Source organism: Podarcis tiliguerta, assembly GCF_965153285.1.
Source record: "Podarcis tiliguerta genome assembly, chromosome: W".
In the NCBI taxonomy this organism is placed as follows: Eukaryota; Metazoa; Chordata; class Lepidosauria; order Squamata; family Lacertidae; genus Podarcis; species Podarcis tiliguerta.
The window spans coordinates 9,023,397-10,176,829 of NC_139552.1; the positions used below are offsets into that span (position 1 = coordinate 9,023,397).

Sequence of the window (1,153,433 nt, forward strand, 5' to 3'; positions counted from 1 at the left end):
TCATCCCTGAGGACCGCTGGGGGTGTGGGGCGGCGCTGGTGGGGCGACGAGAACTGGTAGAGGAAACGGAAAAGGATGAATATGCCCAGGATAAGCTCAGAGGTCTCAGGGGGGAGGGCGAGAGCCCCGGAGGTTTTGAGGAAAGAAATGGGGCATTGTATTACAAAGGGGCACTGTATATACCAGAAGGTGAATTGAGGGGAAGGGTACTCAAGCAGTTGCACGATAGCCCCACGGCGGGACATTTTGGGCAACACAAGACCATGTGGATGGTTACCAGGGAATTTTGGTGGCCCAAGGTGAGGGAGGATGTAAAGGAGTATGTAAGAGGGTGTGACCAATGTCAGAGAGCCAAAGGGGAAAGAAGGGCGCCGGCAGGGTTATTAGAACCATTACCCACACCAGAACGGCCTTGGGAAGCGGTATCAATAGATTTTATGACGAATCTGCCGAAGTCCAAGGGGAAAACAGCCATCATGGTAGTAGTAGACCTGTTAACTAAGATGTGCCACTTTGTAGCATGCTCACATGCAGTCACAGCGGAAGAAACAGCGAAGTTGTTTGTAGAACACATCTTTAGGTTGCACGGGGCCCCCTTGAGGGTGATCTCAGACCGCGGCAAACAATTTACTTCCAGGTTCTGGAGGAAGCTCATGAGCTTGCTGCACGTGGAAGTCAATTTTTCGACGGCCCGGCACCCTGAAACCAATGGGCAGGCGGAAAGAGCAAATGGCATCCTCCAACAATATCTGAGGTGTTATGTCAATGACAGAGAGAACGATTGGGTCGAAAAGTTGGCGCTGGCAGAATTTGCCTACAATAATGCGGAGAATGTGTCCACAGGGATGAGCCCCTTTTTGGCTAATTACGGGTGTCACCCCAGGGCATTTCCAGGGGATGGAGGGGAGAGATGGAGCGTCCCAGCGGCCGAACATTTTGTAGAAGAGATGGAAGCGATCCATCATCAGCTCCAGCTCAACTTAGAAAGAGCCAAGGCACAATATAAGAAGCAGGCAGACAAGAACAGAAGGGAAGGTGAAACCATAAGGGTGGGAGATCAGGTGTGGCTGTCAACCCAAGGGTTGCCGTTCAAAGGGGGTTGTAAAAAATTAAGACCCAAAAGATTGGGACCCTTTGAGGTCATTCAGCAGGTCAACCCAGTGGCTTTCAAACTCCGGTTACCCAACCACATGAAATTGCACCCAGTGTTCCACAGGTCCTTACTGTCACCATACAGGGGGGGACGTGAAGGGGAGCACGCCAGGGGACCAGCCTTGGAAGAAAAGGAAAGCAGCAACAATGTAGCGGAAATCCTAGATTCCAGGTGGAAGGGTAATCAGGTGGAGTATTTGGTGGCGTGGGAAGGGGAACCGGAGTCAGAAAACACCTGGGTGACTGCAGGGGAGGTCAATGACGAGGTTTTAACAGAAACGTTCCACCAAAGATTCCCGAGGAAACCACAGCCGGTAGCAAGGTTTAGGAGGGAGTATTTCAGCACCACCGACGAGGAAGAGGAACTGGAAGGATTCGCGGAGTCGGAGTTGGAAGAGGGAATGGACTCCGATGACGAGGAGTACCGAGAGACCAGGGACAGCAACAAGTGGAGGGAAGTGTTCGAAACTTCGGACGATGAGGAAGGTTCTTTCAGGGGTTTTACCTCCTCACAGCCCGTAGGGGAGGAGACGGGAGGGGGTGAAGGGGGCCCTGGAGGGGAGGTGGATGTCAGGGAACTGCCATCGGAAGGACAGGAGGTGCAAAGGCTCACTGAGGTTGAGGGAGACGTAGCAGCAGAAGAGGGAACCAGTAGGGGGAGAGCAGGAACTTCAAGGGAAGGTGAGTCGGAGGGATGGCTCAGAGACGCTTCCAGCGAAAACAGCGGGGAGGTCTCAGGACCTCCTATAGGGACACCCATTCCTCGCCGGAAACTGTCACGCCGAGAGTCCAGAAGACGTGTTTCCGTTAAGGAGCTTTTATGTTGGAAACGATTCCGAAAGCAACCACTTTCGGATTCTGCTAGCGATTGACGCAGCCATGCCGGAGGGGCTCCGTCACAGGGAGAGGTTTGAAAACCTGATCAAACTCTGAGGGACTTGCTTTTTACGCACAAGCAGCTCATCATCCCATCACAACTTCAGACCAGCATTTTTCATACTTATCTTTAAATAAGTTCACATTCTTAGAAGTCATGTTAACCCCCAAATATCTCACTTTCTTAACCAGTGATAGTCCTGTCTCCTTCTGGAACTTATCTCTCTCCATTGCAGTTAAGTTTTTTTCCAATACTTTTGTTTTCATTTTATTTAACTTAAAACCTGCTACCTGACCAAAATCTTGGATTAATTTCAGTGCTCTTTTAGTACTAGTCTCCGGCTCATGTAAAGTTAATATCAGGTCATCAGCGAATGCTTTTAATTTGTACTGTTTAGCCCCCACCTGTATCCCTTCAACCTGCTGGTCCCTTCTTATCATATTCAGCAAAACCTCCAGGACCGATATAAAGAGCAGTGGAGAGATTGGGCACCCTTGTCGCGTTCCTTTCTCAATCTTAAATTCTTCCGTCACCACATTGTTCACAATTAATTTGGCCTTCTGTTCTGTATAAATTGCACCTATACCATTTCCAAATCTTTCACCAACCCCCATCCCCTGTAAATTCTTTTTCATAAAACTCCAAGAAATGTTGTCAAAGGCTTTCTCCGCATCCACAAATATCAAAACTGCTTTAGTATTTATATTCTCCTGTAGTTTTTTAATAATATTAATTATGTTCCTCGTGTTGTCCTTCAAATGTCTGCCTGGGAGAAAGCCCACTTGATCTTTGTGAATTACCTCTGCTAGTACCTTTTTTAGTCTTTTAGCCAATATGTCTGCAAAAATTTTGTAATCCACATTAAGCAGTGATATGGGGCGGTAGTTCTTAAGTTGTGTCTTTTCAGTCTCTGTTTTTGGTATAAGTGTGATATAGGCCTCTTTCCACTACTCCGGTGCCTTTCCCCCCACCAATATTTCATTACAGACTTCTTTTAAAGGTTGTATTAACCATTCTTTCAAAGTTCTGTAGTATCTTGATGTCAATCCATCCGGTCCTGGAGATTTGCCCAACTGCATGTTCTGTATGGACCCTTCTACTTCCTGCTCTGTAATTTTGAGATTCAACATTAACTTGTTTTCCTTAGAGATTTTTTGTAGTCCATTTGCTTCCAAAAATCTATCAATGTCCATTTCTTTCTGCTTCTCCTGTATATACAATTGCTTGAAATACTTCTGGAAGCATCTTCTGATTTCCACCGGATTCTGTATATTCTTTCCATCCACTTCCAAATTCGTAACTGTATTTAATTTCTGTCTTTTTTTCAATTGCCATGCCAAAAATTTCCCACACTTATTTGCCAATTCAAATGTATTTTGTCTCATCTGTCTAATCTTCCACTCTATTTCCTCATTCATCAATTTCATATATTGTACTTGGTATAACTTTATCTTTCAGAATCTCCTGCGACTTTGGTTTCACTCTCAATTTTTTCTCTCCTTCCTTTATTTTTTCCCAGGATTTTATCTTTTTTCTCATTTTGTGTTCTTTTCTTAATTGCATTCTGTTGTATCAAAAAACCTCTCATAACCGCCTTACTTGCATCCCAAATAACTCTTTTTTCCACTGTAGTGTTCATATTTATCTCAAAATAGTCTCCCAGAGTTTTTTGGGCCTTCTTAGTGAATTCCTCGCTTTGAAACAGGGCATCATTCATTCTCCATCTGAAGGAACCAGTTGGCGTCAGTTTCATTTCCATCTTAACCGCATTGTGATCAGAACAGGTTTTGGGGCTGATTTCTACCTTATTTGTCTTAGGTACCAGACTTCTGGTTACCCAGATTTGGTCAATTCTTGTCCATGTCATCTTAGCCTCAGAAAAGAAAGTTCCCTCTCTTCCTAAAGGGTTCTTAGTTCTCCAAATGTCCACTAAATCCATATTCTCAGTCATGTCAAAAAAGGTTTTTGGTAGTCTGCCGTCATTAGTAACTACCTGTCTCTGTGCCTTGTCCATATTTGTGGACACTACTCCGTTCATATCTCCCATCAGAATCATATTATATTCCATATAGTCCATCAGAGTCTCATGTAGCTTCTTAAAAAAATCCGATTTTCCTTCATTTGGCGCATAAATACCTATTATCAAAATTTTCTCTCCCTGTGAATTTATTTCAATTGCAACAATTCTTCCTTGTTCATCTTTAAACATAAATTTTGGTGATAGGCTCTCTTTTGCATATAGGACTACTCCTCTTTTCTTAACTTTATCTGATGAGATAAATTCTTGGCCCAATCTTTTGTTAATTAATAACTTCCTGTGTAGCCTTGTCACATGTGTTTCTTGCAAACAAATCAGGTCCAAATGTTCCTTTTTAAGTAAATGAAAGATCTTTTTCCTTTTCTCGGGAGAGTTAGCGCCATTAATGTTCAAGCTCAATACTTGTAGTGCCATTATGTAGTTGCTTTCTCTTTGCCTCCAACTGCCCCAAGTGCTTGCTCTTCTTCCGTCGGTGTTGTGTTCGTCGGGCCTACTTTTTCTAGTTCTTTCTGCAGATCTTCCTCGTGTTTATTCAAAAATTTATCTCTGTCTTCTTCTGATCTTATTTTTATCTTCCTTCCTTTAAAGGTGAAGGAGAGACCTTGGGGGAATTCCCACCTAAAAATAATTTGATTCTTTCTCAACAAGGCAGCCAATCCAATGTAGTTGGACCTAAAGTCCAGAAGATGTTTCGGAATATCTTTAAAAATTTCCACTCTTGATTGCTCTATCACCAAGGATTTCTTGTAGTGCTGGCTTAAAATTATGTCTCTTTCTTCTTTGGTTCTTAGGGTAATCAGACAATCTCTTACTCTGTTCTTCTCTTTTCTCCCTCCTCTTCCAAGCCTGAAGGCTCTCACAATTCTGAAATCCTCTTGTTTCAGTTCCCAGAATTCTACAAATTGTTGCGTGAGAAAGTCTGCCAAGTTGTCTTTCTCGACTTCGGGTATCGCTCTGATCCTTAAATTCACCTGTTTGTCCTTGAGCTCAAGCATGGAAAATTTTAATTTATGATCCTCCAGTTGTCTCGCCAGGTCTGGGACACTTTCTGCCTCCAATTGGTCTAGTTTAGCTTCCACAAGTGCAACTTTTTCCCTTGCCTCATCTGCCGTTTGCCATGTCAAATTAGATTCTTTAATCAGCTGTACGATAGATTCTGCGTTACTATTGGCTTTCTGTTCCAAACTAATCAATCTTTCTGCATTCTCATCAATTTTCTTAATTGTGTCGTCCACCTTTTGATTAGTAGCATCAACTTTCTTGCTAAGTTGTTCCAAAGAGTCATTAATCTTTTTTAAGGCATTAGCCACACCTTCATCTGAAGCCATATCTTTTACTTTGGGTTGAGGTATGGCAGATGAAGTTGTTGATCCAGATACTGAAGCTCTTCGCAGCAGTTTCCCAGACCTTGTCGTTGATGTGCTTATTTTCCCTTTCCCATCTGCCATAACAATTCCCCAGCTCAAGGTTAGAACTCACAGTCCCGAAGTCATAACATAGAATGGGGAATTTCCACTTTAAACACTTGTCAGTTGTAGCAATTAAAAAAGTTTCCTCTAGAGGGACAAAGTTGCTGGCTGAATTTATCTTAGTCTTTCTTTCCCTTTCTACCACTTAACTGCAACAGTAATATTAATTTGTAACTGTTTCCAGTCTCTTTAGTCCTTTTGTAGCAAGGGCAGACAGTCCAAAACAATGTTACGTCTTTCTCTAAGTAACTGTCAAAGAACGTTTCCAATGTGACGGGTATGCATTCCAATGGCAGCCCGATCGCAGGGTCTGGACGATGGAGTTTTAAGACCTTCTCTACCACTTCGCAGGGCTATTCAGTCTCAAATAAAAACTCCCCCCTCTTCTCCTGCCGTCAAGGGGGGGTTCGTTAATTTCAATATTAGAACTTAGCCGTTAATTAAGTATTTTCAAAAGTTTTAGCTCAGTCTCTTTGTTTCCGCTTGTTTACAAAAAGGGGAAGGCGGACTTCCTGTTTCTGACTTCCCCCAATCGTAGCCCAATTCATCAATTTATCCTTTTTTAAAAAAATTCCAAATTCCGCTTTACTCACGGGTTGTTGCTGTCAAATGTTCCAAATTGCCAGGAAAAAGTTGACGCTCTCCAACGAAAGATTAGCGGCTTCACTCCACAGAAGTAGCGATCAATCCTCAGCACCGCGCCACACCCCCCCCCCTCCGACAGGGAAATCCCTAAGAAAAAAAGGGGTCTCCCTTGCTTCTGGGGGGAGCACAATGGTGCCCGCCGGATCCCAAGCTCACAGGCTTTCTCCCGCCTGTGATTTTTGAAGGGTCTCTGCCCTCGCCGCGGCAGCCAGACCCGATTTCTGGGGAGCAGACTTCTCCGTGCGGAGAAGTTCCTCCTTTCGTCGATGGCGCCAACCGGGAAGCCCCCCCCCCCTGAACTCAGATCTCCAGGAGGAGCGGTACATGCTTCCTCCTCCAGGGTTTGAGATCATGAGGCAAGGCATTGTGTGGCGATTGCACAAATCCATCTATGGGTTACGTCAATCTGCCAGAAACTGGAATATGTGCCTGAATGAAGCTTTGGAAGAGCTAGGTTTTAGAAAAAGTGTTGCTGATAGTTGTCTTTACCTGAAAGGATCAGGTGTGACACAGGAAATTGTGCAGGTCTATGTTGATGACCTGTTATATTTCACTGTGACAGGTAAACAGGTAGAGAAGTTTGCTAGGGAGCTTGGTAAACAGTTCAAGCTCAAGCAGCTTGGAGCTGTTAAGACCTATCTGGGCGTGGATGTTTTTAGGACACAAGATGGAGATTTTTTGCTCAGCCAGAGAGGCAAAATTGAGCAACTGCTTCAAAAGTTCAGGATGAGCGATTGTGCAGGTGTCAGAAGCCCTATGGAGACTAGTTATGTAAAGGATAGTCAGCAAGTAGAACGCACTGTGTTTGAAAATGCTGAAGTCTTTCAGTCAGCTCTAGGAAGTTTGCTGTATTTGTCCCAGTGGAGCAGACCAGGCATAGTATTTGCTATCAATCTGCTCAGCAGGGAGGCTTCAAATCCTAGTGTGCAGGCCTGGAATGGCATCAAGAGAGTTCTGCGGCATCTACAGGGAACCAAAGACTTTTGTCTTAAGCTGTCAGCGCAGGGTGAGGTCAAGCTGACCTGTTGTGTGGACTTGGACTGGGCTAATCTTCAGGATCGCAAGTCCGTGTCTGGCCTAGTGGTGAAGTTTGGGAACTCAGTAGTTGGGTGGAGGTCCAGGAAGCAGAGCCTCATTGCGCTCTCATCCACTGAAGCTGAGTTCAGTGCTCTTTCTGAAGTGTGCAGAGAGTTAGAGTTCTATGCCTGTTTGGTCCAGGAACTCTGTGGAGAGAATTGTTTGCCCATAGTTGTCCACGAAGACAATCAACCGTGTCTCAAATTGGCCGAGACGGGGCAATTCAAGGCTAGGACCAAACACCTAGACATTCGCTTTCAGAATGTGTGTCAGAGTGTTCAGGAGAGGTTAGTTGCGCTGAAGTACTGTCCCTCCACCAAGAACCTCGCTGATGGGTTCACGAAACCACTCACCTTCCAGAGGCATGGAGAGTTCTGCGAAGGTCTGGGTTTGGGATGTGTTTCCCCTCAGACGCGAAGCAAGAGGGGGTGTAGAGTGTGGTGGTTAAAGGGTTAACCTTCTGTGCTTCGAGTCTGAGGGAAGGGCTTCTACAGGAAGTCAGCCAGGATGTTACGTCACAGTTCTTTGTTCTTTGTTCTGTGAAAGTTGGTTTCGATTTCAGTCGGAGTTGTGCTTTGAGCCGGAGAAGATGTCTGAATTTTCTGGTGGACTGATTTACTGCTTGGCATGTAAATAAACACTTCTTAGATTAGAAGAACTGTGTCTCTGGACTGTTTTACTCCCTGTTTTTCTTCACGGAAGCAACGTCGCTGCAGCTCTGCTATTTCCTGCCTTAGGTGAAGTTTTCCCCAGAAGATTGCACTGAGCAGTGTTTTATGCACAGGGAAAGCGCACTGGACAGGCAGAAGTTCAAGATATCATTCCCCCAATCGGAAAGGTGCACGCCATCGTTGCAAAATAAGGTCATTTTGCTGAAAACAATGGAAGGGTGCGGGATCACCCGGCCATTCAATGCAACCACTTTCTGTGAAATGGAATGATTCAAATGCTTCCGGGCACGGTCTGTAGCGGCTGGGGAATTGCTGCCACACCAAACGCGTCTCTCCAACAGCAGCGACCAAACGGGAGTCATTCTCAGGAAATTCAGCGCAAGAGTGCCCAAGTCCTTTTTTATAGTGAAAAGCAAGTCCACGCCCTTCCGGCAAGGCAAGTCGTTCTCTCTCAGCTGCACAACCAAAGTGTTGGGGGGGGACATGTGACTCCACCCTGGCCATCACAATTGGCATCATCTCTGCCCAGCGCATCCCACGCCTCGTTATCCAAGAAATGTGAATGTGCGGTGGAAAACCCAGTTGGCATCCCTGGCCATTAGCTACCACCCGTTCCTGGGCCCAGTGGACGATACTGTGTTCCACAATCCAGATTTCTATGAGGCTTGACTCTGAAAAGCAAGAAAAATGACAGAGGCGTGTAAGTGATTGGTCTGTTTTAAATTTTGGAGCTGTCGTGGATAAAGTTTTTGTACGTGTTGGATTGTCAGCGACCCATGTCTTTTATTCTGTCTGTTGGCAATCCCAAGTGAGCCGCCGTTGTGGCGGCCCCGATCCTAAAAGAATGGGCAGCATATTCCCTATCCAGAAGCCACCAGCTTCAATGGCTTTGCGCAACACCCGAGTGAATTGCTGCCTGGCAAGACGGGACCCATCCTCGTGTACCAGGAAAGGGCAGAACCTGGGGGCCTGAGACCCAAAAACCTTTTTGTGTCCTAAGCGGGGCAGGGACCGCTTTTCATGGTTGCCATCAACCGAACCAAGGCACCCTTTCCTTTTTGGTCTGTTTTTGAGCAAAGGATGCGAACCACCAACATTGAATCAGAAAGCTGAATATCATCAAGCTGCAGGCCTTGGGATAAAGGACCCGGTTCACCTTCATGTACCACTTCACCAACTCTTAAAGCGCCAAAAAAATGCTATAGAATATGCAGCTGAGAATAAACGGGCCTCGTATTTGGACCAGCACACTGATTTTAATTTATTGCGTATTTTTCTGAGGAGATTGAAAGGAATGGGCCTATGCCCCTCCTTACTTGGTGGTTGTAATCTGTGCCACCCCTCGAGAGCCTTGCGCACCACGAACTCAGGGTCAGTGCAGTAAATAGATTTTGCAAAGAAGGAAATTGCAGTCGATTGTATAGTTAAGGTCTTTGCTGCACGACCAAGGTTGCGCAGATGAACTAAGAATTGCAGCGCCTGGTCCGTGGTGGGGGGCTTTTGATGCGCAATACCCAAAGATTTTCTCTGAAATGCTAGAAAATCAGACCAGGCTTTTGAGTAGGACCTAAGCGTAGAAGGGGCAACCGAAACCAATACTCCCTGCATCACGTCTCGCTTCCAAGGCTCCACAGGTGCTCCGGGAATGGCTCTGGCAATTGCTGTGCTTCTGGGGCTAACGACCGGAAGCGGTCCATCTGAAATCGAGATAGCGCATCCGCAATATTGTTATTAATACCAGGAATGAATTTTGCTGAAAATATGATGTTAAATTGCAGGCACCGTAACACAAACGATCGCAGCATCGTGGACACCCTTTCTGAACGCGAAGATTGTTTGGTCAGGACATTGAGTACTGACTGGTTGTCTGTCCAACCAGGACTTTATGAGGCGTACCCTGTGATGTGGTGACCGCAGCCCTGCCCTGCAGATAACCTAGCCAGCCGTGAGCAGAATGGGTGCCCGGGGGCTACCACCTGACAGGCAAAGTTTAAGTGGCCTAGCAAGGACTGAATTTGCCTGAGTGTTACTTTTTTGAGCGGGAGGAGCTGGGAGATTGCCGTTTTAATAGCTGTCAGTTTGGCCTCAGGCAAACGCGACGTCTGGGCGACCGTGTCGAGCTCGATGCCCAAGTAAGTCATAGTCGTGACCGAACCCTCGGTTTTTTCTGCTGCCAGGGGAACACCTAACTCCAGCGAAAGAGAGGCAGGAGCATCAAGCAACGTTGCACATGAATTGTTATTTGGCGGTCCAACCAGTAAAAAATCAGATAAACCAGTTTTGAAACGCAGGGCCCAATCCAAAAAGGTGCTAAAAGTTTCGAAAGCAGCGCATGCGACTGAACAACCCATTGGCATTGCTTTATGCACGTAACAGGAGCCCTCAAACTTAAAACCTAACCAATGAAAGTCCTCAGGATGTATTGGCAGAAGGCGGATTCAATTTCACATTTTGCTAATAGTGCCCCTTTTCCGAAGGTCCAGATAAGTTTGATGTCATGATCGAAGGAGGCGTATTTTACTGAGCAGAGTTCGCCTGGGATGGCATCATTTACTGAGCCCCCTTTGGGATAAGACAAGTTAAGAATCATACGAAATTCCTCAGGCACCTTCTTGGGCATGATACCCAAGGGCAAATTTGGAATAGGTGGGCTAGTGAAAGGACCAGCCACCCTCCCTGCCAATATTTTCTTTTCTATTTTCTTTTTTGCAACTTTGGGCCTTTCTCTTACAGATTTTTGGTTGGGTGGATCCCTGGGATTTGGAGCCACCAATACAGGAATTCTAAACCCCCGGGAGAAGCCCGCCCAAAGGTAGTTTGCATCTTTCTTATTGGGGTACAAATCAAGGAGGGCTTTTAGCGTGTGAAGCTTGATGGGTGAAAATGCAAGTGAAAGGGAATTATTGTCTCCGTGCACCCCCTTGGGCAGGGGGTTGTCCACCCTGTCTACTCTGCTGGTGGAACCCCCTGCCTCCCTGAAAGGGCTGCTTTCCCCTGTAACAAGACACAACAGGGTGATTCCCCAGGCACCAGTCACACTCGTGTGAGTACTTACAACTTTGCCATTGACATAACCCTTTGTTAAACTCCCAGCATACCTTGGGGCACGTATCTCTTTTGAAGTCAGATTTCAGAAATTTACCCTGGTCCGACGGTTTCTTTTCTTTTTTTTTTAAAAAAAATAATTTTTATTAACAAACCAATAAAAATCACATTAGTTCCAATTTACAGAGTCAAATTTTAAATTTTTGTTGGGGGTACCCATGCTTCAAGCTCAGAAAGGGATCTGATCATCTCTATTGCTGCTGCTTTGATGTTCACAGTTCTGTCCAAATAATGTTCACAGCTCTATCCATTCCTCTCTTTGTTGTTTTCCTCATCTCTTCTTGTTGTTTTCGTATATTTTCCCTTTCTTTGTGACCTCTGATAGTCTCCACAAGCGAGTTGAAAACAAGCGTTTTTATAATCCTGTGTGGATTTTTCCATTCATCCAAGAGTCATATTCAGACAGCAGACGCATTTCATCACTTCCATAGAAAACAATCTTAACATCTGCTCATTAATCTTCGCAGGCCTGTCACTCCCTTCTCGATCTTCTCAGGGGGTTCTGCCAGGTCAGACACAGAGTCCAATATAATAACAAATCCATGGCTTCCTCCCCCTCTTGATCGTCAATCCTGCAACAAAGCCTGCCGTCATGGCGAATCTCTTTTTATAACTGCGTCATTCCAAAAGCCTTTCACTCCTTTCCAGATTGGATCGCCACAAGCCAAGCCTTCGGTTAGTAATTCATTTCCACACAGTTTCTTAATCACCCCACTTATCGTCAATTGTTGCAACGGTTCTTCTTGGGGAGGGATTGTTAGGTAATCACATAGAGAAAAAAAGAAAAGTTCACCCCCCATTCCATCCCGTTCCGACATACCAACCCTTTGATGTATCTTCTTCTTGATATATTTTCCTGTTGAATCCAGCCCGTCGCTCAACTTCACAGAGGTCACTTCAATTAGCAGTCTAAACTCCCGTTCTTCACTCGAAACATGTGCATTTGCTGCTCTCTCTAATTGTTTATTTTAAGCTCCTGCAACCAGGTCGCACGATCAGAGACGGTGTCGGGAGAGCCAGAAATCCACACGAGTGCTGTGCGCCTAGTGCCTTCACCCCCTTCTTCTTTCGAACTCGGGGGTGATTTATCGGCAACCGGAGACAGCAGGGGCCGGATCAATATTTTTCTTTGGAGCCATGAGACCACCTAACACGCTCTCAACCACTTCAATTACAAGGCGGCGCCTTCAGGTATTAATTACACTGCTGGCAACTGTAATAATATAAACAGTATCAAAGAGCGCACACCCTACCCAAATATCCAATTGCAACTACCAATTGGGATTGAAAGCATTAAGTGAAGGAACTCCAAGGTAGAGCAGCAAACACCAATTGTAAATAGAACTCAATAAAGCAAATTTAATTCAGCAGCAACGAGGCAAAAGGCCTCAAATACTAAATTAAAACCCGGTATTCAGGCCAGAAGCCAGTTAAAATTAACCAATCGAAATGCTGAACTTTTTAGTAAAAGGACCTTCAATAATGGCAGCGCTGCGACAATCTATTTGATTATTAACCAAAACAAATAGGCCCAAAAACTCAATCCACTGAATGAGAATTAACTAATCTGCACAGCACACACAAAACACCTCACCAAAATTGCTAACCTCCAAAATTGCCAAACCCTATAGTATGTGTGTAAGTTTAAATTAGAGTTGTTAAATTATTGAATGAATTAATAATTAGAATATAAATTAAAATTAATTAAAATTGTATGGATTAATATTATAGATGTTGTATGAATTAATAATAAACTAATGTATGACTTAAACTGAGGTACGAATTAATTAATTAATTAATTTAAGTAATTATATTTTAATTATTAATAGTTGATATGTATTTATTTATTTATTTATTACTTAGCCAGTTGTATACAATCAAATTATTGCCCCAATTATGAATTATTCCTATGAATGATTTCTAATGAAACCAATACAACAGCCTGAGGATTTCCAAAGAATAATTGCTTTATTTATGGAGGAGTTAGGATGATTGAAGCTGCAGGCGACCGGGCACTTCTCTGCCCCTCCCAAGATGGCAGTCGGCCACTGCCTGACTACGCAAGCACGTGGTTGTTTCTAAAATGGTCGCTACCGACCACGTGCTCCCTGCCGCCAATGAGGATTGTAGGCGTGAGTGCAAAGGAATTCACAAAACAGCCAAAAGGCAACCCTGCGCCTCAGAAACTTTCCCCCTTCCTTTAATGTTGTGCTGGGGGGGGGGGGGGAGGGGATGTGAAACCTGGCTGGTGCCAGCTGTGAGCGCATACAGACTTGAGCAAGCCTGAAAACAAAGAGGGTGGGACAAAGGCGAAGCCTGCAGCCAATGAAAAGGCAAAGAGAGCGGGGAGCAAAGGAACACAAAGGCACTCTTTGCCTGTCAGCAAATTGCAGGGCAACGGCGGCTAATAGCAAAAGCACCTTCGTGAATGCTCCGCGCCCTAGGAAGCCCAATTCCCTCTCTGCAGCCAAAACACTCTTTCTGCCGTCCCACGCAACACACAACCCACGTGCACACAAACAAACTGGAAGGACCGGCTGAAGCAACCACAATCAGCGGCTAAATCCAAGGCAGCGCTGAATCATAGAATCATAGAATCATAGAATCATAGAATCATAGAGTTGGAAGAGACCACAAGGGCCATCGAGTCCAACCCCCTGCCAAGCAGGAAACACCATCAGAGCACTCCTGACATATGGTTGTCAAGCCTCTGCTTAAAGAGCTCCAAAGAAGGAGACTCCACCACACTCCTTGGCAGCAAATTCCACTGTCAAACAGCTCTTACTGTCAGGAAGTTCTTCCTAATGTTTAGATGGAATCTTCTTTCTTGTAGTTTGGATCCATTGCTCCGTGTCCGCTTCTCTGGAGCAGCAGAAAACAACCTTTCTCCCTCCTCTATGTGACATCCTTTTATATATTTGAACATGGCTATCATATCACCCCTTAACCTCCTCTTCTCCAGGCTAAACATGCCCAGCTCCCTTAGCCGTTCCTCATAAGGCATCGTTTCCAGGCCTTTGACCATTTTGGTTGCCCTCCTCTGGACACGTTCCAGTTTGTCAGTGTCCTTCTTGAACTGTGGTGCCCAGAACTGGACACAGTACTCCAGGTGAGGTCTGACCAGAGCAGAATACAGTGGCACTATTACTTCCCTTGATCTAGATGCTATACTCCTATTGATGCAGCCCAGACTTGCATTGGCTTTTTTAGCTGCCGCGTCACACTGTTGGCTCATGTCAAGTTTGTGGTCAACCAAGAATCCTAGATCCTTTTCACATGTACTGCTCTCAAGCCAGGTGTCACCCATCTTGTATTTGTGCCTCTCATTTTTTTTTTGCCCAAGTGCAATACTTTACATTTCTCCCTGTTAAAATTCATCTTGTTTGTTTTGGCCCAGTTCTCTAATCTGTCAAGGTCGTTCTGAAGTGTCATCCTGTCCTCTGGGGTGTTAGCCACCCCTCCCAGTTTGGTGTCATCTGAAAATTTGATCAGGATGCCCTTGAGTCCATCATCCAAGTCATTGATAAAGATCTTGAATAAGACCGGGCCCAAGACAGAACCCTGTGGCACCCCACAAGTCACTCTTCTCCAGGATGAAGAGGAACCATTGATGAGCACCCTTTGGGTCCGGTCAGTCAGCCAGTTACAAATCCACTGAGTGGTAGCATGGTCAAGACCACATTTTACCAGCTTCTTTACAAGAATATCATGGGGCACCTTGTCAAATGCCTTGCTGAAATCAAGGTAGGCTACATCCACTGCGTTCCCTTCATCTACCAGGCTTGTAATTCTGTCAAAAAACGAGATCAGGTTAGTCTGACATGACTTATTTTTCAGAAATCCATGCTGACTATTGGTGATCACAGCATTCCTTTCTAGGTGCTCACAGACTGTTCGCTTAATGATCTGCTCCAGAATCTTCCCTGGTATTGATGTTAGACTGACTGGGCGGTAATTATTTGGGTCCTCTCTTTTCCCCTTTTTGAAAATAGGGACAACATTTGCCCTCCTCCAGTCTGCCGGGACTTTGCCTGTTCTCCAGGAATTCTCAAAGATGATTGCCAGTGGTTCTGAGATCACATCTGCCAGTTCTTTTAATACTCTTGGATGCAGTTCATCTGGCCCTGGAGACTTGGATACATCTAAACTAGCCAAGTATTCTTGTACTACCTCCTTAGTTATTCTGGGCTGTGTTTTCTCTGCTGAATCATTTCCTCCAAATTCTTCAGGTCGGGCATTGTTTTCTTTATCGGAGAAGACTGAGGCAAAGAAGGCATTGAGGAGTTCAGCCCTTTCTGTGTCCCCTGTTTGCATTTCACCATCTTCTCCTCTGAGTGACCCCACTGTTTCTTTGTTCTTCCTTTTGCTACGAACATACCCATAAAAGCCTTTTTTGTTGCTTTTAACCTCTCTAGCAAGCCTGAGTTCATTCTGTGCTTTAGCTTTTCTGACTTTGTGTCTACACGTGCTGGCTATTTGTTTGAATTCCTCTTTGGTGGTTTCCCCCCTTTTCCATTTTTTGAAGCTGTATTAAGTAAACAATGAGCCGCTTGAAGCAAGCTGGAAGGAGCCGCGTGGGGCTCAACAGCCGTGCCGAGCGGGGGTGTGTGTGTGTGTGTGTGTGTGTGCTGGCAGGAGTTTGAGCTGCCGAAGGCAGCGGTTCGGAGACGGTGCTCCAAGGCTCAAACCGCGCCCTAAAGGTTGAAGTGCTGGAAAGCCCCAAACACTCTTTGCTGTCTATCCGTCTCAAAGAAGACTCAAGCACTCCCCTAAATTGCTCAGCGCTCGGTCTCCCAACGGCTGCTACTCAATGCAGAATACAGTGTTTAAAAGGATAACCGAGCCGTTCGCTAGCCCTGCGGCGAGGGAGGAAACAATAAGAAGCAATCCTCCCCTTGGGGCAGCAAGGGAACGCAGATGGGGGAAGCCGGGGACCCAATGGAAGGCTACAGCGAAACGCCTCTGTGACTGAGCGTGTAAGGTGGGCGGGGGCGCAATGGGACCCACCAGCACCGCCGCTAGCCTTTAATCCACGCGGCTCGAACAGAAGCCATGAACGAGCGCACTTCAGCTGACTAGCCCCCGAAAGGATGGATGAGGAAATGGGGGGGGGGGTAGTTGCAACCCCAGGTGCCTTTGGCAGAGCGGAAATGTGGAGAAGGGCCAGGAAGGAGGGACAAAGGACAAAAGCAGGCAGTAAGCAGTTCTGAGGGGGCGCAACAACTCACCCACTCGGTTTTTCCCTGGTCCTTCTTGCAACACTGAACCACGAGGCAGGAAACAACGAAGAAACAAAACAAAAGGCAAAATCCAAAGAGCAGAGAGACCAACGTCCTGATCGATTGAGGAAGCGAGCCAAAGAGGAAGTCCTCTGGCTCGCTCCTCCATTTAAATAGCCCTGGCCACGCCCCACCGGCCAGCAGATTGGCTGGCTGGGCTCTGACGTGGCCGGGATCCCCCAGGCAACGGGGGACAAAGTCCCCCGGCCCCGGTGGGGAGTGGGTGGCCACACGGTCCACAGCAACTCCTCCCCACTGGGAAGTGGAGCGGATTTCCGTGCACTGCTCTGGTTCACCAGAAGCGGCTTAGTCATGCTGGCCACGTGACCTGGAAGCTGTACGGCGGCTCCCTCGGCCAATAAAGCGAGATGAGCGCCGCAACCCCTGAGTCGGTCACGACTGGACCTAATGGTCAGGGGTCCCTTTACCTTTAGAGGCTTGCAAACAAAGTGCCAGGTAGACTGCCACATAAATAGTGCCCTCGTGTGTTTATTTTAATTTTACCTTTATTCATTTTTATCCTGTAAAATTTATTCACTGCTCGATTGTAAAAAGTGGTTTAAGCTAACACATGCATTCACTAGAAGTTCAAGAGAATGAAATGTATTTGATGCCCCCTCCAATATGAGACAGAGTCTAAAAACTTTCCCCTCCTTCTCTCCAGCCTCATGAAGCCCAAATTACCACTGAAGCTCCACAGCCTGATTGTGCATGCAGCCTTTGCGGCGGTCATTGAGGTAAAAACTGAGCCCGACAAGCAGGTAAATTGTTAGTCTTGAAATTTGACTTCTATAGTTGTTTCTTCTTCACACGCTTTAAGCATTGCTCCCATTGCTCAACATCTGATCTCTCTTTCCCCTGCTTGGCGTATTCTCTCCCTCCCTCAACGAACCCATGTGGATGAAAATTGCCATTGCCTGCAGGAGTTAGAGGAACGCTATAGTCTGATGCTGGGAGGCCTCCTCTGGGAGGCCCCAAGCACTAAGATCCTGAACTTGCTGATGAATGTAAGTATATTGATGGCCTCAGTGGCTGTTTGACCTAGAAAGCTTTCATGGAGAAGCTGCCACCTAGCATATACTTTCTCAGCAGTGCACCTCTTGGGCCCTTCCCCTCTTGTAAGGCAAGCTGGCCACATGGAATAGCCAGCAAAGGCCCACTTGCCCAGACAACCAAAGGAGGGCCTTGGATGCAGAGCTACAATTTGGGGCTGGAGGACATTGCCATTTTAGAACAGAAGCGGATCTCTCTCTGAGAGTGTAAAGGGCTTCACAGTGGTCTGCCTCTTTCCCCCAGACCAGCCTCCTGATTCTGAGGTCCTCTTTCCTCCCACAGGAACTGAGAGGTTACACAACAAGTGTGGGTAGACGCACACCTGTCTCGCTCTTGGAACTTCACTAATTAAAAGCCTGAAAAACAAATAACTCTCTGCAAACTGATAGCTGAGATAACTCACCAAAAACTGGGCTTAGGTCCAAGTCCTGGATTGGGGTGAGTTAGTGTTTAAAACGGTGGTTTATCTATTTATTTGGGAAAGACTTGAGAAGGACTTAACAGGATGGCCAAGTCTTTGAAGGTGCTGGGTGAAATGATTCAGCGTTCGGAAGCAAATGTCCGAGCTGATATGCAACACTTGAAAGGAGAGATGAGAAGAATGACTGCTACAGTAGAAAAAGTTACGAAAATAGCAGAACATGCAAAAGAGGTAGCTGATGCAAACGTAAACAAAATAGAATCTCTGACAAAAAGAATTTAACAAATGAACGACAGACAGCGCAGAAGGAATTTAAAATTCTCTGGTATTTCTGAATATATTGGGAATAAGGACCTGGAAAAGGAGATGTTAGAATGGCTCAAAGAACAAGGAATTGAAATTGAGCAGAATGAAATTGAGAGAGTGCACCGGGTGTTCACATCACGAGGAGGCTCTGGACTATCCAGGGATGTAATTACGGCATTCACAAGAGAGAAGTTAAGAGATCAAATTTATAAATCACTCCGGCAGAATGCAGACCTGCAGTTTAAACAGCGAAAGGTCATAGTGAGACACGATTTTTCTCAGGAAACGCTTCAAGACAGGAAACGTATGCAGCAGTTTGCACAAGCTCTCTACAATTATAAAATCCTCTTTACCCTGGGCCTACCCTGCTACACTGCTGGTTTTTAGAGACGGCAGGAAATATTCTATTCTTTTCTAGAGCATTCTCTTCTCTCCCGGAATAATCTCTTCTCTCCCAGAATATCTTGGAATGTCCCAGAGTGCTCTAGAATGTTCCAGAGTGCTCTAGAACAGCGGTGCTCTAGAACAGCAACATCTTTTCTAGAGCATTCTCTTCTCTCCCACAATAATATCTTCTCTCCCAGAATATTTTGGAATGTTCCAGAGTGCTCTAGAACGTTCCAGAGTGCTCCAGAACATTCTATCTTTTCTAGAGCATTCTCTTCTCTCCGAGAATAATCTCTTCTCCCCCCAGAATATTTTGGAATGTTCCAGAGTGCTCTAGAATGTTCCAGAGCGCTCTAGAACAAGGCACCTTTTCTAGAGCATCCTCTTCTCTTCCAGAATAATCTCTTCTCTCCCAGAATATTTTGGAACGTTCCAGAGTGCTCTAGAACAGTGGCATCTTTTCTAGAGCATTCTCTTCTCTCCCAGAATAATCTCTTCTCTCCCAGAATATTTTGGGAAGACGGAAGTCGAAAGGGGAAGGAAGCAGCAAGAAACAATATATACTAAAGTAAGGTAAAGGGACCCCTGACCATTAGGTCCAGTCGTGACCGACTCTGGGGTTGTGGGACTCATCTTGCTTTATTGGCCAAGGGAGCCGGCGTACAGCTTCCGGGTCATGTGGCCAGCATGACTAAGCCACTTCTGGCAAAACAGAACAGCACATGGAAATGCCGTTTACCTTCCCGCCAGAGCTGTACCTATTTATCTACTTGCACTTTGATGTGCTTTCGAACTGCTAGGTTGGCAGGAGCAGGGACCGAGCAACGGGAGCTCACCCCGGCACGAGGATTCGAACCACCAGCCTTCTGATCGGCAAGTCCTAGGCTCTGTGGTTTAACCCACAGCGCATTCCTGAAATACCAGAGCTTTCCCAGGCTGCTGAGCCCATGGAAGTGGACGGGGGCAGGGCCAGCAGCGTTTTGAAATCCAGTGAAGGTCGCAAAAGGGAGGGAAAGGATTGGAAAACAATTAAAAAATGCTTTCTCTGCCAACGGCCAGGACACTTTGCTAGGGTCTGCCCTCAGAGAAAGGCGTGGCAAGGGATGGCGGGAACTGCTGCCAGTGGGGAGGAAAAGCAAGAGCAAGAACAGGCGCAGGGAAACGACAGTGTCTGGCTGCCAAGCAAGAGGAACGGCAGCCAGGCAAACAACCAATAAACGTTCCTCAGCCTGAGCGCCCCAGAGCAGCTATAGCTGTAGAAGTGGTGATAGAACTCCCAAACGGGTACCCAGTCAAGGTTGAGGGGTTGCTGGATTCAGGCAGCTCCTGCAATTTCTTCAGCAGGGACTTTGCCCTAGAGCATCAACTCCACTTAATACCTTTGGATTTTCCCTTGCAAGTGAACACCATAGATAGCAGGGAACTGCTGGGAGGAGAAGTGACACACCAGACCCCACCCATGCGAATGAAGGCTTCTAAGCACACTGAAACCATCGCCTTTCACGTGGCCACACTGGCTGGACCCCCAATAATACTGGGAATGAGCTGGTTGGCTCTACATGACCCAGTAGTGTCCTGGCACCAGCAGTCAGTCACCTTTGGGTCCACGTACTGTTTGGAGCACTGTCTGGGAGGGGAAACTCCCAGAATGACAGTGGCCAGGGTGGCTGGGCTGGCAGTGGGGACGAAAGGAGAGGTGCCAACACAATACGCGGACCTAAGGGAAGTTTTCAGCGAGAAGGAGGCAGACAAACTACCCCCCCACCGTCCCTTTGACTGCCAAATCAACTTACTCCCAGGGGCGCAATTACCAATGGGTAAGTTGTATGCCATGTCTGACAAGGAGATGCAGGAGTTGAGGCAGTTTATTGACAAGAATCTGAAGAAAGGGTTCATAAGGGAATCCAAGGCGGTGGGGGGCAGTCCAGTGTTCTTTGTGGACAAGAAAGAGACAAACCAGCCCAGATTGGTCGTAGACTATAGGTCGTTGAACTTGGTTTCAGAACCAGTGACCTTCCCTATGCCCAGGATTGACGACATTTTAACACAAGTGAGGCGGGGAAATTTTTTTACTAAACTGGATCTCCGGGGGGCGTACAATCTGATTAGAATACGGGAGGGGGACGAATGGAAAACCACCATGTTCACCCCCCTGGGAGCGTTTGAGTACTTAGTTAAGCCCTTTGGATTACAATCAGGCTCCGCCTGCTTTCAAGCTTTTATGCACCACGTGTTGGGGCCCCTGCTGTACAAGAACTGTGTGGCCTTTTTGGACGACGTCTTGATCTATTCGGACAATGAGGAGCAACATGTCAGAGACGTCCGGGAAGTGCTGAAAAGACTGCATAAGCACCAGCTGTGGGTCAAGCTGGAAAAATGCCAGTTCCAAGCCAGAGAAGTCGAATTTCTGGGGTACAGGTTGTCGGACAAGGGCCTAGCCATGGACCCGAGCAAGGTGCAGGCGGTACTGGAGTGGAAGGCACCCAAGACCCGGAAGGACGTGCAGAGGTTCCTAGGGTTCTGCAACTTCGACAGGAAGTTCATCAAGAACTTCGCACACTTGACAGCGCCCATCACCGACTGTCTCAGTAGCAAGAAGAAGTTCACCTGGACAGAAAGCGCCCAGCAATCCTTTGAAAGGCTGAAGAAGGCGTTCGCTTTGGAAGAGCAGCTCCTGCATGTGGATCCGACAAAGCCCATGAGGTTTGAAACCGACCCGTCTGATCGGGCCATCGGGGCGGTCCTTCTCTTACGGGGGGGGGGGGCGAAGGCGACTGGAGACCGTGTGCCTTTTTCTCGAGGAAGCTGAGCAAATCTGAGCAGAACTATACTGTGTATGACCGCGAACTGCTTGCGATCTATGCGGCGTTTCGACGATGGAGACATCTGTTGATAGGGGCGCAACACAAGATCCAGGTCTGCACTGACCACAAGAACCTAGAATACTGGAGAACTGCGCGAGTACTCAACCAGAGGCAGATTCGATGGGCGCAGGAATTCTCCAAGTTTTCCTTCGAGATCCGGTACGTACCGGGAAAAGAAAATGTAAGAGCAGATGCGCTCTCCCGTAAACCGGAGTACATGGAAGGAGAGGGACCGCCGGAAATACGACATGTGATCCCCGAGGACCGATGGGTGTGCGGGGGAGCGTTGGTTGGGAAATGGGAACTGGGGGAGCTTACTAGAAATGACGAGTTCGCTCAAACTAAAATCAGAGAACTCCGAGAAGGAAGGGAGAATCACGGAGGGTTTGAGGAAAGGGGAGGGTTGTTGTACTACAAGGGGGCACTGTATGTACCAGGGGGAACCCTAAGGGGAAGGGTGCTCAAGCAACTCCACGACAACCCCACGGCGGGCCACTTTGGACAACACAAGACCATGCTACTTGTCACCCGGCAATTCTGGTGGCCAAGGGTAAGGGAAGATGTACGAGAATATGTACAGGGGTGCGACCGCTGCCAAAGGTCCAAGTGGGAGAGGGCGGCTCCGGCGGGGTTACTGGAACCCTTACCTACGCCGGGAAGACCCTGGGAGGTGGTGTCCATTGATTTTATGACTGTTTTGCCCAAGTCTAGGGGGAAAACAGCAGTCATGGTCTTCAGAGTGCATGGGGTCCCCGCGAGGGTCATCTCCGATCGCGGGAAACAATTTACTTCCCGGTTCTGGAGGAAGCTCATGAGCTTGTTGCAGGTCGAGGTGGGGTTCTCGATGGCGCGACACCCAGAAACCAACGGGCAAGCAGAAAGAGCGAACGGGACACTCCAACAATACCTACGATGCTACATAGGGGAGAGGGAGAACGATTGGGTAGAGAAGTTGGCGCTGGCTGAGTTTGCGTATAACAACGCCAAACATGTATCCACGGGAATGAGCCCGTTCATGGCCAATTATGGGTGTCACCCCAGGGCCTTCCCGGGGAGGGGGGAGAAAGGATGGAGTGTACCTGTGGCAGAGCAGTTTGTGGAAGAAATGGAGGCCTTGCACCAACAACTCAGGTGGAATTTGGAGCGGGCCAAGGAAGTCTACAAGCGGCAGGCCGATAAGCACCGTAGGGAGGGAGAAGCCATACGAGTAGGAGACCGGGTGTGGTTGTCAACCCAAGGGTTACCCCTAAAGGGAGGGTGCAAGAAATTACAACCAAGGAGACTGGGACCTTTTGAGGTAACACAGCAGGTGAACCCGGTGGCATTTAAGCTTAAACTGCCCAACAGCATGAAGATACATCCGGTGTTCCATAGGTCCCTACTCTCACCGTACAGGGAGGGGCGGGAGTTTCCAGAGCAGGAGGGAAGAGGCAACACCCACCCGCAGGTAGAGGAGAGGGAACACCAGATGCGAGCCACGGAAATACTCGATTCAAGGTGGCGAGGGCTCCAGGTGGAGTACTTGGTAGCCTAGGAAGGGGAACCCGAGTCAGAGAAGACGTGGGTCCCGGCTGAGGCGGTCGAGGACGGGTACCTCGTGGAAGAGTTCCACCACCTGTTCCCGAGGAAACCCAAACCACCAGTGAGATTCTGGGAGGAGGAGTTTGGCACCACAGACGACGAGGAGGACTTCGTCGGTTTCCCTGCCTCCGAAGAGGAGGGAGAAGAGGTGTCCGAGGAAGAAGAGGCTAACTGGGGGACCCACCCCACAGAAAGGTGTCGAGGTGGGTGCGAAGCAGATTTTGAATCATCGGAGGATGACGACAGCTCCTTCTGGGGATTCCCTGCATCGTCGGCCGAGGATAGGGACGAGGGTAGGTCAAAAGGTCGGGGGTGGAGGGGGTCCTGAGGGGGAGGTGGATGTCAGGGAACTGCCATCGGAGCAGGAGGAGGTGAGAGGGCTCCCGGATGATGGTGGAGAAGGTCCCAGTAGGAGGAGGGATAGCCCATACGCTGGGGAAGGAAATCAGCGTAACACCAGTGGAGAAGGGGAGGAGATAGAGGAAGCGGAGAGGTGGCTCCAGGACTCTTCGCAGGAGACAAGCGGAGAGGGGACTAGTGCCCCCTTGCCCACACCCACCTTGTGCAGAAAGCTTTCGCGCAGGCAGCGGGGGAGGAGACTGGGCGTCAAGCAGCTTTTATGTTGGAAGCGGTTTAAGAAACGCCCACTGACGGATTCTGCCAGCGACTGAGGCAGCCACAGAATAGAGGGCTGTCTAGTCAGAAAGGGTTCAACCATGCAACCTAGCCAGGAGTAAAGGCTACTTACGCACAAGCAATCCCTAGAACCATTACAGGGGCCTTGTATGTTCCAGGAGAAAACCTTCAGGGCAGAATTCTCAAGCAACTCCACGACAGCTGCACGGCAGGGCATTTTGGACAGCATAAGACCATGCTACTGGTCACACGGGACTTTTGGTAGCCAAGGGTGAGAGAGGATGTAAAGGAATATGTGTGAGGGTGCGACACATGCCAGAGGGCCAAAGGGGAAAGGGCGGCACCAGCGGGGTTGCTGGAACCGTTGCCCACACCAGGAAAGCCATGGGAGGTGGTAGGGGTGGATTTTATCACTAATCTGCCGAGATGTAAGGGTAAGACCACGATCATGGTGGTGGTGGTGGATCACCTGACCAAAATGTGCCATTTCGTGCCCTGTTCGCACGCCGTGACGGCGGAAGAAACAGCCAAGCTGTTCGTAGAGCATGTGTTTAGGTTGCATGGGGTACCTGCACGGGTGGTTTTGGACCGAGGGGCTCAATTCACCTCACAATTTTGGCGGAAACTCATGGGGCTGCTCCAGGTGGAAATGAGCTTTACTACGGCTAGGCACTCCGAAACCAATGGGCAAGTGGAGAGGGCGAATGCTGTTTTACAACAGTATTTGCGGTGTTATGGAAGTCAGAAACAGAACGATTGGGTTGACAAACTAGCCCTGGCAGAGTTTGCTTACAATAACGCGGAGAATGTATCCACTGGGATGACTCCGTTCTTTGCCAATCATGGGCAGCATCCAAGGGCTTTCCCCGGGAGGGGGGAGGAGTCGTGGAGTGTCCCCGCAGCCGAACAGTTTGTGGAGGAGATGGAAGCGATCTACAGACAGCTGCAGTTGAACTTGGAAAGGGCTAAGGAGTTATACAAGAAGGAAGCCGACAAACATCGGCAACAGGGGGAGGTCATCAGGGTTGGGGACAAGGTGTGGTTGTCCACGCAAGGGTTGCCTTGGAAAGGGGGCTGCAAGAAGCTCAAGCCCAGGAAGGTGGGGCCTTTTGAGCTTATCCAACAAATAAATCCGGTGGCGTTTAAGCTCAGGTTGCCAGAGAGCATGAGAATCCATCCGGTGTTCCACAGGTCACTGCTGTTCCCCTACAGGGAGGGGGGAAGGAGGCAGGGTAGTGGGGAAGGGGAAGGCCCACCACCCGAAATGGAGGAAAGGGAGCAGTGCAACGAGGTAATGGAAATACTGGACTCTCGTTGGAGAGGGGGGAATTTGGAATATTTGGTGGCTTGGGAAGGGTCCCCGACATCAGAGAATACCTAGGTCCCGGAAGACAGTATCTCCGACAAGGGCCTGGTGGAGGAGTTCCACAGTTTTTCCCCTGACAAACCCCAAACCAGGGGTAGGTCCTTTCAACAGGTGTTCGAAACAACAGACGACGAAGAGGAATTCAAAGGTTTCCCAGCATTGGACGAGGAGGAGGAAGAAGTTGAAGTCGTAGACTGGGGAACACCAGGAATTGGGGGTTGGAGGGGGGGTGTTCGAAGAGACGGATGAGGAAGAGGGTAGTTTTCCTGGCTTCTCCCCTACCACACCAGAGGAAAGAGATATGGTTACAGTCGGGTCTCCTGAGAGGGAGGGGGCCTTGGAGGAGGGGGTGGATGTCAGGGAGAGGCAACCGATTTGAAGCACTGGAGATGTACTTTTGAACTTTGTCAATAAATCAAAGAGATTGTAACTGGCAGTGAGCCTGGAGTTTTATCTACGCCGGCTTGGCAGCACAAAGCCTCTGACATTGGCCCTCTACCTGGCATGGAAAGCCTATAACGTGTGACCTCGCCTTCCTATATATATTTTTCGATCGTGGTCGCGGTGCACTTGTGGGCTGGGGAATTAAAAAATCACCGGGTATGCTTTTGGACAGATAATCAAGCAGTTGTCTCCGTCCTATCTAAACAATCTTCGCGTTCCCCTAGGGTGGCAGCCCTGCTCCGATCCTTTGTCCTTTTATGCCTAAAGCTAAACATTTATTTCTCGGCTAAGTTTGTACCTGGAGTAAATAATGACATCGCGGATGCTCTATCTCGTTTTCAGATGAACTGTTTCTGCTCGTTAACGCCAGAGGCACAGCAATTGCCACAACCATTTCCAGAGCACCTTTGGAGCCTTGGGAGCGAGAGGTCCTGAAGGGAGTATTGGCATCTGTAGCCCCATCAACACTTAAATCATATAAAAAGGCATGGTCGGATTTTTTGGTGTTTCTTAATAAAATAAAAAATGTTAGGCTTGACACCCCTCCTACAAAGGCAGATGTGCTGCAATACCTGGTCCATTTAAGGGGATTGGGCCGTGCCCCGAAGACACTTAACATGCAGTCTTCAGCAATCTCCTTCTTTTGCAAGGCCGTTTACTCCACAGACCCTTGCACAGATTTCCTAGAGCACAGCCTCCTAGCACCGATGGTAGAAGACCCATAACCTTCGACATCCTATGTCAAATTCATAAAAAATTAAGGGCTATTTGTTGGTCGAAGTATGAAGCACGCCTATTTTTGGCCGCTTACTCCATCACCTTTTTCGGCGCCTTGCACATAGGTGAGGTGGTCTGCAACGACCAGCCGGATTCTGTCGCACGCGGGATCCTTTTAAAGGATGTGACCTTATCTCACTCAGATTTAGTTCTGCATGTCCAGAGTTCTAAAACTGATCAACTAGGTAAAGGGGCCATGATTCGACTTATAGCTACTCAAAAAAGGGGCCATGCCCAGTAAAAGACACGAGACAATTTGGGTATTTGAGACCAAACATCCTCAGGCCCATTTTTCATACATGCAGATGGCTCCCGCCTTACAAGACATCAGTTTACGCGTGTTATGCATAAGGCAATTGCTGCTTGCGGTTATCCCCCGGCTGAATTCGCAGCTCACTCATTTTGGATCGGGGCTGCCACTACAGCGGTGCATTTAGGCCTTCCGGCAGAAAGGATAAAGGACTTGGGTCAATGGAAGTCAGATGCATTTAAAGGGTACATTTGGAAAGCTTTATGATTGTTTTCATCATCACTGACCCCGGCTTGTTGCGCTCTTTTCTTTTAGGTGGCGTGGTGGTACTTATTTGGATCATTGGCCACAGTATTGTCCACTGGGCCAGAAACCGTGCTGTCAGCCATGGCCTGGGGTGTGGGTTGGATCTGCCACAAAATGTTGAAGTTTCCTGGCTCATCCGCCGTGGAATGCGTTGGGCGAAATTTTTGCCGGCAGTGAAAGCCAGAGCCGCACTGGAAGGCCCTCCGAATGCCCTTGTCATTCAGCTGGGTGAAAATGATTTGGCCTACCGGAAAGGCATGGACTTAATGTGGAACATTTACAATGATTTCGACAATCTGATGACTTCATTTCCAAATTTAGCCATAATTTGGTCATCATTGTTGGAAAGGCCAGAAAGATCCTGGAACGCTCAGTGGCTCGTAGAGTGGCAGTGCTGGGGGGGGGGGGGCAGATCATTGACCACCCCAACAAGGTGGCCCTCTACCGTGAAGATGGCGTGCATCTTTCCGATGTGGGAAATGATGTTTGGTTGGCTGACATATCTACTGGGATTAGGGATTGGTTGCAGGTCTGAGGGTACTGGCGGCGAGCTTTGCTCGAATGGCAGTTAGGAATTGGTAGGGGTATTATGTAGATGGATGGGGGGGGAGGAAGTGCCATCACCTCCCCCGGATATTGAAGGCTAGTCCGATAAAGGATTCCGGGGGGCGTGGCCCTGTCCGAAACCTATGGAGGTGAGGGCCTAAGGCACGCCCCCGATCGGTGACCCCGGGGGAGTTCCTAGTTGATGTGCATCAGCAGGGCTCCCCCTGCTGGTGTAAACCCTTCCTGGTCTTCAAGCAAACAGGCTAAAGCCGGATAGTCGGTTAGGATCAATGCCTAAGCCAATACCACTCATTACCCGTAACCAATAAAGTTGTGGCCAATTTTAGCCCATTAACCTTAAATAACGGTGTCATGTGTCTTTATTCCTACTGGGGGGAGGCGGGAACTCGCCACGCAAATAAATGGGCATTTTACAGGAACTGGAAAGAAAGGGGGGACGCCAACCCTAACATACAAGCTTGAATGAACAGACTGTGTACATGGATAAAGATATGAAGAAGGAAGGCCTGACCGGGGGGGGGGGGGTTGGAGCGGGTAGGGTGGGGGGGAGGTAAACCGGATGGTATTTTGAATTGATTTTGTTATGTAAGCCTTTTTTCAGAAACCATATATATTAATGTAATGTAGTTATGCATTGTAGTATGAATGAATTTTGTTTAGTATTCTTTGTTTTATAGAATATATATAATAATGTTATGTTACTAAGCAAATTTAATGAAACAGTAAAAAATTAACAGGCCCAAGAGGCTCCCAGAGTGGCTTATGAAAGGATTCCCACAGTAGGAATCACAGTCTGGTATCAGGCACAAAACACAATGTGTGTCCCTGGGATGCCGGACCAGGCTGGAGACATTTCCTGCCCTCTTCCTTGATCTTACACTTCCACCTCTGCCTAGTAGGTTGCAGGACCCATTGAGGTCGCCTGGGGCAAGGGATTGGGGCCAGCCAATAGAACTCACTCATCCCATGATGGAAGCAAGTCTTCCCTGGCTTGGGTCTGCTTCCATGTTCTCTTGCACCCATTATTTGGGGAGGGTTGAGGATCAGATCAGTCACCTGATCCAGTACTGCCTTTTCTTTTCTCTACCGCATGTTCTCGTCCCTCTGGAGCTGGCTCACTTCTGCCCCAAAGAAGGTAACACCCACAGCCTGGGGACATGGGACATACTTTCCAGACTAAGGAGAGCCAACTCAGTAGCTGCAGCATCCTTGCTTGATGCAGACCTCCTGGGTCATGTGGCTATGAAATCCTGCCACAGCACAAACATGGCTATTTCTCTCCAGGGCCAAACTGCAGGCTTGGAGGGAGTCGTTGCCACCAAAGACAGGATCCATAAATAAAACCCCAGCCCTGAAAGGCTCATTGTAAGTATGGTTGAATGGGTGCCAGGTAAATTTGGTGAATCAGTAAATGTGGCATAAATTAATCTCTCTTCTCCTTCATTCTCTTCCAGATGACATAATACTTGATGTCGATTTTGATTACAGGGATAAGACACAAGTCTAAGTTTCAAGGCTCAGCAATGATGGAGTGGCAATTTTTGCTTGCTGTTTAATTGTGTGTGTTGTTGCTAATTGTGATCATTGCTGTTGTTTTAGAATTCTTTCCTATGCAATATTACTTTTTTGTTGCTTTTAAATTGTCCTTGTAAAGGAAAGTGTTCTGCTAATGTTGATTGTATTCTGAATTGCTTCAAGAAGCCTCATAGCAATGAATAATATTAAGAGTAATAATTATTTTACCTGCCTTAATTACAATAAAGCATTGACATGCATATTTTAAATTAGTGGTTAAGGTCTTAAACTACATATTTTAATTGTTTTACATCTGTATTATTTACTGTGTTCTAGCTTAGGAGGAAAAAATCCTTAAATGAGGAAAAAATCCTTAAATGAGGAAAAAATCCTTAAATAAGAGACACGGGGGAATGACTAATGGACTTCAATGTCTGTACACTAATGCACAAAGCATGGGAAATAAACAAGATGAGCTTGAGCTCTTGGTACAGCAAACTAAATATGACATAATAGGCATCACTGAAACCTGGTGGGATAAGTCCCACGATTGGAATGTAAAAATGGAGGGATACAATCTATTTCAGAGAAACAGACCAGACAAGAAAGGAGGAGGAGTGGGATTATATGTCAGGGATGTGTATACCTGTGAAGAGATCCAAGATTTAGAACCTCAAAGCCAAAGTGAGAGCATTTGGGTCAAAATTAAGGGAGAGAAGAATAATAGTGACCTCATTGTGGGAGTTTACTATAGATCCCCAAGCCAAACGGAGGACATAGATGATGCCTTCCTGGAACAGATGGCCAAGCATGCAAAAGGAAGGGAGATAGTAGTAATGGGGGACTTCAATTACCCAGATATTTGTTGGATGTCAAACTCAGCCAAGAGCATAAGGTCAAACAGATTCCTCACTGGCCTTGCAGACAACTTCATTGTCCAGAAAGTGGGAGAAGCAACAAGAGGAACAGCCATTTTAGATCTGGTCCTAACCAATGTCGATGACCTGGTTAATGGGGTAGAAGTGGAAGGATCATTAGGTGCAAGTGATCATGCTCTTCTGAAGTTTACTATACAACGGAAAGGAGCAGCCAAGCATACTAGGACTCAATTTCTTGACTTTAAGAAAGCCGACTTCATAAAACTTAGGGAAGTGCTGGGTGAGATCCCATGGACAGTAATACTAAAAGGAAAGGGAGTTCATGATGGCTGGGAGTTTGTTAAGAGGGAGATAGTAAAAGCACAACTTCAGGCAATACCAATGAGACGGAAACATGGAAGGTGCCTAAAGAAGCCAGGGTGGCTATCTAAAGAACTTTTAACTGAGTTAAGATTAAAAAAAGATTTGTACAAAAAATGGAAAAGGGGGGAAACCACCAAAGAGGAATTCAAACAAATAGCCAGCACGTGTAGACACAAAGTCAGAAAAGCTAAAGCACAGAATGAACTCAGGCTTGCTAGAGAGGTTAAAAGCAACAAAAAAGGCTTTTATGGGTATGTTCGTAGCAAAAGGAAGAACAAAGAAACAGTGGGGTCACTCAGAGGAGAAGATGGTGAAATGCAAACAGGGGACACAGAAAGGGCTGAACTCCTCAATGCCTTCTTTGCCTCAGTCTTCTCCGATAAAGAAAACAATGCCCGACCTGAAGAATTTGGAGGAAATGATTCAGCAGAGGAAACACAGCCCAGAATAACTAAGGAGATAGTACAAGAATACTTGGCTAGTTTAGATGTATTCAAGTCTCCAGGGCCAGATGAACTGCATCCAAGAGTATTAAAAGAACTGGCAGATGTGATCTCAGAACCACTGGCAATCATCTTTGAGAATTCCTGGAGAACAGGCAAAGTCCCGGCAGACTGGAGGAGGGCAAATGTTGTCCCTATTTTCAAAAAGGGGAAAAGAGAGGACCCAAATAATTACCGCCCAGTCAGTCTAACATCAATACCAGGGAAGATTCTGGAGCAGATCATTAAGCAAACAATCTGTGAGCACCTAGAAAGGAATGCTGTGATCACCAATAGTCAGCATGGATTTCTGAAAAATAAGTCATGTCAGACTAACCTGATCTCATTTTTTGACAGAATTACAAGCCTGGTAGATGAAGGGAACGCAGTGGATGTAGTCTACCTTGATTTCAGCAAGGCATTTGACAAGGTGCCCCATGATATTCTTGTAAAGAAGCTGGTAAAATGCGGTCTTGACTATGCTACCACTCAGTGGATTTGTAACTGGCTGACTGACCGGACCCAAAGGGTGCTCATCAATGGTTCCTCTTCATCCTGGAGAAGAGTGACTAGTGGGGTGCCACAGGGTTCTCTCTTGGGCCCGGTCTTATTCAACATCTTTATCAACGACTTGGATGATGGACTCAAGGGCATCCTGATCAAATTTGCAGATGACACCAAACTGGGAGGGGTGGCTAACACCCCAGAGGACAGGATCACACTTCAAAACGACCTTGACAGATTAGAGAACTGGGCCAAAACAAACAAGATGAATTTTAACAGGGAGAAATGTAAAGTATTGCACTTGGGCAAAAAAAATGAGAGGCACAAATACAAGATGGGTGACACCTGGCTTGAGAGCAGTACATGTGAAAAGGATCTAGGAGTCTTGGTTGACCACAAACTTAACATGAGCCAACAGTGTGACGCGGCAGCTAAAAAAGCCAATGCAATTCTGGGCTGCATCAATAGGAGTATAGCATCTAGATCAAGGGAAGTTATAGTGCCACTGTATTCTGCTCTGGTCAGACCTCACCTGGAGTACTGTGTCCAGTTCTGGGCACCACAGTTCAAGAAGGACACTGACAAACTAGAACGTGTACAGAGGAGGGCAACCAAAATGGTCAAAGGCCTGGAAACGATGCCTTATGAGGATCGGCTAAGGGAGCTGGGCATGTTTAGCCTGGAGAAGAGGAGGTTAAGGGGTGATATGATAGCCATGTTCAAATATATAAAAGGATGTCACATAGAGGAGGGAGAAAGGTTGTTTTCTGCTGCTCCAGAGAAGCGGACACGGAGCAATGGATACAAACTACAAGAAAGAAGATTCCACCTAAACATTAGGAAGAACTTCCTGACAGTAAGAGCTGTTCGACCGTGGAATTTGCTGCCAAGGAGTGTGGTGGAGTCTCCTTCTTTGGAGGTCTTTAAGCAGAGGCTTGACAACCATATGTCAGGAGTGCTCTGATGGTGTTTCCTGCTTGGCAGGGGGTTGGACTCGATGACCCTTGTGGTCTCTTCCAACTCTATGATTCTATGATTCTATGATTATAGATTTTAATTTTAACCTACATATATATCTACATGTTCTCTGTCTCTGTATAAGTCCATATTGTGGTTTGTGACTGTAATAAATTGATTCGTTCATTCAATAAAGCTTCAGTGGTTTTGAAATTCAGTAAATTGTCTCTGCCTCCATTTTTTGGTATTGAGGGAAACGCTCTATAAAATAATCAGAAAACATCAGGGTTGTAGCAGTCAACACCAGTCCTTTCCACAGCAGACCTATTTAAATTGATGGGCACAAATTACATGGATGTGTTGATTTTGACGCATCTATTCTGAGTAAAACTCAGTTGACTACTCCTCACAGGATATCATGGAATTGTAGAGTTGGAAGGGACCACAAGAGTCATCTAGTCCACCCCCCTGCAGTGCAGGAATATTTTGCCCAACGTGGGGCTCGAACCCACGACCCTGAGATGAAGAGTCTCACACTCTACTGACTGAGCTATGGGCAGATATATTGTTTGATAAATTGTCCCTTTAAAACATTTTGGTTTTATCCTCTCTGCAGGAGTTGCTGTGTCTGATAATTCCATCTAGTTCTGTCGAAAGGGAGGTGGGGGTTGTTTTCTGATTTCTTAATTGTGAATATTTTTTTGGGCGGGGAGGCATAGGTGGAAAGGAGATACTCAGATGGACCAGAGTGAAACTGGGCCGAGTGAAATTGGGGCTTCGGGATGGCTTGGGGAATTCTAAAAGTGTCACATCCAAACCAAAACTCTTGGTTGTTGGATGCCCCTGCCTTCTGTCATCATTTGAGCTTTCCTCTGCTTCCCTTTCAAGCTGCTGTCTGGAAGGAGGCCAAAGCCCACTTAAACATAAGAATGATTATAAGAAAGCATTCATTCAACAGCCAGAGTTGAATGAAGATGATGTGCTAGGATGAGAATGAGGTAATTAAACCATTCTGCAACACACACACACACACACACACACACACACTGCAATCCGAACCCCAGTACTGTTATGAGGACAATGGTCACAGCCACACATTTCAAGAAGCATTGCACTAAGAGTCACAGATTCACCCAACACATCCTGGGAACCTCTGTTTGCTACAGAGCTAACATCTCTCAGCACCCTTGGCAAACTACAGTTCCCAGGATTCTTTAGGGAAAGCCTGGACTCTTTAAAGTGGTGTAAGAGCTTTAAATGTGTGGTGTGGAATTCCTCCAAAACAACTGGGGAACTGTGCAACCCTCTCTCTCTCAGGCTACGGTCCTGCCCCAGGCTCAGGCGGAGGAGGAGGAGGAGGGCTCTTTATTAGATTAGGTTTGTATCCTGCCTTTCTATTTTCATGCTCAAGGCAGCTAAACCGTCAGAACTACATAAATCAATTATAATAATCAATACAATAAGAATAGCAATAAGAATTATTTACCAAATCTAAATAATCTGATAGAAAGTTGAGGGAGGGGTGATCTCTCCATCGGCTGCAGTCTTTGGACACAACATTTCAATGATCATTATTGTTGTTGTTGTTGTTGTTGTTATTATTAATTTCATTTCTATACCACTTTATATTTTCAAGAAAAATCTCCAAGCAGTTTACAGCATATTAAAACATAAATAAAACAATCGGAAGAATGTCAAATATAGAGTATACAGTTAGAGCAGCATAGTTAACAAAAAACTAAAGTATTAAAGATTTCAAAATAAAACATTACAAAGGAGGTCAACTACAGAATACATATTTAACACAGTTAACAAAAACAAAACAAAAAACTTAAGAATTCCCCCCCCCCAAAAAAGCCAGCATTGCTAAGTAAAGTCAAATATAAAATGCACATTTAAAACAGCAGAATTCCCAAGAGAATAAAATATGATCATAAGCATGACACGGCTGTTTAGCAGGCACAAAAAGATGGGGCAAAAGAATCCAATAGTTTGGGTTTCTTGTCAGGCCGAGCGATGTCCCTCTGGTCTCACCAGGAGCCTCTTTAGTAGAGCTGGTGTCTGGGCCCTGTCTGGGCCTGTCTGGGCCAGGTGGAAAGGGCCTTGCAGGAAGCGGCCTTCACAACTCACAACCGGCCAAGGCCATCATGATGACACACAGTTCAAAAGGAATTCAATTATGATTCCAATCATAAACAGGCAATGATGTTGCTAGGTGAAGTCAAATGCCCTGTTCTTCTGTTTGCAGACTTCAGAAAGGCTTTCAAATTTTCAGTTTTGAGTTTGACTGATACAGAGAGTCAGTTCCAGCATTGCAGTCTGCAGGCCACACCTGGTTTAGGTCTCCTATTTTTGCAAGATGACTTAGCTTCCTTTTGCTTGTAAGAGCTTTTCCTCAGTCAGCCACTTGGCTCTTAAAAAGTTAAGAAATGAGGTCCTTTCAGAGACAGGGGTGCACACTGAGCATAGTCCCGAGGAGCTGACACCACAGGTGTGGGGTGGGGAGATGCAGGAGGTACATTCCTTCATTATGTGCACACATGCACATGCAAATGCAAACACACAGAGGGAGAAAATAACCGTTCCCCACATCAAACAGGGGGCGCTTTTTGCACGGTCGCATGCAGCCCCCCCATACCATGCGGCTCCCAGCACTACAGCCTGGATCCCCCCGCCCCCAGCTGGACACCTGGAGGTAGCCACCTACTTCTGCCAGTTACCCAATCCCAGCTGGGGAGGCGTTGCCAGGAGAGAGTTAGCCAGGAAAGGGGAGGGATCGCCCAGCTCAAATAATAGTGGGCGGAACTTACCTGGGAGTTCTCAGTCAGCTTCAGAGCTTCTTCCACCCTGTCCTCCCTCAGTTAAGCCTTCTTTTGCAGGTTAACCTTTTCTTCACAGGTACGCCGGCGCTGCTACATTATGGTTGCTGTTAAAGGGCCAGAAAGGAATTTTCCTGCATTGGCAGGTTTTGCCTTCCCCGTAGCAAAACATCACAACTTTGGTGGTTTCAGGCCTGGGGCAGAATCCTTTAGCCTATCTTCCCTAAATGGGGGGAGGGGGCGGGAAGCAGTGACCCACGCCCCCCCCCTTTGTGGTGATCCCAGGGTTCCCCAATTAAAGGGGTTGTTTTGAGGGGAGTCATTGGCCATATGCCATTAGGTTGTCATTGGTGAAATGGGGGGCGGGCTCTCTGCTTGAACATAGAATAGAATCATAGAGTTGGAAGAGACCACAAGGGCCATCGAGTCCAACCCCCTGCCAAGCAGGAAACACCATCAGAGCACTCCTGACATATGGTTGTCAAGCCTCTGCTTAAAGACCTCCAAAGAAGGAGACTCCACCACACTCCTTGGCAGCAAATTCCACTGTCGAACAGCTCTTACTGTCAGGAAGTTCTTCCTAATGTTTAGGTGGAATCTTCTTTCTTGTAGTTTGGATCCATTGCTCCGTGTCCGCTTCTCTGGAGCAGCAGAAAACAACCTTTCTCCCTCCTCTATGTGACATCTTTTTATATATTTGAACATGGCTATCATATCACCCCTTAACCTCCTCTTCTGCAGGCTAAACATGCCCAGCTCCCTTAGCCGTTCCTCATAAGGCATCGTTTCCAGGCCTTTGACCATTTTGGTTGCCCTCCTCTGGACACGTTCCAGTTTGTCAGTGTCCTTCTTGAACTGTGGTGCCCAGAACTGGACACAGTACTCCAGGTGAGGTCTGACCAGAGCAGAATACAGTGGCACTATAACTTCCCTTGATCTAGATGCTATACTCCTATTGATGCAGCCCAGAATTGCATTGGTTTTTTTAGCTGCTGCGTCACACTGTTGGCTCATGTCAAGTTTCTGGTCAACCAAGACTCCTAGATCCTTTTCACATGTACTGCTCTCAAGCCAGTTGTCACCCATCTTGTATTTGTGCCTCTCATATTTTTTGCCCAAGTGCAATACTTTACATTTCTCCCTGTTAAAATTCATCTTGTTTGTTTTGGCCCAGTTCTCTAATCTGTCAAGGTCGTTCTGAAGTGTGATCCTGTCCTCTGGGGTGTTAGCCACCCCTCCCAGTTTGGTGTCATCTGCAAATTTGATCAGGATGCCCTTGAGTCCATCATCCAAGTCGTTGATAAAGATGTTGAATAAGACCGGGCCCAAGACAGAACCCCGTGGCACCCCACTAGTCACTCTTCTCCAGGATGAAGAGGAACCATTGATGAGCACCCTTTGGGTCCGGTCAGTCAGCCAGTTACAAATCCACTGAGTGGTAGCATGGTCAAGACCGCATTTTACCAGCTTCTTTACAAGAATATCATGGGGCACCTTGTCAAATGCCTTGCTGAAATCAAGGTAGACTACATCCACTGCATTCCCTTCATCTACCAGGCTTGTAATTCTGTCAAAAAATGAGATCAGGTTAGTCTGACATGACTTATTTTTCAGAAATCCATGCTGACTATTGGTGATCACAGCATTCCTTTCTAGGTGCTCACAGATTGTTTGCTTAATGATCTGCTCCAGAATCTTCCCTGGTATTGATGTCAGACTGACTGGGCGGTAATTATTTGGGTCCTCTCTTTTCCCCTTTTTGAAAATAGGGACAACATTTGCCCTCCTCCAGTCTGCCGGGACTTTTAATACTCTTGGATGCAGTTCATCTGGTCCTGGAGACTTGAATACATCTAAACTAGCCAAGTATTCTTGTACCATCTCCTTAGTTATTCTGGGCTGTGTTTTCTCTGCTGAATCATTTGCTCCAAATTCTTCAGGTCGTGCATTGTTTTCTTTATCAGAGAAGACTGAGGCAAAGAAGGCATTGAGGAGTTCAGCCCTTTCTGTGTCCCCTGTTTGCATTTCACCATCTTCTCCTCTGAACTGTTTCTTTGTTCTTCCTTTTGCTACGAACATACCCATAAAAGCCTTTTTTGTTGCTTTTAACCTCTCTAGCAAGCCTGAGTTCATTCTGTGCTTTAGCTTTTCTGACTTTGTGTCTACACGTGCTGGCTATTTGTTTGAATTCCTCTTTGGTGGTTTCCCCCCTTTTCCATTTTTTGTACACATCCTTTTTTAATCTTAACTCAGTTAAAAGTTCTTTAGATAGCCACCCTGGCTTCTTTAGGCACCTTCCATGTTTCCGTCTCATTGGTATTGCCTGAAGTTGTGCTTTTACTATCTCCCTCTTAACAAACTCCCAGCCATCATGAACTCCCTGATCTCACCCAGCACTTCCCTAAGTTTTATGAAGTCGGCTTTCTTAAAGTCAAGAAATTGAGTCCTAGTATGCTTGGCTGCTCCTTTCCGCTGTATAGTAAACTTCAGAAGAGCATGATCACTTGCGCCTAATGATCCTTCCACTTCTACCCCATTAAGCAGGTCATCAACATTGGTTAGGACCAGATCTAAAATGACTGTTCCTCTTGTTGCTTCTCCCACTTTCTGGACAATGAAGTTGTCTGCAAGGCCAGTGAGGAATCTGTTTGACCTTATGCTCTTGGCTGAGTTTGACATCGAACAAATATCCGGGTAATTGAAGTCCCCCATTACTACTATCTCCCTTCCTTTTGCATGCTTGGCCATCTGTTCCAGGAAGGCATCATCTATGTCCTCCGTTTGGCTTGGGGATCTATAGTAAACTCCCACAATGAGGTCACTGTTATTCTTCTCTCACTTAATTTTGACCCAAATGCTCTCACTTTGGCTTTGAGGTTCTAAATCTTGGATCTCTTCACAGGTATACACATCCCTGACATATAACGCCACTCCTCCTTTCTTGTCTGGTCTGTTTCTCTGAAATAGATTGTATCCCTCCATTTTTACATTCCAATCGTGGGACTTATCCCACCAGGTTTCAGTGATGCCTATTATGTCATATTTAGTTTGCTGTACCAAGAGCTCAAGCTCATCTTGTTTATTTCCCATGCTTTGTGCATTAGTGTACAGACATTGAAGTCCATTAGTCATTCCCCCGTGTCTCTTATTTAAGGATTTTTTCCTCCCACCACTAGGTCTGCTTGCTGTTTGCTCCATTTGGTCTATGACATTTGGATGATCATCTTCATCAATTGATAGACTCCTACCTTCAGGAGCACTGTCTCCCTCCCCCACATTAGTCAGTTTAAAGCCCTCCTGATGAGGTTTCTGAGTTTTTTGGCAAAAACATTCCTCCCAACTGTTGTGAGGTGCAGCCCATCGCTTGCCAGAAGTCCATCTTCAAGAAACTGCAGTCCGTGATCTAAGAATCAAACCGTTCCTGTTTACACCATTTGCGAAGCCAGCTGTTTACTTCCACTATTTCCCCCTCTCTCCCTGGTCCACGTCGTTCAACTGGGAGGACAGATGAGATGACGATTTGTGCATTTAATTGCTTCAATTTCCTGCCCAGAGCCTCGTAGTCTCTTTTGATCTTCTGGAGGCTATTGCTTGCAGTGTCATTGGTTCCCACATGAACCAAGAGGAAGGGGTATTTGTCAGTGGGTTTTATGATTCCTTGCAGTCGTTCAGTTACATCTTGGATCTTAGCCCCGGGGAGACAGCACACTTCCCGAGACATCTTGTCAGGCCCACAGATCACTGCTTCTGTTCCCCTCAGTAGGGAATCCCCTATCACCACTACACGCCTCCTCTTAGGTTTGGTCGGGGTTCTTCCGTGAGCGGTCTGTTCCAAGGTCACCTGCACATTCCCTGAGGACTGACTTTGCTGCTCATCTTCATATACCTGATCGACTGTAATGAGGGAGAGATCCTCAAATGGAGTCTGCTCTTCGTCTTCCATGCTAGGGGAGAGGACCTCAAAGCGATTGTGTATTTCTAAACAATCAGAGCGAACCATGGGCCTCCTACTTCTTTGAGTCACGTTTCTCCACATATCGGGCTCCTGTGTTGGTGAACTAGCCTCCTTCCCAGGGGAGTCTCCTGTCTCCTCCTTGGTGGAGACGGTGTGCTCTGCTGCTTCCAAGCAGAGCTCCAGCTCTCTAATTCTTTTTTTTAAAAAATGATATTTTATTAGTTTTACAATCAATAAACGCACAATACCAATAAACAGATACAAAGAAAAAGACAAAAGCAATACATACAAACAATACACCAACAAGAGAATACAAAAGAAAAAATAAAGAAAAAGTTAAAATCAATCATTGTGTCTTTGCATTATTTAACTTTAACCTGAGTCTGCGACTTCCCCGAACCTTCCCACTCTGTATTCCAGATTTTATATTCTGACAGTAAATTCTTTCCCTCTGGCTTATCTTTAGTTCAACATATTCTTAATGTCTTAATATAGTTACATTTCCATATATCTTAAAACATTAGTCTTTCTTAACCCTTAAATTTTTATACTAATAATCTTTTAGGTTCAATCTGATGTCATCAAACATTCATTATCTTACAGTGTTTCTGTAGATAGTCTTTGAACTTCCTCCAGTCTTCCTTCACCGTCTCTTCTCCCTGGTCTCTGATTCTGCCAGTCATTTCTGCTAATTCCATATAGTCAATAACTTTCATCTGCCATTCTTCCAGCGTGGGTAATTCTTGTGTCTTCCAATACTGTGCAATAAGTATTCTTGCTGCTGTTGTGGCATACATAAAAAATGTCCTGTCCTTCACCTGAACCTGTTGGTTGACCATACCCAGGAGAAAGGCTTCTGGGTTCTTCCGAAATGTGTATTTAAACACTTTTTTCAGTTCATTATAAATCATCTCCCAGAAGGACTTAATCCTTGGGCACGTCCACCAAAGGTGAAAGAAAGTGCCTTCAGATTCTTTACATTTCCAACATTTATTATCAGGCATATGATAAATTTTTGCTAGCTTGACTGGTGTCATGTACCATCTATAAATCATTTTCATTATATTCTCTCTTAAGGCATTGCTTGCCGTAAACTTTATTCCAGTGGTCCATAACCGTTCCCAGTCAGCAAACATTATATTATGACCAACATCTTGTGCCCATTTAATCATTGCTGATTTCACTTCCTCATCCTGTGTATTCCATTTCAGCAGCAAATTATACATTCTGGACAATATTTTTGTTTTGGGTTCTAGCAATTCAGTTTCCAATTTTGATTTTTCCACCTGGAAGCCAATTTTTCTATCCATTTTGAATGCCTCCATTATTTGATAATAATGGAGCCAATCTCGGACTTTGCTTTTTAATTTGTCAAAACTCTGTAGTTTCAATTTGTCTCCATCTTGTTCTAAAATCTCCCAATACTTTGGCCAGTTGGCCTCCATATTGAGTTTCTTTAAAGCTTTTGCTTCCATTGGAGACAACCACCTTGGAGTTTTGTTTTCCAGAAGATCTTTGTATCTAGTCCACACATTAAACAATGCTTTCCTGACAATGTGAATTTTGAACGTTCTATGCACTTTAACCTTGTCGTACCATAAATATGCATGCCAGCCAAACACATTGTTAAAACCTTCTAAATCCAGTATATCTGTATTTTCAAGAAGTAGCCATTTTTTCAGCCAGCAGAAAGCTGCCGCTTCATAATAAAGTTTTAAGTCCGGCAGGGCAAAGCCCCCTCTTTCCTTTACATCTGTTAATATTTTAAATTTTATTCTTGGCTTTTTGCCCTGCCAGACAAATCTAGATATGTCTTTCTGCCACTTCTTGAAACAGTCTGTTTTGTCAATAATCTGCAATGTCTGGAATAAAAATAACATTCTTGGCAATACATTCATCTTAATCACAGCAATACGTCCTAAAAGTGAGAGTTTCAAATTAGACCATGTATCTAGATCCTTTTTTATCTCCGTCCAGCATTTCTCATAGTTGTCTTTAAATAAGTTCCCGTTTTTAGCAGTCATGGTAATTCCCAAGTATTTAACTTTTTTCACCACTGTCAAACCTGTTTCATTCTGAAACCTTTCATTTTCAATTTCTGTTAGATTTTTTGTCAAAACCTTAGTTTTTGTTTTATTTAATTTAAAACCTGCCAATTGACCAAATTCTTGGATCAGTTCTAAAACCTTTTTCACACTAGATTCTGGCTCCTGTAACGTCAAAACCAGGTCATCTGCAAAAGCTCTTAATTTGTACTGTTTGGCTCCGACCTGTATCCCTCTGACCAATTGGTCCTTTCTAATCATGTTCAGCAACACCTCCAGGACTGATATAAATAACAAAGGGGAAATAGGACAACCTTGTCGTGTTCCTTTTTCTATTCTGAACTCCTCTGTCAAAACATTATTAACAATTAGTTTAGCTTTTTGTTCAGAATAGATTGCTCCTATACCATTTTCAAACTCTTGGCCTACCCCCATGCCATGGAGATTCTTCTTCATAAAGCTCCAAGAGATGTTGTCAAAGGCTTTCTCCGCGTCCACAAATATCAAAGCTGCTTTAGTGTTTATATTTTCCTGTAAAAGTTCCAAAATGTCAATTATATTTCTTACGTTATCTGATAAGTGCCTTCCTGGGAGAAAGCCTGCTTGGTCTTTGTGAATCTCCTCTATTAAAACTTTCTTCAATCTTCTAGCCAAGATATCTGCAAATATTTTGTAATCCACATTAAGCAATGATATAGGCCGGTAGTTCCTGAGTTGATGTTTTTCAGAGTCTGTCTTTGGTATAAGAGTCACAAAAGCTTCTTTCCACGTTTCTGGAGCCCCTTTCCCCTGAAGTATATCATTACATATCTCCTTTAAGGGTTGAATTAGCCAGTCTTTCAGTGATTTATAATATCTTGCAGTCAACCCATCCGGTCCTGGAGATTTGCCTAATTGCATGTTTTGGATGGCGCTCTCAACTTCTTGTTCTGTTATCCTGGAACTCAATTTAAGTTTGTTTTCTTGAGATATTTTTGGTAGCCCATTCACTTTCAGAAATACTTCTATCTCATTATCTTTCTGTAGTTGTTGAGAATAAAGCTGTTTGAAATATTTTTGAAAAGCATTTCTTATCTCAGTAGGATACTGTAGGATTTTTCCTTCCACTTCCAAATTTGTAATTGTATTCATTTTCTGCCTCTTCTTTATTTGCCATGCCAATAGCTTTCCACATTTATTTGCCGATTCAAATGTTCTTTGTCTCATTTGTCTGATTTTCCATTCAATCTCTTGGTTTATCATTTGCATATACTGTACTTGATACATCTTTATCTCTCTTAATATTTCTTGTGACTTTGGTTTTGATCTCAGTCTCTTTTCGCCTTCTTTGATCTTTTCCAAAACCTTTTCTCTTTTTTCCTGTTGTAATCTTTTCTTAAGTGCATTCTGTTGTATCAAAAATCCTCTCATAACAGCTTTGCTTGCGTCCCAAATGATTCTTTTCTCCACTGTGGTATTCAAATTTATCTCAAAGTAGTCTTTCAAAGTCTTCTGGGCTTTCTTGACAAATTCCTCATCTCTAAAAAGAGAGTCATTCATCCTCCATCTAAAGGAACCAATTGGTTGTAGGTTCATTACCATCTTTACAGCATTATGGTCGGAGCAAGTCTTTGGGCAGATTTCCACTTTTTTTATCTTTGGTGCCAGTTCTCTAGTGGTCCATATTTGGTCAATTCTAGTCCAAGTCTTTTTGGCTTCAGAAAAGAAGGTTCCCTCTCTTTCTAAGGGATGCTTCGTTCTCCAGATGTCAATCAAGTCTAAATTGTCAGTCAGTTCAAAGAAAGTTTTCGGTAGTCTTCCATCATTGGTGACTACCTGTCTTTGTGCCTTATCCATATTCGTTGAAACTACTCCATTCATATCTCCCATTAAAATCACATTGTACTCCATATAGTCCAACAGTGTCTCATGCAACCTTTTAAAAAATTCTGATTTTCCTTCATTAGGCGCATATACGCCCACTATCAAATATTTCTGCCCATGGTATTGAATTTCAATGGCCAGATACCTTCCTTGCTCATCCTTAAAAACAAATTTTGGTGACAGGTCTTCTTTAGCATAAATTACCACTCCTCTCTTTTTAACTTTGTCCGATGAGATAAATTCTTTTTTTTTTTTTTTGCAAGTAAATTTTTATTAATATTGCTCATTTATACATAAGAACAAATACAAAATTTATACCATAACTCGCGCGTATCACAACAAGTCAAAAATACAACACAAAATTCTTTTAGGCTCCGCCGAGCCGTAGACTTCCTTCCACACTTTTGGTAAGTATCAGATAAATTTGTATTCACGTATTTTATCGTTTTAATCTGTATCATTTACTGTTAGATTTAATTCAGTCCCGCCAGTGTCATCTGAAAATTAGTTCCAAGATAAGTCAAATATTTATTCCAATTGTCATGAAATTTCTGTTCGTCTTGGTCCCTTAATCTTCCTGTTATTCTAGCGAGCTCGGTATAGTTTATCAACTTAACCTGCCAATCACTTATACTGGGTATAACTTCTGTTTTCCAGTTTTGCGCTAGCAAAATTCTTGCGGCTGTAGTGGCATATAAGAATAGTATCTTATCTTCTTTTTTAATTTCTTTACCCATCATTCCTAACAGAAAGGCTTCAGGCTTTTTGGGAAAGGTATATTTGAGAATTTTTTTAAGTTCATTGTAAATCATCTCCCAAAAGCCCTTCACCTTACTGCATGCCCACCACATGTGGTAGAGGTCTCCCTCTGCCTCTCCACATTTCCAACATTTCTTATTTTTCAGCCTATAGATTTTGGCTAACTTCACTGGTGTATGGTACCATCTATATATCATTTTCCATAGATTTTCCTTTAGTACCGTACACGCCGTAAACTTCATATTGATGTTCCACAATTCCAGCCACTTCTCAAACTCAATATTATACCCAATATCCACTGCCCATTTAGTCATAGCCTCCTTTACCTCCTCGTCTTTTGTATACCACTCCAGTAAAATATCATATATCTTTGCCAATATTTTATTTTTACCTTCTATGATTTCTATACTAAATTTGGATTTTTTATCTTCAAACCCTAGGTTCTTTTTATCTTCTTTCAACAAATCATTTACCTGGTGGTATTGTATCCACCCAGTAAATGAATTTTTTATCTCTTCATATGGTCTGAGTTTCATATATCTTTTTTATCTCTTCATATGGTCTGAGTTTGATGCCTTGATCAGTTTTCCGTATAAGTTCTTCATAGGTGGCATTCTTCCCTTCCATATTTGTTTTTTTAACCGTTAGGACCTCTGTTGGCGAGATCCACCAAGGTGTCTTCCTTTCCAGCAAATTTTGTTTCTCTCCCATGCTTGAAATATAGGTCCTCTGAAAACATGGTTCAGGAAGCTTCTATGTGCCTTCACCTTTCCGTACCATAAGTACGCGTGCCACCCGAACCTATTGTCGAAGCCCTCCAAGTCCAAGATGTCTCTATTTTCCAATCTTATCCAGTCTTTAAGCCACAGTAGGCACGCCGCTTCATAGTATATGCTTAAATCCGGTAGGGAGAAGCCCCCTCTCTCTTTTTTGTCTACCAATATTTTCATTTTTATTCGCGGTCTTTTTCCCTGCCAGATGTATCTCGCTAAGGCTCTTTGCCACTCTTTACACTGTTTTAACCCTTTAAGTATAGGTATAGTTTGAAACAGAAAAAGCATTCTGGGTAGTATGTTCATTTTTATAACCGCTATCCTCCCCAGGAAAGATAGTTTCATTCTCTCCCAAATTTCTAAATCTTTCTTAATGCCCCTCCAGGTGACCTCATAGTTGTCCTTATAAAGGTTAATATTCTTGGTTGTGATCCACACTCCAAGACTTCAGCTTGCCGATGAGATAAATTCTTGTCCCAACTTTTTGTTAATTAAAATTTTCCTATGTTACCTGGTCACATGTGTTTCTTGCAAGCAAATCAGGTCCAATTGCTCTTTTTTTAATATATGAAAAATAGATTTCCTCCTCTGGCCCGAGTTCAAACCATTACAATTCCAGCTCAAAAGTTGCAGAGACATGTTGTATTGTTACTATTCTGTTCCTCCGGCTGCTTCCGATAATTTCTCCTCTTCCGATCCCGGTGGTGTCTTCTCCTTTAGGTTCAAATTCAATATAGCCTCTGCTGTCTTTTTTCTTCTTTCCTCTAGCAGATCTACCGTGCCTTTCTGTAGGTCTTCCCCGTAGGCCTCCAAAAAACTGTTTCTGTCTTCCACTGATTTTATTTTAATCTTCCTTCCTTTGAAGTTGAAGGAAAGTCCCTCTGGAAACTCCCACCTAAAGATGATACTGTTCCTCCTCAATTGAACAACCAGGTCTTTGTATCTAGCTCTGAGGTCCAGAAGGTGTTTGGGAATGTCCTTGAAAATTTCAGCTCTAGACTGGGAGATTTCCAACGGTTTTTGGAAGTGTAGTCCCAGGATCTTGTCCCTTTCTTCTTTGGATCTTAATGTAACCAAGCAGTCTCTGATTTTGATCCTTTTGTTTGTTTTTCCCAGTCAAAAGGCACTTAGTATTTTAAATTCTTCTTTTTCCGAGTCCAATCCCCAAAATTCCTCAAATTCTTGTGTCAGGAGGTCCCGTAGGCTCTCTTTCTCAATTTCTGGCACACCTCTGATCCTCAGATTTGCCTGCCTGTCCTTCAGTTCAATCATGGAGAACCTTGCTCTGTAGTCCTCAAGCTGTCTGTTCATAGGTGGTAATTTCTCCTCTGTGGCAGCGACCGCCTCTCTGGCATCCTCGGCAGTCTTTCTTGTTTTTGCAGAGTTGTCCAATAATTTTTTAATTGAGTCTGTGTTCTGCCTTATGCCGATATTTTGATGTATTTTAGAAGATGCTTCTGCAATCCCCTTGTTCGTTTCTGCCACTTGTTTTTTAGTTTCTGCCACCTCTCTTTTCGTTTCTGCCACCTCTTCTGTAAGTTTGTCTATAGCTCCTTGCAGTCTTGTAAAGCCTGCACTAATCAGTTCATCTGTGGTAGACATTCCTTTTCCTTTCGGTTGTGAAGTGACACCTCCTGTTGGATCTAAAGATCCTCTTCTTCCTGGCAAAAAGGATTTGCCTGACCTTGTAGTTTTTTCCTGATAAAATTCTCCTTCTCCTTTTCCTTCTTTCTCTGCCATAAGATAAGCTTTCCCACGGTCAGGCTGCAGCTGCACTTGTTATCAGTCAGTTGAGAAGTTACAATAGAGAGTTACAGTGGAAAGTTTCCAGGGAACTTTGTAACAATGTCCATGCCCACCAGGGGGACCCCAGAATCCCAAAGTCAGAATAAATAAAATGTCTTTTAGCTTCCTTTCAGGGCAATATTGTATAAACATTTTAAAGATTCTTGTTGTAGCAGTTCCAACTCTGTCACAAATGTTTCTCCTTTTAAAAGCCGTCCACAGTCCCTTTTCTGAGGCTTGCGCTTTAAATTTTGACAGCTCAGGACCTGGGAGCCTGAGCGGTGATTCTATTGCTGCAGCCTCTTTCCATCCGAAAGTTAAGTTTTTTTCCAATTTCCCCCCCTCTTTTCCCTTATCCTGGGGGGGGGGGGGGGATCTGGTCCTTCCCAAGACTTCAGATTAACTATTACAGTCTCTTCTTTTTAGATATTAGTAACACAGTTTTTACTTTTTGCTATTTACAGAGCGGAAGGCTGACTTCCTGTTTAAGCCTTTCCGCTTCAGATCAAATCTTTCCTAGCGAAATTTAAAGTCCCGATTTTCTTCCAATTCCGATTCTCCGAATTTAAATCCTTTAAATTTACTTCAGTTTACTCACGATTGTTCTGTTTTGTAATCCAAATTGTGACAAGAAGAGGTTGAGCGCTCTCCGGTCCCGGCAATGCGACGTCACTCTAAGAAGGTAGCGATAGCCTCGCAGCACCGCGCTGGCCCCCCCTCCGACCTCCGGGGCTATTTTCTCGTCCCGGAGACGTTCTGGAGCCGCGCTCTTGGTGCCCGCCGAGTCCCACGGCCGTAGGCTTCCTCCGCCTATGGTTTCAGGGGGTTCCCGCGTCGTCGAAGCGGTAAAACCCCGTCCTTCTGAGAGCTCTTCCTCCGAGAGTCAGAGGAAGGCAGCCATGACCGATGGCGCTCAAACCCGGAAGTCCAGCTCTCTAATTCTTTGGAGCGTAGCTACACGTTCCTCCAGTTGCTGGACTTTGTCTTTTAGGAGGGCAATCAACATGTAATTGCTGCAGGTAAAGCTGCCTGCAACCTTTGGCAAGATGGCAAACATTGCGCAGGATCCGCAGGCGACTGCAGCTGTTCCCTCCCCCTCCATCTTGAGTGTTGGATTCCAAGCCTTTATCAGCAGAAACTGGCAACTCTCCCAGGCACCCGGCTTGGTCTCCTGTTGACCTCCCGGTCTGCTCTCCCGGCAGGGACCAGGCAGAGGTCGCGATAGGCGATCCTTCTCAGCGTGAGAAGAACACACCTCTCTTTCCTGCCCCCCCCGGCAGGGGAAAGAGATAAGACAGAAACGTATTTACATGGCTTTATTTCTGTCTCTGCAGTGTTACAGAAGACATGTCTGCTCTCTTCAAACTCCAGCAGACGACTGAACAAACACTTCCTGTGCAGCTCATATTACACTCTGAGCTAATTCCGGTGCTGTCTGTTTCCCACAGACACTCCCAACATCATGTGACATATTCAAGCAATCAGCTTGCAGCATCATTGCTTCAATATCGTAACATACTCCCCCATTTGATTCAATGTGTGCTGCGAGCAAAGCTTGACCCAGAGAAGAAAACAAACAGTTGTTATACATATAACACTCCCCTGTTGTTTCAGTTCCACCCTTGGAACTACCCGCCACTGGTTTCCCCAGTGTACCTCTCTGGTTGTCTGACTTCCAAGGAATGAGTGCATCTGCATTTCCTTGGCTAGGGAATGTAGTGTTACGCTTAGCAACTCCCTGTTGTGTCTCTGTCTCTGACTTAGACACAGCTTTAACCTGTCTTGAGTTGTCAACAATAGTAACACATGCTACAGCTGAGTTAGCAAACTCTTTTGAGTACCTCTTGGGTGGTACACCCTTTGTAACTCTCTCGGACCTGCGTATGAGGTGCTGATCCTCTCTGCTCACTGGTTCAGTCTCAGGACTCTTTAGAGAACCAGTTCCAATAGTAAACAGTGGTTCATCCTCCACCTGTGAAGGTCTAGCCATTGTGTGAGATTTCCTCTCAATGACTGTGTCAACTGAGCTCTTCGAGCTATCACTATCGCTTTCAGTACCACTGTAATCAGTAAAATCATCATCATCATCTGAATTGTCTTCAGTGGGAAATGTGTGAACAATTACTCTCTCCTGTTCAGGAGCACTCTCTAGAAATTTTGTGAGAATCACCTGACCAGATTCAGACAAAATTACTCTGTAGAGACCCTTTTCATAACCCACAAAAATGCCTCTGGCATTCTTCACCCCATCTGGAGTTTCTGTCCTGATTTGAGATCCAAAAACCTTAAAATGTGCGACAGAAGGTTTTCTGTGGAACAGCTTTTCAAAAGGAGAACATTCCATACCTTTTGAAACCTTTCTCACCCAACAGTAACAATAACATGATAGAGACTCAGCCCAATACTCATGTGGCAAATGTGAACTCAGCAATTGCGCCTTCATCCCATTTTGCAATTCTTTGTTCACTTGCACACAGACACTTCTGTTCCATGCATCTGCTGAAACAGCAATCTTGTGCCTTATTCCTTTCTTATCCAGGAAATCCTGAAAATCCTGTAAAAGAAAAACTGGCTTTTCATCTGTGAAAAGACAATCAATGTTAGCATCATGAATATCCTGAACCTTGCCACAAAACTCTTTAAACCTTTCTAAGGCTTCTTGTGGTTTGTTCAACATGTAAATCCACACGTAATGAGAGAAATAATCCACACACACAAGATAAAATCTTGCATTGCCTCTAGATGGTGCTAGAGGACCAATCACATCAGCATACACTCGCTGAAAAGCTTTGGTTACTCTCGTAGTCTTCTTGACGTTTTTCGTCGTACCTGCAAGAGAGATCATGTTAGATTCAGAAGCATTACATTTTATGCAATCACTTTCATCAAAAGTCAACAAATACAGTCCATCTTTCTCTCTGGCAGAAAGATACAGTTCTCCATCTTTGAAGATTTTGCAGCTTTCTTCATCATAGGACAAAATCAGTCCTTTCTTTGTGATCTGCGAAACACTCAGCAGACTGTACTTTAAATCAGGAACCAAATACACATTGTTTATAGTCAAGTTCAGACATTTAAGATACACAGTCCCAAACCCGATCGCTTTCAGCTCCTGTCCATTGGCCAGTTTCACAGTGAAGCTTTGCTTCTTAAACGTTGAAAACAGTCCTCGGCGCGACGTCATGTGTTGCGTGCAACCCGTGTCAATAACAAAAGCGTTCTCCATTGAAATTTCGGCTTTTGTTGACAGCAATGCTTTTCCAGGTTTCATCTGGGACTTGGTACGACTTTTGCCTGACGCCTCAGGCTTTGCAGAGCTCCCCTTAGCTCCTTTCTGTTGACGTGGCTTCTTACAGTTCCGCTGAAGATGCCCAGTCTGTCCACAATTGTAACAACGGACAACGTTCAAAGCAACAGCCTGTTCTTCACTTGTCATAGCAGTGGGGTGTCAGGATTCCGAGCTTCTCTCCCCCTGTCTTTGACATCTATTGCAGCAAGTTTGTCTCTCTCTTGATGTTTTCTATGCAGCGTTTTCCAAATCTCACGCGCGTATTCCAAATCCTGAATATGCACGAGTTGATCATCTGAGACACAGAATTATGGCCGTCCTGGCTCTCACATTCTGTGAATTCCAACCTGGCGTTGGTGCAGCAGGGATGGGGTTCTCAATCACCCCATAAATCCTCTGATTCTGTAGCAGGGCTTTCATCTTTATAGACCATGAGGCATAATTGTCATTAGTCAGTGGAGGTGGGTAAGGTAAGCCTCCCCCCTTCTTGGCATCCATTTTGAATCCAAGCATCAGCTCTCACTCTTGAGCCTTGTAAAATCCAAGAGTCTATTGGCACCTGGCAGCTCTGGAAAGTCCCTCCAAGAGCAGTTTGACAATAGACAAAACAAACGCTGGAATGTTTACCCAGTGTTTTTCCAGCCTCTTCACAGTCCCAGCCTCTTCCCTATTGGCCAGTAGATTTCCACTTCCTTTTCAAGCTAACTATCTCCGAAGTAGCTGAAAAGATTGACGTCTCGTTGCTTAGCAACTGGACATTCCAAGCTTGAACAACAAGCTTCTTATCAGGGCCCTGGTATGCGAAGAATGTGGCTCTCTCTCAGTGCCGTTTTTAATCCAAAAAACAGCTTTTGTGAACCAGGGAAGATTTGATCTGCGTTCACCCTTTTAGCCCATAAAATCAGCATACCTTGGGGGTTCCGTTGCTCGTTAGCTTATCAGCAAAACTGATTCCTCCGGTGCTCTGCCGGTCTTGCAGCTTCCATCCGCCTGCTACCATATCTTCCCTTATCTTTTTGCAGAGGATGAAGTTACGATCCACCAACCTCTCTCGCTGCTTTCATGGATCAAAACCATCGGCTCCGTGCCACCAGATGTTGGATTCCAAGCCTTTATCAGCAGAAACTGGCAACTCTCCCAGGCACCCGGCTTGGTCTCCTGTTGACCTCCCGGTCTGCTCTCCCGGCAGGGACCAGGCAGAGGTCGCGATAGGCGATCCTTCTCAGCGTGAGAAGAACACACCTCTCCTTCCTGCCCCCCCCCCGGCAGGGGAAAGAGATAAGACAGAAACGTATTTACATGGCTTTATTTCTGTCTCTGCAGTGTTACAGAAGACATGTCTGCTCTCTTCAAACTCCAGCAGATGACTGAACAAACACTTCCTGTGCAGCTCATATTACACTCTGAGCTAATTCCGGTGCTGTCTGTTTCCCACAGACACTCCCAACATGTGACATATTCAAGCAATCAGCTTGCAGCATCATTGCTTCAATATCGTAACATTGAGAACGTGTCGTTGGGGGTGGCTACAGCTGTCCTGCATCATAAAAAGCGTGAAGACAGGACAAATAACTCCCCCCCCAAAAAAAACCTAGGTCTCCCCCAACAAACGTATGAGACTAGCTCCCCTAAATCTAAAAGATGGATTAAACTGTGCGCGCCGCTAGACGCACGCCGCTGCCCTGCAAGCTCTGATAAGCTCCTCCCACAGCTAATCACCTGCCTCAACAGAAACCCTGCCCCCTCTGACCTTTGCACAGGGAGAGCAGCTAATCAGCCACAAAGAATCACACAGACAAGAAAACCCTTTTGGCTCCTTCTTCAGCCGCTGGCCTGCAAGGTGAAAAGATGTTCTCCAGAGACAGCCCAATCCCCACACATTCTGTTCCCCTAACTCTCTCCTGGCAACGCCTCCCCAGCTGGGGACTGGGAGGGTTAAACACCCAATGCCTAAGCCAAGGTCTCCCTACATCTGAAATTTTAATAAAGTTGTGGCCAAATTTTAATCCCATAACACGTTGTCTTGAGTCAGTATTCCACACGGGTGTCGCCCAGGGTTGGGGGGTCTCCGCCTGTCCGCGCAACAGTTTTTTTGCAGTAGGAGCTGCTAACACAGCCATTTATTTCACCTCCAGAGGCACACTCACTTGTCCCACGAGACAGACAGATGGCAGCAACTGTAACATCTACTGCAGTTCGTTGTGTCTTTGATAGTCTTCTGTCTGAGCCCATCAAGATGACTATCAAGGTTGCCATGTCAACTGGGAAGGGCTGTAGAGTACGTGCCTGCTCGGTCAAGGCATTATGGCCGAATGGTATCAGGTCACCCCCCTTTGATAGTCCTTGTGATATGAAGTAGAATAAAAGTGGTCCGGTGAAGATCCGATGTACAGCTGATTTATAGTGAATTTATGAAGAAGGGGCATCTCCAGGCTCAGGGAGGTGGGAGGTGTGTGTGGTGCTTGTGCATTACAGTGTAATGAAGGGGGGGTGTCTCCTGCTACAGTTCTCCCCTTCGGAGATAAGATTGCGAAGGTGGACACCGCGCAATCCTTTTCTCCGCACAAGCTAGTAAAAGTCTGACATGCCATACCCAGAATCCGGATTTCGTCGAGCTCCCAGGGGTCACATCTCAATGGAAGCTGAAGGGGTTCCTGGTGGGAACAACCTGTGAGAGGCAGGCGTGCGGGAGCGGAGAAGCGGAACGCAGGAGTCGCACGTTTGACAGCAAAGCGGGAAACAATGGATAGCGCAGCAGAAGTAAGCAATGCAAATTATCAGAATCAGGAGTCCGTTTCCCAAGAGTTGTTTTATCCATCCGGATCCCGGTAGCCAGCTCCAAAATTGAGCATCGGATAGACCTTCATGTTGGATATCTCTAAGCTCGTCTGTCAGTTTGTGGATATTGTTGAGATGACCCGTAATGTTCAAGGTCTGATCAGAGACGTACGTATAGCACTCAGTTCCTACGAGGGCACATATGCCTCCGGTCAAAGCCAGAATATAGTGCAAAGCAAGACGATTCTGAATCGCCATCTGTCTGACCTCCGTCAGCTCCGTTAGGATAGATTGGGTTGCCGCGTTAGATTCTTCCATAAAAGTTAATAGAATGTCTGTCAGTTTAAGAATGTCTACATGGTTGGAACCTGCTCCGTAGGCGGGGAAGAGGGCTCGCCCATAGGTTTCCCCATTGGCTGACACGTCGGAAAGTTCTGACAAGTCCTTTGCCCTCTTGTTGCGTCTCATTCCAGGGGGGAGGTCTGGGGTGACCCTGATCCCAGGCAAGATTAGTCCAAGGTAGCAGGTGCCCCGGGAGTGGGGGCTGGCCCATACATAGCCACGATGGCCGCACACCCAAAACAATCCCTATAGACAGGAGTCTATGCGGCCCGTGAGGAAGGTACGGAAAAAGCACTGGGAAACGGGGGAGGGGTCCCAAGAATTAGGCAAATTCATCACTTGTTTCCAAGCAGACAACAGATCTGGATGGGTAGAGGGGGTGCCCTGTCGCCACAAAGTGATTTTACCGGTCAGGGTGATGTCAATGATGTACTTACAGGTGCTTTCTCCAATCATCCTGTCATTGCCGCTGAACTTCTGACAGAGTTCGCTTTTCGTAGGTCCGGTTAGGTAGATTTACTGGTGAGTTAAGTTTACGGCAGTCAGGTTCCAAGACTGTACATCAGCAGAGAGGTGTTGTTGTAAGGTGAGGGGTACTCCAAGGAAAGGAATGCCACTGCGGAGGTGAGCCGGGGCGTTGGCGCAGATCCAACAGTTGTCGGTGGTCGTTTGCTTTGCAATTTCGGAGACCAGTTTCACGTAGGTGTTGGAATGCCAGGTGGATAACAGGTCGTCATTGGTAGGGGGTTCAGATATCGACAGTTCCCCCCTTTGTCGAGGTGCCGTGCCCGCAGGGTGGAGGGGGTCCTGTCGATGTAGGTAGGTGAGGTTTGTAGCCACACCTCCACATCTTTGGGGCCCAGTAGTATCCCACTCCGCGGGTGGGGTGGTGGAGTGATGCCAGCCCTCAAGGTACGCTCTGCCATCCCAGGTGGAGGCGAGGCCGATGTCCCAGACGCAGCAGTACCTTCGGAGGCAAACTCCCTGGAGGGTGGTGGGGCGAGGTACGGAGTCCACTCTCTGGCAGTAAAATCCATGAATCAGGCGGTCGGTCGGGTGATTTTGGTCAGTGTAGACTGATTACCCACCGCCATTGTCCAGTTTAACGATTGTTGGGGCACACCGTCGGAAAATAGTGTATAGGAACCATTTATACAGCGGGCTCGGTTCCAGGGGCCATCTCGGCTTAGTATGAGTTTGCCGAGTGGGGTGTAAGTTGGAGAACGGATGAACAGTTCCCAAGTTTGGTCTGTGGTGAGGGTAGATACTATGGAATGGCGAAGGAGAACACAGGTCTCCGGTACGCAGAAGTCAAAATCCCCTAGGCGGTCCAATGTCCCTCTTTTTACCATGTCCACAATTCCGAAATCAAGATATTGGTGCTCAATTTGTAATCCTGGGCATGAAACATGCGTGGTCGTGATGGTCGTTGAGCAGGTCATGATAGTGGCAAAATGGAAAGCATGAGTAGGACAGAGGAGGGAGGAGGGAGGGTACGTCTAGTGGAGGGCATGGTAGTCGGGAACAGGGTGGCGGTAAGCGGCAGGCTGTGAAAGGCAAACTGTCAAACGGCGAAGCTGTCAAAAGGCGGAGCTGTCAAAAGGCGAGCTGTTAAAGGTGAAGCTGTCAAAAGGCGAGCTGTCAAAAGGCGAGCTGTCAAACACGAAGCTGTCAAAAGGTGAGCTGTCAAACGCGAAGCTGTCAAAGGGCAAGCTGTCAAACGGCGTGAAGCGGTGCCTTACGGAGTCGGAGGCGGATCGGGGGTTGCTCCCGGTTGTCCATTGTAGTGAAGATTTCAGAGGTCCAATGGGTCGGTGTTGGTGTTGAAGCAGGTCCGGTCTGTAGGGCCCGATTTGTGCCCCGATCTGGTTCGGTCTGTAGGGCCCGATTTGTGCCCCGATCTGGTCCGGGCTGTTGGGCTCAATGCGTGCCCCGATCTGGTCCGGTCTGTTGGGCTCGGTGCGTGCCCCGATCTGGTCCAGTCTGTTGGTTCGCCTCTGCGTCAGTGTCGTCATCTGCCGGTTGTGAGGGAGTAGAGTAGGGTGCGTTGTCAGTGGTGGAGTCGGGTGGAGAAGCAGGTTTGCAGCGGGTATGATGTAGCCAGGCCGACTTCTCTGCTACCTTGACGGAGGTTGGGGTAGTTAGAAGTACCTGGTAGGGTCCTTCCCAGGTGGGCTGTAGGGGTACCTTCTGGTAAGTCTTTGCCAGTACCCAGTCCCCTGGTTGGAACGGATGGATGTTCTCGTCTAGAGGTATGTTTTGACTCCCGGCCGCGTATCTGTGGAGAACAATCAGTTGCTTCTGGAGCTGTATTATATATTTGGTTAATTCAGACTCACCTACTTCTAGTTCTGATGGGGGAAATTGGGTGTTGTATATGGGGGAGGGTCTCCCAAAAAGTAATTCATAAGGAGATAAATTCAGGTTCCCACGGGGGCATGCCCTGAGATTATGTAGGACCAAGGGGAGGGCATTGACCCATTTGATTCCAGAGTCTTTGCAGAGTTTTCCCAGCTGAGACTTAAGCTGCTGGTTCATTCTTTCAACCTGCCCTGAGGATGGGGGGTGATATGGGGTGTGAAATTTCCATTTAACCCCTAGAGATTTAGCTACTTGTTGGACTATGTCGGAGGTGAAGTGTGAGCCCCTGTCGCTGTCTATGTGTCTTGGAACCCCAAATCATGGTATTATTTCATGCAGTAGAACTTTAGCGACTATTTGGGCAGTAGCTCGGCGAGTCGGCAAGCATTCCACCCATCTGGTCAATTGATCAATGATGACAAGGGCATGTTTGTAGCCCTGGCAAGGGGGTAGGTCTATGAAATCGTCTTGTAGACTCTCAAATGGGACGAAAGCCCATGGTCTGGCTCCTGGTAGACATCTGGCAGTATCCTTAGGAGTAAAGGTTCGGCAGGTGTGACAATTTTTCACTGCCGCTTTCGCAGCGAGAGCTAGTCCTGAGGCATACCAACAGTGTTGTACTGTGTCTATGAGCTTGTCCCTTCCCCAGTGGGTACACTGATGTAAGATCCTTAAGTGTTTGGGTACCCAGAGTCCGGGCATTAAGAGTCTCTTATCGGGAAGGTACCAAATGCCATTTTCTAAGAGAGCTCCTTGTTCCTCCCATCCCTTTATCTCCTCTGGGGTTGCAGTTTTGTACATTTGTTCAAAGTCCACATCTGAAGGAACCTGAGCTCCCTGAAATTCATTGTCTGCAGATAGCGGCTGTAGGGCTGCTTCCTGTGCTACGCGATCGGCACAACGGTTCCCTACTGAGATCGGGTCTTTCCCCTTGGTGTGAGCTTTACAATGCACTACCGCTATAGCTTCCGGGAGATGTATGGAATTCATGAGACGTTCCACTAGAGGCGCATGGGCTATTTGGGTGCCTGCAGCTGTCAAGAAGCCCCTTTGCAGCCAGATCTGTCCGGTGGCATGAACCAACCCAAAGCAATATTTTGAATCTGTGTAAATGGTAATTCTTTGTCCCGCCCCCAGTTCACAGGCTCGGATGAGAGCAATAAGTTCAGCAGCCTGCGCACTGTACTTGGCATGGACAGGGCGGGCTTCTAAGATGTCGGTGTCGCTGACAATAGCGTATCCGCTTTTCCGTTCCCCTCCCACTACCTTTGAGCTTCCGTCAGTATACAAGAGGAGGTCGGGGTCTGCTAAGGGGAGATAGTCCAGGTCTTCCCGTGGCTTTTCGGCATGGCGAACCACTTGGGAACAGTCGTGATGTGGGGTGCCATCGTCGGGGAGGGGTAGGAGAGTTGCAGGGTTGAGAGAGTTTACTCTTTTTATGGTGACATTGGACGGACTGAGGAGGATAGCCTCGTACCTGTTCAGCCTTTGTATAGTGAAGCGTTGGCACCCTTGTAAGCTATGAAGGGTAGCTACGGCATGAGGGATGTTTACAGTTAGATCATGTCCCAAAACAGTCTCTTGCGCCTTTTCTAGGAGTAATGCTGCAGCTGCCACCACTCTAAGGCACCCCACGTTCCCCATTACAGTAGTGTCCAACTGGAGGCTGTAATAGGCGACAGGCCTATTCCTTCCCTGAAAGGGTTGCGTGAGGACGCCAGACGCTACCCCTTTATTTTCATGGATGAATAAAGAGAAAGGCAGCCTATAGTCAGGGAGTCCGAGGGCGGGTGAAGATCTCAACTCCCGTTTGATAGATTCGAATGCTTCAAGGGCCTCCGCAGTCCATTGTAGTTGGTCTGGGGGCATTGTCGTGGGTCATTGTAGTAAGGGGACGGGTGAATTCTCCGTACCGGGGGATCCAGGTGCAACAGAATCCGCTCATCCCGATGAAGCCCCTGAGCTGTCTTTTCGTTTTATAAGGGGTAGCTTAGTTATGGCCTCAATCCTATCTGTGGTTAGGGCACGGGTGCCTTCTCCCAGGATGTGGCCAAGGTATTTCACTTCCTTTTGGCAGTACTGTATCTTTTTGGGGGATACTTTGTGTCCCTTATGTGCCAGTATCGTCAGGAGAGCTATAGTGTCTGATCTGCAGGATTCTAAGTCCCGCCCACAAAGCAATATATCATCAACGTAAAGCCTGAGGGTGGAGCCTCCCGGAAGGGCCACATCTAATAGGTCTTGATGTAATATGGAAGAGAAGATTGCCGGAGATTCTACATATCCTTGAGGCAACCGGGTCCATGTTAGTTGACCAGTTTGCCAGGTGAAAGCAAAGAGGAATTGGCTCTCTGGGTCCACGGGGATACTAAAGAAGGCAGAACATAAGTTGATGACGGAGTAAACTACAGTGCTCAATGTAAAGTACAATGGTGCTCAAAAGGTGGTGGGGGTTAGCGACTACAGCGTGCCTGGCAATAACGAAAGAATTGACGAGTCTGAGGTCTTGCACCAAGCGCCATTTGACGGGGTTTGTGTTGGGCTTCTTGACAGGAAGGAGAGGGGTGTTACACGGAGAGGCACAAGGAACTAGAACTCCCATCTTTAGGAACTCGTCAATCATTGGAGTGAGTCCCTCTATTGCTTCCCGGGGTAGGGGGTATTGCTTGGTGCAAGGAAACGGTAGAATCTCATTCATTGTTTTCCCGTCATACCCTAGGTACGAATTTAATGCTTTCCGTATGTCGGGTGTTGCCTGGTCCTTAAAGAACCCTTTAACGATGACCTCGTGCTGTGGGCTCTCCAGGTCAATCCCACCCCAAGTTTTAATCGCGGGTGTAGTAGTCGGCGGGGTGTTCATCTGGTCCTTGAAGGATGGCTTGGACTTTCATCTAATTCACAGTCCGCTGTCCTGCAGGTTTTATTCCATCCAAGATGGCTTTCTTAAAAATCTTTAAGCCCCAGATACCGTTATCAGTATTGTAGTCCCAGTCTGGGTCATTAATTAAGTTCTGGGTGGTAAGTGGAGCCATTGAAGCGGGACGGCCTGGTTGGTAGTCTGCCCGGGTTAAAGCCTCCCCTTCTTTCACCAGTATTTCCCTTTTTTCTGCCTCATTAAAAAGGGCCCCGAGTAGCATATGCACATCTGCCCAGGTGGGGTTGTGGGTGGAGAAAATGGTGGCCACTTGACGGTGGCATTTGTCAGGGTCGTCCCGGAGAGAAGGCATTTTGTCCGACCAGTTCATTAAGTCCGCGGTAAGAAAGGGCTGGTGAGTGAATACCATGCGAGGTGGGTCTCCTGCCCTGGTCGGGGGTATGGGGAGTGCCCTGAGGGGGAAAGCGCCCTCCACCTCCCCGTTAGCCAAATTGTCCCTGTTCCATGTTCTACTGGAAACCGGCCCGTCTCTTTCCCCATTAGACAGATCTTCATTTAGTGGCGCTCTCATTTTGGGTCGGTTTGGTCCTCCCCTGTTTCCGATGTGCCTTGGGGAAGGTTGAGCGATGATGGGGCTGGTGTATTGAGTGAAGGGGTGGCGGCGGCGGCGGGATTTGTTAGGTTTTCCCTGGGTCTTGCATTTGTCCCAGCCCCTGCTCCTGCTCTATCTCCGGCCCCTGGTCTTGGCGGTGGAGGTGCCATCGGCTCAGGGTAATAGAAAGGGATAAGAGATCTATCCAGTTGCTCTTCTTGGGCTTTAATTTCATCATATGGGGGAGGTCCGGTTGTTTTTAAGACGGCCATCTGCCGGACAATTTGGGCTTGTTTGCAGTGAAATAGTTCGCGGGCTTCCACGAAGGCATTAAGATAATAAAGTTGTCGGGGCCTTTCGTCCGCTAGATAAGTTGTAAGTGCTTGCATCTTTGTGAGATTAAAGGAGCCATGAGGTGGCCATTGAGATGCTGGCTCCAGGTGGTGGGTGAAGGCTACCCACAAGAGATTGCAAAGGTCCCTCAGTTTAGACTTGGAGAGACCCTTCCTTCCTCTTAGTTCCTTCCAGTTTAAAAGGACGAACTCAAGAGGAGTATCGGAGTCCTCCCTAGGGCGAAGAGGCTTCATAGAAGCCTGGTCACCGGGGGGAGTCCAGTCTGAGTGTTTAGAAGCGTGAGCTCCCATTTCAGTCTAATGCCAAGGAGTTGCTCAATATACAACGCTAGGGGTGGAAAAAGAGTACAAGAAAGGGACAAAGAAGGGGAGGTAGAGAAAAGAATAGGATATCAGTATTTGACTTTTCCTTCTTCTTCTAACTAAAGGCAATCCCTGCCTACCAGAAAACCACGGGTCTCTCTAGCCCGAACTGAAGCGACAAACGTGAGCTGGTACCCTCTTAGAGTAAATAAGGATCAGGCAGACTCAGCAAATGGAGAATTAGAAGGTGAAGTTTATTGCCAGGCAATAAGGACCCAGTTGGAATCTCTTCCAAAAGGAACTGGGACCCCGATTGACAGAAATCCAGAGGTCTTTATACCTGAACAGATCACAGCAAATCATAGATCATGAGGCAGTCACGATATTGCCAGCGAAATTAGCCAATTAGCAAGCTCCTTGCCATGCTTTCAGCTCCTGGTCAAGCACAGAGTTCTAGTTCCGCTTTCTGTTGCTTGCAGTGACGCTCTGTCTAACCTTTCCCCTAGTTATGACAGGACAGGGAGTTTGGAGATTTTGTGGTTTTGCTCGTCCTGTTCTGTGGATTAATTTAGCCTGTATCTGAGGGGATTTTGTACCAGAATCTCTGATTCACATCTCCCCCTTGTCCAGGGTACACGGATGTTTGTAGGGGAAAGGTCGGCTCCTAATTTTGCTGTTTCAAGCAGTATGCAGTTAGCTAAGGCACAGCTTCCCTTTGATTCAAAATGGATTATAAAATACTGTAAGCCCTGATTATGTGTGAGCATATATGAATATATTGATTACTGATAACTGATTATACGGATAGCATAGGGGTAGCCCTTCTTCCTTGCCTCAGAACTACCACAGGCGACCTGCCTGAAAACCATGGATCCGTAATTTTTTTACCCAGCACTGCTTAGAAAACTAGCCCTAGTGTGGGGCCCCAGTTCGTGAACCTCCCTTTCTATCATCCATGACAGCCTCCTTAGGACTAAGTTCCCCCCTTGGGACTAAGTTCGGGATTCCCTACTGAACGCCTGCACAGTGCAGTGCCAGATCGGGGTCTGAGAAAGCAAAGTTTTGAAAGGAAGCAAATGACCTTGCGTTCTCATGTACACGGGTCATCTCCAACAAGGATCACCGAGCAGGAGGGGCGGCTTCATTTGCATGGACAGGGGGAGAGACAGACAGAGAGAGAGAGAAAAATTTGTCAGGACGCTTCCGGGCGTCTCCGAAAGAAGACGTCAGAAAAGGGTTCCCGCGGTTTCCCCGGCCAGGCTCCGAGAGGGAAATCGGGGAGAGGAAGAGAGAGAGAGAGTTTAGGACGTTCCTGGTCGACTCCGAGGGGAGACGTCAGAGAGAAAAGAACAACAAAAAGTTTCTGCGATTTCCCCGACCAGGCTCCGAGAGGGAAATCGGGGAGAGGAAGAGAGAGAGTTTAGGACGTTCCTGGTCAACTCCGAGGAGAGACGTCAGAGGTAGAAAGAAGAAAAGTCCAGCTGTCGTGGAGACGTTACCTTTCCACCCCCCTCCCAATGTATTTACTTCAAACCATACTCACGTTTGTAGATGTCCCTCGTGGATCCCGGGATCCTTTCTCTTTAGCCGGCTTGACCTTGCCTTTGCTCCCCCTGGCTGGGCTTTTGGTGACGATTGATTACAGCCCGCAAAGAGGAGGCAGGGAGAGGAAAAAAGAATCCCCAGGCTAAGGTTGCCCAGTGGCGCCCGATCCCCTCTATCTCCCTCCTCACCTTCGCAGGAGAACCAAGTGTCCCTGAGCATGGTTGCCAAAACTGTTACCGGAAATTCCGAGGGCTTCCTTGGTTAAAAGCAAAGACACCAACCAGAGTAACTTGGAGCAAATCAGCAGCCTGTAGGCCTGGTCTTTATTGAAGAAAGACTGTCGCGACAGGACTCGCACCGCCCACAAGGTGAAGCAAAATGGAAGCCCAGAACAAAGGAAGACCCCAACTTTTATTAGCTTCTAATCCCCAGAGTTACACCCCTAGAAATACATCATAACTACATAATGACTACATTAAAAACAGGAGGAGTCAGGGGAGGGGTTGCACAGGTAATCTGAGTATCCTGACACCTGGCCGGAGCTCCTTCTCCCCATCCCCAAGAGTCATTTTCAGAAGACAAAGGGATAGGCGCAGTTTCCTGCCCCCTGAGGGGAATCCTATCACTGTCCCTTTGTCATAGTCCGTGTTGAATCCACTAGTGTATGCAATTCGTTGTGTCCTTGATAGTCTTCTGTCTGAGCCCATCAAGATGACTATCAAGGTTGCCATGTCAACGGGGAAGGGCTGTAGAGTACGTGCCTGCTCGGTCAAGGGATTATGGCCGAATGGTATCAGGTCACCCCCTTTTGATAGTCCTTGAAGTTCAAAGCGCTTTTGCTTTTCCAGAAGCCGGTTGCAACATTTTGATTAAATCAGTCACGGTCAATTGAACTCGGAAACTTTGTATTTGAGGGCTGTCAAAGTATAGAGAAGCGCGCCTTTGCCTGCAGTACCTGCGTGGCCGCCACAAGGGGCACTGTTCGGTAACGCTGATTGGTTGAAGCGGCAGCCAATTGACCTCGAGTTCGGAGAGCTGGTCGACCCATTATAAGAATAGGGCGAGGTAGAGTTTCACGGTCTACTCAGGGAAAATGCATGAAAATAAAGGGGTTCCGTGCAGAGCTGTCAAATTAGCGCTTCCTTATTTATGGAAGGCTTTCAGGGGATACCCTTCTAGAAGGGGCATCTCCAGGCTCAGGGAGGTGGGAGGTGTGTGTGGTGCTTGTGCATTACAGTGTAATGAAGGGGGGGGGGTCTCCTGCTACACATGTTATGGCCAAGATAGCAACGTGTTAATGGCAGTGTGTCCTGAGGTGATTGATGGCCAGGACTGGAGGTCTGTGTGTCTGCTGCAGCCAGCAGCTTAAAAGTCTGGCTAGAGGCCTGTTTTGTGCCATGCCTTGAGGCACAGAGCAGTAGAAACTCGCTGGTGAAAGCAAGCCATTTTCCAGAGCTGGGAGCTGAGAGCTGGTACTTGTATCAAGAACCCAGGTGGGCCTGAGATGGCTGCTTGCAAAATTAAGTTCATATTGCACGAGGAATGCTTTATCTATAAACTATGATAAGACGCAGATCATTGTATTTGGGAAGCATTCTAAAAAGCATGTTTGGCACCTGGATGAACACATCATAAACCAAGAAATACGTTTAAATATCTGGGATTGATTCATTCAGAAACGGCATCTTGGAATACACAGCTATCGAATATTAAATTGCAAGCCTTTAAATCAGCAAAAGCTATTCTGAAATTTGCTGCCTGTAAAGGTGGAAATCTGGTCAACCCAGCTCTATCTGTGTATAAAGCAAAAACAATGGCCCAGATTTTATATGGTGCAGAGGTTTGGGGTACCTCAAAGGTCTCGGGTTTGGAACCCCCACAGAATTATTTTTTAAGAGTTCTTTTAGGTTTACCGAAAGACGTGCAATCTGCCATGGTCAGGTTGGAAACTCGCATGTTGAGCATAGAGAGCCAAATAGATAAAAGAATTCTCTGTTACTGGTTTAGAGTTCAACAGATAGACAACACTAGGCTACCAAAAAAATGTCTGATTGAGCTCTCGAATGGATTACCCCTTAAAAACTGGGTACATCATGCTGCCCAACTGATGGGCAAATATGACCTCTCAGTGACTGATATTAAAGAACTTCCCTTATATTCCCAGAAAAATATCTTTAAACGAACCATAAGGGCAGTGGTAACTAAAAACGATCTAAACTCTATGTGCACATCTACATGCACCCCATTGTATTTTAAACTTAGAGAGGCCAATGAACACATATCTTATTTTAATGAATTGACCTTTGCACAACTTCGAAAAGCTTTTACAGAGCTACGACTAAATACAATAAGCTCTGCTTATAGAGATGGGAGACACAGAGACATACCAAAAAACAAACGTGTTTGCATTAGGGGATGTTCTGAAGTAGAGGACCTTATGCATTATATCTTGCACTGTCCTTTATATAATGATGCAAGAAAAAGATTTTTAGTACCTATAATGACAGGGTCCCATGGCCAGAACCCCCTTGACATGATTTTATATCTCCTCGCAGACACAGATAAGTATGTGACCTGGCGTGTAGCACTTTTTGCAACTGCTGCTAGGAAAATTAGAGCAAATTATGTAGCCAAGGTAGCCATTAACTGTAAAGGACATGAATTTATTTGATCCTATCTATCTACCTCAGGCTATGCTCTATCTTTGTCACCAAACTCTGAGTATAAATTGCACACTGTATTAATTTTGTTTTTAACATTAGTGACCATGTGATGATTTTAGCTTATGAATTTTATTTTTTAATGTTTTTATTTGTACATTGGGGTACTTTTATAGCTCTGTTTAGAGTACGTAATGTTTTAATAATATAAATGTTTTAAGTCTTTTTTTATCAATTCAGTATATTTTCTTTTAACTGTCAAATAATTCTGTGTACATTGCAGCAGCCTTTGGCTATGTGCAATAAAACTGACTGAGACTGACTGAGAGCTGGAAGCTGGAGAGAGCAGCAGCCGTGTAAGTAACACAAGCCCCAGAAAGAAAAAAAATGGCAGAGGTTCAGGAAAATTTTATTGGGGCCTTCTCAAGGCTGACGGGGAAGAACTGGGTGGACTGGTCCAAGAAAATACAGGTTTTGTTAACTGCTAAAGGCCTTTGGACTTGTATGCAGAACCCACCTGTACAGGCCCCGGCAGGGGCAGCAGACGGAGTTGTAGCTGCTGCAGCTGCAGAGCTGAGAAGAGACCAGAGAGCTGTTGCTCATTTGGTCATGGCCATTGATGGGGCTCAGATGGTTCACACTGACCACGCCACCTACGCCCACGAGATCTGGGGGGCCCTTCAACGTGTGCATCAGTGGGACATGGCTGGGGCCCGGATTCATGTCACCAGACAGCTGTTTGAGTTACGTTTGCAACCGGGAGGCTGCGTGAAAGAGCACATATCCCACATGCTGGCGTTGTTCAATCGTTTGAGGCAACTACAGATTCTCTTCACGGAGCAGCATAAAGTTTACATATTGCTGAGTTCTTTGTTGTTGTTGTTCAGTCGTTCAGTCGTGTCCGACTCTTCGTGACCCCATGGACCAGAGCACGCCAGGCACTCCTGTCTTCCACTGCCACCCGCAGTTTGGTCAGATTCATGTTTGTAGCTTCGAGAACACTGTCTAACCATCTCGTCCTCTGTCGTCCCCTTCTCCTTGTGCCCTCCATCTTTCCCAACATCAGGGTTTAGACCCCAGCTATGAGACACTTTCTCTCACGTTGGAAGCCATGCCTGCAGCACGGCCAGTGTGGTGTAGTGGTTAAGAGCGGTAGTCACGTAATCTGGGTAACCGGGTTCGCGTCTCCGCTCCTCCACATGCAGCTGCTGGGTGACCTTGGGCCAGTCACAGTCTCTCGGCCCCACTCACCTCACAGAGTGTTTGTTGTGGGGGAGGAAGGAAAAGGAGAATGTTAGCCGCTTTGAGACTCCTTAAAGGGAGTGAAAGGCGGGATATCAAATCCAAACTCCTCTTCTTCTTCTTCTTCTTGAATATGTGTCGGGCAGGTTGCAGGATGAACAGGATAAAAGGCTGAGAGAGAAAGGAAAAGCTCCGAAGGGGGGTTGCCCTGTGCCCAGGAGTGGGAGTGCAGAAGACGCTGGGAGCACTGTGCATGCCTTTGCAGCAAAGCGGTGCTATGTCTGCAATTCAGACCAACATCTGCGGAGAAACTGCCCCAAGGCCGTCTCCCATGGCAACCGGGAGATAAGAGGCAGAGCACGTCGTGGGAGGAGAGGCCCTGCGAGAGGGGGCAGAGGCAGCGATACAGGAACACATCAAAAGGCAGCTGCATATGCTTTTGTTGGACAGACTGCAGCCAACTGTAAACAGCATTGGATAATTGATAGTAGAGCCAGCAGGCATCTAGCTCCACCCGGTGGCCAGTTGCAGAACTGCTGGCAAATTCCAGATGGGACAACAGTTACATTGGCTGATGTGACTAAGAGAGCTATTTCAAAAGCTGGTGTTGTTTTTATGCCTTGTTTAAAAGCTGGTATTGATGTGTAGGAAATGTGGGTTACTTTCTGTTTTTGCTCTTGACAATGCTGGTTTTCAGGTCCGTTTTGGTAACCAGGTATGCACCAGATGGGGAGCAGTAAGTCCAGGTACGAGGCCACGATGGGCTGTACATACTGGAAACAGGTGATGTTGCTTCTTAGGAAGCACAGGCAAAGTGTGCCAACAGTCCCACTCATGACCAGTGTCTGCACGTATGGCATAGAAGATTTTCGCATGCAAACTGGTGTTACGTGCGCAAACAGGTAAAGTGCGCTGATGGCTGCAAAATGAAGGAGTGCTCTAAGTTCCTTGACTGTAGAGCTTGTAAAAAAGCCAAAGTGCACACGGCCAATTACCCAAGGTCTGAGAGAGTGACCAAACAGCTTTTTGAGCTTGTGCATGCAGATCTCTGTGGTCCAATGTCAGTGGCAAGTATGGGTAAAACTAAATACATTCTTTGTCTGACAGATGATTTTTCGAGGATGGGGTGGATTTTCACGCTCAAAGACAAAGGGCAAGCAGCCAAGAAGTTCAAAGAGTGGGTGGTGTCAGTAGAACTTGAGTTTGACACCCGAGTCAAAGCTTTTCAAACAGACAGAGGCACAGAATTTATGGCGTCTAGTTTGCAAAGCTTCTTCCGTGCGAAAGGTATTAAGCACAGGAAGACAGCTTCTTACTCCCCGCAAGAAAATGGAGTTTCAGAGCGCAGGAATCGAACCCTGCAAGAAGCCATGGAGGCTCTTCTCTTTGATTCAGGGCTGCCAAAATGCTATTGGGCCGAAGCTGTAAAAACTGCATCTTTCACTTTGAATAGGACGTATAATTCTGTGGTTGGGAACACGCCTTATTTTATGCTCCATGGCAAGAAACCCAAGGTGCACTACTTTCGTACCTTTGGGGCGGAGGCTTGGGTATTGATTCCCAAACAACAGCACAAAAAAGGTGGCCCTAGATCCCGCAAAATGATTTTCTGTGGGTACAAGCCAGGGTCAAAAGCCTGGAGGTTTGCTTATCCAGGTGGAGATCGCTCACATGCGGTAATCAGTAGGAGCACAGAATTCTCCCTTCCAATATTTCTCCCTTTCTCCCTTCCAATATTTCATTACAGACTTCCTTCAATGGTTGTATTAACCATTCTTTCAAAGATCTGTAGTATCTTGAAGTCAGTCCATCTGGTCCTGGAGATTTGCCTAATTGCATGTTCTGAATGGCCCCTTCCACCTCCTGATCCGTTATTTTACCGTTCAAAATTAGCTGTTTCTCCTGAGAGATTTTATGTAATCCATTTATTTTCAAAAATCGATCGATGTCCATTTCTTTCTGCTTCTGCTGTGTATAAAGTTGTTTGAAATACCTCTGAAAACACTACCTTATCTCTACTGGGTTCTGTATAGTCTTTCCTTCCACTTCCAAATTCGTAATAGTATTAAGTTTTTGTCTTTTTTTCATTTGCCAGGCCAACAATTTTCCACACTTATTTGCCGATTCAAATGTCTTTTGCCTCATCTGTTTAATCTTCCATTCTATTTCCTGATTCATCAACTTCATATATTGTACTTGGTATAACTTTATCTCTTTCAGGATCTCCTGTGACTTTGGATTTGTTCTCAGTTTCTTCTCTCCTTCCTTTATTTTCCCCAAGATTTTATCCTTTTTTTTCATTCTGAATTCTCTTCTTAATTGCATTCTGTTGTATTAGGAATCCTCTCATAATCTCTTAGAGTTTTTTGGGCCTTCTTGGTCACCTCTTCATTCCTAAACAAAGTATCGTTCATCCTCCATCTAAAGGAACCAATTGGCATCAGTTTCATTTCCATCTTCACAGCATTATGGTCGGAGCAAGTTTTAGGGCAGATTTCCACTTTATTAGTCTTCGGAGTTACCCAAATTTGGTCGATTCTTGTCCATGTCATTTTAGTCTCAGAGAAGAAAGTTCCCTCTCTTCCCAAGGGGTTCTTCGTTCTCCAGATGTCAACTAAGTCCATATTTTCAGTCATATCAAAAAAGGTTTTTGGTAGTCTACCATCCTTAGTGACTACCTGTCTCTGTGCCTTGTCCATATTTATAGACACCACTCCATTCATATCTCCCATCAGGATCATATTGTAATCCATATAGTCCATCAGGGTCTCGTGCAACTTCTTGAGAAATTCCGATTTTCCTTCATTTGGTGCATAAATACCGACAATCAAAAATTTCTCTCCTTGTGATTGAATTTCAATTGCAACAAATCTTCCTTGGTCATCTTTAAATATAAATTTCGGTGATAGGCTCTCTTTTGCATATAGGACTACTCCTCTTTTTTTAACTTTATCTGATGAAATAAAATCTTGGCCCAATCTTTTATTAATCAATATCTTCCTGTGAAGCCTTATCACATGTGTTTCTTGCAAGCAAATCAAGTCCATTTGTTCTTTTTTAAGTAAATGAAAAACCCTAAAGATGATTTTATTCCTTCTCAGCAGAGCAACGATATCTCCGTAGTTAGACCTAAGATCCAAAAGACATTTCGGAACGTCTTTGAAAATTTCTACTCTTGATTGTTGTACTTCCAGATTCTTTTGGTAATGCCAACCCAAGATTCTGTCTCTCTCTTCTTTAGTTCGAAGGGTAATCAAGCAGTCTCTTATTCTATTCTTCTCTTTTTTCCCTCCTCTTCCAAGTCTGAAGGCCCTCACAATTTTAAACTCTCCTTGAGTCAAGTCCAGGTTCCCAAAGTCAGCAAATTCCTGTGTGATAAAGTCTATCAAGCTTTCCTTCTCAAATTCAGGTAGGGTAGGGCTCTGATCCTCAAATTCGTCTGTTTTTCTTTAAGTTCAATCTTAGCCAGCGTCAGCTTATGTTCATCAATTTGCTTCTGTAAGGCTGGGACTCTCTCACTCTCCAGTTGTGTTACTTTACATTCAGCCGCAACTGTTTCTCCCTGGCCTCCTCCGCAGTTTGCCGTATCAAAGTAGATTCCTGTATCAATTTCTGAATAATTTCTGTATTAGTATTCACCTTTTGTCCCAGATTGTTTATACTTTCTGTATTTAAGTCGATTTTAATAGTTGTAGCATCCACTTTCGCATTTATCGCATCTGTTTTCCTGTTAAGCTGTTCCAGTGAATCATTTATCTTACCTAGTGCAACTGCTAAGGCCTCTTCTGTCAACATTCCTCTTGGTTTTGAATGTACTGTTGCAGGAGCAGCAACAGGAGGAGGAGGAGGGCCTGATGTTGAAGCCCTCCTGGTTTGCTGCCAAGTCTTCCCAGACCTTAAAGTTTTTTCAGTAGTTAGCTGCTCTGTTTTTTCCTTTCCATTTGCCATAACACCTAAAAGATTCAAGGTCAGTCCCAGAGTCTCACAGTTTTTTATCTTGCAGCTGGAAATTCCCCTTGCCCAGCTCTTGTAGAGCCACCAGTTTCAAAAACTTCCACTAGAGGGAAACAGTTTCTATTAATATTAGCCAGTAATGTCCTTTTTTAAAAACACAGTTCAAACAAAGTTAGTTTCAATTTTCGGCTACTTTTACTCCTTTTTAAAAGCAGCCAGAGACAGTAGGAACAATGTATTTCTCTCTTGTTTAGCTGGCTGTCAGTGAACGTTCTAAGTGCTGTCAGTCCTGCTAGCAGTCCGTTTCCAGGGTCAGAGCGGCTATATTTTAACTCTCATCGCTCTCTCCTACAAGCACACTCAACCCACAAACTTCCCCCCCTCTTCTCCTGCCTCCATGGGGGGCTTAATGTTCTTTTGTCAAAGAAAATTTAGTCCTTTACAAAAGGCTTTCCAAGACTTCAGCTTGCAGCCTCATTGCTTCAATCTATTTACAAAAGGGGAAGGCGGACTTCCTGTTTTGAACCTCCCCGCTTCGATATCAAATTAATTGTTTAGAAATCCAATCCTCCCGTTTCAGCTCTACTCACGGGTAGTTGCTTTAAAATCAAATTGTCCCCAGGAAAAAGTCAGTGCTCTCCGGCAACAGCTATGCGGCTTCGCTCCGTGGAAGAAGCAGACGATTCAAAGCACCGCGCCGCTCACCCCATGTTGCTCCGGATCCCCGAAACCAGGTTTCCCCGCGAGTAGGGGAGACGCAAAAGGTGCCCGCCGAATCCCACGTTCACAGGCTTCTCCCGCCTGTGATTTTTTGTGGGTCTCCGCCTTCGCCGTGGTGGCCAAACCCAGATTCCCACGGGGCAAATTCCTCCCGATCAGAGGAATTCCACCATTACTGGAGGCACCAACCCGGAAGTATTGGCGGCAAGAGGTTTCAGCCAGTGACCAGGGCTACACTATTCTCAGGTGTACGCCCACGGCCAGAAATGAGACCATGTGATTGCTTTTGGCGATAGCAGCGCAAAGAGGTTCTGAGGTTGTTCATTTTGGCATTGATGTTGCCTATTTAAACTCACCGCTGCAGGAGGAGATTTACATGTTACCTCCACCAGGGTTTGAGGGTGATAGGCCAGGTCTGGTATGGAGACTGCACCGTTCCATTTATGGCTTGAAACAATCAGCCAGAAATTAGAATTTATGTCTCAACGAAGCTCTGGAGAAGCTAGGGTTTCAGAAGAGTCTGGCAGACAGCTGCCTGTACCTGAAGGGGTCAGGCCAGCAGGAGGAACTCATAGAATCATAGAATCATAGAGTTGGAAGAGACCACAAGGGCCATCGAGTCCAACCCCCTGCCAAGCAGGAAACACCATCAGAGCACTCCTGACATATGGTTGTCAAGCCTCTGCTTAAAGACCTCCAAAGAAGGAGACTCCACCACACTCCTTGGCAGCAAATTCCACTGTCGAACAGCTCTTACTGTCAGGAAGTTCTTCCTAATGTTTAGGTGGAATCTTCTTTCTTGTAGTTTGGATCCATTGCTCCGTGTCCGCTTCTCTGGAGCAGCAGAAAACAACCTTTCTCCCTCCTCTATGTGACATCCTTTTATATATTTGAACATGGCTATCATATCACCCCTTAACCTCCTCTTCTCCAGGCTAAACATGCCCAGCTCCCTTAGCCGTTCCTCATAAGGCATCGTTTCCAGGCCTTTGACCATTTTGGTTGCCCTCCTCTGGACACGTTCCAGTTTGTCAGTGTCCTTCTTGAACTGTGGTGCCCAGAACTGGACACAGTACTCCAGGTGAGGTCTGACCAGAGCAGAATACAGTGGCACTATAACTTCCCTTGATCTAGATGCTATACTCCTATTGATGCAGCCCAGAATTGCATTGGCTTTTTTAGCTGCCGCGTCACACTGTTGGCTCATGTCAAGTTTGTGGTCAACCAAGACTCCTAGATCCTTTTCACATGTACTGCTCTCAAGCCAGGTGTCACCCATCTTGTATTTGTGCCTCTCATTTTTTTTGCCCAAGTGCAATACTTTACATTTCTCCCTGTTAAAATTCATCTTGTTTGTTTTGGCCCAGTTCTCTAATCTGTCAAGGTCATTTTGAAGTGTGATCCTGTCCTCTGGGGTGTTAGCCACCCCTCCCAGTTTGGTGTCATCTGCAAATTTGATCAGGATGCCCTTGAGTCCATCATCCAAGTCGTTGATAAAGATGTTGAATAAGACTGGGCCCAAGACAGAACCCTGTGGCACCCCACTAGTCACTCTTCTCCAGGATGAAGAGGAACCATTGATGAGCACCCTTTGGGTCCGGTCAGTCAGCCAGTTACAAATCCATTTAGTGGTAGCAGAGTCAAGACCGCATTTTACCAGCTTCTTTACAAGAATATCATGGGGCACCTTGTCAAATGCCTTGCTGAAATCAAGGTAGACTACATCCACTGTGTTCCCTTCATCTACCAGGCTTGTAATTCTGTCAAAAAATGAGATCAGGTTCGTCTGACATGACTTATTTTTCAGAAATCCATGCTGACTATTGGTGATCACAGCATTCCTTTCTAGGTGCTCACAGACTGTTCGCTTAATGATCTGCTCCAGAATCTTCCCTGGTATTGATGTCAGACTGACTGGGCGGTAATTATTTGGGTCCTCTCTTTTCCCCTTTTTGAAAATAGGGACAACATTTGCCCTCCTCCAGTCTGCTGGGACTTCGCCTGTTCTCCAGGAATTCTCAAAGATGATTGCCAGTGGTTCTGAGATCACATCTGCCAGTTCTTTTAATACTCTTGGATGCAGTTCATCTGGCCCTGGAGACTTGAATACATCTAAACCAGCCAAGTATTCTTGTACTATCTCCTTAGTTATTCTGGGCTGTGTTTTCTCTGCTGAATCATTTGCTCCAAATTCTTCAGGTCGGGCATTGTTTTCTTTATCGGAGAAGACTGAGGCAAAGAAGGCATTGAGGAGTTCAGCCCTTTCTGTGTCCCCTGTTTGCATTTCACCATCTTCTCCTCTGAGTGACCCCACTGTTTCTTTGTTCTTCCTTTTGCTACGAACATACCCATAGAAGCCTTTTTTGTTGCTTTTAACCTCTCTACCAAGCCTGAGTTCATTCTGTGCTTTAGCTTTTCTGACTTTGTGTCTACACGTGCTGGCTATTTGTTTGAATTCCTCTTTGGTGGTTTCCCCCCTTTTCCATTTTTTGTACACATCCTTTTTTAATCTTAACTCAGTTAAAAGTTCTTTAGATAGCCACCCTGGCTTCTTTAGGCACCTTCCATGTTTCCGTCTCATTGGTATTGCCTGAAGTTGTGCTTTTACTATCTCCCTCTTAACAAACTCCCAGCCATCATGAACTCCCTTTCCTTTTAGTATTACTGTCCATGGGATCTCACCCAGCACTTCCCTAAGTTTTATGAAGTTGGCTTTCTTAAAGCCAAGAAATTGAGTCCTAGTATGCTTGGCTGCTCCTTTCCGTTGTATAGTAAACTTCAGAAGAGCATGATCACTTGCGCCTAATGATCCTTCCACTTCTACCCCATTAACCAGGTCATCGACATTGGTTAGGACCAGATCTAAAATGGCTGTTCCTCTTGTTGCTTCTCCCACTTTCTGGACAATGAAGTTGTCTGCAAGGCCAGTGAGGAATCTGTTTGACCTTATGCTCTTGGCTGAGTTTGACATCCAACAAATATCTGGGTAATTGAAGTCCCCCATTACTACTATCTCCCTTCCTTTTGCATGCTTGGCCATCTGTTCCAGGAAGGCATCATCTATGTCCTCCGTTTGGCTTGGGGATCTATAGTAAACTCCCACAATGAGGTCACTATTATTCTTCTCTCCCTTAATTTTGACCCAAATGCTCTCACTTTGGCTTTGAGGTTCTAAATCTTGGATCTCTTCACAGGTATACACATCCCTGACATATAACGCCACTCCTCCTCCTTTCTTGTCTGGTCTGTTTCTCTGAAATAGATTGTATCCCTCCATTTTTACATTCCAATCATGGGACTTATCCCACCAGGTTTCAGTGATGCCTATTATGTCATATTTAGTTTGCTGTACCAAGAGCTCAAGCTCATCTTGTTTATTTCCCATGCTTTGTGCATTAGTGTACAGACATTGAAGTCCATTAGTCATTCCCCCGTGTCTCTTATTTAAGGATTTTTTCCTCCCACCACTAGGTCTGCTTGCTGTTTGCTCCATTTGGTCTATGACATTTGGATGATCATCTTCATCAATTAATAGACTCCTACCTTCAGGAGCACTGTCTCCCTCCCCCACATTAGTCAGTTTAAAGCCCTCCTGATGAGGTTTCTTAGTTTTTTGGCAAAAACATTCCTCCCAACCGTTGTGAGGTGCAGCCCATCGCTTGCCAGAAGTCCATCCTCAAGAAACTGCAGCCCGTGATCTAAGAATCCAAACCGTTCCTGTTTACACCATTTGCGAAGCCAGCTGTTTACTTCCACTATTTTCCTCTCTCTCCCTGGGCCACGTCGTTCAACTGGGAGGACAGATGAGATGACGATTTGTGCATTTAATTGCTTCAATTTCCTGCCCAGAGCCTCGTAGTCTCTTTTGATCTTCTGGAGGCTATTGCTTGCAGTGTCATTGGTTCCCACATGAACCAAGAGGAAGGGGTATTTGTCAGTGGGTTTTATGATTCCTTGCAGTCGTTCAGTTACATCTTGGATCTTAGCCCCGGGGAGACAGCACACTTCCCGAGACATCTTGTCAGGCCCACAGATCACTGCTTCTGTTCCCCTCAGTAAGGAATCCCCTATCACCACTACATGCCTTCTCTTAGGTTTGGTCAGGGTTCTTCCGTGAGCGGTCCGTTCCAAGGTCGCCTGCACATTCCCTGAGGACTGACTTTGCTGCTCATCTTCATATACGTGATCGACTGTAATGAGGGAGAGATCCTCAAATGGAGTCTGCTCTTCGTCTTCCATGCTAGGGGAGAGGACCTCAAAGCGATTGTGTATTTCTAGACAATCAGAGCGAACCCTGGGCCTCCTACTTCTTTGAGTCACGTTTCTCCACATATCGGGCTCCTGTGTTGGTGAACTAGCCTCCTTCTCAGGGGAGTCCCCTGTCTCCTCCTTGGTGGAGACGGTGTGCTCTGTTGCTTCCAAGAAGAGCTCCAGCTCTCTAATTCTTTGGAGCGTAGCTACACGTTCCTCCAGTTGCTGGACTTTGTCTTTTAGGAGGGCAATCAACATGCAATTGCTGCACGTAAAGCTGCCTGCAACCTTTGGCAAGATGGCAAACATTGCGCAGGAACCGCAGGCGACTGCAGCTGTTCCCTCCCCCTCCATCTTGAGAATGTGTCGTTGGGCTTGAGACTAGCTCCCCTAAATCTATAAGATGGTTCAAACTCCTTCTTCAGCCGCTGCCCTGCAAACACTGATAAGCTCCTCCCACAGCTAATCACCTGCCTCAACAGAAACCCTGCCCCCTCTGACCTTTGACCAGGGAAAGCAGCTAATCAGCCACAAGAATCACACACACAAGAAAACCCTTTTGGCTCCTTCTTCAGCCGCTGCCCTGCAAACACTGATAAGCTCCTCCCACAGCTAATCACCTGCCTCAACAGAAACCCTGCCCCCTCTGACCTTTGACCAGGGAAAGCAGCTAATCAGCCACAAGAATCACACACACAAGAAAACCCTTTTGGCTCCTTCTTCAGCCGCTGCCCTGCAAACTCGCTCTTATTTTTGTCAGCAACATTATATTAGTTGCCAGGACAGGTAAACAGGTGCAGGAGTTTGCAAGGAAGCTGAAACAGCACTTCAAACTCAAGGAATTAGGTCCTGTGAGCATGTACCTAGGGGTCCAAACTCACAGAGACCAAGATGGCAGTTTTTTGCTAAATCAGAGAGCAAAGATAGAGCAATTGCTGCAAAAGTTTAAGATGGCAGACTGTAAAGGTGTCAGAACATCAATGGAAACGTGTTTTCTTAAAGACAGTCAGTCTGAGGTAAAGCCTGCTATAGCTCTCTCAATGGAGCAGACCCGACATAGCATTTGCTGTCAATCTCCTGAGCAGAGAGGCTGCAAAACCCAGTGTGGTGGCCTGGAATGGCGTAAAAAGGGTCCTTAAGTATCTGCAAGAGACCCAGGAGTATAAGGAATTATCTGTGGGACTGAATGTAGGTATGTTTGAATATTTTTGAGAATTGTGTGAAATGTGTGTTTGTATGCTTGTAGATTCGCAATGTGTGTGTATTGATGCTGAATTATTTTAATAATAAAAACTCTTTAATTTATTTTCTTTTTTAAAAAGGGTTCTTAAGTATCTGTAAGAGACCAAGGAGTATAGCCTCACACTGTCAGCTCAGGGTGATGCACAGCTTCAATGCTGGGCTGATGCAGATTGGGCCAACACCTCAGACAGGAAGTCAATCTCCAGAATGGTTGTAATGTTTGGAGGTTCTGTAATTGGCTAGAGGTCCAAAAAACAAAGCCTCATTGCTCTGTCATCGACTGAGGCAGAATTCAGCTCTCTTTTGGGAGTATGCAGAGAGCTGGAATTCTACACATGTCTGGTCCGAGAGATATGTGAAGATTTTTGCCTACGCATAACAGTGTGGGAAGACAATCAAGCCTGCCTGAAATTGGCAGAATCAGGCCAATTTAACGCCCAGACCAAGCATTTAGATATACATTTCAAAAACGTGTGTGAGAGTGTTAGGACAAATGTGATCAAACTGAGGTATTGTCATAGCCAGGAAAACCTTGCTGATGGATTTACAAAATCCTTGAGTTTTCAGAGACACAGAGAGTTCTGTGATGTTTAAACATGGGTTAAGCTGTTTGTATATTCGCACCCAGGTCATTGTGAACGAGAGGGGGTGTTGTGGTTCTGGACAGTTAAGAGTTAACACTCCAGAAGGTGCTCTTAATCACTGGGTGCCTACCCATATCATCCGGGATTTTTCCTTTCGTTCTGAGAGTCTCTGAGAGTTGGTTTCGTTTTTGTGAGAGACAGAACGCTGCAAGCATGCAGCTTGATTCTGTCAGTTTCTTTTCTGTTTCTTTATGCTTCTGAATAAACACCTTTGGGAGAATAGAAGCACTGGTGTCAAGTTGATTTATTGGAGACACCACTTTGACACAGACCAAGCCATTTATGCTGTGTACGAACTCTGCAACGGCCGACAACTGCGAAGTGCGGCAGCATGCTGAAGAAGCGGGCAGGCGGCCATAAACGTCAGACCAGCTCATAAATCAGGCCAATTGCCGTGCCGGGCAGCAGACTCCATGGGTCAAAGGATTTACCATCCACAAACTTTAACAAATAGCAACACCTCTTTCATCCTCCAAAATAAAAAACACACTGAGGATAGCCAAACAGGCAGGAGACACCTCAGGCCAACCCAGGCACCAGCAGGCGCGTAACAGGCAAACTGCAGCTGTCATTTGTGCACTTGTCATGTCTCCCCTACTGTTTGTTTTTTGAAAAATAAAATAAAGCCAATAAAAGGAGACAATATGGAGGATGGGCTGCAAACAGCACAGACGAAGACTAGGCTAGGCAGGAGCAGGTAACAGGTGAGTCGTGGCAGTCATTTTTGCAAACCATTTTTACCCTCCTCCAATAAATGTTTTTTTTTAAAAAACAAAATTGAGGGAGAATGTACCAACCAGGCCTGGGCTTCATGGGACAGGTTAGATGCCTGCCATTTTCACTCCTGACCACTCGTTTTCAGCCATGAATCTCTTGCAGCAGAGACTTCATGAGAAGATCCAATAAATCTCTGGCCAGGTAAGATCAGCACCCTCCTTTAAAAAACAGTTGTCAAAATGTGGAGAAAGCCTGGGGAATCCAAAGCCAATTTTAGGCTGTAGGCATATGCCAGCTTAATTTGGGAGCAAGCCTTCTTTAGGGCAGTGGAACTTGCTCCTGATTGCACTGTTAGATGTGTGGTGGAAATATTCCTATGCCTCTACTATTCTGGTTCCAGTTGATATCATACTGGCTTCTGCTCTACCTTGATTTGAACTAAAACAGTTCACCCATCTTTGGAGGCCAGATTTTGGAGGATGTGATGGGGGGTGGTTGATGTATAATAGGGGTGGGGAACCTATGGCTCTCCAGATGTTGAACAGCCAGCTCCCATCAGCCCCAGGCAGCGTTGCCAGTGGTCAGGGATGGTTAGAAACATCTGAAGGGCTACAGGTTCCCCATCCTGAGTGTATAAATATAACACACTCTTCAGTCAGGCCTGTTTGTACTTTGTGATTCTATTCAAACATAGCATGGGTGAGAAATATTTGGGTGGAAAAAAACCAGCTTTTTAATAATCTTTGCTTTACTGTTTTCACTCTAAAAAGCAAGTTTCTAGATCACACGGCCAGGGGAAAAACAATGCTATCCAGGGTTGTAAAGACTGCAGAGAGAATAACTGGGTGCACTCTTCCCACCTTAGATCAAATCTATGCTGCCAGGTGCCATAAGAAAGCGACAGAGATAGCACAGGATAGTACGCTCCCCGAAAATGATCTCTTTCAGCTTCTGCCTTCTGGAAGAAGGTACAGGGTTATAAAGGCCAGGACTAGCTGCCTGAGAAACAGTTTCTATGCAAATGCAATTCTGGTTCTAAACGCAGCATAAGGGGTCTCTATAGTATAGTGTATTATTTAGTATAGTGTATTTTATAGTATAGTATAGTATAGTATAGTATAGTATAGTATAGTATAGTGTAGTGTAGTGTAGTGTAGTGTAGTGTAGTATAGTGAATTTTAAAATAGGGTTCCAGAGTTTTTAGGGGTTTTTATAGTATAGTATAGTATAGTATAGTATAGTATAGTATAGTATAGTATAGTATAGTATAGTGTATTTTAAAATGGGGTTTCAGAGTTTTTAGGGGGTTTTGAATGTTTTATGAAGTTTTTCAATTTCATTGTTCTGTATGGGACAATGACAATAAAGATATTGTATCGTATATAAGCTTATAGTACATAAGCAAGGCATTCTAAGCTTCCAGTGTCCTATGCACCTTACCCCTCCCCATGAGAAAGATAGGCAGTGATCCTAAGGATAAGCATGAGCCTAAGTATGCAAATGAAGAATCTTTCTGTTGGTTCAAGGAGAGAGAGAGAAAGGTGTACAAAAATGAGAATTCCTGGAAACCATGAGCCAAGTTTGGGGCAAGTACTCTTTGGCATGAGAATATCAGCAGAGATTTGAAATAGCAAAATACACAGCAAAGTACAGTTGTACCTCGGGTTAAGAAATTAATTCGTTCTGGAGGTCTGTTCTTAACCTGAAACTGTTCTTAACCTGAAGCACCACTTTAGCTAATGGGGTCTCCCACTGCTGCCGCGCCACCGGAGCAGGATTTCTGTTCTCAACCTGAAGCAAAGTTCTTAACCTGAGGTACTATTTCCGGGTCAGCAGAGTCTGTAACCTGAAGCGCCTGTAACCTGAAGCGTATGTAACCTGAGGTACCACTGTAAAGTATGGAAATAAAGGTTTTTAGACTTTTAAAATATGCCACTTAAAGTGAGTTCCAAAGTTTCCCTCTTTCAGTAGCTTAGGAAAAGAACACATTTGGCAAATTAAAAAGTTTACTTACAAGCTCTCCAAATGTCAGATTCATGTGCTTTTCCATACAGCATTCAGAAAAAGCTGCACAGGCAGTAAAATGTGGCTTAATTACAGTGGTGCAAGTTCCTAAATCATTGGTATAGGAACTGAAGAGTGACTTGTGAAAGCTGAGCAACCACCACATCCTCTTACACCTGGGCTGCTCAGGTAAACTGGGAGAGAACAAAGCCTTGATCATCCAGTCTCTCCCAAAGTGAGCTAAGCACATTGATTATATGAGGCTAGTTATCCCACAGTTCCAATAACTTTTGCAGTATTTAGGGTTTTTCTGTAAACATGTGTGTGTGTTTTGAAACTGAGATAGATCCCAACACTTAGTTAATAAATAGTGACAATTCTAAGAGTACTCAGGATGGGGAAAAAATAAGAGATGTGACATATACAAATTATCCCTTTAAAAATTGCTATTATTTTTAGCTAGATAGAAATTAGCAGAGCGGTTCTATAATACTGTCTTCAGTGTATGTCCCACTGAGTTCAATGTGGCCTACTCTCGGGTAAGTAGGTTCAGAATTGCAGCCTAAATTTTGTTTTCCGGATTAAGTCCACAGGGTATCAGGGTCTTGAGTCTGTGCATCCTCCTGCTATTAAGATGGATTTTATGGTTGTTCTGTAGGAATAAGTTGGACAGGTTGAAGCAGCTTCCATTTGGGGGGTCAATAGTGATTTTTAAATCATGCCTAAAAGTCTTGTGTCCCCCCCCCCCCCCCCAATATTCTGATTGTGGCATCCAGTAATGTATAATTACCGGTACATTGTTAGTCTTCCAGCTGAAATTCTCTTGAAGGAAATAATCCTTGCCGGCTTTCCTGCTTTTAAATGTAACAGTAAAAATAATACAGTGACCAGATTTACAATGATATACATGTTAGTGCTCTATTCTAGGCACTGTCTTTTTAGCTTAAAAAGTTCACTTTGCTCTTTTGAACGATGAAAATGCAGCAGCAGCAAGGCAAGAACCTCCAGAAGAAAAACAAGGTCAAGGTGGAGAGGAAGAAAGCCAAGGCTCTCAAAAAGGGTCGCATCCTGCCCGAGGACCTGGACAAAGCCAAATTTAAATGAATCAGGCTAGTGGACCATTGGAACCCACTCAAGGGCAGGTGCTCACAGGGCTCATTAATAAAAACTATTTTGTAGTGGAACCTCTACCCGGACACTGAGGTCCAGCACCGAGAGCCTTCTGGCGGTTCCCTCACTGTGAGAAGCCAAGTTACAGGGAACCAGGCAGAGGGCCTTCTCGGTAGTGGCGCCCTCCCTGTGGAATGCCCTCCCACCAGATGTCAAAGAGAACAACAACTACCAGACTTTTAGAAGACACCTGAAGGCATCCCTGTTTAGGGAAGCTTTTGTTTGATGTATTACAGTATTTTAATTTTTTTTTTGGAAGCCACCCAGAGTGGCTGGGCGGGGTATAAATAATAAATTGTTGTTGTTGTTGTTGTTGTTGTTGTTGTTATTATTATCATCTAAATCTCCTTGGTTGTGAGATGACTTGGAGTTATCAGGTTGTGCAGCTAGACCAAGAAGAGGGAGCTCCTACACTTGAGATGCAAAAGAGATATATTTCCACAAGACTGTTTCTGTGGTCATACAACCCTTAACTATGCCATTTGATGAAGTGGATTTTTTCATCCCTCTCCCTGAGTTAGGATAAGGGAACTTTCAGTCTGGGTGCTAAATGTGGCCTTCAAAACCTATTTTCCAGGTGCCCTGGCACAGCTTAACACCCTCCTTGAATATTTTCTACCTCTAACTGTGCTATATGTTAGATTCCAAGCCTTTATCAGGAGAAACTGGCAACTCTCCTAGGCACCCGGCTTGGTCTCCTGTTGACCTCCCGGTCTGCTTTCCCGGCAGGATCCAGGCAGAGGTCGCGATAGGCGATCCTTCTCAGCGTGAGAAGAACCCCCCCCCCTTTTTCCTGCCCCCCCCCGGCAGGGGAAAGAGATAGACAGAAACGTATTTACATGGCTTTATTTCTGTCTTTGCAGTGTTACAAAAAACATGTCTGCTCTCTTCAAACTCCAGCAGACGACCGAACAAAAACTTCCTGTGCAGCTCATATTACACTCTGAGCTAATTCTGGTGCCCTCTGTTTCCCACAGACACTCCCAACATCATGTGACGATTTCAAGCAATCAGCTCGCAGCAGCATTGCTTCTATATCGTAACACTATAATGTCTTTTTTTCCCCTTGGGTAAAAAGTGTATTCATTGCGCCCCTCCATTTTTGCTTTTGCTTTTGCCCTGCCCATCAACTGGCATGCAGCCCCTTGAAAATTTCCCAGAAGGGAACACAGCCCTAAGGCTGACAAATGTATTTTTTGTGAAGAAATTTCACAAAAACTCATCAACAGGAGCTCAGGAAGGAAGCAAATGAATTTAATATCATAACAATAATGGGATAAATTAAAAGAAAATATGGGATTATTTTTAATTACTTTATATTAAAAGGTAAAGGTACCCCTGCCCGTACGGGCCAGTCTTGACAGACTCTAGGGTTGTGCGCCCATCTCACTCAAGAGGCCAGGGGCCAGCGCTGTCCGGAGATACTTCCGGGTCACGTGGCCAGCGTGACAAAGCTGCTCTGGTGAGCCAGAGCCGGAAACGCCGTTTACCTTCCCGCTAGTAAGCGGTCCCTATTTATCTACTTGCACCCGGGAGTGCTTTCGAACTGCTAGGTTGGCAGGCGCTGGGACCGAACAACGGGAGCGCACCCCGCCGCGGGGATTCGAACCGCCGACCTTTCTATCGGCAAGCCCTAGGCACTGAGGCTTTTACCCACAGCGCCACCCGCGTCCGCGTACTTTATATTATATTATATTATATCAATATTAATTTATATTTATATTAAAGTACGCGTCCGCGTACTTTATATTAGCGCAACATAAAAATACTATGTATTAGTTTACATATAATTTCCGGAAGATAAAGAACAAATATTTACAGCTGTTTGCAGAGATGCACAAAAGTTGAATGTTATCATGAAAATACTAATTCCAGAAGTTAATAAACAGTACCACTTTTCCATAAACCAGTCAATTTGAGATTTATAATAGCTTTTTGTGAATTAAATTTGTGCAGTCCTTTTTGTGGTGGTTCTAGAGTTTTCAGGTATGAGGCAATACACATAACTTCAGTTAGTAAGTTTAATACTGTTTGCAAGTCCTCTGTTTTTTATTTCATTTTCATTTCAACTTTTCAATAATGTAATTTTTTTCATCTGTAGTTAGATGATAATCTGTTAAATAACCAAAATACTGTTCCAAAAGTGGCTTATATAAGAACAGACCCCAAAAGTGGGCATAAGATCTTTCAACTGATCATAAGATTTTAATCTAAATTGGTCCCCTACTTCCATCAAAATATCATTATACTTCAACCACGTGGCTTTCATATTCAACCTTTTATGGGTCTTCGCTTCCAATGGTGATATCCACCTAGGTGTTTTCCTTTCTAACAAATCCTTATATCTTATCCAAACATTATACAAAGATTTTCTAATTATATGATTTTTAAATCCTTTTGAGCTTTTATCTTATCATACCATAAATATGCATGACAACCAAATACGTTATCAAAACCTTCCAAATTTAAAACATCTGTATCCTCCAACAAAAATCATTCTTTCAGCCAGCAAAAGGCTGCTACTTCAAAGTAGATCCTTAAATCTGGCAGGGAGAACACCCCCCCCCCTTTCACATCTGTTAATAATTTAAACTTTTAGCCTTATCTGAGGAGATAAATTCCTGGCCTAATTTTTTATTTTGCAGAATTTTCCTGTGGGTTCTTATTACATGAGTTTCTTGTAAACATTGTTGTTGTTTAGTCGTTCAGTCGTGTCCGACTCTTCGTGACCCCATGGACCAGAGCACGCCAGGCACTCCTGTCTTCCACTGCCACCCGCAGTTTGGTCAGATTCATGTTTGTAGCTTCGAGAACACTGTCCAACCATCTCGTCCTCTGTCGTCCCCTTCTCCTTGTGCCCTCCATCTTTCCCAACATCAGGGTCTTTTCCAGTGAGTCTTCTCTTCTCATGAGGTGGCCAAAGTATTGGAGCCTCAGCTTCACGATCTGTCCTTCCAGTGAGCACTCGTGGCTGATTTCCTTAAGAATGGATGCGTTTGATCTTCTTGCAGTCCATGGGACTCTCAAGAGTCTCCTCCAGCACCATATAACATCTAAATTCTGTTTTATCAGCACATGTTGAATTTTATTTCTTTTAGGCAGTGAATTAATTCCGTTAACATTCCAAGATAAAATTCTTAATGCCATATTATCTCAGTCCAAATCTGGAGGTCCGACTCCTGCCCCAAGTCCTAATCCTGATCCTGAAACTGCACCTGTGACTGAACCAACTCCTGCTCCTGTGTCAAATCCAAAATCACTAGCGTTCTTTTCTAAAAATCTCTTTTCTTCAGTTGACCTGATTCAATGTTTCCTTTGCTGATATTTAAATGAAAGGCCTTGCGGAAATTCCCATCGAAAGAAGATATTTTTTCTTCTCAAAGCACTTGTAAGATCCAAATAGTTATTTCTTTTTGCCAAGAAAATTTTTGGGATTTCTTTAGATAAAACAACTAAATGTTGTTGTACTTCAAAATTCTTCTTGTAATGCAATCCCAAAATGTTATCTCTTTGATCCTTTGTTTGAAAGACTACCATACAATCACTTAAAATTTTTGAGTCCTTTTTCCCTCTAGGTCCAAATCTATAGGCCTTTACAATTGTAGCTTTCACCTCTTCCTTTGTTAGGTCCCAAAAGGACAAAAATTCCTGGACCAAACACTCTTTCAAATTTCCTTGTTCAATCTCTGGTAGGCCTCTCAAACGAAGATATGTCTCTCTTTCCTTAAGTTGTAAAAAAGCTATTGCTGATTGGGCCTCTTCCTGTGATCTTTCTAAGTCCAAAGGTTTAACAGTTTCAATCTCTGATACTCTTTTCTGTAAACCTACAACTTCTGATCTCTTGGAGATCTTTGCACAGAATTCCAAAGTCTTTTTAAAATTCTTGTAGACAGAGAGTATTAGCTCTGACCTCTGTTGCAAGACTCTGCAAACCCTGCTTATTATCTTTCATAAACTCCAGTATTTGCTCTTGGAAAGCCTGGTCTTTTCTTGTTTGTGGCTTTTTCCCAGGCTCACCAGCCATAACTCCACTAGTAACTCAGATTTCCAAGCTCAAAGATACTTTTATTTCAAAACAGTCAGGAGTAATGAGCTGGAAGTCAGACAACAGCTCCAGTTTATGGGACAAGGCAGTTAAAATACAGTCCCAATTTTTCCAGCCTGCCGTTCTTACTTATTTTCCTTTTTCATTCCTCAAGCAATTCAAATAAGGATATGTTGCCAGTTTTCACTTGAAGGGTTAAAATGTTTCAGCTCAGACCGCTGCAGAACTTCAAAGTAACCAAGTAGAAAACGAAAGTAACAACATTCCTTCTATTGTTACCTCACAATGGCTGCTCGCTGCTCTGACTGGGTCACCGTTTCCAGAGAGTCAAGCAGCTTTTAAAAGTCCTTTTTAAAAGCTTTCGCGGGTATTTCAGTAATGTTAAATTCTCTCCCCCCCCCCTTCACCTGCTTTTGGAGGGTTAATAAATTCAGTCTTTGGAAATTTAAAAGTCTCTAAATCTTTTCTCTTGGCTTTGGAAACGTCTCTGCTTTCCCAATCTGTCAGCAGGTAGGGACTGGCTTCCGTTTTTAAATTCCCTTGTTGTTTAGTCTTTCAGTCGTGTCCGACTCTTCGTGACCCCATGGACCAGAGCACGCCAGGCACTCCTGTCTTCCACTGCCTCCCGCAGTTTCGTCAGACTCATGTTTGTAGCTTCGAGAACACTGTCTAACCATCTCGTCCTCTGTCGTCCCCTTCTCCTTGTGCCCCCCATCTTTCCCAGCATCAGGGTCTTTTCCAGGGAGTCTTCTCTTCTCATGAGGTGGCCAAAGTATTGGAGCCTCAGCTTCAGGATCTGTCCTTCCAGTGAGCACTCAGGGCTGATTTCCTTAAGAATGGTTGCGTTTAAATTCCCTTACCCATCTCCAAATTGTTCCAAAATTTAATCCAAATGTAAAAAGTACTCACGGTACAGTCCTTAAATGATTTTAGCGTTGGAAGAATTGACCGCTAATGCCTCAAAGTCTCGCAGCTTCGTACCATCAAAGGAAGCGTTCTATCCGATGCGTCACAGCTCCAACCCCCTCGCTCTAGGAGCTCAAAACAGAGCTTGCTGGGGGGGGGGGGAGCCCGCTTTTGACGCCTGCCGGATCCCATGTCCTCAAAATGCTCGATTTGAGTTTTTTCCTGGGGGTCCGCTGTGCTGGAGCGGTTTTCCCCGCCTTTGATGTACCGAGGTCTCCTCCGACGAAGAGACCTCCTACTGTGATGGCGCGCGCGATCAACCGGAAGGACAAGAAGCTTTTCTTATCTGCATCTGTAAGTTCACAATCAAGGCATTAAAGAAGTACCCTTCTCCTGTTGCTTGTCCTCAGTTCCTGGTGTGGATAGACTGCCTCTGAAAATGAAGTTTTGATTTTGCCACCAGCCGGGGCCTGTGATCTCATTTTATAAGGGGATGCAAAACAATTTCTCCCCAGTTACCCAAGCAAATCCCCTCCATAAACGCTGGATGCACACCTGTGTCCTGACAAAAAACACATGTATACTAATGAAATCAGCCAGACAGCTCCGTGGCTGGTGCATGGTGATTTTTGCTACTTCCCAACTTTTTAAAAACAACACGTTTTTACAATCTCCCCCCCCCCCCCAAAACAAAACAAAACAAAACAAAACAAAACGGAAAGGTGGTAACCTTCAATGCAGGGAATCTTGCATTGAAAAGCAGGATTCAAAATGCGGAAGCATCTTGACGTTATTCTAAGTTTAAAAAGGATTAAAGTCGGAAAGACTCTGTACATGCTCGGACTCTTATTTATCGCGCAATATTCTGGTGGGGGGAATTATGGAGGAAAACAACTATAACAACTAGTCCTCTATAAAACACTGTTATCGCTGTTTCTAACATGATTACTGTATAAGTGACCAGGACACAATGACGAACTCGTAAGACAAAAACAAGCCCCTGCCGCCCATAAATTTTAAAAACCGCTTTCAACATCTCTATGGCAACAACTCGTCGCCAGAGCAGCCATGTTGAATCCCGTTGAGTCCCGCGAGAGAGTAACACACACTTTCTCCATTCCTTCCTCTTCCCTGCTCTTGATAGTCACCATGGCAACCAAAAGACGCTGTTCTTGGCCTAGCTGCCTTGAGGCAGCTTTTAGGACTGGCTTTCCAAGGGTTCCAGTAAGTTTTGCTGTCAGGTGAGGTAGGGGCAACTGCGGGAAGGCAGGAAGAGATGCTGAAGAGGAGAGGGGCCCTCCCATACGTTGCAATGAGTTGCATTCCTTTCCTTTGCCCTAAGGGGGAAAGCAGCCACACGCCCTGCTAAGCATTCTGGGAGAGCAACACATGGTACAAATCCGTCCCTCCCATCACATTTAGTTTGGATCTCAAATGTATCCCTCATGGCAGGACCTGATGCGAGCCACAAAGGCCATTTTTCTCTTCTCCCCAACTATCAGCACAGGACTTGGGGAGGGGACCCCACTCTTGGTTATTGCTTAATTGCATTTGATGATTTGCATAAATAAGTGCTGTAAATAAATTTGCACAATTAAATGCAATCATTAATTGTATAAATAAATGACAATTTTATTTAAAATTGCTCAGGGCACTGGCACCCAGATAGGTAAATAATAATAATAATAATAATAATAATAATAATAATAATAATAATTTTTATTTATACCCCACCCTCCCCAGCCAAGACCAGGCTCAGGGCGGCTAACAACCAATAATAAAAACAAGTTGATTAAAATGCAATTTCAAAAACAAGATTAAAATACAACATTAAAACATTAATGGCAGATAATGGGGAGGGAGTCCACAGTTGCAAATAAGACTGCAGCTATAATATCATAAAACCCCACTGAAATACACTGGCATTTACTGCTGATATATGAGTCAGGTCGAGGTGCCATGCAATTACAAAAAAGTCTTGTTCACAGCAGTTTCTTCCCCACTCACCATTCCCAACATCACTCGAGGAATGACACCAAACCATTCAATTCTTTCTTTCTTTCTCTTTCACTGCATTTTCCTTTTTCTCAGCTAACCCAAGAAAAAGTTCAGCTGCAAACCAATCAAGCGCCTAGGAAAAGTCTGCAAAATGACTCTAGTGAGGGTGTCCTGTGTCGTCCCCAGTGGAAAAGTCTACAGACAGATATTTGATGATGAGGTACGGCAATGACAGAAGTTAGAAGACCTGGGTTTTTTTTTTGGGGGGGGGTAGCATCACTTGAAGCAGGGATGGGGAACCTCAGGTACAAAACAATTCCTGGGCTACACATCTTCTCCCTAGGCCACACCCCTATCGAGCTTTGGTTAGTAGATCTGCAGATTAGTAGAACTGCAGGTTCTAGTAAAACACAGACACACACATAGAGACACAGTAGATCCTCCAAGCCTTCGGTCTGCCCACCACTAGACTTAAACTCCGGCAGAGGCAGTTGCAAAGTTGGGTTAGAGCAGTCTTTGAAAACCTAGTGCTCTCCAGGTGTTTTGGGCTAAAGTTCTCATCAGTCCTAGCTAGCACAGGGTGAAGGCTGCGTGAGATTTGTGTCCTAATTCTTTGTGGGATATCTTGCATAGGATCACTTGGGGAGTATCTTGTTCATTATGGTCTGTATCAACCATTTTCAGATAAAACCCTCAGACCCATGTGAAAACATCTGGAGAGACTTCAAGTCCATGAACTTGTTCTAAGTAATGGTTCTAATTTCATGCTGCTATTAGACGTTTCCCAAGAAATGACAGGCTACCTGCTATTGTTGTAGTTCATTGTATTTTAAATTACCGGTACATGTAAAAGCAAGGCCGCTAAGAAGTCTTACTTCTCGGCCTCCATTGCATCCGCTAGTTCTCGCTCGGCGCAATTATTTAGTATAGTTAGGTCTTTAACGTCCCTTGAAGGACAGCCAAATTTAAATAACAATTTGACACACAGCTGTGAGGCATTTGCGAGCTTTTTTGCGGAGAAGGTCCTGTTGCTCTGCCATGACCTCCCTGCCAATTTGGATACAATAAAGGAACTGGAGACCCCTCAACTGTCCTCGGGTCCAGTATTGGACCACTTCGACCGGATATCCCCAGCCAATGTGGACAGACTCCTCCGAACTGGAAAGCCCACCACCTGTCCTCTCAACCCGTGCCCGTCTTGGCTGATTAGAGCGTGTCCAGATGAGGTGCGGGCCCCCCTGGGGGATATCATGAATTTGTCCCTTGGCACCGGGATATTCCCAGGGGAACTGAAGGAGGCAGTGGTGCCTCCGCTCTTAAAGAAAACATCATTAGATCCCTTAGATCTATCCAATTACCGCCCGGTTTCGAATCTTCCATTCCTGGGTAAGGTGATTGAGAGAGCAGTTGCTGAACAGCTTGGCAGGTTTCTGGATGAAACATCGGCTCTGGATCTATTCCAGTCCAGCTTCCGCGCTGGTCATGGGACCGAGACGGCTGTGGTCGCCCTAACAGATGATCTCCGCAGGCAGCTGGATCGTGGCGGGTCGGGGCTGCTGATTCTTCTAGACCTATCAGCAGCCTTTGACATGGTTGATCACGAACTCCTGGACCACCGCATTGCCGACGTGGGGATCCAGGGCACAGTCCTTCAATGGCTGCGCTCGTTTCTCTCTGGTCGGGGACAGAGGGTGGCGCTTGGGGGGGAATTGTCATTGCGCCACTCCTTGGTGTGTGGAGTGCCTCAGGGTGCGATACTCTCCCCGACGCTTTTTAACATCTTTATGCGCCCCCTCGCCCAGCTTGTCCGGAGTTTGGGGTTGGGTTGCCATCAGTATGCCGATGACACCCAACTCTATCTGTTGATGGATGGCCATCCTGACTCGGCCCCAGACACACTGACCAGATGTCTGGAAGCTGTGGCTGGATGGTTACGTGGGAGCCGGTTGAAGTTAAATCCTTCAAAGACAGAGGTCCTCTGGCTGGGACGGGACGATATGGGATTGAGGGGGCAACTCCCATCTCTTGCGGGGGTGCAATTAGTGCCAGCACCGTCCGTTAAGAGTTTGGGTGTAATCTTCGACACCTCCCTTTCCATGGAGGCGCAGATTGCAGCTATAACAAAGGCGGCATTTTTCCATCTCCGCCAAGCTAAGCAGTTGGCTCCTTACCTCTCTCGCCCTGACCTAGCCACTGTGATGCACGCGACGGTCAACTCCAGACTGGATTATTGTAACTTGCTCTACGTGGGGCTGCCCTTGAGACTGACCCAGAAACTCCAGCGGGTGCAGAATGCCACGGCGAGACTCCTTATGGGGTCTTCGCTGCGAGATCACATTCATCCGGTACTATACCAGCTGCACTGGCTCCCGGTGGAGTACAGGATCAGGTTTAAGGTGCTGGTTTTAACCTTTAAAGCCCTATACGACCTAGGACCCTCGTACCTACGGGACCGCCTCTCCTGGTATGTCCCACATAGTAACTTACGGTCTGCAAATAAAAACATCCTGAAAGCCCCAGGCCTCAGAGAGGTTAGGCTGGCCTCAACTAGAGCCAGGGCTTTCTCAGCTGCTGCTCCAATCTGGTGGAACGCTCTGTCACAAGAGACTAGGGCCCTGAGGAACCTGACATCTTTCCGCAGGGCCTGCAAGACAGAGCTGTTCCACCAGGCTTTTGGTCAGGGCGCAGCCTGACTCCCTCCTCTGGCAATCTGCACAGAATTTTGCTTAATGGTTGCCATCAATTTGATTTTAATTAATTTTTGTAATGAAATGTTTTTAAAATGTTGGATTATTTTATTGTTGTTAGCTGCCCTGAGCCCGGCTTCGGCTGGGGAAGGTGGGATATAAATAAAATTTATTATTATTGTTGTTGTTGTTGTTGTTGTTACTATTATAAAACATATTCTAAAAGAAGAAGAAGACTTAACACATTTAAGCTTTTAGGGTTTGAAACAGGGCTGTGTTCTCACCCAAACTCTCTTTGGCATATTCTTCTCCTTGCTGATCTCATATGCCTTCAGCTTGACTGAAGACAGTGTATACTTTCATTCGAGGAGCGACAGGGTTTGTTCAACCTGACACATCTCTGTACCAAGGCAAAAATGTGGCGAGTCCTTATCTGAGAGATGTTTGCAGATGACGCAGCCTTGACAGTTCTCTCCAAGGAAGCTCCACAAAGACACATCAATTCTTTTGTCCATGCCTGCATGGAATTTGGCCATACCACCGGTCTGATGAAGACCAACATCCTGGGTGCGAACGCCCCCAGCACTCCACGCATCAGCACTGGTGACCACACACTTGAGGTGGTAGGCGATTTTGTCTACCTGGGCTCCACCATAACCAGCAACCTTTCCATTAATGCTGAGCTGGACAAGCATATTGGCAAGGCAGCTTTGGCAATGGCTTGCCTCTCCAAAGGGTATGGGAGAATGTGATGCTAACATCTACAGTGGTACCTCTGGATATGAACGGGATCCATTCCAGAGCCCCATTCACATCCTGAAGCAAACGCAACCCGCGTCTGCGCATGCGTGGGTCGCGATTCGCCGTTTCTATGCATGCGTGTGATGTCATTTTGACCGTCTGAGCGTGTGCGAGTGGCGAAACCTGGAAGTAACGTGTTCCGTTACTTCCGGGTCGCCGCAGAGCGCAACCCTAAAGCGCTCAACCTGAAGCAACTTCAACCCGAGGTATGACTGTAATACCAAGATGAAGGTTGTCTACCAGGTTTGCGTGTTGAGCACGCTGCTATTGCACACTGTGTGTTGACTTGTGGACAACTTACAACTGCCAGGAGCAGCGCCTCAACGCCTCTCACATGTGCTGCATCAGGAAGATTCTGGGCATCACATGGCAAGACAGAGTTTCAAACAAAGATGTGCTCTCCCAGGCCTGCAATCCCAGCATGTTCACACTCCTGTCTCAGCAACATCTACACTGGCTTGGTCATGTCCACAGAATGGAAGACAGAAGAATCCCCAAGGACAGTGGTGTCCAAACTTTTTTCAAAGAGAGCCAGATTTGAAGTGAAGGGCCGTGAGGGCCAAAGGGCCAACCAAAGTTGTTGACCTTTTCTTAAGATTGAAATTGCTGAGCTTTTTTAGGGTTGACGTTGAAGGTTTTTTAGGATTTTACCCCAGGAAATAAACTGCCACAGGGGCTGGATTAAACTGACCAGCGGTCATGCCTGCCCAAGGGTGTGCTCTACAGGGGGATGGTTTCATGAACCAGGCTTGTTGGCAGACCAACTCTGTGTACAAAGATGTCTGCAAATGTGACAAGAAGGCTGGCAACATCAGCCCTGTTGTGTGGAAATTCCTTGCACATGACTGTAGTACCTGGAGACAGTCAATGTGGTCATGGGAAGAATGACCACTTGAAGGAGCGCAGAGGGAAGAAACACCATAGTGCTTCTACAGCGGCACAACTAGGCACCTTCATCTGCCCCAGCTGCAACAAATACAGTTTGCTTTGCCCCTCCTCTTTGACAAACACATGGCTCAGCTTTGCCTTGGTGAAAACCTAGAGAAAGCAATTTCTCAGTGCGTTTTGTGTTCCAACACCTGGCACTCTGCTTGAGACCATATAGGGATTTCTGTAGCTTACAGACCATTCCCTTCTTTATCTGCGCTCCATCAGGTGGAAGCATGTACAGCTCCTCTTGCAAAATCTCGTACAAAAAAGCTGTACTTACATCGTAATGAGAAATGTGATGTTTCTCCTCTGCAGCAATCCTGAGCATTAGCCTAATGTTCTCATACTTGACGGTGGGTGAGTAGGTCTCGTTGTAATCCTTTTTTTTCCCCAATTGATATTTATTAAATTTTCATAGTATAATATAAGCCAAACATGACAAAGAAACAACAAGACAACAACAACAAAAATACAATAAAGAAAAAACACCTTAACACATAACAAATCTTAAATTCCTCCGTCACTACATTGTTAACAATTAATTTTGCTTTCTGTTCTGAGTATATTGCCCCTATACCATTCTCAAACTGCTGGCCTACCCCCATCCCCTGGAGATTTTTCTTCATGAAACTCCAAGAAATATTGTCAAAGGCTTTCTCCGCGTCCACAAAAATTAGAACAGCCTTTGTATTAATGTTCTCTTGTAATAATTCCAAAATATCAATTACATTTCTTGTATTATCAGATAAGTGTCTGCCCGGGAGAAAGCCTGCCTGATCTTTGTGAATCTCTTCCATTAAAACTGATTTTAATCTCTTAGCCAGAATGTCAGCAAAAATCCACATTTATAATCCACATTTAATAATGATATTGGGCGGTAGTTCCTAAGTTGTAATTTTTCAGCCTCTGTCTTTGGTATAAGAGATATATATGCCTCTTTCCACGTCTCTGGTGCCTTTTTCCCTTCCAATATCTCGTTGCAAACTTCCTTTAAAGGATGTATCAACCATTCTTTCAAAGATTTGTAATATCTGGAAGTCAGTCCGTCCGGTCCTGGAGACTTCCCCAATTGCATATTCTGAATGGCACTCTCCACCTCCTGTTCAGTTATTTTATAGCTCAACTTCAATCTATTTTCTTGAGAGATTCTTTGTAATCCATTCGTTTTCACAAATTGTTCTATATCTTTCTCTTTCTGGGGTTTTTGTGTATATAGTTGTTTAAAATAATTCTGAAAACATTTTCTGATCTCTACTGGGTTTTGTACAATCCTTCCATTAACTTCCATTAACAATCCTTCCATGTCATTTTGGCTTCAGAAAAGAAGGTTCCCTCTCTTTCTAGGGGATTCTTTGTTCTCCAAATATCAATCAAATCCAAATTGTCCGTCAATTCAAAAAAAGTCTTTGGTAATCTACCATCTTTAGTAATTACCTGCCTCTGAGCTTTATCCATATTCGTAGAAACCACACCGTTCATATCTCCCATCAGGATAACATTGTAGTCCAGATAATCTGTCAAAATGTCATGCAACTTCTTAAAAAATTCTGATTTCCCTTCATTTGGTGCATAAAGCCCTACTATCAAAAATTTCTCTCCATGTATTTGAATTTCAATCGCCACATATCTTCCTTGGTCATCTTTAAAAATAAATTTTGGTGATAGGCTCTCCTTTGCGTAGATCACCACTCCTCTTTTCTTCACTCTGTCCGATGATATGAATTCTTGGCCCAATCTTTTATTAATTAATAGTTTCCTGTGTAGCCTAGTCACGTGAGTTTCCTGCAAGCAGATCAAGTCCACTTGTTCCTTTTTTAACAAATGAAAAACCTGTTTCTTTTTTCGAGGGGAGTTCAGTCCATTAGAATTCCAACTTAATAGTTGCAAAGACATATTGTAGTTATTTTCCCACTCCTCCTACTGCTCCCAATGCTTCTTCCTCCTCTGTCGGTGGTGCCGCCTTCCCCAAATTGTCCACTCCAAAAAGGATTCTTGCTCTATCTATTATTCCTCTCCCTGGGACTCGTTGCTCCTTCCCAAGACCCTTCTGCAGGTCTTCACCGTAGTCCTTTATGAATCTGTCTTTATCATCCACTGACTTTATCTTTATCTTTTTGCCTTTAAAGCTGAAAGATAAGCCTTGTGGGAATTCCCACCTGAAGGCAATGTTATTACTCTTCAGTAGGGCCACCAAGTCTCTGTAGTTAGCTCTGAGCTCCAAAAGATATTTTGGGATATCCTTGAAAATTTCCACTTTAAAATGATGTATCTTCAGGGCCTTCTCAAAGTGAAGGCCCAAAATCCTGTCTCTCTCCTCTTTCGTCCTCAGAGTAATCAGACAGTCTCTCCCTTTGTTCTTCCTCCCTCCTCTTCCTAGCCTGAAAGTACTCACAATTTTAAATTCTTCTTTTTCCAGATCCAAGTTCCAAAAGTCTGCAAATTCCTTCATAAGAAAGTCACTTAATTTGTCTTGTTCAAGTTCAGGCACAGATCTTAATCTAAGATTGGTCTGCTTGTCTCTCAGCTCATACATAGACAACGTTAGCCTATGGTCCACCAGCTGTCTATGTATCGGTGGTATCTCTTGTCTTACCTCTTGTCTTGTAGCCTCAGCAATCTCTTTCGCTTCCTCTGCTGTTTTTCTTATAGCAGCCGACTCCTGTAGTACTTTCTGAATCGTTTCAGTATTAAGCGTCACTTTCTGGCCCAAAGTATTGATACTTGCAGTATTCTGATCAATTTTGCATGAAGCATCCACCACCTTTTTATTTGTTTCGGCTACTTCCAAAGTTAAATTTTTCAAAGACTCCTGGACATTGTCCAAGGTTTCCTGAATTCTAACCAGTCCTGCAGCCAAAACTTCTTCCGTAGACATGCCTTTAGTTTTAGTCTGTGGTGGAGCTCCCCCTGAAGGGCCAGATGCTGATGCTCTTCTTTTTTCAAAAGATTTGCCCGACCTTGTTGTTTTTTCCTGAGGCTCCAACTTTTCTGCCATACCACAACACCAGATTAATTCAAGGTCAGATCACAGCTGTGTAAATCCGAGAGTAGAACTCAATTCAGCAGAAGCATAAACAGTGGAGATTCAGCAGAAACATAAACAATGGAAAATTCCTCTGGATCAGTTCAATAATAACAGTTACTAGCCTCCACTAGGGGGACACAGTATCAGTTCATTTGTTGCCTCCGTTAAAATGTTTCTCCTTCCTCTGTGCCCCCCCTTCTTCTATAAAATTAACAGTATCAATATTCCCTTTAGTCCCAGGCAGTATCTATCCAAATCAAAGACACAATATCCCTTCTTACGATGTTAGCTGTCAAACAAGCTGTCAAGGAACTCTCCACTCACGGCAAAAAGGTCTCCAGCAGCCCGTTCCCAGGCTTCAGATCGGTAGTTTTAAGTCCAGTTAGCCTCCTTCACTGCAGGGAAACAGTCCTTTAATTCTTCCCCCTCCTCCCCTGCAATTGAGGAGGGGGAGTCTTCTGCTTTGATGTTAGATTTTTAGATCTTACTTCCAAAACGTCTTTTTACACGGCTCAAAGTTCTCAGTCTCTTTGCTTTCAGATTATATACAATGGCGGAAGGCAGACTTCCTTTTTATACCTTTCCGCTTCAGATCCCAATTAGTTTTAATTTTTAACTTCAAAGTTCTTTCTTTCCCCTACTCACGGCTGGGAGTTTCTTTAAATCCAGATTTTCAAAGAAGAAATCAGCGCTCTCCGGAGAACGGCTGTGCAGCTTCACTCTGAAGAAGTAGCAGTCGACTCACAGCACCGCACCTCCCCCTCTTCGCTCCGGAGCTCGTAACTGAGCTCCTTCGTCGATTTGGGGGGGGGCGCTAAGGTGCCCACCGAGTCCCACATTCGCAGGCTTCCTCCGCCTGCGATTTCAAGGGTCCCCGCTTCGCTGGAGCGGATCCGACCCAGTTTCTTCAGAGCTACTCCCTCCGTAGATCAGAGGGAATCCTCCATTTTCCGCTGGCGCTGACCGGAAGTCCAGGTCTCGTTGTAATCCTGTCCTGGTACCTTTGAAAAACCTCTGGCGACCAATCTGGCTTTGTGCCTTACAACCTTGCCAGTCTGGTCTGTCAGAGGGCTGTCAGGTGGCAAGGGTGGTTGCTCATGAGTAACCAGGCAGGACTCTGACCTGTCTTTTACAGGTTTTATTTGATGCAATACGATTTACAGTGCAGAACCCCATGTCTGCCTCAATCGCTAGCAGAGTCTGGGAGTGGTTGTTTCCTGGACCTCCCCCAACATAAAAATCTTGTTACTCCCAGCCTTTTCCTTCCCTCTTTGCTCTTTAGACTTCTGCGCAGGATGGGCAACGGAAGGGATGTGCTTCCCTCCTGGCCGGCTTGGCCAGGAGCGGTGCTGAGGCTCCCACCAGCATCCTCTGGTCCTTTTATCTCTTCCCCACTGGAGGTGGGGCTTTTCTCATCACTGGAAGAGGAACTGCTTCGCAAGATTTTTGGAGGCCCCCTGTAACACAACTGCCCTTCTGTTTCCCACCCCTGTTCCAATGGCAGTTCCCTGACATCCACCCCCCGCCCCATTGGTAGGGTCCATAGCTGCTTCCCACTCACAGGCGTTTGCGGGAGAGGGGGGAAAACCTATGAAAGAATCGTCCTCCTCTGTGAATTCAAAAACTGTAACAGCGCAAGTACTGCTGCAAAATGGCGTTCGCTCTCTCGGCCTGTCCATTGGTTTCTGGGTGTCTTGCTGTCGAGACGTTCACCTCTACCTGCAACAAGCTCATGAGTTTGCGCCAGAAACACGAGGTGAACTGCCTTCTGTGGTCGGAGATTACCCTCGAGGGGACCCCATGCAGTCGAAAGACGTGATCCACCAACAGCTTCGCAGTTTCCTCGGCTGTCACTGCATGAGAACATGCCACAAAGTGACACATCTTTGACAGCAGATCTACCACCACCATGACTGCCGTCTTACCTCGTGACCTGGGCAGATCCGTCATGAAATCTATGGACACCACCTCCTAGGGTCTCCCCAGTGTCGGTAAGGGTTCTAGTAACCCCGCTGCCCTTTCCCTCTTGGCTCCCTGACACCTATTGCACCCCCGGACATATTCCTGTACATCCCCCCTTACCTTGGGCCACCAGAACTGCCTTGTGACTAACAACATGGTCTTATGTTGCCCAAAATGCTCAGCTGTGGGGTTGTCATGGAGCTGTTTGAGGACTTTGGCCTCAAAGTGCCCCTTTGTAGAACAACAGCCCCCCTTTCTCCTCAAAGCCCCCATTTGCTCCCAGACCTTCCTTGAGCTCCCTCATTTTAGTTTGAGCAAACTCATCATGTCTGGTGAGTCCAACCAGTTCTGCCTCCCCTGCCAGTGCTCCCCCACAAGTCCATTTGTCCTCCTGGAACATTTGTCTGGCCATGGGGGGCCCTTCCTCTTCCATGTACTCAGGCTTCCTGGAGAGCGCATCCACCCTCACGTCCTGCTCCCCTGGTACGTATTGGATCTTAAAGTTAAAGTTAGCAAAATACTGTGCCCAACGGATCTGCCTCTGACAGAGCACGCGCACTGTCCGCCAATATTCCAGGTTCTTGTGGTCTGTCCACACCTGGATCTGCTGCTGCGCCCCAATCAGAAAGTGTCTCCACTGCTTAAAAGCTGCATAAATGGCCAACAATTCCTTGTCATAAATGGTGTAATTTTGCTCCGATTTGCTCAGCTTCCGAGAGAAAAAGGCACAAGGCCTCCAATCCTCCCCTGGACCTCGTTGCAACAGTACTGCTCCGATGGCCTGATCTGAAGCATTCGTCTCCACCCTCAAAGGTTTGTCAGGATCCGGCAGCATTAAAAAAGGGAACTCGCTGAAGTCCGTGTCCCATCTAGGAGGCGAGGTGACAGAGGGAGCCTAGACGCGAGGGCACGAGCAATCCTCATCAGCAAGCCTCAAAACCCTAAACAGTAAGAACAGTGGTAAAATTTCCAAATTCCTCAATACCCTTAACTAAGGACTAAACAAATAAGGAGAGATTAAGGAGAAGAGGGTCTGCTGGATTTATATCAAGAAAGTGAACTGCCTAGTACTTTAAAGAGACCCTGAAAGATCAGTGCATAAGGAGCAAAGATCAGGAGACTATATTTTAAATACATTGGAAATCCTTCTCATTATACCTAAATAACAACGCAGGAATTTCCAGCAAATATCAGCAAGAAAAAGAAAACAGCTTCATGCTTTACTCTGCAGAGGTGTTAGCCCCGGGGAAAAAGCTGAATTAAAAGACTTAATCTGTCTTTTGTTCTCACTTGAAAGCGGCTTTTCTTCTCACTTGGAAGCGGCATGAGCCCAGTGAAAGAAACTGAATTAAAATACCTAAGTTGTCAGCACAGCTAGAGGAGGGAAAGCGAAAGACACAGGAAAATCAAGGAAATAAGAGAAGGCGATAATTTTTAACTTTTAACTTCGAACTTACATAAAACACTAACTTATAAGGATGGCAAATATGGCGTAGCGTTGTTCAGGAGAAGGGAGGGACTAATTAAAAAATCAGGAAGAGAAGAGAAGAAAAGCAGCAAAAGGAGAGATGGAACTAGGAAAAAGGAGAAGGGCTATAAAGTTAGACAGACAGCTCTCCACAAAGACTCCAGAAAACAGAGACAGCGGCACCAAGTGGTGAACATTAGAAAATCATCCAATTTTTATGAAATTAAAAAGAGACAGCTTTTCATGAAAACCCCAGATAAGAGACAGCGACACCAAGAGGTGAATAGCAGAAAATCACCCAACTTTATTGAACTGTAACTTTGCTTGAATAATTATTTATTGTAAGAGCGTAAAATAGATGGTTCTATTTGGTATAATATTAATAAGGAATTGGTGAATAAGAATAAAGGAAAATTCAGAATAAAATACAGAGGTGAAAAAGGGGGAGTAAGAACCTACAGATTAATAACAATTAGAAAAGTATAATAAGGACCAAAAAAAATTCTATAGAAAGAAATTGGAAATACAACAGACAGATCTTTTCTGTTTCTTATGAAGAAATAATTGAAAGTGAATATAGTAAGAAGGATTTGGTGGACAACAGTAAAGGAAAATTTGACGTTTGTAATAATTGAATTTAGAATAAAATATAAAGGGGAAGGAAAGGATTAACGTAATTAGAAGGGTATAATATATAAAACAAAAATTTGACAGGAAAATATTTGAATAAGAAATATTAGATCTTGGCTTTCTTCTAATCTTGTTTTTGTTTTTGGTTCCTCTTTTCGCTTTGTTTTTTGTTTTCCTTCCTTCTTTTTACTCAAGAGACAACAGACAGTGATAAGAATTGGTATATAAAGAATTTGAAACTATTTTACAGATTAATAGATTTAATCAATAGCTCAGGGGGAATAGTGGAAGGTAGCGAGGAGGTTGACTTGTAGTTCTGCATTTTTATGTGTTAATTGATGTTTTGATGTGCTGTGTAAAAAACTTGGTGGGGAAGAGGAAATTGGTTGTGTAAATTTGTAATTTCACATGTTAACTGTCATCTGGGGCAAAATACCTCATCTAAAGGAAAAATAGATAACCAAACAATCAAATTTAAATTCAAAACCCTATAAGATCCAAAGGGAAAAAAGAAAACCTAATGTCATCAAACAAAAAATATAATATTGGCCCCATTTACAATCAGCAAGGCAGAAGGAATTCTGGACTCGAACAAGAAATGGATATGAAAGATCTCATATTAAGTTTGAAGAACGATATAGGGGAAATGAAGAAAAAAATTAATGACCTTAAGTTGGAAATTGTCAGGGGTTCAGGAGCAGAGGCACAGGAGAGGGAGGAAATGGAGAGCGAAGGGGAGGAGTCCGAAGGAAATGTCAGCGATGACAGCGATCCGAGGTCTCTGAGTCTGTCCAGTGAATCAGAGGATTCACAAAGAGGGGCTCCCATGGTCAGGGCAAGGGGAGTACCCTGGGGGGTCCTTGGCAGGCAACGGATCCAGAGGTGACAGAGGGAGAGATGGACATGGACATGCTGGGGGAGGACCTTGGGTTCGAGCACGGCGGCACAGAGATGGAAGCAGAGGAAATCGAGGTCGGCGAGAGCACGGAGGACGAGCCGGACTTATCCGGCTGGATGCACGCCACGGGGGACGAACTGTATCCGCCACTCACCCCCACAACGACGGAGCACCCAGCACCCACACCTGAGGAAGGGGAGGGGGGAAGGGGGGGCTTCGAGGGGGGGATGGATGTCAGGGGTTCAGGAGCAGAGGCACAGGAGAGGGAGGAAATGGAGAGCGAAGGGGAGGAGTCCGAAGGAAATGTCAGCGATGACAGCGATCCGAGGTCTCTGAGTCTGTCCAGTGAATCAGAGGATTCACAAAGAGGGGCTCCCATGGTCAGGGCAAGGGGAGTACCCAGGGGGGCACTTCAGGGAGAAGGGGCCAGAGGGGACTCAGAGAGCAGCAGCTGGAAATCGGGACCAGCGTCCACACCAGAGGGAAGTAGGGGGGAGGAGTCCCAGGCATCGGGATCAGGCGGCGCGCTACCAGCGGGAGAACATGAGGCAGGATTGACCACGCCTCTGTCAGGGAGCGAGGAAACGGTTAAGAGGAAGGTTAAACGCGCGCGCGCGCCAAGTTCAAATGTACAGGAATCATAGAATCATAGAATCATAGAATCATAGAGTTGGAAGAGACCACAAGGGCCATCGAGTCCAACCCCCTGCCAAGCAGGAAACACCATCAGAGCACTCCTGACATATGGTTGTCAAGCCTCTGCTTAAAGACCTCCAAAGAAGGAGACTCCACCACACTCCTTGGCAGCAAATTCCACTGTCGAACAGCTCTTACTGTCAGGAAGTTCTTCCTAATGTTTAGGTGGAATCTTCTTTCTTGTAGTTTGGATCCATTGCTCCGTGTCCGCTTCTCTGGAGCAGCAGTAAACAACCTTTCTCCCTCCTCTATGTGACATCCTTTTATATATTTGAACATGGCTATCATATCACCCCTTAACCTCCTCTTCTCCAGGCTAAACATGCCCAGCTCCCTTAGCCGTTCCTCATAAGGCATCGTTTCCAGGCCTTTGACCATTTTGGTTGCCCTCCTCTGGACACGTTCCAGTTTGTCACTGTCCTTCTTGAACTGTGGTGCCCAGAACTGGACACAGTACTCCAGGTGAGGTCTGACCAGAGCAGAATACAGTGGCACTATAACTTCCCTTGATCTAGATGCTATACTCCTATTGATGCAGCCCAGAATTGCATTGGCTTTTTTAGCTGCCGCGTCACACTGTTGGCTCATGTCAAGTTTGTGGTCAACCAAGACTCCTAGATCCTTTTCACATGTACTGCTCTCAAGCCAGGTGTCACCCATCTTGTATTTGTGCCTCTCATTTTTTTTGCCCAAGTGCAATACTTTACATTTCTCCCTGTTAAAATTCATCTTGTTTGTTTTGGCCCAGTTCTCTAATCTGTCAAGGTCGTTTTGAAGTGTGATCCTGTCCTCTGGGGTGTTAGCCACCCCTCCCAGTTTGGTGTCATCTGCAAATTTGATCAGGATGCCCTTGAGTCCATCATCCAAGTCGTTGATAAAGATGTTGAATAAGACTGGGCCCAAGACAGAACCCTGTGGCACCCCACTAGTCACTCTTCTCCAGGATGAAGAGGAACCATTGATGAGCACCCTTTGGGTCCGGTCAGTCAGCCAGTTACAAATCCATTGAGTGGTAGCAGAGTCAAGACCGCATTTTACCAGCTTCTTTACAAGAATATCATGGGGCACCTTGTCAAATGCCTTGCTGAAATCAAGGTAGACTACATCCACTGCGTTCCCTTCATCTACCAGGCTTGTAATTCTGTCAAAAAATGTGATCAGGTTCGTCTGACATGACTTATTTTTCAGAAATCCATGCTGACTATTGGTGATCACAGCATTCCTTTCTAGGTGCTCACAGACTGTTTGCTTAATGATCTGCTCCAGAATCTTCCCTGGTATTGATGTCAGACTGACTGGGCGGTAATTATTTGGGTCCTCTCTTTTCCCCTTTTTGAAAATAGGGACAACATTTGCCCTCCTCCAGTCTGCTGGGACTTCGCCTGTTCTCCAGGAATTCTCAAAGATGATTGCCAGTGGTTCTGAGATCACATCTGCCAGTTCTTTTAATACTCTTGGATGCAGTTCATCTGGCCCTGGAGACTTGAATACATCTAAACTAGCCAAGTATTCTTGTACTATCTCCTTAGTTATTCTGGGCTGTGTTTTCTCTGCTGAATCATTTGCTCCAAATTCTTCAGGTCGGGCATTGTTTTCTTTATCGGAGAAGACTGAGGCAAAGAAGGCATTGAGGAGTTCAGCCCTTTCTGTGTCCCCTGTTTGCATTTCACCATCTTCTCCTCTGAGTGACCCCACTGTTTCTTTGTTCTTCCTTTTGCTACGAACATACCCATAGAAGCCTTTTTTGTTGCTTTTAACCTCTCTAGCAAGCCTGAGTTCATTCTGTGCTTTAGCTTTTCTGACTTTGTGTCTACACGTGCTGGCTATTTGTTTGAATTCCTCTTTGGTGGTTTCCCCCCTTTTCCATTTTTTGTACACATCCTTTTTTAATCTTAACTCAGTTAAAAGTTCTTTAGATAGCCACCCTGGCTTCTTTAGGCACCTTCCATGTTTCCGTCTCATTGGTATTGCCTGAAGTTGTGCTTTTACTATCTCCCTCTTAACAAACTCCCAGCCATCATGAACTCCCTTTCCTTTTAGTATTACTGTCCATGGGATCTCACCCAGCACTTCCCTAAGTTTTATGAAGTCGGCTTTCTTAAAGTCAAGGAATTGAGTCCTAGTATGCTTGGCTGCTCCTTTCCGTTGTATAGTAAACTTCAGAAGAGCATGATCACTTGCGCCTAATGATCCTTCCACTTCTACCCCATTAACCAGGTCATCGACATTGGTTAGGACCAGATCTAAAATGGCTGTTCCTCTTGTTGCTTCTCCCACTTTCTGGACAATGAAGTTGTCTGCAAGGCCAGTGAGGAATCTGTTTGACCTTATGCTCTTGGCTGAGTTTGACATCCAACAAATATCTGGGTAATTGAAGTCCCCCATTACTACTATCTCCCTTCCTTTTGCATGCTTGGCCATCTGTTCCAGGAAGGCATCATCTATGTCCTCCGTTTGGCTTGGGGATCTATAGTAAACTCCCACAATGAGGTCACTATTATTCTTCTCTCCCTTAATTTTGACCCAAATGCTCTCACTTTGGCTTTGAGGTTCTAAATCTTGGATCTCTTCACAGGTATACACATCCCTGACATATAACGCCACTCCTCCTCCTTTCTTGTCTGGTCTGTTTCTCTGAAATAGATTGTATCCCTCCATTTTTACATTCCAATCGTGGGACTTATCCCACCAGGTTTCAGTGATGCCTATTATGTCATATTTAGTTTGCTGTGCCAAGAGCTCAAGCTCATCTTGTTTATTTCCCATGCTTTGTGCATTAGTGTACAGACATTGAAGTCCATTAGTCATTCCCCCGTGTCTCTTATTTAAGGATTTTTTCCTCCCACCACTAGGTCTGCTTGCTGTTTGCTCCATTTGGTCTATGACATTTGGATGATCATCTTCATCAATCAATAGACTCCTACCTTCAGGAGCACTGTCTCCCTCCCCCACATTAGTCAGTTTAAAGCCCTCCTGATGAGGTTTCTTAGTTTTTTGGCAAAAACATTCCTCCCAACCGTTGTGAGGTGCAGCCCATCGCTTGCCAGAAGTCCATCCTCAAGAAACTGCAGTCCGTGATCTAAGAATCCAAACCGTTCCTGTTTACACCATTTGCGAAGCCAGCTGTTTACTTCCACTATTTTCCTCTCTCTCCCTGGGCCACGTCGTTCAACTGGGAGGACAGATGAGATGACGATTTGTGCATTTAATTGCTTCAATTTCCTGCCCAGAGCCTCGTAGTCTCTTTTGATCTTCTGGAGGCTATTGCTTGCAGTATCATTGGTTCCCACATGAACCAAGAGGAAGGGGTATTTGTCAGTGGGTTTTATGATTCCTTGCAGTCGTTCAGTTACATCTTGGATCTTAGCCCCGGGGAGACAGCACACTTCCCGAGACATCTTGTCAGGCCCACAGATCACTGCTTCTGTTCCCCTCAGTAAGGAATCCCCTATCACCACTACATGCCTTCTCTTAGGTTTGGTCAGGGTTCTTCCGTGAGCGGTCCGTTCCAAGGTCGCCTGCACATTCCCTGAGGACTGACTTTGCTGCTCATCTTCATATACGTGATCGACTGTAATGAGGGAGAGATCCTCAAATGGAGTCTGCTCTTCGTCTTCCATGCTAGGGGAGAGGACCTCAAAGCGATTGTGTATTTCTAGACAATCAGAGCGAACCCTGGGCCTCCTACTTCTTTGAGTCACGTTTCTCCACATATCGGGCTCCTGTGTTGGTGAACTAGCCTCCTTCTCAGGGGAGTCCCCTGTCTCCTCCTTGGTGGAGACGGTGTGCTCTGTTGCTTCCAAGAAGAGCTCCAGCTCTCTAATTCTTTGGAGCGTAGCTACACGTTCCTCCAGTTGCTGGACTTTGTCTTTTAGGAGGGCAATCAACATGCAATTGCTGCACGTAAAGCTGCCTGCAACCTTTGGCAAGATGGCAAACATTGCGCAGGAACCGCAGGCGACTGCAGCTGTTCCCTCCCCCTCCATCTTGAGAATGTGTCGTTGGGCTTGAGACTAGCTCCCCTAAATCTAAAAGATGGTTCAAACTGCGCGCGCCGATAGAAACCCCTTTTGGCTCCTTCTTCAGCCGCTGCCCTGCAAACACTGATAAGCTCCTCCCACAGCTAATCACCTGCCTCAACAGAAACCCTGCCCCCTCTGACCTTTGACCAGGGAAAGCAGCTAATCAGCCACAAGAATCACACACACAAGAAACCCCTTTTGGCTCCTTCTTCAGCCGCTGCCCTGCAAACACAGGGAAGGCGGCACAGTTGGCAGCCCGGGTAGGGAGCCAAGTCCTAAAGCCCGCCGAAGAGAGCGGGAGGAGTCAGGAGGGTCCACGTCTGCGTCAGAGGAGTCCAGGAGGGAGGAGACCCCGGGGGGCAGTAGGACCCAGCAGAGAAAGGAGAGAAGGGAGAGGTGGAGTAAGATTAGAGTCTTAAACTGGTGTACAGGGGGCGGAGATTCAGACGGAGCTTCGCCGGTCTAGACTCTAGACGTAGAGCTGGGGCGCTGAGGTTTGGAAATGGAAACTATTCTTCAATAAAGACTTTGATACTTTACTACCGGCCAGCGTTGGTCCTTTGTGAGCTGGGACCAGGAGCCAGCTCTGACAGAAATGAATAGCAAAGTGAAAGGATTAGATGACAAATTAGACAGGATGGGGGATTAGACAGGATGGGGGGGGGGATAGATGAGAACACAAAATCAATTATAGAATTAAAAGGACAAGTAAAGGAATTTGCAGAGGAAAAGAGAGAGCTAACAATAACTGTTCAGGAACTTAAAACAAAAACACAACATTTAGAAGAATTTTCTAAGAAATCATCCAAAGATCTAAGGGAAGGTAAAAAAGAATGGGATAAGGTTAAAAAGGAAAATGATGGCTTCAAAGTCACTCAGGAAGCAACATGGGATGCACTATCCATCCTTCAAATGCAAACTAAAGAAAGAACTGTGAGGATACGTGGTGTCCCAGAGAATCTGGAAGAGAATGTACAAAACACTATTATAAAAGAATTAGGCAACTGGTTAGATATAAAAGAAAATGAAATTGCAGAAAGTACAGAAAGTATATTTAGATTAAACTCTAGGAAAGCAAAGATGAATAAATGACCAGGGGACTGTCTAATTACGTTTACATCAAATATGCTAAGTAACAGGATACTATTGCAAAAAAAGAAAAAAACTGTTCAAAATTGGAGGAGAGGAAATTATAATTTTGAAAGAGATCCCTCCTCATTTGCTGAAAAAAAGTTGTAGCTGCAATCTGCGCCTCCATGGAAAGGGAGGTGTCGAAGATTACACCCAAACTCTTAACAGACGGTGCTCGCACTAATTGCACCCCTGCAAGAGATGGGAGTTGCCCCCCCAATCCCATATCGTCCCTTCCCAGCCAAAGGACCTCTGTCTTTGAAGGATTTAACTTCAACTCGCTCCCACGTAACCATCCAGCCACAGCTTCCAAACATCTGATCAGTGTATCTGGGGCTGAGTCAGGATGGCCATCCATCAACAGATAGAATTGGGTGTCATCAGCATACTGATGGCAGCCGAGCCCAAAACTCCAGAAAAGCTGGGTGAGGGGGCGCATAAAGATGTTGAAAAGCATCGGGGAGAGTATTGCACCCTGAGGCACTCCACACACCAAGGAGTGGCGCGATGACAGTTCCCCCCCCAAGCGCCACCCTCTGTCCCCGACCAGAGAGAAACGAGTGCAGCCATTGAAGGACTGTGCCCTGGATCCCCACGTAGGCAACGTGGTGGTCCAGGAGTTCGTGATCGACCATGTCGAAAGCTGCTGACAGATCTAGAAGAATCAGCAGCCCCGACCCGCCTCAATCCAGCTGCCTGCGGAGATCACCTGTTAGGGCGACCAGAGCCGTCTCGGTCCCATGACCAGCGCGGAAGCCGGACTGGAATGGATCCAGAGCCGATGTTTCATCCAGAAACCTGCCAAGCTGTTCAGCAACTGCTCTCTCAATCACCTTACCCAGGAACGGAAGATTGGAAACCGGGCGGTAATTGGATAGATCTATGGGATCTAATGATGTTTTCTTTAAGAGCGGGTGCACCACTGCCTCCTTCAGTTCCCCTGGGAATGTCCCCATGCCAAGGGACAAATTGATGATATCCCCTAGGAGGGCCCGCACCTCGTCTGGACATGCTCTAATCAGCCAAGACGGGCACGGGTCGAGAGGACAGGTGGTGGGCTTTCCAGCTCGGAGGAGTCTGTCCACATTGGCTTTCCAGCTCGGAAGAGTCTGTCCACATTCCAGTTGAAGTGGTCCAATACTGGACCCGAGGACAGTTGAGGGGTCTCCAGTTCCTTTATTGTATCCAAATTGGCAGGGAGGTCATGGCGGAGCAACAGGACCTTCTCCGCAAAAAAGCTCGCAAATGCCTCACAGCTGTGTGTCAAATTATTATTTAAATTTGACTGTCCCTCAAGGGACATTAAAGACCTAATCATACGAAATAATTGCGCCGGACGAGAGCTAACGGATGCAATGGAGGCCGAGAAATAAGACATCTTAGCGGCCTTCACTGCCATCTCATAGGTTTTCATTAAAACCCTATAAGATGTTCTTGAGGCTCCATCACAGGCACCCCGCCATACTCGCTCTAGCCGTCTGAGGTCCCGCTTCATTTTCCGAAGCTCCTCGGTAAATCAGGGAGCCCGGTTTCTGCGGGGTCGCAGAGGGCGCTTAGGTGCGATCTCATCGATGGCTGCCAGGAGCTGGGTATTCTAGCCCTCAACAAGCTCAGTCAATGAGTCGCCAGGGGGAGCAAGGTCCCGCAAGGCTTGGCGGAATCTATCACGGTCCATCAGCCTCTGCGGGCGAGCCCAAATCGGCTCGCCACCTAAGCAGGGTGGCTGTGGAAAGTCAATCCTGGCTTTCAGAGCATAGTGATCCGACCATGGCACCTTCATCGAAGGAGACATGACCACATCTATACCTACGCCAAAGATCAAATCCAGCGTGTGGCCTGCTTGATGTGTCGGGCCCGAAACAAACTGGGAGAACCCTAGTGTCGCAATGGAAGACACCAGGTCCAGAGCCTGTGAGGAGGGAGTGGCATCAGCATGGATGTTGAAGTCCCCCAATACCAATAGGTTAGGGAACTCCAAGGCCCAGCCGGCCACCGCCTCCAGTAGGCCTGACAGGGTGGCTGCTAGTGCGCTAGGTGGCCGGTACACCAGCCAGACAGCCAAGCTCACCTCAGAGCCCCACACTAGGCCAACACATTCAATGCCGGGAATCGATGGCGATGGTAGAGCCCTGAAAGAACAATCTTCCCGGATTAATAATGCCACCCCTCCCCCCCCGGCCCACAGTCCGCGACTGGTGGAGGACGGAGAAACCCGGGGGCACCATCTCTCATAGGGTAACTGTTTCCCCTTCGCGCACCCAGGTCTCCGTCACACAAGCCAGGTCGACCCCCTGCGAGGTAAAGAAATCTCGCAGGGTGGCGGTTTTATTGCCTATAGACCTGGCATTGCACAGCACCAGTGACGGAGGTGAGTAATCCTTGCTCACCCTACCCTCGTCCCTCGGGATGGGGCGCAGATTGGAAGGGGTACGAGCATATCTGTATCACGATCCCCTTCCCTATGACATCTGCCCCCACCACCATACCTCCCTCGCCCCTCCACGGTAGCAATCCCAAGCCTCATACTAGCCTCCATTTACAAATAGAAAAGCAAAACAAACCAAAAACAATTATAGCAAAACAAAACCAATCCCCACCCCACTCAACATCCATCCCACCCCAAACCAAAATAAAACAAACCAAAATAAAAATACATGAATAAAAACCACCGTTCACAGTGGTACAACAAAGTAAAAAGTAAAAACACTTTTAAAACACTTTAAAATATATAAAAACATTTTTGACATTTGCTGCAGCAGCACCAGTGTCCTTAAAGCTGTGGTGATGGTGAGTGTGGGCCCCGCCCCCTAGGCCTGGTGGAATGGGCCTGCAGGAGGGAGCGGCCTTCCCCAGCACTCACGGTGGCAGCAGCAGTGGTGTCCCAGTGCCTCAATGAGGCCTCTTAAAGCTGTGGTGGTGGTGAGTCGGGGCCCCACCCCCTAGGCCTGGTGGAATGGGACTGCAGGATGGAGTGGCCTTCCCCAGCACTCACGGTGGCAGCAGCAGCAGCAGCAGTGTCCCAGTGCCTCAATGAGGACTCTTAAAGCTGTGGCGGTGGTGAGTCTGGGCCCCGCCCCCTGGGCCTGGTGGAGTTGGCCTCCGGAGGGAGCGGCCTTCCCCAGCACTCACGGTGGCAGCAGCAGCGGAATTATATGCTTCCACCTGATGGCGTACAGGTAAAACAGGGATTTGTTTGTTCTCTGAAGAAGTCCCTATATGGTCTCAAGCAAAGTGCACGATGCTGGCACTCTAAATTCACTGAAGTGTTGTTTTCTCTAGGTTTTCATCAAGGTAAAGCTGATCCATGTGTATTTGTCAAGGAGGAAGGGCAAAAGAAGCTGTATTGCTTGTTTTATGTTGATGATATACTTTTCTTTTGGAAGGATGTCAAAATGTACAATAGCGCCCTAGCTCAACTGAAGGAGCACTTTGGCATGAAAGATCTTGGTGAAGTAACCAACTACCTATCTCTGGAAATAGAGAGAGACCAAGATGGTCATATTTTAGTACACCAGTCACAGAAAAATGCTGATGTGTTAACCAAACTAAACCTGATGGATGCTAACCCTGTAGACACACCTGACAACAGGTTATCAGGTAGATGATACTGAAGGAGCATTTTCTGATACGACACTGTACAGAAGTGTGCTAGGCAAACTAAACTTCATTACCAGATGTTCAAGACCCGATATTGCAGTTAGCTATAATTTGCTAAGCAGACAAGTCAACTGTTAATCCTACTGTTAATGTGGTTAACAGTGACCCCCTAAAATCACTCATGGTTGCCAGATTCCTGATCAGCGTCCTATCCCTAAAGAAGAGAAACGGTCTCCTGTGTGATTCGGACAACCCCTTTAAACCATGACCTATGTTTTAGGTGATATCACCATTGTTTTAAATCATGATCTATGTTTTGGGCGATATCACCATTGATACCCCTGATTAATTTATGAGTAGAGGGTGATGTATAGGTTACAAATTTATTGCAATGTATGGTGGTGGTTCCTGTTTTGTATGATGGTGGTTTTTGTTTTTGTTTTGCTTTGGTTATTGTTTGTCTTTTGTAAGCTGTGGCGATTTTAAATTTGGAGTTTTAAGTATAATATGTTGGTATGGGAAACTGTCGTGTAACGGGCCAATGGCCGTAATAAAGATCAATCCAATCCAATCCTACTGTTAAGGATTGGAAAGCTCTGATACGCATAGCACGCTATTTGAAAGGCACTATGCATTAGAGACTGAGATTTAACAATCAGAAGTCTGGTGGTCTTGAGATATTTGCTGATGCGAGTTTTGGAAGTGACACTACAGACAGGAAAAGCACGTCTGGAGTTTGCTATATGTACAATCAGGGTTTATTTGATTGGTTGTGCAAGAAGCAAACGACAGTAAGTTTAAGTACTTGTGAAGCTGAACTGAATGGACTGTCTTATTCACTTGTGGATTGTGAATGGTTGCTACAATTGTGTAAAGACATGAGAATTCCTGTCAAATGTCCAATCCAGGTTTATCAGGACAACAAAGCATGTTTGGCTTTGCTGACTTCTGACGGTTGTAAGCAAAGCACGAAGCACTTGCAATTGAAGCTGCAACATGCTAGGGAATGTGTTCAGAAAGGACTCGTAACGATGTCCTACATGCCAGGTAATGAAATTCCTGCTGATTTATTGTCCAAGGTTGTTCCGAAGGATCAACACTGTACCTATGTACAGAAATTGGGTTTGTACTGAGATTGTACTGACACGCTGCCCAGTGGTGTTCACAGAAAGGGGGAAGATCTTTGTTTCTGTTCTTATCACTGAGCAGCTGCGTGGAGTCACAGGACTCTGTTTACATTCCAGAGACAGTCCAGACTCTTGGATGTCTCACGGGAGGGGAGACGGGATGTGACGTTAGTGGTTTCCTGTTTCCTTTGTTCCTTTGTTCAGTTGCTCTTCTCTCACAGGGAGAGGATGTATATTTCTTTGCTCTCTGCATAGCTAGAAAATAAAGCATAGTAATGTAGCTCATACTATCTCATCCTTCCGCATCCTGTTTTGGGAACTCTGCTAGGACGACATGCCTGAGGCGTTATCAAAGGATCAGGTCGTCAATTAATTGTCGGGAGGCGATTCCGAAGATGAGCCTTATCAGCTCGGTCGAACGGAGATTCCGACAAAAGCAACATATTGAATTGCCAAAAATAAAAATTGTAAAGAAACTTTTTGAGATAACACATTTTAACGAATAAAGATGAACTTAATTTTTTTTGTCTTGGAATGTTAATGGATTAAATGAAAAAAAGAGAGAAACAAAATAGCACATATTTTGACCAAACAAAAATGTTGTTACTTGTCTGCAGGAAACACATGTCACAAAAGAGCATAGAAGAGTATTAATCAGCCCCAAATTAGGAAAAGAATTCATTGCTGCAGATAATGTAAAAAAGAAAGAGTAGTGATTTATGTCAGACCTGTGTTAGAGTCAGAGTTGTTATTTTCCGACCCTAAAGGGAGAATAGTGATTGTAAAGATTAAAAGTCAAGGAGAAAACATCAAAATAGTAGGGATATATGCGCCGAATGGGGAAAAATCAGTATTTTATAAGAAGCTAGAAAAAAAGCTGTTGGAATATGTAAAAGATAAATTAATACTGCTTGGAGATCTTAATGAAATAACAGACCCACAGATAGACAGATCGGAAGGAAGTAAAGGACAAGGAAAATTGCCTTTTACATTTGCGAAGATGATAGAAATTCTAGATCTAAAGGACTCATGGAGGTACAAACCTAGATTTGAGAGAGAATACACGTACTTCTCTGAACCAAACAAAACAGCTAGTAGGATAGCTGCCATCAGGGTTTCGTTAGATTTGCTTAGAAAGATTGAAGAATCACAGATTTTACCAAAAAATAATTTCAGATCACAATCCAGTTCTGTTAAAACTACAACCAGACTGGAAATCAGGAATATGTAGATGGAAATTGAATGAATCATTACTGAAAGAGGAAAAAATATTAGAGAGAGCTAAAAATGCATGAAAAGAATACTTTGAATTGAATAAAAACCAAGTTGATGATGTAAGAATACTCTGGGATGCTGGTAAAGCAGTGATCAGGGGATACTTTATAAAACAAGGTGCAAGAATAAAAAAGGAAAGCGAAAAGAAAAAAATAGAATTAATGGAGGAAATAAGGAAAAAAGAAAAAGAGCAAATCAAACAACTAAATAATGATACAATTAAGAAAGAGATTAAGTTATTACAGGCAGAATATATGTCCAAAATAGAACAGGAAATAGAGTGGAATGTGGAAATGTGGAAACAAAATATTTTTGAGTTTGTCAACAAGCCCGGAAGATATCTGGCGTGGCAATTGAAAAATAGGCAAAACCAAAGACAAATAAACAGAATAAAAATAGAAGAGAAAAATATAGATGATCCAAAAGTAATAATACAAAAATTTAAAAAATATTATAAAAATCTATATAAAAAAGACAAAGACGCAAACGAAGAAGTAGACAACTACCTACACCAACAGAAAATCCCAGCGATAAATAAAGAAAAAATACAAATGCTCGACTCCTCGATAACAACATTAGAAATTAGGAACACAAATTAAATTAGGAAAAACACCTGACCCAGGAGTTCTCCCAGCAGAATTCTATAAAAAAAAAAATGGAGGAAATCCTAACAGCTCCAGTGGTTGAAGTAATGAACAACATTCTTAATAAAGGAAAGATTCCAGACTCATGGAAGGAAGCCTGCGTAACATTAATACCTAAACAGGGAGGAGACCCAGAATATCGCTATTAAATTGCGATTACAAACTTTTTGCCAGTATACTGGCAAATAGACTTAAAGAGGCCATCAGTGAAATTATACACCCAAATCAGTCCGGGTTCCTCCCAGGAAGACAAATCTCGGCCAATACTACAAACATTATAGACATTTTAGAATATTTAGAAGCCAAAAATGATAAAAAGCTGCCTTATTATTACTTGATGCAGAAAAGGCATTCAGCAATGTTTCATGGCATTATATGAATAAACAATTGGAGGTTATGGGTCTAGGAACAAAATTCAGAAAAGGAATATGAACAACAAAAAGCAAGGTTAATAATAAATGGTAATCTAACAGACAATTGTTGGCTATTTTCAGTTTAGTTGCGCTGCAGAAAGCTTGCTGGGGAGACCACACATTACAAGGAACTCAAAAATAACTTTATCAAGGTTTTTTGTTGTACTTACCTTTATTGCAAGATTGTATTTTAAACCAATAAAGATGTATTAAAAACAAAAAACAAAACCAACAAAAAAACCCCAAAGGTTTGCCAGGATCCACGTGCAGGAACTGCTCCTCGGAGGCAAAGACCTTCTTTAAGCTTTCAAAGGCCTGCTGCGCCTCCTTTGTCCACAAAAAATTCTTCTTCCCACTGAGACAATCAGTGATGGGCACCGACAGATGTGCCAAGTTCTTGATAAACTTTCGGTAGAAGTTGCTGAAGCCAAGGAACCGCTGCACATCCTTCTTTGTCTTGGGGCTTTTCCAGTCTAACACTGCCATCACCTTCTCCGGATCCATGGCAAGCCCTCTATCTGACAGCCGGTACCCCAGGAACTCGACCTCCCGAGCATGAAACTGGCATTTCTGCAGCTTGACCCATAACTGATGCTCCTTTAGCTTCTCCAACACTTGCCGAACATCCCTCATGTGCTGTTCCTCATTCTCAGAAAAGATCAAGATGTCATCCAAAAAGCAAACGCAGTTCCGGTACAGTAGGGGACCCAGTACGTGGTGCATGAAGGTCTGGAAACACGGACTGCCGCCTTGTAATCCAAAGGGCATAACGAGATATTCAAATGCCCCAAGGGGTGTGTGTGTGAAAATGGTCATCTTCCATTCATCTCCCTCGCGCACCCTGATGAGGTTGTACACTCCTCAGAGATCAAGCTTGGTAAAAATTCTGTCCCGCCTGACTCTTGCCACAACATCGTCAATTCTGGGCATGGGGGAGGCCAGGGGTTCCGTCAGACTGTTCATGATTCTGTAATTCACTACCAGATGGCGCTCTTCTGTCCCCCTCTTGTCCACAAAGAACACTGGACTACCCCCTACCGCCTTGGATTCCCTTATGAAATCCCTTTTCAAGTTCTTCTCAATAAACTCCTTCAAATCTTGTATTTCTTGGCCGGACATTGAGTACAGCTTACCCGCCTACAGCTTGGCCCCTGGGACAAAATTGAACTGGCAATTGTAGAGTATTCCCTGTCCTGTGTGACTAGAATGTGGCCTTTCTGTATTCTCTTCCTGTGCTGTTTTCCTGTTGAATTTCTTAGAGGCCTGCGTAGGTGGTGTTCTTGCACAGTGCCTTCTGAACGACCCTGACACGGAAAGCTCCAAGTCTCTAAGTGAGGTTATGACCCTGCTATCTAACTATACACATCCCCTGTTTATCACCACAGACTAGAAGAATGTTAAGTGCACTCTATATAATCTCTGTGTACCATCCTATCAATCATAGATTACTATGTTCCTGTACCCTCTCTATCTAGTGATGTGTAATATCTGCATGTAACCCTCTCATATGTGTATGTAATAGTACGATGCCTGTACGTACCCCACGTGTAACCAATCAGCACCAAGCGCATATGCAGCAATGGGGGCAATATACAATAAAAGGGACTCTCTTAGACTTGGTCTGGGAGATGCCTCCCACATGAACACCCACGACTCGTCTGCCGGTTATTTCAACCCAACAGGCAATCATATGGTCGGTGGGGTGGTAACTTGTTAGCCTCCCGCTCGCTGAAGACCTCCTCCAAATCTGCATATTGTTGCGGAATCCTCTTCCTCTCCCCCAGACTCACCCTGGGGACCTTGGCCATCCCCTCCTGTGGCTCCTCCTCCCCCAGATAGTGTTCCACACAGTTTGTCGACCCAGAGGTGAAGGATCGCTGGTGCCACGACACCACTGGGGCATGGAGTGCCAACCAACTCATTCCCAGAATAACGGGAGGTCCTGCCAAGGTGGCCACATGAAAGGCAATGATTTCGGCATGTTTGGAGACCCTCATTCTCATTGGGGGTATCTGGTGAGTGACTCCCCCCCAACAATTGTCTCCCATCAATGGTGATGACTTGCAAGGGGAAATCTAGTGGTAGCAGGTGCAACTGATGCTCCAAGGCAAAGTCTCTGCTGAAAAAGTTGGTACTTGCTCCCGAGTTGATTAAAGCTTGGACTTCCATCGGGTGGCCATTAGGGAGCGCCAGCACCACCTTGACTGCTATGCCTGCCTTGGGGGGGGGGGGGTACGGTCGGGGCATTTCTACTGGTCGCTTGTCTGACTGCTGCCCCTGCTTGTTTGCAGCCAGGCTCTTTCGTTTCCCTGCACCTGAGGCTTCTCTCCCTCCTCCTCCTTGGCCACTGCCCCCACCATTCCTTGCCAGCCGTTGCATTGTGGACAAGCCTTGGCAAAATGCCCAGGGCGTTGGCAGAGGAAGCACTTTTTGGCTGACTTCCAATCCTTTCCCTCCTTTTTCTTGGGGACGTCAGTGTTTAAAATCTCCCGCTTGCAGGCTACATCAATTTCCATGGGCTCTGCTTGTGGCAGTCTGTGTGAAGCCCCCACTGGCGTTTCAGGAAAGCGGTTGCCATGGAAATGCTCCCGCCTTTCCTGTGCGTGCGCCTCTTACCCCACCCCAATGGCTAATGCTGCCTTGGTTAGCTCATCCATTGATCATGGCTGAGGACCTCTGGAGAGCTCATCTTTCATGTCTGAACTTAAGCCCACCTTAAAAAGTGCTTGCATGGGTTCGGACGACAAATCCCAGCCCAACTTGTGCACTAGCATTGCGAAGCGCTACCAATAGCTCCGGACAGTCAGAGACCCCTGCTTAAGTGACAGTAATTCCTGCTGAGCGACATCCCCCTGAATCTCGCTGGAAAACATTGCATCCATCACCTGATAAAATTTTGCTAAGTCCTGAAGGGCATCGTTCCACGCTGCTATCAGGGGCCTCACCCATTCCCTCGCCGAGCTTTCCAAGTGTCCAATTACAAATGCCACCCTCTCCTCATCATTTTCAAACTCCTTTTTTTGCAAGTCCAACACGTATTTAATCTCAGTATTAAACACCAGGTAGTCTTGGGGGTTCCCCTCCTCTGCTCACCAGCAATGGCACTTTTCCCCCAACTGGAGTGGTTCTGACCTGCTGGTCCTGTGCTCTGCGCTCCTCAAGCCTAGCTGCAAGCTCGGCGATGTGCACCTCCAGCTCCCTGTTCCTCTGTGCCAGGGATGCTACATTCTGTGCCTCCTCATCCTCAGCGCCTCCGCCTGCAGATCCCTTCTAAGTATGACTCATCGTGTCTTTCCGTGTTGCTACCCACGAGCAACCTCAAAGGCTCCCAGATTGCTGTCAGATGGCAAGGGTGGTTGCTCATGAGTAACCAGGCAGGACTCCGACCTGTCTTTTACAGGTTTTATTTGGTGCAAAACGATTTACAGTGCAGAACCCCAAAGTTCATGTGTGCCTCAATCTCTAGCAGAATCCGGGAGTGGTTGTTTCCTGGACCTCCCCCAACATAAAAGTCTCGTTACTCCCAGCCTTTTCCTTCCCTCTTTGCGCTTTAGACTTCTGCACAGGGTGGGCGACGGAAGGGGCGTGCTTCCCTCCTGGCCGGCTTGGCCAGGAGCGGTGCGGAGGCTCCCACCAGCATCCTCTGGTCCTTTTACCTCTTCTGCACTGGAGGTGGGGCTTTCCTCATCACCGGAAGAGGAATTGCTTCACAAGATTTTCGGAGGCTCCCTGTAACACAACTGCCCCTCTGTTTCCCGCCCCTGTTCCGATGGCAGTTCCCTGACAGTGGCCCTTTCAGATCTGCGTACTAGACGCAAGCCTTCAGCACTCATGTCCTCTTTCTTAGGAGAAAAGTGGCCAATGGTGAACAGTGGTTCTTTTAGTTCAGTGTCAGACCCATCAGATGGTCTGAGTGAGGCCTTAGCTCTCTTGTAGTCTCATCGCTGTCGCTGACATCAGCAGCAGCACCGCCCACTGAACTGGAATCCGAACTCTGATCATCATCCTCACCTTCCTCTGCTATCTCATCATCTTCTTCTGAGTGACTCTGGATAATTCCCACATCCCACACACCCCCAACTTTGGATTGTACTCAACACACTTGGTGACCCGAATGGTCTTAGAGTCAGTCATGCTGCTCTGTGGAGTGTGGACCCACATGTCAGAACCAAATATTCTCATGTGCTTGACATAAGGTTTCTTACTAAATACCAAACATCTTCTCATCGGGAGTACAGCCAATAGGTGAAGACAGTCTCCTATTATAGGAATAAACAAAACACGATAAAGATTCAGCCCAATATTGCTCAGGGAGAGTGGCATCATGCAACAAGGTTTTTAGGCCTTGCAACAAAGTCTGGTTCACCCGTTGACAAAGTCCATTCTCCCATGGAGATCTGGGGCTTGAGAGGTCCTGCTGGATTCCCTTCTCAGTCAGAAAAGCTTCAAACTGCTGAGAAGTGAATTCGCCACCTCGGTCAGAAAACAAACAACCAATGTGTTTATTGTGGGCATTTTCCAACCAAGCACAGAACGCTTTGAACTTAGGAAACGCTTCTGACTTCTGCTGGAGCATAAACACATGAATGTACCTGGGAAAAGAATCAATTAAAACCATGAAGTACCATGATCCACCCAAAGAAGGTGCAAGTGGACCAACCAGGTCTGTGTGGACTAGCTGATAGGGTTTGGAAGCCTGTCTGCTAGACACTTTGCCTTTGGGAGCAACCTTCACTTTGTTTTCTGCACAAGAGACACATTTCATGTGATACCTGCAGGTCTTGATGGTTAACCCCTGAACCATCTCTGGCATCTTGGCAAGCGCCTGCCATGCCATGTGACCAAATCTTCTGTGCTGTTCATGAATACATTCCGAATGAAGAACTTTGTTAGTTTGTGTGACACAACAAGATTCAACATAAGACACATCAACAGCAGAGTCATCCTATGTTATCAAGAACAAACCATCTACAAACTTAGCATGCAAGGTGTCCTCATTGTTCTTCTTGATAATGTAGATCCCCATCTTGAAGCAAATCTCAAAGCCTTGTCAGTCAGCTGTGGGATGCTGAGCAAATTGTCTGCTGAATCAGGAACATACAGTACCATGCTGATGGTGGTGTGCAGACTGGCCAATTTCACTGTCCCAACTCCTGCAATTCGCAAAGTCTTACCATCAGCCTGTTGAATTACTCCATCCCATGGAGTAAAAGAGATAAACAAGTGTTTGTCCTTCGAAATGTGCTGCGACGCTCCCGAATCGACAGCAAACCTGCCCTTGGCCTTTGGAGCAGCAGTGCTAGCAATCAAAGCTTTGTTTTGCACTGGTTTGGGCTTTTGCCCCCCCTTCTTCCAGTCATCTGCAGGCTTCTTCCTTTGTTTACCTTTAGCCTTTGGGCAGTCACGCTGTATGTGGCCTTGGATTCCACAGACTCAGCACTTCACAGCTGCCAACTCCTTGGCTCCCCCTGGTGGCTGGAATGCTGTCCCAGATGATGTCACAGCATGCTCCCCCTGAAGCACACAATCTGGTTCCTCTGCGTTCCTCCTATCATACCCATTTTGGAGGGTATCCAAAACCTTTGTGGCAGACAGGTCTTGTGCAGGTAGAGTTGCCAGCTGACTTGCCACAGTGTGGTAACTCTCATCCAAGGAATCCAAAATTAGGATTGCAAACAAAGACTCAGGCATAGTGAAACTTCTTTGCACTCCCCAAACTTCTTTGGGGAGCTTCAGTAAGAGTGTGTTGGGATACTGCCAGGGAGACGGAGGCATCAGGCAGGCCCACAGTCGTCTCTGGACAATCACCGGTCTCCCGTGGAACAGCATCAGTCAATTAGCGACACAAGCCTCAGAGACATTCCAAGGCCCGTGCACACTCTTTCAGCAGAGTCTCCACAACGAAAGGATGCAGACAGGAGAACATATTTACAGCTTTATTCAACATAGTTCAGAACAAAGGAAAAACATGACTGCTTGCCTCCGTGTCCAGGAAAACAGCCAGAACAAAAGCTATATACAAAACGGAAGTTCCCAGCGAGCAGTGCTGGGAGTAAACAGGCATGTGATACACAACAATCATGCCTGACCCTTTTAAGGTGGAACGGAACTATCCTAACATCCTCCCCCTTTCTGTGTAACCTGTAGTACCTGTGGTTCAACCCAATTGCAACCTCTGTACATACACTTTAAGTTGTTCTCTGTTAACAACCTTAGACAACAGATCTGGAGGAATTTCATTTCCTGGCATGTAGGACACCTGAATCAGTCCTTTCTGAATACACTGTCTTGCATGATGTAACTTAATCTGCAAGTATTTGGTTCTTTGCTTGTAACTCTCTGAGTTCAGCAAAGCCAAACAGGATCTATTGTCTTGATACACTTGTATAGGACATTTCACAGAAACTCTGATGTCCTGAAACAGTTGCATCAACCATTCACAATCCATGAGTGAAAACGACAGGGCATTGAGTTCTGTTTCACAGGAACTTAGGCTTACTGTCGTCTGTTTCCTGCACAACCAGTCAAACAGACAGTGGTTGTACATGTAGCATACTCCAGAAGTGCTTGTACCATCCGTGGTGTCACTTCCAAAACTAGCATCTGCAAAGATTTCAAGACCTCCAGTCTCCTGACTGGTGAACCTCAGCCTGTAGTGCAAAGTCCCCTTCAAATAGCGGGCTATGCGCTTCAGAGCTTTCCAATCCTGAACAGTAGGATTGTTGGCATGTCTGCTAAGCAGGTTAGTGCTTACAGCTATGTCAGGTCTTGAACATCTAGCAATGAAATTCAGCTTGCCTAGAATGCATCTGTACAGTGTGGTGTCAGAATATGCTTCAGCAGTACTATCTACCTGGTAACCTGTCACCATCGGTGTGTCTGCTGGGTTTGCATCAACCAAATTCAACCTGGTTAATACATCAGCAATTTTCTGTGTTTGGTGTACCAGAAAATTACCTGCTTGGTCCTTCTCCACCTGCAGAGAAAGATAGTTGGATACCTCACCAAGATCCTTCATGTCAAAGTGCTCCTTCAGCTGAGCTAGGGTGCTTTGGTACAAAGCCTGATTCTTCCAAAACAGAAGAAGATCATCAACAAAACACAAACAATACAGTTTGTTTTGCCCCTCCTCCTTGACAAACACACATGGATCAGCTTTGCCTTGGTGAAAACCTAGAGAAAGCAATGTCTCAGTGAGTTTTGTGTTCCAACACCTGGTACTCTGCTTGAGACCATATAAGGACTTCCGTAGTTTACAGACCATTCCCTTCTGTATCTCCCCCCCCTTGTTTTATTAAATTTGCTAAGTAACATAACATTATTATATATATTCTATAAAACAAAAAATACAGAACAAAATTCATTCATACTACAATGCCTAACTACATAACATTAATATATATGGTTTCTGGAAAAAATACCTCACCAAGGTATACCTTGTATACCTTGGATACCTCACCAAGATCCTTCATGTCAAAGTGCTCCTTCAGCTGAGCTAGGGTGCTTTGGTACAAAGCCTGATTCTTCCAAAACATCAGATCATCAACAAAACATAAATACAGTTTGTATTGCCCCTCCTCTTTGACAAACACACATGGATCAGCTTTGCCAGACCTTAATATTAATACAAGCGATGGATTCTATGAGCAGCTCCCTCTTTGGCCACCCACTGACCCGGAAGAAATCCACGGACTCATTTCTAATCTTAAAATCGGAAAAGCCCCCGGTCCTGACCTAGTCCCGGCGGAAGCTATTAAACTTCATGCAGACTGGTGGGCGAAAATCCTGGCCGCTACTTTTGATGCCGTAAACAACAGTGGGAAGGTACCAAGAATATGGAAGGATGCGATTATTGTTCCAATTCATAAAAAGGGCTTGACAGAAGATCCGGGAAATTACAGGAATATCAGTTTATTGTCAGTAATTGGGAAAATATATGCACGGTTCTTGTTAACTAAGCTTATTAAGTGGGCCGAAGAGAACAACCTGATTGGGCCTGAACAGGCTGTTTTTAGACCGAATCAGTCAGCGGTTGATCATGTCTTAGTTTTATACCACCTTGCCCGGAAATATTCCTCCCCAAATAGAGGCCAACTTTGTGCGGCCTTTATTGATTTAAAGGCCGCTTTTGACAGCATCCCCAGAGGATTACTTTGGGGAAAGTTGGCCCGATGGGGAATAGACAAAAGACTTCTGTGGCTAATAACTAAATTGCATGACGGATCGGCCGCGAGGGTGAGAATCACTCCGGCCGGCGACCTCTCAAATTCAGTAACTGTCAATAGAGGTGTTCATCAAGGATGTATCCTTGCTCCGACCCTTTTTAATCTATTTATAAGTGATATGAGGGCACCTCTGATAGATTCTCAAGAAACGATCCACGCCCCCCGTCTTGCCCAATATCGTTGCCCCCTTCTACTCTACGCAGACGACGCAGTGATCCTATCCTTCTCGAGAGTCGGCCTTAGGAGGGCATTAAAAAATTTTGATGTTTACTGCAAATCAAATTTTCTTACAATTAACCATGTTAAGTCCAAAGTCCTAATTTTCACCAAGAGTCGAAAAACCTATAATTGGAGAATAGACGGAAAAGCTATTGACCAAGTCTTTAAATTTCAGTACTTGGGAGTCCTTCTCCAACACAACATGGGCTGGAAGGTCCATCTTGCATATGTATTAAACAGAGCTAAAGCCCTTTCCTTTGCACTACTGCGTTTTTTCTTTTCAGATGGGGCTTTCCATATTCCATCAGTATTAAAAGTTTTCAAGGCAAAGGTGATTGCAACAATAGCATATGCAATCCCATTATGGGGGTCTTTTGTTAATCTAACCCATTTGGAGGTAATCCAAAACCAGCTTCTAAGAAGGTTGCTAAAATTACCCAGGTGTGTAAGCAATACTGCTATACGACTGGAACTAAATGCTGCATCTCTAGAAACTACATTATGGAAATGCATCCTCTGTTACTGGTTGGCATTATGGCATAAACTTCCAAATCTCCACTTGATACAGTGTCTCTGGAGAGATGACTTCCCCAGCCCCTGGGCAAAAATAATACATGGGAAACTTGTGTCCCTAGGACTATCTCCATCTCAACTATTAAAATTGGATTTAATTTCTGCCAAGAGAACCATAACTCACAAATTAGAGGAGATGGATTTACAATTTAATATTGCGACAGGTGGTGGCACCTGTTCACCGATAAACCTTGGCTTAACACCACCAACGAAACTCCCATCTTATTTAACTACCTTATCCATGGTGACGCACAGGTACGCCTTTATAAAGGCTAGATTCAATGCTTTCCCATCAAATGTGTTGGGTAACAGACTCTCCAACAGACAGATCTCACTCCTCTGTGACTGTAAAAGTGGATCTATAGAATCGTTATATCATATAATCTTCTGTTGTCCATTACATTCGGCCTCACGGTCCAAGTTTCTGGCCCCATATTTATCGAGAATTGCTGACGGACCTCAGGAAGCCCAAATAATATACTTATTAAACAACGAAGACAGAAGTAGATCCCTTGCTGTCGCTAGATACCTGATTAATGTTTTATTTCAAAAGAGGAGAAATGGATCACTGTATGACTCTGACAGCTTAGCTAAACTTAAGAACCATCAATAAGTGCCAGAACCAAGACGCATACCCCCAAAATCTGATGGATTTGAATTGCGGTTTACATAGAGGGAGCTTATTGTGTACAGTGTTTACTTAACTGAAGTAAAATTGGTTTTATATGGGTGTTTTAACTTGGAACTGTTTAAATTGTATTGTTTATGGATAAATTTTGATGTATTGTTTTCGATATGGGCCAATGGCCGCAAATTAAAGAATTTCAGAATTTCAGCTTTGCCTTGGTGAAACCTAGGGAAAGCAATGTCTCAGTGAGTTTTGTGTTCCAACACCTGGCACTCTGCTTAAGACCATATAAGGACTTCCGTAGTTTACAGACCATTTCCTTCTGTATCTCCACTCCATCAGGTGGAAGCATATACAGCTCCTCCCCCAAAACCCTGTACAAAAAAGCTGTGTTCACATCGTGATGAGAAACGTACAGTTTCTCCTCTGCAGCAATCTGGAGCATTAGCCTAATGCTCTCATACTTGACGGTGGGTGAGTAGGTCTCGTGGTAATCCTGTCCTGCTACCTGTGAAAAACCTCTGGCGACCAATCTGGCTTTGTGTCTTACAACCTTGCCCGTCTGGTCTGTCTTTGCTTTGAAGACCCATTTCCTGCCAACCAGTCTCATTCCTGTGACTACTGGCACTAGCTCCCAGGTTTGGTTCCTATTCAAGGAATTGACTTCAGCCTTCATGGAATTAAGCCATGGCTCAGAATCTTTAGAGGTTAATTCCTGAAACTCTTTGAAGCTTGAAGGTTCCCACACCTTCTCTGAGCTACTAAGAACAGCAGTTGCTGTCTTAGCAAACTCATCAGCAAATCTCTTTGGGGGTTTGCCTTTTAGGGCCCTTTCAGATCTGCATACTAGACGCAGTGAACAGTGGTTCTTCCAATTCAGTGTCAGACGCATCAGATGGTCTGACTGAGGCCTTTGCACTCTTGTAGTCTGCTGTGTCATCACTGTCGCTTACAACAGCAGCAGCGCTGCCCACTGAGCTGGAATCCAAACTCTGATCATCATCCTCAGCTTCCTCTTCTACCTCATCATCTTTTTCTTCTTCCACATCATCTTCATCCTCCTCTGAGTGACTCTGGAAAATTCCCCCCCACCCCCCACCCCTTAGGATTGTACTCAACACTCTTTGTGAACCTAAGGGACTTTGAGTCAGTCATGAATACCCTGTATGCACCTTTTTTGTACCCCATGAACAAACCATGTGCCCCACGCTTCCCAAGCTTGCTGCTCTGTGTTGTATGTACCCACATGTGAGAACCAAAGATTCACATGTGTTTGACGTAAGGTTTCTTACCAAACATCTGCTCATAGGTAGTACAACCAATAGGTGATGACAGTCTCGTGTTATAGGAATAAAGGAAACACGATAAAGCTTCAGCCCAATATTTCTCAGGGAGATTGGCATCATGCAGCAAGGTTTTTAGGCCTTGGAGCAAAGTATGGTTTGCTCGCTCGCAAAGTCCATTCTCCCATGGAGATCTGGGACTTGAGAGGCTGTGCTGGATTCTCTTCTCAGTCAGAAAAGCTTCAAACTTCTGAGAAGTGAATTCACCACCTCGATCAGAAAATAAACAGCCAATGCGTTTATTGTGAGCATTCTGCAACCAAGCACAGAACGCCTTGAACTTAGGAAACGCTTCTGACTTCTGCTGGAGCATAAACACATGAATGTACCTGGGAAAAGAATCAATTAAAACCATGAAGTACCATGCTCCACCCAAAGAGGGTGCAAGTGGACCAACCAGGTCTGCATGGACTAGCTGGTAGGGTTTGGAAGCCTGACTGCTAGACACCTTGCTTTTCGGAGCAATCTTCACTTTGTTTTCTGCACAAGATACACATTTCACGTGAAACTTACAGGGCTTGTAGTTCAAACCCTGAACCAACCCAGGCATCTTGGCCAGTGCCTGCCAAGACATGTGACCAAATTTTTGGTGTGCCTCGTGAATACATCCTGCATGAAGAACTTTGTTAGTTTGTGCAACACAACAAGATTCAACATTAGACACATCAACAGCATTGTCATCATAAGTTATCAAGAACAAGCCATCTATAAACTTCACATGCAAAATGTCCTCTTTGCTCTTCCTGATGACACAGACGCTCTTCTTGAAGGAAATTTCAAAGCCTCGTCCAGTCAGCTGTGGGACGCTGAGGAAATTGTCTGCAGAATTTGGAACAAAAAGTACTTCGCTGATGGTTGTGTGCAGACTTGCCAGTTTCACTGTCCCGACTCCTGCAATTCTCAACGTCTTTCCATCAGCCTGTTGAATTTCTCCATCTTGAGGTGTGAAGGAAATAAACAAGTGCTGATTCTTCATAAGGTGCCTCGTCGCTCCAGAATCCACAATAAATCTGCCTTTGGCCTTTGGAGAAGCAGTGCCAGCAAACAAAGCCTTGTTTTTCACTGGCCTGGGTTTCCCACCCCCCCACCCCCTTCTGCTTCTGGGCATCTGCAGGCTTCTTCTTTCATTTAGCTTCATCCTTTGGGCAACATCTCTGAATATGACCTTGGTTTCCACAGTTCCAGCACTTCACAGCTGCCAACGCCTTGGCTCCCCCTGGAGGCTGGAATGCTGTCCCACACTGCTCCCCCTGAAGCGCACAAGCTGACTCAGCTGCATTCCTCCTATCATATTTGTTTTGCAAGGTCACCAAAACTTTTGTAGCAGTGAGGTCCTGCGCAGGAAGAGTTGCCAGCTGGCTTGCCACAGCATGATAGCTCTCATCCAGGGAGTCCAGGATAAGGATTGCAAACAGAGACTCAGGCATATTAAAACCTCTATGAGTCAATTCCTGTCTGAGATGCTGCAAATGCAAAACGTGGGCTCTAAGGTCTTCCCCTGGCTCCAAAAGGCTTCCTGTGCAGCTTTCTGAAGTAAAGCAACACAGACCAAGCCTCTTGTCGGAGATGACAGCCCTGAAGCCCTTCCCACGTCTCACGCCAGCTGGCCTTGCCAGCCAGGGTGATTAACTCTTCAGGAGCTACTGAGAGCAAAATTATTCCCATGGCTCTTGAATCCTGTGCCACCCATTCATCTGTCAAAGGTGCTGGGAGGGTCCTCAGAAACAGTGTGCCACACACCAAGCCTTCTCATCTGGCCCTCGCAGTACCTTGCCCAGGTCTGATAGTTGTGGCCATTAAGCTTTGGGCACGGAGCCCCAACTGAGGCTTGTAAAAAATACATTTCAGCTCTTTACTTCAGCCATAAGCCTTATTCCCTTCAAAGGCTCCTTATCTTTGGCAGTCGTAAATTACGAGGCCTGCTTGCTCTCTGCTGGCCTAATTAGTTGGCTCGGACTTCAAAGACTCTCTGCCGCGGCACAGAAAAGCCTCGCTTTTCCACATACCTCTCGCAGTCTTCAGCAGTCTTACTCTCCTGTAAGCGCTGTGAATCTGGGCCCATAACCTATTGTTGGGATATTGCCAGGGAGACGGAGGCATCAGGCAGGCCCCCAGTCGTCTCCGGACGATCACCGGTCTCCCGTGGAACAGCATCAGTCAATTAGCGACACGAGCCTCAGAGACATTCCAAGGCCCGTGCACACCCTTTCAGCAGAGTCTCCACAATGAAAGGATGCAGACAGAAGAGCATATTTACAGCTTTATTCAACGTAGTTCAGAGCAAAGGAAAAACATGACTGCTTGCCTCCGTGTCCAGGAAAACAGCCAGAACAAAAGCTATATACAAAACGGAAGTTCCCAGCGAGCAGTGCTGGGAGTAAACAGGCATGTGATACACAACAATCATGCCTGACCCTTTTAAGGTGGAACGGAACTATCCTAACACAGTGTACCACACTGCAAGCTTTCACAGTTGACCCTTGCAGTACCTTGCCCAGGTCTGATAATTGTGTCCATTAAGACGTGGACACAGGGTCCCATCTGACGTTGCCTGTAAGAGATCCATTCCTGCTTTTTACTATAGCCAGGAACTTAATTCTCTTCACAGTCGCTTTATCTAAGCAAGTCATAAATCACGCGGCCTGCTTCTCTCCAGCCTTAATTGCTTGGCTCGGACATCAAAAGCTCTCTAGCCTCGGCCAGGAATGCTTGGCTCCACATACCTCTCTCCATGCTGGGTCGACACAGCAGTCATCAGCAGCCTTACTCTTGTGTAAGCACTGTGGATCTGGACCCATAACCCTATTGTTGGGATGTGCCCAAGGGATCGGGGGCAATTTGCAGGCCCCCAGCTGGCTCTGGCCCACTGGCCGGTAGCCGGGCAATCTCCGGTCCTTGGCTCAGCATCAAACAGCGACCCACAGCTTCAGAAGCCTTCAGAAGCTGGAGCACGCTCTAATCAGCAGAGTAAATAACACACAACAGAAGTGGCAGATAGAGGCTGTGTAAAGCATATTTACAAGCAGTTTATTTAGCATATAGCAGGACAAAGGAAAAACATGTCTTCTCCCTTTCGTGTCCAAGTGCAAGCAGCATAAGCAAAAGCTATACACAAACGGAAGTTCCCAGCAAGCTGTGCTGGAGTGTAAACAGACATGTGACATACAAAAATTCCACATGTCTGTAAAGGTGGAACGGAATATTGTAACAAACCTGTCTCTCCCGTATCGGTCTCCGCAGTCATAGCAGGCACTGTAACCTTCCAAAAGTTTGACTTCACCCACAAAGGCACACTCCTCTATTGCCTCCTAAGACAGATGAACGCCAACACAAGCTTTTGGGGACTCATGCTCACTTCATCACATAGGTGAATTGAAATCTTAGTATACATGTTTGTAAGGGAGAAAATTGTAATTTGGAAGTTGTATGGAAAAATCTTTCCTCTTATTTTTTGCCTCTCATTACTATTCAAACCCTGCCTTATAATTTTCTCCTTTATTCACTTGCCAACTTTCACTTCATTAGCCTTCAACAAGATGCTTTAATTCTAGCTATTAATAAATGACAACAAAATATTACGAAGAATTAAATCAGGGTGGGACCCATAAGTACATAACTTTGCTTGGCAAGTGCCCTTTGTTTCTGGTGAGTATAAGCATGCCCTCTTTCACTTTAAAGGACGATGTCTAATTACCGTATTTTTTGCTCTATAAGACTCACTTTTTCCCCTCCTGAAAAGTAAGGGGAAATGTCTGTGCGTCTTATGGAGCGAATGCAGGCTGCGCAGCTATCCCAGAAGCCAGATCAGCAAGAGGAATTGCTGCTTTCACTGCGCAGCGATCCCTCTTGCTGTTCTGGCTTCTGAGATTCAGAATATTTTTTTTCTTGTTTTCCTCCTCCAAAAGCTAGGTGTGTCTTGTGGTCTGGTGCGTCTTATAGAGCGAAAAATACGGTATTTTGGCTTTGGCTTTGGCTAGATAAACCTTGTGCTCACTCTGGGAGAGGCGAGAAGCAAGATAGCCCAGCACAAGCTCCCGCAGATTCCAGGAACAATTCCAGTGGTGAGGGATGTGGAAACCTGCTCAGGCAATGGGTTTTTATCACATCGTCAGCAGATGTGGGTTGAGGGAATGCCCAATGATGACATCACTGAAAATCCAGTGCAATACAAGTAAGGAACAGAGTTGTGATGTTATTCTGTGCTGTCAGGCCTGTTGGCTAAATGTGGCCTCTCTACCTGACCCTTGGAACTTTTTCCAGGCCACACCCCTCACTCACCCTTACTTCAAATCCCAAGTGTTTTGACCTGACTGGAATGTGTTCTTGAACTCTAATAATGTCTCTTGCTTCAAGTTTCTCCCACTCTGTTTCTATTCCAGAGAGGCTGCAACACTGGCATTTTTAAAGGCTCAAGAAAGTGAAAATGTTATTGCTGCCCAGGAAGTCTGAGGCCTTGCTGAAGTCATAAGTAAATGTTTACCAATTTAATTCTGGCACCATAATCAGTGTTTTTAGCAAATGTGTTGTCTTTCATTTATGCAGACTGCCAGCTATACTACTGCAAAGTACTCTGCTTGGGGCTTCCTTTGAAGACAGCTCAGTAACTGCAGCCAGTGCAGAACACCACTGCTCAGTTTTTGGACAATACCTTGCCAGTTGCACTGGTAGCCACTGCATTCTCACACTCAGCTCAACCTGATGGTGATAGTCTTTAAAACCCAAAATTGTTTTGCCGATAGTAACACCTTGAACTTAGGCTGTTACCAAATGGGCCACCAGTGCAGTTATCTGAGCAGAAGTGTTATATGCTGACAGGGCCTCCTGTCAACAACCATGCTGCAGCATTCTGCACTAACTTTAGTTTCAAACCCACACAGAGTTGACTGCAGTAATCCAATCTTGAAGTCACCAATGCCTGAACTATTGTGGTCAAGCCCTCCCTTTTTATTGACTGTAAGCCACTTTTATTTAAGTAACTGTAATAAAACATATAAGAATGAGTAACTATGAACTTGTGCATAAAACTGAAGACGGAACTAAAATCTGGCAGGCTTCTTTAGCAGCATGGGAATGTCAGCTAACCCAGTGGTTTTATAAAAACAACAACAACACATTACTATTTTTTAATGTAGAAGGGATTGTAATCTCTCTCTTTATGCTAGCCTGGCATGAGTTCTATAGCTGTGCATACAGTCTAATCTCCCTCCCTCCCAGTTCCTGAGAAGAAAAACAGTGACATTGTGGAACATATCTCAGAGAGCAGGAGGTGCCGTTACGAAGAGATGGTGGTGACGCTACGGCAGGAATTGGCACACGTTGGGAAGGTAGGCAGCCCTCTGCACTACTTTAGTGCATCACTATTGATAGTACTAGGGATGGGATAATCTGTCCATTTGCAATGTGAAGCCAATGTGGTGTAGTGGCTTGAGTGCTGGCCTAGGACCTGGAAGACTAGGGTTCAAATTTATCCACTTGGCCATGGAGGTCTCTGAGTGACCTTGGGCCAGCCACTCACTCTCAGCGTAACGTAACTCACAGGGTTGTTGCAGTGAAGATAAAATGGGGAGGAGGAGAACCATGTACACTACATTGAGCTTCTTGGAGGAAAGGTGGGATGTAAATGTAATAAAGAAATAAAGCTCAGTTCTCTCCGTTTCTCATTTCTTCCTATCTTAAATTCAGTTTTCCACTTTTTGCAACAATTTGTGAGTTTTTGCTTTAAATCCTCATGAAAATATGTTACTGCTTTAGTACAGCTCTCTCTAAATGTTTTGTGTTCAGTTCTGACTATAGTTTTATGCAAGAAATTCCCCCTTATGTGCATTTTCATTTTATTTTTCACTTATGTGACACATTTTTCTAATACGTACATATTGATGCACATTGGCAAGTGTTACCCATCAGATCATCTTCTCTGTTCAGGAAATGGAGCTGTGTTTCTCGGAGCCTGGGAAGCTATTTCTGACCAAGCTGTCAGAATCCGATCGCACCATTGAGTCCCTTTTCCAAGTTTCTGCTGAGAACCTCCACTTGGAGACTTACACCATGAAGGTGAGGAAATGCCTCGCAACTCAAACTCAAACAGGGTTTGAAGGCTGCCTGCCACCTTTTCTTGCCCCTCTGGCTGATACTTCTGGTGACCCTAGAGCCTCACTGCTTAGCAACAGGGATGAAGGGCCTGGCAGTCACTGTGGGAAGCAGAATAAGGCATGCTGGAGATAGGAACATAGGAAGCTGACATACAGGTGAAACTCGGAAAATTAGAATATCATGGAAAATCAACACAGACTGTGGAAACTTCACACTGGACTTCAAGCATCTGGCATTGTGTTCCTCCCCATTCTTCCTCCAGACTCTGGGTCCTTGGTTTCCAAATGAGATCCAAAAGCTGTTCTCATCAGAAAAGAGATTTGGGGAGCCATGTCATCAGCTGGTGTTGGTCCACTGTGCTTCATTAAGTCCAGGGTCAACACAGCAGTCTACCAGGAGATTTTGGAACACTTCATGCTTCCTTCCAAAGACGAGCTTTATGGGGATGCTGACTTCATTTTCCAGCAGGACTTGGCACCTGCGCACACTGCCAAAAGTACCAAAACCTGGTTCTGTGCCCATGGGATTACTGTGCTTGATTGGCCAGCAAACTCGCCTGACCTGAACCCCATAGAGAATCTGTGGGGCATTGCCAAGTGAAAGATGAGAGACATGAGACCGAGCAATGCGAAAGAGCTGAATGCTGCTATTGAAGCATCCTGGTCTTCCATAACACCTCAGCAGTGCCACAGGCTGATTGCATCCATACCACACTGCATTGAGGCAGTAATTGATGCAAAAGGGGCCCAGACCAAGTACTGAGTACATGTGCATGCTTCTACTTCTCAGAGGTCCAATATTGCTCTATTTGCAGTCCTTGTTTTGCTGATTTCATTTCATATTCTAATTTTCTGAGATTATTACTTTGGGGTTTTCACCAGCTGTACGCCATGGTCATCACAATTATAACAAATAAAGGCTTGACATATTTCGCTTTGTATATCATGAGTCTGTCTCATATATTAGTTTCACCTTTTCAGTTGAATTACTGAAATAAATGAACTTTTCCATGATATTCTAATTTTCCGAGTTTCACCTGTACTGCGTCATCCCATTGACTCATTTAGCTCAGTATTGTCTACACTGGCTGGCAGCGGCTTTCCACGGTTTCAAGTTGGAAGTCTCTCCCAAACTTACCTGGAGATCCCAGGGCTTGAACCTAGGAACATGGAGAACTTCTTTATACTGAATCAGAACTATGTGTCTTTCTACCTCAGTATTGTCTACACTGACTGGCAGCAGCTCTCCAGAAAGTCAGGCAAGGGATATTCCCAGCCGTACCTGGAGATGCCAGGGATCAAACCTGGAGCCTTCTGCATGCAAAACAGATGGGCTGCCGCTCAGCTACAGCGCTTTCCAGGAACTCAGAAAGCTGCCTTATACAGAGTCAGACCATTGGTCCATTTAGCTCAGTATTGTCTACACTGACTGACAGCAGCTTTCCAAGGTTTCAAGCAGGGGCATTACCAGCCCTACCGGGAGATGCCAGCAATTGACCCTGGGACCTCCTGCATGCAAAGCAGATGCTCTACTAAGCTACAGCCCTTCCCTCCAAAGGCTGTGACACATGGGCATAGCCAGGGTGGGCAGAGGGGCAGCTGGCACCCTAAATCAATACAAATCAGTACAAATATGAGGTTCTTCCCCCCCCCCCCAACAAAAGCCTGCCTCCCCAACAAAAATCCTGGCTACGCCCATGGCAGTGAACAGAACAGTGGGATGGGTTGAAAGGATCTGGCATGCCAACAAAGATCATAGAACAGATTTCATCTGGACTTCCGGTGAGGCATCATGAAAGCGAGGACACCCAGCCACCCGGCCAACTGCCCAGCGATGATCTGGGACCAAGAAGATCCCGAAGCCGGCACAGGGGAGAAGAGGAGAGAGGAGAGAGAAAAAGACACGGAGCCCCGACCTTGCTGCTGCTTACGCCAATGCTGCCGCTGAGAAGGAAAAGGAGGAGAGGTAGGAAAGAGCACCGGGAGGGCAAGGGAAGCCGTGAAAAGACACGCAGCTGAGCCTGGCACAAGCCTACCCCCCCAACTGCGGTTAGCACGTCAAAAGCAGGCAGAGGAAGCAAAAGGAAGGCTGCGCAAACCCCTGTTGCTGCCGCCGTGCCAAGGAAAAGGAGGAGAGGGACACCCTGCCATCCAGGAACCCAGGAACAAGCGTGGAGGGGGAAAGGAGAAGCCCTGACCCTGCTGCCGTCACCATTGCGCTGCCACCGCCGAGGGAAAGGAGGAGAGGTAAACACGTGGCTGAACCCAAGCTCAGCCTGAGCCCACTTCCATGATGGCGAGTGTGCTAAATGCAAGCCGGAGCCCAAAGAGAAGCCCACTGGAATAGACCTCGCTTCCTTCTATTTTCAATTTTTTAGAAAAGAAGGAGGAGGAGGAGAAGGAGGAGGAAGGAACTTTTTTGTATATATACATTGTGTGTGTGTGTGTGTGTGTGTGTGTGTGTGTGTAGTTGAATGGTCTCTTTAAATTTGAAGGTTTATTATCATTCCACAAGATGTGTATTTCTTTAAGGGCCAGAGCAAATAACATGACCTAGTTTTACAGCTGTGAAGCAGTATAGCAGGTGCTGTTAAGTTGTGTTAATTAAGCTGTGTCAGCAATCGGGTATAATATATAAAGAGCAGCACCTAGCTCTCTCAGTACTCTGGTGGTTAGGTCATGCTTGTTGATATATTTAGTGTAAAAGGAGTTTTTGTTTTTAAAACCTAGCTAAAGTTATTTTGAGTGCCTTGTAATGTGCAGTTTCCTCAGCAAGCTCTCTGCAGCGCAACTAATCTGCAATTAGCCAACATCTTTGGTTATGGGCCCAGCTGCTGAGTGGATGACTGCACATTTTTGGACTTTGAGAAAGGTTTGAAAACTCCTTCTGCTGTTGGCGTGGTACTGTGGGTCTGGAAGAGTTCCAGAATGGTTGACTGGGTTCCAGAAGCCGAGAAGGCTCTGATGTTCCCACAGCTGACAGATGAGAACTATAGTTTATGGTCGTTTCGGGTGGAGGCTCTTTTGACCTCTTGGGAAATGTGGACCTATGTAACTGATGACCCTCCTGACCCTGTGACTAATGCTTGGTCAAAAGGAGATGCAAAAGTCAGGGCTATAATTAATTTGGCAGCCAGTGACCAGCAAGTAGTCTATATAAGGAATAAGAAAACTGCCAAAGAAATGTGGGACAGTCTTGCAGCAGTACATATTAGAAAAGAGTCCCTTAATGAGGACTTTGATGGTGTAGCTAGCCAGATATCTGCCGTTCAACCAGCACAATTAACTGTGGAAGGGGTAACGGCAAGATTAATGGGCAAGTTGGACAGAAGGGAGGTTTGCGCGACAAGCACTCCTATTTCCAGAAATAATGAGGAACGCCATATGCAAACTTGTGGTGATACGACTGCATTTAAAGCTGCCAAGTGTTGTTGGTTCTGCAATAAACAAGGACATTTTGCAAAGGACTGCAGATCCAAAAGAAAGCAAAGTACTCCCAGGTCTGTTTCTGTTTGTCAATCACGGTTGTCAGCCCAGCAGCCGACATCATATCATAAAGACAGAAAAGATCCGTGAGCTTTTCATGCTTGGACAACAGATCGTAAAAGAATTAAAGGTGCCAAGTAGAATTATTTTATTGTGGATTCTGGAGCATCCCAGAATATTTGCAATGATCAAAGCTTGTTTATTTCTTTTGAAGAGGAAATTGGTAATGCACATTTAGCCAATTCACAAGTCTTGCAGTCGCTTGGCAGGGGTACCTACGGGACCGCCTCTCCTGGTATGTCTCACAGAGGAACTTAGTCTTCAAACAAAAACATTCTGAAGGTCCCAGTGTGGGAGCCAGTGTGGTGTAGTGGTTGAGAGCGGTCGTCTTGTAATCTGGGGAACCTTGTTCGCGTCTCCGCTCCTCCACATGCAGCTGCTGGGTGACTTTGGGCTAGTCACACTTCTTTGAAGTCTCTCAGCCCCACACACCACACAGAGTGTTTGTTGTGGGGGAGGAAGGGAAAGGAGAATGTTAGCCGCTTTGAGACTCCTTCGGGTAGTGATAAAGCGGGATATCAAATCCAAACTCTTCTTCCCAGGTCACAGAGAGGTTAGGCTGGCCTCAACTAGAGCCAGGGCTTTTTCGGCTGTGGCTCCAATCTGGTGGAACGCTCTGTCACAAGAGACTAGGGCCCTGCGGGACTTGACATCTTTCTGCAGGGCCTGCAAGATGGAGCTGTTTCACCAGGCCTTTGGTCAGGGCACAGCCTGACTCCCTCCTTTGCCAATCTTCACAGAACTTTAGCCTAATGGTTGCCAGTGGCTTGAATTAATTAATCACATTGTATATCTAAATCATTGAGGATTTGAACGTAAAATTTTATTTCATTACACAATTCCGATAAAGCACAGTATTCAGCCTCTGTTGAAGATGTGGCTACAATTCCTTGCTTTTTGGACTTCCAATCTATCAAGGAATCCCCAAATTGAAACACCATACCAGAAATGGATTTTCTATCAGGCAGGTTGGCCCAATCGCTGTAATTTTGTAGACCCTGAGGATGGTAATCATAAACAATAATCAAGTGTATGCTTTAAATACAGGAAAATACATTTTAAACCTTTCCAGACATTTTTTGTGGGAAAGCTTACTAGTCTGCTCAGTATTCCAACGGCATAACTCAGATCTGGTCTGCTCCACAATGAAATGTATAATAAACTTCCAACTATTGAATGGTACATTTCAGGATTTACTGGTTCTGTGCATTCTCCTTCATTCTTGAAAAAACCTATTTCCATTGGGGTTTTTACTCCCTTGCTATTTTGCATATTGTTTCTTTCAAGTAATTCTATTATTTTATCTTTTTGACTCAACAAAAAACTTCCATCGTTTGTCCTTTGAATTTCTAGACCGATATAATTTTTCACTGGACCTAAATCTCTTACTTTAAATTCCTTTCCTAGTTGTTCTGCAAATTTTTCCACTTGCTTGTCATTTTTTGTAGAATAAAGCAAATCACCAACATAAGACAAACATAATTCTTGTTTATTACCCTTTCCTTTAGTGTACAAGCAGTTATCAGCTGTCAGGGAAAGGGAGGCAGACAGAGAAGGGGGGGGGCATGGGAACACTTACCGAGAGCCCAAGCAGCCCTTTTCCAGCCAGTTCTCTGAATCAGAGACTGAAATAGGGAGTGGCCAGTCTGTTCCAGGAACTAGCTATTTTCAGAAGAGAGGAAGTAAGAGGCGTTCCCTGTCTCGCTGGGCATGCTGGTCTAGAAAGCCATGTCACAAAAATTCAGAAGCGGCAACTGACTGAGCAACACGGACGTGTTGTTTGGAGCTCCGGCGTGGGCTTGGATTTTGCAGTAATAAATCTACCGGACAGAAGTGGCTCGATGCCTGGAATGTTATCTCCTAACTAGCTTGGCAGCAAACACATCCCTCACATCAGCTAAGCTTCTTTTAAAGCCAATATTTTTTAAACCATTATCAAGACACTCGTTCCAATTTCTAGCTGATTGTTTGAGCCCATAGATTGCTTCGTGTAACCTATATACAGAATTCTGTTTTCCTGCCTCAAAACCTAGTGCTTGATTCATAAAAATTTCTTCATGCAGATTTGCCTTAACATATCAAAATGATTTACCTTAAACCCACGTTGTGCTGGAATAGCTAGCAATAAACGTACACTTTCGCTCCTTGCAGTAGGAGAAAAGGTTTCATCAAAACTTTCACCTTTTCTTTGCATAAAGCCTCATGCTACCAGCCTAGCTTTGTACTTAACACTACCATCTGCCAAGTGTTTTATTTTATACACCCATCTACAGTCCACTGCCTTTTTTCCTTCTGGCAATGGCTCAATAGTAAACACATTATGTTCTGCCAAAGATTTCATTTCTGCTCTCATTTCATTTTTCCACATTACTATTTCCTGGTGTGGTAACTTTAAAACCTCCTCATAATCACAAGGTTCTTTCTTCACATCAACAGTTTTAGCTTCTTGTATAGTAAACCTTTCTGGAGGTACCCCCTTATTGCTTCTTTGTGATCTTCTAACTTGAACACTCTCCCCCTCTGAACTATCTTCCCCTTCTAATTCATCTTGCTCAGGAGAAATTGGTTCAGCTTTAGGAGATTGTGTACTGGGACTCTCATCCCCTGATTCCTCATCACTATCACTTTCAGAACTTTCTCTAATTTGTGGCTTTTCTTCCCCAGATTTCACAAATTTATCAGTATCATCTGAATATAAAACAACTTCTGAATTTCCATGTAAACGAGCCCAGCCATCTTGCTCACAAAACTCTGCATGTCTTGATATCACAACTCTGCCACGCCCTCATGCAAAACGATACCCTGTTGACCAACTTTGATAGCCAACAAACCTAAGCTTCTTTGCCTTGGGTTCTCCTTTCCTTCTCTGTCCTTTTGGGATGTGAACCCAAGCCCAACAACCAAAAGTTTTAACATGGTCCAAAAAAGGTTTTTTTCCATAAAGCAAAAAAATGAGGGGTATTGTTTATGGTTCAAAGACAGAGGTCCTGTGGCTGGGACGGGACGATATGGGATTGGGGGGGCAACTCCCATCTCTTCCGGGGGCGCAATTAGTGCCAGCACCGTCCGTTAAGAGTTTGGGTGTAATCTTCGACACCTCCCTTTCCATGGAGGCGCAGATTGCAGCTACAACAAAGGCGGCATTTTTCCATCTCCGCCAAGCTAAGCAGTTGGCTCCTCACCTCTCTCGCCCTGACCTAGCTACTGTGATCCACGCGACGGTCACCTCCAGACTGGATTATTGTAACTCGCTCTACGTGGGGCTGCCCTTGAGACTGACCCAGAAACTCCAGCGGGTGCAGAATGCTGCAGCGAGACTCCTTACAGGGTCTTCGCTGCGAGATCACATTCACCCAGTGCTATACCAGCTGCACTGGCTCCCGGTGGAGTACAGGATCAGGTTTAAGGTGCTGGTTTTAACCTTTAAAGCCCTATACGGCCTAGGACCCTCGTACCTACGGGACCGCCTCTCCTGGTATGCCCCACAGAGAAACTTACGGTCTTCAAATAAAAACATCTTGAAGGTCCCAGGCCACAGAGAAGTTAGGCTGGCCTCAACTAGAGCCAGGGCTTTTTCGGCCGTGGCTCCGATCTGGTGGAACACTCTGTCACAAGAGACCAGGGCCCTGCGGGACTTGACATCTTTCTGCAGGGCCTGCAAGACAGAACTGTTCCACCAGGCCTTTGGCCAGGGCACAGCCTGACTCCCTCCATCGGCAATCTTCGCAGAGCTCTGGCCCAATGGTTGCCAGTGGCTTGAATTAATTAATTTTATAATGAATGATTTTAGAGTGTTGTTTGTACTGTTTTATTGTTGTTAGCCGCCCTGAGCCCGGCTTCGGCTGGGGAGGGCGGGATATAAATAAAATTTATTATTATTATGATGATGATGATGATGATGATGATGATGGTAGAATGAAACAATCTGTTCTGTATGTAATTAGCACAGAGAATTGCTCCCCCCCCCAAAAAAAACTTCCTGGATAAGTCACAATCACATAACATAGAATCTAGCATTGTTTGTAAAGACCTTATCTTGCGTTCTGCAACTGAATTTTCTTCAGGTGAAAAAGGACACGATTTACGGTGACTAATACCACTTTTTTCCAACCATATCTGGAGGGCTTCAGACATGAACTTGCCTCCACGGTCACTCTGCAACTGGGCAACTTTGTAGGGATACTGCCTTTCTATGTAGTTGACCCAATTTTTAATCAGTTGACCAGTTTCACTTTTGTGTTTTAACAAGTATACCCAAGTATACTGGCTATAATCATCCACAAGAACCAGGAAAAACTTTGCTCCTCCTTCAGATTCCGCAATTGGCCCACAAAGGTCTGAGTGTACTAAAGCAAATGGCTTCTTGCTAATTCTAGTACTTTCAGGATAAGATCCCCGCTTACTTTTATTGTTTTCCTTACATATTCTTTTCCCACAAATTGTAATAACACCATACATTCCCTTGGATTCTGCCGAGTTGCGACCCCCCTCCCTCCCCACAACTGGTATATTTAACCCCTTTCCATCGTGCACATCGTTCTCGTATTAGTACTATTATGCATTGGAGGTATTATGTCAATCCTGCTAGTGTCTTAACCTCTTTACAGTTCTTCTTTAAATATTCAATAAATTTACTCCAGTTATTTTGGTATCTTTGATCTCCCTGGTCCCGGATCCTCCCTGACAGTTTGGCAAGTTCTGCATATTCTGTCAACTTCACCTGCCACTCCTGGATAGTTGGTATATCTTGTACTTTCCATCTTTAGGCCAGAAGGGTTCTCGCGGCAGCTGTAGCATACATGAACAAATTTTGATCTTCTATTTTAATTTCTGGTCCTATTAAGCCTAATAGACACGCTTCCGGTCTTTTGGGGAAAGTATATCTAAATATTTTTTTGAGTTCATTATAAATTGATTCCCAAATTTTTTTTACCTTATCGCAGGTCCACCACATATGGAAATAGTCCCCATCTGCCTTTTTACATTTCCAACATTTTCTTTCTTTTTTCCTATGCATTTTAGCTAATTTTACTGGCATCAAATGCCATCTATACATCATTTTTAGCAAGTTTTCCTTTAAAGCCATGCATCCTGTAAATCTCAAACCCTCCTTCCATAATCTTTTCCACGCATCCAATTCAATGTTATGCTCAATATCAATTGCCCATTTTATCATTGATTCCTTTACTTCTTCGTCTTTTGTATACCATTCTAGCAATAAACTATACATTATTGATAAAATTTTATCTTTACAGTCTATTAACTCGATTTGGAATTTCGATTTTTTTATCTTCGAACCCATTTCTCTTTTTATCTTCCTTTAATAAGTCACTAATCTGGTGGTATTGCAGCCACCCTGTTAACATCTTTCCAATTTGGTCATATAGTTTAAGTTTTATCCCTTGGTCTGTTTTCCTTGTAATATCCTCATATGTTACTCTTTCCCCTTCCATGTTTGCTTTTTTTGTTGTCAGCACCTCAATTGGTGATATCCACCAATTTCTTTCTTTCTTTCCAGGAGGTTTTTATTCCGATCCCATACTTCATATAAAGATTTCCTAATCACATGGTTTAAAAAACCTTTATGTACCTTTACTTTGTTACACCATAGGTACGAATGCCAACCATATCTATTGCCGTGGCCCTCTAGATCTAATAGGTCAGTGTTTTCCAAGTCCAAGTCAAGTTTTATTGCGGCAAAACCCAGTAACATTAAACAACACAAGATCAGACAAGGAGAATTCAACATGGGATCAGAAAAAAAAGAAGAAGAATTACACAAGGGAACTTCGCATTGTGCCATTCAACAGAAGAGATTTACGCTTCCTGATTACCAAAGTGCAGAATTTGGCCACCTCATATGATATTGAGCTTGAGGAGTCTTCCAGAAGGTATTTTCGTAAAATTTCGGGGGAGGATTCCAAATAATGTTGTAGGGGTATAAATTTTGATAAAAGCGGCAAAATAAATTGAGCTCGTTCTTCACTATAAAATTTGCAAAATAAAAGGATGTGAGTGACAGATTCTACCTTGTTAGACATACAGGGGCAGAGACGCGCATGCATTGGTACCCGCGTGAATTTGCCGTGCAGCACTGCTGAGGGCATTGTCTCAAAGCGGGCTCTAGAAAAAGCCCATCTATAAGCTTCGTTAGTGATGTTAGTTAAGTAAGGGGCAGCTGCAAAATTAGGCCAAGCTTTTAAACATCTATACGTCTCCGGGAGTAGGGCGTCTTCTTGTTGTAATTCGACATCGTAAAGTCTCTGAGTGATAATTGCTTTTGCCTTGTTCAGAGTTCCAATAAAGAGATTTTCAGGGTTTAGGCCAATTTGTTTGATCTTATTAGTTATTTGCAGAAGCCAAGGTGGATAGGGAACTGCGGCCAGGAAGCAAGGTAACAGTCCCTTAGGATTGTAATGGATTTTCAGCCAGAGGGATATTGCTTGCTCCCAGACTTTTAATTCCACTCTGGGCAGTCCTGCCTCTTGCCTTAAGACTGCATTAAGTGTGCATCTTGGGGTAGCAAATAGTGATCTTAAGAACTTTGATTGAACTGTTTCAAGGGTCTTAAGGTTGGCATAGGGGCTAATTTGAGAGCCATACAGGAGTTGGGCCAGAGATTTTGCCTGAAAGACTTTTAAGGCCATCGGGAGGAAGCCAGCTCCTTTCCTTCTGAATAATCTAAGGATGGCATTTGCACTTCTTCCTGCTGATATGGCTGATGTAGTCAGGTGTGTTGACAGTTTGGCATTATAAGAGAAGGTAATGCCTAAGTATTGGAAGGTTTTAGTCTGTTCAATGGCATTTCCCTTTACGGTCCAATTATCTTTCCTGAAGGAACGGTTAAAATGTACAATTTTAGTTTTAGCAAAGTTAATTGTTAACAGTTCAGTGTTACATTGATCACTAAACTTCCCTAAGGCACGTTTCAGACCCACTTTGGTTTGAGAGAGGAGAACCGCGTCATCCGCATACATTAAAACTGGTACTTTTCTGCCGTTAGAGAACACAGGGGGGTGGGTTTCAATTTCACGGCAACATGTGATCAGGGAGTTAACATAGATGTTAAATAAAAATGGGGCTAATAGGCATCCTTGTCTGACTCCTCTTTGGACTGGGATTTCTCTAGAGAGTCTACCGTCCTGTGCGAGTCTTATCTGGAGGGTATTATTCTCATGAAGCTTAATCATCAGAAGTAATAACCTTCTGTTAATACCCATATTGGCCAATTTGGCCCAAAGCCTACCCCTGGATACAGAATCAAAAGCTGCCTTTAGGTCCACAAAAGCCGCATACAATGACTTTTTCCAATGTTTCACATACTTATAGACAAAGTAATCTAACACTAAGCAGTGATCTATGGTGGAACGTCCAGATGTAAATCCTGCTTGTTCAATTTCTAGCAAGTCATTATGATCTAACCATTCACATAATTTTAGACATAGATGTTTTGTGTAAAGTTTGCAGATCACATTCAGAAGACTAATTGGTCTGTAATTGGATGGGTCAGAGGGGTTGCCCTTTTTAAATATAGGAACAATTATAGCCAGTCCCCAATCTTTAGGGATTTCAGTTGTCTTATCTATATATGAAAATAGATTTGCAAGAACCGGAGCCCACCAGTTTATTTGCGCTTTCAGAAGTTCAGCAACAATGAAATCACTTCCTGGGGCTTTGCCAGATTTCATTTGTAGAATTAACGAAGTGATTTCAGTTTCAGATGTTGGGGGCCATGGTGTATCATTATCTAAGGGGGTGTTAAGCAGCGCAGAGGGACAATGTTCCCTAAACAGCACTTTATAGTGCTCTTCCCATAAGTTTGCAGGGATTATTGTGCCCTCGTTAGGAGCTTTGGTTTGACTGGAAATAATTTTCCAGAAGTTGGTATTATCTTTTTCTATTGACGCTTTTATGAGGGCCTGCCAAATGAGGGAGTCTGCGGTTCTTTTTTTGGTTTTTAATAACTCTTTATAGTTCTTTTTTTTAAGTTGTAACTCTAATTTAGTGAAAGGGTTAGGATTTTGCTGGAAGACCTTAAAGCATCCCCTGAGTATAAGTTTTGCCTGGATGCACTCGCGGTCAAACCATTTTTTGTTGGTAGGGGACTCATTGCGGTTAGGTCTCCTGAGTCTTGACAATAACGGTTGAAGTTTTCGGATTAGAGTGTTATAATGGTCAATTGGGGAGATCTCTTCAGTGTCGTTGGAAGTCAGATCGGCCCAGAGGAGTTGACCTTCCATTGATTGTGTCCAAATGCTAAAATTGTTATTGATATAAGGGGACCATTTAATTCTGGATCTACCTATTTGTTGCAGAACATTAGGATCGGGTGTCTGTGGGGCGAGCCCACATCTAGAGGGTTTCCAAAATTCAGTCCTTTTAAGATTTAGGGGTAGATGGTCACTTTCGGTTCTTATATCTACAGTAAATTAAATATATTCGTTGAAGAGTTCTTGGGAGACAAGGATGTAGTCGATGACAGAATGCCTTAAGCCTGACCAATAAGTAAATTGGCCAGGGCAGTCTCCCGAAGAGAGGCCGTTTAAAATAACAAGGTTTAGTCTAAATGCCATTAGAAAAAGACATGTACCAGCAAAATTGGTAGCAGGGTCAAGTGAGTGACGCCTGAATAGGGGCCAGTGCTCATCATTAGCATTTAGGGGACCGATTCCACTTTCGTTGATTAGCTGTTCGTCTGAGTGGCCAAGTCTTGCATTAAAGTCTCCACCAATAATTAAGGAGGCAGAGGGAAACTTATTTGAGACAGAGAGAATGCAATCTTCCAATTCGTTCCAGATGTTTTTGAGATCAGTTTGTTTCATAAGTGGGTGAATATAAACATTGATGCATATGATCTTAAAGTGGGTAGAAAATATTTTAACAGCCAAAATCCATTTTTTATCAATTTTCAATTGGATAGGGGAGGTTCCTAAATCTGTCGATACGAAGGTACTCAGACCTCCCGCCCGTCTTCCGCCTTTTGGGCCAATTGAGGCACAGGAATGGAAAGCAAAGTAATTGTGTAGTTCAAAAGGGTTTTGCATCCAGGTCTCTTGGAACAGAATAATCTTGAACTGTGATACGTAGGTTAGAACGTCCTTATTCATTGTTTTCGATTGCCATCCAGCAATGTTCCAGGATAGTAATAGGGGTGAGAGTCATTTTGTCTCTTCAATAACATCTAGGGCTTTCTCGGGGTCGTGGAAGATACATCCATTAGATGGTGAAGTCTCCGGTAGTGTGATTAGGGGCGCCACAGAGATTTCGGCGTGGATTTCAGTTGGGCGGAGTAGGGGTGTGTGTTCTAACGTGGCCCGAGGAGATTCATAACCCATTTTTCGCTCCAAGTTAGGTGGAGTATTTGCCTCTTTTATGGGCGCTAGGTCTTCAGAGTTGCGGAGATAGAGTAGTAACTCATCTAGTCTGTCCGTTATCTCTGCTTGTTCGGCTTTTGGCAGATGGGAGAAGGAAACAAGTAACTCCTGCTCCATCGAATTCTCTAGATGAGTAGCCTTTGATAGGAGGGGCATGGGGGACTCTGTCCAACTAATTAAGTCTGAGGGTGGAGAGGTAGAGCTCGTAGTAGGTGGAGTGTCCTCACTTTTAATTGCTTTCCTTTTAGCTGGAAGGTAGGGTATAAGAGGGCAAATCTTATTGTTGGTAAAAACTCTTGTAATAAAAATTCCGTAATTTGACAGAAAGCTTCGTAGGGACATCATATAAGTTGGAAACTTTTTGGATTCGAAGGAGAGCAGTATCCTCTGCATGTGTGGCTTGCTGTAAATGTGGACAGTGGATTTTCCCTCGGCCCTAAAGGTGTTCAAGGCAAAAGTGGTGGCTGTGCTCACTTATGCTGCCCCGCTCTGGGCCGTGTTGACAGATCTTGCCCCCCTTGAGACTCTGCAAAACCAATTCCTACGTCGGCTCCTAATGCTCCCTATGTGCGTTAGCAACGCAGCCATGCGACTAGAATTGAAGATCGCATCCTTAGAAACTTGCCTGTGGAAGCAAGCCTTCAATTACTGGTTATCATTGTGGCACAGATTACCAAACCATTACCTTGTCCAATGCCTATGGCGAGATGAATTCTCTAGCCTTTGGTCTAGTAGAATTCATGCCAAACTCTTGAGCTATGGAATCTCTCCCTCAGATTCCCTAAAATTAGATCAAATCACAGCTCAAAGACTGATCCGCCAAAGACTGGACGACATCGACTTACAGCGAAATTATATGCTGGGGGGAGGTGTTTGTTCGCCCCAGAGCATTGGTATCACTTTAACTTACTGCGTCCCATCATACCTTTCCTCCCTTTCGACTGTTGCCCATAGACTGGCCTTCACCAAAGCGAGGTTTAACGTTTTTCCCTCCAATGTCCTGAGACATAGATTCTCAAAGGGCCAAGTCCCCGCCATGTGCGAATGTGATAAGGTGACGCCGGAGTCGCTCCAGCACATTATGTTCTCTTGCCCCTTGTTTAATGTGCTACGGGCAAATTTGCTGGGATCAATCATTCAGAAACTAGTGGGTACCCCTCCAACATTCCACCTTGCCCAAATCTTGCAGGATAAGGATACACATACGACCCTGAAAGTGGCTAGGTTCCTGGCCGCGGTCCTTACCCAAAAGCGACGCCAAGGAGCACTACAAGCTAATTAAGGTGTAGGATGCCATTCCATCTTACAGTATTTTATTGTTATAGGGGCGTTTTAGCGGCTGTTTATTTCTATTCTTTCTTCTTTTTTTTTTTTTTTTCTTTCCCCACGTCCACAAGCTGTTATTTATGTTTTTTCTGTATGGGCCCATGGCCGTAATAAACTTGATTGATTGATTGACAGTGGATTTCAGATCGATGGAAAGGGGATTTACGCCTAAAAGCTCAGCTAGATGCCTTCTTACGACATGTGTAGCTGACCAGTTAATAACCTGACCTTTGAAGGGGAGGATGATTAAACAAAGTCTAGTGGCTTGAAGTGAAAGCTTGTAGGAGGAGATGGTGTATAAATCTTCCATAGTTTGTTCATTTTCAAATTTGCAGCCAGTCTGCGAAGTTGCACGCAGTAGTACAGGTACTCTAGGTGTTGGTTCGGCCCTATCCTCCGGTAAAGCATCTACGGGGCTGGCATTAACTTTTGGGGATACAAAGGATATAATCTTCTCTAGGGAACCTTTGATATCTCTTATGTATTTAAAAATACAGTCCACAGTTTTAGCCACAAGGTCTAACGTGGTAGAGTGTTCAAGTAGTAATTCAGAGAGATGGTTTTCTTGTTCTCTGATGCAGTCTTCCGCCTGAATGGGCATAGTTGGAACTTTTTTGAGACCTTTTGGTCTCGTGGTGGTGTTGTTTAAGCGGTTAGTAGGTCGTTTAATGGATGGTTCCTTCGGCGTGGTTTCCTTATCTATTATCTCTACCAAAGGAGTGAGGCTATTCAAGGTCGGAGTATTAAGAGTATCCTTTGTTTTTCCATAAAAGAATTCGCTGATTTTGGTTTGCTTGGTGAGAGGCAAGCTTGCCATTTCCTCTAAGTCCTCAGACTCTCTGCAGCGTTTTCCAGCCCCCCTCCTCGCATCAGCAGGGTTGTCTAATTGCTGAGTCATCTCTCCCTTTCCCTCGCTCTTCTATCTTCCCTAGGTTTTTTCAAAGAATCGAGGGAGTATTTTCCTTGAAAGTATCCTAGTCAGGGAGGAATAGTATGCCAAAGGTTATCGGCATAACACTAAATTATGCTCCGTCTGTGCCTCCAGACTTGTGGAGCCCATGAGTCTTCCCGTAAACTCTTCGCAATGTGATGAGATAATCAATTCAGCTTTAAGCTCCCAAGAAAAGTCGGAGATACAAAGCGTGGGATAGAATGCGGTGAGGTGCTTAAATTTATCAGGGCTCAGTGTTCATTTAAAAAGTCTTTAAAAGTCTTTAAAAGGTCATTTTTAAAATGATTAAAAAGTCATTAAAAGTCTTTAAAAGGAGTAAGAAAAGGGGAAATAAAAAGATAAAATCAACGAGCTCACATTAGTAGAGTGCTGGTCGCCATCATACCGGAACAGGAAGTGTTTTCTAAAGTCAGCCAATATTTTAACCATACCAAGCACGAAGCTTCATAATATAAAGTCAAGTCCGGTAAATCAAAACCTCCTCTCTCTTTCTTATCTACTAGTATCTTCATTTTTATCCGTGGCCCCTGCCAGACAAATTTCGCTAATATTTTTTTTGCCAATCCTTAAATTGTCTTATCCCTTTTACCACTGGTATTGCTTGAAATAGAAATAACAATCTAGGTAGCATATTCATTTTTATCACAGAGATTCTGCCTAATAATGACAATTTTAGTCTGCTCCATATATCCATATCTTTCTTAATTTCTTTCCATACTACCTCATAGTTGTCCTTGTACAGGTTTATATTTTTTGTTGTCATCCAAATTCCTAAATATTTTATTTTTTTAGCTATCGCAATCCCTAAGTCTGCTTGTAATTCTTCCATTTCTTCTTTCTTCAATTTTTTTGATAGCATTTTTGTCTTGTTTTTGTTGAGTTTAAACCCTGATACCTTCCCAAACTCTTCCATTCTTTTTATTGCCTCTTTCACACTTTGTCTTGGTTCTTCCAACGTTAAGACTAGATCATCTGCGAAGGCTCTTAATTTAAATTCTTTTCGTCCCACCTTAATGCCTCTGACTTCTGATGATTCTCTTAGCTTCTTGTTCAAGACCTCTAGGACTGTAATAAATAACAAGGGAGACAAAGGACATCCCTGCCTAGTACCTTTAGTTATCTCAAAGTTATCTGATATGTTGTTATTAATTATTAACTTTGCTTTTTGGTCCGAATAAATCGTGTCAATACCTCTCAAAAAAATTTCACCAATTCCTTGTACTTTTAAGTTTTCTTTCATGAAATGCCAAGAAACATTATCAAACGCTTTTTCCGTGTCTATAAACATTAGTACTGCCTGTTTCTCATTTCTGACTTCAAGGCATTCAATTATATTTATCAGGTTTTTACGTTGTCCCTTAGTTGCCTCCCCGGCAGAAAGCCTGTTTGCTCTTTGTGTATCACCTTATTTAACACCATTTTTAGTCTATTCGCTAGTATATCCGCAAATAGCTTATAGTCGTTATTCAATAACAAAATTGGTCTGAAATTTTTTGCATCTAGTATATCCACTTCTTTCTTCGGGATTAGTGTAATATAGGCTTCTTTCCAGGTGTTTGGCATCCTTCCTTCTCTTAAGACTTTATTCATTACTTCACTTAAAACAGGTGTCAGGTATTGTGATAGTGTTTTATAATACTTTGCTGAGATACCGTCCGGTCCTGGGGCCTTCCCTATTTTCATTCTTTTTATTGCCTTCGTGACCTCTTGTTCTGTTATCTCCTGGTTAAGCATTCTTCTTTTTTTTCCTGAGATTTGATGCAATTTATGATCTTGGATATACTTTTCTATTCCCTTATTATCTTCTTTATCTTTCCTATAAAGGTCTCTATAGAATCTCTGAAATACTTTTCTAATTTCTTTCGGGTCCTCAATCATTTTATCCCCATCTTTTATTTTACAAATTGTATTCTGTTTTTGTCTTGCTTTTATTTGCCACGCCAAGAATCTCCCAACTTTGTTGGCCGACTCAAAATTTTTTTGTCTCATGGCTTTTATTTTCCATTTGTTCTCCTGTCCCACCACCATGGACAACTGAGACTACAACATTTTTATATTTCGTTTTATTATGTCATGTTTAGGTTTTGTTATTAACTGTTTTTCGTTCTCCATGAGCTGAGACAGGATCTCTTCTTTCTTCTTCTCTCTCCCTCTTTTCTGGAAGCTGTTTTTTTGAATCAGGAAACCCCTCATCACCGCTTTACTCGCATCCCAGACTGTTTCAATTGATGTTTCTTTGTTTAGATTCCATTTAAAATAGTCTGTTATTGTCTCTTTTGCAGTTTCCACTACTCTCTGATCATTAAATAAACTCTCATTCATTCTCCATCTATGTGTAGAAGGGTCCTTTCCTTTTAATTCCATATATGATCCCCGCTTACTTTTAGACTCCTTGCAGGTATTGCAGTCCAGAAAAACTGAACATTTTTTCATTTTAATTCCCTTACTTAATTCTGGCATTTTTGCAATACTGCGAAAATTGGCATGCCCCAAACGAAGATGCCACACATGCTGGCACTCATCATGCAAGGCTCTATTACAGACTTTAACACATGCCCCAGACTCACTTACTAGCTGATCTTTTAAAACAAATAAACCATTTTTTAGTGATGCTGTAACCACTTTTCCAGCTTTCTCTATTTTACAGCCTGAACCAGAGAAGGTTACCTTAAGCCCCTGCTTAACAAGACTTGTAACTGAAAGAAAATTATTTTCTAAACTTGGTGTACATAAAACATTGGTAAATTTGGTGCTTAAACAGTTAATATTCACACTACCCTTTCCAGCTGACTCATGCACTGTTCCATCAGCTAGTACTACATTTACAGATTTACAAGGCTGCTTTTCTACAAGGGCTTGTGCAGACTTAACAAAAATGTTTGTCGCTGCTGAGTCTAAAATCCAGTCCTGTCCAACGTCATGACTGGTGCCTCGAACTGCTGCAGAAACATACTGGACTCGACTCTTCCTGTCTCCTCGCTTCCCAGCAAATGCAGGCCGCCCTTTTCTTGTGTTTTCTACCACAGACACAGTGCACTGTCGTACTAAATGCTTTGTTGACCCACAACGATAGCATCTTCTGACTGTGAAAGCTGCTTCCTCTGTGTGGTCAACAACTTCTTTAGGTTGCCGCCCCTCATCAGTTACATATCTTTTATTGGACCACCTCCCATTTCCGGAGTTACGGTGAGGGGTTGTTGCCTTCCTCTCATGGCGTCTTTCCTCCTCATCAAGCAAATGCCCAGTTGAGAAATGCATCGTTAATTGGCTTTCTGGAATTGCCTCCAACGTCATCACTAAATTATCCCATGACTCAAGAAGTGAAGACAGCAATATAAACCTTTCTCTGCTCAGAAAAATGTCCCCCAAGTTCATTTAACTGTGAAAATAAACCACGCATTCTTTGAAGGTATTTTGAAACACATTCACCATCACTTAGTCTGGCTCTCATTAGAGTAATTTTGCAGCCAGCAGTATCTCTAATGTGTATCGCTCTCAGTGCTTTCCAAATCTCACTTGCTGTTTCAAGGTCTCGCACATGAGATAACAGACTTCTCTAAACTCAAAATTAGATTGGCATATGCTTTGTCCTCCAGTCTTTGGTCTGTTTCATCTAACTCTTCATCCTCATCTTTTACAGGAGGGTTAACAATAACAGTCCAACATAGTTCTTTCTTTAAAAATGCCTGCATCTGTAAACTCCATGACATATAATTGGATTTTCCCAGTTTCTCTACTGGAAAATATGGAGCTCCCCCTTGAGCTCCAGCTCCAAGTCCAGCCATGGCTCCACCCAGCTTTCAGCTTTCCACTCAGTCTTCACTCACACGTGGCTTGAATAATTGTTCGGCTCCTGGTCTCCAACAGACACTCCCTGCTGACACCTTCACACAGCCAGATGCTTGAGAAACACTGAGTTGCTTCCAGTCTCTGGGTTCTTTGCCACGTTCTGTCTCTGCCCACTCAAGACTGGGCCCATAACCTGTTAGAGGGGGGTTATTCCTCTGGTGGAAGATGACAGAAACTACAACACCACGAGACCGGTGTAAAACCAAATCAAATAAAGGTTTTATTACAAAAACAACAAACAATAAAGCTTGTGGGTATTTTCTCCCTGCAGGTAAAGTTCAAACTGCAACTTTTGCTCCTTCTGTAGTCATGACCAGCTGTACCCAATCTGTCCAGAGCTCACAGAAACAGTTCTTAAAGGTACAAACATCTTTACTGTTTATTAGCTGAGTGACTCCCAACAAGTAGTAGATATGAGGGTCATCCAAACTGAATCCGCCCATTCCCGTCCATTTTAGTTCACTGATGCTCAGGATGTCAATATTTATTCTTGCCATCTCATTTTTGACCACATCCAACTTACCAAGGTTCATGGTTCTTACATTCCAGGTTCTTGTGCAATATTTTTCTTTACAGCATTGGACTTTCCTTTCGCTTCTAGTCATATCTGCAACTGAGCGACCTTTCGGCTTTCGCCCAGCTGCTTCATCAGCTCTGAATCGACTTGTACTTGTCCTCCGCTCTTCCGCAGTAGCATGTTGGACACCTTCCGACCTGAGGGGCTCATCTGCCAATGTCATAACTTTTATATGCCTGTTGTCTTTGTCCATGCAGTTTTCTTGGCAGGGAGACTGGAGTGGCTTGCCAGTTCCTGCTCCAGGTAGATCACGTTTGGTCAAAACTCTGCACTATGACCTGTCCATCTTGGGTGGCCCTGCACGGCATAGCTCATAGCTTCTCTGAGTTATTCAAGTCCCTTCGCCATGACAAGGCAGTAATCCATGAAGGGGACGTGTAAGATAGATACCTCAAAAGATCACTTTAATTGGGGAATTGGGGAAGCGTCCTGGCAGGGCTCTGCAGCTCAGCTGCTTTAACGAGAGAGAGAGAGAGAGAGAGAGAGAGAGAGAGAGAGAGAGAGAGAGGAGTGAGGGATATATCAAAAGATCGAGCTGATTAGGGCATTGGGGAAGCTTCCCGGCAACGCTCTGAAGCTCAGCTGCATTGACGTGTGAGAGATATCTCAAAAGATCGCACTGATTACAGAATTGGGAAGCGTTCCGGTAGGGCTTTGCAGCTCAGCTGCTTTAACGTGTGTGAGAAAGAGAAATCTCAAAAGATTGCATTGATTAGGGCAATGGGAAAGCGTCCCGTAAGCGCTCTGCAGCTCAGCTGCTTTGACGTGAGAGTGGGGGGAGGGAGGGGGGAGATCTCAAAATATCACGCTGATGAGGGCATTGGGGAAGCGGTCTGCAGCTTAGCTCCTTTGAAGTTAGAAAGAGAGAGACATTTCAAAAGATCACGCTGATGAGGGCCTTGGGGAAGTGTCACGGCAGCGCTCTGCAGCTCAGCTGCTTTAAAGTGAGAGAAAGATCTCTCTGAAAAGATCGTGCTGATTAGGGCATTGGGGAAGCTTCCCAGCAGCGCTCTGCAGCTCAGTTGCTTTGACGTGTGATGCCCCATGCCCCGGTTTCCCCTGGTGCTCGGGATGGACTGGCTGGAGACTCACAATGTTCAGATTGACTGGGTCAATCGGATTGTGTGCTTCCCAGACCCATGTCCCCATGCTCGGTCTGAGATGCTAGCTGCGGCCCCCACTGGGGAGGCTGCGTCAACGCTCCCTGCTATTTACCAGGACTACCAAGACGTGTTCGAGGAACGGGGGGGGGGGGCAGACCAACTGCCACCTCACCAGTCTTTCAACTGCGGCATAGACCTCCAGCCGAGGGCGCCCCTGCCTGTGAGTCGCCTATACTCTCTTACGGAGCCAGAGCGTGAAGCTTTGCAGGACTTCCTTTGCAAGAACCTGGAGCATGGTTTCATTCAGCCCTCTACCTCGCCCACCGCCGCTTGAGGATGTTTCACCCCTCCCATTGCAAGAATCTGCTGACAATGTTTCAGAAAGGAGGGGGCGGATTTTGCTCATTGCTTCTTCCGCTCCAGCCTGACTTCAAAGGGAGTCTGAGTGTTATCTGTATATAGATAAGGTGACTGCTCAAGCAGCTGTAACACTCATGCAGTCCAGCGTCTCTGATTAGTCGTTAGTTAATTCAGTAGCTGTAGAGAATAAAAGAAGTTATACTTCAGAGCTGTCGTTTGTGTGGTTCATGCTCTGCTGTGCTCCGCTGACTTTTGGAACTGAGTTTGGTGCTCACAGCTCTAAGTTGTGAGTCCACAGCACTTAGACCTGCTCCCTGCAGTGGAAGGTCTCTGGGAGTGCTTTTCCAGCTCGCCTGGTCCAGTCGGGGCTGAAGAAGTTGAGCCCAGTCATTGGCACTGGCTCAAAGGCGAAGCTGACACCGCTCCAGTGCTCTTTGTTAAGAAGAATTGTGGGGAGCTTCGTCGTTGCCATGATTACCGGGCCCTGAACAAGATTACCATCCCAGACCATCCCTTGCCCCTTATCTCGGAGTTGCTGGAGTGGGTGCAAGGAGCGCAGATGTTCACCAAGCTAGATCTCTGGGGGGCCTACAATTTGATTCGGATCTGAGCCGGGGATGAGTGGAAAACAGCATTCGGGACCCGGTATGGGCAGTTTGAATACCTGATAATGCCTTTCAGGTTGTGCAACACGCCCGCCGTGTTCCAACGGTACATCAACCATGTGTTCCAGGACTTGCTAGACAAGTACGTGGTGGTGTACCTAGATGACATTCTGATTTTCTCCCGCGACCCGGCTCGCCACGAGGGTCATGTCCGGACCGTGCTGCAGAACTTGTGGGAGCACCGCCTGTATGCTAAGCTCAGCAAGTGCGAGTTCCATAAGGGGTCAGTAGACTTCATCAGTCACCGACTCTCTCCAGATGGGGTACAGATGGATCCTGGGAACGTGGCTGCGGTTCGGGAGTGGGCGGTACCCCGGAACCGCAAGGACCTACAGCGGTTCCTGGAGTTCGCCAACTATTACAGGTCCTTCATTGCAGACTATGCTCATCGCACCACCCTGTTGACCCGACTGCTGCGCCCCAAGACGCCATTTTCCTGGGACAAGGAGGCAGAGGTGGCGTTTCAGGGGTTGAAATCCTGCTTCCAGAGGGTGCCAATTTTACAGCATCCTGACCCCTCTCAACCCTTTGTGGTGGAGACCGATGCCTCCAGCACGGCTCTTGGTGCCGTCTTGTCCCAGCAGCACGGACCTGTTGCACCACTGTTACCCTGCACCTACTATTCCCGCCAGCTCTTACCAGCGGAGCGTAACTATACCGTGTGGGGGCAGGAACTACTGGCCATCAAGGTGGCCTTTGAGGTCTGGCGCCATCATCTTGAGGGGGCACGACATCCAGTGGAAGTGAGAACCGACCACCGGAACCTGGAGTACCTCCAGACCACCCGCAAGTTGAACCAAAGGCAGATCCGATGGGCGCTGTTCTTCTCCCGGTTCCAGTTCCGGATCCGCTACATCTTTAGCTCCCAAAACCGGAAGGAGGATGCCCTGTCCCGGAAACCTGAAGACGTGGCAGACACGGTACAGCAAGCAGTACCAACAACGATCTTACCACCGGCCTCGTTCCTGGCCACTCAGGAGGCTAAGCCACTGTGGGATCGGGTGCGGGAACAGCAACAGGTCGACACCTGGGCTCAAGAATGACTCCGGGAACTGGCCGAAGGGTCATGCCCTCAATATCCGGGGCTGGTCTTGCACCAGGGCCTACTGCTGCACCACGGTCGTCTGTACATCCCTCCAGGACCACTGCGGGCTGAGGTTCTCCGGATGTCCCACGATGCCCCAGCAGCGGGGCACTTTGGGCAGTATCGGACCACCCATCTGGTAAGCCGGGAGTTTTGGTGGCCCCGCATGAAGGCTGACGTGGCACGCTATGTTCCTGGTTACGACGTCTCCCGGCAGGCCAAGAGACCTACCGGGCGACCCCCCGGCCTACTCCAGCCATTGCCGGTCCCACCACGTCCTTGACACATGTATATTACAAATATGTGTTTCCCCTCACAAAAAAACCCATGTTTGGATAGCTTCTCTTCTGTCTGGTCTAAATAGATCTTTATTTGCCATAAGAGACCACTTCAATAGTTGCATAGATACTGGCTAAGCCATTAATCAATTAATGCATAGGAGAGTATTGACCACACTGACTGGCAGCAGGGTTTTCAACAGGGTGTCTCCCAGCCTTCCCCGGAGATGCTGGGGATTGAGCTTGAGGCCTTCTGTGGGCAGCACAGAGGCTGTTCCCATGAGCTACACTTCTTTATGTTGCATATGTATGCTGGCGAGAGAGGAGGGACAGCCCACTTATTTTCTAGGTTGAGCAGAGAGAGTGTACTCCATGCCTCCTCACTCAGTTTAATGACTATAATGTGCCTTAAATTCCTTGTTGCTCAAGGTTACCGGACTGCAGCTTAAATATGAGGCTGCTGTAAATGCATCAGGAAACAGGTGGCTTGTCTTTGAAAGATTGCTTAATATGGAAAGGCAAAGGCAGCCTACTAACAAAGTTTGCTGGTTTAAAAGTTCCTTATGAGTCCAACACCACGATAGATGAAGCCAAACTCAGCGACTTGTCTCTCAGAGGTATCTGCCCTGTGATGTTTCAGATCAGGAGGATAACACTACACATGCCATACCTGTTTTATTAGCCTACCACATATTGCAGACCTTGCGCAAATGCAGAACCTCTTGAGTCTCCCAAACACTGGTTTGCTGTTCTGCCCAGAAGTGAGAGTGAGAAATCAAAGCTTCAGTTTCTGCATTGGGTGAGATTTTACTTTTAAGGCTTTGGCGGATGCCTGAGCTGCAAGCAATATTGCAGGGTTGGGAAACCTGTGACTCTCCAGGTATTGTTAGACTACAACTTCTACAATTTTGATCACTGGGCAATGTTGGCTAGGGCTGATAAGAGCTGGAGTCCTCAGTGTTACAATATAGAAGCAATGCTGCTGCAAGCTGATTGCTTGAAAATGTCACATGATGTTGGGAGTGTCTGTGGGAAACAGACAGCACCGGAATTAGCTCAGAGTGTAATATGAGCTGCACAGGAAGTGTTTGTTCTGTTGTCTGCTGGAGTTTGAAGAGAGCAGACATGTTTTTTTGTAACACTGCAAAGACAGAAATAAAGCCATGTAAATACGTTTCTGTCTATCTCTTTCCCCTGCCGGGGGGGGCAGGAAAGAGGGGTGTGTTCTTCTCACGCTGAGAAGGATCGCCTATCGTGACCTCTGCCTGGATCCTGCCGGGAGAGCAGACCGGGAGGTCAACAGGAGACCAAGCCGGGTGCCTGGGAGAGTTGCCAGTTTCTCCTGATAAAGGCTTGGAATACAACATCTGGTAGCAAGAAGCCGATGGTTTCAATCCATGAAAGCAGCAAGAGAGGTTGATGGATCGTAACTTCATCCTCTGCAAGAAGATAAAGTAAGATATGGTAGTGGGCGGATGGAGGCTACAAAATGGCAGAGCACCGGAGGAATCATTTTTGCTGATAAGCTAACGGGCAACGGAACCCCCAAGGTATGCTGATTTTATGGGCTAAAAGGGTGAACGCAGATTGAATCTTCTCTGGTTCACAAAAGCTGTTTCTTGGATTAGAAACAGCACTGAGAGAGAGCCACATACTTCACATTCTTAGAATCATAGAATCATAGAATCATAGAGTTGGAAGAGACCACAAGGGTCATCGAGTCCAACCCCCTGCCAAGCAGGAAACACCATCAGAGCACTCCTGACATATGGTTGTCAAGCCTCTGCTTAAAGACCTCCAAAGAAGGAGACTCCACCACACTCCTTGGCAGCAAATTCCACTGTCGAACAGCTTTTACTGTCAGGAAGTTCTTCCTCATGTTTAGGTGGAATCTTCTTTCTTGTAGTTTGGATCCATTGCTCCGTGTCCGCTTCTCTGGAGCAGCAGAAAACAACCTTTCTCCCTCCTCTATGTGACATCCTTTTATATATTTGAACATGGCTATCATATCACCCCTTAACCTCCTCTTCTCCAGGCTAAACATGCCCAGCTCCCTTAGCCGTTCCTCATAAGGCATCGTTTCCAGGCCTTTGACCATTTTGGTTGCCCTCCTCTGGACACGTTCCAGTTTGTCAGTGTCCTTCTTGAACTGTGGTGCCCAGAACTGGACACAGTACTCCAGGTGAGGTCTGACCAGAGCAGAATACAGTGGCACTATTACTTCCCTTAATCTAGATGCTATACTCCTATTGATGCAGCCCAGAATTGCATTGGCTTTTTTAGCTGCCGCGTCACACTGTTGGCTCATGTCAAGTTTGTGGTCAACCAAGACTCCTAGATCCTTTTCACATGTACTGCTCTCAAGCCAGGTGTCACCCATCTTGTATTTGTGCCTCTCATTTTTTTTTCCCAATGCAAAATCATAACAAAAATTACAAACATTGAATCCAAAAAAAATACTATACAAACAAACAAAACGGAACATACAAAAAAAACAACAACAGAAAAAAAGTGGAACAAAACAGAATCAAACGAAAACGAAAAAGCACACATTTACAGGAAAACAAAACATATCACTACGTACATTTACACATATTGACTTCCTTCCTTTGTTCTAAAACCTCAGTGAATTTACTCTTACTGTATTGTTGTGTCTGGTTAAATTACTTTCATCTTTATACTTTTTTTTTTATATATATATACACCATTTCCCCCCCCTTTAACCCTGTAAAGCATCATTCATTACATACCAATATACTTACTCCAGAACAATGTTTTTTCATATACTCTTTTGCACAACCCCATTCTTTTAATAATTTCTGGTCCGATTGTCCCCTTATAAATGCTGTGAGTCTTGCCAGATTTATGTATTCACAAAATTTAATTTGCCAATCTTTCACTGATGGAATTTTCCTCCCTTTCCAGTTTTTTGCTATAAGCATCCTGGCAGCTGTTGTTGCATAAAGGAACACTTTCCTTTGATTTTCGGGAATATCGTTTGTAATTAAGCCTAAAAGGAATGCCTCTGGTTTTTTACTGAAAGATATTTTAAACATCTTTTTGAGTTCTTCATAAATTTCGTTCCAGAATTGTTTAATAGGTCGGCATTCCCACCACATGTGAAACATTGTTCCTATTTCTTTTTTACATCTCCAACAGGTATTCGAATTTAATTTATAAATTTTAGCCAATTTTACCGGAGTTAAGTACCATTGGTACACCATTTTCATAAAGTTTTCTCTTATTATGTAACATGCCGTGAACTTAATATCATGTTTCCATAATTTCTCCCATTGTTCTAGCCGAATCACATATCCTATATCACATGCCCATTTGATCATAACTTCTTTTACTTCTTCATCCTTTAATTCCCATTCTAATAAGAAATTATACATTTTGGATATATTTTTTTTTGAGTTTTGTAATAATACTTTTTGTAATTTTGATTCATCTTTTTCAAATCCTATTGTTTTATCCTGATTGAATATTTGTGCAATTTGGTGATATTGAAACCATGTAGTACAGTATTGGGTCACCTCTTCATATGGTCTTAATTTTAGTTGGCCCTGTTCTTCCTTTAGGAGCTGCTGGTATGTCGCCATTTTTCCTATAGTATTTTTCTTTTTAACAGATGTTACTTCTAACGGTGAGACCCACCATGGGGTTTTCGGTTCTAACAACCTTCTATATCTCACCCAGACCTTGTATAATGCATTTCTAATTACGTGGTTTAGGAATTCTTTATGTACTGCCACTTTGTTATAAATTAAATAGGCATGCCAACCATATCTGTTGTTCCATCCCTCCAAATCCAAAATGTCACTGTTATCCAATTTGATCCAATCCTTGATCCAAGTAAAGCATGCCGCATCATGATATAGTCTCAGGTCTGGGAGTCCAAAACCTCCCCTCTCTTTTGTGTCGGTTAGTAATTTATATTTGATCCGTGACTTTTTGCCTTGCCATATAAACTTTGTTAGGTCCGTTTTCCATTTTTTAAAACAATCATCTTTACCTATTATGGGAATCATTTGAAAAAGGAACAAGAGTTTTGGTAAAATATTCATTTTAATAGCCGAAATTCTACCCCAGAGTGTTAAATTCAGTCTTGTCCAAGTTTCCATTTCTCTTTTTGTTTCTTCCCAGTTTTTTTTATAATTATCTTCAAACAAATTTATATTTTTCATTGTTATTTGTATTCCTAGATATTTCACTTTTTTACAATTTGTAATCCAAATTTTTCTACCAGTTCCTTTTTCTCTTGATCTCCCATGTTTTTTACCATTAGTTTTGTTTTTTCTTTATTCAAGGCAAAACCTGAGACCCTTCCAAAGTTTCCCATTTTTTCTAGAGCCTTTGCTATGCTTTCCTTTGGGTTTTCCACCATTAAGACTAAATCATCTGCAAATGCCCTTATTTTGTATATTTTCTCTCCTAGGGATATTCCATTTATTTCTTGATCCAGTCTGATTTCTTGATTTAATATTTCCAAAACCAAAATAAATAATAACGGTGAAAGTGGGCACCCTTGTCTGGTGCCCTTCTGTATTTTAAAATAATCAGTTGTGTCATTATTTATTATTATATTTGCTTCTTGTTGTTCATAAATTGCTTTTAGCCCTCTTGTAATTTGGTCCCCCATGTCCATCTGGTCTAATAATATTTTTAGAAATTTCCATGATACTTTGTCAAACGCCTTTTCCGCGTCCACAAAAACAAAGGCTACCTTCTTACTCGGTTTCATGTCTAAATACTCGATCATATCAATCACTGTTCTTATGTTATCACTCATTTTCCTGCCCGGCAAGAACCCTGCCTGCTCTTTATTTATGCAATCCTGCAAAACTGTCTTTAATCTTGTTGCCAATATTTGTGCGTAGATCTTATAATCATTATTTAGTAATGATATTGGTCTGTAATTGGTTATAAACTCTTTATTTCGTCCTTGTTTTGGGATTACTACTATATGAGCCTGTTTCCAGGTGTTGGGAATCATCCCGTCTTCTAGTATTCTATTTAAGAGTGTTTTCATAGGTGATAATAATGGTTCCTCTAATTTTTTGTAATGTATTGCAGTAAGACCATCTGGACCTGGTGATTTTCCCAGTTTCATCTTAATTATCGCTTGATGAAGCTCTGTCGTGGTTATTGGGGAGTTTAGATCTTGAATCTTTTCTTTCTTAATTTTAGGTATATCCTTTCCATATAAATACTTTTTTATTTCATCCTCTGTCTCATTTCCTGCTTTATATAGCTTGTTATAATATTTTATAAAGCACTTTTTAACTTCTTCAGGATTATCTAAAGTTCTCCCTTCTTCCACTATTTTATCAATCAGTTTTTCCTTTTGTCTTTTTTTCAATTGCCAGGCTAGCATCTTTCCGGGTTTATTTGCAAATTCGAACGACCTTTGTTTCATCCATTTAATATTATCCTCAATTTCACTATTTAATATTGCTGAAGCCTGGGTTTGTAATATTTTTAGTTTTTGGTTTATTAGTTCATTTTTTGGTTGTTTTGTTAATAATTTTTCATTTATTCCTATTTCTTTCCTTATTTGTTCTAGTTTTTGCTCTCTGATTCTTTTCCTTATTGCACTTTGTTGTATGTAAAAGCCTCTTATGAAAGCTTTACTTGCATCCCATATTGTCCTGATGTCTGTATCCTGTTCTTTATTTAATTCAAAAAATTCTTTCATTAGTTCTTGCGCTTTTTTCACAATCTTTTCGTCATTTAATATTCTTTCATTAAGTCTCCATCCTTTGTTAGTTTTCTTGTAATCCTTTAATTCTAATGTGACTGGGTTGTGATCTGTAATAATTTTGGTCTGTATTTCTGCTTTTTTAATTTTAGTTGTTAAATTATTTGATACCCATATGCTGTCAATTCTGCCGGCTGATTTTTTTACTTCCGAGAAATGTGTATACTGTCTTTCTCCTTGGTTTTTATATCTCCATGTGTCAATCAAATTTAAGTTTTCTACCATCTGAAAGAAGGTGTCTGGGAGTCTGCCTTTTTTTTATTTTTTCTTTCCCTCTCTGTCCTATCTAATTCTATTGATGTGACACCATTTAGGTCTCCCATCAGAATAATTTCCTCTTCTATAAATTCCAGTAAATTAGCTTCTACTTTCCTGAAAAATTCTGTTTTGTTTCCATTCGGTGCATAAACTCCTACTATAATTAAATGTTCTTTACCTTTTGTTATTTTTACCCCTAATAATCTACCTTCATCGTCCTTAAAGATTTTTTTTGCGTCTAGTTTAGGGTTCACATAGATCACAATTCCCCTTTTCTTTTTCACATCTGAGGATATAAATTCTTGACCCAATCTCTTGTTTTCTAACACCCTTCTGTGCTTTCTAGTCACATGGGTCTCCTGCAAGCATATGATATCCCATTGTTCTTTCCTCAATACATGTCCTATTTTATTTCTCTTCCTCTTATCATTTAAACCGTTAACATTCCAAGATATAATTTTTAGGTTCATTAATCTTTATTTATTATCTACAAAGGTTTCATTGAGTGAATAAGAGAAAAAGAAAAAAAGAAAGAAAGAGAAAAAGACTCACAAATTTTAGAATTTTGATATTATGTTCCTTCCAATCTCCCCCCCCCCCCCCGATACCCACTTGTCTCTCTATGCTTCTTATGGTGTCTGCGTAGCTTCCTCTCGGTCCAGTGTCGGATCTCCAGTTAGTTCTTTTTTATACTTCCTCCAGAATTTTCCCAGCTTGTCTACTGATCTAAAAGTTTTTCTTCTGTCCTTGTATGTGAAGGTGATGCCCTCAGGGAATTCCCACCGGAATCTAATCGAATTCTTCTTGAGTGCTTCTGTTACTGTCTTATAGTTCTGCCTTTTCTTCAAGATTCTTTTTGGAATTTCCTTGAATATTTTGATAGGCCTATCTTCTATTATTAACTTTGCTTGTCCTTTTTGATGTAATATTTTGTCCTTTAAAAGTCTTGAATTGAAAAAGATTAAGCAATCTCCAGGCCCTTTATAAGTGTCCGATCTTTCTGATTTGATCCTGAAGATTTTATCAATATCCAATAGCATCTCTTCTACTTCTACTCCCAACCAATTTGCAATCTCCTGTGATAGTTTCTCTTGAATTTTTTCATCATAAGTTTGTGGTACGCCGCGGAGGCGGAGGACCATCTCCTTCTGACGCATCTCCATCAATGATAAATCATCTAACAGCTCTTCATGGGCTCTCTTTAAGTCGTTAATTACTTCCTTCGTTGACTCTTGTGACTTTTTAATGTCCTTATTTTCCATTTGCAAATTCTTCGTCATTTCCTCTTGTTTGATGGATTTACTCTTAAGTTCTTGTACAGATTTATCCAGTTCTTTATTTTTAAGTGAGAGGTCGCTTATTTGTGTTGTTAAGTCTATTATTAGCTTTGAGTTTTGTTGGATGTTACCAGCTAATATGTCCAGCTTATCATTCAGGCTCTTTTCCATCCCCATTGTAAGATCTTTTATGTCAGCATTGGGGTCTGTTTCAGCTGTTGATTGTCTTCTCACTTGTAGCCCCGACCCAGATGTCAGTATAGTTTGGTATTTTTTAGAAGCCATAATTGTCTTCTTCCTTTTAGTTCTGATCTAGATGTCTTTATTTCAGTCAAGAATATATATATTCCTAAAACTTTGAAAATGCTCTCTTTATAGTCTATGATTTGGTCCTTTTATTCCATCTGTTGGGATTGAAAGTCAGTTAAGATTCCAGTGGTTTCCACTATGTCCTTACCAGTTCATCTCAAATATTAAAAAAAAACAAAAAAAATATATATCAAAGTTTAATATAAATTTAGTTAAATATTTTGTTTTATTTTAATTATTTTGGCAGTTGTCAGAGAAAAATTCCTTCACAGTACTTAACATCCGTCTTAAGAACTTATTTTCTAGAAGCTGAACTTGGTATTTCAGGTATCCTTTCATGTATAGCTAATTTTCTTTATGGTTATGCTTCAAGCCTGTGTCTTAGCAGCGTTTTTTTAAATTGGGGGAGTAATTTTATTTTCCGCCACTAGGTGGCGCGATTTTCCAATTTACTTGTGAGGTGATCCTTCTTGTTTTGTTTCTCTGTCCTCTCTTTGTTGCAGTGACTGTTTCCGCCACTATTCTTCTTCCGGCTTTTTCCCTTCTGAGGGCAATGACTCACACTTCCCCCCCCAGCGCCATTTTCGCCAACTGCTTTCTTCCTTATTGCAGTCTTTCCCCTTCTTTTTCCTCCTTCTTTCTCTCCCTCCGTATATCTCTTCTTCTTCCCTTTCACTTCCTTATCTTAATCCTTATCTTCCCACCGCTGCCTGGTCTTTAAATCTTTTCCATTCCTTCTCTTTTCCACTGTCTCCTCCACGTTCCTCCCCCTCCTTTTTCTTTTCCACTCACCCTTTGTTTAACGCTGATTACCTTCTTAATGGCCACTGCTTTGTTGTCTCCGCTGCTGCTGCTGCTTGTTATTTCAGCTCCTTGTGCCTCTCAACAGAACGTCCCCCTGTAGAAGCAGGTACTCAGTATGTCTCAGTTTTTATTTTCTGCCTCTTTACAAGGCTTATTTTCCACAACTTGATAAGTCTCAGAACGCTGAAGCTCCTCTCTCCATTAGCTTTACTGTCCTTTATAGTATTAAGTTAGTCCGTGCTCCTTTTATTTTAATTTAAGCCAGCGTTTTTGCCTTCCTGCTTCAGGAGTACTCTTAATTTTACAGTTTTTAGTTTGGAGCAGCCTGGTGCTTTCTCATTCGGGTCTGAAGGGCGTCTCACGGTCGGGCGTGCGATCTTTGTGCGCTGGGTTCTTCCACCTTCTTCCACTTTTTGTGCCGGAATGGCAGAAAACCCCTTTATGCGCTGCTTGGATCTGTTTTCTTCAGTCTGGAACCTCCTCTCAGACCTCTTCAGGGTTTGCGTCGCCCTCGCTTCCCCGTCTTTTTAGCCCCGTAACCGTGATTGGGAGCGCTCTTACTGCAGCAAAGCGCTTTCCCTGACCAGACGCTGAGCGCACCACACCAGGAAGTCCGTGCCTCTCATTTTTTTTTGCCCAAGTGCAATACTTTACATTTCTCCCTGTTAAAATTCATCTTGTTTGTTTTGGCCCAGTTCTCTAATCTGTCAAGGTCGTTTTGAAGTGTGATCCTGTCCTCTGGGGTGTTAGCCACCCCTCCCAGTTTGGTGTCATCTGCAAATTTGATCAGGATTGATAAGGAGTTTGTTGCTCAAGCTTGGAATGTCCAGTTGCTAAGCAACGAGACGTCAATCTTTTCAGCTACTTCGGAGATAGTTAGCTTGAAAAGGAAGTGGAAATTTACTAGCCAACGGAAGAGAGGCTGGGACTATAAGAGGCTGGAAAAACACTGGTAAACATTCCAGCGTTTGTTTTGTCTATTGTCTCACTGCTTTTGGAGGGACTTTCCAGAGCTGCCTGCGTTTAACTGCCAAAGGCAGTAAACAATCCAACAGACTCTTGGATTTTACAGGCTCAAGAGTGAGAGCTGAGGCTTGGATTCAAAATGGATACCAAGAAGGGGGGAGGCTTACCTTACCCACCTCCACTGACTAATGACAATTATGCCTCATGGTCTATAAAGATGAAAGCCCTGCTTCAAAATCAGAGGATTTTTGGGGTGATTGATAACCCCATCCCTGCTGCACCAACGCCAGGTTGGAATTCACAGAATGTGAGAGCCAGGACGGCCATAATTCTGTGTATCTCAGATGATCAGCTCGTGCATGTTCAGGATTTGGAATACGCGCGTGAAATTTGGGAAACGCTGTGTAGAATACATCAAAGAGATGCTGGTTCTTCAGTGTTGCTGCATTTTGAAAAGCTGACCAATCTGAGGCTAGCGCCTGATAGAGATGTACAAGCGCATTTGACAGAGATGAAATTCTTACGCCAGCAGATGGCGCAACGCAATTTCCCTCTACAGGAAGAGATATTCTGCTTCATGATTATTAACAGCCTTAATCGGACTTATAAAACGGTTGCAAGTCAGCTTGGTTCTCTACCAGCCGCAGATCTTACGGTGGAGAGAATTTGTTCAGTTGTTCTGAATGAAAGAGACAGACTTGCTGCAATAGATGTCAAAGACAGGGGGAGAGAAGCTCGGAGTTCTGACACCCCCACTGCTATTGCAAGTGAAGAACAGGCTGTTGCTTTGAACGTTGTTCGTTGTTACAATTGTGGACAGACTGGGCATCTTCAGCGGAACTGTAAGAAGCCACGTCAACAGAAAGGAGCAAAGGGGAGCTCTGCAAAGCCTGAGGCGTCAGGCAAAAGTCGTACCAAGTCCCAGATGAAACCTGCAAAAGCATTGCTGTCAACAAAAGCCGAATTTTCAACGGAGAACGCTTTTGTTATTGACACGGGTTGCACGCAACACATGACGTCGCGCCGAGGACTGTTTTCAACGTTTAAGAAGCAAAGCTTCACTGTGAAACAGGCCAATGGCCAGGAGCTGAAAGCGATCGGGTTATGAACTGTGTATCTTGAAAGTCTGAACTTGACTATTAACAATGTGTATTTGGTTCCTGATTTAAAGTACAATCTGCTGAGTGTTTCGCAGATCACAAAGAAAGGACTGATTTTGTCCTATGATGAAGAAAGCTGCAAAATCTTCAAAGATGGAGAGCTGTATCTTTCTGCCAGAGAGAAAGATGGACTGTATTTGTTGACTTTTGATCAAAGTGATTGCATAAATCGTAATGCATCTGAATCTAACATGATTTCTCTTGCAGGTATGACGAATAACGTCCAGAAGACGACAAGAGTAACCAAAGCTTTTCAGCGAGTGTATGCTGATGTGATTGGTCCTCTAGCACCATCTAGAGGCAATGCAAGATATTATCTTGTGTGTCTGTATTATTTCTCTCATTACGTGTGGTTATACATGTTGCACAAACCACAAGAAGCCTTAGAAAGGTTTAAAGAGTTTTGTGGCAAGGTTAAGAATATTCATGATGCTAACATTGATTGTCTTTTCACAGATGAAAAGCCAGTTTTTCTTTTACAGGATTTTCAGGATTTCCTGGATAAGAAAGGGATAAGGCACAAAATTGCTGTTTCAGCAGATGCATGGAACAAAAGTGTCTGTGTGCAAGTGAACAAAGAGTTGCAAAATGGAATGAAGGCGCAATTGCTGAGTTCACATTTGCCACATGAGTTTTGGGCTGAATCTTTATCTTGTTTTTGTTACTGTTGGGTGAGAAAGGTTTCAAAAGGTATGGAATGTTCTCCTTTTGAGAAGCTGTTCCACAGAAAACCTTCTGTTGCGCATTTTAAGGTTTTTGGATCTCAAATCAGGACTGAAACTCCAGATGGAGTGAAGAATGCCAGAGGCATTTTTGTGGGTTATGAAAAGGGTCTCTACAGAGTAATTTTGTCTGAATCTGGTCAGGTGATTCTCACAAAATTTCTAGAGAGTGCTCCTGAACAGGAGAGAGTAATTGTTCACACATTTCCCACTGAGGACAGTTCAGATGATGATGATGATTTTACTGATTACAGTGGTACTGAGAGTGATAGTGATAGCTCGAAGAGCTCAGTTGACACAGTCATTGAGAGGAAATCTCACACAATGGCTAGGCCTTCACAGGTGAAGGATGAACCACTGTTTACTATTGGAACTGGTTCTCCAAAGAGTCCTGAGTTTGCTAACTCAGCTGTAGCATGTGTTAATATTGTTGACAACTCAAGACAGGTTAAAGCTGTGTCTAAGTCAGAGACAGAGACACAACAGGGAGTTGCTAAGCGTAACACAACATTCCCTAGCCAAGGAAATGCAGATGCACTCATTCCTTGGAAGTCAGACAACCAGAGAGGTACACTGGGGAAACCAGTGGCGGGTAGTTCCAAGGGTGGAACTGAAACAACAGGGGAGTGTTATATGTATAACAACTGTTTGTTTTCTTCTCTGGATCAAGCTTTGCTCGCAGTGCACATTGATTCATATGGGGGAGTATGTAACAATATAGAAGCAATGCTGCTGCGAGCTGATTGCTTGAAAATGTCACATGATGTTGGTAGTGTCTGTGGGAAACAGACAGCACCGGAATTAGCTCAGAGTGTAATATGAGCTGCACAGGAAGTGTTTGTTCTGTCGTCTGCTGGAGTTTGAAGAGAGCAGACATGTCTTCTGTAACACTGCAAAGACAGAAATAAAGCCATGTAAATACGTTTCTGTCTATCTCTTTCCCCTGCCGGGGGGGCAGGAAAGAGGGGGTGTGTTCTTCTCACGCTGAGAAGGATCGCCTATCGTGACCTCTGCCTGGATCCTGCCGGGAAAGCAGACCGGGAGGTCAACAGGAGACCAAGCCGGGTGCCTGGGAGAGTTGCCAGTTTCTCCTGATAAAGGCTTGGAATCCAACACTCAGATGCCCTATACTATATCTGCTTCACCTGCTTTATGTGGATGTGTAGCAGATGCTGGTTCTTGGCTGTATTTTGTTTTCAAAATTACTGTCCTAATGTATTTGAGCTGGTCTGATTTCTTGTCCAGTCCACACATAGAAGGACGTAGAAGGTTGGCAACCCCTGATAATACTTTAAAGAGAAGTTATTTTTTAAGTCACTTAAAATGCATTGTCCTTTTTTTTCATTAAATTTTTATTAGTTTCAATTCATTATACAACACCAAACATTAAAGCAACAAAAAAGACAAACAAAACACAAAAGAACAACAAGAAAAAAAAGAAAAGAAAAACATTACATAACATAAAACACCAACAAATTAAACTCACAGTAACTAAATAACTAAATCACACAACAATAATTGACTTCCCTTCAACTCGGTTTCGGAATATGTTACAAAAGGTTTTCTATCTGCAGTTTTGTTTTCTTAAAACTCTTTGCGTCGCAGGCATTATATCGAGCCTACTGTGATTTTTAGATTTTTTACATCTGTTTCAATATATGTCATAAATTTATTCCATTCATTATTAAACTTTGTACCTTTTTGGTTTCTTATTTTCTGTGTCATTTTTGCCAATTCTATATAATCAAATAATTTAGATTGCCACTCATTTATAGTTGGGAAGAAGGAAGGCCTCGGGTTTTTTTTGTGAAGGTATATTTAAATATTTTTTTAGTTCATTGTATATAGATTCCCAAAACTTTCTAATTGCCTCACAAGACCACCAACTGTGGTAAAAATTGCCTTCCTTAATCTTACATTTCCAGCATGATTTATCTCCGGTTTTGTACATTTTTTCTAATTTTACAGGCGTGATGTACCACCTGTACATCATTTTATCCATGTTCTCTCTAAGTGTTGTACATGCCGAGAATTTCATTCCTTTATTCCAAAGTTTCTTCCACTTATCAAACTCTATGTTGTATCCAAAGTCTATCGCCCATTTCACCATTACTTCTTTTATTTCTTCATCTTTGGTGTCCCATTCAAGCAACTGGCTGTACATTTTTGATAGGAGTTTTGATTTGTTTTCTAATATTTCTACCTGGAATCTGGATTTTTTTTCGTTCATCCCATTCTTTTTATCTTCAGTCCACATAGCATTGATTTGATGAAATTGGATCCAACCTGTCAGTTTGTTCTTTATCTCTTTATATGGCCTAATCTTCCATCCATTTTCTGTTTTTACTAGCAAATCTTCATAAGTCCATCTTTCTCCTTCAATATTTATTTTTTTTTATTGTTAAGATGTCGATTGGTGATAACCATCAAGGGGTATTTCTTTCCAATAATTTTTTGTTTCTCTCCCATACTTCCAACAGTGGCCCTCTAATAATATGATTAGAAAATCCTTTGTGGACCTTTTCCTTATTACGCCACAAATAAGTGTGCCAACCAAATCTTATATTGAAGCCTTCTAAATCTAACAGATCTGTTTTTTTTTTTATGACAATCCAATCTTTAACCCAGCAAAGGCACGAGGCTTCATAATACAGCTTCAAATTTGGAACCGCAAATCCTCCCCTATCTCTTTGATCTGTGAGTAATTTGAATCTAATTCTTGGCCTTTTTCCTTGCCAAATAAATTTAGAGACTACTTTCTGCCAATCTTTAAATACTGAGGTTCCCCTGATTATCGGTATATTTTGGAATAAGAACAGCAATTTCAGTAATAAGCTCATCTTAATTGCCACCATTCTTCCCGACCAAGAGAGTTTTATTCTGTTCCATGTATCCAGGTCCTTCCTTATTTCTTTCCATGTGTTTGTGTAGTTGTCTTCCATTAAATTTATATTCTTCATTGTTAGCCAAATTCCGAGGTATTTTACTTTTTTAGTTGCTTTGATCCCAGTTTGTAATTCAATATGGTTTTTTACCTCTTCTATCATATTTTTAGTCATCATTTGAGTTTTTGTTCTATTTAGTTTAAAGCCAGATAACTTTCCAAATTCTAGCAAATCTAACACTTTACCGACACTATTTTTTGGATCTTCCAGTGACAGCATAAGATCATCGGCATATGCTTTCAATTTGTATTCTTTCACTCCAATTCTTATTCTGTGTATCTCTGAAGTTTTCCTTATCTTATTTGTAATTATTTCTAACACCATAATAAACAAAAGAGGTGACAGAGGGCACCCCTGTCTTGTGTCCTTCGAAATTTCAAAGGATTCTGTTAAGTTGTTATTAATAAATAATTTAGCACTTTGTTGTGAATAAATTGCTTTTATTCCTTCCAGGAATGTGCCCTCTATCCCTGCCATTTCGAAACATTTTATTAGAAAATGCCAGGATACATTGTCAAAAGCCTTTTCGGCGTCAATGAACATTAATACCGCGGGAATTTCATTTTTACATTCTAGGTATTCAATAAGGTTTATTATATGTCTTATGTTGTCTTTTATTTGCCTATTAGGTAAGAAACCGGCTTGATCATTATGAATGAGATTGACTAAGCACTTTTTAAGTCGACTTGCCATTACATCTGCAAAGATCTTATAATCATTATTTAATAATGAAATCGGTCTGTAGTTCTTAATATTAAGTTTATCCGAGTCAGGTTTAGGTATTAGCGTGATGTATGCTTCTTTCCAAGACGCTGGTATTCTTCCTCCTCTTAAAATCTCATTCATTACTTCACAAAGCACCGGTGTTAAGAGTTCTTCTAGGACTTTGTAGTACTTGGTCGATAAGCCATCTGGCCCTGGAGCTTTCCCCAGTTTCATCTTCTTTATCGCCTCCTGAATTTCCTCTACTTTTATGGGTTTATTTAATAGATTTCTTTCCTCCTCCGATAAACTGTTGATTCTGTTTTCTTCTAGATATTTTCCTATTTCTGTTACATCTTCTACTTCTCTTTTATATAAATTTTCATAGAATTTAAGGAAGCTCTTTTTTATTTCATTAGGATCCTCCAAGACTTGTTCTTCTACTTTTACTTTATTGATCACATTTTGTTTTCTCCTTTTTCTTAATTGCCACGCCAGGAATTTTCCAGTTTTATTTGCAGACTCGAAAATTTTTTGTTTCATTAACTTAATTCCCCATTCCACCTCTTGATTTATTAATATTGAATATTGTGTTTGTAACATCTTATACAATTGCTTATTTCTTTCATTATTCGGTTTCTCTATCAGGTTCTTTTCACATTCTCTTAGTTGGGTAATTAACTCTTCTTCTTTTTTGTTCTCTCACCTTTTTTCTATAACTATTTTGTTGTATCAAAAAACCTCTTAGCACTGCCTTACTAGCATCCCAGACTATATCCATATTTATTTCTTTATTAATGTTTAGATCAAAGTAGTCTTTCAAGGTGGTTTTAGCCTTTTCGATCACTTCCTCTTTTTCAAATAAATAATCATTCATTCTCCATCTGTACATACCCTGGGTTTCCCATTTTAAATGTAACGTTATTGAACTATGATCAGATAGTGTTCTGGGTTGTATCTCACATTTCGACACTCTTATTGTTAATTCTCTTGAAATCCAAATCTGATCCAGTCTGCTCCAACTCTGATGTGGCTCTGAAAAGTGGGTGAATTGTTTCGTCGTGGGGTTTTTATGTCTCCATATGTCTATTAAATCTAAGTTGTCCTCGAAATCATTAAACGATCTTGGAAGTTTCCCTTGATTTAAATTCTTCCTTTTCGAGCTTCTGTCTAATTCTGGTATAGGCACTCCATTTAGATCTCCAAGTAAAACCAATTTATTATTCTCTAGATCCAGTAAAGCTTGTTCCAATTTCTTAAAAAACTCCGTTTTGTTTGTATTTGGCGCATAGACCGTTACCACATTGAGTTTTTCTCCCTGATAGTTAATCTGTGCTCCTAGGATTCTTCCTTCCTCATCCTTGCATACTAATTTAGGTTCTAATTTCTCCTTCACATAAATTACTACCCCTCTTTTTTTCTTAGAATCTGAATTGATAAACTCTGTTCCCAACTTTTTATTTATTAAAATATGTTTGTGTTTTTTGGCGACATGTGTTTCTTGGCAACAAATCACATCAATATTTTTTTTCTTTACAATTTTCTCAAATTTATTTCTCTTAGACTTTTCGTTAAGACCGTTCACATTCCAGGACAAAAACTTAAGGGTCATTTCAATATTTAACTAGCGTATGCTTTATCCTAATTTCTAATTTAAATTCTAGTACATTCAGAAAGCGGTAGAACACTGCTATTGTTAAGATCAGGCGTGTAAATAGAGTAGCAGCTGCAGTCTCATGAGAGACTTGCATACTGAGTTAAAACAATTACGTTTTACAGAACTTCTGTGCATTCTGATTCTGAAGTACACCAGTGTAGAGCTCATTCAAGAGCTGAACTCATTGCTTATATCCTTGTTTTATCAGTGGGGCACTTTACATGATAGAGCCAAGCTTCTCCATACCCCAAGTGGTCTGCTGTCCATGCCAGCTTGTCCTTGTGTTCTCGTGTGTCTTCCCTTAATCTGTATTCTTTAAAATGACCCAAAGGAAGAAAACACAGGGAGAAACCCTCCTCTCTCTTGCACACTCTTATCTGTCCACATACTAGTCCTCTTGCTGATACACATACAGGTGAAACTTGGAAAATTAGAATATCGTGGAAAAGTTCATTTATTTCAGTAATTCAACTTAAAAGGTGAAACTAATATATGAGATAGACTCATGACATGCAAAGCAAGATATGTCAAGCCTTTATTTGTTATAATTGTGATGATCATGGCGTATAGCTGATGAAAACCCCAAATTAACAATCTCAGAAAATTAGAATATTAAATGAAATCAGCAAAACAAGGACTGCAAATAGAGCAATATTGGACCTCTGAGAAGTAGAAGCATGCATATGTACTCAGTAGTTGGTTTGGGCCCCTTTTGCATCAATTACTGCCTCAATGCGGCGTGGCATGGATGCTATCAGCCTGTGGCACTGCTGAAGTGTTATGGAAGACCTCTGGGACATTGCTGCTGCTGCTGCTGCTCTCGTGAGTGCTGGGAAGACTGCTCCCTTTCCTGCCAACTCCATCGGGCCTAGGGGGCGGGGCCTGCACTCACTGCCACAGTTTAGAGGCCTGAGCAGCTCCCTGAAGCAAGTGACAAAAATGGTTTTAAATGTTTTAAGTGCTTTTAATTTGCTGCTCCTTAAATGGTGGGTTTTTAAAATATATTATTATTATTATTTTATTTCTGCTTGGGGTGGGATAAGTTGTAGTGATCAGGTGGGCTTGCTATGAGGAATTATAACAAATATAGAGTAAGCCATCTGTGTCAGCAATGAAAGCATTGCGTTGACTGGGTTTAAACTATTTTGATATGATTTTTGATCAATCCACACCTCTGCATCCCTGTTCCATTTCTCTTGCTTGACAAGTCACGTACACAGCCCAGCTGCCAGTTGCTTCGCCAGGCAGGCATCCTGGGTCATCAAAGACAGTGGGCAGTTTTTTTTTTAAGTAGCCTTTCCAATATGTTAATCTCAGGATGTTGATCTTAGGGGCTGGAAATAGTTTCACAGGAAGGTGATAAAGATGCCTACCTCCTTGCCATCCTTCCATCCTCTCCAGTTTATTCCTGTTTATGATCTCCGGAGTTTCTCTAGTCCTCTTTTATTTACTCTCAGATTATGTATGCATACTCAGAGTAGTCTTTGTAGTTAAAAGAATTTCTTTTTATCTAACTTTGTCCCCACGTGGGGTTTGTTGAAATGCTCAGAAGAAATCTGATTGGTTCTTACGAACACTCTGTAAAAAGTTCTTTTGTGAATAAAACGACCTGGGCCGGAGGGTGGACAGGAATTATTATTATACACACTCCTCCCAGAGTCTTGCTGGTTCAAGCCTCTGTGTGTATTCTTATTAATCAGAGTTCAATCCTTCCTTTACGCCTCAATAAGTATTTAGTTACTTGCTTTGTTTTTATTTTTATTATTTTGTTAAGTTCTTATATAGTTTGTATTTTGCTTTTTAAGGGGAAGGGTCAGGGCTGCCTGGGAGTGGGCCTTGGCCAATAGAATGGCTGGGGCAGGTTCCACAAGGGGGGATGTATTGGGACACCCGATCTCAGCGATCATGGGCAGGAGGAGGAGTTATGTGAGGACCAGACAATGTCATTACCGGGGAGGCAGGGTTAGTCATTGTTTGAGGACTATCCCTGCCTCCAGGTCTGGTCCTGACCGGAAGGATACTGAAATCAGCAAGGGAAACCCACATGATCTGAAAGTGTTGCTGTGCAGGGACTTCCGGGATAGCGCCACCGGCAATGGCGGATTTCCTCTGATCGGGAGGAATCCGTTCCGTGGAAATCAGGGTCAGGCTGCCACGGCGAAGGCGGAGACCCACTAAAAACCACAGGCGGGAGAAGCCTGTGGATGTGGGATTCGGCTGGCACCTTTTGCGCCTCTGCTACTCGCGGGGAAACCCGGTTTCGGGGATCTGGAGCGACGTGGGGTAAGCGACGCGGTGCTTCGAATCAATTGCTTCTTTCACGGAGTGAAGCCGCATTGCTGTTGCCGGAGAGCGCTGACTTTTTCCTGTGGACAATTGGACTTTAAACAAATACCCGTGAGTAGAACGGAAAATTGGATCTTTAAACATCTTAATTTGGCACCGAAACGGGAAGGTTTCAAACAGGAAGTCCGCCTTCCTCTTTTGTAAATATATTGAAGCAAAGACGCTGCAAGCTAAAGTCTTGGAAAGCCTTTGGTAAAGGATTAATTTTTCATCGGTTAAAAACTCCCCTTGGAAGCAGGAGAAGAGGGGGAAATTTTAGATCGTCTAAGCCTGCAGGAGAGAAAGTGAAGAAAGATAAATTACCACCGTTTTGAACCTGGGAACGGGCTGCCAGTAAGATCAACGTTTTGGGAAAGTTCATTGACTGTGAATAAAACGTATGTTGACAGATAGTTAAATAAGAGAAATATATTGTTTCCATTGTTTTCTTTTGCACTTAAAAAGGAGCAAGAGTAGCTGAAAATTGAAAATTAACTTTGTTGCTGGATCTGCGTTTAAAAGGACGGATACAAATAGAAATTGTTTCCTCTAGAGGGAGCTTTTGAAACTGATGCAGGAGTGGAGCTGGGGAATTTTCCAGCTGCAGAGATTAAAGACCGTGAGAATCAGAGATTGCCCTTGGACAAGAATGTCGACAGAAGAAGCCTTAGTGATTGCATTTTGCAAGATAAGTGCTTTATTGGAACAGCTTCATGAGAAGATGGATGTGATGATTATTAAAATTGATAATTTGGGACAAAAAACGACTGATTTGGGACAAAAAGTGAATACTTATACAGAAACTACTCAGGAATTGATTCAGGAATCTACTTTGACATGGCAAGTTGTGGAGAAGACGAGGGAGAAAGCTGTTGTTGAACCTCAAGTAATACAAGTGGAGAGAGCCCCGGTTTCACAGAGGCAATTTGATGAATATAAGCTGTTGCCTTTTACGATTGAATTTAGAGAAAGTCAGATTTGGAGGGATGGAGTCCCGTTTGGATTGGAGAAGGAAAGTTGGGTAGATCCCCTTATGCAGGGATGTTCTGGCCTTTGAGATCTGGATTTGGGTCAGGGGGAGATTGGAGTTGTGGGGGCTTTTAGTTTCGGAGGGATTTTGAAACATGCTCTGAAATATCTTTTGGACTTTAGTTTTGTCTATGGAGAATGGGCTGACTTGTCGAGAAGGAATAAAGACATTGTTAGGTTGGAGTTTCCCCGAGATCTACTCCTCAGTGCTAAAGGAAGGAAATTAAGAACAAGACCAGCAGAAGATAAAGTAAAGTGTATGCATAAATACGAAGAAGATCTGCAGAAGGGACATGGAAAAGAGTTAAGAGCCTCGGACAGAAGATCACCAGGTTGATGGACCATATGGAACTGATAGAAAGGACTGACAGAATCCGAGACCAGGGAGAAGAGACGGTTGGAAGAAGATTGGAAAAAAGTTTAAAAATTTATTTAGAGAAATATTGTAAAATTAATGAGTGTTAGAAAAATGTTGGAATGAAATTACATGGCTTTAGTAGAAACATTAAAATGAGTTAAGTACAAATAAGTTTTAGGGTTTTAATGGTAAGATAAGGTTAAAATAAATTAAGACAATTAAATGACAGAAAACAGTGAAAGGTGGAAAGGATTTGCCGAAATAATTAATAACTAGAACACAAAAAAGGGAGGTGTGAGGAGGTCGATGAAACAAGTTAATGAAAGATGAAGATAAATATTGGATGTGTTTTTAACTGTTTTTGCTTTTGTTTTTGTTTTGATGTATTGTATCCTTTGTTTTCTTTTTATGTATTGTAATGTATTGATTTGTATTGTTTATTCTTTCTCTTTTTCTTACTTCTTTCTGTAATCTTTAAACTTTTAATAAATATTATTTAGAAAAAATAATGAAAGTGTTGCTGTGCAATGCCAGGTCAATGATGAATAAAACCACTGCCATCCACGACCTGACTGTGGATGGAGGATTTGACCTGGCATGTGTGACAGAGACCTGGTTGGATGAAGCAGATGGGCCTCTCCTTGCCGCTGCTTGCCCACCAGGTTTCTCTTACGCACAGCAACCCAGGTCATATGGGTGGGGAGGGGGGGTTGCAGTGATTTTTAGGAAGTCATTAGTCTGCACCAGGCGTCCTATTGGGAAGACCCAGTTCTCTGAGTGCATGTTCTGGAAGTTGGGCCATAGGGGCAGTACAGGATTCCTTTTGGTGTACCAACCTCCCCGCTGCACCAAGGATTCCCTGCCTGAGCTGCTTCAGGTCGTGGCGGATGTGCTCCTGGAGACACCTAGTTTGGTTGTCCTGGGGGATTTAAACATCCGTGCCGACACAACCTTACAAGGGGCCGCTCGGGACTTCGTGGAAAGCAAGGCCTCCATGGGGCTGTCCCTGAATAAGTTTGGCCCAACTCATAGCTGCGGACATGCCTTAGACTTGGTGTTTACCTCTATTGATGTTGGTGATCTGACATTAACTAAAAGTGAAACAAAAGAAGTGCCATGGTCAGATCACTTCCTGGTGCAAGTGGACTTCTCCACGACCCTTCCCCTCTGCAGGGAGGTGGGACCAATTCGGATGTTCTGCCCCCGCTACTTAATGGATCCAATTGGCTTCCAGAGAGTGGTAGGAGATGTTTTATCCCAAGTTGATGGCCTTTTAGCTGATTCCGTGGTGGCCCACTGGAATGTGGAGTTAACCAGGGCTATTGACTGTCTGGCTCTGAAGCGCCCTCTCCGATTGCATGGAGCCCGGACAGCCCCGTGCTTTTCCCTGGAGCTGAGGGCGATGAAACAATCACTGAGAAGGCTAGAGCGCCGGTGGCTGAAAACTCATTCTGAATCAGTCCGGACACGGGCTAGAGCTCAACATCGAGCCTACCAAGTGGCAATGGCGACGACGAAGAGGGCCTTCTTTGCCACCTCTATTGCATCTGCAGAAAACAACAGCAGGAGACTTTTTCAGGTGGTTCACAATCTATCAGAACCACCTGCATCACCGGGGCCTGGTAGGGAGCCCAAGATCTCCTGCAATGCTTTTGCAAAGCTTTTTGCAGATAAAATCGCTCAGATTCAGAAGGAGGTAGACTCCACAGTGGGAGCAGGGCCAGGGCAGGAGAGTGCTAGAGTTCTGTCTAGTCTTGTTACATGGGATCAATTCCAATCTGTTACCTCCGAGGATGCGGCTGGGGGATGGGCTCTGCGGGGTGGTGAATGCTTCCCTCTGTGAGGGAGCCTTCCCAGACCCGCTGAAAGAGGCAGTCATTAAACCGCTTCTTAAAAAACTTCTTTAGACGCGGCCAATATGGCCAACTATCACCCAGTCTCAAATTTACCATTCTTAGGCAAGGTGATTGAGCGGGTGGTTGCTGAACAACTGCAAGCATGCCTGGAGGATGCGGACCATTTGGATCCCTTCCAATCGGGATTCAGGCCTCATCATGAGTGTTCAGACTCCTGGGCTCTCACTTGTGCGGTGCCTCAGGGTTCCGTCCTCTCCCCCATGCTTTTTAATATCTACCATATATGAAGCTGCTGGGAGAGATCATCAGGGGGTTTGGGCTGGGTGTTCATCAGTATGCAGATGACACCCAGCTCTACCTCTCCTTTAAATCAGAACCAGTGAAGGCGGTGAAGGTCCTGTGTGAGTGCCTGGAGGCAGTTGGAGGATAGATGGCGGCTAACAGATTGAGGTTGAATCCTGACAAGACAGAAGTACTGTTTTGGGGGGACAGGGGGCGGGCGGGTGTGGAGGATTCCCTGGTCCTGAATGGGGTAACTGTGCCCCTGAAGGACCAGGTGCGCAGCCTGGGAGTCATTTTGGACTCACAGCTGTCCATGGAGGCGCAGGTTAATTCTGTGTCCAGGGCGGCTGTCTACCAGCTCCACCTGGTACGCAGGCTAAGACCCTACCTGCCCGCAGACTGTCTCGCCAGAGTGGTGCATGCTCTAGTTTTCTCCCGCTTGGACTACTGCAATGCGCGTGAGGCTACCTTTGAAGGCTACCTTTATCTACGTGGGGCTACCTTTGAAGGTGACCCAGAAACTGCAATTAATCCAGAATGCGGCAGCTAGACTGGTGACTGGGAGTGGCCACCGGGACCACATAACACCGGTCCTGAGAGATCTGCATTGGCTCCCAGTACGTTTCCAAGCACAATTCATAGTGTTGGTGCTGACCTTTAAAGCCCTAAACAGCCTCGGTCCTGTATACCTGAAGGAGCGTCTCCACCCCCATCGTTCAGCCCGGACACTGAGATCCAGTGCCGAGGGCCTTCTGGCAGTTCCCTCATTGCGAGAAGTGAGGTTACAGGGAACCAGACAGAGGGCCTTCTCGGTAGTGGCGCCCACCCTGTGGAAATAAGCAGCTATCTTCTTTTTAAAAGACATCTGAAGGCAGTCCTGTTTAGGGAAGTTTTTAATATTTAATGCTGTATTGTTTTTAGTATTTGATTGGGAGCCTCCCAGAGTGGCTGGGGAAACTCAGCCAGATGGGCGGGGTTTAAATAATAAATTATTATTATTATTATTATTATTATTATTATTATTACTATTACTACTACTACTACTACTACTACTACTACTACTACTATTAGACCAGGATGCTTCAATAGCAGCCTTCAGCTTTTCTGCATTGCTCGGTCTCATGTCTCTCATCTTTCTCTTGGCAATGCCCCATAGATTCTCCATAGGGTTCAGGTCAGGCGAGTTTGCTGGCCAATCAAGCATAGTAATCCCATGGGCATTGAACCAGGTTTTGGTACTTTTGGCAGTGTGGGCAGGTGCCAAAGTCCTGCTGGAAAATGAAGTCAGCATCCCCATAAAGCTTGTCTGCGGAAGGAAGCATGAAGTGCTCCAAAATCTCCTGGTAGACGACTTCCTGGTTGGTCGCCCTTTTATGGCGGACAGGAACTCTTTCAGCTGAAAGAGCTCTGTGCACTGAGGCTGGGGGTGACTGCAAGAGCATTGCAGTACCCCGTTAAAAACCTCAGATCGAGCGTTCTGAGGACCTGTTGTTCCGGCAGGTACCCATTGCGACTCCCTCACTTCCCGGTAAGCTCTGTTAGAATCCCGAGAGTGAGCGAGGTTGGAGACGTGGGTACTGCGGGGAAAAACACACATCTCCTGGTAGACGGCTGTGTTGACCCTGGACTTAAATGAAGCACAGTGGACCAACACCAGCTGATGGCATGGCTCCCCAAATCAACACAGACTGTGGAAACTTCACAATGGACTTCAAGCATCTGGCATTGTGTGCCTCCCCATTCCTCCAGACTCTGGGTCCTTGGTTTCCAAATGAGATCCAAAAGTTGCTCTCATCAGAAAAGAGGACTTGGGACCACTGAGCAACAAACCAATTCTTTTTTTTCTTTAGCCCAGGGAAGACGCTTCTGACATTGTTTCTTGTTCAGGAGTGGCTTGACAAGAGGAATACGACATTTAAAGCCCATCTCCAGGATCCGTCTGTGTGTGGTGGCTCTTGATGCACTAACTCCAGCCTTAGTCCACTCCTTGTGAAAGTCCCCAACACGTTTGAATGGCCTTTTCCTGACAATCCTCTCCAGGCTGTGGTCATCCCTGCTGCTTGTGCAGCTTTTTCTTCCACACTTTCCCCTTCCGCATAACTTTCCATTAACGTGCTTTGATACAGCACTTTGGGAGCATCCAACTTCTTCTGCAATTACCTTTTGAGGCTTTCCCTCCTTATGGAGGATCTCAATGATGGCTTTCTGCACAACTGTCAGGTTAGTAGCCTTCCCCATGATTGTGCTTCCTACTGAACCAGACTGAGAGACCATTTAAAGGCTCAGGAACCCATTGCAGGTGTTATGGACTGAATAGCTACTGCACCTTTTCACAATATTCTAATTTTTTGAGATTGTTAATTTGTGGTTTTCATTGGTCCTGTATACCTGAAGGAGCGTCTCTACCCCCATCGTTCAGCCCGGACACTGAGGTCCAGCTCTGAGGGCTTTCTGGCAGTTCCCTCATTGCGAGAAGTGAGGTTACAGGGAACCAGACAGAGGGCCTTCTCGGTAGTGGTGCCTGCCCTGTGGAACGCCCTCCTTTCAGATGTGAAGGAAATAAGCATCTATCTTATCTTTAAAAGACATCTGAAGGCAGCCCTGTTTAGGGAAGTTTTAAATATTTAATGCTGTATTTTTAACACTCGATTGGAAGCCTCCCAGAGTGGCTGGGGAAACTCAGCCAGATGGGCGGGGTATAAATAATAAATTATTGTTATTATTATCAGCTGTACCCCATAATAATCACAATTATAACAAATAAAGGCTTGACATATCTCGCTTTGTATGTCTATCTCATATATTAGTTTCACCTTTTAAGTTGAATTACTGAAATAAATGGACTTTTCCACGATATTCTAATTTTCCGAGTTTCCCTGGGAATAAAAAATGGTTTTCAGGTCGGTCTTCCTGTGCTGATCTATGTACGTGCTTGGTTGGTACATTTATGAACATTTATTATATATCTAAGACTTTAAAATTCTTAACACAATACCACCTCAAGTGTCCTGGCTTTTCTCAAAAGAACTCCTGGAACTGTAGTTTATGAGGGTGCTAAGTACTCTGTCTTAGAGATCTCGAACACTTAAGGAAGTACAACTCCCAGGGTTCCTTAGTTGCATTGAATGCCTATTAAACCACTTTAATTCTGTGGTATAAAGATGTACATAGTCTGCAAAATAGTCTTGCAAGTTCCAATTCAAAACAGGACTGCAACACTTATTCCCCTGCATGTTTACTTGGTATTAAGTCTCACTGAGTTTAACGGGGCTTGTTCCTCTAGGTGTTAAGGCCTCTAGGTGTTAAGGCAATTTCCATTCCACCCTGTCTTCATCACAATCAATGCAGTTTCCATTCTGCTGCAGTTCAGTTTCCACAAAATACTGCACTATTTGACTCACGGTCTGCTATTTCACGTAACTTACATAATCAATGACAAAATTATTTCCACACCAATCAATTCAATATAAAAGAAATGTAAAAACAAGGTAAAAAGATACTATGTATTGATTGAAACAAGAACATTGCAGGAGAATAAAGATTGTACTTGCTGGATTGATTTCTGTTCTGGACCTTGGATAGAAATAGTGGCAATTTCCACTTCCACTAAAATTCTCTAACGTTCCAATCTGCTCCCAAGTAAGCATGCATAGGATTTGCAGCCACCGTTTATTTAAAATATATTGACAAAAAAGTGTGACTGGTGATTTGGAAAGCAAATTAAAATAAAATAAACTGCATCTAAACTGCTCACCAGAGATGAGGGGGTTGCACTGGAACAACCCAAGATCTACCTACTGCAAACACACTCAGCCTACGAGATGTAGGGTTTCAATTGTGCTATTAGGATGGTGGCAGCTCAGATTCATAAGGAATAACTTGCCAAACAGCTAAATATGGCCCACATCATGAATAGGGCAGGAAATACAGTATCTATGCTGCTACTCTAGCTTCCTCACTCCCATTGTTTTAAAACAGGGGTCAGTAAACTTCAGCAGGGGGCCGGTCCACTGTCCCTCAGACCTTGTGAGGGGCCGGACTAAATTTTGGCGGGGGGGGGGGGGGGATGATGCAAGAGAACCACGAGCCCCAGTAGCTGCTTACCTGTGTCTTGAGAGCGGCAGGGGCTGGCGGTGGTGGGATGATGAGCAGCGCACGAAAGGGCTCCGGAGAGGGGCTGCTTAAAATGGCAGCTCCTTGAGCACTGCTGCTGCTGGCACCAACAAAACCCAGCCCTCGTCCTCCTCTAGGCAGGGCGGGGAGAAGCCAGGAGGAGGGAGGGAGGGAGGAGGAGGCGCCAACGTGTGAAGGAGAGGGAAAGGACGTGCGCGCTGGCGATCCACGTGGCAATTCCTGGACCATCCGCGGGCCGGATCCAGAAGGCAAATGGGTCCGATCAGTCTGCGGACCTTAGTTTGCCTACCCATGTTTTAAAAGCTACAGTTTTTAAAGCTACAGAGCCAAGAAGTGCACTTCTCCTGTTTATGAAGAATGGACTGGCATAGAAACTGAAACAGACTACTTTAAAGCAAAGTCTGCAAAAACAATTGCCAACTTCTTAGTTGCAAATTCAGCTAAATCTAAATATTAAATCTAAAGGCTTACAACAGCAATACAATTGCACACTGTGCCATCAGTAGTCCGACATATTTCAAAGGAAAAATATGGAGAAAACCCCCCCAAAGGAAACAAAACACATACATTGCCTAAAAACATTTAAAAACATTATTCCATGTTTACCTAGTTATAGATAACCTGTTTGGGGAAGCTAAAACATACCCCAAAAATGCTGTTGGCCACATTTGATTTAGAAATTAATTAAAACAGCAGCATATGATCTTTTTAGGACCAGGTGAAAGGAAAAATAAATAGATACCTTGTGAGTTTCATGGAATTCTCCATCAAGCAGGGTGTAAAATAAAAAAGGGGGAGGGAGATTAATGAAACTGGAGATTATAACCTGTGTGTCTACTAAAAGCAAAGTCAATAGAGACCAAAGTGGAAAGCAATATGTACAACCACACTGTATTACTTTCCACTCTGGCTTCTATTTGAGACATTTTGTTTCACACATAGAAAAAGTGACAGCATTAGGTGGTAAAAGGTAGACTTCCTCCTTTTCTATAATTGCTTGACAATAAATTTGGTATTCCTCAAAGAATACAAAGGTGCCCTGATCAGCAATAGAATCAGTTTCAAATATCTGTTGTTATTTAACATTTTCAATGGGAAGCAACCCCCCCCCTTGTGAACACCAATGTTGGAATTCTAGTGTAATGTAGCATTTAAGCCTAGTATAGTTGTAGGTTTTAACCCAAGTCCCTCATTGCAATTCGAATCTGAATTGGAGGTGTGGGGGGGGGGGGTCTGCAACTTCACTTTATGTGGGTGGTGGGGTGGACCTGCACTCAACGGCAAATTGCAATTACAGTCATGTATAATTTGGCTCTCATCATGCTTTCTATCAGCAACATTTTCCTCTTTTTTTAAAAAAAATAAATATACACATCTTGCCTGATGAAGAGCTGTGAAACCTGACGGATAGCTCACTTTCTGTGACTTTCAAGTGGTCTAAACAAATGTTTTATGCTACTGCTTCTATCTGAACCTGCTACTGCTACTAATGACCTGCTTCACTGACCTCTGCCACTGTACGATGAAGATGACTATTGTAAAGGCTAATAGCTAAGTCAACAGCAGTCACGAAATTAAAAGACGTCTGCTCCTTGGGAGAAAGGCGATGGCAAACCTAGACAGCATCTTAAAAAGCAGAGACATCACTTTGCCAACAAAGGTCCGTATAGTTAAAGCCATGGTTTTCCCAGTAGTGATGTATGGAAGTGAGAGCTGGACCATAAAGAAGGCTGATCACCACAGAATTGATGCTTTTGAATTATGGTGCTGGAGGAGACTCTTGAGAGTCCCAATGGACTGCAAGAAGATCAAACCTATCCATTCTGAAGGAAATCAGCCCTGAGTGCTCACTGGAAGGACAGATCCTGAAGCTGAGGCTCCAATACTTTGGCCACCTCATGAGAAGAGAAGACTCCCTGGAAAAGACCCTGATGTTGGGAAAGATTGAGGGCACAAGGAGAAGGGACGACAGAGGATGAGATGGTTGGACAGTGTTCTCGAAGCTACAAACATGAGTCTGACCAAACTGCGGGAGGCAGTGGAAGATAGAAGTGCCTGGCGTGCTCTGGTCCATGGGGTCACGAAGAGTCGGACACGACTAAACGACTAAACAACAACAAAGTCAACTTTGTCTTCCAAAACGTTCATGTAGCAGGGAGACACCTTGACCTATAAAATCTAAAAACACTGCAGCATGCTTTGGAAGTATAAGCAGCTGCAAAAAGGGGGAAAGAATGGAGTCAGCACACCAGCTTTCATACTTTTGGCGAAGATAAGCTAATTTTAATCTTTAATATTCACCAGTCACAAAGTGCTTACCTATCAACAGTGGCGGCAATCTGCATAAAGAACAGAGCTTGATTTCCAGTTTGAGGTAATTTCTTTTTTTTTTATAATAATATTTATTAGTGGTTTTGTAATTACAGAAGAAAAAAGAAAAACTATAAGAGGGGAAAAAACAATAGAAAAATTAACAAACAGGACATCAAAAATAGAAAGAAAAAACAATACATCAAGACAACAAGAAAAAACAAAAACATTTAAAAACACATCCAATTTCCATATCTTTATCTTTCATTTACTTGTTTCCTCGACTTCCTCACACCTCCCTTTTTTGTATTCTAGTTCAACTTAGCTAATTCAGCAAATCCTTTCCCTCTTTCTCAATTTTTTATTCTATAATTTATCTTAACACAAACTAACTTTAAATTTTCCACTTTAACCCATTAACAATCAGTTTTTGCTTAAATCTTTATAACATTTCTGCTAAAACCTTATAGCTTCATTCCAGTATTCTTCTAACATTCATTAATTTTACAGTATTTCTGTAAATATACTTTAATTTTTTTCCAATCTTCTTCCATCGACTCTTCTCCCTGGTCACGGATTCTGCCAGTCATTTCCGCCATTTCCATGTAGTCCATCAGCTTCATCTGCCATTCTTCCCGGGTGGGTAGATCTTGTGTCTTCCCAGTTTGAGGTAATTTCAATTAAGTTTTGGATATAACTGTTATTAATTTTTCCCATTACACTGAAACTTGAGATTCAGAAATGACCTATTTTCCTACAGTCCCCTTGTACCTAGGAGTGGCTTGCTTCTTGTTATGTACTGAGTGAATAGGATCCAAAATGCAGCAGTCTGATTGCTCCTAGAACAATAGGATTCAGAATGCAGCAGTCTGATTGGTCCTAGAACAATGCAGCAGTATGATTGGTCCGCAGGAGCCACCCAATCCAACTCCAGGTGGAAGTGAATCTGCAACCTGATTGGCCAGGCATCAGATGACCGACCCAAGAGCCCCAGGTCCTGGGACCCAATGCACCAAGGCAACTCGACGGAGCTCACGGACTGCCAGGTATACCAATTGCCCCACCCCAACATAGAGAAAATTTATGTAGAGGTACAGATAGAGGAGGCCCCATGCCGCATGGAGCTTGACACGGGTTCAACTCTATCCATAATCTCGGCAAGGACCTTAAGGAAACTGTGCCCTAGTGGGGGTCCCAAACTCAGGCCGAACCCATTCACCCTCTGGGACTTCCAGAAATGTAAGGTCCCCACAATGGGGGGGGGGCTGCAGGGTGCAATATCGAGGGTGGACATGGCAACTGGACTTGCTTGTGGTCAAGGGCCCCTACTGGGTTTGGCATGGTTTGGACCACTGGGGCTAGCCGGCACTAGCTTACAAGTTGACGTGGACGCCATATGCAAGGAATTTCCGGGGGTTTTCGATGGGAAATTGGGACAGTATACGCCCCCTCCATTACCCTAAAGCTTGACCCCGCAGTACAACCGGTCAGGCTTAAGGCCCGCTGGGTCCCGTTCGCCCTGAAACCCCGTATAGACGAGGAATTGGACCGGCTTGTGGAGCAAGGAGTGCTGGAGCCAGTGCCTAATGCCCCCTGGGAAACCCCGATCATCACACCCGTCAAGCCTAATGGTTCGGTCCGCATCTGCGCAGACTACAAATGTACCATAAACAAGGCCCTCACGGCCCACACATACCCAGTGCTAGTGGTCAGCCATGTCCTTGCCACCCTGGCTGGGTCGAAAATTTTTGGCAAGCTGGACTTAGCCCAAACCTGTCAACAGCTGCCGGTGGATGAGGCCACAGCAGAGGCACAGACTATTGTGACACACAGAGGAGCATTCAAGGTAAAGCGGCTGCAATTCGGTGTCAGCGTGGCACCAGGCATATTACAGAATCTAATGGACTCTCTCCTTAAAGGGATTCCTGGTGTCACCCCCTTCTTCGATGATATGTTGATTGCCAGGCCCATGCCAGAGGAGTTTGAGGACCACCTCCGCACCGTTCTGCACTGTTTCCAGACGCCGGGTCTCAAGGTGAAGCGGGGAAAGTGCCGGTGGGGCACTAGGGGGCGCATCAGAAGATGGCTGACAATAACATCTCTCCGACCCACACGAGGTAATTTGGAGGCTATGATGGGAGTAATTAGCCTCCCTACCACCCCCCCCAGGATGGTGGGGGGGACTGCCCTTGCCTGCTGTGCCCTATACCACCCCCGAATTTGTGGGGATGGGGGCACTAGGCACAAAGCCCTCCTGTGGGATTTTGGCGCTCCTGGACGCTGTCCCTGATCTGCGCCACTAGCTGCAAGAACTTCAAAAGAAACAATTTGGATGATGGAATGCACATATTTCAAGGAAGGAGGGGGAGTAAAGACTGCTAACAGAAGAGATCTCTGATAAAACAAGACGAGTCGGAGAAACAAGAATAAATCATGAGAAGATACGCCAAGACTCGGTATGGCAAATGACTGATGGGGGAGGGGGGAAAAAACTTTCCTGTCTTTCCTTATGTGATTAAACAAGAATCCCCTCCCCTCACAAGTCAGAAATGTCGTTTTAAGGACTTAAGCTGTGGATTTAAGGCTGTGTGGAGATAAACTTTCGAACCAAAGCATGTTTTAAGAAGAGCGTGGTATGTATAAGGGCTTTGGAATCATAGAATCATAGAATCATAGAATCATAGAGTTGGAAGAGACCACAAGGGTCATCGAGTCCAACCCCCTGCCAAGCAGGAAACACCATCAGAGCACTCCTGACATATGGTTGTCAAGCCTCTGCTTAAAGACCTCCAAAGAAGGAGACTCCACCACACTCCTTGGCAGCAAATTCCACTGTCGAACAGCTCTTACTGTCAGGAAGTTCTTCCTAATGTTGAGGTGGAATCTTCTTTCTTGTAGTTTGGATCCATTGCTCCGTGTCCGCTTCTCTGGAGCAGCAGAAAACAACCTTTCTCCCTCCTCTATGTGACATCCTTTTATATATTTGAACATGGCTATCATATCACCCCTTAACCTCCTCTTCTCCAGGCTAAACATGCCCAGCTCCCTTAGCCGATCCTCATAAGGCATTGTTTCCAGGCCTTTGACCATTTTGGTTGCCCTCCTCTGTACACGTTCTAGTTTGTCAGTGTCCTTCTTGAACTGTGGTGCCCAGAACTGGACACAGTACTCCAGGTGAGGTCTGACCAGAGCAGAATACAGTGGCACTATAACTTCCCTTGATCTAGATGCTATACTCCTATTGATGCAGCCCAGAATTGCATTGGCTTTTTTAGCTGCCGCATCACACTGTTGGCTCATGTTAAGTTTGTGGTCAACCAAGACTCCTAGATCCTTTTCACATGTACTGCTCTCAAGCCAGGTGTCACCCATCCTGTATTTGTGCCTCTCATTTTTTTTGCCCAAGTGCAATACTTTACATTTCTCCCTGTTAAAATTCATCTTGTTTGTTTTGGCCCAGTTCTCTAATCTGTCAAGGTCGTTTTGAAGTGTGATCCTGTCCTCTGGGGTGTTAGCCACCCCTCCCAGTTTGGTGTCATCTTCAAATTTGATCAGGATGCCCTTGAGTCCATCATCCAAGTCGTTGATAAAGATGTTGAATAAGACCGGGCCCAAGACAGAACCCTGTGGCACCCCACTAGTCACTCTTCTCCAGGATGAAGAGGAACCATTGATGAGCACCCTTTGGGTCCGGTCAGTCAGCCAGTTACAAATCCACTGAGTGGTAGCATAGTCAAGACCGCGTTTTACCAGCTTCTTTACAAGAATATCATGGGGCACCTTGTCAAATGCCTTGCTGAAATCAAGGTAGGCTACATCCACTGCGTTCCCTTCATCTACCAGGCTTGTAATTCTGTCAAAAAATGAGATCAGGTTAGTCTGACATGACTTATTTTTCAGAAATCCATGCTGACTATTGGTGATCACAGCATTCCTTTCTAGGTGCTCACAGATTGTTTGCTTAATGATCTGCTCCAGAATCTTCCCTGGTATTGATGTTAGACTGACTGGGCGGTAATTATTTGGGTCCTCTCTTTTCCCCTTTTTGAAAATAGGGACAACATTTGCCCTCCTCCAGTCTGCCGGGACTTCGCCTGTTCTCCAGGAATTCTCAAAGATGACTGCCAGTGGTTCTGAGATCACATCTGCCAGTTCTTTTAATACTCTTGGATGCAGTTCATCTGGCCCTGGAGACTTGAATACATCTAAACTAGCCAAGTATTCTTGTACTATCTCCTTAGTTATTCTGGGCTGTGTTTCCTCTGCTGAATCATTTGCTCCAAATTCTTCAGGTCGGGCATTGTTTTCTTTATCGGAGAAGACTGAGGCAAAGAAGGCATTGAGGAGTTCAGCCCTTTCTGTGTCCCCTGTTTGCATTTCACCATCTTCTCCTCTGAGTGACCCCACTGTTTCTTTGTTCTTCCTTTTGCTACGAACATACCCATAGAAGCCTTTTTTGTTGCTTTTAACCTCTCTAGCAAGCCTGAGTTCATTCTGTGCTTTAGCTTTTCTGACTTTGTGTCTACACGTGCTGGCTATTTGTTTGAATTCCTCTTTGGTGGTTTCCCCCCTTTTCCATTTTTTGTACACATCCTTTTTTAATCTTAACTCAGTTAAAAGTTCTTTAGATAGCCACCCTGGCTTCTTTAGGCACCTTCCATGTTTCCGTCTCATTGGTATTGCCTGAAGTTGTGCTTTTACTATCTCCCTCTTAACAAACTCCCAGCCATCATGAACTCCCTTTCCTTTTAGTATTACTGTCCATGGGATCTCACCCAGCACTTCCCTAAGTTTTATGAAGTCGGCTTTCTTAAAGTCAAGAAATTGAGTCCTAGTATGCTTGGCTGCTCCTTTCCGTTGTATAGTAAACTTCAGAAGAGCATGATCACTTGCGCCTAATGATCCTTCCACTTCTACCCCATTAACCAGGTCATCGACATTGGTTAGGACCAGATCTAAAATGGCTGTTCCTCTTGTTGCTTCTCCCACTTTCTGGACAATGAAGTTGTCTGCAAGGCCAGTGAGGAATCTGTTTGACCTTATGCTCTTGGCTGAGTTTGACATCCAACAAATATCTGGGTAATTGAAGTCCCCCATTACTACTATCTCCTTTCCTTTTGCATGCTTGGCCATCTGTTCCAGGAAGGCATCATCTATGTCCTCCGTTTGGCTTGGGGATCTATAGTAAACTCCCACAATGAGGTCACTGTTATTCTTCTCTCCCTTAATTTTGACCCAAATGCTCTCACTTTGGCTTTGAGGTTCTAAATCTTGGATCTCTTCACAGGTATACACATCCCTGACATATAACGCCACTCCTCCTCCTTTCTTGTCTGGTCTGTTTCTCTGAAATAGATTGTATCCCTCCATTTTTACATTCCAATCGTGGGAATGACGCAGTTAAAAAAAATGCCGTTGCCGAGCTTCCGGGTCTGAACGCGATCTGAAGATGGCTGCTTTCCTCTGATGTCTCAGAGGAAAAGCTCTGAGAAGGACGGGGTTTTACTGCTTCGACGACGCAGAAACTCCATAAAACCGCAGGCGGGGAAAGCCTACGGCCGTGGGACTCAGCGGGCACCGAAAGCGCAGCTCCAGATCGTCTCCGGGTCGTAAATAGCCCCGGGGAACGGAGGGGGGGCCGGCGTGGTGCTGTGAGGCTATCGCTACCTTCTCAGAGCGACGTCGCACTGCCAATCAGAAAAGCGTTCGACCTCTTCTTGTTACAATTTGGATTACAAAACAGAATAATCGTGAGTAAACTACAGTAAATTTGAAGGACTTTAATTTGGAAAACCTGAATTGGAAAAGAATCGGGACTTTAAATTTCTTTAAGAATGATCGGAACAGAGGCGGGAAGGTCTAAACAGGAAGTCAGCCTTCCGCTTTGTATATAGTAGAAAGTAAAGACTATGCTTTTAACATTCTAAAATAAGAGATTGAAAAAGCTATTCTGAAGCCATAGAAAGGATTGCAACCCCCCTCCCAAGAACTGGAAGGAGGGGGAGTATTTTGGGAAAGACTAAATCCCCCGGAGAAAGAGGCTGCGGTAACAAAAACATCGCTCTGACTCCCAGGTCCTGAGCTGTCGAATTTGAAGATACTAGCCTCATAAAGGGGATAGTGGACGGCGCTTGACTAATGAGAGTTAAAGGTGCTATAAAACTGTTATAAAGGTGTTAGAACCATAAAACTGTCGCCAAAAGGATTGATGATACAATTCGGTCTTGACTGTAAACCAAAGGACATTTTGTTTCTTCTGATTGTGGAATCTTAGAGTCCCCCTAGTGGGCACTGACATCGTTACAAGTCTATTGGTAATTTTCCACTGTAATATCTTACTGCAATTTCTTATCGGACTGTCTGTGCCACAAGCCTAGCTGCAGCTGCAGTCTGACCGTGGGAAAGCTTGGCTTATGGCTGAGAAAGAGAGTTACCAGAGTTATCAGGAAAAGACAACAAGATCGGGCAAATCCTTTCTTCCAGGAAGAAGAGGCTCTCTAGACCCTACAGGAGGCATTGCCTTACAGCAGAAAGGGAAAGGAATGTCTAGTACAGATGAACTGATAAGTTCTGGCTTTTCAAAACTACAAGGGGCCATTGATAAACTTACAGCTGAGGTGTCAGGGACGAAGAAGGAGATTGCAGAAATCAAAAATCAGGTGTTAGAAACGAACAGAGGGATTGCAGATGCATCTTCAAAAATAGATCAAAATACGCTGAGCATCCGGCAAAATACAGCTGCAATAGAGAAATTATTGGGCGACTCCGATAAAACGCGAAAGATTGCAGAAGAAGCTCGACAGGTCGCAGCTGCCACGGAGGAGAAATTACCATCGATGACCAGACAGCTGGAGGACTACAAGGTTAAGTTTTCTCTATTGGACTTGAAAGAACGAGAGGCAAATCTCAGAATTAGAGGTCTGCCTGAAATTGAGAAGGAGAGCCTGCGGGACTACCTGTCACAAGAGTTTGTGAAATTTTGGGAATTAGATCCAGAAAAGGAAGAAATAAAAATTTTGAGTGCCTTCCGACTGGGAAGAGCAAGTAAAAAGATTAAAACCAGAGATTGTCTGATCACATTAAGATCCAAGGAGGAGAGGGATAAGATCCTAGGTCTGCATTTTCACAAACCTTTGGAAATTTCTCAATCGAGAGCTGAAATTTTTAAAGACATCCCCAAACTTTTGCTCGATCTCAGAGCCAGATATAAAGACTTGGTGACCTTGCTGAGAAGAAATAATATCATCTTCAGGTGGGAATTCCCAGAAGGACTCTCCTTTAGTTTCAAAGGACGAAAGATTAAAATAAAGTCAGTGGAAGACAGAGACAGTTTTTTGGAGGCCTGCGGGGAGGACCTACAGAAAGGGACAGCAGACCTACTAGAGGAAAGAAGGAAGAAGACAGCAGAGGCAATATTGAATCTAAATCTAAATTTGGATGGAAAGACTCCACCAGGAGCAGAAGAAGACAAGTTATCAGAAGCAACGGGAGGAACAGAATAACAATAATACAACATGTCTCTGCAGCTTTTGAGTTGGAATTGTAATGGTTTGAACATTTCTCGGAGGAGGAAATCCATTTTTCACATATTAAAAAAAGAACATGTGGATTTGATTTGCTTGCAAGAAACACATGTGACCAGGCTTCACAGAAAAATTTTAGTTAACAAAAAGTTGGGACAAGAATTTATCTCATCGGACAAAGTTAAAAAAAGAGGAGTTGTAATTTATGCTAAAGAAGGCCTGGCGCCAAAATTTGTCTTTAAAGATGAGCAAGGAAGATACTTGGCTATTGAAATACAGTATCATGGACAGAAATATTTGATGGTGGGCGTATACGCGCCCAATGAAGGAAAATCAGAATTTTTTAAAAGACTGCATGAGACATTGTTGGATTATATGGAGTACAATGTGATTCTAATGGGAGATATGAACGGAGTAGTCTCAACGAATATGGATAAGGCACAAAGACAGGTAGTTACCAAAGATGGGAGACTACCGAAAACCTTTTTTGAAATGACTGATAACTTGGATTTGATTGACATTTGGAGAACGAAACATCCCCTGGAAAGAGAGGGAACCTTCTTTTCTGAAGCCCAAAAGACTTGGACTAGAATTGACCAAATCTGGACCACTAGAGAACTGGCCCCAAAGATAAATAAGGTGGAAATCTGCCCAAAGACTTGCTCCGACCATAACGCTATTAAGATGGTAATGAACTTACAACCAACTGGATCCTTCAGATGGAGGATGAATGACTCTCTTTTTAGAGATGCGGAATTTGTGAAGAAAGCCCAGAAAACTCTGAAAGATTATTTTGAAATAAATTTGAACACTACGGTGGAGAAAAGAATTATATGGGACGCAAGTAAGGCTGTTATGAGAGGTTTTTTGATCCAACAAAATGCACTCAAGAGAAGATTACAACAGGAAAAAAGAGAAAAGATTTTGGATAAGATCAAGGAAGGTGAAAAGAGATTGAGAACAAACCCAAAATCACAGGAAATATTAAGAGAGATAAAGTTGTATCAAGCACAATACATGCAACTAATAAACCAAGAGATTGAATGGAAAATTAAACAGATGAGACAAAGAACATTTGATTCGGCAAATAAGTGTGGAAAGTTATTGGCATGGCAAATAAAGAAGAGACAAAAAATGAACACTATTACAAGTGTGGAGGTTGAAGGAAGAATGTTGCAATATCCCAACGAGATCAGGAGTGCTTTTCAAAAATATTTTAAAAAGCTCTACTCTCAACAACCACAGAAAGAAACAGAGATAGAAGAATTTTTGAAAGTGAATGGGCTACCAAAAATATCGCAAGAAAACAAACTTAAACTGAGCAGTAGGATAACAGAACAAGAGATAGAGAGTGCCATCCAAAATATGCAACTAGGCAAAGCTCCGGGACCTGATGGGCTGACTGCAAGATATTATAAATCATTGAAAGACTGGCTAACTCAACCCCTAAAGGAAATATGTAATGAAATACTTCAGGGGAAAAAGGCTCCAGAATCGTGGAAAGAAGCTTTTGTGACTCTTATACCAAAGACAGACGTTGAAAAACATCAACTTAGGAATTACCGGCCTATATCATTGTTAAATGTGGATTACAAAATATTTGCGGATATCTTGGCGAGAAGATTGAAGAAGGTACTAACAGAGGAGATTCATAAAGATCAAGCAGGCTTTCTCCCAGGAAGACATCTATCAGAGAACGTAAGAAATATAATTGATATTTTGGAACTTTTACAGGAAAATATAAATACAAAAGCGGCGCTGATATTTGTGGATGCGGAGAAAGCCTTTGACAATATCTCTTGGAGTTTTATGAAGAAGAATCTCCAAGGCATGGGGGTAGGCCAAGAATTTGAAAATGGTATAGGGGCAATCTATTCTGAACAAAAAGCTAAATTAATAGTAAATAATGTTTTGACAGAAGAGTTCAGAATAGAAAAAGGAACACGACAAGGGTGCCCAATTTCCCCACTACTTTTTATATCGGTCCTGGAGGTGTTGCTGAATACGATCAGAAAGGACCAATTGGTCAAAGGGATACAGGTCGGAGCTAAACAATATAAATTAAGAGCTTTTGCAGATGACCTGGTTTTGACGTTGCAGGAGCCAGAATCTAGTGGAAAAAAAGTTTTAGAACTGATTCAAGAATTTGGCCAATTGGCAGGCTTTAAATTAAACAAAACAAAAACTAAGGTTTTGACAAAAAATCTGACAGAAATTGAAAATGAAAGGTTTCAGAAAGAAACAGGTTTAACAGTAGTGAAGAAAGTTAAATATTTGGGAATAAATATGACAGCAAAAAATGGGAACTTATTTAAAGACAACTATGAGAAGTGCTGGACGGAGATAAAAAAGGATCTAGATACGTGGTCTAGCTTGAAACTCTCACTACTGGGGCGCATTGCTGTAATTAAGATGAATGTATTGCCAAGAATGCTGTTTTTGTTTCAGACACTGCAGATTATTGATAAAACTGACTGTTTCAAGAAGTGGCAAAAAGATCTATCTAAATTTGTCTGGCAGGGCAAAAAGCCAAGGATAAAATTTAAAATATTAACAGACGTTAAAGAAAGAGGGGGCTTTGCCCTGCCGGACCTAAAACTCTATTATGAAGCAGCAGCTTTCTGCTGGTTGAAGGAATGGCTACTTCTTGAAAACACAGATATATTGGATTTAGAAGGGTTCAATAATGCATTTGGCTGGCATGCATATCTATGGTATGACAAAGTTAAAGTGCATAGAATGTTCAAAATTCACATTGTCAGAAAAGCACTGTTCAATGTCTGGATTAGATATAAAGATCTTTTGGAAAACAAAACTCCAAGGTGGTTGTCTTCAATGGAAGCTAAGGCAGTAAAGAGACTCAATATGGAGGCAAATTGGCCGAAGTATTGGGAGATTTTAGAACAGGATGGTGACAAACTGAAACTGCAGAGTTTTGATAAACTAAAAAGTAAAGTCCGAGATTGGCTTCATTATTATCAAATAATGGAGGTATTTAAAATGGACAGAAAAATTGGCTTCCAGGTGGAAAAATCAAAATTGGAAACAGAACTATTAGAACCTAAAACAAAAATATTGTCTAGAATGTATAATTTGCTGCTGAAATGGAACACACAGGATGAGGAAGTAAAATCGGCTATGATTAAATGGGCTCAAGACGTTGGCCATAACATAATGTTTGCTGACTGGGAAAGGTTGTGGACCACTGGAATAAAGTTTACGGCATGTAATGCCTTAAGAGAGAACATAATGAAAATGATATATAGGTGGTACATGACACCAGTCAAGCTTGCAAAAATGTATCATATGCCTGATAACAAATGCTGGAAATGTAAAGAAGCAGAAGGTACCTTTTTTCACCTTTGGTGGACGTGCCCAAGGATTAAGGTTTTCTGGGAAATGATTTATAATGAATTGAAAAAAATATTTAAATACACATTTAGAAAGACCCCAGAAGCCTTTCTCCTGGGTATGGTAAACCAACAGGTTCAAGTGAAGGATAGAACTTTTTTTATGTACGCTACAACAGCAGCAAGAATACTCATCGCGCAATATTGGAAGACGCAAGATCTACCCACGCTGGAAGAATGGCAAATGAAGCTCATCGACTATATGGAACTTGCAGAAATGACCGGCAGAATCAGAGACCAGGGAGAAGAGATGGTGAAGGAAGACTGGAGGAAATTTAAAGACTATTTACAGAAGCATTATAAAATTACGAACGTTTGAGGTTATCAGATTGAATGTAAAAGAATGTTATTATAAAAATGACAATGTTAAAGAAAGTATATTTAATAAGACATAGGGAAATGTAAGGATAAATAAGACAATAATATTAATCTGAACCAAAGATACGCCAGAGGGAAAGAGTTTACTACCAGAATATAAGACCTAGAATACAGAGTGGGAAGGCATGGGGAAGTCGTAGACCTAAGTTAATGCTGAAGAATATAATGATACAATATTTGTTTTTAACTCTTTTATTCTTACCGTTTTTATTTTTCTTTATGTTTTTGTATAATGTATGTATTGTTTTTCCTTTGCTTTTTTCCTTTTGATGTGTTTGTCGATTTGTTCTTTTTTTTTGTTTATTGAATGCGGAAAATAAAATATTATATAAAAAAATAAAATAAAAATGCCGTTGCCATATTGGGAAGTTCTGTCGGAGGTCTTGAGTCTGGGAGGAGAAATAGAGAAATAGAGCTGTTTTTATATTGTGGGTGAAACTCCTCAGAGGGACTTAAGAGCGACAGTTCTGTAATTAATGATGGAAAGAGCGATGTTATCTATGAAGGCGATGATGTATGGAAACCATCTCGATTTGAGGATTGGAAGAACGGAAAAATTCACACAGGATTATTATTGGTGTTTATTGGCTTAAGGAGACTATCAGAAGAGATCATAAAGTCCATTAATCATTCCCCCGCCGCTAGCAGGGCAGCGGCGCGCGCCTAGCGGCGCGCGCAGTTCAACCCATATTTCAGATTTAGGGGAGCTAGTTTCAAACGTTTGTTGGGGGAGACCTAGGTTTTTTTTGGGGGGGGGGTATTTGTCCTGTCTTCACGCTTTTTAAGATGGAGGATCACTGTAGCCACCCCCAACGACACGTTCTCAAGATGGAGGGTGAGGGAACAGCAGCAGTCGCATGCGGTTCCTGCGCAATGTTTGCCATCTTGCCAAAGGTTGCAGGCAGCTTTACCTGCAGCAAGTGTATGTTGATTGCTCTCTTAAAAGACAAAGTCCAGCAACTGGAGGAACGTGTAGCTACGCTCCAAAGAATTAGAGAGCTGGAGCTCTTCTTGGAAGCAACAGAGAACACCGTCGCCACCAAGGAGGAGACAGGGGACACCCGTGAGAAGGAGGCTAGCTCACAAATACAGGTGCCAGATACATGGAGAAACGTGACTCAAAGAAGTAGGAGGCCCAGGGTTCGCTCTGATTGTTTAGAAATACACAATCGCTTTGAAGTCCTCTCCCCTAGCATGGAAGACGAAGAACAGACTCCATTTGAGGATCTCTCCCTCATTACAGTCGATCAGGTATATGAAGACGAGCAGCAAAGTCAGTCCTCAGGGAATGTGCAGGCGACCTTGGAACGGACAGCTCATGGAAGAACCCCGACCAAACCTAAGAGGAGGCGTGTAGTGGTGATAGGGGATTCCCTACTGAGGGGAACAGAAGCAGTGATCTGTGGGCCTGACAAGATGTCTCAGGAGGTATGCTGTCTCCCCGGGGCTAAGATCCAAGATGTAACTGAACGACTGCAAGGAATCATAAAACCCACTGACAAATACCCCTTCCTCTTGGTTCATGTGGGAACCAATGACACTGCAAGCAATAGCCTCCAGAAGATCAAAAGAGACTACGAGGCTCTGGGCAGGAAATTGAAGCAATTAAATGCACAAATTGTTATCTCATCTGTCCTCCCAGTTGAATGACGTGGCCCAGGGAGAGAGGGGAAAATAGTGGAAGTGAACAGCTGGCTTCGCAAATGGTGTAAACAGGAACGGTTTGGATTCTTAGATCACGGACTGCAGTTTCTTGAAGATGGACTTCTGGCAAGCGATGGGCTGCACCTCACAACGGTTGGGAGGAATGTTTTTGCCAAAAATCTCAGAAACCTCATCAGGAGGGCTTTAAACTGACTAATGTGGGGGAGGGAGACAGTGCTCCTGAAGGTAGATGTCTATCAATTGATGAAGATGATCATCCAAATGTCATAGACCAAATGGAGCAAACAGCAAGCAGACCTAGTGGTGGGAGGAAAAAATCCTTAAATAGGAGACACGGGGGAATGATTAATGGACTTCAATGTCTGTACACTAATGCACAAAGCATGGGAAATAAACAAGATGAGCTTGAGCTCTTGGTACAGCAAACTAAATATGACATAATAGGCATCACTGAAACCTGGTGGGATAAGTCCCACGATTGGAATGTAATAATGGAGGGATACAATCTATTTCAGAGAAACAGACCAGACAAGAAAGGAGGAGGAGTGGCGTTATATGTCAGGGATGTGTATACCTGTGAAGAGATCCAAGATTTAGAACCTCAAAGCCAAAGTGAGAGCATTTGGGTCAAAATTAAGGGAGAGAAGATTAACAGAGACCTCATTGTGGGAGTTTACTATAGATCCCCAAGCCAAACGGAGGACATAGATGATGCCTTCCTGGAACAGATGGCCAAGCAAGCAAAAGGAAGGGAGATAGTAGTAATGGGGGACTTCAATTACCCAGATATTTGTTGGATGTCAAACTCAGCCAAGAGCATAAGGTCAAACAGATTCCTCACTGGCCTTGCAGACAACTTCATTGCGTGGCAATACCCGCCCCCTCCCTCATGTGTAGAAATAAAGACACAGACAACAGAATTAAGGTTAATGGGCGTAAATGGCCACAACTTTATTGATTACAGGTAAGAGAGGTATTGGCTTTAGGCATTGGCCCTAACCGACTATCCGGTCTGACCGGGAAGGGTTAAACACCAACAGGGGGAGCCCCCCGTGATGCACATCCGTAGGCGCCCCCCCAGGGGTTACCGCTCGGGGGTGCGCTTTAGGCCCTAGCCTCCGTAGGTTTCGGACGAGGCGACGCCCCTCGGAGTCCTTTAACGAACTACCCTTCGTGATTGGGGGAGGTGATGGCGCTCCTCCCCCCCGACCTCATTTGCATGACAATACCCCTGCCAATGCCTAACCGCCAAAACCGGGAAGTTGTGACGTTTTGCTACGAGGTAGGCGAAAAAACCAAGAGGCTTCAAAACATAGCCAATTAGCCAAATGGAAAAACTCCTACCAGGCCCCTTGCGGCGACCAGCCGAAGCCCATAGCAAAGTCCAGGGCAAGCCTAAAGGGGAGGGTGGGTGGGAAACGTGCTGGTGCTGGCGCTACGAGAAAGGGGCGAGCCGAGGGCTGCCCCGACCTTAAAAGGGGCCAAGGACCGCCCCCCGAGCCAGCTGATTGGCTGGCCCCGGGGAAACCTATGGTAATGAGAGGGGAATCCCTAGGAATCCCGCGGGGCTACCTGGCCCCGCAATATTGACGTCGTGGGCGCGAGCCCGCAACCCCACCCCCTCTCTATGTCGGGAGTGGCTTTGTCCAGAAAGTGGGAGAAGCAACAAGAGGAACAGCCATTTTAGATCTGGTCCTAACCAATGTTGATGACCTGGTTAGTGGGGTAGAAGTGGAAGGATCATTAGGCGTGAGTGATCATGCTCTTCTGAAGTTTACTATACAGCGGAAAGGAGCAGCCAAGCATACTAGGACTCAATTTCTTGACTTTAAGAAAGCCGACTTCATAAAACTTAGGGAAGTGCTGGGTGAGATCCCATGGACAGTAATACTAAAAGGAAAGGGAGTTCATGATGGCTGGGAGTTTGTTAAGAGGGAGATAGTAAAAGCACAACTTCAGGCAATACCAATGAGACGGAAACATGGAAGGTGCCTAAAGAAGCCAGGGTGGCTATCTAAAGAACTTTTAACTGAGTTAAGATTAAAAAAGGATGTGTACAAAAAATGGAAAAGGGGGGAAACCACCAAAGAGGAATTCAAACAAATAGCCAGCACGTGTAGACACAAAGTCAGAAAAGCTAAAGCACAGAATGAACTCAGGCTTGCTAGAGAGGTTAAAAGCAACAAAAAAGGCTTTTATGGGTATGTTCGTAGCAAAAGGAAGAACAAAGAAACAGTGGGGTCACTCAGAGGAGAAGATGGTGAAATGCAAACAGGGGACACAGAAAGGGCTGAACTCCTCAATGCCTTCTTTGCCTCAGTCTTCTCCGATAAAGAAAACAATGCCCGACCTGAAGAATTTGGAGCAAATGATTCAGCAGAGGAAACACAGCCCAGAATAACTAAGGAGATAGTACAAGAATACTTGGCTAGTTTAGATGTATTCAAATCTCCAGGGCCAGATGAACTGCATCCAAGAGTATTAAAAGAACTGGCAGATGTGATCTCAGAACCACTGGCAATCATCTTTGAGAATTCCTGGAGAACAGGCGAAGTCCCAGCAGACTGGAGGAGGGCAAATGTTGTCCCTATTTTCAAAAAGGGGAAAAGAGAGGACCCAAATAATTACCGCCCAGTCAGTCTGACATCAATACCAGGGAAGATTCTGGAGCAGATCATCAAGCAAACAATCTGTGAGCACCTAGAAAGGAATGCTGTGATCACCAATAGTCAGCATGGATTTCTGAAAAATAAGTCATGTCAGACTAACCTGATCTCGTTTTATGACAGAATTACAAGCCTGGTAGATGAAGGGAACGCAGTGGATGTAGTCTACCTTGATTTCAGCAAGGCATTTGACAAGGTGCCCCATGATATTCTTGTAAAGAAGCTGGTAAAATGCGGTCTTGACTATGCTACCACTCAGTGGATTTGTAACTGGCTGACTGACCGGACCCAAAGGGTGCTCATCAATGGTTCCTCTTCATCCTGGAGAAGAGTGACTAGTGGGGTGCCACAGGGTTCTGTCTTGGGCCCGGTCTTATTCAACATCTTTATCAACGACTTGGATGATGGACTCAAGGGCATCCTGATCAAATTTGAAGATGACACCAAACTGGGAGGGGTGGCTAACACCCCAGAGGACAGGATCACACTTCAAAACGACCTTGACAGATTAGAGAACTGGGCCAAAACAAACAAGATGAATTTTAACAGGGAGAAATGTAAAGTATTGCACTTGGGCAAAAAAAATGAGAGGCACAAATACAAGATGGGTGACACCTGGCTTGAGAGCAGTACATGTGAAAAGGATCTAGGAGTCTTGGTTGACCACAAACTTGACATGAACCAACAGTGTGACGCGGCAGCTAAAAAAGCCAATGCAATTCTGGGCTGCATCAATAGGAGTATAGCATCTAGATCAAGGGAAGTTATAGTGCCACTGTATTCTGCTCTGGTCAGACCTCACCTGGAGTACTGTGTCCAGTTCTGGGCACCACAGTTCAAGAAGGACACTGACAAACTGGAACGTGTCCAGAGGAGGGCAACCAAAATGGTCAAAGGCCTGGAAACGATGCCTTATGAGGAACGGCTAAGGGAGCTGGGCATGTTTAGCCTGGAGAAGAGGAGGTTAAGGGGTGATATGATAGCCATGTTCAAATATATAAAAGGATGTCACATAGAGGAGGGAGAAAGGTTGTTTTCTGCTGCTCCAGAGAAGCGGACACGGAGCAATGGATCCAAACTCCAAGAAAGAAGATTCCACCTAAACATTAGGAAGAACTTCCTGACAGTAAGAGCTGTTCGACAGTGGAATTTGCTGCCAAGGAGTGTGGTGGAGTCTCCTTCTTTGGAGGTCTTTAAGCAGAGGCTTGACAACCATATGTCAGGAGTGCTCTGATGGTGTTTCCTGCTTGGCAGGGGGTTGGACTCGATGGCCCTTGTGGTCTCTTCCAACTCTATGATTCTATGATTCTATGATTCTATGAAGTTGCTATTGTTGGGCCGAGTTGTTGTGGTGGGGATGAGGGTTGCAGTGATGCCGGGGATGTTGCTTTTGTTCCAAATAGTGCAAGTTTTGGATGGGATGGATTGTATCAGGAGGTGGCAGAGGGATGTTTTTGGAGTTGTTTGGCAGGGCAGGAAGCCTTGAGTAAAACTTAAGATATTGACGGATGCTAAAGAAGGAGGTGGACCTGCCCTGCCAGACCCCTAAATTTTGTTGTGAACCATCTGCTTTTTGCTGGCTGAGAGAATGGTTGTCTCCTGGAAGCACAGAAGTGTTGGATAATGGCAGATGAAGTTGATGGACTAGATGAATTGGTGGAAAAGACTGGCAAGATCCGAGACCAGGGAGAAGAGTTGGTGGAAGAAGACTGGGAAAAGTTTAAAGAATATTTATAGAAATATTGTAAAATTAATGAATGTTAGAAGAACGTTGGAATGAAGTTATATGGCTTCAGTAGAAAGGTTATAAGGAATTAAGTATAAATAGATTAATAGAGCATTAAAGGAAAATAAGGTTAAAATGTGTTAAGATAATTATAGGATAGAAAACAGGGGAAGATGGACAGGAAGTGGAATTAAGTATTAATAGATTAATTGAGCATTAAAGGTAAAAATATGGTTAGAATGTGTTAAGACAATTATAGGACAGAAAACAGAGGAAGATGGAAAGGAATTGCTGAAACAATTAATAGAAGTGGAATACAAAAAGGGAGGTGTGAGGAGGTCGAGGAAATAAGGGAAAGAAAGATAAGATGTTGAAATTGAAATTTTAAATGGTTCTTGTTTTGTTTTGTTTTGTTTTGTTTGTATCTTTTATTATGTCTGTTCTTTTTTATTATGTACTGTATTGTATTGTACTGTATTGTATTGTATGTTTTTTTCTTTTATGTTTTTTTGCAGTGTTGTGTTTAATTTGTTGGAAACTTAATAAATATTATTTGGGGGGGGGGGGGAATAATCACCCAAGAATGCTCTCCAGACTGTACCATTAGTTTACCAAAGAAAATGTGCACAGTAGGAGTTTTGTGGGCTTTTTTGTTTGTTGTGTCTGGGGACCATTTTTTCTCCAGAAACCTATCAGAATAAGATTTTGATAGTTTTCCAGAAGCTTTGTAAGATTTTCTTGTTTCCACTGAGCATTAATGACCTGGTAACCTTTCATTCATTTAAAATTAATTTTAATATCCAGCATTTTGTCTGTTAAATGGCTTGTTATCTTTTTCCTTTTTTAAACTGTTTTCTGGTTTTCTTTGACATTTGTACGAATGCAGCATGGTGGTTTAGAAATTTGTAAGAAATAAACCTAAATATGTTTCCTAATAAAGGGAATGTATGTTCCGGATCTGTGTCTCTCTCTCTCTTGTTCAACCTTCAACTGGAAAAAAATAAAACAAAAAATGGTACATTTCCATCAAGTGAGACTTTGAAATCCTGGTTGCAAGCCCCAAACACTTACACTGAGCAAGAATTCCTGAGAGTGCAAGCTTGAATTTTTCCTTTGCTTCTTCCATTTCCTTTTCATGGGCTGCTTTCTCATTTGTAAGTCGGCAGATGTGGCTGTTGACTGACTGGATCATTGAGTAGAAGTTGTTTGCAGTCCGTCTGTTCACTTCCCCACACTCTATCCAGGCCAGCAGTGTCTGCACCGCTTCCAAACACTTTGAATCATCTGACCCAAGAGAGAAACACTGCTCAGGTACAAAGCACTGGTGCATTTTGCAAGTAATATTATTTAAATCATCGCTCCCTGTGTGAGAGTTTAAAAAACAAAAATATAGTAAGATGTTTGATAGGCTAAAATTATATTGTTTTGTTACTAGTGCTCTGCCAAAGCTTCCTGTGGCTGCTATGGGGGTTCTTTTGTTATGTTTTTATGGCATAATGTATTTACGTTTATGTATTAAACATTAGTTAAGTCACTTGGAGACATTGAGATAACAAGCAACAGTCTAATTAATACTACTGTTTTGCATAGGTCTGCATGAAATGAGCCACCCAAGCAAGGCAAAACTCTGAAAGGCTGGGGTGGATGAGATTAACTCCACAAACAGTTGCAATGTACTCATCTGTTGTACGTCTACATGGGATGGACCACATCTCAGTGGAAGAGCATCTGCTTTGCATGCAAAATGTCTTGGGTGCAATCCTTAGAGTCCCCAGTTAAAAGGATCAGGTAGGAAGTGATGAGAAAGATCCTTCTTCTTCCAAGACCCTGGAGAACCACAGCCAGTCAGAGTATACAGTACTGGGTAAGAAACAGATAACTCATCAGGACAGGACAGCTTCCTATGTTCCTACAGGACAGCTTCCTATGTTCCTAACCACCTGCCACAATCCTCATGCAACAGCCTGCCAGTTTGGGGCATTATTCTACAGCCCTATGTACCTTTTAACTTCTCAGCAACAATACTGCACTCATAATACGAATAGTGGACAACAGGAGGTGGGGAGGGAGGGTGGAACTGTTTTTCTGCCATCCTTCTGCGATGGCGCTCTTCCCAGGCCAGCATCCGCTGCTTGCATTCCCACTCGTAGAAATCATCCCAGGCTTGAGCAAAATCCACGTGCAGGTGCCATGTGTCCTTTTTGTCAGTGCTGGATAAAAAGGCAATGATAGTTACAGAAACAACCTGGCAATGATAGTTACAGAAACAACCATCAGCAGTTTCCCTGTGGTAGGGAAGTTTTTAATGTTTGATCTTTTATTGTGTTTTTAATATCCTGTTGGAAGCCGCCCAGAGTGGCTGGGGAGACCCAGCCAGATGGATAGGGTATAAGTAATAAATTATGACATTATTATTATTATTATTATTATTATTATTATTATTATTATTATTAGACTGTTCCTCTGTTTCCCCCATCTGCAACATGGGGGTCTGCCTGCTTTGTCTCCAGAGACTGCCAGAGACTGCTCACTGCTAGATGCATACTAAAAATAAACTGCAAGAACAGTGAACAGCCAAATATAAACACCCTTATATCATTGGACACAATACCATCAGCTTTATAAAAAGGGGAAAATGAGGGTCTATAAAATTTACTTGGGTTCTCTTTTTATTACTGCTTGCTGTTTAGCAGCCTGCAGCAACAGCTATGCAAAACTAGGCTTCCATTTGGAAAACGTCCTATGCATTTTCATGTTCCAATCTACAGTATAGCACAGCATACTACACAATCAACACTGCCATGATTTTCGCCCTTCATGATGTCGAAAATCTTATTTTTTAAAAAAAGATTTGCAACCTCATCTCTATAGCTTCCTCTTCCAATTACTCCCTGACCTTGAAAATATTCTAAAACAGAGAGGGTTCAACTAGAAAGTGTTAGAGATGGACTGCCAAGCAGACTAGGGCTGAGTTCTGGGAAGTTACACATTTAACTCCCTTTCCTTCATCAAGTGGCATTCTAGACCAGGGGTGGGTATCATGCAACTCTCCAGAAGTCGCTGGACACCAGCCCTTGTGATCCTTGACTGCCACTGGTTCTCCCTGCCACTGATTCCCCCACAACCACCTCTAGACTGCTATTTTAACCAGTAATGTCTGCTTCTCCATTTTGCCTCTCATTAAGTGGACAGAATCAGCAAGCAGCACAGCAGGGTAGTACAGAGATGGCCTCACTCCTTGAGGACATGAAGATGCTTGAGGCTCCCAGCGCTCCCGTTGAGGTGGTCCTGGCCACCTCTACAATCTAAAAGCTATTCTGGCTTGGCCAAACTATAAAAAATATCCTGTTGGGAAAAGAGCTGCTTCTTCCCTCCATGATCTGTACATCCACCAGACTCTTCATCAGATGTCCCTCTTTACTTTCAATATTTCCCAATTGATCCCAGTGCAACTGCAAGAATGGCAAGGATTGCTTGAGCTAGGTGGGAAGCGTGTGCAACTTTTGCAATGAATGATCTCCTTAATCACTGGTGGTGGCACTATTTCCAAGCCAGACATCAAGGGACTGATTGGTGGGATCCCAAGTCATCATTCCAAGGGCAGGGTCGAAGTCTGAAACAGAGAGGCCATCAAGCTAGATTGTTTTAGCTGCAACTGCACAATAATTCTAATTAGGAAAGCAGATTTTTTTCCATCACTAAAATCAAAACTTAAAGGACCTGAGAGATACATAAAGAAATGAGTCTGGAGAAGTACAGCCATTTGACAGCCCACATAATCCCACAAAAGCCAGTTCTCATGAGTGGGAGGACAAAGATGCGGACAGGCAGGATTGAAGAAAAAGAGAGCCCACAGTACATCCTAATACTGGGAGATTAGCCTCACTTCCTTCTGGTTTTGTAACTGAAATGACAGCCATACATACCACCACATTGAAAGCTGGCTCAGGCATCTGTTTTGCCTCTTCCACCGCAGGCTGCCTTGCCTTCTTTTAATTTTAGAAGTGCTGCATGAGTGCTTACGCATAAATCAATTCATTCAGTCAATTAAATTTATTTTTTTAAGAAACTTTTTAAAAAGTGCTTAACGGCTCCATAGATGGAGTGGAGGTGTTTTTTGGTAACATACAAGAGCCAATCACAGCCAGATTCTGCTTTAAAGATGCAGAGTTGTTTTTTGTTTATTATCGCAGCCACTCCTAAGGGCCAAGTAGATAGAGTGCTCAGCTGATTGTCTAGTCTTGCAAAGACCATTTCAAAGTGCTATTTTGCAGGGTGCTTTGTAGGTGCTGCCAATCACCTGATTAGTGAAACCTGCAAACACCCTTTCAGATTATCCAAGTTTTGACCTACCCCATATCTGACATCATATATGACTTCCGACAGATGTAGGACAGATGGGCATGGCTTCCCTGAAAATGGCTTTGTTGGCTAAATAAGGAGGCCTAACAGGCCTAATCAGACCCAGGCCAGAGGTTACCCACCCATTTTAGGCCACGGATCTTGGGTGTTCTCTGAACATTTGCTCCCCTCATCACTCCACTGGAAAAATTAAGCATTGTGTGCTTGCAGCGGCAATACCAAACCAAGAGCACAACCTACCAGGCAAAAGAGTGTAGGAATGATCGCTGGGTTATGGAGCACACTCCCGCCCGCGGGCAGCCTCAGCTGTCTGCACGCGTAACCTTGGGGTGCGGAGCACACTCCCCCTCACAGATAAAGCCACAGCTGTCTGAACATCTTGCCCTCTGTCCAACCTTTAGCGGTCTTAGTAGTCTGCCGTGCCCTGTCTGTGACCTTTGTCTCCTTTGTCATACATTATGCAAGGGGAAAATGATGCGGTGGAAACAGGTGCCAAAATAACTTTGTACCACCCCACGATTCCGGGATTGGAAGATGTGTAAAGGTCACAGTCTAAAATGTATCTGCCTGGGTTTGCATATTGTGCCAATAAAAGGAGCCTCCACAGAGCTAGCTGGCAGCTTGCTTGTGCACAGCTCACCTGCATTACCAACCCCTACCTCATGTCCTTCACTTCAAAAGAGGATCTCCTGTTATTCCCATGGGTGCCATCCCCAAGTTATTCATTGCAGTGGTCCAGGCTGTTGGGTCTGACATGCCCAAATCCATTGGAGGAGACTCTAGACTCAGATTTGATTTGATGCTGTCTGCAGAACGGATTATGATTGACAAACGTGTTAACAAATGTCCTTTTTTTTTTTAATTATCAGCATCACTTACCCCCATTTTAAATTTTTTTTACTAATGATAAAACTGGAAGAGAAAGTGATAGAAACCAAATAAATCTCCCCTATAAAATGACACCCTGCATATCTTGGCAAATGATGGGATAAATTCTAAGGGGAGAGTAGGATGCAACAAATGCTCGCTTTAGGCACAAACTATTTGATGCAAACCACATTTGTCTGTGCTCCCCTCCTGAGTATCTCATCCACCATGTACCAGCGTCTTGTTCTTTCCAAAATAAGAGCTCTAGTTGTAAAGGCACAAGTCTTAAAATAGATCTGAGCCAGCACTTATCAAGGGCCCCAGAATGATCCTCTGATGGCAGAGTATAACCCCTAAAAAAACAACACTAGGCCATAATCCAGGGCAAAGTCCATGTGTTATCTGCATGTCCAAAGGCCAAATCCCACTGTCAAACTCCTGAATACATTTTCAAATTCTCTCCCATCTGCCCCAAGCTTAAAAAAACAGTGGAGATGCTGAATGAAGCTATATGGTTTTAGCAGAAATGTTATAAAGAATTAAGCAAAAACTGATTGTTAATGGGCTAAAGTGGAAAGTTTAAAGTTAGATTGTGTTAAGATAAATTATAGAACAAAAAATTGAGAAAGAGGGAAAGGATTTGCTGAATTAGCTAATTTGAACTAGAATACAAAAAAGGGAGGTGTGAGGAAGTCGAGGAAATAAGTAAATGAAAGATAAAGATATGGAAATTGGATGTGTTCTTTAAATGTTTTTGTTTTTGTTGTTGTTTTGATGTATTGTTCTTTCTTTTTATTTTCGATGTATTGCTTGTTAATTTTTTTATTGTTGTCTTTTCTCTCATACCTTTTTTGTAACTATAAAACTTCTAATAAATATTATTTAAAAAAATAAAAATAAAAAAACAGTGGAGAGATTTGGCATAAGAGCAGCTTCAAGTGGCAAAGTCACACACAAAACTTAGTACATCGCAATGCCATCTTAGATCTCATGCTGAGTACTAGTAGTTTAAATTTGTTTGTTTATTCTTTTATTTATATCCCACCCTTCATCACAAAGCCCTTCATCTCAAGGCAAGTAACAGCAGTAGAGTTGCCATATTTCAAAAACTGAAAATCCAGATACAAAAGTTGTTGTTGTTTTGGCCAAAGCTGTTGATGCCTGTACATTTCAGCAATTTCCACCTGGCTATTGTTTCCGATGGCCGAATCCCAGGAATGTCTGGAAAATTATGGACATATGGCAACCCTAAACAACAGGGCAATACACAAGTAATTGAATTACCAGGAAGACCTCCCTAGCCCATCTTGAAGTTTGAGCAGGACAATAGGAAAAAAACTGACTGGCGAAAACTGCTTCTAGGGAATCTCACCTCGCATAATAATGACAGTTCATCTATCCTTCTCTGTCTGAAATAATTATTTGGCTCCTCCCCTTGTACCTGTGATTACTCTATTCCAGATCAACAGTGAAGGGAAAGCCCTGGGGATGGAATGCTTAGAATGAGCCAACAGGCCCTTACACATCTCATCAGATCAATTTCCACTGCAACAGGTGTACTTTACATCCTCTGACCCATTCCTTTAATTGCCTGAAGAACTTGTAATTCAATTAACTCCTATCTTTCCTGGCCACTGGCCATACTGGCTGTGGCAGATGAGAGTTAGACTCCAACAATATCTGGAGGGCCACTGGTTCCCCATCCAATGCTCTGTTGGGGCGGGCACTCATCAAGAGTAAGGAAGTTTTCTGCTTCATGCAGTATCATTTTAGCTCCATCATCGACCCTGATGTGTAGTCTGGGGCTCTAATTTCCTTTTGGATGGCTTTACTATTTTCAGCCCCCTTCATGGATCACTGCCTTGCCGTGGCGAAGGGGCTTGAATAACTCAGAGAAGCTATGAGCTATGCCGTGCAGGGCCACCCAAGATGGACAGGTCATAGTGGAGAGTTTTGACCAAACGTGATCCACCTGGAGCAGGAACCGGCAAGCCACTCCAGTATCCCTGCAAAGAAAACTCCATGGACAAAGACAACAGGCATATGAAAGTTATGACGCTGGAAGATGAGCCCCTCAGGTCGGAAGGCGTCCAACATGCTACTGAGGAAGAGCGGAGGACAAGTACAAGTAGATTCAGAGCTGATGAAGTGGCTGGGCCAAAGCCGAAAGGACGCTCAGTTGCGGATAGGCCTGGAAGCGAAAGGAAAGTCCAATGCTGTAAAGAAAAATATTGCATAGGAACCTGGAATGTAAGAACCATGAACCTTGGTAAATTGGATGTGGTCAAAAATGAGATGGCAAGAATAAATATTGACATCCTGGGCATCATTGAACTAAAATGGACGGGAATGGGCGAATTCAGTTCGGATGACCATCATATCTACTACTGTGGGCAAGAATCCTGTAAAAGAAATGGAGTGGCCCTCATAGTCAACAAAAGAGTGGCGAAAGCTGTACTGGGATGCAATCTCAAAAATAATAGAATGATCTCAATACGAATCCAAGGCAGACCTTTTAACAATACAATAATCCAAGTTTATGCACCAACCACTGGTGCTGAAGAAACTGAAATTGAGCAATTCTATAAAGCATGTGAAATTCAAGTTGTATTTCTATATCAACCTGCATTGGCTCAGTTAAATATATGGTTTTCCTTAGCTTGTGTTTCCTATACTTTGGGATCATCGTGGCAATGTCCATGTTTCATTCCAATTTTTTATGGCACTGAGGGTGTCTTCTAAGGAAGGATAAGAAGTACTTTGTTTTTGCTACTGCATATCAACCAGACCAACAAACATAAACCCCCAATTCAGGTTCATCCTGACTCAAGCATGTACACAGCTGTGACTCACTGACTTCTGGCTATCAAGTGACAAGTGACAGAAATCCCAGAACTCAGGATCCCTGGCATGAAATGAGCTAGAATAACAGGACATTTTTCCATTCTAAAAGCAAGCCTCCATTCAGTTAGGTTCTCTCATGAAGCCTCACAACTAAAATTATAAACACAATTTAAAACATCAGATTTTAAAAACCAATTAAATCATCCAACACAATGCTGTAGATAAAAACAGCAACAGTTAAAATTACAGACCAACAATCTTATTCAGTTAAAAACTGCAAAAAACAATTGTGTGTTTTAAGGCCTGCTTATATACAAACAGACTGAGTATAAGACAAACATCCCGCAAGAGTAAGTTCCACAGTGATAGGGCCACCAGTAAAAAGGCCCCGTTTCCCCCCACTTCCAACCTGATGAATCTTAAAGGCAGACCTATAAACAGGACTTCTATGGCCAATATCAGGGTTGGGCAGGTTCATGTAAAATATAGGTAGCCCTTCAGATATCCTGGTCCCAAACTGTTTAGGTTTTAAAAAGTAACCGCCAACACTTTATGTGGGCCTGAAAACTCACTGGTAATGAGAGTGGCAAGTGTAGAATTGGTGTTATATGCTCTAGTCATCTGCCCCCCCAAAGCAACTGGGGAATGCATTCTGTACCAGCTGAAGCTTTTGAACAGTGTATGAGGACAGCCCCACATACAGCATGTTAAAGTAGCATAATTGGGATCCAATCAGGGCATGGACTACTGTGGCCAGCTCCACTTTGTATCAGTTATTTCTGGGAACAGATTCCATCAGCAACTTCCTAGAAAACAGCAAGTCCAGGAGAATCCCTCAGACTGGAGGGACTTCCGGTCAGCACCAGCGGTTAATGGCGGATTCCCTCTGATCTCCGGAGGGAGCCGCTCTGAAGAAATCGGGTCGGATCCGCTCCAGCGAAGCGGGGACCCTTGAAATCGCAGGCGGGGGAAGCCTGCGAACGTGGGACTCGGTGGGCACCTTAGCGCTCCCCCAAATTGACGAAGGAGCCCAGTTACGGGCTCCGGAGCGAAGCGGGGGTAGCGCGGTGCTGAGAGTTGACTGCTACTTCTTCAGAGTGAAGCTGCACAGCCGTTTTCCAGAGAGCGCTGACTTCTTTCTTGGAAATCTGGATTTAAAGAAACAACTACCTGTGAGTAGGGGGAAGATTGGATTTTGGAATCAAATTTGATGCTAATTGGGAACCGAAGCGGAAAGGTACAAAAAGGAAGTCCGCCTTCCGCCATTGTATATAGACTAAAAGCAAAGAGACTGAGAACTTGAACTGGACAAAAAGACGTTTGGGAAAAAGACCTAAAAATCCAATGTCAAAGTAAGAGTGTCCCCCCCCCCCCCCGATTGCAGGAGAGGAGGGGGGGAAGAATTAAACGTTTTAATTCCCTGCAGATAATGAGGATAAAGTACTTAAAACCACCACTCCAAAACCTGGGAACGGACTGCTGGAGAAATATCTGCCGTAAGTGGAAAGCGCTTTTGACAGCTGTAATGGTTCTAGGGATTGCTTGTGCGTAAGTTGCCTTTACTCCTGGCTAGGTTGCATGGTTGAACCCTTTCTGACCGGACAGCCTCTATTCCGTGGCTGCCTCAGTCGCTGGCAGAATCCGTCAGTGGGCGTTTCTTAAACCGCTTCCAACATAAAAGCTGCTTTACGCCCAGTCTCCTCCCCCGTTGCCTGCGCGAAAGCTTTTTGCGCAAGGTGGGTGTGGGCAAAGGAGCACTAGTCCCCTCTCCGCTGGTCTCCTGCGAAGAGTCCTGGAGCCACCTCTCCGCTTCCTCTATCTCCTCCCCTTCTCCACTGGTGTTACGCTGATTTCCTTCCCCAGCGTATGGGCTATCCCTCCCCCTACTGGGGCCCTCTCCCCCTCTCCACCATCATCCGGGAGCCCTCTCACCTCCTCCTGCTCCGATGGCAGTTCCCTGACAACAGCTTATTTGACAGCCAGCATTGCAAGAAGAGATACTGTGTTTCTGATCTGGATAGAAACTAACTGGGACTAAGGGAATATTGATACTGTTAACATTATAGAAGAAAGGGGGCACAGGGGAAGGAATAAGACATTTTAACTGAGGTAACAAAAGAACTGATACTGTGTCCCCCTAGTGGAGGCTGGTAACTGTTATTATTGAACTGAGTCAGAGGAATTTTCCACTGTTTTCTACTGTTGGACTTATTCAGCTGCGGACTGACCTTGAAGTTATCTAGTGTTGTGTTATGGCAGAAGGGAAAGAAAGGTTGGACGTGCCTCAGGAAAAAACAACAAGGTCGGGTAAATCTTTTGAAAAAAGAAGAGCATCAGCATCTGGTCCATCAGGGGGAGCTCCACCACAAACCAAAGCAAAAGGTATGTCAACTGAAAAAGTTCTGGCAGCGGGTTTGGTCAGAATCCAGGAAACTTTGGACAATGTTCAGGAATCTTTGAAAAATTTAACTTTGGAAGTAGCTGAAACAAATAAAAAAGTGGTGGATGCTTCAAGTAAAATTGATCAAAACACTGCAAGTATTAATACTTTGGGTCAAAAAGTTACTATTAATACTGAAACGATACAGAAAGTACTGCAGGAATCGGCCACAATTTGAAAGACAGCGGAGGAAGCTAAAGAGATTGCTGAGGTCACAAGACAAGAGATACCACCGATACATAGACAGCTGGTAGACCATAGGCTAACGTTGTCTATGATTGAGTTGAAAGAGAAACAAACTAACCTGAGAATCAGGGCCGTGCCTGAACTTGAACAGGATAAATTAAGTGACTTTCTTATGAAGGAATTTGCAGACTTTTGGAATTTGGATCCGGAAAAAGAAGAATTCAAGATTGTGAGTGCTTTCAGGCTAGGAAGAGGAGGGAGGAAGAATAAAGTGAGAGACTGCCTGATTACCTTTAGAACAAAAGAAGAGAGAGACAGAATTTTAGGTCTGCATTTTGAGAAGGCCCTGAGAATACATCAACAAGAGTGGAAATCTTTAAAGATGTCCCAAAATATCTTTTGGAGCTTAGAGCCAACTACGGAGACTTGGTCGCCCTGCTGAAGAGTAACAATATTATTTTCAGGTGGGAATTCCCTCAAGGCCTATCTTTCAGCCTCAAAGGAAAAAAGATAAAGATAAAATCAGTGGATGACAAAGACAGATTTTTAAAGGACTATGGTGAAGATCTGCAGAAAGGGCTTGGAAAAGAGCAACAAGCCCCGGGAAGAGGAATAATAGATAGAGCAAGAATCCTTTTTGGTGTGGACAACTTGGAGAAGGGGGCACCACCGACAGAGGAGGAAGAAGCACTAGGAGCAGTGGGAGGAGTAGCAAAGTAACTACAATATGTCTCTGCAACTACTAAGCTGGAACTGTAACGGTCTAAATTCTCCTCGAAAGAAGAAACAGGTTTTTCATTTGTTAAAAAAGGAACAATTAGACTTGATTTGTTTACAGGAAACTCATGTGACTAGGCTACATAGGAAATTATTGATTAATAAAAGATTGGGTCAAGAATTTATCTCATCGGACAGAGTGAAAAAAAGAGGAGGAGTGATTTATGCAAAGGAGAGCCTATCACTGAAATTTATTTTTAAAGACGACCAAAGAAGATTTGTGGCAATTGAAATTCAAATACATGGAGAGAAATTTTTGATAGTAGGTGTATATGCACCAAATGAGGGGAAATCTGAAATTTTTAAGAAGTTGCATGACATTTTGATAGACTATCTGGACTATAATGTGATCTTGATGGGAGATATGAATGGAGTGGTTTCCACAAATATGGATAAAGCACAGAGACAGGTAGTTACTAAAGATGGTAGACTACCGAAAACTTTTTTCGAACTGACAGACAATTTGGACCTAGTAGATATTTGGAGAATGAAGAACCCCTTGGGAAGAGAGGGAACCTTCTTTTCTGAAGCCAAAATGACATGGACAAGAATTGACCAAATATGGATTACTAGAGGTATGGCACCAAAGACAAAAAAAGTGGAAATCTGCCCCAAAGCTTGCTCCGACCATAATGCTGTAAAAATGGAAATGAACTTAATACCAATTGGTTCCTTCAGATGGAGGATGAATGACAACCTATTCAGAGATGAAAAAATAACAAAGAAGGCCCAAAAAACCTTGAGAGATTACTTTGAGATAAATATGAATACTTCAGTTGAAAAAAGAGTAATCTGGGACGCAAGCAAAGCCGTCATGAGAGGATTTTTGATACAACAGAATGCACTAAAAAGGAGAACCCAAAATGAAAAGAAAGAAAGAATTTTGGAAAAAATAAAGGAAAGTGAGAAGAAATTGAGAGCTAAACCAAAGTCGCAAGAAATTTTGAAAGAAATAAAATTATATCAAGTACAATATATGCAAATAATAAACCAAGAGACTGAATGGAAAATAAGACAAATGAGACAAAAGACATTCGAGTCGGCTAATAAATGTGGGAAATTGCTAGCCTGGCAAATGAGAAAAAGACAAAAACTAAATACCATTACCAATCTGGAAGTGGACGGAAAGATTATACAAAATCCAGTTGAGATTAGAAAATGTTTTCAGAAGTATTTCAAACAACTATATACACAACGGCCCCAGAAAGAGATGGATATAGAGCAATTTGTGAAAACAAATGGACTACAAAGAATCTCTCAAGAAAATAGACTGAAGTTGAGTTACAAAATAACTGAACAAGAGGTGGAAATTGCCATTCAGAATATGCAACTAGGGAAATCTCCAGGACTGGATGGACTGACTTCCAGATACTACAAATCCTTGAAAGAATGGTTGCTACAACCCTTGAAGGAAGTCTGTAATGAGATACTGGAAGGGAAAAGGGCACCAGAGACGTGGAAAGAAGCATATATAACACTTATACCAAAAACAGAGGCTGAAAAGACACAGCTTAAGAACTACCGCCCAATATCATTGCTAAATGTGGATTACAAAATTTTTGCTGATATTTTGGCTAAAAGACTAAAAACAGTTTTTGTGGAAGAGATTCATAAAGATCAGGCAGGCTTTCTCCCGGGTAGACATTTATCTGACAATGTGAGAAATGTAATTGACATTTTGGAATTATTACAAGAGAATATTAATACTAAGGCAGTTTTAATTTTTGTGGACGCGGAGAAAGCCTTTGACAATATTTCTTGGAGTTTCATGAAGAAGAATCTCCAGGGGATGGGGGTAGGTCAACAGTTTGAAAATGGTATAGGTGCAATATATTCTGAACAAAAGGCTACACTAATTGTTAATAATGTAGTGACGGAGGAATTTAGGATAGAGAAAGGAACACGTCAAGGTTGCCCAATCTCTCCATTGCTTTTTATATCGGTCCTGGAGGTCCTCTTGAACGTGATTAGAAGAGACCAATTGGTTAAGGGGATACAGGTCGGAGTGAAACAATATAAATTAAGAGCATTTGCAGATGACCTAGTATTGACATTGCAGGAGCCAGAATCTAGTACTAAAAGAGTTTTAGAACTGATTGAAGAATTTGGTCAAGTGGCAGGATTTAAATTGAATAAGCTAAAAACAAAGGTATTGGAGAAAAATTTAACAGAAAATGAGAGAGAAAGGTTTCAGAATGGGACAGGATTGACAGTAGTTAAAAAAGTAAAGTACTTGGGGATTAATATGACATCTAAGAATGGGAACTTATTTAAAGATAACTATGAAAAATGTTGGACGGAGGTGAAGAGAGATCTTGAAATCTGGTCTAATTTGAAGCTTTCATTGTTAGGTCGTATTGCTGTGATAAAAATGAATGTATTGCCTAGAATGTTATTTTTGTTTCAAACATTGCAAATTATTGACAAAATGGACTGTTTCAAGAAGTGGCAGAAAGATATTTCTAGATTTGTCTGGCAGGGCAAAAAGCCAAGAATAAAATTTAAAATATTAACTGACGCAAAGGAAAGAGGAGGCTTTGCCCTGCCAGACTTGAAACTTTATTATGAATCAGCAGCTTTCTGCTGGTTGAAAGAATGGCTACTTCTGGAAAACACAGACATTCTGGATTTAGAAGGATTTAACAATGTTTTTGGTTGGCATGCATATTTATGGTATGAAAAGGTCAAAGTGCACAGAATGTTTAAAAACCACATTGTTAGGAAAGCACTGTTTAATGTCTGGATAAGGTATAAAGATCTACTTGAAAATGAAACCCCAAGATGGTTGTCACCAATGGAAGCGAAGGCTTTGAAAAAGCTCAATATGGAGGCCAAATGACCGAAATATTGGGAAATTTTAGAACAAGAAGGAGACAAATTGAAATTGCAGAGCTTTGAGAAGTTAAAAAATAAAGTGCGAGATTGGCTTCATTATTATCAGATAATGGAGGCATATAAATTAGATAAGAAAGTTGGCTTCCAGGTGGAAAAATCAAAATTGGAAACAGAATTGTTAGAACCCAAAACTAAGACTTTGCCAAGAATGTATAACTTGCTGTTGAAATGGAATACGCAGGATGAAACAGTAAAATCTGCTATGATTAGCTGCTCTCCCTGTACAAAGGTCAGAGGGGGCAGGGTTTCTGTTGAGGCAGGTGATTAGCTGTGGGAGGAGCTTATCAGACCTTGCAGGCCAGCGGCTGAAGAAGGAGCCAAAAGGGTTTTTTTGTGTGTGTGATTCTTGTGGCTGATTAGCTGCTCTCCCTGTACAAAGGTCAGAGGGGGCAGGGTTTCTGTTGAGGCAGGTGATTAGCTGTGGGAGGAGCTTATCAGACCTTGCAGGCCAGCGGCTGAAGAAGGAGCCAAAAGGGTTTTCATGTGTGTGTGATTCTTGTGGCTGATTAGCTGCTCTCCCTGTACAAAGGTCAGAGGGGGCAGGGTTTCTGTTGAGGCAGGTGATTAGCTGTGGGAGGAGCTTATCAGACCTTGCAGGCCAGCGGCTGAAGAAGGAGCCAAAAGGGTTTTCTTGTGTGTGTGATTCTTGTGGCTGATTAGCTGCTCTCCCTGTACAAAGGTCAGAGGGGGCAGGGTTTCTGTTGAGGCAGTTTGATCCGTCTTTTAGATTTAGGGGAGCTAGTCTCAAACGTTTGTTGAGGGAGACCTAGGTTTTTTGGGGAGGAGTTATTAGACCTGTCTTCACACTTTTTATGATGCAGGACCGCTGTAGCCACCCCCAACGACACGTTCTCAAGATGGAGGGGGAGGGAACAGCTGCAGTTGCCTGCAGTTCCTGCACAATGCTTGCCATCTTGCCAAAGGTTGCAGGCAGCTTTACATGCAGCAATTGCATGTTGATTGCCCTCCTAAAAGACAAAGTCCAGCAACTGGAGGAACGTGTAGCTACACTCCAAAGAATTAGAGAGCTGGAGCTCTTCTTGGAAGCAGCAGAGCAGACCGTCTCCACCAAGGAGGAGACAGGAGACTCCCCTGGGAAGGAGGCTAGTTCACCAACACAGGAGCCCGATATGTGGAGAAACGTGACTCAAAGAAGTAGGAGGCCCAGGGTTCACTCTGATTGTTTAAAAATACACAATCGCTTTGAGGTCCTCTCCCCTAGCATGGAAGACGAAGAGCAGACTCCATTTGAGGATCTCTCCCTCATTACAGTCGATCAGGTATATGAAGATGAGCAGCAAAGTCAGTCCTCAGGGAATGTGCAGGCGACCTTGGAACGGACCGCTCACGGAAGAACCCCGACCAAACCTAAGAGGAGGCGTGTAGTGGTGATAGGGGATTCCCTACTGAGGGGAACAGAAGCAGTGATCTGTGGGCCTGACAAGATGTCTCGGGAAGTGTGCTGTCTCCCCGGGGCTAAGATCCAAGATGTAACTGAACGACTGCAAGGAATCATAAAACCCACTGACAAATACCCCTTCCTCTTGGTTCATGTGGGAACCAATGACACTGCAAGCAATAGCCTCCAGAAGATCAAAAGTGACTACGAGGCTCTGGGCAGGAAATTGAAGCAATTAAATGCACAAATCGTCATCTCATCTGTCCTCCCAGTTGAACGACGTGGCCCAGGGAGAGAGGGGAAAATAGTGGAAGTAAACAGCTGGCTTCGCAAATGGTGTAAACAGGAACAGTTTGGATTCTTAGATCACGGACTGCAGTTTCTTGAAGATGGACTTCTGGCAAGCGATGGGCTGCACCTCACAACGGTTGGGAGGAATGTTTTTGCCAAAAAACTCAGAAACCTCATCAGGAGGGCTTTAAACTGACTAATGTGGGGGAGGGAGACAGTGCTCCTGAAGGTAGGAGTCTATCAATTGATGAAGATGATCATCCAAATGTCATAGACCAAATGGAGCAAACAGCAAGCAGACCTAGTGGTGGGAGGAAAAAATCCTTAAATAAGAGACACGGGGGAATGACTAATGGACTTCAATGTCTGTACACTAATGCACAAAGCATGGGAAATAAACAAGATGAGCTTGAGCTCTTGGTACAGCAAACTAAATATGACATAATAGGCATCACTGAAACCTGGTGGGATAAGTCCCACGATTGGAATGTAAAAATGGAGGGATACAATCTATTTCAGAGAAACAGACCAGACAAGAAAGGAGGAGGAGTGGCGTTATATGTCAGGGATGTGTATACCTGTGAAGAGATCCAAGATTTAGAACCTCAAAGCCAAAGTGAGAGCATTTGGGTCAAAATTAAGGGAGAGAAGAATAACAGTGACCTCATTGTGGGAGTTTACTATAGATCCCCAAGCCAAACGGAGGACATAGATGATGCCTTCCTGGAACAGATGGCCAAGCATGCAAAAGGAAGGGAGATAGTGGTAATGGGGGACTTCAATTACCCGGATATTTGTTGGATGTCAAACTCAGCCAAGAGCATAAGGTCAAACAGATTCCTCACTGGCCTTGCAGACAACTTCATTGTCCAGAAAGTGGGAGAAGCAACAAGAGGAACAGCCATTTTAGATCTGGTCCTAACCAATGTCGATGACCTGGTTAATGGGGTAGAAGTGGAAGGATCATTAGGCGCAAGTGATCATGCTCTTCTGAAGTTTACTATACAACGGAAAGGAGCAGCCAAGCATACTAGGACTCAATTTCTTGACTTTAAGAAAGCCGACTTCATAAAACTTAGGGAAGTGCTGGGTGAGATCCCATGGACAGTAATACTAAAAGGAAAGGGAGTTCATGATGGCTGGGAGTTTGTTAAGAGGGAGATAGTAAAAGCACAACTTCAGGCAATACCAATGAGACGGAAACATGGAAGGTGCCTAAGGAAGCCAGGGTGGCTATCTAAAGAACTTTTAACTGAGTTAAGATTTAAAAAGGATGTGTACAAAAAATGGAAAAGGGGGGAAACCACCAAAGAGGAATTCAAACAAATAGCCAGCACGTGTAGACACAAAGTCAAAAAAGCTAAAGCACAGAATGAACTCAGGCTTGCTAGAGAGGTTAAAAGCAACAAAAAAGGCTTTTATGGGTATGTTCGTAGCAAAAGGAAGAACAAAGAAACAGTGGGGTCACTCAGAGGAGAAGATGGTGAAATGCAAACAGGGGACACAGAAAGGGCTGAACTCCTCAATGCCTTCTTTGCCTCAGTCTTCTCCGATAAAGAAAACAATGCCTGACCTGAAGAACTTGGAGCAAATGATTCAGCAGAGAAAACACAGCCCAGAATAACTAAGGAGATAGTACAAGAATACTTGGCTAGTTTAGATGTATTCAAGTCTCCAGGGCCAGATGAACTGCATCCAAGAGTATTAAAAGAACTGGCAGATGTGATCTCAGAACCACTGGCAGTCATCTTTGAGAATTCCTGGAGAACAGGCAAAGTCCCGGCAGACTGGAGGAGGGCAAATGTTGTCCCTATTTTCAAAAAGGGGAAAAGAGAGGACCCAAATAATTACCGCCCAGTCAGTCTGACATCAATACCAGGGAAGATTCTGGAGCAGATCATTAAGCAAACAGTCTGTGAGCACCTAGAAAGGAATGCTGTGATCACCAATAGTCAGCATGGATTTCTGAAAAATAAGTCATGTCAGACTAACCTGATCTCATTTTTTGACAGAATTACAAGCCTGGTAGATGAAGGGAATGCAGTGGATGTAGCCTACCTTGATTTCAGCAAGGCATTTGACAAGGTGCCCCATGATATTCTTGTAAAGAAGCTGGTAAAATGCGGTCTTGACTATGCTACCACTCAGTGGATTTGTAACTGGCTGACTGACCGGACCCAAAGGGTGCTCATCAATGGTTCCTCTTCATCCTGGAGAAGAGTGACTAGTGGGGTGCCACAGGGTTCTGTCTTGGGCCCGGTCTTATTCAACATCTTTATCAACGACTTGGACGATGGACTCAAGGGCATCCTGATCAAATTTGCAGATGACACCAAACTGGGAGGGGTGGCTAACACCCCAGAGGACAGGATCACACTTCAAAACGACCTTGACAGATTAGAGAACTGGGCCAAAACAAACAAGATGAATTTTAACAGGGAGAAATGTAAAGTATTGCACTTGGGCAAAAAAAATGAGAGGCACAAATACAAGATGGGTGACACCTGGCTTGAGAGCAGTACATATGAAAAGGATCTAGGAGTCTTGGTTGACCACAAACTTGACATGAGCCAACAGTGTGACGCGGCAGCTAAAAAAGCCAATGCAATTCTGGGCTGCATCAATAGGAGTATAGCATCTAGATCAAGGGAAGTTATAGTGCCACTGTATTCTGCTCTGGTCAGACCTCACCTGGAGTACTGTGTCCAGTTCTGGGCACCACAGTTCAAGAAGGACACTGACAAACTGGAACGTGTCCAGAGGAGGGCAACCAAAATGGTCAAAGGCCTGGAAACGATGCCTTATGAGAAACGGCTAAGGGAGCTGGGCATGTTTAGCCTGCAGAAGAGGAGGTTAAGGGGTGATATGATAGCCATGTTCAAATATATAAAAGGATGTCACATAGAGGAGGGAGAAAGGTTGTTTTCTGCTGCTCCAGAGAAGCGGACACGGAGCAATGGATCCAAACTACAAGAAAGAAGATTCCACCTCAACATTAGGAAGAACTTCCTGACAGTAAGAGGTGTTCGACAGTGGAATTTGCTGCCAAGGAGTGTGGTGGAGTCTCCTTCTTTGGAGGTCTTTAAGCAGAGGCTTGACAACCATATGTCAGGAGTGCTCTGATGGTGTTTCCTGCTTGGCAGGGGGTTGGACTCGATGGCCCTTGTGGTCTCTTCCAACTCTATGATTCTATGATTCTATGATTCTATGATTAAATGGGCACAATATGTTGGACATAACATTGTGATGGCTGACTGGGAACAGTTATGGACCACCGGTATGAAATTCACGGCATGTAATGCCTTAAGAGAGAATATTATGAAAATGATATACAGGTGGTACATGACACCAGTCAAGCTAGCTAAAATATATCATTTGCCCAAAAATAAATGTTGGAAATGTAAGGAAACTGAAGGTACATTCTTTCACCTTTGGTGGACGTGCCCAAGTATTAAGGCTTTCTGGGAGATGATATATAATGAATTGAAAAAGGTATTTAAATATACCTTCCACAAGAAACCAGAGGCCTTTCTCCTGGGTATGGTTGGCCAATTGGTGCCAAAGAAAGACAGAACTTTTTTTATGTATGCAACAGCAGCAGCAAGAATACTCATCGCAAAGTATTGGAAGACACAATAATTACCCACCTTGGAAGAATGGCAGATGAAGGTGATAGACTATATTGAACTAGCAGAAATGACTGGCAGAATCCGAGACCAGGGAGAAGAGCAGGTGGAAGAAGATTGGAAGAAATTTAAAGACTATTTACAGAAACATTGCAAAATTAATGAATGTTAGAATGATGCTGGATTGAAGTTAAGGGGTTTATAGTAACAAGGTTTGAGGTATTATGGAAAAATGGAATGTTAAAGAGAGGGAAAGGTAAAGTTAAAATATCAAGATAAAAATTGAGATAAAAGTAAAGAGGGAAAGGATTTGCTGAACAAACAATTGCATTGGAATACAAAGGAGGGAGGTGTGGGGAAGTCTAAGAAACAAGCTAAAGCAAGAATTGTTTTGAAAGATGAAGTTGTTTTTAATTGTTGTTATTTTTTGTGTTTGTTTTTATTTGTTATTGTTTTTTCTGTTGGTACTATATTGTGAAAACCTTAATAAATATTTTTTTAAAAAAGAGAGAGAATCCCTCAGACTGTGTGCCTGGTCCTTCAGGTGGAGTGCAACCTCATCAAACTCTGGGCACACACTATGGTCCAGGGCACCATGTTTCCTACCCACAGTGCCTCTGTCTTATCCAGATTAAGCTTCAGCTTGTTTGCCCTCATCCATCCTAAAACCCCTAAAACTAGAAGGTGGAAATGATAAACAGAGTTGTACATCATCCACAAACTGATGACGCTTTAGCCCAGACTTCCAAACTATTTCTCCCAGCAGCTTCATGTACATGTTAACAATAAGGCAAGACAGGAGAGACAGAAGTGGACATGCTGTTACAGCACCTCTCAATTTTATTTTATTTCATTTCATTTACTGTATTGGCCCAAATATAAGCCTGACTCTTCCCCCAAATTCCAACCGTGAAAAGTTAGAGCGCGGCTTAAATTCGCAACCATACAAAAACTGGCTTTTACGATATCACTGCTGAAACAGACATATGGTAAAACAGAATGGGTGTGAGTGCCTGTAGAATTTTAAGGGAGTGGCTTATATTTGGGTATCGTCTTTGTTTCTCCCCCCCCCCATGAATTTTAAAGAAGTGGTTTATATTCGGGTGCAGCTTATATTCGGGCCAATACGGTATATCCCACATATACTCCAAGAAGCACAAGGTAGCATGGTTCTCTCCTCTCCACTTTATCTTCCCAGGGCCAAGAGAAGGAAGCCAGTCTCCTTCCAGATAAAAGAATGATTGTACCCTGTCTGTCCTATGTGAGCATACACAAGCTCACTTACACTTCCTTCAATCTATCTAAGCCAAAGCAATCTTCTAAGAGCTTGAGAATACTTCCCAGCCTAGCTCCATCAGGAGCAAGAGGAGCTAAACGAAAGATCCTCTTTTTCAGCCATCTTTCTAGAGATGTTTGAGAAAATTATTATTTCTTTGCTATGAACTAACTTGATCTGTACTTCTCAAAGTTGCAAATCAGAATATACCGGTAATTATCCTTTGGGATTTGCACTTATTTACATTTAGCAAGGTATTTTTAAAGCAAAAAGTTATCAAAACATGTTTTAAATTGCAATGTTTTAATATATGTAATATATTCAGAAATGTGATCCTCCCTCCCCCAGCACTGCTTTTAAATGGGCCAGACCAGACATATGAATGAACACATACAAAAGTGACAGGGAACCAAAACAGTCAAATCTGCCCAATCCTATAGCTCCCTTACAGAGATGGTCCCAATATGGTCCTTTTGTAAATTAATTATTTATATAGCACCATCTATCTGCCTGTCACTTTGCAGAGGATAATGAGAGGCCCAGTGGAGTTTACCATCTATAACTTAACACAGGAAATAAAGCAAGGAATGTGGGGATAAAGAGGGGATAAGTATGTGCTCATCTGAGTTACACACACAAAAGTTTAACTTCAGTAGGGGTAGGGATTAAAGAGTTAATTAAGCAGCCAAAAACAGCAATAGGAAATCCCTCGCAACTTGGTGTGGTGACAGAGAATCTTTGTGCTGCTGTTACAACATCAACAAACCAAAACCAAACATTGAAGCACTTGCCTGTGACTGCTGTAGGACAAAGTAGCAAGTGAAATGAAAGAATGACCAGATTCAGTACAGTTTGCCTTAAGCACCATAACCTGATTTTGTGGTTCGAGGACCCGACCCCCGCGATGTGAAAGGAACACACAAGGAGACGTGATATAAGGTTTATGGGCGAGAAAAGGCCACAACTTTATTGATTACAGCAGTGAAAAGGTATTGGCTTAGGCTTTGGATGTTCACACCAGGGGGTTTATTCACCAGGGGGGTGGAGCCTGTTGATGCTGATCCAACTATAGGCTCTCCCCTGATGTCACCGAGGGTCGTGCCATGGCCTCCCGCCAAGCAGGCATCGGACAGAATACACGACCGCCAGATTCCTTTAACGGAATACCCAAAATTGAAGGCATAGGCGATGGCCACACCCAGCCCTTCAACACACCACAACACATTATTCCAATGCCTAATCGCCACCCGAGCCCAAGAGGCTCGCCGCCAATACCCTCACGGCTGTAACCAATCCCTAATGCTGCTGATGACACTATCCAGCCACAAATCACTCCCTTGGTCTGTGAGATGAACCCCATCGTTCCGGTACAGGGCTTTGTCGCCAATCCAGATACGATCATGAAAAATGACTCGGCCATTCATAAAGCGCACCCAACGGGCAACTGCTCGATTCAAAAGCTTCCGGGTTTTCTCAATGGCCATACAACTGTGTGCACCACACCAGACCGTTCTCTTCAGGAAAGAGGACCAGAACACCGTTGTTCCGGGGCACAAGGCCGCAATTGCCTCCAAATCATTTCTTATAGTCCAGGATAAGTCCGCACTCCTTCTATGAACCAGGTCATTCTCCCCAAGTTGAATGACAATGATGTCAGGGGGACCAAAAGTGGCAACTTTCTCCCACAGCAATGGCATAAGTTCCTCCCATCGCATGCCCCGTCTTGAAAACCAGGAAACGCGGGCGCCAGGTTGCAGACCATGATTAGGAGTGAGACCACGGTTGACCGCCCGTGCATGGGCCCAGTGGACTATACTGTGGCCACAAATCCACACATTACTCTTCGGAAAAGCTGAGAAAGGAAGGAAAGAGAAGCGGGTAAGTAGAGGCAACTCAAGGGGCACATTCTACCGAATATAAGTTTTATAAGCTTATATTCCACCGGCCCATCTCCTTAATCCTATCCGCAGGCAGACCCAAACGTGCAGCCGTAGTGGCGGCGCCAATTCGAAATGAATGAGCAGCATAATCCTGGGAAGATAAACCACAAGCTTCAAGAGCCCTGCGGAGAACCCTCGTGAATTGGAGTCTCAATAAAGGTGATCCGTCCTCGTGAACCAAGAGTGCACCCGGGCCAGGTGGCCGGAGGTAGAGGTACCGCCTAGTGTCCTTAACCGGGCATGGGCCCTGCTGCGCTGAAGCTGTAAGTTTAACAAGAACACCCCTACCAGCCTGATCTGTTTTGGACTGGCGGATTCGCACCGTCATGCTCGTCTCAGACAGCTGCACATCTTCCCTGAGGAGGCCACGTGTTGAGCCATTTGCAGTAGCCTCGGCTACAACTTCGCCAACTCGCAGGGCGCCAAAGAAGGTGATTGAATACGCTGCGGAAAACAGGCGGGCCTCGAATTTGGACCAGCAGATTGATCTAAGCTTTGTGCGTATCTGCGATAGCAGGCCATAAGAGATTGGCTTACGGCCAACAGCCTTAGGGGGTTGTAGCCTGCCCCAGCCCTCAATTGCTCTGCGCACCAGGAAATCACTGCACGGATCAAATGAAAAGGTGACTTTTGCAAAAAAGCTGATAGCAGCTACATGTATCTTTAGGGTTTTAGGGGCACGCCCCAAATCGTCAGTTTGGGAAAGATATCTCAAAACGTCATCAGTGGATGGTGGCACGCTAGAAGAAAGCCCACATATCCCAAACCTGAAGCCCAAGAAATCGCACCAGGCCTTCTTGTAAGACCTGAGGGTGGACGGTGCGACAGACGCTAATACTCCCTTAATCACTTTGTGTCTCCAACGTTCCACAGGTGCTCCGGAAAGGGTTCGGGCAACAGTTGCGCTCCAGGTGCAAGCGACCGGAAGCGAGACATCTGAAAGCGAGACAAAGCATCGGCTATATCATTATTGGTCCCTGGTATGAATTTGGCTGAAAAAATTATGTTGTACTCCAGGCACCGGAGAACGAAAGACCGTAGAAGGGCGGAGACCCTCTCAGATCGGGAAGACTGCCTTGCCAATATTTTCACCACCGCCAAGTTGTCAGTCCTGAAGCACACCCGATGATTCTGGAAATCTTCCGTCCAGATGTGGACGGCAACTACTATTGGAAAAAACTCAAGAAAAGTGAGATCCCGTGTGATGGGCCCACCCTGCCATTCGGCTGGCCATTGCTGCACGCACCAGCGTCCCTTGAAGTACAAACGAAAGCCCAGGGAACCCGCAGCATCTGATTGAACCTGGAAATCTGAGGACAGGTTCAGCACATCCTGCCATAGGGATACACCGTTATAGTGATTCAGAAACGTCAACCAAACCTCTAGGTCCGCCTTAACTGATTTGGGCAGTCGGACCCTGTGGTGCGGATGCTTGAGGCCCACTGAAAGTCTTGCAAGGCGGGAACAAAAGGGGTGCCCGGGGGAAACTACTCTACAGGCAAAATTAAAGTACCCTAGCAGGGACTGAATCTGTCTAAGCATGATCTTTTTTAGCGTAAGGGTAGAGCGAATTAATTTCAAAAGAATGTCAATTTTTTCTTCCGGTAGGCGGGATGATTGGGCAACCGTATCTAACTCAATACCCAGGTAGGTAAGGCATGTAGCCGGGCCCTCAGTTTCTTCCGCCACGAGGGGAACACCCAAATCCTGGGCTAGGGCTGAGAAGGCCACCAGCAGTGAGGCACATTCCCCCGTGCCTGACTTTCCCACGAAGAGAAAATCATCCAAATAGTGTGTAACCCCGGTGGAATTGGTTTTGAAACGCAAGGCCCAATCCAAAAAGGTGCTAAATGTCTCAAAGGCAGAACACGCTACCAAGCAGCCCATAGGCATGGCCTTATCGACATAATATCTCCCCTGAAATTTGAAGCCCAGCAACCAAAAGTCATGCGGATGTACTGGCAGGAGGCGGAAGGCCGACTCGATGTCACACTTTGCTAAAAGAGCCCCCGGACCAAAACTCCTAATTAATTTAACAGCCTGATCGAAGGTAGCATATTTTACGGAGCACAGCTCTGGTGGAATGGCATCATTTACCGAGCCGCCTCTGGGGTAAGAGAGGTTGTGAATGAGCCGAAATTCCCCTGGAGTCTTCTTGGCCACAATGCCTAAAGGTGATATGTGTAAATTTGGAAAGGGAGGGATATCAAACGGGCCTGCGACCCGGCCTGCGCTTACTTCCTTGGCTATCTTCCTCTCCGCAATTTCAGGTCTCTCCCTAACGGACTTCTGATTGGGAGAATCTTTTGCTATTAAATCACCCGTAACTGGGATACGGAACCCGTTAGAGAAACCCTCCCGAAGGTATGACGCTGCATTTGTGTTTGGATAATAGGACAGAAGGTTGCAAAGAGGGGCCAACTTGATAGGGGAAGATGCCAATTCCAGAACCACCTCATCTCCTGTTTCCAGCCCCGGGGGCTCCCCCGGAATTGGGTTGATGGAACCCCTGGCCCCCCCAAAAGGGCTGCTTACCCCCTTTGAAGCAAGTTGCTACCGGGTGGGCACTGGCGCATCTCTCACATTCGTGAGGGTATTTGCACGCTGCCCTTTGGCATGACCCCTTATTGTACTCCCAGCATACCTTGCATCTGAAGTCTCGTCTTGGGCCTGCCCTAGCCGCGCGGTATGGATCCACCTGCTTTTTCTTCCACGTATGGGCCCACCGCTATCGACCAGATACCATTCTCGATCTGGTCCCAGCGCGCCGACGGGATCCTGGAGGCCTTTCGGCGGAACTTCTTGTCGTAACTTATAGCGGCGGCTTCCCCAGAGAGGGCGCATGCCGTGCAAATATGTGAAAGGTACGCAACCAAGTGAACTGCCCTCTTAGGATAGGCGGCAACTATCGTGCCCATGAAGGCCTGAAACCCATCTAACCAGTGTTTGAATGTTCTAGGCACTGAGGGGTACTTGCTCTTCCGTCTCCCATGGGAAGGCCTCTTTTCCCCCCTTCCTAACTCCTCTGCAGGAGGGACTAACCTAAACATATCCACAAATTCCCCATTCAATATCTTTGCGCATAGCTTAGGGGAAAGATGATCCCCAGGGATCACGTCGGAAGTTGAGTAAGTGGATGCAGCTGAATCTTTTACCAAAGCCCCATCCTTCCACTCTTGGGTCCCCCCGAACTTCTTCCTATGGCTACTGGCCCGCCTTGCTTGCGCCCAGTCCGGGAGCCCGGAAACCTCCTCGCCTTTGCCCCAGTAGGAACCCAGGGATGCGTCACTATCATAATCTGAAGAAGAAGAGTGTTCCTCGTCCGAGTCACTCTTCCTAGACCTGCTCCTCTTGCAAATGTGCTTCTTCTTTTCGCACCTCTTACCCGAAGGCTTTTTGTCCGACGCGGCACGAGGAGTCTCCTCGGAGTCCTGCTGGTCGTCTTCTGCTGCCGATGAAGAGGTAGACCCTGGTAGCTGTACCCTGGACTGCTTGTCCTGAGAACGGTTAGAAGAGCTGGAAGCGACAAGGTCATTAGCGCGGGTGGACTTAGATGTAACCTTCCCCCCTCGCCCGCGAGACGCGGGTGCCGAAGCATGAGATTGCGACCTTGTTCTAACTGGTTTTGATCTAGAATTTGAAGCCGCTATTGCCAATTGGGTCTCGCTAAAAAGAGCAGCCGAGGTGCTAGGCAATTCATCAAATTGGGACGGACGCGGACTCTCAGGGACTACCTGCATGTCGGGTATGGCATCGGGGGATGAGGGAGGGCTGGTGTTCTCATCTGGGAAGTAAAATGGACCTAATAAATTCTGGAAAGCTGGCTGGAGTCCCGGGCTCTTATCTCTTCTAGCACCCACCAATCATCCCTGACAATTGCAAATGCCCAAAGATCTACCAAAGCTATTATAAGGTTTTTCTATGAAAAAGGGGGCCAATATATTCCGGCAGCCTCCCAGGTCTTTGCTGCAAAAATATTAACACAACTGACATATGGCTCTCAGATCTGCAGCTTCTTAAACCTTGCTTCCTTAGAATCATTCCAAACTAAGTTCTATCGCTGCCTGCTAGGGATCCCTTCTTGTGTGTCTAACATAGCTGTCCACCTGGAGGTCGGGCAAATCCCTGTTAGCGCTCAGATATGGATTCTGAAGATCCATTATTGGTTAAAACTTATATTTTTCCCTGTTGGGTTGGCACCCTTAACCCTACTGGATTCCTACCAATCTAAATGGAAAGCTACACTGCATGAAAAGCTAAGAGGCTTGGGGTTTTCCCCACAGGCTCTGATAGCTGTAGGTTATGCGAAAGCTAAAGCAATAATCCACCAATGAATTTGGGATGTGGAACTGCAATGCCACGTGAGTGAGATGAATAAACACCCAGCAATAAAAGATAATGGGAGAGGATTTACCCTGGCAAATTGTTTGTCAAAATTACAAATACCTAAATACAGATGGTCATTTACCTTCGCTAGATTCAACGTGCTGCGATCTGCCTTATTGCAGGGCAGATTTGAGGGTAAACCATACGCTGAACGAGTCTGCGCCTGCAGCTTGATGGAGGTAGAAACTGTCTCTCATGCCTTGTTACGCTGCCATTTCTATGGGGATATATGCTCTGTATTTAAGTGAGAGCTGGACCATCAAGAAGGCTGATCGCCGAAGAATTGACGCTTTTGAATTATGGTGCTGGAGGAAACTCTTGAGAGTCCCATGGACCGCAAGAAGATCAAATGCATCCATTCTTAAGGAAATCAGCCCAGAGTGCTCACTGGAAGGACAGATCGTGAAGCTGAGGCTCCAATACTTTGGCCACCTCATGAGAAGAGAAGACTCACTGGAAAAGACCCTGATGTTGGGAAAGATGGAGGGCACAAGGAGAAGGGGACGACAGAAGGCGAGATGGTTAGACAGTGTTCTCGAAGCTACAAACATGAGTCTGTCCAAACTGCGGGTGGCAGTGGAAGACAGGAGTGCCTGGCGTGCTCTGGTCCATGGGGTCACGAAGAGTCGGACACGACTGAACGACTAAACAACAACAAATGCAAAAATCTCCAAATGAATCCGAACTTCAATGTCTAGAATCCCTGGTAGAGGACAAGGATCCTGAGATCACGTTAAGAGTAGCCAAATTCTGTGTGATTGCCATAAAACTTAGGGAACAAGCTGTGTTATCATCATTATTAAGGTTTCAAATGATAATTTCAGGACTTCCGGGTTAGCGCCATTGGCAATGGCGGAATTCCTCTGAAAGAGAGGAACCCGCTCCGCAGAAATCGGGTCTGGCCGCCGCGGCGAAAGCGGAGACCCATCAAAAATCACAGGCGGGTGAAGCCTGTGAACCTGGGATTCGGCAGGCACCATTAGCGCCCCCCCCCTCTAATCGCAGGGAAACCCTTTTCCAGGCGATCCCTAGCGAAGCGGGGTGAGTGGCGCGGTGCTGTGAATCGACCGCTACTTCTACGGAGTGAAGCCGCATAGCCGTTGCCGGAGAGCGCTGACTTTTTCCTGAAGACATTTGGATTCTAAAATAACTACCCGTGAGTAAAGTGAAGAATTGGAATTTTTAAAGAAAAAAGTTTAAATTTGGCAATGAACGGGGGAGGTTGAAAACAGGAAGTCTGCCTTCCTCTTTTGTAAATAGACGGAAGCAAAAGGACTGAAACTAAAGCTTTGAAAAGTGAATAGCAAAAGTCTATATTTCCAGTATTAAAAATAGTGAGTCCCCCCCTTGGAAGCAGGAGAAGGGGGGGGAGTTTTGGACTGTATTTGCCTGCGAAAGAGAGGGAAGGGGCTAAAGCTCCATCACTCAGACCCTGGAAACGTGCTGCCATTAAGACTGTTACTTTGGAACGTGCATCGACTGTGACTAGACCGTTCGCTGACAGCCAGTTAAACAAGAGAGATACATTGTTTCAACTATCCTTTTCTGCCGCAAAAAAGAGCAAAGGGACTAGAAATAACTGTAAAACTAGTTTCATTGTTGCAGTTGTGTTCTAAAAAGGAGATATTTTGGTCTAATACAAATACAATTAGTAACTTTGTCCCTCTAGAGGAAGTTTTTGAAATTGCTACAAGTGCTACAAGTGCTGGAATTTTCCAACTCTGTGTTTAGACTCTGGGACTGTGGGATTAACCTTGAACTGTTTAAGTGTTATGGCAGATGGAAAAGAAAAAATAGACCTATCAACAACAAGGTCTGGGAAGCCGTGGCAGTGAAGAGCCTCTGTATCTGGGCCTTCCACCCTACCTGCGGCTGTTTCAACTCAGTCTAAATCAAAAGGTATGGCATCAGAAGAAGCTCTGGCAATTGCATTAAGTAAGATAAATGATTCATTGGAACAACTTAATAAAAAAGTAGATGATACAAATAAAAAAGTAGACGATGCAAATAAAAAAAATGATCAGAATACAGAAAGCTTAAATAACTTAGGACAAAAAGTTAATAGCAACACAGAATCTATTGAAAAACTGATACAGGAATCTAATTTGACACGACAGACCGCAGAGGAGGCTAAGGAGAAAGCTGCGGCTGTGGAAGCTATAGTAACTCAATTGGAAACAGAGAGAGTTCCAGACCTGGTGAGGCAACTTGAAGACCATAAGTTGAAGCTTTCTATGATTGAGCTCAAGGATAAACAGATAAATTTGAGGATCAGAGCTGTCCCTGAATTGGAAAAGGGCAGTTTGGCAGACTTTCTTACGCAGGAATTTGTAGAATTTTGGGAGTTGAATTTGGAGCAAGAGGAATTTAAAATTGTGAGGGCCTTCAGACTTGGAAGAGGAGGGAGGAAAGAGAAGAACAGAATAAGAGACTGTCTGATTACCCTCAGATCTAAAGAAGAGAGAGACAGAATTTTGAGTTGGTATTACCAGAAGACTCTGGTAATACAACAGGCAAGAGTGGAAATATTTAAAGATATCCCGAAACATCTTTTGGACCTTAGGTCTGATTACAGAGAATTGGTTGTCCTGCTGAGAAGGAACCAAATTAATTTCAGGTGGGAATTCCCCCAAGGTTTATCCTTCACTTTTAAAGGAAGGAAAATAAAAATAAGATCAGAAGAAGACAAAGCAAAGTTCCTGAACAAATACGAGGAAGATCTGCAGAAGGAGCTTGGAACAGAGCCAAAAGGGTCAGACAGAGGAGCGTCAGACAGAGGATCAGAGCAAAGTGCATTGGATAGAGGGTCACCCAAAAAAGGAATTGTGGATGTAGCAACATTATCTTTCGGACTGGACCACCTAAGGAACAAGACATTGACACCACCGACGGAAGAAGAGCAAGCACTGGGTGCAGTTGGAGGAAAACCAGAGTAATTACATCATGGCATTGCAAATATTAAGCTGGAACATTAATGGTTTGAACTCCCCCGAAAAAAGGAGGAGGGTCTTTCATTTACTTAAAAAAGAACAATTGGACTTGATTTGTTTGCAAGAAACACATGTGATAAGGCTTCATAGGAAGATATTGACTAATAAAAGATTGGGCCAAGAATTTATTTCATCAGACAAAGTTAAAAAAAGAGGAGTAGTCCTATATGCAAAAGAGAGCCTATCACCGAAATTCATATATAAAGATGACCAAGGAAGATTTGTCGCAATTGAAATCCAATCACAAGGAGAGAAATTCTTGATAGTAGGTATTTATGCACCAAATGAAGGAAAATCGGAATTTTTTAAGAAGTTACACGAGACCCTGATGGACTATATGGATTACAATATGATCCTGATGGGAGATATGAATGGAGTGGTGTCTACAAATATGGACAAGGCACAGAGACAGGTAGTCACCAAGGATGGTAGACTACCAAAAACTTTTTTTGACATGACTGAAAACATGGACTTAGTTGACATCGGGAGAACGAAGAACCCTCTGGGAAGAGAGGGAACTTTCTTTTCTGAGGCTAAGATGACATGGACAAGAATCGACCAAATTTGGGTAACTAGAGGACTGGCCCCGAAGACTAATAAAGTGGAAATCTGCCCTAAAACTTGCTCTGACCATAATGCTGTGAAGATGGAAATGAAACTGATGCCAATTGGTTCCTTTAGATGGAGGATCCCTGTTTAGGAATGAAGAAGTGACCAAGAAGGCCCAAAAAACTCTGAGAGACTATTTTGAGATAAATATGAATACTACAGTGGAAAAAAGAGTAATTTGGGATGCAAGCAAAGCGGTCATGAGAGGATTTTTGATACAACAGAATGCAATTAAGAAGAGAACACAAAATGAGAAAAAAGATAAAATCCTGGAAAAAATAAAGGAAGGAGAGAAGAAACTGAGGGTGAAACCAAAGTCGCAGGAGTTTCTGAAAGAGATAAAGTTATATCAAGTACAATATATGAAAATGATGAATCAGGAAATAGAATGGAAGATTAGACAGATGAGACAAAAGACATTTGAATTGGCAAATAAATGCGGAAAACTTTTGGCCTGGCAATTGAAAAAAAGACAAAAACTTAATACAGTTACGAACTTGGAAGTGGAAGGAAAGAATATACAGAATCCAGTGGAAATTAGAAATTGCTTCCAGAGGTATTTTAAACAACTATATACACAGGAGAAGCAGAAAGAAATAGACATTGATAGATTTCTGAAAATTAATGGACTACAAAAAATCTCCCAGGAAAATAAGTTAATGTTGAACCACAAAATTATAGTGCAGGAAGTAGAAGGGGCCATTCAGAACATGCAACTGGGTAAATCTCCAGGACCGGATGGATTGACTTCAAGATATTACAGATCTCTGAAAGAATGGTTAATACAACCTTTAAAGGAAGTCTGTAATGAAATATTGGAGGGGAAAAGGGCACCAGAGTCGTGGAAGGAAGCTTATATGACACTTATACCGAAAACAGAGACTGAAATGGCACAATTTAAGAATTACCGCCCCATATCACTGCTTAATGTGGATTACAAAATTTTTGCAGATATATTGTGTGATGGGATGAAGAGCTGCTTGTGCGTAAACTGCAAGTCCCTCAGAGTTTGAACAAGTTCTCAAACCTCTGCCTGTGACGGAGCCCCTCCAGCATGGCTGCGTCAATCGCTAGCAGAATCCGAAAGTGGTTGCTTTCGGAAACGTTTCCAACATAAAAGCTCCTTAACGGAAACACGTTGTCAGGGGTTCAGGAGCAGAGTCACAGGAGAGGGAAGAAACGGAGAGCGAGGGGGAGGAGTCGGAAGGAAATGTCAGCGGCGACAGTAGTCCAAGGTCTCTGAGTCTCTCCAGTGACTCGGAGGATTCACAGAAAGGGGCCCCCATGGTCAGGGCAAGGGGAGTGCCCAGGGGGACACCTCGGGAAGAAGGGGCCAGAGGGGACTCAGAGAGTAGCAGCTGGAAATCCGGACCAGCGTCCCCCCCAGAGTGCAGTAGGGGGGAGGCGTCCAAGGCATCGGGATCAGGGAGCGCGCAGGCAGAGGGAGAACGTGAGGCAGGACTGACCACACCCTCGTCAGGGAGCGAGGAAACGGTCATCCGGAAAGTAAAACGCGCGCGCGCGCCAAGTTCAAATGTACAGGAGGGCGGCAAGGTGGGCAGCCCGGGTAGGGAGCCAGGTCCTAAAGCCCGCCGAAGAGAGGGGGAGGAGTCAGAGGGGTCAAGCTCTGCGTCGGAAGAGTCCAGGAGGAATGAGACCCCGGGGGGTAGTAAGACCCAGAGGAAGAGAGAGAGAAGGAAGAGGTGGAGTAAGATTAGAGTCTTAAACTGGTGCACAGGGGGTGGAGATCCAGACAGAGCTTCGCCGGTCTAAAGTCCAGACGTAGGGCTGGGACGCTGAGACTTGTAAATGGAGACTATTCTTCAATAAAGACTTTGATACTGTACTATCGGCTAGCGTTGGTCCTTGGTGAGCTGGGACCCGGAGCCAGCTCTGACAGTAAGCTCTGTCTCCTTTTAAAAGTTTTGGCACCAAGAACCTCGCCACGTGAGTCGACGCAGCGAGGACAGAGGAGGGGTGCTTACAGAGCTCACAAAACTCAGGCAAGATGACGACGGAAGAGCAGATAAAAGCCCTGCAAGAAGCGGTGACGCAACTCAGCACGGAGGTAATTGCATCCAGGAAGAGAGAGGAGGAAATGGTTACCTCCTGCCGGGATCTCCAGGCCAGGGTTGGACGTGCTTTCTAAACAGGGGCAAACGGGACCCAAGGCAGAAGGCATTGGCTTGGGGAGAAGGGGAGGCAGCCTTGTATCGCATTTCGACGGGAGTTTGCAGCAGTACCCCAACTTCAGAGCAGACCTGCTGTTTGCGCTGGATCTACTTGACAAAGACTTTAGAGATGAGAGAGAGAGAGTGGCGTTTATCTTGTCCCATTTGCATGGGGAAGCCAAAACGTGGCTGCGGAATCTATGGAGGGACAATGATCCAGCGCTCCAAGATGCGAAGGCTTTTATTAAAGCAATGGACTCATGCTTTTTATCAAAGGTAGACGTCGATATTGCCAGGAGGGACATACATGGACTTAAACAAGGCAAAGCCAGCGTGCGGCAGTACCATACTCGATTTTTCGGACTGGTTCATGCCCTGGGGTGGGAAAAAGATTCTGCGCCAGTCAGAGACCTCTTTTGGGAGGGGTTGAATGCAGATGTAAAAGCGGAGATTGGAAGAGGGGAGAGACCAAGGAGCACCCAGCAGGTAGTCCAGAGGGCTCTGGAGATCGGGGTGCATCTGGAAGAACGTCCTTGGAACAGGGAAGAAGGGCGTTGGGGAAGGGCACCAGCCAGAGCACCTCCCTTCTTTCCCAGAGAAGCAGCGCGTGCGCACTCCACACCCTCGCAGGGAGGGGGAGAAGAGCCGATGGAGATCGGAGGTGCCAGGGCTCAGTCAGCTAACAGAGCCCTAACACCGGGAGCAGCCAAAACGAAGCCTCCTAGAGGGAACAGGAAGTGCTACATCTGCGACAGTGCTCAACACATGGCGAAAGAGTGTCCCCAGAGGCTCCACAAGCACACTGCAGCCTCGGCAACAGTCGCAGAAGCAGCTCAATTGAAAACGCAGCAACAGTTAAACGACGGAGTCTGGCTGGAGGAAGAGGCACTGGGGTCCAGCCAGACAAGTCAATGAAACAATCCCCAGCACTTTTGCAACCCACAGACCCCCTCCCACCCAAACCAGTGGTGCAGCTTACAGCGTCTCTCCAACTGCCCAATGGACGCACTCTGGAGGTGCCGATCACCATTGACTCCGGCAGCAACGCTGACTTTATAGGACTGGAATTCATTCAGCAGCACAATATACCACTGCTACCAGCCACGCTGCCCCTGAACGTTGTCACGGTGGATGGCAGAGACTTGTTAGGGGGGCAGGTGGTGCAACAAACGCAACCAATGGTGATGCGGATTGGAAATCACCGAGAAGTCATCAGCTTTAATGTCACCCACCTGTCGGACACGCCTGTAGTCCTCGGCATGAGTTGGCTGCACAGGCACAGCCCAGCATTGGCATGGTACCAGCGCCAACTGACCTTCGGCTCCTCCTATTGCGCGGAACATTGCATCCTTCCTAGCCCGGAAGAAGGAGGGGACGACCCGCAGCTACACTTAGGCACGCTGCAAGCAGTGCCGCGCAAGTACGCAGCGTTTTTGGAGGTTTTCTGCGAGAAGGAAGCGGACAAGCTGCCTCCCCACAGGTCCTATGACTGCAAGATTGACCTCCTGCCAGGAGCGACGCTGCCAGCCGGGAAACTGTATTCCATGTCTGAGGACGAGCTGCAGGAGCTCAAGGAGTTCATAGACCTCAACTTGAAGCGCGGTTTCATCCGGGAGTCGAAGGCAGCGGGGGGCAGTCCTGTATTCTTTGTGAAGAAAAGGGACACGCCCCCAAAAAGACTTGTGGTAGACTTCAGGCTCTTAAATTCAAAGACCAAGCCCGCGGCCTTTCCCATGCCCAAGATAGATGACCTGCTGGCGACGGCGAGGAAAGGACGCGTTTTTACAAAGTTGGATCTGCGAGGGGCGTACAACCTGATTCGCATACGGGAAGGAGACGAGTGGAAGACTGCCATGTTCACGCCCCTGGGCACATATGAATACAGAGTTATGCCCTTCGGTTTACAAAATGGCGCCCACTGTTTTCAAGCTTTCATGCATCACGTCCTGGCGGGTCTCCTCTACAAGACATGCGTCTGCTTCTTGGACGACATCCTGATATTCTCAGAATCTGAGGAGACCCACGAAGGTGACGTCAAGGAAGTTCTGCAGAGACTGCAGGAGCATCGGCTGTATGCCAAGCTGGAGAAGTGCCAGTTCGACAGGAAGGAGGTGGATTTCCTGGGCTACAAGCTGTCGGACAAGGGGCTTGCCATGGACAGCGCCAAGGTTCGCGCAGTGTTGGACTGGAAGAGCCCGCGCAATCGGAAGGAGGTCCAGCGGTTTGTGGGGTTCGCCAACTTTTACCGCAAGTTCATCAAGGGGTTCGCGATGCAGACGGCGGCCATTACTGACACGCTCAGCTCTAAGAAGAAGAAGTTCATCTGGACGGAGCAAGCGGAGCAGTCCTTTCAGAACCTTAAGCGTCTCTTCTCGTCCGAAGGGCAGCTACTGCATGTGAATCCCAGCAAACCGCTGAGGGTTGAAACAGACGCCTCAGACAGAGCCGTGGGCGCCGTACTGTTGCAGGAGGACCCGCATGGGGACTGGAGACCGTGTGCCTTCTACTCTAGGAAGCTCAGCAAGTCGGAGCAAAACTACACCATCTGGGACAGGGAGTTGCTGGCCATTCATGCAGCATTCAAGGCGTGGCGGCACTTCCTCGTCGGGGCCAAGCACACCGTGCAGGTTCGCACGGATCATAAGAACCTGGAGTACTGGCGCACGGCAAGATTCCTAAACCAGCGGCACATCAGATGGGCGGAATTTTTCGCGGATTTCGACTTCAGGATAGAATACATCCCAGGCGACAACAACATCATGGCGGATGCACTGTCCAGGAAGCCGCAATACCTCGAAGAGGCGGCACCAGCAGCGGCCAAGCACATTTTCGCTCCGAAAGCATGGGCGTGCGCTTCAGCAACCGTGGACCTGGAGGCGGTCCGTCGAGCACTGCAGGGGGACCCCTTTGCACAAGCCAAGATGGAGGAGGTGCACAAGGGCACGGTGAAGGACGACGAGTTCCAAGTACGAGACGGATTGCTCATCCGCAGAGGAGCTCTCTATGTACCGGGAGACGACCTCCGGGCGAAAGTACTGCAGCAGTTACACGACGCACCCACCGCCGGGCACTTTGGCAAGGAGAAGACGGCCGACCTCGTTGCCAGAGATTTTTGGTGGCCCAAGATGCGGGGGGAAGTCGCGGAGTACGTCTCGAGGTGCGACACCTGCCAAAGGGCCAAGTCAGTGCACAAACCTCCGGCGGGACTGCTCGAACCGCTGCAGACTCCGAGCGAACCGTGGGAGAGGGTGGCCCTGGACTTTGTCACGGATTTACCCAGCTCAAGGGGTAAAACGGCAGTGCTAGTGGTGGTGGACATGTTCACTAAAATGGCCCACTTCATTCCGTGCGCGAAGGTGGCCACGGCAGAACAGACCGCCAAACTGTTCATAGACCACGTCTTCAGAGTGCATGGACTGCCACGGTCTATCTTGTCCGACAGGGGGCGCCAGTTCATTTCGAGCTTCTGGCAGAAACTGATGGGTTTCCTGAACGTCAAGATCAACCTAGCGTCGGCGAGACACCCGCAGACCAACGGACAAGCGGAACGCGTCAACGCCGTCATGCAGCAGTACCTGAGATGCTATGCAAATCAACAGCCGACGACATGGGTGGACTACCTGCCGCTCGCTGAGTTCGCTTACAACAACACGAAGCACGTGTCCACAGGGGTGACGCCGTTCTTCGCCAACAACGGGAGGCATCCCAGAACCTTCCCGGGATTAGAGAGACTGGGGGAGGGGGAGCCACAGGCAGCGGAAGTCTTGGCGGCGGAATTGCAGGAAGTCCACGAGCAGCTTAGGAGGCAGTTAGAGCTGGCAAAGCACGCATACAAACTGCAGGCTGACAAGCACAGGAGGGTTGGTGAAGACATACAGGTGGGAGACTGGGTGTGGTTAGCGGCCCACGCAGTGCCGACCAGATCCTTAGCTAAGAAGAAACTCGGACATAAGCAGCTAGGACCTTACCTAGTTGAGGCACAGATCAATCCGGTGGCCTTCCGGTTGACACTTCCGGAAGGATCCAGAATGCACCCAGTATTCCATAGGTCGGTGCTCACGCCCTACAAAGCACCTCACCGATTTCAGGCGCAGGGCACGGCACCAGACCAGTATAAGGAGATCCCCCCAAGGAGGGAGTCGCCAAGAAGGGAACCCATCAACCAGGTCACAGAGATTTTGGACTCGAGATGGGGGGAAGAGGGAGTAGAATATTTTCTCGCAAGGGAAGGTACCCCGGCCAGCGCCAACAGTTGGGTGCCGGACTATGCCCTGGACGAGCCTCTCCTCAAAGAGGAGTTTCATGCCTTGTTCCCACACAGGCCCATGCCAGCCGAGTATTTCGACGACTGGCTTTTCACACCCACGCTTTCTACCAGCACGTTCCAGGGATTCACCTCGGACGAAGAACCAGCATTAGAAACACGTTCACCGGAGGGCTCGCCCTCGGGGTTTGCCTCAGACCGCTCGTTTTGGTGGGACAATCGAGGAGAGGAGAGGTGGCTGAGGGGCCCTTGGCAGGCAACGGACCCAGAGGGGAACGAGGGTGAGAGGGACATGGAAGTGATGGGGGAGGACGTTGGGTTCGAGCATGGCGGCACGGAGATGGAAGCAGAGGAGAACGAGGTCGGCGAAGACATGGAGGACGAGCCGGATTTCTCTAACTGGATGCACGCCACGGGGGACGAACTGTATCCACCATTCACCCCCACAACGACGGAGCACCCAGCACCCCCGCTGGAGGAAGGGGAGGGGGGAAGGGGGGGCTTCGAGGGGGGGATGGATGTCAGGGGTTCAGGAGCAGAGTCACAGGAGAGGGAAGAAACGGAGAGCGAGGGGGAGGAGTCGGAAGGAAATGTCAGCGGCGACAGTAGTCCGAGGTCTCTGAGTCTCTCCAGTGACTCGGAGGATTCACAGAAAGGGGCCCCCATGGTCAGGGCAAGGGGAGTGCCCAGGGGGACACCTCGGGAAGAAGGGGCCAGAGGGGACTCAGAGAGTAGCAGCTGGAAATCCGGACCAGCGTCCCCCCCAGAGTGCAGTAGGGGGGAGGCGTCCAAGGCATCGGGATCAGGGAGCGCGCAGGCAGAGGGAGAACGTGAGGCAGGACTGACCACACCCTCGTCAGGGAGCGAGGAAACGGTCATCCGGAAAGTAAAACGCGCGCGCGCGCCAAGTTCAAATGTACAGGAGGGCGGCAAGGTGGGCAGCCCGGGTAGGGAGCCAGGTCCTAAAGCCCGCCGAAGAGAGGGGGAGGAGTCAGAGGGGTCAAGCTCTGCGTCGGAAGAGTCCAGGAGGAATGAGACCCCGGGGGGTAGTAAGACCCAGAGGAAGAGAGAGAGAAGGAAGAGGTGGAGTAAGATTAGAGTCTTAAACTGGTGCACAGGGGGTGGAGATCCAGACAGAGCTTCGCTGGTCTAAAGTCCAGACGTAGGGCTGGGACGCTGAGACTTGTAAATGGAGACTATTCTTCAATAAAGACTTTGATACTGTACTATCGGCTAGCGTTGGTCCTTGGTGAGCTGGGACCCGGAGCCAGCTCTGACACACGTCTTCTGGACTCTCGGCGTGACAGTTTCCGGCGAGGAACGGGTGTCCCTATAGGAGGTCCTGAGACCTCCCCACTGTTTTCGCTGGAAGCGTCTCTGAGCCATTCCTCCGACTCTCCTTCCCCTGCCGTTCCTGTTCGCCCACTACTGGTTCCCTCTTCAGCTGTTACGTCTCTCTCTACCTCAGAGAGCCTTTGCACCTCCTGTCCTGCCGATGGCAGTTCCCTGACATCCACCTCCCCTCCAGGGCCCCCTTCACCCCCTCCCGTCTCCTCCCCTACGGGTTGGGAGGAGGTAAAACCCCGGAAAGAACCTTCCTCATCGTCCGAAGTTTCGAACACCTTTCTCCACTTGTTGTTGTTCCTAGTCTCTCGGTACTCCTCGTCATCTGAGTCCGTTCCTTCTTCCAACTCCGACTCTGCGAATCCTTCCAGTTCCTCTTCCTCGTCTGTGGTGCCGAAATACTCCCTCCTAAACCTTGCTGCCGGCTGTGGTTTCCTCGGGAATCTTTGGTGGAACGTTTCTGTTAAAACCTCGTCATTGACCTCCTCTGCAGTCACCCAGGTGTTTTCTGACTCCGGTTCCCCTTCCCACGCCACCAAATACTCCACCTGATTGCCCTTCCACCTGGAATCGAGGATTTCCGCTACATGGTTACTGCTTTCCCTCTCTTCCAAGACTGGTCCCCTGGTGTACTCCCCTTCACCTCCCCCCTTGTACGGTGACAGTAACGACCTGTGGAACACTGGGTGCAATTTCATGTGGCTGGGTAACCGGAGTTTGAAAGCCACTGGGTTGACCTGCTGAATGACCTCAAAGGGTCCCAATCTCTTGGGTCTTAATTTTTTACAACCCCCTTTGAACGGCAACCCTTGGGTAGACAGCCACACCTGATCCCCCACCCTTATTGTTTCACCTTCCCTTCTGTTCTTGTCTGCCTGCTTCTTATATTGTGACTTGGCCCTTTCTAAGTTGAGCTGAAGCTGACGATGGATCGCTTCCATCTCTTCTACAAAATGTTCGGCCGCTGGGACGCTCCATCTCTCGCCTCCCTCCCCTGGGAATGCCCTGGGGTGACACCCGTAATTAGCCAAAAAGGGGCTCATCCCTGTGGACACATTCTCCGCATTGTTGTAGGCAAATTCTGCCAGCGCCAGCTTTTCGACCCAATCATTCTCTCTGTCATTGACATAACACCTCAGATATTGTTGGAGGATGCCATTTGCTCTTTCCGCCTGCCCGTTGGTTTCAGGGTGCCGGGCAGTCGAAAAATTGACTTCCACGTGCAGCAAGCTCATGAGCTTCCTCCAGAACCTGGAAGTAAATTGTTTGCCGCGGTCTGAGATCACCCTCAAGGGGGCGCCGTGCAGCCTGAAGATGTGTTCTACAAACAACTTCGCCGTTTCTTCCGCTGTGACTGCATGTGAACATGCTACAAAGTGGCACATCTTAGTTAACAGGTCCACTACTACCATGATGGCCGTTTTCCCCTTGGATTTGGGCAGATCCGTCATAAAATCTATTGATACCGCCTCCCAAGGCCGTTCTGGCGTGGGTAATGGTTCTAATAACCCTGCCGGCGCCCTTCTTTCCCCCTTGGCCCTCTGACATTGGTCACACCCTCTTACATACTCCTTTACATCTTCCCTCACCTTGGGCCACCAAAATTCCCTGGTGACCATCCACATGGTCTTGTGTTGTCCAAAATGTCCCGCCGTGGGACTATCGTGCAACTGCTTGAGTACCCTCCCTCTCAATTCACCTTCTGGTATATACAGTGCCCCTTTGTAATACAATGCCCCGTTTCTTTCCTCAAAACCCTCCGGGCTCTCACCCTCTCCCCTGAGACCTCTGAGCTTATTTTGGGCATATTCGTCATTTTCCGTTTCCTCTACCAGTTCTCGTCTCCCCACCAGCGCCGCCCCACACACCCAGCGGTCCTCAGGAATGACATGTCTTTCTTCGATTGCCCCCTCCCCCTCCAAATACTCTGGTTTGCGTGAGAGAGCATCCGCCCTGACGTTCTCTGGGCCTGGTACATAACAAATCTCAAAGTGGAATTTGGAAAATTCCTGTGCCCATCTCACTTGTCGTTGGTTGAGTACTCGAGCTGTTCTCCAATACTCCAAATTCTTGTGGTCGGTGCACACTTGCACCTTGTGTTGTGCCCCAATCAATAAATGTCTCCACCTCCGGAACGCTTCGTGAATGGCGAGTAGTTCCCGGTCATACACCGTGTAGTTCCGCTCGGACTTATTCAGCTTCCTCGAGAAGAAGGCACACGGTCTCCACTCCGACGTATTCCTTCCCGGCTGAAGAAGTACCGCCCCTACCGCTCGGTCTGACGCGTCTGTTTCCACTCTCATGGGCTTCTGTAGGTCCACATGCAGAAGTTGTTCTTCCGAAGCGAAAGCCCTTTTCAGTTCTTCAAAAGCTCGCTCCGCCTCCGCCGTCCAAACAAATTTCTTCTTGCTACTGAGGCAGTCGGTGATGGGCGCCGTCAAGTGTGCAAAGTTCTTGATGAACTTCCGATAAAAGTTCCCAAACCCCAGGAATCTTTGCACATCCTTCTTGGTCTTCGGTGTCTTCCATTCCAGCACCGCCTGGACCTTGCCTGGATCCATGGCCAATCCTTTGTCTGACAAGCGGTACCCCAGGAATTCCACCTCCTTGGCATGAAACTGGCACTTCTCCAGTTTCACCCACAGCTGATTGGCTTGCAGCCGGCCCAACACTTCTCTCACGTCCCTCACATGCTGCTCTTCATCTTCCGAATACACCAACACGTCATCTAAAAAGGCCACACAATTCTTGTAGAGCAAAGGTCCCAAGACGTGGTTGATAAAACTTTGAAAACATGCGGAGCCGGCTTGGAGACCGAAGGGCATTACGAGGTATTCAAATGCTCCCAAAGGGGTGAACATGGTGGTCTTCCATTCATCCCCCTTCCTTATGCGTATCAGATTGTACGCCCCCCGCAGGTCCAGTTTTGTAAAAATCTTCCCCTTCCTCACCCTGGTCAGAATGTCATCAATTCGGGGCATAGGAAAAGCCAGGGGTTCCGACACGGCATTTAGGGCCCTGAAGTCCACTACAAGTCTCGGCTTATCTGTGTTTTTTTTGTCCACAAAAAACACTGGGCTGCCCCCCACCGCTCGGGACTCTCTGATGAAACCTCGCTTCAGGTTTTTGTCAATGAACTCCCTCAGCTCCTGCATCTCCCTGTCTGACATGGCGTACAGCTTGCCCACTGGGAGTTGAGCCCCAGGGAGTAGGTTGATTTGACAGTCAAAGGGTCTATGCGGCGGCAGTTTGTCCGCTTCCCTTTCGCTAAATACGTTGCTCAGATCTGCATATTGCGGAGGCACCTCCCCTTTATTCATTACCTCCATCCCAGCTAGGGTGAGCCTGGCTCCCCCTGGATCCTTCCCCTGCTTGCAGTGTTCTAGGCAATGCGCTGACCCAAAGGAGACCACCCTCTGATGCCAGCCCACTAGAGGATCGTGTAGTGCCAGCCAGCTCATCCCCAAAATGATGGGAGCTCCTCCCAAGGTGGCCACATTCAACGCTATCCTCTCGGTGTGCCTTGCCACCCTCATTATCATAGGGACTGTCTGTTGGTTCACTTCTCCTCCCAACAGCTCTCTGCCGTCAATCGTGGTCACCTGCAGGGGTTTACTTAAGGGGAGGGTTTGTATCTGGTGCTCAGCTGCGAACTCCTTACTCATGAAATTACAGGAGCTGCCTGAATCCAGAAGGGCCTTGATCTGTAGGGGGTGTCCGTTTGGCAGCTCTAGCAACACCTCTATCACTAGAGCAGGTCTGGGAGGTTCTGGTGAGGGCACTTTCACTGCTTTTGGGCCTGGCTGCTGTGCCCCGACGGTGGCAGCCAGGCGTTGGCTTTTACTTGCTCCTTGCTTTCCTCCTCCTCTCCCCCAACAGCTCCTGCCATGCCTTGCCATTCCTTTCTTCGTGGACAGACTCTGGCAAAGTGTCCTGGCTGTTGGCAGAGATAACATTTCTTGGCGCTCTTTCCCTCCTTCTTCCGCCCTTCACCGAGGTTTGAAACTGCGCGCGCCCGCGCTGTTCCAACTTCCATCGGCTCTGCCGGCGGGAAAGGCTGCTCTGGAATGTCTGGAATGCGGAGCTCCCTCCAACGTTCTCCTTTTCCCTCCCGCTTCTCCAAAGCCCTCGCTTCCTGGCGCGCTCCTATGGCCAGCGCGGATTTGGTCAGCTGGTCCATAGACTCCGCCCTGGGGGCCCGGGAAAGTTCATCTTTTAAGGACGAAGAGAGCCCTTCTTCGAAAAGCATCTGGATGGGCTCCGCCGATAGGTCCCACCCCAATCTATGAATCAACATAGTGAACTCAGTCCAGTACTCACGGACAGACCGGTTCCCCTGTTTGCAAGCCATTAACTGCCTTCGCACCCCTCCCTGCTCAATGTCGCTGGAAAACATCAGGTCCATGGCACGAAAAAACTTCATCGTGTCCTTTAGGATCTCATTATTTGCTGCCATCAAGGGTCTAACCCAGTCCTTCGCCCCTGATTCGAGATGGCTAATTACAAAAGCCACTCGCGATTCCTCATCAGGGAAGTCATCAAATTGCAGATTGAGAGCGTATTGCATCTCTGTCCTAAAGGCATGATAGTTTCTGGGGTCCCCCCCAAATTTCTGCACCAATCCTGGCATCTTTCTGGTGAGCGGGGTGGTTTTCTCCTTCCCCCTTTCTGCATCCTGAGCCCTCCTCTCCTCCAGCCTCGCCGTTTGCAAGGCAAGCTGGATCTCCAACGTCCTGTACCTTTCCTCCAGGCTTGGACCTCCTCCAGCTGCTCCTGCTCCTCCGGTTCCGGCTGGTTCGCTCATGATGCCTCTCCCTGGCACAAGCTAGCTTTCGGTGACTTTCGGATTGCTGTGATGGGATGAAGAGCTGCTTGTGCGTAAACTGCAAGTTCCTCAGAGTTTGAACAAGTTCTCAAACCTCTGCCTGTGACGGAGCCCCTCCAGCATGGCTGCGTCAATCGCTAGCAGAATCCGAAAGTGGTTGCTTTCGGAAACGTTTCCAACATAAAAGCTCCTTAACGGAAACACGTCTTCTGGACTCTCGGCGTGACAGTTTCCGGCGAGGAACGGGTGTCCCTATAGGAGGTCCTGAGACCTCCCCACTGTTTTCGCTGGAAGCGTCTCTGAGCCATTCCTCCGACTCTCCTTCCCCTGCCGTTCCTGTTCGCCCCCTACTGGTTCCCTCTTCAGCTGTTACGTCTCTCTCTACCTCAGAGAGCCTTTGCACCTCCTGTCCTGCCGATGGCAGTTCCCTGACATATTGGCTAAAAGATTTAAAAAGGTATTAGCAGAAGAAATTCATAAAGATCAAGCGGGCTTTCTCCTGGGCAGACACTTGTCTGATAATACGAGGAACATGTCTTGGGCCCGGTCTTATTCAACATCTTTATCAACGACTTGGATGATGGACTCAAGGGCATCCTGATCAAATTTGCAGATGACACCAAACTGGGAGGGGTGGCTAACACCCCAGAGGACAGGATCACACTTCAAAACGACCTTGACAGATTAGAGAACTGGGCCAAAACAAACAAGATGAATTTTAACAGGGAGAAATGTAAAGTATTGCACTTGGGCAAAAAAAATGAGAGGCACAAATACAAGATGGGTGACACCTGGCTTGAGAGCAGTACATGTGAAAAGGATCTAGGAGTCTTGGTTGACCACAAACTTGACATGAGCCAACAGTGTGACGCGGCAGCTAAAAAAGCCAATGCAATTCTGGGCTGCATCAATAGGAGTATAGCATCTAGATCAAGGGAAGTAATAGTGCCACTGTATTCTGCTCTGGTCAGACCTCACCTGGAGTACTGTGTCCAGTTCTGGGCACCACAGTTCAAGAAGGACACTGACAAACTGGAACGTGTCCAGAGGAGGGCAACCAAAATGGTCAAAGGCCTGGAAACGATGCCTTATGAGGAACGGCTAAGGGAGCTGGGCATGTTTAGCCTGGAGAAGAGGAGGTTAAGGGGTGATATGATAGCCATGTTCAAATATATAAAAGGATGTCACATAGAGGAGGGAGAAAGGTTGTTTTCTGCTGCCCCAGAGAAGCGGACACGGAGCAATGGATCCAAACTACAAGAAAGAAGATTCCACCTAAACATTAGGAAGAACTTCCTGACAGTAAGAGCTGTTCGACAGTGGAATTTGCTGCCAAGGAGTGTGGTGGAGTCTCCTTCTTTGGAGGTCTTTAAGCAGAGGCTTGACAACCATATGTCAGGAGTGCTCTGATGGTGTTTCCTGCTTGGCAGGGGGTTGGACTCGATGGCCCTTGTGGTCTCTTCCAACTCTATGATTCTATGATTCTATGATTCTATAATTAATATTATTGAAAAATTAGAAGTGAAGATCAATACTAAAGCAGTTTTGATATTTGTGGATGCGGAGAAAGCCTTTGACAACATTTCTTGGAGTTTTATGAAGAAGAATTTATAGGGGCTGGGGGCTGGCCAAGGCTTTGGAAATGGTATAGGTGCAATTTATTCAGAACAGAAGGCTAAATTAATTGTGAATAATGTAGTGACGGAATAATTTAAGATTGAGAAAGGAACACGAGAAGGGTGCCCAATCTCTCCATTGCTTTTTATATCGGTCCTGGAGGTTTTGTTAAACATGATTAGAAGGGACCAATTGGTTAAAGGTATACAAGTAGGAGCTAAACAGTACAAATTGAAAGCATTTGCTGATGATTTGGTATTGACTTTACAGGAGCCAGAATCTAGTACTAAAAGAGTATTGGAATTGATTCAAGAATTTGGTCAGGCAGCAGGTTTTAAGTTAAACAAGATGAAAACCAAGGTTTTAGAGAAAAATTTAACTGTGATTTGTCCACATTGCAAATTGTGGACAAAATGGACTGTTTCAAGAAGTGGCAGAGAGATATCTCTAGATTTGTCTGGCAGGGCAAGAAGCCTCGAATAAAATTTAAGATATTAACAGATGCTAAAGAAAGAGGTGGATTTGCCCTGCCAGACCTTAAACTTTATTATGAATCAGCCACATTTTGTTGGCTGAGAGAATGGATGCTTCTTGAAAATACTGATGTCTTGGATTTGGAAGGTTTTAACAACGTATTTGGTTGGCATGCATATTTGTGGTATGACAAGGTTAAAGTTCATAGAGCCTATAAAAACCATATTGTCAGAAAAGCATTGTTTAATGTTTGGATAAGATACAAGGATTTGTTAGAAAATAAAACCCCAAGATGGTTGTCACCAATGGAAGCGAAAGCATTGAAAAAACTCAATATGGAGGCCAAATGGCCGAAGTATTGGGAAATTCTGGAGCAAGAGGGAGACAGAATAAAATTGCAGAGCTTTGAAAAATTGAAAAATAGAGTGCGAGATTGGCTCCATTATTATCAAATAATGGAGGCATATAATTTGGACAAAAAATTAGGCTTCCAGGTGGGAAAATCAAAATTAGAAACAGAATTGTTAGAACCCAAAGTTAAGAATTTGTCAAGAATGTATAACTTGCTGCTGAAATGGAATACTCAAGATGAAACGGTGAAATCCGCTATGATTAAATGGGCACAAGATGTTGGGCATAACATTATGATGGCTGACTGGGAACAGTTATGGACCACAGGCATGAGGTTTACGGCATGTAATGCCTTAAAGGAGAATTTAATGAAAATGATTTACAGGTGGTACATAACACCAGTCAAGCTGGCAAAAATCTATCATTTGCCCGATAATAAATGTTGGAAATGTAATGAGACTGAAGGTACTTTCTTTCACCTTTGGTGGACGTGCCCAAGGATTAAGACCTTCTGGGAGATGATATATAATGAAATGAAAAAGGTATTTAAATATACCTTCCTGAAGAAACCAGAGGACTTTCTCCTGGGCATGGTCGGCCAATTGGTGTCAAAGAAGGATAGAACTTTCTTTATGTACGCCACAACAGCAGCAAGAATACTCATTGCAAAGTACTGGAAGACACAAGATCTACCCACCCGGGAAGAATGGCAGATGAAGCTGATGGACTACATGGAAATGGCGGAAATGACTGGCAGAATCCGAGACCAGGGAGAAGAGTCGATGGAAGAAGATTGGAAAAAATTTAAAGTATATTTACAGAAATACTGCAAAATTAATGAATGTTAGAAGAATGCTGGAATGAAGTTGTATGGTTTTAGCAGAAATGTTATAAAGAATTAAGCAAAAACTGATTGTTAATGGCCTAAAGTGGAAAATTTAAAGTTAGATTGTGTTAAGATAAATTATAGAACCAAAAAAAAAAAAAAAAAGATTGAGAAAGATGGAAAGGATTTGCTGAAATAGGTAAATTGAACTAGAATACAAAAAAGGGAGATGTGAGGAGGTCGATGAAACAAGTAAATGAAAGGTAAACATATGGAAATTGGATGTGTTTTTAAATGTTTTTGTTTTTCTTGTTGTTTTGATGTATTGTTTTTTTCTTTTTCTTTTTATTTTTGATGTATTGTTTGTTAAATTCTTTATTGCTTTTTTCTCTTTTTTTTCTTTCTGTAACTATAAAACTTTTAATAAATATTATTTTTTTAAAAAAATGATAATTTCAGGTTATATGTTAGTGACTAAGTTTTAATTTATATATTTTTAAACTGTTGCCATATCTGTATTGTCCCTGTTATACGTAACTGCAAATTCAAATGTATCCCTATTGTGTTTTATGACTTCCTTGATATTGTATGTGGACTGGAACTGGTCTGTGACCAAAATAATAAAATCCATTCATTCATGGACAGCCTGGTTTCTGGGATTTTTCCCATCCACAACAGATGGCATGGTAACACTGTGAGCTCCTATTCAATATTATTACCTGCTCTGAGAGCACCTCTGCTACTTAGCTTGAGAAGTCCCTTCTTCTTTAGGATAAAACTTCCTCCAATGAACAGGCTAGAGTTGAGAGCCAAGCCCAGTCCACTGTAGAAGTCATAACGTCCCATCGAGTCCTCCATTTCAATCACCTCAAGAGAGAGAAAGATCAGAGTGTAAATGTCTGTTCCAGAAGAACAGCCATGTTGAATCTGCAATAGCAGGAAGCCAAAAATACAGTGATGCAACACTGGCAGGTTACGTCCTATGAAAGGTTCACTAAATAAGCATTCTGTCATACAAGCAACTCATGTTCTACCTACATGCTTCCAATGGACACAGTGTCCTTTAAGTAGAAGTGATTTTTCTGTGAAGTGGCCCAATGTTCACTAATAGGGTAAACATAACTAGCTTCCCTTTGCTTCTTTTGACAGAAGGGAAAAAATGATTTTTTTCTCCTTCAGGCCTCAAATACTGTAGGGGTACACTGGTATAATCATAACCTTACGGGGACTATTTACCTCTCTTGTACTACAGGTGTTGTGGGAACTACTTGTTAATGATCTTCCATAAGTCTTTTGAATGGCAAGTGAATACCTGAAAAAGGGCCTATATTTATCCCCCTCTCCCTTCGAGGTGATGTTGTAATATTTAGGTGTCTGTGAGGCCAAGACTCAGCTGACTTTGGGGCATTTGTAAGCTAGCAGAATTTTGGGTGTTGGCTGTGACTCTCTGGAGATCTGGAGTAGCGTCAAACGCATATTAAAAAATTTGGGTTGCACAATTAAAAGTTGATTTGACACCCACTTAAAACAAAAACCCCCAAGCCTGGGACTTTTGGGATATAAATGCATTGGAAACCTGGGGGGGGGGGGGGGCGGCAGCAGAAAAAACTGGACATTAAATAACATCTCCACAAGCCAATCAGGATGAATGTTCAATAAACAGGTTGCCTGGAGCAGCAAACTTTATGGCGAGTGTTCAGCCCCTAAACTCAACCTGCGTATTTGCAATTAAACACAAAAAATACAAAATGCCAGTAAGTCTCTATATACCCATATACTCTTAGCTGTTTTGTAGGCTGCTTTGAAAGCTCCGGAGTAGATAGGCAGCAAATTTTACTTTAGATACACGAGCCAGCGCCTGCCAACCACAAACCAGCAAGCTAACATAAAACATGCGCCTGGTTTAAGGCGGATCTACACGGATCCTCATGGATCCTCCCCTTTTTAAAAAATAACTCCAACAAATCCAGTGTCAAAACACACCTGCAAGGCACGCCTACAGACTGGACTGTAAAAAACGTGGATCCAACACTTTGCTGTGCTGCAGCACCACAAAAACATGGATCCGAGGCATGGATCCTCATGAATTCATGATTTTTATATTGAAACAAAATGAAAACACCATGATGCTCTAGACTACATCTTAGTCTGTAGGCAGAAGCAAACAAATCACGCATCCACTGTTTCGTGGTGCCGCAATGGCACAAAGCATGGTTAAAAAACACGGATCCTAATGGATCCTCATGATTTTTGCACTAGATCAGCCCAAAGTCACCATCAGATCAAATATCATGGCCACAGGATGCAACACAAAAATCACGGATCCATGGCTTCCTGGTGACACCCTGGCCCAAAAACGTGGTTTCGAAGCACGGATTCTCATGGATCGTCATGCTTTTCGCATTGGGCCAACCCAAACTCACTGTCAAATCACACATCATAGCCAGCACCAGCTCACCATCAAATCACACATCATAGCCAGGGCCACAGCCTGCACCACAAAAAACTAGGATCCACAGCTTCCTGGTTATACCGTGGCCCAAAAACATGGTTTCGAAGCACGGATCCTCATGGATCCTCACGCTTTATGCACTGAGCTACCCAAAACTCACCATCAAATCACACACAAAAATCATGAGGTGCACTACAAAAATCACAAAAATGCCCATACCTGCACTGTTAATGTCACCACTGGAACATTATTATTAGAGCCGATAGGAGAATGTATGACTATATATTGTACCAAGATATGGTTCATCTTCAAGAACAGGTCAAATACATGCTGAAGCATGATAGAGGACAAAAAATAAGAAACTGCTTACATACTGTCAACTAATATCCAGATTCAAGAAAGACTGTATGGCAAACAGTTAAATCAGTGAAAAGACAGAATTTGAGTCCATCATAACAGAGTTTTACCTTTTGGGTAAAATTTACAAACTATTACTCAAATATGACACCGAGCCCGAACAAGCAAAACCTTATATGACAAAATGGATGCAAAAATTTTAAGAGCAGTTTACAGTGGAACAATGAGAGCAATTATGAATAAAGGAATAAAATTCACTGCAAGTTAAGCCCTAAAACAAAATTGGTACAGTGGAACCTCGGGTTGCGGATATAATCCTGTGATGGAGGCACGTCCGCAACCCGCAGCATTCGCATGTTGAAGCGCTGCGTCTGCGCAGGTGCTGGCGCAATTTGGTGCTTCTGCGCATGCGTGAGCGGCAAAACCCGGAAGTAACCCGTTCCGGTACTTGCGGGTTTCCTGTGGTCCACACCCCAAAAACACGTAACCTGAAGCGGCCGTAACATGATGTATGACTGTACAAAAATGTTCTTTCAATGGTATATAACTTTGTAAGATATACAGAAGATGAATAATGAAATGAATGGACATTGCTGGAAATGTCATAGACCTCAAGGAACCTTCTTCCATTTATGGTGGACCTGTGAAAAGACCAAAAAGTTTTGGAGGAAAATTCATTTTGAAATGCAAAAAATGTTTAAAAAAAAACCCTACATTTGCATTGGACCCCAAAACTATGCCATTGGGAACGACTCCTTCAGCTACTGTATTGTGAAATCATCAGTGGAACGATTTAGTTATATGACCACAGCAGTCAGAGTGGTGTTGGCTAACATATGGAAATTTGACATATGTCCTGAAATAGATGCATGGAAAGAGAAACTATCAGAATATGCAGTAATAGCAAAACTCGCCAGTTTAGTAAATAATAGACTCGTGGAGGAACATAAAAAAACTTGGAATCTTTATAATTTGTATACAACTTAACAGAACTGTAACAAAATGAACATCTGCATCGATTTGTATAATAGACCTTAGGTTACAAAAATATTTCCTGTTTAAAAATAGAAGCTTTGTGTGTATATGATAAAGAAACATATAGTAGAAGAAATCTTGTCTGTCTGATCTAGAAATGAAATCATATTTTTAAATAATTTTTGTTTTAGATGTTTATAATCATATATGGTATTTCTCCAATAGCAAACAACCTAGAATTGGAAATAATATTTAGTACACTAACCTTTGTTTAACTCTTGATAAATGTCAGCTTGCTGAGTTATTTTGTACCATTGTGATTCAATGTTATATTTGCGCTCAACAAGGGAAACCCACATGACCTGAAGTTGTTGCTGTGCAATGCTAGGTCAATGACTCATAAGACCACTGCCATCCATGACTTGATTGTGGATGGAGGACTTAACCTGGCATGTGGAGCAGAGACTTGGTTGGATGAAGCAGATGGGCCTGTCCTAGCTGCTGCTTGTCCACCAGCTTGTCCACCAGAGGAGGGAGAAAGGTTGTTTTCTGCTGCTCCAGAGAAGCGGACACGGAGCAATGGATCCAAACTACAAGAAAGAAGATTCCATCTAAACATTAGGAAGAACTTCCTGACAGTAAGAGCTGTTCGACAGTGGAATTTGCTGCCAAGGAGTGTGGTGGAGTCTCCTTCTTTGGAGGTCTTTAAGCAGAGGCTTGACAACCATATGTCAGGAGTGCTCTGATGGTGTTTCCTGCTTGGCAGGGGGTTGGACTCGATGGCCCTTGTGGTCTCTTCCAACTCTATGATTCTATGATTCTATGATTCTAGGTTTCTCTTACGTACAGCAACCCAGGTCATGTGGGCGGGGGGGGGGGTGCAGTGATTTTTTAGGAAGTCACTAGCTTGCATCAGGCGTCCTACTGGGAAGACCCAGTTCTCTGAGTGCATGTTCTGGAAGCTGGGCCGCAGGGGCAGTATAGGATTCCTTTTGGTGTACTGACCTCCCCGCTGCACCAAGGATTCCTTGCCCGAGCTGCTTCAGGTCGTGTCGGATGTTCTCCTGGAGACACCTTAGTTTGGTTGTCCATGGGGATTTTAACCTCCATGCCAACACGACCTTACAAGGGGCTGCTCGGGACTTCGTGGAAAGCATGGCCTCCATGGAGCTGTCCCTGAATACGTTTGGCCCAACGGACATGCCTTAGACCTGGTGTTCACCTCTAGTGATGTGGGTGATCTCACACTAAGTAAAAGTGAAATGAAAGAAGTGCCATGGTCAGATCACTTCCTGGTGCAAGTGGACTTCTCCACAACCCTTCCCCTCTGCAAAGAGGTGGGACCGATTTGGATGGTCCACCCCCGCCACTTAATGGATCCAAATGGGTTCCAGCTGATTCCCTGGTGGCCCACTGGAATGTGGAGTTAACCATGGCTATCAACTGTCTGGCTCCGAAGTGCCCTCTCCGACTCCATGGAACCCGGACAGCCCCGTGGTTTTCTCTGGAGCTGAGGGCGAGGAAACAGTCACTGAGACGGCTAGAGCACCGGTGGCAGAAAACTCATTCTGAATAAGACCGGACACGGGTTAGAGCTGAACGTCGAGCCTACCAAGTGGCGGCAGCGTTGGCGAAGAAGACTTTCTTCGACGCCTCTATTGCATCTGCAGAAAAATAGTAGCAGGAGACTCTTGTAAAGACCCCAAAATCTCCTGCAACGATTTTGCAAAGTTTTTTTGCAGATAAAGTCGCTTAGATTCGGAAGGAGGTAGACACCACCATAGAAGCAGGGCTGTGGCGGCAGAGTGCTAGAGCCCTGTCTGGTCAAGTTGCACGGAATCAATTTTAATCCGTTACCCCTGAGGATGTGGACAGGCTGCTTGGATGTGTGAAACCAACCACCTCGGCCATGGCTTTTGAAGCACGGAGCCTCATGGATCCTCACACTTTTTGCATTGGGCCAACCCAAATTCACTGTCAAATCACACATCATAGCCAGGGGCACAGCCTGCAGCAAAAAAAAACCTCGGATCCACCGCTTCCTGGCCACTCCATAGCCCAAAACCATGGTTCCGAAGCACGGATCCTCATGGATGCTCAGTGTTTTTGCATTGGGGAACCCCAAATTCACCGTTTATTCAAACCACAGATCTGACCACAAACATCATGGATCTACTGCTATGTGGCCCTGGCCAGATGCTATCCTGGATATAGTGGCCAATTTTTAGGTGGGTGTGCTGGGATGGAGGAAACGGAGTTGGCTGACTCTCTATCCATTAAAGAGGGGGGTCCAATGGCTGGGCCGGAATGATTTCGGTTTGGTTTGCCAGCTCCCAGCTCTTCATTGGGCACAATAGTCACCTGTAGCCACCATCAGGAGTCCCGGTGTGATCCTGGACACTTCTGTCTCTATGGAGGCACTGGTCACAAATGTAGCCAAACTGGCATTTTTTAATCTATGCCAGGTTAGGCGATTGGTCCCGTACCTGTCACTTTCCAACCTAGCCATGGTGATCCATGCAGCAGTCACCTGCAGACTAGACTACTTTAACTTGCTCTACACCTGAGCTGGGGAGGGCAGGGTATAAATGCCACAAATAGATAGATAGATAGATAGATAGATAGATAGATAGATAGACAGACAGACAGGGCTACCCTTGAGACTGCTCCAGAAACTCCAAATGGTCTAAAATGCAGATTCATTGTAATTATCTGCATTGGGGCAGGCATGGGCGGACTCGGCCCTCCAGATGTTTTGGGACTGCAGCTCCCGTCATCCCTGACCACTGGTCCTGTTGGCTAGGGATGGTGGGAGTTGTGGTCCCGGGGCATCTGGAGGGCCAAGTTTGCCTAGGCCTGTATTGGGGCATCTGGTCAGCCGCTTCAAGAACAGGATGCTGGACCAGGTGGGCCATTGGCCTGATGATTATTATTTGAATTTCTATATTTTAATGTATTTTTTATCTTTTGTTGGAAGCCGCCCAGAGAGGCTGGGGAAACCCAGCCAGATGGGTGGGGTATAAATAAATTATTATTATTATTATTATTATTATTATTATTATTATTCCTGGGACTTTGTGGAGAGCCCACATTCAGCTGGTTGTTCATCAGCTGGATTGGCTCCAGATGGAGTATCGAATCAGGTTCAAGGTTTGGGTGCTAACCTTTAAAGCCCTAAACTGCCTGTGACCTTTCTTATCTGTGGGAATTATCTTTCAATACACCCCCCAAAGAGCGTGATGCTCATCTTACAGCGACCTACTGGTGTTCCCTGGCCCAAAACATATCCAGCTCTCCTCAACCAGAGCCAGAGCCTTTTTGGTGGAACGCTTTGTCGAATGAGATTAGGGCTCAGTGCAATCTATCTCACTTCTCTCTCTCGCTGGATCATCACCTTGTCGTGGTGAGTGGGCTTGCACATTCCTATGAACCTTGTGAGTGAAGCCGTTGGGAATCTCGTACTCTCAGCAGGGTCACCCAAGGCGGTAAGGTCAAAGGGAATGAAATATACTCGGAGTCCTGTAGTGATTTCATGCTCTTTATTGCAGCTTGTAAAACAGTGATTGAATTGCCCCCCAAACCTCAGGCTTTTATATACATTATTTACACAATGAGTCCCGTGTGTTTTTCTGATTCTGCTTTGATCCTGGAGCCTGATTGGTCTTTTCCTGCAAGCCAATGAGTTGTTGCATTCTAGGATCCTACTTGCCTATTGTTCTAGGATCCAAGCTTAGTACATAACAGGGAAGGAGCTAGACAAAGAATGTTCCAAGAAGTCATCAGCGGCAGAACAGGCGGATGATAACAAGCGGTATGCTACAATGACTGTGAAGAAGGATGAAGGCTGCAGCAGATAGGATCTACCAGTTTGTCGTGACTACTCATGCCATCGGAACAGAGCCTTACTGGGAAGACTGTGCGTTGGTCAGCATGCACTGATCTACACACATAAAACAAATTCACGCACAGGCATCTTCCAAAAACACAACCCAAACCTCAATAATCCCATGGCGATCGGCAAATGGTTACAGGGGCAGGATCGTGAAATCTGGAAGCCCCTAGTCATGAACCGGCACATGGGCGGTGGATACAGATTCAGTCGTTCTGACTCAAGGAACGAGGCAGTTGAGCAGCTCAGCAGCTGTATCCAAGACTGAGCATCCCTTTTTAGGATCCACTCTGCTCACCCCAAAAAGGGGGAGTGGCTAGAAAAGGTGCCCTAAGCATAGTCTGCCTCCCTTTTCCCCTGACTGGATTACCATGCCCATTGGGGTCACCACCCAGGGGCTGTAAAAGACAATTGAACTTTGGAACATGGAATATATGGACTTTGTCAGATAACACAGACAGCAAACGTCCTAAACGCAGAACTGCCATCATTGCAAGAGAGCTGTGATGTTTTAGCATCGATATTGCAGCGCTTCAAGACTCTCGAAGAGCAGGCGAGGGACAACTGAAGGAAGAAAAAGGAGGCTACACATTCTTCTGGAAAGGTCTATCTGAACAAGAACATTGAATACATGGTGTAGGCTTCACTATCAAAAATGACCTTGTGAAGCTGCTGTCAGAAGTCCCTACTGGCATTAATGAGTGACTCTCAACCCTTCAAATAAAGCTCACAAAAAACCCACAGGCTACTATCATAAGCGCTTATGCACCAACACTGGATGCCGATGAAGACATTAAAGAAAAAAATTACTCTCCGCTGGATACCAACCTATCAGAGATGCCTAAGGAAGATAAAATTATCCTCCTGGGTGATTTTAATGCAAGAGTTGGGTGAGATTTTGATGTGTGGCCTGGGACTATTGGGAAAGAAGGAGTTGGCAACAGCAACCAGAACAGAATCTTACTTTTGACGACATGTGCAGCGCACAACCTTGTTATTACCAAAACACTCTTTTGACAGAAAAATAAATTTAAAACTTCATGGAGGTATCCTCGGTCAAACCACTGGCACCTCTTAGACTATGTTATTGTCCATGCTAAAGATCAACGTGATGTGCTTCTTACAAGAGCTATGAGGAACGCTGATGCCTGCTGGACAGATCACCGACTAATACGCTCTACGATGGCTATCAAGATTATACCTCAACGCATGCTTCAATGAAGGAAACCAAAATGCAAAATGAACACTCAGGCCCTTCAAGATCCCATTAAGCTGGATTGCTTCCAAATGACTCTTAAGGACCATCTGCTTTCAGAATTCCCTGATAAAATCAAGGAACACTGGACCAAACTAAAAACATCCATTATTGCAGCCTGTGAACAAACTATTGGATACCAAACCAAGAAACACCAGGACTGGTTTGATGAGAATGACAGTGAGATTGAACACATGATTGACAAGAAAAGGAAGGCATTTCAGATCTGGCAAAGAGATAGAAACTGTGCCACTAAGAAAAAAACCTATGCCAATGCTAAGAACCAGAGAACTAAAAAACACCTGGTGGATAAAAAAAAGCTCAAGAGATCCAGTACTTAGCCGACACTCATGATGCACAGAGTTTCTTTAAAGCCACAAAGACCATCTATGGACCAATAAATCATGGCATATGCCCCCTACGCTCAGCACATGGTACCACACTTCTAAAAGATAAGCTATTGTACTGTGCTGGAAAGGACACTACCAACATCTCCTTAACTGCAACTCCCCCACAGCTGCTGACGTCCTCTCACAAATCCCACAAAAAAAAAAAAATTAGAGATGAGCTTGCAGTATCTCCAAATCTGGGAGTTATGTGCAGCTATTAACCAAGTGAAAAACAACAAAGCCAGTGGACCTGATGAGATACCTGCTGAAATCTTCAAAGTGGGTGGAATTGAACTTACACAACAACTTCACAAGCTGATCGAAAAAATCTGGGAAAGAGAAGCGATCCCAGCAGACTTCAGGGATGCCAAAATTATCGATCTCTTTAAAAAAGGTGACAGAACTGATTGCAGAAACTATTGAGGCATCTCTCTATTAGCTGTGACTGGTAAAATTCTTGCAAGGATCTTAGCAAACCGTCTCTTAACAATATCCGAGGTGACCCTTCCTGGATCCCAAAATGGTTTTCGGCCTTCTAGGGGGTCAGTGGACATGATTTTCACCGCTCGACAACTTCAGGAAAAATGCAGAGAGCAAAACCAACCCCTGTATATGGCATTTCTTGACCTGGCTAAGGCTTTCGACACTGTAAATCGTAATGCCCTGTGGACTGTCCTTCTGAAAATTGGCTGCCCAGATGAATTTGTAAACATCTTTCAGCTCCTCCATGATAATATGACAGCAACAATCGCAGATAACAATGGCTCTCAAAGTGAACCATTCACAGTGGGATCAGGTGTTAGACAGGGTTGTGTTATTGCCCCAACTCTATTCATTATTTTCATTGCCATGATCCTACACTTTGTCATAGGGAAATTCTGTCAGGATCTCCGCTCGGCCAAGCTGATAAAGCTCATTTTCCTCCGGCCGAGCCTTCGGAATTGCCTCCGACGAATAATTAACGACCTGAGCCTTTGATGAGGCCTCAGGCACATTCCCGTTCAGCAGTTTCCAAAGCAGCAGAAGTGATGAGATTTATGGCTATATGCTATGCTGTATTACTAAGCTATGCAGAGAGCAAAGAAAAATACATCCTCTCTCTGTGAGAGCAGAGAGCAACTGAAACAAAGGAACAAAAGAAACAGGAAAACCAGTACGTCACATCCCGTCTCCCGTGAGACTTCCAACAGTATGGAATGTATGGAATGTAAACAGAGTCTTGTGACTCCAAAGCACTGCTCAGTGGCAAACAGAAAGTAACAAATTCCCCACTGGGGTAGAAATCATATATCGAACAGATGGAAAGAAAGCTCTTCAATCTGAGCATGCTGAAAGCAAAGAGTATGGTTACCGTAACTTCCGTCATAGAGCTTCAGTATGCTGATGACAACGTAGTGTGTGCACACTCAGAGGACGACCTCCAAACCATCCTAAATATCTTCACAGGAGCTTACAAAAATCTTGGCCTGTCATTCAACATCCAAAAAACCAAAGTGCTACACCAATAAATACAAAATAACCCCTCAATGGTGTAACAATGGAAAATGTCAGTCACATCTCCTACCTTGGCAGTTATCTTTCCACAAGGGTCAACACTGATGCCGAAATCCAGCATCGCCTGAGCTCTGCAAGTGCGGCTTTCTCCAAATTGAAGTGCAGTGTTTGAGGACCGGGACATTTGCAGGGAAACCAAAATGCTTGTTTACAAAGCTATTGTACTACCAACCTTACTGTATGCTTGTGAAACATGGACCACTTACAAATGCCATCTCCAATTTCTTAAAAGATTCCATCAACGGTGTCTCTGAAAAATCTTACACATCACTTGGGGAGACAGGCAAACTAATATCAGTGGACTGGATGAAGCAAAGATCACCAGTTTTGAAGCAATGATTCTTTAACATCAACTTCGTTGGACTGGTCATGTTGTGCAGATGCCTGATGATCATCTTCCAAAGCAACTACTCTATTCCGAACTTAAAAATGGAAAGCGTAATGCTGGTGGTCAACAAAAGAGGTTTAAAGACTGTCTCAAGGCAAATCTTAAAAAATGTATTGTATAAACACCAACAACTGGGAAACACTGGCCTGCGAGTGCTCCAGTTGGAGAACAGCCTTTACCAAAGGTGTCATGGGCTTTGAAGACACTCGAACTCAGGACGCAAGGGAGAAACGTGCTTGGCAAATCCACACCGTGATCAACTCCTTCCCGGGAACCAATGCCCCCACTGTGGAAGGACACGTGGGTCCAGAATTGGCCTCCACAGTCACTTATGGACTCATTGTTAAAACCGTGTTTATGGAAGACAATCTTACTTGGCTACGAGTGATCGCAGAAGAAGATCTGTTCTGTAGAGCTTGTAAGACCGAGTTGTTTCACCAGTCCTAAGGTTGAGAGCAGCAATAGTTTTATTTTTACCTTTGCTTTCCCTTCCCCTCCCCTTTTTATTTTCTTCTCACTCTTTCCCTCTTCCTGTTGGTCCTCTCCCTCTTCCTCTTTTATCCTTATCCTTGCTGGTAATGAGGGTGCCTCAGTTATTGGAGTCGAAATGTCTTTTAATCTATCTGTTTTATTGAATTTCTGATGTTGTACACTGCTCTGAGCCCACTTTGGTGAGGAGAGCAGCTTAAAAATCTAAATAATAATAATAATAATAATAATAATAATAATAATAATAATAATAATTTTAAAAGGGCTAGGGTGAAGGCTGAAGCACATTCTCCCCTTTCACTGTGGTACCAATCCAAATTTGGCCCCCGTGGTGCTTTTCCCACAAGGTCACAACTGCTGCCCTGCTGCACGTCCCTGTGGCAATCTTGTGTTTCGGAGTCTCGTTTTGCCCTTATAACTGATGGCATACTTGCATTCTTTTGCAATGCTAGAATATTGCTTTTCCTCAATTGCCTTATAACAGGTTTAAGTGGTGGCTGCACCTGATTTTTAATGTGATGTCATATGCCTCAGAAACATCTGATAATTCCCATTCCCACAGGCCATGAGAAATACTTAATCAGAAGAGATCCCTTTTCATCAACAATCCTTGCACTTGCTCTTGTCCCTTTTTGATTGTCTGCACTGGGAGGGTGCAGAGGACGCACGCTCACCCACCACAAGGGTGAGTGCGTAATGAGCCACTGTTTGAAATATCATGTGCATTCCATAGCTTCCCTCCAAAAGGAAGTCCTGCTCACCAACATTTTGGAGTTCCTCGAGAAGGGTTACAAGCCCCTGCATGAGGGTGAGCTGTTACACATGATATGCTTGGACTTCCAAAGGGGTTTTTGATTAGAAACCTCACCAGACTACTGAGAGTAATCTTACCAGCCATGGGACCAAGGATTGGGCCCACTGGGGGATTACAAATTGGTCAAGCGACAGGAAGTTGGAACAAATGTACAGGTCTCCCAGTGAAAGAGAGAGAGCAATTGGGTCCCACAAGGATCAGAACCGCTATTATTCATTTATTGTTGTATGATCTGGAATTAGTGCTGAGCAGTATAGTGGCTATGTTGGCAAACCAAATTCTGTGCTGGAGACTATTGAAAAAGGAACTGAAAATGAAATGGTCAGTATTGTAATGTCCCTGTACAGTTCTATAGTGTGGTCCCATTTGGAATACCGTGTACAGTTTTGGCATAGCTGGGAAAAGTGCAGAAGAGGGTGTTCTCGCTCTGTGTGGGATGGTTGTTCTCTTCCATGGAGTGTGTGGCATAGGGAGGGATGCAAGGTGATGGAGATGGCAGACACATTCCTTGCCAGTCTGATCAGCCAAATCAACCAGGTGGTTGTCTCCAATGGAAGCAAAAGCTTTAAAAAAACTTAATATGGAGGCCAATTGGCCAAAATATTGGGAGATTTTGGAGCAGGAGGGGGATAAATTGAAATTGCAGAGTTATGAGAAACTAAAAAGTAAAGTGCGAGACTGGCTTCATTACCACCAGATAATGGAGGCATACAAATTGGACAGGAAAATTGGCTTCCAGGTGGAAAAATCAAAACTAGAAACAGAACTACTAGAACCTAAAACTAAGATTTTGTCAAGAATGTACAACTTGCTGTTGAAATGGAATACACAAGATGAGACAGTGAAATTGGCAATGATTAAATGGGCACAAGATGTGGGACATAATATAATGTTGGCTGACTGGGAACGGTTATGGACCACTGGTATAAAATTTACGGCATGTAATGCCTTAAGAGAAAATATTATGAAAATGATATATAGATGGTACATGACACCAGTCAAGCTAGCAAAAATTTATCATTTGCCCGGTAATAAATGCTGGAAATGCAAGGAAACCGAAGGTACTTTTTTCCACCTTTGGTGGACGTGCCCAAGGATTAAGACCTTCTGGGAAATGATCTATAATGAATTGAAAAAGGTGTTTAAATACACCTTCCCGAAGAAACCAGAGGCCTTTCTCCTGGGCATGGTTGACCAACAGGTGAAAAGGAAGGATAGAACCTTTTTTATGTATGCTACAACAGCAGCAAGAGTACTCATCGCACAGCACTGGAAGACACAAGAGTTACCCACTCTGGAAGAATGGCAAATGAAAGTGATGGACTATATGGAATTGGCCGAAATGACTGGCAGAATCCGAGACCAGGGAGAAGAGACGGTGGAAGAAGATTGGAAGAAGTTTAAAGACTATCTACAGAAATATTATTAGATTAATGAATGTTAATTTGACACCAGATGGAATGTAAAAGGTTATTAGTAAAATTTAAAGACCTAACATTTAAGACGCTAAGGAGATTAAATTATATTAAGACATTAAAATCAAGATAAAGAATTATTAAGGTAGAGGGAAGGGATTTGCTGACAAAATTTAAGATCTGGAATACAGTGAAGGGAGGTATGGGGAAGTCGGTGAAGCTCCCTCTTCTACATGACAGGTATCCCTTCAAATATTTAAACATGGCTATCATGTCACTCCTTAATCTTCTCTTCTCTAGACTAAACAAGTCCAGCTCCCTAAGTCTCTCCTCATAGGGCTTGGATTCCAGACCTTTTACATTTTGGTCACCCTCCTCTGGACATGCTCCAGCTTGACAATATCCTTCTTCAACTGTGGTGCCCAGAACTGGACACAGTATTACAGGTGGGGTCTGACCAACCAGAATAGAATGGTAGCATTCCTTCGTTTGATCTAGACACTATAATCCTATTGATGCAGCCCAGAATCGCATTGGCTTTCTTAGCTGCCACATCACACTGTGGACTCATGTTCAGCTTGTGGTCGACTAAGACTCCCAGATCCCTTTCACAGGTACTGTTGTCAAGCCAAGTGTCCCCCGCCTGTGCATTTCATTTTTTCTACCCAGGTGTAGTACCTTACATTTCTTCCCATTGAACTCCATTTTGTTGGTTTTGGCCCAGCTCTCTAGGCTATTCAGGTCATTTTGAATTCTGACCCTGTCCTCTGGGGTATTAGCAACCCCTCCCAGTTTGGTGTCATCTGCAAATTTGATTAGCATGCCCTCTATTCCATCATCCAAATCATTTATAAAAATATTGAATACCAGGCCCAGGACAGAACCTTGTGGAACCCCACTAGTCATTTCTTTCCAGGATGAAGATGAGCCACTGATGAGCACTCTTTGGGTTCAGTCCGTCAACCAATTACAAATCCAGCTAACAGTAGCTTTGTCTAGCCCACATTTTACTAGCTTTTTTGCAATAATATCACGGGGGACCTTTTCAAAGGCCTTATTGAAGTCAAGGTAAGCTGGTAAAAGGGAAAGCAGGATTGTAATTACCGTAAAAATTACTGATCACTTTGGATCAGCAGTCTCAACCTAACCCACTACATGGGAAGAGCCACGTGTTCCTTTGGAAGGCAAGTGGAATACAGTGTGATATACTGACAGCTGCTTTAAAAGAAGTTAAGTAAAGGTAAAGGTACCCCTGCCCGTACGGGCCAGTCTTGACAGACTCTAGGGTTGTGCGCCCATCTCACTCAAGAGGCCGGGGGCCAGCGCTGTCCGAAGACACTTCCGGGTCACGTGGCCAGCGTGACATCGCTGCTCTGGCGAGCCAGAGCCACACACAGAAACGCCGTTTACCTTCCCGCTAGTAAGCGGTCCCTATTTATCTACTTGCACCCGGGAGTGCTTTCGAACTGCTAGGTTGGCAGGCGCTGGGACCGAACAACGGGAGCGCACCCCGCCGCGGGGATTCGAACCGCCGACCTTTCGATCGGCAAGCTCTAGACGCTGAGGCTTTTACCCACAGCGCCACCCGCGTCCCTTTAAAAGAAGTTACTGTAACTTAAAACCCAGTATAAGAATAAAAGAAAAAAAGATGGTCCCTGTGTGGATAGTCAATTCTGCATGATGGGGCCACCTCCAGTGACCATGTGGCCTGATGTAAGAGGGTTCTAAAATCAGTCCTGAAAGCAGACTGATTGATAATGACACACACATAGCTTTTGCTCCCCCATTAACAGGGCTTGGCAATATTTCCTACAGCATTCTTGTTGAAGGGCATTGGAGAGTTAGGTGAGGGTCACTTTTCTGTTTTTCCACCAAGCCCCCAGAGAAAAATGCTACAACATCAGCCCCAAACGCTCAGTCTCATAACAAAAAAATACTCAACGGAGTTAGGGCTGAGGATAGGGGAAGTACAACCATCATCTTTCCAGTCCTCTAGAAGCTGACCCTTTTGGTCATTTTGGTCACGGAGCCAAATATCTGTTCCCAAGTTTAAATAGTCTAAACAAGTAAAGAACAAGCTTGCCCTTTACACACAAATGCCCTGTTTATAAAGGGCTTAACTTACAGTGAATTTTATTCCTTTATTCATAATTGCTCTCATTGTTCCCCTGTAAACTGCTCTTAAAATTTTTGCATCCATTTTGTCATATAAGGTTTTGCTTGTTCGGGCTCGGTGTCATATTTGAGTAATAATTTATAAATTTTATCCAAAAGGTAGAACTCTGTTATGATGGGCTCAAATTCTGTCTTTTCACTGATTTAAATGTTTGCCATACAGTCTTTCTTGAATCTGAATATTAGTTGACAGTATGTAAGCAGTTTCATATTTTTTCTCCTCTTTAATACTTTGGCATGTATTTGATCTGTTCTTGAAGATGAACCATATCTTGGTACAATATATAGTCATACATTCTCCTATCGGCTCTAATAATAATGTTCCAGTGGTGACATTAACAGTGCAGGTAAGGGCATTTTTGTGATTTTTGTAGTGCAACTCATGATTTTTGGAGGCTGTGGATCCGTGATTTTTGTGGTGCAGGCTGTTCCCATGGCCATGACGTGTGATTTGACAGTGAGTTAGGGGTGGCCCAATGCAAAAAGGGTGAGGATCCATGAGGACCCGTGCTTCGAAACCACGTTTTTGCGCCATTGTGAGACCACGAAACAGTGGATGCATGATTTTTTTTGGTTCTGCCTACAGACTAAGATGTGGTCCAGAGTATCATGTTGGTTTTATTTTGTTTCAATATAAAAATCATATGAATTCATGAGGATCCATGCCTCTGATCCATGTTTTTCTGTGGCTACAGAGAGACAGTGTTGGATTCACATTTTTTACAGTCCAGTCTGTAGGTGTGCCTTCCATTTGTGATTTGACACTGGATTAGTTGGAGTTAGTTTTTAAAAAGTGGAAGATCCATGAGGATCCATGTAGATCCACCTTTAACCCAGACCCAAGGAGCTCTTTTTAAGAGATCCAGGGTGGCATAGTGATTAGTTTGTCAGACTAGGACCTGGGTTCAAATCCTCCCACTCGGCCTCGAAGCTCCCTGCGTGTGGCATTAGAGGCCAGTCCATGGAAGCCAACTCCTAGGGGCCGAGGTCCCTTTCGCCACCCCCTAATAAAATATTTGGGGGGGACAGTCGATTATGCGGGAAGGGGCTTACCTGCCCTCCCACAATATTTCATACAAGTTGCCCCCCCCCCGGGCCAGTCACTGCTTGTCACTCTAGCCTACCTCACAGGGTTGTCGTTGGGATTAGATTACGCCACTCTGGACACCACGTGGATGTCACATTGAGCTCCTCCGAGGAAAAGAGGGGATATAAATGCACTGAATGAATGAATAAATAGCACCCGACCAGGGTGTCGTGTTGAAATGTGTGCCCCTCCTTCTCTTTCGCTCCCTTTTTCGTGCGCCCATTTGCTCCACACAGAATAATAGAAGAACAGAAGAACGTGGGGCAGTTGCCTTTTGCCAAGTCAGAGACTCCTGGTCTATAAAGCTCGGAATTGTCTCCACTGACTGGCAGCCTCTCCTCAGGAGTCTTCTCCCATCCCTGCTTGCTGGAGATGTCCCTGGGGACTAAGCCTGGGACCTTCTGAACTATAGCCCTTCTCCGCCCCTCGCGGCGACCCCTGGTGGATAAAGCCACGCGAAGGCCAGTCACAAGGCATCACAGGGTATGGGCACTCTGCATGCACTCAAAGGCACTGCAGTGTTATTGCTAGAGAGTGCTGCGATGGGATTCAATCGGGAAGGGAGAACCCTGTACCTCGGCCACGTTAAGCTCCTTGGAGAACGAGGTGGGATACAAATGCAAACAAAGAAATATTTTGGACTACAACTCCCATCAACCACCATCAGCTGGGGCCCAAAGTTTCATCACAGCTGCTCTGCCAAGGCACAGAACAGAAGAATCTGGCGGACACTGGTGGGGGTTCTAGCTAAGGGTCCATCTAACCCACCGGTATTGCCTGCTGTGCTGGCACCAGCTTTCTGGCCAAGGGTCCTTTTAAGGGGGGGTGGGGGTGCCAGGGATTGAACCTGGAGCCTTTGGCATGCAAAGTGGGGGCACTTCACCACCGAGCAGATCTCCCCCCCCCCCACATGGTGCCTGCTGTCAGAGGGGGCTCCGGCCAGCCAGGTTCTGCACAATGGGCGTGCCCAAGGGAGTCCAGTGAGGCCCGCATCCCAGTCCACTGCTTGGCTGGACACTCAGTACTGCTCAGGATAGGAGGCTATTTCCTTGCAATGGTAGAAGAAGCTGAGCACCCGATTTAAACAAAAAATAAATAAACAATGTAGTATGTAATATGCATAGCATGTATCCAGGAAAAATAGAGCTTGCAAATTTTCTAATACACATGGGTATTAGAATACTTCTTATTGCTGAGAATAAATTGAGGATCTTGTGTGACATTGTAATGATTATGATTATGATTATATTTAGACCCCGCCCACCCAGCTGGGTTTCTTCAACCACAATTGTATATTGCCACAGAAAGAAATATTAAAAATTAAGAAGTTTAGTTGTTTGCCCACAAATCTTTCCCTATAGACCAATATTTGGATTCTTCTTGAACATTCTCCACAGTTTGAGGAAGTTCCAGGCAGCTGTAAAAGTTATAAACAGTTCCATGAAGTTTTAAAAAGTGCTCATAGTTATGAGTAGTAACATTACATATACGATGTTTCCAACTTTTCATTTTGGGGCGACCTTTTTCCATAACTGAGAATACTTAATCCCTTTTCCAGTGTTTCTAAGCAAAAGTGCGTCCCTTTATGATACAGGAAACTGTTTTGGGGGAAGAAAAGTCCACAAGTTACACCCCTAGTACCCACACAAACACACAGACACGCCTTCTTGGCACTGCCTGCTTTCATCCACATGCCTTGGGATATGTGTGAGGGTGCTTCTGAGCATGTACAAAGTACCCCCCCCCATACACGAAAACCCTATCTCCACTAGCTTATCACACAGCTCACCCATGAGCATGCCTGAGTCTGGATGTGCAACTGGAGAGGGTGAGGGGTGTGTAGAAAAACAGTCACCCTTAACCAAATTTGAAAATTGCAATGGATAGGGGGGGGGGGGAGGATTAGATTCTAAATTATACTCTCTATTGCTTCATGTAGGTTATCAATGGATATATGGAACCCCTGAAAAAGATATGGCACACAAACGATTCCCAAGGATGGGAATAAAATCTGCTTCCAGATTTCTTTGTAGAAACTCCTTGAAATTATTGCACAGATGGGAGAGCAGGAGCTGGTCGCTCGCGCATGCGCCTGGCAGGGACCTGGCCTCGTCGTGAGCAGCAGAGCTTCCCGCCGTGGGGCTCACGGCGGACTCCTGAGAAGGGCATGGAGGCTGCAGCGCCTGCTGTCGCTTACTCCAAAGTAACTGTGTACGCACTTACCTGGGACTAGTTGGCCCGATCTGACTCAGTGCACTTACTTCTGAGTAGACATTTAGGGGAGGGGGTGAAATGTTGCGTCTGCCTGTTGTGCCAGCAAGGAGAGGGAGCTTTCTTGCAGGAAAATCGCCAGGAAAGTGTTGTTCTTGTTACACCTGTTGCTTGAGAGAACTGCCAGCACGGCAAGGAGGCAAGGTGCGTGCCAAAAGGGTGGCAGACCCGTGTATGCCTGCGCGTGTGTGAATGTGAAGTTGCGTGCAGTGGGCGAGAGATGAGACCTGCAGCCAGGGAGAAAGTGTGGCTCCCACAGGCTGGAAGGTCTGTGTGTTTTCTCATGGGAAGCGTGCAAGGCAGGGAAGAGGCGCTTGCCCTCCGAGGATGCAGCAGGACATGATACAAGAGCGAGCGCGCCAGGCACAGATGGCAGCAGCGGCTCCCTCCGAAAGTGAGGGGCGGGGATTCCTTTTCTGAGTGTATAGGCAGCAAGGAGCCAAAGACAGCTCCTGAGCGTGCAAAGGGAAGGCAGGGTGGTGTGGCGGTTAGAGAGCTGGCCTGAGACCTGGGAGGCTGAACGTGGGGGCCGACCTGATCTTACTCAGAGCAGACCCACGGACATTACGGGACACAGAGAGAGTTTGGTGAGAGCCTGCAATTCTATGATTCTTTGAGAGCAGGAGAAGAACTTTTCCCTACTCGCTTTCTCAATGCCACCCATAACTTTTTTTAAAAAAATCTTATATATATATCATACAACAGATCTTCTCATCTTATACAATATTTTAGACTTCCGTCAACACCTCTGATGATTTCCCATTCTTTATCACTTATTCTGCATTTCTTAATTTCTAGATTACATTTAATTATCCTTAACTAATAATGCTTCTCATAGACTCTCTTGCAGTATTTCAAACTATCCACCTTACCAAACTTCTTTTTTTAAAAAAAAAACAATATTTATTAGAAGTTTAAAGATTACAGAAATAAAGGGGGGGAAAGGAAAAAAGGGAAAAAAACAATACAAATCAATACATTACAAACATAAAAAGAGAACAAAAAACACAATACATCAAAACACAAACAGAAACAAAAACAATTAAAAACACATCCAATATTTATCATTATCTTTCATTAACTTATTTCCTCGACCTCCTCACACCTCCCTTTCTTGTATTCTAGTTATTAACTATATCAGCAAATCCTTTCCGTCTTTCACTGCTTTCTGTCATTTAATTATCTTAATTTATTCTAACCTTATCTTACCATCAAAACCTTAAAACTTATTTATACTTAACTCCTTATAATGTTTCTACTAAAGCCATGTAATTTCATTCCAACATTTTCCTAACATTCATTAATTTTACAATATTTCTCTAAATAAATTTTTAATTTTTTTTCCAATCTTCTTCCACCCTCTCTTCTCCCTGGTCTCGGATTCTGTCAGTCCTTTCTATCAGTTCCATATAGTCCATCAACCTGGTGATCTTCTATCCGAGGCTCTTAGCTCTTTTCCATGTCCCTTCTGCAGATCTTCTTCATATTTATGCATACACTTTACTTTATCTTCTGCTGAACTTGTTCTTAATTTCCTTCCTTTGGCACAGAGGAGTAGATCTTGGGGGAACTCCAACTTAACAATTCCTTTATTCCTTCTCGACAGGTCAGCCCATACTCCATAGTCAGAACTAAAGTCCAAAAGATATTTCAGAGGATGTTTCAAAGTCCCTTCGAGGCTAAAGGCCTCCACAACTCCAATCTCCCCCTGACCCAAATCCAAATCCCAAAGTCCAGAACATCCCTGCATAAGGGGATCTATCCAACTTTCCGTCTCCAATCCAAGCGGGACTCCATCTCTCCAAATCTGACTTTCAAATTCAATCATACAAGGCATCAGCTTATATTCATCAAATTGCCTCTGTGAAGACGAGGCTCTCTCCACTTGTATTACTTGAGGTTCAACAGCAGCTTTTTCCTTCGTCTTCTCCACAGCTTGCCATGTCAAAGTGGATTCCTGAGTCAATGACTGAATACTTTCTGTACAAATATTCACTTTTTGTCCTAAATCAGTTGTTTTTTGTCCCAAATTATCAATTTTAGTAATCATCACATCCGTCTTCTCATGAAGCTATTCCAATAAAGCACTTATCTTGCAAAATGCATTCACTAGGGCTTCTTGTTTTGACAATCTTGTCCAAGGTCACTCTACTTCTCACAGTCTTTAATCTCTACAGCTGGAAAATTCCCCAGCTCCACTCCTGCAAGAGTTTCAAAAGCTCCCTCTAGAGGAAACAATTTCTATTTGTATCTGTCCTTTTAAACGCAGATCCAGCAACAAAGTTAATTTTCAATTTTCAGCTACTTTTACTCCTTTTTAAATGCAGAGGAAAACAATGGAAACAATGTATTTCTCTTATTTAACTATCTGTCAACATATGTTTTATTCACAGTCAATGAACTTTCCCAAACCGTCAGTCTTACTGGCAGCCCGGTCCCAGGTTCAAAACAGTGGTAGTTTATCTCTCTTCACTCTCTCTCCTGCAGGCTTAAACAATCCAAAATTTCCCCCCTCTTTTCCTGCTTCCAAGGGGGGTTTAGTATTTTTAAATGATGCAAATTTAATCCTTTACAAAAGGCTTTTCCCAGACTTTAGTTTGCAACGTCTTTGCTTTGATCTATTTACAAAGAGGAAGGCGGATTTCCTGTTTAGAACCTTCCCGTTTCGGTGCCAAATTAAAATGTTTAAAGATCCAATTTTCCGTTCTACTCACGAGTAGTTGTTTAAAGTCCAATTGTCCACAGGAAAAAGTCAGCGCTCTCCGGCAACAGCAATGCGGCTTCGCTCCGTGAAAGAAGCAGTCGATTCAAAGCACCGCGCCGCTCACCCCACGTCGCTATGGATCCCGAAACCGGGCTTCCCCGTGAGTAGGGGAGGCGCAAAAGGTGCCAGCCGAATCCCACGTCCACAGGCTTCTCCCGCCTGTGGCTTTTAATGGGTCTTCGCCTTCGCCGTGGCGACCAGACCCTGATTTCCACGGAGCGGATTCCTCCCGATCAGAGGAAACCCACCATTGCCGGAGGCGCTAACCTGGAAGTCCCACCTTACCAAACTTCTTGCAGTCCTACTAGCGTAATCTGTTCATCACAATTACTTTTCAAATAGTTCATATATTTACTCCAGTCTTCTACGAATCCCTGATCCCGCAGGTTTCAAATCCTTCCTGTTACCGGTAATTTATCTACAGGTGAAACTCAGAAAATTAGAATATCGTGGAAAAGTTTATTTATTTCAGTAATTCAACTTAAAAGGTGAAACTAATATATGAGATAGACTCATGACATGCAAAACGATACATGCCAAGCCCTTATTTGTTATAATTGTGATGATTATGGGGTACAGCTGATAAAACCCCCAAATTAACAATCTCAGAAAATTAGAATATTGTGAAAAGGTGCAGTAGCTATTCAATCCATAACACCTGAAATGGTTTCAGTAGGAAGCACAATCATGGGGAAGGCTGCTGACCTGACAGTTGTGCAGAAAGCCATCATTGAGACCCTCCATAAGGAGGGAAAGCCTCAAAGGATAATTGCAGAAGAAGTTGGATGTTCCCAAAGTGCTGTATCAAAGCACATTAATGGAAAGTTATGCGGAAGGGGAAAGGTATTTAAATACCTTTTTAATTTCATTATACAGTGGTGCCCCGCAAGACGAATGCCTCGCAAGACGGAAAACCCGGTAGACGAAAGGGTTTTCCGTTTTTCAATGCGCTTCGCATTGAATTTCTCTATGGGCTTGCTTCGCAAGACGAAAATGGGCTTGCTTCCCTTAAGCCTTTAATAGCCGCTAATAGCCGCTAAACCGCTAATAGCGCTAATCCGCTAATCGGGTTGCTTCGCAAGACGAAAAAACCGCTAGACGAAGAGACTCGCGGAACGGATTCTTTTCGTCTTGCGAGGCACCACTGTACATCATTTCCCAGAAGGTCTTAATCCTTGGGCACGTCCACCAAAGTTGAAAGAAGGTACCTTCCGTCTCTTTACATTTCCAACATTTATTATTGGGCAAATGATAGATTTTTAAAATATATATATATATAATATTTTATTGGATTTTACAATAAGTGAACAAAAAATAGAACACAACACAACAAATCGAAAAAACAAGAGAGAAAATACAACAACATACAAACACCAAACAACAGAATATATAAAAGAGAAAAAAATAAAGATATTAAAAACAATTTTTGTCTCCTTATATTCTTTGCATTAACTTGTTTCTGCGACTTCCCCAGACCTCCCTTCTCTGTATTCCAGATCATATATTATGTCAGCAAATTCCTTCCCTCTGTCATATTTTGATTTTATCATAGTCTTAATGTCTTAATATAATTACATTTCCTTATATCTTAAACTAATAGATCTTTTCCTTTACACTTTTTTACTAATAACCTTTTACATTCAATCTGGTGTCATCAAGCATTCATTATCTTATAGTGTTTCTGTAAATAGTATTTAAATTTCCTCCAATCTTCCTTCACCGTCTCTTCTCCCTGGTCTCTGATTCTGCCCGTCATTTCTGCCAATTCCATGTAGTCAATGACTTTCATCTGCCATTCTTCCAGCGTGGGTAGCTCCTGTGTCTTCCAATACTGTGCGATGAGTATTCTTGCTGCTGTTGTAGCGTACATAAAAAATGTCCTGTCCTTCTTATGCACCTGTTGGCCGACCATGCCCAGGAGAAAGGCCTCTGGTTTCTTCGGGAAGGTGTATTTAAACACTTTTTTCAGTTCATTATAAATCATCTCCCAGAAGGTCTTGATCCTTGGGCACGTCCACCAAAGGTGAAAGAATGTACCATCAACCTCTTTACATTTCCAGCTTGACTGGTGTCATGTACCATCTGTATATCATTTTCATAATATTGTCTCTTAGGGCATTACATGCCGTAAATTTCATACCAGTGGTCCATAACCGTTCCCAGTCAGCTAGCATTATATTATGACCAACATCTTGTGCCCACTTAATCATTGCAGATTTCACTTCCTCATCCTGTGTATTCCATTTCAACAGCAAGTTGTACATTCTTGACAAGATCTTAGTTTTGGGTTCTAACAGTTCTGTTTCCAATTTTGATTTTTCCACCTGGAAACCAATTTTTCTGTCCAATTTATAAGCCTCCATTATCTGATGGTAATGAAGCCAATCACAGACTCTGCTTTTTAGTTTATCAAAACTCTGCAATTTCAATTTGTCTCCATCTTGTTCTAAAATCTCCCAATATTTTGGCCAATTGGCCTCCATATTGAGTTTTTTTAGTGCTTTTGCTTCCATTGGAGACAACCACCTTGGAGTCTTATTCTCAAGTAGATCTTTATATCTAGTCCATACATTAAACAGTGCTTTCCTGACAATGTGAATTTTAAACATTCTATGCACTTTAACCTTGTCATACCATAGATATGCATGCCAACCAAACACATTGTTAAATCCTTCTAGATCCAGTATATCTGTATTTTCAAGAAGCAGCCATTCCTTCAGCCAGCAAAAAGCTGCTGCTTCATAATAAAGTTTCAAGTCTGGCAGGGCAAATCCTCCTCTTTCCTTTGTATCCGTTAATATTTTAAATTTTATCCTTGGCTTTTTGCCCTGCCAGACAAAGCAATCAGTTTTATCAATGAAGCAATCAGTTTTATCAATGATCTGCAATGTCTGGAATAAAAACAACATTCTTGGCAATACATTCATCTTTATCACAGCAATACGACCCAATAGTGAGAGTTTCAAGTTAGACCATATTTCTAGATCTTTCTTTATCTCCGTCCAACATTTGTCATAGTTATCTTTATATCAATTCCCATTTTTAGCAGTCATAATAATTCCCAAATATTTCACTTTTTTCACCACTGTCAAACCTGTCTCATTCTGAAACCTTTCTTTCTCAATTTCTGTTAAATTCTTTACCAAAACCTTAGTTTTTGTTTTATTTAATTTAAAACCTGCCAATCGACCAAACTCCTGAATCAGTTCTAAAACTCTTTTCACACTAGATTCTGGCTCCTGTAGTGTCAAAACTAGATCATCTGCAAATGCTCTTAATTTATATTGTTTAGCTCCGACCTGTATCCCTCTGACCATTTGGTCCTAATGATAGATTTTTGCCAGCTTGACTGGTGTTATGTACCACCTGTAAATCATTTTCATTAAATTCTCCTTTAAGGCATTCCATGCCGTAAACTTCATACCTGTGGTCCATACCTGTGGACTTTGGCACCTGCCCACACTGTCAAAAGTACCAAAACCTGGTTCAATGCCCATGGGGTTACTGTGCTTGATTGGCCAGCAAACTCACCTGACCTGAACCCTATGGAGAATCTATGGGGCATTGCCAAGAGAAAGATGAGAGACATGAGACCGAGCAATGCAGAAGAGCTGAAGGCTGCTATTGAAGCATCCTGGTCTTCCATAACACCTCTGCAGTGCCACAGGCTGATAGCATCTATGCCACGCCGCATTGAGGCAGTAATTGATGCAAAAGGGGCCCAAACCAAGTACTGAGTACATATGCATGCTTCTACTTCTCAGAGGTCCAATATTGCTCTATTTGCAGTCCTTGTTTTGCTGATTTCATTTAATATTCTAATTTTCTGAGATTGTTAATTTGGGGTTTTCATCAGCTGTACAGCATGATCATCACAATTATAACAAATAAAGGCTTGACATATCTTGCTTTGCATGTCATGAGTCTATCTCATATATTAGTTTCACCTTTTAAGTTGAATTACTGAAATAAATGAACTTTTCGACGATATTCTAATTTTCCAAGTTTCACCTGTAATTCTGCATAGTCCATCAACTTCACCCTCCATTCTTCTTTCGCTGGTAGTTCTTCTTGCTTCCATTTTTGTGCCAATAATATTCTTGCTGCAGTCATTGCATATAAAAACAACTTACAATCCTGTCTATTAATATCATCTCCTACAATGCCAAGTAAAAATGCTTCTGGTTTCTTAATCAATGCATATTTCAACATCTTTTTCATCTCATTATATCATTTCCCGGAAGCTTTTCACTTTTTTACATTCCCATCAGATGTGATAAAAAGGTCTTTCCTTTTCTTTACATTTCCAACATTTATTACTTATTTTATACATTTTAGCTAATTTTAGTGGGGTGATCTAACACCTATACATCATTTTCATCACATTTTCTTTCAAAACATTGCATGCAGTAAATTTTAATCCTTCCTTCCACAGTTTTCCCCAATCTTTTAACTGTATATTATACCCAAAATCTTTGGCCCAGTGTTTCATAACCGACTTTACCTCTTCATCTTTCAAATGCCATTCAAGCAGCAATTTATACATTTTAGACAAAAAATTATATTTATTATTCAGTACTTCAATTTCAAATTTTGATTTGTTATCATCAAATCCTTTCCCCCTCAAATCCTGTTTAAACATTTCATTGACTTGGCGATAGTGCAGCCAATCACTTACATATTCTTTAACCTCTTCATAAGGTCCCTTCCCCCCTTCCCCCCTTCCCCCCTTTCCTTTTCCTTTTCCTTCTTTCTTTCTTTTTTAGAACAATGGCCTTTAATGAAATTGCATGAGAATATTTCGATCACATCCTAACTTTCCTTTTTCCCCCAATAATTTTTATTAAGTTTCCTTTTACCAGATCAAACATATCATACCAATTAATCCAAATTATATCAATACACATCCTAAAGTCCAAATGTTATCCAAATTAAAGTCCAAATGTTTTCCTACATATTACAGAATACAATCAAGCTGCAAAAACACTAATTAAGAGTTGGTAAACAGTTTAACAGAAAATAATACCATGTGCCTCCCATCAGACTCGAGCCACATTTTCCCAAGGTTTAAGGTATCCTGAGAAGGTTAAAGGGCAAAGAGCTAATGGGAAAAGCAGCTGGCTGGGAAAGGGGGGTGTAAAATGAAGAGGTTTTTCTCTTTACTGAGTTTCTTTTACTCTGCAAAGCCCTTTTCTTCTAAAAAGCTATGTTATGTATGAGACTTGTTGACTTTAATGATGCAAAGGATTTAGAAAGTAAGAAATGCTAGATTCTTATGTTAGATTCTTATTTCATTGATGGTGTGTGAGAATATGAACCCAAGATCTCTGTTTAAGATAGAATTTAAAACCATGAGCCATCTGTTTTAGCCATTTGCCCCTGTTGCCAGGGGCAGAAGGGCAAAAGGGCAAAAGGGCAGCAGGGGCAAAAGGTGATCTGGTAATTAAGGTGCCTTGTCAGGCAAATGTAAGATATATGGCTACTTGTCTGCCATTTATGAATAGAAGGAAATATAGCTCTTTGTCTCCCATAAAAGGTAATAGGAAATGGGTGTATCTTTTATGATTGGTTCTAGCAAACAGCCAATAGGAATTTCAACCAGGCTGATTGGACAGAGGCAGCCAAAGGAGGAGCAAGGGGGCTGGGCTGAGGAAATATAAGTGCTGGTCACCAGGGCTGGAGTGGGCACAGCTTTGGTAATCATATACCACTGTGCCTATCGTTTATTTGTCTGACAAATAAATTATTATTTTAATTTCTCTATTGCTGAGTTGAATATTTCATTCCAGCTAAGCGTTAACCACAAGCAGGGTGCTACAGTGCCTCAGCATTTGACGCTGCTTCTGTGCAGCCTCACCAGTGCACTGTGCTCACTAGAAAGACTCCCTTAAAAATCCATTCTTTGCCAGACTCATTTTGGCACCAATGCTCTCCCTGATAACAACAACAACAACAACAACAACGATTTATTATTTATACCCCGCCCATCTGGCTGGGCTACCCCACCCACTCTGGGCGGCTTCCAACAAAATATGAAAATAGAGTAATCCATCAAACATTAAAAGCTTCCCTAAACAGGGCTGCCTTCAGATGTCTTCTAAAAGTCTGGTAGTTGTTGTTCTCTTGGACATCTGGTGGGAGGGTGTTCCACAGGGCAGGTGCCACCACCGAGAAGGCCCTCTGCCTGGTTCCCTGTAACTTGGCTTCTCGCAGCGAGGGAACCTCCAGAAGGCCCTTGGAGATGGACCCAGGTGTCCGGGCAGAACAATGGGGGTGGAGACGCTCCTTCAGGTATACTGGACCGAAACCGTTTGGGGCTTTAAAGGTCAGCATCAACACTTTGAATTGTGCTCAGAAACGTACTGGGAGCCAATGTAGGTCTTCCAAGACCGGCGTTATGTGGTCTCAGCAGCCACACCCAGTCACCAGTCTAGCTGCCGCATTCTGGATTCATTGCAGTTTCCGAGTCACCTTCAAAGGTAGCCCCATGTACAGCACATGACAGTAGTCCAAGCGGGAGATAACTAGAGCATGCACCACTCTGGCGAGACAGTCTGCAGGCAGGGAGGGTCTCATCCTGTGTACCAGATGGAGCTGGTAAACAGCTGCCCTGGACACAGAATTGACCTGCGCCTCCGTGGACAGCTGAAGGAGAAAAATTATCATTTCCTTAATAACAATTTAAATAGTGTATTTAACTAAAACAATAAAATTATAGCATATGTATCCATGTTTGTTAACTGCTGTGGTTAAACATGTCAGTGTTTGTAAAAAGCAAAAAAAAGAAGGAAAGGGTTCTGACCTCCCTTTGTCTCCTCAGCCTGGTCCTCGGACCCTTGTCGGCACAAAAGAGTCCACGAGAATATCCTTGCAGTTTAATTCTTAAAAGTCTTTGTGCAAAACACAACTGAATAACTATACACACCAGCACCAACCAACCCAAACACCAGCCTCAGCACAAATTAACATTTCTCATTTTATATATACAACCTGCTGCAGGCTGCTGAGTCATGCTGACCCAGCTTTACTCGCATTAAAGAAACAGTGGCCATTTTAGCCGTGACACCCCTTCTGTTTCTTAAATGCGAAAAACCCCAACAGAAACAATACATACATACACTATATACATAAACCCAGTTTTGTCATCAATTCATTATGGCATGTTGCTGGCAAAGGCTTGGTAAACAAATCAGCAATATTATCTTGTGAGTGACAATACTCCAGTTTGATCACCCCATTCTGTACACAATCTCTCACATTCGCATGACTGATAGCAATATGTTTGGATGCGGATTTCATTATTTCTGAGCCCGTTAATGCAATGCATGATTGGTTATCTTCGGGCCTGACAAGATGTCTCGGGAAGTGTGCTGTCTCCCCGGGGCTAAGATCCAAGATGTAACTGAACGACTGCCAGGAATCATAAAACCCACTGACAAATACCCCTTCCTCTTGGTTCATGTGGGAACCAATGACACTGCAAGCAATAGCCTCCAGAAGATCAAAAGAGACTACGAAGCTCTGGGCAGGAAATTGAAGCAATTAAATGCACAAATCGTCATCTCATCTGTCCTCCCAGTTGAACGACGTGGCCCAGGGAGAGAGGGGAAAATAGTGGAAGTAAACAGCTGGCTTCGCAAATGGTGTAAAGAGGAACGGTTTGGATTCTTAGATCACGGACTGCAGTTTCTTGAAGATGGACTTCTGGCAAGCGATGGGCTGCACCTCACAACGGTTGGGAGGAATGTTTTTGCCAAAAAACTCAGAAACCTCATCAGGAGGGCTTTAAACTGACTAATGTGGGGGAGGGAGACAGTGCTCCTGAAGGTAGGAGTCTATCAATTGATGAAGATGATCATCCAAATGTCATAGACCAAATGGAGCAAACAGCAAGCAGATCTAGTGGTGGGAGGAAAAAATCCTTAAATAAGAGACACGGGGGAATGACTAATGGACTTCAATGTCTGTACACTAATGCACAAAGCATGGGAAATAAACAAGATGAGCTTGAGCTCTTGGTACAGCAAACTAAATATGACATAACAGGCATCACTGAAACCTGGTGGGATAAGTCCCACGATTGGAATGTAAAAATGGAGGGATACAATCTATTTCAGAGAAACAGACCAGACAAGAAAGGAGGAGGAGTGGCGTTATATGTCAGGGATGTGTATACCTGTGAAGAGATCCAAGATTTAGAACCTCAAAGCCAAAGTGAGAGCATTTGGGTCAAAATTAAGGGAGAGAAGAATAACAGTGACCTCATTGTGGGAGTTTACTATAGATCCCCAAGCCAAACGGAGGACATGGATGATGCCTTCCTGGAACAGATGGCCAAGCAAGCAAAACGAAGGGAGATAGTAGTAATGGGGGACTTCAATTACCCGGATATTTGTTGGATGTCAAACTCAGCCAAGAGCATAAGGTCAAACAGATTCCTCACTGGCCTTGCAGACAACTTCATTGTCCAGAAAGTGGGAGAAGCAACAAGAGGAACAGTCATTTTAGATCTGGTCCTAACCAATGTCGATGACCTGGTTAATGGGGCAGAAGTGGAAGGATCATTAGGCGCAAGTGATCATGCTCTTCTGAAGTTTACTATACAGCGGAAAGGAGCAGCCAAGCATACTAGGACTCAATTTCTTGACTTTAAGAAAGCCGACTTCATAAAACTTAGGGAAGTGCTGGGTGAGATCCCATGGACAGTAATACTAAAAGGAAAGGGAGTTCATGATGGCTGGGAGTTTGTTAAGAGGGAGATAGTAAAAGCACAACTTCAGGCAATACCAATGAGACGGAAACATGGAAGGTGCCTAAAGAAGCCAGGGTGGCTATCTAAAGAACTTTTAACTGAGTTAAGATTAAAAAAGGATGTGTACAAAAAATGGAAAGGGGGGGAAACCACCAAAGAGGAATTCAAACAAATAGCCAGCACGTGTAGACACAAAGTCAGAAAAGCTAAAGCACAGAATGAACTCAGGCTTGCTAGAGAGGTTAAAAGCAACAAAAAAGGCTTTTATGGGTGTGTTCGTAGCAAAAGGAAGAACAAAGAAACAGTGGGGTCACTCAGAGGAGAAGATGGTGAAATGCAAACAGGGGACACAGAAAGGGCTGAACTCCTCAATGCCTTCTTTGCCTCAGTCTTCTCCGATAAAGAAAACAATGCCCGACCTGAAGAATTTGGAGCAAATGATTCAGTAGAGAAAACACAGCCCAGAATAACTAAGGAGATAGTACAAGAATACTTGGCTAGTTTAGATGTATTCAAGTCTCCAGGGCCAGATGAACTCCATCCAAGAGTATTAAAAGAACTGGCAGATGTGATCTCAGAACCACTGGCAATCATCTTTGAGAATTCCTGGAGAACAGGCGAAGTCCCAGCAGACTGGAGGAGGGCAAATGTCCCTATTTTCAAAAAGGGGAAAAGAGAGGACCCAAATAATTACCGCCCAGTCAGTCTGACATCAATACCAGGGAAGATTCTGGAGCAGATCATTAAGCAAACAATCTGTGAGCACCTAGAAAGGAATGCTGTGATCACCAATAGTCAGCATGGATTTCTGAAAAATAAGTCATGTCAGACGAACCTGATCTCATTTTTTGACAGAATTACAAGCCTGGTAGATGAAGGGAACGCAGTGGATGTAGCCTACCTTGATTTCAGCAAGGCATTTGACAAGGTGCCCCATGATATTCTTGTAAAGAAGCTGGTAAAATGCGGTCTTGACTATGCTACCACTCAGTGGATTTGTAACTGGCTGACTGACCGAACCCAAAGGGTGCTCATCAATGGCTCCTCTTCATCCTGGAGAAGAGTGACTAGTGGGGTGACACAGGGTTCTGTCTTGGGCCCGGTCTTATTCAACATCTTTATCAACGACTTGGATGATGGACTCAAGGGCATCCTGATCAAATTTGCAGATGACACCAAACTGGGAGGGGTGGCTAACACCCCAGAGGACAGGATCACACTTCAAAACGACCTGGACAGATTAGAGAACTGGGCCAAAACAAACAAGATGAATTTTAACAGGGAGAAATGTAAAGTATTGCACTTGGGCAAAAAAAATGAGAGGCACAAATACAAGATGGGTGACACCTGGCTTGAGAGCAGTACATGTGAAAAGGATCTAGGAGTCTTGGTTGACCACAAACTTGACATGAGCCAACAGTGTGACACGGCAGCTAAAAAAGCCAATGCAATTCTGGGCTGCATCAATAGGAGTATAGCATCTAGATCAAGGGAAGTTATAGTGCCACTGTATTCTGCTCTGGTCAGACCTCACCTGGAGTACTGTGTCCAGTTCTGGGCACCACAGTTCAAGGAGGACACTGACAAACTGGAACGTGTCCAGAGGAGGGCAACCCAAATGGTCAAAGGCCTGGAAACGATGCCTTATGAGGAACGGCTAAGGGAGCTGGGCATGTTTAGCCTGGAGAAGAGGAGGTTAAGGGGGGATATGATAGCCATGTTCAAATATATAAAAGGATGTCACATAGAGGAGGGAGAAAGGTTGTTTTCTGCTGCTCCTGAGAAGCGGACACGGAGCAATGGATCCAAACTACAAGAAAGAAGATTCCACCTAAACATTAGGAAGAACTTCCTGACAGTAAGAGCTGTTCGACAGTGGAATTTGCTGCCAAGGAGTGTGGTGGAGTCTCCTTCTTTGGAGGTCTTTAAGCAGAGGCTTGACAACCATATGTCAGGAGTGGTCTGATGGTGGTTCCTGCTTGGCAGGGGGTTGGACTCGATGGCCCTTGTGGTCTCTTCCAACTCTATGATTCTATGATACACTTGGATAGGCAAATCTACTTTACAATCTAGATCTTTTAGTATCTGTATAAACCACATGATTTCATTGCATGCTAGCGACAGGCTCCCATATTCTGCCTCACAGGATGAGGTCGCAACAAATCCTTGTTTCTTTGACCTCCATCCAATTATGGAATTGGCAAACATCATAACCATTCCACTTGTAGATTTTCTGGTAGCTACACAGCTTCCCCAGTATTAACAAATACTTCTAGTTTTTCATCTTGTGTACTAGATATCTTTAAACATACATTTAATGTCCCCCTTTAGATATCTGATAAGCCTTTTCGAAGCACACCAATCGGCAGTACTGGGTTTAGATACACGTTGGCTCAGAACATTTGTAGCACATGCAATGTCTGGCCTTGACCACTGGCTTAAATACAACAGTGATCCTATTTTTGAGTGATACAACTCAGGCTGATCAAATTCATCATCACACACTGTCTTTGGGAAATCTGGTGTCATGGGGGTTTGAACTGGCTTGCAGTTTTCCATGCCAAACTGCTCTATCAAATGAAGAATTTTCTCTTTTTGACTCAATAGGAAGCTTCCATCTGCTTCCTGCCTTACTTCTACTCCCAAGTAATTGCTTACAGGCCCTAAGGCTTTAAGCTTAAACCTCTTTTCCAGTTGACTTGTGAGCTTCTGGATCTCATCTGTGGAACTCCCTACTACAAGCAAATTATCAACAAAGACTAAGAGCATTAGATATTTGTTGCCTGTCCCCTTGGTGTACAGACATGGATCAGCCACACTCCTTTTAAAACCAAGTTTTACAAGGGCTTCATTTAAACACTGGTTCCAACACCTTCCACTTTGTTTGAGACCGTAAACAGCCTTTCTCAAACACCAGACTGCACCATTCCCCTCTTCAAAACCAGGGGGTTGTCTCATTAACACTTCATGGTCTAAATTTGCATGCAGATATGCAGCATCAACATCAAAATGGTGCACTGCTAGTTGTCTTACAGCAGCAATGGAAAGCATTAAACGAAAAGTTTCACTCTTTACAGTGGGAGAAAACACTTCATCATAACTCTCCCCTTTAATCTGAATGAACCCTCTGGCTACTAATCTGGCTCGAAAACTGGTTCCCCAGATGCAAGGGTTTTCCTTTTGTAAACCCACTTGCATGACACCACTCTGCCACTAGGTGGCGGCATTATGACCTCAAACACTTTGCTACGTTTAAAAGACTCCATTTCTTCTTTCATAGCTTGTTCCCACAAAGCACGTTCCCCAGGGGGTAAGTCTAAGACTTCATTATAACTTTGTGGTTCCACACAACTCACATTGCATACTCTCACTCCTCCTAGGGGCAAACGCTGAGGAGGTACACCCTTGTTTGAACGCTGGGAGCGTCTAGGCACAATTACTTCTTCTTCCAATGTGGTGTAGTGGTTAAGAGCGGTAGTCTCATAATCTGGGGAACCGGGTTCGCGTCTCCGCTCCTCCACATTCAGCTGCTGGGTGACCTTGGGCCAGTCACACTTCTTTGAAGTCTCTCAGTCTCACTCACCTCACAGAGTGTTTGTTGTGGGGGAGGAAGAGAAAGGAGAATGTTAGCCGCTTTGAGACTCCTTCGGGTAGTGATAAAGCGGGATATCAAATCCAAACTCTTCTTCTTCTTCTTCCCCCCTTATCTCTGGCTCTTCTTCCTCTTCCTCTAGAGAAGAAGTATTATCTATTGCCACATCTTTTGGGGAAATCTGTGCCGCCGCCTCCTCATCCTGCTCCTGCGTTGCCAATGGCTGAGAAGAAGCCTCTTCTCTTACTTGCAGGGGCAATAGGCAATCTGGGTTGGCATGGATCACAGTCCATCTGTCCTGGTCAGCGAAGTCTGCACTTCTTGACAGAACCACGTGTCCTGGGCGTAAATTGAAACGCCACCCTTTGCCATAGGACTGATATCCCACAAACCGCAGTTTCTGCGCTCTAGCGCCCCCTTTCTGGCCCTGAGCTTTGGGGATATTTACATGTGCCCAAGAACCCCAGTTATGGAGCATTTTCCAATCTGGTTCTTTCCCAAACAATACACGATAAGGAATATCTTTTATAGAGCTAGACCAGGTTCTATTAATCAAAAAGTTCGCTGTCAGAAAAGCCTCGCCACACAGCCTATGGTTGTGGCCCAATCCTGCATCCACTAGCAGGCAGTCCTTTACTGACTGTATTACAGCCCCACATCTTTCACACAGACCATTTTCAGCAGGGCTATAAGGGTTAGTCAAACGATGGGTGATCCCCTTACGTCGCAACCATGTCCCAAATTGTTTGTTCAGAAATTCTCCACCCCTATCTGTTTGCAACTGCACAACAGGCTGAGTGAAGAGCTTTTCAGCTTGGGCAACCCATTCTCTGAATGTGGGGAAACACTCAGATTTCTGCTTTAACAAAAACAACCAACTAAAACGTGATTTATCATCAATTACCAGAAAAGCATATCTGGCGCCCCCTTCAGTCTTCTGTGGAAAAGGGCCTATCACGTCACAATGGACAAGTTCTAAAACCTCTTTAGATACTCTGTCGCTTTTAGAAGCCACAGGCTTCCTCTTAGATTTGGCCATTTTACATACATTGCAATCTAGGAAACAGTTACAGCTATTTACTTTTAGATTCTTGCACTCCTTTTGCATTTCTGAAAGCACACGGAAAATGGCGTGACCCAGTTTTCTGTGCAGTTCATGTACACACCCCTTATGAACTGGCAAATTATCCTGAAACACCTGGGCTGCTTTAACAGGCTTGTCCTGCATTACATATAACCCATTTTCCAACTTTGCATGGCCACATACCTGAGTTCCATTCTTTATCAGACAACCATCCTGCATGAACTTAACACTATACCCTGCATTAATCAAACAGCTTACAAACAGCAAACAATAGTCCAAACTGCTGACAAACAGTCTCTGGTAGTGTTCAAGCACTGCAGGAAACATGTTCCCTGGCCATCAATCTTGCTTCTACGACAATCAGCATGATAAATTGAGTCTTTTCCATCGGCTGGCTTCCCCAGGGTCTTAAAGTCCTCCCGACTGTTGCAGATAATCCTGCTGCTACCAGAGTCCAGCAACCATATTCCTCAAGGTATCTTCCTCTCCTCCCAAGAAAATGCAGACACAAACTGAGCAGAACGCGTGTTCTTCTTCCCTGAAGAGAACCCCTTCTGCTTATGTTTCTGCATTGATTGCTGTCTCTGCTCCATGTCGTCTCCTGGAAGTCTAGCCCTGCATTGACGTTGGAGATGCCCGGGTTGGCTGCATCTACAGCACCTCCTCACCGCCATAGCCAAGTCCAAACCTTGGCGTTGCTCCATTGGCAGATTCTGCTGCTGGCCCCCTCGGCTGTAACTCCTCCGCTCTTAGAGTTCAGCCTGTCTATCTGACCTTCTTTCTGCTTCTTCGGTCAATCTTCCAACCACATACTCAAGGGTCAGATCTCGGGGACGCATACTCTCCATGCTGTTAATCACAGGCAACCAGCTTTCTTTCTTTCTTTTTTTTAAATAAAATTTATTAGATATTTTATACTTATAAAAAAAACAGTAAAAGAAAAACAATACATAAATTCAACAAACAATACATCAACAATAAAAAGAAAAAAAGAAGAAAATACAATACAACAATACAACATAAGAAAAAAGTACAAAAACACAAATCCAAATTTTTGTATCCATATCTTTCGCTAGCTTATTTCCTCGACTTCCTCGCACCTCCCTTTTTTGTATTCTAGTTCAAATTATCTAGTTCAACAAATCCTTTCCCTCTTCTTCAATTTGGTCTATAATTTATCATAACACAATTTAACTTTCAATTTCCCAATTTACACATTAACGCTTAATGTTCATATAATTCTTAATAACCCTTCTGCTAAAACCATATAACTTCATTCCAGTATTCTTCTAACATTCATTAATTTTGCAATATTTCTGTAAATATACTTTAATTTTTTTCCAATCTTCTTCCATCGACTCTTCTCCCTGGTCTCGGATTCTGCCGGTCATTTCCGCCATTTCCATGTAGTCCATCAGTTTCATCTGCCATTCTTCCCGAGTGGGTAGCTCTTGTGTCTTCCAGTACTTTGCGATAAGTATTCTTGCTGCTGTTGTGGCATACATGAAAAAGGTTCTATTTTTCTTTAACACCAATTGGCCGACCATGCCCAGGAGAAAGGCCTCTGGTTTCTTCAGAAAGGTATATTTAAATACCTTTTTCATTTCGTTATATATCATTTCCCAGAAGGTCTTAATCCTTGGGCACGTCCACCAAAGATGAAAGAAAGTACCTTCCACTTCTTTACATTTCCAGCATTTCTTGTCGGGCAAATGATAGATTTTTGCAAGCTTGACTGGTGTTAAGTACCACCTGTACATCATTTTCATTAAATTCTCCTTTAAGGCATTACATGCCGTAAACTTCATACCAGTGGTCCATAACTGTTCCCAGTCAGCCATCATTATGTTATGTCCAACATCTTGTGCCCATTTAATCATAGCAGATTTCACCATTTCATCTTGAGTATTCCATTTCAACAGCAAGTTATACATTCTTGACAAATTTTTAACTTTGGGTTCTAACAATTCTGTTTCCAACTTTGATTTTTCCACCTGGAAGCCTAATTTTTTGTCAAATTTATATACCTCCTTTATTTGATAATGGAGCCAATCTCTCTCTATTTTTTAATTTTTCAAAACTCTGCAGTTTTAGCCTGTCTCCCTCTTGCTCCAAGATTTCCCACAGGCAACCAGCTTTCAGGCAAACTTGAAAGGATAATGTAGGTTTGGTCAGTCTCATCATAACGCTTACCTCTCTGCTGTAGTTGAAGAAACAGAGATTTCAGCGTTTGAAGATGAGTTGCCAAACCCTCACCTTCTTTCGTAACAGTCCTGAACAGCCTTCTGGTCAGAGAAATTATAGTTCCAGCAGTTTCTCTGACATGCATTGCCCTTAATAAATTCCAGCACTCAAACACTATGCTGGCATTTGCTACATGCAATAACTGAGAGTTGCTCAAACACAGCATAATTTGGGCACGAGCCCTTTCATCTAGCCGTTTTTTCTCAGCAGAGTCCCGTCTCAAAACCTCAGTTTCAACACAGTCCCATAGTCCATCTCTCCTTAACAACTGCTGCATTTTAATTGACCAACTCAGCTAGTTGCTTTCTGAGAGAAGTTCAAAAGGGATGCCTCCCCCAATATTTACAACTTGGGAAGACTGAAAATCTGCCATCTCTGCTGGTGCTTGCTGAGCCCCTTCTGTAGGGCCTCCAGCAAGCTCTCCTGACTCTCTCTTTAGAGTCCGACTGGATGGTCCTGGCTGGCACTCACCGGCTTCTAGCTGCTGCCTCTGTTGACCCTCAGGTCCCGCCTGGCTCTGCAACTGGTGTAGCCGTTCTGTGAGTCGCCTACTGCGGTCCTCTAGCAGTTCAAACTGTTCCAGTAGCCGACACTGAGTGCTTTCCTGATCCTCAGATCCTAGCCGTTCCAGCGTCGCTGCAGACAGTTACAGCTTGTCACCAACTGCTCCAACGCACAGCCACTGGCTTCATACACCACCAGGACTCACCAGCTCGCTGCTCAGATGCTGTCAGTCGTTTTGCACTCTGCACATGCTCAGAAACACTGGGCCCATAACCTGTCAGTGTTTGTAAAAAGCAAAAAAAAAAGAAGGAAAGGGTTCTGACCTCCCTTTGTCTCCTCAGCCTGGTCCTCGGACCCTTGTCGGCACAAAAGAGTCCATGAGAATATCTTTGCAGTTTAATTCTTAAAAGTCTTTGTGCAAAACACAACTGAATAACTATACACACCAGCACTAACCAACCAACCCAAACACCAGCCTCAGCACAAACTAACATTTCTCACTTTATATATACAACCTGCTGCAGGCCGCTGAGTCATGCTGACCCAGCTTTACTCGCATTAAAGAAACAGCGGCCATTTTAGCCGTGACAAAACATGGGGGATTTTTGTTAAAAAAACCCAAAAAACCTTAGACTGAGTTGTAGCACACATGAAAAACTTAAAACAAATACTTCTTTCCTGATGAATAGCCTTTGGACTATAATGTAACTTAAATAGAAAACTATCCTTAGAAAGATCTTTCCTCCAAAAGCATTTTATTTTAAAAATCCAATTTAAATAAAAAACAGATTTTTTAATTATTCTTTTTTAAATCATTGATTTTTATCCACCCTGTTGGGTGTACACATTGAATGTGTCATACCTGGAAAATACCTCTTGCAAGAGCAGCCATAGGAGGTGCGCTCTAGTAGAGGCAACTCCAATGAATTTCATTTAAGATTTCTTGGCTATGTGCCCTGGTTCTTCTTGAAGAAGAGACATTCATCATGAGTTATTCCCTACTCCTTCTCAGACTCTTGTATAATAATAATAATAATAATAATAATAATAATAATAATTTATTTGTACCCCGCCCATCTGGCTGGGTTTCCCTAGCCACTCTGGGCGGCTTCCATAGAAACAAAAAATACAGTAAAATATCACAGATTAAAACCTTCCCTGAACAGTGCTGCCTTAAGATGTCTTCTAAATGTCAGGTAGTTATTTATCGCTTTGACATCTGATGGGAGGGCATTCCACAGGGCGGGTGCCACTACCGAGAAGGCCCTCTGTCTGGTTCCCTGTAGCTTTGCTTCTCGCAATGAGGGAACCGCCAGAAGGCCCTCGGCGCTGGACCTCAGCTTCTGGGCAGAACGATGGGGGTGGAGACGCTCCTTCAGGTATACTGGGCCGAGGCCGTTTAGGGCTTTAAAGGTCAACACCAGCACTTTGAATTGTGCTCGGAAACGTACTGGGAGCCAATGTAGGTCTTTCAAGACCGGTGTTATGTGGTCTTGGCGGTCGCCCCCAGTCACCAGTCTAGCTGCCGCATTCTGGATTAGTTGTAGTTTCTGAGTCACCTTCAAAGGTAGCCCCACGTAGAGCGCATTGCAGTAGTCCAAGCAGGAGATAACTAGAGCATGCACCACTCTGGTGAGACAGTCCGCAGGCAGGTAGGGTCTCAGCCTGCGTACCAGGTGGAGTTGGTAGACAGCTGCCCTGGATACAGAATTGACCTGCGCCTCCATGGACAGCTGTGAGTCCAAAATGACTCCCAGGCTGCGCACCTGGTCCTTCAGGGGCACAGTTACCCTATTCAGGACCAGGGAGTACTCCACACCAGCCCGCCCCCTGTCCCCCCAAAACAGTACTTCTGTCTTGTCAGGATTCAACTTCAATCCATTAGCCGCCATCCATCCTCCAACTGCCTCCAGGCACTCACACAGGACCTTCACTGCCTTCACTGGTTCTGATTTGAAAGAGAGGTAGAGCTGGGTATCATCTGCATATTGATGGACACCCAGTCCAAACCCCCTAATGATCTCTCCCACCGGCTTCATATAGATGTTAAAAAGCATGGGGGAGAGGACGGAACCCTGAGGCACCCCACAAGTGAGGGCCCAGGGGTCTGAACACTCATCCCCCACCGCCACTTTCTGAACACGGCCCAGGAGGAAGGAGTGAAACCACTGTATAACAGTGCCCCCAGCTCCCAGCCCCTCTAGACGGTCCAGAAGGATGTTATGGTCGATTGTATCAAAGGCCGCTGAGAGATCCAGCAGAACTACGAAACAGCTCTCACCTTTGTCCCTATCCCGCCGGAGATCATCAACCAGCGCGACCAAGGCAGTTTCAGTCCCATGGTGAGGCCTGAATACCGATTGGAAGGGATCCAAATGGTCCGCATCCTCCAGGCATGCCTGGAGTTGTTCAGCAACCACGCGCTCAATCACCTTGCCCAAGAATGGAAGATTTGAGACTGGGCGATAGTTGGCCATACTGGCCGGCTCTAAAGATGGTTTTTTAAGAAGCGGTTTAATGACCGCCTCTTTCAGCGGATCTGGGAATGTTCCCTCACAGAGGGAAACATTCACCACCCCTCAGAGAACCTCGCCCAGCACTTCCCGGCTTGCTTTTATTAGCCAGGATGGGCAAGGATCAAGGAGACAGGTGGTTGGTTTCACGCGTCCAAGCAGCCTGTCCACATCCTCGGGGGTAACAGATTGAAATTGATTCCATGCAACTTGACCAGACAGGGCTCTAGCACTCTCCCGCCCCAGCCCTGCTCCCACGGTGGTGTCTAGCTCCTTCTGAATATGAGTGATTTTATCTGCAAAAAACTTTGCAAAATCGTTGCAGGAGATCTTGGGGTCTTTACAAAGGTAAAGGTGGTTCCGTTAAATTGCGAACCACCTGAAAGAGTCTCCTGCTACTATTTTCTGCAGATGCAATAGAGGCGGTGAAGAAAGTCTTCTTCGCCGTCGCTATCGCCACTTGGTAGGCTCGACGTTGAGCTCTAACCTGTGTCCGGTCAGATTCGGAGTGAGTTTTCTGCCACCGATGCTCTAGCCGTCTCAGCGATTGTTTCATCGCCCTCAGCTCCGAAGAAAACCACGGGGCTGTCCAGGCTCCATGCAATCGGAGAGGGCACTTCGGAGCCAGACAGTCGATAGCCCTGGTTAACTCCGCATTCCAGCGGGCCACCAGGGAATCAGCTGAAAGGCCATCAACATGGGCTAAAGCATCCCCTACCACTCTCTGGAAACCATTTGGATCCATTAAGTGGCGGGGGCGGACCATCCGAATTGGTCCCACCTCCCTGCAGAGGGGAAGGGTCGAGGAGAAGTCCAGTTGCACCAGGAAGTGATCTGACCATGGCACTTCTTTTGTTTCACTTTTACTTAGTGTCAGATCACCCACGTCACTAGAGGTGAACACCAGGTCTAAGGCATGTCCATGACTATGAGTTGGGCCAAACTTATTCAGGGACAGCCCCATGGAGGCCATGCTTTCCACGAAGTCCCGAGCAGCCCCTTGTAAGGTCGTGTCGGCATGGATGTTAAAATCCCCTAGGACAACCAAACTAGGTGTCTCCAGGAGAAAATCCGCCACGACCTGAAGCAGCTCGGACAGGGAATCCTTGGTGCAGCGGGGAGGTCGGTACACCAGAAGGAATCCTGTACTGCCCCTATTGCCCAACTTCCAGAACATGCACTCAGAGAACTGGATCTTCCCAGTAGGACGCCTGGTGCAAGGTAGTGACTTCCTAAAAATCACTGCAACCCCCCCTCCCCGCCCACATGACCTGGGTTGCTGTGCGTAAGAGAAACCTGGTGGGCAAGCAGCGGCAAGGACAGGCCCATCTGCTTCCTCCAACCAGGTCTCTGTCACACATGCCAGGTCAAATCCTCCATCCACAATCAAGTCGTGGATGGCAGTGGTTTTATTCATCATTGACCTGGCATTGCACAGCAACACTTTCAGGTCATATGGGTTTCCCCTGTTGATTCCAGTATCCATCCGGTCAAGGCCAGACCCGGAGGCAGGGATAGTCTTCAAACAACGATTAAATCTGCCTCCTCGGTATAAAGAGGAGATAGGGAAAGATACTCCACCTTGTAATAATCCTAATTGTTTTAGCTAATCTCTTGGCTGAAAGATAGAAAACTAATAGTTGTGTGCCAGCTTCTTAGCCTAATCCTGTTTCTTCCCACGTGAATGCAGTTCTATAGAGTAACACAAAAGACACCCTAACTCAGGCTTCCTCAACCTCGGCCCGTCCGATGTTTTGAGACTACAATTCCCATCCTCCCTGACCACTGGTCCTGCTGGCTAGGGATCATGGGAGTTGTAGGCCAAAAACATCTGGAGGGCCGAGGTTGAGGAAGCCTGCCCTAACTCCTCGAGATGTTGAACTTGCTCCCAGCTTCAGAGTACCTGCTATAAAAGAGACAACTCTAAGAAAGTCACGGTGCTCCAAAGCGTCACCAGTTGCATCAAGTTGCTTTAGAGAGAGCATTCATGATCATCATTATCACATTACAGAATTGCTTGGCGACTAAGCAGGGAGCAGCACACGGAGATAAGGGGGGAAGCAAGTACTCTGCAGCCTGTGCCTCTCCCATCCCTGTGCATCATGAGTTCAACAAGTACAGAATGTAATGCAACCCAGCACAGCAACAGCAAGAGGGGCAGTCGCAACACCTCCGCAAGACCTCCCCATACTCTGGACAATATGATGGTGGGAACTGCTTCTGAACCCTGTATCCCCTCCTCCTCCGCCTCCTCCTCCCTGCCACACAGCCTTAACGATAGAAGTATTGATGTGGAAGTAGTTGACCTCACTTGCGAAACTTCAGAACGTATAGTTGTTGATCTTACGCAAGACGATTCTCTTGTGCTTGTTGGAGAGAGTGGGCAGCAGCCCAATAGAGAGTTCAGGCGTCAACCATTGTCTGACAGCCTCATATTTAGTGGTGGTGGTGGTGGTGATAGCAGACACACACAGAGTGGTGCTCTTGCCACTAGAAAGCTCCCCAGAGAAGTGGGAAGGAGGTAATTTGCAAGATCCGCAGGCACTTTGAGTTGTGGAATTTGCATAGACAGCTTTGCAGAGATTGTGCAAAGCGGGCAGCTTATAGTGTCAACAACATGTGGCCACATCTTCTGTAGTCAGTGCCTCAGCAATTTTCTTAGGCATGCTAACTTTTGCCCAATTTGTAGAAGGAAACTCACTCCAAAGGAGTATCATCCAATTTATATGTGAAGACATGGGTGTTCCTGAACACAGTCTAATGTGGCCTTCATAAACATGAGTGAACTCTAAAGAACACACCAAGTACAGTATATATGACTTCAATATGACAGTTAGCAATTTCACGTTTTTTCCAGTTGGCCTCCTTAAAGTCCAGTTGTACTGTTTCAGCTTCGTTTTGCTTTAAGGTTTTTGCAGCTCACATTTTTTGAGGTCTGTAGACGTTTGAAGAACAGCTTGGAAGATATGTCTGCTGCTGCTACATTGCTTTGTGCCGATATCTCATTTCTGTTCTAGTTCTGTTGCTGCTTTGAGAAAAGACTGATGTCGAGTGAACTCATCTATTCAAGACTAGGCTATTCATAGTCATCTATGATAATACAACCTACAGCTTCTTTTTGCAACTTGCCTTGTAAAAAACCAAAGCCAACCACTCACCGGTGGAAGTCTGTTCCACATCTACTTGCTTTCTAGTGGCAAACTCCTCTTTCTGTTGATGTAGCCCTAATAAAGACCAAGGTTTATACAACACTGTGGCTCATTTCTAACGCTGCATGCATGAATGGTTTATTACAAAGAACTCTTGGTGGTCTGAGTCGTCTCTTTAAGAGAATATAGCCATCATGTTAGATCTGAGCAGCTTTTCCTGTCCAGGCATATGCTTATGGAGCAATTCATAATGGAGTCCGTACCAAGGTTGCCATGTGGGGTAGAATCAAATGGAGATGAGCTAAGCCATTTATGTGAAACACTGCTCAAATGGTTGGAAGAGGATAAAGTATTGATCTGCTTTTCAGAAACGCTTTGCTGTGGGGAAGCTGCACCCATAGGGCCATGTTTCAAGCAGCAAGCATGTAAGACTTGAACCTCGCATGATGAAGTCAACTTGAGTTGCGGTGACTCCCTTTCTCAGCCCTGTCACGTAGTCATAGTGGAACTATGAATGGCTTGACCTGTTGAACTTTGGGATGCTGCTGTACTAATAGGTCTAATTGCTTTAAAACGTTTTATGTTGATAACTCTTAAATTAAAGACTTTCTCTTAAATGTATAAAAAATGCCTTCCAGAGCTTCCGGGTTGGCGCGGCTGGATAATGGCGGATTTCCTCCGTCTCGGACGAAACTGCTCGCTGAAAAGAAGGGTCTGACCACCACGGCGAGGCGGAGACCCGCAAAAAACCACGGTCGGAGGAAGACCGTGGGCTTGGGATTCGGCACGTACCTTTTGCGCCTCCCCTACTCGCGGGGAGACCCGGTTTCGGGTCTCCGGAGCGACGTGGGGTGAGTGGCGTGGCACATCAAATCGACCGCTGCTTTCAGGGAGTGAAGCCACACAGCTGTTACCAGAAAGCGCCGACCTTTCCTGTGGACATTCAGACCTAAATAAACTTCGTAAGTAAATGGAATTGGATTACAAAAATATCTGAATTTGGCATTTGAACGTGAAGGTTTAAACAGGAAGCCCACCTTCCGTTTTGTAGAAAGATCAAAGCAAAGCCGCCGCAAGCTGGAGTTTTTGAAAAGTACTTTGCAAAGTATAAATTTTTATCATTTAAGTTTTCTAAGCCCCCCCTCGGAAGCAGGGGAAGAGGGGGAGATTCCTTTGATGGATGATTGAGACCTGCAGGACAGTAAAAAGATGACCTAATTCACTACCGTCTCAAGCCTGGGATTGGGCTGTCAAAAAGTTTTACAAACTTAAAATAAACAACAACGGAGGAATGGAGTATACTTTTTTGGAAGGGCGATCAGAGATATATATTTCTAGGTACTGATTTCGTGGTATTTGGAAGGAAAAGGAGCTGAACTGTAATTTTGTAACTGAAACTCGAATGGAAAATAACCAAAGGAAACTGTAGCAGACAGAGGGTGTTTAGAAACTGTGACTGTTACATTTCTGGATGGAAAATTCCATGGAGGTTGCAGACAAGCGACCTTGAAGAGCAGTAGATAACACAGGAAAAACAAGAAAAGCCTGGGAACATGGCTGATAGAATAACAGCTCTGTTGGAACAAGCTATAAAGAAAGTGGGCATTCTTGAACAGGGAATCTCTGGTCTGAAACATAATGCATTTATTTTGGCACAGACACTGAGCAATTCAACAGGTCCGGTTCGGGAAGAGGAACCAACTTTGCAAGGACGAGCATCGGAGAAGAGGATGGGACAATCAAAACCTGTTCTGTTTCTGCAAGAGGAATTTCATGTGGAGGCCCCAGTATTTGGGCCTCAAATTGATGGATATAAACTTAAGTTTGAGGTTATGGAGGTTGAAGGACTGACTTGCAGAGGCAGTGCCCCACTTGGACTGAGTAAAGCAGGATGGGTGGCTTATATGTTGGAGGGTGGCACTGCGGGAAAGTTTGGAAAAATGGATTTCTGCAACCCCAAAGAGACTGTGGAGTACGCTTTGGAATATTTCTTGGTTTATAAATTGAAATATGGAGTTTGGGCAAGCGTGCTGAAGAGGATTAAAGGAGATGTCGGGAAAGAGGCTCTTTGGGACTTAATTTTAGGCTTGGAAAGAAACTTGCAGGCAGTCCAGGGAGAAATAAGATAAAGATTTGAGATATTAGGATTTAAGGGTGTATGATATTAGGATTTAAGGGTATAAGATTTAAGGTTTTTTCTTTTCTTTTTTCTTCATTTAGCAGATTGGAGTTCGGACAAATTTTTTTTTTTAGATACTGATGGGAGAATAAGGTTTAAATAAATTAAGGTAAATAAGTGAGTAAGCAGTGAAAGATGGAAAGAATTTGCTGATCTGATTAACAACTGGAATACAAAAAGGGAGGTGGGAGGAGGCCGAGGAAATAAGTTATTGAAAGATGGAATTTGAAAAATGGATTTTTTTTCTTTTTGAATGTTTTTGTTTTTTGTTCTCCTTTTGTGTTGGGGGGGTGGAGGGAGGGTGTTTTTATGTGTTTTTGGGTTTTGGCTTTTTTCCCTTCTTTACTTTCTCTATTTTGTTGTATTTGTTGTATTTGGTCTTTTTGTTTTTCCAACTCGGTTTTTGTATTTGTGGAAAATCTAATAAATATTATTTTTTAAAAAAAAATAAAAAATGCCTTCCAGTAGCACCTTAGAGACCAACTAAGTTTGTTCTTGGTATGAGCTCTTGTGTGCATGCACACTTCTTCAGATACATGAGCACACAAAAGCTCATACCAATCACAAACTTAGTTGGTCTCTAAGGTGCTACTGGAAGGCATTTTTTTATTTCGTTTCGACTACGGCAGACCAACACGGCTACCTACCTGTATCTTAAATGTATGCCACCCAATCTTCTGTTGGTAGAAAACATGGGCTATCCAGCTAATCAGCAGCATCTCACCAGGCCTTAATCGGCTGTGGTGAGTCTCATAATATTTCCCCCCATGTTTCTTGTTTATTCGATTTTAAGGAGTCTCGTAACATAGTGAAACCTCACCCGTGACAGCTTGGAGGGCCAGTGTTACGCTTCCAGTTCAGCACTGCATTGAACACCTTTTTCAAAAGGGAGGCTTCCTTAGTCTCCCCGCAGCCTGCTGCAGGGGCCTAGCTGCACACACCCCATATTAGACTTGCACATAGCCTGGCAATCATGTGGCATGGTTAGGACTTCCACAGATGGCATTGTCTCCGTGAACATGGGCTGTGGGGATCAAATCCTCTGTGCAAATGTGTCTGGTGTTACCAGAACCCATATGCACCCCCAGCTTTCGAGGGGAGCTTAAGACAGAGTGCTCAACGGAAGGTCATTTCCATTCATCCCTACCATCACCGTTTCTGTTCTGTTTACACAGACGCTCTTACTGAAGAACAAATGACACTTTGCCCAGGGAGGGACCTTGGTAATATGGTGCCCTCCTGGTGCCTTCCAAAAGCCAGGCAGGGGAGGGGTCAGGCTTGGGGAAGGATGCACAAGGCTCTGGTGGGGTCCTAGAGCCCTCTCATCTCAGTCCCAAAGCTGGGAGAGCGCTAACTAGGCTTGGGGAAGGAGGCAGGAAGGCTCCCTTCTGGCCCCCACATCCTGTGCAGGGGAAGAGCTTCACTGCCCTAAATCCACCTCTGCTTTGCCTCGTGTTTCAGTCACCATGAAAGCATTTTACCCATTGGAGAAAGTTGCACAATGTATTTTGGAGGTCACTTCTTTGAGTCGTGATGGGAAAAACTGAATTCCTGTGCAGAATCCTTAATGCGCACCAAACTGGAGGGGTACAGCAAGCACTACTGTTGGACGATGCTGTATGGAACCTAACACTTCACCAGTCTAGTCGTTGCATAAAAGTTCTAGCAAAACTATGTGTTTGGGTGCCTCGACCCTTACACAGTTTCCTGAATCCTTGCAGTGAATGGTTTTTTTTGGGGGGTGGGGGTGAGTTGTCTGGTGGCAGATGAAAAACAGCACCCAAGTTAGCAAAATGCAGTAACCAAAACTCCATCTGCATAATGGACTGTTCTTGACGGTAGGCAGCGATTGCCATGTGATACCATGACAAGGATAGGAGAATATTTAGCAAGTGAGTCAGAGCTTACAGTTGCCATATTCAGATGGGTTATTACATGCTCTTGTTTGACTTGAGACTGGACACCTCCCCCACAGGACACTACACTATTACTTTTGGGGTACATAAATCAAGCCATAGGCTATGCAAATAACAGATGGAATAATTGGTAGAATTCTCTGCTAGGTTTTGTGACCTCTGCCATTTCTCAAGGACAGGGTCACAGACATCTGAATACAATTTACCTGCATTTAATAAGAAACAAGTTCTTAAAGGACTGTCAGTGTTTATTTGTGGTTTTCATTTGGTGATGTATATATAATTCATGTTTGTGAGGTGCCCCCTCCCTTTTTACATGCTCCTGGCTTCTAGTCAAGTAACCAGTTCATGTTCTGTAATTCACACAGAAATCTTCAGCACCACAGGGCAGGTGTATCTGGTACTGAACACTTTTTGCCTTAACAGATTTCAGAAAAACACAACAGCTCTTGGTATTCAACGTTACCTGTTTAGTTACTCTACTCTGAATGCCCTTGCTTAGTTAATCGAGTCCACTTTTCTGCATCAACAAAACACACTTTGCATCTTAAACAAAACTCCCATCAGGATTCCAGTAGGAACCAGTTTGGAAAGGGGGGACCCAAACCCAGTGGGTCTATTTTTGCTTGCGCTAGAAGACGTTGCTGAACTCCCTTAATCATGGTGAGTGCAAGGGTGTTGTAATCTACGTATTCACACATCACCATCGACTTTCTGACTTACGGTTGCAAGATGCTTGTGACCATTGCTTCATTTCTCCCCCTTTGCTCCTGGCACAAGCAGGATAAACAAACCTGGAAGCTTTGTTTTCCCCATTACATCTGGTCATGGTTTGTTGCTCCCTAACAAGCCACAGTCAGCAGGCCAGCCATAAGCAGTGACTTCAGATTGGCTGGCAATTGTTGCTTATTATGATAAGGCCACAGTCCCGGGTTCAGACGTGATGTGGTGCCAAGGCCTTGTGCTTTGCTTCTCCTGCATGCTCCAAGAGAGAACAGCATGAGGAGCAATTGGGCAGCATGTGCTACATAATGCATTATAAAATGACTCCTGATGGCCGCTGTATGTTTACAGTGTCTAGGAAGCTGCTTTGTATGCAATCAATCACAGTCTTCACTTAGACTAATCTGCATAATAACAAATCACCATTTCGCAGTGAATGCATGTTTTAATGCTCCCTAATGGCAAACTCCTTGCTTGTAGAAATATCTTTTTAAACTCAAGCTTTATGGGGATGCTGATTTCATTTTCCAGCAGGACTTTGGCACCTGCCCACACTGTCAAAAGTACCAAAACCTGGTTCAGTGCCCATGGGATTACTGTTCTTGATTGGCCAGCAAACTCACCTGACCTGAACCCCATAGAGAATCTATGGGGCATTGCCAAGAGAAAGATGAGAGACATGAGACCGAGCAATGCAGAAGAGCTGAAGGCTGCTATTGAAGCATCCTGGTCTTCCATAACACCTCAGCAGTGCCACAGGCTGATAGTATCCATGCCACGCCGCATTGAGGCAGTAATTGATGCAAAAGGGGCCCAGACCAAGTACTGAGTACATATGCATGCTTCTACTTCTCAGAGGTCCAATATTGCTCTATTTGCAGTCCTTGTTTTGCTGATTTCATTTCATATTCTAATTTTCTGAGATTGTTAATTTGGGGTTTTCATCAGCTGTACACCATAATCATCACAATTATAACAAATAAAGGCTTGACATATCTTGCTTTGCATGTCATGAGTCTATCTCATATATTAGTTTCACCTTATAAGTTGAATTACTGAAATAAATGAACTTTTCCACGATATTCTAATTTTCCGAGTTTCACCTGTAGATCTAGAAAATTTCCACTTCCTGCCTACCTTGGGAACCATCACGCGCCTATTTATGACCTTTAGGTCATCAGCCCTCCCATCTCGACTCATGGAGATAAAGGATACTCTATGGTGGTTCCACTCTCTCCGTCCACTGAGGGTATTTAAGGACGAAACGAGGACGCAATTGGTTCCTTGCATAGAATCAAAGCTATTGCGGACAAGGGAAAGCAAGCTTAACACTAGAAATACTAACTGCCCGAAGGAAGAAAAGAATTCTGTAAGCCTAGATTTACAAGACTAATGAGTATAAAGACTGAGATTTCTACCCAAAATATAAGGACAGTAGAGCCTAGAGCACAATATTTATTTATTTTTTATAATATTTTCATTAAGGTTTTTACATTAAAAAGAAAGAAATAACAAAAAAGTACAAAAATGCAAAAATACAAAACGACAAAAAAAAACACAGAAAAGAAAAAAAGAGAAACAGATAAAAACAATTCCATTTCATAATATTCCTTACATTTACTTATTTCCCAGACTTCCCCACACCTCCCTTCACTGTATTCCAATTCATATATTTGATCAGCAAATCCCTTCCCTCTATCTTACCTAATTTTTATCTTGATCTTAATATCTTAATATATCTTAATCTCCTTATTATCTTGACAAATTAAAGCCTTTTAATTTTACACCATTTAACCTTTGAATTTTCTATACTCCTTCACCACTTTATTACTAATAACCTTTTACGTTCAGTCCGATGTCATTCTAACATTCATTAATCTTATAATATTTCTGTAGATAGTCTTTAAATTTCTTCCAATCTTCTTCCACCGTCTCTTCTCCCTGGTCTCTGATTCTGCCGGTCATTTCTGCCAATTCCATGTAGTCCATCACCTTCATCTGCCATTCTTCCAGAGTGGGTAGTTCTTGTGTCTTCCGAAACTGCGCGATAAGTATTCTTGCTGCTGTTGTGGCATACATAAAGAAAGTTCTATCCTTCTTTCGCACCTGTTGGCCGACCATGCCCAGGAGAAAGGCCTCTGGTTTCTTCGGGAAGGTGTATTTAAACACCTTTTTCATTTCATTATAGATCATTTCCCAGAAGGTCTTAATCCTTGGGCACGTCCACCAAAGGTGAAAAAATGTACCTTCAGTTTCTTTAGATATCCAACATTTATTATCGGGCAAATGATAGATTTTTGCTAGCTTGACTGGTGTCCTGTACCACCTGTATATCATTTTCATAATATTCTCTCTTAAGGCATTGCATGCCGTGAATTTCATACCAGTGGTCCATAACTGTTCCCAGTCAGCCATCATTATGTTATGTCCAACATCTTGTGCCCATTTAATCATAGCAGATTTTACTGTTTCGTCCTGAGTATTCCATTTCAGCAGCAAGTTATACATTCTTGACAAAATCTTAGTTTTGGGTTCTAGCAATTCTGTTTCCAATTTTGATTTTTCCACCTGGAAGCCAATTTTTCTGTCCAATTTGTATGCCTCCATTATCTGGTGATAATGAAGCCAGTCTCACACTTTACTTTTTAGTTTTTCAAAACTCTGCAGTTTTAGTTTATCTCCCTCCTGCTCCAAAATTTCCCAATATTTTGGCCAGTTGGCCTCCATATTGAGCTTTTTTAGAGCTTTTGCTTCCATTGGTGACAACCACCTTGGGGTTTTATTTTCAAGTAAATCTTTATACCTTGTCCAGACATTAAACAATGCTTTCCTGACAATGTGATTTTTAAACATTCTATGCACTTTAACCTTTTCATACCATAAATATGCATGCCAACCAAAAACATTACTGAATCCTTCTAAATCCAAAATGTCTGTGTTCTCAAGAAGCAGCCATTCTTTCAACCAGCAGAAAGCTGCTGATTCATAATAGAGTTTCAGGTCTGGCAGGGCAAAGCCTCCTCTTTCTTTTGCATCAGTCAATATTTTAAATTTTATTCTTGGGTTTTTGCCCTGCCAGACAAATCTGGATATGTCTTTCTGCCACTTCTTGAAACAGCCCATTTTGTCAATAATTTGCAGTGTCTGAAATAGAAATAACATTCTAGGCAATACATTCATCTTTATCGCAGCAATACGGCCTAACAGTGATAGCTTCAAATTTGACCATATTTCTAAATCTTTCTTTATCTCGGCCCAACATTTATCATAGTTGTCTTTAAATAAATTCCCATTTTTAGCTGTCATGTTAATCCCCAAATACTTCACTTTCTTAACCACTGTCAAGCCTGTCTCATTCTGAAACCTCTCTTTCTCAGTTTCTGTTAAATTCTTTTCCAAAACCTTTGTTTTTGATTTATTCAATTTAAATCCTGCTAACCGACCAAACTCCTGAATCAGTTCTAAAACTCTGGTTGTACTAGACTCTGGCTCTTGTAAAGTCAAAACTATGTCATCTGCAAATGCTCTTAATTTATATTGTTTAGCTCCGACCTGTATCCATTTGACCAATTGGTCCTTTCTAATCATGTTCAGCAATACCTCCAGGACCGATATAAAAAGCAGAGGGGAAATTGGGCAACCTTGTCGTGTTCCTTTTTCTATTCTGAATTCCTCCGTTAAAACATTATTAACAATTAGTCTAGCTTTTTGTTCAGAATAGATTGCACCTATACCATTTTCGAATTCTTGGCCTACCCCCATCCCCTGGAGATTCTTCTTCATAAAGCTCCAAGAGATATTGTCAAAGGCTTTCTCCGCGTCCACAAATATCAAAACTGCTTTCGTGTTAATTTTCTCCTGTAAAAGTTCCAGAATATCTATTACATTCCTCACGTTATCAGATAAATGTCTGCCCGGAAGAAAGCCTGCTTGGTCCTTATGGATCTCCTCTATTAAAACTTTCTTTAATCTTCTGGCCAAAATGTCTGCAAAAATTTTGTAATCCACATTAAGTAATGATATAGGGCGGTAGTTCTTCAACTGTGTCTTTTCAGACTCTGTCTTTGGTATAAGTGTAATGAATGTCTCTTTCCACAACTCTGGTGCTTTTTTCCCCTCCAGTATATCATTGCAGACTTCTTTCAAAGGCTGGATCAACCATTCTTTCAATGTCTTATAATATCTAGAAGTCAATCCATCAGGCCCTGGAGATTTGCCCAGTTGCATACTCTGAATGGCACTTTCTACCTCTTGCTCTGTTATTCTATAGTTCAACTTTAATTTGTTCTCTTGAGAGATTTTTTGTAGTCCATTTACTTTCAAAAATTCCTCTATGTCCAACTCTTTCTGTGGTTGTTGTGAATATAGTTGTTTAAAATACCTTTGAAAAGAGCTTCTAATTTCAGCTGGGTTCTGTATAATTCTTCCTTCAACCGCCAGATTAGTGATTGTGTTTAACTTTTGTCTCTTCTTCATTTGCCACGCTAGTAATTTCCCGCACTTATTTGCCGATTCAAAAGTTTTCTGTCTCATTTGTCTAATTTTCCATTCTATCTCTTGATTTATCATTTGCATATATTGAATTTGATATAACTTTATCTCTCTTAAAATTTCCTGTGACTTTGGTTTTGCGCTTAATCTCTTTTCTCCTTCTTTAATCTTCTCCAGAATTTTTTCTCTCTTTTCCTGTTGAAGTCTCTTCTTTAATGCATTTTGTTGTATCAAGAACCCTCTCATGACAGCTTTACTTGCGTCCCAAACTGTTCTTTTCTCAATTGTAGAATTCAAATTAATCTCGAAGTAATCTCTCAAGGTTTTCTGGGCCTTTTTAGTCACTTCCTCATCTCTGAATAAAGTGTCGTTCATCCTCCATCTAAAGGAACCAATAGGTATTAAGTTCATCACCATCTTTACTGCGCTTTGGTCGGAGCAAGTCTTTGGGCAGATTTCCACTTTTTTTATTTTTGGTGCCAGCACTCTAGTAATCCAAATTTGGTCGATTCTTGTCCATGTCATTTTGGCTTCAGAAAAGAAGGTTCCCTCTCTCCCTAGGGGGTTCTTTGTTCTCCAAATGTCTATTAAATCCAAGTTGTCAGTCAGTTCAAAAAAGGTTTTCTGTAGTCTACCATCTTTGGTGACTACCTGCCGTTGTGCCTTGTCCATATTCGTAGAAACTACACCGTTCATGTCTCCCATCAAAATCACATTGTAATTCAAATAGTCTGTCAATGTCTCATGCAACTTTTTAAAGAATTCGGATTTTCCTTCATTTGGTGCATATACACCTACTATCAAATATTTCTCTCCATGAAATTGAATTTCAATTGCCAAATATCTTCCATGATCATCTTTAAAAATGAATTTCGGTGATAGGCTCTCCTTAGCATAAATAACTACTCCTCTTTTTTTTACTTTGTCAGATGAAATAAACTCTTGACCCAGTCTTTTATTAATTAGAATTTTCCTGTGGAGCCTTATCACGTGAGTTTCTTGTAAGCAAATCAAGTCTAATTGTTCCTTTTTTAATATATGAAAAATCGATTTCCTCTTTCTAGCCGAGTTCAAACCGTTACAATTCCAGCTTAATAGTTGCAGAGACATGATGTGGTTGTTATATTCCTCCAGTTGCTCTCAAAGTATCCTCTTGATCTGTCGGTCCCGGTGGTGTCTTCTTGTCCAAACCAAGAATTGCTTTTGCTCTGTCTAGTCTTTTCTTCTCTGATGGTTCCAGCGGATTTTGCTCTTTTAGAAGTTCTTTCTGCAGGTCCTCCTCGTATTCTTTTAGAAAGTTGTCCTTGTCCTCCACTGATCTTATTTTTATCTTTCTTCCTTTAATACTAAAGGAAAGGCCTTCGGGGAATTCCCACCTGAAAATAATGTTGTTCCTTCTCAGCTGGGTGGCCAGGTCTCTGTAGTTAGACCTGAGATCCAAAAGATGTTTCGGGATATCCTTAAATAATTCCACTCTTGACTGGCTTATTTCCAAAGGTTTTTGAAAGTGCAGTCCCAAAATTTTGTCTCTCTCCTCTTTGGATCTGAACGTAATCAAACAGTCTCTTGTCTTAATTTTCCTTCCTCCTTTGCCAAGTCTAAAGGCACTCGATATTTTAAATTCTTCTTTCTCCAGATCCAAATTCCAAAACTTCACAAACTCCTGTATAAGAAAGTCACTTAGTCCCTCTTTTTCAAGTTCCGGCACTGCCCTGATTCTCAGGTTCGTTTGCTTGTCTTTCAATTCGATCATAGAGAACCTTGATCTATAGTCATCAAGTTGTCTATTAATCGGTGGTATTTTCTCATCAGTAGCAACCGCAATCTCCTTCGCTTCCTCAACTGTTTTTCTGGTCTTGGCAGATTCCTCCAATAATTTCTGAATAGATTCTGTATTATTATTAACTTTCTGGCCCAAATTATTTATGCTCACTGTATTTTGATTAATACTTACAGTATTTTGGTCTATTTAGATGATGCATCTGCCACTCTTTTATTTGTTTCAGCTACCTCTTCTGTCAATTTGTTTATTGATTCTTGGATCCTAGCCAACCCTGCGGCTAGAACTTCTTCAGTCGATGACATACCTTTTGATTTGGGCTGAGCAGGAGCACCTCCTGCTGGGCCAGGTATAGAGGCTCTCCTCTGTCCACTTCCCGTGTGAAAAGTTCTGCCAGACCTTGTAGTTTTTTCCTGAAATGGCTCTAATTTCCCTTTCCCATCTGCCATACCACACAAGATAAGAATTCAAGGTCTTTTCCCAGCTGCAGCTGGCATACACAACTTTAAAAACAGTAGAGCACAATATTTAAAGAGGTCCAACAGCTCTTTATCCCATAGAAAGACATCAGTGCAACTTCCTGTTCCCTTTTCAAGCAACACCAAAGTAGATGAGGAATTTGGAGCCTCCGACATTTCTATGGCAACAACACCTAAAGAACTCTACGTTGCTGACAATCTGGAGAAATCCAGCACCCAATCTACATCTGGACCTTTGCCTAATGTTCCAAAAAATTATCAGAATGATCAACCTTCTCTACTGTACTCCTGGCGAGACAGGATGGACAGATCTTCCAAACTCGAAGCTGGCTCTTTGTTGGCCAGTGATCCACATTTTATAGCACATGCCTCATTAATACTCCCACAGCCACAGATAGAACCAGCAGTCCTCCAATTAATCTAGGAGGGAGAGGGGGATTGTGTTAGGATATTTCCGTTCCACCTTAAACAGGGAGCAGGCTGTTGTTTGAGTCACAGTCTGCGTACTTCCGGCTCACAGGGAGTTATGTTTTGTATACAGCTTTGGTCTCTCTCTGTGTCTCGACACGCAGGCAGGCAGCCATGTTTTTCTTTGTTCTGACCAACGCTGAATAAAGTTGTAAATAATGCTCTCCTGAGTGGATCTTTTGCTGTGCGAACTCTGCAAAGGGCGTGCACCGAGCCTTGGAATGTGGACAGATGTTTCTGAGGCTTATGTCACTAATTGACTGATACTGCGTTTCTACGGGAGGTTGATGGATCGTCCGGAGATGACATGGGGGCATGATGGCCTTTCTCTACCTGGCAGTATCCCAACAACAGGTTTCGGGCCCAGATTCATGGCACTTACAGGAGAGTAAGACTGCGAAAGACTGTGAGGTATGTGGGGAAAGCGAAAGCAAGGCTTTCCTGTTGCCGCGGCAGTCTTTGAACTCAGGCAGGCTAATTAGCCTGGGAGCAGAGCCAGAGGCTTCGTGATTTATGAGTTGCCTAGATAAGGAGTCTCTGAAGAAATAAGACTCAAGGCTCAAGTAAAAACCTGGAATAGAGTTTTTCCAAGCCTCTGAAGGCACTCAGTGCCCAAAGTTAAATGGCCAAAATTATGAGACCTGGGCAAAGTGGTGTGAGAGCCTGCTACGACAGTTTGGAGTGTGGCATACTGTGTGTGAAGCCCCTCCAGTTCCTCTGACAGATAGATGGAGGGCCCAAGATTCATGGGCCATAGACGTAATTGTCTTGTCCGTCTCTCTGGAGGAAATTGTAACACTGGCTGGCAACACGACAGCAAGTCATAGAATCATAGAATCATAGAATCATAGAATCATAGAGTTGGAAGAGACCACAAGGGTCATCGAGTCCAACCCCCTGCCAAGCAGGAAACACCATCAGAGCACTCCTGACATATGGTTGTCAAGCCTCTGCTTAAAGACCTCCAAAGAAGGAGACTCCACCACACTCCTTGGCAGCAAATTCCACTGTCGAACAGCTCTTACTGTCAGGAAGTTCTTCCTAATGTTTAGGTGGAATCTTCTTTCTTGTAGTTTGTATCCATTGCTCCGTGTCCGCTTCTCTGGAGCAGCAGAAAACAACCTTTCTCCCTCCTCTATGTGACATCCTTTTATATATTTGAACATGGCTATCATATCACCCCTTAACCTCCTCTTCTCCAGGCTAAACATGCCCAGCTCCCTTAGCCGATCCTCATAAGGCATTGTTTCCAGGCCTTTGACCATTTTGGTTGCCCTCCTCTGTACACGTTCTAGTTTGTCAGTGTCCTTCTTGAACTGTGGTGCCCAGAACTGGACACAGTACTCCAGGTGAGGTCTGACCAGAGCAGAATACAGTGGCACTATTACTTCCCTTGATCTAGATGCTATACTCCTATTGATGCAGCCCAGAATTGCATTGGCTTTTTTAGCTGCCGCGTCACACTGTTGGCTCATGTTAAGTTTGTGGTCAACCAAGACTCCTAGATCCTTTTCACATGTACTGCTCTCAAGCCAGGTGTCACCCATCTTGTATTTGTGCCTCTCATTTTTTTTGCCCAAGTGCAATACTTTACATTTCTCCCTGTTAAAATTCATCTTGTCAGATGTGGAATGCTTTGAAAGTAGCCCATCTGCTGGTCATCCCAGCCCAAAGTTTGACCGCATCGGAGGTCCTGGCTGTTTCCCAGATCGAGAGTGATTGCAGGGATGCTGAGGGCACCGGTTGCAAGTTGCAGGGGGAGCTGACTGTGATGTCATCACAGGCAGCATTCCAGCCTCCAGGGGGAGCCATGGAGTCGACAGCTAAGAGCTCTGTTTCCCATGAGAGCCAAGGTCATCTTCGCAGAGGCCGGAAGGCAAGAAGTAAACAGAGACAGAAGCCTGCAGATGGCCCGAAGCAGAAGGCGGGTGGAAAGCCCACGCCAGTGGAAAACAAGGTTCTGTTTGCTGGCACTGCATCCCCAAAAGCCAAAGGAAAGTTTGTCGTTGATTCAGGAGCCACACGGCATTTATCAAAAGACAAGCATCTATTTATCTCCTTCACGCCTCAAGATGGAGAGATCCACCAGGCTGATGGAAAGACTCTGCGAATCGCAGGAGTCGGGACTGTGAGACTGGCAAGTCTGCACACAACCATCAGAGATGTACTTTATGTTCCAGATTCTGCGGACAATTTGCTCAGCGTTCCACAGCTGACTGGGCGTGGCTTTGAGATTTCCTTCAAGAAGAGCGTCTGTGTCATCAGGAAAGGCAAAGAGGACATTTTGCATGCAAAGTTTATGGATGGCTTGTTCTGTATAACTTATGATGACAATGGTGCTGTTGCTGTGTCTAATGTTGATTCTTGTTGTGTTGCACAAACTAACAAAGTTCTTCATGCAGGATGTATTCACGAGGTGCACCGAAGATTTGGTCACATGTCTTGGCAGGCGCTGGCCAAGATGCCTGAGTTGGTTCAGGGTTTGAACATCAAGCCCTGTAAGTTTCACATGAAATGTGTATCTTGTGCAGAGAACAAGGTGAAGGTTGCTCCAAAAGACAAGGAGTCTAGCAGGCAGGCTTCCAAACCCTACCAGCTAGTCCACGCAGACCTGGTTGGTCCACTTGCACCCTCTGTGGGTGGAGCAAGGTACTTCATGGTTCTAATTGATTCTTTTTCCAGGTACATTCATGTGTTTATGCTCGAGCAGAAATCACAAGCGTTTCCTAGGTTCAAGGCATTCTGTGCTTGGTTGGAGAATGCTCACAGTAAACGTATTGGCTGTCTCTTTACTGATCGGGGCGGGGAATTCACTTCTCAGCAGTTTGAAGCTTTCCTGAATGAGAAGGGAATCCAGCATAGCCTCTCAAGTCCTGGATCTCCATGGGAGATTTGTGAGCAAGCAAAGCAAACATTGCTTCAAGGCATGAAAACCTTGTTGCATGATGCCAATCTCCCTGAAAAGTTTTTTTGGGGGGAGTCTTTGAACTCTTTTGTTTATACCTTTAACAGGAGACTGTCATCATCTATTGGTTGTACTCCCTATGAGACGATGTTTGGTAAGAAACCTTATGTCAAGCACATGAGAATCTTTGGTTCTGACATGTGGGTACACACCCCACAGAGCAACAAGCTTGGGAAGCGTGGGGCACATGGTTTGTTCATGGGGTACGAAAAAGGTTCATACAGGGTATGGATGACTGACTCTAAGTCCATTAAGTTCACAAAGAGTGTTGAGTACAATCCTAAGTGGGGGGGGGATGTGGGAATTTTCCAGAGTTACCCAGAGGAAGATGAAGGTGATGTAAGAAAAGCAGCTGACGTTGAGGTAGAAGAGGAAGCTGAGGATGATGATGATGATGATCAGAGTTCGGATTCCAGCTCAATGGGCAGCGCTGCTGCTGATGTCAGCAACAGTGATGACACAGCAGACTACAAGAGCGCAAAGGCCTCAGTCAGACCATCTGATGCGTCTGACAATGAACTGGAAGAACCACTGTTCACCATTGGTCACTTTTCTCCTAAGAAGGAGAAGATAAGTCAAGAAGACTTGCTTCTAGTATGCAGATCTGAAAGGGCCACAAAAGGCAAACCTCCAAAGAGATTTGCTGATGAGTTTGCTAAGACGGCAACTGCTGTTCTTAGTAGCTCAGAGAAGGTGTGGGAACCTTCAAGCTTCAAAGAAGTTCAGGAGTTAACCTCTAAAGATGCTGAGCCATGGCTAAATGCTATGAAGGCTGAAGTTGATTCCTTGAATAGGAACCAAACTTGGGAGCTAGTCCCAGTAATCCCAGGAATGAGACTGGTTGGCAGCAAATGGGTCTTCAAGGCCAAGACAGACCAGAATGGCAAGGTTGTCAGACACAAAGCCAGATTGGTTGCCAGAGGTTTTTCACAGGTACCAGGACAGGATTACCACGAGACCTACTCACCCACCGTCAAATATGAGAGCATTCGACTGATGCTCAAGATTGCTGCGGAGGAGAAACTGCATGTTTCCCATCATGACATTAATACAGCTTTTTTGTACAGGGTTTTGGGGGAGGAGCTGTATATGCTTCCACGTGATGGAATGCAGATACAGAAGGGAATGGTCTGTAAACTGAGGAAATCCATATATGGTCTCAAGCAGAGTGCCAGGTGTTGGAACACAAAACTCACTGAGACATTGCTTTCTCTAGGTTTTCACCAGGGCAAAGCTGATCCGTGTGTGTTTGTCAAGGAGGAGGGGCAAAACAAACTGTATTGTTTATGTTTTGTTGATGATCTTCTGATGTTTTGGAAGAATCAGGCTTTGTACCAAAGCACCCTCGCTCAGCTGAAGGAGCACTTTGACATGAAGGATCTTGGTGAGGTATCCAACTATCTTTCTCTGCAAGTGGAGAGGGACCAAGCAGGTAATTTTCTGGTACACCAAACACAGAAAATTGCTGATGTATTAACCAGGTTGAATTTGGTTGATGCAAACCCAGCAGACACACCGATGGTGACAGGTTACCAGGTAGATAGTACTGCTGAAGCATATTCTGACACCACACTGTACAGATGCATTCTAGGCAAGCTGAATTTCATTGCTAGATGTTCAAGACCTGACATAGCTGTAAGCACTAACCTGCTTAGCAGACATGCCAACAATCCTACTGTTCAGGATTGGAAAGCTCTGAAGCGTATAGCCCGCTATTTGAAGGGGACTTTGCACTACAGGCTGAGGTTCACCAGTCAGGAGACTGGAGGTCTTGAAATCTTTGCAGATGCTAGTTTTGGAAGTGACACCACGGATGGTACAAGCACTTCTGGAGTATGCTACATGTACAACCACTGTCTGTTTGACTGGTTGTGCAGGAAACAGATGACAGTAAGCCTAAGTTCCTGTGAAACAGAACTCAATGCCCTGTCGTTTTCACTCATGGATTGTGAATGGTTGATGCAACTGTTTAAGGACATCAGAGTTTCTGTGAAATGTCCTATACAAGTGTATCAAGACAATAGATCATAGAATCATAGAATCATAGAATCATAGAATCATAGAATCATAGAATCATAGAATCATAGAGTTGGAAGAGACCACAAGGGCCATCGAGTCCAACCCCCTGCCAAGCAGGAAACACCATCAGAGCACTCCTGACATATGGTTGTCAAGCCTCTGCTTAAAGACCTCCAAAGAAGGAGACTCCACCACACTCTTTGGCAGCAAATTCCACTGTCGAACAGCTCTTACTGTCAGGAAGTTCTTCCTAATGTTTAGGTGGAATCTTCTTTCTTGTAGTTTGGATTCATTGCTCCGTGTCCGCTTCTCTGGAGCAGCAGAAAACAACCTTTCTCCCTCCTCTATGTGACATCCTTTTATATATTTGAACATGGCTATCATATCACCCCTTAACCTCCTCTTCTCCAGGCTAAACATGCCCAGCTCCCTTAGCCGTTCCTCATAAGGCATCGTTTCCAGGCCTTTGACCATTTTGGTTGCCCTCCTCTGGACACGTTCCAGTTTGTCAATGTCCTTCTTGAACTGTGGTGCCCAGAACTGGACACAGTAGTCCAGGTGAGGTCTGAACAGAGCAGAATACAGTGGCACTATAACTTCCCTTGATCTAGACGCTATACTCCTATTGATGCAGCCCAGAATTGCATTGGCTTTTTTAGCTGCTGCGTCACACTGTTGACTCATGTCAAGTTTGTGGTCAACCAAGACTCCTAGATCCTTTTCACATGTACTGCTCTCAAGCCAGGTGTCACCCATCTTGTATTTGTGCCTCTCATTTTTTTTGCCCAAGTGCAATACTTTACATTTCTCCCTGTTAAAATTCATCTTGTTTGTTTTGGCCCAGTTCTCTAATCTGTCAAGGTCGTTTTGAAGTGTGATCCTGTCCTCTGGGGTGTTAGCCACCCCTCCCAGTTTGGTGTCATCTGCAAATTTGATCAGGATGCCCTTGAGTCCATCATCCAAGTCGTTGATAAAGATGTTGAATAAGACCGGGCCCAAGACAGAACCCTGTGGCACCCCACTAGTCACTCTTCCCCAGGATGAAGAGGAACCATTGATGAGCACCCTTTGGGTTTGGTCAGTCAGCCAGTTACAAATCCACTGAGTGGTAGCATAGTCAAGACCGCATTTTACCAGCTTCTTTACAAGAATATCATGGGGCACCTTGTCAAATGCCTTGCTGAAATCAAGGTAGGCTACATCCACTGCATTCCCTTCATCTACCAGGCTTGTAATTCTGTCAAAAAATGAGATCAGGTTAGTCTGACATGACTTATTTTTCAGAAATCCATGCTGACTATTGGTGATCACAGCATTCCTTTCTAGGTGCTCACAGACTGTTTGCTTAATGATCTGCTCCAGAATCTTCCCTGGTATTGATGTCAGACTGACTGGGCGGTAATTATTTGGGTCCTCTCTTTTCCCCTTTTTGAAAATAGGGACAACATTTGCCCTCCTCCAGTCTGCCGGGACTTTGCCTGTTCTCCAGGAATTCTCAAAGATGACTGCCAGTGGTTCTGAGATCACATCTGCCAGTTCTTTTAATACTCTTGGATGCAGTTCATCTGGCCCTGGAGACTTGAATACATCTAAACTAGCCAAGTATCCTTGTACTATCTCCTTAGTTATTCTGGGCTGTGTTTTCTCTGCTGAATCATTTGCTCCAAATTCTTCAGGTCGGGCATTGTTTTCTTTATCGGAGAAGACTGAGGCAAAGAAGGCATTGAGGAGTTCAGCCCTTTCTGTGTCCCCTGTTTGCATTTCACCATCTTCTCCTCTGAGTGACCCCACTGTTTCTTTGTTCTTCCTTTTGCTACGAACATACCCATAAAAGCCTTTTTTGTTGCTTTTAACCTCTCTAGCAAGCCTGAGTTCATTCTGTGCTTTAGCTTTTCTGACTTTGTGTCTACACGTGCTGGCTATTTGTTTGAATTCCTCTTTGGTGGTTTCCCCCCTTTTCCATTTTTTGTACACATCCTTTTTTTTAATCTTAACTCAGTTAAAAGTTCTTTAGATAGCCACCCTGGCTTCTTTAGGCACCTTCCATGTTTCCGTCTCATTGGTATTGCCTGAAGTTGTGCTTTTACTATCTCCCTCTTAACAAACTCCCAGCCATCATGAACTCCCTTTCCTTTTAGTATTACTGTCCATGGGATCTCACCCAGCACTTCCCTAAGTTTTATGAAGTCGGCTTTCTTAAAGTCAAGAAATTGAGTCCTAGTATGCTTGGCTGCTCCTTTCCGCTGTATAGTAAACTTCAGAAGAGCATGATCACTTGCGCCTAATGATCCTTCCACTTCTACCCCATTAACCAGGTCATCGACATTGGTTAGGACCAGATCTAAAATGGCTGTTCCTCTTGTTGCTTCTCCCACTTTCTGGACAATAAAGTTGTCTGCAAGGCCAGTGAGGAATCTCTTTGACCTTATGCTCTTGGCTGAGTTTGACATCCAACAAATATCTGCGTAATTGAAGTCCCCCATTACTACTATCTCCCTTCCTTTTGCATGCTTGGCCATCTGTTCCATGAAGGCATCATCTATGTCCTCTGTTTGGCTTGGGGATCTATAGTAAACTCCCACAATGAGGTCACTGTTATTCTTCTCTCCCTTAATTTTGACCCAAATGCTCTCACTTTGGCTTTGAGGTTCTAAATCTTGGATCTCTTCACAGGTATACACATCCCTGACATATAACGCCACTCCTCCTCCTTTCTTGTCTGGTCTGTTTCTCTGAAATAGATTGTATCCCTCCATTTTTACATTCCAATCGTGGGACATATCCCACCAGGTTTCAGTGATGCCTATTATGTCATATTTAGTTTGCTGTACCAAGAGCTCAAGCTCATCTTGTTTATTTCCCATGCTTTGTGCATTAGTGTACAGACATTGAAGTCCATTAGTCATTCCCCCGTGTCTCTTATTTAAGGATTTTTTCCTCCCACCACTAGGTCTGCTTGCTGTTTGCTCCATTTGGCTTTTTAGATCCTGTTTGGCTTTGCTGAACTCAGAGAGTTACAAGCAAAGAACCAAATACTTGCAGATTAAGTTACATCATGCAAGAGAGTGTATTCAGAAAGGACTGATTCAGGTGTCCTACATGCCAGGAAATGAAATTCCTCCAGATCTGTTGTCTAAGGTTGTTAACAGAGAACAACTTAAAGTGTATGTACAGAGGTTGCAATTGGGTTGAACCACAGGTACTACAGGTTACACGGAAAGGGGGGGGGGGGATGTGAGGATATTTTTGTTCCACCTTAAGAAGGGAGCAGGTTGCTGTGTCTGCGTATTTCCTGTTCACAGGATGTTTTTCTTTTGCTATATAGCTGTTGTTTTTTCTCTCTGTGCCTGAACATTGAAGCAGGCAGTCATGTTTTTTCTTTGTTCTGATCAACGCTGAATAAAGTTGTAAATAATGCCACCCCAGCCGCTCCAGGATGGGAAATGTGTCCCAGGCGAAGCGGGATTCAGGCGAAGGAGGACGTCGGGTTGGGTGGGGGTTGCCAGGAGCAGCACGGTGTCCCTCGAACCCCCGGGTTCCACTCTCCAGGCAGGCGCCCAACGTGGCCAGCTGGCAAGGGCTCTTTCTTACTCCAGCCTTGGCGTGCAGATTCTGGGTTCAGCCCCAGATCTCTGGAGCGGAAAGGCTCTTGGGCGTGAATATGAAAGGCAGCATCTGTCAGAATAGGTCATACTGAGCCAGTACAGATGAACGTTAGTATTGGTTCGCTTCCTCGGCATCCCAGAACTGTGAAGGTTGCCTCAACTGTTGAGCAGCACAGCTAAGGAAGAAGGAGTGGAGTGTCTCCGGGGGGAGCATAACTCCCATTCCCTTCCAAGCACACAGACAGGACAGATGGCCTTTGTCTCCCTGGCAGTATCCCAACAGATTGACAGTTAACGAAACACTGTGGGACCGCCCTCCCTGCTTGGGGTGCAGTTGGTTGGGTTTTATCTTCTAGGGATACTTACCCTATCAAACCTTCTCCTCTTTTTTAAAAAAAAATAATATTTATTAATTTTCCAAAAAACACGAAGTCACAAAAACAAAAGATTCAAATACAACAAGATAAAAAAAAGGAAAAAGAAAGAAGAAAGAGGCAAAACCCAAAGTATACACAAACAAAAGTAATGAAAATCCCACACCCTCCCTCCACCCTTCCCACCAGCACAAAAAAAGAAAATCAAAAAGCAAAAGCATTCAAGAAAAGAATAACTCTCCATCCTTCAACATCTATTTTCCAATAACTTATTTCCTTGGCCTCCTCCCACCTCCCCTTCTGTATTCCAGTTATTAATCAGGTCAGCAAATTCTTTCCATCTTTTACTGCTTACTCACTTATTTACCTTAATCCATTTATATCTTATTCTCTTATCAACATCACAATTTAAGTAAGCATCTAAAAAGAAATTATCTAAACTCCAATTCCCTAGTTAAACAGAAAAAAAAGAAAAAAAGCAAAAAACCTTAAATCTTATACCTTTAAATCATATACCTTTATATCTTAATATCTTATATCTTTATGTTGTTTCCACTAAAGCCAAATAAGGTCATTCCACCATCTCCCAATTATTCTTAATCATACCATGTTATACAAATACTATTTTTAAAAATTCCCAATTTTCTCCACCATCTCATCCCCCTGGTGTCGTGTGCTGCCAGTCTTTTTTACCAGTTTTGTCAGTCTTTTCTGTCAGAATTAATTCCCTAACCCGGTTCCCTTATGTCCGAGGCTCTCAAATAGTCTCCCTGGACTGCCTGCAAATTTCTTTTCCGGCCTAAAGTTAAGTCCCAAAGAGCTTCTTTCCCAACGTCTTCTTTAATTCTCTTCAGCACGCTTACCCAAACTTCATATTTCAGTTCATAAGCCAAAAAATATTCCAAAGCGTACTCCACAGTCTCTTTGGGATTACAGTTGTCCATCTTTTCAAACTTTCCTGCAGTGTCACCCTCCAGCATATTAATCATCCATCTTGCATCACTCAATCCACAAGGGCCACTGCCTTTCCAACTCTGCCTTTCAGCCTCAGTATCCTCAGACTCAAATTTGTCTCCATCAATTTGAGGCTCTATTACTGAGGCTTCCACATAAAAATCCTCTTGCAAAATCAGATCCGGTTTTCATTGCTTCATCCTCTTCTCCAGTGCTTCACTTTGTAAATTTGGTTCCTTTTCTCGAGCCACACTTGTTAAGTTGTTCCCATTCTGTACCAAAGTCATCACATTTTTCCTCTGATCAGAAACACTCTGTTCAAAAGTACTCACTTTATTTAAAATGTCATTCAATAGAGCTGTTATTCTTTCAGCCATATCTTCAAGCTTATTTTCCAAGTATTGTCTGCTGCCCCTCAAGGTCACTTCAAAGCCTCTTATCTACCGTCTGGTCGGAATTTTCCATCCACTGTAACGATGTAACAATCCCAGCAACATTTAGAAACATTTAGCAACAGTTTACTCTAGTTATTTTCCATTCACTTCAGTTACAAAAGTTTGCCATTCCGCTCCTTTTTTCTTTCAAAAACCACAAGTCAGTGCCAAAAAAAATATGTCTCTGATCCTCTTTCCATTAAAATATAGTCCATTCCTCCGTTGTTATTATCTTTAAGTTGTACAGGCTGACAACCCGGTCCCAGGGTCCGAGACGGCAGTAAATTAAGTCAATTTTTACTGTCCTGCAGGGCTCGAAAAACCATCAAGAGAATCTCCCCCTCTTCCCCTGCTTCCGAGGGGGGGGGGTCCAGGAAACTTAGATGGTAAAATTCTTCACTTTGCAGAGCGCATTTCAAAAGCTCCGGTTTATAGAGGCTTTGCTTTGATCTTTCTACAGAACAGAAGATGGGCTTCCTGTTTATACCTTCACATTCAAATGCCAAATTCAAGTAATTTGTAGTCCAATTCTGTTACTTACAAAGTTTATTTAAGTTCAAATGTCCACAGGAAAAGTCGGCGCTTACTGGCAACAGCTGTGCGGCTTCACTCCCTGAAAACAGCGATCAATTCGATGTGCCGTGCCGCTCACCCCATATCGCTCCGGAGCTCCGAAACCGGGGTCTCCCCGCGAGTAGGGGGGCACTCAAGGCACGTGCCGAACCCTAAGCCCATGGTCTTCTTCCGACCGTGGTTTTTAACGGTTCTCCGCCTCGCCGGTTAGACCCTTCTTTCCAGCGAGCGGTCTCCTCCACAGCGGAGGAAATCCGCCATTAGCCAGCCGCGTCAACCCGGAAGCCTCCAAACCTTCTTCTCTTCCCCTTACCATTTTGACCCAGGAGTCCTGGCCCAGGTATGACTTGTCAGTGAGGGGATGTTACCCCTCTATTGGGGAGGCTAGTATGGAGTCTGGGATTCCCACTATTGAAGGGCTAGGGAGGAATGGCGGTGGGGCTAGAGATAACTATTGGTGAAGGGTTTTGAGGTGCAGTGATGCTCAAACCCCTTTCAATCTACACCCCATCCCAAGGGACGAGGGTAGGGCAAGCAGGGATTACCCACCTCCATCATTGGTGTTGTGCAATGCCAGGTCCATAGGCAACAAAACCGCCACCATGCGTGACTTTTTTCTCTCGCAGGGGATTGACCTGGCTTCCATGACGGAGACCTGGGTACGGGAAGGCGAAGTAGTCTCCCTACATGAGGTAACACCCCCAGGCTTCTCTGTCCTCCATCAATCATGGACTGTGGGTCGGGGGGGGGGGAGAGGAGTAGCGTTGTTAATCCTGGAGGATTGTTCTTTCAGAGCTCTGCCAGCACCGGCAATCTCCGGCATTGAATGTGTTGGTCTCGTGTGTTGGAAAACAAGCCCCCTCGGGAGAGGCTGCCCCCCCCCCCCCCCGGTTCCCGGAGCTTGTTTACCGGTGATCTGCCCTGGCTGACATCCCCGCAAGTCCAGGAAGATCTTTATAGGTGACATCCCCCAGCGTGGAAGATGCACACCCCCTTTGCTCCTTGCATACCAGCAGGAGAAAGAAGAAAGGCAGAAAGTCTACATCATCTACGATTTTTTTCTGTCTTTACATCTGTACAAAAAAAAAACATCAGTCCAACTCAGTCATTTACAAGCAACTCAGTAAGACTTCCTTCACATGCACAAACGGAAGGTCTCATATTACACGCAGAGCAAATCCCTGTGAACCGTCCTGATAAGAACTGCTTGTTACATTCTTTCCCAGGACTAGTCACATCATGTGATGTCAACATCGAACTGCTTGTTTGCAGCTGCGTTGTACTCATATTCCAACATCGTGTGGGGCACCAAGGAGAGCTTGGCTGTCTGGCTGCTGTACCGACCACCCAGCGCACCGGCAGTCACCCTGTCAGACCTGGTGGAGGTGGCGGCGGGCTGGGCCTTGGCGCTCCCAAGCCTATTGGTTTTGGGAGACTGGTTTTGGGAAACGTCCATGCCCATGCAGCCCCCTCCTCACAAGCTCTGGACCTAATGACTTCCATGGCAACACTAGGGCTCTCCCAGTTTGCTTTGGGCCCCACTCATCAAGCAGGCCACACGCTGGATCTGATCTTTGGTGCTGGCATAGATGTGATGATGCTCCACCCTGTTGAAGTGCCATGGTCTGATCACTACGCTCTGAAAGCCAAGATTGACTTCTCGCTCCTCCCGGCTCGGGTGGCAAGCCTATTTGGGCTCACCTGCGAAGGCTGATGGATCCTGATAGATTCCGTCAGGCCTTGTGGGACCCTGCTCCTCCTGGCGACTCATTAGATGACCTTGTCAAGGACTGGAATAACCGGCTCTGGGCAGCCATCGATGAGATAGCGCCTAAGCGCCCTCTGCGACCCCGTCGAAACCGGGCCCCTTGGTTTACTGAGGCACTCTGGAAAATGAAGCGGGATCTCAGACAGCTAGAGCAAGTATGATGACGGACTTGTGACGAAGCTTCAAGAACATCTTATAGGACACTTATGAAAGCCTATGAGATGGCTATGAAAGCTGCTAATAAATCTTACTTCGCACCTTCCATTGCATCCGCTAGCTCTCGCCCGGCACAACTTTTTAGAATAATTAGGTCGTGTAATGGCTTGGGAATACTCTTCGCAAGAAATGCTTCTGCTCAGTCAGAGGTACATATATACATCCTTTATTTTACATATGTACAAGCAGCACACATCATCATGCGTCCGAATCCTGTGAGTCAGATTCCCGGAGTGATTTACGTCCACCCCTTTTCCAGCAGAAGAGGCGCGGCATTCTCAATTGATGTCTCTGTCCTCTCCGCTTTAACCCTCCCCGTTCCTGAGCAGATGGAACAGGCACTGCATCGCTATCTGTGCCAGAACTTCCTGTGCGGGGTTGAGGCTCTGCTCCAGCATCTGAGAGCCTTTCCTCCTTCTGGCTTTCCCCCCTTTCCTGCACTGGCTCTTCCTGCCCCCCTTCGTCTGCTCTTCTCTCCTCCTCCTCTCCTGCGTTCTACGGCAATACCATGACAGGTCGGTAATGTCCTTAGGAGGACAACCAAATTTAAGCACAAATTCGACCCACAGCTGTGAGGCATTTGCGAGCTTTTTTTAGGAGAATGTCCTGTTGCTCCGCCATGACCTCCCTGCCAATTTAGATACAGTGACTGAACTGGAGGCCCCTCAACTGTCTTCGGGTCCAGTGTTGGACCATTTCAAACGGATCCTCCCTGCTGATGTGGATAGATTCCTCCAAACTGGTAGGCCCACCACCTGCCTCCTTGATCCGTTCCCGTCTTGGCTGATTAGTGTTGGTTTCTATTTCCCTCACTGAGCAGCAACTGCATGTCACAAGACATTGTTTGCATTCCACAGTCAGAGTTACTGTTGGGTTCCCACGGGAATGGGAGACGGGATGTGACGTACACTGGTTTCCTGTTTTTCAGTGTTCTCTCGGTTTCTTTGTGTCGAGAGGAGTTGCTTCTCTGCTCTCACAGAGGCAGGATGTATGTTTGTATGCTCTCAGCATAGCTTGTAAATAAACTTCAGCATGTAGCACAATTACCTGCTTATCCTTTCATCTGCGGGACTACACTCTGCTTGGGCTCAAGATGAGACGAGCCTGTACCAGCTCCAGATGGGTCGGAGCTGGTCAAATCTCACAATTAGGGCATGCCCAGATGTTGCATGGACCCCCCTGGTTGAAATTATCAATTTGTCCCTTGGCATGGGGACATTCCCAGGGGAACTGAAGGAAGCAGTTGTGTGTCTGCTCTTAAAGGAAAACTTCACTAGATCCTTTAGACCTATCCAATTACCGGCCAGTTTCAAATCTTCCATATCTGGGTAAGGTAATTGAGAGAGCGGTTGCTGAACAGCTTAGTAGGTTTCTGGAGGAAACATCGGCTTTAGGTCCATTTCAGTCCGGGATCCGTCCTGGTTTCAGGACCGAGACAGCTCTGGTTGCCCTAACAGATGATCTCCGTAGACAACTGGATCGAGGCGGGTCAGGACTGCTGGTTCTTTTAGATTTGTCAGCAGCCTTTGACATGGTCAATCATGATCTTCTGGACCACCACCTCGCCGAAGTGGGGATACAGGGCACAGCTGTGCTCTTTTATCTCTGGTCAGGGACAGAGGGTGGTGCTAGGGAGGGAGATGTCGTCGTGCCACTCCTTGGTGTGTGGAGTGCCGCAGGGCGCAATCCTCTCCCCGATGCTTTTTAACATCTTTATGCACCCCCTTGCCCAGATTGTCCCAAGCTTTGGGCTGGGCTGTCATCAATATGCTGATGACACTTAGCTCTACCTGCTGATGGATGGCCACACCAACTCGGCCCCGGACACACTGAGCAGATGCTTGGAAGCTGTGGCTGGATGGTTTCGTGGGAGCTGATTGAAACTAAATCCTTCGAAGACAGAGGTCCTATGACTGGGTTGGGATGGCATGGGGATGAGGGACCAAGTCCCTTCTCTTGCGGGGGCCCAATTAGTGCCATTGCCTTCTGTTAAGAGTTTGGGTGTAATCCCTGACACCTCCCTTTCCATGGAGGCGCAGGTTACAGCAACAGCCAAGGCGACATTTTTCCACCTTCGCCGCATCAAGCAGTTGGTGCCTTACCTTTCCTGCCCCGACCTGGCCACAGTGATCCATGCGACGGTCACCTCCAGGCTTGACTACTGTAATTGGCACTATGCGGGGCTGCCCTTGAAGTTGTCCCAGAAACTCCAGTGGGTGCAGAATGCTGCAGCGAAGCTCCTCACGGGGTCTCTCCCATGGGAGCATATTCACCCAGTGCTTTTCTAGCTGCACTGGCTCCCGGTGAAGTACAGGGTCAGATTTAAGGTGCTGGTTTTGACCTTTAAAGCCCTTCACGGCTTAAGACCTACAGGACCGCCTCTCCCGGTATGCCCCGCGGAGGACCTTAAGGTCCATAAATAGCAACACCCTAGTGGTCCCAAGCCCTAAGGAAGTTAGATTAGCTTCAACCAGAGCCAGGGCCTTTTCAACACTGGCTCCGGCTTGGTGGAACGCTCTGTCTCATGAGACCAGGGCCCTGCGGGATCTGATTTCTTTCCGCAGGGCCTGTAAGACAGAGTTGTTCCGCCTGGCCTATGGCTTGGAGCCAATTTGATTCCCTTCCCCTCTTTCTTTTTCCTTTCTCCTCCTGTGATGAGGCTGCATTTTAATGTTTCAATATTTTAATGCTGTATTTTAAACTTGTTTTTAAGTTGTATTCATTCAACTTGTTTTAATTATTGCTTGTTAGCCGCCCTAAGCTTGGCCTTGGCTGGGGAGGGCGAGGTATAAATAAAAATTATTATTATTATTATTATTATTATTATTATTATTATTATTATTATTATTATTATTATCTGGGCACAGATATCCTTGTAATCCTGGTTTCGGCGCTCAAAGTCTTCCACGTGGGCAGCAAGGTGGGAATTGACAACGCAGAAGCTGGTATTGTTGCAGACAAGCCTCATGGCCACACACCCCTTGTTACCCTGCAGGGGCGGAGCAAAGATGGCTGTTAGTGAGCAAGCAGGAACGAGGGGGAAACTGGTTGGCAGAGATTAGAAAAAGAGATAGACAGACAGAAAGATAGACGTAGGGAATTCCACTGTCAGGGTCTACTCACCATCTTCCCCATGATGCCTGTGCCCACTGTCTCCCTCATCACTTCCTTGATGCGGCTGAGCTGGTCCTTCCTGACAAAGATGAGCACCAGCTGCACCTAGAAGATGCAAGGTACTGGGATGTCTACCAGCTCTGTTCATTGCTTGCTGTCCTGGGCCGGCTGGATGCAGATAGGAGTGGCAGGGGGCACCAACTGGGGATCCCCCAAGGGAAGAAGGCTCAGAGCCAGGGAACTGGTGGGGGGACGACGAGGCTGAGTCGTCCGAGGGAGAAGAGGGAGCAGACTGTGAGCAAGAGGAGGTGTTGGAAACTGAAGAGGCAGGAGGGCAGGAAGATTCTGTGGCAAACAGCAGCCCAGAATCCGAGGCAGAAGTGGAGGCTGGAGGCGGGGGTCAAGAGGCAGAGATCAGGCGGCGGCTGAAGAAGCCAGGGGGTCTCCCCATCCTGCTGCGATCAGCTCCCCTCCCTGCTGGTCTCCCAGAACACAGAGAAATTAAGAGGAGGGAGCAAAGACAGGCAAGGTGTCAGAGTCTCAGGTTCCTTGGGAAGGACCAGGGGGAGGAGGAGACTTCAGAGAGTGGTGGGAGGGTAGCAACCTTCAGCCTTCACAACTACCTCACTGGGGCAAGACCTGTTGGGAAAGGTTTCTGTGACCAGGAGGCCTGCACGGTTTGGGTTTCTTTGAATAAAGAATGTTGGCGTCTTTTGAATAAAACACCACTGACACCAGGTGTTTTTTCTTGCTGACCTCCTCCTCCTCCTCCTCCTCCTCCTCCTCACTCCAGCTCCTGACAGCTGTCAGGCTGCTGAAGAAATGGGTGGGGTTGGACTTACTTTCTTGTACTTGGATTTGGAACGCAAAGCCTTTTCCACAGCTGTCAGCCACTCTTGCTCCTTTGTCGAGTCCAAGTAGAAGAAAGCCTCTGTGCTCAGGTCCAGCTCCTGGAACCGAATGCCCAAGTGCCAAAGAGAAGGATGTGGAACTGCAGGAATAGGACTCCAATCGGAACAGACGTGCTGGTTAAATATGCAAAGACAACAGGAGTGTGCAAGGGCAGGCAAGATCAGGACCAAGAACAAACAAGTAATACCAGCCACTTCTTCCTCAGCTTAGCTATTCGGGGCCCCAAAGAAGCTTTGCGAATGAAAGAAAAAAAGCTTTTTCCTTGTATTTTTAAAGATGTGTCAGCCAGCCTGATATTTAAGCACTATCCCAGTAGCCACAGGCAACCAGAAATTCTTTGAAGGCAAGTGAGTTGGTTGATCTCTCCCTTCTTCCTTCACCTGGCAACCTGGTTTCCAGGCTGGCTTTCCGGGAGCAGAAAACCACCTCTCAGATCTGCTGTGCCAAGCTTGTTTGCTAGAAGATTACCCCGTGACACCCTTGTCCTCTTTGCAAACCTCCTAAATGGCTAGCCTTCTGTGTTTCCATGCTGGCCATGAAGGAATGGGCATTCCCCACTCTGAAAACAGCACAGAAATACAGCCTGTCTAGTAAAGGGGTAAAAAGAGCAAGCTAAACAGCCTCTGTAAAACAGTAGCATCTGAAGCTGCTGACCACATACTGATAAACATATCATAAAAGCAGACATGAAAAACAAATGGCCACTGGGTACTACTAGCAGTGGGACACGGGTGGCGCTGTGGGTTAAACCACAGAGCCTAGGACTTGCAGATCAGAAGGTTGGCGGTTCGAATCCCCACAACGGGGTGAGCTCCCGTTGCTCGGTTCCTGCTCCTGCCAACCTAGCAGTTCGAAAGCACGTCAAAGTGCAAGTAGATACATAGGTACCACTCCGGTGGGTGGTACCACTCTGTGTGCTGCTCTGGTTCGCCAGAAGCGGTTTAGTCATGCTGGCCACATGACCCGGAAGCTGCACACCCGCTCCCTCGGCCAATAAAGCAAGATGAGCGCCGCAACCCCAGAGTCAGCCACGACTGGACCTAATGGTCAGGGGTCCCTTTACCTTTACCTTACTACTAACAGTACGAGGAAATAACCAAAGCAAAAACATTATTTGGAAGGATAAAACTTTATTTATCAAGGAAGGATGACCCACACCAAGTGTTGGGGGGGGGGCACACCTCCCTGTCCTCCAGCACAGCTTTTAGGAGGAGTTCCAAAGGTTTTGCTTCAGTTTTGGATTAACTGCATCTTGTCACAATGTCTGAAGCTGCACAAACCGCTTCATTTGAACCATGGCTCATTGAAACAAGCCAACTTCCAATCGTGGGTTTACAAAGCTGGTAAAATGAACCACCATAGGATCTGGACACACCAAACTGTGGTTAATTTAAAATCCAAGTGGAAGCTTCCCAATAGGCTTGGGGTGGGGGAGAGGTGTGCAAACCTGGAGGAGAGGCTGCCGTCCTGCTCATACTATGAAGCCACGGTTCAGTATGTGGCACCAAGGAAAATTGCCCACCACAACTAATACTTTCAAGTACCCACCCATGTGGCCTGAGTGAACAGGACAGACTTTGCCTGGCACCCAACAATAAAGCTGTCATGTAGATGTCGCTTTCTCCAGCCCCAACTCTGATACAGGTTCCACTGGTCTTTGCACTTTTGCATGATCTGACCTGAAATTCTGGGTGTTGACATATTCCTTCTCTCTCTTGGCGAGGACGTGCTAGATGAGTCCCCCTCTCTGTCCGGACTGCGGATGTGTGGAAGGCACAAAGAGCTGGCGCATAGTGTGGGTCATTGGGGTTGCTTCTTGCTCATGCTCTCCTTGTCAGGGATACGCCTCAGGGAGATGAGAACAGAACTCAAGTAGTCCTTAAAAGCAAGGAGGCGGGAGGGCCCAGTACACCTCTAAGGCAACTTACAGCCTGCTTGGTGGCAGCGGTGGGGGTGGAGGCTCCCGGCGGGCACTCATTTGCTGATTCTGCAGGTTTCTTTCCTTCTCCATGAAGTCATCCTCGAATCCCAGAATTCTGGAGAGAAGAAAAGACTTCTGAGGTTAGAGAGGCTTCAGAACCGTTTGGGGAAGTTTCGGGAGAGGAACTTAGAAAATACTTTTTTTTTTTTTTTTTAATGATATTTATTCCAATTTTAACAAATACAGAAGAATTTGAAAAAGACAAAATACAGTAAAAATAAAGAAAGAAACAAGAATAGAAAAATTTTTAATTAAAAAGTACATAAAAACCACACCTCCACCCCACCAACAAGAGAAAAAACAAAAACATTTAAAAAAGAAACCCTTCCATTTTTCACGATTCCATCCTTCAATGACTTGTTTCCTCGACCTCCTCCCACCTCCCTTTTTGTATTCCAGTTAATAATGAAGTCCTCCCGGAACTTAGAAAATACTTAACTGTAGGAAAATGTTCCTGCCTCCCCACAGCACCACATTTGTCGGACAATTGCCTCTCAGCTTATGCATGTTTAGGAAGGATTGTGGAGGCAACAGGTCCTCCCCTCAAGGCCTTTTCCTCTAAAGGAGGTAGACTGATCTTCTCCAATCCTCTGGCCACTGCTGAGTTTTCCAAACTTGCTGGCATATTGCGTGTAGCACCTTAACAGCATCATCTTTAACAAATTTTAATAGTTCAGCTGGAATATCATCACTTCCACTGGCCTTGTTATTAGCAGTGCTTTCTAAGGCCCATTTGAATTTGCTCTCCAGGATGTTAGGCTCAAGGTCAGCAACCACACTACCTGGGCTGTATGAGACATCCATATCTTTCTGGTATAATTCCTCTGTGTATTCTTGCCACCTCTTCTTGACGTCTTCTGCTTCTGTTAGGTTCTTTCCACCTTTGTCCTTTATTATGGTACTCTTTGTATGAAATGTTACTGTCAGAGCTGGCTCCGGGTCCCAGCTCACCAAGGACCAACGCTAGCCGGTAGTACAGTATCAAAGTCTTTATTGAAGAATAGTCTCCATTTACAAGTCTCAGCGTCCCAGCTCCACGTCTGAGCTTTAGACCGGCGAAGCTCTATCTGGATCTCCGCCCCCTGTGCACCAGCTTAAAACTCTAATCTTACTCCACCTCCTCCTTCTCTCTCTCTTCCTCTGGGTCTTACTACCCCCCGGGGTCTCTTCCCTCCTGGACTCTTCTGACGCAGAGCTGGACCCCTCTGACTCCTCCCCCTCTCTTCGGCGTGCTTTAGGACCTGGCTCCCTACCCGGGCTGCCCACCTTGCCGCCCTCCTGTACATTTGAACTTGGCGCGCGCGCGCGTTTAACTTTCCTGATGACCGTTTCCTCGCTCCCTGACGAGGGTGTGGCCACTCCTGCCTCACGCTCTCCCTCTGCCTGCGCGCTCCCTGATCCCGATGCCTTGGACTCCTCCCCCCTACTGCACTCTGGGGGGGAAGCTGGTCCGGATTTCCAGCTGTTACTCTCTGAGTCCCCTCTGGCCCCTTCTTCCCGAGGTGTCCCCCTTGCCCTGACCATGGGGGCCCCTTTCTGTGAATCCTCCGAGTCACTGGAGAGACTCAGAGACCTCGGACTACTGTCGTCGCTGACATTTCCTTCCGACTCCTCCCCCTCGCTCTCCGTTTCCTGCCTCTCCTGTGACTCTTCTCCTGAACCCCTGACAGTTACTTTCATAGCTCCAGTTTTCTTGAACAGATCTCTGGTTCTTCCCATTCTGTTGTAAGCAGTGAAAGATGGAAAGAATTTGCTGATCTGATTGATAACTGGAATACAAAAAGGGAGGTGGGAGGAGGCCGAGGAAATAAGTTATTGAAAGATGGAATTTGAAAAATGGAAATTTTTTCTTTTTGAATGTTTTTGTCTTTTGTTCTCTTTTTGTGTTGGTGGGGTGGAGGGAGGGTGTTTGTTTTTTATGTATCTTTGGGGTTTTGCTTCCCCCCCCCCTTTTTCCTCTTTTTACTTTGTTGTATTTGATTTTTTTGTTTTTGCAACTTTGTTTTTGTATTTGTGGAAAATTTAATAAATATTATTTTGTTTTTCTCTATTTCTTTGCATTGCTCGTTTAAGAAGGCCCTCTTGTCTCTCCTTGCTATTTTTTGGAAATCTGCATTCAATTTCCTGTATCTTTCACTATCTCCCTCGCATTTTGCTTGCCTTCTCCAAGTCCACCTTTCCCTTTGAAGCAAAATGTCATTGAAATGGGGGAGAAATGCCCTGCATGAAGTCTTGGGTTTGCAATTTGGGGAGAGGGAAGACTGTCTGCGACGCTGGGGAGCGGGCAGGCTGGCAAGGCCCCCTAGATCTAGAGGCCCTAGGCTTCAGCCTACTTAGCCTATACATAAATCCGGCCCTGCCTATGTCACAGTGACCACAGGCCCATCGATCACATGCAAGGCATTCTGCGTGTTGGGAAGGAGCCTCCTGTTCTGGGCCAGGGGGAAGAGTGACTCCGCCAGATGGTTGAAAGGGGAGGAATGCCCATCCTCATCTGCTGCAGCAGAAGACTGGGTGGTGGGGTCAAAGCTGATCCCGTGGAGCACGTGAGGACTCAAGGCTCCCCACATGAAGGCCTCCGGGTTGGAGCCTCCGGTAATGGCGGAATTCCTCTGATCGTGAGGAATTTGCCTCGTGGGAATCTGGGTCTGGCCACCACGGCAAAGGCGGAGACCCGTGAAAAATCACAGGCGGGAGAAGCCTGTGAACGTGGGATTCAGCGGGCACCTTTTGCGCCTCCCCTACTCGCGGGGAAACCCGGTTTCGGGGATCCGGAGCGACGTGGGGTGAGTGGCGCGGTGCTTCGAATTGTCTGCTTCTGCACTGACTTTTTCTTGAAGACAATTTGACTTCAAAGTAATTACCCGTGAGTAGAGCTGAACCGGGAGAATTGGATTTCTAAAAGTTTAACTTAATTTGGCATTGAAACGGGGAGGTTTAACACAGGAAGTCCGCCTCCCCCTTTTGTAAATAGACAGAAGCAATGAGGCTGCAAGCTGAAGTCTTGGAAAGCCCTTTGTGAAAGAATAAATTTCCACCGGTAAAGAATATTAAACCCCCCTTGGAGGCAGGAGAAGAGGGGGGGGGGGAGCTGTGGACTGAGTATGCCTGCAGGAGAGAGTGAGGAGAGTTAAAATACCGCCGCTCTGACCCTGGAAACGGGCTGCTAGCAGGACTGACGTCTTTTGGAATGCGTATTGACAGCGCTTAGAACGTTCTTTGACCGTTACCTAAATAAGAGAGATACATTGTTTCTGTTGTCTTTGGCTGCTTCTAAAAAGGAGTAAATGTAACTGAAAAAGGAGTAAAAGTAACTGAAAACTGAAACTAACTTTGGATTGTTTGAACTTTGTTTAAAAGAAGACATTATTAACTAATATAAAAAGAAAATGCTTCCCTCTAGTGGAAGTCTTTGAAACTGGTTGTTTTGCAAGAGCTGGGCTAAGGGAATTTCCAGCTGTAAGATAAAAAACTGTGAGACTCTGGGGCTGACCTTGAATCTTTTAAGTGTTATGGGAAATGGAAAGGAAAAAACAGATCAGTCAACTGCTGAAAAAACATTAAGGTCCAGGAGAGGCTCAACATCAGGCCTTTCCGCTTCTCCTGTTGTTGCCTTTCCATTAGTACAATCAAAACCAAGAGGAATGTCGACAGAAGAAGTCTTAGTGGATGTATTAAATAAGATAAATGACTCATTGGTACAGCTAAACAGAAAAACAGATGTGATAAATGCGAAAGTTGATGCTACAACTATTAAAATTGACTTAAATACAGAAAGTATAAATAGTCTGGGACAAAAGGTGAACACTAATACAGAAACCATACAGAAATTGATACAGGAATCTACTCTGATACGGCAAACTGTGGAGGAAGTCAAGGAGGAAGCTGTTGCGGATGAATCCGAAGTTGTACAACTGGAGAGAAAGAGAGTCCCAGCCCTGCAGGGGCATCTAGATGAACATAAGGTGACGCTTGTTAAGAGTGAACTTAAAGAAAAACAGATGAATTTGAGAATTGGAGCCCTACTTGAATTGGAGGGGGAAAGTTTGATAGATTTTCCCATACAGGAATTTGCTGAATCTTGGGACTTGGACTTGGCTCAAGGAGAGTTTAGAATTCTGGGTTGGCATTACCAGAAGAACCTGGAAGTACAACAGTCAACAGTGGAAACTTCTAAAGATGTCTCGAAATATCTTTTGGATCTTAGGCCTAACTATGGAGATATTGTTGCCCTGCTGAGAAGGAATAAAATCATCTTCAGGTGGAAGTTTCCCCAAGGACTATCCTTCAGTTTTAAAAGAAGGAAAATAAAAATAAGATCAGTAGAGGACAAAGGAAAGTTCTTCTTTAAATACAAAGAAGGTTGATGGACTATACGGAATTGGCGGAAAGGACTGGCAGAATCCGAGACCAGGGAGAAGAGTCGGTGGAAGAAGATTGGAAAAAGTTTAAAGACTATTTATAGAAATATTGTAAAATTATGAATGTTAGAAAAATGTTGGAATGAAGTTATATGGCTTTAGTAGAAATGTTATAAGGATTTAAGTATAAATAGATTAATAGAGTATTAAAGGGAAAAATAAGATTAGAATGTGTTAAGATGATTATAGGATAGAAAAAAGAGGAAGATGGAAAGGAATTGCTGCAACAATTAATAGAAGTGGAATACAAAAAGGGAGGTGTGAGGAGGTCGTGGAAATAAGTGAATGAAAGATAAGATATTGAAACTGTTGGATGTGTTTGATGTATTTTAAATTGCTTATGTATTGTATTGTATTGTATTGTATTGTCTTTCTTCTTCTTCTTCTTTTCCTTTTTTTTCCAATGTAATTGTTGGAAAAGTAATAAACATTATTTAAAAAATAATAATAGAAAGCTGCACTATTATTGCTTCGATAGCACATTGCAGAATACGGCCCCCCTCCAGGCAAAAACATCCGTCTGGAGGCACAGTAGCTTTCATTTCGGAGGTTGTGGTTTTACAGCTTCCTTTTTATTTATTTATTCGAAATTATTTATTTATTTCATAAAATTTATACATTACCAGATGGTAAGAAACATCAAAGCCATTTACAGAAAGATAAAACCATAAAATCAGGAAAAACCTACAGTGCATTAAACGCTAAAGAAGTGAATACCAGAATAGATCAGAACTCACTCCCAAGGTAAGGGGAAGAGACATGGCTAAGATGGCAGGACAGATTACTCTATGATGTTAACCCCTTCATGCACTAATTAGACTGAAGCATGTTGGTTATATGAGACTGGTTATCCCGCACAACATGCTCTCACGCAACACATGCCCTCCAACTGAAAACCCATTTCCTGGACAATATCAACATTGTGTTTTGTGCCTGTGAACTGCACAGTGAATATTTTTATTAGGGGGAAAAACAGCCCGGTGTTTCAGCTTCTCAAAGTTGTTTTATTCAGTGCGCTGCTACAGCTTGTCACACCCAAATCCTCCAAAGGAATCTGCCAAAGTGCTTTTCCAGGCAAAAGGGGGCAGAGGGAGAGAAATCAAGAACCTCAAATTCACTAGACCAGGGATGGGGAATTGTGTGACCCTCTAGATGCTGTTGGATTGCATCACCCCTGACCGTCGGCCATGCTGGCTGAGGCAGAAGGCCATTGGATCTGGCAATATCTGGGAGCCCACAAGATTCCCAGCCTCCGCCCTACACAAACAACCAGGCACTCAGCTGTGAGGCATGCCTCTTACCGGAGGGAGGGTCACTCCAGAGGCAGCTGTGGCATGAGGGTGCTGGATCATGCCTTTGTGGGCACACCTGAGGATTAAAGAGGACCCCCTAGGAAGCGTGCTTGGAGATCTTCCTTACCACGTGGCTCTCTGGCAGAAACACAACAGTACTAACGGCCATATGGAACCACACCTCAAAGCTGGATCAGACTTCCCAGATCCTGTAGCCTACATCAGGACGAAGTCTGGGGCAAAGGGGCCTAGAGTGGGAGTCAGAGCGGCTCTTAGGGCTGCATGTCTGAAGCATGGGCAGAAATCTTTGGGTGTGAGGTTGCATGGGGCTGTCTCTTCGTGTTTTGCTGGTGCCAAGCCACTAGCCAGCCACAGGCAGGCAACCAACTGGCTTCAGGGGCAAGCTCCTTTGCAAATCCAGTCTGACTTCACCGAATGCAATGGCAGAGTGACCATTCGGCCCGTGTTCTGCTTCCCTGTGAAATGGCGTATGTTCCTCAACCCAGAGAACCTCTCGTTCAACGTCAAGCTGGTCTAAGGAAGAAAAGCATAAGAGTTAGTCTTGAATCCCCACCCACATGTGCTGGGAGATGCCTGCACACCGCACATGTAAAGCACATCTCCTCCCTCCCACACCCAAAAAGTCCTGGGAGCAATGGTTTGTTAAGGGTGCTGTGAATTGTAGCACTGTGAAAGGAAAAGTAAGGTTCTTAGGATTCTTTGGAGGGGGTGGAATGTTGAATACACAGCGGCCACATGGACGGATGGGGACACACCCACACTCACACATACCCCAGCATAGCTTCAACTTTTAGCACAAAAAGTCTTCAGCCAGATGTCATGCAACCCTTTGGCAGGGGCAACTTATCATTTTATTGATTTTCCATAACAATTAAAAAGGCGGCCAATCTTGCAAAGGAGTGTTGCCATTTAAACTGCTGGTGTGACGTAGGAACCCGAACAAAGAAAAGGAACAAACTACCCAGAGTCTGCTTCTGATTGCCCTTGTTCTCCACCTCCCTCTATCCTAATCAGCCGCAAACAAGAGTTCAGATTTGAAAGCCTTGTTATCACCTCATTCCCTTCAATTAGCCAGCTGCTCTGGCAGATGACATCAGTTCCTTCCCGCTCCCAATATTCCTGCTCCTAACCTGGTTAGCCATAGCCCGGAAGCTGAATCTCAGGGGAACGCCTTTGGGCTGGGAAGGGCTCATCTTTTCTGGGCCTCTTCTCCCCCTCAGGAAGGGGTGCTTGGCTCCTGGCCTGTGAAATGCGCTCAAAATGTAAAGATGCCTTCTTTCCAGGGAGCCAAGGGAGAAGGGGGGAATTTGTTATACCCCCAAACCTTCCCACGTCAGAGATGCAGGAGTTGCATCACCTCCAACTTCCTCAGGGATGAAGCAGCTACGAAAAATGAAACATCCCACCTGGGCACGGTTTCTGAGAGAGCAACAGCAGAAGACCCAGACTCTGGCAAGGTGAGCATTTGCCCAGTGGATTGTGGCCGGTCCATGAGGGCAGACAGGGGATGACTGCGGTGGCCGCCAGCCCCTTCCCACTCCATCTCAGATACAGAACACATTGGCTCTGCCACTCCTTGGCTCTGGCGCCACCTACTGTTGGCCTCCTTGCCTTCCACCATCCCAGTCCCAATGAGCACCATCCACCCCTGACCCAGAGGCACAGAGCAGTAGTTAGGTGATCTTGCGCCCCAGCAGAACCGTCCAGATTGCGCCCCCTAGCCACGGACTAGTTAGCTCTTCTTTCTGCCTCTCCTCCAACCCCCCCTCCACCCATTCAATTCACCCTGGAAGTACAATTATCGAAAAGTAAAATTTTAGAGGTTCCCCCCCACACCCCATAGCAATATAATTGGATTCAGCAAGCTGGTCAGTCTACTTTCAGTTTCACTCCTGGCTCCTTGTTAAATTAATACTGCACCAGAAACCTCCCAAGCAGATATCCAAAGTTCTTTGGCATTTCTCCAGTTGTTAATGAGATGTCTCTTCTAGTCCAGGGGAGTCTTTTGATCTTCTTCCAGGAAACCAAGAGTGCAAATTTTTTTAGTCTCCCTTGCTTTCCTGGTGACCTTCAGCTTAAAGACAAACTGCTCTGGAGTGAGAAAAACCCATCACACTCGAAAAGCCCAGCTGGAGGGACCTGGAAGTGTGAGGGAAAGAGCAATCTTGTTGCACAGGAGCACCAAGTTCACTGACTGGCTGATTCAGAGTGAATCCCATTCAAAAAGAGTGCAATGGTGTGTGTTTCAGCCAGCCAGCCAGCTGCTGCAACTATTCCCTGGGTGCCACCACACTGTCCTGTCTGTGTGCTTGGAAGGGAATGGGAGCTATGCTCCCCCCGGAGACACTCCACTCCTTCTTCCTTAGCTGTGCTGCTCAACAGTTGAGTCAACCTTCACAGTTCTGGGATGCCGAGGAAGTGAACCAATACTCACGTTTGTTAGGGTGTGAAACCTAAGACGCTGGCAAATTAGCAATGTCATGTGACTTTAAGTAGTCAAGCTTGTTAAGTTGTTAAGTTGCTCAGTATATAAAGAGTGTTTGTTTTCTCTGCCTGTTGGGGGAGTGCTGGGCGTGAAGCAAAAAAATGTCTGAAAGCTCCGGAGGTGTTATCTTTCTGCGATAAACCTGTCTTTGGAAAGACAGGCTTCCCTGTGTCGTTTTTTTTTTCCTGCTGAGACTTTGAAGCTTGTACTGCAACAAGAATCGCTGCACTGGACTTAATTAACGCTCTGCAAAGAAAGCTGTTGCTGGTGGCTCAGCGGAAGCGCTTACTGGACCAGTACACAGACTCTCTTGTGTTATGCATCTGTACTGGCTCAGTATGACCTATTCTGACAGATGCTGCCTTTCATATTCACGCCCAAGAGCCTTTCCGCTCCAGAGATCTGGGGCTGAACCCGGGAACTGCACGCCAAGGCTGGAGTAAGAAAGAGCCCTTGCCAGCTGGCCACGTTGGGCGCCTGCCTAGAGAGTGGAACCCGGGGGTTCGAGGGACACCGTGCTGCTCCTGGCAACCCCCACCCAACCCGACGTCCTCCTTCGCCTGAATCCCGCTTCCCCTGGGACGCACTTCCCATCCTGGAGCGGCTGGGGTGGGAGCGCTCCCCACCCCCCTTTCCAGACAGCTGGGATGAGTTATGCTAGCAGCCTGCGGCCTTGATGGGCTTTGTGGCAGCCCAGCCCAGCTGCTATAGTCCACCTCTGAACCGAGGAAGCGCAACTGGAGAGACAGAGCCCAGCACTTTTCTCACGGGACAGAAGCGCACGACTTCCCCCTCCCACTTGCCGCCCGCCCCAGTCTTTCTCCGGCAGCTCAGTTTAGTGCACCAAGCGGCTCATCCCAGGTGGGAATTCGGGTGGCGCTACTTGCAGAAGGAGAAGCGGCTGGTGCAGGCAGAAACTCCCATTGTTCTTCTCAGGTAGGACTTCTGGGATCCAGACGAACGTTTTACCAAAAATTTGTTGGGATACTGCCAGGGAGACAAAGGCCATCATGTCTCCACGTCGCCTCTGGACGATCCATCGATCTCCCGTAGATACAGTATCAGTCAATTGGCGACACAAGCCTCAGAAATAACATGCCACATTCCAAGGCTGGTGCACGCTCTTTCAGCAGAGTTCTCACAATGAAAGGTGCACTCAGGAGAGCATTATTCACAACTTTATTCAGCGTTGATCAGAACAAAGAAAAAACATGACTGCCTGCTTCAATGTTCAGGCACGGAGAGAAAGAACAACAGCTATATAGCAAAAGAAAAACATCCTGTGAACAGGAAATACGCAGCCTGTGACACAGCAACCTGCTCCCTTCTTAAGGTGGAACGAAAATATCCTCACATCCCCCCCCTTTCCGTGTAACCTGTAGTACCTGTGGTTCAACCCAATTGCAACCTCTGTACGTAAACCTTAAGTTGTTCTCTGTTAAGAACCTTAGACAACAGATCAGCAGGAATTTCATTACCTGCCATGTAGGACACCTGAATGAGTCCTTTCTGAATACACTCTCTTGCCCGATGTAGCTTAATCTGCAAGCACTTGGTTCTTTGCTTGCAACTCTCTGAGTTCACCAAAGCCAAACAGGATCTATTGTCTTGATACACTTGTACAGAACGTTTCACAGAAACTCTGATGTCCTGAAACAGTTGCATCAACCATTCACAATCCATGAGTGAAAATGACAGAGCATTGAGTTCTGCTTCACAGGAACTTAGGTTTACTGTCATAGAATCATAGAATCATAGAATCATAGAGTTGGAAGAGACCACAAGGGCCATTGAGTCCAACCCCCTGCCAAGCAGGAAACACCATCAGAGCACTCCTGACATATGGTTGTCAAGCCTCTGCTTAAAGACCTCCAAAGAAGGAGACTCCACCACACTCCTTGGCAGCAAATTCCACTGTCGAACAGCTCTTACTGTCCGGAAGTTCTTCCTCATGTTTAGGTGGAATCTTCTTTCTTGTAGTTTGGATCGATTGCTCCGTGTCCGCTTCTCTGGAGCAGCAGAAAACAACCTTTCTCCCTCCTCTATGTGACATCCTTTTATATATTTAAACATGGCTATCATATCACCCCTTAACCTCCTCTTCTCCAGGCTAAACATGCCCAGCTCCCTTAGCCGTTCCTCATAAGGCATCGTTCCCAGGCCTTTGACCATTTTGGTTGCCTTCCTCTGGACACGTTCCAGTTTGTCAATGTCCTTCTTGAACTGTGGTGCCCAGAACTGGACACAGTACTCCAGGTGAGGTCTGACCAGAGCAGAATACAGTGGCACTATTACTTCCCTTGATCTAGATGCTATACTCCTATTGATGCAGCCCAGAATTGCATTGGCTTTTTTAGCTGCTGCGTCACACTGTTGGCTCATGTCAAGTTTGTGGTCAACCAAGACTCCTAGATCCTTTTCACATGTACTGCTCACAAGCCAGGTGTCACCCATCTTGTATTTGTGCCTCTCATTTTTTTTGCCCAAGTGCAATACTTTACATTTCTCCCTGTTAAAATTCATCTTGTTTGTTTTGGCCCAGTTCTCTAATCTGTCCAGGTCGTTTTGAAGTGTGATCCTGTCCTCTGGGGTGTTAGCCACCCCTCCCAGTTTGGTGTCATCTGCAAATTTGATCAGGATGCCCTTGAGTCCATCATCCAAGTCGTTGATAAAGATGTTGAATAAGACCGGGCCCAAGACAGAACCCTGTGGCACCCCACTAGTCACTCTTCTCCAGGATGAAGAGGAACCATTGATGAGCACCCTTTGGGTCCGGTCAGTCAGCCAGTTACAAATCCACTGAGTGGTAGCATAGTCAAGACTATTGATCTTGCACAGCCAGTCAAACAGACAGTGGTTGTACATGTAGCATACTCCAGAAGTGCTTGTACCATCCGTGGTGTCACTTCCAAAACTAGCATCTGCAAAGATTTCAAGACCTCCAGTCTTCTGACTGGTGAACCTCAGCCTGTAGTGCAAAGTCCCTTTCAAATAGCGGGCTATGCGCTTCAGAGCTTTCCAATCCTGAACAGTAGGATTGTAGGCATGTCTGCTAAGCAGGTTAGTGCTTACAGCTATGTCAAGGCTTGAACATCTAGCAATGAAATTCAACTTGCCTAGAATGCATCTGTACAGCGTAGTGTCAGAAAACGCTTCAGCAGTACTATCTATCTGGTAACCTGTCACCATCGGTGTGTCTGCTGGGTTTGCATCAACCAAATTCAACCTGGTTAATACATCAGCAATTTTCTGTGTTTGGTGTACCAGAAAATAACCTGCTCGGTCCCTCTCCACCTGCAGAGAAATATAGTTGGATACCTCACCAAGATCCTTCATGTCAAAATGCTCCTTCAGCTGAGCTAGGGTGCTTTGGTACAAAGCCTGATTCTTCCAAAACATCAGAAGATCATCAAATAAACATAAACAATACAGTTTGTTTTGCCCCTCCTCCTTGACAAACACACACGGATCAGCTTTGCCCTGGTGAAAACCTAGAGAAAGCAATGTGTCAGTGAGTTTTGTGTTCCAACACCTGGCACTCTGCTTGAGACCATATAAGGATTTCCGAAGTTTACAGACCATTCCCTTCTGTATCTGCATTCCATCAGGTGGAAGCATATACAGCTCCTCCCCCAAAATCCCGTACAAAAAAGCTGTATTAATGTCATGATGGGAAACATGCAGTTTCTCCTCCGCAGCAATCTTGAGCATCAGCCGAACGCTCTCATACTTGATGGTGGGCGAGTCGGTCTCGTGGTAATCCTGTCCTGGTACCTGTGAAAAACCTCTGGCAACTAATCTGGCTTTGTGTCTGACAACCTTGCCATTCTGGTCTGTCTTGGCCTTGAAGACCCATTTGCTGCCAACCAGTCTCATTCCTGGGACTACCGGAACCAACTCCCAAGTTTGGTTCCTGTTCAAGGAATCAACTTCAGCCTTCATGGCATCAAGCCAAGGCTCAGCATCTTTGGAGGTTAACTCCTGAACCTCTTTGAAGCTTGAAGGTTCCCATACCTTCTCTGAGCTACTAAGAACAGCAGTTGCCGTCTTAGCAAACTCATCAGCAAATCTCTTTGGAGGTCTGCCTTTGGTCGCTCTTTCAGATCTGCGTACTAGACGCAAGTCTTCTGGACTCATCTCCTCCTTCTTAGGAGAAAAGTGACCAATGGTGAACAGTGGTTCTTCCAGTTCATTGTCAGACGCATCAGATGGTCTGACTGAGGCCTTTGCGCTCTTGTAGTCTGCTGTGTCATCACTGTCGCTGACATCAGCAGCAGCGTCGCCCACTGAGCTGGAATCCGAACTCTGATCATCATCATCCTCAGCTTCCTCAACACCATCTGGTTTTTTCACATCACCTTCATCCTCCTCTGGGTAACTCTGGAAAATTCCCACATTTCCCCCCCACTTAGGATTGTACTCAACACTCTTTGTGAACTTAATGGACTTAGAGTCAGTCATCCATACCCTGTATGCTCCTTTTTCATACCCCATGAACAAACCATGTGCCCCACGCTTCCCAAGCTTGTTGCTCTGCGGGGTGTGTACCCACATGTCAGAACCAAAGATTCTCATGTGCTTGACGCAAGGTTTCTTAGCAAACATCTTCTCGTAGGGAGTACAACCAATAGGTGATGACAACCTGTGATTAAAAGTGTAAACAAAAGTCGACAAAGCCTCCCCCCAAAACTTATCAGGGAGATTGGCATCATGCAACAATGTTTTCAGTCCTTGCAGCAACGTTCGATTTGCTCGCTCTGCAAGTCCATTCATCCATGCTGGATTCCCTTCTCAGTCAGAAAAGCTTCAAACTGCTGAGAAGTGAATTCCCCGCCCCGATCAGTAAAGAGACAGCCGATATGTTTACTGTGAACATTCTCCAACCAAGCACAGAATGCCTTGAACCTAGGAAACACTTGCGATTTCTGCTCGAGCATAAACACATGAATGTACCTGGAAAAAGAATCAATTAGAACCATGAAGTACCTTGCTCCACCCAAAGAGGGCGCAAGTGGACCAACCAGGTCTGCGTGGAGTAGCTGGTAGGGTTTGGAAGCCTGCCTGCTAGACTCCTTGCCTTTTGGAGCAACCTTCACCTTGTTCTCTGCACAAGATACACATTTCACGTGAAACCTACAGGGTTTGATGTTCAAACCCTCAACCAATTCCGGCATCTTGGCCAGCGCCTGCCAAGACATGTGACCAAATCTTCTGTGTGCTTCATGAATACATTCTGCATGAAGAACTTTGTTAGTTTGTGCAACACAACAAGAATCAACATTAGACACAGCAACAGCACCATTGTCATCATAAGTTATACAGAACAAGCCATCCATAAACTTTGCCTGCAAAATATCCTCTTTGCCTTTCCTGATGACACAGACGCTCTTCTTGAAGGAAATCTCAAAGCCACGCCCAGTCAGCTGTGGGACACTGAGCAAATTGTTTACAGCACCTGGACCATAAAGTACATCTTTGATGGTAGTGTGCAGACTTGCCAGTCTCACAGTCCCTTCTCCTGCGATCCGCAACGTCTTTCCGTCAGCCAGGTGGATCTCACCAGCTTGAGGTTTGAAGGAGATAAAGAGATGTCGGTCTTTTGCCAAATGGCGACTGGCACCAGAATCTACAACAAATCTGGCCTTGGCCTTTGGAGCAGCTTTTCTGGCAAGCAAAACCTTGTTTTCCACCGGCATGGGCTTAAGCTGCTTGCCCCCCCTGCTCCTGGCCATCAGACTTGCCTTTAGCCTTTAGTGAAGCTGTGCCAGCAAACAAAGCCTTGTTTCCCACTGGTGTGGGCTCTTCACCCCCCTTCTGCTTCGGGCCATCTGCAGGCATCTGTCTCTGTTTACCTCTGGCCTTCCGGCCTCTGCAAAGGTGATGACCTTGGTTCTCACGAGAAACAGAGCTCTCAGCTGCCGACTCCTTGGCTCCCCCTGGAGGCTGGAATGCTGCCTGGGATGACATCACAGTCAGCTCCCCCTGCAGCTTGCAACCGGTGCCCTCGGCATCCCTGCATTCACTCGCATTCTGGGAAAGAGCCAGGACCTCCAATGCAGTCAAACTCTGGGCTAGGATGACTGGCAGATGGGCTATCTTCAAAGCATTTCATATCTGACGTGCAGTGGTGTTGCCAGCCAGCGTTTTAATTTCCTCCAGAGAGACGGACAAGACTATTACGTCGATGGCCTTTGAATGTTGGGCCTTCCATCTATCTGTCAGAGGAACTGAAGGGGCTTCACACACAGTATGCCACACTCCAAACTGTCGTAGTAAACTCTCACACCACACAGCCCAGGTCTCATAATTGTGCCGATTTAGCTTTGGGCACTCAGCAGCTTGAGAAGCTTGGAAAAACTCAATTCCAGCTCTTCACTTGAGCCGTGAGCCTTATTCACTTCAGAGGCTTCTTATATTGGCTGCTCATAAATCTCGAAGCCTCTGGCGCGGCTCCCAGACCAATTAAGCTGCCGGAGTTCAAAGAGACTCTGCCGCGGCAACGAAAAGCCTCACTTTCGCTCCCCCCCCCCCATACCTCAGCAGTCTGTCACAGTCTTACTCGCCTGTAAGTGCCGTGAATCTGGGCCTGAAACCTGTTGTTGGGATACTGCCAGGGAGACAAAGTCCATCTTGGATTGACCTGCTCCGATAAATCTCTTTCGATAGATTTATGGCTTTATTGCTGGCGTCCAGCACGCTTCCTCTTGCGAGCCTCTGCAGGTCGTAAAACAATCAGCAGACTATGCTTCTGTTTTAAAGTCAATTTATTGTTCCAAAAAGCAATTATTTACAGATCAAGCTCCATCTGAATGTAGCTGCATGTTTCTGCCTCTCTCCTCGGAGCTGCGCAGTTAGCAGACTGCACTTTCGATTTCCACTGAGCTCAGACAGCATTCCAAACTGCTCACGTCACATCCTGGCTTACTTCCCTGGTAAGCCCTTCCCCTCAGCCTCGGGGCACACAAGGTTAACCCTTCACTACACCCAACACCCCCTCTTGCCTCGCGTCTGAGGGAAGAATCGACCCTTGGTCGTCTCAAACCCAGACCTTCGCAAAACTCTCCATGTCTCTGGAAGGAGAGTAGCTTCATGAACCCATCAGCTAGGTTCTTCACAGAGGGACAATACTTCAGCGCAACTAATCCCTCCTGAACGCTTTGGCACACATTCTGAAAGCGAATGTCTAAGTGTTTCGTTCTGGCTTTGAACTGACCTGACTCTGCCAAACGTAGGCATGGTTGATTGTCCTTGAAAACACGTATCGGTTGACAATCCACTCCACAGACTTCCTGCACTAAGCAAGCATAGAACTCTACTTCTCTGCACACCTCTGAAAGAGCACTGAACTCAGCCTCAGTGGATGAGAGCGCTATAAGACTCTGCTTTTTGGACCTCCATCCAACTACTGAGTTCCCAAACTTAACCACTAGGCCAGACAGAGACTTGCGATCCTCAAGATTAGCCCAGTCTGAGTCCACATAGCAGGTCAGTTTGACTTCTCCCTGTGCTGGTAACCTAAGACAAAGGTCTTTGGTCTCCTGCAAATACTTCAGAACTCTCTTGATGCCATTCCAGGCTTGCACACTAGGGTTTGAAGCTTCCCTGCTGAGCAGATTGACAGCAAACGCTATATCAGGTCTGCTCCACTGGGACAAGTACAACAAACTCCCTAGGGCTGACTGAAACACTTCAGTATTTTCGAACGCAGCGCGTTCTACTTGCTGGCTGTCTTTCAACAAAACTAGTTTCCATAGGACTTCTCACTCCTGCACAATCACTCATCCTCATTTTCTGAAGCAGTTGCTCAATTTTACCTCTTTGACTGAGCAAGAAACTTCCATCCTGTGCACGGTCAACACTGACACTGAGATAAGTTTTGACAGCACCAAGCTGTTTAAGCTTGAACCGTTTACCTAGCTCTTTGGCAAACTCCTCTGCCTGTTTATCTGTTGCTGAGAAAAATAAAAGTTCATCTACCCAGATCTGCAAATACTGTTGCGTTGCACCTGAACTTATCAAATAGACACAACTATCAGCAACACTTCTTCTGAAACCTAACTCTTCTAAGGCTTCATTCAGGCACATGTTCCAGTTTCTAGCAGATTGACGCAATCCGTAGATGGATTTGTGCAATCTCCACACAACACCCTGCCTCAAGTTCTCAAACCCCGGAGGAGGGATCATGTACAGCTCCTCCTGGAGATCTGAGTTTAGGTAGGCAACATCCACATCAAAATGGTTTACCTTCCAGTCTCTCTGTGCTGCACAAGCTAAAAGCGTTCTCAGAGTCTCTGCTCGTGACGTTGGCGAATACACCTCCGTGAAGTGTATTGCCTTTCTCTGAGTAAATCCACGAGCAACTAATCTGGCTTTATACTGCGGTTGTCCAGTGTCCGTGGGTTTCAAACGGTAAACCCACCTGCAACTCACAGCCTGTTTGCCTGGTGGCAACTCTGTGAGTGAAAACACACCTAGATCTTTCATGGACTTCATCTCTTTGTCCATTGCCTTGTGCCACTTAACTGCTTCTTCCTCAGGTAAACTCTGAATATCCTCAAAGGAATCAGGTTCACATCTGGCTGAACCTACCCAGATGCCTGGAGGACAGGAGGTCTCCTTGTCCTCGCTGATCTCCTCAGTGTGAATCCTGGTGATCCTGCTGCTTCACTGGGTCCAGCTAAATCTTCCTCAACTTCAGCATCTTCCCCCTCTGACCTGCTGCGCCTTTTGTGCCGAACAGCTGGTTCAACAGGTGAAGAAGGCTCACTCTTTGGCTCAAACTTGACACTTGCCTGAGGAGGTGTTCTAGGTTCCCCCCTCTGAGGGATCCTGAGCTGTCCCTGCCTTGGACTCTGTCCCTGTTGCTCCGGACCTTGGTCCCCAGCAACAGATTCCTCTTCCTCCTCAACGTCTGAGTCATAGAACTGCTGCGAAATCACGTCTGGATTAGCGTGCAGACGTTTCCAACCGGCTTGTTCACAGAACTCAGCGCTATTGCTGACAAACAATCTAGACTGGTCTCCACTTGGGTACGCAAATCGCCAGGCTTTTGAGCCAGGCTCATACCCTACAAAGATCATTCTCTTAGACCTTGGCTCACCTTTCTTTCGTAGAGCCTTCGGAATTAGCACCCAGGCCTCACAACCAAACACACGAAGGTAGTGAACCTTTGGCTTCTTTCCATGCAGTAAGAAATACGGTGTATTTCCTACACTAGAGTTGTACACTCTGTTCTGCGTATGGACCACATATTTCCAAGCTTCAGACCAAAACTTTTGGGGTAGCCCTGCGTCCCACAGGATCGCAGACACTGCTTCTTGCACCGTCCTGTTCCTTCTCTCCGCGACGCCATTCTGTTGCGGAGAGTAAGGAGCGGTCAATCTGTGGCTAATCCCCTTCTCCTTAAAGAAATCCTGTAAAGCAGAACCAGTGAATTCAGAACCTCTGTCACTTTGAAAACCACGAACTTTGGTGGAAAAGGTTACCTCCACTGCGGTGATCCAATCCCTGATCATTTTAGCCGCCTCCCCTTTAGAATTAAGAGCAAAGGTCCAAGCAGATCTCGAAAAATCATCAATCAAGATCAGAGAGAACCTCGACTTTCCCAGTGACTCAACAGACATGGGTCCACACAAATCTGCATGAATTAATTCAAAGGGTTGTGTGGTCTGTCTCTCTGACTTTGGATAGGAACATGTCACAACTTTTGCCTGTTTACATGCATTGCAATCTAAAAATTTTCCACAACTCCTAAATTTGCACCCTTCCATCAGCTCTGGTGCCTTCTGAAGATGGCTCCAATTCAAATGGGCGAAGCGTCTGTGCCAAATATGGGAACAACCATTGTGGGGCACTACATTCACACATTGCCCCTTTGCATCTTCGGTGTCCTCTTCTTCTCCTGTGGAAAAAGGCACATTAACAGCAAACAAATTGTCTTTAGCCTGCACTGTATACACGTGTTTCCCATCCTTGGAAAACTCACACTTGGTACCTGCAAAAGAAATTTGAAAACCATCATTAAGTAAATCATGCACACTCAACAAACAGTTAGTTAAACCAGGCACTGCAAAAGCTTTGACTTCATGCTTAAGAAAAGGACAGAAGAAAAAGCCTGTCTCGGTCAGTCTTTTCCTGCTCCCATCCGCAATCGTCACAAACTTCTCAGTTTTTACTGTCTTGCAATTTCTTAACAGCCCAGCAGAGGGCACAAGCGTGTTCGTCACTCCAGTGTCGATTACTATGGTGAGAAAGCTGTGTTGTTGACATTCCTGGGTCACCATAGCAACAATCTTCTCGCTACCCCCCTGCTTGGGGCTTCTGCAGATGTTCTCTCTGGTTGTCACGGCAGCAGACTTCCCCCGGCAGGAAGACTTGCCCACAACCTTCACAGCTTCCGTAGATGCAACTCTCTCAGTTGCCATGGAGACTGGACTTATCTCAGCGTTCCCACACAAGTCCACAGCTCTTATCTCTGCTTGCTCCAGGTGGCTGGCCTTGAAGCCTCTAGCTGCATTCAGCTTCTCACAGCTAGGCTTCAGCTCTCGGCGTAAACAACTCTTGGCAGCCTTTGGAGAAAGAGGCGTCTCTGAGCTTTCACTGCTCACTGCCCCCCCCCCACTGCTCACAGGGCCCCCAGGACGTTTTCCTGCACCCCCTCTGGTGGGTAAAGGGCTCCGAACACTTGGCCCCTCTCCAGGCTCCTCACAAGCATCACCAGCATCCATGCAGCTCTCAGGCTCACCAGCAGCATTGCAAGCAACAGTCCCAGGAACAGTCCCTTCGCCCCCCCCCCCTTGGGGGCTGCCAGCTCCTCCCAGCTGTGTATCGGCTCACAAGAATGTGGCCGGCGCCATCTTGCCTCCCCTGTTCTGATGCAGCCACGTCTTGGCCCTTGCTTTCCACCCCTGCTTCACAAGCCTCTCGGAGTGCTAGCCAAGCGGCCCCTGGCCTCTTTGCATCCAGGACAACAGGCACCAGATGAGCATCCACATTTTCAGCCAAAAAAGCAAGCACACGCTGCTCAGCTTCACTTGCAGCCCTCTCAGCTTCTGTTTCCACAGCTGCATTCTGTGGTTGCTGAATTGCATTCCACAGGTTTTCCCCAACTAAGATCAGCTCTGCTTGAAAACTCCACTCCAGCCAATTATTGCTATTAAGTCTCTGACATGGCAGTTGAAGCTCAAAGCCATGTCTACCTTTCAGAGCCTTTCCCCTCTCCTCCCTTCTGTTGGCTAGTACTCACTCTTTGCAGCCAAACTGGGCATTTCGTGGCTTTCAGCTCCCTCCGTCAGAGTCTCTCCGATCTGCCCTCTTAAGTCTTGGCAGTCGATCAAACTGACGTTCAGCACACACAGCTTCAAAGCCCTTTTCTCACATGCTTCGCATTGGGCCCATAACCTCTTGGATTGACCTGCTCCGATAAATCTCTTTCGATAGATTTATGGCTTTATTGCTGGCGTCCAGCACGCTTCCTCTTGCGAGCCTCTGCAGGTCGTAAAACAATCAGCAGAATATGCTTCTGTTTTAAAGTCACTTTATTGTTCCAAAAAGCAATTATTTACAGATCAAACTCCATCTGAATGTAGCTGCATGTTTCTGCCTCTCTCCTCAGAGCTACGCAGTTAGCAGACTGCACTTTCGATTTCCACTGAGCTCAGACAGCATTCCAAACTGCTCACGTCACATCCTGGCTTACTTCCCTGGTAAGCCCTTTCCCTCAGCCTGGAGGCACAGAAGGTTAACCCTTCACTACACCCAACATGACTCCACGTCGTCTCTGGACGTCCATTGATTTCCCATAGACACGCAGTATCAGCAATTAGCGACACGAGCTCCAGAAATAGCTTGCCACATTCCAGAGCCGTGCACGCTCTATCAGCAGATAATGCACAGCGAAAGATGCACTCAGGAGAGCATTATTTACAAGTTTATTTCTGCGTTGATCAGAACAAAGAAAAACATGTCTGCCTGCTTCAGTGTTCCGGCAGAGAGAGAGAAATGAAAACAAAGACACAACAGAAACATCCTGTGAAACAGGAAATACGCAGGCTGTGACACAGACATCCTGCTCCCTTTTAAGGTGGAACGGAAATATCCTAACAAAAGCAAGGCCAAGACAACAAACCCCTTCTGGAATATGGTCAGCGTGTACAACATCTAGCTGAATCATCACCAGGATAACTAAGTCAGACTGGGGGAAAATATCATTCTTCAGAACCAAGACTTCATTACCATGCTTTCCAAGTTACCTGAAAGTCACTAGAACACTTGCGAGCACAGAAGTAGAGAAGAAGAGTTTGGATTTGATATCCCGCCTTTCACTCCCTTTAAGGAGTCTCAAAGCGGCTAACTTTCTCCTTTCCCTTCCTCCCCCACAACAAACACTCTGTGAGGTGAGTGGGGCTGAGAGACTTCAAGGAAGTGTGACTAGCCCAAGGTCACCCAGCAGCTGCATGTGGAGGAGCGGAGACGCGAACAAGGTTCCCCAGATTACAAGACGACCGCTCTCAACCACTACACCACACTGGCTCACAGAGCTAAGACACAGCTGAAATAAGAGAATCCTCTGTTATTACGGAAATGGGAATCAGATTCTTCAGTAGCCTAGTGCTTATCACTGTGCCTGCAAGACATTGAAAGACACTGCTTAACATTCTGAACATCTTCACTCTTGATAATTTCTCACAAGCTCGAAGCAGCCCCGGTTCTTGTTAAGGGAGAAGGCAGGGCAATGCAGCTACTTTGACATACTTTACTGCCAAGGGGAAAGAGAAGCCAAAACATGTTTTCTTTACCAAGCTTGGCACTGAGTGCGATGTTCAGCAAGTTATGAATTTCTTCTGGTGCCAAGCCTCTCTCTTGCGCAATCTTTTCCACAGTCTCCAAAGGACTCTGCAAAGCTCCCTGCTTCCGTGAGGCACTATCTTGAATTAGGAAAAAGTCCAAGTGTGATTCAAATCCATTCGAAAAACCGTCCTCATGCATGATGGCCTGTCCAATGGCTTGCTTTACCATCAATTGGCAAGGGAGTCCCATTGAGATGCCATGGCATTTGGAAAACTCTGGAATGCTGAACTTGCCTTTGGCTTTCTTGCTCCTTCCTTCAGTGGGTAGGTAGGTGTAGGTCGGGGTAGTCGAAAGCTTCCTTGGAATTCCTCAGCCCCAGCCAGCATTGCCAATGGGCAGGATGATGAGAATTGTAGTTCAGCAAGGTCTGGAGGGCCAGAGGTTACCCTCACCTGTTTCATCGGTTAGTGTGCTAAGATCTGGGCACAAGCCCAATTCAGCTGACGGTACTTAACAAGGGCTTGCTTTACACAAAACATGAGAGCTAATACACTATTCTGCTCCAATATACAAAACAGCCCCTTCTCTAGAGAAAGGTCAAGAAAATACAAACTTTGGGCTTTGTAGATGGTTGTAAAGGTTGCTGAAAGGTTTCTAGTTCACTAGTTGGAAACAGCTTCCAGGCTAGGCAGGACCAAGGTTGATTTGTAACTGTTCCTGTCTGCCTGCTTGCCATCGTGCATATTTGTAAACCATTGTAAAGCAACAGGTTTAAGTGAGACTGAGGCAGCTGAAGAGGAGGAGGAGGAGGTGGAAGCTGAGGCTGCAACAGATCCCCAGTCACCTGCCATGTCCACTGTTCCCTTCTCCCCTCCTCCTCTGTCCCCAGGAACAAGGGAGGCATTACATGTAGCAGAACAAAAGGCACAGAGAGCCCCTCCACGACTGTTGGGAAAGCCATTTCCGAACTGGAGAGGAGAGGGGGTTGCGGGCTACCCCCTCCCACACACGCGGGGGCTGGCCTTTTTGCCCCCGCGAGAACAAGGGAATCCCCGGGCGTGCCTGCAACCCTGCCCGCCAATCGGCGGGCTAGGGAGGCGTGGCCTGGCCCATTTAAGGCCAGGCACGACCGGGGACCCTCCTCTTTGCCCCGTTCCAGCTGACCGGTTTTCCCATCCCACCCACCCTTTAGGCTTAGCTAGCTATGACCTTGCTATGGACTTCGGTTGGTCGCCGCAAGGGGCCTGGTAGGAATTTTTCCAACTTGGCGCACTTCCAGCCTTTTGGTTTTTTCGCCTACCTCGTAGCAAACGTCACAACTTCCTCGGTATTGGCGGTTAGGCATTGGCAGGGGTAATTGTTATGCAAATGAGGGGGGGAAGGAAGCGCCATCACCTTCCCCCAATGAAGGGTAGTCCGGTAGAGGACTCCGGGGGGCGTTGCCTTGTCCGAAACCTAGGGAAGTAAGGGCCTCCGGCATGCCCCCGAGCGGTGACACCCGTGGGATCCTAGTTGGCGTACTTCAAAAGGACCCCCATGGCTTGTGGATAACCCTTCCCGGTCTCCATGCCGGGTAGTCGATAGGAGCCAATGCCTAAGGCCAATACCTTCCTATTCCTGTAATCAATAAAGTTGTGGCCTTTTAATGCCCATTAACCTTAAATAATGTGTCCTGTGTCTTCATTTCACATGGGGGAGGGGACTTGCCACGCAAGTCAGCCGACTGGGGAGGAGCCTTAGGCTAGGGATGCCATATTTCTAAAAGTAGAAACCAAGACACCCCGAAAGCTGTGGAGCTATTTTTAGGAAGACCCCCAAATTGTTGAGCTTCTTAAAGGAAGACCCAGAAGCTGTTGATGTATGATAGTCCTACCTTAGGAGGAGGCTAAGACCCTCAGTTCTGGCAACTGGGGCTAGTCCTGCCTGTGGAGTTTCTCTGTTGGGTTTTGTCTCTCTGAATAAAGAGTCCACCTTACTGCTCATCTCTGAATTTTGATGCTGAACTGCAGCTGAATCAGCCCTGACAGCCAGGCTCCGGACAATTGAGCAGATGAGACCACTAGGGGGTCCAACAGTCAAGAAGGTGGTTTCTGCCCGTGCTGTAGAGGGAAGTGACGAGCAGTGGGGCTCATCCACCTGGGAAGGTAGCTCATTTAAGAGAAGGAAGTCCCTGATCCTAAACCTTCTTGATCCATTTAGCCCAGTATTGCCCACTTCCAGCCTGAGTGGCAGAAGCTCTCCAAGGTCTTGGGCAGAGAGAGGCTCCTACCTACATTGAGCTTCTAACTGCAGGTGCTAGGGACTGCACCTGGGACCTTCTGCATGCAATGCAGGTGCTGACACACTGAGGCTATGGCGCCTCCACAAAACCTTCAGTTATGGGGGTACTTCCGGGTTGAGCGCCATCGATCATGGCGGCTCCCTTCTGAGCACCGGAGGGGAGAGCTCCGAAAAAACAGGGTTCTACCGCTACGGCGACGCGGTGAACCCCTGAACCCCCTACGTCCGTGGGACTCGGCGGGCACCAACAGCGATCCCCCCAAACGTTTCTGGGGCTCAGTAAGAGCTCCGGAGCGAAGCAGGGCTTGAAGCGGTGCTGAGAGTCAATCGCTTCTTTTTCGGAGTGACGTCGCGCAGCTGTGATCGGAGCAGCGCTCAACTTCTTCTTGAACAATTTGGACTAAAAAGAAGGATCCGTGAGTAGGAAAAATACAAATATTTTAAAGGACCTTATGAAATTAAGCAAGAATTGAGACGTAATTGGATTTAAATTGGACTTAAACAAATAACGTAATTGGATACCGAAGCGGGAAGGTTTAAACAGGAAGTCAGCCTTCCGCCTGTAAATAGTGGAAAGCAAAGACTTGAGGACTAAAAACCCTGCAAAAATAAGGCTTGAAAGGGTCGAAATCTGAAGTCTTTGGAGAGAAGTTCCCCCCTCGGGAAGCAGGGAAAGAGGGGGGAGAGCTTGAAATCTCTTTTGCCTGTGTTGAAAGAAGTTAGGTAGCATTAAAGTTCACTGCCTGGACTCCCGGTCCTGACCTGTCAAAATTGAAAGTGAAGTTTTGCGGACTGTGGAAGTGCTTAAAGGGACTTTTTATAAGGATTGGAGAACTTTAAGTGAAGTTGTGAGCAGCGGATACTGTGAGGGAATATTATTGTTACAAGTTTGTTGTGAAAGGTGAAAGGAGAATGGGAGACATATTATCCCTTCAGTTGTAACATCTGCTAGGTCCCCCTGGTGGCCATCGAAACTGCTACAGAGTTACAAAGTAATTGAGGAAATTTCCACTGTTTCCCTTGGAGCTGATAACAAGTTACAGCTGCAGAGTAACCTTGAAACAGTTGGCTTATGGCAGAGGAAAAAGGGAAAACACAGCAATTTCAAGACAAAACAACAAGATCTGGTAAATCCTTTCACACGGGAAGGAGGGGATCCTTCCCAGAACCTACAGGAAGTGCCTCTGTTATACCTAAAGTAAAAGGAATGTCTGGGACAGAAGACCTTATTACAGCAGGATTTGCAAGGGTACAGGGATCAATAGATAAATTAACAGAAGAAGTGGCAGAAACTAAAAGACAAGTTGCGGAAATAAAAATCCAGGTCGCAGAAACAAATAAAGGAGTAACAGAGGCTTTCCAAAAGATAGAACAAAATTCTGCAAGCATAAAACAAAATACAGCTTCAATTAAGGAATTATTGGAGGCATCGGCAGAAACAAGAAAAATTGCTGAGGAGGCAAGGGGAGCTGCAGCAGCCACAGAGGAGAAATTACCACCGATGAATAAGCAACTTGAGGACTATAGAGCAAGATTTTCTATGCTGGAATTGAAAGATAAACAAACGAATTTGAGAATTAGAAACGTGCCAGAAATTGAGGAAGGAAGCCTGCGGGACCTTCTTATACAAGAATTTGAGAAATTTTGGAATTTGGAATCCGAGAAAGAGGAGTTTAAGATTTTGAGTGCGTTTCGATTGGGAAGAACAAGTAAAAGGATTAAAATTAGAGATTGCCTGATTACGTTCAGAACTAAAGAAGAAAGAGATAAGATTTTGGGACTACACTTTCAAAAGCCATTGGTAATCAACCAATCCAAAGTTGAAATTTTCAAAGATATTCCAAAACATCTTTTGGACCTCAGGTCAAACTACAAAGATCTGGTTATCCAACTAAGAAAAAACAACATCATCTTCAGGTGGGAATTTCCGGAAGGGCTCTCTTTCAGCATCAAGGGAAGAAAGATAAAAATAAAATCAGTGGAAGATAAGAACATATTCTTAGAAGCCTACGAGGAGGATCTACAGAAAGGAACCTTAAAAGTAGCAGACCCATCGGAATCATCAGAGGAAGGGAGTGAAAACGTGACAGGAGCAAAACTGAAGAGGAACCGAAAGAAAAAGACACCACCGGACTCGGCAGATAAACATAAGACATTGGGAGCATCTGGAGGAATATAACAGAATAAATTCATCATGTTTCTGCAACTTTTAAGTTGGAATTGTAATGGTCTAAACTCGGCTCGAAGGAGGAAATCGATTTTTCATATCTTAAAAAAAGAACAATTGGATTTAATTTGTTTACAAGAAACACATGTGACAAGGCTCCACAGGAAAATTCTAATTAATAAAAGATTGGGTCAAGAATTTATTTCATCTGATAAAGTTAAAAAAAGAGGGGTAGTAATCTATGCCAAAGAGAGCCTCTCACCAAAGTTTATGTTTAAAGATGAACAAGGGAGATATTTGGCAATTGAAATTCAATATCATGGACAAAAATATTTGATAGTAGGTGTGTATGCACCTAATGATGGAAAATCCGAGTTCTTTAAGAAACTGCATGAGACATTGACGGACTATTTGGAGTACAATGTGATTTTGATGGGAGACATGAATGGAGTAGTTTCAACAAATATGGACAAGGCACAACGACAGGTAGTCACCAAAGATGGGAGACTACCGAAAACCTTTTTTGAATTGACTGATAACTTGGACTTGGTGGATATTTGGAGAACTAAAAACCCCCTAGGAAGAGAGGGAACCTTCTTTTCTGAAGCCAAAATGACTTGGACAAGAATCGACCAAATATGGATCACTAGAGGACTGGCACCAAAGACAAAAAAAGTGGAAATCTGCCCAAAGACTTGCTCCGACCATAATGCTGTCAAGATGATAATGAACTTACTACCAACTGGTTCCTTTAGATGGAGGATGAATGACACTCTGTTTAGAGATGAGGAAATAACCAAGAAAGCCCAGAAAACCCTGAAGGACTATTTTGAGATAAATTTGAATACTACGGTGGAGAAAAGAACTGTATGGGACGCAAGTAAAGCCGTTATGAGAGGGTTTCTGATTCAACAGAACACGCTCAAGAAGAGATTACAAAAGGAAAAAAGAGAAAAGATCTTAGAAAAGATTAACGAGGGAGAAAAGAGATTAAGAGTAAAACCAAAATCGCAGGAAATTCTAAGAGAAATTAAGCTATATCAAGTTGAATATATGCAAATGATAAACCAAGAAATTGAATGGAAAATAAGGCAAAGGAGACAAAGGACTTTTGACTCGGCAAATAAATGTGGAAAGCTATTGGCATGGCAAATAAAGAAGAGACAAAAACTGAATACGATAACAAATTTGGAGGTGGAAGGAAGAAATATACAGAACCCAGTGGAAATAAGGACTGCCTTTCAAAAATATTTTAAACAGCTTTACTCCCAGCAATCCCAGAATGAAGCAGATATAGAGGAATTTTTGAAAGAGAATGGGCTACCGAAAATATCTCAAGAAAGCAGACTGAAATTGAGCTATAGGATAACAGACCAAGAAATTGAGAGTGCCATTCAGAATATGCAACTAGGCAAGTCTCCAGGACCGGATGGACTGACTGCTAAATATTATAAAGTATTGAAAGACTGGCTAATCCAGCCACTGAAAGACGTTTGTAATGAAATACTTCAGGGGGGAAAAGCACCAGAAACGTGGAAAGAAGCTTTTGTCACACTTATACCAAAGATAGAGACCGAAAAGCATCAACTTAAAAACTACCGCCCGATATCGTTGCTCAATGTGGATTACAAAATTTTTGCAGACATTTTGGCTAGAAGATTTAAGAAAATACTAATAGAGGAGATTCATAAGGACCAAGCAGGTTTTCTCCCAGGAAGGCATTTATCTGACAATGTGAGGAATATAATAGATATATTGGAATTTTTAGAGGAAAAAATAAATACAAAAGCAGTTTTGATATTCGTGGATGCGGAGAAGGCCTTTGACAATATTTCTTGGAGCTTTATGAAGAAGAATCTCCAAGGTATGGGGGTAGGCCAAGAATTTGAAAATGGTATAGGTGCAATCTATTCTGAACAAAAAGCTAAATTAATTGTAAACAATGTAATAACTGAGGAGTCCAGAATAGAGAAAGGAACACGACAAGGTTGCCCAATTTCCCCTTTGCTTTTTATATCAGTCCTGGAGGTGTTGCTGAATATGATTAGAAAGGACCAACTGGTCAGAGGGATACAGGTCGGAGTTAAACAATATAAATTAAGAGCATTTGCAGATGACCTAGTTTTGACATTGCAGGAGCCAGAATCCAGTGTGAAAAGAGTCTTAGAACTGATTCAAGAGTTTGGTCGATTGGCAGGTTTTAAATTAAACAAAACAAAAACTAAGGTTTTGACAAAGAATTTAACAGAAATCGAGAAAGAAAGGTTTCAGAATGAGATAGGATTGTCAGTAGTGAAAAAAGTGAAATATTTGGGAATTATTATGACTGCTAAAAATGGGAATCTATATAAAGATAACTATGATAAATGTTGGTCGGAGATAAAGAAAGTTCTAGAAATATGGTCTAATTTGAAACTCTCGCTAATGGGTCGTATTGCCGTGATAAAGATGAATGTACTGCCAAGAATGTTGTTTTTATTTCAGACATTGCAGATTATAGACAAAACTGATTGCTTCAAGAAGTGGCAAAAAGACATATCTAGATTTGTCTGGCAGGGCAAAAAGCCAAGGATAAAATTTAAAATATTAACTGATGCAAAGGAAAGAGGAGGCTTTGCCCTGCCAGACTTGAAACTTTATTATGAAGCAGCAGCCTTCTGCTGGCTAAAAGAATGGCTACTTCTTGAAAACACAGACATTTTGGACTTAGAAGGATTCAACAATGCTTTTGGTTGGCATGCATATCTATGGTATGACAAGGTTAAAGTGCATAGAATGTTTAAAATTCACATTGTTAGGAATGCATTGTTCAAAGTTTGGATGAGATATAAAGATTTGCTTGAAAACAAGACTCCAAGGTGGTTGTCTCCAATGGAAGCAAAAGCACTAAAAAAACTCAATATGGAGGCGAATTGGCCAAAATATTGGGAGATTTTAGAACAAGACGGAGACAAATTGAAATTACAGAGTTTTGATAAATTAAAAAGTAAAGTCCGAGATTGGCTTCATTATCATCAAATAATGGAGGCATTTAAAATGGATAGAAAAATTGGCTTCCAGGTGGAAAAATCAAAATTGGAAACAGAACTGCTAGAACCCAAAACTAAGATTTTGTCAAGAATGTACAACTTGCTGTTGAAATGGAATACACAGGATGAGGAAGTGAAATCAGTGATGGTTAAGTGGGCCCAAGATCTGGGTCATAACATAATGTTCGCTGACTGGGAACGGTTATGGACCACTGGTATGAAATTTACGGCATCTAATGCTCTAAGAGAGAATATTATGAAAATGATATACAGGTGGTACATGACACCAGTCAAGCTTGCAAAATTTTATCACTTACCTGATAATAAATGCTGGGAATGTAAAGAGGTTGAAGGTACATTCTTTCACCTTTGGTGGACATGCCCAAAGATAAAGGCATTCTGGGAGATGATTTACAATGAGCTGAAAAAAGTGTTTAAATACACATTCCCGAAGAAACCGGAAGCCTTTCTCCTGGGTATGGTTAGCCAACAGGTGCATAAGAAGGATAGGACATTTTTTATGTATGCTACAGCAGCAGCAAGGATACTTATCGCACAGTATTGGAAGACACAACAGCTACCCACACTGGAAGAATGGCAGATGAAAGTTATTGACTATATGGAATTGGCAGAAATGACCGGCAGAATCAGAGACCAGGGAGAAGAGACGGTGAAGGAAGACTGGAGAAAATTCAAAGATTATTTACAGAAATATTATAAGACAATGAACGTTTGATGACATCGGATTGAGGGTGAATGGTTATTAGTGAAAAAGTGAATAGAGAAAGATTTAATATCTTGATAGATTTAAGGAAATGTTTATCTATTAGACTTTAAGAGTATCAGAAAATTAAAATATGATAGATGGAAAGAATTTGCAGACAGAATATTTGATTTGGAATACAGAGAAGGAAGGTCTGGGGAAGTCGGAGAAATAAGTTAATGTAAAGAATATAAGGAGACAAAAATTGTTTTTAACATGTTTATTTTCTTTGTTGTATATTGTTGCTTTGTGTGTTTGTGTGTTGTAGTGTATATTTTTCTGTTTTTTTTATTTTTGTTGCGAGGTTGTTTGTTTATTGTTGATTTATGTTTTTTGTAAAACTCAATAAAATATTATTATTATTTTTTTAAAAAAACCTTCAGTTATGGGCAGGAGGCACTACTCGGCATCATTATATCCCACCCTTCCTCCCAAAGGAGTCCAGGGCAGCAAACACACAACAGTTAAACAACCAAAGCATCCAAAAACAGTTCCTACACAGAAGCAGACTAAGAAAAATCTCTACTTAGAAGGCTTATTGAAAGTGGAAGAGGAAGTAGGCATTGAAAAGATAGCAGAGAAGGGACCCCCGATAAGATGGTACCTGCAGGAAAATGTCACTACTCCTCTTTTGTCTCTTCCTTCTGAAGGATCCCGGTGAACAAGCAAAAAGCCCTTGGAAAAACACACACACACACAAGAGGACAAGACAAGACAGGGCTGTGCACCACAAACCATCTCAAAATAAGCCTCCATTCCCCATCAATCAATATTGGGCTAAAAGCTATAGAACACAAAGCTAAATGCACCTAAAAACTGGTTTTGAAATAGCCTTGGTCTTGCCTATGGAATGGGTTGGAGAAAAAGGGGTGGCCACTTCCAATCTACCAGGAAGCATTTTTCTGCTGGAGAAACAGCTTGCACCAGCAGAGGGAGGCAGCACTCCACAGAAAACCTCTCTGTCATACAGGCAGTCCTCTACAAGGAGATCCTTGGGCTGGGAGGGGGCTGGAAGTGACCATATTCCAGATGAGGGGGAGCATGAAGCCAGGCTCTGGGCTTTCGTTTCGTGTTGGAATGGAGATGTAAAATCACTTCTTTTGTATTCTATTCAGGTCAGAACAACAGATCCGCACCTGGGAGCTTGATGGCAGCTGAAGGGATCCACGGTGATCCAGGGCAAGCTGCACTTGCTGCTCAGGTAAGGCCAGAAGGAGGCTTACCAGGCGTCCCCGGTTGCCAGGGAGAGACCCCGGATTCGGCAATCTGTCCCCGGCAGAAAATTGTCCCCGGAATGTCCCCGGAATTACGCCTGGGGACTTCCTGCGCTGCAACACGGCTGACGCCATGGCAGCAAGCAGCATCGGAGGTCCCGACTACATTCAGGGACATTAATTAAATCCGGGGACATTCCGGCCAGTTCCAGCCAGCCAATCTGCTGGCTGGGGGGGTGCCCCGACCTTGCTGCCGCCGCTGAGGAGAGGGAGAGCCCGACCCGAGAGAGCAGACCCAGAGGAAGGTATGTCTGCTTTAACGCCTCATTGCTGAGCAAAAAAGAGCGTTCTTTTTTCTTTCTTTTTTGTATATAATTTTTATTAATTTTCCAATAAAAACAAATTTATAACACAATTAAACATTCGGAATTCACCACATGTCTTTTTTCTTTTAGACTTCCATCAGCAAGTCTGATAATTTTCCGTAATTATTACATATCTTCACATTTCTTCATTTATATTGCACTGTATATCTTATCTTACCATGTTATTTAAACAATATTTCTACCAAACCTTCTTACAGAGCTTCTTGGAAACTTACAAACATTTTATCATTATCACAAATATTTTTAATATATTCTGTAAATTTATTCCAGTCCTCAGTGAATCTTTGGTCCCGTCGGTTGCGAATCCTCCCTGTTAATCTGTCTAGTTCTGCATAATCCATTAATTTCGTTCTCCATTCTTCAATCGTGGGCATTTCTTCTCGTTTCCATTTCTGGGCCACAAGAGTTCTAGCTGCAAAAAACAGCGTTCTTGGCCGTTCCTGTGGCGTACACCCCTCCCCCCTTTTCTCCAGCTGGACGGCTTGTCTTTGGGGGGTTGAGGCAAAGCACAGCAGCAGGGATCCCCTGTCCCCCCCCCCCCACTTTGTGGGAGAGCTTGCTTGCAGATAGGGATAGCGCACGGTTGGAGAGCCTTTCATTTGTAATTGCTCTGGTTGCTTAGAAGGGTAGTTAATCGTTTAACCTGCCAGAAAAAGGGCCAGTTTAAAACAGCGGCTGTCTAGTTCACAGAGTTCCTGAACAAGCATGCATGGAAACACCGGTTTCTATAATAACTGAAATGTGCTTCATTTGCAACTAAGTGGAGCCTCTCTGCTAATGCAGAGCACAATCCACAGCTTCAGGCAAGGCCATTTATATACCCAGAATCCAGAGCAGCCTTTTCTCCTACGCCTCTGAAGTACCACCACTGCAACACCAGTGCTTGGCCTTCTGGCACCTGCAGGCTAGGGAAAGAGCTCTTTAGCACCCTGGGGTGGAGCTCCTTCTCAGCAATAGCACTGTCTGCTCATTCCCAACTTCTTCAACCAGTGCCTCTGTGCCTTCTGTAAATGTCTGGAGTAAATGTCTAGCAGGAAGTGTCTGTCCTCTCCAGGATGTTGAAATACTGAAGAAGGCGCCCAATAGCCCTAAGACGGGGGCAGAAACAGTACTTAAGGATGATCAAGCATTGCCTATGAAGGTCCAGGAGCCTGTAGAAAACCTCCAGCCGTTGCCTGCAATACTCCAGGAGCCGCAAGCAAGAGGTATTTTTGAGAATCCTGTCTTCACAAATTCCGGGGACATGGCCCTCCCAGTGTTAAGGTGGGGAGGTGGGGTTGGGAGTTTGCAGATAAGAGTCCAAAGTTAAAAATGTAAAGGCTAATGGAATTCTATTTAAAAATCAAAAGTCGCTGTGGTGGTTCAAGTTGTAGTGTGAGACAAAAGACAAGATGGAAAAGAAAAGATAAGGAAAAGATAAAAGAGATAGAGAGAAAAAGAAGAAAGAAAGAAAAAGAAAACACAAAAAAATCCTACTGAAAATAGTTTGTTTGTTCAGAAAAGAGAAGGAAAAGAAAAAAGCCAATGTAATAAGTAAATAGAAAAAGGGGGGGAGTGGGGATTGAAAAGTAGATATATATATAGAATTCTTTCATGAGAAATTAAAAACACCTTTTTTTAAAAAAGAGAAAAATGAGTAATAATAATGAAAATGAGTAAATGAGTAAGAAGTGAATAGAAATGGATGAATAATGAGTAATAATGTATTAATAAAAAGGGAGGGTTGTGTGTATAACTAAAGAAGAAGGAGGAGGGAGGGAGAGAGAGAGAGAGAGAGAGAGAGAGAGAGAGAGAAGGGAACAAGAAAAAGGGGCAGTTTTAATTCTCCTGTGGGACCCCCAGGGCTTGGTGTCGGGTCCCTAGGTCAGGGCTGAGGCGGCAGTTCCAGGAAATGGGCTCCATGGGCGCCGCCATTACAGTCCTTCATAGGGTTTGAAAATACTAATAAGAAATGGACTGAAAATAAACTAAATAAAATAAAGCATGGTTTTTGCTGTGCCCCCCTGCACTGGCAGGGGAGGGTCCACACCACGTTCTTCTAGCCCCCAGCCGGTCCCCGGTGCGCGGTTCCTCTGCTCTTTTGCTCCAGCCGCTGGTGATATTGGCTTGGGGTCGGAGCTGGGCTAGGTGGGGCGTTCCCTCCGGGCTTCCCTGTCTCTCCCGATCCCCTCCTATCCTTACCAATACAGTTGTACCTTGGATCCCAAACGCCTTGCGACTCAAATGTTTTGGCTCCCGAACGCCACAAACCCGGAAGTGAGTGTTCCGGTTTGTGAATGTTCTTTGGAGCCCAAATGTCCTACGGGGCTTCCGCGGCTTTGGATTGAGTGCAGGAAGCTCCTGCAGCCAATCGGAAGCCACGCCTTGGTTTCCGAATGTTTTGGAAGTCAAACGGACTTCTGGAATGGATTCCGTTTGACTTCTGAGGTATCACTGTATATCTTCTCGGAGCAGGGGCAATCCCATTGCCGCCTTCATTTCTGGTAAAGCTAAGAATTGCTTGTGTAGATCTTGATGCCTTCAAGGCCGAGGCTGTCATCTGATGAGACCCAGTACTCCTATCAGAGAAACAAATCCTCAAATACAGTCATACCTCTTGTTATGCTCGGTTCAGGTTACGTCTTTTCAGGTTGCGTCCTGCGGCAACCCGGAAGTAACGGAACGGGTTACTTCCAGGTTTCGCTGCTCGCGCATGTGCAGACGCTCAGAATCATGTCACGCGCATGCGCAGAAGCGGCAAATCGCGATCCGGACACGCGCAAGCGCGGGTTGTGTTCTGCTCATGAGGTACCACTGTAGCTGAAATGCCTGGCTTGTTCAGTGGCTTGTCCATTTAGGAGCCATTTCTGCTTCCTGGGCTGTGCCCCCAATACTACGGCTTTTGTCTTGGAATAATTTGTATTCAAATCTTTGTTACGACACAGTCTCCCAAAGTTCTTTAATAATCGCCTCATACCCACTTGCGTTTGTGCTAACAACACCGTATCGTTGGCATGTAGCAAAATGGATACATTATGGGATAAAACTGAAACAGGGAAATATCTGGCCATTTGGGTTCCTTTATTACATCATTTACATAAATGTTAAAAAGCAGAATTTTAGAAAGTATTTCAAAGTGTTTAAAATGATTTAGGAATTACAAGGTTAACGTTTTTAAAAAGATATTAAATGAGTTTTAAAAGCCTGTATGTGTAACTGCTGATGATGTTGGGGGGTGGGGGTGGGGGGTGGCGGCAGCTGTGGTTGTAAGACTCCCTTAAAACTGATTTACAGTTCTGGCTCTTGGGGATTGAAAGGGCACATAAAAAGGCCTTGCCCCAAATTAAACAAAAACCAACAAACAACCCCAGTCAAACAATTAAAAAAACCAGCTTGTGGAGCTCAGATGAACAAGTCCCACTTTGGTGCAACTTGACCGGAATGACATGCACAGATGCTCCCTTCTTTTTTTGAGTGATAGCAGCTCTTTTGGCTGAGGTGTGGCATGGAGCTGAAACAGTATTTAAGGAAACTCAAACATTCCTTGTGAAGCTCCGGGAGCTTGAAGAGAAACTCCAGGCGTTGGGACTTCCGGGTCAGCGCCATCGGTAATGGCGGAATCCCTCTGATCTCCGGAGGGAAGAGCTCCGAGGAAATTGGGTCTACATCGCTGCGGCGAAGCGGGGACTCCTCAAATTGCAGGCGGGTGAAGCCTGCGAACGTGGGACTCAGCGGGCACCTCTTGCGCCCCCCCAAATTGGCAAAGGAACCCAGTTACGGGCTCCAGAGCGAGGCGGGGAGTGTGGCGCGGTGCTGTGAGTCGACTGCTTCTTCTTCGGAGCGAAGCCGCACAGCTGTTATCAGAGAGCGCTGACTTCTTCCTGTGACAATTTGGACTCAAAAGCATTTACCCGTGAGTAGGGGAAAAAATTGGAAATAAAGAAGGGGGGAAAAGGGAGTAATTTGGAACCGAAGCGGCAAGGTACAAACAGGAAGTCTGCCTTCCGCTTTTTGTAAATAGATCAAAGCAAAGAGACTTTGAGCAAAAATCCGAAAGAAGTTTGAAAAGGACTAAAATCCTAACATCAAATAAGAGATCTCCCCTCCTGGCTGCAGGAGAGTAGGGGGGGAAAGGCTGGAACGATATACTTCCTGCTGAAAAGAAGATAAAGTTAATTCCACCGCTTAAAAACCTGGGAACGGGCTGCCAATGGACAATAGCATGCCGTATTGCGGACAGCACTAAAGTATCTTTTTGACAGCTAACTCTGCAAAGAAAGATACAGTGTTTCTGTTGGGTCTCTTCTGGTATAAAAGTAACTGGGACTAAGGGAAAATTGATACTATCGTCCATTTGGAGAAAGGGGGACCAGGGGGGGGGAAAGGACATATTTATTAAAGAAACAAGTTGATTGATACTGTGTCCCCCTAGTGGATGTTGGAAACTGTTACAAAAATAACTGGGCTAGGGGAAATTTCCACTGCAAAACATACTTCAGCCGTGGGATCGACCTTGAGTTTTATCTAGAGTGTTATGGCAGATGGGAAAGAAAAGTTAGAATTGCTTCAAGAAAAAACAACGAGGTCTGGTAACTCTTTTCGTCCAGATATTGGACAGCAGAGAAGAGCTTCAGCATCTGGCCCATCAGGGGGTGCTCCTGCACAACCTAAATCAAAAGGTATGTCAACTGAAGAAGTTTTAGCTGCGGGAATAGCTAAAATTCAGGAATCTTTGAACAATTTAACTGCAGAAGCAGCTGAAACAAATAAGCGGGTTGCAGAAGCATCAAATAAAATTGATCAAAATACTACAAGTATCAATAACTTGGGTCAGAAGGACGGAGACTATACAGAAATTATTACAGGAATCTACCACGACCGGAGACTAATACGGAGACTATACAGAAATTATTACAGGAATCTACCACAACCCGAAAAACGGCTGAAGAAGCCAAAGAGATAGCAGTGGCTACAGGGGGAAAAATACCACCGATACATAGACAATTGGAAGATCATAGGTGTCAGAGCTGGCTCCGGGTCCCAGCTCACCAAGGACCAACGCTAGCCGATAGTACAGTATCAAAGTCTTTATTGAAGAATAGTCTCCAATTACAAGTCTCAGCGTCCCAGCTCTAGGTCTGGACTTTAGACCGGCGAAGCTCTGTCTGGGTCTCCGCCCCCTGTGCACCAGTTTAAGACTCTAATCTTACTCCACCTCTTCCTTCTCTCTCTCTTCCTCTGGGTCTTACTACCCCCCGGGGTCTCATTCCTCCTGGACTCTTCTGACGCAGAGCTTGACCCCTCTGACTCCTCCCCCTCTCTTCGGCGGGCTTTAGGACCTGGTTCCCTACCCGGGCTGCCCACCTTGCCGCCCTCCTGTACATTTGAACTTGGCGCGCGCGCGCGTTTAACTTTCCTGATGACCGTTTCCTCGCTCCCTGACGAGGGTGTGGTCACTCCTGCCTCACGTTCTCCCTCTGCCTGCGCGCTCCCTGATCCCGATGCCTTGGACTCCTCCCCCCTACTGCACTCTGGGGGGGACGCTGGTCCGGATTTCCAGCTGCTACTCTCTGAGTCCCCTCTGGCCCCTTCTTCCGGAGGTGTCCCCCTTGGCACTCCCCTTGCCCTGACCATGGGGGCCCCTTTCTGTGAATCCTCCGAGTCACTGGAGAGACTCAGAGACCTCGGACTACTGTCGTCGCTGACATTTCCTTCAGACTCCTCCCCCTCGCTCTCCGTTTCCTCCCTCTCCTGTGACTCTGCTCCTGAACCCCTGACATCCACCCCCCCCTCGAAGCCCCCCCTTCCCCCCTCCCCTTCCTCCGGCGGGGGTGCTGGGTGCTCCGTCGTTGTGGGGGTGAATGGTGGATACAGTTCGTCCCCCGTGGCGTGCATCCAGTTAGATAAATCCGGCTCGTCCTCCGTGTCTTCGCCGACCTCGTTCTCCTCTGCTTCCATCTCCGTGCCGCCATGCTCGAACCCAACGTCCTCCCCCATCACGGCCATGTCCCTCTCCCCCTCGTTCCCCTCTGGGTCCGTTGCCTGCCAAGGGCCCCTCAGCCACCTCTCCTCTCCTCGATTGTCCCACCAAAACGAGCGGTCTGAGGCAAACCCCGAGGGCGAGCCCTCCGGTGAACGTGTTTCTAATGCTGGTTCTTCGTCCGAGGTGAATCCCTGGAACGTGCTGGTAGAAAGCGTGGGTGTGAAAAGCCAGTCGTCGAAATACTCGGCTGGCATGGGCCTGTGTGGGAACAAGGCATGAAACTCCTCTTTGAGGAGAGGCTCGTCCAGGGCATAGTCCGGCACCCAACTGTTGGCGCTGGCCGGGGTACCTTCCCTTGCGAGAAAATATTCTACTCCCTCTTCCCCCCATCTCGAGTCCAAAATCTCTGTGACCTGGTTGATGGGTTCCCTTCTTGGCGACTCCCTCCTTGGGGGGATCTCCCTATACTGGTCTGGTGCCGTGCCCTGCGCCTGAAATCGGTGAGGTGCTTTGTAGGGCGTGAGCACCGACCTATGGAATACTGGGTGCATTCTGGATCCTTCCGGAAGTGTCAACCGGAAGGCCACCGGATTGATCTGTGCCTCAACTAGGTAAGGTCCTAGCTGCTTATGTCCGAGTTTCTTCTTAGCTAAGGATCTGGTCGGCACTGCGTGGGCCGCTAACCACACCCAGTCTCCCACCTGTATGTCTTCACCAACCCTCCTGTGCTTGTCAGCCTGCAGTTTGTATGCGTGCTTTGCAAGCTCTAACTGCCTCCTAAGCTGCTCGTGGACTTCCTGCAATTCCGCCGCCAAGACTTCCGCTGCCTGTGGCTCCCCCTCCCCCAGTCTCTCTAATCCCGGGAAGGTTCTGGGATGCCTCCCGTTGTTGGCGAAGAACGGCGTCACCCCTGTGGACACGTGCTTCGTGTTGTTGTAAGCGAACTCAGCGAGCGGCAGGTAGTCCACCCATGTCGTCGGCTGTTGATTTGCATAGCATCTCAGGTACTGCTGCATGATGGCGTTGACGCGCTCCGCTTGTCCGTTGGTCTGCGGGTGTCTCGCCGACGCTAGGTTGATCTTGACGTTCAGGAAACCCATCAGTTTCTGCCAGAAGCTCGAAATGAACTGGCGCCCCCTGTCGGACAAGATAGACCGTGGCAGTCCATGCACTCTGAAGACGTGGTCTATGAACAGTTTGGCGGTCTGTTCTGCCGTGGCCACCTTCGCGCACGGAATGAAGTGGGCCATTTTAGTGAACATGTCCACCACCACTAGCACTGCCGTTTTACCCCTTGAGCTGGGTAAATCCGTGACAAAGTCCAGGGCCACCCTCTCCCACGGTTCGCTCGGGGTCTGTAGTGGTTCGAGCAGTCCTGCCGGAGGTTTGTGCACTGACTTGGCCCTTTGGCAGGTGTCGCACCTCGAGACGTACTCCGCGACTTCCCCCCTCATCTTGGGCCACCAGAAATCCCTGGCCACGAGGTCTGCCGTCTTCTCCTTGCCGAAGTGCCCGGCGGTTGGCGCGTCGTGCAACTGCTGCAGTACTTTCGCACGGAGTTCATCTCCCGGTACATAGAGTGCTCCTCTGCGGATGAGCAATCCGTCCCGTATTTGGAACTCGTCGTCTTTCACCGTGCCGTTGCGCACCTCCTCCATCTTGGCTAGTGCGAAGGAGTCCTCCTGCAGTGCTCGACGGACCGCCTCCAGGTCCACGGTTGCGGAAGCGCACGCCCACGCTTTCTGGGCGAAAATGTGCTTGGCCGCTGCCGGCGCCGCTTCTTCGAGGTATTGCGGCTTTCTGGACAGTGCATCTGCCATGATGTTGTTGTCGCCTGGGATGTATTCTATCCTGAAGTCGAAATCCGCAAAGAACTCCGCCCATCTGATGTGCCGCTGGTTCAGGAACCTTGCCGTGCGCCAGTACTCCAGGTTCTTATGATCCGTGCGAACCTGCACTGTGTGTTTGGCCCCGATGAGGAAGTGCCGCCACGCCTTGAATGCTGCATGAATGGCCAGCAACTCCCTGTCCCAGATGGTGTAGTTCTGCTCTGACTTGCTGAGCTTCCTAGAGTAGAAGGCACACGGTCTCCAGTCCCCATGCGGGTCCTGCTGCAACAGTACGGCGCCCACGGCTCTGTCTGAGGCGTCCGTCTCAACTCTTAGCGGTTTGCTGGGATTCACATGCAGTAGTTGCCCTTCGGACGAGAAGAGACGCTTAAGGTTCTGGAAGGACTGCTCCGCTTGCTCCGTCCAGATGAACTTCTTCTTCTTGGAGCTGAGCGTGTCGGTAATGGCCGCTGTCTGCATCGCGAACCCCTTGATGAACTTGCGGTAAAAGTTGGCAAACCCCACAAACCGCTGGACCTCCTTCCGAGTGCGCGGGCTCTTCCAATCCAACACTGCGCGAACCTTGGCGCTGTCCATGGCGAGCCCCTTGTCCGACAGCTTGTAGCCCAGGAAATCCACCTCCTTCCTGTCGAACTGGCACTTCTCCAGCTTGGCGTATAGCCGATGCTCCTGCAGTCGCTACAGAACCTCCTTGACGTCCCCCTCGTGGGTCTCCTCAGATTCTGAGAATATCAGGATGTCGTCCAAGAAGCAGACGCATTTCTCGTAGAGGAGACCCGCCAGGACGTGATGCATGAAGGCTTGAAAACAGTGGGCGCCATTTTGTAAACCGAAGGGCATAACTCTGTATTCATATGTGCCCAGGGGCGTGAACATGGCAGTCTTCCACTCGTCCCCCTCCCGTATGCGAATCAGGTTGTACGCCCCTCGCAGATCCAACTTTGTAAAAACGCGTCCTTTCCTCACCGTTGCAAGCAGGTCATCTATTTTGGGCATTGGAAAGGCTGTGGGCTTGGTCTTCGAATTTAAGAGCCTGAAATCGACTACAAGCCTCTTTTGGGGCGTGTCCTTTTTCTTCACAAAGAATACAGGACTGCCCCCCGCTGCTTTCGACTCCCGGATGAAACCGCGTTTTAAGTTGAGGTCTATGAACTCCTTGAGCTCCTGCAGCTCGTCTTCAGACATGGAATACAGTTTCCCGGCTGGCAGCGTCGCCCCTGGCAGGAGGTCAATCTGGCAGTCATAGGGTCTGTGGGGAGGCAGCTTGTCTGCTTCCTTCTCGCAGAAAACCTCCAAAAACGCTGCGTACTTGCGTGGCACTGCTTGTAGCGTGCTTAATTGTAGCTGCGTGTCTTCCCCTCCTTCTTCCGGGCTAGGAAGAATGCAATGTTCCGCGCAATAGGAGGAACCGAAGGTCAGTTGGCGCTGGTACCACGCCAATGCTGGACTGTGCCTGTGCAGCCAACTCATGCCCAAGACCACCGGCGTGCCCGACAGTTTGGTGACGTTGAAGCTGATGACCTCTTGGTGATTTCCAATCCGCATCACCATTGGCTGCGTTTGTTGCACCACCTGCCCCCCTAACAAGTCTCTGCCATCCACCGTGACAACCTTCAGGGGCAGCGTGGCTGGTAGCAGTGGTATATTGTGCTGCTGAATAAAATCCAGTCCTATAAAGTCGGCGTTGCTGCCGGAGTCAATGGTGATCGGCACTTCCAGAGTGCTTCCGTTGGGCAGTTGGAGAGACGCTGTAAGCTGCACCACTGGTTTGGGTGGGAGGGGGTCTGTGGGCTGCAAAAGTGCTGGGGATTGCTTCATTGACTTGTCTGACTGGACCCCAGTGCCTCTTCCTCCAGCCAGACTCTGTCGTTTAACTGTTGCTGTGTTCCCAGTTGAGTTGCTGCTTTGACTGTTGCCGAGGCTGCAGTGTGCTTGTGGAGCCTCTGGGGACACTCTTTCGCCATGTGTTGAGCACTGTCGCAGATGTAGCACTTCCTGTTCCCTCTAGGAGGCTTCGTTTTGACTGCTCCCGGCGTTAGGGCTCTGGTAGCTGACTGAGCCCTGGCCCCTCCGATCTCCATCGGTTCCTCTCCCCCTCCCTGCGAGGGTGTGGAGTGCGCACGCGCTGCTTCTTTGGGATAGAAGGGAGGTGCTCTGGCTGGTGCCCTTCCCCAACGTCCTTCTTCTCTGTTGCAAGGACGTTCCTCCAGATGCACCCCGATCTCCAGAGCCCTCTGGACTACTTCCTGGGTGCTCCTTGGCCTCTCCCCCCTTCCAATCTCGGCTTTTACCTCTGTATTCAAGCCCTCCCAAAAGAGGTCTCTCACTGGCACAGAAGTTTTGTCCCATCCCAGTGCATGAACCAGTCCGAAAAAGCGCGTATGGTACTGCCGCACGCTGGCTTTGCCCTGCTTAAGTCCATGTATGTCTCTCCTGGCAATATCGATGTCTATCTTTGATAAAAAACACGAATCCATTGCTTTAATGAAAGCCTTCGCATCTTGGAGCGCCGGATCATTATCCCTCCATAAATTTCTCAGCCACGTTTTGGCTTCCCCATGCAAATGGGATAGGATAAACCCCACTTTCTCTCTTTCATCTCTAAAGTCTTTGTCAAGCAGATCCAGCGCAAACAACAGGTCTGCTCTGAAGTTGGGGTACTGCTGTAAACTCCCGTCAAAATGGGATACAAGGCTGCCTCCCCTCTTTCCCAATCCAATGCCCTCTGCTTTGGATCCAGGTGGCCCCTGTTTAGAAAGCACGTCCAACCTTACTTGGAGATCCCGGCAGGCGTTACTCATTTCCTCCTCTCTTTTTCTGGATGCAATTACCTCCGTGCTGAGTTGTGTCACAGCTGCTTGCAGGGCTGATATCTGCTCTTCCGTCGTCATCTTGCCTGAGTTTTGTGAGCTCTGTAAGCACCCCTCCTCTGCCCTCGCTGCGTCGACTCACGTGGCGAGGTTCTGGGTGCCAAAACTTTAAAAAGCAGACAGAGCTTACTGTCAGAGCTGGCTCCGGGTCCCAGCTCACCAAGGACCAACGCTAGCCGGTAGTAATGTATCAAAGTCTTTATTGAAGTATAGTTTCCATTTCCAAGCCTCAGCGCCCCAGCTCTACGTCTAGGGTCTAGACCGGCGAAGCTCCGTCTGAATCTCCACCCCCTGTACACCAGTTTAAGACTCTAATCTTACTCCACCTCTTCCTTCTCTCTCTCTTCCTCTGGGTCTTACTACCCCCCGGGGTCTCATTCCTCCTGGACTCTTCTGACGCAGAGCTTGACCCCTCTGACTCCTCCCCCTCTCTTCGGCGGGCTTTAGGACCTGGCTCCCTACCCGGGCTGCCCACCTTGCCGCCCTCCTGTACATTTGAACTTGGCGCGCGCGCGCGTTTAACTTTCCTGATGACCGTTTCCTCGCTCCCTGACGAGGGTGTGGTCACTCCTGCCTCACGTTCTCCCTCTGCCTGCGCGCTCCCTGATCCCGATGCCTTGGACTCCTCCCCCCTACTGCACTCTGGGGGGGACGCTGGTCCGGATTTCCAGCTGCTACTCTCTGAGTCCCCTCTGGCCCCTTCTTCCGGAGGTGTCCCCCTTGGCACTCCCCTTGCCCTGACCATGGGGGCCCCTTTCTGTGAATCCTCCGAGTCACTGGAGAGACTCAGAGACCTCGGACTACTGTCGTCGCTGACATTTCCTTCAGACTCCTCCCCCTCGCTCTCCGTTTCCTCCCTCTCCTGTGACTCTGCTCCTGAACCCCTGACAATAGGTCAATGTTGTCTATGATTGAACTGAAGGAGAAACAAACAAACCTGAGGATCAGGGCTGTACCTGAACTTGAAAAAGACAAGCTAAGTGACTTTCTTATGCAGGAATTTGCAGACTTTTGGGATTTAGATCTGGGGAAGGAAGAATTTAAGATTGTGAGTGCATTCAGGCTTGGAAGAGGGGGAAAGAAGACTAAGGTGAGAGACTGTCTGATTACCCTCAGATCAAAAGAGGAGAGAGATAAAATCTTGGGTCTGCATTTCCAGAAGTCAAGAGTGGAGATATTTAAGGACATTCCGAAACATCTTTTGGAACTTAGATCAAATTACGGAGATTTGGTTGCCCTGCTGAGAAGTAATAGCATTATCTTCAGGTGGGAATTCCCCCAGGGCCTATCTTTCAGTATCAAAGGAAGAAAGATCAAAATAAGATCAGTGGACGACAAAGACAGATTTTTAAAAGACTACGGAGAAGATCTACAGAAAGGACTTGGAAAGGAGCAAAGAGTACCGGAAAGAGGAGCAATAGACAAGGCAAAAATACTTCTTGATATAGACAGCTTGGAGAAGGTGGCACCACCGACAGAACAGGAAGAAGCATTGGGTGCAGTTGGAGGAAAAGCAAGGTAATTACATCATGTCTCTGCAACTATTAAGTTGGAATTGTAACGGTTTGAACTCCCCTCAGAAAAGGAAACAGATTTTTCATTTGTTAAAAAAGGAACAATTGGACTTGATTTGTTTACAGGAAACTCATGTGATAAGGCTACATAGAAAAGTGTTGATTAATAAGAGATTGGGTCAGGAGTTTATTTCATCAGATAGAGTTAAAAAAAGAGGAGTTGTGATTTATGTAAAGGAGAGCCTATCACCGAAATTCATTTTTAAAGATGACCAAGGAAGATATGTGGCAGTCGAAATTCAAAGACATGGAGAGAAGTTTCTGATAGTAGGCGTATATGCACCAAATGAGGGGAAATCTGAATTCTTTAAGAAGTTGCATGAGACATTGACAGATTACTTGGACTATAATGTGATTTTGATGGGGGATATGAACGGAGTGGTATCTACAAATATGGATAAGGCACAAAGACAGGTAGTTACTAAAGATGGCAGACTACCGAAAACCATTTTTGAGATGACAGATAATCTGGATTTAGTGGACATTTGGAGAACGAAGAACCCCTTGGGAAGAGAGGGAACCTTCTTTTCTGAAGCCAAAATGACATGGACAAGAATTGACCAAATATGGATTACTAGAGGCATGGCACCAAAGACAAGAAAAGTGGAAATCTGCCCCAAAACTTGCTCTGACCATAACGCCGTGAAGATGGAGATGAACTTAACACCAATTGGCTCCTTCAGATGGAGGATGAATGACAACCTATTTAGAGATGAAGAAGTAACTAAGAAGGCCCAAAAAACCTTGAGAGATTACTTTGAGATAAACATGAATACTTCAGTTGAAAAAAGAGTAATCTGGGATGCAAGCAAAGCCGTTATGAGAGGATTCTTGATACAACAGAATGCATTAAAGAGGAGAACCCAAAATGAAAAGAAAGAGAAATTTTTGGAGAAAATAAAGGAAAGTGAGAAGAGATTGAGAGTAAAGCCAAAGTCACAAGAAATTTTGAGAGAAATAAAGTTATATCAAGTACAATATATGCAAATAATAAATCAAGAGATAGAATGGAAAATTAGACAAATGAGACAAAAGACATTTGAGTCGGCTAATAAATGTGGGAAACTGTTAGCTTGGCAAATGACAAAAAGACAAAAATTAAATACCATTACCAATCTAGAAGTGGATGGAAAGATTATTCAAAATCCAGCTGAGATCAGAAAATGTTTTCAGAGGTATTTTAAACAATTATATACACAACGGCCACAGAAAGAGACTGATATAGATCAATTTTTGAAAATAAATGGATTACAAAGAATCTCTCAAGAAAGCAAACTGAGGTTGAACTATAAAATAACTGAACAAGAGGTTGAAAGTGCCATTCAGAACATGCAATTAGGTAAATCTCCAGGGCCGGATGGATTGACTTCCAGATACTACAAATTGCTGAAAGAATGGTTGGTACAACCCTTGAAGGAAGTCTGTAATGAAATATTGGAAGGGAGAAGGGCACCAAAGTCGTGGAAAGAAGCGTACATTACACTTATACCGAAAACAGAAACTGAAAAGACACAGCTCAAGAACTACCGTCCTATATCATTGCTAAATGTGGATTACAACATTTTTGCAGATATTTTGGCTAAAAGATTGAAAAAAGTTTTAATAGAAGAGATTCATAAAGACCAAGCAGGCTTTCTCCCGGGTAGACACTTATCTGATAATATGAGAAATATAATCAATATTCTGGAACTGTTACAAGAGGATATCAATACTAAGGCAGTTTTGATCTTTGTGGACGCGGAGAAAGCCTTTGACAATATTTCTTGGAGTTTTATGAGGAAGAATCTCCAGGGGATGGGAGTAGGACAAGGGTTTGAAAATGGTATAGGTGCAATTTATTCTGAACAAAAAGCTAAACTAATTGTTAATAATGTTGTGACGGAGGAATTCAGGATAGAAAAAGGAACACGACAAGGTTGCCCAATCTCCCCATTGCTTTTTATATCGGTCCTGGAGGTCCTTTTGAATATGATTAGAAGGGACCAATTGGTTAAAGGGATACAGGTCGGAGCCAGACAATATAAATTAAGAGCATTTGTAGATGACTTAGTTTTGACTTTGCAGGAGCCAGAATCTAGTACTAAAAGAGTCTTAGAACTGATTGAAGAATTTGGTCAAGTGACAGGATTTAAATTGAATAAGTTAAAAACAAAGGTATTGGAAAAGAATTTAACAGGAACTGAGAGAGAGAGGTTTCAGAATGAGACAGGTTTAACAGTGGTTAAGAAAGTGAAATACTTGGGGATTAATATGACAGCTAAGAATGGGAACTTATTTAAAGACAACTATGAAAAATGTTGGATGGAGGTGAAAAAAAATTTGGAAACTTGGTCAAATTTGAAGCTTTCACTGCTAGGCCGTATTGCAGCGATAAAAATGAATGTATTGCCTAGAATGTTATATTTGATTCAAACATTGCAAGTTATTGATAAAATGGATTGCTTCAAGAAGTGGCAGAAAGACATTACTAGATTTGTCTGGCAGGGCAAGAAGCCAAGAACAAAATTTAAAATATTAACTGATGCAAAGGAAAGAGGTGGATTTGCCCTGCCAGACCTTAAACTTTACTATGAATCAGCAGCTTTTTGCTGGTTGAAAGAATGGCTGCTTCTTGAAAATACAGACATTTTGGATTTAGAAGGCTTCAATAACGCATTTGGATGGCATGCATATTTATGGTATGAAAAGGTTAAAGTGCACAAAACATTTAAAAATCACATTGTCAGGAAAGTATTGTTTAATGTCTGGATAAGGTATAAAGACTTACTTGAAAATAAACCCCCAAGGTGGCTGTCACCGATGGAAACGAAGGCTGTGAAAAAGCTCAATATGGAGGCCAAATGGCCGAAATATTGGGAAAGTTTGGAACAAGAGGGAGACAAACTGAAATTGCAGAGTTTTGAGAAGTTAAAAAACAAAGTGCGAGACTGGCTTCATTATTATCAGATAATGGAGGCATATAAATTGGACAAGAAAATTGGCTTCCAGGTGGAAAAATCAAAATTGGAAACAGAACTGTTAGAACCCAAAACTAAGATCTTGTCAAAAATGTATAACTTGCTGCTGAAATGGAATACTCAGGATGAAACGGCAAAATCTGCTATGATTAAATGGGCACAAGATGTTGGACATAACATTATGATGGCTGACTGGGAACAGTTATGGTCCACAGGTATGAAGTTTACGGCATGTAATGCCCTAAGAGAGAATATTATGAAAATGATATACAGGTGGTACATGACACCAGTCAAGCTAACTAAAATCTATCATTTGCCCGATAATAAATGTTGTAAATGTAAAGAAACTGAAGGTACATTCTTTCACCTTTGGTGGATGTGTCCATAGGCCCTTTGACTGCCAAATCAACTTACTCCCAGGGGCTCAACTACCGATGGGTAAGCTGTATGCCATGTCTGACAGGGAGATGCAGGAGTTACGGCAATTTATCGACAAGAATCTGAAGAGGGGGTTCATAAGGGAATCAAAGGCGGTGGGGGGCAGTCCGGTGTTCTTTGTGGACAAGAAGGAGACTAATCAGCCCAGGTTGGTCATAGATTATAGGGCCTTGAACATGGTATCAGAACCCGTGACCTTCCCAATTCCAAGGATTGACGACATTCTATTTTTTTTAAATGTATTTTTATTAAGTTTTAACACAAAAAGCAAAACAGAAAAGAAACAGAAACTGGAAAAGCAGAAAAATACAAAATTACAAAAACACCAAACATCAAAAAGAAAAAACAACAATAAAAACAATTCCATTTTCGTGATATTTCTTGCATTAACTTATTTCACCGACTTCCCCATACCTCCCTTCACTGTATTCCAGATCTTATATTTAATCAGCAAATCCCTTCCCTCTACCTTAATTGGTCTTTATCTTAATTTTAATATCTTAGTGTAACTTAATCTCCTTAATGTCTTAAATGTTGAGTCTTTTAATTTTACGACTTTTTTACTAATAACCTTTTACATTCCATCTGATGTCGAACTAACATTCATTAATCTTATAATGTTTCTGTAGATAGTCTTTGAATTTCTTCCAATCTTCTGCCACCGTCTCTTCTCCCTGGTCTCTGATTCTGCCGGTCATTTCGGCCAATTCCATATAGTCCATCACTTTCATCTGCCATTCTTCCAGCGTGGGTAACTCTTGTGTCTTCCAGTTTTGTGCCATGAGTATTCTTGCTGCTGTTGTGGCGTACATAAAAAAGGTTCTATCCTTCTTTTTCACCTCTTGGCCGACCATGCCCAGGAGAAAGGCCTCTGGTTTCTTCGGGAAGGTATATTTAAACACCTTTTTCAATCCATTATAGATCATTTCCCAGAAGGTCTTAATCCTTGGGCATGTCCACCAAAGGTGGAAGAATGTACCTTCAATTTCTTTACATTTCCAACATTTATTATTGGGCAAATGATAGATTTTAGCTAGCTTGACTGGTGTCATGTACCATCTATATATCATTTTCATAATATTTTCTCTTAAGGCATTACATGCCGTAAACTTTATACCAGTAGTCCATAACCGTTCCCAGTCAGCCAACATTATATTATGACCCATGTCTTGTGCCCATTTAATCATTGCAGATTTCACTGTCTCATCTTGTGTATTCCATTTCAACAGCAAGTTGTACATTCCTGACAGAATCTTAGTTTTAGGTTCTAATAGTTCTGTTTCTAATTTTGATTTTTCCACCTGGAAGCCAATTTTCCTGTCCAATTTATATGCCTCCATTATCTGATGATAATGAAGCCAGTCTCGCACTTTACTTTTTAGTTTCTCAAAACTCTGCAGTTTTAATTTATCCCCCTCCTGCTCCAAAATCTCCCAATATTTTGGCCAATTGGCCTCCATATTGAGCTTTTTTAGAGCTTTTGCTTCCATTGGAGATTGACGACATTCTAACACAGGTGAGGCGGGGGAAAATTTTTACCAAGCTGGATCTCAGGGGAGCGTACAATTTGATTAGAATAAGGGAGGGGGATGAATGGAAAACCACCATGTTCACCCCCCTGGGGGCATTTGAGTACTTAGTCATGCCATTTGGATTACAATCAGGCTCCGCCTGCTTTCAAGCTTTCATGCACCACGTGTTGGGGCCCCTGCTGTACTGCGTAGCCTTTTTGGACAACGTCTTAATCTATTCGGACAATGAGGAGCAACATGTCAGAGACATCAGGGAAGTGCTAAAGAGACTGCAGAAGCACCAGTTGTGGGTCAAGCTGGAAAAATGCCAATTTCACGCCAGAGAGGTCGAGTTTCTGGGGTACAAGTTGTCAGACAAGGGCCTAGCTATGGACCCAAGCAAGGTGCAGGCAGTGTTGGAGTGGAAGGCCCCCAAGACCCGGAAGGACGTGCAGAGGTTCCTAGGGTTCAGCAACTTCTACAGGAAGTTCATCAAGAACTTCGTCCACTTGACAGCGCCCATCACAGATTGCCTCAGTAGCAAGAAGAAGTTCGCTTGGACAGAAAGCGCACAGCAATCCTTTGAAAGACTGAAGAAGGCGTTCGCTTCGGAGGATCTGGATCTGGAGAAGCCCATGAGGCTGGAGACTGACGTGTCTGACCGAGCCATTGGGGCGGTACTTCTTTTGCAACCAGGAGCCAAGCAGGGCTGGAGGCCATGTGCCTTTTTCTCAAGGAAGCTGAGCAAGTCAGAGCAAAACTATACAGTGTATGACCGTGAACTGCTTGCTATCTGTGCGGCATTTCGCCGATGGAGACATCTGTTAATAGGGGCGCAGCACAAGATCCAGGTTTGTACTGATCACAAGAACTTAGAATACTGGAGGACCGCGCGAGTACTCAACCAGAGACAGATTCGATGGGCACAGGAGTTCTCCAAGTTTTCCTTCCAGATCCGATACGTACTGGGAGAAGAAAACGTAAGAGCAGATGCACTCTCCCGGAAGCCGGAGTACATGGAAGGAGAGGGACCGCCGGAGATACGACATGTGATCCCCGAGGACCGATGGGTGTGGGGGGGAGCGTTGGTTGGGAAACGAGAACTGGGCGGGCTTACTAGAAACGACGTGTTCGCTCAAACTAAAATCAGGGAACTCCGAGACGGAAGGGAAAACCATGGAGGGTTTGAGGAAAAGGAAGGGCTGCTGTACTACAAGGGGGCGCTGTATGTACCGGGGGAGACCTTGAGGGGAAAGGTACTCAAACAACTCCACGACAACCCAACGGCGGGGCACTTTGGACAACACAAAACTATGCTGCTCGTCACCAGGCAGTTCTGGTGGCCAAGGGTAAGGGAAGACGTACGAGAATATGTACGGGGGTGCGACCGCTGCCAAAGGGCCAAGGGGGAGAGGGCTGCCCCCGCAGGGTTACTGGAACCCTTACCCATGCCGGGAAGACCCTGGGAGGTGGTGTCCATTGATTTCATGACAGATTTGCCCAAGTCAAGGGGGAAGACAGCAGTCATGATAGTCGTTGATCTACTGACGAAAATGTGCCATTTCATAGCTTGCTCACATGCGGTGACGGCAGAGGAGACAGACAGGTTGTTTGTGGAGCACATCTTCAGGCTGCATGGGGCTCCCTCGAGAGTCATCTCAGATCGAGGGAAACAATTTACTTCCCGGTTCTGGAGGAAGCTCATGAGCTTGCTGCAGGTTGAGGTGGGCTTTTCAACGGCGCGACACCCGGAAACCAACGGGCAAGCAGAAAGAGCGAACAGTATACTCCAGCAATACCTATGCTGCTACGTCAGCGAGAGGGTAGAGAACGATTGGGTAGAGAAACTAGCGCTGGCTGTATTTGCGTACAATAACGCTGAACACATATCCACGGGAATGAGCCCGTTCATGGCCAATTATGGGTGTCACCCCAGGGCCTTCCCGGGGAGGGGGGAGGAAGGATGGAGTGTACCTGCGGCAGAGCAGTTTGTGGAAGAAATGGAGGCCTTGCACCAGCAACTCAGGTGGAATTTGGAGCGGGCCAAGGAAGTTTAGAAGAGACAAGCCGACAAGCACGGTCGGGAGGGGGAGGTCATACGGGTGGGAGACCGAGTGTGGTTGTCAACCCAAGGGTTACCCCTAAAGGGAGGGTGCAAGAAATTGCAACCAAGGAGGCTGGGACCTTTTGAGGTAACACAGCAGGTGAAACCTGTGGCATTCAAACTCAAACTGCCTAACAGCATGAAGATACATCCGGTGTTCCATAGGTCCCTACTCTCACCGTACAGGGAGGGGCGGGAATTTCTGGGGTGGGAGGGAGGAGTCACCATCCACCCGCAGGTAGAGGAGAGGGAACACCACAACCAAGCCATGGAAATACTCGATTCAAGGTGGCGAGGACGCCAGGTGGAGTACTTGGTGGCTTGGGAGGGAGAACCCGAGTCAGAAAACACGTGGGTCCCTGCTGAGGCAGTCAAGGATGGGTATCTAGTGGAAGAATTCCACAGCCTGTTCCCAGATAAACCAAAACCACTAGCGAGATTCTGGGAGGAAGAATTTGGAACCACAGACGACGAAGAGGACTTTGTGGGTTTTCCTGCGTCTGAAGAGGAGGGAGAGGAGGTGTCCGAGGGAGAAGAATCAGACTGGGAGGCTCACCCCCCGGGAAGGTATCGGAGCGGGTGGGAAGCGGGTTTTGAATCCTCGGAGGATGGCGACAGCTCCTTCAGGGGATTCTCCGCATCGTCGGCCGAGGAAAGGGACGAGGTTGGATCAGAAGGTCAGGCCGGGGGTGGAGGGGGTCCTGGGGGGAGGTGGATGTCAGGGAACTGCCATCGGAGCTGGAGGCAGAGAGAAGGCACCAGAAGGGACTTCCGGTCAGCGCCAGCGGATAATGGCGTATTCCCTCTGATCTACGGAGGGAGCTGCTCTGAAGAAACTGGGTTGGATCCGCTCCAGCGAAGCGGGGACCCTTGAAATCGCAGGCGGGGGAAGCCTGCGAATGTGGGACTCGGTGGGCACCTTAGCGCTCCCCCAAATTGACGAAGGAGCTCAGTTACGGGCTCCGGAGTGAAGCGGGGGTAGCGCGGTGCTGTGAGTCGACTGCTACTTCTTCAGAGTGAAGCTGCACAGCCGTTTTCCGGAGAGCGCTGATTGCTTCTTTGAAAATTTGGATTTAAAGAAACTACTACCCGTGAGTAGGGGAAGGAACGAACTTTGGAGCTAAAAATTAAAGCTAATCGGGATCCGAAGCGGAAAGGCATAAAAAGGAAGTCTGCCATTTGTCTGACAATAAATGCTGGAAATGTAAAGAAGTGGAAGGGACTTTCTTTCACCTTTGGTGGACGTGCCCAAGGATTAAGACCTTCTGGGAAATGATCTACAATGAAATGAAAAAGGTATTTAAATATACTTTCCTCAAGAAACCAGAGGCCTTTCTCCTGGGCATGGTCGGCCAATTGGTGCCAAGAAAGGATAGAACTTTCTTTATGTATGCCACAACAGCAGCAAGAATACTGATCGCGCAGTATTGGAAGACACAAGAATTTCCCACCGTGGAAGAATGGCAGATGAAGGTGATAGACTACATGGAATTAGCAGAAATGCCCGGCAGAATCCGAGACCAGGGAGATGATCAGGTGGAAGAAGATTGGAATAAATTGAAAGACTATTTACAGAAACATTGTAAAATTAATGAATGTTAGAATGATGCTGGATTTAAGCTAAGTGGCTTATAGTAACAAAGCTACGAAGTTTATAGAAAAATAGTGTTAAAGAGAGGGAAAAGGTAAAGTTAAAATATTAAGATAAAAATTGAGATGAAAGTAAATGAGGGAAAGGATTTGCTGAACGAACAATGGAAATGGAATACAAAGGAGGGAGGTGTGGGGAAGTCCAGGAAAAAAGCTAAAGCAAGATTTCTTTTGAAAGATGAAGTTGTTTTTAAATGTTGTTATTTTGTGTGTTTGCTTCTTTATATGTTACTGTGCTTTTTTTCTTTATTGTATCCTTTTTTTCCTTTTTTGTTTTTCTTTTTGTCTTGTTTATATTATATTATGAAAACTTAATAAATATTAAATGGGAAAAAAAAGAGAGAGAGAAGGTGCCAGAAGGATGCCGGAGAGGGTCCCAGCAGGGAAAGAGGCAGCCCATCCGCTGGGGAAGGAAATCAGTGTAACACCAGTGAAGAAGGGGGGCAGATGGGGGAATCAGAGAGGTGGCTCCAGGACTCCTCACCAGAGACCAGCAGAGAGAGTACGAGTACTCCGCTGCCCACATCCTCCCTGCGCAGAAGACTTCCGCGCAGGGAGAGTAGGAGAAGACTGGGCGTCAAACAGCTTCTATGCTGGAAGAGGTTCAAGAAACGCCCACTGACGGATTCTGCCAGCGACTGAGGCAGCCACAAAACTTGAGGCTGTCCAGACAGAAAGGGTTCAACCAGGTAACCTAGCCAGGAGTGGCGGCAACTTACGCACGAGCAACCCCTAGAACCATTACACTGTAGGAGTGCTTGAAACTGTTAGAATTCCAGCTCCATGTTTGCAGTCATGGGATTGTTGTCTATGTTTTGACTCCACAGAGTGGGAAGTGGCGGCGACAGGACGTTTGTGTTCCTGTGTCCGTGAAGTGGGACTATTGTCCTTTGTTCTTTTTCCCTTTGCTGTCTGATGCTAGAGAGAGAGGGAGCCATGTTGCAGTGCTCCATGTGTGTGTTTATATGTAAATAAAGTCGATTAGCCAAAATGCTGAGTTGCTGAGGTCTGTCACGCATGATGCACAAACTCTGCGGATCCCTAAGGTTGCCGGTGTCGATTGGCATCGGTCGCTGTGATGTTTGGGCTGAAGAAAGCTTATGAAGCTCCCAAACGATCGACCAGGAGGGAGGGAACATGCCAGTCGGGCACGTGTCTCTGCCAGGGTCCTACTCGAGTGTAGGCTGAACTCCTGACAGAAACTACGGAAGGGGAGGTTTTAGTCATAGGGATTTCTGTGGGATGTAAAACACAGGAGCAGTCAATGACAACATTCCTAGAGTGTACATGTTAAGACATGGGGAGGGATATCTGTGCAGCAAGCAGGTAAACTTCCTGGGGACAGACTTCCTCCGCATGTGACCAGAGGTTGGTGTGGCCTCACCTGTGCAGGTAAATGATAAAAGCACAGGGCAGGCAGCCATCTCTCTCTCTCTCTGCCATCTACCTTCGAAGAAGCAGGATGCCCTCTTGGCTCTCAGCCAAGAGAGGAGGAAAGGACTATCTTCCTATAAGATAGATTCTATACGTATTTTACCTTTTTAAGCCTGTCTGCCTTCTGGGATCATATTGTGAACAGAATGTGAGTAAACTCTTTCATACTTTTATAAAGACTGTGTCGTGTCTTGTATTTTAAGAGGGAACAAAAGGGGAAATTACCAGGGTAATTATTATAGAGGTTCTAGCGAACCTGTGCAGACGTTACCGTTGCAAACTTAAAAGGGGAATGTTATAAACTCTGCTGATATTTTGGGAACTTGTTAGCACAAGTTGGATTAGGATATAATCTCACAATATATCCTCTCCTGCACCCCTGAACATTCCCACAAATTCCCATGCATATTTTTTGCGTATTTTTGAAGGATTGCATTGGATTGTTGAAATATACTCAGAGTCGCAAAGTGATTTCACGCTCTTTATTCAGCTCATAGTGGTGAGGAGGAATGAATGAAAGTCCCCTCAAAGTATCTGCTTATATACATTATTTACACAATGGGCTGCACATGATTGGCTAATTCTGGAATTCTACTGTAAGCCAATCAGGTTGTGGATTCACTTCTATCTGGAGCATGATTGGGTGGTTCCTGCCAACCAATCATACTGCTGCATTGTTCTAGGACCAATCAGACTACCGCATTCTGAATCCTATTGTTCTAGGACCAATCAGACTGCTGCCTTTTGGATCCTATTGTTCTAGGACCAATCAGACTGCTGCAGTTTGGATCCTATTCAACTCAGTACATAACACCCCTCCCCTCTAAGTTCCAGTCCTGCCCGGGAGGTCGCATTCATAGTCCTCCAGGTACGCCGGCGGCCTACGTGTGCGTTGCGGCCTGGGGTGTTCCCTGGTCCGGGGTTCAGGTTCTGCTTTGTGTTCCAAGGATGCTGGTTGTGATGGGGCTGTTTGGTCTGGCGCAACCGGCTCGCTCAGTCGTGGTTCTGGTTCTGGTGTCCTTTCGGCCTCACGGGTCCTCTCTGTATTTACTGATTCTGCCTCTCCTGCTGGCCCCTGCTGCTCTATGGGCCTCACTGCCCCACTGTTCCCTTGGGACTCCTCTGACCTGTCCGCCTCCTCCTGGTTTTCTCCCGGGAATAGTCGCCGTATCTGGTCGCAGTGGCGGCGCCAGCATTGCCCCCCATCTGTTAGCACCTCATACAACACGGGGCCAGTGACCCTGGTGACTGTGGCGGGTACGCATGCAGGGCCTGCCCCAAAATTCTTTGCGTACACTGGGTCCTGGGCCTCGAAGGTCCGGGGGTTCCTGCCTTCCCCCACCACTACCTCATCCTGAGCTCTATCGGGGTGAAGGCGGTCCAATCTGATCGCAAGGCACTGACCCATTAGTAGTTCAGCGGGGCTTCGGCCAGTCGTTGAGCTGGGGGTGCTGTGCTGTGCTAGAAGGAATGTGGCAAGGCGGTACTCCCAATCCCCTTGCGTCATGCGGCGAAGGGTGTCCTTGGTGGTCCGCACCATGCGTTCTGCTTGGCCATTGGTGGCAGGGTGGAATGGCGCCGAACGGATGTGGCGGATGGCGTTCTGCGCTGTGAAGGTTTGGAATTCTCCTGACGTAAATGCAGTCCCGTTGTCTGAGACAAGAGTGTCAGGGAGCCCGTGGGTTGCAAACAGCCTGCGTAGTACCCGGATGGCTGCGGACGTAGAAGTGGACGGTACCAGTGCGACTTCCAGCCATTTGGTGTAGGAGTCCACCACTATGAAGAACGTTTTCCCCTGAAAGGGGCCAGCGAAGTCCACATGCAGGCGTGACCATGGTGCTCGGGCGGACTCCCAGGACTGGACTGGGGCCCTTGGGGGATCTGGGCGGGATTCTTGGCAGGCCTGGCAGTGTTTGACCCAGGCCTGCCTGTCGATCCCCTGCCACCACACATAACTCCTGGCCAGGGCCTTCATTCTTACTACCCCTGGGTGTGTCTCGTGTAGGGCTGTGAGGACCCTTTTGCGGAGGGGCTGGGGAACAACGACCCTGCTTCCCCATAACAGGCACCCCTTGTGGGCCGACAGTTCATGTTTGCGGGTTGTGTAGCCAGCGAATTCTGGCCCAGGGCTGTTGCTGGGCCATCCCCTCCACACCCAGTCCAGGACCCGGGAGATGACCCTGTCTTTCTTGGAATGGTGTGCAACTTCTTGTGCCTGAATGGGGCGGTCGGGAAGCAGCTCCAGGCTCATAACCTCTTGTGCAGGTGCTGGGTCGGGGCCTGTTTCCGGTAGTGGTAGCCTGCTGAGGGCGTCCGCATGGCCCATCGCCTTCCCAGGGCGGTGAATCAGTGCATACTGGTAGCTGGCAAGGAAAATTGACCACCTGAGGACGCGAGGAGACAGCACTTGGGGGGTCTGCTTTTCGGGGGCAAACAAGCCAAGCAACGGCTTGTGGTCTGTCACCACGGTGAAGGGCCGCCCGTACAAGAAATCATGGAATTTTTTTACTCCCTTCACGATTGTCAGACCCTCCTTGTCGATTTGCGAGTAGTTCCACTCGGTTGCGTTGAGGGTCTGGGAAAAGTATGCCACCGGCACCTCTCTTCCATCCGGGAGTTGGTGTCCCAGGACAGCGCCAATGCCATAGGGCGAGGCGTCGCATGCTAGCACCACCGGCAGCCTCTCGTCGAAGTGTGCCAAGACTGAGTTTGAGACAAGTAAGTCCTTGACTGCCTGGAATGCGGCCTCCTGGCGCTGGCCCCACACCCAAGGGGCCCGCTTGTCCAGGAGTCTGTGTAGGGGCTCCGCTACCGCTGCCTTGTGGGGAAGAAAGGAATGGTAAAAGTTCAATAGTCCCAAGAAGGCCTGAAGTTCAGTCTTGTTCTTGGGCGCTGGGGCATCACAAATGGCCCGTACCTTGTCCCCAGTCGGGTGGACCCCTTCTGCGTCCACCATAAATCCCAGAAAGTCCACCTGAGGCACTCCTAGTAGACATTTTTCCCGCTTCACCTTGAGACCCGCCGTCTGGAAACGGTGCAGAACGGTGCGGAGGCGGTCCTCAAACTCCTCTGGTGTGGGCCCGGCAATCAACACATCATCGAAGAAGGGGGTGACACCAGGAATTCCTTTAAGGAGAGAGTCCATTAGATTCTGGAATATGCCTGGTGCCACGCTGACACCGAATTGCAGCCGCTTTACCCTGAACGCTCCTCTGTGCGTCACAATCGTCTGTGCCTCTGCTGTGGCCTCATCTACTGGTAGCTGTTGATATGCTTGGGCCAAGTCCAGCTTGCCAAAAATTTTCGACCCAGCCAGGGTGGCAAGGACATGGCTGACCACTAGCACTGGGTATGCATGGGCCGTGAGGGCCTTGTTTATAGTACATTTGTAGTCTGCGCAGATGCGGACCGAACCATTAGGCTTGACGGGTGTGACGATTGGGGTTTCCCAGGGGGCATTAGGCACCGGCTCCAGCACTCCTTGCTCCACGAGCCGGTCCAATTCCTCATCTATACGGGGTTTCAGGGCGAACGGGGCCCGGCGGGCCTTGAGCCTGACCGGTCGTACTGTGGGGTCAAGCTGTAGAGCAATGGGGGGGGGGCGTATACTGTCCCAATTTCCCATCGAAAACCCCCGGAAATTCCTTGCATATGGCGTCCACGTCCACTTGTAAGCTAGTGTGGTTCACCCCGGTGACAGCTAGCCCCAGTGGTCCAAACCATGCCAATCCCAGTAAGCTAATGTAGGGGCCCTTGACCACAAGCAAGTCCAGTTGCCGCATCCGCCCTCGGTATTGCACCCTGAAGGTCCCCACCCCCATTGTGGGGACCTTACGTTTCTGGAAGTCTCGGAGGGTGAATGGGGCAGGCCTGAGTTTGGGACCCCCAGTAGGACACAGTTTCCTTAAGGTCCTTGCCGAGATTATGGATAGCGTTGAACCCGTGTCAAGCTCCATGCGGCATGGGGCCCCCTCTATCTGTACCTCTACATAAATTTTCTCTACGTTGGGGTGGGGCAACTGGTATACCTGGAAGTCTGTGAGCTCCGTCGAGTTGCCTTGGTGCGTTGGGCCCCGGGACCTGGGGCTCTTGGATTGGTCATCTGATGCCTGGCGTCGGGTGGGCCGAGCCCGACACACCCGGGCGATGTGTCCCGATTCTCTGCACTGCCTGCACTCTGCGTTGCGGAAACGGCAGGTCCTCCTCTCGTGACTTTCTCCACAGCTTGCGCAGTTCCCTACTTCTCGTCGAGGCAGCTGTGGTATGTGGGCTGCTTGAGTGCGCTGCTGTACTCGGTGCACCTCCTCCCTGTCAGATCCTGAGTTGTCGGTGAGGTCTTCGTGGTGGACCCTCGGTTGGGGTGGCAGGCTCGGCCGTGCCTCTTGCGTTGACCTCTTGGCAGCTTCCGTTGCCAGGGCCTCCTCCAGAGCGACCTGGAACGTTAGGTCCTTCTTAGCGTAGAGGTGTCGTTGCAGCTTCTCATCCTCCAGGCCACCGACGAGGCGGTCCCGAAGCATGTTCTCCAGCTCTGAGAAGTTGCAGAACCGGGCGGCTTGGCGGAGAGAGGTCACAAACCCAGTTATGGTTTCCCCAGGGGCTTGCCGCTTTGCGTAGAAGACATTTCGACGAGCCACCACTGAGGGCTGTGGCGAAAAGTGCCCCTTCAGCTGTTCCATTATTGTTTTGTATGGAACAGTAGCAACGTCTTCAGGCGCAAGGAGAGCCCGGGCGATTTCAAACGTCTCCTCTCCGCAGACGCTGAAGAATATTGCCCTCTTCTTGGCATCTTCTTCATCGGTGACCCCTTTGGCTTCTAGGAGGAAGGTGAAATGGGAGGCGTACGCTTCCCAGTCTCCAGATGCTGGGTTGAACGGCGAGAAGCTGCTGTTGGTTGCCATTCTGAGTTCCTTGTGTCCCGGAGCTGAAGCCTGGATACACGGTGCGAGGCAGCGGTGCGGCAGGTGGCGGTGCTGCGGTGCGGTGTGTGGCAGTCAGCTCAGCGGGATCCCACCTTCGTCGCCAGTGAAATATACTCAGAGTCGCAAAGTGATTTCATGCTCTTTATTCAGCTCATAGTGGTGAGGAGGAATGAATGAAAGTCCCCTCAAAGTATCTGCTTTGTATACATTATTTACACAATGGGCTGCACATGATTGGCTAATTCTGGAATTCTACTGTAAGCCAATCAGGTTGTGGATTCACTTCTATCTGGAGCATGATTGGGTGGTTCCTGCCAACCAATCATACTGCTGCATTGTTCTAGGACCAATCAGACTACTGCATTCTGAATCCTATTGTTCTAGGACCAATCAGACTGCTGCAGTTTGGATCCTATTCAACTCAGTACATAACAATTGTGATTTTGAGTTGAGTAGTATTTTTCTGAGTTAACTTCCTGGTAAGCACATGGTCCTTTGTTCCATTGTGCAGTGGGGATTAAGCAACTCCCCCCCCCCCCTTCCCTCAGAGTTCACAGTGACCCAAAGCAGTGAAGAATTGCTTTGTATTTTGAGATTTTTATTTTAAAATTTTGAGAAATTTTGAATTTCGAAGAATTTTCAATTTTTTCGATTTTAAGATGGCTAGGGCAGCTTTTGATAGTGATGCAAAGCTAGGAATGCCTGTGCTGAATGAATACAATTTCATACACTGGAAGCAGCGCCTGATAGCATGTTTAGATTATAAGCACATTTTGGAAGCTTTAAACCCTCAACCTACAGGATCATCTGAGGGGGATTTAGCCAAGATAAGTGCTTGGAAGCGCATGAACAGCGAAGCTAGACACATAATTTTGAGTGGACTTTGTGATAAGCAGCTATCATTAATAAATAGTACAGATGATGCATCGCAAATCTTAAAAGATATTGAGCGCGTATATGGAGAATCTAGCATAAACTGCTACAGAAACCTGGTCTGTAAATTAACCAGATTGAGGATGAATTCAAAAGACGAATTCACAGAGCACATCAACAAGTTTACTGAGATTATTCAGAGGATTGATCTGACGCCCAAAGCTTTTGATGATGATACAATGATAGCATTTTTGTTATCATTACTTGGACCACGTTTTAGCGCTTTTGTAAGCTTGATGGACCATAGAGAAGGTCTGACTTTTAAAGACTTGATTGGTTATTTAAAAGAAGAATGCAGAGATAGAGCTGAATCTCCAGTGAGAAATGCTAGAAGCAAAGACAGCGGTTATGCATCTAGGCAATTTACAAAGGCCAAAGAGATGCCTAAGAAAGTGATTTGTTTCAATTGTAACAAAGAAGGACACATTGCAAAGAACTGCAAAGCTCCTAAAGCAAAGAATCCCCACCCCTTTCAACCAAAAGGGGAAAAGAAGGGGAAATGTGAATGCACATGGCTACTGCAAGAAAGGAATTTAACTGTCCAGAATCGTGAGAGTAAACGTAATAAATGGATTTTGGATTCAGGTGCAGCTTCCCACTTTTGTCATAAAAAGGACTATTTTAATGAGATAAATGATGAAGAAAGATCTGAAATTGAAATTGCAGATGGCAACATTGTTAAAGCAATAGGTGCAGGTTCCATGAGTCTGAAATGCGACATAAACAATGAATGCATTGAGAACACAATCTCTAGAGTTTTGTACGTACCAGAGCTGAGCTGCAATTTAATCAGCGTGTCCACTTTGGACAAGAAAGGTTTCCAGATCATATTTGGAAATGGAGAATGTAGTGTGACTAAAAATGGCAAAGTGTTTGCTCAAGCAAAGCTGATAAATGGTGTATATGAGCTTGATCTTTCAGAGAACCAGTCTGCAAAAGTGGCACATTCCAGCCAGAAGGATGAGGCAGATCTGGACCTATGGCACAGAAGGCTTGGACACAGAGATACCAACGTCATTCTGGATCTACAGAAAAGAGATCTTGTAAGATGTTTGCAGGTAAAGCAGAACAACAAAGCTCCAGCAAAATGTGTCAGCTGTATTACTGAGAAGGCTGTAAAACCTTCATTTCCACGTTGTGCAGAACAAAGAAGCAACAAAGTGCTTGACATAGTGCACACTGACATATGTGGACCCATGAATGTTCCCTCAGTGGGAAAGAATAGATATATTTTAATATTTCTGGATGACTTTTCAAGATTTTGTGTTGTATATTTCCTCAAAGAGAAAAGTGAGACAGTGGACAAGCTCCAGGAATACATTGCCATTGTCAAGAATAAATTCCAGAGAGCTCCAGCTGTGTTAATGAGCGACAATGGAGGTGAGTACTGCTCAAATGAAATGCAGGCTCTCCTGGCCAAGGAAGGAATTGCACACGTAACCACAATTCCTTACACACCACAGCAGAATGCCATAGCTGAGAGGAAGTTTAGGTCCATTATGGACATGACAAGGTGCATGCTAAAGGATGCATGTTTGCCACAGAAGCTGTGGGCCGAAGGAGTATACACGTCGGTCTATTTGCAGAATAGACTGCCAACTAAAGGAGCAGAGCGCACACCATTTGAACTTTGGAATGGGAAAGCTCCCAATCTGTCGCACATACGTGTGTTTGGGAGTCTGTGTTACTTCCACGTGCCCAAGGAACACAGACACAAGCTTGACTCCAGGGCAAAAGCAGGTATCCTGGTGGGATACACCTCTGGAGGCAAAGGGTACAGAATTTTGGACTTACAAACTGGTAAGACAAATGCACACCATGCGGTTTATTTTGATGAATATGGAAAAGTAGACACTAAGAACACTGTTGTGGATTCTTCCGATGACTCAGAAAGGACTCAAGAGTTTGTATATTTCCCTTTTGAGACCCCACAAAGTACTAATCTGCCTTTGAGTGTAACAGCGCCCCCTACAGGCGACGCACCAGAAGATGCGGAGGACCAGAACCCTGGCCTCACCAGAGACGAAGAGGAGGACTCAGATGGGGACATGCCAGCGTTGCAGGAGGATGAGGAAGCTGATGCGGTCACAGAATCAGAGGTTAGACGCTCATCCAGAACCAACAGAGGTGTCCCACCATTACGGTTGTCCTACTTTGCAGGGTTGGCGTTTCGACAGGAACCTTCCACTTGGGAAGAGATATAGGAGATGCCCGCTGCAGAAGCCAGTCTCTGGAGGAAGGCTGTGCAGGAGGAGATGGATGCACTGCATCAGAACAAGACCTGGACACTCGCTGAGCTGCCTCCCGGTAAGAAGGCCATTGGCAGTAAATGGGTTTTCAAGGTTAAGAAGGGGTCAGAAGGAGAAGTGCAGCGCTACAAAGCTAGACTTGTAGCACAGGGATTTTCACAACGTTTTGGTGAAGACTATGATGAAGTTTTTGCACCAACTGTGAGGTACAGCAGTGTAAGAATGCTTTTAAGCATTGCAGCCTCCAAGAAAATGAGAGTGAAACACATTGACATTGCTACCACTTTTCTACATGGGCAGATTTCTGAGGAAATTTACATGAAACAGCCCAAAGTTTTTGTAAAACCACATGAGGCACATTTAGTGTGCAAACTCCAGAAAGGACTTTATGGACTTAAACAGGCTGCTAGAGCCTGGAACCAGAAGTTGCATAAAATGCTGGCGCAACTTGGGTACAAGCAAGGCGACGCTGACAAGTGCTTGTACAGTAAGTCAAATAATGGACAATTCTCATATATCCTAGCATTTGTTGATGACCTGATTATTGCCACAGCTAGTGAGAGAGACTATACACAGATAGTAAAACACCTTAGCAAAGAGGTGGAGGTCAAGGAGCTAGGAGATGTCCAGTACTACCTCGGGATCCAGGTGGAAAGAGAAGAGGACGGCTCATTTCTTCTCAGCCAAAGACAGAAGATCCAGGAGCTAATTGAGCACATGCAGATGCAAGACGCACATCCAGTTGCTACACCGATGGCTACTGACTTCCTGAAGAATCAGCAGGATTCGAAGCACTTGCCAGACAACAATGACTACAGGTCGGCGATTGGTAAACTTTTGTATTTAGTTACCACATGTAGACCTGACTTAGCTAATGCTGTGGGGATTCTTAGCAGAAAAGTGAATTCTCCCACTGAGCATGATTGGGCAGGTGTAAAGAGGGTGGTGCGATATTTGAAGGGTACCATGAATTGTAAATTAAGGTTACCAGCTGTCAGAGACCCTAAGTTGGTTGGGTATACTGATGCTGATTGGGCTGGGGATAATGCTGATTATAAATCAACAAGTGGCCATGTTTTATGTTTGGGGATGGACCTGTTGCGTGGGGCAGTTATAAACAGAGCTGTGTAGCGTTATCTTCCACAGAATCAGAATAAATCGCAGCAACAGAAGCCTGCAGAGAGATCGCCTGGCTTGATCAACTCATAAAGGACTTTGGGTTGGTGAGAAAAGAACCTGTCAGCTTGCTGGAGGACAATCAAAGTTGCCTGAAGCTGACGCAGAGTGAGAAGTTCCTGGCCAGAACAAAACACATTGGGGTTAAATACCACTACATACGCCAGATGATCCAGGATGGACTTGTGGAACTATCCTACTGCAGCACCCGAGAGATGACTGCTGACATCCTGATGAAAACCCTACCAAGAGAGAGTTTCCAGAATCTACGTGTCAAGCTGGGACTCTGGGTGGTTGAATAAAGTTGTTTATGTTTTGTATATGTTGTATTGCCTCACCTGTGCAGGTAAATGATAAAAGCACAGGGCAGGCAGCCATCTCTCTCTCTGTCTGCCATCACCTTTCGCAGAAGCAGGATGCCCTCTTGGCTCTCAGCCAAGAAAGGAAAGGACTATCTTCCTATAAGATAGATTCTATTTGTATTTTACCTTTTTAAGCCTGTCTGCCTTCTGGGATCATATTGTGAACAGAACGTGAGTAAACTCTTTTATACTTTTGTAAAGACTGTGTCGTGTCTTGTATTTTAAGAGGGGACAAAAGGGGAAATTACCAGAGTAATTATTATAGAGGTTCTAGCGAACCTGTGCAGACGTTACCGTTGCGAACTTAAAAAGGGGAATGTTATAAACTCTGCTGATATTTTGGGAACTTGTTAGCACAAATTGGATTAGGATATAATCTCACAATATATCCTCTCCTGCAGCCCTGAACATTCCCACAATTTCACCATGCTCTGAAAAGGAAAACATTTACTTAAACAGCAGGCCTGCACAGCAGCAATTTACTTGCTTGCGAGTCTCATCATGATCAGTGGGACTTCTTCCCGAGCCGGCAGTGCATAAGATGGGCTGCACCCCTTGCACCCAACTTGGACCTAAAACTCTGCACAAGCCTGCACCAGAGAAGAGTGGAGTTGGAAGGGACCCCTGAGGGTCATCAAGCCAACCCCCTGGGGCAATGCAGGAATCTCAAGTAGACTATCCCTGACCGATGGCCCCCCGTCTTCTGTTTTTCCTCTCAGCCAGGACCCACAACAAAGGAGACTGGAGGTGGGGGGAAAGATAAATTTTGACGAGGGAAAGGCAATGGGGCCGATTTGTCAGGCGCACACAGGCACAGCTTGACGACTTTACGCAGAGAGGAACCCCACACGGGAGACACAGATACACAAGCACACAGAAGTCAATAACCCAAGAGTGGCTTCTAAGTGGGGGGTTGGCTGAGGACAGGGTGGGGCGGAAACATGTGGAGCTTTGCAGAGGGGAGGCAGAAAGCGTTTGTCAGAGGGAAACTCACTTTCCCTGTTTAGAAACCGGCCAAGATCCCTTCTGCATTTGCAGCGCTGCCCCCAAAGTGACCCTTTCAATCCACTTGGTAGTCCAGCTGTAGGCGCTGGTCTTCCAGGCAGAATGAAAGGCGCACCCATCCATCCCGCTTCCTTCCTCTCCCCTTCCTGCCCCCCTCCGTTCTTTGCTCACCTGCCTCCTTCCCGTCCTCTCCCCTGCCTGCCTCCTCCAGCCGGGAGCGCCCACCCACGACCCCCAGCTTCCCAAGCCTACAGTGAATGTGTCCCCCCCCCCCCCCGCAGGATGACACCCAGTGCGGACCGCCCCCACCCTGCTCCGCCACTGCTCTGGAAGAAGCTGTTCTGCTGAGAGCAGGACATCTCTGAAGACTCGGCTGGGGTTCTGTAATCTCTGGTGATACATCCCACTGGCTGAGGTGTGGTGAGCTGCAGACTGACTCCCACAAGTCACCAGCTGAGAGGTCCATGGTCCAGATGCCACTACACCCCTAGGTGCTGAAAAGTACCAACTTGAATGGCTCTGAAAGGAAATCAGACAAATTCAACCTTGAGATTTCTATGCTGTCCATCGGACAGGGTTGCCCCAGCCATTCTAAGCGCTCCCAGCAAATTGAAACATCCAAAACAGTAAAACACCCAAAAATCTTTCCTGTACCGAAGCCAATTGGATTGACTTTTGAATCTTATTCCAAGTACTTTGGAAAGGACAGGAGCTTTCCCTGCACTTGACAGCAGTCAGCTAACGTGGGGGTACAGGCCAGGCCACAGGCCACTCCCAGCTCAATCCCCTCACCTCAGCATCGGCCGCCTGAGGCAGCTGCCTCACTCTGGCTCATCAGAGGTCCGGCCCTGCTTGGGAATATGAGTGGGAGAGGGCCATTGCACTCAGGTCCTGCTTATGGGCTTGTTGTGAGCCTCTGCTGGGCAACTATGGGGAACAAGGTGATGGACTAGATCATCCATTGGTCTAATCCAGAAGGACTGTTCTTACCTCCGGGGTGGACTGGAGGCAACTCCAACTTGCAAAAAGCCCTGGAACACCAAGAACTGCAGACTCCCACACTCACAAGCAAATGAGCTATTGCTTTGCTTCTTAAAAGAAAAGAAAAAAACAAACCCCTTTTGCCAAGCTTGGTGACCACGTCCAGTAGCAAACAGACCAATGAAAGTTTCATTTTTGCGTGGGTAGGAAGGGTGTCATTTTCCTTGGGCTGATTTAGGTCCTCGGCTTTTAGACTCCAGAACTGGCACAAACAGGGATGGAACTCTGCTTCAGTTCAAAGGGAGGTATGATTGGCAGGCAAGGTGACACAGCCAGTTATGTGGAAGGGAGGAGGAGGAGGGTGGGGAGGTCACAAGGGAGGAAAGAGCTCTGCACCTCAGCTCGGAATTATTTGGAAGAGTGGAGGGGAACAGAGGAAACCTTTCTTCCCTTTCAGTCTCCCCCCCCCCTCTTTTTCCCTTTTTCCTTTTTTAAGAATATGCTATACGGAATTTCTGAGGGGGAAATTCGCTAGGGATCTCACCTTCCCCAGAAACCCCTCCACATAGCTAGGGCGCGAGACAATGAGCTCGAGAAAGCCCTATCCTTCCCCTGTCGCACCAAGCACCACATCTTTTTTAATGAAGAAAAGACCCTGCTTCCCTCTTTCTGGTATGAAACCGTATCAATATGAACGGGGACTTGGGAATGAACTCTGTATTTACATACTACTGCGTATAGCCCAATCAAAAGCATCGGATTTGGACAGCTAGCCAATAGCGGATAGCAGCCTCTAGTGGACAGAATCTGTCTTGTACCGCTGCCTGTTGAGAGCAGTAAGGGGTTAAACTGCTGTGCCTCGGCTCTGAAGGGGAGGGATTGCCAGGGCCGAAAGCCAGGATGTGACGTGAGCAGTCTGGAATGCTCTGTGTGTTCTGTGGGAAATCGAAAGTGTTTTCTGTTGAGCTGCTGTGCTCAGACAGTACAGAGCTAAAAATGCAGCTCCAGTCCGGAGGATTGTAAATCTGTCTGTTTGCATGTTTTTTGGAACAATAAAAGAAGCTACAGAAAGAATCTGCCTTTCTCATTGATCAAGCCTTATCACACGCTGTTGCGCAATTCTGCTGAAGTTTTTTACAGCCGAAGAAGTGTAAGCAGAGGTCCGCACAGCGGAAGTGTGCCGGTCGCCAAGGTAACCATAAATCAGTCTTGAGAGATTTATGGGCAGCACTCAGACTTTTTAATTAAATCCTCTACATGGTTATGGAGGTCAGCATGAAGCGTGTGGAAAAGGGCTTTGAAGCTTTGAAGCTGCAGGGTGTAGAGATTGCCTGCCGGGACTTCAAAGGCAAGACGCCAAGAGCCTGAAGATGCCAGCCTGCTTTTCTGAGTGAGTAGAAAGGGGCTGAGAAGGGTGAAAATGGCTCTGAGAGACAGACTTGGCTTTGAATCTTTGCCATGCCAGAAGCTTTTCCCCAGCACGTGGCTGGAGTGGTGCTTTCATGTAGAGCTTTCCCTAGTGGGGGCAAATTTGTGGGGTGCAGTGCAGAGACCCCAGAAGGCAGCTGAGAGCACAGACGCTCAGAAAGAAGCTGAGCAGCGTGTGCTAGAGTTTCTAGCAGAGAATGTAGATGCACATCTGTTGCCCATCGTTCTGAAGGCAAAAACGCCAGAAGTAGCGTGGCTAGCGCTCCGAGAGGCCTGTGAGGCAGGAGTTGGAAGCCAGAGCCATGAAGAAGCTGCGTCAGAACTGGAGAGGCAAGATGGTGCTGAGAGTCCAGCTGAGAGATGCTGGGAGAAGCTCCCAAGAGAGGGGGGCGAAGGGACTGTTACTTGCAATGCTGCAGAGAGCTATTTTGATATATGTGATGAGCCTGGAGAGGGGCCAAGCTTGGAGAACCCCAGACCCACCAGAGGGGGTGCAGGTTATCGTCCTGGGAGCCCCATTGCTGAGAGTGGGGGGGCAGAGAAAAGCAAAAGCGCAGAGAAGCCTCTTTCTCCAAAGGCTACTACCAAAAGCTGTTTACGCAAAGAAGCTCAGGAGCCTTCCCGTGAGAAGCTGGTTGCAACGGAAGCCTTCAAGGTCGACCATCTGGCGAGAGGAAAGATAAGGGCCGTGGACTTGTGTGAGAACTTTGAGAAAAGTCCAGTCTCCATGGCAACTGAGAGAGTTGCATCTACGGCTGCAGTGAAGGACGTTGACACAGATCCCAGTCAAGGGGACAGTGAAAGGGGGGTTGTTGCTATGGCGACCCAGAAATGTCAACACGACGATCCTTTGACTGTGATAATTGACTCAGGAGCGACACATACTTTAGTGCCCTCTCCTGGTCTTTTACGGAACCGCAGGAGAGTTGAAACTGAGAAGTTTTGTATCGTAGCAGACGGTTCGAAAACGAAACTGACTGAGACAGGGTTGTTTTACTGTCCTTTTCTTAAGCAAGAAGTTAAGGCTTTTGCAGTGCCTGGTTTGACTAATTGTCTGTTAAGTGTACATGATTTACTTAAGGAAGGGTTTAAAATTTCTTTTGCAGGTGACAGGTGCGATTTCTACAAGAATGGCGAACATGTCTATACAGTGCATGCTAAAGACAATTTGTTTACTGTTAATCTGTCTTTGTCCACAGGTGAAGAGAACGCAGGAGACGCCAAGGGGCAATGTGTGAATGTAGCGCCCCACAATGGTTGTTCACATATTTGGCATCGCCGTTTTGCACACACGGGGTGGTCATTCCTTAGGAAAGCCCCAAGTTTAACCGAAGGGTGCGAATTTAAGAGTTGTGACAAGTTCTTAGATTGCAATGCGTGTAAACAGTCTAAAATTGTGAATTGCTCCTATCCGAAGTCAGAGAGACGAACCACACAACCCTTTGAGTTGATTCACTCAGATTTGTGTGGCCCAATGTCGGTGGAATCATTGGGGAAGTCAAAATTCTCTCTGCTTCTGATTGATGATTTTTCGAGAAATTCTTGGACCTTTGCATTGAGAAGCAAAGCAGAGGCAGCTAAGGTGATCAGAGATTGGATCGCTGCAGTGGAGGTGACATTTTCTACCAAAGTGCGTAATTTTCAAAGTGATCGAGGTTCAGAATTCACTGGTTCTGCTTTGCAGGATTTCTTTAGGGAGAAAGGGATTAGCCACAGACTCACTGCTCCTTACTCTCCGCAACAGAATGGCGTGGCAGAGAGAAAGAACAGGACGGTGCAAGAAGCAGTGTCTGCGATCCTGTGGGACGCAGGGCTACCCCAAAAGTTTTGGTCTGAAGCTTGGAAATATGTGGTACATACACAGAACAGAGTGTACAACTCCAGTGTGGGAAATACACCGTATTTCTTACTGCATGGAAAAAAACCCAAGGTTAATTACCTACGTGTTTTTGGTTGTGAAGCCTGGGTGCTTATTCCAAAAGCTCTACGCAAAAAAAGGTGAGCCAAGAGCAAAGAGAATGATCTTTGTAGGGTATGAGCCTGGCTCAAAGGCCTGGAGGTTTGCGTACCCCAGTGGTGATCAGTCAAGACTGGTGGTGAGTAATAGTGCTGAGTTCTGTCAGCAAGCTGGTTGGGAACGTCTACACGCAAATCCAGACGTGATTTTCCAACAGTCCTATGACTCAGACGTTGAGGAGGAAGAAGTAGTGGTTGCAAGGGACCAAGGTCCAGAGCAACAAAGTCCAAGGCAGGGACAGCTTAGGATCCCTCAGAGGGGGGAACCTAGAACACCTCCTCAGGCAAGTGTCCAGCTTGAGCAAAAGAGTGAGCCTTCTTCACCCGTTGAGCCAGGTGTGAAGCCCAAGAGGTGCAGCAGGTCAGAGGGGGAAGATGCTGAGGTTGAGGAAAAAGAAGCAGTGTCACTGTGATGGGATGAAGAGCTGCTTGTGTGTAAATTGCAATCCCTCAGAGTTTGAACAGTTTCTCAAACCTCTGCCTGTGACGGAGCCCCTCCAGCATGGCTGCGTCAGTCGCTAGCAGAATCCGAAAGTGGTTGCTTTCGGAAACGTTTCCAACATAAAAGCTCCTTAACGGAAACACGTCTTCTGGACTCTCTGCGTGACAGTTTCTGGCGAGGAACGGGTGTCCCTATAGGAGGCTCCGAGACATCCCCACTGTTTTCACTGGAAACATCTCTGAGCCATTCCTCCGACTCTCCTTCCCTTGACATTCCTGTTCGCCCCCTACTGGTTCCCTCTTCAGGTGTTACGTCTCCCTCTACCTCAGAGAGCCTTTGCACCTCTGGTGCTGCCGATGGCAGTTCCCTGACATCCACCTCCCCTCCAGGGCCCCCTTCACCCCCTCCCGTCTCCTCCCCTACAGTTTGGGAGGAGGTAAAACCCCGGAAAGAACCTTCCTCATCGTCTGAGGTTTCGAACACCTTTCTCCACTTGTTGTGGTTCCTAGTCTCTCGGTACTCCTCGTCGTCTGAGTCCGTTCCTTCTTCCAACTCCGACCCCGCGAATCCTTCCAGTTCCTCTTCCTCGTCCGTGGTGCCGAAATACTCCCTCCTAAACCTTGCTGCCGGCTGTGGTTTCCTCGGGAATCTTTGGTGGAACGTTTCTGTCAAAACCTCGTCATTGACCTCCTCTGCTGTCACCCAAGTGTTTTCTGACTCCGGTTCCCCTTCCCACGCCACTAAATACTCCACCTGATTGCCCTTCCACCTGGAATCGAGGATTTCCGCTACATGGTTACTGCTCTCCCTCTCTTCCAAGACTGGTCCCCTGGTGTGCTCCCCTTCACCTCCCCCCTTGTACGGTGACAGTAACGACCTGTGGAACACTGGGTGCAATTTCATGTGGTTGGGTAACCGGAGTTTGAAAGCCACTGGGTTGACCTGCTGAATGACCTCAAAGGGTCCCAATCTCTTGGGTCTTAATTTCTTACAACCCCCTTTGAACGGCAACCCTTGGGTGGACAACCACACCTGATCCCCCACCCTTATGGTTTCACCTTCCCTTCTGTTCTTGTCGGCCTGCTTCTTATATTGTGCCTTGGCCCTTTCTAAGTTGAGCTGAAGCTGACGATGGATCGCTTCCATCTCTTCTACAAAATGTTCGGCCGCTGGGACGCTCCATCTCTCGCCTCCCTCCCCCGGGAATGCCCTGGGGTGACACCCGTAATTGGCCAAAAAGGGGCTCATCCCTGTGGACACATGCTCCGCATTGTTGTAGGCAAATTCTGCCAGCGCCAGCTTTTCGACCCAATCATTCCCTCTGTCATTGACATAACACCTCAGATATTGTTGGAGGATGCCATTTGCTCTTTCCGCCTGCCCGTTGGTTTCAGGGTGTCGGGCCGTCGAGAAATTGACTTCCACGTGCAGCAAGCTCATGAGCTTCCTCCAGAACCTGGAAGTAAATTGTTTCCCACGGTCCGAGATAACCCTCAAGGGGGCGCCATGCAGCCGGAAGATGTGTTCTACAAACAACTTCGCTGTTTCTTCCGCTGTGACTGCATGTGAACATGCTACAAAGTGGCACATCTTAGTTAACAGGTCCACTACTACCATGATGGCCGTTTTCCCTTTGGATTTGGGCAGATCCGTCATAAAATCTATTGATACCGCCTCCCAAGGCCGTTCCGGCGTGGGTAGTGGTTCCAATAACCCTGCCGGCGCCCTTCTTTCCCCCTTGGCCCTCTGGCATTGGTCACACCCTCTTACATACTCCTTTACATCTTCCCTCACCTTGGGCCACCAAAATTCCCTGGTGACCATCCACATGGTCTTGTGTTGTCCAAAATGTCCCGCCGTGGGACTATCATGCAACTGCTTGAGTACCCTCCCTCTCAATTCACCTTCTGGTATATACAGTGCCCCTTTGTAATACAATGCCCCATTTCTTTCTTCAAAACCCTCCGGGCTCTCACCCTCTCCCCTGAGGCCTCTGAGCTTATTTTGGGCATATTCGTCAGTTTCCGTTTCTTCTACCAGCTCTCGTCTCCCCACCAGCGCCGCCCCACACACCCAGCGGTCCTCAGGAATGACATGTCTTTCTTCGCTTGCCCCCTCCCCTTCCAAGTACTCTGGTTTGCGTGAGAGAGCGTCCGCCCTGACGTTCTCTGGGCCTGGTACATAACAAATCTCGAAGTGGAATTTGGAAAATTCCTGTGCCCATCTCACTTGTCGTTGGTTGAGTACTCGAGCTGTTCTCCAATACTCCAAATTCTTGTGGTCGGTGCACACTTGCACCTTGTGTTGTGCCCCAATCAATAAATGTCTCCACCTCCGGAACGCTTCGTGAATGGCGAGTAGTTCCCGGTCATACACCGTGTAGTTCCGCTCGGACTTATTCAGCTTCCTCGAGAAAAAGGCGCACGGTCTCCACTCCAACGTATTTCTTCCCGGCTGAAGAAGCACAGCCCCCACCGCTCTGTCTGACGCGTCTGTCTCCACTCTCATGGGCTTCTGTAGGTCCACATGCAGAAGTTGTTCTTCCGAAGCGAAAGCCCTTTTCAGTTCTTCAAAAGCTCTCTCCGCCTCCGCCGTCCAAACAAATTTCTTCTTGCTACTGAGGCAGTCGGTGATGGGCGCCGTCAAGTGTGCAAAATTCTTGATGAACTTCCGATAAAAGTTCCCAAATCCCAGGAATCTTTGCACATCCTTCTTGGTTTTCGGTGTCTTCCATTCCAGCACCGCCTGGACCTTGCCTGGATCCATGGCCAATCCTTGGTCTGACAGGCGGTACCCCAGGAATTCCACCTCCTTGGCATGAAACTGGCACTTCTCCAGTTTCACCCACAGCTGATTGGCTTGCAGCCGGCCCAACACTTCTCTCACGTCCCTCACATGCTGCTCCTCATTTTCCGAATACACCAACACGTCATCCAAAAAGGCCACACAATTCTTGTAGAGCAAAGGCCCCAGGACGTGGTTGATAAAACTTTGAAAACATGCGGAGCCGGCTTGGAGACCGAAGGGCATTACGAGGTATTCAAATGCTCCCAAAGGGGTGAACATGGTGGTCTTCCATTCATCCCCCTTCCTTATTCGTATCAGATTGTACGCCCCCCGCAGGTCCAGTTTTGTAAAAATCTTCCCCTTCCTCACCCTGGTCAGAATGTCATCAATCCGGGGCATAGGAAAGGCCAGGGGTTCCGACACGGCGTTTAGGGCCCTGAAATCCACTACAAGTCTCGGCTTATCTGTGTTTTTTTTGTCCACAAAAAACACTGGGCTGCCCCCCACCGCTCGGGACTCTCTGATGAAACCCCTCTTCAGGTTTTTGTCAATGAACTCCCTCAGCTCCTGCATCTCCCTGTCTGACATGGCGTACAGCTTGCCCACTGGGAGTTGAGCCCCAGGGAGTAGGTTGATTTGACAGTCAAAGGGTCTATGCGGCGGCAGTTTGTCCGCTTCCCTTTCGCTAAATACGTTGCTCAGATCTGCATATTGCGGAGGCACCTCCCCTTGCTTCATTACCTCCATCCCAGCTAGGGTGAGCTTGGCTCCCCCTGGATCCTTCCCCTGCTTGCAGTGTTCCAGGCAATGCGCTGACCCAAAGGAGACCACCCTCTGGTGCCAGCCCACTAGAGGATCGTGTAGTGCCAGCCAGCTCATCCCCAAAATTATGGGAGCTCCTCCCAAGGTGGCCACATTAAACGCTATCCTCTCGGTGTGCCTTGCCACCCTCATTATCATGGGGACTGTCTGTTGGTTCACTTCTCCCCCCAACAACTGTCTGCCGTCAATCGTGGTCACCTGCAGGGGTTTACTTAAGGGGAGGGTTTGTATCTGGTGCTCAGCTGCGAACTCCTTACTCATGAAATTACAGGAGCTGCCTGAGTCCAGAAGGGCCTTGATCTGTAGGGGGTGTCCGTTTGGTAGCTCTAGCAACACCTCTATCACTAGAGCAGGTCTGGGAGGTTCTGGTGAGGGCACTTTCACTGCTTTTGAGCCTGGCTGCTGTGCCCCGACGGCAGCCAGGCGTTGGCTTTTACTTGCTCCGTGCTTTCCTCCTCCTCTCCCCCAACAGCTCCTGCCATGCCTTGCCATTCCTTTCTCCGTGGACAGACTCTGGCAAAGTGTCCTGGCTGTTGGCAGAGATAGCATTTCTTCCCGCCCTTTCCCTCCTTCTTCCGCCCTTCACCGATGTTTGAAACTGTGAGCGCACGCGCTGTTCCCACTTCCATCGGCTCTGCCGGCGGGAAAGGCTGCTCTGGAATGTCTGGAATGCGGAGCTCGCTCCAACGTTCTCCTTTCCCCTCCCTCTTCTCCAAAGCCCGCGCTTCCTGGCGCGCTCCTATGGCTAGCGCGGCTTTAGTCAGCTGGTCCATAGACTCCGCTCTGGGGTTCCGGGACAGTTCATCTTTCACGGACGAAGACAGACCTTCTTCAAAAAGCATCTGAATGGGCTCAGCCGATAAGTCCCACCCCAATCTATGAATCAACATAGTGAACTCAGTCCAGTACTCACGGACAGTCCTGTTTCCCTGTTTGCAAGCCATTAACTGCCTTCGCACCCCTCCCTGCTCAATGTCGCTGGAAAACATCAGGTCCATGGCACGAAAAAACTTCATCGCGTCCTTTAGGATCTCATTATTTGCTGCCATCAAGGGTCTAACCCAGTCCTTCGCCCCTGATTCGAGATGGCTAATTACAAAAGCCACTCGCGATTCCTCATCAGGGAAGTCATCAAATTGCAGATTGAGAGCATATTGCATCTCTGTCCTAAAGGCATGGTAGTTCCTGGGGTCCCCCCCAAATTTCTGCACCAATCCTGGCATCTTTCTGTTGAGTGGGGTGGCTTTCTCCTTCCCCCTTTCTGCATCCTGAGCCCTCCTCTCTTCCAGCCTCGCCGTCTGCAAGGCAAGCTGGATTTCCAACGCCCTGTACCTTTCCTCCAGGCTTGGACCTCCTCCAGCTGCCCCTCCGGTTCCTGCTGGTTCGCTCATGATGCCTCTCCCTGGCACAAGCTAGCTGTCGGTGACTTTCGGATTGCTGTGATGGGATGAAGAGCTGCTTGTGTGTAAATTGCAATCCCTCAGAGTTTGAACAGTTTCTCAAACCTCTGCCTGTGACGGAGCCCCTCCAGCATGGCTGCGTCAGTCGCTAGCAGAATCCGAAAGTGGTTGCTTTCGGAAACGTTTCCAACATAAAAGCTCCTTAACGGAAACACGTCTTCTGGACTCTCTGCGTGACAGTTTCCGGCGAGGAACGGGTGTCCCTATAGGAGGCTCCGAGACATCCCCACTGTTTTCACTGGAAACATCTCTGAGCCATTCCTCCGACTCTCCTTCCCTTGACATTCCTGTTCGCCCCCTACTGGTTCCCTCTTCAGGTGTTACGTCTCCCTCTACCTCAGAGAGCCTTTGCACCTCTGGTGCTGCCGATGGCAGTTCCCTGACAGTCACCAAGGTTCACACTGAGGAGATCAGCGAGGCTTCAGGTGTCTGGGTAGGTTCAGCTAGATGTGAACCTGATTCCTTTGAGGATATTCAGAGTTTACCTGAGGAAGAAGCAGTTGAGTGGCACAAGGCAATGGACAAAGAGATGAAGTCCATGAAAGATCTAGGTGTGTTTTCACTCACAGAGTTGCCACCAGGCAAACAGGCTGTAGGTTGCAGGTGGGTTTACCGTTTGAAACCCACAGAGACTGGACAGCCACAGTATAAAGCCAGATTAGTTGCCCGTGGATTTTCTCAGAAGAAGGGAATACACTTCACGGAAGTGTATTCGCCGACATCACGAGCAGAGACTCTGAGAACGCTTTTGGCTTGTGCGGCACAGAGAGGCTGGAAGGTAAACCACTTTGATGTGGATGTTGCCTATCTAAACTCAGATCTCCAGGAGGAGCTGTACATGAAACCTCCTCCAGGGTTTGAGACCAAGAGGCAGGATGTTGTGTGGAGGTTGCACAAATCTATCTACAGTTTGCGTCAATCTGCCAGAAACTGGAACATGTGCCTGAATGAAACTTTGGAAGAGTTAGGTTTCAGAAAAAGTGTTGCTGATAGTTGCCTTTACCTGAAAGGGTCTGGTGAGACACAGGAACTTGTGCTATGTAGATGACATTTTATACATTGCAGAGAAGGATAAACAGGCAGAAAAGTTTGCCAAAGACCTAGGTAGACGTTTCAAGCTGAAACAGCTTGGTGCTGTAAAAACTTATCTTGGTGTCAATGTTGAACGTACACAAGATGGAAGTTTCGTGCTCAGTCAGAGAGGTAAAATTGAGCATTTGCTGCAGAAAATGAGTATGAGTAATTGTACAGGAGTGAGGAGTCCAGTGGAGACAAGTTTTGTGAAAGACAGCCAGCAAGGAGAAAGCGCTGTGTTTGAGAATACTGAAGTGTTTCAGTCAGCCCTAGGGAGTTTGTTGTACTTGTCCCAGTGGAGCAGACCTGATATTGCTTTTGCTGTCAATCTGCTCAGCAGGGAAGCTTCAAACCCTAGTGTGCAAGCCTGGAACTCAAGAGAGTTCTGAGATATTTACAGGAGACCAAAGACCTTTGTCTTAGGTTACCAGCACAGGGAGAAGCCAAGCTAGTCTGCTTTGTGGACGCAGATTGGGCTAACCTTCAGGACCGCAAATCTGTGTCTGGTCTAGTGGTTAAGTTTGGAAACTCAGTAGTTGGATGGAGATCCAAGAAGCAGAGTCTTATAGCGCTCTCATCCACTGAGGCTGAGTTCAGTGCTCTTTCAGAGGTGTGCAGAGAAGTAGAGTTCTATGCTTGCTTAGTGCAGGAAGTCTGTGGAGTGGATTGTCAACCGATACGTGTTTTCAAGGACAATCAACCATGCCTACGTTTGGCAGAGTCTGGCCAGTTCAAAGCGAGGACGAAACATTTAGATATTCGCTTTCGGAATGTGTGTCAAAGCGTTCAGGAGGGATTAGTAGCGCTGAAGTATTGTCCCTCTGCGAAGAACCTAGCTGATGGCTTCACGAAGCCACTCTCCTTTCAGAGACATGGAGAGTTTTGCGAAGGTTTAGGTTTGGGAAGACCAAGGGTTGATTCTACCCTCAGATCCGAGGCAAGAGGGGGTGTTGAGAGCAGTAAGGGGTTAAACTGCTGTGCCTCGGCTCTGAAGGGGAGGGATTGCCAGGGCCGAAAGCCAGGATGTGACGTGAGCAGTCTGGAATGCTCTGTGTGTTCTGTGGGAAATCGAAAGTGTTTTCTGTTGAGCTGCTGTGCTCAGACAGTACAGAGCTAAAAATGCAGCTCCAGTCCGGAGGATTGTAAATCTGTTTGTTTGCATGTTTTTTGGAACAATAAAAGAAGCTACAGAAAGAATCTGCCTTTCTCATTTATCAAACTTCATCACACGCTGTTGCGCAATTCTGCTGAAGTGTTTTACAGCCGAAGAAGTGTAAGCAGAGGTCCACACAACGGAAGTGTGCCGGACGCCAAGGTAACCATAAATCAGTCTTGAGAGATTTATGGGCAGCACTCGGACTTTTTAATTAAATCCTCTACACTGCCTGTTTCCGTTCTGCAGAGCAGCGGAGCTTCGACAGCTTGACTGAGCTCCTGAGTGGTCGTCTGCTGAGAGAACAATGGACTCAGTCCATCAAAAGCCCATTAACTGGTTTCTATTGCAAAAAGTGATCCTTTGTTGCAAGAAATCTGTCAAGCCACTTCCCTTATGGACTGCCAGCTTAGGAAAAGCCCCTCACTTCAGAAAATCCTCGAAAATCAACCCCCTGCATCAATTTCCTCCATTCCAACGCCATTCTTGCCCTTAAGGAAAGGACTCTTTCCCCCTCTATCTCCTGCCATAATCCCTCAAGCGTGAGGACACGTGTACACCCCCCCCCCAGGGAAGTGCCCAAAGGTGACAATTACTGAGCAGTTAGTTGGCCAAAGAAACCAAGAGCCCATCCCCAGACTTGCCCCAGGGTATGGATGTGCAGGAGGGACGCGGGTGGCGCTGTGGTCTAAACCACAAAGCCTAGGGATTGCCGATCAGAAGGTCGGCAGTTCGAATCCCCGTGACAGGCTGAGCTCCTGTTGCTCGGTCCCAGCTCCTGCCAACGTAGCAGTTCAAAAGCACGTCAAAGTGCAAGTAGATCAATAGGTGCCACTCTGGCGGGAAGGTAAACGGCATTTCCGTGTGCAGCTCTGGTTTGCCAGAAGCGGCTTAGTCCTGCTGGCCACATGACCCGGAAGCTTTATGACGGCTCCCTCGGCGGCCAATAAGGTGAGATGAGCGCTGCAACCCCGAGTCGGTCACGACTGGACCTAATGGTCAGGGCTCCCTTTACCTTTAGCTTTACTTAAGAGGTGCCTGGACATGTTTGCCTGTGCTAAGCTTGTACTGAGTGAGAAGTCTGGACAAGTTTGCCTATGGCCTGTCCACCGTCCCTCAGACCTGTGGGAATGTTCAGGGATGCAGGAGAGGATATATTGTCTGATTATATCCTTATCCAACTCGTCTTAACAAGTTCCACAATTTAGCAGAGTAACATTCCCCTCTTCTAAAATTTGCAGCGGATGCATATGCTCAGGCTCGCTAAAGCCTCTATAATAACTGTTCTGGTATTTTCCCCTTATTCCCTCATAAAAGATAAGACACGACACAGTCTTCTATCAAAGTATAAAAAGAGTTTACTCACATTCTGTTCACAATTGGATCCCAGAAGGCAGACTTAGCTTAGAAAAGTAACATACACTTGAAAACTATTCCATAAGAAGACAGTCCCTTTGTCCTCTCTTGGCTGGAAGCCAAGAGGGCATCTTTGGCTAAGCAGATGTTGCTTCTTCGATGCATGTGGTGAAAGAGAGAGAGACGGCTGCCCTGCCCTGTGCTTTTGTCGTTACCTGCACAGGTGAGGCCACACCCACCTTTAGTCACATGTAGAGGAAGTTTGCCCCAGCCCAGAACGAAACAGGAAGTTTACCTGCTGGCTGGACAAACATTCCTCCCCATGTGTAAACATGTACACTCTAGGAATGTTGTACTTGACTGCTCTTGTGTTTCACATCGCACAAGAGCATGTGGTGGGCCGGACTATATTTTGAAAAAATATAGTAGCCTCACACCCCGGATTTTTCCTCATCAATGCCAACTCACCCATAGAGGCAGAATAGGAAGCCAGCCCTCCAGGACTTGCTCCTCTGCTGTAAAGATAGTTAAAGTTGAGCTGCAGCTAGTAAGACCAAGCACTGGGCGCCTCTCACAGAATCAAAGGCTAAAATTGGGTCGAGTGCTTCTCTCCAGAATCTCTTTCCAGGATTATGGCTTCACATGCCTCCTTCTAATAGCAAATTCATCTGGGGAGACCCGGCAGACGGCGGCCAAACACATGGAAAGCACATTTGGTGGTGGGGAATAAGAGGGTGCTGCTCCACAAACCTTAAAAAGCACCCTCTCCAATGGCATGGCACTTGGATGACCCTGTGGTTCTACCCCTGCTGCTGAGGGTGATGAAACAATTACTGAGACAGCTAAAGTGCTGGTGGTGAAAAACCCACTTCAAATGAGACCAAACATGGGTTAGAGCTCAACGTCGAGCCTACCAAGTGGCGATAGCGACAGTGAGGAGGACCATTGTTGCTGGATCTGTTGGTGAAAACAGTACCAGGAGACTCTTTCAGGTGGTTCATAATCTAACAGAACCACCTTTGCCATCAGGGTCTGACACAGAGTCCAAGATCTCCTGTAATGACTCCTGTAATGAGTTTTTTTTGCAGATAAAATTGCTCAGGTTTGGAAAGAGGTAGACAAGGTAGGAGGGTGCCAGAGCTCTGCCTAGTCAGAGACATAGTATGGGTTGCCAGTTCCCGGGGCCACGTGGAGGAGGGGGTAGGAGGGAGGGAAACAGACGGAGTATGCATGCGCATTCGACTGCCTAATGGCATCCACATCACCCAGGGGATCACAGCCACAGAGATAAGAAAAGAAGAGCCACCCCATTGTCTGGAGAGGTCACTTACCTGATCGGGACCCCTGTGCCCCGCAGCCCACTACGCCACTGGGTCTAGTCAAGTAAAGTGAAGTTGATCCTCCACTGTGGGTTACTTTTGTTCAAAGCAAGATTCCTCTGGAGGGAGAGGATGTTGCAAAGTAAGTCAGAGGCAAAGCAGCCCAAAGCCAGGTTCTGTGTTTGCACACATGATTTGCAGCAATTTGCTGAATTGCTGTTGTTTCATAGCCCAGAACAGCAGGTGTAGGCGAAAGGTCTAAAGTTAGACAACCAGGTCTTGGTCAAGGCATCCGCTGACCAGCAGGCCATAGAGAAGAGGAACGTCAGCATTTCAACTCTGAGCCAAAAGTTTGGCTTTTGCTATTTTTGGACACCCTTGGTCATGAGCCAAGTGTGATTCTCGAACTGTGAATGCTGACTTTGCCAAAACCATACAGGCCCTTTTCATCTCTCATGCTCAGGAAGTAGCAGCCACAGCTCAGGAGAGGATTTTTCATTTGCTCCTTTTCCATGGGGTGGGGAAAACTCAACACTTTTAATCTTGTCTTATTTTTATGCAAATTGGGTGGTCCAAAACAAGGAGAGTTATATCTGCACCCTCTCTTTAGCACAGATGGCCTGCAGGAGAATTTCCTGTCCTGAAAAGTAAAACTGAACTTTTTTGGCAGTGCAACTGCAGGGAAGGCATTGTCTGCCACGTTTGCACTGAAGGCAGAGCTTGGGGGGGGGGGCAGGAATGTTCAGCAGAGGGCAACCAAAATTATCAAGGGGCTGGAGCAACTCCCAGATGAGAAGCTAAAACATTTGGGGCTTTCTAGTTTAGGGGGGAAATGAGTAAGGGAGGACACGGTCAGGGGTACACGCATAGTGTAGAGAAAGTGGAATGCGGTAAGTTTTTCATCCCTCCACAATTCCAGAACCCAATGGGGCCATCCAATTGTGGGTTACTCGGTGGTTGTTGTTTTTATTTTGATTACAGTCGTACCTTGGAAGTTGAATGGAATCAGTTCCAGGAGCCAAAACGTTCAAAAACTAAGCTGTTTGAAAACAAGGGTACAACTGTATTTATTTTTTGGCTTTATATTTTCATTTTACTTTGTGAAACACCCTGAGACCTGCGGGTATAGGGTGGTATATAAATTCAATAAGTAATAAATAAAAACAAAAAAAGAGGACAGCCTGAGGCACTGCCAGCCTGAGCTGGGAAAAGAGGTGTGCGGGGTCGCCACTGCCATGCCCCTTTCCCCAGCTCGGGCTGGCAGGGGCCACCTGAGCCCGAGACCCCAACAGCTCCCCCTCAACCTGGACATTTCCTTTAAAATGTAAAATAATCGCCCAGATAGGCATGTTGGTCCCCAAAAAGAGGACATGTCCCGGTTTCCCCAGACATATGGCAACCCTAAATTGTGGTGGAAAATGACCCTGAAAATACTGGCAAAGCCTTGTATGGTACGACATGGAAAGGGGAACTAGAATAAAGGACTGAAGGGGCTGCATTAGTGAGGTTGTTAGAGCAAGTTTCCTTGGAATGAGGCTCAGCGGAGAATGTGGTGTCTTTATGATATATGGTTTATTCACACACATATACAACCTGAGCAGAAAATGGAGAGGCTCACAGCATTAACACCCCAGAAGGTTTTGCTTCTTCCAGTTACAGCCTTCGAATCAATAAGAAATCAGGCATGGCTCTCTCTCTGTGACTTCTGCCAACTTCCAGCCCAGCTCTCTCACACAACTCTGACCTTTTCCTTTCTCATTCCCAGCCAGGCGAGGGAGGAGGCCCACCCTCATTTGCCCTCTGGCACAGAGCAACCACAGGCTACACAGGTGGCAACTATGACCCTTGCTTGGTTAATTCAACAATGGAATCCTCCATTAGATTTTCACCCTTGCAGACTAACTCCCAAACTCACAAGGCTGAGGGACTAGGCAAGACCAAGGCTATTTCAAAACCAGTTTTTAGGTGCATTTAGCTTTGTGTTCTATAGCTTTTAGCCCAGAGAGGTTTTCTGTGGAGTGCTGCCTCCCTCTGCTGGTGCAAGCTGTTTCTCCAGCAGAAAAATGCTTCCTGGTAGATTGGAAGTGGCCACCCCTTTTTCCCCAACCCATTCCATAGGCAAGACCAAGGCTATTTCAAAACCAGTTTTTAGGTGCATTTAGCTTTGTGTTCTATAGCTTTTAGCCCAATATTGATTGATGGGGAATGGAGGCTTATTTTGAGATGGTTTGTGGTGCACAGCCCTGTCTTGTCTTGTACTCTTGTGTGTGTGTGTGTTTTTCCAAGGGCTTTTTGCTTGTTCACCGGGATCCTTCAGAAGGAAGAGACAAAAGAGGAGTAGTGACATTTTCCTGCAGGTACCATCTTATCGGGGGTCCCTTGTCTGCTATCTTTTCAATGCCTACTTCCTCTTCCTCTTTCAATAAGCCTTCTAAGTAGAGATTTTTCTTAGTCTGCTTCTGTGTAGGAACTGTTTTTGGATGCTTTGGTTGTTTAACTGTTGTGTGTTTGCTGCCCTGGACTCCTTTGGGAGGAAGGGTGGGATATAACGATGCCGAGTAGTGCCTCCTGCCCATAACTGAAGGTTTTTTGTTTTTTTTAAAAAAAATAATATTTTATTGAGTTTTACAAAAAACATAAATCAACAATAAACAAACAACCTCGCAACAAAAATAAAAAAAAACAGAAAAATATACACTACAACACACAAACACACAAAGCAACAATATACAACAAAGAAAATAAACATGTTAAAAACAATTTTTGTCTCCTTATATTCTTTACATTAACTTATTTCTCCAACTTCCCCAGACCTTCCTTCTCTGTATTCCAAATCAAATATTCTGTCTGCAAATTCTTTCCATCTATCATATTTTAATTTTCTGATACTCTTAAAGTCTAATAGATAAACATTTCCTTAAATCTATCAAGATATTAAATCTTTCTCTATTCACTTTTTCACTAATAACCATTCACCCTCAATCCGATGTCATCAAACGTTCATTGTCTTATAATATTTCTGTAAATAATCTTTGAATTTTCTCCAGTCTTCCTTCACCGTCTCTTCTCCCTGGTCTCTGATTCTGCCGGTCATTTCTGCCAATTCCATATAGTCAATAACTTTCATCTGCCATTCTTCCAGTGTGGGTAGCTGTTGTGTCTTCCAATACTGTGCGATAAGTATCCTTGCTGCTGCTGTAGCATACATAAAAAATGTCCTATCCTTCTTATGCACCTGTTGGCTAACCATACCCAGGAGAAAGGCTTCCGGTTTCTTCGGGAATGTGTATTTAAACACTTTTTTCAGCTCATTGTAAATCATCTCCCAGAATGCCTTTATCTTTGGGCATGTCCACCAAAGGTGAAAGAATGTACCTTCAACCTCTTTACATTCCCAGCATTTATTATCAGGTAAGTGATAAAATTTTGCAAGCTTGACTGGTGTCATGTACCACCTGTATATCATTTTCATAATATTCTCTCTTAGAGCATTAGATGCCGTAAATTTCATACCAGTGGTCCATAACCGTTCCCAGTCAGCGAACATTATGTTATGACCCAGATCTTGGGCCCACTTAACCATCACTGATTTCACTTCCTCATCCTGTGTATTCCATTTCAACAGCAAGTTGTACATTCTTGACAAAATCTTAGTTTTGGGTTCTAGCAGTTCTGTTTCCAATTTTGATTTTTCCACCTGGAAGCCAATTTTTCTATCCATTTTAAATGCCTCCATTATTTGATGATAATGAAGCCAATCTCGGACTTTACTTTTTAATTTATCAAAACTCTGTAATTTCAATTTGTCTCCGTCTTGTTCTAAAATCTCCCAATATTTTGGCCAATTCGCCTCCATATTGAGTTTTTTTAGTGCTTTTGCTTCCATTGGAGACAACCACCTTGGAGTCTTGTTTTCAAGCAAATCTTTATATCTCATCCAAACTTTGAACAATGCATTCCTAACAATGTGAATTTTAAACATTCTATGCACTTTAACCTTGTCATACCATAGATATGCATGCCAACCAAAAGCATTGTTGAATCCTTCTAAGTCCAAAATGTCTGTGTTTTCAAGAAGTAGCCATTCTTTTAGCCAGCAGAAGGCTGCTGCTTCATAATAAAGTTTCAAGTCTGGCAGGGCAAAGCCTCCTCTTTCCTTTGCATCAGTTAATATTTTAAATTTTATCCTTGGCTTTTTACCCTGCCAGACAAATCTAGATATGTCTTTTTGCCACTTCTTGAAGCAATCAGTTTTGTCTATAATCTGCAATGTCTGAAATAAAAACAACATTCTTGGCAGTACATTCATCTTTATCACGGCAATACGACCCATTAGCGAGAGTTTCAAATTAGACCATATTTCTAGATCTTTCTTTATCTCCGACCAACATTTATCATAGTTATCTTTATATAGATTCCCATTTTTAGCAGTCATAATAATTCCCAAATATTTCACTTTTTTCACTACTGACAATCCTATCTCATTCTGAAACCTTTCTTTCTCGATTTCTGTTAAATTCTTTGTCAAAACCTTAGTTTTTGTTTTGTTTAATTTAAAACCTGCCAATCGACCAAACTCTTGAATCAGTTCTAAGACTCTTTTCACACTGGATTCTGGCTCCTGCAATGTCAAAACTAGGTCATCTGCAAATGCTCTTAATTTATATTGTTTAACTCCGACCTGTATCCCTCTGACCAGTTGGTCCTTTCTAATCATATTCAGCAACACCTCCAGGACTGATATAAAAAGCAAAGGGGAAATTGGGCAACCTTGTCGTGTTCCTTTCTCTATTCTGGACTCCTCAGTTATTACATTGTTTACAATTAATTTAGCTTTTTGTTCAGAATAGATTGCACCTATACCATTTTCAAATTCTTGGCCTACCCCCATACCTTGGAGATTCTTCTTCATAAAGCTCCAAGAAATATTGTCAAAGGCCTTCTCCGCATCCACGAATATCAAAACTGCTTTTGTATTTATTTTTTCCTCTAAAAATTCCAATATATCTATTATATTCCTCACATTGTCAGATAAATGCCTTCCTGGGAGAAAACCTGCTTGGTCCTTATGAATCTCCTCTATTAGTATTTTCTTAAATCTTCTAGCCAAAATGTCTGCAAAAATTTTGTAATCCACATTGAGCAACGATATCGGGCGGTAGTTTTTAAGTTGATGCTTTTCGGTCTCTATCTTTGGTATAAGTGTGACAAAAGCTTCTTTCCACGTTTCTGGTGCTTTTCCCCCCTGAAGTATTTCATTACAAACGTCTTTCAGTGGCTGGATTAGCCAGTCTTTCAATACTTTATAATATTTAGCAGTCAGTCCATCCGGTCCTGGAGACTTGCCTAGTTGCATATTCTGAATGGCACTCTCAATTTCTTGGTCTGTTATCCTATAGCTCAATTTCAGTCTGCTTTCTTGAGATATTTTCGGTAGCCCATTCTCTTTCAAAAATTCCTCTATATCTGCTTCATTCTGGGATTGCTGGGAGTAAAGCTGTTTAAAATATTTTTGAAAGGCAGTCCTTATTTCCACTGGGTTCTGTATATTTCTTCCTTCCACCTCCAAATTTGTTATCGTATTCAGTTTTTGTCTCTTCTTTATTTGCCATGCCAATAGCTTTCCACATTTATTTGCCGAGTCAAAAGTCCTTTGTCTCCTTTGCCTTATTTTCCATTCAATTTCTTGGTTTATCATTTGCATATATTCAACTTGATATAGCTTAATTTCTCTTAGAATTTCCTGCGATTTTGGTTTTACTCTTAATCTCTTTTCTCCCTCGTTAATCTTTTCTAAGATCTTTTCTCTTTTTTCCTTTTGTAATCTCTTCTTGAGCGTGTTCTGTTGAATCAGAAACCCTCTCATAACGGCTTTACTTGCGTCCCATACAGTTCTTTTCTCCACCGTAGTATTCAAATTTATCTCAAAATAGTCCTTCAGGGTTTTCTGGGCTTTCTTGGTTATTTCCTCATCTCTAAACAGAGTGTCATTCATCCTCCATCTAAAGGAACCAGTTGGTAGTAAGTTCATTATCATCTTGACAGCATTATGGTCGGAGCAAGTCTTTGGGCAGATTTCCACTTTTTTTGTCTTTGGTGCCAGTCCTCTAGTGATCCATATTTGGTCGATTCTTGTCCAAGTCATTTTGGCTTCAGAAAAGAAGGTTCCCTCTCTTCCTAGGGGGTTTTTAGTTCTCCAAATATCCACCAAGTCCAAGTTATCAGTCAATTCAAAAAAGGTTTTCGGTAGTCTCCCATCTTTGGTGACTACCTGTCGTTGTGCCTTGTCCATATTTGTTGAAACTACTCCATTCATGTCTCCCATCAAAATCACATTGTACTCCAAATAGTCCGTCAATGTCTCATGCAGTTTCTTAAAGAACTCGGATTTTCCATCATTAGGTGCATACACACCTACTATCAAATATTTTTGTCCATGATATTGAATTTCAATTGCCAAATATCTCCCTTGTTCATCTTTAAACATAAACTTTGGTGAGAGGCTCTCTTTGGCATAGATTACTACCCCTCTTTTTTTAACTTTATCAGATGAAATAAATTCTTGACCCAATCTTTTATTAATTAGAATTTTCCTGTGGAGCCTTGTCACATGTGTTTCTTGTAAACAAATTAAATCCAATTGTTCTTTTTTTAAGATATGAAAAATCGATTTCCTCCTTCGAGCCGAGTTTAGACCATTACAATTCCAACTTAAAAGTTGCAGAAACATGATGAATTTATTCTGTTATATTCCTCCAGATGCTCCCAATGTCTTATGTTTATCTGCCGAGTCCGGTGGTGTCTTTTTCTTTCGGTTCCTCTTCAGTTTTGCTCCTGTCACGTTTTCACTCCCTTCCTCTGATGATTCCGATGGGTCTGCTACTTTTAAGGTTCCTTTCTGTAGATCCTCCTCGTAGGCTTCTAAGAATATGTTCTTATCTTCCACTGATTTTATTTTTATCTTTCTTCCCTTGATGCTGAAAGAGAGCCCTTCCGGAAATTCCCACCTGAAGATGATGTTGTTTTTTCTTAGTTGGATAACCAGATCTTTGTAGTTTGACCTGAGGTCCAAAAGATGTTTTGGAATATCTTTGAAAATTTCAACTTTGGATTGGTTGATTACCAATGGCTTTTGAAAGTGTAGTCCCAAAATCTTATCTCTTTCTTCTTTAGTTCTGAACGTAATCAGGCAATCTCTAATTTTAATCCTTTTACTTGTTCTTCCCAATCGAAACGCACTCAAAATCTTAAACTCCTCTTTCTCGGATTCCAAATTCCAAAATTTCTCAAATTCTTGTATAAGAAGGTCCCGCAGGCTTCCTTCCTCAATTTCTGGCACGTTTCTAATTCTCAAATTCGTTTGTTTATCTTTCAATTCCAGCATAGAAAATCTTGCTCTATAGTCCTCAAGTTGCTTATTCATCGGTGGTAATTTCTCCTCTGTGGCTGCTGCAGCTCCCCTTGCCTCCTCAGCAATTTTTCTTGTTTCTGCCGATGCCTCCAATAATTCCTTAATTGAAGCTGTATTTTGTTTTATGCTTGCAGAATTTTGTTCTATCTTTTGGAAAGCCTCTGTTACTCCTTTATTTGTTTCTGCGACCTGGATTTTTATTTCCGCAACTTGTCTTTTAGTTTCTGCCACTTCTTCTGTTAATTTATCTATTGATCCCTGTACCCTTGCAAATCCTGCTGTAATAAGGTCTTCTGTCCCAGACATTCCTTTTACTTTAGGTATAACAGAGGCACTTCCTGTAGGTTCTGGGAAGGATCCCCTCCTTCCCGTGTGAAAGGATTTACCAGATCTTGTTGTTTTGTCTTGAAATTGCTGTGTTTTCCCTTTTTCCTCTGCCATAAGCCAACTGTTTCAAGGTTACTCTGCAGCTGTAACTTGTTATCAGCTCCAAGGGAAACAGTGGAAATTTCCTCAATTACTTTGTAACTCTGTAGCAGTTTCGATGGCCACCAGGGGGACCTAGCAGATGTTACAACTGAAGGGATAATATGTCTCCCATTCTCCTTTCACCTTTCACAACAAACTTGTAACAATAATATTCCCTCACAGTATCCGCTGCTCACAACTTCACTTAAAGTTCTCCAATCCTTATAAAAAGTCCCTTTAAGCACTTCCACAGTCCGCAAAACTTCACTTTCAATTTTGACAGGTCAGGACCGGGAGTCCAGGCAGTGAACTTTAATGCTACCTAACTTCTTTCAACACAGGCAAAAGAGATTTCAAGCTCTCCCCCCTCTTTCCCTGCTTCCCGAGGGGGGAACTTCTCTCCAAAGACTTCAGATTTCGACCCTTTCAAGCCTTATTTTTGCAGGGTTTTTAGTCCTCAAGTCTTTGCTTTCCACTATTTACAGGCGGAAGGCTGACTTCCTGTTTAAACCTTCCCGCTTCGGTATCCAATTACGTTATTTGTTTAAGTCCAATTTAAATCCAATTACGTCTCAATTCTTGCTTAATTTCATAAGGTCCTTTAAAATATTTGTATTTTTCCTACTCACGGATCCTTCTTTTTAGTCCAAATTGTTCAAGAAGAAGTTGAGCGCTGCTCCGATCACAGCTGCGCGACGTCACTCCGAAAAAGAAGCGATTGACTCTCAGCACCGCTTCAAGCCCTGCTTCGCTCCGGAGCTCTTACTGAGCCCCAGAAACGTTTGGGGGGATCGCTGTTGGTGCCCGCCGAGTCCCACGGACGTAGGGGGTTCAGGGGTTCACCGCGTCGCCGTAGCGGTAGAACCCTGTTTTTTCGGAGCTCTCCCCTCCGGTGCTCAGAAGGGAGCCGCCATGATCGATGGCGCTCAACCCGGAAGTACCCCCATAACTGAAGGTTTTGTGGAGGCGCCATAGCCTCAGTGTGTCAGCACCTGCATTGCATGCAGAAGGTCCCAGGTGCAGTCCCTAGCACCTGCAGTTAGAAGCTCAATGTAGGTAGGAGCCTCTCTCTGCCCAAGACCTTGGAGAGCTTCTGCCACTCAGGCTGGAAGTGGGCAATACTGGGCTAAATGGATCAAGAAGGTTTAGGATCAGGGACTTCCTTCTCTTAAATGAGCTACCTTCCCAGGTGGATGAGCCCCACTGCTCGTCACTTCCCTCTACAGCACGGGCAGAAACCACCTTCTTGACTGTTGGACCCCCTAGTGGTCTCATCTGCTCAATTGTCCGGAGCCTGGCTGTCAGGGCTGATTCAGCTGCAGTTCAGCATCAAAATTCAGAGATGAGCAGTAAGGTGGACTCTTTATTCAGAGAGACAAAACCCAACAGAGAAACTCCACAGGCAGGACTAGCCCCAGTTGCCAGAACTGAGGGTCTTAGCCTCCTCCTAAGGTAGGACTATCATACATCAACAGCTTCTGGGTCTTCCTTTAAGAAGCTCAACAATTTGGGGGTCTTCCTAAAAATAGCTCCACAGCTTTCGGGGTGTCTTGGTTTCTACTTTTAGAAATATGGCATCCCTAGCCTAAGGCTCCTCCCCAGTCGGCTGACTTGCGTGGCAAGTCCCCTCCCCCATGTGAAATGAAGACACAGGACACATTATTTAAGGTTAATGGGCATTAAAAGGCCACAACTTTATTGATTACAGGAATAGGAAGGTATTGGCCTTAGGCATTGGCTCCTATCGACTACCCGGCATGGAGACCGGGAAGGGTTATCCACAAGCCATGGGGGTCCTTTTGAAGTACGCCAACTAGGATCCCACGGGTGTCACCGCTCGGGGGCATGCCGGAGGCCCTTACTTCCCTAGGTTTCGGACAAGGCAACGCCCCCCGGAGTCCTCTACCGGACTACCCTTCATTGGGGGAAGGTGATGGCGCTTCCTTCCCCCCCTCATTTGCATAACAATTACCCCTGCCAATGCCTAACCGCCAATACCGAGGAAGTTGTGACGTTTGCTACGAGGTAGGCGAAAAAACCAAAAGGCTGGAAGTGCGCCAAGTTGGAAAAATTCCTACCAGGCCCCTTGCGGCGACCAACCGAAGTCCATAGCAAGGTCATAGCTAGCTAAGCCTAAAGGGTGGGTGGGATGGGAAAACCGGTCAGCTGGAACGGGGCAAAGAGGAGGGTCCCCGGTCGTGCCTGGCCTTAAATGGGCCAGGCCACGCCTCCCTAGCCCGCCGATTGGCGGGCAGGGTTGCAGGCACGCCCGGGGATTCCCTTGTTCTCGCGGGGGCAAAAAGGCCAGCCCCCGCGTGTGTGGGAGGGGGTAGCCCGCAACCCCCTCTCCTCTCCAGTTCGGAAATGGCTTTCCCAACAGTCGTGGAGGGGCTCTCTGTGCCTTTTGTTCTGCTACATGTAATGCCTCCCTTGTTCCTGGGGACAGAGGAGGAGGGGAGAAGGGAACAGTGGACATGGCAGGTGACTGGGGATCTGTTGCAGCCTCAGCTTCCACCTCCTCCTCCTCCTCTTCAGCTGCCTCAGTCTCACTTAAACCTGTTGCTTTACAATGGTTTACAAATATGCACGATGGCAAGCAGGCAGACAGGAACAGTTACAAATCAACCTTGGTCCTGCCTAGCCTGGAAGCTGTTTCCAACTAGTGAACTAGAAACCTTTCAGCAACCTTTACAACCATCTACAAAGCCCAAAGTTTGTATTTTCTTGACCTTTCTCTAGAGAAGGAGCTGTTTTGTATATTGGAGCAGAACAGTGTATTAGCTCTCATGTTTTGTGTAAAGCAAGCCCTTGTTAAGTACCGTCAGCTGAATTGGGCTTGTGCCCAGATCTTAGCACACTAACCGATGAAACAGGTGAGGGTAACCTCTGGCCCTCCAGACCTTGCTGAACTACAATTCTCATCATCCTGCCCATTGGCAATGCTGGCTGGGGCTGAGGAATTCCAAGGAAGCTTTCGACTACCCCGACCTACACCTACCTACCCACTGAAGGAAGGAGCAAGAAAGCCAAAGGCAAGTTCAGCATTCCAGAGTTTTCCAAATGCCATGGCATCTCAATGGGACTCCCTTGCCAATTGATGGTAAAGCAAGCCATTGGACAGGCCATCATGCATGAGGACGGTTTTTCGAATGGATTTGAATCACACATGGACTTTTTCCTAATTCAAGATAGTGCCTCACGGAAGCAGGGAGCTTTGCAGAGTCCTTTGGAGACTGTGGAAAAGATTGCGCAAGAGAGAGGCTTGGCACCAGAAGAAATTCATAACTTGCTGAACATCGCACTCAGTGCCAAGCTTGGTAAAGAAAACATGTTTTGGCTTCTCTTTCCCCTTGGCAGTAAAGTATGTCAAAGTAGCTGCATTGCCCTGCCTTCTCCCTTAACAAGAACCGGGGCTGCTTCGAGCTTATGAGAAATTATCAAGAGTGAAGATGTTCAGAATGTTAAGCAGTGTCTTTCAATGTCTTGCAGGCACAGTGATAAGCACTAGGCGACTGAAGACTCTGATTCCCATTTCCGTAATAACAGAGGATTCTCTTCTTTCAGCTGCGTCTTGGCTCTGTGCTCGCAAGTGTTCTAGTGACTTTCAGGTAACTTGGAAAGCATGGTAATGAAGTCTTGGTTCTGAAGAATGATATTTTCCCCCAGTCTGACTTAGTTATCCTGGTGATGATTCAGCTAGATGTTGTACACGCTGACCATATTCCAGAAGGGGTTTGTTGTCTTGGCCTTGCTTTTGTTAGGATATTTCCGTTCCACCTTAAAAGGGAGCAGGATGTTTGTGTCACAGCCTGCGTATTTCCTGTTTCACAGGATGTTTCTGTTGTGTCTTTGTTTTCGTTTCTCTCTCTCTGCCGGAACACTGAAGCAGGCAGTCATGTTTTTCTTTGTTCTGATCAACGCAGAAATAAACTTGTAAATAATGCTCTCCTGAGTGCATCTTTCGCTGTGCATTATCTGCTGATAGAGCGTGCACGGCTCTGGAATGTGGCAAGCTATTTCTGGAGCTCGTGTCGCTAATTGCTGATATTGCGTGTCCATGGGAGATCAATGGACGTCCAGAGACGACGTGGAGTCATGATGGACTTTGTCTCCCTGGCAGTATCCCCACAGCTTTGGCTTACTGAGATCTGTCTTCTCCCTATAGGTGCTCATTCTAAAATGGATAATTGTAACGTTTGACTTCATTGATCAGAAGGAAAATATTAATGCTCTCTATGGTTTCTTCTTCTGCTTCTTACAATATGAGAAATTGGTAAGATAAAAAGGAATGTGTCATTTTGAAGGAACTCGCTTTTATTCTGACATTAACCCCAATCAAACAATAAAAAGTACTTTCCAACCACACAACAGGACACCATGTGAAAAGTGGGGCCTTAAAAAAACCTCTCCCATTTCCTTCCTTTTCCTGTCTTGTTCCTTCCCAATGGGTGCCGGTCGCAGCGCCCCCCCGGTGCACGGCATGTTCAGGCAGGCAGCTATCCGATGTCGATCCCGCCCGTTCCTCCCTCCACCCCCCTCAAAGACAGCCGCACAGGCAGCTATCCGATGGAGGGAGGGGGGAATCCTGTTCTGCATAGCTATCAATTCGGGTGTGATAGTCTTATGTTTGCATACTTATGGGAAAATAAAACTAATTTATTTTAGAGCTTGTATTTGTGTGTATTCATGGTATCATTTGTAGACCCAGTAGATGGCAGTGTGGTGTGGAGAGTGTTTTTGGCAGCTCGTGAAAGGACAGAGGGTGGAACGTTGACCGTTCAAAGGCACTATAAGCAATATAAGCTTATAGGCACTATAAGCAATCCACATTTTCCTAGCTACGTTTTCCCATAAAAGTATACACTCAAATACATTTATATCAAATACATTTGGAACAAGTGATTGTTACATTTAAGGAACATTCTCTAGGCGATGAGTTTGGGGGGAAATACAAAAACCCATTCGGATACATTTGGATACATTTAGAAAAGTATAGCATTTTGAGGAAAAATACATTTGAGTCGAAAAATACATTCAGATCCATTCTTAAAGTCAGTGAGAATTGCACAAATTATGTAATTCCCGTCGATGTTCAAACGTTTTTCTCTGTTTTTTTGCAAAATCAGATTTCTCATTTCTCTATCTTTAAAAATAATCAGGCAATCCCCTGGGAGTTTTTTCGCTCTGACTGTTCTTGTTTTAATCCTGAAGGCATTCTGTATTGCCTTTTCCACGTCTTCTATTTTCATATCCAACCATTGGGCAATTTCTGCCGTCAATTTCTCTTTAATTTTTTCTCCTGGGGCTTCTGGCACCGCCCTCAGTCTCAGATTCGTTGCCCGTTGCTGAAGTTCGTTCATCGCAATCGCGTCCCACACCTCATCCTGCATCCTATTTACTTCTGATATTTCCGCTCTCATTCTCTCCTCTTCCTTCCTCATCTCTCTCATGTCTGACTTTGTCCTTTTCATTCCTTCCTCTAGATTCTGTGTCCTTTTGACAATCTCAGTATTTTTCTTAACAATGTCCTTCATCTGGTCCCTCAATTCACTCACTGTCACATCTATTTTATTGTCCATTTGCTCCAGTTTTGTTTCCATTTGACCTAATTTATTCTCTAAATTCTTCTCACTACCCTTTATGTCCGCCTTTAATTCTGTAAACATCTTAACAATATCTGCTTTCCACTCTGGTTCTTGTCTTGAACCCTTTCTTTCTCCTGGTGTTGCACCCTCGCTTTTTTTCTGTGTATATGCCATTCTCAATTATCTGCCACCTTAAGTATTCAATATTCAATATTCAATATCAATATCAATGTTCCAAATAGGTTTTCCAATATCAATATTTCAAATAAAGTTCCAGATATTTCGAATAAATTTTTCAATTAAATTAAATATTTCCAATAAAATTTTCAATTAAATTAGATTTCTGTAATACTCAAGACAATTCCCAATATTCAAAACAATTCCCAATACTCCCAATACTCTTTTCCCTTTCACGTTAATTTCAGAAATTATTTCAGAAATTTCAGAAATATAACCAAATTTTTCTGTCTGCAACAAATGGAACAACGAATGAATTAAATATACCAAACTCCTTGGAGAGTCAAGACAGAAAGTCAAGAGATCAGAGAGTCAGAAAGTCAGAAGCTCGCCAGGTTCACTGTAAATCCACACTCCTTTTATCTTCCTGCCACTTGGCTGGCCATTTCCTTAGGGTTTGTTGCCAAATTCCAAATAGTACAAAGAGCTTCCCTCATGCACCTCTTACCATATCCTGCAGAGGTCGCCTTATTAAATCCCAAAACAATACGGTGATAGAAAGACCCAAAGTGCAGGCTGGAGTAGGGTGGAAAGTTCAAATCCTTCACTCCAGGGACAAGGGAGAGAAAAAAGGGGGAGAAAAAAATATATCTCCCACACAATAACGTCTCCAACACAGCACTTCCCAAAGTTTTGGATACAGTAGCACGAAGAGAAGAAGTTCTTTTGTTGCCACAAAATGGCTACAGGAAGCTCCTGCCGCAGCGTCAAAATGGCACTTTGTATCTCTTTCTTTATAACTCCAAAGAGAGCAAAGGAGAGGGGGGGGTGCTCCCGTAACCAATTTACAATCCCCAAATTCTTAAAGACTCCCCTCCTGAAGCCAAGCAAAAATTGGTGTCCGTCTTATTTCTTTCCTGGTTGCTTGAACCGGCCACTTTATTTTTAATCCAAATCTTTATCTTAACGACCATAAAATAGATTGCGCAGTTTCTTTTAGAAGTGAAAGTAATCCCGTCTCACTATCTCCGGTAACTCCCCAGCGCTCACAGCCGACTCTCCTCAGGCTGTTTTTCTCTCACTTCCCCACAAATCTCCTTTTATCATTTCAGCATAACTCAGTTCATTTTGTGTGGGAAGTTTTCTAAGAAAGGGTCATAAATATACCCTTTACTCTCCGCTTGTCAAAACTTACAGTTCTCCGCTCCGTGAATTCCTCTTGTGCCTAGATAAAATTCCCGGCAAGGCTGACCTCCTTTTTTCCACCTTACCGCCTCGAATTAGTTCCAATCAATCTTTTTTTAAACTCCAATTATAAGTCCCAATTCGTTTTCCTTCTTTTTGAGAACGGATCGCTCTGTGCGCAAGTTTGGGGCTTCGCTTTTGAGAGGTAGAAATGGCCTCCCGCTGCCGACGTCTCAACCCCGTCGCTCTCGTCGCCTCCTAAAAGAAGGTTACTTGGCGACCGGGGGAGAAATTAACTGGCAGTGCTGGGATCCCTGCCTCTTGAATTCCCTTCCAAGAGTATTTGGGAGGCTGCATCACCCTTGCAGACCACCCCTTTCCCCCTCAAAAGCTGGATTCTCCTGCACGCAGGAGATCCCACTTGCTTTCACTTTCACGATCCGCCGGAAGTCCTCAGATCCATTCTTAAAGTCAGTGAGAAAGATACAGCAAAAAGGATACGATTCGATACAGCAAAAAACGATCCATTCCCCAAGGCACCGTTGACCTTCTTGTAGGGTGTGAAGGCAGAATACGATCTATTTGATATTGGTAGGGTCCTTCTCCTTCATTCCCCTCTCTGACCCTGACTCTCTTACGACACAGGGACCATCCCAGAGTGTGGGCACAACTTCTGCCGGTCGGGCCTGATCCAGTGCAGCGGGGCAAAAAGGAGGCTGGCTTCCTGTCCTCAAGGCCGAGTTGGAGTCCCGAGAAGGAGTCTCGTCCGCAATCGGCAATTGGCTACCTTTGTTGAAGTAGCCAAGACTCTCAGTCTTCCAGAGGGAAAGGAGGAGTCTGTGAGAAGCACCAGGAGCCCCTGAAACTCTTTTGCAAGGAGGATGAAGCCCCCATCTGTGTGGTTTGGGGCAGATCCAAGAAGCACAAACACCACGAGGTGATTACTCTGGAAGAGGCTGTCGAGGAATACAAGGTACCTTGAGGGGGAGAAATAGCTGTGTGTTCTTCTTGGCAGGTTATCTTTTTAATTCTCAGATCCAAAGTATTACCTTAGAAGCAGCCAAGGGGAAGCCTGAGGGCTGCTGGGATGGCTGGGAGGAGGGAGTCGAAGTCTTTCTCTCTGCCAGGGGGGCCAAGGGCTCTTCCCTTGAAATACAGCAGCTTCAAAGATTTGGGTTGGGACCATGGCAGGGAGAGAAAGGGTTAACCTCATCCACATCCCCCAGCAAGGTTGCTTTGTACATATTTGTTGTTGTTGTTGTTTAGTCGTTCAGTCGTGTCCGACTCTTCGTGACCCCATGGACCAGAGCACGCCAGGCACTCCTGTCTTCCACTGCCGCCCGCAGTTTGGTCAGACTCATGTTTGTAGCTTCAAGAACACTGTCCCACCATCTCGTCCTCTGTCATCCCCTTCTCCTTGTGCCCTCCATCTTTCCCAGCATCAGGGTCTTTTCCAGGGAGTCTTCTCTTCTCATGAGGTGGCCAAAGTATTGGAGCCTCAGCTTCAGCATCTGTCCTTCCAGTGAGCACTCAGGGCTGATTTCCTTAAGAATGGATGCGTTTGATCTTCTTGCAGTCCATTGGGACTCTCAAGAGTCTCCTCCAGCACCATAATTCAAAAGCGTCAATTCTTCGGCGATCAGCCTTCTTTATGGTCCAGCTCTCACTTCCATACATCACTACTGGGAAAACCATAGCTTTTACTATACGGACCTTTGTTGGCAAGGTGATGTCTCTACTTTTTAACCACATCCATTTTTGACCACATCCAACTTACCCAGGTTCATGGTTCTTACATTCCAGGTTCCTATGCAATATTTTTCTTTACAGCATTGGACTTTCCTTTCGCTTCCAGGCCTATCCGCAACTGAGCGTCCTTTCGGCTTTGGCCCAGCCGCTTCATCAGCTCTGGATCTACTTGTACTTGTCCTCCGCTCTTCCCCAGTAGCATGTTGGACGCCTTCCAACCTGAGGGGCTGATCTTCCAGCGTCATAACTTTTATATGCCTATTGTCTTTGTCCATGGAGTTTTCTTGGCAGGGATGCTGGAGTGGCTTGCCGGTTCCTGCTCCAGGTGGATCACGTTTGGTCAAAACTCTCCACTATGACCTGTTCATCTTGGGTGCCCTGCTCGGCATAGTTCATAGCTTCTCTGAGTTCTTCAAGGCCCTGCGCCACGGCAAGGCAGTGATCCATGAAGGGGTTGTACATATTTAGAACACTACAAAAGTGAATTGCACATGTCTCCTTTGGCTAGCAGGATGCCTCCTCAAGACCCTGCCAAGCAGAGAGCAGCAAGGGGTCAGCTGCAAGGGGGTGGGGACTGGTGGCCTGTGTTATAAGGAAATAACCATTATAAGGAAATAACCATTGGTAATTAACCAATCCAAAGTTGAAATTTTCAAGGACATCCCAAAACACCTCTTGGACCTCAGGTCAAATTATAAAGACTTGGTTACCTCACGTCAAATTATAAAGACTTGGTTACCCAATTGAGAAAAAACAACATCATCTTTAGGTGGGAATTTCCGGAAGGGCTCTCTTTCAGCATCAAGGGAAGAAAGATAAAAATAAAATCAGTGGAAGACAAGGACACTTTCTTAGAAGTCTACGAGGAGGATCTACGGAAAGGAACTTTGAAAGTAACAGACCCATCGGAGTCATCAGAGGAAGGAAGTGAAGACGTGACAGGAGCAAAAACGAAACGGAATCGGAAGAAAAGGACACCGCCGGATTCGGCAGATAAAGACAAGACATTGGGTGCATCTGGAGGAACTTAATAGAACAAACTCATCATGTCTCTGCAACTTTTAAGCTGGAACTGCAACGGTCTAAACTCGGTTCGAAGGAGGAAATCGATTTTTCACATCCTAAAAAAAGAACAATTGGACTTGATTTGTTTACAGGAAACACATGTGACTAGGCTCCATAGGAAAATTTTAATTAATAAAAGACTGGGCCAAGAATTTATTTCATCTGACAAGGTAAAAAAAAGAGGAGTAGTAATTTATGCTAAAGAGAGCCTTTCACCAAAATTTATCTTTAAGGATGAACAAGGAAGATATTTGGCAATTGAAATACAGTACCATGGGCAGAAATATTTGATAGTAGGTGTTTATGCACCAAATGAAGGAAAATCCGAGTTCTTTAAGAAGCTGCATGAGACAGTGAATGACTATTTGGAGTACAATGTGATCTTGATGGGAGATATGAATGGAGTTGTTTCAACAAATATGGACAAGGCACAACGACAGGTAGTCACCAAAGATGGTAGACTACCAAAAACCTTCTTTGAATTGACTGATAACTTGGACTTGATTGATATCTGGAGAACTAAAAATCCTTTAGGAAGAGAGGGAACCTTCTTTTCTGAAGCCAAAATGACCTGGACACGAATCGACCAAATTTGGATTACTAGAGGACTGGCACCGAAGATAAAAAAAGTGGAAATCTGCCCAAAGACTTGCTCCGACCATAATGCAGTAAAGATGGCAATGAATCTACTACCAATTGGCTCCTTTAGATGGAGAATGAATGACTCTCTTTTTAGAGATGAAGAAGTAAATAAAAAGGCCCAGAAAACCTTGAAAGACTATTTTGAGATAAATTTGAACACCACGGTGGAGAAAAGAACTGTATGGGACGCAAGTAAAGCTGTTATGAGAGGGTTCTTGATACAACAAAATACGCTTAAAAAGAGACTACAAAAGGAAAAAAGAGAAAAGATTCTGGAAAAGATTAATGAGGGAGAAAAGAGATTGAGAACAAAACCAAAATCACAGGAAATCTTAAGAGAGATTAAGTTATATCAAGTTGAATATATGCAAATGATAAATCAAGAAATTGAATGGAAGATTAGGCAAATGAGACAGAGAACTTTTGAATCGGCAAATAAATGTGGAAAGTTATTGGCATGGCAAATAAAGAAGAGACAAAAAATGAATACAATAACAAACTTGGAAGTGGAAGGAAGAATCATACAGAACCCAGTTGAAATTAGGACTGCTTTTCAAAAATATTTTAAACAGCTTTACTCTCAGCAACCCCAGAAGGAAGCAGATATAGAGGAATTTCTGAAAGTGAATGGGCTACCGGAAATATCTCAAGAAAGTAGATTAAAACTGAGCTACAGGATAACAGACCAAGAGGTTGAAAGTGCCATTCAGAATATGCAATTGGGCAAGTCCCCAGGACCTGATGGGCTGACTGCTAGATATTATAAATCACTGAAAGACTGGTTAATTCAGCCATTGAAAGAAGTCTGTAATGATATACTTCAGGGGAAAAGAGCACCAGAAACGTGGAAAGAAGCTTTTCTCACACTTATACCAAAGATAGAGTCTGAAAAACATCAACTTAAAAACTACCGCCCTATATCATTGCTTAATGTGGATTACAAAATTTTTGCAGATATTTTGGCTAGAAGATTTAAGAAAGTTTTAATAGAGGAGATTCACAAGGACCAAGCAGGCTTTCTCCCAGGAAGACATTTATCAGACGTGAGGGATATAATAGACATTTTGGAATTTTTACAAGAAAAAATAAATACAAAAGCAGTGTTGATATTTGTGGATGCGGAGAAAGCCTTTGACAATATTTCTTGGAGCTTTATGAAGAAGAATCTCCAAGGTATGGGGGTAGGCCAAGGATTTGAAAATGGTATAGGTGCAATCTATTCTGAACAAAAAGCTAAATTAATTGTTAATAATGTAGTGACTGAGGAGTTCAGAATAGATAAAGGAACACGACAAGGTTGCCCAATTTCCCCTTTGCTTTTTATATCAGTCCTGGAGGTGTTGTTGAACATGATTAGAAAGGACCAATTGGTCAGAGGGATACAGGTCGGAGTTAAACAATACAAATTAAGAGCATTTGCAGATGATCTAGTTTTGACATTGCAGGAGCCAGAATCCAGTGTGAAAAGAGCTTTAGAACTGATTCAGGAGTTTGGTCGATTGGCAGGTTTTAAACTAAATAAAACAAAAACAAAGGTCTTGGTAAAGAATTTAACAGAAATTGAGAAAGAAAGGTTTCAGAATGAGACAGGTTTGACAGTAGTGAAAAAAGTGAAATATTTGGGAATTATTTTGACTGCTAAAAATGGGAATTTATATAAAGACAATTATGACAAATGTTGGTCGGAGATAAAGAAAGATCTAGAAATATGGTCTAATTTGAAACTCTCATTAATGGGTCGTATTGCCGTGATAAAGATGAATGTATTGCCAAGAATGCTATTTTTATTTCAGACACTGCAGATTATAGACAAAACTGATTGTTTCAAGAAGTGGCAAAAAGACATATCTAGATTCGTCTGGCAGGGCAAAAAGCCAAGGATAAAATTTAAAATATTAACTGATGCAAAGGAAAGAGGAGGCTTTGCCCTGCCAGACTTGAAACTATATTATGAAGCAGCAGCTTTTTGCTGGCTAAAAGAATGGCTACTTCTCGAAAACACAGACATTTTGGATCTAGAAGGATTTAATAATGTTTTTGGTTGGCATGCATATCTATGGTATGACAAGGTTAAAGTGCATAGAATGTTTAAAATTCACATTGTTAGGAAAGCATTGTTTAATGTTTGGACGAGGTATAAAGATTTACTTGAAAACAAGACTCCAAGGTGGTTGTCCCCAATGGAAGCAAAAGCACTAAAAAAACTCAATATGGAGGCCAACTGGCCAAAATATTGGGAGATTTTAGAACAAGATGGAGAAAAAATGGAAATTACAGAGTTTTGACAAATTAAAAAATAGAGTTCGTGATTGGCTTCATTATTATCAGATAATGGAGGCCTATAAAATGGACAGAAAAATTGGCTTCCAGGTGGAAAAATCAAAATTGGAAACAGAATTGTTAGAACCCAAAACTAAGATTTTGTCAAGAATGTATAACTTGCTGTTGAAATGGAACACACAGGATGAGGAAGTGAAATCAGTGATGATTAAATGGGCACAAGATCTGGGTCATAATATAATGTTTGCAGACTGGGAACGGTTATGGACCACTGGTATGAAATTTACGGCATCTAATGCTCTAAGAGAGAATATTATGAAAATGATATACAGGTGGTACATGACACCAGTCAAGCTTGCAAAAATTTACCATTTGCCCGACAATAAATGTTGGAAATGTAAAGAGGTTGAAGGTACATTCTTTCACCTTTGGTGGACGTGCCCAAAGATTAAGGCATTCTGGGAGATGATCTATAATGAGCTGAAAAAAGTGTTTAAATACACATTTCCGAAGAAACCAGAAGCCTTTCTCCTGGGTATGGTTGGCCAACAGGTGCACAAGAAGGATAGGACATTCTTTATGTATGCCACAGCAGCAGCAAGAATACTCATCGCACAGCATTGGAAGACACAAGAGCTACCCACACTGGAAGAATGGCAGATGAAAGTTACCGACTACATGGAACTGGCAGAAATGACCGGCAGAATCAGAGACCAGGGAGAAGAGACGGTGAAGGAAGATTGGAGGAAATTTAAAGACTACTTACAGAAACATTATAAGATAATGAACGTTTGATGACATCGGATTGATGGAGAATGGTTATTAGTAAAAAAGTGAATAGAAAAAGATACAACATTTTTCAGACTTAAGGAAATGCAATTATTTATTATGCATTAAGACTATTAGAAAATTAAAATATGATAGAGGGAAAGAATTTGCAGACAGAATATTTGATTTGGAATACAGAGAAGGGAGGTCTGGGGAAGTCGGAGAAATAAGTTAATGCTAAGAATACAAGAAGACAAAAAATGTTTTTTTATTTTTCTTTTTTGTATTTTACTGTTTTGCGTTTGTGTGTTGTAGTGTTTTCTTTTTTGTTCTTTTGTTGTAAGGTTGTTTGTTTACTGTTGTTTCATGTTTATTGTAAAACCCAATAAAATATTATATATTAAAAAAAAACAACAGCTCCTTTTCCCTTATGGGGTACCTCAGAGCCCATATAGAGTCCTTTTGTAGCTTCTTTATCGGTAGGAGAAAAAAACAGAGGCCAACCAGAGAATATTGAGAAGCAAAGCAGCTAGTAAGCCAGATCTTTATTATCTGTTGCAACAGGGTGCTCACCCCACGCAGGAGGGAGGAGGAGACCCCAAACCAAGTCCTTATTTGAAGACATTTGAAATTGCCCACCCTGGAGCCCAAGACCACCCCTCCAAACATTATACATACAACACAGAAGGGGCGGCCTGCAACAGACTCCTGTCTGGCAGGAAACCTCTTGATGGGTTTACCTGCATATTCTTTTGAGATGAGAACTACTTACGGTATTTATGTATGTGTTTACATCTTAGACCTTCTAATTCTCCTAACACCAGGAATTGACCAGATGGTGCAGGGTGCCCCCCCCCCCAAGTATCTGTTGGAAGCAGATTTAGGAGTGGGGGGTGGAAGCACCTACTGGTGGGGAGCACACTTCTTCTGGGGATGCTTCCTCCTCCTCCTCCTCTTCCCACTTCTCCCTGGGGCCTCAAGATGAGAAGTCAGGCTGGAAGTCTCCTCGGAGAAGACAAAGGAGCAAGCATGGCTGCCTTTCCTCTTCTCCAGACCAGTTAGTTGGACTAGAAACCTTTCCCATCCCAGTTCTGCAGTGGTCTTCAAGCAGTGTGCTGTGGCAGCTGGGGTGCCTTGAATGATGGTCAGGGGTGCCGCGGGAGACCCTGGCCTCTGTCCCTCTTTCCTTCCCTCCCTCCTCGGATGCCATCTCTGCCTCCCCAAGGCTTGCCCAGCTGTTCTTCCCCAGAGAATGGTGCCTCTGGGGCTGGCCAGGGGGTGTGAGCTGCCAGGAGCTGAGGCGGCCTCAGAGGAAGCCAGCCAACTGGCGAGGGGCCCTTGCTGTTGGGAATGGACAGGCAAGTCCCAGGCCCCTGGGGGGCAGCGGGGGCAGCTCAGAGACCAAGAGGAGGACTCCTAAGGAGAGGGGAGAGGAGAAGAGGCTGAGAGAGCACTCCACAAGGGAGGGTGTTCGAGAAAGGGGGAGGGGAGGAAAGCTGGGCAAGCAAGGGGGGACCTAACTGGTCTCCTGAGCCCCACAGGGGTGCCGCAGAAAGAAGGGAGTTGGTCCAGGGAGCCATGGACCCATAAAGGTTGAAAACCTCTGTACTTTTATTTCCTCCAGTAAATTACTTTGCTATTATAGCAAGGCCACTGGACCCAAGAAGCCAGTAGAATATTCATCTCCTCTCTTTGTGTCTCAATCAAAGCTGAGTTTTCCCTTTTCTTGTCAGGGAGAGATCTGTCGCCGCCTGGAGATTCGGAGGAAAGAGAGAGGGGAAATTCTGGCCTATCAAGCAGACCTGGACAAGGAAAGCAAAAACCTCCTTGGAAGTGTCACTCTTGTTACTAGTGAGGGAACAAGCACTTCAAGAAGCAAGTCCGGACTGAGGAGGGATGGGGAAAGCTGCCCATTTCAACTTCTCCCCATTTCTCCTTTTTCCATATCGGTTTGTTATTTATTTATTATTCTGAAAATGAATCAAATGCTAGGGTGGCTACCTTCTCGTATAAATATGTTGATACGTGCTTTACCCTCATGAATACATTTTTTGTGAACATTACCTGGCTGGGTCAACCTTGAGAAATTCAGAGGTGTGAATTTCAAAAGATTGCTGTCTTGGTCTCCATATTTTTCCAAGAATTGCGAATTAGGTAAGTTCACCTTTGAATGCAGCTAAATGGAGTTTATTTCCCATTGTTGTTTATTATGTGAAAAGCAGTCAAGGAGAAGCCTGAGCACTTGTGAGCTGAGAGGGTGGAAGCAGTTCAATTCAAATCCTAATTCTCTTGCTGATGTTTTGAAGGCTGACCATCTTCCTCACTCCGACCTCCTCAGAACCAGAGAGGCTGAAGACCGTGGAGAAGTTGAGACAACTGCGCCAGTTCCTGGAAGAAGCAGAAGAAGAAAAGCGTCTGCTGAATCATGTGGAAGAGGTGGAGAAGGAGATTGCCGGGAGAAGGGATGAGCAGCTGGCCAGACTCTGCAGGAAACGCTCCTCTCTTGAGAGGATCATCCAGGTGATGGAGGAAAAGGGTCAGCAGCCAGCGAGTGAACTGCTGCAGGTAAGACGGCTCCAGGAAAAGGCTGCCTCCCATCCTTTCTGTGCCCCTTTCATGTACGCAAGGAGTGTAGGGGCTCAGTTGACGGAGCCTCGAGTCAGCTTTGTAATGGACAGGAACACCCCAGAGACCTGGGATGCTGAACTCACCTGAAGGCCGACTAGAGATTCTTCAGTCTTTTTTTTTTTTAATAATATTTATTGATTTTTCCAATAACATAAGAACAAAACAAAACATATCCAAAAGAAAAAAGAGAATGGAAAGTAAAAAGAAAAAAGAAAAAATACAAAAACCCAGAAAAGAAGACCCTCTTCCCCACCCCCCAACACAAAAATTTCCAAAAAACAAAAACAAAAACACCCAAGCAAAACAAAGAAAAATTTCATTTCTCAAGTTCCTTCTTTTTTGACTTGGTTCCTCAGCCTCCTCCCACCTCCCTCTTTGTATACCAATTATTAATTCGGTCGGCAAATTCCATCCAGCTTTCACTACTTTTTCACTTATTTACTTTTAACCCTTTTAACCTTATTTCTTCCCCAACATCTCCAAACAAATAAGCTTCAAAACAAAATATAAAACTATCCAATCCCCAATTTCCTAATTAACAAAAAAAGATAATAATAGAAAAAGAAAAATAGCCTTAAATCTTCTGTTCTTAACCCCTGTAATAATATACCCTTATATCCTAATGTCTTATACTCTTTATCTTATTTCCCTGGAACCAAATAAAGTCCTTCCATCATCCCCCAAAAATACTTATTCAAACCATGTTACCTTAAATTTAACTTAAAAATTTCCAATTTATCCCGCCATCTCTTCCCCCCGGTTTCGGGTACTGCCAGTCCTTTTTACAAATTTTAAAATCTTTCCAGTCCACGAGATCAGTCATTTAACCAGGCTCTCTTATATCCGAGGCCCTCAAATCATCTTCCTGGCCTGTCTGCAAGATCTTTTTTGAGCCTAAAATTGTGTTAGAGATTCTGCAGTCTTGTGGATGGAACGGGAGGGGATTTTCTGCTCCTTGCTGATGACTTGCCTCCGAATGCCTTCCCGCTGGGCAATGCTGCCTTCCTGCCCTGCCCTGGGCTTCGCCAAGGATGCAGTCAGGCCTCCTTCTGACATGAGCCAGTCTCTTGACCAAGCTTCTCTTCCCGTTCCCTCCACAACTTCTGGGTGGATCCCCTTCCCCATAGATCCTGATCGGCCCAAAATGGTGCTCGGTCACAGTGACCAAAGAGCAAGACAGAGGGACTCATCCAGACTGCGCCACCTTCTCCACTCACAATCCCATATGGCCAGACGTACAAGTGCTCCTGAAAGCCCTCTTTAAGGAGGCGGAGAAGGCTGACATACTGGCAAAGGCAGGAGAAGCCCTATTACGGAATGATTACCAGATGTCCCCGTCTCCCGGGGACAGTCCCCGGATTTACAAATCTGTCCCCAACAAAATCCGTCCCCGGAATGTCCTCGGATTTCATATAAGGCCCCCAGATTTATATTTTAAGTGTTGTAGATTTATTAATAGGGAAGGAATGTTGCGTGATTGGTTCAACGGCACAAGACACATCATATGGGGACTTCCGGCGAGGCAAAATGGCGCGTGCCAGGGCAATGAGCAGCTCCTGAAGCCAGCCAGAGCCAAGTGCACTACCAGGCTGGCTCCGGGCTGCTGAGACTGCCGCCTGCGCTGCCACTGCCGAGGGGGAACCAGGGATGCCCGGCGCGTCAACTGGGGGAACCGCTGACACCCCCCCAGGACCCCAATCGAGGTGGGAGCGAGAGCGCCCAGCCACGTGGCCGACTGCCCAGCAGCGCTCCAGGGCCAGTAAAAACCCTGGAGCCAACCCAGGGAAAAGGAGAAGGAAGAGAGAGAAAGAGTAAGGAGAAAAAAGAGGGGAGCCCCGACCTTGCGGCCGCTGAGGAAGAGAGGTAGGAGAGCACCAGGAGGGCAAGGACAGGGGGCCGAGACCAGGCCCGACCCGAGCCTACTCCAGGGCAGATAGCACTCCAAGAGATCAGGCTGGGGCCCAGAGGAAGGCCACGCGACAGAGGAGACCCAGAAGAGAATATATTACTTCTTATTTTTTAAAAAAATTGTCAGGGCTGGCTCCGGGTCCCAGCTCACCAAGGACCAACGCTAGCCGATAGTACAGTATCAAAGTCTTTATTGAAGAATAGTCTCCATTTACAAGTCTCAGCGTCCCAGCCCTACGTCTGGACTTTAGACCGGCGATGCTCTGTCTGGATCTCCACCCCCCGTGCACCAGTTCAAGACTCTAATCTTACTCCACCTCTTCCTTCTCTCTCTCTTCCTCTGGGTCTTACTACCCCCCGGGGTCTCATTCCTCCTGGACTCTTCCGACGCGGAGCTAGACCCCTCTGACTCCTCCCCCTCTCTTCGGCGGGCTTTAGGACCTGGCTCCTTACCCGGGCTGCCCACCTTGCCGCCCTCCTGTACATTTGAACTTGGCGCGCGCGCGCGTTTTACTTTCCGGATGACCGTTTCCTCGCTCCCTGACGAGGGTGTGGCCACTCCTGCCTCACGTTCTCCCTCTGCCTGCGCGCTCCCTGATCCCGATGCCTTAGACTCCTCCCCCCTACTGCACTCTGGGGGGGACGCTGGTCCGGATTTCCAGCTGCTACTCTCTGAGTCCCCTTCTTCCCGAGGTGTCCCCCTGGGCACTCCCCTTGCCCTGACCATGGGGGCCCCTTTCTGTGAATCCTCCGAGTCACTGGAGAGACTCAGAGATCTTGGACTACTGTCGCCGCTGACATTTCCTTCCGACTCCTCCCCCTCGCTCTCTGTTTCTTCCCTCTCCAGTGACTCTGCTCCTGAACCCCTGACATCCATCCCCCCCTCGAAGCCCCCCCTTCCCCCCTCCCCTTCCTCCGGCGGGGGTGCTGGGTGCTCCGTCGTTGTGGGGGTGAATGGTGGATACAGTTCGTTCCCCGTGGCGTGCATCCAGTTAGAGAAATCCGGCTCGTCCTCCATGTCTTCGCCGACCTCGTTCTCCTCTGCTTCCATCTCCGTGCCGCCATGCTCGAACCCAACGTCCTCCCCCATCACGTCCATGTCCCTCTCACCCTCGTTCCCCTCTGGGTCCGTTGCCTGCCAAGGGCCCCTCAGCCACCTCTCCTCTCCTCGATTGTCCCACCAAAACGAGCGGTCTGAGGCAAACCCCGAGGGCGAGCCCTCCGGTGAACGTGGGTCTAATGCTGGTTCTTCGTCCGAGGTGAATCCCTGGAACGTGCTGGTAGAAAGCGTGGGTGTGAAAAGCCAGTCGTCGAAATACTCGGCTGGCATGGGCCTGTGTGGGAACAAGGCATGAAACTCCTCTTTGAGGAGAGGCTCGTCCAGGGCATAGTCCGGCACCCAACTGTTGGCGCTGGCCGGGGTACCTTCCCTTGCGAGAAAATATTCTACTCCCTCTTCCCCCCATCTCGAGTCCAAAATCTCTGTGACCTGGTTGATGGGTTCCCGTCTTGGCGACTCCCTCCTTGGGGGGATCTCCTCATACTGGTCTGGTGCCGTGCCCTGCGCCTGAAATCGGTGAGGTGCTTTGTAGGGCGTGAGCACCGACCTATGGAATACTGGGTGCATTCTGGATCCTTCCGGAAGTGTCAACCGGAAGGCCACCGGATTGATCTGTGCCTCAACTAGGTAAGGTCCTAGCTGCTTATGTCCGAGTTTCTTCTTAGCTAAGGATCTGGTCGGCACTGCGTGGGCCGCTAACCACACCCAGTCTCCCACCTGTATGTCTTCACCAACCCTCCTGTGCTTGTCAGCCTGCAGTTTGTATGCGTGCTTTGCCAGCTCTAACTGCCTCCTAAGCTGCTCGTGGACTTCCTGCAATTCCGCCGCCAAGACTTCCGCTGCCTGTGGCTCCCCCTCCCCCAGTCTCTCTAATCCCGGGAAGGTTCTGGGATGCCTCCCGTTGTTGGCGAAGAACGGCGTCACCCCTGTGGACACGTGCTTCGTGTTGTTGTAAGCGAACTCAGCGAGCGGCAGGTAGTCCACCCATGTCGTCGGCTGTTGATTTGCGTAGCATCTCAGGTACTGCTGCATGACGGCGTTGACGCGTTCCGCTTGTCCATTGGTCTGCGGGTGTCTCGCCGACGCTAGGTTGATCTTGACGTTCAGGAAACCCATCAGCTTCTGCCAGAAGCTCGAAATGAACTGGCGCCCCCTGTCGGACAAGATAGACCGTGGCAGTCCATGCACTCTGAAGACGTGGTCTATGAACAGTTTGGCGGTCTGTTCTGCCGTGGCGACCTTCGCGCACGGAATGAAGTGGGCCATTTTAGTGAACATGTCCACCACCACTAGCACTGCCGTTTTACCCCTTGAGCTGGGTAAATCCGTGACAAAGTCCAGGGCCACCCTCTCCCACGGTTCGCTCGGAGTCTGCAGCGGTTCGAGCAGTCCCGCCGGAGGTTTGTGGACTGACTTGGCCCTTTGGCAGGTGTCGCACCTCGAGACGTACTCCGCGACTTCCCCCCGCATCTTGGGCCACCAAAAATCTCTGGCAACGAGCTCTGCCGTCTTCTCCTTGCCAAAGTGCCCGGCGGTGGGTGCGTCGTGTAACTGCTGCAGTACTTTCGCCCGGAGGTCGTCTCCCGGTACGTAGAGGGCCCCTCTGCGGATGAGCAATCCGTCTCGTACTTGGAACTCGTCGTCCTTCACCGTGCCCTTGTGCACCTCCTCCATCTTGGCTTGTGCAAAGGGGTCCCTCTGCAGTGCTCGACGGACCGCCTCCAAGTCCACGGTTGCTGCAGCGCACGCCCACGCTTTCGGAGCGAAAATATGCTTGGCCGCTGCTGGTGCCGCCTCTTCGAGGTATTGCGGCTTCCTGGACAGTGCATCCGCCATGATGTTGTTGTCGCCTGGGATGTATTCTATCCTGAAGTCGAAATCCGCGAAAAATTCCGCCCATCTGATGTGCCGCTGGTTTAGGAATCTTGCCGTGCGCCAGTACTCCAGGTTCTTATGATCCGTGCGGACCTGCACGGTGTGCTTGGCCCCGACGAGGAAGTGCCGCCACGCCTTGAATGCTGCATGAATGGCCAGCAACTCCCTGTCCCAGATGGTGTAGTTTTGCTCCGACTTGCTGAGCTTCCTAGAGTAGAAGGCACACGGTCTCCAGTTCCCATGCGGGTCCTCCTGCAACAGTACGGCGCCCACGGCTCTGTCTGAGGCGTCTGTTTCAACCCTCATCGGTTTGCTGGGATTCACATGCAGTAGCTGCCCTTCGGACGAGAAGAGACGCTTAAGGTTCTGAAAGGACTGCTCCGCTTGCTCCGTCCAGATGAACTTCTTCTTCTTAGAGCTGAGCGTGTCAGTAATGGCCGCCGTCTGCATCGCGAACCCCTTGATGAACTTGCGGTAAAAGTTGGCGAACCCCACAAACCGCTGGACCTCCTTCCGATTGCGCGGGCTCTTCCAGTCCAACACTGCGCGAACCTTGGCGCTGTCCATGGCAAGCCCCTTGTCCGACAGCTTGTAGCCCAGGAAATCCACCTCCGTCCTGTCGAACTGGCACTTCTCCAGCTTGGCATACAGCCGATGCTCCTGCAGTCTCTGCAGAACTTCCTTGACGTCCTCTTCGTGGGCCTCCTCAGATTCTGAGAATATCAGGATGTCGTCCAAGAAGCAGACGCATGTCTTGTAGAGGAGACCCGCCAGGACGTGATGCATGAAAGCTTGAAAACAGTGGGCGCCATTTTGTAAACCGAAGGGCATAACTCTGTATTCATATGTGCCCAGGGGCGTGAACATGGCAGTCTTCCACTCGTCTCCTTCCCGTATGCGGATCAGGTTGTACGCCCCTCGCAGATCCAACTTTGTAAAAACGCGTCCTTTCCTCGCCGTCGCCAGCAGGTCATCTATCTTGGGCATGGGAAAGGCCGCGGGCTTGGTTCTGGAATTTAAAAGTCTGAAGTCTACCACAAGTCTTTTTTGGGGCGTGTCCCTCTTCTTCACAAAGAATACAGGACTGCCCCCCGCTGCCTTCGACTCCCGGATGAAACCGCGCTTCAAGTTGAGGTCTATGAACTCCTTGAGCTCCTGCAGCTCATCCTCAGACATGGAATACAGTTTCCCGGCTGGCAGCGTCGCTCCTGGCAGGAGGTCAATCTTGCAGTCATAGGGCCTGTGGGGGGGCAGCTTGTCCGCTTCCTTCTCGCAGAAAACCTCCAAAAACGCTGCATACTTGCGAGGCACTGCTTGCAGCGTGCCTAATTGTAGCTGCGGGTCGTCCCCTCCTTCTTCCGGGCTAGGAAGGATGCAATGTTCCGCGCAATAGGAGGAGCCGAAGGTTAGTTGGCGTTGGTACCACGCCAATGCTGGGCTGTGCCTGTGCAGCCAACTCATGCCGAGGACTACAGGCGTGTCCGACAGGTGTGTGACATTAAAGCTGATGACTTCTTGGTGATTTCCAATCCGCATCACCATTGGTGGCGTTTGTCGCACCACCTGCCCCCCTAACAAGTCTCTGCCATCCACCGTGACAACGTTCAGGGGCAGCGTGGCTGGTAGCAGTGGTATATTGTGCTGCTGAATGAATTCCAGTCCTATAAAGTCAGCGTTGCTGCCGGAGTCAATGGTGATCGGCACCTCCAGAGTGCGTCCATTGGGCAGTTGGAGAGACGCTGTAAGCTGCACCACTGGTTTGGGTGGGAGGGGGTCTGTGGGTTGCAAAAGTGCTGGGGATTGTTTCATTGACTTGTCTGACTGGACCCCAGTGCCTCTTCCTCCAGCCAGACTCTGTCGTTTAACTGTTGCTGCGTTTTCAATTGAGCTGCTTCAGCAACTGTTGCGGAGGCTGCAGTGTGCTTGTGGAGCCTCTGGGGACACTCTTTCGCCATGTGTTGAGCACTGTCGCAGATGTAGCACTTCCTGTTCCCTCTAGGAGGCTTCGTTTTGGCTGCTCCCGGTGTTAGGGCTCTGTTAGCTGACTGAGCCCTGGCACCTCCTATCTCCATCGGCTCTTCTCCCCCTCCCTGCGAGGGTGTGGAGTGCGCACGCGCTGCTTCTCTGGGAAAGAAGGGAGGTGCTCTGGCTGGTGCCCTTCCCCAACGCCCTTCTTCCCTGTTGCAAGGACGTTCTTCCAGATGCACCCCGATCTCCAGAGCCCTCTGGACTACCTGCTGGGTGCTCCTTGGTCTCTCCCCTCTTCCAATCTCCGCTTTTACGTCTGCATTCAACCCCTCCCAAAAGAGGTCTCTGACTGGCGCAGAATCTTTTTCCCACCCCAGGGCATGAACCAGTCCGAAGAATCGAGTATGGTACTGCCGCACGCTGGCTTTGCCTTGTTTAAGTCCATGTATGTCCCTCCTGGCAATATCGACGTCTACCTTTGATAAAAAGCATGAGTCCATTGCTTTAATAAAAGCCTTCGCATCTTGGAGCGCTGGATCATTGTCCCTCCATAGATTCCGCAGCCACGTTTTGGCTTCCCCATGCAAATGGGACAAGATAAACCCCACTCTCTCTCTCTCATCTCTAAAATCTTTGTCAAGTAAATCCAGCGCAAACAGCAGGTCTGCTCTGAAGTTGGGGTACTGCTGCAAACTCCCGTCGAAATGCGATACAAGGCTTCCTCCCCTTCTCCCCAAACCTATGCCTTCTGCCTTGGCTCCCGTTTGCCCCTCTTTGGAAAGCACGTCCAACCTGGCCTGGAGATCCCGGCAGGAGGTAACCATCTCCTCCTCTCTCTTCCTGGATGCAATTACCTCAGTGCTGAGTTGTGTCACCGCTTCTTGCAGGGCTTTTATCTTCTCTTCCGTCGTCATCTTGCCTGAGTTTTGTGAGCTCTGTAAGCACCCCTCCTCTGTCCTCGCTGCGCCGACTCACGTGGCGAGGTTCTCGGTGCCAAAACTTTAAAATGTGAGACAGAGCATACTGTCAGGGCTGGCTCCGGGTCCCAGCTCACCAAGGACCAACGCTAGCCGATAGTACAGTATCAAAGTCTTTATTGAAGAATAGTCTCCATTTACAAGTCTCAGCGTCCCAGCCCTACGTCTGGACTTTAGACCGGCGATGCTCTGTCTGGATCTCCACCCCCCGTGCACCAGTTCAAGACTCTAATCTTACTCCACCTCTTCCTTCTCTCTCTCTTCCTCTGGGTCTTACTACCCCCCGGGGTCTCATTCCTCCTGGACTCTTCCGACGCGGAGATAGACCCCTCTGACTCCTCCCCCTCTCTTCGGCGGGCTTTAGGACCTGGCTCCTTACCCGGGCTGCCCACCTTGCCGCCCTCCTGTACATTTGAACTTGGCGCGCGCGCGCGTTTTACTTTCCGGATGACCGTTTCCTCGCTCCCTGACGAGGGTGTGGCCACTCCTGCCTCACGTTCTCCCTCTGCCTGCGCGCTCCCTGATCCCGATGCCTTAGACTCCTCCCCCCTACTGCACTCTGGGGGGGACGCTGGTCCGGATTTCCAGCTGCTACTCTCTGAGTCCCCTTCTTCCCGAGGTGTCCCCCTGGGCACTCCCCTTGCCCTGACCATGGGGGCCCCTTTCTGTGAATCCTCCGAGTCACTGGAGAGACTCAGAGATCTTGGACTACTGTCGCCGCTGACATTTCCTTCCGACTCCTCCCCCTCGCTCTCTGTTTCTTCCCTCTCCAGTGACTCTGCTCCTGAACCCCTGACAAAAATGATTTTAAAAAATAACATTTCTTTCTCTTTTGAAAAAGTGTCCCCGGATTCTTTGAAAAAAATCTGGTAACCTTACCTTAAATCCTAACCTTCTAATTCCAAGTCTCTTCTTTCTCAATATCCCCATTCCGTTAACCGCACCAATCACCAAGCTGTCAAATACAAGTTTAAAACACAAGCTTTCCTTTGCATCTTGCAGAACTTTAAATGTAATTTGTGGTTTTTTTCACCTGTCCTCCAAACTTAGGTCTTTTTGTCATCCTTTAAATGGGAAATCAGTAGTCAAGCCATACTTTTTGGTAAAGCGGTCATCTGGATCCCAGAAGTCCTACCTGAGAAGAACAATGGGAGTTTCTGCCAGCACCAGCCACTTCTCCTTCTGCAAGTAGCGCCACCCGAATTCCCACCTGGGATGAGCCGCTTGGCGCACTAAGCTGAGCTGCCGGAGAAAGACTGGGGCGGGCGGCAAGCGGGAGGGGGAGGTCGTGCGCTTCTGTCCTCTGAGAAAAGTGCTGAGCTCTGTCTCTCCAGTTGCGCTTCCTCGGTTCAGAGGTGGACTATAGCAGCTGGGCTGGGCTGCCACAAAGCCCATCAAGGCCGCAGGCTGCTAGCATGACTCATCCCGGCTGTCTGGAAAGGGGGGTGGGGAGCGCTCCCACCCCAGCCGCTCCAGGATGGGAAGTGCGTCCCAGGGGAAGCGGGATTCAGGCGAAGGAGGACGTCGGGTTGGGTGGGGGTTGCCAGGAGCAGCACGGTGTCCCTCGAACCCCCGGGTTCCACTCTCCAGGCAGGCGCCCAACGTGGCCAGCTGGCAAGGGCTCTTTCTTACTCCAGCCTTGGCGTGCAGTTCCCGGGTTCAGCCCCAGATCTCTGGAGCGGAAAGGCTCTTGGGCGTGAATATGAAAGGCAGCATCTGTCAGAATAGGTCATACTGAGCCAGTACAGATGAACGTGAGTATTGGTTCGCTTCCTCGGCATCCCAGAACTGTGAAGGTTGCCTCAACTGTTGAGCAGCACAGCTAAGGAAGAAGGAGTGGAGTGTCTCCGGGGGGAGCATAGCTCCCATTCCCTTCCAAGCACACAGACAGGACAGTGTGGTGGCACCCAGGGAATAGTTGCAGCAGCTGGCTGGCTGGCTGAAACACACACCATTGCACTCTTTTTGAATGGGATTCACTCTGAATCAGCCAGTCAGTGAACTTGGTGCTCCTGTGCAACAAGATTGCTCTTTCCCTCACACTTCCAGGTCCCTCCAGCTGGGCTTTTCGAGTGTGATGGGTTTTTCTCACTCCAGAGCAGTTTGTCTTTAAGCTGAAGGTCACCAGGAAAGCAAGGGAGACTAAAAAAATTTGCACTCTTGGTTTCCTGGAAGAAGATCAAAAGACTCCCCTGGACTAGAAGAGACATCTCATTAACAACTGGAGAAATGCCAAAGAACTTTGGATATCTGCTTGGGAGGTTTCTGGTGCAGTATTAATTTAACAAGGAGCCAGGAGTGAAACTGAAAGTAGACTGACCAGCTTGCTGAATCCAATTATATTGCTATGGGGTGTGGGGGGGAACCTCTAACATTTTACTTTTCGATACTTGTACTTCCAGGGTGAATTGAATGGGTGGGGGGGGGGTTGGAGGAGAGGCAGAAAGAAGAGCTAACTTGTCCGTGGCTAGGGGGCGCAATCTGGAAGGTTCTGCTGCAGCGCAAGATCACCTAACTACTGCTCTGTGCCTCTGGGTCAGGGGTGGATGGTGCTCATTGGGACTGGGAGGGTGGAAGGCAAGGAGGCCAACAGTAGGTGGCGCCAGAGCCAAGGAGTGGCAGAGCCAATGTGTTCTGTATCTGAGATGGAGTGGGAAGGGGCTGGCGGCCACCGCAGCCATCCCCTGTCTGCCCTCATGGAGTGGCCAGAATCCACTGGGCAAATGCTCATCTTGCCAGAGTCTGGGTCTTCTGCTGTTGCTCTCTCAGAAACCGTGCCCAGGTGGGATGTATCGTTTTCCGTAGCTGCTTCATCCCTGAGGAAGCTGGAGGTGACGCAACTCCTGCATCTCTGAGGTGGGAAGGTTTGGGGGTATAACAAATTCCACCCTTCTCCCTTGGCTCTGTGGAAAGAAGGCATCTTGAAATATACTCAGAGTCGCAAAGTGATTTTATGCTCTTTATTCAGCTCATAGTGGTGAGGAGGAATGAATGAAAGTCCCCTCAAAGTATCTGCTTTATATACATTATTTACACAATGGGCTGCACATGATTGGCTAATTCTGGAATTCTACTGTAAGCCAATCAGGTTGTGGATTCACTTCTATCTGGAGCATGATTAGGTGGTTCCTGCCAACCAATCATACTGCTGCATTGTTCTGGGAACAATCAGACTGCTACATTCTGAATCTTATTGTTCTAGGACCAATCAGACTGCTGCATTTTGGATCCTATTGTTCTAGGACCAATCAGACTGCTGCAGTTTGGATCCTATTCAACTCAGTACATAACACCCCTCCCCTCTAAGTTCCAGTCCGGCCCGGGAGGTCGCATTCATAGTCCTCAAGGTACGCCGGCAGCCTACATGTGCGTTGCGGCCTGGGGTGTTCCCCGATCCGGGGTTCAGGTTCTGGCTCGTGTTCTAAGGATGCTGACTGTGATGGGGCTGTTTGTTCTGGTGCAACCGGTTCGCTCAGTCGTGGTTCTGGTTCCGGTGTCCTTTCGGCCTCGTGGGTCCTCTCTGTATTTACTGATTCTGCCTCTCCTGCTGGCCCCTCCTGCTCTATGGGCCTCACTGCCGCTCTGTTCCCTTGGGACTCCTCTGACCTTTCCTCCTCCTGGTTTTCTCCCGGGAATCGTTGCTGTATCTGGTCGCAGTGGCGGCGCCAGCATTGCCCCCCATCCGTTAGCACCTCGTATGACATGGGGCCAGTGACCCTGGTGACTGTGGCGGGTACCCATGCTGGGCCTGCCCCAAAATTCTTTGCGTACACTGGGTCCTGGGCCTCGAAGGTCCGGGGGTTCCTGCCTTCCCCCACCACTACCTCATCCTGAGCTCTATCGGGGTGAAGGCGGTCCAATCTGATTGCAAGGCGCCGACCCATTAGTAGTTCAGCGGGGCTCCGGCCCGTCGTTGAGCTAGGGGTGCTGTGCTGTGATAGAAGGAATGTGGCAAGGCGGTACTCCCAATCCCCTTCCGTCATGCAGCGAAGGGTGTCCTTGGTGGTCCGCACCATGCGTTCTGCTTGGCCATTGGTGGCAGGGTGGAATGGCGCCAAACGGATGTGGCGGATGCCATTCTGCACTGTGAAGGTTTGGAATTCTCCTGACGTAAATGCAGTCCCGTTGTCTGAGACGAGAGTGTCAGGGAGCCCGTGGGTTGCAAACAGCCTGCGTAGTACCCGGATGGCTGCGGACGTAGAAGTGGACGGTACCAGTTCGACTTCCAGCCATTTGGTGTAGGAGTCCACCACTATGAAGAATGTTTTCACCTGAAAGGGGCCAGTGAAGTCCACATGCAGGCGTGACCATGGTGCTCGGGCGGTCTCCCAGGACTGGACTGGGGCCCTTGGGGGATCTGGGCGGGATTCTTGGCAGGCCTGGCAGTGTTTGACCCAGGCCTCTATCTCTCCGTCGATCCCCGGCCACCACACATAACTCCTGGCAAGGGCCTTCATTCTTACTACCCCTGGGTGTGTCTCGTGTAGGGCTGTGAGGACCCTTTTGCGGAGGGGCTGGGGAACAATGACCCTGCTTCCCCATAACAGGCACCCCTTGTGGGCCGACAGTTCATGTTTGCGGGTTGTGTAGCCGGCGAATTCTGGCCCGGGGCTGCTGCTGGGCCATCCCCTCCACACCCAGTCCAGGACCCGGGAGATGACCCTATCTTTCTTGGAATGGTGTGCAACTTCTTGTGCCTGAATGGGGCGGTTGGGAAGCAGCTCCAGGCTCATAATCTCCTGTGCAGGTGCTGGGTCGGGGCCTGTTTCTGGTAGTGGTAGCCTGCTGAGGGCGTCCGCATGGCCCATCGCCTTCCCAGGGCGGTAAATCAGTGCATACTGGTAGCTGGCAAGGAAAATTGACCACCTGAGGACGCGAGGAGACAGCACTTGGGGGGTCTGCTTTTTGGGGGCAAACAAGCCAAGCAACAGCTCCCTTCAGGATTGCCAGTCCCTCCTTGTCGATTTGCGAGTAGTTCCACTCGGTTGCGTTGAGTGTCTGGGAAAAGTATGCCACCGGTACCTCTCTTCCAACCGGGAGTTGGTGTCCCAGGACAGCGCCAATGCCATAGGGCGAGGCGTCGCATGCTAGCACCACCGGCAGCCTCTCGTCGAAGTGTGCCAAGACCGCGTTTGAGACGAGCAAGTCCTTGACTGCCTGAAATGCGGCCTCCTGGCGCTGGCCCCACACCCAAGGGTCCCGCTTGTCCAGGAGTCGGTGTAGGGGCTCCGCTACCGCTGCCTTGTGGGGAAGGAAGGAATGGTAAAAGTTCAATAGTCCCAAGAAGGCCTGAAGTTCATTTTTTTTTTTAATAAATATTTTATTCGTTTTTGCATAAAAGACAACAAAGCAAAACAAAAGCAACAAACAATACACCAAAAACATACAGAATTACACAAACATAACATACTACAAACAACAGAAATAAAAACAATCTTATCTTCATATTGATCTTGCATTAACTTGTTTCTCTGACTTCCCCGAGTCTCCCTTCCCTGTATTCCAATTCATACAATTAAACAACAAATCCCTTCCCTCTGTCATAATTAACCTCCTTTCTGATTTGAATGTCTTAATATAGCTTATTCAATGCTTAGAACTTAGAATGTTGGGTCTTCTGATCCTTAAAATTTTACTCCAATAACCTTATACATTCAATCTGATGTTATTTTAACATTCATTAATCTTGTAGTGTTTCTGTAAATAGTCTTTAAATTTCTTCCAATCTTCCTCCACCGTCTCTTCACCCTGGTATCTGATTCTGCCAGTCATTTCTGCGGATTCCATATAGTCCATGACTTTCATCTGCCATTCCTCCAGCGTGGGTAATTCTTGTGTCTTCCAATACTTTGCAATAAGTATTCTTGCTGCTGTTGTGGCGTACATAAAAAATATCCTGTCTTTCATACGTACCTCTTGGTTGACCATGCCCAGGAGAAAGGCCTCTGGTTTCTTCGGGAATGTGTATTTAAATACTTTCTTCAGTTCATTATAGATCATCTCCCAAAAGGTCTTAATCCTTGGGCATGTCCACCAGAGATGAAAAAAGGTACCTTCAGTTTCTTTACATTTCCAACATTTGTTATCGGGCATATGATAAATTTTTGCTAGTTTGACTGGTGTTATGTACCATCTGTATATCATTTTCATAATATTTTCTCTTAGGGCATTACATGCCGTAAACTTTAGCCCAGTGGTCCATAACCCTTCCCAGTCGGCTAGCATTATGTTGTGACCCACATCTTGTGCCCATTTAATCATTACTGATTTCACTTCCTCATCCTGTGTATTCCATTTCAGCAGCAGATTATACATTCTTGACAATATCTTAGTTTTGGGTTCTAGCAATTCTGTTTCCAATTTTGATTTTTCCACCTGGAAGCCAATTTTTCTATCCAATTTATATGCCTCCATTATCTGATGATAGTGGAGCCAATCACGGACTTTACTTTTTAATTTGTCAAAACTCTGTAATTTCAATTTGTCTTTTGCAGAGTGCAGAAGAAGGCCTGAAGTTCAGTCTTGCTCTTCAGCGCTGGGGCATCACAAATGGCCCGTACCTTTACCCCAGTCGGGTGGACCCCTTCTGCGTCCACCATAAATCCCAGAAAGTCCACCTGAGGCACTCCTAGTAGACATTTTTCTCTCTTCACCTTGAGACCCGCCGTTTGGAAACAGTGCAGAACGGTGCGGAGGCGGTCGTCAAACTCCTCTGGTGTGGGCCCGGCAATCAACACATCATCGAAGAAGGGGATGACGCCAGGAATCCCTTTAAGGAGAGAGTCCATTAGATTCTGGAATATGCCTGGTGCCACACTGACACTGAATTGTAGCCGCTTTACCCTGAACGCTCCTCTGTGCGTCCTCTGTGCGTTCTAGGACCAATCAGACTGCTGCAGTTTGGATCCTATTCAACTCAGTACATAACACATCTTTACATTTTGAGCACATTTCACAGGCCAGGAGCCAAGCGCCCCTTCCTGAGGGGGAGAAGAGGCCCAGAAAAGATGAGCCCTTCCCAGCCCAAAGGCGTTCCCCTGAGATTCAGCTTCCGGGCTATGGCTAACCAGGTTAGGAGCAGGAATATTGGGAGCGGGAAGGAACTGATGTCATCTGCCAGAGCAGCTGTCTAATTGAAGGGAATGAGGTGATAACAAGGCTTTCAAATCTGAACTCTTGTTTGCGGCTGATTAGGATAGAGGGAGGTGGAGAACAAGGGCAATCAGAAGCAGACTCTGGGTAGTTTGTTCCTTTTCTTTGTTCGGGTTCCTACGTCACACCAGCAGTTTAAATGGCAACACTCCTTTGCAAGATTGGCCGCCTTTTTAATTGTTATGGAAAATCAATAAAATGATAAGTTGCCCCTGCCAAAGGGTTGCATGACATCTGGCTGAAGACTTTTTGTGCTAAAAGTTGAAGCTATGCTGGGGTATGTGTGAGTGTGGGTGTGTCCCCATCCGTCCATGTGGCCGCTGTGTATTCAACATTCCACCCCCTCCAAAGAATCCTAAGAACCTTACTTTTCCTTTCACAGTGCTACAATTCACAGCACCCTTAACAAACCATTGCTCCCAGGACTTTTTGGGTGTGGGAGGGAGGAGATGTGCTTTACATGTGCGGTGTGCAGGCATCTCCCAGCACATGTGGGTGGGGATTCAAGACTAACTCTTATGCTTTTCTTCCTTAGACCAGCTTGACGTTGAACGAGAGGTTCTCTGGGTTGAGGAACATACGCCATTTCACAGGGAAGCAGAACACGGGCCGAATGGTCACTCTGCCATTGCATTCGGTGAAGTCAGACTGGATTTGCAAAGGAGCTTGCCCCTGAAGCCAGTTGGTTGCCTGCCTGTGGCTGGCTGGTGGCTTGGCACCAGCAAAACACGAAGAGACAGCCCCATGCAACCTCACACCCAAAGATTTCTGCCCATGCTTCAGACATGCAGCCCTAAGAGCCGCTCTGACTCCCACTCTAGGCCCCTTTGCCCCAGACTTCGTCCTGATGTAGGCTACAGGATCTGGGAAGTCTGATCCAGCTTTGAGGTGTGGTTCCATATGGCCGTTAGTACTGTTGTGTTTCTGCCAGAGAGCCACGTGGTAAGGAAGATCTCCAAGCACGCTTCTTAGGGGGTCCTCTTTAATCCTCAGGTGTGCCCACAAAGGCATGATCCAGCACCCTCATGCCACAGCTGCCTCTGGAGTGACCCTCCCTCCGGTAAGAGGCATGCCTCACAGCTGAGTGCCTGGTTGTTTGTGTAGGGCGGAGGCTGGGAATCTTGTGGGCTCCCAGATATTGCCAGATCCAATGGCCTTCTGCCTCAGCCAGCATGGCCGACGGTCAGGGGTGATGGAATCCAACAGCATCTAGAGGGCCACACAATTCCCCATCCCTGGTCTAGTGAATTTGAGGTTCTTGATTTCTCTCCCTCTGCCCCCTTTTGCCTGGAAAAGCACTTTGGCAGATTCCTTTGGAGGATTTGGGTGTGACAAGCTGTAGCAGCGCACTGAATAAAACAACTTTGAGAAGCTGAAACACCGGGCTGTTTTTCCCCCTAATAAAAATATTCACTGTGCAGTTCACAGGCACAAAACACAATGTTGATATTGTCCAGGAAATGGGTTTTCAGTTGGAGGGCATGGGTTGCGTGAGAGCATGTTGTGCGGGATAACCAGTCTCATATAACCAACATGCTTCAGTCTAATTAGTGCATGAAGGGGTTAACATCATAGAGTAATCTGTCCTGCCATCTTAGCCATGTCTCTTCCCCTTACCTTGGGAGTGAGTTCTGATCTATTCTGGTATTCACTTCTTTAGCGTTTAATGCACTGTAGGTTTTTCCTGATTTTATGGTTTTATCTTTCTGTAAATGGCTTTGATGTTTCTTACCATCTGGTAATGTATAAATTTTATGAAATAAATAAATAATTTCGAATAAATAAATAAAAAGGAAGCTGTAAAACCACAACCTCCGAAATGAAAGCTACTGTGCCTCCAGACGGATGTTTTTGCCTGGAGGGGGGCCGTATTCTGCAATGTGCTATCGAAGCAATAATAGTGCAGCTTTCTATTATTATTTTTTAAATAATGTTTATTACTTTTCCAACAATTACATTGGAAAAAAAAAAGGAAAAGAAGAAGAAGAAGAAAGACAATACAATACAATACAATACAATACAATACAATACAATACAATACAATACAATACAATACAATACATAAGCAATTTAAAATACATCAAACACATCCAACAGTTTCAATATCTTATCTTTCATTCACTTATTTCCACGACCTCCTCACACCTCCCTTTTTGTATTCCACTTCTATTAATTGTTGCAGCAATTCCTTTCCATCTTCCTCTTTTTTCTATCCTATAATCATCTTAACACATTCTAATCTTATTTTTCCCTTTAATACTCTATTAATCTATTTATACTTAAATCCTTATAACATTTCTACTAAAGCCATATAACTTCATTCCAACATTTTTCTAACATTCATAATTTTACAATATTTCTATAAATAGTCTTTAAACTTTTTCCAATCTTCTTCCACCGACTCTTCTCCCTGATCTCGGATTCTGCCAGTCCTTTCCGCCAATTCCGTATAGTCCATCAACCTTCTTTGTATTTAAAGAAGAACTTTACTTTATCCTCTACTGATCTTATTTTTATTTTCCTTCTTTTAAAACTGAAGGATAGTCCTTGGGGAAACTTCCACCTGAAGATGATTTTATTCCTTCTCAGCAGGGCAACAATATCTCCATAGTTAGGCCTAAGATCCAAAAGATATTTCGAGACATCTTTAGAAGTTTCCACTGTTGACTGTTGTACTTCCAGGTTCTTCTGGTAATGCCAACCCAGAATTCTAAACTCTCCTTGAGCCAAGTCCAAGTCCCAAGATTCAGCAAATTCCTGTATGGGAAAATCTATCAAACTTTCCCCCTCCAATTCAAGTAGGGCTCCAATTCTCAAATTCATCTGTTTTTCTTTAAGTTCACTCTTAACAAGCGTCACCTTATGTTCATCTAGATGCCCCTGCAGGGCTGGGACTCTCTTTCTCTCCAGTTGTACAACTTCGGATTCATCCGCAACAGCTTCCTCCTTGACTTCCTCCACAGTTTGCCGTATCAGAGTAGATTCCTGTATCAGTTTCTGTATGGTTTCTGTATTAGTGTTCACCTTTTGTCCCAGACTATTTATACTTTCTGTATTTAAGTCAATTTTAATAGTTGTAGCATCAACTTTCGCATTTATCACATCTGTTTTTCTGTTTAGCTGTACCAATGAGTCATTTATCTTATTTAATACATCCACTAAGACTTCTTCTGTCGACATTCCTCTTGGTTTTGATTGTACTAATGGAAAGGCAACAACAGGAGAAGCGGAAAGGCCTGATGTTGAGCCTCTCCTGGGCCTTAATGTTTTTTCAGCAGTTGACTGATCTGTTTTTTCCTTTCCATTTCCCATAACACTTAAAAGATTCAAGGTCAGCCCCAGAGTCTCACAGTTTTTTATCTTACAGCTGGAAATTCCCTTAGCCCAGCTCTTGCAAAACAACCAGTTTCAAAGACTTCCACTAGAGGGAAGCATTTTCTTTTTATATTAGTTAATAATGTCTTCTTTTAAACAAAGTTCAAACAATCCAAAGTTAGTTTCAGTTTTCAGTTACTTTTACTCCTTTTTCAGTTACATTTACTCCTTTTTAGAAGCAGCCAAAGACAATAGAAACAATGTATCTCTCTTATTTAGGTAACGGTCAAAGAACGTTCTAAGCGCTGTCAATACGCATTCCAAAAGACGTCAGTCCTGCTAGCAGCCCGTTTCCAGGGTCAGAGCGGCGGTATTTTAACTCTCCTCACTCTCTCCTGCAGGCATACTCAGTCCACAGCTCCCCCCCCCCCTTCTCCTGCCTCCAAGGGGGGTTTAATATTCTTTACCGGTGGAAATTTATTCTTTCACAAAGGGCTTTCCAAGACTTCAGCTTGCAGCCTCATTGCTTCCGTCTATTTACAAAAGGGGGAGGCGGACTTCCTGTGTTAAACCTCCCCGTTTCAATGCCAAATTAAGTTAAACTTTTAGAAATCCAATTCTCCCGGTTCAGCTCTACTCACGGGTAATTACTTTGAAGTCAAATTGTCTTCAAGAAAAAGTCAGTGCAGAAGCAGACAATTCGAAGCACCGCGCCACTCACCCCACGTCGCTCCGGATCCCCGAAACCGGGTTTCCCCGCGAGTAGGGGAGGCGCAAAAGGTGCCCGCCGAATCCCACGTTCACAGGCTTCTCCCGCCTGTGATTTTTCACGGGTCTCCGCCTTTGCCGTGGTGGCCAGACCCAGATTCCCACGAGGCAAATTCCTCACGATCAGAGGAATTCCGCCATTACCGGAGGCTCCAACCCGGAGGCCTTCATGTGGGGAGCCTTGAGTCCTCACGTGCTCCACAGGATCAGCTTTGACCCCACCACCCAGTCTTCTGCTGCAGCAGATGAGGATGGGCATTCCTCCCCTTTCAAACATCTGGCGGAGTCACTCTTCCCCCTGGCCCAGAACAGGAGGCTCCTTCCCAACACGCAGAATGCCTTGCATGTGATCGATGGGCCTGTGGTCACTGTGACATAGGCAGGGCCGGATTTATGTATAGGCTAAGTAGGCTGAAGCCTAGGGCCTCTAGATCTAGGGGGCCTTGCCAGCCTGCCCGCTCCCCAGCGTCGCAGACAGTCTTCCCTCTCCCCAAATTGCAAACCCAAGACTTCATGCAGGGCATTTCTCCCCCATTTCAATGACATTTTGCTTCAAAGGGAAAGGTGGACTTGGAGAAGGCAAGCAAAATGCGAGGGAGATAGTGAAAGATACAGGAAATTGAATGCAGATTTCCAAAAAATAGCAAGGAGAGACAAGAGGGCCTTCTTAAACGAGCAATGCAAAGAAATAGAGAAAAACAAAATAATATTTATTAAATTTTCCACAAATACAAAAACAAAGTTGCAAAAACAAAAAAATCAAATACAACAAAGTAAAAAGAGGAAAAAAGGGGGGGAAAGCAAAAACCCAAAGATACATAAAAAACAAACACCCTCCCTCCACCCCACCAACACAAAAAGAGAACAAAAGACAAAAACATTCAAAAAGAAAAAATTTCCATTTTTCAAATTCCATCTTTCAATAACTTATTTCCTCGGCCTCCTCCCACCTCCCTTTTTGTATTCCAGTTATCAATCAGATCAGCAAATTCTTTCCATCTTTCACTGCTTACAACAGAATGGGAAGAACCAGAGATCTGTTCAAGAAAACTGGAGCTATGAAAGTAACATTTCATACAAAGAGTACCATAATAAAGGACAAAGGTGGAAAGAACCTAACAGAAGCAGAAGACGTCAAGAAGAGGTGGCAAGAATACACAGAGGAATTATACCAGAAAGATATGGATGTCTCATACAGCCCAGGTAGTGTGGTTGCTGACCTTGAGCCTAACATCCTGGAGAGCAAATTCAAATGGGCCTTAGAAAGCACTGCTAATAACAAGGCCAGTGGAAGTGATGATATTCCAGCTGAACTATTAAAATTTGTTAAAGATGATGCTGTTAAGGTGCTACACGCAATATGCCAGCAAGTTTGGAAAACTCAGCAGTGGCCAGAGGATTGGAGAAGATCAGTCTACCTCCTTTAGAGGAAAAGGCCTTGAGGGGAGGACCTGTTGCCTCCACAATCCTTCCTAAACATGCATAAGCTGAGAGGCAATTGTCCGACAAATGTGGTGCTGTGGGGAGGCAGGAACATTTTCCTGCAGTTAAGTATTTTCTAAGTTCCGGGAGGACTTCATTATTAACTGGAATACAAAAAGGGAGGTGGGAGGAGGTCGAGGAAACAAGTCATTGAAGGATGGAATCGTGAAAAATGGAAGGGTTTCTTTTTTAAATGTTTTTGTTTTTTCTCTTGTTGGTGGGGTGGAGGTGTGGTTTTTATGTACTTTTTAATTAAAAATTTTTCTATTCTTGTTTCTTTCTTTATTTTTACTGTATTTTGTCTTTTTCAAATTCTTCTGTATTTGTTAAAATTGGAATAAATATCATTAAAAAAAAAAAAAAGTATTTTCTAAGTTCCTCTCCCGAAACTTCCCCAAACGGTTCTGAAGCCTCTCTAACCTCAGAAGTCTTTTCTTCTCTCCAGAATTCTGGGATTCGAGGATGACTTCATGGAGAAGGAAAGAAACCTGCAGAATCAGCAAATGAGTGCCCGCCGGGAGCCTCCACCCCCACCGCTGCCACCAAGCAGGCTGTAAGTTGCCTTAGAGGTGTACTGGGCCCTCCCGCCTCCTTGCTTTTAAGGACTACTTGAGTTCTGTTCTCATCTCCCTGAGGCGTATCCCTGACAAGGAGAGCATGAGCAAGAAGCAACCCCAATGACCCACACTATGCGCCAGCTCTTTGTGCCTTCCACACATCCGCAGTCTGGACAGAGAGGGGGACTCATCCAGCACGTCCTCGCCAAGAGAGAGAAGGAATATGTCAACACCCAGAATTTCAGGTCAGATCATGCAAAAGTGCAAAGACCAGTGGAACCTGTATCAGAGTTGGGGCTGGAGAAAGCGACATCTACATGACAGCTTTATTGTTGGGTGCCAGGCAAAGTCTGTCCTGTTCACTCAGGCCACATGGGTGGGTACTTGAAAGTATTAGTTGTGGTGGGCAATTTTCCTTGGTGCCACATACTGAACCGTGGCTTCATAGTATGAGCAGGACGGCAGCCTCTCCTCCAGGTTTGCACACCTCTCCCCCACCCCAAGCCTATTGGGAAGCTTCCACTTGGATTTTAAATTAACCACAGTTTGGTGTGTCCAGATCCTATGGTGGTTCATTTTACCAGCTTTGTAAACCCACGATTGGACGTTGGCTTGTTTCAATGAGCCATGGTTCAAATGAAGCGGTTTGTGCAGCTTCAGACATTGTGACAAGATGCAGTTAATCCAAAACTGAAGCAAAACCTTTGGAACTCCTCCTAAAAGCTGTGCTGGAGGACAGGGAGGTGTGCCCCCCCCCCCAACACTTGGTGTGGGTCATCCTTCCTTGATAAATAAAGTTTTATCCTTCCAAATAATGTTTTTGCTTTGGTTATTTCCTCGTACTGTTAGTAGTAAGGTAAAGGTAAAGGGACCCCTGACCATTAGGTCCAGTCGTGGCTGACTCTGGGGTTGCGGCGCTCATCTTGCTTTATTGGCCGAGGGAGCGGGTGTGCAGCTTCCGGGTCATGTGGCCAGCATGACTAAACCGCTTCTGGCGAACCAGAGCAGCACACAGAGTGGTACCACCCACCGGAGTGGTACCTATGTATCTACTTGCACTTTGACGTGCTTTCGAACTGCTAGGTTGGCAGGAGCAGGAACCGAGCAACGGGAGCTCACCCCGTTGTGGGGATTCGAACCGCCAACCTTCTGATCTGCAAGTCCTAGGCTCTGTGGTTTAACCCACAGCGCCACCCGTGTCCCACTGCTAGTAGTACCCAGTGGCCATTTGTTTTTCATGTCTGCTTTTATGATATGTTTATCAGTATGTGGTCAGCAGCTTCAGATGCTACTGTTTTACAGAGGCTGTTTAGCTTGCTCTTTTTACCCCTTTACTAGACAGGCTGTATTTCTGTGCTGTTTTCAGAGTGGGGAATGCCCATTCCTTCATGGCCAGCATGGAAACACAGAAGGCTAGCCATTTAGGAGGTTTGCAAAGAGGACAAGGGTGTCACGGGGTAATCTTCTAGCAAACAAGCTTGGCACAGCAGATCTGAGAGGTGGTTTTCTGCTCCCGGAAAGCCAGCCTGGAAACCAGGTTGCCAGGTGAAGGAAGAAGGGAGAGATCAACCAACTCACTTGCCTTCAAAGAATTTCTGGTTGCCTGTGGCTACTGGGATAGTGCTTAGATATCAGGCTGGCTGACACATCTTAAAAAATACAAGGAAAAAGCTTTTTTTCTTTCATTCGCAAAGCTCCTTTGGGGCCCCGAATAGCTAAGCTGAGGAAGAAGTGGCTGGTATTACTTGTTTGTTCTTGGTCCTGATCTTGCCTGCCCTTGCACACTCCTGTTGTCTTTGCATATTTAACCAGCACGTCTGTTCCGATTGGAGTCCTATTCCTGCAGTTCCACATCCTTCTCTTTGGCACTTGGGCATTCGGTTCCAGGAGCTGGACCTGAGCACAGAGGCTTTCTTCTACTTGGACTCGACAAAGGAGCAAGAGTGGCTGACAGCTGTGGAAAAGGCTTTGCGTTCCAAATCCAAGTACAAGAAAGTAAGTCCAACCCCACCCATTTCTTCAGCAGCCTGACAGCTGTCAGGAGCTGGAGTGAGGAGGAGGAGGAGGAGGAGGAGGAGGAGGAGGTCAGCAAGAAAAAACACCTGGTGTCAGTGGTGTTTTATTCAAAAGAAGCCAACATTCTTTATTCAAAGAAACCCAAACCGTGCAGGCCTCCTGGTCACAGAAACCTTTCCCAACAGGTCTTGCCCCAGTGAGGTAGTTGTGAAGGCTGAAGGTTGCTACCCTCCCACCACTCTCTGAAGTCTCCTCCTCCCCCTGGTCCTTCCCAAGGAACCTGAGACTCTGACACCTTGCCTGTCTTTGCTCCCTCCTCTTAATTTCTCTGTGTTCTGGGAGACCAGCAGGGAGGGGAGCTGATCGCAGCAGGATGGGGAGACCCCCTGGCTTCTTCAGCCGCCGCCTGATCTCTGCCTCTTGACCCCCGCCTCCAGCCTCCACTTCTGCCTCGGATTCTGGGCTGCTGTTTGCCACAGAATCTTCCTGCCCTCCTGCCTCTTCAGTTTCCAACACCTCCTCTTGCTCACAGTCTGCTCCCTCTTCTCCCTCGGACGACCCCCCACCAGTTCCCTGGCTCTGAGCCTTCTTCCCTTGGGGGGTCCCCAGTTGGTGCCCCCTGCCACTCCTATCTGCATCCAGCCGGCCCAGGACAGCAAGCAATGAACAGAGCTGGTAGACATCCCAGTACCTTGCATCTTCTAGGTGCAGCTGGTGCTCATCTTTGTCAGGAAGGACCAGCTCAGCCGCATCAAGGAAGTGATGAGGGAGACAGTGGGCACAGGCATCATGGGGAAGATGGTGAGTAGACCCTGACAGTGGAATTCCCTACGTCTATCTTTCTGTCTGTCTATCTCTTTTTCTAATCTCTGCCAACCAGTTTCCCCCTCTTTCCTGCTTGCTCACTAACAGCCATCTTTGCTCCGCCCCTGCAGGGTAAGAAGGGGTGTGTGGCCGTGAGGCTTGTCTGCAACAATACCAGCTTCTGCGTTGTCAATTCCCACCTTGCTGCCCACGTGGAAGACTTTGAGCGCCGAAACCAGGATTACAAGGATATCTGTGCCCAGATGAGCTTCCTGCCCCCTGGCCAGGGTCTGCCGCAGCTGACAATCATGAAAATGAGTGCGTTTCGAGGGCTTGGAGGGAGAGAGCCTTGGCTGATGTAACTTGTTGGTCTCCGCTATCTGGAGAAGCAAATTGAGTCACGTTTCTGTAACTTTCCTGCCTGTGTGTAGCTCAGGATAGGCAGCATAGTGCTCTCCAAGTGTTGAAAGACCAAAATTCCCATAATCGCTAAGAATTGGCCTTGCTGACTGGGGCTCATGAGAGTTCCACTTCAGCAACACCAGGAGGGTGCAGTGTCGGCGATCCTTGCTGCTGCAGCTGCACCACTAAGGTTTCTACTAGAGCAGCCAGAAGTGCCCAGCACTGTAGGCTCCTGCTTCATTCAGGGCAGGCAGATACTAAACATCTGTGGAAGCAAGTGCTGGGCTTCATTCATTAATTTCTGTTTATTGTGGGGATTTCTTCCCCAGAGTGGCTTATTTAAAATAATAATCAGAAATGCACCTCAAGATAATTTAAAGCATATAAACAGTACCTTAATAGCAGCGGATCTAAAGAGAGCAACATAAACCGAGTGGCAGAGATGTATTAGATTAGATTATAGCAAATGTGGGCAACTTCTCCAGTGATCGGGGTGGGAGTTGCAGTTTGTTAAGGGCAGTAACACGAAAGCAGAGCGGCCATTTTGCATGGAGAAGGTTCCAGGCTCAGTCACCAGTGTGTGCAGATCGGGCTGGGCATGATCTCTGCCTGAAAGCTGCTGCCAGTCCATGTAGTCCGTCCTGAGCTTGATGGGTCAATGGTCTGCCTCAATATAAGGTAGCTTCCTATGTTCCTGTGTACTACAGCAGGGTTTGGAGGGCCACAAGCGCCCTGCCCATGAATTCAAGAACCAGGGGAAATTCTAAAAGTCTTTGCTGAAAGGACATCAAAGCAGGGGCCAGGTGAACCTCTTTGGGAGATTATTCTGAAAGGTCGGGTGCCATGACTGAAAAGGCCCTGCCATGCTTGAAAGAGCAGGAGTTCCCTGGGAAAGGGATTCTAGTCAGTGGAGAGGCAGTGCAAACAGAAGTGGGCCTTCTTCTGGTACCCTTTTCCCAAACCTTGAAACACTTGAAAGGCCAAATGGGATGCTCTGAATTGGGCCTGGAAGCAGTTCAAGAGCCAGTCTAGTTCACAGAGCACTAGCCTAATATGATCATACTGCCCAATCCTAGCTATCAGTCTTACTAGATATTGCAGGAAGTGGCAGCAGGCTGCCCCCCACCCCCCGACCCCGTGAGCTAGCCTGTAGCTGTGGTTGCTTTGCTTTTTTCCAGCATTGTCATCTGATCACTAAAAATGAGCTTCAGAGACTTCTGACCTACGACCAGGTGAGAGACATCTTTGTGTTATATGTGGTGGTTTAGGATATTGCCCTGTTTATTTCCTTTGTCTGGGATACCCCATCCTAGGCTAGAGAAACCACTTTCAGGCAGTTAGGAGCAAAGAACATAGGATGACTGCAACTTCTACAAATGCTTTTTAAGGTTGCAGGTTTGTGCAACCTTAATTAGAAGCAAGTCCCAATTAAGTTGGAGGGTTGCCTTGGAATAAGTAGGACTGCTCTGCAATTTCCCAGTTAGAGGGCTTTCCTAGCTCAGCACACGCTCCCGATGTTGTTGGACTCCCATCAGCCCCAGCATAGCTGCTGTCCAGCAATATCTAAAGGTCTAAGGTTTCCTGCTCTAGGTTTTGCATCTGTCTGGAAAATCTGCGTTGCTCACATGTTCTTATCAGCAGAGACTTCCATTAAGTCCAATTAAATTGCTGGTGCTTTTTGTTTTACATTTCTCTCTCCAAGGTTTGTGTGTTCATCATGCTTTTTGTGTTGAAACAGAGGCCTGATTGCTGCACCTTATGGTGGATTTAAACTCTGTGAGCATAGTCATGCCTTAGCCCTTTGAGAAGGATGCTGTAAGGAAGGCAAGGGGGGGCAGCCTCAGACTTCCAACATATGCAAAACCATCATAAAACATTAAAAACTTCCCTAAAGGTCGTATAGTTACTTATCTCCTTGACATCTGACGGGAGGGTGTCCCACAGGGCAGGTGCCACTACTCAGAAGGCCCTCTGCCTGGTTCCTTGTAACTTCGCTTCTCACAGTGAGGAAACCACCAGAAGGCCCTCGGTGCTGGATCCTGATGCCTGGGCTGAACAATGGGGATGGAGACACTCTTTCAGAGCTGAGGCCATTTAGGGCTTTAAAGGCTGGCACCAACACTCAGAATTGTGCTCAGAAACGTCCTGGGAGCCAACGTAGGATGCAAAAGGATGGTTTTGCAGTTGCTCATAGTGTCAGGGGTGTATTCTGGTGGTTGTTAACAGTTTGTATGGATTATTGGTACATATAACATTGTCTATTGGAGGTATGGCTAACCTGTGGTCTGCCAGATGTTACTGAGCTGCAGTTCCTGTTGGCTCCAGCCATCATGGCCAGTAATCAGTGATGATGGGAATTGTAGTTCTGCAGCATTGTGAGGGCCACGTGTCTGCTACTCCTGAGTTAGAGGATTTTCCTGTCGTGTGATGCAGCAAAGTACCGTATTTTTTGCTTTATAAGACTCACTTTTTCCTCCTAAAAAGTAAGGGGAAATGTGTGTGCGTCTTATGGAGCGAATGCAGGCTGCGCAGCTATCCCAGAAGCCAGAACAGCAAGAGGGATCACTGCTTTCGATGCGCAGCGATCCCTCTTGCTGTTCTGGCTTCTGGGATTCAGAATATTTTTTTTCTTGTTTTCCTCCGCCAAAAACTAGGTGCGTCTTGTGGTCTGGTGCATCTTATAGAGCGAAAAATACGGTAATTTAAGATGACATGGGGCAAAAATGCACAAGCGTCCTGTACCTTTAATAATTGTGTATAAGATAGGATTTCAGCAGGTATACCCCTTTTTTTGCACTTGGCTAACCTACTAGTAGGGACGGGGGTGGCGCTGTGGGTTAAACCACAGAGCCTAGGGCTTGACGATCAGAAGGTCGGCGGTTCGAATCCCCTTGACGGGGTGAGCTCCCGTTGCTCGGTCCGTGCTCCTGCCCACCTAGCAGTTCAGAAGCACGTCCAAGTGCAAGTAGATAAATAGGTATCGTTCCGGCGGGAAGGTAAACGCCGTTTCTGTGTGCTGCTCTGGTTCACCAGAAGCGGCTTAGTCATGCTGGCCACATGACCCGGAAGCTGTACGCCGGCTCCCTCGGCCAATAAAGCGAGATGAGCGCCGCAACCCCAGAGTCAGTCACTACTGGACCTAATGCTCAGGGGTCCCTTTACCTTTAACCTACTAGTACTTCATCTTGGTCTTCCAGCACAATGTTGTTGTTTAGCCATTTAGTCGTGTCCGACTCTTCGTGACCCCATGGACCAGAGCACGCCAGGCACTCCTGTCTTCCACTGCCTCCCACAGTTTGGTCAAACTCATGCTGGTAGCTTCGAGAACAGTGTCCAACCATCTTGTCCTCTGTCGCCCCTTCTCCTTGTGCCCTCAATCTTTCCCAACATCAGGGTCTTTTCCAGGGAGTCTTCTCTTCTCATGAGGTGGCCAAAGTATTGGAGCCTCAGCTTCATGATCTGTCCTTCCAGTGAGCACTCAGGGCTGATTTCCTTAAGAATGGATCGGTTTGATCTTCTTGCAGTCCATGGGACTCTCAAGAGTCTCCTCCAGCACCATAATTCAAAAGCGTCAATTCTTCGGCGATCAGCCTTCTTTATGGTCCAGCTCTCACTTCCATACATCACTACCGGGAAAACCATGGCTTTTACTATACGGACCTTTGTTGGCAAGGTGATGTCTCTACTTTTTAAGATGCTGTCTAGGTTTGGCATTGCTTTTCTCCCAAGAAGCAGGCGTCTTTTCATTTCGTGGCTGCTGTCACCATCTGCAGTGATCATGGAGCCCAAGAAAGTAAAATCTCTCACTGCCTCCATTTCTTCCCCTCCTATTTGCCAGGAGGTGATGGGACCAGTGGCCATGATCTTCGTTTTTTTGATGTTGAGCTTCAGACCATATTTTGCGCTCTCCTCTTTCACCCTCAATAGAAGGTTCTTTAATTCCTCCTCACTTTCTGCCATCAAGGTTGTGTCATCTGCATATCTGAGGTTGTTGATATTTCTTCCGGCAATCTTAATTCCAGCTAGGGATTCATCCAGCCCAGCCTTTCGCATGATGAATTCTGCATATAAGTTAAATAAGCAGGGAAACAATATACAGCCTTGTCGTACTCCTTTCCAGCACAATAGTGGCTGTTAATAGACTCCATTGTCAGGCAACAGGGGATCTTTTGCTTCTCTGCTGATAAGCGATTTCTTTTTACCTTTAGCTAAACATTCAGCATACCCAAAAGACAGCTTTTGCTGATTTCACAGAGGGAGAGATCAAGTTCATCCCGACGTACAAATTCGACTCTAAAACAGATCGTTGGGACTCCAGGTAAACGCCAGCTTGATAGTTGAGCCTTTGTAAGTAAGTCCTCTCAATCATTCTTCTGCAAGGCTTGTTTGTTTTTCCTAGTCTGCTGAGATGCTAGTAGTGTCCTGCCTTTCCATCCTCCTGAGCAGGCTAGTAAAAAATATATTTTAGACATGGCTTTCTGCTAAGCCAGCTGTTGGAGGAGGGCTAGAGTTGAGGGCTGGACGGACTTCCTTTCCTCTGCAGCCAGAATGGACACCAAGCCACGGAGGAAGAGAGAGATCCAGCTCTCCTTCACCTGCTCACTTTGCTTGCATGGAATTCCGGGTTGCCAAAGGCCACTGGGCGAGTTGTGAACAACAACAACAATTTATTTATTACGGCCATAGGCCCATACAAGAAAAAACATAAATAACAACTTGTGCACGTGAGGAAAAAAGAAAAAAAGAAAGGAAAAAAAAATAGGGAAAGGAACAAAAAAAGAAAAAAACAGCCGCTAAAACACCACTATAACAATAAAATACTATAAGATAGAATGGCATCCTATGCCTTAATTAGCTTGTAGTGCTCCTTGGCGTCGCTTTTGGGTAAGGACCGCGACCAGGAACCTAGCCACTTTCAGGGTCGTATGGGTATCCTTATCCTGCAAGATTTGGGCAAGGTGGAATGTTGGAGGGGTACCCGCTAGTTTCTGTATGATTGATCCCAGCAGATTTGCTCGTAACACATTGAACAAGGGGCAAGAAAACATAATGTGCTGGAGCGACTCCGGCGTCACCTTATCACATTCGCACATGGCGGGGACTTGGCCCTTTGAGAATCTATGTCTCAGGACATTGGAGGGAAAAACGTTAAACCTCGCTTTGGTGAAGGCCAGTCTATGGGCAACAGTCGAAAGGGAGGAGAGGTATGATGGGACGCAGTAAGTTAAAGTGATACCAATGCTCTGGGGCGAACAAACACCTCCCCCCAGCATACAATTTCGCTGTAAGTCGATGTCATCCAGTCTTTGGCGGATCAGTCTTTGAGCTGTGATTTGATCTAATTTTAGGGAATCTGCGGGAGAGATTCCATAACTCAAGAGTTTGGCATGAATTCTACTAGACCAAAGGCTAGAGAATTCATCTCGCCATAGGCATTGGATAAGGTAATGGTTTGGTAATCTATGCCACAGTGATAACCAGTAATTGAAGACTTGCTTCCACAGACAAGTTTCTAAGGATGCGATCTTCAGTTCTAGTCGCATGGCTGCGTTGCTTACGCACAGGGGAAGCATTAGGAGCCGGCGTAGGAATTGGTTTTGCAGAGTCTCAAGGGGAGCAAGATCAGTCAACACGGCCCAGAGCGGGGCAGCATAAGCGAGCACAGCCACCACTTTTGCCTTGAACACCTTTAGGGCCGAGGGAACATGCAATGCTCCATCCGAAAAGAAAAATCGGAGGAGCGCGTATGACAGAGTTTTGGCCTTATTAAGTAGGTGTTGTATATGAGCTTTCCACCCCAGATTGTATTGAAAAATAACTCCTAGGTATTGGAATTTTAGGACTTGCTCTATTTTTGCTCCGCCAAGCTTCCATTTATATAATCTCCGGCTTCTGGAGAAAATCAGAATCTTGGATTTGACATAGTTGATGGTTAATTGGTTGAGTTGACAATACGTGGCAAAGATCTTCAGAGCTCTGGTTAGTCCAACACGTGTAAAAGATAGGAGTACTGCGTCGTCCGCATATAAAAGGAGTGGGCAACGATAGTCCGCTAGTCTAGGCGCGTGTGTACTTGGAGATGAATTAACTAGGGGTGCTCGCATGTCGCTGATGAATAGGTTGAATAGGCAGGGAGCCAATATACAACCTTGGCGCACTCCCTTGTTTATTGGTATCGGGTTTGTGAGGTCGCCCGCAGGAGTGAGTCTCACTCTGGCAAGGGTACCTTCGTGGAGTTGACTTATAAGCCATAAGAGTCTTCTATCAATGCCCTGTTTCGCAAGTTTCTCCCAAAGAATATTTCTAGGCACGCTGTCGAAGGCTGCCTTTAGATCTAAAAAGGCCGCACAGAGGTAGCCCCGCGGAGGGGAGGAGTACTTCCGTGCCAGGTGATAGAGCACTATCGCATGATCGGTTGTAGAGCGTTTAATTCTGAACCCTGCTTGTTCATGGCCAATCTGATTAGTCTCATCTACCCAACGCAATAGTTTAGTCAGCAAGAAGCTGGCATAAATTTTCCCTATAATCGAAAGGAGGCTGATGTTACGGTAATTTTCCGGCTCCGTTGGAGAACCTTTTTTATGGATTGGTACTATAATGGCCTCCTTCCATATTTTGGGGATGTGACCAGAGGCGTTGATTGCGTTGAAGGTTTTGGCCAAGATGCCAGCCCACCATTTTGGGTGTAGTTTGATGGCTTCGGCAGGGATCAGATCGGGCCCTGGGGCTTTGCCCGGTTTCAGCTGGGCTATTAGCTTGACTATTTCGTCAGGATCGGTGGGAGGCCAAATGGGTAGATGGGTAAACAGGTGCATCAGATGGTCGGAGGGGGCATCTGCTTGTGAGAAACATTTCTTCAGGAACAATTCCCATGTCGGTGCAGGGATGACTGCCCTTGGGTATATCCTCACCCTTCTATTAATCAAGGACCAGAATTCCCTGGATCTGTGTGGTTTTGAAGCAGCAATCAGGGCCTGCCAACGATTATGTTGCCACTCGCGTTTGGCAATTTTTTGCGTGCGTTTATAAACTTGCTTGGCTTGTGCGTAGCTAGCTGGCAGAGTAGGTGCATCGGAGGTCTTATATACATTATATATAGCACGAAGGCGCTGTCTTGCTTGTTTACACTGAGAATTATACCAGGGGGCACCGTGAGTATACTCGTTACGATTTAAATTTTTGGGTGGTAGCCTGAAGAAGGACGTAAGAACAGTCGTATGATGGTGGAAGCGATTCAACACTAAGCTATGCTCGTCTGGGGCAGAGCCTATGTTGGGATGAGGCCCAAGGATTTCTTTTTGAAAGAATTCCTGATACCTTTGAGCCTGGGTCTCCGACCATTTGATTCCTCTTATTTGGAAGGATTCGTTGGTTACCATCTGGGTCGTGTGTCTATCAGCCTCTGGCTGCCAGTTCAGGGAAAACTTGGCTACCAGGGGGAGATGATCACTAGATTGTACATTCTCAATCTTAAAGGTGGAAATACACTTAAGTAAATCCCTGGAGACCAACAGGTAATCGAGGACGCTGTTTGACTTAACGCTCAGGTGAGTGAAATCCCCTGGGATATCAGGGAGACAAGCGCCATTTAAGGGGGCCAGATTTAAACGGATGGCCATTTGATATAGGAGCACTCCAGCCTCATTTACTCTGTGGTCTTTAGAGGTTCTCCTCATGATGTGTTCCAGATCATAATTATCAAGATTTGGGGTAACCCACCATTTGGCTTTGGTCAGCGAATCCCAGTTTGCTGCTGTGCGGGCATTAAAATCGCCACCTATTATGGCCGGGGTGTTGGGAAACTTAACATAACATGAGAGCAAATGATCTTCCAGCGAGTCCCATTTAGAGCCCAGTTCAAGAGAGGAACCCCCAGGAGGCAAATAAACATTTGTAACTAGGAGTGAGATCTTTTCCCCCGCTATCAGCCCGGTAAGGGCGTAAGGGGGTAAGGCCTGTACTAGAGAAAATTTAGAATGAAGGTTGAGAGAGATGCCTATTATTAGGCCCCCTTTAGGGCGGCCTCCTTTCAGGGAGGGACAGGCTGGGAGTTCTAGAAGCTCAAAACCATTTAGGACAATTTTCTCTACTTCCCACGATTCTTGGAACAAGATGATATGAAATGGGTTAATAAACTCCAGGAATTCTGGATCAAGTTTTTTTCCCCTCCAGCCCGCAATGTTCCAGCTCAGGACTGATAGGGGGGAGTTCCTGTTGAGTCCGATTCGCTGTCATTTCGGGGAGGAATGTGAGACCTTTGGGGGCAGGGCAGGCCCCACAAAGAAATCAGTTATTTTACTTTGCATAGGCACCTGCTGAAGGGTCCTGGTCTTGAAGTTGGTATTGAGGTATTCTGACTGAGGTGACAGAACGGGTCTCCCGTTAGCTAACCCAAGGGCGGACACTTCAGTGGGGAACACCACGGGGTTAGCTGAGACTGCCCCACCACGAGGTCTAAAGGTCGCCGATGAAACCATTTGGTTTATATGTCCGGCCGGATCTTCAGTCAAATCCGCGCCATTTTTTGATGTAGATGGAACACTCCCCTGGCCAGCTGCCAGCAAAGGTGCTGGGGATGCTCGGCGTGCAGGTACCGTTTGTATGACGGGTCTATGCCGCTCAGGGGAATATGAAGACTCCAGTTCCGGCATTGATGGATTAGATGGTAAGGAATTGTTTTGGTGGGAGGCACTCTGAGTTACACTCTTCGGCGGAGGGCTCTTGGAGGGCGAATCAAAATTTATCAAGAGTTGGGATGAGCGGCCAACTTGTGTGGCAAAACTTGAGTCTGCCAAGCATCGGTGGGATTTACCCACAAGTGGGGGAGGTATGGGTTTAGGAGCTGGGCTGAGGTATGGAAGACTTCCTGCTTCCTTAAAGCACGACTCCGAAAAGCTGGCAAGGTTATCCTGAGAAGTGGACAGGACTTTTCCGTTCTTCTGGACGTGTATGAGCTGATGATTAAGTACTTCTAGTCTATCAATTATTTCTTGTTGTTCCCTCGGTGGAAGGTCGCCAAAGGTGGCTAAAAGCTCTCTTTCCTCCGGTGGGGTCAGAGAGTTACTTGCGCCAGTGGGATCCTTTAAGGCTCGTGGGGACATGGAATAAGTCCAGTTTCGAGATGGATGGATATCCTCCGGAATAGGAGGCACGATGTCCCGAGGTGTTCCCAACCTCTCCGACCGGGTCCGCTCCGTGTCGTAACCGGCAAGTAGGAGGGGATGGATCATGCTATCCATAAAAACTCTTGTTGGGATGATATCGTACCTAGCCAAGAGTGATTTCTGCCTGATGATAGCTGAGGGGATCCTTGGAGAGTTGTGAAATGCAAGGCTGTGATATGTTGTCTTCCTCAGGCCATACCTGCTCTGGAAATGTTTTGGCTCCTTTTCCACAAGCAGCCTTTCCCCCACATTTGTCCTGATAACCAGCATCCTCTGTTTCGTGGCGTGTATAAGCAGAGAATCCTGTCTGTGTCAAGGAAGTCTGGGAATTAGACTTGGTGCTCTCTCAAGATGAGTCTGCCAGGGCATGAGAACATGAGAGCAGCCCTGCTGGATCAGGCCATTGGTCCATCTGGCCCAGCATCCTGTTCTCACATTGGCCAATGAGATGCAACAGCACGCTCCCCTCCTCCAAGCCATGCTGCTTCTCTTGGTGGAGTATGTTCTGTGGCCATTATGGCTAGTAGCCATTGAGCCTCACCATCCATGATTTGGCATATTCTTGTGGTTCTTGACAACTGTCAGAAGCCACCTAGGCCTGCCAGTTTAATTGCTCTTGCTGTGGTAATGGGGAAATCAAAAGGACAGGCGGAACTTGTAGTGACGAAGCCGGAAAACGGCAGGCTCCTTTGGGCAGCATTTCAGGTGCCAAAAAGGGTCTTTTGGATCACTGAAAAAATAGTGTCTGAACAAGAATAACGGGGCCCATTGCTTTTGGGAAGGATCATCATTTGGTGGTGTGCCATATGCTTTGTATGCAGAGTCTCAAGTTGAAACTCTATGGCACCTCCACCTGAAAAAGGATTGGGCCACAGAGAGCTGCTGCCAGCCAGAGTAGACTTAATTAATTAATTGTGGGGTTGGAAGGGATCACGAGGGTCATCTAGTCCAACCCCCTGCAATGTTGGAATCAAAACTGGGGTAGGTCAGAAATTCATTCTGACCTGGTAGAAGGCAGCTTTTGATTTCCTAACAACTCTCTCCATGAGGCAAAATGCCTGCACACCTGCAAGGTCCGCCCCTTCAGAAGTTGGACTCCCAAGCCCCATCATCTCCAGCTGTTGACCGTGGTCAAGATCACAGGCCGTGTGTGGAGCCAAAGTTTGACTGTGTGAGCCTTGTGTGTTGCCTCAGCCAGTCCAACAGTGTCTCCTTGCAGTGGGAAGTGCCGTGTGCCAGCATGGTGTGAGCCAATCCTCTGGAGAGGAGGCAGCGTGAATCAGCTCAGCTACCGAAGCCACATGGAATTGAAAAGGAGCGACCACAAGCCCGTCAGCTCCCTCTTCCTCACAGGGGTAACACCTGCCCTGGCCATGGCTATCGTCTAATCATGGTTTTTAGTTGCCTGCTATGTGGCACCTCCTCGAATCTGGGCAGGCCCTGACGAACAACCAGGCCCCTTTCCACTCAGCTCCTCCTTGGCCAATGACTTCCGGTGCAAGGAGTGGGCAGCTTTTGGCTCTGTTAAACCCCTAGGCTTCCATTCTCCACTGTTCTGAGTACGCGCTGCTCCTGCAGGCATGGCAGACCACATGGGCTGAACTGTATACCTTAACCGTTGGCTCCATTCATGCAATGGAGCTTCTGTGGTACTTGGCTTGGAGCATTTGGCTTCAGCCCATTGGCTCTGGAAGTCACAGCCGCTGCCATCCTGGGGAAGCTCTCAGAGTTACAGTACTTGCCTCTTTCAGGGCTGGGAACAGGGGGGTGCATCAGGCCTTTCTGCTCTTAACTCATGCCCCCCCCTTTCAGTCCATAGCCCCAACAAATGTGCTCTGCCCCCCCCCATAGGTGAAGGTTGTGGATGACCGACGGTACCGGAAAGTGTTTGAGGATATTGTTCAGTTGATGGACAGGATGGAGAATGAATTCCTTCCCTCTCTGGAGGGAGGTAAAGACGAATAGGATCCTCTCCAACCCCTTAAAGAGGGTTTGCTGCAAAAAGACCAGGGGGGAAAGAAGCCCTTGGCCCATCTAGCTCAGTCTTGAGCGGTTCCCCAGGATTTCCGGGGGATCTCTCCCAGCCCTACTTGGAGATGCTGGGGATAGAACCTGGGACCTTTGCATGCAAGGCAGATGCCCTTCCACTGAGCGGCAGCCTCTTCCTCGCAGGCAAAGACTCCAGGGGTAGCCAGCGTGGTGCCCTCCAGATGCTGGACTACAACTCCCATCATCCCCAGCCAACATGGCCAGTGGCAAGTGCAGCAATATCTGGAGAGCCCCACATGGACCTGTTGCATGTGCAGTCCCCTAAATGAGAGCCCGGGGCCAAGAACAAACTTCCCCCTGGAGCACGTTTTCTTGCCTCTGCTGAAGGCAAGCACTCTCTTTCCTCACCCCCCCCCCCCCCGCCTTTTGCTCTGCAGTTTCCATTTGAGAATGTGAAGTTCCGGCAGCTGCAGAAGGAGAAGTTCCAGATCACAAACAACGGGCAGGTCACCCTCCACTTCTCCTTTATCCCCAAGCTCAGTGACAGCCAGTATTGGAAGCCATGGCTTTGCGCTGAGCCCTGCGAGGGATACTTGGAGCCCAGTGCGTCTCTCTCTGGAATCAGAGAACTGTAGAGTTGGAAAGGGACCCCAAGGGTCATCTAGGGAAGGCCTTCCTTTTCTCCTCCTCTTCCCAACCCTCCTCCCTCAAACCTTGGGAGTTTGGTAGAGCAGGGGAGGCTTAACATTTGTGGGCTACACTGGCCCATGCTCAAGCCTCCAAGGGCCACACGTCAAAGCAAAGCTCTGCATTGAAACTCCAAACCGCCCCTCCCTGTCTTGCAGGTGATCTGCCAGTTGCCGTGGTCGCACCAGAACGTGTTCCGCTTCGTGGTGGCTTTCCTGCGGGAGCTGCTGAAATACTCTGAGAGCAACAACGTCAGTGGCAACATGCTAGGTAAGGCCTGCCTGTCCTGGCTGGGAGCTGGCCTTCCTCCTGCTCCCGCCTCCTCTCATGCAAATGTTTTCGCTTCCCTGCAGCCACCCTCTTCGCCAGCCTCCTGCTACGGCCTCTGCCCATCGGCTTCCTGCTGGGCTTCCTGCTGGGGGCGGATGACTGCTCAAGGTGCCAAGCGTGACTGGAGACGAAGTGGGGAGGGAAGAGGCAAGGCCCAGCCTCTGTTCTCTGGTGCCTGCCCTTCCCCTTGTGCCATCTTGCCATGTGCCAGCTCCCTTCCCTGTGCTTCGCCCTTTCCACCTTTTCCTCTTGACTCCTGACACGGTTGCACACTTGGCTTTCCACATGGTTCCAGGGCATTGGCAGCAGGTTCAGGGCGCTTGGGGAGGGACCCTGTTGGAGGACAGTCATTCCCCTGCCCATCCTACTACCACCACTGCTGCTCTCAGTCCCTGCGCAGTAGTCCACGCTCTCCCCTTCTGCTGCAGCTGAGCATGTGCTACTCTTGGTGGGTACCAGGCATAAGGATTCCTGGCCTGTCCTGGGATTGCAGGACCTCTTTCTCTGTCCCCTCAGCCTTGATGCTCATCAAGAAGGGGCAGGGCAGCCACTGTGGCCCACGTACGCCTTAGCCTGCTCTCTATAGTTCAGCTATCTGTCCCCATTCTGCCAAGTAGAGTTCTAGGGTGTTCACTCTTCATGAAACACTAAGCACTGCTGTCAGGGGTTCAGGAGCAGAGGCACAGGAAAGGGAGGAAATAGAGAGCGAGGGGGAGGAGTCCGAAGGAAATGTTAGTGATGACAGCGGTCCGAGGTCTCTGAGTCTTTCCAGCGAATCGGAAGATTCACAGAAAGGGGCCCCCATGGTCAGGGCAAGGGGGGTGCCGAGGGGGACATCCCAGGAAGAAGGGGCCAGGGGGGACTCAGAGAGCAGCAGTTGGAAATCAGGACCAGCGTGCACACCAGAGTGCAGCAGGGGGGAGGAGTCCCAGACATCGGGATCAGGCGGCGCACTGGCAGCGGGAGAACATGAGGCAGGATTGACCACGCCTCCGTCGGGGAGCGAGGAAACGGTCAAGAGGAAGGTTGAAGGCTGGGCGCGCGCGCCAAGTTCAAATGTACAGGAGGGCGGCACAGTCGGCAGCCCGGATAGGGAGCCAGGTCCCAAAGCCCGCCGGAAAGAGCGGGAGGAGTCAGGGGGGTCATCGTCAGCCTCAGAAGAGTCCAGGAAGGAAGGGACCCCGGGGGGTAACAGGACCCAGAGGAGAAAGGAGAGACGGAAGAGGTGGAGTAAGGCTAGAGTCTTAAACTGGTGTACAGGGGGCGGAGATTCAGATGGAGCTTCGCCGATCTAACCCTAGACGTAGAGCTGGGGCGCTGCGGCTTGGAAATGGAAACTGTACTTCAATAAAGACTTTTGTACATTACTACCGGCTAGCGTTGGTCCTCTGTGAGCTGGGACCAGGAGCCAGCTCTGATAGTAAGCTCCATCTCAAAAAATTTGGCACCAAAAACCTCGTATCGTGAGTGGACGCAGCGAGGGGAGAGGATTGGTGTTTCGCGAGCTCACAAAAGTCAGGCACGATGGCTACAGAACAGCAACTAGCGGGTCTGCAAAATGCAGTAACACAACTCAACGCGGAGATAATTGCATCCAGGAAGAGGGAAGAAGAAACGGCTGCCGTCTGCAGGGATCTCCAAGTCAGGTTGGAAGTGCTCACTAAGCAGGGGCAACCGGGACCCAAATCAGAGGGGATTGGATTGGGGAAGAGAGGAGGCAGCCTTGCATCTCATTTCGATGGGAATTTACAGTAGTACCCCAACTTCCGAGCAGACCTGCTGTTTGCGCTGGAACTGCTGGATAAAGACTTTAGAGATGAGCAAGAGAAGGTGGGATTTATCTGGTCCCATTTGCATGGGGAAGCTAAAGCGTGGCTGCGCAACCTGTGGAGAGATAAAGATCCGGCGCTCCAAAATGCGGATGCGTTCATTAAAGCGATGGATTCGTGTTTTCTATCAAATATAGACATTGATATCGCCAGAAAAGACATACATGGGCTCAAACAAGGTAGAGCCAGTGTAAGGCAGTACCATTCTCGCTTTTTTGGATTAGTCCATGCGCTGGGATGGGAGAAGGATTCTGCTCCAGTCAGAGACCTTTTTTGGGAAGGCTTGAATGCAAATGTGAAGGATGAGATTGCAAGGGGGGAGAGACCAAAGAGCACTAAGAAGGAGGTCCAGCGGTTTGTTGGTTTCACCAACTTTTACCGCAAGTTCATCAAGGGGTTCGCGATGCAGACGGCGGCCATTACCGACACACTCAGCTCCAAGAAGAAGAAGTTCATCTGGACGGAGCAAGCGGAGCAGTCCTTTCAGAAACTCAAGCGTCTCTTCTCGTCCGAAGAGCAGCTACTGCATGTGAATCCCAGCAGACCGATGAGGGTTGAAACGGACGCCTCAGACAGAGCCGTGGGAGCAGTACTATTACAGCAAGACCCGCAAGGGGACTGGAGACCGTGTGCCTTCTACTCCAGGAAGCTCAGCAAGTCAGAGCAGAACTACACCATCTGGGACAGGGAGTTGCTGGCCATTCATGCAGCATTCAAGGCGTGGCGGCACTTCCTCATCGGAGCCAAACACACGGTGCAGGTCCGCACGGACCATAAGAACCTGGAGTACTGGCGCACGGCAAGGTTCCTGAACCAGAGGCACATACGTTGGGCGGAGTTCTTTGCAGATTTCGACTTCAGGATAGAGTACATCCCAGGCGACAACAACATCATGGCGGATGCACTGTCCAGAAAGCCGCAATACCTCGAAGAGGAGGCACCAGCAGCGGCCAAGCACATTTTCGCACCGAAAGCGTGGGCGTGCGCTTCAGCAACCGTGGATCTGGATGCTGTCCGTCGAGCGCTGCAGGAGGACCCCTTCGCACAAGCCAAGATGGAGGAGGTGCACAGGGGCACGGCGAACGACGACGAGTTCCAGATACGCGACGGATTACTCATCCGCAGGGGGGCTCTCTACGTACCGGGAGACGACCTCCACGCGAAAGTACTGCAGCAGTTGCACGACGCACCCACCGCCGGGCACTTTGGCAAAGAGAAGACGGTAGAATTAGTAGCCAGAGATTTTTGGTGGCCCAAGATGCGGGGGGAAGTCGCGGATTACGTCTCGAGGTGCGACACCTGCCAAAGGGCCAAGTCAGTGCACAAACCGCCGGCGGGACTGCTCGAACCGCTGCAGACACCGAGCGAACCGTGGGAGAGGGTGGCCCTGGACTTTGTCACGGATTTACCCAGCTCGAGGGGCAAGACGGCAGTGCTAGTGGTGGTGGACATATTCACCAAAATGGCCCACTTCATTCCGTGCGCGAAGGTGGCCACGGCGGAACAGACCGCCAAACTGTTCATAGACCACGTGTTCAGGGTTCACGGTCTGCCACGGTCTATCCTGTCCGACCCGGGGCGACAGTTCATCTCGAACTTCTGGCAGAAGCTGATGGGTTTCCTGAACGTCAAGATCAACCTAGCGTCGGCAAGACACCCGCAGACCAACGGACAAGCGGAGCGAGTCAACGCCATCATGCAGCAGTACCTGAGATGCTACGCAAATCAGCAACCGGCAACATGGGTGGACTACCTGCCGCTCGCTGAGTTCGCCTACAACAACACGAAGCACGTGTCCACGGGGGTGACACCGTTCTTCGCCAACAACGGGAGGCATCCCAGAACCTTCCCGGGATTAGAGAGACTGGGGGAGGGGGAACCACAGGCAGCGGAAGCCTTAGCGTCAGAGTTGCAGGAGGTTCACGAACAGCTTCGGAGGCAGTTAGAACTAGCAAAGCACGCATACAAACTGCAGGCTGACAAGCACAGAAGGGTTGGGGAAGACATACAGGTGGGAGACTGGGTTTGGTTAGCAGCCCAGGCAGTGCCGACCAGATCGTTAGCGAAGAAGAAGCTCGGACATAAGCAGCTAGGACCTTACCAAGTCGAGGCACGGATCAATCCAGTGGCCTTCCGGTTGACACTTCCGGAGGGATCCAGAATGCACCCAGTGTTCCATAGATCAGTGCTCACGCCCTACAAAGCACCTCACAGATTTCAGGAGCCGGGCACGGCACCAGACACGCTCAGGGAGACGCCCACAAGGAGGGGGTCGCCACGAGGGGAACCAATCAACCAGGTCACAGAGATTTTAGACTCGAGATGGGGGGAAGAGGGAGTAGAATATTTCCTCGCCAGAGAAGGTACCCCGGCCGGCGACAACCGTTGGGTGCCGGACTATGCCTTGGACGAGCCTCTTCTCAAGGAAGAGTTTCATGCCATTTTCCCACACAGGCCCATGCCAGCCGCGTATTTCGACGACTGGCTTTTCACACCCACATTGTCAGCCAGCACGTTCCAGGGATTCACCTCGGACGAAGAACCGGCACTAGAAACACGTTCCCCGGAGGGGTCACCCTCGGGGTCTGCCTCAGACCGTTCTTATTGGTGGGACGATCGAACAGAGGAGCAGTGGCGCAGGAAGTGGTTGAGGGGTCCTTGGCAGGCAACGTTCCCAGAGGAGACCGGGGGAGAGACGGACATGGACGTTTTGGGGGAGGACCTTGGGTTCGAGCACGGCGGCAAGGAGATGGAAGCAGAGGAAATCGAGGTCGGCGAGAGCACGGAGGACGTGCCGGACTTATCCGGCTGGATGCACGCCACAGGGGACGAACTGTATCCGGCATTCACCCCCACAATGACGGAGCACCCAGCACCCACACCTGAAGGAGGGGAGGGGGGAAGGGGGGGCTTCGAGGGGGGGATGGATGTCAGGGGTTCAGGAGCAGAGGCACAGGAAAGGGAGGAAATAGAGAGCGAGGGGGAGGAGTCCGAAGGAAATGTTAGTGATGACAGCGGTCCGAGGTCTCTGAGTCTTTCCAGCGAATCGGAAGATTCACAGAAAGGGGCCCCCATGGTCAGGGCAAGGGGGGTGCCGAGGGGGACATCCCAGGAAGAAGGGGCCAGGGGGGACTCAGAGAGCAGCAGTTGGAAATCAGGACCAGCGTGCACACCAGAGTGCAGCAGGGGGGAGGAGTCCCAGACATCGGGATCAGGCGGCGCACTGGCAGCGGGAGAACATGAGGCAGGATTGACCACGCCTCCGTCGGGGAGCGAGGAAACGGTCAAGAGGAAGGTTGAAGGCTGGGCGCGCGCGCCAAGTTCAAATGTACAGGAGGGCGGCACAGTCGGCAGCCCGGATAGGGAGCCAGGTCCCAAAGCCCGCCGGAAAGAGCGGGAGGAGTCAGGGGGGTCATCGTCAGCCTCAGAAGAGTCCAGGAAGGAAGGGACCCCGGGGGGTAACAGGACCCAGAGGAGAAAGGAGAGACGGAAGAGGTGGAGTAAGGCTAGAGTCTTAAACTGGTGTACAGGGGGCGGAGATTCAGATGGAGCTTCGCCGATCTAACCCTAGACGTAGAGCTGGGGCGCTGCGGCTTGGAAATGGAAACTGTACTTCAATAAAGACTTTTGTACATTACTACCGGCTAGCGTTGGTCCTCTGTGAGCTGGGACCAGGAGCCAGCTCTGACAACTGCCTAAAGGGATCAGGGAGGAGGAGGGGGCGCAGGCTGGGCAGCAGGCGGGGAGCTGAGGCAGTGGGTACAGCTGGGTTGGGCTCCCCACCCAACCCCAAGTTCTGCAACTTTGTCTTTCTTGTATTCTATCCTGGATTCCTGTACTTGGTGCACACACACTCTTTTTTAAATTGTTTCAAAATAAAATATCCACTGTGCAGAGATTGTTCTGGTGTTTGGAGGGGAGCTACACTTGCCTTTGCTGGTTTCTCCACTGCTCTGAAGCTCAGCCAGATTTTCCAAATGTAGTCGCCTTGGGCCCTCGCAGCACACATGAGGGAGAGGCTGTGGGGCTTCAGGTCGTGCAGATACCATGGAATCTGACTTCGCTCTTCACAACAAGGCTTGCAGGTGCAGAAAGAGGGCTACATTGCTTCCCCAAGGTGTTTCTCAATTGCTCTCCTTCCTCATACTGCTTGCAGCTTGCAAGTTTCAGCCCAGCAGCAGCTGGCTGCGAATTATTGCATAGACTCTTGAGGGGAGGTCTGCCCTCCCCTCTCCCCATTAAGCTTTGTCTCCAGGGCTCAGTGGTAGGAGGGAGAACAGAGGAAGAAAAAGAACTGGGCTTGGCTTGAGGGGGTTATGAGAGCATATGTGCACCTGGTGCCAAGGGATAAGGCTGCAGAACTGAGCAGAGCACACTTAAGAGCAGGAGGAGCTGAGCCCTGCTCCCGCCACCACCACCACCAACAGCAACTCCTAGATGTCCACTTGTTCTTCTGAAGGGAGTCCCAAAAATGACCAAAGGATACTGGAGCTCTGAGAGCAGCTATGGAGACTGCAGAGTCTGGATGGGAGCTCTTTTATTATTTATTTTCATTTGAAGTGGGATGGAGTGGAGGCTAGATGAATCACTTTGAGGGGGGGGGAAGCAGGCGGAGAGCAGTGGAACGGGATTGGGAACTTCCCCCTTCCCCACTGAAATAATCCAACTGGGCACCCTAGGAATTGGCAGGGCCAACCTGCGCATGAGGTGTTGCGAGGCCATTGGCTCAAGGGGGGGCAGATCAAGGTCCATAGAGCACCATGCTTGCAGCCATGCCACTATTGTAACCACGGTCATGCCCTTGTGCGGGTTTTGCCAACACAACCTGCTCCTCTCCAGCCTCCTTTCCTGAAGGAGAAGCAGAGGCAGGGCTCAGGGTGTTTCTGCCTCAAGCAAAAACATCCTCAGTTGGTCCTGGCAGTGGACATTAGAAATTGCTTTCGATATGGAAAAGAGTGGAGTGAAGGAAAGTGGGGGGAGGGACTGAGTGTGTTAAAGGAAAATGGATGAGTTTTCCAAACTAAAATTGGGGTTGAAGACAGAGCTTGATTGAGTCACAAAAGGGGCTTCTGTCAGCCCAGTGGAATTTTCGGCTCCCCACATCCCAGCGTCTTAAAACACAAGAAGAGCTTGGGGAATCAATTTTGTGCATAAGGTAGATGTTTGGCATGGTCTGTCCTTGATGTGAAAAGAGGATCCTTTCAATATTTACTTTGGTGAACTACAGCTCCCACAACAACAACTCTGAAGGTGACGCAGATGTTCAGAGCGGGGTGCTGATAATGCCAAGGTCATAAGTTTGATCCCTGTATAGGTCAACTGCATTATTCCTGCATTGTAGGGGATTGAACTAGATCAGTGGTTTCTAATTAGCTAATTACTGAGGACCCCTTATTTTTCAAAAGCCAAGCCACAGACCCCCTACTTTTGAAAAATTTGATAACTCTATGGTAGTTACCTCCATGGAAATTAGATGAGCAAATGGATAGCAAAATTCCTTGAGTGGGGAGAAGGGTTCAATGTTATAATAGATTAGGTATGGACAGTCCTTCAGTACAGCACAACTTGACACTTAAAGACCTTTGAGTCCTTTCCAAAAGGACTTCACCCACTATTTAGGGGGGAAGTATGTCAGAACTGACCTTCTGCAGTACTGATTCCACATTCTTGGACTCCTAATCTTACACGTAAATTAGAGCTGGAACCATCTCAGGCCCTATGGCTCTTGAAATGACCATGACCTATTGAGCAAAACCACAGAATCAACCTCTCTGGTGACTAAACCCCACTTGCTTTTACAAAATAAATTAACAACAGAGGAAAATCATGGAAGAAATAAAATGGCTTTTGAAATTAACGAAGGTGATTCCTATTATCCACATGTATTACGGGACGTGTTCAAAGCGCCCCAAGGGGAAATTCTGTAAGCAAAGGTAGCAGATACACAAGGACACATTGCTAAACGAAACAAAGGGATTTGGAGTGAACAGGTAGTACCAGAATGTACAGAATTGTACCTAGAAAAAGGTTACAACTGGATTACCTTTTTGTAAACAAAAACAACAACAACCCCCAAAATAAAACTCAGAAGCAGCAGGACTCCTTAGGAACTCTTAAAAAAACAAAACACAAAACTGCATATCCCTACCTAGTCACCAAATGTGAGGGGAAACGTAAACAAGAATCTTACACTGCTTTAAATGATAGCCAGATTCTGCAATTTTTTACCACACCAGAAGTAAAAGCACGGGGCATTAATAAGTTTTTGAAAAATCATGCACTTCATTTGTAGGCAAGCGAAAGCTTTCTGAAATGTACAAAATCTTACTAAGACACACAATCTGTTGAAATGACCAAGCAGCGGACGAGATTCGGGGACAGTGGTGTGCCGCCTGGGGAAATGTTCCTTTCCATTCACCTGAAGCAAAGATGTGGTGACCTTGTGCATCCATAAATAACTTTCAGAAATGTATTTCATTACTTCCCAAACCTTATCAATGGGCTACCAAATGGCATTTCTTTCTGTTTTGGATGAAACTGGGGAAGCAGCTTTAGAAGAAGGGGTTGCTGACATTCACTGGCCTGGAAAACACCTGATGCCAATATGATGGCAAATTGTGGGTGGTGCATTGATGGAGAAAGTAAGGCAACAAATGGGGACATGACGCCACTGGTGTTCTAAAGATACATTTCATGTAAAGATTATGACGGGCTTCTTCAAATGCACATAGCCTCTTACAAGCAGAGGTTTTAGATTAATTTTCTGTAAACATCTGTAATAAATAGTTGTCACTGAAAATACGACCAAACAATGCAATGCTGGACTCATCCCTCCTGTCAATGTGCCTGGAAAGAACGGGTCCAAATAGTTTCCGCCTTACTCTGCTCCTTTTTCTGTGAAAGCCTGCTCTTTAGCTTTCACATCGGAGCAAACCTCAATCCACCCCTCCCAAATAAACCTTTTTAATGAGCCCCCCTACTCTGTGTGTGCTTTAAGCTAACTGCTTTCTTTGGCTCCTGTTTCAATGTGCAGAAATTGAGCACATGAATTTTTCAGCATCGGGAGTTTCCCCCAAGACAGAGTCGAGATCAGGCGTGTTTGTGTGGCTCCACGCTTGCAGTTATTGGGGCTTTGGCTAAGAGGAGTGCATGCACTTTCAGCAAGACATAGCTAGCTAGCTAGCTAGCTAGCTAGCTAGTTTACATCACTTTGCTACAGTTTAAATTTCTGCATGCCATCTGCTGTTATGGAACAAGTCATCCCCATGATCCCTCTAGCCCAGTGTTCTCTAGGGTGGCCCACAGAAGCTCTCAGGGGTTTCAGACAAAACATTTGTTCACTTCAGCATATAGCAGTCCAAAGAAATGTATGCTCTCACAGGCTCCCCCGTCCTTGGGGTAGAGGTTTGACGTCTGAGACTAGATCTGCAGGACTCAGAAACATTTCACTCTGTAGAGATGAGTAGTCGGCACCATCCAAGTATAGGAGGAGGGGGGTGGGGTGGAATACAGGGCTGAGAAATAGAAGAATGCGTTCAATCTCCTACACGAAGCCAGAGCCAATTATGAAGATTGACCAGTTGCTTATAGATCAAATGCATGGATCATGCAGCTGCAAAGAGGTCTACCCAGCTGCTCCCACAGGCAACATGGAATTCTTCTGTGCAATTTACTGTGTTGTTGTTGTTAAAGATGTAAGACAAGCCTATATTGGAGTTCCGGTTGATCACGGACCGAAGACGCAAGCAGAAATTTTCTCTTGGGAGAGATTCTGAGCTTTAGGAGGAAAAAAGGGGCACTGCAAGGGCGCTGCAGCCCCCATATCCCCCCTGGAGGGAATCCAAGGGGTCAGGTTCCTGGCAAAGCTTTTTTGCAGACCACCCGGCCGTCAGGTAGCCTCTCAAAGGGGTGAAGAGTACGGCGGAGTGAAGAAGCAGGCTACAGGAAGCCATTTTCTATCCTCCAAAAGCACAGCCCCAGGCTTGCACGGAGAAGTGATCGACTCTCAATCAATAAGAAATTCAGACCTAAACTAAGGTACCGTATTTTTCGCTCTACAGGACGCAATTTTTCCCCTTCAAAAATGAAGGGGAAATGTATGTGCGTCCTATGGAGCGAAGACGCTATACCCCCGCGACCCTCTCCCGGCTGGAGAGGTGACACGCGGCTATGGCAGGAGCCTCTATAGCCGCGCGTCACCTCTCCAGCCGGGAGAGCGCGCGCGGGGCTAAAGCAGCCCTCCGCGACCCTCTCCCGGCCGGAGAGGTAACGCGCGCCTATAGCAGGAGCCTCTATAGCCGCGCGTCACCTCTCCAGCCAGGAGAGCGTGCGCGGGGCTAAAGCAGCCCCCCGCGACCCTCTCCCAGGTGGAGAAGTGACGTGTGACTATGGCAGCAGCCTCTCCGCTGCGCCTTTCCACTGGTCCCTGACATGCTCTTTGGGGCTGGTGGTGGGCTTCCCCCCACCAGCCCCAAAGAGCAGGTTGAAAGGAACCTGAAGCCTGGAGAGCAAGAGGAGTCGGTGTGCACCGACCCCTCTCGCTCTCCAGGCTTCCAAGGTAGCCGCCTGAACACACCTTAAATGGCACCTTGTTTTAGAGCGGGAAAACAAGAGGGGGAAAATTCTCCCTCTCTCTGCGCAGCGCCTCCTGCTGCTTCGCTGGAGGGGCGCTGGGCAGAGAGGGGGAGAATTTTTTTTTCTTGTTCTCCCCCCTCTAAAACAAGGTGCGTCCTATTGTCCGGTGCGTCCTATGGTGCGAAAAATACGGTATTTACTGAAATTTATAATTGGGAAAGGATTCGGATGGATGAAGTCGTAAAAAGGAGCTCAGCATCATCTGAAATCTAAGATATACGCAGGAGGTATTCATGGAATGCAAGGGAGTGGAGTGTAATTTACTGCAAGCGGTTTTTCTCTGATGTTTAATGAGACTGGACATCTACTTAGAAAATAAGGATTGAGAGTGTAAAAAGATACTAATTAATAAGTTTTGAGGTTTTTCGGTGGAACTGATGGGACCGTGGGAAAAAGGATCATCTAGAGCTTTTCAGTTTCGGTTTTAAAAAGTAACTGCGCAACAAATATAAAAGACTTTTGTCTCTATTTTTACTGTGATAATTTTTTCTTTTCTGGCAGCAACTGAGGGTAAGGAGGGTTAAAAAAAAGACAGACTGGACTATTTTCTCTACTACAGATAATTTAAAGGGTATTTGCTGAAGATATTAGAACTTTTAAAGGCTACCCCCCCTCCTTCCTACCTCTAAGGCTCCACGGGATATGAAAGGATTGTTTATTTTTGTTTGAGTTGCTGCTTTTCTGGTGTGGCTTCTGTGCTTTTTATGCTCATTTGATTTATGCCTTGGACACGATAATCTAAAAGGTTTAAAAGATTGCACTTGGATTTTGGATTTGTTTTTATGCGAGACATACTCTCTCCACTCCCTGTAACTACTTGATGGATTAATTAAATAAGTGGCAAGAAGATTAATTATAGACCTTTTAAGCTTCAAACTCTTTGATGAAAATCTGGCCTGATTTGGATTGACTAGCCATTCAAGAGGCAAGAAGATATTTTTCTTTCTTCTTTTTTTATATATAATATAAAGGGGGTGGTTTTGAATTTATAATACTCTACTTTGTTTTCACTTCTTATTTTTTATTTTTGGTTTTAATTCAGGTCTCGTTTTAAGTGTGGAAATAGCCAAGCAAGTGCCAAGAAGATTTATTTGAACTGATTGACTTGGGATTTAATTTTTTTTAAAAAATGTCTCACTCACAGAAAAAAACAAGTGAGGGAGCGACACCAGGGGACAGGAAAGGCTCAAGACAGGAGTCAGAACTTAAAGGAGATATATTGGAAATGTTTGCTGAAATTAAAAAGGATATAAAACAAAGTGGGGGAAAAATAGAATCTAAATTAGAACAGGTGGATAAAAAAATAGGACAAATGGATAAAAAAATAGAAGTGACGGTGAATGAATTAAAGGGACAAATAAAGGAGGTTACTAAAAGGACACAAAGCTTGGAAGAAGGGTTGAAAAGAACAAAGTTAGAATCATAGAATCATAGAGTTGGAAGAGACCACAAGGGCCATCGAGTCCAACCCCCTGCCAAGCAGGAAACACCATCAGAGCACTCCTGACATATGGTTGTCAAGCCTCTGCTTAAAGACCTCCAAAGAAGGAGACTCCACCACACTCCTTGGCAGCAAATTCCACTGTCGAACAGCTCTTACTGTCAGGAAGTTCTTCCTAATGTTTAGGTGGAATCTTCTTTCTTGTAGTTTGGATCCATTGCTCCGTGTCCGCTTCTCTGGAGCAGCAGAAAACAACCTTTCTCCCTCCTCTATGTGACATCCTTTTATATATTTGAACATGGCTATCATATCACCCCTTAACCTCCTCTTCTCCAGGCTAAACATGCCCAGCTCCCTTAGCCGATCCTCATAAGGCATTGTTTCCAGGCCTTGGACCATTTTGGTTGCCCTCCTCTGGACACGTTCCAGTTTGTCAGTGTCCTTCTTGAACTGTGGTGCCCAGAACTGGACACAGTACTCCAGGTGAGGTCTGACCAGAGCAGAATACAGTGGCACTATTACTTCCCTTGATCTAGATGCTATACTCCTATTGATGCAGCCCAGAATTGCATTGGCTTTTTTAGCTGCTGCGTCACACTGTTGGCTCATGTCAAGTTTGTGGTCAAACAAACTTGTGGAGCAAACAGCTGTTGCTGTTGTGGAGCAAACAGCAAGCAGACCTAGTGGTGGGAGGAAAAAATCCTTAAATAAGAGACACGGGGGAATGACTAATGGACTTCAATGTCTGTACACTAATGCACAAAGCATGGGAAATAAACAAGATGAGCTTGAGCTCTTGGTACAGCAAACTAAATATGACATAATAGGCATCACTGAAACCTGGTGGGATAAGTCCCACGATTGGAATGTAAAAATGGAGGGATACAATCTATTTCAGAGAAACAGACCAGACAAGAAAGGAGGAGGAGTGGCGTTATATGTCAGGGATGTGTATACCTGTGAAGAGATCCAAGATTTAGAACCTCAAAGCCAAAGTGAGAGCATTTGGGTCAAAATTAAGGGAGAGAAGAATAATAGTGACCTCATTGTGGGAGTTTACTACAGATCCCCAAGCCAAACGGAGGACATAGATGATGCCTTCCTGGAACAGATGGCCAAGCATGCAAAAGGAAGGGAGATAGTAGTAATGGGGGACTTCAATTACCCAGATATTTGTTGGATGTCAAACTCAGCCAAGAGCATAAGGTCAAACAGATTCCTCACTGGCCTTGCAGACAACTTCATTGTCCAGAAAGTGGGAGAAGCAACAAGAGGAACAGCCATTTTAGATCTGGTCCTAACCAATGTCGATGACCTGGTTAATGGGGTAGAAGTGGAAGGATCATTAGGCGCAAGTGATCATGCTCTTCTGAAGTTTACTATACAACGGAAAGGAGCAGCCAAGCATACTAGGACTCAATTTCTTGACTTTAAGAAAGCCGACTTCATAAAACTTAGGGAAGTGCTGGGTGAGATCCCATGGACAGTAATACTAAAAGGAAAGGGAGTTCATGATGGCTGGGAGTTTGTTAAGAGGGAGATAGTAAAAGCACAACTTCAGGCAATACCAATGAGACGGAAACATGGAAGGTGCCTAAAGAAGCCAGGGTGGCTATCTAAAGAACTTTTAACTGAGTTAAGATTAAAAAAGGATGTGTACAAAAAATGGAAAAGGGGGGAAACCACCAAAGAGGAATTCAAACAAATAGCCAGCACGTGTAGACACAAAGTCAGAAAAGCTAAAGCACAGAATGAACTCAGGCTTGCTAGAGAGGTTAAAAGCAACAAAAAAGGCTTCTATGGGTATGTTCGTAGCAAAAGGAAGAACAAAGAAACAGTGGGGTCACTCAGAGGAGAAGATGGTGAAATGCAAACAGGGGACACAGAAAGGGCTGAACTCCTCAATGCCTTCTTTGCCTCAGTCTTCTCCGATAAAGAAAACAATGCCCGACCTGAAGAATTTGGAGGAAATGATTCAGCAGAGGAAACACAGCCCAGAATAACTAAGGAGATAGTACAAGAATACTTGGCTAGTTTAGATGTATTCAAGTCTCCAGGGCCAGATGAACTGCATCCAAGAGTATTAAAAGAACTGGCAGATGTGATCTCAGAACCACTGGCAGTCATCTTTGAGAATTCCTGGAGAACAGGCGAAGTCCCGGCAGACTGGAGGAGGGCAAATGTTGTCCCTATTTTCAAAAAGGGGAAAAGAGAGGACGCAAATAATTACCGCCCAGTCAGTCTAACATCAATACCAGGGAAGATTCTGGAGCAGATCATTAAGCAAACAATCTGTGAGCACCTAGAAAGGAATGCTGTGATCACCAATAGTCAGCATGGATTTCTGAAAAATAAGTCATGTCAGACTAACCTGATCTCGTTTTTTGACAGAATTACAAGCCTGGTAGATGAAGGGAACGCAGTGGATGTAGTCTACCTTGATTTCAGCAAGGCATTTGACAAGGTGCCCCATGATATTCTTGTAAAGAAGCTGGTAAAATGCGGTCTTGACTATGCTACCACTCAGTGGATTTGTAACTGGCTGACTGACCGAACCCAAAGGGTGCTCATCAATGGTTCCTCTTCATCCTGGAGAAGAGTGACTAGTGGGGTGCCACAGGGTTCTGTCTTGGGCCCGGTCTTATTCAACATCTTTATCAACGACTTGGATGATGGACTCAAGGGCATCCTGATCAAATTTGCAGATGACACCAAACTGGGAGGGGTGGCTAACACCCCAGAAGACAGGATCACACTTCAAAACGACCTTGACAGATTAGAGAACTGGGCCAAAACAAACAAGATGAATTTTAACAGGGAGAAATGTAAAGTATTGCACTTGGGCAAAAAAAATGAGAGGCACAAATACAAGATGGGTGACACCTGGCTTGAGAGCAGTACATGTGAAAAGGATCTAGGAGTCTTAGTTGACCACAAACTTAACATGAGCCAACAGTGTGATGCGGCAGCTAAAAAAGCCAATGCAATTCTGGGCTGCATCAATAGGAGTATAGCATCTAGATCAAGGGAAGTTATAGTGCCACTGTATTCTGCTCTGGTCAGACCTCACCTGGAGTACTGTGTCCAGTTCTGGGCACCACAGTTCAAGAAGGACACTGACAAACTAGAACGTGTACAGAGGAGGGCAACCAAAATGGTCAAAGGCCTGGAAACAATGCCTTATGAGGATCGGCTAAGGGAGCTGGGCATGTTTAGCCTGGAGAAGAGGAGGTTAAGGGGTCATATGATAGCCATGTTCAAATATATAAAAGGATGTCACATAGAGGAGGGAGAAAGGTTGTTTTCTGCTGCTCCAGAGAAGCGGACACGGAGCAATGGATACAAACTACAAGAAAGAAGATTCCACCTAAACATTAGGAAGAACTTCCTGGCAGTAAGAGCTGTTCGACAGTGGAATTTGCTGCCAAGGAGTGTGGTGGAGTCTCCTTCTTTGGAGGTCTTTAAGCAGAGGCTTGACAACCATATGTCAGGAGTGCTCTGATGGTGTTTCCTGCTTGGCAGGGGGTTGGACTCGATGACCCTTGTGGTCTCTTCCAACTCTATGATTCTATGATTCTATGATTCTATGATTCCTAGATCCTTTTCACATGTACTCCTGTGTGAGTGTCTGGAGGCGGTTGGAGGATGGATGGCGGCAAACAGATTGAGATTGAATCCTGACAAGACAGAAGTACTGTTTCTGGGGGACAGGAGGCGGGCAGGTGTGGAGGATTCCCTGGTCCTGAATGGGGTAACTGTGCCCCTGAAGGACCAGGTGCGCAGCCTGGGAGTCATTTTGGACTCACAGCTGTCCATGGAGGCACAGGTTCAATTTGTGTCCAGGGCAGCTGTGTACCAGCTCCATCTGGTACGTAGGCTGAGACCCTATCTGCCCGCGGACTGCCTCGCCAGAGTGGTGCATGCTCTGGTTATCTCCCGCTTGGACTACTGCAATGCGCTCTACGTGGGGCTACCTTTGAAGGTGACCCGGAAACTACAACTAATCCAGAATGCAGCAGCCAGACTGGTGACTGGGAGCAGCCGCCGAGACCATATAACACAGGTCTTGAAAGACCTACATTGGCTCCCAATACGTTTCCGAGCACAATTCAAAGTGTTGGTGCTGACCGTTAAAGCCCTAAATGGCCTCGGTCCAGTATACCTGAAGGAGCATCTCCACCCCCATCGCTCTACCCGGACACTGAGGTCCAGCACCGAGAACCTTCTGGCGGTTCCCTCACTGCGAGAAGCCAAGTTACAGGGAACCAGGCAGAGGGCCTTCTCGGTAGTGGCGCCCTCCCTGTGGAACGCCCTCCCACCAGATGTCAAAGAGAACAACAACTACCAGACTTTTAGAAGACATCTGAAGGCAGCCCTGTTTAGGGAAGCTTTTAATGTTTGATGTATCACAGTATTTTAATATTCTTTTGGAAGCCGCCCAGAGTGGCTGGGGAAACCCAGCCAGATGGGCGGGGTATAAATAATAAATTATTATTATTATTATTATTATTATTATTACTGCTCTCAAGCCAGGTGTCCCCCATCTTGTATTTGTGCCTCTCATTTTTTTTGCCCAAGTACAATACTTTACATTTCTCCCTGTTAAAGTTCATCTTGTTTGTTTTGGCCCAGTTCTCTAATCTGTCAAGGTTGTTTTGAAGTGTGATCCTGTCCTCTGGGGTGTTAGCCACCCCTCCCAGTTTGGTGTCATCTGCAAATTTGATCAGGATGCCCTTGAGTCCATCATCCAAGTCGTTGATAAAGATGTTGAACAAGACCGGGCCCAAGACAGAACCCTGTGGCACCCCACTAGTCACTCTTCTCCAGGATGAAGAGGAACCATTGATGAGCACCCTTTGGGTCCGGTCAGTCAGCCAGTTACAAATCCACTGAGTGGTAGCATAGTCAAGACCGCATTTTACCAGCTTCTTTACAAGAATATCATGGGGCACCTTGTCAAATGCCTTGCTGAAATCGAGGTAGGCTACATCCACTGTGTTCCCTTCATCTACCAGGCTTATAATTCTGTCAAAAAACGAGATCAGGTTAGTCTGACATGACTTATTTTTCAGAAATCCATGCTGACTATTGGTGATTACAGCATTCCTTTCTAGGTGCTCACAGACTGTTTGCTTAATGATCTGCTCCAGAATCTTCCCTGGTATTGATGTCAGACTGACTGGGCGGTAATTATTTGGGTCCTCTCTTTTCCCCTTTTTGAAAATAGGGACAACATTTGCCCTCCTCCAGGGAGGAAGGATGGAGTGTACCTGCGTCTGAGCAATTTGTGGAGGAAATGGAGGCCTTACACCAGCAACTCAGGCTGAACTTGGAGCGGGCCAAGGAAGTTTACAAGAGGCAGGCAGACAGGCACCGTCGGGAGGGGGAGGCCGTATGGGTGGGAGACCGGGTGTGGTTGTCATCCCAAGAGTTGCCCCTAAAGGGAGGGTGCAAGAAGTTGAAGCCTAGGCGGCTGGGGCCTTTTGAGGTAATACAGCAGGTTAACCCAGTGTCATTCAAACTCAAGTTGCCTGACAGCATGAAGATACATCCAGTGTTCCATAGGTCCCTACTTTCACATTACAGGGAGGGGCGGGAATTCCTGGGACGGGAGGGAGGGGTTACCACCCACCCGCAGGTAGAGGAGAGGGAACACTGTAACGAAGCTACGGAAATACTCGATTCGAGGTGGCGAGGTCGCCAGGTAGAGTACTTGGTAGCCTGGGAGGGAGAACCCAGGTCTGAAAACTCTTGGGTCCCTGCTGAATCAATCCCTGACGGGTATCTCATAGAATCATAGAGTTCATAGAATCATAGAATCATAGAGTTGGAAGAGACCACAAGGGCCATCGAGTCCAACCCCCTGCCAAGCAGGAAACACCATCAGAGCACTCCTGACATATGGTTGTCAAGCCTCTGCTTAAAGACCTCCAAAGAAGGAGACTCCACCACACTCCTTGGCAGCAAATTCCACTGTCGAACAGCTCTTACTGTCAGGAAGTTCTTCCTAATGTTTAGGTGGAATCTTCTTTCTTGTAGTTTGGATCCACTGCTCCGTGTCCGCTTCTCTGGAGCAGCAGAAAACAACCTTTCTCCCTCCTCTATGTGACATCCTTTTATATATTTGAACATGGCTATCATATCACCCCTTAACCTCCTCTTCTCCAGGCTAAACATGCCCAGCTCCCTTAGCCGTTCCTCATAAGGCATCGTTTCCAGGCCTTTGACCATTTTGGTTGCCCTCCTCTGGACACGTTCCAGTTTGTCAGTGTCCTCCTTGAACTGTGGTGCCCAGAACTGGACACAGTACTCCAGGTGAGGTCTGACCAGAGCAGAATACAGTGGCACTATTACTTCCCTTGATCTAGATGCTATACTCCTATTGATGCAGCCCAGAATTGCATTGGCTTTTTTAGCTGCCGCGTCACACTGTTGGCTCATGTCAAGTTTGTGGTCAACCAAGACTCCTAGATCCTTTTCACATGTACTGCTCTCAAGCCAGGTGTCACCCATCTTGTATTTGTGCCTCTCATTTTTTTTGCCCAAGTGCAATACTTTACATTTCTCCCTGTTAAAATTCATCTTGTTTGTTTTGGCCCAGTTCTCTAATCTGTCAAGGTTGTTTTGAAGTGTGATCCTGTCCTCTGGGGTGTTAGCCACCCCTCCCAGTTTGGTGTCATCTGCAAATTTGATCAGGATGCCCTTGAGTCCATCATCCAAGTCGTTGATAAAGATGTTGAATAAGACCGGGCCCAAGACAGAACCCTGTGTCACCCCACTAGTCACTCTTCTCCAGGATGAAGAGGAGCCATTGATGAGCACCCTTTGGGTTCGGTCAGTCAGCCAGTTACAAATCCACTGAGTGGTAGCATAGTCAAGACCGCATTTTACCAGCTTCTTTACAAGAATATCATGGGGCACCTTGTCAAATGCCTTGCTGAAATCAAGGTAGGCTACATCCACTGCGTTCCCTTCATCTATCAGGCTTGTAATTCTGTCATAAAACGAGATCAGGTTAGTCTGACATGACTTATTTTTCAGAAATCCATGCTGACTATTGGTGATCACAGCATTCCTTTCTAGGTGCTCACAGACTGTTTGCTTAATGATCTGCTCCAGAATCTTCCCTGGTATTGATGTCAGACTGACTGGGCGGTAATTATTTGGGTCCTCTCTTTTCCCCTTTTTGAAAATAGGGACAACATTTGCCCTCCTCCAGTCTGCTGGGACTTCGCCTGTTCTCCAGGAATTCTCAAAGATGATTGCCAGTGGTTCTGAGATCACATCTGCCAGTTCTTTTAATACTCTTGGATGCAGTTCATCTGGCCCTGGAGACTTGAATACATCTAAACTAGCCAAGTATTCTTGTACTATCTCCTTAGTTATTCTGGGCTGTGTTTCCTCTGCTGAATCATTTCCTCCAAATTCTTCAGGTCGGGCATTGTTTTCTTTATCGGAGAAGACTGAGGCAAAGAAGGCATTGAGGAGTTCAGCCCTTTCTGTGTCCCCTGTTTGCATTTCTCCATCTTCTCCTCTGAGTGACCCCACTGTTTCTTTGTTCCTCCTTTTGCTACGAACATACTCATAAAAGCCTTTTTTGTTGCTTTTAACCTCTCTAGCAAGCCTGAGTTCATTCTCTGCCTTAGCTTTTCTGACTTTGTGTCTACATGTGCTGGCTATTTGTTTGAATTCCTCTTTGGTGGTTTCCCCCCTTTTCCATTTTTTGTACACATCCTTTTTTAATCTTAACTCAGTTAGAAGTTCTTTAGATAGCCACCCTGGCTTCTTTAGGCACCTTCCATGTTTCCGTCTCATTGGTATTGCCTGAAGTTGTGCTTTTACTATCTCCCTCTTAACAACTCCCAGCCATCACGAACTCCCTTTCCTTTTAGTATTCCTGTCCATGGGATCTCACCCAGCACTTCCCTAAGTTTTATGAAGTCGGCTTTCTTAAAGTCAAGAAATTGAGTCCTAGTATGCTTGGCTGCTCCTTTCCGCTGTATAGTAAACTTCAGAAGAGCATGATCACTCGCGCCTAATGATCCTTCCACTTCTGCCCCATTAACCAGGTCATCGACATTGGTTAGGACCAGATCTAAAATGGCTGTTCCTCTTGTTGCTTCTCCCACTTTCTGGACAATGAAGTTGTCTGCAAGGCCAGTGAGGAATCTGTTTGACCTTATGCTCTTGGCTGAGTTTGACATCCAACAAATATCCGGGTAATTGAAGTCCCCCATTACTACTATCTCCCTTCCTTTTGCATGTTTGGCCATCTGTTCCAGGAAGGAATCATCTATGTCCTCCGTTTGGCTTGGGGATCTATAGTAAACTCCCACAATGAGGTCTCTGTTATTCTTCTCTCCCTTAATTTTGACCCAAATGCTCTCACTTTGGCTTTGAGGTTCTAAATCTTGGATCTCTTCACAGGTATACACATCCCTGACATATAATGCCACTCCTCCTCCTTTCTTGTCTGGTCTGTTTCTCTGAAATAGATTGTATCCCTCCATTATTACATTCAAATCGTGGGACTTATCCCACCAGGTTTCAGTGATGCCTATTATGTCATATTTAGTTTGCTGTACCAAGAGCTCAAGCTCATCTTGTTTATTTCCCATGCTTTGTGCATTAGTGTACAGACATTGAAGTCCATTAATCATTCCCCCGTGTCTCTTATTTAAGGATTTTTTCCTCCCACCACCAGGTCTGCGTGCTGTTTGCTCCATTTGGTCTATGACATTTGGATGATCATCTTCATCAATTGATAGACTCCTACCTTCAGGAGCACTTTCTCCCTCCCCCACATTAGTCAGTTTAAAGCCCTCCTGATGAGGTTTCTGAGTTTTTTGGCAAAAACATTCCTCCCAACCGTTGTGAGGTGCAGCCCATCGCTTGCCAGAAGTCCATCTTCAAGAAACTGCAGTCCGTGATCTAAGAATCCAAACCGTTCCTGTTTACACCATTTGCGAAGCCAGCTGTTTACTTCCACTATTTTCCCCTCTCTCCCTGGGCCACGTCGTTCAACTGGGAGGACAGATGAGATGACGATTTGTGCATTTAATTGCTTCAATTTCCTGCCCAGAGCCTCGTAGTCTCTTTTGATCTTCTGGAGGCTATTGCTTGCAGTGTCATTGGTTCCCACATGAACCAAGACAATTCACAATGATAATAAATAAAGAAGTGGAATGGAATATTAAAAGAATGAAACAAAGAAATTTTGAATTTGCTAATAAATCAGGAAAATGGTTGGCTTGGCAGATTAAGAAAAGAAAGGAACAGAATACAATTAACAAAATCATCGTTGAGGGAACTGAAATAGATAATCCGAAAGGAATTAGAAAAGGATTCTTGGATTTTTATAGACATTTATATAAAAGAAGAGAGAAGAGCAATATGAAAAAATAGAAAAAAATTTAAAGGAAAAAGAGGTGCAGAAAATCCCGACTGATAAAAGAGACAGACTGAATGACCCAATAGAAACTGAAGAGATAAAAGAGGCTATAAAGGAATTAAAAAAAGGAAAGACACCAGGACCAGATGGATTTACGGCAAGGTATTATAAAGAGATGAAACACATCCTACTAGTACCATTGAAAGAAGTTATGAATAATATCTTAAAGAAAAAAGAAATTCCTGAAACTTGGAAAGAAGCTTTTATCATGTTTATTCCAAAACAAGACTCTGATCTAACACAAGTAAAAAACTATAGGCCTATTTCGTTGCTAAACAATGATTACAAATTATTTGCAAGTATTTTAGCTAAGAGGATGAAAAGGTTATTACAAGAAGTGATTCATAAAGATCAAGCTGGTTTTCTACCTGGCAGACAGATGAAAGATAATATAAGAAATATAATTAATATTTTGGAATATCTGACAGCCAGAAATGAAAAACAAGCTATGTTGATATTTGTGGATGCAGAAAAGGCCTTTGATAATATATCTTGGGATTTTATGTTAAACAATTTAGAAGCTATGGATGTAGGTCAAGAGTTTTTTAATGGTATAAAAGCTATATATACGGAACAAAGAGCAAAATTGATTGTAAATAATGTGACGACAGAAGATATACAAATAACTAAAGGTACAAGACAGGGATGTCCTCTTTCGCCACTATTATTCATCTTGGTGTTGGAAATCTTTCTGAGATCTATAAGGAAAAATAAATCAATAAGAGGGGTAACAGTCCGTCATAATGAGTATAAGGTTAAAGCCTTTGCCGATGATCTGGTATTGACTGTGGAAGAACCGTTAAGAAGTGTTAAAGAGGTATTAGAGGAGATAGAACAGTTTGGTCAAGTAGCAGGATTCATACTAAATAAGAAAAAAAAACTAAAATAATTGCTAAAAACATGGAACAAGGTCTGATAGAAACAATGCAACAACAAACAGGAATAGAAGTGGTTAAGAAGGTTAAATATTTGGGAATTTGGTTAACCCAAAAAAATATTGATCTGTTTCAAAACAACTATATACCAATGTGGAATGGAATTAAAAGGGACCTGGAGGTGTGGGGGAGGATGAAGTTATCATTTTGGGGAAGAATTTCAACGATAAAGATGAGCGTGTTACCAAAGATGTTATTTTTATTTCAGACAATCCTGATAATCAAAGGGGCAGTAATATTTAAAGAATGGCAAAGAACAATTTCAAGGTATATCTGGCAGGGTAAGAAGCCAAGAATACAGTTTACCGTATTTTTCGCTCTATAGGACACACTTTTTCCCCTCCAAAAATTAAGGGGAAATGTGTGTGCGTCCTATAGAGCGAATGCAGGCTGCGCCGCTAAGCTGAAAGGCAGAACAGGGAGACGGAGCACTGCGGAGGGCTCCGTCTTGCTGTTCTAGCTTGGGGACAGCTGCGCGCAAAGCTTCTCCAGGGCAGCGGGGTGCCTTCACCCCACTCTCTTGCAGAGGCTAGCAAGGCTGTTCCCAAGCCAGAACAGCGAGACGGAGGGCTCCGTTTTGCTGTTCTAGCTTGGGGACAGCTGCGCGCAAAGCCTCTCCAGGGCAGCGGGGTGCCTTCACCCCGCTCTCCTGCAGAGGCTAGAGAGGCTGTTCCCAAGCCAGAACAGCGAGACGGAGGGCTCCGTTTTGCTGTTCTGGCTTGGGGACGGCTGCGCGCAAACCTCTCCAGGGCAGCGGGGTGAAGGCACCCCGCTCTCCTGCAGAGGGTAGCAAGGCTGTTCCAAAGCCAGAACAGCCAGATGGAGGGCTCCGTCTCGCTCTTCTAGCTTGGGGACGGCTGCGCGCAAAGCCTCTGCAGGGCAGCATGGCGCTGCACTCCAAAGGCTTCAGGGATCTTTGAGGCTGGGGGTGGGGGGAAGCAGCGCTTCCCCCCACCGCCAGCTCCACACGCTCGGGTGAATGCACCTTGAACGCACCTTGTTTTAGAGGGGGAGAACAAGGAAAAAATTTTTTTTGTGCTGCAGCACCACAAAAACATGGATCCGAGCCATGGATCCTCATGAATTCATATGATTTTTATATTGAAACAAAATAAAAACACCATGATACTCTAGACCACATTTAGTCTGTAGGCAGAACCAACAAAATCACGCATCCACTGTTTCGTGGTGCCGCATTGGCCCAAAAACATGGTTAAAAAACACGGATCCTCATGATTTTAGCACTAGATCAGCCCGAAGTCACCATCAGATCAAATATCATGGCCATGGTCGCAGCCTGCACCAGAAAAATCACGGATCCACGGATTCCTGGTGACACCGTGGGCCAAAATCATAGAATCATAGAATCATAGAGTTGGAAGAGACCACAAGGGTCATCGAGTCCAACCCCCTGCCAAGCAGGAAACACCATCAGAGCACTCCTGACATATGGTTGTCAAGCCTCTGCTTAAAGACCTCCAAAGAAGGAGACTCCACCACACTCCTTGGCAGCAAATTCCACTGTCGAACAGCTCTTACTGTCAGGAAGTTCTTCCTAATGTTTAGGTGGAATCTTCTTTCTTGTAGTTTGTATCCATTGCTCCGTGTCCGCTTCTCTGGAGCAGCAGAAAACAACCTTTCTCCCTCCTCTATGTGACATCCTTTTATATATTTGAACATGGCTATCATATCACCCCTTAACCTCCTCTTCTCCAGGCTAAACATGCCCAGCTCCCTTAGCCGATCCTCATAAGGCATTGTTTCCAGGCCTTTGACCATTTTGGTTGCCCTCCTCTGTACACGTTCTAGTTTGTCAGTGTCCTTCTTGAACTGTGGTGCCCAGAACTGGACACAGTACTCCAGGTGAGGTCTGACCAGAGCAGAATACAGTGGCACTATAACTTCCCTTGATCTAGATGCTATACTCCTATTGATGCAGCCCAGAATTGCATTGGCTTTTTTAGCTGCCGCGTCACACTGTTGGCTCATGTTAAGTTTGTGGTCAACCAAGACTCCTAGATCCTTTTCACATGTACTGCTCTCAAGCCAGGTGTCACCCATCTTGTATTTGTGCCTCTCATTTTTTTTGCCCAAGTGCAATACTTTACATTTCTCCCTGTTAAAATTCATCTTGTTTGTTTTGGCCCAGTTCTCTAATCTGTCAAGGTCGTTTTGAAGTGTGATCCTGTCTTCTGGGGTGTTAGCCACCCCTCCCAGTTTGGTGTCATCTGCAAATTTGATCAGGATGCCCTTGAGTCCATCATCCAAGTCGTTGATAAAGATGTTGAATAAGACCGGGCCCAAGACAGAACCCTGTGGCACCCCACTAGTCACTCTTCTCCAGGATGAAGAGGAACCATTGATGAGCACCCTTTGGGTCCGGTCAGTCAGCCAGTTACAAATCCACTGGGTGGTAGCATAGTCAAGACCGCATTTTACCAGCTTCTTTACAAGAATATCATGGGGCACCTTGTCAAATGCCTTGCTGAAATCAAGGTAGACTACATCCACTGCGTTCCCTTCATCTACCAGGCTTGTAATTCTGTCAAAAAATGAGATCAGGTTAGTCTGACATGACTTATTTTTCAGAAATCCATGCTGACTATTGGTGATCACAGCATTCCTTTCTAGGTGCTCACAGATTGTTTGCTTAATGATCTGCTCCAGAATCTTCCCTGGTATTGATGTTAGACTGACTGGGCGGTAATTATTTGGGTCCTCTCTTTTCCCCTTTTTGAAAATAGGGACAACATTTGCCCTCCTCCAGTCTGCCGGGACTTCGCCTGTTCTCCAGGAATTCTCAAAGATGACTGCCAGTGGTTCTGAGATCACATCTGCCAGTTCTTTTAATACTCTTGGATGCAGTTCATCTGGCCCTGGAGACTTGAATACATCTAAACTAGCCAAGTATTCTTGTACTATCTCCTTAGTTATTCTGGGCTGTGTTTCCTCTGCTGAATCATTTCCTCCAAATTCTTCAGGCCGGGCATTGTTTTCTTTATCGGAGAAGACTGAGGCAAAGAAGGCATTGAGGAGTTCAGCCCTTTCTGTGTCCCCTGTTTGCATTTCACCATCTTCTCCTCTGAGTGACCCCACTGTTTCTTTGTTGTTCCTTTTGCTACGAACATACCCATAGAAGCCTTTTTTGTTGCTTTTAACCTCTCTAGCAAGCCTGAGTTCATTCTGTGCTTTAGCTTTTCTGACTTTGTGTCTACACGTGCTGGCTATTTGTTTGAATTCCTCTTTGGTGGTTTCCCCCCTTTTCCATTTTTTGTACACATCCTTTTTTAATCTTAACTCAGTTAAAAGTTCTTTAGATAGCCACCCTGGCTTCTTTAGGCACCTTCCATGTTTCCGTCTCATTGGTATTGCCTGAAGTTGTGCTTTTACTATCTCCCTCTTAACAAACTCCCAGCCATCATGAACTCCCTTTCCTTTTAGTATTACTGTCCATGGGATCTCACCCAGCACTTCCCTAAGTTTTATGAAGTCGGCTTTCTTAAAGTCAAGAAATTGAGTCCTAGTATGCTTGGCTGCTCCTTTCCGTTGTATAGTAAACTTCAGAAAAATCATGGTTTTGAAGCACGGGTCCTCATGGATCGTCATGCTTTTTGCATTGGGCCAACCCAAACTCACTGTCAAATCACACGTCATAGCCAGGGGCACAGCCTGCACCACAAAATCACGGATCCACAGCTTCCTGGCCATTCCATGGCCCAGAAACGTGATTTTGAAGCTCGGCTCCTCATGGATCCTCACCCTTTTCGCATTGGGCCAACCCAAACTCACTGTCAAATCACACGTCATGGCCATGGGCACAGCCTGCACCACAAAAATCACGGATCCACAGCCTCCCAAAATCATGAGTTGCACTACAAAAATCACAAAAATGCCCTTACTTGCACTGTTAATGTCACCACTGGAACATTATTATTAGAGCCGATAGGAGAATGTATGACTATATATTGTACCAAGATATGGTTCATCTTCAAGAACAGGTCAAATACATGCCAAAGTATTAAAGAGGAGAAAAAATATGAAACTGCTTACATACTGTCAACTAATATCCAGATCCAAGAAAGCCTGTATGGCAAACATTTAAATCAGTGAAAAGACAGAATTTGAGCCCATCATAACAGAGTTCTACCTTTTGGGTAAAATTTATAAATTATTACTCAAATATGACACCGAGCCCGAACAAGCAAAACCTTATATGACAAAATGGATGCAAAAATTTTAAGAGCAATTTACAGGGGAACAATGAGAACAATTATGAATAAAGGAATAAAGGAATAAAATTTACTGCAAGTTAAGCCCTAAAACAAAATTGGTACAGTGGAACCTCAGGTTGCAGACATAACCCGTGACAGAGGCACGTCCGCAACCCAGTGTTCTCATCCTGAAGCGCCGCGTCTGCGCAGGCGCCGGTGCAATTTGGCGCTTCTGCGCATGTGCGAACAGCAAAACCCGGAAGTAACCTGTTCTGGTACTTCCAGGTTTCCCGCAGTCCATAACATGAGGGATGACTGTACAAAAATGTTCTTTCAATGGTATATAAAGATATACAGAAGATGAATAATGAAATGAATGGACATTGCTGGAAAAATCATAGGAATCTTAAGGAATCTTCTTCCATTTATGGTGGACCTGTGAAAAGACCAAAAAGTTTTGGAGGAAAGTTCATTTCGAAATTAAAAATGTAAAAAAACAACCCTAAATTTGCATTGGACCCCAAAACTATGCTGTTGGGAATGACTCCTTCAGCTACTGTATTGTGAAATCGTCAGTGGAACTATTTAGTTATATGACCACAGCATTCAGAGTGGTGTTGGCTAACATATGGAAATCTGACATATGTCCTGAAATAGATGCATGGAAAGAGAAACTATCAGAATATGCAGTAATGGCAAAACTCGCCAATTTAGTAAATAATTGACTCATCTTTATAATTTGTATACAACTTAACAGAACGGTAACAAAATGAACATCTGTATGGATTTGTATAGTAGACCTTAGTTACAAAAATATTTCCTGTTTAAAAATAGAAGCTTTGTGTGTATATGATAAAGAAAGAAATATATAGTAGAAGAATATTGTCTGTCTGATCTAGAAATGAAATCATATTTTAAAATAATTTTGCTTTAAATTTTTATAATCATATATGGTATTTCTCCAATAGCAAACTACCTAGAATTGGAAATAATATTTAGTACACTAACCTTTGTTTAACTCTTGATAAATGTCAGCTTGCTGAGTTATTTTGTACCATTGTGATTCAATGTTATACAGGTGAAACTCGGAAAATTAGAATATCATGGAAAAGTTCATGGAATATCATGGAAAAGTTCATTTGTTTCAGTAATTCAACTTAAAAGGTGAAATTAATATATGAGAAAATCTCCGGGTAGACGGCTGCGTTGACCCTGGACTTGATGAAGCACAGTGGACCAACACCAGCTGATGACATGGCTCCCCAAATCTGTTTTCTGATGAGAGCAGCTTTTGCATCTCATTTGGAAACCAAGGACCCAGAGTCTGGAGGAAGAATGAGGAGGAACACAATGCCAGATGCTTGAAGTCCAGTGTGAAGTTTCCACAGTCTGTGTTGATTTGGGGAGCCATGTCATCAGCTGGTGTTGGTCCACTGTGCTTCATTAAGTCCAGGGTCAACGCAGCAGTCTACCAGGAGATTTTGGAACACTTCATGCTTCCTTCCAAAGACGAGCTTTATGGGGATGCTGACTTCATTTTCCAGCAGGACTTTGGCACCTGCCCACACTGTCAAAAGTACCAAAACCTGGTTCAATGCCCATGGGATTACTCTGCTTGATTGGCCAGCAAACCCGCCTGACCTGAACCCCATAGAGAATCTATGGGGCATTGCCAAGAGAAAGATGAGAGACATGAGACCGAGCAATGCAGAAGAGCTGAAGGCTGCTATTGAAGCATCCTGGTCTTCCATAACACCTCAGCAGTGCCACAGGCTGATAGTATCCATGCCACGCCGCATTGAGGCAGTAATTGATGCAAAAGGGGCCCAGACCAAGTACTGAGTACATATGCATGCTTCTACTTCTGAGAGGTCCAATATTGCTCTATTTGCAGTCCTTGTTTTGCTGATTTCATTTAATATTCTAATTTTCTGAGATTGTTAATTTAGGGCTTTCTTCAGCTGTACGCCATAATATCACAATTAGAACAAATAAAGGCTTGACATACCTCGCTTTGCATGTCATGAGTCTGTCTCATATATTAGTTTCACCTTTTAAGTTGAATTACTGAAATAAATGAACTTTTCCATGATGTTCTAATTTTCCGAGTTTCACCTGTATTTGTGCTCAGTACTTTGTAGGATTTGATAATCTGCGAACTTCAGCAGATTAGAGTCCACCGCTCTTAACCACTACACCACAGAAACGTACCTCTTAAAACTCTGGAGCAAGCTGTTCAGTTCAGCCTTATAGTGATACTGATTTGCGGAGGGAGGGTTGGTGATGAGCAAGTTCTGTTCCCATTTCCCAACACAGAGACCATAGAGCAGTTTCTTTTGGGGGCTGAACCTGCAGGGTGTTTCTGTTCAGAGTTTTTGTAGCAGAAATTAGGATCATAGAATAGTATCATAGAATCATAGAGTTGGAAGAGACCACAAGGGCCATTGAGTCCAACCCCCTGCCAAGCAGGAAACACCATCAGAGCACTCCTGACATATGGTTGTCAAGCCTCTGCTTAAAGACCTCCAAAGAAGGAGACTCCACCACACTCCTTGGCAGCAAATTCCACTGTCGAACAGCTCTTACTGTCAGGAAGTTCTTCCTAATGTTTAGGTGGAATCTTCTTTCTTGTAGTTTGGATCCATTGCTCCGTGTCCGCTTCTCTGGAGCAGCAGAAAACAACCTTTCTCCCTCCTCTATGTGACATCCTTTTATATATTTGAACATGGCTCTCAAGACAGGTGTCCCCCATCTTGTATTTGTGCCTCTCATTTTTTTTGCCGAAGTACAATACTTTACATTTCTCCCTGTTAAAGTTCATCTTGTTTGTTTTGGCCCAGTTCTCTAATCTGTCAAGGTCGTTTTGAAGTGTGATCCTGTCCTCTGGGGTGTTAGCCACCCCTCCCAGTTTGGTGTCATCTGCAAATTTGATCAGGATGCCCTTGAGTCCATCATCCAAGTCGTTGATAAAGATGTTGAATAAGACCGGGCCCAAGACAGAACCCTGTGGTACCCCACTAGTCACTCTTCTCCAGGATGAAGAGGAACCATTGATGAGCACCCTTTGGGTTCGGTCAGTCAGCCAGTTACAAATCCACTGAGTGGTAGCATAGTCAAGACCGCATTTTACCAGCTTCTTTACAAGAATATCATGGGGCACCTTGTCAAATGCCTTGCTGAAATCAAGGTAGACTACATCCACTGCGTTCCCTTCATCAGGCTTGTAATTCTGTCAAAAAACGAGATCAGGTTAGTCTGACATGACTTATTTTTCAGAAATCCATGCTGACTTTTGGTGATCACAGCATTCCTTTCTAGATGCTCACAGACTGTTTGCTTAATGATCTGCTCCAGAATCTTCCCTGGTATTGATGTCAGACTGACTGGGCGGTAATTGTTTGGGTCCTCTCTTTCCCCCTTTTTGAAAATAGGGACAACATTTGCCCTCCTCCAGTCTGCCGGGACTTCACCTGTTCTCCAGGAATTCTCAAAGATGACTGCCAGTGGTTCTGAGATCACATCTGCCAGTTCTTTTAATACTCTTGGATGCAGTTCATCTGGCCCTGGAGACTTGAATACATCTAAACTAGCCAAGTATTCTTGTACTATCTCCTTAGTTATTCTGGGCTGTGTTTTCTCTGCTGAATCATTTGCTCCAAATTCTTCAGGTCGGGCATTGTTTTCTTTATCGGAGAAGACTGAGGCAAAGAAGGCATTGAGGAGTTCAGCCCTTTCTGTGTCCCCTGTTTGCATTTCACCATCTTCCCCTCTGAGTGACCCCACTGTTTCTTTGTTCTTCCTTTTGCTACGAACATACCCATAAAAGCCTTTTTTGTTGCTTTTAACCTCTCTAGCAAGCCTGAGTTCATTCTGTGCTTTAGCTTTTCTGACTTTGTGTCTACAGGTGCTGGCTATTTGTTTGAATTCCTCTTTGGTGGTTTCCCCCCTTTTCCATTTTTTGTACACATCCTTTTTTAATCTTAACTCAGTTAAAAGTTCTTTAGACAGCCACCCTGGCTTCTTTAGGCACCTTCCATGTTTCCGTCTCATTGGTATTGCCTGAAGTTGTGCTTTTACTATCTCCCTCTTAACAAACTCCCAGCCATCATGAATTCCCTTTCCTTTTAGTACTACTGCCCATGGGATCTCACCCAGCACTTCCCTAAGTTTTATGAAGTCGGCTTTCTTAAAGTCAAGAAATTGAGTCCTAGTATGCTTGGCTGCTCCTTTTGGCTGTATAGTAAACTTCAGAAGAGCATGATCACTCGTGCCTAATGATCCTTCCACTTCTACCCCACTAACCAGGTCATCAACATTGGTTAGGACCAGATCTAAAATGGCTGTTCCTCTTGTTGCTTCTCCCACTTTCTGGACAATGAAGTTGTCTGCAAGGCCAGTGAGGAATCTGTTTGACCTTATGCTCTTGGCTGAGTTTGACATCCAACAAATATCCGGGTAATTGAAGTCCCCCATTACTACTATCTCCCTTCCTTTTGCATGCTTGGCCATCTGTTCCAGGAAGGCATCATCCATGTCCTCCGTTTGGCTTGGGGATCTATAGTAAACTCCCACAATGAGGTCACTGTTATTCTTCTCTCCCTTAATTTTGACCCAAATGCTCTCACTTTGGCTTTGAGGTTCTAAATCTTGGATCTCTTCACAGGTATACACATCCCTGACATATAACGCCACTCCTCCTCCTTTCTTGTCTGGTCTGTTTCTCTGAAATAGATTGTATCCCTCCATTTTTACATTCCAATCATGGGACTTATCCCAACAGGTTTCAGTGATGCCTATTATGTCATATTTAGTTTGCTGTACCAAGAGCTCAGGCTCATCTTGTTTATTTCCCATGCTTTGCGCATTAGTGTACAGACATTGAAGTCCATTAATCATTCCCCCGTGTCTCTTATTTAAGGATTTTTTCCTCCCACCACTAGGTCTGCGTGCTGTTTGCTCCATTTGGTCTATGACATTTGGATGATCATCTTCATCAATTGATAGACTCCTACCTTCAGGAGCACTGTCTCCCTCCCCCACATTAGTCAGTTTAAAGCCCTCCTGATGAGGTTTCTGAGATTTTTGGCAAAAACATTCCTCCTAACTGTTGTGAGGTGCAGCCCATCGCCAAGTGCCTTTATAAACATTCAGCTTCTCAATTAGAACTCCATCACGAAACTTTCAGGTGTAGCTGTTGGAGGTGGAGGGCAGAGAAGGTGCTAGTCCTTACTTCCTCCTCCCAGCCCCATTATCACTTGCCCAATGGGCTGAATTTCAGGGCATTTGTATGTAAAGGGCAAGCTTGTTCTTTACTTGTTTAGACTATTTAAACTTGGGAACAGATATTTGGCTCCGTGACCAAAATGACCAAAAGGGTCAGCTTCTAGAGGACTGGAAAGATGATGGTTGTACTTCCCCTATCCTCAGCCCTAACTCCGTTGAGTATTTTTTTGTTATGAGACTGAGCGTTTGGGGCTGATGTTGTAGCATTCTTGTCTGGTGGCTTGATGGAAAAACAGAAAAGTGACCCTCATCTAACTCTCCAATGCCCTTCAACAAGAATGCTGTAGGAAATATTGCCAAGCCCAAAGGGAGGCAAGCATTTGCTTCAGTTCACCCTGTTAATGGGGGAGCAAAAGCTATGTGTGTGTCATTCTCAATCAGTCTGCTTTCAGGACTGATTTTAGAACCCTCTTGCATCAGGCCACATGGTCACTGGAGGTGGCCCCATCATGCAGAATTGACTATCCACACAGGGACCATCTTTTTTTCTTTTATTCTTATACTGGATTTTAAGTTACAGTAACTTCTTTTAAAGCAGCTGTCAGTATATCACACTGTATTCCACTTGCCTTCCAAAGGAACACGTGGCTCTTCCCATGTAGTGGGTTAGGTTGAGACTGCTGATCCAAAGTGATCAGTAATTTTTACGGTTGTCAGGGGTTCAGGAGCAGAGGCACAGGAGAGGGAGGAAATGGAGAGCGAGGGGGAGGAGTCCGAAGGAAATGTCAGCGATGACAGCGGTCCGAGGTCTCTGAGTCTTTCCAATGAATCGGAGGATTCACAAAAGGGGGCTTCCATGGTCAGGGCAAGGGGAGTGCCCAGGGGGGCACTTCAGGAAGAAGGGGCCAAAGGAGACTCAGAGAGCAGCAGTTGGAAATCCGGACCAGCGTCCACACCAGAGTGCAGTAGGGGGGAGGAGTCCCAGGCATCGGGATCAGGCGGCGCGCTACCAGCGGGAGAACAGGAGGCAGTATTGACCACGCCTCCGTCAGGGAGCGAGGAAACGGTCAAGAGGAAGGTTAAACGCGCGCGCGCGCCAAGTTCAAATATACAGGAGGGCAGCACAGTTGGCAGCCCGGGTAGGGAGCCAGGTCCTAAAGCCCGCCGAAGAGAGCGGGAGGAGTCAGGGGGGTCAACGTCTGCGTCGGAAGAGTCCAGGAAGGAGGAGACCCCGGGGGGTAGCAGGACCCAGAGGAGAAAGGAGAGAAGGAAGAGGTGAAGTAAGATTAGAGTCTTAAACTGGTGTACAGGGGATGGAGATTCAGACGGAGCTTCGCCGGTCTAGACCCTAGACGTAGAGCTGGGGCGCTGAGGCTTGGAAATGGAAACTATACTTCAATAAAGACTTTGATACATTACTACCGGCTAGCGTTGGTCCTCTGTGAGCTGGGACCAGGAGCCAGCTCTGACAGTAAGCTCCGTCTCACTAAAAGCTTTGGCACCAAGAACCTCGCAACGTGAGTCGACGCAGCGAGGGCAGAGGAGTGGTGCTTCGAGAGCTCACACAAATCAGGCAAGATGACTGCAGAACAGCAACTGACAGAACTGCGAAATGCAGTGACTCAACTCAACGCGGAGGTACTGGCCTCTAAGAAGAGGGAAGAGGAAATGGATGCCGCCTGCAGAGATCTCCGAGCCAGGTTGGAAATGCTTTCTACACTGGGGCAACCGGGACCCAAGTCAGAGGGCATTGGACTGGGGAGAAGGGGAGACAGCCTGGTATCTCATTTCGACGGGAGTTTACAGCAGTACCCCAACTTCCGAGCAGACCTGCTGTTTGCGCTGGATCTGCTAGAAAAAGACTTTAGAGATGAGCGAGAGAAAGTGGGGTTTATCTTGTCCCATTTGCATGGGGAGGCCAAAACGTGGCTGAGGAATTTATGGAGAGATAATGATCCGGCGCTCCAAGATGCGAAGGCTTTCATTAAAGCGATGGATTCGTGTTTTTTATCAAAGATAGACATCGATATTGCCAGAAGAGACATACACGGGCTTAAACAAGGCAGAGCCAGTGTGAGGCAGTACCATGCACGCTTTTTTGGCTTAGTCCATGCGCTGGGATGGGAGAAAGATTCTGCTCCAGTGAGAGACCTCTTTTGGGAAGGCTTGAATGCAGATGTGAAAGCTGAGATTGCAAGGGGGGAGAGACCAAAGAACACTCAGCAAGTGGTCCAGAGGGCGCTGGAAATTGGGGTGCGTCTGGAAGAACGTCCTTGGTACAGAGAAGAAGGACGTTGGGGACGGGCGCCAGCCAGAGCACCTCCCCTCTCTCCCAAAGATGCAGCGCGTGCGCAATCCACACCCTCGCAGGGAGGGGGAGAAGAACCGATGGAGATTGGAGGTGCTAGGGCTCAGTCAGCTACCAGAGCCCTAACACCGGGAGCAGTCAAAACGAAGCCTCCTAGAGGGAACAGGAAGTGCTACATCTGCGACAGTGCTCAGCACATGGCGAAAGAGTGTCCCCAGAGGCTCCATAAGCACACTGCAGCCTCTGCAACAGTCACAGACGCAACACAACAAAGAGCACCACAGCAGGGAAACGACGGAGTCTGGCTGGAGGAAGAGGCACTGGGGTCCAGCCAGACAAGTCAATGAAGCAATCCCCAGCAATTTTGCAGCCCACAGACCCCCTCCCGCCCAAACCAGTGGTGCAGCTTACAGCGTCACTCCAAATGCCCAATGGACTCATGATAGAAGTCCCAATCACCATTGACTCTGGTAGTAACGCAGACTTTATAGGACTGGATTTTATTCAACAGCACAACATAGCACTACTGCCAGCCACGCTGCCTCTACAGGTTGTCACGGTGGATGGCAGGGAATTGCTGGGGGGGCAAGTGGTGCAGCAAACGCCTCCCATGGTGATGCAAATTGGGAATCACCGAGAAGTCATCAGCTTCAATGTCACCCGCTTGTCGGACACGCCTGTAGTATTGGGCATGAGTTGGCTGCACAGGCACAGCCCAGCTTTGGCGTGGTACCAGCGCCAACTGACCTTCGGTTCCTCTTACTGTGCGGAACATTGCATCCTGCCTAGCCCGGAAGGGGAAGAGGATGACCAGCAGCTACAATTAGGTACGCTGCAAGCAGTGCCACTCAAGTATGCAGCGTTTTTGGAGGTTTTCTGCGAGAAAGAAGCGGACAAGCTGCCTCCCCACAGGCCCTATGACTGCAAGATTGACCTCCTGCCAGGGGCGACGCTGCCAACCGGGAAGCTGTATTCCATGTCTGAAGACGAGCTGCAAGAACTCAGGGAGTTCATAGACCTCAACTTGAAACGCGGCTTCATCCGGGAGTCGAAGGCAGTGGGGGGCAGTCCTGTATTCTTTGTGAAGAAGAAAGACACGCCCCAAAAGAGGCTTGTAGTGGACTTCAGGATCTTAAATTCCAAGACCAAGCCCACGGCCTTTCCTATGCCCAAAATAGACGACCTGCTCGCAACGGTAAGGAAAGGACGCGTATTCACGAAGTTGGACCTGCGAGGGGCGTACAACCTGATTCGCATACGGGAGGGCGACGAATGGAAGACTGCCATGTTCACGCCCCTGGGCACCTATGAATACAGAGTCATGCCTTTTGGATTACAAAATGGCTCTCACTGTTTTCAAGCCTTCATGCATCACGTACTGGCGGGTCTCCTCTACAAGAAGTGCGTCTGTTTCCTGGACGACATCCTGATATTCTCGGAATCAGAGGAGACCCACGAGGGAGACGTCAAGGAAGTTCTGCAGAGACTGCAGGAGCATAGGCTGTACGCCAAGCTGGAAAAGTGCCAGTTCGACAGGAAGGAGGTAGATTTCCTGGGCTACAAGTTGTCGGACAAGGGGCTCGCCATGGACAGCGCCAAGGTTCGCGCAGTGTTGGACTGGAAGAGCCCGCGCAACCGGAAGGAGGTCCAGCGGTTTGTGGGTTTCGCCAACTTTTACCGCAAGTTCATCAAGGGGTTCGCGATGCAGACAGCGGCCATTACAGACACGCTCAGCTCCAAGAAGAAGAAGTTCATCTGGACGGAGCAAGCGGAGCAGTCCTTTCAGAACCTCAAGCGCCTCTTCTCCTCCGAAGAGCAGCTACTGCACGTGAATCCCGGCAGACCAATGAGAGTTGAAACGGACGCCTCAGACAGAGCCGTGGGAGCTGTACTGTTGCAGCAGGACCCGCAAGGGGACTGGAGACCGTGCGCCTTCTACTCTCGAAAGCTCAGCAAGTCAGAGCAGAACTACACCATCTGGGACAGGGAGTTGCTGGCCATTCATGCAGCATTCAAGGCGTGGCGGCACTTCCTCATCGGAGCCAAACACACAGTGCAGGTTTGCACGGACCATAAGAACCTGGAGTACTGGCGCACGGCAAGGTTCCTGAACCAGCGGCACATACGATGGGCGGAGTTCTTTGCAGATTTCGACTTCCGGATAGAGTACATCCCAGGCGACAACAACATCATGGCAGATGCACTGTCCAGAAAGCCGCAATACCTTGAAGAGGCGGCTCCAGCAGCGGCCAAGCACATTTTCGCACCGGAAGCGTGGGCGTGCGCTTCAGCAACCGTGGACCTGGAAGCTGTCCGTCGAGCGCTGCAGGAAGACCCCTTTGCACAAGCCAAGATGGAGGAGGTGCACAAGGGCACGGCGAAGGACAACGAGTTCCAGATACGCGACGGATTGCTCATCCGCAGAGGGGCCCTCTACGTACCGGGAGACGACCTCCGTGCGAAAGTATTGCAGCAGTTGCACGACGCACCCACCGCCGGGCACTTTGGCAAAGAGAAGACGGCAGAATTAGTAGCCAGAGATTTTTGGTGGCCCAAGATGCGGGTGGAAGTCGCGGAGTACGTCTCGAGGTGCGACACCTGCCAAAGGGCCAAGTCAGTGCACAAACCTCCGGCGGGACTGCTCGAACCGCTGCAGACCCCGAGTGAACCGTGGGAGAGGGTGGCCCTGGACTTTGTCACGGATTTACCCAGCTCGAGGGGCAAGACGGCAGTGCTAGTGGTGGTGGACATGTTCACCAAAATGGCCCACTTCATTCCGTGCGCGAAGGTGGCCACGGCGGAACAGACCGCCAAACTGTTCATAGACCACGTCTTCAGGGTGCACGGTCTGCCACGGTCTATCTTGTCCGACCGGGGGCGGCAGTTCATCTCGAACTTCTGGCAGAAGCTGATGGGTTTCCTGAACGTCAAGATCAACCTAGCGTCGGCGAGACACCCGCAGACCAACGGGCAAGCGGAGCGCGTCAATGCCATCATGCAGCAGTACCTGAGATGCTATGCAAATCAGCAGCCGGCAACATGGGTGGACTACCTGCCGCTAGCTGAGTTCGCCTACAACAACACGAAGCACGTGTCCACGGGGGTGACACCATTCTTCGCCAACAACGGGAGGCATCCCAGAACCTTCCCGGGATTAGAGAGACTGGGGGAGGGGGAGCCACAGGCAGCGGAAGTCTTAGCGTCAGAATTGCAGGAAGTTCATGAACAGCTTCGGAGGCAGTTAGAACTAGCAAAGCACGCATACAAACTGCAGGCTGACAAGCACAGAAGGGTTGGGGAGGACATACAGGTGGGAGACTGGGTTTGGTTAGCAGCCCAGGCAGTGCCGACCAGATCGTTAGCGAAGAAGAAACTCGGACATAAGCAGCTAGGACCTTACCAAGTCGAGGCACGGATCAATCCAGTGGCCTTCCGGTTGACACTTCCGGAGGGATCCAGAATGCACCCAGTGTTCCATAGGTCAGTGCTCACGCCCTACAAAGCACCTCACAGATTTCAGGCCCAGGGCACGGCACCGGACCCGTATAGGGAGACGCCCACAAGGAGGGGGTCGCCAAGAGGGGAACCCATCAATCAGGTCACAGAGATTTTAGACTCGAGATGGGGGGAAGAGGGAGTAGAATATTTTCTCGCCAGCGAAGGTACCCCGGCCAGCGCCAACCGTTGGGTGCCGGACTATGCCTTGGACGAGCCTCTTCTCAAGGAAGAGTTTCACGCCTTGTTCCCGCACAGGCCCATGCCAGCCGAGTATTTCGACGACTGGCTTTTCACACCCACGCTTTCAGCCAGCACGTTCCAGGGGTTCACCTCGGACGGAGAACCGGCACCAGACACACGTTCCCAGGAGGGATCGCCCTCGGGGTTTGCCTCAGACCGCTCTTTTTGGTGGGACGATCGACCAGAGGAGCGGTGGAGCAGGAAGTGGCTGGGGGGTCCTTGGCAGGCAACGGCCCCAGAGGTGACCGGGGGAGGGATGGACATGGACGTGCTGGGGGAGGACTTTGGGTTCGAGCACGGCGGCACAGAGATGGAAGCAGAGGAAATCGAGGTCGGCGAGAGCACGGAGGACGAGCCGGACTTATCCGGCTGGATGCACGCCACGGGGGACGAACTGTATCCGGCATTCACCCCCACAACGACGGAGCACCCAGCACCCACACCTGAAGGAGGGGAGGGGGGAAGGGGGGGCTTCGAGGGGGGGATGGATGTCAGGGGTTCAGGAGCAGAGGCACAGGAGAGGGAGGAAATGGAGAGCGAGGGGGAGGAGTCCGAAGGAAATGTCAGCGATGACAGCGGTCCGAGGTCTCTGAGTCTTTCCAGTGAATCGGAGGATTCACAGAAGGGGGCTCCCATGGTCGGGGCAAGGGGAGTGCCCGGGGGGCACTTCAGGAAGAAGGGGCCAAAGGAGACTCAGAGAGCAGCAGTTGGAAATCCGGACCAGCGTCCACACCAGAGTGCAGTAGGGGGGAGGAGTCCCAGGCATCGGGATCAGGCGGCGCGCTACCAGCGGGAGAACAGGAGGCAGTATTGACCACGCCTCCGTCAGGGAGCGAGGAAACGGTCAAGAGGAAGGTTAAACGCGCGCGCGCCAAGTTCAAATATACAGGAGGGCAGCACAGTTGGCAGCCCGGGTAGGGAGCCAGGTCCTAAAGCCCGCCGAAGAGAGCGGGAGGAGTCAGGGGGGTCAACGTCTGCGTCGGAAGAGTCCAGGAAGGAGGAGACCCCGGGGGGTAGCAGGACCCAGAGGAGAAAGGCGAGAAGGAAGAGGTGGAGTAAGATTAGAGTCTTAAACTGGTGTACAGGGGGTGGAGATTCAGACGGAGCTTCGCCGGTCTAGACCCTAGACGTAGAGCTGGGGCGCTGAGGCTTGGAAATGGAAACTATACTTCAATAAAGACTTTGATACATTACTACCGGCTAGCGTTGGTCCTCTGTGAGCTGGGACCAGGAGCCAGCTCTGACAACGGTAATTACAATCCTGCTTTCCCTTTTACCAGCTTACCTTGACTTCAATAAGGCCTTTGAAAAGGTCCCCCGTGATATTATTGCAAAAAAGCTAGTAAAATGTGGGCTAGACAAAGCTACTGTTAGCTGGATTTGTAATTGGTTGACGGACTGAACCCAAAGAGTGCTCATCAGTGGCTCATCTTCATCCTGGAAAGAAATGACTAGTGGGGTTCCACAAGGTTCTGTCCTGGGCCTGGTATTCAATATTTTTATAAATGATTTGGATGATGGAATAGAGGGCATGCTAATCAAATTTGCAGATGACACCAAACTGGGAGGGGTTGCTAATACCCCAGAGGACAGGGTCAGAATTCAAAATGACCTGAATAGCCTAGAGAGCTGGGCCAAAACCAACAAAATGGAGTTCAATGGGAAGAAATGTAAGGTACTACACCTGGGTAGAAAAAATGAAATGCACAGGCGGGGGACACTTGGCTTGACAACAGTACCTGTGAAAGGGATCTGGGAGTCTTAGTCGACCACAAGCTGAACATGAGTCCACAGTGTGATGTGGCAGCTAAGAAAGCCAATGCGATTCTGGGCTGCATCAATAGGATTATAGTGTCTAGATCAAACGAAGGAATGCTACCATTCTATTCTGGTTGGTCAGACCCCACCTGTAATACTGTGTCCAGTTCTGGGCACCACAGTTGAAGAAGGATATTGTCAAGCTGGAGCATGTCCAGAGGAGGGTGACCAAAATGTAAAAGGTCTGGAATCCAAGCCCTATGAGGAGAGACTTAGGGAGCTGGTTTTATTTAGTCTAGAGAAGAGAAGATTGTGGTTCGAGGGCCCGACCCCCATGAGGTGGAAATGAATAGACAAGGACACGAGATATATGGTTTATGGGCAAAGAAAAGGCCACAACTTTATTGGTTACCACAGTGAAAAGGTATTGGCTTAGGCATTGGATGACCACAGCAGAGGGGTTGATTCACCAGTAGATGGAGCCTGTTGATGCCGATCCAACTATAGGCTCACCCATGATGTCACCGGGGGTCGTGCCATGGCCTCCCGCCAAGCAGGCATCGGACAGAATACACGACCGCCAGATTCCTTTAACGGAATACCCAAAATTGAAGGCATAGGCGATGGCCACACCTAGCCTTCCCACACAGCGCAACACCCAAATCCAATGCCTAACCGCCACCCGAGCCAAAGGCTCGCCGCCAATGCCCTCACAGCTGCAACCAATCCCTAACGCTCCTGATAACGCTGTCCAACCATAAATCATTCCCTTGATCCGTGAGGTGAACCCCGTCATCCCGGTATAAGGCCTTATCACCAATCCGGATGCGGTCATGAACAATAACCTGGCCATGCAATCAGCGCACCCAACGGGACACGGCCTGATTCAAGACTTTTCTGGTTCTCTCAATGGCCATACAGTTCTGCGCACCACGCCAGACAGTTCTTTTCAAAAGGGAGGACCAGAACACCGTTGTTCTGGGGCACGAGGCCGCAAGTTCATCAAGGTCAGCTCTAATGTCCCAAGACAAGTCCACACTTTTCCTGCTCACGAGATCATTCTCTCCCAATTGAATGATAAGGACGTCAGGAGGGCCAAATGCAGCCACCTTCGCCCTCAGCAACGGCATGAGCTCCTCCCAAAGCATGCCTCTTCTGGCGAACCAATACACGCGAACTCCCGGATGTAAACCCAGATTGGGGGTAAGGCCCCGGCTGGAAGCCCTGTGGCGGGCCCAATGGACAATGCTGTGCCCGCAAATCCACACGTTCTTCTTGAGAGAGACTAAGAATAAAGAAGAAAAGAAGGGTAAGTGAGAACGCGGAAGTGGACACAATTTAACGAATATAGATTTTATAAGCATCAGACTTCCATCGGCCCATATCCTTGATCCTATCAGCTTGGCAGGCCCAAACACGCGGCCGTTGTAGCAGCGCCAATCCTGAATGAATGCACTGCATAATCCCTGGAGGGTAGACCACAAGCGTCAATGGTCCTGCGGAGCACCCTTGAGAACTGGTGTCTTAACAGAGGAGATCCGTCCTCGTGGACCAGAAGTGGACCTGGTGGGCGAAGGCGGAGGAAGCGCCTGGTATCCTTGATCGGGCATGGTCCGGGCTCCGCAGACGGCGTAAGTTTTACTAGGACCCCCCTGCCCGCCTGATCCGTTTTTGACTGGCGTATCCGCACTGTCATGCACGCTTCAGACAGGTGCACATCCTCTATAAGGAGCCCATGCGTTGAACCGTTTGCAGTAGCCTCGGCCACCACCTCTCCCACGCGCAGGGCGCCGAAGAAGGCGATGGCGTAGGCCGCCGAAAAGAGTCGAGCCTCGAACCTGGAGAAGCAAACGGACCTAAGCTTTTCACGTATCTGGGAGAGAAGTCCAAAAGAAATAGGTTTACGGCCCCCCACTCGGGAAGGTTTCAGCCTACCCCAACCCTCTATCGCTCTGCGTATTAAGAAGTCGCTGCAAGGGTCAGAGGCAAACGTGGCTTTGGCGAAAAAGCTGATGGCGGCTGTATGTATTTTTAAAGTTTTGGGGGCTCGCCCCAAGTCGTCAAGATGGGCTAGGTATTGTAAAACATCATCAGTGGTAGGTGGCACACTAGAGGAGAGCCCTGATACCCCGGCCCTGAAGCCCAGGAAATCACACCAGGCCTTCTTGTACAACCTAAGAGTGGAAGGTGCAACAGACGCTAATACTCCCTTGATCACTTTGCGTCTCCAGCGCTCCACAGGTGCTCCGGAAAGGGTTCGGGCAACAGTCGTGCTCCAGGCACTAGCGACCGGAAGCGAGATATCTGAAAGCGAGACAAGGCATCGGCAATATTATTATCTACTCCTGGGACAAATTTAGCCGAAAAGATTATATTGTACTCAAGGCACCGGAGGACGAACGACCACAGGAGGGCAGAGACCCTAGCCAATTTTGATGACTGCCTTGCCAGGATTTTTACCACCGCCTGGTTGTCGGATCTGAAGCACACCCGGCAATTTCGGAACTCCTCTGTCCAGATGTGTACCGCTACCGCTATAGGAAAGAACTCGAGAAAAGTGAGGTCACGTGTGATGGTGCCGCCTTGCCAACTCGCTGGCCAACGCTGGGCACACCAGCGTCCCCGGAAATACATGCCAAAGCCAAGCGATCCTGCCGCATCGGATTGAACCTGGAAGTCTGAAGAAAGATTGATAACATCCTGCCACAGAGAGACCCCGTTATAGCGATCTAGGAAGGTTACCCAGACCTCCAGGTCAGACTTTACAGACTTGGGAAGCCGGACCCTGTGATGTGGGTGCCTAAGGCCTGCTGCAAGCCTGGCCAGCCGGGCGCAGAAGGGGCGACCAGGGGAAACCACCCTACATGCGAAGTTGAAATGACCCAAAAGGGACTGAATCTGTTTAAGTGTGATCTTTCTTAGAGTAAGAGTAGATTGTATCAACCCCTTGAGGCTGTCGATTTTTTCCTTAGGTAAGCGAGAGGACTGGGCGATAGTGTCCAACTCGATACCTAGGTATGTGAGGCATGAAGCTGGGCCCTCCGTTTTTTCAGCCGCGAGGGGTACCCCCAGGTCTCGAGCTAAGATTGAGAAGGCATGGAGGAGTGAAGCGCATTCCCCTGACCCGGACCTGCCTACGAACAGAAAATCATCTAAATAGTGTGTAACCCCGTTGGAATTTGTCCTGAACCTTAAGGCCCAGTCCAGAAAGGTGCTAAATGACTCGAATGCAGAACAAGCAACCGAGCAGCCCATAGGCATGGCCCTGTCCACGTAATATTTTCCCTGAAATTTGAAACCCAATAACCAAAAATCTTTGGGGTGAACCGGCAGGAGGCGGAAAGCCGATTCTATATCACATTTTGCTAAAAGAGCCCCCTGCCCAAAACTCCTAATTAACTTAACTGCTTGGTCGAAGGTGGCATATTTTACTGTGCAAAACTCTGATGGAATGGCATCATTCACTGATCCACCCTTAGGATACGACAAGTTGTGAATGAGGTGAAATTCGCCAGGGGTCTTCTTGGGCACGATGCCCAACAGAGATATGTGCAGATTAGGGATGGGGGGGTCTCTCAAAGGGACCCGCAACCCGTCCCGCAGACACCTCCTTGGCAATCTTCCTCTCCGCAACTTCCAGTCTCTCCCTAACTGATTTCTGATTGGGGGAATCCTTGGCCAATAGTGGGCCCATCACTGGGATGCGAAACCCGTTGGAAAACCCCTCCCGAAGATATGACGACGACGCTCTGTCAGGGTAATGTGCAAGCAGGTCGCAAAGGGGGGCTAACTTAATGGGGGAAAATGCCAACTGCAATACAACCTCACCTTCCATTCCCTGCCCCGGGGGCTCCCCTGGGACTGGTATGATGGAACCCCCGGCCTCCACGAAAGGGCTGTTTACTCCCTCTAAAACAAGTTGCCACGGGGTGGGCCCCGGCGCACCTCTTGCATTCGTGGGAGTATTTGCATGCCGCCCTTTGGCATAGGCCCTTATTATACTCCCAACACACCTTGCGCCTGAAACCCCTCCTAGGGTCTGCCCTGGCCAAACGAAATGAGTCATTCTGCTTTTTCTCGACGTAAGGCCCCACCGCGATTGACCAAATACCATTTTCAATCTGGTCCCAGCGTGCAGTTGGGATCCTGGAAGCCTTTCTACGGAATTTTTTATCATAACTTATGGCGGCTGCCTCTCCCGAGAGGGCATACGCGGTACGGATATGGGAGAGGTATGCGACTAAATGAACCGCCCTCTTGGGATAAGCGGCAACTATTGTCCCCATAAAGGCCTGGAAGCCATCAAGCCAATTCTCAAAAGTCCTTGGCACAGAGGGGTATTTACTCTTTCTCTTCCCGTGAGAGGGCCTCTTCTCACCCCTACCTAACTCCTCCGCTGGAGGAACTAGCTTGAACATATCCACAAATTCACCGTTTAAGATTTTTGCATGCAATTTGGGTGAGAGGTGATCCCCGGGGATCACATCCGAAGTAGAGTAAGTGGAGGCAGCTGATTCCTTTACCAGGGCCCCATCCTTCCACTCCTTGGTACCCCCAAACTTCTTCCTGTGAGAATTAGCCCTCCTAGACATGGCCCAATCAGGGAGACCTGAAATCTCCTCCCCTTTACCCCAATATGATCTCAGAGACGCATCACTATCGTATTCAGAAGTGGAGCTACCTGTTTCATCATCGGTGTCATCCTTCCTAGACTTGCTCCTCCTGCAGGTGTGCTTCTTCTTTTCCCGCCTTTTCCCCGCTGGTTTTTCTTCAGGTAGCTCAACCGAAGTCTCCTCCGCGTCCTGCCGCTCATCCTCTTCCGTCGATGAAGTTGACTCGGGTTGCTGCACCCTAGGCCGTCTGACCTGAACCCGGTTGGAAGAACTAGACAAGGCAGCGTTATCAGCACGAGCAGACTTAGAGGACGCCTTACCTCTGCGTCCCCGAGACATGGCTGCCGCTGACTGTACCTTCGATCTGGTCCGCACGGGCTCTGTCCTGCCGATCGTGCCCGCCCTTGCCAGCTGTGTATCGCTAAAGAGGGCGGCCGAGGTGCTAGGAAGTTCATCATTGTGAGAGGATCTGGGACTCTCCGGAACAACTTGCATATCCGGGATGGCGTCGGGAGAAGAGGGGGGGCTGGGGTTCTCCTCCGGAAAGAGCTGCTCGTAGTCATCTATAAAAGACCTGAAAGCTTGGAGGAAATGAGAAATTGGTTTTTGATTACTGCTCTTCCCCTGCGGTCTCCCAGATGCCTTCTCTACACCGCTGCATGCGGCTTCGGACGCGCGCTTCCTTTTTGGGGCCATGGGAAGTGCGCCTCGCGACAGGTGGCTTCCTGTTATTATTGTTATTAACTTTGATTTATTTATTTGTTATTTATTATTATTTATTATTGTTGCTATTAAAGTAAAATCAATGTTTTTCTATCTATCTATCTATCTAAAATGTGTGTATATTAGTCAGTGTGTGTGAGCTATATAACTAAATATAAATGCATGTATGTTAACATGTGTATATGAGTGTTGTGTGTGTGTGTGTGTGTGTGTGTGCGTTGATTTATTTATTGATCAAATTAATTCTATTTAATTTTTTTTTATTATTACTTAATTATATTATTATTGTTAATATAAAATTACTCCTCCGCTTATTGTGCTGAAGGTCGAATTCCACTTGCCTGACTAAATAAATTAAATCGAAAAGATCCCCCACTAGTAATGTGAAATTGTGGAATAATCAAATGCGGATTAAAACGTCAGAATTATGGGGGGGGGGGGGGATACGATTACTGCAGGAGAATTCGTGCCACCAACCAGTCAAGCCCCCGATTTCCAGCGATCTCGCTGGGGCGCCGAAACAAACGAGAAAACCTGAGCGGAGCGTGGGGGGGTGGGGGAGGGTTGTTATTGGTTGAAATTTCCGCATGCTGGCCACGCAGCGCAATGCAGGAAGGAAGAGACTCACAAAATAATGCACGTAAAATTAGCTATAAGGGACCGATCGTCCTGCGCTGGAGGCCTGCTCGCCAATCAATGTTCTATTTGCCCCCGCCTAGCCACGTGGCCCTCCCAGAGATCGCCACAAAATCCTCAAATGAATTCGCCCGCTATTACAAAAATTCCCCAAATGACTTCGCCAGCTATTGCAAGAATTAGGTAAAGGCTACAAATTATCCCCACCAAGCAAGGTGATCGATTGGAAGAAGGCAACAAAATTTCCCCTCAAGCGGTCGATTGGAAGAAGGCAACAAAATTCCCCCCTCCAGCGAGGTGACGAAAGTCCAAAGAAAGGAAGGGGGGGGGTTGAGGTAGCGGAGGGGAGGCCTTCGGCTCGAACACTTAAACAAAGGCTGTCTGAGCACGTGGTAGAGAAAGGTGTTCAATGTTCCCGGGATCAGATGAAGCGTGCACGAGCACGTGGTAGGGAAAGGTGTTCAACGTTCCCAGGATCGGATGAAGCGTGCACGAAGTTGAGGAAGCCTTAACAAAGTAGCGTTAATGCAGCAGCGTCCTTTCCCCCACAAACAGACAAAAACCCAAAGGCCGAGGCACAAGGAGGGATGCCCCAGCCTACAGACAAAATGCCCCGACAAAACCAAGACGCAAGGAGAAGGTCCCAAAGCAGGCTAATTGCTCCACCCGACACTGGTACAGGAGAAGGTGATAAGTAAGGAGGCCGGGTAGCGCGCCTCTCGCAGCGCGCACCCTACGGCACGCGTGGGGGTGAGTACGCGGGCCAAAGAACAGCAAGCGCGAAGGTACCGGGCACGGGGAGGGCCCCCAACCAAAGCAGGCAATTGCTTTGCAATTTGGATGGAGGAGGTGACTCAAGCGCCCCGTGAATCCCCACAACACACGTGGCGGCGACTACGCAGCCACCGAAAGCGCTCGCACAAAGGTCGCACAAAGGTATAAATACGAGGTTGTAAAGACGGTAAAAAAGGCACGGGGGAAGGGTCCCGCCACCTCTCAAACAGTCGAGTAAGAACTCCCACACACGAGCTCACACACCTCACACACACTAACACGCTCGACCAGCCAAACGAAGGAACTCGAATAAAACCCGCGCCTGCGGCCGTTCCGCTTTGAAAGCTAGCTAAGCGTCAAGCGCAAAGCGCAAAGCCCAAAGGAAGAGCGAAGGCTAGGAACCTCCCCCAACCCGAATACTTCCCTGGCTTCACTGCAGTCGGCGAATGGTCTTGCTGTCTCTCAAAGTTCTTGACTCTCGAGGTGGCGACGAGGAAAGAGGCCGGGCAAGGGCCGGCGCCGAAAGATATAGGGATTTGGTCACACCCCCTACGGGGCGGCTCTGGTCCCGCCCCCTGGGCGTGGGGCGCCGGCCAGGTGAGTGGAAGGGCAGGGGCTATCGCCCCTGCATGGGCGGAGCTCGGGCTCCCGTCCACAACCACTCCCCTCCCTTCCAGGGAGGAGAGTCCTTAAGGAGTGACATGATAGCCATGTTTAAATATTTGAAGGGATACATGTCATGTTGAAGAGGGAGCAAGCTTGTTTTCTGCTGTTCTAGAGACTAGGATGCAGAATAATGGATTCAAACTATGGGAAAAGTGATTCCACCTAAACATTAAGAAGAACTTTCTGACAGTAAGGGCTGCTGGACAGTGGAATATGCCACCTCGGAGAGTGGTGGAGTCTCCTTCTCCTTCTTTTTATTATAATTAATTTTTATTCAATTTCCAATATGCATTCCATCCATATTTAACATCCACCTCTAACATATACATCTTTTAGACTTCTCTCAGCCTATCTGACAATTTTCCATATTATCACTATTACTCACATTTCTTAAATTTATATTGCACTTTAACAATCTTAATCTTATCATATCTTTCAAGCAACATTTCAGTCAATCATTTTCACAAAGCTTCTTGAAAGCCTACAAGCGTTAGTTGCTCCTCGCATACATTTTTGATATACTCTGTAAATTTATTCCAGTCCTCGGTGAATCTCTGATCGCGTTGGTTCCGGATTTTTCCCATCAATTTGTCCATTTCTGCATATTCCATCAGTTTCATTCTCCATTCTTCCCTAGTCGGCATTTCTTCCTGTTTCCATTTCTGGGCCATCAAAATTCTTGCTGCTGTCACTGCGTACCTAAATAATTCATTCTTTTTAATTTCATTCCCTAATATTCCTAATAGAAATGCTTCTGGTTTCTTAATAAAAGTATATTTCAACATTTTCTTCATCTCATTATAAATCATTTCCCAGAAACCTTTCACTTTCTTGCATTCCCACCACATATGATAAAATGTTCCCTCTTTTTCCTGACATTTCCAACATTTATTACTGAGTTTATACATCTTACCAAGTTTCACTGGTGTTACATACCATCTATACATCATTTTCATTACAATTTCTTTTATTGTGGTGCATGCAAAAATAAAAACAATCTTATCTTCATAATAGTCTTACATTAACTTGTTTCTCTGACTCCCCAAATCTCCCTTCCCTGTATTCCAAATCATACAATTAAACAACAAATCCCTTCCCTCTGTCATATTTAAACTCTTTTCTTAATTTAAGTATCTTAATTTAGTTTGTTCAATGCTTAAAACTTGAAATATTGAGTATTCTAATCTTTAAAGTTTTAAACCAATAACCTTATACATTCAATCTGATATTGTTCTAACATTCATTAATCTTGTAGTGTTTCTGTAAATATTCTTTAAACTTCCTCCAGTCTTCTTTCACCGTCTCTTCTCCCTGGTCTCTGATTCTGCCAGTCATTTCTGCGGATTCCATATAATCGATGACTTTCATCTGCCATTCTTCCAGCGTGGGTAATTCTTGTGTCTTCCAATACTTTGCGATGAGTATTCTTGCTGCTGTTGTGGCGTACATAAAGAATATCCTATCCTTCATGCGTACCTCTTGGTTGACCATGCCCAGGAGGAAGGCCTCCGGTTTCTTCGGGAATGTGTATTTAAACACTTTCTTCAGTTCATTATAAATCATCTCCCAAAAGGTCTTAATCCTTGGGCATATCCACCAAAGGTGGAAAAAGGTACCTTCAGTTTCTTTACATTTCCAACATTTGTTATCGGGCATATGATAAATTTTTGCTAGTTTGACTGGTGTTATGTACCATCTATATATCATTTTCATAATATTTTCTCTTAGGGCATTACATGCCGTAAACTTTACACCAGTGGTCCATAACCGTTCCCAGTCAGCTAGCATTATGTTATGACCAACATCTTGTGCCCATTTAATCATTGCTGATTTCACTTCCTCATCCTGTGTATTCCATTTCAGCAGCAGGTTATACATTCTTGACAATATCTTAGTTTTGGGTTCTAGCAATTCTGTTTCCAATTTTGATTTTTCCACCTGGAAGCCAATTTTTCTGTCCAATTTAGAATAGAATAGAATAGAATAGAAATTTATTGTCATTGTCCGTATATACACAGTATACACAACAACGAAAATCAAACACCCACCCAAAGACCGGCTTCACATACACATTTGCACATACCTCCAACACTCTCATCCCATTCAGACATAATCTATAAAACATACATAATCCAGAATATAACATGACCTATTAAAAGCATAACATGACCTAAACCCTATCTCATTCCTTCCTACTCCCTGCTTGCTATTTCTTACAACTGGCCCTGAGATCATTATTTAGTGCAATCAGAGCTCTTGGATAGAAACTATTCAGAAGACGTGTGGTTCGTGTTTTCATTGTCCTATATCTTCTGCCCGAAGGCAACAGTTCAAAGAAGTTGTGAGCAGGATGGGTGGGATCTCTCAGGATATTGTGTGACTTCTTCAAAGTGCGAGACGTGAAGATCTCATCCAGGGTTGGTAGCTGGAGCCCTATAACATTCTGAGCGATTTTTATTATTCTCAGTAAAGCTTTTTTATCCGTTTCAGAGCTGCTTCCATACCACGATAATATACTATAGGTTAAGACACTCTCAATGGTACTGTGATAATAGGACAGGAGTAGGTGCTGAGATAGATTCAGTCCCCTGAGCATTCTCAGGAAATACAACCTCCCCTGCACCTTCCTCACAACCATGTTAATATTTGCAGTCCATGAGAGGTCCTCAGAGATATAAATGCCCAGGTATTTAAAACTACCAACCCTCTCCACCTCCTCGCCATTTATGTGCAATGGTAAAAATACACTTTTCTTTCTCCTAAAATCAACTATGAGTTCTTTGTTTTTTTTGGTGTTAAGCATAAGATTGTTTTCTTTACACCATTGAATTAACCCCTGTACTTCTTTCCTATAAGCAGTCTCATCGTTCTCACTAATGAGCCCCACCACTGTTGTATCATCCGCAAATTTGATGATTGTGTTGGACTTATACAGTGGGGTACAATCGGATGTGTACAGGGAATAGAGAAAGGGACTTAGCACACATCCCTGAGGAGCTCCTGTGCCTAATACTAGAGTAGAAGAATAGTAAGGTCCCATTCTCACTGTCTGCGGCCTGTCAGTCAGGAAATTCCTTACCCACAGACAGATCTTCTGATGTATACCCAAATTGATCATTTTAAGAAATAACCTGTCTGGCAAGATTGTATTGAAGGCAGAACTGTAGTCCACAAACAACAGCCTTGCGTAGGTTCCCTGTCGTTCTAAATGACTCAGTACAGTGTGGACAACGATGGAAATAGCATCATCAGTAGATCTATTTCTCCTGTATGCAAACTGGAACGGGTCTAGAGTGGATGGAAGACCAGCCTTAATATGATCTAGCACCAGTCTCTCGAAACATTTCATAACGACAGATGTTAAGGCTATTGGTCTATAGTCATTGAGAGATACCACCACTGACTGCTTGGGGACTGGCACTATAACGGATGTCTTCAGACAGGTAGGGACAGAACCCTGCGACAGGGATAGATTAAAAATGTCCGTAAATACACCAGCTAATTCTGCAGCGCAGTCCCTAATTACCCGTCCCGTGATTCCATCCGGTCCAGCTGCCTTCCTAATGTTAATGCACCGAAAGGCACGTTGTACATCAGAGGTTCGTAGTAAAAATGGTTGTCTATCAGTAGTAGCTTCTGATGATGTGCTGGTAGCCAATGCTGTAGTGTCAGTAGTTCCAGTTCCCACCTCCAAGCGACTAAAAAATTGATTCAGTTGATCAGCTAAGTGCGCACTGCTGCTAGCCAGTTCGTTTTTAATATTTTGCCCTGTAATTTGTCGCAGGCCTTGCCATACTCGACGAGGGTCGGAGCTCTCAAAATGTTTTTCGATCCTCCGGCAGTACATAGCTTTGGCGTTCTTAATGCCCTTTTTCAATTTGGCTCTGGCTTCTCTATACTGTTGCGCATCACCAGAATGAAAAGCAGCATTTCTTGCCTTTAACAGCAAATACACATCCCTGTTTAGCCAGGGCTTGTTGTTAGGGAACACCCGTATTTGTTTGGTGGTAGTGACGACATCGATGCAGCTTTTAACGTAGAACAGTACTGTTGAAGCATATGTGTCCACATTATTCCCCACAAAAAGCGACCACTCGGTGCTCCGAAAACAATCTTGAAGTTGTTCAGATGCACCTACTGGCCACACTCGTATCTCTCTAATTGATGGTCTAATTCTACGTACGAGAGGTCTATATGATGGTATCATAAGTAGGGATATGTGGTCTGACTGCCCCAAATTGGGCAAGGGCTTGGTCTTGTATCCATGCATGATGTTACTATATACTCGGTCCAGGTTATTTCCCCCCCTAGTGGGACAATCAACATACTGGTGGAACTTAGGAAGCACAGTCCTTAAATCGGCTTGGTTAAAATCACCAGCAACCACAAATGCTCCATCCGGGTGGGCCCGCTGCTGTTTGCTAATAGCAGCTAGCAGGTGGCCCATAGCTGTAGTAGTGTTTGCATCGGGAGGTATATACACCGCTGTTATTATAACAACATTAAACTCACGTGGCAAATAGAAAGGGCGGCACTTCACCACTAGGTACTCCAAATCAGGAGAGCAATGCGTGTCCATTTGTTTAATGTCCGAACTCCAGTTGTTATTTATATAAACACAAATTCCTCCTCCTCTGCTCTTCCCGGATTCGGCGGTTCTATCCGCTCTAATTACTGAGCGTCCTTCTAGCTGCAGAAGCCCCTGTGGAAAGGAGGGGTCCAGCCATGTCTCTAAGAGGACCATGACACAGCAGTCCCGGATGCTTTTCTGCCGAGAGGTAATAAGTTCCAACTCCTCTACCTTGTTGGGTAAAGATCTCACATTTGATACAAGGAGACTTGGCAATGCAGGCTTGTGGGGATTTTTACCTAGCCTCACTCGTAGTCCAGCCCTGCAACCCCTCTTCTGTTTACGCCCTCTCCGTTTTCTTTTCTTTTCGGCAAGGAGAGCAAAGGGAGTATCCCAAGAATGTGCAAGATATGGAGGCTCTCTGATAAGCTCAGCTGGTATGTTATAAATTGAGACCTCCCGGCTGCAACCTTCTCCTCTGCCGATACTTAAGAGCTCTTGACGACTATAAATTACTTGTGCCTGAGTGTTCACAGTCCATAGCAGCAATGATAAAAATAAAAATAAAACACAAATCACTAAAAACCGGTCTCCGGAGTGCCGAGCCGCTGCAAGTGCTTGCGCCGCCATCTTGGAAAAGATGGTAATGAAGCCAATCACGGACTTTGCTTTTTAATTTGTCAAAACTCTGCAATTTCAATTTATCTCCATCTTGTTCTAGTATCTCCCAATATTTTGGCCAGTTGGCCTCCATATTGAGTTTTTTTACTGCTTTTGCTTCCATCGGAGATAACCACCTTGGAGTCTTATTTTCAAAAAAGTCTTTGTATCTGATCCAAACATTAAACAGTGCTTTCCTGACAATGTGAATCTTAAACATTCTGTGCACTTTAACCTTGTTGTACCATAAGTAAGCATGCCACCCAAACGCATTATTAAATCCTTCTAAATCCAGTATATCTGTATTTTCAAGAAGTAGCCATTCTTTCAGCCAGCAAAAAGCTGCTGCTTCATAGTAAAGTTTCAAGTCTGGCAGGGCAAAGCCTCCTCTTTCCTTTGCATCTGTTAATATTTTAAATTTTATCCTTGGTTTTTTGCCCTGCCAGACAAATCTAGATATATCTTTCTGCCACTTCTTAAAACAATCAGTTTTGTCAATTATCTGCATCGTCTGGAATAAGAACAACATTCTTGGCAATACATTCATCTTTATCACCGCAATTCGACCCAATAAAGAGAGTTTCAAATTAGACCATATATCTAGATCTTTCTTTATCTCCATCCAACATTTATCATAATTGTCTTTATATAAGTTCCCATTTTTTGAAGTCATAATAATTCCCAAATATTTTACTTTTTTCACCACTGTCAAACCTGTCTCATTCTGAAACCTTTCTTTCTCATTTTCTGTTCAATTCTTTGTCAGAACCTTAGTTTTTGTTTTATTTAATTTAAAACCTGCCAATCGACCAAACTCTTGAATCAGTTCTAAAACCCTTTTCACACTGGATTCTGGCTCCTGTAATGTCAAAACCAAGTCATCTGCAAATGCTCTTAGTTTAAATTGTTTAGCTCCAACCTGTATCCCTCTTACTGTCTGGTCCTTTCTAATCATATTCAGCAGCACCTCCAGGACCGATATAAAAAGCAAAGGGGAAATAGGGCAACCTTGTCGTGTTCCTTTTTCTATTCTGAACTCTTCAGTCAGAACATTGTTAACAATTGGTTTTGCTTTTTGTTCAGAATAGATTGCACCTATACCATTTTCAAACTCTTGGCCTACCCCCATACCATGGAGATTCTTCTTCATAAAACCCCAAGAAATATTATCGAAGGCTTTCTCCGTGTCCAAAAATACCAAAGCTGCTTTTGTATTTATTCTTTCCTGTAAAAGTTCCAAAATGTCTATTATGTTCCTTACATTATCAGATAAATGCCTTCCTGGGAGAAAGCCTGCTTGGTCCTTATGAATCTCCTCAACTAAAACTCTCTTTAATCTTCTAGCCAAGATGTCTGCAAAAATTTTGTAATCCACATTAAGCAATGATATAGGCTGATAATTCTTAAGTTGATGTTTTTCCGATTCTGTCTTTGGTATCAGAGTCACAAAAGCTTCTTTCCACGTTTCTGGTGCCCTTTTCCCCTGTAGTATGTCATTACATATTTCCTTCAGGGGTTGAATTAACCAGTCTTTCAATGATTTATAATATCTTGCTGTCAACCCATCAGGTCCTGGAGACTTGCCCAGTTGCATATTTTGAATGGCGCTCTCTACCTCTTGTTCTGTTATCCTACAGCTCAATTTAGATTTACTTTCTTGAGATATTTTCGGTAGCCCATTCTCTTTCAAAAATTCCTCTATATCTGCTTCCTTCTGTGGTTGTTGAGCATAGAGCTGTTTAAAATATTTTTGAAAGGCACTCCTAATTTCCACTGGGTTCTGGATAATTCTTCCTTCCTCTTCTAAATTTGTTATTGTATTCATTTTCTGTCTCTTCTTTATTTGCCATGCCAATAACTTTCCACATTTATTTGCTGATTCAAAAGTTCTTTGTCTCATTTGTCTGACCTTCCACTCAATCTCTTGATTTATCATTTGCATATATTGTACTTGATATAACTTTATCTCTCTTAAAATTTCTTGTGATTTTGGATTTGATCTCAGTCTCTTTTCACCTTCCTTGATCTTTTCCAATATATTTTCTCTTTTTTCCTGTTGTAATCTCTTCTTGAGTGCATTCTGTTGTATCAAAAATCCTCTCATAACAGCTTTGCTTGCATCCCATACAATTCTTTTTTCCACCGTGGTATTTAAATTTATCTCAAAATAGTCTTTCAGGGTTTTCTGGGCCTTCTTGGTTATTTCCTCATCTCTAAACAGAGAGTCGTTCATCCTCCATCTAAAGGAACCAGTTGGTTGTAGGTTCATTACCATCTTTACAGCATTATGGTCGGAGTAAGTCTTTGGGCAGATTTCCACTTTTTTGGTCTTTGGTGCCAGTCCTCTTGTAATCCAAATTTGGTCGATTCTTGTCCATGTCTTTTTGGCTTCAGAGAAGAAGGTTCCTTCTCTTCCTAAAGGGTTTTTAGTTCTCCAGATATCGACCAAGTCCAAGTTATCAGTCAGTTCAAAAAAGGTTTTCGGTAGTCTCCCATCTTTGGTGACTACCTGCCGTTGTGCCTTGTCCATATTTGTAGAAACAACTCCATTCATATCTCCCATCAAGATCACATTGTACTCCAGATAGTCCATCAATGTCTCATGCAACTTTTTGAAGAATTCCGATTTTCCTTCATTCGGTGCATATATACCAACAATCAAATATTTCTGTCCATGATATTGAATTTCAATTGCCAAATATCTTCCTTGTTCATCTTTAAAAATTAATTTTGGTGCTAGGCTCTCTTTTGCATATATTACAACTCCTCTTTTTTTTACTTGTCCGATGAGATAAACTCTTGACCCAATCTTTTATTAATTAAAATTTTTCTATGGAGCCTAGTTACATGTGTTTCCTGTAGACAAATCAAGTCCAGTTGTTCTTTTTTTAGAATGTGAAAAATTGATTTTCTCTTAGGAGCCACGTTTAGGCCATTGCAATTCCAGCTTAATAGTTGCAGAGACATCTTGAGATTAGTCCACTATATTCCTCCAGTTGCACCCAATGTGTCTTCTTTCTCTTCTGGTCCCGGTGGTGTCGTCTTGTCCAGATCCAAAATTGCTTTGGCGATATCTCTCTTTTTCCTCTCTCGTGTATCAGACGGGTCTTGGTCTTTCAAAGATTCCTTCTGTAGATCCTCCTCGTAGTCTTTTAGAAATCTGTCTTTGTCTTCCACTGATTTTATTTTTATTTTTCTTCCTTTTACGCTGAACGAAAGTCCTTCAGGGAACTCCCACCTAAAGGTAATGTTGTTCTTTCTCAGCTGTGTGGCCAGATCTCTGTAGCTGGACCTGAGGTCCAAAAGATGTTTGGGAATGTCCTTGAACAGTTCCACTCTTGATTCACCAACTTCCAAAGGTCTTTGGAAGTGTAGTCCCAAGATTTTATCTCTCTCCTCTTTGGATCCAAATGTAACCAAACAGTCTCTTGTCTTGATTCTCCTACTTGTTTTGCCAAGTCGAAAGGCACTTACTATTTTAATTTCTTCTTTATCCAGATCCAGATCCCAGAAATCTGCAAATTCCTGTGCAAGAAATTCCTTAAGTCCTTCTCTCTCAATTTCTGGCAAGGATCTGATCCTAAGATTCGTTTGTTTATCTTTTAATTCAAGCATGGAAAATCTTGCTCTATAGTCCTCAAGTTGCCTGTTAATCGGTGGTATCTTTTCTTCTGTGGCCTCTACAGCTGCCTTTGCTTCTTCTGCAATTTTCCTTGTTTTTGATGATTCCTGCAATAATTGCTGAATTGAATCTGTATTTTGTTTAATACAAGCAGTATTCTGATCTATTTTAGATGATGCCTCTGACACCCTTTTATTTGTTTCTGCTACCTCCTCTGTTAATTTATTTAGTGATTCTTGAAGTTTTGCAAATCCTGCATTAATAAGGTCCTCAGTTGAAGACATAGCTTTTGATTTGGGTTGTACAGATGCACCTCCAGTTGGGTCTGGTATAGAAGCTCTTCTTCCTGAATAAAAGGTTTTCCCAGACCTTGTAGTTTTCTCCTGCAGCTGGTCTATTTTTCCCTTCTCACTTGCCATACCACACCAACTTATTTCAAGGTCACTCCCAGCTGAGACTAGCTGTCAGATTTAAAGTCAAAACAGTGGAAAGTCCCCAGTCACTTTCCCAGCTGCAGCAAGCTATCAGATTTTAAAGCCAAACAGTGGAAAATTCCCAGTTACTTTCTATTTCTTTGTATCAGTCTTTGTAACAATCCTTGTGCCCACCAGGGGGATACAATAGCCCCTGGGATACAATGTCTCCCATCTTCTCCTTCTGCTTCCCAACAACTTCGTAGCTAATTCGTCCCAGTAGCAAGGCTTAAACAGTCACAGTTTTTAGCAGAATAGTCCAGTTTGCAGAGCTTAAAATCTCAAAGTCTCTCTCTGCAGTCCCTCCTTTACCCTGTACTTTCAAATTGACAGGTCAGAGCCGGGCGCCCGAGCGGTGTTTCCCCCACAATCAGCTCTTTCCTGCGCAGGCAATATAGTTTTCAATCCTTCCCCCCCTTTTCCCTGCCACTTAGGGGGGGGGAAGATCCTTTTCAAAACGTCAGATTTTGTTTCTTCAAGAACACTTTTAAAAGTTTGGCACGCAAAAGTCTTTGTTTCCAGCTATATACAGAGCGGAAGGCTGACTTCCTGGTTAAACCTTACCGCTTCGGTTCTAATTAGCTTGCTTTTTTTTTACTTTATATCAAATCCAAAAGTTCCTTAATAGTTTCTTTTTCTTTTAAAATTTGTAATCCTCCTACTCACGGACAGTTCTTTTTGTAATCCAATTTATCCCAAGAAGAAGTTGAGCGCTCCTCCGATCACGGCTGTGCGACGTCTCTCCGAAAAGGAAGCGATTGACTCTCAGCACCGCGTTAGCCCCCGCCACACTCCGGAGCTCTCCTGAGCCCCAGAAACGTTTTAGGGGATCGCTGTTGGTGCCCACCGAGTCCCACAGACGTAGGCTTCCTCCGCCTACGTTTTCAGGGGTTCACCGCGTCGCCGTAGCGGTAGAACCCTTTTTTTCGGAGCTCTCCCCCTCTGCTACTCAGGGGGAAGCCACCATGATCGATGGCGCTCAACCCGGAAGTCCCCTCGCATACATTTTTGATATACTCTGTAAATTTATTCCAGTCCTCGGTGAATCTCTGATTGCGTTGGTTCCGGATTTTCCCCATCAATTTGTCCATTTCTGCATATTCCATCAGTTTCATTCTCCATTCTTCCCTAGTCGGCATTTCTTCCTGTTTCCATTTCTGGGCCATCAAAATTCTTGCTGCTGTCACTGCGTACCTAAATAATTTCACATCATTCTTTTTAATTTCATTCCCTAATATTCCTAATAGAAATGCTTCTGGTTTCTTAATAAAAGTATATTTCAACATTTTCTTCATCTCATTATAAATCATTTCCCAGAAACCTTTCACTTTCTTGCATTCCCACCACATATGATAAAATGTTCCCTCTTTTTCCTGACATTTCCAACATTTATTACTGAGTTTATACATCTTACCAAGTTTCACTGGTGTTACATACCATCTATACATCATTTTCATTACAATTTCTTTTATTGTGGTGCATGCAGTGAATTTCATTCCTTCTTTCCACAATTTTATCCACTCATCAAATTGTATATTATATCCGAAATCTTTGGTCCACTGAATCATAACTGATTTTACTTCCTCATCCTTTGTATGCCACTCAAGTAATAATTTATACATTTTTGACAGAATTTTAACATCACTATTCAAGATTTCTTGTTGAAACCTCGATTTCTTTTCCTGAAAACCTCTTTCTGACAACTCCTTTTTAAACATTGCGTTTATCTGATAATAGTGCAACCAGTCATTCACATTTTTTTAACTTCTTCATATGGTTTCAGTTTCCATTTATTACCTTCTTTTATTATCAAATTCTCATATGTAATCCATCTCCCTGACATATTGATCTTTTTCACACTCAAAATCTCCAATGGTGATAGCCAATATGGAGTTTTAAACTCTAATAAATTTTTATACCTATTCCAAACTTCAATCAATCAGCTTCATAATATAACTTTAAATCTGGCAGGGCGAAGCCTCCTCTATCTTTTGCATCTGTTAATATCTAAAATTTTATTCTTGGCTTCTTGCCCTGCCAGATATATCTTGACGTTAGTCTTTGCCATTCCTTAAATATTGTCACACCTTTAATTATTGGAATTGTTTGAAACAAAAACAACATTTGCGGTAACACACTCATTTTTATCGTTGCAATTCTTCCCCATAATGATAATTTCATTCTTCCCCACACCTCTAGGTCACGTTTAATTTTATTCCATATTGGTACATAGTTATTTTGAAACAGATCAATACTCCTTGGAGTTAATGTAATCCCTAAATACTTAACTTTCTTAACCACATTCATCTCTGTTTGTTCCTGTATTCTTTCTATTATCTCTTGATCGATATTCTTAGCCATTATTTTAGTTTTTTTCCTGTTTAACTTAAAACCAGACACCTTACCAAACTGTTCTATCTCTTCTAACACCTCTTTGGCACTCTGCTCAGGATCTTCTATAGTTATAACCAAGTCATCGGCAAAGGCTTTAACCTTGTATTCGTTACAACCAACTGTCACACCTTTTATTTTTTCATTATTTCTTAGTGTTCTTAGAAAGACTTCAAGGACCGAAATGAATAATAACGGAGACAAAGGACACCCTTGTCTTGTAGCCTTAGTTATAGCAATATTTTCTGTTGTGACATTGTTAACAATTAATTTTGCTCTCTGCTCCGAATATATTGCCTTTATACCACTCAAAAAGGCTTGACCCATATCCATATATTCCAAATTCTTTAACATAAAGTCCCAAGAAATATTGTCAAAGGCCTTCTCAGCGTCCACAAATATCAACATCGCTTGTTTATCCTTCCTGTTTGACAGATACTCTATTATGTTAATTACATTTCTTATGTTATCTTTCATCTGCCTACCAGGAAGGAAACCTGTTTGATCCTTGTGAATCATTTCCTTTAATACCTTTTTCATCCTACTTGCTAAAATACTTGCAAACATTTTATAGTCGTTGTTCAATAGTGAAATTGGCCTATAATTTTTAACCTGTGTTAAATCAGAGTCTTGTTTGGGAATAAATGTTATATATGCTTCTTTCCAGGTCTCGGGTATTTCTCCTTCTTTCAATATATTATTCATTACTTCTCTTAATGGTACAAGTAGGGTGTGTTTCATTTCTTTATAATATCTAGCACTGAATCCACCTGGTCCCGGCGACTTCCCACTTTTCAAATCCTTTATTGCCATTTGGATCTCTTCTAATTCTATTGGTTCATTCAGTTTAGTTTTATTACTCTCTGTTATTTTTTGCACCTTTTCCTTCTTTAAATACTCCTCCATTGTTTTTATATTGATTTTCTCCTTTCTTTTGTATAGATCACGGTAAAAGTCCACAAAACCTTTCCTTATTCCTTTCGGATTCTCAATCTCTTGATCTTCTATTTTGATTTTATTAATCATGTTCTGTTCTTTCCTTTTTTTAATTTGCCACGCTAGCCATTTCCCTGATTTATTTGCAAATTCAAAGTTCTTTTGTTTCATTCTTTTTATATTCCATTCTACTTCTTTTTTTATATAAATATTTTATTAAGTTTTACATAAAAGATGAAAACAACATACAATAAACAACAAACAAAACAGAAAAAATACACAATTGCACAAACACAAAACAACCAAGAATATCAAAGAAAAAACGACAAAAATAAAAACAGTTTTATCTTCATAATATTCCTTGCATTAACTTATTTCTCCGACTTCCCCAGGCCTCCCTTCCCTGTATTCCAAATCATACAATCAAACAAATCCCTTCCCTCTGTCTTAATTAAATTTTTATCTTAGTTTAAATATCCTAATTTAGCTTATTCAAATCTTATATCTTAAAATGTTGGATCTTTTAATTTTTAAAATTTTTAACCAATAACCTTTTACATTCAATCTGATGTCCTTCTAACATTCATTAATCTTATAATATTTCTGTAGATAATCTTTAAACTTCCTCCAGTCTTCTTTCAGAGTGGCTGGGGAGACCCAGCCAGATGGGCGGGGTATAAATAATAAATTATTATTATTATTATATTATTTCACCCTCTCTTCTCCCTGGTCTCTGATTCTGCCAGTCATTTCAGCCAGTTCCATATAGTCGATTACTTTCATCTGCCATTCTTCCAGAGTGGGTAGTTCTTGTGTCTTCCTTTTTTTCTTTTTTTTTTAATATATAAAGTTTTTTATTTATACAACAAGAAAGACAAACAAACAAACACCGAACACAAATACCAAACCATACACTAATCACAAAAACAACCATAGACACACAATACTCCTAGCAGACAATAAAACATCTATTGGTCTTAACACTAAAGACCCGACCTCCCGTCCATTCCATACTTCAAATTCATATTACTTATTGCCCATACACATTTTTTCTTATAATTAAACTTATTCTCATCAAATCTAATTTCTTATATCTACCTTACAACTATTACTGAAGTTCCTCGAATGCTGCAACAGAATTTAAACTACTATATTTATTTTTCAGATATTCTTTGAAAACCTCCCATTTAGAAACAAATTCCTGTTTTGATTTATTCTTTATTTTTTCTGATAAACCATCTAATTCAGCATATTCTGTCAGCTTTTGGATCCAATCTTGAATAGAGGGGATTTCATTACTCTTCCATTTTGCTGCGATCAAAACTCTTGCTGCCGCCGTGGCATATAAAAAGATACCCTTCCTCTTTTGTGGAATATCCAAATCTGTTATTCCTAGGAGGTAGGCCTCTGGTTTTTTATTGAAAGAGATCTTTAGCATTTTTTGCAGCTCTGCATGTATACTCTCCCAGAATGCCTGTATTTTCCTACATATCCACCACATATGGAAGAATGTTCCTGAGTCTCCGCATCTCCAACAATTACTTGATACATTTTTATACATTTTTGAAAGCTTCCATGGTGTTAGATACCATCGATGTTGCATTTTTTGAAAGTTCTCTCTAATCGTGTAACAATTTGTGAATTTCCAATTGATCTTCCATAAATTTTCCCATTGGGCCATGGTTATTGAGTGGCCAAAATCCTGGGACCACCTCACCATTGCCACTGTTTCCTCTTCCTCCTTGACCGTCCAGTCAAGGAGGAGTTGGTAAGTTTTGGAAAGGGTTTTTCTTTTAGAATTTACAAGATCAGATTCAAATCGGGAAATTTCTGTTGAGAACCCCTTTTGTTTGTCAGATTTAAATTTTTCAAATAACTGATGGTATTGGAACCAGTCTGAAATGTGGTCTCTTATTTCCTCAAAGTTTTTTAATTTTATTTGGTTATCTTCATTTTTTAGAAGTATTTTATATGTTGGCCAGCTTTCCTGAGTATTTTTCCGTTTTACTGCTATGGCTTCTACTGGAGAAGTCCACCACGGGATTTTAGGCTCCATCAGGTCTTTTTCCCATACAGCAAAGAGTGATTTTCTTATTATATGGTTGGTAAAGTTTTTATGAATTTTCGCTTTTCCATATATTAGGTAGGCGTGCCATCCCCAGCGGTTGTCAAAACCTTCCAGGTCCAAGAGGTCCGAATCCTGCAACGTGCACCAATCTTTTATCCAGGTGAAACAGGCTGCCTCGTAGTAAAGTTTTAGGTCGGGTAGGGAAAAGCCTCCTCTCTCTTTTATGTCTATTAAGATCAGGTGTTTAATCCTAGGTTTCTTCCCTTCCCACAGGAATTTGGAAATTTCTCTTTGCCATATCTTGAGACAACCTGCTTCGCCCAGTATTGGAATCATTTGAAATAAAAAGATTAATTTTGGAAGCACATTCATCTTTATAATGGAAATCCTACCCAGAAATGTTAATTTTAGTTTACTCCAGGTTACAAAGTTTTTTCTAATCTCTAACCAAGTTTTGGTGTAATTATCCTGGAATAAATTTATGTTCTTGGGGGTGATCCAAATACCCAGGTATTTCGCTTTTGAGGAGATTTTCAGGCCCAATGTTTTTTCTAAATCGTCCTTTTCTTCTGTGGTTACATTTTTAACAAGCATTTTTGTTTTTGTTATATTCAGCTTAAAGCCTGCCACTTCTCCGAATTCTTTAATCAATTCCAGCACTCTTTTCAGACTTTCTTTGGGGTTTTCAGTCATAACGAGTAAATCGTCCGCAAAAGCTTTAATTTTATATGTTTTGTTTCCCAGAGTGATGCCTTTCACAAGCTGATCCTTTCTTATCTGGTTGTTCAGGACTTCCATCACCAAGATAAATATCAGTGGTGACAGTGGGCAGCCCTGTCTAGTTCCCTTGTTTATTTTGCACTCCTCAGTAATTCTTCCGTTGATGATCAGTTTTGCATATTGTTCTGTATAGATGGCATTTATTCCTTTACAAATATTTTCTCCCAGTCCGATTTCTTCCATTAATTTTTTCATAAACTTCCAGGACACATTATCAAAAGCTTTTTCAGCGTCCACCAATATAATAGCTGCTGATTTGTCAATTTTAATATCCAAATATTCTAATACATTAATCACACATCTAATGTTGGATTGCATAAATCGTCCGGGAAGAAATCCAGTTTGATCTTTATGGATTATCTCTTTCAGCACCATTTTTAATCTATTTGCAAGAATGTCTGCGAATATCTTGTAATCGTTATTTAACAGTGCGATGGGTCTGTAATTGGCCATATTTGAGGCATCTGTTCCCTGTTTGTGGATAAGCGTAATAAAGCTATCCTTCCAGGTTTTCGGTAGCTTTCCATTTGCCAGAATATTATTCATTAGATCTTTCATGGGAAGAAATAATACTTGTTCTAACTTTTTATAGTAATTAGCTGGGAGACCATCTGGGCCCGGTGTCTTTCCTAATTTTGATCTCTGTATAGCTTGTTGCACCTCCATAGCTGTTATTGGTGAGTTCAAGATTTCAGTTTTTTCCTTAGGTATTATTGGTAGTTTATTTTTGCCCAGATAATCAATTATTTTTTCTAGAGTCTCTGGACCTTCTTTATATAGTTTTCCGAAAAAACTAGCAAAGTTTTTACTAATTTCCTTCGGTTCTTGAATCCATTTGTCTTCAATTTTAATTTTATTGATAATTCTATCTTCCTTTTTCTTCTTTAATTGCCAGGCCAAAAGTTTGCCAGGTTTATTTGCAAACTCAAAATTTCTATGTCTCAACCATTTTATCTTCCATTCTATCTCTTCATTTATTATCATGGAGAATTGCGTCTGTAAAATTTTTATACTTTGCTTAATTAGTTCATCATCTGGTTTTTGGAAAAGGATCCTTTCCTTTTTTCTAATTTCCTCCCATATCTCCATTTTTTTCTCCTCCTTTATTTTCCTTTGGAATGCGTTTTGTTGGATAAAGAAGCCTCTTATGACGGCTTTACCCGCATCCCAAACCGTCTCTAGATCTACTCCTTGATTTAAGTTGAACTTAAAATATTCTTCTAAGGTTTGCTTGGCCTTTTGCACAGTTTTTTCATCGTTTAGCATACTCTCATTAAGTTGCCACCTCTTAACCTTTTCTTCTTTTCCTTTAATGTTAACCCAGACCGCGCTGTGATCTGAAATTGTCCTTGGATGAATTTCTGCTTTTGTAATATTATTTAATAAATCCTTTGTTGTCCAGATCGCATCAATTCGTCCCGCTGATTTATGTGGCTCTGAGTAATGTGTAAATTCTTTCTCTGTTGGATTTTTCAACCTCCAAGCGTCAAACAAATTCAGGAGTTCGATTAATTGGAAAAATGTAGTTGGGAGTTTAATCTGCCTCTTTTCTTTCTTCTTTATTGTTCTGTCCATGCTTGGATTGACTACTCCATTAAAATCTCCTAATAATACAATTTTTTCCCCTAAATATTCTATGACTTTTTCTTCCAGGAATTGATAGAATTCAGATTTTCTTTCATTTGGTGCATAAATTCCAATAACTATCACTTTTTCATTATTGATCTTAACCTCTATAATCACTGTTCGACCTTTTTCATCATTGTAAAGCAGTTTTGGCTCCAGCTGAGGTTTTACATAGATTACCACCCCTCTCTTTTTTTCTTTACTTGATGTAATAAACTCAAGCCCCAATCTTTTATTTATTAATACTCTTTTATGTTTTTCCGCTACATGGGTTTCTTGCAGACAGATTAAATCATATTTTTGCTTAACCAGAATATGTTCCACCTTGTTCCTTTTTGATTTTTCATTTAGACCATTTACGTTCCAAGTAATAAATTTGTAATCCATACTTTATTTCTTATGATACGTCAACCGGTTTAATGAAATAAAAATTTAGGAATTACACATTCAAGGTCTCAGTCTACTTTTAGTAAATTCCCTTCTTAGATCTGTCTCCTAGCTCTCAACTGTTTGATCAATTTCCTCTGATTCTCCCAACAGTTGCCTTTTTCCTCCGAGCTCTTTCCGATACTTTCTCCAGAATTTGTCTGCGTCTAGTGCCGACAAGCACTTTCTACGTTTTCCTTTAAAGAAAATGGAGATACCGTCAGGGTACTCCCACCTATATTCCACTGCCTTTGCCTTTAGTGCTTCGGCCAAAGGTCTGTAAGCTTCTCTCTTTTTTATCAACCGATTTGGGATAATCTTGTGGACAATAATATCATTTCCTTCCGATTGGAATTTCTTCTTGTTACTAGCTTGTAAAATTCTATTTCTGAAATCCAAAGAATTAAAAGAGACTAAACAGTCCGCCGGCCAGTTATTTGCTTTTGCTACATTAGATTTGACTCTGAATGCTTTTTCTATTTTTTGTGCTACTTCTGCTTCTTCTAGGTCTAACCAAGCTGCTAGCTCTTTTGAGATTTTTTTCTCAGTTATTTCCTCTGCGTTCTCTGTTAGTCCTCTGAATCTTAGGGTATTCTCCCTTCTCTGCATTTGCAACATCGCAATAGAGTCCAAAGTTGAATCCTGCTGCACTTTCAGATCTGCTGTTTCTTTCCTTATCTTATCGCATTCCCTTTTCAACTCTCTATTTTCATTTTTGTAGTTTTTTCTGAGCTTCCTCTAGGTTCTGTGTTTTACTTTTAAGGTCTAGCACTATTTTCGTCAGTTCTGAATTTTTTTTGTACTAAATTGTTGACCTGAGTTGATAACTCAGCTGCTATTTTCACATTTTCATCTATTTTAACTCCCATTGAAATAAGTTTTTCCTCTGTTGCTTTTGCCTTTTCATTTACATTATTTTTAAAATCTTGGATATCTTTCTTCAAACTTAAAATTAATTCTCTCATATCTAGTTGTTGATCCATGTCACTTACAGAAGTGTCTTCCAATGCTGTGCGATGAGTATTCTTGCTGCTGTTGTAGCATACATAAAAAAGTCCTATCTTTCTTTTGCACCTGTTGGCCGACCATGCCCAGAAGAAAGGCCTCTGGTTTCTTCAAAAAGGTGTATTTAAACACTTTTTTCATTTCATTATAGATCATCTCCCAGAAGGTCTTAATCCTTGGGCATGTCCACCAAAGGTGGAAAAAAGTAAAAAAAAGTACCTTCTTTACATTTCCAACATTTATTATCGGGCAAGTGATATATTTTTGCTAACCTGACTGGGGTCATGTACCATCTGTATATCATTTTCATAATACTCTCTCTTAAGGCATTACATGCCGTGAATTTCATACCAGTGGTCCATAACCGTTCCCAGTCAGCCAGCATTATATTGTGACCAACATCTTGTGCCCATTTAATCATTGCAGATTTCACCATCTCATCCTGTGTATTCCATTTCAACAGCAAGTTATACATTCTTGACAGAGTCTTAGTTTTGGGTTCTAGCAGTTCTGTTTCCAATTTTGATTTTTCCACCTGGAAGCCAATTTTCCTATCCAATTTGTAAGCCTCCATTATCTGATAATAATGAAGCCAATCACGGACTTTACTTTTTAGTTTGTCAAAACTCTGCAGTTTTAATTTATCTCCCTCTTGCTCCAAAATCTCCCAATATTTTGGCCAGTTGGCCTCCATATTGAGTCTTTTTAAAGCTTTTGCTTCCATTGGTGACAACCACCTTGGGGTTTTATTTTCGAGTAAATCTTTGTACCTAGTCCACACATTAAACAGTGCTTTCCTGACAATGTGAATTTTAAACATTCTATGCACTTTAACTTTGTCATACCATAGATATGCATGCCAACCAAACACATTATTAAATCCTTCTAAATCCAGTATATCTGTGTTTTCAAGAAGTAGCCATTCCTTCAGCCAGCAGAAAGCTGCTGCTTCATAGTAAAGTTTTAAGTCTGGCAGGGCAAAGCCTCCTCTTTCCTTTGCATCCGTTAATAGTTTAAATTTTATCCTTGGCTTTTTGCCCTGCCAGACAAATCTAGATATGTCTTTCTGCCACTTCTTGAAACAGTCAGTTTTGTCAATAATCTACAATGTCTGGAATAAAAATAACATTCTTGGCAATACATTCATCTTTATCGCAGCAATACGGCCTAATAATGAGAGTTTCAAATTTGACCATATTTCTAGATCTTTTTTTATCTCCGTCCAACATTTGTCATAGTTGTCTTTGTATAAATTCCCATTTTTAGCTGTCATAGTAATTCCCAAGTACTTTACTTTTTTAACCACTGTCAACCCTGTCTCATTCTGAAACCTCTCTTTCTCAATTTCTGTTAAGTTCTTTTCCAAAACCTTTGTTTTAGTCTTGTTCAGCTTAAAACCTGCCAGTCGACCAAACTCCTGAATCAGTTCTAAAACTCTTTTCACACTAGATTCTGGCTCCTGTAATGTCAAAACTAGGTCATCTGCAAATGCTCTTAATTTATACTGTTTAGCTCCGACCTGTATCCCTCTGACCAATTGGTCCTTTCTAATCATGTTCAACAGCACCTCCAGGACTGATATAAAAAGCAATGGGGAAATTGGGCAACCTTGTCGTGTTCCTTTTTCTATTCTGAACTCCTCTGTCACTACATTGTTAACAATTAATCTAGCTTTTTGTTCAGAATAGATTGCACCTATACCATTTTCAAATTCTTGGCCTACCCCCATTCCTTGGAGATTCTTCTTCATAAAACTCCAAGAAATATTGCCAAGTTTTGAAAACAAGACAGTGGAAAATTTCCCGGTTACTTTGAAAGCAAAACAGTGGAAAATTCCCCAGTTACTTTTTGTTTCTTTGTAACAGTCTCAATGCCCACCAGGGGGACACAATAGTCCCAAAGATACAATGTCTCCCGTCTTCTCCTTCACGGCAACTTTTGTATCCAAATCGTCCCGGCAAAAGTATTTAAACAGTCCCGTCTTTAACAAAATAGTCAAATTTGCAGAGATAAAGTTCCCAAAATCTCTCTCCGCTGTCTCTTCTCAGGCTTTACTTTTATTTTGACAGCTCAGGACCAGGCGTCCGAGCGGTGTTTTCCAAAAGTAAAATCTCTTTTCCACGCAGGCGGTGTAAGTTTCAATCCTTCCCCCCCTTTCCCTGCCACCCGAGGGGGGAGAAAATCCTTCCCAAAACGTCCGATTTCAGTCCTTCAAGAGCACTTTTTAGGGGTTTGGCACACAAAGTCTTTGTTTCCAGCTATCTACATAGTGGAAGGCTGACTTCCTGGTTAAACCTTACCGCTTCGGTTCCAATTGACTTACTTCTTTTGCTTTAAGTCCAATTCCAAAATTATATACTAATTTCTTTTAGAATTTTTGTAATTCCCCTACTCACGGGTACTTCTTTTTGTAATCCGAATTGTTCCAAGAAGAAGCTGAGCGCTCTCCGGCTACAGCTGTGCGACGTCGCTCCGAGGAAGTAGCGATCGACTCTCAGCACCGCGCCAGCCCCCGCCACGCTCCGGAGCCCGTTCCGAGCTCCCAATACGTTTTGGGGGGGTGCTAATGGTGCCCGCCGAGTCCCACGGTTGTAGGCTTCCTCCGCCTACGATTTCACGGGTTCACCACGTCGCCGTAGTGGTAGAACCCCAGCTTTCTCAGAGCTCTCCCCTCCGCTGTTCAGAGAGAAGCCGCCATAACCGCTGGCGCTCAACCCGGAAGTATTCCATTCTACTTCTTTATTGATTATCATCGCAAATTGTGTCTGGAGCATTTTTATACTTTGCTTGACCTTTTCATCCTTAGGTCTTATAGTTATTTTTTTTTTCATTCTCCATTATTTGTCTTAAAATTTCTTTTTTTCCCTTTTTCTCTCATTTTATTTTTAATCGCATTTTGTTGAATAAAGAATCCTCTCATGACCGCTTTACTTGCATCCCAAACCATGCTCATCTTTGTTCCCTTGTTAACATTGTTTACAAAATAATCCATTAAACATTTCTGAGCTCTATCCACTATCCTCTGGTCATCTAAAAGACTTGCATTAAATCTCCACCGGAAAGATTTTTCTTCATTTCCTTTTAAAATAGCTTTTACCGCATTGTGATCTGATAAAACTTTAGGTTGAATCTCAATCTTCATTATTCTTGTAGTTATTTCACTAGAAACCCAAATCTGATCAATTCGTGACATTGATTGATTTACCTCTGAATGAAAAGTAAATTGTTTTTCTAATGGGTGTCTCAATCTCCATATATCCACCAAATTACAATTTTCCACCATATCAAAAAAAGTTTTTGGTAATTTCCCTTCTTTTGTTTTACCTTTGGCTCGAAGTCTATCCATCTCTGTTGAAACAACTCCATTCATATGACCCATTATTATTACCTTTTGATCCAAATGTTCAAATAATTTTTCCTCCAAACCTTTAAAGAATTCCGCTTTACTACCATTCGGTGCATATACTCCAATAATTATCAATTTTTCGCCATGCCAATTGACTTGGACTGCTATGTACCTACCTTCCTCATCCTTAAATAATTGTTGTGCCTCTAATTTATTTTTTATGTACAATACCACCCCTCTCTTTTTACTTTTATCCGATGAAATAAATTCATTTCCCAGTTTTTTGTTGATTAGGATTTTCCTGTGTGTTTTTTTAACATGTGTCTCTTGCAAACAAATAATGTCCAAATTCTTTTGTTTTAAATATTGTCCCACTTTATTCCTTTTTTTATCATTCATTCCATTCACATTCCATGTCCATAATTTTAGTGCCATAGTGTCTGCCAATTAAATATCTTTTCTTTTATATTTTTATTTCTCTTCCTCTTCTTGTTCTTTTTCAATTTCTTCTTCCTCTTCCCGTTTTTCTCCTCTTCCCCTTCTTCTATCCTTTCTGCTTCGCTCCTCTTCCTCCTCCAGCTCTACCGAGTCTCCTCGGAGAGTGGTGGAGTCTCCTTCTTTGGAGGTTTTTAAGTGGAGGCTGGCTGGCCATCTGTCAGGAGTGCTTTGCTTGTGTGTTGCAGCATGGGGGTTGGACTAGATGGCCCTTGCGGTCTCTTCCAGCTCTATGATTTTATGATTCTATGACACTAGCTAGTACACTGCACTGTTCCATTAGATATTGTTGCTATTTTTTAAGCTAAAGGTTATGTATCGCTGGCATCTATTAGTCTTTGAGCCAGCGTGATGTAGTGGTTAAGATTGATGGACTCATAATCTGGTGAGCCGGGTTCGTTTCCCTGCTCCTCCACATGCAATCTCAAAGCATCTCACAATCTCCTTTCCCTTCCTCCCCACAACAGACACAACAGTGGGTGGGGCTGAGAGACTTCAGAGAGAACTGTGACTAGCCCAAGGTCACCCAGCAGCTGCATGTGGAGGAGCGGGGAAGTGAACCCAGCTCACCAGATTATGAGTCCACTGCTCATAACCACCACACCACACCTGAAGTGCCTTTTCCAGTTGTCAATAATGCCCTGTAGTTATCATTTTTGAAACATTAGTGTTATGATGGCACCTAAAGCCTGAAATATCTTCCTAAAAGATAGGAAAAGTTGCTAGGAAAAGTTTAGGAAATGTTTAGGAAAAGTTGTTATGAAAGGAGGAATGAAGAATGTAAGTTCAGCATATAATTCTCTGCATTATGCTTTCAGGTCTCCATATGATGAGCATGTGGACAGACAGAGGAGAAGGCTGCATGAGGCTGATAGTTAATTGCAGAGCAACCTCTGCAAAAGAAAGTTGTGCATATTTTATCTTTGTGACTGTTAAATAAATGTTTAAGTTATAGTTTTTTAATATCCAACCCAAGCTCTGATTTTCTCAGTTCTCCCTTGCCCTGTGTGTATCCTGCTAGTTCTATCCATTTCGCCTTTCTCTTGACACAAATGTATATAAAATTATACAGGAAAATGTTAAATGATTGGTTTTAATGCAGTGTCTCTGTCTCTACCTTTCTGTGCAATTGCTCAATAATGTCACTAAGAAAGCTCTATATATTGGAATGGTTTCTTTTATTGGAAAAATTTCTGCCAATTAAAGGGGTGCATAAGACCAGTGGGCCAGAATTTTTGTCCCAATAATATTTTTATTTTTTTCCTGTGGCCATCACTAAATCTTCATGCAGTTAACTCCACAGTTTAATCTCCCATGGAGTAAAGTGGTACTTCCTTTCTCTGGGTGCCCCTGAGGTCAGTATTATGGGAGAGGGATGAAAAGTTCTCTCTATCCACTTTACCTTCTTAAATTTTTAAACCTCTGTCATGTCTGCTGCCCACTTAGTCACCTTTTATAGACTGAACATTTCCAAACTCTTCAGCCTTTTCTCAAATGAAAAGCACTGTTACCCCTTAATCGTTTGGTTGCCCAATTCTAGCTGTTAAGAGCGATCTGGTTGCCACATCTATCACCCTTTTGATCACCAGGGTTGATTTGGCTGATCTTTTTTTTTAAAAAAAAATATTTTTATTAAGTTTTAACACAAAAAGCAAAACAGAAAAATACAAAATACAAAAATACAAAATTACAAAAACACAAAACATCAAAAAAAGAAAACAACAACAACAACAATAAAAACAGTCCCTTCCCTCTACCTTAATTATTCTTTATCTTGATTTTAATGTCTTAATATAATTTAATCTCTTTAGCGTCTTAAATGTTAGGTCTTTAAATTTTACTAATAACCTTTTACATTCCATCTGGTGTCAAATTAACATTCATTAATCTTATAATATTTCTGTAGATAGTCTTTAAACTTCTTCCAATCTTCTTCCACCGTCTCTTCTCCCTGGTCTCTGATTCTGCCGGTCATTTCGGCCAATTCCATATAGTCCATCACTTTCATCTGCCATTCTTCCAGTGCTGTGCGATGAGTGCTCTTGCTGCTGTTGTAGCATACATAAAAAAGGTTCTATCCTTCCTTTTCACCTGTTGGTCAACCATGCCCAGGAGAAAGGCCTCTGGTTTCTTCGGGAAGGTGTATTTAAACACCTTTTTCAATTCATTATAGATCATTTCCCAGAAGGTCTTAATCCTTGGGCACGTCCACCAAAGGTGGAAAAAAGTACCTTCGGTTTCCTTGCATTTCCAGCATTTATTATCGGGCAAATGATAAATTTTTGCTAGCTTGACTGGTGTCATGTACCATCTATATATCATTTTCATAATATTTTCTCTTAAGGCATTACATGCCGTAAATTTTATACCAGTGGTCCATAACCGTTCCCAGTCAGCCAACATTATATTATGTCCCACATCTTGTGCCCATTTAATCATTGCCAATTTCACTGTCTCATCTTGTGTATTCCATTTCAACAGCAAGTTGTACATTCTTGACAAAATCTTAGTTTTAGGTTCTAGTAGTTCTGTTTCTAGTTTTGATTTTTCCACCTGGAAGCCAATTTTCCTGTCCAATTTGTATGCCTCCATTATCTGGTGGTAATGAAGCCAGTCTCGCACTTTACTTTTTAGTTTCTCATAACTCTGCAATTTCAATTTATCCCCCTCCTGCTCCAAAATCTCCCAATATTTTGGCCAATTGGCCTCCATATTAAGTTTTTTTAAAGCTTTTGCTTCCATTGGAGACAACCACCTGGTTGATTTGGCTGATCAGACTGGCAAGGAATGTGTCTGCCATCTCCATCACCTTGCATCCCTCCCTATGCCACACACTCCATGGAAGAGAACAACCATCCCACACAGAGCGAGAACACCCTCTTCTGCACTTTTCCCAGCTATGCCAAAACTGTACACGGTATTCCAAATGGGACCACACTATAGAACTGTACAGGGACATTACAATACTGACCATTTCATTTTCAGTTCCTTTTTCAATAGTCTCCAGCACAGAATTTGGTTTGCCAACATAGCCACTATACTGCTCAGCACTAATTCCAGATCATACAACAATAAATGAATAATAGCGGTTCTGATCCTTGTGGGACCCAATTGCTCTCTCTCTTTCACTGGGAGAACTGTACATTTGTTCCAACTTCCTGTCGCTTGACCAATTTGTAATCCCCCAGTGGGCCCAATCCTTGGTCCCATGGCTGGTAAGATTACTCTCAGTAGTCTGGTGAGGTTTCTAATCAAAAACCCCTTTGGAAGTCCAAGCATATCATGTGTAACAGCTCACCCTCATGCAGGGGCTTGTAACCCTTCTCGAGGAACTCCAAAATGTTGGTGAGCAGGACTTCCTTTTGGAGGGAAGCTATGGAATGCACATGATATTTCAAACAGTGGCTCATTACGCACTCACCCTTGTGGTGGGTGAGCGTGCGTCCTCTGCACCCTCCCAGTGCAGACAATCAAAAAGGGACAAGAGCAAGTGCAAGGATTGTTGATGAAAAGGGATCTCTTCTGATTAAGTATTTCTCATGGCCTGTGGGAATGGGAATTATCAGATGTTTCTGAGGCATATGACATCACATTAAAAATCAGGTGCAGCCACCACTTAAACCTGTTATAAGGCAATTGAGGAAAAGCAATATTCTAGCATTGCAAAAGAATGCAAGTATGCCATCAGTTATAAGGGCAAAACGAGACTCCGAAACACAAGATTGCCACAGGGACGTGCAGCAGGGCAGCAGTTGTGACCTTGTGGGAAAAGCACCACGGGGGCCAAATTTGGATTGGTACCACAGTGAAAGGGGAGAATGTGCTTCAGCCTTCACCCTAGCCCTTTTAAAATTATTATTATTATTATTATTATTATTATTATTATTATTATTATTATTTAGATTTTTAAGCTGCTCTCCTCACCAAAGTGGGCTCAGAGCAGTGTACAACATCAGAAATTCAATAAAACAGATAGATTAAAAGACATTTCGACTCCAATAACTGAGGCACCCTCATTACCAGCAAGGATAAGGATAAAAGAGGAAGAGGGAGAGGACCAACAGGAAGAGGGAAAGAGTGAGAAGAAAATAAAAAGGGGAGGGGAAGGGAAAGCAAAGGTAAAAATAAAACTATTGCTGCTCTCAACCTTAGGACTGGTGAAACAACTCGGTCTTACAAGCTCTACAGAACAGATCTTCTTCTGCGATCACTCGTAGCCAAGTAAGATTGTCTTCCATAAACACGGTTTTAACAATGAGTCCATAAGTGATATTAGTTTGCCTGTCTCCCCAAGTGATGTGTAAGATTTTTCAGAGACACCATTGATGGAATCTTTTAAGAAATTGGAGATGGCATTTGTAAGTGGTCCATGTTTCACAAGCATACAGTAAGGTTGGTAGTACTATAGCTTTGTAAACAAGCATTTTGGTTTCCCTGCAAATGTCCCGGTCCTCAAACACTGCACTTCAATTTGGAGAAAGCCGCACTTGCAGAGCTCAGGCGATGCTGGATTTCGGCATCAGTGTTGACCCTTGTGGAAAGATAACTGCCAAGGTAGGAGATGTGACTGACATTTTCCATTGTTACACCATTGAGGGGTTATTTTGTACTTATTGGTGTAGCACTTTGGTTTTTTGGATGTTGAATGACAGGCTAAGCTTTTCATAAGCTCCTGTTAAGATATTTAGGATGGTTTGAGTGTGCACACACTACGTTGTCATCAGCATACTGAAGCTCTATGACGGAAATTACGGTAACCTTACTCTTTGCTTTCAGCCTGCTCAGATTGAAGAGCTTTCTTTCCATCTGTTCGATATATGATTTCTACCCCAGTGGGGAATTTGTTACTTTCTGTTTGCCACTGAGCAGTGCTTTGGAGTCACAAGACTCTGTTTACATTCCACACATTCCATACTGTTGGAAGTCTCACGGGAGACGGAATGTGACTTACTGGTTTTCCTGTTTCTTTTGTTCCTTTGTTCCTTTGTTTCAGTTGCTCTCTGCTCTCACAGAGAGAGGATGTATTTTTCTTTGCTCTCTGCATAGCTTAGTAATACAGCATAGCATGTAGCCATAAATCTCATCACTTCTGCTGCTTTGGAAACTCTGCTGAATGGGAATGTGCCTGAGGCCTCATCAAAGGCTCAGGTCGTTAATTATTTGTTGGAGGCAATTCCGAAGGCTCGGCCGGAGGAAAATGAGCTTTATCAGCTTGGCCAAGCGGAGATCCTGACAGAATTTCCCTATGACAAAGTGTAGGATCATGGCAATGAAAATAATGAATAGAGTTGGGGCAAGAACACAACCCTGTCTAACACCTGATCCCACTGTGAATGGTTCACTTTGAGAGCCATTGTTATCTGCGACTGTTGCTGTCATATTATCATGGCGGAGCCGAAAGATGTTTACAAATTCATCTGGGCAGCCAATTTTCAGAAGGACAGTCCACAGGGCATTACGATTTACAGTGTCGAAAGCCTTAGTCAGGTCAAGAAACGCCATATACAGGGGTTGGTTTTGCTCTCTGCATTTTTCCTGAAGTTGTCGAGCAGTGAAAATCATGTCCACTGACCCCCTAGAAGGCCGAAAACCATTTTGGGATCCAGGAAGGGTCACCTCGGATATTGTTAAGAGACGGTTTGCTAAGATCCTTGCAAGAATTTTACCAGCCACAGCTAATAGAGAGATGCCTCAATAGTTTCTGCAATCAGTTCTGTCACCCTTTTTAAAGAGATTGATAATTTTGGCATCCCTGAAGTCTGCTGGGATCGCTTCTCTTTCCCAGATTTTTTCGATCAGCTTGTGAAGTTGTTGTGTAAGTTCAATTCCACCCACTTTGAAGATTTCAGCAGGTATCTCATCAGGTCCACTGGCTTTGTTGTTTTTCACTTGGTTAATAGTTGTACATAACTCCCAGATTTGGAGATACTGCAAGCTCATCTCTAACTTGGTTTTGCGGAATTTGTGAGAGGACCTCAGCAGCTGTGGGGGAGTTGCGGTTAAGGAGATGTTGGTAGTGTCCTTTCCAGCACAGTACAAAAGCTTATCTTTTAGAAGTGTGGTACCATGTGCTGAGCGTAGGGGGCATATGCCATGATTTATTGGTCCATAGATGGTCTTTGTGGCTTTAAAGAAACTCTGTGCATCATGAGTGTCGGCTAAGTACTGGATCTCTTGAGCTTTTTTTTATCCACCAGGTGTTTTTTAGTTCTCTGGTTCTTAGCATTGGCATAGGTTTTTTTTCTTAGTGGCACAGTTTCTATCTCTTTGCCAGATCTGAAATGCCTTCCTTTTCTTGTCAATCATGTGTTCAATCTCACTGTCATTCTCATCAAACCAGTTGTGCTGGTCCCGGGGGGAGGTTACCGTGAGGCATGGTCAGAGTCCGGTCCTGGGTCGCGGGTCTGGAGACTGTCCACCAAGGGCAAAGCGGGGTCCAAAGTGAGGAGCTGGGCAAGGTCGGGAACTCTGGAAGAACAGGTCTGGGTGCTGGCAGAAACAGGTTTCCAACAATGTTGCTCCCGCAACCTGGGACCAGGCTGACTGGCCTTTATCTTCTCTGAGGCCAGGGGCGGTCCCGGCCCACAGGTGACCCGTCTCTCCTGGCCTTAAGGCGAGCACTCCTCCTGAGAGAACCCAGTTCCCTCCGCCTCTCTGCCCTGAGCCTCTGCAGCTCAGGAGAGGCTGGAGGGTTACTGGACCCAGGGGGAGGCTCACCTTCCCCTGACAGGGCAGGGAGAGGCGCACCTGTAGGCAATGGGTCCTCAATCACCTCCGGAGCCAGAGTGCATTCATCTGGTGTCTGCTCCTGAGGATCCGGCACAGGTGCAGGCACTTCAGATTCAAGGCCCTGCCCCGGCTCAGCCGGCCCTGGAGGCGGGGACTCCTGTGCAGGCTGGGATTCCTCTGGTTCAGCCTCTGAATCAGATTCCCAGGCCATCACACCAGTCCTGGTGTTTCGTGGTTTGGTATCCAATAGTTTGTTCACAGGCTGCAATAATGGATGTTTTTAGTTTGGTCCAGTGTTCCTCGATGTTATCAGGGAATTCTGAAAGCAGATGGCCCTTAAGAGTCATTTGGAAGCAATCCAGATTAATGGGATCTTGAAGGGCTTGAGTGTTCATTTTGCATTTTGGTTTCCTTCCTTGAAGCATGCGTTGAGGTATAATCTTGATAGCCATCGTAGAGCGTATTAGTCGGTGATCTGTCCAGCAGGCATCAGCGTTCCTCATAGCTCTTGTAAGAAGCACATCACGTTGATCTTTAGCAAGGACAATAACATAGTCTAAGAGGTGCCAGTGGTTTGACCAAGGATGCCTCCATGAAGTTTTAAATTTATTTTTCTGTCAAAAGAGTGTGTTGGTAATAAAAAGGTTGTGCGCTGCATATATCGTCAAAAGTAAGATTCTGTTCTGGTTGCTGTTGCCAACTCCTTCTTTCCCAATAGTCCCAGGCCACACATCAAAATCTCACCCAACTCTTGCATTAAAATCACCCAGGAGGATAATTTTATCTTCCTTAGGCATCTCTGATAGGTTGGTATCCAGCTGAGAGTAATTTTTTTCTTTAATGTCTTCATCGGCATCCATCGGCATCCATCGGCGCAAGTGATCATGCTCTTCTGAAGTTTACTATACAGCCAAAAGGAGCAGCCAAGCATACTAGGACTCAATTTCTTGACTTTAAGAAAGCCGACTTCATAAAACTTAGGGAAGTGCTGGGTGAGATCCCATGGACAGTAATACTAAAAGGAAAGGGAGTTCATGATGGCTGGGAGTTTGTTAAGAGGGAGATAGTAAAAGCACAACTTCAGGCAATACCAATGAGACGGAAACATGGAAGGTGCCTAAAGAAGCCAGGGTGGCTATCTAAAGAACTTTTAACTGAGTTAAGATTAAAAAAGGATGTGTACAAAAAATGGAAAAGGGGGGAAACCACCAAAGAGGAATTCAAACAAATAGCCAGCACGTGTAGACACAAAGTCAGAAAAGCTAAAGCACAGAATGAACTCAGGCTTGCTAGAGAGGTTAAAAGCAACAAAAAAGGCTTCTATGGGTATGTTCGTAGCAAAAGGAAGAACAAAGAAACAGTGGGGTCACTCAGAGGAGAAGATGGTGAAATGCAAACAGGGGACACAGAAAGGGCTGAACTCCTCAATGCCTTCTTTGCCTCAGTCTTCTCCGCTAAAGAAAACAATGCCCGACCTGAAGAATTTGGAGCAAATGATTCAGCAGAGGAAACACAGCCCAGAATAACTAAGGAGATAGTACAAGAATACTTGGCTAGTTTAGATGTATTCAAGTCTCCAGGGCCAGATGAACTGCATCCAAGAGTATTAAAAGAACTGGCAGATGTGATCTCAGAACCACTGGCAGTCATCTTTGAGAATTCCTGGAGAACAGGCGAAGTCCCGGCAGACTGGAGGAGGGCAAATGTTGTCCCTATTTTCAAAAAGGGGAAAAGAGAGGACCCAAATAATTACCGCCCAGTCAGTCTAACATCAATACCAGGGAAGATTCTGGAGCAGATCATTAAGCAAACAATCTGTGAGCACCTAGAAAGGAATGCTGTGATCACCAATAGTCAGCATGGATTTCTGAAAAATAAGTCATGTCAGACTAACCTGATCTCATTTTTTGACAGAATTACAAGCCTGGTAGATGAAGGGAACGCAGTGGATGTAGTCTACCTTGATTTCAGCAAGGCATTTGACAAGGTGCCCCATGATATTCTTGTAAAGAAGCTGGTAAAATGCGGTCTTGACTATGCTACCACTCAGTGGATATGTAACTGGCTGACTGACCGGACCCAAAGGGTGCTCATCAATGGTTCCTCTTCATCCTGGAGAAGAGTGACTAGTGGGGTGCCACAGGGTTCTGTCTTGGGCCCGGTCTTATTCAACATCTTTATCAACGACTTGGATGATGGACTCAAGGGCATCCTGATAAAATTTGCAGATGACACCAAACTGGGAGGGGTGGCTAACACCCCAGAAGACAGGATCACACTTCAAAACGACCTTGACAGATTAGAGAACTGGGCCAAAACAAACAAGATGAATTTTAACAGGGAGAAATGTAAAGTATTGCACTTGGGCAAAAAAAATGAGAGGCACAAATACAAGATGGGTGACACCTGGCTTGAGAGCAGTACATGTGAAAAGGATCTAGGAGTCTTGGTTGACCACAAACTTAACATGAGCCAACAGTGTGACGCGGCAGCTAAAAAAGCCAATGCAATTCTGGGCTGCATCAATAGGAGTATAGCATCTAGATCAAGGGAAGTTATAGTGCCACTGTATTCTGCTCTGGTCAGACCTCACCTGGAGTACTGTGTCCAGTTCTGGGCACCACAGTTCAAGAAGGACACTGACAAACTGGAACGTGTACAGAGGAGGGCAACCAAAATGGTCAAAGGCCTGGAAACAATGCCTTATGAGGATCGGCTAAGGGAGCTGGGCATGTTTAGCCTGGAGAAGAGGAGGTTAAGGGGTGATATGATAGCCATGTTCAAATATATAAAAGGATGTCACATAGAGGAGGGAGAAAGGTTGTTTTCTGCTGCTCCAGAGAAGCGGACACGGAGCAATGGATCCAAACTACAAGAAAGAAGATTCCACCTAAACATTAGGAAGAACTTCCTGACAGTAAGAGCTGTTCGACAGTGGAATTTGCTGCCAAGGAGTGTGGTGGAGTCTCCTTCTTTGGAGGTCTTTAAGCAGAGGCTTGACAACCATATGTCAGGAGTGCTCTGATGGTGTTTCCTGCTTGGCAGGGGGTTGGACTCGATGACCCTTGTGGTCTCTTCCAACTCTATGATTCTATGATTCTTGGTGCATAAGCGCTTATGATAGTAGCCTGTGGGTTTTTTGTGAGCTTTATTTGAAGGGTTGAGAGTCACTCATTAATGCCAGTAGGGACTTCTGACAGCAGCTTCACAAGGTCATTTTTGATAGTGAAGCCTACCCCATGTATTCAATGTTCTTGTTCAGATAGACCTTTCCAGAAGAATGTGTAGCCTCCTTTTTCTTCCTTCAGTTGTCCCTCGCCTGCTCTTCGAGAGTCTTGAAGCGCTGCAATATCGATGCTAAAACATCACAGCTCTCTTGCAATGATGGCAGTTCTGCGTTTAGGACGTTTGCTGTCTGTGTTATCTGACAAAGTCCATATATTCCATGTTCCAAAGTTCAATTGTCTTTTACAGCCCCTGGGTGGTGACCCCAATGGGCATGGTAATCCAGTCAGGGGAAAAGGGAGGCAGACTATGCTTAGGGCACCTTTTCTAGCCCCTCCCCCTTTTTGGGGTGAGCAGAGTGGATCCTAAAAAGGGATGCTCAGTCTTGGATACAGCTGCTGAGCTGCTCAACTGCCTCGTTCCTTGAGTCAGAACGACTGAATCTGTATCCACCGCCCATGTGCCGGTTCATGACTAGGGGCTTCCAGATTTCACGATCCTGCCCCTGTAACCATTTGCCAATCGCCATGGGATTATTGAGGTTTGGGCTGTGTTTTTGGAAGATGCCTGTGCGTGAATTTGTTTTATGTGTGTAGATCAGTGCATGCTGACCAACGCACAGTCTTCCCAGTAAGGCTCTGTTCCGATGGCATGAGTAGTCACGACAAACTGGTAGATCCTATCTGCTGCAGCCTTCATCCTTCTTCACAGTCATTGTAGCATACCGCTTGTTATCATCCGCCTGTTCTGCCGCTGATGACTTCTTGGAACATTCTTTGTCTAGCTCCTTCCCTGTTATGTACTAAGCTTGGATCCTAGAACAATAGGCAAGTAGGATCCTAGAATGCAACAACTCATTGGCTTGCAGGAAAAGACCAATCAGGCTCCAGGATCAAAGCAGAATCAGAAAAACACACGGGACTCATTGTGTAAATAATGTATATAAAAGCCTGAGGTTTGGGGGGCAATTCAATCACTGTTTTACAAGCTGCAATAAAGAGCATGAAATCACTACAGGACTCCGAGTATATTTCATTCCCTTTGACCTTACCGCCCTGGGTGACCCTGCTGAGAGTACGAGATTCCCAACGGCTTCACTCACAAGGTTCATAGGAATGTGCAAGCCCACTCACCACGACAAGGTGATGATCCAGCGAGAGAGAGAAGTGAGATAGATTGCACTGAGCCCTAATCTCATTCGACAAAGCATTCCACCAAAAAGGCTCTGGCTCTGGTTGAGGAGAGCTGGATATGTTTTGGGCCAGGAAACACCAGTAGGTCGCTGTAAGATGAGCATCACGCTCTTTGGGGGGTGTATTGAAAGATAATTCCCACAGATAAGAAAGGTCACAGGCAGTTTAGGGCTTTAAAGGTTAGCACCCAAACCTTGAACCTGATTTGATAATCCATCTGGAGCCAATCCAGCTGATGAACAACCAGCTGAATGTGGGTTCTCCACAAAGTCCCAGGAATAATAATAATAATAATAATAATAATAATAATAATAATAATAATTTATTATTTATACCCCACCCATCTGGCTGGGTTTCCCCAGCCACTCTGGGCGGCTTCCAACAAAAGATTAAAAATACAGTGGTGCCTCACAAGACGAAAAGAATCCGTTCCGTGAGTCTCTTCGTCTTGCGGTTTTTTTCGTCTTGCGAAGCAAGCCCATTAGCGGCTTAGCGGATTAGCGCTATTAGCGGTTTAGCGGCTATTAGCGGCTATTAAAGGCTTAAGGGATTAGCGGATTAGCTGCTAAAAGGCTATTAGCGGCTTAGCGGGCTTAGTGGATCAGCTGATAAGCGGCTTAGCAATCAGCTGTTAAGCGGCTTAGCAATCAGCTGTTAAGCGGCTTAGCGATCGGCTGTTAAGCGGCTTAGCGGCTTGGGAAAAAGGGGGGGAGGGGAAAAAAACCCGCAGGAACTCGCAAGACATTTTCGTCTTGTGAAGCAAGCCCATAGCAAATTTGTTTTGCGAAGCACCTCCAAAACGGAAAACCCTTTCGTCTAGCGGGTTTTCCGTCTTGCAAGGCATTCGTCTTGCGGGGCACCACTGTACATTAAAATATAGAAATTTAAATAATAATAAATAATTTGATAGCACAAAATTGGAAGACAACAAACATACCAACTGTTAAAGAGTTGCAAAGTAAATTATTTGAATACATAGAATTGGCAAAAATGACACAAAAAATTAGAGACCAGAAAGATACAAAGTTTATTAAGGAATGGAATAAATTTATAACATATATTGAAGCAGATATAAGAAATTTAAATATCATAGTAAAAAGGTAAAGGTAAAGGGACCCCTGACCATTAGGTCCAGTCATGGCCGACTCTGGGGTTGCAGCGCTCATCTCACTCTATAGGCCGAGAGAGCCAGCGTACAGCTTCCGGGTCATGTGGGCAGCATGACTAAGCTTGTAATGGTTCTAGGGGTTACTCGTGCGTAAGTTGTCGCCACTCCTGGCTAGGTTACCTGGTTGAACCCTTTCTGTCTGGACAGCCTCAAGTTTCGTGGCTGCCTCAGTCGCTGGCAGAATCCGTCAATGGGCGTTTCTTGAACCTCTTCCAGCATAAAAGCTGTTTGACGCCCAGTCTTCTCCTACTCTCCCTGCGTGGAAGTCTTCTGCGCAGGGAGGGTGTGGGCAGCGGAGTACCCGTACTCTCTCCACTGGTCTCCGGCGAGGAGTCCTGGAGCCACCTCTCCGATTCGCCCATCTGCCCCCCTCCTCCACTGGTGTTACTCTGATTTCCTTCCCCAGCAGATGGGCTGCCTCTCTCCCTACTGGGACCCTCTCCGGCATCCCTCTGGAGCCTTCTCTCCGCCTCCAGCTCCGATGGCAGTTCCCTGACAAAGCTGTTTCTGGAGAACCAGAGCAGCGCACGGAAACGCCGTTTACCTTCCCGCCGGACCTATTTATCTACTTGCACTTTGACGGGCTTTCGAACTGCTAGGTTGGCAGGAGCAGGGACAAAGCAATGGGAGCTCACCCCGTGGTGGGGATTCGAACCGCCGACCTTCTGATCGGCAAGTCCTAGGCTCTGTGGTTTAACCCACAGCGCCACCCGTGTATCACAGTAGGTTTAATATAACCCTTTGACGCGCAGATGTTATAAATCGAAACTGCGGGGAAAATTATTTGTTATATAATCCAAAACTGAGGTGGAGGGAAGTCAATTATTTGTATGATGCTCTTTGTTGTTTGTTTTCTTTTTTGTGGTGATTTTGTTTTGTTATTGTTTGTGTTTGACTGGTTAACGGAAATTAATAAAAAGATTTATTATTATTTTTTTAAAAAAAGAAATTTAAATAATAATAATCAGGCCAATGGCCCACCTGGTCCAGCATCCTGTTCTTGAAGCGGCTGACCAGATGCCCCAATACAGGACTAGGCAAACTTGGCCCTCCAGATGCCCCGGGACCACAACTCCCACCATCCCTAGCCAACAGGACCAGTGGTCAGGGATGACGGGAGCTGCAGTCCCAAAACATCTGGAGGGCCGAGTCTGCCCATGCCTGCCCCAATGCAGATAATTACAATGAATCTGCATTTTAGACCATTTGGAGTTTCTGGAGCAGTCTCTCTTTTTAAAAAAATAATATTTATTAATTTTCCAGTAACACAAAAATTACAACAACAAAAAAGAATCAAGTACAGCAAAGTAGAGAAAAAAAAGAAAAAGGTGAAGAAAGCAAAAACCCAAATATGCATAAAGAAAAACAAGGAAAAACCCACACCCTCCCTCCACCCCTCCCACCAACACACACACAAAAAAACCAAAAACAAAAACATTCAGAAAAAAAGATAAAATTCCATTTTTCAAATTCTATTTTTCAGTAACTTATTTCCTCGGCCTCCTCCCACCTCCCTTTCTGTATTCCAGTTGTTAATCAGGTCAGCAAACTCTTTCCATCTTTCACTGCTTACTCACTTGTTTACCTTAATCCATTTATACCTTATTCTCTCATCCACATCACAATTTAGGTAAGCATTTAAAAAGAAGTTATCCAAGATCCAATTCACCAGATAAGGAAAAAAAATGAGGGGGAAAAAACAAAAAAACCTTAAATCTTATACTTTTAAATCATATACCCTTATATCATAATGTCTTAAATCCTTATGTTATTTCCACTAAAACCAGATAGAATCATTCCACCATCTCCCAAAAGTTCTTAATCATACCATATTATACTGAGTACTATTTTTCAAAATTCCCAATTTTTCCCACCATCACATCCCCCTGGTTTCGGATTCTGCCAGTCCTTTTTGCAAATTTTATCAGTCTTTCTTGTTAACAAATCAAATCCCTAACCCGGTTCCCTTATGTCTGAGGCTCTCAAGTCGTCTCCCTGGACTGCCTGCAAGTTTCTTTTCTGGCCTGAAGTTAAGTCCCAAAGAGCTTCTATCCCAACTTCTCCTTTAATCCTCTTCAGCACGCTTGCCCAAACTTCATATTTCAGTTCATAAGCCAAAAAGTATTCCACAGCGTACTCCACAGTCTCTTTGGGATTACAATGCTCCATCTTTCCAAACTTTTCCGCAGTGCCACCCTCCAGCATATTAATCATCCGTCCTGCATCCCTCAGTCCACAAGGGCCACTGCTTTTCCAAATCTGCCCTTCGGCCTCAGTAACCTCGAACTTGTATTTATCTCCATCAATTTGTGGCTCTGTTACTGAGGCTTCCACATGAGATTCCTCTTGCTGAATCAGGACCGGTTTTAGTTGCTTCATCCTCTTCTCCAGTACTTGACTTTGTAAATTTGGTTCCTTTTCTCGAGCCACATCTGTTAAATTGTTCCCATTCTGTACCAAAATCAATACATTTTCCCTCAGATCAGAGAAACCCTGTTCAAGAATGCTCACTGTGTTTAAAACGTGATCCAGCAGAGCTATTATTCTTTCAGCCATATTCTCAAGCTTGTTTTCCCAGTATTGTCTGCTGCCCTTCAAGGCCACTTTCAGAGCTTCTTATCTGTAGTCGGAATTTTCCATCCAATATAACAATGTAACAATCCCAGTTCCCAGACATGCAACAGTTGGCAACAGTTTACTTTAGTTATTTTCCATTCACTTCAGTTACAAAAAGTTTACCATTTCGCTCCTTTTTCTTTCTTTCAAAAACCACAAGTCAATACCTAAGAAAATATGACTCTGATCCTCCTTCCATAAAAAGTATAATCCATTCTTCCGTTGTTGTTATTTTTAAATTATAAAGACTGACAGCCCTTTATAAGGGCTTGAGACGGCAGAAAATTAGGTCCACTTTTACTGTCCTGCAGGGCTCAATAGTCCATCAAAAGATCTCCCCCTCTTCCCCTGCTTCCGAGGGGGGGTTCAGAAACTTAAACGGTGAAAATTTAAACTTTGCAATGGAGTTTCTGGAGCAGTCTCAAGGGTAGCCCTGTCTATCTATCTATCTATCTATTTGTGGCATTTATACCCTGCCCTCCCCAGCTCAGGTGTAGAGCAAGTTAAAGTAGTCTAGTCTGCAGGTGACTGCTGCATGGATCACCATGGCTAGGTTGGGAAGTGACAGGTATGGTACCAATCGCCTAACCTGGCATAGATTAAAAAATGCCAGTTTGGCTACATTTGTGACCAGTGCCTCCATAGAGACAGAAGTGTCCAGGATCACACTCCTGGTGGTGGCTACAGGTGACTATTGCACCCCATGAAGAGCTGGGAGCTGGCAAACCAAACCAAAATCATTCCGGCCCAGCCATTGGACCCCCCTCTTTAATGGATAGAGAGTCAGCCGACTCCGTTTCCTCCATCCCAGCACACCCACCTAAAAATTGGCCAATATATCCAGGGTAGCATCTGGCCAGGGCCACATAGCAGTAGATCCATGATGTTTGTGGTCAGATCTGTGGTTTGAATAAACGGTGAATTTGGGGTTCCCCAATGCAAAAACACTGAGCATCCATGAGGATCCGTGCTTCGGAACCATGGTTTTGGGCTATGGAGTGGCCAGGAAGCGGTGGATCCGAGGGTTTGTTTGCTGTAGGCTGTGCCCCTGGCTATGATGTGTGATTTGACAGTGAATTTGGGTTGGCCCAATGCAAAAAGTGTGAGGATCCATGAGGCTCCATGCTTCAAAACCATGGCCCAGGTGGTTTCACACATCCAAGCAGCCTGTCCACATCCTCAGGGGTAATGGATAAAAATTGATTCCATGCAACTTAACCAGACAGGGCTCTAGCACTCTCCCGCCACAGCCCTGCTTCTATGGTGGTGTCTACCTCCTTCCGAATCTAAGCGACTTTATCTGCAAAAAAACTTTGCAAAATCGTTGCAGGAGATTTTGGGGTCTTTACAAGAGTCTCCTGCTACTATTTTTCTGCAGATGCAATAGAGGCGTTGAAGAAAGTATTCTTCGCCAACGCTGTCGCCACTTGGTAGGCTCGACGTTCAGCTCTAACCCGTGTCCGGTCTTATTCAGAACGAGTTTTCTGCCACCGGTGCTCTAGCCGTCTCAGTGACTGTTTCCTCACCCTCAGCTCCAGAGAAAACCACGGGGCTGTCCGGGCTCCATGGAGTCGGAGAGGGCACTTCGGAGCCAGACAGTTGATAGCCATGGTTAACTCCACATTCCAGTGGGCCACCAGGGAATCAGCTGGAACCCATTTGGATCCATTAAGTGGCGGGGGTGGACCATCCAAATCGGTCCCACCTCTCTGCAGAGGGGAAGGGTTGCGGAGAAGTCCACTTGCACCAGGAAGTGATCTGACCATGGCACTTCTTTCATTTCACTTTTACTTAGTGTCAGATCACCCACATCACTAGAGGTGAACACCAGGTCTAAGGCATGTCCGTGACTATGAGTTGGGCCAAACTTATTCAGGGACAGCTCCATGGAGGCCATGCTTTCCATGAAGTCCCGAGCAGCCCCTTGTAAGGTCGTGTTGGCATGGAGGTTAAAATCCCCATGGACAACCAAACTAGGTGTCTCCAGGAGAACATCTGCCATGACCTGAAGCAGCTCGGGCAAGGAATCCTTGGTGCAGCGGGGAGGTCAGTACACCAAAAGGAATCCTGTACTGCCCCTGCTGCCCATCTTCCAGAACATGCACTCAGAGAACTGGGTCTTCCCAGTAGGACGCCTGATGCAAGCTAGTGACTTCCTAAAAATCACTGCAACCCCCCCCCTCCCCCCATGACCTGGGTTGCTGTACGTAAGAGAAACCTCGTGGACAAGCGGCAGCTAGGACAGGCCCATCTGTTTCATCCAACCAAGTCTCTGTTACACATGCCAGGTCAAGTCCTCCATCCACGATCAAGTCATGGATGGCAGTGGTCTTATGAGTCATTGACCTGGCATTGCACAGCAACAACTTCAGGTCATGTGGGTTTCCCTTCTTGAGCGCAAATATAACATTGAATCACAATGGTACAAAATAACTCAGCAAGCTGACATTTATCAAGAGTTAAACAAAGGTTAGTGTACTAAATATTATTTCCAATTCTAGGTAGTTTGCTATTGGAGAAATACCATATATGATTATAAACTTCTAAAACAAAAATTATTTAAAAATATGATTTCATTTCTAGATCAGACAGACAAGATTTCTTCTACTATATGTTTCTTTCTTTATCATATACACACAAAGCTTCTATTTTTAAACAGGAAATATTTTTGTAACCTAAGGTCTATTATATAAATCCATACAGATGTTCATTTTGTTACAGTTCTGTTAAGTTGTATACAAATTATAAAGATTCCAAGTTTTTTTATGTTCCTCCACGAGTCTATTATTTACTAAACTGGCGAGTTTTGCCATTACTGCATATTCTGATAGTTTCTCTTTCCATGCATCTATTTCCATATGTCAGATTTCCATATGTTAGCCAACACCACTCTGACTGCTGTGGTCATATAACTAAATCGTTCCACTGATGATTTCACAATACAGTAGCTGAAGGAGTCATTCCCAATGGCATAGTTTTGGGGTCCAATGCAAATGTAGGGTGTTTTTTTTTACATTTTTTTGCATTTCAAAATGAATTTTCCTCCAAAACTTTTTGGTCTTTTCACAGGTCCACCATAAATGGAAGAAGGTTCCTTGAGGTCTATGACATTTCCAGCAATGTCCATTCATTTCATTATTCATCTTCTGTATATCTTACAAAGTTATATACCATTGAAAGAACATTTTTGTACAGTCATACATCATGTTACGGCCGCTTCAGGTTACGTGTTTTTGGGGTGTGGACCGCAGGAAACCCGCAAGTACCGGAACGGGTTACTTCCGGGTTTTGCCGCTCACGCATGCGCAGAAGCGCCAAATTGCGCCAGCGCCTGCGCAGACGCAGCGCTTCAACACGTGAATGCTGCGGGTTGCGGACGTGCCTCCATCACAGGATTATATCCGCAACCCGAGGTTCCACTGTACCAATTTTGTTTTAGGGCTTAACTTGCAGTGAATTTTATTCCTTTATTCATAATTGCTCTCATTGTTCCACTGTAAACTGCTCTTAAAATTTTTGCATCCATTTTGTCATATAAGGTTTTGCTTGTTCGGGCTTGGTGTCATATTTGAGTAATAGTTTGTAAATTTTACCCAAAAGGTAAAACTCTGTTATGATGGACTCAAATTCTGTCTTTTCACTGATTTAACTGTTTGCCATACAGTCTTTCTTGAATCTGGATATTAGTTGACAGTATGTAAGCAGTTTCTTATTTTTTGTCCTCTATCATACTTCAGCATGTATTTGACCTGTTCTTGAAGATGAACCATATCTTGGTACAATATATAGTCATACATTCTCCTATCGGCTCTAATAATAATGTTCCAGTGGTGACATTAACAGTGCAGGTATGGGCATTTTTGTGATTTTTGTAGTGCACCTCATGATTTTTGTGTGTGATTTGATGGTGAGTTTTGGGTAGCTCAGTGCATAAAGCGTGAGGATCCATGAGGATCCGTGCTTCGAAACCATGTTTTTGGGCCACGGTATAACCAGGAAGCTGTGGATCCTAGTTTTTTGTGGTGCAGGCTGTGGCCCTGGCTATGATGTGTGATTTGATGGTGAGCTGGTGCTGGCTATGATGTGTGATTTGACAGTGAGTTTGGGTTGGCCCAATGCGAAAAGCATGACGATCCATGAGAATCCGTGCTTCGAAACCACGTTTTTGGGCCAGGGTGTCACCAGGAAGCCGTGGATCCGTGATTTTTGTGTTGCATCCTGTGGCCATGATATTTGATCTGATGGTGACTTTGGGCTGATCTAGTGCAAAAATCATGAGGATCCATTAGGATCCGTGTTTTTTAACCGTGTTTTTACGCCATTGCGGCACCACGAAACAGTGGATGCGTGATTTGTTTGCTTGCGTGGCAATTCCCGCCCCCTCCCACAGCTGTGATAAATAAAGACACTGGACACAAGAATTTAAGGTTAATGGGCGTAAATGGCCACAACTTTATTGATTACAGGTCAGAGTGGTATTGGCTTTAGGCATTGGCCCTAACATTCTAACCGGTCTAACCAGGAAGGGTTAAACACCAACAGGGGGAGCCCCCCGTGATGCACATCCGTAGGCGCTCCCCCAGGGGTTACCACTCGGGGGCGCGCTTTAGGCCCTAGCCTCCGTAGGTTTCGGACGAGGCGACGCCCCTCGGAGTCCTTTAACGAACTACCCTTCGAGACATGGGGGAGGTGATGGCGTTCCTCCCCCCAACCTTATTTGCATAACAATACCCCTGCCAATGCCTAACCGCCACCGAGCCGAAGCTCGCCGCCAATACCCTCAGACCTGTAACCAATCCCTAATTCCCTGAAAGATATCCGCTAACCATAAGTCATTACCGGCATCGGACAGATGCACGCCATCCCCACGATAGAGTGCCTCGTTGTTAAATTGGATACCTGGGTGTGTGATGACCCGACCACCCATCGCGGCCACTCTATGTGCCACCGAGCGCTCCAAAAGCCTTCTGGCCTTACTGACAGCCACCTGATTTGTGGCGTCCCGCCAACAACGCCTCTCAATTGCGTGTTCCGCAATTTTTCCAGGTCACTGATAATATTCCACATTAGATCGACCCCTTTTCTGTATGCCAAGTCGTTCTCGCCCAGTTGGATAACGAGCGCCTCAGGTGGGCCCTCAACTGCAATTTTGTTTGACACCATCGGGAGGAATTCCTCCCAACGCATCCCCCTTTGGGCCACCCAAGAAATCTCAACATTACTCGGGAGGTGTAAATCGGCCCGCCAACCCGTCTTGTTCAATCTCAATCTTGCCCAGTGGACGATGCTGTGCCCCACAATCCACAGACGAACCGTCCCAGCCCCTGAAATAATAAAGCAAGAAAGCCAGGGTCAGGGGGGGGAGCGTGAGGAAAGAAGGGGGGGATTTAACGCGGCTTCCGGATGTAACCTTTATACGCATTCGACTTCCACCGACCCAGGTCCATTATCCGCTCGGCCGGTAACCCCATGTGCACGGCGGTGGTTGCGGCCCCAATGCGGAAGGAATGTGCAGCGTACTCCTCAGGTGGGAGCCCGATGGCTGCAATTGCCTTGCGCATGACCCTCGTAAACTGGTGTTTGGACAAGCAGGACCCATCCGCGTGTATTAAGAAAGGTCCCCCAGTTTTTGGCCTCAAGAACAGGAACTTTCTGGCATCCTTCACTGGGCAGGGACCGGCCTTTTGAGTCGCTTGCAGGCGAATTATGGCTCCTCTACCGAGCTGGTCGGTCTTAGAGCTACGAATTTCCAAGACTACTTCCGAGCCTGCCACAGCCACATCCTCCAAGAGGAGGCCCCTGGAATTACCACCCGGTTGGTCCTCACAGACCACCTCCCCTATGCGCAACGCGCCGAAGAAGGCAAAGGAAAATGCTGCGGAAAATAATCTAGCCTCGTAACTGGACCAGCAGATGACCCTGAGCTTTGCGCGGGTCTCGGTGACTAAACTAAGGGTTATCGGTCTCCTACCGTCCTGGCTAGGGGGCTGGGCCCTGCGCCAGCCCTCTAGCATCTTCCTTACCACAAAGTGTGCACATGGGTCGGCTGAGAACAGCGTTTTGGAAAAGAACGATATGGCAGCTGATTGGATATTGAGTGTTTTAGGTGCCCGACCTAGGTCGCGAAGGTGTACGAGGTACTCTATGACCTCGGCCTGTGCTTGGGCCCTGCCTATTTTAAACAGCCCTTTCTTTTGGCGAAAGGATGTGAAGTCCAACCACGCCTTGCTATAGGACCTCAAGGTTGAAGGTGCGACTGCCGACAATACTCCCTTTAGAGCTTCTCGTTGCCAATACTCCAGAGGTGCTCCGGAAACGGTTGCGGCAGCAGCTGCGCATCCGGCGCCAACGAGCGAAAGCGGTCCATCTGGAAGCGAGACAGAGCATCCGCAATGTTGTTATCGACGCCTGGCACGAATTTAGCAGAGGCATATAGGTTTAGCTGAAGACAAGATAGGACAAAAAACCTCAGGAGGGAAGCTACTCTAGGGGAGCGGGAAGATTGCTTATTCAGTACTGATGCCACCGCTTGATTATCAGTCCAGAAGCATACCCTGTGGTTTTTAAATTGTTCCGCCCACAAGTGAATCGCCACCACTATAGGGAAGAATTCCAGGAAGGTTAAATCCCTAAGAATGGGTTTTCCCTGCCAGGCAAGGGGCCAGCGCTGTGCGCACCACTGCCCTCTAAAGTAAACCCCAAAACCCAGGGAACCTGCTGCGTCTGAATGGACTTGAAAATCGGTTTGCAGGGCCATGCAGTCTTGCCATAGTGAAATTCCGTTATAGCCATCGAGGAAATAAAGCCAAACCTGGAGGTCTGCCTTTACGGTCTTTGGGAGGCGAACCCTGTGGTGAGGCGACCGCAAACCTGCTGAAAGTTTTGCCAGCCGTCTACAGAAAGGGCGCCCTGGCGAAACAACTCGACATGCGAAGTTAAGGTGACCTAGGAGGGACTGGATTTGCTTGAGTGTGACCTTTTTTAGGGGCAGAAGTTGTGAAATAAGTTCTCTCAGGGTGGCTAACTTATCAGCGGGCAATCGCGAAGTTTGGGCCACGGTGTCCAACTCGATGCCCAGGTAGGTCAACGTAGTGACCGGACCCTCGGTCTTTTCACCTGCCAGGGGGACGCCCAGCTCGCCAGCCATGGACTTGAAGGCCTGCAGTAGAGCCGAGCAGTCCCTCGCATTACTTGCCACTAAAATAAAGTCATCTAAATAATGACTTACCCCTCCGGCACCAGTTCTAAATTTAAGCGCCCACTCGAGGAAGGTACTGAAGGCTTCGAAGGAGGCGCAGGCGATGGAACACCCCATGGGCATCGCTTTGTCAATGAAATAAAGACCCATGAACTTAAAACCCAACCAGCGATAGTCCTTTGGATGGACTGGGAGGAGGCGAAATGCTGACTCGATGTCGCACTTCGCCAGAAAAGCGCCCTTACCGAAACCCCGGACTAACTTAACGGCCTGATCGAACGATGCATACTTTACCGTGCATAGTTCTTGCGGTATAGCGTCATTAACTGAGGCTCCCTTGGGGTAGGAAAGGTTGTGAATCATTCTGAATTCCCCGGGAGCCTTCTTAGGAACTATGCCCAACGGTGAAATGTGCAGCTGATCAACAGGAGGTTCAGTAAATGGTCCTGCAACTCTGCCAGCCGATATCTCCTTCTGAATCTTTTTTAAAGCGATATCCGGCCTCTCAAGCACTGACTTTTGATTCGGGGGGCAATTAGAGTTCGGGTTAAAGGCCACTGGGATTCTGAAACCTTGAGAAAAACCATTTTCGAGTAGCCGGGCAGCTTGCCTGTTGGGATAATGTTTTAGCAGGGATCTTAGCGCATGAAGTTTAATAGGGGAGAGGGCCAGGTCCAGAGACAGATTAGTAGCGGTTCCCCATTGCGCCGCGGGAGGTGCCAGGGGCGTTTGTGGGGGCACCCTGATTTCCCTGTTGAGGGTGACCCCGGCCGCCCCGAAAGGGCTGCTGCCTATTTTTGTAACAGGTCGTAGCCGGGTGACCGCCTAAGCATTTTTCACATTCGTGTAAATACTTACACGCGGTGCGTTGGCAGGAGCCCTTGTTATAGTCCCAGCATTGTTTGCGCCGCTTTGGGTCCGTCTTACCAAGTTTTGTCTTTTTTTTGTGGTGCAGGCTGTGACCCTGGCTATGATGTTTGTTTTGATGGTGAGTTAGGGTTGGCCCAATGAAAAAAGTGTGAGGATCCAGAAGGATCCGTGCTTTGAAACCACATTTTTGCCCTAAAACGGCAAGGAAACCATGGATCTGAGTTTTTTGTGGTGCAGGCTGTGCCCCTGGCTATGATGTGTGATTTGCCGGTGACTTAGGTTTGGCCCAATGCAAAAAGCGTGAGGATCCATTCTTTGAAACCATGTTTTTGTGCCTAGAATGGCGAGGAACGCGTGGATCCGAGTTTTTGTTGTGCAGGCTGTGCTCTTGGCTTTGATTTGTGATTTCACTGTGACTTTGGGGTGGCCAATGCAAAAAGCAAGATGAACCATGAGGAGCCGTGCTTCGAAACCCTGTTTTTGGCTATGATGTGTAATTGACGATGAGTTTTGGTTCTCCCAATGCAAAAAGCGTGAGGATCCATGAGGATCCGTGCTTCAAAACCATGTTTTTGGGCCATGGAGTGGCCAGGAAGCCGTGGATCCGTGTTTTTTGTGGTGATAGCTCTGCCCTTGGCTATGATGTGTGATTTGACCGTTTGTTAGGGGTGGCCCAATGCAAAAAGCATGAGGATCCATGAGGATTCGTGCTTTGAAACCACATATTTAGGCCATGGTTTGGCCAGGAAGTCGTGGATCCGTGTGTTTTTTTGTGGTGCAGGCTGTTCCCCTGGCTAAGATGTTTGTTTTTTGGGGGGGTTGGGGTGGCCCAATGCAAAAAGCGTGAGGATCCATGAGGATCCGTGCTTCAAAACCATGTTCTTGGGCCACGGTATGAACAGGAAGCGGGGGATACTAGAGTTTTGTGGTGCAGGCTGTGCCCCTGGGTATGATGTTTGTTTTGATGGTGCAAAATGCAAAAAGCGTGAGGATCCATGAGGATTCGTGCTTTGAAAGCATGTTTTTTGGCCTAGAACGGACCAGAAGCCATGGATCTGACTTTTTATTTTGTGCAGGCTGTGCCCCTGGCTATGATGTGTGATTTGACGGTGAGTTAGGTGTGGCATAATAATAATAAATAAAATAATAATATTAATAATAATAATAATAATAATAATAATAATAATAATAATAATAATAATAATTTATTTGTACCCCGCCCGTGGCCCTGGGTTTCCCCAGCCACTCTGGGCGGCTTCCAACTGAATATTAAAAGCAATACAGCATTAGACATTAAAAACTTCCCTAAAGAGGGCTGCCTTCAGTTGTCTTTTAAAAGTAAAATAGTTGTTTATTGCCTTGACATCTGCTGGGAGGGCGTTCCACAGGGCAGGTGCCACTACCAAGAAGGCCCTCTGCCTGGTTCCCTGTAACCTTACTTCTCGCAATGAGGGAATCGCAAGAAGGCCCTCGGCGCTGGATCTCAGTGTCCAGGCTGAACGATGGGGGTGGAGACGCTCCTTCAGGTATACAGGACCGAGGCCGTTTAGGGCTTTAAAGGTCAGCACCAACACTTTGAATTGTGCTCGGAAACGTACTGGGAGCCAATGCAGATCTCTCAGAACCGGTGTTATATGGTCCCGGTGGCCACTCCCAGTCACCAGTCTAGCTGCCGCATTCTGGATTAATTGCAGTTTCCGGGTCACCTTCAAAGGTAGCCCCACGTAGAGCGCATTGCAGTAGTCCAAGCGGGAGATAACCAGAGCATGCACCACTCTGGTGAGACAGTCCGCGGGCAGGTAGGGTCTTAGCCTGCGTACCAGGTGGAGCTGGTAGACAGCTGCCCTGGACACAGAATTAACCTGTGCCTCCATGGACAACTGTGAGTCCAAAATGACTCCCAGGCTGCGCCCTTGGTCCTTCAGGGGCACAGTTACCCCATTCAGGACCAGGGAATCCCCCACACCCACCCGCCCCCTGTCCCCCAAAAACAGTACTTCTGTCTTGTCAGGATTCAACATCAATCTGTTAGCTGCCATCCATCCTCCAACCGCCTCCAGGCACTCACACAGGACCTTCACCACCTTCACTGGTTCTGATTTAAAGGAGAGATAGAGCTGGGTGTCATCTGCATACTGATGAACACCCAGCCCAAACCCCCTGATGATCTCTCCCAGCAGCTTCATATAGATATTAAAAAGCATGGGGGAGAGGACGGAACCCTGAGGCACCCCACAAGTGAGAGCCCAGGGGTCTGAACACTCATCCCCCAACACAACTTTCTGGACACGGCCCAGGAGAAAGGAGCGGAAACACCGTATAACAGTGCCCCCAGCTCCCAGCCGCTCAAGACGGCCCAGAAGGATGTTATGGTTGATGGTGTGAAAGGCCGCTGAGAGATCCAGCAGAACTAGGAAACAGCTCTCACCTTTGTCCCTAGCCCGCCGGAGATCATCAACCAGCGCGACCAAGGCAGTTTCAGTCCCATGGTGAGGTCTGAATCCCGACTGGAAGGGATCCAAATGGTCTGCATCCTTCAGGCGTGCTTGGAGTTGTTCGGCAACCACCCGCTCAATCACCTTGCCCAAGAATGATAAATTTGAGACTGGGCGATAGTTAGCCAAATTGGGGACTTCCGGGTTGGCGCTTCTGGATAATGGCGGATTTCCTCCGTTTCGGAGGAATCCGCTCTCTGGAAAGAAGGGTCTGACCGCCACGGCGAGGCGGAGACCCGCAAAAAACCACGGTCGGAAGAAGACCGTGGGCTTGGGATTCGGCACGTACCTTTTGCGCCTCCCCTACTCGCGGGGAGACCCGGTTTCGGGGCTCCAGAGCGACGTGGGGTGAGTGGCGCGGTACATCGAATTGACCGCTACTTTCAGGGAGTGAAGCCGCACAGCTGTTACCAGAAAGCGCCGACTTTTCCTGTGGACATTTGGACTTTAAGTAAATTTCGTAAGTAAACTGAATTGGATTACCAAATATCTGGATTTGGCACTTGAACGTGAAGGTTTAAACAGGAAGTCCACCTTCCGTTTTGTAAAAAGATCAAAGCAAAGCCGCTGTAAGCTGAAGCTTATGAAAAATACTCTGTAAAGTACTAATTTTCACCATTTAAGATATTGAACACCCCCTCGGAAGCAGGGGAAGAGGGGGGAATTCTTTTGTGGACGATTGAAACCTGCAGGACAGTAAAAAGACGACCTAATTCACCACCGTCTCAAGCCTGGGATCGGGCTGTCAAAAGGCTTTATGAATTTAAAAATAACAATAACGGGGGAATGGAGCACATCTTGATGGACGGTTGAACAGATATATATACTTTTAGGTATTGATTTCGTGGTACTTGGAAGGAAGAGGAGCTGATTTGTAATCTTGTAACTGAATTCTGAACTGAAAATAACAAAACAAAACAAAAAGAAACTGTTGCCGATAGAGGGAGCTTCAGAAATTGCGACTGTTACATCTTTGGAAAATTCCATGGAGGCTGTGAAATAAGTGGCCTTGAAGAACTGTAGATAACACTGGAAAAACAAGAAGCTCCTGGGAATATGGCTGATAGAATAACAGCTCTGTTGGAACAAGTCACAAAGACAGTGGGTACTCTTGAACAGAGTATCTCTGGTTTGAAACAAAATGTTTTGGTACAGAACGTGAGTAATTCAACAGGTGCGGTTTGGGATGTGGAACCAACTTCGCAAGGGCAAGTATTGGAGATGAGGATGGGACAATCAAAACCTGCTCTGTCTTTGCAAGATGAATTCCATGTGGAGGCCTTAGCATCAGGGTTTCAAATTGATGGACATAAATTGAAGTTTGAGGTTATGGATGTTGAAAGACTGATCTGGAGAGGCAGTGCCCCACTTGGACTAAGTAAGACAAGATGGATGGTTTATATGTTGGAGGGTGGCACTGTGGGAAAGCTTGGAAAAATGGATTTCCGTAATCTCAAAGAGACTGTGGAGTACGCCTTGGAATATCTTCTGGACTATAAATTTAAACATGGAGCTTGGGCAAGCATGTTGAAATGGAGTAAAGGAGCTGTTGAGAAAAAAGTCCTTTGGGACTTAATTTTAGGTTTGGAAAGAAACTTGCAGGCAGACCAGGGAGAAGACTTAAGAGCCTTGGACATAAGAGCACCGGGATGACGGAATTAATGGAACTGACAGAAAAGACTGATAAAATTAGCAGAAAAGATTGATAGAATCCGAAACCAGGGGGAAGAGATGGTGGGGAAAAATTGGGAATTGTCAAAAACAGCATTTAGTATAATATTGTATAATTAAGGACTGTTGGGAGATGGTGGAATGAATTTATTTGACTTTAGTGGAAATATGATAAGGATTTGAGATATTAGGAATTAAGGGTATAAGATTTAAGGTTTTTCTCTTTTCTCTGTTTATTAGATTGGAGTTTGGATAACTTTCTAGATGTTGATGGGAGAATAAGGTTTAAATGGGTTAAGATAAATAAGTGAGTAAGCAGTGAAAGATGGAAAGAACTTGCTGACTTAATTAATAATTGGAATACAAAAAGGGAGGTGGGAGGAGGTCGAGGAAATAAGTTATCGAAAGATGGAACTCTGAAAAATGGAAGTGTTTTCTTTTTAAATGCTTTTGTTTTTTGTTTCCTTTTTTGTTGGTGGGGTGGAGGGGTGGTGTTTTTATGTATTTTTAAATTTTTATTTTTGTTTTTTCTTCTTATTCTATTGTATTTTGTCTTTTCCAACTTTTTTCTGTATGTGTGAAAATTGGAATAAATATTATTAAAAAAAAAAAAAGATAGCCAAATTGATTGGGTCTAAAGATGTTTTTTAAGAGGCGGTTTAATGACCGCCTCTTTCAGCGGGTCTGGGAAGGCTCCCTCACAGAGAGAAGCGTTCACCACCCCACAGAGCCCATCGCCCAGCCCTTCCCGGCTCGCTTTTATCAGCCAGGATGGGCAAGGACCAAGGAGACAGGTGGTCGGTTTCACTTGTCCAAGCATCCTGTGCACATCCTCGGAGGTAACAGATTGGAATTGATCCCATATAACAGGACTAGACAGAACTCTAGCACTCTCCCGCCCTGGCCCTGCTCCCACGGTGGAGTCTACCTCCTTCTGAATCTGAGCGACTTTATCTGCAAAAAAACGTTGCAAAAGCATTGCAGGAGACCTTGGGCTCCCTACCAGGCCCCGGTGGTGCACGTGGTTCCGATAGATTGCGAACCACCTGAAAAAGTCTCCTGCTGCTGTTTTCTGCAGATGCAATGGAGGCGGCGAAGAAGGCCCTTTTCGCCGTCGCCATTGCCACTTGGTAGGCTCAACGTTGAGCTCTAGCCCGTCTGATTCAGAGTGAGTTTTCCATCACCGGCGCTCTAGCCGTCTCAACAATTGTTTCATCGCCCTCAGATCTGTGGAAAACCATGGGGCTGTCCGGGCTCCATGCCATCGGAGAGGGCGCTTCAGAGCCAGACAGTCAATAGCCCTGGTTAACTCTGCATTCCAGCGGGCCACCAGGGAATCAGCTGAGAGGCCATCAACTTGGGATAAAACATCCCCTACCACTCTCTGGAAACCAATTGGATCCATTAAGTAGCGGGGGCAGACCATCTGAATCGGTCCCACCTCCCTGCAGAGGGGAAGGGTCGCAGAGAAGTCCAGTTGCGCCAGGAACTGATCTTAGAATCATAGAATTATAGAGTTGGAAGAGACCACAAGGGCCATCGAGTCCAACCCCCTGCCAAGCAGGAAACACCATCAGAGCACTCCTGACATATGGTTGTCAAGCCTCTGCTTAAAGACCTCCAAAGAAGGAGACTCCACCACACTCCTTGGCAACAAATTCCACTGTCGAACAGCTCTTACTGTCAGGAAGTTCTTCCTAATGTTTAGGTGATCTGACCATGGCACTTCTTTTGTTTCGCTTTTAGTTAGTGTCAGATCACCAACATCCGTAGAGGTAAACACCCAGTCTAAGGCATGTCTGTGGCTATGAGTTGGGCCAAACTTATTCAGGGACAGCCCCATGGAGGCCATGCTTTCCACGAAGACTCGAGCTGCCCCTTGTAAGGTCGTGTCAGCATGGATGTTAAAATCCCCCAGGACAACCAAGCTAGGTGTCTCCAGGAGAACATCCGCCACAACCTGAAGCAGCTCGGGCAGGGAATCCTTGGTGCAGCGGGGAGGTCGGTACACCAATAGGAATCCTGTACTGCCCCCATTGCCCAACTTCCAGAACACGCACTCAGAGAACTGGGTCTTCCCAACAGGACGCCTGCTGCAGACTAATGACTTCCTAAAAATCACTGCAACCCCCCCCCCTGCCCACATGACCTGGGTTGCTGTGCGTAAGAGAAACCTGGTGGGAAAGCGGCAAGGGCAGGCCCATCTGCTTCATCCAATCAGGTCTCTGTCACACATGCCAGGTCAAATCCTTCATCCACAATCAGGTCGTGGATGGCAGTGGTTTTATTCATCATTGACCTGGCATTGCACAGCAACACTTTCAGGTCATGTGGGTTTCCCTTGCTGATTCCAGTATCCTTCCGGTCAGGACCAGACCCGGAGGCAGGGATAGTCTTCAAACAACGACTAAACCTGCCTCCTCGGTAATGACATGGTCTGGTCTTAGCGTAACTCCTCCTCCTGCCCGTGATCACTGAGACCGGGAGTCCACCACTATGAATACATTCCCCCCTGTGGAACCTGCCCCAGCCATTCTATTGGCTGAGGCCCACTCCCAGGTAGCCCTGACCCTTCCCCTTAAAAAGCAAAATACAAACTATATAATAACTTAACAGAATAATAAAAAAGAAGAAAAGCAAGAAACAATAGTGCTAAAATTAAACTACTCCCCAGCCTGACTAAATACTTATCCAACCCCAAGCAGAAATAAAACAATAAAGTTGTAGAATATTATAAAAAACAGAAAACACCATTTAAAGTGCAGCAAATTAAAAGCACTTAAAAGATTTAAAACCATTTTGTCACTTGGTGCAGGGAGCTGCATAGGCCTCTAAACTGTGGTGGTGAGTGCAGGCTCCGCCCCCTAGGCCAGATGGAGTTGGCAGGAAAGGGAGCGGCCCAGCCAGCACTCACTAGAGCAGCAGCAGCAGCAGTGTCCCGGAAGCCTCCCTCAGGCCTCTTAACCTGTGGCGGTGAGTGCAGTCTCCGCCCCCTAGGCCAGGTGGAGATGGCAGGAAAGGGAGCGGCCCACCCAGCACTCACTAGAGCAGCAGCAAAGAGCAAGATGATCCATGAGGATACGTGCTTCAAAAACATGTTTTTGGCCCACAGTATGACAAGGAAGTGGTGGATCTTAGATTTTTGTGGTACAGGCTGTGCCCCTGGCTATGACGTGTGATTTTTACGGTGAGTTATGGGTGGCCCAGTGCAAAAAGCGTGAGGTCGAAACCACCTTTTTGGGCCATGGACTGGCTAGGAAGCCGTGGATCTGGTTTTTTTGTGGTGCAGGCTGTGCGCATGACTATGATGTGTGATTTGACGTTGAGTCAGGGGTGACCCAATGCAAAAAGAATGAGGATCCATGAGGAGCCAAGCTTCAAAACCCCGTTTTTGGCTGTAGAAGGGCCAAGAAGCCATGGATCTGTGTTTTTTCTGGTGCACGCTGTGCCCATAGCTATCATGTGTAATTTGATGGTGAGTTTGGGTTGGTCCAATGCAAAAAACATGAGGATCAATGAGGATCCGTGCTTAGAAACAACGTTTTTGGGCCACGGAGCGGCCAGGAAGCTGTAGATCCATGTTTTTTGTGGTATAGGCTCTGCCCCTGGCTATGATTTGTGATTTGACGGTGAGTTGGGTAGGCCCAATGCAGAAAACGTGAGGATCCATGAGGATCAGTGCTTCGAAACCCCGTTTTGGGGCCATGGAGCGGCCAGGAAGCTGTGGAATATTTTTTTAGTTGTTTTTTTTGTGTGGTGCAGGCTGTGACCCTAGCTATGATGTGTGATCTGAAGGTGAGTTAGGGAGGGGCCCATTGCAAAAGACATGAAGATCAATGAGGATTTGACGGTGATTTGATGGTGAGTTAGTTGGCCCAATGCAAAAAGCGTGTGGATCCATGAGGAGCCGTGCATCGAAACCACGTTTGTGGGCCTAGAACGGCCAAGAAGCCATGGATCTGCTTTTTTTCTGGTGCAGGCTGTGCCCCTGGTTATCATGTGTGATTTAACGGTGATTTTGGGTTGGCCCTGAAATATACTCAGTCGCAAAGTGATTTCATGCTCTTTATTCAAGCTCATAGTGGTGAGGAGGAATAAATGAAAGTCCCCTCAAAGTATCTGCTTTATATACATTATTTGCACAATGGGCTGCACATGATTAGCTAATTCTGGAATTCTACTGTAAGCCAATCAGGTTGTGGATTCACTTCTATCTGGAGCATGATTGGGTGGTTCCTGCCAACCAATCATACTGCTGCATTGTTCTAGGACCAATCAGACTACCGCATTCTGAATCCTATTGTTCTAGGACCAATCAGACTGCTGCCTTTTGGATCCTATTGTTCTAGGACCAATCAGACTGCTGCAGTTTGGATCCTATTCAACTCAGTACATAACACCCCTCCCCTCTAAGTTCCAGTCCTGCCCGGGAGGTCGCATTCATAGTCCTCCAGGTACGCCGGCGGCCTACGTGTGCGTTGCGGCCTGGGGTGTTCCCTGGTCCGGGGTTCAGGTTCTGCTTTGTGTTCCAAGGATGCTGGCTGTGATGGGCCCGTTGGGTCTGGCACAACCGGTTCGCTCAGTCGTGGTTCTGGTTCCGGTGTCCTTTCGGCCTCGTGGGTCCTCTCTGTATTTACTGATTCTGCCTCTCCTGCTGGCCCCTCCTGCTCTACGGGCCTCACTGCCCCACTGTTCCCTTGGGACTCCTCTAACCTGTCCTCCTCCTGGTTTTCTCTTGGGAATCGTCGCCGTATCTGGTCGCAGTGGCGGCGCCAGCATTGCCCCCCATCCGTTAGCACCTCGTATGACACGGGGCCAGTGACCCTGGTGACTGTGGCGGGTACCCATGCTGGACCTGCCCCAAAATTCTTTGCGTACACTGGGTCCTGGGCCTCGAAGGTCGAGGGCTTCCTGCCTTCCCCCACCACTACCTCATCCTGAGCTCTATCGGGGTGAAGGTGGTCCAATCTGATTGCAAGGTGCCGACCCATTAGTAGTTCAGCGGGGCTCCGGCCAGTCGTTGAGCTGGGGGTGCTGTGCTAGAAGGAATGTGGCAAGGTGGTACTCCCAATCCCCTTGCGTCATGCGGCGAAGGGTGTCCTTGGTGGTCCGCACCATGCGTTCTGCTTGGCCATTGGTGGCAGGGTGGAATGGCACCGAACGGATGTGGCGGATGGCGTTCTGTGTCAGGGAGCCCGTGGGTTGCAAACAGCCTGCGTAGTACCCAGATGGCTGCGGACGTAGAAGTGGACGGTACCAGTGCAACTTCCAGCCATTTGGTGTAGGAGTCCACCACTATGAAGAATGTTTTCCCCTGAAAGGGGCCAGCGAAGTCCACATGCAGGCGTGACCATGGTGCTCGGGCGGACTCCCAGGACTGGACTGGGGCCCTTGGGGGATCTGGGTGGGATTCTTGGCAGGCCTGGCAGTGTTTGACCCAGGCCTCTGTCTCTCCGTCGATCCCCGGCCATCACACATAACTCCTGGCAAGGGCCTTCATTCTTACTACCCCTGGGTGTGTCTCGTGTAGGGCTGTGAGGACCCTTTTGCGGAGGGGCTGGGGAACAACGACCCTGCTTCCCCATAACAGGCACCCCTTGTGGGCCGACAGTTCATGTTTGCGGGTTGTGTAGCCAGCAAATTCTGGCCCAGGGCTGCTGCTGGGCCATCCCCTCTACACCCAGTCCAGGACCCGGGAGATGACCCTGTCTTTCTTGGAATGGTGTGCAACTTCTTGTGCCTGAATGGGGCGGTCGGGAAGCAGCTCCTGGCTCATAACCTCTTGTGCAGGTGCTGGGTCGGGGCCTGTTTCCGGTAGTGGTAGCCTGCTGAGGGCATCCGCATGGCCCATCGCCTTCCCAGTGCGGTGAATCAGTGCGTACTGGTAGCTGGCAAGGAAAATTGACCACCTGAGGACGCAACGAAACAGCACTTGGGGGGGGGTCTGCTTTTTGGAGGCAAACAAGCCAAGCAACGGCTTGTGGTCAGTCACCACGGTGAAGGGCCGCCCGTACAAGAAATCATGGAATTTTTTTACTCCCTTCACGATTTCCAGACCCTCCTTGTCGATTTGCGAGTAGTTCCGCTCGGTTGCGTTGAGTGTCTGGGAAAAGTATGCCACGGGTACCTCTCTTTCATCCGGGAGTTGGTGTCCCAGGACAGCGCCAATGCCATAGGGGGAGGCGTCACATGCTAGCACCACCAGCAGCCTCTCGTTGAAGTGTGCCAAGACCGAGTTTGAGACAAGCAAGTCCTTGACTGCCTGGAATGCGGCCTCCTGGCGCTGGCCCCACACCCAAGGGGCCCGCTTGTCCAGGAGTCTGTGTAGGGGCTCCGCTACCGCCGCCTTGTGGAGAAGGAAGGAATGGTAGAAGTTCAATAGTCCCAAGAAGGCCTGGAGTTCAGTCTTGCTCTTGGGCGCTGGGGCATCACAAATGGCCCGTACCTTGTCCCCAGTCGGGTGGACCCCTTCTGCGTCCACCATAAATCCCAGAAAGTCCACCTGAGGCACTCCTAGTAGATATTTTTCCCGCTTCACCTTGAGACCCGCCGTCTGGAAACGGTACAGAACGGTGCGGAGGCGGTCCTCAAACTCCTCTGGTGTGGGCCCGGCAGTCAACACATCATCGAAGAAGGGGGTGACGCCAGGAATCCCTTTAAGGAGAGAGTCCATTAGGTTCTGGAATATGCCTGGTGCCACACTGACACCTGAACGCTCCTCTGTGTGTCACAATCGTCTGTGCCTCTGCTGTGGCCTCATCTACTGGCAGCTGTTGATATGCTTGGGCCAAGTCCAGCTTGCCAAAAATTTTCGACCCAGCCAGGGTGGCAAGGACATGGCTGACCACTGGCACTGGGTATGCGTGGGCCGTGAGGGCCTTGTTTATGGTACATTTGTAGTCTGCGCAGATGCGGACCGAACCATTAGGCTTGACGGGTGTGACGATTGGGGTTTCCCAGGGGGCATTAGGCACTGGCTCCAGCACTCCTTTCTCCACGAGCCAGTCCAATTCCTCGTCTATACGGGGTTTCAGGGCGAACAGGACCCGACGGGCCTTGAGCCTGACCGGTCGTACTGCAGGGTCAAGCTGTAGAGCAATGGGGGACCCGTATACTGTCCCAATTTCCCATCGAAAACCCCCGGAAATTCCTTGCATATGGCGTCCACGTCCACTTGTAAGCTAGTGTGGTTCACCCCGGTGACGGCTAGCCCCAGTGGTCCAAACCATGCCAATCCCAGTAAGCTGCTATAGGGGCCCTTGACCACAAGCAAGTCCAGTTGCCGCGTCCGCCCTCGATATTGCACCCTGAAGGTCCCCACCCCCAGTGTGGGGACCTTACGTTTCTGGAAATCCCGGAGGGTGAATGGGGCCGGCCTGAGTTTGGGACCCCCAGTAGGACACAGTTTCCTTAAGGTCCTTGCCGAGATTATGGATAGAGTTGAACCCGTGTCAAGCTCCATGCGGCATGGGGCCCCCTCTATCTGTACCTCCGTGAGCTCCGTCGAGTTGCCTTGGTGCATTGGGCCCCAGGACCTGGGGCTCTTGGATTGGTCATCTGATGCCTGGCGTCGGGTGGGCGGAGCCTGACACACCCGGGCAATGTGTCCCAATTTTCTGCACTGCCTGCACTCTGCGTTGCGGAAACGGCAGGTCCTCCTCTCGTGACTATCTCCACAGCTTGCGCAGTTCCCTCCTTCTCGTCGAGGCAGCTGTGGTATGTGGGCTGCTTGAGTACGCTGCTGTAGTCGGTGCACCTCCTCCCTGTCGGATCCTGAGTCATCGGTGAGGTCTTCGTGGTGGACCCTCGGTTGGGACGGCAGGCTCGGCCGTGCCTCTTGCGTCGACCTCTCGGCAGCTTCCGTTGCCAGGGCCTCCTCCAGAGCGACCTGGAACGTTAGGTCCTTCTTAGCATAGAGGCGTCGTTGCAGCTTCTCATCCTCCAGGCCACCGACGAGGCGGTCCCGAAGCATGTTCTCCAGCTCTGAGAAGTTGCAGAACCGGGCGGCTTGGCGGAGAGAGGTCACAAACCCAGTTATGGTTTCCCCAGGGGCTTGCCGCTTTGCGTAGAAGGCATTTCGACGAGCCACCACTGAGGGCTGCGGCGAAAAGTGCCCCTTCAGCTGTTCCATTATTGTTTTGTATGGAACAGTAGCGACGTCTTCAGGTGCAAGGAGAGCCCGGGCAATTTCAAACGTCTCCTCTCCACAGACGCTGAAGAATATCGCCCTCTTCTTGGCGTCTTCTTCATCGGTGACCCCTTTGGCTTCTAGGAGGAAGGTGAAACGGGAGGCGTACGCTTCCCAGTCTCTAGATGCTTGGTTGAACGGCGAGAAGCTGCTGTCGGTTGCCATTCTGAGTTCCTTGTGTCCCGGAGCTGAAGCCTGGATATATGGTGCGAGGTAGCGGTGCGGCAGGTGGCGGTGCTGTGTGTGGCAGTCAGCTCAGCGGGATCCCACCTTCGTCGCCAGTGAAATATACTCAGAGTCGCAAAGTGATTTCATGCTCTTTATTCAGCTCATAGTGGTGAGGAGGAATGAATGAAAGTCCCCTCAAAGTATCTGCTTTATATACATTATTTACACAATGGGCTGCACATGATTGGCTAATTCCGGAATTCTACTGTAAGCCAATCAGGTTGTGGATTCACTTCTATCTGGAGCATGATTGGGTGGTTCCTGCCAACCAATCATACTGCTGCATTGTTGTAGGACCAATCAGACTGCTGCATTCTGAATCCTATTGTTCTAGGACCAAACAGACTGCTGCATTTTGGATCCTATTGTTCTAGGACCAATCAGACTGCTGCAGTTTGGATCCTATTCAACTCAGTACATAACAGGCCCAATGTAAAAAGCATGAGGATCCATGGGGATACGTGCTTCAAAAACATGTTTTTGGGCCACGGTATGACCAGGAAGTGGTAGATCCTGGATTTTTGTGGTGCAGGCTGTATGTATGATTTGACAGTGAGTTTGGTTTGACCCAGTTCAAAAAGCATGAGGAAACCATCTTTTTGGGCCATGGTTTAGCCAGGAAGCTGTAGATCCTTGTTTTTTGTGGTGCAGGATGTGCTCCTGGCTACGATGTGTGATCTGGCAGTGAGTTATGCGGGGCCCAATGCAAAAAACATGAGGATGTATGAGGATCCATGCTTCGAAACCACGTTTTTTGGGCCATGGTTTGGCCAGGAAGCTGTAGATCCTTGTTTTTTCTGGTGCAGGCTGTGCCCCTGGCTATGACGTGTGATTTGATGGTGAGTTTGGGGGGCCCAATGCAAAAAACCTGAGGCTCAATCCATGAGAATACGTTCTTCAAAACCACGTTTATGGGCCTAGAATGGCCAAGAAGCCGTGGATCTGAGTTTTTTGATGTGTGATTTCACGGTGAGTTTTGGGTGGCCAATACAAAAAGCAAGATCATCCATGAGGATACGTGCTTCAAGAACAGGTTTTTGGGCCATGGTATGATCAGGAAGCGGTGGATACTAGATTTTTGTGGTGCAGGCTGTGCCCCTGACTACAATGTGTGATTTGACCATGGGTTTGGGGTGGGCAATGCAAAAAACAAGATGATCCATGAGGGTCCGTGCTTCGAAGCCACGTTTTTGGGTCATAGAGTAGCCAGGAAGCCATGAATCCAAGTTTTCTGTGGTGCAGGCTATGCCCCTGGCTATGATGTGTGATTTGATGGTGAGGTAGGGGTGTCCCAATGAAAAAAAGCGTGAGGATCCGTTCTTCGAATCCACGTTTTTGCGCCTAAAATGGCAAGGAAGCCATGGATCTGAGTTTTTTGTGGTGCAGGCTGTGCCCCTCGCTATGATGTGTGTTTTGACGGTGAGTTATAGGGGGCCCAATGCAAAAAACATGAGGATGTATGAGGATCCATGCTTCAAAACCACGTTTTTTGGGCCATGGTTTGGCCAGGAAGCCGTAGATTCTTGTTCTTGGTGGTGAAGGCTGTGCCCCTGGCTATGATGTGTGATTTGACGGTGAGTTTGGGTTGGCCCAATGCAAAAAGCAAGATGATGCATGAGGATACGTTCTTCAAAAACATGTTTTTGGCCCACAGTATGACAAGGAAGTGGTGGATCCTAGATTTTTGTGGTACAGGCTGTGCCCCTGGCTATGACGTGTGATTTTTACGGTGAGTTATGGGTGGCCCAGTGCAAAAAGCGTGAGGATCCATGAGGATCTATGCTTCGAAACCATGTTTTTGGGCTATGGAGTGGCGAGGAAGTTGTGGATCTGAGTTTTTTCTGGTGTAGGATGTGCCCCCGGCTATGACATGTGATTTGACGGTGAGTTTGTGTTGGCCCAATGTTAGAAGTGTGAGGATCCATGAGGATCCGTGCTTCAGAACCACGTTTTTGGGCCACAGTGTCGCCAGGAAGCCGTGGATCTGTGATTTCTGTGGTGCATGTTGTGCCCATGGCCATGATGTTTGATCTGATGGTGACTTTGAGCTGATCTAGTGCAAAAACCATGAGGATCTGTGTTTTTTAACCATGTTTTTGCGCCATTGCGGCACCATGAAACAGTGGATGCGTGATTTGTTTGGTTCTGCCTACAGACTAAGATGTGGTCTGGAGTATCATGGTGTTTTTATTTTGTTTCAATATAAAAATCATATGAATTCATGAGGATCCATGCTGTGGATCCATGTTTTTGTGGTGCTGCAGCGCGGCAAAGTGTTGGATCCACGTTTTTTATAGTCCAGTCTGTAGGCGTGCCTTGCAGGTGTGATTTGACACTGGATTTGTTGGAGTTATTTTTTAAAAAGTGGAGGATCCATGAGGATCCGTGTAGACCCGCCTTTAACCCAGTCCCCCTACAGAGTAAGACATGGCCTACAGTATCATGGTGTTTTTATTTAATTTGAATGAAAAAATCATATGAATTCATGAGGATCCGTTTAAAATCAGCTGGATCCGCCTTTTTCCCTTTTCCTGTGAGGACTCTGCCGCCCAATCACCGCCGTGCTCAAGTCCCGTATTCCCGCCTCGCTTTACTTCTGCTCAGTCTAATCATATCGCGCAGCCGCAGTGTGTGAGCAAGGCATTTCCTAGATAACTCGGAAGTCTCGTCTCTAGAATGAGAACAATCATAGATTTCTAAGTCTATGCAGAGTCCGTAAGGAGACCGAGAAGCGGGAAGCAGAGCCGGAAGTGGCTCCGGGGTTCTTCCTAATACTGGTCTAAAATTTACTCTTTCCGGTCAGAGGCGGGACAGAAGGAGAGCGGGGCCACCTCCTAGGATGAGTATTTTCTGTTGCGGAGTGGGATGGGCCACTCCGACCGGAAATGCCTGGAGGGAGCGAGGCAAAGCCCCAGAACAGGAGAACGGGCTGGCGGTGGGAGGGTTGGGAAGGAGTGAGAGAGCGCAGCTGTCTGCCTCGGAGACTCCTGCCCGGAGAAGCAGGTAAGGGGCGGTGGTGAAGGGGGAGTACAAAAAAATCATCATCATAACAACAGTTAATTATCATGAATTATTGTTATGGGGTGCTGGTACTTCTATTTTCCTTCTCTCTCCGCTACTCCTCACAACTTTTTTTTTATTCCTCTCCCGTCATTTCTATCACATCCTAGAAGGTGCCTTTGCTTCTCCTTCTCCCCCATGTTGCTCTCGTTACATATGGCTGTTTCTCTCCTGACTAGAGATGGGAAGGCCTGGGGGGAAACCGGGGGAAATGGGGAAAAACCCCAGGTATTTTCTGTTTTTTTCCAAAGCCGCTTCTTTCCGGAAAAATTGAAAAAAAAAGTTTGATATAGGTTGAATATTTCCCCCCAATTTTTCCTGAAAAAAAATGGCGGGGGGGGGGGCGACTGAAAAAAACCTGTTCCCTCCCCCCAATTTTTCCACCCCCCCCCCAGGCCTTCCAGCACCCACACTTTGGTGCCCCGTGCCAACTGACACCAGGCAGGTGCTCTCACTGTACTCTTCCTGGGTGCTGCTCAAAACATTTTCGTTAGGGCCAGCCCATCTGAACACGTAGAAGCTGCATGTGATTTACTTCCTTTTAACCACTGCTGACTTTAAAGATCTTTTGAATACTCTTAAATACCTGCTTTTAACTGTGTTTTATCAATCATTTTAATATTCTGTTGTATATTTTTGTAAAGTGTTTAGAAAGCTCTCTTACCATCATGCAGTTTATAATAAAGGTAAAGGGACCCCTGATCATTAGGTCCAGTCGTGGCCGACTCTGGGGTTGTGGCGCTCATCTCGCTTTACTGGCCGAGGGAGCCGGCGTACAGCTTCCGGGACATGTGGCCAGCATGAGTAAGCCGCTTCTGGCGAACCAGAGCAGCGCACGGAAATGCCGTTTACCTTCCCGCCGGAGCGGTACCTATTGATCTACAGTGGTACCTTGGGTTACATACACTTCAGGTTACAGACTCCGCTAACCCAGAAATAGTACCTCGTGTTAAGAACTTTGCTTCAGGATGAGAACAGAAATCGTGCTCCGGCGGTGCGGCAGCAGCGGGAGGCCCCATTAGCTAAAGTGGTGCTTCAGGTTAAGAACAGTTTCAGGTTAAGAACAGACCTCTGGAACAAATTAAGTACTTAACCCGAGGTACCACTGTACTTGCACTTTGACGTTCTTTCAAACTGCTAGGTGGGCAGGAGCAGGGACCGAGCAACGGGAGCTCACCCCGTCGCGGGGATTTGAACCGCCGACCTTCTGATCGGCAATTCCTAGGCTCTGTGGTTTAACCCACAGCGCCACCCGCGTCCGGTTTATAATATATAATAACAAATTCAATAAAAAAACCACATACACGCCTTTTCCTTTCAGAGTTTAAGCCGTAGTGCAACATACTATTTGGTAACTGGATGTTGGTTACTTCTTGGTCTGGCATGCAGAAAAATTGGCCTATGCTTTGCGCTGCCTGTGGTCAAGTAGAGATTGAAAGACCTGGGGGGAAACGGGGAAAAACAGGTGTCCCCCCCCCATTTCCCCCCAAAGCCTTTTTTTAGAAGTCCATGAGAAAAACGACAAAGAGGAAGAGGAAGAAGAAATGGAAAAGGATAGCAGTAGTTCAGAAAATGAGATAGAATAAACTGTGTATCTTGTTTCTTCTGGTTTTGTTTTTGTTTTGGATTTTGTTTTGGATTATTTTTTTAAGCACTACTCAAAGGGTAGACCTTCTATGGAGCTTAAATATTGAGGTGGACCTTAACTTTATTTGCTGTTGGTTCTAAGGGGCAAATCTGATTATTTTTAATGTTGGTGGTTTCTTGCTTTTTTTGTTGCTTTTGAGGAAAAGGGGTTGGTTACCTGTTTTATTGCAAGCATAATATTTTTATCTACACTGTGTTTTATGCAATTTGTAAAACTACTCCACACTGAACTTTTTTCAATTTTTCCAAAATTTCCATTTCCCCCCCGGGAAAAAACAGAGGGAAAACGTTTTTTTCTCATGGCTTCAAAATTTCCGGAAATTTTACATCTCTACTCCTGACGGATACACAGAGACCCCGTCCCCCCACTGCGTGTGTTTGACTTTTTGCCCCTCACCATGGGCATAGCCAGGATTTATGGGGGGGCACGGAACCTCATCTAAGTATTTTGTATGGACTTACTTGATTTAGGGGGACAGCTGCCCCCCCCTTAGCTGTGCCTTGTTGCCTCAGCCATCCACGTGCTACCACTTCTTGGAAACTGGCCACCTCGGGAAGGCTGGCTCATCTTCCCAGGCTTGTTGGGGCCTGATTGCCGGTGACCTATCCTGGCTGGCATTCCGGCAGACCAGAGAGATCTTGATAGGCGACACCTCCCTGATGAAAGGTGCACACCCCCTTCCCCCTTACATAGCAGCAGGAGAAAGAAAACAGTCAGAAAGTAGACTATTTCATCTCTACTTTATTCATGACTGTACACTGTACAAAAAGCATGTCTGCTCACTCAGTCTCCTCCGAGCAACTGCGTTAGACTTCCTCGACACAAACAACAGGAAGGTCGCATATTAGACAGAGAACAAATCCCTGCGAATTGCTTGGAACATCCTGTCCCACGGTTAGACACATCATGTGATGTAAACATCGAACTGCTTGTTCGCAGCTGCGTAGTACTCATATCCCAACAGGCTATGCCCATGTCCTCAACGGACATATTTTCTCACCTCATTTGTTCTCATTTGTTCTCCATGCAACTCAGTTTCCCCCTCACAGCAGGCACCATCTAGCCAAGTATTGTCTACACTGACTGGCAGCAGCTCTCCAGGGTTTCAGGCAGGGTTACCTGGCAGTTTTACCTGGAGATGTTGGAGATTGAACCTGGGACCTTCTGCATGCAAAGCATGTGCTCTAACCACTGAGATACAGCCCTTTCCTACCATTGGCCATGCTGACTGGGGCTAATGGATACTGGAGTCCCAGCAACAGTGTTAGAAACTGGGATAGGAAAGCTAGGAGCCATGTGGCTTCTGGGACCTAGGTTGTGGGTGCCAAAACAAAATGTCTAGGTGCCATTTTTTTTTAATTTTTACTGCCGTGCCACCCCGCAGAACATCTGATTTGGTTTCAGCAATATTGGGGGAGAAGCAAAAAGGTTACAGATGGTGAATAAATGAGGCTGTATTAAATAATTCAGAAGTAGTAACCAAAGGGAAGGCGATTCTAAGATAACAATTTGAACTTAATCTCAACAAAGACGTAGATGCAAATGTGGTGTGGGACACAGGCACGGTGGTCATGAAGGGGATATATGATCCAACAGAATGCATACCAAAAAATAAGAGAGGCAGTTATTCAAGGTATTTTAAAGGAACTAACAAAAAGAAAGAAAGAGATTAGTAAGAAATCAGATAATAGAGTTAGAACAAGAGATAAAAATATTACAAACACAATACTCAGTTAATTAACCAAGACATAGCATCAGGTGGTCTGCAGAGTCTTCTGCAGCCACGCTAACCCACAAAACACCTGATTCTCCCAGAGGCGCTGCATCAGAGAAAAGAGTCACCTTGCGTATTTTGCTGCTGTGGTGCCCGGCAAACCAGCTGACTGTAGCCAGGCAGGTGGAGATACTAGGCCCCAAGGGTGGCGCCCGGACATCTCCATCCAGTCACAAAAGGCCGGTTGCCAGTTGCAAAATGCGATTGGCGCCCAGCTAATTTCGAACGCTGCTATTATGGTGCTTGTTGATATATGGCAGGCATGTCCAACTTCAAGTAGCCTGTGATCTACATCTACCATCCATTATCAAAAACTGGCAGTGATCTACCACACTCTTCCATTGGCATTCTTCAACTGTGAGAACAGGATGCTGGACTCGGTGGGTACTTAGCCTGAGCCAACTGGCTCTTCTTATGTTCTATTTTCTCCACCACTTAGGCTGGGTTCAAACATCCATACTGAGGGGAACAGAAGCAGTGATCTGTGGGCCTGACAAGATGTCTCGGGAAGTGTGCTGTCTCCCCGGGGCTAAGATCCAAGATGTAAATACCCCTTCCTCTTGGTTCATGTGGGAACCAATGACACGGCAAGCAATAGCCTCCAGAAGATCAAAAGAGACTACGAGGCTCTGGGCAGGAAATTGAAGCAATTAAATGCACAAATCGTCATCTCATCTGTCCTCCCAGTTGAACGACGTGGCCCAGGGAGAGAGGGAAAAATAGTGGAAGTGAACAGCTGGCTTCGCAAATGGTGTAAACAGGAACGGTTTGGATTCTTAGATCACGGACTGCAGTTTCTTGAAGATGGACTTCTGGCAAGCGATGGGCTGCACCTCACAACGGTTGGGAGGAATGTTTTTGCCAAAAATCTCAGAAACCTCATCAGGAGGGCTTTAAACTGACTAATGTGGGGGAGGGAGACAGTGCTCCTGAAGGTAGGAGTCTATCAATTGATGAAGATGGTCATCCAAATGTCATAGACCAAATGGAGCAAACAGCAAGCAGACCTAGTGGTGGGAGGAAAAAATCCTTAAATAAGAGACACGGGGGAATGATTAATGGACTTCAATGTCTGTACACTAATGCGCAAAGCATGGGAAATAAACAAAATGAGCTTGAGCTCTTGGTACAGCAAACTAAATATGACATAATAGGCATCACTGAAACCTGGTGGGATAAGTCCCATGATTGGAATGTAATAATGGAGGGATACAATCTATTTCAGAGAAACAGAACAGACAAGAAAGGAGGAGGAGTGGCGTTATATGTCAGGGATGTGTATACCTGTGAAGAGATCCAAGATTTAGAACCTCAAAGCCAAAGTGAGAGCATTTGGGTCAAAATTAAGGGAGAGAAGAATAACAGTGACCTCATTGTGGGAGTTTACTATAGATCCCCAAGCCAAACGGAGGACATAGATGATGCCTTCCTGGAACAGATGGCCAAGCATGCAAAAGGAAGGGAGATAGTAGTAATGGGGGACTTCAATTACCCGGATATTTGTTGGATGTCAAACTCAGCCAAGAGCATAAGGTCAAACAGATTCCTCACTGGCCTTGCAGACAACTTCATTGTCCAGAAAGTGGGAGAAGCAACAAGAGGAACAGCCATTTTAGATCTGGTCCTAACCAATGTTGATGACCTGGTTAGTGGGGTAGAAGTGGAAGGATCATTAGGCGCGAGTGATCATGCTCTTCTGAAGTTTACTATACAGCGGAAAGGAGCAGCCAAGCATACTAGGACTCAATTTCTTTACTTTAAGAAAGCCGACTTCATAAAACTTAGGGAAGTGCTGGGTGAGATCCCATGGGCAGTAGTACTAAAAGGAAAGGGAGTTCATGATGGCTGGGCGTTTGTTAAGAGGGAGATAGTAAAAGCACAACTTCAGGCAATACCAATGAGACGGAAACATGGAAGGTGCCTAAAGAAGCCAGGGTGGCTATCTAAAGAACTTTTAACTGAGTTAAGATTAAAAAAGGATGTGTACAAAAAATGGAAAAGGGGGGAAACCACCAAAGAGGAATTCAAACAAATAGCCAGCATGTGTAGACACAAAGTCAGAAAAGCTAAAGCACAGAATGAACTCAGGCTTGCTAGAGAGGTTAAAAGCAACAAAAAAGGCTTTTATGGGTATGTTCGTAGCAAAAGGAGGAACAAAGAAACAGTGGGGTCACTCAGAGGAGAAGATGGTGAAATGCAAACAGCGGACACAGAAAGGGCTGAACTCCTCAATGCCTTCTTTGCCTCAGTCTTCTCCGATAAAGTAAACAATGCCCGACCTGAAGAATTTGGAGCAAATGATTCAGCAGAGAAAACACAGCCCAGAATAACTAAGGAGACAGTACAAGAATACTTGGCTAGTTTAGATGTGTTCAAGTCTCCAGGGCCAGATGAACTGCATCCAAGAGTATTAAAAGAACCGGCAGATGTGATCTCAGAGCCACTGGCAGTCATCTTTGAGAATTCCTGGAGAACAGGCGAAGTCCCGGCAGACTGGAGGGGGGCAAATGTTGTCCCTATTTTCAAAAAGGGGAAAAGAGAGGACCCAAATAATTACCGCCCAGTCAGTCTGACATCAATACCAGGGAAGATTCTGGAGCAGATCATTAAGCAAACAATCTGTGAGCACCTAGAAAGGAATGCTGTGATCACCAATAGTCAGCATGGATTTCTGAAAAATAAGTCATGTCAGACTAACCTGATCTCATTTTTTGACAGAATTACAAGCCTGGTAGATGAAGGGAACGCAGTGGATGTAGTCTACCTTGATTTCAGCAAGGCATTTGACAAGGTGCCCCATAATATTCTTGTAAAGAAGCTGGTAAAATGCGGTCTTGACTATGCTACCACTCAGTGGATTTGTAACTGGCTGACTGACCGGACCCAAAGGGTGCTCATCAATGGTTCCTCTTCATCCTGGAGAAGAGTGACTAGTGGGGTGCCACAGGGTTCTGTCTTGGGCCCGGTCTTATTCAACATCTTTATCAACGACTTGGATGATGGACTCAAGGGCATCCTGATCAAATTTGCAGATGACACCAAACTGGGAGGGGTGGCTAACACCCCAGAAGACAGGATCACACTTCAAAACGACCTTGACAGATTAGAGAACTGGGCCAAAACAAACAAGATGAATTTTAACAGGGAGAAATGTAAAGTATTGCACTTGGGCAAAAAAAAAATGAGAGGCACAAATACAAGATGGGTGACACCTGGCTTGAGAGCAGTACATGTGAAAAGGATCTAGGAGTCTTGGTTGACCACAAACTTAACATGAGCCAACAGTGTGACGCAGCAGCTAAAAAAGCCAATGCAATTCTGGGCTGCATCAATAGGAGTATAGCATCTAGATCAAGGGAAGTTATAGTGCCACTGTATTCTGCTCTGGTCAGACCTCACCTGGAGTACTGTGTCCAGTTCTGGGCACCACAGTTCAAGAAGGACACTGACAAACTAGAACGTGTACAGAGGAGGGCAACCAAAATGGTCAAAGGCCTGGAAACAATGCCTTATGAGGATCGGCTAAGGGAGCTGGGCATGTTTAGCCTGGAGAAGAGGAGGTTAAGGGGTGATATGATAGCCATGTTCAAATATATAAAAGGATGTCACATAGAGGAGGGAGAAAGGTTGTTTTCTGCTGCTCCAGAGAAGCGGACACGGAGCAATGGATACAAACTACAAGAAAGAAGATTCCACCTAAACATTAGGAAGAACTTCCTGACAGTAAGAGCTGTTCGACAGTGGAATTTGCTGCCAAGGAGTGTGGTGGAGTCTCCTTCTTTGGAGGTCTTTAAGCAGAGGCTTGACAACCATATGTCAGGAGTGCTCTGATGGTGTTTCCTGCTTGGCAGGGGGTTGGACTCGATGACCCTTGTGGTCTCTTCCAACTCTATGATTCTATGATTCTATGATTCTATGGGTCCCGGCTGAATCAATCACTGACGGGTATCTGGTGGAAGAATTCCACGGTTTGTTCCCGGAGAAGCCCAAACTATTAGCTAGATTCTGGGAGGAAGAATTTGGACCCACAGACGACGAAGGGGACTTTGTGGGTTTCCCTGCCTCCGAAGAGGAGGGAGGGGAGGTGTCTGAGGGAGAAGGATCAGACTGGGAGGTTCAACCAGCGGGGAGAAGTCCGAGCGGATGGGAGGCTGGTTTTGAATCCTCAGAAGATGATGACAGTTCCTTCAGGGGATTCCCCGCATCGTCGACCAAGGAGAGAGAGGAGGTTGTACCGGAAAATCGCGCCAGGGGTGGGGTGGGGGTCCTGAGGAGGAGGTGGATGTCAGGGAACTGCCATCAGTGCTGGAGGGAGAGAGCAAAATCCAGAGGGATTCCGGAGAGCGTCCCGGGATTGGGAGAGGCAGCCCATCTTCTGGGGAAGAGAATCAGCGTAGCACCAGTGGAGAAGGGGGGCAGATGGGGGAAGCGGCGAGGCAGTCCCATGACTCCTTGCCGGGGACCAGTGGGGAGAGTAGAGGTCCTCCGCTGCCTACGCCCTCCTTGCGCAGAAGGCTTTCGTGCAGAGAGAGTAGGAGAAGACTAGGCGTCAAAGAGCTTCTTTGCTGGAAGAAGTTTAAGAAACGCCCACTGACGGATTCTGCCAGCGATTGAGACAGCCACGGGTGAGTGGCTGTCCGGACAGAAAAGGTTCACTCAGGCAATCCAGCCAGGTGTGTGCACCGGCTTACGCACGAGCAACCCTTGCAGGCCAGCGGCTGAAGAAGGAGCCAAAAGGGTTTTCTTGTGTGTGTGATTCTTTGTGGCTAATTAGCTGCTCTCCCTGTACAAAGGTCAGAGGGGGCAGGGTTTCTGTTGAGGCAGGTGATTAGCTGTGGGAGGAGCTTATCAGACCTTGCAGGCCAGTTTGATCCGTCTTTTAGATTTAGGGGAGCTAGTCTCAAACGTTTGTTGAGGGAGACCTAGGTTTTTTTGGGGGGAGTTATTAGTCCTGTCTTCACACTTTTTATGATGCAGGACCGCTGTAGCCACCCCCAACGACACTTTCTCAAGATGGAGGGGGAGGGAACAGCTGCAGTCGCCTGCAGTTCCTGCGCAATGCTTGCCATCTTGCCAAAGGTAGCAGGCAGCTTTACATGCAGCAATTGCATGTTGATTGCCCTCCTAAAAGACAAAGTCCAGCAACTGGAGGAACGTGTAGCTACACTCCAAAGAATTAGAGAGCTGGAGCTCTTCTTGGAAGCAGCAGAGCACACCGTCTCCACCAAGGAGGAGACAGGAGACTCCCCTGGGAAGGAGGCTAGTTCACCAACACAGGAGCCCGATATGTGGAGAAACGTGACTCAAAGAAGTAGGAGGCCCAGGGTTCGCTCTGATTGTTTAGAAATACACAATCGCTTTCAGGTCCTCTCCCCTAGCATGGAAGACGAAGAGCAGACTCCATTTGAGGATCTCTCCCTCATTACAGTCGATCAGGTATATGAAGATGAACAGCAAAGTCAGTCCTCAGAGAATGTGCAGGCGACCTTGGAACGGACCGCTCACGGAAGAACCCCAACCAAACCTAAGAGGAGGCGTGTAGTGGTGATAGGGGATTCCCTACTGAGGGGAACAGAAGCAGTGATCTGTGGGCCTGACAAGATGTCTCGGGAAGTGTGCTGTCTCCCCGGGGCTAAGATCCAAGATGTAACTGAACGACTGCCAGGAATCATAAAACCCACTGACAAATACCCCTTCCTCTTGGTTCATGTGGGAACCAATGACACGGCAAGCAATAGCCTCCAGATGATCAAAAGAGACTACGAGGCTCTGGGCAGGAAATTGAAGCAATTAAATGCACAAATCGTCATCTCATCTGTCCTCCCAGTTGAACGACGTGGCCCAGGGAGAGAGGGGAAAATAGTGGAAGTAAACAGCTGGCTTCGCAAATGGTGTAAACAGGAACGGTTTGGATTCTTCGATCACGGACTGCAGTTTCTTGAAGATGGACTTCTGGCAAGCGATGGGCTGCACCTCACAACGGTTGGGAGGAATGTTTTTGCCAAAAAACTCAGAAACCTCATCAGGAGGGCTTTAAACTGACTAATGTGGGGGAGGGAGACAGTGCTCCTGAAGGTAGGAGTCTATCAATTGATGAAGATGATCATCCAAATGTCATAGACCAAATGGAGCAAACAGCAAGCAGACCTAGTGGTGGGAGGAAAAAATCCTTAAATAAGAGACACGGGGGAATGACTAATGGACTTCAATGTCTGTACACTAATGCACAAAGCATGGGAAATAAACAAGATGAGCTTGAGCTCTTGGTACAGCAAACTAAATATGACATAATAGGCATCACTGAAACCTGGTGGGATAAGTCCCACGATTGGAATATAAAAATGGAGGGATACAATCTATTTCAGAGAAACAGACCAGACAAGAAAGGAGGAGGAGTGGCGTTAAATGTCAGGGATGTGTATACCTGTGAAGAGATCCAAGATTTAGAACCTCAAAGCCAAAGTGAGAGCATTTGGGTCAAAATTAAGGGAGAGAAGAATAACAGTGACCTCATTGTGGGAGTTTACTATAGATCCCCAAGCCAAACGGAGGACATAGATGATGCCTTCCTGGAACAGATGGCCAAGCATGCAAAAGGAAGGGAGATAGTAGTAATGGGGGACTTCAATTACCCGGATATTTGTTGGATGTCAAACTCAGCCAAGAGCATAAGGTCAAACAGATTCCTCACTGGCCTTGCAGACAACTTCATTGTCCAGAAAGTGGGAGAAGCAACAAGAGGAACAGCCATTTTAGATCTGGTCCTAACCAATGTTGATGACCTGGTTAATGGGGTAGAAGTGGAAGGATCATTAGGCGCAAGTGATCATGCTCTTCTGAAGTTTACTATACAACGGAAAGGAGCAGCCAAGCATACTAGGACTCAATTTCTTGACTTTAAGAAAGCCGACTTCATAAAACTTAGGGAAGTGCTGGGTGAGATCCCATGGACAGTAATACTAAAAGGAAAGGGAGTTCATGATGGCTGGGAGTTTGTTAAGAGGGAGATAGTAAAAGCACAACTTCAGGCAATACCAATGAGACGGAAACATGGAAGGTGCCTAAAGAAGCCAGGGTGGCTATCTAAAGAACTTTTAACTGAGTTAAGATTAAAAAAGGATGTGTACAAAAAATGGAAAAGGGGGGAAACCACCAAAGAGGAATTCAAACAAATAGCCAGCACGTGTAGACACAAAGTCAGAAAAGCTAAAGCACAGAATGAACTCAGGCTTGCTAGAGAGGTTAAAAGCAACAAAAAAGGCTTTTATGGGTATGTTCGTAGCAAAAGGAAGAACAAAGAAACAGTGGGGTCACTCAGAGGAGAAGATGGTGAAATGCAAACAGGGGACACAGAAAGGGCTGAACTCCTCAATGCCTTCTTTGCCTCAGTCTTCTCCGATAAAGAAAACAATGCCCGACCTGAAGAATTTGGAGCAAATGATTCAGTAGAGAAAACACAGCCCAGAATAACTAAGGAGATGGTACAAGAATACTTGGCTAGTTTAGATGTATTCAAGTCTCCAGGGCCAGATGAACTGCATCCAAGAGTATTAAAAGAACTGGCAGATGTGATCTCAGAACCACTGGCAATCATCTTTGAGAATTCCTGGAGAACAGGCGAAGTCCCAGCAGACTGGAGGAGGGCAAATGTTGTCCCTATTTTCAAAAAGGGGAAAAGAGAGGACCCAAATAATTACTGCCCAGTCAGTCTGACATCAATACCAGGGAAGATTCTGGAGCAGATCATCAAGCAAACAATCTGTGAGCACCTAGAAAGGAATGCTGTGATCACCAATAGTCAGCATGGATTTCTGAAAAATAAGTCATGTCAGACTAACCTGATCTCCTTTTTTGACAGAATTACAAGCCTGGTAGATGAAGGGAACGCAGTGGATGTAGCCTACCTTGATTTCAGCAAGGCATTTGACAAGGTGCCCCATGATATTCTTGTAAAGAAGCTGGCAAAATGCGGTCTTGACTATGCTACCACTCAGTGGATTTGTAACTGGCTGACTGACCGGACCCAAAGGGTGCTCATCAATGGTTCCTCTTCATCCTGGAGAAGAGTGACTAGTGGGGTGCCACAGGGTTCTGTCTTGGGCCCGGTCGTATTCAACATCTTTATCAACGACTTGGATGATGGACTCAAGGGCATCCTGATCAAATTTGCAGATGACACCAAACTGGGAGGGGTGGCTAACACCCCCGAGGACAGGATCACACTTCAAAACGACCTTGACAGATTAGAGAACTGGGCCAAAACAAACAAGATGAATTTTAACAGGGAGAAATGTAAAGTATTGCACTTGGGCAAAAAAAATGAGAGGCACAAATACAAGATGGGGGACACCTGGCTTGAGAGCAATACATGTGAAAAGGATCTAGGAGTCTTGGTTGACCACAAACTTGACATGAGCCAACAGTGTGACGCGGCAGCTAAAAAAGCCAATGCAATTCTGGGCTGCATCAATAGGAGTATAGCATCTAGATCAAGGGAAGTTATAGTGCCACTGTATTCTGCTCTGGTCAGACCTCACCTGGAGTACTGTGTCCAGTTCTGGGCACCACAGTTCAAGAAGGACACTGACAAACTGGAACGTGTCCAGAGGAGGGCAACCAAAATGGTCAAAGGCCTGGAAACGATGCCTTATGAGGAACGGCTAAGGGAGCTGGGCATGTTTAGCCTGGAGAAGAGGAGGTTAAGGTGGGATATGATAGCCATGTTCAAATATATAAAAGGATGTCACATAGAGGAGGGAGAAAGGTTGTTTTCTGCTGCTCCAGAGAAGCGGACACGGAGCAATGGATCCAAACTACAAGAAAGAAGATTCCACCTAAACATTAGGAAGAACTTCCTGACAGTAAGAGCTGTTCGACAGTGGAATTTGCTGCCAAGGAGTGTGGTGGAGTCTCCTTCTTTGGAGGTCTTTAAGCAGAGGCTTGACAACCATATGTCAGGAGTGCTCTGATGGTGTTTCCTGCTTGGCAGGGGGTTGGACTCGATGGCCCTTGTGGTCTCTTCCAACTCTATGATTCTATGATTCTATGAACCCCTAGAACCATTACAAGATCCATCTTAAAAGAAACAGAAGTACCATATTTTTCGCTCTATAGGATGCACCCAACCATAGGGTGTACCTAGTTTTTAGAGGAGGAAAACAAGAAAAAAATATTCTGAATCAAATGTTGCATAAACAACCGGTATATCAGAATCATATTACAGCCATGTAAAGTGAACAGCAATCATCACTGTCATTAACAAATAAAGAGAGACTTTAAGGTTTGAGTACTCTTCTAGTCTTCTGTGAACCCCAAGAACTCATCACTGCTAAAGTCAGAATTTATGAAGCTCAGTTGCTCACTGACATCACTTTCTTCGCTATCTTCATGTAAAATACCATCTTCCTATCCATCCAAAGCATTGCTAATGCCACATTTTTTCCTCTCAATCCTCCTCCTCCCCTCTCTCAGCGAACAGCCTGCCAGCTGCTCGCAAACATTCCCTTTACTTGAATTACAGTCAAGAAACAGCTGAGCAGAGCTTCTCAGCGGCAGGCTTGGGAGGCTTTCCTTCTCCCCACTTTTTTCTCCCCCTCCCCAAGCAGCACAGTCGCCTTTACCAGCCTCCTCCTTTCCATCCCTTTCACCCAAACTCCTCAGGTGACGTCTGCAATTTCTCCCCTTGGCTGCTCCCTCTCCTTTGCCCTCTACCATGACTCTCCACTCACGGCAACCTATGGTACCTCCTCTCCCTTCACCCAGCTTCTTGGTCCCCCTTCTCTCCGTCCTCTTCCTCCCCTCTCTCAGCGAACAGCCTGTCCGCTGCTCCAAACCTTGAGGGGAAAGGGCAGGCTGCTGGCAGAGCAGCACCCCCCACCCCCATTCAGCAGCCCAGGAGCTTGGAGCATGGGCGCACAGCCCTCCTGCTTCTCCAAAGCTTCCCGGGGCTGCAGGGGGAAGCCGAGGCTGCCAGCAGAGGAGCGCGGCTCCCCCCCCCCACCAAAGAGCAGCCCAAGAGAGTGCCGCACTCTGGCAATTTGGCTCCAGGGACCACACATTCGCTCCATAGGACGCACAGACATTTCCCCTTACATTTTAAGAGTGAAAAAGTGTGTCTTATGGAGCGAAAAATATGGTACTTCCGCTCATGGTGACTGCATTGGGGATTTTCCAATATGTGCAGTGCTATGCACTCTGCGTCCCTGCCCCCCCCCCCATTCCATCGGAGCGAGAGGCAGTTATTGGACGATCCGCGAATGAAAGCTCTCCCCTCTCCAACCCGGGGAGGGGGGCTTGCAAGGATAATTACTCCCAGATTATCCTTAGTTAACTGCGCTGCTGGCATCTACTATCATGGGATCCACAGTTTGCCATGGCGGCAGCACCAGAAGTCCCACCAGTAAATGTGTAAATGGTGGGGGAACTGTAGCCAAGCTCCCTGGCTTCCTTCCTAGAGGAGGAAGAGGCGAGCAGCAATCCTCCAGCGCAATCGACCAAAATGCATCCCACGATCCATTAGTCGATCACGATTGATGTGTTGGGCATGCCTGATATATGGCATAGACGTTGTATAAGCCTCATTCTTCTGAGTCTTTGGTAAAGTAAATCATGTTTTCCTAGACTGGGGTCAGCAACCTTTTTCAGCTGTGGGCCGGTCTACCGTCCCTCAGACCATGTGGTGGGCCGGACTATATTTTTTGGGGGGGGAATGAACAAATTCCACTGCCCCACAAATAACCCAGAGATGCATTTTAAATAAAAGCACACATTCTACTCATGTAAAAACACGCTGATTCCCGGACTATCCGCGGGCCGGCTTGAGAAGGCGATTGGGCCGCATCCGGCCCACGGGCCTTAGGTTGCCTACCCCTTTCCTATACTGACCTTCTTGAACTTGGAAGTGTCTCAAAGACCTACATAATTCAGGTCACACAAATTCTCTCAATCACATGACTTTTCTCATAAGAATTGCTGGGCCGTGTCAGTATGTGAGGAGGCTATGGTCTTTGCCAGTGTTGGAAACCGGGATAGAAAAGCTATCCATCACATGGCTCCTAGAACCTAGGTTGCAGGTGCAAAAACAGAATGACTAGTCACCATTTTTTACTCAATTTGATTTTTGTACTGCTTTCTGAACACACTCACATGCTGTTAGTCACATACATGCACATGCACACATGCACCATTGCTTGAACCAATTGAGTTATGCTACTGGCCTAAAGAAATAACTCCCACCACATAGCAGTTCTTCATAAATCACAGTACTTCAATTGTACCAGCTTTACAGATACACACATGCACACACTATATTCCTGCATTGCAGGGGGTTGGACTAGATGACCCTTGGGTCTGGGGCATAGGAAGGGGTGTGTGTGAGATGCGGACCACCCCGGGTGTCATCCTGAAGGGGGGGTGACATTCGGTGCCCCCTGCACCAAGATCGGCCCCCAGGGAGGATGGCGGGGCGTTGCACCCAGCTTCGCCACTGCCTTGGGGTACCTTCCTACTATGATTCTGTGACTACCTAGATTTATTCAAACTACAATGAAAGCTAGTTTTCATACTTGAGATTTTATAATTAAATATGAAAACAGGAATTATCTCAAATACCTGAAAGCCTTTCCTGCAATATAATAATAATTAATAATAATAATAATAATAATAATAATAATAATAATAATAATTTATACCCCACCCATCTGGCTGGCTTTCCCCAGCCATTCTGGGTGGCTTCCAACTAAAGGGGAGGATTGCGGACCACCCTGGGTGTCATCCTGAAGGGGGGTGACATTTGGCGCCCCCCGCACCAAGATTGGCCCCTGGGGAGGATTGTGCAGCCGTGCCGACTCCTCCTTGACCGGGAAGTCAAGGAGGAGGAGGTGAAGGCGGTAATGATTAAATGGGCACAAGACATCGGACGCACCATTATGATGAGTGAATGGGAAACTCTTTGGAAAACTAACATGAATGACAATGCAGTTCAGGTGGTACCTTACACCATCCAAACTCTCCAAGATGTATAAAAATATTTCAGACAAATTTTGGCAGGGTGGAGAAACAAAAGGAGATATGTACCATAAGTGGTGTACATGCCGAAAAATTAAAGAGTTCTGGAACCTCATCTATGATGAGATGAAAAAGATAATTAAATTAACATTTGCAAAGAAGCCAGAAGCATTTCTACTTGGAATTTTAGGCAATGATATCCCCAAAAATATAAGAGAATTTTTTTTATATGCAATAGCCGCTGCCCGGTTATTAATTGCATCGAACTGGAAAGGGGGGAAATTACCAACAGTAAGGGAATGGGATGCGGGTGGCGCTGTGGGTTAAACCACAGAGCCTAGAACTTGCTGATCAGAAGGTCGGCGGTTTGAATCCCCGCGACGCGGTGAGCTCCCGTTGCTCGGTCCCTGCTCCTGCCAACCTAGCAGTTCAAAAGCATGTCAAAGTGCAAGTAGATAAATAGGTACCACTCCGGCGGGAAGGTAAACAGCGTTTCCGTACGCTGCTCTGGTTCGCCAAAAGCGGATTAGTCATGCTGGCCACATGACCCGGAAGCTGTACACCGGCTCCCTCGGCCAGTAGAGCGAGATGAGCGGCGCAACCCCAGAGTCGGTCACGACTGGACCTAATGGTCAGGGGTCCCTTTACCTTTACCTAAGGGAATGGCAGAATAAGTTATTAGACTATGCAGAATTGGCTCAGTTGACAGAGAGATTACAAAACAATCATTCACTCAAAAATGGGATATGTTCAAGAAATACCTGCAAAAATATATAACAGCAACATAACATCTATGGCAGCGTTTGTGTAAATTAAATATTACTAAGCAAGGGAAAACGGTACTACCGTAGTTTTCGCTCCATAACCCACATTATTTTCCTCCTAGATAGTAAGGGGAAATGTCTGTGCATGTTACGGAGCGAATGCTTCCCTCCTCCGTGGCTCGCTTTGAAACAGCAAAGCGGGAGAAGAGCCGCTGAATGGGGAGGAGAGAGGGACAGAGAGCCTGCTTCTTTAAAGGAGCAAAGCGGGAGAGGAGAGGAGTGTAAGCGGCTCCTGTCCGGTTGGCTCCTTTAAAGCAAGCAGGCTCTCTGTCCCTCTCTCCTCCCCACTCAGCTCGCTAAATAGCAGCAAAGTTTTTCAGCTCGGTAAGTGGGGGGAGGGGGGTGAGCCGGGGAGGAGGGAGAGAAGCAGAGCCTGCTTGCTTTAAAGGAGCAAAGCGGGAGAGCGGAGGAGCCTTCTCCCTTATACCCCTCTTCTGCATTATTAGCATCATCCTTCTCCATACACTCCACGCGTGCTCCTTGTCCCTTGAGTGCTTTTCCTTCCCTCCCCACTTAAAACGTGGTTACAAAGCACAGATCCACATGAATCCTCAGGATTTTTGCACTGGGTCACCCCAAATTCACCATCAGATCACATAGCATGTCCATGGCTACAATTTGCACCAAATAAATCACACACCCACTGTTTCCTGGGGCCGCAGTGGTGCAAAAACGTGGTTACAAACATGGATCCACATGGATCCTCAGGATTTTTGCATTGGGCTACCCCAAACTCACCGTCAGATCACATAGAATCATAGAATCATAGAGTTGGAAGAGACCACAAGGGCCATCGAGTCCAACCCCCTGCCAAGCAGGAAACACCATCAGAGCACTCCTGACATATGGTTGTCAAGCCTCTGCTTAAAGACCTCCAAAGAAGGAGACTCCACCACACTCCTTGGCAGCAAATTCCACTGTCGAACAGCTCTTACTGTCAGGAAGTTCTTCCTAATGTTTAGGTGGAATCTTCTTTCTTGTAGTTTGGATCCATTGCTCCGTGTCCGCTTCTCTGGAGCAGCAGAAAACAACCTTTCTCCCTCCTCCATGTGACATCCCTTCATATATTTGAACATGGCTATCATATCACCCCTTAACCTCCTCTTCTCCAGGCTAAACATGCCCAGCTCCCTTAGACGTTCCTCATAAGGCATCGTTTCCAGGCCTTTGACCATTTTGGTTACCCTCCTCTGGACACGTTCCAGTTTGTCAGTGTCCTTCTTGAACTGTGGTGCCCAGAACTGGACACAGTACTCCAGGTGAGGTCTGACCAGAGCAGAATACAGTGGCACTATTACTTCCCTTGATCTAGATGCTATACTCCTATTGATGCAGCCGAGAATTGCATTGGCTTTTTTAGCTGCCACGTCACACTGTTGGCTCATGTCAAGTTTGTGGGGTCAACCAAGACTCCTAGATCCTTTTCACATGTACTGCTCTCAAGCCAGGTGTCCCCCATCTTGTATTTGTGCCTCTCATTTTTTTTGCCCAAGTGCAATACTTTACATTTTTCCCTGTTAAAATTCATCTTGTTTGTTTTTGCCCAGTTCTCTAATCTGTCAAGGTCGTTTTGAAGTGTGATCCTGTCCTCTGGGGTGTTAGCCACCCCTCCCAGTTTGGTGTCATCTGCAAATTTGATCAGGATGCCCTCCAAGTCGTTGATAAAGATGTTGAATAAGACCGGGCCCAAGACAGAACCCTGTGGCACCCCACTAGTCACTCTTCTCCAGGATGAAGAGGAACCATTGATGAGCACCCTTTGGGTCCGGTCAGTCAGCCAGTTACAAATCCACTGAGTGGTAGCATAGTCAAGACCGCATTTTACCAGCTTCTTTACAAGAATATCATGGGGCACCTTGTCAAATGCCTTGCTGAAATCAAGGTAGGCTACATCCACTGCGTTCCCTTCATCTATCAGGCTTGTAATTCTGTCATAAAACGAGATCAGGTTAGTCTGACATGACTTATTTTTCAGAAATCCATGCTGACTATTGGTGATCACAGCATTCCTTTCTAGGTGCTCACAGACTGTTTGCTTAATGATCTGCTCCAGAATCTTCCCTGGTATTGATGTCAGACTGACTGGGCGGTAATTATTTGGGTCCTCTCTTTTCCCCTTTTTGAAAATAGGGACAACATTTGCCCTCCTCCAGTCTGCTGGGACTTCGCCTGTTCTCCAGGAATTCTCAAAGATGATTGCCAGTGGTTCTGAGATCACATCTGCCAGTTCTTTTAATACTCTTGGATGCAGTTCATCTGGCCCTGGAGACTTGAATACATCTAAACTAGCCAAGTATTCTTGTACTATCTCCTTAGTTATTCTGGGCTGTGTTTCCTCTGCTGAATCATTTCCTCCAAATTCTTCAGGTCGGGCATTGTTTTCTTTATCGGAGAAGACTGAGGCAAAGAAGGCATTGAGGAGTTCAGCCCTTTCTGTGTCCCCTGTTTGCATTTCTCCATCTTCTCCTCTGAGTGACCCCACTGTTTCTTTGTTCCTCCTTTTGCTACGAACATACCCATAAAAGCCTTTTTTGTTGCTTTTAACCTCTCTAGCAAGCCTGAGTTCATTCTCTGCCTTAGCTTTTCTGACTTTGTGTCTACATGTGCTGGCTATTTGTTTGAATTCCTCTTTGGTGGTTTCCCCCCTTTTCCATTTTTTGTACACATCCTTTTTTAATCTTAACTCAGTTAGAAGTTCTTTAGATAGCCACCCTGGCTTCTTTAGGCACCTTCCATGTTTCCGTCTCATTGGTATTGCCTGAAGTTGTGCTTTTACTATCTCCCTCTTAACAACTCCCAGCCATCATGAACTCCCTTTCCTTTTAGTATTCCTGTCCATGGGATCTCACCCAGCACTTCCCTAAGTTTTATGAAGTCGGCTTTCTTAAAGTCAAGAAATTGAGTCCTAGTATGCTTGGCTGCTCCTTTCCGCTGTATAGTAAACTTCAGAAGAGCATGATCACTCGCGCCTAATGATCCTTCCACTTCTGCCCCATTAACCAGGTCATCGACATTGGTTAGGACCAGATCTAAAATGGCTGTTCCTCTTGTTGCTTCTCCCACTTTCTGGACAATGAAGTTGTCTGCAAGGCCAGTGAGGAATCTGTTTGAACTTATGCTCTTGGCTGAGTTTGACATCCAACAAATATCCGGGTAATTGAAGTCCCCCATTACTACTATCTCCCTTCCTTTTGCTTGCTTGGCCATCTGTTCCAGGAAGGCTTCATCTATGTCCTCCGTTTGGCTTGGGGATCTATAGTAAACTCCCACAATGAGGTCTCTGTTATTCTTCTCTCCCTTAATTTTGACCCAAATGCTCTCACTTTGGCTTTGAGGTTCTAAATCTTGGATCTCTTCACAGGTATACACATCCCTGACATATAATGCCACTCCTCCTCCTTTCTTGTCTGGTCTGTTTCTCTGAAATAGATTGTATCCCTCCATTATTACATTCCAATCGTGGGACTTATCCCACCAGGTTTCAGTGATGCCTATTATGTCATATTTAGTTTGCTGTACCAAGAGCTCAAGCTCATCTTGTTTATTTCCCATGCTTTGTGCATTAGTGTACAGACATTGAAGTCCATTAATCATTCCCCCGTGTCTCTTATTTAAGGATTTTTTCCTCCCACCACCAGGTCTGCGTGCTGTTTGCTCCATTTGGTCTATGACATTTGGATGATCATCTTCATCAGTTGATAGACTCCTACCTTCAGGAGCACTGTCTCCCTCCCCCACATTAGTCAGTTTAAAGCCCTCCTGATGAGGTTTCTGAGATTTTTGGCAAAAACATTCCTCCCAACCGTTGTGAGGTGCAGCCCATCGCTTGCCAGAAGTCCATCTTCCAGAAACTGCAGTCCGTGATCGAAGAATCCAAACCGTTCCTGTTTACACCATTTGCGAAGCCAGCTGTTCACTTCCACTATTTTTCCCTCTCTCCCTGGGCCACGTCGTTCAACTGGGAGGACAGATGAGATGACAATTTGTGCATTTAATTGCTTCAATTTCCTGCCCAGAGCCTCGTAGTCTCTTTTGATCTTCTGGAGGCTATTGCTTGCCGTGTCATTGGTTCCCACATGAACCAAGAGGAAGGGGTATTTGTCAGTGGGTTTTATGATTCCTTGCTCTCGTTCAGTTACATCTTGGATCTTAGCCCCGGGGAGACAGCACACTTCCCGAGACATCTTGTCAGGCCCACAGATCACTGCTTCTGTTCCCCTCAGTAGGGAATCCCCTATCACCACTACACGCCTCCTCTTAGGTTTGGTCGGGGTTCTTCCATGAGCTGTCCGTTCCAAGGTCGCCTGCACATTCCCTGAGGACTGACTTTGCTGCTCGTCTTCATATACCTGATCGACTGTAATGAGGGAGAGATCCTCAAATGGAGTCTGCTCTTCGTCTTCCATGCTAGGGGAGAGGACCTCAAAACGATTGTGTATTTCTAAACAATCAGAGCGAACCCTGGGCCTCCTACTTCTTTGAGTCACGTTTCTCCATATATCTGGCTCCTGTGTTGGTGAACTAGCCTCCTTCTCAGGGGAGTCCCCTGTCTCCTCCTTGGTGGAGACGGTGTGCTCTGTTGCTTCCAAGAAGAGCTCCAGCTCTCTAATTCTTTGGAGCGTAGCTACACGTTCCTCCAGTTGCTGGACTTTGTCTTTTAGGAGGGCAATCAACATGCAATTGCTGCAGGTAAAGCTGCCTGCAACCTTTGGCAAGATGGCAAACATTGCGCAGGAACCGCAGGCGACTGCAGCTGTTCCCTCCCCCTCCATCTTGAGAATGTGTCGTTGGGCTTGAGACTAGCTTCCCTAAATCTAAAAGATGGTTCAAGATGGTCCACAAGAATCACACACACAAGAAAACCCTTTTGGATCCTTCTTCAGCCGCTGCCCTGCAAACTCTGATAAGCTCCTCCCACAGCTAATCACCTGCCTCAACAGAAACCCTGCCCCCTCTGACCTTTGCACAGGGAGAGCAGCTAATCAGCCACAAAGAATCACACACACAAGAAAACCCTTTTGGCTCCTTCTTCAGCCGCTGCCCTGCAAGGTCTGTGGCCACAGCATGAACCACAAAAATCATACATCCTCTGTTTCGTTTAGAATATATTTTTTTTCTTGTTTTCCTACTCTAAAAACTATGTGCGTGTTATGGTCGGGTGCGTGTTATCGAGCGAAAAATACGGTATATGTTATAAGAAAGTAGTAGAAACTATAGTAAGAGTAAGGTAAGAAGTATAAGTACATTCAGTGTCGTAAATGTAACTTGCATCGGGAAATGATAGGAAGTCTGGGTTTGTTTGTTTTTTAATAACTTTTATTCAAAATTAAAACAAAACATATTATCCAGAAACATATCATCCTTATTCCCCCCCATTTTTCTCCCTCCCCTACCTCCCCCCACAGAACTCACCCACCCCCACCCCCGACTTCCCTCAGTTCCAGTCTTTGATTTCTCTAAAAATGCTGTTTTCTGCATGTTACACAGTTGTATAAATCCTCAAACTATTTAGCTGATTATTATCAACAAAAAGTTTGTGAATGTTTATTCAAAACCAGCCAAGGAGTCCAGTTCGCTTTGTTGTGTATTCACATACTTTGTAGAGGGTTCCCATTCATCTTTAATGTCACAGTTATCCTTGTCCCGTAGCTTGTATGTCAGTTTGGCCAGTTCTGCCTAGTCCATCCATTTTTCTGGCCATGATTCCTTAGTTGGGGTTTCTTCAGTCTTCCATCCTTGTGCTATTAGAACTCTTCCTGCCGTTGTCGCATACATGAAGATGTTTTTCAACTTTTTTGGCAGGTCTTTCCCTACAATCAACAAAAATGCCTCGGGTTTTTAAACAAATGTTAAATGGAACATTTTCTTCAATTCGTTGTATATCATTTCCCAAATTTTTTTAATTACCTTACAATCCCACCACATATGATAAAATGTCCCCTCCTTTTCCTTACACTTCCAACATATATTTGAACAAGTTTTGTACATTTCCCCTAACTGCACTGGTGTTGTGTACCATCTGTACATCATCTTCATGTAATTCTCCTTCAATAGGGAACAGACTGTAAATTTTAAGTCAGTTTTCCATAATTTTTCCCAATCTTCCATCATAATGTTGTGACCTACATCTTGTGCCCATTTTATCATAACTGATTTTACCTCTTCATCTTTCGTCTCCCATTCTAATAGTATGCTGTATGCGGCCTTCAGTAGTTTCATTTTCCTTCAATCACTTCTGTTTGAAACCTAGATCTAGTATAACTAAATCCTTGCTGTCTTTATGTGTTTCATATAGTTGTCGATAATGCAACCAACTCTGAAAGTGGTCTTTGATCTCATCATAATCTCTTAATTTCCATTTTCCATCATGTTCCTTTAATAAATCAGCATATGTGAGCCATTTTCCTTTCTTTCCAAGTGGTTTGAGCAGTAATGCTTCATGTGGTGAAAGCCACCATGGGGTCTTTTGTTCCAATAAGTCTTTGTATCTCTCCCATACTCTCATTAGTGATTTCCTGATTATATGGTTGTAAAATCTTCTATGAACCTTCCCTTTCCCGTACCATAAGTATGCATGCCAGCCGAATCTGTTGTCATGTCCAATATTATCCAATTTTTGGGGTGATTGATAATCCCATCCCTGCTGCACCAACGCCAGGTTGGAATTCACAGAATGTGAGAGCCAGGATGGCCATAATTCTGTGTATCTCAGATGATCAACTTGTGCATATTCAGGATTTGCAATATGCGTGTGAGATTTGGCCAACGCTGCGTAGAATACATCAAAGAGATGCTGGTTCTTCAGCGTTGCTGCATTTTGAAAAGCTGACCAATCTAAGGCTAGCGCCTGGTGGAGATGTGCAAGCGCATCTGACAGAGATGATATTCTTACGCCAGCAGATGGTGCAACGCAATTTCCCTCTTCAGGAAGAGATATTCTGCTTCATGATTATTAACAGCCTTAATCGGACTTATAAAACAGTTGCAAGTCAACTTGGTTCTCTACCTGCCGCCGATCTTACGGTGGAGAGGATTTGTTCAGTGGTTCTGAATGAGAGAGACAGACTTGCTGCAATAGATGTCAAAGACGGGGAGAGAAGCTCGGAGTTCTGACACCCCCACTGCTACTGCTAGTGAAGAACAGGCTGTTGCTTTGAACGTTGTCCGTTGTTACAATTGTGGACAGACTGGGCATCTTCAGCGGAATTGTAAGAAGCCACGTCAACAGAAAGGAGCTAAGGGGAGCTCTGCAAAGCCTGAGGCGTCAGGCAAAAGTCGTACCAAGTCCCAGATGAAACCTGCAAATGCATTGCTGTCAACAAAAGCCGAATTTTCAACGGAGAATGCTTTTGTTCTTGACACGGGTTGCACGCAACACATGACGTCACGCCGATAACTGTTTTCAACATTTAAGAAGCAAAGCTTCACTGTGAAACAGGCCAATGGCCAGGAGATCCAAGCGATCGGGTTTGGAACTGTGTATCTTGAAAGTCTGAATTTGACTATTAACAATGTCTATTTGGTTCCTGATTTGAAGTTCAATCTGCTGAGTGTTTCGCAGATCACAAAGAAAAGACTGGTCTTGTCCTATGATAGAGAAAGCTGAAAATCTTCAAAGATGGAGAGCTGTATCTTTCTGCCAGAGAGAAAGATGGACTGTATTTGTTGACTTTTGATCAAAGTGATTGCATAAATTGTAATGCATCTGAGTCTAACATGATTTCTCTTGCAGGTGTGAAGAAAAACATCCAGAAGACGACAAAAGTAACCAAAGCTTTTCAGCGAGTGTATGCTGATGTGATTGGTCCTCTAGCACCATCTAGAGGCAGTGCAAGATATTATCTTGCGTGTGTGGATTATTTCTCTCATTATGTGTGGATATACATATTGCACAAACCACAAGAAGCCTTAGAAAGGTTTAAAGAGTTTTGTGACAAGGTTAAGAATGTTCATGATGCTAACATTGATTGTCTTTTCACAGATGAAAAGCCAGTTTTTCTTTTACAGGATTTTCAGGATTTCCTGGATAAGCGAGGCATAAGGCACAAGACTGCTGTTTCTGCAGGAGCATGGAACAAAAGTGTCTGTGTGCAAGTGAACAAAGAATTGCAAAATGGGATGAAGGCACAATTGCTGAGTTCACATTTGCCACATGAGTATTGGGCTGAATCTTTATTGTGTTTTTGTTACACTTGGTTGAGAAAGGTTTCAAAAGGTTTGGGAAGTTCTCCTTTTGAAAAGCTATTTCATAGAAAACCTTCTGTTGCCCATTTTAAGGTTTTGGTCTCATGTGAAATCTGATGCTCCAGATGCTAGAGGCATTTTTGTGGGTTATGAAATAGGTCTCTACAGAATAATTTTGTCCGAATCTGGTCTGGTGATTCTCACAAAATTTCTAGAGAGTTCTTCTGAACAGGAGAGAGAGAGTAATTGTTCACACATTTCCCACTGAGGACAATTCAGATGATGATGATGATTTTACTGATTACAGTGGTACTGAGAGTAACAGTGATAGCTCGAAGAGCTCAGTTGACACAGTCATTGAGAGGAAATCTCACACAATGGCTAGACCTTCACAGGTGAAGGATGAACCACTGTTTACTATCGGAACTGGTTCTCCAAAGAATCCTGAGACTGAACCAGTGAGCAGAGAGGATCAGCACCTTATACGCAGGTCTGAGAGAGTTACAAAGGGTGTACCACCCAAGAGGTATTCAGAAGAGTTTGCTAACTCAGCTGTAGCATGTGTTACTATTGTTGACAACTCAAGACAGGTTAAAGGTGTGTCTAAGTCAGAGACAAAGACACAACAGGGAGTTGCTAAGCGTAACACTACATTCCCTAGCCAAGGAAATGCAGATGCACTCATTCCTTGGAAGTCAGACAACCAGAGAGGTACACTGGGGAAACCAGTGGCGGGTAGTTCCAAGGGTGGAACTGAAACAACAGGGGATTGTTATATGTATAACAACTGTTTGTTTTCTTCTCTGGATCAAGCTTTGCTCGCAGCGCACATTGATTTATATGGGGGAGTATGTTACGATATAGAAGCAATGCAGCTGCGAGCTGCTAGCTTGAAAACATCACATGATGTTGGGACTGTCCGTGGGAAACAGAGGGACAGTCAAATTCACAGTGCGAAGCACCGGAATTTGCTCAGAGTGTAATATGAGCTGTACAGGAAGTACAGGAGGTGTTTGTCTCTCGACTGCTGGAGTTTGAAGAGAGCAGTCATGTTTTTTGTAACGCTGCAAAGACAGAAATAAAGGCATGTAAATACGTTTCTGTCTATCTCTTTCCCCTGCCGGGGGGGCAACAAAGAGGGGGGCTGTTCTCACACTGAGAAGGATCACCTATCGTGACCTCTGCCTGGATCTTGCTGAGGAATGCAGACAGGGAGGTCAACAGGAGATCAAGCCGGGTGCCTGGAGAGTTGCCAGTTACTACTTATATAGGCTTGAATCCCGACAGTTTTATGGTCTAACTGCGCCTTTAAATTGTTTTATTGGCTTTTACCTCTAATTAGGAAGGTCTGCTGCTTCTGGTGACGGATCGTAGCTTCAGCAGGAGGTTGCGTTGTTGCCTGGAGCGTTCTCAAGCCTCTTCCCCTTTCCTCCCGTGTGCTAAACAGCAGCCGGGGGGGGGGAGAATTCTTGCTCTGCAGGAACCCTTGGGTCCCCACACTCCTGTGGGGTTTTTTTGGGGGGTGCGCTGAGCTCTGGCGCTGCCCTCAAAGCCTCTCCGCCGGCTCCGTGTCACAGACGACACTCAGCACACCGACATTTTCCTCTGCAGCAGCCGGAACTGAAGTCTGTTTTCATATAATTTAGTTTATTGGATTTTTTACTGTTTTATTTAGTTAGAAATTATAAGAAAAGAGTATGTACAAATACAAGTTTAAATCAATATTTAATGGTATAACTATTTAAGGCTGTACATGTACCTAAGATCGTGTATGGATGTAAATTAATTAAAAAAAGAGAGAGATCGGCCCTTGGGGAGGATTGCGGCACCAGCAAACTATTAAAATACAATAGTCTTTCAGATATTAAAAGCTTCCCTAAACAGGGCTGCCTTCAGATGTCTTCTAAAAGTCTGGTAGTTGTTTTTCTCTTTGACATCTGATGGGAGGGCATTCCACAGGGCGGGCACCACTACCGAGAAGGCCCTCTGCCTGGTTCCCTGTAACTTGGCTTCTTGCAGTGAGGGAACCACCAGAAGGCCCTCTGGGCTGGACCTCAGTGTCTGGGCTGAACAATGGCTTTGACAGGGGCGCCAGTCATATCAGCCGAAAAATCCCCCAGACCTGTTTGGAATCCCACTGGATCCATCAGCCTCCGAGGGCGGACCTTCCTAATAGATCCCCCTCTGCGGAGGGGGAAAGGTGCTGACATCCTAAATCTCAACAGGAGGTGATCTGACCACGACAAGGGACTGATGTCAATGTCTCCCACCTTCAAATCACCCTCTTCCTGTCCAGTCCAGAAAACAAGGTCCAGAGTGTGGCCTGCCTTGTGTGTTGGGCCAGTGACATGTTGGCAGCCATGAAGTCCTGAGCCGCCCCAGAGCCAGCTGTCTCAACATGGATGTTGAAGTCTCCCAGAACCAGTAGTCTGGGAGTCCCCAACACTGCCTCCAAGACCAACTCTGTCATCTCAGGCAGGGAGACTGCTGGGCAGTGAGGTGGGTGGTAAACTAGCAGAATCCCTAATCTGTCCTGATTGCCCAACGCCAGGAACACTCTAGGTCCCCCCCCCCCAACTGGACAGAGAGCCTGGAGATAGAGAATCTCTATGTTGTTGTTGTTTAGTTGTTTAGTTGTGTCCGACTCTTTGTGACCCCCATGGACCAGAGCACACCAGGCACTCCTGTCTTCCACTGCCTCCCACAGTTTGGTCAGACTCATGTTTGTAGCTTCGAGAACACTGTCTAACCATCTCGTCCTCTGTCATCCCCTTCTCCTTGTGCCCTCCATCTTTCCCAACATCAGGGTCTTTTCCAGGGAGTCTTCTCTTCTCATGAGGTGGCCAAAGTATTGGAGCCTCAGCTTCACGATCTGTCCTTCCAGTGAGCACTCAGGGCTGATTTCCTTCAGAATGAAGAATAGGTTTGATCTTCTTGCAGTCCATGGGACTCTCAAGAGTCTCCTCCAGCACCATAATTCAAAAGCATCAATTCTGTGGTGATCAGCCTTCTTTATGGTCCAGCTCTCACTTCCATACATCACTACTGGGAAAACCATGGCTTTAACTATACGGACCTTTGTTGGCAAGGTGATGTCTCTGCTTTTTAAGATGCTGTCTAGGTTTGCCATCGCCTTTCTCCCAAGGAGCAGGGGTCTTTTAATTTCATGACTGCTGTCACCATCTGCAGTGATCATGGAGCCCAAGAAAGTGAAATCTCTCACTGCCTCCATTTCTTCCCCTTCTATTTGCCAGGAGGTGATGGGCCCAGTGGCCATGATCTTCGTTTTTTTGATGTTGAGCTTCAGACCATATTTTGTGCTCTCCTCTTTCACCCTCATAAAAACGTTCTTTAAGTCCTCCTCACTTTCTGCCATCAAGGTTGTGTCATCTGCGTATCTGATGTTGTTGGGGAAAAAAACAATTTAAAAGGCTATCGAAACAGTTTAAAAACAGTTTTTTTTTAAAAAAAGAGGTCCTCTCTGCTGAGCAGCAGTCCTCATGGGCCTGTCAGGCCCCGCTCTAAGCCAGGTGGAGAGAGGCAGGAATGGGGCCCTCAGGCACTCAGCAGAGGAGTCCTCTGGTTGAAACCCACATATCGCCCAGCCCTACTATTGCATATCTCTGTCCAGGTGCTAAGTACTTTTATGCTGCTTTACAAATGTGTCCACCACCTAGTTGATTTGTGCAGTATTTTTGCCTGTAAAATTAATATGAAGAAAGTAGTGGGGGTTATTGGGAATGTTTGATGTTTTTTTTTTTTTAATTTTTTTTTTCCAATGCAAAATCATAACAAGAATTACAAACATTGAATCCAAAATTACTATACAAACAAACAAAACGGAACATACAAAAAAACCCCCCAAAAAACAGAAAAAAGGGGAACAAAACAGAATCAAACGAAAACGAAAAAGCACACATTTACAGGAAAACAAAACATATCACTACGTACATTTACACATATTGACTTCCTTCCTTTGTTCTAAAACCTCAGTAAATTTACTCTTACTGTATTGTTGTGTCTGGTTAAATTACTTTCATCTTTATACTTTTTTTATATATATACACCATTTTCCCCCCCCTTTAACCCTGTAAAGCATCATTCATTACATACCAATATACTTACTCCAGAACAATGTTTTTTCATATACTCTTTTGCACAACCCCATTCTTTTAATAATTTCTGGTCCGATTGTCCCCTTATAAATGCTGTGAGTCTTGCCAGATTTATGTATTCACAAAATTTAATTTGCCATTCTTTCACTGATGGAATTTTCCTCCCTTTCCAGTTTTTTGCTATAAGCATCCTGGCAGCTGTTGTTGCATAAAGGAACACTTTCCTTTGATTTTCGGGAATATCGTTTGTAATTAAGCCTAAAAGGAATGCCTCTGGTTTTTTACTGAAAGATATTTTAAACATCGTTTTGAGTTCTTCGTAAATTTCGTTCCAGAATTGTTTAATAGGTCGGCATTCCCACCACATGTGAAACATTGTTCCTATTTCTTTTTTACATCTCCAACAGGTATTCGAATTTAATTTATAAATTTTAGCCAATTTTACCGGAGTTAAGTACCATTGGTACACCATTTTCATAAAGTTTTCTCTTATTATGTAACATGCCGTGAACTTAATATCATGTTTCCATAATTTCTCCCATTGTTCTAGCCGGATCACGTATCCTATATCGCATGCCCATTTGATCATAACTTCTTTTACTTCTTCATCCTTTAATTCCCATTCTAATAAGAAATTATACATTTTGGATATATTTTTTTTTGAGTTTTGTAATAATACTTTTTGTAATTTTGATTCATCTTTTTCAAATCCTATTGTTTTATCCTGATTGAATATTTGTGCAATTTGGTGATATTGAAACCATGTAGTACAGTATTGGGTCACCTCTTCATATGGTCTTAATTTTAGTTGGCCCTGTTCTTCCTTTAGGAGCTGCTGGTATGTCGCCATTTTTCCTATAGTATTTTTCTTTTTAACAGATGTTACTTCTAACGGTGAGACCCACCATGGGGTTTTCGGTTCTAACAACCTTCTATATCTCACCCAGACCTTGTATAATGCATTTCTAATTACGTGGTTTAGGAATTCTTTATGTACTGCCACTTTGTTATAAATTAAATAGGCATGCCAACCATATCTGTTGTTCCATCCCTCCCAATCCAAAATGTCACTGTTATCCAATTTGATCCAATCCTTGATCCAAGTAAAGCATGCCGCATCATGATATAGTCTCAGGTCTGGGAGTCCAAAACCTCCCCTCTCTTTTGTGTCAGTTAGTAATTTATATTTGATCCGTGGCTTTTTGCCTTGCCATATAAACTTTGTTAGGTCCGTTTTCCATTTTTTAAAACAATCATCTTTACCTATTATGGGAATCATTTGAAAAAGGAACAAGAGTTTTGGTAAAATATTCATTTTAATAGCCGAAATTCTACCCCAGAGTGTTAAATTCAGTCTTGTCCAAGTTTCCATTTCTCTTTTTGTTTCTTCCCAGTTTTTTTTATAATTATCTTCAAACAAATTTATATTTTTCATTGTTATTTGTATTCCTAGATATTTCACTTTTTTTACAATTTGTAATCCAAATTTTTCTACCAGTTCCTTTTTCTCTTGATCTCCCATGTTTTTTACCATTAGTTTCGTTTTTTCTTTATTCAAGGCAAAACCTGAGACCCTTCCAAAATTTTCCATTTTTTCTAGAGCCTTTGCTATGCTTTCCTTTGGGTTTTCCACCATTAAGACTAAATCATCTGCAAATGCCCTTATTTTGTATATTTTCTCTCCTAGGGAAATTCCATTTATTTCTTGATCCAGTCTGATTTCTTGATTTAATATTTCCAAAACCAAAATAAATAATAACGGTGAAAGTGGGCACCCTTGTCTGGTGCCCTTCTGTATTTTAAAATAATCAGTTGTGTCATTATTTATTATTATATTTGCTTCTTGTTGTTCATAAATTGCTTTTAGCCCTCTTGTAATTTGGTCCCCCATGTCCATCTGGTCTAATAATGTTTTTAGAAAATTCCATGATACTTGGTCAAACGCCTTTTCCGCGTCCACAAAAACAAAGGCTACCTTCTTACTCGGTTTCATGTCTAAATACTCGATCATATCAATCACTGTTCTTATGTTATCACTCATTTTCCTGCCCGGCAAGAACCCTGCCTGCTCTTTATTTATGCAATCCTGCAAAACTGTCTTTAATCTTGTTGCCAATATTTGTGCGTAGATCTTATAATCATTATTTAGTAATGATATTGGTCTGTAATTGGTTATAAACTCTTTATTTCGTCCTTGTTTTGGGATTACTACTATGTGAGCCTGTTTCCAGGTGTTGGGAATCTTCCCGTCTTCTAGTATTCTATTTAAGAGTGTTTTCATAGGTGATAATAATGGTTCCTCTAATTTTTTGTAATGTATTGCAGTAAGACCATCTGGACCTGGTGATTTTCCCAGTTTCATCTTAATTATCGCTTGATGAAGCTCTGTCGTGGTTATTGGGGAGTTTAGATCTTGAATCTTTTCTTTCTTAATTTTAGGTATATCCTTTCCATATAAATACTTTTTTATTTCATCCTCTGTCTCATTTCCTGCTTTATATAGCTTGTTATAATATTTTATAAAGCACTTTTTAACTTCTTCAGGATTATCTAAAGTTCTCCCTTCTTCCACTATTTTATCAATCAGTTTTTCCTTTTGTCTTTTTTTCAATTGCCAGGCTAGCATCTTTCCGGGTTTATTTGCAAATTCGAACGACCTTTGTTTCATCCATTTAATATTATCCTCAATTTCACTATTTAATATTGCTGAAGCCTGGGTTTGTAATATTTTTAGTTTTTGGTTTATTAGTTCATTTTTTGGTTGTTTTATTAATAATTTTTCATTTATTCCTATTTCTTTCCTTATTTGTTCTAGTTTTTGCTCTCTGATTCTTTTCCTTATTGCACTTTGTTGTATGTAAAAGCCTCTTATGAAAGCTTTACTTGCATCCCATATTGTCCGGATGTCTGTATCCTGTTCTTTATTTAATTCAAAAAATTCTTTCATTAGTTCTTGCGCTTTTTTCACAATCTTTTCGTCATTTAATATTCTTTCATTAAGTCTCCATCTTTTGTTAGTTTTCTTGTAATCCTTTAATTCTAATGTGAATGTTTGATGTTTTATTGTGTTCTTTATCTGCAGGAAGCTGCCTAGAGTGGCTGGGGAAACCGAGTCAGATGGGCAGAGTACAAATAATAAAATTATGATTACTATTATTTGGTTACAAAGAACAGGAAGTAAGTGACATAGGGTGGCGTTACTAGAAAGTTTCTGTGATTAAGCCAAGAGTAAATGCAAACATGGGAAAAGTGAAAGTGAAAATTTCGCTAGCCTTTATCTGCTTTAATGTGTATTTGAGGTAAATATTTATATTTTATTAGAGAGAAATTTTGAATTGTCTTAAAACAAGCCTATCCAAGAAGCGGAGAACAGTTTGCGTATTAAGGATCCATAGCTAAAGCTGAAGTTTGCGCATCCCATTTCTTGTGTTCTTGTGGAATTTATTTATCACTTCAAATTTCTAAACTGCTTCTCCTCTCCAAAAGGAAACTGGGGAACTAACAACCATCAAACTGCTACATGTAAAAACCTGGAAGACATCAACTGAACCACAGGAAGCTATAGCTGTTAATGCATTCACACTAAAACTTCCTAAACTGCATTCCAAAGGCCTTGAGAAATAATAATAAAAAGTGTTAACAATCTTCCTGGGTGCAACTATAGTATGAGACTGCCCAATTTCCCCTGGGAACATAGGAGGGTTGTGCATATATTATCTTCAAGCATTGGCAGATTCCTTGTTCATTTTCTCGGTAGTGGTACCCGCCCTGTGGAATGCCCTCCCACAAGATGTCAACGAAAAAAACAACTACCAGACTTTTAGAAGACATCTGAAGGCAGCCCTCTTTAGGGAAGCTTTTGATGTTTAACAGACCACTGTATTTTAATACTTTGTTGGAAGCCGCCCAGAGTGGCTGGGGAAACCCAGCCAGATGGGCGGGGTATAAATAATAAATTATTATTATTATTATTATTATTATTATTATTATTATTATTTATTATTACAACCACTTTGGATTACAGCCATTTTGGATTACAACCACGTCAAACCCGGAACCTGTTTTGGTTTACAACCAGATCTCCAGAATGGATTATGGTTGTAAACCAAGGTACCACTGTATTGGTAGTTCTTGTATGTACAAGTATGGGTTTGTGTATGGGAGCTTCTCCCTGAGATAACTTGGGAAGGGCTGTAGCTCACTGGTGGACCATCTGCTTTGAATTTAAACAGTCCCAGAGTCAGTTCTCAGTATCTCCAGGTAGGGCTGGGTGTTGTCCTCTGTAGGAAACCCTGGAGAGCTGGTGCCAGTCAGTGCAGACAATATTGTGTTAGATGGAACACAACGATCCAACAGGAGGCAATGATGGCCACCAAATCAGATGGCTTTAAAAGAGGTTTGGGCAAATTCAAGGAGCATAATGCCGTCAATGACTACTAGCCATGACAGCTATGCTCTGCCTCCATGGTTGGAGGCAATAATACTTCTGAATGCCAGTTTCTGGAAACAGCAGGAGGGGAGAGTGCAGTTGTGCTTGGGCGTTGCTTGCCAGTCTCCCACAGGCATCTGGTTGGCAACTGAGAACAGGATGTCAGGCTCATCTGTGTTCTTTTGTGTGGCTCGATATAAAGCAGCTTTCTATGTTGTTGAACTTTACTCAGAACATTTCTGTGTTCGTGTTTTCAAATAATTACAAATAATTATTTCTCTTTCTCTTTTTTTATTTTTGTGTTTATCTGCAGAATGGGTGCATGTCGTTGGTGCACCTCTGATGATTCAGTCGTCAACCTGCTAAAAAGTTATGCTTCCTCTACATTGCCTGCAAATGAATTTGCTTCAGCCAATAATGACCTCTGTTACTGCATAGAGTGTGTGGATGAGTACCATAAACAAAGGATGAGTTGCCATCCTTCCATTAGGTAATTTGCTTTGATTGATAGCCCATTATATCCTGGCTGTGTTGGGGCTGGCTGATGACAGAGACAGTCATAGCAGATTTAGGCAGGCAGAAGGCCAGTAGTTATTTGATAGCTTCAGGGGTGGGTAGCTTGATTCAGCTGGTGGTAGAGGTTGGTGGGGTTGCTCACCTGAAGTCGCAGTGATGTCATCAGGTGACTCATGATGGACTCAAGGGCATCCTGATCAAATTTGCAGATGACACCAAACTGGGAGGGGTGGCTAACACCCCAGAGGACAGGATCACACTTCAAAACGACCTTGACAGATTAGAGAACTGGGCCAAAACAAACAAGATGAATTTTAACAGGGAGAAATGTAAAGTATTGCACTTGGGCAAAAAAAATGAGAGGCACAAATACAAGATGGGTGACACCTGGCTTGAGAGCAGTACATGTGAAAAGGATCTAGGAGTCTTGGTTGACCACAAACTTGACATGAGCCAACAGTGTGACGCGGCAGCTAAAAAAGCCAATGCAATTCTGGGCTGCATCAATAGGAGTATAGCATCTAGATCAAGGGAAGTTATAGTGCCACTGTATTCTGCTCTGGTCAGACCTCACCTGGAGTACTGTGTCCAGTTCTGGGCACCACAGTTCAAGAAGGACACTGACAAACTGGAACGTGTCCAGAGGAGGGCAACCAAAATGGTCAAAGGCCTGGAAACGATGCCTTATGAGGAACGGCTAAGGGAGCTGGGCATGTTTAGCCTGGAGAAGAGGAGGTTAAGGGGGGATATGATAGCCATGTTCAAATATATAAAAGGATGTCACATGGAGGAGGGAGAAAGGTTGTTTTCTGCTGCTCCAGAGAAGCGGACACGGAGCAATGGATCCAAACTACAAGAAAGAAGATTCCACCTAAACATTAGGAAGAACTTCCTGACAGTAAGAGCTGTTCGACAGTGGAATTTGCTGCCAAGGAGTGTGGTGGAGTCTCCTTCTTTGGAGGTCTTTAAGCAGAGGCTTGACAACCATATGTCAGGAGTGCTCTGATGGTGTTTCCTGCTTGGCAGGGGGTTGGACTCGATGGCCCTTGTGGTCTCTTCCAACTCTATGATTCTATGATTCTATGATTCTATGATTCTATGATTCATTCCCCCCTCCCCTATGTGATGTGCAGCACTTTGAAGCCGCAACAACAACAAAATATTGGGGGTGCCAAACAAATCTCTTCCTTACCTTCCTCCCGCCTGCTGAAATCTGCTTTGGGCTGTAAAGTGGGTGGTAGCCACCCTGGTGTATGAGCCTAAGAACTGGCTTAAAATAAGATCTCCAATTAAAAAAAGACAGCCCACATGACTGCCCTCTGGAGAGCTGATGGTCAAGCAGAGCAGGCAATACTTGGATAAATGGGCCAGTGATACAAAGCTGGTTTATATGTAAGAAATAGGATGTGTAAAGGTGCCCTTAGGAATGTAAGCACTGTGCAGTTCCAGCTCACTTAGAATAATAATAATAATTTATTATTTATACCCCACCCATCTGGCTGGGTTTCCCCAGCCACTCGGGGCAGCTCCCAATCGGATATTAAAAACACAATACAGCATTAAACATTAAAAACTTCCCTAAACAGGGCTGCCTTCAGATGTCTTTTCCTTGACCTCTGATGGGAGGGTGTTCCACAGGGCAGGCACCTCTACTGAGAAGGCCCTCTGCCTGGTTCCCTGTAACCTCACTTCTTGCAGTGAGGGAACTGCCAGAAGGCCCTTGGCGTTGGATCTCAGTGTCCGGGCTGAACGATGGGGTTGGAGTCGCTCCTCCTGGACACAGAATGGACCTGCGCCTCCATGGACAGCTGTGAGTCCAAAATGACTCCCAGGCTGCACACCTGGTCCTTCAGGGGCACAGTTAACCCATTCAGGACCAGGGAGTCCCCCACACCCGCCCGCCCCCCCAAACAGTACTTCTGTCTTGTCAGGATTCAACCTTAATCTGTTAGACGCCATCCATCCTCCAACCGCCTCCAGGCACTCTCACAGGACCTTCACCGCCTTCACTGGTTCTGATTTAAGAGAGAGGTAGAGCTGGGTATCCTCTGCATACTGCATACGCCCAGCCCAAACCCCCTGATGATCTCCCAGCGGCTTCATATAGATATAAAAAAGCATGGGGGAGAGGACGGAACCCTGAGGCACCCCACAAGTGAGAGCCCAAGGGTCTGAACATTCATGTTCATCAGCACTTTCTGGACACAGCCCAGGAGAAAGGAGCAGAACCACTGTATGACAGTGCCCCCAGCTCCCAGCCCCTCTAGACGGTCCAGAAGGATGTTATGGTCGATGGTATCAAACGATGGCCTGATAAGCTCCTCCCACAGCTAATCACCTGCCTCAACAGAAACCCTGCCCCCTCTGACCTTTGCACAGGGAGAGCAGCTAATCAGCCACAAAGAATCACACACACAAGAAAACCCTTTTGGCTCCTTCTTCAGCCGCTGCCCTGCAAGGTCTGAGTCAGTTGCTCTCTCTCTGAGTCAGTCAAGAGAGAGTCAGTTGCTCTCTCTGTTCTAGAATTTTATAGGGTTCCCCCCCCCCCCCAATTGCAGATCCTGTGCAAGCTTGAAATCACTCACCTTATTACCCACTTTGAGAAATCAATGCAGGAGGAAGATGACAGTGACCTCTTCATTGTAGACAAAGATGGGGAAACGCAACTGTGCCATTATACGGATTCCAACTTTGAGGAGAACCTCAGAGTGCCATTGTTGGAAATGCTGAAGTACCCCTACCTGTTTCTTCATGAACGTCTCAGTGAGTATCTGGTGGCACCTGAACATGATCCAGTTCTCCCCCTGCATTAGTACTTCAATAAAAGCAGCTATGGAAAGTCTTCTCAGAATACAGCTGGAGGTGATATGTTGACTGGGATTTGTTTTTTTGTTTTACTACCCCCCCCCCAAAAAAAACCAACCTATTACAAAAGGAGTATTATTTTTATTTATAGAATATATATTCTGCTGCTCATCTAGGGTTGTCACCTTTGGTTGGGCAAAATATGGGACTGGGGGGGGGGGCTAAAATTACTTTACCTGATGCAGAATGAAATGACTTCAAAGCAATCAATCAATGTTATTACGGCAAACAGCCAGCATACTAAACCAGAATTTCTGCATAATTCTCTACATAAGCAATAAAAATGATAAATATGGGGTTTAACAATCAATATACTAATTGAATGTACTTAAAATGTGTGTTTAGAGGAATAAAATACCATAAAAATTTAAAAGAATAGGAGTTTTAACTGAGAACTGTAGCGGTTTATAACATTTTATGCAGCTGTGTAATCTTTTGCTTTCTTTGACTTATGGCTATTGCATAAAATCTAGCTACGTATATTTCCAATGCTGGAAATACTCATAGGGAAGACCCAATGAAATTTATAGATCTAAGTTAGCAATGCACATTAATTTCAATGACTCATATCCTCCACACATGCTGAATTTCTGCCTGTCAAATGAATGGTAAATGTAGAACCCCAGCCAAAGAAAGAAAGAGAGCAACAAATTCAGTTTCTCTTCCTAACAGAGCTTTGCCTCCAACGTCCCTTTCTATATAGCTGCTAATGCCAATTCAGTCACACACACACACACACACACACATGCCTCATAGTCAGACAAGTTCACCCAACCACTAGGGTTACATTTTTTCTTGTCACATATTTGTTAAAAAGCTTTCATGTGTTATCTATAGGCATTCATAGAATCATGGAAATGTAGAGTTGGAAGGGACACTGAGCGTCATTTAGTGCTATACCACTGTTCTTCCTCAGCTAGCAAAATGTACAGTGGTACCTCGGGTTAAGAACTTAATTCGTTCCGGAGGTCTGTTCTTAACCTGAAACTGTTCTTAACCTGAAGCACTACTTTATTTTTTATTTTTTTATATATAATATTTTTTATTAGAGTTTTCATATAAAAGAAAGAACAAAGAAAAATACAAAAAGACAAAAACAACACAAAAAAACCAAATAAAAACAATTCAATTTTCATAATATTCCTTGCATTTACTTATTTCCCAGACTTCCCCACACCTCCCTTCACTGTATTCCAGTTCATATATTTGATCAGCAAATCCCTTCCCTTTATCTTGACCTAATCTTTATCTTAATATCTTAATGTATCCTAATCTTTTCTTAATATCTTAATATATTAAACCTTTTAATTTTACCCTTTTTAACCTTCGAATTTTCCATACTCCTTCACCACTTTGTTGCTAATAACCTTTTAACCTCAATCCGATGTCATTCTAACATTCATTAATCTTATAATATTTCTGTAAATAGTCTTTAAATTTCTTCCAATCTTCTTCCACTGTCTCTTCTCCCTTGTCTCTGATTCTGCCAGTCATCTCTGCCAATTCCATGTAGTCCATCACCTTCATCTGCCATTCTTCCAGAGTGGGTAGTTCTTGTGTCTTCCAGTACTTTGCGATAAGTATTCTTGCTGCTGTTGTGGCATACATAAAGAAAGTTCTATCCTTCTTTGGCACCAATTGGCCGACCATGCCCAAGAGAAAGGCCTCTGGTTTCTTCGGGAAGGTGTATTTAAACACCTTTTTCATTTCATTATAGATCATTTCCCAGAAGGTCTTAATCCTTGGGCACGTCCACCAAAGGTGAAAGAATGTGCCTTCCGTTTCTTTACATTTCCAGCATTTATTATCGGGCAAATGATAGATTTTTGCTAGCTTGACTGGTGTCATGTACCACCTGTATATCATTTTCATAATATTCTCTCTTAAGGCATTACATGCCGTAAATTTCATACCTGTGGTCCATAACTGCTCCTAGTCAGCCATCATTATGTTATGTCCAACATCTTGTGCCCATTTAATCATAGCAGATTTTACTGTTTCATCCTGAGTATTCCATTTCAACAGCAAGTTATACATTCTTGACAAAATCTTAGTTTTGGGTTCTAGCAGTTCTGTTTCCAATTTTGATTTTTTCACCTGGAAGCCAATTTTTCTATCCAATTTGTATGCCTCCATTATCTGGTGATAATGAAGCCAGTCTCGCATTTTAGTTTTTAGTTTTTCAAAACTCTGCAGTTTTAGTTTATCTCCCTCCTGTTCCAAAATTTCCCAATATTTCGGCCATTTGGCCTTCATATTGAGCTTTTTTAGAGCTTTTGCTTCCATTGGTGACAGCCATCTTGGGGTTTTATTTTCAAGTAGATCTTTATACCTTGTCCAAACATTAAACAATGCTTTCCTGACAATATGGTTTTTAAACATTCTATGCACTTTAACCTTTTCATAGCATAGATATGCATACCAACCAAAAACATTATTGAATCCTTCTAAGTCCAAAATGTCCGTGTTTTCAAGAAGCAGCCATTCTTTCATCCAGCAGAAAGCTGCTGATTCATAGTAAAGTTTTAAGTCTGGCAGGGCAAAGCCTCCTCTTCCTTTTATATCAGTTAAAATTTTGAATTTTATTCTTGGCTTTTTGCCCTGCCAGACAAATCTAGAAATATCTTTCTGCCACTTCTTGAAACAATCCATTTTGTCAATAATTTGCAATGTCTGAAACAAAAACACCTTTCTAGGCAATACATTCATTTTTATCGCAGCAATACGGCCTAACAATGAAAGCTTCAAATTAGACCAAATTTCTAAATCTTTCTTCACCTCCGTCCAACATTTATCGTAATTGTCTTTAAATAAGTTCCCATTCTTAGCTGTCATATTAATCCCCAGGTACTTCACTTTCTTAACCACTGTCAAACCTGTCTCATTCTGAAACCTCTCTTTCTCAGTTTCTGTTAAATTCTTTTCCATAACCTTTGTTTTTAACTTATTCAGTTTAAATCCTGCTACTTGACCAAACTCCTGAATCAGTTCTAAAACGCTTCTTGTACTAGATTCTGGCTCCTGTAACGTCAAAACTAGGTCATCTGCAAATGCTCTTAATTTATATTGTTTAGCTCCGACCTGTATCCCTTTAACCAATTGGTCATTTCTAATCATATTTAGCAGAACCTCCAGGACCGATATAAAAAGCAATGGGGAAATTGGGCAACCTTGTCGTGTTCCTTTTTCTATTCTGAACTCCTCCGTCACAACATTATTAACAATTAGTCTAGCTTTTTGTTCAGAATAAATTGCACCTATACCATTTTCAAATTCTTGTCCTACCCCCATCCCCTGGAAATTTTTCTTCATAAAGCTCCAAGAAATATTGTCAAAGGCTTTCTCCGCGTCCACAAAAATCAAAACTGCCTTCGTATTAATTTTCTCCTGTAATAGTTCCAAAATGACAATTACATTTCTCACATTATCAGATAAATGTCTACCCGGGAGAAAGCCTGCTTGGTCTTTGTGAATCTCCTCTACTAAAACTTTCTTTAATCTTCTAGCCAAAATGTCTGCAAAAATTTTGTAATCCACATTAAGCAATGATATGGGGTGGTAGTTCTTGAGCTGTGTCTTTTCAGTTTCTGTCTTTGGTATAAGTGTAATAAATGCTTCTTTCCACGACTGGTGCCTTTCTCCCCTCCATTATTTCATTACAGACTTCTTTCAAAGGTTGAATCAACCATTCTTTCAACGTCTTATAGTATCTAGAAGTCAATCCATCAGGCCCTGGAGATTTGCCCAATTGCATACTCTGAATGGCGCTTTCTACCTCTTGTTCTGTTATTCTATAATTCAACTTCAATTTGTTCTCTTGAGAGATTTTTTGTAGTCCATTTGCTTTCAGAAATTCATCTATATCAGCCTCTTTCTGTGGCTGTTGTGAATATAGCTGTTTAAAATACCTTTGAAACTTCTAACCTCAGCCGGGTTCTGTATAGTCCTTCCTTCAACCTCCAAGTTTGTAATTGTATTTAACTTTTGTCTCTTCCTCATTTGCCAAGCTAGTAGTTTTCCACACTTGTTTGCCGATTCAAAAGTCTTTTGTCTCATTTGTCTAATTTTCCATTCTATCTCTTGATTTATCAATTGCATATATTGAACTTGATATAACTTTATTTCTCTTAAAATTTCCTGTGACTTTGGTTTTACTCTGTCTCTTCTCGCTTTCTTTTATCTTCTCCAAAATTTTATCCCTTCTTTCCTGTTGTAATCTCTTCTTCAATGCATTTTGTTGTATCAAGAACCCTCTCATCACAGCTTTACTTGTGTCCCATATTACTCTTTTCTCAACTGTGGTATTCAAGTTTATCTCAAAATAGTCTCTCAAGGTTTTTTGGGCCTTCTTAATCACTTCTTCATCCCTAAACAAAGTGTCATTCATCCTCCATCTAAAGGAACCAATTGGTATTAGGTTCATCACCATCTTTACAGCATTATGGTCGGAGCAAGTCTTTGGGCAGATTTCCACTTTTTTTGTCTTTGGTGCCAGACCTCTAGTAATCCAAATTTGGTCAATTCTTGTCCATGTCATTTTGGCTTCAGAGAAGAAGGTTCCCTCTCTCCCCAGGGGGTTCTTTGTTCTCCAGATGTCTACTAAGTCCAAATTGTCTGTTAACTCAAAAAAGGTTTTCGGTAGTCTACCATCTTTGGTGACTACCTGCCGTTGTGCCTTGTCCATGTTTGTAGAAACTACTCCGTTCATATCTCCCATCAGGATCACATTGTAGTCCAAATAGTCTGTCAATGTCTCATGCAACTTTTTAAAGAATTCAGATTTTCCTTCATTCGGTGCATATACACCTACTATCAAATATTTCTCTCCATGAATTTGAATTTCAATTGCCAGGTATCTTCCATGATCATCTTTAAAGATAAATTTCGGTGATAGGCTCTCCTTCGCATAAATAACTACTCCTCTTTTTTTAACTTTGTCCGAAGAAATAAATTCTTGTCCCAATCTCTTCTTAATTAAGACTTTCCTGTGTAACCTTATCACATGAGTTTCCTGCAAACAAATCATATCTAATTGTTCCTTTTTTAATATATGAAAAATCGATTTCCTTTTTCTCGCCGAGTTCAAACCGATACAATTTCAGCTTAATAGTTGCAGAGACATGATGTGTTTGTTATGTTCCTCCAGTTGCTCCCAAAACGTCTTCTTGCTCTGTCGATCCCAGTGGTGTCGCCTTGTCCAAACCAAGAATTGCTTTTGCTCTGTCTAGTTCTTTTTTCTCCAATGCTCTTTTCAATGGATTTTGCTCTTTTAGAAGTTCTTTCTGCAGGTCCTCCTTGTAGTCTTTTAAGAATCTGTTTTTGTCCTCCACTGATCTTATTTAAATCTTTCTTCCTTTAATACTAAAGGAAAGGCCTTCAGGAAATTCCCACCTAAAAATGATGTTATTCCTTCTCAGCTGGGTGACCAAATCTCTGTAGTTGGATCTGAGTTCCAAAAGATGTTTCGGAATATCTTTAGATATTTCCACTCTTATCTGATTTATCTCCAAAGGCTTCTGAAAGTGCAGTCCCAAAATTTTATCTCTCTTCTCTTTGGATCTGAGCGTAATCAAACAATCTCTCGTCTTGATTTTCCTTCCTCCGTTTCCAAGTCTAAAGGCACTCACTATTTTAAACTCTTCTTTCTCCAGATCCAAATTCCAAAAGTTCACAAACTCATGTGTAAGAAAGTCACTTAATCTGTCTTTTTCAAGTTCCGGCACAGCCCTGATTCTCAAATTCGTTTGCTTGTCTTTCAATTCAATCATAGAAAACCTTGATCTATGATCCTCAAGTTGTCTATGAATTGATGGTATTTTCTCCTCTGTAGCAGCCGCTATCTCCTTCGCTTCCTCAGCTGTCTTTCTGGTCGTGGAAGATTCCTCTAGTAATTTCTGTATGATTTCTGTATTAGCATTCACTTTTTGGCCCAGATTATTAATACTCACAGTATTTTGATTAATACTTACAGTATTTTGATCTGTTGGGTTGGAAATAAACTGGCAGACGGTTGTAGGTGTCCATGTGGGAGGCGTCTCATTAGCTTGAGGCTAAGAGTGTCCCTAAGAGTGCCCCTTTATATTACCTCCATTGCACCATATACGCTTGGTGCTGATTGGATACATGTGGGCTACGTTTAAGCGTCACACATATTACATATAATGTGTAGAGTTACATACAGACATACGCATCACTAGATAGAGAGAGAGCACAGGAACATGGCAATCTATGATAGATAGGGGGTGTCTTACGCAGGGATTATAAGAGTGCACTTAACATTCTTCTAGTCTGTGGTAATAAACAAGGGAAGTTTATAGTTAGATTACAGGGTCATGACATCAGCTTTAGAGAGGGAGCTTTCCGTACCAGGGTACCATACTGAAGGCACAAAGTGAGAACTTTCGCCTACGCAGCGCCTCTGAGATATGCAGCAAGAACACACAAAGGGACAGGACGAATCCCTCTAGTCATACACAAAGGACAGGACGAATCCCTCTAGTCACATAGGGATCCAGAATACACTCTACATCTCCCCCTTTCTTTTATTATATACAAGGTTTTTAATTCCACTAGTGGAGGTAAGATAAGAAAAACAAAAATATTTCGGGATACGTGGTGTGCCAACGCATGCCCAAAATAAGTTCGCTCCTATTTACCCCCAAGAGTTACTGCTGGTGTTGCCACTTAGTAAAGTGGGCGGCAATGAGTTTTTGCGGAGGTTGAGGGGGGGGAGAAGAGTTGAGACCAGAGACGTATGAGACTAGGAATGCATTGAATGAAGCAGCATAACAAAATTAGAATGCATATTATGGCAATAGCGTATTGGAAGAGTTTGCGAAGCCAGTCCAGGTTTGGTAGCCAGCCAGTGAGCCACTGGGTGAATGAATCCCAGAAGCTGGAGAATCCAACGCCCTGTTTAATGTGGTGAGTAAGGTTTTGCAGGTGAGAGATTTGCTGTCTAACGGCCTTAGAATTGTCAGAAATATTGAAACAGCACATCGCATCCACTTGTTCACAGCCATAATGATGAAGCATCAGCAAATAGTCAATAGCAGCACGATTTTGCAAAAGTCCATGTTGTATCTCGCTCTGTTCTGTATTCAAAAGGTGGAGTGCGTTTGATGTGAAATTAATAGCTTTTGCTGCAGAACAGGCCAGGGCATTAATATTCCTGCTATTCGATACAGCCAATGAGGGCACTCCTAGAAGAGAAACAGCTAAGGAGACATATTCTGCTTTGCTGAAAAGAGAAACAGAATCATCACAATCATTAGTCAATTCAACAGAGCGGCGATATCTAGGGCGGGATAGATGTTGTTTCTTTGGTAATATAATGGACAACCGACTCAAGCAGCAGGGAGTTCCATGGGTAATGTTTGCTGGAATGTAATTGAATGTGTAGCCTGGGCAGGACCAGAACCATCCTGCAGGCAACTCTGTGTATTTATATACATAGGAAATATTTACATAAGAAGAGCAGTTAAAGTTATCCTTGCTGATTCTTACACAGTTGTTCTTAGTGCAGTTCACCATACGAGCGCATGTCATATTATATGACGCCACGTAAGGGGTTAATAGGTCCACGGCCATGGTGGGGCGCTTGCGCACCTGGGTACCCCAAGTGGAGTAAGCGGAGTAGCCAAGAGTGCGAAGAGAATCATTTTGAGGTAGGGAAGAGTAAAATCAGGTATCATTTTGTATATCAGAAGGGTCATGGCACACAGGGATAAGGCAAGAGCCAAGAATTTCACCCACTGATACCTGCTGTGATAAACAAAAGGAAGAAACATTGAGGGTTTTTGCAAAGGATTCCCATACATTTGTTGTTGTTGTGCCACCGCCAATAGGGGCGGAAGCCGAGAGGGGCAAGAAAAAGATGCAGAAAATGAGAACAATCATGGAATTCATATTAAGGCAGGAGATAAGACAGAGAAGCACGTTATCGGGGGTTGACTCTAGCTGTTTGTCCTTCATAAGTTGTTCAGCTTGAGAGGAGAGTGATTTTATTTGGCCCCACGTCACTGGTCCATTACGATTTCCGCGCTTGCACTTCCTGGGGGGGGCTGGGCGGCACATCCTGGGCGATCTGGAGTTGTTGGGTGAACTGCGGAATCGGACTCTCCAGGGTTTGATGCCAAGCCATGGTACAGGCGGATGCAGCGCGATGGCACCCAGCGAGGGCCTTGTGGGCTTTGCACAGCCGCGTAGCCCTTACCCCAGGTGATCAATTTAACTGGTTCGCTCCAGTCGTTGGATGGTAATTTCTTATAGCGGACCAGGGGGGCTGGAAGGATCTCTTTTTGCTGAAAATGCTTTTGCAGTCGCGTACACGATTGATGATCCTGTATGGAAATATTCAAATGATTTAGCGTAAATAGAGCACTAGCTAGCCAGCCTTCCTTCTCAGAAAGGGAGGCGGGGACTCCGGCCTTCTTTTCCTGCCGAATTAAGGCAGTTTTCAAGGTGCGATTGGCACGTTCAACAATAGCTTGGCCTTGAGAATTGTAGGGGATGCCGAATAAATGGCGGATATTCCAAGTTTCACAAAACTGAGCAAAAGATTTAGAACAATATGCAGGAGCATTGTCAGTTTTTAAAGTATGAGGCTTGCCCATGACTGACATGGCACGAACAAGATGATTGCAAGCATGTTTGACTTGTTCTCCCCTTTGAGGGGTGGCCCAAATAAAGCCAGAGTATGTGTCAATGCTAACATGTATGAATTTCCAAGGTGAGAAAGGGGCAAAGTGAGTGACATCCGTCTGCCACAGACAATTTGATTCAAGCCCGTGTGGATTAACGCCAGGGCTGGGGTGGCCAATTTGGTTAGAGCACTGAGGGCATTGTTGTATAATTGCACGAGCTGCCTCCAAAGGAATTTTGAACTGCCTGCTGAGAGCTTTTGCATTCTGAAGATGAAAAGCATGGCTCTCAATAGGTGAAACAGACAGAACTCTGAGCAGGGAATCTGCTTTGGCATTCCCATCTGTGATAAAGCCCGGAAAGGGCTGGTGAGATCGAATATGCACCACAAATAATGGGTGAGATCGTTTGGAGAGCAGCAATTGTAAAGACAGGAAAAGACTCAAAAGATTGTCATCCAGTAGGGGGCTTACGTAGCTGCCCTCTAAGCGAGTTATGACATTGGCAACGTAAAGGCTATCAACAACCAGATTAAATGGCATTGAGGAGAAGTGATGCAAGGCTTTTACAGCAGCAGCCAGCTCAGAACGTTGCGCGGATTTCTGTGGAAGAGTGTAGAGGCTATGCCATTGATCGTTCTGTTGCCAAGCAACCACCCCCTTTGTGGCGGCACCGTCTGTGAATACGGTTTGCGCTTCTAATGGCACACGGGACAGAATGGATGAGAAGGATAAGGAAAATTGTCTGCTCATTTGCAGGCGGGGATCTGCCGGGACGTGGCAGTCCACTGTGCCCACAAAATCAGCCAGGGCGCATTGGATGGTCATGCTAGTGGAGAAAGCATTGTCCCATTGGTCCATGGGCATGGGAATAATAAGCCTCTGGCAATCAATACCAAATAGACTTTTACAGCGACGCCTTCCCTTGCTGATGATTTGAGCAAGGAGATCCACCAAGGGAGTGACTGTGTTTTTGGGTGTATGCTGTAAATACAACCATTCTATAATATGAACTTTTTGTGGGGCTGATTGAGTAAGGGCTGCGAATGGTTGGACACAATCTGTCATTACTATTAAATCTGGCGAAACTTTAGGAATTGCTCTATCAACCCAATGAATCCGCATTATTTCCTTCAACTGGGCAATAGTTTTTTGTTGAAGGGGGTTCAAAGTAATTTGTTCTCCAGGAGATTGATGGCCTTTTAAGGCTAAAAACAATGGTCTCAGAACCTCGAGAGGGATTTTAAAATATGGTCGTATCCAGTTAATATTGCCCAATAATTGCTGCAGTTGGACGTATTTTATTACTTTTGGAACTTTAAGCTCAGGGACTATTGGAATTGAATAGCCAGCTATCATTTTGTGTCTCAAATAGTGAAAAGGCGAGGTTTCTTGTACCTTTTCGGGGGCAATTTTTAAACCATACTCTGACATGCAGGCTGTTATATCACGTTTCCAGTGAGGGGGGAGCTGGAACCCCGAAATTAAGAGGTCGTCCGTATAATGGACCACAATCAGATCTGGATATAAAAGGCGAAAGGGCTGGAGTGCCTGATTAACATAGTATTGGCACATGGTGGGAGAATTCAACATTCCTTGTGGCAGGACTTTCCATTGATATCGTTCCGTGGGTTGGCTGTTATTTAGCACTGGAACAGTGAAAGCAAAGAGTTTACGATCCTTCTCCTGTAGAGGGATGGAGAAGAAACAATCTTGCAAATCTATAATTGCCAATTGATAGGAATGTGGAATCATATTTGGATTGGGCAGACCACACTGCAAAGGCCCCATAGGTTCAATGATTTCATTAATTTTCCTTAAATCCTGTAAAAATCTCCATTTCCCACTCTTCTTTTTTATAACGAAGACGGGGGAGTTATAGGGGCTAGTTGAAGATTCTATATGGTCTGCTTGTAACTGCTCAATCACCAAATGTTTTAAAGCAAGCAGCTTTTCTCCAGTCAGTGGCCATTGTTCCACCCACACGGGAGCAGTAGACTTCCAGTTAAGGGGAAGTGCAAATTTACTCATTTAATTGAATGGTAGCGTCTAATTGTTGCAAAAGGTCTCTGCTCCACAGATTCAGATGTATTCCGAGTACACAGGGTTGTATGTGAGCAATCGTGGCAGAGCTATTGGGCAGAGAGACAGGCAGCCAGCGTACACTCTTTGCGGAGGTTTGAGCGCCTCCAACACCCCACACTGCGGAAGCAGACTCGAGGGGCCACGTGGGGTCCCAGCAACTGATGGAAATGACAGAAATGTCTGCTCCTGTGTCAATCAAACCTTCCAGAATTTTACCATTGATTTTATACTTACGAAGAAGTTTCTTCTCACCAATTCTCTGGATAACCGCTAAAAGCTGTGGAGGGAAAGAAGAGAGCTGGTGCAAATTACTATCCATAATTGAAGCAGAAGGGTGGGCTGGGAGCATCACCAAATGCGCCCAAGTGTCACCCTTTTTCAGCTGCATGGGCATATGGCTCCAAAGTTGAACCATGACAGTGCCCACATAATCTGGGTCTAACACTGCTGGGATAACCATGATGCCTTCTTTGGCCGCGGAAAGCTTGGGTAAAATTATACCTGCAACCTTAGATGGCAGGGGACCCGCCAATTGGGTGGGCATAAGCACAACTTCACCAGGTAAAACAGTCTCTTTGTCTTCCTGATTGATTAAGTCAATGGTGAAGTCAGAGGATTTTTCTTTAGAAAATTTTGCAATAGTAGAATCAGATGGTGTAGCTTTAGAAAACTTTTCTTTTATATATATATATAATATTTTTATTTTTCACAACCAATAAACAAAGAGTACAAACAAACAAGTACCAAACAAAAGGTAAAAAAAACAAAAACAATACATACGCACAATTTAAAGTACAGTGTACAAAAAAAAAGAAAGAAAAAATAAAAGAAAAAAGTTAAAAACAATTATTGTGTCTTTGTATTTTTCAACATTAACTTGGATCTGCGACTTCCCCAGACCTTCCCACTCTGTATTCTAGATCTTATATTCTGACAGTAAATTCTTTCCCTCTGGCATATCTTTGGTTCAACTTAATATTACTATCTTAACATAATTGCATTTCCATGTCTTCAAAATTATTCTTTCTTAATCATTAAATTTTTATGCTAATATTCTTTTAAATTCAATCTGATGTCCTCAAACATTCTTTATTTTATAATACTTCTGTAAATAGTCTTTAAACTTCCTCCAATCTTCCTTCACCGTCTCTTCTCCCTGGTCTCTGATTCTGCCGGTCATTTCTGCTAGTTCCATGTAATCGATAAGCTTCATCTGCCATTCTTCCAGCGTGGGTAAATCTTGCGTCTTCCAATACTGTGCGATGAGTATTCTTGCTGCTGTTGTATGACGGACTGCAAGGCAGTTTTGCAGTCTGTATTTGCATTTTCAAAAGCCAATTTTTTTGTCAATTCAGTTTGAGCCGTGGTGTTATCAATCTGCCTGGTGATTGCTTCTTTCAAGCGATCTATGAATTGATGGTAGGGCTCTGAATGTTGTTGTTTTATGTTCACAAAAGAAGACATGGGTTGGCCTGAAACAGGGACCTTTTTGAAGGCACGTTGCACGCAGGTCGCAGTGCGACTGAAATGTACATTTGTCAACGTTGCCTGTGTTGTTATGGTCTCATATGGGCCAGCACCGAAAAGTTGGTTGGCTGTATGCAGAGGATCAGCCATGGCCATAGCACTATGCTTATATTCACTTTCAAAAACCACATACTGAGCAGGAGTTAAAAGCATGCGCATCAGATCTTTCCAATCCTGAGGTAGCATAGTATAACCACTTGCTATTGCTTCCAACATTCCTTGCACATAGGAAGATTTCAGTCCAGAATCAGCAATTGCCCTCCTTAAATCTCTCATTACAGAATAAGGCAAGTGTTCATGCAAGATACCGGCTGCACCTTGGGTAATGGGAAATGCAGATGGCATATCCCCTGGCCAGTTTGCCTGGTCCTCTAAGGAGAGGTCACCCTGCTGCCTTGCTTGTGACAACGCGGCACGTACGGCCCCTATGGACGCAGGGGTATTCCCAGGCGAAAAAGGGATAGGAGGGGGGGAGGAGGAGGGGGAGGAAGGGGAGGAAGGGAAAGCATGGAAGGAGGAGGAGGGGAAAGCAGGGAAGGAGGAGGGGGAGGAGGAAGGGACGGAGGAGTGGATGGGATGCCTTCATGCTGAGGCGAAAGGGGTGAAAGGGGGTGTTGCAATTGAGTTGGCAGGGGCTTTTGGTTGGGTGGAGGGGGTGGAAGGGAGGGAGGTAAGAAGTTTGGGTAAGGGGGGGGGATTGTCTGCTGCGGTTGAAATGGCAGGGGCTGTCGGAGACACCTGACCTTCCTGATCCAGGTCGAAACCCAGATCGGAGACAGCCTCTACGCACCTCTTCCAAGTGAGCAAACAATGAATCTGGGCCCTTGGTTCTTTAAAGAGAGAGGTCCCGATCTTCTGCCATGTCCCGGGTTCGAGAGTACCAGCCTCCGGAAGCCAGGGACATCTGCAGGCCACTTCACATAATAATTTTTCAACATCTTTTAAACTAATATGAACACCGACCACCCTCTGCCTGACTAAGTAATGCAGTTCTTTGGCATGCTCTCTCTGCAACTTTGTCAAATTCTTCCCCATACTACTCACGAATTTAGTGCGCTTAAGACTTCTCCAGTCGAGTGAAGAGATGGGGGTGGCTGGATCACGTCGGGGTCACCAGATGTTGGGTTGGAAATAAACTGGAAGACGGTTGTAGGTGTCCATGTGGGAGGCGTCTCATTAGCTTGAGGCTAAGAGTGTCCCTTTTATTGTATATTACCTCCATTGCACCATATACGCTTGGTGCTGATTGGATACACGTGGGCTACGTTTAAGCGTCACACATATTACATATAATGTGTAGAGTTACATACAGACATACGCATCACTAGATAGAGAGAGAGCACAGGAACATGGCAATCTATGATAGATAGGGGGTGTCTTACGCAGGGATTATAAGAGTGCACTTAACATTCTTCTAGTCTGTGGTAATAAACAAGGGAAGTTTATAGTTAGATTAAAGGGTCATGACATCAGCTTTAGAGAGGGAGCTTTCCGTACCAGGGTACCATACTGAAGGCACAAAGTGAGAACTTTCGCCTACGCAGCGCCTCTGAGATATGCAGCAAGAACACACAAAGGGACAGGACGAATCCCTCTAGTCATACAGAAAGGACAGGACGAATCCCTCTAGTCACATAGGGATCCAGAATACACTCTACATTGATCTATTTTGGATGATGCTTCTGCAACTCTTTTATTTGTTTCAGCTACCTCTTCTGTCAATTTATTTATTGACTCCTGAATTTTAGCCAGTCCTGCAGCCAAAAGCTCATCAGTTGACATAGTTTTTGATTTAGACTGCGCAGGAGCACCTCCTGATGGGCCAGATACGGAAGCTCTCCTTTGTCCAATTCCCGTGTGAAAGGATCTGCCAGACCTTGTTTTTTCCTGAAGCGGTTCTAGTTTCTCTTTCCCATCTGCCATGCCACACAAGATAAAAACTCAAGGTCGTCTCCCAGCTGCAGCTATTTTACACAACTTCAGAAAGCAGTGGAAATTTCCTCAGTTATTTTATAACAGTTCCAATGTCCACTAGGGGGACACAATGTTAGCAAGTTGTTACTTTAGTAAAAATGTCCTCTTTCTTTCCCTTGTGCCCCCCTCCTTATTTTCAGAAACTTTAGTATCAAGATGGACCCAACAGAAACACTGTATTTACTTTTGCAGAGTTAAGAGTCAAAAAGTATCTTTTCGCGATTCCTCTAAGAGGCTTTTATTATCCTTTGACAGCCCAGGATAATCAGAGCGGTGGTTCTTAATCTGAAAGGTCTTTTCAAGCAGGGAAGATATCTTTCTGTTCCTCCCCCTCCTCTCCTGCTACCGGAGGGGGAATCTCTCCTCAGACTTTCAGATTTTAGTTCCTTTCAAAAACGTCTTTAAGAGTTTTAGCTTGCAAGTCCTTTGCTTTGATCTATTTACAGAGCGGAAGGCTGACTTCCTGTTTAGACCTTACCGCTTCGGTTTCAAATTAATACTTTCTTTTACTTTAAGTCCAAATTAAATCCAACGTCTAACGTCCACGTTTCCTTTAAATCTGATATTTCCCCTACTCACGGGTAAATATTTTAGAGTCCGAATGGTCCCAGGAAAAAGCCGGCGCTCTCCGGTAGCAGCTATGCGACGTCGCTCCAAAGAAGTAGCAGTCGACTCTCAGCACCGCGCCACAAACCCCGCCACGCTCCGGAGCCCGTACTGGACTCCTTTTACAATTGGGGGGGGGCGCAAAAGGTGCCCGCCGAGTCCCACGGTTGTAGGCTTCCCCTGCCTACGATTTCAGGGGTCCTCCGCATCACCGTAGCGGTAGAACCCAGGCTTCTTAGGAGCTCTCCCTCCGCAGATCAGAGGGATGCCGCCATTACCGATGGCGCTCGACCCGGAAGTCAACCTGAAGCACTACTTTAGCTAATTTACTGCCGCCGCGCCGCCGGCATGCGATTTCTGTTCTTATCCTGAAGTAAAGTTCTTAACCCGAGGTACTAATAATATAATAATAATAACTTATTATTTATACCCCGCCCATCTGGATGAGTTTCCCCAGCCACTCTGAGCGGCTTCCAATCAAGTGTTAAAAACAATACAGCATTAAATATTAAAAACTTCCCTAAACAGGGCTGCCTTCAGATGTCTTTTAAAGAGAAGATAGCTGCTTATTTCCTTCACATCTGAAGGGAGGGCGTTCCACAGGGCGGGTGCCAATACCGAAAAGGCCCTCTATTTGGTTCCCTGTAACCTCACTTCTCGCAACGAGGGAACCGCCAGAAGGCCCTCAGCGCTGGATCTCAGTGTCCGGGCTGAACGATGGGGGTGGAGACGCTCCTTCAGGTATACTGGACCGAGGCCATTTAGGGCTTTAAAGGTCAGCAACAACTCTTTGAATTGTGCTCGGAAACGTACTGTGAGCCAATGCAGATCTCTCAGGACCGGTGTTATGTGGTCCCGGCAGCCACTCCCAGTCACCAGTCTAGCTGCCGCATTCTGGATTAATTGTAATTTCCGGGTCACCTTCAAAGGTAGCCCCACGTAGAGCGCATTGCAGTAGTCCAAGCGGGAGATAACTAGAGAATGCACCACTCTGGCGAGACAGTCCGCGGACAGGTAGGGTCTCAGCCTGCGTACCAGGTGGAGCTGGTAAACAGCTGCCCTGGACACAGAATTAACCTGCGCCTCCATGGACAGCTGTGACTCCAAAATGACTCCCAGGCTGCGCCCCTGGTCCTTCAGGGGCACAGTTACCCCATTCAGGACCAGGGAGTCCCCCCCCTGCCCGCCCCCCCAAACAGTACTTCTGTCTTGTCAGGATTCAACCTCAATCTGTTAGCCGCCATCCATCCTCCAACCGCCTCCAGGCACTCACACAGGACCTTCACCGCCTTCACTGGTTCTGATTTAAAAGAGAGGTAGAGCTCGGTATCAGTAGAGCTGGGTACTATTTCTGGGTTAGGCGAGTCTGTAACCTGAAGCGTCTGTAACCTGAAGCTTCTGTAACCCGAGTTACCACTGTATTGGGCAAACCAAGTCTTGCCTATTTAAGCAGACAGGAGACTTCCGGGTCGAGCGCCATCGGTAATGGCGGCATCCCTCTGATCTGCGGAGGGAGAGCTCCGGAGAAGTTAGGGTCCTACCGCTACGGCGACGCGGTGGACCCCTGAAATCGTAGGCGGAGGAAGCCTATGACCGTGGGACTCGGCGAGCACCTTTTGCGCCCCCCCAAAACGTCTCAGGAGTCCGGTACGGGCTCCAGAGCGTGGCGGGGGTTGTGGCGCGGTGCTGAGAGTCGATTGCTGCTTCTTTGGAGCGACGCCACACAGCTGTTACCGGAGAGCGCCGGCTTTTTCCTGGGACAATTTGGATTACAAAAAGAAGTACCCGTGAGTAGGGGAAATACTAAATTTAAAGAAAATAAGGACTGTAAAATTTGGAATTGAATGGGACTCAAACCAAAAGAAATATTTAATCGGAAACCGAAGCGGTAAGGTCTAAACAGCAAGTCAGCCTTCCGTTCTGTAAATAGTTCAAAGCAAAGACTTTGCAAGCTAAAACCTTCAAAGACGTCTTTGAAAGGATAAAATCTGAAAGTCTAGAGAAAGATTCCCCCCCTCTGGCAGCAGGAGAGGGGGGGGGGGAGAGATTGAAAGATATTTTGCCTGTTTGAAAAGACTTGTATGATCAAGAAATATCGCTCGGATGCCTGGTCCTGAGCTGTCAAAAGATAATAAAAGCCTCTGGAAGGGATCACGGAAAGATACTTTCTGACTTATAACTCTGCAATTTACTACAGTGTTTCTGCTGGGTCCACTTGGATACTAAAGTTTCTGCCTAATAACCAGGGGGTGCAAGGAAAAGAAGGGAGACATTTTGTCTCTACTAAAGTAACAATTTGTTAACATTGTGTCCCCCTAGTGGACGTTGGAACTGTTATAAATTAACTGAGGAATTTTCCACTGTCTTCTAAAGCTGTGTAAGTTAGCTGCAGCTGGGAAACGACCTTGAACTCTTATCTTGTGTGGTATGGCAGATGGGAAAGGGAAACTAGAGCCGCTTCAGGAAAAAACTACAAGGTCTGGCAGATCTTTTCACACAGGAAGTGGACAGAGGAGAGCTTCTATATCTGGCCCATCAGGAGGTGCTCCTGCACAGCCCAAATCAAAAGGTATGTCGACTGAAGAAGTTCTAGCCGCAGGGTTGGCTAGGATCCAAGAATCAATAAATAAATTGACAGAAGAGGTAGCTGAAACAAATAAAAGAGTTGCAGAAGCATCATCTAAAATAGACCAAAATACTGTAAGTATTAATGAAAATACAGTGAGCATTAACAATTTGGGCCAACAAGTAAATACTAATACAGAATCTATACAGAAATTATTAGAGGAATCTGCCAAGACCAGTAAAACAGCTGAGGAAGCGAAGGAGATTGCGGTTGCTACTGACGAGAAAATACCACCGATTAACAGACAACTTGACGATTATAGATCAAGGTTTTCTATGATCGAATTGAAAGACAAGCAAAGGAACTTGATATAGGTGCAATCTATTCCGAACAAAAAGCTAGATTAATTGTTAATAATGTTGTAATGGAGGAGTTCAGAATAGAAAAAGGAACACCACAAGGTTGCCCAATTTCCCCACTGCTTTTTATATCGGTCCTGGAGGTTTTGCTGAATATGATCAGAAAGGACCAATTGGTCAAAGGGATACAGGTCGGAGCTAAACAATATAAATTAAGAGCATTTGCATATGACCTAGTTTTGACTTTACAGGAGCCAGAATCTAGTACAAGAAGAGTTTTAGAACTGATTCAGGAGTTTGGTCGGTTAGCAGGATTTAAATTGAATAAATCAATAACAAAGGTTTTGGAAAAGAACTTAACAGAAACTGAGAAAGAGAGGTTTCAGAATAAGACAGGTTTGACAGTGGTTAAGAAAGTGAAGTATTTGGGGATTAACATGACAGCTAAAAATGGGAATATATTTAAAGACAACTACGATAAAATGTTGGACTGAGATAAAGAAAGATTTAGAAATATGGTCAAATTTGAAGCTTTCACTGTTAGGCCGTATTGCTGCGATAAAGATGAATGTATTGCCTAGAATGTTGTTTTTATTTCAGACACTGCAAATTATTGACAAAATGGATTGTTTCAAGAAGTGGCAGAAAGACATATCCAGATTTGTCTGGCAGGGCAAAAAGCCAAGAATAAAATTCAAAATTTTAACTGATATAAAAGGAAGAGGAGGCTTTGCCCTGCCAGACTTAAAACTTTATTATGAATCAGCAGCTTTCTGCTGGTTGAAAGAATGGTTGCTTCTTGGATTTAGAAGGATTTAACAACGTTTTTGGTTGGCATGCATATTTATGGTACGAAAAGGTTAAAGTGCATAGAATGTTCAAAAATCACATTGTCAGGAAAGCATTGTTTAATGTCTGGACAAGGTATAAAGATTTACTTGAAAATAAAACCCCAAGGTGGTTGTCACCAATGGAAGCAAAAGCTCTAAAAAAGCTCAATATGGAGGCCAAATGGCCAAAATATTGGGAAATTTTGGAGCAGGAGGGAGATAAACTAAAACTGCAGAGTTTTGAAAAACTAAAAAGTAAAGTGAGATACTGGCTTCACTATCACCAGATAATGGAGGCATATAAATTGGATAGGAAAATTGGCTTCCAGGTGGAAAAATCAAAATTGGAAACAGAACTGCTAGAACCCAAAACTAAGATTTTGTCAAGAATGTATAACTTGCTGTTGAAATGGAATACTCAGGATGAAACAGTAAAATCTGCTATGATCAAATGGGCACAGGATGTTGGACACAACATAATGATGGCTGACTGGGAACAGTTATGGACCACTGGCATGAAATTCACGGCATCTAATGCCTTAAGAGAGAATATTATGAAAATGATATACAGGTGGTACATGACACCAGTCAAGCTTGCAAAGATCTATCATTTGCCCGATAATAAATGTTGGAAATGTAAAGAAACTGAAGGTACATTCTTTCACCTTTGGTGGACGTGCCCAAGGATTAAGACCTTCTGGGAAATGATTTATAACGAAATGAAAAAGGTGTTTAAATACACCTTCCCGAAGAAACCAGAGGCCTTTCTCCTGGGCATGGTCGGCCAACAGGTGCAAAAGGATAGAACTTTCTTTATGTATGCTACAACAGCAGCAAGAATACTTATCGCACAGTTTTGGAAGACACAAGAACTACCCACTCTGGAAGAATGGCAGATGAAGGTGATGGACTACATGGAATTGGCAGAAATGACCGGCAGAATCAGAGACCAGGGAGAAGAGACGGTGGAAGAAGATTGGAAGAAATTTAAAGGCTATCTACAGAAATATTATAAGATTAATGAATGTTAGAATGACATCGGATTGAACGTAAAAGGTTATTAGTAACAAAGTGGTGAAAGTAAAGAAAATTCAAGGGTTAAAAGGTGTAAAATTAAAAGGCTTAATTTGTTAAGATATTAAGGAGATTAAGACATATTAAGATATTAAGATTAAGATAAAGATTAGGTAAGATAGAGGGAAGGGATTTGCTGATCAAATATATGAACTGGAATACAGTGAAGGGAGGTGTGGGGAAGTCTGAGAAATAAGTAAATGCAAGGAATATTATGAAAATGGAATTGTTTTTATTAGTTCTTCTTTTTCTTTTTTTTTGTGTTGTTCTTTCTGTCGTTTTGTATTTTTGTACTTTTTTGTTGTTTTTTCTTTTTATGTAAAAACCTTAATAAAAATATTATTTAAAAAGAATAAAAATATTTAAGCAGACAGGAATAGCTTCCCTAAGCAGGTCACCATTTGTCTAGAGGAAAGTCTCTGCTTCCTCTTCCTCCATTTGTAATCTAAGGGGTAGCAAGGTTGGTCTGCAATACAGGGGTATAAGAAGTGTTGAAAAAAATGATGACTTTTTAAAAACCCCACAACCAGTTCTAACAATTGTAGGCGACATGTGCCATCATAAAATACGCATTTAGTTCTGTGTGTGAGAAGGGCGGGGGGAAGCATCTTTCAAAAACAATTAATTGGCAGGATTAATAGAGGACACCAGGATTAACAGAAGACATCAGTGATCACTTGTATTCACACAGACCAGAGCTGCTGTTTTTGGGACAAAACACTAATAATAAAAAGGTAGTGGATCAAAACAAAGAAAGCCCCCTTCCCCAAATGCCTGACCATGTGATTCATTTTGCAAACAAAACAAAGCTAAGCTAAACACACTGCTTTCTGAACTTCATGAGAAGGCGAGTCAGGTATCTCCCTTAAGACGCTTTATAGGATAAAACCATCTGCCTAGTGACTGTGACTGTTCTATGATTCTTTGAGGATGACTTTCATCTTATGCAGGGATCATTTGCCTTCATATTATGGTGGTTCCAACAGCCCTAACATTTGGCGTTCTCTTTTTTAAATTGTTAGGTGAGCTGTGTGTGGAGGCTCTTTGTAAAATGGAGGAAATCAACTGTTCCTACCAGGTGGCTGGGAAACACCCTGGGATCTATCTGCTCATGGTACATCCTAATGAAGTGGTGAGCTGCTTTAATTTCCTTTTTCCGGTTATTCTTTTCTTCCTTTTCAGTTTTGCTACGTAGGATTAAGCTGTCCTAAACAGATGACAGATGAAATAGATCCTCCTTGACACAGTGCACAGTTAAACTATGGAACTTGCTCCCACACAGTGGCATGTGGTCAATGGACATGGGGGACTAGGCTAGTCCCCTAAATCAGAGGTTTTCAACATGTGTGCCTTCATAGTCGAAAGCAATAATGCTTCTGATTGCCAGTTGCTGGAAACCACAGGAACGTGGATGCTCTTGTGCTTGGGTCCTGCTTGTGGGTTTCCCACTGGGGCATCTGGCTGGACACTCTGAGAAGAGGTTATAATAACAACAACAATTTATTATTATTATTATTATTATTATTATTATTAATACCCCGCCCACCTGGCTGGGTTTCCGCAGCCACTCGGGACGGGTCCCAACAGCATATTGAAAACACGATAAAACATCAAACACTAAAAACTTCCCTAAACAGGGGTGCCTTCAGATGTCTTCTAAAAGTCAGATAGTTGTTTATTTCCTTGACATTTGATGGGAGTGCATTCCACAGGGTGGGCACCACCACTGAGAAGGCCCTCTGCCTGGTTCCCTGTAGCCTCACTTCTCGCAAGGAGGGAACCGCCAGAAGGCCCTCGGAGCTGGACCTCAGTGTCCGGGCTGAAAGATGGGGGTGGAGACGCTCCTTCAGGTATACTGGACCAAGGCCGTTTAGGGCTTTAAAGGTCAGCAACAACTCTTCGAATTGTGCTCGGGAACATTCTGTGAGCCAATGTAGGTCTTTCAGGACCAGTGTTATTTGGTCTCGGCGGCCACTCCCAGTTACCAGTCTAGCTGCTGCCACATAGAGCATATTGCAGTAGTCCAAGCAGGAGATAACTAGAGCATGCATCACTCTTGCAAGACAGTCCACGGGCAGGTAGGGTCTCAGCCTACCTACCAGATGGAGCTGGTAGGCAGCTGCCCTGGACACAGAAATGACCTGCGCCTCCATGGACAGCTGTGAGTCCAAAATGACTCCCAGGCTATGCCCCTGGTCCTGCAGGGGCACAGTTGCCGCATTCAGGACCAGGGAGTCCTCCACGCCCACCCACCCCCTGTCCCCACAAAACAGTATTTCTGTCTTGTCAGGATTCAACCTCAATCTGTTAGCCGCCACCCATCCTGCAACCGCCTCCAGACACTCACACAGGACCTTCACTGGTTCTGATTTGAGAGAGGTAGAGCTAGGTAACATTTGCATACTGATGAATACATAGCCCAAACCCCCTGATGATCTCTCCCAGAGGTGTCATATAGATGTTAAAAAACATGGGGGAGAGGACAGAGCCCTGAGGCACCCCACAAGTGAGAGCCCAGGTTTCTGAACACTCATCCCCCAACACCACTTTCTGGACACGGGCCAGGAGGAAGGAGCAGAACCACTGTATAACAGTGCCCCCAGCTCCCAGCCCCTCTAGACGGCCCAGAAGGATGTCTTGGTTGATGGTATCAAAGTTTGCCCTGCGCCTTTGGGGGAAGCAGCCAGCGCCTGCCCGCCCACCCTGAACCCATCCCAGGGTGGTAGATTACTGCCAGTTTTTTATATTGGATTGTAGATCACAGCCTACTTGAAGATAGCCATGCCTGCCCTAGGATAACCAAACTAGGTGTCTCCAGGAGAACATCTGCTACGACTTAAAGCAGCTTGGGCAGGGAATCCTTGGTGCAGCGGGGAAGTCAGTACACCAAAAGAAATCCTGTACTGCCCCTATTGCCCAGCTTCCAGAACATGCACTCAGTAAACTGGGTCTTCCCAATAGGACGCCCGGTGTACGCTAATGACTTCCTAAAAATCACTGCAACCCCCCCTCCCCACCCATATGACCTGGGTTGCTGTGGGTAAGAGAAACCTGGTGGACAAGCAGCGGCAAGGACAGGCCCATCTGCTTCATCCAACCAAGTCAGGTTACACATGCCAGGTCAAGTCCTCCATACTGGAGTAGATAGATGGGCCTGTTAGAACACGCTTCCTGCAAAAGGATGGTTGCTTCAAGATTGCATTACTACAATACACTCTATGTGTGACATTCCTTGCGCTTGATCCAGAAGCTGCAGTTAGTGCAGAATGGTGCATCATGGTTGCTGACAGGAATGAGACCGTGTCAGCATATAACACCTATGCTCACATACCTGCACTGGTTGCCCATTTGGTATATAAAACACTGAACAGCTTGCAACCAGTTTACTTGAGAGATGGCCTTACCCCATATATGCCCATTTAACTGCTTCAGTCTGCAGAACTGACACCGATACAGGGGTCACATAATACTCGTTCTGCCGTTGAAGGAAATCAATCTTTTAGCATGGCAGCACCTACACTTCGGGGCTCCCTGCCTACTAACATTACTGTACTCTTTTCAGCACCTGCTAAAAGCCAAGAAGAACACCATTCCAAAAATGAGTTTGACGATTCCCTTGCCTTTGATGAAAAGAGACACTTAAACTCTTTTTAAGCCCTCCCTTACCAGTCACAGGAAGAAATCATTAGCAGAATGACTTCCTTACAATACACCCTTATTCACTTTCGGCCTCCAGAGAAAGCTGATACAATCACGGATCAAATTATGGAAATAATGTCTAACCAACACAGAGGTAAACAAAGGGAAGAGGTGGAGACCCCCCCCCCATAAACAAAGATAATCAAATTGATAAGGAACGCCCTCCTATCAGAGAGTATAACTATGCTGTCCCTTCAAGTTATTCTATAACCTCTGTTGAATGGCTCCAAAGAAGATTTCTTAATCTGGAAGAATTAGCTCTCCCTGACCTGAAACCAACAACCCAAATTCTAACTACTAAAAAGGAGTTCTCTAACCCTTTGATAGGAGGCGGGTCTGTGTTTGTGGACAAAGTTGGGGAATCAAATCAAATTGTAGAACTGGATTGATATAATGATTCTTGTAATGAACAGTTCAATAGAGTTTTCAGCACCCAGTGCCACACAAACCTGGGGGGGGGGGGGGCACATGAAGTTCAAGCCTTGTCTGACTATGAAGTTATAACTCCAATAAGGAATTCAGCAGGCCAGCCGCACAATCAACCTGTCCTCAACAATACATGCAAGGTCTTATCATGGAACGTGGCAGGATGGTCCCCCAAGTTAGAAGATATGAATTTTAAAGAATTCTGCATAAATTTTGATATTCTCTGCCCACAAGAAACTTAATAAAAACATTCCTTCCAGTAGCACCTTAGAGACTAACTAAGTTAGTTATTGGTATGAGCTTTTGTGTGCATGCACACTTCTTCAGAACATTATCTGTTGCTGGAATTCAGAAGCTGACAAAGACTTGACCAGCAATGAACTTTTTATTGCTTCACACACAGAGATAGCCAGACACACTCCACATTAGTAAGTTGCAGGATTGAGTTTCCGACTTCTCCTTCCCTCATTTAAGCCTCCCTCCCGGCAGCCTTCTGTGACTCAGCTCTAAATTGCTTTACCCTTTTCTCTGCTCTACCCTCTCAAGCTCTGAAGGGGAGAGGGAAAGGGGCTGGAACAGAACTGTCTTGCAGAGCAGGAGACGTAGCCCTGTCAGAGTCTGTGCCCACACTGAGCCAATGTCAGGAACTGGCTAGATAAGTAGTGGTGGCAGCCAGTTAACCAGGAGGGACCAGGGAGTGACACTGGGGAAGAAGAGGATTTTGAGCCTGGTTCAGACTGGTGGGACATGGAAGAGCAATCCACGGAGGGAACTAGCAAGGAAGCATCAGAGCTGGAGAGTTTTGGGGAGGGGGGCCCTCTGATTTCCAGCAACAGACGGCGGCCAACGCCTTCGCCAAAGACAAGTTGGCTGCGCCGAGGGAGTGAAGCACCAGGATGGAGCTTTTTTCAGAGAAAGATGGCCAAGTTCTACGTCAGTGCCACGACAGCTCACTGGCGGGCCGCTTCGGACAGCATAAAACCTTGTATCACTTGATGCGGCAGGTTTTGGTTTTTTAAAAATCATTTTTATTGGTTTTCCAATAAAAACAGCCAATCAACATATCCGGATCATAATCCAATTAAAAATAATAAACTAATTAAAAAAAAAATTAGTTGTTTTTTTTTTAATGACCGATTATAGTCCAAATTGTAACAATTATTTTTCCTGGGCTCTCCATAGTCTGGACCTTTGAAGCATATCTCCAAATCTTTGTTCCTGCCTCTTCTCGTTGTTTTCATATTTTCTGCCTTCTGATCTTAACGCTTTAAAGTTCTCTGTCCCTGGCTCTGCAATTCTCAGTCATGTCAGAAATCATATATCATTTTCTCAGTCGGATACAGCTTTATTTGTGTATATATATTTTTCCCCCTTCATGGATCACTGCCTTGCCTTGGTGAAGGGGCTTGAATAACTTAGAGAAGCTATGAGCTATGCCATGCAGGGCCACCAAAGATGGACAGGTCATAGGTTGCCCAATTTCCCAATTGCTTTTTATATTAGTCCTGGAGGTTTTGCTGAATATGATCAGAACGGACCAATTGGTCAAAGGGATACAGGTCGGAGCCAAACAATATAAATTAAGAGCATTTGCAGATGACCTAGTTTTGACTTTACAGGAGCCAGAATCTAGTACAACAAGAGTCTTAGAACTGATTCAGGAGTTTGGTCAGTTAGCAGGATTTAAACTGAATAAATCTAAAGCAAAGGTTTTGGAAAAAAATTAACAGAAACTGAGAAAGAGAGGTTTCAGAATGAGACAGGTTTGACAGTGGTTAAGAAAGTGAAGTATTTGGGGATTAACATGACAGCTAAAAATGGGAATTTATTTAAAGACAACTACGATAAAATGTTGGACTGAGATAAAGAAAGATTTAGAAATATGGTCAAATTTGAAGCTTTCACTGTTAGGCCGTATTGCTGCGATAAAGCTTTCACTGTTAGGCCGTATTGCCTAGAATGTTGTTTTTATTTCAGACACTGCAAATTATTGACAAAATGGATTGTTTCAAGAAGTGGCAGAAAGACATATCCAGATTTGTCTGGCAGGGCAAAAAGCCAAGAATAAAATTCAAAATTTTAACTGATATAAAAGGAAGAGGAGGCTTTGCCCTGCCAGACTTAAAACTTTATTATGAATCAGCAGCTTTCTGCTGGTTGAAAGAATGGCTGCTTCTTGAGAACACAGACATTTTGGATCTAGAAGGATTCAATAATGTTTTTGGTTGGCATGCATATTTATGGTATGAAACTGAATTGCTAGAACCCAAAACAAAAATATTGTCCAGAATGTATAATTTGCTGCTGAAATGGAATACTCAGGATGAAACAGTAAAATCTGCTATGATTAAATGGGCAGAAGATGTTGGACACAACATAATGATGGCTGACTGGGAACAGTTATGGACCACTGGTATGAAATTCACGGCATCTAATGCCTTAAGAGAGAATATTATGAAAATGATATACAGGTGGTACATGACACCAGTCAAGCTAGCAAAAATCTATCATTTGCCCGATAATAAATGTTGGAAATGTAAAGAAACCAAAGGTACATTTTTTCACCTTTGGTGGACGTGCCCAAGGATTAAGACCTTCTAGGAAATGATCTATAATGAAATGAAAAAGGTGTTTAAATACACCTTCCCGAAGAAACCAGAGGCCTTTCTCCTGGGCATGGTCGGCCAACAGGTGTGAAAGAAGGATAGAACTTTCTTTATGTATGCCACAACAGCAGCAAGAATACTTATCGCGCAGTATTGGAAGACACAAGAACTACCCACTCTGGAAGAATGGTAGATGAAGGTGATGGATTACATGGAACTGGCAGAAATGACCGGCAGAATCAGAGACCAGGGAGAAGAGATGGTGGAAGAAGATTGGAAGAAATTCAAAGACTATCTACAGAAATATTATAAGATTAATGAATGTTAGAATGACACCGGATTGAACGTAAAAGGTTATTAGTAATAAAGTGGTGAAGGAGTACAGAAAATTCAAAGGTTAAAAGGTGTAAAATCAAAAGGCTTTAATTTGTTAAGATATTAAGGAGATTAAAAAATATTAAGATATTAAGATCAATATAAAAATTAGGTAAGATAGAGGGAAGGGATTTGCTGATCAAATATCTGAACTGGAATACAGTGAGGGGAGGTGTGGGGAAGTCTGGGAAATAAGTAAATGCAAGGAATATTACGAAATGGAATTGTTTTTTTCTGTTTCTCTCTTTTTTCTTTTTTGTGTTGTGCTTTTTGTCGCTTTGTATTTTTGTACTTTTCTGTTGTTTTTTCTTTTTATGTAAAAATCTTAATAAAAAAACAAAGATGGACAGGTCATAGTGGAGAGTTTTGACCAAACGTGATCCACCTGGAGCAGGAACCAGCAAGCCACTCCAGTATCTCTGTCAAGAAAACTCCATGGACAAAGACAATAGGCATATAAAAGCTATGACGCTGGAAGATGAGCCCCTCAGGTCGGAAGGCGTCCAACATGCTACTGAGGAAGAGCGGAGGACAAGTACAAGTAGATTCAGAGCTGATGAAGCAGCTAGGCCAAAGCCGAAAGGACGCTCAGTTGCGGATATGCCTGGAAGCGAAATGAAAGTCCAATGCTTTCTTTTCCAAAGAAAAATATTGCATAGGAACCTGGAATGTAAGAACCATGAACCTGGGTAAGTTGGATGTGGTCAAAAATGAGATGGCAAGAATAAATATTGACATCCTGGGCATCAGTGAACTAAAATGGACGGGAATGGGCGAATTCAGTTCGGATGACCATCATATCTACTACTGTGGGCAAGAATCCCGTAAAAGAAATGGAGTGGCCCTCATAGTCAACAAAAGAGTGGCAAAAGCTGTACTGGGATGCATCTCAAAAATGATAGAATGATCTCGATACGAATCCAAGGCAGACCTTTTAACATCACAGTAATCCAAGTTTATGCACCAACTACTGGCGCTGAAGAAACTGAAATCGAGCAATTCTATGAAGACTTACAACACCTTATAGAAGTGACACCAAAGAAGGGGATTGGAATGCTAAAGTAGGGAGTCAAGAGATAAAAGGAACAACTGGCAAGTTTGGCCTTGGAGATCAAAACGAAGCAGGGCAAAGGCTAATAGAGTTCTGCCAAGAGAACAAGCTGGTCATCACAAACACGCTTTTCCAACAACACAAGAGACGACTCTACACATGGACATCACCAGATGGGCAGCATCGAAATCAGATTGATTATATTCTCTTCAGCCAAAGATGGAGAAGCTCAATACAGTCAGCAAAAACAAGACCTGGAGCTGACTGTGGCTCAGATCATCAGCTTCTTATAGCAAAATTCAAGCTTAAACTGAAGAAAGTAGGAAAAACCACTGGGCCGGTAAGATACAATCTAAGTCAAATCTCTTATGAATACACAGTGGAAGTGAACAGGTTTAAGGATTTAGATTTGGTGGACAGAGTGCCTGAAGAACTATGGATGGAGGCTCGTAACATTATACAGGAGGCAGCAACTAAAACCATCCCAATGAAAAGGAAATGCAAGAAAACAAAGTGGCTGTCCAATGAGGCCTTACAAATAGCGGGGGAGAGAAGGCAAGCAAAATGCGAGGGAGATAGTGAACGATACAGGAAATTGAATGCAGATTTCCAAAAAATAGCAAGGAGAGACAAAAAGGCCTTCTTAAACGAGCAATGCAAAGAAATAGAGGAAAGGAATAGAAAGACTCTCCTCCCTGGAAGAGAGGGGAGTGGTTGTGGGCGGGAGCCCGAGCCCCGCTCCCTAGCAGGGGGCAATAGCCCCCTGCCTTCCCTCTTACCTGGCTGGCGCCCACGCCCATCAGCAAGCACCCAATCAGGTGCCGCTGAGGAGGCGTGTCCTCCAGCATATATGCTGGGCGCCAGCCCCCTCCCGGTCTCTCTTCTCGTTGATCTTCGTCCCGTCGCGAGTCATCAGCTAGGAGTCATCACAGTCATCACTGGGAAGAGCCACGAGGTTTGGAGTAGGGGGGGTCTGTGTGTGTGGAGGCTGCCTGGTTCCTGGCTTGCCTTTTAACTTTAGGAGGCTTGCGTGCTGTCAGGGGTTCAGGAGCAGAGGCACAGGATAAGGAGGAAATGGAGAGTGAAGGGGAGGAGTCCGAAGGAAATGTCAGCGATGACAGCGATCCGAGGTCTCTGAGTCTTTCCAGTGAATCGGACGATTCACAGAAAGGAGCTCCCATAGTCAGGGCAAGGGGAGTGCCCAGGGGGACACCTCGGGAAGAAGGGGGCAGAGGGGACTCAGAGAGTAGCAGTTGGAAATCCGGGCCCACGTCCCCCCCAGAGTGCAGTAGGGGGGAGGAGTCCCAGGCATCGGGATCAGGTGGCGCGCTGCCAGCGGGAGAACATGAGGCAGGATTGACCACACCTCCGTCGGGGAGTGAGGAAACGGTCATCAGGAAAGTTAAACGCGCGCGCCAAGTTCAAATGTACAGGAGGGAGGCACAGTTGGCAGCCCGGGAAGAGAGCCAGGTCCTAAAGCCCGCCGAAGAGAGCGGGAGGAGTCAGGGGGGTCATCGTCAGCCTCAGAAGAATCCAGGGAGACAGGGGCCCCGGAGGGCAGCAGGACCCAGAGGAGAAAGAAGAGGTGGAGTAAAGCTAGAGTCTTAAACTGGTGTACAGGGGGCGGAGACTCAGATGGAGCTTCGCCGGTCTAAAGCCTAGACGTAGAGCTGGAGCGCTGCGGCGTGGAAATGGAAACTGTACTTCAATAAAGACTTTTGTACATAAAAACCAGCCAGCGTTGGTCCTCTGTGAGCTGGGACCAGGAGCCAGCCCTGACAGTAAGCTCCATCTCCCGAAAGATTTTCCACCAAGAACCTCGCAACGTGAGTCTACGTAGCGAGGGGAGAGAAGTGGTGTTTTGCGAGCTCACAAGAATCAGACAAGATGACTACAGAACAGGAATGGACAGACCTGCGAAATGCTGTGGTTCAACTGGACGCAGAGGTGCGTGCCTCCAAAAAAAGGGAAGAGGAAATGGATACAGTCTGCAAGGACCTCCAAGCCAGGTTGGACATGCTTTCTAGACAAGGGCAACCGGGACCCAAACCAGAAGGCATAGGGCTGGGGAAAAGGGGAGGCAGCCTGGTATCCCATTTCGACGGCAGTTTACCACAGTACCCTAATTTCCGAGCAGACTTGCTCTTTGCGCTGAATCTGCTGGAAAAGGACTTTAGAGATGAAAGAGAAAAAGTGGGGTTTATCCTATCCCATTTGCATGGGGAAGCCAAAGCGTGGCTGAGAAATTTATGGAGAGATAATGATCCGGCGCTCCAAGATGCGGATGCGTTCATTAAAGCGATGGATTCATGTTTTTTATCAAAGATAGACATCGATATTGCCAGAAGAGACATACATGGTCTCAAACAAGGCAGAGCCAGTGTAAGGCAGTATCATGCTCGCTTTTTTGCATTAGTCCACGCGCTGGGGTGGGAGAAGAATTCTGCTCCAGTCAGAGACCTTTTTTGGGAAGGCTTGAATGCAAATGTGAAAGATGAGATTGCAAGGGGAGAGAGACCACAGAGCACTCAACAAGTGGTTCAGAGGGCGCTGGAAATCGGGGTGCGTTTGGAAGAACGTCCATGGAACAGAGACGAAGGGCGTTGGGGACGTACACCAGCGAAAGCACCTCCCCTTTTTCCCAAAGATGCAGCGCGTGCGCAATCCACACCCCCCCAAGGAGGGGGGGAAGAACCGATGGAGATTGGAGGTGCCAGGGCTCAGTCAGCTACCAGAGCCTTACCACCGGGAGCAGCCAAAGCGAAGCTTCCTAGAGGGAACAGGAAGTGCTACATCTGTGACAGTGCTCAGCACATGGCGAAAGAGTGTCCCCAGAGGCTCCATAAGCACACTGCAGCCTCTGCAACAGTATCAAACACAGCTTACCAGGGAGAACCACTGCAGGGAAACGGCAGAGTCTGGCTGGAGGAAGAAGCACTGGGGTCCAGCCAGACAAGTCAGTGAAGCAATCCCCAGAGATTTTGCAGCCCACAGACCCCCTCCCACCCAAACCAGTGGTGCAGCTTACAGCGTTGCTTCAACTGCCCAATGGACTCACTATGGAAGTGCCAATTACCATTGACTCTGGGAGTAACGCGGACTTTATAGGACTGGATTTCATTCAAAAGCACAAAGTAGCACTACTGCCGGCCACGCTGCCTTTGCAGGTGGTCACGGTGGATGGCAGGGAATTGCTGGGGGGGCAAGTGGTGCACCAAGCGCCTCCCATGGTGATGCAAATTGGCAATCACCGAGAAGTCATCAGCTTCAATGTCACCCACCTGTCAGACACGCCTGTAGTATTGGGCATGAGTTGGTTGCACAGGCACAGTCCAGCGCTGGCGTGGTACCAGCGCCAACTGACCTTCGGCTCCTCCTACTGTGCGGAAAACTGCATTCTGCCTGACCAGGAAGGGGGAGAAGATGACCCGCAGCTACAATTAGGAACGCTTCAAGCAGTGCCACTCAAGTATGCAGCGTTTTTGGAGGTTTTCTGCGAGAAAGAAGCGGACAAGCTGCCTCCCCACCGGCCCTATGACTGCAAGATTGACCTCCTGCCTGGGGAGACGCTGCCAACAGGGAAACTGTATTCCATGTCTGAAGACGAGATGCAGGAACTCAGGGAGTTCATAGACCTCAACTTGAAGCGCGGTTTTATCCGGGAGTCGAAGGCAGTGGGGGGCAGTCCTGTATTCTTTGTGAAGAAGAAGGACACGCCCCAAAAAAGACTGGTGGTAGACTTCAGAATTTTAAATTCCAGAACCAAGCCCACAGCCTTTCCCATGCCCAAAATAGACGACCTGCTCGCAACGGTGAGGAAAGGACGCGTTTTCACAAAGTTGGATCTGCGAGGGGCGTACAACTTGATCCGCATACGGGAGGGCGACGAGTGGAAGACTGCCATGTTCACGCCCCTGGGCACCTATGAATACAGAGTTATGCCCTTTGGATTACAAAATGGCTCTCACTGTTTTCAAGCCTTCATGCATCACGTACTGGCGGGTCTCCTCTACAAGAAATGCGTCTGCTTCCTGGACGACATCCTGATATTCTCAGAATCGGAGGAGACCCACGAGGGAGACGTCAAGGAAGTTCTGCAGCGACTGCAGGAGCATAGGCTGTACGCCAAGCTGGAGAAGTGCCAGTTCGACAGGAAGGAGGTAGATTTCCTGGGCTACAAGTTGTCGGACAAGGGGCTAGCCATGGACAGCGCCAAGGTTCGAGCAGTGTTGGACTGGAAGAGCCCGCGCAACCGGAAGGAGGTCCAGCGGTTTGTGGGTTTCGCCAACTTTTACCGCAAGTTCATCAAGGGGTTCGCGATGCAGACAGCGGCCATTACAGACACGCTCAGCTCCAAGAAGAAGAAATTCATCTGGACGGAGCAAGCGGAGCAGTCCTTTCAAAACCTCAAGCGTCTCTTCTCCTCCGAAGAGCAGCTACTGCACGTGAATCCCAGCAGACCGATGAGGGTTGAAACGGACGCCTCAGACAGAGCCGTGGGAGCAGTACTGTTGCAGCAGGACCCGCATGGGGACTGGAGACCGTGCGCCTTCTACTCTCGAAAGCTCAGCAAGTCAGAGCAGAACTACACCATCTGGGACAGGGAGTTGCTGGCCATTCATGCAGCATTCAAGGCGTGGCGGCACTTCCTCATCGGAGCCAAACACACAGTGCAGGTTCGCACGGACCATAAGAACCTGGAGTACTGGCGCACGGCAAGGTTCCTGAACCAGCGGCACATACGGTGGGCGGAGTTCTTTGCAGATTTCGACTTCCGGATAGAGTACATCCCAGGCGACAACAACATCATGGCAGATGCACTGTCCAGGAAGCCGCAATACCTCGAAGAGGCGGCACCAGCAGCGGCCAAGCACATTTTCGCACCGGAAGCGTGGGCGTGCGCTTCAGCAACCGTGGACCTGGAGACTGTACGTCGAGCGCTGCAGGAAGACCCCTTTGCACAAGCCAAGATGGAGGAGGTGCACAAGGGCACGGCGAAGGACGATGAGTTCCAGATACGCGACGGATTGCTCATCCGCAGAGGGGCCCTCTACATACCGGGAGACGACCTCCGCGCGAAAGTACTGCAGCAGTTGCACGACGCACCCACCGCCGGGCACTTTGGCAAGGAGAAGACGGCAGAATTAGTTGCCAGAGATTTTTGGTGGCCCAAGATGAGGGTGGAAGTCGCGGAGTACGTCGCGAGGTGCGACACCTGCCAAAGGGCCAAGTCAGTGCACAAACCTCCGGCGGGGCTGCTCGAACCGCTGCAAACCCCGAGTGCACCGTGGGAGAGGGTGGCCCTGGACTTTGTCACGGATTTACCCAGCTCGAGGGGCAAGACGGCAGTGCTAGTGGTGGTGGACATGTTCACCAAAATGGCCCACTTCATTCCGTGCGCGAAGGTGGCCACGGCGGAACAGACCGCCAAACTGTTCATAGACCACGTCTTCAGGGTGCACGGTCTGCCACGGTCTATCTTGTCCGACAGGGGGCGGCAGTTCATCTCGAACTTCTGGCAGAAGCTGATGGGTTTCCTGAACGTCAAGATCAACCTAGCGTCGGCGAGACACCCGCAGACCAACGGACAAGCGGAGCGAGTCAACGCCATCATGCAGCAGTACCTGAGATGCTATGCAAATCAACAGCCGACGACATGGGTGGACTACCTGCCGCTCGCTGAGTTCGCCTACAACAACACGAAGCACGTGTCCACGGGCGTGACACCGTTCTTCGCCAACACCGGGAGGCATCCCAGAACCTTCCCGGGATTAGAGAGACTGGGGGAGGGGGAGCCACAGGCAGCGGAAGTCTTAGCGTCAGAATTGCAGGAAGTTCATGAACAGCTTCGGAGGCAGTTAGAATTAGCAAAGCACGCATACAAATTGCAGGCTGATAAGCACAGACGGGTTGGGGAGGACATACAAGTGGGAGACTGGGTTTGGTTAGCAGCCCAGGCAGTGCCGACCAGATCGTTAGCGAAGAAGAAGCTCGGACATAAGCAGCTAGGACCTTACCAAGTCGAGGCACAGATCAACCCAGTGGCCTTCCGGTTGACACTTCCGGAGGGGTCCAGAATGCACCCAGTGTTCCATAGGTCAGTGCTCACGCCCTACAAAGCACCTCACAGATTTCAGGCGCAGGGCACGGCACCAGACCAGTATAGGGAGACGACCACAAGGAGTGGGTCGCCACGAGGGGAACCCATCAACCAGGTCACAGAGATTTTAGACTCGAGATGGGGGGAAGAGGGAGTAGAATATTTCCTCGCCAAAGAAGGTACCCCGGCCAGCGCCAACAGTTGGGTGCCGGAGTATGCCTTGGACGAGCCTCTTCTCAAGGAAGAGTTTCATGCCTTGTTCCCGCACAGACCCATGCCAGCCGAGTATTTCGACGACTGGCTTTTCACACCCACGCTTTCAGCCAGCACGTTCCAGGGGTTCACCTCGGACGACGAACCGGCACTGGACACACGCTCCCCGGAGGGATCGCCCTCAGGGTCTGCCTCAGGCCAATCTTTGTGGTGGGACGATCGACCAGAGGAGCGGTGGAGCAGGAGGTGGATGGGGGGTCCCTGGCAGGCAACGGCCCCAGAGGTGAACGGGGGAGAGACGGACATGGACGTGCTGGGGGAGGACCTTGGGTTCGAGCACGGCGGCACAGAGATGGAAGCAGAGGAAATCGAGGTCGGCGAGAGCACGGAGGACGAGCCGGACTTATCCGGTTGGATGCACGCCAAGGGGGACGAACTGTATCCGCCAGCCACCCCCACAACGACGGAGCACCCGGCACCCGCGCCTGAAGGAGGGGAGGGGGGAAGGGGGTGCTTCGAGGGGGGGATGGATGTCAGGGGTTCAGGAGCAGAGGCACAGGATAAGGAGGAAATGGAGAGTGAAGGGGAGGAGTCCGAAGGAAATGTCAGCGATGACAGCGATCCGAGGTCTCTGAGTCTTTCCAGTGAATCGGACGATTCACAGAAAGGAGCTCCCATGGTCAGGGCAAGGGGAGTGCCCAGGGGGACACCTCGGGAAGAAGGGGGCAGAGGGGACTCAGAGAGTAGCAGTTGGAAATCCGGGCCCACGTCCCCCCCAGAGTGCAGTAGGGGGGAGGAGTCCCAGGCATCGGGATCAGGTGGCGCGCTGCCAGCGGGAGAACATGAGGCAGGATTGACCACACCTCCGTCGGGGAGTGAGGAAACGGTCATCAGGAAAGTTAAACGCGCGCGCCAAGTTCAAATGTACAGGAGGGAGGCACAGTTGGCAGCCCGGGAAGAGAGCCAGGTCCTAAAGCCCGCCGAAGAGAGCGGGAGGAGTCAGGGGGGTCATCGTCAGCCTCAGAAGAATCCAGGGAGACAGGGGCCCCGGAGGGCAGCAGGACCCAGAGGAGAAAGAAGAGGTGGAGTAAAGCTAGAGTCTTAAACTGGTGTACAGGGGGCGGAGACTCAGATGGAGCTTCGCCGGTCTAAAGCCTAGACGTAGAGCTGGAGCGCTGCGGCGTGGAAATGGAAACTGTACTTCAATAAAGACTTTTGTACATAAAAACCAGCCAGCGTTGGTCCTCTGTGAGCTGGGACCAGGAGCCAGCCCTGACACGTGCGCTCATTGCTTTACTGCTTTTAAAAATCCAGGCATCCAGGTTTGCCTTGCTGTGTCCTCCTTTCCGTGTGAAAACCTACATTTAACCTTCCTTCCATTTCCCCCCACTCCTGGTGCTTGATTTGTTTGTGCGGTCTAAGTGTGAATTACCTTTTTTAAGCTGCAGCTTGTTCCCTTGCCCAGAACATGCCCCCAGCGAGGTCTGAGTGTGAGTGTGGCTCCGTCTTTCTTTCTCCCTTGTCTCCTCGCTTTCCTTCCTCTGCCTCTGCCTTGGTAGCTGTGCGTTTTATTTTAATTTTTGGCCAGGGTGCTTGTACGTTTCCCCTCTATTGCCCTTGCCTGTCCAATTGTGTGGCTGGTCTGGGTGACTGCATGGTGCTGATAATGCCAAGGTTGCAAGTTTGATCCCTGTATGGGACAGCTGAATATTTCTGCATTGCCTGGGTTGGACTAGATGATCCTCAGGGTTCCTTTTCCCGTTCCTCTCTAATTTTAAGTTGTGTGTGTGTGTGCCTGCAGCGTGTGTTTGTGCCTGCCGTTTATTGATTTATTACTCTTCTAGCGTGGGTTTAATTTACCCAGCCATCCCTTCCATTGGTACCACTTAAATCGGGAGCCCCCTGTAAAATTTTAAAGGCTGCCGGGGCTTGGAAAAGACTGTGCGCTTAAACCTCACCCCTCTTGGTTTCTCTAAGCCACCCCCCCCCCTTCGCTTGATGTTTGGGGGATAGAAATAAGGCAGGGCTTGGGGTGGACAATTCAGGGTTTCTGATCAGGGAACCATTCCTCAGCACGGCACGTTTATACTTTTAGAACCTTTGGAGGTAGAACCTTTGAAGGTGTGCCTTTGCCTGGTTCTTGTCATTGGCTTCACTTGCCAGTACAGGCTCCCTAAAGAAAACCGCTTTTAAACAACAACAACAACAACAAAAAGGTTACGGCTTATAGTACCTTACTGAAAAGTCCAGGTTAACCCACGGTTTATATTTCCACTTCATTTTGGCTCACTGTAAAAGACAGCTATTTTCCTCCTCTTCTTCACAAACTTTTTCCTCCCTCATTTTACTCTCTCCACCCCTCCTCCCTCCCAACTCCCCCCCACACACTTTCCTTCTCCTCCCTCCACCCCTCCTCCCTCCCTACACCCCCCAACCCTTTCAGGAGATACATTGGTCTTTGGAGTTTCCTTTGCTTCTTGCCTGAGTCATCACAGTTACCAGACAGGTTTTTCAACTGCTGGGGCAGGCTTGATTGCTCTCTGAGTGACCGGCAGTTTGTGAGGCATTGTCTTTAAGCACCTGGCAGTTCAGCAGCTCTAGTTGCATTGTCAGTTTAACTAACCAGCAGTTTGACCAATTGCAGTCTTTTGTCTGTTTAAGCACCCTTATTTCCCTCACCTGGTCTTGAGCCGACCTTGTGGGCAAAGATTTACTTTTCTTGTTTGGCAACGTTTCCTTTGTTTGGTAAAGTTTCCCCAGCAGGGCCGCTGGTGTGGAATCTTATTGATTTCCTTTTCTCTTATTTTGGCTGCAGCTTCTGAGCATCTCCTTGTAAGCAGTTATTTTCAATTCTGTTTGATTACTTGGCATTGCTTTGCACCTAGATTTGCCTATCATTTAAAAGGGGCAACTTTTTATTGTAGGCAATTATCTTCTAATTCTGTCTGACTGCAGTTGGGGTTGCTTTGTGTATGGGATTGTTCCTTGGAGCCAGGTGCTAATATGTAGCTGAGCACTGCTGCTTGAACTCTTGCTGGGTTGTGATTTAATAAATATAAATAAATACAAGCGGTGCAGTTAAGTGACGTATAGCTTGTTCATTTTGTCAGCATTTACGCGGAGCAATTGATAATAGTAATTCCTACTCATAGCTATAAATCCATTGGCTATTAATTGAGATACTATTGATTAATAGTTAATTCATCAACTGTGCTCCAAACTTTATTGATGCACAATAATTGTATACTAACATTTAATTACAGTCAAGTTATTAATTGATTGGTGATATTAATACTAAATTCAAAATCCTTTATTAGGCATAGCACACCGCAAATTAACATACAAACATCATATATAGACTTTATAAAATACGGGCTCAGTGAACACAATTTATCCCAGTCCTAATCTTAACTCCAAAAATAAATCAATGTACATTGATAGTATAATACAACACAACAACAACACCTACCATTAAAAACCACTAAGTCTCATGGGCCACTCTTTCTTCATGGACAGCATTTAAGAATTCAGCCACTATTAAAGTGACTCGATCATTGCTGTCCGCCAGCAGGTTCTGAACAGTTGGTTGTGTAAAAATCTGCCTATTAAATTTTAGGGCCTCGAATAATTGTCCTCTGGCATAACTGCCAAAATCACAGGAAAAAATATATGCTCCAGAGTATCGGGTTCCTGCTTTCCGCATCTGCAGAGACGCTCTGATTCTGGGATAGCTAAGTATCTTCCTCTCACTACCACCGAGGGAAACATGTTAAATCTGGCCAACATAAACAGCCTACACGATTCATGTTTCTTCAGATTTGTCATGTATCCCTTTTGGAAATCTCTACACAAAGGGAGATTTAAGTGGATGGGAGAGCAGATGCTGTGCTTTGCAACCTCAAGCATGGTGAGAACACTTTTTTCTGTCAGAGTCTTCCTGATAGTTTCCCATGTATCTTTTGGATCAGAGATTTCAAAGTCAGTTAGAGTGAGCCCTATCGAATCCAGTTTTCTCCTACAACTCGATGATAGATTACACTATCACTTAAAAGATCGTAAAGTAGAGAATTTGGGGATAGGGCTCTATAATGGAGGAAGATCCAATATTTCAAGGTCCTCAGCCATGCTCTTACTGATAAAGGCAATATTCCCAGCTCACAACATATTGTTTCATATTTTACAGAGTTTGCAAGTCCTAATAATGACCTCAGAAGGGATGCGTGAAATTTATCCAACCTCTTGAGGTCACCTGAAATCCACACTGGTGTGCCGTATAGTAGTTGGCCACAGAGTTTCATGTCAATCACTTGCAATACAGCTGGAACAAATCTGTTTCCTACTGGAGAAAAAAATAGGATTTAATATATTGGGCTGTCACTTTGGCCTTAACTATTGCAGCACATATATGTGTATTCCAATTCATATTATTTTTGAATGTGATTCCCAGATAATTGAAGTGCTTAACTTCCTGTATTAGATGTCCATTAATTATACAGCCTTTTGGGTTCCCTCTCGTTCTGAATTGCATAATCTTTGTCTTTTCATAATTAATTTTGAGATTATTGAGAGAGCAGTAGTTTGAGAAGCTCTTAAATAATTTTTTAAAACCCAAAACAGAGAGTGAAATAATTACAGCATCATCTGCATAAAGTAATAAAAAGAGTGGACTATTGTTTAAATAAGGAGTATGAGTCGTTGCGTTTTGAAGAAATAATGGTAGGTCAGATAAAAATAGATTAAATAGGGTAGGGGCCAAGATGCAGCCTTGCCTAACTCCTCGATTATTCAGAATAGGACCTGCAAGTCTACCATCTTTTGATACTTTAACATATATTTGGTTATTAGAATGTAAACTTTGAATCAATGTAAGTAGATATGGGTCGATACCAAGGTGTTCTAGTTTAGTCCATAGTTTGTTGCAGTCGACCGAATCAAAGGCACTTTTTAAATCCACAAATGCCACGAAGAGTTTTCGTTTATTTCTCATGACATATTTATCCACAAGATGGCTTAACACTAGACACTGGTCAAGAGTTGACGAGCCTGCCTTAAAACCAGCCTGCTCTTTACCAGGTAGACCTTTTGTCAGCATCCATTCTTCCAATTTAATAAGCAGAGATTTGGCATAGATTTTACTTATGCATGGTAACAAACTTATAGGCCTGTAGTTCTCTTGGCAATTCCTATCACCTTTTTTAAAGATCGTTACCACTATTGAGTTGTTCCACGACTTAGGTACAAGGGCTGAGTGATAGATAGAATTAAAAAGCGGCACAAGTTTAGAGGCCCACCATTCTACATCTAATCTCAACAGGTCTATTGGAATGCCATCCATACCAGGTGATTTCCCTTGCTTAAACGAGAAAATTATCCTTTTCATCTCCTCAACAGTAATTTGAAATTGTGTAGTTTTTACCAGAGAAAATATAAAATTTTCCTTTTTACAAACTTGGTGATCATAAAAAACAGCAGTAAAATGTGAAACCCAAGCCTCATCGCTTATATTAGGGAAATCAGTGATATCTTTTCTTGAGAGAAGTGACCAAAAAGTTTTGGTATCTTTAATTTCTAATGCAGTAACAATTTTAGACCATTTGGCTAGTGCGAACTCAGATTTTTTTTCCAGGAGCATGTTCTTAAAAGCATTTTTCATTACAAAATAAGTCTGCCAGAGATCTTGAGAGTTGGTAATATAGGCCTCTTTTAGACAAGTTCTAAGTTCTTTCTTATAGTTGATACAATCTTTATCAAACCAGTTATACTTATTTGAAGGTTTGTTACTGAACTGAGGGTCTAAAAAAGAAGAGAATAATTCCTGGATAGTCTTATAATAACAATCATTGTCCTCCAAGGGCATCAAATTTTGGTTAGCCACAGGTTCGAGAGTAACGGGGTTATTTTCAAATACTGCTAATAGATCCTCCCTATTTTTATCACTTATATAAATTCTATTAATACTAATTAAAATAACAATAATAAAATAAAATAATAAAATAAAATAAATTTGAAAAATAAATAATAATAATAACAATAACAATAAATAATTATAATTATAAATAATAATATAAATAATAATAATACATAATAAAATAATAATAATAATAATTAAAATTAATAATATTTAATAAATAAATAAATGAAAATTAAATTTAAAATAAAATAAAATAATTAGTGACAAAATAAATAGTAGGCGCATTTTACTAGTGCACAGAGCAGCTCATGGCGCCCAAGAGGAAGCGCACGGGTGCAGCACCAGCACACACTGCAGCTGGTGACCGTCATAATAATAAACCCAAACCCATTTCGCATTTCCTCAATGCCTTCAGATCATTCATTGTTGACTATGAACAGCGCTTTCTCTTAGCTATTCTTTAGTTCTATTTGCCTTGCGTTTCTTCCTTGTTTCGCAAATCAGTGGTCAGCCTTTAAGCTACCCAGGTGCAGGCCCAAGCCCTCAGTCAGGAACGGCGGCTGTGCAAACTAGGTCTCGGGCTTGCTTGGTGACGACTGACTTTCAGAACCGCATCGGGGCGCCTGCGTGGAGGCTGCCGGCCCGTATCAATAACCCGGTGGCTTCCAGTTCTTCTTTGCAGAATAAGCAGCCCAGGGTCTAGCTTCCAGAATCAGGCACCTCATCAGCCAGTGATGATGAGTCAGAAGCCCCATGATATTCTTGTAAAGAAGCTGGTAAAATGCGGTCTTGACTATGCTACCACTCAGTGGATTTGTAACTGGCTGACTGACCGGATCCAAAGGGTGCTCATCAATGGTTCCTCTTCATCCTGGAGAAGAGTGACTAGTGGGGTGCCACAGGGTTCTGTCTTGGGCCCGGTCTTATTCAACATCTTTATCAACGACTTGGATGATGGACTCAAGGGCATCCTGATCAAATTTGCAGATGACACCAAACTGGGAGGGGTGGCTAACACCCCAGAAGACAGGATCACACTTCAAAACGACCTTGACAGATTAGAGAACTGGGCCAAAACAAACAAGATGAATTTTAACAGGGAGAAATGTAAAGTATTGCACTTGGGCAAAAAAAATGAGAGGCACAAATACAAGATGGGTGACACCTGGCTTGAGAGCAGTACATGTGAAAAGGATCTAGGAGTCTTGGTTGACCACAAACTTAACATGAGCCAACAGTGTGACGCGGCAGCTAAAAAAGCCAATGCAATTCTGGGCTGCATCAATAGGAGTATAGCATCTAGATCAAGGGAAGTTATAGTGCCACTGTATTCTGCTCTGGTCAGACCTCACCTGGAGTACTGTGTCCAGTTCTGGGCACCACAGTTCAAGAAGGACACTGACAAACTAGAACGTGTACAGAGGAGGGCAACCAAAATGGTCAAAGGCCTGGAAACAATGCCTTATGAGGATCGGCTAAGGGAGCTGGGCATGTTTAGCCTGGAGAAGAGGAGGTTAAGGGGGGATATGATAGCCATGTTCAAATATATAAAAGGATGTCACATAGAGGAGGGAGAAAGGTTGTTTTCTGCTGCTCCAGAGAAGCGGACACGGAGCAATGGATACAAACTACAAGAAAGAAGATTCCACCTAAACATTAGGAAGAACTTCCTGACAGTAAGAGCTGTTCGACAGTGGAATTTGCTGCCAAGGAGTGTGGTGGAGTCTCCTTCTTTGGAGGTCTTTAAGCAGAGGCTTGACAACCATATGTCAGGAGTGCTCTGATGGTGTTTCCTGCTTGGCAGGGGGTTGGACTCGATGACCCTTGTGGTCTCTTCCAACTCTATGATTCTATGATTCTATTCTATGATTCTATGATTCTAATGGCTTACGCCCTTTCCGGGGAGGACGCCGCTATTAGCATCTGGCAGTTAGCCCGTATGTCGAGAAGAAGCCATCAGAGGTGTATCGCACTGGAAAGCTGGACCTTAGAAAGGATTTAAAACGGGACTTCCGGGTTTGAGCGCCAGCGGTCATGGCTGTCTTCCTCTGACTCTCGGAGGAAGAGCTCCCAGAAGGACGGGGTTTTACCGTTTCAACGACGTGGGAACCCCCTGAAACCGTAGGCGGAGGAAGCCTACAGCTGTGGGACTCGGCAGGCACCAAAGCGCAGCTCCAGAACGTCTCCGGGACGAGAAAAAAGCCCCGGAGATCGGAGGGGGGGCCAGCGCGGTGCTGCGAGGCTATTGCTACCTTCTCAGAGCGACATCGCATTGCCGGGACCGGAGAGCGCTCAACCTCTTCTTGATACAATTCGGATTACAAAACAGAGCAATCGTGAGTAAACTGCAGTAAATTTGAAGGACCTAAATTTGGAAAATTGGAATTGGAAGAAAATCGGGACTTTAAATTTCGCTAAGAAAGATTTGATCTGAAGCGGAAAGGTTTAAACAGGAAGTCAGCCTTCCGCTCTGTAAATAGCAAAAAGTAAAAACTGTGTTACTAATATTTCAAAATAAGAGACTGTAAAAACTACTCTGAAGTTTTAGAAAGGATCAGAACCCCCCCCCCAGGACAAAGAGGGGGGGGGGGGATTGGAAAATATTTTAACCTCCGGGTGGTAAGAGGCTGCAGTAAGAGAAGCACCGCTCAGACTCCTAGGTCCTGAGCTGTCAAAATTGAAAGTACAAGCCTCAGAAAGGGGATCGTGGACGGCGCTTGTAAGGAGAAACACTTATGACAGAGCTGAAATTGCTACAAAAAGAATTGGAGCTTTAAAATATATATACAATATTGCCCTGAAAGTAAGCTAAAGGACATTTTATTTCTTCCAACTCTGGGATCCTGGGGTCCCCCTGGTGGGCATAGATATTGTTACAAAGTTTTCTGGTAACTTTCCACTGCAACTTTTTATTGCAACTTCTTAACTGACTGATAACGTAACAAGTGCAGCTGCAGCCTGACCGTGGGAAAGCTTATCTTATGGCAGAGAAAGAAGGAATTTATCAGGAAAAAACTACAAGGTCAGGCAAATCCTTTCTGCCAGGAAGAAGAGGATCTTTAGACCCTACAGGAGGTGCCACCTCACAACAGAAAGGGAAAGGAATGTCTAGCACAGATGAACTGATTAGTGCAGGCTTTGCAAAACTGCAAGGAGCTATTGACAAACTTACAGAGGAAGTGGCAGAAACGAAAAGAGAGGTGGCAGAAACAAAAAAACAAGTGGCAGAAACGAACAAGGGGATCACAGAAGCATCTTCTAAAATAGATCAAAATACAATCAGCATAAGGCAAAATACAGACTCAATTGAAAAATTACTGGACGATTCTGCTAAAACAAGAAAGATTGCTGAGGAAGTTAGACAGGCTGTAGCTGCCACAGAGGAGAAATTACCACCTATGAACAGACAGCTTGAGGACTACAGAGCAAGGTTCTCCTTAATTGAACTGAAGGACAGGCAGGCAAATCTGAGGATCAGAGGCCTGCCAGAAATTGAGAAAGAGAGCCTATGGGACTACCTGACACAAGAATTTGAGAAATTTTGGGGACTGAACTCGGAAAAAGAAGAATTCAAAATACTAAGTGCCTTTCAACTGGGAAAAACAAAAAAGAGGATCAAAATCAGAGACTGCTTGATTACATTGAGATCCAAAGAAGAAAGGGATAAGATCCTGGGACTACATTTTCAAAAACCCCTGGAAATCTCCCAGTCGAGAGCTGAAATTTTCAAGGATATTCCCAAACATCTTCTTGATCTTAGAGCCAGATACAAAGATTTGGTCGCCCAGTTGAGGAGGAACAGTATCATCTTTAGGTGGGAGTTTCCAGAAGGACTTTCCTTCAACTTCAAAGGAAGGAAGATAAAAATAAAATCAGTGGAAGACAGAAACAGCTTTTTGGAGGCCTATGGGGAAGACCTACAGAAAGGTACGGTAGACTTGCTAGAGGAAAGAAGAAAAAAGACAGCAGAGGCAATACTGAACTTGAACCTAGAGGAGAAGATACCACCGGGATCGGAAGAGGACAAGCTATCGGAAGCAGCTGGAGGAACAGAATAGTAACAATACAACATGTCTCTGCAACTTTTAAGCTGGAATTGTAATGGTTTGAACTCGGGTCAAAGGAGGAAATCTATTTTTCATATATTAAAAAGAGAGCAATTGGACCTGATTTGCTTGCAAGAAACACATGTGACTAGGCTTCATAGAAAAATCCTAATTAACAAAAAGTTGGGACAAGAATTTATCTCATCGGACAAAGTTAAAAAAAGAGGAGTTGTAATTTATGCTAAAGAAGGCCTGTCACCAAAATTTGTTTTTAAAGATGAGCAAGGAAGATATTTGGCCATTGAAATTCAATACCATGGACAGAAATACTTGATGGTGGGTGTGTATGCACCTAATGAAGGAAAATCAGAATTTTTTAAAAGGTTGCATGAGACATTGTTGGACTATATGGAGTACAATGTGATTTTAATGGGAGACATGAATGGAGTAGTTTCAACGAATATGGATAAGGCACAAAGACAGGTAGTCACCAATGATGGGAGACTACCGAAAACCTTCTTTGAACTGACTGACAACTTAGACCTGATTGACATCTGGAGAACGAAGCATCCCTTAGAAAGAGAGGGAACCTTCTTTTCTGAAGCCAAAAAGATTTGGACTAGAATTGACCAAATTTGGACCACTAGAGAACTGGCACCAAAAATAAAAAAAGTGGAAATCTGCCCAAAGACTTGCTCCGACCATAACGCTGTAAAGATGGTAATGAACCTACAACCAATTGGTTCCTTTAGATGGAGGATGAATGACTCTCTTTTTAGAGACGAGGAATTTGTTAAGAAAGCCCAGAAAACCCTGAAAGACTATTTTGAGATAAACTTGAACACTACGGTTGAGAAAAGAATTATTTGGGACGCAAGTAAAGCTGTGATGCGAGGATTTTTGATCCAACAAAATGCACTCAAGAAAAGATCACAACAGGAAAAAAGAGAAAAGGTTTTGGAAAAGATCAATGAAGGTGAAAAGAGACTGAGATCAAATCCAAAGTCACAAGAAATATTAAGAGAGATAAAGTTGTATCAAGTACAGTACATGCAAATGATAAACCAAGAGATTGAATGGAAAGTTAAACAGATGAGACAAAGAACATTTGAATCGGCAAACAAATGTGGAAAGTTATTGGCATGGCAAATAAAGAAGAGGCAAAAGATGAATACTATTACAAATCTGGAAGTGGAAGGAAAAACGCTACAATATCCCACTGAGATTAGGAGTGCTTTTCAAAAATATTTCAAACAGCTTTATTCTCAACAACCACAGAAAGATACAGAGATAGAAGAATTTTTGAAAGTGAACGGGCTACCAAAAATATCTCAAGAAAATAAACTTAAACTGAATAGCAGGATCACAGAACAAGAAGTAGAGAGCGCCATTCAAAATATGCAACTAGGCAAATCTCCAGGACCTGATGGGCTGACGGCAAGATACTACAAATCACTGAAAGACTGGTTAATTCAACCCTTAAAGGAGATATGTAATGAAATACTTCAGGGGAAAAAGGCTCCAGAAACGTGGAAAGAAGCCTTTGTGACTCTTATACCAAAGACAGACTCTGAAAAACATCAACTTAGGAACTATCGGCCTATATCATTGCTTAATGTGGATTATAAAATATTTGCAGACATCTTGGCTAGAAGACTGAAGAAAGTTTTAATAGAGGAGATTCATAAAGACCAAGCAGGCTTTCTCCCAGGAAGGCACCTATCAGAGAATGTGAGAAATATAATTGACATTTTGGAACTTTTACAGGAAAATATAAATACAAAAGCGGCGTTGATATTTGTGGACGCGGAGAAAGCCTTTGACAACATCTCTTGGAGTTTTATGAAGAAGAATCTCCATGGTATGGGGGTAGGACAAGAGTTTGAAAATGGTATAGGAGCAATCTGTTCTGAACAAAAAGCTAAATTAATTGTTAATAATGTTTTGACAGAGGAGTTCAGAATAGAAAAAGGAACACGACAAGGTTGCCCTATCTCCCCTTTGCTTTTTATATCGGTCCTGGAGGTGTTGCTGAATATGATTAGAAAGGACCAATTGGTTAAAGGGATACAGGTCGGAGCCAAACAATATAAATTAAGAGCCTTTGCAGATGACCTGGTTTTGACGTTACAGGAGCCAGAATCTAGTGGAAAAAAGGTTTTAGAACTGATTCAAGAATTTGGCCAATTGGCAGGTTTTAAATTAAATAAAACAAAAACTAAGGTTTTGACAAAAAACCTAACAGAAACCGAAAATGAAAGGTTTCAGAATGAAACAGGTTTGACAGTGGTGAAAAAAGTAAAATATTTGGGAATTACTATGACTGCTAAAAACGGGAATCTATTTAAAGATAACTATGAGAAATGTTGGACGGAGATAAAAAAAGGATCTAGATATATGGTCTAAATTGAAACTCTCACTTTTAGGACGTATTGCTGTGATTAAGATGAATGTATTGCCAAGAATGTTATTTTTATTCCAGACATTGCAGATTATAGACAAAACTGACTGTTTCAAGAAGTGGCAAAAAGACATACCTAGATTTGTCTGGCAGGGCAAAAAGCCAAGAATAAAATTTAAAATATTAACAGATGCAAAGGAAAGAGGGGGCTTTGCCCTGCCGGACTTAAAACTTTATTATGAAGCAGCAGCTTTCTGCTGGTTGAAAGAATGGCTACTTCTTGAAAACACAGATATACTGGATTTAGAAGGTTTTAATAATGCATTTGGCTGGCATGCATATTTATGGTATGACAAGGTTAAAGTGCACAGAATGTTTAAAATTCACATTGTCAGAAAAGCACTGTTTAATGTGTGGATCAGATATAAAGATCTCTTGGAAAATAAAACTCCAAGGTGGTTATCTCCAATGGAAGCTAAAGCATTAAAGAAACTCAATATGGAGGCCAACTGGCCAAAGTATTGGGAGATCTTAGAACAAGACGGAGATAAATTGAAATTGCATTCAAAATGGATAGAAAAATTGGCTTCCAGGTGGAAAAATCAAAATTGGAAACAGAATTGTTAGAACCCAAAACAAAAATATTGTCTAGAATGTATAATTTGCTGCTGAAATGGAATACACAGGATGAGGAAGTGAAATCAGTTATGATCAAATGGGCACAAGATGTTGGTCATAACATAATGTTTGCTGACTGGGAAAGGTTGTGGACCACTGGAATAAAGTTTACGGCATGTAATGCCTTAAGAGAGAATATAATGAAAATGATTTACAGATGGTACATGACACCAGTCAAGCTAGCAAAAATTTATCATATGTCTGATACTAAATGTTGGAAATGTAAAGAATCTGAAGGTACTTTCTTTCACCTTTGGTGGACGTGTCCAAGGATTAAGGTCTTCTGGGAGATGATCTATAATGAATTGAAAAAAGTGTTTAAATACACATTTAGAAAGAACCCAGAAGCCTTTCTCCTAGGTATGGTAAACCAACAGGTTCAGGTGAAGGATAGGATATTTTTTATGTATGCTACAACAGCAGCAAGAACACTCATCGCACAGTATTGGAAGACGCAAGAACTACCCACGCTGGAAGAATGGCAGATGAAGGTTATCGACTATATGGAACTAGCAGAAATGACTGGCAGAATCAGAGACCAGGAAGAAGAGACGGTGAAGGAAGACTGGAGGAAGTTTAAAGACTACTTACAGAAGCATCATAAGATAAAGAATGTTTGAGAACATCAGATTGAACTTAAAAGAATATTAGTATAAAAAGTTAATGATTAAGAAAGAATAATGTTTCTAGATATATGGAAATGCAATTACGTTAACATATTAAGATTAAATTTAACCAAAGAAATGTCAGAAGGAAAGAATTTACTGTCAGAATATAAGATCTAGAATACAGAGTGGGAAGGTTTGGGGAAGTCGCAGACCTAGGTTAATGTTAAAGAAATGTAAAGACACAATAATTGTTTTTAATTTTTTTTTTCTTTTTAATTTCTTTTTTGTATTTTGTATTTTACATTGTTGGTATGTGCTGTTTTCACTTTTTGTTTTGTTTTTGTATTTGTTTGTTTGTATTGTTTGTTAACTAACTGTTAAAATAAAAAAAATTATATAAAAAAAAAAGGATTTAAAACGTAAGGTGTGCGGGTAATTCAATAAAGGGCAATGCCAAAGGCAGTCTTGTAAGTACCCGCACGAGCGTGAAAGATGTGCAGGGGCTCACCCAGCCACAGTGTGTTACAAAGGGAAGCGGCCCTTTCGGGGAGGTCGGGGCTTCCACCACTCTAGTTCCAGACGAACCCCCGCAGCAGGGAACCATCGATAAAGTCCTTCTGGGTCTAGCATTTTCTCAAATTCAGCTTTCTCCTCTCCTCAACCACTTGTCTATCCATCCGGACGGAAGTGCAGCATCCTATCTTTGGAAGGGTTTCTCAGGGGGTTTTAGAATCCTAGTAGTTGGCTCCTTAACTGTGAAGGACTCTCCTAATCAGAAGTCAGTAAGGGAAAGGACGCTCGCCTCGCCCCATGGGTAGCTAGCCCCACCCCGCCATGTGTGCCACTCTGGGTGCCAGAGCAGCTAGCTCTGCCTCTGGAGTCACACTATGGCATGCACTATGGGATGAACCCAACAGGGCCGCCACTTAGCCCCTGCTTGGTCTCCAGGACAGAGGCACCCCTTCCCAGACACACCCCCCTTTTGAGATTATTAGGCAACCAAATGTATCATTCCATAACACCTCATACAGGAATTATTTTTTCCTGGGGAACCTGCCTTTTCTCCCAGATCAACTACAAGAGCAAGACCACAGCTTTAACAAAATGACAGCCCAAACAGGAAGACACATGGGAGCAATGGTACTGCTTTGAAGTGTTCCAGATCCATTCCCTGTTCTCCCAATGAGCAGGGCAGCTGTGGGCAAAATTGCAAAGAAGTACAATAATGATTTAGTCCTCAGTCCTAGAATCTAGTAAGCCTTTGAGCCCAACAGTCGGAATCACATAATTTCAGTCCGTTAACCATATTAGGAAACATGTATAGTTAGTAAACAAATTGCTAGTTTTGTGAGAAATAACACTTCACTGAAGTGGATAACGCTTTGGCCAAGAGCTCACCTTTGGCAATCTTCTAGAACATGTTGCATATGTAGCAGTTATTTCTAGCTAGAGTGAAACTGAAACCTGACATTTACAGTATCAGATAGAATTGTTCTGGAATGTCCTGGCTGTGTCTGTAGTACAACAGTTTTGGAAATCTGTAGGAGAGCATCCCACCAATCTCTTGTCATACTAACAATCTGGTTATCAACTAACAATCAAAAGTGCTAAAATTTTAGCTACATTGGCAACAGGATGTTGGCTAGAGGCAACTGGTTTTCTGAAGCTAAAACTTACAATTTTGTTCTAGGAGTTACTTGATCACAATATAGAACTATTTGTTTATTCCTTATGAGTTTTACACATGATGAAAACGTATACTCAAGCAGATATTTTTATAATCACTGTACTATACTATGATACAGTGCATAATGAACATCCACATTCAGTTAGGTTTACTGATGCCGCTGGGTCCTTGGGCTTCAGTTTATTCTTTAGGGGATGCTGGTGTGCTCAACAATGGCCAGCAGAGTAGCAAGGCGAGGCTATCACGCGGGATCTCACTTTTCTGGAGTTTTTTCCCCTTAGTTGTGGCTGTTCACTTTTGGACTGAGGAGTTCCAGAATTGCCAGGTGTGCTTCAGAACTGATAACCAGGCGGTGGTCAACATACTGGCTAAGCAGTCATCGTGTTCCGAGAGGGTGTCGCACCTACTCCAATCATTCGTCCTCTGGTGCCTCGCTTCCGAGCATTAACTCCCAGGGCTCAGCCACTGCCAGAACCCGTTCTGGAGCACCTGTGGAACCTTGGAGACGTGACGTGATTAAGGGAGTATTAGCATTTGTCGCACCCTCTAGGCTTAGATCATATAAGAAGGTCTGGTGTGATTTCATGGGGTTCAGATCCAAGGTATCCTCCCTTTCCACTAATGTTACACCCTCCACAGAAAACGTTCTGCAATACTTAACACACCTTCATGGCCTAGGTTGAGCCTTGAGGATACACATAGCCGCTATCACATTCTTTAGTAGACCCATGTTTTTTCCACCGATCCGTGCTGTGACTTCATGGTCCGCAGGGCAATTGAAGGTTGGAGTTGACTGTAGCCTCCAAGTAACACAGGCCGCAAGCCTATTTCTTACGAGCTGCTGTCCCAAATCCGTATGAAACTTAGGTCAATTTGCTGGTCCAAGTTCGAGGCCCGGGTGTTCTCTGCGGCATACGTTATAGCTTTCTTTAGGCAAATACGATTTCCTGGGCTTCAGGTTGGGGGTATCAGGGCTTTCCCCTAGTGTGCCACCCTCCACTGACGACGTTCTGAGATACCATTCCCATCTCAACGATTTGGGTCGTGCCCCTAAAACTCTAAAGATACATGTGGCTGCCATCAGCTTTTTTGCAAAAGCCACTTTTTCCTCCGATCCATGCAGCGACTTCTTGGTACGCAGAGCTATTGAGGGCTGGGGCAGATTACAACCCCCTAGGGCCGGAGGACGCAAGCCAATTGCATATGGTCTGCTCTCGCGGATACGCGCAAAGCTTAGGTCAATCTGCTGGTCCAAGTACGAGGCCCGCTTGTTTTCCGCAGCATACGCGATCGCCTTATTTGGCGCCCTGCGAGTCGGCGAAGTTGTAGCCGAGGCTAGCGAGAATGGTTCAACGCGCGGCCTCCTGGTGGGGGACGTCCAATTGTCTGAAACAAGCATGACAGTGCGAATCCGTCAGTCCAAAACAGATCAGGCCGGTAGGGGTGTCTGGGTAAAACTCACTGCATCAGCGCAGCGGGGGCCATGCCCGATTAAGGACACCAGACGGTACCTCTGCCTCTGGCCGCCCGGCCCGGGGGCGCTTCCGGTGCATGAGGATGGGTCACCGTTATTGAGACTCCAATTCACAAAGGTACTCCGCAGGGCTATTGACGCTTGTGGTTTACCTTCCCAGGATTATGCTGCACACTCATTCAGGATCGGCGCCGCCACGACAGCGGCGCGCTTGGCTCTGCCTGCGGATAGGATTAAGGAGATGGGCCGCTGGAAATCTGATGCGTATAAAACTTACATTCGCTAGAGGGCGCCCCCCCTTAGTAGTCCTACTTACCCGTCTTCCCTTTCTTTCATTCTCAGCTTTTCCCATGAAAAATGTGTGGAACTGCGGCCACAGTATAGTCCGTGGGCCCGTGCACGGGCGGTCAGCTGCGGTCTCACTCCTAATCTTGGACTGCCACCTGGAGTGCGCGTTTCCTGGTTTTCGAGACGAGGCATGCGTTGGGAGGAACTCATGCCTATGCTGTGGCGGAATGTTGCCTCCTTTGGCCCCCCCGACATCCTTATAATTCATTTGGGAGAGAATGACCTTGTTAATAGGATGAGTGTGGACTTGTCCTGGAGCATACGGAAGGATTTGGAGGGGATTGTTGCGCTGTGTCCCGGAACAACGGTGTTCTGGTCCTCCTTCCTGAAAAGAACTGTGTGGCGCGGTGCGCAGAACTGTATGGCTATCGAAAAAACCAGGAAACTTTTGAATCGGGCAATAGCTCGCTGGGTGCGATTTTTGAATGGCCGAGTCATTTTTCATGACCGTATCCGGATTGGCGACAAAGCCTTGTACCGGAATGATGGTGTCCATCTCACGGACCAGGGGAATGATTTGTGGTTGGATAGTGTCATCAATAGCGTTAGGGATTGGTTGCACCTCTGAAGGTATTGGCTCGGGTGGCGGTTAGGCATTGGAATAATGTGTTGTGGTGTGTCGAAGCGCTAGGTGTGGCCATCGCCTATGCCTTCAATTTTTGGGTATTCCGTTAAAGGAATCTGGCGGTCGTGTATTCTGTCCGATGCCTGCTTGGCGGGAGGCCATGGCACGACCCTCGGTGACATCAGGGGAGAGTCTATAGTTGGATTGGCATCAACAGGCTCCACCTACTGGTGATTCAACCCCTTTGTTGTGGACATCCAATGCCTAAGCCAATACCTTTTCACTGCTGTAACCAATAAAAGTTGTGGCCTTTCCTTGCCCATAAACCTTATATCACGTGTCCCTGTGTATTCATTCCACATCGCGGGGCTCGGGTCCTCGAACCCACAATGGGAAAAACCAGAGATCTGTTCAAGAAAATTGGAGATATGAAAGGAACATTTCGTACAAAGATTACCATAATAAAAGACAAAAGTGGAAAGGACCTAACAGAAGCAGAAGACATCAAAAAGAGGTGGCAAGAATACACAGAGGAATTATACCAGAAAGATTTTGATGTCTCGTACACTCCAGGTAGTGTGGTTGCTGACCTTGAGCCAGACATCCTGGAGAGTGGAGTCAAATGGGCCTTAGAAAGCACTGCTAATAACAAGGCCAGTGGAAGTGATGATATTCCAGCTGAACTATTTAAAATTTTAAACGATGATGCTGTCAATATGCCAGCAAATTTGGAAAACTCAGCAGTGGCCAGAGGATTGGAGAAGATCAGTCTACATCCCAATCCCAAAGAAGGGCAGTGTCAAAGAATGCTCCAACTACCGCACAATTGCACTCATTTCACACGCTAGCAAGGTTATGCTTAAAATTCTACAAGGCAGGCTTAAGCAGTATGTGGACCGAGAACTCCCAGAAGTGCAAGCTGGATTTCGAAGGGGCAGAGGAACCAGAGACCAAATTGCAAACATGCGCTGGATTATGGAGAAAGCTAGAGAGTTCCAGAAAGACATCTACTTCTGCTTCATTGACTATGCAAAAGCCTTTGACTGTGTCGACCACAGCAAACTATGGCAAGTTCTTAAAGAAATGGGAGTTCCTGATCACCTCATCTGTCTCCTGAGAAATCTCTATGTGGGACAAGAAGCTACAGTTAGAACTGGATATGGAACAACTGATTGGTTCAAAATTGGGAAAGGAGTACGACAAGGCTGTATATTGTCTCCCTGCTTATTTAACTTATATGCAGAATTCGTCATGCGAAAGGCTGGACTGGATGAATCCCAAGCCGCAATTAAGATTGCCGGAAGAAATATCAACAACGTCAGATATGCAGATGACACAACCTTGATGGCAGAAAGTGAGGAGGAATTAAAGAACCTTTTAATGAGGGTGAAAGAGGAGAGCGCAAAATATGGTCTGAAGCTCAACATCAAAAAAACGAAGATCATGGCCACTGGGCCCATCACCTCCTGGCAAATAGAAGGGGAAGAAATGGAGGCAGTGAGAGATTTTACTTTCTTGGGCTCCATGATCACTGCAGATGGTGACAGCAGCCACGAAATTAAGAGACGCCTGCTTCTTGGGAGAAAGGCGATGGCAAACCTAGACAGCATCTTAAAAAGCAGAGACATCACCTTGCCAACAAAGGTCCGTATAGTAAAAGCCATGGTTTTCCCGGTAGTGATGTATGGAAGTGAGAGCTGGACCATAAAGAAGGCTGATCGCCGAAGAATTGATGCTTTTGAATTCTGGTGCTGGAGGAGACTCTTGAGAGTCCCATGGACTGCAAGAAGATCAAACGCATCCATTCTTAAGGAAATCAGCCCTGAGTGCTCACTGGAAGGACAGATCGTGAAGCTGAGGCTCCAATACTCCAATACTTTGGCTACCTCATGAGAAGAGAAGACTCCCTGGAAAAGACCCTGATGTTGGGAAAGATTGAGGGCACAAGGAGAAGGGGACGATGGAGGACAAGATGGTGGGACAGTGTTCTTGAAGCTACTAACATGAGTTTGACCAAACTGCAGGAGGCAGTGGAAGACAGGAGTGCCTGGCGTGCTCTGGTCCATGGGGTCACGAAGAGTCGGACACGACTAAACGACTAAACAACAACAACATATATTTTTTTCAACTGTCTATTTGCTAGCACAGCTTTCCCTGACTCCGTTCCAATCTTCCAATCCGGGCTGTTGTCCAAGCTTTTCGTTTGAGATTTAATAACATAGTAGTTTCCACATTGTTATGTTATTACTGTAAATTGTTAAGCATACTGTTTGCAATAATGCAATGTAAATGAGCTGTATTCCACAGATATAAGTCATTTGGCGATTGATCAGCCTCTCAGAGACCACACAATCCCCCCCTCCGGGCCCTAGAAGGGGGGCTGCTAGACATCCATCAGCCTTCTCTCTCGCTCATAATGAAAAACTTCTGCAAACAGCTGCACTATATGTAGTCCCAAATTGTTACCTCCAGTCATTACAAAGTCAGCCAACAAATATCTCCCGCTTCTCTCAAAAAGGGGGGAATTCTCATTTTTCCGTTCTGCGTCATATTAACAAGCACTGTCTTTTTCTTCTTTCATCTTTATCAAGTCTTTCAAGCCTAAGTAAAGCTGTGCAATTGAATACTTAATTATAAATAGAAGTCCATCTGTACTCTTTTTTTTTAAAAAAAAAAGTTTCTTAATGAGGCTTGGCATTGTAAACCAACTGTAGATGTTAAGAAGAGAAAAAAGACACACCAAACACCTCCGTAATCCACACGCCATGATGAGAATCTCTTTGAAGAATCTCTTAAACACCAGGAACTGTACAGTTCTGCAGATTTTTCTTTAGTCTTCTTCGGTCCAGGCTATGTCTATTTATTGTCCAATTCCAATCATTTTATCGAACAGATATTTCCGGCTATGAGAATGACATCGGAGAGTGCCAGCCGTGTCGTGCTCTGGGACCCAGTGTCCTGCCGCTTGCACCTTGATGCAAGCTGACAATCTCAGATGCGGCAGTTTTGGTGGCCGTGGGTGCCTGAGGACGTCAAGGTTCACGCCTGCAAAACCTGTCAGCGTGCCAAGTGGCCACAAGAAGCCCTGATGGGGCTACTGCAACCCCTGCCTACACCGCAGGGGCCCTGGGAGACCATAGCCATGGACTTCATTACTGAACTGCCGTCCTCGTGACAGCAGACTGTGATCTGGGTGGTGGTGGACCTGTTTACCAAGATGGCACATTTTGTGTCTTGCAAGGGGCTTCCAACAGCCTAAGAGTGTAATATACTCAGAGTCGCAAAGTGATTTTATGCTCTTTATTCAGCTCATAGTGGTGAGGAGGAATGAATGAAAGTCCCCTCAAAGTATCTGCTTTATATACATTATTTACACAATGGGCTGCACATGATTGGCTAATTCTGGAATTCTACTGTAAGCCAACCAGGTTGTGGATTCACTTATATCTGGAGCATGATTGGGTAGTTCCTGCCAACCAATCATACTGCTGCATTGTTCTAGGACCAATCAGACTGCTGCAATTTGGATCCTATTGTTCTAGGACCAATCAGACTGCTGCAGTTTGGATCCTATTCAACTCAGTACATAACACCCCTCCCCTCTAAGTTCCAGTCCTGCCCCGGAGGTCGCATTCATAGTCCTCAAGGTACGCCGGCGGCCTACGTGTGCGTTGCGGCCTGTGGTGTTCCCTGGTCCGGGGTTCAGGTTCTGGTTCATGTTCCAAGGATGCTGGCTGTGATGGGCCTGTTTGGTCTGGCGCAACCGGCTCGCTCAGTCGTGGTTCTGGTTCCGGTGTCCTTTTGGCCTCACGGGTCCTCTCTGTATTTACTGATTCTGCCTCTCCTGCTGGCCCCTCCTGCTCTATGGGCCTCACTGCCCCTCTGTTCCCTTGGGACTCCTCTGACCTTTCCTCCTCCTGGTTTTCTCCCGGGAATCGTATCTGGTCCCAGTGGCGGCGCCAGCATTGCCCCCCATCCGTTAGCACCTCGTACAGCACAGGGCCAGTGACCCTGGTGACTGTGGCTGGTACCCATGCTGGACCTGCCCCAAAATTCTTTGCGTACACTGGGTCCTGGGCCTCGAAGGTCCGGGGGTTCCTGCCTTCCCCCACCACTACCTCATCCTGAGCTCTATCGGGGTGAAGGCGGTCCAATCTGATTGCAAGGCGCCGACCCATTAGTAGTTCAGCGGGGCTCCGGCCCGTCGTTGAGCTGGGGGTGCTGTGCTGTGCTAGAAGGAATGTGGCAAGGTGGTACTCCCGATCCCCTTGCGTCATGCGACGAAGGGTGTCCTTGGTGGTCCGCACCATGCGTTCTGCTTGGCCATTGGTGGCCAGGTGGAATGGCGCCGAACGGTTGTGGTGGATGGCGTTCTGCGCTGTGAAGGTTTGGAATTCTCCTGACGTAAATGCAGTCCCGTTGTCTGAGACGAGAGTGTCAGGGAGCCCGTGGGTTGCAAACAGCCTGCGTAGTACCCGGATGGCTGCGAACGTGGAAGTGGACGGTACCAGTGCGACTACCAGCCATTTGGTGTAGGAGTCCACCACTATGAAGAATGTTTTCCCCTGAAAGGGGCCAGCGAAGTCCACATGCAGGCGTGACCATGGTGCTCGGGCGGACTCCCAGGACTGGACTGGGGCCCTTGGGGGATCTGGGCGGGATTCTTGGCAGGCCTGGCAGTGTTTGACCCAGGCCTCTATCTCTCCGTCGATCCCCGGCCACCATACATAACTCCTGGCAAGGGCCTTCATTCTTACTACCCCTGGGTGTGTCTCGTGTAGGGCTGTGAGGACCCTTTTGCGGAGGGGCTGGGGAACAACGACCCTGCTTCCCCATAACAGGCACCCCTTGTGGGCTGACAGTTCATGTTTGCGGGTTCTGTAGTCAGCGAATTCTGGCCCGGGGCTGCTGCTGGGCCATCCCCTCCACACCCAGTCCAGGACCCGGGAAATGACCCTGTCTTTCTTGGAATGGTGTGCAACTTCCTGTGCCTGAATGGGGCGGTCGGGAAGCAGCTTCAGGCTCATAACCTCTTGTGCAGGTGCTGGGTCGGGGCTTGTTTCTGGTAGTGGTAGCCTGCTGATGGCGTCTGCATGGCCCATCGCCTTCCCAGGTCGGTGAATCAGTGCATACTGGTAGCTGGCAAGGAAAATTGACCACCTGAGGACGCGAGGGTCTGCTTTTCAGGTGCAAACAAGCCAAGCAACGGCTTGTGGTCAGTCACCACGGTGAAGGGCCGCCCGTACAAGAAATCATGGAATTTTTTTACTCCCTTCACAATTGCCAGCCCCTCCTTGTCTATTTGTGAGTAGTTCCGCTCGGTTGCGTTGAGTGTCTGGGAAAAGTATGCTACCGGTACCTCTCTTCCATCCGGGAGTTGGTGTCCCAGGACAGCGCCAATGCCATAGGGCGAGGCGTCGCATGCTAGCACCACCGGCAGCCTCTCGTCAAAGTGTGCCAAGACCGAGTTTGAGACAAGCAAGTCCTTGACTGCCTGGAATGCAGCCTCCTGGCGCTGGCCCCACACCCAAGGGGCCCGCTTGTCCAGGAGTCTGTGTAGGGGCTCTGCTACCACTGCCTTGTGGGGAAGGAAGGAATGGTAAAAGTTCAATAGTCCCAAGAAGGCCTGAAGTTCAGTCTTGCTCTTGGGCTCTGGGGCATCACAAATGGCCCGTACCTTGTCCCCAGTCGGGTGGACCCCTTCTGCGTCCACCATAAATCCCAGAAAGTCCACCTGAGGCACTCCTAGTAGACATTTTTCCCGCTTCACCTTGAGACCCGCCGTCTGGAAACGGTACAGAACGGTGCGGAGGCGGTCCTCAAACTCCTCTGGTGTGGGCCCAGCAATCAACACATCATCGAAGAAGGGCGTGACGCCAGGAATCCCTTTAAGAAGCGAGTCCATTAGATTCTGGAATATGCCTGGTGCCACACTGACATCGAATTGTAGACGCTTTACCCTGAATGCTCCTCTGTGCGTCACAATCGTCTGTGCCTCTGCTGTGGCCTCATCTACTGGCAGCTGTTGATATGCTTGGGCCAAGTCCAGCTTGCCAAAAATTTTCGACCCAGCCAGGGTGGCAAGGACATGGCTGACCACTGGCACTGGGTATGCGTGGGCCGTGAGGGCCTTGTTTATGGTACATGTGTAGTCTGCGCAGATGCGGACCGAACCATTAGGCTTGACGGGTGTGACGATTGGGGTTTCCCAGGGGGCATTAGGCGCCGGCTGCAGCACTCCTTGCTCTACGAGCCGGTCCAATTCCTCGTCTATACGGGGTTTCAGGGCGAACGGGACCCGGCGGGCCTTGAGCCTGACCAGTCGTACTGCGGGGTCAAGCTGTAGAGCAATGGGGGGTCCCGTATACTGTCCCAATTTCCCATTGAAAACCCCTGGAAATTCCTTGCATATGGCGTCCACGTCCACTTGTAACGTAGTGTGGTTCACCCCGGTGACGGCTAGCCCCAGTGGTCCAAACCATGCCAATCCCAGTAAGCTAATGTAGGGGCCCTTGACCACAAGCAAGTCCAGTTGCCGCGTGCGCCCTCGGTATTGCACCCTGAAGGTCCCCACCCCCATTGTGGGGGGGACCTTACGTTTCTGGAAGTCCCGGAGGGTGAATGGGGCCAGCCTGAGTTTGGGACCCCCAGTAGGACAGTTTCCTTAAGGTCCTTGCCGAGATTATGGATAGAGTTGAACCCGTGTCAAGCTCCATGCGGCATGGGGCCCCCTCTATCTGTACCTCTACATAAATTTTCTCTACGTTGGGGTGGGGCAACTGGTATACCTGGAAGTCCGTGAGCTCCGTCAAGTTGCCTTGGTGCGTTGGGCCCCGGGACCTGGGGCTCTTGGATTGGTCATCTGATGCCTGGCGTCGGGTGGGCCGAGCTCGACACACCCGGGCGATGTGTCCCGATTTTCTGCACTGCCTGCACTTTGCGTTGCGGAAACGGCAGGTCCTCCTCTCATGACTTTCCCCGCAGCTTGCGCAGTTCCCTCCTTCTCGTCGAGGCAGCTGTGGTATGTGGGCTGCTTGAGTGCGCTGCTGTACTCGGTGCACCTCCTCCCTGTCAGATCCTGAGTTGTCGGTGAGGTCTTCATGGTGGACCCTCGGTTGGGACGGCAGGCTCGGCCGTGCCTCTTGCGTCGACCTCTTGGCAGCTTCCGTAGCCAGGGCCTCCTCCAGAGCGACCTGGAACGTTAGGTCCTTCTTAGCATAGAGGCGTCGTTGCAGCTTCTCATCCTCCAGGCCACCGACGAGGCGGTCACGAAGCATGTTCTCCAGCTCTGAGAAGTTGCAGAACCGGGCGGCTTGGCGGAGAGAGGTCACAAACCCAGTTATGGTTTCCCCAGGGGCTTGCCGCTTTGCGTAGAAGGCATTTCGATGAGCCACCACTGAGGGCTGCGGCGAAAAGTGCCCCTTCAGCTGTTCCATTATTGTTTTGTATGGAACAGTAGCGACGTCTTCAGGTGCAAGGAGAGCCCGGGCAATTTCAAACGTCTCCTCTCCACAGACGCTGAAGAATATCGCCCTCTTCTTGGCGTCTTCTTCATCGGTGACCCCTTTGGCTTCTAGGAGGAAGGTGAAACGGGAGGCGTACTGTCAGGGCTGGCTCCGGGTCCCAGCTCACCAAGGACCAACGCTAGCCGATAGTACAGTATCAAAGTCTTTATTGAAGAATAGTCTCCATTTACAAGTCTCAGCGTCCCAGCCCTACGTCTGGACTTTAGACCGGCGATGCTCTGTCTGGATCTCCACCCCCCGTGCACCAGTTCAAGACTCTAATCTTACTCCACCTCTTCCTTCTCTCTCTCTTCCTCTGGGTCTTACTACCCCCCGGGGTCTCATTCCTCCTGGACTCTTCCGACGCGGAGCTAGACCCCTCTGACTCCTCCCCCTCTCTTCGGCGGGCTTTAGGACCTGGCTCCTTACCCGGGCTGCCCACCTTGCCGCCCTCCTGTACATTTGAACTTGGCGCGCGCGCGCGTTTTACTTTCCGGATGACCGTTTCCTCGCTCCCTGACGAGGGTGTGGCCACTCCTGCCTCACGTTCTCCCTCTGCCTGCGCGCTCCCTGATCCCGATGCCTTAGACTCCTCCCCCCTACTGCACTCTGGGGGGGACGCTGGTCCGGATTTCCAGCTGCTACTCTCTGAGTCCCCTTCTTCCCGAGGTGTCCCCCTGGGCACTCCCCTTGCCCTGACCATGGGGGCCCCTTTCTGTGAATCCTCCGAGTCACTGGAGAGACTCAGAGATCTTGGACTACTGTCGCCGCTGACATTTCCTTCCGACTCCTCCCCCTCGCTCTCTGTTTCTTCCCTCTCCAGTGACTCTGCTCCTGAACCCCTGACATCCATCCCCCCCTCGAAGCCCCCCCTTCCCCCCTCCCCTTCCTCCGGCGGGGGTGCTGGGTGCTCCGTCGTTGTGGGGGTGAATGGTGGATACAGTTCGTTCCCCGTGGCGTGCATCCAGTTAGAGAAATCCGGCTCGTCCTCCATGTCTTCGCCGACCTCGTTCTCCTCTGCTTCCATCTCCGTGCCGCCATGCTCGAACCCAACGTCCTCCCCCATCACGTCCATGTCCCTCTCACCCTCGTTCCCCTCTGGGTCCGTTGCCTGCCAAGGGCCCCTCAGCCACCTCTCCTCTCCTCGATTGTCCCACCAAAACGAGCGGTCTGAGGCAAACCCCGAGGGCGAGCCCTCCGGTGAACGTGGGTCTAATGCTGGTTCTTCGTCCGAGGTGAATCCCTGGAACGTGCTGGTAGAAAGCGTGGGTGTGAAAAGCCAGTCGTCGAAATACTCGGCTGGCATGGGCCTGTGTGGGAACAAGGCATGAAACTCCTCTTTGAGGAGAGGCTCGTCCAGGGCATAGTCCGGCACCCAACTGTTGGCGCTGGCCGGGGTACCTTCCCTTGCGAGAAAATATTCTACTCCCTCTTCCCCCCATCTCGAGTCCAAAATCTCTGTGACCTGGTTGATGGGTTCCCGTCTTGGCGACTCCCTCCTTGGGGGGATCTCCGCATACTGGTCTGGTGCCGTGCCCTGCGCCTGAAATCGGTGAGGTGCTTTGTAGGGCGTGAGCACCGACCTATGGAATACTGGGTGCATTCTGGATCCTTCCGGAAGTGTCAACCGGAAGGCCACCGGATTGATCTGTGCCTCAACTAGGTAAGGTCCTAGCTGCTTATGTCCGAGTTTCTTCTTAGCTAAGGATCTGGTCGGCACTGCGTGGGCCGCTAACCACACCCAGTCTCCCACCTGTATGTCTTCACCAACCCTCCTGTGCTTGTCAGCCTGCAGTTTGTATGCGTGCTTTGCCAGCTCTAACTGCCTCCTAAGCTGCTCGTGGACTTCCTGCAATTCCGCCGCCAAGACTTCCGCTGCCTGTGGCTCCCCCTCCCCCAGTCTCTCTAATCCCGGGAAGGTTCTGGGATGCCTCCCGTTGTTGGCGAAGAACGGCGTCACCCCTGTGGACACGTGCTTCGTGTTGTTGTAAGCGAACTCAGCGAGCGGCAGGTAGTCCACCCATGTCGTCGGCTGTTGATTTGCGTAGCATCTCAGGTACTGCTGCATGACGGCGTTGACGCGTTCCGCTTGTCCATTGGTCTGCGGGTGTCTCGCCGACGCTAGGTTGATCTTGACGTTCAGGAAACCCATCAGCTTCTGCCAGAAGCTCGAAATGAACTGGCGCCCCCTGTCGGACAAGATAGACCGTGGCAGTCCATGCACTCTGAAGACGTGGTCTATGAACAGTTTGGCGGTCTGTTCTGCCGTGGCGACCTTCGCGCACGGAATGAAGTGGGCCATTTTAGTGAACATGTCCACCACCACTAGCACTGCCGTTTTACCCCTTGAGCTGGGTAAATCCGTGACAAAGTCCAGGGCCACCCTCTCCCACGGTTCGCTCGGAGTCTGCAGCGGTTCGAGCAGTCCCGCCGGAGGTTTGTGGACTGACTTGGCCCTTTGGCAGGTGTCGCACCTCGAGACGTACTCCGCGACTTCCCCCCGCATCTTGGGCCACCAAAAATCTCTGGCAACGAGCTCTGCCGTCTTCTCCTTGCCAAAGTGCCCGGCGGTGGGTGCGTCGTGTAACTGCTGCAGTACTTTCGCCCGGAGGTCGTCTCCCGGTACGTAGAGGGCCCCTCTGCGGATGAGCAATCCGTCTCGTACTTGGAACTCGTCGTCCTTCACCGTGCCCTTGTGCACCTCCTCCATCTTGGCTTGTGCAAAGGGGTCCCTCTGCAGTGCTCGACGGACCGCCTCCAAGTCCACGGTTGCTGCAGCGCACGCCCACGCTTTCGGAGCGAAAATATGCTTGGCCGCTGCTGGTGCCGCCTCTTCGAGGTATTGCGGCTTCCTGGACAGTGCATCCGCCATGATGTTGTTGTCGCCTGGGATGTATTCTATCCTGAAGTCGAAATCTGCGAAAAATTCCGCCCATCTGATGTGCCGCTGGTTTAGGAATCTTGCCGTGCGCCAGTACTCCAGGTTCTTATGATCCGTGCGGACCTGCACGGTGTGCTTGGCCCCGACGAGGAAGTGCCGCCACGCCTTGAATGCTGCATGAATGGCCAGCAACTCCCTGTCCCAGATGGTGTAGTTTTGCTCCGACTTGCTGAGCTTCCTAGAGTAGAAGGCACACGGTCTCCAGTTCCCATGCGGGTCCTCCTGCAACAGTACGGCGCCCACGGCTCTGTCTGAGGCGTCTGTTTCAACCCTCATCGGTTTGCTGGGATTCACATGCAGTAGCTGCCCTTCGGACGAGAAGAGACGCTTAAGGTTCTGAAAGGACTGCTCCGCTTGCTCCGTCCAGATGAACTTCTTCTTCTTAGAGCTGAGCGTGTCAGTAATGGCCGCCGTCTGCATCGCGAACCCCTTGATGAACTTGCGGTAAAAGTTGGCGAACCCCACAAACCGCTGGACCTCCTTCCGATTGCGCGGGCTCTTCCAGTCCAACACTGCGCGAACCTTGGCGCTGTCCATGGCAAGCCCCTTGTCCGACAGCTTGTAGCCCAGGAAATCCACCTCCGTCCTGTCGAACTGGCACTTCTCCAGCTTGGCATACAGCCGATGCTCCTGCAGTCTCTGCAGAACTTCCTTGACGTCCTCTTCGTGGGCCTCCTCAGATTCTGAGAATATCAGGATGTCGTCCAAGAAGCAGACGCATGTCTTGTAGAGGAGACCCGCCAGGACGTGATGCATGAAAGCTTGAAAACAGTGGGCGCCATTTTGTAAACCGAAGGGCATAACTCTGTATTCATATGTGCCCAGGGGCGTGAACATGGCAGTCTTCCACTCGTCTCCTTCCCGTATGCGGATCAGGTTGTACGCCCCTCGCAGATCCAACTTTGTAAAAACGCGTCCTTTCCTCGCCGTCGCCAGCAGGTCATCTATCTTGGGCATGGGAAAGGCCGCGGGCTTGGTTCTGGAATTTAAAAGTCTGAAGTCTACCACAAGTCTTTTTTGGGGCGTGTCCCTCTTCTTCACAAAGAATACAGGACTGCCCCCCGCTGCCTTCGACTCCCGGATGAAACCGCGCTTCAAGTTGAGGTCTATGAACTCCTTGAGCTCCTGCAGCTCATCCTCAGACATGGAATACAGTTTCCCGGCTGGCAGCGTCGCTCCTGGCAGGAGGTCAATCTTGCAGTCATAGGGCCTGTGGGGGGGCAGCTTGTCCGCTTCCTTCTCGCAGAAAACCTCCAAAAACGCTGCATACTTGCGAGGCACTGCTTGCAGCGTGCCTAATTGTAGCTGCGGGTCGTCCCCTCCTTCTTCCGGGCTAGGAAGGATGCAATGTTCCGCGCAATAGGAGGAGCCGAAGGTTAGTTGGCGTTGGTACCACGCCAATGCTGGGCTGTGCCTGTGCAGCCAACTCATGCCGAGGACTACAGGCGTGTCCGACAGGTGTGTGACATTAAAGCTGATGACTTCTTGGTGATTTCCAATCCGCATCACCATTGGTGGCGTTTGTCGCACCACCTGCCCCCCTAACAAGTCTCTGCCATCCACCGTGACAACGTTCAGGGGCAGCGTGGCTGGTAGCAGTGGTATATTGTGCTGCTGAATGAATTCCAGTCCTATAAAGTCAGCGTTGCTGCCGGAGTCAATGGTGATCGGCACCTCCAGAGTGCGTCCATTGGGCAGTTGGAGAGACGCTGTAAGCTGCACCACTGGTTTGGGTGGGAGGGGGTCTGTGGGTTGCAAAAGTGCTGGGGATTGTTTCATTGACTTGTCTGACTGGACCCCAGTGCCTCTTCCTCCAGCCAGACTCTGTCGTTTAACTGTTGCTGCGTTTTCAATTGAGCTGCTTCAGCAACTGTTGCGGAGGCTGCAGTGTGCTTGTGGAGCCTCTGGGGACACTCTTTCGCCATGTGTTGAGCACTGTCGCAGATGTAGCACTTCCTGTTCCCTCTAGGAGGCTTCGTTTTGGCTGCTCCCGGTGTTAGGGCTCTGTTAGCTGACTGAGCCCTGGCACCTCCTATCTCCATCGGCTCTTCTCCCCCTCCCTGCGAGGGTGTGGAGTGCGCACGCGCTGCTTCTCTGGGAAAGAAGGGAGGTGCTCTGGCTGGTGCCCTTCCCCAACGCCCTTCTTCCCTGTTGCAAGGACGTTCTTCCAGATGCACCCCGATCTCCAGAGCCCTCTGGACTACCTGCTGGGTGCTCCTTGGTCTCTCCCCTCTTCCAATCTCCGCTTTTACGTCTGCATTCAACCCCTCCCAAAAGAGGTCTCTGACTGGCGCAGAATCTTTTTCCCACCCCAGGGCATGAACCAGTCCGAAGAATCGAGTATGGTACTGCCGCACGCTGGCTTTGCCTTGTTTAAGTCCATGTATGTCCCTCCTGGCAATATCGACGTCTACCTTTGATAAAAAGCATGAGTCCATTGCTTTAATAAAAGCCTTCGCATCTTGGAGCGCTGGATCATTGTCCCTCCATAGATTCCGCAGCCACGTTTTGGCTTCCCCATGCAAATGGGACAAGATAAACCCCACTCTCTCTCTCTCATCTCTAAAATCTTTGTCAAGTAAATCCAGCGCAAACAGCAGGTCTGCTCTGAAGTTGGGGTACTGCTGCAAACTCCCGTCGAAATGCGATACAAGGCTTCCTCCCCTTCTCCCCAAACCTATGCCTTCTGCCTTGGCTCCCGTTTGCCCCTCTTTGGAAAGCACGTCCAACCTGGCCTGGAGATCCCGGCAGGAGGTAACCATCTCCTCCTCTCTCTTCCTGGATGCAATTACCTCAGTGCTGAGTTGTGTCACCGCTTCTTGCAGGGCTTTTATCTTCTCTTCCGTCGTCATCTTGCCTGAGTTTTGTGAGCTCTGTAAGCACCCCTCCTCTGTCCTCGCTGCGCCGACTCACGTGGCGAGGTTCTCGGTGCCAAAACTTTAAAATGAGAGACAGAGCATACTGTCAGGGCTGGCTCCGGGTCCCAGCTCACCAAGGACCAACGCTAGCCGATAGTACAGTATCAAAGTCTTTATTGAAGAATAGTCTCCATTTACAAGTCTCAGCGTCCCAGCCCTACGTCTGGACTTTAGACCGGCGATGCTCTGTCTGGATCTCCACCCCCCGTGCACCAGTTCAAGACTCTAATCTTACTCCACCTCTTCCTTCTCTCTCTCTTCCTCTGGGTCTTACTACCCCCCGGGGTCTCATTCCTCCTGGACTCTTCCGACGCGGAGCTAGACCCCTCTGACTCCTCCCCCTCTCTTCGGCGGGCTTTAGGACCTGGCTCCTTACCCGGGCTGCCCACCTTGCCGCCCTCCTGTACATTTGAACTTGGCGCGCGCGCGCGTTTTACTTTCCGGATGACCGTTTCCTCGCTCCCTGACGAGGGTGTGGCCACTCCTGCCTCACGTTCTCCCTCTGCCTGCGCGCTCCCTGATCCCGATGCCTTAGACTCCTCCCCCCTACTGCACTCTGGGGGGGACGCTGGTCCGGATTTCCAGCTGCTACTCTCTGAGTCCCCTTCTTCCCGAGGTGTCCCCCTGGGCACTCCCCTTGCCCTGACCATGGGGGCCCCTTTCTGTGAATCCTCCGAGTCACTGGAGAGACTCAGAGATCTTGGACTACTGTCGCCGCTGACATTTCCTTCCGACTCCTCCCCCTCGCTCTCTGTTTCTTCCCTCTCCAGTGACTCTGCTCCTGAACCCCTGACACGTACGCTTCCCAGTCTCTAGATGCTTGGTTGAACGGCGAGAAGCTGCTGTTGGTTGCCATTCTGAGTTCCTTGTGTCCCGGAGCTGAAGCCTGGATACACGGTGCGAGGCAGCGGTGCGGCAGGTGGCGGTGCTGTGTTTGGCAGTCAGCTCAGCGGGATCCCACCCTCGTCGCCAGTGTAATATACTCAGAGTCGCAAAGTGATTTCATGCTCTTTATTCAGCTCATAGTGGTGAGGAGGAATGAATGAAAGTCCCCTCAAAGTATCTGCTTTATATACATTATTTACACAATGGGCTGCACACGATTGGTTAATTCTGGAATTCTACTGTAAGCCAATCAGGTTGTGGATTCACTTATATCTGGAGCATGATTGGGTGGTTCCTGCCAAGCAATCATACTGCTGCATTGTTGTAGGACCAATCATACTGCTGCATTCTGAATCCTATTGTTCTAGGGCCAATCAGACTGCTGCAATTTGGATCATATTGTTCTAGGACCAATCAGACTGCTGCAGTTTGGATCCTATTCAACTCAGTACATAACAAAGAGACAGCCCAGTTCTTCGTAGATCATGTCTTCAAGCTGCACAGTCTGCCACAGCGAATTGTGTCTGAAAGAGGAACCCAATTCACCTCCCAGTTCTGTAAGAAGGTCATGCAACTTCTGGACATGGAACTGTGCCTCTCTTCAGCTCATCATCCGGAGACCAACAGAGAGGCAGAGAGAACCAACAACACACTGCAGCAGTACCTGTGTTGTTACGTCAGTTACCAGCAGGATGACTGGGTGGCCTTGCTCCTCTTGGCCGAGTTTGCGTATAAAGAAGTCTGACCCATCTTCTTTAACTTTCCATATGCTGGTGGAATCCCACCACTCCAAATGGTTGGCTCGCATTGAAAGCAGAATCGGAACATGTGGCCTATCACTCGAGTCGCTGCTTATGCTCCCACAATTGGAAGCATTCCAGACAATCAAGTGCAGAATCCTAGAGATTGAATTCCAAGCCCTTAGCAGTACAGCCAATAAAACCTGTTCCCCATTGGGGTTGGGAATTCTACCCTCATTTGGCCAGGGCCCTCCATCTTTACATTACCTTTATGCTCCCCACCTAAGCAGAGCTATTTCCCTCTCAAGATTTCACATCTTGCCATCTAGTAAGATGTTAGATTCTTGAAAATCCCTTATTCTGAAGGTACTGCCCTTGTGGCACAAAACAGGCTGTATCTATCACACACGTTTTATTTCATTGCCCAGTTTATGCAAAAATAAATGATTAGTATTTGGCCCCCTTATTGAAGGAGGGGATCTTCCAGGGTGACCTATCTGTTGAATAACTGTAGGAATGACTTGGAGAATGCGGCAAGATTTTGGAGTGACGCCATGAAATTACGTCACCATAGGTCCTAAGAGCCACCTTTGTATCTCACAGCGTCTGGACAGTTTTATCCTAAAGTGCCTCCTACTATGTTTTGTTACCTGTGTTGTTTTCCAATCCATGTATACGACATACTCTTACTATGCCAATAAAGGAGATTGATTGAGAACTAACTTATACTTAAGAGTACACCCATTGAAGTTAACAAACCTAAGTTGATCGTGCCTGTCAGGGGACTGCCATCAAAAGGGGGGAGGGAGGCAGGAACGATAGGAAAACAGACATGCAGCTTCCGTCGCCCAGTTTTCGCAAGGGAATCAAACATAAGGAAAAGAGGAGGAGATTGGGGGTGTCCAGGTTCTTATGATGGGGGGGGGGGCGGAAGAACCCACTCTTGGAATCTGCTACTGACTGAGGCAGACATGAACTTTGGACTTCTGCACTGTACATAGTTTGCACCAAATAAAACCTATAAAAAGGCAGGTCGGAGTCCTGGCTGTTTACTCGTGAGCAACCATACGCATCCTTGACAGCGCCCATCAATTTCAGTGGGCCTGCTCTGCATAGGACTGACACAGGATACAACCCAAAGTAACGTCCAAACTGTTCTACATTGTCATTAACACAGTTCTATTTTTAGTAATTCTGCCCAGAATCTTTTTTTTTAAAGGTTGCTGTTAAAAGGTGGTCTCTTGTCCCTCAGTGTCTAGGGTGGTTGGGAAGTGAGGAGGCTAGGAAGTTCACAACCTTCAAATAAGCATTTCTAGAAATAGATATCTAGGCCGTCTGGTTTGGAATTTGAACCTTTATTTTACGCTTTATAATAGTTGCTTTTCATGCCAACTTGCTTCCTGCCCCAATTTGTCTTAACAATTACTGTTGTGATTCCTTACTGTAGTAATTCCTAGTGTCCCTCCAAACCCACAGATTCGCCAGTGGGCCATCCTGAAAGCCAGGAGCCTGGGGAAGGTGGACAGGGACGACTATTACAACATCCAGGAAGTGTTGACGTGCTTGTTCAGAGTCATAGAGCTGGACCACTTTGAAAACTCTGATACTTATAACCTTGCAATAGTTGAGAAGGGGAATCTTATCTTGTTGCCTCGCCATCTGTATGATCCCACCAGTTACAAAAACTACTGGCTAGGTGAGTAGAAGCAAGCTGAGATGTTAGGCATGAACCATTCTATAGAGAGTGGTAGCATTGTAGTACAGCAGAGATGGCTAAACCTTTTTGTCTTTTGGCGCATGGGCAACATTGGCTCATAACAAAACCTCTGAGGGCTTCATGCCAGCACTGTGTGTGCCCCCAAAATGGGCATGGGGTGAGCATGGGTACAACCACCCCACACTCAGTCTGTGTGTCTTCCCCTCCAGTGCATGCATGCACACACACACACGCACACACGCACACACACACGGAAAGCTACCTTACACTGAATTTGACCATTGGTCCATATAGCTAAAAGCTTACTAACCTGTGGTCTTAGATGTTGCTGGAATATGTTTCTCATAATCTTGGACTATTAGCTTGCCAGTTGGGGCTGATGGGAATTGTAGTCTGATAGAATTTAGAGGGCTGCAGGCTTGCGCCCTGAGGCTCCTTTTCTCCTGTTCCTTGTAGAATGAAAACTTTCCCTCCTTTACCTGTATCAGACATTTTTTGGTGGCATTGAACTGTTGCATATATCATTTTAAAAAAATTACACCATCTCAACTATGTTTGTGCAACCTGTTCAAAGAAATGTGTAATGAAAAACAGGGGAAGCTAACATGATGCCCTCCAGATGTTGTTGGACTCCCAACTCCCATCAGCCCTAGTCAATATGGTCTGCTGCCAGGGATGATGGGAGTTGTATTCCCAAGCTCTAGAGGGCTCCAGAGATTAAAAGTTTGAGTGGCATGCTAGCAGGTGCAATTACAAAAGTAGGTTTTGTTTTGGTTGTGGATTAAGATCGGGAGTTAAGCCAACACCCAGTGATAGCTTCTGAACTTTCTCATTTTCATTGTTGTAGGTATCTGTATGTTGTTGATGGTGCTGGAAGAACAAGCCATGGATTTGTTGTTGTTTGGCCCAGACAAGCAGATTGACTTCATGCCGTGCATAATGAAGGCCATGAAGAAACCAACGGAGGGTAAGTAACTAATAATCATTGGGGGCAGTGATACAAGCAAATTAAAAACAGTCTGAGTGTCCATCTCTTAAGGTAAAATCATTCCTTTCACAGAACTTGTACGCCAAGTAACTTACTTAATGTGGAAATGTTATGGTATAGTATATGATGGCTGACAGCTAGTTTCTTTTTTTAAAAAAAACTTTTTTATTTATTCAAAATGAAAAAGTAAAAGAAAAATCATTATTCCATTTTGCATATCATACTTTGGAAAAAACCAAAACAAAACAAAACCCATATACACAAAAATAAAGAAATACTAAAACTTTCACCAGTGTAGCTTCCCTCCACCACAACTTGACATCCTTTATACTATAAATAGTTTAACATTGTGTCTTGTATTATCCAATATATATCCATTATTAATTTTACCTTAGTTTGATTCATCTTTACATACTTATTCTACGCATAGCAATATATTATCCTTGGAGCAGTGTTTTTTCATATAGTCCTCAAAACATTGCCATTCCTTCCTTAGATTTTGGTTGGACTGATTTCTTATGGCTGCCGTTAATTTGGCCAATCTTATAAATTCACATAATTTAATTATCCAATCTTCTTTAGTGGGAATGATGTCTCCTTTCCAATTTCTAGCAGGTAGCAATCTGGCTGTGACTGTGGCATATAAAAACATCCTTTTCTTAGAATCATAGAATCATAGAGTTGGAAGAGACCACAAGGGCCATCGAGTCCAACCCCCTGCCAAGCAGGAAACACCATCAGAGCACTCCTGGCATATGGTTGTCAAGCCTCTGCTTAAAGACCTCCAAAGAAGGAGACTCCACCACACTCCTTGGCAGCAAATCCCACTGTCGAACAGCTCTTACTGTCAGGAAGTTCTTCCTAATGTTTAGGTGGAATCTTCTTTCTTGTAGTTTGGATCCATTGCTCCGTGTCCGCTTCTCTGGAGCCGCAGAAAACAACCTTTCTCCCTCCTCTTTGTGACATCCTTTTATATATTTGAACATGGCTATCATATCACCCCTTCTTATCCTGTGGCTGTCATTTCCTAAAATACCCAATAGGAACGCCTCCAGTTTCTTCTCTCTAGAAATTGCGAACTTTTTTTTCTTTAATTCTTCATGGATACATCCCCACCATACATGGAACATTGTCCCCTCAATTGGTTGGATTTTAGTTTATATACCTTGACTAATTTAGAGGGTGTCATATACCACCTATATAACATTTTTACCAGATTTTCCATAATGGTGTAACAGGCGGTAAATCTGATGTCTGGTCTCCAAAGTTTTCCCACTGCTCCATCTGCATTGTGTGGCTGATGTCCTGGGCCCATTTTACCATAACATCTTTTACTTGCTCACCTTTCAGGTCCCATTCAAGTAATAGATCTTAAATTTTAGATAATAATTTCTTATTGTTCTTTAATAATATAATTTGTAATTTGGATTCTTCTTTTCCGAAACCTATTTTTTTATCTGAATTAAATACATTATTTAACTGGTGGTATTGTAGCCAATCGGTGAGATAATGCGTTATCTCTTCAAAAGATTTCAATTTCATTTGCCCTTGATCTTCTTTTAGTAGTTGGCTGTAAGTTCCCCAACTGCTCTCCATATTTATATTTTTAACTGCGAAGGCCTCTAATGGGGACAGCCACCATGGCGTTTGAGGTTCAAGTAATGGTTGGTATCAGTCCACACCTTATAAGAGGGCATTCCTAACTATATGATTAGTAAACCCACTGTGGACTTTGACTTTATTGTAGCCAAGGTAGGCATGCACACTGACAACTGGGAAATACTGGCCTGTGAGCGCTCCAGTTGGAGAACAGCCTTTACCAAAGGTGTCCTGGGCTTTGAAGACACTCAAACTCAGGATGCAAGGGAGAAACGTGCTAAGAGGAAGGCACGCTTGGCAAATCCACACCGTGATCAACTCCTGCCTGGAAATCAATGTCCCCACTGTGGAAGGACGTGTGGGTCCAGAATTGGCCTCCACAGTCACTTACGGACTCATTGTTAAAACCGTGTCTATGGAAGACGATCTTACTCGGCTACGAGTGATCGCCAAAGAAGAAAAAGAAGAAGCCACCCATATCTGTTGTTGTAACTCTCCAAGTCCAGTAAATCTGTCTTCTCTAACAAGATCCAATCCTTAATCCACGTCAGGAACGCTGCCTCTCTTTCTTACCCATCAGTAATTTGTTATTTATACGGGATTTCTTACTCAGCCAGATAAACATTGTCAAATCTTTTCTCTACCTATCTAAACATTCAATTTTCCCTATAATCGGGATCATTTGAAAAAAGGAAGATAATTTTGGGGAGCACATTCATTTTTATTACCAAGATTTTCCCCCAAAATGAAAGTTTTAGTCTGGTCCAAATTTCCAATTTTTAAAAAAATTCTTTCCAAAATTCATTATAATTATCATCAAAAAAGGTTAATATTTTACATTGTTATTTCAGTTCTGAGATATTTTGCTTCTTTCACTATCATCAAACCCATTTTATCCTGTAGCTCCTTTTTCTTCTAACCCCTTAAATTTTTAATCATTAGTTTTGTTTTTGATCTGTTGAGTTTAAATCCAGTACAATCCAGAAACCTCACCAAATGCTGATATTTTTTCCAACGCTTTAGGTATACTCGATTCTGGGTCTTCTACTGTAATGATTAAATCATCTGCAAAGGCTTTCACTTTGAAAGCCTTTTGGCCCAGGGTAATTCCTTTAATTTCTTCTTCATTCCTCAATACCGAGTTTAGTATTTCCAAAGTCAATATGAATAATAAAGGAGAGAGTGGCATAGCTGTCAACTTTTCCCTTTTCTTGCGAGGAATCCTATTCGGAATAAGGGAATTTCCCTTTAAAAAAGGGAAATGTTGACAGCTATGGAGAGTGGGCAGCCCGGTCTTGTGCTTTTTCTATTGATATATATTCTGTTTCTGCATTATTGATTATTAGGGTGGCTTTTTGTTTTTCATAAATAGCTTTTATGCCTTTGGTAAATTGTTCTCCCATTATAGCTAGGTCAATAGCTTTCTTTCAACATTTCCATGATAAATTATTGAAAGCCTTCTTGGCATCCACTAACATGAAAGCAGCTTTCTTATTTGGCTTTAGGTCTAAATACTCAATTAAATCTATCACTACTCTCACGTTAGTTTTCATGTGATGCTCTGGGAGGAATCTGGCCTGATCTTGATTCGTACATCCTTTAGTACCGATTTCAGTCTGTTGGCCAGAGTTCCTGCGTACAGTTTGTAATCGTCATTTAAAAGTGAGATAGGCCGATAATTGGTAACAGATTCACAAGGCGATCCTTGTTTATGGATTAGAATTATGTTCGCTTCTTGCCATGAATCTGGGATTTTACCATCTTAGATTATTTTGTTCATAAGTGATTTCATTGGTATGGCTAATGTCTCTTCCAATTTCTTATAATGGATTGCTGGTAGCCCGTCTGGATCAGGTGATTTGCCCAACTTTGAATGCGAAATAATCTGGTGTATCTCCATCATGGTAACTGGCGAATTTAGTTGGTCAATCTTCTCTTCTGGTATTTTGGGAATTTATTTCCCTTGGAAATACTTTATTATGTCCTGTTCTTCCGCTATTCCTGCCTTATATAAATTTCAAAAGTATCCTAAAAAAGAATTGGTTATTCCTTCTTGGTTGTCAAGGTAAGTGTGGATAAGCCCCAAGGAGCAGAAATCAATTTGGTTGCACCTTCTTCAGATTGCTATTCTATGAATTAATTTCTGCAACTCTCATTCATTTATCCATAGTACATTTCTTGTAGCTGCTCCATGAGAAAAGCATCCAGTTCAGCAACATTAACCCCCCCCCATTATAACATTGCCTCATATATATTTACTTCTGCTTAAAATCTTCTGTCAGCACAGTTAATTCTTAAAATCATTAGGTTTTCAGACTTTCTTCATTTCTTACTGTTTGTTAAACAGTGCTGTTGCATTGCATTCACCACTTGGGAGCACCATTAACATTCAAATGCAGTCATAACAGTGAAAAATTTCCTATTATCTGTTACTTTGTCAGTTTGCCAGCTCTGTGGGAGGAGGCCCTTACATATTAAAACACAGAGATAAGGAAGCCAGCCAAGCAAAGGCAAGACATATAGCAACATCCAGTTAAGGAGAGTGTTAAAATTGATTGATTGATTATATTTCTATCCTGCTTTTCACTCAAATGAATCCCAAAGCGGCTTACAAACGATAAATAATGACAACACGATAGAACATAAAAGAACATCACAGTTGCAGGATAAATCATACAGAATAATTAACAAATTGTCAGTGAAACATCACAATTAAAGCAAAAGTCATATTATATGCTTAACAAATCAATGCAGCATTTATAATAAAAAACACTGTTAACAATAAAAATATCGCAATCAAAAGATAAACTAAGCACTGTTAAATTCATACAAACACTCTCCCCACCTCCATGACTCATAATCATGACTTGATTCAGCTCACTAAAATACAAGTGCCTTGCACCACCCTCCATTCTGAAGGTTTATTGGACATTAGGTGGATGTGCAAGGCAGGTGGAAAAAGCCATTACTTACTGGACAGAATACCATGTTGGCCCAAATATAAGCCACACTCTCCACCCCCCCCCCCCAAATTCTGACAGTGAAAAGTTAAAGTGTGGCTTATATTCACGGCTTTACATCGTCGACAATGCAGCGTGGTCCCCCCCCCCCCCCCAGGAAGCAGCCCGGGTATTGTCTTTTTTTCTCTCCCCCCACCCTTCAATTTTAAAGGTGCAGCTTATTTGCAGGTGCGGCTTATATTCGGGCCAATACGGTACAGCTCTGAATCTCAAGTGAGTTCTTTTCAAGCTTTCTAGCCTCAACTTTCCCCATTGACCTGGCGCCAGATTCACCCTTCATGTCCTGTTAAATAGTGTATGGTCCATTATGGAAAATTCTGTGGCATCTTCTAGAATCCATGTGTGTATGTGTACACACACGCGCGCACACACACACACACACACACACACACATAGCTACCACCCCTTTGCCTTTCCCATACACCTGACCACCACACCTCCCTTCACCCCTCCCTCCCTTATCCCCCTCACAGAGCAGTTTGCTAAACCGCTGTGTGAAATAAATATGGATACTGTTTGGCAGAAATTTGCTGGTGATTAGAAATCCTATCAAGTCAAAAGTTGGATGTGTTTTGGCAGCCTTCACCTTTTCAAAATTAATTAAACCAAAGTTCAGTTCTCCCCAATTTCCAAAACAAGACGGGCATTGTTCTGGAATGAAAACGGCTAACATGAAAAGTAAAGTTGAAAACCACTTAAGAGTGGCATTGCGGCAAAACAATCAGTGTAAAAGCATAAGACAAATGGGGAAAAAGCAGAAAGTTGGCGCTGTAAAACATCATCCGGTAATACATGGTTAATACTCCTGCTCTACACACCCGGACACTTCTCCTCCACAGGCAGCAAATTTTTGCAGTCAGGCAACAGCTTGATCACCTGCAGTAGGCAGCATGGAAGACTTGCAGGGGTTACAAGTTGCCCATGAATTCAGCATCAAGTCAGTTCTCCACCCCATTATATGTATTATAATTATATTATACAGTATATGGAAAGGAAATATTTATTACAATTTATCCGTCCAATCTCCTGTGTGTGGGTTAAGCAGAGTATTAAAACCCCGTATTTGGCAGCAAAATGTAGAAGCTGTGGAACTAGGCTGCAAAACCTTATCTCTTCTGAGCAATTCCAGCTTATAAACTGTCTTCCCTTTGGTTTCCCTCTTAAAAAAAGAATAGGGTAACAACTTATAATCTTATAAAGTAAACTTAAAATATAGTGTTTACTTACTTAACAGTCTTGCATTGGATCACAGGAATGAGTGAGTCTTTTTGTTGTTGTTTTTGCTGACTGTATAGAGCTTCTCCATCTTTGGCTGCAGAGAATATAATCAATCTGATTTCGATGCTGCCCATCTGGTGATGTCCATGTGTAGAGTCATTTCTTGTGTTGCTGGAAAAGCGTGATTGTGATGACAAGCTTGTTCTCTTGGCAGAACTCTATTAGTCTTTGCCCTATTTCGTTTTGATCTCCAAGGCCAAACTTGCCAGTTGTTCCTTTTATCTCTTGATTCCCTACTTTAGCATTCCAATCCCCTATAATGAGAAGAACATCCTTCTTTGGTGTCACTTCTATAAGGTCTTGTAAGTCTTCATAGAATTGCTCAATTTCAGTTTCTTCAGCACCAGTAGTTGGTGCATAAAGTTGGATTACTGTGATGTTAAAAGGTCTGCCTTGGATTCGTATCGAGATCATTCTATCATTTTTGAGATGCATCCCAGTACAGCTTTTGCCACTCTTTTGTTGACTATGAGGGCCACTCCATTTCTTTTACGGGATTCTTGCCCACAGTAGTAGATATCATAGAATCATAGAATCATAGAATCATAGAGTTGGAAGAGACCACAAGGGCCATCGAGTCCAACCCCCTGCCAAGCAGGAAACACCATCAGAGCACTCCTGACATATGGTTGTCAAGCCTCTGCTTAAAGACCTCCAAAGAAGGAGACTCCACCACACTCCTTGGCAGCAAATTCCACTGTCGAACAGCTCTTACTGTCAGGAAGATATGATGATCATCCGAACTGAATTCGCCCATTCCCGTCCATTTTAGTTCACTGATGCCCAGGATGTCAATATTTATTCTTGCCATCTCATTTTTGACCACATCCAACTTACCCAGGTTCATGGTTCTTACATTACAGGTTCCTATGCAATATTTTTCTTTACAGCATTGGACTTTTCTTTCGCTTCCAGGCATATCCGCAACTGAGCGTCCTTTCGGCTTTGGCCCAGCCGCTTCATCAGCTCTGAATCTACTTGTACTTGTCCTCCGCTCTTCCTCAGTAGCATGTTGGACGCCTTCCGACCTGAGGGGCTCATCTTCCAGCGTCATAGCTTTTATATGCCTATTGTCTTTGTCCATGGAGTTTTCTTGGCAGGGATACTGGAGTGGCTTGCCGGTTCCTGCTCCAGGTGGATCACGTTTGGTCAAAACTCTCCACTATGACCTGTTCATCTTGGGTGCCCTGCTCAGCATAGTTCATAGCTTCTCTGAGTTATTCAAGCCCCTTCGCCACGGCAAGGCAGTGATCCATGAAGGGGGAGTCTTTTTAGATGAGTCTAAAAAGCCTGGGACACAAATTTTCACGGCCCTCTAATGGCTATGGTGGCTGATTTACCAGAAGTAATGTATTTAGAAGTAATGTATTTAGAATTCACCTCTATACCACCTCTGTTTGTAACCCAGGTGAGGGACCACCTTTTAAATAAACCACTGGCACTTGGTAAGTGTGGATAAGCCCCAAGGAGCAGAAATCAATTTGGTTGCACCTTCTTCAGATTGATTTAATTAATTTCTGCAACTCTCATTCATTTATCCATAGTACATTTGTTGAAGCTGCTCCATGAGAAAAGCATCCAGTTCAGCAACATTAACCCCCCCCCCCCGATTATAACATTGCCTCATATATATTAAAGGTAAAGGGACCCCTGACCATTAGGTCCAGTCGTGGCTGACTCTGGGGTTGCGGCGCTCATCTCGCTTTATTGGCCGAGGGAGCCGGGGTACAGCTTCCGGGTCATGTGGTCAGCATGACTAAGCCGCTTCTAGGGAACCAGAGCAGCACACGGAAACGCCATTTACCTTCCTGCCGGAGCGGTACCTATTTATCTACTTGTACTTTGACATGCTTTCAAACTGCTAGGTGGGCAGGAGCAGGGACCGAGCAACGGGAGTTCACCCTGTCGCGGGGATTTAAGTATATTGAGGTATAAGATCATAAAAATAAGACAAAAATTAAGCAGAAGTAATGGGGTCACGAAGAGTCGGACACGACTGAACGACTAAACAACAACAACAACAATAAATATTTAAAGAACCGGAAGGGGAAGTTGAGGGAAGTCATGAGGAAGGGTTTTTGTGTGTTTTTTTTATATGACAAATGTTACATTGTGTTATTTGGTTGAATATAAAATTGTAAAATCCAATAAAATTTATTTTTAAAAAACAGCATCATTGACCATATTACATGTATGGGAAACAAAACAGCTTTGACCATATCATTGCAAAAGTGTTTTACACAATAAAATGAACAAGGGCTCTGAGACGTATTTTGTTTTTATTAAATAATCAATAAAACTTAATTTTTTTAATATATCAGATGACATTGTAACATCAGAGGGTACAATTTTAACTATTCTCACGAATGTGTGAGTTATTTCAGGCTCAAAGAGACTTTAAACCTGTCCAAAAAAGTACGACGAATTCCGCAAGCGGGGATTTTTCCTTGAGGAGAGTCCCGTGCTATTTCGGATGAAAAGGGCTGCTACAGGGCGCGGTAGCCCCCAAATTTAATCTCTGGGGGGATATCCAGAGTGACAGGTTCCCAGCGAAGCCAGGAGCAGCCCGCCCGGCCGTCAGGTAAATCCAGAAGGAGCGAAGAGAACGGCAGAGCGGGGCAGCGGGCTACGGTAAGCCATTTTCTACACCCGAATAGCGAAGCCCCGAGCTTGCAAGAGAAGCGCTCCATTCTCAAATAAAAGAAATTCGGACCTAATTGGATTATAATTTCATGGTAACAAATCAAGGAAAGATTCAAAATATAAAGAGAAAAATTTGGAGTTCAGCTGTCATCTGGAATCAGGACAGACGCAACGCAGCGCGCAGAGCTGGAAAAGGGAAAGTGAGTTGCCGCTGGCGGTTACTGTTTCTTTTCTCTCCTTGAACTTTATTAAAAAGTAACTTTTTAAGAAGTTACAAAGTAATAAGGAATTGCTAAAGCTAAAAGGGAGAACAGAGGTTTAAGATTGAGGAAGTTTGAAGTCTTTGATGCAACGGAGGAAGATATAGAGAACTAAAGTGCTTTGTTACTTTCACTTTTAAAAGAACAAAGAACTGCGAAACGGAAAAGGAGCTTCCGACTCCATTACTAACATTCTGTTGGAACGGCGGTATGGTGGAAACAGCGGACAAAGTTTCTCTAGACTTTATTCTTTAAGTCTTTATTACCAAAAAGGATTACAGCAATCTCTGCCATCTAAGTACATTACTATATGCAATTGGGAAGCCCCCCTTCTTTTTAAGAATTGGGAACTTTTAAATTTTTAAACAGCGTATATTACAGGGGGGATCTGATACCCTAGTGGAAGGAACAAGATACTGCACCTTTCTTTTTTTTTATGTCTCTCTTCTTGGTGAAGGGATATATTACTGAGAAGTGAATGGTGCCTCTTCAGTACTAGCAAGTGATCTGCGCTTGTTTTCATTGTTTTCTTTTTTTCTTTTTTGGAACTTCGCCTCTGGAATTTTGACATTTGGATATAGTTTTGGGAAACGTTGCCAATTGGATATAATCTTGGGAAAAGGTTTTTGGGAAGATTTCTGGAAACTCCTTTTCCTTTGGGCCTACGTTACTATTTTTATTTCCTTCTCATTTAAATAATCCGGCTGAGTGGCAGACATTGGAACTAATTTAGATTTAAGCTACTCGCTTTCCCAGGAGGTACTTTTGGATTATTTTGGCAAGAAGTCTTGGCTTTTTGGAGCAATATTTGGGATATATTTGGAATATAAAAGTTTTTGGTTGGTTTTGGGACATAATTTTTTGTTTTTTTGTTTTTTGGGATGGTTCTCAGGGAATCAATTTATTTGGAGGAATAGCCTAATTGGTGGCAAGAAGATCTAGTTTGTTCTGTTTCGGTTTTGCACTTGATCTCCCACTCCTCATCCGTTCCTAAAGTTACGGTTTGGTTGAAAACTGATAAATTATATTTTATAATTATAAATTGGAAAATTGATAAAGTGTAAAAATTGGACTTAATTATTATTTGAGGATTGTTAGAACATTTAATAAAGATGACACATCAGGAAAAGAAAGGGGCGGATGGGGGGACACCAGCAGAGAGGAAAGGATCTAAGCAAGAAGCAGATTTTAAAGCAGAAATTTTGAGGATGTTTGCTGAAATAAAATAAAGTGAAAAGAACTTGGAATCAAAATTAGAATCAGTAGACGATAAGATTGGGAAAATGGACAAAAAAATTGATGAGACAGTAAATGAACTTAAAGGACAAATAAAAGAGGTTTCTAAGAGAACTCAAACATTAGAGGAGGGTGTAGGGGTCAGATGGGATTACCATGAGGAATTATAAAAGATACATCAAGCCATCGTGTCCACGATGAAAGCGTTGTGTTGACTGGGTTTGATATATTGACGATAATTTCTGATTAAATCCCATAAGATTCTACATTTGTGTCCTTTTCATGCCCTTTTGACTCTACTGCCCATTTCTCTCTCCTCACGTCACATACACAGCAGTACACAGCAGTTGCTTCGCCAGGCAGGCATCCTGTGCCATAAAGATAGTAGGCAAGTTACTTTGATGTAGTTTTCTAATATATAATCTTAAATTGTTAATCTTGGAGCCAGGAAACAGATCTCACATGAAGTTGGTAGTGATCTGGTCTTTCTGGCCATCCTTCTTATCATGTTTATTTCTCAGCTCTGGGGTTGCCAGATGCATCCCTTTGTAGTTCTCAACTTATTTACCACCCCTTTGTAGTTCTCAACTTATTTACCCCAAAATATATGCATGCTAATTAGTGTTGTAGTGTAACTTTTTCCCCACGTGGGGTTTGATGAAATGCTCAGAGGAAATATGATTGGTTCTTACGAGCACTGTGTAAAAGATTCTTTTGCTAATAAAATGGCCTGGTGAGGGGTGTGGTTTACGCACTTTCTCCGAGAGCCTTGCTGGTCAAAGCCTTGTGTCTTGTTTTTAATCAGGGTCCAATCCTTCCTTTACTTTGCTGTGATGGCCTGGGAATCCGATTCAGAGGCTGAACCGGAGGAATCCCAGCCTGCACAGGAGTCCCTGCCTCCAGGGCCGGCTGAACTGGGGCAGGGCCTTGATTCTGAAGCGCCTGCACCTGTGCCGTATCTTCAGGAGCAGGCACCAGGTGAATCCACTCTGGCTCCGGAGGTGGTTGAGGACTCAGTGCCTACAGGTGAGTCTCCCCCTGGGTCCAGTAACCCTTCAGCCTCTCCTGAACTGCAGAGGCTCAGGGCAGAGAGGCGGAGGGAACTGGTTTCTCCCAGGAGGAGTGCTCGCCTTAAGGCCAGGAGAGGTGGGCCTCCTGGGGGCCGGGGCCGCCCCTGGCCTCAGAGAAGATAAAGGCCAGTCAGCCCGGTCCCAGGTTGCGGGAGCAACGTCGTTGAAGAGCTGTTTCGGCCAGCACCCAGTCCGGTTCCCCCAGAGTTCCTGTCCTTGCCCGGCTCCTTGCTGTGGACCCCGCTTCGCCCATGGAGGACTGTCTGCCGACCCTCGACTCAGGTCCTGGACCTCGCCCCACGGTAACCTCCCCCCTGGACCAGCACATTTGCGAACGCAACAGGAGGGATTTAAGAGGACGAAACAAGAAATGAAGGAAGTGAGGTGAGAGGAAGAGAGGATCAGAGTCGAGATGTTGGAATTAAATAAATCACAAGAAGAGATTAAAGACGTGATTGCCATGAATGAATTGAGACAGAGGGAAGTTAACCTGAGGTTGAGAGCCGTCCCGGAGATACAGAATGAAAATATTAAAGAGAGACTGATTTCGGAATTGGCCCAATGGATGGAGTTACCAATAGAAGAGGTAGCTAAATCAGTACAAAATGCATTTAGGATGAGAGTAAGAACAACTAAAACAAGAAAATTTCCAGGAGATTGTTTAATTGCCTGCAAGGATAGGGAAATGAGAAATTTGATATTACAGAAGAACAGAGAGAAAAGACTTTACATAGATGGAAGTTACATAATCATCTTTAAAGACATACCAATAAGACTATTGGAACGAAGAGACCCATACAAACCATTGGTGCAGGTCCTTAAGAAAAACAACGTGGAATTCAAATGGGAATTTCCAGAGGGAATTTCATTTTTTTATAAAAATAAAAAGCGCAGACTGATGAGTCCAGAAGAAACAGGGAAGTTTCTGAGAAGGTATAAGGAATTAAAAGCAGATGATGGAGATGTTGAAGAGGTTAAAGGAGCAGAAAAAGGAGCAGGAGCCAAGGAAGAATCAGAATCGGGGGAAGAAGAAGAAGAGAATGAGAAAAAGGCAGAAGAAGAAGAAGAAGAAGAGGAAGAAGAAGAGACAGATAAAGTATAAAAAAGTAAAAAGAAAACCAAACTTATTTAATTGGAAATCATCATGGCCCTAAAATTATGGAATTGGAATATTAATGGGATGAATGAGGGGAAAAAACGGAATAAAATTGAACAATTCTTAAAAAAGAAAAATCTGGACATTATATGTTTACAAGAGACACATGTTGCAAGGAAACGCAGGAAAATTTTGATTAATAAAAGACTAGGAAATGAATTTGTATCTTCAGACAAAGAGAAAAAAAGAGGGGTAGCTCTATATATTAAAAGTAAAATTGAATCACAACAAATCTTCAAAGATGAAGAAGGAAGGATTATAGCAGTACGGATCAAATGGCAAGGCGAAAGTTTGATAATTGTCGGGATCTATGCACCTAATGGAAATGAGACTGATTTCTATAAAATCCTAGAAGAAAAGCTATTTGAATTTATGGACCAGAAAATTATAGTAATGGGAGACATGAACGGCGTAGTTTCATTGGAAATGGACAGACTAATAATAATAATAATAATAATAATAATAATAATAATAATTTATTATTTATACCCCGCCCATCTGGCTGGGTTTCCCCAGCCACTCTGGGCGGCTTCCAAAAGAATATTAAAATACTGTGATACATCAAACATTAAAAGCTTCCCTAAACAGGGCTGCCTTCACATGTCTTCTAAAAGTCTGGTAGTTGTTGTTCTCTTTGACATCTGGTGGGAGGGCGTTCCACAGGGAGGGCGCCACTACCGAGAAGGCCCTCTGCCTGGTTCCCTGTAACTTGGCTTCTCGCAGTGAGGGAACCGCCAGAAGGCTCTCGGTGCTGGACCTCAGTGTCCGGGTAGAGCGATGGGGGTGGAGACGCTCCTTCAGGTATACTGGACCGAGACTAAGAGACAGACTAAGTAAAGAAGGAAAATTACCTAAAACTTTTTTTTCTATGGTTAAGAATTACAATTTGATCGATATTTGGAGACTTAGACATCCGCTCGAGAAACAATTTACTTTTTTTTCTGAACCGAATCAGTCAATGTCAAGAATAGACCAAATATGGGTCTCGAATGAATTGACTCCAAGAATTTTACAAATTGAGATTCAACCAAGAATAATCTCGGATCACAATCCAATAAAAATGGAACTGAAAGGACTTGAGGAAAGAACTTTTAGATGGAGAATTAATGATTATCTCTTCGATGATCAAAAAATTATAGAAAAAGCACAAAAGAAACTGAGTATTTTGTGGACAACAGTAATAAAGGTACGAAGATGAGCGTAGTATGGGACGCAAGCAAGGCAGTGATGAGAGGTTTCTTCATTCAACAGAATTCATTAAAGAATAAGAACAGAGAAAAAGGGAGAAAAGAAATCTTAAAGCAGATAATGGACAATGAACAAAGATTAATTAAAAAAACCTAATAATGTAAAAATAAAACAAGAGATTAAGACCCTACAAACACAATTTGCAATGATCATAAATAAAGAAATAGAACTGAATATTAAAAGGTTAAGACAAAAAAACTTTGAATTCGCGAACAAATCAGGTAAATGGCTTGCGTGGCAAATCAAAAAGAGAAAGGAGCAAAATACAATTAACAAAATTACTGTAAATGGAGAAGAGATTGATAATCCGAAAGGAACCAGAAAGGGATTCTTGGACTTTTATAGACAATTATATAAAAACAGAGAAAGAAATAATATGAGGAAAATAGAACGATTTTTGAAAGAAAAAAAGGTGCAGAAGATCCCGGCAGAAAAGAAAGGCCAACTGAATGCCCCAATAGGAAACGAGGAGATAAAAGAGGTTATAAAGGAACTGAAAAGGGGGAAAGCCCCAGGACCAGATGGATTTACATCAGGTTACTATAAAGAACTGAGAGATGTTTTGATGACTCCATTGAAAGAAGTTATGAATAACATTTTAAAAGAAAGAGACATCCTGGAAACATGGAAAGAAGCATTCATTACATTTATCCCTAAACAGGACTCAGACTTAACACAAGTTAAAAATTACAGGCCTATTTCACTGCTCAATACAGACTACAAAATATTTGCAGTGATTTTAGCGAATAGACTGGAAAAGATATTGCAAGAAATTATTCATAAAGATCAAGCGGGTTTCCTTCCAGGCAGGCAGATGAAAGATAATATAAGAAATGTAATTAATATTTTGGAGTATCTGACTGCCAGGAATGAGAAACAAGCTATATTAATGTTTGTAGATGCAGAAAAGGCCTTTGACAATATTGCTTGGGACTTTATGCTAAAGAATCTGGAGTATATGGATGTGGGGATTGAGTTCTTCAATGGGATAAAGGCAATTTATACAGAGCAGAAAGCAAAGTTGATTGTTAATAATGTGACTACAGAAGACATAAAAATAACAAAAGGAACTAGACAGGGATGTCCACTCTCACCACTGCTATTTATAATGGTCCTAGAGGTTTTTCTAAAGACGATGAGACAAAATGAACGAATAAAAGAGGTGACAGTTGGTCAAAATGAATATAAAGTGAAAGCCTTTGCGGATGATCTGGTAATAACGATTGAAGAACCATTAGAAAGTGTAAAAGAAGTATTGGACGAGATTGAGAAATTTGGAAATGTGGCAGGGTTTAGATTAAATAAGAAGAAAACTAAAATGATTGCAAAAAATATGGATCAAAGTATGATAGAAATAATGCAACAAAGAACAGAGATAGAGGTGGTGGAAAAGGTAAAATATTTAGGAATTTGGTTAACTCCTAAAAATATTGATTTGTTTAAGAATAATTATATACCGGTCTGGAAAGGAATAACGAAAGATCTGGAGGTGTGGGGCAGAATGAGGCTATCTTACTGGGGCAGAATTTCTACGATAAAAATGAGTGTCCTTCCAAAGATGTTATTCTTGTTTCAGACTATCCCCATAATAAAGGGGGTAGTAATCTTTAAAGAGTGGCAAAAAGTGCTCTCAAGGTATATCTGGCAGGGCAAGAAGCCGAGAATTAAATTTAAGTTATTAACGGATGTAAAGGAAAGAGGAGGCTTCGCCCTGCCGGATTTGAAACTATACTATGAAGCAGCATGTCTCTGCTGGTTAAAAAAATGGATAAAATTAGAGAATAAGGAGTTATTAGATTTAGAAGGATTTGATAACAGATTTGGATGGCACGCGTATTTATGGTGTGAAAAGAAGAAAATTCATAAAGGCTTTGGGAACCACATATTCCGGAGTTCACTAATAGAAATATGGGATAGGTATAAAAACCTACTAGAACCAAGAGTTCAACCACACTGGTTGTCCCCATTAGAAGTTATGAGTGTAAAGAAATTAAATATGAGAGGTAATTGGATTACATATGGTGAATTGATAACCAAAGAAGGAGGAAAATGGAAACTAAATCCATACGAACAAGTTAGAGAACATGTTTATGATTGGTTGCATTATTTTCAGGTTAATGAAATGTTTAAAAAAGACATTAAAGAAAGTGGTTATGCAGAAAAAGACTCAAAGTTTCAGACAGATGTGATAAATAATGATTGTAAAATTTTGTCAAAAATGTATAAAATATTGTTGGAATGGAATATGAAAGATGAAGAAGTTAAATTGGTAATGGTACAATGGGCCAGAGATTTTGGTTACAATATACAGTTTGAGGATTGGGAAAAACTATGGAAGGAAAATCTAAGATTTACTGCTTGTACGGCATTGAAAGAAAATGTTATGAAAATGTTTTACAGATGGTATATTACACCGGTAAAATTAGCAAAAATGTATAAGACATGTAATAAGTGTTGGAAATGTAAGGAAAAAGAAGGAACGTTTTATCATATGTGGTTGGACTGTAAGAAAGTGAAGGGTTTCTGGGAGATGATATATAATGAAATGAAAAAGATGTTAAAATGTACATTTGTAAAGAAACCAGAGACCTTCCTGTTAGGGGTTACAGGAAAGGAAATAAGAAGAAAGGACTATAAACTTTTCCAATATGCAGTTACAGCAGCAAGAATTCTACTGGCCCAGAAATGGAAACGAGGAAATACCGACGATAGAAGAATGGAGATTGAAACTGACGGACTATGCAGAATTGGACAGACTAACTGGGAAAATTAGATATCTTCGAGACCGAAAGTTCATCGAGGACTGGGGGAAATTTGTTGAATATCTGAAAAGTATATGTGATGTGCAAACAACGCTAGTGGGGTTTCAAGAAGCACTGTGAAAGTTGAGATATATTGTTAAAAAGAAATAGAAGTGGGAGGGAAGTTTAACGGCAATATAAATAGAAGAAATGCGTAATTGAGAGGTAAATATGGATGATTGTCAGAGAAGCTGAAGGAAGTCCAAACAGAGTCAAATTTGTGGAAATTTTGATAAGACTGTATATTTGCGTTGAAAAATTAATAAAAAATATTTTTTGAAAAAATAAACCTGTCCAAAAAAGTAATTTTTTTTGGGTAAAAAACCCCTTCAAAATCAATTTATTTTATAACCACAAAAAACATCCTCCTTATTTTTACATGGTTAGCCCATTCTACAACAAAAGTATGATACACGTGTTAATTGTGGTTTGTGCGCTATGGCTTATTGAACATACCGGGAATAAAATGACAAAAATTCACTTTGAATGGCTGGTGACCTTTTTCTGTGGCACCTAATACCATTTTATACCTTATTTTGAAAGAGACCACAATTAGCTTTCTTTTGATACCAAAATAAGCCCAATCGGCTGAAAAATAAGCGAAACAGGAGGTTTTTCCTAAACTGACACAGAAATTGCATTAGCCTAAATCGCACAAAAATTGAAATTTTCAAAAAATTCTCCTGTGCCCAATTTTGGACCAAAAAATCTTAAAAAAATTATTTGAGGTTATCTCATAGTGGTGATGGCTTGTGAATGCTCTTCGTAATAAGTACCTCTGATCACTCAGAGATCAGATCACTCTGCTCACTCAATCGCCACTTCCTGCGCACCTTCCTCTGCCTGTTCCTGCTCCTCCCTGGCATTCTCATAAAAAAAAAAAATGAAGAAAATCTGAGTCGTGAGAGCACGGTCAAATATTAAAATCAGGTGATTTGTGATTTGGCGTGGAATGATCCTCGGTTGAAATTCAACCTGATGGAGCCTTCCAAAGAACTTGTTCACTTATTTTTTGGAAGTTTTGGTTGGTCTGGATAAAAGGTGTTGCCTGATACTGGATTTTTACATTTTTTCTCTTGTACCCAACAAGTTTTTCTTTACTGTTTTTAAATTTACATGTTTTTATTGTCTTCTAAGTGCTATTTCCCATCTAAGCATGTTTTGATTTGTTGTTTTTTTGTTTGTTTTGTTTTTTTAGATGAAAGCATCAATCCTTTCTGGCCTGCGCTCCACTGTTTCATGGTGATCCTGGATAAGCTTGGGTCTAAAGTATGGGGACAGGTCATTGATCCAATCCAGGCATTTCAAACTATTGTCAACAATGCGAGCTATCAGAAAGCAAGAGAGACTATTCGCCAAAGTGGCATCAGGTTGGTCCTTTATCCTTTTATTATTATTTTTAAAATACAGCAGTTTGCACATTCTCTTTTCACAGAGGTTAATAATTCAGGTAAAATCCCAGTTAGCTGGAAGTATACAATTGTGGTCCCAATTTACAAGAAAGGACAACCTATAGATCTTGGCAACTATAGGCCAATTAGTTTGCTTTCCATAATGGGGAAATTATATGCCCATTTCATTTGCTTTAAATTAGCAACATTTCTGGAGGATAATAACATAACCTCTGAAGCCAAGGCTGCTTTCCGTACGAAGTACTCAACATCTGACCACTGTCTTGTGCTGTCACACCTAGCAGAGAAATATACTAGGACCACTCCAAGGCCATTTATATATGGCCTTTATGGACCTAAAATCTGCCTTTGACTCCATCCCTAGATCCAAATTATGGTCAAAGTTGTATTCAGTGATGGAGGACAAGAGACTCCTGTACCTTATAAAAGCCTTATATAGTGATAGCAACATGTAGGTTGCTGGGGCAACTCTCTAACAAAATCACAATGTTAAGAGGGGTCAGATAGGATTGTATTCTCCCCCCCCCCCCCCATTGTTTAATCTTTTTAGAAATGACTTAGAGGAAGTCTTAATGGGGCCAGAAGGACACTGTCCAAAGATGGGGGCAAGAAGCACCCCACTTCTGTTTGATTTGTATCTGAATAGAACGTGAAGTCTTTTTCAGTTGGATTTCTCACTCTCCATATGTCTGACAGGTCACATTTGTCCACCATTTCAAAAAAAACCTTTGGTAATCTGCCAGCATTCATTACTTTGTGTGTCTGTGTTTTATCCATAAGCGTTGATGCAACTCCATTCAGGTCCCCCATCAAAATCAATTTATAATCCAAATAGTCCAGAAGTCTTGTTTCCAAGTTATTAAAAAAATCTGCTTTATAATAATAATAATAATAATAATTTATTATTTATACCCCGCCCATCTGGCTGGGTTTCCCCAGCCACTCTGGGCGGCTTCCAAAAGAATATTAAAATACTGTGATACATCAAACATTAAAAGCTTCCCTAAAGAGGGCTGCCTTCAGATGTCTTCTAAAAGTCTGGTAGTTGTTGTTCTCTTTGACATCTGGTGGGAGGGCGTTCCACAGGGAGGGCGCCACTACCGAGAAGGCCCTCTGCCTGGTTCCCTGTAACTTGGCTTCTCGCAGTGAGGGAACCGCCAGAAGGCCCTCGGTGCTGGACCTCAGTGTCCGGGTAGAGCGATGGGGGTGGAGACGCTCCTTCAGGTATACTGGACCGAGGCCGTTTAGGGCTTTAAAGGTCAGCACCAACACTTTGAATTGTGCTCGGAAACGTACTGGGAGCCAATGTAGGTCTTTCAAGACCGGTGTTATATGGTCTCGGCGGCTGCTCCCAGTCACCAGTCTGGCCGCTGCATTCTGGATTAGTTGTAGTTTCCGGGTCACCTTCAAAGGTAGCCCCACGTAGAGCGCATTGCAGTAGTCCAAGCGGGAGATAACCAGAGCATGCACCACTCTGGCAAGGCAGTCCGCGGGCAGATAGGGTCTCAGCCTACGTACCAGATGGAGCTGGTACACAGCTGCCCTGGACACGGATTTAACCTGTGCCTCCATGGACAGCTGTGAGTCTAAAATGACTCCCAGGCTGCGCACCTGGTCCTTCAGGGGCACAGTTACCCCATTCAGGACCAGGGAATCCTCCACACCTGCCCGCCTCCTGTCCCCCAGAAACAGTACTTCTGTCTTGTCAGGATTCAATCTCAATCTGTTTGCCGCCATCCATCCTCCAACCGCCTCCAGACACTCACACAGGACCGTCACTGCCTTCACTGGTTCTGATTTGAAAGAGAGGTAGAGCTGGGTATCATCCGCATACTGATGAACACCCAGCCCAAACCTCCTGATGATCTCTCCCAGCGGCTGCATATAGATGTTAAAAAGCATGGGGGAGAGGACAGAACCCTGAGGCACCCCACAAGTGAGAGCCCAGGGGTCTGAACACTCATCCCCCACCACAACCTTCTGAACACGGCCCAGGAGGAAGGAGCGGAACCACTGTATGACAGTACCCCCAGCTCCCAGCCCCTCAAGACGGTCCAGAAGGATGTTATGGTCGATGGTATCAAACGCCGCTGAGAGATCCAGCAGAACTAGGAAACAGCTCTCACCTTTGTCCCTAGCCCGCCGGAGATCATCAACCAGTGCGACCAAGGCAGTTTCAGTCCCGTGATGAGGCCTGAATCCCGACTGGAAGGGATCCAAATGGTCCGCTTCTTCCAGGCGTGCCTGGAGTTGTTCAGCCACCACTCGCTCAATCACCTTGCCCAAGAATGGAAGATTTGAGACTGGGCGATAGTTGGCCATCGTGGCCGCATCTAAAGATGGTTTTTTAAGAAGCGGTTTAATAACCGCCTCTTTCAGCGGGTCTGGGAAGACTCCCTCACGGAGGGAAGCATTCACCACCCCACGAAGCCCATCGCCCAGCCCTTCCCAGCTAGCTTTTATAAGCCAGGATGGGCAAGGATCAAGGAGACAGGTGGTTGGTTTCACTCGTCCAAGCAGCCTGTCCACATCCTCGGAGGTAACAGATTGGAATTGATCCCACGCAATTTGACTAGACAGGACTCTAGCACTCTCCCGCCCCGGCCCTGCTCCCACGGTGGCATCGACCTCTTCCCGAATCTGAGCGACTTTATCTGCAAAAAACTTTGCAAAATCATTGCAGGAGATCATGTGGCCCGTACTGGGCCCCGATGTAGCAGGTGGTTCCGCTAGATTGCGGACCACCTGAAAAAGTCTCCTGCTGCTGTTTTCTGCAGATGCAATAGAGGCGGTGAAGAAAGTCTTCTTCGCCGTCGCTACTGCCACTTGGTAGGCTCGACATTGAGCTCTAACCTGTGTCCGGTCAGCTTCAGAATGGGTCCTCCGCCACCGGCGCTCTAGCCGTCTCAACGATTGTTTCATTGCCCTCAGATCCGTGGAAAACCACGGGGCTGTCCGGGCTCCATGCAATCGGAGAGGGCGCTTCGGAGCCAAACAGTCAATAGCCCTGGTTAACTCCACATTCCAGCGGGCCACCAGGGAATCAACTGAAAGGCCATCAACATGGGATAAAACATCCCCTACCACTCTCTGGAAACCATTTGGATCCATTAAGTGGCGGGGGCGGACCATCCGAATCGGTCCCACCTCCCTGCAGAGGGGAAGGGTCGCGGAGAAGTCAAGTTGCACCAGGAAGTGATCTGACCATGGCACTTCTTTTGTTTCGCTTTTACTTAGTGTCAGATCACCAACATCCATTGAGGTAAACACCAGGTCCAAGGCATGTCCGCGGCTATGGGTTGGGCCAAACTTATTCAGGGACAGCCCCATGGAGGCCATGCTTTCCACGAAGTCCCGAGCGGCCCCTTGTAAGGTCGTGTCGGCATGGATATTAAAATCCCCTAGGGCAACCAAACTAGGTGTCTCCAGGAGGACATCCGCCACGACCTGAAGCAGCTCGGGCAGGGAATCCTTGGTGCAGCGGGGAGGTCGGTACACCAGAAGGAATCCTGTACTGCCCCTATTGCCCAACTTCCAGAACATGCACTCAGAAAACTGGGTCTTCCCAATAGGACGCCTGGTGCAAGCTAATGACTTCCTAAAAATCACTGCAACCCCCCCTCCCCGCCCACAAGGCCTGGGTTGCTGTGCGTAAGAGAAACCTGGTGGACAAGCAGCGGCAAGAACAGGCCCATCTGCTTCATCCAACCAAGTCTCTGTTACACATGCCAGGTCAAATCCTCCATCCATGATCAAGTCATGGATTGCAGTGGTTTTATGAATCATTGACCTGGCATTGCACAGCAGCACCTTCAGGTCATGTGGGTATCCCTTGCTGATTCTAGTATCCGTCCGGTCAGGACCAGACCCGGAGGCAGGGATAGTCCTCAGACAACGACTAAACCTGCCTCCTCTGTAATGACAAGGTCTGGTCTTAGCGTAACTCCTCCTCCTACCCGTGATCACTGAGATCGGTTGTCCCAGCGCATCCCCCTCTGTGGAACATGCCCCAGCCATTTTGTTGGCTGGGACCCACTCCCCGGCAGCCCTGACCCCTCCCCTTAAGAACAAAATAAGACCTTAAAACAATAAAAACAAAAACAAAAGACCCCAGAAAACAAAAAACAATACAAATAAAAAACTATAAAAATTACAAATCCGTTAAAAACAAACAAATTCCCAACTAAACATCCATCCCACCCCCATCCACGTCCCCGCATATACAAAAAAAATTAAATAAAAAGGACAAGGAAAAATTTAAAACATTTTAAAAAAAGCTCTGCGCCACTCCAGAACCCCCTGGGCCGCAGCAGCAGTGACAGCAATCGTCCCTGTGAGGCCTGTCAGGCCCCGCCCCGGGCCAGATGGTGAGTGGCAGGAAGGAGCAGGGCCCTCAGACACCCACACAGGAGAATCCTCCTGGGCAGCAGAGCGCAGCAGCAGTCCTTGTGAGGCTTCAGGCCTCGCCCCGGGCCAGATGGTGAGTGGCAGGAAGGAGCAGGGCCCTCAGACACCCACACAGGAGAATCCTCCTGGGCAGCAGAGCGCAGCAGTCCCTGTGAGGCTTCAGGCCCCGCCCCGGGCCAGATGGTGAGTGGCAGGAAGGAGCAGGGCCCTCAGACACCCACACAGGAGAATCCTCCTGGGCAGCAGAGCGCAGCAGCAGTCCTTGTGAGGCTTCAGGCCCCGCCCCGGGCCAGATGGTAAGTGGCAGGAAGGAGCAGGGCCTTCAGACACTCACGCAGGAGAATCCTCCTGGGCAGCAGCTTTGCCATCATTTGGTGCATAAATTCCCAACAGCAAATATTTTTCGCCTTGTGCATTGATTTCTACTGCAATGTATCTTCCCTCATCTTTGAACATCATTTTGGGATTCCATTTTTCTTTCACGTAAACGACCACTCCTCTTTTCTTCACTTTGTCAGATGAAATGAATTCTTGACCAAGTCTCTTATTCTGAAGGACTTTTCTGTGTAATCTAGTAACATGAGTTTCTTGCAAACAAATTATGTCCAAATTCTGTTTTGCTAACACATGGTATACTTGGTTCCTTTTTGGTCGTGAGTTCAAACCATTAACATTCCATGAATATATTCTCAATACCATCTTAAACTATTCAGGAGCTCCTGCGCCTGCCCCTGGTGTCTGCTCACTTTCCAATCCCAGATCCTTGGCATTTTCCCCCAGGAACCTTGTTTTTTCTTTGAAGGTCCTAATTCTTTGTTTCCTTCCTTGAAATTTAAAGGAGAGGCCTCCTGGAAATTCCCACCTAAAAAAGATGTTCTTCCTTCTCAGAGTTCCAGCCAAGTCTGCGTAGTTATTCCTTAGGTTCAAAAAATGCTTTGGAATCTCCTTAAACAAAACAATTGGCTTATCTTTAATCTTCAAGCTTTTTTTGTAATGTAGACCCAATGTCAATCCTTAAGATTATCTTGTTCCAATTGGGGTGCGCCTCTTACTCTCAGTTGATTCTCCCGTTCCTTCATCTGTAAAAAAGCAATTGCATTGAGCGCATCCTGTTGAATCTTCTCCACGTCAGGCACTCTCACTGTTTCCAATTCCCTCGGTCTTGTTTCGTGGGCAGCAACCTCCTCCCTGACCTCTTGAACGCCTTTTTTCACATCTACAAATTCTTGTTTCAACTCCTGTACAGTCTGCTGAGTTCCTCTCACACCTGCTCTTATGTCTGTTAACATTTGCATCACTTCAAAAGTTGGTGCTTTAGAAGGTCTTCTATCTTTACTTTTACTTTTCTCAGACTTATCTACCCCATTAGCCATAGCTATTCCAAAGTTTCAAGGTCAGCTCACCCAGTCAGAGTCCACCAGATTTTTAGTGCGCAGGCAGCCCAACAGCTTCCCTCTTTCAAAGTCTTATTCTCTTTATTTTATTTTATTTTATTTTATTTTATTTTATTTTATTTTATTTTATTTTATTTTATTTTATTTTATTATTTTATTGGAACCACAAAATTAGTTCAAACACTTATATCCAGTTCAAGGAGGGTAAAAGAAACTCTGTGTGCTATTTTAACAATCTCAGATAGCAGCAGTTACTTTGTAATCCCCAAAGAGGAAAACGAAAGTTGAATGTAACTGCTCCCTTTGTGACATAATAATGGAGTCTAGCCTTCCCCTGCCAGGAGAACCGCTTCTAAAAAGAAAGAGTCTAATCCACTGTCAAGTCTATCTCAAGCAGGGTCTCAAATCAATCAAATTCTCCCCCCTTCCCCCTGCAGAAAGAGGGGTTTGACATATTTCCTTGGAAGTTTTGACAGGTCTTTTAAAGTTACGGCTTCGGTCAGCGGTAACTGCTTTCACTTTTACTTCAGCGGAAAGGGATCAACCTCCGTAATTTAAATCCCTTTCGTTCCAATTAACTGTCCAAATTAAAATCTTTTTTACTCACAATTGTCCAATCCTTGATAATTTGGTTGGAGAAATTGGTCGCTCACAATTGACGGACTTGGAGCTTCGCGCTATGAAGAAAGTGAGTAAATTCCACAGTACCCGCGTCTCCAACCCCGCTCGCTCTCGGGGCTCTTATTAGAGCTTACCGGGGAGCAGAGGAGTCACTAAGGGTACCTGCCAGAACACCAGGTCCTCAGAAAGCCCGATCTGAGGTTTTTGGGGGGCTCCGCGACACTCTCGCGGTCGCCCCAATCTTCAGAACGCTGGGGCTCTTTCTTCCGAAAGAGCTCCCGTCCGCCATTAATCGCGCGGCCAACCAGAAGCCTTTTCTTTTTTCCCCTTATTATTTACTGAAATTTTATTGATGTTAGCTGCCCTGAGCCCAGCTCTGGCCGGGGAGGGCAGGGTATAAATAACATGTATTACTATTATTATATCATTTGCTATCTGTACTCCTAGCTCTTTACTCCATTTTTGTCTTTCATATTCTAAATCGTATTTCTTCCTGTTAAGTAAAGTTTTATATAGGGCAAGTGTAGGATTTTTTGTTTTTGTTGCAGAGATTAAATCTTGTAACAGCATGGGTGTTTCCGATGCTGCTATAGCATCAGGGCCAAACTGCTTTTCCAACATATGTTTCAATTGGATATATTGCCAGTGTATTTCACTGGTTAATCCATACTTTACCTGCAAAGTCTTATATTCCACAAATTTGTAGTTCTCATCAATTAATTGATTCAGTGTCAAAATACCTTTTTCATCCAGTTTTGCCAAATTATTACAGTGGTACCTTGGGTTAGGAACTTAATTTGTTCTGGAGGTCCGTTCCTAACCTGAAACTGTTCTTAACCTGTTGTACCACTTTAGCTAATGGGGCCTCCCGCCGCTGCCACACGATTTCTGTTCTCATCCTGAAGCAAAGTTCTTAACCTGAAGTACTATTTCTGGGTTAGCAGAGTCTGTAACCTGAAACGTCTGTAACCCGGAGGTACCACTGTACTTGATTTCCAATTTTTAGTTTTGGGTTGGCCCATATTGTTAATTTCTCAAGCTGGTAAGGGTCATCCTTATTATTTTTATATATGTTCATCCAAATTTTTATGGGTGCTTTAATAGTCTCCAGATTAATGGGATATTTCTTATAGTTGTAGCTGAGATTGGTCTACCCCACAAGAGATTCAATGAAACTATATTTGAGAGTAGCCCAACTGGGATTCCTGCTTGCTCTCCAACAATTTGTCTTGCTCAGCAGGTAGGCCTGGTGATATAATTCCAGATTTGGGAGTCCAAAACCACCTTCCTTAGTTGGAAGTTGCATTTTATGTAATGATATTTTTGGTGGCTTTGTACCCCACAGGCACAATCTAAATATTTGATTTATTTTTTGAAAATATAAGTTGGGAATATATATTGGTAATCCTCTAAGAATGTATAAAAGCTTTGGAACAATAGTCATTTTGAGGACATTAACCTTTCCCCAAAGGGAAAGGTTTGGAGGTCCCCACCTCTCAATATCAAAATCAATTTCTTTTATAATTTGATTCAAATGTAATTTTACGATTTGGTTAACATCTGATGAAATCATTATGCCCAAATATTTAATAAAGTCTTTGCACATCCAAAATTGATGGTTTTTATACAATGTAGCCTATTTGTATACAAAGCCGTATTGGCAAAATCTCTGATTTTGTCCAATTTATGGAATAGCCCAATATTCAGCCAAAGGTTTTTATTTTCTCCATAATTATTGGAATTGTATCTTCTGGTTTTGTAATAAATAGAAGGATGTCATCTGCAAATAATACAATTTTGTAATTTTCTTTGTTGTTTTTTACCTCCTTGATATGTTCATCTTGAATTATTACTCTTGTTAGTGGTTCCAGGCATAGATTAAATAGTAACGGAGACAGAGGGCATCCTTGTCTTGTTCCCCGTTTTAGATTAATCACATTAGATATTCTACCATTTGTAACAGTCCGAGATGTGGGATTTTTGTAAATCATTTTAACCCAGTTACAGTGTTCTGTAGGGAAGCCAAATTTACATAACACGATCCCTATGAATTCTTTATAGATTCTATCGAAAGCCTTTTCTGCATCTAGTGACTCCTCTTGCTCTTTAAATTTATCAAATCTATTGTTAATCTTACATTATCTGTGGCTTCTCTTGTTTTTATAAAACGTGTTTGATTATTAAGTACGAAGTCTTGGATGACTTTTTGTAATTTTTCAGAATCTTTGCATCGACATTCATTAATGAAATTGGTCTGTAATTTGCACATTCAGTGGGGTCTTTGTTAGGTTTTGGTATAATTATTATTAAAGTATAATTATTTGGTATAATTATTATTAAAGCTTCATTAAATGTTGCAGCATAAACACCTTTATACCTCATAAACTCATATTGTTTCCTCATAAACTTCTAGAAGTCTGGGGACTAATAAATTTTTGAATATTTTATACTATTCTATAGGAAAACCATCTGGTCCAGGTGATTTTCCATTACCCATTGTTTCTATTTCATTCTCAATATCAGGGGGGCTGATAGCATATATTTGTGATATTCTTCAATGGTTGGTAGTTTAATATCCTGAAAAAGGTTTTCCACCTCATCCTCTGGTATATTTTCTGGCCCTTCATATAGCTTTTTGTAGAATTTTAAAAAATCGTTATTTATATCTGTTGATGAGGTCGCTGTGATTCCCCCCCCCCCCCCTTCTTATTAAAGGTATTATTTGGTTCATTTTCTTCTGCTTTGGATGATTAGCTAGAATTTTTGTCAGTCTTTCTCCCTGTTCCCAATATGTTTGTCTTAGACATAATAAGCTGAACTCAGTTTTTTGAGCTAGTATATTATTCAGTTCTAGTGTTTGTTGTTGTATTCTTTCATATGTAACCCTAGATGGGTTATTTGCCATATTGCCCCATAATGTTTTAAAAGATTTTTTTAGGTTATTTTCTTTTAATTTTTGCATCTTGACCTTGTTGGCAGAGAAAGATATTTTCTTCCCTCTGATATAAGCTTTCTAGCCTTCCCATTCCTTCAGTCTTGGCGTTAATGATTTGGAGTTATTTTTAAAATATATTCGCGTATCTTGTGTTATATATTGAACGAAGTTTTTATCATTTAGTAATGATATATTAAGATACCATCTCCTCATACCTTCCTGGGTATTGGATAGATTACATTCCAATATTACTGCTGAGTGATCAGCTATAATGGGAATATCAATGTCACATTGGCTAGTAAAGGAGTGTAGTGATGCTGATGTTAAAAAAAAAAATCAATTCTGTGCTGGGTATTGTGAATTCCTGCAAAATATGTATAGGATTTTTCCTTAGGATGGTGTAGACTCCATGAATCCACTAAATTCCAGTATATCATATAATAATAATTATTATTATTTTAAATAATGTTTATTAGAAGTTTAAAGGTTACACAAAAAGGGGGAAAAAGAGAAAAGAGAAGAGAAAAAAAGAACAAAAAATTACATAGAAAAAAGCAAAAAAAAACCCACAATACATCAAAACACACACACAAAAAAACAATACATCAAAAAACCCACACAATATATCAAAATCCTTATCTTTCATTAACTTATTTCCTCGAACTCCTCACACCTCCCATTTTTGTATTCCAGTAATTAATTATATCAGCAAATCCTTTCCGTCTTTCACTGCTTTCTATCTTTTAGTTATCTTAATTTATTTTTACCTTATCTTATCATCAAAACCTTAAAGTTTATTTATACTTAACTCCTTATAATATTTCTGCTAATGTCATGTAATTTTATTCCAACATTTCATTAATTTTACCATATTTTTCTAAATAGATTTTTTTTAAAAAATTGTTTCCTATCTTCTTCCACCGTCTCTTCTCCCTGGTCTCGGATTCTGTCAGTCCTTTCTATCAGATCTACATAGCCCATCAGCCTGGTGATCTTCTATCCGAGGCTCTTAACTCTTCTCCATGTCCCATCTGCAGGTCTTCTTCAAATTTATGCTTACACTTTACTTCCATCTTGACAGTTCCTTTATTCCTTGTCGGCAGGTCAGCCCATACTCCATAGTCAAAACTAAAGTCCCAAAGATGTTTCAAGGCATGCTCCAAAGTCCCTTCGAGGCTAAAGGCCTCCACAACTCCAATCTCCCCCTGGCCCAGGTCCGAATCACAAAGTCCAGAACATCCCTTCATAAGGGAGTCTGTCCAGCTTTCCTTCTCCGATCCAAGCAGGGCATCGTCTCTCCAGGTCTGGCTTTCAAAATCAATCACGCATGGCATCAGCTTGTATCCATCAAATTGTCTCTGTGAAGACGAGACCTCCACTTGTATTACTTGAGAGTCGGAAGCAGTTTTTTCCATCGTCTTCTCCACAGCTTGCCATTTCGAGATGGGTTCCTGAGTCAATACCCGAATATTTTCTGTATAAATGTTCACTTTTTGTCCAAAATCAGTTGTTTTTTGTCCCAAATTGTCAATTTTATTAGCCATCACATCCGTCTTCTCATGAAGTTGTTCCAGTAGGGCGCTTATCTCGCAAAATGCGTTCACTAGGGCTTCTTGTTTTGACATTCTTCTCCAAGGTCACTTTAATTTCTCACAGTCCTTGCTTCTATGGAAAATTCCTTCACTCATGCAACAGTTTCAAAGGCTCCCTCTAGAGGAAACAATTTCTATTTGTATCTGTCCTTTTAGACAAAGTTAATTTTCAATTTTCAGTTACTTTTTTCTCCTTTTTAAATGCAGAGGAAAGCAGTGGAAACAATGTATATCTCTTATTTAGCTGTCTATCAGCATATGTTCTATTCGCAGTCAATGAGTTTTCCCAGACTTGCTGACAGCCCGGTCCCAGGTTCAAAATGGTGGAAATTTCTCTCTCCTCACTCTCTCTCCTGCAGGTTTAAACAGTCCAAAAAGAATTCCCCCTCTTCTCCTGCTTCCAAGGGGGGTTTAATATTTTAAATGATGAAAATTTAATCCTTTACAAAAAGCTTTTCCCAGGCTTTAGCTTGCAACGTCTTTGCTTTGATCTATTTACAAAATGGAAGGCGGACTTCCTGTTTAGAGCCTTCCCGTTTCAGTGCCGAATTACGATGTTTAACAATCCAATTTTCTGTTCTACTTACAAGTAGTTGTTTAGAGTCCAATTGTCCACAGGAAAAAGCCAGCGCTCTCCAGCAACAGCAAAGCGGCTTCGCTCCACGAAAAACGCGATCGATTCGAAGCACCGCGCCGCTCACCCCACGTCGCTCCGGATCCCCGAAACCGGGTTTCCTCGCAAGTAGGGGAGGCGCAAAAGGTGCCAGCCGAATCCCAAGTCCACAGGCTTCTCCCGCCTGTGGTTTTTAATGGGTCTCCGCCTCGCCGTGGCGGTCAGACACTAGTTTTCGCAGAGCGGATTCCTCTAGATTAGAGGAAATCCGCCATTGTTGGAGGTGCTAACCCGGAAGTCCTATATCATATACCGTATTTTTCGCGCCATAGGGCGCACCAGACCCTAGGGCGCACCTAGTTTTGGGAGGAGGAAAACAAGAAAAAATTATTCTGAATCCCAGAAGCCAGAACAGCAAGAGGGATCTGGCTTCTGGGATAACCGCGCAAAGCCTCTTCAGGGCAGCGGGGTGAAGGCTTCCCCTCCCTAAAGAGGCTGTGCAGGGCTAAGACAGAAGCCAGGACAGGAAGAGTCCCTTCTCTTCCTCCTCCGGCTTCGCATGACAGGCACGTCGCTCAAGGGGTGCAGTGCAGAGAGGGAGAAGGAACAGAAGGTGCGTTGCCGCGAAGCCAAGGAGCCTGCATTCGCTCCATAGGATGCACACACATTTCCCCTTCATCTTTGGAGGGGAAAATGTGCGTCCTATAGAGCGAAAAATACGGTAATAATTAATTGTCTCTCTCTAACCTTCGTCATTTTTTTCCTAGCTGTAGAAGTGGCGTCCATCTGCGGGTCTAAAATTTCATTAAAGTCTCCACCAATTATCAGATACTGATACGATAAAGAGCTCAATCTCTTAAAACAGTTGTGAATAAACTTAATGGTCATCAGTATTAGGGGCATAGACATCGACTATTGCTATTTCTATCCCTTCTGTTTTAATTACAGTTATTAAACACTGACCATCTTCCTCTCTTATTATATCTTGCATTTTATAAGACCAGCCTTTCCTAAATAGAATCGTGACTCCCTTTGCATTTTCATCTAGATTTATGAAAAACTTCTTTTACCCATTGACTTTTCAAAGTTTGTGCCCCTTGTTCTGTCAAATGTGTTTCTTGTAATAGTCCTATATCAGCCTTTAATGACTGAAAATAGTTAAGTATTTCCTTTAATCCCTTGGCATCCATACCTATAATTCTCATATTATAAATTGCAGCTTTTATCTATAGGGTCTCTTGTCCTTTATTTTTATCTTTGGCGCATAGTCTTGGGAAGGCTTAGTATGAACCAAATATATTGCAAATTATTATCGCTCTAATTAGAGACATCTATTAACCGTGCTTGTATTTAACATATGGATTGTGAAACAAAGTTAATTCACCTTCTTACATATCTAAATATATAGAGAGCAGATACTACCCGATCAATTTAATACACCCTGTAATTAAATTTTAAGTATTTCCAATCAAATAATTAGTATTTGAAAATATTCAAAGAGGGATAGAGAGAGAAAAGAGAGGAAACTAGGAAATAGCTCTAGCTACAAATAGGAAGAGTTCTGAAAAGGTAGGCACAAATATATACAAATGACCAACAATTTATAATAATAGTAATAGTACTAACGATAAAAAAGGAAAACGAAAACTACTTAGTGTGAAATATTGCTCAGGGTAAAGGTCCTGCAGGCTTCCGTGGTTCATATCTGCTTTCCCCGGACCTCTGAGCACAGCAGAGTAAACACAGCGTATTTAGCCTTTTAGCCTTCTGCCCTCTGTGCTTGCCTTTAGTGTGCATAAATCAAAAGTCCAGTCAGCTTCTCTAATCTAGAAGTGTTTATTTACAGCGGTATAAATCATCATCCAGTGTCTGGTAAAAAGTACACCTCTGTGTGGTACAAAAACGAAACCAGAATAACAGAACAAAGAAACAGATACCGGATGTGTGACGTAGGATCTCTCCGCCCCCTCAGAAGGCAGGACATACGAACTGAACTGTTTAACCCTGTAAGCTCAGGTTCTCCTCACACTTAGTACACTTAACAATAAAACACAAATGGATAACAAAAGAAAAAAAGAAAAAATGCATGACTTCCGCTCTGTAGAAGACGCAAACATTCACCCCTTCGAGCTCCTAATTTCACCAATATAATGGTTGGGAGCTTTTGACTTAGCACATAAGGATTTAAAGGAATTGTCAATTTGCTTCATTTCCCCCTTTTGATTATCAACTTACCGTATTTTTCGCTCTATAGGACGCACATTTGGAAGCCAGAGGAGGAACAGAAGGGTTTCCTTCTGTTCCTTCTCCCGCTTCGCTGAAGGGGCGCTGCGCCTTCTCCCTCTCTGCGCAGCGCCCCTTGAGCGACGCGCCTGTCATGCGAAGCCGGAGGAGGAAGAGAAGGGACTCTTCCTGTCCTGGCTTCTGTCTTAGCCCTGCACAGCCTCTTCGGGCAGGGGAAGCCTTCATCCCGCTGCCCTGAAGAGGCTTGGCGCGGTTATCCCAGAAGCCAGATCCCTCTTGCTGTTCTGGCCTCTGGGATTCAGAATAATTTTTTCTTGTTTTCCTCCTCCCAAAACTAGGTGCGCCCTAGTTTTGGGAGGAGGAAAACATATAATTACATTGTTTGAGACTTATTGAATGACAAATCAATATTTCCACGGCATTTCGACTTTAATAGTGGTATAAAACCAGTTGACTATTAACCCGAGGGTATATAGAATTCCACCATTATTAAATTACTAATATATCAAGAGTTTCATGGCTCTATGCCAAAGATACTTTGTTCAGATGGTGAGTCAACATGAGTTGGAGGTTCTTCAAGCAGAAAGGTCAGGTCAAAGAAGAGCTTCAAAATGGAGGGCATTACCCCACACCATTTTCAATTAGAGTAGGAGAAAAAGGAAAAGCCCCCCTACCCTTCACCATGGCTCTTTATCCACAATTTATTGCTTGGAGGTAGGATATCGCATTATCATGGCTTTGAAAACGGCGCAGTTCATCATTTATCTTTAAGCAGAAAGTAGCTGGGAATATTGTAAAGTGTTGTATTTTTAATTCCCTTGCTAGCTTGTGAGCAGGAGCAAATAATCGTCTCTGTTCTGCCACCATTGGAGCATAGTACGGGAAAATAGAAATTATATTTCCCCTCCTGAATAGACCCTGATGTTGGGAAAGATGGAGGGCACAAGGAGAAGAGGACGACAGAGGATGAGATGGCTAGACAGTGTTCTCGAAGCTACAAACATGAATCTGACCAAACTGCGGGTGGCAGTGGAAGACAGAAGTGCCTGGCGTGCTCTGGTCCATGGGGTTACGAAGAGTCGGACACGACTGAACGACTAAACAACAACAACATTTCCCCTCCATTCAAGGGGTTTAGCATTCGACTTTCCCCGGAAAGTTTTAAGGATATAATCTCGCACCCTTGTGCGCGCAAATTGAATTATTGTTATATATGTTTCCCCTCTTGCTTTCTTGGTTTTCAGTGGAAAACTTCTAACACCATTTATCTCCACCTTTAAATCCAGCTGTAGCTCCAGCATTTCCGTTAAACAGCTCTCTATATATTCAATTACCTGAATTCCTTCAGGAGGAAGGTTTTTAAGACCTAAAATTTTAAGGTTTTTCCTTCGATATCAGATTCCAACTGGAGTAAGCATTTGTCCATCAGGCTTTGTGTTGCAAATGATATATTCTCCAAGACATTAACACGCTGTTCAAGTGTGTTCATATGAGATGTTAAAACTCGTAGATCTATTCTCATTTGTGATGTATCCTGTTTAATCGCTGACATTTCTGTCTTAAGCTCCCCAATGTCTTCTTTAATAGACCGTAATAAGTGAATCATCTCAGGTGACTCTGACATTATTTGGCCTTCCTGCATTTCCGTTGCTCTTTTGTCAAAGCTTTTCTTTCTTTCTGTGGCTTTTGGGGGAGCTGATGCGTATCGCTTCGTTTGTTTTGAGACTGTATTATTTTTTTGACATGCTCTTCTAGCCCTCAGCAAGCCCTCCGCGTCTTTTTGACGTTTGATATTCCCCAGCTGCTAAAATGCTGATAAGCTCAGATATAATTGTTCTTAAGTTCCCTCCACAACCTTCCTCCAGTCCATAAATCCTTAAATAGGTTTTAATCACCTTTAATTTATGCTTCTCCTTGCATTCACGCTGCGGAGCTTCTCAGCGTGCCTGCTCATGCCTCCTTCCCAAGACCAGAAGTCCTCAGGACCCCAGCTATGTCACCCCTTGTCTGCAGAGCCGGCAGCCTCTCACCCTTTTTCAAACACCCTCCCTTGTGGAGTGTTTCCTCAGCCTCCTTTCCCCTCTCCTTGGGAGTTCTCCAGGCAGCTGCTGCTGCCGCCCCGGTCTTTGAGCTGCCCCCCTGCCCCAAAGAGAGATGCCTTCTCACACTGCCCCACAGAGGCCTGGGAAGTACCCCCCGGCTAGCTCCAGAGGCACCATTTGCCTGGGGAGCTTGTAGCCAGGGCAGCTGCTGCAGCAAACAGCTCTGCAAGCCTATGGGAGGCAGAGATGCGAGGGAGCGAAGGAAAGAGGGATAGAGGCCCATGTTGCTCTCTGCATCCCTGACCATCATCCAAGGCACCCCAGGGTGTCAGAGCACACTGTTTGAAATCACTGCAGTAGACCAACATTGTTGTTGTTGTTTTGTCGTTTAGTCGTGTCCGACTCTTCGTGACCCCATGGACCAGAGCACGCCAGGCACTCCTGTCTTCCACTGCCTCCCACAGTTTGGTCAAACTCATGTTAGTAGCTTCGAGAACACTGTCCAACCATCTCGTCCTCTGTCGTCCCCTTCTCCTTGTGTCCTCCATCTTTCCCAACATCAGGGTCTTTTCCTGGGAGTCTTCTCTTCTCATGAGGTGGCCAAAGTATTGGAGTCTCAGCTTCAGGATCTGTCCTTCCAGTGAGCACTCAGGGCTGATTTCCTGAAGAATGGATAGGTTTGATCTTCTTGCAGTCCATGGGACTCTCAAGAGTCTCCTCCAGCACCATAATTTAAAAGCATCAATTCTTTGGCGATCAGCCTTCTTTATGGTCCAGCTCTCACTTCCATACATCACTACTGGGAAAACCATAGCTTTAACTATACAGACCTTTGTTGGCAAGGTGATGTCTCTGCTTTTTAAGATGCTGTCTAGGTTTGTCATTGCTTTTCTCCCCAGAAGCAGGCGTCTTTTAATTTCGTGGCTGCTGTCACCATCTGCAGTGATCATGGAGCCCAAGAAAGTAAAATCTCTCACTGCCTCCATTTCTTCCCCTTCTGTTTGCCAGGAGGTGATGGGCCCAGTCGCCATGATCTTCATTTTTTTGATGTTGAGCTTCAGACCATATTTTGTGCTCTCCTCTTTTACCCTCATTAAAAGTTTCTTTAATTCCTCCTCACTTTCTGCCATCAAGGTTGTGTCATCTGCTTATCTGACGTTGTTGATATTTCTTCCAGCAACCTTAATTGCGGCTTGGGATTCATCCAGTCCAGCCTTTCGCATGATGAATTCTGCATATAAGTTAAATAAGCAGAGAGACAATATACAGCCTTGTCGTACTCCTTTCCCAATTTTGAACCAATCAGTTGTTCCATATCCAGTTCTAACTGTAGCTTCTTGTCCCACATAGAGATTTCTCAGGAGACAGATGAGGTGATCAGGCACTCCCATTTCTTTAAGAACTTGCCATAGTTTGTTGTGGTCAACACAGTCAAAGGCTTTTGCATAGTCAATGAAGCAGAAGTAGATGTCTTTCTGGAACTCTCTAGCTTTCTCCATAATCCAGCGCATGTTTGCAATTTGGTCTCTGGTTCCTCTGCCCCTTCGAAATCCAGCTTGCACTTCTGGGAGTTCTCGGTCCACATACTGCTTAAGCCTGCCTTGTAGAATTTTAAGCATAACCTTGCTAGCGTGTGAAATGAGTGCAATTGTGCGGTAGTTGGAGCATTCTTTGGCACTGCCCTTCTTTGGGATTGGGATGTAGACTGACCTTCTCCAATCCTCTGGCCACTGCTGAGTTTTCCAAACTTGCTGGCATATTGAGTGTAGCACCTTAACACCCCTTCATGGATCACAGACCAACATAGAAGCAGATAAAAACAGTAGATAAAAACACATAAAACATGTAAATCAAGCCCTTTGTTTTAGACCTGTGGGGCACATACCATCCTCTGACGTATGTAAGGAGCAGTAAGGAGATATTGACCTGCCTTGTGTGTCCTGGGAAATGGTGTATGATCGGCAGAATAAAACTAACACGTATGTTTGTGTAATACTGGCAGTGGAGGAAAACATGCTCAATTGTTTCTATGTGTCCAGAACTGCAGGGGCATTTTCTCTCCTCATAAGGTGTCAGAGTGAAAGCTCTTCGCTGTTTTGGTATTTCAAGATTGGTTAAATATGCTATTGGATGAGGCGTTCCCAAAGCAAAGGAAGGATTAGACTCTGATAATAAAATACACACAGAGGCTTGAACCAGCAAGACTCTGGGAGGAGTGTGTATCTCACCGTTTTTTATTTATTTAAAATTTATTTATTTTTAAATTTTTTTTGTAAGAAGAGTTTAAGATAGTAGAGGTTAAGGTAGCAGGGGTACCGTGTTCTCTTCATGTTCATGTATGTGTTCTTGTATCACATAACGATGTCTAGCAGATATTCCTAAAGGAGAGCGTAACATCCTCTGCCTATTCTTTTCTAAAATTGAGCAGCGAGGCAGGACCCATGTCAGTCTGCTGAGGCAGCACTGAGTATCAGATAAATTGGCGGGAATGTAGTTATAACTTCTTTGATTACACGTGAAAAACCAGCTATCTGGTAAGCGCACATGAGCATAATTAAAAGTAATCTGTTGAACACGTGAGCAAGTCCAAGTTGGCCTTCCTGTGTCCAGACAGCGAGTTGCTTTCTCACTGCAATTCACAATCTGAGCACAAGAGGTGTCTGGTGGTGCTGCAACTCTAGGTGTGCATAACAATATTGCATCCAGAGGTAACTTTTGTGTCACTGTTCCCCAATCATGGAGATTAGTATAACCAATGATACCTTTAGAAAGCCAGCCAGAAAACCACTTTCCCATGTTTGTGGCATGTGCCATATGGAAAGGCTGTGTACAAACAGGGAGTATACAATTTCCTAAGGTAGTGTGCATATCATATGTTTCACTCAGACAAAAATGAGAGACGTTAGCCACTTTAGCTAAACGCATCCACCAGTTATAGCTATGACTAGAAGAAGTTTCAGGGGGAAGATAGATACATTGAGTACTAAGGTATCAAGAAAACAAATAATATACGTGTTAAAATCGGCATAGAGTTCATATTTAGCTGAGTAATCAAGGCTATGAAAAAAGTCTCCGATTCCGCTGGAACATCATGATGCTGAAATTGTGTCCTGGCATCAGAGGTCAAGGTCTTCAGCATTCCCCATGTCACCTTTGGGCATCCCTCAGCCTTTCAAGGATGAGGATGGACACGATGGACTTTCGCATGGGGTTGCTGAGCCTGTAGAGGCGGAGTCGGGGTCATGATCCTTGCAAAGTCCGGAATGGAATTCTGCAGGCCTTGGTACCAGCGCATGTCTGGGCCGATAGGGATAGATACAGTGACTTGGAATCCACACATGACCTGAGGAAGTAAGAACAGTAGGGTATCCCTGCCCCCAGGTAATCAAAGGAATGGGTCCCTCTCACTACGGGTTGGGGAGCTGCTGGTACGTCACTAGAGGGTGTTCCAGAGATACCTCTTTCCTACAATGGCATTTCATAGGAGAAAATTTATTAAGAAAGGGAACAGTTAATTGATTTAAGGTAAAGTTAACAGGAGTTAAAGCGCATGAAGGACATCCACCAACAATATCCTTAGCTCGTGTCAGAGGAATGGAAAAAATGTTTTATGCAGCTGCTTAGCTCCCTGGTGAAAAAATGTATGGCTGTCAATTGCATTAGAAAATAATGGTCAGAGAGATTTCAGAGCAGAATCAGCATGTTGATTACCTTCTGAAAGTGCATCTTTGCATCCTGTATGGGAGCAAACGTGAGAGTAAACATGAGCAGCATAGAAAGGCATAGTTCTATTTGTCAAGAGATATTTCAGTGTCAAGAACAAAGAGAGTAGATTAAAATCTAGCATCGGAGAAAGAGAGGAATTAGCCAAATGTGATAAAAAGATATCCCACTTCACACAAAATCACAAAATGCAGTGGACGTGTAGGCTGGTCTCTGTCAGTTTTCTGATTAGCTGGAAAAAAAAAAAAAAAAAGCCAGTTATTTTCAGAGTCCTTATACGTTAAAACGCTCTAAAGGTGTTGAATAGGAACCTGTTTTATTTTTATTTTATTTTATTTTTTTAAAAATAATATTTATTCCAGTTTCCACAAATAGAAAAAGAAAGTTGAAAAAGACAAAATACAATAGGATAAGAAGAGAAAAAAAGCAAAAATAAAAATTTAAAAATACATAGAACACCACCCCTCCACCCCACCAGCGGGGAAAAAAAAGGAAACAAAAAACAAAAACATTTAAAAAGAAAACACTTCCATTTTTCAAGTTCCATCTTTCGATAACTTATTTCCTCGACCTCCTCCCACCTCCCTTTTTGTATTCCAATTATTAATTAGATCAGCAAGTTCTTTCCATCTTTCACTGCTTACTCACTTATTTATCTTAATCCGTTTAAACCTTATTCTCCCATCAACATCTACAAAGTTATCCAAACTCCACTCTAATAGACAAAAAAAGAAAAAAACCTTAAATCTTATACCCTTAAATCCTAATATCATATACCCTTAAATCCTAGTATCTCAAGTCCTTATCTTATTTCCACTAAAGCCAAATAAATTCATTCCACCATCTCCCAAGAGTCCTTAATCGTACAATGTTATACTGAGTGCTGTTTTTTAAAAATTCCCAATTTTTCCCCACCATCTCTTCCCCCTGGTTTCGGATTCTGCCAGTCTTTTCTACAAATTTTATCAGTCTTTTCTGTCAGCCATTAATTCCATTAACCCGGTTCTCTTATGTCCGAGGCTCTTAAATCTTCTCTCTGGTCTGCCTGCAAGTTTCTTTCCAAGCCTAAAATTGAGTCCCAAAGGACTTTTTTCCCAACGTCTCCTTTACTCCTTTTCAACATGCTTGCCCAAGCTCCGTGCTTAAATTTATAATCCAGAAAATATTCCAAAGCGTACTCCACAGTCTGAAATTACGGAAATCAATTTTTCCGAGCTTTCCCGCAGTGCCACCCTCCAGCATATAAACCATCCATCTTGCCTTACTCAGTCCAAGTGGGGCACTGCCTCTCCAGGTCAGTCCTTCAACCTCCATAACCTCAAACTTAAATTTATATCCTTCAATTTGAGGCCCTGATACTAGGGCTTCCACATGGAATTCCTCTTGCAGAGACAGAACAGGTTTTGATTGTCCCATCCTCTTCTCCAATACTCGCCCTTGCAAAGTTGGTTCCACTTCCCGAACCGCACCTGTTGAATTACTCACTTTCTGTACCAAAACAGACACATTTTGCTTCAAACCAGAGATGCTCTGTTCAAGAGTGCCCACTGTCTTTGTGATTTGTTCCAACAGAGCTGTTATTCTATCAGCCATATTCCCAGGAGCTTCTTGTTTTTCCAGTGTTATCTACCGTTCTTCAAGGCCACTTATTTCACAGCCTCCATGGAATTTTCCGTCTCAAAGATGTAACAGTCGCAGTTTCTGAAGCTCCCTCTATCGGCAACAGTTTCTTTTTGTTATTTTCAATTCGGAATTCGGTTACAAGATTACAAATCAGCTCCTCTTCCTTCCAAATACCACGAAATCAATACCTAAAAATATATATCTCTGTTCATCCTTCCATCAAGATGTACTCCATTCCTCCGTTATTGTTATTTTTTAAGTTATAAAGCCTTTTGACAGCCCGATCCCAGGCTTGAGACGGTGGTGAATTAAGTCGTCTTTTTACTGTCCTGCAGGTCTCAATCATCCACAAAAGAATTCCCCCCTCTTCCCCTGCTTCCGAGGGGGTGCTCAATATCTTAAATGATGAAAATTAATACTTTACAGAGTACTTTTCAAAAGCTTCAGCTTACAGCAGCTTTGCTTTGATCTTTCTACAAAACGGAAGGTGGGCTTCCTGTTTAAACCTTCACGTTCAAGTGACAAATCCAAGTATTTTTGTAATCCAATTCAGTTTACTTACGAAATTTACTTAAAGTCCAAATGTCCACAGGAAAAGTCGGCGCTTTCTGGTAACAGCTGTGCGGCTTCACTCCCTGAAAATAGCGGTCGATTCGATGTACTGCGCCACTCACCCCATGTCGCTCCGGAGCCCCGAAACCGGGTCTCCCCGCGAGTAGGGGAGGCGCAAAAGGTATGTGCCAAATCCCAAGCCCACGGTCTTCCTCCGACCGTGGTTTTTTGCGGGTCTCCGCCTCGCCATGGCGGTCAGACCCTTGTTTCCAGAGAGCGGTTTCCTCCGAGACGGAGGAAATCCGCCATTATCCAGAAGCGCCAACCCAGAAGCCCCCGAATAGGAACCTGTTTTAATCAAAACCAGACATGAATCTTTTAGGAGGGTTAAAATAAACTATCCCAAATATAATCAAATATAATGCAAATATAATGCAAACTGATAGGGAAGAGAAGAACTCATTAAGGATTCGTGTTCCTGTTTAGAAAAAAGCAAATAACAAGCAGCAATATCAAATCCAGTGTTAGGCAAATCAGAGAGTAGCCACTCTAAAATCACTATTCTGTCAGCAGTGTCTGGGGGAAAAGGAGTCCTGTAGGTGAAAACATTGTATTTAAGGAGAATCACGTGTATGAAGTGGCTCCAAAACTCTGCAACTCCTGTAGAGAGAGAATTTTAAGTTCAGGGAGGAAAGGAGAAAAAAGTCTGCAAATAAGCGATGAAGAATGCGTCTCACTGTCTGAGGTGGAAATCAGACCTGTATGCTATGTCTTAATTTTATAAACCACCATAGGGAACTGGAACTGAAAAGTAGCAAGTTCTGCTGTCAGTAGATTCAAACCAGCACTGCCCTTAGTGGCATGGCGCAGATTTGTCACAGGAGACTGTGTGTTAAAAGCAAGTGTGTTAGAAGAGCCAGCTATTGCTTCTAATTTAGCTTCAGTAAAAGACTGACAATCAGCTGGCACAACAGTCTTTGTTCTCCCATTTAGACTCAGGCTGGAAGGCCACCGGTCATGGCATTGCCTGTCTTTAGCAGGATGAGCTGAAGGAGACAAAGCTGCTGCTAGGAGGGCAGATTTGTGAGTCTCGGTGTCAATATTCTGGCAAGGCAATCTCTGTTTCTGACTTCTGGTACATCACTTTAAGAGCAGTCTTGCAATCAGCATTTTCATAAGCCAATTGTTTCATTGAAACTTCAGAGGCTTCAAGGTTTGGAATTAAAGTATTGTCTGCTCTTAGCCCATCAAGAATGCCATCCAAGCCATTTTCTGTCACACTTCGCTTCAATTTGTTAAAAACTGCGAAGGGCAATGATTCATGGGCTCTCTGTCCCTGTGCATTCTGAGCAACAGGACAGACTGCTAATAATGGCAATGTAACAGCTATTTTTTCTTCTTCACTGCTTCCTTCTGCCATATTTGGAATAGTCAATTTTTGCACTGTAGTCTGAGCCCTTTATGGAGCATTGCCCACTAAATAAGTAGGTGACATGGCATTTACAGCCGACCCAGGCAAATGAAGGTGCTGATGGCAATGGACCTTTGGCATGACCTCAGAGAGAGGCTGAGATGGGAGGAACAATATTACAACATTTTTAAAGGCAGCTAGGGTGACAGCAGCCACGAAATTAAAAGACGCCTGCTTCTTGGGAGAAAAGCAATGACAAACCTAGACAGCATCTTAAAAAGCAGAGACATCACCTTGCCAACAAAGGTCCGTATAGTTAAAGCCATGGTTTTCCCAGTAGTGATGTATGGAAATGAGAGGTGGACCATAAAGAAGGCTGATTGCCGAAGAATTGATGCTTTTGAATTCTGGTGCTGGAGGAGACTCATGAGAGTCCCATGGACTGCAAGAAGATCAAACCTATCCATTCTGAAGGAAATCATCCTTGAGTGCTCACTGGAAGAACAGATTCTGAAGCTGAGGCTCCAATACTTTGGCCACCTCATGAGAAGACTCGACTCCCTGGAAAAGACCCCCTTTCTCAGGCTGTGGAAACTTCGAGCAGTGGGAAAGAGTGGGTTGACCGAGCAGTGAGAAAAAGTGGGTTGTTGGAAACAGTTGTCTGGAAACATCAAGTAAGATGGGAGCACCATGGAAGGAGCTAATGAGAACTTTCAAGAATCTCTGAGAATACATCTCCACCCCAGCTACACTGGGAGACAACAGCAACCGTGGAAGAAATTCAAGGATGGGACAGCAGATAAAGGCCAAGGAATCCATAACTGGACCTAATTAGACTGACACATGTAGTGAAAAATAAAATAATTAGAGCTTCTCATTTGAAAGCCTATGAAAAGTTAAATAATGACACGAAGAGAAATTACAAAGATAGATAGATAGTTTATTACGGCCACAGGCCCATATTCAATACATCATACAGCAGCACAGGTATAACAAGATAAAATTAATAAATTAAATTACGTTAAAATCAAGTACATCTCAGACCATAAATTTCTAAATTCCATTAAAATAAGAACAATATAGCGCTTAAAATATCAAATTATCAGTATAAATCAATATTATTTAGGCAAAATCAATAATCAATAGTCATAGAGTAATCCATTTTTCCTTTTATAGGCTAATACTGTTATCAGAAATCTGGCAACAGAAAGGGACCTACTCGGATCAGAATCTTGCAATAAATGCATTAGCTGTGTTTCCACAGAGTCACCTGAGATTTCCAATAGTAAAGGGGACAAAAATCTGATCCGAGAAACTGAATGTAGTGGACAACAGAATAGTATATGTTGTAAAGATTCTGTAGATCTATTATCACATACACACACCGCTGAGATCTGACCATTGGAAAATCTATTATTCAGGACATTGGAAGGAAAGGCGTTAAATCTTGCCTTAATAAAGGCAAAATTCGAAATTCTTTAATTTGCGGCCATTGGCCCATATCGAAAACAATACATCAAAATTTATCCATAAACAATACAATTTAAACAGTTCCAAGTTAAAACACCCATATAAAACCAATTTTACTTCAGTTAAGTAAACACTCTACACAATAAGCTCCCTCTATGTAAACCGCAATTCAAATCCATCAGATTTTGGGGGTATGCGTCTTAGTTCTGTCACTTATTGATGGTTCTTAAGTTTAGCTAAGCTGTCAGAGTCATACAGTGATCCATTTCTCCTCTTTTGAAATAAAACATTAATCAGGTATCTAGCGACAGCAAGGGATCTACTTGTATCTTCGTCATTTAGTAAGTATATTATTTGGGCTTCCTGAGGTCCGTCAGCAATTCTCGATAAATATGGGGCCAGAAACTTGGACCGTGAGGCCGAATGTAATGGACAACAGAAGATTATATGATATAACGATTCTATAGATCCACTTTTATAGTCACAGAGGAGTGAGTTCTGTCCATTGGAGAGCCTGTTACCCAACACATTTGATGGGAAAGCATTGAATCTAGCCTTTATAAAGGCGTACCTGTGCGTCACCACGGATAAGGTAGTTAAATAAGATGGGAGTTTCGTTGGTGGTGTTAAGCCAAGGTTTATCGGCGAACAGGTGCCACCACCTGTCGCAATATTAAATTGTAAATCCATCTCCTCTAATTTGTGAGTTATAGTTCTCTTGGCAGAAATTAAATCCAGTTTTAATAGTTCAGATAGAGATAGTCCTAGAGACACAAGTTTCCCATGTATTATTTTTGCCCAGGGGCTGGGGAAGTCATCTCTCCAGAGACACTGTATCAAGTGGAGATTTGGAAGTTTATGCCATAATGCCAACCAGTAACAGAGGATGCATTTCCATAATGTAGTTTCTAGAGATGTAACATTTAGTTCCAGTCGTATAGCAGTATTGCTTACACACCTGGGTAATTTTAGCAACCTTCTTAGAAGCTGGTTTTGGATTACCTCCAAATGGGTTAGATTAACAAAAGACCCCCATAATGGGATTGCATATGCTATTGTTGCAATCACCTTTGCCTTGAAAACTTTTAATACTGATGGAATATGGAAAGCCCCATCTGAAAAGAAAAAACGCAGTAGTGCAAAGGAAAGGGCTTTAGCTCTGTTTAATACATATGCAAGATGGACCTTCCAGCCCATGTTGTGTTGGAGAAGGACTCCCAAGTACTGAAATTTAAAGACTTGGTCAATAGGTTTTCCGTCTATTCTCCAATTATAAGTTTTTCGACTCTTGGTGAAAATTAGGACTTTGGACTTAACATGGTTAATTGTAAGAAAATTTGATTTGCAGTAAACATAAAAAAATGTTAATGCCCTCCTAAGGCCGACTCTCAAGAAGGATAGGATCACTGCGTCGTCTGCGTAGAGTAGAAGGGGGCAACGATATTGGGCAAGACGGGGGGCGTGGATCGTTTCTTGAGAATCTATCAGAGGCTCCCTCATATCACTTATAAATAGATTAAAAAGGGTCGGAGCAAGGATACATCCTTGACGAACACCTCTATTGATAGTTACTGAATTTGAGAGGTCGCCGGCCAGAGTGATTCTCACCCTCGCGGCCGATCCGTCATGCAATTTAGTTATTAGCCACAGAAGTCTTTTGTCTATTCCCCATCGGGCCAACTTTCCCCAAAGTAATCCTCTGGGGATGCTGTCAAAAGCGGCCTTTAAATCAATAAAGGCCGCACAAAGTTGGCCTCTATTTGGGGAGGAATATTTCCGGGCAAGGTGGTATAAAACTAAGACATGATCAACCGCTGACTGATTCGGTCTAAAACCAGCCTGTTCAGGCCCAATCAGGTTGTTCTCTTCGGCCCACTTAATAAGCTTAGTTAACAAGAACCGTGCATATATTTTCCCAATTACTGACAATAAACTGATATTCCTGTAATTTCCCGGATCTTCTGTCGAGCCCTTTTTATGAATTGGAACAATAATCGCATCCTTCCATATTCTTGGTACCTTCCCACTGTTGTTTACGGCATCAAAAGTAGCGGCCAGGATTTTCGCCCACCAGTCTGCATGAAGTTTTATAGCTTCCGCCGGGACTAGGTCAGGACCGGGGGCTTTTCCGATTTTAAGATTAGAAATGAGTCCGTGGATTTCTTCCGGGTCAGTGGGTGGCCAAAGAGGGAGCTGCTCATAGAATCCATCGCTTGTATTAATATTAAGGTCTGGTAAGGCAAAATAGTTCCATAGAAAGGATTCCCAAACTGGGGCAGGAATAACTGTTAAGGGGTATCTTTTAGATTTTCTGTTAACCAACAGCCAGAATTTTCGGGAATTACGGGTACTTGAGGCAGCTATAAGTGCTTGCCAGCGGTTCAGTTGCCATTCCTGTTTGGCCTTTTTTTGCACATATTTGTAAGCTGATTTTGCCTGATAGTACTCCTTGGGAAGCGTAATCGCCCCTGAGGATTTGTAATCATTATAAATAGCACAAAGATGTTGTTTGGCTTGTTTGCAATTACGGTTAAACCACGGTGCACCTATCTTGGAGTGGGCCCAATTTGCCTGATGGGTTGGGACAGTAAAGAATGACGTGAGGTCATTCAACAGATTGGCAAATAGATTAATAGTTTGATCGTGTTCATATGAGCTTAAGCCAAGGGCTGAATAAGTTTGTATGATCTCCTGCTGAAAGAATTCAGAATATTTTTGAGCCTGCGTTACAGACCACTTTATACCCTTCACTCGTAATGCCGTATTAATACCCTCTACCGGGTTTTCTGTGTTAGTATCTAATTGAGTTGGATGACTGTGCTCATCCCCATGCCAGTCTAGGTCAAACATAGCAGCAAGTGGAAGGTGGTCACTGAACTGAATATTGTCAATCTTAAAAGAGAGAGCTTTCGAAATCAGGTCACTCAAGGCTAAAAGGTAATCTAGTACACTGTTTGATTTTATGCCTAGGTGGGTATACTCCCCCGGTATATCAGGAGGGCAGCAACCATTCAGGGGTACTAGGTTTAAGCGAATAGCCATTTGGTAAAGAAGTACTCCAGCCTCGTTTACTTTAGAGTCCTTTGAGGCTCTCCCTAAGGCATGTCTGAAATCATAGTTGTCGAGGCATGGAGCAGTCCACCATTTAGCTTTAATTAAATCAGCCCAATTTGCTGCTATACGTGTGTTAAAATCACCACCAATTAAGGATTGGCTATTGGAATATTTGACTCGGCATGATACTAAATGATCTTCTAATATTTCCCATCTATCATGCAGTTTAAGGGACGAACCCCCTGGCGGGAGGTAGACATTGGAGATTAGCAGTGATACTTTCCCCCCCGACATCAACCCGGATAAAGCATAAGGGGGAGCAGTCAAAACTAATGAAAATTTGAAATGCAGCTTCAGTGAGATACCAATTACTAGGCCACCTTTCGGCCGTCCTCCTTTCTGGGAGGAGCAAGCTGGAAGGGATAGTAGGTCGAAACCGTTTATGGCAATTTCACCCTCCTCCCAAGTTTCTTGCAATAGAATGATATGAAACGAGTTGATATACGACTGGAATTCTGGGTCACATTTTTTCTTACGCCAGCCAGCGATGTTCCAACAGAGGATCGATATTGGTGGTTTTCTGGATTGTCCGGCTAACCGTCATTTAAATTCTTGTGGGGGGCTCTTATGCGGCGAGGACGCTCCCTTAAAGAAGTCTGTTATTTTCCTTTGCTGAAAGTTGTCATCCTGGTGTGGTGAGTCTTTTGCTCTGGTGCGAGCCAGTTGTGGCACGGTCAAATCGCGAGGGCCAAAATTTTTGGGGGGCAGAAGAGAGTTAGCATCCTGGTGAGTAGAGATAATATTTGGCGTTTTTAGCTGTCGGGCCCAACTAGGCTCTGAAGAGGCTCCTGCCAAGTCCGCTGGAGCCGTCCTCTTTGGGGATCTAACCGATACACTTGTGATCATTTGATTTATATGTCCTGCTGGGTCTTCAGACCACTCTGTGGTGACTCTCAACACTGTAGTGTCTTCCTCACGTGATTGTTGGCTTTTTGATGGACAGGAATGCGCTGGAGAAGCCTGACTTGGAGTGGCCACTACCGTCTCAGGTCATGGATGATCTTCGATGTATGTTGATTCCAAGTCCGGCATGGAGGGGTGAAGGGGCGACGATTTATCCAGGGGGGTGTTATCTTGAGTTCCATTCTTTGATCGGTTAATCACGGAGGGAACAGATAAGTCTATTAGAAGCAGGGATGAGTTACCAGCGTGAAGGGGAGGAGAAGAGTCTGCCTCCAGCAGTGAGACCTTCCCATCCGATGCAGAAGGCACCTTATATGCTGGGTATTGGGGAGTTGTTGTTTCCAGCTCCATGGGGCCTGGCACCGCTAAATTAGAGTGGGTATTATTCGTAGGAACTCCGTTGCAGGCGATACTTAGGAGCTGAAGTTTAAGTAAGTCCAGCCTATTTATAATTTCTTGTTGTTCCATCGCTGGTAACTCTCCAAAGGAGGCGATAAGCTCTCTTTCCTCCTGGGGTGTCAAAGAGTTACTGGCACAATCGTAGTGTTTAGTTGTAGGAGTGGAGGTACTATGGGACTGGCCCAGGCATGGGGTGTACAGCTCAGCCCTCTTTTGTGGTTCAGGACGGGGAGGTTGTACCGTCTCCTTGGTTAATCCCTCCGATAGGAGGGGTCTAATTATGGAATCCATGAAAACTCTCGTTGGAAAAATGCCAAGACTATTCAAAAACACTTTTTGCTTAATAATAAGAGAGGGGATTTTTGCAGAGTGGAAAGCCAGCATCATTCTCTGATATCTGTTCTGGCGGGTTAAGGGAAGCACAGCACAAAGATCTATTTGATGTCTCGAGTTTTAGAAGCCATCTGAGGTGCTCTTTAGTCCCATGTAGCGTTGCCCAACTTGGGTCCCTTTCCCGGAAGGTTAGGGAAATCTTCCTTGGATGTAGGGTCAGGGATTGGCGATTCAGTGAAGGGTTGAGATTGTATTTGCATTTCTTCATACGATCAGTGTTTGGTGGCGCTTTCTGCCGGCACAATGGAACATCTACTGCCCCATCTTGGGCTGTCTGTACCGGCTGGTCATCCAGTTTTTGCTGAAGGCTATACAGCTGAGAGGATAGGCCGTCAATTTTCTTGAATATACAGTTTAGAGTTCTAATTATTAGATGGAGTTGCTCGCATCCTGTGCAGTCCGCAGATTCGGCTACCAACACCTCCTTCGGATAGGGACCATCCCCATTTGTGTTACCATTAGCGTTTCCAATTTGTAGCGTCTCAGGGGCCTCATCTTTTGATGTTGTTTCAAGGGCAGTTAGAGGATCGAAACGATTTTGAATTGCTATTGAGTAAGTACATTCCTCGGGGCCGCTCCCTCCTTTAAGTGAACCCTTCCTTGATTGCTTAGGCCTCGGAGAGGATAACGTCTCGTCAGAGTCTCTTGGGCGTTTTCCATGGCCCATAAATCAATTTTGCGGGGGAACTGCCGTGGGCACTGTGCTAAAAACTAAAAGGAAAGAGCTGGTTGACAGGGCAGAGGATTTATGCCCAGGAGAACCTTTCACTTATCTTTCCCAGTTAGGGAGGCGGCGGCGAGTCCGGGGCGTCGGAGCAACCCAGATAAAACAAAGATAACACAAGTGGAGAGATATTAAAAGACAGCCAGCACAGCCAGCAGATCATTAAAACTCTCGGATAAAAACAAGGGAGGATAAAAACCGCTTAAAACCACTTAAAACTTTGATAAGGGTAAGCGAAATTACTTAGTAACTACCTTCGTCGCCATGTTGGACTCCGCCCCCATCTAATCCTTAATAAAGGCATATCTGTGGGCCGCTACAGACAAAGAAGTCAAATAAGATGGTATCTGCTGTGAGGGCACTATGCCAAAATTTAATGGTGAGCAAGTGCCACTGCCTAAAATGATGTTTTGTTGTAGGTCAATCTCCTCAAGTTTTTGAGTGAGGGTTTTTTTTGCTGTGGCTAGGTCCAATTCCAATAATTCTGATGGAGACAATCCATAGGTCACTACTTTAGATTGGATCTCTTTTGCCCCTAGGACGGGAAAATTATCTCTCCAGAGGCATTGGATCAAATACAGATTCGGGAGCCTATGCCTTAAGGACAACCAGTAGCAAAGGCTGTGCCTCCAAAGAGTATTTTCTAAAGATGTAGTTTTTAATTCTAAGCGAATAGCTGCGTTACTAACGCACTGAGGAAGTTTTAGCAGTCGTCTTAGAAATTGATTTTGAATTACCTCCAAGGGCATCAAGTTTACTGCGGTCCCCCATAAAGGAACAGCATATGCCAATGTTGCAATTACTTTAGCCTTGAATACTTTCAGGGCAGATGGAACATGAAGAGCCCCGTCCAAAAAGAAAAAGCGCAAAAGCGCAAAGGATAGGGCCTTGGCCTTGTTTAAGATATGTGCAATATGGGCCTTCCAACCCAGATTGTATTGGAGAAAAACTCCCAGGTATTGAAATTTATAGACCTGTTCAATAGGTTTTCCAAGTTTTCAAGTTTTATTGCGGCAAAAGCCAGTAACACTAAACACCATAAGATCAGACAAAAGGAAATCAACAATGACATCAGAAAAGAGAGAAAAAAGAAAAAAGAAAAAAGAAAAAAAAAGGATTACACAAGGGAACTTCACAGTGTGTCATTCAACAGCGGAGATTTACGCTTCCTGATTACTAAAGTGCAAAATTTGGCCACCTCATATGATATTGAGCTTGAGGAATCTTCCAGAAGGTATTTTCGTAGAGTTTCGGGGGAGGATTCCAAATAATGTTGTAGGGGTATAAATTTTGATAAAAGCGGCAAAATAAGTTGAACTCGTTCTTCACTATAAAGTTTGCAAAATAGAAGGATGTGAGTGACAGATTCTACCTTATTGGACATACAGGGGCAGAGACGCGCATGCATTGGTACCCGCGTGAATTTGCCGTACAGCACTGCTGAGGGCATTGTCTCAAAGCGGGCTCTAGAAAAAGCCCATCTATAAGCTTCGTTAGTGATGTTAGTTAAGTAAGGGGCAGCTGCAAAATTAGGCCAAGTTTTTAAACATCTATACGTCTTCCTGTTGTAGGACGTCTTCCTGTTGTAATTCGACATTGTAAAATCTCTGAGTGATAATTGCTTTTGCCTTGTTCAGAGTTCCAATAAAAAGATTTTCAGGGTTTAGGCCAATTTGTTTGATCTTATTAGTTATTTGCATAAGCCAAAGAGGATAGGGAACTGCGGCCAGGAAGCAAGGTAACAGTCCCTTAGGATTGTAATGGATTTTCAGCCAGAGGGATATTGCTTGCTCCCAGACTTTTAATTCCACTCTGGGCAGTCCTGCCTCTTGCCTTAAGACTGCATTAGGTGTACACCTTGGGGTAGCAAATAATGATCTTAAGAATTTTGATTGAACTGTTTCAAGGGTCTTAAGGTTGGTAGAGGGGCTAATTTGAGAACCATACAGGAGTTGAGCTAAAGATTTTGCCTGAAAAACTTTTAGGGCCATCGGGAGAAAGCCAGCTCCATTCCTTCTGAATAATCCAAGGATGGCATTTGCACTTCTTCCTGCTGATATAGCTGATGTAGTCAGGTGTGTTGACAATTTGGCATTATAAGAGAAAGTAATGCCTAAGTATTGGAAGGTTTTAGTCTGTTCAATGGCGTTTCCCTTTACGCTCCAATTATCTTTCCTGAAGGAACGGTTAAAATGTACAATTTTAGTTTTAGCAAAGTTAATTGTTAACAGTTCAGTGTTACATTGGTCACTAAACTTTCCTAAGGCACGTTTCAGCCCCACTTTGGTTTGAGAGAGGAGAACAGCGTCATCCACATACATTAAAATTGGTACTTTTCTGCCGTTAGAGAACACGGGGGGGGGGGGTTCAATTTCATGGCAACATGTGACCAGGGAGTTAACATAGACTAATATGTTAACATGGGGCTAATAGGCATCCTTGTCTGACTCCTCTTTGGACTAGGATTTTTCTAGAGAGTCTGCCGTCCTGTGCGAATCTTATCTGAAGGGTATTGTTCTCATGAAGCTTAATCATCAGAAGTAATAACCTTCTGTTAATACCCATATTGGCCAATTTGGCCCAGAGCCTACCCCTGGATACAGAATCAAAAGCTGCCTTTAGGTCCACAAAGGCCGCATACAATGACTTTTTCCAATGTTTCACATACTTGTAGACAAAATAATCTAACACTAGATTAGGTTTTCCATCTAATTGCCACTTATAGGATTTCTGACTTTTTGAGAAGATTAGTACTTTTGATTTAGATTGATTTATAGTGAGTGAATTTGTTTTACAATATGAAACAAAGAATTTTAGTGCTCTCCTGAGGCCAATTCTTGAGAAGGATAAGATCACAGCATCATCAGCATAGAGTAATAGTGGGCAGCGACAGTTTGCGAGGCGGGGGGCATGGGTGATTTCCTGGGATTCGGCCAATGGAATCCTCATGTCACGAATGAATAAATTGAAAAGACAAGGAGCTAGAATACATCCTTGCCGGACTCCTCTGTTGATGGGCACAGAGTTAGTGAGGTCGCCGGCTGGGGTTATTCTCACCCTAGCAGCCGACCCCTCATGCAGCTGGATTATTAACCATAAAAGTCTTCTATCAATTTCCCATCGGGCCAACTTTTCCCAGAGTAACCTTCTGGGGATGCTGTCAAGTGCAGCCTTAAGGTCGATAAAAGCCGCACAAAGTTGGCCTCGGTTTGAAGAGGAGTATTTCCGGGCTAGATGGTGCAGGACTAAAACATGGTCCGTAGTTGACTGGTTCGGTCTGAATCCTGCTTGCTCGGGGCCTATCAGTTTCTTTTCTTCAGCCCAGTGGGTAAGTCTATTCAGCAGAAAACATGCGTATATCTTTCCAACTATTGACAATAAACTAATATTCCTATAATTCTCCGGATCGTCTGGGGAGCCTTTTTTATATATTGGAATTATAATAGCGTCCTTCCATATTTTTGGTACTCTTCCAGTTGCATTAATAGCATCGAAAGTAACAGCCAGGATTTTTGCCCACCAGTCGGAATGTAGTTTTATGGCTTCCGCCGGAACCAAATCTGGCCCAGGGGCTTTGCCGATTTTAAGTTTAAAGATTAAATTCAAGATTTCATCAGGGTCAATAGGAGGCCAGATGGGGAGATGGTCAAATACATCATCAGGAGCGTTGGTATTGGAATCTGGTGACGCAAAATAATTCCTTAAAAAGGATTCCCAGACCGGGGCAGGAATTATTGTTAAGGGATATCTCTCCTTGACCTTCTATTAACCAATTGCCAAAATTGCCGTGAGGTACCTGAACTAGAGGCGACTATTAGCGCCTGCCAGCGATTTTGTTGCCACTCTTGCTTAGCCATTCTCTGGGCTTGCTTATATGCTGTTTTTGCTTGTTGGTATTTCCTAGGTAATACTAAGGCACCAGAAGATTTATATTCATTGTAAATGGCACAGAGATGTCGTCTAGCTTGTTTGCATTTTAAGTTAAACCAGGGGGTCTTAAAATGGGCCCGATTTACTTGGATGGCTGGTACTGTAAAGAAGGACATAAGATCTTCCGTAAGCAAAGAGAATGAATTAATAATTTGTTCATGCCCATACAGATCTGAATCTAAAACAACATGAGTTTGAATTTTCTCTTGTTGGAAGAATTCCATATATTTTTGGGCTTGAGTTACTGACCATTTTATTGCTCTCACTTGTTCTGCAGTATTTATTCCCATATATATGGGGTGTCTAGACTTGATAGGCTGCCAGTCAAGGGAAAGCTTGGCACTCAAGGGGAGATGGTCGCTCATTTGGACGTTTTCTATTTTAAAATAAGAGAATTTTGGGAATAAATCTCTGGAAACAATAAAATAATCGGGAACACTATTTGTAAGTGTGCTCAAATGAGTAAACTCACCCGGAATATCCGGGGGACAATTTCCATTTAAAATTATCAAATTCAGACGTAAAATCAGCTGATAAAGAAGGGTTCCCGCTTCGTTAACCCTATTATCTTTCGATTTTCTTTGTATATGGGGGGAGAAATCCAAGTTCTGTTGCTCAGGTATGACCCACCATTTGGCCTTGCCTAGCGCTTCCCAGTTTGCAGCTGTACGAGCATTAAAATCACCTCTCATGACTGCTGAAATGTTTGGGAACTTAGTATAACAGTGAGTTAGATGTTCTTCAAGTGTTTTCCATTTGGAATGGAGGTCCACTACCTGCCCCCCAGGGGGGAAATAAACATTTGTTACCAGTAATTCAAATTTCCCTCCTGAAATCAATCCTGTAATCGCGTAAGGAGAGGAAGATTTGACAAGTGTAAGTTTTGCTGGCAATTTGAGGGAAATGGCTATTACCAAACCTCCCCTAGGGCGTCCACCTTTAAGAGAGGGGCTAGCTGGAAGCGAAATGGTATCGTATCCATTTATGTCAATCACCTCCTCTTCCCAAGTTTCTTGTAGGAGAATTACTTGGAATAAGTTAACAAATTTTAAGAAGTCTGGATCAGATTTCTTCCCCCTCCATCCCGCAATATTCCAGCATAAAAATGACATCGAAGGGTGGCTGGGTTGGTCGTTAGGTAGTCAGGTCATGTGGGAATGGGATTCTAACTTTGGGGGAGTTTCAGCTTCAAAAAAATCAGTAATTTTCCTTTGAGAAGGTGGCAATCGTGCTATACATCCCAACTGTTTAGATTTATTGGGGTGGTTTGGCTGTAAAGTCGTGCCACTCGTCTCGCTAAAGGCAGATGTTTGGCCTAAGATAGTCGACTTTTCAGAGCCAGATGGTAGAATTAGGGGGGTATTACTTAGAGAGAGCAAAATTAAGTCAACAGGTATCGTGCCACTAGTTGAGTGATCATTAGTTGTTTGAATAATTTTGTTAATACGACCTGTCGGGTCTTCAACCAGATCATTCTTCGGGGCTAAAAATAAAATGGAGTCGTCTCTCATTTGTTGGTCTGGTTCAGCTGGTTCTGTTACCGGTTCGATGGTATCTATGGATTTATTCAACTTGCACACGTTAGAAGAGAGTGGGTTGATAAAATTACAAGTAAGTGGACCCATATGGGGCACTTTACATGGAGAGTCTAATTCAGATTCGTTAAGTTCCCTCATTTTGTCCCAGGCAGATGTTGTAGTCATATTTGCCTCAGAGATGGGGTGCATGATAGATGGGTCTGGTGATGGGGTTTCCGTCTCCAGAGTATGGAGGAGTGGATTCATCTCCGCAACAACCAGTTGGCTGGTAGGGGTGGGTGCCTTCCCTACCCACAGGTCCAGTTCTTGGTGGTATAAGCGTGGGACAGAATCTGAACCACAGTCTCTATCAAGCATATTTTGTTTAGGTAATCTCAGCTGTTCCTCCGTCACTTTTGTCAGGCAGAAGTAAAGGGTATCAATTTTATGGAGTATTTCTTTCTGAACTTCTTGCGGAAGGATGCTATAGGAGTGGAGTAAGTTATTACCAAAGCTATCGAGGTCGATTCCCTGATTCTCTGCATACCTGGGCCCAAGGAAGTCCAACCTTTGAGAGTCCTTGGCAACCAGACCAGTAGGATGTTTGGAGATGTCCTCCGCAGAGTTTATATCAATTAGAACGTGTTGATCAATCTCATGTTGAGTTTTTGGCAAATTAACAAGTGGAATTGGAGGTGCTTCATTCTTAAAGTACCTTGAGATTCTTATACCACTCGTCTCCAGATGTTCTCTACATTTGTACACTAGTTTTGCCAGTCTCCCCTCATAGAATGAGACCACCGCTCTGGCAAGGACTCAGTTGAAGTATAGGTATTCCACTTGGGCCAAATCAGTAGGGTTGTTAAGTATACCCGGCATATAGATCTTTAAAAGGTTCAATAGATGGGCTTTACGCTCTTCTTGTGACAGAAGTCCTGGGGGTTTAGGATAATTTGATAAAAGAAGTTTGTTTCGGTACAGCACCAGATTCCAATTTTTATTTGTTAGATTTGTCAGATTTCTCTTCTTGGAGGGATTGGTTTCATCTACAGATAGGATGTGAGACCATGGATCTTGGATCAAAATGTCTTGCTTGGAGTTAGGTGTTGAGGTAGGTGTTAAGGGTTCCAAGCAATCCATCGCAGCATCAGGGCAAGAGTGTTGGAAATCCAAGCCATTATCAGGAGAAACTGGCAACTCTCCCAGGCACCCGGCTTGGTCTCCTGTTGACCTCCCGGTCTGCTTTCCCGGCAGGATCCAGGCAGAGGTCGCGATAGGCGATCCTTCTCAGCGTGAGAAGAACGCACCCCCTCTTTCCTGCCCCCCTGGCAGGGGAAAGAGATAGACAGAAACGTATTTACATGCCTTTATTTCTGTCTTTGCAGCGTTACAAAAAACATGTCTGCTCTCTTCAAACTCCAGCAGTCGACTGAACAAACACTTCCTGTACAGCTCATATTACACTCTGAGCTAATTCCGGTGCCCTCTGTTTCCCACGGACAGTCCCAACATCATGTGATGTTGTTTTCAAGCAATCAGCTTGCAGCAGCATTGCTTCTATATCGTAACAAAGGGTTCATAGAACGTTTTTGCTTAGAAGATTTCCTGGTTAGAAGTTTCTCAGTGTTCCCACTGGTCTCGGTTATTGGGATACTCTTGAGAAGATTAAAAAGCTTTTTAAAATCCATTTTTTTGTAACGCACTGCCTTAAAATTTTTAACATTTCTGCTCTTTTTTACCCTTATGGGTCTCCTTTTCAAGGCAGTAGCCCTACCAGATCTCTTGGCTTTCCTTGGTGATCTGTTTTTGCAGGTGGTAGGAAGGAAGTTGTTATTACTTTCCAATTCTACAGTCACCCCGCTGGATTCCCTACAGAGAGTTTTGTAAGTGTCCATCATTATAGTGAGGATTTTTGTACAGGTGGCCAGGTGAGATTTTATATTTTCGATATCCTCAGTTAAAAGCACAAGCCATTTGATAACTGATAAGTCCTCGTCCTCATTTGTCTCAAGTTGGGAGCAGGAGTCTCTTGATGTTTTAGGATTTCCCAAAGACATCTCTGCAATTTGTTTTAACATTAGTTCTCCCACTTCTCAGACTCGGGATGGTTCAGGAGAAGCTTGGGATTTAAGTCCCTGTTTTGGGAGTACTTTGGTGGCTGTACCAATTATGTTTGGATTTACTTTGGGCTTTATTGGTCCTTTGTTGTGGCATTCTTCTACACAATCCTCTCTCTGCACAGCCGGCCCTTCAGTGCAGGAGGGAGGAGTTTCAGTTTCCTGCTGATTCTCACTCGGCTTGACTTTACCCTTATTCTTGAAGGGCCGAGAGCTTTTTGTTTGGGCTCCCTTTAGGGTTGCTCTTTTAGAGAGAGAGGTCTTAGATCACTCCGATAAAAGCCTAGTGTTCTACAGCCACTCCTGGTCGTCACCTTTATTTATCTTGTAAAGGACAAGTTGGTAAAAATCTCACCTCGGTTCATTGGCTCCGTCGGGTGTTGCAGGAGGGTTCTCCGCGGGACTACTTCCCAGGTAGGCAGGTCTTCAAAGTGTTAGAAAAACTCCTAACTCCGGTGCTTTGTGAAATAATGAATGAGATTCTAAGAGGATTCTAAGAGGAGGAGGAAGAAACCAGATTCCTTCAGTTTCAGCCGCTCCTTGTTTCTCGGCGTTCTCCGTCGGTAAAGCCTTTTGTCCCTCTCTTCAGTGAGGCATTTAGAGAACCAGCAGTTTATCAGCATCGTCAATAAAACAATAAAACAATAAAACGTTAGCTAAGAAAAACAGGGGCAGTGGTGAGGTGATAAGGCAGCCAATAAATCATTAAAACTGTAAAATTTAGGGTCCGAGAAGGCTAAAAAAACTACTTAAAATCTTAATTAAAAGCAGGCGAACCTGACTATGCTGCTATCTCCGTCGCCATCTCGCCATCTTCAATATAAGGTCAGAAATTACGAAGAATGCAGCTGTTATTTAAATCTTTAATATAAGTTATAAGAACACGAATCACAGTAATATAAGAACTGGATAAACACATTGAGAGCATAAACACATTGAGAGGATAAACACACAGAGCACGGGAAAGCACTAATTAAATTTTCTAAATCTGGAAATAATTGGAATTAATTTGATATTAATTGGTATTTGTATAATTGGGGGAAGATAATAAAAAAATGTTGTTGCTTTTTAAAAAAATTAAAACAGAACTCCACTCTGGACTTGTGTAGGCCTTTTCGTCTCCTGAAGATGTTCTGCAAGGCAGCAGAGGTTTAGGATCAGAGTTTTCCTTCTCCTAGATGGGCTACCTTCCCAGGTTGACGAGCCCCATCTGACCCTCACTTCCCTCTACAGCACATGCAGAAATTGCCTTCTTGACCATTGGACCTACTATTTGTCTTGTCCGCTCAATCTGTTGCAGCCTGTCTCTGCATGCAAGGGAAGTCCCTTACTCACTCTGGGTTTGAGACCCATCAGCTACCCTTACCTCATTTAGCTGGCCAGTGAAAGCCTCCTTTACTTTGGATCACATCAGCACTTTACATTCTTGGCACAATTTGAATTCCAACAGATATTGGGGAAGTTGAAGTCTCCCATGACTACTATACCTCTCTACCTCTCTTTTAAATTGGAACCAGTGAAGGCAGTGAATGTCCTGTGTGAGTGTCTGGAGGCGGCTGGAGGATGGATGGCGGCTAACAGATTAAGGTTGAATCCTGACAAGACAGAAGTACTGTTTCGGGGAGGCAAGGGGCAGGCGGGTGTCAGGGAACTGCCATCGGCAGCACCGGAGGTGCCAAGGCTCTCTGAGGTAAAGGGAGACGTAACACCTGAAGAAGGAACCAGTAGGGGGCGAACAGGAATGTCAAGGGAAGGAGAGTCGGAGGAATGGCTCAGAGATGCTTCCAGTGAAAATAGTGGGGATGTCTCAGAACCTCCTATAGGGACACCCGTTCTTCGCCGGAAACTGTCACGTAGAGAGGCCAGAAGACGTGTTTCCGTTAAGGAGCTTTTATGTTGGAAACGTTTCCGAAAGCAACCACTTTCGGATTCTGCTAGCGACTGACGCAGCCATGCTGGAGGGGCTCCGTCACAGGCAGAGGTTTGAGAAGCTGTTCAAACTCTGAGGGATTGCAATTTACACACAAGCAGCTCTTCATCCCATCACAGCAATCCGAAAGTCATCGACAGCTAGCTTGTGCCAGGGAGAGGCATCATGAGCGAACCAGCAGGAACCGGAGGGGCAGCTGGAGGAGGTCCAAGCCTGGAGGAAAGGTACAGGACGTTGGAGATCCAGCTTGCCTTGCAAACGGCGAGGCTGGAGGAGAGGAGGGCTCAGGATGCAGAAAGGGGGAAGGAGAAAACCACCCCGCTCACCAGAAAGATGCCAGGATTGGTGCAGAAATTTGGGGGGGACCCCAGGAACTACCATGCCTTTAGGACAGAGATGCAATATGCTCTCAATCTGCAATTTGATGACTTCCCTGATGAGGAATCGCGAGTGGCTTTTGTAATTAGCCATCTCGAATCAGGGGCGAAGGACTGGGTTAGACCCTTGATGGCAGCAAATAATGAGATCCTAAAGGACGCGATGAAGTTTTTTCGTGCCATGGACCTGATGTTTTCCAGTGACATTGAGCAGGGAGGGGTGCGAAGGCAGTTAATGGCTTGCAAACAGGGAAACAGGACTGTCCGTGAGTACTGGACTGAGTTCACTATGTTGATTCATCGATTGGGGTGGGACTTGTCTTCTGAGCCCATTCAAATGCTTTTCGAAGAAGGTCTGTCTTCGTCCTTGAAAGATGAACTTTCCCGGAACCCCAGAGCAGAGTCTATGGACCAGCTGACTAAAGCCGCGCTAGCCATAGGAGCGCGCCAGGAAGCGAGGGCTTTGGAGAAGCGGGAGGGGAAAGGAGAACGTTGGAGGGAGCTCCGCATTCCAGACATTCCAGAGCAGCCTTTCCCGCCGGCAGAGCCGATGGAAGTGGGAACAGCGCGTGCGCGCACAGTTTCAAACATCGGTGAAGGGCGGAAGAAGGAGGGAAAGGGCGGGAAGAAATGCTATCTCTGCCAACAGCCAGGACACTTTGCCAGAGTCTGTCCACGGAGAAAGGAATGGCAAGGCATGGCAGGAGCTGTTGGGGGAGAGGAGGAGGAAAGCACAGAGCAAGTAAAAGCCAACGCCTGGCTGCCGTCGGGGCACAGCAGCCAGGCTCAAAAGCAGTGAGAGTGCCCGCACCAGAACCTCCCAGACCTGCTCTAGTGATAGAGGTGTTGCTAGAGCTGCCAAACGGACACCCCCTACAGATCAAGGCCCTGCTGGATTCAGGCAGCTCCTGTAATTTCATGAGTAAGGAGTTCGCAGCTGAGCACCAGATACAAACCCTCCCCTTAAGTAAACCCCTGCAGGTGACCACGATTGACGGCAGAGAGCTGTTGGGAGAAGTGAACCAACAGACAGTCCCCATGATAATGAGGGTGGCAAGACACACCGAGAGGATAGCGTTTAATGTGGCCACCTTGGGAGGAGCTCCCATCATTTTGGGGATGAGCTGGCTGGCACTACACGATCCTCTAGTGGGCTGGCACCAGAGGGTGGTCTCCTTTGGGTCAGCGCATTGCCTGGAACACTGCAAGCAGGGGAAGGATCCAGGGGGAGCCAAGCTCACCTTAGCTGGGATGGAGGTAATGAAGCAAGGGGAGGTGCCTCCGCAATATGCAGATCTGAGCAACGTATTTAGCGAAAGGGAAGCGGACAAACTGCCGCCGCATAGACCCTTTGACTGTCAAATCAACCTACTCCCTGGGGCTCAACTCCCAGTGGGCAAGCTGTACGCCATGTCAGACAGGGAGATGCAGGAGCTGAGGGAGTTCATTGACAAAAACCTGAAGAGGGGTTTCATCAGAGAGTCCCGAGCGGTGGGGGGCAGCCCAGTGTTTTTTGTGGACAAAAAAAACACAGATAAGCCGAGACTTGTAGTGGATTTCAGGGCCCTAAACGCCGTGTCGGAACCCCTGGCCTTTCCTATGCCCCGAATTGATGACATTCTGACCAGGGTGAGGAAGGGGAAGATTTTTACAAAACTGGACCTGCGGGGGGCGTATAATCTGATACGAATAAGGAAGGGGGATGAATGGAAGACCACCATGTTCACCCCTTTGGGAGCATTTGAATACCTCGTAATGCCCTTCGGTCTCCAAGCCGGCTCCGCATGTTTTCAAAGTTTTATCAACCACGTCCTGGGGCCGTTGCTCTACAAGAATTGTGTGGCCTTTTTGGATGACGTGTTGGTGTATTCGGAAAATGAAGAGCAGCATGTGAGGGACGTGAGAGAAGTGTTGGGGCGGCTGCAAGCCAATCAGCTGTGGGTGAAGCTGGAGAAGTGCCAGTTTCATGCCAAGGAGGTGGAATTCCTGGGGTACCGCCTGTCAGACCAAGGATTGGCCATGGATCCAGGCAAGGTCCAGGCGGTGCTGGAATGGAAGACACCGAAAACCAAGAAGGATGTGCAAAGATTCCTGGGGTTTGGGAACTTTTATCGGAAGTTCATCAAGAATTTTGCACACTTGACGGCGCCCATCACCGACTGCCTCAGTAGCAAGAAGAAATTTGTTTGGACGGCGGAGGCGGAGAGAGCTTTTGAAGAACTGAAAAGGGCTTTCGCTTCGGAAGAACAACTTCTGCATGTGGACCTACAGAAGCCCATGAGAGTGGAGACAGACGCGTCAGACAGAGCGGTGGGGGCTGTGCTTCTTCAGCCGGGAAGAAATACGTCGGAGTGGAGACCGTGTGCCTTTTTCTCGAGGAAGCTGAATAAGTCCGAGCGGAACTACACGGTGTATGACAGGGAACTACTTGCCATTCACGAAGCGTTCCGGAGGTGGAGACATTTATTGATTGGGGCACAACACAAGGTGCAAGTGTGCACCGACCACAAGAATTTGGAGTATTGGAGAACAGCTCGAGTACTCAACCAACGACAAGTGAGATGGGCACAGGAATTTTCCAAATTCCACTTCGAGATTTGTTATGTACCAGGCCCAGAGAACGTCAGGGCGGACGCTCTCTCACGCAAACCAGAGTACTTGGAAGGGGAGGGGGCAAGCGAAGAAAGACATGTCATTCCTGAGGACCGCTGGGTGTGTGGGGCGGCGCTGGTGGGGAGACGAGAGCTGGTAGAAGAAACGGAAACTGACGAATATGCCCAAAGTAAGCTCAGAGGCCTCAGGGGAGAGGGTGAGAGCCCGGAGGGTTTTGAAGAAAGAAATGGGGCATTGTATTACAAAGGGGCACTGTATATACCAGAAGGTGAATTGAGAGGGAGGGTACTCAAGCAGTTGCATGATAGTCCCACGGCGGGACATTTTGGACAACACAAGACCATGTGGATGGTCACCAGGGAGTTTTGGTGGCCCAAGGTGAGGGAAGATGTAAAGGAGTATGTAAGAGGGTGTGACCAATGCCAGAGGGCCAAGGGGGAAAGAAGGGCGCCGGCAGGGTTATTGGAACCACTACCCACGCCAGAACGGCCTTGGGAGGCGGTATCAATAGATTTTATGACGGATCTGCCCAAATCCAAAGGGAAGACGGCCATCATGGTAGTAGTGGACCTGTTAACTAAGATGTGCCACTTTGTAGCATGTTCACATGCAGTCACAGCGGAAGAAACAGCGAAGTTGTTTGTAGAACACATCTTCCGGCTGCATGGCGCCCCCTTGAGGGTTGTCTCGGACCGCGGGAAACAATTTACTTCCAGGTTCTGGAGGAAGCTCATGAGCTTGCTGCACGTGGAGGTCAATTTTTCGACGGCCCGGCATCCTGAAACCAACGGGCAGGCGGAAAGAGCAAATGGCATCCTCCAACAATATCTGAGGTGTTATGTCAATGACAGAGGGAATGATTGGGTCAAAAAGCTGGCGCTGGCAGAATTTGCCTACAACAATGCGGAGCATGTGTCCACAGGGATGAGTCCCTTTTTGGCCAATTACGGGTGTCACCCCAGGGCATTCCCGGGGGAGGGAGGCGAGAGATGGAGCGTCCCAGCGGCCGAACATTTTGTAGAAGAGATGGAAGCGATCCATCGTCAGCTTCAGCTCAACTTAGAAAGGGCCAAGGCTCAATATAAGAAGCAGGCAGACAAGAACAGGAGGGAAGGTGAAACCATAAGGGTGGGGGATCAGGTGTGGTTGTCCACCCAAGGGTTGCCGTTCAAAGGGGGTTGTAAGAAATTAAGACCCAAGAGATTGGGACCCTTTGAGGTCATTCAGCAGGTCAACCCAGTGGCTTTCAAACTCCGGTTACCCAACCACATGAAATTGCATCCAGTGTTCCACAGGTCATTACTGTCACCGTACAAGGGGGGAGGTGAAGGGGAGCATACCAGGGGACCAGTCTTGGAAGAGAGGGAGAGCAGTAACCATGTAGCGGAAATCCTCGATTCCAGGTGGAAGGGCAATCAGGTGGAGTATTTAGTGGCGTGGGAAGGGGAACCGGAGTCAGAAAACACTTGGGTGACAGCAGAGGAGGTCAATGACGAGGTTTTAACAGAAACGTTCCACCAAAGATTCCCGAGGAAACCACAGCCGGCAGCAAGGTTTAGGAGGGAGTATTTCGGCACCACAGACGAGGAAGAGGAACTGGAAGGATTCGCGGAGTCGGAGTTGGAAGAAGGAACGGACTCAGACGACGAGGAGTACCGAGAGACTAGGAACCGCAACAAGTGGAGAAAGGTGTTCGAAACCTCAGACGATGAGGAAGGTTCCTTCCGGGGTTTTACCCCCTCCCAAACTGTAGGGGAGGAGACGGGAGAGGGTGAAGGGGGCCCTGGAGGGGAGGTGGATGTCAGGGAACTGCCATCGGCAGCACCGGAGGTGCCAAGGCTCTCTGAGGTAAAGGGAGACGTAACACCTGAAGAAGGAACCAGTAGGGGGCGAACAGGAATGTCAAGGGAAGGAGAGTCGGAGGAATGGCTCAGAGATGCTTCCAGTGAAAATAGTGGGGATGTCTCAGAACCTCCTATAGGGACACCCGTTCTTCGCCGGAAACTGTCACGTAGAGAGGCCAGAAGACGTGTTTCCGTTAAGGAGCTTTTATGTTGGAAACGTTTCCGAAAGCAACCACTTTCGGATTCTGCTAGCGACTGACGCAGCCATGCTGGAGGGGCTCCGTCACAGGCAGAGGTTTGAGAAGCTGTTCAAACTCTGAGGGATTGCAATTTACACACAAGCAGCTCTTCATCCCATCACAGCGGGTGTGGGGGACCTTTCTGGTCTTGAACAGGGTAACCGTGCCCCTGAAGGACTAGGTGAGCAGCCTGGGAGTCTTTTACTTTTTCATCCTTAACCTCCCATTCCAATAATGTTCCATACATTCTTGAGAGCACCTTGTTCTTATTTTGTAATAACTCTGTCTAGTAATGAGATTTCATTTTTAAAACCGTTTTCCTTGTCTGCCTTAAACACTTCGTTTAGTTGGTGATACTGAATCCACCCTGTTAGGTGATGCCTTATTTCCTCGTACTCTTTTAATATCAAATTACTATCTTTTTCTTTTAGTAAATCCTTATATGTAGCCCAATTTAATTCCATGTTTTTCTTTTTTACCGTTATCGCTTCTAAGGGTGAAATCCACCAGGGTGTCTTAGGCTCCAGTAATTCTTTGTATTTTACCCATACTCTATATATCAATTTTCTTATGATAGTATTAAGAAATCCCCTGTGGACCTTCACCTTTTTGTATCCTAAATACTCATGCCACCCATAGCAGTTATTAAACCCTTCTAGGTCTAATAAGTCCCCGTCTTGTAATATTATCCACTCTTTTAAGTCTCTGACCCACTCTTAAACCTTTAATTTCTTGATTGCATCTTATTATTTACGCTAATACTTCTAAAATAATCATTGTTTAATAAAGATACTGGTCTGAAATTCTTTGGGTATGGGGTTCCTTGATCCTGTTTGGGGATTAGTGTTATATATGCTTTTTCCCATGAAGATGGAATTTCTTCCCCTTGAAGAATTCGGTTCATTACCTCCATCAATGCCAATGTTCCTTGGAATACTTTGTAATACACCAAGGATAGTCCATCAGGTCCTGGCGATTTCCCTAATTTGGCTTGGTTCACTGCCGTATTGACCTCCAGCAAGGTTATCAGTGCATTGAGATTTTTGATTTGTTATTGGAGAGGTGTGGTGAATTAGATTCTAGGATGTACCGGTAGTTCTCTATTTTGGAAACTACAACTAATCCAGAATGCGGCAGCTCTTCTTGTGACTGGGAGTGGCTGCCAGGACCATATAACACCGGTCCTAAAGGATCTTCACTGGCTCCCAGTACGATTCCAAGCACAATTCAAAGTGTTGCTGCTGACCTTTAAAGTCCTAAATGACCTTATCCCAGTATACCTGAAGGAGCGTCTCCACCCCCATCATTCAGCCCGGACACTGAGGTCCTCTTCCAAGGGTCTTCTGCTGGTTCCCTCACTGCGAAAAGTGAAGTTAAAGGGAACCAGTCAGAAGGCCTTCTCAGTAGGTGGTGCCTTCCTGTAGAATGTCCTCCCTTCAGATGTCAAGGAGATAAAGATCTACACAACTTCTAGAAGACATCTGAAGGCAGCCCTGTGTCAGGAAGTTTTTAGTGTTTTACTATGTTTTTATATATGCTGTAAGCCACCCAGAGTGACTGGGCAGGGTATAAATAATAAAATTATTATTATTATTATTATTATTATTATTTGTTTGGTAATCTGCTCTAGTCATCCAAGTCTTCAGTCTGGCTTGGTGGTCTATAGCAGACACCCAAAATAAGGTCACTGTAGTTTCTCTCTCCTACAAGTTTTACCCATATACCCTCCTGATCAGGTTTGTGAGAGTCTTAGCAAACACATTTTTGCAAACCACTGTGAGATGCAGCTCAATCTCTTGCCAGAAGTCCTTGCTTAAGAAAGTGGAGACCATGATCCAAGAAGCCAAACCCTTCCTGATGACACCACCTGTGCAGCCAGTGGTTTACCTCCAGTATTTCCCTCTCTCTTCCTGGGCCACAACCTTCAACAGGAAGGAGTGATGAAAAGACCACCTGTGCCCCAAGGCTCCTATTATACGTATAAACAAAAGTATTCAAAGACTCCGCCCAATATTTCTCAGGGAGATTGGCATCATGCAACAAGGTTTTTAGGCCTTGCAGCAAAGTTTGGGTTGCCCACTCGCAAATTCCATTCTCCCATGGAGATCTGGGACTTGAGAGGTCGTGCTGGAGTCCCTTCTCAGTCAGGAAAGCTTCAAACTGCTGAGAAGTGAATTCACCACCTCGATCAGTAAACAAACAGCCAATGAGTTTACTGTGAGCATTCTCCAACCAAGCACAGAACGCCTTGAACCTAGGAAAGACTTCTGACTTCTGCTGGAGCATAAACACATGAATGTACCTGGAAAAAGAATCAGTTAAAACCATGAAGTACCTTGCTCCACCCAAAGAGGGAGCAAGTGGACCAACCAGGTCTGCGTGGACTAGCTGGTATGGTTTGGAAGCCTGCCTGCTAGACTCCTTGCCTTTTGGAGCAACCTTCACCTTGTTCTCTGCACAAGATACACATTTCATGTGAAACTTACAGGGCTTGATGTTCAAACCCTGAACCAACTCAGGCATCTTGGCCAGTGCCTGCCAAGACATGTGACCAAATCTTCGGTGCACCTCGTGAATACATCCTGCATGAAGAACTTTGTTAGTTTGTGCAACACAACAAGATTCAACATTAGACACACCAACAGCTTTGTCATCATAAGTTATCAAGAACAAGCCATCAACAAACTTTGCATGCAAAATGTCCTCTTTGCCCTTCCTGATGACACAGATGCCCTTGAAAGAAATCTCAAAGTCTTGCTCAGTCAGCTGTGGGATGCTGAGCAAATTGTCTGCAGAATCTGGAACAAAAAGTACTTTGCTGATGATTGTATGCAGACTTGCCAGTTTCACTGCCCCGACTCCTGCAACTCTCAGAGTCTTACCATCAGCCTGCTGAATTTCCCCATCCTGAGGTGTGAAGGAAATAAACAGATGCCGATCCTTCGCTATGTGCGTCAACGCTCCTGAATCCACAACCAATCTGCTTTTGGCCTTTGGAGAAGCAGTTCCAGCAAACAAAGCCTTGTTTTTCACCAGCTTGGGTTTCTTGCCCCCCTGCTTCTGGCCATCTGCAGGCTTCTTCTTTTGCTTCCCTCCAGCCTTTGGGCAATGACATTGTAAGTGACCCTGATTTCCACAGTTCCAGCACTTCACAGCTGCCAACGCCTTGGCTCCCCCTGGAGGCTGGAATGCTCTCCCACACACTGCTCCCCCTGAAGCACACAAGCTGGTTCAGCTGCATTCCTCCAATCACATTCATTTTGCAAGGTCACCAAAACTTTTGAAGCAGTGAGCTCCTGCGCAGGAAGAGTTGCCAGCTGGCTCGCTACAGCTCGGCAGCTCACATCTAAAGAATCCAGGATAAGGATTGCAAACAGAGATTCTGGCATGCTGAAACCTCTTTGAGTCAATTCCTGTCTGAGGTTCTGTAACTCTAGGACATGACTTCTGAGGCCCCCCCCCCCCGGCTCCAAACACTTCTTGTGCAGCTTTTTGAAGTAAAGCAACACAGACCTAGCTTCTTGTTGGAGATGTGAGGCCTGAAGCCCACGTCTCACGCGAGATGGTCTTGTCAGCCAGGGTAATTAACTCTTCTGGAGCTACTGAGAGCAGAATTATCCCCATGGCTCTTGAATCTTGTACAACCCATGCATCAATCAGAGGTGCTTGGGGGTCCTCAGAAACAGTGTGCCACACACCAAGCCTTCTCGACTGGCCTTGCAGTACCTTGCCCAGGTCTGATAACTGTGGCCATTAAGCTTTGGGCACGGAACCCCACCTGAGGCTTGTAAAAGATCCATTCCTGCTCTTCACGCAAGCCTTGGAACTGGATACAATTTACAATCAGCCTTATCTTAAGCACGTCGTAAATCAGACATAGCATGCTTCTCTCTCCGGCCTAATTGGTTCTTGGCACAGACTTCATCAGGCAGGCATCAGACAGGCCCCCAGCTGGCTCCAGCCACCAGTTGGCAGCCGGTCTCCCTTGGAACAGCATCAAACAGTGACACAAGCCTCAGATACGTTTAGAGACCCATGCACGCTCTGTCAGCAGAGTGTGTAAATCACCTCACAGCAGAAGAGGCAGACAGAGAGATGTGCAAGCATAATGTACAGCATTTATTCAGCATAGTTCAGGAACAAAGGAAAACATGTCTGCATCCCTTTGTGTCCAGCAAAACAGCAAAGCAAAAGCTATATGCAAATGGAAGTTCCCAGCGAGTGCTGAAAGTAAACAGGCATGTGACACACAACAGCCTGTTCCTGAATGGGGCAACTGTGCCCCTGAAGGACCAGGTGCGCAGCCTGGGAGTCATTTTGGACTCACAGCTGTCCATGGAGTCCCAGGTTAATTCTATGTCCAGGGCGGCTGTCTACCAGCTCCACCTGGTACGCAGGCTGAGACCCTACCTGCCTGCGCACTGTCCCACCAGAGTTATACATGATCTGGTTATCTCCTGCTTGGACTACTGCAATGCGCTCTATGTGGAACTACCTTTGAAGGTGACTTGGAAACTACAACTAATCCAGAATGCAGCAGCTAGACTGGTGACTGGGAGTGGCTGCCGAGACCATATAACACTGGCTCTGAAAGATGTACCTTGGCTCTCAGTATGTTTCCCAATACAATTCAAAGTGTTGGTGCTGACCTTTAAATCCCTAAACACCCTTGGCCCAGTATACCTGAAGGAGCGTCTCCACCCCCATCATCCAGCATGAACACAGAGAACCAGCACCGAGGGCCTTCTGGCGGTTCCCACTGCGAGAAGTGAAGTGACAGGGAACCAGACAGAGAGCCTTCTCAGTAGTGGCGCCCTGTGGAGCGCCCTCCCATCAGATGTCAAGGAGATGAGTAACTATATTACCATAGAATCATAGAATCATAGAGTTGGAATAGACCACAAGGGAAATCGAGTCCAACCCCCTGCCAAGCAGGAAACACCATCAGAGCACTCCTGACATATGGTTGTCAAGCCTCTGCTTAAAGACCTCCAAAGAAGGAGACTCCACCACACTCCTTGGCAGCAAATTCCACTGTCGAACAGCTCTTACTGTCAGGAAGTTCTTCCTAATGTTTAGGTGGAATCTTCTTTCTTGTAGTTTGGATCCATTGCTCCGTGTCCGCTTCTCTGGAGCAGCAGAAAACAACCTTTCTCCCTCCTCTATGTGACATCCTTTTATATATTTGAACATGGCTATCATATCACCCCTTAACCTCCTCTTCTCCAGGCTAAACATGCCCAGCTCCCTTAGCCGTTCCTCATAAGGCATCGTTTCCAGGCCTTTGACCATTTTGGTTGCCCTCCTCTGGACACGTTCTAGTTTGTCAGTGTCCTTCTTGAACTGTGGTGCCCAGAACTGGACACAGTACTCCAGGTGAGGTCTGACCAGAGCAGAATACAGTGGCACTATTACTTCCCTTGATCTAGATGCTATACTCCTATTGATGCAGCCCAGAATTGCATTGGCTTTTTTAGCTGCCGCGTCACACTGTTGGCTCATGTCAAGTTTGTGGTCAACCAAGACTCCTAGATCCTTTTCACATGTACTGCTCTCAAGCCAGGTGTCACCCATCTTGTATTTGTGCCTCTCATTTTTTTTGCCTAAGTGCAATACTTTACATTTCTCCCTGTTAAAGTTCATCTTGTTTGTTTTGGCCCAGTTCTCTAATCTGTCCAGGTCGTTTTGAAGTGTGATCCTGTCCTCTGGGGTGTTAGCCACCCCTCCCAGTTTGGTGTCATCTGCAAATTTGATCAGGATGCCCTTGAGTCCATCATCCAAGTCATTGATAAAGATGTTGAATAAGACCGGGCCCAAGACAGAACCCTGTGGCACCCCACTAGTCACTCTTCTCCAGGATGAAGAGGAACCATTGATGAGCACCCTTTGGGTTCGGTCAGTCAGCCAGTTACAAATCCACTGAGTGGTCATAGTCAAGACCACATTTTACCAGCTTCTTTACAAGAATACCATGGGGCACCTTGTCAAATGCCTTGCTGAAATCAAGGTAGGCTACATCCACTGCGTTCCCTTCATCTACCAGGCTTGTAATTCTGTCAAAAAACGAGATCAGGTTAGTCTGACATGACTTATTTTTCAGAAATCCATGCTGACTATTGGTGATCACAGCATTCCTTTCTAGGTGCTCACAGACTGTTTGCTTAATGATCTGCTCCAGAATCTTCCCTGGTATTGATGCCAGACTGACTGGGCGGTAATTATTTGGGTCCTCTCTTTTCCCCTTTTTGAAAATAGGGACAACATTTGCCCTCCTCCAGTCTGCCAGGATTTCGCCTGTTCTCCAGGAATTCTCAAAGATGACTGCAAGTGGTTCTGAGATCACATCTGCCAGTTGTCTTGTGTGTGTGATTCTTGTGGCCGATTAGCTGCTTTCCCTGGTCTAAGGTCAGAGGGGGCAGGGTTTCTGTTGAGGCAGGTTATTAGCTGTGGGAGGAGCTTATCAGTGTTTGCAGGGCAGTTTGAACCATCTTTTAGATTTAGGGGAGGTAGTCTCAAGCCCAACGACACATTCTCAAGATGGAGGGGGAGGGAACAGCTGCAGTCGCCTGCGGTTCCTGCGCAATGTTTGCCATCTTGCCAAAGGTTGCAGGCAGCTTTACGTGCAGCAATTGCATGTTGATTGCCCTCCTAAAAGACAAAGTCCAGCAACTGGAGGAACGTGTAGCTACGCTCCAAAGAATTAGAGAGCTGGAGCTCTTCTTGGAAGCAACAGAGCACACCGTCTCCACCAAGGAGGAGACAGGGGACTCCCCTGAGAAGGAGGCTAGTTCACCAACACAGGAGCCCGATATGTGGAGAAACGTGACTCAAAGAAGTAGGAGGCCCAGGGTTCGCTCTGATTGTCTAGAAATACACAATCGCTTTGAGGTCCTCTCCCCTAGCATGGAAGACGAAGAGCAGACTCCATTTGAGGATCTCTCCCTCATTACAGTCGATCACGTATATGAAGATGAGCAGCAAAGTCAGTCCTCAGGGAATGTGCAGGCGACCTTGGAACGGACCGCTCACGGAAGAACCCTGACCAAACCTAAGAGAAGGCGTGTAGTGGTGATAGGGGATTCCTTACTGAGGGGAACAGAAGCAGTGATCTGTGGGCCTGACAAGATGTCTCGGGAAGTGTGCTGTCTCCCCGGGGCTAAGATCCAAGATGTAACTGAACGACTGCAAGGAATCATAAAACCCACTGACAAATACCCCTTCCTCTTGGTTCATGTGGGAACCAATGACACTGCAAGCAATAGCCTCCAGAAGATCAAAAGAGACTACGAGGCTCTGGGCAGGAAATTGAAGCAATTAAATGCACAAATCGTCATCTCATCTGTCCTCCCAGTTGAACGACGTGGCCCAGGGAGAGAGAGGAAAATAGTGGAAGTAAACAGCTGGCTTCGCAAATGGTGTAAACAGGAACGGTTTGGATTCTTAGATCACGGACTGCAGTTTCTTGAGGATGGACTTCTGGCAAGCGATGGGCTGCACCTCACAACGGTTGGGAGGAATGTTTTTGCCAAAAAACTAAGAAACCTCATCAGGAGGGCTTTAAACTGACTAATGCGGGGGAGGGAGACAGTGCTCCTGAAGGTAGGAGTCTATTAATTGATGAAGATGATCATCCAAATGTCATAGACCAAATGGAGCAAACAGCAAGCAGACCTAGTGGTGGGAGGAAAAAATCCTTAAATAAGAGACACGGGGGAATGACTAATGGACTTCAATGTCTGTACACTAATGCACAAAGCATGGGAAATAAACAAGATGAGCTTGAGCTCTTGGTACAGCAAACTAAATATGACATAATAGGCATCACTGAAACCTGGTGGGATAAGTCCCACGATTGGAATGTAAAAATGGAGGGATACAATCTATTTCAGAGAAACAGACCAGACAAGAAAGGAGGAGGAGTGGCGTTATATGTCAGGGATGTGTATACCTGTGAAGAGATCCAAGATTTAGAACCTCAAAGCCAAAGTGAGAGCATTTGGGTCAAAATTAAGGGAGAGAAGAATAACAGTGACCTCATTGTGGGAGTTTACTATAGATCCCCAAGCCAAACGGAGGACATAGATGATGCCTTCCTGGAACAGATGGCCAAGCATGCAAAAGGAAGGGAGATAGTAGTAATGGGGGACTTCAATTACCCAGATATTTGTTGGATGTCAAACTCAGCCAAGAGCATAAGGTCAAACAGATTCCTCACTGGCCTTGCAGACAACTTCATTGTCCAGAAAGTGGGAGAAGCAACAAGAGGAACAGCCATTTTAGATCTGGTCCTAACCAATGTCGATGACCTGGTTAATGGGGTAGAAGTGGAAGGATCATTAGGTGCAAGTGATCATGCTCTTCTGAAGTTTACTATACAACGGAAAGGAGCAGCCAAGCATACTAGGACTCAATTTCTTGACTTTAAGAAAGCCGACTTCATAAAACTTAGGGAAGTGCTGGGTGAGATCCCATGGACAGGAATACTAAAAGGAAAGGGAGTTCATGATGGCTGGGAGTTTGTTAAGAGGGAGATAGTAAAAGCACAACTTCAGGCAATACCAATGAGACGGAAACATGGAAGGTGCCTAAAGAAGCCAGGGTGGCTATCTAAAGAACTTTTAACTGAGTTAAGATTAAAAAAGGATGTGTACAAAAAATGGAAAAGGGGGGAAACCACCAAAGAGGAATTCAAACAAATAGCCAGCACGTGTAGACACAAAGTCAGAAAAGCTAAAGCACAGAATGAACTCAGGCTTGCTAGAGAGGTTAAAAGCAACAAAAAAGGCTTCTATGGGTATGTTCGTAGCAAAAGGAAGAACAAAGAAACAGTGGGGTCACTCAGAGGAGAAGATGGTGAAATGCAAACAGGGGACACAGAAAGGGCTGAACTCCTCAATGCCTTCTTTGCCTCAGTCTTCTCCAATAAAGAAAACAATGCCCGACCTGAAGAATTTGGAGGAAATGATTCAGCAGAGGAAACACAGCCCAGAATAACTAAGGAGATAGTACAAGAATACTTGGCTAGTTTAGATGTATTCAAGTCTCCAGGGCCAGATGAACTGCATCCAAGAGTATTAAAAGAACTGGCAGATGTGATCTCAGAACCACTGGCAGTCATCTTTGAGAATTCCTGGAGAACAGGCGAAGTCCTGGCAGACTGGAGGAGGGCAAATGTTGTCCCTATTTTCAAAAAGGGGAAAAGAGAGGACCCAAATAATTACCGCCCAGTCAGTCTAACATCAATACCAGGGAAGATTCTGGAGCAGATCATTAAGCAAACAATCTGTGAGCACCTAGAAAGGAATGCTGTGATCACCAATAGTCAGCATGGATTTCTGAAAAATAAGTCATGTCAGACTAACCTGATCTCATTTTTTGACAGAATTACAAGCCTGGTAGATGAAGGGAACGCAGTGGATGTAGTCTACCTTGATTTCAGCAAGGCATTTGACAAGGTGCCCCATGATATTCTTGTAAAGAAGCTGGTAAAATGCGGTCTTGACTATGCTACCACTCAGTGGATTTGTAACTGGCTGACTGACCGGACGCAAAGGGTGCTCATCAATGGTTCCTCTTCATCCTGGAGAAGAGTGACTAGTGGGGTGCCACAGGGTTCTGTCTTGGGCCCGGTCTTATTCAACATCTTTATCAACGACTTGGATGATGGACTCAAGGGCATCCTGATCAAATTTGCAGATGACACCAAACTGGGAGGGGTGGCTAACACCCCAGAAGACAGGATCACACTTCAAAAAGACCTTGACAGATTAGAGAACTGGGCCAAAACAAACAAGATGAATTTTAACAGGGAGAAATGTAAAGTATTGCACTTGGGCAAAAAAAATGAGAGGCACAAATACAAGATGGGTGACACCTGGCTTGAGAGCAGTACATGTGAAAAGGATCTAGGAGTCTTGGTTGACCACAAACTTAACATGAGCCAACAGTGTGACGCGGCAGCTAAAAAAGCCAATGCAATTCTGGGCTGCATCAATAGGAGTATAGCATCTAGATCAAGGGAAGTTATAGTGCCACTGTATTCTGCTCTGGTCAGACCTCACCTGGAGTACTGTGTCCAGTTCTGGGCACCACAGTTCAAGAAGGACACTGACAAACTAGAACGTGTCCAGAGGAGGGCAACCAAAATGGTCAAAGGCCTGGAAACAATGCCTTATGAGGATCGGCTAAGGGAGCTGGGCATGTTTAGCCTGGAGAAGAGGAGGTTAAGGGGGGATATGATAGCCATGTTCAAATATATAAAAGGATGTCAAATAGAGGAGGGAGAAAGGTTGTTTTCTGCTGCTCCAGAGAAGCGGACACGGAGCAATGGATCCAAACTACAAGAAAGAAGATTCCACCTAAACATTAGGAAGAACTTCCTGACAGTAAGAGCTGTTCGACAGTGGAATTTGCTGCCAAGGAGTGTGGTGGAGTCTCCTTCTTTGGAGGTCTTTAAGCAGAGGCTTGACAACCATATGTCAGGAGTGCTCTGATGGTGTTTCCTGCTTGGCAGGGGGTTGGACTCGATGGCCCTTGTGGTCTCTTCCAACTCTATGATTCTATGATTCTATTCTATGATTCTATGATTCTTGTACTATCTCCTTAGTTATTCTGGGCTGTGTTTCCTCTGCTGAATCATTTGCTCCAAATTCTTCAGGTCGGGCATTGTTTTCTTTATCAGAGAAGACTGAGGCAAAGAAGGCATTGAGGAGTTCAGCCCTTTCTGTGTCCCCTGTTTGCATTTCACCATCTTCTCCTCTGAATGACCCCACTGTTTCTTTGTTCTTCCTTTTGCTACGGACATACCCATAAAAGCCTTTTTTGTTGCTTTTAACCTCTCTAGCAAGCCTGAGTTCATTCTGTGCTTTAGCTTTTCTGACTTTGTGTCTACACGTGCTGGCTATTTGTTTGACTTCCTCTTTGGTGGTTTCCCCCCCTTTCCATTTTTTGTACACATCCTTTTTTAATCTTAACTCAGTTAAAAGTTCTTTAGATAGCCACCCTGGCTTCTTTAGGCACCTTCCATGTTTCCATCTCATTGGTATTGCCTGAAGTTGTGCTTTTACTATCTCCCTCTTAACAAACTCCTAGCCATCATGAACTCCCTTTCCTTTTAGTACTACTGCCCATGGGATCTCACCCAGCACTTCCCTAAGTTTTATGAAGTCGGCTTTCTTAAAGTGAAGAAATTGAGTCCTAGTATGCTTGGCTGCTCCTTTCCGCTGTATAGTAAACTTCAGAAGAGCATGATCACTCGCGCCTAATGATCCTTCCACTTCTACCCCACTAACCAGGTCATCAGCATTGGTTAGGACCAGATCTAAAATGGCTGTTCCTCTTGTTGCTTCTCCCACTTTCTGGACAATGAAGTTGTCTGCAAGGCCAGTGAGGAATCTGTTTGACCTTATGCTCTTGGCTGAGTTTGACATCCAACAAATATCCGGGTAATTGAAGTCCCCCATTACTACTATCTCCCTTCCTTTTGCATGTTTGGCCATCTGTTCCAGGAAGGCATCATCTATGTCCTCCGTTTGGCTTGGGGATCTATAGTAAACTCCCACAATGAGGTCTCTGTTATTCTTCTCTCCCTTAATTTTGACCCAAATGCTCTCACTTTGGCTTTGAGGTTCTAAATCTTGGATCTCATCACAGGTATACACATCCCTGACATATAACGCCACTCCTCCTCCTTTCTTGTCTGGTCTGTTTCTCTGAAATAGATTGTATCCCTCCATTTTTACATTCCAATCGTGGGACTTATCCCACCAGATTTCAGTGATGCCTATTATGTCATATTTAGTTTGCTGTACCAAGAGCTCAAGCTCATTTTGTTTATTTCCCATGCTTTGCGCATTAGTGTACAGACATTGAAGTCCATTAATCACCCCCCCCCCATGTCTCTTATTTAAGGATTTTTTCCTCCCACCACTAGGTCTGCATGCTGTTTGCTCCATTTGGTCTATGACATTTGGATGATCATCTTCATCAATTGATAGACTCCTACCTTCAGGAGCACTGTCTCCCTCCCCCACATTAGTCGGTTTAAAGCCCTCCTGATGAGGTTTCTGAGACTTTTGGCAAAAACATTCCTCCCAACCGTTGTGAGGTGCAGCCCATCGCTTGCCAGAAGTCCATCTTCAAGAAACTGCAGTCCGTGATCTAAGAATCCAAACCGTTCCTGTTTACACCATTTGCGAAGCCAGCTGTTCACTTCCACTATTTTTCCCTCTCTCCCTGGGCCACGTCGTTCAACTGGGAGGACAGATGAGATGACAATTTGTGCATTTAATTGCTTCAATTTCCTGCCCAGAGCCTCGTAGTCTCTTTTGATCTTCTGGAGGCTATTGCAAGCAGTGTCATTGGTTCCCACATGAACCAAGAGGAAGGGGCATTTGTCAGTGGGTTTTATGATTCCTGGCAGTCGTTCAGTTACATCTTGGATCTTAGCCCCGGGGAGACAGCACACTTCCCGAGACATCTTGTCAGGCCCACAGATCACTGCTTCTGTTCCCCTCAGTAGGGAATCCCCTATCACCACTTCACGCCTCCTCTTAGGTTTGGTCGGGGTTCTTCCGTGAGCTGTCCGTTCCAAGGTCGCCTGCACATTCCCTGAGGACTGACTTTGCTGCTAGTCTTCATATACCTGATCGACTGTAATGAGGGAGAGATCCTCAAATGGAGTCTGTTCCTCATCTTCCATGCTAGGGGAGAGGACCTCAAAGCGATTGTGTATTTCTAGACAATCAGAGCGAACCCTGGGCCTCCTACTTCTTTGAGTCACGTTTCTCCATATATCTGGCACCTGTGTTGGTGAACTAGCCTCCTTCTCAGGGGTGTCCCCTGTCTCCTCCTTGGTGGAGAGGGTGTTCTCTGTTGCTTCCAAGAAGAGCTCCAGCTCTCTAATTCTTTGGAGCGTAGCTATACGTTCCTTCAGTTGCTTGACTTTGTCTTCTAAGAGGGCAATCAACATACAATTGTTGCAGGTAAAGCTGCCTGCAACCTTTGGCAAGATGGCAAACATTGCGCAGGAACCGCAGGCGACTGCAGCTGTTCCCTCACCCTCCATCCTGAGAACGTGTCGTTGGGGGTGGCTACAGTTGTCCTCCATCTTAAAAAGCGTGAAGACAGGACAAATACCCCCCCAAAAAAACCTAGGTCTCCCCCAACAAACGTTTGAGACTAGCTCCCCTAAATCTAAAAGATGGATCAAGCTAATCACCTGCCTCAACAGAAACCCTGCCCCCTCTGACCTTTGCACAGGGAGAGCAGCTAATCAGCCTTCTTCAGTAGATATCTGAAGGCAGCCCTGTATAGGGAAGCTTTTTAAGGCTTAATGTTTTACTACGTATTTATATACGCTGGAAGCTGCATATGGAAGGCAGGGTACAAATAAATTATATTATTATTATTATTATTATTATTAATAACTGGAATGCTATTTGTTGTCCAGCCTTCTCGATATTCTCACACATCTTACAAGGACCAGCACATGCAGGGTGTTACCAACCTGACCTACCTTGCTGAGGATTCGGTAAAGGAGCCCAAGGATAGTCTTAGATTTCCCCCTTTTTTTTAAAGAATATTTATTAAGATTTTTACAATGTAATACAAACAGAAAAAAGAAAATAAAAAAGAACAATAACAAACAAAGACAAACACACACACACAAAAATAACAGCATTTAAAAAACAATTTCATCTTTCAAAACAATTCTTACTTTAGCTTGTTTCTTGGACTTCCCCACACCTCCCTCCTTTGTATTCCAATGCTATTGTTCGTTCAGCAAATCCTTTCCCTCTTTACTTTTATCTCAATTTTTATCTTGATATTTTAACTTTACCTTTCCCTCTCTTTAACATTCCATTTTTCCATAATACCTCAAACCTTGTTACTATAAACCCCTTAACTTCAATCCAACATCATTCCATCATTCATTAATTTTACATTGTTTCTGTAAATAGTCTTTAAATTTCTTCCAATCTTCTTCCACCTGCTCTTCTCCCTGGTCTCGGATTCTGCCGGTCATTTCTGCTAATTCCATATAGTCCATCACTTTCATCTGCCATTCTTCCAAAGTGGGTAGTTCTTGTGTCTTCCAATACTTTGCGATGAGTATTCTTGCTGCTGTTGTTGCATACATAAAAAAAGTTCTGTCTTTCTTTGGCACCAATTGGCCAACCATACCCAGGAGAAAGGCCTCTGGTTTCTTCTGGAAGGTATATTTAAATACCTTTTTCAATTCATTATATATCATCCCCCAGAAAGCCTTAATCCTTGGGCACGTCCACCAAAGGTGAAAGAATGTACCTTCAGTTTCCTTACATTTCCAACATTTATTTTCGGGCAAATGATATATTTTAGCTAGCTTGACTGGTGTCATGTACCACCTGTATATCATTTTCATAATATTCTCTCTTAAGGCATTACATGCCGTGAATTTCATACCGGTGGTCCATAACTGTTCCCAGTCAGCCATCATTATGTTATGTCCAACATCTTGTGCCCATTTAATCATAGCAGATTTTACTGTTTCATCCTGCGTATTCCATTTCAACAGCAAGTTATACATTCTTGACAAAATCTTAGTTTTGGGTTCTATAAATTCTGTTTCCAATTTTGATTTTTCCACCTGGAAGCCAACGTTTTTATCCAATTTATATGCCTCCATTATCTGATAGTAATGAAGCCAATCTCACACTTTATTTTTTAACTTCTCAAAGCTCTGCAATTTCAATTTGTCTCCTTCTTGTTCCAAAATTTCCCAATATTTCGGCCACTTGGCCTCCATATTGAGTTTTTTCAAAGCCTTCGCTTCCATTGGTGACAACCACCTTGGGGTTTTATTTTCAAGTAGGTATTTATACCTTATCCAGACATTAAACAGTGCTTTCCTAACAATGTGATTTTTAAACATTCTGTGCACTTTGACCTTTTCATACCATAAATATGCATGCCAACCAAAAACATTGTTAAATCCTTCTAAGTCCAGAATGTCTGTGTTTTCCAGAAGTAGCCATTCTTTCAACCAGCAGAAAGCTGCTGATTCATAGTAAAGTTTCAAGTCTGGCAGGGCAAAGCCTCCTCTTTCCTTTGCGTCAGTCTTTGCAATAGTCTTAGATTTCCCAGTCCCAGGTGGCCCATGGATCAAGCAAACTTTGGGCAATGAAGGCAGCTTCATCACGAAGGTGTAAGCAGTTTCAATAGCTGTCCTTTGATCTTCATTAAGCTCCTTCATGTACGAAGACTGTAGGGCAAAGGAGAGGACAAAGGTGCATCTCTCACCAGAACGGACCGTTCCGAGATTTCTGTGACCTAGTTCACACTAATACAATGCCAAACCATGGCTTAGTGTGAGCATATGGGTTCGCAGAACAGGAGACTGTGATGGCTTTGCTTACAGTATTCTACTGCTGTGAGCTAGGTCTTGGTTTGGGCTACAGCAAGTTTTCCAAACTTAAGCCTGTGGTTTGCCTCACTTAAAGTTTGAACCACATGTCCAAGTCCAGAAGACACATGCAAGCCAAACCATGGTTTAGCTCACAGTAGCAGGACCTCAAGGCGAATCAAGCTAGCCACCATCTCCTCTTTGAGCACCTGCAAGTTTGCACTAAGGCATGGTTTGGTTTAGCATTTTGTGCAAACTGACCCTGCGTTATCTGTCCTCACTTCAGAGGTACAAAAGCCCCAAGGAGTTGGAAGTCTCTCTTCAATGGACCTCTCATTTTGCAGAAAATTGCCACAGGAATGTTATCACAATGTCATTCTCTCCTAAGGCCCAAGTTCAACTTTCAGGAGGAAGAGTGGGATATAAATTGAATAAATAAATGAAGAGGAAGGAGGAGACTGTGGAAGACTGCTGCTGATGTTCATTAGCTTTGTGCCAACCAGATGTTTTGGACTACCAGTCCCATCAGCCCTGGCCAGCACAGCCAATGGTTGGAGGTGATGGGACCTAAGAGATCCTTGTACCTTATCCAAACATTAAACAGTGCTTTCCTAACAATATGGTTATTGAAGGCCCTATGGACCTTGACCTCATCATACCACAGATATGCATGCCAACCAAATACATTATTGAAACCTTCCAAATCCAGAACATCAGAGTTTTCAAGAAGCACCCATTCTTTCAGCCAGCAAAAAGCGGCTGATTCATAATAAAGTTTAAGGTCTGGCAGGGCAAATCCACCTCTTTCTTTAGCATCTGTTAATATCTTAAATTTTATTCGAGGCTTCTTGCCCTGCCAGACGAATTTAGAGATATCTCTCTGCCACTTCTTGAAACAGTCCATTTTATCCAAAATTTGCAATGTTTGGAACAAAAACAGCATCCTTGGCAATACATTCATCTTTATGACAGCAATTCGGCCTAGCAATGATAGTTTCAGGTTTGACCATATTTCTAAATCCTTTTTCACTTCAGACCAGCGTTTTTCATAGTTATCTTTAAATAAGTTGACATTCTTAGAAGTCATGTTAACCCCCAAATATTTCACTTTCTTAACCAATGATAGTCCTGTCTCCTTCTGGAACTTATCTCTCTCCATTGCAGTTAAATTTTTTTCCAGCACTTTTGTTTTCATTTTATTTAACTTAAAACCTGCTACCTGACCAAAATCTTGGATTAATTTCAGTGCTCTTTTAGTACTAGTCTCAGGCTCCTGTAAAGTTAATACCAAGTCATCAGTGAATGCTTTCAATTTGTACTGCTTAGCCCCCACCTGTATCTCTTCCACCTGCTGGTCCCTTCTTATCATATTCAGCAAAACCTCCAGGACCGATATAAAGAGCAGTGGAGAGATTGGGCACCCTTGTCGCGTTCCTTTTGGAGTAGAAATATTCTCTTGCCTCTCTCTGGTCTTCTCTGCCCATCTCTGAGGGAGTTTCAGCTTAACACCTGGCTCATTGGCATACGATTTGTGTAATGGGTAGCAAAATATCTTATACCTCCCCAAGTCAGAACTGGGTTATATTGCCTTTTAAAACAAACACTTACAGAAGTCTCCAAGTCCACAGTTGAGCCTGTCAGACAGAAGTCAGAGTTTTGTGGGCTGATTATGGCTTTGGCTAGAGGGCTTCGGTTCAGAAGAAGGAGGGCCTTGAACATTTGCTCCGTTGTCACCAAAGAACTGACCACCACACACCTGACATTCTTATCAACACCGGACAAATTTCCTTGTGTCTTGACAGACAGGAGACAGGCATCCTGCTCTTTCATCTCTGAGAGAGAGAGAGAGAGAGAGAGAGAGAGAGAGAGAGAGAGAGACAGGGGTACAATTCAGAAACCACAGTGTATGCATTCATTATCATCTAGCATTCAAATCATGATTTGAGAGCTTTTCTAGCATACATATTAACAAACTGTACATTGTTTAGAGTTCTTTGCCTGCTTCCATTTCCCAAAACCGTGGCTTGTAACCCCACTTCAAACAATGGCTTCTGATCTCAATCCATGGCTTCTTGGCTTGCCGGTGGATGATAAACCATGGTTTGTCAACTCAAAACTTCATGCCAAACTATAGTTAAGCTTTCTTAACCACAAAGCTTGGTGCAATACCTGGACTGAGCCAGAATTTCATGCTGAAATAGCAGAAATGGGTCCCCCATCCCAAATCAAATAACTTAATGACACCAAGGGTTGGCGAACATAATTGTTTTGTACACTTACTTTTTTTTAAAAAAACAAAAACACCTACCAGTATAAAACCGAGTCACATAGCCCACATGGCGTAATGGACAGCTCTCTGCCTTGCCTTCTTTGCTATAGAAGTTTTGCTTTTCAGACAATATTAAGAACACTAAGTCACATTCCTTTGGGTGCAGCTGTTTCTCTAAATTGCTTCTTGAGATGTTAACTGGAGAAGTAATTTGAACACAGAACAAAAATATGCAAGCATTTAGCCACATACAGATACAACTACGTTGTTACCAAAAGCTCTTAATAAAACAGTAGGCATGTCGAGCACAAGTTGCTACAGCTGAACTTTGAATTCCAGATGTTTTTGGTTACCCGGTCGCACATTCTAATAAATATTCACTCAATTTAGTTGTATGAGCTTTTTCATTGGTGAGACCTGCCGAGGTCCATTTTGGAGAGAGAAAGCATTCTGGGTACTGAGATAAAGCAGGCACACCTTGCCTCAATCCTCGTTTTTGTTTTTTTCTTTTTAATCAAATAATATTGATTTTTATTCATTATTCATTTAATCATTTGCAGCACCTGGATATCAGTTTGTTTGTGTCACAGATATTGGTTTATTTTATTTCATAAAATTTATACAGCGCTTGTTTGGTTGTTCACAACTTCAAAGCAGTTTACCAAAAGATTAAAACAATAAAATAATTGGTAAAAAAATTATTTAAAACATTTAAAAAAAATCAAATCAAGAAGAAACTGAAAACAGGCTAAAATACACATCAACATTTTGTGTTGGGCAGAAAAGCAAAAAAGATACAGGCAGAATAAAGTATAATAGCCCTTGACTGCTCACCCCAACAGTCTAGTGTTAACACAAGCACTTCTGTTATCTACTACAACCACCATTAAAAACAGGACTGCATTTCTACTTCCCGTTTGTTTATATGCAGTGAAATTCTCACTCACTTGTAAAATCTGCTTCATTTGTGTCTACATTGAAGTTCAGCAAATTCAACTCAAAAGGCCTTTGCTCTTTTGATTTCTGGTTCTCTAGCCACTCCTGTGCCACCTGCAGGAAAATGGAAGCATAGGCTTAAGAGACTGCTCTTCCACCACATGTGGGCTGCTAAAACCATTGGGCAGGATTCCCTGCTCATAAATGGGGCCCAGAGAGTCTGTGGCTCACCACAGTTAACTTTATTGACTGATTTTCACAGAGAGCAAAAGAAGTTACAGTCTAAGGAAATAATAAAATCCCTGCTTGCAGCAGCCCAACAACTGGTGGCACAAAACTGGAGAAATTTAGCAAACTTGCAACTTTTCTTATGAGGACAAAAGGTATGGACAGTGATATTAATGAAGAAACTTACCAAATATATGAAAGCTCCGGAGGGTTGCGCAGAGCTGCCTGCGCTCCCGGGCTTCGCGCAGCTCTGCGCAACCCTCGGGAGCCCGGCGGGAAGCCACACCGGGCTCCCAAAGGTTGCGCAGAGCTGCCTGAATTCTGAAGCCTTGGGCGTGCTAAAGAGCGCGCCCGGTCTTTGCGCAGCTCTCCGCAAGCGTGGGGAGACCGGCGCGGCTCCCTAGGCTTGCAGATAGCAGGCTGTTCTGGGGGCTGAGGTCGGGGGAAGCTCGGGCTTCCCCCGCGCCAGCCCTGTGCCTGGGGGGGAACTAATTTTTTCCCCTTTATTCCCCCCCCCCAAAAAAACCAACTAGGTGCGTCCTATAGGGCGGTGCATCCTATGGGGCGGAAAATACGGTATTTGTTTGAAAATATTGGATCTGCATTTTTGTCAAAATATTTTTGAAAAATGTAATTAAAAAAGCAATTTCACAGAAAAAAACAAAACATGGAAAAGAAATGGGTGACCTATAGGGACCTACTGGACCTCACAGAAGAGGGTGTGATGCTTAAGAACAGGCATAGGCAAACTCGGCCCTCCAGCTGTTTTGGGACTACAACTCCCATCATCCCTGACCACTGGTCCTGTTAGCTAGGGATGATGGGAATTGTAGTCCCTAAACATCTGGAGGGCCGAGTTTGCCTATGCCTGCTTAAGAAGTTAGAGGATAAAAAGGATTGGTTGATCAATTGGTTGCAATACTATCAACTGATTGAAGTATTTAAACAAAGTAAGAAGCATGGGTTTATTAATCAAAGCTCTCAGTTTGAAAAAGAGTTATTAGAGAACAGAGAAAAACTAATTTCAAAGATGTATAAGAGGCTTTTAGGATGAGAAACTAAAGATTGAAATAGATAAATCTGCTATGATCCACTGAACTAGTGATGTGGGCACAATATAGAGATGAAGGCATAAGAAAAACTGTAGAAATTGAATATAAAATTCTCAGTGTGTTATGTTTTGAAAGAAAACTTTATGAAAATGACTCACAGATGGTACTTGGCACCGAGTAAGCTAGCAAAAAATGTACAAATCAGAGTCAGGCTTATGTTGGAAATGTAAAGAAGCAGAAGACACTTTTTACCATATGTGGTGGACATGTAAAGTGGCTAAGAGTTTTTGGGAGATGGTTTATTATGAGGTTAAAAAATTACATAAGGTGATGCTCCCAAAAAACTCCAAGGCATTTCTCTTAGGGATAACTGGGTCAGATGTTTCAAGAAGACAGAGTAACCAATTGTATGCTACAACAGCAGCAAGAGTACTCTATGCACAAAAATGGCGAAATCAGGAGACACCTACTAAAGAAGAGTGGCAATTTAAACTGAGAGAATATGCCGAATTGGCAAACTTAACTATGGAAATTAGAGATCAAGAAGAGGTAGGTTTTAAGGAGGAGTGGAAACCTTTTGTTGAATATTTAAAGAATTATTGTAAACATATTAAAACTTAGGTAGGATTTGAATGAAGAACAGTAACTGAATACTTGTTGTTGAGTACAGTGTGGAAAAGACAAGGTATAGAATATTGATAATATGCAGCAAATTTAAAAATTACGGGGGAAACCATGGAGGGGGGCGGGGAAGTTGAACACAAAATGGATGTGTATTTGGAAACATGTGTCAACTTGTCAACTTTTGAAATTGAGAGAGAGTTTAATTGCAGCTAGTGGGAGGATTTCCTTTGAGGAGGAAAGAGAAAAACGAGGTGGTCTGTTGCCAGCTTACCGTTTCAAATGCATTTAGCATCATTAAGGGGAAGAAAGTATTGAAGTAGTCATTGTAATCCTCAAACTTGGCTGTGACAGGGGCAACAATAGACTGAAGGAGATGGCTTGGTGGCCCAAACAGTTTAAAGTTTGCAAACATATCATAGTTCCACTTCAGCACCTCTCTGGTGAAAATCCCATGGTCTCTCTGCTGGGCATTCACAATGTTTGCTTGTGCAAAGGGTTGGTGCACTTTGTTCCAAGAACCAGCTCTGGGGGTGGGCAGCGCCATGACAATATGGTTATTTTGCACATTCAGCAACTGAGGGGTGTTGTTTGAAATCCGAGGCTGGAGAATGCTGCTCAGCGTCGGGGTCTTGAACTGCAAGTTGTCATTACTACCCTGCAGTGGGCTTGCAGATATATTGACTTCCATGTTTGAGAGGTAACTGCCATCTTCTATTCGTGAACACAGTTCCATGTCCACTGGATCCAACTGTGTAAGAAAGAAGCCGTCACCATCTTTGTTCTCATTCAATTGGGGCTCTCTCTTTTTCAAAGCCACATCCTCGTCACATGGGCTAGAGGAGGGATCTGGAAAGGTCAAATGATTGGTTTTACTAGCTCCAGCAGAACTTTCCTTCTGATTTTCCACCCCCACCATACTGGCAGACTGCACAGGTCTTAGCTCTGCCGCCTTGGGTTTTTTGGCTGGCTGAGCCTCCTGAGTTTCTCCGTGAGTACACTGACAATTCTCTCTCTCTTTGGGGTTTGTCTGCCTATAGAGCTGACGTTTTTGGCAGGTAAAATTGTTCTTATTTCTAGTAGTTAGTTGCTGAGCATTTACTAATTGTGATGTCCTTTCCTGGGGAACATCCACCTCGCCAACAATTTCCCTGTAACTGCGCAACTCAGCAAGACTGTCCTGTGTGCACTGAGCAAGTTCGGCTGCTCTTTGGACTTTCTCTGATAGGCCATGTTTTTCTGTCACTAAGGTTGGGGCTGGCATATGTTGGATTTCGTTGGGTGGGACCAGAGCAGGAGTAGATCTTGCCAGTTTTGCCAGCAGTGGTTTTTTACTGTGCATGCTTGGCTTGATGCTTCCCTTGGGACTTTCTCTAGCTGTTTTAACCTGCCCATATTCTGCAGAGCTCTTCCCTGGCTGAATAGTGGATTCTGGACGGAGATAAAGAAAGATTTAGAAATATGGTCAAATTTGAAACTCTCACTATTGGGTCGTATTGCTGTGATAAAGATGAATGTATTGCCAAGAATGTTATTTTTATTCCAGACATTGCAGATCATTGATAAAACGGACTGTTTCAAGAAGTGGCAGAAAGACATATCTAGATTTGTCTGGCAGGGCAAAAAGCCAAGAATAAAATTTAAAATATTAACAGATGTAAAGGAAAGAGGGGGCTTTGCCCTGCCGGACTTAAAACTTTATTATGAAGCAGCAGCTTTCTGCTGGCTGAAAGAATGGCTACTTCTTGAAAATACAGACATACTGGATTTAGAAGGATTCAACAATGCGTTTGGTTGGCATGCATACTTATGGTATGACAAGGTTAAAGTGCATAGAATGTTCAAAATTCACATTGTCAGGAAAGCATTGTTTAATGTGTGGTGTAGATATAAGGATCTTTTGGAAAATAAAACTCCAAGGTGGTTGTCTCCAATGGAAGCAAAAGCTTTAAAGAAACTCAATATGGAGGCCAATTGGCCAAAGTATTGGGAGATTTTGGAACAAGATGGAGACAAATTGAAACTACAGAGTTTTGATAAATTAAAAAGCAAAGTCCGAGACTGGCTCCATTATTATCAAATAATGGAGGCGTTCAAAATGGATAGAAAAATTGGCTTCCAGGTGGAAAAATCAAAATTGGAAACAGAATTGTTAGAACCCAAAACAAAAACATTGTCAAGAATGTATAACTTGCTACTGAAATGGAATACACAGGATGAGGAAGTGAAATCAGCAATGATTAAGTGGGCACAAGATGTTGGTCATAATATAATGTTTGCTGACTGGGAACGGTTATGGACCACTGGAATAAAATTTACGGCATGTAATGCCTTAAGAGAGAATATAATGAAAATGATTTACAGATGGTACATGACACCAGTCAAGCTAGCAAAAATTTATCATATGCCCGATAATAAATGTTGGAAATGTAAAGAATTTGAAGGTACCTTTTTTCACCTTTGGTGGACATGCCCAAGGATTAAGTCCTTCTGGGAGATGATTTATAATGAATTGAAAAAAGTGTTTAAATACACATTTCGAAAGAACCCAGAAGCCTTTCTCCTAGGTATGGTTAACCAACAGGTTCAGGTGAAGGACAGGACATTTTTTATGTACGCTACAACAGCAGCAAGAATACTCATCGCACAGTATTGGAAGACACAAGAATTACCCACGCTGGAAGAATGGCAGATGAAGGTTATTGACTATATGGAACTAGCAGAAATTACTGGCAGAATCAGAGACCAGGGAGAAGAGACGGTGAAGGAAGACTGGAGGAAGTTTAAAGACTATTTACAGAAGCATTATAAGATAAAGAATGTTTGAGGATATCAGCTTGAATTTAAAAGAATATTAGTATAAAAATTTAATGATTAAGAAAGACTAATGTTTTAAGACATATGAGAATGTAATTATGTTAAGATATTAGGACTAAATTGAATCAAACATATACCAGAGGGAAAGAATTTACTGTCAGAATATAAGATCTAGAATACAGAGTGGGAAGGTCTGGGGAAGTCGCAGACCTAGGTTAATGTTAAAAAATATAAAGACACAATAATTGTTTTTAATCTTTCTTTTTATTTTCTCTTTTTCTGTACATTGTATTTTATATTGTTTGTATGTGTTGTTCCTATTTTTTTGTTTTGTATTTGTTCGTTTGTTTGTTTAATGATTGTTAAAATAAAAAATATTACTTAAAAAAGAAAAAAGAAAAAAAAATAGTGGATTCTTTGACAGCAGGTGCTGACCCTGAAGGACTGGCAGATGCTGATGTACTGGGCAGAACTGGATCTGTGCACCTGGAACAGCTTCCATTGCCAGCACATATCCCTGTGAAATTTGAGCATACCACTGCATTTCCCTTGCCGATGTGGCCTTCACGAGCTGCTGTATGATGTATGAGGTCTGGAGTAGTCAATGGCTCTTGCTCTGGGGCACTGAATTTCTTCTCAAGGCACACGTCCACTTGCCCTTTCCTGCTCTCTCTACCAGCTTTCATTTTGTTTTCATCCTCATCTGAAGAAGCGTCAGAAATAATGACTTGGTTTGGGGAATCATCTGCATCAGCAGACAACTTGTTGCTCTCTCGGGCAGACAAAGTTTGAACAGCGCCTTTAGCTTTCCTCTTAATGCATTTTTGGCGACGGATGATGCTTTCCTGGCTAGAATCAATGGGTAAACTGGTTCCTTTAGCACACACAACAGAGGCCTTGCCTGAGCTTGCCTCTGATTTGCAAGGCATTGTGTCTGATGTGCTGCCTCTGGCTACAATGATTTCACTCCTCTGCCCTTCCTGGCTCTTTGTTCTGTCTCTGACCAACTGCAGCTTTTCTGTTCCTGGCTCCAGATTGGTATTTCCTCTCCTACTGCTTTCAGGTAACAGTTTTAATTGCAGGGTGCTGTCTGGTTTCAGAGATCTGATTTTGCTTGTAAGGTCATTTAGACCAACCTTTCTCTCCAAAGCACTGCTGCTGTTACCATTCTTTTCTGTAAGAGATCTGGAAGAACTGGGCTTCTCCTTTGTGCTGAAGTCTTTGGTCTCCAGGTCTTGAAAACCGAGGCCAAAGCTTTTGTAGAAGGGATCTTGCTTGTTTTGGACCCCTGGCCTTTGATGAGACACCACATTTTTCTGGGCATCCATGTGTCTTTTTGCTAACACAGACAAGCAGGGTAGGTGCTCATTGTCCATATTCATTGGACACCTGTCTTCCTGCCTTTTGTGGTTCATCAGGAAAGTAGGTGAAGTTACACAAACAGGAGGGCTCTTCACAAGGGAGGAAGGATTTAACGCTTTGCTCATGATGCTCCATATGATCTCCTTCAGAGTGTTCTGTAATTCTAGAGCCTGCTGGGAACTCAGCTCCCAGTGCTTGTGGCTACGGCGAAGCAAGTTGAGTTCATCAAGGAACTGCTTACAAGTGGGTGACTGCACAACCTTCCTTCAGGATGTTACGGATCAGTTTCATGCAGGCAAACTGTATGGGCTCAGGTTCCCAAGATGGTGATGTCACTGTGCTTCTTAAGCTATTCCTGACTACTCTTCTCTCAATGCCAGGCATGAACACCGTACTTGGAAGCATGACACATTTCACCACTATCCACACCCACATTTCTGAGCTGATCCACAGAAAATGAAGGCAATTTTTCTTAAGGCTGCACTCAACAACAGTCACCAAGATCCAGATGAAGAACTCAGACACTTTGTCACAAGTCTCAACAGTGCCACTGAGGACATTTTGGATTTCCAAACACAGGTGATGAATGACCACTATGCTGTAGGCAATCCCCAGGTGCTTCAGGTCCATAAGGGAGTGGATAAAAGGGATGAACCATAAAAAAGTGCTGTTCTGCAACTGCATGTCTTGGCCGATGTCAGAATGTAGCAGGTCGGTCAGAGTCTGCATATCTTTGTACAAGTAGAGGCAGTAATCAGGACAAATGGTATCCTGAAACAGGAAACAGGAAGTAAATGTTTAGCAGCATGTTCTCAACCTTCCTGCTCTGCATATCCAACAACAACCCGCCTCACCTCAAGGATTTCACTAGGATGGGAAAGGGGGATTTGTCACCCTTCAAGTGTTGCTGGACTTCAAATTCCACCAGCCCCAGCTAGCATGGCCAACAATCAGAGATTATGGGAGTTGTAGCCACAGGTCCCCTGTCCCTATACTAGTCACTATACAGTGATCTTTTTTGGGGGGGGGGGGGGACATTTTTTAAAAAAATGAAAAAAAGACAATGTTTTCAAGGGGGTGAATTCTGTCGCCAATAAAAAACCACCTTTCAAACAAACATGGAGGAAGAAAACTCCTTCTGTTCTAGAGGACAGATGTGATTTGATACTTCTCTATAACTATAATCCACAACCGTCCACATAGCCATATTTCAAGCATGGAAGAAGACAGTAAGATAGATCAACAAGCAAGTTACCTTGTGGGGCTTTTCAATGTGGTAGTCATACGCCAGTTGGCTGCAAGTGACAAATTCATCTCCATAGTCCGACATGGGCTCAGATTTAGTCCTTCAAAAATATTAAGAAAGCCAAGGGTTTTGTCAGGAGCCAGTCATGTGAAGGTCAGCAATAAAAAAACACTGGTGTCAGTGAAGTTAGCTCTTTATTCAAAGAAAAAAACCAGTGCAGGCCTAGTGATCCCAGCAACTCTTCCCAGTAGGTCTTGGCCCAATGCAGAAGTTGCAAGGACTGAAGGTCCCTGCCCTCCCACAGCTGCCTATGGTCTCTCCTCTCCAGGGGTTTTTCCAAGCAGTCGGAGAGTACGTCTGCACGCAACCAATCTCTCCTCTGCTCTTTTCATTTCTCTGCATGTTCTGGGAGGCTGGGGGGAGCGGAGCTGGTCATAGAAGGGAGACACTCCTTAGTCCTTCAGCAGCCTGCCTCTTCTTGGTCTACTGGCCCCCTTCCTCTCCAGCCTCTGAATTATGACTTTCTGCCCCAGCTTCTTCCTTTTCACTAAACCCTGTTACCTCTTCAGCTTCCAACACCACCTACTCCCAGTCCGCTCCCTCTTCTTCCTCTGACCACTCTTCAGCATCCCACCATCAGTCCCCTGGCTCTAGGACTTCCGGGTTGGTGCGCCCGGCAATGGCGGATTTCCTCCGTCTCGGAGGGGCCCGCTTTCCGGAAAGAAGGGTCTGACCGCCTACGGCGAGGCGGAGACCTGCAAAAAACCACGGTCGGAGGAAGACCGTGGGCTTGGGATCCGGCTTGTGCCATCAGCGCCTCCCCTACTCGCGGGGAGACCCGATTTCGGGGCTCCGGAGCGACGTGGGGTGAGCGGTGCGGCACTTCGGATCGATCGCTGTTTTCGGGGAGCGAAGCCGCACAGCTGCTGTCGGGAAGCGCCAACTTTTCCTGTGGACATTTGGACCAAAGAAACTTTGTAAGTAATGGAAATTGGATTACAAATTACTGGAATTCGGCATTAGATGGAAGGTTAAAACAGGAAGCCCACCTTCCACTCTGTAGAAAGATCAAGGCAAAAGTGAGAGAACTGGAGCCTCGAAAAAGTACTCTGCAAGGAAACAAATCTGTCACCTAAGCTTTTTAAGCCCCCCCTCGGAAGCAGGGGAAGAGGGGGAGATTGCTTTAACAGCTTATAGCCCTGCATTTTTTGACTTTCACAGAATCACAGAATCATAGAGTTGGAAGAGACCACAAGGGCCATCGAGTCCAACCCCCTGCCAAGCAGGAAACACCATCAGAGCACTCCTGACATATGGTTGTCAAGCCTCTGCTTAAAGACCTCCAAAGGAGACTCCACCACACTCCTTGGCAGCAAATTCCACTGTCGAACAGCTCTTACTGTCAGGAAGTTCTTCCTAATGTTTAGGTGGAATCTTATTTCTTGTAGTTTGGATCCATTGCTCCGTGTCCGCTTCTCTGGAGCAGCAGAAAACAACCTTTCTCCCTCCTCCATGTGACATCCCTTCATATATTTGAACATGGCTATCATATCACCCCTTAACCTCCTCTTCTCCAGGCTAAACATGCCCAGCTCCCTTAGCCGTTCCTCATAAGGCATCGTTTCCAGGCCTTTGACCATTTTGGTTGCCCTCCTCCGGACACGTTCCAGTTTGTCAGTGTCCTTCTTGAACTGTGGTGCCCAGAACTGGACACAGTACTCCAGGTGAGGTCTGGCCAGAGCAGAATACAGTGGCACTATTACTTCCCTTGATCTAGATGCTATATTCCTATTGATGCAGCCCAGAATTGCATTGGCTTTTTTAGCTGCCGCGTCACACTGTTGGCTCATGTCAAGTTTGTGGTCAACCAAGACTCCTAGATCCTTTTCACATGTACTGCTCTCAAGCCAGGTGTCACCCATCTTGTATTTGTGCCTCTCATTTTTTTTGCCCAAGTGCAATACTTTACATTTCTCCCTATTAAAGTTCATCTTGTTTGTTTTGGCCCAGTTCTCTAATCTGTCAAGGTTGTTTTGAAGTGTGATCCTGTCCTCTGGGGTGTTAGCCACCCCTCCCAGTTTGGTGTCATCTGCAAATTTGATCAGGATGCCCTTGAGTCCATCCTCCAAGTCGTTGATAAAGATGTTGAATAAGACCGGGCCCAAGACAGAACCCTGTGGCACCCCACTAGTCACTCTTCTCCAGGATGAAGAGGAACCATTGATGAGCACCCTTTGGGTACTGCTCCAGAATCTTCCCTGGTATTGATGTCAGACTGACTGGGCGGTAATTATTTGGGTCCTCTCTTTTCCCCTTTTTGAAAATAGGGACAACATTTGCCCTCCTCCAGTCTGCCAGGACTTCGCCTATTCTCCAGGAATTCTCAAAGATGACTGCCAGTGGTTCTGAGATCACATCTGCCAGTTCTTTTAATACTCTTGGATGCAGTTCATCTGGCCCTGGAGACTTGAATACATCTAAACTAGCCAAGTATTCTTGTACTATCTCCTTAGTTATTCTGGGCTGTGTTTTCTCTGCTGAATCATTTGCTCCAAATTCTTCAGGTCGGGCATTGTTTTCTTTATCGGAGAAGACTGAGGCAAAGAAAGCATTGAGGAGTTCAGCCCTTTCTGTGTCCCCTGTTTGCATTTCTCCATCTTCTCCTCTGAGTGACCCCACTGTTTCTTTGTTCTTCCTTTTGCTACGAACATACCCATAAAAGCCTTTTTTGTTGCTTTTAACCTCTCTAGCAAGCCTGAGTTCATTCTGTGGCTTAGCTTTTCTGACTTTGTGTCTACATGTGCTGGCTATTTGTTTGAATTCCTCTTTGCTGGTTTCGCCCCTTTTCCATTTTTTGTACACATCCTTTTTTAATCTTAACTCAGTTAGAAGTTCTTTAGATAGCCACCCTGGCTTCCTTAGGCACCTTCCATGCTTCCGTCTCATTGGTATTGCCTGAAGTTGTGCTTTTACTATCTCCCTCTTAACAAACTCCCAGCCATCATGAACTCCCTTTCCTTTTAGTATTACTGTCTATGGGATCTCACCCAGCACTTCCCTAAGTTTTATGAAGTCGGCTTTCTTAAAGTCAAGAAATTGAGTCCTAGTATGCTTGGCTGCTCCTTTCCGCTGTATAGTAAACTTCAGAAGAGCATGATCACTCGCGCCTAATGATCCTTCCACTTCTACCTCACTAACCAGGTCATCAGCATTGGTTAGGACCAGATCTAAAATGGCTGTTCCTCTTGTTGCTTCTCCCACTTTCTGGACAATGAAGTTGTCTGCAAGGCCAGAGAGGAATCTGTTTGACCTTATGCTCTTGGCTGAGTTTGACATCCAACAAATATCCGGGTAATTGAAGTCCCCCATTACTACTATCTCCCTTCCTTTTGCATGCTTGGCCATCTGTTCCAGGAAGGCATCATCTATGTCCTCCGTTTGGCTTGGGGATCTATAGTAAACTCCCACAATGAGGTCACTGTTATTCTTCTCTCCCTTAATTTTGACCCAAATGCTCTCACTTTGGCTTTGAGGTTCTTTATTTTCTACCGTCTCGAGCTCGGGACCGGGCTGCCAAAAGGAGAAAAAGAATTCCTACAACTAGAAAATAAATATCAAGAAGTAACGGATTAAGGGAGAATTGAACTTTCTTGTCTTTTTTTTTTTTTGGAAAGGAAAAAGGGAGCTGAACTATAACTAGTATTGAAAGGTGGATGAAAAACAACTAAAGGGAACTGTAACAGATTGTTGTGGACTGCTACAGAAACGCATATTGGATTGTTATATTGTTACACTTTTGGATGGAAAATTCCTACACAGGCTGCAATCCTGCAGACTGAATACAAGTAACTGACCTTGACAGCAAGATAACATTGTAAGAACAAGCTTGGGAACATGGCACAAAACATAACAGCTCTGTTTGAACAATTTCAAAAGAAACTGTCTGTTCTGGAATTTGGTATTTCTGACTTGAAGGAAAACGTACACAGCAGACTCGGCTCAAGAATTGGCATCAAGTCAACAAGGATGGATATCTGAGAAGAAGATGGATCAAACAGAACAGGCTCTGTCTTTGCAAGAGAAACCGTTTGTGGAAACTACAGGAATAAAGCCTCAAATTGATGGACAAAAAATGGATGATGAGAGTAAAGAGTCTAAAGGACAGGCTTGGAAAAGTAGTGCCACATATGGACTGAGTGACCCAGGTTTGATAAGGTACATTTTGGAGATTGGCACTTTGAGAAAGTCTGAAGAAGTGAAATTTAGCAACTTTAAACAGAGTGTGGAGCAAACTTTGGACAATTTTTTGGTCTATAAGAGGAATTATAGAGTTTGGGCAAGCTTGTTCAAGAAGGTTAAAGGAGACATTGAGGGGAAAGTGTCCTGGGACTTAATTTTAGGCTCGAAAAAGACTCTGCAGACAGGCCAGGAAGATGATTTAAAGGCCTCGGATATAAGACAACCTGGCTGATTGATTGACCCTATGGATTGGAAAGACTTTAAAATCTGTAAAAAGGACTGGCAGTACCCGAAACCGGGGGGAAGAGATGGTGGGATAGATTGGAAATCTTTAAGTAAAATTTAATGTAATATGATTTGAATAAGTACTTTTGGGGGATGATGGAAGGAATTTGTTTGGTTCCAGGGACTAAGATAAGGAATATGAAACATAAGGATATAAGGGTATATTATTACAGGGTTTAAGATTAGAAGATTTAAGGTTAATATTCTTTCTCTATTATGATTTCTCTTTTTAAAAGGGGTAAAAGTAAATAAGCGAAAAAGCAATAAAAGTTGGATGGGATTTGCCGATTAGATTAAAAACTGGAATACAGAGAGGGAGGGGGGAGGAAGCTGAGGAAACAAGTAAAAAAAGAAGGGATTTGAAACTTTTTGTTGTTGGTGTGTTTTTGTGTTTGTTTTTTGGGAATTTCTGTGTTGGGGGATGGGGAAGAGGGTTTCTTTTTGGGGGGGGGGTTGTACTTTTTTCTTTTTTAATATTTTATATTTTCTTTTTTTCTTTTCTTCCTCTACTTTGTGGATATGTTTTTGTTTTGATGTTATGTTATTGGAAAAATTAATAAATATTATTATTTTTTTAAAAAAATCAGTCCCCTGGCTCTGAGCCTTCTTCCCCTGGAGGATCCCTTGGGGGTTCTCCAGCTGGCACCTCCCACCACTCCCCCGCATCCAGACAGTCCATGACAGGTTTAAACCATTAGCTACTTATTTAAATGAGCTTGCAGGGCAGCAGCTGAAGAAGGAGCCAAAAGGGTTTTCTTGTGTGTGTGATTCTTTGTGGCTGATTAGCTGCTCTCCCTGTGCAAAGGTCAGAGGGGGCAGGGTTTCTGTTGAGGCAGGTGATTAGCTGTGGGAGGAGCTTATCAGAGCTTGCAGGGCAGCTCTGTGATTATACAGGAAGTCTTTGTCACTTGTTTGCCGATGTTTGAAGAGAGCAGACATGTTTTCTGTAATGCTGAAGAGTCAGAAATAAAGCCATGAAAATAGACGCTTCTGACTATCTCTTTCCCCTGCCGGGGGAGCAGAAAAGAGTGGGTGTGCTCTTCCCACGCTGGGAAGGGTCGCCTGTAGAGACCTAGCCTGTGTTTGCTGGAGAATGCAGCCAGCGAAACATAATTAACATTATTGAAAAATTACAGGAGAATATAAATACTAAAGCAGTTCTGATATTTGTGGACACGGAGAAAGCCTTTGACAATATTTCTTGGAGTTTTATGAAAAAGAATTTACAGGGGATGGGGGTCGGTGAAAGCTTTGGAAATGGTATAGGTGCAATTTATACAGAACAGAAGGCCAAATTAATTGTGAACAATGTGGTGACGGAAGAATTTAAGATTGAGAAAGGAATGCGACAAGGGTGCCCAATCTCTCCATTGCTCTTTATATCGGTCCTGGAGGTTTTGCTGAATATGATAAGAAGGGACCAGCAGGTTGAAGGGATACAGGTGGGGGCTAAACAGTACAAATTGAAAGCATTTGCTGATGACTTGGTATTAACTCTACAGGAGCCTGAGACTAGTACTAAAAGAGCACTGAAATTAATCCAAGATTTTGGTCAGGTAGCAGGCTTTAAGTTAAACAAAATGAAAACTAAGGTTTTGGAGAAAAACTTAACTGCGATGGAGAGAGATAAATTCCAGAAGGAGACAGGACTATCATTGGTTAAGAAAGTGAAATATTTGGGGGTTAACATGACTTCTAAGAATGTGAATTTATTTAAAGATAATTATGAAAAATGCTGGTCGGAAGTGAAAAAGGATTTAGAAATATGGTCAAATTTGAAACTATCATTGCTAGGCCGAATTGCTGTTATAAAGATGAATGTATTGCCAAGGATGCTGTTTTTGTTCCAAACGTTGCAAATTTTGGACAAAATGGACTGTTTCAAGAAGTGGCAGAGAGATATCTCTAAATTTGTCTGGCAGGGCAAGAAGCCTTGAATAAAATTTAAGATATTAACAGATGCTAAAGAAAGAGGTGGATTTGCCCTGCCAGACCTTAAACTTTATTATGAATCAGCCGCCTTTTGCTGGCTGAAAGAATGGATGCTTCTTGAAAACACGGATGTTCTGGATTTGGAAGGTTTCAATAATGTATTTGGTTGGCATGCATATCTGTGGTATGATAAGGTTAAGGTCCATAGGGCCTTTAAGAACCATATTATTAGGAAAGCACTGTTTAATGTTTGGATAAGGTACAAGGATTTGTTAGAAAGTAAAACCCCAAGATGGTTGTCACCAATGGAAGCGAAAGCATTGAAAAAACTCAATATGGAGGCCAAGTGGCCGAAATATTGGGAAATTTTGGAGCAAGAGGGAGACAGGCTAAAACTGCAGAGCTTTGAAAAATTAAAAAATAGAGTGAGAGATTGGTTCCATTATTATCAAATAATGGAGGCATATAAATTGGACAAAAAATTAGGCTTCCAGGTGGAAAAATCAAAGTTGGAAACAGAATTGTTAGAACCCAAAGTTAAAAATTTGTCAAGGATGTACAACGTGCTGTTGAAATGGAATACTCAAGATGAAATGGTGAAATCTGCTATGATTAAATGGGCACAGGATGTCGGACATAACATTATGATGGTTGACTGGGAACAGTTATGGACCACCGGTATGAAATTTACGGCATGTAATGCCTTAAAGGAGAATTTAATGAAAATGATTTACAGGTGGTACATAACACCAGTCAAGCTGGCAAAAATTTATCATTTGCCCGATAATAAATGTTGGAAATGTAAAGAGACGGAAGGTACCTTCTTTCACCTTTGGTGGACGTGCCCAAGGATCAAGACCTTCTGGGAAATGATATACAATGAAATGAAAAAGGTATTTAAATATACCTTTCTGAAGAAACCAGAGGCCTTTCTCCTGGGCATGGTCGGCCAATTGGTGCCAAAGAAGGATAGAACTTTTTTTATGTACGCCACAACAGCAGCAAGAATACTCATCGCAAAGTATTGGAAGACACAAGATCTACCCACCCGGGAAGAATGGCAGATGAAGCTGATGGGCTACATGGAAATGGCGGAAATGACTGGCAGAATCCGAGACCAGGGAGAAGAGTCGATGGAAGAAGATTGGAAAAAAATTAAAGTATATTTACAGAAATATTGAAAAATTAATGAATGTTAGAAGTATATTGGAATTGAGTTATATGGTTTTAGCAGAAGGGTTATTAAGAATTATGTGAACATTAAGTGTTAATGTGTTAAATTGGGAAATTGAAAGTTAAATTGTGTTATGATAAATTATAGACCAAATTGAAGAAGAGGGAAAGGATTTGTTGAACTAGATAATTTGAACTAGAATACAAAAAAGGGAGGTGCGAGGAAGTCGAGGAAATAAGCTAATGAAAGATTTGGATACAAAAATTTGGATGTGTGTTTTTGTTCTTTTTTCTTATGTTGTATTGCTGTATTGTTTTTGTTTTTTTAATTGTTGATGTATTGTTTGTTGAATTTATGTATTGTCTTTTTTTCATTGTTTTTCTTTTTATAAGTATAAAATATTTAATAAATTTTATTTTAAAAAAAGAGAGAATGCAGCCAGGGAGGTCACCGGAGATCAAGCTGGGTGCCTGGGAGAGTTGCCAGCTTCTCCCGATAGAGGCTTGATTCTCTGCCACATTACAAAGTCGCCTCTGACGTGCTGCCCCACAGCCTCCGACACAAAGCCACGAGTGGCAGGATGCAGCCCAAAGCCTCTGACACGCAGCTCTGGGTGCCGTGACGCTATACAGCTGCCAGTATGCTATGAAGAGGTGGTGGAACTCAGTTATGGCTGAAAAAAAGCCCTGGTCTGGAGAGACAAGGGTGTGAACCTTTGGGGATTAAGCCAAACCACTGTGTTAGCAGCACCAAAGTGACTTGGAGGAGTCTTTTTCCATTCTTGAACTAACCGCTTCAGATCTAAGGCTGGTGATCATGGATGAGTATGCTGATAACCCAGATTAGAGGCATTAAACTCCTACCCTGCTAGAAGTCTATTTTCTGATTCTGAGCCAGTGGCTCAAGTACAGCAGTTGCAGAATTCAGAACACACCAAGTTGGCTGTGGATGGTACAGTGAACAGAATGCTTCCTGCCACTGAGATGTGTGATGGTGGTACTGAGGGGGACAGAGTCAGCAGTGTGTGGAGGTATGTCCTGGGGGGGGTGTGCTGTTTTCCAGGTGTAGTGATCCATGATGTGATAGAGAAGTTGCCAAGTCTTATACAGCCCACTGACCACTACCCTTTCCTTCTGGTTCATGTGGGTACAAATAAATAATGCCACACAAAGCCTTCAATGTATAGCATAGGACTATGAGACTCTGGGCAGGAGGCTGAAGAGCCTTGGGGCACAGGTGGTCTTTTCATCACTCCTTCCTGTTGAAGGTTGTGGCCCAGGAAGAGAGAGGGAAATACTGGAGGTAAACCACTGGCTGCACAGGTGGTGCCATCAGGAAGGGTTTGGCTTCTTGGATCATGGTCTCCACTTTCTTAAGCAAGGACTTCTGGCAAGAGATTGAGCTGCATCTCACAGTGGTTTGCAAAAACGTGTTTGCTAAGACTCTCACAAACCCGATCAGGAGAGTATATGGGTAAAACTTGTAGGAGAGAGAAACTACAGTGACCTTATTTTGGGTGTCTGCTATAGACCACCAAGCCAGACTGAAGACTTGGATGACTAGAGCAGATTACCAAACAAATAATAATAATAATAATAATAATAATAATAATAATAATAATAATAATTTTATTATTTATACCCTGCCCAGTCACTCGTACTGGGAACCAGTGAAGATCCTTTAGGTGTTATATGGTCCTGGCAGCCACTCCCAGTCACAAGACTAGCTGCCGCATTCTGGATTAGTTGTAGTTTCCAAAATAGAGAACTACCGGTACATCCTAGAATCTAATTCACCACACCTCTCCAATAACAAATCAAAAATCTCAATGCACTGATAACCTTGCTGGAGGTCAATACGGCAGTGAACCAAGCCAAATTAGGGAAATCGCCAGGACCTGATGGACTATCCTTGGTGTATTACAAAGTATTCCAAGGAACATTGGCATTGATGGAGGTAATGAACCGAATTCTTCAAGGGGAAGAAATTCCATCTTCATGGGAAAAAGCATATATAACACTAATCCCCAAACAGGATCAAGGAACCCCATACCCAAAGAATTTCAGACCAGTATCTTTATTAAACAATGATTATTTTAGAAGTATTAGCGTAAATAATAAGATGCAATCAAGAAATTAAAGGTTTAAGAGTGGGTCAGAGACTTAAAAGAGTGGATAATATTACAAGACGGGGACTTATTAGACCTAGAAGGTTTTAATAACTGCTATGGGTGGCATGAGTATTTAGGATACAAAAAGGTGAAGGTCCACAGGGGATTTCTTAATACTATCATAAGAAAATTGATATATAGAGTATGGGTAAAATACAAAGAATTACTGGAGCCTAAGACACCCTGGTGGATTTCACCCTTAGAAGCGATAACGGTAAAAAAGAAAAACATGGAATTAAATTGGGCTACATATAAGGATTTACTAAAAGAAAAAGATAGTAATTTGACATTAAAAGAGTACGAGGAAATAAGGCATCACCTAACAGGGTGGATTCAGTATCACCAACTAAATGAAGTGTTTAAGGCAGACAAGGAAAACGGTTTTAAAAATGAAATCTCATTACTAGGCAGAGTTATTACAAAATAAGAACAAGGTGATCTCAAGAATGTATGGAACATTATTGGAATGGGAGGTTAAGGATGAAAAAGTAAAAGACTCCCAGGCTGCGCACCTAGTCCTTCAGGGGCACGGTTACCCTGTTCAAGACCAGAAAGGTCCCCCACACCCGCCTGCCCCTTGCCTCCCCGAAACAGTACTTCTGTCTTGTCAGGATTCAACCTTAATCTGTTAGCCGCCATCCATCCTCCAGCCGCCTCCAGACACTCACACAGGACATTCACTGCCTTCACTGGTTCCAATTTAAAAGAGAGGTAGAGAGGTATAGTAGTCATGGGAGACTTCAACTTCCCCAATATCTGTTGGAATTCAAATTGTGCCAAGAATGTAAAGTGCTGATGTGATCCAAAGTAAAGGAGGCTTTCACTGGCCAGCTAAATGAGGTAAGGGTAGCTGATGGGTCTCAAACCCAGAGTGAGTAAGGGACTTCCCTTGCATGCAGAGACAGGCTGCAACAGATTGAGCGGACAAGACAAATAGTAGGTCCAATGGTCAAGAAGGCAATTTCTGCATGTGCTGTAGAGGGAAGTGAGGGTCAGATGGGGCTCGTCAACCTGGGAAGGTAGCCCATCTAGGAGAAGGAAAACTCTGATCCTAAACCTCTGCTGCCTTGCAGAACATCTTCAGGAGACGAAAAGGCCTACACAAGTCCAGAGTGGAGTTCTGTTTTAATTTTTTTAAAAAGCAACAACATTTTTTTATTATCTTCCCCCAATTATACAAATACCAATTAATATCAAATTAATTCCAATTATTTCCAGATTTAGAAAATTTAATTAGTGCTTTCCCGTGCTCTGTGTGTTTATCCTCTCAATGTGTTTATGCTCTCAATGTGTTTATCCAGTTCTTATATTACTGTGATTCGTGTTCTTATAACTTATATTAAAGATTTAAATAACAGCTGCATTCTTCGTAATTTCTGACCTTATATTGAAGATGGCGAGATGGCGACGGAGATAGCAGCATAGTCAGGTTCGCCTGCTTTTAATTAAGATTTTAAGTAGTTTTTTTAGCCTTCTCGGACCCTAAATTTTACAGTTTTAATGATTTATTGGCTGCCTTATCACCTCACCACTGCCCCTGTTTTTCTTAGCTAACGTTTTATTGTTTTATTGTTTTATTGACGATGCTGATAAACTGCTGGTTCTCTAAATGCCTCACTGAAGAGAGGGACAAAAGGCTTTACCGACGGAGAACGCCGAGAAACAAGGAGCGGCTGAAACTGAAGGAATCTGGTTTCTTCCTCCTCCTCTTAGAATCCTCTTAGAATCTCATTCATTATTTCACAAAGCACCGGAGTTAGGAGTTTTTCTAACACTTTGAAGACCTGCCTACCTGGGAAGTAGTCCCGCGGAGAACCCTCCTGCAACACCCGACGGAGCCAATGAACCGAGGTGAGATTTTTACCAACTTGTCCTTTACAAGATAAATAAAGGTGACGACCAGGAGTGGCTGTAGAACACTAGGCTTTTATCGGAGTGATCTAAGACCTCTCTCTCTAAAAGAGCAACCCTAAAGGGAGCCCAAACAAAAAGCTCTCGGCCCTTCAAGAATAAGGGTAAAGTCAAGCCGAGTGAGAATCAGCAGGAAACTGAAACTCCTCCCTCCTGCACTGAAGGGCCGGCTGTGCAGAGAGAGGATTGTGTAGAAGAATGCCACAACAAAGGACCAATAAAGCCCAAAGTAAATCCAAACATAATTGGTACAGCCACCAAAGTACTCCCAAAACAGGGACTTAAATCCCAAGCTTCTCCTGAACCATCCCGAGTCTGAGAAGTGGGAGAACTAATGTTAAAACAAATTGCAGAGATGTCTTTGGGAAATCCTAAAACATCAAGAGACTCCTGCTCCCAACTTGAGACAAATGAGGACGAGGACTTATCAGTTATCAAATGGCTTGTGCTTTTAACTGAGGATATCGAAAATATAAAATCTCACCTGGCCACCTGTACAAAAATCCTCACTATAATGATGGACACTTACAAAACTCTCTGTAGGGAATCCAGCGGGGTGACTGTAGAATTGGAAAGTAATAACAACTTCCTTCCTACCACCTGCAAAAACAGATCACCAAGGAAACCAAGAGATCTGGTAGGGCTACTGCCTTGAAAAGGAGACCCATAAGGGTAAAAAAGAGCAGAAATGTTAAAAATTTTAAGGCAGTGCGTTACAAAAAAATGGATTTTAAAAAGCTTTTTAATCTTCTCAAGAGTATCCCAATAACCGAGACCAGTGGGAACACTGAGAAACTTCTAACCAGGAAATCTTCTAAGCAAAAACGTTCTATGAACCCTTTGTTACGATATAGAAGCAATGCTGCTGCAAGCTGATTGCTTGAAAACAACATCACATGATGTTGGGACTGTCCGTGGGAAACAGAGGGCACCGGAATTAGCTCAGAGTGTAATATGAGCTGTACAGGAAGTGTTTGTTCAGTCGACTGCTGGAGTTTGAAGAGAGCAGACATGTTTTTTGTAACGCTGCAAAGACAGAAATAAAGGCATGTAAATACGTTTCTGTCTATCTCTTTCCCCTGCCAGGGGGGCAGGAAAGAGGGGGTGCGTTCTTCTCACGCTGAGAAGGATCGCCTATCGCGACCTCTGCCTGGATCCTGCCGGGAAAGCAGACCGGGAGGTCAACAGGAGACCAAGCCGGGTGCCTGGGAGAGTTGCCAGTTTCTCCTGATAATGGCTTGGATTTCCAACACTCTTGCCCTGATGCTGCGATGGATTGCTTGGAACCCTTAACACCTACCTCAACACCTAACTCCAAGCAAGACATTTTGATCCAAGATCCATGGTCTCACATCCTATCTGTAGATGAAACCAATCCCTCCAAGAAGAGAAATCTGACAAATCTAACAAATAAAAATTGGAATCTGGTGCTGTACCGAAACAAACTTCTTTTATCAAATTATCCTAAACCCCCAGGACTTCTGTCACAAGAAGAGCGTAAAGCCCATCTATTGAACCTTTTAAAGATCTATATGCCGGGTATACTTAACAACCCTACTGATTTGGCCCAAGTGGAATACCTATACTTCAACTGAGTCCTTGCCAGAGCGGTGGTCTCATTCTATGAGGGGAGACTGGCAAAACTAGTGTACAAATGTAGAGAACATCTGGAGACGAGTGGTATAAGAATCTCAAGGTACTTTAAGAATGAAGCACCTCCAATTCCACTTGTTAATTTGCCAAAAACTCAACATGAGATTGATCAACACGTTCTAATTGATATAAACTCTGCGGAGGACATCTCCAAACATCCTACTGGTCTGGTTGTCAAGGACTCTCAAAGGTTGGACTTCCTTGGGCCCAGGTATGCAGAGAATCAGGGAATCGACCTCGATAGCTTTGGTAATAACTTACTCCACTCCTATAGCATCCTTCCGCAAGAAGTTCAGAAAGAAATACTCCATAAAATTGATACCCTTTACTTCTGCCTGACAAAAGTGACGGAGGAACAGCTGAGATTACCTAAACAAAATATGCTTGATAGAGACTGTGGTTCAGATTCTGTCCCACGCTTATACCACCAAGAACTGGACCTGTGGGTAGGGAAGGCACCCACCCCTACCAGCCAACTGGTTGTTGCGGAGATGAATCCACTCCTCCATACTCTGGAGACGGAAACCCCATCACCAGACCCATCTATCATGCACCCCATCTCTGAGGCAAATATGACTACAACATCTGCCTGGGACAAAATGAGGGAACTTAACGAATCTGAATTAGACTCTCCATGTAAAGTGCCCCATATGGGTCCACTTACTTGTAATTTTATCAACCCACTCTCTTCTAACGTGTGCAAGTTGAATAAATCCATAGATACCATCGAACCGGTAACAGAACCAGCTGAACCAGACCAACAAATGAGAGACGACTCCATTTTATTTTTAGCCCCGAAGAATGATCTGGTTGAAGACCCGACAGGTCGTATTAACAAAATTATTCAAACAACTAATGATCACTCAACTAGTGACACGATACCCGTTGACTTAATTTCGCTCTCTCTAAGTAATACCCCCCTAATTCTACCATCTGGCTCTGAAAAGTCGACTATCTTAGGCCAAACATCTGCCTTTAGCGAGACGAGTGGCAAGACTTTACAGCCAAACCACCCCAATAAATCTAAACAGTTGGGATGTATAGCACGATTGCCACCTTCTCAAAGGAAAATTACTGATTTTTTTGAAGCTGAAACTCCCCCAAAGTTAGAATCCCATTCCCACATGACCTGACTACCTAACGACCAACCCAGCCACCCTTCGATGTCATTTTTATGCTGGAATATTGCGGGATGGAGGGGGAAGAAATCTGATCCAGACTTCTTAAAATTTGTTAATTTATTCCAAGTAATTCTCCTACAAGAAACTTGGGAAGAGGAGGTGATTGACATAAATGGATACGATACCATTTCGCTTCCAGCTAGCCCCTCTCTTAAAGGTGGACGCCCTAGGGGAGGTTTGGTAATAGCCATTTCCCTCAAATTGCCAGCAAAACTTACACTTGTCAAATCTTCCTCTCCTTACGCGATTACAGGATTGATTTCAGGAGGGAAATTTGAATTACTGGTAACAAATGTTTATTTCCCCCCTGGGGGGCAGGTAGTGGACCTCCATTCCAAATGGGAAACACTTGAAGAACATCTAACTCACTGTTATACTAAGTTCCCAAACATTTCAGCAGTCATGAGAGGTGATTTTAATGCTCGTACAGCTGCAAACTGGGAAGCGCTAGGCAAGGCCAAATGGTGGGTCATACCTGAGCAACAGAACTTGGATTTCTCCCCCCATATACAAAGAAAATCGAAAGATAATAGGGTTAACGAAGCGGGAACCCTTCTTTATCAGCTGATTTTACGTCTGAATTTGATAATTTTAAAGGGAAATTGTCCCCCGGATATTCCGGGTGAGTTTACTCATTTGAGCACACTTACAGACTGTTTTTTCTCCTTTCCTGCCTGAACTTAAAATTCCTAATGAATTTACTTTACAGCAGTTGCAGAGTTTGGGGGTCACTTCATACGCGTGATTTTCCTTAATACAATATTTTTACCTAATCCTACAGGACTCCTTTTCCCCCCAGACACTGCTGACAGAATAGTGATTTTAGAGTGGCTACTCTCTGATTTGCCTAACACTGAATTTGATATTGCTGCTTGTTATTTGCTTTTTTCTAAACAGGAACACGAATCCTTAATGAGTTCTTCTCTTCCCTATCAGTTTGCATTTCCTGATTATATTTGGGATAGTTTATTTTAACCCTCCTAAAAGATTCATGCCTGGTTTTGATTCAAACAGGTTCCTATTCAACACCTTTAGAGCGTTTTAACGTATAAGGACTCTGAAAATAACTGGCTTTTTTTTTTTTTTTTCCAGCTAATCAGAAAACTGACAGAGACCAGCCTACACGTCCACTGCATTTTGTGATTTTGTGTGAAGTGGGATATCTTTTTATCACATTTGGCTAATTCCTCTCTTTCTCCGATGCTAGATTTTAATCTACTCTCTTTGTTCTTGACACTGAAATATCTCTTGACAAATAGAACTATGCCTTTCTATGCTGCTCATGTTTACTCTCACGTTTGCTCCCATACAGGATGCAAAGATGCACTTTCAGAAGGTAATCAACATGCTGATTCTGCTCTGAAATCTCTCTGACCATTATTTTCTAATGCAATTGACAGCCATACATTTTTTCACCAGGGAGCTAAGCAGCTGCATAAAACATTTTTTCCATTCCTCTGACACGAGCTAAGGATATTGTTGGTGGATGTCCTTCATGCGCTTTAACTCCTGTTAACTTTACCTTAAATCAATTAACTGTTCCCTTTCTTAATAAATTTTCTCCTATGAAATGCCATTGTAGGAAAGAGGTATCTCTGGAACACCCTCTAGTGACGTACCAGCAGCTCCCCAACCCGTAGTGAGAGGGACCCATTCCTTTGATTACCTGGGGGCAGGGATACCCTACTGTTCTTACTTCCTCAGGTCATGTGTGGATTCCAAGTCACTGTATCTATCCCTATCGGCCCAGACATGCGCTGGTACCAAGGCCTGCAGAATTCCATTCCGGACTTTGCAAGGATCATGACCCCGACTCCGCCTCTACAGGCTCAGCAACCCCATGCGAAAGTCCATCGTGTCCATCCTCATCCTTGAAAGGCTGAGGGATGCCCAAAGGTGACATGGGGAATGCTGAAGACCTTGACCTCTGATGCCAGGACACAATTTCAGCATCATGATGTTCCAGCGGAATCGGAGACTTTTTTCATAGCCTTGATTACTCAGCTAAATATGAACTCTATGCCGATTTTAACACGTATATTATTTGTTTTCTTGATACCTTAGTACTCAATGTATCTATCTTCCCCCTGAAACTTCTTCTAGTCATAGCTATAACTGGTGGATGCGTTTAGCTAAAGTGGCTAACGTCTCTCATTTTTGTCTGAGTGAAACATATGATATGCACACTACCTTAGGAAATTGTATACTCCCTGTTTGTACACAGCCTTTCCATATGGCACATGCCACAAACATGGGAAAGTGGTTTTCTGGCTGGCTTTCTAAAGGTATCATTGGTTATACTAATCTCCATGATTGGGGAACAGTGACACAAAAGTTACCTCTGGATGCAATATTGTTATGCACACCTAGAGTTGCAGCACCACCAGACACCTCTTGTGCTCAGATTGTGAATTGCAGTGAGAAAGCAACTCGCTGTCTGGACACAGGAAGGCCAACTTGGACTTGCTCACGTGTTCAACAGATTACTTTTAATTATGCTCATGTGCGCTTACCAGATAGCTGGTTTTTCACGTGTAATCAAAGAAGTTATAACTACATTCCCGCCAATTTATCTGATACTCAGTGCTGCCTCAGCAGACTGACATGGGTCCTGCCTCGCTGCTCAATTTTAGAAAAGAATAGGCAGAGGATGTTACGCTCTCCTTTAGGAATATCTGCTAGACATCGTTATGTGATACAAGAACACATACATGAACATGAAGAGAACACGGTACCCCTGCTACCTTAACCTCTACTATCTTAAACTCTTCTTACAAAAAAAATTTAAAAATAAATAAATTTTAAATAAATAAAAAACGGTGAGATACACACTCCTCCCAGAGTCTTGCTGGTTCAAGCCTCTGTGTGTATTTTATTATCAGAGTCTAATCCTTCCTTTGCTTTGGGAACGCCTCATCCAATAGCATATTTAACCAATCTTGAAATACCAAAACAGCGAAGAGCTTTCACTCTGACACCTTATGAGGAGAGAAAATGCCCCTGCAGTTCTGGACACATAGAAACAATTGAGCATGTTTTCCTCCACTGCCAGTATTACACAAACATACGTGTTAGTTTTATTCTGCCGATCATACACCATTTCCCAGGACACACAAGGCAGGTCAATATCTCCTTACTGCTCCTTACATACGTCAGAGGATGGTATGTGCCCCACAGGTCTAAAACAAAGGGCTTGATTTACATGTTTTATGTGTTTTTATCTACTGTTTTTATCTGCTTCTATGTTGGTCTGTGATCCATGAAGGGGTGTTAAGGTGCTACACTCAATATGCCAGCAAGTTTGGAAAACTCAGCAGTGGCCAGAGGATTGGAGAAGGTCAGTCTACATCCCAATCCCAAAGAAGGGCAGTGCCAAAGAATGCTCCAACTACCGCACAATTGCACTCATTTCACACGCTAGCAAGGTTATGCTTAAAATTCTACAAGGCAGGCTTAAGCAGTATGTGGACCGAGAACTCCCAGAAGTGCAAGCTGGATTTCGAAGGGGCAGAGGAACCAGAGACCAAATTGCAAACATGCGCTGGATTATGGAGAAAGCTAGAGAGTTCCAGAAAGACATCTACTTCTGCTTCATTGACTATGCAAAAGCCTTTGACTGTGTTGACCACAACAAACTATGGCAAGTTCTTAAAGAAATGGGAGTGCCTGATCACCTCATCTGTCTCCTGAGAAATCTCTATGTGGGACAAGAAGCTACAGTTAGAACTGGATATGGAACAACTGATTGGTTCAAAATTGGGAAAGGAGTACGACAAGGCTGTATATTGTCTCTCTGCTTATTTAACTTATATGCAGAATTCATCATGCGAAAGGCTGGACTGGATGAATCCCAAGCCGCAATTAAGGTTGCTGGAAGAAATATCAACAACGTCAGATAAGCAGATGACACAACCTTGATGGCAGAAAGTGAGGAGGAATTAAAGAAACTTTTAATGAGGGTAAAAGAGGAGAGCACAAAATATGGTCTGAAGCTCAACATCAAAAAAATGAAGATCATGGCGACTGGGCCCATCACCTCCTGGCAAACAGAAGGGGAAGAAATGGAGGCAGTGAGAGATTTTACTTTCTTGGGCTCCATGATCACTGCAGATGGTGACAGCAGCCACGAAATTAAAAGACGCCTGCTTCTGGGGAGAAAAGCAATGACAAACCTAGACAGCATCTTAAAAAGCAGAGACATCACCTTGCCAACAAAGGTCTGTATAGTTAAAGCTATGGTTTTCCCAGTAGTGATGTATGGAAGTGAGAGCTGGACCATAAAGAAGGCTGATCGCCAAAGAATTGATGCTTTTAAATTATGGTGCTGGAGGAGACTCTTGAGAGTCCCATGGACTGCAAGAAGATCAAACCTATCCATTCTTCAGGAAATCAGCCCTGAGTGCTCACTGGAAGGACAGATCCTGAAGCTGAGACTCCAATACTTTGGCCACCTCATGAGAAGAGAAGACTCCCAGGAAAAGACCCTGATGTTGGGAAAGATGGAGGACACAAGGAGAAGGGGACGACAGAGGACGAGATGGTTGGACAGTGTTCTCGAAGCTACTAACATGAGTTTGACCAAACTGTGGGAGGCAGTGGAAGACAGGAGTGCCTGGCGTGCTCTGGTCCATGGGGTCACGAAGAGTCGGACACGACTAAACGACAAAACAACAACAACAATGTTGGTCTACTGCAGTGATTTCAAACAGTGTGCTCTGACACCCTGGGGTGCCTTGGATGATGGTCAGGGATGCAGAGAGCAACATGGGCCTCTATCCCTCTTTCCTTCGCTCCCTCGCATCTCTGCCTCCCATAGGCTTGCAGAGCTGTTTGCTGCAGCAGCTGCCCTGGCTACAAGCTCCCCAGGCAAATGGTGCCTCTGGAGCTAGCCGGGGGGTACTTCCCAGGCCTCTGTGGGGCAGTGTGAGAAGGCATCTCTCTTTGGGGCAGGGGGGCAGCTCAAAGACCGGGGCGGCAGCAGCAGCTGCCTGGAGAACTCCCAAGGAGAGGGGAAAGGAGGCTGAGGAAACACTCCACAAGGGAGGGTGTTTGAAAAAGGGTGAGAGGCTGCCGGCTCTGCAGACAAGGGGTGACATAGCTGGGGTCCTGAGGACTTCTGGTCTTGGGAAGGAGGCATGAGCAGGCACGCTGAGAAGCTCCGCAGCGTGAATGCAAGGAGAAGCATAAATTAAAGGTGATTAAAACCTATTTAAGGATTTATGGACTGGAGGAAGGTTGTGGAGGGAACTTAAGAACAATTATATCTGAGCTTATCAGCATTTTAGCAGCTGGGGAATATCAAACGTCAAAAAGACGCGGAGGGCTTGCTGAGGGCTAGAAGAGCATGTCAAAAAAATAATACAGTCTCAAAACAAACGAAGCGATACGCATCAGCTCCCCCAAAAGCCACAGAAAGAAAGAAAAGCTTTGACAAAAGAGCAACGGAAATGCAGGAAGGCCAAATAATGTCAGAGTCACCTGAGATGATTCACTTATTACGGTCTATTAAAGAAGACATTGGGGAGCTTAAGACAGAAATGTCAGCGATTAAACAGGATACATCACAAATGAGAATAGATCTACGAGTTTTAACATCTCATATGAACACACTTGAACAGCGTGTTAATGTCTTGGAGAATATATCATTTGCAACACAAAGCCTGATGGACAAATGCTTACTCCAGTTGGAATCTGATATCGAAGGAAAAACCTTAAAATTTTAGGTCTTAAAAACCTTCCTCCTGAAGGAATTCAGGTAATTGAATATATAGAGAGCTGTTTAACGGAAATGCTGGAGCTACAGCTGGATTTAAAGGTGGAGATAAATGGTGTTAGAAGTTTTCCACTGAAAACCAAGAAAGCAAGAGGGGAAACATATATAACAATAATTCAATTTGCGCGCACAAGGGTGCGAGATTATATCCTTAAAACTTTCCGGGGAAAGTCGAATGCTAAACCCCTTGAATGGAGGGGAAATGTTGTTGTTGTTTAGTCGTTCAGTCGTGTCCGACTCTTCGTAACCCCATGGACCAGAGCACGCCAGGCACTTCTGTCTTCCACTGCCACCCGCAGTTTGGTCAGATTCATGTTTGTAGCTTCGAGAACACTGTCTAACCATCTCATCCTCTGTCGTCCTCTTCTCCTTGTGCCCTCCATCTTTCCCAACATCAGGGTCTATTCAGGAGGGGAAATATAATTTCTATTTTCCCGTACTATGCTCCAATGGTGGCAGAACAGAGACGATTATTTGCTCCTGCTCACAAGCTAGCAAGGGAATTAAAAATACAACACTTTACAATATTCCCAGCTACTTTCTGCTTAAAGATAAATGATGAACTGCGCCGTTTTCAAAGCCATGATAATGCGATATCCTACCTCCAAGCAATAAATTGTGGATAAAGAGCCATGGTGAAGGGTAGGGGGGCTTTTCCTTTTTCTCCTACTCTAATTGAAAATGGTGTGGGGTAATGCCCTCCATTTTGAAGCTCTTCTTTGACCTGACCTTTCTGCTTGAAGAACCTCCAACTCATGTTGACTCACCATCTGAACAAAGTATCTTTGGCATAGAGCCATGAAACTCTTGATATATTAGTAATTTAATAATGGTGGAATTCTATATACCCTCGGGTTAATAGTCAACTGGTTTTATACCACTATTAAAGTCGAAATGCCGTGGAAATATTGATTTGTCATTCAATAAGTCTCAAACAATGTAATTATATGTTTTCCTCCTCCCAAAACTAGGGCGCACCTAGTTTTGGGAGGAGGAAAACAAGAAAAAATTATTCTGAATCCCAGAGGCCAGAACAGCAAGAGGGATCTGGCTTCTGGGATAACCGCGCCAAGCCTCTTCAGGGCAGCGGGATGAAGGCTTCCCCTGCCCGAAGAGGCTGTGCAGGGCTAAGACAGAAGCCAGGACAGGAAGAGTCCCTTCTCTTCCTCCTCCGGCTTCGCATGACAGGCGCGTCGCTCAAGGGGCGCTGCGCAGAGAGGGAGAAGGCGCAGCGCCCCTTCAGCGAAGCGGGAGAAGGAACAGAAGGAAACCCTTCTGTTCCTCCTCTGGCTTCCAAATGTGCGTCCTATAGAGCGAAAAATACGGTAAGTTGATAATCAAAAGGGGGAAATGAAGCAAATTGACAATTCCTTTAAATCCTTATGTGCTAAGTCAAAAGCTCCCAACCATTATATTGGTGAAATTAGGAGCTCGAAGGGGTGAATGTTTGCGTCTTCTACAGAGCGGAAGTCATGCATTTTTTCTTTTTTTCTTTTGTTATCTATTTGTGTTTTATTGTTAAGTGTACTAAGTGTGAGGAGAACCTGAGCTTACAGGGTTAAACAGTTCAGTTCGTATGTCCTGCCTTCTGAGGGGGCGGAGAGATCCTACGTCACACATCCGGTATCTGTTTCTTTGTTCTGTTATTCTGGTTTCGTTTTTGTACCACACAGAGGTGTACTTTTTACCAGACACTGGATGATGATTTATACCGCTGTAAATAAACACTTCTAGATTAGAGAAGCTGACTGGACTTTTGATTTATGCACACTAAAGGCAAGCACAGAGGGCAGAAGGCTAAAAGGCTAAATACGCTGTGTTTACTCTGCTGTGCTCAGAGGTCCGGGGAAAGCAGATATGAACCACGGAAGCCTGCAGGACCTTTACCCTGAGCAATATTTCACACTAAGTAGTTTTCGTTTTCCTTTTTTATCGTTAGTACTATTACTATTATTATAAATTGTTGGTCATTTGTATATATTTGTGCCTACCTTTTCAGAACTCTTCCTATTTGTAGCTAGAGCTATTTCCTAGTTTCCTCTCTTTTCTCTCTCTATCCCTCTTTGAATATTTTCAAATACTAATTATTTGATTGGAAATACTTAAAATTTAATTACAGGGTGTATTAAATTGATCGGGTAGTATCTGCTCTCTATATATTTAGATATGTAAGAAGGTGAATTAACTTTGTTTCACAATCCATATGTTAAATACAAGCACGGTTAATAGATGTCTCTAATTAGAGCGATAATAATTTGCAATATATTTGGTTCATACTAAGCCTTCCCAAGACTATGCGCCAAAGATAAAAATAAAGGACAAGAGACCCTATAGATAAAAGCTGCAATTTATAATATGAGAATTATAGGTATGGATGCCAAGGGATTAAAGGAAATACTTAACTATTTTCAGTCATTAAAGGCTGATATAGGACTATTACAAGAAACACATTTGACAGAACAAGGGGCACAAACTTTGAAAAGTCAATGGGTAAAAGAAGTTTTTCATAAATCTAGATGAAAATGCAAAGGGAGTCACGATTCTATTTAGGAAAGGCTGGTCTTATAAAATGCAAGATATAATAAGAGAGGAAGATGGTCAGTGTTTAATAACTGTAATTAAAACAGAAGGGATAGAAATAGCAATAGTCGATGTCTATGCCCCTAATACTGATGACCATTAAGTTTATTCACAACTGTTTTAAGAGATTGAGCTCTTTATCGTATCAGTATCTGATAATTGGTGGAGACTTTAATGAAATTTTAGACCCGCAGATGGACGCCACTTCTACAGCTAGGAAAAAAATGACGAAGGTTAGAGAGAGACAATTAATTATTACCGTATTTTTCGCTCTATAGGACGCACATTTTCCCCTCCAAAGATGAAGGGGAAATGTGTGTGCATCCTATGGAGCGAATGCAGGCTCCTTGGCTTCGCGGCGACGCACCTTCTGTTCCTTCTCCCTCTCTGCACTGCGCCCCTTGAGCGACGTGCCTGTCATGCGAAGCCGGAGGAGGAAGAGAAGGGACTCTTCCTGTCCTGGCTTCTGTCTTAGCCCTGCACAGCCTCTTTAGGGAGGGGAAGCCTTCACCCCGCTGCCCTGAAGAGGCTTTGCGCGGTTATCCCAGAAGCCAGATCCCTCTTGCTGTTCTGGCTTCTGGGATTCAGAATAATTTTTTCTTGTTTTCCTCCTCCCAAAACTAGGTGCGCCCTATGGTCTGGTGCGCCCTATGGCGCGAAAAATACGGTATATGATATAGGACTTCCGGGTTAGCACCTCCAACAATGGCGGATTTCCTCTAATCTAGAGGAATCCGCTCTGCGAAAACTAGTGTCTGACCGCCACGGCGAGGCGGAGACCCATTAAAAACCACAGGCGGGAGAAGCCTGTGGACTTGGGATTCGGCTGGCACCTTTTGCGCCTCCCCTACTTGCGAGGAAACCCGGTTTCGGGGATCCGGAGCGACGTGGGGTGAGCGGCGCGGTGCTTCGAATCGATCGCGTTTTTCGTGGAGCGAAGCCGCTTTGCTGTTGCTGGAGAGCGCTGGCTTTTTCCTGTGGACAATTGGACTCTAAACAACTACTTGTAAGTAGAACAGAAAATTGGATTGTTAAACATCGTAATTCGGCACTGAAACGGGAAGGCTCTAAACAGGAAGTCCGCCTTCCATTTTGTAAATAGATCAAAGCAAAGACGTTGCAAGCTAAAGCCTGGGAAAAGCTTTTTGTAAAGGATTAAATTTTCACCATTTAAAATATTAAACCCCCCTTGGAAGCAGGAGAAGAGGGGGAATTCTTTTTGGACTGTTTAAACCTGCAGGAGAGAGAGTGAGGAGAGAGAAATTTCCACCATTTTGAACCTGGGACCGGGCTGTCAGCAAGTCTGGGAAAACTCATTGACTGCGAATAGAACATATGCTGATAGACAGCTAAATAAGAGATATACATTGTTTCCACTGCTTTCCTCTGCATTTAAAAAGGAGAAAAAAGTAACTGAAAATTGAAAATTAACTTTGTCTAAAAGGACAGATACAAATAGAAATTGTTTCCTCTAGAGGGAGCCTTTGAAACTGTTGCATGAGTGAAGGAATTTTCCATAGAAGCAAGGACTGTGAGAAATTAAAGTGACCTTGGAGAAGAATGTCAAAACAAGAAGCCCTAGTGAACGCATTTTGCGAGATAAGCGCCCTACTGGAACAACTTCATGAGAAGACGGATGTGATGGCTAATAAAATTGACAATTTGGGACAAAAAACAACTGATTTTGGACAAAAAGTGAACATTTATACAGAAAATATTCGGGTATTGACTCAGGAACCCATCTCGAAATGGCAAGCTGTGGAGAAGACGATGGAAAAAACTGCTTCCGTAAAGTGTAAAGTGTAAGCATAAATTTGAAGAAGACCTGCAGATGGGACATGGAGAAGAGTTAAGAGCCTCGGATAGAAGATCACCAGGCTGATGGGCTATGTAGATCTGATAGAAAGGACTGACAGAATCCGAGACCAGGGAGAAGAGACGGTGGAAGAAGATAGGAAACAATTTTAAAAAAAAATCTATTTAGAAAAATATGGTAAAATTAATGAAATGTTGGAATAAAATTACATGACTTTAGCAGAAATATTATAAGGAGTTAAGTATAAATAAACTTTAAGGTTTTGATGATAAGATAAGGTAAAAATAAATTAAGATAACTAAAAGATAGAAAGCAGTGAAAGACGGAAAGGATTTGCTGATATAATTAATTACTGGAATACAAAAATGGGAGGTGTGAGGAGTTCGAGGAAATAAGTTAATGAAAGATAAGGATTTTGATATATTGTGTGGGTTTTTTGATGTATTGTTTTTTTGTGTGTGTGTTTTGATGTATTGTGGGGTTTTTTTTGCTTTTTTCTATGTAATTTTTTATTCTTTTTTTCTCTTCTCTTTTCTCTTTTTCCCCCTTTTTGTGTAACCTTTAAACTTCTAATAAACATTATTTAAAATAATAATAATTATTATTATATGATATACTGGAATTTAGTGGATTCATGGAGTCTACACCATCCTAAGGAAAAATCCTATACATATTTTGCAGGAATTCACAATACCCAGCACAGAATTGATTTTTTTTTTTAACATCAGCATCACTACACTCCTTTACTAGCCAATGTGACATTGATATTCCCATTATAGCTGATCACTCAGCAGTAATATTGGAATGTAATCTATCCAATACCCAGGAAGGTATGAGGAGATGGTATCTTAATATATCATTACTAAATGATAAAAACTTCATTCAATATATAACACAAGATACGCGAATATATTTTAAAAATAACTCCAAATCATTAACGCCAAGACTGAAGGAATGGGAAGGCTAGAAAGCTTATATCAGAGGGAAGAAAATATCTTTCTCTGCCAACAAGGTCAAGATGCAAAAATTAAAAGAAAATAACCTAAAAAAATCTTTTAAAACATTATGGGGCAATATGGCAAATAACCCATCTAGGGTTACATATGAAAGAATACAACAACAAACACTAGAACTGAATAATATACTAGCTCAAAAAACTGAGTTCAGCTTATTATGTCTAAGACAAACATATTGGGAACAGGGAGAAAGACTGACAAAAATTCTAGCTAATCATCCAAAGCAGAAGAAAATGAACCAAATAATACCTTTAATAAGAAGGGGGGGGGGGGGAATCACAGCGACCTCATCAACAGATATAAATAACGATTTTTTAAAATTCTACAAAAAGCTATATGAAGGGCCAGAAAATATACCAGAGGATGAGGTGGAAAACCTTTTTCAGGATATTAAACTACCAACCATTGAAGAATATCACAAATATATGCTATCAGCCCCCCTGATATTGAGAATGAAATAGAAACAATGGGTAATGGAAAATCACCTGGACCAGATGGTTTTCCTATAGAATAGTATAAAATATTCAAAAATTTATTAGTCCCCAGACTTCTAGAAGTTTATGAGGAAACAATATGAGTTTATGAGGTATAAAGGTGTTTATGCTGCAACATTTAATGAAGCTTTAATAATAATTATACCAAATAATTATACTTTAATAATAATTATACCAAAACCTAACAAAGACCCCACTGAATGTGCAAATTACAGACCAATTTCATTAATGAATGTCGATGCAAAGATTCTGAAAAATTACAAAAAGTCATCCAAGACTTCGTACTTAATAATCAAACACGTTTTATAAAAACAAGAGAAGCCACAGATAATGTAAGATTAACAATAGATTTGATAAATTTAAAGAGCAAGAGGAGTCACTAGATGCAGAAAAGGCTTTCGATAGAATCTATAAAGAATTCATAGGGATCGTGTTATGTAAATTTGGCTTCCCTACAGAACACTGTAACTGGGTTAAAATGATTTACAAAAATCCCACATCTCGGACTGTTACAAATGGTAGAATATCTAATGTGATTAATCTAAAACGGGGAACAAGACAAGGATGCCCTCTGTCTCCGTTACTATTTAATCTATGCCTGGAACCACTAACAAGAGTAATAATTCAAGATGAACATATCAAGGAGGTAAAAAACAACAAAGAAAATTACAAAATTGTATTATTTGCAGATGACATCCTTCTATTTATTACAAAACCAGAAGATACAATTCCAATAATTATGGAGAAAATAAAAACCTTTGGCTGAATATTGGGCTATTCCATAAATTGGACAAAATCAGAGATTTTGCCAATACGGCTTTGTATACAAATAGGCTACATTGTATAAAAACCATCAATTTTGGATGTGCAAAGACTTTATTAAATATTTGGGCATAATGATTTCATCAGATGTTAACCAAATCGTAAAATTACATTTGAATCAAATTATAAAAGAAATTGATTTTGATATTGAGAGGTGGGGACCTCCAAACCTTTCCCTTTGGGGAAAGGTTAATGTCCTCAAAATGACTATTGTTCCAAAGCTTTTATACATTCTTAGAGGATTACCAATATATATTCCCAACTTATATTTTCAAAAAATAAATCAAATATTTAGATTGTGCCTGTGGGGTACAAAGCCACCAAAAATATCATTACATAAAATGCAACTTCCAACTAAGGAAGGTGGTTTTGGACTCCCAAATCTGGAATTATATCACCAGGCCTACCTGCTGAGCAAGACAAATTGTTGGAGAGCAAGCAGGAATCCCAGTTGGGCTACTCTCAAATATAGTTTCATTGAATCTCTTGTGGGGTAGACCAATCTCAGCTACAACTATAAGAAATATCCCATTAATCTGGAGACTATTAAAGCACCCATAAAAATTTGGATGAACATATATAAAAATAATAAGGATGACCCTTACCAGCTTGAGAAATTAACAATATGGGCCAACCCAAAACTAAAAATTGGAAATCAAGTACAGTGGTACCTCCGGGTTACAGACGTTTCAGGTTACAGACTCTGCTAACCCAGAAATAGTACTTCAGGTTAAGAACTTTGCTTCAGGATGAGAACAGAAATCGTGTGGCAGCGGCGGGAGGCCCCATTAGCTAAAGTGGTACAACAGGTTAAGAACAGTTTCAGGTTAGGAACGGACCTCCAGAACAAATTAAGTTCCTAACCCAAGGTACCACTGTAATAATTTGGCAAAACTGGATGAAAAAGGTATTTTGACACTGAATCAATTAATTGATGAGAACTACAAATTTGTGGAATATAAGACTTTGCAGGTAAAGTATGGATTAACCAGTGAAATACACTGGCAATATATCCAATTGAAACATATGTTGGAAAAGCAGTTTGGCCCTGATGCTATAGCAGCATCGGAAACACCCATGCTGTTACAAGATTTAATCTCTGCAACAAAAACAAAAAATCCTACACTTGCCCTATATAAAACTTTACTTAACAGGAAGAAATACGATTTAGAATATGAAAGACAAAAATGGAGTAAAGAGCTAGGAGTACAGATAGCAAATGATATAATAATAGTAATACATGTTATTTATACCCTGCCCTCCCCGGCCAGAGCTGGGCTCAGGGCAGCTAACATCAATAAAATTTCAGTAAATAATAAGGGGAAAAAAGAAAAGGCTTCTGGTTGGCCGCGCGATTAATGGCGGACGGGAGCTCTTTCGGAAGAAAGAGCCCCAGCGTTCTGAAGATTGGGGCGACCGCGAGAGTGTCGCGGAGCCCCCCAAAAACCTCAGATCGGGCTTTCTGAGGACCTGGTGTTCTGGCAGGTACCCTTAGTGACTCCTCTGCTCCCCGGTAAGCTCTAATAAGAGCCCCGAGAGCGAGCGGGGTTGGAGACGCGGGTACTGTGGAATTTACTCACTTTCTTCATAGCGCGAAGCTCCAAGTCCGTCAATTGTGAGCGACCAATTTCTCCAACCAAATTATCAAGGATTGGACAATTGTGAGTAAAAAAGATTTTAATTTGGACAGTTAATTGGAACGAAAGGGATTTAAATTACGGAGGTTGATCCCTTTCCGCTGAAGTAAAAGTGAAAGCAGTTACCGCTGACCGAAGCCGTAACTTTAAAAGACCTGTCAAAACTTCCAAGGAAATATGTCAAACCCCTCTTTCTGCAGGGGGAAGGGGGGAGAATTTGATTGATTTGAGACCCTGCTTGAGATAGACTTGACAGTGGATTAGACTCTTTCTTTTTAGAAGCGGTTCTCCTGGCAGGGGAAGGCTAGACTCCATTATTATGTCACAAAGGGAGCAGTTACATTCAACTTTCGTTTTCCTCTTTGGGGATTACAAAGTAACTGCTGCTATCTGAGATTGTTAAAATAGCACACAGAGTTTCTTTTACCCTCCTTGAACTGGATATAAGTGTTTGAACTAATTTTGTGGTTCCAATAAAATAATAAAATAAAATAAAATAAAATAAAATAAAATAAAATAAAATAAAATAAAATAAAGAGAATAAGACTTTGAAAGAGGGAAGCTGTTGGGCTGCCTGCGCACTAAAAATCTGGTGGACTCTGACTGGGTGAGCTGACCTTGAAACTTTGGAATAGCTATGGCTAATGGGGTAGATAAGTCTGAGAAAAGTAAAAGTAAAGATAGAAGACCTTCTAAAGCACCAACTTTTGAAGTGATGCAAATGTTAACAGACATAAGAGCAGGTGTGAGAGGAACTCAGCAGACTGTACAGGAGTTGAAACAAGAATTTGTAGATGTGAAAAAAGGCGTTCAAGAGGTCAGGGAGGAGGTTGCTGCCCACGAAACAAGACCGAGGGAATTGGAAACAGTGAGAGTGCCTGACGTGGAGAAGATTCAACAGGATGCGCTCAATGCAATTGCTTTTTTACAGATGAAGGAACGGGAGAATCAACTGAGAGTAAGAGGCGCACCCCAATTGGAACAAGATAATCTTAAGGATTGACATTGGGTCTACATTACAAAAAAAGCTTGAAGATTAAAGATAAGCCAATTGTTTTGTTTAAGGAGATTCCAAAGCATTTTTTGAACCTAAGGAATAACTACGCAGACTTGGCTGGAACTCTGAGAAGGAAGAACATCTTTTTTAGGTGGGAATTTCCAGGAGGCCTCTCCTTTAAATTTCAAGGAAGGAAACAAAGAATTAGGACCTTCAAAGAAAAAACAAGGTTCCTGGGGGAAAATGCCAAGGATCTGGGATTGGAAAGTGAGCAGACACCAGGGGCAGGCGCAGGAGCTCCTGAATAGTTTAAGATGGTATTGAGAATATATTCATGGAATGTTAATGGTTTGAACTCACGACCAAAAAGGAACCAAGTATACCATGTGTTAGCAAAACAGAATTTGGACATAATTTGTTTGCAAGAAACTCATGTTACTAGATTACACAGAAAAGTCCTTCAGAATAAGAGACTTGGTCAAGAATTCATTTCATCTGACAAAGTGAAGAAAAGAGGAGTGGTCGTTTACGTGAAAGAAAAATGGAATCCCAAAATGATGTTCAAAGATGAGGGAAGATACATTGCAGTAGAAATCAATGCACAAGGCGAAAAATATTTGCTGTTGGGAATTTATGCACCAAATGATGGCAAAGCAGATTTTTTTAATAACTTGGAAACAAGACTTCTGGACTATTTGGATTATAAATTGATTTTGATGGGGGACCTGAATGGAGTTGCATCAACGCTTATGGATAAAACACAGACACACAAAGTAATGAATGCTGGCAGATTACCAAAGGTTTTTTTTGAAATGGTGGACAAATGTGACCTGTCAGACATATGGAGAGTGAGAAATCCAACTGAAAAAGACTTCACGTTCTATTCAGATACAAATCAAACAGAAGTGGGGTGCTTCTTGCCCCCATCTTTGGACAGTGTCCTTCTGGCCCCATTAAGACTTCCTCTAAGTCATTTCTAAAAAGATTAAACAATGGGGGGGGGGGAGAATACAATCCTATCTGACCCCTCTTAACATTGTGATTTTGTTAGAGAGTTGCCCCAGCAACCTACATGTTGCTATCACTATATAAGGCTTTTATAAGGTACAGGAGTCTCTTGTCCTCCATCACTGAATACAACTTTGACCATAATTTGGATCTAGGGATGGAGTCAAAGGCAGATTTTAGGTCCATAAAGGCCATATATAAATGGCCTTGGAGTGGTCCTAGTATATTTCTCTGCTAGGTGTGACAGCACAAGACAGTGGTCAGATGTTGAGTACTTCGTACGGAAAGCAGCCTTGGCTTCAGAGGTTATGTTATTATCCTCCAGAAATGTTGCTAATTTAAAGCAAATGAAATGGGCATATAATTTCCCCATTATGGAAAGCAAACTAATTGGCCTATAGTTGCCAAGATCTATAGGTTGTCCTTTCTTGTAAATTGGGACCACAATTGTATACTTCCAGCTAACTGGGATTTTACCTGAATTATTAACCTCTGTGAAAAGAGAATGTGCAAACTGCTGTATTTTAAAAATAATAATAAAAGGATAAAGGACCAACCTGATGCCACTTTGGCGAATAGTCTCTCTTGCTTTCTGATAGCTCGCATTGTTGACAATAGTTTGAAATGCCTGGATTGGATCAATGACCTGTCCCCATACTTTAGACCCAAGCTTATCCAGGATCACCATGAAACAGTGGAGCGCAGGCCAGAAAGGATTGATGCTTTCATCTAAAAAAACAAAACAAACAAAAAAACAACAAATCAAAACATGCTTAGATGGGAAATAGCACTTAGAAGACAATAAAAACATGTAAATTTAAAAACAGTAAAGAAAAACTTGTTGGGTACAAGAGAAAAAATGTAAAAATCCAGTATCAGGCAACACCTTTTATCCAGACCAACCAAAACTTCCAAAAAATAAGTGAACAAGTTCTTTGGAAGGCTCCATCAGGTTGAATTTCAACCGAGGATCATTCCACGCCAAATCACAAATCACCTGATTTTAATATTTGACCGTGCTCTCACGACTCAGATTTTCTTCATTTTTTTTTTTTATGAGAATGCCAGGGAGGAGCAGGAACAGGCAGAGGAAGGTGCGCAGGAAGTGGCGATTGAGTGAGCAGAGTGATCTGATCTCTGAGTGATCAGAGGTACTTATTACGAAGAGCATTCACAAGCCATCACCACTATGAGATAACCTCAAATAATTTTTTTAAGATTTTTTGGTCCAAAATTGGGCACAGGAGAATTTTTTGAAAATTTCAATTTTTGTGCGATTTAGGCTAATGCAATTTCTGTGTCAGTTTAGGAAAAACCTCCTGTTTCGCTTATTTTTCAGCCGATTGGGCTTATTTTGGTATCAAAAGAAAGCTAATTGTGGTCTCTTTCAAAATAAGGTATAAAATGGTATTAGGTGCCACAGAAAAAGGTCACCAGCCATTCAAAGTGAATTTTTGTCATTTTATTCCCGGTATGTTCAATAAGCCATAGCGCACAAACCACAATTAACACGTGTATCATACTTTTGTTGTAGAATGGGCTAACCATGTAAAAATAAGGAGGATGTTTTTTGTGGTTATAAAATAAATTGATTTTGAAGGGGTTTTTTACCCAAAAAAAATTACTTTTTTGGACAGGTTTATTTTTTCAAAAAATATTTTTTATTAATTTTTCAACGCAAATATACAGTCTTATCAAAATTTCCACAAATTTGACTCTGTTTGGACTTCCTTCAGCTTCTCTGACAATCATCCATATTTACCTCTCAATTACGCATTTCTTCTATTTATATTGCCGTTAAACTTCCCTCCCACTTCTATTTCTTTTTAACAATATATCTCAACTTTCACAGTGCTTCTTGAAACCCCACTAGCGTTGTTTGCACATCACATATACTTTTCAGATATTCAACAAATTTCCCCCAGTCCTCGATGAACTTTCGGTCTCGAAGATATCTAATTTTCCCAGTTAGTCTGTCCAATTCTGCATAGTCCGTCAGTTTCAATCTCCATTCTTCTATCGTCGGTATTTCCTCGTTTCCATTTCTGGGCCAGTAGAATTCTTGCTGCTGTAACTGCATATTGGAAAAGTTTATAGTCCTTTCTTCTTATTTCCTTTCCTGTAACCCCTAACAGGAAGGTCTCTGGTTTCTTTACAAATGTACATTTTAACATCTTTTTCATTTCATTATATATCATCTCCCAGAAACCCTTCACTTTCTTACAGTCCAACCACATATGATAAAACGTTCCTTCTTTTTCCTTACATTTCCAACACTTATTACATGTCTTATACATTTTTGCTAATTTTACCGGTGTAATATACCATCTGTAAAACATTTTCATAACATTTTCTTTCAATGCCGTACAAGCAGTAAATCTTAGATTTTCCTTCCATAGTTTTTCCCAATCCTCAAACTGTATATTGTAACCAAAATCTCTGGCCCATTGTACCATTACCAATTTAACTTCTTCATCTTTCATATTCCATTCCAACAATATTTTATACATTTTTGACAAAATTTTACAATCATTATTTATCACATCTGTCTGAAACTTTGAGTCTTTTTCTGCATAACCACTTTCTTTAATGTCTTTTTTAAACATTTCATTAACCTGAAAATAATGCAACCAATCATAAACATGTTCTCTAACTTGTTCGTATGGATTTAGTTTCCATTTTCCTCCTTCTTTGGTTATCAATTCACCATATGTAATCCAATTACCTCTCATATTTAATTTCTTTACACTCATAACTTCTAATGGGGACAACCAGTGTGGTTGAACTCTTGGTTCTAGTAGGTTTTTATACCTATCCCATATTTCTATTAGTGAACTCCGGAATATGTGGTTCCCAAAGCCTTTATGAATTTTCTTCTTTTCACACCATAAATACGCGTGCCATCCAAATCTGTTATCAAATCCTTCTAAATCTAATAACTCCTTATTCTCTAATTTTATCCATTTTTTTAACCAGCAGAGACATGCTGCTTCATAGTATAGTTTCAAATCCGGCAGGGCGAAGCCTCCTCTTTCCTTTACATCCGTTAATAACTTAAATTTAATTCTCGGCTTCTTGCCCTGCCAGATATACCTTGAGAGCACTTTTTGCCACTCTTTAAAGATTACTACCCCCTTTATTATGGGGATAGTCTGAAACAAGAATAACATCTTTGGAAGGACACTCATTTTTATCGTAGAAATTCTGCCCCAGTAAGATAGCCTCATTCTGCCCCACACCTCCAGATCTTTCGTTATTCCTTTCCAGACCGGTATATAATTATTCTTAAACAAATCAATATTTTTAGGAGTTAACCAAATTCCTAAATATTTTACCTTTTCCACCACCTCTATCTCTGTTCTTTGTTGCATTATTTCTATCATACTTTGATCCATATTTTTTGCAATCATTTTAGTTTTCTTCTTATTTAATCTAAACCCTGCCACATTTCCAAATTTCTCAATCTCGTCCAATACTTCTTTTACACTTTCTAATGGTTCTTCAATCGTTATTACCAGATCATCCGCAAAGGCTTTCACTTTATATTCATTTTGACCAACTGTCACCTCTTTTATTCGTTCATTTTGTCTCATCGTCTTTAGAAAAACCTCTAGGACCATTATAAATAGCAGTGGTGAGAGTGGACATCCCTGTCTAGTTCCTTTTGTTATTTTTATGTCTTCTGTAGTCACATTATTAACAATCAACTTTGCTTTCTGCTCTGTATAAATTGCCTTTATCCCATTGAAGAACTCAATCCCCACATCCATATACTCCAGATTCTTTAGCATAAAGTCCCAAGCAATATTGTCAAAGGCCTTTTCTGCATCTACAAACATTAATATAGCTTGTTTCTCATTCCTGGCAGTCAGATACTCCAAAATATTAATTACATTTCTTATATTATCTTTCATCTGCCTGCCTGGAAGGAAACCCGCTTGATCTTTATGAATAATTTCTTGCAATATCTTTTCCAGTCTATTCGCTAAAATCACTGCAAATATTTTGTAGTCTGTATTGAGCAGTGAAATAGGCCTGTAATTTTTAACTTGTGTTAAGTCTGAGTCCTGTTTAGGGATAAATGTAATGAATGCTTCTTTCCATGTTTCCAGGATGTCTCTTTCTTTTAAAATGTTATTCATAACTTCTTTCAATGGAGTCATCAAAACATCTCTCAGTTCTTTATAGTAACCTGATGTAAATCCATCTGGTCCTGGGGCTTTCCCCCTTTTCAGTTCCTTTATAACCTCTTTTATCTCCTCGTTTCCTATTGGGGCATTCAGTTGGCCTTTCTTTTCTGCCGGGATCTTCTGCACCTTTTTTTCTTTCAAAAATCGTTCTATTTTCCTCATATTATTTCTTTCTCTGTTTTTATATAATTGTCTATAAAAGTCCAAGAATCCCTTTCTGGTTCCTTTCGGATTATCAATCTCTTCTCCATTTACAGTAATTTTGTTAATTGTATTTTGCTCCTTTCTCTTTTTGATTTGCCACGCAAGCCATTTACCTGATTTGTTCGCGAATTCAAAGTTTTTTTGTCTTAACCTTTTAATATTCAGTTCTATTTCTTTATTTATGATCATTGCAAATTGTGTTTGTAGGGTCTTAATCTCTTGTTTTATTTTTACATTATTAGGTTTTTTTAATTAATCTTTGTTCATTGTCCATTATCTGCTTTAAGATTTCTTTTCTCCCTTTTTCTCTGTTCTTATTCTTTAATGAATTCTGTTGAATGAAGAAACCTCTCATCACTGCCTTGCTTGCGTCCCATACTACGCTCATTTGAGGCACAAATACAAGATGGGTGACACCTGGCTTGAGAGCAGTACATGTGAAAAGGATCTAGGAGTCTTGGTTGACCACAAACTTAACATGAGCCAACAGTGTGACGCGGCAGCTAAAAAAGCCAATGCAATTCTGGGCTGCATCAATAGGAGTATAGCATCTAGATCAAGGGAAGTTATAGTGCCACTGTATTCTGCTCTGGTCAGACCTCACCTGGAGTACTGTGTCCAGTTCTGGGCACCACAGTTCAAGAAGGACACTGACAAACTAGAACGTGTACAGAGGAGGGCAACCAAAATGGTCAAAGGCCTGGAAACAATGCCTTATGAGGATCGGCTAAGGGAGCTGGGCATGTTTAGCCTGGAGAAGAGGAGGTTAAGGGGTGATATGATAGCCATGTTCAAATATATAAAAGGATGTCACACAGAGGAGGGAGAAAGGTTGTTTTCTGCTGCTCCAGAGAAGCGGACACGGAGCAATGGATACAAACTACAAGAAAGAAGATTCCACCTAAACATTAGGAAGAACTTCCTGACAGTAAGAGCTGTTCGACAGTGGAATTTGCTGCCAAGGAGTGTGGTGGAGTCTCCTTCTTTGGAGGTCTTTAAGCAGAGGCTTGACAACCATATGTCAGGAGTGCTCTGATGGTGTTTCCTGCTTGGCAGGGGGTTGGACTCGATGACCCTTGTGGTCTCTTCCAACTCTATGATTCTATGATTCTATGATTCTATGATTCATCTTCGTACCTTTATTACTGTTGTCCACAAAATACTCAGTTTCTTTTGTGCTTTTTCTATAATTTTTTGATCATCGAAGAGATAATCATTAATTCTCCATCTAAAAGTTCTTTCCTCAAGTCCTTTCAGTTCCATTTTTATTGGATTGTGATCCGAGATTATTCTTGGTTGAATCTCAATTTGTAAAATTCTTGGAGTCAATTCATTCGAGACCCATATTTGGTCTATTCTTGACATTGACTGATTCGGTTCAGAAAAAAAAGTAAATTGTTTCTCGAGCGGATGTCTAAGTCTCCAAATATCGATCAAATTGTAATTCTTAACCATAGAAAAAAAAGTTTTAGGTAATTTTCCTTCTTTACTTAGTCTGTCTCTTAGTCTCGGTCCAGTATACCTGAAGGAGCGTCTCCACCCCCATCGCTCTACCCGGACACTGAGGTCCAGCACCGAGAGCCTTCTGGCGGTTCCCTCACTGCGAGAAGCCAAGTTACAGGGAACCAGGCAGAGGGCCTTCTCGGTAGTGGCGCCCTCCCTGTGGAACGCCCTCCCACCAGATGTCAAAGAGAACAACAACTACCAGACTTTTAGAAGACATGTGAAGGCAGCCCTGTTTAGGGAAGCTTTTAATGTTTGATGTATCACAGTATTTTAATATTCTTTTGGAAGCCGCCCAGAGTGGCTGGGGAAACCCAGCCAGATGGGCGGGGTATAAATAATAAATTATTATTATTATTATTATTATTATTATTATTATTATTATTAGTCTGTCCATTTCCAATGAAACTACGCCGTTCATGTCTCCCATTACTATAATTTTCTGGTCCATAAATTCGAAAAGTTTTTCTTCTAGGATTTTATAGAAATCAGTCTCATTTCCATTAGGTGCATAGATCCCGACAATTATCAAACTTTCGCCTTGCCATTTGATCCGTACTGCTATAATCCTTCCTTCTTCATCTTTGAAGATTTGTTGTGATTCAATTTTACTTTTAATATATAGAGCTACCCCTCTTTTTTTCTCTTTGTCTGAAGATACAAATTCATTTCCTAGTCTTTTATTAATCAAAATTTTCCTGCGTTTCCTTGCAACATGTGTCTCTTGTAAACATATAATGTCCAGATTTTTCCTTTTTAAGAATTGTTCAATTTTATTCCGTTTTTTCCCCTCATTCATCCCATTAATATTCCAATTCCATAATTTTAGGGCCATGATGATTTCCAATTAAATAAGTTTGGTTTTCTTTTTACTTTTTTATACTTTATCTGTCTCTTCCTCTTCTTCTTCTTCTTCTTCTGCCTTTTTCTCATTCTCTTCTTCTTCTTCCCCCGATTCTGATTCTTCCTTGGCTCCTGCTCCTTTTTCTGCTCCTTTAACCTCTTCAACATCTCCATCATCTGCTTTTAATTCCTTATACCTTCTCAGAAACTTCCCTGTTTCTTCTGGACTCGTCAGTCTGCGCTTTTTATTTTTATAAAAAAATGAAATTCCCTCTGGAAATTCCCATTTGAATTCCACGTTGTTTTTCTTAAGGACCTGCACCAATGGTTTGTATGGGTCTCTTCGTTCCAATAGTCTTATTGGTATGTCTTTAAAGATGATTATGTAACTTCCATCTATGTAAAGTCTTTTCTCTCTGTTCTTCTGTAATATCAAATTTCTCATTTCCCTATCCTTGCAGGCAATTAAACAATCTCCTGGAAATTTTCTTGTTTTAGTTGTTCTTACTCTCATCCTAAATGCATTTTGTACTGATTTAGCTACCTCTTCTATTGGTAACTCCATCCATTGGGCCAATTCCGAAATCAGTCTCTCTTTAATATTTTCATTCTGTATCTCCGGGACGGCTCTCAACCTCAGGTTAACTTCCCTCTGTCTCAATTCATTCATGGCAATCACGTCTTTAATCTCTTCTTGTGATTTATTTAATTCCAACATCTCGACTCTGATCCTCTCTTCCTCTCGCCTCACTTCCTTCATTTCTTGTTTCGTCCTCTTAAATCCCTCCTGTTGCGTTCGCAAATGTGCTGGTCCAGGGGGAGGTTACCGTGGGGCGAGGTCCAGGACCTGAGTCGAGGGTCGGCAGACAGTCCTCCATGGGCGAAGCGGGGTCCACAGCAAGGAGCCGGGCAAGGACAGGAACTCTGGGGGAACCGGACTGGGTGCTGGCCGAAACAGCTCTTCAACGACGTTGCTCCCGCAACCTGGGACCGGGCTGACTGGCCTTTATCTTCTCTGAGGCCAGGGGCGGTCCCGGCCCCCAGGAGGCCCACCTCTCCTGGCCTTAAGGCGAGCACTCCTCCTGGGAGAAACCAGTTCCCTCCGCCTCTCTGCCCTGAGCCTCTGCAGTTCAGGAGAGGCTGAAGGGTTACTGGACCCAGGGGGAGACTCACCTGTAGGCACTGAGTCCTCAACCACCTCCGGAGCCAGAGTGGATTCACCTGGTGCCTGCTCCTGAAGATACGGCACAGGTGCAGGCGCTTCAGAATCAAGGCCCTGCCCCAGTTCAGCCGGCCCTGGAGGCAGGGACTCCTGTGCAGGCTGGGATTCCTCCGGTTCAGCCTCTGAATCGGATTCCCAGGCCATCACAGCAAAGTAAAGGAAGGATTGGACCCTGATTAAAAACAAGACACAAGGCTTTGACCAGCAAGGCTCTCGGAGAAAGTGCGTAAACCACACCCCTCACCAGGCCATTTTATTAGCAAAAGAATCTTTTACACAGTGCTCGTAAGAACCAATCATATTTCCTCTGAGCATTTCATCAAACCCCACGTGGGGAAAAAGTTACACTACAACACTAATTAGCATGCATATATTTTGGGGTAAATAAGTTGAGAACTACAAAGGGGTGGTAAATAAGTTGAGAACTACAAAGGGATGCATCTGGCAACCCCAGAGCTGAGAAATAAACATGATAAGAAGGATGGCCAGAAAGACCAGATCACTACCACCTTCATGTGAGATCTGTTTCCTGGCTCCAAGATTAACAATTTAAGATTATATATTAGAAAACTACATCAAAGTAACTTGCCTACTATCTTTATGGCACAGGATGCCTGCCTGGCGAAGCAACTGCTGTGTACTGCTGTGTATGTGACGTGAGGAGAGAGAAATGGGCAGTAGAGTCAAAAGGGCATGAAAAGGACACAAATGTAGAATCTTATGGGATTTAATCAGAAATTATCGTCAATATATCAAACCCAGTCAACACAACGCTTTCATCGTGGACACGATGGCTTGATGTATCTTTTATAATTCCTCATGGTAATCCCATCTGACCCCTACACCCTCCTCTAATGTTTGAGTTCTCTTAGAAACCTCTTTTATTTGTCCTTTAAGTTCATTTACTGTCTCATCAATTTTTTTGTCCATTTTCCCAATCTTATTGTCTACTGATTCTAATTTTGATTCCAAGTTCTTTTCACTTTATTTTATTTCAGCAAACATCCTCAAAATTTCTGCTTTAAAATCTGCTTCTTGCTTAGATCCTTTCCTCTCTGCTGGTGTCCCCCCATCCGCCCCTTTCTTTTCCTGATGTGTCATCTTTATTAAATGTTCTAACAATCCTCAAATAATAATTAAGTCCAATTTTTACACTTTATCAATTTTCCAATTTATAATTATAAAATATAATTTATCAGTTTTCAACCAAACCGTAACTTTAGGAACGGATGAGGAGTGGGAGATCAAGTGCAAAACCGAAACAGAACAAACTAGATCTTCTTGCCACCAATTAGGCTATTCCTCCAAATAAGTTGATTCCCTGAGAACCATCCCAAAAAACAAAAAAACAAAAAATTATGTCCCAAAACCAACCAAAAACTTTTATATTCCAAATATATCCCAAATATTGCTCCAAAAAGCCAAGACTTCTTGCCAAAATAATCCAAAAGTACCTCCTGGGAAAGCGAGTAGCTTAAATCTAAATTAGTTCCAATGTCTGCCACTCAGCCGGATTATTTAAATGAGAAGGAAATAAAAATAGTAACGTAGGCCCAAAGGAAAAGGAGTTTCCAGAAATCTTCCCAAAAACCTTTTCCCAAGATTATATCCAATTGGCAACGTTTCCCAAAACTATATCCAAATGTCAAAATTCCAGAGGCGAAGTTCCAAAAAAGAAAAAAAGAAAACAATGAAAACAAGCGCAGATCACTTGCTAGTACTGAAGAGGCACCATTCACTTCTCAGTAATATATCCCTTCACCAAGAAGAGAGACATAAAAAAAAAGAAAGGTGCAGTATCTTGTTCCTTCCACTAGGGTATCAGATCCCCCCTGTAATATACGCTGTTTAAAAATTTAAAAGTTCCCAATTCTTAAAAAGAAGGGGGGCTTCCCAATTGCATATAGTAATGTACTTAGATGGCAGAGATTGCTGTAATCCTTTTTGGTAATAAAGACTTAAAGAATAAAGTCTAGAGAAACTTTGTCCGCTGTTTCCACCATACCGCCGTTCCAACAGAATGTTAGTAATGGAGTCGGAAGCTCCTTTTCCGTTTCGCAGTTCTTTGTTCTTTTAAAAGTGAAAGTAACAAAGCACTTTAGTTCTCTATATCTTCCTCCGTTGCATCAAAGACTTCAAACTTCCTCAATCTTAAACCTCTGTTCTCCCTTTTAGCTTTAGCAATTCCTTATTACTTTGTAACTTCTTAAAAAGTTACTTTTTAATAAAGTTCAAGGAGAGAAAAGAAACAGTAACCGCCAGCGGCAACTCACTTTCCCTTTTCCAGCTCTGCGCGCTGCGTTGCGTCTGTCCTGATTCCAGATGACAGCTGAACTCCAAATTTTTCTCTTTATATTTTGAATCTTTCCTTGATTTGTTACCATGAAATTATAATCCAATTAGGTCCGAATTTCTTTTATTTGAGAATGGAGCGCTTCTCTTGCAAGCTCGGGGCTTCGCTATTCGGGTGTAGAAAATGGCTTACCGTAGCCCGCTGCCCCGCTCTGCCGTTCTCTTCGCTCCTTCTGGATTTACCTGACGGCCGGGCGGGCTGCTCCTGGCTTCGCTGGGAACCTGTCACTCTGGATATCCCCCCAGAGATTAAATTTGGGGGCTACCGCGCCCTGTAGCAGCCCTTTTCATCCGAAATAGCACAGGACTCTCCTCACGGAAAAATCCCCGCTTGCGGAATTCGTCGTACTTTTTGGGACAGGTTTAAAGTCTCTTTGAGCCTGAAATAACTCACACATTCGTGAGAATAGTTAAAATTGTACCCTCTGATGTTACAATGTCATCTGATATATTAAAAAAATTAAGTTTTATTGATTATTTAATAAAAACAAAATACGTCTCAGAGCCCTTGTTCATTTTATTGTGTAAAACACTTTTGCAATGATATGGTCAAAGCTGTTTTGTTTCCCATACATGTAATATGGTCAATGATGCTGTTTTTTAAAAATAAATTTTATTGGATTTTACAATTTTATATTCAACCAAATAACACAATGTAACATTTGTCATATAAAAAAAACACACAAAAACCCTTCCTCATGACTTCCCTCAACTTCCCCTTCCGGTTCTTTAAATATTTATTACTTCTGCTTAATTTTTGTCTTATTTTTATGATCTTATACCTCAATATACTTAAATCCCCGCGACAGGGTGAACTCCCGTTGCTCGGTCCCTGCTCCTGCCCACCTAGCAGTTTGAAAGCATGTCAAAGTACAAGTAGATAAATAGGTACCGCTCCGGCAGGAAGGTAAATGGCGTTTCCGTGTGCTGCTCTGGTTCCCTAGAAGTGGCTTAGTCATGCTGACCACATGACCCGGAAGCTGTACCCCGGCTCCCTCGGCCAATAAAGCGAGATGAGCGCCGCAACCCCAGAGTCAGCCACGACTGGACCTAATGGTCAGGGGTCCCTTTACCTTTAATATATATGAGGCAATGTTATAATCGGGGGGGGGGGGGTTAATGTTGCTGAACTGGATGCTTTTCTCATGGAGCAGCTTCAACAAATGTACTATGGATAAATGAATGAGAGTTGCAGAAATTAATTAAATCAATCTGAAGAAGGTGCAACCAAAATGATTTCTGCTCCTTGGGGCTTATCCACACTTACCAAGTGCCAGTGGTTTATTTAAAAGGTGGTCCCTCACCTGGGTTACAAACAGAGGTGGTATAGAGGTGAATTCTAAATACATTACTTCTAAATACATTACTTCTGGTAAATCAGCCACCATAGCCATTAGAGGGCCGTGAAAATTTGTGTCCCAGGCTTTTTAGACTCATCTAAAAAGACTCCCCCTTCATGGATCACTGCCTTGCCGTGGCGAAGGGGCTTGAATAACTCAGAGAAGCTATGAACTATGCTGAGCAGGGCACCCAAGATGAACAGGTCATAGTGGAGAGTTTTGACCAAACGTGATCCACCTGGAGCAGGAACCGGCAAGCCACTCCAGTATCCCTGCCAAGAAAACTCCATGGACAAAGACAATAGGCATATAAAAGCTATGACGCTGGAAGATGAGCCCCTCAGGTCGGAAGGCGTCCAACATGCTACTGAGGAAGAGCGGAGGACAAGTACAAGTAGATTCAGAGCTGATGAAGCGGCTGGGCCAAAGCCGAAAGGACGCTCAGTTGCGGATATGCCTGGAAGCGAAAGAAAAGTCCAATGCTGTAAAGAAAAATATTGCATAGGAACCTGTAATGTAAGAACCATGAACCTGGGTAAGTTGGATGTGGTCAAAAATGAGATGGCAAGAATAAATATTGACATCCTGGGCATCAGTGAACTAAAATGGACGGGAATGGGCGAATTCAGTTCGGATGATCATCATATCTTCCTGACAGTAAGAGCTGTTCGACAGTGGAATTTGCTGCCAAGGAGTGTGGTGGAATCTCCTTCTTTGGAGGTCTTTAAGCAGAGGCTTGACAACCATATGTCAGGAGTGCTCTGATGGTGTTTCCTGCTTGGCAGGGGGTTGGACTCGATGGCCCTTGTGGTCTCTTCCAACTCTATGATTCTATGATTCTATGATTCTATGATATCTACTACTGTGGGCAAGAATCCCGTAAAAGAAATGGAGTGGCCCTCATAGTCAACAAAAGAGTGGCAAAAGCTGTACTGGGATGCATCTCAAAAATGATAGAATGATCTCGATACGAATCCAAGGCAGACCTTTTAACATCACAGTAATCCAACTTTATGCACCAACTACTGGTGCTGAAGAAACTGAAATTGAGCAATTCTATGAAGACTTACAAGACCTTATAGAAGTGACACCAAAGAAGGATGTTCTTCTCATTATAGGGGATTGGAATGCTAAAGTAGGGAATCAAGAGATAAAAGGAACAACTGGCAAGTTTGGCCTTGGAGATCAAAACGAAATAGGGCAAAGACTAATAGAGTTCTGCCAAGAGAACAAGCTTGTCATCACAATCACGCTTTTCCAGCAACACAAGAAATGACTCTACACATGGACATCACCAGATGGGCAGCATCGAAATCAGATTGATTATATTCTCTGCAGCCAAAGATGGAGAAGCTCTATACAGTCAGCAAAAACAACAACAAAAAGACTCACTCATTCCTGTGATCCAATGCAAGACTGTTAAGTAAGTAAACACTATATTTTAAGTTTACTTTATAAGATTATAAGTTGTTACCCTATTCTTTTTTTAAGAGGGAAACCAAAGGGAAGACAGTTTATAAGCTCAGAAGAGATAAGGTTTTGCAGCCTAGTTCCACAGCTTCTACATTTTGCTGCCAAATACGGGGTTTTAATACTCTGCTTAACCCACACACAGGAGATTGGACGGATAAATTGTAATAAATATTTCCTTTCCATATACTGTATAATATAATTATAATACATATAATGGGGTGGAGAACTGACTTGATGCTGAATTCATGGGCAACTTGTAACCCCTGCAAGTCTTCCATGCTGCCTACTGCAGGTGATCAAGCTGTTGCCTGACTGCAAAAATTTGCTGCCTGTGGAGGAGAAGTGTCCGGGTGTGTAGAGCAGGAGTATTAACCATGTATTACCGGATGATGTTTTACAGCGCCAACTTTCTGCTTTTTCCCCATTTGTCTTATGCTTTTACACTGATTGTTTTGCCGCAATGCCACTCTTAAGTGGTTTTCAACTTTACTTTTCATGTTAGCCGTTTTCATTCCAGAACAATGCCCGTCTTGTTTTGGAAATTGGGGAGAACTGAACTTTGGTTTAATTAATTTTGAAAAGGTGAAGGCTGCCAAAACACATCCAACTTTTGACTTGATAGGATTTCTAATCACCAGCAAATTTCTGCCAAACAGTATCCATATTTATTTCACACAGCGGTTTAGCAAACTGCTCTGTGAGGGGGATAAGGGAGGGAGGGGTGAAGGGAGGTGTGGTGGTCAGGTGTATGGGAAAGGCAAAGGGGTGGTAGCCATGTGTGTGTGTGTGTGCGCACGCGTGTGTGTACACATACACACATGGATTCTAGAAGATGCCACAGAATTTTCCATAATGGACCATACACTATTTAACAGGACATGAAGGGTGAATCTGGCGCCAGGTCAATGGGGAAAGTTGAGGCTAGAAAGCTTGAAAAGAACTCACTTGAGATTCAGAGCTGTACCGTATTGGCCCGAATATAAGCCGCACCTGCAAATAAGCTGCACCTTTAAAATTGAAGGGTGGGGGGAGAGAAAAAAAGACAATACCCGGGCTGCTTCCTGGGGGGGGGGGGGGACCACGCTGCATTGTCGACGATGTAAAGCCGTGAATATAAGCCACACTTTAACTTTTCACTGTCAGAATTGGGGGGGGGGGGTGGAGAGTGTGGCTTATATTTGGGCCAACATGGTATTCTGTCCAGTAAGTAATGGCTTTTTCCACCTGCCTTGCACATCCACCTAATGTCCAATAAACCTTCAGAATGGAGGGTGGTGCAAGGCACTTGTATTTTAGTGAGCTGAATCAAGTCATGATTATGAGTCATGGAGGTGGGGAGAGTGTTTGTATGAATTTAACAGTGCTTAGTTTATCTTTTGATTGCGATATTTTTATTGTTAACAGTGTTTTTTATTATAAATGCTGCATTGATTTGTTAAGCATATAATATGACTTTTGCTTTAATTGTGATGTTTCACTGACAATTTGTTAATTATTCTGTATGATTTATCCTGCAACTGTGATGTTCTTTTATGTTCTATCGTGTTGTCATTATTTATCGTTTGTAAGCCGCTTTGGGATTCATTTGAGTGAAAAGCAGGATAGAAATATAATCAATCAATCAATTTTAACACTCTCCTTAACTGGATGTTGCTATATGTCTTGCCTTTGCTTGGCTGGCTTCCTTATCTCTGTGTTTTAATATGTAAGGGCCTCCTCCCACAGAGCTGGCAAACTGACAAAGTAACAGATAATAGGAAATTTTTCACTGTTATGACTGCATTTGAATGTTAATGGTGCTCCCAAGTGGTGAATGCAATGCAACAGCACTGTTTAACAAACAGTAAGAAATGAAGAAAGTCTGAAAACCTAATGATTTTAAGAATTAACTGTGCTGACAGAAGATTTTAAGCAGAAGTAAATATATATGAGGCAATGTTATAATGGGGGGGGGGGTTAATGTTGCTGAACTGGATGCTTTTCTCATGGAGCAGCTACAAGAAATGTACTATGGATAAATGAATGAGAGTTGCAGAAATTAATTCATAGAATAGCAATCTGAAGAAGGTGCAACCAAATTGATTTCTGCTCCTTGGGGCTTATCCACACTTACCTTGACAACCAAGAAGGAATAACCAATTCTTTTTTAGGATACTTTTGAAATTTATATAAGGCAGGAATAGCGGAAGAACAGGACATAATAAAGTATTTCCAAGGGAAATAAATTCCCAAAATACCAGAAGAGAAGATTGACCAACTAAATTCGCCAGTTACCATGATGGAGATACACCAGATTATTTCGCATTCAAAGTTGGGCAAATCACCTGAACCAGACGGGCTACCAGCAATCCATTATAAGAAATTGGAAGAGACATTAGCCATACCAATGAAATCACTTATGAACAAAATAATCTAAGATGGTAAAATCCCAGATTCATGGCAAGAAGCGAACATAATTCTAATCCATAAACAAGGATCGCCTTGTGAATCTGTTACCAATTATCGGCCTATCTCACTTTTAAATGACGATTACAAACTGTACGCAGGAACTCTGGCCAACAGACTGAAATCGGTACTAAAGGATGTACGAATCAAGATCAGGCCAGATTCCTCCCAGAGCATCACATGAAAACTAACGTGAGAGTAGTGATAGATTTAATTGAGTATTTAGACCTAAAGCCAAATAAGAAAGCTGCTTTCATGTTAGTGGATGCCAAGAAGGCTTTCAATAATTTATCATGGAAATGTTGAAAGAAAGCTATTGACCTAGCTATAATGGGAGAACAATTTACCAAAGGCATAAAAGCTATTTATGAAAAACAAAAAGCCACCCTAATAATCAATAATGCAGAAACAGAATATATATCAATAGAAAAAGCACAAGACCGGGCTGCCCACTCTCCATAGCTGTCAACATTTCCCTTTTTTAAAGGGAAATTCCCTTATTCCGAATAGGATTCCTCGCAAGAAAAGGGAAAAGTTGACAGCTATGCCACTCTCTCCTTTATTATTCATATTGACTTTGGAAATACTAAACTCGGTATTGAGGAATGAAGAAGAAATTAAAGGAATTACCCTGGGCCAAAAGGCTTTCAAAGTGAAAGCCTTTGCAGATGATTTAATCATTACAGTAGAAGACCCAGAATCGAGTATACCTAAAGCGTTGGAAAAAATATCAGCATTTGGTGAGGTTTCTGGATTGTACTGGATTTAAACTCAACAGATCAAAAACAAAACTAATGATTAAAAATTTAAGGGGTTAGAAGAAAAAGGAGCTACAGGATAAAATGGGTTTGATGATAGTGAAAGAAGCAAAATATCTCAGAACTGAAATAACAATGTAAAATATTAACCTTTTTTGATGATAATTATAATGAATTTTGGAAAGAATTTTTTTAAAAATTGGAAATTTGGACCAGACTAAAACTTTCATTTTGGGGGAAAATCTTGGTAATAAAAATGAATGTGCTCCCCAAAATTATCTTCCTTTTTTCAAATGATCCCGATTATAGGGAAAATTGAATGTTTAGATAGGTAGAGAAAAGATTTGACAATGTTTATCTGGCTGAGTAAGAAATCCCGTATAAATAACAAATTACTGATGGGTAAGAAAGAGAGGCAGCGTTCCTGACGTGGATTAAGGATTGGATCTTGTTAGAGAAGACAGATTTACTGGACTTGGAGAGTTACAACAACAGATATGGGTGGCTTCTTCTTTTTCTTCTTTGGCGATCACTCGTAGCCGAGTAAGATCGTCTTCCATAGACACGGTTTTAACAATGAGTCCGTAAGTGACTGTGGAGGCCAATTCTGGACCCACACGTCCTTCCACAGTGGGGACATTGATTTCCAGGCAGGAGTTGATCACGGTGTGGATTTGCCAAGCGTGCCTTCCTCTTAGCACGTTTCTCCCTTGCATCCTGAGTTTGAGTGTCTTCAAAGCCCAGGACACCTTTGGTAAAGGAGGGAGAAAGGTTGTTTTCTGCTGCTCCAGAGAAGCGGACACGGAGCAATGGATCCAAACTACAAGAAAGAAGATTCCACCTAAACATTAGGAAGAACTTCCTGACAGTAAGAGCTGTTCGACAGTGGAATTTGCTGCCAAGGAGTGTGGTGGAGTCTCCTTCTTTGGAGGTCTTTAAGCAGAGGCTTGACAACCATATGTCAGGAGTGCTCTGATGGTGTTTCCTGCTTGGCAGGGGGTTGGACTCGATGGCCCTTGTGGTCTCTTCCAACTCTATGATTCTATGATTCTAAGAAAATGGTGTTTTTATATGCCACAGTCACAGCCAGATTGCTACCTGCTAGAAATTGGAAAGGAGACATCATTCCCACTAAAGAAGATTGGATAATTAAATTATGTGAATTTATAAGATTGGCCAAATTAACGGCAGCCATAAGAAATCAGTCCAACCAAAATCTAAGGAAGGAATGGCAATGTTTTGAGGACTATATGAAAAAACACTGCTCTAAGGATAATTTATTGCTATGCGTAGAATAAGTATGTAAAGATGAATCAAATTAAGGTAAAATTAATAATGGATATATATTGGATAATACAAGACACAATGTTAAACTATTTATAGTATAAAGGATGTCGAGTTGTGGTGGAGGGAAGCTACACGGGTGAAAATTTTAGTATTTCTTTATTTTTGTGTATATGGGTTTTGTTTTGGTTTTTTCCAAAGTATGATATACAAAATGGAATAATGATTTTTCTTTTACTTTTTCATTTTGAATAAATAAAAAAGTTTTTTTAAAAAAAAGAAACTAGCTGTCAGCCATCATATCCTATACTATAACATTTCCACATTAAGTAAGTTACTTGGCGTACAAGTTCTGTGAAAGGAATGATTTTACCTTAAGAGAGTGGACACTCAGACTGTTTTTAATTTGCTTGTATCACTGCCCCCAATGATTATTAGTTACTTACCCTCCGTTGGTTTCTTCATGGCCTTCATTATGCACGGCATGAAGTCAATCTGCTTGTCTGGGCCAAACAACAACAAATCCATGGCTTGTTCTTCCAGCACCATCAACAACATACAGATACCTACAACAATGAAAATGAGAAAGTTCAGAAGCTATCACTGGGTGTTGGCTTAACTCCCGATCTTAATCCACAACCAAAACAAAACCTACTTTTGTAATTGCACCTGCTAGCATGCCACTCAAACTTTTAATCTCTGGAGCCCTCTAGAGCTTGGGAATACAACTCCCATCATCCCTGGCAGCAGACCATATTGACTAGGGCTGATGGGAGTTGGGAGTCCAACAACATCTGGAGGGCATCATGTTAGCTTCCCCTGTTTTTCATTACACATTTCTTTGAACAGGTTGCACAAACATAGTTGAGATGGTGTAATTTTTTTAAAATGATATATGCAACAGTTCAATGCCACCAAAAAATGTCTGATACAGGTAAAGGAGGGAAAGTTTTCATTCTACAAGGAACAGGAGAAAAGGAGCCTCAGGGCGCAAGCCTGCAGCCCTCTAAATTCTATCAGACTACAATTCCCATCAGCCCCAACTGGCAAGCTAATAGTCCAAGATTATGAGAAACATATTCCAGCAACATCTAAGACCACAGGTTAGTAAGCTTTTAGCTATATGGACCAATGGTCAAATTCAGTGTAAGGTAGCTTTCCGTGTGTGTGTGCGTGTGTGCGTGTGTGTGTGTGTGTGTGCATGCATGCACTGGAGGGGAAGACACACAGACTGAGTGTGGGGTGGTTGTACCCATGCTCACCCCATGCCCATTTTGGGGGCACACACAGTGCTGGCATGAAGCCCTCAGAGGTTTTGTTATGAGCCAATGTTGCCCATGCGCCAAAAGACAAAAAGGTTTAGCCATCTCTGCTGTACTACAATGCTACCACTCTCTATAGAATGGTTCATGCCTAACATCTCAGCTTGCTTCTACTCACCTAGCCAGTAGTTTTTGTAACTGGTGGGATCATACAGATGGCGAGGCAACAAGATAAGATTCCCCTTCTCAACTATTGCAAGGTTATAAGTATCAGAGTTTTCAAAGTGGTCCAGCTCTATGACTCTGAACAAGCACGTCAACACTTCCTGGATGTTGTAATAGTCGTCCCTGTCCACCTTCCCCAGGCTCCTGGCTTTCAGGATGGCCCACTGGCGAATCTGTGGGTTTGGAGGGACACTAGGAATTACTACAGTAAGGAATCACAACAGTAATTGTTAAGACAAATTGGGGCAGGAAGCAAGTTGGCATGAAAAGCAACTATTATAAAGCGTAAAATAAAGGTTCAAATTCCAAACCAGGCGGCCTAGATATCTATTTCTAGAAATGCTTATTTGAAGGTTGTGAACTTCCTAGCCTCCTCACTTCCCAACCACCCTAGACACTGAGGGACAAGAGACCACCTTTTAACAGCAACCTTTAAAAAAAAAGATTCTGGGCAGAATTACTAAAAATAGAACTGTGTTAATGACAATGTAGAACAGTTTGGATGTTACTTTGGGTTGTATCCTGTGTCAGTCCTATGCAGAGCAGGCCCACTGAAATTGATGGGCGCTGTCAAGGATGCGTATGGTTGCTCACGAGTAAACAGCCAGGACTCCGACCTGCCTTTTTATAGGTTTTATTTGGTGCAAACTATGTACAGTGCAGAAGTCCAAAGTTCATGTCTGCCTCAGTCAGTAGCAGATTCCAAGAGTGGGTTCTTCCGCCCCCCCCCCCATCATAAGAACCTGGACACCCCCAATCTCCTCCTCTTTTCCTTATGTTTGATTCCCTTGCGAAAACTGGGCGACGGAAGCTGCATGTCTGTTTTCCTATCGTTCCTGCCTCCCTCCCCCCTTTTGATGGCAGTCCCCTGACAGGCACGATCAACTTAGGTTTGTTAACTTCAATGGGTGTACTCTTAAGTATAAGTTAGTTCTCAATCAATCTCCTTTATTGGCATAGTAAGAGTATGTCGTATACATGGATTGGAAAACAACACAGGTAACAAAACATAGTAGGAGGCACTTTAGGATAAAACTGTCCAGACGCTGTGAGATACAAAGGTGGCTCTTAGGACCTATGGTGACGTAATTTCATGGCGTCACTCCAAAATCTTGCCGCATTCTCCAAGTCATTCCTACAGTTATTCAACAGATAGGTCACCCTGGAAGATCCCCTCCTTCAATAAGGGGGCCAAATACTAATCATTTATTTTTGCATAAACTGGGCAATGAAATAAAACGTGTGTGATAGATACAGCCTGTTTTGTGCCACAAGGGCAGTACCTTCAGAATAAGGGATTTTCAAGAATCTAACATCTTACTAGATGGCAAGATGTGAAATCTTGAGAGGGAAATAGCTCTGCTTAGGTGGGGAGCATAAAGGTAATGTAAAGATGGAGGGCCCTGGCCAAATGAGGGTAGAATTCCCAACCCCAATGGGGAACAGGTTTTATTGGCTGTACTGCTAAGGGCTTGGAATTCAATCTCTAGGATTCTGCACATCATAATTCGGCACTGAAACGGGAAGGTTCTAAACAGGAAGTCCGCCTTGCGTTTTGTAAATAGATCAAAGCAAAGACGTCGCAAGTTAAGTCTGGGAAAAGCTTCTTGTAAAGGATTAAATTTTCACCATTTAAAATATTAAACCCCCCTTGGAAGCAGGAGAAGAGGGGGAATTCTTTTTGGACTGTTTAAGCCTGCAGGAGAGAGAGTGAGGAGAGAGAAATTTCCACCATTTTGAACCTGGGACCGGGCTGTCAGTAAGTCTGGGAAAACTCATTGACTGCGAATAGAACAGATGCTGATAGATAGCTAAATAAGAGATATACATTGTTTCCACTGCTTTCCTCTGCATTTAAAAAGGAGAAAAAAGTAACTGAAAATTGAAAATTAACTTTGTCTAAAAGGACAGATACAAATAGAAATTACAGACTTTATTTGCGTAGCCGACAGGCCATAGCATCAAAGGACAAACACCAACAGAAATACATTACAGATATAGTTACCATAAAATCTTGTGACCTATTAAAACCCTAGGTAAATTAATAATCTCAGTACTTAAAACTTGGCAGAAGTAATAAAATAATAATAATAAAACATAATGATAATAATCATAAAAACCTAGGTGAGGAATCCGGGTGACGACACTGATGTCATTCAGATAACAGCTCTCAGTCTCATTGCTCTCTCGATAAATTTGGCAACCTTCTCTGTTGTCGAGCTGTTCTGGTCGGCTAGAAGTGAGAACAATTTGGCTTCGCAAGAGCGGCCCGGGATGGCAGATAGGAGCGGCGTAATGGTCTCGTCCCTGAGATCTTTATATAGGGAGCAAGACAAGAGAACGTGTGACACCGTCTCTACATAGCCAGCTCCACAGGGGCAGAGCCGGTTCTCAAATGGAATTTTTTGATATCTACCTTCAAGAACAGCTGAGGGTAACATATTTAGTCTGGCCAGTGTAAAGGCCCGCCTAAGTTTTGGAATGGTTAAGGTAGACAAATAAGGTGCCCGAAAATCAAAATGGGAGGGGGACAGATAAGCGTACCAAGCACTAAATTTCTTAATATAGGCCAGATTATTCTGCTGCTCAATATCCTTCATGCGCTGATCAGTAATGGTTTTTGCCTTGGGGAGACCCATTTTCAGAAGATGCTGTGCTTGTAGGCCACATGTAAGTAGTTTTTGATGCACTACTTTGGACCACCGACTTCTATGAGCATCTCGTGCTACTAGAGGTAATAGTCCGGATGGGTTTAAATTTAAACGAAGCCAATAGTTGAATGTTCTTAACCAGGTCCAGGTCTCGACGGAGAGGAGGCCAGTCTCCAGCCGTAGGGCCGCATTTGGTACACATGATGGAACGGCTAGAATCTGTCTTAAGAATTTAGACTGGACCGTTTCAAGTGTGCGGCAATGATTTCCCGTCCAGATTTGGGCCCCGTAGAGTAATTGCGCCAAGGGTTTTGCTTGAAAGACCTCCAGAGCTGCTGGGATATGTCTGCCCCCCTTCGTAAAGTAAAAGCGAGACAGTATTTTTTTCGCTTTGAGATGCTTTTTCCCTAGCATATTTATGATGGGCCTCCCAGGCCCCTGTTGACTGGAAAACTACTCCGAGGTATTTGAAAATTTTGACCTGTTCTATTGGCTGATTGTCCATCTCCCATCTGTGATGTCTGTGTCTCCTAGCGAAGACCATGACTTTAGTTTTTTTGTGATTAACCACCAACTGATCTCTCCTGCAGTAAGCTGAGAATTCTCTTAGTAGCCTTTTGAGGCCTACTTTAGTTCGTGATAAGAGAACCGCGTCGTCTGCATAGAGGAGCGCTGAAATTGATTTTTCGGCCAGTTTGGGGGCATGAAACTCCGGGGATGTTAGGTGTTTGACCATGTCATTTATATATAAGTTAAATAAGGCCGGGGCTAAAATGCAACCCTGCTTGACTCCTTTGGTGGCTGGTACAGGGCCAATTAGTTGCCCATTTACTGAGGCTCTTACATATAACTTGGAGTCTTTTTTTAAAAAAGTTTTTTATTTATACAACAAGAAAGACAAACAAACAAAGAAAGAACACAAATATCAAATTATACACAAATTACAAAAATAACCATAGACACATAATATTCTTAGCAGACAATAAAACATCTATTGGTCTTAACACTAAAGACCCGACCTCCCGTCCATTCCATACTTCAAATTCATATTACTTATTGCCAATACACATTTTTTCTTATAATTAAACTTATTCTCATTAAATCTAATTTCTTATATCTATCTTACAACTATTACTGAAGTTCCTCGAATGCTGCAACAGAATTTAAACTACTATATTTATTTTTCAGATATTCTTTGAAAACCTCCCATTTAGAAACAAATTCCTGTTTTGATTTATTCTTTATTTTTTCTGATAAACCATCTAATTCAGCATATTCTGTCAGCTTTTGGATCCAGTCTTGAATAGAGGGGATTTCATTACTCTTCCATTTTGCTGCGATCAAAACTCTTGCTGCCGCTGTGGCATATAAAAAGATACCCTTCCTCTTTTGTGGAATATCCAAATCTGTTATTCCCAGGAGGTAGGCCTCTGGTTTTTTATTGAAAGAGATCTTTAGCATTTTTTGCAGTTCTGCATGAATACTCTCCCAGAATACCTGTATTTTTCTACATATCCACCACATATGGAAGAATGTTCCTGAGTCTCCGCATCTCCAACAATTACTTGATACATTTTTATACATTTTTGAAAGCTTCCATGGTGTTAGATACCATCGATGTTGCATTTTTTGAAAGTTCTCTCTAATCGTGTAACAATTTGTGAATTTCCAATTGATCTTCCATAAATTTTCCCATTGGGCCATGGTTATTGAGTGGCCAAAATCCTGGGACCACCTCACCATTGCCACTGTTACCTCCTCCTCCTTGACCGTCCAGTCAAGGAGGAGTCGGTAAGTTTTGGAAAGGGTTTTTCTTTTAGAATTTACAAGATCAGATTCGAATCGGGAAATTTCTGTTGAGAACCCCTTTTGTTTGTCAGATTTAAATTTTTCAAATAACTGATGGTATTGGAACCAGTCTGAAATGTGGTCTCTTATTTCCTCAAAGTTTTTAAATTTTATTTGGTTATCTTCATTTTTTAGAAGTATTTTATATGTTGGCCAGCTTTCCTGAGTATTTTTCCATTTTACTGCTATGGCTTCTACTTGAGAAGTCCACCACGGGATTTTAGGCTCCATCAGGTCTTTATATTTTTCCCATACAGCAAAGAGTGACTTTCTTATTATATGGTTGGTAAAGTTTTTATGAATTTTCGCTTTTCCATATATTAGGTAGGCGTGCCATCCCCAGCGGTTGTCAAAACCTTCCAGGTCCAAGAGGTCCGAATCCTGCAACGTGCACCAATCTTTTAGCCAGGTGAAACAGGCTGCCTCGTAGTAAAGTTTTAGGTCGGGTAGGGAAAAGCCTCCTCTCTCTTTTATGTCTATTAAGATCAGGTGTTTAATCCTAGGTTTCTTCCCTTCCCACAGGAATTTGGAAATTTCTCTTTGCCATATCTTGAGACAACCTGCTTCGCCCAGTATTGGAATCATTTGAAATAAAAAGATTAATTTTGGAAGCACATTCATCTTTATAATGGAAATCCTACCCAGAAATGTTAATTTTAGTTTACTCCAGGTTAGAAAGTTTTTTCTAATCTCTAACCAAGTTTTGGTGTAATTATCCTGGAATAAATTTATGTTCTTGGGGGTGATCCAAATACCCAGGTATTTCGCTTTTGAGGAGATTTTCAGGCCCAATATTTTTTCTAAATCGTCCTTTTCTTCTGTGGTTACATTTTTAACAAGCATTTTTGTTTTTGTTATATTCAGCTTAAAGCCTGCCACTTCTCCGAATTCTTTAATCAATTCCAGCACTCTTTTCAGACTTTCTTTGGGGTTTTCAGTCATAACGAGTAAATCATCCGCAAAAGCTTTAATTTTATATGTTTCGTTTCCAAAACTTGGAGTCTTTATATAGGCTTTTTACCAAGAATAGTAATCTTTTGTCAATGTTGGTAGCATTGAGTTTAGCCCAAAGTTTGACTCGTGAAATCGAGTCAAAGGCCGCCTTCAGGTCAATAAATGCTGCGTATAGAATCCCACATGTTTTATTGACATATTTGTCAATGAGATGTGCTAATACAAAGCAATGGTCTATTGTTGTTCTGCCCTGTCTGAAGCCGGCTTGCTCCTCTGCCAGAACGGCCTCAGTTTCCATCCAGTCAATTAGTTTGATGTGGAGGTGTTTGGCGTACAATTTGCTGGGGATAGGGAGGAGGCTAATGGGTCTATAGCTCGCTGGGTCTGCCATAGGACCCTTTTTATAGATTGGGATGATTACTGCCTCTGTCCAGCAACCAGGGATTATGCCTGTTGAATCGATGTATGTAAATATTGACGCCATTATAGGAGCCCACCAACTGGTATTGTTCTTCATGAGCTCTGCTGGAATGTAGTCTATGCCCGAGGTTTTGTTGTTTTTCAGTTGGGCAATTAGTTTCCCCGCCTCCTCTATGGAGACAGGAGGCCAATATGGTAAATTCTCGGAGTAGGCACTTGGATCGTTGTGCTGAGCTTTGTCGTCATAGAAGAGGGTTTGGAAATATTTTATCCACTCCTGGGGTTCTACAGTACATGTGGGACCAATCTGCTCTTGGCCCAGGAGCCCCCTAATGGTACGCCAGAAGGAGGTTGAGTCTTTGTCATTCGAGGCCTTCACTAATCTACACCAGGCCAATCTCTCAGCTTTTTGTTTTTTTACCTTTAATAGCTGTTTGTAATTTCGTCTTAAATAGATGTAGGCCATAAATAGCGAGGGTGCTCCGATGTTTCTGTAATTCCGATAGGTTGATCTCAGACGTTTCCTTGCTTGTCTACACTCCAAATCAAACCAACTCTCTTGATCCTTTGCCCGCTTTGTAACAGAATTAAGTATCTCAGTTGTTAGGAAGGTCTTTAGTCTTGCTAATAACTCGTTGAACGAGTCCATGGCCTTTCCCCCGGTATTAGCTAATACAATGGCTGAGTAGATGGTCTTCACGTCTTCCGAATGGAGGAGGTGAGTTAGCTCTGTATTGAGCATGGGGGACCATTTAATGCTTCTGGGGGCCAATGATCCCAGGTTAACGATGGGGGTGTAGTAAAGGTTAGACATGGGTTTGTTAAACGATGGGCCATTGAGCGCTAAAGTTAGTGGGAGGTGGTCGCTTTCGGTGTTATGTCCCACTTGAAACTTCGACACAGAGTTATAGGCGAATCTTGATATCAGAATATAGTCTATCACACTTCCTCCCATCTTTGAAAAATGGGTATACTCCCCTGGGCGATCCTCTTCCCTACTACCGTTTAATATCATCAGCTCCCTTCTTTTTGCGACCTGGGCTAGACATAGCCCCGAGAAATTACATTTATTATCTTTAGAAAGTCGTGAAACGCCTTCTTCGGTTGGGCTTTCAGGGTCCTGAATCTGATTATATTGGCTGTAAATATTGTCATCATCAGTTCCCATACGGGCGTTGAAATCCCCCCCGATTATGATCGGTGTAGAAGGGTGGGAAGATTCTATGGACTCTAGGAATGCCTCTAACTCTGCCCAGTTAGCTTTCACTATAGATTTTTTTTGGCAGGGGGGCAGATAGACATTGACCACTACCAGTGCATCTCTCTTAAATTTGAGTAGGACTGCCGTGGCTAGTGAATTGCAGTTTGGGAGGGCTTTTAAGGAATGTTCAAGCTCTGTGGAGATAAGGCTAGCTAAACCTCCACTAGGCCTACCTCCCCTCACAGATGGAGTAGCAAGTAGGGAGTGGCAAGAATACCCATTGAACAGAATGGGGTCGCTGTACCAGGTCTCCTGCAGGAGGATGATATCGAATCGCTTAAGAGACATTGCAAATTGTTGATTGTTTTTCTTAGCGCGCCATCCTGCAATGTTCCAGGACAGCAGCTTTAATTCTCTGTCCCTCCATGGTGTAGGTTTATTGGGTCCACGGAGACCAGTGACCCCTTTACATCTAAAAATGAAATTGACACCAACTGGTTCCTTTAGATGGAGAATGAATGATGCCCTGTTTCGAAGTGAGGAAGTGACCAAGAAGGCCCAAAAAACTCTGAGAGACTATTTTGAGATAAACATGAATACTACAGTGGAAAAAAGAGTAATTTGGGATGCAAGTAAGGCGGTCATGAGAGGTTTTTTGATACAACAGAATGCAATTAAGAAAAGAACACAAAATGAGAAAAAAGATAAAATCCTGGAAAAAATAAAGGAAGGAGAGAAAAAACTGAGGGTGAAACCAAAGTCGCAAGAGATTCTGAAAGAGATAAAGTTATACCAAGTACAATACATGAAAATGATGAACGAGGAAATAGAATGGAAGATTAGACAGATGAGACAAAAGACATTTGAATCGGCAAATAAGTGTGGGAAGCTTCTGGCATGGCAATTGAAAAAAAGACAAAAACTCAACACAGTTACGAATTTGGAAGTGGAAGGAAAGAATATACAGAATCCAGTGGAAATTAGAAAGTGCTTCCAGAGGTATTTCAAACAACTGTATACACAAGAGAAGCAGAAAGAAATGGACATTGATAGATTTTTGGAAGTTAATGGACTACAAAAAATCTCTCAGGAAAACAAGTTAATGTTGAACCATAAAATTACAGAGCAGGAAGTAGAACATGCAATTGGGTAAATCTCCAGGACCGGATGGACTGACTTCAAGATATTACAGATCTTTGAAAGAATGGTTAATACAACCTTTAAAGGAAGTCTGCAATGAAATATTGGAGGGGGAAAAGGCACCAGAGTCGTGGAAAGAGGCCTATATTACACTTATACCAAAAACAGAGACTGAAAAGGCACAACTTAAGAACTACCGCCCCATATCACTGCTTAATGTGGATTACAAAATTTTTGCAGATATATTGGCTAAAAGACTAAAAAAAGTATTAGTAGAAGTAATTCATAAAGATCAAGCGGGCTTTCTCCCCGGCAGACACTTGTCGGACAAAACGAGGAACATAATTAATATTATTGAAAAACTACAGGTGAAGATAAACACTAAAGCAGTTTTGATATTTGTGGATGCAGAGAAAGCCTTTGACAACATTTCTTGGAGTTTTATGAAAAAGAATTTACAGGGGATGGGGGTGGGCGAAGGTTTTGGAAATGGTAGGGGCTAAACAGTACAAATTGAAAGCATTTGCTGATGACTTGTGTCAGGGGAAATGGAATACTCAAGATGAAACGGTGAAATATGCTATGATTAGATGGGCACAAGATGTTGGACATAACATTATTATGGCTGACTGGGAACAGTTATGGACCACTGGTATGAAGTTTACGGCATGTAATGCCTTAAAGGAGAATTTAATGAAAATGATTTATAGGTGGTACATAACACCAGTCAAGCTGGCGAAAATCTATCATTTGCCCGACAATAAATGCTGGAAATGTAAAGAGACGGAAGGTACCTTTTTTCACCTTTGGTGGACGTGCCCAAGGATTAAGACTTTCTGGGAAATGATATATAATGAAATGAAAAAGGTATTTAAATATACCTTCCTGAAGAAACCAGAGGCCTTTCTCCTGGGCATGGTCGACCAATTGGTGTTAAAGAAAGACAGAACTTTTTTCATGTATGCCACAACAGCAGCAAGAATACTCATCGCAAAGTATTGGAAGACACAAGAGCTACCCACCCGGGAAGAATGGCAGATGAAGCTGATGGACTATATGGAGATGGCGGAAATGACTGGCAGAATCTGAGACCAGGGAGAAGAGTTGATGGAAGAAGATTGGAAGAAATTTAAAGATTATCTACAGAAATATTGCAAAATTAATGAATGTTAGAATGATTTTGGATTGAGGTTAAGGGGTTTTTAGCAATAATGTTATGAAAGAATATGAAAGTATATTTATAGAAATATTGCAAAATGAATGAATGCTAGAAGAATACTGGAATGAAGTTACATGGTTTTAGCAGAAGTGTTATTAAGAATTATATGAATATTAATTGTTAATGTGCTAAAGTGGAAAATTTAAAGTTAAACTGTGTTAGGATAAATTATAGAATAAAAATTGAGAAAGAGGGAAAGGATTTGTTGAATTAGCTAATTTGAACTAGAATACAAAAAGGGAGGTGTGAGGAAGTCGAGGAAACAAGCATATGAAAGATAATGAAATGAAAATTGGTTGTGTTTTTAAATGTTTTAATTTTTTCTTGTTGTTTTGTGGTATTGTTTTCTCTTATTTTTGTTGTATTGTTTGTTAAATTTTCATTGTTTCTTTTTTTCTTTTTTTCTTTTTCTTTTTGTAACTATTAAACTTTTAATAAACATCATTAAAAAAAATAGAGTTCTGCCAAGAGAACAAGCTGGTCATCACAAACGCTCTTTTCCAACAACACAAGAGACGGCTCTACACATGGACATCACCAGATGGGCAGCATTGAAATCAGATTGATTATATTCTCTGCAGCCAAAGATGGAGAAGCTCTATACAGTCAGCAAAAACAAGACCTGGAGCTGACTGTGGCTCAGATCATCAGCTTCTTATAGCAAAATTCAAGCTTAAACTGAAGAAAGTAGGAAAAACCACTGGGCCGGTAAGATACAATCTAAGTCAAATCCCTTATGAATACACAGTGGAAGTGAGGAACAGGTTTAAGGATTTAGATTTGCTGGACAGAGTGCCTGAAGAACTATGGATGGAGGCTCGAAACATTATATAGGAGGCAGCAACTGAAACCATCCCAACGAAAAGGAAATGCAAGAAAGCAAAGTGGCTGTCCAATGAGGCCTTACAAATAGCGGGGGAGAGAAGGCAAGCAAAATGCAAGGGAGATAGAGAAAGATACAGGAAATTGAATGCAGATTTCCAAAAAATAGCAAGGAGAGACAAGAAGGCCTTCTTAAATGAGCAATGCAAAGAAATAGAGGAAAACAGTAGAATGGGAAAAACCAGATATCTGTTCAAGAAAATTGGAGATATGAAAGGGACATTTCGTACAAAGATTACCATAATAAAAGACAAAAGTGGAAAGGACCTAACAGAAGCAGAAGACATCAAGAAGAGGTGGCAAGAATACACAGAGGAATTATACCAGAAAGAAATGGATGTCTCGTATACCCCAGGTAGTGTGGTTGCTGACCTTGAGCCAGACATCCTGGAGAGTGAAGTCAAATGGGCCTTAGAAAGCATTGCAAATAACAATGGTATTCCAGCTGAACTATTTAAAATATTAAAAGATGATGCTGTTAAAGTGCTACACTCAATATGCCAGCAAATTTGGAAAACTCAGCAGTGGCCATAGGATTGGAGAAGATCAGTCTACATCCCAATCCCCAAGAAGGGCAGTGCCAAAGAATGCTCCAACTACCCCACAATTGCACTCATTTCACACGCTAGCAAGGTTATGCTTAAAATTCTACAAGGCAGGCTCAAGCAGTATGTGGACTGAGAACTCCCAGAAGTGCAAGCTGGATTTAGAAGAGGCAGAGGAACCAGAGACCAAATTGCAAACATGCGCTAGATTATGGAGAAAGCTAGAGAGTTCCAGAAAGACATCTACTTCTGCTTCATTGACTATGCAAAAGCCTTTGACTGTGTCGACCACAGCAAACTATGGCAAGTTCTTAAAGAAATGGGAGTGCCTGATCACCTCATCTGTCTCCTGAGAAATCTCTATGTGGGACAAGAAGCTACAGTTAGAACTGGATGTGGAACAACTGATTGGTTCAAAATTGGGAAAGGAGTACGGCAAGGCTGTATATTGTCTCCCTGCTTATTTAACTTATATGCAGAATTCATCGTGCGAAAGGCTGGGCTGGATGAATCCCAAGCCGGAATTAAGATCGCCGGAAGAAATATCAACAACCTCAGATATGCAGATGATATAACCTTGATGGCAGAAAGTGAAGAGGAATTAAAGAACCTTTTAATGAGGGTGAAAGAGGAGAGTGCAAAATATGGTCTGAAGCTCAACATCAAAAAAACGAAGATCATGGCCACTGGGCCCATCACCTCCTGGCAAATAGAAGGGGAAGAAATGGAGGCAGTGAGAGATTTTACTTTCTTGGGCTCCATGATCACTGCAGATGGTGACAGCAGTCATGAAATTAATAGACACCTGCTCCTTGGGAGAAAGGCGATGGCAAAGCTAGACAGCATCTTCAAAAACAGAGACATCACCTTGCCAACAATATAATTAAAGCCATGGTTTTCCCAGTAGTGATGTATGGAAGTGAGAGCTGGACCATAAAGAAGGCTGATTGCCGAAGAATTGATGCTTTTGAATTCTGGTGCTGGAGGAGACTCTTGAGAGTCCCATGGACTGCAAGAAGATCAAACGCATCCATTCTGAAGGAAATCAGCCCTGAGTGCTGACTGGAAGGACAGATCCTGAAGCTGAGGCTCCAATACTTTGGCCACCTCATGAGAAGAGAAGACTCCCTGGAAAAGACCCTGATGTTGGGAAAAATGGAGGGCACAAGGAGAAGGGGACGACAGAGGACGAGATGGTTGGAAAGTGTTCTCGAAGCCACAAACATGAGTCTGACCAAACTGCAGGAGACAGTGGAAGACAGGAGTGCCTGGCGTGCTCTGGTCCATGGGGTCACAAAGAGTCGGACATGACTAAACGACTAAACAACAACAACAACAACAACAACAACAAAAGGTTATTTAATTCCTCCTCACTTTCTGCCATCAAGGTTGTGTCATCCGCATATCTGAGGTTGTTGATATTTCTTCCGGCAATCTTAATTCCGGTTTGGGATTCATTTACCCCAAAATATATGCATGCTAATTAGTGTTGTAGTGTAACTTTTTCCCCACGTGGGGTTTGATGAAATGGTCAGAGGAAATATGATTGGTTCTTACGAGCACTGTGTAAAAGATTCTTTTGCTAATAAAATGGCCTGGTGAGGGGTGTGGTTTACGCACTTTTCTCCGAGAGCCTTGCTGGTCAAAGCCTTGTGTCTTGTTTTTAATCAGGGTCCAGTCCTTTCTTTACTTTGCAAACGCAACTGGATTACTGGAGCTGGGGGGGGGGGGGGCTTCTGTTATCACATTAAACAGACCCTCTTTTCGTGGCAGGGCTTCTGCATACTGTACCAATTCTGTGATAGTTCCCCCTTGAGAGCTTCGGAATCCCCATCGCGTATTGAAGGGCCTCCTGATTGGCCATGTCTGTGTCTTTAAAGCAGGCTCAGCCTGTTTACAAGCAACTGTGTTCCAAAAGCACACTGCATGAGGCTTTTGCTTATGCTAATCTTCTGCCGCAGCTGATCAGTGCTTTTTGGCTAGAAGATCAAAGTCCACCCTTATTGCCAATCAATTAGGGACTGGCAGGCTTCCCGGGGCAATGAGCACATACCTCCCATCAATCTTCTTGACACTCAGAGAAGATAAGCTGCATTCCGTTCTTCTGGGCCCAAAACCAAAAGTGTCAGAATATGACCGAGCTACCCCTCATCCTCCGCTGCAAATTAACAACCTGAGCCTTTGATAAACCTCCAGGCACATTCCCCATTATGCAGAGTATCAAAGCAGCAGAAGTGACAAGATTTATGAGCTACATTGCAAGGTTTTATTTCTAACTACGCAGACAGAAAAGAAATATACATGCTCTCTCTGCGAAAGCAGAGAGCAACTGAACAAACAAAGGAACAGGAAAGAGTAACATCACATCTGTCTCCCGTCTTCCGTGAGACTTCCAACAGTCTGGAATGTCTCTGGAATGTAAACAGAGTCTTGTGAATCTATGAACCGCATAGTGGCATAAACAGAAACCTAACAGCCACACTGCTCTGCTGGTCGTTGCTCCCCCACCCCACCCCCATTGGTCGCTGCAGAGTCTTTCTCTGGGTTCCTACCAAAACCCATTTTAAATTGGCCTATCCGCGGCTGCCTGAGGGGGCAGGGCAAAGGGAGTGGACCAGGAGTGAAAGTCTTCGCTCTGGTCTGCTTCTAAAGGACAAAAGGAGACCTGCGCTGATGCCAGCAGTGTAGTCGGCTCCAGAGCATCAATGGAGAAGGATGTCTAAGAAGAACCAGAGAGAGGTGCTTTGAGGGACAAATAGGCAGTGTGGCTGTTAAGGTCAGGAACGAAACTCCGGTAGTGGGGTGCAGCCTTTGGAGGTGAGTGCTGGCATCAGCGCACTCCGGGTCACAGGTCATACCAATGGCAGGGCGCAGCTTACTTGAGCTGTGCACTGACATTAGCGCACTGAGGTCTTTTAACCCACTGGGGCTTTTAAACGGCCAGCGCCACTCCAGTGCTCCCTCCCACAGCGGGCACAACACGGAAGGGTGCCAGGCAAGGGCAGCAATTGCCGGAGTCACATGTGACGGGTGCCATTTTGGGGGCACGTGGCTGCTTTGCTGATTGGGGAAGGTAAGTACAACTGCACTGTAATAAGCATTCCTTGCATCACTACTTAATTTTGTGGTGATTTCTTTCATGGATCTTGGGCTCTTAAGTCATTGGCTATCTATACAAAAAAAAATTAAAAATGCTTGCCTTTTGCGGGGAGTGGGGTTGGAGTGTGCTTATGGATTTATTTTGCTGGCAGTCTGTGTGAAAGGGGGTGTCTTAGGCGGTCTGCTAGCTGCATGCCCACCCTTAGTAGTCTGCTCACCATACAAAGGGGCTTCTGCATTGCAGGAGGGCAGGGAAGGGGACTGGAGGCCTTGATGACCCCTTTGAATTTTGCAAGTATGTGATTTGTGGCAAATTACGGGTGCGTGCTTTTTTCCATATGGGGTAACCGCACGGTTAGCTCAGTTGGTTGGAGCTTGGTGTAGTTAATGCCAAGGTTGCAAGTTCGACCCCCATATCGGGACAGCTCCTTATTTCTGCCCACCTGACATCTTAGGCAGGATGACTCAGTGCTTGGAGCATAGTATTAATTACTCATGGAGCCTGGATAGCTCAGTTGGTTGGAGCATGCTGCTGATAATGCCAAGGTTGCAAGTTCAAGCCCTGTATTGTGCAGCTGCATATTTTGCATTGCAAGCATTTGTGAGGCTGGACTTTCCCAGTAAGGACATGCTTCCAGAACAGGGAGAAGAAAAACTGCTACGTTTGATGCTGGGAGGTGTACTGGGAACCAGTGATTGTGCTTATTGAGTCTCCCAGAGAAAGCGCTGAAATTCAATCCCAAAATGAAAGCAGAACAGTTGGTCACACTGACTGGAGCGCCTGCTGTTGTGGAGCTGCTGGTTTCTTGGTGGCAGCAACACAGATTTGTTTACAGCTGAAGTTATGGTTAGGTCTTTATTGTTTCACTGAGGCAAGGTGTGCAGTTTCTGAGTGACTAATAGTTTTTCAGCTATGTGAAGGGAAATCTCACACTGTGTTATCTGTTTTTTTCTGCTATGGAAGTTAGGCTGGAAGAAGGTGGGGGGTTATTTCCCCGCAGGCTGACAGTTTGCTTGTCTCAGTCTGTGTGTGCATCTGGGAAAGATGTGGAAGGCCCACAAAGGGCATCCATCTCACTCCCAGAAACTGGTACTGAAATGGCAGGGAATGGACAGATTCAGTTGCCAGGGGACTCAAAAGTTTCTGGACTTTTGTTTCTAGACTATAGCTCAAGTGGTTTTAAGGCCATGATAAAGAGCTGGCTTTCTATCCTTCACAAGAGGTGTGGTTTACTTTAAGGAGGTTGCTATCTAGAGTAGGGACTGTTTGTCTGTTTTCTTTCCTTCTAGATGGTTTTTTTCTAGGAGAACCCTGGCATCAAATGATGCTTAGTGGCTGACTAAAGGTTCTGCTCAGTGAGAGCAGGGGTTCAAGTGACCAGGTTCTACTCCCACGGTTGCTTTAACTGAAATAGCTGGTGGTGTGTCAGCAACTGACACTGTTTATTTAATGCTAAGCCTGTGCCAGGTGATTCCTGGGCACAGGTGGTTAAGCTGGTATAAAAGTTGTTTTTATGGGATTTAAGCTGAATGCTTGGTGTTCCCATTTCCTGAGGTAACTTTCAGGAGCAGCTGACTCATGTTTTGTATAACTAGATGGTCAGGGTTTGCCTATGTGGTGGTGTCTATGCTCTAGTGGCAGTGAGTTCCAAGGATGAGGTGAAGATGTTAGCTGGTAAGCTACAGCAGCAGTCTAAGCTGGTAGGCCTGAAGGCAGTTTTTCTGTGGACTAAAAGGCAGGAGTTTTTCTATCCTTACTGGAGCAGCATGGTGTACAAGGTTTGCAGACTGTGCAGTTACTTTCAATGCAGTCTCCCGTGGCTGTTAAAATCTCCAGGAGCAGTGAGAGCAATGGCTGTTAGTGTCCAGGGAAGTGAAGTGATTGATGTTTGTCAGGGGGGCTTTGCTCTGTCTCAGTGGAACCAGGCCAGGGATCCTGTCATTTTGGGGGAGAATTCCCAGTGATCAATCTTCGTAAGCTGGTGAGTTTAGAGACCAAGAGGCGTTCCTCTCTGTCTCTCGGACACTTGGCTGCAGATTTCAGAGCTGGTTGAGGAAATGCATTAATGGAAATAAATAAATCAAGGAATAACAAGTGCTCCCATTCCCAAAGCAAGCAGTCTGGTTACTGTAAAAGCCCCCATCCTGCATTAGAACTGAGCAAAAGTCCATCAGTTTCAAGGTGTCATTTCCTGCAAGGTTCCTGGATAACAAAAACAGGAATCACTGTCCATTATACAACATCACTTGGGGAAAAATTGTCTGGTTCACAGAGCCAGGAAAATAGTTCCACCTGCTGGCTCCCACAGGGAAGGAAAAAATCACTGCTAACCCTCAGGAAGTGTAAAGGAACAAGTGGTCTCAAATGGATTACAACAAGGACTTGGACTAATAATAATAATAATAATAATAATAATAATAATAATAATAATTTTATTATTTATACCCTACCCATCTGGCAGGGGCGTAGGAAGGGGGGGGCAGTTTGCCCTGGGTATCATCCCAGAGGGGGGTGACAAAATCCTCCCTGGGCGGATCACTGCCGCGCCGATCGACCCCCAGGTGGATCGGCAGTTCGCCGATCAGCCCCCCCCCCCCGGGCAGATTGCCAATGCGCCAATGGATGGCCTCACCCCCGGATGCATGGCCTCACCCCCAGATGCACGCCATGTGCTCCCCTCCGGGTGCCGGAGCGGCTAGCTCCGCCACTGGCCCCACCCACATTGCTCCTCTTCCTTTAGCTTTGGGAGGTCCTAGTCTTGGGTGGTGGCATTCCTGTTCCCCCAACTTTGGCAAGCAGCACAGTGTGTGGCGGTGGGGTGGGGGAAGGGTGCGTGCTTTGTTTTACAGTTTGGGCTCATCTGGAGTGGATTAATTTGCGCTGGAGGAGCCATTAGAATCATAGAATCATAGAGTTGGAAGAGACCACAAGGGCCATCGAGTCCAACCCCCTGCCAAGCAGGAAACACCATCAGAGCACTCCTGACATATGGTTGTCAAGCCTCTGCTTAAAGACCTCCAAAGAAGGAGACTCCACCACACTCCTTGGCAGCAAATTCCACTGCCGAACAGCCCTTACTGTCAGGAAGTTCTTCCTAATGTTTAGGTGGAATCTTCTTTCTTGTAGTTTGGATCCATTGTTCCGTGTCCGCTTCTCTGGAGCAGCAGAAAACAACCTTTCTCCCTCCTCTATGTGACATCCTTTTATATATTTGAACATGGCTATCATATCACCCCTTAACCTCCTCTTCTCCAGGCTAAACATGCCCAGCTCCCTTAGCCGTTCCTCATAAGGCATCGTTTCCAGGCCTTTGACCATTTGGGTTGCCCTCCTCTGGACACGTTCCAGTTTGTCAGTGTCCTTCTTGAACTGTGGTGCCCAGAACTGGACACAGTACTCCAGGTGAGGTCTGGTCTTATAAACACAGTACTCCAGGTGAGGTGAGGTCTTATAAACATAAATTGAAATTTTCTATGATCGAGCTCAAGGAAAAACAGGCCAATCTGAGGATCAGAGCAATACCTGAGGTGGAAAAGGATAATCTGGCAGATTTCCTCACGCAGGAATTTGTAAAATTTTGGAAGTTGGAACAAGAGGAATTTAGAATTGTGAGGGCCTTCAGGCTTGGAAGAGGAGGGAAGAAAGAGAAGAATAGAGTAAGAGACTGGTGGATTACCTTAAGAACCAAAGAAGAAAGAGATACAATCCTAAACCGGCACTACCAGAAGACCTTAGTAATAAAGCAGTCAAGAGTGGAAATATTTAAAGATATTCCGAAATATCTTTTGGATCTTAGGTCCAATTACGGTGGATTGGCTGCTTTGCTGAGAAGGAATCAAATTATTTTCAGGTGGGAATTCCCTCAAGGTCTCTCTTTCACCTTCAAAGGAAGGAAGATAAAAATAAGATCAGAGGAAGACAGAGATAAGTTTCTGAATAAATATGAGGAAGATCTGCAGAAAGAACTTGGAAAAGAGCCAAAAGTGACAAACAGAGGATCACCAGATAGAGAGTCAGAGCAGAGAGCATTTGACCCAAAAAGAGGAATCCTGGACATAGCAACACTAAATTAGGGACTGGACCCAACGAACACACCACCGACGGAAGAAGAGCAAGCAATTGGCGCAGTTGGAGGGAAACAAAAGTAATTACATAATGGCATTGCACATATTAAGCTGAAACATTAATGGCGCTAATAAAGTAGAAATCAGCCCTCTCAAACTTGCTCCGACCATAACGCTGTGAAGATGGAAATGAAATTGACACCAACTGGTTCCTTTAGATGGAGAATGAATGATGCCCTGTTTTGAAGTGAGGAAGTGACCAAGAAGGCCCAAAAAACTCTGAGAGACTATTTTGAGATAAACATGAATACTACAGTGGAAAAAAGAGTAATTTGGGATGCAAGTAAGGCGGTCATGAGAGGTTTTTTGATACAACAGAATGCAATTAAGAAAAGAACACAAAATGAGAAAAAAGATAAAATCCTGGAAAAAATAAAGGAAGGAGAGAAAAAACTGAGGGTGAAACCAAAGTCGCAAGAGATTCTGAAAGAGATAAAGTTATACCAAGTACAATACATGAAAATGATGAACGAGGAAATAGAATGGAAGATTAGACAGATGAGACAAAAGACATTTGAATCGGCAAATAAGTGTGGGAAGCTTCTGGCATGGCAATTGAAAAAAAGACAAAAACTCAACACAGTTACGAATTTGGAAGTGGAAGGAAAGAATATACAGAATCCAGTGGAAATTAGAAAGTGCTTCCAGAGGTATTTCAAACAACTGTATACACAAGAGAAGCAGAAAGAAATGGACATTGATAGATTTTTGGAAGTTAATGGACTACAAAAAATCTCTCAGGAAAACAAGTTAATGTTGAACCATAAAATTACAGAGCAGGAAGTAGAACATGCAATTGGGTAAATCTCCAGGACCGGATGGACTGACTTCAAGATATTACAGATCTTTGAAAGAATGGTTAATACAACCTTTAAAGGAAGTCTGCAATGAAATATTGGAGGGGGAAAAGGCACCAGAGTCGTGGAAAGAGGCCTATATTACACTTATACCAAAAACAGAGACTGAAAAGGCACAACTTAAGAACTACCGCCCCATATCACTGCTTAATGTGGATTACAAAATTTTTGCAGATATATTGGCTAAAAGACTAAAAAAAGTATTAGTAGAAGTAATTCATAAAGATCAAGCGGGCTTTCTCCCCGGCAGACACTTGTCGGACAAAACGAGGAACATAATTAATATTATTGAAAAACTACAGGTGAAGATAAACACTAAAGCAGTTTTGATATTTGTGGATGCAGAGAAAGCCTTTGACAACATTTCTTGGAGTTTTATGAAAAAGAATTTACAGGGGATGGGGGTGGGCGAAGGTTTTGGAAATGGTAGGGGCTAAACAGTACAAATTGAAAGCATTTGCTGATGACTTGTGTCAGGGGTTCAGGAGCAGAGGCACAGGAAAGGGAGGAAATGGAGAGCGAGGGGGAGGAGTCCGAAGGAAATGTCAGCGATGACAGCGGTCCGAGGTCTCTGAGTCTTTCCAGTGAATCGGATGATTCACAGAAAGGGGCTCCCATGGTCAGGGCAAGGGGGGTGCCCAGGGGGACACCCCAGGAAGAAGGGGCCAGAGGGGACTCAGAGAGCAGCAGTTGGAAATCCGGACCAGCGTCCACACCAGAGTGCAGTAGGGGGGAGGAGTCCCAGGCATCGGGATCAGGCGGCGCGCTGCCAGCGGGAGAACATGAGGGAGGATTGACCACGCCTCCGTCGGGGAGCGAGGAAACGGTCAAGAGGAAGGTTGAAGGCTGCGCGCGCGCGCCAAGTTCAAATGTACAGGAGGGCGGCACAGTTGGCAGCCCGGATAGGGAGCCAGGTCCTAAAGCCCGCCGAAGAGAGCGGGAGGAGTCAGGGGGGTCAACGTCTGCGTCGGAAGAGTCCAGGAAGGAAGGGACCCCGGGGGGTAGCAGGACCCAGAGGAGGAAGGAGAGACGGAAGAGGTGGAGTAAGGTTAGAGTCTTAAACTGGTGTACAGGGGGCGGAGATTCAGATGGAGCTTCGCCGGTCTAAACCCTAGACGTAGAGCTGGGACGCTGCGGATTGGAAATGGAAACTGTACTTCAATAAAGACTTTTATACATTAATACCGGCTAGCGTTGGTCCTCTGTGAGCTGGGACCAGGAGCCAGCTCTGACAGTAAGCTCCATCTCAAAAAAAGTTTTGCAGCGAAGAAGAGGATTGGTGCTTCGCGAGCTCACACAAATCAGGCAAGATGACTACAGAACAGCAACTAACAGACCTGCGAAATGCAGTGAGTCAACTCAACGCGGAGGTACTTGCATCCAGGAAAAGGGAAGAGGAAATGGGTACCGCCTGCAGGGATCTCCAAGCCAGGTTGGAAGTGCTTTATAAACAGGGGCAACCGGGACCCAAATCAGAGGGCATCGGGCTGGGGAGAAGAGGAGGCAGCCTGGTATCTCATTTCGACGGGAGTTTACAGCAGTACCCTAACTTCCGAGCAGACCTGCTGTTTGCGCTGGGTCTGCTGGAAAAAGACTTTAGAGATGAGCGAGAGAAAGTGGGGTTTATCTTGTCCCATTTGCATGGGGAAGCCAAAGCGTGGCTGAGGAATTTGTGGAGAGATAATGATCCGGCGCTCCAAGATGCGGATGCTTTCATTAAAGCGATGGATTCGTGTTTTTTATCAAAGATAGACATCGATATTGCCAGAAGAGACATACATGGGCTCAAACAAGGCAGAGCCAGTGTGAGGCAGTACCATTCCCGCTTTTTTGGATTAGTCCATGCGCTGGGATGGGAGAAGGATTCTGCTCCAGTCAGAGACCTTTTTTGGGAAGGCTTGAATGCAAATGTGAAAGATGAGATTGCAAGGGGGGAGAGACCAAAGAGCACTCAGCAAGTGGTCCAGCGGGCGCTGGAGATTGGGGTGCGTCTGGAAGAACGTCCATGGAACAGAGAAGAAGGACGTTGGGGACGTACGCCAGCCAGAGCACCTCCCCTCTTTCCCAAAGATGCAGCGCGTGCGCAATCCACACCCTCGCAGGGAGGGGGAGAAGAACCGATGGAGATTGGAGGTGCCAGGGCTCAGTCAGCTACCAGAGCCCTAGCACCGGGAGCAGTCAAAGCGAAGCCTCCTAGAGGGAACAGGAAGTGCTACATCTGCGACAGTGCTCAGCACATGGCGAAAGAGTGTCCCCAGAGGCTCCATAAGCACACTGCAGCCTCTGCAACAGTCACAGACGCAACTCAGCAGAGAGCACCACAGCAGGGAAACGACAGAGTCTGGCTGGAGGAAGAGGCACTGGGGTCCAGCCAGACAAGTCAATGAAGCAATCCCCAGCAATTTTGCAGCCCACAGACCCCCTCCCACCCAAACCAGTGGTGCAGCTTACAGCGTCGCTCCAACTGCCCAATGGACTCACTATGGAAGTGCCAATTACCATTGACTCTGGTAGTAACGCAGACTTTATAGGACTGGATTTCATTCAACAGCACAACGTAGCACTACTGCCAGCCACGCTGCCTCTGCATGTTGTCATGGTGGATGGCAGGGAATTGCTGGGGGGGCAAGTGGTGCAGCAAACGCCTCCCATGGTGATGCAAATTGGGAATCATCGAGAAGTCATCAGCTTCAATGTCACCCACCTGTCGGACACGCCTGTAGTATTGGGCATGAGTTGCCTGCACAGGCACAGCCCAGCTTTGGCGTGGTACCAGCGTCAACTGACCTTCGGCTCCTCCTACTGCGCGGAACATTGCATTCTGCCTAACCCGGAAGGGGAAGAGGATGACCTGCAGCTACAATTAGGCACGCTGCAAGCAGTGCCTCTCAAGTATGCAGCGTTTTTGGAGGTTTTCTGCGAGAAAGAAGCGGACAAGCTGCCTCCCCACAGGCCCTATGACTGCAAGATTGACCTCCTGCCAGGGGCGACGCTGCCAACCGGGAAACTGTATTCCATGTCTGAAGACGAGCTGCAGGAACTCAGGGAGTTCATAGACCTCAACTTGAAGCGCGGTTTCATCCGGGAGTCGAAGGCAGTGGGGGGCAGTCCTGTATTCTTTGTGAAGAAGAAGGACACGCCCCAAAAGAGGCTTGTAGTGGATTTCATGATCTTAAATTCCAAGACCAAGCCCACAGCCTTTCCTATGCCCAAAATAGACGACCTGCTCGCAACGGTGAGGAAAGGACGCGTTTTCACGAAGTTGGATCTGCGAGGGGCGTACAACCTGATTCGCATACGGGAGGGCGACGAATGGAAGACTGCCATGTTCACGCCCCTGGGCACCTATGAATACAGAGTTATGCCCTTTGGATTACAAAATGGCTCCCACTGTTTTCAAGCCTTCATGCATCACGTACTGGCAGGTCTCCTCTACAAGAAATGCGTCTGCTTCTTGGACGACATCCTGATATTCTCAGAATCAGAGGAGACCCACGAGGGAGACGTCAAGGAAGTTCTGCAGAGACTGCAGGAGCATAGGCTGTACGCCAAGCTGGAAAAGTGCCAGTTCGACAGGAAGGAGGTAGATTTCCTGGGCTACAAGTTGTCGGACAAGGGGCTCGCCATGGACAGCGCCAAGGTTCGCGCAGTGTTGGACTGGAAGAGCCCGCGCAATCGGAAGGAGGTCCAGCGGTTTGTGGGTTTCGCCAACTTTTACCGCAAGTTCATCAAGGGGTTCGCGATGCAGACAGCGGCCATTACCGACACGCTCAGCTCCAAGAAGAAGAAGTTCATCTGGACGGAGCAAGCGGAGCAGTCCTTTCAGAACCTCAAGCGTCTCTTCTCGTCCGAAGAGCAGCTACTGCATGTGAATCCCAGCAGACCGATGAGAGTTGAAACGGACGCCTCAGACAGAGCCGTGGGAGCAGTACTGTTGCAGCAGGACCCGCATGGGGACTGGAGACCGTGTGCCTTCTACTCTCGAAAGCTCAGCAAGTCAGAGCAGAACTACACCATCTGGGACAGGGAGTTGCTGGCCATTCATGCAGCATTCAAGGCATGGCGGCACTTCCTCATCGGAGCCAAACACACAGTGCAGGTTCGCACGGACCATAAGAACCTGGAGTACTGGCGCACGGCAAGGTTCTTGAACCAGCGGCACATACGATGGGCGGAGTTCTTTGCAGATTTCGACTTCAGGATAGAGTACATCCCAGGCGACAACAACATCATGGCAGATGCACTGTCTAGAAAGCCGCAATACCTCGAAGAGGCAGCACCAGCAGCGGCCAAGCACATTTTCGCACCGGAAGCGTGGGCGTGCGCCTCAGCAACCGTGGACCTGGAAGCTGTCTGTCGAGCGCTGCAGGAAGACCGCTTTGCACAAGCCAAGATGGAGGAGGTGCACAAGGGCACGGCGAAGGACGACGAGTTCCAGATACGCGACGGATTGCTCATCCGCAGAGGGGCCCTCTACGTACCGGGAGACGACCTCCGCGCGAAAGTACTGCAGCAGTTGCACGACGCACCCACCGCCGGGCACTTTGGCAAAGAGAAGACGGCAGAATTAGTGGCCAGAGATTTTTGGTGGCCCAAGATGCGGGTGGAAGTCGCGGATTATGTCTCGAGGTGTGACACCTGCCAAAGGGCCAAGTCAGTGCACAAACCTCCGGCGGGACTGCTCGAACCGCTGCAGACCCCGAGCGAACCGTGGGAGAGGGTGGCCCTGGACTTTGTCACGGATTTACCCAGCTCGAGAGGCAAGACGGCAGTGCTAGTGGTGGTGGACATGTTCACCAAAATGGCCCACTTCATTCCGTGCGCGGAGGTGGCCACGGCGGAACAGACCGCCAAACTGTTCATAGACCACGTCTTCAGGGTGCACGGTCTGCCACGGTCTATCTTGTCCGACAGGGGGCGACAGTTCATCTCGAACTTCTGGCAGAAGCTGATGGGTTTCCTGAACGTCAAGATCAACCTAGCGTCGGCGAGACACCCGCAGACCAACGGACAAGCGGAGCGCGTCAACGCCATCATGCAGCAGTACCTGAGATGCTATGCAAATCAGCAGCCGGCAACATGGGTGGACTACCTGCCGCTCGCTGAGTTCGCCTACAACAACACGAAGCACGTGTCCACGGGGGTGACACCGTTCTTCGCCAACAACGGGAGGCATCCCAGAACCTTCCCGGGATTAGAGAGACTGGGGGAGGGGGAGCCACAGGCAGCGGAAGTCTTAGCGTCAGAATTGCAGGAAGTTCACGAACAGCTTCGGAGGCAGTTAGAACTAGCAAAGCACGCATACAAACTGCAGGCTGACAAGCACAGAAGGGTTGGGGAGGACATACAGGTGGGAGACTGGGTTTGGTTAGCAGCCCAGGCAGTGCCGACCAGATCGTTAGCGAAGAAGAAACTCGGACATAAGCAGCTAGGACCTTACCAAGTCGAGGCACAGATCAATCCAGTGGCCTTCCGGTTGACACTTCCGGAGGGATCCAGAATGCACCCAGTGTTCCATAGATCAGTGCTCACGCCCTACAAAGCACCTCACAGATTTCAGGCGCAGGGCACGGCACCAGACCCGTATAGGGAGACGCCCACAAGGAGGGGGTCGCCAAGAGGGGAACCCATCAACCAGGTCACAGAGATTTTAGACTCGAGATGGGGGGAAGAGGGAGTAGAATATTTTCTCGCCAGCGAAGGTACCCCGGCCAGCGCCAACCGTTGGGTGCCGGACTATGCCTTGGACGAGCCTCTTCTCAAGGAAGAGTTTCATGCCTTGTTCCCGCACAGGCCCATGCCAGCCGCGTATTTCGACGACTGGCTTTTCACACCCACGCTTTCAGCCAGCACGTTCCAGGGGTTCACCTCGGACGAAGAACCGGCACTAGACACACGTTCCCCGGAGGGATCGCCCTCGGGGTCTGCCTCAGACCGCTCTTATTGGTGGGACGATCGACCAGAGGAGCGCTGGAGCAGGAAGTGGCTGGGGGGTCCTTGGCAGGCAACGACCCCAGAGGTGACCGGGGGAGAGATGGACATGGACGTGCTGGGGGAGGACCTTGGGTTCGAGCACGGCGGCACAGAGATGGAAGCAGAGGAAATCGAGGTCGGCGAGAGCACGGAGGACGAGCCGGACTTATCCGGCTGGATGCACGCCAAGGGGGACGAACTGTATCCGCCATTCACCCCCACAACGACGGAGCACCCAGCACCCACACCTGAAGGAGGGAAGGGGGGAAGGGGGGGCTTCGAGGGGGGGATGGATGTCAGGGGTTCAGGAGCAGAGGCACAGGAGAGGGAGGAAATGGAGAGCGAGGGGGAGGAGTCCGAAGGAAATGTCAGCGATGACAGCGGTCCGAGGTCTCTGAGTCTTTCCAGTGAATCGGATGATTCACAGAAAGGGGCTCCCATGGTCAGGGCAAGGGGGGTGCCCAGGGGGACACCCCAGGAAGAAGGGGCCAGAGGGGACTCAGAGAGCAGCAGTTGGAAATCCGGACCAGCGTCCACACCAGAGTGCAGTAGGGGGGAGGAGTCCCAGGCATCGGGATCAGGCGGCGCGCTGCCAGCGGGAGAACATGAGGGAGGATTGACCACGCCTCCGTCGGGGAGCGAGGAAACGGTCAAGAGGAAGGTTGAAGGCTGCGCGCGCGTGCCAAGTTCAAATGTACAGGAGGGCGGCACAGTTGGCAGCCCGGATAGGGAGCCAGGTCCTAAAGCCCGCCGAAGAGAGCGGGAGGAGTCAGGGGGGTCAACGTCTGCGTCGGAAGAGTCCAGGAAGGAAGGGACCCCGGGGGGTAGCAGGACCCAGAGGAGGAAGGAGAGACGGAAGAGGTGGAGTAAGGTTAGAGTCTTAAACTGGTGTACAGGGGGCGGAGATTCAGATGGAGCTTCGCCGGTCTAAACCCTAGACGTAGAGCTGGGACGCTGCGGATTGGAAATGGAAACTGTACTTCAATAAAGACTTTTATACATTAATACCGGCTAGCGTTGGTCCTCTGTGAGCTGGGACCAGGAGCCAGCTCTGACAACTTGGTATTAACTTTACAGGAGCCAGAATCTAGTACTAAAAGAGCATTGGAATTAATTCAAGATTTTGGCCAGGTAGCAGGCTTTAAGTTAAACAAAATGAAAACTAAGGTTTTGGAGAAAAACTTAACTGCGATGGAGAGAGACAAGTTTCAGAAGGAGACAGGACTAATATTGGCTAAGAAAGTGAAATATTTGGGGGTTAATATGACTTCTAAGAATGTGAACTTATTTAAGGATAATTATCAAAAATGCTGGTCTGAAGTGAAAAAGGATTTAGAAATATGGTCAAACTTGAAACTATCATTGCTAGGCCGAATTGCTGTTATAAAGATCAATGTATTGCCAAGGATGCTGTTTTTGTTTCAAACATTGCAAATTGTGGATAAAATGGACTGTTTCAAGAAGTGGCAGAGAGATATCTCCAAATTTGTCTGGCAGGGCAAGAAACCTCGAATAAAATTTAAGATATTAACAGATGCTAAAAAAGAGGTGGATTTGCCCTGCCAGACCTTAAACTCTCTTATGAATCAGCCGCATTTTGCTGGCTGAAAGAATGGATGCTTCTTGAAAACACTGATGTTTTGGATCTGGAAGGTTTTAACAATGTATTTGGCTGGCATGCATACTTGTGGTATGACAAGGTCAAGGTTCATAGGGCCTTTAAGAATCACATTATCAGGAAAGCATTGTTTAATGTTTGGATAAGGTATAAGGACTTGCTAGAAAACAAAACCCCAAGATGGGTGTCACCAATGGAAGCGAAGGCATTGAAAAAACTAAATATGGAGGCCAAATGGCCGAAGTATTGGGAAATTCTGGAACAAGAGGGAGACAGGTTAAAATTGCAGAGTTTTGAAAAATTGAAAAATAGAGTGAGAGATTGGCTCCATTATTATCAAATAATGGAGGCATATAATTTGGACAAAAATTAGGCTTCCAGGTGGAAAAATCAAAATTAGAAACAGAATTGTTAGAACCTAAGGTTAAGAATCTGTCAAGAATGTACAACTTGCTGCTGAAATGGAATACTCAAGATGAAACGGTGAAATCCGCTATGATTAAATGGGCACAAGATGTTGGGCATAAAATTATGATGGCTGACTGGGAACAGTTATGGACCACAGGTATGAAGTTTACGGCATGTAATGCCTTAAAGGAGAATTTAATAAAAATGATTTACAGGTGGTACATGGCACCAGTCAAGCTGGCAAAAATCTATCATTTGCCCGATAATAAATGTTGGAAATGTAAAGAGACGGAAGGTACCTTCTTTCACCTTTGGTGGACGTGCCCAAGGATTAAGACCTTCTGGGAAATGATATATAATGAAATGAAAAAGGTATTTAAATATACCTTCCTGAAGAAACCAGAGGCCTTTCTCCTGGGCATGGTCGACCAATTGGTGCTAAAGAAGGATAGAACTTTTTTTATGTACGACACAACAGCAGCAAGAATACTCATCGCAAAGTATTGGAAGACACAAGATTTACCCACCCGGGAAGAATGGCAGATGAAGCTGATGGACTATATGGAAATGGCGGAAATGACTGGCAGAATCCAAGACCATGGAGAAGAGTCGATGGAAGAAGATTGGAAAATTTTTTAAGTATATTTACAGAAATATTGCAAAATTAATGAATGTTAGAAGAATATTGGAATGAAGTTATATGGTTTTAGCAGAAGTGTTATTAAGAATTATATAAAAATTGATTCTTAATGGGCTAAAGTGGAAAATTTTAAGTTAAACTGTGTTAAGATAAATTATAGAACAAAAATTGAGAAAGAAAAATTGTGGTCTCTTCCAACTCTATGATTCTATGATTCTATGATTCTAAGAGGGAAAGGATTTGCTGAACCAGCTAATTTGAACTAGAATACAAAAAAGGGAGGCGTGAGGAAGTCGAGGAAACAAGCATATGAAAGATAAAGAAATGAAATTTGGATGTGTTTTTAAATGGTTTTTTTTTCTATTTTTGATGTATTGTTGGTTAATTTTTTTTACTGTTTTTTCTTTTCTTTTTTACTTTTTTTCTTTCTGTAACTATTAAATACCTAATAAATATTAGGTATTATTTATCCTCCCTGGGAAGGAGGCTAGTTCACCAACACAGGAGCCCGATATGTGGAGAAACGTGACTCAAAGAAGTAGGAGGCCCAGGGTTCGCTCTGATTGTTTAGAAATACACAATCGCTTTCAGGTCCTCTCCCCTAGCATGGAAGACGAAGAGCAGACTCCATTTGAGGATCTCTCCCTCATTACAGTCGATCAGGCATATGAAGATGAACAGCAAAGTCAGTCCTCAGAGAATGTGCAGGCGACCTTGGAACGGACCGCTCACGGAAGAACCCCAACCAAACCTAAGAGGAGGCGTGTAGTGGTGATAGGGGATTCCCTACTGAGGGGAACAGAAGCAGTGATCTGTGGGCCTGACAAGATGTCTCGGGAAGTGTGCTGTCTCCCCGGGGCTAAGATCCAAGATGTAACTGAACGACTGCCAGGAATCATAAAACCCACTGACAAATACCCCTTCCTCTTGGTTCATGTGGGAACCAATGACACTGCAAGCAATAGCCTCCAGAAGATCAAAAGAGACTACGAGGCTCTGGGCAGGAAATTGAAGCAATTAAATGCACAAATCGTCATCTCATCTGTCCTCCCAGTTGAACGACGTGGCCCAGGGAGAGAGGGGGAAATAGTGGAAGTAAACAGCTGGCTTCGCAAATGGTGTAAACAGGAACGGTTTGGATTCTTAGATCACGGACTGCAGTTTCTTGAAGATGGACTTCTGGCAAGCGATGGGCTGCACCTCACAACGGTTGGGAGGAATGTTTTTGCCAAAAAACTCAGAAACCTCATCAGGAGGGCTTTAAACTGACTAATGTGGGGGAGGGAGACAGTGCTCCTGAAGGTAGGAGTCTATCAATTGATGAAGATGATCATCCAAATGTCATAGACCAAATGGAGCAAACAACAAGCAGACCTAGTGGTGGGAGGAAAAAATCCTTAAATAAGAGACACGGGGGAATGACTAATGGACTTCAATGTCTGTACACTAATGCACAAAGCATGGGAAATAAACAAGATGAGCTTGAGCTCTTGGTACAGCAAACTAAATATGACATAATAGGCATCACTGACACCTGGTGGGATAAGTCCCACGATTGGAATGTAAAAATGGAGGGATACAATCTATTTCAGAGAAACAGACCAGACAAGAAAGGAGGAGGAGTGGCGTTATATGTCAGGGATGTGTATACCTGTGAAGAGATCCAAGATTTAGAACCTCAAAGCCAAAGTGAGAGCATTTGGGTCAAAATTAAGGGAGAGAAGAATAACAGTGACCTCATTGTGGGAGTTTACTATAGATCCCCAAGCCAAACGGAGGACATAGATGATGCCTTCCTGGAACAGATGGCCAAGCATGCAAAAGGAAGGGAGATAGTAGTAATGGGGGACTTCAATTACCCGGATATTTGTTGGATGTCAAACTCAGCCAAGAGCATAAGGTCAAACAGATTCCTCACTGGCCTTGCAGACAACTTCATTGTCCAGAAAGTGGGAGAAGCAACAAGAGGAACAGCCATTTTAGATCTGGTCCTAACCAATGTCGATGACCTGGTTAATGGGGTAGAAGTGGAAGGATCATTAGGTGCAAGTGATCATGCTCTTCTGAAGTTTACTATACAACGGAAAGGAGCAGCCAAGCATACTAGGACTCAATTTCTTGACTTTAAGAAAGCCGACTTCATAAAACTTAGGGAAGTGCTGGGTGAGATCCCATGGACAGTAATACTAAAAGGAAAGGGAGTTCATGATGGCTGGGAGTTTGTTAAGAGGGAGATAGTAAAAGCACAACTTCAGGCAATACCAATGAGACGGAAACATGGAAGGTGCCTAAAGAAGCCAGGGTGGCTATCTAAAGAACTTTTAACTGAGTTAAGATTAAAAAAGGATGTGTACAAAAAATGGAAAAGGGGGGAAACCACCAAAGAGGAAGTCAAACAAATAGCCAGCACGTGTAGACACAAAGTCAGAAAAGCTAAAGCACAGAATGAACTCAGGCTTGCTAGAGAGGTTAAAAGCAACAAAAAAGGCTTTTATGGGTATGTCCGTAGCAAAAGGAAGAACAAAGAAACAGTGGGGTCACTCAGAGGAGAAGATGGTGAAATGCAAACAGGGGACACAGAAAGGGCTGAACTCCTCAATGCCTTCTTTGCCTCAGTCTTCTCTGATAAAGAAAACAATGCCCGACCTGAAGAATTTGGAGCAAATGATTCAGCAGAGGAAACACAGCCCAGAATAACTAAGGAGATAGTACAAGAATACTTGGCTAGTTTAGATGTATTCAAGTCTCCAGGGCCAGATGAACTGCATCCAAGAGTATTAAAAGAACTGGCAGATGTGATCTCAGAACCACTGGCAATCATCTTTGAGAATTCCTGGAGAACAGGCGAAGTCCCAGCAGACTGGAGGAGGGCAAATGTTGTCCCTATTTTCAAAAAGGGGAAAAGAGAGGACCCAAATAATTACCGCCCAGTCAGTCTGACATCAATACCAGGGAAGATTCTGGAGCAGATCATCAAGCAAACAATCTGTGAGCACCTAGAAAGGAATGCTGTGATCACCAATAGTCAGCATGGATTTCTGAAAAATAAGTCATGTCAGACTAACCTGATCTCGTTTTTTGACAGAATTACAAGCCTGGTAGATGAAGGGAACGCAGTGGATGTAGCCTACCTTGATTTCAGCAAGGCATTTGACAAGGTGCCCCATGATATTCTTGTAAAGAAGCTGGTAAAATGCGGTCTTGACTATGCTACCACTCAGTGGATTTGTAACTGGCTGACTGACCGGACCCAAAGGGTGCTCATCAATGGTTCCTCTTCATCCTGGAGAAGAGTGACTAGTGGGGTGCCACAGGGTTCTGTCTTGGGCCCGGTCTTATTCAACATCTTTATCAACGACTTGGATGATGGACTCAAGGGCATCCTGATCAAATTTGCAGATGACACCAAACTGGGAGGGGTGGCTAACACCCCAGAGGACAGGATCACACTTCAAAACGACCTTGACAGATTAGAGAACTGGGCCAAAACAAACAAGATGAATTTTAACAGGGAGAAATGTAAAGTATTGCACTTGGGCAAAAAAAATGAGAGGCACAAATACAAGATGGGTGACACCTGGCTTGAGAGCAGTACATGTGAAAAGGATCTAGGAGTCTTGGTTGACCAAAAACTTGACATGAGCCAACAGTGTGACGCGGCAGCTAAAAAAGCCAATGCAATTCTGGGCTGCATCAATAGGAGTATAGCATCTAGATCAAGGGAAGTTATAGTGCCACTGTATTCTGCTCTGGTCAGACCTCACCTGGAGTACTGTGTCCAGTTCTGGGCACCACAGTTCAAGAAGGACACTGACAAACTGGAACGTGTCCAGAGGAGGGCAACTAAAATGGTCAAAGGCCTGGAAACGATGCCTTATGAGGAACGGCTAAGGGAGCTGGGCATGTTTAGCCTGGAGAAGAGGAGGTTAAGGGGGGATATGATAGCCATGTTCAAATATATAAAAGGATGTCACATAGAGGAGGGAGAAAGGTTGTTTTCTGCTGCTCCAGAGAAGCGGACACGGAGCAATGGATACAAACTACAAGAAAGAAGATTCCACCTAGACATTAGGAAGAACTTCCTGACCGTAAGAGCTGTTTGACAGTGGAATTTGCTGCCAAGGAGTGTGGTGGAGTCTCCTTCTTTGGAGGTCTTTAAGCAGAGGCTTGACAACCATATGTCAGGAGTGCTCTGATGGTGTTTTCTGCTTGGCAGGGGGTTGGACTCGATGGCCCTTGTGGTCTCTTCCAACTCTATGATTCTATGATATTATATATATATATATATATATATATTCATTAAAATATTCATTAAAACAACAATAAAAGTTGCTGTAATGGTTCTAGGGGTTGCTCGTGCGTAAGTTGCCGTTACTCCTGGCTAGGTTGCCTGGTTGAACCCTTTTTGTCTGGACAGCCCCACTTCCGTGGCTGCCTCAGTCGCTGGCAGTATCCGTCAGTTGGCGTTTCTTAAACCTCTTCCAGCATAAAAGCTGTTTGACGCCCAGTCTCCTCCCCCTTTGCCTGCACGGAGGTTTTCTGCGCAAAGTGGGTGTGGGCAACGGAGTACCCGTACTCTCTCCGCTGGTCTCCGGCGAAGAGTCCTGGAGCCACCTCTCAGATTCCCCCATCTGCCCCCCTTCTCCACTGGTGTTATGCTGATTTCCTTCCCCAGCGGATGGGCTACCTCTCCCCCTACTGGGACCATCTCCACCATCCCTCTGAAGCCTCCTCTCCGCCTCCTGCTCTGATGGCAGTTCCCTGACAGTTACCATTAAAAGTGGCGAGAAAGATCTCAGAGAGTAAAAATTTACTTTGCATGGTGTTTGTGCCAAGGAAGTCACTTAGATGGAAAGGCTGTCAGTCATGATTGCCATGAACCACCTCCAGTATGGGAAATGGTATGGCTCTGAGCATCAGTTAGGAACAGGGCAGGGAGAGAGGGTGCTGTTGTGCTTATGTCCTACTTGTGAACTTTCTATAGGACTTTCCATAGAACAGGATGCTGGACTAGATGGGCCTCATCCAACAAGGCTTGTGTCTGTGCATGTGTGTGTGTTAAACAACCCAAAATTTCTGGACCACTTAGTAAAAAATAAGTCCCTAAGAAGTTACACAAGCTTAAATTTATATATCTAATGATAATAATCTACCCAATAAAACAGATAAAATAAATCAAGATTATGCAGCAGCATCTAACTATGGAATTTGCAACCATAGTTAAAGCTTGGATGGCTTTAAAAAGGAAATACACCTTTTATGGCAATAGATGGAAGGGCTGTTTTGAGACCCGCATGTGGTGAGAAGTGGGGTACACCAATTAAAATAAATTAAATAACAAGTGCCTACTAGCCAGAATTTTTATTCTTTGCCTCCACAGATGGTGACCATATGCCTCTGAATCCTGGTTACTGGGGAACACAGGTGGAGAAAGGACTGTCATTGCACTCACGTCCTATTTGTGGGCTCCCCACAGGCACTCAGTTACAGAGGTGTGTTGGCTATTTGCAGATTAGTTGCACTGCAGAAGGCGTGCTGGGGAGACCACACATTACAAGGAGCACAAAAATAACTTTAGCAAGGTTTTAATAACAAAAACAAAATCTCATTTTACACTAAACATATCAATAAGCATGACCCATCCACCAGGGTACTGAGAGAGCTAGGTGCTGCTCTTTATATACGATACCCAATTGCTGACACAGCTTAATTAACACAACCTAACAGACCTGCTATACTGCTTCACAGCTGTAAAACTGGGTCACGTTATTTGCTCTGGCCCTTAAAGACATACACATCTTGTGGAACAATAATGAACCTTCAAATTTAAAGAGACCATTCACCATTTCCCCTGTGGTTCATTATTGTGGAACAAAAACGTAAAGCATCTTTCATGTGTAAGCTTTGGAAGTGCTTTAGAAAAAATGTCCGCAATTTGATTGTCACCTGGAACATATTGAAATACAATTATTTTGTCAGCAATTAGTTTCTTTACAAACTGTAAACGTAATCTACACTAGACTCTAGTGTGCTGCGTATTGGTCTCTGAACATAGGATAGCGAGTCCACTCTGGGGAATCCAGGTAAACCTTTACTGGTAGTGTTACTTGAATCTGTAATCTATATCACGAATGGTCTGAATGCATGCACATAATTCACTCTCCGTTGTGGAGAGACAAATAATGGTTTGTGTCTGGGACTTCCATTCAAATGGACAACTGTTATAACAAAACACCATACCAGACACACCCCTGCAATTATTCTGTTCCACTGCATGAGATGCATCGAAGAAAATTTCAAAACCTTTGTCAATACTTGACGTAAACTGCAACCTATGTTTGGTATGTTTAAGGTTCATTACCACTCTCTTAAGAGCAGAGAAACATTGCATAGTGGGCTTTTCCACAAATTTTGCCAGAAAGTGAAAAGCATAAGTTATATCTGGTCTCGAGATTCTTTGAATGAAATTTAGCTTGCCTATAGCAGAACGATACAAAGTTTTGTTAGGAAATGGCTTATCTTCACCTGTAAAGGTGAAACCACTCACCATAGGCGTTTCCTTCCCATTTGCATTTTCTAAACATAACATTTCAGCAAGATCATCAATTTTTACAGTTTGATGAACCAGAAAAGATCCATTTTTGCCTTTCTCAATTTGCATAATTTTTAGCTATGCCTAATTCCACCACATCAAATTTCTTCTGTAACTGTGATACTACCTGTTCCTATTCCTGTTTAGTTTTTGTAGAAATTAACACGTCATCTACATACACACATTTTTGTTACAGAGTTTGCCCTTTCCTTTATAAGCACACAATTGTCTGCCTTTCCTTGCAAAAAACCAATATCCAGCAATTCTTTTGCTAAAGTTTGGTGCCAATTCCTTCCACTTTGGTGCAGACCATAAAGGGATTTATTTAATTTGCATACCAAACCTTCAGCGGCATCTATGCCTTCAGGAACATGCATAATGTGTTCTTTTAAATCTGAAAACAAATATGCAGTTTTTATATCCAAATGATAAACAGAATGTCCACGTTGTGATGCATCTTTTAACAAAAGCTTAACTGTTTCATATTTTACACTTGGTGAATAACACAAATCATAATCATCCCCTGGAATTTGTTGAAAACCCCTAGCAACTAATCTAGCGTTGTGCCTTACTTCATTTTTGTCATTCATTTTAACTCTATAAACCCATTTTGAATCAATAAGTCTCATATCTGGGGTTTGTGGTACAAGAGACCCAGTGTTATGCTCTTTTAAAGAAGCTATCTCAGAGTTCATAGCTTTATACCAATTTACAGCTTGATGCTTAGGTAAATACCAAACATCATTGTAGCTTTTTGGCTCAAAGACCGCCTTATTGGCATACACAGTATTAAAATGTTCATCTGCAAAACGTTGTGGCTTCTGTCTCTTTCTATCTGAACATTTCAGTCCGGAAGGAGAGTCAGATTCCTCAGACTTAATGGGACTCAGTAAACTACTAGTTTCAGGTTGTAAATCATCATTGTCAGACCGAAGAGATGCCTGTAGGCTAAGCTCACGGTCAGAAAACTCAACACAACTTAACCTCCCCTCGGGTGACTGTAACTTTAAATCATCAAACAAATTATCAGATTCAACAGGCTTTTTGTCTTCCATTAATTCAGAATCATTCCCTGCTTCTTCTGTGAGATTTTGACCAGCTTCGGCCCCTCTGAAGCTGATACAGGCTCGTCTTATCTTGAGCCCAAGCAGAGCGTCGTCACACAGCAGAAGGATAAGCAGGTAATGTGCCACATGCTGACTTTATTTACAAGCTATGCTGAGAGCATACAAACATGCATCCTGCCTCTGTGAGAGCAGAGAAGCAACTGTCTCTCTAACAAAGAAACCGAGAGAACACTGAAAAACAGGAAACCGGTGTACGTCACATCCAGTCTCCCATTCCTGTGGGAACCCAACAGTAACTCTGACTGTGGAATGCAAAACAATGTCTTGTGACACGCATTCGCTGCTCAGTGAGGAAGCAGAAACCAACATCCTCCCCCTTTCTGTGAACATCACTGGGCAGCGTGTTCGTACAATATCAGTACAAACCCAACTTCTGTACGTAGGTACAGTGTTGATCCCTTGGAACAACCTTGGACAATACATCAGCAGGAATTTCATTACCTGGCATATAGGACACCGTTACGAGTCCCTTCTGAACACATTCTCTAGCATGTTGCAGCTTCAAATGCAAGTGCTTCGTGCTTTGCTTACAACCTTCAGAATTCAGCAAAGCCAAACATGCTTTGTTGTCTTGATAAACCTGGATTGGACATTTGACAGGAATTTTCATGTCTTTGCACAATTGTATCTACCATTCACAATCCTTAAGTGAATAAGTGAATAAGACAGTGCATTCAGTGCAGCTTCACAAGTACTTAAGCTAACTGTTGTTTGCTTCTTGCATGACCAATCAAATAGACCCTGATTGTACATATAGCAAACTCCAGATGTACTTTTCCTGTCTGTAGTGTCACTTCCAAAATTTGCATCTGCAAGTATCTCAAGACCACCAGACTTCTGATTGTTAAATCTCAGTCTGTAATGCATAGTGCCTTTCAAATAGCGAGCTATGCGTTTCAGAGCTTTCCAATCCTTAACAGTAGGATTGTTGACTTGTCTGCTTAGCAAATTACAGCTAACAGCAATGTCAGGTCTTGAACATCTGGCAATGAAGTTTAGTTTGCCTAGCACACTTCTGTACAGTGTAGTGTCAGAAAATGCTTCTTCAGTGTCATCTACCTGTCATCTACCTGATAACCTGTTGTCATGTCATCGGTGTGTCTACAGGGTTAGCATCCATCAGGTTTAGTTTGCTTAACACATCAGCAATTTTCCGTGACTGGTGTACTAGAATATTACTATCTTGATCTCTCTCTATTTCCAGAGATAGGTAGTTGGTTACCTCACCAAGATCTTTCATGTCAAATGCTCTTTCAGTTGAGCAAGGGCGTTATTGTACATTGTGACATCTTTCCAAAAGAACAAAATATCATCAACATAAAACAAGCAATACAGCTTCTTTTGCCCCTCCTCTTTGACAAATACACATGGATCAGCTTTACCTTGCTGAAAACCTAGAGAAAACAATACTTCAGTGAGTTTTGTGTGCCAGCACCGTGCACTTTGTTTGAGACCATAAAGGGACTTCTTCCGAGCACAAACAAACCCCTGTTTTACCTGTACGCAATCAGGTGGAAGCATATAAAGAGATTCACCTAGAGATCCGTACAAAAACACTGTATTCACATTGTGGTGACTAACGTGAAGATTCTCTTCTGCAGCAAGCTTGAGCATAAGCCTAATGCTCTCATACCTCATGGTGGGTGAGTAGGTCTCGTGATAGTCTTCACCTGGTACCTGTGAAAAACCTCTGGCTACCAATCTGGCTTTGTGTCTGACTATCTTGCCATTTTGGTCTGTCTTCGCTTTGAAGACCCATTTGCTTCCAAGTCGTTTCATTCCTGGAACTACTGGAACTAGCTCCCATGTTTTGTTCCTCTCTAAGGAATCAAGCTCAGCCTTCATGGCAGTTAACCATGGCTCAGCATCCTTCGAGTCCAAAGCCTGGGTCTCCTGGAAGTTTGAAGGTTCAAATACCTTATTGGAGCTATTAACAACAGTTACAGCTTTTGCTGCTTTAGCAAATTCATCAGCAAATCTCTTTGGAGGTCTACCTTTTGTGGCTCTTTCAGACCTGCGAATCAGATGTAAGTCTTCAACGCTCTCCTCTTCTTCCTTAGGAGAAAAATGGCCTATAGTGAACAGTGGTTCCTCCAATTCTCGATCAAAGCCTTCAGAGGGTCGCAGAGAGGCCTTAGCACTCTTGAAATCCTCTGAGTCAGATTCAGAATCAGATTCAGGATCAGGACCTTGATCAGTGGGTGTGGGTTGTTGTGGCAGCTGTGGCTGTTGCTGCTGCTGTTACTGTGGCTGTTGCCTATCCTCAGTTTCCCAAGTCAAGTCAAGTTTTATTGCGGCAAAAGCCAGTAACACCAAACACCACAAGATCAGACAAAGAGAATTCAACAATGGCATTTAAAAAAAAAAGGATTACACAAGGGAACTTCGCATTGTGCCATTCAACAGAAGAGATTTACGTTTCCTGATTACCAAAGTGCAGAATTTGGCCACCTCATATGATATTGAGCTTGAGGAATCTTCCAGAAGGTATTTTCGTAAAATTTCGGGGGAGGATTCCAAATAATGTTGTAGGGGTATAAATTTTGATAAAAGCGGGAAAATAAATGGAACTCGTTCTTCACTATAAAATTTGCAAAATAGAAGGATGTGTGTGACAAATTCTACCTTATTAGACATACAGGGGCAGAGACGTGCATGCATTGGTACCCGTGTGAATTTGCCGTACAGCACTGCTGAGGGCATTGTCTCAAAGCGGGCTCTAGAAAAAGCCCATCTATAAGCTTCGTTAGTGATGTTAGTTAAGTAAGGGGCAGCTGCAAAATTAGGCCAAGCTTTTAGACATCTATACGTCTCCGGGAGTAGGGCGTCTTCTTGTTGTAATTCGACATCGTAAAGTCTCTGAGTGATAATTGCTTTTGCCTTGTTCAGAGTTCCAATAAAAAGATTTTCAGGGTTTAGGCCAATTTGTTTGATCTTGTTAGTTATTTGCAGAAGCCAAGGAGGATAGGGAACTGCGGCCAGGAAGCAAGCTAACAGTCCCTTAGGATTGTAGTGGATTTTCAGCCAGAGGGATATTGCTTGCTCCCAGACTTTTAATTCCACTCTGGGCAGTCCTGCCTCTTGCCTTAAGACTGCATTAGGTGTGCATCTTGGGGTAGCAAATGGTGATCTTAAAAACTTTGATTGAACTGTTTCAAGGGTCTTAAGGTTGGCAGAGGGGCTAATTTGAGAGCCATACAGGAGTTGGGCCAGAGATTTTGCCTGAAAGACTTTTAAGGCCATCGGGAGGAAGCCCGCTCCTTTCCTTCTGAATAATCTAAGGATGGCATTTGCACTTCTTCCTGCTGATATAGCTGATGTAGTCAGGTGTGTTGACAGTTTGGCATTATAAGAGAAAGTAATGCCTAAGTATTGGAAGGTTTTAGTCTGTTCAATGGCATTTCCCTTTACGGTCCAATTATCTTTCCTGAAGGAACGGTTAAAATGTACAATTTTAGTTTTAGCGAAGTTAATTGTTAACAGTTCAGTGTTACATTGATCACTAAACTTCCCTAAGGCACGTTTCAGACCCACTTTGGTTTGAGAGAGGAGAACCGCGTCATCCGCATACATTAAAACTGGTACTTTTCTGCCGTTAGAGAACACGGGGGGGGGGGGTTCAATTTCACGGCAACATGTGATCAGGGAGTTAACATAGATGTTAAATAAAAGTGGGGCTAATAGGCATCCTTGTCTGACTCCTCTTTGGACTGGGATTTCTCTAGAGAGTCTACCGTCCTGTACGAGTCTTATCTGGAGGGTATTATTCTCATGAAGCTTAATCATCAGAAGTAATAACCTTCTGTTAATACCCATATTGGCCAATTTGGCCCAAAGCCTACCCCTGGATACAGAATCAAAAGCTGCCTTTAGGTCCACAAAAGCCGCATACAATGACTTTTTCCAATGTTTCACATACTTATAGACAAAGTAATCTAACACTAAGCAGTGATCTATGGTGGAACGTCCAGATGTAAATCCTGCTTGTTCAATTTCTAGCAAGTCATTATGATCTAACCATTCACATAATTTTAGACATAGATGTTTTGTGTAAAGTTTGCAGATCACATTCAGTAGACTAATTGGTCTGTAATTGGATGGGTCAGAGGGGTTGCCCTTTTTAAATATAGGAACAATTATAGCCAGTCCCCAATCTTTAGGGATTTCAGTTGTCTTATCTATATATGAAAATAGATTTGCAAGAACCGGAGCCCACCAGTTTATTTGCGCTTTCAGAAGTTCAGCAACAATGAAATCACTTCCCGGGGCTTTGCCAGATTTCATTTGTAGAATTTGTAGAATTAACGAAGTGATTTCAGTTTCAGATGTTGGGGGCCATGGTGTGTCATTATCTAAGGGGGTGTTAAGCAGCGCAGAGGGACGATGTTTCATCACTGTCAGTTTCATCACTGTCATCAGGATAGCATTGGAAAATTCCCACATTCTCCCTCCACTTGGCATTGTACTCAACACTTCTTGTGAGCCTAATTGTCTTAGAGTCAGTCATCATTATTCTGTAAGAACCTTTCTGATACCCTAGAAAGATACCATGCAATCGAAGCTTGCCTAACTTGGAACTTTGTGGTGTGTGAACCCACATGTCAGAACCAAAAAATCTCATGTGTTTGATGTATGGCTTCTTGCCAAACATCTTCTCATAGGGGATACAACCAATCGCTGAAGATAATCTGTGATTATAACTGTAAACAAAACAGGCCAAAGATTCCGCCCAATAACTCTCTGGAAGATTGGCATCATGCAGCAAGGTTTTTAACCCTTGAAGCAATGTTTGATTTGCTCTCTCACAAAGTCCGTTCTGCCATGGCAAACGAGGACTAGACAAATCATGTTGAATTCCTTTCTCAGTCAGAAAAGCTTCAAACTGCTGAGAAGTGAATTCTCCCCCGCGATCAGTGAAGAGTCTTTATCTTCTTACCATGCACATTTTCCAACCAAGCACAGAATTCCTTGAACCTTGGAAAAGCCTCTGATTTCTGCTCGAGATTGTACACATAAATATACCTGGAAAATGCATCAATGAGAACCATGAAGTACCTGTTTCCACCCAAAGAGGGCAACAGTGGACCAACCAAATCAGCATGAACAACCTGGTATGGTTCTGTAGCTTGTCTACTAGACACCTTACCTTTTGCAGCCATTTTCACCTTGTTTGCTGCGCATGCCTTGCACTTCATGTGGTACCTGCAGGGTTTAATAGTCATACCTTCAACCAAGGCAGGCATTTTGGATACTGCCTCAAAATGCAAATGACCAAATTTCCTGTGATAATCATGAATACATCCTGCATGCAAAACCTTGTTAAAACCTGCAATGCAACAAGTTTTAACTGAGAACTTTTAACTGAGTTAAGATTAAAAAAGGATGTGTACAAAAAATGGAAAAGGGGGGAAACCACCAAAGAGGAAGTCAAACAAATAGCCAGCACGTGTAGACACAAAGTCAGAAAAGCTAAAGCACAGAATGAACTCAGGCTTGCTAGAGAGGTTAAAAGCAACAAAAAAGGCTTTTATGGGTATGTCCGTAGCAAAAGGAAGAACAAAGAAACAGTGGGGTCACTCAGAGGAGAAGATGGTGAAATGCAAACAGGGGACACAGAAAGGGCTGAACTCCTCAATGCCTTCTTTGCCTCAGTCTTCTCCAATAAGGAAAACAATGCCCGACCTGAAGAATTTGGAGCAAAAGATTCAGCAGAGGAAACACAGCCCAGAATAACTAAGGAGATAGTACAAGAATACTTGGCTAGTTTAGATGTATTCAAGTCTCCAGGGCCAGATGAACTGCATCCAAGAGTATTAAAAGAACTGGCAGATGTGATCTCAGAACCACTGGCAGTCATCTTTGAGAATTCCTGGAGAACAGGCGAAGTCCCGGCAGACTGGAGGAGGGCAAATGTTGTCCTTATTTTCAAAAAGGGGGAAAGAGAGGACCCAAATAATTACCGCCCAGTCAGTCTGACATCAATACCAGGGAAGATTCTGGAGCAGATCATTAAGCAAACAGTCTGTGAGCACCTAGAAAGGAATGTTGTGATCACCAATAGTCAGCATGGATTTCTGAAAAATAAGTCATGTCAGACTAACCTGATCTCGTTTTTTGACAGAATTACAAGCCTGGTAGATGAAGGGAACACAGTGGATGTAGCCTACCTTGATTTCAGCAAGGCATTTGACAAGGTGCCCCATGATATTCTTGTAAAGAAGCTGGTAAAATGCGGTCTTGACTATGCTACCACTCAGTGGATTTGTAACTGGCTGACTGACCGAACCCAAAGGGTGCTCATCAATGGTTCCTCTTCATCCTGGAGAAGAGTGACTAGTGGGGTGCCACAGGGTTCTGTCTTGGGCCCGGTCTTATTCAACATCTTTATCAACGACTTGGATGATGGACTCAAGGGCATCCTGATCAAATTTGCAGATGGCACCAAACTGGGAGGGGTGGCTAACACCCCAGAGGACAGGATCACACTTCAAAACGACCTTGACAGATTAGAGAACTGGGCCAAAACAAACAAGATGAATTTTAACAGGGAGAAATGTAAAGTATTGCACTTGGGCAAAAAAAATGAGAGGCACAAATACAAGATGGGTGACACCTGGCTTGAGAGCAGTACATGTGAAAAGGATCTAGGAGTCTTGGTTGACCACAAACTTGACATGAGCCAACAGTGTGACGCGGCAGCTAAAAAAGCCAATGCAATTCTGGGCTGCATCAATAGGAGTATAGCATCTAGATCAAGGGAAGTAATAGTGCCACTGTATTCTGCTCTGGTCAGACCTCACCTGGAGTACTGTGTCCAGTTCTGGGCATCACAGTTCAAGAAGGACACTGACAAACTGGAACGTGTCCAGAGGAGGGCAACCCAAATGGTCAAAGGCCTGGAAACAATGGCTTATGAGGAACGGCTAAGGGAGCTGGGCATGTTTAGCCTGGAGAAGAGGAGGTTAAGGGGTGATATGATAGCCATGTTCAAATATATAAAAGGATGTCACATAGAGGAGGGAGAAAGGTTGTTTTCTGCTGCTCCAGAGAAGCGGACACGGAGCAATGGATACAAACTACAAGAAAGAAGATTCCACCTAAACATTAGGAAGAACTTCCTGACCGTAAGAGCTGTTCGACAGTGGAATTTGCTGCCAAGGAGTGTGGTGGAGTCTCCTTCTTTGGAGGTCTTTAAGCAGAGGCTTGACAACCATATGTCAGGAGTGCTCTGATGGTGTTTCCTGCTTGGCAGGGGGTTGGACTCGATGGCCCTTGTGGTCTCTTCCAACTCTATGATTCTATGATTCTATGAAACTGCTGAGAAGTGAATTCTCCCCCTCGATCTAAGTTTCATCCTGCACAACATCATCAAAATACAATACAAACAAACGATCAACATATTCAGCATGCAATACATAATCGTTTTTCTTTGTGATGTTTCATTCAAGAACAAGAAGTGCACCATCAATGTTCCGTTCATTCAGCTGTGCAACGCTGAGTAGATTGTGTGCAGCATCTGGAACGTAGAGCACATTGTGTATCGACAAGTCCAAACTGTGAAGAACAACAGTTCTGTAGCCTTGACTGGAGATCGTGTGGTCATCCGCCTGGTGAATCGCACCTTCCTGCGGTGTAAAAGACACGAACAGTCGCTTGTCTTTTTTTAAAAAAATAATATTTATTGGAAATTTAAAGTTACAAGAGAAAGAAAGAAAAACAGGAAAAGCGAAAAAACAGAATTAACAATACAAATCAATAAAAAGAGAATAAAAAAGAATACAATACACCAACATCAAAAACAAAAACAAAAAAGTAAATTTAAAGTCAAATCCAATAATTCCATATTCTTATCTTCGTTAACTTATTTCCTTGACCTCCTCACACCTCCCTCTTTTGTATTCTAATTATTAATTATCTCAGCAAATCCTTTCCATCTTTCACTATATTCTGTCCTTTAATTATCTTAATTTATTTTGGCCTTATCTCACCATAAAAAGAAAAAAACCCTAGGGTTAAAAAAATTATTTGTACATAACTCCTTATAACATTTCTACTAAAGCCTAATAGTTTCATTCCAAGATTTTCCTAACAGTCATTAATTTTACAATACTTCTCTAAATGAATTAAAAAAAAATAAAAAAAAATCTGCCAGACTTCATCCACCGTCTCTTCTTCCTGGTCCCGAGTTCTGTCAGTCCTTTCTGTCTGTTCCATCTAGTCCATCAACCAGGTGATCTTATGTCCGAGACTCTTAACTCTTTTCCATGTCCCTTCTGGACTTCTTCTTCATACTTGTACCTACACTTTACTTTGTCTTCTGCTGGTCTTATTCTTAATTTCCTTCCTTTGTCTCTGAGGGGTAGATCTCGGGGAAGCAACCTAAGAGTAACTTTACCCCTTCTCGACCGGTCAGCCCGTTCTCCATGGTTAGCACTAAAGTCCAAAAAATATTCCAGAGCATACTTCCATGCCCCTCCAAAGTTGAGGGCCTCGACCACTCCAATCTCCTCCTGGCCCAAAGCCATATCCCAAAGGTCAGAACATCCCTGCATAGGGGGGTCTGACCAACTTGCCATCTCCAGTCCCAACAGGACTCCGTCTCTCCAAGTCTGACTCACTCCAGATTCAGTCATCAGAGACGACAACTTATGTTCTTGCAGGACCACATCTCTCTCAACTTGTATTACTTGAGGTTCAACAATAACCTCCTCCTTTATCTTCACCACAGCTTGCCCTGTCAGGGCAGATTCCTGGGTCAATTCTTGAGCAGGTCCTATATAAATGTTCACTGTTTGACCAAAGTTAACAGTTGCAGTAGTCATCAAATCCATCTTTGCATGAAGCTGCTCCAACAAAGCACTTGTCCTGCACAAAGCAGACACTAAGACTTCCTGTGTCAACATTCTCAAGGTCAAAGCCTGTTTCTCACGATCTCTTATCTCTACAGCTGTAGAGTTCCCCAAGTCCACTCCAACAACAGTTCAAAAGCTCCCTCTAGAGGAAACAGACTTCCGGGTTAGCGCCACCGGCAATGGCGGGCTTCCTCTGATCTGGAGGAACCCGCTCCGTGAAAATTAGGGTCTGGACCGCCACAGCGAGGCGGAGACCCATCAAAACCACAGGCGGGAGAAGCCTGTGGACCTGGGATTCGGCTGGCACCTTTTGTGCCTCCCCTACTCACGGGGAAACCCGATTTCGGGGATCCGGAGCGATGTGAGGTGAGCGGCGCAGTGCTTTGAACCGATTGCTCTTTTCACGGAGTGAAGCCGCATTGCTGTTGTCGGAGAGCGTTAACATTTTTCCTGTGGACAAATTGGACTCTAAACAAGTACCCGTGAGTAGAACGGAAAATTGGATTATTAAAGTTCGTAATTTGGCACCGGAGCGGGAAGGTCTAAACAGGAAGTCCGCCTTTCCGCTTTTGTAAATAGTTTGAAGCAAAGATACTACAAGCTAAAGTCTGGAAAGCTATTTGTAAAGTACTAAACTTCCATCGATTAAAGTCACAAAACCCCCCTTGGAAGCAGGAGAAGAGGGGGGAAATTTTTAAACTATTTAAGCCTGCAGGAGAGGGAGTAAAGAAAGATAAATTTCTATCGTCTTGAACCTGGGAACGAGCTGTCAAAGACAGACGTTTTGGGAAAGTTCATTGACTGTGAATAATAACGTATGTTGCAGAAAATCAAATAAGAGAAACATATTGACTCCAATGTTTCCTTTTACACTAAAAAGGAACAAAGACTCGGAAAACGAACAGTCGCTTGTCATTGCATAAGTGGCGGGTTGTTCCTGAATCCACAACGAAGAAAGATCTAGACGTCTTCTGAATCTTTTCAACCTTTGGAGTGAAGCGTGAGACCATTGCCTTGTGCTGTGTTGTCCTGGACACTGGACCTTTGCATTTTCCAAGCGATGAGCCTTCGCTGCGTTGCTCTGTCCTGGCCCTGGGAAATCTGCATTCCCTCTTCATATGGCCTAGATATCCACACGGGTAGCATTTCATTGCCTTCAAAGCTTTGGCGCCATCTGGTTGTTCCACTGCATTCTGGGATGACGTCTGTGAAGACTCCCCCTTACCGAAGCAGCTAGCACCTCAGCGGTCAGTTTCATTCTGAATCACAGCAGTAACATGCTCTACCGTGATCTGAGCAGTTGGCAGAACAGCAATCTGAGTGGCAACAGACTCCCAACTTGAACCCCAAGAATGTAGTATCATGAAGGAATACACAGCCTCTGGAAAGGTAAGTCCTCTCTGTTGCAGCTCATGTCTCAGATTCTGCATTTCCATCAGATGAGTACACACATCTGCACCTTTAGCAAGTGCCATATCATGCAGCTTGGCATAGTAGAACAAAGAAGCACCAGCTTCTGTTCTCAAATGAGAATCTCTTAAAGTGTCCCAAATTTCTCTGGCTGAGGTCTTATCACGCAACAGACAGAGCTCTTCTGGGGATACTATCAATGTAAGAGTTCCCCTTGCTTTGGAATCCTTAGCTGCCCATTCATCCGTCATTGGAGCTGGGGGGGGGGTCTGTAATAACATTGAACAGACCCTCTTTTCGTAGCAAAGCTTCTGCATACAATGCCCACTCCGCATAATTCTTCTTATCGAGCTTTGGAATCCCGAAAGCATCCCGAAGGGCCGCCATGACTCTGGCATTAGCCTTCTGCGTCATCAATCAAGTTGCGTCTGAGTACAGCTGCATCCAAAAGCACTTGTAAAAGCACTTTCGGTTTTCAAGCCTTTGAGCCTCTGCCGCTGCATACGGCTTGAAAAGTTCAAAGTCCAGCCTTATAGCCATTAATTAGAAACTGGCAGGCTGCCCGTTGCAAGAGCACATACCTCTCATCAATCATCTTGACACGCAGAGCAGATAACGTCCGATCCGTTCCTCTGTCAGCAGCCATTAGTCCGATTCCGTGTTTCTGGGCCCGGAACCAAAAATGTGAGATTTTGACCAGCTTCGGCCCCTCTGAAGCTGATACAGGCTCATCTTATCTTGAGCCCAAGCAGAGCGTCGTCACACAGCAGAAGGATAAGCAGGTAATGTGCCACATGCTGACTTTATTTACAAGCTATGCTGAGAGCATACAAACATGCATCCTGCCTCTGTGAGAGCAGAGAAGCAACTGTCTCTCTAACAAAGAAACCGAGAGAACACTGAAAAACAGGAAACCGGTGTACGTCACATCCAGTCTCCCATTCCTGTGGGAACCCAACAGTAACTCTGACTGTGGAATGCAAAACAGTGTCTTGTGACATGCATTCACTGCTCAGTGAGGAAGCAGAAACCAACATCTTCTTCCTCAGTATTATCTATACCGTTAGTATCTTGGAAAACAGCAACTCCATTCCAATTTACAGTTTGTATCATGCTTCTGGTAATGTGAAAATTGCCAGTTGCTGGTACATAAATTCTGTATGCTCCCTGCTGGTAGCCCATTAATTTTCCCTGAACACTACGCTCACCTAATTTTTGCTTAGCGGGATAATGCATAATTACATCTGAACCCCAAATGCGTAGGTATTTCAGATTAGGGCGTTTTTTAAACAACATCTCATAGGGGGTGACATCTAAACCAGAATGATAATTATGATTCTTAACATAGCAAAAAGCATTGAGCGCTTCAGCCCAAAAAACTTTGGGCAGATTAGCATCGTGCAGATAAGTTTTCACCCGGGGCTTCCAGGTTGGCACTTCTGGATAATGGCGGATTTCCTCCATCTCAGAGGAAACCACTCTCTGGAAACAAGGGTCTGACTGCCACGGCGAGGCAGAGACCAGCAAAAAACCACGGTCGGAGGAAGACCGTGGGCTTGGGATTCGGCACATGCCTTTTGCGCCTCCCCTACTCGCGGGGAGACCCGGTTTCGGGGCTCCGGAACGACGTGGGGTGAGTGGCGCGGCACATCGAATCGACCGCTATTTTCAGGGAGTGAAGCCGCACAGCTGTTACCAGAAAGCGCCGACTTTTCCTGTGGACATTTGGACTTAAGTAAACTTCGTAAGTAAACGGAATTGGATTACAAAAATATCTGAATTTGGCACTTGAACGTGAAGGTTTAAACAGGAAGCCCCCCTTCCGTTTTGTAGAAAGATCAAAGCAAAGCCGCCGTAAGCTGGAGCTTTTGAAAAGTACGTTGTAAAGTATTAATTTTCATCATTTACGTTTTTTGAGCACCCCCTCGGAAGCAGGGGAAGAGGGGGGGATTCTTTTGTGGACAATTGAGACCTGCAGGACAGTAAAAAGACGACCTAATTCACCACCGGCTCAAGCCTGGGATCGGGCTGTCAAAAGGCTTTATAACTTAAAAAATAACAATAACGGAGGAATGGAGTACATCTTGATGGAAGGATGAACAGAGATATATATTTTTAGGCACTGATTTTGTGGTATTTGGAAGGAAAAGGAGCTGATCTGTAATTTTGTAACTGAAATTCGAATTGAAAATAACAAAAAGAAACTGTTGCCGACAGAGGGAGTTTTAGAAACTGACTGTTACATTTTTGAGATGGAAAATTCCATGGAGGCTGCAAACAAGTGGCCTTGAAGAGTAGTAGATAACACTGGAAAAACAAGAAGAGCCTGGGAACATGGCTGATAGAATAACAGCTCTGTTGGAACAAATCACAAAGAAAGTGGGCACTCTTGAACAGGGCATCTCTGGTCTGGAACAAAATGTGGCTATTTTGGCACAGAAAGTGCGTAATTCAACAGGTGCGGCTCGGGAAGTGGAACCAACTTTGCAAGGATGAGCATTGGAGAAGAGGATGGGGCAATCAAAACCTGTTCTGTCTCTGCAAGAGGAATTCCATGTGGAAGCCCCAGTATTAGTGCCTCAAATTGATGGACATAAATTGAAGTTTGAGGTTATGGAGGTTGAAGGACTGACTTGGAGAGGCAGTGCCCCATTTGGACTGAGTAAGGCAAGATGGATGGTTTATATTTTGGAAGGTGGCACTGCGGGAAAGCTTGGAAAAATTGATTTTCGCAACCCCAAAGAGACTGTGGAGTACGCTTTGGAATATCCTTTGTTCTATAAATTGAAATATGGAGCTTGGGCAAGCGTGTTGAAAAGGAGTAAAGGAGACATCGGGAAAGTAGTTCTTTGGGACTCAATTTTAGGCTTGGAAAGAAACTTGCAGGCAGTCCAGAGAGAAGATTTAAGAGCCTCGGACATAAGGGAACCAGGTTGAAGGAACTAATGGCTGACAGGAAAGACTGATAAAATTTGTAGAAAAGACTGGCAGAATCCGAAACCAGGGGGAAGAGATGGTGGGAAAAATTGGGAACTTTTAAAAATAGCATTTAGCATAACATTGTATGATTAAGGACTTTTGGGAGATGGTGGAATGAATCTATTTGGCTTTAGAGGAAATAAGATAAAGATTTGAGATATTAGGATTTAAGGTTATACGATATTAGGATTTAAGGGCATAAGATTTAAGGTTTTTTTCCTTCTCTTTTCTTTCTTTGTTTAGTAGATTGGAGTTTGGACAATTTTTTAGATGCTGATGGGAGAATAAGGTTTATTTGGACTAAGGCAAATAAGCGAGTAAGCTGTGAAAGATAGAAAGAATTTGCTGATATAATTAACAACTGGAATACAAAAAGGGAGGCGGGAGGAGGCCGAGGAAATAAGTTATTGAAAGATGGAATTTGGAAAATGGAAGTGGTTTTTTTAATGTTTTTGTTTTCTTTTCTTGTTGGTGGGGTGGAGGGGGGTGTTTTTATGTATTTTTAATTTTTTTCTTTTTTTCTTTTTTCCTCTTTCTACTTTATTGTATTTGGGTTTTTTTTTACTTTATTTTTGTATTTGTGGAAACTCGAATAAATATTACTTTTTTTAAAAAAAAGATAAGTTTTAACCCCTGCCTGCAAGTCACGCTGCACAACTTCAACAAGCCCATTTTGCCAGGGACTTTGGGGGCAAGATAGCTCATGCGCTTCCAGGAAATCCTCAAAATCCTCAGAAACAAATTCCCTGCCCCGGTCGGAAAACAGGTTCTTAATAGGTTTGTACCTACGGGACCGCCTCTCCTGGTATGCCCCACAGAGAAACTTACGGTCTTCAAATAAAAACATATTGAAGGTCCCAGGCCACAGAGAAGTTAGGCTGGCCTCAACTAGAGCCAGGGCTTTTTCGGCTGTGGCTCCGATCTGGTGGAACACTCTGTCACAAGAGACTAGGGCCCTGCGGGACTTGACATCTTTCCACAGGGCCTGCAAGACAGAGCTGTTCCACCAGGCCTTTGGCCAGGGCACAGCCTGACTCCCTCCCTCAGCAATCTTTGCGGAGCTCTGGCCCAATGGTTGCCAGTGGCTTGATTTGAATTAATTTTATAATGAATGGTTTTAGAGTGATGTTTGTGCTGTACTTTTGTACTGTTTTATTGTTGTTAGCCGCCCTGAGCCCGGCTTCGGCTGGGGAGGGCGGGATATAAATAAAATTAATTTTTATTATTATATTGTTAAAATGCATTTTTACCCAACTGCAAAAAACTTTGTACCTCTCAAATGGTTGTGACTTCTCAGCTATTGCATAGGTCCAACAATATCTACTATACTGGTCTATCAGGGTAAGCCAGTACTTAGAACCTCCTAATGATGATGGGAGTGGCCCAACTAAATCACAATGTACACGCTCAAATGGCTCAGTTACTTTCCTATCTGAGCACCTACCCTTGTGTGCAACCTTAATCTTATTCTTGCAACAGGATAAACATTGCATAAAGAATTTACATGGTTTTAAGTTGAGGCCATTAACAATATTTGTCTTAATTACATCAGCAAAATTCAGATGTCCTAAAAGTCTATCTGCTTCATGGACACACCCGGAATGTGGCCTTACATTCCTCAACCCCTGGCTTGACTGTGCTGCTCTGCAATTTATAGGCGATTGTGAGTAGGTGCGGAAATACAGTCTATATAAACCATCAGAGTCCCGGGCATACAATAGACGTTTGTTCCCATCAAAAAACTCACACATTGACTTTAAGATCCGCACAGTTATGCCTTGACGAGCAAAACACCTTACTGACAATAAATTATCTACTGATGGGCAGTAAATGCAGTTCGCTATCGTAATGTTTAAAGAGTCAAGTTTAACAGTACCCCTGCCAAGCGACTGCAAGACTTGTGAATTGGCTAAATGTACATTACCAATTTCCTCTTCAAAAGAAATAAACAAGCTTCGATCATTGCAAATATGCTGGGATGCTCCGGAGTCCACAATAAAAGAATTCCACTTGGCACCTTTAATTCTTTTACGATCTGTTGTCCGAGCGTGAAAAGCTCGCGGCTCGTTTTTGTCTTTACGATATGATGTTGGCTGCTGGGCTCACAACTGTGATTGATGAACAGAAACAGACTTGGGAGTACTTTGCTTTCTTTTGGATCTGCAGTCCTTTGCAAAATGCCCTTGTTTATTGCAGAACCAACAACGCTTGGCAGCTTTAAATGCAGTCGTATCACCACAAGTTTGCATATGGCGTTCCTTACTATTTCTGGAAATAGGAGTGCTTATCGCGCAAGCCTCCCTTCTGTCCAACTTGCCCATTAATCTTGCCGTTACCCCTTCCACAGTTAATTGTGCTGGTGGAACGGCAGATATCTGGCTAGCAACACCATCAAAGTCCTCATTAAGGGAACAAAGAATGTTAATACATACTGAATATCAGGTATCTCCATGTCCCTTCGAATCAATTTGCCGCATATCGCCTCCAGACATCTCAAGTGTGCTGCCAAATCATCACCAGGCTGCAACTTCGTCTGGTACAGCTGCTTGAAAAACGTCAATGCAGACGCCAACTCTTTTCTAATATGTACTGCTGCAAGACTGTCCCACACTTCTTTGGCAGTTTTCTTATTCCTTATATATACTACTTTCTGGTCGCCAATTTAATTATCGCCCTGGCTTTTGCATCTCCTTTCAACCAAGCATTAGTCACAGGGTCAGGAGGGTCATCAGTTACATAGGTCCACACTTCCCGAGAGGTCAAAAGTGCCTCCACGCAAAACGACCATAAACTATAGTCAGCTGTAGGAAGGTCAGAGCTTTCTCGGCTTCTGGAACCCGGTCAACCATTCTGGAACTCTTCCAGACTATACTATATACTATAGCCAATTGCTGACACAGCTTAATTAACACAACGTAACAGCACCTGCTATACTGTTTCACAGCTGTAAAACTAGGTCACGTTATTTGCTCTGGCCCTTAAAGAAATACACATTTTGTGGAACAATAATGAACCTTCAAATTTAGAGACCATTCAACAAGGTGTAGGAAGGGGGGCAGGGGGCAGACCACCCCGGGTGTCATCGCTGAGGGGGGTGACATTTGGCACACCGCCCATCCGCCACTCCCAAGCCTACCCATAGTCGTGGGGACACACACACACACAATTCTGCACCTGGTACCATCTGACCTTGCTATGCCTCTGCCATCTGGCTGGGTTTCCCCAGTCACTCTGGGCGGCTTACAACACCAATAACAATGATAGGGCAGCACATCATTAATTTTGAGTGTTGTGTACTGGTTAAGAGACTGACGGGGAAAGGAGATCCTCAGAAAGGATGTACAAAAGCGTACCTGATGTGTGGAACCAAGCTGTGGGCCCCCTTGCTACTGGGAAACCACTTGCTATAGTACCCACCTGCCAAATGATGCTTTGGCATATGCATACCCATCTAGTTTGTAATCTAGTTTGTAATGCTTAACAAACTTAGAGGCCAAAGCCCAGATGGCAGCCCTACAAATGTCCCTCAAGGGTGCATGATGTGAGAAGGCACAGCAGATCCAGGACCCTCATGACACCTGGTGATGCACCCTCGTAGTCAACAGGATAGTGTAACCGTTGAAATTTTCCTTCCTATGGTTTGACACTGAAAAGATACAAAGTGTCAAACAAGCGGAAGGTCTTGGTACAACACAAATAGATGCAAAGGGCTCAACAAACATCCAAGGAGCGCCACTTGCATTCCTGATTGGACTTAGGACAAGGGCAGAAGGTTGATAAGATTACATCCTGTGTCCTATGAAAGACAAAATTCACATTGAGAACAAAAGTAGGATCCAGCTTCAAGACCATGGCATCCTGCTGAAACACGCAGAGTTCTTTCCTCAGCAGCAAGGCTCCCAACTCTGACAAACAGTTGTGGTGATATAAGGCTAGCATGTGGGTTGTGTGGGAGATTCTGGAATAATGAGTTTAAACACAGATATTCCTAATTAAGGTCTCAAGGCCAGTGTTGAAAGTTAATCAAAGACATGTGATGGGAACAGGTGTTGATTCCTTTGTGGTGGAGGCCCATAGTTAGCATTCCCTTAAATCTGGGTTGGAGATGGTATATCAAAGCTCTCCTCATGAAGGGATGATCAGTGCCTGTTTGGACCCCAGACAGAATCTTGCTCAGCCTGGTATGATTTGTGTGTGTTTTCTGTAAACTAGCTAGATAAGATAGTTTTGTTATTTTCTTGGCTTCTGAGCAGTCTTAATTTCTGTAATCATATGAAGTTTTTCCTTTTAACAAAGTATTATTTTTAATAAAGTTTCTTGTATGTTTTTAGGAACCTCCTGATTTTGAGTGCACTTTTGGAAGTGGGTCATTCATCACATGGTGGCGAGAGGTGGGGTAGGTTGTTACTCTTGAGTAAAATTTATAACACACAGTTTTGAATGCTCAGAAGCAAGTTTGTTATTTTGGCTAGCTAGCTGGATAGTTAGAACGTTTGTAGTGAAGGCTGGCGAGAGATTAAATAATACGGTGCATGAGGCAGCTGAAGTGGACGTCATTGTTTTCGATCCACAAATAAACATTGTGATTGTGGACAAAGAGTTGTGTGGGTGTTGGGAGTCCCCTACAAGAATGCTGGAATGGAGGAGGGTAGACTCTACCCAGGTAATGGCCAGAGAAGAAGTTGTGGACATCTGGACATGGACAGTGACTCAGAGGCAGGAGTAGAGGATTGTTTAGCAGGAGGTGCCATTGTATGCAGCTGAAGCAGAGAACAGAGAGATGAAGAGGACTGGAGGCAGTGGCTAAAGACTTCCATGCCAGCCCATCAGTTAACTATGGACAGAATATTAGCTCAGTCCAACCGTAAATCTGGAGAGGACTGGAACAGGAAAAATATCCCCTGAATTTCATGTACTTAAATCACCTTGAAGTGACCTGCGAAGGACACAATGTGCCTGAAAGGGAGTACAGCTGGAGTCTTTGCTCTCATATATCAGGAGAGCTGGGTGAGTTACCCCAAGATGATGCACAGAACTATCAAAGGTTTAAGCAGTTGGCACTCCATTGATTTGCTCTAACTGAAGATCAACTTAGGCTGAAACTTTGAAGGGCATTCTTATATCAACTCTAATTCTTATATCATTAGGCATATGTAATCCCATTCACTAGCTGATTCAGAAATAGTAAACTCCCCTCAATATGTTTTATTATTATTATTAAAGAACAATTTAATTGAACAGCATAAAGGAAAAAATGTATATCATTGTAAGAGTTAACAATTAGTGTTCCATATATATTTATGTAATGTATGGCTATTTTTATTATTGGATCCTTTCTTTTAAAAAATCTTTTATAATAAAAAAAACTAGGGGGGAAAGTGTGTGTGTGTGTATATCTATCTATCTATCTATAATAAAAAGATGAAATAAAAAATAAAAAAAATAGAACAAGGTAAAATTAGGTAAAGCGAAAGGGAGGGAAAAAAATGAATTTATGATTGAGAGAGGGCAAGTGAAAAACGTAAAAGGGAGATTTGAAATTTGAAAAATGGAATACATTAGGAATGAATCCTTTGGTGGACAGCGCATGTCAATTAAGGGTGAAAGATAAGATAAAATAAAAGGTAGAGATTTTAAAAGTCAAAAATGAAAATAAAGGTTTAAAAAGCTGTGTGTGTGTGTGAAATGAAAGTAAATTGAAATTTTTATATGGATAAAAAGTGAGAGTTCTCTTTGGCCCACAGGCTGGACATTCTTGGCTGGGCAGCCCCAATCCCTAGTCTCTCTGGCTTGGGGGGGGGGGTGTAGTCAGAAAATGCAGAGGTAGATATTGCTTATTTTTCTAATTGGTCTATTTGATTTTAGTTGTTTATGTATGGAGTGAGGACATGGGTATTTTTTGTCCATGTTAGTTTCACAAACTCAACAGGGAGTCTTGGTGGCTTTGTTCAATACCAGCCTGCCATAGCCAGCAAGTTGTGTTTGGGCTGCATCTAGAAATTGAGCCCCAAAGAGGACCTGGCTAAGTGCTCCAGACTCTGGGTCCTTGGTTTCCAAATGAGATGCAAAAACTGCTCTCATCGGAAAAGAGATTTGGGGAGCTGAAGGCTGCTATTGAAGCATCCTGGTCTTCCTTAACACCTCAGCAGTGCCACAGGCTGGTAGCATCCATGCCACACTGCATTGTGGCAGTAATTGATGCAAAAGGGGTCCAAACCAAGTACTGAGTACATATGCATGCTTCTACTTCTCAGAAGTCCAATATTGCTCTATTTGCAATCCTTGTTTTGCTGATTTCATTTAATATTCTAATTTTCTGAGATTGTTAATTTGGGGTTTTCATCAGCTGTACACCATAATCATCACAATTATAATAAATAAAGGCTTGACAGTCTCATGACATGCAAAGTGAGATATATCTCGTATATTAGTTTCACCTTTTCAGTTGAATTACTGAAATAAATGGACTTTTCCATTATATTCTAATTTTCCGAGTTTCACCTGTACACATCAACTTGTGCTCAGGGTTCTAGAAGAAAGGTAAATCAAGAAACTTATAACGAATTGTTGTTGTTTAGTCGTGTCCGACTCTTCGTGACCCCATGGACCAGAGCATGCCAGACCCTCCTGTCTTCCGCTGCCTTCCGCAGTTTGGTCAAACTCATGTTCGTAGCTTCGAGAACACTGTCCGACCATGTCGTCCTCTGTCGTCCCCTTCTCCTTGTGCCCTCCATCTTTCCCAACATCAGGGTCTTTTCCAGGGGATCTTCTCTTTTCTCTTCTCTTCTCATGAGGTGGCCAAAGTACTGGAGCCTCAGCTTCAGGATCTGTCCTTCCAGTGAGCACTTAGGGCTGATTTCCTTCAGAATGGAGAGGTTTGATCTTCTGGCAGTCCATGGGACTCTCAAGAGTCTCCTTCAGCACCATAATTCAAAAGCATCAATTCTTCGGCGATCAGCCTTCTTTATGGTCCAGCTCTCACTTCCATACATCATTACTGGGAAAACCATAGCTTTGTTGGCAAGGTGATGTCTCTGCTTTTGAAGATGCTGTCTAGGTTAAGGGGCATTATGGTCTCAAGCCACTTCTACAAGGCTCCCAGTTTCCATTACTTTTCTAATACCCTCTCAACACTCTTTCTTTTTTTGGGGGGGGGGTGTAAAAAGTTTTATTTTAAATAATTCAAAAGGATACAAAAAAGACAAGACATAAATAAAAGTACATGCGTAGTCCCACCACCCACCCTTAACTCCCCTCCACCACTACCCAATATCTCTTCTTGATTATATTAAGTATTAACATTGCATTCCTTATCTTAACTTACTTTTGTATCTCATTTCAAACATCATTCTTATACACCCTACAGTCTTAGTCTATACATATCAACATATTGTTTTTTGAACAGTGTTTATCTAGATATTCTTCAAAGCATTTCCATTGTAGTTTTAACTTTTGATTTGACTGTAACCTTATGGCTGCTGTTATTATTATTATTTTTATAATAATATTTATTAGAAATTTAAGTTACAAAAAGAAAAAGAAAACAATAAACAAATTTAACAAACAATACATCAAAGATAAAAAGGAAAACAAAAAAAATTACACCAAAACAACAAGAAAAACAAAAACATTTAAAAAAAACCACATCCAATTTCCATTTCTTTGCCTCGGATTTCTCTTCTATGGGACTCCTCAGTATCTTTTTTTATTTCTTCATGTATAATATCCCAAAAACATTTGACCTTTTTGCAGCCCCACCAGACGTGGAACATTGTCCCTTCCAATTCTTGACACTTCCAACATAAATTGGATTTTAATTTATAAATTTCGGCTAGTTTAGAAGGTGTCAAGTGTTGGGATTTACGACGCTGCGCTCGCCCGGAGGCCCCCTCAGTCTCACTGACCTTTCTGAGCGTCCTCCCGGTAAGCCCAACTCTGGAATGGCACATCCCTTCATTCCAGTGTGCCCTTCAGCGACATATCCCAGATGAAAGATGCACACTAATCTTCTGGCATAGAACAGCAAGAAGAATGAACCATCCGTAGATCTAAACTACATATTTATTTACACTATATACAGACAAAGAATCATGGCACTCTCTCTCATTCAGCTCCGAGAGAGAACAGGAGCAGACAGAAGAAAAAGCGAAAGTACAGTGTAACAGTACCGCAGAAGATAAGACGTTCTTCCTTTCCCACAGTCTTCTCAGACCGACCGTGTGATTTCCACTAATCACATTTCACAGCAACGGTGCAGTGAAATCCTAACATCAAGTGCCATCTAAAAAACATTTTCATGAAATTTTCTTTAATCGTATAACAGGTGGTAAACTTTATGTCCACCCGCCAGAGTTTTTCCCACTGTTCCAGATATATCGTATGACTGATATCCTGAGCCCATCTGTGTTGGAATATTAATACAACGCAGCTGCAAACTGGCAGCTCGGTGTTTACATCACATGATGTGGCTAGCTGTGGGAAAGAATGTTCCCGGAAGTTCACAGGATTTACAGAGCTTTGTTCTGTGTGTAATATGAGACCTTCCTGTTGCGTATGTGAAGGAAGTCTGAGTCACTTGCTTGGAGGAGACTGAACTGTACGGTCATGTTTTTGTACAGCTGTAAAGTCAGAAATAAACTGTAGAGATGTAGACTTTCTGGCTATCTTCTTTCTCCTGCTGGTATGCAAAGGGGGAGAAGGGGGTGTGCATCTTCCACGTTGGGAGATGTCGCCTATCACGATCTTCCTGGACTTGTGGGGATGCCAGCCAGGGCAGATCACCGGTAAACAAGCTCCGGGAACCTGCAAGGGGGGGCCAGCCTCTCCCGAGGGGGCTTGTTTTCCAACAATCTGGCCATAGTTTCCTTCACTAATTCATCTTTTAAATCCCATTCTAGTAGCACATCATATACTAATATACTAATAATAATTTTGTTTTGTTATTTAATAAAGCCAATTCTATTTTCACTGCAGTGGAGGGAATGGTGCAAGATCAAAGGCATTACTACTTCAGGAGCACAAAACTGAGACATGATTAACACAGACTGGCGTGTAGCCACACTGGAATCACACAAAGCAAGTAATGTCAATCTCTGTCATGTCAGTGGGCTTCCTCTTTCCCTTCATCAAACTTTGGTTTAGGCAGCAATTACTAAGCAGCAAATCAAAGTCACTGAGTGGAGCTTTAAAGGATTACTCAAAAGCATGTTTTCAAGTGCTCTCTGCATCAAGCTCATACAACAAAGAGCCGGCAGTTTGACAGGGTAGTGGTGTTTATTGCACAACCACAGTTAGTTCATGCATTGGTGTTGACAGCAAGCATTAACAAATGGCAGAAAACCTGGCAAAGGTCACCCAACACCATTCCTTCTCCTAAATTGCAAGCCAGGCAGTCCCACAATCCTCTTCAGAGTCTGTACTTCCTATACTAAAATGGCAGCAGGAAGTGACACAGGAAGATACTTGGCACCTCGTTGCCAGAACTAGGTTAGAGCTCCTCCTGGCTCCTGTTTGTGGTTAGCTTTTCCTCCTCTGTGTAGGAGAGTCAGCCCCCATTGTCAGCTGAAAGGATGCTCCTTGGGGCTGGGCTGCTTGCACCTGGGAGTTCCATGCCTCTTTGCAACTGGTTCCAAGTCTACTTGATGTCACACGGTAGAAGCTTCCCTAGTGAAGGGTCAATAAAATGTCAGGTAAACTAGTGTTACAGCAGCTGTAGTTCAGTGCTGTGACTGTGATTTCAAAACAGGTGGGGCTAGGCCTAAAATAAGGAGGTTCCTATCCTACTGAAGGGGTCCAAACAAAGTCATTTGCATTGCCCCAATCTCCAAGGCAGGTGGGAGGAGTCACCCCACTCCTAGCTAAGCACTACCACAGAATGAAAATGGCAATTCCAGTAATTGAACCCCCATACTGTGGAAAGTCAAATAACAACTATCTAAAGAATCAAAGAAAAACACATGGCCTAGCTCTTTCTGCATGGAAGAAATACACACTACAAGTGTCAAAATGGTCTTTTGGAGAACAATAGAGATATACAGCACTTTTCATTGTTTTGGGGTTTTTATTTTTCTGCTTTGTGCTTAACAGGCAAGTGAAATTACTAGAGATTATTCATCAGCACCTCATTCAGATTAGGCACTTCTTAAGAAATCATAAAATTATTTTTATTATAACCAAGTGCAAAAAAAAATTCTCACAGGTATGTGTATACACACACACACACACACACACTGATATATCAAATTAAGGATCCAGTAAACAACACTGTCCAAAATAATCTCTTCTCATGTGTACATTCAAAATGTAAACTATCCATAGATAGAAGATTTGGGGGTACAGGACATGACTTGCTTTTTAAAAATAGTTTTCTTTAAGTGCTTTCAAGGCCAAGTTCCCATGAAGAGTTTCCGTCCTCCTCATAAGATGAAAGAGAACTGAAGTTGGGACCTGGGGAGCAACAGGCACACACTTTCATAATGTCTGCTGACAAAAGAGAAGAGAGGCTGAGTTGGGTTGCTTAGTGGCTACCAGGCAGTAGTCACAGGGCTCTGGACTGCTTTCCCTCAACCCAGTTTTAGCAGCTGCTTTCCTTTCAAATTCATTTTGCCCTGAAAACTTGTTCCTGGGTTGGCTAGCAGTTCTCAGGAACTGTTCTCTATGTGTCTGTAGCGACAATATGCACTATCACCACAGAGGGCATTTTCACTCTCCTCCTCCTCCTCCTCTTCTTCTTCTCAACAAAGGATTTTTCCAACACAAGTGCAGATAAAGGGTGTGCCATTTTTGTTTTATCAGCTTTGACCCACTGCCTGAAGCAGTGCTTTCAAGTGTCTTAGAACAAAGGTTCAAACAAAGGTTCAAACAAAGGTTCAAACAAAGGTTCTTATCACCTGCAGGAGGAGGGCAGCACTGAGTGTTTTTCTTCAGCCCATTGAGCAGATCAGGCCCTCCAAAGTAGGGTAGAGAGGAAGGAAGCCAGACCTCTTGCAGCAAATCCATCAGGGTCACAGCCCATCTTCCATTGAGAGAGGTTTGCAAATGTACAAACTCCAACAGAAAAACTGCCTAGCCACCATACCAGTGGTAGCTGCCACAACGTCCTCTTTCACTCCTCTGCAACATAGTAAACTTATTCTCCCTGGCCTGTGCATTCCTCTTGCTGGGACACTATTATCTACTGTTGACATGATTATCTCTGTTGAGCAGGCTGTTGAACTCTATTTCCTCTAGTATTCTCTCTAAGTGTTGAATTAACACCCGCTTTTTAAACCTAAGAAAAAGAGAGAGGGAGAAGGAGAGCAATTTAATGTGGGTTCTGCACTTGTCTTCAAGTTCCCCCTCTGAAACGAACAGTGACCTTTGCATTACTATGCAGAAATTATGGAGGGACAGGGCTGACACACCTGCCTTTGTGTTTGAAAACAGATAAGGCCCATCAATCTACAAAATAAAAGGCACATCCCACCATTGAAAGCAGCAGTTTCAAAGAACATTTGCAACATATGTAAGAAAAATACAGGCCACCATCAAAACATGTACACTTATTTGTTCAAACTTGGGGCTTGTCATCTTGATACAAACCTTGCTGCTTCCTTGATAGCAACTTCAATGAAATATTTTTGAATTTCCACAGGGCCTTGAACTTCTTCAAGGAGAGAGAAAATTCTTTTGTAATCTACAATTAAAAAGAAAGAGTGAGATCATTGTAGTGTTGGCAAGGCCATCAGAATCTCCCCTCCTTTCTCTTTGCTTGATTGATTTTAGGCACTGGCCTGCTTTCTCAACTGTCCCACAATGCTGTCAGTTAACCATGGTGGAGCCTTTGCTCTTTCCAGATTCTCAGTGTCCTCCTGAAGGTTGTGCCTTTTCTCTCCTGGGGTTTAGCTGTTTTGTGCAGGATCTCATGGGGCTTGTTTGGTGATAAAGAGTCAGTCTGATGCCACAACTTAACTCTCCTCTTCTACTAGTAACAATTTAATAAAATCAGAGTTGGAAGGAACCATAAGAGTCATTTCGTCCAACCCACTGTAATGAAGGAATCTCAAGTAAAGCATCCATGACAGATGGCCATCCAACCTCTGCTTTAAAACCTCCAAGGAAGAAGACTCCACTACCATTCATGGGAGTCTGTTCCACTGTCAAACAGATCTTACTCCTAGAAAGTTATTCTTGAATCTTTCAGAATCTTTCTTGTAACTTGAATCCATTGGGTCATATCCTAGACTCTGGAGCAGGAGAAAACAAGCTTGCTCCATCCTCCACATGACAGGCTAAACCCACCCAACTCATAATGCTTGGTTTCCAGACCCTTGATCATCTTGGTCCCCCTCCTCTGTACAAGTTCCAACTTGCCAATATCCTTCTTAAATTGTGTGCCCAGAACTGGACACAGTATTCCAGGTGTGGTCTGACCAGGGCAGAATAGAGCAGGACTAATACTTCTGTCGATGCAGCCTAGAATAGTATTAGCTGTTTGCTGCTGCATCACACTGTTGACTCGTGTTCAGCTGGCGGTCTATTAAGACCCGTTGATCCTTTTCAGATGTACAACTGGCATTTGTGCAGCTGGTTCTTCCTGCCTATGTGTAGAACCTTACACTTGTCCCTATTAAAGTTCATTTTGTTAGTAAGGGCCTAATTCTCCAATCTGTTAAGGTCATTTTGAATCCCAATTCTGTATTCTGCAGCATTTTCCTGCCCCCCTGGCCCCAGTTTGGTGTCATCTGCAAATATGATGAGAAGCCCCTCAATTCCTTCATCCAAGTTGTTCATAAAGACACTGAACATTGATCGGACCCGGGACAGAACCCTGCGGCACCCCACTTGTCCCTTTCTTCCAGGATGACAAGGAACCATTAGTGAGCAGTCTTTGGCTTCAGTCAGTCAACCAGCTACAAATCCATCTTGTCCAGCCCACAACATTCCCCTGATCCACCAAGCTAGTTACTCCATCAAAAAAAATCTCTCTGGCATAACTTGTTTTTGAGAAACCCACTGCTTCTAAGCGCTCACAGACCTACTGTTGAATGGTCTGTTCTGTTACCTTTTCTGGTATTGATGTCAAGCTCACTGGACGGTAGTCACCTAGGTCTTCTTTTCCCCCTTTTTGAAGATGGGGACAACATAGACAGAGGCTCCAAGATTACATCCGCAAGTTCCTTTAGTACCCTTGGGTGCAGCTCATCAGGCTCTGGAGCTCTGAATTCATTTAAAGTAGCGAGGTGTTCCCTTGCCACCTCTTTTCCTATGTGGGGCTGCAATTTCCTCCTCTCTCCTTTGTAACAGCACCCACCACATTAACACTGAAAGTAATTTTCCTGAAAATTGGAAAAATTACTTTCTCTAGTTGTTATGTTCTAGGTTTCTAAATGTGAAGTCCATTATGATGTGCGACTGCTGCAATTTACGGATGAACTCTACAATTTATGAGTTATTTTCTGCCTATTCTAAAAAGGGGATCCTTACAAATTTTAAAAGGTGCAAAGTGAGTCTGCTATCATAATGCACCTCAATTGAAAATAAGCTACATCAAAATCAATGACGGTTGTTTCCAAGTCATCTGGCTCAGGACAGACAGCAGACTGAAATACCAAGAGCTTCATCAGATCCACCTTCCATTTCACACCCATTAAACATCAGAAATGATTTTGCCCCCTCTATATTTGGTAGGGTGGCGGCAACAACACAGGACCTCCCTTAGGATGACTCCAATCCCCTTGCAACACTTACCTCTCCCAGGCTTGCGAACCTCCTTCATAACTTTGATTCTGAGAACTTCATTGTTCCCTTCAAACATACTGGGCATTATTTTCATGGTTCCAGGTACAGACTTCACCAATAGTTTTTGTTCCTCTGAAGACATACTGTAATTTACAGGTCTGCAAACAAGGGAGTTGGTAACAGGCCTATGGTCCAATCTATCCTCCTCAATGCAATTCAGTTCACTGGGCAAAGAATCCACATTGTTTGGCAGGTCATCATCCGTCAGGGCTGCTGGGAGTGGATCAATCAGGTGCATAGTCAGCCCATCCCCGTGCTTGTCCAGGGACTGGAAGTTCTCTACTTTTTTCTCACCATTGCCATACTGCACTACATTGCTTTTTGCATCTGAAAAAACCCAAACAAAAACAAAACAAAAACGGCTTTGAACTTAGCTGCAAAAAGCAGATGGCACCTCAGAAGAGGTCAAAAGGCTGAAGATCCAACTTCTAGTAATGGGAGCTTAAAAATAAGTGCAGAGAGTAATTTCATGACGGAAACTTAATCAGAGTCAAGGAACAAAACTAGCTAGGCTACATTTAAATAGCTCTTTTACAGTGGTAGGATGCCTTTAGTTCACATTTATAGCAACTAACACAGGGAAAGTTCCTGTGCATCATTTTTCCCCCTTTAAGTTCTAATGGCCTAGGATCAAGGTATTTGAAGACCCCCAACCCACACCACGTCTCTTGCTCCCATGCAAATCAGTCCAGAGTTTTCTTCAGAAGCTCAGCTATGGGATCCCATCAAGGCCCTTTTGGGACAGCAGAGGCTCATCTGTGGCACTCTTTCACTTAAATGGTTTATCTGGTGTACCAAATTTGGTGGCTTTTTGCTCTAGATGAACACTTGTCTTGTCCTGACAGCTTTACTGCTGTTCTAAATCACTGCATTGATGGGTGTAAGCAGCCTTGAATTTTATACTGAAAGGGAGCAATACAATGTCCTATCTGTATGCAGAATCAGTTCCAGAAAGTAGCAAGGGGGGGGGGGAGGGTCTGCTCAATCCCACGGCACTTAATCAGAGCATCATGCAATATTGTCATTATGGTGATTTAACACCCAGCTCCATTTCTCTCTGGCATCAAAGTCTGGAGAAGCTGGAGTGGTATCTGGATTCAGTAATGGGATGGAAGAGTGCTGATAAGCTGAAGTTGCATACTGACAGAGATGGGAAGCACTACAGGATAAATGGCTCCCAGATCCAAGAAACTGATGTTCAACCTATTCTGGATGGGGTTGACCCCCATGAAAAAGCAGGAAGTAGTTCCTCAGTGGCACTGGAGTGCCTTCTACTAGCTTTGGATTAGAGGACCTGGAAGCTTGGTGGGGCCACACCATCAAGATCAAAGATAAGCCTGTGCCTGCTCCCACAGCTTGAACTGACAACCAGCCACTGAGCTCCCCCTTCTGAACATGTGTGTAGAGGATGTATATTCTGGTCACTCCACAGGTCTCAAGTTTTTTTATTAGTTTTACCTTTATTTCAACTTTGTGTTAATCGGTTTTAACTCGTCATATCAATATTTTTATGGAGTGGAGACCAAAAGACAGAAGTCTGGATTTTATCTGCCTTTGAGATCTGTTTTTAATTACTCTAAGACTTGCCCATGAAGGAAGTCACATAGCATTTTTCAAATAGGTGTAGTTAGTTGTCTCATAAACCCTAAAAAGCTTCATTTGTCTGTAAAGTGTCGGGGTGGTGTGACATGACGCTCTCTACCTATTAATGCTGTAATTCACAGTTTGTATACAGACAACTCCCCATCTGTGCATGTTCGGCATGCACCATTTTCAGCACCAGAAGGGGGCGCAACAGGGTGGGGTGAAGGGCAGAGCAGGGTGGGTTGACGCATATGGTGCCTCAGAATGCAATCCCCACGTAATAGGGCTGGGCAGTATCTACTTTCCAACATCATAATACTGTACAGTGGTGCCCCGCAAGACGAATGCCTCGCAAGACGGAAAACCCGCAAGACGAAAGGGTTTTCCGTCTGCAGAGGCGCTTCGCAAGACGAATTTCCCTATGGGCTTGCTTTGCAAGACGAAAAATGACGAAAAAAATCGAATTTTTTTTCTGCTCCAAAACCCCTTATTCTGAATCGCTAAGCTGCTAAAAGCATTTTAGCAGCAAAACTGCTAATCCCCCCCCTAAAAAAAGCCGTTTTTAGCCCTTTTTTAGCCAATAGCGCTAATAGCGCTACTCCGTCAATGGGCTTGCTTCGCAAGACAAAAAAACCGCAAGACGAAAAGACTCCCGGAACGGATTCTTTTCGTCTTGCGAGGCACCACTGTATATTGCCAGCTAAACTTTGTGATAAGGCAGTACATTATGATGTCAGAAAGGAGGTGGAGAGGAAGAAGGCAGTTGAGGGCCACAGAGACGATTAGCGTCAGTGTGCACAGCTTTTGCCTCTTCCTGGAAAGGCCTGGTGAGTGGCACTGCCCTGGGTGGAGTGCATCAGCTGGGGTGTTGCATGGCATGGCACTCTGGAGGCGCCAACCTCCCTCGAACCGCCTGCAGTGCCTTGCCCTGACAATAGTTTTATTTTCCAGAGGAGGAAATAAAGGAACAGGCAGGCAAGCCCCACTCCTGAGGCCTGCAGCTGGGCTGCAGAGGGAGGGAGTGGGCGAGCATCAGGCGACCTGATTGAAGTGCATAATGCTGGATGTGAGTGGGGCTGGGAACTCACAATACACTGCCTGTTGGAAATTTTGAAATCACTGCTTTATGATGATTCAAATATTTCAAAATATCTAATGCAGTGGTTCCTAATTAACTAATTACTGAGGATCCCCTATTTTTCAAAAGTCAAACCACGGACCCCCTACTTTTGAAAATTTTGATGACTCTATGGTAGTTACCTGTGCAAAGCACCTTTTAAAGAAAATGTGGGGTGGCCCCTAATAAGCAAAGGATTTTAGGTATACTAAAAAAAACAGACCCTAAAATTTGTGATATTACAACATGTTAAAACGCAAGTGGCGTTTAGAGTAACAGCAGCAGTAAAAAATATATATACAGTGGTGCCTCGCAAGACGAAATTAATCCGTTCCGCGAGTCTCTTCGTCTAGCGGTTTTTTCGTCTTGCAAAGCAACCCTATTAGCGGATTAGCGCTATTAGTGGTTCAGCGGCTATTAGCAGCTATTAAAGGCTTAAGGGATTAGCGGATTAGCTGCTAAAAGGCTATTAGCAGCTTAGCGCCTTAGAAAAAGGGGGTGGGGAGCGAAAAAAACCCTCAAGACTCGCAAGACATTTTCGTCTTGCGAAGCAAGCCCATAGAGAAATTCGTCCTGTGAAGCACCTCTGAAAACGGAAAACCCTTTCGTCTAGCGGGTTTTCCGTCTTGCAAGGCATTCGTCTTGCGGGGCACCACTGTATTTGAAAATACTGTGGAGAAGATAACACAGAGTAACTATAATACATAGAATAATTTGGAAAATTAGGGAAACCATGGAGGAATTGGAGGGGTGGGGTGGTTGAGTCCAAAGTTAAATGATTGTAAATTGGAAAATGTCGTCGTAAATAGTTGTTAAAATAAATAAATAAATAAATAAATAAATAAATAAATAATTCTAAATACCTGTTGGAAATGTAAGGAACTCAAAGGAACATTTTATCATGCTTGACGGAAATGTAAAAAAGCAAAATAAGAAGGATACAAATACATACACTGATACAGAGAATTTTGACGATTGATTTTCAAGTGAAGCCAAAACTCTTCCTGCTGGGACTTACAGATATACAATTAGAAAAGGACTATGGAACTTTGTTACAATATATTATAACAGCAGTCAGACTTTTATAGGCACAAAGATGGAAGGACCCATTATTACCAACAATGGAAGAATGGCTGTCATAAGTAACGGACTTGGAGAAAAGTCATTGTTAACACTTACTAAGGATTAATCTCTCATAGATTTTTTGCATGGAAAAGAAAAATATGACATTCGGATTTGAGGACTGAAAATAATGTTTGTTTATAGAAAGTGGCTTTGTTGGGTATTACATTGGAGTGGATAAAGTGAATATTGTTTATATATTTACTATGTTCATATATGTTTATATATAGAAAACAGACCAAGAATCGTAAGGCCCTTACCTTCTGAATTGTGTCTCCCCCCCTTTAACCTCTTTTCTTTTTCTTTTCCCCCCCTTTCTTTCCCCTCCCCTCCTTCTCTTTATGTATTTATTGTATTTAGACCAACGTTTGAGTTTCGACAAAAAAGAGGAACAGATATTTGATATTAAGTTCTGTTTTTTTTTACAGGATGTTGTTAAGGGTGAGCCATATGTGCTCTCCTACGTACAGCAGAGGAAACACAGGCTAAGATGGGGTCATAACGTCTAGGTAAAAAATGAAGAGGCCATATCCACTGACCAAATGTTGAATCTTAGAATAAGCCTCCTAGAGAAAGAGTCATGTAATCCTCTGCAAATCAATATGTTGTGGATCATCTGGGCGCTTACTGTTACACTAATTCCCATCCTAAGTCATGCAATCACTCTCTGAGTTGGTTTGACATGGGATGTAGACAAGCGAGACAAGATCTTCATATGCTTAGCAGGCAGGTTTATATTGGCCATGCTAATGTACAGGAGGTATAGTTAAAGCCATGGTTTTCCCAGTAGTAATGTATGGAAGTGAGAGCTGGACCATAAAGAAGGCTGATCGCCGAAGAACTGATGCTTTTGAATTCTAGTGCTGGAGGAGACTCTTGAGAGTCTCATGGACTGCAAGAAGATCAAACCTATCCATTCTGAAGGAAATCAGCCCTGAGTGCTCACTGGAAGGACAGATCCTGAAGCTGAGGCTCCAGTACTTTGGCCACCTCATGAGAAGAGAGGACTCCCTGGAAAAGACCCTGATGTTGGGAAAGATGGAGGGCACAAGGAGAAGGGGACGACAGAGGACGAGATGGTGGGACAGTGTTCTCGAAGCTACCAGCATGAGTTTGACCAAACTGCGGGAGGCAGTGGAAGACACGAGTGCCTGGCGTGCTCTGGTCCATGGGGTCATGAAGAGTCAGACACGACTAAACAACTAAACAACAACAATGTACAGGTAACTGCCCAGTGCTTTGTTCTAAATCATCCAAGACAGAAATATTCCATTGCCCCCGAAATATATTCATATGCCAGTTTTTTTAGATTTGACCTCTGCCTTAAAAAAAAAAAAAAGAATCAACAGAGAGATACTCTGGTTCAAATTATGAAGGTTGGGGATGGATAGATAGAAGACTGTTGCTTTTAATCAAGGTTTTGCATACTGGAAATATAGGAAAAGTCAGAATAGGCAAGGAAGGTCAGCTAGCAGCAGAAATAGACAATGATTGGTGTAAGGCGCGGTTGTCTATTGACCCATTTTTTGTTTAATATATACGTGAATGATATTATTGCCCATCTGTGTGGTAAAAACCACATTTCCTGTGTCCACAGGCCCATGAAATTTGAAGATATTGCTATACAGATGATATGCTTCTGTTATTCTAGACCCAAATTGGCATATGGAGGCTGCTGAAATTGTTTGGGGATGCATATGAGGAACAGCTTTACGTGAATCACTCAAAGACTAAGAACAGGCTTCCTCAAACTCGGCCCTCCAGATGTTTTTGGCCTACAACTCCCATGCTCCCTAGCTAGCAGGACCAGTGGTCAGGGATGATGGGAATTGTAGTCTCAAAACATCTGGAGGGCCAAGGTTGAGGAAGCCTGACTAAGACTTTGGCTGTCATCCACCTAAGCCTAAGCTGTTTTTGGGTGCCCATTGCCTGGAAAAGGTTAATAGATTCAATTATCTGGGAATTTGTTTTCCTTTTGATGGTTCTTGGACAAACCATTGGCAGGTTAGCAAACTAGAAACTCAAAGATCACTACAATTAGTGTTAATAGTACCAGCCGTTAGGGTCTTCATAGTAAAGATTATTCTACAACTGACCTACAGTGCAGAAATATAGGGCACTCATGAGCCAAATCAGGCAGGGTTGCCATATTTTGAAGAGCAAAAAAGGAATTGACTTTTTCCTAACATCAAAATCATTACATCGCTTTACTAGCCAATGTGACATTGATATTCCCATTATAGCTGATCACTCAGCAGTAATGCTGGAATAAAATTTATCTAAAACCCAGGAAGGTGTGAGGAGATGGTATTTTAATATATCATTATTAAACGGAAAAAAATTCATTCAATATATAACCCAAGAAACACAAATATATTTTAAAAATAACTACAAATCTTCAACGTCAAGACCGATGGAATGGGAAGGATATAAAGCTTACATCAGAGGGAAGATAATATCCTTCTCTTGCCAACAAAGCTAAGCTGCAAAGATTAAAAGAAAAAAAAATCTAAACATTTCTTTAAAAACACTATATGTCAAATAACCCATCTAATGCTACATATGAAAGAATACAACAACTAACATTAGAACTGAATAATATACTAGCTCAAAAAATTGAGTTCAGCCTACTAAGTCTAAGACAAATATATTGGGAACAGGGTGAAAGACCGACAAAAATTCTAGCTAATTGTTTAAAACAAAAGAAAGCGAACCAAATAATACCCTTAATAAGAAATGAAAATAACATTGCAGCAACCTCATCAATAGATATCAATAATGACTTTTTTTAATTCTACAAAAAATTATATGAAGGGCTGGAAAATATATCAGAAGATGAGGTGGAAAACTTCTTTCAAGATATTAAAATACCAACTATTGAAGAATATAAAAAAGATATGCTATCAGCACCCCTAAATATATCAGATATTGAGAATGTAATAGAAACAACGGGAAATGGGAAATCACCTGGACCAGACGGTCTTCCTATAGAATGGTATAAAATATTCAAAAATCTACTAGTCCCCAGACTTCTAGAAGTCTATGAGGAAATAGCTCATAAAGGTATATCTGCTACAACATTCAATGAAGCTTTAATAATAATTATACCAAAACCTAACAAAGACCCTATAAATGTGCAAATTATAGACCAATATCATTAATGAATGTTGATGCAAAGATTTTGAATGCAATATTGGCGGAAAAATTACAAAAGGTTATTCAAGACTTGATACCTAGTAATCAAACAGGTTTTATAAAAACAAGACAAGCCACAGACAATATCAGATTAACAACAGATTTGATAAATTTAAATAAAGATGAAGGAGTTTATGATATTGTCATTAGATGCAGAAAAGGCTTTTGACAGAATATATAAAGAATTCATAGGGTTTGTGTTACGTAAATTTGGTTTCCCTATAGAATACTGTAATTGGATTAAAATGATTTATAAAAAACCAACGTCCCGGATTGTTACAAATAGAAGAATTTTGAATTTGATTAGTTTAAATTGAGGAACGAGACAAGGATGTCCTATTTCTCCGTTATTATTTAATCTGTGCCTGGAACCATTAACAAGAACAATAATTCAGGATGAGCATATCAAGGGTGCAAAACACAACAAAGATAATTACAAAATTATATTATTTGCGGATGATATCCTTTTATTTATTACAAAACCAGAAGATACAATTCCAAAAATTATGGAGAAAATAAAAACCTTTGGCAGAATATAGGGATATTCTATAAATTGGACAAAATCAGAGATTTTACCAATTGGGCCAAGGGCTACATTGTATAAAAACCATCAATTTCAGATAGACAAAGACTTTATTAAATAGTTGGGTATAATGATTTCATCAGATATAGACCAAATTGTAAAATTAAATTTCAATCAAATTATAAATGAGATTACTTTTGATATTGAAAGGTGGGTACCTCTAAACCTTTCCCTTTGGGGAAAGGTTAATGTCCTCAAAATGACTATTGTTCCAAAGCTTTTATACATTCTTAGAGGATTACCAATACATATTCCCAAATTTTACTTCCAAAAAATGAAATCAACTATTTAGATCATGCCTGTGGGGTACAAAGCCACCAAAAATATCACTACATAAAATGCAACTTCCAACTAAGGAAGGTGGCTTTGGTCTCCCAAATCTGGAACTATATCACCAGGCCTACCTGATTGGAGAGCTAGCAGGAATCCCAATCGGGCTACTCTCAAATATAGTTTCTTTGAACCTCTTGAAGGGTGGACTAAACTCGGCTCTAATTTTATGAAATATCCTATTATTCTGGAGACTATTAAAGCACCTATAAAAATTTGGACGAATATAAATAAAAATAATAAGGATGACCCTTATCCGCATGAGAAATTAACAATATGGGCCAACCCAAAATTAAAAATTTTAAATCAAGTACCGTATTTTTCGCTCTATAGGACGCTTTTTCCCTCCTAAAAAGCAAGGGAAAATGTGTGTGCGTCCTATGGAGCGAATGCAGGGGGGAGGCAGGCGGGAAAACCCCCCAAGAGCCGCACACAAGCTCCGTGCGGCTCTTGCGGGCTTTTCCCCAGGAGGGAGAAGGGACTGACTGGCTGCATCAGTCCCTTCCCCACCTCCTAGAAAAGCCAGCAGAAGCCGCGCAGCCCCTTTAAAGAGCGTGCGGCTTCTGCGGGAGGTGGGGGAATTCCTGTGTAAGCGGCTCCTCTCCCACTTTCCTGCTTCAAAGCAACCACGGAGGAGGGAAGAAAGGGGACCATGGATCCTCCACTGCTTGTGGCTGCAGCAGTTTCCCTCCTCCTGGGCTCCCTTTGAAGCAGCAAAGTGGGAGGGGAGCAGCTTACACTCGTGTAAGCAGCTCCTCTCCCACTTTCCTGCTTCAAAGCAGAGGGAATCTGCTGCAGTTGCGAGCAGAGGATCCATGGCTCCGCTTCCTTCCCTCCTCCATGGCTTGCTTTGAAGCAGGGTGCGAGTGTGCAGGGGGGAAAGAGGGCAGGAAATAGATGCTGGGCAGGAAGACACAACCACACTTTGACCACTGGAAAGTCCACCTCAGCCTCCCCAGATTTCCACTGAGACGGCCAGGCTAATCTCGATGGCCATAAGTCAGGCTCAGCATTATTAACTGGACTTAGATAAGCCATGGTTCCCCTTCCTACCCTCCTCTGAGGCTCGCTTTAAAGCAGCAAAGCGGACAGGAGCCGCCCACTTTGCTGCTTTAAATAGTTTAGTGCAACATTTGATTCAGAATATTTTTTTTCGTGTTTTCCTCCTCTAAAAACTAGGTGCACCCTGTGGTCAGGTGCGCCCTATGGAGGAAAAATACGGTAATAATTTGGCAAAATTGGATAAAAAAGGTATTTTGACATTGAATCAATTAATTGATGAAAATTACACATTTGTGGAATATAAGGCCTTGCAAGTAAAGTATGGATTAACCAGTGGAACACAATGGCAATACATCCAATTGAAACATATGTCGGAAAGGAAGTTTGGCCCTGATGCTATAGCAGCATCGGAATCACCCATGCTGCTACAAGATTTAATTTCTGCAACAAAAACAAAAACCTCTACACTTGCACTATATAAAACCCTACTTAACAGGAAGAAATATGATTTAGAATATTATAGACAAAAATGGAGTCAAGAGTTAGGGGTACCGATAACAGATGATATATGGGAGTCAAGTATAAAATCATCAGAAATAGCCTCTATGGATCTAAGACTAAGACTTATTCAGCAGAAAATAATATTCAGAGTCCACTGGTCTCCAGCAAAACTTTACAAGAAGAAAATAACAAATGCAGACAACTGTTGGAGATGTGGAAGTAAAAATGCAAACTTAGTACATATGATGATTAACTGCCCAATGATAAGATCATTTTGGTGCAAGGTGAAGAGATATATAGCAAGAGTAATAAAAATAAATTGTTATTTAGGGGAATTAAATTTAATTCTAAATTATATACTGGAAACGTGGGAGATTACAAGGGGTCAAAAAAAATGGATGTACTGTGCCATATTAGAAGCAAAAAAACTTGTTCTGATGAATTGGAAGAGCTGCAAAAAGATTCCATTGAGCACATGGATTGACAATATGGACAGACTAGCCACATATGAACAAATTGCATGTCAACGCAAATTAAGAATGGATAAATATGAAGAAATCTGGAAGGAATATTTAAGCGATAAGGTGGACGGTGGTGGGAAGTAGGGGGATGAGAGGTGGGGAAATATTGTTAAAAAGGTGTAGTCATAGGTATATCAGTACTTAAATCTGAAATGTTAAATTGTGTTATTAGTGTTATTGCGGTTTTTGTTGTATGTGTTTTTGTGGTGGTGGTGATTATTGAGAGAGCCAGTGTGGTGTAGTGGTTAAGAGCGGTAGTCACGTAATCTGGGTAACCGGGTTCGTGTCTCCGCTCCTCCACATGCAGCTGCTGGGTGACCTTGGGCCAGTCACACTTCTCTCAGCCCCACTCACCTCACAGAGTGTTTGTTGTGGGGGAGGAAGGGAAAGGAGAATGTTAGCCGCTTTGAGACTCCTTAAAGGGAGTGAAAGGCGGGATATCAAATCCAAACTCTTCTTCTTCTTCTTATTGAAAAAACGATTAAAATTTTTTTTAAAAAAGAGCAAAAAGGGACACATTTACTGACTTCTACTTTTAACTATGTATTGCTGTGACGACTCATTTTAAATACCCCTACTATAGAAGCTGTGATATATTGGTAGTAGCAATGTTTTTAACTTTCCTTTTTCATGTGTCATATCCATTTCTTTAAAGGGGCAGTTCAACCATGGCTTCTTCTTTTGGGGCTAGGTAAAGGTAAAGAGATCCCTGACCATTAGGTCCAGTCATGACCGACTCTGGGGTTGCAGCGCTCATCTCACTTTATTGGCCGAGGGAGCTGGCGTACAGCTTCTGGGTCATGTGGCCAGCAGGACTGAGCCGCTTCTGGGGAACCAGAGCAGGGCACGGAAACGCCGTTTACCTTTCCACCAGAACGGTACCTATTTATCTACTTGCACTTTGACGTGCTTTGGGGGCTACAGAGAGCCAATCTGGGTGAAATAATGAAACTGGCAGTAAACTGAGACCTTGTGCCTGTTTGTTGGGTCACCAAGGCAGGGGGGACAAACATTAAGCTGGGCAGAGGGTGGGAAGGCATTTTTTCCTTCCAAAGACTGTGGTAAGAGTTAACTCTTCCTAAGTTTTTTTGCCCTTCTCTTGGGCTTGGGAGGAAATTACAGGCCTTGGAGACTAAGTGACAGTTGGTTTGGGATAATGGCAGGGCTTGATGAAGAAATCTCAACCTTCCCCAGGGGATGCTGTGGCTTTAAATGATTCAGAGGCAATCTGGTGGGTTTCCTCCTTGCTCCACTTGCACAAACGTCTTTTCCCAGTTCCAGCTGCATTGCCTTGCTTGCTTTCTCACCTCCCAGGACCTCCCCTGCCCTTTTTCAGCAGTCCTCTCCCCCTCTCCCGCACTCCGTTGTCTGATTAAAGAGAATGAAGTGGGGAAGTGGGGGCTGCAAAGTTCTCACTTTAAGAGGGATCCTGTAATGATGAATTGTTGAAACCCAGCAATTGATTAGCTGGCTGCTGCAGAGCCCACCATGCTGCTGAAATTGCCTTGCCAGCTGCTGGCGCTGCTTGCAAGTGGCTGCCTCGGCCACTGGAGTTTCCCTGGCAACATCAGCACCTACCTGATGAACTCGAATAAAACAAGTGGTGGAAGAACAGAAGAGGATACTCTGAGATTGTGGGACTAATAGTGAGAATTTTAATATTAATTTACATTATTTGATTTTTGGACTATACTTATGTGGATATATACTGGTCTCTCTTGATCTCCCTGGAGTAACATTTTGTCTGTTAGACAAAGAAATTGAAAGTCATAGTGGGGGGAAGGGAGAGACACCAGGTGACATCTAGGGGTAAATATTTGAATTACAATTACTGAATAACCTTCTTTTTGCTCTTCTTGAACATACGCTCCCTCTGGTGGACAAAGTAATATATTGTGATATATAAGTTTTAAAAATGTCAAAAATGGGAAAAAAATTGTAGGAACTCCAGGAGATAGGAGACCGTCCAAACAAGAAGAAATTAAAGATTTGGATAACTTATGGCTAAAAATAAAAGAATTTAAACAAAATGAACAACTTATTGAGAAAAAGCTAGCAGAGGTACAAGAAACCTTGGATAAGAAAATAGAGGGAGTGGTGGGGTAACTCTCAAATAAAATTAAAGACTTGAGGGTTCAGTCCAAGACAGTGGAGGAATCAGTGAAAATAACTCAGAAAGAAGTTAAGGAGACAAGAAAAGAGACAGATCAGATCAAGGAAGAAGTAACAGAATTGAGCAAAGTACAAGAATAAATCTGGGACAATGTGGCTTTGATGGAGATGCGTCAGAGGCAGATGAATTTAAAATTCAGAGGTGTAGCAGAAGAGGCAAATGAAGATATAAAATAAAAAATGATTAAATAATTGGCAAGATGGATGGACATTAAAGAACATGAAATTGAGTATTCAGCTGAGAATGCATTTAGAATAAAAGTAAGATCAGCAAAGACTAAATAAAAAAAATTACCTGGAGACTGTTTGATGATTTTAAACTCATTAGAGATGATAAATGCAATTCTGAGAATGAGTTATAACAACAAACTACTCATAGGTGGAAGACCAATCATAATTTTTAAAGAGATCCCTACCAGATTTTTACAAAAGAGAGATGGTTATAAACAATTAGTGACATTATTGAAGAAAAATGGAATTCAACACAGGTGGGAATTCCTCTTTTTATTACAAGGACAAAAGATTTAAATTAACTGATGCTCAGGAAGTTAAGAAATTTTCAAGAAGATATGAGAAGGAAGTAGGAAAGATGGAGGTAAATACTGTTGGCCCCAGATTTGCTGGACCCGGTCACGGCCTAGAGGAGGAGAAAAAGAAGAAGGAAAGAAATAAGGAAGAAGAGGAAGAAGAGGAAGGAGAGGGAGAAGAAGAGGAAGAAGAAGAGGTGGAAGAAGAAGATACTGATAACAAAGCCACTGGGTTGACAGATTAGAGAAATGGCATTGAAATTGATAACCTGGAATGTAAATGGACTTAATGACAAATCTAAAAGAAATAAAATTGAGCATGTTTTGAAAAGACGGAATTTGGATAGAAACAGACACATTTTGATTAATAAAAGGTTGGGTAGAGAATTTATAACTTCAGATGTAAATAAAAAATTTCGTTGTCCCAGGTAATTTCGTTGTCCCCGAAGGGGGCAATGACAATAAAGATATTATTATTATTAAAAAAGGAGTGGTTTTGTATATAAAAGAGAAACTTGAACCTAAGTTGATCTCCAAAGATGAGGAAGGGAGTGTGATTGTGGTCCAAATAATGCTGCAAGGTGAGATATTGATTGTGGTGGGACTCTACTCACCAAATGAAAATAAAGGGGGAATTCTTTGGAAAACTGGAGGAAAGATTGATGGAATTTATGGATCAGAAAATAATAATAATGGGGAATTGGTTTTTTGATTTGATTGACAATGAGAGGTTTTCTGATACAGCAAAATAGCCTCCCCCCAAAAAAAGAAAGAGAAATAAATAAATAAATAAATAAAAGAGGAAATCCTGACTCATCTCATGGAAAATGAGAAAAAAACTATCAGTAAAACAAAAAGATGAACAAATAAAACAAACTATCAAGAGGTTGGAAACTCAATTCTCCATGTTGGTGAGCCAGGAAGTGGAATGGAAGATAAAATTAATGAGACAGAAGAACTTTGAATCAGCAAATAAGACTGGGAAGTTACTAGCTTGGCAATTAAGGAAACGTCAAAGTCAAAACATAATTAACAAAATAAAGATAGGAGAACAACTGACAGAAGATCCAAAAGAAATAAGGAAAGCCTTTCAAGGATTTTATAAGGAACTATATAGGAAAGAAAAGCAAGATATAAAAAAATAGAGAGATACCTGGAAATACATAAAGGAAAACAGATCCCATTAGAAAAAGGGAACAATTGAATACTCCAATAACTATACAAGAGATTCAAAAGGCAATAAAGCGAAGGAAACAAGGTAAAGCTCCAGGACCTGATGGTCTCACTGCAAAATATTATAAAACTCTTAGTGGACAGTTGACGCTTTGGGAGGTGATTGAACAATATTTTGAAAGGAGGAAAGATACCAAATACATGGAAAGAGGCGCATATAATGTTAATCCCTAAGAAAGATACAGATTGTTTGAATGTCAAGAACTTTAGACCAATATCGTTGCTAAATAATGATTACAAACTATTCACAGACATTATGGCGAATAAACTAAAAATAATTCTAAACGAGTTGATTCACAAAGACCAAGCAGGTTTTTTTACCTGGCCGACAATTCAGAGATATTGTAAGACATATTGTTGATATATTTGGAGTTCAGAAATGATAAACCAGCCGTACTAATGTTTATAGATGTGGAAAAAGCATTTGACAACGTTTCTTGGCAATTTATGAAAAAAAAGTATGGAGATGATGGAAGTGGGAGGATCCTTCCTGAGAGGAATTAGAATCATAGAATCATAGAATCATAGAGTTGGAAGAGACCACAAGGGCCATCGAGTCCAACCCCCTGCCAAGCAGGAAACACCATCAGAGCACTCCTGACATATGGTTGTCAAGCCTCTGCTTAAAGACCTCCAAAGAAGGAGACTCCACCACACTCCTTGGCAGCAAATTCCACTGTCGAACAGCTCTTACTGTCAGGAAGTTCTTCCTAATGTTTAGGTGGAATCTTCTTTCTTGTAGTTTGGATCCATTGCTCCGTGTCCGCTTCTCTGGAGCAGCAGAAAACAACCTTTCTCCCTCCTCTATGTGACATCCTTTTATATATTTGAACATGGCTATCATATCACCCCTTAACCTCCTCTTCTCCAGGCTAAACATGCCCAGCTCCCTTAGCCGTTCCTCATAAGCCATCGTTTCCAGGCCTTTGACCATTTGGGTTGCCCTCCTCTGGACACGTTCCAGTTTGTCAGTGTCCTTCTTGAACTGTGGTGCCCAGAACTGGACACAGTACTCCAGGTGAGGTCTGACCAGAGCAGAATACAGTGGCACTATAACTTCCCTTGATCTAGATGCTATACTCCTATTGATGCAGCCCAGAATTGCATTGGCTTTTTTAGCTGCCGCGTCACACTGTTGGCTCATGTCAAGTTTGTGGTCAACCAAGACTCCTAGACCCTTTTCACATGTACTGCTCTCAAGCCAGGTGTCACCCATCTTGTATTTGTGCCTCTCATTTTTTTTGCCCAAGTGCAATACTTTACATTTCTCCCTGTTAAAATTCATCTTGTTTGTTTTGGCCCAGTTCTCTAATCTGTCAAGGTCGTTTTGAAGTGTGATCCTGTCCTCTGGGGTGTTAGCCACCCCTCCCAGTTTGGTGCCATCTGCAAATTTGATCAGGATGCCCTTGAGTCCATCATCCAAGTCGTTGATAAAGATGTTGAATAAGACCGGGCCCAAGACAGAACCCTGTGGCACCCCACTAGTCACTCTTCTCCAGGATGAAGAGGAACCATTGATGAGCACCCTTTGGGTCCGGTCAGTCAGCCAGTTACAAATCCACTGAGTGGTAGCATAGTCAAGACCACATTTTACCAGCTTCTTTACAAGAATATCATGGGGCACCTTGTCAAATGCCTTGCTGAAATCAAGGTAGACTACATCCACTGCGTTCCCTTCATCTACCAGGCTTGTAATTCTGTCAAAAAACGAGATCAGGTTAGTCTGACATGACTTATTTTTCAGAAATCCATGCTGACTATTGGTGATCACAGCATTCCTTTCTAGGTGCTCACAGATTGTTTGCTTAATGATCTGCTCCAGAATCTTCCCTGGTATTGATGTCAGACTGACTGGGCGGTAATTATTTGGGTCCTCTCTTTCCCCCTTTTTGAAAATAGGGACAACATTTGCCCTCCTCCAGTCTGCCGGGACTTCGCCTGTTCTCCAGGAATTCTCAAAGATGATTGCCAGTGGTTCTGAGATCACATCTGCCAGTTCTTTTAATACTCTTGGATGCAGTTCATCTGGCCCTGGAGACCTGAATACATCTAAACTAGCCAAGTATTCTTGTACTATCTCCTTAGTTATTCTGGGCTGTGTTTTCTCTGCTGAATCATTTGCTCCAAATTCTTCAGGTTGGGCATTGTTTACTTTATCGGAGAAGACGGAGGCAAAGAAGGCATTGAGGAGTTCAGCCCTTTCTGTGTCCCCTGTTTGCATTTCACCATCTTCTCCTCTGAGTGACCCCCCTGTTTCTTTGTTCTTCCTTTTGCTACGAACATACCCATAGAAGCCTTTTTTGTTGCTTTTAACCTCTCTAGCAAGCCTGAGTTCATTCTGTGCTTTAGCTTTTCTGACTTTGTGTCTACACGTGCTGGCTATTTGTTTGAATTCCTCTTTGGTGGTTTCCCCCCTTTTCCATTTTTTGTACACATCCTTTTTTAATCTTAACTCAGTTAAAAGTTCTTTAGATAGCCACCCTGGCTTCTTTAGGCACCTTCCATGTTTCCGTCTTATTGGTATTGCCTGAAGTTGTGCTTTTACTATCTCCCTCTTAACAAACTCCCAGCCATCATGAACTCCCTTTCCTTTTAGTATTACTGTCCATGGGATCTCACCCAGCACTTCCCTAAGTTTTAGGAAGTCGGCTTTCTTAAAGTCAAGAAATTGAGTCCTAGTATGCTTGGCTACTCCTTTCCGCTGTATAGTAAACTTCAGAAGAGCATGATCACTTGCGCCTAATGATCCTTCCACTTCTACCCCATTAACCAGGTCATCAACATTGGTTAGGACCAGATCTAAAATGGCTGTTCCTCTTGTTGCTTCTCCCACTTTCTGGACAATGAAGTTGTCTGCAAGGCCAGTGAGGAATCTGTTTGACCTTATGCTCTTGGCTGAGTTTGACATCCAACAAATATCCGGGTAATTGAAGTCCCCCATTACTACTATCTCCCTTCCTTTTGCATGCTTGGCCATCTGTTCCAGGAAGGCAGCATCTATGTCCTCCGTTTGGCTTGGGGATCTATAGTAAACTCCCACAATGAGGTCTCTGTTATTCTTCTCTCCCTTAATTTTGACCCAAATACTCTCACTTTGGCTTTGAGGTTCTAAATCTTGGATCTCTTGACAGGTATACAGATCCCTGACATATAACGCCACTCCTCCTCCTTTCTTGTCTGGTCTGTTTCTCTGAAATAGATTGTATCCCTCCATTATTACATTCCAAACGTGGGACTTATCCCACCAGGTTTCAGTGATGCCTATTATGTCATATTTAGTTTGCTGTACCAAGAGCTCAAGCTCATCTTGTTTATTTCCCGTGCTTTGTGCATTAGTGTACAGACATTGAAGTCCATTAATCATTCCCCCGTGTCTCTTATTTAAGGATTTTTTCCTCCCACCACTAGGTCTGTGTGCTGTTTGCTCCATTTGGTCTATGACATTTGGATAATCATCTTCATCAATTGATAGACTCCTACCTTCAGGAGCACTGTCTCCCTCCCCCACATTAGTCAGTTTAAAGCACTCCTGATGAGGTTTCTGAGTTTTTTGGCAAAAACATTCCTCCCATCCGTTGTGAGGTGCAGCCCATCGCTTGCCAGAAGTCCATCTTCAAGAAACTGCAGTCTGTGATCTAAGAATCCAAACCGTTCCTGTTTACACCATTTGCGAAGCCAGCTGTTTACTTCCACTATTTCCCCCTCTCTCCCTGGGCCACATCGTTCAACTGGGAGGACAGATGAGATGACGATTTGTGCATTTAATTGCTTGGTACAGCAAACCTGATCGACTGTAATGAGGGAGAGATCCTCAAATGGAGTCTGTTCTTCGTCTTCCATGCTAGGGGAGAGGACCTCAAAGCGATTGTGTATTTCTAAACAATCAGAGCGAACCCTGGGCCTCCTACTTCTTTGAGTCACGTTTCTCCACATATCGGGCTCCTGTGTTGGTGAACTAGCCTCCTTCCCAGGGGAGTCTCCTGTCTCCTCCTTGGTGGAGACGGTGTGCTCTGCTGCTTCCAAGAAGAGCTCCAGCTCTCTAATTCTTTGGAGCGTAGCTACACGTTCCTCCAGTTGCTGGACTTTGTCTTTTAGGAGGGCAATCAACATGCAATTGCTGCAGGTAAATCTGCCTGCAACCTTTGGCAAGATGGCAAACATCGCGCAGGAACCGCAGGCGACTGCAGCTGTTCCCTCCCCCTCCATCTTGAGAACGTGTCGTTGGGGGTGGCTACAGCTGTCCTGCATCATAAAAAGCGTGAAGACAGAACAAATAATTCCCCCCCCCCAAAAAAACCTAGGTCTCCCCCAACAAACGTATGAGACTAGCTCCCCTAAATCTAAAAGATGGATCAAACTGCGTGCGCCGCTGCCCTGCAAGCTCTGATAAGCTCCTCCCACAGCTAACCACGTGCCTCAACAGAAACCCTGCCCCCTCTGACCTTTGCACAGGGAGAGCAGCTAATCAGCCACAAAGAATCACACACACAAGAAAACCCTTTTGGCTCCTTCCTCAGCCGCTGGCCTGCAATCGAGGTAATCTACTCAGAACAGAAAGCAAAATTGATTGAGAATAATGTTTTGACAGAATATTTTGACATCACAAAGGGTACCAGACAGGGGTGCCCACTGTCCCCATTATTGTTCATCATGGTACTTGGAGGTATTAACTAATAGTTTGAGAGAAACATCAGAGGTAAAAGGTATCAAAATAGGTGCAAAGGAATTTAAACCTAAGGCCTTTGCAGACGATTTGGTGTTAGAAGAACCCTGATTGAGTGTCAAGAAAGCAATGGAAGAAATTGAGGAATTTGGGCAATTGGCAGGATTTAAACTGAATAAAAGCAAGACAAAAATGGTGGTTAAAAATATGGGAAAGAATGAGATAGAAATATTGAAAAAAAACTGTGGAATTAAGGTGGTAAAGAAAGCAAAATATTTGGGAATTTGGTTGACTGCAAAGAATATTAATTTGTTTAATGACAATTATCAGCCGGTTTGGAAGGAGGTTAAAAGAGACCTGGAAATATGGAACAGGTTAAAGTTGTCAATGTGTGGTAGAATATCAGCGGTCAAAATGAATGTATTGTCACAGCTAAAATGGCCGCTGTTTCTTTAATGCGAATAAAGCTGGGTCAGCATGACTCAGCAGCCTGCAGCAGGTTGTATATATAAAGTGAGAAATGTTAGTTTGTGCTGAGGCTGGTGTTTGGGTTGGTTGGTGCTGATGTGTACAGTTGTTCAGTCGTGTTTTGCACAAAGACTTTTAAGAATAAAACTCTGTAAGGATATTCTCGTGGACTCTTTTATGCAGACAAGGGTACGAGGACCAGACTGAAGAAACAAAGGGAGGTCAGAACCCTTTCCTTATTTTTGTTTTTTACAAACACTGACAGGTTATGGGCCCAGTGTTTCTGAGCATGTGCAGAGTGCAGAACGACTGACAGCATCTGAGCAGGGAGCTGGTGAGTCCTGGTGGTGTATGGAGCCAGTGGCTGTGTGTTGGAGCAGTTGGTGGCAAGCTGTAACTGTCTGCAGTGATGCTGGAGCGGCTAGGATCTGAGGATCAGGAAAGCACTCAGTGTCGGCTACTGGAACAGTTTGAACTGCTAGAGGACCACAGTAGGCGACTCACAGAACGGCTACACCAGTTGCAGAGCCAGGTGGGACCTGAGAGTCAACAGAGGCAGCAGCTAGAAGCCGGTGAGTGCCAGCCAGGACCATCCAGTTGGACTCTAAAGAGAGAGTCAGGAGAGATTGCTGGAGGCCCCACAGAAGGGGCTCAGCAAGCACCAGCAGAGATGGCAGATTTCCAGTCTTCCCAAATTGTAAATATTGGGGGAGGCATCCCTTTTGAACTTCTCTCAGAAAGAGTTGGTCAATTAAAATGCAGCAGTTGTTAAGGGGAGATGGACTATGGAACTGTGTTGAAACTGAGGTTTTGAGACTGGACACTGTTGAGAAAAAACGGCTGGATGAAAGGGCTAGTGCCCAAATTATGATGTGTTTGAGCAACTCTCGGTTATTGCATGTAGCAAATGCCAGCACAGCGTTTGAGTGCTGGAATTTATTAAGGGCAATGCATGTCAGAGAAACTGCTGGAACTATAATTTCTCTGACCAGAAGGCTGTTCAGGACTGTTATGAAAGAAGGTGAGGGTTTGGCAACTCATCTTCAAACACTGAAATCTCTGTTTCTTCAACTACAACAGAGAGGTAAGCGTTATGATGAGACTGACCAAACATACATTATCCTTTCAAGTTTGCCTGAAAGCTGGTTGCCCGTGATTAACAGCATGGAGAGTATGCGTCCCCGAGATCTGACCCTTGAGTATGTGGTTGGAAAATTGACCGAAGAAGCAGAAAGAAGGTCAGATAGACAGGCTGAACTCCAAGAGCAGAGGAGTTACAGTCGAGGGGGGCAGCAGCAGAATCTGCCAATGGAGCAACGCCAAGGTTTGGACTCGGCAATGGCGGTGAGGAGGTGCTATAGATGCAACCAACCCGGGCATCTCCAACGTCAATGCAGGGCAAGACTTCCAGGAGACGACATGGAGCAGAGACAGCAATCGACGCAGAAACATAAGCAGAAAGGGTTCTCTTCAGAGAAGAAGAACACACGTTCTGCTCAGTTTGTGTCTGCATTTTCTCGGGAGGAGAGGAAGATACCTCGAGGAACATGGTTGCTGGACTCTGGGAGTAGCAGGATTATCTGCAACAGTCGGGAGGACTTTAAGACCCTGGAGAAGCCAGCTGATGGAAAAGACTCGATCTATCTTGCTGATGGTCGTAGAAGCAAGATTGATGGCCAGGGAACATGTTTCCTGCAGTGCTTGAACACTACTCTACCATAGACTCTGTTTGTCAACAGTTTGGACTATTGTTTGCTGTCTGTAAGCTGTTTGATTAATGCAGGGTATAGTGTTAAGTTCATGCAGGATGGCTGTCTTATAAAGAATGGAACTCAGGTATGTGGCCATGCAAAGATGGAAAATGGGTTATATGTAATGCAGGACAAGCCTGTTAAAGCAGCCCAGGTGGTTCAGGATAATTTGTCAGTTCATAAAGGGTGTGTACATGAACTGCACAGAAAACTGGGCCACGCCAATTTCCGTGTGCTTTCAGAAATGCAAAAGGTGTGCAAGAATCTAAAAGTAAATAGCTGTAACTGTTTCCTAGATTGCAATGTATGTAAAATGGCCAAATCTAAGAGGAAGTATCTAAAGAGGTTTTAGAACTTGTCCATTGTGACGTGATAGGCCCTTTTCCACAGAAGACTGAAGGGGGCGCCAGATATGCTTTTCTGGTTGTTGTTGTTTAGTCGTTCAGTCGTGTCCGACTCTTCGTGACCCCATGGACCAGAGCACGCCAGGCACTCCTGTCTTCCACTGCCACCCGCAGTTTGGTCAGATTCATGTTTGTAGCTTCGAGAACACTGTCCAACCATCTCGTCCTCTGTCATCCCCTTCTCCTTGTGCCCTCCATCTTTCCCAACATCAGGGTCTTTTCCAGTGAGTCTTCTCTTCTCATGAGGTGGCCAAAGTATTGGAGCCTCAGCTTCACGATCTGTCCTTCCAGTGAGCACTCAGGGCTGATTTCCTTCAGAATGGAGAGGTTTGATCTTCTTGCAGTCCATGGGACTCTCAAGAGTCTCCTCCAGCACCATAATTCAAAAGCGTCAATTCTTCGGCGATCAGCCTTCTTTATGGTCCAGCTCTCACTTCCATACATCACTACTGGGAAAACCATAGCTTTTACCATACGGACCTTTGTTGGCAAGGTGATGTCTCTACTTTTTAAAATGCTGTCTAGGTTTGCCATTGCTTTTCTCCCAAGAAGCAGGCGTCTCTTAATTTCGTGGCTGCTGTCACCATCTGCAGTGATCATGGAGCCCAAAAAAGTAAAATCTCTCACTGCCTCCATTTCTTCCCCTTCTATTTGCCAGGAGGTGATGGGACCAGTGGCCATGATCTTCATTTTTTTGATGTTGAGTTTCAGACCATATTTTGCGCTCTCCTCTTTCACCCTCAATAAAAGGTTATTTAATTCCTCCTCACTTTCTGCCATCAAGGTTGTGTCATCTGCATACCTGAGGTTGTTGATATGCTTTTCTGGTAATAGATGATAAATCACGTTTTATTTGGCTGTTTTTGTTAAAGCAGAAATCTGAGTGTTTCCCCACATTCAGAGAATGGGTTGCCCAAGCTGAAAAGCTCTTCGCTCGCCCTGTTGTGCAGCTGCAAACAGATAGGGGCGGAGAATTTCTGAACAAACAATTTGGGGCATGGTTGCGACGTAAGGGTATCACTCATCGTTTGACTAACCCTTTTAGCCCTGCTGAAAATGGTCTGTGTTAAAGACGTGGGGTTGTAATACAGTCAGTAAAAGACTGCCTGCTAGTGGATGCAGGATTGGGTCACAACCATAGGCTGTGGGGCGAGGCTTTTTTGACAGCGACCTTTTTGATTAATAGAACCTGGTCTAGCTCTATAAAAGATATTCCTTATCGTGTGTTGTTTGGGAAAGAACCAGAGTGGACAATGCTCCATAAGTGGGGTGCTTGGGCACATGTAAACATTCCCAAAGCTCAGCGCCAGAAAGGGGTCGCTAGAGCACAGAAACTGCGGTTTGTGGGATATCAGTCCTATGGCAAAGGGTGGCGTTTCAATCTACGCCCAGGACGCGTGGTTCTGTCACGAAGTGGAGACTTCGCTGACCAGGACAGATGGACTGCGATCCATGCCAACCCAGATTGCCTACTGGCCCTGCAAGTAAGAGAAGAGGCTTCTTCTCAGCCATTGGCAACACAGGAGCAGAATGAGGAGGAGGCGGCACAGATTTCCCCAAAAGATGTGGCAATAGATAATACTTCTTCTCTAGAGGAAGAGGAAGAAGAGCCAGAGATAAGGGGGGGAGAAGAAGTAGTTGTGCCTAGACGCTCCCAGCGTTCAAACAAGGGTGTACCTCCTCAACGTTTGACCCTAGGAGGAGTGAGAGTATGCAATGTGAGTTGTGTGGAACCACAAAGTTATAAAGAAGTCTTAGACTTACCCCCTGGGGAACGTGCTTTGTGGGAACAAGCCATGAAAGAAGAAATGGATTCTTTTAAACGTAACAAAGTGTTTGAGGTCATAATGCCACCACTTGGTGGCAGAGTGGTGTCATGCAAGTGGGTTTACAAAAGGAAAACCCTTGCATCTGGGGAACCACGTTTTCGAGCCAGACTAGTAGCCAGAGGGTTAACTCAGATTAAAGGGGAGAGTTATGATGTGTTTTCTCCCACTGTAAAGAGTGAAACTTTTCGTTTAATGCTTTCCATTGCTGCTGTAAGACAACTAGCAGTGCACCATTTTGATGTTGATCCTGCATATCTGCATGCAAATTTAGACCATGAAGTGTTAATGAGACAACCCCCTGGGTTTGAAGAGGGGAATGGTACAGTCTGGTGTTTGAAAAAGGCTGTTTACGGTCTCAAACAAAGTGGAAGGTGTTGGAACCAGTGTTTAAATGAAGCCCTTGTAAAAATTGGTTTTAAAAGGAGTGTGGCTGATCCATGCCTGTACACCAAGGGGACAGGCAACAAATATCTAATGCTCTTAGTCTTTGTTGATGATTTGCTTGTGGCAGGGAGTTCCACAGATGAGATCCAGAAGCTCACAAGTCAACTGGAAAAGAGGTTTAAGCTTAAAGCCTTAGGGCCTGTAAGCAATTACTTGGGAGTAGAAGTAAGGCAGGAAGCTAATGGAAGCTTCCTATTGAGCCAGAAAGAGAAAATTCTTTGTTTGATAGAGCAGTTTGGCATGGAAAACTGCAAGCCAGTTCAGACTCCCATGACACCAGATTTCCCAAAGACAGTGTGTGATGATGAATTTGATCAGCCTGAGTTGTATCACTCAAAAATAGGATCACTGTTGTATTTAAGCCAGTGGTCAAGGCCAGACATTGCATGTGCTACAAATGTTCTGAGCCAACATGTATCTAAACCCAGTACTGCTGATTGGTGTACTTTGAAAAGGCTTATCAGATATCTAAAGGGGACATTAAATGTATGTTTGAAGATATCTAGTACACAATATGAAAAACTAGAAGTATTTGTTGATGTGACCTGCAGGATCCGAAACCAAGAGGAAACAAAATTCCAAAGACATTGGAGTAAATTTATGGATTATCTAAATACAGTGGTACCTCTGGATGCAAATGGAATCCGTTCCGGAGCCCCATTCGCATCATGAGTAGAGCGTAACCCGCGCCTGCGTGGGTTGCAATTCGCCACTTCCGCGCATGTCATTTTGAGCGTCTGCACATGCGCGAGCAGCGAAACCCAGAAATAACGCGTTCCGTTACTTCTGGGTCGCCGCAGAGCGCAACCCAAAAATACTTAACCTGAAGCTACTTCAACCCAAGGTATGACTGTAATAACTGTAGAAATTTGAAGACTCTAGCGGACTGAAATAAATCTTATGATATGGACAGGATATAATAAGAAACTGCGAAAAGGTGATTGAAATAAGAAAACCTGTTGAAGGGAGGGAGGGAAGTCAGTGCTCAGCAGCGTGTTGGGTAAGGAAGTGGGTAATGATTGTTGAAAATTTGTTGAAATGAAAAATCAATAAAAAACATTTAAAAGGGGGGGGGGTCACTCGGGACTTTGTGGAAAGCATGGTCTCCATGGGGCTGTCCCTGAATAAGTTTGGCTCAACCCATAGCCACAGACATGCCTTAGACCTGGTGTTCTCCTCTACGGACGTGGGTGATCTGACACTAACTAAAAGCGAAACAAAAGAAGTGCAATGATCGGGTCACTTCCTGGTGCAACTAGACTTCATAGAATCATAGAATCATAGAATCATAGAATCATAGAGTTGGAAGAGACCACAAGGGTCATCGAGTCCAACCCCCTGCCAAGCAGGAAACACCATCAGAGCACTCCTGACATATGGTTGTCAAGCCTCTGCTTAAAGACCTCCAAAGAAGGAGACTCCACCACACTCCTTGGCAGCAAATTCCACTGTCGAACAGCTCTTACTGTCAGGAAGTTCTTCCTAATGTTTAGGTGGAATCTTCTTTCTTGTAGTTTGGATCCATTGCTCCGTGTCCGCTTCTCTGGAGCAGCAGAAAACAACCTTTCTCCCTCCTCTATGTGACATCCTTTTATATATTTGAACATGGCTATCATATCACCCCTTAACCTCCTCTTCTCCAGGCTAAACATGCCCAGCTCCCTTAGCCGATCCTCATAAGGCATTGTTTCCAGGCCTTTGACCATTTTGGTTGCCCTCCTCTGTACACGTTCTAGTTTGTCAGTGTCCTTCTTGAACTGTGGTGCCCAGAACTGGACACAGTACTCCAGGTGAGGTCTGACCAGAGCAGAATACAGTGGCACTATTACTTCCCTTGATCTAGATGCTATACTCCTATTGATGCAGCCCAGAATTGCATTGGCTTTTTTAGCTGCCGCGTCACACTGTTGGCTCATGTTAAGTTTGTGGTCAACCAAGACTCCTAGATCCTTTTCACATGTACTGCTCTCAAGCCAGGTGTCACCCATCTTGTATTTGTGCCTCTCATTTTTTTTGCCCAAGTGCAATACTTTACATTTCTCCCTGTTAAAATTCATCTTGTTTGTTTTGGCCCAGTTCTCTAATCTGTCAAGGTCGTTTTGAAGTGTGATCCTGTCCTCTGGGGTGTTAGCCACCCCTCCCAGTTTGGTGTCATCTGCAAATTTGATCAGGATGCCCTTGAGTCCATCATCCAAGTCGTTGATAAAGATGTTGAATAAGACCGGGCCCAAGACAGAACCCTGTGGCACCCCACTAGTCACTCTTCTCCAGGATGAAGAGGAACCATTGATGAGCACCCTTTGGGTCCGGTCAGTCAGCCAGTTACATATCCACTGAGTGGTAGCATAGTCAAGACCGCATTTTACCAGCTTCTTTACAAGAATATCATGGGGCACCTTGTCAAATGCCTTGCTGAAATCAAGGTAGACTACATCCACTGTGTTCCCTTCATCTACCAGGCTTGTAATTCTGTCAAAAAATGAGATCAGGTTGGTCTGACATGATTTATTTTTCAGAAATCCATGCTGACTATTGGTGATCACAGCATTCCTTTCTAGGTGCTCACAGATTGTTTGCTTAATGATCTGCTCCAGAATCTTCCCTGGTATTGATGTTAGACTGACTGGGCGGTAATTATTTGGGTCCTCTCTTTTCCCCTTTTTGAAAATAGGGACAACATTTGCCCTCCTCCAGTCTGCCGGGACTTCGCCTGTTCTCCAGGAATTCTCAAAGATGACTGCCAGTGGTTCTGAGATCACATCTGCCAGTTCTTTTAATACTCTTGGATGCAGTTCATCTGGCCCTGGAGACTTGGATACATCTAAACTAGCCAAGTATTCTTGTACTATCTCCTTAGTTATTCTGGGCTGTGTTTTCTCTGCTGAATCATTTGCTCCAAATTCTTCTGGTCGGGCATTGTTTTCTTTATCGGAGAAGACTGAGGCAAAGAAGGCATTGAGGAGTTCAGCCCTTTCTGTGTCCCCTGTTTGCATTTCACCATCTTCTCCTCTGAGTGACCCCACTGTTTCTTTGTTCTTCCTTTTGCTACGAACATACCCATAGAAGCCTTTTTTGTTGCTTTTAACCTCTCTAGCAAGCCTGAGTTCATTCTGTGCTTTAGCTTTTCTGACTTTGTGTCTACACGTGCTGGCTATTTGTTTGAATTCCTCTTTGGTGGTTTCCCCCCTTTTCCATTTTTTGTACACATCCTTTTTTAATCTTAACTCAGTTAAAAGTTCTTTAGATAGCCACCCTGGCTTCTTTAGGCACCTTCCATGTTTCCGTCTCATTGGTATTGCCTGAAGTTGTGCTTTTACTATCTCCCTCTTAACAAACTCCCAGCCATCATGAACTCCCTTTCCTTTTAGTATTACTGTCCATGGGATCTCACCCAGCACTTCCCTAAGTTTTATGAAGTCGGCTTTCTTAAAGTCAAGAAATTGAGTCCTAGTATGCTTGGCTGCTCCTTTCCGTTGTATAGTAAACTTCAGAAGAGCATGATCACTTGCGCCTAATGATCCTTCCACTTCTACCCCATTAACCAGGTCATCGACATTGGTTAGGACCAGATCTAAAATGGCTGTTCCTCTTGTTGCTTCTCCCACTTTCTGGACAATGAAGTTGTCTGCAAGGCCAGTGAGGAATCTGTTTGACCTTATGCTCTTGGCTGAGTTTGACATCCAACAAATATCTGGGTAATTGAAGTCCCCCATTACTACTATCTCCCTTCCTTTTGCATGCTTGGCCATCTGTTCCAGGAAGGCAGCATCTATGTCCTCCGTTTGGCTTGGGGATCTGTAGTAAACTCCCACAATGAGGTCACTATTATTCTTCTCTCCCTTAATTTTGACCCAAATGCTCTCACTTTGGCTTTGAGGTTCTAAATCTTGGATCTCTTCACAGGTATACACATCCCTGACATATAACGCCACTCCTCCTCCTTTCTTGTCTGGTCTGTTTCTCTGAAATAGATTGTATCCCTCCATTTTTACATTCCAATCGTGGGACTTATCCCACCAGGTTTCAGTGATGCCTATTATGTCATATTTAGTTTGCTGTACCAAGAGCTCAAGCTCATCTTGTTTATTTCCCATGCTTTGTGCATTAGTGTACAGACATTGAAGTCCATTAGTCATTCCCCCGTGTCTCTTATTTAAGGATTTTTTCCTCCCACCACTAGGTCTGCTTGCTGTTTGCTCCATTTGGTCTATGACATTTGGATGATCATCTTCATCAATTAATAGACTCCTACCTTCAGGAGCACTGTCTCCCTCCCCCACATTAGTCAGTTTAAAGCCCTCCTGATGAGGTTTCTTAGTTTTTTGGCAAAAACATTCCTCCCAACCGTTGTGAGGTGCAGCCCATCGCTTGCCAGAAGTCCATCCTCAAGAAACTGCAGTCCGTGATCTAAGAATCCAAACCGTTCCTGTTTACACCATTTGCGAAGCCAGCTGTTTACTTCCACTATTTTCCTCTCTCTCCCTGGGCCACGTCGTTCAACTGGGAGGACAGATGAGATGACGATTTGTGCATTTAATTGCTTCAATTTCCTGCCCAGAGCCTCGTAGTCTCTTTTGATCTTCTGGAGGCTATTGCTTGCAGTGTCATTGGTTCCCACATGAACCAAGAGGAAGGGGTATTTGTCAGTGGGTTTTATGATTCCTTGCAGTCGTTCAGTTACATCTTGGATCTTAGCCCCGGGGAGACAGCACACTTCCCGAGACATCTTGTCAGGCCCACAGATCACTGCTTCTGTTCCCCTCAGTAAGGAATCCCCTATCACCACTACACGCCTTCTCTTAGGTTTGGTCAGGGTTCTTCCGTGAGCGGTCCGTTCCAAGGTCGCCTGCACATTCCCTGAGGACTGACTTTGCTGCTCATCTTCATATACGTGATCGACTGTAATGAGGGAGAGATCCTCAAATGGAGTCTGCTCTTCGTTTTCCATGCTAGGGGAGAGGACCTCAAAGCGATTGTGTATTTCTAGACAATCAGAGCGAACCCTGGGCCTCCTACTTCTTTGAGTCACGTTTCTCCACATATCGGGCTCCTGTGTTGGTGAACTAGCCTCCTTCTCAGGGGAGTCCCCTGTCTCCTCCTTGGTGGAGACGGTGTGCTCTGTTGCTTCCAAGAAGAGCTCCAGCTCTCTAATTCTTTGGAGCGTAGCTACACGTTCCTCCAGTTGCTGGACTTTGTCTTTTAGGAGGGCAATCAACATGCAATTGCTGCACGTAAAGCTGCCTGCAACCTTTGGCAAGATGGCAAACATTGCGCAGGAACCGCAGGCGACTGCAGCTGTTCCCTCCCCCTCCATCTTGAGAATGTGTCGTTGGGCTTGAGACTAGCTCCCCTAAATCTAAAAGATGGTTCAAACTGCGCGCTGATAAGCTCCTCCCACAGCTAATCACCTGCCTCAACAGAAACCCTGCCCCCTCTGACCTTTGACCAGGGAAAGCAGCTAATCAGCCACAAGAATCACACACACAAGAAAACCCTTTTGGCTCCTTCTTCAGCCGCTGCCCTGCAAACACTGATAAGCTCCTCCCACAGCTAATCACCTGCCTCAACAGAAACCCTGCCCCCTCTGACCTTTGACCAGGGAAATCAGCTAATCAGCCACAAGAATCACACACACAAGAAACCCCTTTTGGCTCCTTCTTCAGCCGCTGCCCTGCAAACACAACCCTTCCCCTCTGCAGGGAGGTGGGATTGATTCAGATGGACCACCCCCGCCACTTAATGGATCCAGATGGTTTCCAAAGAGTAGTGGGGGATGTTTTATCCCATGCTGATGGCTTTTTAGCTGATTCCCTGGTGGCCCACTGGAATGTGGAGCCCAGAACTAGATAAACTAACAGGAAGGATTCGAAACCGGTGGGACCAGAAATTAATGGAAGACTGGAGTAAATTTACAGACTATTTGAAAAGAATTTGTGAAGATCAGACGTTTGTAGGTTTGCAAGACGTTTTTGTGCAGATGTAAAGGCAATATAAAGTTAAGAAATGCATAAGAAGTGGTTAAAACGGTGGATCATCAGAGGTGCTGATGGAAGTCTAAAAAGATTGTATAAGTGATAAGTTTTGTAGTACATTTTATAATTTATATGTTAAAATCAATAAAAAAAATTTATATATATAAAAAAGGAATGTGGAGCCCAGACAGCCCCACGGTTTTCACCAGAGCTGAGGGTGATGAAACAATCACCGAGATTGAATCAGACCAGACACGGGATAGAGCTCAACGTCAAGCCTACCAAGTGGGTTGGACTCGATGACCCTTGTGGTCTCTTCCAACTCTAAGATTCTAAGTGGCAACAGCAACGGCGAAGAGGACTTTCTTCTCTGCCTCTACTGCATCTGGAGAAAACAAAGTTCTTAGCAGATAAAGTTGCTCAGATTCGGAATGAGGTAGACTCCACCGTGGGAGCAGGGCCAGGGTGGAAGAGTGCTAGGGTCTAGTCAAGTTGTATGGGATCAATTCCAATCTGTTACCTCCGAGGATGTGGACAGGCTGCTTGGATGAGTGAAACTGACCACCTTGTGAGGAGAATCAGAACTTACAGGGTTAAACAGTTCTGTGTGACGTCTCTGCTTACTGAGGTGTGGTTTCTTTCACATACAGGAATCTTTGTGTGTGAGTTGCTTTCACTTTTCGCTGATGAGCCAGAGAGAATGTCTGCTCGATCTCCCGGCTGGTTTATGATGTTCTGCTGTACATGATTAAAGCCTTCTTAGATTAGCAAGAAGCTTGCGTACGGACTATTATTGCACCTACACAAGGCACACACCGCTGCTGTGATACTCTGCTTGGAGCCAGGAATAAGTCTTGCTGCACGCCATTCTAACTCCAGACACCTGTCTCCTTGATCCATGCCCATCCTGGCTCATAAAAGCGAGCCGGGAAGGGATGAGCGATGGGCTCCGTGAGGCGGTGAACACTTCCCTCTGTGAGGGAGCCTTCTCAGACCTGCTGGAAGAGGCAGTTATTAAACTGCTTCTTAAAAAAACATATTCGGACCCAGCCAATATGGCCTTTGACACCATTGACCATGACATCTTTCTGGACTGTCTAGAGGGGCTGGGAGCAAGGAGTACTGTTATGCAGTGGTTCTACTCCTTCCTCCTGGGCCGTGTCCAGAAAGTGGTGTTGGGGAATCAGTGTTCGGACCCCTGGGCTCTCACTTGTGGGGTGCCTCAGGGTTCCGTCCTCTACCCCATGCTTTTAAACATCTATATGAAGCTGCTGGGAAAGATCATTAGGGGGTTTGGGCTGGGTATTCACCAGTAGTAGTAGTAGTAGTAGTAATAATAATAATAATAATAATAATAATAATAATAATAATAATAATAAATTATTTATACCACGCCCATCTGGCTGGGTTTCCCCAGCCACTCTGGGCGGCTTCCAAAAGAATATTAAAATACTGTGATACATCAAACATTAAAAGCTTCCCTAAACAGGGCTGCCTTCAGATGTCTTCTAAAAGTCTGGCAGTTGTTGTTCTCTTTGACATCTGGTGGGAGGGCGTTCCACAGGGAGGGCACCACTACCGAGAAGGCCCTCTGCCTGGTTCCCTGTAACTTGGCTTCTCGCAGTGAGGGAACCGCCAGAAGGCTCTCGGTGCTGGACCTCAGTGTCCGGGTAGAGCGATGAGCAATGGGGGTGGAGACGCTCCTTCAGGTATACTGGATCGAGGCCGTTTAGGGCTTTAAAGGTCAGCACCAACACTTTGAATTGTGCTCGGAAACGTACTGGGAGCCAATGTAGGTCTTTCAAGACCGGTGTTATATGGTCTCGGCGGCTGCTCCCAGTCACCAGTCTGGCTGCTGCATTCTGGATTAGTTGTAGTTTCCGGGTCACCTTCAAAGGTAGCCCCACGTAGAGCGCATTGCAGTAGTCCAAGCGGGAGATAACCAGAGCATGCACCACTCTGGCGAGGCAGTCCGCGGGCAGATAGGGTCTCAGCCTACGTACCAGATGGAGCTGGTACACAGCTGCCCTGGACACTGATTTAACCTGTGCCTCCATGGACAGCTGTGAGTCCAAAATGACTCCCAGGCTGCGCACCTGGTCCTTCAGGGGCACAGTTACCCCATTCAGGACCAGGGAATCCTCCACACCTGCCCGCCTCCTGTCCCCCAGAAACAGTACTTCTGTCTTGCCAGGATTCAATCTCAATCTGTTTGCCGCCATCCATCCTCCAACCACCTCCAGACACTCACACAGGACCGTCACCGCCTTCACTGGTTCTGATCTGAAAGAGAGGTAGAGCTGGGTATCATCCGCATACTGATGAACACCCAGCCCAAACCTCCTGATGATCTCTCCCAGCGGCTGCATATAGATGTTGAAAAGCATGGGGGAGAGGACGGAACCCTGAGGCACCCCACAAGTGAGAGCCCAGGGGTCTGAACACTCACCCCCCACCACCACTTTCTGAACACGGCCCAGGAGGAAGGAGCGGAACCACTGTATGACAGTACCCCCAGCTCCCAGCCCCTCAAGACGGTCCAGAAGGATGTTATGGTCGATGGTATCAAACGCCGCTGAGAGATCCAGCAGAACTAGGAAACAGCTCTCACCTTTGTCCCTAGCCTGCCGGAGATCATCGGCCAGTGTGACCAAGGCAGTTTCAGTCCCGTGATGAGGCCTGAATCCCGACTGGAAGGGATCCAAATGGTCCGCTTCTTCCAGGCGTGCCTGGAGTTGTTCAGCAACCACTCGCTCAATCACCTTGCCCAAGAATGGAAGATTTGAGACTGGGCGATAGTTGGCCATCGTGGCCGCATCTAAAGATGGTTTTTTAAGAAGCGGTTTAATAACCGCCTCTTTCAGCAGGTCTGGGAAGACTCCCTCACGGAGGGAAGCATTCACCACCCCATGAAGCCCATCGCCCAGCCCTTCCCAGCTAGCTTTTATAAGCCAGGATGGGCAAGGATCAAGGAGACAGGTGGTTGGTTTCACTCGTCCAAGCAGCCTGTCCACATCCTCGGAGGTAACAGATTGGAATTGATCCCATGCAATTTGACTAGACAGGACTCTAGCACTCTCCCGCCCCGGCCCTGCTCCCACGGTGGCGCCTACCTCTTCCCGAGTCTGAGCGACTTTATCTGCAAAAAACTTTGCAAAATCATTGCAGGAGATCATGTGGCCCGTACTGGGCCCCGATGTAGCAGGTGGTTCCGCTAAATTCCGGACCACCTGGAAAAGTCTCCTGCTGCTGTTTTCTGCAGATGCAATAGAGGCGGTGAAGAAAGTTTTCTTCGCCGTCGCTACTGCCACTTGGTAGGCTCGACATTGAGCTCTAACCTGTGTCCGGTCAGCTTCAGAATGGGTCCTCCGCCACCGGCGCTCTAGCCGTCTCAACGATTGTTTCATTGCCCTCAGATCCGTGGAAAACCACGGGGCTGTCCGGGCTCCATGCAATCGGAGAGGGCGCTTCGGAGCCAAACAGTCAATAGCCCTGGTTAACTGCACATTCCAGCGGGCCACCAGGGAATCAGCTGAAAGGCCATCAACATGGGATAAAGAATCCCCTACCACTCTCTGGAAACCATTTGGATCCATTAAGTGGCGGGGGCGGACCATCCGAATCGGTCCCACCTCCCTGCAGAGGGGAAGGGTCGCGGAGAAGTCCAGTTGCACCAGGAACTGATCTGACCATGGCACTTCTTTCATTTTGCTTTTACTTAGTGTCAGATCACCAACAACATCCATAGAGGTAAATACCAGGTTCAAGGCATGTCTGTGGCTATGGGTTGGGCCAGACTTATTCAGGGACAGCCCCATGGAGGCCATGCTTTCCACGAAGTCCCGAGCGGCCCCTTGTAAGGTCCTGTTGGCATGGATGTTAAAATCCCCTAGGACAATCAAAGTAGGTGTCTCCAGGAGAACATCCGCCATGACCTGAAGCAGCTCGGACAGGGAATCCTGGGTGCCGCGGGGAGGTCGGTACACCAGAAGGAATCCTGTACTGCTTCTATTGCCCAATTTCCAGAACATGCACTCAGAGAACTGGGTCTTCCCAATAGGACGCCTGGTGCAAACTAATGACTTCCTAAAAATCACTGCAACCCCCCCTCCCCGCCCACAAGGCCTGGGTTGCTGTGCGTAAGAGAAACCTGGTGGACAAGCAGCGGCAAGGACAGGCCCATCTGCTTCATCCAACCAAGTCTCTGTTACACATGCCAGGTCAAATCCTCCATCCATGATCAAGTCATGGATTGCAGTGGTTTTATGAATCATTGACCTGGCATTGCACAGCAGCACCTTCAGTTCATGTGGGTATCCCTTGCTGATTCTACTATCCGTCCGGTCAGGACCAGACCCAGAGGCAGGGATAGTCCTCAGACAATGACTAATCCTGCCTCCTCTGTAATGACAAGGTCTGGTCTTAGCGTAACTCCTCCTCCTACCCGTGATCACTGAGATCGGTTGTCCCAGCGCATCCCCCTCTGTGGAACATGCCCCAGCCATTTTGTTAGCTGGGACCCACTCCCCGGCAGCCCTGACCCCTCCCCTTAAGAACAAAATAAGACCTTAAAACAATAAAAACAAAAACAAAAAACCCCAGAAAACAAAAAACAATACAAATAAAAAACTATAAAAATTACAAATCCATTAAAATCAAACAAATTCCCAACTAAACATCCATCCCACCCCCATCCCCGTCCCCGCATATACAAAAAATAAAAATAAAAAGGAAAAGGAAAAATTTAAAACATTTTAAAAAGAACTCTGCGCCACTCCGGATCCCCCTGGGCCGCAGCAGCAGTGACAGCAACCGTCCCTGTGAGGCCTGTCAGGCCCCGCCCCGGGCCAGATGGTGAGTGGCAGGAAGGAGCAGGGCCCTCAGGCACTCACGCAGGAGAGTCCTCCTGGGCAGCAGAGCGCAGCAGTCCCTGTGAGGCTTCAGGCCCCACCCTGGGCCAGGTGGTGAGTGGCAGGAAAGAGCAGGGCCCTCAGACACTCACGCAGGAGAGTCCTCCTGGGCAGCAGAGCGCAGCAGTCCCTGTGAGGCTTCAGGCCCCGCCCCGGGCCAGATGGTGAGTGGCAAGGAGGAGCAGGGCCCTCAGACACTCACGCAGGTGGATGATACCCAGCTCACGCAGGAGAGTGTGGATGATACCCAGCTCTACCTCTCTTTTAAATTGAAACCAGTGAAGGTCCTGTGTGAGTGTCTGGAGGCAGTTGGAGGATGTATGGTGGCTAACAGATTGAGGTTGAATCCTGACAAGACGGAAGTACTGTTTTGGGGAGACAGGTGGGTATGGGGGATCCCCTGGTCCTGAATGGGGTAACTGTGTCCCTGAATGACCAGGTGCGCGGCCTGGGAGTCATTTTGGAGTCACAGCTGTCCATGGAGGCGCAGGTCAATTCTGTGTCCAGGCCAGCTGTCTACCAGCTACATCTGGTACGCCGGCAGAGACCCTACCTGCCCGCAGACTGTCTCGCCAGAGTGGTGCATACCCTGGTTATCTCCTGCTTGGACTACAACAATGCGCTCTACGTGGAGCTACCTTTGAAGGTGACTCAAAAAATGCAACTAACCAGAATGCAGCAGCTGGATTGGTGACTAGGAGTGGCCGCTGGGATCCTATAACACCAGTCCTATAGGATCTTCACTGGCTCCCAGTGCATTTCTAAGCACAATTCAAAGTATTGAAGCTGACCTTTAAAGCCCTAAACAGCCTCGGTCCAGTATACCTGGAGGAGCGTCTCCACCCCCATTGCTTAGCCCAGACACTGAGGTCCTCCTCCGAGGGTCTTCTGGTGGTTCCCTCACTGTGAGAAGCGAAGTTACAGGGAACCAGGCAGAAGGCCTTCTTGGTAGTGGCACCCACCTTGTGGAATGCCCTCCCTTCGAGGAGATAAAGAATTACACAACTTTTAGAAGACATCCGAAGGCAGTCCTGTATTGGTAGGTTTTTAATGCTTGATGTTTTTATTATGTTTTTAGATATGCTGTGAGCTGCCCAAAGTGGCTGGGGAAACCCAGCCAGATGAGCAGAGTAATAAATAATAATAATAGAAATAATATAAATACCTAAGCAGGCAAAAGGGAATTGTTTAGTGAGGGTTTAGCAGAAAAAGCACAAAGGAGAAGTAAAAGGAACAAAGTAAAAGTCAGATAGGTTGCAGCTAAGCTGTAGTTCTAATTACCTTTGTAGGCTGGCATAGCTTTGAGGGTGGTGTTGGTTGGGGACCCTGTAGCAGAGGAGGCCCCCTTCACACTGACATGATTGACTATCATTGGTGAGGACTGGGACTTCCTTAACAGTGGAGACACACTGTGCCTTCTTTTCAGACAGGCAGGGGTGTTGGTCTCTCCTGGACGCTTGATTTTGTTCTGAGGACCAGTGACAAACTCATCTGCTTCATCAATCATCATGCCCTGGAAAACACATAATCAACCATTAAGATCAGTTAGCAGTATTGTTATTTTGGAACAAAATACCAACTCCACTCACTCAGAGTCATGAAATTTTTTTGGGCGAGTGCCCTGGGTTAATTACAGTAGGCTCTACCTACCTTCTTATCCTGCTTGAAAGGGTTACCAAAAGTATGAAGTCTTTTGGGTTGGTCTGGGTCAATTTCCCGAAGTAGAGAAGGCATTCTCTTTAGATATTCCTGGTAGTTCCCCATCTGAGCCACTGGAACACTATGAATGCAGTCTGCAACAGAAACAGAAACAATGTATATCATTTTCAAAAGTTTTGAACTTCCCTAAAGTTAAATAGTTAACTTGTTAAGTTTTTCCAGCTGTGCCATTTATAGTCCCATTCTTCTTAAGCATGTGTTCACACACTTGTAAGTGCAGACTGGATATGTGCATAGGGAAAGTGTCTTTGAACCTGATGCATGATATCTAAGGATATGAGATTTCCCATTTTGCTAAGAGTTCCCTTGTAACACATGTCAATCTTGAATGAAAGTTGTGTGTTGGGAATCTAAGGTAAGACCACACACAGTGAAGTGTGGCTCCAAGTCATGTTTGCTGTAAAAGTCATCACAGAGAAGCAGAGTCAGTAAGGTCCAAATGTTTTACTGCTGCAGAAGTAACAGACACAGGAAACAGCTCTGGACAAAGTTATACACAGAAAAAAGTAAGTTCCAGCTGGCAGGCTTTTCAGGTACAGAATATCCCTATTACTCTAATTCCAAGGCTTCAACTGCAATACTAACACAAAATACACCAGCTGACAGAGTTGCAATCAAAATTATTCAACCCCCCATTGCTAATCAGGCTTATTATAAAAATTTACAAACTTTCGGCTGTTTGCAATGAGCACATCAAACCAAAGCAATTGAAATAGCTTAACACAGCGGGTACTTCGAGTGGTTTCTCTGTCGTGACTAATACCTCTGAGGGCAGAAACTGGAAAATGCTGAAAAATACTGGTTCATTCTGGAAGGTTCTGTTCTTTTCTGCTGAAGCAGCTGGAAATGTTATGCTTTACGTTTTGTTATCTCAAGGTCATGCTGAGCCAGGAAAGAGAAATCTATGAGCTCAGCAGGCTGATTTCTCATTCTTACTTTTGTTTTCTACCACTCACATCTGCCAAGTTCTCTCTTTTGTAATGAAGCTGGAAAACCTTTACTAAAAGTTATTCTTTTGCTAATGAACTTTTGCCTCTGTGTGATTTATTGCTACCAGAAGTGCCAACTCCAAAATACGCTTCTGCATCAGGACATGGAGTGCTTTGGAATTTAAGCCAAATCATGTCAGATTATGTGCCCAGGTTTTGGGGGGGTTTCGCCCCCAATTTGGAGCTTTTGGAATATGATTCCTGGCCCAAATCATGCCAATTTCCTCAAATTCAGCTAAAATTGCAATTTATACTCACTTTTTCAGTCTCACTATTATTCAATCCCTTCATGGCAAGCATCTTTAGTACTTAGTAGAGCAGAATTCTGCTGCTATGACCTGCTGCAAACAAGATGCATAGCAAGACAGCAGCTTCTGGCAGCGTTCCCGAGGAATCTGAGCCCATTCCTCATGAGCAATGGCCTCCAGTCCAGTAATATTCTTGGGTTTGTATGCTGCAACCGCCTTCTTCAAATCCCACCAGAGATTTTCTATGGGGTTCAAGTCAGCTGACTGTGATGGCCACTATAGAACCTTCCAGGACTACTTCTGCAACCAAGGCTTGGTGGAATTTGAGGAATGCTTGGGATCACTGTCTTGTTGGAAAGTCCAAAGACGCCCAAGATTCAGCTTCCTCACTGATGGCAAGATGTTTCTCCCTTCTGTGTTCAGTACGTGCCTTACTGTGTTCATTGAAACCTCAATGCCTGCTGCCACCAAGTCTTGCTGCAGCTCTTTTGCAGTCACTTGTGCATTTTTCCCAGCCTACCGTCTCAGAAATCCGGTTGCTGCCACAGATCGCTTCCTTTTTCTGCCCTGTCCTGGTAGTGTAACCACTGTTCATTTAACTTTGAACTTGCAAACTATGCTTCTAACAGTGTCTCTAGGAACATATGGTGCCTTCACTATCATTTTGTATCCTGCTCCTTGTTTGTGAAGGCCGATGATCTTTTCTCTTACCTTCTTGGACCATTCTCTTGACTTAGCCATATTTCTAATGTGCAGCCAAATTTGACACTCTGCAACCCCCTAGCCTGCTCAGGTATTTCATGTGTTGCAGCTCAAGCACACCTGGTGCAACTGATGAAGCCCTTGATTAGTTGCATCAGGTGTGCTTGAGACAACACCTGTTGTATTTGTGCTGTTGTGAGGGATTCTATTCAGGGGGTTGAGATTGGAGAAGCCAGTATAAGTTGCATTTTCAGCTGAATTTGGGGAAACTACTTGAAGCATCCGTGATGTTGAGCTATTTCAACTGCTTTTGCTTGATTTGCTCATTGTCGACAGCTGAAAGTTTGTAAATTTTGATAATAAACCTGATTTGCCATTGCAAATGATTAAATATTTTTTACATTAATCACACAGATTAAGGGTTGCCGTATGGCAGGATTCAGGGCTAGAAGAATCCATAAAATCCATGTATTCCAAGTCCAAATCCCAAACCAGGGACAGCTCAGTGGTAGAGCATCTGTCTTGCATGCAGAAAGTCCCTGGTTCCCAGAAACTCCAGGTAGGGCTGGAAGAGATTCCTGTTGAAATCCTGAAGAGTTGCTGCTATTCAGCATAGCCAACCATTAATCAGTTGGATCAGTGGTCTGACTAAATACAAGGCAACTTCCTACGTTCCTAATGCTTTGCATACCAAAGCTCCCAGGTTCAATCTCTGGCAACATCTCCAAGTAGGGCTGGACATGTCCTGTCTGAGAGCGCTGCTGCCAAACAGTGTAGAGTGTAGACAATAGTGAAGGAGGTGGATTAATGGTTTGCCTCAGAATAAAGCTGGTTCCTGTGTTTCTACTCTTCACCGAAAGGAACCGAACTAGAACCTCAATTCAGTCCAATGACAACAAGGCAGGATACAAGTTACCTTCATCCTGGCCCAGGATAACTTTGTGTGTTTTCAGCAGGTTAGTCCTCATTCGGGTCAGCTGGTCTAAAAGGCTGCAGCGAGGAATATCATAAGCATTCCTGTATGCCTGTGGCTTTAGATCCTGAATTTTAAAAACAAAAACAGAATGTTGGTCAACTCATTGCTGTTTGAATACTACAAAGTTGGAAGATGTAAGGCAAGCATTTTGCTTCCCACTGGTACCACATCACACCCACCTTGTTTAAGAGCCCTATGTGGAAGCCAGCAAATTCCTTAACGTTCGTTTCAGGAAGCCTGAGCGGAGATTCACCTGAGATCCCGGGAAGGAGCTGTTTCAAATCCCTCTTCTGGATCAGGGAGAGACCACTGAAGTGATTTTTCACTTTAATGCCAATCTCTTGTGGTGCTTTCTTGCCCACTGACCCTATTATCCGCTCCGACTCTATTTTTGTCTACAACAAAATCACATAGTATATTGAGGGAAGTAAACAGCACAGCAGATGATTCTGGTATACAACAAATTCTTACTACATCAAAAGGTAGCCCAAACCTGCTCTCTACATGCTGAAAGAGATTGAGGATTATTTATAATACATCTCCTCCAAGATTCAAGCCATATATCTAACTGTCACGACCATCTCTTAGGACTACATAAGCATTTGAGTCACACAGGGCCTTTTCATAAATGAACAAATGCCTTTTAGTCCAAAATGCATAACAAATGAATTCAGTTACCTGGGACAGAAAGTTAAAACAATGCAGTTTTTTTATTTATTTAACAACATGGAAAATACAAACAATGACCACAGTTCTTCTCATTGGCCAGGATAGAATAACATTCTAGAGAAGCAAATTTAGTCAGAAGCAACTTTTAGTCACAAAATACAGCCTGGTTCACATCTATCCAAGTATGATTAGCTGTATTTGTATGCTGCTGTACAAAGGCTATCTGTGCAACTTAAAAGCTTGCGTATGTGGCATTCACATGAACAGAAGTTGATCCAATAAGGGCTATTATTGTTGTTTTTATTTTGATTATGTATTTTATAGTTTTATATTCTGATTTCATTTTGTGAACCTCCCTGAGACCTGTGGGTATAGGGCGGTATATAAATTCAATAAATAATAATACAAAGAAGTTATGATTTGTGAAACTAGAGCCAGGATTCAAAGAACAGTCTGTTCAGTTCTGTGCATTAGCCCTTTTGAAACGGCCTCGGCCCTGTATACCTGAAGGAGTGTCTCCACCCCCATCGTTCAACCCAGATAATGAAGGCCAGCTCTGAGGGCCTTCTGGCGGTTCCCTCCCAGCGAGAAGTGAGGTTAATAAATAAAAGTGTATCATGATGGCCACAATAAGCCTTTGAATAACAGTTGTTGGGAATCACAAATGGTGATGGTGCAGCTGTTGTTTGTGGGCTTCTCATTGGAGGTCATTCTGCGGACCTTCCTCTCACGGATAGACTGCATAATGCATCTTCTGAACATCTTAAATGACAGGCTGCCAGGTGTAGTAAAGCCAAATGACATTGCTTCTATAGAGTATTTATATTGTGATGGGTATTCAGTACAAGCAATGATTACTTTTCACGACCAAAATCTGGCCAAACTAATCTACAGATTAAGACACCTATTCCTGAAGGAAATGATTATAACAAGACTTTTTGAAAATAGGTGACCAATGACTTTATTTTCTGATGCTAAGCCCAACAAACTAACAGTAAATGAGGAACAGGAAAAATTTAGGAAGGGAAACAGGTTTCAAAAGACCCTCCTTGATCATCACAAACAAGAGGTTTTAAAACCAATAAGGGGAACTGCATCCTTATATGATCTGCATCGCCCAGGGAGTGAGCAGAAGAAAACACGCTAGTAAGTCAATTCTGGTCATTGCCTTCCTTAGTACAATCTGAAATTTTAGAAAGACTAGAAACACTTAGAAATAGATTAGCTGGGGAGGTCAAATGTAATGTTGCTAGGGAGGAGGACCTAGCAGAGGACCAGACTTCCTTCAAAAAGGTTCTCACGGTGGAAGAATTTCCTACCCAGGGACACAACTTAGTAGTTTGTCGTTGTCACAATTTGCAGGTAACGGCAGAGATAAATCGGCCTGCAATTACGGAAGCAAAACGTACAGGGGAAGGTAGTAGATTACCCCTGAAAAGGGAAACCAACACCAAGGCGACCTCACTGAGCTTTTGGACTAAAATGAGATACTTAGATGAGGAGGAAACTAGGCTCCAGTCAGATGGAACATCCCCCGGAGGATGCCTTGCTAAACAAAGGCTCTATGATTATCAATGTGAGTACCCTACATCCACTGTCTGAATTCATTTAACACCTGGGTTGCTCCCCATGCAAAGATCAAATCTTAGAAGAGCCAAATCCAACCTTCGCTTTATAACATGGAATATTGCAGGCTGGTCAAAAAAGACATCCAACCTGTCTTTTGTTAAATTCATCCAAGGATACGACCTTGTATTCCTACAGGAGACTTGGAGCATAAGCAAAATAGATGTAAACGGTTTCTCCTCATTCTGCCTCCCAGGTTCACCAAGCATTAAAGGGGGGCGGACCAAAGGCGGTTTGAGTACCTTGGTATCAACAAGATTAAGGGTTACCCGTGTAAAACTGGAGCCTCTGAACCACCTGGCCATAGTCACGTTAATGAGATGCTTATAGCCTGCTACTGATTAACGTATATCTCCCACCTCAGAGAGGAAAACAGCGGATAAAAAATAACTGGTCCAGGCTGGAATTGTACATTGACAAATTGACGAATCAGTTCCCTGATTCAGTGATAATGGCAGGCGATTTAAATGCTAGAATTGGTAAGTCCGATGAGGCTTTATATGAACATTTTCATGAATTATCACCCACCCCAGAGGACGCCCACTCCATACCAATTAGACATTCAAAAGATAAGGGTTGCAATTATGCAGGCCTGTGCCTGCTGTGCTTGTCTAACAAGATGGACTTGGTCATACTGAATGGCTGTGCCAAAGGGGAGAAGGCTGGGGAATTCACGTTTATATCAAATGTAGGCGCTTCGACAATTGATTAAAGTGGTACCTCTCGATGCGAACGGGATCCATTCCAGAGCCCCATTCACATCCTGAAGCCAACACAACCCGCACCTGTGCGTGTGCAGGTTGCAATTTGCCACTTCCGTGCATGCCGTCATTAACCTGGAAACGCTCAACCTGATGAACATTTAACCCGAGGTATGACTGTATATTATAGTGTCACATGACCTTCTGAATAGAACCCTTGAATACAAAGCGGAAGAACAGGTAGATAGTGATCATTTACTGCTCTGCCTTCATCTTGATGTAAAAAAGGATCTATTCTGTAATGATAAACTTGAGCCCCCCAGGTCCACCAACATGAAGCTGAGATTTTCACGTATTAGATGGTCTGACGAGATGGATGAGGAAATCTCTAGGAGCTTGTTCTCAGAGAAATACCTCATTATGAGACATAACCTCTTAAATTCTGCATGCCCTGAAACAAGAATAGATTTATTTCAGGATTTGATTTTATTCCTTCAAGCCTGTTTGATTAAAAAAAAAGCAACTCAGCGGTCATTACATCCTTATAAATCTAAACCCTGGTTCGATCAGGAATGCTGCGCTATGAAGCTTACTTTGCTGGGTAAATATAGGAATTATAGGTCTGCCAGTCTACCTTCACTCCCTGCAGAGTGGTTTGAAGCCAAACAAAACTATAAAGCCTTAATTAAAAATTAAAAGCTTCAGGACCAAAGGGGAGAGTGGCAATGCTCAATAGAGGCTTCCCGAAGGAGATTCAGCTACCTTTTGGAAAATAGTTGCAAGCGGTTGGCAAGATACCGCCTCAGAAGTGGAGTACAGTGGGGGCCACTAGGTGGCGCGTTGGAAGATGGCCGACAATAACATCTCTCTGACCCATACAAGGTATTAAGGGGCTGCTATGGGAAGTAGGCAGCCTTCCTGGCCCCCCCAAGGGGATGGGGGGGACTCCCCTGCCAGCGGTGTTCACAATGCACCCCCTGATCCGAGAGACGGGGGTGCTGAACACTTGGCACAAGCCCTCGGTGGAGTCAGATCTTCCCGACGCCGATTCCAATCAGCGCGTGCTGGTTGCTTCAGCTTGGAATTATAATTGGAAATAACAGGATTGGAAGAAGGCTGAAGCACATATATCAAGTGAAGCTCGACGATAAGACTGCTGATTAATGCATCTCTGTGATCGGGAGTGACGGATGGATAAGTAAATCTTTTGATGAACTACCGCTATGAGAATGTAAGGTTGGAACGAAGGGGGGGGGGGTGGAGGAAAAAAACTTTCTTTTTCCTTTGCATGATATGACAATAATAACCTCCACCCCAGAAAGAAATAAGATCGTCGCGTTTTAATAATCATAAACAGAACTTTAAGACTGTGTGGGAGGAAATATAATACAATAAGAGAAGATCGAATGGTGAGAAGGAGGAAAATTTTTATGACGCAGTTTAAAAAAAATGGCGTCTCGCCAAGACAGGCTGGCCGGAGAAGAAGCAGGGGGAGGAGAATCAGGATCGCGTGAAAGAGAAGGAATGTTGGAATGCAAGTTTGACCTGACAGAGCCCCCTAATTTACTTGATTTATTGGGCCAGCCTGAGGAATAATAATGGACAGACCGAAGATTAACTTTGTTTATGGAAGTATTTAACAGAGGTTGTTCCTGAATAATATCAGTTTGGAAGAGCACAAAACCCACACAGAGACGCCAAATTTTCAATCTGTTTGTGAAAATTATCAGAGATCGCAAAGAAAGGGATAAATGATAACAACAAGAAGAGAAAGAAGGTAATAAAGGTCTATCCGAATCGAACTGGATGGAACTGTCGAACAAAAGCAGCAAACAAGTGATGTCTGGAGTCATCTGGAATTTTGGACTCGTGCGGAGCTTGATATATGGGTACCCCCCCCAAAAAAAAGTAAAATTTGGCTGCATAATCTGGAACTAATGTGATTTGAACTATGTGATGTGATTGGCCTGTTAATAAAAATTATTTCAAAAAAAAAGAAAAAAAAAAAAGAAGTGGAGTACAGTGGTGCCCCGCAAGATGAATGCCTCGCAAGACGGAAAACCCGCTAGACGAAAGGGTTTTCCGTTTTGGAGGTGCTTCGCAAAACAAATTTGCTATGGGCTTGCTTTGCAAGACGAAAATGCCTTGCGAGTTCCTGCGGGGGTTTTCCCCCTCCCCCCTTTTCCCCAAGCCGCTAAGCCGCTTAACAGCTGATCGCTAAGCCGCTTAACAGCCGATCGCTAAGCCGCTTAACAGCCGATCGCTAAGCCGCTTATCAGCTGATCGCTAAGCCCGCTAAGCCGCTAATAGCCTTTTAGCAGCTAATCCGCTAATCCCTTAAGCCTTTAATAGCCGCTAAACCGCTAATAGCGCTACTCCGTCAATGGGCTTGCTTCACAAGACGGAAAAAACCGCAAGACGAAGAGACTCGCGGAACGGATTCTTTTCGTCTTGCGAGGCACCACTGTATTCCATCCCGGTTGGGGTTTGGGAGTCATACTTCCAATTCTTACATATGACTAACCAACACTTACAGTCACAGTCGCTGCCTCTGAGCTATGCCAGTGCTGAGTGGCCCCTGGTGTCAACTGAAGAAGCTCGCAGGCTTATTCAATCTCTTAAATCTGGCAAAGCTCCTGGAGTGGACAGTATTTCCCCCGAGCTTCTCAAGGCCAATGCTGATTGGTGGGCCCCACTGCTTGCAGCCCTGTTTACCAGCATAGATCAATCGGCTACCATCCCGAAGGATTGGGGACTAGCAATCATTATTCCCATATTCAAGAAAGGGAGCAAATCCGACCCTGCTAATTATAGACCAAATTAGCCTACTAAGTATCATCAGTAAACTCTACGCTGCCCATTTACACAATAAACTTGTGGACTGGATGGAGCAAGAACATGTGCTTACAGAAGCACAAGCTGGTTTCAGAGCAAACCGGTCAAACCATAGCTCAAGGCCTAGTACTCCAGCACCTTGTGGAAAAATATACCTAAAAAAAGGAGGATCCCTTTATGCAACCTTTATAGATTTTAAATCTGCTTTTGATTTGGTATCATGAGACAGACTTTGGGAAAAACTAAGTGCCTCAAACATAGATAGACGATTACTGCTTCTAATCTGCAGTTTATACAAAAGCACCCGGGTCCGGGTTAGGTGTGATCGATAGGGCCATTTATCTAAGGAAATCCAATCCTATCATGGTGTCAAACAGTGTTCTAATTCCCATTTTATTCAATTTCTATATTAATTCATTAGCAGAAAAAATGGAGGAAGAAAATCCTCATCCCCCAAAATTGGCCGGTACGTCCATCCCGATACTCCTTTATGCAGACGACGCAGTCCTAATTTCCTTCTCCTGTGTGGGTCTAAGGAAACTTCTAAGATCCCTTACAGCTTACTGTAAAGCTGAACAACAACCAACCAACTATACCAAAACTAAAGTTATGGTGTTTTCCAAAAAAGATCGAGACACAAATGGATAATTGACAATCGACTCATTGAACAGGTATCATCTTTAAAATATCTGGGCATAACTTTCCAGAAAAGGGTTCATGGAACGGTCAGGTTAAAAACCCTATTGCCAATGCCCAAAGATCCTCTAAAGCTTTCGTAAGGTTTTTCTATGGAAAAGGTGGCAAATATATTCCGGCAGCCTCCCGGGTCTTTGCTGCAAAGGTACTATCACATCTGACTTATGGCTCCCAGATCTGCAGCTTTCAAAACCTTGACCCGTTAGAAACCTTTCAAACCAAGTTTTATTGTTCCCTTCTAGGGATCCCTTCTTGCGTGTCTAATATAGCTGTCCGCTTGGAGGTTGGCCAAAACCCTGTTAGCACTCGGATATGGATCCTGAAGATCCATTACTGGATAAAACTCATCTTCTTTCCTGTCGGGTTGGCACCCTTAACCCTCCTGGATCCCTATCAATCAAAATGGAAAACTACATTATACAAACAATTTGTCAATGAATCTGGGACATAAAATTTCAGTGTCATGTGAGTCAGATAAATAAGTACCCAGCAATTAAAGACAATGGGAGAGGTTTTACCCCAGCAATATATCTGTCAAAATTACAAATATGTAAATATAGACGGTCGTTCACCCTTGTTAGATTCAACGTGCGGCCATCTGCCTTATTGCAGGGCAGATATGTGGGTAAACCATATGCGGAGCCAGTTTGCCCCTTGGCCTGATAGAGGTGGAATCCATCTCTCATGTCTTGCTACTATGTCGTTTTTATGAGAATACACACTCGGTCTTTATCACCCCTGTTATACAGAAAATTCCAAGTGGGTCCAAACCTCAATGCTTAAAATCCCTGATAGAGGATAAGGATCCAGAGATCACACTAAGGTTGGCCAATTTTTGCACTGCTGCCATAAAACTCAGGTAACAAGCTGTGCTATTACAAAGACAAGGCCTCAGATACAAACTCTAGATAATATTTTAGATTAAGACCTAAACCACATTTCTAATGGCTGTCATATTCATATTGTTTATTGCTATATTTGATTGTTAATTCAAACTTAATTCTATTGTGTTTTATGTTCGCTTAGTATGGTATGTGAATATGGTCTGGGACCGTAATAAATTTCATTTCATTGGAGCATCTGGCTGGACACTGTGAGAATAGGATTTTTGACTCCCTGGGACTTTGGCTTGATCCAGCAGCTAAGCTCTTTTTATGTTCTTATACTGCATTATGTATGTTGTATGTTGAACCTGGGTTATACACCCTGGCTGTTTCTAACAACATCTTGAAAGGACTAGGGCTGGGCGATACCAGCTTTTCAACATCGTGGTGTATCGCCAGCCAAACATCACAGTTTGGCGATATACCACAATGTTGAAAAAACAAGCTGCGCTGGTCTCTGCCCACGAGCTGCTATGTGAATACCCCCAGTGCCTTGCAGGCTGGGACAACAAAGCTTGTTTGCGTGGCTCAGCTGGGGGGAGGAAAGGCTCCCCCCTCCAACTGAGCCAGCTCTGGTGCTCCCCATGCTCACAGGCAAGTGGCAGGAGCATCAGGGCTCCTTTAACTGCTCGCTGTGGGGAGCGCCAACCCCTCATTTGAGCTGTTTAAAGATGCAGAGCGAGGAACAAGTTGTATCGGCGCCTCAACAGTACAATTTGTTTCTCCCTCTGTGCCATGAAGGCAGAATGGGATGGCAGTTTCACTCAGCGGTATATCACTGGCTGTAGGAAGGAATTCTTGACTCCCTCCAGCAGACACTGCTAGCAGAGGGACTCAGGAGTGGTGGCAGTTTCACCAATAATATACTGCTGAGTGAAGCAGACATCATGGTCTGCTCCTCATACCAGTCCTGGACGTTATATCAATATTTCACCCAGGCCTAGAAAGGACTCTTAGGCTAGCTAGCACAATGCAAGCAGCACTGACACATTTTTTAAAGTCTGCCCCTGACTGGAATAGGAGAAGCTACTTCAAAGTGTTCCAATACTTTCATTCCATAATAAGAATATTTTTATTATTTATACCCTGTCCATCTGGCTGAGTTTCCATGTGTCACAAAAGTGTAGGGACACCACCCAGAGAAAGTTATGGATGCTTCAGTCCCACTGAGAGACCCAGTTATTTCAATGAACATACTCATGCTTATCCTTCCACTTGCACACCTTTGGTCTTTTAATTCATTTATTCTACTAGGTTTTCACTGGACAATAAAACCTTGTTTGAGTATTTCAAAGCATTTTACCTCAAGGGGAATGCTCTTAAAACTGCTATATTGCCTAGAAGTAGCAAGATACTCAAGCAACTTCCTTAAGCTATCCAAAATCAGCAAAAAGTAGGTACCCATATTGCTGCCAAGGGAAAGAACAAGTTCACTACTTTGACTTTGCTTACTTTAAGAAGAAGTCCCAACGAAAGAAGATTGGCTTATGAAGATAATAGAATATGCTCAGATGGCTAGACTAACTGAGAATTAAAGATCAGAATGAAGAAAAAATTCTTGAAGAATGGAAATATTTTTTGGAATATTTGAAAAAATATTATGGTTATGCTAAAACGTATGCAGGATTTGAAGTACAGCAAGAGATGAGAATTGCAGTTTAATAAATTACAATTAAAGTATATACAGTGGTACCCCGCAAGATGAATGCCTCAGAAGATGAAAAACTCGCTAGACGAAAGGGTTTTTCGTTTTCTGAGGTGCTTCGCAAGACGGATTTTTTTAAGGGCTTGCTTCGCTAGACGAAACAGCCCTGCCTCTCCTGTCATGGCGACGGTCACTGCACGCACGCACGCTCGCTTCCCCGCTCCTCTGGCTCCCTCCCACCTTCCTGCTGACGGCTCCTCCGGCTCCCTCCGACCTTCCGGCTGACCGCCAACCTTCCGGCTGCCTCGCGCCGCTGCCCACCGCCCTCGCACGCTCCTCTGAGAGAGCCGTTGCCGCCAGCAGCCAGCGCTGCAGCCGTAGTCGCGCTCCTGAGCCCCGCCGTCCTCCAGCAGTCGCGTCGCGCGGTGTCCATAAGGCGCGGGTGAGTCCAAGGACCGGCTGCGGCAGCTGCCCTGCTTCTCCCCACCCCTCCCCGCCGTGGTGCTTCGCAAGACGAAAAAACTCGCTCTACGAAAAAACTCGCGGAACGAATTAATTTCGTCTTGCGAGGCACCACTGTAATGGGTAAAATGTAAGTAATATAGCAGCATTATAAGGTAAGAAAAGAATACCATGGAAGGGTGGATGGGAAAGTGTTGCAAGAATTTAGACAAAGCTTGGGGTGGGGAAGGGGTTGTGCCCACCCCAGCGCCTAAATATACCCACTCACTGGACGTTCTGCAAAGCACCACACTAAAGGTAAAGGTAAAGGTAAAGGTACCCCTGCCGGTACGGGCCAGTCTTGACAGACTCTAGGGTTGTGCGCTCATCTCACTCTAGAGGCCAGGAGCCAGCGCTGTCCGCAGACACTTCCGGGTCACGTGGCCAGCGTGATGAAGCTGCTCTGGTGAACCGGCACCAGAGCAGCACACGGAAACGCCGTTTACCTTCCCGCTATAAAGCGGTACCTATTGACTTCCGGGTTTGAGCGCCAGCGGTCATGGCTGCCTTTCTCTGACTCTCAGAGGAAGAGCTCCTAGAAGGACGGGGTTTTACCACTTCGACGACACGGGAACCCCCTGAAACCGTATGCGGAGGAAGCCTACGGCCGTGGGACTCAGCGGGCACCAAAAGCGCAGCTCCAGAACGTCTCCGGGACGAGAAAATAGCCCCGGAGATCGGAGGGGGGGCCAGCACGGTGCTGCGAGGCTATCGCTACCTTCTCAGAGCGACGTCGCATTGCCGGGACCGGAGAGCGCTCAACCTCTTCTTGATACAATTCGGATTACAAAACAGAATAATCGTGAGTAAACTGCAGTAAATTTGAAGGACCTAAATTTGGAAAATTGGAATTGGAAGAAAATCGGGACTTTAAATTTCGCTATGAAAGATTTGATCTGAAGCGGAAAGGTTTAAACAGGAAGTCAGCCTTCCGCTCTGTAAATAGCAAAAAGTAAAAACTGCGTTACTAATATTTTAAAATAAGAGACTGTAAAAACTACTCTGAAGTCTTAGAAAGGATCAGAATCCCCCCCCCAAGGGTAAAGAGGGGGGGGGAATTTGGAAAAAATCCTAACCTCCGGGTGGCAAGAGGCTGCAGTAAGAGAAGCACCGCTCAGACTCCTAGGTCCTGAGCTGTCAAAATTGAAAGTACAAGCCTCAGAAAGGGGATCGTGGACGGCGCTTGTAAGGAGAAACATTTATGACAGAGCTGAAATTGCTACAAAAAGAATTGTAGCTTTAAATTATATATACAATATTGCCTTGAAAGTAAGCTAAAGGACATTTTATTTCCTCCAACTCTGGGATCCTGGGGTCCCCCTGGTGGGCATAGATATTGCTACAAAGTTTTCTGGTAACTTTCCACTGTAACTTTTTATTGTAACTTCTTAACTGACTGATAACGTAACAAGTGCAGCTGCAACCTGACCGTGGGAAAGCTTATCTTATGGCAGAGAAAGAAGGAATTTATCAGGAAAAAACTACAAGGTCAGGCAAATCCTTTCTGCCAGGAAGAAGAGGATCTTTAGACCCTACAGGAGGTGCCACCTCACAACAGAAAGGGAAAGGAATGTCTAGCACAGATGAACTGATTAGTGCAGGCTTTGCAAAGCTGCAAGGAGCTATTGACAAACTCACAGAGGAAGTGGCAGAAACGAAAAGAGAGGTGGCAGAAACAAAAAAACAAGTGGCAGAAACGAACAAGGGGATCGCAGAAGCATCTTCTAAAATAGATCAAAATACGATCAGCATAAGGCAAAATACAGACTCAATTAAAAAATTATTGGACGATTCTGCTAAAACAAGAAAGATTGCCGAGGAAGCCAGACAGGCTGTAGCTGCCACAGAGGAGAAATTACCACCTATGAACAGACAGCTTGAGGACTACAGAGCAAGGTTCTCCTTAACTGACCTGAAGGACAGGCAGGCAAATCTGAGGATCAGAGGCCTGCCAGAAATTGAGAAAGAGAGCCCATGGGACTACCTGACACAAGAATTTGAGAAATTTTGGGAACTGGACTCGGAAAAAGAAGAATTCAAAATACTAAGTGCCTTTCGACTGGGAAAAACAAATAAAAGGATCAAAATCAGAGACTGCTTGATTGCATTAAGATCCAAAGAAGAAAGGGATAAGATCCTGGGACTACACTTTCAAAAACCCCTGGAAATCTCTCAGCCGAGAGCTGAAATTTTCAAGGACATTCCCAAACATCTTCTTGATCTTAGAGCCAGATATAAAGATCTGGTCGCCCTGTCGAGGAGGAACAGCATCATCTTCAGGTGGGAGTTTCCAGAAGGACTTTCTTTTAATTTCAAAGGACGGAAGATAAAAATAAAATCAGTGGAAGACAGAAACAGCTTTTTGGAGGCCTACGGGGAAGACCTACAGAAAGGTACGGTAGACTTGCTAGAGGAAAGAAGAAAAAAGACAGCAGAGGCAATACTGAATTTGAACCTAGAGGAGAAGATACCACCGGGCTCGGAAGAGGACAAGCTATCGGAAGCAGCTGGAGGAACAGAATAGTAACAATACAACATGTCTCCGCAACTTTTGAGCTGGAATTGTAACGGTTTGAACTCGGGTCAAAGGAGGAAATCTATTTTTCATATATTAAAAAGAGAGCAACTGGACCTGATCTGCTTGCAAGAAACACACGTGACTAGGCTTCACAGAAAAATCCTAATTAACAAAAAGTTGGGACAAGAATTTATTTCATCGGACAAAGTAAAAAAAAGAGGAGTTGTAATTTATGCTAAAGAAGGCCTGTCACCAAAATTTGTCTTTAAAGATGAGCAAGGAAGATATTTGGCCATTGAAATTCAATACCATGGACAAAAATATTTGATGGTGGGCGTGTATGCGCCTAATGAAGGAAAATCAGAATTTTTCAAAAGATTGCATGAGACATTGTTGGACTATATGGAGTACAATGTGATTTTAATGGGAGATATGAATGGAGTAGTTTCAACGAATATGGATAAGGCACAAAGACAGGTAGTCACCAATGATGGGAGACTACCGAAAACCGTTTTTGAATTGACTGATAACTTAGACCTGATTGACATCTGGAGAACGAAGCATCCCTTAGAAAGAGAGGGAACCTTCTTCTCTGAAGCCAAAAAGTCTTGGACTAGAATTGACCAAATATGGACCACTAGAGAACTGGCACCAAAGATAAAAAAAGTGGAAATCTGCCCAAAGACTTGCTCCGACCATAACGCTGTAAAGATGGTAATGAACTTACAACCAATTGGTTCCTTCAGATGGAGGATGAATGACTCTCTTTTTAGAGATGAGGAATTTGTCAAGAAAGCCCAGAAAACCCTGAAAGATTACTTCGAGATAAATTTGAATACTACGGTTGAGAAAAGAACCATCTGGGACGCAAGTAAAGCGGTTATGAGAGGATTTTTGATTCAACAGAATGCACTCAAGAAAAGGTCACAACAGGAAAAAAGAGAAAAAGTTCTGAAAAAGATCAAGGAAGGCGAAAAGAGACTGAGATCAAATCCAAAGTCACAAGAAATATTAAGAGAGATGAAGTTGTATCAAGTACAGTATATGCAAATGATAAACCAAGAGATTGAATGGAAAATTAGACAAATGAGACAAAGAACATTTGAATCGGCAAACAAGTGTGGAAAGTTATTGGCATGGCAAATAAAGAAGAGGCAAAAAATGAACACCATCACAAATTTGGAAGTGGAAGGAAAAACGTTACAATATCCTACTGAGATCAGGAGTGCTTTCCAAAAATACTTTAAACAGCTCTATTCTCAACAACCACAGAAGGATACAGAGATAGAAGAATTTCTGAAAGTGAATGGGCTACCAAAAATATCTCAAGAAAATAAACTTAAACTGAATAGCAGGATAACAGAACAAGAGGTTGAGAGTGCCATTCAAAATATGCAACTAGGCAAATCTCCAGGACCTGATGGGCTGACTGCAAGATACTACAAATCATTGAAAGACTGGTTAATTCAACCCTTAAAGGAGATATGTAATGAAATACTTCAGGGGAAAAAGGCTCCAGAAACGTGGAAAGAAGCTTTTGTGACTCTTATACCAAAGACAGACTCTGAAAAACATCAACTCAGGAACTACCGGCCTATATCATTGCTTAATGTGGATTATAAAATATTCGCAGACATCTTGGCTAGAAGATTGAAGAAAGTTTTAATAGAGGAGATTCATAAAGACCAAGCAGGCTTTCTCCCAGGAAGGCACCTATCAGAGAATGTAAGAAATATAATTGACATTTTGGAACTTTTACAGGAAAATATAAATACAAAAGCGGCACTGATATTCGTGGACGCGGAGAAAGCCTTCGACATTATCTCTTGGAGCTTTATGAAGAAGAATCTCCATGGCATGGGGGTAGGCCAAGAGTTTGAAAATGGTATAGGAGCAATCTATTCTGAACAAAAAGCTAAATTAATTGTTAATAATGTCTTGACAGAGGAGTTCAGAATAGAAAAAGGAACACGACAAGGTTGCCCTATTTCCCCTTTGCTTTTTATATCGGTCTTGGAGGTGCTGCTGAATATGATCAGAAAGGACCAACTGGTCAAAGGGATACAGGTCGGAGCCAAACAATATAAATTAAGAGCTTTTGCAGTTTTGACGTTACAGGAGCCAGAATGTAGTGGAAAAACGGTTTTAGAACTGATTCAAGAATTTGGCCAATTGGCAGGTTTTAAATTAAATAAAACAAAAACCAAGGTATTGACCAAAAATCTAACAGAAATTGAAAATGAAAGGTTTCAGAATGAAACAGGTTTGACAGTGGTGAAAAAAGTAAAATATTTGGGAATTACTATGACTGCCAAAAACGGGAATTTATTTAAAGACAACTATGAGAAATGTTGGACGGAGATAAAAAAGGATCTAGATATATGGTCTAACTTGAAACTCTCACTTTTAGGACGTATTGCTGTGATTAAGATGAATGTACTGCCAAGAATGTTATTTTTATTCCAGACATTGCAGATTATAGATAAAACTGACTGTTTCAAGAAGTGGCAAAAAAACATATCCAGATTTGTCTGGCAGGGCAAAAAGCCAAGAATAAAATTTAAAATACTAACAGATGCAAAAGAAAGAGGGGGCTTTGCCCTGCCGGACTTAAAACTTTATTATGAAGCAGCAGCTTTCTGCTGGTTGAAAGAATGGCTACTTCTCGAAAATACAGATATACTGGATTTAGAAGGTTTTAATAATGCATTTGGCTGGCATGCATATTTATGGTACGACAAGGTTAAAGTGCATAGAATGTTTAAAATTCACATTGTCAGAAAAGCATTGTTTAATGTATGGACTAGATATAAAGATCTTTTGGAAAATAAAACTCCAAGGTGGTTGTCTCCAATGGAAGCCAAAGCTTTAAAGAGACTCAATATGGAGGCCAACTGGCCAAAGTATTGGGAGATCTTAGAACAAGACGGAGATAAATTGAAACTACAGAGTTTTGACAAATTAAAAAGCAAAGTCCGAGATTGGCTTCATTATTACCAAATAATGGAGGCATTCAAAATGGATAGAAAAATCGGCTTCCAGGTGGAAAAATCAAAACTGGAAACAGAATTGTTAGAACCCAAAACAAAAATATTGTCTAGAATGTATAATTTGCTGCTGAAATGGAATACACAGGATGAGGAAGTGAAATCAGTTATGATCAAATGGGCACAAGATGTTGGTCATAACATAATGTTTGCTGACTGGGAAAGGTTGTGGACCACTGGAACAAAGTTTACGGCATGTAATGCCTTAAGAGAGAATATAATGAAAATGATTTACAGATGGTACATGACACCAGTCAAGCTAGCAAAAATGTATCATATGCCTGACAATAAATGTTGGAAATGTAAAGAATCTGAAGGTACTTTCTTTCACCTTTGGTGGACATGCCCAAGGATTAAGGCCTTCTGGGAGATGATTTATAATGAATTGAAAAAAGTGTTTAAATACACATTTAGAAAGAACCCAGAAGCCTTTCTCCTAGGTATGGTAAACCAACAGGTTCAGGTGAAGGACAGGACATTTTTTATGTACGCTACAACAGCAGCAAGAATACTCATCGCACAGTATTGGAAGACGCAAGATTTACCCACGCTGGAAGAATGGCAGATGAAGGTTATAGATTATATGGAATTAGCAGAAATGACTGGCAGAATCAGAGACCAGGGAGAGGAGACGGTGAAGGAAGATTGGAGGAAGTTTAAAGACTATTTACAGAAGCATTATAAGATAAAGAATGTTTGAGGACATCAGATTGAATTTAAAAGAATATTAGCATAAAAATTCAATGATTAAGAAAGATTAATGTTTTAAGACATATGGAAATGCAATTATGTTAAGATAGTAAGATTAAGTTGAACCAAAGATATGCCAGAGGGAAAGAATTTACTGTCAGAATATAAGATCTAGAATACAGAGTGGAAAGGTCTGGGGAAGTCGCAGACCCAAGCTAATGTTAAAAAATGCAAAGACACAATAATTGTTTTTAACTTTTTTCTTTTTTCTTTTTGTACACTGTACTTTATATTGTTTGTATGTATTGTTTTTATTTTTTGTTTTGTATTTGTTTGTTTGTATTCTTTGTTTATTGGTTGTGAAAAATAAAAATATTATATATATATATATATATATATATATGCAGGTTTTGGTGTTCTCTTGTTCTCTACGAAAGCAAATATATATATATATATATATATATATTTGCTTTCGTAGATTTTCACGGGTACAGGAATGCAGGTTTTGGTGTCCTCGGGTGTCTTCCCGTGTAAAAGTTGGGGTGTCTAGGCGACGTTTCGACGAGGTCTCACTCGTCATCTTCAGGCTGGTGCTTTCGGCTTCTTGTTACTGGAACAGAGCAGGATCTCAGTGTTTGAGTTCCTATAAATACTGTTGAGGAGGTGTGGTGTATAGCCTCCAATGTTCTGGGCAGAGAGGAGGTTCCCAGGCTAGTGTGCCTTTTCTTCTTTTGTTCCTTAATTACTTGAGGGATATCTTGAGTGATTTCTTGAGTGATTTCCTGAATCCCACTTAGGTGGGTCATTAGGTGTGGATTAGTTGCTAAAGCCTTCGTGTCTTGAACTCTTGAACTTTGTGAAGAGTTTTTCTGAGAAGATGGCTGTACTGCACTTGGTTGTGCTCTGTTGTGATGAACACATCGGACTACCAAGCAAAACTATCAAATCTACTCCAAGACCCTACCTACCAACCTATAAAAACAGATCCCACCACCTATCTGGAAAAAACCACCAAATCCAAAATAAAAGCCTCTCCTATCAGTGAAGAAATCCAGCTAAGAATCATCCCCAGAGAAAAATCATCCAGATGCCCCAAACTCTACGGCCTCCCCAAGATACACAAAGAAGGAACACCACTCAGACCAATAGTCAGCTCCATAGGCTCACCTCTACAAAATCTCGCTAAATTTCTCGCCAAGCAACTTCAGCCCTATGCAGAATCCATCTCTTCACACGTTCCAAACTCCTTCCAGTTCATAGAAACAATAAAGAAGCAAAACCTACAACCCAATGACCTACTTGTGAGCTTCGATGTTGTATCTCTCTTCACACAAGTGCCCATTAATGAAGCCTTGACAGCCATTCAAAACAAATACAATCCCCCCGAATACATCTTGGACCTGACCAACCACTGCCTAACCAACACGTACTTCATCCACAATGGACAAAGATACAAACAGATAGAAGGAGCACCTATGGGATCACCCCTCTCACCGGTCATCGCTAACCTGTACATGGAACACTTTGAAACCAATGCTTTAGACAAGTCAGAACACAAACCCAAACTTTGGCTCAGATATGTTGACGACACCTTTGTAATTTGGCCACACGGTAAGGAAAAACTGGATAGCTTCCTCACACATCTCAACAGCCTACACCCCAAAATACAATTCACTATGGAAATAGAAGCCAACAACCAACTTCCCTTCCTTGACGTCCTAATCTACAAAAAACCTGATGGCTCCCTAGGACACACTATCTACCGGAAAAAAACACACACCAACCGCTACTTACATGCACAATCACACCACCACCCTGCACAAATAAACTCCGTAGCCAAGACTCTCATCTCCAGAACCAAACGCCTGGCTGACGAAGACCACTTGACAACTGAGTTACAGAATCTCTCAAATGTGTTAATTGCCAATGGATACCAGCAAAACAGGGTTACGAAGCTAATCCAAAAAGAAACACCCCCCAAAAACCAAGACACAGAAGAAAACAATGGCATAGCCCTCCTTCCTTATATCAAGGGCACTACAGATAAAATTAGCAAAATCCTCCATAAACACAATATCAAAACAGCCTTTTGCACCAACCAAAAAATAGCCAATATCCTCAGAAACCCCAAGGATAAAATTCAGTTGGAAAACCAAGGGGTCTATGAAATACCCTGCAAAGTCTGCCCAGCCACGTACATTGGACAAACAAACAGACGAATGAATGCACGTATCGCAGAACACAAGAATGCCGTCAAAAAAGAAGAAAAAACTTCCTCTCTTTTCCAACACATGAAAGAAACAGGACACGAAATTAATTTTGCAGATTCCAAATTGCTCTTTAACATGGAACATCACCACAAGAGAATAATCATGGAAGCCATCGAGATAGAGAAACACCCTCACAACATGAACAAGCGTGACGACACATCCCGCTTGCCAGACATCTGGAAATTAGCCCTCCCCACAAAATCTGACACCAGATCCAGAGGCACACAGAACGCCATCACCAATCAACCACACCAGACCCAAACCCAGACCCTCTCCACAGATAAACTACAGACACCATCCAGTAGCCAAACCAGGGTGGCACCTCCGGATGCTGCACTCCCCTGCAATCCCTACACAGATCTGGCTGGCACAGGCCACAAAACCACAGCTCGCCCCTATACACGAAGCCAAGCCAGAGCACAACCAAGTGCAGTACAGCCATCTTCTCAGAAAAACTCTTCACAAAGTTCAAGAGTTCAAGACACGAAGGCTTTAGCAACTAATCCACACCTAATGACCCACCTAAGTGGGATTCAGGAAATCACTCAAGAAATCACTCAAGATATCCCTCAAGTAATTAAGGAACAAAAGAAGAAAAGGCACACTAGCCTGGGAACCTCCTCTCTGCCCAGAACATTGGAGGCTATACACCACACCTCCTCAACAGTATTTATAGGAACTCAAACACTGAGATCCTGCTCTGTTCCAGTAACAAGAAGCCGAAAGCACCAGCCTGAAGATGACGAGTGAGACCTCGTCGAAACGTCGCCTAGACACCCCAACTTTTACACGGGAAGACACCCGAGGACACCAAAACCTGCATATATATATATATATATATAAAATAAAGCGGTACCTATTTATCTACTTGCATTTATGGGTGCTTTCGAACTGCTAGGTGGGCAGGAGCTGGGACCGGACGACGGGAGCTCACCCCGCCGTGGGGATTCGAACCGCCGACCATGCGATCGGCAAGTCCTAGGTGCTGAGGTTTTACCCACAGTGCCACCCGCGTCCCAAAAGCACCACACTATATTCTTGTTATTTCACACATATATACTTTATTTGATATAAAAAAAGGCCCCCGTAAATAAGGGCTGTCTGGAAACTGCTTTTCGGAAGGGGGAGATTATCGGGCCCATCTGGAAGCTGGGTAGACAAGGTATCAAAAAAGCACCGCATTCAAATGACCAGTCAAAAGTCAACCTATCAGCATTAGCTAACAACACCCTCTGAAGCAGAACACACTGGTACTGCAGGCTGTCTTTCAGCATCTCTTTATTGGAACAATATTTCAAGTCCATGGAATTGAAACCACATTTTGTTACATTGTATCAACTTCTAATTGTTTCCTTCCTGGGTTCAAGGGTAGGACTCCTTAAAGCGCTCGCTTCTCTGAACTGCAGAACCTACAAATATTTGTATAAAATCAACCTTATATCGGATCAACACCGTTCAAACTTCATTTTACTCAGGGAACCAAGGACTACCAAAGGGGGGACAGCCATAATCCTTGAAGCATACGCAGGAACCTCTTGCTCAAGAAATAATCCCTGGCATCCTGGCAGATGGGTTCTTGACGAGTAGTCCTCAACAGATAATAGTGGACTATTCAAGACTAGATAGCTTCTTTCTTCTTTGGCGATCACTCGTAGCCAAGTAAGACTGTCTTCCATATACAGTTTTAACAATGAGTCCCTAAGTGACTGTGGAGGCCAATTCTGGACCTATAAGTCCTTCCACAGTGGGGACATTGGTTTCCGGGCGGGAGTTGATCACAGTGTGGATTTGCCAAGCGTGCCTTCCTCTTAGCACGTTTCTCCCTTGCGTCCTGAGTTCGAGTGTCTTCAAAGCCCATGACACCTTTGGTAAAGGCTGTTCTCCAACTGGAGCGCTCGCAGGCCAGTGTTTCCCAGTTGTCGGTGTTTATACTACATTTTTTTTAGATTTGCCTTGAGACAGTCTTTAAACCTCTTTTGTTGACCATTACGCTTTCCATTTTTAAGTTCAGAATAGAGTAGTTGCTTTGGAAGACGATCATCAGGCATCCGCACAACATGACCAGTCCAACGAAGTCGATGTTAAAGAATCATTGCTTCAACACTGGTGATCTTTGCTTCTTCCAGTACACTGATATTAGTTTGCCTGTCTTCCCAAGAGATGTGTAAGATTTTTCGGAGACACCGTTGATGGAATCTTTTGAGAAGTTGGAGATGGCGTTTGTAAGTGGTCCATGTTTCACAAGCATACAGTAAGGCTGGTAGTACAATAGCTTTGTAAACAAGCATTTTGGTTTCCCTGAGAATGTCCCGGTCCTCAAATACTCTGTGCTTCAGTCGGGAGAAAGCCACACTCACAGAGCTCAGGCTATGCTGGATTTCAACACTTTCCAGGGTCACACCATTAAGTTGGATTTCTGACGCTACTGAGGGTTTGTGACACCATTAAGTTGGATTTGTGACTTCAATCGGGAGAAAGCCGCACTCGGAGATGCAGGATTTTGGCATCAATGATGACCCTTGTGGAAATATAACTGCCTAGGTAGGAGAAGTGATCAACATTTTCCAACGTTACACCATTGAGTTGGATTTGTGGCGCTGCAGAGGGGTTATACTTGTTGGTGCAGCACTTTGGTTTTTTGGATGTTGAGTGACAGGCCAAGCTTTTCGTAAGCTTCTGCAAAGATATTTTTGATGGTTTGGAGATCATCCTCTGAGCGTGCACACAGTACGTTGTCATCAGCATACTGAAGCTCTATGACGGAAGTTATGTTAACCTTACTCTTTGCTTTCAGCCTGCTCAGATTGAAGAGCTTTCCATCTGTTTGATATATGATTTCTACTCCAGTGGGGAGTTCCCTTTAACACAACCCTGTTTAACACCTGATTCCACTGTGAATGGTTCACTTTGAGCAGTGGCGTAGCGTGGGTTGTCAGCACCCGGGGCAAGGCAAGTAATTTGCGCCCCCTAACCCGTGGATTTGCACCCCCTAACCTGTGGATTTGCGCCCCCTAACCCTAACCCCCAGATGTTGCGCCCGGTGCGGCCGGCCCCCCTGCACCCCCCACGCTACGCCACTAACTTTGAGAGCCATTGTTATCTGCGATTGTTGCTGTCATATTATCATGGAGGAGCTGAATTATGTTTAATAATTTATCTGGGCAGTCAATTTTCAGAAGGACAGTCCACAGGGCATTACGATTTACAGTGTTGAAAGTCTTAGTCAGGTCGATAAACACCATATACAGGGTTTGGTTTTGCTCTCTGCATTTTTCCTGAACCTGTTGAGCGGTGAAAATCATGTCCACTGTCCCCCTAGAAGGCCGAAAACCATTTTGGGATTCAGGAAGGTTCATCTCGGATATTGTTAAGAGACCGTTTGCTAAGATCCTTGCAAGAATTTTGCCGGCCGCAGCTAATAGAGAGATGCCTCAATAGTTTCCACAATCAGTTCTGTCACCTTTTTTAAAGAGATTGATAATTTTCGCATCCCTAAAGTCTGCAGATCGCTTCTCTTTCCCAGGTTTTTTCGATGAGCTTGTGAAGTTGTTGTGTAAGTTCAATTCCACCCACTTTGAAGATTTCAGCAGGTATCCCATCAGGTCCACTGGCTTTGTTGTTTTTCACTCATCTCTAACTTGGTTTTGCGGAATTTGTGAGAGGACCTCAGCAGCTACGGGAGAGTTGCGGTTAAGGAGATGTCGGTAGTGTTCTTTCCAGCACAGTGCAATAGCTTCTTTATCTTTTAGAAGTGTGATACCGTCTGCTGAGCATAGGGGGCATATGCCATGATTTATTGGCCCATAGATGGTCTTTGTGGCTTTAAAGAAACTCTGTGCATCATGAGTGCCAGCTATAGCACTCCCAGTCAAGACAAAGGAGTGTGATTGCTTGGCCAGGAGCACCAGCAACCTGTAAATATCCCTATTGTATCACTTGATGAGTGTATGTGATGGGCGAGGGAGGTTGGGGGCAAACTTGACAAACTGGTTTCCACCAGATAACTCCTCCCTTTCTGTGATGTATGTATGATGTATCCGTGTGATGTTTCACCAAGGGTGTTTATGGGAAAATGGGAAACTTATAAAAGTTAGAACATACTTTTGTTCGGGGCTTCTTCCTGCTTCTCCCATGAACTCCTGTTGCAACAGTCTTTTTGCAATAAAGATCAAGCCTACTGGCTGCTGTTTTGCTCCTATATTCTTGGCTAGTTTCTTTGTTTAGTAATCCAAGGGGAGCCCAGGAATTTCCTTTAACAAAAGTCAATGGAAATGAGAGATTTGTTCTGATGGCTGCTTAAAATAATTTGTAAAATTTGAAAAGTTAATTTTAAAAATGTTATTAAAAAGATAGAGCTTATATTACTCCACAAGTAGTGGAAATGGCACTGTGGGTAGAGGGGAAGGAACACCACGGAAAATTATGTTTGAGCAGAGTCCAATTTAATTCTTCAGTCCTTATCTACAGGACTGTTCAGACTCCACTGTAGAAAGCTTTAGCTAGCATTTCACATTTGAATTATTCCATTTAATGTCGTGACCTGCAACTCAAGCAAAATCAGAACAGAAGCATTGGCAGCTTTGCTTACATATCATGGGGAGGGGGATAATTTGACCAAGGGGAAAGAATAATTTTTCCTTGAAGTTACAAATGTAGATAGTCCTTTATAAAACTGGTTTCAGACCACTCTCAGCCACCAACCACAAAGATTGATGGTTGCCACTAGCGATGTGAGGTGAGAATATTGTCCGGAGAATATTCTCTGCTAGAAAATACTCCAGAGAATATTCTCCACAAACTGTAAATTCTAATGTAAGAACCAGTTTTACAACCCACATTTAAAAAATCTAGTAAATAAGCCAAGCTGTGATTTTGCCAGGGTAAGTAACGAATAATGATTTTTTCAGGGAACTGCCATCGGAGCTGGAGGCGGAGAGAAGGCTCCAGAGGGATGCCGGAGAGGGTCCCAGTAGGGAGAGAGGCAGCCCATCTGCTGGGGAAGGAAATCAGCGTAAAACCAGTGGAGAAGGGGGGCAGATGGGGGAATCGGAGAGGTGGCTCCAGGACTCCTCGCCGGAGACCAGTGGAGAGAGTACGGGTACTCCGCTGCCCACACCCTCCCTGCGCAGAAGACTTCCGCGCAGGGAGAGTAGGAGGAGACTGGGCGTCAAACAGCTTTTATGCTGGAAGAGGTTCAAGAAACGCCCACTGACGGATTCTGCCAGCGACTGAGGCAGCCACGAAACTTGAGGCTGTCCAGACAGAGAGGGTTCAACCAGGTAACCTAGCCAGGAGTGGCGGTAACTTATGCACGAGCAACCCCTAGAACCATTACAGATTTTTTTTATCCAGTTACACTACTGGGCATTATGTCATTCACTATTGGCAGTTCTGAAATGCGAGCTGCAGAAAGCATTTTTTTTTTTTTTAGTTTTAAAAATGCTATACATTTAATTTGATGAACATTTGAATTCATATGTATTTCAACTATATGTAATAGCCTTTTCCTATTTTGGTGTGACCTTATTCTTAGCAATTCTATACCCTTGGCCATACAGTGTGATTTTTTTTTACAGAAAGTAGCTTTAATGCTTTATACACTGAAAGTACCTAGGCCTATGCAATTATGTGTAACAGCATGTGAGGTGGTCTTGATGTATACAGTTGACGTTCCTATATTTTTATTTAGTGTCAGTAACTGGTTTTTGCAGTGCTATTCAATGGTACAAGGTGCCATTTACCAGAGACTGACATACTGAAATATATTATCATATAAAGTTAATATATTTAATGTTAATGGCTTCTTTTTTATATAAGTATGCATAAAGTCACCAGAACAGTTATTAAGTTTTAGAAGTGCAAGATAGCCTATTACTGAATTTACTTGTATCAAACCTTAACATGCCAATTTTCAATTTCATGTTTGGTGCAAAAAATCAAAGAATGTGAATTCACTGCATTGCCACATTAAATAAAAGTATCTGTACAGCTTTTGGTTGTCATCTGAACAAGTTTACCTATGAGTAAACATGTATATTAACTAATTATATCATTTTCAATGCATTAAAATTATATCATTTTCAGTGCATTAAAATGAATATTCTCCTATTTTAAATGAAAATTCTCTAATATTCTCATTAATCGAGAATATTCCTGAGAATATTCTCGAGAATTTAACATCACTAGTTGCCACTATCCCAAATCATTAGCAAAAATGACTGCAACGCTCATTGGCAGCAAACAACTAAACTCTGACAAACAATGGAGCAGGTAAGCTAAATAGTTGCCTTCCTCTACCTGTGTAATTCCCTCCAAGGGCCCCACCACCACTTACCTGAAAACGGAAACAGTCAAATCTTTACCTATCTTAAAATACAGGAAAAAAGGACATTCCTTTAGTGATTTACTTACGTTTCCGAGAACAATTCAAAGTGTTGGTGCTGACCTTGAAAGCCCTAAGCGGCCTTGGCCCAGTATACCTGAAGGAGCGTCTCCAACCCCATCGTTCAGCCCGGACACTGAGGACCAGCACAGAGGACCTTCCGGCAGTTCCACACTGCGGGAAGCCATGTTACAGGGAACCAGGCAGAGGGTCTTCTAGGTAGTGGCACCCATGCTGTGGAACACCCTCCCATCAGATATTAAAGAGATACCTGACTTTTAGAAGACATCTGAAGGCAGCCCTGTTTAGGGAAGCTTTTAATGTTTAACAGACCACTGTATTTTAATACTTTGTTGGAAGCCGCCCAGAGTGGCTGGGGAAACCCAGCCAGATCGGCAGGGTATAAATAATAAATTGTTGTTGTTGTTGTTATATAACCAGAGCAACACACACACACAAATCACTATCAATGCACTTCTAATTTCAAAGGTTTTGTCAATACTACCTGTTGGCTGAGTTTTTTAAGGTAAGCGATAACACTGTAACTAAGTCCACAATCTAAATTTTCTGGTATCAGATTTGGAGCTCCCATCATCCTTAGTGCTTTCTTTAATGGCTGTAAGGAAAACAAAAGAAGTAAGAATAAGAAGAATATAAGATCTTTGCTTTTTTTAAAAAATATGGTCTTTAAAAAAAGGTTCTCACTATTAAGTGCTATATAATGCTAAGGCAGAGTTGGAAGGTGGGTTTCGGATGGCTCACAGGGGGCATTAGATAACATAGCCACATGGTACTATGCAGTATGGCACCACCAGCTGATTTCACACAGATGCTACAGACCCTGACTGCTGGGATGATGCAAGTCCATACTGTGGCATCTTGCCCAAGCTATGCAGGTGATTTATGTCGCTGCCACTCTGCCATCTAGCTTCCTCCTCAGCTCAGTTTTTCTGTTAAATGTGGTTTATCCATGGATCACTGGGCAGTTTGCAATATAGAAAAACACAGAAATATGTATCATAACAACAAACACAAACAATAACTCTGCCTCACATCTTTAGAGGCCATAGATTTTTTTCTATATTTAGGTAGGTAGCTGTGTTGGTCTGACGCAGTAGAAATATATATAATAATAAAAAAAATGTCTAGTAGCACCTTAGAGGCCAACTAAGTTTGTTCTTGGTAGAGAGAGAGAGAAAGAGAGAGAGAGAGAGAGAGAGAGAGAGAGAGAGAGAGAGAGACTATCATAGAACAATCACAGGGTGGGTCACAACATGGTATAGCAAATACCTAAAGCCTGTCAATAAAACAAAGTGATTTTACAAAAGTTCAATCAGATAATCACATCTCCTTTTGTATACTTGAATCAGAATGTCATGCAGGTCAGCTGCCTTTTCATGATATGTTAACTGGTGGTACTGTGTCAAGATATCAGCTGTACATAAAGAATTAAGGATAATTTTATTATCTGAAGAAGTGTCCATGCACACAAAAGCTCATACCAAGAACAAACTTAGTTGGTCTCTAACGTGCTACTAGACAATTTTTTAATATATATATATATATAGATTGTTTCATTGGCCAAAGGCCTGGGAGAAGAGGAATGTTTTTGCCTGGTGCCTAAAGATATGTAATGAAAGCACCAGAGAAGCCTCCCCGAGGAGTGCATTCCACAAACGGGGAGCAAATACAGAAAAAGCCTACTCTTGTGTTGCCACCCTCTGGACTTCTTGTAGAGGAAATGAAGAAGGGTCTCAGATGATGATTGCAGGGTCCAGGACAGTTCTTTTTTTTTTTTTTAAATAATTTTTATTAACAGGCCAATCATATCACATTGTTCAAATCACATTAATTCCAGATTATACAGCCAAATTTTAAATTTTTTGGGGGTACCCATATATCAAGCTCCGCACAAGTCCAAGTTCCAGATGACTCCAGACATCACTTATTTGCTGCTTTTGTTCGACAGTTCCATCCAGTTCGATTCGGATAGACGTTTATTACCTTCTTTCTCTTCTTGTTATTATCATTTATTCCTTTCTTTGCGATCTCTGATAATTTTCACAAACAGATTGAAAGATTTGGTGTCACTGTGTGGGTTTTGTAGTCTTCATTATTCAGGAACAGCCTCTGTTAGATACTTCCATAAACAAAATTAATCTTTGGTCTGTCCATTATTATTCCTCAGGCTGGCCCGGTAAATCAAATAAATTAGTTAGGGGGCTCTGTCAGGTCAAACTTGCATTCCAGCATTCCTTCTCTTTCGCACCGTCCTGATACTCCTGATACTCCTCCCCCTACTTCTTCTCCGACCGGCCTGTCTTGGCGAGACGCCATTTCTTTTTAACTGCGTCATAAAAATTTTCCTCCTTCTCACCATTCAATCTTCTCTTGTTGTATTATATTTCCTCCCACACAAATCTTAAAGTTCTGTTTATGAATTATAAAACGTGACGATCTTATTTCTTCCTGGGGTGGAGGGTATTGTTATCACATATGCAGGGAAAATAGGAAAAGTTTTTCCCTCCACCCCCCCTTCATTCCAGCCATACATTCTCATAGTGGTAGTTCAGCAAAAGATTTACTTATCCATCCGTCACTCCCGGTCACAGAGATCCATTAATCAGCAGTCCTTATCGTCGAGTTTCACTTGATATATGTGCTTCAGCCTTCCAAATCTATTTATATCCAATTAGTTCGAATTATAATTCCAAGCTGAAGCAACCAGCACGCGCTGATTGGAATCGGCGTCGGGAAGATCTGACTCCACCGAGGGCTTGTGCCAAGTGTTCAGCACCCCCGTCTCTCGAATCAGGGGGTGCATTGTGAACACCGCTGGCAGGGCAGCCCGCCCCATACCCTTGGGGGGGGAGGAAGGCTGCCTACTTCCCATAGCAGCCCCTTAATACCTCGTATGGGTCAGAGAGATGTTATTGTCAGCCATCTTCCAACGCGCCACCTAGTGGCCCCCCAGGGTCCAGGACAGTTCATATAAGGAGAAGTGGCCCTGGACGTATTACGGTCCTGAGCCATTTAAGGTTTTATAGGTCAAAACCATCACTTTGTAAGGTTGAGGAGAATTAACAGGGACACATTTTCCCTGTCTCTCTCTCAACAGAGGTCATCATACAGGGCGACCAAAGCAGTTTCTGTGCCAAAACCCGGCCAGCAATAAAGCAATCTTTCCAACAAGCAGGAGAGGAGAAACAAAAGAATAGGTACTGGAGTTGTGCTAAACACCAACTGCAAGAGAGCATTTAAGGAAGGACGAGTAAGTCATTCCATGTTGCAAAGCTTTTGAATCCTGGCTTGTGAACATTCAACGGTTTTGCTTCCAGCATAACACACAAGACCCATCAAACTGACGAGAGGTACATACCATCAAGTAGTAGGGAGGCATGGTTTTTAAGTAGTTATCCAAAGATTGCCGCCACTTCAAATTTGGCTTAAGTTTGTGAACCTTAAATAAATCATCTGCAAAGGAGAAACAATACAAGTCACAAATGTACACAACAGTGCAAGTATCCCAGCATCATGCTCCATAGGATTGTCCCTTAAAGATCCAGAGAGTACTAATAATCCCAAGGACAGGGCTCTCTCCTCCTTATGTTGTATATTCAACTTTTACACACCCCAAGTCAGGCTAGATCTTAGCAGAGTAACAATCACAACTTTTAATGAAGAGAACGAGCACTGCTTAGTCTGAAGACTTCTGAAGTCCTAAACACCTTGGATTCTGCTAATCTTAGATACTGTGTGTGTTTAAGTTATGGCACTAAATACTGAGAGCCAGTGTGGTGTAATGGTTAGAGGGCTGGATTAGGATCTGGGAGAGCAGGGTTTGAATTCCCCCTCAACTATGAAGCTCACTGGGTGACCTTGTGCCAGTCACCATCTCTTAGCCTAACCTACCTCACAGGGTTGTTGTGAGGATGAAATGGGGAGGAGAACCATGTAATGTAATAAATAAAAAGAACAATAAAATGATATTTGAGAAGCTATTCAACAGTCAAACTATTCCCAATAGAAGCTGGACCCAAAACTAGACTGGTGACTGGGAGTGGCCCCTGGGAGCCTATAACACTGGTCCTAAAGGATCTACATTGGCTCCCAGTACATTTCCAAACACAATTCAAAGTGTTGGTCCTGACCTTGAAAGCCCAAAACGGCCTCGGTTCTGTATACCTGAAGGAGCGTCTCCACCCCCATTGCTCTGCCCGGACAGTGAGGTCCATCTCTGAGGGCCTTCTGGCGGTTCCTTCACTGCAAGAAGTGAGGTTACAGGGAACCAGGCAGAGGGCCTTCTCAGTCGTGGCGCCCGCCCTGTGGAACGCCCTCCCATCAGATGTCGAACAGATAAGCAATTATGTGACTTTTAAAAGACATCTGAAGGGAGCACTGTTCAGGGAAGCTTTTAGTGTCTGATGCTGCATTGTGTTTTACTTTTTTGTTGGGAGCCACCCAGAGTGGCTGGGGCAACCAAGTAAGATGGGTGGGGTATAAATAACAACAACAGGGACACAGCTTGGGTGGGCACACACCATTTTCTCTGTATTGTCCACACAGTACATTTGTTACTGTGGCTGATAGTTCTTGCACTCGATTATATGTAACACTCAGACACGGATGAGAGAGTTTATTTATGATTTTTCTTCTTCAGTGACAGAGTAAATCATGACAGCTATATACAGTGGGAGGGGTGTTTCTCTCTCTGAAACATGCCACATCCTGAAAGAGGGAAAAGAATGGAGGATCTACAATCATGGTTTTTAACGTTAAGGTATAGTTTTAATAACCATATGGCCACATGGTGTTCTACTTTTAACGTTCATAATGCATTATTAAAATGTGACACCAGAGGGCATTGCAGAGCAGAAGGGAAATAGCATTTTGCTGGAGGTCTGCCCTGTGATGTTTTAAAACAATATATCTAATATCGCTCTAATAATGTTAAACAGGTCAGTGTAGATCTAGCCTAGGTGAGGAGCATCAAAAATGCACTGGAAGCAGGTGACTTTCCTCCTCTACTGCAGAGAAAAGAGGGTGTGCGTAAAAATCCTCTCCTCCCAATGAAGCAGTTTGTAACAATCTTTCTCAACCTTGGGTCCCTAGCTGTTGTTGGATTGCAACTCCCATCATCCCTAGCTAGCAGTACCAGTGGTCAGGGATGATGGGAGTTGCAGTCCAACAACAGCTGGGGACCCATGGTTGAGAAAGCCTGCTCTAGACTCTCCAGTCTCCCAACCCATTTAAGAAAATGGCTGGCAAGTAAACAGCAGACAAGACAGATAGTTCCTTTTCTAGTTGGTTGCGCTGCAATGGCTCTGCATCACTCACCTAGCAGAGGGAGGAGGACAGGGTAGTTGTAAGGCATCACAAAGAGATTGACACATGTTAGAGTGGTGCTGGCCTTCAAATACCCAAATGGATGGCTCAGTTCACTGTACTTCCCACTGCTGCTCACAAATACCTAGAAAAGACAACGGAAGAGACAAGGTTTATTATACACAAGGGGCTACTGGGTTTCAGATAAACCACATTTTTGAACTCCAGCGGGAACATTTTTACAAAAAAAAGTGGTGCATGTTTTTGAGAGATAGACATTGCCCAATTATTCGCCTCCTTGTCTTGAAAGCACAGGGGAGAAGTCCTGGACAGTTTACTAGTGTTTGGCCCATTCAGCGTACTACAAGATACAGAAACAGCAGTTTCATGAGAGCTTTCTAATCAGAGTTAATCCAAGTATCCTAAAATCATTCAATTTATAATAAAATTATCCTTAATCCTTTATGTACAGCTGATATCTTGACACAGTAGCACCAGTTAACATATCATGAAAAGGCAGCTGGCCTGCATGACATTCTGATTCAAGTTTACAAAAAGAAGATGTGATTATCTGACTGAACTTTTGTAAAATCCCAATCCCAGTCAATGGAATACCAGAGCCAGCATGGGGAACCTTTGGCCCTTCAGCTGCCGCTGAACAGCTAGAGGGCCAAATGATCCCAACCTCTGTACTAGAGACTGCATCAAGGCTTCTTCTCATTCAAAATTTAAGTGCTTAGGCAGGCCCTTTTAGTCTTCCCTGATGCTGGAGTAGATATATTAAGTAACTGTTGCAGTTTTGAGTGGTATTGGCTCCCTTAAACATTGTATGGACTGAGGCTCCTTGAGGCCCTGCTTCTTGTCTAGATGGTGGGATATACAATTTTAAAATCAGAAAATTTTAACTGCCTGAAGCACATGGCTACCCCATCCCTGCATGTTGTTCTAGATGGAAGACGACAGATCACCCAACTGCCAGCATTTGGGACAAAGGCAATGGGATGAAGTTCAAATCAAACAGCCATAGTTTCTTGATAAGAACTGGAGAGTTAGGGAGGGAGAGGGTACACTACAATCCATAACAATCCCAGGTGTTGAGAGGATGTAGAAGCAGCCCCAATTTAATTGTATTTGGATTTTTTAAACACGTTATAGGGCTTTGGAGATCTTTCTGGATTCAAAGGTGGGACAGAAATAAATTAAAGCTGTATCACCACTTCACTGACTGAAGATAAATGCATGGCTAGAATCAAAGGAAAAACAGCGACCACCAAAACTCAGCTCTGCTGAGCAACACTTCTATAAATGTGTACAAAGCCCAATCGTAAGTCAATAGCAAACAACCTGTTAAATAATTTGTGAAGAACTGCGTAGCACCGTTTATTTTTTATCCCTGATTTTAAAGTATCGGGATGCAATTTATACAAAAATAAGGTTTTTTGGGTGTTTTTTTTGTTTGTTTAGTCCAGGGGTCTGCAACCTTTAAGACAAAAAGAGCCACTTGGACCCGTTTCCGAAGAAAAAAAACCTGGGACCCGCAAAACCATTGTGACATTTAAAACAAATATATCTCCGGAGCTGCGATCTGACAGTGGGTGGGAAGGTGACGTCGGGACGGTGCGTGACTAATGCACGCACCGCCCCCGTGCGACGTCACAGCCAGTACAGCACCCGCCACAGTGGGGAGTGTCGGGGCGCACAATGTGTCTCCTCCCCTCGCTAGTATCCGCCCCGGAGCCGCGGCAAAGGTGTAAAAGAGCCATATGCGGCTCCGGAGCTGCAGGTTGCTGACCCCCGGTTTAGTCGTTTAGTCGTATCCGACTCTTCGTGACCCCATGGACCAGAGCACGCCAGGCACTCCTGTCTTCCACTGCCACCCGCAGTTTGGTCAGATTCATGTTTGTAGCTTCAAGAACACTGTCTAACCATCTCGTCCTCTGTCGTCCCCTTCTCCTTGTGCCCTCCATCTTTCCCAACATCAGGGTCTTTTCCAGTGAGTCTTCTCTTCTTATGAGGTGGCCAAAGTATTGGAGCCTCAGCTTCACGATCTGTCCTTCCAGTGAGCACTCAGGGCTGATTTCCTTAAGAATGGATGCATTTGATCTTCTTGCAGTCCATGGGACTCTCAAGAGTTTCCTCCAGCACCATAATTCAAAAGCGTCAGTTCTTCGGCGATCAGCCTTCTTTATGGTCCAGCTCTCACTTCCATATATCACTACTGGGAAAACCATAGCTTTTACTATACGGACCTTTGTTGGCAAGGTGATGTCTCTACTTTTGAAAATGCTGTCTAGGTTTGTCATTGCTTTTCTCCCAAGAAGCAGGCGTCTCTTAATTTCGTGGCTGCTACCACCATCTGCAGTGATCATGGAGCCCAAGAAAGTAAAATCTCTCACTGCCTCCATTTCTTCCCCTTCTATTTGCCAGGAGGTGATGGGACCAGTGGCCATGATCTTCGTTTTTTTGATGTTGAGCTTCAGACCATATTTTGAGCTCTCCTCTTTCACCCTCAATAAAAGGTTCTTTAATTCCTCCTCACTTTCTGCCATCAAGGTTGTGTCATCTGCATATCTGAGGTTGTTGATATTTCTTCCGGCGATCTTAATTCCGGCTTGGGATTCATCCAGCCCAGCCTTTCGCATGATGAATTCTGCATATAAGTTAAATAAGCAGGGAGACAGTATACAGCCTTGCCGTACTCCTTTGCCAATTTTGAACCAATCAGTTGTTCCATATCCAGTTCTAACTGTAGCTTCTTGTCCCACATAGAGAATTCTCAGGAGACAGATGAGGTGATCAGGCACTCCCATTTCTTTAAGAACTTGCCATAGTTTGCTGTGGTCAACACAGTCAAAGGCTTTTGCATAGTCAATGAAGCAGAAGTAGATGTCTTTCTGGAACTCTCTAGCTTTCTCCATAATCCAGCGCATGTTTGCAATTTGGTCTCTGGTTCCTCTGCCTCTTCTAAATCCAGCTTGCACTTCTGGGAGTTCTCGGTCCACATACTGCTTGAGCCTTCCTTGAAGAATTTTAAGCATAACCTTGCTAGCATGTGAAATGAGTGCAATTGTGCGGTAGCTGGAGCAATCTTTAGCACTGCCCTTCTTTGGGATTGGGATGTAGACTGACCTTCTCCAATCCTCTGGCCACTGCTGAGTTTTCCAAACTTGCTGGCATATTGAGTGTAGCACCTTAACAGCATCATCTTTTAAAATTTTAAATAGTTCAGCTGGAATACCATCACTTCCACTGGCCTTGTTATTTGTAATGCTTTCTAAGGCCCATTTGACTTCACTCTCCAGGATGTCTGGCTCAAGGTCAGCAACCACACTACCTGGGGTGTACGAGACATCCATATCTTTCTGGTATAATTCCTCTGTGTATTCTTGCCACCTCTTCTTGATGTCTTCTGCTTCTGTTAGGTCCTTTCCACTTTTGTCCTTTATTATGGTAATCTTTGTATGGAATGTTCCTTTCATATTTCCAATTTTCTTGAACATCTCTGGTTCTTCCCATTCTGTTAGTTTTCTCTATTTCTTTGCAGTGCTCGTTTAAGAAGGCCTTCTTGTCTCTCCTTGCTATTTTTTGGAAATCGGCATTCAATTTCCTGTATCTTTCACTATCTCCCTCGCATTTTGCTTGCCTTCTCTCCCCCGCTATTTGTAAGGCCTCGTTGGACAGCCACTTTGCTTTCTTGCATTTCCTTTTCATTGGGATGGTTTTCGTTGCTGCCTCCTGTATAATGTTGTGAGCCTCCATCCATAGTTCTTCAGGCACTCTGTCCACCAAATCTAAATCCTTAAACCTGTTCCTCACTTCCACTGTGTATTCATAAGGGATTAAAATAAGGTTAGGCTTAAATAATATGAAACTTGTTTTGGTACTAAATTATTTATTGTTAACATATCACACAGGTATTATAAATAAGAGCATCTCTAAAATGGTGCAACTTCCCTGAACTTGCATCGAAGAAGTTTGGTACATGTCAGATGGCAAGGGTGGTTGCTCACGAGTAACCAGGCAGGACTCTGACCTTTTACAGGTTTTATTTTGGTGCAAAACGATTTACAGTGCAGAACCCCAAAGTTCATGTCTGCCTCAATCGCTAGCAGAATCCGGGCGTGGTTGTTTCCTGGACCTCCCCCAACATAAAAGTCGTTACTCCCAGCCTTTTCCTTCCCTCTCTGCGCTTTAGACTTCTGCGGGTGGGCGACGGAGGGGGCATGCTTCCCTCCTGGCCGGCTTTGCCAGAAGTGGTGCTGAGGCTCCCACCAGAATCCTCTGGTGCTTTTACCTCTTCCCCAATGGAGGTGGGGCTTTCCTCATCACTGGAAGAGGAACTGCTTCGCAAGATTTTCGGAGGCTCCCTGTAACACAACTGCCCCTCTGTTTCCCGCCCCTGTTCCAATGGCAGTTCCCTGACAGTACACATCACCACTGAAGTACTGCAGGTTATTTAACAACTGCAATTTCAGTCATGGCGTATAAACATGTGCAGCTGCTACCTTATGGCTGGGACTGAAAACTGTCTCAGGAATAGAAAGTTATTTTGTAGCTCTGCTAAATTTGCCTGGATACGCCAAGGTTCAAATCTTGGGTCTTCTGCATGCAAGGCTGAGAAAATTTTAGCTTGCTTCTGCCATCTCGAAGCTCAGCATTCTCTCTACTTTCCCCCCTGTTGGTATATGCGAAACTGAAACTAGTAGTCGATCCTTATCAGCACTGTGTTCTGGAAACTAGAAGCAGGTGGCTTCTAGGTAAGAAACATGAGTTAATGTTCATGTACAATGTTTTTTAGGCCTGGATAAGAGACTGAGAGAAAGAACTGAGCTTTGTTCCTTTCTTTCTCTGCTCTTCTTAAGCAGCGGACCATCCTAGCAGCATGCTAATGACTGATTTATGGGTTAATGATGTACAGAACCATTAAGTTGTAAACTGGCAATAAACCTTACTGCCTGGGCCGTGGGCTTGTATTGCATCGGTGATTGTCTGCAAAGCATGTGGAAATGTGTACACCTTTGTGAGTTGGAAAATATACTCACTAATATCCAACACCCGCTTCACTGATCTCTCCTGCAAGTTTGCCCAACATTAGCTTTGAGTATATAGCAAATACCTGCCAGCAGGAATGAGGTAATTTCCGCTCCAAGATGTACTGCGTTAAGGGTGATGGTTCAAGCTCATACTTGTCAAATGGAAGCTTATCGATTACCATAGGCTCACAATCCATGCAGGAGAACCTCACCACTGGATGGGCTGTGCGGGGAGGCTTAGAAGGAAGAAAGGGAATCAGAGCCAATTAGAGGAGAAGGAAAGCCACAAGTTTGCTTAACATTATCCCCAGAGGTACTTTATCTGCTATTCAAGAAGGTTAAATTATAACATTTTTCATAAGCCTCAATAGTTGCAAAGAAAAATAGGGTAACACACTAGTTATCTAGCGCTATTTCTAAATGTTTGAAATGTCCACATGCCTTTTGTATTATTGTGATAATGATCCCCATAGCAGGAGACAGAGGTTGCGGGGGGGGGGGGGGATGATGATGATTATTTGAATTTATACTGCCTTACATCTGGGGGTCTCAGGGCGGTTCACAGAATAAAATCAATATATAAAACCACAAAATACCTAATAAAAATAAAAACAACAACCCAATAGCCCCCCCCAAAAAAATCAAAATTAAAAAGGGCATAGGATGTAAATTGGATCAACCTAAGGGCTGGTTAAAAAGGAACGTTTTTGCCTGGCACCTAAAGATGTATAATGAAGGCGCCAGGCGAACTTCCCTGGGGAGAGCATTCCAGAGATGGGGAGCCACTGTAGAGAAGGCCACATTCTCGTGTTGCCACCCTCCGGACCTCTTGAGGAGGCGGCACATGAAGGAGGGCCTCAGAAGATGATCTCAGGGTCTGGGTAGGTTCATATGGAAAGAGGTGGTCCTGAGCCGTTTAAGGCTTTATAGGTCGAAACCAGCACTTTCAATTGGGCCAGGAAACTAATTGGTAGCCAGTGCAGTCAGACCAGGATTGGTATAATATGCTCAAACTATCTTGCTCCAGTGAGCAACCTGCCTACTGAATTATACACTAGCTGAAGTTTCCTAACTGTCTTCTGAGGCAGCTGTAGGTATGACGCATTGTAGTAATCTAACCTTGAGGTTACCAGAGCATAGACAACAGTAGTTAGGCTATTCCTGTCCAGACCGGGGCATAGCTGGGCCACCAGCCGAAACTGATGGAAGGCACTCCGGGCCACTGAGGCCACCTGAGCCTCAACAACTGCAGAGGATTCAGGAGTACCCCCAGGCTATGAACCTGCTCCTTCAGAGGAAGTGTAACCCCATCAAGAGCAGGTGACCTCCCAGCCATCTGGTCTAGGGAACCACCCACTAAGAGTGCCTCAGTCTTATCTGGATTGAGCTTCAGTTTGTTGGCTCTCAACCAGTCCATAACCAAGGCAAGACACTGGTCCAGCACTTCCACTGCCTCACCTGCAAATGTAAAGGAGAAATAGAGCGGAGTGTCATCAGCATACTGCTGACAATGTACTCCGAACCTCTGGATAACCCCACCCAGTGGTTTCATGTAGTACTGAAACCATCGCAAAGCGGTGCCACCCAACCCTAGTTTGGAGAGTCGCTCCAGAAGGATACCATGGTCGATGGTATTGAAATCTGCTAAGAGGTTGAGAACAATTAACAGGGACATGTTTCCCTTGTCTCTCACTCGACAGAGGTCATCATACAGGACAACCAAAGCAGTTTCTGTCCCAAAACCTAACCCCTGACTGAAATGGATCCAGAAAATCAGTTTCTTCCAAAAGTGCCTGGATCTGGTCCGCGACCACTCACTCCAGAACCTTGCCCAGGAAAGGGAAATTAGCAACTGGCCGGTAGTTAGTTAGGTTTTCTGAATCCAGGGAAGGTTTCTTAAGGAATGGTTTTACCACTGCCTCCTTCAAACAAGCAGGGACCACCCCTCTCATAAAAAGGCATCGTTCACCTCCCTGGCCCAACCAGCCATTCCTTCCCTGCTGGTTTTTATCAGCCAAGTGAGGCAAGGGTCTAGAGCGCAAGTGGTCGCCCTGACCAATCCAAGCACCTTATCCACATCCTTGAGCCTTACCAACTGAAACTCATGCAATACACCAGGACTAGACTGTACTCTGGACACCTTATGTGATTCATCTGTTATAACAACAGAGTCAAGGTCTTGGTGTATGCAAGCGATTTTATCCTCAAAATACCATGCAAACAAGTCACAGAGAGCTACCATTGATTCTACCACCTCCTTTGGGCCAGTCTTTAAAAGGCCCCGTACAACCCAGAAATAATGAGCCCTTACCAGTGTTTGGTTGCATTCATTCAGATCCTTCCTCCTCTTGTGTTCAAGCCGTCTCCCAGCTTGTTTCCTCGCCCTAAGCTCTGGAGTATAACAGGGGGCCAATCGGGCTCCACAAGGTGGGAGAGTGCACTCAGGGGCGCTCATGTCAATGGCCCAAGCCATTCGAGTGTTTTCCCGAGGTTGGCCAGGGCTTTGACAGGAGCACCAGTCATGTCAGCCAGAAAACCCCGCAGAGGGGTTTGGGATCCTACTGGATCCATCAGCCTCCAAGAGAGGACCTTCCTAATACAGTCATACCTCGGGTTGAATGTGCTTCAGGTTGAACGTGTTCGGGATGCGCTCCGTGGCAACCCGGAAGTAACAGAGCGCGTGACGTCATTTTGAGCGCATGTGTGGAAGCGGCGAAACGCGACCTGTGCACGCGCAGTTGCGCTGTCGCCTCTTCTGTTCCGTTCAGGATGCGAATGGGGCTCCGGAACGGATCCCGTTCGCATCCCAAGGTACCCCTGTAGATCCCCTGCATCTGCGAAGGGGAAAAGGTGCTGACACCCTAAATCTCAACTGGAAGTGATCTGACCATGACAAGGGACTGATGTCAATGTCCCCCGCCTTCAAATCACTCTCTTCCTGCCCCATTTAGAAAACAAGGTCCAGAGTGTGGCCTGCCATGTGCATTGGGTTGGTGACATGTTGGGACAGCCCCATGGTTGTCATGGCGGCCATGAAGTCCTGAGCCACGCCGGAGCCAGCTGCCTCGGCATGGATGTTGAAGTCTCCCTGAACCAGCAGTCTGGGAGTCCTCAACACTGCCTCCGAGACCAACTCTGTTAGCTCAGGCAGGGAGACTGCTGGGCAGCGAGGTGGGCAGTAAACCAGCAGAAGCCCTAATCTGTCCCGATTGCCCAATGCCAGGAACACACACTCTAGATCCCCCACCCCAAACTGGACAGAGAACCTGGAGATAGAAAATCTCTACAGACCACAGCAATTTTCCCTCCCCAACCTTCGATTCTGCTGCACTGAGTACCCAGGTGGGCACAGCTGGGTAAGACCAACTCCACCCTGTTCACCCACCCTGGTTTCAGTGATACATGCCAGATAAGCCTCCTCATCCATAATCAGGTCATGGATGAGGGAGATTTTATTCTGAGCCGACCTGGCATTCAACAACAGCAGTTGCAGACCCGAGTGCTAGCTGAAATGACAACCAGTTCCCCAGGTTGGAGGAGGGGCTGGCACACGACAGTCACTAACAGCTTGGGCCGCGTGCCCCTTACCCTGCCCCATCTCCCATGCCATACCTCCTCCTACCCAGAACCACTGAAATTGGGCCTACCCCTGCCTCTTTCCTGCTCCTCTCCTCCCAGGCACATCCCACAAAATGCCCTTACAACTCAGTTAAAAACAGTTAAAACACTAAAAAAAGAATTTAAAAGGATATGAAAATAACAACAATAGTTCTTAAGTGCCTGTCAGGCCCTGCCCTAGGCCAGGTGGAGTGAGACAGGAACAGGGCCCTCAGGCTCTCAGCAGGACAGTCCTCGCTTAGAGCCAACCCAGTGATCCCTGAGATGCACTGTGATTTGAACTGCTCCCCAGTTACAACAAACTTTTCATCATATTACCTAAGCTCCCTTTTGTATCACTAGGATCTGCACAGAAATTCTAAAGCTCTATTTCATACCAGTGTTGGTGAATTTTGATCAGGCCAAAAGGATTCTGGAATTGGCCAATGGCCAACAGGAACTCCCGTTTTAGGATTAGGCCTCACATAGATGAGTTTATGACAGCTGTGCCATGGCTGAGAAGCAAAAGAAGTGATGGGTCTTGTGACATCAACAACTCCACCTAAGTTCCAAAGAAGAAGAACAGAACATTAAGTAACATTGTACATTAGGACGCGGATGGCGCTGTGGGTTAAACCACAGAGCCTAGGACTTGCCGATCAGAAGGTCGGCGGTTCGAATCCCCGCGACGGGGTGAGCTCCTGTTGCTCGGTCCCTGCTCCTGCCAACCTAGCAGTTTGAAAGCACATCAAAGTGCAAGTAGATAAATAGGTACCACTCCGGTGGGAAAGTAAATGGTGTTTCCGTGCGCTGCTCTGGTTCGCCAGAAGCGGCTTAGTCATGCTGGCCACATGAGCCGGAAGATGTACGCCGGCTCCCTCGGCCAATAAAGCGAGATGAGCGCCGCAACCCCAGAGTCGTCCGCGACTGGACCTAATGGTCAGGGGTACCTTTACCTTTTACATTAGGTTCCCAGCGTTAGCTTTACAATTTCTACTTAGATATATTTTCTCTAAACTGCGCAAATGACCACCAAAGTTTTGACTAGAATTTTGGGACAGTGAAGATTAAAAAGTTTCAAAAAAACCAAAGTGTTCAGGAAAAAGATAGTTTAGTGGTTTTGTGTCTAAGAAAGAAAACATTTGAAGACATTGTTACAGGTTTTTCAGTATCCACCAGGAGAATAATTTATGGAGTAATAAACGAACCAGTTTAATTGTTCAAATAAGTGAAGGGCAGTATCCAATCAATCTAATTGTCAGAGACAAAGCTAGTATATAATATTATGCACATAATCTACACTGATTTAGCAATGCCATACAGTACTTTTTAAACCTTAAATACAGTTGTACAGTTGTTAACATAATAGTTTACAATGACCATAAACAATTTACTGTACCTTCCCCAATTTGTGGTGGGTCTGGTCCTGATTTCTCAAAGTTGATGACAACACCACTCTGAACTTTCTGAGCTAGAGATTCTAAACACTGATTCAACATTCTTTGTGTCCGAACACAATATGAGCGTCCTATAACATAAAGCAGAGAAATAAGAAGGTTCTGAAGGCAAGATTTGGCAACTTCAGGTAAAAAGCAGAATAGCAAGAACCAAAAGTACCGTGAACCGAAGAACTGCACTGATGTTAAACCTAATGTGTTGTGCACATAGAAATACTTTTAAAACGCTCAGGAAAGACCCAATGGAGGCAAAATGGTGGGCGCCACGACGCACCTGAAGGCAGCTAGCACCAATTGCACTGCCTGGCTGGTCCCCAGGCCCGCTGCCGCCACTGCCGAAGAGGAGTCAGGAGAGTCCAGTGCATCAGCAGAGGGAGCCGCCAAGCCCCCCTCCCCCAGCAACCTTGGCCATGATGACAGAGAACCCACCTGGCCAACGGCCCAGCTTAACTCCTGGAGGCCTCCGGAGCTGACGCAAAAAGAAAGAAAAAAAGGAGCCCCGACCTCCCCAGCTTACTGCTGCTGCCGACACCGAAGGAAAAGGAAAGGAGAGGAGAGGTAGAAGAGCACCGGGAGGGCCAGGGAGGCCGCGAAGACATGCGTGGACAAGCCCAGGCCTGACCCGAGCCTACCTCCCAGGTGGCTAGCGCGCCAAGAGCAGACCAGGGCCCAGAGGGAGGCCACGCAATGGAGGACACCCCAGGAGAAAAACCTGCATAGCACGCCCCCCCCCCATGCTGGGAAAACACCTCTGCCCCCTTTTTCTTTTTATGGGGGGAGGGGCACCGCCGCTAAAGCCATCTATTATTTTTGTATTTTTATTTTTAATCTTAATTCCCCTTACTTTATTTTAAAAATATTTCTTACTAATAGGTCACCCCCCCCCATTTTTCTAATTGTTAAGAATTAAAATGGCGGTGCCCAGAAGAGAGCCCTGAACCAGCACAGGCCACTTCCTGGGATTGCCACTCCAGCCCTGACTTTCTGTTCTTTTTTATTTTATTTCTTTATTTTTCATTTTTCTTCCTTTTCTCATTTTTAAAAAAATTAAATAAGAAAAAAGAGAATAAATAAAAAATCTAATTCCCTTTTTTGTGTGTCTGTTTGTTTGTTTGCTTGGGGGGGGGGGGGTTCTTCCTTCCTTCCCCACCTCTTTTTTCTTTCCTCCTCTTTCTCTCTAAAGAGAATACATACACACACACACATTATTTATTTTATTCTTTCCCTCTCAAAGGGGTTTTCTACATATTTTTTATGTTATTTTATTTTTTACTTATATCACTTGGTACATATATACTACTTCCAGGTGCCAGCACCTCAACAACTTCCGTTTTTTCATTCCTTTTTCCTTTCTTTTTTGGTTTTGTTTGTTTCTGTTTATTTGCTTTCTCTTTCCGTCCCTCTTAACTCTTAAATCTCCTACCTGCTCCATCCCCTCTCCTTTCTTTTCTCTCCTTCCCCCCAACAAATAATTTAAAAAATCACAGATCAACACACATATATCTGCCCACCCACTTTCAACAGTATCCCACTGTGATGGCTTGTGTATGCTCTTCGCAATAAGCACCTCTGCTCACTCAGAGATATTTACAGTTCTTTATTTTACATATGTACAGGCAGCACATTACAATCATGCATCTGAATCCTGATTCTGAGAGTGGCCTTCACCTGCTTCTCCTCCAACAGAAAAGGCGAGGAAGTTTCCTGTGACGCCTCTCCCCCCCCCCCCCTTTAACCCTCTCCTGTCCTTGGCAGACGGAACAGGCACTGCCTCACCATTGGTGCTGGAACTTCCTGTGCAGTGCTGGGGCTCTGCTTCAGCATCAGAGAGCATTTCCGCCTCCTGGCTCTCTCCCCCTTCCCCATCCGTCACTTCCTGTCCACCTCCGAGTGTTCCTGCTCCTCCCTGGCATGCTCTGGCAGTCCCATGACACCCACCCACCTCATACTATAACCTGAGTTTAGAGTGCCAGCATCGTGCACTTTGCTTGAGACCATATAGGGACTTCTTCAGAGAACAAACAAATCCCTGTTTTACCTGTACACCATCAGGTGGAAGCATATAAAGTGATTCACCTAAGGTTCCGTATAAAAATGCTGTATTCACATCGTGATGAGAAACGTGTAGATTCTCTTCTGCAGAAAGTTTGAGCATAAGCCTAATGCTCTCATATCTCACGGTGGGTGAGTAGGTCTCGTGAAAGTCTTCTCCTGGTACCTGTGAAAAACCTCTGGCTACCAATCTGGCTTTGTGTCTGACTATCTTGCCATTTCGGTCTGTCTTTGCTTTGAAGACCCATTTGCTGTCAAGCAGTTTCATTCCTGGAACATCTTTCTAACATTCATTAATTTTATAATATTTCTGTAAATAGTCTTTAAATTTCTTCCAATCTTCCTCCACCGTCTCTTCTCCCTGGTCTCTGATTCTGCCAGTCATCTTTGCCAATTCCATGTAGTCCATCACCTTCATCTGCCATTCTTCCAGAGTGGGTAATTCTTGTGTCTTCCAATACTTTGCGATAAGTATTCTTGCTGCTGTTGTAGCATACATAAAGAAAGTTCTGTCCTTCTTTAACACCAATTGGCCAACCATGCCCAGGAGAAAGGCCTCTGGTTTCTTCTGGAAGGTATATTTAAACACCTTTTTCATTTCATTATAAATCATTTCCCAGAAGGTCTTAATCCTTGGGCATGTCCACCAAAGGTGAAAGAATGTGCCTTCCGTTTCTTTACATTTCCAACATTTATTATCGCGCAAATGGTAGATTTTTGCTAGCTTAACTGGTGTCATGTACCACCTGTATATCATTTTCATAATATTCTCTCTTAAGGCATTACATGCCGTGAATTTCATACCTGTGGTCCATAACTGTTCCCAGTCAGCCATCATTATGTTATGGCCAACATCTTGTGCCCATTTAATCAGCAGATTTTACTGTTTCATCTTGAGTATTCCATTTCAGCAGCAAGTTATACATTTTTGACAAGATCTTAGTTTTGGGTTCTAACAATTCTGTTTCCAATTTTGATTTTTCCACCTGGAAACCATTTTTTTTATCTCTGCAATTTCAATTTGTCTCCCTCTTGTTCCAGAATTTCCCAATATTTTGGCCATTTGGCCTCCATATTGAGCTTTTTCAGGGCCTTCGCTTCCATCGGTGACAACCACCTTGGGGTTTTATTTTCAAGTAGATCTTTATACCTTATCCAGACATTAAACAGTGCTTTCCTGACAATATGATTTTTAAACATTCTGTGCACTTTAACCTTTTCATACCATAGATATGCATGCCATCCAAAAACATTATTAAATCCTTCTAAATCCAAAATGTCTGTATTTTCAAGGAGCAGCCATTCTTTCAACCAGCAAAAAGCTGTTGATTCATAGTAAAGTTTAAGATCTGGCAGGGCAAAGCCTCCTCTTTCTTTTGCATCGGTTAATATTTTAAATTTTATTCTTGGCTTTTTGCCCTGCCAGACAAATCTAGAAATATCTTTGACACTTCTTGAAACAGTCTGACTGGACAAAATGGACATGCAGCAAGCTTTTCAAGCCTTGAAGCAATGTTTGGCTTGCCCTCTTACAAAGTCCATTCATCCAAGGAGATCGTGGACTTGACAAATTATGTTGAATTCCTTTCTCAGTCCGAAAAGCTTCAAACCTTTCAGACCTTGCAGGGCAGCGGCTGAAGAAGGAGCCAAAAGGGGTTTCTTGTGTGTGTGATTCTTTGTGGCTGATTAGCTGCTCTCCCTGTGCAAAGGTCAGAGGGGGCAGGGCTTCTGTTGAGGCAGGTGATTAGCTGTGGGAGGAGCTTATCAGAGTTTGCAGGGCAGCAGTGCGTGCCTAGCGGTGCGCGCAGTTTGATCCATCTTTTAGATTTAGGGGAGCTAGTCTCAAACGTTTGTTGGGGGAGACCTGGGTTTTTTTTTGGGGGGGGGGTTATTTGTCCTGTCTTCACGCTTTTTATGATGCAGGACAGCAGTAGCCACCCCCAACGACACGTTCTCAAGATGGAGGAGGAGGGAACAGCTGCAGTCGCCTGCGGTTCCTGCGCAATGTTTGCCATCTTGCCAAAGGTTGCAGGCAGCTTTACCTGCAGCAATTGCATGTTGATTGCCCTCCTAAAAGACAAAGTCCAGCAACTGGAGGAACGTGTAGCTACGCTCCAAAGAATTAGAGAGCTGGAGCTCTTCTTGGAAGCAGCAGAGCACACCGTCTCCACCAAGGAGGAGACAGGAGACTCCCCTGGGAAGAAGGCTAGTTCACCAACACAGGAGCCTGATATGTGGAGAAATGTGACTCAAAGAAGTAGGAGGCCCAGGGTTCGCTCTGATTGTTTAGAAATACACAATCGCTTTGAGGTCCTCTCCCCTAGCATGGAAGACGAAGAGCAGACTCCATTTGAGGATCTCTCCCTCATCACAGTCGATCAGGTATCTGAAGATGAGCAGCAAAGTCAGTCCTCAGGGAATGTGCAGGCGACCTTGGAACGGACCGCTCACGGAAGAACCCCGACCAAACCTAAGAGGAGGCGTGTAGTGGTGATAGGGGATTCCCTACTGAGGGGAACAGAAGCAGTGATCTGTGGGCCTGACAAGATGTCTTGGGAAGTGTGCTGTCTCCCCGGGGCTAAGATCCAAGATGTAACTGAACGACTGCAAGGAATCATAAAACCCACTGACAAATACCCCTTCCTCTTGGTTCATGTGGGAACCAATGACACTGCAAGCAATAGCCTCCAGAAGATCAAAAGAGACTACGGGGCTCTGGGCAGGAAATTGAAGCAATTAAATGCACAAATCATCATCTCATCTGTCCTCCCAGTTGAACGATGTGGCCCAGGGAGAGAGGGGGAAATAGTGGAAGTAAACAGCTGGCTTCGCAAATGGTGTAAACAGGAACGGTTTGGATTCTTAGATCACGGACTGCAGTTTCTTGAAGATGGACTTCTGGCAAGCGATGGGCTGCACCTCACAACGGTTGGGAGGAATGTTTTTGCCAAAAAACTCAGAAACCTCATCAGGAGGGCTTTAAACTGACTAATGTGGGGGAGGGAGACAGTGCTCCTGAAGGTAGGAGTCGATCAATTGATGAAGATGATTATCCAAATGTCATAGACCAAATGGAGCAAACAGCACGCAGACCTAGTGGTGGGAGGAAAAAATCCTTAAATAAGAGACACGGGGGAATGATTAATAGACTTCAATGTCTGTACACTAATGCACAAAGCACGGGAAATAAACAAGATGAGCTTGAGCTCTTGGTACAGCAAACTAAATATGACATAATAGGCATCACTGAAACCTGGTGGGATAAGTCCCACGTTTGGAATGTAATAATGGAGGGATACAATCTATTTCAGAGAAACAGACCAGACAAGAAAGGAGGAGGAGTGGCGTTATATGTTAGGGATCTGTATACCTGTGAAGAGATCCAAGATTTAGAACCTCAAAGCCAAAGTGAGAGTATTTGGGTCAAAATTAAGGGAGAGAAGAATAACAGTGACCTCATTGTGGGAGTTTACTATAGATCCCCAAGCCAAACGGAGGACATAGATGCTGCCTTCCTGGAACAGATGGCCAAGAATGCAAAAGGAAGGGAGATAGTAGTAATGGGGGACTTCAATTACCCGGATATTTGTTGGATGTCAAACTCAGCCAAGAGCATAAGGTCAAACAGATTCCTCACTGGCCTTGCAGACAACTTCATTGTCCAGAAAGTGGGAGAAGCAACAAGAGGAACAGCCATTTTAGATCTGGTCCTAACCAACGTTGATGACCTGGTTAGTGGGGTAGAAGTGGAAGGATCATTAGGCGCGAGTGATCATGCTCTTCTGAAGTTTACTATACAGCGGAAAGGAGCTGCCAAGCATACTAGGACTCAATTTCTTGACTTTAAGAAAGCCGACTTCCTAAAACTTAGGGAAGTGCTGGGTGAGATCCCATGGACAGTAATACTAAAAGGAAAGGGAGTTCATGATGGCTGGGAGATTGTTAAGAGGGAGATAGTAAAAGCACAACTTCAGGCAATACCAATGAGACGGAAACATGGAAGGTGCCTAAAGAAGCCAGGGTGGCTATCTAAAGAACTTTTAACTGAGTTAAGATTAAAAAAGGATGTGTACAAAAAATGGAAAAGGGGGGAAACCACCAAAGAGGAATTCAAACAAATAGCCAGCACGTGTAGACACAAAGTCAGAAAAGCTAAAGCACAGAATGAACTCAGGCTTGCTAGAGAGGTTAAAAGCAACAAAAAAGGCTTCTATGGGTATGTTCGTAGCAAAAGGAAGAACAAAGAAACAGTGGGTTCACTCAGAGGAGAAGATGGTGAAATGCAAACAGGGGACACAGAAAGGGCTGAACTCCTCAATGCCTTCTTTGCCTCAGTCTTCTCTGAGAAAGAAAACAATGCCCGACCTGAAGAATTTGGAGCAAATGATTCAGCAGAGAAAACACAGCCCAGAATAACTAAGGAGATAGTACAAGAATACTTGGCTAGTTTAGATGTATTCAAGTCTCCAGGGCCAGATGAACTGCATCCAAGAGTATTAAAAGAACTGGCAGATGTGATCTCAGAACCACTGGCAATCATCTTTGAGAATTCCTGGAGAACAGGCGAAGTCCCGGCAGACTGGAGGAGGGCAAATCTTGTCCTTATTTTCAAAAAGGGGGAAAGAGAGGACCCAAATAATTACCGCCCAGTCAGTCTGACATCAATACCAGGGAAGATTCTGGAGCAGATCATTAAGCAAACAATCTGTGAGCACCTAGAAAGGAATGCTGTGATCACCAATAGTCAGCATGGATTTCTGAAAAATAAGTCATGTCAGACGAACCTGATCTCATTTTTTGACAGAATTACAAGCCTGGTAGATGAAGGGAATGCAGTGGATGTAGCCTACCTTGATTTCAGCAAGGCATTTGACAAGGTGCCCCATGATATTCTTGTAAAGAAGCTGGTAAAATGCGGTCTTGACTATGTGTCAGGGAACTGCCATCGGAAGGACAGGAGGTGCAAAGGCTCACTGAGGTTGAGAGAGACGTAGCAGCAGAAGAGGGAACCAGTAGGGGGAGAGCAGGAACTTCAAGGGAAGGTGAGTCGGAGGGATGGCTCAGAGACGCTTCCAGCGAAAACAGCGGGGAGGTCTCAGGACCTCCTATAGGGACACCCATTCCTCGCCGGAAACTGTCACGCCGAGAGTCCAGAAGACGTGTTTCCGTTAAGGAGCTTTTATGTTGGAAACGATTCCGAAAGCAACCACTTTCGGATTCTGCTAGCGATTGACGCAGCCATGCTGGAGGGGCTCCGTCACAGGGAGAGGTTTGAAAACCTGATCAAACTCTGAGGGACTTGCATTTTACGCACAAGCAGCTCATCATCCCATCACAGCAATCCGAAAGTCTCTGAAAGCCAGCTTGTGCAGGGAGAGGCATCATGAGCGACCCAGCCGGAACCGGAGGAGCAGGAGCAGCTGGAGGGGGTCCAAGCCTGGAAGAAAGGTACAGGGCGTTGGAGATCCAGCTTGCCATGCAAACGGCGAGGCTTGAGGAGAGGAGGGCTCAGGATGCAGAAAAGGGGAAGGAGAAAACCACCCCGCTCGCCAGAAAGGTGCCAGGATTGGTGCAGAAATTCGGGGGGGATCCCAGAAACTATCATGCCTTTAGAACAGAGATGCAATACGCTCTCAACCTGCAGTTTGATGACTTCCCCGATGAGGAATCGCGAGTGGCTTTTGTAATTGGCCATCTGGAATCGGGGGCGAAGGACTGGGTTAGACCCCTGATGGCAGTGAATAATGAGATCCTAAAGGACACGAGGAAGTTTTTCCGTGCCATGGACCTGATGTTTTCCAGCGACATTGAGCAGGGAGTGGTGCGAAGGCAGTTAATGGCTTGCAAACAGGGGAGCCGATCTGTCCGTGAGTACTGGACTGAGTTTACTATGTTGATTCACAAATTGGGGTGGGACCTATCGGCGGAACCCATCCAGATGCTTTTCGAAGAGGGGCTTTCTTCGGCCGTTAAAGATGAACTTTCCCGGGGGCCCAGGGCGGAGTCTATGGACCAGCTGACCAAATCCGCGCTGGCCATAGGAGCGCGCCAGGAAGCGAGGGCTTTGGAAAGGCGGGAAGGGAAAGGAGAACGTTGGAGGGAGCTCCGCATTCCAGACATTCCAGAGCCACCTTTCCCGCCGGGAGAGCCGATGGAAGTTGGAACAGCGCGGGCGCGCGCGGTTTCTAATCCCAGTGAAGGGCGGAAGAAGGAGGGAAAGAGCGCCAAGAAATGTTATCTCTGCCAACAGCCAGGGCACTTTGCCAGAGTATGCCCACAAAGAAAGGAATGGCAAGGGATGGCAGGAGCTGTTGGGGAAAAGGAGGAGGAAAGCAAGGAGCAAGTAAAAGCCAACGCCTGGCTGCCACCGTCGAGGCACAGCAGCCAGGCCAAAGAGCAGTGAAAGTGCCCACGCCAGAACCTCCCAGACCTGCCTTAGTGATAGAGGTGTTGCTAGAGCTGCCAAACGGACACCCACTACAGATCAAGGCGCTTTTGGATTCAGGCAGTTCCTGTAATTTCATGAGTAAGGAGTTTGCAGCTGAGCATCAGATACAGACCATCCCTTTAACTAGCCCCTTGCAGGTGACCACGATTGACGGCAGAGAGCTGTTGGGAGGAGAAGTTAGCCAACAGACAGTCCCGATGATAATGAGGGAGGCAAGGCACACCGAACGGATAGCGTTTAATGTGGCCACCTTGGGAGGAGCTCCCATCATTTTGGGGATGAGCTGGCTGGCGCTACACGATCCGCTAGTGGGCTGGCATCAGAGGGTGGTCTCCTTTGGGTCAGCGCATTGCCTAGAACACTGCAAGCAGGGGAAGGTTCCGGGAGGAGCCAGAGTCACCCTAGCCGGGATGGAAGTAATGGATAAAGGGAAGGTGCCCCCGCAATACGCAGATCTGAGCAACGTATTCAGCGAAAGGGAAGCAGACAAACTGCCGCCGCATAGACCCTTTGACTGTCAAATCAAGCTACTCCCTGGGGCCCAACTCCCGGTGGGCAAGCTGTACGCCATGTCAGACAGGGAGATGCAGGAGTTGAGGGAGTTCATTGACAAAAACCTGAAGCGAGCTTTCATCAGAGAGTCCCGAGCGGTGGGGGGCAGCCCAGTGTTTTTTGTGGACAAAAAAAACACAGATAAGCCCAGACTTGTAGTAGACTTCAGGGCCCTCAATGCAGTGTCGGAACCCCTGGCTTTTCCTATGCCCCGAATTGATGACATTTTGACCAGGGTGAGGAAGGGAAAGATTTTTACAAAACTGGACCTGCGGGGGGCGTACAATCTGATACGCATAAGGAAGGGGGATGAATGGAAGACCACCATGTTCACCCCTTTGGGAGCATTTGAATACCTCGTTATGCCCTTCGGTCTACAAGCAGGCTCGGCGTGCTTTCAAGCTTTTATGAATCACGTCCTGGGACCTTTGCTCTACAAGAATTGTGTGGCCTTTCTAGATGACGTGTTGGTGTATTCGGAGGATGAGGAGCAGCATGTGAGGGACGTGCGAGAAGTGTTGGGCAGGCTGCAGGCCAACCAGCTGTGGGTGAAGCTGGAGAAGTGCCAGTTTCATACCAAGGAGGTGGAATTCCTGGGGTACCGCTTGTCAGACAAGGGATTAGCCATGGATCCAGGCAAGGTCCAAGCGGTACTGGAATGGAAGACACCGAAAACCAAGAAGGATGTGCAAAGATTCCTGGGGTTTGGCAACTTTTATCGGAAGTTCATCAAGAACTTTGCACACTTGACGGCGCCCATCACCGACTGCCTCAGCAGCAAGAAGAAGTTTGTTTGGACGGCGGAGGCGGAGCAAGCATTTGAAGAACTGAAAAGGGCTTTCGCCTCGGAAGAACAACTTCTGCATGTGGACTTACGAAAACCCATGAGAGTGGAAACCGATGCGTCCGACCGGGCGATCGGGGCGGTACTTCTTCAACCGGGAAGGAATACGTCGGAGTGGAGACCGTGTGCCTTCTTCTCGAGGAAGCTGAATAAATCCGAGAGGAACTACACGGTGTATGACAGGGAACTACTCGCCATTCACGAAGCGTTCCGGAGGTGGAGACATTTATTAATTGGGGCACAACACAAGGTGCAAGTATTGGAGAACAGCACGAGTGCTCAACCAACGACAAGTGAGATGGGCACAGGAATTCTCCAAATTCCACTTTGAAATTTGTTATGTGCCAGGTCCAGAAAACGTCAGGGCGGACGCTCTCTCACGCAAACCAGAGTATTTGGAAGGGGAGGGGGCAATCGAAGAGAGACATGTCATCCCTGAGGACCGCTGGGTGTGTGGGGCGGCGCTGGTGGGGCGACGAGAACTGGTAGAGGAAACGGAAAAGGATGAATATGCCCAGGATAAGCTCAGAGGTCTCAGGGGGGAGGGCAAGAGCCCCGGAGGTTTTGAGGAAAGAAATGGGGCATTGTATTACAAAGGGGCACTGTATATACCAGAAGGTGAATTGAGGGGAAGAGTACTCAAGCAGTTGCACGATAGCCCCACGGCGGGACATTTTGGGCAACACAAGACCATGTGGATGGTTACCAGGGAATTTTGGTGGCCCAAGGTGAGGGAAGATGTAAAGGAGTATGTAAGAGGGTGTGACCAATGTCAGAGAGCCAAAGGGGAAAGAAGGGCGCCGGCAGGGTTATTAGAACCATTACCCACACCAGAACGGCCTTGGGAAGCGGTATCAATAGATTTTATGACGGATCTGCCGAAGTCCAAGGGGAAAACAGCCATCATGGTAGTAGTAGACCTGTTAACTAAGATGTGCCACTTTGTAGCATGCTCACATGCAGTCACAGCGGAAGAAACAGCGAAGTTGTTTGTAGAACACATTTTTAGGTTGCACGGGGCCCCCTTGAGGGTGATCTCAGACCGCGGCAAACAATTTACTTCCAGGTTCTGGAGGAAGCTCATGAGCTTGCTGCACGTGGAAGTCAATTTTTCGACGGCCCGGCACCCTGAAACCAATGGGCAGGCGGAAAGAGCTAATGGCATCCTCCAACAATATCTGAGGTGTTATGTCAATGACAGAGAGAACGATTGGGTCGAAAAGTTGGCGCTGGCAGAATTTGCCTACAATAATGCGGAGAATGTGTCCACAGGGATGAGCCCCTTTTTGGCTAATTACGGGTGTCACCCCAGGGCTTTTCCAGGGGAAGGAGGGGAGAGATGGAGCGTCCCAGCGGCCGAACATTTTGTAGAAGAGATGGAAGCGATCCATCATCAGCTCCAGCTCAACTTAGAAAGGGCCAAGGCACAATATAAGAAGCAGGCAGACAAGCACAGAAGGGAAGGTGAAACCATAAGGGTGGGAGATCAGGTGTGGCTGTCAACCCAAGGGTTGCCGTTCAAAGGGGGTTGTAAAAAATTAAGACCCAAAAGATTGGGACCCTTTGAGGTCATTCAGCAGGTCAACCCAGTGGCTTTCAAACTCCGGTTACCCAACCACATGAAATTGCACCCAGTGTTCCATAGGTCGTTACTGTCACTATACAGGGGGGGACGTGAAGGGGAGCACACCAGGGGACCAGCCTTGGAAGAAAAGGAAAGCAGCAACCATGTAGCGGAAATCCTCGATTCCAGGTGGAAGGGTAATCAGGTGGAGTATTTGGTGGCGTGGGAAGGGGAACCGAAGTCAGAAAACACCTGGGTGACTGCAGGGGAGGTCAATGACGAGGTTTTAACAGAAACGTTCCACCAAAGATTCCCGAGGAAACCACAGCCGGTAGCAAGGTTTAGGAGGGAGTATTTCAGCACCACCGACGAGGTAGAGGAACTGGAAGGATTCGCGGAGTCGGAGTTGGAAGAGGGAATGGACTCCGACGACGAGGAGTACCGAGAGACCAGGGACAGCAACAAGTGGAGGGAAGTGTTCGAAACTTCGGACGATGAGGAAGGTTCTTTCAGGGGTTTTACCTCCTCACAGCCCGTAGGGGAGGAGACGGGAGGGGGTGAAGGGGGCCCTGGAGGGGAGGTGGAGAGTCCAGAAGACGTGTTTCCGTTAAGGAGCTTTTATGTTGGAAACGATTCCGAAAGCAACCACTTTCGGATTCTGCTAGCGATTGACGCAGCCATGCTGGAGGGGCTCCGTCACAGGGAGAGGTTTGAAAACCTGATCAAACTCTGAGGGACTTGCATTTTACGCACAAGCAGCTCATCATCCCATCACACTATGCTACCACTCAGTGGATTTGTAACTGGCTGACTGACCGGACCCAAAGGGTGCTCATCAATGGTTCCTCTTCATCCTGGAGAAGAGTGACTAGTGGGGTGCCACAGGGTTCTGTCTTGGGCCCGGTCTTATTCAACATCTTTATCAACGACTTGGATGATGGACTCAAGGGCATCCTGATCAAATTTGCAGATGACACCAAACTGGGAGGGGTGGCTAACACCCCAGAGGACAGGATCACACTTCAAAACGACCTTGACAGATTAGAGAACTGGGCCAAAACAAACAAGATGAATTTTAACAGGGAGAAATGTAAAGTATTGCACTTGGGCAAAAAAAATGAGAGGCACAAATACAAGATGGGTGACACCTGGCTTGAGAGCAGTACATGTGAAAAGGATCTAGGAGTCTTGGCTGACCACAAACTTGACATGAGCCAACAGTGTGACGCGGCAGCTAAAAAAGCCAATGCAATTCTGGGCTGCATCAATAGGAGTATAGCATCTAGATCAAGGGAAGTAATAGTGCCACTGTATTCTGCTCTGGTCAGACCTCACCTGGAGTACTGTGTCCAGTTCTGGGCACCACAGTTCAAGAAGGACACTGACAAACTGGAAGGTGTCCAGAGGAGGGCAACCAAAATGGTCAAAGGCCTGGAAACGATGCCTTATGAGGAACGGCTAAGGGAGCTGGGCATGTTTAGCCTGGAGAAGAGGAGGTTAAGGGGTGATATGATAGCTATGTTCAAATATATAAAAGGATGTCACATAGAGGAGGGAGAAAGGTTGTTTTCTGCTGGTCCAGAGAAGCGGACACGGAGCAATGGATCCAAACTACAAGAAAGAAGATTCCACCTAAACATTAGGAAGAACTTCCTGACAGTAAGAGCAACAGTGGAATTTGCTGCCAAGGAGTGTGGTGGAGTCTCCTTCTTTGGAGGTCTTTAAGCAGAGGCTTGACAACCATATGTCAGGAGTGCTCTGATGGTGTTTCCTGCTTGGCAGGGGGTTGGACTCGATGGCCCTTGTGGTCTCTTCCAACTCTATGATTCTATGATTCTATGAAACTGCTGAGAAGTGAATTCTCCCCCTCGATCTGTAAATAAACATTTCACCTGTTTACTATGCACATTTTCCAACCAAACACGGAATTCCTTGAACCTAGGAAACGCTTCTGATTTCTGCTTGAGATTGAACACATGAATATACCTGGAAAATGAATCAATGAGAACCATGAAGTACCTGGCTCCACCCTAAGAGGGTGCTTGTGGACCAACAAGATCAGCATGCACTACCTGGTATGGTTCTGTAGCTTCTCTACTAGACACCTTACCTTTTGCAGCCATTTTGACCTTGTTTGCTGCGCATGCCTTACACTTCATGTGGTACCTGCAGGGTTTAATAGTCATACCTTCAACTAAGGCAGGCATTTTGGAAACTGCCTCAAAGTGTAAATGACCAAATTTCCTGTGATAATCATGAATACATCCTGCATGCAAAACCTTGTTAATACCTGCAATACAACAAGTTTCATCCTGCACAACATCAACAGAATCATCATAATGCAATACAAAGAAATGATCAACATAATCAGCATGCAATAAATAGTCATCTTTCTTGGTGATGGTGCACTTCCTCTTCTTGAAGGAAACGTCTATGTCCTGTTCAGTCAGCTGCGAGATGCTCAATAGGTTGTGTGCAGCATCTGGAACAAAAAGAATGTTGCGCATCGATGCATCCAAGCTGTGAAGAGCAACCATTCCATAGCCTTGACTGGAGATCGTGTGGTCATCCGCTTGGTGAATCGCACCTTCCTGCGGAGTAAAGGACACAAACAGGTGTTTGTCTTGACAAATGTGCCTGGTAGCTCCCGAGTCGACGATGAAGAAAGATCTAGATGTCTTCTGGACCTTTGGAGTGAAGTGTGAGACCATAGCCTTGTTCTGCGTTGTCCTGGACTTCAGACCTTTGCCTTTTCCACGCGTTGAGCTTTCGCTGCACTGCTCTGTTGCCTTGGCCTTGGGATGTTTGCACTCCCTTTTCACGTGGCCTAGACTTCCACACGAGTAGCATTTCACTGCCTTCAAAGCTTTGGCACCATCTAGTGGTTGCACTGCATTCTGGGATGATGTCTGTGAGGGCTCCCCCTTTGTGATACAGCTAGCACTATGCCGATCCTCTTCATTTAACAGCACAGCAGTGACATGCGCTACCGTCAGCTTAGCAGTAGGCAAAACAGCAAGCTGGCTGGCAATCGCTTCCCAACTGGAACCCAAAGAATGTAGAATCATGAAGGAATACACAGCCTCTGGAACGGTGATTCCATGCTGTTGCAACTCATGCCTGAGATTCTGCATTTCCATGAGGTGAGCACGTACACCTGCTCCTTCAGCAAGTGCCATATCATGCAACTTGGCATAAAAGAACAAAGAAGCTCCCACTTCCGTTCTTAAATGTGAATCCTTAAGACTGTCCCACATCAATTTGGCTGAGGCCTTACCGCGCAAAAGACAAAGCTCTTCAGGGGACACAATAAGCGTCAGAATTCCCCTTGCTGTGGAATCCTTAGCCTCCCACTCTGGGGTCATTGGAGCTGGGGGGGGGCATCTGTTATCACATGGCATATGTTATCGTGGCGGATGTTCTCCTGGAGACACCTAGTTTGGTTATCCATGGGGATTTTAACATCCATACTGACACGACCTTACAAGGGGCCGATCGGGACTTCGTGGAAAGCATGGCCTCCATGGGGCTGTCCCTGAATATGTTTTGCCCAACCCATAGTCATGGACATGCCTTAGACCTGGTGTTCACCTCTAGCGACCTGACACTAAGTAAAAGTGAAACAAAAGAAGTGCCATGGTCAGATCACTTCCTGGTGCAACTGGACTTCTCCGCGACCCTTCCCCTCTGCAGGGAGGTGGGACCAATTCAGATGGTCCGCCCCCGCCACTTAATGGATCCAAATGGTTTCCAGAGAGTGGTAAGGGATGCTTTATCCCATGTTGATGGCCTTTCAGCTGATTCCCTGGTGGCCCGCTGGAATGTGGAGTTAACCAGGGCTATTGACTGTTTGGCTCCGAAGCGCCCTCTCCGATTGCATGGAGCCCGGACAGCCCTGTGGTTTTCTTCGGAGCTAAGGGCGATGAAACAATCGCTGAGACGGCTAGAGCGTCGGTGGCAGAAAACTCATTCCGAATCTGACTGGACACAGGTTAGAGCTCAACGTCAAGCCTACCAAGTGGCGATAGCGACGGCGAAGAAGACTTTCTTCACCGCCTCTATTGCACCTGCTCCATCTGCAAGTGCCATATCATGCAACTTGGCATAAAAGAACAAAGAAGCGCCCGCTTCTGTTCTTAAATGTGACTCTTGGAGACTTGCTGGGGGGGGGGCATCTGTTATCACATTAAACAGACCCTCTTTTCTTAGCAGAGCCTCTGCATATTGCACCCAGTTGTGATAATTCCCTTTACCGAGCTTTGGAATTCCAAAAGCGTCTGTTATTCTTGCACTGGCCATCTTGTGTCTTTTAAAGCAAGCTGCGTCTCTCTACCACCAGCTGCATTCAAAAAGCACACTTCTTAAGGCTTTCGCTTTCTCCTGAGCTTCTGCTGCAGCTGATTAGTGCTTTGGCTTGAAGTTCAAAGTCCACCCCTTATTGCCATTAATTAGGGACTGGCAGCCGTCCCGAGGCAAGAGCACGTACCTCTCATCAATCTTCTTGACACGCAGAGAAGATAAGTTGCATTCCGTTCTTTTGCCGTTTGTCATCTGGATTCCGTTCTTCTGGCGCCCATAACCAAAAATTTTGGGATTTTAGCTCCGTTCGTCCGAGATGATAAGGCTCATCTTCCTCCGAGCAGAGCATTAAAAGAACACCACAGCGGAAGGATGAGATAGGTATGGTCTACACGCCATGCTTTATTACTAAGCTATGCAGAGCAAAGGAAATATACATCCTCTCTCTATGAGAAGCAAAGAGCAACTAAAACACAAAGGAACAAAGGAAACAGGAAACCAGCAACGTCACATCCCGTCTCCCTTTCCCATGAGACTCCAACAACCTGGACTGTCTCTGGAATGTAAACACAGTCCTGTGACTGCAAGCAGCTGCACAGTGATAAGAACAGAAACCAACACTATCACCCCAGAGGAAATAGATAAGGTCTTCAAAAACCTGACACCACACAAAGCCCCAGGCCCAGATGGCTTCACAGCAGAATTCTATAGGAAATTCAAAGAACCCTTGATGCCCTACATGACCCGCCTATTCAACGACATCATGAAAGGGGACCAATCCCCAAAACCTGGATCCACTCCAAAATAGTCTCCATCCCAAAACCACTGAAAGACAGCCTCAAAGTAGAATCATACCACCCAATCTCATTAATAAACCAAGACTACAAGATATTCACATCAATCTTGGCCAACCGCCTAAATTTTTTCTTATGCAAGTTACCGTAATAGCCCCAGACCAGACTGGCTTTGTCCCTGGTTGCAATATTACAGACCCCACCAGGAAACTACTGAACCTGATCGAACACAGCAAGACAACCAAACTACCACTGACAATTATGTCCCTGGACATCCTCAAAGCCTTTGATTGCTTAGAGTGGGAATACCTATTAGCAGTACTAACTAACATGAAAGTTGCCCCCAACTTCCTACAAATTCTCAAACAAATAATAATAATAATAATAATAATAATAATAATAATAATAATTGTCAGGGGTTCAGGAGCAGAGGCACAGGATAGGGAGGAAATGGAGAGCGAGGGGGAGGAGTCCGAAGGAAATGTCAGCGATGACAGTGGTCCGAGGTCTCTGAGTCTTTCCAGTGAATCGGAGGATTCACAAAAGGGGGCTCCCATGGTCAGGGCAAGGGGAGTGCCCAGGGGGGCACTTCAGGAAGAAGGGGCCATAGGAGACTCAGAGAGCAGCAGTTGGAAATCCGGACCAGCGTCCACACCAGAGTGCAGTAGGGGGGAGGAGTTCCAGGCATCGGGATCAGGCGGCGCGTCACCAGCGGGAGAACATGAGGCAGGATTGACCACGCCTCCGTCAGGGAGCGAGGAAACGGTCAAGAGGAAGGTTAAACGCGCGCGCGCGCCAAGTTCAAATATACAGGAGGGCGGCACAGTTGGCAGCCCGGGTAGGGAGCCAAGTCCTAAAGCCCGCCGAAGAGAGCGGGAGGAGTCAGGGGGGTCAACGTCTGCGTCGGAAGAGTCCAGGAAGGAGGAGACCCCGGGGGGTAGCAGGACCCAGAGGAGAAAGGAGAGAAGGAAGAGGTGGAGCAAGATTAGAGTCTTAAACTGGTGTACAGGGGGTGGAGATTCAGATGGAGCTTCGCCGGTCTAGACCCTAGACGTAGAGCTGGAGCGCTGAGGCTTGGAAATGGAAACTATACTTCAATAAGGACTTTGGTACATTACTACCGGCTAGCGTTGGTCCTCTGTGAGCTGGGACCAGGAGCCAGCTCTGACAATAATAATAATAATAATTTATTATTTATAACCCGCCCATCTGGCCGGGCCTCCCCAGCCACTCTGGGCGGCTTCCAACAAAATATTAAAATACAGTAATGCATCAAACATTAAAAGCTTCCCTAAACAGTGCTGCCTTCAAATGTCTTCTAAACGTCTGGTACAGTGGTACCTCAGGTTACATACGCTTCAGGTTACAGACTCCGCTAACCCAGAAATAGTACCTCGGGTTAAGAACTTTGCTTCAGGATGAGAACAGAAATCGTGCTCCGGCGGCGCAGCAGCGTCACAAATCCAACTTAATGGTGTCACAAACCCTCAGCAGCGCCGGAAATCCAACTTAATGTTGTGACCTTGGAAAGTGTTGAAATCCAGCATAGCCTGAGCTCTGTGAGTATGGCTTTCTCCCGACTGAAGCACAGAGTGTTTGAGGACTGAGACATTCGTAGGGAAACCAAAATGCTTGTTTACAAAGCTATTACACTACCAACTTTACAGTACGCTTGTGAAATATGGACCACTTATAAACGCCATGTCCAACTTCTCAAAAGATTCCATCAGTGGTGTCTCTGAAATTTTTTACGTATCTCTTGATAAGACAGGCAAACTAATGCCAGTGTGCTGGAAGAAGCAAAGTTCACCAGTGTCAAAACATTGATTCTTCAACATCAACTTTGTTGGACTGGTCGTGTTGTTCCGATGCCCGATTATTTTCTTGGAAAGCAACTACTCTATTCCAAACTTAAGAATGGAAAGCATAATGCCGGTGGACAACAAAAGAGGTTTAAAGACGCTCTCAAGGCAAATCTTTAAAATGTAGTATAAACACTAACAACTGGGAAACACTGACCTGTGATCACTCCAGTTTACCAAAGGCATCATGGACTTTGAAGAAGCACAAATTCAGGACGAAAGCGAGAAACGAGCTAAGAGGAAGGCACGTTTGGCAAATCCTTACTATGGTCAACTCCTGCCCAGAAACCTATGTCCCCACTGTGGAAGGATGTGTAGATCCAGAATTGGCCTCCACAGTCACCTATGGACACACTGTTAAGACCATATTCATGGAAGACAATCTTACTTGGCTGCGAGTGATCGCCAAAGAAGACCATCCACCTCCCATTAAGTCTTCCCTAGGGCACAAATGTCTGGCTTGACTAAAGCTGAGAATATTTAGCTTCACACAGGGGCTGATGAGTTTGGTTTGCTGATGAGTTTGGTTCTACCTTTGTGAGGTTAAGAACAGCCACTGAGCAGACTAAGATCATGCAGTGGTTTTGCTCTAATTGTGTCTCGGAGCAAAACTGTGTCCCAGACTCAATGTTCTCTGACCACCAGTGCAAGGGCTGTTGCACAAGCATAAGGGTGAGAATAACAGTTGCTGTGCAACCAGATGTGCAACAGGAAGTATCAGGACTACAGCAATCTGTTGTGCAACCAGCCACAAGAACTGCACTGGTTTCCTGGGCCTTCTCTTGTGCAAGTGATTCCACTAGTGCATTTAGTATACCACTAAGCGACTTTTAACTTGGGCACTACATTGAAGTAATAGGGGGGAATTCAAAGTTAACAAAGAATTTTTTTTAAAAAATTCTTTTTATTGAGTTTCTCTTAAGAAAGAAAAAAAAGAAAAAGATCAAAAAGAAAAACAAAAAACAAAACTAATCAACAGATTAATAAACAATATCCATACATAACGCAGGAATGACATTCATTACCATTTTTGTCCTTTTCCTTAAAACATTATATTTTTAAATATTTAAACCTTTTCCCTACACCTCCCTTGACCTCCTACCCTCCCGTTTTCGGGTTTCTTAATAAGAAGTTCTTTCTTTTCTGCAGCTATTAATTGTTACTGGTTTGCGCGTCGTAGGACTTATATCAAACCTGCTATGGTTTTTAAGTCTCTATAGTTACCTTCAATGTATACCATAAATTTTTTCCAATCATTAACAAACTTTGTATTTTTTTGGTTTCTAATTTTTTGTGTCATTTTTGCTGACTCAACATACTCATATAATTTTGCTTGCCAATCTTTGATCGTTGGGATATTTGGGCTCTTCCAATTTTGTGCAATTAATATTCTAGCAGCAGCCATAGCATATTGGAAAAACGTCTTATCTTCTTTTTTGATTTCGTCCCCAATTATTCCTAGTAAGAAGGCCTCTGGCTTTTTAGGGAAGGTGTATCTAAGTATTTTCTTTAACTCATTATATATAAGTTCCCAAAATTTCTTCATTGTTTCACAGGTCCACCACATATGGTAGAAATTACCTTCTTTAATTTTACACTTCCAGCAAGCCTTGTTTCCTGTTTTGTATATTTTCCCTAGTTTTGCCGGTGTGATGTACCACCTATACATCATCTTTTCCAAATTTTCTCTAAGTAAAACACATGCCGTGAATTTCATTCCACTAATCCATAAATTCGACCACTTTTCATATTCTATATTATGTCCGAGGTCCATTGCCCATTTTGTCATGACCTCCTTAATTTCTTCATCTTTAGTATCCCAATCTAATAATATGTTATACATTTTAGATAATAACTTGGATTTGCCTTCAATTATTTCTATCTGGAATCTAGATTTTTTCTCATTTATCCCTACTTTTTTATCTTCCTTCCAAACTGCATTTATTTGATGGAATTGCAGCCAGCCTGTTAACTTGTCTTTTAACTCCTCATATGTCCTCAATTTCCATCCACTCTCTGATCCTATCAGTAGGTCTTCATATGTCTGTCTTTCTCCTTCCATGTTTACTTTTTTGATTGTTAGAATATCAATTGGGGATAACCACCAGGGTGTTTTCCATTCCAAAAGTTTTTTATTTCTCTCCCAGACTTCATATAGTGGCCCTCTAATAATGTGGTTTGAAAAACCTTTATGTACCTTTTTTTTATCTAGCCACAGATAGGCATGCCAACCGAACCTGTTGTTGAAGCCTTCCAAGTCTAGCAGGTCCGTATCTTCCAATCTTATCCAATCTCTGATCCAACAGAGACAGGAGGCCTCAAAATATAACTTCAGGTTAGGAACCGAGAAGCCCCCTCTTTCTTTCCGATCTGTTAGTAATTTGAATTTAATTCTCGGTCTCTTCCCATTCCATATAAATTTCGAAAGAGTTCTTTGCCAATCTTTAAACATTGAGGAGCCTCTAATCACAGGGATGTTTTGGAACAAAAATATCATTCTTGGGAGTATGTTCATTTTTATGGCCGCCATCCTTCCCATCCATGAAAGTTTTACTCTGTTCCACGTATCTAGATCTTTTTTGATCTCCTTCCATGTTGTGAGATAATTATGTTGAATTAGATTTATATTTTTTGTTGTTAGCCAAATTCCTAAATATTTTATTTTTTTAGCCACCTTAATTCCGTTCTGTGTCTCCAGTTTTTCTCTTTCGTCTTTTTCCAAATTTTTAGTCAACATTTTTGTCTTTAATTTATTTAACTTGAAACCGGACAGCTTGCCATATTCTTCTAATAACTCCAAGGCCTTACTAACACTCTTCTGTGGTTCTTCCAGAGATAGCACCATATCATCTGCATATGCTTTTAGTTTGTATTCTTTCATTCCTATTTTGATCCCTCTAATCTCTGATGTTGCTCTAATCTTATTCGTTATTACCTCCAATCCCATAATGAATAAAAGCGGGGATAGAGGGCATCCCTGTCTTGTTCCTTTTTCAATTTTAAATGAATTTGTTAAATTGTTATTTATAATCAGTTTGGCTGATTGGTTTGAATAAATCGATTTTATCCCTTCCATAAATTCGCCTTCTAGCCCTGCTTTCTCCATGCTTTTTAACAAGAACAACCATGAGACATTATCGAACGCCTTCTCTGCGTCTATGAAAATCAGCGCCGCAGGTACCTCATTCTTACACTCCAAATATTCTATAATGTTTATGATATGCCTCACATTATCTTTGAGAAACCTGTTTGGGAGGAATCCTGCTTGATCTTTATGTATTAGATTTACTAAGCACTTTTTCAGTCTATTTGCCATCACTTCTGCAAAAATTTTATAGTCATTATTTAATAATGATATAGGCCTATAATTTTTGATATTTAATTTGTCCGTGTCCGGTTTAGGGATCATCGTAATATGGGCCTCTTTCCACGTTTCTGGTATCTTACCTCCTCTTAGTATGCTATTCATAAGATCACATAACACTGGTGTTAGTTGGTTTTCTAATATTTTATAATATTTGGCTGGCAGTCCGTCTGGTCCTGGGGCTTTCCCTAATTTCATCTTCCTTATCGTATCCTGGATCTCTTCTGCATTTATAGGTTTATTTAGTTGAGATCTTTCTTCCTCTGTTATGGTCTTCCCACTGTAGTTTTCAAAATATTCTTCTATCCGGGTTGTCTCTTCGTCTTCCTTTTTGTACAAGTTCTCATAAAATTTAAGAAAATTTTCCTTTATTTCTTTTGGGTCTTCTATCAGTTGTTCCTCTATTCTTATCCTATTTATTACATTTTGTTTTTGCCTTTTTCGCAGTTGCCAAGCTAATAATTTACCCGTTTTATTAGCCGATTCAAAATATTTTTGTTTCATCAGCTTAATTTTCCATTCAATTTCTTGACTTGTTAAAATTGAATATTGTGTTTGTAACATTTTTATTGTTTGTATATTTAGTTCGTCTTTCGGGTTTGTTACTAATTTTTTCTCGCATTCTCTTAGCTGGCTAAGGACTTCCTCTTTCTTTTGTTCTCTTACTTTCTTCTTATAGCTGTTTTGCTGAATAAAAAAACCTCTTAGCACTGCCTTACTGGCGTCCCAGACTACATCTATACTTGATTCTTTATTGAGATTCAGACTAAAGTAGTCTTTTAGAGTGGCTTTGGTCTTTACAATAACGTCTTCACTCTCTAGTAAGTATTCATTCATTCTCCATCTAAACCCGTCTTGAGATACACCTTTTATTTCGAGGATGTCAGGGAACTGCCATCGGAGGAGGAGGAGCTGAGAAGGCTCCAGGATGATGGCAGAGAAGCCTCCAGCAGAAGGAGGGGTAGCCCGCAAGCTGGGGAAGGAAATCAGCGTAGCACCAGTGGAGAAGGGGAGGAGATAGAGGAAGCGGAGAGGTGGCTCCAAGACTCTGCGCCAGAGACAAGCGGAGAAGGAACCAGTACTCCCTTGCCAGCTCCCACATTGCGAAGGAAGCTGTCACGTAGGGAGAGAGGGAGGAGACTGGGAGTAAAGGAGTTCTTATGTTGGAGAAGGTTTAAGAAACGCCCACTGACGGATTCTGCCAGCGACTGAGGCAGCCACGGAGTAGAGGCTGCTCTGTCAGAAAGGGGTTCAGCCATGCCAGACCACCAGGAGTGAAGGCAAATTACGCACAAGCAATCCCCAGAACCATAACAGCAATCCGTCAGTCCCTTACGTTGCTTGTGCGCGGCGTGGAGGAGACATAGCATGAGCGTGACCAAGGGAGCCGGAGCCCCAGAGGGCGCAGCTGGAGGACAGAGTCTGCTAGAGAGAAACCGAGACTTGGAACAGCATATAGCTCTCCTAACGGCGAGGCTGGATGAGAGGCGCGCTCAGGATGCACAGGTCAGACCTACTCCCATCGCCAGGAAGGTACCTGGGTTGGTGCAGAAATTTGGGGGGGACCCCCAGGACTATAATGCGTTCAGAACAGAAATAGAATATGCCCTAGATCTGCAGCATGCTGATTTCGCAGACGACTCAGAGAGGGTCGCTTACGTGGTGGGGCACCTTCAGGGCGGGGCTAGAGACTGGATTAGGCCCCTTATGGCCACGCAGAATGCTGCCCTGAAGGATCTCGGGAAGTTCTTCCAAGCCATGGATGCTATGTATTCAAATGAAATAGCACAAAGCGTGACTAGGAGAGAGTTGATGAAATGCAAGCAGGGAAGCCAATCAGTCCGGGAATATTGGTCACGCTTTGCGATGTTAATTCACCGTCTTGGGTGGTCGCTAGAGGCGGAGCCGGTTCAAATGCTGTTTGAGGAGGGCCTTTCGAGCAGCGTCAAGGATGAACTGTCAAGGGCGCCCCGTCCCCAGAACATGGATCAACTAACTAAAGCTGTGCTTGCCATTGGAGTTCGTCAGGAAGCGCGCGCTCAGGAGAAGCGCGAGGGAAAGGGAGGGGAACGTTGCCTTGACTACCGCATTCCTGACATACCAGGAGAGTTTTCCCAGCCTGGGGAACCGATGGAAGTGGACGGGGGGAGGGCCAGCAGCATTTTGAAGCCCAGGGAAGGTCGGAAGAGAGATTGGAAGGCGGGGAAAAAATGCTTTCTTTGCCAGCAGCCAGGGCACTTTGCCCGAGTCTGTCCTCAGAGGAAACCATGGCCAGGAATGGCTGGAACTGCTGCCAGTGGGGAGGAACAGCCAGAGCCTGAGCAGACCCCGGGAAACGGGAGAGCCTGGCTGCCCAGCAAAAGAGAGAGCAGCCAGGCAAACGACCAATAAAAGTTCCCCAACCTGAGCCCCCCAGAGCAGCCATAGCCGTTGAAGTGGTACTAGAACTCCCAAACGGGTACCCAGTCAAGGTGGAAGGGTTGCTGGATTCAGGCAGCTCCTGCAACTTCTTCAGCAGGGATTTTGCCCTAGAGCACCAACTCCATTTATTACCTTTGGACTTTCCCTTGCAAGTAAGCACCATAGATGGGAGGGAGCTTCTGGGAGGTGAAGTGACACACCAGACCCCCCCGATGCGAATGAGGGTGTGCAAGCACACAGAAACCATTGCCTTCCATGTGGCCACGCTAGCGGGACCTCCAATCATACTGGGAATGAGCTGGCTAGCCCTGCATGACCCAGTAGTGTCTTGGCACCAGCAGTCAGTCACTTTTGGATCTACGTACTGCGTGGAGCACTGTTTGGGGGGAGAAAACCCCCGAATGACGGTGGCCAGGGTGGCTGGGCTGGCAGTGGGAACAAAAGGGGAGGTGCCAAGACAATATGCCGACCTAAGGGAGGTATTCAGCGAGAAAGAGGCGGACTACCCCCCCACCGGCCCTTTGACTGCCAAATTAACCTGGTGCCTGGGGCGCAATTACCAGCGGGAAAATTGTATGCCATGTCTGACAAGGAGATGGAGGAGTTGAGGCAGTTTATTGACAAGAATCTGAAGAGAGGGTTCATAAGAGAATCAAAGGCGGTAGGGGGCAGTCCAGTGTTCTTTGTGGACAAAAAGGGAACAAACCAGCCCAGATTAATTGTGGACTATAGGTCGTTGAACCTTGTGTCTGAACCAGTGACCTTCCCCATGCCCAGAATTGACGACATTTTAACGCAAGTGAGGCGGGGAAATTTTTTTACCAAACTGGATCTCCGGGGAGCATACAATCTGATTAGAATAAGGGAAGGGGACGAATGGAAAACCACAATGTTCACCCCCTTGGGGGCCTTTGAGTACTTAGTTATGCCTTTTGGATTACAATCAGGCTCCGCCTGCTTTCAAGCATTTATGCACCACGTGCTGGGTCCCCTGCTGTTCAAGAATTGTGTGGCTTTCCTGGATGACGTTTTAATCTATTCGGACAATGAGGAGCAACATGTCAGGGACGTCCGGGAAGTGCTAAAGAGACTGCATAAGCATCAGCTGTGGGTTAAGCTGGAAAAGTGCCAGTTCCATGCCAGAGAAGTCGAATTTCTGGGGTACCGGTTGTCGGACAAGGGGCTGGCCATGGACCCGAGCAAGGTGCAGGCGGTGCTGGAGTGGAAGGCACCCAAAACCCGGAAAGACGTGCAGAGGTTCCTGGGGTTCAGTAACTTCTACAGGAAGTTCATCAAGAACTTCGCCCACCTGACAGCGCCAATCACCGATTGCCTCAGCAGCAAGAAGAAATTCGTCTGGACAGAAAGCGCCCAGCGGTCCTTTGAAAGGCTGAAGGAGGCATTCGCCTCAGAGGAGCAGCTTCTGCATGTGGACCTGACAAAGCCCATGAGGTTGGAAACCGACGCGTCCGACCGAGCCATTGGAGCGGTCCTTCTCTTAAGGGGAGGGGCCGAAGAGGAGTGGAGACCGTGTGCATTTTTCTCAAGGAAGTTGAGCAAATCGGAGCAGAACTATACCGTATATGACCGAGAACTGCTTGCGATCTATGCGGCGTTCCGACGGTGGAGACATCTATTGATAGGGGCGCAACACAAGATTCAGGTCTGCACTGACCACAAGAACTTAGAATACTGGAGGACAACGCGAGTACTCAACCAGAGACAGATTCGATGGGCGCAGGAATTCTCCAAGTTTTCCTTTGAAATTCGGTATATACCGGGAAAGGAAAACATACGAGCAGATGCGCTCTCCCGTAAGCCGGAGTACATGGACACAGAGGGACCCCCTGAGACACGACATGTCATCCCCGAGGACCGGTGGGTGTGCGGGGGAGCGTTGGTGGGTAGAAGGGAGCTGGAGGAACTCACTCGAAATGACGAGTTCGCCCAAACAAAAATCGGAGAACTCCGAGAAGGAAGGGAGAACCCAGGGGGGTTTGAAGAAAAGGGAGGGTTGTTGTACTACAGGGGGGCAATGTATGTTCCAGGGGAAAACCTAAGGGGAAGGGTGCTCAAGCAACTCCATGACAACCCCACGGCGGGTCATTTTGGACAGCACAAGACCATGCTGCTGGTCACCCGGGACTTCTGGTGGCCAAGGGTAAGGGAAGACGTACGGGAATATGTGCGGGGGTGCGACTGCTGTCAAAGGGCCAAGGGAGAGAGGGCGGCTCCGGCGGGGTTACTGGAACCCTTGCCCACACCAGGAAAACCCTGGGAGGTGGTGTCCATTGATTTCATGACGGATTTGCCCAAGTCCAGGGGGAAAACAGCAGTCTTGGTGGTAGTCGATCTCCTGACCAAGATGTGCCATTTCATAGCCTGCTCCCACGCAGTAACAGCAGAGGAAACGGCCAAGTTGTTTGTGGAACATGTCTTCAGACTGCATGGCGCTCCCACGAGGGTCATCTCCGATCGCGGGAAACAATTTACTTCCCGGTTCTGGAGGAAGCTCATGAGCTTGTTGCAGGTCGAGGTGGGGTTCTCGACGGCACGACACCCAGAAACCAACGGGCAGGCAGAAAGAGCAAACGGGATCCTCCAACAATACCTGCGGTGCTACGTAGGGGAAAGGGAGAACGATTGGGTAGAGAAGTTGGCGCTGGCGGAGTTTGCATATAACAACGCCGAGCATGTATCCACGGGTATGAGCCCATTCATGGCCAACTATGGGTGCCACCCCAGGGCCTTCCCAGGGAGGGGGGAGGAAGGATGGAGTGTACCAGCGGCGGAACAGTTCGTAGAAGAAATGGAGGCCTTGCACCAACAACTCAGATGGAATTTGGAGCGGGCGAAGGAGGTGTACAAAAGGGAAGCCGATAAGCACCGCAGGGAAGGCGAAACCATACGGGTGGGAGACAGGGTGTGGTTGTCAACCAAAGGGTTACCCCTAAAGGGAGGATGCAAAAAATTGCAACCAAGGAGACTGGGGCCTTTCGAGGTAACACAGCAGGTGAACCCGGTAGCATTCAAACTCAAACTGCCCAACAGCATGAAAATACACCCTGTGTTCCATAGGTCTCTACTCTCGCTGTACAGGGAGGGGCGGGAGTTTCCAGGGCAGAGGGGAAGGAGCACCAACCACCCGCAGGTGGAGGAAAGGGAACACCAAATGCGAGCTATGGAAATACTCGATTCCAGGTGGCGAGGCCGCCAGGTGGAGTATTTGGTAGCCTGGGAAGGGGAACCCGAGTCAGAGAACACGTGGGTCCCGGCAGAGGCAGTCGAGGATGAGTACCTTGTGGAAGAGTTCCACCACCTGTTCCCGAGGAAACCCAAACCGCCAGTGAGGTTCTGGGAGGAGGAGTTTGGCACCACCGACGACGAGGAGGACTTCGTCGGCTTCCCGGCCTCCGGGGAGGAGGGAGGGGGGGTGTCCGGAGAAGAAGAAGCTAACTGGGGGGTTCCACCCACAGAGAGGTGCAGAGGTGGGTGGGAAGCAGGGTTTGAATCATCGGGGGATGACGACAGCTCCTTTTGGGGATTCCCCGCATCGTCGGCCGAGAATAGTGACGAGGGTAGGTCAAAAGGTCGGGACGGGGGTGGAGGGGGTCCTGGGGGGGAGGTGGATGTCAGGGAACTGCCATCGGAGGAGGAGGAGGAGCTGAGAAGGCTCCAGGATGATGGCAGAGAAGCCTCCAGCAGAAGGAGGGGTAGCCCGCAAGCTGGGGAAGGAAATCAGCGTAGCACCAGTGGAGAAGGGGAGGAGATAGAGGAAGCGGAGAGGTGGCTCCAAGACTCTGCGCCAGAGACAAGCGGAGAAGGAACCAGTACTCCCTTGCCAGCTCCCACATTGCGAAGGAAGCTGTCACGTAGGGAGAGAGGGAGGAGACTGGGAGTAAAGGAGTTCTTATGTTGGAGAAGGTTTAAGAAACGCCCACTGACGGATTCTGCCAGCGACTGAGGCAGCCACGGAGTAGAGGCTGCTCTGTCAGAAAGGGGTTCAGCCATGCCAGACCACCAGGAGTGAAGGCAAATTACGCACAAGCAATCCCCAGAACCATAACAGAAGACTATTGAGTTATGATCGGATAGAGTTCTAGGTTGGATTTCACACTTAAGATGTTCTTAATGTGAGTTCTCTTGAGATCCAGATTTGATCAATTCTGCCCCAGCTCTTATGTGGCTCTGAGAAGAAGGTGAATTGCTTCTCAATTGGGTGTTTATATCTCCAAATGTCTACTAAATCTAAATTTTCCTCTAAGTTGTTGAAGGATCTTGGCAGCTTCCCTTGATTACCTTTTTTCTTTTCTGATTGTCTATCTATTTCTGGTGCCGGTACTCCATTAAAATCACCCAGTAATATCGTCTTGTTACACTCTAACTCCAATAGTATTTCTTCCAGTTTCTTAAAGAACTCCAATTTATTCAGGTTCGGGGCATATATGTTTATCACGTTGAGTTTTTCACCCTGAAAGTTAATTTGAACCCCCAAAATCCTTCCTTCATCATCTTTGCAAATTAACTTGGGTTCCCATTTTTCTTTGACATATGTCACTACCCCTCTTTTTTTTCCGGCAATGGAGTTTACAAACTCAACGCCTAATTTTTTATTTATGAGGATATGTTTATGCTTTTTAGTCATGTGTGTCTCCTGTATACATATCAGATCAAGGTTCTTTCTTTTCAAAACATTCACGATTTTATTCCTTTTGGTTTTTTCATTCAGTCCATTCACATTCCAAGACAAAATTTTCAGATTCATTATTGTATTTACTTTTCAAACTATAAATAACCAATAATTTAAATTCGAGTGGCTTTGTTTTCTGGTTCCTCTTCCTCTTCTTCTTCTTCTTCTTCCGCTACTCCCTCTTCTTCCGCCTCTTCCTCTTCTTCTTCCTCCCTTCTTTTGTCTTCCTGTTCTTTTCCTTTCTCCTTTTTCCTTCTTCTCTCCTCTGGGTCTTCGTTTCTTCCTCCATATCTCACCTCCGCTTTCCCAAGCTCTTTCTCGTATCTACGCAGAAACTTCCTTACTTCTTGGGTCTCAGTAATTCTAAATCTTTTTTCTTTATAGAAAAAGGAGATCCCCTCAGGGAACTCCCATCTGTGTTGTATACCATTGTTTTTTAACACACTTACTAGCTGTTTATATCCTTCTCTTTTGCGAAGGAGTCTAATTGGTACTTCTTTAAAGATGATAATTGGCCTGCCTTCAATAATTAATTTCTTTTGATAACTTGTTCTTAATATCATGTTTTTGAATTCCATTGAATTAAATATAACTAAGCAGTCTCCTGGGACTTTCCTCAATTTTACTCGTGTAGACCTTATTTTAATCCTGAAGGCATTTACAATTTGATAGGCAACCTCCTCCTCTTTCAATTCTAACCATTTCGCTAGCTCTTTTATCATTTTTTCTTTTATATTCTCATTTGTCTCTTCTCCTACTCCTCTAAATTTTAAATTTAGTTGTTTCTGTTTTATTTCAATCATTGCTAAATTATCCAGGATTTGGTCTTTATTTCTATTCAGTTCTCCTATTTCATCTTTTATCCTCTCTGTCTCCTTCTTTTGTTCTTTCATATTTTTTTGTATTTTTTTGCTTGTTTCTTCCATAGTCTTTGATCGAACGGTCAGGTCTTTAATTTTATTTGACAATTCTCCTACTGCTCCCTCTATTTTCTTATCTATCAACTCATGCATCTCTCCTAGTTTTTCCTCCATGTGTATTTCGCTCTGTTTGAATTCTTCCTTTATTTTTTGCCATAAGATATCTAAATCCTTTATTTCTTCTTGTCGGGATGCTCTCCTGTCAGATGGTGTTCCTCCTATCTTTTTCCCATTCTTCCCAGCCATCTCTTCCCTCACACCTTTTAATATTAAATTTCTTGTAATATTTATTCTCTCCCCTAGAGGGCGCACAATCTTTACCAATTTTAATTAATTATCCGGCAATATGTTCAACAGCCTTTTCATGAATTAAAAAAAAAGGGAACATATAATATAGTTCTGAAACAGTATTAACTTATAAGGTTTCCAACTCCAAATAAAGTCCCAAATACCAGTTGGCTTCCCAGAAATTGCCAATTATTTTCCCCAGACTCAAATCTCCATCTCTAAATTTACAATCTGTGAACTCTAAATGTAGGTAAGGTCCGCAGTAAAATCCAGTTAGTACAAGTTATTTCAAATTAATTCAGTAATACACTCATCAGAGAATTATTATTTATGCACTGAAAAAGGACCTTATGTAAAGACCATTAATAGGGTATTAATCTTATAAAAAAAAGTTTGTATAAAATGGCCACTAAGAAACTAAAGATTTAGCACATATCTTGAAGTATATATTCTTATTTTAAATGATGGCTTCTTATTCTTTCTTTTGCTTGATCTTCAGCCACTTGATTAGCTTAATCCAATTCAAATGTTTTATCAGGAGAGGGAATCAATATTTAGAGATTGGTCTGAGAAGAAACGATTCCTTCTGTGTCCAAAAAGGGGCAAATCGCACCAACACAGTCCGTGGAGAAGGAAGCAATGGGTGGGCAAAAAAGAAAACAGAAATTTAAGCGTAGTCCTTAATGTGCGTACTAGTAGTTTCCAGACAGTTAAGCCTCCAAACGAAAGAAAGAGGAGGTAAGAAGAAGAATGCAGTTTATTTTAAGTTCTACGTTCTATGCTCTTCAGCCACTTGCTGGCTCAATCCAATATGAATTGTATTAAAGAGAGACCCAGGAGTCCGAAATCAATCTGATTGCTGGGGAGGGGTATATACCCCCATGGTCTAAGTGTGCCTCTTCTTAAATGATTTCAAAAAAGCTCCAATCTTGAAAGTCCAGGGTGTTCTTAATTTAATCCCAACATTAAAACAGAAGAGAATAAATATCCAAGTAAGGATATGTGTATAGTCCTATAAATTCAGTTCATGGGGTTCCTAGTAGCTCAGAGAAAGAAAGTAAAAATCCAATAAAAAAAAACAAAACATCACAGTTCTTTAATAGCGGGGGGGGGGGGGTTATAGTCCAATAATTAAGGTTTGCAAAGAGAAGAAAAAGGAGTGGCAGGAACTAATAAACACTCCTGTTTTTCAATTTCCAGACTGTAACATAGAGGGTTCAGGATTTAGAGCATAGAGAAACAGGCAAATAGGAATTATTATTTAATATCTAATCTAAAGCCTTTATATTTTATTTTATTTTATTTTATCTTCTTTCCTCTCTCTTCCTACCCTCTGTATCTCAGTCTTAAGAATTAAGGCTCTGAAATGTTTCAGTCTTTGTAGCCACTCTGTTCAGTTCTTTCTCTTATCTCTTAAGGGTTTCCCCAGAAAGAATACAAAGTTTCTAAAGGTCTTCTTTGTTATGTTTATGTTGTTTAGTGCCCTTTGCCTCACTGCAAATTGCAAATTGCTGAGGGCTTTCACTCTGTTGTTTCCACAGCAGGAGACTAATCACTTCCTTTCTTCACTCCTACGGCTCTGTTTGCTGCGCCATATTCACGCCGAAAAGTAGTGCAGGTTCCTTATTTAAATCCTTTTATATTCAGAGTTCACTTAGTGTATAGCCCAAATTTTTAGCCACAAATTACTCCAAAAACACTAAGGGTTCTGTTCTTAAAGTTACGGAGGTTTGTCGCTTTTCCAGTGGGAGCTAGAGGCATCGCCACACGGGGTCCGCAGAGCTTACCATTTGCGTTTCTCAGTCCCGTCGTTCTCGAGTCCTCTTTTTAAAAAAAAAAACCCGAAAAAACGTCGGGGCTACTCCAACGCCGCTGGTCAGCTTATCCCTCAAGGGGGCCCCCCTTGAGATTTTGGAGGTCGCAGTGCCCTTGCGTTGCCCCCAAGCCCCCGTGTAGCTCGGAGAAGCCCTTCAGCTGCTTCTCTGCGCTCCCTGCTGCTTGCGATCCAAACCAGGAAGTCAAAGAAATGAAGCTTTATGCGATTAGGAATATGGACCTGAATTTCAAACTTGCATGATTTTTAACTTAGAAAAAGCATGCACACACAGTATTCAGTGCCTTGGTAAGAATAGAACAGGATAGCTATTTTTTTTTTGCTACCCTGAGGAGCAGACAGACTTTGCAAAACAGAAATACCATTATTTGAAGCACACCAAGGAACTCTGGGTCCACCTCCATTATTCCATCTGGCAGTTTCCCCCACCTCACTTTCCAGCTTTTACTCTGAAGGTGCTCTACCAGATTTCCAAGCTAGTCAGTAATGATAAATGAAAGAGGGAATTGTATACCCCCTGTATGCAGGCATACACACAGCATATAGACATGAATGAGAATTTGAGCCATATAATACATGTGAATGCACCAACACCATTATTTCAAAGTAGATGGATTTAGATTTGCAAACCAAGAATAGGGAGAAAAAAGCAGCAGCTACCTCCTGTGACTTCACACATCTGTGTAATAGCAGACTCATATGTAGGGACACTTCCTAGCTGTTCCTGTTCCACTGAAGACGCTCCAGGCAAGCGCAGCACAAGGGCAAACAGCCTCTGATCCCAGCGAAATGGTTCTTTGGTTAACTCACTTCCAGGCAGGGGAGAAGTCAAAGGAAGATGAAGCTAAAAAGACAGACATTCATCTAAGGGCTTTGCTAGAAGAAGAAGCCCATTTGATTCTAATTGAAAAGGAACATGTAGCTAGTTCCATTTTCTGCTAAAATCTCAAGGAAGATCAATGACATCCAGCCCTCTGTGTGTTTTTAAACAGTGAAAAATTAGAAAACAGCCCAGATGGAGATTTATTTTCTTCATCTAATTTTGTCTATATTCCAGCTGTTCATAGGAATGATTTCTAGTCAGCTATGAAGTTCACAGTTATCTCTGGGCTGTGATTAAGCATGGTAGAGCACTTCCTTAGCATGAATAAGGTCCCAAGTTCAGTCCCCAGCATTTCCAGGTAAGGCTGGTAAAGGCCCTGTTTGAAACCCTGAAGAGCTGCAGCTAGCCATGGCAGAGAATCCTGAACTAGATGGACCAACAAATTTGAATCTGTATGTAAGACAGGTTTCCTTCCTTCTCTCAGTCTAATCTGTCTCTTAGCAACACAGCAAGAGCAGGATAGAAATATAACCAATAATTCTGCACAAAATTGTTATGAAACACCTTTAACACCAAAGGAATATCAGGACAGGAGTACTTTTTTAAACTCCCAAGAGGAGAACACATTCCATGCAGCCATATTACAGTTTAAAGCTTAGGAGCTTCTCTTACCTCCTCCTGCACACCTGTAGTATTTGTCAATTTGCTTCCATCTGTGATTGTAATTAAAACTGATGGTTCTAAATAGAAAGGGTTCCTTCCCTACAAAGGAGGAAATGTTAACATTTTAAACACTGAATTATTAGAGTGTCACAACACTCACCATGTAAACACATTATTTTTTTAAAAGCCGCAAGGTCTGCTCTAACACTTGGTAGAAAATATAACACTTCACCATGTAAGGAACTAAAAATGCATTTTTTTCAGGCTCTGGTAGCTGCAGAAGCAGGTAGCAATGAGTTACTCAAAACGGTGAGAATTAAATATAAATTATTAATAGATAGTAAAAATAGAGGCGGATTGTCGTTACCCGATTTAAATTTATATTATGATGCAGCTTGCTTCATGTGGTTGAGAGAATGGCTAACACTAAACAATGGAGATTTATTGGACCTGGAGGGGTTCGATAATCGTTTCGGCTGGCACGCCTACCTAGGGTACGAAAAAGTGAAGGTGCATAAGGGCTTTCTTAACCATATTATAAGAAAATCATTGTATAAAGTATGGGGGTAATATAAAGAACTTTTAGGACCTAAAGTACCCTGGTGGCTGTCTCCCATTGAAGTGATAATGATTAAAAAGAAAAATATGGAAACAACCTGGGCTACATATAGGGATTTGCTAGAGGAAAGGGATAATAAATTAAAATTAAAGGATTATGAAGAAATAAAGCACTCCCTGACAGAGTGGATTCAATATCACCAGTTATTTGGGAAATTCAACGAAGACAAAAACAAAAGATTTATGACAGAAGTCTCACTATTAGATAAAAACATATTACAAAGTAAAGTAAAGGTAATTTCTAAAATGTATGGATTATAATTAGAATGGGAAGTTAAGGACGAACAAATCAAGGAAGTAATGATTAAATGAGCTATGCATCTGGGTAAAAACATTCAAATAACACAGTGGGGAAAACTATGGAGGGAAAATTGGAAATTCACAGCATGCGAAGCAATAAAAGAAAATATGATTAAGATGCTCTTTAGGTGGTACTTAACACCTACCAAAATTCATAAAATGTATGAAACTAAATTAACTTTATGTTGGAGGTGTTGGGATTTTGAATACGTGCAGCTTCACACACAGTCAATTAGGAGTTGGCCGACAGCCAAGGCAATGTGAAGGAGTAAAATCTGCCTGGTGATACAAGGCCTGGAGACAGCTCCATCATTGGCCAAGTTCTCATGGGAATAATGATTTATGGCCTGCTGACTGGAATGTGCTAGTCAGAGAGTAGGAGTTGGAGGTTTGAGAGTTGTGAGCCACAAGAGAGAGCAAGTTAAAGATCCGTGTTCTGTTCTGTTCCTGTATATAATAAACACCAATAAGTACAAGTTACTGGTTCCTGCTTCGTCCACCCTGCCTGCAGCCGATTGCTTTCGTGAACTCTGCGTATACTCTGCCAAGGTCTGGTTAAGGTCCTGCAACAAGTCAGAAAGTTGTGAAAAACACAATAGGAGGTGCAATCGAGTGGTGGCAATGTGAAAAAATTAAGGGCTTCTGGGATTTGGTTTTTGAAGAGCTGGGGGGGGGGATTATTTTATTTTGGGGGGGGGCTTTTTGTTGGGAATAATTGATATGGATATAGTGAGAGAGGATAAGAATTTATTCTTGTATGCGGTGGCGGTGGCTAGAACCCTGATTGCGAAAAACTGGAAAAAAGAAATAATTCCGACAAAACAAGAATGGAAAATAAATTACAGTGGTGCCTCGGGTTACGTATGCTTCAGGTTACAGACTCCGCTAACCCAGAAATAGTACTTCAGGTTAAGAAATTTGCTTCAGGATGAGAACAGAAATCGTGCCACGGCAAAGCGGCGGCCACAGGAGGCCCCATTAGCTAAAGTGGTCTTCAGGCTTGTAATTTGAAGAAATAAATCTATCGGACAGAAGTGGCTCGGTGCCTGGAATGTTATCTCCAAACTAGCTTGGCAGCAAACACATCCCTCACAGCTTGACGCTTCTCAAAACACTGCTGCTGGAAGCTAGTGACAGAAAGCAGACGGCCCCACTATGGAAAAGGAATTGGCAGACCTGAGGGGAAAAAATGCGGCTCTTCAGGCTCGTGCTTTGGACTTGGAATCTCGGCTTATGGAATCCAGAGCTGCACAGCAAGGAACCGCAGGTTGGCCAGTGACAGGGGACAGGTCTGCGTGGGTTGAAAAAATTTGTGGAGACCCTGGGACTTATTTGGATTTCAAAACGGAGATGCGTTATTTTTTGGAACTGCACAGCGCTCAGTTTGTGGATGACGCGCAGAAAGTTTCTCACGTAATTAGTCACCTGTCGGGCTCTGCCAAGAGCTGGGTGAGGCCGTTAATTGCCTTGGAGATTGAAGCGCTCAAGAATCTGTCCAAATTCTGGCAGGCTATGGACTTTATCTACTCAGATGAAAGTTTAATTGACAAGACACAGGAGGAGTTGTTAGCTTTGAAGCAGGGCAAATCCACGGTGCATGATTATTGGTCCGAGTTCGCCATGCTTATACACAAACTGGGCTGGAAATTGGAGTCACAGCCAGTACAAGCTCTATTTAAGGGAGGTTTGAACTCGGAAGTTAAGGACGAACTGGCCAGGGGTCCACGCCCTAAGGACATGGATGGGTTAACGAAGGCTGCGCTTGCGGTGGGGTTGAGACAAGAAGCCAGACAGCGGGAAAGGAGACAAGGCAAGGAAATGTCAATGCCCAGGATTGATGACGTTCTAGCCAGGGTGCGAAAGGGGAAGATCTTCACCAAGTTGGACCTCCGGGGGGCGTACAATCTCATCAGAGTTCAAGAGGGCAATGAGTGGAAAACCACCATGTTCACCCCGCTGGGGGCATTTAAGTATCTCGTTATGCCTTTCGGATTACAGTGCGGAAGTCCCTGTTTCCAAGCCTTCATGCACCACGTGCTAGGGCCTTTGCTGTACCGGAACTGCGTTTGTTTCCTGGACGATGTGCTGGTGTACTCGGACAACGGGAAACAGCACGTCAAGGACGTACGGGAGGTCCTGAGCAAACTTAAGGAGCATCGATTGTGGGTGAAGCTGGAGAAGTGTCAGTTCCACACGGAAGAGGTCGAGTTCCTGGGTTACAGGCTGTCAGACAAGGGTCTGGCCATGGATCCAGAGAAGGTGAAGCCGGTGGTGGAATGGGAAAGCCCTAAGACCAGGAAGGATGTTCAGCGTTTCCTGGGCTTCAGCAATTTCTATAGGAAATTCATCAAAGGTTTCACGAAACTGACGGCGCCCATAACGGACTGTCTTAGTGCCAAGAAGAAGTTTCACTGGACGGAGGCGGCACAAGAAGGTTTCGAGCAGCTAAAGAGGGTCTTTGCATCAGAGGAGCAACTAATCCACATCAACCCCGATCAACCACTATGGGTTGAGACGGACGCCTCTGATTGGGCGATTGGGGCAGTTTTACTGCAGCCAGATCAAAAAGGGGAGTGGCGTCCGTGTGCCTTCTTTTCATGGAAACTGAGTAAATCGGAGCAGAACTATACTATCTACAATATGGAATTGCTTGCAATCGTCGCTGCGTTCAAACAATGGCGCCATTTTCTGATTGGAGCGAGGCACCAAATCTTGGTGTGCACCGACCACAAGAATTTGGAATACTGGCGAACGGCGAGGGTGTTGTGCCAGAGACAGATAAGGTGGGCGGAGTTCTTTGCCAACTTTAACTTTCAGATCCAGTATGTGCCAGGAGAACAGAACGCGAGGGCCGATGCCCTGTCACGGAAACCGGAGTATATGGCGGAAGAAGGGGCCCCGGTGGCAAGACTGATGTTCCCCGAGAGCAAGTGGATGTGTGTGGGGGGGTGTTGGTCAAGGACGATGAACTGATGGGGCTGCTCAGAGAGGATGACTTTGCCAGGCAAAATTTGGGGGAGTTAAGGCAAAGGGGAGGTTCCGAGGGAGGTTTCGAAGTAAAGGGAGGGCTCCTGTACTATAGGGGAGCTTTGTATGTCACGGGAGAAAACCTTAGGAACAGAGTGCTCAAACAGCTTCACGATAGCTGCACGGCGGGGCACTTTGGGCAGCACAAAACCATGTTGCTGGTCACCAGGGAATTTTGGTGGCCCAAGGTGAGGGAAGATGTCAAGGAGTACGTGAGAGGATGTGACACCTGCCAGAGAGCCAAAGAGGAAAGGGCGGCGCCCACTGGTTTGCTGGAACCTTTGCCCACACCGGGCAGGCCATGGGAGTTGGTGGCGGAAGACTTCATCACTGATCTGCCCAGGTCCAGGGGAAAGACAGTGATCATGGTGGTGGTGGACCTTCTAACAAAAATGTGCCATTTTGTGGCCTGCTCGCATGCCGTGACGGCAGAAGAAACAGCCAAGCTGTTCGTTCAACACATGTTTAGGTTACACGGGCTAACCACGCGAGTGGTCTCAGATAGGGGGACTCAGTTCACCTCGCGTTTCTGGCGCAGACTCATGAGTCTGTTGCAGGTGGAGGTGAGTTTTACCACAGCCAGGCACCCGGAGACCAATGGGCAGGCGGAGAGAGCAAATGCTGTCTTGCAACAGTATTTGTGGTGTTATGTTAGTCAGAGACCTAGCGAGTGGGTGGACAAACTTGCTCTGGCTGAGTTTGCCTACAACAACGCGGATAATGTTTCCACAGGAATGACTCCGTTTTTTGCTAACCATGGTTGTCACCCAAGGGCATTCCCGGGGAGGGGGGAGGAGTCATGGAGTGTGCCCGCAGCGGAACACTTTGCGGAGGAAATGGAGGCGATCCACCTGCAGCTGCAGTTGAACTAGGAAAGGGCCAAGGAGGTCTACAAGAGGCAGGCCGACAAGCATCGGTGGCCTGGGGAAGTGATCCGGGTTGGGGATAAGGTGTGGTTGTCCACGCAAGGGTTGCCCTGGAAAGGAGGTTGCAAGCAGCTCAAACCCAGGAGGGTGGGACCATTTGAGGTAATCCAACAAATCAACCTGGTGGCCTTTAAGCTGTGGTTGCCTCCAGTTTTTCACCGGTCACTGCTCTCCCCCTACAGGGAGGGGGGTAGGAGGCAGGGTGGTGGGGGTGGGGAACCTCCACCACCTGAAATGGAGGAATGGGAGCAGTGCAACAAGGTGACGGAAATACTGGATTCTCACTGGCATGGGGGGCAGTTACAGTACCTGGTGGCGTGGGAAGGGGCCCCAAGCTCAGAGAACACCTGAGTTCTGGAAAGCTGTGTCACAGAAGAGGACCTAGTGGAGGAGTTTCACAATTTTTTCCCTGACAAGCCCAAACCCCGGGGTAGGTCATTGCAACATGTGTTCGAGACAACGGACGATTAAGAGGAGTTCGAGGGTTTCCCACCATCGGAAGAGGAGGAAGAAGGAGAAGTAGTAGTAGTATATTGGGGAACACGAGGAATGGGGGACTTGACGGAGGTTTCTGATGTGACGGATGAGGAGGAGGGTAGTTTTACAGGTTTTCCACCCGCCACCCCGGATGGAGAAGAAATGGAGGCAGTCGAGGCTCCCGGAGGGGATGGATGTCAGGGAAAGGGAGGCAGCCAGAGAAGGGGGGGAGGGCATGGAAGCACTTACCGAGAGCCTAAACAGCCCTTTTCCAGCCAGTCCTCTGAATCAGAGACTGAATTAGGGAGTGGCCAGTCTGTTCCAGGAACTAGCTATTTTCAAAAGAGGGGAAGTAAGAGGCGTTCCCTGCCTCGCTGGGCATGCTGGTCTAGAAAGAAACGTCACGAAAATTCAGAAGCGTCAACTGACTAAGCAACATGGACGCGTTGTTTGGAGCTCCTGAGTTGGCTTGTAATTTGCAGTAATAAATCTACCGGACAGAAGTGGCTCGGTGCCTGGAATGTTATCTGCAAACTAGCTTGGCAGCAAACACATCCCTCACAATAACAGACCCGCATCGAGGATGAAGGAAGTCATAAAAGAAAATGGATCTGAAATTTGGTTAAAATATACTGTCCATATAGAGTCTTTTTAGGTACGTTTTTATTTCTGTTATGGTTCTTTTTGTTAATATTGTTATTTCTTTTCTGTTTTTCCTTTTTCCTATTTCTTTTTTCATTTTTATTTGTTATATAATGTATGTCTGTGTGTTATGTTTGTTTGTCTGCACATAAAGACCCCCAATGCGTTACTCAAGCAGCCTATTTGGTTTGTTTTAAACCCCCATCCATTATTTCTCATCAAAACATTATATACTGACACATCGCTACAAGTAAAGGTGGATCTGGCTGGCCATCTCACCACTAGAATTATTTTTTTAAATTTTTTTTTCAAATATTTTTTATTAGTTTACATCAAAATAAAATAAAACATACATTATTTTCACATTCAGATATTCATAGTCTTTCTTTTTTAGACTTCCTTCAGCTTTTCCATAAATCTTTCGTAGTCATTATTAGTTTACGCATTTCTTTTACCTTATATTGTCATTATTTAAATCTTTTTCCCTTCATTTCCTTTTAACAATATCTCTCGCTTTTCACAGTGCTCTTTTGAAACCTTCTAGAATTCAGACCATTACTGGAGTCAAACAGGGATGCATTTTGGCACCTTTCCTGTTTAATTTTTATATTAATGACATGGTTAAAGAACTGGAGGGCCTACAGTTTGCCCCTGTCACAATTCTCAACCAAAAACTCTTAGTCTTAATGTATGCTGATGACCTAGCACTTGTATCTAGAACCCAGGTAGGCCTGAGACGGCTGCTTGCAAAATTAAGTTCATATTGCACGAGGGATGCTTTATCTATAAACTGTGATAAGATGCAGGTCATTGTATTTGGGAAGCACCCTAAAAAGCATGTTTGGCACCTGGATGAACACATCATAAACCAAGTAAATACGTTTAAATATCTGGGATTGGTTTATTCAGAAACAGCATCTTGGAATATACAGCTATCCAATATTAAATTTGCAAGCCTTTAAATCAGCAAAAGCCATTTTGAAATTCACTGCTTGTAAAGGTGGAAATTGTTACGATATGAGAGCAACGCAGCTGCAAACAGCCAGCTTGAAAACATCACATGATGGGGCTGTCTGTGGGAAACAGTGTTACAGTCAGTTCACAGGGCAATTCACCGGAATTTGCTCAGAGTGTAATATGAGACCTTCCTCTTGCATATGTACAGGAAGTCTCTGCCACTTGCTGGATGGAGTCTGAAGTGATCTGACATGTTTTCTGTAGTGCTGCAGAGTCAGAAATAAAGTGATGTAAATAGATTTCTGGCTATCTCCTTTGCCTGCTGGGAAGCAAGGAGGGAGGGGGTGTGCATTTTCCCACGCTGGGAGATGTCGCCTATTGAGACCTATCCTGGACTTGCGGGGATTGCAGCCAGGGAGGTCACTGGTAAAGAAGCCGGGAGCCTGGGAGAGGGGCCACACTCTCCCGAAGAAGGCTTGTTTTCCAACAGAAATCTGGTCAACCCAGCTCTATCGGTGTATAAAGCAAAAACAACGGCCCAGATTTTATATGGTGAAGAGGTTTGGGGTACCTCAAAGGTCTCTGGTTTGGAACCCTCACAGAAATATTTTTTAAGAGTTCTTTTAGGTTTACCCAAAGATATGCAATCTGCCATGGTCAGGTTGGAAACTCTCATGTTGAGCATAGAGAGCCAAATAGATAAAATAATTCTCTGTTACTGGTTTACAGTTCAACAGATGGACAACACTAGGCTACCCAAAAAATGCCTGATTGAGCTCTCGAACAGATTACCCCTTAAAAACTGGGTACATCACGCTGCCCAGCTGATGGGCAAATGTGACCTCTCAGTGACCGAGATCAAAGAACTTCCCTTATATTCCCAGAAAAATATCTTTAAATGAACCATAAGGGCAGTGGCAACTAAAAACGACCTAAACTCTATGTGCACATCTACATGCACCCCATTATATTTTAAACTTAGAGAGGCCAGCCAATGAACATACATCTTATTTTAATAAATTGACTTTTGCACAACTTGGGAAAGCTTTTACAGAGTTACGATTAAATACAATAAACTCTGCTTATAGAGATGGGAGACACAGAGGCAGACCAACAAATGAATGTGTTTGCATTAGGAGATGCCCTGAAGTAGAGGACCTTATGCATTATATCTCGCGCTGCCCCTTATATAATGAAGCAAGAGAACAATTTTTAGCACCTATAATGACAAGGTCCCCTGGCCAGAACCCCTCTGACATGATTTTATTTCTCCTCACAGACATAGATAAGTATGTGACCTGGCGTGTAGCACTCTTTGCAATTGCCACCAGGAAAATTAGAGCAAATTATATAGCCAAGGTAGCCACCAACTGTAAAGGAGATGAATTTATTTGACACTATCTACATCAAGCTATATTCTAACTTTATCACCAAATTCCGTATATAATTGCACACTGTATTAATTAACAATATTTTTAATATATTAGTGGCCATTTGATAATTTTAGCTTATAAATTGTAATGTTTAATGTCTTAATTTGTATATTAAGGTACTTTTATAGCTCTGTTTAGAGTAGGTAATGTCTTGATAATATAAATGTTTTAAGTTTTTTGTATCAATTCAGTATATTTTCTTTTAATTGTTGAATGATTCTGTGTACATTGCAGCAGCCTTTGGCTATGTGCAATAAAACTGACTGACTGACTAATCATGTCAGCAAATTCTCACATACTCTTTACAAAAGAGATGTAAAGATTTTTCAGATGATGAAGTGAAGGTATTAAATGCTATCATCCATTACCTGTCCATAGTTGTCTATTCCAGACACTAATCTGTTGAGGTTTAGCAAATCAAATGATGATCGAAGAGCCTGTCCAAGGGTGGTTAATCCTGCCGCTTGTAGATTTTTCAGTTCATTCATGAAAGTAGCATGGTTCTCCTTCCATCCAGCCTACAAAGTAACATTATTCCACACTTACTTTGTGATAGTCTAATTTTTTTAAAAAATCTGCAAGGCAAATAGCAGCTTTTCTTCAAAACATTGGGGGTGAGGATGAAAGAATGCACGACACTCCTCACACGGGTAAGCTGTGAGCAAAACCATCGACCAGAAGTATTTCCATCTCATCTATTATTTACAGTGGTACCTCGGGTTACATACGCTTCAGGTTACAGATTCCACTAACCCAGAAATATTACCTCGGGTTAAGAACATTGCTTCAGGATGAGAACAGAAATCGTGCAGCAGCAGGAGGCCCCATTAGATAAAATGGTGCTTCGGGTGAAGAACAGTTTCAGGTTAAGAACGAATTAAGTTATTAATTAAGTCCTCCAGAACAAATTAAGTTCTTAACCCGAGGTATCACTGTATTACATTCATATCCCACCTTTTCTCTAAGTAGCAAGATGGCATACGCTTCTCCCTCTCTCCATTTTATCTTCACAACAACCCTATAAAATAGGTTTGGCTGAGAGACATTGCGTGGCTCAAGGTCATCCAACTGGCTTCATGGCTAACTGGGGATTTGAACTGCGGTCTCCTAGGTCCTAGTCCAGCACTTTAACCACTACAAAATTTTTCACTTCCACAGAAGGCAGCTTGCCCAGTGCTTTCCCCTGTTGGCAGTGTCTTTTAGAACCCATTCCAGTGCATTTAAGTGAACAATTACAGAGGATGTCTGAATCCTGAATCCTTGGGTATCATTAAGTTAAACTGAATTTCACTAGGTAGGAACACATGCTGAATAGGTCACTCTCCTTCATATCAAACCAAGTCCCAGTACAAGACACGTTTTCCTGAAGACTAATTCCCCAAGCCTTTTTCTTATGCGGTGAGAAAGAGAACACTGCCAATTCTATGAAGTAGGTTCAGATTCTGTATACCTTCCTTCCCCATATATATGTATAAATAGGCTTTCCTGCTTACAGTATGTACTGAACACCTAAGAAGAAATTTTTGAGGCACAATAGTGTTGCAGGAATTTAGACCAAGGGTGGGGTGGGGTGGGGGTTCTGCCCACCCCAGTGCCTTAACAGACTCACAAAGCACCACACAATACATACACTATTTCAGATGTATATTTTATTCTGTTTCAAAAAGGGCCCCCATAAATAAGGGCAGCCTGGAAACTGCATTTCAGAAAGGGAAGATTACAGGGTCCATCTGAAAGCTGGGTAGACAAGGTTTCCAAAACCCAGTGCATTCAAATGACCAGTCAAAAGGCAACCTACCAGCATTAGCTAACAACACCCTCTGAGGCAGAACACACTGGTACTGCAGGCTGTCTTTCAGCATCTCTTTATTGGAACAATATTTCAGTACACGGAAATGTTGCAGTCAATCGAAACCTCCATTAGCTACATTGTATCAACTTCTAATTGTTTCCCTGAGTTCAAGGGTAGGACTTCTTAAAGCGCTCGCTTCTCCAAACTGCAGAAACCTACAAATATTTGTATAAAATCAACTTTATATTGGATCAACACCGTCCAAACTTCATTTTACTCAGGGAACCAAGGACTACCAAAGGGGGGACAGCCATAATCCTTGAAGCATACACAGGAACCTCTTGCTCAAGAAATAATCCCTGGCATCCTGGCAGATGGGTTCTTGACGAGTAGTCATCAACAGATAATAGTGGACTATTCAAGACTAGATAGCACTCCCAGTCAAGACAAAGGAGTGCAATTGCTTGGCTGAGAGCACCAGGAACTTGTAAATATCCCTACTGTATCACTTGATGGGTGATGGGCAAGAGAGGTTGGGGGCAAACTTTTCTGTGATGTGTATGATGTATCCGTGATGTATGTGTGATGTTTCCCCAAGGGTGTTTATGGGAAATTGGGAAACTGATAGAAGTTGGAGCATCCTTTTGTTCAAGGCTTCTTCCTGTTTCTCCCATGTGGTGGGTCGAAGTCCTGTCGCAGCAGTTTTTGGAATAAAGATCAAGCCTACTGGCTGCTGTTTTGCTCATATATTCTTGGCTAGCGTCTTTGGTAATTTCCTTTAACAGTATGAAGAGCACTAAATCATCTGCATACATCAAGATTAAGATCTTTCTGTTCCTAATTACTGGAGAGTGAAAGTTTGCGCTGGCTAAACATGGCAGCAAATCATTAATATAGAAGTTCAAAGGAGTGGCAGCCACAATGCTACCTTACGTCAATGATCGCAACAATCTGAAGGCAGTATTCAACCATTATTTGGAGATGATTTGGTACTAACATTAGAAGTGTTGAGAGATTCCATTCCACCTTTTGGTTCAGACATGGAACTGTTGCATATCACATGTCTGTTTACATTCCAGCACTGTTTGCTGAAATAAGCGGAACTTCCATTGTGTTGCTTTTGGCTTTTGCTTTTGCCTCTCAGAAGACACGGCAAGGAGAGATGGCATGTTTCTTTGTCTTGATTTATGTTTAATAAATCCATAGTATAGAAGTCTCACGGGAGACAGATGTCGATATTACTGGTTTCCTGTTTCTTTGTACCAGTTGCTCTCTGCCTTTCACAGAGATACGATGTATATTCATTTCTGTCTGCATAGTTAGAAATAAAATGTAGCGATGTAGCACATATATTTCTTGTCCTTCTGCTGCTTGGATACTCTGCGTAATGGGAACGTGCCTGGAGCCTCATCAAAGGCTCAGGTCGTTAATCACCGTTGGAGGAGATTCCGGAGGACTCGACTGAAGGATGAGCTTTTTCAGCTCAATCGTAGCGGAGGCTCAAAGATTTTTGGTCATGGGCTCCAGAAGACGGATTGCAGCTTATCTTCTCTGCGTGTCAAGAAGATTGATGAGAGGTATGTGCTCTTGCCCCGGGAAGCCTGCCAGTCCCTAATTAATTGGCAATAAGGGTGGACTTTGAACTTCTAGACAAAAGCACTGACCGGCTGCGGCAGAAGCAAAAGCCTCATGCAGTGTGCTTTTCGAACCGCAGCCTGCTTTAAAGACACAGACATGGCTAATGCTAAAGTAACGGAAGCCCTTTAAACCGCGATGAGGGTACCGAAGCTCTCAAAGGCTTTGTGATACAGCTAGCACTACGTCGGGAATGGGTGCAGTATGCAGAAGCCCGGCTAATGCAAAGAGGGTCTGTTTAATAATAATAATAATAATAATAATTTATTTGTACCCCACACATCTGGCTGGGTTTCCCCAGCCACTCTGGGCGGCTTCCACAGAGACCAAAAATACACTAAAATGTCACACATCAAAAACTTCCCTGAACAGGGCTGCCTTAAGATGTCTTCTGAATGTCAAGTAGTTGTTTATCGCTTTGACATCTGATGGGAGGGCATTCCACAGGGCGGGCACCACTACCGAGAAGGCCCTCTGCCTGGTTCCCTGTAGCTTTGCTTCTCGCAATGAGGGAACCACCAGAAGGCCCTCGGCGCTGGACCTCAGCGTCCGGGCAGAACAATGGGGGTGGAGATGCTCCTTCAGGTATACTGGGCCAAGGCCGTCTAGGGCTTTAAAGGTCAACACCAGCACTTTGAATTGTGCTCGGAAACGTACTGGGTGTTATGTGGTCCCGGAGGCCACCACGAGTCACCCGTCTAGCTGCCACATTCTGGATTAGTTGAAGTTTCCAGGTCACCTTCAAAGGTAACCCCACGTAGAGCGCATTGCAGTAGTCCAAGCGGGAGATAACTAGAGCATGCACCACTCTGACGAGACAGTCCGCGGGCAGGTAGGGTCTCAGCCTGCGTACCAGGTGGAGCTGGTAGACAGCTGACCTGGATACAGAATTGACCTGCGCCTCCATGGACAGCTGTGAATCCAAAATGACTCCCAGGCTGCGCACCTGGTCCTTCAGGGGCACAGTTACCCCATTCAGGACCAGGGAGTCGTCCACACCAGCCCGCCCCCTGTCCCCCAAAAACAGTACTTCTGTCTTGTCAGGATTCAACCTCAAGCCATTAGCCACCATCCATCCTCCAACCGCCTCCAGGCACTCACACAGATCCTTCACCGCCTTCACTGGTTCTGATTTAAAAGAGAGGTAGAGCTGGGTATCATCTCCATATTGATGGACACCCAGCCCAAACCCCCTGATGATCTCTCCCAACGGCTTCATATAGATGTTAAAAAGTGTGGGGGAGAGAACGGAACCCTGAGGCACCCCACAAGTGAGGGCCCAGGGGTCTGAACACTCATCCCCCCCCCCCACTTTCTGAACACGGCCCAGGAGGAAGGAGCGAAACCACTGTATAACAGTGCCCCCAGATCCCAGCCCCTCTAGACGGTCCAGAAGGATGTTATGGTCGATTGTATCAAAGGCTGTTGAGAGATGCAGCAGAACTAGAAAACAGCTCTCACCTTTGTCCCTAGCTCGCCGGAGATCATCAACCATCGTGACCAAGGCAGTTTCAGTCCCATGATGAGGCCTGAATCTCAATTGGAAGGGATCCAAATGGTTCGCATCCTGAAGATGTGCTTGGAGTTGTTCTGCAACCACACGCTCAATCACCTTGCCCAAGAATGGAAGATTTGAGACTAGGCGATAGTTGGCCATCGTGGCCGCATCTAAAGATGGTTTTTTAAGAAGCGGTTTAATAACCGCCTCTTTCAGCAGGTCTGGGAAGACTCCCTCACGGAGGGAAGCATTCACCACCCCATGAAGCCCATCGCCCAGCCCTTCCCAGCTAGCTTTTATAAGCCAGGATGGGCAAGGATCAAGGAGACAGGTGGTTGGTTTCACTCGTCCAAGCAGCCTGTCCACATCCTCGGAGGTAACAGATTGGAATTGATCCCACGCAACTTGACTAGACAGGACTCTAGCACTCTCCCACCCCGGCCCTGCTCCCACGGTGGTGTCTATCTACTTTCAAATAAGACTGATTTTATCTGCAAAAAACTGCAAAATCGTTGCAGGAGATCTTGGGGTCTTTACAAGGCCCCGGTGGTAAAGGTGGTTCCGTTAAATTGTGGACCACCTGAAAGAGTCTCCTGCTACTATTTTCTGCAGATGCAATAGAGGCAGTGAAGAAAGTCTTCTTCGCCGTCGCTATCGCCACTTGGTATGCTTGACGTTGAGCTCTAACCTGTGTCCGGTCAGCTTCAGAATGGGTCCTCCGCCACCGACGCTCTAGCCGTCTCAGCGATTGTTTCATCGCCCTCAGCTCCGAAGAAAACCACGGAGCTGTCCGGGCTCCATGCAATCGGAGAGGGCGCTTCGGAGCCAAACAGTCAATAGCCCTGGTTAACTCCACATTCCAGCGGGCCACCAGGGAATCAGCTGAAAGGCCATCAACATGGGATAAAGCATCCCTTACCACTCTCTGGAAACCATTTGGATCCATTAAGTGGCGGGGGCGGACCATCTGAATTGGTCCCACCTCCCTGCAGAGGGGAAGGGTCGCGGAGAAGTCCAGTTGCACCAGGAAGTGATCTGACCATGGCACTTCTTTTGTTTCACTTTTACTTAGTGTCAGGTCGCTAGAGGTGAACACCAGGTCTAAGGCATGTCCATGACTATGGGTTGGGCAAAACATATTCAGGGACAGCCCCATGGAGGCCATGCTTTCCACGAAGTCCCAATCGGCCCCTTGTAAGGTCGTGTCAGTATGGATGTTAAAATCCCCATGGATAACCAAACTAGGTGTCTCCAGGAGAACATCCGCCACGATAACATATGCCATGTGATAACAGATGCCCCCCCCCAGCTCCAATGACCCCAGAGTGGGAGGCTAAGGATTCCACAGCAAGGGGAATTCTGACGCTTATTGTGTCCCCTGAAGAGCTTTGTCTTTTGCGCGGTAAGGCCTCAGCCAAATTGATGTGGGACAGTCTTAAGGATTCACATTTAAGAACGGAAGTGGGAGCTTCTTTGTTCTTTTATGCCAAGTTGCATGATATGGCACTTGCTGAAGGAGCAGGTGTACGTGCTCACCTCATGGAAATGCAGAATCTCAGGCATGAGTTGCAACAGCATGGAATCACCGTTCCAGAGGCTGTGTATTCCTTCATGATTCTACATTCTTTGGGTTCCAGTTGGGAAGCGATTGCCAGCCAGCTTGCTGTTTTGCCTACTGCTAAGCTGACGGTAGCGCATGTCACTGCTGTGCTGTTAAATGAAGAGGATCGGCATAGTGCTAGCTGTATCACAAAGGGGGAGCCCTCACAGACATCATCCCAGAATGCAGTGCAACCACTAGATGGTGCCAAAGCTTTGAAGGCAGTGAAATGCTACTCGTGTGGAAGTCTAGGCCACGTGAAGAGGGATTGTAAACATCCCAAGGCCAAGGCAACAGAGCAGTGCAGCGAAAGCTCAACGCGTGGAAAAGGCAAAGGCAAAGGTCCGAAGTCCAGGACAACGCAGAACAAGGCTATGGTCTCACGCTTCACTCCAAAGGTCCAGAAGACGTCTGGATCTTTCTTCATCATCGACTCAGGAGCGACCTTGCACGTCTGCAAAGACAAACACCTGTTTGTGTCCTTTACTCCGCAGGAAGGTGCGATTCACCAAGCGGATGACCACACGATCTCCAGTCAAGGCTATGGAATGGTTGCTCTTCACAGCTTGGATGCATCGATGCGCAACATTCTTTTTGTTCCAGATGCTGCACACAACCTATTGAGCGTCTCGCAGCTGACTGAACAGGACATAGACGTTTCCTTCAAGAAGAGGAAGTGCACCATCACCAAGAAAGATGACTATTTATTGCATGCTGATTATGTTGATCATTTCTTTGTATTGCATTATGATGATTCTGTTGATGTTGTGCAGGATGAAACTTGTTGTATTGCAGGTATTAACAAGGTTTTGCATGCAGGATGTATTCATGATTATCACAGGAAATTTGGTCATTTACACTTTGAGGCAGTTTCCAAAATGCCTGCCTTAGTTGAAGGTATGACTATTAAACCCTGCAGGTACCACATGAAGTGTAAGGCATGCGCAGCAAACAAGGTCAAAATGGCTGCAAAAGGTAAGGTGTCTAGTAGAGAAGCTACAGAACCATACCAGGTAGTGCATGCTGATCTTGTTGGTCCACAAGCACCCTCTTAGGGTGGAGCCAGGTACTTCATGGTTCTCATTGATTCATTTTCCAGGTATATTCATGTGTTCAATCTCAAGCAGAAATCAGAAGCGTTTCCTAGGTTCAAGGAATTCCGTGTTTGGTTGGAAAATGTGCATAGTAAACAGGTGAAATGTTTATTTACAGATCGAGGGGGAGAATTCACTTCTCAGTAGTTTGAAGCTTTTCTGACTGAGAAAGGAATTCAACATAATTTGTCAAGTCCACGATCTCCTTGGATGAATGGACTTTGTGAGAGGGCAAGCCAAACATTGCTTCAAGGCTTGAAAAGCTTGCTGCATGATTCCAATCTTCCAGAGAGTTATTGGGCAGAATCGCTCATCTGTTTTGTTTACACTTATAATCACAGATTATCATCACCGATAAGCAAAACCCCACACCCACTGATGAAAGTTCTGAATCTGAAACTGAATCAGATGATTCAGAGGATTTCTTTTTTAAAAAAACATAATTTTTATTAACAGGCCAATCATATCACATTATTTCAAATCACATTAATTCCAAATTATACAGCCGAATTTTTCATTTTGTTGGGGGTACCCATACATCAAGCTCCGGACGAGAATCCAAACATCACTTCTATTACTGCTTTAATTAAACAGTTCTATCCAGTTCCATCCAGATAGTCTCTTTTCTTCATCTTCTTGTTGTTGTCATATATTCCTTTCTTTGTGATCTCTGATAATCTTCACAGGCAGGTTAAGAACATCGTCTGCGTGGGTTTTACGCACTCCACAAGTCATATTTCATAGGGACAGCCGCCATTCCACTCCTCTTTCGAAAATTTATCTTCGGTCTGCCCTTTAGTTTTCCCAGGCTTGTAAACTATCTCCTAGAGGGTTAAATATCAAATTCCAAACATCGTTCACTTTCAAATAGTCCTGGTTCTCCTCCCCCCGTCTTTCTTAAACAAGCCTGTCTTGCGAGACGCCATTTTAAAACTGCGTCATAAAATTTTTCCATTCTCCGATCTTTACCAATCCTCTCTTCATTCATCATTAATTCATCCCACACAGTTTTTAGATTCCTGCTTGTGTAGTAAAATACGGCGGTTCTTTTTTCTTTGGGGTGGAGGGTTATTTATGCTCATATAAGATAAAGAAAAGTTTTTTCCTCCACCCCACCTTCTTAGCTCCAAACATACCCATCTCTTAATGGCGCTTAGTCTCTTGATTTATTTGTCTTCGCCCACCGCTCCAATCCCAGAGATCCATTAATCAGCAGTCTTATCTCCCGACCTTTGCTTGACGTATGTGCTTTAACATCTTCCAATTATATATTTCCAATTATATTTTCGTGTTAAAGCAAGCCAGCACGCGCGAATTGGAGACAGCGTCCGGGAAGAGCCGACCACACTGCGGGCTTAGCCAAGTGACCGGCGCACCCCCTTCTCTCGAATCTGGGGGTGCATTGTGGCCACCGCTGGCAAGGCAGTCCCCCCCATATCCTGGGGGGGGGGGGGAGACTGCATACTTCCCATAGCAGCCTCTTAATTACCTCGTGTGGGTCGGAGAGATGTTATTGTCGGCCATCTTCCAATGCGCCACCTGGTGGCCCCCTCGATTCAGAGGATTTCAAGAGTACTAAGGCCACTTTGCGACCCTCTGAAGGCTCTAATCGAGAACTGGAGGAACCACTGTTCACTATAGGCCACTTTTCTCCTAAGAAAGAAGAGGAGAGCGTTGAAGTCCTATGTCTGATTCGCAGGTCTGAAAGAGCCACAAAACATAAACCCCCAAAGAGATTTGCTGATGAATTTGCTAAAGCAGCAAAAGCTGTAACTGCTCCAAGAAGGTATTTGAACCTTCAAGTTTCCAAGAGATCCAGGCTTTGGACTCGATGGATGCTGAGCCATGGTTAACTGCCATGAAGGCTGAGCTTGATTCCCTAGAGAGAAAGCTACTTTATGAGGTTTGGTCCAGGTATAAGGAATTGTTAGAACACAAAACACCATGGTGGTTATCACCAGTAGAATCAATCTCTGTAAAAAGGTTAACTATGAAAGGCACTTGGCCTACCTATAGGGAGTTGTTAATGGAAGGTGACAGAGAGCTAAGAATGAAACCATATGCAGAAATATGTGACAAATTAACAGGTTGGTTACAGTATCATCAGATTAATGATGTTTTTTCACAAAGACAAAAATAATAATGGCTTTGAAATTTCAAGATCAAAGCTGCAAACCGAGTTGCTGGAAGGTAAAAAAAAAACCCTTATGAAAAATGTATGATTTACTTTCAGAATGGCATACAAAAGATGAGGAAACCAAAGAGGTGATGACAAAATGGGAAATAGATATTGGGCATAATATAGTATTTGATACATGGTCTAGATTATGGAATACAGGATTAAAATTCACTGCATGCATGACACTGAAAGAAAACATAATAAAAATGATGTATAGATAGTATTTGACTCCAACCAAATTACCTAAAATGTACATGTTATAGCTATCGGGTGGTTGCTCGAGAGCAATCAGGCAAGATGCCTCACTGGTGTGTTCTAAAACTTTATTATTGGTGCTAAAAACCTTTACAATGCAGATCGCCTCTATTCCATGTCTTGCTCATTCACCAGCAGAATCTGAGAGTGGGCGGTCCTTAAATCTTCCCCAGCAGAGTAGTCTCTTGACCCCCAGCCTACGCCTCCCCTCTCTGCGCGAAAGCCTACTGCGCAAGGAAGGTTTGGGTAAAGGGGGACCTCCCTCTTCCCCGCTTTGCTCAGGCAAGGTGTCCTGGCACCGCCTTGCATCCTCCGAGCCCTGTAGCTCCTCCCCACTAGAGGCGTGGCTTCCTTCCTCCGCTGAGGAGGAGCTGCTTCCCATGATCTTTGGGGGCTCTCTGTAATCCGTCCGCCTTTTCCCCTCTCGCCCCTGAGCCGATGGCAGTTCCCTGACAGTACAGAATGAGGAATAAGAATTGTTGGAAATGCAATGTTAAAGATGGTGATTTTTACCATATGTGGTGGACCTGTGACAAGGTTAAAGTCTTTTGGGATAATATATATGAGAGTTTTTAAAAATGTTCAGGTACACCTTTCCAAAGAGACATGAAGCATTTCTACTAGGAATGGTTGGAGTGGAAATACCAAAAACAGATCAAAAACTGTTTATGCATGCTACAACGGCGGCAAGAATTTTACTAGCTCAAAAATGGAAACAGCAGGAGCTACCAAAAATAGAGGAATGGCAGACAAAGGTAATGGAGTATGTGGAAATGGCAAGGCTGACCGGACGCATCCGGAACCAGGGTGACCAAATGTTCCAGAAAGAATAGACTAAATTTATACTATACTGAAGAGACTCATTGTACACATATAAAGACACCAGCAGGACTGAGATAAGACTCAGTTTCTGAGAAGAATCAATATTCTATTTAAGAAAAAAGTGAATGTTAAGACAAGGTAAGTTAAATATAGGGTGGAGATATTATAAATGTGGAAAATAAAATGTAACAGAAGGTAATCAGAAAAAGAATGGAGGGAAGTCGAAAGCTCGGCCGAGCAAATGATATAATTGTTGTTATGTTATGGTATTGTATAATTGTATAATTTGAAAAATCAATTAAAAATTATATAAAAATAATAAAATAATTTTTCGTAAATCAGCAAAAAATAAAAAAGCTTGCTTATTTTTCCTGCCTTCTTTTCCCAACCAGAGATAATAGTATGCATATGCACCCTGAGTGGCAACCTTTCCTTAAGAAAGGTCAACAAATGTGGTGGCGTTGGGTGGATCTTTGCACCCCGGAGCCGCATATGCTTAAGACGGTCCTGGATGCATGCCAGTCTGAGATGGCTCCAGGCACATTTTCTGTGTCTCCCTGTGTAGGGCTTTGTGGAAATGGCTTCCTCCCTCCCTTTGCCCGTGGATAAGCAGAACAAAGCTAAAAGTCTCTTACCTTTAAAGAGATTTTAATGACCACAGCAAAAGAACAGATAGTCCATTCTCAGAGTAAAGGTGCTCCCAATTAAGGTTCCCACCTACTTCCCCCTGAGTCACTCTCGTCACTTCCTCATCTTGCAACCTGATCTCGCAACCACTGTACCTTCTGTGTAGCTACCTTATCTAATCTCCTTGACCTTGGACTGAGCAGCTGGACACTTCCCAGCCAACTGGAGTCTGTTAACTCTCTCTCAGTTCATCTTCTCCTAGCTGTTCCCCACTCAACTTTGCACAGCTTTTGTCTTCAGAACTATGCCCCTCTGCAAACCACTGTTCCCTAGCTGACATGCTAGCAATTTCCCTGCCAGCTATAACCAGTTTTGCCATGAAAAGGTCTGCATTGCTCTTTTAATGGGAAACAAACACTCTTGGTCCAGTCATCAATGTCTGACAAGAGGAAAACAACTTGACAGCAACTTCAGTTTCAAGTTCCTGGAAGTCCATCTTTCATAGGTGACATTGCATGATGAAACACTAACCACTAGCCTGGCTGGCCCCTGCACTGCCAACACCACTGCCGCAGTCTGGGGGGAGCCAGGGGTGTCCAACACAAAAACCAAAGAGGCAGCGCGGAGACCCCAGCCTCCCCCCCACACACTCAGTCCTGTTGCAGCAACCCAACAGAGGTCTGGGTCCCGGAGACCTCCAGAGCTAAATAAAAAGGAAAGCGGGGCTGCTGCCCCCGCCAAGCACACACTTATTGTGGCCGCTGCCAAGGCCATCACTGTCACCACCACTAAGGGAGAGGGGTAAGAGGGGACCAAGAGAGCCAGCGAGGCCACAAGGAAGCACGCTGCCTGGCCCAGGCCTAGCCCTGAACTGACCTTCCCAGTGGCTGGAAGGAAAATAGCAGGCCAGGTCCCAGTGGGAACCCTGCATGGGGGATCACCCTGGGAGAGAACAGGCACAGTGTGGGCCTTCTCTCACTGGTAGGGGGGGCACTGGTGGCCAGAGATGGACGCAGCAGAGGTCCCAAGACTAAGGGGGGGGATTTTACATTTTTAATATATTAATTTTAATTTTTTTAAGAACTGAAATGGCGGCGCCCGTGAAGAAGGCTTGAGGCCTGAACTATCAGAGCCCACCTCCTGGGACTGCGGCCTTAGCCTTGAGCCAGGCACCCGACATCCAGGCCTTGTGGGTTCCGCAACAGGGCTAAAACAGCCCAGGAGCCAAAACCACCACTGTTTTTTTAAACTACATATACAAATCTCTTTTTTATCAATACTGCCAGATGTGCGTGGTGGTTGCTCCTGAATAACCAGGCAGGACTCCGACCTTTTACAGGTTTTATTGGTGCAAACTATTTACAGTGTAGAACCCCAAAGTTCATGTCCGTCTCAGTCACTTGCAGATTCCGGGAGTGGCCCCTTCCGGTTTCCCCCCCAACGTAAGAACTTAGACACCCCAAATCTCCACCTCCCCTCCTTACATTTCACCCCTCTGCGCAAGCTGGGCGACGGATAACGGCATGTCTGTTTCCTGACCAGCTGGGCTAGGTGAGCCGCTTGGGCTTTCAGTCGCATCTTTGAGCCCTCCCCTCGCCTGGCTACCCCCTTCCCCCTCTGCTCCACCGGAGGTGTGGCTTTCCCCACCGCTGGACAATGAGCTGCTCCTCAGAAGCGTTGGAGGCTCTCTGTAATTCCCCTGTTCCGATGGCAGTCCCCTGACAAACACCATTATCATCCCTTTTCTTTTTTAAAAAAACCCTCCTACCTCCTCCTTTTTGTTATCACTATATTTTTATTTCAACACCTCAACATTTAATTTTCATTAAAAAAAAACACAAGTCCCTACATTTGCCATCCCCCTTCCCCTCACCCTTTTAAATTTTATTTTATTTTTTATTTGATAGATAGGCAGGTAGGTAAATTATATAAAAATATACATATACTCCCCACCCATTTTCAATAGTTTCATTTCCTTTCCTTTGGTCTTTTATACTATAACCTGAATCACCACTTTGAATTTTGATCTTTCCATTTAAACCTGTTAGCCTTAATTTTTTAATTCTTTACTGTGAACTTTTAACCCCACCTCCAACCCTTAATTTGATCCCACATCCTCGTTTGTGTGTATGTGAGTACAAACATGGGGGTGTAGGCATGTGTGCAAGTAAATCGCCACATACAACCCCCCCATCACCCCCTCCCTTTGGCCCAACCCCCATGTCTCCTACATGACTGTCAGTCCTTCTGTGTCACCTGTCCATCTGTTGGTCTGTCTATCTACCAGCCGCCCACTCTGTCAATACTGCTGAGACAACCACGGTGACCCAAGAGAAGTCCTTAAGTCAAAGCCCAGATACAACGAAAATGGCTGCCCAACCCAGATGCTCTGAAGAAAGCCACCAATCAATGCCTGTACAACTCTGTAATTCCACAACACCCAAGAACCACCACCACCAAAACACCGAACAACAACATCCCCTCACTTCAACAGAATACGACGCAAATCCCAAACTAGTGATCTTAAATTCTCGAGAATAATCTTTTGCAGAATATTCTCAAAAATATTCTCAATTAATGAGAATATTAGAGAATTTTCATTTAAAATAGGAGAATATTCATTTTAATGCATTGAAAATTATGTAAGTTTAATGCATTGAAAATGATATAATTACCGTATTTTTCGCTCTATAGGACGCACTTTTTCCCCTCCAAAAATGAAGGGGAAATGTGTGTGCGTCCTATGGAGCGAATGCAGGCTTTCGCTGAAGCCTGGAGAGCGAGAGGGGTCTGTGTGCACCGTCCCCTCTTGCTCTCCAGGCTTCAGGAAGCTATCCGCAAGCCCTGGGAGCCTGCGGGAGTCCCCCCCCCCCCCCGGGCTCCCCCGGCTTGCGCAGAGCTGCCTGCACCTCGAAGCCCGGGAGCGCCGAGCAGTCGCGCCGGGGCTTCGGGTAGCTGTGCGCAAGCCGCGGGAGGGCTCCCCCGGCTTGCGCAGAGCTGTCTCTTATCCCGAAGCCCCGGCGTGCTGAGCAGTCGCGCCGGGGCTTCGGGTAGCTGTGCGCAAGCCGCGGGAGGGCTCCCCCGGCTTGCGCAGAGCTGTCTCTTATCCCGAAGCCCCGGCGCGCTGAGCAGTCGCGCCGGGGCTTCGGGTAGCTGTGCGCAAGCCGCGGGAGGGCTTGTGATGTTACTGTTTCCTGTTCCTTTGTTTTTTCAGTTGCTCTCTGCCTTTCACAGAGAGATGATGTTTCTTTTCTGTCTGCGTAGTTAGAAATAAAACGCTCCTTGCAATGTAGCTCATATTTCTCGGCTCCTTCCCTGCTGTTGGATACTCTGCTGAATGGGGAATGTGCCTGGAGCCTTATCAGAGGCTCAGGTCGTTAATCATCATTGGAGGCGATTCCGAAGGACTCAACCGGAGGAGGAGCTCGGTCGTAGCAGAGGCTCCGAAAAACACAAGACTACCAACCACAGTTAAACCCACACACCACGGATCGACAACCCTGCAACAACCACCACTGCCAAACGAAGCATCCAGATACTACCTCAAACAGGTGACCCCCCCCTTGCTATTAGGATTGCTATCACCATTACTACCTCCCCCACCCCTCCATAGAGATCCCTCCCACCCCTACCCCAATACCAACCCAGACACTCCATTTCCCCCACCCTCACCCCCCCAGCCACCCCCCGTTCTATATCACAAAAATTAAGCACACAAATAAAAAGCGAACTCACCTCCCCCCCCCCAACCGCTCTGACCTCTCCTTCAACACATGAACACAACAAACAAAGCACACAGGTAAAAGAAAAGGAAAACAGACAAAAGGAAAACGCATAATAAATAAAATAATAATAATAAATATTTTTTATACCCCGCCCTTCCCTGCCAGGGCTGGGCTCAGGGCAGCTAACACCAAATATGAATTACAATAAAAAGTAATAGAAAAAACAACAAGAACCAGTTACTTAAAATACAGCTTAAAATAGTTTAAAATGCAGCCTCATTTTATTAGTAGCCCATAAATTAAGACCATAAAGGGAGGAAACATCAGATATTCACCCGAGCCAGCTATCCATGCTGGTCCTACATGGGCCAGCAAAAAAAAGCCAAGGACAAATTTATATACCAGATCCCATCTAAGGGGTCAGAGTGAGTCTAAGCCGAAGGCCAGGCGGAACAACTCCATCTTGCAGGTCCTGCGGAAAGATGTCAAATCCCGCAGGGCCCTAGTATCTTGTGACAGAGCATTCCACCACATCGGGGCTGGTGCTGAAAAGGCCCTGACCCTAGTTGAAACCAATCTAACCTCCAAAGTTTTGTTATTTATGGACCTTAAGGTCCTCCGTGGGGCATACCAGGAGAAGCAGTCCCGTAGGTAGGAGGGTCCTAGGCCGCATAGGGCTTTAAAGGTTAAAACTAGCACCTTAAACCTGATCCTGTACTCCACTGGGAGCCAGTGCAGCTGGTAAAGCACTGGATGAATGTGATCCCACGGCAAGGACCCCGTAAGGAGCCTCGACATTGCATTCTCCACCCGCTGGAGCTTCTGGGTCAGCTTCAAGGGCAGCCCCACGTAGAGTGAGTTACAATAATCAAGCCTGGAGGTGACCATTGCATGGATCACTATGGCCAGATCAGGGAAAGAAAGGTAAGGGACCAACTGCTTAATACAGCGGAGATGGAAAAATGCTGTGGCTGCAACCTGCACCTCCATAGAAAGGGAGGCGTCAAAGGTTACATCCAAACTCTTGACAGAAGGCCCTGGCACTAATTGAGCACCCGCAAGAGATGGGAGTTGGCCCCCCAACCCCATGTCATTCCAACCCAGCCAGAGTACCTCTGTCTTCGAAGCATTTAACTTCAACCAGCCATCCCGCCGGGACGCGGGTGGCGTTGTGGGTAAAACCTCAGCGCCTAGGACTTGCCGATCGCATGGTCGGCGGTTCGAATCCCCGCGGCGGGGTGAGCTCTCATCATTCGGTCCCAGCTCCTGCCCACCTAGCAGTTCGAAAGCACTCTTAAGTCCAAGCAGATAAATAGGTACCGCTTTATAGCGGGAAGGTAAACAGCGTTCCGTGTGCTGCTCTGGTGCCGGTTCGCCGGACCAGCTTCGTCACGCTGGCCACGTGACCCAGAAGTGTCTGCGGACAGCGCTGGCTCCCGGCCTCTAGAGTGAGATGAGCGCACAACCCTAGAGTCTGTCAAGACTGGCCCATACGGGCAGGGGTACCTTTACCTTTAGCCATCCAGCCACAGCTTCCAAGCATCTGGTCAGTGTGTTCGGGGCCGAGTCAGGGCAGCTGTCCACCAACAGAGAAAGCTGGGTGTCATCAGCATATTGATGACAACCCAGCCCAAAACTCTGTACAATCTGGGCAAGTGGGTGCAGATATTGAAAAGCATTGGGGAAAGGATTGCGCCCTGCGGGACTCCACACACCAAAGAGTGCTGCGACGACAACTCCTTCCCTAGTGCCCTCTGTCCCCGACCTGAGACAAAGGAGCGCAGCCATTGTCAGACTGTGCCCTGAATCCCCACATCAGCAAGGCGGTGGACCAAAAGTTTGTGATCAACCATGTCGAAGGCTGCCTCGATCCAGCTGTTCACGGAGATCATGTTAGGGCGACCAAAGCCGTCTTGGTCCAATAACCAGGGTGAAAGCTGGACTGAAATGGATCCAGAGCTGGTGTTTCATCCAGAAACCTACCAAGCTGTTCAGCAACTGCTTTCTCAATTACCTTACCCAGGTATGAAAGATTCGAAACCAGGAAGTAATTAGATAGATCTAAAGGATCTAGTGATGTTTTCTTTAAGAGTGGACGCACCACTGCTTCCTTCAACTCCCCTGGGAATGTCCCCATGCTGAGGGACAAGTTAATGATCTCACCTGGGGGGCCTGCACCTTGTCTGGACACGCTCTAATCAGCCAGGACAGGCATTGGTCAAGGAGGCAAGTGGTGGGCCTTCCAGCTCGGTGGAATCTGTCTACATCGGCAGGGAGTATCCGATCGAAGTGGTCCAATGTTGGACCGGAGACAGTCGAGGGGCCTCCAGTTCTGTTTGTTGTTGTTCAGTCGTTTAGCCGTGTCCGACTCTTCGTGACCCCATGGACCAGAGCACGCCAGGCACTCCTGTCTTCCATTGCCTCCCGCAGTTTGGTCAAACTCATGCTGGTAGCTTCGAGAGCACTATCCAACCATCTTGTCCTCTGTCGTCCCCTTCTTCTTGTGCACTCCATCTTTCCCAACATCAGGGTCTTTTCCAGGGAGTCCTCTCTTCTCATGAGGTGGCCAAAGTATTGGAGCCTCAGCTTCAGGATATGTCCTTCCAGTGAGCACTCAGGGCTGATTTCCTTAAGAATGGAGAGGTTTGATCTTCTTGCAGTCCATGGGACTCTCAAGAGTCTCCTCCAGCACCATAATTCAAAAGCATCCATTCTTCGGCAATCAGACTTCTTTATGGTCCAGCTCTCACTTCCATACATCACTACTGGGAAAACCATAGCTTTTACTATACAGACCTTTGTTGGCAAGGTGATGTCTCTACTTTTTAAGATGCTGTCTAGGTTTGTCATTGCTTTTCTCCCAAGAAGCAGGCGTCTTTTAATTTCATGGCTGCTGTCACCATCTGCAGTGATGGAGCCCAAGAAAGTAAAATCTCTCACTGCCTCCATTTCTTCCCCTTCTAATTTGCCAGGAGGTGATGGGACCAGTGGCCATGATCTTCGTTTTTTGATGTTGAGCTTCAGACCATATTTTGCGCTCTCCTCTTTCACCCTCATTAAAAGGGTGCACTCACTCACTGGAGCAAGACGGTTTGAGCATATTACACCGATCCCGGTCCAACTGCACTGGAGGTGACGCTCCGCTTGTGCTGAGGCAAACCTCGCAACAGTGTGCCAAGGAGCGTTGCACCCACGCTCCCTGACCTTTTGCCTTCTTGGCTAGCAAACAGGGTTTTTCCCCTGACCGTTTTTCCTCTCACGGATTTGGTTACTAGACATAACGCTTGGCTGGAGCATGACCGGCAACGCAGATGTAATCAAGTATCGGGGAACATTTTAGGGAAACACCTGCTAACACGTGTATTTGCTAATGGTAGAAATGTGCTTAGATGGAAATACATCATGTTCAGAGTGGTTTCACTACTGTTTCCAATTGTTGACTTCTGCTAATAAAAGGAGCCTCTACAGAGCTAGCCGGCAGCTTGTTTGGAGCATGCTTGCCAGCGTGCTTCTGCACAGCTCACTTGCATCCAACCTCTTGTCGTCTCGTTATTCTCACAGGCTACCAATTAGTTTCCTGGCCCAATGGAAAGTGCTGGTTTTGACCTATAAAGCCTTATACGGCTCAGGACTGCAATACCTCAAGGACCGCCTCTTTCCATATGAACCTACCCGGACCCTGAGATCATCTTCTGAGGCCGTTCTTCCTGTGTCTCCTCCTCAAGGCGCCTTCATTATACACCTTTAGGTGTATTTTCTCTTGGAAAATGAAACACCATGGTGGCTTTCCCCATTAGAAGCAATATCAGTTTAAAAAGTCAACATGAAAAGAGAATGGGCGACTTATAAGGAATTGTTAAAAGAGGTTGAAAACCAATTAAAATTGAAAGAATTTATTGATATAAGGTATTTCTTAACAGACCAGTTACAATATCACCAACTTCATGATGTATTCAGGTGTGATAAACGAGTGGGTTTGGGAAGGAATTTTCAAGGTTTGAAAAATAAATGTATGGAATGGGAGACAAAAGATGAAGTAAAAAGCAGTGATGACACACTGGGCAAAGGATGTAGGTTATAACATACCAATTAATCTATGGGAGAGGTTGTGGAAAGAGGATTTAAAATTTATGGCTCGTTGTGCATTGAAGGAAAACTATATGAAAATGATGTATCATTGGTAATTGTCACAGGACTGCCAAGGGTCGCCTTGGAGTCAGGGCGAGGAGAAGAGTCAGAGCAGGAACAGTCAGAAGGAAACGGTCGGGAGATGATGCAAGGGGAAGAGCCAGGAGGAGGCAAGGCTCTCCGATGCTGAAGCAGAGCCCCAGCACCGCACAGGGAGCTCAGGTACTGAGGAGATTTCACCCCTCCCATATCCAAGAATCTGCTGATGTTCTCTGCTGATTCTCCAGAGAGGAGGGGCGGGTTCTGCTCTCTACTTATTCCGCTCCAGCCTCACATCAAAGTGTCGGGGAGAGAGAGAGAGACTGAGTGTTAGAGAGAGATCGTGTGTATAGATAAGGTTGCTGCCAAGAGCAGCTGCAGACACTCAGTGCAGTTCAGCTTTTTCGTTCAGACCTCATTTAGCTCTGTATATAGTTGTGTATTATAGTTGTAGATAGAATAAAGAAGATATTCTACAGAGCTGCTCTCCGAGTGGTTTATGCTCTGCTATACTCTGCTGTGCGACGACTGTCTTCTTGTTGGAGTGAATCTGGTGCTCACAACTCTAAGCTGTGAGTCCACAGCACTTTGACCTGTTCCTGTGTAGAAGGTGGTCTCTGGAAGTGCTACCCAGCTCGCCTAGCCCAGTCAGGGCTGGAGTGGATGAGTCCAGTTGGTGGCACTGGCTCAAGGGTGATGCTGACAGGTACAGACCTTCGGCACAGGAAAGGAGAGGGTTAAAGCGCAGGGATCAGAGACGTCCCATGAACGTTCCAGCCACCTCTTCTGTTGGAGGAGAAGCAGGAAAAGACCACTCCCCGAATCTGAACCTGACAATTCGGATGCATGATTGAACTGTGCCGCTTGTACGTATGTAAAATAAAGAACTGTAAATATCTCTCTGAGTGAGCAGAGGGTGCTTATTGCGAAGAGTATACACAAACCATCACAGTACTTGACTTCAGTAAAGTTGGCAAAAATGTAGAAAAACACATCTAAGTTATGCTGGAAATGTAAGGATAGAGAGGGTACTTTCTATCATATATGGTGGTCATGTAAGGTAGTAAAGGGCTTCTGGGAAATGATATATAAAGAATTAAATAAAAACGTTTAAGATAGCATTTGTTAAAAAACCAGAAGCCTTTCTACTAGGTTTAACAGGAGAAGAAATACCAAGAGACCTAAAAAGACTGTTTATGTATGCGAGAACAGCTGCAAGAATGTTCTTAGTCCAGATGTGGAAGGAAGAGAAGGTCCCAACCAAAGAAGAGTGGATTACCAAAATGATGGACTATGCTGAAATGGCAAAAATGATAAAAAATTTAAACAAAAATGGGGAAAATTTGTTGAATACCTTAAAAACCACTGTAGCTATTTAGAAACAGCAGGATTGATATAACATTTATGAAGTAAAATGAATTAAAATAGTAAATAAGGAGATGAAATAGAATGGATAAGTTATAATTATATACAAGAAAAGAGGGCAAATAAAGCCACCACATATTGCTAAAGGCAAAACAGGCAGGTTCGTTTTCACTAAAGTAACACTAGATGACAAAACTAAACTAACAATTGGCTCCCTATATTCCCCAAACAAAACAGCTAGAAATCATCCATAAAACACTAAACAAATTCCTCTTCTTCTTGGAAGGGGAATCAATCCTGGGAGGTGACCTCAACCTAAATATGAGGGGCATCTCCCTGAAAGACATCCACCCCACAACCCCATGGGGAACCTTCCTCCAAGGGAAACCCCAAATAATTAGAGACTCTTACAAAAATACTTCAAAAAATGCGGCTTTAACAACATATGGGGCGAAAAATACCAAGATGACACCAGCCACACATTCCAGCCCAGGCACCATGGCACAATGTTCAGACTGGATAGCATTCTGCTCACATAAGACCTGACCCCCTTCGTTGAAACAACAAACTTGGGTAACATCAGAATCACAGACCACACACACACCAGAGAGTCTCACGAAAACTCTCCAGAACTGCTTCAAAGAAAGTGTAATAGACAGCAGGAAACACCATCAGAGCACTCCTGACATATGGTTGTCAAGCCTCTGCTTAAAGACCTCCAAAGAAGGAGACTCCACCACACTCCTTGGCAGCAAATTCCACTGTCGAACAGCTCTTACTGTCAGGAAGTTCTTCCTAATGTTTAGGTGGAATCTTCTTTCTTGTAGTTTGGATCCATTGCTCCGTGTCCGCTTCTCTGGAGCAGCAGAAAACAACCTTTCTCCCTCCTCTAGGTGACATCCTTTTATATATTTGAACATGGCTATCATATCACCCCTTAACCTCCTCTTCTCCAGGCTAAACATGCCCAGCTCCCTTAGCCGTTCCTCATAAGCCATCGTTTCCAGGCCTTTGACCATTTTGGTTGCCCTCCTCTGGACACGTTCCAGTTTGTCAGTGTCCTTCTTGAACTGTGGTGCCCAGAACTGGACACAGTACTTCAGGTGAGGTCTGACCAGAGCAGAATACAGTGGCACTATAACTTCCCTTGATCTAGATGCTATACTCCTATTGATGCAGCCCAGAATTGCATTGGCTTTTTTAGCTGCCACGTCACACTGTTGGCTCATGTTAAGTTTGTGGTCAACCAAGACTCCTAGATCTTTTTCACATGTACTGCTCTCAAGCCAGGTGTCACCCATCTTGTATTTGTGCCTCTCATTTTTTTTGCCCAAGTGCAATACTTTACATTTCTCCCTGTTAAAATTCATCTTGTTTGTTTTGGCCCAGTTCTCTAATCTGTCAAGGTCGTTTTGAAGTGTGATCCTGTCTTCTGGGGTGTTAGCCACCCCTCCCAGTTTGGTGTCATCTGCAAATTTGATCAGGATGCCCTTGAGTCCATCATCCAAGTCGTTGATAAAGATGTTGAATAAGACCGGGCCCAAGACAGAACCCTGTGGCACCCCACTAGTCACTCTTCTCCAGGATGAAGAGGAACCATTGATGAGCACCCTTTGCGTCCGGTCAGTCAGCCAGTTACAAATCCACTGAGTGGTAGCATAGTCAAGACCGCATTTTACCAGCTTCTTTACAAGAATATCATGGGGCACCTTGTCAAATGCCTTGCTGAAATCAAGGTAGACTACATCCACTGCGTTCCCTTCATCTACCAGGCTTGTAATTCTGTCAAAAAATGAGATCAGGTTAGTCTGACATGACTTATTTTTCAGAAATCCATGCTGACTATTGGTGATCACAGCATTCCTTTCTAGGTGCTCACAGATTGTTTGCTTAATGATCTGCTCCAGAATCTTCCCTGGTATTGATGTTAGACTGACTGGGCGGTAATTATTTGGGTCCTCTCTTTTCCCCTTTTTGAAAATAGGGACAACATTTGCCCTCCTCCAGTCTGCCGGGACTTCGCCTGTTCTCCAGGAATTCTCAAAGATGACTGCCAGTGGTTCTGAGATCACATCTGCCAGTTCTTTTAATACTCTTGGATGCAGTTCATCTGGCCCTGGAGACTTGAATACATCTAAACTAGCCAAGTATTCTTGTACTATCTCCTTAGTTATTCTGGGCTGTGTTTCCTCTGCTGAATCATTTGCTCCAAATTCTTCAGGTCGGGCATTGTTTTCTTTATCGGAGAAGACTGAGGCAAAGAAGGCATTGAGGAGTTCAGCCCTTTCTGTGTCCCCTGTTTGCATTTCACCATCTTCTCCTCTGAGTGACCCCACTGTTTCTTTGTTCTTCCTTTTGCTACGAACATACCCATAGAAGCCTTTTTTGTTGCTTTTAACCTCTCTAGCAAGCCTGAGTTCATTCTGTGCTTTAGCTTTTCTGACTTTGTGTCTACACGTGCTGGCTATTTGTTTGAATTCCTCTTTGGTGGTTTCCCCCCTTTTCCATTTTTTGTACACATCCTTTTTTAATCTTAACTCAGTTAAAAGTTCTTTAGATAGCCACCCTGGCTTCTTTAGGCACCTTCCATGTTTCCGTCTCATTGGTATTGCCTGAAGTTGTGCTTTTACTATCTCCCTCTTAACAAACTCCCAGCCATCATGAACTCCCTTTCCTTTTAGTATTACTGTCCATGGGATCTCACCCAGCACTTCCCTAAGTTTTATGAAGTTGGCTTTCTTAAAGTCAAGAAATTGAGTCCTAGTATGCTTGGCTGCTCCTTTCCGTTGTATAGTAAACTTCAGAAGAGCATGATCACTTGCGCCTAAACACATGATATCATCTTTCTTCAAGAAACCTGGGCAAAAGAGGGCACTATGGTTGAATTACAGGGTTTTACAAGTTACACTCAACCAGCTCTTAAAACTGTAAAGTATGGAAGGCCTAGTGGGGGGCTGGCGGTGCTGGTGTCAACCTCTCTTAATGTATCAATTCAACAGTGTCCCTCGCTGACCACCCCTAATTTTTTAGTGTTGTCCCTTTCTGATAGTCTCCTGAGAAATACTTATTACATATGTGTGTATATACCTCCAGTAAAGTCTTGTGGGGAACTGAGATCATATTGGGATAAACTTGACCAACTACTCGAAAGTATAGACTCTCTGTCACCTAACCCTCGGTTTATCTTGGGAGGTGACTTCAATGCCCGGATCGGCCTTGTTTCCCCACAAAATACAATATTATCTGGTCTAAACTTGGAGGACGAACCTGAAATCTGTCAGAGGGCAGCAATGGACACCACCTCTAATTGCACTGGGAAATATATTTGTGAACTTATAATAAAGCATAACCTTTTGTTATGCAATGGGCACGGCCAAGGGGATCAAGAGGGTTATTTTACTTTTATCTCCCCCAGAGGATTTACTAGCACCATAGATTATATCCTAACATCTAAAAATGTGCCAGTTAACCGAGATACCTTCAGGATAATTCCCAGAGCTGAAAATGACCACTTTCCACTTGAGTTATCTCTGACATTATTCTTTTCTCCTGCCTTTCCTAAATTATTGGATGAAACAGAATATCTGATACTTGGAAATAGAAGGCTAAAATGGAATGCACAGGTCCAAGAAAAAATGATTCAGATCCTGGATTCCCATGAATTTGCTTTATTAAAGGGGGAAATGTTGTTAGAAACAGGAAACGTAATTGGACTTTATGAGAACATAATCAACCGAATGCGCCCACTGATGACCACAGCTAGTGTGATAAAAAACAAAAAGTTTAAGAGACAGACTTGGTTTGATAAGGAATGTCAGGGCGTATTGCTGTAATTAAGATGAATGTATTGCCAAGAATGCTATTTTTGTTTCAGACACTGCAGATTATTGATAAAACTGATTGTTTCAAGAAGTGGCAAAAAGATCTATCTAAATTTGTCTGGCAGGGCAAAAAGCCAAGGATAAAATTTAAAATATTAACAGACGTTAAAGAAAGAGGGGGCTTTGCCTTGCCAGACCTAAAACTCTATTATGAAGCAGCAGCTTTCTGCTGGTTGAAGGAATGGCTACTTCTTGAAAACACAGACATATTGGATTTAGAAGGGTTTAATAATGCATTTGGCTGGCATGCATATCTATGGTATGATAAAGTTAAAGTGCATAGAATGTTCAAAATTCACATTGTTAGAAAAGCACTGTTCAATGTCTGGATCAGATACAAAGATCTTTTGGAAAACAAAACCCCAAGGTGGTTGTCTCCAATGGAAGCTAAGGCAGTAAAGAGACTCAATATGGAGGCAAATTGGCCGAAGTACTGGGAGATCTTAGAACAGGATGGTGACAAACTGAAATTGCAGAGTTTTGACAAACTAAAAAGTAAAGTCCGAGATTGGCTTCATTATTATCAAATAATGGAGGTATTTAAAATGGACAGAAAAATTGGCTTCCAGGTGGAAAAATCAAAATTGGAAACAGAACTATTAGAACCTAAAACAAAAATATTGTCTAGAATGTATAATTTGCTGCTGAAATGGAACACACAGGATGAGGAAGTGAAATCGGCTATGATTAAATGGGCTCAAGACGTTGGCCATAACATAATGTTTGCTGACTGGGAAAGGTTGTGGACCACTGGAATAAAGTTTACGGCATGTAATGCCTTAAGAGAGAACATAATGAAAATGATATATAGGTGGTACATGACACCAGTCAAGCTTGCAAAAATGTATCATATGCCTGATAACAAATGCTGGAAATGTAAAGAAGCAGAAGGTACCTTTTTTCACCTTTGGTGGACGTGCCCAAGGATTAAGGTTTTCTGGGAAATGATTTATAATGAATTCAAAAAAATATTTAAATACACATTTAGAAAGACCCCAGAAGCCTTTCTCCTGGGTATGGTAAACCAACAGGTTCAAGTGAAGGACAGAACTTTTTTTATGTACGCTACAACAGCAGCAAGAATACTCATCGCGCAATACTGGAAGACGCAAGATCTACCCACGCTGGAAGAATGGCAAATGAAGCTCATCGACTATATGGAACTTGCAGAAATGACTGGCAGAATCAGAGACCAGGGAGAAGAGATGGTGAAGGAAGATTGGAGGAAATTTAAAGACTATTTACAGAAGCATTATAAAATTACGAACGTTTGAGGTTATCAGATTGAATGTAAAAGAATGTTATTATAAAAATGACAATGTTAAAGAAAGTATATTTAATAAGACATAGGGAAATGTAAGGATAAATAAGACAATAATATTAATCTGAACCAAAGATACGCCAGAGGGAAAGAGTTTACTACCAGAATATAAGACCTAGAATACAGAGTGGGAAGGCATGGGGAAGTCGCAGACCTAAGTTAATGCTGAAGAATACAATGATACAATATTTGTTTTTAATTCTTTTATTCTTACCGTTTTCATTTTTCTTTTTGTCTTTGTACAATGTATGTATTGTTTTTCTTTTGCTTTTTTCCTTTTGATGTGTTTGTCGATTTGTTCTTTTTTTGTTTATTGAATGTGGAAAATAAAATATTATTTGATAAAAAAAAAAAAGAAGAAAGTACAGAAGGCTGGGGGGAAAAAAAAAATGATAAGGAATGTCAGAATAGCAAAAAATGCCTAGCTAGGGTACTTAGAAAATTGAAGTTAAAACAGGATAAGCACAATCTTGCCCTACAAGCTGAGGTAGCCCAGTTACGAAACAACTATAAATTATTACTTAAAAGCAAGAAACAAATATATTATGAACAACAGTGGAAAGAATTGGGAGATGCAGCACTTCAGAAGGACTCACGAAAATTTTGGCATCTGGCTGCCCAAGGCACAAATGGGCTGGGCTACTCGTTAGAAGCATCTGTCCAAGGAAAGGATTGGGTGACATATTTTACAGAAATATATGGCCCCTGTCCTGACCCACCCCCACAAGTTTACTATACTCCGTTATCAGAACTGCCAGAATGGCCAGACGTCACGCCCAATCAGATTAAGAGGCTAATCGCAAGCCAACTAGCTAATAAAGCTCCAGGAGAAGACATGATCCCAATGGAGATCTATAAGATAAGACCTGATTTCTGGTCACCCATATTTGCAAAATTGTTTTCATACATTAACAGCTCAGGTCGTATACCTGAAGGGTGGAAGTTGAGTATAATTGCCCCAATATATAAAAAGGGTGATAAGAAAAACCCTGCCAATTATAGACTCATTAGTTTGTTAGATGTAGCCTCCAAACTATATGCCAGGCTCCTTCTTGGGAGACTAGAAGAATGGGCAGATACAAATAAGGTGATATCTGAAGTCCAGGCAGGTTTCCAAAGAGGGAAATCCACATTGGACCAGTGCTTTGTGCTGAACTTTCTGCTATGTAAATACATCCATAATTTGAAGCAAAAATTATATGTTGCTTTTATCGATCTAAAGTCAGCTTTTGATACGGTCCCAAGACACGCATTGTGGCAAAAATTGGAAAAGACAAATATAGACCTACGTCTGTTATTTCTCATCAAAACATTATATACTGACACATCAACACAAGTAAAGGTGGATCTGGCTGGCCATCTCACCACTAGAATTAAGACCATTACTGGAGTCAAACAGGGATGCATTTTGGCACCTTTCCTGTTCAATTTTTATATTAATGACATGGTTAAAGAACTGGAGGGCCTACAGTTTGCCCCTGTCACAATTCTTGACCAAAAACTCTCAGTTTTAATGTATGCTGATGACCTAGTACTTGTATCTAGAACCCAGGTGGGCCTGAGACGGCTGCTTGCAAAATTAAGTTCATATTGCATGAGGAATGCTTTATCTATAAACTATGATAAGACGCAGGTCATTGTATTTGGGAAGCGTTCTAAAAAGCATGTTTGGCACCTGGATGAACACATCATAAATCAAGTAAATACGTTTAAATATCTGGGATTGATTTATTCAGAAACAGCATCTTGGAATACACAGCTATCCAATATTAAACTGCAAGCCTTTAAATCAGCAAAAGCCATTCTGAAATTTGCTGCCTGTAAAGGTGGAAATCTGGTCAACCCAGCTCTATCTGTGTATAAAGCAAAAACAATGGCCCAGATTTTATATGGTGCAGAGGTTTGGGGTACCTCAAACGTCTCCGGTCTGGAACCCCTACAGAATTATTTTTTAAGAGTTCTTTTAGGTTTACCCAAAGACGTGCAATCTGCCATGGTCAGGTTGGAAACTCGCATGTTGAGCATAGAGAGCCAAACAGATAAAATAACTCTCTGTTACTGGTTTAGAGTTCAACAGATGGACAACACTAGGCTACCAAAAAAATGTCTGATTGAGCTCTCAAATGGATTACCCCTTAAAAACTGGGTACATCATGCTGCCCAACTGATGGGCAAATATGATCTCTCAGTGACTGAGATTAAAAAACTCCCCTTATATTCACAGGAAAATATTTTTAAACGAACCATAAGGGCAGTGGCAACTAAAAACGATCTAAACTCTATGTGCACATCTACATGCGCCCCATTGTATTTTAAACTTAGAGAGGTCAATGAACACATATCTTATTTTAATGAATTGACTTTTGCACAGCTTCGAAAAGCTTTTACAGAGCTACGACTAAATACAATAAGCTCTGCTTATAGAGATGGGAGACATAGAGGCATACCAAAAAACGAACGTGTTTGCATTAGGGGATGTTCTGAAGTAGAGGACCTTATGCATTATATCTTGCACTGTCCGTTATATAGTGATGCAAGAAAAAGATTTTTGGTACCTATAATGACAGGGTCCCCTGGCCAGAACCCCCTTGATATGATGTTATATCTCCTTGCAGACACAGATAAGTATGTGACCTGGCGGGTAGCACTTTTTGCAACTGCGGCTAGGAAAATTAGAGCAAATTATGTAGCCAAGGTAGCCATTAACTGTAAAGGTGATGGATTTATTTGATCCCATCTATCTACCTCAGGCTATGCTCTATCTTTGTCACCAAACTCTGAGTATAAATTGCACACTAATAATTGATATTGTTTTTAACATTAGTGACCATGTGAAGATTTTAGCTTATGAATTTTATTGTTTAATGTTTTTATTTGTACATTGGGGTACTTTTATAGCTTTGTTTAGAGTTCGTAATGTTTTAAGAATATATGTTTTAAGTCTTTTTTTACCAATTCAATATATTTTCTTTTAATTGTCAAATAATTCTGTGTACATTGCGGCAGCCTTTGGCTATGTGCAATAAAACTGACAACTGAGCTTGCTTCTCCCCCCTGCCAGCCCCACAAGCTTGGGGGATAGCGGGGAGGCGGAGCACCGCCACCCCGCTATTCCTCGACCTGATCTGGAGGCTGGGGGAGTGTGGAGAAGCAAGCTTGCTTCTCCCCCCTGCCAGCCCCACAAGCTCGGGGGTCAGCGGGGCAAGCCAGTGCCCCACGGAGGCTAGAGAGGCTGTCCCTGAAGGCAGAAGAGGGAGACGGAGCGCTCCATCTCCCTCTTCTAGCTTGGGGATGGCTGCGCAAACCTGGGGGGGAAATAAAAAATTTTTCCTTGATTTCCCCCCCAAAAAACTAGGTGCGTCCTATGGGCCGGTGCGTCCAATAGGGCGAAAAATACGGTAAATAAAATAAAATTTTAAAAAATCAGATTTTTTAATTTAAATTGGATTTTTTAAAAATAAAATGCTTTTGGAGGAAAAATCTTTTAAAAGATAGTTTTCTATTTAAGTTACATTATAGTCCAAAGGCTATTCATCAGGAAATAAGGATTTGTTTTTAGTTATGTATGCAATGTTTAAATTTTATGACAAATGAATTCCATTAATCCATTCACAATGTCATGCTCTTCCAGAGGTTTCTGTAAGATTATTTGGGGCAGTTTTTCTAATGAGAATATATTATCACAGATGCTTGTTTTCAAAAAGTTTTCAAAAGTGTGAATTTGTGTCTGCAGAGATAACATGCCTTTTCTTCACAGGAAACGTGTTATAAAATAAACATACAGGGTTGAGGAAAAAACCTTAATCCCACTGTTCCTTTGCAAATTTATATACACAGAATCAACCCCGTACCTCTTAAACGATAAGTTCCAAGAGGTTCAATGAACAGATTGTTTGGAGTGGAATAGATCTGCACAAGTAGCTAAGTGTGAAGCAGTAAAAATGAAAGTGCAACCTTGTGAGCAGAATACTCCACAAGTCTTGGGATCTCAGACTTGAGGCAAGTGCTGAAGGCACGTCAGGGCTGGCAGCCTCTTCCCAATCCCACTGGGTTCCAACAACTGCACTAACACTTAACTGTGCAGAATAGGCACCTGAATGTAGAAGCAAATCCAAAGGGGGGTGGGGAGGTGGAAATAGTAGCTGGGATCTGTAAGTCCTTGGTGAGACCTTGAAGTGCTTGCCAGTCAACTAATAAAAGTTGACTGGTTCAAGGCCCTTTTTCCCAGGGCTTGCCCGACATTGTCCAAGCAATAAAGTCTTTACCTGGAACTTCAGTCCTGGGGCAGGAATCCCTGAAGTTCTCCGCTCCAGTCCTTGGTTCCCCTTTTCCAGCTTTCTACCAGCCTGTTTCTCCTCAGCCTGCTCTTTCTGCCTCTTCCAGCCCAGGCCTACCAACTGTATCTTCTCCTCCCCCCTCCCCCCAAGAAAAAGTACAGCAGAAAAGTTGTCCAAATATAAATAGTTAACTTATTAAACCTCACAATAATTTCAGAATTATCTCTCTATGTATTTCTAATAATATAACCAAATCAGTAATTTTTGATATAACTGTAAAAACTACTGTGAAAATTTATTATTCCAAAAATGAAGCCTTATACTGTACCAACAAGAATGAGTCTGTCTGAAAAAAATGATTTAAATCAAGCCTGACTACTGATTTAAATCACTTTGCTTTAAATCAAATCCACCCTGACACTAAGTAAAAGAATATAAGCTTTACCACCCCATCTCCTCTCCCCCTTTCTCCAACCTTTTACAAAGACCACCATATACATATTGTATATGTGTTATGTAAATATTGTGCTGGAAGGATTTGAACTCACTTTTAACAAAAGAAAGAAAGTGCCCTTCCACTCTAGCCTTAACAATCACACACGCACACCATTGTTCAAAACTGGGATAGAAAAGGTAGAAGCCATATGGCTCCTGGGACGTGGGTTGTGGGTGCCAAAAAAGAATATCTAGTCACCATTTTAATTGTATTAATTTATTTCTTCACACTGACTTTCTTTTTAAGCGCATGTGCAGGAAAATGAACTGTATAGTTCCTCACTTATTCCATAAATAGTTATTATTTCTTTTCCAGAATAAGACTGATTTTCCTTTTCTCTGATTTCTTTTTAAATATAATGTTCTAACTGTTTGGAAAATTAATATTATATGGGTGTTATGGGGCAAGTGGGGGCAGACACAATCAAAACATTTGGAAGTTCAAATGCATCTTTGAGGCATTCAGGCTAAAGCATCAACAATACATAGAATTTCTTTTTCTATTTTTGCCTCCAAGAACAAGGTTTGCATATAGTATAGATTCCTTGCATGCATTTGAAACTGCTTTGGTAATCACAGGCAGGAACAAGGAATTACACAGAATGATGCTACCCTGAGTGGTGTTTGAAGACATACATGAAACCTGCAAGCACAGAGAAAACTCATGAAACCCAAGAGCTTAATTTTGGGATGCAACCCCCAATGCACAGCCTGAATGTAAAGTGCAAATTGTTTTGATTTTTTTATGTTACAAAAACTTTAATAAACATTGGTAATTAAAAACATAGAAAAACAACAGTACAGGCTTTGTGTGCTGCTGCAGCCCTCTTTAGTAAATGGAGGATGGCTGGGCTTATCAGCCTGAGGGGACACCCTCAAGCAAGGTGTCAAGACCCTAATCCTGTCAAATCACTCTGGGCAATGCCAGGTGGCAGACTATGTATACATGGACCATTGTCTTCTCATCACCAGTACTCAGGATGTGCTTATCTGCGCATATCTCCAGCTCTGCATATTCCCCTCTTAGAAAATGCCCCCCCCCTTGTTTCATTCTGTCTCTTTCAGGTTTTTTTCTCCCTTCTTACTTCTGTGCCAGGTAAATTTACTCCCGAGTAAGCTTCCTTTAAAGGATACTGCAAAGAGGGGGGAGCAATCTTTCCTAAGGTACCCTGCATCTCACCTTCCTATGTGTAGTTATTAAAAAATAATAATAATCAAAATTAGGCTTACTATTTCTCTGCAAGTTCAGGAAAAATTGTTCACTTTTGTATTCCTTCTAAATCAAATCTATGGCTGTCTTAACTATGCTTAATAAAAGATCCTCTCCCTATCTTAGAAAAACAAAAAACTGTTCACTTCAATCTACCTTTAAAGATCATTTCTCTAGGAACTTGCATTCTTTAGTCTAAGGAAGCAAACTCACTCAGACTATCTCAAGAACTGCAAAAAGGGTTCTGTATAAAGTTGGGTACTTTTTTTCCCCTCTTCCTTAGTACATGATAGGAGCATAGATGTTTCCTTTCCCAGTTGTAAATCTGTACATAAATGTATATGTCTCTTTGGTAGTACAGTGGTGCCCCGCAAGACGAATGCCTCGCAAGATGGAAAACCTGCTAGACAAAAGGGTTTTCCGTTTTTCAATGCGCTTCGCAGGACGAATTTCTCTATGGGCTTGCTTCGCAAGACGAAAATGTCTTGCGATTCTTGCGATTTTTTTTCGCTCCCCACCCTTTTTCTAAGGCACTAAGCTGCTAATAGCCTTTTAGCAGCTAATCCGCTAATCCCCTAAGCCTTTAATAGCCGCTAAACCACTAATAGGGTTGCTTCGCAAGACGAAAAAAACGCTAGACGAAGAGACTCGCGGAACGGATTCTTTTCGTCTTGCGAGGCACCACTGTACAAATCTTGCTGTGAAATCTTGCTGTGAACCCTATATTTTGGAGGGTTGGACTAGATGACCCCAGGGTCCCTTTCAACTCTCCCAATTTGTGGCTGTGTGGAAGGACATGTGTCTGCAAGCATTGGAGGGTAATTCTTAAATTCTGGTGTGGTGATGGAGTTGAAATTCAGCCTAGCTTTGCTCTTTAGTTTTAAAAAGTGAGAAGTGAAGCCGTGGTGTTTTTGAAGCACAACTGGTAATATCAAGCATTTGAGTGATTACAGTGTTTATCATTTTGTCTACTATTTAAAAAATCAGACTTCAAAGTCAATTCAAAGTTTAAGCACATACAAATACAGATTAGTCTTGACCAATCCTGTAAATAAAGGGCATAATTTTTTTTCCCCTGCAAATGGTAAGGCTGAAATGACTGAGAATGTTAAAAAAATCCTATGAATTCTGACTCTCTGGCCATTTTTTCCCATATATAAGGGCGTGGCATTATTCCGCGAATGACCAGAGGGAAATCACACAAAATGATAGCCCTTTCCTGTAAATAAAGGAAGCAATCCCTTGCTTGGGCTGAAGGAAACATGATCCCTTAGAAAACTTCTAGCTTTGGTGAATGCTTGAATTGCGGAGTTTCTTGATTTGTTTTAAATCTAACCCTATTTTTTAAAATCTACTCCTTACCCTCCACTTCTTTTATTCAAATGGTAATTTAGCCAAAAGATTCAACATTTCAATAGTATAAAAGGTTTCCTGAGACATGAACTCTGCACATGCACAGAGGTTAGATCAGCTAAAAAAAGAGAGAGACAGACAGACAGAGAGAGAGAGAGAGAGAGAGGAGGGGGAACTGTAGGGGGGGAGAGGAGGTTTCGAGAGCTTGGACTGCAGGGAGAAACTTATCCAAATTTCCTCATGTAAAAAAAAAACTTGGAACCACTGAGGGAAACCACCCTTAATTTGTCCTTTGCTCCAGGGGTTATGTAAGACAAAAGGGTTAAGTACTGGACCATCAAAAGTCAAGAGGTTTCCAAGTTTCAAATCTTAACATGCCAAATTCTTTTCACAGGTAAATATCAAAGCACTCCCACTGTGAGCTGCTCTCAGTAGTTTCCCCAATCTAACATGCAAAATTCTTTTCACAGTTTTCCCACTGAGTTTGTCTTTTATCTGGTTTTGTTTTGTGAGTACTATATACCTATGCATTATAGGAACAGCATTCCTGACAGAGATTTTCACAGGAAATAAAAATTTCCCTTTCAAACAGGATACGTGAAGAAAATTCGGACCCGCATAACCAAAATGTTTAATAACTTGCCAATTTTGTTCAAATTAACAAAGGTTTTGTCCCTTCGTTTCTTCCACAGCCAAACTAAGTGAAGGAAAGCAAACAAACTTGGCAGATAATAACAGTAATTATATGGAAATGTAATAATAATATTGAAATGACTAAAATGCTTAATCCGCTAAGATTTTATTATTTGCAGCTTCCCACGGAAACTGAAGGACATCCTTTTTGCCTTTCGCCTCTTCCCTTTTTTAACTCTGTCTTTTAAGTTCCCAAAACCCTGCCCCTTACAGGATATCACTTCTACAAATGTGTTACTACTGAAAAGCTTCGCCACCACAAGACAAGAACAGACACCACAGTTTTCAAAGTGCCCACAGCTATCTCTTTCAAAGGATATAGACTGCCGGGGGAGTGGGGCTGACAAAGGGGGGGGGTGGAGTTGAATTGCAAGGACATTTTTTCACTCAAGCCTCTGTGCTCCAGGATTCAAAAGATACATACGTAAAGGATCACAATTGTGTCAAGATATGCAAACAATTTAATTAGTTTGTTTTGTATTATGTGTTATTATGTAGGAATGTTGAAATGTGTCTGACAGTGTGATTTCCACAAGGGGGGGGGGCAATTTTTGTGTGTAATTGTTTTATATGTTTAATGTCTTATTGCTTACACACCAATGGAGAATTCTCATGCATTTTATACTTTCTAATAGCTCTAATAGCTCTATTGTATAGTCCAATGTTTAGATCAATTTATAACCACATCTCATAGTTCCACCTAGCACTTTGCCAACTTTCCCTATCAATTTTAAAATGTGCTAAACCTCGTTTTGCCAAGGACAAGCTTCTGGATCCATAAAACACAAGATACATGAAGGTGGATATGCTTTGGTTTAGCAGGAATGATCCCTTATAAAGTTAAATTGACTCATTTGGAGAAGGGCCCTTTTTAAGAATGGTTTTAACATATTGGTTTTGAAAAGTTGAGAACCATGAGGCAAGATAAATTCAAATTGGAATCTGTTGGAATTGGGCACGTGTATCCAGGCTGCAACTAACTTTTGGTCCTTTAAGAGCAAGTGAAAGTGAACAACTTTCCATGAGTGCAAGACCAGAGCCTGCAATAATAAAACCCCATAGAAAGGCCAAGGCAAAGACATTTCTCTCATGATATGTCCAAACCTGTGCCAGCTATGGTGAGTGCCAGGCGACATGGTTAAATGAGAGCCCTGAGGGGATTCAACAGGATGTGTTACTGTACCACTATGCCGGTGTGAGACCACAGAAGAGCTAGCTTGCACCTGAAAACACAAAAACGGTGGGGCTAAAAAGCAAACTTATTTTTTTTTTTCAGTCAGTAGTGGACCTTCCTGCTAAATGTAAGGCATACACCACTATTGAAAAATGTTTCTCCCAAGAGCTAGAATGGCACAAGTAATTTAGTAACAAAATACAACAGATGTTCTTTTTATGTAATATCCTATATCCAGCTATCTGCACTGCTATATTTGCAAATGACCGTAAGAGGCATGGCTTGCAAGTCCCTTTCAGGTTTGCACAAACCCACACATCTGGTACAGTGGATACCAAGTTATTATTTAGCGCATATCTATATAACACGCCCATACATTGTATTGCTCCGTGTTGCTCCTTCCTTCTACCCACCTCCTTTTCCATTAAAGCCTATTCAGGCTCACAGGACACCCCTACCTTCTCAGAGTATGTACAAATGGGGCACTTGGCAGAAGGGGAGTACGAGATCACCGAAATCTAGGGTGCGGAGAAAAGATTTGCAAGTTCTTACAGAACTTTTAATGCAAATCTATCTCCGAATGGGGGACTGATACGGAAGGGGGGGCATGTCTTCTTCACCTCCTTCTTCGCTACAATATATCCATTTATTTCCAATTGTCAATGTCAAAAGGGACTAACGTGTCAATTTGCTCAATTTCTCTAGGACTCCATGACACCTCCCCTGTCCTCCATAATCCCTCAAGCAAGGTGTTAAGACCCTAATCCCGTCAAATCACTCTGCCAAGCCTTTCCTCTGGGCAATGCCAGGTGGCAGACTATGCATACATGGACCATTGTCTTCTCATCACCGGTACTCAGGATGTGCTTATGTGCGCATATCTCCAGCTCTGCATATTCCCCCCTCCCTCCTCCATATGTTAATCCTGTGTAGCCCAACCTCTTCTTAATGTATTCATGATGTAATCTGTGTAACCCAACCTCTTCTTAATGTATTCATGATGTAACTGGGATGTATTTTGCACTGTATTCTGGGACATGGAGGGAAGTTTCAAAAGTTCATGTCACCCCTTTCTCGCTGTTCAATCTCGCCTTGAACCTGTTGCGCAATAAACTTGGATCTTCTGCAGTTTGCTCCTGTCTCCGGCTGAACTCATTTTCCTCCGCAGGGACCCGCGGGCTTAGTCCGACGAGCTGGGTGGCAGAGCAGCCTCGCACCCAGATTTTACCGCAACACCCCTCAGCTATGATGTACTACAAGCATTAAATGCCAGTCCTGCCCCCTCCCCCATGAGCAATGAGGACGTTGCTTTCTTAGACTGGAGATATTTAGAGCTTGTGGTCAGGATGTGGTTGTAATAAGTAGACCAGTGTCAGCAGTCCAGATCAACTCACACTTTTTAACTGGAAATGGTAGAGCTTGTGATCAGAAAGCAGTATTTTTGATTGACTTAGCAAGCAATTGCATAGGAATATAGACCAAATAAGAGAATTAATAATGTTAGTAGGGTAATTAGGTGGTCGTGATAGGTTGTAAACCTTGTAGTACCCTGCCAATGGGGAGACAAGGGAGGGAACCTGCGCTTCAGGTATAGGGAATATAACCTTATGCTTTGCCAAAGCTGGAATGTGCCTACTTTGGACACCCGCTCTTGAAAAAACATATTGTATTCAATAAACTCTTTGCTGCTTCAGCAATTTTGTTCAGATTGTATTTTAAGGAGCGAGATTAAGGGACTTAGGACTCACTTCTCACATCTTACACCTCCACCCCCAAATGTTCTCCTATGGAGACAGCAGTAGGATGTGTACAGTCGTACCTTGGTTCTCGAACGGCTTAGTTGCTGAACAAATTGGCTCCCAAATGCCGCAAAGCCAGAAGTGTTCCGGTTTGTGAACATGTTTCGGAAACCGAACGTCCGACGCAGCTTCCGCTTGAGTGCAGGAAGCTCCTGCAGCCAATCAGAAGCTGCACCTTGGTTTTCAAACCATTTCAGGAGTCGAACAGACTCCCAAAATGGATTAAGCTTGAGAACCAAGGTACCACTCTATGTCAAGAGACTCTTTTTGAGGTGGGGTGTGGGAAAGAGAATACTGTGAACAGAAGCCCACTGACCGTCTTTTTCCGCCCCCCACCCTGCAAGCATCTTCCAATAGCAATTAGAGATGGGGGCAAGCTAGCTGGGAAAATGTGCTCCAGGCTACTAGCCTGATTCCATTTACAGGGGAGTATGCCCCATCATGTTTAATAGGACTTACCAGTACTTCCAAGTAAGCATGGTTAAGATTACAACAGGGAAAAAGCACTGTGACCTCGCCCTTCTCTCTATTTTTCCATCTCCTGCCCTCCCTCTCTATACCACCTGGAGAACAGGGTGGGGATCCATCAAGGAGCTATCCTTCCTTGGAAGTTTTTAAGCAGAGGTTGGAAGGCTTAAGCTGTCATGGCTGCCTTAGCTGAGATTCCTGCATTGCAGGGGGTTGGACTAGATGACCTTTGGGGTCTCTTCCAACTCTAAAATTCTATGATTCTATGAACAGACGTGTTCTGATTTGCCTTTCACACCTAGACACATATATGGAGAAACTCACTGTTTCTCATGAAATTAACTCCCAAATACTGTGCTTAGGATTGGGATATGTTCAGACACTCTTACTTGGAAGTAAGTGCCACAGAAAGACATCCAAGTGAAGCTGTTCAGGATATGATGCTGTGTAAATCACTTGCAGGGTTCCTCTCTCTTTTTCATGGGCTAATTCTTATTTTGTTTCTGGTGCCCTTCCTTCTTGGGTTAGATGGAAAGGTGGGGGAGGTTCTGCAGCTGACTAATATTATCCCTCTGCTTGTACTGATGTGAGATCTTGAGGCAGTGGCTGCTCCTGGCTCTCTCTCTCCCTCCAAGGCTCTGACTTGTCCTCCCTCCTTCCTTCCTTTGTTCTCCTCCCCTTTCCCTCTCTCTTTAAAAAGATTTCAAGCCACTGCTGGCCCAAGAGCAGCTGTTGAGCTCTTCAGAGGGAAAGCAAGTGCTTGCTTGCTTCCATCCCAAGACATGGGAAAGAAGGAAATAAAACTCCACCACGCAGCTGAGGTAAACCGGCACCAGCAGGGACAGCACCCCTCCTCCCTATCTGCTAAAACCCATGGAACTGGCCAGCTCAGCAGCCACAATTATTGCAAGGCCTCAGTAAGAATAGTGGGACATCACATTTAATATTTATTATATCAAATTCTTCAGCTGCCCTACTGATTTATTTTTAGTAGTGTTTCTTGCCAATTTTGGGCGGCAGGAGGCAGGGCTGATGAGTTAAGAATTATTAATTCCTCTACTGCAGAAATGTCATGTCCAGCTACTCCCATTGAGGCATTGCAATAATTGCTATCTGGGTGCAAGTGGCATTTTAATAATTGCTCTGTTCCGCTTGGCTATTGAACTATTTATTTGCCATTGCTCCCTTATTTCATCAGTTGCTCAAAGTGGCACACTCCCTAACAAATACAGTGGTACCTCGGGTTAAGTACTTAATTCGTTCCAGAGGTTTGTTCTTAACCTGAAGCACCACTTTAGCTAATGGGGTCTCCTGCTGCTGCTGCGCCGCCAGAGCACGATTTCTGTTCTCATCCTGAAGCAAAGTTCTTAACCTGAAGCACTATTTCTGGGTTAGTGGAGTGTGTAACCTGAAGCGTATGTAACCCGAGGTACCACTGTATCTTAGTAAGTTTTGAGGGTTTTTTTAATATTAGACTTACTTAATTTTGCAGCAAGGAGACATCAATTATAGTGTTAATGAAAACAAACTTTTATTATTACATAAGAAATGCCTACACCAGGGCGGTCCACCTTTTCATACCAAGTGGGCTGGAAGAGTACTTCAACACGGAACTCGTGGGCCACACACTGCCTTGTCACGTGAGGGTGGAGCAAAGCCAAAATTTGACTCACACTGACACACACATTGCTGTCATGTTGCCTTCCCAAAGCTGGGTAAGTGAGGCGTTGGGCTTTGTTTGGGAAGGAGGTATGAGGGCTCTGGCAGGGTTGTGGAATCCTCCCACCTCCTTCCCAAAGCTGGGAAAGCGCCAATTAGGCTTTGGGAAGGAGGATGGAGGACTCAAAGGCCCCGTCAGAGCCCTCACACCTCCTCCCCAAAGCCCAGCACCTCACTTACCCAGCTTTGGGAAGGCAGCACAAGGGCTGGGTGGCAGGTATCAAATGCTGCTGAGGGCCATCAAAAAAAGGCCTCAAGGGTCATGTGCACCGTGGCCTACACCATCTCCAGACAGAATATGCAAGCTGAACTGGAAAAACAGTAAGTGTCTTCCTGGCCAGATTCAAAAGCACTTTCCAGTGACAGATCCACTGGGACCAGCCAGCTCATTTAAGAGGCCAAAGCAGCAGAGGACACAGTAAGGCCAGAAGGATAAGAGCAAAAGCAATTTTGGAACGTCAAACACAAAACTTAGTGTTAGTGCCCATTACTTGCTGCCATTATACCGGTGCTTAAAAACCCATGCTTAAAACCCAGGCTTCACAACCAGCTTCTAAATAATCTTTCCCCCTACACTCCTTAGTTCAGCAGTTATCAACCAGGGAACTGCAGCTCCCTGGGGAGCCTTGAACAATTGTGAGGGGAGCCACAGGCAGCCCCAGCCTCCCTACCTCCCTCTTGCCTGGCGAGCAGCTTGGAAAAAAGAAGCAAGAGCTGAGAAAGCTGAGGAAGATTTTCAGATCTCCTTTCCCCTAACTTGATGGCCTCCAGATGATGTTGAACTAACTCCCATCAGTCCCTAAGCAGCAGGGCCATCTGACAGATGATGGGCGCTGTAGTCCACCAGCCCCAGCAGCCTTTCTCCACCTGTGGGTCCCCAGATGTTGTTGAACTACAACTCCCATCACCCCTAGCTAGCAAGGCCAGAGCTCAGGGATGATGGAAGTTGTAGTCCAACAACATCTGAGGACCCACAGGTTGAGAACCACTGTGAGGGTGCCAGGTACAGCCTAGTCCCACTTTGAAGAGGCAAAGGGACAGAATTGGTGATATCTGCACACCCTTCCTCAAAAGTAGTGTGTTAATAAAGGTAGCAACCCGCCCACACTTAAAGGGTAGAACGACCAAGCCCATCTATCCCGCCCCCAGCCTACGTCGCAGGGCGGGCTGAGGGGAGGCGTCACGTGGTGGAGGAGGTGGGAAGGCTTCTCCCTCGCTCCCCCGTTCTCTTCTCCTCCCTCCCCGCTCCCACGCCCCGCCTCCATCTCAGCAGCGTCTTCAGCCTCTTGCTCGCTTCCATACAAAAGCAAAATGTCCGCCGTTTTCGCAGCTGTGCCCCCGGGGCTCCTGCGCCCGACCAGGGCAGCACTTGGGGAGGGAGAGCGGGGAAGGAACCGGGAGGGAGGTTGAGGAGAGGAACGGGAAAACAAATGCGGAGTCAGGGAGGATCCTTCCCCACCCCACCAGCGCTTATACTTACCTTGATGCAATAATGCGGTTCGTCGAAGGTGACCAGCATGTACCTGTCGCTGCGGCTAGCCGGGTCTCGGGCCCGAACCTAAGAAGGAAGAGAAAAAGTTTAGATACATATATATACACACACACACTACTATATTCTGTGCGTGTGCGAGCGCGCGTATTTCGGAAGAACGTCCCAGGCGAAGGGAGGGAGGGGCCGGAATTGATGGAGGCGCGCGGGGGGGGGGGTAACAGGGAGGGAGAAAAGCACGGCCAGGCTGGACCCTACCTTCATGAAAAGCTCGACTGCGCCCTTAGCGATATCCAGGTAGCTGGTGCCCAGATACGTCCTCTGGTTCATGGAGGCGGACGTGTCTATGAGAAATAGGAGGATCGGCATGGTTCGGACGACCCCTACGGCAGGCAGCGACGACGCCGGGACAGGCAGTATCAGCCCGCTCCGTCCTATTCCGTACCGGTGCCCGGTCCCGCCAGCTATGCGGCCGGCCGCGTCCCGGCTCTGCCTTCTCTGGTCCTCCTCCCCGGCTGACTGGCTGCTCGCTTCCGCCAACGTTCCCTCAGCAGCCGCTGCGTGTACGTCTAGCCTTGCTCAAGCTGCCGGGTTTACTGAAAAGAAGATCAAATTCTGTTGCCTGAGCTGCTACTCTGCAGCAGCCTCTTCCGGCTAGGACAGGATGTGATCAAAAGTTGAACGCCATTGGCGGGACTGGGTAAAAGGCGGATCCAGATGATTTTAAACGGATCCTCATGAATTCATATGATTTTTTCATTCATATTAAATGAAACCACAATGATACTGTCTTTGTCTGTAGGCAGCATAAAAAAATCATGCATCCACTGTTTCGTGGGGCCACAATGACGGAAAAACATGGTTATAAGCACTCTGCCGCCCAATCACCGCCGTGCTCAAGTCCCGTATTCCCGCCTCGCTTTACTTCTGCTCAGTCTAATCATATCGCGCAGCCGCAGTGTGTGAGCAAGGCATTTCCTAGATAACTCGGAAGTCTCGTCTCTAGAATGAGAACAATCATAGATTTCTAAGTCTATGCAGAGTCCGTAAGGAGACCGAGAAGCGGGAAGCAGAGCCGGAAGTGGCTCCGGGGTTCTTCCTAATACTGGTCTAAAATTTACTCTTTCCGGTCAGAGGCGGGACAGAAGGAGAGCGGGGCCACCTCCTAGGATGAGTATTTTCTGTTGCGGAGTGGGATGGGCCACTCCGACCGGAAATGCCTGGAGGGAGCGAGGCAAAGCCCCAGAACAGGAGAACGGGCTGGCGGTGGGAGGGTTGGGAAGGAGTGAGAGAGCGCAGCTGTCTGCCTCGGAGACTCCTGCCCGGAGAAGCAGGTAAGGGGCGGTGGTGAAGGGGGAGTACAAAAAAATCATCATCATAACAACAGTTAATTATCATGAATTATTGTTATGGGGTGCTGGTACTTCTATTTTCCTTCTCTCTCCGCTACTCCTCACAACTTTTTTTTTATTCCTCTCCCGTCATTTCTATCACATCCTAGAAGGTGCCTTTGCTTCTCCTTCTCCCCCATGTTGCTCTCGTTACATATGGCTGTTTCTCTCCTGACTAGAGATGGGAAGGCCTGGGGGGAAACCGGGGGAAATGGGGAAAAACCCCAGGTATTTTCTGTTTTTTTCCAAAGCCGCTTCTTTCCGGAAAAATTGAAAAAAAAAGTTTGATATAGGTTGAATATTTCCCCCCAATTTTTCCTGAAAAAAAATGGCGGGGGGGGGGGCGACTGAAAAAAACCTGTTCCCTCCCCCCAATTTTTCCACCCCCCCCCAGGCCTTCCAGCACCCACACTTTGGTGCCCCGTGCCAACTGACACCAGGCAGGTGCTCTCACTGTACTCTTCCTGGGTGCTGCTCAAAACATTTTCGTTAGGGCCAGCCCATCTGAACACGTAGAAGCTGCATGTGATTTACTTCCTTTTAACCACTGCTGACTTTAAAGATCTTTTGAATACTCTTAAATACCTGCTTTTAACTGTGTTTTATCAATCATTTTAATATTCTGTTGTATATTTTTGTAAAGTGTTTAGAAAGCTCTCTTACCATCATGCAGTTTATAATAAAGGTAAAGGGACCCCTGATCATTAGGTCCAGTCGTGGCCGACTCTGGGGTTGTGGCGCTCATCTCGCTTTACTGGCCGAGGGAGCCGGCGTACAGCTTCCGGGACATGTGGCCAGCATGAGTAAGCCGCTTCTGGCGAACCAGAGCAGCGCACGGAAATGCCGTTTACCTTCCCGCCGGAGCGGTACCTATTGATCTACAGTGGTACCTTGGGTTACATACACTTCAGGTTACAGACTCCGCTAACCCAGAAATAGTACCTCGTGTTAAGAACTTTGCTTCAGGATGAGAACAGAAATCGTGCTCCGGCGGTGCGGCAGCAGCGGGAGGCCCCATTAGCTAAAGTGGTGCTTCAGGTTAAGAACAGTTTCAGGTTAAGAACAGACCTCTGGAACAAATTAAGTACTTAACCCGAGGTACCACTGTACTTGCACTTTGACGTTCTTTCAAACTGCTAGGTGGGCAGGAGCAGGGACCGAGCAACGGGAGCTCACCCCGTCGCGGGGATTTGAACCGCCGACCTTCTGATCGGCAATTCCTAGGCTCTGTGGTTTAACCCACAGCGCCACCCGCGTCCGGTTTATAATATATAATAACAAATTCAATAAAAAAACCACATACACGCCTTTTCCTTTCAGAGTTTAAGCCGTAGTGCAACATACTATTTGGTAACTGGATGTTGGTTACTTCTTGGTCTGGCATGCAGAAAAATTGGCCTATGCTTTGCGCTGCCTGTGGTCAAGTAGAGATTGAAAGACCTGGGGGGAAACGGGGAAAAACAGGTGTGTCCCCCCCATTTTCCCCCAAAGCCTTTTTTTAGAAGTCCATGAGAAAAACGACAAAGAGGAAGAGGAAGAAGAAATGGAAAAGGATAGCAGTAGTTCAGAAAATGAGATAGAATAAACTGTGTATCTTGTTTCTTCTGGTTTTGTTTTTGTTTTGGATTTTGTTTTGGATTATTTTTTTAAGCACTACTCAAAGGGTAGACCTTCTATGGAGCTTAAATATTGAGGTGGACCTTAAATTTATTTGCTGTTGGTTCTAAGGGGCAAATCTGATTATTTTTAATGTTGATGGTTTCTTGCTTTTTTTGTTGCTTTTGAGGAAAAGGGGTTGGTTACCTGTTTTATTGCAAGCATAATACTTTTATCTACACTGTGTTTTATGCAATTTGTAAAACTACTCCACACTGAACTTTTTTTCAATTTTTCCATTTTTCCCCAGGAAAAAACAGAGGGAAAACATTTTTTTCTCGTGGCTTCAAAATTTCTGGAAATTTTACATCTCTACTTCTGACGGACACGCAGAGACCCCGTCCCCCCACTGCGTGTGTTTGACTTTTTGCCCCTCACCATGGGCGTAGCCAGGATTTATGGGGGGGGGCGCGGAACCTCATTTAAGTATTTTGTATGGATTTACTTGATTTAGGGGGGCAGCTGCCCCTCTTGGCTACGCCCATGCCCTCAACAGACATATTTTCTCACATATTTTCGTTCTCCATGCGACTCAGTTTCCCCCTCACAGCTGGCACACAGGAGCCCCCTTTCCGCATTTTCTTCCCCCGCCCTTTTTTTAATCTCTCTTGCGCGCGCGCACACACACAAAAACAACAACATGCATTTGCTGCTTCCCTTCTAATACACACCTGGGGAGAGCCCCCAAATATGTGACTTTCCTTCTTGATCTGCACACACACAGGAGAGGGTTCTTGTGTGTTTGACCTCCTATGACACATACTTCAACCCACCAGAGAACTGCCCATTTATATTTCCCCACCCCCACCCCCATCCCCACTGCAACCACCTAGGCTGAAATAATTTCCTGGTAGAGCATATACAGTATTTCACATGCAGAAGGTCCCAGTTTAAATCCCCAGCATCTCCAGATGGCCCTGGAAATGTCCTCTGTGTGAAACTCTGGATGGTTGCTGCTAGTCTGTGTAAACAGTGGTCTGAATTGGTTTAAAAGAGAGCCTGATGGGACAGGCTATGACCCTGTCACTTGCTGGGAATTGGAGTGGGGAGCGTTTTAGATAGTATCCTAAATACAGAGCTATATTGTATCGGTGCACAATTGGGGATTTTTATACTGTAACTTAAGCATGCGTGGGTGTCTACTTGAATAAAACATTGGGGGGGGGCAGGTTAGGGACTTGAATCCATTTCTCCCCATCTGGTTGCCTCCACCCCCCCCCCCAAAAAAAAAAAAAAAAATCAACAAGGGTTGGCTGGTTGCAAAATTATGCATTTGCCTGCTTGGGCATATTTTTAGAACCCACCTTATTTCTATGATAGTAAATTGTTTTAAATTGCTTTTAAATAATTGTTTTCCCTAAGCCCCATAGCTTCCACACTATCTGCAGCATCTTTGTTTTGTTGGTCCATCTTCTGTTCTAAGGACCGTTTATTCTGGATCTTTTTTGAAGTCTGGGGAGAGTCTTGTAAGTCTACTTACTGACTCCCTCAACTGAGTCATAGTCCCCGTTTTCTGTGAGGTATGTAAATCTGGTCTTGTTGCTATGGAGATGGAGCCTCTGTTCCTCTGGCTTTGCTGTTCTTGGCTGAGCTCTTTATCTCACCAAGGTCATTGCTTAAACACAAGCAGCTCTGGAGGAGAGGTGTGGGGGTGGGCTGAAAAAACCAGCTGCTCTGCTGTTTTTTCTACAGCAGACCAGCAGACAATTTGCTTTGCAGCTCTTGCAAACAGTAGCACAATGGAATCAGATTTCTTCTTCCTGCGTATCTAAAGGCTTCTCGCAGAGTGCCTTAAGCTCAACAACCTGGTAACAGGTTTTCAGCTTTTGTGCTTGCTCTTAGGGATGTTGCCCTTGCTGGAGATTTTAGTCGCAACATAGCAACAGGAAATCTAAACTTGGTTGCAAGGTGGGGCTATTGAATTGCAAAAAGCGCGTGTTCGTTTTGAACCCTGGGCCGAATGTACCTCGACCCCAAGGAGTTGGCTCCAATGAGTGATACCCAAGTGAATGTGATATGGACATCAGTGCTTCTGGAGATGTAAGCCTTTGTAGTTTTCAGTGGTGCCCTCAGGGAAGTGGTTCAGTGTAGCTAATACTCTGCCCTCCAACATTCCACATCCTCACCCGTTCTCCAGCAGCCGCTATGAGCTACCCAAGGGAGGGGGTTGGTGGCGGCGGCAATGGCCATGGAGAGTCCGCAGGATGCTCTGTCACCGCCGCAGCTCAGGACAAGTGCCGGCTCCTCCCTGAGTTTGGTGGTGGCAGCACTGACATGGGGAAACAGGGACATTCCCAGATCAAATCAGAAGCCAGGATGGCTTTCGTAATTCTGGGACTCTCCCTGGAAAATAGGGATACTTGAAGGGTATGCAATACTGAGAAAGTTGGGCCAATGGTCCTCAGCAGCACAAAGCAACTTCCTATGTCCTCTCTGTCACTTATACTTCCAAACAGACAAGTATATGAAATTGAGCCCCAGTCCTGACTTGGTTTCTAGGTTGCTCCCCGCTGCCTCTGAGTATCTTCCTCTGCTACTGCATTCCCACCAGCCTCTGTCTGGGCTCTGACCCTCCTAACTACCCCCATAGCAGCAGAGCCTGTCTCTCCCCCTCCCCTTCACCACCCTCTCAAGTCCCCTACGTGGGAAGCAGAATGCCTTCCAAATGTTGGTGTGGGACTCTGGGAGAAAAAGGGGGTCACTGCCTCCATACAAGGCAAGTGAGTGTTACTGTGGCACCTATAAAATTCCTGTGAAGCAGTGAGGTGGCGGCTGCTCCTGTGTTCACCATCTGGATGACCCCTGGAAGATTGAAAGAGCAGGTGTGGAGTGGACAGTGGCAGCAGTAGCAGGATACTCTTGGTGATGGGCTCTGGGAAGCCATTCTGGGATGCTCTGCATGTTGTCTCTTCTCTGTACACTGCCCAAAGCAAAGGTGTGTGGCAGATGGGCAAATCCTTTATCACCTTTGTGGGAAGCTTTTGCTGCTTTGCCTGTCTGTGTTCTCTGTACAGTAAATCATAAATAACTTGTCTGCAAAGACAAAAAGATTTCTGGGGCTGGGTCTTCCAGTCACTTTGCTACTTTCCCTCCCTTGCCTTCCCTGCAGTTCACAAGTTCAGGCGAAGTGTAGGGAATCAGTCACTGTTTGTTCCAAACAAGTCTCCCCGTTATGTTAATTGCTCTCACTTACAGAATCTGGTTTTCTTTTCTTTAATGCTGCTCTCCCTTTATCTGTCCCCATATGATGTCTGCACTCTGTGGTGCCCATGCTGCCCAATGTGAAATTCATAGTTACACACAGCAAAGCAAGCTTTTCTTGAATGAAAAGTTTACTTTTTGTGAGGAATGTAGGAGGCACTCTGTATACACTAGTGGCCAAAATTGTGGAAACCTTTTGGAAAAAGTGTATTTCCGAGGTTTGATGGCTCATAACACCACTATTTTTGGAGTAATACCATAAAATTATATATCAATGGAAAGATAATTTAATGAAGAATGTAATGCAATAAATTTTATGAAGGATTATTTATTACAACAGCAGTCATCAAGAAGAAACATGAAACACATAGAAAAAATGAGATATACAAAAATTCTCACCATGTCAGTTAATACTTAGTTGGGTAACCTTTAGCTTTAATTACGCTCTTACAACGCCTTCCCATGGAGTGAACCAAGTTTCTTTAGTTCTGCAGCTGTAATAATGTGAAACCCAGATTGAATTATTGCCTCTATTAATTGGGTTTTATTGCTGAGTTGCTTCTGACTAACAAGGTTCTTTAGTCGGCTCCATAGATTTTGGATTGGGTTAAGGCATGGGTAGGCAAACTAAGGCCCGGGGGCCAGATCCGGCCCAATCACCTTCTAAATCTGGCCCACGGGTGGTCCGGGAATCAGCATGTTTTTACATGAGTTGAATGTGTCCTTTTATTTAAAATGCATCTCTGGGTTATTTGTGGGGCCTGCCTTGTGTTTTTACATGAGTAGAATGTGTGCTTTTATTTAAAATGCATCTCTGGGTTATTTGTGGGGCATAGGAATGCATTAATTACTTTTTTTTCAAAATATAGTCTGGCCCCCCACAAGGTCTGAGGGACAGTGGACCGGTCACCTGCTGAAAAAGTTTGTTGAGCCCTGGGTTAAGGTCTCTAGGCTATGTATTTTGGGGCATTTACATTCCCATTTATGATGCAAATTCTGCTCACACCTTTTGCTGTCACACAACCCCAGATCATAACACTAACTGGGTGTTTCATGGTAGGTGTAATGCAAGTAGGATGTAAATCTCCTCTGATTCTTCTCAAATATTTCATGCCATCACTACTAAGCAAAGAGATTTTGGTTTCATCACTCCAAATAGCACTGTCCCATTGTTCCGCTGTCCAGTTAACATGGGTTTTAGCCCAGTTTAATCTTTTCAACCTTTGTTTGAGAGATAACAATGCCTTTTTTTTTAAACAATGGTGACAGGGAGCGGCTGCCGAGACCACATAACACCAGTCTTGAAAGACCTACATTGGCTCCCAGTACGTTTCCAAGCACAATTCAAAGTGTTGGTGCTGACCTTGAAAGCCCTAAACGGCCTCGGTCCAGGTTACCTGAAGGAGCATCTCCACCACCATCGTTCTGCCCGGACACTCAGGTCCAGCCCAGAGGGCCTTCTGGCGGTTCCCTCACTGTGAGAAGCCAAGTTACAGGGAACTAGGCAGAGGGCCTTCTCGGTAGTGGCGCCCGCCCTGTGGAACGCCCTCACATCAGATGTCAAAGAAATAAACAACTATCTGACATTTAGAAGACATCTGAAGGCAGCCGTGTTTAGGGAAGTTTTTAATGACTGATGTTTTAATGTATTTTTAATCTTTTGTTGGAAGCCTCCCTGAGTGACTGGGGAAACCCAGCCAGATGGGCGGGGTAGAAATAATAAATTATTATTATTATTCCATGGAATTCTAGCATTTAGACCATATTCCTTCAATCTGCGCTGAACAGTGCTAGCAGTCAACTTCACATTACGTTGCGCCATGTCATCTTGTATACACCCAGATGATTTTCTTCTGTCACGTAGGTACAGTCTCTCAGTTCTTCTATCGTCATTTGCTGTTGTGCACCTTTTCCTGCCTTTACCAGTCTGATTTTGTAGTGACTAAGTCTCCTTGTTGTTGTTTAGTCGTTTAGTCGTGTCCGACTCTTCGTGACCCCATGGACCAGAGCACTCCAAGCACTTCTGTCCTCCACTGCCTCCCGCAGTTTGGTCAAACTCATGCTGGTAGCTTCGAGAACACCATCCAACCATCTCGTCCTCTGTCGTCCCCTTCTCCTTGTCTAAGTCTCCTTACACCTCATCAAAAATTTAGGAATGCCACCTTTGGTTAAGTTTTCACCATTTTTTATTCTAATTTCTTCATAACTGTTCACTTGATAGTACTATTTTACATCACTTTCTGGGTGACCAGTCAACTCTTTGTGCCATTCCTTTAATTTTATTACATTTTACAAGCTCACTAAATGAAAGAACACACAAAAAAAAATCAACTTGATAGCAATCACATAAAAACACTGACAAATGTCCTCCTCTCAGCTCCAGTACATAACACCAATAGCTGAATCCTCCTCCTTCTTCTTTGGCAATCACTCGTAGCCGAGTAAGATTATCTTCCATAAACACGGATTTAACAATGAGTCCGTAAGTGACTATGGAAGCCAATTCTGGACCCATAAGTCCTTCCACAGTGGGGACATTGGTTTCCGGGCGGGAGTTGATCACAGTGTGGATTTGCCAAGCGTGCCTTCCTCTTAGCACGTTTCTCCCTTGCGACCTGAGTTCGAGTGTCTTCAAAGCCCAGGACACCTTTGGTTAAGGCTGTTCTCCAATTGGAGCGCTTGCAGGCCAGTGTTTCCCAGATGTCTGCGTTTATACTACTTTTTAAAGATTTGCCTTGAGACAGTCTTCAAACCTTTTTTGTTGACCACCAGCATTGCGCTTTCCATTTTTAAGTTCAGAATAGAGTAGTTGCTTTGGAAGACTATAATCAAGCAGTCCAACAAAGTTGATGTTGAAGAATCATTGCTTCAAGACTGGTGATCTTTGCTTCTTCCAGTATACTGATATTAGTTCTCCTGTCTTCCCAAGTGATGTGTAAAATTTTTCGGAGACACTGTTGATGCTATCTAAACACTCATGCTCATTGGCTACCTTCCAATGAAGGAAAGCTACAGCATACCAACCTAAGCAAGTTGTGCTTCCTTTTTCTGGTTATTTGGCTATAACCTTTGATAGAATACAGATAATTGAACAAACTTTCTTGTATTACATTCTTCATAAAATTATCTTTCCATTGATATATAATTTTATATATATGTGTGCTTGTAAAAAATAAACATCCTGTGGTCGTCATAGTGCAGGGTTCACTAACCCATAACCCTTCCTGGACTACAACTCGCACCATAGGAAACCTAGGAAGCTGGTTTTTATTCCAGACATTGCAAATTATTGATAAAACCGACTGTTTCAAGAAGTGGCAGAAATATATATCCAGATTTGTCTGGCAGGGCAAAAAGCCAAGAATAAAATTTAAATTATTAACTGATGCAAAGGAAAGAGGAGGCTTTGCCCTGCCAGACTTAAAACTTTATTATGAAGCAGCAGCTTTCTGCTGGCTGAAGGAATGGCTACTTCTTGAAAATACAGATACACTGGATTTAGAAGGATTTAATAATGTGTTTGGTTGGCATGCATATCTATGGTATGACAAAGTTAAAGTGCATAGAATGTTTAAAATTCACATTGTCAGGAAAGCATTGTTTAATGTATGGACTAGATATAAAGACCTACTTGAAAATAAGACCCCAAGGTGGTTGTCTCCAATGGAAGCAAAAGCTCTAAAAAGACCCAATATGGAGGCCAATTGGCCAAAATATTGGGAGATTCTAGAACAAGATGGAGACAAATTGAAGCTGCAGAGTTTTGATAAATTAAAAAGCAGAGTCCGTGATTGGCTTCATTACCATCAGATAATGGAGGCTTATAAATTGGATAGAAAAATTGGTTTCCAGGTGGAAAAATCAAAATTGGAAACAGAACTGTTAGAACCCAAAACTAAGATCTTGTCAAGAATGTATAACCTGCTGTTGAAATGGAATACACAGGATGAGGAAGTGAAATCAGTAATGACTAAGTGGGCACAAGATGTTGGTCATAATATAATGCTAGCTGACTGGGAACGGTTATGGACCACTGGTATGAAATTTACGGCATGTAATGCCTTAAGAGAGAATATTATGAAAATGATATACAGGTGGTACATGACACCAGTCAAGCTAGCAAAAATTTATCATTTGCCCGATAATAAATGCTGGAAATGTAAAGAAACTGAAGGTACATTCTTTCACCTTTGGTGGACGTGCCCAAGGATTAAGACCTTCTGGGAGATGATCTATAATGAATTGAAAAAAGTGTTTAAATACACCTTCCCGAAGAAACCAGAGGTCTTTCTCCTGGGCATGGTCAGCCAACAGGTGCATAAGAAGGATAGGACATTCTTTATGTATGCTACAACAGCAGCAAGAATACTCTTCGCACAGTATTGGAAGACACAGGAGCTACCCACGCTGGAAGAATGGCAGATGAAAATCATGGACTATATGGAATTGGCAGAAATGACTGGCAGAATCAGAGACCAGGGAGAAGAGACGGTGAAGGAAGATTGGAGGAAGTTCAAAGACTATTTACAGAAACACTACAAGATAATGAATGTTTGACGACACCAGATTGAATGTAAAAGGTTATTAGTAAAAAAGTTTAAAGATTAAAAAGATCTAATATTTTAAGACATAAGGAAATGTAATTATATTAAGATATTAAAATTATGACAAAATCAGATTAAGACAGAGGGAAGGAATTTGCTGATAGAATATATGATCTGGAATACAGAGAAGGGAGGTCTGGGGAGGTCTGAGAAATAAGTTAATGCAAAGAATATGACGAGGATAAAAATTGTTTTATTTTTTCTCTTTTATTTTTCTTTTTCATATCTTTTGCTGTTTTGTGTTTGTATGTGATTGTATTTTTCTATTTTTTGTTGTATTGTGTTTTATCTTTTGTCGCCTTATACCTATTGTAAAACTGAATAAAATGTTTTTTTTTAAAAAAGGAAACCTAGGAAGCTGTCTTATACTGAATCAGACCTTTGGTCCATCTAGCCAAGTATTGTCTACACTGACTGGCAACTCTCCAGGGTTTCAGGCAGGGTTACCTGGCAGTTTTACCTGGAGATTGAACCTGGGACCTAACCACTGAGATACAGCCCTTTCCTACCATTGGCCATGCTGACTGGGGCTAATGGATACTGGAGTCCCAGCAACAGTGTTAGAAACTGGAATAGGAAAGCTAGGAGCCATGTGGCTTCTGGGACCTAGGTTGTGGGTGCCAAAACAAAATGTCTTGGTGCCATTTGTTTTTTAATTTTTACTGCCGTGCCACCCCGCAGAACACCTGATTTGGTTTCAGGAATATTGGGGGAGAAGCAAAAAGGTTACAGATGGTGAATAAATGAGGCTGTATTAAATAATTCAGAAGTAGTAACCAAAGGGAAGGCGATTCTAAGATAACAATTTGAACTTAATCTCAACAAAGACGTAGATGCAAATGTGGTGTGGGACACAGGCACGGTGGTCATGAAGGGGATATATGATCCAACAGAATGCATACCAAAAAATAAGAGAGGCAGTTATTCAAGGTATTTTAAAGGAACTAACAAAAAAAAAAAGAAAGAGATTAGTAAGAAATCAGGTAATAGAGTTAGAACAAGAGATAAAAATATTACAAACACAATACAGTGTTGCCCCGCAAGACGAATGCCTCGCAAGACGGAAAACCCGCTAGACGAAAGGGTTTTCCGTTTTTCAATGCGCTTCGCAGGACGAATTTCCCTATGGGCTTGCTTCGCAAGACAAAAATGTCTTGCGAGTCTTGAGATTTTTTTTCGCTCCCCACCCCCTTTTTCTAAGCCGCTAAACCGCTAATAGCCTTTTAGCAGCTAATCCGCTAAGCCGCTAAACCGCTAATAGGGTTGCTTCGCAAGACGAAAAAACCGCTAGACGAAGAGACTCGCGGAACGAATTAATTTCATCTTGCAAGGCACCACTGTACTCTGTTAATTAACCAAGACACAGAATCAGGTGGTCTGGACTTCCGGGTTTGAGCGCCAGCGGTCATGGCTGCCTTCCTCTGACTCTTGGAGGAAGAGCTCCCAGAAGGACGGGGTTTTACCGCTTCGACGACGCGGGAAGCCCCTGAAACCGTAGGCGGAGGAAGCCTACGGCCGTGGGACTCGGCGGGCACCAAAAGCGCAGCTCCAGAACGTCTCCGGGACGAGAAAACAGCCCCGGAGATCGCGGGGGGGCCAGCGCGGTGCTGCGAGGCTATCGCTACCTTCTTAGAGCGACGTCGCATTGCCGGGACCGGAGAGCGCTCAACCTCTTCTTGTCACAATTCGGATTACAAAACAGAACAATCGTGAGTAAACTGCAGTAAATTTGAAGGATTTAAATTCGGAGAATTGGAATTGGAAGAAAATTGGGACTTTAAATTTCGCTAAGAAAGATCTGATCTGAAGCGGAAAGGTTTAAACAGGAAGTCAGCCTTCCGCTCTGTAAATAGTAAAAAGTAAAAACTGTGTCACTAATATCTCAAAAGAAGAGACTGTAATAATTAATCTGAAGTCCTGGAAAGGATCAGATCCCCCCCAAGGATAAAGAGAGGGGGGGAAATTGGAAAAAATCTTAACTTTCGGTGGAAAGAGGCTGCAGTAAGAGAATCACCGCTCAGGCTCCCAGGTCCTGCGCTGTCAAAATTGAAAGTACAAGCCTCAGAAAAGGGACTGTGGACGGCGCTTGAAAGGAGAAACATTTATGACAGAGTTGAAATTGCTACAATAAGAATTGGAACTTTAAAATATTTATACAATATTGCCCTGAAAGGAAGCTAAAAGACATTTTATTTCTTCTGACTTTGGGATCCTGGGGTCCCCCTGGTGGGCATAGACATTGCTACAAAGTTTACTGGTAACTTTCCACTGTAACTCTCCATTGTAACTTCTCAACTGACTGATAACAAGTAACAAGTGCAGCTGCAACCTGACCGTGGGAAAGCTTATCTTATGGCAGAGAAAGAAGGAATTTATCAGGAAAAAACTACAAGGTCAGGCAAATCCTTTCTGCCAGGAAGAAGAGGATCTTTAGACCCTACAGGAGGTGCCACCTCACAACAGAAAGGGAAAGGAATGTCTACCACAGATGAACTGATTAGTGCAGGCTTTGCAAAACTGCAAGGAGCTATTGACAAACTCACAGAGGAAGTGGCAGAAACGAAAAGAGAGGTGGCAGAAACAAAAAAACAAGTGGCAGAAACGAACAAGGGGATCGCAGAAGCATCTTCTAAAATAGATCAAAATACGATCAGCATAAGGCAGAATACAGACTCAATTAAAAAATTATTGGACGACTCTGCAAAAACAAGAAAGATTGCTGAGGAAGCCAGACAGGCTGTTGCTGCCACAGAGGAGAAATTACCACCTATGAACAGACAGCTTGAGGACTACAGAGCAAGGTTCTCCTTAATTTAACTGAAGGACAGGCAGGCGAATCTGAGGATCAGAGGTCTGCCAGAAATTGAGAAAGAGAGCCTACGGGACTTCCTGACACAAGAATTTGAGAAATCCTGGGGACTGGACTCGGAAAAAGAAGAATTTAAAATACTAAGTGCCTTTCGACTGGGAAAAATAAACAAAAGGATCAAAATCAGAGACTGTTTGATTACATTAAGATCCAAAGAAGAAAGGGATAAGATCCTGGGACTACACTTTCAAAAACCCTTGGGAATTTCCCAGTCGAGAGCTGAAATTTTTAAGGACATTCCCAAACATCTTCTTGATCTTAGAGCTAGATATAAAGATTTGGTCGCCCAGTTGAGGAGGAACAGCATCATCTTTAGGTGGGAGTTTCCAGAAGGACTTTCTTTCAACTTCAAAGGAAGGAAGATAAAAATAAAATCAGTGGAAGACAGAAACAGCTTTTTGGAGGCCTACGGGGAAGACCTACAGAAAGGTACGGTAGACCTGCTAGAGGAAAGAAGAAAAAAGACAGCAGAGGCAATATTGAATTTGAACCTAGAGGAGAAGATACCACCGGGATCGGAAGAGGACAAACTATCGGAAGCAGCTGGAGGAACAGAATAGTAACAATACAACATGTCTCTGCAACTTTTGAGCTGGAATTGCAATGGTTTGAACTCGGGTCAGAGGAGGAAATCTATTTTTCATATATTAAAAAGAGAGCAATTGGACTTGATTTGCTTGCAAGAAACACATGTGACTAGGCTTCATAGAAAAATTCTAATTAACAAAAAGTTGGGACAAGAATTTATCTCATCGGACAAAGTGAAAAAAAGAGGAGTTGTAATTTATGCTAAAGAAGGCCTGTCACCAAAATTTGTTTTTAAGGATGAGCAAGGAAGATATTTGGCTATTGAAATTCAATACCATGGGCAGAAATATTTGATAGTGGGCGTATATGCGCCTAATGAAGGAAAATCAGAATTTTTCAAAAGGTTGCATGAGACACTGTTGGACTATATGGAGTACAATGTGATTTTAATGGGAGATATGAATGGAGTAGTTTCAACGAATATGGACAAGGCACAAAGACAGGTAGTCACCAATGATGGGAGACTACCGAAAACTTTTTTTGAACTGACTGACAACTTAGACTTGATTGACATCTGGAGAACGAAGCATCCCTTAGAAAGAGAGGGAACCTTCTTTTCTGAAGCCAAAAAGACTTGGACTAGAATTGACCAAATATGGACCACTAGAGAACTGGCACCAAAGATAAAAAAAGTGGAAATCTGCCCAAAGACTTGCTCCGACCATAATGCTGTAAAGATGGTAATGAACCTACAACCAATTGGTTCCTTTAGATGGAGGATGAATGACTCTCTTTTTAGAGATGAGGAATTTGTCAAGAAAGCCCAGAAGACTTTGAAAGATTATTTTGAGATAAATTTGAACACTACAGTTGAGAAAAGAACCATTTGGGATGCAAGTAAAGCGGTTAGGAGAGGATTTTTGATCCAACAGAATGCACTCAAGAAAAGATCACAACAGGAAAAAAGAGAAAAGGTTCTGGAAAAGATCAAGGAAGGCGAAAAGAGACTGAGATCAAAACCAAAGTCACAAGAAATATTAAGAGAGATAAAGTTGTATCAAGTACAGTACATGCAAATGATAAACCAAGAGATTGAATGGAAAATTAGACAAATGAGACAAAGAACATTTGAATCGGCAAACAAATGTGGAAAGCTTTTGGCATGGCAAATAAAGAAGAGGCAGAAAATGAATACTATTACAAATTTGGAAGTGGAAGGAAAAACGTTACAGTATCCCACTGAGATCAGGAGTGCTTTTCAAAAATACTTTAAACAGCTTTATTCTCAACAACCTCAGAAAGACACAGAGATAGAAGAATTTTTGAAAGTGAATGGGCTACCAAAAATATCTCAAGAAAATAAACTTAAATTGAATAGCAGGATAACAGAACAAGAGGTTGAGAGCGCCATTCAAAACATGCAACTAGGCAAATCTCCAGGACCTGATGGGCTGACCGCAAGATACTATAAATCACTGAAAGACTGGTTAATACAACCTTTAAAGGAGATATGTAATGAAATACTTCAGGGGGAAAAGGCTCCAGAAACGTGGAAAGAAGCTTTTGTGACTCTTATACCAAAGACAGATTCTGAAAAACATCAACTCAGGAACTACCGGCCTATATCATTGCTTAATGTGGATTATAAAATATTTGCAGACATCTTGGCTAGAAGACTGAAGAAAGTTTTAATAGAGGAGATTCATAAAGACCAAGCAGGCTTTCTCCCAGGAAGGCACCTATCAGATAATGTAAGAAATATAATTGATATTTTGGAACTTTTACAGAAAAATATAAATACAAAAGCGGCTTTGATATTTGTGGACGCGGAGAAAGCCTTCGACAATATCTCTTGGAGCTTTATGAAGAAGAATCTCCATGGCATGGGGGTAGGCAAAGAGTTTGAAAATGGTATAGGAGCAATCTATTCTGAACAAAAAGCTAAACTAATTGTTAATAATGTTTTGACAGAGGAGTTCAGAATAGAAAAAGGAACACGACAAGGTTGCCCTATTTCCCCTTTGTTATTTATATCAGTCCTGGAGGTGCTGCTGAATATGATCAGAAAGGACCAATTGGTCAAAGGGATACAGGTCAGAGCTAAACAGTACAAATTAAGAGCTTTTGCAGATGACCTGGTTTTGACGTTACAGGAGCCAGAATCTAGTGGGAAAAAGGTTTTAGAACTGATTCAAGATTTTGGCCAATTGGCAGGTTTTAAATTAAATAAAACAAAAACTAAGGTTTTGACAAAAAATTTAACAGAAATTGAAAATGAAAGGTTTCAGAAGGAGACAGGCCTGACAGTGGTGAAAAAAGTAAAATATTTGGGAATTACTATGACTGCCAAAAACGGGAATTTATTTAAAGACAACTATGAGAAATGTTGGACGGAGATAAAAAAGGATCTAGATATATGGTCTAACTTGAAACTCTCACTTTTAGGACGTATTGCTGTGATTAAGATGAATGTACTGCCAAGAATGTTATTTTTATTCCAGACATTGCAGATTATAGATAAAACTGACTGTTTCAAGAAGTGGCAAAAAGACATATCTAGATTTGTCTGGCAGGGCAAAAAGCCAAGAATAAAATTTAAAATATTAACAGACGTAAAGGAAAGAAGGGGCTTTGCCCTGCCGGACTTAAAACTTTACTATGAAGCAGCAGCTTTCTGCTGGTTGAAAGAATGGCTACTTCTTGAAAATACAGACATACTGGATTTAGAAGGTTTTAATAACACGTTTGGCTGGCATGCATATTTATGGTATGACAAGGTTAAAGTGCATAGAATGTTCAAAATTCACATTGTCAGAAAAGCATTGTTTAATGTGTGGATTAGATATAAAGATCTTCTGGAAAACAAAACTCCAAGGTGGTTGTCTCCAATGGAAGCCAAAGCCTTAAAGAAACTCAATATGGAGGCCAACTGGCCAAAGTATTGGGAGATCTTAGAACAAGACGGAGACAAATTGAAACTACAGAGTTTTGACAAATTAAAAAGCAAAGTCCGAGATTGGCTTCATTATTATCAAATAATGGAGGCATTCAAAATGGATAGAAAAATTGGCTTCCAGGTGGAAAAATCAAAATTGGAAACAGAATTGTTAGAACCCAAAACAAAAATATTGTCTAGAATGTATAATTTGCTGCTGAAATGGAATACACAGGATGAGGAAGTGAAATCAGCAATGATTAAATGGGCACAAGATGTTGGTCATAACATAATGTTTGCTGACTGGGAAAGGTTGTGGACCACTGGAATAAAGTTCACGGCATGCAATGCCTTAAGAGAGAATATAATGAAAATGATTTACAGATGGTACATGACACCAGTCAAGCTAGCAAAAATTTATCATATGTCTGATAATAAAGGTTGGAAATGTAAAGAATCTGAAGGCACTTTTTTTCACCTTTGGTGGACGTGCCCAAGGATTAAGGCCTTCTGGGAGATGATTTATAATGAATTGAAAAAAGTGTTTAAATACACATTTCGAAAGAACCCAGAAGCCTTTCTCCTAGGTATGGTAAACCAACAGGTTCAGGTGAAGGACAGGACATTTTTTATGTACGCCACAACAGCAGCAAGAATACTCATCGCACAGTATTGGAAGATGCAAGAATTACCCACGCTGGAAGAATGGCAGATGAAGGTCATTGACTATATGGAACTAGCAGAAATGACTGGCAGAATCAGAGACCAGGGAGAAGAGACGGTGAAGGAAGACTGGAGGAAGTTTAAAGACTATTTACAGAAGCATTATAAGATAAAGAATGTTTGAGGACATCAGATTGAATTTAAAAGAATATTAGCATAACAATTTAATGATTAAGAAAGACTAATGTTTTAAGACATATGGAAATGCAATTATGTTAAGATATTAAGATTAAGTTGAACCAAAGATATGCCAGAAGGAAAGAATTTACTGTCAGAATATAAGACCTAGAATACAGAGTGGGAAGGTCTGGGGAAGTCGCAGACCTAGGTTAATGTTAAAAAATGCAAAGACACAATAATTGTTTTTAATTTTCTCTTTTATTTTTTCTTGTACACTGTATTTTATATTGTTTGTATGTGTTGTTTTTATCTTTTGTTTTGTATTTGTTTGTTTGTATTGTCTGTTCATTGATTGTTAAAATAAGAAATATTATATATAAAAAAAATAGAATCAGGTGGTCTGCAGAGTCTTCTGCAGCCACGCTAACCCACAAAACACCTGATTCTCCCAGAGGTGCTGCATCAGAGAAAAGAGTCATCTTGCGTATTTTGCTGCTGTGGTGCCCGGCAAACCAGCTGACTGTAGCCAGGCAGGTGGAGATACTAGGCCCCAAGGGTGGCGCCCGGACATCTCCATCCAGTCACAAAAGGCCGGTTGCCAGTTGCAAAATGCGATTGGCGCCCGGCTAATTTCGAACGCTGCTATTATGGTGCTTGTTGATATATGGCAGGCATGTCCAACTTCAAGTAGCCTGTGATCTACATCTACCATCCATTATCAAAAACTGGCAGTGATCTACCACACTCTTCCTTTGGCATTCTTCAACTGTGAGAACAGGATGCTGGACTCGGTGGGTACTTAGCCTGAGCCAACCGGCTCTTCTTATGTTCTATTTTCTCCACCACTTAGGCTGGGTTCAAACATCATTACCTTGGAGGTGTGAGATACACAGCAGCAATGCTTCTTCCCACTTCACCCCAGAAAGGCCAGGGAAGAGCCGAAAAAGAAGAAGAAGAAGTAGGAGAAAAGGAAGATAGGTTATAAGTAAATCAATTTAAATTTATTTAATTGGCCTTTATCATGGCTCTAAAATTATGGAATTGGAATATTAATGGGATGAACGACAAAAAGAAACGAAATAAAATGAACAATTTTTTAAAAAGAAAAATTTGGACATTATATGCTTACAAGAAACACATGTGGCAAGGAGACACTGAAAATTTTGATCAACAAAAGACTAGGGAATGAATTTATATCTTTTGATAAAGAGAAAAAAAGAGGGGTCGTTTTATATATAAAAAACAAAATTGAATCTCAACAAATATGCAAAGACGAAGAAGGAAGAATCATAGCAGTTCAGATCAAATGGCAAGGCGAAAATCTAATAATTGTCGGGATCTATGCACCTAATGGTAATAAGACTGAATTCTATAAAGCTTTGGAAGAAAAACTTTTTGAATATATGGACCAGAAAATCATAATAATGGGAGATATGAATGGAGTGGTTTCATTGGAAATGGACAGGTTAAGAGAAGGAATAAATAAAGAAGGGAAACTACTTAGGACCTTTTTTACAATGACCAAGAACTGTAATTTGATTGATATCTGGAGACTTAGACACCCATTGGAGAAGCAATTTACTTACTACTCAGAACCGAATCAGTCAATGTCAAGAATCGATCAAATATGGGTATTGAATGAATTGACCCCAAGAATCCAACAAATTGAAATACAACCTAAAGTAATTTCAGATCACAGTCCAATAAAAATGGAACTAAAAGGTTTTGAAGAAAGAACCTTTAGATGGAGAATTAACGATTATTTGTTGGACGATCAGAAGATTATAGAAAAAGCACAAAAGAAATTAACGGAATATTTCATAGACAATTCCAACAAAGGGACAAAGATGAATATTGTTTGGGACGCAAGCAAAGCAGTTATGAGAGGATTATTTATTCAGCAGAACTCACTGAAGAAGAAACATAGGGAAAAAGGGAAAAAATAAATCAAGACACTTCTTTTTTTTCTCCAAAATATATTTATTAAAATTTTCAACATGTTACAAAAATTAGAAAGAATAAAGAAAAATAAGAAGAAAAAGAAAATACAAAATAAAAACAATTAAAAACAAATCAGTCTTTCCATAACTTATCTTTCATTTGCTTATTTCCCTGACCACCTCACACCTCCCTTTCTTGTATTCCAGTTCAATTGGTTAATTCAGCAAACCCTTTCCCTCTTTAATTTTATCTTAATCTTTTATCTTAATATATTAAAGCTTTAGATTATCACCCATTAACAATCCATTTTTACATGTTCCTTAACATTGCTGCTAAAAAATCCCACTTAACTTCAATCCAGCATCGTTCTAACATTCTTTAATTTTACAATGTTTCTGTAAGTAGTCTTTAAATTTCTTCCAATCTTCTTCCACTAACTCTTCTCCCTGGTCTCAGATTCTGCTGGTCATTTCTGCCAATTCCATATAGTCCATCACCTTCATCTGCCATTCTTCCAGAGTGGGTAATTCTTGTGTCTTCCAATACTTCGCGATGAGTATTCTTGCTGCTGTTGTAGCATACATAAAGAAAGTTCTATCCTTCTTTAACACCAATTGGCCAACCATGCCCAGGAGAAATGCCTCTGGTTTCTTCAGAAAAGTATATTTAAATACCTTTTTCATTTCGTTATAAATCATCTCCCAGAAAGCCTTAATCCTTGGGCACGTCCACCAAAGGTGAAAGAATGTGCCTTCAGTTTCTTTACATTTCCAGCATTTATTATCGGGCAAATGATAGATTTTTGCTAGCTTGACTGGTGTCATGTATCACCTGTATATCATTTTCATAATATTCTCTCTTAAGGCATAAAATGCCGTAAATTTCATACCTGTGGTCCATAACTGTTCCCAGTCAGCCATCATTATATTATGTCCGACATCTTGTGCCCATTTAATCATAGTAGATTTTACTGTTTCATCCTGAGTATTCCATTTCAGCAGCAAGTTATACATTTTTGACAAGATCTTAGTTTTGGGTTCTAACAATTCTGTTTCCAATTTTGATTTTTCCACCTGAAAGCCAATTTTCTTATCCAATTTATATGCCTCCATTATCTGATAATAATGAAGCCAATCTCGCACTTTGTTTTTTAGTTTTTCAAAACTCTGCAATTTCAATTTATCTCCTTCTTGTTCCAAAATTTCCCAATATTTCGGCCATTTGGCCTCCATATTGAGCTTTTTCAGAGCCTTCGCTTCCATCGGTGACAGCCACCTTGGGGGTTTATTTTCAAGTAAGTCTTTATATCTTATCTAGACATTAAACAATGCTTTCCTGACAATATGATTTTTAAATGCTTTATGCACTTTGACCTTATCATACCACAGATATGCATGCCATCCAAATGCGTTATTAAAACCTTCTAGATCCAAAATGTCTGTGTTTTCAAGAAGCAGCCATTCTTTCAGCCAGCAGAAAGCTGCTGATTCATTTTTTTTTAAATAATATTTATTGAGATTTTCCAACAACATAACACCAAAACAAAACATATCCACAAAAAACAGAGAGAAAAAAAGGAACAGAAAAAGAAAAAAAAGGAAAAAAGAAAAACAAAGAACAAAGAACCCTCTTCCCCATCCCCCAACACAAAAATCCCAAAAAACAAAACACAAAAATACCCCACACAACACAAAGTCTCACATTCCCTTTTTTCCTTTAACTTGTTTCCATGACTTCCTCCCACCTCGCTCTTTATATTCCTGGTTTTAATCTAATCGGCAAATTCCCTCCAACTTTTGATACTTTTTCCCTTATTTACCTTTACCTCTTTAAAAAAAAAAACCAATAATAATAGAAAAAGAGAATTTATCTTAAAACTTCTAATCTTAAATTCTATAATTATATACCCTTATATCTTAGTTTTTCATTTTCCTTATCTTACTCCTGGAACCAGTTAACTTCCTTCCGTCATCCCCTCAAAATACTTATTAAAACCATATTTTGTCAAATTTTACTTAATAATCTCCAATTTTTCCCCCCATCTCATCCCCCCGGTTTCGGGTGCTGCCAATCCTTTTTACAAATTTTTAAAGTCTTTCCAATCCATAAATTCAGTCCATCAGCCAGGTTGCCTGGTGTCCGAGGCCTTTAAATCATCTTTCTGGCCTGTCTGAAGAGTCTTTTTCGAGCTTAAAATTATGTCCCAAACCACATTCCCCTCAACATCTCCTTTAACCTTTGTGAACAAGCTTGCCCGAACTCTGTAATTCCTCTTGTAGACCAAAGAATTGTCCAAAGCTTGCTCCACACTCTCTTTAAGGTTGCTAAAATTCACTTCTTCAAACTTTCTCAGAGTGCCAATTTCCAAGATATATCTTATCAAACCTGTGTCTCTTAGTCCATACATGGCACTCCTTTTCCAGATCTGTCCTTTAAACTCTTTACTCTCATAGTCCACTTTTTGTCCATCAACTTGAGGCTCTATTACTGTATTTTCCACCAGAGATTCCTCTTGTAAAGACGGAACCTGTTCTGTTTGATCCATATGCTTCTCAGTTGTCCTTCCTTGTTGGTTTAATTCCAGTCCTTGGGCCGAGTTTAATAATTTTTTTCCTTCTTGAGCCAGGCTGTGCACATTTTCCTTCAAATCAAAAATGCCAAATTCCAAAATAGACAGTTTTTTTTGAAATTGCTCAAACAGAGCTGCTATTCTTCCCTCCATGTTCCCAAGTCTGTTCTTTCAATGTTATCTTACTGTCAAGGTCAGATGCTTATTTAGTCTGTAAAGTTGCAGCCTGTGTGAAAGTTTCTATCCAAAAGTATAACAATTGTAACAATCCAACATAAGTTTCTGTAACTTTCCACAGCCACCTGATTACAGTTTCCTTTAGTTATTTTTCATCCACCTTTCAAAAACAATTGTCATTTAACTCCTTTTTTCCTTTCCCAAACAGTAAGCAAAAGATTCAGTTCTCTCTTAATCCTTTTCTTCTTAATAATTCTTAGTAATTTATTTCTTGTTATAAAGATTCTTTTTCTTGTTTTGGCCGCCCGGTCCCGGGCTCGAGATGGTAAAAAATAAGTTCAAAGTACCCTGCTCTGCAGGACTATAAACTGTTAAAGCGATCTCCCCCTCTTCCCTGCTTCCGAGGGGGGGTTTAAAGGGCTTAGGTGACAGATTTGTTTCCTTGTGAAGTACTTTTTAAAGGCTCCAGTTCTCACACTTTTGCCTTGATCTTTCTACAAAGTGGAAGGTGGGCTTCCTGTTTTAACCTTCCATCTGATGCCGAATTTCAGTAATTTATAATCCAATTTCCATTTACTTACGAGAGTTTCTTTAGTCCAAATGTCCACAGGAAAAGTTAGCGCTTCCTGACAGCAGCTGTGCGGCTTCACTCCCCGAAAACAGCGATCGATCCAAAGTGCCGCGCCGCTCACCCCACGTCGCTCCGGAGCCCGTAACCGGGTCTCCCCGCGAGTAAGGGAGGCGCTACTGGCACCAGCCGGATCCCAAGTCCACGGTCTTCCTCCGACCGTGGTTTTTAGCGGGTCTCCGCCTCGCCGTAGGCGGTCAGACCCTTCTTTTCAGAGAGCAGTTTCCTCCGAGACGAAGGAGGTCCGCCATTGCCAGGCGCGCCAACCCGGAAGCCGAAAGCTGCTGATTCATAATACAGTTTGAGGTCTGGCAGGGCAAATCCACCTCTTTCCTTTGCATCCGTTAATATTTTAAATTTTATTCTAGGCTTCTTGCCCTGCCAGGCAAATCTCGAAATGTCTCTTTGCCACTTCTTGAAACAATCCATTTTGTCCATGACTTGCAATGTTTGAAACAAAAACAACATTCTAGGCAATACATTCATTATTATCGCAGCAATACGGCCTAGCAGTGAAAGCTTCAAATTTGACCAAATTTCTAAATCTTTTTTCACTTCCGTCCAGCATTTTTCATAGTTGTCTTTAAATAAGTTCCCATTTTTGGCTGTCATATTAATCCCCAAATATTTCACTTTCTTAACCACTGTTAAACCTGTCTAAAGACACTTCAAACTCAATTTGCAATGATAATAAATAAAGAAGTGGAATGGAATGTCAAAAGGTTACGACAGAAAAACTTTGAGTTCGCTAACAAATCAGGTAAATGGCTTGCGTGGCAAATTCAAAAGAGAAAAGAACAGAATACAATTAACAAAATTATTATGAACGGTGAAGAGACAGTTAACCCGAAAGAAATTAGGAAAGGATTCTTGGACTTTTATAGGCAACTATATGGAAATAAGGAAATGAATAATATGAAGAAAATAGAAAGATTTTTAAAAGATAAAAAGGTGCAGAAGATCCTGACAGAACAAAAAGACCAGCTGAACACCCCAATAGAAGTTGAAGAGATTAAAGAGGTTATAAAAGAACTGAAGAGGGGAAAGGCCCCGGGACCAGATGGATTTACATCAGGATATTAGAAAGAAATGAGAAATGCTTTGATGATACCATTGAAAGAAGTTATGAACAATATTCTAAAAGCAAGAGAGATCCCAGAAACGTGGAAAGAAGCATTTATTACTTTGATTCCAAAACAAGATTCGGACTTAACACAAGTTAAAAATTACAGACCTATTTCACTGTTGAATACGGATTACAAAATATTTACGGGGATTTTAGCGAAGAGAATGAAAAAAATTCTGATAAGAACTATCCACAAAGACCAAGCAGGGTTTCTGCCAGGCAGACAAATGAAAGATAACGTAAGGAACATAATTAATATTTTGGAATATCTGACTGCCAGGAATGAGAAACAAGTGATATTAATGTTTGTGGATGCTGAAAAGGCATTTGATAATGTAGTATGGGATTTTATGTTGAAAAATTTGGAATATATGGAAGTGGGGAAAGAGTTTTTCAATGGAATCAAGGCAATATATACAGAGCAGAGAGCCAAGCTGATAGTTAATAATGTAGTGACGGAAGATATAAAGATATCTAAAGGAACAAGAAAGGGTTGTCCACTCTCGCCATTGTTATTTATAATGGTCCTTGAGGTCTTTTTAAATGTGATTAGACAAAATAGATCAATTAAAGGGGTGACAGTAGGTCAGAATGAATATTAAGTCAAAGCCTTTGCCGATGATCTGGTTATAACGATGGAAGAACCAATGGAAAGTGTTAAAGAAGTATTGAAGGAGATTGAACAATTTGGAAATGTGGCCGGTTTTAGATTGAATAAGAAAAAGACTAAAATAATGGTTAAAAATATGGAGCATAATATGATAGAAATAATGCAACAACAGACAGATATAGAGGTGGTGAAGAAAGTAAAATACTTGGGAATTTGGTTAACTCCTAAAAATATCGACCTGTTCCAGAATAACTATGTACAGGTTTGGAAGGGAATAAGGAATGACCTGGAGGTGTGGGGCAGAATGAAACTGTCTTTTTGGGGCAGAATCTCCATGATAAAGATGAGCCTGCTTCCAAAGATGTTATTTTTATTTCAGACTATCCCCATTATTAAGGGGTTAGGGATCTTTAAGGACTGGCAAAGAGTGATTTCAAGGTATATATGGCAGGGCAAGAAGCCAAGAATAAAATTTAAACTATTAACAGATGTGAAAGAAAGAGGAGGCTTCGCCCTGCCAGATATGAAATTATATTACGAAGCAGCATGCTTATGTTGGTTAAAGGATTGGATTAAATTAGAAAACATGGAATTACTAGACCTTGAAGGTTTTGATAACAGATTTGGTTGGCATGCTTACCTATGGTGTGATAAGAAGAAAGTTCATAAAGGCTTTGCGAACCACATTTTCAGGAGTTCGCTAATAGAAGTATGGGACAGGTATAAAAGTCTTTTGGACCCGAGAGTTCCACATTGGCTATCCCCGTTGGAGGTTATGTGTGTAAAGAAAATTAATATGAGAGGTAAATGGGCTACATATGGGGAAATGGTAACTAAAGAAGGAGGAAAATGGAAATTAAAACCATATGAACAAGTTAAAGATCATGTGTATGATTGGTTGCATTATTTCCAGGTAAACGATATGTTTAAAAAAGATGTAAAGGAAAGTGGTTATGCAAAAAAAGACTCTAAGTTCCAAATAGATAGAATAAATAATGAATATAAAATTTTGTCAAAAATGTATAAGATATTGTTGGAATGGTACACGAAAGATGAAGAGGTTAAATCGGTAATGATACAATGGGCCAAAGATTTTGGTTATAACATTCAATTTGAAGATTGGGGAAAATTGTGGAAAGAAAATTTAAAATTTACTGCATGCACGGCGTCGAAGGAAAATGTTATGAGAATGTTTTATAGATGGTACATTACACTGGTAAAGCTTGCAAAAATGTACAAAACATGCAATAAGTGTTGGAAATGTAAAGAAAAAGAGGGAATGTTTTACCATATGTGGTGGGAATGTAAGAAAGTGAGGAGTTTTGGGGAAGAGATATATAATGAATTGAAAAAGATGCTAAAATACACTTTTGTTAAGAAACCAGAAGTTTTTCTCTTAGGGATAACAGGAAATGAAATAAGAAGAAAAGACTGTAAACTCTTCCAGTATGCAGTTACTGCAGCAAGAATTTTATTGGCCCAGAAATGGAAACAAGAGGAAGTACCGACGATACAAGAATGGAGATTGAAATTAACGGACTATGCGGAACTGGACAGATTGACTGGGAAAATAAGATATGTTCGAAACCAAAAGTTCATCAAAGATTGGGGAAAGTTTGTAGATTATCTGAAAAATGTATGGGATGTGCAAACAACGCTAGTGGGGTTTCAAGAAGCACTGTAAAGTTTGAGATGTATTGTTAAAAAGAAATAGAAAGGGGAGGGAAGACAAATGGCAATACAATGAAGGGAATGCGTATTGAAGAGTAAATATGGATGATTACCAGAGAAGCGGAAGGAAGTCAAAAAAGTGTAATTGGTTAAAACATGGAGAAAAATGTATAATTGTGTTGGAAAATTAATAAAAATGATATATATATATATATATATATATATATATATAAAGAGATAGCAGGAGCAAAGGTATGCTTCACTTCTGCCAGGAAGTGTGCCATGCCTTGAGGCAGAATCCCCAGCCTGCCGTGAGTGCATTAAATAAAGACATTTGCAAGTCTGAGAGACCCAAACTTCTGTGGCCTGGTGAATTTCTTCACCTTTTTCTGACACTTGCCAAAGAAAGCACTATTTTGTTTTTACATGTGGTGGGCTCATTGCAGGCAGGGCTCCTTCCCTTCCTCCTCCAAGACATTTGCAGCTCAGTATTGTCTGTGAAGATGAATGAACTAAGACCCACTTGGCAGAGGACTCAGAAACCCACCACTTTTGAGGTGCCTGTATGTATCTCGCAAGGTCCATTCCCTTCCTCCCTGTCAAAGGGAGCCGTGCAGCTGATGCTGTTTCTGGTCCTGATCCTGCCTTCCCTTGGCAGAGATGCGGCTCCTCATCGTGCCTGGATGAAGTCCCTCCCTCGCCCCACCTGCTTCTCATTGCTGCCTCCATTTCCTGCGCTCCTGCCTCACACATGCCTCAGTTTTTCTCCCCTTATACCACCTCGCAGATCATTTCTACATATGTTTTCACACTGCGTTCAGGAGGGCTTCCTCCCCAGTAAATGTACTTATATTTTTTTTTTTAAAAAAATCATTAATAACAATCCAATGGAGGCCACATCAATACAATACCAAATCATGCCAAATCACATACACTCAAAAAAGCCAATTAATCAATTCCGAATTCAATGTTTTTGGATGACTTCCCGTGTTCCGGTTATCTGGAGTTGATGTTAATCCTTGGTCCTGCTCCAATTCTCTTAATTAGTCCAAATTCCACAATTCCGATCTTAATCCTTGGTTTTAGCAGCCACTGGTGTGATGACTTTCATTTGTAATAATAATAATAATAATTTATTATTTATACCCCGCCCATCTGGCTGGGTCCCCACAGCCACTCTGGGTGGGTTCCAACAAAACATTAAAATACAATACCTATTAAACATTAAAAGCTTCCCTGAACAGGGCTGCCTTTAAATGTCTTCTAAAAGTTTGGTAGTAATTTTTCTCTTTGACATCTGGTGGGAGGGCATTCCACAGGGTGGGCGCCAATACCGAGAAGGCCCTCTGCCTGGTTCCCTGTAACTTGGCATCTTGCAGCGAGGGAACCGCCAGAAGGCCCTCGGCGCTGGACCTCAGTGTCCGGGCAGAACGATGGAGGTGGAGACGCTCCTTCAGGTATCCTGGACCGAGGCCGTTTAGGGCTTTAATGGTCAGCACCAACACTTTGAATTGTGCTCGGAAACGTACTGGGAGCCAATGTAGGTCTTTCAAGACCGGTGTTATATGGTCTCAGCGGCCGCTCTCAGTCACCAGTCTAGCTGCCGCATTCTGGATTAATTGTAGTTTCTGGGTCAGCTTCAAAGGTAGCCCCACATAGAGCACCTTGCAGTAGTCCAAGCAGAAGATAACCAGAGCATGCACCACTCTGGTGAGACAGTCCGTGGGCAGGTAGGGTCTCAGCCTGCGTACCAGATGGAGCTGATAAACACCTGCCCTGGACACAGAATTGACCTGTGCCTCCATGGACAGCTGTGATTCCAGAATGACTCCCAGGCTGCGCACCTGGTCCTTCAGGGGCACAGTAACCCCATTCAGGACCAGGGAGTCTTCCACACCTGCCTGCCTCCTTTCCCCCAAAAAACAGTACTTCTGTCTTGTCAGGATTCAACCTCAATCTGTTAGCCGCCATCCATCCTCCAACCGCCTCCAGGCACTCACACAGGACCTTCACTGGTTCCGATTTGAAAGAGAGGTAGAGCTGGGTACCATCCGCATACTGATGAACACCCAGCCCAAAACTCCTGATGATATCTCCCAGCAGCTGCATGTAGATGTTGAAAAGCGTGGGGGAAGAGGACAGAACCCTGAGGCACCCCACAAGTGAGAGCCCAGGTTTCTGAACACTCATGCCCCACCACCACTTTCGGAACACGACCCAGGAGGAAGGAGCGGAACCACTGTATAACAGTGCCCCCAGCTCCCAGCCCCTCTAGACGGTCCAGAAGGATGTTATGGTCGATGGTGTCAAAAGCCACTGAGAGATCCAGCAGAACTAGGAAACAGCTCTCACCTTTGTCCCTAGCCCGCCGGAGATCATCGACCAGTGCGACCAAGGCAGTTTCAGTCCCATGATGAGGCCTGAATCCCGACTGGAAGGGTTCCAAATGGTCCGCTTCTTCCAGGCGTGCCTGGAGTTGTTCAGCAACCACTCGCTCAATCACCTTGCCCAAGAATGGAAGATTTGAGACTGGGCGATAGTTGGCCATATTGGCAGAATCTAAATATGTTTTTTTAAGAAGCAGTTTAATGCCCGCCTCTTTCAGTGGGTCTGGGAAGGCTCCCTCACAGAGGGAAGCATTCACCACCCCGCAGAGCCCATCGCCCAGCCCTTCCCGGCTCGCTTTTATTAGCCAGGATGGGCAAGGATCAAGGAAACAGGTGGTGGTTTCACTCGTCCAAGCAGCCTGTCCACATCCTCGGAGGTAACAGATTGGACTCGATCCCACGCAACTTGACTAGACAGAACTCTAGCACTCTCCTGCCCTGGCCCTGCTCCCATGGTGGAGTCTACCTCTTCCCGAATCTGAGCGACTTTATCTGCAAAGAACTTTGCAAAATCATTGCAGGAGATCATGTGTCCCGTACTGGGCCCCGATGTAGCAGCTGGTTCTGCTAAATTGCGAACCACCTGAAAGAGTCTCCTGCTGCTGTTTTCTGCAGATGCAATAGAGACGGTGAAGAAAGTCTTCTTCGCCGTCGCTACCACCACTTGGTAGGCTTGACGTTGAGCTCTAACCTGTGTCTGATCCGATTCAGAATGAATTATCCGCCATCGGCGCTCTAGCCGTCTCAACAATTGTTTCATTGCTCTCAGATCCGTGGAAAACCACGGGGCTGTCTAGGCTTCATGCAATTGGAGAGGGTGCTTTGGAGCCAGCCAGTCAATAGCCCTGGTTAACTCCACATTCCAGCGGGCCACCAGGGAATCACCTGAAAGGCCATCAACATGGGATAAAGCATCCCCTACCACTCTCTGGAAACCATTTGGATCCATTAAGTGGCGGGAGCAGACCATCCGAATCGGTCCCACCTCCCTGCAGAGGGGAAGGGTCGCGGAGAAGTCCAGTTGCACCAGGAACTGATCTGACCATGGCACTTCTTTTGTTTCGCTTTTACTTAGTGTCAGATCACCAACAACATCCATAGAGGTAAATACCAGGTTCAAGGCATGTCTGTGGCTATGGGTTGGGCCAGACTTATTCAGGGACAGCCCCATGGAGGCCATGCTTTCCAGGAAGTCCTGAGCGGCCCCTTGTAAGGTCCTGTTGGCATGGATGTTAAAATCCCCTAGGACAATCAAAGTAGGTGTCTCCAGGAGAACATCCGCCATGACCTGAAGCAGCTCGGGCAGGGAATCCTGGGTGCCGCGGGGAGGTCGGTACACCAAAAGGAATCCTGTACTGCTTCTATTGCCCAACTTCCAGAACATGCACTCAGAGAACTGGGTCTTCCCAATAGGACGCCTGGTGCAAACTAATTACTTCCTAAAAATCACTGCAACCCCCTCTCCCCGCCCACAAGGCCTGGGTTGCTGTGCGTATGAGAAACCTGGTGGACAAGCAGCGGCAAGGACAGGCCCATCTGCTTCATCCAACCAAGTCTCTGTTACAAATGCCAGGTCAAGTCCTCCATCAACAATCAAGACATGGATGGCAGTGGTCTTATGAATCATTGACCTGACATTGCACAGCAGCACCTTCAGGTCATGTGGGTATCTCTTGCTGATTCTAGTATCCGTCCGGTCAGGACCAGACCCGGAGGCAGGTATTTAATAAATCCATATCCATTAGCTTGCAGAGGGAATTTATATCCTGTAATTTCTGTTTGAAATATTTGTTTACCTACTTTTCTTTCATGTTGTAATCAGTCCATTTTCTTCAACATTGCTCCGCCTTTGAAAACTCATTTATAAGTACGCCACAACTTCTCCATTTTGTCTCTCCAAAACCGAAAGCCCCCCAGGGTCTGGCCACGGCTCCTGGCTTACTTCCAGCGTTTATCTCCTCTGATCCTTTCAAACTTCCTAACGATCTGGTGTCTCGCCAAAACCATAATAAATCAGAATTAGAGCTCTCTTTGGTAGGCAATGTCACAAATCACCACAGTACTTCACACAGTCTATTCTTTCAAGTACTCTGTAAATAAAATTATACGTTTTTGTTGAATCCCTCTTGCATTCCATATATAGTTGTAGTCCATTCAGTGCAGGCTTGCCGAATCATAGCACAGCAAATATAATGTAAATATAATGTAAAAAGAGAACAAAGGCTCCACTTCACTTACATAGCATTACAGTTACGATAACGAGAGTCCTCTCCAGATCAAAACCTTGGCATTCAGTGGCTGATTCATTTAGCAGGTTATCTTTCTCCTTCATCCAGAACACATCTGTTTCTTAAATCCAAATTGAGATCCGTCTTAAAAGAAACAGAAGTACCATATTTTTCGCTCTATAGGATGCACCCGACCATAGGGTGCACCTAGTTTTTAGAGGAGGAAAACAAGAAAAAAATATTCTGAATCAAATGTTGCATAAACAACCGGTATATCAGAATCATATTACAGCCATGTAAAGTGAACAGCAGTCAACAATGGCATTAAGAACCATCATCACTGTCATTAAGAAATGAAGAGAGACTAAGGTTTGAGTACTCTTCTAGTCTTCTGTGAACCCCAAGAACTCATCACTGCTAAAGTCAGAATTTATGAAGCTCAGTTGCTCACTGACATCACTTTCTTCGCTATCTTCATGTAAAATACCATCTTCCTATCCATCCAAAGCATTGCTAATGCCACATTTTTTCCTCTCAATCCTCCTCCTCCCCTCTCTCAGCGAACAGCCTGCCAGCTGCTCGCAAACATTCCCTTTACTTGAATTACAGTCAAGAAACAGCTGAGCAGAGCTTCTCAGCGGCAGGCTTGGGAGGCTTTCCTTCTCCCCACTTTTTTCTCCCCCTCCCCAAGCAGCACAGTCGCCTTTACCAACCTCCTCCTTTCCATCCCTTTCACCCAAACTCCTCAGGTGACGTCTGCAATTTCTCCCCTTGGCTGCTCCCTCTCCTTTGCCCTCTACCATGACTCTCCACTCACGGCAACCTATGGTACCTCCTCTCCCTTCACCCAGCTTCTTGGTCCCCCTTCTCTCCGTCCTCTTCCTCCCCTCTCTCAGCGAACAGCCTGTCCGCTGCTCCAAACCTTGAGGGGAAAGGGCAGGCTGCTGGCAGAGCAGCACCCCCCACCCCCATTCAGCAGCCCAGGAGCTTGGAGCATGGGCGCACAGCCCTCCTGCTTCTCCAAAGCTTCCCGGGGCTGCAGGGGGAAGCCGAGGCTGCCAGCAGAGGAGCGCGGCTCCCCCCCCCCCCACCAAAGAGCAGCCCAAGAGAGTGCCGCACTCTGGCAATTTGGCTCCAGGGACCACACATTCGCTCCATAGGACGCACAGACATTTCCCCTTACATTTTAAGAGTGAAAAAGTGTGTCTTATGGAGCGAAAAATATGGTACTTCTGCTCATGGTGACTGCATTGGGGATTTTCCAATATGTGCAGTGCTATGCACTCTGCGTCCCTGCCCCCCCCCCCATTCCATCGGAGCGAGAGGCAGTTATTGGACGATCCGCGAATGAAAGCTCTCCCCTCTCCAACCCGGGGAGGGGGGCTTGCAAGGATAATTACTCCCAGATTATCCTTAGTTAACTGCGCTGCTGGCATCTACTATCATGGGATCCACAGTTTGCCATGGCGGCAGCACCATAAGTCCCACCAGTAAATGTGTAAATGGTGGGGGAACTGTAGCCAAGCTCCCTGGCTTCCTTCCTAGAGGAGGAAGAGGCGAGCAGCAATCCTCCAGCGCGATCGACCAAAATGCATCCCACAATCCATGAGTCGATCACGATTGATGTGTTGGGCATGCCTGATATATGGCATAGACGTTGTATAAGCCTCATTCTTCTGAGTCTTTGGTAAAGTAAATCATGTTTTCCTAGACTGGGGTCAGCAACCTTTTTCAGCTGTGGGCCGGTCTACCGTCCCTCAGACCATGTGGTGGGCCGGACTATATTCTTTTGGGGGGGGGAATGAACAAATTCCACTGCCCCACAAATAACCCAGAGATGCATTTTAAATAAAAGCACACATTCTACTCATGTAAAAACACGCTGATTCCCGGACTATCCGCGGGCCGGCTTGAGAAGGCGATTGGGCCGCATCCGGCCCATGGGCCTTAGGTTGCCTACCCCTTTCCTATACTGACCTTCTTGAACTTGGAAGTGTCTCAAAGACCTACATAATTCAGGTCACACAAATTCTCTCAATCACATGACTTTTCTCATAAGAATTGCTGGGCCGTGTCAGTATGTGAGGAGGCTATGGTCTTTGCCAGTGTTGGAAACCGGGATAGAAAAGCTATCCATCACATGGCTCCTAGAACCTAGGTTGCAGGTGCAAAAACAGAATGACTAGTCACCATTTTTTACTCAATTTGATTTTTGTACTGCTTTCTGAACACACTCACATGCTGTTAGTCACATACATGCACATGCACACATGCACCATTGCTTGAACCAACTGGCCTAAAGCACCATTGCTTGAACCAACTGGCCTAAAGAAATAACTCCCACCACATAGCAGTTCTTCATAAATCACAGTACTTCAATTGTACCAGCTTTACAGATACACACATGCACACACTATATTCCTGCATTGCAGGGGGTTGGACTAGATGACCCTTGGGTCTGGGGCATAGGAAGGGGTGTGTGTGAGATGCAGACCACCCCGGGTGTCATCCTGAAGGGGGGGGTGACATTCGGTGCCCCCTGCACCAAGATCGGCCCCCAGGGAGGATGGCGGGGCGTTGCACCCAGCTTCGCCACTGCCTTGGGGTACCTTCCTACTATGATTCTATGACTACCTAGATTTATTCAAACTACAATGAAAGCTAGTTTTCATACTTGAGATTTTATAATTAAATATGAAAACAGGAATTATCTCAAATACTTGAAAGCCTTTCCTGCAATATAATAATATAATTAATAAATAATAATAATAATAATAATAATAATAATAATAATTTATATCCCACCCATCTGGCTGGCTTCCAACAAAAGGGGAGGATTGCGGACCACCCTGGGTGTCATTCTGAAGGGGGGTGACATTTGCCCCCCCCCCCCCCCGCGCCAAGATCAGCCCCTGGGGAGGATTGTGCAGCCGTGCCGAGATTTCTTGGAAATTTATGATAACCATGATACAACAAATGGAATTTGGAGAACTTTTTTGTAATGGAATCAAGGCAATCTATACTAAACAAAAGGCAAGAATAATTATTAATGGTAATATAACTGAAGAGTGTGAGATAAATAAAGGGACCAGACAGGGATGTCCTCTCTTGCTGTTAATATTCATCTTAGTGATGGAAGTGCTAAATAAGAAAATTAGAGAGGGGGAAAAAAACATTAAGGGAATAACACTCAGAAATAAAACATACAAACTACGGGCATTTGCGGACAATCTCATCATAACAATGGAAAACCCTAAAGAAAGCATCAACAAAATTTTAGAAATAATTAGCAACTATGGGAGGGTGGCAGGGTTTAAACTAAATAGTAAAAAGACCAAACTTATTGCTAAGAACCTCACGGTTCAAGAGTGTAATGGTTCTAGGGATTGCTTGTGCGTAAGTTGCCTTTACTCATGGCTAGGTTGCATGGATGAACCCTTTCTGTCAGGACAGCCTCTATTCCGTGGCTGCCTCAGTCGCTGGCAGAATCCGTCAGTGGGCGTTTCTTAAACCGCTTCCAACATAAAAGCTGTTTGACGCCCAGTCTCCTCCCCCGTTGCCTGCGCGAAAGCTTTTTGCGCAAGGTGGGTGTGGGCAAAGGAGCACTCGTGCCCTCTCCGCTGGTCTCCTGCGAAGAGTCCTGGAGCCACCTCTCCGATTCCTCTATCTCCTCCCCTTCTCCACTGGTGTTACGCTGATTACCTTCCCCAGCGGATGGGCTATCCCTCCTCCTCCTAGGACCCTCTCCACCATCGTCCGGGAGCCTCCTCTCCGCCTCCCGCTCCGATGGGAGTTACCTGACAAAGAGAAAGAAGGAATTGAGAGGACAACACAATTGAGGTTCTGCCCAAAAATGAAATATCTCGGAATATGGCTAACATCGAAAAACATTAATCTTTATCAAGACAATTATATTAATACATGGTCCAAAGTAAAAAGGAATATGGAGATTTGGAGTAGACTAAATTTGTCTTTTTGGGGACGCGTATCGGCTATAAAAATGAATATCAAAGCTACTCTTTCTGTTTCAAACCATTCCAGTTATCGGGGGCACAGGCTGTATAACAAAATGGCAGAAGGAAATCTCTTAAATTTATTTGGCAGGGGTGCAGACTGAGGATAAAACATACTCTACTTATTGATATCAAGGAGCGGGGGGATTCGGCCTTCCTGATTTAAAATTATATTATGAAGCCGCATGTATCTCTTGGATAAAAGATTGCTGTCAACTTAAGAATACAGATGTACTGGATCTCGAAGGGCATGATCTCCGTTTCTGTTGGCATGCCTATTTAAATTACGACAAGTCAAAAGTACATAAGAGCTTTACCAACCACATAATAAGAAATTCGTTGTTTAAAGTATGGGCAAAATATAAAGCCCTGTTGGAACCAGAAACCCCACGTTGGATTTCTCCCTTAGAGGCTAAGGCAGTTAAAAAGAAAAATATGAAAGGAAATTGGCTGACTTACAATTTGTTATTAATACAAGATGGTAATCAAATAAAATTAAAGAGATAGGAAGAAATAAAAGATCAATTATCAGGATGGCTAGAATACCACCAGCTCTTTGAGACATTTAAGCAAGATAAAAAAATGCATTTAACAACGAGCCCTCAAAATTAGAAAAAGAATTGTTAAAGAACAATACCAAAATTATTTCCAGAATGTACCGACTCCTCCTTGACCGGGAAGTCAAGGAGGAGGAGGTGAAGGCGGTAATGATTAAATGGGCACAAGACATCGGACACACCATTATGATGAGTGAATGGGAAACTCTTTGGAAAACTAACATGAATGACAATGCAGTTCAGGTGGTACCTTACACCATCCAAACTCTCCAAGATGTATAAAAATATTTCAGACAAATTCTGGCAGGGTGGAGAAACAAAAGGAGATATGTACCTGTCAGGGAACTGCCATCGGAGCGGGAAGCGGTGAGGAGGCTCCCAGACGATGGAGGAGAGGGTCCCAGTAGGGGGAGGGACAGCCCATCCGCTGGGGAAGGGAATCAGCGTTACACCAGTGGAGAAGGGGAGGAGATAGAAGAATTGGAGAGGTGGCTCCAGGACTCTTCGCAGGAGACCAGCGGAGAGGGGACAAGTGCTCCGTTGCCCACACCCACCTTGCGCAGAAAGCTTTCGCGCAGGCAAAGGGGGAGGAGACTGGGCGTCAAACAGCTTTTATGTTGGAAGCGGTTTAAGAAACGCCCACTGACGGATTCTGCCAGCGACTGAGGCAGCCACGAAATAGAGGCTGCCCTGTCAGAAAGGGTTCAACCATGCAAGCTACCCATGAGTAAAGGCAACTTACGCACAAGCAATCCCTAGAACCATTACAGTACCATATGTGGTGGACATGCTGAAAAATTAAAGAGTTCTGGAACCTCATCTATGATGAGATGAAAAAGATCTTTAAATTAACATTTGCAAAGAAGCCAGAAGCATTTCTACTTGGAATTTTAGGCAATGATATCCCCAAAAATATAAGAGAATTTTTTTTATATGCAATAGCCGCTGCCCGGTTATTAATTGCATCGAACTGGAAAGGGGGGAAATTACCAACAGTAAGGGAATGGGATGCAGGTGGCGCTGTGGGTTAAACCACAGAGCCTAGGACTTGCTGATCAGAAGGTCGGCGGTTTGAATCCCCACGACGGGGTGAGCTCCCGTTGCTCGGTCCCTGCTCCTGCCAACCTAGCAGTTCGAAAGCATGTCAAAGTGCAAGTAGATAAATAGGTACCGCTCCGGTGGGAAGGTAAACGGCGTTTCCGTGTGCTGCTCTGGTTCTCCAGAAGCAGCCTAGTCATGCTGGCCACATGACCCGGAAGCTGTACGCCGGCTCCCTCAGCCAGTAGAGCGAGATGAGCGCCGCAACCCCAGAGTCGGTCACGACTGGACCTAATGGTCAGGGGTTCCTTTACCTTTACCTAAGGGAATGGCAGAATAAGTTATTAGACTATGCAGAATTGGCTCAGTTGACAGAGAGATTACAAAACAATCATTCACTCAAAAATGGGATATGTTCAAGAAATACCTGCAAAAATATATAACAGCAACATAACATCTATGGCAGTGTTTGTGTAAATTAAATATTACTAAGCAAGGAAAAACAGTACTACCGTAGTTTTCGCTCCATAACCCACATTATTTTCCTCCTAGATAGTAAGGGGAAATGTCTGTGCATGTTACGGAGCGAATGCTTCCCTCCTCCGTGGCTCGCTTTGAAACAGCAAAGCGGGAGAAGAGCCGCTGAATGGGGAGGAGAGAGGGACAGAGAGCCTGCTTCTTTAAAGGAGCAAAGCGGGAGAGGAGAGGAGCCGCTTACACGAGTGTAAGCGGCTCCTGTCCGGTTGGCTCCTTTAAAGCAAGCAGGCTCTCTGTCCCTCTCTCCTCCCCACTCAGCTCGCTAAATAGCAGCAAAGTTTTTCAGCTCGTAAGTGGGGGGGGGGGGTGAGCCGGGGAGGAGGGAGAGAAGCAGAGCCTGCTTGCTTTAAAGGAGCAAAGCGGGAGAGGGGAGGAGCCTTCTCCCTTATACCCCTCTTCTGCATTATTAGCAGCATCCTTCTCCACACACTCCACGCGTGCTTCTTGTTCCTTGAGTGCTTTTCCTTCCCTCCCCACTTAAAACGTGGTTACAAAGCACAGATCCACATGGATCCTCAGGATTTTTGCACTGGGTCACCCCAAATTCACCATCAGATCACATAGCATGTCCATGGCTACAGTTTGCACCAAAAAAATCACTCACCCACTGTTGCCTGGGGCCGCAGTGGTGCGAAAACGTGGTTACAAACATGGATCCACATGGATCCTCAGGATTTTTGCATTGGGCTACCCCAAACTCACTGTCAGATCACATGTCTGTGGCCACAGCATGAACCACAAAAATCATACATCCACTGTTTCGTTTAGAATATTTTTTTTCTTGTTTTCCTACTCTAAAAACTACGTGCGTGTTATGGTCGGGTGCGTGTTATCGAGCGAAAAATACGGTATATGTTATAAGAAAGTAGTAGAAACTATAGTAAGAGTAAGGTAAGAAGTATAAGTACATTCAGTGTCATAAATGTAACTTACATTGGGAAATGACAGGAAGTCTGGTTTTTTTTGGTTTTTTAAAAAATAACTTTTATTCAAAATTAAAACAAAACGTATTATCCAGAAACATATCATCCTTATTCCCCCCCATTTTTCTCCCTCCCCTACCTCCCCCCACAGAACTCACCCACCCCCACCCCCCGACTTCCCTCAGTTCCAGTCTTTGATTTCTTTAAAAATGCTGTTTTCTGCATGTTACACAGTTGTATAAATCCTCAAACTATTTAGCTGATTATTATCAACAAAAAGTTTGTGAATGTTTATTCAAAACCAGCCAAGGAGTCCAGTTCGCTTTGTTGTGTATTCACATACTTTGTAGAGGGTTCCCATTCATCTTTAATGTCACAGTTATCCTTGTCCCGTAGCTTGTATGTCAGTTTGGCCAGTTCTGCCTAGTCCATCCATTTTTCTGGCCATGATTCCTTAGTTGGGGTTTCTTCAGTCTTCCATCCTTGTGCTATTAGAACTCTTCCTGCCGTTGTCGCATACATGAAGATGTTTTTCAACTTTTTTGGCAGGTCTTTCCCTACAATCAACAAAAATGCCTCGGGTTTTTAAACAAATGTTAAATGGAACATTTTCTTCAATTCGTTGTATATCATTTCCCAAATTTTTTTAATTACCTTACAATCCCACCACATATGATAAAATGTCCCCTCCTTTTCCTTACTCTTCCAACATATATTTGAACAAGTTTTGTACATTTCCCCTAACTGCACTGGTGTTGTGTACCATCTGTACATCATCTTCATGTAATTCTCCTTCAATAGGGAACAGACTGTAAATTTTAAGTCAGTTTTCCATAATTTTTCCCAATCTTCCATCATAATGTTGTGACCTACATCTTGTGCCCATTTTATCATAACTGATTTTACCTCTTCATCTTTCGTCTCCCATTCTAATAGTATGCTGTATGCGGCCTTCAGTAGTTTCATTTTCCTTCAATCACTTCTGTTTGAAACCTAGATCTAGTATAACTAAATCCTTTCTTGCTGTCTTCTTTATGTGTTTCATATAGTTGTCGATAATGCAACCAACTCTGAAAGTGGTCTTTGATCTCATCATAATCTCTTAATTTCCATTTTCCATCATGTTCCTTTAATAAATCAGCATATGTGAGCCATTTTCCTTTCTTTCCAAGTGGTTTGAGCAGTAATGCTTCATGTGGTGAAAGCCACCATGGGGTCTTTTGTTCCAATAAGTCTTTGTATCTCTCCCATACTCTCATTAGTGATTTCCTGATTATATGGTTGTAAAAACTTCTATAAACCTTCCCTTTCCCGTACCATAAGTATGCATGCCAGCTGAATCTGTTGTCATGTCCTTCTAGTTCTAATGCCTCTTGCTTATCCAACCTCATCCAGTCCCTGATCCATACCAAACAAGCAGATTCATAATACAATTTAAGGTCTGAGAGGGCAAACCCGCCTCTATCTTTTACATCTGTAAGTATTTTATGTTTTATCCTTGGCCTTTTGTCAAATCTTGAAATCTCGTTCTGCCATTTTTTAAAACATTGATCTTTCAGGATGACTGGTATTGATTGAAAAATAAATAGCATTTTTGGCAACACATTCATTTTAATCGCCAATATTTTTCCTAACATTGAGAGATTCATTCTGCTCCATATTTCTAAATTTCTTTTTACCTCAAGCCAAATTTTTTCATAGTTATTTTTAGATAGGTTTATATTTCTTGATGTTAGCCAAATCCCTAAACATTTAACCTTTTTATGGACTTCAATCTCAATGTTTTGTTCTAATTCGGTTCTTTCTTCTTCTTTCATGTTTTTAACTAATAATTTAGGTTTTTTCCTATTTAGCTTAAATTCTGCCACTTCCCCAAAGTTATTTTTTTCTATTACTTCAGAGAGTAAAGTTTTAGGTTCTTCCACTGTTATCACTAGGTCATCTGCATATACTTTTAACTTGAATTCACTTTTCCCAGCTTTTACACCTGTAATCTCTTCATTTGCTCTTACGTTTTTGGCAAGTACTTCCAAAACCAGAATAAACAATAATAGTGACAATGGGCATCCTTGTCTTGTTCCTTTTTGGATCTTACAATCATCCGTTATGTGACGCGTGCCTCCTCCCTCCGTGGCTGCAATTAGCAGGGACTCACTCGAGGCCAGTCGCCATAAATTCCTTTCTTTATTGCTTTCCGACAAGATTACATCCAGCATAAACAAAGCGACCCGTCTCTCACGAGGCGTTGCTCTAACTACTTTCTCTTTTCCCTCTCCCGCGAGACCAACAGAGCCAACGGCCCAGCCCCTTCCGTCTTTCCCTGTGACGTGGATCCCCCTCTCTCTGAAGCACCCCTTCCTCCCCAGACTCACTGCTCTCTTCTCTGTCCTCTGAGGACTCGCTGCTGATTAATGGAGACCTCTCTCTGTACCCCCTGATTCTCTCCTCCCTTGCTGCCTGCAGTTCCCTGACATCCACCCCCTCCTCAAGGGCTCCCCTCTCCTCCCTTTCCTGAGAAGAAGCCTCCCCCGATGCATGCTCCTCATGCTTCTCGGGTGTGAATCCTAGGAAAATATCCTCCTCCTCCTCATCGGTATCATCAAAAACGTTACCCCACCCTGTAACACCTGACGGACCCGGACGCTCTTCACTCCCTCCTCCTCCCTCCTGCGTTTCCTTTTGGTCCGAGGCTGAGAACCCCTCAAAATCCTCTTCATCATCCGTCGGCCCAAACGCCCTCTCAGCGAACCTCCTTGCGGGTTGTGGCTTATGTGGAAATAGCTTGTGGAAGTCCTCCACTAAACCCTCCTCCGTGACCCACTCTGACGGTACCCATGTGTTATCTGAACTGGTGGCCCCCTCCCAAGCTACAAGATACTCCAGCCTATTACCCTTCCAACGCGAGTCCAATATTTCCTCAATCTGGCGTCCCCGCTCCCTTTCCTCGACTTCTGGCGGTGGCACCTCCCCTTCCCTTCTGCCCGGCCGGTAAACCGACAATAGCGACCGGTGGAACACGGGATGAATTTTCATGCTCTCGGGCAGCCTCAACTTAAAGGCCACTGGGTTGACTTGCTGTATGATTTCAAAGGGACCTACCCTCCTGGGTTTGAGTTTCTTACAACCCCCTTTCCAGGGCAAGCCTTGCGTGGATAACCACACCTTATCCCCCACCCGGAGGGTCTCCCCTTCCCTCCGATGCTTGTCAGCTTGCTTCTTGTATACTTCCTTGGCCCTCTCCAAGTTCAACTTCAGTTGCTGCTGAATTGCTTCCATTTCCTCCGCGAACTGTTCAGCGGCTGGTACACTCCACGATTCCTCCCCCCTCCCCGGGAAAGCTCTAGGATGGCACCCGTGATTTGCAAAGAACGGAGTCATCCCTGTGGACACATTCTCTGAGTTATTGTATGCAAACTCCGCCAACGCTAATTTGTCCACCCAATCGTTCTGCCTCTCCCCCACATAACAACGCAGGTACTGCTGTAATACTGCATTGACCCTCTCCGCCTGCCCATTGCTTTCGGGATGTCTGGCGGTGGTGAAACTTACTTCAACTTGCAACAAACTCATGAGTTTGCGCCAGAACCTGGAGGTGAATTGTGTCCCCCTATCCGAAATGACCCTTGAAGGGACCCCATGCAACTTGAATACGTGCTCCACAAACAATTTGGCTGTCTCCTCAGCAGTTACTGCATGAGAACACGCCACAAAATGGCACATTTTGGTGAGTAGATCCACCACCACCAACACCGCCGTTTTCCCCTTGGACCGGGGCAAGTCAGTGATGAAGTCCACTGATACCACCTCCCATGGCCTCCCTGGTGTTGGCAGAGGCTCTAATAACCCTGCCGGAGCTGCCCTCTCCCCTTTGGCTCTCTGACAGGTCTCACACCCTCGCACATATTCCTTTACATCTTCCCGCACCTTGGGCCACCAAAATTCTCTGGTGACCAACAACATGGTCTTGTGTTGCCCAAAGTGTCCTGCCGTCGAGCTGTCATGCAGTTGTCGGAGGATTCTGGCCCGGAGAGCTTCCCCTGGTACATACAAAGCCCCTCGATAAAACAGTAGCCCCCCTTTTTCCTCGAAACCTCCCTCAGCCCCTCTCCCTTGCCCAAGTTCATCCAACTTTCCTCTGGCAAAAGCATCGTCCCGCATCAAGCGTAGCAGTTCATCGTCCTTCACCAATGTTGCTCCGCAAGCCCACCTCTGCTCGGGGAACATGAACCGGGCTGTGGGCGGTCCTTTCTCTGCCAGATACTCGGGTTTACGGGATAAAGCGTCCGCCCTCACGTTCTCCTCACCTGGTACGTACTGAATCTTGAAGTTGAAATTGGCAAAGAACTGTGCCCAGCATATCTGCCTCTGGCACATCACTCTCGCCGTCCGCCAGTACTCCAAATTCTTATGATCCGTGCACACCTGTATCTGATGCTTCGCTCCAATCAAAAAATGCCGCCATTGCTTGAACGCAGACACAATAGCAAGCAATTCCTTATCATAGATACTATAGTTCACTTCCGATTTATTGAGCTTCCGGGAAAAGAAGGCACACGGACGCCACTCCCCCTCCCCATCTTGCTGCATGAGAACCGCTCCAATTGCTCGATCAGATGCATCTGTCTCCACGCGCAGTGGTAGTTCAGGGTTGACATGCAGCAGTTGTTCCTCGGAGGCGAAGACTCTCTTTAGACTCTCAAAGGCCCTCTGCGCCCCATCCGTCCATTCAAACTTCTTCTTGCCACTGAGGCAATCCGTTATGGGGGTCGCCAGCCGTGCGAAGTCCTTGATGAACTTCCGGTAGAAGTTACTGAAGCCCAGGAACCGCTGAACATCCTTCCTCGTTTTGGGGCTTTTCCACTCCAGCACCGCTTTGACCTTATCCGGGTCCATGGCCAGTCCCTTGTCCGACAACTTATAGCCCAGGAACTCAACCTCCCTCGTGTGAAACTGACACTTCTCCAGCTTCACCCATAGGCTATGCTCCTTGAGCCTAGCTAGAACTTCCCGCACGTCCTTAACGTGCTGTTCTTCATCTGGAGAGTAAATGAGTATGTCATCCAAAAATGCAGCGCAGTTTTTGTAGAGCAAAGGTCCCAACACTTGGTGCATGAAGGCTTGGAAGCAATGACTACCACACTGTAAACCGAACGGCATAACTAAATATTCAAATGCCCCTAGTGGTGTGAACATGGTAGTCTTCCACTCATCCCCTTCTCGCACCCTGATGAGATTGTAGGCTCCTCTCAAATCCAGTTTGGTGAAAATCTTCCCCTTTCGCACCCTCGCCAATACGTCGTCAATTTTTGGCATTGGGAAGGCCATGGGGAGCGTCTGGGCGTTGATTCGTCTGAAATCCACGATGAGACGTTTGTCGCGCGTCCCCTTTTTGTCCACAAAGAACACTGGGCTTCCGCCTACTGCCCTAGATTCCCTAATGAAACCTCTCCTTAGGTTCTTGTCTATAAAAGCTCTTAAGTCCTCCATCTCCTGATCGGACATAGAGTACAGTTTTCCTGGAGGCAACTTGGCCCCCGGGATCAAGTTGATCTGGCAATCGTAAGGCCTGTGCGGCGGCAGCCTATCTGCCTCTCTTTCGCTGAAAACCTCTGCCAAGTCCATATATTCTGGAGGAATGCCGCCTTTCTCTCCTGCACCCGTAGCCATCACTCTGGCACTAGCAACTTGCGGCTCCTTTACCCCCAAACAGTTCTCCAAGCAATGCGCCGATCCAAACGTCAGGTTACGTTGATGCCAGGAGACCACTGGATCGTGCATGGCCAACCAACTCATGCCCAAAATGATGGGTGGGCCTGCCAGCGTGGCCACATGGAAAGCAATCGTTTCAGAATGCGTCGAAATCCTCATTCTCATGGGGGGGGGGTTTGATGGGTCACTTCCCCTCCCAACAGTTCCCTCCCATCAATGGTGGTCACTTGTAGTGGAAAATCCAAAGGCAATAAATGCAATTGGTGCTGCGCAGCGAACTCCCTGCTGAAGAAATTGGCGCTCGCTCCTGAGTCCAACAGGGCATAGACCTCCATAGCCTGTCCATTGGGGAGATCCAGCAACACCCTCACAATTATGCCTGGTTGGGGACGTTCTGCTCGGGGCACTAGTTCAGTTCCTTTCCTGCCTGGCTGCTGTTCTGCCCCATTCCCAGCCAGGCACTGGCGTTTCCCTGCTTTTGGACACCCCCCTCTTCCATCTGGGGGGAAGCCCCCACCATTCCCTGCCAATTGCGACGTTCAGGACACGCTCTGGCAAAGTGCCCTGGTTTCTGGCAGATAAAGCATTTCTTGGCAGCCTGCCTGTTTTCTGCCGCCTTTTGAACCGGCCGTTGAGCCTTTAAATCTTCCCGCGCGCGGGCAGAGTCAATTTCCATCGGCTCCGAGTGAGAGTGACCTTGCACTCCCTCACTTGGTATGCCAGGAATGTGATCACCATGGGAACGCCGGCCTTTGCTCTCAGCCTTCTCTAGCTGCCTCAGCTCCTGCCTGCTGCCCACAGCCAGAGCGGCCTTAACGAGGGAATTCAAGTCCTGGTGTCGGGGACCCCTGGCAAGCTCATCTGTCACTTGCGAACTCAATCCCGCTTTGAACAAAGCTTGCACAGGTTCAGAATCTAAGGTCCACCCAAGTTTATGAATCAGCATAGCAAACTGCGACCAGTACTCCCTCACAGTTGAGTTCCCCTGCCGGAGATCCAATAGCTGCTGCTGAGTCACATCCTCCTCATAGCCAGATGAAAACATAATGTCCATGGCTTCCCAGAACTGCTTGAGATCGCTGAGCAGCATTGTGGCTAGCAAGCAGTGGGCGTACCCAATCTCGAGCTGCCCCCGTCAAATGGCCTATAAGGAATCCCACTCGGTGACCATCCCCAGCAAAAGCATCTCCTTGCAGTTCCAGGGCATACTGCATGTCCAGTTTGAAGCCAGCGTATAATCTGGGGTCCCCATTGAATTTGCTTACCAGCGTCAAAGTCCGGTTAATTGAAGGCCCTCCATCTGCTGCTGATTTAGCCCTGGCTTCTTCCAAGCGAACTCTTAATTCCTGGGATGTAGCCAATAAATCATTCCTCTCCTTTTCCAGCTGTGCAAGGCGAGCCTCCATTCTGCTTTTGCGCTTGCTGGCACTCTCATCTCGAGTGCTCATTAGCTGGGTTTTATGGAGTTAGAGCAATCTGTGACGCGTGCCTCCTCCCTCCGTGGCTGCAATTAGCAGGGACTCACTCGAGGCCAGTTGCCATAAATTCCTTTCTTTATTGCTTTCCGACAAGATTACATCCAGCATAAACAAAGCGACCCGTCTCTCACGAGGCGTTGCTCTAACTACTTTCTCTTTTCCCTCTCCCGCGAGACCAACAGAGCCAACGGCCCAGCCCCTTCCGTTTTTCCCTGTGACGGGGATCCCCCTTTCTCTGAAGCACCCCTTCCTCCCCAGACTCACTGCTCTCTTCTCTGTCCTCTGAGGACTCGCCGCTGATTAATGGAGACCTCTCTCTGTACCCCCTGATTCTCTCCTCCCTTGCTGCCTGCAGTTCCCTGACACGTTATCACCTGATTTATAATTAGTTTGGCTTTTTGTTTTGAATAGATTGCTGCTATTGCTTTTAAAAACTTAGGACCGCTTCTGATTTCTTCTAACAGCTTTATCATGAACTTCCAAGAAACATTATCAAAGGCTTTTTCAGCGTCTATATACATCATTGCCACTTTCTTTTCATTTTTAGCCTCCAAATATTCTATTATATTCAAAATATTCCTTATATTCTCCTTTGTTTTCCTGCTAAGAACCCGGCTTGATCTTGATGTATATATATTCATTTAATATTTTTTTAATCTGTTAGCTAGAATATTTGCAAACAATTTGTAATCGTTATTTAACAAGGAGATAGGCCTATAGTTTTTAATTTGCAGTAAATCTGCGTCTTGTTTTGGAATTACTGTTATATAGGCCTGTTTCCATGTTTCTGGGATTTCAGCTATGTTCAATATTTCATTCATGACATCTTTCAATGGGTTCGCTAATTGTTCATTTAATTTCTTATAATATTTTGCCGTAAAGCCATCTGGGCCTGGGGACTTGCCATTTTTAAAGCTTTTTATTGCCTCAAGTAGTTCTTGCATTGTTATCTGGGAGTTAAGGATATTCCTTTGTTCTTGTTTTAAATATGGCATATTGCTATTTCTGATGTACTCTTCTATCTTAAATGTTTTTTTCTTTCCCTTGTCTATACAGCTCAGAAAAATATTTAAGAAATCCTTCTCGCATTTCCTTCAGGTTGTCTGTAATTCTGCCATTTAGGTTAATTTTATTTATGGAGTTCCTTTGTTCATTTTTATTCACTTCCAGGCTAACAACTTCCCCGGTTTATTTGCATGCTCAAAATATTTTTGTTTTACTTTTTTATTTTCCAGCTGATTTCCTCGTTTATAATAATTGAATATTGGGTTTGTAATGTTTTGATTGCCTGTTTTACTGCCTCTTTATTTGCTTTGTTTGGCAGCTGTTTCTCCTTTTTCATAATTTCCTCTAATATTTCTTTTTTCTTTTTCTCTCTCAATTTCCTTTTAAATGAGTTTTGTTGTAGAAAGAGTCCTCTCATTACAGCCTTGCTTGCATCCCAGACCGTCTGTAACTTTGTTTGCCCTTGACTATTTATTTCAAAATAATCCATCAAGGTCTTTTTTGCTTTTTCAACAAATTTGTGATCATCTAATAAATCATCATTTAATCTCCATCTAAAAGAGCTTTGGCTTTCTTTTTGTAATTCCATAGTCAGGGAATTATGGTCTGTAAAGGTTCTGGGATTGATTTCATTTTTTTTGACTCTTGTTTCCAATTCTTTGGAAATCCATACAGACTCTATTCTCGAGCTGCTGTCATATACATGGCTGTAAAAAGTATACTCTCTATCAAACATGTGTCTCATTCTCCAGATATCTATCAGCTTTAGATTTTGAATCATGTCAAAAAATGGTTTTGGCAGTTTACCATCTTTGGTCTCTTTTTTCCTGGCTGATCTGTCTTTGTCTAAAGTTGGAACTCCATTTAAGTCTCCCATTAATATAATCTTTTGATCTGCAAATTCAAGTAGTTCTGTTTCTAGTTTTCTGGAAAAAAATGCTTTTTTATCATTAGGGGCGTAAATACCAACCAATATCACTTTCTCTCCCTGGATTTTAATTTCATAGAATCATAGAATCATAGAGTTGGAAGAGACCACAAGGGTCATCGAGTCCAACCCCCTGCCAAGCAGGAAACACCATCAGAGCACTCCTGACATATGGTTGTCAAGCCTCTGCTTAAAGACCTCCAAAGAAGGAGACTCCACCACACTCCTTGGCAGCAAATTCCACTGTCGAACAGCTGTTACTGTCAGGAAGTTCTTCCTAATGTTTAGGTGGAATCTTCTTTCTTGTAGTTTGGATCCATTGCTCCATGTCTGCTTCTCTGGAGCAGCAGAAAACAACCTTTCTCCCTCCTCTATGTGACATCCTTTTATATATTTGAACATGGCTATCATATCACCCCTTAACCTCCTCTTCTCCAGGCTAAACATGCCCAGCTCCCTTAGCCGTTCCTCATAAGGCATCGTTTCCAGGCCTTTGACCATTTTGGTTGCCCTCCTCTGGACACGTTCCAGTTTGTCAATGTCCTTTTTGAACTGTGGTGCCCAGAACTGGACACAGTACTCCAGGTGAGGTCTGACCAGAGCAGAATACAGTGGCACTATAACTTCCCTTGATCTAGACGCTATACTCCTATTGATGCAGCCCAGAATTGCATTGGCTTTTTTAGCTGCCGCGTCACACTGTTGACTCATGTCAAGTTTGTGGTCAACCAAGACTCCTAGATCCTTTTCACATGTACTGCTCTCAAGCCAGGTGTCACCCATCTTGTATTTGTGCCTCTCATTTTTTTTGCCCAAGTGCAATACTTTACATTTCTCCCTGTTAAAATTCATCTTGTTTGTTTTGGCCCAGTTCTCTAATCTGTCAAGGTCGTTTTGAAGTGTGATCCTGTCCTCTGGGGTGTTAGCCACCCCTCCCAGTTTGGTGTCATCTGCAAATTTGATCAGGATGTCCTTGAGTCCATCATCCAAGTCGTTGATAAAGATGTTGAATAAGACCGGGCCCAAGACAGAACCCTGTGGCACCCCACTAGTCACTCTTCTCCAGGATGAAGAGGAACCATTGATGAGCACCCTTTGGGTCCGGTCAGTCAGCCAGTTACAAATCCACTGAGTGGTAGCATAGTCAAGACCGCATTTTACCAGCTTCTTTACAAGAATATCATGGGGCACCTTGTCAAATGCCTTGCTGAAATCAAGGTAGGCTACATCCACTGCATTCCCTTCATCTACCAGGCTTGTAATTCTGTCAAAAAATGAGATCAGGTTAGTCTGACATGACTTATTTTTCAGAAATCCATGCTGACTATTGGTGATCACAGCATTCCTTTCTAGGTGCTCACAGATTGTTTGCTTAATGATCTGCTCCAGAATCTTCCCTGGTATTGATGTCAGACTGACTGGGCGGTAATTATTTGGGTCCTCTCTTTTCCCCTTTTTGAAAATAGGGACAACATTTGCCCTCCTCCAGTCTGCTGGGACTTCGCCTGTTCTCCAGGAATTCTCAAAGATGATTGCCAGTGGTTCTGAGATCACATCTGCCAGTTCTTTTAATACTCTTGGATGCAGTTCATCTGGCCCTGGAGACTTGAATACATCTAAACTAGCCAAGTATTCTTGTACTATCTCCTTAGTTATTCTGGGCTGTGTTTTCTTTGCTGAATCATTTGCTCCAAATTCTTCAGGTCGGGCATTGTTTTCTTTATTGGAGAAGACTGAGGCAAAGAAGGCATTGAGGAGTTCAGCCCTTTCTGTGTCCCCTGTTTGCATTTCACCATCTTCTCCTCTGAGTGAACCCACTGTTTCTTTGTTCTTCCTTTTGCTACGAACATACCCATAAAAGCCTTTTTTGTTGCTTTTAACCTCTCTAGCAAGCCTGAGTTCATTCTGTGCTTTAGCTTTTCTGACTTTGTGTCTACACGTGCTGGCTATTTGTTTGAATTCCTCTTTGGTGGTTTCCCCCCTTTTCCATTTTTTGTACACATCCTTTTTTAATCTTAACTCAGTTAAAAGTTCTTTAGATAGCCACCCTGGCTTCTTTAGGCACCTTCCATGTTTCTGTCTCATAGGTATTGCCTGAAGTTGTGCTTTTACTATCTCCCTCTTAACAAACTCCCAGCCATCATGAACTCCCTTTCCTTTTAGTACTACTGCCCATGGGATCTCACCCAGCACTTCCCTAAGTTTTATGAAGTCGGCTTTCTTAAAGTCAAGAAATTGAGTCCTAGTATGCTTGGCTGCTCCTTTCCGCTGTATAGTAAACTTCAGAAGAGCATGATCACTAATTTGTATTATCAAAATTCTGCCTTTTTCGTCCTGAATCAATTTGGGTTCAAGTGCAGGATTAATATAAAAAACAACTCCTCACTTTTTTGTTTTATCTGATGAGATGAAATCCATACCTAATTTTTTGTTAATTAAGACCCTTTTATGCTTTTTTGCAATATGTGTCTCTTGGGGACACATTATATCCAATTTCTGTTTTGCTATTACATGTTCAATGCCATGTCGTTTGGCTTCATAATTTAAACCGTTAACATTTCAACTCAGTAATTTAAGATTGGCCATTTCCAGAGTCAGTTACAATATCTGTTTTCCCTGAAAGCCTGTTCCAAGGCTTCCTTTTGCTCAGATCGGGGGTCTCCCCTGTCTTGTTTGGCGTCTAAGTCTCTCCTATTTTTATCCAGGAATTATCTCGCCTGAAATTCTGATGTCAGTTTATATCTCCTCTTCATGTATCTGATGCCAGCTCACCTAAGAGCCGTTGTCAAAAACCGGTATTTTGTTGTTCTTAATCTCAATTTCAGAGGAATTTCTCTAAAAATGCCTACTTTCTGTCCAGCAACCACGAGATCATTTTCAAAGCTATTCTGAAGGATTGTGTCCTTCACTTTTTTTGTCACTAATGTTAACAAAATGTCTCTTGGCTGCTTCCGTTCTCTGCTCTGAAACAATTTAATTCCAAAACAGCTTTCAACTGAGCCATCCAGCCAATCTTTACTTTCCCCCATCCACTCTGAAATTGTCTGTGTCACATATGTCTCTAGGACTGGCTCAGAGTCAGAGTCTGGTAGCCCTCTGATTCTGACCGTCCTGTCCCGTTCTTGTAATTGCAGAAGTAAAACCTGATCTTCTAAATCACTCTGTTTCTCTTGAACCCCTTGTACCAATCCTGACATCCCTTTTTGTTCCTCCCTTACTTCTGTGACTTCCTCTCTTAATTTTTCTAATTTATCTACTTTTGTCTCCAAATTGCTAACCTTATCTCCCAATATCCCAAACTGTTCTTTTAGAACTTTGAGTTCTCAATATCTCTATGTACTTGTTCCTTCAATGATAAATTAGATTTTTCCATGTCACTACGGACCTGTTGTGTAAATTCTTGCATTGATTTCATCATCTCTTTCCTAAATTCTAAAAGCTGCAGTGCAAAAGGGTCTGTCTGTTCTTTGTCGCCTTTTTCCTCATTATCGCCCTGTACACTGGCCCATCTTGCAGCTGCAGCAGCAACCAAAGCTGCTGTTTTCCGTGTTGTTATTCTGTCTGGCCCCGACATTTCTTATCTGTTGGTTCCAAGTATTGTATGAGTTGTTCAAGGTCACACCTGCCAGCTCTGAATCTGTTCGGCTGTACAGCTATCACCCCTCCCAGCTTTCTTCCAGTTTCCCTTTCTCTTTTGTCAGCTATCTCTCTCCCCGTCACACTTTCATATTCACTTTTATCCCCTAAGCAAAGGCAGATATAAAAAGAAAAAGGAAAAAAGGAAAAACTTTCAATAAAACATGTAACATAGAATATGTAAATACAATATTTAACAATAAGGGGGGGGGGGGGGAGAGACCAGTTAATATTCCAAGAACAAGGGAGGTAAATTTAAAAATATATTAGGCCAGTCCAATTTCCAATATTGTCTTGGAACAAAAGGCATGCACAAAACAAATAAAAAACCAGCAGAGAAGAAATTATTCTTTAAATTATACTTATCTACTTGCCCGATAATAAATGTTGGAAATGTAAAGAAACTGAAGGTGACAAAGAACAGACAGACCCCCCAAAACGTCTTGGGAGCTCGGAACGGGCTCCGGAGTGTGGTGGGGGCTGGCGCGGTGCTGAGAGTTGATCGCTACTTCCTCGGAGCGACGTCGCACAGCTGTAACCGGAGAGCGCTCAGCTTCTTCTTGGAACAATTCGGATTACAAAAAGAAGTACCCGTGAGTAGGGGAATTACAAAAATTCTAAAAGAAATTAGTATATAATTTTGGAATTGGACTTAAAGCAAAAGAAGTAAGTCAATTGGAACCAAAGCGGTAAGGTTTAACCAGGAAGTCAGCCTTGCACTCTGTAGATAGCTGGAAACAAAGACTTTGTGTGCCAAACCCCTAAAAAGTGCTCTTGAAGGACTGAAATCGGACGTTTTGGGAAGGATTTTCTCCCCCCTCGGGTGGCAGGGAAAGGGGGGGAAGGATTGAAACTTACACCGCCTGCGTGGAAAAGAGATTTTACTTTTGGAAAACACCGCTCGGACGCCTGGTCCTGAGCTGTCAAAATAAAAGTAAAGCCTGAGAAGAGACCGTGGAGAGAGATTTTGGGAACTTTATCTCTGCAAATTTGACTATTTTGTTAAAGACGGGACTGTTTAAATACTTTTGCCGGGACGATTTGGATACAAAAGTTGCCGTGAAGGAGAAGATGGGAGACATTGTATCTTTGGGACTATTGTGTCCCCCTGGTGGGCATTGAGACTGTTACAAAGAAACAAAAAGTAACTGGGGAATTTTCCACTGTTTTGCTTTCAAAGTAACCGGGAAATTTTCCACTGTCTTGTTTTCAAAACTGATAGTCAGTTGCAGCTGGGAAGTGGCCTTGAGACAATCTGGTGTGGTATGGCAAATGGAAAAGGGAAAATAGACCAGCTGCAAGAGAAAACCACAAGGTCTGGGAAAACTTTTTATTCGGGAAGGAGAGCATCTATACCGGACCCAACTGGGGGTGCTTCTGCACAGCCCAAATCAAAAGTGATGTCTTCAACTGAAGAACTTATAAATGCAGGATTTGCAAAACTTCAAGAATCAATAAATAAATTAACAGAGGAGGTTGCAGAAACAAATAAAAGGGTGGCAGAAGCATCATCCAAAATAGACCAGAATACTGTAAGTATTAAGCAGAATACAGACTCAATTCAGCAATTGTTGGAGGAATCGGCCAAGACAAGAAAAATAGCAGAAGAAGCAAGGGAGGCTGTGGCTGCTACAGAGGAAAGGATACCACCGATCAACAGGCAACTTGAGGACTATAGAGCAAGATTTTCTATGATCAAATTAAAAGATAAACAAACGAACCTCAGAATCAGAGCAGTGCCAGAAATTGAGAAAGAGGGGCTTAACGACTTTCTCACACAGGAATTTGCAGACTTTTGGGACTTGGATCTGGAAAAAGAAGAATTTAAAATAGTAAGTGCTTTTCGACTTGGCAAAACAAGTAGGAGAATAAAGACAAGAGATTGTTTGGTCACGTTCAGATCCAAACAGGAAAGGGATAAAATTTTGGGACTGCATTTTCAAAAACCTCTGGAAATAAGTGAATCAAGAGTGGAATTGTTCAAGGATATCCCGAAACATCTTTTGGACCTCAGGTCCAGTTACAGAGATTTGGTCACCCAGCTGAGAAGGAACAACATCATCTTCAGGTGGGAATTTCCTGAAGGACTTTCTTTCAGCGTAAAAGGAAGGAAGATAAAAATAAGATCAGTGGAGGACAAGGATAAATTTTTAAAAGACTACGAGGAGGACTTGCAGAAAGAATCTTTAAAAGAACAAGACCCGTCGGATCCACGAGAGAGGAAAAAGATAGACATTGCGAAAGCAATCTTGAACCTGGACAAGAAGACACCACCGGGATCAGAAGATAAAGAGGATACATTGGGAGCATCTGGAGGAATATAAAAGAATAAACACAATATGTCTCTGCAACTACTAAGTTGGAATTGTAATGGTTTGAACTCGGTTAGAAAGAGGAAATCGATCTTTCATATTTTAAAAAAAGAGCAATTGGACTTGATTTGTTTACAGGAAACCCACGTGACTAGGCTCCACAGGAAAATTTTAATCAATAAAAGATTGGGCCAAGAGTTTATCTCATCGGACAAAGTTAAAAAAAGAGGAGTTGTAATATATGCTAAAGAGGGCCTAGCACCAAAATTTATCTTTAAAGATGAACAAGGAAGATATCTGGCAATTGAAATTCAGTATCATGGACAGAAATATTTGATTGTAGGTATATATGCACCGAATGAAGGAAAATCTGAATTCTTTAAAAAGTTGCATGAGACATTGATGGACTATTTGGAGTACAATGTGATTTTGATGGGAGACATGAATGGAGTAGTTTCTACAAACATGGACAAGGCACAACGGCAGGTAGTCACCAAAGATGGGAGACTACCGAAAACTTTTTTTGAATTGACTGATAACTTGGACTTGGTAGACATCTGGAGAACTAAAAACCCCTTAGGAAGAGAGGGAACCTTCTTTTCTGAAGCCAAATGACTTGGACACGAATTGACCAAATTTGGATCACTAGAGGACTGGCACCGAAGACAAAAAAAGTGGAAATCTGCCCAAAGACTTACTCCGACCATAATGCAGTAAAGATGGTAATGAACCTACTACCAACTGGTTCCTTTAGATGGAGGATGAATGACACTCTGTTTAGAGATGAGGAAATAACCAAGAAGGCCCAGAAAACCCTGAAAGATTATTTTGAGATAAATTTGAACACCACGGTGGAGAAAAGAACTGTTTGGGACGCAAGCAAAGCTGTTATGAGAGGGTTTTTGATACAACAGAATGCACTCAAGAAGAGACTTCAACAGGAAAAAAGAGAAAAGATATTGGAAAAGATCAAGGAAGGTGAAAAGAGATTGAGATCAAAACCAAAATCACAGGAAATTTTAAGAGAGATAAAGTTATATCAAGTACAATATATGCAAATGATAAATCAAGAGATTGAATGGAAGATCAGACAAATGAGACAAAGAACCTTTGAGTCAGCAAATAAATGTGGAAAGTTATTGGCATGGCAAATAAAGAAGAGACAGAAACTGAATACGATAACAAATTTGGAAGTGGAAGGAAGAATTATACAGAATTCAGTTGAAATTAGGAGTGCTTTTCAAAAATACTTTAAACAGCTCTATTCTCAACAACCACAGAAGGAAGCTGATATAGAGGAATTTTTGAAAGTGAATGGGCTACCGAAAATATCTCAAGAAAGTAGATCTAAACTGAGCTACAGAATAACAGAACAAGAGGTTGAGAGTGCCATTCAGAATATGCAATTGGGCAAGTCTCCAGGACCTGATGGGCTGACTTCAAGATACTATAAATCATTGAAGGACTGGTTAATTCAGCCTTTGAAGGAAGTCTGTAATGACATACTCCAGGGGAGAAGGGCACCAGAAACGTGGAAAGAGGCTTTTGTAACACTTATACCAAAGACAGAATCTGAAAAACATCAACTTAAGAACTACCGCCCTATATCATTGCTTAATGTGGATTACAAAATTTTTGCAGACATTTTGGCTAGAAGATTAAAGAAAGTTTTAGTAGAGGAGATTCATAAGGACCAAGCAGGCTTTCTTCCAGGAAGGCACTTATCTGACAATGTAAGGAATATAATAGACATTTTGGAACTTTTACAGGAAAGGATAAACACAAAAGCATGTCAAGAATGTATAATCTGCTGCTGAAATGGAATACACAGGATGAGGAAGTGAAATCAGTAATGATCAAATGGGCACAAGATGTGGGTCACAACATAATGCTAGCCGACTGGGAACGGTTATGGACCACTGGGCTAAAGTTTACGGCATGTAATGCCCTAAGAGAAAATATTATGAAAATGATATACAGATGGTACATAACACCAGTCAAACTAGCAAAAATTTATCATATGCCCGATAACAAATGTTGGAAATGTAAAGAAACTGAAGGTACCTTTTTTCATCTCTGGTGGACATGCCCAAGGATTAAGACCTTTTGGGAGATGATCTATAATGAACTGAAGAAAGTATTTAAATACACATTCCCGAAGAAACCGGAGGCCTTTCTCCTGGGCATGGTCAACCAAGAGGTACGTATGAAAGACAGGATATTTTTTATGTACGCCACAACAGCAGCAAGAATACTTATTGCAAAGTATTGGAAGACACAAGAATTACCCAAGCTGGAGGAATGGCAGATGAAAGTCATGGACTATATGGAATCCGCAGAAATGACTGGCAGAATCAGAGACCAGGGTGAAGAGACGGTGGAGGAAGATTGGAAGAAATTTAAAGACTATTTACAGAAACACTACAAGATTAATGAATGTTAAAATAACATCAGATTGAATGTATAAGGTTATTGGAGTAAAATTTTAAGGATCAGAAGACCCAACATTCTAAGTTCTAAGCATTGAATAAGCTATATTAAGACATTCAAATCAGAAAGGAGGTTAATTATGACGGAAGGGATTTGTTGTTTAAGTGTATGAATTGGAATACAGGGAAGGGAGACTCGGGGAAGTCAGAGAAACAAGTTAATGCAAGATCAATACGAAGATAAGATTGTTTTTATTTCTGTTGTTTGTAGTATGTTATGTTTGTGTAATTCTGTATGTTTTTGGTGTATTGTTTGTTGCTTTTGTTTTGCTTTGTTGTCTTTTATGCAAAAACGAATAAAATATTTATTAAAAAAAAAAAAAGGATAAACACAAAAGCAGTTTTGATATTTGTGGACGCGGAGAAAGCCTTTGACAATATTTCTTGGAGTTTTATGAAGAAGAATCTCCAAGGAATGGGGCTAGACCAAGAATTTGAAAATGGTATAGGTGCAATTTATTCTGAACAAAGAGCTAAATTAATTGTTAACAATGTTGTGACTGAGGAGTTCAGAATAGAAAAAGGAACACGACAAGGTTGCAGGCAGCTTTACCTGCAGCAATTGCATGTTGATTGCCCTCCTAAAAGACAAAGTCCAGCAACTGGAGGGACGTGTAGCTACGCTCCAAAGAATTAGAGCGCTTGAGCTCTTCTTGGAAGCAACAGAGCACACCGTCTCCACCAAGGAGGAGACAGGGGACTCCCCTGAGAAGGAGGCTAGTTCACCAACACAGGAGCCAGATATATGGAGAAACGTGACTCAAAGAAGTAGGAGGCCCAGGGTTCGCTCTGATTGTTTAGAAATACACAATCGTTTTGAGGTCCTCTCCCCTAGCATGGAAGACGAAGAGCAGACTCCATTTGAGGATCTCTCCCTCATTACAGTCGATCAGGTATATGAAGACGAGCAGCAAAGTCAGTCCTCAGGGAATGTGCAGGCGACCTTGGAACGGACAGCTCACGGAATTACTCCGACCAAACCTAAGAGGAGGCGTGTAGTGGTGATAGGGGATTCCCTACTGAGGGGAACAGAAGCAGTGATCTGTGGGCCTGACAAGATGTCTCGGGAAGTGTGCTGTCTCCCCGGGGCTAAGATCCAAGATGTAACTGAATGAGTGCAAGGAATCATAAAACCCACTGACAAATACCCCTTCCTCTTGGTTCATGTGGGAACCAATGACACTGCTTGCAATAGCCTCCAGAAGATCAAAAGAGACTACGAGGCTCTGGGCAGGAAATTGAAGCAATTAAATGCACAAATTGTCATCTCATCTGTCCTCCCAGTTGAACGATGTGGCCCAGGGAGAGAGGGAAAAATAGTGGAAGTAAACAGCTGGCTTCGCAAATGGTGTAAACAGGAACGGTTTGGATTCTTCGATCACGGACTGCAGTTTCTGGAAGATGGACTTCTGGCAAGCGACGGGCTGCACCTCACAATGGTTGGGAGGAATGTTTTTGCCAAAAATCTCAGAAACCTCATCAGGAGGGCTTTAAACTGACTAATGTGGGGGAGGGAGACAGTGCTCCTGAAGGTAGGAGTCTATCAACTGATGAAGATGATCATCCAAATGTCATAGACCAAATGGAGCAAACAGCACGCAGACCTGGTGGTGGGAGGAAAAAATCCTTAAATAAGAGACACGGGGGAATGATTAATGGACTTCAATGTCTGTACACTAATGCGCAAAGCATGGGAAATAAGCAAGATGAGCTTGAGCTCTTGGTACAGCAAACTAAATATGACATAATAGGCATCACTGAAACCTGGTGGGATAAGTCCCACGATTGGAATGTAATAATGGAGGGATACAATCTATTTCAGAGAAACAGACCAGACAGGAAAGGAGGAGGAGTGGCATTATATGTCAGGGATGTGTATACCTGTGAAGAGATCCAAGATTTAGAACCTCAAAGCCAAAGTGAGAGCATTTGGGTCAAAATTAAGGGAGAGAAGAATAACAGTGACCTCATTGTGGGAGTTTACTATAGATCTCCAAGCCAAACGGAGGACATAGATGATGCCTTCCTGGAACAGATGGCCAAGCATGCAAAAGGAAGGGAGATAGTAGTAATGGGGGACTTCAATTACCCGGATATTTGTTGGATGTCAAACTCAGCCAAGAGCATAAGGTCAAACAGATTCCTCACTGGCCTTGCAGACAACTTCATTGTCCAGAAAGTGGGAGAAGCAACAAGAGGAACAGCCATTTTAGATCTGGTCCTAACCAATGCTGATGACCTGGTTAGTGAGGTAGAAGTGGAAGGATCATTAGGCGCGAGTGATCATGCTCTTCTGAAGTTTACTATACAGCGGAAAGGAGCAGCCAAGCATACTAGGACTCAATTTCTTGACTTTAAGAAAGCCGACTTCATAAAACTTAGGGAAGTGCTGGGTGAGATCCCATGGACAGTAATACTAAAAGGAAAGGGAGTTCATGATGGCTGGGAGTTTGTTAAGAGGGAGATAGTAAAAGCACAACTTCAGGCAATACCAATGAGACGGAAGCATGGAAGGTGCCTAAAGAAGCCAGGGTGGCTATCTAAAGAACTTCTAACTGAGTTAAGATTAAAAAAGGATGTGTACAAAAAATGGAAAAGGGGGGAAACCACCAAAGAGGAATTCAAACAAATAGCCAGCACATGTAGACACAAAGTCAGAAAAGCTAAGGCACAGAATGAACTCAGGCTTGCTAGAGAGGTTAAAAGCAACAAAAAAGGCTTTTATGGTTATGTTCGTAGCAAAAGGAAGAACAAAGAAACAGTGGGGTCACTCAGAGGAGAAGATGGAGAAATGCAAACAGGGGACACAGAAAGGGCTGAACTCCTCAATGCTTTCTTTGCCTCAGTCTTCTCCGATAAAGAAAACAATGCCCGACCTGAAGAATTTGGAGCAAATGATTCAGCAGAGAAAACACAGCCCAGAATAACTAAGGAGATAGTACAAGAATACTTGGCTAGTTTAGATGTATTCAAGTCTCCAGGGCCAGATGAACTGCATCCAAGAGTATTAAAAGAACTGGCAGATGTGATCTCAGAACCACTGGCAATCATCTTTGAGAATTCCTGGAGAACAGGCGAAGTCCCGGCAGACTGGAGGAGGGCAAATGTTGTCCCTATTTTCAAAAAGGGGAAAAGAGAGGACCCAAATAATTACCGCCCAGTCAGTCTGACATCAATACCAGGGAAGATTCTGAAGCAGATCATTAAGCAAACAGTCTGTGAGCACCTAGAAAGGAATGCTGTGATCACCAATAGTCAGCATGGATTTCTGAAAAATAAGTCATGTCAGACTAACCTGATCTCGTTTTTTGACAGAATTACAAGCCTGGTAGATGAAGGGAACGTAGTGGATGTAGCCTACCTTGATTTCAGCAAGGCATTTGACAAGGTGCCCCATGATATTCTTGTAAAGAAGCTGGTAAAATGCGGTCTTGACTATGCTACCACTCAGTGGATTTGTAACTGGCTGACTGACCGGACGCAAAGGGTGCTCATCAATGGTTCCTCTTCATCCTGGAGAAGAGTGACTAGTGGGGTGCCACAGGGTTCTGTCTTGGGCCCGGTCTTATTCAACATCTTTATCAACGACTTGGAGGATGGACTCAAGGACATCCTGATCAAATTTGCAGATGACACCAAACTGGGAGGGGTGGCTAACACCCCAGAGGACAGGATCACACTTCAAAACGACCTTGACAGATTAGAGAACTGGGCCAAAACAAACAAGATGAACTTTAACAGGGAGAAATGTAAAGTATTGCACTTGGGCAAAAAAAATGAGAGGCACAAATACAAGATGGGTGACACCTGGCTTGAGAGCAGTACATGTGAAAAGGATCTAGGAGTCTTGGTTGACCACAAACTTGACATGAGTCAACAGTGTGACGCGGCAGCTAAAAAAGCCAATGCAATTCTGGGCTGCATCAATAGGAGTATAGCATCTAGATCAAGGGAAGTAATAGTGCCACTGTATTCTGCTCTGGTCAGACCTCACCTGGAGTACTGTGTCCAGTTCTGGGCACCACAGTTCAAGAAGGACACTGACAAACTGGAACGTGTCCAGAGGAGGGCAACCAAAATGGTCAAAGGCCTGGAAACGATGCCTTATGAGGAACGGCTAAGGGAGCTGGGCATGTTTAACCTGGAGAAGAGGAGGTTAAGGGGTGATATGATAGCCATGTTCAAATATATGAAGGGATGTCACATGGAGGAGGGAGAAAGGTTGTTTTCTGCTGCTCCAGAGAAGCGGACACGGAGCAATGGATCCAAACTACAAGAAAGAAGATTCCACCTAAACATTAGGAAGAACTTCCTGACAGTAAGAGCTGTTCGACAGTGGAATTTGCTGCCAAGGAGTGTGGTGGAGTCTCCTTCTTTGGAGGTCTTTAAGCAGAGGCTTGACAACCATATGTCAGGAGTGCTCTGATGGTGTTTCCTGCTTGGCAGGGGGTTGGACTCGATGGCCCTTGTGGTCTCTTCCAACTCTATGATTCTATGATTCTATGAAGGTTGCCCAATCTCCGCATTGCTTTTTATATCAGTCCTGGAGGTGCTGTTGAACATGACTAGAAAGGACCATTTGGTCAAAGGGATACAGGTCGGAGCTAAACAATATAAATTAAGAGCATTTGCAGATGACCTAGTTTTGACATTACAGGAGCCAGAATCTAGTGTGAAAAGAGTTTTGGAGCTGATTCAGGAGTTTGGTCGATTGGCAGGTTTTAAATTGAATAAGACAAAGACAAAGGTCTTGGAGAAAAATCTAACAGAAATTGAGAAAGAAAGGTTTCAGAATGAAACAGGTTTGACAGTGGTGAAAAAAGTAAAATATTTGGGAATCACAATGACCGCTAAGAATGGGAATTTATATAAAGACAATTATGATAAATGTTGGATGGAGATAAAAAAAGATTTAGAAATATGGTCAAATTTGAAACTCTCACTATTGGGTCGCATTGCTGTGATAAAGATGAATGTATTGCCTAGAATGTTATTTTTATTCCAGACATTGCAAATTATTGACAAAATGGATTGTTTCAAGAAGTGGCAGAAAGACATATTCAGATTTGTCTGGCAGGGCAAAAAGCCAAGAATAAAATTTAAATTATTAACTGATGCAAAGGAAAGAGGAGGCTTTGCCCTGCCCGACTTAAAACTTTATTATGAAGCAGCAGCTTTTTGCTGGCTGAAGGAATGGCTACTTCTTGAAAATACAGATATACTGGATTTAGAAGGATTCAATAATGTGTTTGGTTGGCATGCATATCTATGGTATGACAAAGTTAAAGTGCACAGAATGTTTAAAATTCACATTGTCAGGAAAGCACTGTTTAATGTATGGACTAGATATAAAGACTTACTTGAAAATAAGACCCCAAGGTGGTTGTCTCCAATGGAAGCAAAATCTCTAAAAAGACCCAATATGGAGGCCAATTGGCCAAAATATTGGGAGATTTTAGAACAAGATGGAGACAAATTGAAATTGCAGAGTTTTGAAAAACTAAAAAGCAGAGTCCGTGATTGGCTTCATTACCATCAGATAATGGAGGCTTATAAATTGGACAGAAAAATTGGTTTCCAGGTGGAAAAATCAAAATTGGAAACAGAACTGTTAGAACCCAAAACTAAGACCTTGTCGAGAATGTATAACTTGCTGTTGAAATGGAATACACAGGATGAGGAAGTGAAATCAGTAATGATTAAGTGGGCACAAGATGTTGATCATAATATAATGCTAGCTGACTGGGAACGGTTATGGACCACTGGTATGAAATTTACGGCATGTAATGCCTTAAGAGAGAATATTATGAAAATGATATACAGATGATACATGACACCAGTCAAGCTAGCAAAAATTTATCATTTGCCCGATAACAAATGCTGGAAATGTAAAGAAATTGAAGGTACATTCTTTCACCTTTGGTGGACGTGCCCAAGGATTAAGACCTTCTGGGAGATGATCTATAATGAATTGAAAAAAGTGTTTAAATACACCTTCCCAAAGAAACCAGAGGCCTTTCTCCTGGGTATGGTCAGCCAACAGGTACATAAGAAGGATAGGACATTCTTACAACAGCAGCAAGAATACTCATCGCACAGTATTGGAAGACACAGGAACTACCCACGCTGGAAGAATGGCAGATGAAAGTCATGGACTATATGGAACTGGCAGAAATGACTGGCAGAATCAGAGACCAGGGAGAAGAGACGGTGAAGGAAGATTGGAAGAAGTTTAAAGATTATCTACAGAAACACTACAAGATAATGAATGTTTGATGACACCAGATTGAATGTAAAAGGTTATTAGTAAAAAAGTTTAAAGATTAAAAAGATCTAATATTTTAAGACATAAGGAAAGGTAATTATATTAAGATATTATAAGCATGATAAAATTATATTAAGACAGAGGGAAGGAATTTGCTGATAGGATATATGATCTGGAATACAGAGATGGGAGGTCTGGGGAGGTCGGAGAAACAAGTTAATGCAAAGAATATAATGAGGATAAAAACTGCTTTTATTTTTTCTGTTTTATTTTTCTTTTTCATATTTTTTGTTGTTATGTGTTTGTATGTGATTGTATTTTTCCATTTTTTTTGCTGTCGTATTGTTTTATCTGTTGTCACCTTATACATATTGTAAAACTGAATAAAATATGATTTAAAAAAAAAAAACAGCAGAGAAGAAATTATTCTTTAAATTATACTTATCTACTTATAGTCTCTCAAATGGTGGTGGTTTGCAATATTTCCAGAACTTGTAGGTCCTTTTAGTTAGTTCTTATTTTTAATCCCATGGCCGTAGTCTTGTTTTCCAAATCGCAAATTCACAGGCAACTAAAGTTCCAATTATCAAGCAGCTGAGGCTTTGATTAACAAATCTTATTTGGAGAACTCTCCCCCCCCCCTTTTTTTTTAAAGGGACGCGGGTGGCGCTGTGGGTAAAACCTCAGTGCCTAGGACTTGTTGATCGTATGGTTGGCGGTTTGAATCCCCGCGGCGGGGTGAGTTCCCGTCTTTCGGTCCCAGCTTCTGCCCACCTAGCAGTTCGAAAGCACCCCTAAAAAGTGCAAGTAGATAAATAGGTACCGCTATATAGCGGGAAGGTAAACGGTGTTTCCGTGTGCAGCTCTGGCTCGCCAGAGCAGCTTCGTCATGCTGGCCACATGACCCGGAAGTGTCTCCGGACAGCGCTGGCCCCTGGCCTCTTAAGTGAGATGGGCGCACAACCCTAGAGTCGGACATGACTGGCCCGTACGGACAGGGGTACCTTTACCCATTTCTTTTTGGGGTACTTTAGAGTACTTGGGAAGCTGTTCTAGGCTCTTTTCTACTTTTATTTTGGAGGTTGCCCCCCAAATGTGCAAGAGTTCCCTGCAGGCTTCCTGTCTTTACTTCCCCCTTTCTTCTTTAGCTCTTCCAATTTTTTTTATAAAGTTGCTTAAACCTCCAGCTGTGTAGATTTTCACTTATATCTCACTGGGTAACTGGATACAGTTAAAGTTGCAAGCCATTAGAATGTAACCATCCTTCCAGTCAAAGTTAGCTGTAGCAATTCTCCATAGCAATAAACAAGGTCTGAGTCCCATTCACAAAAATGTTCCCTTGCAGAGCCTGTCCGCAAAGATCGGAAACTGACTTCCTATTTTGTTTCCGTTTCGCCAAATTGAAGTTTTATGGTCTAACTGCGCCTTTAAATTGTTTTATTGGCTTTTACCTCTAATTAGGAAGGTCTGCTGCTTCTGGTGACGGATTGTAGCTTCAGCAGGAGGTTGCGTTGTTGCCTGGAGCATTCTCAAGCCTCTTCCCCTTTCCTCCCGTGTGCTAAACAGCAGCCGGGGGGTGCTCGGGGGGGGGGGGAGAATTCTTGCTCTGCAGGAACCCTTGGGTCCCCACACTCCTGTGGGGTTTTTTTGGGGGGTGCGCTGAGCTCTGGCGCTGCCCTCAAAGCCTCTCCGCCGGCTCCGTGTCACAGACGACACTCAGCACACCGACATTTTCCTCTGCAGCAGCCGGAACTGAAGTCTGTTTTCATATAATTTAGTTTATTGGATTTTTTACTGTTTTATTTAGTTAGAAATTATAAGAAAAGAGTATGTACAAATACAAGTTTAAATCAATATTTAATGGTATAACTATTTAAGGCTGTACATGTACCTAAGATCGTGTATGGATGTAAATTAATTAAAAAGAGAGATCGGCCCTTGGGGAGGATTGCGGCACCAGCAAACTATTAAAATACAATAGTCTTTCAGATATTAAAAGCTTCCCTAAACAGGGCTGCCTTCAGATGTCTTCTAAAAGTCTGGTAGTTGTTTTTCTCTTTGACATCTGATGGGAGGGCATTCCACCGAGAAGGCCCTCTGCCTGGTTCCCTGTAACTTGGCTTCTTGCAGTGAGGGAACCACCAGAAGGCCCTCTGGGCTGGACCTCAGTGTCTGGGCTGAACAATGGCTTTGACAGGGGCGCCAGTCATATCAGCCGAAAAATCCCCCAGACCTGTTTGGAATCCCACTGGATCCATCAGCCTCCGAGGGCGGACCTTCCTAATAGATCCCCCTCTGTGGAGGGGGAAAGGTGCTGACATCCTAAATCTCAACAGGAGGTGATCTGACCACGACAAGGGACTGATGTCAATGTCTCCCACCTTCAAATCACCCTCTTCCTGTCCAGTCCAGAAAACAAGGTCCAGAGTGTGGCCTGCCTTGTGTGTTGGGCCAGTGACATGTTGGCAGCCATGAAGTCCTGAGCCGCCCCAGAGCCAGCTGTCTCAACATGGATGTTGAAGTCTCCCAGAACCAGTAGTCTGGGAGTCCCCAACACTGCCTCCAAGACCAACTCTGCCATCTCATTTTAAAAAAAGAGGTCCTCTCTGCTGAGCAGCAGTCCTCATGGGCCTGTCAGGCCCCGCTCTAGGCCAGGTGGAGAGAGGCAGGAATGGGGCCCTCAGGCACTCAGCAGAGGAGTCCTCTGGTTGAAACCCAGATATCGCCCAGCCCTACTATTGCATATCTCTGTCCAGGTGCTAAGTACTTTTATGCTGCTTTACAAATGTGTCCACCACCTAGTTGATTTGTGCAGTATATTTGCCTGTAAAATAAATATAAAGAAAGTAGTGGGGGTTATTGGGAATGTTTGATGTTTTATTGTGTTCTTTATCTGCAGGAAGCTGCCGCTTTGCTGGTGAGTCTTGGGGAGGACTGCTCCCCCTGCAAGCCCATTCTCCATCTTGGGCCTGGGGGCGGGCCCCATACTCCACCTCAGCATATAAGGCTCCAAGGAGGCCTCGGGACATTGCTGCTGCCGCTTCGCCGTGAGTTTGTGGGGAGGGCTCTTCCCCCTGCAAGCCCACTTCACCAGGCCAGGGGGCGGGGCCCACACTCACCATCGCCACAACTTTAAGGACACTGGTGCTGCTGCAGCAAATGTTTAAAATGTTTTTATATATTTTAAAGTGTTTTAAAAGGGTTTTTACTTTTTACTTTGCTGTACCACCATAAACGGTGGTTTCTATCCATGTATTTTTGTTTTGTTTTGTTTTATTTTGGGTTGGGGTGGGGTGGGATGGTTGTTGAGTGGGGTGGGGATTGGTTTTGTTTTGGTGTAACTGTTTTTGCTTGTTTGCTTGCTTTTATATTTTGTAAATGGAGGCGAGTATGAGGCTTGGGATTCCTACTGTGGAGGGGCGAGGGAGGTATGGCGGTGGGGGCAGATGTCATAGGCAAAGGGGATCGAGATACGGATATGCTCGTACCCCTTCCAATCTGCGCCCCATCCCGAGAGACGAGGGTAGGGTGAGCAAGGATTACTCACCTCCGTCACTGGTGTTGTGCAATGCCAGGTCTATAGGCAACAAAACCGCCACCCTGCGAGATTTCTTCATCTCGCAGGGGGTCGACCTGGCTTGTGTGACGGAGACCTGGGTGCGCGAAGAGGATACTGTTACCTTACGAGAGATGGCGCCCCCGGGTTTCTCCGTCCTCCACCAGTCGCGGACTGTGGACCGGGGGGGAGGGGTGGCATTATTAATCCGGGAAGATTGTTCTTTCAGGGCTCTACCATCGCCATCGATCCCTGGCATTGAATGTGTTGGCCTAGTGTGGGGCTCCGAGGTGAGCTTGGCTGTCTGGCTGGTGTACCGGCCACCTAGCGCACCAGCAGCCACCCTGTCAGGCCTGCTGGAGGCTGTGGCCGGCTGGGCCTTGGAGTTGCCTAACCTATTGGTATTGGGGGACTTCAACATCCATGCTGATGCCACTCCCTCCTCACAGGCTCTGGACCTGGTGTCTTCCATGGCGACACTAGGGCTCTCCCAGTTTGTTTCGGGCCCCACACATCAAGCAGGCCACACGCTGGATTTGATCTTTGGCGTAGGTATAGATGTGATCATGTTTCCTTCGATGAAGGTGCCATGGTCTGATCACTACGCTCTGAAAGCCAGGATTGACTTTCCACCCCCACCCTGCTTAGGTGGCGAGTCGATTTGGGCTCGCTCGCAGAGGCTGATGGACCCTGATAGATTCCGCCAAGCCTTGCAGGACCTTGCTCCCCCTGGCGACTCATTGACTGAGCTTGTTGAGGGCTGGAATACCCAGCTCCTGGCAGCCATCAATGAGATCGCACCTAAGCACCCTCTGCGACCCCGCAGAAACCGGGCTCCCTGGTTTACCGAGGAGCTCCAGAAAATGAAGCGGGACTCGCTAGAGCGAGTATGGCGGGGTGCCCGTGACGGAGCTTCAAGAACATCTTATAGGGTTTTTATGAAAACCTACGAGATGGCAGTGAAGGCTGCTAAGATGTCTTATTTCTCGGCCTCCATTGCATCCGCTAGCTCTCGCCCGGCGCAATTATTTAGTATAATTCGGTCTTTAACGTCCCTTGAAGGACAGCCAAATTTAAATAACAATTTGACACACAGCTGTGAGGCATTTGCGAGCTTTTTTGCGGAGAAGGTCCTGTTGCTCCGCCATGACCTCCCTGCCAATTTGGATACAATAAAGGAACTGGAGGCCCCTCGACTGTCCTCGGGTCCAGTATTGGACCACTTTGACCAGATATGCCCAGCCGATGTGGACAGACTCCTCCGAGCTGGAAAGCCCACCACCTGTCCTCTTGACCCGTGCCCGTCTTGGCTGATTAGAGCGTGTCTACTGAGAAGGCCCTCTGCCTGGTTCCCTGTAACCTCACTTCTTGCAGTGAGGGAACCGCCAGAAGGCCCTTGGCGTTAGATCTCAGTGTCTGGGCTGAACAATGGGGGTGGAGACGCTCCTTCTGGACACAGAATTGACCTGCGCCTCCATGGACAGCTGTGAGTCCAAAATGACTCCCAGGCTGCACACCTGGTCCTTCAGGGGCACAGTTAACCCATTCAGGACCAGGGAGTCCCCCACACCTGCCCACCCCCTGTCCCCCCAAAACAGTATTTCTGTCTTGTCAGGATTCAACCTTAATCTGTTAGACGCCATCCATCCTCCAACCGCCTCCAGGCACTCTCACAGGACCTTCACCGCCTTCACTTGTTCTGATTTAAGAGAGAGGGAGAGCTGGGTATCATCTGCATACTGCATACGCCCAGCCCAAACCCCCTGATGATCTCCCAGCGGCTTCATATAGATATAAAAAAGCACGGGGGAGAGGACGGAACCCTGAGGCACCCCACAAGTGAGAGCCCAAGGGTCTGAACATTCATGTTCATCTCCACTTTCTGGACACAGCCCAGGCGAAAGGAGCAGAACCACTGTATAACAGTGCCCCCAGCTCCCAGCCCCTCTAGACGGTCCAGAAGGATGTTATGGTCGATGGTAACAAAGGCAGCTGAGAGATCCAGCAGAACTAGGAAACAGCTCTCACCTTTGTCCCTAGCCCGCCAGAGATCATCGACCAGCACAATCAAGGCAGTTTCAGTCCCATGATGAGGCCTGAATCCCGACTGGAAGGGATCCAAATGGTTCGCATCCTCCAAGCGTGCCCGGAGTTGTTCAGCAACCACTCGCTCAATCACCTTCCCCAAGAATGGAAGATTTGAGACTGGGCGATAGTTGGCCATATTGACTGGGCCTAAAGATGTTTTTTTAAGAAGCAGTTTAATGCCCGCCTCTTTCAGTGGGTCTGGGAAGGCTCCCTCACAGAGAGAAGCATTCACCACCCCGCAGAGCCCATCGCCCAGCCCTTCCCGGCTCGCTTTTATTAGCCAGGATGGGCAAGGATAAAGGAGTCAGGTGGTTGGTTTCACTCGTCCAAGCAGCCTGTCCACATTCTCGGAGGTAACAGATTGGAATTGATCCCATATAACATGACTAGACAGGACTCCAGCACTCTCCCGCCCTGGCCCTGCTCCCACGGTGGAATCTACCTCCTTCCGAATCTGAGCGACTTCATCTGCAAAAAAACTTAGCAAAAGCATTGCAGGAGACCTTGGGGTCCCTACCAGGCTCCGGTGACGAAGGTGGTTTCAATAGATTGCCAACCACCTGAAAGAGTCTCCTCCTTCTGTTTTCTGCAGATGCAGTAGTGAAGAAGGTCCTTTTTGCTGTCGCCACTTGGTAGGCTTGACGTTGAGCTCTAACCTGTGTCCAATCCAATTCAGAATGAGTTTTCCGCCACCGGCGCTCTAGCCATCTCAACGATTGTTTCACTGCCCAGGGAAAACCACAGGGCTGTCTGGGCTCCATGCATTCGGAGATGGTGCTTTGGAGCCAGGCAGTCAATAGCCCTGGTTAACTCCGCATTCCAACGGGTCACCAGGAAATCAGCTGAAAGGCCATCAACATGGGATAAAACTGTGAGGAGAATCAGAACTTACAGGGTTAAACAGTTCTGTGTGACGTCTCACATTCTGAGGCATGGTTATGTTCACATATGGGAATCTTTCTTTGTGTGTGAGTTTCCTTTCGTTTTTGGCTGAGAGACGAAAGAATGTCCGCTCTCTCGCCTGGCTGATTTATGATGTTTTTCTTCTCATTAAAGGCTGTTAGAGATTAGCAAGAAGCCTGGGTTCAGTCTGATTTATTATCCACACACAAGGCAACTTTTTCTACCGCTGCAGAACTCTGCTAAGAGCTTCAATAAGAGCTCAAGTTTTTTCATCGGCACAGGCGTCCATCGGCACTGCGGAAGTGTGCCGGGCGCCATATTATCTCACAGATTATGGGAGCTAGCCAAGCTTTGGAAGCTGTTGCCACATCGTGCCTGTGTGTGTGGGAGAAGCCAGCTGGAGCTCCTGCCTAACGTTTGAGGCAGGGAAGCTTGCTGGGGAGGATCTCATCTTCAGGACCGGGTGCCAAGAGGAGCTACTGGTTACGTGAGTAGGCTCAGCCCCGGGGGAGAAGATGGCAGATGCACAGGAGTCATTCTCAGTCCCCTTTGAAAAATTAAATGGGAGCAACTGGGAGGAGTGGTCAAGGAAGCTGATGGCCTGGCTGGTAGCCAAGGGTCTGTGGGAGGCGACCCAAGGGCCCCCACAGCAAGCTCCAGCCGGAGCTGCAGCAGCGGTTGTTGCAGCTGCCCAAGCCTCACAGAGGAAAGCCCAGAAAGCCCTAGGAGCTATAGTGCTCAGTTTGGAGGGCTCACAGCTACCTTTGGTGGAGGGTCCTGAGACTGCCCAGGAGGCCTACCAGGCACTAGAGAGAGTGCACCATGGAGACTTCCGGTGGAGCGCTATCTCACCGCAAGCGGGGATTCAGCCGTGAGGAGAATCCCGGGCTATTTCGGAGGGTCAGGGGCGCTACAGGGCACAGTAGCCCCCTTAAAACACCTCTGGTGGGAGTCCAGAAGGTCAGGTTCCCGGCAGTACCAGAAGCAGTTTGCCCGGCCGTCAGGTAGCTTCACAGAAGCGAAGAGAACGGCGGAGCGGATCAGCGGGTCGAGGGACGCCATTATCTACCTCCGAATAGCGAAGCCCCGAGCTTGCTGAGGAAGCGCTTTGCTCTCAAATTTTGAAACCCGGCGCCAAATCGAAGAGTGATAATTGTGGATTAAATAAGGAAGTCCCGGGGAGGAAAGAAGATATTCTCCGAGTTCAGCCGGCTGCCGAAATCGGCTGGGACGCAGCACTACTTGCAGAGCAGCAACAAAGGGAAGTGAGTCGCCCTAGTGGCTAACGTTTCTTTTCCCTCATTTGTAACTTTTAATGCAACTAAGTAATTTGCTTGAAGCCACTGAGTACTTCAAGCATTATCAAAATAAGGGGGAAACAGGGGACATTTATTATTTAGAAGTGAAGTTTTCTGTATAACTGAGGGAATTTATTTTAGCAAGAACTGCTTCTTTACTTTCACTTTTGAAAAGAACAAAGGACTAACGAACGGAAGAGAAGCCTTCGACGCCATTACAAACTGCCGAGCATTGTCCACAACTAAATTAAAGAAGTTAAAAGCTAAAAATATTTCTGATACTGGAAGTTGGGGTTATGGATCGGTGGCGCTGTGGGTAAAAGCCTCAGTGCCTAGGACTTGCCGACCACATGGTCGGCGGTTCGAATTCCCGCGGCGGGGTGCGCTCCTGTTGTTCGGACCCAGCGCCTGCCAACCTAGCAGTTCGAAAGCACCCCCGGGTGCAAGTAGATAAATAGGGACCGCTTACTAGCGGGAAGGTAAACGGCGTTCCGTGTGCTGTGCTGGCTCGCCAGATGCAGCTTGTCACACTGGCCACGTGACCCGGAAGTGTCTGCGGACAGCGCTGGCTCCCGGCCTCTAGAGTGAGATGAGCGCACAACCCTAGAGTCTGGCAAGACTGGCCCGTACGGGCAGGGGTACCTTTACCTTTACCTTTATGATTTTTGCATTTGATTATTGCATTTCTTTTGAGTGAGTTTAATTATAACTTTAGAAACTCAGACTTAAAAACTTTTATAACTACGCCACATTATCAAACTTGGGCCCCCTGGTGGAGATAAAGAAAATACAGCTTATTTTTCTCTTTTCAGTCGCAAACCTATTTGATAAGAAATTTATTTCAAGAATAATACTACGACATATCCCCTCTATTTGGGAGAGGGGATTTGGAATATAGATTGGTTTTCCACCGTGGATATACTTTGGTTCTACTCCCTGCGTTTCTGGATAGACACGGGCTCTCCGTTATTGTCTTCATTTTTTTATTATTATTATAAACTTTATTACATGGCAGGATTATATGGAAAAAGGAACTGAGACTGTGCCCCGGAACTTAAAAATAATACAATTCGAATAACCCAAAAAAGTGGATTAGCCTGATTGGAGGCAAGAAGAGGACTGATTTTTTATGATAAAGGACTAATGCAAATTGAGAACTGAGATATTTCTGATTTGTTAAGTATTTAAGTATCTAATCTGGGAATTTAATTTGGGACTTTAAAGAGTGATTGATAAAAGAGTGGATATTGGGAATATTTAAAAATAAGGAAAAGTGTGTGTCAGAGCTGGCTCCTGGTCCCAGCTCACAGAGGACCAACGCTAGCCGGTAGTAATGTACCAAAGTCTTTATTGAAGTATAGTTTCCATTTCCAAGCCTCAGCGCTCCAGCTCTACGTCTAGGGTCTAGACCGGCGAAGCTCCATCTGAATCTCCACCCCCTGTACACCAGTTTAAGACTCTAATCTTGCTCCACCTCTTCCTTCTCTTCTTTCTCCTCTGGGTCCTGCTACCCCCCGGGGTCTCCTCCTTCCTGGACTCTTCCGACGCAGACGTTGACCCCCCTGACTCCTCCCGCTCTCTTCGGCGGGCTTTAGGACTTGGCTCCCTACCCGGGCTGCCAACTGTGCCGCCCTCCTGTATATTTGAACTTGGCGCGCGCGCGCGTTTAACCTTCCTCTTGACCGTTTCCTCGCTCCCTGACGGAGGCGTGGTCAATCCTGCCTCATGTTCTCCCGCTGGTGGCGCGCCGCCTGATCCCGATGCCTGGAACTCCTCCCCCCTACTGCACTCTGGTGTGGACGCTGGTCCGGATTTCCAACTGCTGCTCTCTGAGTCTCCTATGGCCCCTTCTTCCTGAAGTGCCCCCCTGGGCACTCCCCTTGCCCTGACCATGGGAGCCCCCTTTTGTGAATCCTCCGATTCACTGGAAAGACTCAGAGACCTCGGACCGCTGTCATCGCTGACATTTCCTTCGGACTCCTCCCCCTCGCTCTCCATTTCCTCCCTCTCCTGTGCCTCTGCTCCTGAACCCCTGACATCCATCCCCCCCTCGAAGCCCCCCCTTCCCCCCTCCCCTCCTTCAGGTGCGGGTGCTGGGTGCTCCGTCGTTGTGGGGGTGAATGGCGGATACAGTTCGTCCCCCTTGGCGTGCATCCAGCCGGATAAGTCCGGCTCGTCCTCCGTGCTCTCGCCGACCTCGATTTCCTCTGCTTCCATCTCTGTGCCGCCGTGCTCGAACCCAAGGTCCTCCCCCAGCACGCCCATGTCCATCTCTCCCCCGTTCACCTCTGGGGGCGTTGCCTGCCAAGGACCCCCCAGCCACTTCCTGCTCCAGCGCTCCTCTGGTCGATCGTCCCACCACCAAGATCGGTCTGAGCCAGACCCCGAGGGCGATCCCTCCGGGGAACGTGTGTCTAGTGCCGGTTCTTCGTCCGAGGTGAACCCCTGGAACGTGCTGGCTGAATGCGTGGGTGTGAAAAGCCAGTCGTCGAAATACTCGGCTGGCATGGGCCTGTGCGGGAACAAGGCATGAAACTCTTCCTTGAGAAGAGGCTCGTCCAAGGCATAGTCCGGCACCCAACGGTTGGCGCTGGCCGGGGTACCTTCGCTGGCGAGAAAATATTCTACTCCCTCTTCCCCCCATCTCGAGTCTAAAATCTCTGTGACCTGGTTGATGGGTTCCCCTCTTGGCGACCCCCTCCTTGTGGGCGTCTCCCTATACGGGTCCGGTGCCGTGCCCTGCGCCTGAAATCTGTGAGGTGCTTTGTAGGGCGTGAGCACTGACCTATGGAACACTGGGTGCATTCTGGATCCCTCCGGAAGTGTCAACCGGAAGGCTACTGGATTGATCTGTGCCTTGACTTGGTAAGGTCCTAGCTGCTTATGTCCGAGTTTCTTCTTCGCTAACGATCTGGTCGGCACTGCCTGGGCTGCTAACCAAACCCAGTCTCCCACCTGTATGTCCTCCCCAACCCTTCTGTGCTTGTCAGCCTGCAGTTTGTATGCGTGCTTTGCTAGTTCTAACTGCCTCCGAAGCTGTTCATGAACTTCCTGCAATTCTGACGCTAAGACGTCCGCTGCCTGTGGCTCCCCCTCCCCCAGTCTCTCTAATCCCGGGAAGGTTCTGGGATGCCTCCCGTTGTTGGCGAAGAACGGTGTCACCCCCGTGGACACGTGCTTCGTGTTGTTGTAGGCGAACTCAGCGAGCGGCAGGTAGTCCACCCATGTTGCCGGCTGCTGATTTGCATAGCATCTCAGGTACTGCTGCATGATGGCATTGACGCGCTCCGCTTGTCCGTTGGTCTGCGGGTGTCTCGCCGACGCTAGGTTGATCTTGACGTTCAGGAAACCCATCAGCTTCTGCCAGAAGTTCGAGATGAACTGTCGCCCCCTGTCGGACAAGATCGACCGTGGCAGACCGTGCACCCTGAAGACGTGGTCTATGAACAGTTTGGCGGTCTGTTCCGCCGTGGCCACCTTCGCGCACGGAATGAAGTGGGCCATTTTGGTGAACATGTCCACCACCACTAGCACTGCCGTCTTGCCCCTCGAGCTGGGTAAATCCGTGACAAAGTCCAGGGCCACCCTCTCCCACGGTTCACTCGGGGTCTGCAGCGGTTCGAGCAGTCCCGCCGGAGGTTTGTGCACTGACTTGGCCCTTTGGCAGGTGTCGCACCTCGAGACGTACTCCGCGACTTCCCCCCGCATCTTGGGCCACCAAAAATCTCTGGCTACTAATTCTGCCGTCTTCTCTTTGCCAAAGTGCCCGGCGGTGGGTGCGTCGTGCAACTGCTGCAGTACTTTCGCGCGGAGGTCGTCTCCCGGTACGTAGAGGGCCCCTCTGCGGATGAGCAATCCGTCGCGTATCTGGAACTCGTCGTCCTTCGCCGTGCCCTTGTGCACCTCCTCCATCTTGGCTTGTGCAAAGGGGTCTTCCTGCAGCGCTCGACGGACAGCTTCCAGGTCCACGGTTGCTGAAGCGCACGCCCACGCTTCCGGTGCGAAAATGTGCTTGGCCGCTGCTGGTGCCGCCTCTTCGAGGTATTGCGGCTTTCTGGACAGTGCATCTGCCATGATGTTGTTGTCGCCTGGGATGTACTCTATCCGGAAGTCGAAATCTGCAAAGAACTCCGCCCATCGTATGTGCCGCTGGTTCAGGAACCTCGCCGTGCGCCAGTACTCCAGGTTCTTATGGTCCGTGCGAACCTGCACTGTGTGTTTGGCTCCGATGAGGAAGTGCCGCCACGCCTTGAATGCTGCATGAATGGCCAGCAACTCCCTGTCCCAGATGGTGTAGTTCTGCTCTGACTTGCTGAGCTTTCGAGAGTAGAAGGCGCACGGTCTCCAGTCCCCATGCGGGTCCTGCTGCAACAGTACAGCTCCCACGGCTCTGTCTGAGGCGTCCGTTTCAACTCTCATCGGTCTGCTGGGATTCACGTGCAGTAGCTGCTCTTCGGAGGAGAAGAGACGCTTGAGGTTCTGAAAGGAGTGCTCCGCTTGCTCCGTCCAGATGAATTTCTTCTTCTTGGAGCTGAGCGTGTCTGTAATGGCCGCTGTCTGCATCGCGAACCCCTTGATGAACTTGCGGTAAAAGTTGGCGAAACCCACAAACCGCTGGACCTCCTTCCGGTTGCGCGGGCTCTTCCAGTCCAACACTGCGCGAACCTTGGCGCTGTCCATGGCGAGCCCCTTGTCCGACAACTTGTAGCCCAGGAAATCTACCTCCTTCCTGTCGAACTGGCACTTCTCCAGCTTGGCGTACAGCCTATGCTCCTGCAGTCGCTGCAGAACTTCCTTGACGTCTCCCTCGTGGGTCTCCTCTGATTCCGAGAATATCAGGATGTCGTCCAGGAAGCAGACGCACTTCTTGTAGAGGAGACCCGCCAGTACGTGATGCATGAAGGCTTGAAAACAGTGAGAGCCATTTTGTAATCCAAAAGGCATGACTCTGTATTCATAGGTGCCCAGGGGCGTGAACATGGCAGTCTTCCATTCGTCGCCCTCCCGTATGCGAATCAGGTTGTACGCCCCTCGCAGGTCCAACTTCGTGAAAACGCGTCCTTTCCTTACCGTTGCGAGCAGGTCGTCTATTTTGGGCATTGGAAAGGCCGTGGGCTTGGTCTTGGAATTTAAGATCCTGAAGTCCACTACAAGCCTCTTTTGGGGCGTGTCCTTCTTCTTCACAAAGAATACAGGACTGCCCCCCACTGCCTTCGATTCTCGGATGAAGCCGCGTTTCAAGTTGAGGTCTATGAACTCCCTGAGTTCTTGCAGCTCGTCTTCAGACATGGAATACAGTTTCCCGGTTGGCAGCGTCGCCCCTGGCAGGAGGTCAATCTTGCAGTCATAGGGCCTGTGGGGAGGCAGCTTGTCCGCTTCTTTCTCGCAGAAAACCTCCAAAAACGCTGCATATTTGAGTGGCACTGCTTGCAGCGTTCCTAATTGCAGCTGCTGGTCATCCTCTTCCCCTTCCGGGCTAGGCAGGATGCAATGTTCCGCACAGTAAGAGGAACCGAAGGTCAGTTGGCGCTGGTACCACGCCAAAGCTGGGCTGTGCCTGTGCAGCCAACTCATGCCCAATACTACAGGCGTGTCCGACAAGCGGGTGACATTGAAGCTGATGACTTCTCGGTGATTCCCAATTTGCATCACCATGGGAGGCGTTTGCTGCACCACTTGCCCCCCCAGCAATTCCCTGCCATCCACCGTGACAACCTGTAGAGGCAGCGTGGCTGGCAGTAGTGCTATGTTGTGCTGTTGAATAAAATCCAGTCCTATAAAGTCTGCGTTACTACCAGAGTCAATGGTGATTGGCACTTCTATCGTGAGTCCATTGGGCATTTGGAGTGACGCTGTAAGCTGCACCACTGGTTTGGGTGGGAGGGGGTCTGTGGGCTGCAAAATTGCTGGGGATTGCTTCATTGACTTGTCTGGCTGGACCCCAGTGCCTCTTCCTCCAGCCAGACTCCGTCGTTTCCCTGCTGTGGTGCTCTCTGTTGAGTTGCGTCTGTGACTGTTGCAGAGGCTGCAGTGTGCTTATGGAGCCTCTGGGGACACTCTTTCGCCATGTGCTGAGCACTCTCGCAGATGTAGCACTTCCTGTTCCCTCTAGGAGGCTTCGTTTTGACTGCTCCCGGTGTTAGGGCTCTGGTAGCTGACTGAGCCCTAGCACCTCCAATCTCCATCGGTTCTTCTCCCCCTCCCTGCGAGGGTGTGGATTGCGCATGCGCTGCATCTTTGGGCGAGAGGGGAGGTGTTCTGGCTGGCGCCCGTCCCCAACGTCCTTCTTCTCTGTACCAAGGACGTTCTTCCAGACGCACTCCAATTTCCAGCGCCCTCTGGACCACTTGCTGAGTGTTCTTTGGTCTCTCCCCCCTTGCAATCTCAGCTTTCACATCTGCATTCAAGCCTTCCCAAAAGAGGTCTCTCACTGGAGCAGAATCTTTCTCCCATCCCAGCGCATGGACTAAGCCAAAAAAGCGTGCATGGTACTGCCTCACACTGGCTCTGCCTTGTTTAAGCCCGTGTATGTCTCTTCTGGCAATATCGATGTCTATCTTTGATAAAAAACACGAATCCATCGCTTTAATGAAAGCCTTCGCATTTTGGAGCGCCGGATCATTATCTCTCCATAAATTCCTCAGCCACGTTTTGGCCTCCCCATGCAAATGGGACAAGATAAACCCCACTTTCTCTCGCTCATCTCTAAAGTCTTTTTCTAGCAGATCCAGCGCAAACAGCAGGTCTGCTCGGAAGTTAGGGTACTGCTGTAAACTCCCGTCGAAATGAGATACCAGGCTGCCTCCCCTTCTCCCCAGTCCAATGCCCTCTGATTTGGGTCCCGGTTGCCCCAGTGTAGAAAGCACTTCCAACCTGGCTCGGAGATCTCTGCAGGCGGCATCCATTTCCTCTTCCCTCTTCTTTGAGGCCAGTACCTCCGCGTTGAGTTGAGTCACTGCATTTCGCAGTTCTGTTAGTTGCTGTTCTGCAGTCATCTTGCCTGATTTGTGTGAGCTCTCGAAGCACCACTCCTCTGCCCTCGCTGCGTCGACTCACGTTGCGAGGTTCTTGGTGCCAAAACTTTTTAAGGAGATGGAGCTTACTGTCAGAGCTGGCTCCTGGTCCCAGCTCACAGAGGACCAACGCTAGCCGGTAGTAATGTACCAAAGTCTTTATTGAAGTATAGTTTCCATTTCCAAGCCTCAGCGCTCCAGCTCTACGTCTAGGGTCTAGACCGGCGAAGCTCCATCTGAATCTCCACCCCCTGTACACCAGTTTAAGACTCTAATCTTCCTCCACCTCTTCCTTCTCTCCTTTCTCCTCTGGGTCCTGCTACCCCCCGGGGTCTCCTCCTTCCTGGACTCTTCCGACGCAGACGTTGACCCCCCTGACTCCTCCCGCTCTCTTCGGCGGGCTTTAGGACTTGGCTCCCTACCCGGGCTGCCAACTGTGCCGCCCTCCTGTATATTTGAACTTGGCGCGCGCGCGTGTTTAACCTTCCTCTTGACCGTTTCCTCGCTCCCTGACGGAGGCGTGGTCAATCCTGCCTCATGTTCTCCCGCTGGTGGCGCGCCGCCTGATCCCGATGCCTGGAACTCCTCCCCCCTACTGCACTCTGGTGTGGACGCTGGTCCGGATTTCCAACTGCTGCTCTCTGAGTCTCCTATGGCCCCTTCTTCCTGAAGTGCCCCCCTGGGCACTCCCCTTGCCCTGACCATGGGAGCCCCCTTTTGTGAATCCTCCGATTCACTGGAAAGACTCAGAGACCTCGGACCGCTGTCATCGCTGACATTTCCTTCGGACTCCTCCCCCTCGCTCTCCATTTCCTCCCTATCCTGTGTCTCTGCTCCTGAACCCCTGACAGTGTGTTAAATTGTTTAATAGAAAATGGCTAACTTGGGAAAGAAAGGGATGGAGGGGACACCAACAGAAAGAAAGGGGTCCAAACAGGAAACAGAATTTAAAGCAGAAATTTTAAAAATGTTTGCAGAAATTAAACAGAGCGAAAAAAAACTGGAATCAAAATTAGAGCAAGTAGACAATAAAATTGGAAAAGTGGATAAAAAAATAGATGAAACAGTAAATGAACTGAAAGGGCAACTGAAGGAGGTGGTTAAAAGAACACAATCGCTTGAAGAGGGAATGAAGAAGACAAGATCGGAGATGAAAGATGTCAAAAAGGAGGAAGAGAAAATGAAAATGGAGATGAGAGAATTAAGTAAAGCACAAGAGGATATGAAGGATTTGATAGCGATGAATGAACTTAAAGAGAGGGAAGTGAATTTGAGACTCACAGCGGTACCAGAAGCACAGGGAGAGAACATCAAAGACAAGTTGATTTCAGAATTAGCACAGTGGTTGGAAATACCGTCCGAAGAGATGGCGAAAACAGTGCAAAGCGCATTTAGAATGAGAGTAAAATCGACAAAAGCAAGGAGATTTACAGGAGACTGTCTGATTACATTTAAAGACAGAGAAATGAGGAATACAATTCTGCAGAAGAATAGGGAAAAGAGATTCAGTATAAATGGGAATTATATAATTATTTTTAAAGATGTTCCGATTAGATTACTTAAACGAAGAGATCCGTACAAACCATTGGTACAGACGCTGAAGAAGAATAAGATCGAATTTAGATGGGAATTCCCTGAAGGAATAGCATTTGTGTACAGAGGTAAGAGACACAGATTGACAAGCCCGGAGGAGACTGGGAAATTTTTGAGAAAATACAAGGAACTAAGATCAGAAAAGGAAGAAGATAAAGGAGTAGGAGCATCAGGCAGATCAGAAGAGGAGGAAGAAGAAGAGAAGGAGAAGAAGACAGATGAAGAAGAAGAAGAGGAGGAGGAAGAAGCCAAATTATAGAATTATTTAATAAAAACTATTTAATTTAAAACTTGGAAGAGATGGCGCTAAAAATTTGGAATTGGAACATCAATGGGATGAACGATAAAAAAAAGAGAAATAGAATTGAACAATTTTTTAAAAAGAAACATCTAGATATAATTTGTTTACAAGAAACACATGTGGCAAGAAGACAGAAATTTTTTTTGATTAATAAAAGATTGGGGAATGAATTTATATCTTTAGACAAACAAAAGAAAAGAGGAGTCATCTACATAAACAACAAAATCGAAGCCCAACAAATTTTCAAAGATGAAGAAGGAAGGATAATTGTGGTTCGAATCAAATGGCAAGGAGAAAATTTAATTATGGCAGGGCAAAAAGCCGAGAATCCAATTTAAATTATTAACAGATACAAGAGAAAGAGGAGGCTTTGCCCTGCCTGATTTGAAACTATATTATGAGGCATCATGCCTTTGCTGGTTGAAAGAGTGGATAAAACTAGATAATAAAGAACTGTTGGACTTAGAAGGGTACGACAATAGATTTGGATGGCATTTGTGGAAGGATAAAAAGAGAGTGCACAAAGGTTTTGGGAACCACATCTTCCTAGGTCCATTAATCGAAGTTTGGGATAGGTATAAAAACCTATTAGAACCTAAAGTGCCACACTGGTTATCACCACTAGAAGTTATGAGTGTGAAGAAAATCAATATGAGAGGTGATTGGGCCACATATGGCCAACTGTTATCTAAAGAGGGAGGAAAATGGAAATTGAAACCATATGAACAAGTTAAAAAGTATGTATATGATTGGTTGCATTATTATCAAACAAATGAAATGTTTAGGAAGGATGTAAAAGAATGTGGTTATGCAGACAAAGAATCAACATTCCAGTCAGAGATAGTGAACAAGGAAGTCAAAAACTTGTCAAAAATGTATAAATTGTTACTTGAGTGGAATCTAAAGGACGAGGAAGTAAAGTCGGTCATGATACACTGGGCCAGAGACATTGGGTATAATATTCAGTTTGAAGATTGGGAAAAACTATGGAAGGAGAACTTAAAATTTACAGCATGTACGGTACTGAAAGAGAATGTTATGAAAATGTTTTATAGGTGGTATATTACACCGGTAAAATTAGCAAAAATGTATAAGACCTGCAATAAGTGTTGGAAATGTAAAGAAAAAGAAGGTACATTTTACCATATGTGGTGGGAATGTAAGAGAGTGAAAGGCTTCTGGGAAATGATATATAATGAGTTGAAAAAGATTCTAAAGTATACTTTTACAAAGAAGCCAGAGGTCTTTCTGTTAGGTATATTAGGAAAGGAGATCAAGAGAAAGGATAGTAAGTTTCTCCAATATGCAGTGACGGCTGCAAGGGTGTTACTGGCACAAAAATGGAAACAACAGGAAATACCGACAATAGAAGACTGGAGATTAAAGTTGTTAGACTATGCTGAATTAGATAAGATGACTGGAAAGATTAGATACTTAAGAGACCAAAAGTTTACAGAAGACTGGGGAAAATTTGTTGAATATCGGGAGAGCATAAGTCAAGGTCAAATAACGCTAGAAGGTTTTAAAAGAGCATTGTGAAAATATGAGAGATATTGTTAAAAGGAAATAGAAGAAAAAAGACTTAAATAATGACAATATTAAAAAAAGGAAATGCGTAAATTAAGAATGACTACGAAAGATTTACGGAAAAGCTGAAGGAAGTCCAAAAAGAAAGATTTGGAAAAAATTGGATGTGAAACTAATGTATGTTTTGTTTTGTTTTGTTGTAAATTAATAAAAATTATTTTAAAAAAAGAGAGAGAGAGAAAGTGCACCACAGGAGACTTCTGGCTTGGCGCTTCTGGTAATGGCGGATTTCCTCCTTCTCGGAGGAATCCACTCTTTGGAAATTAGGGTCTGACCGCCACGGCGAGGCGGAGACCCGCTAAAAACCACAGGCGGAAGAAGCCCATGGACTTGGGATTCGGCAGGTACCTTTTGCGCCTCCCCTACTCGCGGGGAGACTCGGTTTCGGGGCTCCGGAGCGACGTGGGGTGAGCGGCGCGGTACATCAAATAAACCGCTACTTTCAAGGAGTGAAGCCGCATAGCTGTTGCCAGAAAGCGCCGACTTTTCCTGTGGACATTTGGACTTTAAGTAAATGTAGAGTGAGTTTTCTGGATCCCTGTGTATGCCTGAAACGGGATGCTTTCCCCCCCCTTGATATGGTCTGTGTCTGCCTGTTCCCTGGTATATCTCAGAGACACTGCGTAAGTGAAAAGTGCCTCACTCTTGTGCCTTCTGTGCCCGTCCCTGGCACGGAAAGATCCCTAAGCTTAGCTGATGTCATGACCCCCTAATCTAACTATAAACTTCCCATGTTTATTACCACAGACTAGAAGAATGTTAAGTGCACTCTGTATAATCCCTGCGTAAGACACCGCTATCTATCTTAGGTAGTTATCTCTGGTTGTGATGTTCTGTGCTCTCTCTCTCTGATGCGTATGTTCTATGTATGTAACATGTGCAATGCCTGAACGTTGTACCCACGTTATTCACGCTGTTGGCTGCATCCAATCAGCAGTCACCATGGATGGGGCAATTGAGCCCAATAATACAATAAAAGGGACACTCCTAGCCTCCTGCTACGAGATGCCTCCCGGATGATATCCCACCACATCGTCTGTCGTTTATTCAACCCAACATCTGGTGACCCCTTCCATGCTTCCCCCCCCTCCTCCTCCTCCTTCCATGCTTTCCCCCCCTCCTCCTCCTCCTTCCATGCTTTCCCTTCCTCCCCCTCCTCCTCCTCCCCCCCCTCCTCTCCCTTTCTCGCCTGGAAATGCCCCTGCCCCCATAGGAGCCGTGCGTGCAGCTGTCTCGCAGGCACGGCAACAAGGTGATCTCTCTTTAGAAGAACAAACAAATTGGCCAGGAGATTTGCCATCTGCATTTCCGATTACCCACACTACTAACGGAATCCTCCATGAGCACTTGCCTTATTCTGTAATAAGAGATTTAAGGCGGGCAGTTGCTGATTCTGGGCTGAAATCTTCCTATGTGCTAGGAATGTTGGAGGCAATATCAACTTCTTATACTATGCTACCTCAGGATTGGAAGGATCTGATGCGTATGCTTTTAACTCCAGCTCAGTATGTGGTTTTTGAAAGTGAATTTAAGCATAGTGCTATGTCTATGGCTGATGTTAACCATACAGCCAACCAACTTTTCGGCGCTGGCACTTATGAGACCATAACGGTGCAGGCTGCGCTGACAAATGTACATTTCAGTCGCACTGCCACCTGCGTGCTACGTGCCTTCAAAAAGATCCCTGTCTCAGGCCAGCCCATGTCCTCCTTTGTGAACATAAAACAACAGCATTCAGAGCCTTACCATCAATTCATAGATCGCTTGAAAGAAGCAATCACCAGGCAGATTGATAACACCACGGCTCAAAATGAACTAACTAAAAAATTGGCTTTTGAAAATGCAAACACAGACTGCAAAACTGCCTTGCAGTCCGTTATACGCCGCTTTAAATATGATCTGGCTGATATGATTAAAGCTTGTTCAGAAGTAGGTAGCCAAAGCCATGCTATGTCCCTGCTTGCTACTGCGCTTCAATCTAATAACAGGCCCACAGGCAATTGCTTTAACTGCAAACGCCCAGGCCATTTTGCTAAACAATGCAGGGCCCCTGGCGGGGGGGCCCACAGAAATGCTGATACTAACAACAAGGCTAGACCTTCCAAAAAATGCCCTAAGTGTGGAAAAGGCTACCATTGGGCAAACCAATGCAGGAGTTCGGGAAACTCCCAGGAGGCCCTGCTCTCGGGCCAGGAGAATTAGAGAGCCCACTGTCTTTAGTTTCTGCTACAGAAAGCCTTTCTAAAGCTACACCATCTGATACTACTATTGCAAAATTTTCTAAAGAAAAATCCTCTGACTTCACCATTGACTTAATCAATCAGGAAGACAAAGAGACTGTTTTGCCTGGTGAAGTTGTGCTTATGCCCACCCAACTGGCGGGTCCCCTGCCCTCTAAGGTCGCAGGTATTATTTTACCCAAGCTTTCTGCGTCCAAGGAAGGCATCATGGTTATCCCAGCAGTATTAGCCCCAGATTATGTGGGCACTGTCATGGTTCAACTTTGGAGCCACATGCCCATGCAGCTGAAAAAGGGTGACATTTGGGCGCATTTGGTGATGCTCCCAGCCCACCCCTCTGTTTCAATGATGGATAGTAATTTGCACCAGCTCTCTTCTTTTTCTCCACAGCTTTTAGCGGTTGTAGAGAGAATCAATAAGCAGAAACTTCTTCGTAAGTATAAAATCAATGGTAAAATTCTGGAAGGTTTGATTGACACAGGAGCAGACGTTTCTGTCATTTCCACCAGTTGCTGGGACCCTACGTGGCCCCTCGAGTCCTCTTCCGCTGTGTGGGGTGTAGGAGGCACTCAAACCTCCGCAAAGAGTGTACACTGGCTGCCTGTCTCTCTGCCCAATAGCTCTGCCATTATTGCTCATATTCAACCGTGTATTTTGAATATTCATCTGAATCTCTGGGGCAGAGACCTTTTGCAACAATTAGACGCTACCATTCAATTAAATGAGTAAACTCTCACTTCCACTTAACTGGAAGTCTACTGCCCCCGTGTGGGTAGAACAATGGCCACTAACTGGAGAAAAGTTGCTTGCCTTAAAGCATTTGGTTAATGAACAGCTACAAGCTGATCACATTGAACCTTCTAATAGCCCCTACAATTCCCCCGTCTTCGTCATAAAAAAGAAGAGTGGGAAATGGAGATTTCTACAGGATTTAAGGAAAATTAATGAAATCATTGAACCTATGGGGCCTTTGCAGTGTGGTCTGCCCAATCCAAATATGATCCCACATTCCTATCAATTGGCAATTATAGATTTGCAAGATTGCTTCTTCTCCATTCCACTCCAGGAAAAAGATCGTAAACTGTTCGCTTTCACTGTTCCAGTGCTAAATAACAGCCAACCCACGGAACGATATCAATGGAAAGTCCTACCACAAGGAATGTTAAATTCTCCCACTATGTGCCAATACTATGTTAATCAGGCACTCCAGCCCTTTCGCCGGTTATATCCGCATCTGACGGTCGTGCATTATACGGACGATCTTCTTTTGGCTGGGGTCCAACTCCCCCCTAACTGGAAACGTGATATAACAGCCTGCTTGTCAGAGTATGGTTTAAAAATTGCCCCAGAAAAGGTACAAGAAACTTCGCCTTTTCACTATTTGGGACACAAAATGATAGCTGGGTACTCAATCCCCATAGTTCCTGAGCTCAAAGTGCCAAAAGTAATTAAATATGTTCAATTGCAACAATTATTAGGCAACATTAACTGGATAAGACCATATTTTAAAATCCCTCTCGAGGTTCTGAGACCATTGTTTTTGGCCTTAAAAGGCCATCAATCTCCTGGAGAACAGATTGTTTTGAACCCCCAGCAACAAAAAACTATAACCCAGTTGAAGGAAATAATGCGGATTCATTGGGTTGATAGAGCAATTCCTAATGTTCCGCCAGAATTAATAGTAATGACAGATGGTGTCCAACCATTTGCAGCCCTTACTCAATCAGCAGAACAAAAGGTTCACATCATTGAATGGTTGTATTTACAGCACACACCTAAAAACACTGTCACCCCTTTACTGGATCTCCTTGCTCAAATCATCAGCAAGGGAAGGCGCCGCTGTAAAAGTTTATTTGGTATTGATTGCCAGAGGCTTATTATTCCCCTGCCCATGGACCAATGGGATAATGCTTTCTCCACTAGCATGACACTCCAATGTGCTCTGGCTGATTATATAGGGACAATGGACTGTCATATTCCGGCAGACCCTCGCCTGCAAATGAGCAAACAATTCTCTTTATCCTTCACATCCATTCTGTCCCGAGTGCCTTTAGACGAAGGGCTAACGGTCTTCACGGACGGAGCCCCCACAAGGGGGGTGGTTGCTTGGCAACAGAATGATCAATGGCATAGCCTCTACACTCTTCCACAGAAATCAGCACAACGTTCTGAGCTGGCTGCTGCCGTAAAAGCCCTACATCACTTTGCCTCAGTGCCATTTAATCTGGTTGTTGATAGCCTTTATGTTGCTAACGTCATAACTCGCCTAGAGGGCAGCTACGTAAGCCCACTCCTAGATGACAATCTTCTGAGCCTGTTTCTGTCTTTACAATTGCTGCTCTCTAAACGCTCCCACCCATTATTTGTGGTACATATACGATCTCACCAGCCCTTTCCAGGCTTTATCACAGATGGTAATGCAAAGGCAGACTCCCTCCTGAGAGTATTGCCTGTATCACCCATAGAAAGCCATGCATTCCACCACCAAAATGCAAAAGCTCTCAGCCGAGAGTTCAAAATTCCATTAGAGACTGCTCGTGCAATCATACAACAATGTCCACAGTGCTCTAATCAAATTGGCCACCCCAGCCCTGGCGTTAACCCACGCGGGCTTGAATCAAATTCTCTGTGGCAGACGGATGTCACTCACTTTGCCCCTTTCTCACCTTGGAAATTTATTCATGTCAGTATCGACACATATTCTGGCTTTATTTGGGCCACCCCTCAAAGGGGAGAACAAGTCAAACATGCTTGCAACCACCTTGTGCGTGCCATGGCAGTCATGGGCAAGCCTCAGACTTTAAAAACTGACAATGCCCCTGCTTATTGTTCTAAATCCTTTGCTCAGTTTTGTGAAACTTGGAATATCCGCCATTTATTCGGCATCCCCTACAATTCTCAAGGCCAAGCAATTGTTGAACGTGCCAATCGCACCTTGAAAACTGCCTTAATTCGGCAGGAAAAGAAGGCCGGAGTCCCCGCCTCCCTTTCCGAAAAGGAAGGCTGGCTAGCTAGTGTTCTCTTTACGCTAAACCATTTGAATATTTCCATACAGGACCATCAATCGTGCACGCGACTGCAAAAGCATTTTCAGCAGAAAGAGATACTTCCAGCCCCCCTGGTCCGCTATAAGAAACTGCCATCCAACGACTGGAGCGAACCAGTTAAGCTGATCACCTGGGGTAAGGGCTACGCAGCTGTGCAAACCCCACAAGGCCCTCGCTGGGTGCCATCGCGCTGCATTCGCCTGTACCATGGCTTGGCATCTGACCCAGGACAATCCTCTTCCACACTTCGCCCAACAACTCCAGATCGCCCAGGAGATGCCCACGCCCACCCCCCCCAGGAAACGTAAGCGCGGAAATCGTAATGGACCAGTGACGTGGGGCCAAATCAAATCACTCTCCTCTCAAGCTGAACAACTCATGAAGGACAAAAAGCTAGAATCAACCCCCGATAACGTGCTTCTCTGCCTTATCTCCTGCCTTAATATGAATTCCATGTTTGTTCTCATTTTCTGCCTCTCCCTTTTTCCCCTCTCAGCCACCGCCCCCATTGGCGGTGCAACGACAACAACATCGAATGTATGGGAATCCTTTGCAAGAACCCTCAATGTTTCTTCCTTTTGTTTATCACAGCAGGTATCTGTGGGTGAAATTCTTGGCTCTTGCCTTATTCCTGTGTGCCATGACCCATCTGATATACAAAATGACACTTGGTTTTATTCTTCCCTACCAAAAAATGATTCCCTTCGCACTCTTGGCTACTCCGCTTACTCCACTTGGGGTAACCAGGTGCGCAAGCGCCCCCCCATGGCCGTGGACCTGTTAACCCCGTACGTTGCGACATATAACATGACATGCGCACGTATGGTGAACTGCACTAAGAATAACTGTGTAAGAATGAGCAAGGATAACTTTAACTGCTCTTCTTATGTAAATATTTCCTATGTATATAAATACACTGAGTTGCCTGCAGGATGGTTCTGGTCCTGCCCAGGTTACACATTCAATTACATTCCAGCAAACATTACCCATGGAACTCCCTGCTGCTTGAGTCGGTTGTCCATCATTTTACCAAAGAAACAACATCTATCCCGCCCTAGACATCGCCGCTCTGTTGAATTGACTAATGATTGTGATGATTCTGTTTCTCTTCCCAGCAGATCTGAATATATTTCTCTAGCCGTATCCCTTCTAGGTGTTCCAGGCTTGGCGGTACGGAACAGCCAGAACATTAATGCACTGGCCTGTTCTGCAGCGAAAATTATTAATTTCACCTCAAACGCTCTCCACCTGCTAAATACAGAACAGAGCGAGATACAACACGGACTGCTGCAAAATCGCGCAGCCATCGACTACCTCCTTATGCTTCATCATTATGGCTGTGAACAAGTGGACGCGATGTGCTGTTTCAATATTTCTGACAATTCTAAGGCCGTCAGAAATCAAATCTCTCACCTGCAAAACCTCACTCACCACATTAAACAGGACGTTGGATTCTCCAGCCTCTGGGATTCACTCACCCAGTGGCTCACCAACTGGCTGCCGAACTTAGACTGGCTTCGCAAACTCTTTCAATACGCTATTGTTATTATATGCATTTTAATTCTGTTATGCTGCTTCATTCAATGCATTCCTAGTCTCATACGTCTCTGCACTCAACTCTTCTCCCCCCCTCTACCTCCACAAAAACTCATTGCCGCCCACCTTACTAAGTGGCAACAACAACCGTAACTCTTGGGGGTAAATAGAAGCAAACTTATTTTGGGAAGGCGTCGGCAAACCACGTATCCCGAAATACTTTTGTTCTTTCTATCCTACCTCCACTAGTGAAACAAATACCTCCTATATAAAAAAAGAAAGGGGGAGATGTAGAGTGAGTTTTCTGGATCCCTGTGTATGCCTGAAACGGGATGCTTTCCCCCCCCTTGATATGGTCTGTGTCTGCCTGTTCCCTGGTATATCTCAGAGACACTGCGTAAGTGAAAAGTGCCTCACTCTTGTGCCTTCTGTGCCCGTCCCTGGCACGGAAAGATCCCTAAGCTTAGCTGATGTCATGACCCCCTAATCTAACTATAAACTTCCCATGTTTATTACCACAGACTAGAAGAATGTTAAGTGCACTCTGTATAATCCCTGCGTAAGACACCGCTATCTATCTTAGGTAGTTATCTCTGGTTGTGATGTTCTGTGCTCTCTCTCTCTGATGCGTATGTTCTATGTATGTAACATGTGCAATGCCTGAACGTTGTACCCACGTTATTCACGCTGTTGGCTGCATCCAATCAGCAGTCACCATGGATGGGGCAATTGAGCCCAATAATACAATAAAAGGGACACTCCTAGCCTCCTGCTACGAGATGCCTCCCGGATGATATCCCACCACATCGTCTGTCGTTTATTCAACCCAACAAGTAAATATTCGTAAGTAAATAGAAAATTGGACTACTAAACATTTTAATCTGGCATTTGAACGTGAAGGTCTAAATAGGAAGTCCGCCTTCCGTTTTGTAAAAAGATCAAAGCAAAGCCGTCGTAAACTAAAGCCTGGGGAAAGTATTCTGCAAAGTATTAAATTTTCATCATTTAAGATATTGAATACCCCCTCGGAAGCAGGGGAAGAGGGGGAACTCTTTTGTGGACGATTTAAACCTGCAGGAGAGTGAGGAAGACGACTTAATTCACCACTGTCTCGAGCCTGGGATCGGGCTGTCAAAAAGTTTTACGATTTAAAAAAATTAACAACGGGGAATGGGGCACATCTTGATGGACGGTTGAATAGAGATATATATATTTTCGCATTGGTTTTGTGGTATTTAAAAAGAAGAAAAGTTGAGTTGTAATTTTGTTACTGGATTCTGACTCGAAATAACAAAAAATAGAAACTGTTGCCGATAGAGGGAGCTTCAGAAACTGTTGCAACTGTTACATTTGAGAGGTGGAACTTTCCACCAAAAAACAGAGGCTGAGAAATAAGCGGCCTTGAAGAGTCTTAAGATAAGAATGGAAAAACAAGAAGCTCTAGGGAACATGTTTGACAAAATAAATGCTCTGTTGGAGCAATTGCATGAAACGACAGACTTGACGATAAAGAAATTGGACACTTGTGGACAAAGTGTTTCTGACTTGGAACAGAATGTATTTGTCATGGAACAAAAAGTGAGTAATTCAACAGGAACTGCTCGGGATGTGGAACCAACTTTGAAATGGCAAGCATTGGAGAAGAAGATGGAACAAACTGTCTCGGCTCTGCAAGAAGAAACTCAAGTGGAGGCCCTGGCCCCAGTGAACCAAATTGATGGATACAAATTGAAGTTTGAGGTGATGGACTTTGAGAGCCAGAATTGGAGAGACAGTGCCCCGCTTGGACTGAATAAGGCAAGATGGGTGGACTTTCTGTTGGAGGGAGGCACTGCGGGAAAGCTCGGAAAAGTGGAGTTCCGTAACCTCAAAGGGACTGTGGAGTATGCCTTGGAACACCTTTTGGATTACAATTTTGAATATGGAGTATGGGCAAACATGCTGAAGTGGGATAAAGGAGCTGCTGAGAAGAAAGCCCTTTGGGATTTAATTTTTGGTACTGAAAGAAATCTGCAGACAGAACAGGGGGAAGAGTTAAGAGCCTCGGACATAAGAGCACCAGGTTGATGAATTTTATGGAACTGACAGAAAAGACTGATAAAATTGGTAGAAAAGACTGATAAAATCCGAAACCAGGGAGAAGAGATGGTGGAAGAAGATTGGGAATTTTTTAAAACAGTATTTAGTATAATATTGTATAACTAAGGAATGTTGGGAGATGGTGGAATGAATTTATATGACTTTAGTGGAAACATGATAAGAACTTGAGATTTCAGGATTTAAGGGTATAAGATTTAAGGTTTTCTTTCTCTTTTTATTAGATTGGAGTATAGATAATTTTTTAGATGTTGATGGGAGGATAAGGTTTAAATGGATTAAGATAAATAAGTGATAGTAAGCAGCGAAAGATGGAAAGAATTTGCTGACTTAATTATTAACTGGAATACAAAAAGGGAGGTGGGAGGTGTCAGCATCGCCCTTGAGCCAGTGTTACCAACTGGACTCATCCACCTCAGCCCCGACTGGGCTAGGCGAGCTGGATGGCACTTCCAGAGACCACCTTCCTCTGGGGAACAGGACCAAGTGCCGTGGACTCACAACTCAGAGCTGTGAGCACCGCAAACCACTTCACCAAGAAAACAGTCGTTGTGCAGCAGAGTACAGCAGAGCATAAATCACTCGGACGACAGCGCTGAAGAATATCTTCTTTTATTCTCTAACAGCTACTGTACTATACACTATATACAAATGGAGATGCTGGAGTGCACTGAGTCTTACAGCTGCTTTCTGCAGCAACCTTATCTACATAGAGATAACACTCAGTCTTTTCGACACGCTGACTGACTCACTCCCTGACCGACTCTCTCTCTCTCTGGCCGACTCACTCTCTCTGAGCCTCCTCCTCTCTGCAGAGTCAGGAGACTGATGAGGTGATTCTTGGGTATGGGAGGGGTGAAATCTCCTCATCCTCCCCCATTTCATCCGACCATTCCAAGAATCTTTAACATAACTGCAATTTACACACACACTCCAAAAGTTGTTCTCTGCTTACAACCTTGGTTAACATATCTGCAGGTACTTCTCTCCCTCTTTTTCTAAGACACTTTAACAATACCATTAAACAATCACTGTAACCACTCTGTGTCCATTAGGAAGGAGTTAAAACATAAACCTCAATCTGTAGTTCACACAAAATACACATTGTGAACACTCAAATGAATAAGCAGCTTCTAGAAAAATCTTCATACACATTTCTCTTTCTCATGCAAATTAACATTGCTCATTTAGGCAGATTTGAACAAACCACTTTCAGTATTCAAACACACGCTTGCTTCTTCAATCCTGATCCTTTAAACATATTATACATAAACCACTTTAGGTCAGGTAAGGAAATAAATAAAGCGTTTTGTGCTATTACTCTCAGCACACTTCATGCTTGGTTTAGAAACCGCACCAGAGTTGCATGTAACCGCAGTCTTGGCGAACTCTTCAGAAAACCTTTTCGGTGGTACACCCTTGGTTGTTCTCTCGGATCTGCGCAAAACTCTCTGATCCTCTTGTTCTGGTGCTTCCTCCTTTTTGGGAGAATGGGGAGCTAAAGTATATGAAGCTGCTAAGTCTGAATCTGCGTCAGACTCTTCTGAGGCTTTTGGGCTCTGATAATCTGTGCCACTATCCGAAACTACATCGGCATCAGGATTATCAATCACACCAGAACTTGCCTCCCTCTTAACTGTCTTTGCCCCTTTTGCACCATCATCACAAATGGGATGGCACTGAAAAACGCCAACTCTGTCCCATTGTGGATTGTCCTCAATACTCCTGGTCAGCCTGATGGTTTTCGTGTCTGTGATCAGGACACGATAAGACCCTTTCTCATATCCTAGGAAAACACCATGTTCTCCACGCTTGCTCAGTTTGTCACCCTGTGAGGTGTGCACCCAAACCTCTGATCCAAAAATTTTAAAATGCTTTATACATGGCTTCCTTCCGTGAAGCATCTCATATGGGGTGCAATTTACTGCGGACTGGTACCTCCTGTTATACACGTGACAGAAAAATGAAAGAGCTTCGGCCCAATAGGGATTGGGCAGCCCCGAATCATGTAACAGTGTTCTAATTCCTTGCTGCAGGGTCTGGTTTACTCTCTCACATAAACCATTCTGCCAGGGTGATCTGGGCGTGGCAGTCCTATGCTCAATGCCCTGTTCAGAAAGAAAACTCTCAAACTCCTCTGAACAAAACTCACCTCCCCTGTCAGTGAAAAGACAACGTATGTTCTTATTATGTACATTTCTGAGCCATTTACAAAACTGGCGAAACTTGGTAAAGGCTTCAGACTTTTTCTGCAGCATATAGACCCAAACATATCTTGAATAGGAGTCTATCAACACCATGAAAAACTTTGAATTGCCTCTAGAAGGCGCTAGAGGCCCCACTAAGTCTGCATGAATGACTTCATATGGTTTCTTGGCCTCTCTCCCAGACACTGTACCTTTGGGAGCTTGCCTTGCCTTATTCTCAGCACAAGAAACACATTTCATGTGGTAGGGACATTCTTTCAACTTCATACCCTGAACCATATCAGGCATTTTTGCCACAGCCTGGAAATTCAAATGAGCATAAACACGGCGGTAAAAATGAATACATTGGTCATGCAACTTCTCATTCTTATCAACAGATAAATTGCAACACTCTTTCTCAGTTGCTTCTGCAGTACCTGTACCTGAAACAAAAGGCAATTGGTACAAACCATTAACACATTTTGCATACAGAATGAGCTTGCCATCTCAACGAATTTCACAGCGAGATTTAGCAAACACCACCTTAAACCCCTGACGATCAAGCTGGGAAACACTCAACAAATTGTCCTCAATATCAGGCGCATACAGGACATTCTTAATTGTTGCATTCAGGCTCTTTAAAAACACAGTTCCCTTAGCCACACTCGTGAGAACAGTCCCATCTGCTTGATTAATTTCTTTCTCTTGCTTCTCAAGATGAACAAACAGATCTTTATCTTTGGCTACATGGTTGGTACAGCCAGAGTCGACCACGAAGAAACTCCGCCCACGTTGATTGCAGCAGCGAGAGATCAAAGCCTTTGAAGTAGCAGGTGCTTGGGGATTTCGTCCTCCTCCCCCTCTGCCTCTGAAGTTTCCCTTCTTCTTTGAAGTTTTCTTGCTGCACTGAAAACTCAAATGGCCTTGTGCTCCACACGAAAAGCACCGCTTCTCCTTTAGTGCTTTAACAGCAGCAGTTTCACTTTCACTTTCCCCTGCTGGAGACTTAGGCACATTTTCAAACACATTTTTAACAGCACCATTTCCCCGGCTTTCTCTAACAGCCTGCCTGCGATCCCACTCATTCAGGAGCACGCTAGACACATAATCTTCGGTTAGTCGGTCAGAAGGCATGGTAGAAATCTGGGCAGCTACTCCATCGTAAGAGTCGTCTAGGCTATTTATCATCAGCATTGCAAACACAGCCTCTGAAATAGGTAGGTCTCGCTGAACAAGGTCCTGTCTGAGACGCTTTAACTGAGATAGATGGCTAGGCAAATCACCACCTTTCTCCAACTGCAGCCTGCACAGCTTCTTGAAGAAAATCACACTGGAACCAGCATTCTGCCTTAAATGCATGTCTCTCAGCTTATGCCAAACAGCTCGTGCAGTCTCTTGACCCTCTAAGTTTACCAGCAAGTGGTCTGAAACACTCAAAACAACTGTCCCTTGGGCTCTCATGTCTGCAGCATGCCGCTCAGGCCATTCATCATCATCCTTATCGGGAGGGTCATCTTCTATCGTATGAAATAGCTTTTCCCTCTGTAAAAGCGCTTTCATCTTCACTTGCCAAACTGCATAGTTTTCAGGTGTCAGGAGAGGAAAGGACAGAGCCATCTGGCCAGAATGTGCACAGGCCATGTCTGCTATTACTTAGAGCAAGACACTTCCCTCGTGCAACACAGATAAAGCCTTGACTCCTTCAGCCACTCTCTCTCCCACTCAGAGCGCAATTAACAGGCAAACAGGGATGCTATCTTCTTTCTTTTGCAGTCAGCAACATACCTCCATAAATCAAGCAGCAGCAACAGCAACAGCAACAGCGGCAGCTTGAACACTCTGCTCCAAAACAGCTCTGCTTCTGGGCACCGCAAATCAGTCCAGCATGCAGCCTCCGTTCCGCCGTCCGGCAATCAGCAACAGAAACCTCTGGCAACTGGGATGACTGGGATGACTGGTACAACTGGAACACCGCCTGGTCAGACGACTGGAACAACGACTGGGCCCATAACCAATGTCAGCATCGCCCTTGAGCCAGTGTTACCAACTGGACTCATCCACCTCAGCCCCGACTGGGCTAGGCGAGCTGGATGGCACTTCCAGAGACCACCTTCCTCTGGGGAACAGGTCCAAGTGCCGTGGACTCACAACTCAGAGCTGTGAGCACTGCAAACCACTTCACCAAGAAAACAGTCGTTGTGCAGCAGAGTACAGCAGAGCATAAATCACTCGGATGACAGCGCTGAAGAATATCTTCTTTTATTCTCTAACAGCTACTGTACTATACACTATATACAAATGGAGATGCTGGAGTGCACTGAGTCTTACAGCTGCTTTCTGCAGCAACCTTATCTACATAGAGATAACACTCAGTCTTTTCGACACGCTGACTGACTCACTCCCTGACCGACTCTCTCTCTCTCTGGCCGACTCTCTCTCTCTGAGTCTCTCTCTCTGAGTCTGGTGCTGGATCAGAATAAGTAGGTATAAGAACACGCCTCCTCTCTGCAGAGTCAGGAGACTGATGAGGTGATTCTTGGGTATGGGAGGGGTGAAATCTCCTCAGGAGGAGGTTGAAGTAACAAGTCATTGAAGGATGGAATTGTGAAAAATGGAAGGGTTTCTTTTTTAAATGTTTTTGTTTTTCTCCTGTTGGTGGGGTGGAGGGGTGGTTTTTATGTACTTTTTAAGTTTTCTCTATTCTTGTTTCTTTTTTTTACTGTATTTTGTCTTTTTCAATTTTTTCTGTATTTGTTAAAATTGGAATAAATATCATTTAAAAAGAGAGAGAGAGAGAGAGAGAGAGAGAGAGAGAGAGAGAGAGAGTGCACCACAGGACCACAGCTGGGGCAAAGATCCACACCACCAGAAGCTTGTTTGAGCTGAAGCTGCGTCCTGGTGATAGCATCAGACAGCATGTGACTAAGATGCTCTCTGTTTTCAACAAGCTGAGACTGTTGCAAGTCAACTTTACTGAGGAACTGAAAGTTTATATTTTGCTCAGCTCTTTGGACAAAAGTTATGACAATTTGTGTCTAACTTTGGAATCGATGAATCCAGTGGATCTTACGCTGCAGTGTGTGACTGGGCGTTTGTGTGACGAGGAGGAACGCCGTCTCAGAGAGGGCCGAGCTGGCGCAGGGTGCCCTGCCGGTAACAGAGGGGGGGGGGGGCAAGCCAGAAGGCACAGTTCAGGCTTTTTCCACTCGTTGTTGTTTTGTCTGCGTGTCTGTTGACCATCTGCGTTGGTCCTGTCCGAGGAGAGCCAGAGAGGCCGGGCAGGATGTCTCCAAGGTCGCTTCCCATGGCAGTCAGCCAAGTCCTCATGGCAGCCAGCCAGGTTTCCATGGCAGCCAGTCTAGGAGAGGAGGCCAGCGTGGGAATGCGAAGGGAGGACATGGCAGAGGAAGTGAGAAGGACGGTTCTTCTTATCACCTAGCTGCCTCCATGGCAACGCTGAGGGACAACTCCAGTGAGGGCAGCATGCTGCGTTGGGTCATCGACTCAGGAGCCAGTCATCACCTGATGCCATCGCCATCTAGTGGTGAAATGTGGAACTGCAGGGCTGTTTCAACTGGGAAAACAGTCACTCTTGCTGATGGCTCACAGAGACAATTAACCACTGTTGGCAATGTGTTTGTTTCTTTTTTACAGGCAGAGCTGGAAGTCTACGTTGTGCCAGGAATGAAGTGTTGTCTTTTATCTGTATCTGCTCTTGTAAAGGAGGGTTATAAGGTTTGCTTTGAAAATGATGTCTGTTCTATTTCCAGGGGTGGGAAACAACTGGTCAATGTTGCATGTCAGAACAACCTCTTTGTTCTGGAGACACCTCTGGAGGGTAAGGGGAATGCTGAGACAGCACAGGCGCGGTGTGCTAACGTTCCCACACATGATTCGTGTGCTCACTTGTGGCACAGGAGAATGTCGCACAGCTGTTGGAAATATATCCAGAAGTTGCCGGAATGCACTGAGGGTTGCAAGATGAAAGCATGTGATAAATTTTTGGATTGTAGGGCATGCAAAAGAGCAAAGATAAAGAGGTGCAGTTATCCCAGATCGGAGAGGGTAACCACAAGGCCTTTTGAGCTAGTGCATACAGACCCTTGTGGACCCATGCCAGTGGTGAGTCTGGGCGGAGCCAGGTATGCGCTCACGCTGACAGATGATTTTTCGAGGAACGGCTGGATCTTCTCGCTGAAACAGAAAAGCGAGGCGGCACAACTGATCAAAGACTGGGTTGTGGCGGTGGAACTACAGTTTTCCACCAAGGTGCAGAGCTTTCAGAGCGACTGAGGTGGAGAGTTCACCGGGTCTGCTCTGCAGAGTTTCTTCTGCCAGAAGGGGATAAGTCACAGGTTGACGGTTGCTTATTCTCCTCAGGAGAATGGCGTAGTGGAGCGCAGGAACAGAACGCTAGCTGAGGCAGCTGATGCTCTACTGTTTGACGCTGGTTTGCCTCAGAGGTTTTGGGCCGAAGCTTGGAAAGCTGCCAGCTTCACGTTGAACAGGTCCTATAGCTCTGTTGTAGGGGACACGCCCTATTTTCTGCTGCACCGGAAGAAGCCCAAGGTGCATTTCTTCCGTGTGGTTGCGTAGCCTGGATGCTTGTGCCAAAGGCTCAATGCAAGAAAGGTGACCCGAGGTCCCGGAAAATGATCTTTTGTGAGGACTGCAGGGCCTGCTGCCTTCCAGGGCCTTCTCCAACTGGCCCAGGCCCTCTCTCCCGGCTATAAAGGGACTCCTGCTGCGGGGAAGCCTCAGACCATCGGCTGGGTGAGGACTGCAGGGCCTGCTCCCTTTCAGGGCCTTCTCCAACTGGCCCAGGGGGCGTGGCCCAGGCCCTCTCTTCTCCCGGCTATAAAGGGACTCCTGCTGCGGGGAAGCCTCGGACCATCGGCTGGGTGAGGACTGCAGGGCCTGCTCCCTTCCAGGGCCTTTTCCAACTGGCCCAGGGGGCGTGGCCCAGACCCTTATTTGGAACAAACTTTGGGGGAAATGTGGGTAGTGTTCTGCCATTGCTTCCCTGTTCCAGGTGCTTTAAATGTGCTTTAAAATGTCCTCAAGCAGTCGGTGGCAATTTAAATTTTTATTCCTTTTTTTCTTTTTTCCTTTGTTGGGGGTGGGTGGGTGGGATGGATAGTTGGTTGGGGATTAATTTTAGTATAATTGTTCTGTTCCTTTTGTTGTTGTTGTTGTTTTATTGGTTCTGTATAGTTTGTGTTTTGTTTTTAAGGGGCGGGATCAGGGCTGCCTGGGAGTGGCTCCCCAGCCAACACGATGGCTGGGACAAGTGCCACAGGGGGGAAAGCACTGGGACATCCGATCTCGGTGATCATGGGCAGGAGGCGGAGTTACGCTAAGACCAGACCATGTCATTACTGAGGAGGCAGGTTTAGTCGTTGTTTGAAGACTATCCCTGCCTCCGGGTCTGGCCTTGACCGGATGGATACTGGAATCAACAGGGGAAACCCACATGACCTGAAAGTGTTGCTGTGCAATGCCAGGTCAATGATTCATAAAACCACTGCCATCCACGACTTGATTGTGGATGGAGGATTTGACCTGGCATGTGTGACAGAGACCTGGTTGGAGGAAGCAGATGGGCCTGTCCTTGCTGGTGCTTGCCCACCAGGTTTCTCTTATGCACAGCAACCCAGGTCATGTGGGCGGGGAGGGCGGGTTGCAGTGATTTTTAGGAAGTCACTAGCTTGCACCAGGCGTCCTACTGTGAAGATCCAGTTCTCTGAGTGCATGTTCTGGAAGTTGGGCAATAGGGGCAGTACAGGATTCCTTTTGGTGTACCAACCTCCCCGCTGCACCAAGGATTCCCTGTCCGTGCTGCTTCAGGTCGTGGCGGATTTTCTCCTGGAGACACCTAGTTTGGTTGTCCTAGGGGATTTTAACATCCATGCCGACACGACCTTACAAGGGGCTGCTCGGGACTTCGTGGAAAGCATGGCCTCCATGGGGCTGTCCCTGAATAAGTTTGGCCCAACTCATAGTCATGGACATGCCTTAGACCTGGTGTTCACCTCCAGTGACGTGGGTGATCTGACACTAAGTAAAAGTGAAACAAAAGAAGTGCCATGGTCAGATCACTTCCTGGTGCAACTGGACTTCTCCGCGACCCTTCCCCTCTGCAGGGAGGTGGGACCAATTCGGATGGTCCGCCCCCGCCACTTAATGGATCCAAATGGTTTCCAGAGAGTGGTAGGGGATGCTTTACCCCATGTTGATGGCCTTTCAGCTGATTCCCTGGTGGCCCGCTGGAATGCGGAGTTAACCAGGGCTATCGACTGTCTGGCTCCGAAGCGCCCTCTCCAATTGCATGGACCCCGGACAGCCCCGTGGTTTTCTTCGGAGCTGAGGGCGATGAAACAATCGTTGAGACGGTTAGAGCGTCGGTGGCAGAAAACTCACTCCGAATCTGACCGGACACAGGTTAGAGCTCAACGTCGAGCCTACCAAGTGGCGATAGCGACGGCGAAGAAGACTTTCTTCACCGCCTCTATTGCATCTGCAGAAAATAGTAGCAGGAGACTCTTTCAGGTGGTTTGCAATTTAACAGAACCACCTTTACCACCGGGGCCTTGTAAAGACCCCAAGATCTCCTGCAACGATTTTGCAAAGTTTTTTGCAGATAAAATCACTCATATTCGGAAGGAGCTAGACACCACCGTGGGAGCAGGGCCGGGGTGGGAGAGTGCTAGAGCTCTGTCTGGTCAAGTTGCATGGAATCAATTTCAATCCGTTACCCCCGAGGATGTGGACAGGCTGCTTGGACGCGTGAAACCAACCACCTGTCTCCTTGATCCTTGCCCATCCTGGCTAATAAAAGCAAGCCAGGAAGGGCTGGGCGATGGACTCTGCGGGGTGGTGAATGCTTCCCTCTGTGAGGGAACATTCCCAGATCCGCTGAAAGAGGCGGTCATTAAACCGCTTCTTAAAAAACCATCTTTAGACCCGGCCAGTATGGCCAACTATCTCCCAGTCTCAAATCTTCCATTCTTGGGCAAGGTGATTGAGCGCGTGGTTGCTGAACAACTCCAGGCACGCCTGAAGGATGCGGACCATTTGGATCCCTTCCAATCGGGATTCAGGCCTCACCATGGGACTGAAACTGCCTTGGTCGCGCTGGTTGATGATCTCCGGCGAGCTAGGGACAAAGGTGAGAGTTCATAGAATCATAGAATCATAGAATCATAGAGTTGGAAGAGACCACAAGGGCCATCGAGTCCAACCCCCTGCCAAGCAGGAAACACCATCAGAGCACTCCTGACATATGGTTGTCAAGCCTCTGCTTAAAGACCTCCAAAGAAGGAGACTCCACCACACTCCTTGGCAGCAAATTCCACTGTCGAACAGCTCTTACTGTCAGGAAGTTCTTCCTAATGTTTAGGTGGAATCTTCTTTCTTGTTGTTTCCTGGTTCTGCTGGATCTCTCAGCGGCCTTTGATACAATCGACCATAACATCCTTCTGGACCGTCTAGAGGGGCTGGGAGCTGGGGGCACTGTTACACAGTGGTTTCGCTCCTTCCTCCTGGGCCGTGTTCAGAAAGTTGTGGTGGGGGATGAGTGTTCAGACCCCTGGGGGCTCTCACTTGTGGGGTGCCTCAGGGTTCCGTCCTCTCCCCCATGCTTTTTAACATCTATATGAAGCTGCTGGGAGAGATCATCAGGGGGTTTGGACTGGGTGTCCATCAATATGCAGATGATACCCAGCTCTACCTCTCTTTCAAATCAGAACCAGTGAAGGCGGTGAAGGTCCTGTGTGAGTGCCTGGAGGCGGTTGGAGGATGGATGGCAGCTAATGGATTGAAGTTGAATCCTGACAAGACAGAAGTACTGTTTTTGGGGGACAGGGGGCGGGCTGGTGTGGAGGACTCCCTGGTCCTGAATAGGGTAACTGTGCCCCTGAAGGACCAGGTGCGCAGCCTGGGAGTCATTTTGGACTCACAGTTGTCCCTGGAGGCACAGGTCAATTCTGTATTCAGGGCAGCTGTCTAACAACTCCACCTGGTACGCAGGCTGAGACCCTACCTGCCCGCGGACTGTCTCGCCAGAGTGGTGCATGCTCTGGTTATCTCCCGCTTGGACTACTGCAATGCGCTCTACGTGGGGCTACCTTTGAAGGTGACTCGGAAACTACAACTAATCCAGAATGCGGCAGCTAGACTGGTGATTGGGGGCAGTCGCCGAGACCACATAACACCGGTCTTGAAAGACCTACATTGGCTCCCAGTACGTTTCCGAGCACAATTCAAAGTGCTGGTGTTGACCTTTAAAGCCCTAAACGGCCTCGGCCCAGTATACCTGAAGGAGCGTCTCCACCCCCATCGTTCTGCCCGGACACTGAGGTCCAGCTCCGAGGGCCTTCTGGCGGTTCCCTCATTGCGAGAAGCAAAGCTACAGGGAACTAGGCAGAGGGCCTTCTCGGTAGTGGCACCCGCCCTGTGGAACGCCCTCCCAGCAGATGTCAAAGCGATAAATAACTACCTGACATTTAGAAGACATCTTAAGGCAGCCCTGTTCAGGGAAGTTTTTAATCTGTGATATTTTACTGTATTTTTTGTTTCTATGGAAGCCGCCCAGAGTGGCTGGGGAAACCCAGCCAGATGGGCGGGGTACAAATAAATTATTATTATTATTATTATTATTATTATTATTATTATTATTATTATTATTATCTGATCCAAGCTGTTTATTATCATAAAACAAAAGATAGACTCTTCAAGTGGAAAATTCCTCTGCTCCATCTGCTGTTGAAGAAATTGCATCTCAGTCAGATGTTCCTGAACATCCCCATCAGGCTTCAGTCTCAAGTTTGTGAGCTTTTCAAAATGCAGCAGCGCAGTGCCAGCTGCCTCACGCATATGAACACGTCGTAAAGCAAACCAAATGTCTCTGGCATATTCTAAATTTGAGATATGCACCAGCTGATCGTCCCCAACACACAAGACGATAGCAGACCTTGCTTGCATGTCAGAGTCATTCCAGACCCTTGTTCGTGCAGCAGGAATAGGATTTTGTATCACTCCAAATATTGTCTGTCTCTCAGCAGGGCTTTCATTTTCAGAGACCATGAGGAATAGTTGCCATTTGTTAAGGGCTGTAGGTAGGGTAGACCCGCCCCCAACTTGGCATCCAGCTTGATCCCAATTTACAGCTATCAGCCACGAGCTGTAAGCCTTTGGCAGCAAGCAAGCTGTAAATTCCAGCAGCCTTTGAGCCTTAACTGCTCAACTCCGGCTTGCTTCTCTTTTACCTTTGAAGCTTAACGAGCCCATAAATCAGCCAAAAGTACTCACAGTTCCTTGGCGGTTGTCGGCAGGGTAATCAGCACTCCTCCGGAATGCAGGAACTTGACTTTTGCTGTGTTTTAATCCAAAAACGAAACAGCAGAAAAACAGCAGCACTTTGATGAACCGGAGAGTCCCTTGATCCGCGTTCAGCAGGCAGCCATCCATCAGGAACCCTAACCCTAACCCTAACCCTAACCCTAACCCTAACCCTAACCCTAACCCTAACCCCAGCAAAACGAAGTGTAATAAGCCTAAACCAAGCCAAACAGGTTGTTTTGGGTTCCAGCTACATAGAAAGAAGAATCTTGGATTTCGCTAATTTCAAGTCATGTTCTTTGTTGTTAATGCACATTGACCCAGAAATCACAAAGTGTGTGTAATGAAACCAAAATAACACAACACCGTCTATTCGCTTCCATATGCGTAGAAAGACGACGAATAAGCTTTGATTGGGCTTGTTTCAATTCACATGGTGTTTTTTGGGTGTGCACCAGAATCACCCCCAACCAAAGCAAAATGGTGTTTTGGGTTCCATCTACATAAAAAGAAGATGATAAAGCTCTGATTGGGCTTATTTCAAATTGGTGTTTTGGGGGTTAGAATGCACATTCACCCAAAAATCGCAGAGTGAAATGTTTGTTATCAGCCCAAATCAAGCATAGGTGTTTTGGTTCCATTTCAATAGAAAGAGGACGAATAAGCTTGAATTGTTCTTTTTTTTTTTTGTAAATAATTTTTATTCAATTTTTCCAATATAAAATTTATACAATTCATACATCTATATATATATATATATATATATATATATATATATATATATATATATATATATATATATCTCCATTCACTTTTTTGACTTCCCTCAACTTGACTGATACTCCTTCCCTTCTTAATTTCTTACACATTTCTAAAACCTTACTGTAATGGTTGCCGTGGCGAAGGGGCTTGAGGAACTCAGAGAAGCTATGAACTATGCCGAGCAGGGCACCCAAGATGAACAGGTCATAGTGGAGAGTTTTGACCAAACGTGATCCACCTGGAGCAGGAACCGGCAAGCCACTCCAGTATCCCTGCCAAGAAACTCCATGGACAAAGACAACAGGCATATAAAAGATATGACGTTGGAAGATGAGCCCCTCAGGTCGGAAGGCGTCCAACATGCTACTGGGGAAGAGCGGAGGACAAGTACAAGTAGATCCAGAGCTGATGAAGCGGCTGGGCCAAACCCGAAAGGACGCTCAATTGCGGATATGCATGGAAGCGAAAGGAAAGTCCAATGCTGTAAAGAAAAATATTGCATAGGAACCTGGAATGTAAGAACCATGAACCTTGGTAAGTTGGATGTGGTCAAAAATGAGATGGCAAGAATAAATATTGACATCCTGGGCATCAGTGAACTAAAATGGACGGGAATGGGCGAATTCAGTTCGGATGACCATCATATCTACTACTGTGGGCAAGAAACCCGCAAAAGAAATGGAGTGGCCCGCATAGTCAACAAAAGAGTGGCGAAAGCTGTACTGGGATGCAATCTCAAAAATGATAGAATGATCTCGATACGAATCCAAGGCAGACCTTTTAACATAACAATAATCCAAGTTTATGCACCAACTACTGGTGCGGAAGAAACTGAAATTGACCAATTCTATGAAGACTTACAAGACCTTATAGAAGTGACACCAAAGAAGGATGTTCTTTTCATTATAGGGGATTGGAATGCTAAAGTAGGGAATCAAGAGATAAAAGGAACAACTGGCAAATTTGGTCTTGGAATTCAAAACGAAGCAGGGCAAAGGCTAATAGAGTTCTGTCAAGAGAACAAGCTGGGCATCACAAACACTCTTTTCCAACAACACAAGAGACGACTCTACACATGGACATCACCAGATGGGCAGCATCGAAATCAGATTGATTATATTCTCTGCAGCCAAAGATGGAGAAGCTCTATACAGTCAGCAAAAACAAGACCTGGAGCTGACTGTGGCTCAGATCATCAGCTTCTTATAGCAAAATTCAAGCTTAAACTGAAGAAAGTAGGAAAAACCACTGGGCCGGTAAGATACAATCTAAACCAAATCCCTTATGAATACACAGTGGAAGTGAGGAACAGGTTTAAGGATTTAGATTTGGTGGACAGAGTACCTGAAGAACTATGGATGGAGGCTCGAAACATTATACAGGAGGCAGCAACGAAAACCATCCCAATGAAAAGGAAATGCAAGAAAGCAAAGTGGCTGTCCAATGAGGCCTTACAAATAGCGGGGGAGAGAAGGCAAGCAAAATGTGAGGGAGATAGAGGAAGATACAGGAAACTGAATGCAGAATTCCAAAAAATAGCAAGGAGAGACAAGAAGGCCTTCTTAAATGAGCAATGCAAAGAAATAGAGGAAAACCACAGAATGGGAAGAACCAGAGATCTGTTCAAGAAAATTGGAGATATGAAAGGAACATTTCGTTCAAAGATTACCATAATAAAGGACAAAAGTGGTAAGGACCTAACAGAAGCAGAAGACATCAAGAAGAGGTGGCAAGAATACACAGAGGAATTATACCAGAAAGATATGGATGTCTCGTACACCCCAGGTAGTGTGGCTGCTGACCTTGAGCCAGACATCCTGGAGAGTGAAGTCAAATGGGCCTTAGAAAGCATTGCAAATAACAAGGCCAGTGGAAGTGATGGTATTCCAGCTGAACTATTTAAAATTTTAAAAGATGATGCTGTTAAGGTGCTACACTCAATATGCCAGCAAGTTTGGAAAACTCAGCAGTGGCCAGAGGATTGGAGAAGGTCAGTCTACATCCCAATCCCAAAGAAGGGCAGTGCTAAAGAATGCTCCAGCTACCGCACAATTGCACTCATTTCACACGCTAGCAAGGTTATGCTTAAAATTCTACAAGGAAGGCTCAAGCAGTATGTGGACCGAGAACTCCCAGAAGTGCAAGCTGGATTTAGAAGAGGCAGAGGAACCAGAGACCAAATTGCAAACATGCGCTGGATTATGGAGAAAGCTAGAGAGTTACAGAAAGACATCTACTTCTGCTTCATTGACTATGCAAAAGCCTTTGACTGTGTCGACCACAGCAAACTATGGCAAGTTCTTAAAGAAATGGGAGTGCCTGATCACCTCATCTGTCTCCTGAGAAATCTCTATGTGGGACAAGAAGCTACAGTTAGAACTGGATATGGAACAACTGATTGGTTCAAAATTGGGAAAGGAGTACGACAAGGCTGTATTTTGTCTCCCTGCTTATTTAACTTATATGCAGAATTCATCATGCGAAAGGCTGGGCTGGATGAATCCCAAGCCGGAATTAAGATTGCTGGAAGAAATATCAACAACCTCAGATATGCAGATGACACAACCTTGATGGCAGAAAGTGAGGAGGAATTAAAGAACCTTTTATTGAGGGTGAAAGAGGAGAGCGCAAAATATGGTCTGAAGCTCAACATCAAAAAAACGAAGATCATGGCCACTGGTCCCATCACCTCCTGGCAAATAGAAGGGGAGGAAATGGAGGCAGTGAGAGATTTTACTTTCTTGGGCTCCATGATCACTGCAGATGGTGACAGCAGCCATGAAATTAAAAGACGCCTGCTTCTTGGGAGGAAAGCAATGACAAACCTAGACAGCATTTTAAAAAGTAGAGACATCACCTTGCCAACAAAGGTCCGTATAGTAAAAGCTATGGTTTTCCCAGTAGTGATGTATGGAAGTGAGAGCTGGACCATAAAGAAGGCTGATCACCGAAGAATTGACGCTTTTGAATTATGGTGCTGGAGGAGACTCTTGAGAGTCCCATGGACTGCAAGAAGATCAAACGCATCCATTCTTAAGGAAATCAGCCCTGAGTGCTCACTGGAAGGACAGATCGTGAAGCTGAGGCTCCAATACTTTGGCCATCTCATGAGAAGAGAAGACTCACTGGAAAAGACCCTGATGTTGGGAAAGATGGAGGGCACAAGGAGAAAGGGACGACAGAGGATGAGATGGTTAGACAGTGTTCTCGAAGCTACAAACATGAACCTGACCAAATTGCGGGTGGCAGTGGAAGACAGGAGTGCCTGGCGTGCTCTGGTCCATGGGGTCACGAAGAGTCGGACACGACTGAACGACTAAACAACAACAACAAACCCGGAATCCCTCTGGAGCCCTCCCTCTCCTTCTGGCTCCGATGGCAGTTCCCTGACATCCACCTCCTCCCCAGGGCCCCCTACACCCCCGGCGCGATTTTCCGATACAACCTCGTCTCCTTCCTCGGCTGACGATGCGGGGAATCCCCTGAAGGAGCTGTCATCATCCTCTGAGGATTCAAAACCAGTCTCCCACCCGCTCCGATCTCTCCCCGCAGGGTGGACCTCCCAGTCTGATTCTTCTCCCTCTGACACCTCTCCTCCCTCCTATTCGGAGGCCGGAAAACCCACAAAGTCCCCTTCGTCGTCTGTGGTTCCAAATTCTTCCTCCCAGAATCTCGCTAGTGGTTTTGGCTTATCCGGGAACAAACTGTGGAATTCTTCCACCAGATACCCATCATTGATTGACTCAGCGGGGACCCACGTGTTTTCTGAACTGGGTTGGCCCTCCCAAGCTACCAAGTACTCCACCTGGCGACCTCGCCACCTTGAATCGAGGATTTCCGTGGCTTGGTTGCGGTGTTCCCTCTCCTGCCTGCGGGTGGGTGGTGACTCCTCCCTCCTGCCCCGGAAATTTCCGCCCTTCCCTGTACGGTGTGATTAGGGACCTATGGAACACTGGATGTATCTTCATGCTGTCCGGCAACCTGAGTTTGAACGCCACTGGGTTCACCTGCTGTGTTACCTCAAAAGGCCCCAGCCTCCTCGGCTGCAACTTCTTGCACCCTCCCTTTAGGGGTAACCCTTGGGTTGACAACCACACCCGGTCTCCTACCCGTATGGCCTCCCCCTCCTGATGGTGCTTGTCCGCCTGCCTCTTGTAAACTTCCTTGGCCCGCTCCAAGTTCATCTTGAGTTGTTGGTGCAAGGCCTCCATGCTTCCTCCCCCCTCCCCAGGAAGGCCCTGGGGTGACACCCATAATTGGCCATGAAAGGGCTCATTCCCGTGGACACATGTTCAGCGTTATTGTACGCAAATTCAGCCAAAGCTAGTTTCTCTACCCAATCGTTCTGTCTCTCGCTGACGTAGCAGCGCAGGTATTGCTGGAGTATACTGTTCGCTCTCTCTGCTTGTCCGTTGGTTTCTGGGTGTCTCGCCGTCGAGAAGCCCACCTCGACCTGTAGCAAGCTCATGAGCTTCCTCCAGAACCTGGAAGTAAATTGTTTCCCATGACCCGAAATTACCCTCGAGGGAGCCCCATGCAGTCTGAAAATGTGATCCACAAACAACCTGGCTGTCTTCTCTGCCGTCACCGCATGTGAGCAAGTTATGAAATGGCACATCTTCGTCAGTAGATCGACTACTACCATGACTGCTGTCTTTCCCCTTGACTTGGGCAAATCTGTCATAAAATCAATGGACACCACCTCCCAGGGCCTTCCCAGTGTAGGTAAGGGTTCCAGTAACCCTGCGGGGGCAGCCCTCTCTCCCTTTGCCCTCTGGCATCGGTCGCACCCCCATACATATTCTCTTACGTCTTCCCTCACCTTTGGCCACCAGAACTGCCTGGTGACGAGCAGCATGGTCTTGTGCTGTCCAAAGTGCCCATCTGTTGGGTTGTCATGGAGCTGTTTAAGTACCTTCCCCCTCAAAGTCTCCCCTGGTACATACAGCGCCCCCTTATAGTACAGTAGCCTTTCCTTTTCCTCAAACCCTCCATGGTCTTCCCTTCCGTCCCGGAGTTCCCTGATTTTTGCTTGAGCGAACGCGTCGTCTCTAGTAAGCCCTGCCAGTTCTCGTTTCCCAACCAACGTTCCCCCCCCCACACACCGGTCCTCGGGAAACACGTGTCGGATCTCTGGTGGTCCCTCTCCCTCCAGGTATTCCGGTTTCCGGGGGAGAGCATCTGCTCTTACGTTTTCCTTTCCCAGCACGAATCTGATCTCGAAGGAAAACTTGGCAAACTCCTGGGCCCATCGAATCTGTCTCTGGTTGAGCACCTGTGCGGTCCGCCAGTATTCCAAGTTCTTGTGATCAGTACAAACCTGGATCTTGTGCCGCGCCCCTATCAACAGATGTCTCCATTGCCGAAACGCTGCGTAGATCGCAAGCAGTTCGCGGTCATACACGGTGTAGTTTTGCTCTGACTTGCTCAGCTTCCTTGAGAAAAAGGCACACGGCATCCAGTCCTGCTTGACCCCGGGCTGCAAAAGGACCGCTCCAACAGCTCGATCGGATGCGTCCGTCTCCAGTCTCATGGGCTTCTCCAGATCAACGTGTAGGAGCTGCTCTTCCGAAGCGAACGCCTTCTTCAGCCTTTCAAAGGATTCCTGGGCACTTTCTGTCCATGCGAACTTCTTTTTGCTACTGAGACAATCTGTTATGGGCGCTGTCAAGTGAGCGAAGTTCTTTATGAACTTCCTGTAGAAGTTGCTGAAGCCTAGGAACCTCTGCACATCCTTTCTGTTTTGGGGGGCTTTCCATTCCAGCACTGCCTTCAGCTTGCCTGGGTCCATAGCTAGGCCCTTGTCTGACAAACTGTACCCCAGAAACTCGACCTCCCGGGCGTGAAATTGGCATTTTTCCAGCTTGACCCACAACTGATGCTTCTGCAGTCTCTGTAGCACTTCCCTGACGTCTCTGACGTGTTGCTTCTCATTGTCCGAATAGATTAAGACGTCATCCAAAAAGGCTACGCAATTCTTATACAGCAGGGGCCCCAACACGTGGTGCATGAATGATTGAAAGCAGGCGGATCCCGATTGTAATCCAAATGGCATGACTAAGTACTCGAAGGCCCCCAGGGGGATGAACATGGTAGTTTTCCATTCGTCCCCCTCCCTTATCCTAATTAAATTGTATGCCCCCCTGAGGTCCAGCTTGGTAAAAATCTTCCCCTGCCTCACCCGGGTTAAAATGTCGTCAATCCTTGGCATTGGGAAGGTCACGGGTTCTGACACCAGGTTCAAGGCCCTATAATCTACGACCAACCTGGGCTGATTAGTCTCCCTCTTGTCCACAAAGAACACTGGACTGCCCCCCACCGCCTTTGATTCCGTTATGAACCCCCTCTTCAGGGTCTTGTCAATAAACTGTCGCAACTCCTGCATCTCCTGGTCGGACATGGCATACAGATTGCCCACCGGCAACTGAGCCCCTGGGAGCAGGTTGATTTGGCAGTCAAAGGGCCTGTGGGGAGGTAGTCTATCTGCCTCCCTCTCGCTGAAGACCTCCTTCAGGTCAGCATATTGTGTTGGCACTTCCCCTTTCGTTCCCACTCCCAGCCCAGCCACCCTTGCCACCGTCATTCTTGGGTTCTCCCCTCCCAGACAGTGTTCTAAGCAGTAAGTTGACCCAAAGGTGACTGACCGCTGATGCCATGACACTACTGGATCATGCAGTGCCAGCCAGCTCATTCCCAGTATTATTGGGGGTCCTGCCCGTGTGGCCACGTGAAAGGCAATGGTCTCTGTGTGCCTGGAAACCCTCATTCGCATTGGCGGGGTCTGGTGTGTCACTTCCCCTCCCAGAAGTTCCCTGCCATCGATGGTGGTCACTTACAAGGGAAAATCCAGGGGTAGCAGGTGGAGTTGGTGCTCCAGAGCGAAGTCCCTGCTGAAGAAATTACACGAGCTGCCTGAATCCAGCAGTCCCTTCACTTTGACAGGGTGCCCATTCGGGAGTTCTAGCACCACCTCTATGGCTATAGCTGCCTTGGGGGGGTCAGGCTGGGGCACTTCTATTGGTTGCTGGCCTGGCTGCAGCCCCTGCTGGATGGCAGCCAGGCGTTGTCGTTTCCCTGCCCCTCCCCTTCCTCCCCCTTCTTGTTGTGGCCTGCAGCCCCCACCATCCCTTGCTAGGCTTTTCGTTGAGGGCAGACCTTAGCAAAATGTCCTGGTCGTTCACAGAGGAAACACATTGTAGTATTTTTCCACTCCTTTCCCTCCCTTTTACGACATCCACCGGAGTTTGAAACCTCTCTCGCGCGCGCTTGCCATCAATTTCCATCGGCTCCACCGCCTGGGAAGGCTCCCTCAGCATCTCGGGAATGCGGTTGTCATGGAAACGTTCCACCCTTATCTCCCGCTTCTCCTGAGCCCGCGCTTCTTGGCGTACGCCTATCGCGAGCACAGCCTTTGTGAGCTCATCCATCAACCGTGGTCGGGGTGCTTGGGACAACTCGTCTTTCACTTCGGGGGACAGACCCTCCTCAAACAACATTTGTATCGGTTCAGAGTCCAGATCCCACCCGAGCCGGTGTACTAACATCGCAAAACGCGACCAGTAGCATATGACGGACTGGCTTCCCTGCTTGCACCCCATCAGTTCCCGCCGAGTCACGCTTTGCTCCACCTCGCTGAAGAACATCGCGTCCATTCCCTGAAGGAATTTCTTAAGGTCCTTCAAGGCATCATTCTGCGTCGCCATTAAGGGCCTCATCCATTCGCGCGCCCCATCCTGCAGATGTCCCACAATATAAGCCACCCTCTCCCCGTCATCAGCAAAGTCATTTTTCTGCAGCTCCAAAGCGTACTGCTCTTCCGTTCGGAAAGCATTGTAGTCTTGGGGCTTTCCACCAAATTTGTGTACCAGCCCCGGTACGTTCCTTGCGATGGGGGTGGCTCTGACCTGTGCATCCTGAGCCCGCCTTTCCTCCAGCCGCGCCGTCAGGATAGCTACATGTGTCTCCAAGTCTCGATTCCTCTCGACCAGACTCCGCACCACAGCTGGTTGCTCCGTCTCTCCAGCTGTTCCTGTTTGGCTCATTGTGCTGCCTCTCCGGGGCTGCGCACGAGCAACATCAGGGACTAATGGATTGCTGTAATGGTTCTAGGGGTTGCTCGTGCGTAAATCGGCGTCACACCTGGGTGGGTTGCCTGATTGAACCCTTTCTGTCTGGACAGCCACTCGCCCGTGGCTGTCTCAATCGCTGGCAGAATCCGTCAGTGGGTGTTTCTTGAACTTCTTCCAGCATAAAAGTTCTTTGACGCCTAGTCTCCTCCGACTATCCCTGCGCGGAAGCCTTCTGCGCAGGGAGGGTGTGGGCATCGGAGGACCCGTGCTCTCCCCGCTGGTCCCCAGCGTGGAGTCTTGGAGCCACCTCGCCGATTCCCCCATCTGCCCCCCTTCTCCACTGGTGCTATGCCGATTGCCTTCCCCAGAAGATATGTTGCTTCTCTCCCTCCCGGGACGCTCTCCGGAATCCCTCTGGAGCCCTCCCTCTCCTTCTGGCTCCGATGGCAGTTCCCTGACACTTACTTCTATTATTTTTATAAATTAAATCTTATTTTACTCATATTCTAACGTTTCTTGTTACAGAGCTTCATTAAAGCTTACAAGCGTTATTTGATTTTCACTTAGTTTGTGCATATACTCTGTAAACTTTTCCCAATCTTCTATAAATCTCTGATTTCGTCGGTTTCGGATCCTTCCCGTCAGTCTATCAAGTTCTGCATAGTCCATCATCTTCATTCTCCATTCTTCTAATGTAGGTAGCTCCTCTTGCTTCCATTTCTGAGCCCTCAGTATTCTTGCTGCAGTCACTGCATATAAAAATAGCTTCCTTTCTTTCTTGTTTATCTCATTCCCTGTAATACCAAGTAAAAACGCTTCTGGTTTCTTAACAAAGGTGTACTTAAACATTTTCTTCAATTCATTATATATCATTTCCCAAAAGCTTTTTACTTTCTTACATTCCCACCACATATGATAGAATGTACCTCCTTTTTTTTACATTTCCAACATTTGTTACATCCTTTATACATCCTTGCTAACTTCACTGGTGTTACATACCATCGATACATCATTTTAATCACATTTTCTTTTATTGTTATACATGCAGTGAATCTTAAACCTTCTTTCCATAATTTCTCCCATTCCTCCATTCGTATATTATATCCAAAATCTTGGGCCCAGTCAATCATAACCGATTTTATCTCTTCATCCTTTGTATGCCATTCTAATAATATCTTATACATTTTAGCCAAAACTTTAAAATCACTGTTTATTATTTCTTTCTGAAATTTCGACTCTTTGTCCTCAAAACCTCTTAGTTTTAGATCTTTTTTAAACATTTCATTGATTTGAAAATAATGCAGCCAATCATTAACATACTCCTTAACTACTTCAAACGACTTCAACCTCTATTTACCTTCTGTTTTTATTATTAAGTTCTGATATGTTGCCCATCCCCCTTTCATATTGATTTTTTTTACACACAGCGCCTCTAATGGTGACAACCAATACGGAGTTTTTACTTCCAACAAGTTTTTATACTTTCCCCAAACCTCTATCAAAGAACTTATGGTGTGGTTTTTGAATCCTTTATGTACTCGCTTTTTGTTATACCATAAATAAGCATGCCACCCAAATCTATTATCAAAACCTTCGAGATCTAGCAAATCAGTGTTTTCTAATTTCATCCATTCCTTCAACCAGCAGAGGCAAGATGCTTCATAATATAATTTCAGGTCTGGCAGGGCGAAGCCTCCTCTTTCTTTCGTATCAGTCAGTAGCTTAAACTTTATTCTCGGCTTCTTACCCTGCCATATAAACCTTGAAATCTCTCTTTGCCAATTTTTAAAGATAGCTGCCCCCCTGATTACTGGAACGGTTTGAAATAGAAATAGCATCTTTGGTAGCACATTCATTTTTATTGTTGCAATTCTTCCCCAGAATGAGAATTTCATTCTTCCCCACACCTCTAAGTCTTTTTTGATCTTACTCCAGGTTGGTATGTAATTATTCTGATACAAATCAATACTTCTGGGGGTTAACCAAACTCCTAAATATTTAACTTTCTTTACCACTTCTATTTCTAGTTGTTGCTGCACTTTGTCCATAGTTTCTCGATCCATATTTTTACTAATCATTTTTGTCTTTTTCTTATTCAAAATAAATCCTGCCAATTGGCCAAACTGTTCTATTTCATTCAAGACTTCTGTTGCAATATTTGTCGAATTTTCCAAAGTTAGTACCAAGTCATCAGCAAAGGCCTTAACCTTATATTGTTTACTTCCTACCGTTATCCCTTTTATCTGTTCATTGCCTCTTATTGCTCTTAAAAGGACTTCCAGGACCGTGATAAATAACAATGGTGAAAGCGGACATCCCTGCCTAGTACCTTTGGTTATTTTTATATTTTCTGTTACCACATTGTTAACTATTAATTTTGCTCTTTGGTCTCTATATGTTGCCCCAATACCATTCATAATTCCTTGTCCAATATCCATCATTTCAAAGTTTTTTAACATAAATTCCCAAGAAATATCATCAAAGGCCTTTTCCGCACCCACAAATATCAGCATAGCTTGCTTATCGTTCCTGGCATTCAAATATTCCAAAACATTAATTACATTCCTAATATTATCTTTCATTTGTCTGCCAGGAAGAAAACCTGCTTGATCTTCATGTATTAAACCCTTCAACACTTTTTTCATCCTGTTTGCTAATATATTGGCAAACAGTTTATAATCATTATTTAGAAGCAAAATCGGCCTGTAATTCTTAACTTGAGATAAGTCTGAGTCTTGCTTGGGTATTAAAGTTATATATGCTTCTTTCCAAGTTTCTGGTATCTCTCTTTTCATTAATATATCATTCATTACTTCTCTCAGTGGTACAATTAGGATGTCCTTCATTTCTTTATAAAATCTTGCACTGAATCCATCCGGCCCTGGGGTCTTTCCACTTTTTAATTCTTTAATTGCATTTCTTATTTCTTCTATTTCTATCCTCTCATTTAATTTACTTTTCTCTTTCGTCAGAATCTTCTGCACCCCTTTTTCTTTCAAGTATTTTTCTATTTTCTTTAGATTGTCTTTCTCCTTCTTCTTGTATAATTGTCTATAAAAGTCCACAAATCCTTTCCTTATTCCTTTCGGGCCATCAATCTATTTATCTTCAACCACAATCTTATGTACCATGTTTTATTCTTTCCTTTTTTTAATCTGCCACGCTAGTAGTTTCCCAGATTTATTTGCATATTCAAAATTCTTTAGTCTCGTCCTTTTGATGTTCCATTCCACTTCCTTATTTATTATCATAGAGAATTGTGCTTGTAATGTTTTTATGTTAAATTTCAATTTTTTATCATTAGGTCTATCAATAAGTTTCTTCTCATTTTCCATGATTTGTTTTAAGATTTCTTTTTTCCCTTTCTCTCTGTATTTGTTTTTAATTACGTTCTGTTGTATAAAGAAACCTCTCATAACTGCTTTGCCAGCGTCCCAGACTATACTTGTTTTTGCTCCTTGATTCATATTGTTCATAAAATAGTCCCTCATATATTTTTGTGCATTCTCTACTATTTTTTGATCATCAAAAAGACTTTCATTTATTCTCCATCGCAAAGATTTTTCTTCAAATCCTTTTAAGGTACATTTTATTGGATTATGGTCCAAAAGCACCTTAGGTTGTATTTCGATCTTTAAAATTCTTCATGTAAGATCATTTGTTATCCATATTTGATCGATTCTTGACATTGATTGATTTGCTTCTGATTGATAGGTAAACTGTTTTTCCAATGGGTGTTTCAATCTCCAAATTTCCCGATGCTCTTAATCTATCCATCTCCATTGAGACCACTGCGTTCATATCACCCATTATTATAATTTTTTGATCGATATATTCAAATAATTTCTCTTCTAGGTCTCTGAAAAAAATCCATTTTGTTTTCATTAGGTGCATACACTCCGACGATTATTATTTTCCCCCCTTGCCATTTGACTTGTACTGCCACAATTCTGCCTTCTTCATCTTTAAAAATCTGATGTGCTTCTATTTTATTTTTTATATATAGAACCACTCCTCTTTTTTTAACTTTGTCCGATGAGATAAATTCATTGCCTAGTTTTTTATTTACCAAAATTTTTCTATGTCTCCTAATCACATGAGTCTCTTGTAAACAAATAATATCCAAATTTTGTTTTTTCAAATATTGTTGAATTTTGTTCCGTTTTTTTCTCTAGTTTATCCCATTGACATTCCAGGTCCATAATTTCAACGCCATGATATATTCTGATTAATTTTTAATAATAGTCCTTAATTTATTTTCTCCTCTTCTTCCTCTTCCTCCACCTTCTCCTCATCCAAATCTTGCGAATCTTCTCCTTCAGCCCCTGCCCCCATTGGTGTAATTTCCTCACTTCCCAATTCTTTGTACTTTCTCAAAAATTTGTCCAGTTCATCCGGTCTTATTATTCTATGTCTCTTCCCTTTGTAAGCAAACAAAAGTCCTTCTGGGAACTCCCATCTAAATTCAATTTTGTTTTTTCTGAGAGCTTGCACTAACTGTTGGTATTGATTGCGTTTTTTCAACAAGCGAAGTGGGACGTCTTTAAAAACGATTATGTTATTCCCACCAATATTCAATCTTCTCTCCCTATTTTTTTGCAAAATTAAATTTCTCATTTCTCAATCTTTAAATATTACCAAACAATCTCCTGGGAATTTCTTCGCTTTATTTGTCCTTACTTTAATTCTAAAAGCATTATGTACCGTCTTTGCCACATCTTCTTCTTGCATCTCCATCCAAATAGCAATTTCTTTAAACAGTTTCTCCTTTATTTCTTCTCCTTGTGTTTCTGGGACCAATCTGAATCTCAAATTAGTCTCCCTTTGCCTCAGTTCATTCATAGCAATAGCATCCCACAATTATTCTTGAGTTTTGTTATCTTCTAACACCTCTGCTCTGTTTTTTTCCTCCCCCCTTCTTCAGTTCTTTAATCTCCATTTTATTCTTTTTAGCCCCCTCTTCTAAATTTTGTGTCCTTTTTACCATATCTTTCATCTGACCCTTAATTTCATTAATAGTTTCATCGATTTTTTTCCACCATCACATCTATTTTTTTATCCACTTATTCAAATTTTGTCTCTATATTTTTCTCACTTTTGTGTATTTCTGATTTAAGCTCAGATTTAAGTTCAGTAAAGATCTTTATTAAATCTCCTTTAAGATCAGATTCTTGTCTAGAACTTCTCCTTTCTGCTAGTGCGCCTTCTCCTTTCTTTTGTGAATGCGTCATTTCAAAACTAAGAAAAAATTAAATTGTGCCGCTAGATTTATCCACCAGGGGGAGTTAATCAAATAGTCACCAATTATATGATTTAACGTCTATAACAATGAAAATCCACAAGGGGGCTGTCAGGGAACTGCCATCGGAGCTGGAGGCGGAGAGGAGGCTCCGGAGGGATGGTGGAGAGGGTCCCAGTAGGGAGAGAGGTAGCCCATCCGATGGGGAAGGAAATCAGCGTAACACCAGTGGAGAAGGGGGGCAGATGGGGGAATCGGAGAGGTGGCTCCAGGACTCTTCGCCGGAGACCAGCGGAGAGGGCACGAGTACTCCGCTGCCCACACCCACTTTGCGCAGAAAACTTCCGCGCAGGCAAGGGGGAGGAGACTGGGCGTCAAACAGCTTCTATGCTGGAAGAGGTTCAAGAAACGCCCACTGACGGATTCTGCCAGCGACTGAGGCTGCCACGGAACTTGAGGCTGTCCAGACAGAAAGGGTTCAACCAGGCAACCTAGCCAGGAGTAACGGCAACTTACGCACGAGCAACCCCTAGAACCATTACAGGGGCACTCAAACCTTATCCAACCAAATTACTTAACGTTTTTGTTTTTGTAATACTTAAATGAGAAACAAAACACAAAATTTATATATTTAAATTCTTCTTTTCTGCCCGCCTCTTGGATGGCCAAATCCAATATTTGGTATATTTGTAGTTATGTCCCACTCCACCAATATATTTATAATCCGCTTCCGACTATAAAACAAAAAAACAAAAAAATAGTAGACCTTAAAACCCGCGGATCTCCAACCCTCAATTAGTCCCAGGCTCTCAATAGCAAAAAGTATAAGTTCCCAAAAAGAAAATATAATTTCCACAACTTATTACGGGAAAGGACGGTAATCACCAGGAAGAAGAGCGAAAAAGAGAAAGCAAAACAAATCCCGCTGTTCAAAGGTCTCTTAAAATGGCGGTTCTTTATTCCCTTTAGCAAAGGGAACAAAGAGGGGCGGACTTTCTTTCTCTCTCCATCAGAGTTACAATAGAAACCTTTATTGTACACCTTTATTGTACTTAAATCCGCTGTAATCCACAGTCCAACCAAATCAAACACAAAAATAGCTCTTGTCAGAGCTGGCTCCTGGTCCCAGCTCACAGAGGACCAACGCTAGCCGGTAGTAATGTACAAAAGTCTTTATTGAAGTACAGTTTCCATTTCCAAGCCGCAGCGCCCCAGCTCTACGTCTAGGGTTTAGACCGGCGAAGCTCCATCTGAATCTCCGCCCCCTGTACACCAGTTTAAGACTCTAACCTTGCTCCACCTCTTCCTTCTCTCCTTTCTCCTCTGGGTCCTGCTACCCCCCTGGGTCCCTTCTTTCCTGGACTCTTCCGACGCAGACGTTGACCCCCCTGACTCCTCCCTCTCTCTTCGACGGGCTTTAGGACCCGGCTCCCTATCCGGGCTGCCAACTGTGCTGCTCTCCTGTACATTTGAACTTGGCGCGCGCGCGCAGCTTTTAACCTTCCTCTTGACCGTTTCCTCGCTCCCCGACGGAGGCGTGGTAAATCCTGCCTCATGTTCTCCCGCTGGTAGCGCGCCGCCTGATCCCGATGCCTGGGACTCCTCCCCCCTACTGCACTCTGGTGTGGACGCTGGTCCGGATTTCCAACTGCTGCTCTCTGAGTCCCCTCTGGCCCCTTCTTCCTGAAGTGCCCCCCTGGGCACTCCCCTTGCCCTGACCATGGGAGCCCCTTTTTGTGAATCCTCCGATTCACTGGAAAGACTCAGAGACCTCGGACCGCTGTCATCGCTGACATTTCCTTCGGACTCCTCCCCCTCGCTCTCCATTTCCTCCCTATCCTGTGCCTCTGCTCCTGAACCCCTGACAGCTCTTCTCTTCTTTATTTATCTTTTTTCAAAGGTGAAGATGAAAATTATAAGTTAGAAATGAAGCTTCAAAACTTATTGCGCAATTCTTTTAAAAATCGAAAGTAATGTAAAGTACTCCGTCGCCAAGGATCCTTTTTTCAACGTTTTGATGTATCTCTCAGCTATAAAAATAAATACAACCGAAGTAAGGGAAATAAAAGAGTACCTTCTGCCCCCTCAGTTCCAAATAGTTTTTTACATCAGCGCAAGGGATAGATCTTTTTGCCGAAAACCACCCCCGTTTGTTTTGTACTCACGATTCCGTTCGCTCTGTAAATAGTCTCTGTGTATTCTTTGGAGTTCAGACAAGGTTGACCTCCTGTTTGTCCCTTGTCTGCATCGAATTAGGTCCGAATCTGCTATTTTTTAATCCTTCTTTAAAGTTGCCAATTCGAATTCTTTGATTTGGAAAGCCGCTCGCTCCGGTGGGCAGGCTCGGGGCTTTGCTCCTGGAGGCTGGCAATGGCGTCCCGCTGTCGGCCCTTCTGCTCCGCCGTTTTCGTCTCCTCTAAGGGGATACCTGACGGCCGGGAGAATCGCTCTTCTGACAGCGCTGGGAACTTAATCCACTGAATCTCCTTTCAGTGGGTTTTGGGGGGCTACGGCACCCTTGTAGCACCCCCCTTTGCCTCTTTGGAGCAGGTCACCCTCTCCCGAGGGAAAACTCGCCTGCTTCCACCTCGCGATCCAACCGGAGGTCCCCTTGAATTGTTCTTTCAGTGTTCATTCACCCACAAATAGCAAAGCAAAGTGTAATAAGCCTAAACAAAGCCAAACAGGTTGTTTTGGGTTCCAGCTACATAGAAAGAAGAATCTTGGATTTCGCTTATTTCAAGTCATGTTCTTTGGTGTTAATGCACATTGACCCAGAAATTGCAAAGTGTGTGTAACGAGACCAAAATAACACAACACAGTCTTTTCACTTCCATATGCGTAGAAAGAAGACGAATAAGCTTTGATTGGGCTTATTTCAATTTGCATGGTGTTTTTTGCGTGTGCACCAGAATCACCCCCAACCAAAGCAAAAAGGTGTTTTGGGTTCCATCTACATAAAAAGAAGATGATAAAGCTCTGATTGGGCTTATTTCAAATTGGAGTTTTGGGGGTTAGAATGCACATTCACCCAAAAAACGCAGAGTGACATGTTGGTTATCAGCCCAAATGAAGCATAGGTGTTTTGGTTCCATCTCAATAGAAAGAGGACGAATAAGCTTGGATTGATCTTTCGGTGTTCATTCACCGTAACCCTAACCCTAACCCTAACCCTAACCCTCACCCTCACCCTCACCCTCACCCTCACCCTCACCCTAGCAAAGCGAAGTGCAATAAGACTAAACAAAGCCAAAAGAGGGTGTCAGGGGTTCAGGAGCAGAGGCACAGGAGAGGGAGGAAATGGAGAGCGAAGGGGAGGAGTCCGAAGGAAATGTCAGCGATGACAGCGATCCGAGGTCTCTGAGTCTTTCCAGTGAATCGGACGATTCACAGAAAGGAGCTCCCATGGTCAGGGCAAGGGGAGTGCCCAGGGGGACACCTCGGGAAGAAGGGGGCAGAGGGGACTCAGAGAGCAGCAGCTGGAAATCTGGACCAGCGTCCACACCAGAGGGAAGTAGGGGGGAGGAGTCCCAGGCATCGGGATCAGGCGGCGCGCTACCAGCGGGAGAACATGAGGCAGGATTGACCACGCCTCCGTCAGGGAGCGAGGAAACGGTTAAGAGGAAGGTTAAACGCGCGCGCGCGCCAAGTTCAAATGTACAGGAAGGCGGCACAGTTGGCAGCCCGGGTAGGGAGCCAAGTCCTAAAGCCCGCCGAAGAGAGCGGGAGGAGTCAGGAGGGTCAACGTCTGCGTCAGAGGAGTCCAGGAGGGAGGAGACCCCGGGGGGCAGCAGGACCCAGAGGAGAAAGGAGAGAAGGGAGAGGTGGAGTAAGATTAGAGTCTTAAACTGGTGTACAGGGGGCGGAGATTCAGACGGAGCTTCGCCGGTCTAGACTCTAGACGTAGAGCTGGGGCGCTGAGGCTTGGAAATGGAAACTATTCTTCAATAAAGACTTTGATACTTTACTACCAGCTAGCGTTGGTCCTTTGTGAGCTGGGACCAGGAGCCAGCTCTGACAGTAAGCTCCGTCTCACAAGTTTTGGCACCAAGAACCTCGCCACGTGAGTCGACGCGGCGAGGGCAGAGGAGGGGTGCT

At 44.9% G+C, this 1,153,433-nt stretch overlaps 7 protein-coding genes, 1 long non-coding RNA gene and 1 pseudogene across 14 annotated transcripts; 4 read left to right on the forward strand and 5 right to left on the reverse strand.

Moving 5' to 3' along the window:
- Positions 1–126,630: 126,630 nt before the first annotated feature.
- LOC310668740 lies at positions 126,631–128,300 on the forward strand. The gene is made up of 3 exons (XR_014506823.1): positions 126,631–126,722; positions 127,469–127,578; positions 128,177–128,300. It is a non-coding gene; the product is annotated as an uncharacterized lncRNA (long non-coding RNA).
- Positions 128,301–198,254: 69,954 nt separating this feature from the next.
- On the reverse strand, positions 198,255–202,038 carry LOC310668787 (ecto-NOX disulfide-thiol exchanger 2-like; the record flags this gene model as incomplete). The annotated part of the gene is made up of 4 exons (XM_083422116.1): positions 198,255–198,670; positions 198,752–198,964; positions 199,682–199,890; positions 202,034–202,038. 4 exons carry the CDS (start codon positions 202,036–202,038, stop codon positions 198,660–198,662), a joined length of 438 nt encoding a protein of 145 aa, XP_083278242.1. The 3' UTR covers positions 198,255–198,659.
- A 2,712-nt stretch (positions 202,039–204,750) lies between these two features.
- LOC310668789 (putative helicase senataxin) lies at positions 204,751–690,855 on the forward strand (the record flags this gene model as incomplete). Its single annotated transcript, XM_083422117.1, has 5 exons — positions 204,751–205,159; positions 671,251–671,470; positions 672,339–672,458; positions 689,989–690,160; positions 690,849–690,855. The coding sequence occupies exons 1-5, from the start codon at positions 204,932–204,934 to the stop codon at positions 690,853–690,855; spliced, it is 747 nt and encodes a 248-aa protein (XP_083278243.1). The 5' UTR covers positions 204,751–204,931.
- Positions 287,268–288,437, forward strand: LOC310668736 (E3 ubiquitin-protein ligase RNF4-like; annotated as a pseudogene). Its single transcript has one exon. The product of its transcript is annotated as an E3 ubiquitin-protein ligase RNF4-like (transcript).
- Positions 439,955–458,715, forward strand: LOC310668762 (inositol polyphosphate 5-phosphatase OCRL-like; the record flags this gene model as incomplete). Its single annotated transcript, XM_083422094.1, has 13 exons — positions 439,955–440,079; positions 443,091–443,198; positions 445,035–445,197; positions 445,924–446,019; positions 446,154–446,342; positions 447,603–447,656; positions 450,633–450,742; positions 456,808–456,943; positions 457,440–457,550; positions 458,015–458,208; positions 458,299–458,302; positions 458,423–458,534; positions 458,618–458,715. 13 exons carry the CDS (start codon positions 439,955–439,957, stop codon positions 458,713–458,715), a joined length of 1,500 nt encoding a protein of 499 aa, XP_083278220.1.
- Positions 476,290–587,836, reverse strand: LOC310668848 (uncharacterized protein). Its single transcript, XM_083422198.1, has 5 exons — positions 587,713–587,836; positions 586,536–587,524; positions 489,383–490,107; positions 478,166–478,551; positions 476,290–477,419 (listed from the first exon to the last, which is right to left on the reverse strand). Exon 2 carries the CDS (start codon positions 587,499–587,501, stop codon positions 586,569–586,571), a length of 933 nt encoding a protein of 310 aa, XP_083278324.1. The 5' UTR covers positions 587,502–587,524; positions 587,713–587,836; the 3' UTR covers positions 476,290–477,419; positions 478,166–478,551; positions 489,383–490,107; positions 586,536–586,568.
- A 28,078-nt stretch (positions 690,856–718,933) lies between the features above and the next one.
- LOC310668790 (uncharacterized protein) lies at positions 718,934–759,724 on the reverse strand (the record flags this gene model as incomplete). The annotated part of the gene is made up of 9 exons (XM_083422118.1): positions 718,934–719,356; positions 719,919–720,133; positions 737,812–738,028; positions 750,024–750,173; positions 751,923–752,146; positions 752,623–752,781; positions 753,531–753,633; positions 755,695–756,851; positions 758,791–759,724. The coding sequence occupies 9 exons, from the start codon at positions 759,722–759,724 to the stop codon at positions 718,934–718,936; spliced, it is 3,582 nt and encodes a 1,193-aa protein (XP_083278244.1).
- LOC310668791 (putative helicase senataxin) lies at positions 758,649–812,139 on the reverse strand (the record flags this gene model as incomplete). Its single annotated transcript, XM_083422119.1, has 6 exons — positions 758,649–760,370; positions 760,855–760,945; positions 792,091–792,262; positions 809,594–809,713; positions 810,588–810,836; positions 812,097–812,139. 6 exons carry the CDS (start codon positions 812,137–812,139, stop codon positions 759,837–759,839), a joined length of 1,209 nt encoding a protein of 402 aa, XP_083278245.1. The 3' UTR covers positions 758,649–759,836.
- Positions 812,140–869,330: 57,191 nt separating this feature from the next.
- On the reverse strand, positions 869,331–1,035,251 carry LOC310668826 (integrator complex subunit 6-like). 6 transcript variants are annotated; one of them, XM_083422144.1, is made up of 19 exons: positions 1,034,486–1,035,024; positions 1,034,219–1,034,296; positions 993,958–994,107; positions 985,219–985,308; positions 984,384–984,567; positions 951,734–951,862; positions 950,733–950,896; positions 946,821–946,973; positions 941,717–941,849; positions 939,759–939,853; positions 936,885–936,995; positions 912,095–912,310; positions 911,856–911,979; positions 908,932–909,074; positions 908,563–908,794; positions 872,903–873,280; positions 870,755–870,848; positions 870,064–870,443; positions 869,331–869,653 (listed from the first exon to the last, which is right to left on the reverse strand). In XM_083422144.1, exons 1-18 carry the CDS (start codon positions 1,034,594–1,034,596, stop codon positions 870,344–870,346), a joined length of 2,685 nt encoding a protein of 894 aa, XP_083278270.1. In that variant the 5' UTR covers positions 1,034,597–1,035,024; the 3' UTR covers positions 869,331–869,653; positions 870,064–870,343. The 6 variants fall into 6 exon arrangements, with proteins under 6 accessions (XP_083278270.1, XP_083278275.1, XP_083278271.1 ...); XM_083422149.1 differs by lacking the exon at positions 984,384–984,567 and having other exon boundaries at positions 1,034,486–1,035,047; XM_083422145.1 differs by lacking the exon at positions 870,064–870,443 and having other exon boundaries at positions 1,034,486–1,035,025.
- Between the last annotated feature and the right edge of the window lie 118,182 nt (positions 1,035,252–1,153,433).

Coding starts and splice junctions, on each gene's coding strand:
- LOC310668848 (XM_083422198.1), bottom strand. CDS start 587,501: ATGTTGATTGCCCTCCTAAAAGACAAAGTCCAGCAACTGGAGGAACGT.
- LOC310668826 (XM_083422144.1), bottom strand. CDS start 1,034,596: ATGCCGATCCTCCTATTTCTCATAGACACGTCCGCCTCCATGAACCAG. Junction 912,311..936,884: donor TTAAAAAACTCAGCCAACAG/GTAGTATTGACA, acceptor ATTTTGTTGTAG/ACAAAAATAGAGTCGGAGCG. Junction 908,795..908,931: donor CTTTCAAGCAGGATAAGAAG/GTAGGTAGAGCC, acceptor TGTGTTTTCCAG/GGCATGATGATTGATGAAGC.